We start from the raw sequence: 1,054,925 nt of genomic DNA, 5'->3' as shown, positions 1-1,054,925 counted from the left end.
TCTACTGGCAGCACGGACTGGTGGGTTAGCCATTCCTTCTTCAACAGCCTTAGTGCCATTTCTTGCTTAAGTAACATAGTAATATTTTTACTTAGAAATTTTTCATTTCCTCTTTTTCTTTCTTTTTTTTTTTTGGGTGGGGGTGGGCAGTACTTCAGAGTAAAAGTGGCTGAGAGTGTAAGGAGTGCAAGGAAAGAAAGGATTTTAAAATAAATGCTTTTTCTTTCAGGTGTCTCATTCTGCATCATACTTGAAATCATACAGTCGTCTGTAAATAAAAGACATTTTATTTTTAGGGGTGAAGGTATACCGAAGGGCAGGTTATTTTACATACTCTAATGGTTAGAGTAGAATAATGAAAATAGGGAGTCTGGCTGTGTCTCTGGCAAACACTTGCCATTTACTTTAACGAAATAAACTTAAATTGAGGTGAGATAACTCACTTCTCTGAGATCCTTCCTTGGAAGGGGCCGCGGTGCCAGGAGCAGTGGTGGCACATCCTGCTTCACAGGGACCTGCTGCCTGCCTTACACCACGGACCCGTGCCAAGGGGTGGGTGATTGACTTGTTCATCATACCCTGTCTGCTTTGTTAATCCACTTGGGTGATGGCTTTTTCTGGACCTCAGTGTTGTAAGAGACTGAGCCCATCATCTCATTTCACATCAAATGGCTGATGTGGTGCCCCATTAATAATGTTTCCTTGTGATTCTCACATTCTTGGTGCCTTTTCCCTGAAATGTTCAGCTACACTTGTTTAAGGAAATGTTTCTTTCTAGCTAAGTCTCCCTCTTTTGGTAAGCTGGTAAAAACATTTTCTGTGTTAAAAGAAAAAGCTGTAAGACAGTGTGAACATTTCAGGTGTCACCCATTAACTCTGTCACATAGTGATAAACACTATGGGAATGAATACTGAAAGCAAGAACAAATATTAGCTGTGTTAGGGAGAGCCCCAGCTGCCACCTGCCTTTGTTTACATAATGGTGCTATGAGTAACTGAGCTGAAAGAAGGTCAAAAAAAAAGAAGATGAAGGTCTATTTGAGGTGGTTGTAACTGGAGTGTGAAGAAATTGGTTCTTCACCAGGACTGTTGGAATAGCATTAAGAGTTAGGGGTGTTGAAGTACTGGAATGACAGTGAATGTGGAGACCTGCATGGAAACAGGCACAGATGATTGCAGGAATGAGAGAAGGGCAGATACGATATACAATGTATATGACGTATGATGTGAGCAGGGCAGAAGAGATACTACAGGATGACACAATTGCCCTGGTCCAGCCACCATTGCTTCTTTTCCCTCTTCCTACATCATCTTTGTAGGGAGGGCACCCACCCTGCCTGAAGAGAGCAAAAGCAGCTGGATCAGGCTGCCAAGGTGCAGAGAAGCCGAGGTCCATCAAAAGCCATGCAGAAAACACTGCTCAAGGTACAGTTTGCCTTAAGCCCAGCCAGGCCCTTCTAAGGAACCTGCAGCTACATATTTAATATACCAGACAGTTTCAAATAATCAATTTATATCAAGTGTTGAATATAAAGAGTAAGTCATAAAGGAAAAGCAAAACTGATAAGAAACTATTTAAAATATTTGCCAAGGCCCTTAAGTTGCTTGGGTCATGGTAATACAAACATCAGGTTTATATATTCTAATGTAGATATGTACAAACATATGCTGTTTCAGGTACATTAATTTAGTTATTGGCTGCAGGACACTACAGAGAACTTGTATTATATCCACATTGGAGGCAAAATAAAGAATTCACACAACTAACACATTCAAATATACCTTTATTTTAATTATGTTTTCAATTTTGAAATTCCACTTGGTAGACACCTATGTTGGTTGAAAAGTAAATTAAAACTGTTCTGGGGTGGTGATATACCACAAATTCATGCTTTCACAACGATGAATGAAGACACTTCAGAGAGGAGTGAAAAGTCCATTACACAGAAGTGGTAAGGACATGAATTAGGCTAAGTGTGCTGATCCAATAGAGCTAATTTTAAAATTTGTCCAAGACTGATGGATAATGTCAAATGACATTATGGCAAGCACTGGTTATGCTGTAATTCTATGGAAATCATGCACTTCATCCTTAAACATGGCGTTTCTCTTTAAGCACTGCCAGTCCTTCCTTAAAAGCCACTGAGGCTACTCAAGGGTGTGACTTAAATCATATGTGTGCATATTACAGTTTAGGAACTCAAGTTTGTAAACTAAGTTGTGTCCTGCTTGACTAACCTAATCTCCTTCTATGACAAGGTGACCTGCTTAGTGGATGAGGAAAAGGCTGTGGATGTTGTGTACCTAGACTTTGACACTGTTTCCCATGGCATTCTTCTTCCAGAGAAACTGGCTGCTCATGGCTTGGATGGGTGTACTCTTAACTGGGAAAAAAACTGTGTGGATGGCTGGGCCCAAGGAGTTGTGGTGAACAGAGCCAAATCCAGTTGGTCATTCCCCAAGTATTCCCCGGGGCTCAGTATTGGGTCCAGTTCTGTTTAATCTCTTTATCAATGATCTGGATGAGGGGATTGAGTGCACTCTCAGTAAGTTTGTGGATGATACCACACTGAGTTGGGAGTGTTGACCTGCTGGTGAGTAGGAAGGCTCTATAGAAGGATCTGAACTGGCTGGATTGATGGGCTGAGGTCAGTTGTATCAGGTTTATCAAGGCCAAATGTTGGGTCCTGCACTTGGGTCATAACAACCCCAAACAACACTACAGGCTTGGGGAAGAGTGTCTGGAAAGATTCCTTGTGGAAAAGGACCTGGGGGTGTTGATTGACAGCCAGGTGAACATGAGCCAGCAGTGTGCCCAGGTGACCAAAAAGGCCAACAGCATCTTGGTTTGTATCAGGAATAGTGTGGCCAGCAGAACTAGGGAATGTCCCCTTGTACTCAGCACTGGTGAGGCCACACTTTGAATCCTGTGTTCAGTTTTGGGCCTCTCACTGCAAGAAAGACATTGAGGTGCTGGAGCACACTGAGAGAAGGGCAATGAAGCTGGTTGAGTCTTATGAGGAGTGGCTGAGGGAACTGGGGCTGTTCAGCCTGGACAAAAGGAGGCTGAGGGGAGACCTTATCGATGTCTGCAACTACCTGAAAGGAGGTTGTAGCATGAAGGGGGTTGGTCTCTTCTCCCAAGTAGCAAGTGACAGGACAAGAGGAAATGGCCTCAGGTTGTGGCAGGAGAGGTTTAGATTGGATATTAGGAAAAAACGTCTTGACTGAAAAGATTGTCAGGCCTTGGAATAGGCTGCCCAGGGAAGTGGTTGAATCACCATCCCTGGAGGTGTTTAAAAGATGTGTAGATGAGGTGCTTAGGGACATGGTTTAGAGGTGAACTTGGCAGTGTTTGGTTAATGGTTGGACCTTGGACCTGATGATCTTGAAGAAGTTTTCCAACCAAAATGATTCTATGATTCTACAAAAAACGCTTGTTCTTCCCCAAAAATAATTATATTGCTTTCATACTATATATTTGTTATTTTGGCAGGAGTCAAGCAGTTGTTCAGGTAGTTGAAAGAGAGGTCTATTAGGTTACAAAAGCACATGGTACAGCCTACAGCTTGTGAAAGGTGGTGTTGGATTGGGATTGTCTTCCCATAGCCTTGACCTTGGTAACACTTATGAGGTGTGGTTCCCACTAGACAGGAGCATTATTTTTGTGTTAAGTTAGTTCTTGATGGCAATTAGCAAAGGCAGCCAAAAGAAACAATGCTGAGGTCAGTGCAGTGCTTTCAGTGATGCTGGGCATTGCATGTGAATCACAGAATGATTGGGGTTGGAAGGGACCTCTGGGGATCATCTACCCACCTGCTAAAGCAGGTTCACCCAGAGAGGTTTGCACAGGCAACAGGGCAGAGAACAAACTTGTTCAGAAGTTAGCATACACTAGCACTGTTCCATATTTATAGACAATTCTTCTGTCACAGACTTCTTCTGTGGCTTCTTTGTCGATTTGACTGTCAAATATGAAAATAAGTCTAAAATCTCTAAGTGTATTTCCTTGTTTTTTGCTTAACTCCAGTTGCCTGTGAAGGTTTGGTCTGCGCTGCTTTTACCTCACTCCTGGCAGAAGGATAAAGGCAGTTCTGGCCATGGCCGTTTGCTGTTGTGTGAGAGTCGCTGCTCGGTGCCCTGCCACCGACAACAGGCTGCAGTTTTTGGGTGGCCATGTCTGCAAGCCCGCCGAATTAATGTATACTGTGATTAAGTTATAAAAGGTGTACCCATCATTAACCAATTGACATCATCAATGCTTTCTGACCACCTGCAAAATGAGGGGACATTTTTCAAGTTATAGATCCTTCTGCATGACAAGAGGGAGACAGAAGATTAAGTAATACATTGTGTAGAGTGCTTAGTTTATATTTAACTGATCATTAATAGGTGTATTGTAAGTAAGAAATAAAACAATTATAACTAACATCATCAATTATTTCTTAGCATCGATGTATGTCAACATTTTCAAAAATTGTAACGCATATATTGTAATTATGTGAATATAAGCAACACAAGAGCATCTAGTCTTTGGAGCACTGATAAAATAAAGAATGTTGCTTAACAGTATCTGCTGTTAAGTTTATTTCTCGGCTTCAGTGGTGGGCTTGCCTTAGGGCAGAAAAACTAATATCTGTAATTAAAAAAAAAGAAGGCGCCCTGTTTTGCGCACCCCGCCCCGAAAGTTTTTCACCCCCCGCCACGTGTACTCTCGGGGCCGCTTCCCGGGGCGCTGAGGCGAGGGCCAGGCCCCCCGCGGGCACAGGCGCTTGCAGGCCGGGGACGAACAGGAGGTGCCACCGCCCTCCCAGCCGCCGTCCCCTCGGCTCCCCCCTTCCCCAGCCGCAGCGGCCCCGCAGCGGAGCCCCGCCTGCCCGCCGTGGTGCGCAGCGCGGCGCCGGGCGGGGCCTGCCCGTGACCCGGGCGCAGACGCCGGCCGGCGCAGCCCAGAAGCCTGGGCGGCCGTGGCGGCCGCGGGAGCGGCGCTGCCTCCCGCGCTGCAGCAGAGGGAGGAGGCGGAGGCTGGCGGCGTCGCCGCCGCCATGGGAGCAGAGCAGAGTGGCGAGGCCGAGAGCCGCCCTGGCGAGCCCAGCGCCTCAGGTCGGTGCTCGCCGGCCTGGGAGGTGGGACGGGAGGGGACCGCGCGTTGGCGGGCGACAGGGCGACGGGAGCGGGGCTCCCGGGCGCCTCTGGCGAGGCGGGGGTGGCAGCGGGAGCGGGGTCCCGTGGCGGCGCCCCGCTGCAGGGGCTGGCGCAGCGGGAGCGGGGGAGGCGGTTGCTGCGGAGAAGGGAAGGGTTCTTCTTGGCGAGGCAGCAGCTGGCGGCGCCCAGCCCTTCCCCAGCGCGCCGGGCCCGCTCGGGGGGCGATGGGGGCACCAGCCGGGCAAGGGGAGGCAGGGCCGGCGAGGTGTGTGCACCCCGGAGCCCAGGCGAGGGCCCATCTCCTGCTGTCGGGATGAGGGAGCAGGGTGCAGAGCTCGGGGGAGGATGGTGAGGGGGTGTCAGTGGTGCAGGTGTTTCAAAATCAGCCGCTACGTCATTGTGAAAAAGCTTTGCTTGAACGTAATACGTTCTCAAGGGAAAGGGTGAGTGGGGAGCATACAGTCCTTTGGTGATCTTGATAATGTGTTTATACTGTAGAAAATGTACATGGCGCATTCACCTAGGGTTGAATTCTGGTGAAATTAGTCCACTTTCCCTCACCTATCTTTCCAGCATCTCCATCACCAGCCAAGCAACGAGCCAAAATGGATGACATTGTGGTGGTAGCCCCAGGAACACAGTCCTCCCGCAATGTCAGCAATGATCCAGATGTCATAAAACTGCAGGAAATTCCAACTTTTCAGCCCCTTTTGAAAGGTAAATAATTGTTCTTCCTTTGTTTTTAAAGGCCCTTTTTTTTTTTTCTACCTGATGAAGTGTGTGCTTTTTGTATCCCAAGGTTCCTACTAAAGTTCGTATTTCTGTCCGTATTTTTCACTACCCTGCTTGTTTCAAACCTTTCTTTTGTTCTTTTGTAATTATTCCTATCCTTCTGCACAGTGGGTGAACTGGTTTAGATGTATGCTAGTGATGTTCTCTGCAGTGGAAACATTTACTGTGGAGACAGCACTGCTCCAAGCATGCCAGCTTGTTGCGTTCCACTGGTTGATGCGAGATGCTGTTGTTACGTTCTAATATATAATGGGTGTCAGTCTCTAGTTTTGCTCTGAGCTCCACAAAACATCTGTGTGTTACTATCTTGAAGTCATAGCTACCTGTGTATGGATTCATTTGCTTGAAATCGAGATTTCTTGTTGGTGTTTCCAACCTGGAGGAGATTTTGTTCATGTTTTTAGGGGTAGGGTGTGTGGACTGAGGCTTGCATGGGTCCTCAAGCCATGTGTTGACAACATCGCTTTATATCAGTGGGCCTCTTAAATTCCAACTGTGTCTCTCTCCCTTTCTTTCTTTGTTTCTTTTCCTCCCATTTGTTTTTCTTCCCTTGTGCTCATTCTTTGTTCCTTCTATTCTGTTCAAAGGGAAGTGAAGATTTAAATCAGAGTTGTCAAGCCAACAGTTTACCAAAACCTGTTTGTGTGTTTTGTGGCCTGGCTTCTAGCTACTTCTTACTACACTGTGCAGAGTCTGTAGTATCTGAAAGTCCCTTAGGAAGGAAGATGTCTGGAGCAGCCTGCTCCTGGGCTCTTCTGCCTGGAACAGTGTGGGTCAGCAAACCTGTGTGACTGTGCAGTATAGTGCACAGTGAGCTAATGTTGTTTGTTTGTTGTTGTTGTTGTTGTTTTTTAATTCAAGGCATACTGTACTTGCATGCATTGACTGCAGCACTTACTTATGCCTTGTAGGCCTCCTGTGACAGAAAGGAAGGAGCTGGGATATTTAGCCTTCCCTACTGCTGGAAAAAATGATGTGGTCTTGTACAGCTGTGGGTTTAGGCACTACTGGTCTGAGCATCACTGACCGATGCATGGCTGCTGGGAAGATACGGCAGCTACTTTGCCCTGCAGTCGTCACTAGAGGTGATGTAATGTCACTTTTTGGACAGAAACTCTTTACTACTTTTTTGTGTGTGTGACCCGGAACATGACTAGAACTTGTGGACGCTACAATGTCCCAGTGGGCCAAATATTTGGCATTCTTTTGAGTACTCTTAGATGGAGGTCTGGGTGTATGCAGTGTTGACTGCTGTTTCCAGCAGAAGGGGCAGAAAGATAGATGTGCCACTAAATTGGAGAAAAGCAAACATGGATATTTTTGGGGTGGTACCAAGGAGAGTGTGTGTGTTAGTTACACAATCAAAAAAACCCACAAACTTTGCAGAATGTGATGTAGAAATCTCTATTTGGTGTATTACTGACACTTTCACTGCCATTTTAGAATGGACTGTAAGATTTCTGATGTTGGTGCAGCATTTGTGTCATCAGCAGGCTGGGTCATTACCTGTGGCCAGAACGTGCTTTGCCTGAGTCCTGCCTTGTGTGACAGACAGAGTGAGGATCTCTCCAGGGGCAGTAAATGTAAATATTGGAACCTAAATCCACAAAAGAAATCAGGAAGTTTTAATCCAAGAGACCAAATTTAGCAGATGCGTTAATGGAGGCAGTTGCGTATTTATAAGAGCATGGTGACGAAGAGTTTCAGTTCCACCCAGCCTTGGACCATGGTGAACAAACATGTTTTTCACAAGAGCTGTGGAAGTCCTGACAAGCAGAGCTGGTGATCGCTTGCAGAGGCAATGTTCCTGTGTGGGTGGTTGAGGAGCTTGAGGTGGGAAGTGAGAGAAGAGAGCAGCAACCATGTGGCTGAGATAGAAAGGCTGGAAGGTGCTGCCTTAGATGGCTAGTCCAGGTCCTTTAAGTCTTAAACATGCATATGTTAAGTTGTTTGATGGGAAGTTGTCTTGGTTACTGAGTTGCTTTTTCTGGTCTTACTTACTGAAGCTGCGTATGTGTGACAGAAACCTTCCCTTCTGTTGCTGTCACTTGGCCTGCTAAGACTTTCCTTGAGAGCCTCTTGAGATGTGGTGACATCTGGTGACTGCTTGGGAGTATTGCATGCTTAATTAAGTTCACTTCTGTGAACAGCTTGAGCAACAGGACGGTGATACTTGTGTTCATTACAGAAAGCAGTGTGGTTTGTTGAGTGAGCTGACTCTGAGAGACCCCAGATCTGCCACAGGCCCACTCAAGAGCTGTTGTTTTGGACTGGTCTCTTGTCTCATTTCTATATTCTTTACGTACAACATCATGTTCGTGGGAGGAATGAAGAAGGATACTAAAGATTTTTTAGGAGTTAATCCTAAAAACTTGTGTCTTGTGATCTACCAGCTTGGAAAACTGAAGATATGAACTCATAGCCCTTGTAAGCTTCATCATTCTCTCCAGTTTTTCCTTGGCTAACCAAAGCCAAGGGGCTTATTTTGCTTTTAAGTTTCAGAAGAAGCCTAATAGTTAAATTGATGGACAGGGTAAGCAAATGATCATGAAGAGACTGCATGTTATTGAGAGACAAGGCACTTAAGAGCCAAAGCACTCATCTCTCCTAGCCATACTGAGTTGAGCTTGCCATCAATGAAGCTGGACATCTTTGGTGTTGTATACCTTTGGACAGAAGAAAATGCCGGTGTTGTCTCCATTACATCTTTGATACTAGGCTTTCCTTCTACAGCAAAAAATGCACCTTGGAGTTACAGCCGTGATTGCATGGGGTCCTTCTGGGTAATGCTTGCCTTCTTCAAAGTGTGGTTGTTGTTACTGAGCGTGCATAGTAAGCAGTGTTTGAGAGGTCAGCATTTAAGCATCTGCTGATTCCATTGTTTGAACCTGTCAGATGTAGCCATTTAGTGGCATAGATGCTACTGCCCTGAAGTAGTTGTGTAGCACCTACTGTCATGAATCAAGGATGTGAGTGCCTTTTTTTTGATGCCAGAAAATATCTTATTTGGCACCATATTAATGTGGACAGAAAAGGGAGAGTGTCCTCGATACAGTGGGGTTAGGAAGGCATTCCAGCAGGCACCTGTTATTGCCACTTGTAAACATCAAATCACAACCCCACCAAAACTGAGAGGAAAGGAAAACTACTCTTAGGGAGTACCTCTAGGAGTGAAGTGCCTGATTGTTGTTCTTCAGAAACTGCTATATATGTGGGGTACAAAGAGGTCGTGTATACATACTTTTTTTTTCCCTGAATGCAAAAACACTTTCCAGTAAAAATGCTAGCATAGAGCTTCACTGTTGGATGAAACAAGAGTTGATTTTTTTTAAATTTTAAAAATTTTTAATTTTTTTTTTTTTAAGTAAGGGGGAAGTGTATAATCTGGACTCCTGGGAGAAACAGGGGAAGTCTCCAACCTTTTCCCTGGTTGCAAGCATTCCCTGTAGAGACCTTTTTTGTGCACAATACAGAACAAAATGTGATGTACTGTTTCTTTCCTTTATGTGGCTTTCTGAGGCTATTTGCATGAAAATGAAGCTTCTGTCGGTTCAGTGCCCCTGGTTCTTGCAGTCTGTTCATAGCATGAAGTCATTGCCAGCTGTGTATAAAATCAAAATCATGTCCTCTGAGTAGTCCAAAATGGTGATACTTTTGTAGCTTATGAACAAAGCAGCCTATCTTACAAAGATGTTTGGAATAACCCTAAAATGCAGGGTTTTATTGTGGTTGTGACTATGGAAGGTGGTTAAGGTACTACAGTGTGGGATTTCTCTCAGAAAGGCTCTTGCTGGATATGTAAAGTATTATCTTTGACCAGGGATTTGGCTTTTATGACCAGGGGATCCTTTTTGAGGACTAAGAAGTGCTGTAGGACTGCTATCTCCTACTGAGATAGGATCCACTTGGCAAAGTGTGGTTAGAGCATTTTTACCAACAGGTAGGCCACCCTGAAAATAAGAGTGTTAAATTAGTAATCGTTATGACCACATTTAAGTGAGGAAGCAGTGAACAGGGTTGAAAAGCAAAGGGTGAATATTCTGTGGTGGTCTTTTTTTTATTTTTATTTTTTTTTTTTCTGTGCAGTTTTTCTTGGTAATTAAAGATGGGTAGGGTATGGAATTAAACATTATTACAAAGCTTCCCAAAGCCTTTTGAAAAGGATGTTTAGGTTTTAAGTTTGTGTTGTGGAAACAGAATGCTCATTGCGTTGTTCCAGAGGGCATCAGCATCTCTCTCAAGCCTCAAGAAAGATGGAGGTCTGTCTTTCTTGTCGTAGTGAAGTGTTATGGTAAACAAAAAAGCTGGGTATGATACATATAAAGGACCTGTTGGTACATGTTAATAATATAGGAGAAACTGTTTGAGAACTAGTCATCCAGCTACAAATACAATTCCTATTCTGTGCCAAGGTCAGCAAGACCTAAGGCAAACAAGATGTTAGGAGCTTGGTAGTACGAACAAAAACTGTGATTTGTGTTTCTGTTAAAAGTCAAATTAAAATGGGTTGAGACTAGCACTCTTACTTTCCTTGACTGATTAGTTCTGAGAAAGGGAGCAGGACCATGTCTTGGCTTATAAACTTGCCATACGCTTTGAGGAGGGGTACCTCTGTGTTGACCTTGAAATCGCTGTTAACTGGTTAAAGTGAAATGCATATGAAGGTCTAATCTCCTTATGCCAAGAGGACATTGGAAATCAGATGCATCTGACTGGTAAGGTGTAGGACCTAGTGTGCTCTACTGGAATGTCGCCAATGAATCTTTCTAGGACAAGGATAAGCATATGTTGGGAAAGCACTTACAGCACGTCTGTGTGTGGTTTGTTGTGTGTTTTATTTTTGTATTTTATTTTTTCTTAATTTATTTGTTGTTGTTGTTCGTGGGTTTTTTTTTTTTTGAGTCCGTGAAGGACTTCAGAAATCTAAACCCGGGTAGGTTGGTGTTTTTTTTTTTTTTTAATTTTTCTCCCTCTCTCCCTCATATTTGTGTACTTTTATTCAACATTATTGTATTGCCTGTAAGTTAAGACTTACTTGAAAGAGTTGGTTGACTCTGTGACTGAAGGGCTGGTGAAATTTCTCTTCCTGCCTTCCCAGTTTGGTGTGTTATGTGAATATCTTCTCTGATTCATCTCCCTCTGTTTAACCTGATGTTTTATATCAATGACAATTACATGAAAAGAGATGTTCCTGTTAGAAACATGTGACTAGATGTATCTAAGTGTGTGTAAGTAGATATTTGGTGTGATTACTCCCCAAGACAGCTCATGTAGGGACATTGTGACAGTGTTATTCAGTGGACTGAAGTCTGAAAGGTGAGTCTACCCTGTGTAGGCTGGACAGGGTTGGAGAAAGAGTGTGACCTAATGAAAGCCCTGCCTGTTTGGTTCTCTCCTTTTTCACTGGCCACTGTGATACCTCCTGCTCTTTTCACTTTTGCTGTATTCTTCCAGCCATTAATAACATGAAGTATCTGTGTTTACTAGATAGGAGCTGCTATGTTGGATGCTTGAATGTGTAGAAACAAGAAGATTGTGCCTAGGATGTGTGTTGTGGTTTAACATGAGCTAGCAATACAACCATGATCACTGCTAACTCTCCCTGTCTCCGCCCCCCCAATAGGCGAGAGAATCAAAAGGGATGGGAGAAACTTGGAGATAAACAGTTTAATAAAATAACAAAACACTAATACACTACTAGTAAATATATATATATATATCTAAAAGATACTCAAGGCAATTCCTCACGAACGTGCTGAGCAGCCAGTCCCAGGAAACAGCACCTGGTCCCAAAGAGAGAAGAAAGAGGGAAAAAAGGCAGAAAGGCTCAGAGGCCTCTGCAGATCGGCAAAAGGCCGAACTATAACTCCTGATCCAAACTCCCCCAGCTGTGGCCCAGAGCAAGCAAGAGCAAGAAAGAGAGAGAAGAATGGAAGAGCCAGAAAACCAGAAGGCCCTGACTCCTTAAATAATTAGCATGAGGCTAATTGGGCTAATGGGATGGAATACTCTTAGTGCTCAGTCTGGATGTCAGTCAAGCTCTGCCCCATCCATGCTCCCCTTCGAGCACTCAGAACGTCCTTGGCTCTCAGACCAGAGCAATTAAAAACATTAACTCTGTGCTGGGGTGTTATCTGTTGTTCTTAAACTAAGTCCAAATAATGAGCATACTAGCTATGGAAAAGAAATGTTCCTGAATATATGAAGAAAATTAACCCATTTTCAGTCAAACCAGCACAATGTGTCTGTCATGCAGGGACTGCAGCATTTGCTGATGAGGGAAGGGATGGGATGCTGGAGTGGTGACTGAGTTCCTGGGGGGAACTCTGACACATGGACAGAAAATTTTAGTGTCTTTACTTACTATGGCAATGAGCAATATAGACGTGTGCAGATAAGCGATGCACAGGAAAAGGCCATGGGTGCTGAAACAAAAGAGCTGGCACTTAATGAGAAATGTTTGCCATGTTGGAGGAAAAGGTGACTGGTAATTACATATTTGAAACAGCATTTTAATGAGGAATCTCTGCTTATGAATATAACAGTTTTCTCTATTGTCATCTTCAGTGGTCACTTCAGTTATAAAGAAGGCTTACTTCCCTGTCTTCTAGTGTTGAAAATCTAAAATTAATGCTAAGGAAATGAGCTAGGTGTGCCAAAGGTCACTTTGCCATTACCTCTGGGGTAGGTCTGCCATTAGGAATCTATGAAACTGTCAATAGAAAGCAAGAAGGAAAGAAGTCTAAAATGCTTGTGAGATATTCCCTGCATCCTCACGACTCCTACCTCTGTCCTCAAAAAAACCCACAAACTCTACGTGTTTTGGCCCAAAGGCCCTATTCTGTGGCCCTGTAGCTTGACACATTTTCTTACAGGTGCATTCCAGCAAAGACCAGTGAGCTTTACAGGTCCCAGTGGGCGAGTGGCTGACTGATGGAAAGCATCGGCCAAGCACACTGTGCTGTTTAAACTGCATTCATCCCCAGTACTGACTTGTAGTTGTGTGTGGTGGCAGGACATTTCTTTTAAATATATATATTTTTTTTGGCTCCCGCACTGTGAATGAAAGGCCAAAGCTGCACCAACATGGTCATTTGCCAACAGTTTTTTTTTCTAAATTGTACCTAACAATATATGTCTTAATTTTGAATATCATTTGCTTTAAAATATATTTTTATATGTTTATGTATGTGTGCATATACTATACATATATGCTAGATCTATTATGTATATACTCTACCTACAAATGATGTGTATATATAGTGTGTATTTTCTGTACATACAAACTGTACATGTAAAGTGTACTTCTTGTGATTCTGCTTGGCTCCCTGTTAATGTTATTTTGCTTGACTGGTGGCCATCTCTGGAATGCTTGTGTCTTGCTATTAGAACAGCAGCAGTGTTGCAATGGATTGCTTTTGAAAAATGACTCTGATCTGAGGCTTCATAGGAGTTAAGTTTATCCAAGTCCAGAAGATTATTTGGTTTTAAGACAGTAAATTTATTGAGAAACATTATGATTAACCAACAGGAACAGTGTGAATTCTTACACCCTAAGTCCTAGTTCTTGATTTTTTTTTTCCTATGGGTGCTGATTCAGTTAAATACCATGGTCAAGGTAAGAGATGAGTGGATACTTCCGTATGTACCGCCTGCCTGCAGTTAACTGCACTTTCTGTAATGTCACATCATTCAAAAGCTTTGCTCTTTATTTCCCTGCTAGCAGAATAAATATTCCACTGTTAGCAGAATAAAAAGCAGATTCCGGAAAGTTGTATATGTAGATAACACCCTCTTTTTCTAATTAAGAGTTTGACTTACTAAAATTATATAAAGAAAAAAGGTTATTAAGACAGAAGTGAAGAAGCAAGTCTGCTCAAGCCCCAAACCTTGTAATCAAAGCAGCGTGGTGGGAGCTTAGCTTAACCGTGTTCTCTCTGTATAACTGTGTAAGATGAGATCAACAGCCAAGCAATAAAGCACAGGTCAACAGGCTCATTGTTATAAAACCTTGAAGTTTAGAATCACATTTGATCTGCCTCTAGTTCTTTTTTAGGGCAGCTTAATGAAAAGGGAAATAGGAGTGGTTCATTTGGCTTGAACAGTGAATGCTGACATACTGAATTTTGTAATATTCCTTCTATTTTCTTTGTGGGGCTGGTCATGGTATGCTCGGCTTAGTAGTCAGCACCCTTGCACATGTAAACCATAAGATGCACAATTGCAGATTATGTATTGAATGCAGATACACAGATGATCTGCTGGAGATACCACTTTTCTAGTTGCTATAGTAACACAATTACTAGTAGTAATGTTTAGCAGGAAGTGGAATTGTTGTGCGTTGTAGTGATACATAAGCACCACTCTGCCTGTGTGCTGTACAGCTGAACTTGGAAGCCAATGTCAACCTGAGGCCATGGTCAGAGAAGGGACAACATCAGTCAAGGAGAAGAAGGAGCAGATGCACACGCTGTGAAGCAATGGTTTGTTTCAGTAACGTATGTTCAAGGTGAAATTATGACTTTGCTGAGGACGAGGGCAAAGCTGTCAGTTTCAGCAGAGCAAAGGTTTAATTTTTTTGTCTGTCCCAGAATAGTATGCGTTTCTATATAGTTTAAGTTGATATGGTACAGCGCTGAAGTTGATGTTTGAACTTTAACAGTAACAAACATGTTCTGGAGACAGTGAAGGAAGTTTCATGACGAGATGGATAGACTTGACAGCCCCTCCACCCTCACACCCTTAAGCTAGATCTGCAAAGGACTTGTTCAGCAGATGGGGACATCTCGGGGGGTTTTGGGCTCACTTGACTGTTTATACAGTCTGTGTTAAGGAACCCTAAGGCAGAAGGCATTTGTAGTTTAGGAAAAGGGATTGGAGACCAGGATCCCCACTACCTTGTTCACTCTAGCTCCCCACTATCCCTTTTATTTATGCACCTTCCTCTCGGCTGTTCCTTGGCCATGCATGCTGAGCTAAGGGGCTCTGGACAGCCTTTGACATAAAGAGCTGCTGCTGAGACGCTACTCAGCCTCCATAAAGCTGTTGGTCATCCTTGACATATTCTGTAGCAGGATTTTAGTGCTTGGGGAGATTTTTTTTTTTATGGTGGAAACTCTAACTTCCAGCAATCTTAAGACATGTGAGAAGTTCTGAAGATTGTCCTGCAGTGGTGAGTGCCTTTTGTGGGGTGATGTCTTAGATGCTTGTGGAGTTTTTGTCTGAGGTTTCTCCTTGTGTGTGCTTGAGTGGTTAAGTTCCCTGGGTACTTTTACCTGTGTTGCTCATGTCTATGTCTGTCATGTTCCAAAATGTTTACTAACTGTGACTCTAGCCTATAATTTCAAAGACACGTGTTATGCCCTGGTTGGCCTTGATGTGTTCATTACATGTAAAATGTCATGCAGTGTGATATCTCCTGCCTGATTGACTCTTGTATTAGAGTATTTGGGCTGGTTTGAGGTGCTGTATCTGGTGTTTTCTCACTTTGGTGAAGAGTTGAAGGGCAGAAGTAAGTGCACATGATGTTATGAGAGGTATTTTTTTTACCATGTGAAGAGCACACAGTATAAATACTGGTCTGCAGTTTGAATTCACTTGTGTGTGTTTTTTTCCTTTCAGTAGCTGGTGCACGTAGAAATGATACTCTTGAAGTGATAGGTGAGTGTTCTAATGCAGTGAAAATTGGGACTTTATGTTCACAGGCTGTCGTCCTCTAATTGCTACAGTTGGGATATCCCTTAGAAGTCACTTGTGTAACTTGCAGAGACAGAAATATCATAGTGCAGACTGCAGTTCAGTGCTGCAGTAGAAGACCCGAGAAGCTGAGTCAATAGAACTGGGTCCTTTCCACCGCATTATATCAGCCTGACAATGATGTGTCGTGGCCAAGGGAAAGGTGTCACAGCGGGAGGAGTGCTGCCTTGGCATCTGCCCTCTGACCGGTGGCCGGGAGTCAAGGGGACAGTGTCACAGGCTGCTAGTAAGTAACTCTACTCCTTACTCCTGGGGCATGAAACAAACAGCTTTCTCTTGTACAGCGGTCCTTTGACTCAGTGCTGCAATGTCCTTTCTCTGTTTCCTGATTTGCTGCTCCTTACTCTTGCAGTCCTTTGTTAATATAACTATTGAGATTTGTGGCGACTGCAGTCTAGGTAACTACCACAGGGTGTCACTGGAATACAAAAGGAGTAATAGATGTGGCTGAAAAGAGCTGGAAACCTTGCTGAAACAGTGCATTGGAAACTTTATTTTCAAGCTCTTTTCGTGAACATTTGTGTTTTAGTCGCATTCACTGTACCAAGTGACCAAGGTCTTGGTGGCCTTACTGGCAAGCTGGGCTTGGTACCAGCTGGACCTGTGAGCTGAGCCATACAGTGCTTAAGCAAGAGGTGACTGCAGGCTGAAACAGTATTGGTTTGTGAGGAGGAGATGGTGCAGAGATCTCCTCAAAGTCTTTCAGAAGTCTTTAGGATCTTGACAAACAAAAATCTCCTGCGCCACTTATTTTCAGTTGGTGATACTGGGGGTTTTCTAAGTGCGTGTGTGGTCATAAAGTGAAAGTATAAATCAGCACTAATTCAGATGGAAGCTCTTGAGCTTGGGCTCCTGTCCACAGCTCTAGATCCTCACCTCAGTTCACCATCTGTAACAAGGAGTTTAATCGTATTTTCTTGACAACACTGTTTTGGTCATAGATGTGTTGAACACTGAGGTGTTCTCATCCTAAGACACTGATGCATGGTAAGTTTTTTCCTCAGTGGCCCACTGTGCTGGGAAAAATGCTCATCCAACACAGGGAATGGAACTGGGGAATTGATGTGTCTAGAAAGTGATTGCAACACCCTCTCCTTCCCCACCCAAATGTTCAGCTCAATCAGATCTTCTTTCTAGTTCATCACCAGCCCTATAAACCAGTGTTGCTGCCTGAGTGCACAACATGGTATGAACTGAGACCCTTTAGCTAATGGGCAAGGGGAGAGAGGTGAAATGAGAAAGGGGAAAAGGGAAAGAAATTATGCATCTATTAAGTGATAACCTAAAATTCTGGATATTACCCCACCTTCCTAGTGTGTGAGATACAGCTAATCTCACACAAATGAACACATTTGTTTGGGGAGAATCTTTGTGTTGATCAGCTTAAAATCCAATGCTTAGCCAGTCCTCACGTTATTCCTTAGGAAAGGGAGTGTGGAAGGTGAATGGCTTGAACCTTCATCTCTGCCTTCCAAATGTCACGAAGATATCTTGTCTCCAGTCTATCATGTCAGTAAAAACTCTTTGAATTTGCAAGGGATTTATGTGATTCTCTTTTCATTAATGTGTTAATGGGAGGTTGGTACCAAAACATCTGGATGTGTGTAGCAAAACAGCTGGAGAGTAATGTCCTTCACCATATGCTGTCCAAACCTTTTGGTGCTTGGGAAGGTGTTAGTGCTCACCAGGAACTTGAAGCTATAACCTATAGCTGTTGGGTTTTTTTTTTTTTTTTTTTTTTTAAATTTTTTTTAATTAACATGCTAGTATAGGCAACCTCTATGTTTGCCTAAACTTGCTTTCAGTGAGACACCATGCAAAATTGCTTGTGTGTGTTCTCCTCCCCATGATTTCACTGCTCAAAGTGAGATTGCTGGCAAGATACGCTTCATCATCCCTTGGATGTTGGTATAAAATTACTGGAGTCTTGAGTTTCATCATTTGAAATTCATTGTTTCTGCAAACTCTTTCTAAAATCACATGCCAGCTATGAGGGGTTGGAAGCCATGTTTCAAATTAAACCAGAGGTGCTGAGAAGCACACTTCTCCTGAAGGATCTCTTACTTCTTCAGATATCACCTGGCTCAGACAAATGATCATCTCTTCTCACTAGGTTTTTACTGTGGTATGTCTTTTTTTGTGGCGGATTTCTTTTTCTCTGTGTGTGGGCGATCCTTCAAGGACAGGATGCTCCTGTGACTGGCCCTGCCCCATGTGTCTTGGTCCATTGCGCCTTTTCTGTGTCCCTTGTGTGACTGGAAGCTGACCTGGAGGCCGTTGTGTTGCAGATGCCACTTGCAGTTTTGCCAGCGTGTGAATGGGATGTTTCCAGAGAGCTCCCTGGAAAGTGGGATCTAATGGATCAGGGCATTAAAAGTCATAGTGATCAAGAGACTTGAAAAAAACATTATAACTTCCATCTGTCTGTGTTTTGGTGAGTTAACGCTTTGCTTGTAGTTCTTGGTGAGACTAACATGATGGTGTGATGTGCAGGAGATGGATGAGCAGTGTGTATAATCCTGGTGATATGTTTCACAGGTTTTAAATAAAATTGCTTGTGTTTTAAAATGCTCTTTTCAATATGATACAAATAAAGGCACTGCTGGCACTCTTGTTGCTGGCTGATCTCTTTGCAAGGAACGGATCAGGGCTTTTTATCCAGTCTTATCCTTCATAATAGAAGTCTTGGGGGATTTCTGTCAACTAAACAAGGCCTGAACCTAAAGAGAAGGCTTTGATTTTCATTTTAATCTTTAGGTCTCTTGATTTCATCTGAGTAATCAGAATTTTTTTCTGTTATAGGAAGTGGAAGAGATTCTAGAGATGGAACTTCCTAAGTAATGCATGCTGCTTTACCTCCTCTGAGATTAAATTTCATTTTCTGTCATATGGAAGTGGCAAAAAGCAAATGATTAGAATGGAAGTACATGTTTGCATTTATAGATTTGTGGTAACAAGATGACTTAGAGTAGAATACCTACCTTGTTGCTTTTTATTGCCTCCAATTGAGGGGTCTCATAACCAGTTTTAGTATTAACTGAAATTTGGAGGCAATTTAGATGGTGTCTGAGCAGCTTTCATTGCAATAGTTTGAAAACCTCCACTGTTTCACATTTCCTTAGTTATCCTTCTGATTTACTAGATTCTGTGGTAGAGAAGGTAGTAAGGGAGCGTGCATTAGTCATTGAGATTAGAGGCTTCATTTATTTTCTTGAACATTTGCATAGATTTTTTTTTTGTTGTTGTTAACTGAAATAATTCCAGAGCTCTAAAGTGTTCTTGGATGTATAGGTGTGTGGTGGCAGAAGCAAAATTGCTGTTTTATCAGAGATGAATCTAAACTTTGCAGAGCTTTGTTGTCTTTGGAGCCAGGAGCCCAGTGGAGCTTTAAAATGGAACTCACTGCATCTCTGCTTTTTGCCAGCACAGGGTGGTCCAGAGACTTGAGGTGCCAGTGTGGATTCACTTTGGCCAGCCTAACACGTGAGGTCCTGGAGGACCATGCTTTGGAGAGGACAGGGATTTGGCTGTGACTTCAAATTCTGTGGGCTGTTTGGCCTCTTGCCTCAACCTGAAACCACGGAAGTTACAAGAAGTGCAAACCCATGGGGCTTTTATCCATGTTGCCTTTGACATATTACCAGTAAAACACAAGGCCCAGTAACAAATGCAGTTTCTTAGGAGTGAGGATCACTGCAGGCAGTTGGCGTTTGCTTGCTTCATTTGCTAATAAAGACAACAGGGGATAAAAATCAGTCTTTAGTTTATGTATTACACTGGTCTCAAGTTGCAATCATTTCAAGGGTCCAAATGACTGGTTTGATGGACTTTATTCTTTATATTTCCGTACTGTGAGTCTACACTATGATCCTGGCTTGGACAAGTTGTGTGCATGTATTATGTGATACTTACAGCTTCTTATCGAATGACCAACAAAAAGAGAAGAATGAAATGTCATATTAATTTATTTCAATCTTCCATAATAGATGTGCTGTCTACCTGCTGTCCGGTGTTAGGAGATAAATGTGATTCTTCTGTCTGTCCTTGCTTAGTTATCAAGTGTTCTGTCTTTAATATTGGGATATTGGGAGCATCTGCTGGTATTTTTGTGAAGAACAAACAAAGCTATTGATAGTTATTAGTGAAGCTTTGTGCAAAAATGTGTTTCTTCTGCTATAAAAGAGATTGCTGTTCCCTGTGACCTTGTAAACTGTTGCTGTGGTACTGCTTCAAACAACAGGGGGTTTAGGTGTCTTGCTGTTAAAAATTATCTGCTGCTGTGGGGTATTTGTGTTGAATACACCATCTACGTGAAAGACCCTGCTACTACAAAACTCTAATTAAGATCTTAAGTTAGATTTGTGCTCCAATGTGCTCTTGTTGTGGTGGTTGTGTATTGGTTTCATTTTGTTTGGGGTTTTTTGTGTGTTTTTGTTTGTTTGTTTTATCTGTTGCTTTTTTTTAAGTTTGGAAGAAATAAGGCTTACATAGTCCTGTTCTGCATTTAACAATTTCAAAGATATGCAGAGGTGCATTGCTGACGGGAAGGGGAAGGCATCGACTGTCACTGCATGTTGAAATGGACATGTGAAGTAATTCAAAGTCTGTTTGCTAACAGCTTAGAAACTTCTGGAGGCTGATGAGGAACTTGATGCAAACCAGAGTCTTGTATTCACTAGGTTGTAATTGTTCCAACTGTAGTAAATATGGAATCTGATCAGTACTGAAATGGAAGTCATGGCACAGTAATGAAGACTAGCGCGTTAATAAATCAATGTATCAGATGTCAAAGGTAGTGCAGGAAACAAAAATTAACAGACTTGAAGTGGTGAAAATGGGCAAATTCTGATGTAAAATGCAGAGGCAGACGAGCTGTCAGTTGTTAGGAATGGATTTGGACTAATTTTTTAAAATGCCGGAAGTCTGTTTTACATGATTCTTGTGTTTTAAACATACCGATTATGTCTGACTCTTGCAGCGGTGGAGAGAGACTTGGGTTTATTGGACCCGGAAGACAGAGGTTTTCCAGGACGTTGGCCTTGAGTTTCTCCAAATTAACTCTTATGTATATTGCCCTCATATTTTTTTTTTTTTTAAAGGCACAGGTTTTCTTGTCTTAAGAAATTTGGACCAAAATTGTAAAAATGTTTTTAAAAGACTGAACAAACAACATAAAAACCAAACAAAAACCAACCACAGAGCCCTGCTGGTTAAAGCTATTTGCCTGAAGTATGTTTCTCCAAAGGGCCTGTTAAAATCATCTCCAGTACATCAACTGATGATTGGGCTGTGGTGGTGCTTTAAACTTCCCATTCTTCAAATGCCAAATGCCTTTATTGGTATCTGAATCTAATTATTTTTCTTGTCAATGTTTGCAGCTGTATTTGGATGAAGAATGTGGAGAATCAACCTAGCCCTTCATCCCAAGCAATGAGACAAATATGGGAAGAGTAGATTTCTTTTTCACATCATAGCTCTTACCTGTGCAAAGAAAACTGTGGCATTGTGTCTACCTTGATGCCTTGATCTTGCGGAGGAAAGCATCTACAAAGGTGTGGGTTAATGTTTTGGTTGCATGAACTATTTAAAATCTAAATTAAAATAGTTTTTCTGTGCAGTGGATTGACAGGAGTGAGTTAGAGGCCTTGTACTGTGGCATTAGGACTGACATGCAAAAGGTTGATCTCTCAATAAATAAGGTACGGAAGGCTGGCTGAGTTGGCTAAAAAGGGGGGCTGTGCTTATGTGTGCCGTCATGGTCAATGTGCAACAGGAAAAGATAAGGGTAGTGCATACAGGACAAAAGAAAAGGGAGAAATTGTTAAATATTGACAGATCAGGTACACTTTTTGGAAAAAGGGGAGAAGGTGAGGATGTTTGTTTTCTGACCTCCAATTAATTAATATTTGACCCGTGGTCATGGGTGACTCATTGCTACTATCTCTTCCTTGTAAATGCAATTTTAAGATGAAAGAAAAATAGGGTGATTAGCATAACTAAGGTACTATCTGGGTCATAAAAAAGGGAAGGTGTTTCTGGCAGGCTAGGGGCCTGAACTGGCTCGTTCTGGGATCGGGCAGACACTGGGGCTGGTGTGGGGAGAAACCCCATGAGCGGTGGAATAAGGTCACATCGGGGTCAGCTGAGATCAGCTTTGCCACTTATGGAGCCGCAGCGGTTGAGTAAGGCTGGAGCACACAGGCTTACGTCTGCGGTTGGTACGTCATTCACCATAAATCCATCATGGAGATTTCCATCTGGAAACATCTGGCACCGTGCTGGTTCAGACTAGCTGTCCCGACTAGGTACTTCACAGCTAAGGAGACGCTTATCTCGGCTGTTTTAAGGCAAGCACGTTACCAAATTAGGGTCTGGACTTGATGCAGAGAAGAAAACACACACAGAATCTGAGGCGCAGAGGTTTTCCAAGAAGTGTCCCGGCTGGATTCGCCTCTGCGCTTTTGTGGTCTGTCCCCTGGGAAGTGTGGAGCACACTGGAGGGCAGCCTGGCAGTGCCAGGGGTGGTAGCCCGGGGGCAGGAGCAGAGTTCTGGCTGTCTCAGCTGGACCTGCGGACTTGCACCTCTGTGGCTTTCTGTGCAAATATTTGGTATTCCGCCCTCTGATTCCCTCTTTGATTTAGTGATTTTTTTTTTTTTTTTCCCCAAAAGCAGGGGTGAACAAAACAGGCTGAGCTAATGATTTGAGGCTTTCTTTCTAAAAGCAGCAGAGTTGATGTTGGGAAAGCAGTCCTTGCAGGGAACTAAGGTTGAAAAAGATTTAAAAGTGCTGAGACTGTTCACAAATCTTTTGTTTAGAAACAGTTTTGATGCCAAGTATTTTGATGCTTCTGATTTTTCCCTTCCCTTCTTAAATGAAGGGACTTAGCAGGAAACCAAAATCTGTACTACTTCTAATTTTTTACCTTACTGAATTTTTTCAGAAGGCAGATCACACACTATACTGTGCTAAACTGTCTCTTTATTACCCAGATGGCTGCACTTATTTTTCTTGCTTATCAAAATAAGGTACAGTGAAATAGAGATAAGAGCATATTATTGTATTGTTCAAGCCATGATTATCAGAAAATATAATTAAATAAATCTTACTCTGCAATTGAAAACCACAGAAATCTCTCTCTCCTTTATAATTTCCCCAGCTTCTAGTCTGTACTACCATGCCTTAAATGAAACTTGCAGTGTTTGAGTTCCTGTCTCTTTGATTGAAGTCTATGTGCATGTAAGAAAAAAAAGAAGGAATGAGACCTTCTCAAGTGCTTTTCTCTTTCTGTGGCCCACCACACCAGTTACTTCCCCTTTGGCTCCATTTTGTGAAGGAAATATTTCACAAATGCACCCTTGCATGAAATAGAAGGGATTTTAGTTGATGGCATTTGGTTTAAAAAAAAAAGAAAAAAAGAAGATATATTTTCCAGTATACGCATTCTCAGAGGCAAGGGCGTTCCTCAGACATGAGGTGTTTGAGGGAGGCCAGACTAATAGATAATGTGCTAGATTAAGTGTATCCTGGTAAAAGCTTAGTCATTGGTGTTGGGTTTTTGTTGGTTGGTTGGTGTTTTTTGTTTTTTGTAAGACTACTTATTGGGTTGTTTCTTGGAATTAAAAGCAAGTTGTGTATTTTATTATTATTACTCCTTTTATATTAGGTATAGGTGGAGCCAATGTCTCAGTAGGATTGGGGTGGGGAGGGAGAATTGACTTCAGCTTGGCATTTACCAGTGCCCAGAAAGGTATTATTCAGCCTCTATACTCAGTTTAATATATCAGATTACAACCAAATACTTCCTTGGTACTTGTGGATAGTTTATTATAGTAAAAATGAGAATGACTTCACTTTTCTTTCAAATATATGTCCAAGTCTTTGGACCTCAGGATAGTAGTCTTTATATGAGCACATGTATCATTTAGATAACTTTTTTCCAGAACTTTTAGTGAAATAGGTGAGTTTCTTCCAAGCGTTTGTCAAATTGGCATTTTCTGTGAGCAAATCCAGCATGTATATTCATCAAGGTGCTTTGATTGCTTTCACTCAGCCATAATATTTACCTTTAATGCCCCTCTCTCCAAACCTGCTTCACTCTTCTCCTTAGTAGGGCAGTTTCTGAGGGGCTTTTGGGACAGAATCAGCTCTCCATGTGCACCGGGACCGTTTGCTGTGAGGCTGCCCAGCAGCAGACAGATTGCTGTGTGCTGAGCCGCAGGTGGCTGTGTGCCTTGTGCCACTCTGGTGGAGCAAACACATGGTAAAAAAAAAAGTAGGATGCAATGGAAAAAGGGGCTGGATCCTCTTTTTTGAGCACAAAGGAAGGAATCTGTGCCAGCGTCCTAGCTGTAATATGCCTTAACATACCGGTGTCGGCTGCTCTGTTAAGTACGCTTCCGCTCTCTGTGTGTAATGGTAAAATAAGGTAATGTTTCCATTCACCAACTCACCGCACCATTTACTCGACTGGCAGTTTAAAACAGTGTCAGTGCAATTTAAGGGAGGGGCAAGAGTTCTGCTGTTGAGAACTTAAGCACTATTTCATTAGATGTTGGTATTTTGCTCAGAGCTATTGCTATCCCACTTTACATTCTCAGCTGTGGGACATTTTCTCCTGAAATGAAGCCAGGATGTGCTCACTTGCACAGAACTGTGTGCAAATGCCTTTGTCCCCTTGAGTCTCCGTTATCAAAGTTTGGAATCCGCTGTACCTCACTTATATCTAGTTTTGTTCTTTTAACACACTAGACTTGTTCCAGCCAAGATGTTGGTCATGAAGCACAGGGATAAGATCTTAAGCTTGAAAGAAAATTTCTTAATTCTTCTTCAGGAAATGTAATAAATGACCTTAAAATAGTGCCTTATCTCATGTGTATACTAAACTTCAGCTCTTGTTTGTCTCTCCTTTTATTACAAAAGGAATAAACATTCTTTGAATCCGTAAGGATCAGAGAGCTGAAAGACTCCTACATTCACATGTGGTTTTTTTCCTTTGTTTCAATAACCTAAGGCTGTCTGTTCCTTACCACCTTTGTGTTTTTTCTTCACAGTGACATTTTAGATCTTGCCTACCTGAAGAGCCTTATCCTTAAACTAATACTTTGCATTAAATGCGTGGTGGTGGAAGAGCAGCTGCTCCCTGTGGAGCTCCCTGTAGTTCCAGGGACACTCAGAGCTGGCAATGCTGCTGCTGGGGGAGCCAGGTCCTCATCTCCAGGGCTGCAGTAAAGCAAGTGGCAATGCCAATGTGGTGCTGTTTTTTGTGTTGGTGGGGTTTTTTTTTTTTTTTGTTTGTTTGTTTTATTTTTGGTTTTGCCCTATTCTTCTTTAGCTATATGCCTCATGATGCTTACGAAGCAAAAAACAGACTCACTTAACAGCAGGCCCCAATGTTCAAAATGGCCTCAAGTCACACCGCAGCAGCTTTTGATTCAAAGTCGAGATTGGAAGATCTCCTCAGTATTCTTGTCCTTGCAAGTGTGGACTTGGAAGGATACTGTTGTGAGTGTCCTCACTAGAAATACTTCAGAGTAGGATGATTCAATCAGAGACTGTGAGGTTTTAAAGGCATTTGTTGCTTGAATGTGGGTGGGGGTTAATGAACCGTAGAATTAACAGTTTTGTTCAAGAGGATGCCTGTATTCCCATTCTCATGTGAAGTGGTAGTGTAAAGATATTGAGGTGATCTCTTCTGTCCAGGAAGGCATCCTGTCAAAACTAAAAAGGGAGGAAGAATGATTAGATTGATTCTTTGCTCTCAAAATGTAGAAAGCAATTAATTGCAGCTGCACCAGAGAGCTCTGCTCTTCTGAGGAGAGGAGTTTGGTGTGACATTAAATATACTTGCCCTCAGGCATGGTCTTGGTGTGTAGTTAATCATGCACTCTAAAGGTGATGGTTTTTAAACCTGTGTGGAGGGGTGTGTGTTTAACTCCTTCTGTGCCCCCTGGTTTGGGATAATAACCATAGTTTTCTGTTATAAAATTGCTCTGTATTAAGAAACATGTTCCTCATGTGAAATAATTTATAGGCCTGTCATGGTTGAGACGGACAAACGACATAGACCAAGTTTTTCCAGGATGAAAGTAGTACATGCCATTTATTGCCACAAGTGCATTTGTATACAATTCTACCAATTCATGTGTCTCCTCACTATTGGTTACAAGTTACAGCAGTAACATCTCATTGGCTATTTTTGTTATCATCAATGTTACTTTTACTCCCTTCTCTCTCACGGGTACATCCTTAACATCTCCGGATACTCCTTTACTCCCATCTTTCTCAAGGGCAGGCCTTAATATCTTCAAGGCTCATTTCTGTTCCCATGCCCTCTGTCAGGGAATCCATGGACCCACTGTAGTCCCACATAGACCTTCAACATATCTCTGGTTAATGTAGTTACTTTGGGATGCTGGCATCTTAGGGGGGGATGTGTGTGTGTATACACATATGTATATGTGTGTGTGTGCATGTTTCTAGTGCTTGTGATAGGTTAGATAATACACCGCAGGGTGCAGAGAAACTGATGATGTTCTGTGTACTAGAACAGATGGACCAAGACTCCATAGCTGGTCTAGTTCTGGCTATTTAGGTGTCAGTAGAAGTGAACCTTGTTGCTAGCTAGACCTTCCTGTAGGAAGAGATTTAAAAATGACTTTCCTGTACTTCAAAAGTAAAAGCTAATATTTTCAAGAGAAATCACTGATGTTGGGACCCTTTGGTTTTCGGATATTCAGTTTTAATAGTGTCTTTAAACAGTCCCCTTGCTGCTCCCTCCTGCTCCCTCCTGCTCCCTCCTGCTCCCTCCTGCTCCCCTCCAGTTCTGACCTGCTGGACCAGCAGTGAGAGAGAAGAGTTTGTTCCTGGGATGGGGGGTTGGATTGATTCATAGATCCATGAACCTACTGTGTCTAACAAAGTATCAATGAGGATGTGACAGGTAAAAATAACTAGGTGACTGTACACTGAAACACATAAAGGTAACTGCTGTGATCTGCTTTGCTGCCTCTGCTTCTGGGGATAATAAAGTCCAAAAAAGGCTGTTTTAAGAACATCTTACACTACTGTAGCCTTTTATTCCGTGACTGTCAATGTTAAAAATGTGGTCACAAAGTTGAGTTTTCACTGTCCTCTTCTTCAGATGTAATTAAACAGTCATTGCATAGTTGTTTTCTGATGTCTTTGAAAGGAAGCTGTTTCTGCAAAGTGGATACAATCTGTTATCTGAGCAGCAGTCTAGTGTGTGGCTGAACTGCTGATCAACTCCTGTGCAGAAATGATGCCTGGAATACAGTTCATGAATGTTCTAGATTCATCATTTCTTAATAGAGGGCTTGGACTGATGCATTAGTTTTCCTTTTTGGCTACATCTAGCAAGCTAACACCTCATGGAGGATTTGGAAAAGTAAAATAAGGAAGAAAGCTTTTTTTTTTTTTTTCTTGAATGAACATTTGATTCCTATCAAAATGACATTTGTTGTCTTGAAATTGTATAACCCTCTTGTATTAAAGTGAGGCAATCACTGAAGAACTGCACATTTAAAGGATATTTGTTCTGAAAGCTTTCAGAAGACAAAATTTCTCTGCCCTGTGTGAGCAAAGTGCTTGGCTTGGGCTCTACCTGTAAGATTAGTACCATGGGGATTGTTATTCACTTCTTATGTGCAGATTGTACCTAGGGTTCGTGTAGTTAATTTGCCTGTGCTGATGGATGGGAGAACATTAAAACAATGCTATACACAACTGGAAAACTCTGAATGCAGAGACTGATGGAGGGAGGTTGATGTCCTCTCCAAGGCATAGTGAGACAGTCTGGCTCCTCAGGATCAAGTTATGCAATGTAGTTTGAGCTGATGTAATAGAATAGCTCCCTCCTGTCCAAAGGAGGAGAATACACCCCCTCACATTCCTCCTCCACATACGTTCACCCTCCATTCATCCTCACAAAGTCTGACACTGATCTGACCAAGGTGAAGCTGATTCATGTTGTTAACCTGGCAGAAAAGTCTTCGTATGCCACATTAATTTTCCATCGTTAATAAGCTGGTTTACTGCTGGTACAAGAGAAGAGTTATATGCAGGGCCACCCCTTTATGATAATGATGAACCCTTAGGAGTGATGTGATACACCTTCACACCAAGGTTTTGCTCCTGTGGCACTTGAGTGTTGTTGCTTGATGACCTGGTTCCTTCCCACCTTCCCTTTGTGCTGGCTTCAGCACTTGTTTGGATGATGTGCAGAAACACATCAGCATCTAAGCTGCCATGGTTTTCAGGTGTGAAAAAAGAGCTTTGCATGTTTTACTCTTGGTGAGACTCAGGTTTGCCAGGACTTGAGCTCCCTGCTGGCACTGGCCTGGTAGGTGCATACTGGCATCACATGGCACACATGTGGCACACTGTCTGCACCTGAATCCTGCTCAGAACTCAAAGCTACATCTGTCCCTTTAGATGAAGTCATGCCTTCTACATCTGATTGCAGCATTTGCTGGGTAAAATAAGTCTAATAGAATGTACTTCTGCCATTTATATTGTCAGTTGCAATATATATTGACCACTTCAGTAAAAATGTTGGATTATTTTTTTCCAGCAAACTACAGTAACAAACTTGGATCCAACAGTAAGTCTCTAGTGAATTAAAATCCGATTTTTTTTTTTTTTTTTGGCCATGACTGCAATTGTTCTGGATAAAAAAGACTCTTCCTAATTCTTATTTGTTTTTGAAGTCATTGAATGGCCTGTTCATTCTTGGCCATTTTCTTGTATTCCTCCTCCTCTAAAATGGTTGCGCAATGTGACATTAAAATCAATAATTCCTCATTGATGATTGCTCTCAGGCTATGACATCAGGATTTTCTGGAAATATAAATTCATAGTGCTGATAGCAGACTACATGATTTCATTCTGGAAACACGCCAGTACAGTTGGGCTCCCTGATGTGCAGGATGCAAGGGAGGAGATAATACAGCAATAGTGTGCGTATGTGCCTTATACATTTGGTCTGTGTTTTCGATTTTGTTTTCTAGGGACTGCTGTGTTACAAGAGCACATCTTTAATTCTGATAAAATAAGAGCATCTCCTTGCTGTTGATTGTTCGAATATTTTGTTGTTCTGATTCAGCTTTTCTGTTTTCTGCCTTTGCATTATTCATTTTTGCCTGGCAAAATGAATTAATTGCTTTTTAAAAATATTGCTGCAGGGATGAGTCTGCCATAGGCATTCTACTGCTTGCCTTTCCACAATTCCTGATGGTCTAATATGTGGGTTTTGGAGGCCTGGTGCAGACCTGTGTTGAGGCAGCGCTCTGCTCTGAAGCAGATGCGTTCAGAAGGATTATCAGGAACGTTCTTCCTTTGCACGTGGGTGGAGTGGGCTCAGTGTTCAAGTGAGAAAGGCTATGGCAGGCGGCTCCAGAAGTTAGGGATCGCAATTAGATGCTGGAACAGTCAGCCACAGGATGCTGACGGGGCCAAGAATTTAACAAGGTTCGAAAAGGAGTTGGATCTTTGCTTAGGGGTTAGGAATAGAGGGAGTTGTCAGAAAAAATGATTACCAAACGTTTTGGAGGGAGTATCAAACCTTATGGTTTTGCGTCTGTGCTGGTTTCTAGATATGAGGCCAGCTTACCCAGCTTCTGCTGCTTCTGGGGCTCTTAATATTGCAGAGGATATGCAGGACTAGTCAGACCTCTCGTTAGTTGTCCACTTCAGCAGTTCTGTATTCAGAAAACTATGCCCAAGGCTTCTGGAGACTGGGAACGTTGCATCTGTAGGTTTGGCTTGCAATGCGGTGTCCTCTTGGTTTCAAACATTTTGAAGACAGACTGCTCGTGTTCAGGAAAGATACTTGTATCCTCAGCAATAATACCATATCTGTGTGAGCTCCCAAAGTGCCTTGGTGAGGACTAATGTATTTTGGGTGATGACTTTTAGACAGCACAAGGCAGTGTCAGGGAGACTCAAACCAAATCAGTAAGGCAGAGACATTCTCAGCTAATAAAGCTATTAAGTGCATGCTTGAGCTGTATGCCTCCTTGGACCAAACTCTTTTGCGAGATACTGTATTGGGCCTCGTAGCTGTGCCTGCTAATTCAATGTTGACTAGTACCTTTTGATGAAGCTTTTTATTTTTGCCTCATGTATACGTTGTACACACCTCAAGCACTGAAGTGGTCTTTGGGGAGTGCCATAAGCACAGTGAGTTTCATCTCCCGACGTTCCAGCTGGCTCGCTAAATACAGTTTGAACTTAAAGCTGGTTGAAGGCAGTCTTGTTTTCTCTGCTCCCTTGTGCTATCCCTGCCTCTCATGCAGCCAGACAGGGAGCTGAGCCAACTGAAAACTTAACCCTACCCTCTCCAAAAATAACACTAGTTCTCCTCAATCTCAGCTCCCTGCACGAGCTTTCCACCTAGCTGTAAGAGTGCCAGTGACAGCATAAAGGAGATATCAATATAACATGGCTAGTTGTATATGTGGGTGTAGGACAGAAGGTTTGACTTAAATTGGTTTACTCTGTATGCTGAGATACTGTGTTTCTACCTGCAATCCTAAAAACAGATGCAAAGCAGAAGCAAGTGGGTACTTTACCCCCCCTTTTTATCGAAAAAATAAACCTTCAGTCTTTGAGCTTAGGCTTCTATGAACTCTTTTTATCCAGAAAGAGGCTGTTTATTTATTTTGCTGCCAGTTTTAAGATAAAACTAAACTGGTAAAAATGTTGTCTGAATTTTGAAGTAATCTTATGGGTTAATTCCAGTGCTTTTGGATAAAATGAAAATGAGATAATTTTCTTCCTCTTTCTATGTTTCCTGGAAAAACCGGTTGCAAACAAGGGTAGTGATATTGTCAAGGAATGCTCATTAGTGTTCTCCTTCTCTAGCAGTGACGTAATTTCTTGGTGCCTAAGTGGTAGGGTCTTACACTATGCCTCTACCAGTTTTAAAAATTTTCATTAGGAAATGACAATAGGATGCAAAGAAACTTCCAGGATTGGAGTGCGTACAGCTCTGTGGATGAATGAATCTTTGAAGCATATGGTCTGATGACTGAGAAGTTGCCATTTGTCTGTAGGGAAAGTAATCTTTTTTTTTTTTTTTAAATTGTTTGGATGACATGAATGAAAGGCAATGTCACCTTCAATAAAGCATGTTTAATGCCAGGAATCTTAAGAGTTTACATTGTGATTTTTGTGCTGCAGCCATAGTTGAGAAGTTCCAGGCCAGGCTGGACTGGGCTCTGAGCAAACTGATCTAGTTGAAGATGTCCCTGCTCATTGCAGGGTGGTTGGTCTAGATGACCTTTGAAGGTCCCTTCCAACCCATACTGTTCTATGATTCCACAAGTACTTAGTATCTCCAGAGCAAGTGTTTTCTGCCCTGTGGTTTTCTGTGTTTTGAACCTGTCCAGGTATCTGGTAGTAGTCTGGTGAAAGTTAGTGTCTGGGATGCCAACTGCTTGCACTCTCCCTCTCTCTAATGGGACCTGAAGGATGAACCCTGCTACAAACCTAGCTCCTCAACCTGTATTTCACTTGGTTAAACCAGGGCAGATTGGTTAAAGCATGCAGAGAAATGACTGGCAGCTATTGCAAAATGTACAAAGACTTTCTTCTTTTCAAACTGTACAAAGACAAAACTGGTGGAGCCTGCAAAACATGTTTTATGTTATTGGCCTGGTGGAGAAGCAAGTATATTCTTAAAAGACTGAAGGTGGGGAAGTTGGAGGTAGATAGCTATGAAGTTTAGTGTGCTCTAGGAGGGTAGAGGTTGGGATAAATGAGGCAAAAAGAGTGGCTTTCTGACTTAGAGATTGGAATGCTTTTGGTAAAGAGGACCAGAAAGGAGCTTCAGGCCCTTTGCTTGGAGAAGGGGAAGGTAAAGCTGCTCCTGTCAGAAAGACAGGATGATTGTTGAAGCCAGTGGGTGCAGGTGGCAGAAGTTGTGTGAATAGGGGCTTAGTGCCTTGTTCCAGTGTGACCTCAGGGACGTGTTTCTGTGTGCCACAGTTCTGGATGGTAGTCATGCGTGATTTTTAGGAACTTAGGTGGAGATCACAGGAATTATAAGTTGAAACACCTGTGTTTATTTTGGTTATCTCTAAGTAAGGAGTAAGACTGAAGTGTTCTGGATGAATGACAGCTGTCACTGAAGAGTTGTGTGCAAACCAAAAATATTACCACTTAGGAATTGTGATTTTTATACAAAAAATCAAAAGACAAATGAAGAACTATGAAAAGAACATACGTTTCCAGGCTCTCTGTAGCCAGGATATCTAGAAATTCAGAGGATAATCCTACAACTTTGCTAATGCTGTGAGAAAAGATACTACATGTTGTGAAACTTGCAGTGCAGTTATGGGAGTAGCACTGAGTCTAAACATGTGGGGTGGGTGTGTGCGTACATTCACACATACAACAGTAATTACAATAGCCTAAAATTCGTATCCTGACCACAATAATGTTGCTTCATTTTTCAGTAACTAAGAAAGGAATTTGGCCCAGTGAGTGAATTTCAGATGCTCTCAGTTGGCCCGAGTGATCCACAAGCATTCCTTCGTGTTATAAGAAACATGTGCATTTTATGTTTGCAGACAGTGATTGCTGTACACCAGAATGCAAACAGAGTACTCCTTGCTGCTGCTTCTCCTCTAACTCAGACTAGGCGAGATGCTGGAGAGCAGCTCCATGGAGAAGGATCTGGAGGTTCTGGTCGATGGCAAGTTGAATATGAGCCAACAGTGCCCTGGCAGCCAAGAGGGCCAACTGTGTCCTGGGTGCATCAAGCACAGCATTGCCAGCTGGGCGAGGGAGGTGATTGTCCTGCTCTGCTCTGCACTGGTGCGGCCTCACCTGGAGCACTGTGTGCAGTTCTGGGCACCACAGGATAAAAAGGCTGTTAAGCTCCTGGAGAGTGTCCAGAGGAGGCCACAAAGTTGGTGAAGGGTTTAGAGGGGAAACCGTATGAGGAGCGGCTGAAGTCACTGGGCTCGTTCAGCCTGGAGAAGAGGAAACGGAGGGGAGACCTCATGTGGGCTACAGCTTCCTCACAAGGGGAGGAGGAGGAGGGACAGGCGCTGATTTCTTACCTCTGGTTGCCAATGACAGAACCCAAGCGAATGGCAGGAAGATGTGCCAGGTGAGGTTTAGGTTGGACATTAGGAAAAGGTTCTTCCCCCAGAGGGTGGTGGAGCACTGGAAGAGGCTCCCCAGGGAGGTGTCACGGCCCCAAGCCTGACAGTGTTCAAGAAGAGACTGGACAATGCCCTCAGACACATGGTGTCAACTGTGGGCTTGTCCTGTGCAGGGACAGGAGTTGAACTCACTGATCCTTGTGGGTTCCTTCCAACTCAGGACATTCTATGACTCTATGATTCTAGACTTACCAAGTTTATATTAACCAAGTGGGATAAAAGAGGCATAATGCAAGCACCAGGTCAGAGCTGGAAGTAAGCCAAAGTCCTGTTCTACTAGTAATTCTTTGTAGCTCTCAGTCAAAATGATATGGTATGAGCCTACTGCAAAAGGGTAACATGCAAAGTAGTTTTATAATGTAGTCCTAGGGATTACATAAGCACTGTTTGCAGACATCAGTGCCCTCCCTTAGGAATTCTAATTTTTGTCTTTGCCCAGAATCTTTGAGGGTGGCAGGTAACTCTGGTGACAGCCTAGTCTAATTCTCCTGCTCAAAAAGCAGGGTCAGCTGGAGCAGATTGCTTAGGACTGTGTCTGGTTGTGTTTTGAGTATCTCCAAGGATGGAGACTCCACAGCCTCTCCAGGTAACCAGTTCTAGTGTTTGATCTTCACCTTCACAGTGAAGAGAAAAAAAAAAGCTCAGGTTTATGTTGAATTTTCAATATTTCAATTTGTTTCCATTACCTCTTGTTGCTTTTGCTGCATACCCCTGAGAGAGGAGCCTGGCCCCATCTTCTTTACTCCCCTTCAACTAAACTGTCCCAGCCCTCTCAAACTTTCCTTGTATGACAGATCTGTAGGCCCTTCATCATCTCTGTGGTCCTTCATTGAACTTCTGCTCATGTATCCATGTCTCTCTCACAGGACATAATACTGCAGAGGTGACTCCCTGGTGCTGAGCGGAAGGGAAGGATCTGCTGGCAACTCTTCCCTGTGCAGCCTGGGATCTGTTGGCTGTCTTTGCTGCAGAGGCATGCTGCACCTCACTTTCAGCTTGCCTTCTAGGATCCTCAAAGCTGCTTTCCAGCCTGTCACCTCCAGCGTGTACTGGTGCTTGACTTGATTCCTCCCCAGGTGTGGAACTCTGCTTTTCTTGTTGTTGAACTTCATGAGGTTCCCATCAGCACAATTCTCCAACCTCTTGATGTCCCTCTGAATGGCAGCAGAACCCTCTGGCATTATCAGCTGTTCCTCCCGGTTTTGTACGCTCTGAAAATTTGCTGAGGGTGCACTCTATCCCATCGTCTAGGCTATTAATGGGCATGTTACACAATATTGGCCCTAGTATTGCTCTCTGCAGTAACACCACCAGTAACTGGCCTCCAGCTGGACTTTATGCCACTTACCACAACCCCTTGAGCCCAGCAGCTCGACCTGTTTTCAGTCTACCTCACTTTCTGCTCTTCCAGCCTATTTAGAGTTTATATGAGGTTAAAAAACCCTATCAGTAAATAAGGATCCATCAAACTATTACTAGTTCAAAAATCCAGATAAATACTCCTGGAAACTGGAGATTAAAAATAAATAGTAACAGAAAAGCAGATAGAGAAGGCTGCAGAAGAACAGGGAGAGGAAAGGAGGTGTGTAGGTACAGTTCTGGGTGGAAGGTGAGTTCTGCTAATTAGCTGTGGCTTAGATTTTCCTTTGTCTATAAGAGCCTTTGGAAGTGTGCTCTGATTTTTTGATTTTTTTTTCTTATTTTTATTTTATTTTTTTAAAAGAAAAATAAGATGATAAGAAGGTAAAGCTCACAGTCTGGACTGGAGATCTCAAAAAACTGCAAAAAAAACCTGAGCCTTCCCATGGCTCAGTTCCACAAGGACAACTGGCTGAAAGCTATGTGCTGGATTCAAACCCTTCTTGTCCATGTAGGAGAACAACTTTCCTTTGGTTATTACTGATTTATACAAACTTTTCTCTCTTGAGTATGGGAAATGATCCAGTACTTAATTATTAGGCATTGTGAACCTCAAGGTTATGCACGTTATGTACACGTTTATCTCAGCTTGTTCTGTTTAAGTTGATACTAATTGGTTTTGTTGAAAGCAAAGCTCCTGATAAGATGCCTTGTTATCAGTGTTCCTCCTAAGTTAATTAAACCCCTGAGACAGCACTGCTATATGTTGGTTTTTTTTTTCTTCCTGCCATGAAAAAGTGTTTATTTTCTTCATAGGCATATGAATTCCTGTATTGCAACTGTCACCTCTCTTCTTGCAGAGGGGTTTATCTTGCTGAGAGGGCAGCTCTTGGCAAATTCTGCAGTTGACGTATCTGTTGAGACAAAACAGCCAGGGACTCCCAGAGAGGTGTTGGTAGGGCAAATGCCACTATAATTAGATCATTAATTATAGTCAAGGTCACTTGGGAATTTGTGTCCCTATTAGTATTTCTGTGACCAAACATCCCGTTTCTAGATACTAGAAATACTCCTGCAAATATACATTACAATACCCTAAAAAATAACCCTAAAATGAGCACAGATGTGAATATCAGCTGGGTTTCCTATGGAGCTATGTCCCTATGCATCAGCCAACAATTATTTCACTTTTAGGACAGTAAAGCAGCTGCTGATGTGGTGGTATCAAATGGATACGTTTCTATACCTTTGAAAAAACTCTCACCCTTCTTTTCCACCCAAGCTCTGACCACTGAGTTAAGATATGCTTCAGTGCAAGTGCTTGTAATGTATTTGGTGCTAAAAATGTGCTTTGTGTATTCTGGAAAATCACTTTTTTTTAAAAAAAGTTAATTGTATTTTAAGGCTGGCATGTGTTGTTTCTGTTTGTGTAGCTTTTTTTATGTGTGCTTCCCTGGAATGATATTGCAAGCTCATTTATAGATTTGTAGTGTTGTTCCTATGTGAAATGTTGGTGCATCTGGCTGGCTGTTCAGTCATGAAAAGTGACAGGACAACCATGAGGGCAATCTGTTGTTGTAGTGATGGAACATCTTATTAGGCCTTCAAGGCAAGAGGAGAATTTCCATTCATTTAGCTGGCCATTTTATTGAGACCACTTCTCTCTGTCCAATAAGTAGCACATAGATTAATCTACTGGACCCTTCTTGGCAAAATGTGTATTTGCAGGCTTAGGTGGTGACTTTATTTTTTAACTGCTACTAATATTTTACAGTTTCAAAAGAACTATTATGTAAGGAGGAAGTAAGACCATGATCTTTCCAAACATCTTTGGAAAATATAAGCAACCTTCTAATTGGAAACTGATTTAAAATATCTCTCATTTGTTGTTTAAAGTGTATTTGAGAGCCTGTATGTTCCTTCCTTGTGGTTTGTTTGAGAACATATTTCTTGCCTGACCATGACTATGGTTGTTACTTGTGCTCTGCCTACTTGTTTAGGGCACTGACATGATCATGAACTTCAATGAGACCAGTTCAGGCTTTTAGAAAATGAGGCTATGAGTGGAGGAACTATCTTGTTTGTTAACATTTTCTGGTTGTAATAGAAAACAGTAATAAAGGAAGCATAAAAAATAGTGGCAAACTACACAAGGGCAGAGTTTGCTGTCGTGTAAGAGGATGCTGCAGGTAGACCTGTGGCAACAGGTGTTGCTAATGCTTGTGAATTCACAGGAGAGGCTGCATCCAAGTGATATTAGCTGCACTGCTGAGAATTGGAGAGGTTGAAAAGATAAAGGACAAGTTGACTGACCTGTCTGAACACGGGATTCCTATGCTTTGTTTTAAGCCAGGTCATCACCCTTCCTTTCCTTTCTTTTTTCTAGAAGACTCATCTAAGCAGGGAGTATTTTTTGTGTTGGTTTACCTCAGTACTTCTAACACTCTAGTACAGTATGTGTTAATGGTAACATTTCAAAGTAATTGTTTTTCTTCACTTGCTTTCTGAAGGTAATTGACCTTCATTCTGTCACATATAAGGCTGCAACCTCTTCATGAACACCAGAGGAGTTTCCAGGACCAGTTTCTTACAATAGAAAAGTGGATGTCTCTAGGTTGATGCTACCAGAACATCTTCCAATTACAGCAGACTATCCCTCTGGAAAACTGTACAAATTGATTTTGCTTCCTCTGTGATGACCCAAGGCAGGATGCAGTTGTAGATCCAATGTACGTGTTGTCCTGTAAGTTGAAGTTTCTGTAGCATGCTTCCTCTTCAGTGGAGTTATAGACGGGAACCATCCCAAGCTAAAAGGTGTCTGTTTTCGTTCTTGCTCACTACTAGTCATTTCAGGGCTCTTGACTTTTACTCCACCTTTTTGGTTTTGTCAAAATTTTCTGTCCTCCTTGCTTTAATAGATTGTCCATGGACCCCTGGTTGCTGGCACAAACAGCAATATATTTCACTCAGTACTAGTTGCCTGAAGGCACAGCTTGATGTACTTCAGATAAATGTCAGCTTGGGTAAGATGCTATAGGGGTGTGTGTGAAGAAAAGCATCATCTGCTTCCATTTGCTCCAGAAAGCTGGTGGCTTGTGAGGAGAGGATGGAAAAAGGAGGGAGGGGAGAAGAGAAAAACATCTGAGGTGTTTTGTCAGGTATGGGTGAGCCCAAAAGCATGAGACAGCATAGATGCCGGATTTGGGGAAATATTGCTGAGTCTTGGTGGAAAATGCTGCTGTGCAAGGAGAGGAAGATACCTCAGCCAGTTAATCAGCTTTGCCTCTTCACTAACCCTTAAGCATACTATGCGAGAATATAAGAAAATCTTCACCAAAAAAAAAGAGACAATAAAGGTCAAAAAACTGGTCTGGACTCCTGAATGGCTTTTTGCACATGCTTTATTCCTTTGCCTTCTTTTTTTTTCTTCTCCACAGTATCAGCTTTTTATTGTTCATAGCGAGACAAACAGACTCTTGTTCCAGCGGGAAGAGGGCGGCGGGAAGGCCTGGGTAAGCGGGGAGGAATGTTCTGTTCGCTGCCTCTCTTTGGCTCCAGGTTAAAGACCTGGGGGAGGATTTTAATGTATAAGGAGCAGCGAAGTGTCAGCAAACAAGCGACAACGAAAACAAAATGCAGCCAGTAACCTTGGGGCTCTGATACTGAGCAAATGTTTATCAGAGGAAGATTCTGGTGGACATCACCGGATAAGAATGAGTTGATGTCACTCTTGGCAAGGGCAGGAGCTCGTTTTTTTCCACACAAACAGCACAACACAGCAAGGGCAAAGGAGAGGGAAGGGTGGGAAGGAGGGGAGAGGAAAGAGGAAGAGGAGGAGAGCTCTGTTTGCTATAAACTGGGCTAATAAAATATATATAAAAGCGTGGCTTGTTTTGTTGGAAGGAAGTCTCAGTGCTGGGACATAAATAGACAAAGGTTAAGGATGCTTCAGGGCTCCTCCTACACTGCGGCTCTGAAGAGCTGCGCACAGATTCCTGACGGCTGTTGCGTAATTTGCTTTGACTTGCTCCCAGTCAAGAGCGTACGATGGGCTCATTCCTGTGGCCCTTATTCAACAAAACCTCATTTGGCTTTAATGGGAATTTTTGCTTGAATAAAGAAGTTCAGCTTTTGTGACCTCTGGTAGCTTCAGCGCCTGGTCAATGACGAGCTATCTGTACTGGAACACTTAATGCTGGTCATCCCCTGTATGAATGCTCTTGTAGACCGTAGAAGTGACATGGCTTTTTATTTGTTTTTAAAAACTTATGACTTGGTCTAATAACTTTTTTATTTCCTTAACAAAAATAGGGGTTGTGTGGTGTTTGCTCTGTGTTTATGTATTATTGTTCAGAGCAAACTGTTTCTAAAGTGGCAGAAGTTAAGCTAGAAAAGAGCTCTCCCAGGCTGGAAAAGTGTCAGTAATGAGCCTTAGAGCTGTATAGATGTGAGATACTTTCTGTGTCTTGTATCCCCCTCTTTCCTCATCTCCACCATGTATACAAGTTGCTACAAGCAGCCTACAGCTACCCAAATATCTGTAAGGTATTTGTGTAGTTAGTAAACAGCCTTTCAGGATATTGAGCACTTGGGACATTATTTTTCAGAATGTAAAAGGATTTAAAAAACTGTATTGTTGGGGGCACAAACTTTGCAAATAAATTAACAACGTAACTTATATTCAACTGGTTCTCATCGCCAGGCTTTTAAAGCTGCTGAAGTAGTATAAAGAAGCAAAGCTTTACATTTGACTCTCTCATTACACGATTCCCTCAGGTATATATGACTCTCCGGAAGCTTTTCAATTTGATGACTTCCTGCTAGACCACGCTATCTCATTCAAAAAATTCGGCTGGCACAGCGCTGATTGAATAGGTTTACGTGCTCTCTGTTGAATGACCTTGCTAGACATGTGCATGCTTCAGCCCTCTTTTGCAATGACTCAGCTCTGGATACGAGGAAAGAACAGCAGATCAGACTTCAGGGCAGGCTGGAGAAGGAAAAGCTGTTGCGTTTGTGCTGGAGCTGTTTAGAAGTGCAGGCAATGTAGCTGGGAAGGAGGAGCGGTCAGGATTGTTGTGTGGTCCATGCCTTTACTAAAAGCCATCAGAATCAAATAAACCATTTAACTGCTGCTCAAGTGCCATCCTTCTCTCACTCAAATGAGTCAGAAGAAGAGGGGGGGGGGGAAAAATCACATATTCCTTCACTAGAGAGTTGAATGAAAACATTTAAGGTACTAATGCATTTCTAATAGAGTCTTAAGAACTCAAGACTCTGGACTTTCAAGTTCTAAATTGTTTTGTACTTTAAAATTAAGGCAGTTAGAGAAGTTAGATACTGATGGATGTTACTGTCACTCATGTGTCTTCTGTAGAGTTAGTTTTCCTGTTCTCTTTCTCCCCCAGCCCAAGAAGAGATGTGTATGTGTCTCTGCTGCCATGGTTTGTTTTCTTGCAGTTTTTAGGCTTTTTTGTTAGAGTGGAGATGTGGAGTTAACATGTTGCTATGTATTTTTATTAGTGAAGACAAGAAATGTTCCATGATTTGAGAACAAAAAATGTTCTTCTGTCATCACCTCTGTGGTTACAGATTCTCGAATGATCAAAATTCTTCCCTACACCTTCTGTAAAAATTGTGATTGATCCCCTTCTGCATCCATTTTCTGAAATCTACTTCTGAGCCTGTTTTTGTATGATTTGAAAAAGTAGTGCTAAAGTCATTATAGTAGTAGATATACTTTTCTGTAGACCCTATACCAACAGGGCACATGGAACAGCTACTTTCTGTTAACAGCTGAGAAAGTATAGATTGCATCCTGTAAATGAACCTGACTTCAAAACTGTCTTCCAGTTGGTGGATGAGTGGTAGACATAATAGTTAGAGGGCACTTAGACTTGCATTTATGGTTTGTAGGATTTTGGTATTTTGTTGGGTTCAGTATCATAATGAGCCTGACGGGGGGGTTTCTGAAAGCTAAACTGAGGCTACATCTTGCTGTGCTTTCGATCTGTGTACCCAGGCTCTGAATATTACTGAAAACTGGGAGGATTTTGGTGTAATAGCCTCGCCGCTCCGAGGTGCGAGTTGGCTGCTGCTGAAAGCTCATCACCTCCCATTGTGGTGGGCTTGGTGGCCGCACAGCCACCGGATGCTTTGGCTGGGTGGGATGGTGCCAGGGACAAGCAGCTCTGCTGATGGGGGGGAAGAATTTTGTTCTGGATCAGCCAATATATCCCAGAGCCGTATGAGTGCTAAGCCTGGGAAGAGCGGTGCTGGGCTCCAAGTGGGACTCAGCCCTTTGGGAAGGGGGGTGGGCACCCCTGACCCTACAAATGCCAGTGCAGGGGGTGAGTGAGCCTGTGGCTGTTTCAATGGCTATGGGAGGGCAGCCCAGCTCTGGTGGGTAGTGCAGCAGCGACTGATCACTTGTAAGCATCGGAGCCTGGTCCTTTCTTCACAGCCGTCTCAAAAGCAAAGAGTCTTGTGTGCTGTCTCATGAGAATGCTGGAAGTCTACAATTTGCATTATATAACTATTATAAGAGCTTAAAAGATGCCAAATGTAGTGGAAAATAATAGTTTCTCACCTCCATGGTTTAAAAATAGCAGCAAATGCAGATAATGGCCCACCAAATACTTTATTTTCAATTGTTTTCATCTATAATATTGAACACTTAATTTGGAAGCATTCTGCCTTCCCCCGCCCCCCCCTTTCTATTTTTATAATAAAGAAAAGTATTTGCCTGGCAACAAGGCTGTCTTTGGCTTTGCAGCTCATCCCTTCCTGGTATTTTATCTCTTATCTGGAGTCAGAACCTTCTGCACAGAATATGAAAATGAATTGCTGTCAGTGTTGCAAACAAAGCTGTTGTTTCAGATGGTGAGTGAAGAGAATTTGAGCTTTATTGGGCATGAGTATATACATATATCTATATATCTAAATACAGAATAATGTGGTTTTCTTGAGGTGCCTTTCTGCCCAGCAGTGTGTTGCAGAGGAGTGTCCAGCTGTTGGTATTCTGAAGATGTACGCATCCATAACGTGATAGATTTTTCTTTCTCTCTTAGTGTAGTCAGAGAATGCTGAGAGTCCTGTGCCTGGGGCAGGGGGTGGAATCTTATAATTTTGCGTGCCAGCTTCTGCCCCAGACTTAGGAAGAATTTCTGTCCATCTCCATTTCATGCCCAGAGTGGGCGATTGGATCTAACAGCTGAGAGGTAGAAGGAGATAGCTACAGCTGTGTGTTTTATGCTACTTCTGAGGGTTGTTGGCCCCCATGTTGCACCAGTTTGACTTGCTGGGCTGGTGGGGAACTAATAGTGACAAGTGGGTAGTTTCAGGTCAGTTGATGAGCTGAATCCATCTGTGGAGGAGCTCAGTGGGAAGCAGAACTGGTACAAGGATGAGGCCTGGCTGGTGTGGCAAGGAGGGGTGTCAGAGCATCAAGATTCATCCCATTTTCAGTGGCAGAGTGCCCCAAGATCAGCTCAGGATGTAGTTCTGTGAGGATACCCTTTTCAAGAGGGACAGGGGGCTTTTCCTGACTGCTGGGAGGCTTTATAGATCTTGTAACAGACCTTAAAAGTACCTTGAGGGAGACATGATTTAGGATGAGCAAAACTCCACCTATCTCATATTTAGAAACGTTATGGTGAGGAAGTTTTACTGTAAGATGACTGATGCTTTCCATGACAGACGTAGGAAATGGCTTCGTGCTGTGCGTGAGCACACCATCGGCAGACTGTGTATTAAAAAAAGAAAAAAAAAAAAAGAAAACCAAACAAATAAAAACCAACTAAGGGGGGGATGTTTTTACAGCTGCGCTGTTATAGGGGGGTTAAGCAGAGGGAGAAAGGAATTGTTATATTCTGGGTGTCTCTAACTGCAGAGGGAGTGACGCACGTGCTTGGCGGAGCTGGAATGTGGAAGCTGTCGGGACTGGCTCTGAGATGTGTCTCCATGGGCTGATGATCACACTGGGACTCGAGTCATTGTCTTCCAGTCTGGGGAGCTGGGGCTCAGGGAGCTTCCAGGCTCAATAACCCTCTGCTGTTACTTGTAGTTGATAAAGACAGTGCTCCTAGATTACCCTTACCTACGGACTTCCTATAAGGACAGGATCACACAAGCGTTGTCATTAGGTATTCAACACTTGCTAAAGTAGCAGCTTATTTTAATAGTGAGGTGATACTATTTTACTAGTGAGTTCATTTACTGAAGTGCAAAGGGAATGTAAACTGTCTATTACAAAGGCGGTGCAATTTCTTCACCCCCTCCTGGCCCGGGGATTTAAAACACTTCATGTTAGGGATTCCTTATTGTGCTTTGTCTTTCTTCAAGGCACTTTGCCACTTGACAGTATTTGACAGGAGATGATAAACATGGAGGTAATACAGAGCACAGCAGGCCACTTATTTCTGTGTAACTGCTGAATGTTTTAGGTGCCCTAATAAGCCCCACAAAGCTGAGTGATTTAGTCTTTTAAACACTGTCAAAAGTAAATAGTGTGTGCATTGTGTCCTCCTTCTTTCCCCAACTCAACCTTTAAGTAATTTATATTAATATAAATTTATAAATAATATGCCAAAATTATATATATTATACTAATTTATATTGGTATAACATAAATTTATAAATATATAAATAATATACTAAACTTAGTATCCTAAGTTTAGTCATTGTAATTTCATGCCAGCTCCGTGTTTCCATCTGGCCATGGAAAATACCCTTATGCTGCTGTGCAATGCTGGGTACACTAATAGTTGCTTAGATACTAATACTGCTTGGGAGAATGATATCCATTGTATCCCTTGAGTTACTTCTAATATCCGTTCTAATGGATGTGGGAAAAGGATCAGCAGACTGAGAAGGAAAACTAGAACATCATTGGAGTTTGGCTAACTTGAATTGGGAAGGTAGGAGCAAACCCCAAATATTTAAATGCAGGTGGGAGAGCTAGGACAGGAATGAAAAGGTTGGTTCAGACTTTGGCAGCAGGCGTTCACAGAAGAAATGCCAGATGGTAGGATCAGCTAAAGAGAAAATGGCTCTTCCTGAATGATTTCGTGCTGTTTGGGCAGTGGAGTGGCCAGAGAAAGGAGTTTAGTTGTCTGAGGGCAGCCAGGTTCCCAAAGGAGTGCTTCCTTACCACGTACTGGAGAAATGTGGCAGGTAGACCTCTCTCTCGTTCACTCAGTTGAATATGCTAATAGATAACCACTTATTCTAATAAACAAAGTAGTCCAGTTAAACTTGTTGTAAGGAAAATGGCAATTACTTAGCTTTCTGAAGTATATGGTATACGAGCTATGTACGTATGAGTTGTATAATTCAAAAAAGTTTCATCATCCTCACTTGGACCTTGCTACTCCTGAGTAGAGTAGCCATTCCAAGTTGTCTTGGTAAAGCCTTCAGAGAAGAAATAAGTATAATCCAAATTAAAATTTGGATGTGAAATGGCAGGCCACTTTGCTAGTGAGATGGCTGAGTGTCAAGTTGGGTCGTGTGTGTAAAAAGAAGATAAAGTGGAAGATGTCAGGAAGATAAAGTAGAAGATGTCAACTCTGTTGCATCTACAAATGACTCTTGTGCTTCACTGTATTTTCCTGAATCCGATAGTAGAGAGAAATTACTGTTCCTAGTACCTGTGGCCAGAAAGTGCCGATAGTATATTTTGGATAGTGGGTGTTTAATGTCTGTTTTAGTGCCCTTGGAAAAATGGACAAATAGCTGTGATGTTATTTTTACTATGGCAATGTGTCTTCACTCAAGCCCTTAAGGTTTAGGGCAGCAGTTGTAATTGAGGATATAGTATTTGTCAGAACAGAAGTGAATGGTTTTAAGTCTAACACTTGACTGTATTTTGGTCTGATACAGAAATTCCATGTGAGGAAAGAGGAAGAAAATATCACAGGTTTCTACTTCTTTGTGATGATGCAAAAATGATATGAAATACATGAAAAGTGCTGCTACATACCAAATAAAAACCATGATGGTTATACCAGAATCAGAATTGTGCTTTGTTTGCGATTTAAAGCATCGATCAAAAGTTTCATCAGTGGATCCCATTATTTATTTAAAAGGAACTCTTTCAGTGAAGCTATCTTTAAAGTTTTCTCTACCACTTTTAAAATGGTTTTCTCCATCTCTGGAAAAGAAAGCTGGAGTCTCGGACTTGCTGACTCTCTAAGTAAATGGCCGGTTCATCAATTTTGCTCTTTGTCATGCTGTGGCAAGAAATTGCAAAGAGAAAACTCTCACATAGATGTCTGAACTGAGGAGAAGTGCCCATAAGTTTGGAGAAAACCAGCAGTCAGCAATATCAGTTAATCTAATAAAAGATGTTACTTGTGAAGAAGCTTAACTCATTTACAGGCATGTTGTAGATGTAATCTGATTCTATGAGCCTCACGTGGCTGCCCGTTTTGCCTTAAATTGTCTTTTCTTGGTAGCATAGTCTCAGGCACAGGGCATGTGCATAAGTTACCATGGAGAAAGCCAGGTTGTGAACTCAGGCTGCAGGAATCGCCTGTGTGTGTGTGCTTTTGCCTCTTTGTAAGAGCAGCACGGTGTCCTCTGCTCTCACTGAACTTCCTTGGGCTCAGTGTGCATACACAGGCTGGTTAGTGTGGAAGAGGAAACATGCCTCAGCTTCATGTGGGTGCCCTTGTGCTCAGAGGTGATTATAGATGTCACCTTTCCTCTAAACCACTGAAGAAACACCAATGTGTTTGTTTGTTTGTGGGTTTGGTTTTTATTTGTGTGTGTGTGTCTTCTTTGTTGTGTGGTTTCTTTTTTCTTTTTCCTAGTTTGAGCTATGTTATGTGGATGAATATCCACGCACGTTTGCTTAAGGTAAAACAAAAATTTCCATGATGCTAATTGTTATTATTAGTAGCAGAATCAATTACATGAGTTTTAACTTGTAGATTTTATTGTTGTCGTTTAGTTTTATTTAAAAGAAATTGAGTTTCTTTGCTCCTGCTGTCCCTTTTCCATCTACAGCCTAGAAAACTTTGCATCTGCTGTCAAATTTCAACCCAACTTTGCAGTGGGAGAGAGATACAAAAGGTAGTCAAGGTCTTCTTATTTCAAGGAATATGGGTCAACAGGTAAAGTTGAGGTTGAGACTCTTTTAATGCTTCGCATACATAAAAATTGAAGTGACATCTTGCTGTTGCTAAAACAGAGAAGTCGCCTTCTGTCCTTTCCCTCCCGCCCTCCTGCCTCTGCTGGGACTAGCTCTAGTTTTTGATCTCCTGGTGCTCTGATTAATTTGCTACCCTAGAGGCAAAAGAAAACCACTGGATTAGCTCTCTGTGGTTTTAGCGAAGTGAATTGCTTTCTGTGCAAGAGCTGGGGTGAGGCATGTGATGGGGAAGACAGGAGCCAGGCCTTCTCTTCTGTGGAACTTGTATGCGGGGGTCAGAGGGAAGAAGCTGTTGGTTTGGTTCTGGTTGTCTTAAGAACCTTTACTAGATACCTGAGAGTCTGAGTGGGAGAGATGGCGTCAGTGCTCAATGCTGACGGTGCCATAGGGAAGCAGGTTCTGCTGCCACCTGCCCTGCTGCTGGTGTTTGGTGGTGACAGAAGGGGAGGGAAGTTCTGGTGGTGAAGTCATTAGGCCGAGGGTCAGGAATTTCCATGTGATCGCAGATAAATAATTTAATCCCTCGGTGCCTCAATTCCTCATCTTGTGAGGAATCATCTTTGTCTTCTGGCCTTTGAGTTTTCAGAGTATCTAGGATAATGGAATCAGTTGTAGCCGGTGGATATCATATGCTTATGTAATTAGATGATGGTTGGTTTTGGGTCTCTCTTGATGTGTTTAAAAAAAAAAAGGGGGGGGTAAATACAGCTTATTTCATGTCATGAAATCATAATATCTCACTTCCGCGTGTTCCCCGCATGTTCTTCCAGTCTTTTGACTATTTTATGCTTTGGAATCTGTTGCAGGAAGTTGGCTGTACAATATTGCAACTGTGTAGTCAAAACCACTTCTTTTCCATATAACTTCTGTGCTCTAGAAATGAAAAATCAGTGGGGAGGTGAACTGGGTAGGATCTTGGCTGGTTTTAGGAGCGTGTTCAGAGAAGGGCAATGAAGCTGGTGAGGGGCCTGGAGCACAAGTCTGATGAGGAGCGGCTGAGGGAACTGGGGCTGTTCAACCTGGAGAAAAGGAGGCTGAGGGGAGACCTTGTTGCTGTCTACAACTACCTGAAAGGAGCTTGTAGCATGGAGGGTGTTGGTCTCTTCTCTCAAGTAGCAAGTGATAGGACAAGAGGAAATGGCCTCAAGTTGCACCAGGGGAGGTTCAGATTGGGTATTAGGAAAAAATTATTCACAGAAAGGGTTGTCAGGCACTGGAACAGGCTGCCCAGGGAAGTGGTGGAGTCACCATCCCTGGAGGTGTTTAAAAGATACGTAGATGTGGCACTTAGGGACACAGTTTAGTGGCAGATTTAGCAGTGCTATTAATAGGTTAACAGGTGGACTCAAAGGTCTTTTCCAACCTAAGTGATTCTATGGTTGTATGACAAAGTACAGCTGTGTGCTTTTCTTCAGAGTATACTGCATACCTTTTTCCCTACCTGAAGCTTCAAAAGAAGGGAATCGGTAGACATGCTTCCAGTTTTATGGCAACTGTTAGTGACTTTCTGAAGGTGTAGCACTGGGCACTTTCCTACTCTCAGAGAGGCAGATCTATATAACTGCAGACTGAAATCTCAGTACGTGCACATGGTGCACTATTTTCTCCTTTTGGAACATTCAGGTTTCTGACCAGCCAAATGAGAAAGCAGTTCTGATTTCTGTCTGCTTTACTTCTTTTCAAATGGAAATTTTAATTTATTATATTTTTATGTCACTGAGACATTTGTGTTTTGCAGCAGTCTTCAAAGTCCTGGTCATGATCAGGCTCCTATGTGCTCACTGTTGTATGGATCATACAAAGTGTGAGGCAAAAGTTTTCAGAGTCAGAGAAGCTGCGAGCTTCAGTGGTGCAAAAAGTTGTGTGAACATTATTGATTATATATATCCATCCCTATGCAAGAGGAGAAAGCTTTAGTGAGGTATAGATATCCTTGCAGGATCTGGTCCTGAGCAAAAATGAGGCTCAATAGGAAAGCAAAAGTATCATAAACAAATACTCTTTTAGTGTAATTAACAATAGTAATAATAAAGGACAAAACCCCCTCTGAATCCCATTTTCTTCTAATATAAGTTACGTGAGCTTATTAGGTAGAAATATGTAAGACTGTGGACTTTTTGCCTTAGAATTGTAGCAAATGGCATTTTTATAGAAGCCTAAATGTCTTGAATCTTCCTAATGTTTGGCTTATTTTTAAGACAAGTGGTGGAGGAACAAAAGGGGAGGTGATTTCTATATCTTGGTCAGTATTGTCTTACAGGCAATACCTTACACTGTGTTAGGAGGCCGAGGCACAGTTTTCATATTGAGAGTATATTTGAGCACTGCAGTTACAAAAGTTGCCTGTTAAGTGATGTGACAGTGTGTGACAAAATGAGTCTTCAGCCCCTCTGTCACCCATGCAGAAGTAAATGATCACATGCTACTGACTTCGAAGTAGAGGGAAAATTTACTGTTACAGCCAACATTCCTTGCCACAATACAAATATGTTCTTTGCTCACATAATAGCTATTCAGTTTGCCTACAGTCATTGTGTTCCCCCATTAAAGTTCAAAGGAATTGAAAATACACAGTCAACAAAGCCAACTTTTGTCTTGAAGTAAATAAGTATTTTATTGCAAGGTGTTTTATCAGTAGAGATTTTTAGAAAATAAACTGGTGTGTGAAAAAGGTCATGTGGTCATCCACATTTGAGCTTAAAGATTTCTGGGTGAGTAGCAGCGATTTTTTGGTTTGGCTTGGTTTTTGTTTTGTTTTCCTTCAGTTCTGTTTTCTTCAGTTACTTCTACTAATTCTATGGTGTATGCACTCTTCTTAAGGACAGCCTAGATTTCCAAATTTAATTGTATAAATTTTGTTGTTTCTTAACTGAGGTGTTATTTAAAAAACACACATGCACCACACATTAACAAAAAAAACCACCACACACACAACTCCACACCAATAAACCCCAATACCAAACAACCCCCCCAAAAAGCTGTTTTGATTCTTCAGGCTTTGCTGAAAATGCAATCTTTTCCTAGTCTTCAAGAGTGAGAGAGGAAGTACACGAAATTAAAAGCATTTAGCCCATAGGGGCCCTGTAAATCTGATTACCTTATCTATTTGGAAGTATTTTAATGCCTTTTATTCTGCTGCACCTGTTTACAATTGCACATGTGCAATTGTTTCTTTTCTGTAGGTCATATTAAAGTCCTCCTGCATGGAGAATATATGGAAATGAGGTCCCTGCCTCAGCTAATAGCAAATTTTAGCCTCCAAACTCGTGCAAACAGTAATGGTCAGGAAGGAAGACTCAGTCTTTAGGGATGTAATTTCATCTGTTTCTTGTGTGGATCTTTCTTTGGTATTTAGGATGCATGAAGATACTGGCAAAACTCCCTGTGCACATAGCAAGAAGAAAGGTGACTGTAGTAGTTAACCTGTGGGCACTGAGGCCAGACTCTGTTTAAGAAGCTGGGCAGGCTGGGGAGCTTCTACACAAGAGCTTTAGAAATGCTTGATAGGGCAAGTTGTGGGGTTGATTGTTTTATAATACTCTTGAAACACAGAAAAATTCCTGGAGACTTGAAAAACACTAGTGCTTTTTAAGCTAAAACTAATGCTGTCTTAATGGGGGTAAATGAAATGACTCAGTGCTATTATATTAACAGTAACCATACTCTCCTCAAATTCAATGAGGAATAGAAGAGCTGAAAAAGTTTTACTGGCTTGGATTAAATTTATGGAGTTTCACAAAAAAATGAGGATAGTAAGAGAGGTGGGGAACAGCTGAAATAAGGTAAGTTGCAGGCAGCACAGGTGATTTTAAATGTGGAAGAGGGAAAAACAGTGTAGCTAAAGCAGTGTGAAGACAGCTGTAGGCAAAAAAAAGAAAAAGACATCCACATAACACAAAAAAAAGGCAAAAAGAAAATTGTGTGAGGAGAAGAAAACCCTCAGAAACTCTAGCAGGTTAAATAGGAAATAGTCAGGGAGACCAGAGGAGAAATTCATTGAAAACAGCTTTCTACTAGCATATACTTAATACAAGCTTCTCAGATTCTCCAGAAGCTTGTTGAGGAGTCTGTGGGATTGTCTTCAGAGAAGAATTTCAGAAAAGCAAAATCAGCCAGTTGAATCAGCATTTGGTACAAATGAAGTACATCATTCTTTATGAGGATGAATGAGAAGTGCTCGCAGAAGAGGTTTTAGAAAATACGGTAATTTACACAGCAATAAACCTCCAGAAACAGGGAACCTCCAGAACTGGGAACACCTCTGTAAAGTTGACAAACTGTTTCTAATTGCAGTGCATAATCTATTGCTTCATTTAGCGTTGCTCTCGGGAGAAGGGGTGCTGACACGTGCAGTACACAGCAATGCAGGCTCTATAAAAGGATGTTGCTGCTTAGTGAGTCCAGCAAAGGGGTAGCAATTACAGAAGCAACTGGATTGTTAGAGGTGTAACCATTATACATTGCAGAAGAATTGACTTGGCTTTTAAAGAAGGCAGTCAGGCCTCAGGTTAGAGGTGTGTGTTTGAAGGTGTGATAGAGGTACTAAAAGAAATTAAGTCTTCTGTGGGAGAGCAGACCGATCAGTGGGATTCTTGAGCTTGGAAAGACCGTAGGAGAAAGTACATGTCACTATAGATTTCTGTTGTCACAGCACAGCAACTACAGAGTAGCAAGTGTGAAGCAAATGGAAAGAATTTTCTTCACGCTGTGCATGTATAAGCATCTTATTGCCAGAGGACAGTGTGGAAATAAATGTATACCTTTCAAAAGGGATTAGTGAAATTGAAGTATCTTAGCTTCACAGAGCATTTTGCGCTGTGCTCTTCACAGAGCACAGAGTATTTTGCGCCTGAAATTTTTATTAATATCTTTTGGAGTCAGGAAAGTTGTGGAAGAGGAAGGAAGAACTGGTAAAGATGTTGTTTTCTAAATGTTCACTGTTGTAAAATGTTGGAAGCAGTATTCTGGGCAAGATAGACTTCTGGTCTGATTAAAGAAGGAGTTACTTTTAAAGTCCTCTCTTACATTCCACTGAAAGATTGGTTAGCTGATGACAGCAACCCATTCTGGCATTAAAATTAGTAACAAGACCACCGCATCATGTGCTTTACTGTCTGTAACAATAAATTAACAACTCTGGACCTTTTGGTTTTATTTTTGTAATGACTGCTGTTAGTGGTTAAAAAGGGTTTTGAGAAATGGAAGTACAGAAATCAAAAAGAAATATTAATACTTTTTAGGTTGGAAAGTGCTCAAGTTGTTAGGATTGTCCACTAAAGTAGCAGAACATAACTATGGTGAGTTACTGTGTTCTGTATGTATGCAGAATCAGCATAGCATGTAAAGCATTTTTTTCAAGTCCCTAACTTCTAACCATAAAAATGCTTTTTTAAACTAACAGCTTTCTCCTGCTCAGTAGGATGTGATTTGTTGGAAGTGTATGTTGACCTGGAACCAACAAGGAGATGACTAAGTAGGAGGAAAATGGTTTTAACATGCCTCTGCTTTGCCAAGGAATATGGAAACAATAACAGATTTGTTAAGTCTGTGGGTCAGCCAGCCTTGTAGGGATATATGATATTTCTCTATGCACAACATACTTGGTGCATTGAGTTGTTTTTTTTCTAAAGCACCATTTAGGAGCTGAAATGTGAATCTTTCTTTGTCCCAGTTGCTGTTTATCACCTTAATGGGCATGTTGTTTACTAATCTGATGTATCCAGAATAGGTGGGAGATCTTGACTTGTTTTCACTGTAGCAAGCACATAATGTGGTCTGTCTTCTCATTTGTCTTGCGGTGTAATTTGATAGCCAAGACTGTGCATGTCTGGCCGTTGCCAAAGCATTTTTGGTCCATGCACTGAAGCTCTGCAGTAGTCCTTCTCCTGTTTCTCAGTTTCCCCAAGCCACGCCATCCTCCATGACGCCTTTCCTTGTCTCACTGGGGTATGTTGCATCGCTCATGTGCCAAGCAGTCTCTTCTCGAGGTTTCAAACAGTGAGAAGATGATTCCTGGTGTGCTTCCCTCTTTGGAAGAGAACCAACAGATTGAAAAATGAGTATTTGATTTAATAAGGAATTAAAACTGTAGGTGGTGTTTTCTTCCCATTTAAAAGCAGAACTGTGCTCTTAGCGGGTGGGGACTAATAATCGCACAGACAGAATCACAGGAACACGCTTTCCTCAGTGAAGAAGAGGTGGTAGCTCAGCAGTTAGTTGCTGTGAGATGTGCTGGTGACCAGCTTCAAGTGCTGGTTGTTTTGAGACTGATCCTGAACCCCTCAGTGACCTCTGTCTCTCCCCCTTTTTGGCACTTATAAGAGTGACCTAATAAATATTTTGTTGCAATAGGTATGATCTCATATCCTCTTACAGGCTGCATGTAGACAGGTCACTGAGGGATGGCCCTGTTCAGGGGAGAGTTCAAAGTGTGGGACAAGGCTCTAAGAAGGAAGCAGTGATTTTTCACTAGGAGAGTTGTTTAATAACACCTGGAGGTTCGCAGTGCTGGCCATCTCTCTTCTCTAAAAATGAAATACTGAACTGCTAGAGGCTTTTAGATATTTCCTCAGCTTTCTGTTAGTATAGGCACAAAGGGCACCATCAACATGCTTTTTAAACCCTTACCCTTTTCTGTGTCTCAGTTTTGGTTTAGGGTTTTTCCTGTGTGTCTCAAGTTTTTCATGGGTGTAGGGAAGTATGCTGCTGTCTCTTAAGTGCAGAGCTCGTGGAGGAGGAATTGCATTAAACTTGTTTGGGCTCACTGTCTGCTGCCGGGGAGCAGAGGAAGGAAAGAGATATGGGTTATGTGGCACGGGGGGACAGGGTGTGTGTGGCCTCTCCAGCCCTACATCTCTCTGTGCCCCGAGCTTCCATGGCAAAACCTCACTGGGATCTCAGTGGTTGCAGTCTCTCTTCCATGATGTTTTGAGGTGACTGTTGCCATCTGCTCTTTTGGAAGAAAGCTACTGACTTGCTAGAAAATAAAATGCAGTCAATTAATAAAGTCATAGAGTCATAGAATAGTTTGTGTCAGAAGGGACCTTTAAAGATTATCTAGTCTAACCCCCCTGCCATGGGCAGGGACATCTTTTACTAGATCAGGTTGCCCAAAGCCCGATCCAACCTGACCATGAACACTTAAAGTGATGGGGCATCCACAGCTTCTCTGGGCATCCTGTTCCAGTGCCTCACCACCTTCATCGTAAAAACGTTTCTTCCTTATGTTGAATCTAAATCTACTCTCTTCCAGTTTAAAAACATTGCCCCTTATCCAGTTACAACAGGCCCTGCTAAAAAGTCTGTCCTCATCTTTCTTGTTGGCCCCTTTTAAGTACTGAAGGGCCACAATAAGGTCTCCCTGGAGCCTTCTCTTCTCCAGGCTGAACAACCCCAACTCTCTCAGCCTGTCCTCACAGCAGAGCTGCTCCGGCTCTCTGATCATCTTGGTGGCCTCCTCTGGCCCCTCTCCAACAGGTCCATGTCTTTCTTGTCTGAGGGCTCCAGTGCTGGATGCAGGACTCCAGGTGGGGTCTCAAGAGAGCAGAGTAGAAGGCAATATTTATGTTAAGAAAATGTTAATATTTATAGCACGGGTAGTAAGTAGTTACTGTGAACAACAAAATGTGGTGGATCAACTTTTTGACAATGGGTGTTTCTGCCAGGTGGAAGGCTGCATGGCCTTTTTGATGCTTTTGTTTACTGTTTCCTTTCTTATAAGTTGAAACTCTGAGCTAAATTGTTCTCTGGCATTGTAAGCATGATCCCAGGGGTCTTTGGAGAAGCTAATTCCTTTGGCTTCTTGCTTCTGCATCACTCAAAATAATACCATAGTCTATCTTTAAGTGGCATTTGCTGTTTGGTTTTTATCACTACTCCAAACATTTGTACTGGATTGTCTTTTCAGCTCTATTGCCTTATGGAGGGACTCCAGCTGAACAGTTAATGGCCTGCTTTCACTTGAGTTTGTGTTTTTCTGGATGGTGAATTAGAGGCTCCTTACAGTTTATTAATTTTGCTTTTAGCATTATGTAACCTGTACAAGGTTGTCAGTACATAAGTTTGAGCAGCATGTTCCCTTATAGCTCATTTTACAGTCCTTGGCCTGCTCTGCTTCAGAATTCTGATAGGCAACGTGAGTTGGCCAAAATACACACTTCATGGTAATTAGATCTCTTACAAAGCATCTATTTTTTTTTTCTTGCTCTTGAAGTTGGTGAGAGATTTGTAATAAAAGAAAATTAGTTGGTTGATAGCATCATGTATTTGATCAGTGCAGAAACAGGATAACCGCCTCAGGTATATGGTGAACTATTCATTCCTGTGTGAACATTCAACATATTAAAAGTTGACAACATTATTTGAACATTTATCCTGACAAGATAATTTTATAGATCAGAATTAACAAACCAAGGAAGTACTAGAACATGTAATGTACACATTTTTTAAAAGTCTTGTTTCCATCTTCTGTTGAAGTTTTGCACTTCAGCTGAAAGTAGGCTTGAAAGATGTGCAATTGATATTGCTGGACCTAAGATTTTGTTTGAGATTATTCTTTCTAAAAGATAAAAGGTAATTTGACTATTGCTAATACAGGGGTTTGAGACTAAATGGTGAAGTGTCTGTTTCCTCTCCTGACCTCTTGACTCAGGCAGCGCAATTGTAGTGGGCAGCAAGTCAGTGAAACAAAATTATCTTTTTTTGTTTCCTCTTAAGATGAGGAAAGAAAAGGTTTTGTGCGAAGGGTAATTGAGACCATCCTGAGAGAATAAAATGTTGAGTGTTGATGAAAAGTAAACCTATTTCATCATAACTGATGAAATTGCTGTTCTAGTTTTGTTTTTATTTCTGTCTGCAAATGTTTTCAAAGAGGTTTAACTTTCTCAAATTCATAAGATGCTTCTGGCTTATGTCTTGGTTTCTATCTTGTTCTTGTGTTTTGGCAAGAACTTGGTGTCACCAGTTGTAGCTTCCGATAGGCACGGGGGCCATCCAAATAGTTTCCATTTCCCACTGAGGTACATTCTTAGAAGAACTTTTCCAATCCAAATAACTGGCATTTATGACTTTTTAATTGCTTAGTGTGATACTTGCTTACATTTGCTGTTTTAATGTCTTTTCCTGTCTGTAAACTGAGAGTCCCGAAGGGCACATGCGTGCAGTCACTGAATTCGGTTTACATAGTTTGATGGATGTTTTGGGAAAAGCAGATTGTGTGTATGTGCTGTTTGTCACAGATGGTGTCTCAACAAGAAAAATGTTCTGCTAATGCTGAAGGAAAATGAAATGAAAGTAAATGAAATAGCAAAAAAAGGATGGCCTTAGAGTTCAGCATTATTTTTTCCAGCAGCTTTGGGGAAAGCGGTCGGTATGGCACATGTATGCTTGAGCTCAGCAAAGGTTCTCAAGTTGCGCTCTGTAGGCAACAAACAGTGGGCAGGAGAAACTTCTCTGGACAATTTTGGTTGTCTGGATATTACCAGTGTCCCATTTTTAAGTCTGATACCTCTTTTTTGGTGGGCTTTTTATGAAACCTGGTCATGTGAGTAGGTAAGTATCTTGATTCCATATAGGAAAAAAAAAAAAGTATATTGCTAGTTTTTGAGATTTTAAAGGAAAATCTTAGACAATGAAAGGGTTCTGAAGCTTTAAAAATGCAAGGTGGGCAAACCATGGACATTTAACCACTAATAATTTACCTTAGGTGGGTCATTTTTTATTCAAGTTTGTTTGGGGGGAGCAGGGAATTTTTTGACAGCATAATTCTAGCTAAAATAGCTTGATTCCAAAGCCCAAATGGGAAGGCAGATCCCAACTCCTTCCCCTTCTGGAATCCAGAAATGAGGAGGGGGTTCATTTTTCACAGTTTAGGATTGTGGAGAAGAAACAGAACTCACTTTATACAGCATATTGCTGAAAACCAAGGTGATGTGCATTATGGATCTGCGTTTAGAGTCTGTGTTTAAATTCTGTCAAGGAGGGCTAAGCTATTTGGTAAACTGTTCTTTGCACCACACTGGCCCCAAGCCTGTCAGTGTTCAAGAAGTGATTGAACAAGGCCCTCAGACACATGGTGTGAACTGTGGAGTTGTCATATGCAGGGACAGGAGTTGGACTCGATCATCTTTGTGGGTCTCTTCCAACTCAGGACATTCTGTGATTCTGTGATAAATCCTAACCATCCATAAATCTTCAATCCCTACCTTTCCAACTTTCAGCCTTCACTGGACTATTACATTGCTAAAGGCCTTGAATTAATTTTTAATTACCCCTTATAAAGCTTTTCTTCTGAGTTTGTTCTGCTGCCTCTTGTCTTGCAGCTTGAACTAGTTATGCGAACAGTCAGATTAACTCTGGTCCTTCCCTTGCCTTGTAGGACTCCTCAGTGGGCAGACCTCTCCAACCAACACCAAACTGGAAAAGCTGGACCCCCAGCAGGTGCTGCAGCTGTGTCTCCGGTACCAAGACCATCTTCAGCAGTGCGCAGAAGCAGTTGCCTTCGATCAGAACGCGCTTGTGAAGCGGATCAAGGAGGTACTGCCCGCAGCATACCCGCTTCTGGTGGGGAAGGGCTGGGTGCATCAGCGTGGCCACCCTGCGCTATGGACGCAGGTGCCTGCTGTCAATGGCCATGGGTGACTTGCGGGAGTCCACTTCAGAGTGACCCCTGTAAGACCAACTGTGCGAGTCTGCACTTCAAGCAAAGCTTCCTGGCTCCCATTGTGGTTATGGTTCGGTGGTGTGTTTATTGGTTATGCTCTGTGATTCCTGGCAGTAGATGGTGGGTGTTCCTCTGGTATGGCAAGTACTGTAAATAACTATTGAAGAATTAAAAGATGACTGGAATTTTTAAAGGTAACGTTATTTAGATCTGTATGCCGAACATTTTATTATGCATCATGATTAAGCTCTAATTTAAGGAAAGAAATAGTTATCATAACATCTTCTCTGGTTGGACAAGGTAGTATTTATTTTTTCAGCAAATTTGTAGAGCCTGGACCGTTTTCAGAGCCCATGACATGCTCTCTCTTCTCTGATCCGTATGGCTGATGGAACAGTCTTCCTGTGCTGCTGTTTTTACCAGTAAACCATAATTTGAAAATCACTGATCTGCTTAAATATTCAATGATACTGTTGGGGAGGACATGAATTCCTGGGCTAAGTATCCTGCAATTGGATTGTCTTTCTCATGTGTGTAACTAGTTATGTTGGAAGCAGTAGGATGGCTGACAATTTTGTTTTTTTTTTTTTTTTTTTAAGTCAAGACAGATTGGCACAAGAGGAGATGCTGTTTGAGAGTGTTTTCTCGCATATTCTCAGATGTATAGGAGAACCGGTGCATGCTGCATATGTCAAAAGTCTGTGAGACCAAGTACCTTCCAATGTCAAAAGAAAAATTTTTGAGCAGGTGGTTAATTTGTATTAATGCAATATAAACGGTGACCTTGATTTGTTGTTGCTATATTGGCTTAGAGTTAAGAAAACCCCGCATGACAAACTGGATAATAAATTTGATTCATGGACTGTTTTGAGAAGCTGCTGTCAGCATGAAGTTGTAAGTCCAAAATAACGTGGGAGCCATTAAAAAGACCTTTTTACTTTGGTGTATCAAGATCTGAGGCCAGCTATTACACAAGATGTAAAGATATTTGCAGATGTTGGTGACTCAGATCATACAATCTCAGAAATGGGATTTAATTGCCAATCTAATGACAGTGTACTTGCATTAATCCAAGCAGATTGTAATTCTTTTGGCTGTTAAAGTGTGAGAGGGAATATCGACATGATTTAAAGTCATGGTAGACATCACCAGTGCAATCTGCATTAGTTGGAATTGCCTTCTATAGGGCAAGTGGCAGAGTCCATTTCAAATCAGCTATGGTGATGTTTTCTTCCAGTTCATAACACATTTTGTTTTTCATACAATGATGATAGTGATACTGTCAGTAGCTTCTTTACCACAGACTCCTCTCTGACAAAGTGAAGGAGAAATGGGTGACTCTGTAACTTGGGCAGCTGACAAGTCTGTTGGGTGGTTGGTTTTTTTGTTTGTTTTGTTGTTCTTTTTTTCTTGGTCACAGCACTTAAGTAACTTCAGATGCTTTCAGTCCTTGTGCCAGATCTGGTGGGTTTTTACTGTTCATTTGCCTATTAATTTTTAAATGTTTTTCTTGCATTGGCTGTTCTGCGTGTGTGTTCTGGAGGAGCCGGGTGGGACCCACTCAGCTTAAATCATTCTTTCCAAATTGCTTGGACTCTCCTTGGTGCACTAAATCGAACCGCTGTTGACAGTTGTTGACAACGAGGGGTGCAGCTGAACTAGAGCAGGGTATGTCTCTCGTTACAAGTGTAGACAAAGGAAACCGCATTTGGCTGCGCCCATTTGTCAATAGTGATTTGCTTTTGCTGTGTAGACAAAGCTTTGACCCTTGGTAAGGAGTAAAAACGAAAGAGAAAATGAAGTGTATTGTGAAAAGCGTAACGTGTGCTTGACATGGACAGTAAATTATTTTATCCCTATTTTAGTAGTCAGTATTTCACTTTTCCTCTCACACTGTAAGCAGTGAAGTGTTTTTCTTCTGATAACATGACTTACCAAGTGATTGATGCTTTTAACTACAAAATGTTGGTGAGCTTCAGTCTCTAGTTCCTCCCATTTGTCTGAGGAGTGTTAACTCTTCAGACTGTCACTGACCGTACTTTGTTGTAACAGTTGTACTGTATCATGTGCTACAGTCATACTGCCTGCAGCCAAGATTTTTCTTAGTCTTTCCTTGACAAAATGTCCCAGGGCAAATATCTTTTGCTTATTGTCTGTGTGGCCAGAAAAAAGTTTCATTGCTTCTGGCAAAACTCAAGAGTACCATTGCAAATTTATTGGTCCTCGATAACATATAATCAACTGTGGTGGTTTGTAAATCAGCACACGAGCTGAATTTAAATGGCTCTTAATTGGAAAGAGAATAAGCTAAGGAAAACAAGAACACTGCATGACAGTAGTTACTGCAGATCTAAGTAGACTCATCTGCACATTCCCTTACTTTGGGGACAAAAACTGTCTAGCTTTGCTCTCCATCCCATTCCCCGATTTAGCCAGAATTCCTTTGCAGTGTGTTGGCTGGATCTGTATCAGGTCCTAAATGTAGAACTTGTGCAGCTTCCAGGTTGCTGTGACTGTTCTCTCTCAAGAAGAAATACATTTACCCAAGTGTTTCCTTGAGGGGGAAAGAACTGAAGATGTGATTGGAGGTAGTTGACTTAACTGCCTGTCCAGCAGTTACACTTAATCGTACCCAAACTGTTGGTTTTGGAAGGGATTGATTTTTATGACAATAGGCTTTGTCTTTACTGCCAAAAAAAAAAAAAAAGGATGTGCTTGCATCTTTTTAGGGAAAAATAACCACTATGCATTAAATATTATGTTTCATATCAATTTTTGGCAGCTGACTCACCATCTGTTGCAATACTGCTTTAATGCCAGGACTGCTGAAATATTTAGGATTCTTTTAAATTTTTTCTCCTTATCAGTTTGAGAAACAACAGAACAGCAGTTTGGGATTTAGGTATGTGTTAATTCAGGGTTATGGCATCTCACAAAATTTGACAGATTTAAAGAAAAATGCCTGTGTGCAGCATTTTCTGGGTAATTTGTCTATGCTTTGGTATTTTGTAGGATGAAAATTTTTAGCTTATTGGATGAATCACCACAGGGGCATTCTGTTCAGATGGGGCTGGGAATGGGATCTAGTCTGTCTACTGATGGTATGTTGGACCCATGTGAGCTTGTTATATGTGTACAGTAGGAAAAACATGCATTTTTAAAACCCAGTAGATACTATGTTGTAAAATTCTAGGGTATAGAAGGCAATTATAGCTAGTTAACAGGTTAAACTGATCTTACCTGCACCTTGGAGCTTTTGCCACAGAGTGTTTAATGGTGGGGACGGAGTTGATGATGCACCTGAAGGAGAATGTGATAACTTCAGGCTAAAAAGTGTGGGGTGAACCATGACTTGCTAAGCAGGGATAAAACAACCTCCATCTGCCTATTATTAGGTGTTGTATGTAATTTAAAAAAAGAAAAATCTTTAGTGTCTATTAGTGGGGACAAAAGAGCTCAACTGAAGTGTTTTTCTTCTGTTTCTATGGTGAGTTCAGGGTCCGGGCTGTAGACGGGAGGTCTGAACTTGCTGCATCCCGCACACATCTCTCCCTGACAGTGCTGTAGATCTGCGTTATGACTAGTTTGATGTTTTGAGCAACTCCAGCTGCTGTTGGGTTTGTGAGAGCTGCGTGTGCTCTCTTCGCCAGGAGCGTCTGCCTCAGTTTTGTGATCTGTAAAATGGAGGGTTTCTTGCCAAGATTAGTTTGAAGGCAAACGCTGACCAGCACTAAATATTAGGTATGACTTGGCGGAAAGAAGGAAATGAAGCAGGAAGAGGGCTACTTACATGAAGGCTTTATCAGTGGAGGATATCTGTTTTGGGTGGCCGGGAGAGAATTTGTAGAGTTGTCTGATAGGGGATGGTGAATAACAGGGAATGGGAAACTAGTAGAATAGACAAAGGCAGGGGAACAGAGCTAAATTTATAGTAAGGGCCCATAACTTTGTGTGCCTCCAAAAGTGTCTAGTTTCAGTGCCTTAAAAAAAAAATGTTATTTTTCATGCACAAGGTGCTAAGGTTCTCAGAAATCACATCTTTCAAATATCTAATGCTGAGTATCCAAAAATTGCTAGTCACACTTGGAAGATTTCGGCCTGGCTTCTTTCTGTGAAAGCAAAAGTGAAGCTGAAAGCCATCTCAGCTCCATTCAAAGAAGCTTTGAATGGAAAGACCTTCAGCACTTCTTATTAGACTTCCAATATTGGTAAAGGGGATGTGCTACTTGAAGTATCCTATGTACCCTTAAAGGCAAATGTAGTTCCTAGCTAAACTGTGCTTAAAATGTATTTGAAAGCAGATTATTGACTGGGCTCTTGTACTTTTCCTTGAGAAAACAATATTGAGGCAGTGTTATCTGTAGCTTTTCTTGCTATGGGAATCCCAGAGTGACAATAATTTTGGAAACAGAACACTTCTTACAATACAAAATGAAATTTAAAATATCTCAGTCTAAGCTGCACACACCTATGGGGGAAAAAAAAAAACAAAACAAAACACAACAGCACATCTTCTAATATAACAAACATTACTTTTATAGTCTTTAACTGTTCTTAACAGTTAAACAACTTTTGTCCAGGCAGGCGTTAATATCAGGAATTGGTTTGCCACACGGCAAATTACAATGGACGGCTTGTTTCATACCTGTAAATTCCTCCATGGCAATAGCTCATTAGTTTGAACAAATATTGCAGAATGTGTATGAATTTTTTTTTACCAGCTTGCTGCAAAAGGTAGTTGTAACGGGCTTCTCAAGTATAAAGTTAAGACATCCATAAATACATCCTTTCATATTTATCAAGTATTAGTAAATAACTTTTGAAGCCACACACACCCCACATCATGTCTCCCAATATAATTCAGCCGTTTAAAATTATGAATAGGAGTTAAATAATTATTTTCCATAAGCAACATGTCTAGTACATTTGACAGACTAACAAGAAAAGCGTTTTTATACACAAGCATTATATACAAGCACATTGTAGCTTATGCTATGCATTTAAGACTCATAAATTGTGATTCAACCATTCATGTCACCACATGTATGAAGTAAAACATGCCCAGCAATTTGGGGATTTTTGACCTTTATCGCAACTACATTGTTTCTGTAACACTGAGTGTTTGTTTTATCGAAGAGACATGTCACCTGGTGGCAAAGAGTGCTGGGAAATGTGACCTGCAGAAGTCATCAGCTTGGTTTTGTTCTACTCTGAGGGAGGGATGGGTTTGCTATGGGCAGGGCCCATGGCTTTGAACCTCCCTCATTAGAGGTGCGAGGGCTGGCAGTGGTAGGGACAGCTGGTGAGGGTCCAACATTCCCTGGTGGAAGCTGAAGGACAAAGGTACCTTGAAGGGGCTGATAAAGGGAAGAGCTAAGTGCAGGAGGCTGTTTCATCACCATGAATGAATGAATGAATGAATGCTGGGCTAGAAACCTTGGAAGGACGTTGGCTGGCTTGGGGACCAGGCTGATGCAGTGCAGGATCCCTTTAGCCAAGGCTGCTGGTAGGCTCAAGGTGCTTATCTGCTGCAAGCACACGTGGTTCCTACGGGCTGATGCACCACAGTCACGCTTATTAGCTCTGTCCCTCCCTGAGCACAAAGATTTGGAGTATCTGGGATGCATCTCGTGCTCCAGTCAGAGTTGACCAGTGTCCCCTCAGAGAATAGGCTCAAATGAAGGGAAAGTTTTGTGGACGTGTTTTTCACTTGGTCTTTGGTTTTGTTTTAGTACCCTACTGAGTGAGATGTTTGTTGCCATTCCTGTTAGTTATGGTTTCCCTCTAGGTGGTATCAGAGCTGAGTTTCGAAAACTGTTTGTTTTCAGCAGACATGCCCTGAGAGTGATGCACCTTCTGACTACACTGAATTAGGTTAGCAAAATATTAATGGCCTTACCAAGTCCAAAGTGCTTCTTCAACGTCAAGGCCTTTGCTTCAAGGTCCATGTACTCATATAGAACAGATCACCAAGTTACTTTCATCCCCTTAAAGGAAAGGGCTCAGAGGATCAAAAGTAAGCCTGTTAAATGAAACCTGGCAAAAATGAAAATGGACATGTGTTTAGTTTTGACATCACGTGCAAAGACTTTCTAGATGAGGCCATGTTAACTTGCAAGCAAAATCAAGCCTTTTGGTTCACAGACTTAAATTAACAATGTCCCAAATCTAGGGAAAGGGACCTGAGAGTTCCTTGGGATGTAATATATCTGAAATGGCGAAGAACCTGGTTGAAATGCCACTTGTATTTTCAGAGGATTTAATGCCACACTGCCATGCTTTTTAGAAAAGCTAGGGAACATAGTGTGTTTTCACTTGGTGTCATAAAATGACCAGTCCCTCCCTCTTAGAATACCTGTGAAATCAGTTCCAGCATGCTCACTTCTCTTGTGCTTTCGTTTCTTATGGCCTTTTGAGAAAAGACCTACAGTGGAATCCTTTCCACCATCAAATTTCCAAGAAAGAGTAGAAAATTAAACAAGCATCTAGTAGTCACACACAGAATCACAGATGTTAAGGACTGGAAGGGACCTTGGGAGATCATCTAGTCCAGTCCCCCTGCCGGAGCAGGAACACCTGGATGAGGTTACACAGGAAGGTGTCCAGGTGGGTTTTGAATGTCTCCAGAGTAGGAGACTCCACAACCCCCTTGGGCAGCCTGTTCCAGTGCTCTGGCACCCTCAGCATGAAGAAGTTTCTTCTCATATTTAAGTGGAACCTCTTGTGTTCCAGATTGTATCCATTTCCCCTTGTCTTATCATTGGTTGTCACCGAGAAGAGCCTGGCTCCATCCTCGTGACACTCACCCTTTACATATTTATAAACGTTAATGAGGTCACCCAGTCAGAAAGGTGTATGTTGTTATAGAATTTAGGTGCTTAACAGACTGGCACTGAAGATGGAAAGTCTAGTATGCTAAGCCTTACATTAATGTTTTAATCAGGATTAGTGCATGGAGTTTATGATTATCAGGTACCAGAAATAATAGAATTCAGTTTCTCCTCACAGCCTGTTTAAAGTAGGAAACTGGGTGTCTTATTTTAGCTTTGTTTCCCCAGGTGGAAAAAAAACCCAAAGAACAAACAAAACACCCACCCCACCACAAAACATTGTAGGTCTTCAAATAGGAATAAGAACTATTGAAGACCGTTCTAGAGTTAGAAGACTCGATATTGAATCTGGGCATGAAACAGATACGAGATATGAAGAAAGCAAGTGTCAGCCTTGAGTGCATCCCACAGGATATTCCCATGAGAAATGGGAACGTACTGACTGTATTGCACAAGGCTGTGAGATGATCTCATCTGATACACCGTGCACAGCTCTCGCTGTGTTCAAGGAAGGTGAGTTCATGGTACGACAGAAGGGCTATAAGGATGCCTGGGGAGTGGAGAATTTCGGAGGGAAGGGGAAATGGGAAAAGCTTTACTTGTTTGGCTTAGTCCAATGAAGACCGAAAATGGTATGATTTTTCTTTCTAAATATAGCGAGTCTGGGGTTAGCGTAGATTGAAATGATCCTCTCCCTCTCTGCTGGATTGTGTTGATACAGGAAAAGTCACGTTACAGACTTTTGTTCTTAACGATTACCTTCTGTTTCAATGCTGAATTGAAATTTTCAAGGCATCAACTCTACCTCTTAAGTGAGAATTGGGGAGAGAGAGGTTGGCGGGGTTGGGGGGTGTCAGGAATGTTAGCTAAAGCTGTTCAGCAGTTTGAAGTTCATCTTAGATAGGTTAGCAAGTGTTATTTGCAAATATTTGGAGTTGCACTGATGACTTAAAGATGCTAGGTTGTAGGCTGGGGGAGAAGGGTTGACCTTGTGTTAGCAGCCCTATAATTAGCATTTCGATAACAATCAGATGTGGTCTGCAGAGATGACTTCATGCTGAAAGTATTGCAAAGCCTCAGTGCGAGTAATCTGCCCATCTTGCTTTTTATCAAGGGTAGAGTTTCCTTAATGTTTCTGTGCCATTGGGGCATGAATGTTTCTACATGAGAACATTATTAGCCATTATTTCAACACTGCTCTAGAGGTATGAAACATATCATTTACTAGTAATTAATTTGTGTGGGCGTTGTTCCTGACTGGATGTGTCATCTACCTCTGGAAGCTTGGATAAAGTGCTGAATTATGGTATAATAGAATATCCTATAATCAAGTGTATGACCTGCCAAACTGGGGTGTAGTGGACAAAAAATAAGTTTTTTTTGGTTTTTTTTTTTTTTTAACCAGAAGAAAAAGTGGTGTATTTGAAGAGCGATCGCTAGGACTTGCAAATTATCTAAAAGAAAAAATCCCAAATCAGATGAATTTAAGCTGAAAAAGGTGCTCAGCTAGTGGCTGTAAAACAAACCAACATAACAACAGTAGATGAGAAGGAATTTATAAGAATTTTTAAGGTCAGAAAGGATTCTTGGGTCATAGCCTTTCCTTTTGCTTAATCCAGTCCATAGAATTTAATTCTTGCTTATGCCTGACCTAAGCTACGTGGGAACTGAAAATGCACTACTTACTTTTCTATTAGAAGTTTTCCTGCCAGGTCATAGTGTAAATTTTCAGATGCCTTCTTGCTTTGGGTCTGTTTGTTCTAGAGATCCATTTGTAGACATAAATGGGGAGAGAGAAATACTCATCCTTTTTTAAATCTCGAGGCCACTGTGGATCAACACAGTAAAAATGAATGTTTGAGGTGGATTAGGTACTGCTGCTCACTCATCAAACTTTCATGTGAATCACTGATTGGTGGTGGTGGTGGTATGTATGTACTCCTGTTATCAAATTTTGAATGACAGTCTGTAGCCTCAGAAGAGCTTCCTATGGAAATGATTTACAGTGCTCAATATTTCCTTGAGGCTTCCCTGAAGCCAAAGACTTACTATCAGGTATTGTGACCTCCAGAAAAGTGGTGGGACATTTGAGCTTCACCTCTGTGAAAGTGTGGTGGAGTCCGTCTCGAAAGCAGCTCTTCTGGGAATGAAGGAGTCTGTCCTCCTCTTCGTATCGTCACTGGGATGTATGTGGCTCATCTCATGTTCTGTTTGGAGCAGCTGATGTGGAGCTTCAAAAAGATCTTTCTGAAATTTTTCAGACTATTAGTGGCCGACGTTGTTAGAACTGACATACCATTGAGTTTCCCTGGCGAGAAGTTGTTGATTTGGATGTTCATATGAGAACTGTGGCTGTTGGGGAAAGAGCAAAAGCTTCATCTGGGCTGGCAGATGTCTAGAGATCCCCCGTTCCTGACTGCTGGGCTTGTGCCCCTGCACATCTCACGCTTCAGCCTTCTTGTGCGTGTACAGGCCATCTGCCCAGCACATGGGAGGTAGGTCTGAGGCAACCAGATGTGTTGGACTGGCTGTGTGAGCGCGGCAGGGTGCTTGAACCCATCTTTGTTTGCAGTTCCCCAGATGAAAAAAAAAAGAGAGGGAGTCCTAGGTAATCCTTTTACCACTTCACAAAACAGAGGAAACAGTTAAAACTCAGCTCCTTTGCATTCCCTGGGAACAAATATCAAAGCTTTTTCTTCTCGAGTAGTGTTCTCTTCTAGGAAACATTTTCTTGTACTGTGTCTAACTCTGACTAAATATGGCAAAGGTAGCACCCCCTTTGAAAAGTTTTGAAAGACCTTCTGAAGGATATCTGGAAAAGACCTACAGCTAACAGGTCCCAAGTGTGAAGCTGAGAATACCATCACTAGATTGGATGGCTTGCAAAAGTAATGATGCTGACTATTTTGGATAGCAACTCTTCACTCTGAAATGAGAACAGTGGTGTTTTCTGAGAAACATCTCATTAATGATAGTGGTCATCTCTTTTCAAAGAGATTGGGTATTTTTGATGGGAAAACGCACTTGCTTAAAACTAGTCGTTCTGACACGTTGAAAGTACAGGGCTGAAATTTATGATAAAATAAAACCCTAAAGGTAAATAACATTTAGAAGTGCTGCTGTCTTATCATACGCAAGCTTTGTTTGAATATAGGAATGTTCTATGGCAGCAGTGTAAAATCAGGAAATGAAGGAACCGCAGGCCGTGTTTTGTAGCAGAATTATTAGATAATCTGAAATAAGGCTCTGTATTATAATTGTGCAAGTTATCATTTAAGCAACAGATCACTCTGTAACAGATAAAGATGTTTCTTTCTCCAGGAACAGCTAATTAAAGACAGGCTAGGAGTTTATTATAAATTCCTGTGGAGCTGTACTCCACACGAGAGAGGTTCTGTGAGAGTGTTGCACACACAGGTTCATTAATCTTCTGTATTGTCTGGGTGGGGTTTTGTTATTTATTCTACTTAAACTTTGTCATTTAGGAGAAGTATGGAAGCATTTCTAATGCTTTGAATGCAACATAACATTTTTATATCGGTGATAAATTTTAGAGATGACTTTTTAGGTGGATGACGATTGTTCTGCAAAAGCAGCAATTTGAAAGCTCTAAAAGAGTGTTCTTAGCAGTTAAAGTCAACAAGCTAGAAATTACTCTAACCTTTTCTTGGTGACAATTTAGGAAACTTACCGTCAAAATCAGATAATTTTTTTTTCAAGAATCTTGTGCGTTTAAAAGTCTGACGTGAGCACAGCAAACACTGGGCTGGGATCCAGGAAGATGTGCGATGGGGGAGATGGCGCTTCCCTTCGTGTGGTGGGCTCTGCCGCTCCTGTGACCGCCAGGCTGATGGGTCATTCAAGCAAGCTGATGGGACAGGAGACCAAACCACTGAAGAAGAGAGAGAACCTAGGAAGACTCAACTGGTGGTTTTTTTTTTTTCCCTCCTGATGATTTAGTTATCACAGAATCACAGTATGTTTGGGATTGGAAGGGACCTCGAAAGATCATCTAGTCCAATGCCCCTGCCGGAGCAGGAACACCTAGATGAGGTTGCACAGGAATGTGTCCAGGCGGGTTTTGAATGTCTCCAGAGAAGGAGACTCCACAACCTCCCTGGGCAGCCTGTTCAGTGCTCTGTTGCAGAGCTGAGCCTGTGATCGCGCAGCATATCTGAAGGAGGTGGCCTGAGGTTGCCTTGGATTTTGTGTAATGTGAAGCTGTTGCCCTGAGTTTCACTTGCTTATGTTATGGTTTGGCTGTTTTGAAAAAGAAAGATAAGTAGCTGCGGTGTTGAGGGAAGCGTAAGTAAAGAAAGTCCAGCAGAACAGGACTGCGACACGAGATGTATCCAAGCTGTAGAGCTGGCTGGAGCATCTACAGCCACAGGTGCCAGATGGCTGCTGGTTGTTGGGCTTTGCTGTCCATCTTCTTCCACCTCTGTGAAATAGGGCCCTGCTTTTTCAAGCACTTAGAAGTCTACTGGTTCATCAGTGCTGGGCGAGATGTAGGTATTGTTTTAATCGTAGCTTTAGGATTCTTTTTTTTAGCAACGGTTAGTGATAGCGGTCATAACTTAAGTTTGGCGGGCTGCCAGTTGGCAGAGAGATGCTGGTGGCTCTTGAGCAGGACAGGCTCGAGTCAGCTGCGAGGGATATGTGGGCTGCGGAAGTCAGACCACGGGGTAGCAGCAAACATATCCTGTCCAATAACACAATATACAGGAAAAGGTTTATGTAAAGGTGGAAAAGCTAATTTCAAGACTGAACCTTCTTATTCTTTTGAATTCAGAATTCTTCTGCGCAACCCAAGGCCTCCCAAAATAGTTAAATCTTAGATGTTATAGGTGCAGCAGCCTGCCTGATGCCATCAAGGGACCAGGTATGGATTTAGCTGTAAATCTTTTGAAATAATGGCCATGATGAACCTACTAATGATTGCTAAGACTCAATGTTAGAGCCAATTAAAATGGTTACTCTTTGTTCTGTAACTTGACTGCAATCTGTGCAACATTTACAGACTAACCCTTGGCAATTGTTTTACAGCAATGGCAATGACAAATTACAGAGGGAGCAAAAAGAGCATTGTGGCGTGGGATTCGGTCTTGGATGTGATAAGCAAAACTTAAACACAAATTCTAGTGGTTTACCTGGCAGTGATGAAGAGGGAGGGTACTCCTGAGAGCTGTGCTCATGAGCGATGCTGAAGAGAAGGATGTGGGATCCTTGGCTGGGCATCTCTGTTTTCTACCCTGGTAAAGATGCTCCCCAGTAAGTTTATCACTTACCAGCGTGTGGGATGAGTGGGAGAAGCAGAGGATGTTCCCATCATCAGGAAGCCATCACGATCTATGGTGCTAACTTTGCGTGACATTATCAAAGAGAAGAGGGGAAGAGGAAAAAAAAAAAAAAAAGCCATTCATTGAGCACATTTGTTTTCAAGCAGTACAGAAAGAGGAGCTGTCTTAAGTGCATTGATTGAAAAGTATTTTCACACCAGCACATCGTGACTAATGTTCCATGCAGTCATGTTCCCGCCTGTCACTTTCAGATGTGGTTTTTGTGCAGCTGCAGGAAGGAGTTTGTGTAACCCCAGCCAGGCACCTGACAACATGAAGGGAAAGGCCACTTGTGCTCAGGGTGCTGTTGTAGCAAGTGAACTTTCTGGGATAAGAGTTGCACCTTAATTGCTGTGGGTTTTTTTGAGTGGCAGCTGTAGGGGATGGGAGCTGACAGCACATTGTTTGGGCAGAGGGACACAAGACAAATGGATGTCTAGCTGAGCTCTTGAAGGCTGTTGCTGAGTGGGGAGGAAACAAAGCATTATCTCGCCTTATTGGCATTTTAAAGAGGGAGTGGAGAAGCTGGGAATGACAGAGCATCCTTTTATGAGATGTATTTGTTTTGTTAAGAACGTCAGCAGTGCCTCTCTAGAAACTGGATTCCAAGTTTAATGAACTTCTGATTGCCTTTGCATGTTCTGCAGCTAAGGAAAATATGTCTAGCTGCAATTTCCATCTTCAGTCATTGAACTAACAAGACATGACTTCTGTTTCTGAGATCTCAGGACACTTACATGCCCATAACAGAGGTGCTATAAAACCACGCCAGGTAAGAGGTACATACAGGGCACTGGTTTGTTTTCAGCGTGGTCTCTTCAAAAGAATTGGGCAGTGTCCAGTGCTGATCTCAGGCCTTTTTTTGCAGGCTAAATTAATGTCTTTATTCTGCTTGGCAGTGTGGGCCAAGAAGAATTCTAAAATGAATGCAAGAATTTGTGGTGTGCAAGATGTCTGAAAGTACCCTCAATTGTTTTTGTTTCATCAGTGTGGTGTTACAAATGGGCCTGTGTAGCGCAGAGGAGACGCAGGAGGGGCTGTGCTGGAGCCCTTTTAAGCAGGGAAGTATCCATCTTGCCTTGTTGTTGGAAGTAATTATGAATCTGTTTTCATCTGAAGAGAGAAAAGCCCAGTAGATGTCATTTCATGTTTAAAATGTGAAGCTGAGGCATAAATTAGTGTCCTGCTGCTGCTGATCCATGGAGGAGTCACAAGCTTTGAAATAGAAACAGACCCACATTCTGAGTGTCACTGGCTGTACAAAAAAAAAATATGTCATGCTGGAAGATGAGTTTTAGGCTTGTCTGTTTTTATGATACTATACTAAAAGTAAAACTGCAAAAACTCTTCCATCCTGTTTGATGTAGGAAGGGGGGAAGTAATCCTCTCTTCTACTCTGGACATGTCCAGCCTCAGGTTTGCTGCTTTATTGGGAGCAACTATTTTTGGAAAGAAATAAAATGTGCATTGGGAGCTCTCACCCCTTCACTGATAACATGTCTTTTTTTAACTCAAGACCAGGCTGGGCAGAAGAACCCCTCATGTTGATGAGAATTGGGACTGGGTCCTCGTGTGCTGGGTTCTGCCCTCTGTTGTTCTCTTGCTTCTTAACAGGCTTCAGGTCCAGTCTTTTGACTCTCTAAACTCTTCTATACCTGTAGGCTGGGGATGATGCCAGCTGACTCAGTGGTCATGTTTGAAGGAGAAGTTGGTGATTGTGAAGCCATCGAGGGCCTGGTGACAGCACAGCTCCACATCTGTCATGGCTTATGGATACAGGGTGGTGACCTGCCCATGGGGGAGTTGCCCGCAACTGCGGTGGCCTGGCATAGTAGGGAGCTTGAAGCAAGCAGAGCAGAAACAATGGCTCAGATAAACACTTGCAGATGGTTGTAGGGCAGTGGAAGAGCTGCTGGCTCTAAGGAGTCTCAATGTGTTTCCCAAATTGCTTCTCAGAGGTGGGCAAGAAGGCCAAGACCTGAGTGTCTTTCAGAAGACCTTGTGTATGGGAGGTGGGGGTTGATGGGAGCTGCTCAGAGAAGGCAAATTCACTCATCTGACACATGAGGGTGTCTTGAAAATCATGGACTGCCTTGGCTATAGGCAAGGAGCAGGCTCTGCTTAAGCTCCCCTTCTCCAGATGGTTTTTATTGCTAGTGTATGGAATTAAATAGATGGGAATTAAACCGATTCTTACACAGATTCCCAAAGGACAGTTTTAGTCTCTGTGGTGGGTAAATAAAGGCTGACCCTCTGAGTCCTGTGAGTGAATTCCCCGCCTGAGCGCCAGAGGAACGGGACTGCGTGCCAGGAGAGGTAAAAGCACAAGGTCTGGCACTGGAGGAGCTCACTTGGAGGGGGAGGAGGCAGGAAGGATGTAAGTGTGTATTTAGGCCAGCTTCAAGGAAAGCTGCAAAGAGGTATTGGCATTTATAGAGAGGAGTTAACACAAAGGTTTGTGGTTTGGTTTGGTGTGGGGTTGTGTAGGCTTTTTTTTGTTTTGCTATGTTTGTTTGCTTATTTTCTCTAGTTAAAAAGACCTGGTTCAGTCTGCATTTAAAAAAAAGAAATAACAATTGGCCTTTCCTTGCAGTTACTCAACTTGGGTCGTCCTCGTCATGCTGCTGGCTGTGCAGCTGCCATGACCTCCCGCAGCAGACAAACGTGGATGCTAGGTATAGGGAAACCATAGGAAATGCTCACTTCCACCCTTTCTCTTTTTGTCAGGCGGCTTTTTTTTACAGCCATTGCGAATGTGTCCAAAAGCAGCAAAGAGCCTCGAAGGCCACTCCAGGTTTTCTTCTTCCTATTGCAAGTCAGCTTCAGCTTTTCCCCATGTTCCCCTCCAGTAAGTGGACGTTACTGGTATTTACACAAGAAACCTAAAAGTCAACAGATGGAAATTATTGGAATGAAGAGAAAAGAGGGCCTTTGTGTGTTTTTCGGTTTGTTTCAGAGCTTGGTAGAGGTGAGGTTTGCCTCTTGCACGTTGGTGTGAGGCCACATGGAGAACCTGCCTGTGGAGGGGAACTTCAGCCTTAGGGGAGGTTTCTGCCCGGGTTCCAGCACCACTCAGTTTAATGAGGTGTGCTGGCTTTTGGCAGGTTTCCTACTGGCTGCCACTCCGCTGTCTCTCGTTAGGTAGGATGTTTTTAGGCACTGGATTTTAATTTACTTCCATCCCATGCAGACCTGATGGTGGTCTGTGTTTTACACACTCCGATTTACAGAGCTAAGGCCAAGCTACTAAATTATTAAGCGGGGGTTTTAATAGAAACCCCTGTGTAGGCTTAAATTGTTTCCACTCTATTTGGAGTTTCCTGCTCTGCTGGTTTTTATTTTGTCCTGTGCATGAAAGTGTGGAGGGAGGAATTCACAGGAAAGCACAGAGGCAAAGAGGAAGAATTCAGCATGAGAGCACTAGAAAGTACAGATGAAATAGAAGGTTAATTGGTACTTTGTCCAGCTCTGATGGAGGTGATAGGGGAAATAAAAGCTTCCTAATCCCCATGACAGTTTAGCGGAAACTTGTGTGCTTGTTTTCAGTGATGTTTGTAACTTGTGTTTCTCAATAAAATGTCTTCTTGCCCAACTATTTTTGTCTTGACCCCTTCCCCAGGGCCTAAAAGGGACGTTTGTCAGCAAACACAGCTCCCCCAGCATCAGACACTGCTGCTGCCAGTGGGACGGCAGCGCTTGGTCTGGTGGGACTTCCCTTCTCGGTAGAGGATGCTCCTTGCAGCTTTGCACCATTTCCACCCAGTCCTCCCCTTGCCGTAGACTCTCCCCTACAGCCCAGCACCACTGCATGCTGGGTCAGGGTTATACTAGCCAATTAAGTACTGTCTAAGTCAGATATGGTAGGCATGGCTTGTTTTTTAGCAGCACACTGATCGATTTCTGTTGTTGCTGATGACAGGTACAATCACTGTCCTCCACCGAATGGTTTGACTCTGTCACACAGTTAAAACAAAGGATGGTGTTTGAACTGAGGACTCCTGGTAGACTAGGAGTCCTCAGCAGTGATGCCCTGAAGCTGATTCATGTGAGCAGTGACCTCCTTCCTCTGGGGGTACGTAGGTGGGACAGGTTTGTGAAAAGAGATGGCACTGGGCTAAAATTGATCAGTGTGTGTCTGTTCCTGTTCTTCACTTGGCAGCCGCTCTGGGCACACACTGAGCCCCAGGTGAGGGGATGGCTTTTGCTGAGGACAGACTGTGGTTGCAGGATGTGTGCCCACTGCTTGGATATACCAGTTTGAAGAGCTAGTGCACTGGAGTGACTGGGGGTGATGAGCACAGCTACAGTGATCCAAAGCAAGTGAGTTTCAGGTGTGCGCTTGAGGGCTTAGAGCAGATGTGTTACCAAGCTGTCTGAATGTATGGGATGTTGTAAAACGTGTAAAACACCTTAAGCCATCCAGCTCACTGTCTACATTACTAGCAGCTATCGGTATCAATACAGCCTGGAGGATGAAGGGATTGAGACCAGCCCTGCCAAGAAGGACTTGAGGGTTCTGGTGGATGAAAGATTGGACATGACCAGGCAATGTGCGCTTGCAGCCCAGAAGGCCAACTGTATCTTGGGCTGGATCAAAAGCAGCATGGCCAGCAGGTCAAGGGAGGTGATTCTGCCCCTCTGCTCTGGTGAGACCTCACCTGGAGTCCTGCATCCAGCTCTGGAGCCCTCAGTACAGGAAAGACATGGACCTGTTGGAGAGGGGCCAGAGGAGGCCACCAAGACGATCAGAGGGCTGGAACAGCTCTGCTGTGAGGACAGGCTGGGAGAGCTGGGGTTGTTCAGCCTGGAGAAGAGAAGGCTCCAGGAGACCTTTTTGCAGCCTTTCAGGACTTAAAAGGGGCCTATAAGAAAGATGGGGACAGATGTTTTAGGAGGGCCTGTTATGACAGATGGTTTTAAACTAAAGGAAGGGAGATTAAGGCCAGGAATGAGGAAGAAAGTTTTTACTATGAGGGTGGTGAAACGCTGGCCCAGGTTGCCCAGAGAGGTGGTAGATGCCCCATCCCTGGAGACATTCCAGGCCAGGCTGGACAGGGCTCTGAGCAACCTGATTGAGTTGAAGATGTCCCTGCTCATTGCAGTATGGTTGGATTAGATGAACTTTGAAGGTTCCTTCCAACCCAAAGGATTCTATGAATCCCGCTCGGAGATTTGGCTTCAAATCTCAAATCTGAAGCTTCAGTCTTCAAATTCAGCCTTCAGATCTGGCTGAAGAGAAAGTTGGGCTGTGAATTATAAAAGCCATCTTCGTCACTCAGTGGCAGGAATAGCACTGCAGTTCCTGTCATTGTCATCAGGCTCGAGCCATGTTTGGGTACTTACCGTGTTTCATTGAATGGCCGATTTACTTAATGTCTCTCCTGGGGTCACTCATAACACATTTATTTTTAGGGTTCGGGGAAATTAGGGACACTAGCAATCCATTGTGATTCTCTTTCAAGGCAGGAGTTTTCCAGACAATGATGATAAAAGCAGCTGTGGCTTAGTCACAGGGTAACCTGGCTAAGCCAATGAAATTAACACTGGCAAGTATGGTAGAGCTTAACACTTGGAAGTGAATGATTGCCACTGAACATATACTACAGGTGTAGGTGGAAGCCATGATTTCCCTGGGTTTGGATAATTTGAAGGATATGCGTATGGCTTATTGGGAAGTCCCTGACAGCGCCCTTTGGCTTTCAACCCTGTAAATAAAGAATTTTCTGATCAAATACTCAGTGTTTGGGTATAGAACTGAGGTGTTCATTTGTTCTCCCTGGTACACAGCTACAAATCATCCTGTCTCATGACAATCTGGTCATATACCTTCAGAGGAGCTCCTTCGTACCTGGCTGGTAGCTCCAGTGGGGCGTCTAACGTGCTTCTCAGTTGCTCTTAGGAAAGGCCGTGTGCTGAAAGGCCCGCAGCAACAGTTGGCCTAACACGCCTTGCTCTGCTTGTTGTTTTTAAACAGATGGACCTCTCTGTGGAAACTCTTTATAGCTTCATGCAGGAGCGCCAGAAGAAGTATGCCAAGTATGCGGAGCAGATCCAGAAGGTCAACGAGATGTCTGCCATCCTCCGCCGTATACAGATGGGCATCGACCAGACGATCCCGCTGATGGACCGGCTGAACAGCATGCTGCCGGAGAGCGAGAGGCTGGAGCCCTTCAGCATGAAACCCGACCGGGAGCTGAGGTCTTAGCCGATCCGCTGGGCTCCCCCTCCTCACCTTCCACACTCCAGCCTTCAGCACAGAAGCGCTTCCAGCGGGCTGGACTGGCAGATGTTGGAAGCGGACAGACGGCAGCGCGGCCTGACTGCCTGCCAGGGCATCGGAGGAAGAGCAGCGTCAGCTGCCAGAACTGCGCAGCCAGGAATCCAGGAGCTCCCTGGTCCTGTCGTCTGGAGAAGATGATTTACTGGTCTTTCATCTCCTTCCTCTTGCCCTCCTGTCTCCTTTACCAACACCACAGCCTGTGCTGAGACATTTATTTCATTGCTGTGACTAGATTGAGGTTTACAGAGGAGGAGTTTTCTTTCAGCTGTTGTTTTTTTTTTTTTTACTAGGAAAATTCAAAGGGATGCAGGGTGTGACAAACCCTCTAACATACTTTTTGTGCCACTGGGGTTTAGAACTATTAGATGGCTGGCAGGTATTTCTGATATCCCCTGGCCTTGGAAATATATGTGTTTTATAGGTGAAAGTGCGGGAGCCAGGAACTGGCTTATTAAAATCTACCTATTATCATAATTAACATGGTTTGCATGGCAGGGTTTTGGCATGTCCTCCTCAAGGATCCTGTTTTTATGGGCTCGCTAATTTATGAGGCTGTAAAGGAATAACTGTTCCAGCTATGTCTGTCTGTTAATGTTAAGCAAGTCTTAGCATTCCTCTCCCCCTTGCCCTGGCCATGTCCCCATGCCCCAACTGGTGACATTTCGTGTTCCTCACCTTACACAGTGATTCTGACAAGCACTGGCACTGACCTGCTCACTTTGCATCCCAAAGTTGGACACAAGGTGTCCTTTATTTTATTTATTTTTTTTTGTTAATTGGGGCACTCCAGTTATCGTGGTGCTGTCTTTTCTACTAGAGGTATGCAGTGGCTTCTTTACCTTCAAGTGTATGGAGTTGGAGGGCGGAGACACAAGAAGTCCTTTGGGTCTTTGCAGCGGCTCAGCTGCCGTCACGCTGAACGTGGTGTTTAATGACTGAAACCACATGGCCCTTTGGGACCGCGCTTGGTGAACTGCTCCAACATGTGTCTGTACTGCCCGGGCACTGGGCTGGCCCACAGGAGACTGGTTGACAAGTTGGCTGGTCTGCTGGCTGCAGGCAAGTTGCAGCACCTCTCCAAGCTTTGGTTTGTCCCTGTATAAAATGATACGGGGGCGCAATATTTTACACACTGCTGTAAAAATATTTATGGATCTAGAAATAGGGTTTAACAGCCCGTGTCTCCATTGCGTGGCAGCTCTTGTCCGCAGCAGAAGGGGTGTGAAACTAAAAGTTAGGAGTCAGGGGTAGGGTTGGGTGTGTTACATTAGTTCCAGGATGCTGTTGCTGGCGAGGAGGCCGAAGTGATCCCATGAACCCCAAAGGTTGTTGTACATCAGGAGTGCAATTCTAGCGCTGACAACAGCTGTCTTTGAGAGAGTCCGTGTGACAACCCATCTTCCAGCACAGCACAAGGCTGGGTGACCTACCAAAGGCGCCTTGCTTCAGTACCTCGTAGTACTTTAGAGTACTTAATCAGCAAAAGATGTTCTCTAAGCATTTGGGAGTAGGTGCCTGGTAGGTTTTTGATGGTATTAATTGCTGCCTGGTGGCAGGAAGCAACAGGCTGCCCGTTTGTTGTGTTCCCAAAGGCCATGCAGCCTAGAGTGAATTTTTGTGATGCAGACTGCAGCCAACTTAGATGTGTATCTGAACCATAGTGGTGTTTGGAGCCCAGGGCCCACTGTGCACTGTCTGAAAGCAAAGTTCTGTAGAAGTGAAGCCCCGTGGAATAATGGCCTGGGAAGAGCATCTGACTGTTTGAGAGACAACAAGGAATTCAGCAGGAGATTTTCTAGTAAAGGCAGTAGAGTGGGCCTTGTTGTCTGCCACCCCGGAGTTGTGACATAGTTGTAGATACATAGGCACATGCTGTATGTTGCACAGGATGTAACATTAAGCTTCCATCCTTGCTTATACATCCTGTAGTATTTTACACTTAGTTTGTAAAAAGCTTACATGAGACTTACAAGCCCATGGAAACCTGCTTGTCATGGCCATGCCCATGAGGGTCTTCACTGTCCATGACTGAATATGTCTCTGTCTCCCACCATCAGACTCACCAGAATATTCAGCATCTTTAAATAGTGGCTGCAGGCGTTTTTGTCCTCCTTGTCCAGATGATGCTGTCTGGAAGTTGAGAATGTGCGACATTCAGCCGTCTGCCAGGCGGGATCATGGATATCCCACACCCTGGCGTGCTGGAAGCCTATACCAGTGGGAAGATCCCGATATTAGATCTTGAGGCGGGGGCTAGGCTGCAGATGCTCTCTCCTGTAAAGCTTCTAGACATTTGGCCTCATGCTATTAAGTATCAGATCAAAGCATTGCCCCTTGCGGTGCTAATGAGGGCAAGTGAATAGTATTCCTATCCAAGAGCTGCAGGAGCAAGGGCTGCAAGTCAGTTCCTTCCTTATTTGTGGTAAACCACCTAGACTTTGAGCTGATAATGGGAGAAAATGCTTGTTCCTGTGAACACTGGCATTTAAGCTTATGGATGTGCTGGTGGGCCTCCCAGCTAGAGCTTTCTGAGCAGCAAGGGTAAGTTGTGAAAAACGTTAAACGCTTAACTAGAAAGAAACCAGAGCTGAAATGTGAAGGCTGACCTCTTCCAAAGCATGCAGGTCATCTCCTTCGTTCCACAGGGGATAAAGTCTTGTATGGGTACTGTAAGATACCGTGCACCCTCTAACTGTTCTCAAACAATGGTTTACAGTTTTATTTAAAAGATTGTTACTGGCTTCATTAACTGTTTGGACCTCTCATTGAGGGCAAGACATGTCCTGGCACATCTTCTTGAGCCTGCTGTATGTTGCTTGGCTGCACTTCATTTGCTTTGCTCTGTGTGCTGCTTTTAGCTTCATCTCGGATGCAGGTGATGCTCAAGGTGAGACTGTTGCTTTACTCCCTTTCATGCTGTTTAGCAGATTAGCGATGTAACTGGAATTACCTTTCTGCTTACGAATTTCCTTTTCCAAGCCAAATGCTGTTGGAGAAGACCTCAGGTATCTCTCAAGAACGTACCAGCCGTTACATCTACCACAAAGTTACTGGTATGAACAGAGAAAATCTGGTGTGCTCCACTGAAAAGAAACATTTCTGCCCTTTTCTGCTTTCTGAGCTGATACAAAGCTGGTGTGTGCTCTGGGGTGCGGGCTAAGCTGCTTGATACGAAATCTCCTGAAAAGCTGGAGAACCAGGTGAGTGTCTGGGTTTGTGGTTCCCTGCTGGCCTGACCTGCTGTTGCAACCCACCCTTCGTGCTGCCGCTGGTGCTTGTCGCATACTGTGCTGGGTCCATGTGCTACACAGGCAGAAGAGGTTTGCTTTGTTGTTTCTGTAATTTAATGCATTGACAAAGTGGTGAAGTGCCAACCTATCTTCAAGGCAATTTCTGTGAAGGGGACAGAACTGAGTCTTTTGGTTTTAAAATATATATGTATTTTGAATTAAATATATTTAAATATATTTAAATATTTAAAGTGTATTTTCCCCTCCTCTAAGCTTTTACACAGAAAGAGTAGATATATGCATTTTCACAGGCTCAATCATAGCACGAGCAGCCCCTTTCTATCAGACTCAGTGTCAGTGGTTTCCTGAGGTACTATTGTTAACGTCCCAGAGTGTGTTTTGATGACCAGCCTTGTGGTTTCATGGGTTATTATCCTGTTGCAGACTTGCTCTGCTTTCAGCTGCCTACGTGCTACGTGTCCTACAGCTCCAGCATTAAAACGTTTGGTATCGCTCTTTTCCAAGTGTGGTGTTTCTCTGACTGCCTTGCTCATCCTTCGTTTGCAGCGCACCGCACCGCTTCTTGCTGTGGTGTCTGTGGACAGTATGCACACTTTAGCGTGGAAAGCCCTATCTTAGCTTTACTGCTTGCTACAGAGCTGCAGTCAACCCACTTTTGTGCTGTGGAAGTGGCCGGTTTCAGCTGCCCCGGGGCTGCAAGGAATGAAAACAAATGTTGGGTTTTTGGGATGCTGTCCCAATTGCAGTTGGCACTGATGTCCATTTTAAATAAATGATGTGCACAGTGATGCTCGTGACTCGCCGGCAGCAGGGTGAGACTGTAGTTCAGCTGGCTGCCTGTGTTTTCTGTGCTGGTAGCCTCTTGGAGGTAAAGAAGAGGATCTGGGACTGATGGGCTCTGATACTTATGTAAGATGGCAACTTCTCTGTGCAAAGCACCGGTGGTGCGAGCCACTCTCTGCCTGTTTTATTAGGGCAGTTGCACCTTGTGTGCACCCAACAGCTTTCCTAAGATTCAGTGGGAAGACTAAACATGAGTAGAAAAGTACTTTTCATTTCTTTTCTTTTTTTTTTTTTCCCCTCACATTTATCTCCCTGTCAAAAAGAGACAGATGCTTTACATCAATTCTTTGCCAGATGGCAGAAGGAACCAGAGGTGGGCATCCCTGGGCAGCTTGGCTTTTGGGGTGGCCCCTTCCCTGCCGGAGGCTCATCTCCTCTGCTGATTCTTCACACATCACTGAATGGGCCAGTTTGCACTTTTAGCCAAACTTCAGCCTCTTTACAGCTGGTCTGGGCTACTTCTCTGGGAGCTGTTGGCTTGTTTTCAGCTGCCACATTTAGGTTTTAACTTCTTTATAATGTGAGCCTGCACGGGACAGCCCGATGTTCAGCAAGGACGCAGAGATAATAGCTCACCAAGTGGTCCCCAAAGCCACGGCAGGTCTGAGGTGGTGAGGGCTGTGCTCAGCACACCCACAGCATTAACAGAGCTCATCCTCCTAAGGTGGGGGAGAAGAGGAGCATTCAAGGGCAATTCTTAATGTCAGCTGTGCAAAATAACCCTTTTGTCTTTTTAAAAGCTTTGTATTTTAACAGACTTCATGGGGAAGTTGTGGAGGTAACGAAATACGATGGCCTAGTGTTAAGACTGTAACTCAACTGCAGAAATACATGAGGATTGCTCTAGATTTTGGCAATAACTTGCTGGGGGTGTTACCACTGTAGTTCAAATGGAGCATTTGATTCTGTTCTTTTAATTCTGATGCAGGCCGAGCTACCAAGAGGTAGCTGTAGTTTTCAGTATTTTTCAGTAGTTTTCAGCAATAATGGAGGCTCAATGGAATGTCACAAGTGTTGTTAAAGGTTGAGCAACCAGCTTCCTGCAAGTGGATAGCAAAACTTTGTTTTTTAAAAAAGCAACGTAAGAGCTATAAGAGCAGTTTGCTACTTGCTGAGGGAAGCCCGGCTTTGAGAACAGTCCGTGATGGAGCTCTTCCCTGCAGGAAACCGGTTATTCTAACGAACTTAGAAAAATGGTTTAGAGGAGAAGAAGTGAACATACCTGCAGCAGCACGCTGTTCTCCTGGCACTGGGAAAGCAAAGCAGCGATGGGCTGTCACCTGCTGCACAGGAGGTGCTGCAAGAGAGAGAGGCAGGTGTGTGGGCTTTGCGCCGTTTTGTTGTCTTTAAAGTGATCTGATGCCCCAGCCTCATCGCTGCCTGCGATCTGTACGAAACACTTTGGTTTTGCAAATCAGTGGTGATCGGTGAGGGTCCCCGTATGCAGCAGCTGAAATTCACACCCTTCCAGCAGGGCTGTTGCCCAAATGTGTGGTTTGCAGCATTCTACATGCTAGGAAAGCCATCCCTTCCCAGAGGGTGGAGTGTTGCAGGCTACAAATAGCTCCCTTTTCTATTTCTAGCGGCTCTCATTAAAATTCTTGTCGTGTAGAATAGCCGAAGGCTTTGCTGCAGAAGCACTTCAGTTTGCCTCAGAGCAAACATTTGGGCCCAAGGGCCAAGTTGTTCTCCTGTAGGCCTGGTTCAAAGGGAAAGGCCAGTTGCCAGGCTACACTGATATATTATGAACACTGTTCTTCTACTGGAATTCCCAGTCGTGGTTTTCTATGTATAATAGTGGTATTGTATTATAATGCTATAATGTCTAAAAGTACTAGAATAACTCTACTTTTATCTCAGAAACTTGAAGTTACAGGCTAGCTAGAGGTGCTCAGTGAGGGTATGGCTATCTAATTAAAATGTCTAGGTAGGCTGAGTTTGGCTAAATGTCACCAATTTCAGATATAAACAGGGGTACTTACAGCCTTATTGGGACTCCTGTGTTGTCCCTGGGAGAAGTGCCAGGCCACTTTTCTGGACTTTTGAAACCACTTGCTCATGGAAATCAACTTAAAACTTGGGCTGTGAGTCAGCAGCTAGCTGATGAACATATAGTTAGTAAAAACAGCGGCTCATGTAATGACCACATTTCTACTCTCTTTCTTACTCACCCCCTCCACCTACTGCCTCCTCAAAAGCTGGGCTACTTGCTCCATGCTGCGGGGAGGTTTGCCCTGTTTTCAGTCCGCTTCACTTTAGGAATTTAACTGGGATGGTTTAATCAAGAGCCTAGTGACCTCCGGGACCCCTTCCCAGTAATGCTAGTCAATGAAATGAAAATTAAATGTTGATGACACGTGTGACATGTTTCAGTTGCCTCTTGGGTTTTAACTAGAGGTGGAGTTAGGCTGTCTCTTCACAGAGCTGTCTACTGGCAGGGGCAAGAGTAGAGGGATGGAGGAACAAGAGCAGAGTACGTCCTGCAAAGCAGGCAAAATGAGGAGTGCTGAAAGCTAAAGTGCATGCTTCAAAAACCAGAACTCGAGGGAACAAACAGAGCAAGTCTGAGGAAAACTAGAGCAGGTAAATCTTAAAAGATTGTCAAGTGAACCTGTTTTGCAGGATAACAAGCCAATGCCATTTAGGTCTACTATTGTGCATGGTTCTTGTTTTACTGTGCAATGGAAGCAAACCTTCTGTGTAAGAGCTGTTACGTCTTGTTTGTAGAAAGCAAGCACAGAAGCTCAGGCAGGTTGTTACTCGGGCTCTGGCTGATGACACAGTCTCTTCTAAAACAGCCAAAGATTCTACATTTCCCTTTCTGGAATTATGCTTTGAAGTTATCTTAAAAAAAAAATGCTTCTGTTGCTGCATCTGAGTTTGAAGACACCATTACTATGCTTGCCATCTAAGGATATAACTGTAGCAGCCATATTCTGCTGCATGATTTAATTTTAATATATGCTACATATGTATAAGCTGTTCTCTGAAGGATCAGTGAGGGGCATACCCCACGCTCAGCAATCCGAAGTCCCTCTGACTGCCTCAGGACTGGCAGAATCAGACAAAACAAGTATTTAAACAAGTAATAGAATTCTTCTTCAAATAAGAAGTATGGGAGGCAAGAAAAAAACATGGGGTTCATCCCAGGTAATCAGTTTGAAATACTTGCTTCAGAAAGACTAGCACAGCCAGCTTGGGAATATTTTACTCACAGCAGCGTTAGCCACTGTCAGTTGTTAATGCGGGCAAGTGCCACTGCTGCTGTTCGAGGGAGCAGAAGAGCTGGGGTGAACAGGTGAGAGGCAGAAAACTCTTTCTGGTGCTGTAAAGTCAATGCTGCTTGTGGCAATCTGTGTCACTCATTAAGAGGCATCTGCAAGGGACACACAGGATAAGGACAAGCTCCCTGCTAGTCCTGGGTGCTGGCAGATAACGCACACTCCGTAGCCAGAGGCACACAGGCTCCTCCCTCAGCTGTTCTATATAAACAGGTACCATTTCTGATTTTATTTCATCATAACATACAGGTAATGCTCATGACACAACACGATGAGAAACTTGCATCTCTCTGAACCATTTAAAACAACTTGCCATACACCAAAGGACATTATATTCATATTGAACATGTACACATTTCCCCTCTTGCATCCTCCACTTTGCTTTCCAAACTTCTACAGACCATTTCCAGCATTGTTCACGTATGGGACACAGGACACCACCCTGCACAGGAATTGGGGTTAAGGCTTCCTCCTACAGGAACCTATCCCCTAAAAATACTGAGCCTACAGCTTTGATTCATTCAGTGGTGATAGTGTATTGCAAATCACAAGGAGTCAGAAGACCAGATTTCAGTTCCTCAGAAGGTGATTAACCAAACACAACCTAATATATGTATTTGTAAGTATACAAAGAAGGGAGAATATGCACATGTGAAGGAGCACAAAGGGCAGGAACATTCTGTTTCTGCCTCTAGGCACTGATTTGTGTTAACCCCCATTAACTGATTTAAATCAAAGACATGTGCTTTTACTGAAATCTGGCTGAGGAGCACTGTTAAATCGTTTACATACGTATATACACACACAAGAGTGTGTATATATGCCGAAAATAGTTGTAATGTAATCACTTTCACTTGATATGTAAACAGAGACAAGTGGCAGTGTGTTGAATGAATAGCCAAGACCTGACATGCTTTCCAGTGTGGTGTCGACCTGTCCCCTGCCCAGGCTGCCCCTTCTTCCAGCATCTCACACACACAGCACAAACACGGCCTCTGGGTTCAGTTACTCCTGGTGCTGCCTCTCTCTGTGTCTTTTGCACTTTTTTTAGGATCAAGTCAATCAACGCTGTAGCTTTCAGTGCTATTTTCGACAGTCCACTGTAGGAAATTAAAAGTCACAGCCTAGCCACGGAACAAAACAATGACAAAATCTTCTCTGCTTTTCAGTACAGTAAAACCTGAGATTTGAGTCACAAACTAGCTAAACTTACAGTAAAAACAAAACGCAAGCTGCTGACTTGCATTAGGGCTTCAGTTTGCTGCTGACAAATTTTTTTTTTTTTTTTTTTTTAAAGCTGCTTGTTACATGCGATTTACAATTTTCAGCTGCCTGCACTGAAACGGGATGAAACTGCTTAGTCCTCCCCGATGTGCGTGTTCCGAGGGGCGCTGGGGAAGACGGGATAACACATGCGCATCTCCCATGGGCGCAGGAAGGCTGGAGCTTTACGCTGTGCTCCCTGCTGGCTGCAAACCTCTCACAGTGACATGCACGAACGAAACCCTTGGAGCAGCGGCAGCCGAGGTACCGTGGGAGGGGAAGCAGCTGGTTTGTGGTCACGACCCCCCCAAGAAGGGCTGTGCCTGAGCTCCCTGTCACTGCAGCGGGGCAGCGACACCTCCTCGAGTTGGTGTGTTCCTGAGAGGGGTGAGGACTCGGTACCGGCCAGCAGCAACACAGGTGGATGTGTCTGCAGCCAGGTCACCCATCAGCAGGCTGGGAAACAACGGGACAGGCTGGCACAGAGGACAACGGCCAGATGAGGGTCCTTTTGAACCATGAGTGTGGGAGGTGAGCAGGCTTTCCATTAAAGTTGTCTCTTCTCAAACTCCCTGTCTTTCACACGCACACGGAGATGGGAGGCTAGAGGTTCCCCCTTCTGTTCTCCTTGGACAGCCAGTGCAGACTTCAGCCAGCAAACCTAACGAGAAGCTTCTACCTCCAGGTCCCCACAGTCTGAGTTGGGGATATTGGGATGGAAAAAAACCCAGCCACCTGAATTGCCCCTGTGCCACAGGTTCCTTAATGGTACTGCTCAGTTCAGGACAAAACCTCACTTTTAGCTTTAAAAAAAACAAACAAAAAGAAGCCTTCAAGAGCTATATATTGAATTGTCAGTTGGCAAGAAGGGGATGTTGCGGTATTGTAGCAGCCACTTCTCTTGCACGTTACCTTAACTATTAAACGCTTTGTTATCGCTTAGAAGCCAAAGTAGCTACCCCTCTCCCAGAAGCCAGCTTCATATAAAAAAATACAAATACTGCTTATTATTTTACGTTTCAAAAGACCGGGGGAAAACAGTCATAAGTACAGTTCATTCGTCTCTTCTACATATTGCTGCTGAGCCAACTGAAACACTTGTGCGTAGACAGCTTTAAAAAAAAAAAATAATAATAAATCAAATGTGGCTAGTTGTTACTTGTTCACATTGCTTATGAACTGACTACCAGCACCTGGCAGCCATAAAGCCCTAGTTTATTTTTTATATTTTTGAGGTACTGCGTTTTTTTTCTCTGAAGCAGCTCTCTAGCGTATCACCTAAAGCCTACCCATTAGAACAATAGTTACACCAGTATTTACATGTGTCTGAACCGTGTCTTCAGACCAGTCTTGCTGTAACCAGTCCCTACGGCCTTTGGAATCGCTCCGGGTCTCCTTTCTCAGGGGAAAAAGGTCTCCCTCCCGAGGTTGGCTCAGTGTCAGGGCTAAGGTGCACTGGTGAAGGTGTGGGGCAGGAGAAGGGGAGAACAAAACTAGCTCTGATGGGCAGGAGCGTCTGTCAGTGGAACTAGAGAAAGGGTTTGATAGCGAGAGAGCTCCTCCTTTTCAAAAACCACTGAAAGGATGTGCAATCCGTTGCATATCATTGCTTCCTCTGTCAGGGAAAGTCCTTTGCAATGTTCTGCCCTTCTCCAGCAAAGGGGAAGAGAAAAACCCAGTGAGACATGGTCTCCTCAGGCAAACACTCACTCGTCGTTTCTTCGCCATATTCATCCAGTCGCTGCGTTCACACTGAAGCCTTGTGTTTCTTCCCTCCCTCCCCCACCACCACCTTTTTTGCACAAAGTTTGTTCTTTTCAGATTTACAGGGACCTCCTCCAACGCCGGGGGAGCGGCCTGGAGGGGGGAAGCAACTCCCACACAGTCACACAAACCTGCTGCCCCACTCAAGACACCTCAATGATTTCCATGCTGCCCGAAAAGCTCGACTGGCTGCCTACTTTCCCCAGTTCTTCTCTGGACCTGTTGTCCGACATGATGCTCTCCCCAAACTCCATCTGGCAGCTCCTGCGCTTGAACTGCTTTTCGAAGGAGCTCTCCTCGTGCCAGCTGCGCCTGGAGTCGCCCCGGTCGCCCTGCTTGTGCCTCCTGCGCACGGCGCAGGCCGGGTCGCAGCCCGTGGGCAGCTGGCTGCAGCTGTAGGCCGAGTAGGCCGCGCCGCTCCCGTAGACGGCGGAGGCCGAGTAGAAACGCGAGGACTCGGCTGCGAAGTACCAGCTGTTGGTGAGCGACGTGGCCGAGGTCTGAGGGGCCAAGATGTCCGAGTGCCAGCCTTTGAGGCCCAGCCCGGCCGCAGACTTCGCCAAGTGCTGCTGGCTGGTGGAGAGACCAAACAAGAAGTTTGTTCGGTAGTTGTCTTCCATGCTCCCGCTCCGGTGGAGGGGGTACAGGAGCGACCGCTGCGTGGTGGCACCGCCACTGGCTCTCCCCAGGTGCTGCCGTTTGCTCTGGCTCTCCAGCTGCCAGGTGTTCTGGGGTTTCTTGGGAGGGTTTGCCTCCTCTTGGTCAGGGCTGGTTTCTGGGGTCTGCTCCGAGACCTCCTGGACAGGGGAGAACTGACACAACTTGCTGCCGCCCTCTAAAGCAGTCGCGTGTTTGTAGTACTCCAGGGTGTCTTCAGAGGAGGCAAAGCCCTGAACCGAGGCAGTCACGCAGGTGCTGCTGGCCGAGTAGGAGACGGATTTGATATCCAAAGAAAAGGAGCGCTTCAGCCGGTTGCTGTCCTCCACCTTGTCGAGGGAGACGTGCAGCCCGTTGATGCCCTGTACCAGCGGGCCATCTTCCAGGGGGGACAAGTGCCCGCGCGGTGCGCTGCCGCAGTCCGTCGGCTTCTGCTCCACCGTCTCGGAGGTAGCGGTAATGCAGAGCTGGCCCGTGGAGAGGCTGCTCTGCCCTCCTTCTGGCACCAGCACGTGCTCGCTGCTTTTTTCCAAATGCAGAAGTTTCAGCTTGCTGATATGTCCAGGCTGCCCGCTCTGGTTCTTGATCTTTTTCTCAAAGTCCAAAAGCTGGCCCAGGAAGTTGAAGTTGGGAGAAATGGTTGGCCTTTTTTCTTTCACAAATCTGGAAAGAGGGGACAAACAAAACAAGATAAGGACCTGCTGCTCGGACCCGAGATAAACCTGTAGCGTCTGTTGTGAATGCTAACCACCTCATCTTGACTTGTCAGGGGGCCTGGACTGAGGTTCGGCCAAGCACAGGACACGTGGATGGAAAAAATCCCCACAGCTTTTAAGCAACATAATGCTGGATGCTCCCAGTTCTCTCTGAAGCTTACTTAAAGGTAGCTAAAAAAGGGAAAAGCAAGCCTTTTCTTTACCTCTTCTTGATGTCCCCAACAAGGTTTGAGGGAATCATTTGCCTATTTGACTTCACCAGTGGGATCTCTGCTACCTTGGTTTCTAACCAGAGTTGAGAGCTTCTCAGGTTCTGCAAGACCATCATCAGTGCTCCAGCCCAGAGAGCTTGGCCTCCCCTGCGCTGCAGGAAGCACCTTCCCCACCAGTCCCAGTGGCAAAACCCCACATTGCTTTTACCTCTCTCCTGCTGCTATTAGTGCAGTAAGCACGACCTACCCTGTTCATCTTTGTCAGGCAAGACAAAGAGTTCTGATACCTGCTGACCCTCTACAGCAAAGGCCAGCGACTTCTACCGTACGCCGGTACTGACCGCTGATCTGACCATCAAAAAGAAAACCAGAAAAGGGCAAATGCAGTGTTAAAAACGAAAATGCGCTCTCCAGCTCTGTAGGGGTTCAGCAGTTGTGACCAAATCACTGCAAGAGTTAACCCGTTTTTGAGCGCAGCAGGAAGCGGCCTGAGTCACAGACACGTGCCAACCCAAGCACGCACTTGCATACTTGGCTGAATATGGACAAGGTGCAACGCATACTTAAAATGTTTTCCCGGGACTCTAAATGTATGAAAGATTGAAGTATTATAACTCATGTCGTATACTTCCAAAGCTAAATCCAAAAGCAATACATTCTCCTACCTGCCTGATTGCTAATATAGCTAAATAAATAAGTACTCTTTGCTCTTTAGAGGCTGTAAAATAGAAATCTGCCCACATCCTTCCTCCTCTTTTTTTTTTTTGTTTTTAAAGCATTCCTGGAACTATGAAGGTACCAGATGACAAGGGAATTAACAAGGGAAGAAACCTTGAAGAGCTAAATCTAGTACAAACACACATATAATGTATCACTGGGAAAACTAAATATTATTAAAAGAAAAAAAAAATCTCTGGGGATGGGTACAGAAGGTGACTGTGCAGCCATTAAAAACAGCAGGAAAAAAATTCAAATGTGTACTTGTGCATATATATATATACATGAGCACAAATGCAAGCAAGCACATGAAAAATACCAAACAAAACTTGCTTTTTTTTTAAGCTGCCAACCCCTAAACAATAGTAGGACTATTGGAGCTGATGCGATGACCTGGAAGATCAAATTGCGCAAAGTGATAGTGGAAACTTCCACCATGAAGCGCCAACGCTGGCAAATGGGGCAAACTAGTAAGTTACCTCAGATGAGATTCTTTAGGTCTCCTAGCATGGAATTTGGGGGCTTTTATCCCAGTGTAAGCAATTCACTCACAAGAATTCACAGAGTCTTCATTCATTCTTTTCCCACCAAAGCTAGTTGTTATTTGATTTGTTATTTAAAGCAAAATCCTTCTGGTCAACACTGCGATTTCTGACCTGTGTTCTGGTAGCTTCTCCCTTCCACTTTCTCCTCGTCTCTCCCCAACATATTGGGCAGCCCTAAATTTAAAACTGGCTTTCTAAAAATTGAAAAGGGTTCAAGAAAGTCTGCTGGTTACCCCCAACAAGTTTTAAGGCTTTGGAAGCTTCTTCATTTCAAAATGCACATTCTTTTTTCCAATTGCAAAACCGAGTAACATTTAATTTTGATGTTTGTTCCCCTCCTATCATCCATTATACAGAAGAAAATATTAAACACATTTATTTCCTCAGATCTTTCACTTCAAGTAAGTGTCACCCTTTTATTTTTGTAATCGTGTCAAACATTTTAGCTAAGGGCTTTCATTAACTCACAGTATTTTTATTTCAAGCTTTGCTGACCAGATCCCAAACCTATGGGTAAAACGAGTTGCAGACTGCTCTCACTAAGCCATTTCAAAGGAAACATAGCAAAATATAAGCTACATTTCACAGTAGTTGTTCAGTATTAACAGTGCAAAGAAAAAGAGGCTGGGGATGATTAATCCTTCACACTCACCTGACACTTCTGGTTAAGAAACAAACCAGAACTAAATGCAGAGATTTCATGGAAGAATTTAGAAGCAGCACTTCAAAAGTTCCCTGATGCACATGCATTTTGGATGTGGTTGTACTCTACAGCTTCACCTCCAGACCGCTCCACCCTGAGACCAGACAGGGTTTTTAACTGAATCAAGCTCATACCTTGTGCAGCATCTGTCTGCATCCACTAATTCATCCATATTACCAAAACATGTGAGTTTTCACCTATACGTCCTAACCAAACCTGTTTCACCGTAGATGTTGAAATTACTGCACAGCACTGGACTGCCAGTAAGCTCCAGTAAGAAACGGTGGAAAACAGCTAAAGGCAATGGGAGATGCTTGTAGTTCAGGCACCTCCTACACGCACTTTTTTCACTGGACACATAATTACGTTCATCAGCTGAAGAGAAAACACCCCACCGAAATCACGTTCCACAAGGGAATACTGAATGTTCATCTTTCTGTCCTCGCTGGTGTTTCAGGGGTAGTCGTAGCAAACGCAGATGTGGTTTGGAAGGGCTCATCTCCCGCTGCTTCAGCCCAATTGTTCCAATTGCTCGTGCACCACGCGGGTTACAGCCGCGCGTCAGCTGTGCCGGCTGACATGTGCTGCCCATCAAAAACAAAACCATCGTTTTCTGTACAGCGCAGCAAAACAGGTTGTTAAATGAAATACAGACGTCACGGTAAACTGCAACCAAGCCACCTGGAATCCAGTGAAGGGTTCACAATCCAAGTACAGAAACACGGGATTGGAAAGGTTAAAAAAGAGGTGGGGGGGTGTCCCACAAAAATTCCCTGATGCCACAAAGAGCCAACACTTAAAAATATCTTCTGGTTGAGTTTAACAGCGACAAAGCAGCTTTCTCAATTCCTAGACATTTCACCTGCAGGCAGTTTTTTGAGAGCGTTACCAAACACCAAACTGAAGTCAGTAGCTCCAGCCCAACGTGTGTCAGAAGCGTGATTATAAATATCCTCAGTCCCCTTTCTTTAACCTTATCCATTCCATCCTCTCTCTGACTTCGAAGATACTGCTATATGCGTGCTATAGCTGTGTGTGTATATGTACATATGTACACACACACATTCGATAAGCAGTTTCAATTCCATGTGTTTGCCTACTCGAAGCAAAGACCAACATCAGCATTTTGCAGGTGGGGAATTAATATTAGGTGTGTGATGTCTACACAACACCATTAATTTGTTTACAGAGGAAGCCAACATTTAAAGCAGGAGTGTGCAGAGCCCAGTGAACTACCAGATAAAGTAACACATCCGCTTCTACCCTTGGTCATGTAGCCTTGTGTCCTTCACCTGAAAAACAAGCCAACAGGCACCAGAATAAATACGAAGGGAAATTTTCTCCTTACCTGTAAGCTTCATCTAAGGACATATCCATTCTCTTCATGATATATGCGATAGCGATTGTGGCAGAGCGAGATATTCCAGCTAAACAGTGCACTAACACGCAGCCATTGGACGCTTTTGCTTTTTCTGCATAGCAAAGAAATGGGCAAATGTCACACTCAGCAGCGTTACACCATGATGAAAACGTTGAACAGAAAGCGATTGTTATTTAAAATTGTTCAAAACTTCCAAATCAATTCCTAACTGCAAATCTCATGGAAGCTTTAAACAAAAATAACTTATTTTCTCTAGCGCTGTATAGCACTGAGTATAGAGACAGCATGTGCCTACACACAGGAAACATGCTGCAGTTACAGCATACCGCATTTTAATGTGCACATAAACAACCCTCGTTAGAAGTCTGGGAAAGGTGATTGTTACTAATTTTATATGCAAGTAAATAGCAAGCATTCATGCTAGGACAATCTGGCTGGTTAAAATTTGGCTAGCTCGCTTCTCAAAGCTGAAGACAGGATCTGTACGTCCAATTTTCTAATTCGCACTCTGCAGGCATATATCAAGCATCTACTAGGTTGCCAGAAAGCAGAGTTGTGCTCTTAAAAAGTCTCTTTGTTCCTTAAGTGCTGGAACACGCAGTGGCAGAATCTCCCTGTGTTATTTTGCTTCTGTGCTTCTAAAGTGATGGTGATCATCTGCATAGCTCCTTAGGGTATTTTCATACCACCCAGAAAGCATTCGGGTCGTCTCCAGCCAAAACAGCAAGGCAGACACACAAATCCAGAAACTGGTCTAGAAAGAGAATGTAGATTTTCTTCTCACCTATAAAATCAACTGATCTGTCCAACCAAGGCAAAATTTTCTCACAAAAGCTGTCGTTCACAGGCACTCTCAGGAAATGGGATTCCGGAATAAAATCAGGCTTTGGACAAGTATTGCTGGCGTTGAGTACGTAGCCAATATCATTCTGCTGCATCAGCTCCTAGGAAAGAGAGAAAGATTAAGCCTAGAGCAGTCAAATGGTACCTTTGGCACATTACAAAAGAAACTATGAACCCAAAGCACATTATAAAGCTAAAAGCCAAACTGGAATTCATTTGGAATTGCTCTAGCTGTATTAGGGGGGGCTATTTAATTTTTTTAAGAAAGACACTTCCTCAGCTTTTAATTCCCCAAACAACTTTTAATGAGACATCCAGCATACCCAAGTAACACATGGTCTGCAAAGCCCGTACAAAGTTAACAAAGAACAGAAAGAACGGTACAATACCTTCTGCTACTATGAAGCGTGACCTCCAAGAGAATAAACTTTTGGCTACTTTGGTTTAAATTCCCACCGTGCGGGCTGACAACATAACCAAGGACTTCCCACATGCAGCTTGCTGACCCAAATACGTATTTTCTGGATCACATATTTAAGACTGAGGTTCCCCCTCACAGATACTGGTAGAGAAATATGAAATGAAACCAATGCCTCCTGCAGTCACCTCTTAAAGTGTCTGGGACTTCCTTGTTTATCTAAGGCCATGTGCAGAACTCACAACCTTGAGAGAAAGAGCTGGTTAAGAGCTGAAGACCTTGAATTCGACCATTTTCACACAGCACTGACTGCAGCTTTATAGGAGCTCCACTTTGTGGGTTACAATTTAGTTGCTCATCTTTCAGTTTTCATCCTTCAGTCCTTTTGCATCTCAGAGATTATCACAGCAACAAGTAAAGAGATTCAAAGCATAAGAGCCAACCGAGCTTTTAAAAATAAGTCAGTTTTCATGATTGCAAATAAAAACAGAGACCTCTTTTCTGCGCCTTGCCATAATCTCTGCATTTAGAGTTGTGCGAAGTACTATCTGATGCAGTAGGTGCATTAGTGTCAAAACATGTGAAACAAGTATTAGAAAACTGGAGATGGCTCTACAAAAACCACCCAGTCTCCTGCAAGTAAACATCTTGACACAGAAAAACAATTAAGCAGGTTTGGAGTAATACCGTCAAGCAACTTTTCTGGTTCAGATATGATTTGGCAGTAAGTGACACGCAATACTATGCTTGGACAGTAGTTACACTGAATGCAAACACTGGGGAGCTTTTGGCCAGACTTCTGTGGAAACTGAAGTCTGAAACTAAACTGAAACATTTAAAAAGCCAAAAAAAATCTGATTTTAATCCCTTTGCTTTTATAGCAATTATATAAAAAAAAAAAAAGAAAAATTATGTCAATCCATGGGAGCAGTAGCAAGAATGAATTCTTACACTGCAGATTTCAACTGGAGGTCTACTAGTATGCAAATACAGCCATGAAGCCAAATGATATTTTTTCTGCAAGCGTAAAGATGTTTGGGTGGAAAGAACCAGAGATGTGGCTGTTTAGCTGAAGAGCCAGAACTCTCTCTAGTTCATATCACAGCAGTTTAAATAATGTCTGACATGCAGCGGACAGGTACACGTGTATGTTATAGCGCGTGTGCAGAAGGGATGAACACTCACACGCACATATACGCGTCAATTATATGTTGATTGAGAACAAAGGATAGCAGGGGAGATGGGAATTCACCAGTGTCATTTACAAAGGGACATGGACACAACTGCTACTGGCCGCATTTTAAATGGGGAATTTACACGGATTTCTGCCAGCGAGCTGAATTTTGTGTCTGGAGCAAAACGAGCAGCTCCTCCAAACTCTCATGTGAAGTCACTCACATCAGCACATTCAGAGGTTTGGACACCTTAATCTGATGAACATAGATTATGTCGTAAACACACCTATGCAAGGGGAACAGAAGATGACCAGTTACTTGTAAAGCAGATCACCAGAAATACAATGTGCAAGAATGATGAAAAAACAAAACCAACAAAAAGAAAACCTTAGCAAAACCAGAAAAAAGTCTGGATGTGTCAAAATCAGTTCTCAGCCTTAGTGCTTCTTACCCTGCTAGTTTCCTAGGTTATGCTCCCAGCTAAAACTCAGTTAAAAACTCAGTTAAAACTCAGCTTCTCATCAAGGACAAAGAATATGTCATTGATTCCCCCTCTCCCTTCACATCCCCCAAATTCAGCCAGCGAGCTCCCTCTCCCTTCAGCCCCACATGCCTTCCACAGCCGACCCCATTGCATCTCCCTTTGCTACATACAGCTCTCACGCACCCACAGACCTAAAAGTTCAAAAGCAGGAGCACTGTAAGAAGTAGGGGAATATTTTGGATTATCCAGATTGGGAATGGGGTTCCTGGCACAGGGGAGTAGCTACTGCTAGACCTGTGGTATCTTAGGTGTGCAAGGGAGACCCTCACTCTCCTGGGCTACACAGCTTTCCCCTTCCAGGGTCCCAAGCTCTTCGACATCACCTTCTGTAGAATAACTATCTGCTTTAGATCACTACGTTGAAATACTGTCCCCAAACCAGCTCACCTACTGTTGTCGCTGCTCACAGGTGAGTGGGGAACAACTGGAATAGCAGGTACAGAAGTACGTGCAGGGTCATGAACATTGTCACGTATACAGGAGGGAGCTAGTGAGGGTATCACCAACAAATGGACTGCAATGAGACATTGTCGTTCAGAATAAAGCTAAGGGGAGGCTGATGAATTTTTAAAAAGAATACAAAATCTTATTATTTCTCTTAAAGCATAAGTGCTGGTGGGCCGCACAGCCCAACCATCACGACTCCACAGTTATGCAAGGTTTTTGATGTGGAATTGATTATTCAGATGGGAAGGAGAAGGCTGCAGACGCCAAGTCTGAAATCTCCCAGCCAGAAAAACACACAAAAATGTGTTAGTGCTTGCCTTTGAGACCAAGGCTAAAGAAAGAAGTTATGCTTCCTTCTGTTCTAAAGTATCAATCATTCCCTGTGCAACACGCTCCAATATAATAACCATAACAGTGCCTGCATTGTAAGGCACCCAAGAGGAAGAAGTGAATTACGATCAGAGGAAGATCCAGAAATCCTAATGCTAACAACTCTGTGAAAAGAAGGTAAATGCTCTTTTGTCAGCTTATTTACATTTTTTGACTTGTTTAATCTGAAAATTAATGGCACCCTAAAATGTTATTTTGTTCCAGGAAATAAAATCCAGGTCTGGAAGAAAAGAAAGAGAATAGTTACATAAGTCGCAAAGCAGAAAGTTTTACAGTTTAAATGCTGATACAAAACATGAGATGTAAGGAGGAGGCTCATTCAGGTCCATAACCACAACACAGATTTGATTTATTTTCCAGAGAGGACGCTGTCACTATGAGAGTTTAGGTTAGAATTAGTTTGTCTTTCTTTCACAAACGGCAACAAAGATCTGTAAAAGCAAGTACCCTCTTGCAATGACACCAATATATCACATTGAGACAACCACCAATAAATGTATCACACTGAGACCCAAAAAGTGAAACGAACTTCTCCATATTTCAACCCAGCAAAAAAAAAATATTATGAACATTTTCAGAATTAAGCATTTAGAAAGAAACCTGTAAAGCAAAAGTACAAAGAATCTCCTAAGACTTTACTGAAGTAATCATTAATATTGCTAAAGGACACAAGCCAAGCGTTTGTGTTTGCATCTCTTTCATAACCAAAGTGTTATCAGCAGAGGTATTCATGGCAAGTAGTGTTAGTATTCTTAAAAGGTCATGAATACAGATTGTCCAGTATCAAGGCAAGTATTTCTCTTCCCATGCACTCAGAGATGAGCTTAGAAAGATCCTGAAAAGATTCATAAAACATGCTGAAAATTCACATCTTTAAATTGTTGGGTTGAACTGTAGTGTAAATTAAGAGTTCTTTTTTTGCAGATATTTTTGAGACATTTATATTTTAGAGAAATCAGTATGGTCATTGGGAGGAATAACAGGAAGTCACAGCATTTGAAGGCAAAATTTAGGTCAGCATGTACAACTGCATCTTGTACTTTTGAGTATCTTACTAGAATTTTTTGGAAAAATATTTTTTAAAACCTGAACTTGAATAAAAAGCCACAAACTATTCTAATCTTGATAGAGGGTTTATTTCTTGTTGCCAGTAACCAAGAACGCAGCACGGCCATTAAGCCAGAGCACACAAACCACTTACCAGCTCCTGGGCCGTCCTAACAGAGGCAGAACTTCGCTATTTTGCTAGTTATCCCTGTTTCTTGTTTCTCACCCTCCCCTTTTGAACGTTCTTCACTTCCCAGCTTTTTTAGCACATATTGACATTTCTGGGCACTAAATGTGTGGTAAGAGTCATTCTCCTCGCTCTTCCTAATAAAGGTACTGATATTAAAGATGAAGCCACCTCAGAGTTTCCACAGGCAAGAGCTGAAACTGAAGAGGCAAGATAAGCTACCAAGACACTAAGGTCTACTTCAGTGCAGCAAGAAAGTGACATGCTCGGAATAAAGCCTTGCCTGCTGTTTCTTCCAAGTGAGAGGCCAAAGGCACAAGCGACGAGCAGATCTGAAATTGGAAGATGTGGTTTTGTCCTTAAACAGGTAAAAAACCCAAGATGTGCTTCAGTAATCTATGGAAGAACTTCTAAAAGATTGACCGTCATGGAGGACACCAGGCAATAAGAACTCACCAAACCTTCTGTCAATTGTATTCTGTGGCTTTTGTGGTTCCCCATAAAAAATGGGAAACACAGTGATCCCTGATTGTAACTCCCCAGAATATGAGGAAGTACAAATCTGACCAGCTCCTGGGGGTCTTACATTAATTCTAAAGTATCTGCAGCTGCAGGACTTCCTGGTGTCCAACCAACAAACGCCAAAACAATGTCAAACTGGAGATTAACAGGCAAGAGACACACCACCAGGTCTAAACTCTTGCTGTAGACAGCTCTGCCATGCTCGGGGCTCACCAGCTGTAGTTATGGTTTTAGCCTCCTCTGGCCCTAAAGTTCAACTCTTGACCACTGCTCCCACCCAAACTCCTTTCCTCATGAGGCACACGCAGAACCCTACACCTATTCATAGGCACCAATTTACTGCAAGGAGAGGGAACAGCCTCTTTTGTCCCTCGAAGATTATTCACTACTTAAGAGCCGCAGTGCTGGAGTTCCAGTCACGTCCCAAATGAAGCAGCACATCCCTGGCCCTGGAGGAGAATGAGGAGAACAAGTTGCCTCCTCACTCCCACTGTGACCGATGGTAGCACTTGCCACTCACACAGTGAAACAAACAGCATAAAAGCATCATTCCAATACTCTATTATTTAAATCAAGGATTTTTTTTTGTTTGTTTAAATTACTTAGTTCCTGCTGCCTTTTGTCTGGGGACCACAAATTGCTTTCGTGGTAGGAGAAGTAATAAGCCACTTTGACATCCATCGTAAGCAAATCAAGTCTGAATTGCTGACTTGCTACTTGGTAGTAAAGACACAGAAGCTTTTAAAGGACAAAGTAAATACAATGGCTGCTGACTATCCTCCATACAAAAGATTTTTCTGCATGCTCTGTTAAAGCATGATTACCTTATACATGTTTGCTTGTGTGTCAAAGATCCCCTTAAAACAATTGTGAAAAATAAAAAAAGAGCCTATTAACAGCCAGACTAGGATGGAGTGAAAGTAGAAGAAACCAGTGAAAAATATTATAATGGTCAAAGTATATTAATTTGATCCAATTACAAGACAATTACAGGCTAATTCCCACCTTAAGCTTTATACATGAAATAAAAGCAAACACATAAGCCTTGCACACAATTAAGGCACTATGCCAGGGTGAGGCACCCCCACCCTCTGCCCTATCCATGTATTTAATGCCAGCATATGAAGGCTGTTGGAGATTCAACCAATGAACAGGACTGTAAGATAACATGGACAGCAAGAGGGCACATGCAGCAGAAGTAATAAAAATTCCCTTGTGAAGGGACCCAAGATGTAAATGGTAAGCAACAGGAGTTGGTCTCCTCATGGAGGCAAGAATCTGTGGATACACAGAGGAATACAGACCTGTAGCAGTTTGAGACAAGCTCTTTTAGACATCTGATAGTCCAGCACCCTGCAAGGGCTGTATTTGATGACTTTGCTAACTATTTTACGTATACCAAAATGTCCGGGGCTATTCTGTAGGAACAAAAATTATTAAGTGCACATGTATTTAGAAACAATAAACGTTTCTTAGTGCAGTGCTACCACAAAAGCTCATTTTAAATGACCCTACTGATTGTCCAGGTCTGAACACTTTATTAGGTGTACAAAGATTCATAGTCCCACATTATAAAATTAGTGGTATTTAAGTGCTATTTTTTCCAGCACTTTAAGGAAATACTAAAAACCAGACAATCTACCTTTGTCCTGCTGTAACCATTAATGTATTAACATCCAAGCCCTGCCAAAACAAAGCAGTCAGAGCTGTACACAGGAAACTACCTCACCTGCTCTAATGGCAGATTTGATAGTTTGCTGTTGGTTGATAGGCTACTGAGAAAGGTACCACATCAGCTGCTCTGAGATGAAGGAAAGAGGAGACCCAGTTTCATATTACATGACATGTGGTTTAATTATATGGTCTGTAAATCCCTACTTCTCACACAGCTTTCCATGGCTTATGCACAAGACAGCTATTATCTATATCTACTTTAGAAGTTTTATAGCTGTAATGATGCAGTATGATAAAATCACGGACAAGGACACGTGGAAATCATAAACTCGTTCAAGTAAACAACACGGCACCCAGAACGCTCACCTTGTTGAGGACATCCCGCTGACACCCAAGATAGAGATGAGGCAGGATTCTGGTTGGGCCGATGTTGGAGACAGGTAGGCAGGGTTGAGAAATGCAGGTAGGGACGAGAGTGGATTTTCCTTCACAGAGACCAGGGAAAGAGCTGGAGAACTCAGCAAATCCACCTGCAAGAGGAATAGTATCAATTTAATTTATGTGCATTGTTGTAGGCACCGGTGCCCGCAGCAGCTCTCAGAAAGCTGCACTTGTTGCAGGAGATGAGGAGATGGGGAGGTGTTGAGGGGCAGCAGGAAAGACCCAACAGAGGAAATGTACATGAGCCTCGGACACTACAGAACCATCCATCAGCAGGCAAGGCCTGGGTTCGTATTACTGCTCCACCTGGAACATTTATTTCTCTCTCTCTCTCTCAATTCCTCAGAAGTTTTTGATGCTTCTTCCCGTTCTTGAATGATGCGTGGAAATGAGACTTCAAAAAAAAACCCAGCCACAATACCCACCACACTGAAAGCACACACACCTTTTCCTCTCCACCCAAGCAAGGTGTTTCTAAACCTCCTTCTCCTCTATTAGGTTTATAATCAGACTTCATTAAGAAAAAGTTGTGTTTACTTAATTTGGCAAAAACACCAATATGTGGCTATTAACATTTGCTTTAAAAATCCTACATTATTGTTTTCTACACTGCTCCATAATTAATATATTTCATCCAACACACTGGAAGTGGTTTCATCTTTCAAAATCACACCAAGCCAAGGCTTCTCCATCTCGAGTGGCGGAGGGAGGACTACAGGAGAAGACTTTGCCCAGCCATGGACTCTCCTCACAAATCACCACAAGTCTCTACTCCCTTTACTGCTGGCTGGTTCTCCACCTGTACCAGTTATTAGGCTCTATCCATATTATGGCTCAAAAACATTTTTATTACCATTTCCCCCCAACTGCATTAAACCACTCACAAAAAAACAGAGTGGAATGACCGATAACATATGTAAATCCACCTAAAATGCCAGTGGCCATCAAAAACACTAATAGGCTATTTCACCATCAGTGTGGCAGAGATGCCACAGTCAGCCTCACCTCTGTCCCTGGGAAAGTAATGGAACAGCTTATCCTTAGTGCCATCTCAAGGCATATCAAGGATAAGAGGGTTATTAGGGGCAGTCAGCATGGCTTTACCAAGGGTAAGTCATGCTTGACCAACCTCATAGCCTTTTATGAGAATGTAACAAGGTGGATGGATGATGGCAGAGTGATGGATGTGGTCTACCTTGACTTCAGTAAAGCCTTTGACACAGTCTCCCACAGCATCCTCACAGCTAAGTTGAGAAGGTGTGGTCTAGACAATAGAGTAGTGAGGTGGGTTGCAAACTGGCTTAAAGAGAGAAGCCAGAGAGTGGTAGTCAATGGTGCGGAGTCTAGTTGGAGGCCAGTATCTAGTGGAGTGCCTCAGGGGTCAGTGCTGGGGCCAATATTATTCAATATATTCATTAACTATTTGGACGAGGGAATTGAGTGTACTATCAGCAAGTTTGCTGATGACACTAAGCTGGGAGGAGCGGCTGACACGCCAGAAGGCTGTGCTGCCATCCAGCGGGACCTGGACAGGCTGGAGAGTTGGGCGGGGAATAACCTAATGAAATTTAACAAGGGAAAGTGTAGAGCCTTGCATCTGGGCAGGAACAACCCCAGGTTCCAGTATAGGTTGGGAAATTACATATTAGAGAGCAGTGTAGGGGAAAGGGACCTGGGGGTCCTGGTGGACAACAGGATGACCATGAGCCAGCACTGTGCCCTTGTGGCCAGGAAGGCCAATGGCATCCTGGGGTGTATTACAAGGGTCAGTAGATCGAGAGAGGTTCTCCTTCCCCTCTACTCCGCCCTGGTGAGACCCCATCTATAATATTGTGTCCAGTTCCGGGCCCCTCAGGTCAAGAAGGACAGGGAACTGCTGGAGAGGGTCCAGCGTAGGGCAACGAAGATGACTAAGGGAGTGGAGCACCTCCCTTATGAAGAAAGGCTGAGGGAACTGGGTCTCTTTAGTTTGGAGAAGAGGAGACTGAGGGGTGACCTTATTAATGTTTATAAATATATAAAGGGTGAGTGCCATGAGGATGGAGCCAGGCTCTTCTCGGTGGCAAACAATGATAGGACAAGGGGTAATGGGATCAAGCTGGAACACAAGAGGTTCCACTTAAATTTGAGAAGAAACTTCTTCTCAGTGAGGGTGCCAGAGCACTGGAACAGGCTGCCCAGGGAGGTTGTGGAGTCTCCTTCTCTGGAGACATTCCAAACCTGCCTGGACATGTCCCTGTGCGACCTCACCTAGGCGTTCCTGCTCCAGCAGGGGGATTGGACTAGATGATCTTTTGAGGTCCCTTCCAATCCCAAACATACTGTGATAATGTGATGCTACGGAACATGAAGGGAATAAAAAGAGAGGTTGAGACTGCTCTGGACATAAACACAAACAAATGAAGCTCAAGCTCCATTTCTTGCTCAGCTACTTCCCAGCTTCTCTTCCATCGCAAGGGCTGCGTTATCAACCTGTGCTACCAACTGTGGTCCAGCTGGCCTGATCCACAGTTAGAAAACAAAACTGAAGAAACCTTCAGTGATGAACTTACACTTCAACTACACATGGTCTCACAAACACTAGCTAGCTTTTTTCCAAGCCTAGCTAAACCCCAAGCTCAGCTCCTTCTCATACTTTATCTTTGCAAACTAGTCTGAAGAAGAACTGCAGGCAGCTGCTTAAATCAGTAAGTTATAGGCTTTTCTTGACTGTTTTGACCATTTAACAGCCAACCAGCAAGGGTGAGAGGCACAAACCATAGTGAAAGTCCCCAGCTTTCCTCACATTAAAGCACAGAGACAAGTGGAATTTTAAGTGAAGGAAGAATAATTATAACCTGTTTAGAACAAGGCACCTTTTTATCATCAAGAAGGGAAGTATTAATGTGCTGCATCTGCCAAATGTTATCTTCACTATCATTACAGTTTGAAGATGTAAATTAGAATTATTCAGGAATAAGATAATGTATTGTTTTGTTAAGGCTTGCATTACCATTGCCTGAATTATACCTATTATTTTGATTTTAAAATCTGTATCTTTAGAAAATATAGAAAAAACCCGAGGTGATAGTCATGTCATGTAACAGCCCATTTTATCTGATAAAAAAAGCCAGCAAGCAGTTTTCAGAACAAAAGTTCTATGAACAGTGATTGCTGCTCAGTCTCATGACTTAAAAAACAAACAAAAACTTGTTTATTTTGTTAGATGAGTGATTTTAGACAACTATGACAATGCTCATTGTAAGAATATGAGGGTGAGGTTGGACTGTACAGGATGGGCAGGAGGGGATGCTAAACTAAGGCTTGGCCCTGAGATTTTCTATTCTTACTATCTGAGTTTCTTCCTTGCTGCTTTATACCCACCCTGTTCAGGAGCACAGATGCTGTTCGTTCAACCTATCAATCAAATAACAGAAGGAGTTTGCAAAACAATTCTATTGCACACTTGCTAAATTTCTTCTGTATGGCATAATGTTTTCCCTTCTGCTACAGGAAGCAACCCTTGAATTTATAGACATTATAAGCCTCTCAGCTTAAATTTAATATAAGTTATGGTGCAGCTCCTTGAGAGGCTTGGGGAAGGAGGGGACATCAAGTATCAGTCTTTGGTTTCATTTGCCTGTTCTTTATTTCTTGGGAAGCTTATTGGCTGCTTTCTGGAGCCCCTCTCTGACACAGCTGGAAACAGAAGTGACCCTTCCTTCTTACAAAGAAGGAAAACAAGCACAGAAATGGTTTTACATTTGTGCTTTCTATGTAAACAACTACATGGACAAAGTAAAAAAGAATTTTCCCAATTATGTATGGATTGGTCTCACTTCTGTACAAACACTGCAACAAGAAATTAAGCAAGAAGCTAATACGCAAAACACTTGAGATTCTGTGAGATAGAATCCATGCTCTGTCATTTTAAGGAGCAATTTTGAATTTTAGTGTTATTTTAGGGCTCTGTCAAGGCAAGCTTGAAGTGATTCAGGATTATATGCTTCACCACTTCCTCTGGGACATTCATCCCTTCAAAATCATGTTTCTTCTTCCTCCTCACGCTTTCCTAGTAAGATGTTGCTTCAGTATCTTTACAACATGAATTACAACCACAAAACTCTCAAATCAGGTAAGTCTGACATTATATTACCTATCTTTACACACGCTCCCAAGTGAACCCTCCTTTCCTTTGAATGCATTTTAACCTGGTTTTAGTATCGGTAGTGAACCGACTTGAAAAAAGCATGGAATTGGTGACTTGTTTCAAATATCAATCTGTCTTTCCTGCCATCTTCCATAACCATTTCAGAAAGATAGTAGCTTTTCACCAAATCCGGCTTTCATTCATGGCACTCACAACAGGAAAAACACGTTCTAGATCAGTGCACGTGGAAAAATCGCTTCCAAAAAACCCCCACAACCAAAAAAACCCTCATACCAACTAAACACACTCTTGAATGCATCATGCTAAACTAATGACTTCTTCTAGTGGTTCCTTTCAATCCCTAACATTCTGTGATTCTGTGTGTGAAACATAGTATCACGGGTCTGGAACAACAGCATCCATGTGTACGGTCACTGAGCTGTCGTGTCATTATGAGCCTAAATTATTGTAAGGAACTGCACCCCTCCCTATCTGCTTGCATTGACTTATAGAATATATCTATTTTTAAAAAATATATAGATAGGTATATTTAAAAAAAACCCACAAAACCAGCACCTAAAGACGTGTAGAAAAAAGGTATTTATTTCATGTGTCTCTGTTTTCTAACACAGATTGTGGCCCCCACGAGTCCCCAAAGCTGAAGTCCACGCACAGTCTACACGAGGAGGCTCTTATGAGAAAAGTGTTTTAAGGACTCAGACTATCTGTACACTTCTGCTGTAAATGAAGCAGACCGTCCTCAACAAAAAAAAAAAACCCTTTAAATATTTATAAAGTGAATTTAGTGTACAGGTGGGAATACAGCATAGAAAACTGAGCCTTAAGAGAAAAATGGGACTGGTTTAGTTTCAGATTCTGTAGTTTGAGGATGGCCTTTGCATCAAGGGAAATGCCACCTTTAAATCTCCCTGCCTCCCTACCTTAGTTGGAACAGAGCTATTGGAAGCACCGTGCAGTTTGTTTTAATACAAGAAAATACACTTTTCTTCTGGAGCTAGTTTCTAAATAACACCTTTTCTCCCATCATTACTCCAGTCTCCACAAATAATAAATCAATCAGAAGAGGATGTTGAAACTGTGGGGGAAAAGAAGTAAAATCTACAGGTCATGGGTTAATAAAGTTTCACGGAAATTGTTGATAAATGTACTGGACCTTGGAAATAGATGACTGACAAATAACTCCAAAATATTCTCTCCTAAATAGCTTCTGAACCACACAGGCTTTCTGTATTCCTGATGACGAAGCTGAGCTGAAACAGCTCTCTTGACACTCAACAGGATGAAACCACTTCTTGTCTATTTGCATGTTATGGAGAGGAAGAAGGAAATGGAGTTAACTTCTATGTATTATACATACAACATTTTGCTTGTGTTTAAAAAGATCCCCCCCCCTTCCCCTCCACGAGGCTTTTGAAGTTTTTCACTCCACTTTTTCTGATACCGCTGGATTAAATGGAAGACTCTTCTATCACCACTCACGCAATAGTTCCTCTACCTCTGAAAACCTTGATGGTCGAGCAGGATAAGCAACACAAAGCGTCTCCTTCTTCAGTTTTAAATAGGCAGCTGCTTCTGTCATGAGTGCACATCTGTAAGTCATTGTATCCTTTGGCTGGTAGCAAGTAGCTACCAGTACTCTAAGTCTGTCTTACTCATATAATAGGGCCTACCCAAGTTTGAAGGGAAAAAAAAAATCTTTGGGGATGATGACTTCCATCAGCATGGGAGCAAATTAAAGCAATATGAGACATAAATTATTTCAGACTATCATCTAATATATTTTCCACCATGAAAGCAAAAGATATGAAAGTAACACTAGTAAACTGTGATGTTCAGCCGGTTGTCCTTCAAGTTTCTGAGATTAAAAAAAAATCTATTAGTTAAATTCTGCTCTAATTTTAGATGATCCATCAGAAGACTGCAAAGTTCTTTAACTGCCCCAAGGTAAATCAGCTCTTGCTTAGGTAGTGTGTTAAAATGAGCAGCCTAGTGAAACAACTGCTGTTTTAACCAAGGGACAAGCATCCCCCAGCTGCAGCACGTTACAGCAGTACTGTACTGGCTTCCAGCGCTGACTTGTTCTGCGCCCTTCTTGTGGCTACGACTCACACAAGAGCTTCTATGAAAACACGTTAAGGTGCCAAAAGCTGTCACTGGTTTTGCAGCCCGAGCCCTTGTGTGCACGGCAGACAACCCGACAGCTCCGAGGCCTCCACAGCACAGCCGGCCTTTCTCGCTTACAGTCCTCCACAACCATTAGCAGAAATTTGGCAAGACCCAGTAACCTACTCAGTTGCCCCATTGCCATGGTTCTGCAAAGCAGTGGCGATGGACTTGCCTTTGATTAAGACACCACTTCCTAACTATGGCTATGGTGGTAAAGGCATGATCGTTAAAGGAATCTTGGTATCAGAACTTTTGGCTCTCTCCTCAGCCAACAAAACAGGGCCAAACCCAGAAGGGATGAAAAAGTTTTAGCAAGCTTCCACAGTAAGAGTTACTCTTCCTTACAGATTAATTGCATAAATCCTTGTATAACTAAAACTCCCAACTACCTTCAACAGCTGCAGGAAGAGGAGAGGCAAGAAGATGTGATCAGGCAGCAACAAGTGATACCCAGAGAAATACTGACTGGGGAAGAGGTACCTTTCATTAATGGAATGGAATTCATCCAGATCCTTATGACTACTTAGCTTAACTACCACCAGAGACAAACCCTAAATTACTACAGAGGAATAACTAGTGAGAACCAGAAGCATTTACATCAGCTCATCTCTATTTAACATGGAAAAAGACTGGGAGCACTGCACCGTGCTGCCATTTGCAGGGACAGTAGCTCTGTAAAGCAACCACAGAGGTTTGCAAACAAAAGGCCAGTTAAGCCCTAAGCTCTTGATTTGAACACTTAACACAGAGCTGTGAAGTGCACGTAACATTTTACGGGTTTTGCCCAGTGCTCAAGAAAACCATTCCAGTTAAATGACACCATAACAGGACATAAAACTGGACAGTGCGGGAAATGGTAGATGTATCCTATGTGCATTCCATGTTACGGTGGTTTCTCTTCATCCTTCCTTCCGATCTATTTCCTTCAAATGGCTCTAATCACTCAGAGATGCAACCAACCAAAATTAGAAAAGACTATTTCACAGGAAACATACTAATTCTGAAGTAAAAACTAAAAGTTTTATAGAAGGCCAAGTGCTTGTGAGACTGATTTGGCATGAGAAAGGGCAAAAAGCTTAAGCTGAAACACCAATCTACTAAAAATTCAGTTTTCAAAATGCAAGCGTTCTTCATTCACATCAACACATCCCTTCTGCACACCAACACAGGTTACTCAGCTTTGGCTTCAAGATACCATGGCTGGTCCAGTGACATTTCATCTTTTATTGAGCAGATCAACATCTGCATCTACCCTGCACAACTCCACCAGCCCAGCACCCCCTTCGCTCTCCTGCCCTCCACCTCCCCCAAATACTTTTCTGCAGGGTGCTGGAAAGAGAGGAGAATGACATTTTCCTCACCTACCAACTTTCAAGGTTCACCTTGAGCATCTCACCAATGCTTACATGACATACGACAGCAACCGGGCTGTTGGCTGGTTGGAATTAGTAAATGTTATGTTGGTCAAACAGGCCTGCTTTGGTGACATCTCCCCCATCCACACATTTAATAAGCCTTTCCTTTGCGTGCATGTTGAATATAGCACAGATGCTCCCTCATACACTCATCCTATGTCTCAACTTGTACATGCACTCAATTCTATGTCTCTAACACGCAGAAAAATCAATCATGAGGCAATACTAATATCTCTTCAAAGCTGCTTTTAAAATTAGTGTTGAAACAGCCAATTGTGTTATTCTTTACCATCCTCAAGTGTTTGCAGAGATCTGCTCCAGCAGTTTTATCCTTAATCATCTAGAGAGAGCTGCTGTTGCTAATTAGGCAAGTGCCTACTGACGATGCGCAGGAAGGAACACAGACTGACTGCCCTTCAGAGAGGAGGCGGATTAAGCTCGGATGTGAAATTAAAGTGCAACAGCTGATGTGCCCACAACTCTGCAGTGAAGGGGAAACATGAAAACAAGGGACCTTCCTGTTAGGTACAACTTGCTTTTTCTATATAACTTCCCAAGCATGGAGACAACTCCTACAAAGACAAGAGCTCCGTGTACATACAAATTCTTCCAGTATAAAACTTCACCAACAAGCTTACAGCGCATTTGTTCTGGGAGGATTTCTTACTACTTCTTTGTGAAAGTAATCAGGAAACGTAACTTGGAATGAAGGAAAAGATGAGAAAATAGGTGTTCCCATCACTTCATGTTTCCTAGAAGCTTGTCAGCTAAAGCTTGGCAGAGAACACCAGGAATTGCTTTTCATGCACAAAGCCTGGCAGCAAAGCCAAGACGGATGGGAGAAGAGGCTGAGCTAGAGAGGAGGTTGGTGAGCAAGATGAAGGTACCATGCTGCTCCCCCAAATAATGAGTCCGATCCTAAGGACCAGAAGAGCAGCTTTCCATTTTCACACTGAGCCAACATGCTTTGCAAAAGTTTTTTAACCAAGTAATTCGGGGGGCTGTAGAAACTGAAGACTCCCACCTGCCGCTGGTGCCCACCTCGTGGTGGATCCTCAGGCAGCTCTTGCAGCCTGAGCTCCACAGGGCCCTTCTTGCATCGCTGGGGCCCATACTGCACCTCTGTGTGGTCACACCAGCAAATCCACAACCCGCTCAGCCCAACCTGAAACTGCTTTTCAGTGGGAGACATTAATTTGAGGTTCTGCACTGTACCTGTGCTCATTTCCATAGGGCTTACAAGAACTTTTATTTTTTTTTTTTTCATTTAATTACTTCTTTTGTTGAACCTTATCGAAGCTGACCAACAAGCTTGCAGGTGACAGCAGAAAGACAGACAACGTGGCAGCTCCTATGAGCTTGGCTTCCCTAAAACTTCAGGCTACGAAAAGCCATGAAGCATTTTATACGACACCCCGCAGACCCAGCTGGCCCTGCAGCTCTGCGTGCTTCACACAGGATGCACAGAACCATCCCGTCTTGTGCTCCCAATGGAGAAATAAGAGACAGTGAATGTGTCTGGTTTTCACAAGCCGTGGAGTCTCCTGGAAAAGCCCAAGGGTAATGCACTGTGGTAAGAGAGCAAACTTTGGCGCTTCTCTCAAGTGCCACTCAAACCAGATGCTTCTCCTTCCACCCTGCTCCCCGACCCCCAGTTTTGGATTCTGACCACTCAGAAAACACCAAAGAGAGAAATTAGCTTTCTTCAATGAATTACTGGAAACGGACCAGGAGCAACTTCCCTCCTTTTCCCACAATACCTAATTGTAGGCCAGATCGTCAGCGTTAACTCAGCGTCGAACCAAATTATTTTAAAGCAGGGAGTGGAAAAGGTCTGAGACCCAAGTGATAAGTCAAAAAAACAACGACAACTTGCATGTACTAGGAAAGGATTGCAAGAAGGAGACGTTGAAACTTGTGGATTTAGCCAAAGATTCCACCACCTTTGTTAAATCCAGAATTTGCATCTTCATTAACGGCACAAATTATTTCTAAGTTTTATATAACCATATGCTAATACATTTTATATTTGTATCCCTTTATAAAGGAAAAGAAGAATAAAAAATGAGCAAAATTTGCAACTGCCTTTACAACATAATATTTAGACTTTATAATTTTAAGTAAGCCTTACCAAACTTCTGTACTCAAAGGTATGCAGTGGGGTACATTCATGTTTAGCTTTTTTTTCTCTCTTCTCCTAATAACAATGTTGAATTTGTTACTGTAAATACTGATTAGCACCAGGCACATACTGTAATATTACTGAAAACTATGCTAAAAAAAAAAATAAAATTTAAACAGTACTAGAGCAAAGTCAAAATATACAAAACACTAACTTCACCATTTACTTTGCTTCCAGTTGGAACAGAGGCTCTTAATGCTGTGACTTAACAGCACTTTCACAGTCACATTCCCATCGAACATTAAAATGTTTATCTAAAAGCTGCAGTATAGATTTTTCCCTTGCCACAAAGAAGGAAAGTTGTAAACTTTCTGACTCGAAAGTTTTATGAATCTACCGTGTTTCCACTCTGTTTGAACGAGCTGCAGACTTCCATGGGCCGTGACAATTCCCGCGTTCCGGCTCGGCTCCGCGGGGACGCTTGCCATTTTCCATCACACCAGCCCCATGCAGAGCGCTGACACCCCCTTCCCCATCCCCTCTCATCAGCCACGGGGGGGCCTTCCACCGGATCTGAGGTCTCACAGTTTGGGAAAGCTGAGGGTGTTTTTATTACGGCGGCGTTCAGAAAGTGGTCCCGTTAGGGCCAGGTGTTTTACAAGCACAGTAGCAAGGGAAGTTCCTTGCCCCGGAGGGTTTCTGCCTTTGGTAAGACAAGGTTAATAGGCAGGTTAAGCAAACAAGGCTCTTTGGGGGCAAGAATGGGGTCAGATCCCCCCTCCCACCCAAGTGGCATATGGAAAAGTCAGACTAACGACAAGTAAAGAAAGCATATTGGACACTCATGCTTGCCCTTTCCACCCTTAAAGAAAGAAAGAAAAAAAAAAGATACTCTGGTTGTAACTTCAGTCAATTAAATTTCATGAGGATCCAGAGGTATCCAAAACAAAAGCAAACTTAACAAGTTATTCTTGGGTTTGAGAAACGTTATGAGAGCTCCACGCTAGTCAAACTTTGCTCTCTCAAAAGACAGCAAGTGGATACACATATGAAAGTAATAAACCCTACTCCAATTCTTCAAGTGCTTAAAACAATCATGACACTAAACGAAAACACTCAGAACTGCATTTTAAGTAGAAAAGGGTGGCAGGATATTCACAGGGACCAGCTGCGTCTAAAGGTACTGGTCTCGTTAAAAGTTGATGGAGAGAGAGACTCCAAAGAGTCCTCTCTTGCTCTCCTCTCCTCCCCACCAACACTGGCCATATTCCATGGGCTATGGGACCACTTAGGGAATGCTGCCCTCCCTCTGCAAGACACTCACCTCTTCCATTAGAGCCTTGCTTCCAATGGCATCAACCACAGCAACAGAAAAGCTGGCACCACTGTGCAACCATCCTTCCTTCTCTAAACACTGGCAAGACATTTAACAGCTCATTCTTGCTCTAATTATTTGAACTCACAGGTAACTCAATTATTTTAATCTATGACCTCCGTTTGAAGGTGTGCTCTTCTCCTTGAGGCACTCTGCAAAGACTGACTTACAAGGAATGCCCAGAACTTCAGTCGGCCACAACCAGAAGTTGCTAATATCCAAATTCATATGTTAAAAGATGTCATGGTGTTAGACAGGAATTTATCAGATGGCACAACCCACAGCTACCTCATATTACAGAATCATAGAATACTTCGGGTTGGAAGGAACCTTCAAAGTTCATCTAGTCCAGCTCCCCTGCAATGAGCAGGGACATCTTCAACCAGATCAGGTTGCTCAGAGCCCTGTCCAGCCTGGCCTGGAATGTCTCCAGGGATGGGGCATCTACCACCTCTCTGGGCAACCTGGCCCAGCGTTTCATCACCCTCAGTGTAAAATATTTCTTTGTCCTGTCTAGCCTGAATCTCCCCTCCTTTAGCTTAAAAACATCACTCCTTGTGCTGTCACAACAGGCCCTGCTAAAACATCTGTCCCCATCTTTCTTATAGGCCCCTTTTAAGTACTGAAAGGCCGCAATAAGGTCTCCCTGGAGCCTTCTCTTCTCCAGGCTGAACAACCCCAACTCTCTCAGCCTGTCCTCACAGCAGAGCTGTTCCAGCCCTCTGATCATCTTGGTGGCCTCCTCTGGCCCCTCTCCAACAGGTCGATGTCTTTTTTTCAGTCCATACTGGGTACCCTTCCACTTGGCATATGGGACGGCAGAAGAGGGGAAGAAAGCTCCATCTCGCAGCCCTAGTTGCTTCAAGAGACAGAAATGACCAGTTCTACCTGTAAGAGAATAGTCTTGAGATCTCCCCCTCCTCTACCACAAGGCACAGTTTTTCTGGTGACAAAGTGAGGAGAGCGCACTGGGTTTGTTTTGTTCTTTTTTCTTCATCCAGCTTAGGCAAGTAGAGACAACACAATGGTAAATGTACAGGCATTTTTGTACTAGGATTCCTTTAAGTGGACTTCCAATTTCAAATATTTTAAGGAAAATGCCAGCATAAACAAGAGTGTAGGAGAGTTCCTGCCTTGTTTCCTTCTCCTTGCATCCTCCATGCAAGTCTTCTTTTTCATACACATACTTGGTTAGGTGAGGGACAGGTAGGGGTAACAATGATTTGGCAAGTTTCCGCAAAAACATACTTTTTGCAACAGTCTCTGGGTAATCACTCACTCTTGTTTCCAGGACCTTTGTCCCATCTCACTGAACTCATTCTGTTTGCGGTTTCTGCTCACTCATCTTATGACTTCATTCGCTGTCCACTGCATGTATTCCCTGCATTCGTCACTTAATTGATAATTAATCATTTGTCTTTCTGGTTACCATGGTAGCTTTCTGCTCTGTAGAAGCTTATCAGACAGCTCCCGTGAAAGCAAAATCTGCTAAATCACATTACTGCTGACATTTTTCGCAAGCAGAAGGGTAGCAGAGATTAGTAGGCAATTCACCACTTGGGCCTCGATTACCCATCAGCATCACTTTTTTATGTAGTGACTGTACCCACAGTCCAACCCCAGTTTTGGGAGGGCCACATTCAGCTCCTCGGTGCTGTGCTCATTGGTGCTGCAAGTCAGACGCGGACTTCACACTGGGCACCAAGAAAATCTGTAATTCTGTAATAGTTATTCCCTGAATGATACAGATAACAGTGCAGAAAGTACAGAAGAACTTTATGGACCCCTTTTCAAGAGAGCTCTCATCTGACTTGAGCATGAAACCAGTCGTTCTTTCCCAGTAGTCTTGACTTCATCCACTGAAGAATGGCAGCATCTCTAACCATGAAGCAATGGAAAAGTGTACAACTTCCTAGACAGAACCCTGGTTACATCTACAGATCAGGTGGATGCTACTTAATGAGAGGCACAGTTCCAAAGGAATAGTGATATAGAGATCTACACCTCAGCATGGAGGCACTGGGGACTAAAACTCTACAGCCAATTCTAGAAGCTCACAAAAGGTTTCCTGTATATTTAACTCCTCTTTAGCCTGTACACTTCCTGCCCTAGTACTTTATGTAAGTTTTTCATATTGGTTGTTCTCAGTGGCACTAAATACCGAGGTCAGTCAAGTCTAAGTGGCAATTCAGCGGCTGACAGAAAAATACATCCTTCATGGTTTGCTGGTGAAATAGACTCTGGTCTTGCAGCACTAAGAAATCCTTCATGAGTTCAGTGAAACTGTTTCTATAGTCCTGCATTACTGTACTGTGAAGTTAAGCTAGTCCTTCTTGCACATTTAGCATTGCTCCACATCTGCCTGAGTACAAGAACTCTCCTTTTTGGTTTCAGTTCAGAGACGGTGCAGCATTTCTGTGTTAGGCCATTACAACTTCTAATGTCAGGTTGAAAATACAGAAAGGTAGGCGTTTCTGTTTTGGTTTTTTTTTTTCAGAAATCCTTCTGTTTAGCCTGAGCCTTCTGTACGAAATAAAATAAAGTGAAACCCACAAAATAAAAAGCTGTGCTTCATCTTCATCACAGGCAACATTCGAAAGGCAACCATCATGAAGACATCTGTGCTCGCATGAGTAAGAGTAACCCAGATTAAGAGTAGGGCAGGGCATACAGAACATTAATCATTTTCATTGGTATAGTAGAATAGAATTTAAGCAAGATTCTTGGCATTTACAGCCTTAATAATGCTAATTCATCAAGCAAGAATTGGTAGTCTCTCTCAACTGTTTCTGCAGGGCAAGCAGAAACATCATAAAAATACTGTAACTAGGAAAAGGACTCCATAAAAGTAAATCCAGTTCTCAAAATATGGGAAGAGAAGGAATCAAGTCACATCCCTGTGTCTAAATCTTGTTTAACTCAGCAGAGTAGGGGCAATGATGGGAGTGGGGTTAAGCCATCAGTACTCGCATTTCAGTATTTTGTGCACTGTTAAAAATTAAGAACCAAAACAAATATTTAAATTCCTGAGAATGTTCCCCACCAGATTATACATATTTTATGAGGTAGGATCAAGAGCTTAAATTAATTGGCAAGGATTTCTTTGAGGTCTTTACATTAGTTACTTCAATGAAAAACAACCTCCAGGGTAGAGCATACCTTTATGCACAACTTAAATTAAAAAAACCCTTACTGAGTTTTCAGTAATGGGGGGAGGCAGGAAGAACAGATGCAGGAATTTCAGATATTTGTTAATTGCTCCTTATTCTATCCCAACAAAAAATATTTTCCTACCCCAAAATGTTTATTTGAGATCACTATTTTAAATAAACCAGATTGAGTGGCACAGGGAAAACTCAAGTCCAAAGGTTTTTCTTTTTACACAGTGCACTGACCCCTTCTCTCATTATGGGCCATAAACATTTATGAGAGTTCGTCATCAGCTTGCTGAGACAACACATTTTATCTGGTTTCCTAGAGCCACATATCGATAACCACCAAGGAACTTTCTGTAAGACCGAATCTAGTACCTTCTCCCTCACCCCACAAGGTTTCTTGTGTGCGTGTGTTTGTTAGGTAGCTAGCTTTTTAATAGATGGACGAAAACAACAGGACTGTGAAAGGTATTTTTGCATGTAAGGATTAAAGGCAGAGCAAACTCTTTATAAGAGAAGGAACTGCTAGAGAGCTGAAGGAATAGGGCTGACATTAATTACGTTACTACGGATTGATCTTAGTTGAGTGTATTTCCTGAAATAAGCGCTTACCTGTAAACACTTTGCTTACATTTCCCTTTTGCTCTTATACTCCTCTACTGCTAGTTTTAAAGCCATCAGTTGTTTCTGCATTCGTAAATAACCCCATCACTAGCTATATAACCAAAAATAAGATTAAATTCTCAAACTTTGTGAAAAGAAATATATTTGACATACTAAAATATAAATCCTTCTTTCTGTGAGGAGGGTTTTAACACATTAGATTCCCTTTATCTCCGTTTAACACGCAAACTAATCCTTACCAGCTGCACGTGGCTAAATTCACCTCAGCTACCTAAAGTGCACTAATAACTTGCATGTGGTTTATGTTGCATTTTTCATCTTGAACAGACAACTACCACGAGCTAGAAATAATTTATATATAAACAAACCAAAGCAAAACCATTTCTCACAGTATCATTAAGATACAAGCAACTGATATTTGTCCAGACTACTCACTGGGGAGCTATGGAGCATTCCCTTCCTGGTACTGCCCATTCCTATAGGAGCCATTGGCAAGTCAGAGGATGGAGACACTCTGACCACCTCCTCCATGAGGTACAGCAGCAGAAAAAGAAGAATCAAAGCCCTGTCTCACACAACTGATCTACAGAGGGAGAGCAGAAGGAAGGGCAGATTTGCCATACTCTCCTCTGCTTGGCCTTATTAAGGATTCCCCCCCCCCAAACCCTCCCTGCCATGAGGTCTAATTCATAGTTATTAGACAGCTGTGTCTCCTTCCACCATGGAAATTAAGTTGTGAATAGTCTGTATTGCTGTACGGAGCTGTAATACGCTTCTGGTTATCAAAAAATCTCAGGACCGATGAGCAGAGTTTGGTATTCAAACAATAAAAAGATTTCTTAAGAGACATGAACTGCTTCTAGACTGGCCTATTTTTCAAACAACAGTTTTAAATTTAAGGCAGTAATAACCACATATTTCAGTGCTCTTACATTAAGTATTTACTGTGCCTGGACACCACACATTCACTTGGTGGCTCATATGGAAGAAGAATTACTTAATCTAACCCACAGGTGTAATTCTTACCAAGAGGGCAAAGAAAACAGAAGCACCAACCACAGCCAAAGCACAACCCTACTTCAGTTTTCTGTAAGTACAGTTCACATGAGCAGCAAATGCACCTGTTCGAATGCAGAAATTATTCATTTCCTCCACTTTCAAAATAGTTTGGGAAAAGTTATCTCAGTAACACTACCACCTCCCTATCGCTTTGATCTGAAGTCACTACAAACCTCAGTGAAACCTCCTTGCTAAGAGGAAGCATCTCTCCCGAGTTTTTTTCCTCATCATTATTCAGTCTCTGACTGTAGTTCCAACATTTCTCGGAGACTAAGTGTACACACTTCACGATCATTGATCGAGTCACTGCAATGGATTTCCTACGTGTCTTCCTTTTCCCCTCTTCTTTCAGCCCTGGATCTGCTTCGTGCCCCTCCTTACTCCTTCTTGTAAACACTGGGTCTACTGTTCCATGGCAAAAATAACACAAGCGCACATTAACACTAACAAATCCTGTATTATAAGGACTTGAATTTCTGTGGATGTTTTGACCTAGGATTAGGAAAAAAAAAAAGGGTGGGGGGCAGGCAGGAAAGGTGGGGGTGAGGAAGAAGACATAAATAGAATACTACCACTTAGGGAGCTAAGGAGTGTGTAATAAAGTCACACAAAATAATCTCCATTAACTCTGGAAAATAATTTCTATTATTCTATTGTAGTAATTACCAATTCAGCAAGGAAGAGAATTTCCTCCTAGCACATACAATACTTTAAGAGACCAGGGAAGCACAATCCTTTTACTATTTTTACCCTAAGGTAGCAGACACATGCATCTAAATGCCCTGCACTGATCAACTGCCATTTACATCGCACTAATCGTGTAATATATCCCCTGCAAGATGCAAATTTTAAGCAGTATATGTATAATGAGTGTCACTATATGCATGAATAACCACAGAAAACGCTGAGCTATAACTAAAGTTTATACCAGCACTGTTGCAAAATTGTGTATACATCCACTGTAACAATAGCATTTCCTTTCTTCTCCTTACTCAAGTGTGTTGGTTTTTTTCTTGGCACATCATACCTGAAAGCAGATACACAGAGCTGAAGTTCTTCTCCAGTTTGCCCAGGAGCACAGTAAGAAAGCAGTCGGATGAGAGAGAGGTCACATCTTTAGAGCTTTGGTCATACACCACCACTTCCTGCTTGCAGTCAATTTCAATCTGAAACACAAGTAATTCAGAATAAGATAGGAAGGAAGAAGATGATTAAAAGCACCACATTATCACCTGCATCAGGGCTCCCACATGCAACAGCCCACAGGGCTATGCAACAGTTCAGACATATAGATTTCTTATGCAGCCGTACACAAAACGTTTTTTATTTTACACTTAAATATGTCTAACCAGATTTAATTCATATGAGAGTTCATAAACTGATCATTTGCTCCAAGTTGAAGCATATTCTGTACATTTCTGCCATTAGGTAATTTTATGCTGCTCATAGAATGCAGCGTAATACCTTCAGCTAGGTTGGCTGGTTTGTTTGAAAACTAAGCTTTTTAAAAGAAAGTCTTACCTTAGCTTCTGCATCCGGATTTTTTTTTGGGTATAAACAATAGAAACCTTAAATCTAGCCATCTATACAAATTGATGTATAAATTATGCTTAGATAGTAATAATAATAATAGTAATAAAAGGCTTCAGTTTTTAACATGTCAAAACAAGAATGTAATGGATTACTTTTGTAACCAAAACATTTGAAAGAAGTACCAATGGATTAAAAAACAAACTGGAACACACATAGATACAACTTAAGTTTAAGCAGCTTAGCTATTTTGTTTAAGTACCAACACTATTAAATAAAAAATATATCAAATTACTAACATGAAAAATATTTTAAACAGCAAGTAGGAGCCAGGATTGACAGAGCTCCAGTTTCTTCACAAATTGTATGACCACTTGCTAAGCAATCCCTGCTGCCACAGACCCCAAAGAATCCTTCAAAGTTTAGATGGAGAATGTTTCCTGCCTTAATTACAGACATTTAAGGGACTGTGCTTTGCAAGACATACAAGAACCCTGAGAGCATTCTTTCCAAGTAATTTCTAAATCCCTCCCCATTACTCTGTCACTCAGGGCTACAAAGAATCGCAAAGATAAACTCAGTAGTAACCCATCGCCTCTTAGATCAGGTAAGAGCTCAGCAAAACTCAGTCCCCTAGTTTTGGGGTTTTTTTAATGAAATACCTAAAGAAAAATTATTACAAGTTGCTTTCCAGGCACTCCTTTAAACAAGTACGAGGAATAAAAGGGGAAAATGACCCTTACCTTGTGTTTTGCTGAATGCTGAATGAGCTCTGTAATCAAAACTTTGTCCTGCTGCAGCCTCCGCTTCATAAGCTTGGAGCAGTTGATGTTGATGGCGTCCAAGACGTGGGACGTATTGTATTCCACAAAGGGGCGGCTATCAATCAGCAGCAATTTTTCCGTACCACTCTCCAGCAAAGCCACCAACTTCTCGGCAACAATGAGTTGAGTCCTGATCATCTCATCGGCCATGACAACAATAAGGCCTCTTTTACCACCTCCCTCTCCAATTTGCTGCGATGATGTAATGGCTGTGTACTCAAAGGCTTAGCCACGCCATTGTACTAGAAGTGTATGAGGTCATGCTGGTAGTGACTGGCAAAGGAAAAGTTAAACCCATTTTCAGAAAGAGCTCTTCAAGCGAAATGTCCCCTCCTGCTTCCAGTGGATGTGCCGTTACAAAGGGTCCCCTTCCACAAAGCAGCCCCTCACATCTGATTCATCGGGAGATGACTATGGAGTAGCCATTTCACAATTCAAACAAAAGATGCTTTCTGGCTGCCGCCGCATTACATCATTCTTTACCTTTGCTCCCACCCATCAGCTTTACAGTGGACTAAGAGCCTGTAAAAAGGGGGGAAAAAAAAAAACAAACAACACACAAACATGAATCAGATGAGGTCTTGAAAGCCTGTAGAACAAAATATTCAACTTTGAGGCCAACTGCACAGTGGACTCTCCCATACAATAAATACACTCCCGAGAAGTTCCCCCCTCTGCTGTGTATGACGAACACCTAGAGAGAGTATTTGAAACTACAGTCTCTGAATCTATTCCAAGGATCCTGCCTGGACAATTATCTTGTATTTCAGGCAACGTACCCTGTCTTAATTGCAGACTTTTGTTGCCACTAGCTCTGCCTCTTCACAAGACTTTGTTAGAATATAATTAAGAGATACTGCCCTAAATCAGGGTATTCCTTTCAATAGCAAAAGTAATTAGATGTGTTTCAGCACACCACCACTTAGTAAGAAGTTGTAAAATTAGTTAAGGTACATTTTTAAAGTTTAATGCCTTGGAAAGTATTTCACAAACCAGCACTGCAAGTCAGGGAACTGAAACTGTACAAAAGAAAGGGCAAAACTTACATCCACCTCTCTCCTTTAAGAACATGGCTGAGGAGGAACCAGAAGAACAAGATGCTACATCAGGACACAAGCATTTTATTTGAATTAATCACCAGACACGCAACACAGGCTTTGTGAACACGCTATCGAAAGGTGAAGCAGTGTGTGCTGCCTCTGGTCCTTCTGGAGCAGGTGGGACAGCAGCGTGAGGCGTGTTACACTTTTCCACACATGCTAAATCATACCTGAAGAAAACTATACTTCTGTGAAATTAGATCCTGACAGCATCTGAACCACATCAGCCTAAATGGCAGCAGCAGCAGAGCAGTAAATAAACCATCCGAAATGTTTCACCATCTATTTGCATTACTGCCTCACAGCTGTCGGGTTTTTTTTTAAGATTCTCCCATAACACACGCAGATGGAACAAGTCCCTGTAGGACCAACTCTAAGAAAGGAGCCACCACAGGACTTTGCCCATAAGCTATTTAGCTGCACTTTAGTGTATATAGTGCTGCAGCTACAGATGCAACCGAAAACATGAGTCAACTTGCTTTGCTCCTGCGGTTCAATACTTGGTCTCTTAGTGCAATCATGGACTAGATGATCTCCAGCGGTCCCTTCCAACCCTAACCATTCTGTGATTCTGTGATATTTACAGTGACAGCCGTCTGTGTAAGGCTGCAAACAGCAGCTCCAGAGGGGACACAATCCACACATTTCAGCTGCCTTGGTGACGGACTCCAGCAAGAGGAGACAGCTGAGGATGGTGACTTCTTCAAACGGGGTGGCAAGCTCACAGGCTAGAGCCTGTACATGAAAGGACAAGCCTGACAGAGATCCTCAGCTCGTTCAGACTGTTCAGAAATGAGCAACCTAGGCTCAAATCGGTGCAGGGTAAAAGCCGGCTCAGCAAGAAACCACGTTTCCCCAGTTCGCGCGTCTCACATCATTGCATTCCTTTTTCCTGTTCGGGAAAGCGATTTTAGGTCAGCAAAACTACGCAACACCTTTTGCGCAAGGCAACACGCGCCTTCGAGTGAGTCCTACGTCAGGCCTGGCCCACGGCACCCAGCCTGGGACCCAAGCAGCCTTTCCACCTCTGCCTTCCGCTGGCTGGGAAAAAGCAATGTGAAGAAAATAAAAAGCCAAGTAACTGATAATCCTGAGGCAGTGGAACATTTGTAAACAGAATTAAGTTATGAGGATACGTTTTCCTGGATTCTTAATGCACAGAATCACAGAATCATTTTGGTTGGAAAAAACCCTCTAAGATCATCAAGTCCAACTCCTAACCCAACACTGGCACTAACTCATGCCCCTAAGAACCTCATCTCTGTGTCTGCTAAACCCTCCAGGGATGGTAACTCCACCACTGCCCTGGGCAGCCTGTTCCAAGGCCTGACAACCCTTCCCAGGAAGAAATTGTTCCCAACATCCAACCTGAACCTCTCCTGGTGCAACCTGATGATGCAGTGTCCTTTTTAGATGGATACCATGTCCCACCACAGACGCTCCTCACTTCCAACAGCCAAGTTACATATGGGGATGAAGATTTTATATACTAAAAAAAAGGCATCCTCAGTTTAACAGGTTCAGCTGCAAAACTTACATTTTACTGATGGTTTTGACTTTCTGCTTTAGTTTGAGATATTTGTTATCTTAATTGCAGGAGAAGTCATGAATCCAAACTGCTTTACAGATAGTTTATTAAAAGTCCTGTTACAGCAACAGGTCAGTTGTGTTTAGTAATGAGAAATCCTAGGTCAGCCGATGTTTTACTTGTTAGACTTATTACACAAATTTACATTTACAAAATCCTAAATAAATTCTGAAAAAAAGTACAAACTTCACTTTAAAAACCCCAAAACTGAAATAAGGTCGTTTAATGAAATTTTCACGTAGTAATACAAGAAAAACAGCAGTTTTCACATAAACGGCCATTAGGCTGACAAAATGTGATTTTCTGTTTGCCCTGACCCTACTGCTGGAGAGCCAGAGCTTTTAAGCTTGTCCAGATAAATGGAAGCACATAGCAGCAAAATGCATGCTGCTCTGAACTACAAAAAATATTGGAAAAATCACTATACCAAGCCTTAATTAAACCTATTAAAAAACCAAAACAAAACAACTGAACACTCTGTTTTTGCAGCCTGGTTGGCTGGTGTGCTCCTCCTCCAAGAGCAGTCATCATATACTGGCCTTGGGCTCTCTGTAGAGAGGCTGGAAGGTATTAAAAGATCGTGTCCTTATGCAAAGTGGGGGGGAAGCGCAACTTGATAGTTGTGTCCTTTTTTTTTTTTTTTTCCAGAGAGAAGAAAGTATTCTGCATTTTTTTTTAATTTCTCTTAACATGTCCTGTCATGAATTTTGATTCTCTTTTACTTGTATCCAAGGCTGCCAGATACCAAACGGACTGAACTCAATGAAAACTTTTCCACTGGCTCTAGTGGGAATTGGCTCCAGCTCTTTTGCGAGCTAGACAGTTTGTTCGTGGACTAGACAGTTTGTTTTGATGGGTAAATTGCTGACTTAAAGTCCAAGTAATAATAGGAAAATAAAGCAGCTGAGAAACTACAGAACTCTAAACCAGAGGCTATTAAAAATACATAAGCTTTAATTTACAACTTTCAATTTGGGTATATTTCTTCTATAAGCTTATCGCTTGCTCCTCAGCCTTCACTCTCATATGATAGAACTTTGTTTCAGAAGACCCTTAAAAAGAACTCAAAACAGTCATATATGATGACTGTATAAAAAGCATGTGAAGAACATAAGCCAAGTGGGCTACCAGTCAAGAATCTTTTCGAATAACACTATTACCTTAATGTATAGCTATGCATTAAGTTTCTGAAAGCATTCTACCCGTGGTTTGAAAGTAATAAACTTAACAGTAATGTCACCTCAAGTTACTGTGATTGAAATCCTATTTTGACAGGAACAGCTCCATCAGGCAGAGAAAGAAGAATGTTTTTAAATCAATTACAGGTTTTTGTTTTGATTTAATTATCTTTACTTCCGGTACTCTGGGACTCTTCCTTGGGACCTCCTGCTTTAGGTGAACACTAGAGCTCTCCTGCCCTTCTTGGTGACTGTTGTTATCATTCAGCTACTTTGAGGTGTTGAAATATCTGTTTCATTTCTAATCATATTTTGTAAAATGCTAAAATTCAGTTTCTTGACTCTTGTCTTTCTGCTGTGCTACTTTGATTTAGATCACAATGGCATGTATTTACACCACAGTGTCTCATAAAATGATGCAATACAACGCTTTGCCCTAAATAGGCTATTATGTTGCTGATCTTCAAGGTAGGAAACCATCTTAGTCACAGGATGTTCTGCACTGAAATCAGGATTACAGAAAAGTGATCTGTAATTGAGCTATGAGAATACTGCATGAAGTCACTTGCATACACACTGGTAATACTACATGGCTTCTTCCTCCTTGTAGATGAACCAAAACTGCTTTTTACCTCTTCTTTTACAGAAGAAAATTAAAATTCAACATCACTGTAAATCTCAAAAGATCTGTTCCACACTTGCCCATTATCTTTATGGTTTCTCCATACTGTTTAAAGAACCAAACCAAAAAAAACACCACTGTCTGCCATACAAACAACAGTGGATCTCTAATATGTTCGTGTAATGCTGCCACAGAACTACAGGACCCTGCTTCGCCTCAGGGATTCCTGTCCCCATCCCAAATGGCCCAGATGGAGCAAAGCAGGCAACCACAGAACTGGAAACCTGGCACTTAAGTTGTGGGTTTGATCCTTCAGTCAAAATAACTTACATTTTGTATGCACTCCTGATTTCTACTTCTACCAATTCAACTCCAAGCAATTCCCTTACATCACAGCAGGATGTTTGTTTGGGTTATCTCGGGCTTTGGCTCATAAGAGAGCAACTATTTTTAAAGCAGTAGATGTAGTAAGAACATATTTTAAAAACTCTCAGAATCATGCTCTAATTCTGCCTTGGTTTAAGAACTAGCAAAGAGCTTCTAGAAGCCTTGCTACAATCTCTTGAGAGACTTCTGCCTCACATAAGAAGATAACCTTGAACCTTGGTGTCATAAACGCTCAGCAGTTTTGTTCCTGACGTCACCGATGGCTGCTTTGTCAGGTGCCTACGTGTGTCACCACTTCACAGCAAAACGCCAACAAAACAACTTTACAGCATCTGAACATTAGAAGGTCCTGAAGGGCAGCTTCTGCATACTCAGCCCGAGACACCCGAAAGAGTTGATTTTTTAAAAACTGTGTAATTTTCCAGTTTCTAGAGGCAAACGCATGCACATATGAGAAAAACACTATCCTCCCCTACAGTCAAATTCCCTTTCAGGTTTCTCAGGATGCACACCAGCACAAAAAAGAAACCCAAAAGCTGAATCACAGCACAGAGGGAGGAGATCCTGCACTGCAGCACGCATGCCGCTGCTGGCACAGCAGCTGTTTTCAAAGGAGCATTTGGCTTCCGTGTTGCTGAGCTAAGAGCTGCCAGTAGTTCAATATCTGGTGCCAACACCATCAGCACCAGTCCCCACCACTGCAGCCACACGTGATACTCAACAAACAAGCCCATACAGACTCCTGCATCAGAGAGGAACTCCTGATCTAGGGATCACTGGGTGAATTCCCACACCCCTGAGATCTTTTTTCTTGCCCAACATCTACAGCAGCCACAACATTCCCTCATCAGCCTTAGCAAGGTGGAAATAAAAGTTATTCTGGGCAGATGCTTGTAACCTAAGCCACTAGAGATTGAGTGAAAATCAAATACAGAGACGGCTGATCCTTGCTCAAACTGCTACTCACGAGCGGTGAGAAACACAAATGTCTACGGAGCACAAGGAAAATAAGATTTCTAGTGAAAGTGAAGAATGGCTATAGTTCTTGTGAACCCAGCCAGCAAGCCAGTAAATTCCAGAGATCGACAACTGTGTAATAAAGTGTAAAGTCTGGGGAAAGAAAAATGTAACTGAGGTTACAAGAAGCCCACATTTTGCCTGCCATTGTGCAGACCACACAGGAGTGAGATTACAAACGCTTGTGATTTAACAGAAGAGCTCTGTTAGCAAGGGCTCGTGTTCCTCTGCTGAGGGGAAGGAGAATGTCTTTTGGCTTTTCAGATGACTCAGGCAAGTGTCATCATGTCATCAGCACTTTTTCATTTCCTCACGTTGCTTGAGGGGTGGAAGAACACAGACTTTCCCCCACCCTCCCAAGCACACGACTTAGGTGCAAGAGTGGACAGCAGCAAGGAAGTTGCTCAAACAGAAACACACTTTTTTTTTTTTTTAAGTGTCACTTATGTACCTTGTTTATAAAAGAGAAGCACTTTTAAGAATTTCACACTGCTTTCCTCTGCTTATCTGTATGACCAGAGTAGCTGCTCCCTCCTCTCCCACTTTCTGTACTTTAGATCTACATATGAGGTCAAAATGGAATAGTGTTTATTTTCTCTTCCCTGTAGGAACAGCAGCCACATGCATTTTCGATTACACACTGTACATTCATGAGGAAGGCAAGTATAATCCATTGGGAAAAATAGATGGAGACTTTTCTGTTCTGTACTCTATTGCCCTTTACTCTGTTTGACTAAGTACTCAGTTTTGACTACTAGTCCTAAAGAAAAGTCACCCCACGTCACTGTGCTCACCAATCTGAAAACTGAGACAGAGTCAGAAAATAAATCAACTTCCCATGGATAAGCTGCATAAAACACCTCCAGTTTAGATTTTTGAACTTGCTCTATTTCTGTACCTACTTCTCAGTGACATTTTTACCACCAGAACTCTAAGATAGCTGGGCTAAGCAAGATGAATGGACCTTCTGTTTAGCTAACAGTAAGATACTGCTTTTCATACAAATAGTGGTACTTGAAATAATATACTGTGTTCTACTACCAAAACAAAACCAATAAACACACCATCAAAACACATTATGCTGACCTACTCTGCATAGCCCTCAAATACATGCAATGTCCTTCCAACTTCCATCCATGTACCATTACCAACTTCAATCAGTAAACCAGATTATCATCACTTCCATTTACCAAGAAGCCAATCTCTTTGATATTCACTGTGGAACAATAAAGGTTTATTATATATTATAACAAGGAAACCTGACAGATAGAATGTGAGCTCATGGGAAGCATTAGAACACGCTGTTGATGTTACACCACCCTATTCAACAGCTCAGAGACTTTGTTTGGAGACTCCCTTCTCCACCCATACAAGCAAGAAGCTCATTCCATTTCAAAATACTTTTTCATTGTAGGTTCACAGCATATAGTTCTGTGACACCCAGAATGAAAGCTTACTTAATCCACTCCAAACAAATACCATAACAAATAACATTTTTAATTTCCTATTGGCTGGGACACTAGACAACCAGGAGAATTGTCAATGGATTTCCAAAAGATCATTCTCCCTGTATGTCTTCCAAGTCAAAGCAATTGAAAATTCTGGAGTACTTTTATATGAATTAACTATGGTTTCAAGACAAAAGCAATTACTCACCTACATTTAAGTAAAACTTCAAATGAGCTCAACAGGATGACAGAGGGTGGTCCGCATACAAAGGCCAGTAGAGGGAAATACCTAAACATAGGAAAATAAATAAATAAATCTCTATTACAAGTCGAAAAAGAAAAAATCCCAGAAAATGGATTTCACACTGTCACTGCAGTCATTTGCTGTAAAAGTCCCCCAAACAGATGAAAACCTAGGTGAAATTTATAAATGCTAGCACTCATGTACACAGAAAGAATCTGAAATAGAAAGTTATGCTATACTGATTTTAAAAAATAAAATAATTAAAAAAAACCCATACAGCAAATCTCTTCACTATCTTTTAAGAGAAAAAAAGTTGGAGATACTTTAAAAAAAAAAAAAAACCACACCAAAAAACCCCAAAACACGAAAAACCCACCATAACAAAAACAACCACCAAAACCAACCTTCCAAACAATTTGACACATTTCCCTGCTAGAAAACTGATCTGTAACTAGCATTCACGGGTGATGCATTTGCATGAATTCAAGCAAATTCACACACTCTTGTTCACTATCTATGAATATAAGAGATGGCCCTAAGTCAGTCTGATTACAGCTATATTTTGCGTGGATGAAGATCCACAAAACAGAACATCTCAGGTAATTAATCCCACCTCCCCACGCAGCAAAAAAGCCAACACTAGAAACTGGTAACACCGGCATCACCAATCATTATATATGGTCCTACCTGTACAACTGTACAAAGCACCTGCTGTTCCTACACGAACAAATTAAATTATAAGCTTTACATGAGGAAGTAAAAATAAACACATTAGTGTCAATTCCAAGCTGTTTCCTGGGCAGCTAAAAACAAGATTCAAATCATCACTATCAAGAGATGACAGCTTTGCTTAATCACTGTAACATAAACCATGATAATAAATTATTGCCAAGCGCTGCCTTGTTATGAAATCCAGGAGTGGCTCCAAACCACGTAGTAAATGACACGACAACCATGTATTCACCTCAGCAGAGGGCTGAGCACATTACGACAGCCGGTGAACAGAGTCAAAACCCACATCTTCTCGCCAGGAAAGCAGCTCCAAGAGTCACCTCTCTCCTCTTCAGGCAACCGCTCCAAAAGCCTTGCAAACGCCAACAGCAGAATGTGGGACTAGAGCCCTTCAGACAGATCATTAAAGAGTTTGCTGCCCAGAACACGCTCTGCTCGCTGGGACAGACACCTTGACCGGGACTCACATGTTTGTCCCTGTGAGGTCCCAGGCTGGAGATACTCTTGCTTTTCCATCATTAGCACGTTGGTGTATGAACGCATGAGCAGCAGGGCAGAGAGGCGGACCAGAGGATCTGTTGGAGGTTGTGCCAGGTCCATGTCTCTCCCTGCCTGTCCCTGCTGGTCGATACCCTTTCCAGCCCCAGGAAGAAGGTTCTGCAGATCCCCTTTGTTCCTTCCCCTATTCCAGTGGCAGGAGGTAACGGAGAACGAAGAGAAAGCTCATCATACTCATCCTGTTTCTTGCTATCCCCTTTCCTAATCTCATCCCTGAAAATTAAAACTTAATTGGTGCTTAACGCAGATTAGGCTCTGACTGGATATAAGACCCTGTGATCAGAGACCACCTTGTGACAGTTCAAGGAAACAAAGAGCTGGGACAAAATCATCGCCCTTTTTGTTCCTTAGTGCTTCACGAGCAGTTTCTGAAGTCTCTATGAAAACTGCCTGGTAGCCTTCACATTCACTACTATCTGCCATTCATGCCTCTCCAAAGTCATTACAAATAAACCAGCTACCACCTCACAAAACTATATCATACTTTTCACACTGTAATGAACAGAAGTAAATCAGGAGTTTAAAGCGGTCCCCAAGAGCCCTCATTTCACCATTACACACAATTAATTTTCCCGAAGAGCAGATGAGAAACAAAGCATATACTTGGTTTCAACAGCATTTACTGGAAGGAGGTGTCACATTTTTAGAACAGGATCCACTCATGATTGAAGACCGTGCTGCTGCAAGTTCAGCCATAAGCATCAAGTACATTTGGAAATTCCCTGGCAATGCTGTTAAAGGAACAGACATTTCCTGTAATTTTCAGAAACATTTTATATCTTCCCCCCCCTCCTTTTTAGCCTTGGTGGTAAGAAGGGGGAGGGAGAGGATACCATATTACCATTAAATGAAATATGAATGAGCCACCCAAGTTTAAAGTGGAAACTTCAGCTATTTGTGCTTAGGAGAAACTTTTAAAAAATGTCTTTCACCATTAAGAGGCCAGAATTTTTCTGCTGACTTTAGGAAAAGAAATATACATCCTTTCAATTAGGGTGACTTACAAAAGGATTTAAACTTGCCTTTTTACTTACTTCTGGCAAACAAGAAGTCCTCCAGGCCTTATTTAAATACCTTCTTCTATTTTCCAGAATTAGAATTGGAAGCCTTTTTTCCTCCTTTCTTGCTCAGGGCCTTCCCCAAACTGCAGCTACATGAACCCAACTAGTTGGGTCACGAGGAATGTTCCTCCCACAGCTATGGAGCTGCGCTGCACCAAGAAAACTATTTATCTATATATCCTTATAAAACACATCATAAGTGTTATTTGGGTCCTGTACACCAAAGGCTGCAGACTCATCGTTTAATTGTGACGACTGGCAAAGTTCAGGCCTGTCAGTTTCTACCAGCAACTGCATTTTAGCTTTAGATTCAGAGACACAAAATACAAAAAGGGGAAATCTTAAGGGGCTGAACTACTTTATAAATACTCAAGCTGTTGGAATTCCAGCATCTCCTTACTCTTTGTAGAAAAAGACTGCTTTACAGCAGCCCCTTTCATCACACCAAGGCTTCCATCTACTACACAACCCGCACATCCCAAATCGACTGACCGTGTTTCTGCAGCTCTGCAGATCAATGTGAACGGTGACTTTTGGATTTTACACGGTCATCTTAAACAGATTAAACAGATTAAAAGGAGGAGAAGTGCTGTGAAGAGTAGTGCTAAATAAACATAAAGCACAGCAGCTTCTATGCTGCTTCTTTAAAAACCTCCCCATGAAAGAAGATGAGACCTCGGTCTTCAGATAATCGTTATCCTTTAAGGCCTTTTGCCTAGTGAGAGATATTAAGGTGGAGATGTTCAAATAATATGGGGCTGCAAATAAGGAGCCAAAAACTATATTATTCAAAAAAAATGAAAAAAAAAAACCCACCAAAACCAAAACAAACCAGCAACTCTGATCTGCTTTGTGGTCTCTGCATGATGAAAACAAAAGGTGGATCTGAAGCTTTCGTACAAGAACCAGGATGGATTAAAGGCAGAGGATAATGATGGTAATTTTATTAGGGAAATAAATAGGAATAGCTTCTAGGCAAGGCAGGGGTGAATTTCTTGCAACAGACTTTTTAATAACTCTTCTCTTGATTAAATCGAATGACTAAAGATCACAGTGAGCCAATCTTCTTCAAGAACATGGACATGTAAGTTGCTTCCACGGTACACTGCGGGTTAAAGCGTTCTGGTCTTTCACCCATCTGAGGAAATGACACCACTTCTCCCGGAAGGCAACGTGCTCATTCAACCCCTTCACATCAGGGCATGAGAAAGTTTGGAAGGAATTTGGTTTTGTTTTTGTTTTTTAACTGTCAACATTAATACTTTGTTTCTTCCTCCTTGTGTCTGAAAATACGGTGCTGCACTGCGGCGCATACATGTCCTGTCAGCTGTACAGAGAAACACCTAGAAGTTTAAAAAAAATACCCAATACCTGTTAATTAAATATGTTGTCAAACTCATTTAAAAAACCCTCTGCATGCTCAAAATAAAATTAATACTGTAAGCAGTGTATGCTACATAGTGATAAAAGCACACAGAAGCATCTCCAGAAGGGATGCTGGGTCCAATGAAACATCGACATTACGCATGTGTAAATTGAGTCCTACTGGGTAAAGCAGTTAAGTTTATTTGGGTTTGTCCTTAAATGAGATTTATATGGCAAGGAAAAAGAGGTGGAAAACAGTGAGTTCACAAACATGGTACAGCCCCACTATCTCAAGGTGGGGTTAGAGAAGGAAATATGTATGTGGTGTACAGCAAGGGCTCCCAATTAACACACTGGAATAATTCAAGTTTTTAAGTGCTCCCAGAAATTAAACAGTTGCCATAATCCTGTTAAAAGTGTCTCATTCTGGGTTGTGCAGAGTAGGAGGGGGTTCAGGCTATGACGTGGAGTGACTGCTGAATTGCAGATGAGGCCCAAAAAATAAATTGACAATCTCCTAGATACAGATGATTGGGATCCATCTCTTACCATGGTGTGAGACTCCTGACAGCTCACACACTGGGACAAGAACATGTCTGCACACCTAATCTGTACCTACAAAAGTAATTCCGATGGCCTGCTTATTACAATTGCTTTCAAAGTTTCATTTAAAGTGTTCCTTGGAATTCAAATCACATTATACAAGACCTGCAGTGGTGCCAAAGCCACGTTTCTAGCACAGTAACTACGCAGCTGAAAAGAGAAACCATATATATCTTTACAGCAGAAGGGGAGAGCAGAGGGTGACTTATGTTCCCCAGCTGTGTGTCTTACATCACTATAAACATTACCATTTAAGCAGAGGAAGAAGAGTGATATAACCAGAAAATATATTAAGTGCCCCTAAAAACAACTGACAAAATGTGACCGCCATTACATCTAGTTCACAAGAATTAAAAGGGAACAGTTTAGGGTTTTTTAAATATTTATTTTGAAGAACAAAAGCATGCAATATCAAACCAAGGGAGTAAATTCTCTGTTGTCTCATATGTGCCTTAGTCAAAAACCAGGGTCAACAAGAAAGGTTTTGTACCAGCCTCACTGGGCTTCTAACAGGATTTTGAATAGCAAATTTATTCCTTCAAAGTTCCATTTGTATTATCCTGTTTGGTGTGTTTACACATATGCACAGCTCTGTAAAAATCTATAAACACGATTTTGTGTTTCTCCAGAATTTTCAGAGGTGCTCTGTTTTATACAATCCTTTAAAGAGCAACCAGAAAGGCACTGACTGTTGTCAAAGTAATCCTAAACTAGGAGAGTTCAATAAACTTCTGAAGTAATACAGCAAGAAAATGGATCAACTTCAGTGCACACGGAATCAACTAATAAATACTTGGAAAGAAAATATATCATCTGCAAACTGCAAGATCCATGTATCTCTTAGGTATTCAGCAATGGAAGAAGCACCATTTATTTGTCAGCGATCATGGACACATCAATAAATAAAACTGATTAGTTTTGTAACTTATTGGTGATACATAAATTCCTGTTGATACCGCTAGCAAGCATTCTGATCATTTTCAGACAGAATTCCAGTCTGCACGTGAGCAGCCCACAGGAACGGGTTAGATTTGGGTACGTAATCCTGAGGTTTTTACCTCCAGGAAAACCGATCCTGAAGGATAAAGGTGTACGATGGGTGGTCCTTAATCACTTCCTTCGTGTGAAGATTGAGGTCAGAATGGAAAGAGACAAGGAAGGAAGTCTGCAGCACCCCTCAAACACACACACGCACCTTCCTGAACAACTCCTTCGACATTTCAGAGGGTTAAACCTGTGCTTTAAATTGAGTATCAGAGGTTGGGATAGAAATAAACAGCTTGCACAAGCAACACGCTGTGCTATTAAGTTTTCAGCAGTGACTTAAAAATTAGGTCAGTCTAATTTGTGGCTGATACTTTGTTCTTTCACTACTATGAACTCACAATGATGTCAGCCTCATGTTCAAACATGCCACATTTAGCAGCGTACAGGCTTCCTGAGAGACTCTCTCAGCCTTCCTTTGTGCAAAAGGCTTCTGCCAGATTCTTAGCTCATACTTCACTGACTCAGGCATGCCACCCCAGTTTCAAGGGAGTTACACTGGCTTCCCGTCAAATACTGCAGAGTTCCGAGTTGTTTTTCTTAAAAAAACCAAACAAAGCACAAACCTCTTACTGACTAAAAGTTTAAGAACGTGTGGTCATATTCAGGTTAACATTTCAGGCCTCACCTTCATTAGACAACATCCAGAAGAGAACTGACCACTGAAAGGTGTGGGAAACAGGTGTTTTTAACTAATTCAGCCCACCTTTCAATACTTCAAGGGGGTTTATAAGAAAGATGGAGAGAGACTTTTTTACCAGGCCCTATAGGGACGGGACAAGGGACAATGGTTTTAAATTGATTTTTTTTTTTTACTGGGAAGGTGGTGAGACACTGGAACATGTTGCCCAGAGAAGCTGTGGATGCCCCATCCTTGGCAGTGTTCAAGGCCAGGCTGGATGGGGCTTTGAGCAACCTGGTCTAGTAGTAGAAAGTGACCCTGCCCATGGCAGGGGGGTTGGAAGTAAATTATCTTTAAAGGCCCCTTCCAACACAAACCATTCTATGATATTTCTCCATGCTTACTAGATCTAAAGAAATCCTAGATGTCCCTGTATTCTAGCCAAATACAACTAACTCCTGAGGATGCAAAGCATCCCACTGAATTGGGATTTCACATAGAAATGCCTCTTATGCAGCCACCCCCAAAAAAGCGAAGCACACTCACATACATAAGCACACTCACATACATAAGTTTTGATGTTCAAGGAAGTTATCTTTCCATTATTATTTCTGACACAAACCTTGCCTAGCTACAAAACTTCAGATGGGCCTTGGACCCAGCAGTAACTTTCTGCATTCATCTTTAACCAGGCTCAAACAAAGCAGCTGTTTGAACCACCACTACTGCTTGTTTGGCTTGAACAGCAAAATTAAACCAAAAAAGATAAAAGAGAGATTTTAAAAGCAGTTTTACCACTTCCCACCTGACAGTGGGAGACCCACTCTGAGGTGCCACCCTATCTCTCCACCACTGTTTTTCCCCTTATCCTCGCAGATGGGCACCATCAGACTTTTGTGTGCCTGCCTCTTAACTTAAGGGCACAAAATATCTCAAGTGGGAGTAAAGAAAAGCCATATAAAAAGACAATGGTCGGTAAAAAAAACAGGTCGCTGTTTGAAAATTGCTTGTTACTAATTGAGCCTAATTCTTACCATTTAACTCATGTTTATACTCATTACTAAATATCTAAACGTAACATTTTGTGCATCTTAACTGTAGTCAACCTATGTGTTTCCTGCTGCAGCAGCCATCATAGAAACTCTCCCTCGCAAACACTCAGCTGGAGCAGAAGCAAAATAAAAGGAAATAAAAGGTGACCATGCTAAAGCATTAATCTTTGGGCTACACTACAAGAGATAAAATACTAGCCCAGACCCTCCCGCTCTCTTGTTCATGATGCTGTGCTTCCTAAGTGGTACAGATATTTTTATTTGGGCTTTGTTTGTTTGTTTGTTTTAAACTATCATGTCAGGATGTTCAAACTGATATTACATATTCACAGAACAAAGCTATTGCATGAATCCTTAATATGGTTAGAAAAGCATCCTAGTCTGTCTCAGGAAAAGACGCATTATCTCACAGTCATTTCCAGCACCACATTAAATCCCAGCCACTCTCTGAAAAAAAACATCCAGACTAGGTTCACAAGAATTGCATATCCAACAGATCCCCACCATTACTGCTGTATCTGCAACTGTCCAAGGATACAGGAAAGGCAAGTCTTGCAGGGAGAGGTGACATCTTCTATGAGACCGGTTAATACGGAGCGATAAGGGGAGGGAGGGCATGAACTCCAGAATACACGAGGCCCTTCCTCAGACACACAGACGTGAAACAGAACCAAACTGTGACAAAGAAACAAAAGCCAAGGCTTCCAAAACATCTCTACATCCAGCCTGTCCTTCTTCCCAAACAGGAAAAGAAGTAGTCCAGAGCACATCCCAAAGTATGTCATAAATTACCCAATGAATCATATTCCTCATAGAAATTGTCTGGCTGAAGCCGCACCACTGAAAATACACAAGACAAGACAGAAAGAAACCTAAAAAAAAATCCTCAAAGAAAGAATTCTTCCCTCTACCCGAGTCCTTGGAGTTAATACCAAAACAAGAAAATCCTGGAGTCACCACAGAGTTACCAGATTTGTGGTACTTTTTTCCCATCAGCAAACTTTTCTCTGGCGTATCAAGTTGTTTATTATTATTATTAACTCAAACTTGACCTAGATTTAGCTTTACATTCACTGCTTTTGTTTCAAGCATCAAGTAGGGTTTGTGTTCCTGAAGTCCTGCTTGTCTTCCCCTAAAGTCAGTTTAAATGGGAAAAACAAAACAAAACAAAAAAACACTCCTTACAAACTTTTCTTATAGCTTGTCTGAAAAAAAGTTTAGTTTTTTATTCTGAAGAAAAAACAAACACAAAACAGAAACCACACACACAAAAAAAACCATACAAAAAATTAGTTACCTTAATACTATTTTTCAGGCTACTGAAAAACTTCAGCCATTTCCAGCTACAAATAAAAATGTATCACACTATTCAAAATGATAGAACTAGATTTCATTCTACAAAGCTATAAGAAGTAGCTTGGGTAGAAAATTCTTCCTTACTTGAAAACCAATTTTCTTTTCCTTCAGTTCCAAGGTTACTTAAAGGTATCAGCGACAAAGATAACAGGTGAGATTAGACACACTTGCCTTTACAAAGCCATGACAGTGATAGATACAGTCAATGTGTTTGTTATCTGCATTTTTTTGTCTGCTTGGCTGTTAATTCTATTTGGACTGCAAGGAAGTTAATTCTATTTGGACTGCCACTTAGAGTGGTGTATGCCATTTAGCTTCTCCACCGGATCTCTGAGTAGCATGAAAAGACAGATCCCGGTGGCTTGGACCCCAGAACACAAGGAGTCATGGCAAAAAGACACCTGAGAGAAGCCACTTTCTACCAACAAATGCCACGAGTGTTTTGGATCAGACTTCAGCGAGAAATCTTTTCCAGAAAAGACATCATCCCTGACTGCAACTGCCCCCTCTGATAGGATTATAGCACAGGTCAAAATGTGCAGGAAAAGAGTTTACCGCAGACACAGAGGTCACCAGGAAGGAGGGGATGGAGCAGCACTCAGCACTTCTCCCGCCCCGCCAGGCTTTCTCCCCTGCAGCCACACCAGTGGGCTCAACCTGGAGCAGTCAATGTCTAGAACACACTTCTGAAAACAAGTAATTCGTAACGTGGGAGCTGGGCAAAGCCGAGCACAAATACAAATGATTTTTTGGAACATCCAGATCTTAATGTGGCTTAGACCGCTTTAGGAAGGCACAGCAAAAAACCCTGTGATTTTGATCTAGAGCAGGGGTGTCGAACTAATTTTCACCAGGGGCCACAACGGCCTCGCGGTTGCCTTCAAAGGGCCAAATGCGAAATTGTATAAACTATAACTATAGTTCATATAACTACTCCTACATTTACACAGTCCTAAAATTACATTCGGCTCTTTGAAGGCGATCACGAGGCTGATGTGGCCCCTGGTGAAAAGGAGTTTGACACCCCTGATCTAGAAGAAAATGCATCTAGTCTACCTGTAGCTACAATACCTATCCAAGACTAAAACATTCTTCCTAATCTTGTTCAAGCCATCAGGTTAAAGCATTGCTTTGCCAAGTTTCAGCTTTCTGGCACTCTGTTTAAAGTATAAACACGTAAGATCTTCTTGAAAACTAGCTTTAGGTTTGGCAGGGAGACCACCTGGCATCAAAGGTATACCTTTTAGTATGCCTATGGCCATATGCCTGAATTTTAGTCAAAAAGTCAGAAGCTGCAGGGATTTTTTTTTAATATGTTTGGCAGAGAAATTCTCCTGATATTCAACAGGCATTGTGCACGTTTCAGTGGAGGGACAGACAGTGTGCTGAGGAGATGCTTAAATCTAAGACTGACGAGCCAGCTGTGAACGAAACCACCAACTTGGTGCTCACATTGGCCTTGACAGAAAAGAGGGTTTATTTGTGCGATCTTACCCCCTAGCACAGCTACAAAGCTTTCTAAACCTAGGCTAAATACTTTCTCTATGGCACCGTACCACACAGGGCAGATGGACTAGGCTGAGCCAGAATGATTTGTTCTGAAATTGCTACTGTGTGCCATTACAGTATCAAACACCAGAGAAAGCAGATGATCCATTATACTTGCATTATTCTGCTCAGAAACACATACAGGAATGGAAAATAATCTTATCACCCGCACACAGAGGCTGCTGCAGACAGCAGGGGTGGTCTGCATACAGAGTTGAGTGAGAAGTACACAGGAATAACTGAAGCAGAGAAAAAATACACTAGCGCCCCAAAAAGATGAACTTGGCCACCAGATATTAATCCACAAAACCTACAGCTGTCCCCAGGAACTGATACACATTTGGCTTTAAAAAGACAAAGTGAAGGTTGCTTGGATGGCAAAGGGTGTCTTGTCCGGAGAACTCCTCCACTGGTGCAAAGGGATGGTGCCTCCTGACTGGGTATAAAGATCCAAAGCCCCATTCAAAGGCTCGATTCGAAATGCACCATTGCCCACCATGCTAGACTGCCATAGTTTTTTTGTGTGTATAAGGTAAAAATCAAGTTAACAACTCCTTCCAGCACAATCCAAGTATGAGAAAGCCCCAGCGTGATGATTGCTCACACAGTCTCAGCACAGCGTCCTTGTTCTTATACAGCACGATAGGGTCATTCCTTACAGAAGCACCTTCCCTGGGGCGGTACTCAATCGAGGCGTAATTATTTAACCACAATCCCATCTGCTTTGCGTTCCCGTTAAAGAAAATCTGATGCAAAAAAGGTAAGAGCTTGGCTACGAATCCTCGGCCCAAATACCCTGTTACCGGTGCTGCGCTGCTTGCCAGCCCATCGCTGTTTGCACTCAGGAAGTTTGCAGCAAGACAGTCCGTGCCAAACCCAAATAACTTTGTCATTAAAAGAAAAACTTGAAGCCTAGCAGTAGGAAGTGTGCGCCATGCTTCACTGATCTTGTCAAATTATACAGCAGAGACAATTACATCTAAAGTATTCTTAGGAAGCTTAGTAACAACTTTGAAGCCATGGTTTCTCTGCTTCAGGTAGACTGGAACAAGGGAAACAGCAGGGGACAAAATTTCTCTTGCTGTACTTGAGCCCCCCACAAATGCGAAAAGGACTCCAAAGGGAAACTACCCCACTGCAGATAGAAATGTAAGTGGTACAGATCTACTCAGGAACTTGAGTTTCTCGTTCTGCCTACACCTTTACTACCAGCACCTGACCTCATAAACACAGAAAAGCACTATCCTGTTCTGCATTAGCTACTTAAAGGCCTTTGAGTTGTTTCTTCCAAAAGGAGTGAACAAGACAAAGCCCACCAAGAATATCTGAAAAACACTCATGCTGTCACCCCTCAACAAAGATAGAGATGTGCAATAAAATGGCCCGCTCCTTCAATGAATACTGTACCTACTACTGTATATAAAACTCCAATGGCTTAGAGCTGTGGCTCCCAGACAGGATGCTGAATAGTCTAAGTAAGTATCTTTTAGTACACTTCTATTTTTACACAACCATAGTCATATCCAAAATTATTCTGGTGAACAACTGACATCAAGGAAATGATTTACTGACTTAGAATTCACTTTTCAGGGATAAACAATCACAAAATACCAGACTAACTAAGAATCTAAATATGAGTATCTTCTTTTAGTATTTTTAAGGCACGATCAAATCCTCCTGTGGCCTGTCACAGACGGTCTATCCATCCAGCAAGGCTAAAGGCAATTCCCATGGTACTCCACCCACTCTTTTCAGGCATTTAAATGCATCCAGGTTTATCCACAAGAAAGCTTTCCTAAAGAGCAAGTTCCATGTCTGAACCCAGCAATTACCAGTAGTTTCAGACACAGTCAAACTTGCAAAATCCATCTCAAGGCTACAGATGCCCCAAGCAGGAATGATGTGTTGCATCCACCATGGCAGAAGCATTCAGAACTTTACAAGAGAGCAGCCAATGTGCAAAGAGCCTGGAGGTAACACTGCCATCAGGTTTTCTGATTGTCTCACAACAGTTAAGAAAACCTTAAAGTTGAATAATTTTGAAGGAGAAGAGCAATTCTGGGCCACCTTTTATACTTCACACGTTTCAACTAAACCATAAAGAACAAGAGATTAAGCCTCCTAGAAGGTCTGGTAATTGTGTTGCCGTATTTATATTATTATCATGACCAACTGTTTTTCCATTTTAATTTTTGAATCCAGAGAAGAGTTACTTAATCCATTATAAAACTATAAACATAGCTAAACTGTTTGAGGTTGACAGCCACACTAAGAGATAAATGAATTTGTGGTATCCTATACAAACAGTTTGGTGAAAACCCAGCATCACGTATTATAACAGCACCTGATGGTGCCTTTAAAAAGTACAGCCAGATCTGAAAATTCAATCAGAAAACTTGCCAATAAGTTGTAGCTTTGAGTTTCCTAAACAAACAAACAAACAACAACACGCTGAAAGCAAATCTCAGTTTAACACACACATGTGCACTACCCCACGAAGTTCACAGAGAGCACAGTAACAACAGTGGTCCAAGGGATGTGCCCTGCTGTGGCAGAACCAAGTTTAAATGAACTGTGTTTTGGGGACTGTAAGGTATGATCACATGTAAACCCATCACTTTGACACCTCATCTTGTCTTAGATTGCTGTTTCAAAATCTAGATCTGTTAAAACCTCTACAGCAAACCTGATCATACATTAAGGAAACAAGAACCACTTCTTGTAACAGAATTTCTAGAGAAAAGGTAGAAAGACGGGAGTTAACAACGGAAGTTACAGAAGAAAGGTGGTTTTGTTTGTTTAAGACTTACTTTGAAGATGTCATCTTGAGCATGCCAACTGTTGGCAGTCATCAACAAAAACAAATTATTGCTGCTAACAGAAGTACAGGGAACTTAAGAAGTTACTACACTTTCTTTTGGATTTTAACTACCACACATTGCAATAAAAACAGTGACAGAGAAAAGACATGATTAACTGACGGCTGGGGTGGTTGCCACTTGAATACCAATGCAAGACAGGCTGGCTGGGGGGAACAATTCCCATTCTGCAAGTGTAGTGACTGGGAGTACTGAGGCACCCGCTCTGTGCTCCCAGAGCTCCCTGCCTGAAGGGAAAGACCCCCTCTGCCTGGGAAAGGCAGCCCAAATTTGTCCCTCCTGGCAGCCTGGTGCACCTGCTACCTGCATCGTAGCCTGAGTGGGACAGTACCAGAAGTATATGATCTGAAAAGTTCTGGACATAGACACATGGTGGGAAGCAGCAGAATCTTACCTCATCCTAAGTGTGGCCAGAGTGGAAGAACACTGACTAAAGTCAACAATCTCACAGAATCACAGAATGACTGGCATTGGGAGGGACCTCTGGAGATCATCTAGTCCAACTCACCTGCTAAAGCAGGTTCACCCAGAGCAGGTTGCACAGGAATGTGTCCAGGTGGGTTTTGAATGTCTCCAGAGAAGGAGACTCCACAACCTCTCTGCGCAGCCTCTTCCAGTGCTCTGGCACCCTCAGAGTAAAGAAGTTTCTCTTCATATTCAGATGGAACCTCCTGTGCCCGTTGCACTGAAGAGTCTGGTCCCATCCTCTTGACACCCAACCCTGAGTTAATTATAAGCATAAACAAGGTCCCCTCTCAGCCTTCTCTTCTCCAGGCTGAACAGACCCAGCTCTCTCAGTCTCTCCTCATAAGAAAGATGCCCAAGGGCCCTACTCACAATGCTGTAAATGGTGATCCTGAAGTGAGACCCTCTGAGCTCTCCTGGACGGCAGCAGGCTGGGACCAGTATCTCCCCCTGACTGGGATTCCTCCCAGGGCCCATCTCGCACAGATTCAATGATCGCCTACTGACGATTTTGGGAAGAACCAAAAGCCTAATTGTGCACAGTTTGGTGATCATCAACACACAAAAGGAATTTATAAAACTTATGAAAGGGAAATTTTAATCATAGGCTAACCTTTTTGTGTGTGTGTGGCTTGATTTTTAGAACTGTTTTGTCTATTTGTCTGTTTGTGTTTCAATCTAGCCTCTTTTGTGTGTGTGGTTTTAGTTAAGAAAACCCTGTTATACGTTTAGTGTGAACCTTGTCATTTACAAATCTTTAACTAAATTGCTATTTTGATTGATTCTAACAAATTTCATTTAATCACTCTTAAATTGGCTGGTGATTTTTGTTGGTAATTATACAAGCTAACCATGTAATCTACCACAAAGTATAACAAATTCTAAATTGCTGCTAAATCAAAGCCATGTAAAAAATTCTATTTGCAACAAAGGCCAATCTAGAAAAACACATCACTAGCTAATGGCTTCACCTACAAATCAATTCATTGCACGTTTAAATACTTTCAACTATCCTCCTGAAGGAACTCAAATCTGCTACAGCTGAGAGGCTCCTCTTTTTGCATTCCCTTTTCCCATCAACTTGCTTCATCTCACGATGGATTTGTCCCTAGACTTCTACATCAGAGCTAAAGTTGTATCCTGCCCATTTTTCTGCTTGGCATGAAGACAATTCAAAGAACACAGACGGATGAAAAACACTCACCTCAGCACATGATCTCTTTTTGCGAGTAGCACAGTAGCGTTTCCTTTGGCCCTGACTATGCTGCTCACACCTACACAAAACACTGCAGCAAATGTAGTTTTCCAGACCTGTTCCTTTTTGACCAGATACATCTTTATTTTCTTAAGCCATATGAGACAACATGAGACCCCCATCTATCTCACACTCCTTCCAAACACTGCCTCAAAACCACTACTTCACCACAACGTCTACAAGGGCTTTGGCATCAGTACTAAGCCTATTGTATCAACCAGAATTGCCCAGGTGAACACCACTCCTCCCAGCCTCTGGGACCACCAAACACAGCAGAGTCCATGGTCTGTGAGTGGCCGCCTGGGTTCTGTAATAAATATCTGGATTACTGCATGGAAGGGATACTCTAAAAAAAAGTGTATGTAAAGTAAAAATAAGCTGTGACTTCAGTTTTAGATGCCAAAGCAAACAAGATTAGTACTCCATAAAGAAAATAACCGAGTTATTTACCACTTTGGAGTTCTACCAAGTATTTCATACAACCAAGCTAAATCTGAGTATTTTAGTATATTTTCATTACAACTTGTTTTTGAGTAATTGGGTCTCTAGACAACACTGTTTTTTGCAGAAAATAAGATACAACCTCCAGTACCTTTTCTTTACTTCTGGAGCAACTGTTCTTAATCATTCCATTTCACAACAGTGATCTCAACAAAAACAATGAAGAAATTAGTATTTTGATAACAAGTTCTCTGTGCTTAGCATTTCATAATGATTTTATGGGTGCAGAGATGCCATGTCATTCTGGACAGAGTGTATTTCAAAATGGAAACCTATCAGGAAGGAATTTAGAGAATCATGCTCCCCAAATGAAAGGAAGACAGGTGACTCAGAAGCACAGAGCACACTATACTGTCGGTCCAGCCTTCCTTACTTCTTTTGTTGGTAAAATGGCACTGGCATTACATGTGAAGTCAACTGAAGCACTCTGGATATGAGGAACCACAAGTTTCCATGAAGACTGATGAGGAAGAGTCTTTTCCTAGGGGAAAATAAAAACAAACCCCCAAAAGAGTCTGTCAGGAGGAGGGGAAGAACAACGGGAAGGAGGAAGAAATCACTATGAATCTGGCACCTTTTTAATTCAGGAAAATATCAGAGCTCTTGCAATTCCCACAAAGTATAAACCAGGAATCACACAGTTACTGTGGAAAAGGGGGAAGAGTCAAGCCAATTCTGTTTAGAGAAGGAAGTGGAATACCGTGCCAAACGCAAGAGGAATTTAATTTGAAGAAGGAGAATCTACATTTCAATTTAGCCTTTGAACCACTGCAGGACCTTCCAAGGCACATTTTGGTTCTGTGTTTGCTCTTTACCTGGAAATAAGAAACTAAGCTTTCCTCCTGCACCTCACTAGAGTGATCTTAGCACTGTGTCAGAAAACCAGTTTACTATTTGCATTAGCTCACCACTAAATGAGAATGGCCATAACACAACTGAGTTCACCACACTCATGGAAGCAATCCTACCAAAACTAGTACCATGCCGCTGCATTTCAGAAACGGAGCCAGTTCAAGAGATCCTCAATTCAAGGAGAGAGAGGAAATTAAAAGCAGCATGTTTAGCTCCCAGTTGAGTCTGAAAGTTGTGGAAGGTATACACACCACTTCACAAGGAAAAGGAACAGGAAGCCAGGGAAGAAAAGAGTCATTATGTTTGAATGTTAATATTTTCGTGAGGTTACACAGGCCAAATGAGCATATCCCAGAAAAATGTGAATCCAAGCCTGGGTAAAGAAACAGAAAGCATAATAAATGACAGCAGATTAAAAAAAAAAAAAAGGGCGCTTTAGGAGAGCAAAGACTATAAGATCAGAAAAACATATCAATAAAAATCATAAGAGCTAGTGCACAAAAACGTAAGGGTGCAATTAATTTTGATACTAGCAACTAGATAATAATAGCTGAGAAAGTAAAAACATTTCTTTGCAAGACCTACTCCCTCTCAGGATGCTGGCAAAAGATAAGTTCGAGATAGACTAAGATGACCTACTGTCAGGACTGACACATCAAAAAAAAGATGAAAAAAAAATCATTAACTAATAGTAAGCCAGCACGTCCTCAAGATTTATGAGGGAATTCAAGAATGTAATGACTGAGCAGTTAACAGAAATACGTGATGTTTGTTGAAGTCAGCTATTCCAGCATAGCTATAAAGTGTTTGTAAAATATGCTATAAATGACAGAAAAAAACCAAACCAAACCAACCAAACAAACAAACAAAAAAAACAACAAATCAAAGCAAAACAAAAAAAACAGTAAATTTAAGTACTAGAAAAACTAGTTTAAAAGTACCCATATAGAATCTCTGGCAGAATTGATGACAGGTGAAAAGGAGCAAAAGAGAAGAAACGGGGGAGGCCACAGAACCACTTTTTCTTTATCTGACCCAAACCCACTGTTAAATTTGCCCATGTGTCTTTAAGCATGTCAACTCAATTGTTTAAAGCAACTTCACACAGACTTACTGGAAAGTCAATTTTGTAGTCTATAATAAAAAGTTCCAAAGAATCTAAATTTTAAGATAAATATAATATTTACAACCATTCCCCACCACTGAGGGGACAGAAAAAAACCCAGAAGAGTAGTAAAGGAATAGAAAAAGAAATAAAAAACGACGAATTGGTGTCTCTGTTGATAGAAACAATATTGGGAAAAGTTACTGGAAATCAACCACTTTTTAGGTGAACACTTTAGCTTTGCACCTGGCTGAACGGCAGTGCTGTGTAGGCTAATTCAGTTGACTCATTCGTACAAACCCACATGCAAATTTGATGCAAGTCAGCAAAACTCGGTTTGCATGGTCTGGGGGGGAAAATAAAAAAGGTGTCTTCCCTCAACGACAAAAGCCCTCAGTTGCCAAAATGCCACCAAGAACAACACTAGTACTGACATGCTGTAGGGACAGCAGTTTCATCAGCAGGTTGCTCCAGATTCTGATCTGTCCTATACATGATCTTCTTGGAACAACATCTGTTCCAGCGTGGAAGCCATAGCATTACAGCAATGCAAGCAGCCAAACAGCGCCAGGAGCTCCAGCTGAACCAGCAGAACCTTGTTAGTCTAGGCAGGATCCCAAGAAGATACTACCTGAAAGAAGGCTGTAGCATGGAGGGTGTTGGGCTCTTCTCCCAAGTAGCAAGTGACAGGATGAGAGGAAATGGCCTCAAGTTGCACCAGAGAAGGCTCAGATCAGATATTACGAAAAAATTCTTCACGGAAAGGGTTGTCAGGCACTGGAACAGGCTGCCCAGGGAAGTGGTGGAGTCACCATCCCTGGAGGTGTTTAAAAGGCACTTGGACGAGGTTCTTAGGGACATGGTTCAGTTCTAGTGCTACTGAGTGCGCAAAATTCAACTGTGTCTTTCAGACAGCTCTAACCACTACAACTGCATACTAAGTGTTTCATGAAGACCATGGATCCAGATCTTCTCAATTCATTATACCTAGGCATGGCCTAAGAATCTTAATCTGCAAGACAGTTTTGCTTTGCTGGCTAATTAATTGCTTTTCTTATCGTATAAAACATTGAGAAATCACTTTGAATGAAAGCTTTATAAGATATAAGCTGCGCTAGAGTGTGCATGTGTATATATATGTGTGTGCGCGTGCACATGTGTATATAGATACATAGCTTGTATGTGGGTGTACATATATAAAACCACATACACACATATATATATACACACACACACATAGAAATGTCCTGACACTGTTTTAAAGGAAAAGTACCCTCACAGAACCCAAGTTCTAAACTTGTCAGGTAGCAGACAAGCAAGAGTTTCCAATAGAGGACAGAGCTCTCAGAGCTTTGGGCAGCCAACCCAACCCAATCCAACCCAACCACGACTTGAATTGATGGTTCCAGCCTCAGTTTCCAGCGGGCAAATCCATGTAGCGAACATGGTTCTTGCTGCCTCTGCAGACCACAAGCTTGGAAAGGAATTCCTCCAAGTTTCAACAATGCCCTTCAGACAGCCATGGGCTGCAATAGCCTTACCCACACACCACAGGACACAGGTAACTCCAACGCATGACTTGGCTTGTGGGCCAAGCACACAGGAAACCCCCAAATAAGGGCACAAGACAGGTCTGTGGAAGAAGAGAAAATTCTTTTGCTGGAGCACACCTGACTGGTAAACCCCTGAGCCCATTCCTGCTCCCTCAACAGGCAGACACGTGAACAGGAGGCAAAGCCCATCACATCTTTGGTTCCTCCAGGACTCCTGCTTCAGAGCCCCACACGCACCCAGCTGAAAGGAGACACTCCACGGCAGCTTAAAATAAGCTAAATCAGGACTACCAGGCAGCAAACACCAACTAACTGTACAAGCAAGTAGAATAAACAAACACATAAATACGCCACATTCAAATAATTTTCATCCACTTCTGGTTCCCAGCTCTGGATCACTGTGGGATCCTGAGAGCCATTAACAGAGCGAGTTTGCAGTGACGGTGGCTGGGAAGACAAGAAAAGAATCACGGTAACTGAGCATTTGGTGTTACCTGCCATAGAAACATAGGCTACAACCCACTAACCTGAGAGAGCTCCACCGCTTTCAGCGAGTCCACGCTACTGTTCTCCCATTTCACTTTTACTGCTACTGAACTTATTTCTTTTGGCCAACAAGTTGGGTAGAACGCAGAAGAAAGGAGGGGCTGGTCTACAGGGTTGTGCTTACAAAGCACTCACACCAACGGCAGCACAAAACGTAACCCAAAAATGTCAGAAGACAAACAGCAGGAGCCTGTGGAGGCTGGTACATTTGTACCCACGACTCTGTTAGAGGACATCAGCCTCTGGAGCTGCACACATTCTAGAAGCAAACACAAAATTCGCCAACTTTTTTTTGAAGATAAAACCTTGTGTTCCACCTAAAACAGCTACACACAAAGCCAGTTCAAAAAAAATCCAACATATTAATAAATTACTAATAGCATAAAGAAAAGTACTAACTCACACCAGAAGTGTTCAGACAGATCGTTTTCCCCACTCCTTCCCACCCTTCTCAGTTGCATTGGAAAGCATGTCTTTATGTGGATCCAGGAGCACGCAATGTGAAGCCTACAGTCTCTGAACCTTACAGATGTCCAACATGAAGATACAGTCTATAGTACAAGGTTTTGAAGTCAACTCATTCTTAAATATTTACAAATGCCTAGTGTTAAAGACCAAACACACAAAACCAGGCAGTAGTATTCTCCCAACAGCCAGCATTTCTAGTTTTTAATATGTATGCTTAGTTACCTGAATTATAAACCAAAATACAGACTCAGAAAGACAAAGTATGCACAAAGCATTAGTGTCAGCAATCTTCAGAAGATATTTTCTAGATGCATAAGTAGTATTGACTACTATGAACCCACTGGAAGCCACATCTTTCCCCGCACTTCCTATAACTTGTCATTAGACTTCACTTAGACAGCCTGTCAAATGGCTTTTCCTCACACACACAAAAAATAACTCTTTTGTTATCTGCTATTGTAATACAAGCTTAGTATTACTAGCCAATACGGAGAGATCCTATCCGGTCGTCACATTAGAACTACATTTTCTGTGATTTAAAAGGCTCGTTTTCATGTGCAACTAATGCAGAATCTTTTTATTACTTTAAAAAAATATGCCTCATCTCTGTTGACTCTTTCTCCTTTTTTACCCTTTATTAGCCCATATTGTATATTTTTCTAATGTCTGATCAATACCATTATTTTCCATTATTCCCTATTTCATATTTCTCTCTAATTCTGTTTCTTATGCACATCTCTCTTTTCAAGTATTTTCGCAATGACAAAAGCTGACCCTAATACCACACAGCTTTTGAAATTGGACATACTGTTTGAAACTTCAGATCCAGAAAGTGAGAAGCTGGAATATTTTTCCATTGTAATGCAATTTCACTGCATTTTGAGTAAAAGCAGAAGGCTCACAGCTCTGTCCACATACATCAGAAGATAGCACTGTAACCATTTAAAAGTAAATCAGAACTGATTCTGCAGAATTCAATAAAGGCTATTTTACTGCTGATGGAGAAGATGAAAGATGTTACATGTTGGTGGTTGAATTACTTTACCTTCATCATGTCTCAAAGTAGCTGATCTACTTGACACCAGTCCAATTTCACTTCACTTCTAAAAAAAAGGGTAATACTCTTTTCTACTAAGAGGTAGCCTTCTCCAGCTGTGTTTTTATATATAACAATCAACATTTGAACACAAGAGACCTTTCAAGAAGGAAGCTCCACTTGTAGATTCCCACTTTGCCAACACAAATGAAAAAAACAGGAAAATAAGTGATAAATAGCTAAGTAAGAATAGTACTTGACTGTACTGAAAAGCAGTATCAGCAGTTGGGCCAAATATTAAGCACTCAGTAGAAATGCCTCACTTTGGTGGATATAACAAGACTTTTGTATGCGTACTTCATAATTTAGTCAAGCAAAGATATGCAAAAATGTGGATATCCACTCCAGTATCAGGCAGGTTCCAGGTCACAAAAAGCAGTATATTAAGGGATATTTTCTTTCTTTCCTCCTAGAACCTCTAACAGTTATCATATGCTTAAAGTTATGGAGTGTTCTTTGTTTTGTTTTTGTGGTTTGTTGTTTTTGTTTTGTTGTTTTTTTTTAACCAAAACTGAACTGGAGACCATGCGTGTCAATACTGAGGTATAACTACTTACTGTACACATGAAAAAAATTTAAATGCTCCACATCCCTCCCAATTTAATCCATAACATAATTCTTGGCTTTGAAATATTTGAAGATTCAAATCACCAACACCGTCTTGAATATTTTTTTAATTTATCAAACCATGAAAGCCATTTTTTCTGCCTCTGCAAGGAAGAAGGGAAGAAGGGGGAAAAAAAAAAAAAAAAAGGAGAAAAATACCACTGTCGAAGGACTTGGCAGCTTACAAAAATTCCCAAAGCAAACACCGCGTCTCTCTAAGCCAGCATTTGCTAATAGTGTCACTGTATGAGGCTCTTTTAGTGTGCTTGACACTGAGCAGCACGTAAGAACAGATAGTCCCAAAGCTTCCTGAAAGGACAAGACCTGAACCTTTAACCTGAAATCAGCCCCCCCTTCCCCATCCACCCACCTCCCCTATTGCATTACCTCCTTATTGTTGACTGAAACTGTAGACAAAAGTCAGCGACTAAAAACCAACATTCTGCCTGTCTTAATGCAAAATCTTGAAAATCCTCGCCACAGCTCAGTTAAAAAGATCAGACAATTATTGGTTGAACCCTCTCAAAAACTTATAAGTAGAAGATTTTGTTTTAAGCAGCAGCTGTATATTCACATAGCTATGCAGACATTTCATAGCCACTTTGCCATACTGGCTTATGTCTGGGCATCTGAATAAAAATAGCTAATGTGCTGGCTTGTTACACCATTAAATAAAGTGCACAAAGCTATTGCCAGTACTGTTTTTGCCCATGAAAGGCAATGGTCATTAATAGCTTGTATTTGCAGAAGGCTATCAGAGGAACAGCGTGCCCGAGCTTCCTCTGCAGTTTTCTATAGGTTTAACCATACGTGAGGCAGCAGGGAAGAGACACCCTGGGTTTCCCCGTTCCAAAACAGGTCATACCTGTAGGAGAGCTGGCAACATGCAAGCCTCAGTCAGAGAAAAAGATTCAAGTCCTGTAAATTCAAGGGGGCAAAAAGATGTGGGTCTCTTCAGATAAAGAGTATCTTGGGGAAACGTGCAATGATAGTTACTATTAGTTAGTATTTCAACACTTTATTTTGCTGTCCCGACTTGTATCTCGGAGATTTGCGCTTGTGTTACTCTTCTTTTTCATTCATTTTACGCTTGATGGAGTTACCTTTCTTTCAGCGATATTTTGAGAGGAAACAGGCAACATAATGGGCTACGCATACAATCATGTCTGGGCTAGACAAACAGATTTTTCAGGCATCTTCAAATATATCCACCTGGAAACCACAGCAGCCAGGGTAAGTGAGCCACACTGAGAAAACAAGCTTTGTCAGAGAGATGGTATCCAAACATGGATCACCTAACAAGCAGAATGGAGGACTGAGAAGCTGACAGCATGCTCCTAACATGTAACCATGAGAAGTTAGGGATTTTCAGCAGCTGGACAGGAGAGCTCACTCCACTGACCGGGAAAAAAGATGAAAAGTTACATGCAAGAAAAAACAAAACAAAAAGGGGAAATCATGAGAAACAAACAAGGAAGCAGAGGAAAGTACAAATATAAGCAACTTTATTAGTTTGTCTAAATATGCCCTAAGTAAGTGTCCTACTAGGTAGAAATTTATGGGGTTCACCAGGTCTCATAAGCACAGTGCCCACTTGCCTTCAGCTGCCATGTCTTCCTGAGATACGGGACTATGAACCTACAGACCAGCCACTGTCCATCACCTCTCTTTGGTAAGACCTCAGCGCACTGGCTGTGTAAAGCTTGAGAACTCTTAGGACATTGAAATTATGCAGGAGTAGCCTGGGATAAAGGGTAAGAAGGTACCAACTGGGTCCCACTGCCATGAGGAGAAACTTGGCCATCAACGCAGAGCTCCAAGCAGGCCATGGGAAGAAGAGATTTTCACAGCCTGTCCTCAATTTGGAGCACACCTGCCTTGCGCTCAGGGACTTGGGACAGGCAGAGGAGGCCTTACGGAATTGGTGACATTGTTTGTCTCCTGCTAATCTGAATTCAGCCTAATGTGTCGCTTCAGTCTTACTTGGACCTAACACCATGCCAACCCAAAGCACTAAGATTAGTGCTGTGCATTTTTTTGCTGGAATATTCTCCATGCTTGCTCAAAAAACTGGCACAGCTCTATGAAGCTTTGTTGCAACCAAAATGAGGTTAGTTCTGTTTGCTCCCCAAGTTTTGCTAGTAAGAGGCCTCTACCTAAATTATCTTAATTTAGAAAGACACTTCTAGGTATGATGGGGTTAGTGGAGAGACACATAACACAAAGTTCCTCCCCCCACCTCCCACTCTCTTCCCACTGAGTTTTCTGGAGTTTGTGTAGACCCCCATGAAACTGTTAGGGACAGCAGAGCTGGAAAGCAAGAGAAAACACTGAGTTCCAAACATAATTTTTAAAGAAAGAAGGTGTGAAATCCCAACACCTAAGCAGGTTTCCGCCTGTAACAAAATACTTATGGGAACTGTATAAATGATAGGTGCTATACTTATTCCAGAGACAGCATTAATACAATGACTGGAAAGTAATCTCATGCTCATTCTTAAGGCAAATATGTTCTTGGTGCTCGGGACCCACCTTTGAAATTAAGGCTTGTTTCAGTAGCAGGACAGCATATTGAGTGAAGCCTTCTGAAAGTAGCTCGGACTCTTTGCACGTATTAGGAAGATGGTGTTTAGAAGACGGATGGCCTCCATGCTTAAGGAACTGTATAAACTTAGTGAAATACACACTATCAAGAAAGTCACACCCCATAAGCAGCATATTGTAGGTAGAAACCCAAATCCTGACATGGGATTTGAGTCTTTAAAGTCTGAGGTGAATGACTCTTACACCTAGCAATCAAGAAGCAAAACCAACATTCAGGCTATTAGAAGCGTGGTGTTTATATCCTTAACTTTATGAATTATTCAGCCTTTAAACATGCTTTACTGGGGCTTCACTAGGAGCAAGACACAGTACCGAATCAATTTCATCCAGAATGGTGTGGGGGGTGGGAGAGTTGCTTTCCTATTTTGAGAGCAACATCTATGCTACACATGCAGAGCCAAAGCCTTCTAATCCAACAGGCTGAATACATACTAGTTATTCAAACTCAAGAACGTGTGCATAAAAGGAATTTCATACAATTAGTCTCTGTTGTCCTCCTTGTTTTATGCTCTCTGTAAAGTTCTCATTCCAATGTTGCTACATTACACACTCAGACTGATCTTTTTGCCTCCCACAATGCCTTCAGTAATATAAAAAAACATTAGGCAAGCAGGCAAGGATGTCCAAAAAGAGAGTATTTGTACAAGCCATTGATCTATCATTTAGTCAACAAACAGGGTCAATTCATAGATTATTATAGTAAAGCAAAACCAAGGGAAGCAAAATGAAAACACATAATGCTGGTTCAGTCTCAGTATTAGAAACCATGTGTCATAGTTTTCTGCCAAACTAATGTAATGGAACACAGTTATGATTTTATGAAGAAAAAATTTCGTACTATTTTAGCAGACTGTCAGTCTGGATAGCATGCAAAAAGATCAAATGGAAGGAAAAATAAAATACAATCTCAACTAATGAAAGCCCCTGCACACTTCCACTTGTGTGTCTTTATTTGCTAAACAACTGACAGAAGTTTATAACTTAACCTTGAAACCAAACCAGAGCATAAATTTACCGGAGGAGGTCTGTGCAAGGAACTGATCCTAGTGTCTGAGAAACGAGATGAAAACTTGTACTACACAGAGCAAAATTGGTTCCAAGGACACACTAAAGAGAAGCCATGTAAGTTACTGGCAACACATGGCTCACATTGTGACCAAGAAAGAGCAGAGATAACTGACTTCCTCTCAAAGAAGGACCTTGTTTCAGCAGTTCTTTTCATATATTCACGCGGTACAAACGTTACAGCGCCGGACGGTGCAAGCGCAGAAAAGCAGCAGCACGAGAGCTCGGGAAGGTCTGTGGCAGAAGAGATCACTCTACATCCCCACAGCAAACCTCTCGCCACTGAGGCAACACTCTCTCCCCTCTTTCCTAGCCTGCCCAGTTATTAATTTGGGGTTTTTCTTCGGCTGCAGGAGCATTTTGTAGGGACACAAGGTGGAAAGCTGCCAGCCTTCCCAGAGCCAACTCTGAGTAGGTCAGTCTTGGCTCGGCAGCAGACCACATAGCGCAGCAAAAGGAAACACAAGGCCTTGAACTCGGGCCCATCTTCCCCTCTTGTCCTCCATACGCACACCCTACATGCAGATTTTCTTTGATCGCTGAGGATTAGTAACTCACTGGTGGCCAGTATCATCTCCACTGGAGACCGTGAGAGCTGCCAGCAGGCCCTATCGATAAGCAAACTAAGAAATTAAGATGCCAAACTTTACAGTCAACACGTATTTTTGGCTTCCTTCAGGCGTTATGGGAAGTTACGGAATAACTATAACATAGATTGCTTATTTGGAGCTGCTGAGATCGGGTCTGGCGAAGTAGAGAAGTGGTGATGTGGACTTCCCTCTTCCCACAGATGTCTTCAGCCAGCAGCATCTCAGCCTCTAGCCTTGCTCCACAGCCAGTTTCATCTCAATTAGCTTTGGCATCACAGTGGTGATACTATTATACTCGTGATAAAGAAAACCCTGAAGATGGGGTCCCCCAGGTAACAACTAGGAAATAGCCCGAAGTTACAGTGTTCACCTTCACACAAATGAGTCCTGGTCTTCAGTTAATCGCTGGCTTTAGTTCGGGCAGATACAGTGATACACATCACCAGGCCAACCATCACCTACAGCATTAGAGTCGTGCAGAAAGTAGAGGCCACATACACAATCAGCAGGCCTGAAGAATGCCACATTACCCTTGGTTTATGAAGGGAGACACCAAATAAATCAGACAAATATTATCGACATTAACATGATATGTAGTTACTGATATTTAAAATATTCTGCAGATACCCTCCATGTCACTACACTCAATCTGGATGCAATCCCTAAGGAACTGTAAGGAAAGCAAATGTACCATTCAGTGCATCAGGGACACAGCTACTTCCCTATGACCCAGAAAAACAGCTTCTTAACAATTCTTCTTAAATAATCATGGAAGCACCATTACACAGCTATGGACAAAATGCTACAAGACTGCAAGAAACGTTCAGTCATTTGATCAGCGTAACAACAAATCTGCAGAGACAGAGGATTCTCATGCCAAACCCAGGTTTTTTCCTAGGGGTGAAACAAGCAAAGAAGGAAGGGATGTGCCAATCTTTCCACACATCATCCTTTGACAGTAACTACTCTATGCCATCGAGCTATTAAAAAATGTCAGATCTTGAAGAATATCCATGATGTTTTTCTGATTGTTCCTACAGGAAAGGAAAAAAAGGAGAGAAAAAATAAAGGGGAAAAAAAAAAAGTCCCAGAAAATTCAATAGACGTAACTATAAGACGAAAGCTATCACCTGGCCTCCTTTTTTCTTGATGGAAAGAATGCTTCAACTGTGCTTACTGTATTTCTTGAAAAAATCCTATTTTGAAAACAGTGAATATTCCTGAATAGATCTAAGGATTAAAGAGTTGAATTTCAAACAGACAGGTGACTGAGCAAGGTAGTCCTCACCCTGCACACAGCTCTTAGTGCACAACGCATTACAGCTGAGCTCACCTGAAGACCAATGCAAGTAACAAAAATCATAGAGTCATTTTGGCTGGAAGAGACCCTCAGGATCATCAAGTCCAACCATAACCTAACTCTAGCACTAAATCATGTCCCTAAGAACCTAGTCTAAACGCCTTTTAAACACCTCCAGGGATGGTGGCTCAACCACTTCCCTGGGCAGCCTGTTCCAATGCCTGACAACCCTTTCCATAAAGAATTTTTTCCTAATATCCAATCTAAACCTCCCCTGGTGCAACTTGAGTCCCTTTCCTCTTGTCCTGTCACTTGCTACTTGGGAGAAGAGACCAACACCCTCCATGCTACAGCCTCCTTTCAGGCAGTCATAGACAGCGATAAGGTCTCCCCTCAGCCTCCTTTTCATCAGGCTGAACAGCCCCAGTTCAGCGGCTAATCTGCCTGTTTGGCATTTCTAACAGAGGTCTAGAAGAGAGCCTGAATTTGCCCTCTGAGGGCTTCTTAAGGCCTGCATGAACCATTTACTCATCTTAAAAGCAGAAAAGTGGCTGACCCATGCACATGGCAGACCGAACCACAACTCCTCGCAGGGCCTGAGGGCTGGCGCAGACCCCAGAGGAGCTGGGCGCGGGCTTGGGAGACAGAACTCGGAGTGAAATCCATTTAACACATTCCTGCAAAGCTTCTGCCGATACCGTTCCTATGGACGGTTGAAGCTATTCTATCTAAAAGCAAACATCCTTGCCAGGCTAGCTGCCTTCGCTGAAAGAATAGCATGCATTTTACAGAAACAAAGATAAATGGAGCTCACTTTCACCTACAGAAGTTTTTCTGGTATGATTTTGTTCCATTATATCTGCTTAAGTAGCTAACAAAACCAGACCTGCTGGAGCAGGAATGTATTTACGTATCTTTATACTGCGTGTTGTGTTACTAAATGCTTGGTTGGGCTTTCTGGTCCTTTGCACGTGTATTAAACCATGCAGCGTTTTGCAGCTACCACCTCTAGTTAGCACAGGCATTGGCACCTTCTTTGCTGCTTTTATTTATTTGTTCGTTTAAAAAGAAACTTTGAAATTGTGCATTAAGATATACTGAAGCACTCTTGTATTAAACAAGCATCGTGACCAGAATTTGTTACACCTCAGCCACTTTTTACAGATTCTTCTCTAAAAATATTAATAAAAATATTAATACTCAGTAAACACAGGATTTGCTTTTGAATATCACTATTCTTCATATCTTTTTGTAATTAAAAATTAAAGCTAAAAATACATGTACACCCCCCCCATTGCATACTTGCTCCACATTCAAATAGAAACCCCCAGACAACCAACATAAACAACTGTGATGAATGCTTCAATCTCCAATGAGCAGTGGGATGAACACCATATAAAGAAAATAAGACTATTTTTCCACCTCCCCTCAAAACACAAGAGTCTAAAACAACTCCTGTTTGGTCACTTGTGACTGTAAACTCTGTATCTACCAAACCACACGCTGCCAGGAATAGCACAAATCGTAAAGAAAAGATTACAAAATCATTTGGGGGCTTTGGTTGGGGTTTTTTCGTTTAGGAACCCCAACACACACCCTTACAAGGAGAAACAGTTCACTCTACTTTTAGCTTTCAAAACGAGCACAGATCTATTTATTCTGCTGGGTATACACCAAATGTTTGAACAACAACAACAAAAAAAGTTAGTCATAGGTCAGACAATACAGCTCGCTATGACTACACCCTGCACTTGAAGAAAATGGAAAGATCGATTTTTTATTTCAACTAGCTGAAAAGAAAGTAAATTATTCTGGCTTTTCTTAACAAGAAAAAAAAAAAAAAAAAGGCTTCCCATCTGACATCTAAGCAAATGTTTTTTGGCCGCTGGAAAACCCTTCCATTGGTCAAGCTTTGCAACAGGCACATCCCATACACCTTGTTCGGCACACACGGACGTGCGCTCAGCTCCTCATCCCCGCCGCTTCTACAGGGGGGAAAAAAATAAAGTCAGGAGAGGGCATCTGTCGGGCCTTGTACCAGGGCCAGCCGCGGAGTTCGGAGTTTACGCCAGTGCAATGCCAGGTTAACAATTTGCAATTTGCTTCACTCCTGGACTCCACGGCAGCCCTCCATTTTGTCAGCTGCCTCAATTTAAAGGTTTTTCCGAGTTTGAAGGCAGAACTTCAAAAAAACCTCTTCAGAAGCCCTGCGGGGCTTTAAAGCATCCTCGACCATTTTAAGCAGTGGAAAGCCTGTTCGGAGCCAGCACTGTTTACTAAGTTTAGAAACGCCGGCGCGCACGCCAGAGTTTATCAAGAGCCTCCCCAAACATCCCCTGCAGACGGTTTCGGGGCGCGCTGGAGAAGCCAAGCGGCTCCTTGCTTATCCTTCCCCCGCAACAGCAGCCGCCCGGCTTTACCCCCCGCTCCCCGCCGCCTTTCCGAGGAGAGGCAGGTGGATAACGGGAGGTGAGAACGGAAGGGACGAGGAGGAGGCAGCAGCCGCCGCGGGCAGCAGGCTGCCGGCCGCCCCGCAGCAGCTAGGGGGAGCGCGGAGCGGCCCGCTGGTGCCGGTACCGTAACCCCCCCTCCCTCTTTCTATCTCTCTCACCCCCTTTCCTTACCACCTGCGGAGGCGGCCGGAGCCTGCCCGGGCCGGGGCAGCGACCTGTCCGCTGCGGGCGCGCTCCTCCGGAGGTGAGGGGGCGGCGGGGAAGGGCATGCGGGAGGGAGGGAGGAAGGGCTCCCGCCGCCCGCCTCTCCCTCACCTCCCTCCTCCTCCTCCCCGCCCAGCCCTGCCCGGCCCAGCCCGGCCCCCCCGGCGTCCCTCGCCCCCCTCCCGGGCTGCCTTCCCCGGGAGAGGGGTATGTGCGCTCCTCCCGGCACTTACTGTTTCGCCCCCTCTCCCCGTCTGTGTATCTGTCTGTCTGTCCCCTCGGCGGGGATAAAAAGTTGTTGCCACCAACCTCGCCGCTGCCGCCTGAAACAACTTTGTCTCCTTCCAGCTGCTGGGGAAGCTCCTCTTTTTCCTTATTTCTTTATAATAATAATAATAATAAAAAATAACACCAATTAAAAAAATCACAGGAAAACTCTATTCGGCTCGTTTTTAAGAGGGGGAAGCGTGAAGGCGGGAGGGGAGAGGGGAAAAAAAAGGAAACATTTTAAGCTTTTTTTTTCCCCTCTCTCCTTCCCCCCCCCCCAAGATGGCTTAGGAAAATTAAAAGGGGACAGTCATGGGGGGAGGTGGGACACACTGAAAACCTCAGGAGGAAGGAGAAAGTTTTGGGGTTGGGGGTATTTTTTTTAATATGTTTTGTTGAGGTTTTTTAAAGCCTTCGGTTCCCAGAAGGACTGAAAGGATTACAAACAAACGGGCAGAGCAAGGCAGGCACAAGGAGGGGAGCGAGCGGCAGAAAAAGAGTTTCGCTGGTCAGTAAACTTCAAGCTGCTGGGATGAGGTCATTGGTGTAAAAATAAAGCGATGGCGTCATTTGAAACCAATCCCAGTGAATGAACTCAGCCGGGGGGTGAAGGTGGGGGAGAGGGAGAAGGAGAAAGAGGAGGAGCGGGGAGAGCAGATCCCTGCGGGGACACGGAGGCAGCCGCCGCGGAGCCCCGGCAGCGGGAGGCAGTGGCGAGGAGTGGGGGCTCACGCCGCACCATGCTGTCACCTAGTGGGGGGGGACACGCGTCCGCTGCCCCCGGCCTCCCGCTGGAGCCGGCGGGCCGGCCCCTAGGAGGAGCCGGTGCCTCGGAGCGATTCAACCGAGCCGCCGCCGCCGCGGCCCTTCCCCGCCCCTCGCCCGGCCGCGGGTGCAGGCTCCGCCCGCCCTGCCCTCGGTCCCCGATCCTCGCCTTTAACGTCTCTTCTCCTCAGGGGCAGCCCTGCCTCAGTGTCTCTTGCCATCTACACTCGTCCCCACGAGCCCGTCGCCGTGGGTGTCAGCGAGTATGTGGCGCAGCGCGACGCCATGGCGGGTCCTGTCCCTCAGCGGCCTCCCCTCACCTCTCAGCCCGCGGTCAAGCTGCTGTGTGCTCTGTGCCACCTGCTAAAGTGCCTTCAGTGCTACAGCAAGGGCTCCGGGTGGCTCAATAAATACTGCTCTTAATAAACAGTAACACTGCGGGGTGTGATGCAGAATCACACAGAATGTAAAGGGATTGGAAGGGAAGATCGTCTAGTCCAATCCCCCTGCTGGAGCAGGAACACCTGGATGAGGTCACACAGGAATGTGTCCAGGTGGGTTTTGAATGTCTCCAGAGAAGGAGACCCCACAACCTCCCTGGGCAGCCTGTTCCAGTGCTCTGGCACCCTCACTGAGAAGAAGTTTCTTCTCAAATTTAAATGGAACCTCCTGTGTTCCAGTTTATACTCATTGCCCCTTGTCTTATCATTGGTTGTCACCGAGAAGAGCCTGGCTCCATCCTCGTGACACTCACCCTTTACATATTTATAAACATTAATGAGGTCACCCCTCAGTCTCCTCCAAGCTAAAGAGACCCAGCTCCCTCAGCCTTTCCTCATACGGGAGATGCTCCACTCCCTTCATCATCTTTGTGGCTCTAAACCATTAAAGCATTAAGGCGTCAAGTCCCCTGTTAGTGTGGCTTGATGCGTGTGGAATGCCCGGTTGACTATGTGGCAGGTTGAGGGCCTTCACCCTTTAAATAATCTTGTTAAATTAAAAAAAAAAATAAAAATAAATAAATCCCCACATCTAAAACAAATAATTTGAACAAAGTGAAAGTTAAGTCTAAACAGATACACAGAAATATCTAATACATATCTGTTCTGGCTAGTAACAACGTTAACTAGCAGGGTACATGCTTCAGGGGTTTGATGGGTCCTGTCTTACACGTCCCTGTTCCACATACACCAGAATATTGTGGGGCCTTCATTCTCCCTCAGAGGCATCACCCTCAGAGGCATTGTCACTATGGAGGGCTTGCCAGCACTGCTGGGGACACAGAACATCTTCTGTGGCAGAATTCAAACCCTGGTCAGTCTCCTCCACTGGCTTTCAAATCCCTGTGCCATGAACCCTTGGAAGACAGCATGAGAAAGAGGATTACACTCTTGGTGGCTGCCTCTTCAAGCGAAGCACCTTGGGAAAGGCACAAGGCTATCACCCGCACTAAAACAGTTTGTGTATTTGGTGTTTTGGGAAACAGGCAGCTCCAAACAAATTAGATGATGGGGGGCTCCATCCTGGGAAAACTGACCAAGAAGTACCTTGACAAAGGGGTCGGTGTTAAGGAGTTAGGAGCTGTCTGTCATGAGGAAGCCTTGTTGGCACTCAGACTGAGCAGTCATATTCTCTGCAAGGGAGTGCAGAGCGTGTAAGGGAGAGAGAAGTCCCAAGAGAAGCCCAGCGTCCATAAGACAGTGACAAAAGGAAGATCAAAAGCAGTGGAAAAACTGTGGTAAAACAATTTATGTCAGCACATTCACTATTTTGCACACGTCTGTCTTGTGGTAGCTGAAGAGCAGTTTTACCTTTTTGTCTCAATTAACCAGTAGAGATACCTTTTGCAACCCTCCCGAAGCACCCACATTATTTAAAGTCTGCGCAGTTAACTGCTGGTTAACGGAGTTAGAACTGACCCATTTTGATGAAGGGGATCAGAGAGCGTGCCAGAGAAACTCGAGGCGACAGCCAGTGCCCCAGCTCATTCAGATCAGAGAAGGGCAGGAACAAATAGTTCCAGCACGGTTATCCTCACAAAGAGAAGTGGGGACCAGCGGAGAGGACGCGTGGTGAGGAGGAAAGACATTTCAGTTCTCTCTTGCCTTTTGTTGTCTCAACTCAGTAACACCTTATGTAACTGTTCTTTTGGGTTTCTTTTTGTTTGGTTGGTTTGGTTTTTTTTAATTGGGAGACTGAAAATGTTTCATCACTGTAAAACTGGAAGAATAAAAAGAACTTGCGATGTTTTTGGAATGTTTTTATTTTTAGCTGTGAAAAAAGGATATACACAGAAAAGTCTAGGACAGCAAATTAAAGCTTTTTCAATATAGAGTCAGGATTTTTTTTTCCTAATGCAATAAAAAGTGAGACTAAACCACAATGATATCGCAATTATTGCCTGCGGGTTGGAGTTATTACCAAGAATAACTTTTTATTTGCAGCTGAGCTTGAGCTGAGACCCTGACCTGGGAGAGCATTTCAGCGTGAAACTGTACAAGTTCGTTGCTGACCTGAAGATGCAAACAGAAGGAGTCTGAAGGGCTCAAACACGGCAGCATTTGACCTCGCTTCATTGAGACAAGTGGCCGCATCCTTTAGCTCCCGTTTGCAGTGGGCAAAGCATGCATGTGTTGGCAGCTGACATGCCTCAGCTGGCAGGTGGTCACTCGTGAGGGAGCAGTAATTCGTTTGTGTGTCAGAGTCTAACTCCAGCTTAACCTTTTTTTTTTTTTTCTTTCCTTGAAAGCCTTTTGTTCCTCCCTACTACTTGTGCAGCAGGCTCCTGGAAATGATCTGAACTGCAGGCGCAAACCAGGGAGAGAGTCAGGCCTTAGTCTGCTAAACACCCAAACCATGTCAGAGGGGGACTGCCTGGCTTTGCTGGTGTCCCTGGCTGCTATGACCTTCCCTCCTCAGGTTTTCAAAGGTCCATCAGTTCTACAAAATGTATTTTGCTATGTTTCTGGCAGTGGACTTTTTTGGCCCCTTTTCAGCAAAGCGGCACTGAAAGAGTTAACGTTAATGTCCCTTTCTTGCGCCTCCTTACCAGGCTCATCAGATAAGAAGACCTGAAGTGTCTATGTGGGGTAAAACAAGGGCAAAAGACATTATGGTGGCTATCCAGCAGACTATGCAACAGCACTCGAACTTTGACACTCCCCCACGTCCTACCAGTTCGTGTCCTGTTCTGGCAGGAGCTACTGTGATTGTGTCACCCCTCACTGCTCCTGTTGCTGGGGGGCTGGGGAAGGGGAATAGGTGGGCACTGTCAAGAGCTGGAGGTTACGCACCTTTTTTACAAAGGTTTCTCTTTATTTATTCATAAAACCTATCATAGCTTTTTGTTCCTTTTCTGGCTAATGGATTTTGTGGCACTTTACTTGGTTAATCAGTTAGCAGTGATTAAACAGGGGAAAGATGAATGACAGCCTGAGTAACGTCATCATGTTTTCTGTGCAGTGGAAAGGAGTGGCTTGCCAGAGGAACCTCTTGCGAAATAAGTGAGAATTGAACTTAAAGCACAGATTTTACCATGCTTTAAAATCCCCTTGTGGGTGCTCACTTCCTTCACAGGCTGAAGTGGGGTTGCTGAAGAGGTTACCAGCCCCAGGCAGCTCCCAGTCACTGTCTTCTGCCAAAAGTTACCACCTCTCACCTACCTGCAAGCTGCTCACACAATCCCTCCACCCAAACTTGTTTTGGCCAAAGTCAGCCGGGGTAGCTTAAGCAGTTTGAACAGTAGATGTTAGCTGAACTGGTTTGTTTGGGCTGAAATGGATTAGGGGAAACCCAAGTCAGCAGATGGGAAGTGGGGTGGTGGTCTTTCCACGGACAGCTTCAGGGCACAGGCTAGTTTGGCCTAATCTGCTTTCAGAGCAGATTGCTGTACCAGACATGACTGCTACCGACAGCTCTTCAGGATGCTTAAAAATAGAAGGGTTGCTGAGGTACCCACGCCAAAGCATTCATAGCATTTTTAGATACTACTAGCTTTGTTGGCATAGAGAGCAGGGTACGGCAGTCAGAGCAGCACAGGTTTGTGGGAGAGCAGTAATGGAATTTGGAAACCAGTAGGAATAGAAGATCTAGGACTGAGGTTGGGGAAAGAACAGAAGACAGATAAAAGTTTGCTGATGCAGACTAGTGGGAGAACACAGAGCTCAATCAAGAGAGGAAGAATTTTAGTAAGATGAGAAATACAGGCATCAGAGACATAGGGTGCAGAGTAGCAATGCTCAGGGTAAATAGTGAGTTGAGAACAACCAGCATCTCCCCGTTCTTCCTTTCCATGTGTGCATCAGACCTAGGGAAGCCACACACCGCTGGAAAATGCTTAAATAAGATTAGATTCACTATTCTGTCGCTGCAGGTATTTTTCATACCTCTGTTTCCCCATAGCTTCTCCAGGACTGCCAGACAAGCTGGGGTTGGTATGCAGGTGGAGAGATCTAGGTTCAATGCAGTTATGTGTTCTTGAACTGGGACAAATGCAAGACAAGATGGAGCAATATTTCTGTTCTCTGTAGGACAACAGTGGATGATTTGGAGCAGTGGAAGAGAAAGAGAGAACTACGGGAACCAGAGCAGCAGAAAGTACAGAGACGGAGAGCATCAGCTGTCTGCTTCCCTGTATCTCCTTGCTTCATAAATCCTATATCCATTATTCAGTAGAAATCTACATTATCCCTATCTCTATAGTTTCTGAGTACCCTTTATTTTTGTAAGTCTTTTGTGGGACAGACAAGTATCATGACAACCATGTTTTATGGATATAAGAATGAGTTACTGAGATAAAGTAACTCATTCAAGGTAGTAGAGCAAGCCAGTTGCAGAGCAGAGAACTGAACCAAGTTCTCTTAAATTCCAGATCTAACCACTAATTATCCTTCCTCCCCTCTCCTCTTCCATCTCTCAAAAGAAACAGTAACTTTTTTTACTTACCTGAGCAGACACTTTTAGTAGAATTAAGCACTTGCACAAAAGTTTTTTGGTTTAGTTTGCAATTCCACACACACACAGGCTATAAGTGAGGCAGGCAACAAGAAACAGTGAGAAAAGACAAAGGAAAAATTAATAATAATTTCTGATTCTATGGAGGGGCTTTATAAATCTTAGGGGCTTTTGATCAATCCTAATCATCTTAAACAGAAAAAAACCACAACCAACCAACCAACACCAACAGAAACAGCAACATCAAGAAACAAACAAATGAACAAAAAGAAAAACAAACAACACCCTCCCCCCCCCCCCAACAAACAGCTATTTTGGTGGATAAGCCACTTCTGTGTGAAACAGCAAGATTAAGTTTTGAGAAGGCATTTGAAATTGGAGATTATAATAAATATTATTTACAGAAAAGGAGCATAATAACATGTTGTCATCAGGAAACAGAATAATGAAATACTGTTCTCAAGAAATAGCAAGTTCAGGCAAATCTACAGCATCTGAGAAACTTAACTAGTAACATTTCTTGCTTTTCTGTGTATCTAAAGAGAAAATATTTAAATAAAAACAACAAGAAAGTGATACATTTTAAAAACATCACAAACACATTCCAGAAATTAAGAGAATTGTCACAATAAACGCCTCTCCTTACCTTCTTTCTTTTAGCTCTTACTCACTGGTAGTCACTTGTCTGCAGGCTGGAGTACTGGTATTGAAATGAACTTGTAATGGGCTGTAAGCACAGATGGTGTAAATCATCATTGCTCAACTAACCCTTAAGTTGCTATGCCAATTTATACTATCTGGAGAGTAGCTTTGTATGTTCATGTTTTGTTTGTGGCCAATGATGAATCAGAACTGAAATGTATTTATGTTTATTATGAGGGCAACATAAAATGTATGAGGTCTTTGACTATTCATATCCTTCTTTTTAACTACTTCAATACTTTAAATGAGGTGAGAGTAATTACCCACCTTAAATACATTTCAGATTTTTTTTTCTTATAATGAAGTATTTTCTTAACAGTACCACGGACACAATGAAAAAGGACAGCATCCATAAAATGTTTTAAAGTTGAGATACGTGAAATGTAATATGGGTCAATATAAGTACAAAGTTATTGTTTAGATAGCATGCTAAATTAAGCTCAGAATCAGGAAACTCATTTAAAAGTCTGAACGTAGAAAGTGAATTAATAACCTGTGGTATTAGAGGCCAGTTTATTTATATTTTTAATTAGAATTTTATTATTGATTTAAAAAATATATTTTTGAGACGTGCATGGAAGAGGAAATTTTCTCACAGTTTTAAAGTCTTCACCATTTCTCCTAATACATTTTGTTGTTTCTGCCTACCTTGAGCAGCTTCTGACACCTATGGATATCCTAAGCCTTATGGATTTGATAGGCTGGTGTTTCTTTCTGTTTCTAAGGTGCAGTTCAGGTGTTGCAGTGATATTGAAGTGAAACTATATTGTTATTCAAATGGATTGTGAAAGAGATGGATTTCTCTTCCATGGGATCATTAAAATGTGCTTAATAGATAAGAAGAGCCTCATATCAAAAAAGGAAAAGGCAGACAAACCCATGATGGAAATAAAAAACCCCTGAGTTCTAAAAGGGAAAAGAAAAACTAGTTAATTACTGTTTGATGTTGCTGTGGGAAAGAAAGGCACAATGACCTGCATTTATAAGCTCTCATTCATATAAACCTTTAAGTGGATAACACCCAGAACATGAATATTTTGGCCTCACAGTAAAAACTTCTACAGGAAAAAAAAGAAAAAAGTGTGAAGAGTGTCTTGTTTTGTTGAATGCACTCATCTGAAAATTGTCAGTCTGGTACTAGCCCAATTGTCAACAACAGAGAGCAGAGTTTGTCAAGAAGGACAGGTGAAAATATCAGGTTACACAGAAAAGAAGCATGTGAAAATTTCAGAGCGTGCCATTTTATTATTTTTTTTTTAGGATGCAAGGTTAGAATATGCCTATTTTAGTAGCCATCTGAGTTCAAAACTCTAAGGTGGAGGTGAGGTGAAGGACTGCTTGTTTATTTTTGACTTGCCTTCTTGACTGCCCTTCCAGTGCTCAGGAACAAGCTGGCTGCTGTGTATGAGGTATGGGTACAACTCTTTTAGCTCTGTAGGAGGGTCAAAAATCCTGCAAGAACATTTCTGCTTCACAGCAGTTTGCCACTTGTTCTCCTTGTAGCTGGGAGAAGAATCATTAACATACTAAAAATGTTTAAACCCTTGGTTTATGTTCAGCCTGCAAAAAGTAGGGGAGAATATCAGTGAGGGTAAAGCACAGGGCTGCTAATCAAATATTTTATTTTGCATGTGGAGGTCTGCCTCAGACTTCTCATGACTTACGTGAAGTTGCACCCACTTACCTCAGGTATAAATTTGGCTTGTTGACTCTCCAGTCATTAAAAATTTGTTTCAAGGCACTGATTAAATGATGATGAGTTCCAGATAAATTTATACTGAAGAATGTGCATTTTCATGACCATTTAAAGTCTAAATGGGATATTATGAAATCAAATGTGGCAGCAGACTTTTTAAGAGGGGGAGTTTCAAGTAGAGGACATGACTTTCCAAGACATTATTTCTTGGCAACTGTGTGAGCTCAGAACTTCCTAGACAGGAACTTAGGAGGACACATTCTTTTGTGAGCCAGTGGAGACATTTATGGGAAAATGGTAGATGCAATTTGAGTTCCAGAATATAAAAGGAAAAAGAAGTCTCTGTTAGAAGGGCCTGTCTAATTACTAAGTTGCAGAAATTGTATGTTTATTCATCTGTTATATTGTATGGGGACGTAAAATGATGTCAGCTACAGTTTAAGAAAAGTGGTTATTATAACTGATGATTCATTTTAAATACCTTCTTACCGTATGGCACCAGTGGGAGATCAGGATGCAGTTGCTCAAATGCTGTAAGCTGGATGCACTGAGCACAGAGCTCGGTCCCCTGTTTGGTTTACAGCATGGGACTGAGAAAAGGCTTCAACCACTGCAGAGAAGAACCAATCAAAGTTCAGCTAAGGGTGAACCAATGTGGTCCGGAGGCGGCCCCTGCTCACAGGGGTGTACGGAGCTTGAGAAGATGCAGGCAGGTGACTTGGCTGAGCCCATCCAAGAGGTTGCCAATGGGAAAAGGAGATGCTCTGGCTCACAGTTTCCTGCCCTTTGCTTCTAACTGTGGTCTCCTGACACTTGACTTGCTGTGGATCTGGCATGGTTATAATGTGACATGGGTCGACCCAGCTTGCTCATCAGCAGAAGTAGAGTGAGTTACTCTTTCTGACAGTCATTAGGTTGTTGGTATTAGAAAAGAGCTGTTTACAATGAGGGTGGTGAAACACTGGAACAGGTGCCTAGGGAGGCTGTGGCTTCTCTGTCCTTGGAGATGCTCAGTGCTGGGAATGGATGAGGCCCCAGACAACCTGATCTAACTTTGGAGTTGGATTTAATGTTGAAGTTGGCTCTGCTGTGTACAGGGAATTAGACCAGAGGTCCCTTCCAGCCTAAATTGTTGAATGGTATAGAGGGGGCAGTCGTGATTCCTGTATCTTATATCCTTCTTTTACACTGAGAAATCCCAGTGCATCAGTATCCTTGGCGGAAAATTTATCTGTCAAACATTCAGGTCTTTATTATGAAATCTTGGTGTATAAATTTCTGTGTATAAATTTATATGAGCAACACTATTTCAAGATGAAGTCTGTTTGGATGGTATCAGTCAGTACTTTAAAAATATAGATATTGTCATGTTGATCTCTTTATTTGTAAACCAAAAATTACTGAAGTAATATGTACGCAGTTAAAGTTTACAAACATGCTTAAATTTATGTTGAATAGAGACTCCACAATAACGCATAATGTATTTTAACTGGTCCAGATTAATCTCGGTGGATGTTAAAAACATACTCAGATGTGTTGATTCTATTTTTATTTTCATAGAGTCATAGAATCATAGAATGGTTTGGGGTGGAAAGGACCTTAAAGGTCATCAAGTTCCAATCCTCCTGCCATGGGCAGGGACACCTTCCATTAGACCAGGTTTCTCAAAGCCCCGTCCAACTCGACCTACTTTGTTGTTCCGTGACTCGCCTGTGATGCAGCCTGGCTTCTGGATTTTATTCGACCAATACAAGTTGTGGTTGTGCTTAGCAACTGGACTTTTTTATGGCAGCAAATTACATTTACATCCATTTAGGGGCCCTTTCACATTGATAGGGGTGTGGAAAACAGCCCTGGAATGAGTCAAAGCTGTATATATGTTGTTGAAGGAATGAAGGTATGAAATCATTCAACAACAACAAAGTCCCTAGTAACAAATGCATATGCAAATATATCTTTAAATAATCCCAGAGCCTTATTCTCAATTATATACCTCCCTCTCCAAAGCTATCCATAAGATGACAGTCTAGCTGCACTGGGCATATTTACTTCCAGTTAAATGTTCCTCAGTGTTTCTAGACTGGTGGAAAAGGTCTGTATTGTACCATTCTCTTGCTTCTTCTCTGTTGTGCAGCCAGATTATGAACCTTGTAAGCCAAAACGATACAAAGCCAAAGCAACAAAGCCATCTAAAATGTTTATGAATTATTCTCACACCAAGGTTCTTTATTATTTTGTGAAATTATCTCAATTTTATACAGACTGTCAGCGCTATGGATTCAGGGGCACCTGTCTTTTCTGCATTTGAGGACAAAACAGTACAACCCTATCCTGATCAGTAAGGCACCTATCTTGTTTTCAGTGTTTTACACAGGTATGCTCAAGTGGTTTGAGACTCTAGTCTTTCAAACACACTTTTAAAGAGCTAAGTGCTTCCTATGGCACTTCGATGTATTTGGGTGGGAACAGACGCCACATCGTGTTCAGAAGGGAGTGCAAGGACAGATAAAACCACACTGCAAATTGCCTGGCACCAGGGGATTTGGACCTGAGATGTGCTGAACAGATCATACATATGTTGCTCTACAGTGCCCACCAAATAAATGTGTTGCAGACAAATTTGTCTCAGGGTGCTTCTCTGCACAGATTGTGTCTACATGGTGAGAATCAACACTACTTTGGCAGCGACTGCAACCTGTCTGGAACTACATGTCCTTTGCAGAGATTTTTTTCTATACCAGAGGTTAAATGAGTTGCTCCAAGTACATAACACAGCAGTACTTTTCTAGGATTCCTGGATGCCCTGTGATACATCCATTAAAAGTAATAGTCTGCTGCCAAAACTGATGCGAGAAAATGAGGAATTGAGATAGATGAGACCTCCAGTGTAACTCACAAATTACGGTTTCATTCTTCGAGTTGGTGTTCAGGAAACCAGTCACCAGCTTCAGTGGTGAATCACCCATTCTCTCTCGAAACTAGGAATTTAAAAAATCCTTTGTTTTGTTTGGACTTCATTTTCACAATCCCAGCTGTCTCCAAGATAGGCTGGGTCTGATTGCTAGTTTAGAGCAGCTAGAGATCTCATTCTTCAAGAGTGTATCTGCGCTGCCTCATAGCTGCTACACTCAGTTGAAAATTATGTCCAAGTAGGAGTCAAATGCTGACAGCAGAAAGTAGACAATTGCAGCCTGGCAGTATTCTAAATTTGTGAATCTCTCTTGTGCCTGGCCAAAGTGTATGTGGGAGCGGAGTGAAATTGGAAGAGATTCTGCCCCTAAACCTCCACATGGAGCAGAGCTGATAAGAATCCGTCTTGCTTTTTCAGTATGTCTATCTGCAAATAGCTACAGCGTAGTACAAACAGACATAATAATCCAGTTTATTTTGGACGATTGATTAATGGGAACATTAGTCATATACTCAGTGCATGACATTTCCTATTACTTGTTCATATCATTTGAAAGTTAAAGGATATAAATACTTAGGAATTTGCCACCAGTTGGGTTGCCACCTGTCTGCTGAACACATTAAAGGGGGAAAAGCGTGAGTTGTATTCCATTTAAGAATGCTGTAGCTATCTGAGGGACTCTGAAAAACATTTCTGACACTGTCAGGGGAAAATTTTCCATAGCAGTCTCAACACAGATTCAGCAATAGGGCAGAGGAAGTTAAGAAAGACAGAGGTGGAGGGAAGAGAATGAAGCAAGTTTACGGTGCTCTGGGGTTGAGGCTTCTTTTAATAAGACAAGTCACTAGACAGCTAAAGACAATATATACGCAATTGAAGAGAACATTTAGCAAACAGCTGTCAAACTGTAGATTCATCACTTCCTTTGTTAATGTTTATACCTGACATTGTAGCAGTTGGTTATTAAATAGCCCATTTGCATGAAGAACTGGAGGTGATTAAAAACAAACAAACAAAAAACAACAAACAAATCGATAACAAACACACACGCCAATCCCCCATCTGCATTTATTTTTGTAAAATACCTGTCAAACTGATGGCAAAGCTATTCTGTAGCATGACATCACTTGGTCCTGTGAAATGACCACCGACGGGTATATTCACAGCATCTATAATTAGCTACTTACCTCCAAGTTTCAGTGATTTCGGGCAGCAGTAAATGCTTTAAATCAGCCTCTGGAGATGCCTTTGAAACCAAGCAGACTAACACCTAACATGGGCATGAACACTACATACCTATGTAAGGCTTTCTCCTGCAGCTTAACCTGGGCCTTAAAATAATGGAAAACTCATCAATGTCCTGTTTGGAAACAGATAGCTGTGGATCTCAAGAGATCCTGGGGAGGATAAAAGCTCCTCTTGCTATAGGTTTACTGCCCTTGAATTACCTCACAGCATCGTTTAGCTCTTTTCTAGAGATATTCCCCAGTAGACAGGAACCCCTAATGGTGCCTTGTGGAGTGTTATAGAGGGGAGCCATTCAGGAATTAATAAAACTCTAATGTACGCTCCTCCTGAGCCTGACAACAAAACTGTCAGGGAACGTGCAGGAAAGGGCCGCAGTGCCACAGGGACCTTCTACTGCATGCAGAACCACACAGCACCATCTGACCATGATGGTATCTCCTTCTCTGGAGACATTCTAAACCCACCTGGACACATTCCTGTGTGATCTGCTCTGGGTGAACCTGTTTTAGCAGGTGGGTTGGACTAGATGATCTCCAGAGGTCCCTTCCAACCCCAACCAGTCTGTGATTCTGTGAATGGTTCGTAACATAAGACAGAGGAGGCATAAATGGAGTACACTGTCAGTCCCCAATTCTGGGGGGACACTATAGTTCCCAGTCCCAAATTCTCAAGGGAAATCCAGAAGTAGAAGTTAAAATAAAGACCACCTGCTTAAAATACAAGTAGCTTGATTTCAGTGGGTACCAGTGTTTCACAGAGCCCATTTCCTTCTTCCCTTGTATCAGTCTTGTCTGAAATTTGATTAACAGTATTATAACATATAAAAGAAAAAAGTCCACAGTGTGCTTTTTGATTTAAAATACACTCCATTTAGACAAGGAGAACTCCCTCCCAGATGTTGTACTTTAACACTTTTTGCAAACTAGGAATTATTTTCAAATTTTTATTTTATAATTGCAGTCAAACGGTCAGCACAAATCAATTATGTTTTCAAGTCAGAGATAGTCTGGAGCTTACAATTATTGTATATATATTTATGTGAGAATGAGAAAATTAGTAGATATTTATGTGCATTTGTAGCCAATTTTCTTGATTGTTACGTTTTTCATATGATAATTTGAGAACTAGCAGCCTGAATTGCAAATTTAAATGCCGTATGTAGCAGTGAACTTGAGACTGTGGTGAAGAGAGTCAGAGTAGCAAAAGGCTAAAAGTGCACTAAATCCTCAAAAAAAAATAGCTGTATTGTGCCACACCTCTGGGGGCATGCCCACGTCTACGCCAGGCTGGTGTCACATTTGGGCAAATCCTGGTCCCTCATCACAAAGTGGAGCAGTTTGATGTGACACGGCTTCTGCCACGAGCGTGCATTGAGGTTCTCTTTGCATGGAAACTCGTCAGGAGAGCAAGGAGCTGGCTCTTACCTGGGTGTCACCCAGATACTGGGTGTAATCAGGGTCTATGCCTGACTGAGGAGCTTAACAGAGCTTCTGGATCCCTCATTTTAGTTGTTACCTAAATTACTCCAAAAGCTCAAGGAGCTGTTCCAATTTGCTGTGAGTTGCCAAGAGGGAAGCATGGGAGTATTGACATTCATTTTTGGGGTGCCAATGGAACTTCCCAAGTAAGGTGACAGTGCATCAAGTCATGTGAAATTAGAGAGAGGTGTTCAAGAGTACCTGCAGGTTTTTAGTGGGTCACAAAATTTAGCACAGGATGTATCCCCGTGCAACCTCACTGAAGTGTAATGCAAAATTCAATCAGCCTGTTCTTCGTAAATACATACTTAGAAATAAGTTGCTCTAAAACAAGCCTACTCTGGTGAATCAAACCATGGTAGCTCCAGCTGTGTTAAAAAAGTGTTACCTGGTATTGTTCTGCTCCTTTCATCAGACCCACGCTTGCTGAGCGTGATTGCGTCCATCTGTAACTCTGCCAGGTGCCATCATGGCCATGTTTGTCAGCAAAGGTCAGTCAGCTCAGCCAACTCAAGCAAAGGCTCATTCAGAGAGGTGCAGAAGATTGTTGGCCAAGGGGAAGGGCAGGAATAGGCAGGGGAACAGAAAACTTGGTGGTTGTTTCAGGAAATATTGGTGGAGTGGGAGCTCTGGGACATCAGGAAGATTTTGAGAGGGTGTCTGCTTTGTTCTAGATCTTTCTGAAACAGTACGTTTTTATTTCCCCTGTATGGATGGACAAGGTAGGCAGCCTGCCCGCTCCAAGTAACCTGCTGCTTATTTTGCCTGTTACCTTGAAACAGCCCTGCAAACGGGTTTGTGTTATCCAGGAGCGTGTTCTTCATTTACATCCAGTTAATAGAACACTTTCCGTGGTGCAGCCTTTGCTCCTGTAAGTAACTTCTATTCACATAAGCAGTCTCACTAAAAACAAATCCCGTTTAAGGCAAATACAAGGCTCTTCAGCAGTTACAACAACAGTAGGAAATCCACTATGCTTAAACACGGTTGCAAACCAGAAGTTAGCTGATACAATGCTGACTTAGATGGAGCAACAGGTGCAGACCAGGGCAAAGCACTATATTAGATGACCTGACCCTTCACATGAAACACAAGGGCATCTCATCAGGTAGTCAAGGTCATCATGGAAGTCCTCTGACCCAGTTACAATGCAGATCCAGCTTGCCGTACAAGTCCTTTATTATGTGCTCAAGCTGTGCAGAAACCTTGTTTGTGCCCTTGAAAAGACAACAGTATCAGACATAGATTAGTAAATCTTTTGAGTGCAAGCACAGCCCATGCCATAGAATCTGGGCCTGGACAAAACTGCTTCAAATTATTTTAAGTGTTGTGGAAAGCAACCAGAAATACTCTTAGCAGAATGGCCAGCTATAGGCAGCGAATTTGGGCTGTCTCTAATAGGTATGCATATGCAGGCATAGTTGTTTGCGTAGGCCAAAGAGGAGAAGCACATTGCAAAATATCTTAAGAACAAAAAATGACACTGAGCTGAAGTGGATTTTTAAACCAACAATATGCTTTTTTACTAAACCAGTTGTGCATAGCGATCAATGTACACAATTAAAAGAAAAAGACTAATCCTGCTGTAAGTTCACCTCAAGTATTTCATGAATTTCACATGATCCACCCACTTTTTTTCTGTACCTCTGCAATTACCATATCAGCAGCAATAATTCTCTGTTGTTCAAGTGCCAGATACAACATGGCTCTCACATTCCTGAACGTGGCATATTGTTCTGCTCTGTTTGTTTGTTGTTTCGGAACAAGATTAAATTTTATTCACTTGCACACCACGTTGAGCTTTAACTCACTCTTCGTCATCTTCTTTATCAGTGATTTGTTTGTCTTGCTCTTTGGTTCTCTGCTTTTTATATTTAGTTTAAATTCTGTGTGAAATCTGTGTTATTCAAATGTGGTTTTGAACCATTCCTAGTTTTCCACTCTTATCTTATTTGGAAATATCAATCATATGCATGAAGTATAGGAGCATCTGACTTTTTTTCTCTTTTCTATTAGCTAGCTAGAAAATATGAAGTACCTCCTTTCCAACTGCAGCATAAGCATTTTCATACAATATTTTAATTCACAAATAGTCTATCCATTCAGCAACATAAAAGCTTCGTGAGCACTCCTTAAAGATTTTGCTTACATGGGAAAGTTAGTTTGGCCAGATAAAGCTGTCATTTTCCCGTGTATGTGTGTGCACAGGACAAGAGCTGATTATTCCAAATTAATTAATTTTGAGACCATTTTACTTGAGAAGTTAATTTGCAATAGTTAAACAGGAAGAACTCCCCTTGTATATGTGACTTCAAGCATCTGTGACTACAGAAGGCGCTCAACTTGTCACAAAGAGAACATTTAGCAAACATGAGAGCTAACTCCTTATCAACATTGATAATACAGAGTATAGCAAGTAGTCACAGATCAGGCTCCCAGTGTGCTGTGTTTTGTTCAGACACGAATTAGATTTTAAAAACCAGCTTTCAAAGAGCTTGTATTTTAAAGAGAATTTTCTTCTAATCATGCCAACAAGGTGATTAATCACTGTACTTGTTAGCATGTCCTGTTCATGTATTTAACAGGTCTTTCAGAGCTTTAGCATATATAGGGTTTTTCCTAATGTAAAAACTGTAAAAAAATCTGCTAAACTTTTATCATAGTTATATAAGTGACGGTAAGATATATAATATTATGTAAATTAATATTTTTGTCACTCCAGTGACAAATAATTTAACTGATGGATATAAATGACAAGTTGACGGTGTTCTCCATCTCAGTATCAACAGAGTCTAAAAACTGAAAGACAGAGAATTTCTTCATATATTTCCAGAAATGTTTATTGGGTATCAGATTAAAGGATATAGGAAAATGCCATTTCTTTATTGGTTCTACAAAAAAGGGATTGAAAGGCGCACTCTTTTTGTACAATCTTTCTCCACATCGCAAATGATTTAGCATCTCTATTAAAGCAACTGGCATCTTGGTACAGCTGGAAAACAAACAAGAAAATATCATAACTGCATCCTTGTTTTCCCATCCCTATATTAACAGATCTCAAAGGCTCTGAATCTGCAAAGATGCCACGAATGCATGGTGGAGCAATTTCAGCAAAATGCTGCATCTTAATGCCAACAGGCTACAAAATTTATTCTTATTCCAGGCAGACTTTCAGAGGAACAGATTTCCATTTTCCCAAATTAAAACATTTACAGTTCTAGATAGGGAGAATAAACACCTCTTCGGGATGTGTTGACATCACTACAAATATGAGCACATGGTGTAAAAACACCCCATCAGCTATATCTCTATTTAAGTCACACTGACATAAGCAATCATTTTTAAAATATTGCCTGATCACTGAACTCAGTTTATTTATATATCTCAAAGACTCTCTGGATCTCAGAAGCACAACCCTTCTTTTAATCTATATAATTCATTTTAGCAGGGAATTGCCAATAGTTACTGTGTAAGACAATTTGTGCCATTGGATTTAATACAAGGTAGTGTTTCCTTGGTGTGAGTCACTATGGATTAGCAATAACACCATGAGGACATCTTGGAGAATCGCATAGGAATGAGCATTTGCTAGGAAAAACAGTAAGCTGCAGTTAGTGCGGAGGAGTTTGTCTAGTATACAGACCATCTGCCCCTCCTTAAACCAAGGAAGTTTCACTTAAAAATTGGGATTCACTTGTGAGTCTTTGGGGGTCAAAATGGTGACCTGTTAGACAACATGAAGAAAAAGAAAAGCCTTGCTGGGTCAGACCATGGGTCCATTTAGTTCAGTGTTCTGTCTCTGGGAGTGGTGGGAGAAGACACTTCTTAGAGAGCATATGTGAACTTGGCCTTTTTCTGTGCTCTGCTCCTCTTTTATATCTCCAGTATCCAAAGCTGTTAGATGTTAGATTAGGGATGGTGGAGAATGCATCTCTTTAGTACCTCTTTATGAAACATAAATCTGTTTAATTCTTTTGTGAACATTCTGAACTCTGTTCCTTACAGTATCCTGTGGCAGTAAGCTCTAAGATTTCATTATTTGCTCTGTAAAGCACTTTCTTCTAGCTGCTGAAATAAGTTTAAAGCATCATAAGCTTGTGGGCTATATATGTGCATATATGTAATCTTCAATTCCATTCACAACTGTTCTTTCTGACTGACTGCCATTCAATTTGTATGTTCATATTCATCTAGGAGGACAGCCCAGCCATAGTGGAAAAACAGACTGAAATTAATATTTTGAGTTTTTCCGTGCTTAAATATGGAGGCTCTTAAGCATTTAAGCAGGGGACTTGTGCTTACCTTGGTCAGAAGCTGAGCGCTCTGCTTCTTAAGTGATATAAAGCAGAATGGGTAATGTGGGGTAATCTAGTGGAAGGAAAATATGCAGCTGTAACTTTAATTTGCTGGTTAAAAGGATCCTGGCCTTTGTGAATCAGCATCAGGGCTCTGTCTAATCTCCTTCCTCCACTCATGTTGCAACAGAGGGTTGCTTAAGTGAGCTATGTTGGCTCTTTGCCACTCAATATTTCCCTTCACCAGGGAAACCCCCAACTGGCTTTTAAAGCCATCTTTATGGCCCCAGGATAGTGCCAAAGGTGGTATGAGGCACCTCACCACCTTCTTCAAGAATTTGATGGCACAGGTGGGGGAGGGGATCACAGGAGACAACACAGGCAAGCTCCTAGCAAGCTATTCCTTACACTTTATTAGCTGATGACTCTTGCTTCACATACTGATCATCCCTGCTTTTTTTCTTATTATATTATTTCAGGTGCAGAGTTGCAAGAACTGATTCATTGGTTTTGGACAGGTGAATAGGAAGCTGTGTGCAAGCTGCCTTGTCTTCAACAACTAAAAAGCATATAAGCTTATAGAACAACAACAAAAAAAAGCTTCTAAAAGTGCTTTCTCTCTGCCATCTAGAAACCATATCCCTCCAAGAGGAAGGTCTGTGATTCAGGGGGAAAACCCCATGACAAATCCTTCAGCCCTAACAATTGCATGTGAGAGATTAAGTCATGGGAAACTCTTGTGAATAGAGTTGCATGAATAAAAAGAAACATGCAGCAACATGAAACACGCCTGGCTTCAGGTTTCGCTGCAAACTTGAAACATGGACCACGTTTATAGAGCTGTATGCGGGGGCACGCGTGTCTTTTGAGTAAAGAGGGACTGAATATCAAGGGACCCGCTGCGGGTGGGGTGGCACAGCTTGGCTTTGCATCAGAAGCGCTCAGCATTAACCTGGTCTGGTGTGTGTCAAGATGAACAGGAGAGGAAACCTGGTGTTCTCAAAGGACTGCAGGGACTGCCGCTTTAGGCTTGGGGTGGTGTGGGATCTCACCACGCTGCATCTGTGTGAGCAGGAAGACTCAGTTGTCACCACCGGAACAGGCTGCCCAGAGGCTGTGGAGTCTCTTTCTCTGGAGACATTCAAAACCCGCCTGGACACATTCCTGTGTGGTCTGCCCTGGGTGAACCTGCTTTAGCAGGTGGGTTGGACTAGGTGAGCTCCAGAGGTCCCTTCCAACCCCAACCATTCTGTGATTCAGGAACTCAAAGGGCAAAGCAAGGCAAATAATAGCAGAAAACTTACATATTTATATATATATATATTTGTTTGGTTTTGGTTTTTTTGAATGCTCAAGCCATTACACAGCTGCTCAGCTGGAGCCTTGCCTGCCCTGTGACCATCCCCAGAGGCTGCTGCGGGGCAGGACTGCGGCCGGACCCGCCGGCGAGCTCGGACCCGGAGGAGGCAGCGGCGGCCACAGCAGCGGCGAGAACGACTGGGGTTTAAATTAGGGCTCAGAGCTCGACAGGGCCTGTGCGAAAGCCAGAAGCGACAGCCGCCCCCTCTGAGAACTGGGGACGGGTACGGACAGCCCTGGAGCCGCGGAAGCCGCGTGTCTCTACCGGGGAACATCCCACCCGCGGGCAGGCCCTAGGACCCTGCTGGGAAATGTAGTTCTCCCGCCCAGCGGCGCAGGAACCAATGGCCGCGCCGCTCCCCCGGCTCGCCCGCGCAGGGTCTGCTGGGAGTTGTAGTTTGTTCTCTCCCGCCGCCTCGGCAGCTTCCAATGGCGGCGGGGCCGGGCAAGACTACTCTTCCCAGCTCGCACCGCTCCGCCGCCACTTCCCCGCTCCCCCCTGCCGGGGCGGGCAGCTGTAAACAAACAGGGCGGCGGGCGATGGCGGCGGCTTTGGGCCGCGCTGGGGGTCTGTGAGTGTCGGTACCCGCCGGGGCGGGGGCAGGCGGCTCCGGTGCGCTCCCCGCGCAGGGGCTGCGGCTGTGCGGGGTCGGGGCTGGCGGCACACATGGATGACAGCAAGGTAAGGGGCTGCGGGGCCTGCCCGGGGGCTGGAGCCGGTTTGGAGCCGAGGGCAGGCGGTGCGGGGAGCCCGGGTAGCGCTGCAGCGCCTGAGCCCGGGGGGGTTCAAGCTCTGAAAGGTGTGCAAGTGTGTTGGATATTAGGAAAAAAAATCTTCACGGAAAGGGTTGTCAGGCACTGGAACAGGCTGCCCAGGGAAGTGGTGGAGTCACCATCTCTGCAGGTGTTTAAAAGGCACTTAGACGAGGTTCTTAGGGACGTAGGGAATATCGTGTCCAGTTCTGAGCCCCTCAGTTCAAGAAGGACAGGGAACTGCTGGAGAGAGTCCAGCGCAGAGCAACGAAGATGATTAAGGGAGTGGAGCATCTCCCGTATGAGGAAAGGTTGGGAGAGCTGGATTTCTTTAGCCTGGAGGAGACTGAGAGGTGACCTCATTAATGTTTATAAATATGTAAAGCGTGAGTGTCATGAGGATGGAACCAGGCTCTCCTTGGTGACAACCAATGGTAGGACAAGGGTAATGGGTACAAACTGGAACACAAGAGGTTCCACTTAAGTATTAGAAGAAACTTCTTCTCGGTGAGGGTGCCAGAGCACTGGAACAGGCTGCCCAGGGAGGTTGTGGAGTCTCCTTCTCTGGAGACATTCAAAACCTGCCTGGACACATTCCTGTGTGACCTTCTCCAGGTGTTCCTGCTCCGACAGGGAGATTGGACTAGATGATCTTTTGAGGTCCCTTCCAGTTCCTAACATTCTGTGATTTTGTGTGACATGGTTTAGTGCTAGAATTAGGTTATGGTTCGACTCGATGATCCTGAGGGTCTCTTCCAGACGAAATGATTCTATGATTCCATGTAAACCCCCACAAAGCCTGTTAACAGGCAGGGAGCTGTGAGTGAGGTGAGTGCTCCTGCTAAAGGCTTTTGAAGTAAACTTCTCTGCAATCTTTGTCTCTGGAAGGCCTCTGGTTACTGCTGGCGGGACGGAGGAGTTGTCCCCTTCCTTCTCCTTGCCGGCTGGAGCAGTGGAGCACGGCACTTGGATGGTGCTTCTGGCTTCTCCTTAAAGCTCCAGGTGTGGGCCAAAGGCTGGATGCAGACCAGTGATCTGGTCTGGTGTGGTGGATTGTACTCCTATAGCACCCTAAATTCCTTGGATCAGGAGGGTCAAACTCATTTTCACCAGGACCACATCAGCCGCACGGTTGCCTTCAAAGGGCAATCCTAAAATTACATTTGTGCAGTCCTGTTTTAAAAGGTCTGTATAAACTAAATCGAATAGATTTAAGTCTTCCATTTTTGAATGCTAGATTTGGTTTTAATTAACAAAAGAAAATATTTGTAATAACCTACTAGATGTGAAACTGGTTTTGAGAGCAACAGAAAAGTAAAAGGCTTTCAGAATAGAATCAGAAATGGTGTGTGGCTTCTTTCCATTCCATGGCAACTCAGTAGCACTAGTTTCACCAGTTTCCGTAACACTAGTGGAAACTCAATAGTTTGCACTCAATAGCTGCAATAATATATTAACTAAAACGGGATAAAGCACTCAGGCACTCTTATGCAGCCTTTAGCTTTTTCAATACTTCTCTCTGACCCTCCTCATCCTCCAAACTGTTACACATGAACACATCTTCTAATCAGAAATACCATAGAAATTACAGTATACTTCTCCTCCACGCTTTACTTGAGCAACTTGAAATATTCCTGTTAGCACAAGCAGAAGAGGGAAATGCTGGCATCACAGGTAAAATCATAAATACCTCAGAGAAAAGTTATTTTTAAAACTATGCTGTGCTCTCTTCTGCAAGTCCCATTTGTTCTGTGCACAGAGAAATCCCAAAAGGTGTTTTCTCTAACCATAGCTTTATTGCAATGATAATCCTGTAATGCAGGGGTATCAAACTCATTCAAACACTGCTCTCTTGCAGAGTAACGTGTGTCACAGGAGCCTGGGGATGAGCTCAGTGCTGCTGCTGAGTGGAAACAAAGTGCCAGGCTGGGTAAAACAAGGAGATGGGCTGCATTCGGTCCATGGGCCGGGTGTTTGATACCTGTGCCTTGGATAAATAGCAGCTACAGGCGAATGGTCAGGTACTAGGGTAGGAGCTTGGGTTTTAGCCTTGCAATGGGTGCTGGAGCTTTGATTCTTCCTGCATCTTCTCATGAGAACAGCTCAGTGACATCCCTGAAGGTACAGCTCTTTCGTTTAAGCAGAGCAAAACATCAGAAGAAGCACAAGAAACACCTCTCCCACCTCCTTGCACCAGTGTGTCCTTAAAGTAGGGCCTGCACGGCCAGCATGAGGGCTGAGAAAAGAACCGCTGTGTCCACTCAGTGCAGTGTTTCATGACTGAAATGCCTGGTTGAGTTTGGGTATTTGAGCTCACTGGAGTGGTGATTATGGTAGTGTCCTGGGTTTTGTGCCAGAGATAGTTTAAGACCCACACTTGAGGTAGGCTGTGAGGCAGTTGTCTTCTGACTTGTAATAAGTTCTGAGCTTGGCTTCAGTATTAAAACTGGTCATTTGGTGGTTGTGTGCCTGTGGTACCTTATCCACTCTCAAGCCATCTGGTTTTCTTCCTGCATGAATTTTACTAAAATAAAATCATGCTGCCTGTGGTCATCAGCTTTAATTCAAAGGGGAAGAAAAATACTTGATGTCATTTCTTAGGGAATAAATCTAAGAAACTGAGAAGTGATCAGTAATTTGGCAGTATAAAGGATCACAGAATGGATTGTAATTATATGAAAGGTTCGTGAGGATTTGTCAATTTAACATACAGACTATTTGGTTTTATTGAGGCTTTGTCTAAAATCTGCAATGGAGGGTGGGGAGTATCTGCATCGCTGAAGTCAACCAAATGCTCACAACTCTGAGAACTGCTTGAAAGTTTATGTAATTGGGGCAGTAGATTAGAAGATCTAGAAGATTTAATTCTGGAGGCATATATAGTTTGTATTAGCTGATTTTTATTTCTTTTAGTGTTAAGAACACTTCTTTTCTCATGTAACATAATGAACTTATTTGTAACAGATAGTTTCGAGATTTTTAGTTTTAAAAATAATCTTTGAACTCTTGTTGTGTCTTGTGGAATCCTGATAATCTGCACTTTTTTTTTCTGAAACACTTGTGGATGCATTTACTAAATAAACCAAATCATTTTACCCACTCAGTAAGACATAAGACAGGTCTTTGCACTTTTTTTTTCCTTAGGAAAACTGATGTTGAGTGGAACATTTACTCTTCCTATCTCCAGTCTCAAGTACGGTTTCCTAGTATGATGTTTTTATTTCATACTTACCGCTGAGACACGTGTGAGGACAGCGGCATTGAAAAGGGTCCTGCCCAGAACTACGGGATGTGGCTGTACCCAAGGACAACTTTGAAGGTCTTTGTTACCTCAGCAGGTTTTTCATTACGTAATAATCTTGGGCGACATTGAATCCTCATATCTTCTACTGAAAATAGCTGATATTAGTCAGTGAGTGCCTGCTTCTCTGAAAGGCCTCACTGTGGCTGTTTTGAAGGGCTGCGGTTCCTTTCAGAGCAAGTTGATGAGGCTGCAAGTTGCCCTGAGGATTCAGTGGCTCCATGCAGGAGATCCAGTTTCCCTTGGGAGGTCTCTTCCCGTTGCGTGTTGCTGAGTCAGGGTGAGGCAAACATTATTTATACCTCATTTTATAGCGTGGTCTTGCAACTTGAGCCAGTGTGTCCTTGAAATCTTCCAAAAATTCCACTGAGTCATGGTTTCCTCCTTATTGAGAGGTTTGGCCTGTGTGATCGGAGAGTCTTACCTGTGAATTGATTGAGTGTGACTGTGAAAGGAATTTCCTTGTAAAAACCCAGATAACTAAATTATTTTAGTAGTGATGTAACCATTCTATAGCTGCATACATCCAGGCTCAGCATTTTCATCTACGTGATGTAAAGAATATAGAATTGGGCTTGTGGCCTGTCATGTTTTCTCTAATTTGTGCACTATAGTTTAGCCTTACCTGGTTTAAGATAGCAATCAAACAATGGTTCCTCTTAATGTATTTCCCAAAACATGAAGGAAATAGTAAGAAATAAAGGTAGAGGTAGAATATCTGAACGTCAGATCTAGAAAACTTTCATGTTCCAGTTTTAAAGGATGTGCTAAAATTATACACACAAAAAACCCCCAACCAAACCCAAAATACAACCTTTTCTTCTTTCTCTTAAAGAGCTGCTCTGAAACTGGGGCTTGTTCGGATGCTGGTCTCACTTCTCCCTGCTGTGGTTTGAGCTGTGGTTGTGTAAGGGAAAGAGTTTAGTGATGTAGCTGTTCCTTGGCAAATAATCTCTGTTAAAATAACACTTACGTACCTCTGAAGTATTTAGACAGAGGAAAAAGGAGAAATTCTTTCACTGTGATTTCAGACTCTATAGGTGAAATTACTTGGTTACAGAACTACATATAACCGATTATGTATTTATTATATACATTGGGGAGAAGGGTTTTATACTAGGGTAAGAAGTATTTTTCACATTTGTGTTAGTTGCTAACTTGTTGCTAACTGTCAAAATACAGTTCTATGTAGCTAACTGCAATCTTTTGTATTAATTATAGAAGTTTTTATAGGGTTCACTGTCAATACTTATGTAATTAACTTCTCAGTTTATAGGCAGACATGAGAAATTAAAGAAATCTTAACATTATTTCACTTTTTTGTTATTCCAGTGAAATTAAAAGCAAGCAAACAAAACCCAAGCCAACAACGACAAAAAAGGTTGGGGTTGCCCTCTTTTATTGCAAATATTCTTTTCTTGTAAGGAAAAGATAGCTTTAGTTTCGAAAAAGTTAGATGAAATATGTTTTTCTTCAAAAATATGCTTAGCTGAGTCAAAACGTGAACAAGTGGTGTATTTTGAAGAAATGATTAATTTTTAGGATTAATTTCTGTTGACAAATCTGTTTAAGACTTACCAAGTGTTTGCTTACTAAATAGCACCTTACACTTTTGGATCATTAGTGGACGCATTTTGTCTGCCAGTTAAAGTTAACTAAATAATCTGTGTTAAGCATCTAAAATATCATGCAGCGGAGGAATAACCAGCGTACTTTCTAGCTGGGTTTTATACCCTTACTGTGAATGGTATTCTGTGACTTAGCAGATAAGTTAATCACAAATCTCATAAAGTTAATTTGATTACTGATTTTTAGAAAATGTTTGCAAGCATAAATAGGTTCCTCTCCCCTCTACTATAATGAATGTGGTGCTTAAGTTTGTTTTTATTTCTTGGTAATCATTTTTATAGTTTTATATAAATTCTGTAGATGATCATCAGCTCTGTGCTGAATTAGATCCTTCAGCCATGTGCCTTCAACCTCTGACACAAACAAGAGTCCACTTAAGATGATTTCCCGAGCTGGATCTCAGGTACCAGTTCATGGAGCACTTAAGAGCTATTTGTTTAACTGTGAGTGAGCTGAGAGCTGCAGGAAGATACTGAACTGGTCAATGTGATCAGCCCTGCTGATCAGCAGTGCTGAACAGTGCTTCACATAGCATTTTAATCTGCCAAATTGTCCAAAACCTGCAGATGTCATGGTGAGGCTAGCTTTATCACAGTTTTCTGTCTGAGAGGCTCAGTTCCTTGGGGCTGTGAATGCCAGTGGCAGTATTAGGTATGTGTGTCCTTCCAAAGGAGGAGACCCCTTCATGATGCAATCTGGCAGTGCTTCTGTAGAGGTCTGCTGAATCCCTTTTGAGCGGGGAGAGGTAGATATAAAAACAATCCAGAAGTCTGAGGGCTTTTTCTATATCTGGGAAAGTAATGGAAACTGTTTTGAATTCCATCTGAAATAATTTTGTACCTGAACACAGATGCCATGCGTGAATGATATTATGATGTAAGTACTGTGTTAAAAAGGGAGGAAGTTATATTTTTCTGTTTTCTGAAGTCTGAGTGAACTGAAATAGGCCCTTGGTCAGATTTCTCACAAATGTGTGTCATTAATACTTCTATGACAAATTTTATGATTAATGTTGTTCTGGGTCTTGATTGCACATGACACCGTGAAAAAAACCAAATGCCTACTGCTGAATCCTAATAGATCCCATCCCTTTATAAACTCCAGAGGAATACAAAGGTCATAAAAAAAAAAAAAGTTCTCTTTCTTGTTTTCTCTTGGTCTGCTGCCACATTCAACATCAACTAGCACTTTTGCTTTGTCTTCTTTCTGTCACATCAGCATAGCAACTGAGTAGGCAAACAGGAGCAGAAGCCAGGGGAGATACAGTAATGTGGGATGCTGGCAAAGGGTTTATCAGGCCTTTTTTTCCCCAGCTGGGTTGCTTGAGGTTACAGGAGGAGCTTCTAAATATTGGTGCGGAAAACCTGTTAAGGATGCAGGATTTGATTAAATCACCTATCAAACTAACTGTGCAGAGTGTTGCCTAATTTTATGGTGAACTCCCTTTCAGGAATGACAAAGACAGTGTGAGGCTTTGGGGGTGTTGTGAAGACAGATTATTAGGGTCTTGCTGCTTAAAGTCAGACTTAAAAGGGACGGAAGCTTTTCATTATTTCCGTAGTCCCGGTGGTTAGAGCATTGGCAAGCAATGGCCCAAGAGGTACAGGCCTTTTTCCTCCCATAAGAGAGTTTGTGTGCAGGGCTGCTGTGCTGGTAAAAGATCTTGGGGGAGAGAGATCAATTAGTACACCTGCCTAGAGAAAGCTCTCTAGGGTGACTAAAGGGAAAGCAGTTACTTGACTATAGGGGATCCAGAATGCCATTTCAGTGTGCAAAGCAGTCTGCACTAATTTCCTTGCAGATTACAAAGTGCCTTTAACTGTTCGATGTCCACATCTCTAGATCTGTCCATAAAAACGTGCTTTTAAACTCGGAGCTTGTACAAACTCACTTGATATCTTATTGATGTAAAGATCCATGCTCCCTCACCCTTTGTACGTCTTCTGTGTTGATGATCCTGAGGGTCTCTTCCAACCCAAAATTATTCTATGGTTCTGTGGTATGATCCCTACCTTAAAAAAGGCACCAGCTACACATAAACATATGCAAGATGCTTTAAAATAAGAGGTCCTTGAAAAAACATTATTTTGTGAGGTTGTGGTGTTGGGTGGATTTAGCTGGTGTGAAGCTGTGCTGCTTGCGGGTGTTTTTCATTGCCGGTGCCTGCCCGAGGTGCTGCCTTTGGAAAACTTGGGTGCTATTTGCAAGGAGCTTTAACGTGCCTGTTGTGAGAAACAGCCTGGTAGTAACTATTCAGCTGCCTGACGTTCTGGTGCAAGGGCACGGCTGTGATGTGCTCCTGTGCAGGTCTAGGACTCGAGTTATTATTTTGTTCGGTATGTGGTGTGCTGGGGCTCTGACCCGGAGCACTAGCCCACTCTTCTAGAGGGTCAGAACTCTTGAGTGGTAAAGGGTTTTTTTAAAGAGAGCTGGAGTGTATGTCTCTACAAGAGCTTATCTAGCTCTTGAATTCAAAGATTTACTTTGAACTACCTTGCAATGGCACAGAAAAGCCTCAAAGTCTTTGAGAACCGAAGTACTTTGGATGTAGTGGATAATGGAATATCTAGAAATCTTTCAAGTGCAAGTAGCAGTAGATGATAGCAAATTGTGAGTGCCTATAGCCCGTCCTGGGAAGACCATGTGTGTTTCTAACTCCTACTGAGCCAGGAGTATAAATCACACCACGCAGAAACAGGAGTGTGGTCTGTGAGAGGAGGAAGCCATGCTTGTCACCCCTGAAAGGGGACAGTCGCTTTCCTTTCTTTGGAGATTCTTTCCCCCTTGGCTGTGGCTGGTTAGTTTTATGCTGCTTCAGTGAAGATAGTATCTGAACAAGAAGATCTTAAGGAGAACACCTTGGTGGAATTAATAAATTATTCAAGCTGTATCCAGCAGTTCAAATGTAAAAGAGATTGATTTTTTTTTTTTCTTTGCTTTTCTAAATGTGTCATGTTTGTTTCATTATCACTAGATGTTCATTAAGTACTTTCTGTTCCTCCATTTGCTTATGGTAGGCAGCTACTCGTGAATAAATTAGGAGAGGCAGTACAGAGAGGGTAGGATTGTGTTGGCATGTGATTGTTGACTCACTTTCCAAAGAAAGAATAGACTCAATTGTATAATCTAAATTTTTTTTTTTTAAAAATTCTAGCCCATCAGTTCACTATGTTATTGTTTTCATTGAAGCCTACTAAGTTTGTGGAACAAGTGACTTCTTTGAATGTCAAAGCCAACTTATTTTGTAGCATCACGCAGTAAAAAGTGCCTTTTTAGCGACGAACTCTGGTATTTTGAACACCGCCTATTAGACAAAATGTACCATACACAGTATGGTGACACCCTGAGCCAGCAGTGAAATTCTTTTATGTAGGTGTGTGTGTTAGGTGTGTTTCTCCACACCCCCTCCATTCAAACAGTGTGGTCAGAATGCAAATAAAGAGAAATCCTCACTTCAGAGGGTGTGTGGCTGATGTAATGCTTACAGGGTGATACTACCCGATGGGCAGTGTACGAAGTTTCATACCGTATTTAAGACTTTTCATGTGCCATGCTCTTGTGTTAAGAGTAAAATATTTGGGTGGGGAAGCACAGAATAAACATTAAGGAAACTATTCTATTTATTCATAACAAGAGAAGCTTTCAGACCTGTAAAAAAGGAGCCATAAAGAAGTGGGGGAAATGATTGAGAAACAAATCTGTGCTCCATAGGACAAGAAAACTGGGGGGTTACATTTCTGCAAGGAAGATCTAAATTAGGCATTGGGAGAGTTGAATGCTGGGATTGGTTGTATGAGAAGGCACGAGGAGACAATTTTCCAGGCTGTGTAATAATGTTTTGAAGGTAAATATGGCCAGCGTGGTTAAGTACAACTGGAAGAGAGGCAGCACAGGTAGGACTCAGTGTAACTGACTTCTCTGTTTAGTAAAAATCCTCAGAAGATTCCTTTGAAAGAAATTGGGACTGAGGAAGCTCAGACGGCTAGTGAATAATTCTGACAAGTTTCATCTTTAGAGTAGGTTGAAATTGTGGTCGTCGATTGTAGTAAAATGAAGTTTTGGATTATACTTATATAAACGAATATTTTTTTCCTTCCAAATTAAAGTGTTAATCTCCAGAACGTAATATTTCTAGAGCTGACAAGTATCTGGGCAGGGTTTGTTGGTAATATTAAAGCAGTTTCACTACAAGTTGACTGTCATGTCTGTCTCCTCAATGTCCCAGATATCTTCCCAGATGTCTGAAGTAGTGTGTGTGGTTTGGGGCTCCCCAGTACAAGAGAGAAATGGAGGCTCTGGAGAGAGTCCAGCAAAAGGCTACTAAGATGAGGAAGGGACTGGAGCATCTCTCCTATAAAGAAAGGCTGAGAAGGCTGGGACCATCTAGCCTGGAGAAGAGAAGGCTCAGGGGACCCCATCAGTGTGTTCAAATACCTGAAGGGGAGGGTATAAAGCAGATGGACACATGGTCACTTCAGTGGTGCCCAGTGCCCAGAGCAGAGGCAGTGGGTAAAAACTAGAAGACAGGAGGGTCTGTTTGAACATCAGGAAACACTCTTGTCCTGTGAGGGTGGCTGAGCGCTGCCAAAGGTTGCCCAGAAAGGTTGTGGAGTCTACATCCTTGGAGGTATTCAAAAGCCATCTGGACATGGTCCTGGGCATCAAGCTGTAGGTGGTCCTGCTTGCAAAGGGGGGTTGGACCAGATGACCCTCCAGAGGTCCCTGCCAATCTCAGCCAGTCTGTGGAGCTCTTGCAAATCAGATTAGTAGCATTTACAACAGGACTGCTTAAGCACTGACTTCACTATGAAGTCATATCTCTCCCTTTTGGTTTTGATGGCGTCACTGAAGGCTTCAGACATCAGCCCACTTATTTCGTCTGTTGCTCCAGAATCAGTGAAAGTATATGCAAAATTTCCTACTTGAAACTTGTAGTAGGCACAGTGACATGGTCACAGCATTACCTTTGCACAACAGGATCTTTACTGTACCCTTCCTTTCCAGGTGGTTGGAGGCAAGGTGAAGAAACCAGGCAAGCGAGGGCGTAAACCAGCCAAAATAGACTTGAAGGCAAAACTTGAAAGAAGTCGTCAGAGTGCAAGAGAGTGCAGAGCCAGGAAGAAGCTGAGGTACCAGTACCTGGAAGAGCTGGTTTCAAGCAGAGAGCGAGCCATCTGTGCTCTCAGAGAAGAGCTTGAAATGGTAAGAAGCTATCATTTAAGCTAACCCTCAGTTTTATTTGGGACCTGTCCTTGTGGACATTTCTTCTTGAAATCACTGTGACAGAGAGTGGGATTTGGCTGGTCAGAAGGTATCAAAACATCAGTAACAGATGCATTCAGCTGTTTGCCTACTCTGTGTGTTGAATATGAACCTCATGTCATAAGTCATCTGCTGGTTTTGAACGGGAAGCAAACAAAGTGCCATTGCGTATGAGTCTGTCTTTGAAATGTTGGTTTTGGAAAACCTCTGACAGAGGTAGAAAGAGGCAGAGGGTGGAAAGAGATGTGCAACATATATCCACAGTGTGTCATTTCTTCCTGCAGACCTTTGTCTCTGTTGGGGTGGTTGATTCTTGCAGCATACTCTCTGTATAGATGGTTTCACAGCTGTCTGGTTTCCCAGCATGGATGAGTATTTTGGCCAAACAAGCTTCGTTAACCAAAGAGAGTGTTTCATCTGGACATATAGACACTCAGCTTCTCAGTGATATTGAGATACCTTTAAGATTTCATTGGAGATGAGCATGTTTCCTTGACCTTGTGTTAGGTTTTTTGGAACAGGCAGGGCTCGTCACCACAAATGAATAGGGTTAGGATTGGGTGGAAAGTCAGCCAACTGACCACAGGTTTTTCAGCATGCTTCAGGGCTTGGCAAGAAGAATTTAAGATGAGGGAACTAGGAATAAGGCACATGTGCTGTAACCGTGCCTTGCACAATCAGAAAGGACCTCTTAATAGTTGATCAGCCCCAGAGTCATGGGAAATATTTGGTTTTAATAGGCCATGAACTGGAACGGTATTCTGGCATGCCAGCAGCGAGAAAATGCACAAAGTGTTCCATGTTGTTTAATAATTACAGTATTGTGTCTAGTACTGCCACTGAGTAGCAGTTTATTGACTGAAGCAGGATTTACTGAGGCCAGGTATGCAACCATGGACACGTGCTTAGCTCATTAGTGCTCTGCAGTTTTGTAAGAGGCTTCAGCCCAGTAAATTCAAACCTTAAATGAATATACTGGAAGGTAGAGATTACAGCTTTGTTTTGTCTGCTAATGTGATCCTGGCAGTTTGCTAATGCCTAATGTGTTTGCATATTTCAGTACAAGCAGTGGTGCATGGCGATGGACCAAGGGAAAATCCCCTCTGAAATAAAAGCCCTGCTAACTGGGGAGGAGCAAGGCAAAGCACAGCAGAACTCAGCCAAACTTGCCAAGGCTGGGAAGACAGAAGCAAACAGCAGCAATCCCTGTGAGTATCCAGCCTATGATTAATTCCTATTTTGTTACATCTTTTGTGGTGTAGGAGGATGGCTGTGGTGTGGGAAGAAACATAAGGATGTGCTTTTGGGCACAAATAGTTGATTGAAGCAAAGGGCTTAGTGGGTGGTACAAAGACTCTGTGTAATGTTTACATGGTCAACACAGAAATTACACTAGCTAGGAAGCTGGGCAGTTATTTTAAAAGAAGACTCAATCTTTGTGTTTCACCAAGGCCTGTTGAGACCTGTGAAGACCTGAGACCTTCATTTTTTACAGCATTTTCTGTTTTCCTAATGCAAGGTAAATGGAGCACATAAAACATAATTGAATTTCAAAAACTCCCATCAAGAGAACATGATTCTAGCTGCAAGTGCTCAAGTATTAGAAATGCTGAAATTGGGATTTCCTATAGAGTCTTCTTTCTGCCTCATTTGTGCTTGTGCCAGGAATTAAATAAAGTTCTTCTGGGGATTTGAAGGTGAAAAGATCACATGATATAGAGTCATATTCTTGATACATACATGCAAAAGAACACAGGGTGTAGCATGGGCAATTCTATATCTCACATCTTCTAATTTTGAAATATTTCATGCTACAGGTTAAATTACACTTTACTGTAAGTTTAAAAAAAATAAATAAATTCCTAACTTTTTATTTTTAAGAAACAACGTCAAAACCACATTTTTAACTGTAACAATCTTCCCCCATGGTGCATCGTTCACAGGAGGCCAATGCAGAACCTTCCGCACTGCAGCAGCGATAGCTTGGTAGCTGGCAGAAGAACGCTGTTGTCAGAGAAGTGGATGCATCCCCAGGTGCAGGGGGAAGGATCCCAGTCCGCTGTCTTCTCTTTGCTCCTCCTCACATGAAACTCTTTGATTGTGGTGTTCCTAAGCCTGTGTGGAGTGGGCTTTTGGGGTAACAGGTGTTTGTGTAAGCAGAGCCTTGTTCTTCCTTTCTCTAAACCACCCTCCCCAAATACAGCTATGGCAGCTTTTGGGCATTCCCAATAAGAGATGGGGGCAGGTTTCGTTATTAGACTGCCTTTGCGGTCAGTAGTTGCATTGTGGGAGTTTGAGAGGTTCTGTAAAACAAAAGCTAGAGGAGAATCTCGTAACAGCTTTGCTAAAACAGAATAGAGTACTGTAGGTCGAGGAGAAGGAACTGGATCAAAAGCTTTAAGTAAGGAGGTTTATATTAATGTAATTTCTAACCCGAAAGATGTTGCTTTCAGCATCCTTTTATAATGTAGCACATCTTTTACGTTACTGGGATTCGTAAGGAGAGGTACTAGATCTATTCCCTGCTTCTGCCCATAACTACTTTCGCAAGATGTATTTCCCATCGCCCATGCTCCTGGTAAGACAGTCAAAGGGTATCCTTCCGCCTTGCTTCCAGCGTGGAACAACTGCAGGTTCCTCCAACCCGTTGTGCCCTGCTGTCTTTATCTACCTACACTTTGGGCCCTGGTATCTTTCTAGCCTGCAACTTAACATGAATTCTGCTGTGCTATCCCGGCTTTCCAGGCAAGGATAATGCCAAGAACTGGTAGCAAGAACAGGTTGCATCAGTTTGGTTTTATGATGAGAGGTGATGGCAGAAGTCTTGTGGGCTGACTTACTCATCCCAGATATTGACAGATAACCTGCCACTTTCCTTAGACCGCTCTTTCTCCTGTATGAGCAGTTTTTGCATTTATATGATGCAATGAGGAGAGTGGAGCTCTTGGGATTTTCAGTGGGGGTTTTGCTTGCTTATTCTCTGTTTTGTTTGTGACAATGTCTTTCTCTGTATTTTATGAAATGCATGGAATATTTTTTAATCATGTTTTCTTCTTTGTTACATAGAATAAATATTATAATGAATGACTTTGCGAGACTGAATGTTGCCTTTTTATTGAACTAATTGGGTCTGTTTAGCGTTATTGCAATTCAGGATTAGTCGAAAGCACTGAAAATTATAAAGGGCTGTATTTCAGTGTACAGCACAGGTCTTTTCAGAATTCCATTCTGAGCACTCATATATTAATCCTTAAGGCACGGTTTTAAGTTTATTCTCTAGGCTGTCCACACATGTCCTTAGTTAGCAATTGCTAGAAATGTTGTATATTAGGAAAGGTTAAGTAACACTGAAGCAGAGATGGGGATGATAGGAAGGTTCCACTGCACACCCTGTATTTTAAGCTCTGAACTGCAGTTTGTCCTGAAAGTTGGCAACAAAGCCAACCCATAAGTTTGGGGATTTTTGCTTATGTTGAATGCTTGTCTGTCCTTTTTCTGGATTCTCTGGAGGAAAAAAAAAAACCCTAGATCAGATGCCCAGAACTGTACTCTGTGAACCTTGCAGTTGGATTTTGTAACATCATCATGCCATAAGTTTAATATATTATTTTTGGTCAGAATTAGACTTAAACAGTCTAGTTTAAAATGTAAACTATGTATTGTAATTAAACATGTATTTCAAAGGTTATGTGTATATTTAAGTGTCTTTTATGAATCAGTGCTGTAGAAAACATGTAGAGGAGTTACAGTATGCATGACCAGAACAGCTCCACTCCACACTAGGTTATGCGACAAATGCAGCTCTGATTGCACCACAGATACACCATTTGATCTCTTCCCTCTGCTCTTTCTTTTTCCCTTTCTGTGATACCAAACAAGAAACTTCTCAGGAATTAAGTTTTCTTTTATAAGGGAAATGAGGAGCTGGAATTTCTCGTTGTGATGGGTAAGAGTTTTCATCTGTTCCTCATCCCAGTGCCTCCTGCCCCCTGGCTTAGCCAGCAGTTGGCATCACAGGGTTGTGTTTGGCAAACCAGTTCTGAGGCACAAATAGTGGCATCCATGTTTTAACAGGTATTTTGTGCTTCATGCGAATGGGGCAGGAGGCATGTTGCAGCCTCCATCATCTTAAACTGTTTCTGTGTTTGTCCTGCAATCCAAAACTTAAGTGTGACACAGAGTTAAGAGATTCTAACTGGACTCTTCCAACATTCTCTAGATGCTGTAGTTCATAATGAAAAACAGGATTCCTGGTAACAATCATTAAATGGATAAAGTTCTTTGGCTTCCATCATGTTGCAGACTATGCTATGTTATAAATGTTCTGGGCTTAAAGGACTCCCAGAGATACATCTATTTTGGAGTTTGAAGTGTAGTAGTTCCTCTTGAAAACCAACAGAAATGTTTGTAATTCATGCTCATTTGATACTCTGCTGTTAACAGTCTTCATCCACATTGAGGAGGCTCCCAGAAGTGATGCAACCAGCTAGGGGTCTCATCTAGTACCTTAAATAATGGAGGATGGTTTATCCTCTCTTTGTGTAAGCTGGGCACAGCCTTCCACACGTTTCTCCTGCAGCGAGTGTGTGCAGCTGGTTCTCACAAGCACTGAAGAAAGAAAATAAGCCTGGAAATACTTCATTTTCCCACTTGCCATGGATATCTAATGGTCAGCTAGAACCACTTGCCCAGGTAAAAGTGGGTATCGTTTGGAAACTAGGCAGAGTCTTCAAAAAATGCTGTCTATAGCATCTGGTGTTTGTAACAGTGCTAGGACTCTGCTACAATAAGGTGTAGTAAGGTAGAACTCAGTTGATCATAGACTCATTTTGGTTGGAAGAGACCCTTGAGATCCCCAAGTCCAACCATAATGATGCTGATGGAGTAAGCACTGTACAGTTGTACTAATGCTTTTGGAGAATTTAATGCAAGAATTTACCAGATAGTGAAAAACTTGACAAGATGTAATAAATCTTATCTTTTTAATCCCAAATCTGTGCCCGGGGCATAGAATCCTGAAAAATAAAGTGGATATATTTGACAGGCTTCTCACTTAACTGAGGACATCTTGTGATTATATGTGTTAAAAACAACCAACCAAAAAAACTTAAATCATGGTCAGCTTCTGTAATCTGATAATAACAAGTGTTTGCCCAAGAACCTGCATTCTATTAAGTGCTTTTCAAAAGACTGTTCTATCAGAGGTGTTTGGTTGTGGTTCTTTTTAATGTATTAGATACATTTCAAAAAGCTTTTCTCAACAGTTGAAACCAGGACTCGCTTTGGGAGAGTCCCTGTGACTGACTTGTTTTTGCTTTTATCCACTTCTGTATTTTAAGGATGAAGATTAATCTACATCAGTAATTAATCTAGTTCATCCTGGCATCCCATGAAGAAATGGAGAAGATTTGGCACCACAGGTCTGTTTACTACTTTCCAAGAAATTATCTATAATTAGCTGTAAAATGACTGTTAATAAAAGGACCAAGTGTGGGCCAAATGTTTGAGACTAGCCTAAAAATGTAGATAAATCAAGAGGAAAAACTGAAATAAGGACCCTACTCCTTCTTGTTGTACTTAGAGTTACAGAGGATTGGGTGATGTAGAAATCCCTGCAGTAGGTGAGAAGTTGAGTGTCCTGCTGTTAGTGCCACTTAGCATTGATTTCTCTGTAAGTTATGACAATAACTGAATTTCTTGTATGAGCCTGTTGTGGATTTGTATGAGTAAACAGGTGCCTCTAATCTGCGGTAAAATTTGAGGTGTCTCATACTGTATAGCGCATCAGTGGACTAAAATTCAACTGATGCTGTATTTATTGAATGTATAAATTTGTATATGTAGATATAGAAGTAGAATTTGTAGTGTCAGTTATAGCCATCACCTTAAGCAATTTCTGCAAAGGCTGTTCCTTCACATTATTTATACTATTATTTGTATTTTCTTTCTCTTATGCACTTTAAATTGTAACTAGAAAATGCTGTCATTGATCAGCTAATGCTTTTCAACAACACTTCATTAAAAAAAAAATTAAAAAACCTAAAAAACTGACTTTCAGTTTTTTATTTTCCTCTGTAAAAAGCTCTTGGGAGGTGGAAATTTTGCTTCCATAGCTCGTGCAAGATTAGCCCTGCTTTTTGTGTGTCTGCCTGAAACTCACTAGTGGTATATCAGTGCTACTAACACTAGCTGCTGCTTCAAGCAATTATTGCATTTGATCTCAGTCTATTAGGGTGGGTAATGGTGACATTCTTAACTATGCTGCAGCTGTGACAGGTATTCTGATGATGAAATGAATTTTTGAGCGGAAGACTACAAGTGGATAAAACGTGGTTTGATGAGATGGGGTGTTCAATGTGAATAGAAATAGCTTGCTATGAAAGGTGATTTTTTTTTTTCCCATGCCTTCTTTTTCATTGCAACTTTCAAAACATTTTGATCGAGTTAGATGGTGACAGCAACGCTGCATATTCCTATGGCAGAGCATACCAGCAGTGTCCTCCAGCTTCACTATCTCCTTATGTGGCATCCTCTGGTGTAAGAACAATTCTTTCCTACTCCCTATGAAACATATAATAGATCCTGCTGTGTTGCTAGGTCAGTGTTTTCTGTTTCGAATTTCGGGGCATTTTCTTTCCTCTCCCCTAATCAGTACTTTGAAATCTCCCGCTTTTCGGTCTGCATTCCTTTTTACCTACAGAAAAAAAGTGTCTTCTGTGATTCTCGTTTCTTTCCTAAGTGGTCCGGCAGCTGTTTTCAAAATCCAGCAAGTGTTCCTTTTCCAGAGGACTGCATAAAAACATGAGTTATCCAGTAGCTTCTCTCTGCCTCCGCACACAGGCTGTACCACACCCAGCAGCTCGCACTGAACACCCCTTCTACATTTTAAGCTCTGGGTAACATCAGTGCAAATACCCCTTCTGCATCGCAAGCTCTTAATAGCTTTGTAGCTCAGGACCCACTTCTTGTTTCTCCACACAGCCTAGCAGGAGCAGTGCTGATATCAGCTCACCCCACAGCTGTTTTTAGCTTTGTCCTGGTTTTGTTAAAAACAAGTTTCTCTTTCAGTGAATTTTGCCTGTCAGCTAAAGCCTTCATATTAACTGCATTTTCCTGGAGAACCAGACACATGTTTTGGTAAACCTAGCAATGGAATGCAAACTTACTGATAAGCATGGATGGACATCTCGCGAGAGGGACAACGAGAAACCGGTGACCAAGAAACTGACCAACTGTGTATAACATTCCATTCACGTGAATACTTCGTATGAAAGTGGGAGATCACGAGTATCTCGTCCCTTTTGCCTTTGCTTTTTCCCTTCTGCTTATGGCCGACATTAGGAGAGGACCTTGCTAGTCATCCCTGTGAACTGAGGCCTAGTGACAGACTGAATCCAGCTCCGGTTGGCTGCAGAGTCTAATCCAGGACTTTGGTTGCTGGCTCTGCAGTTGCTGAGACTTTCAAGATTGGTTTTGTATATTTTGTATTATTTTCTCTATTCTTATTAGTAGCATTAGTAAAACATTGTTAATTTTTCCAACTCTCTGTTCTTCTTTCCCTCCCGTTCACCTGTCCTGAGTGGGAAGGGGGGAGAGGGAGGGGCAAAAAGGGGGAAGTGGGGGGGGAGAGGGGGTCAACAATACATCTGCCAGGGTTTTATTGTCACACCGCAATCTTAACCCTTGACAAACTTGTTCAGGCGTTGTGTTTAGCTGTATGATCAGGAGGAAGGCAAGACAAGGCTGTTAGCAAACGTCAATGGCAACATTGCCTTGTTGTAGATGTTTGGCATGTGTTGAAGCAGTTTTGTTACTCACCAAGTTGCAAGCCTTCTTTCACTCCAAACGTTGAGATTTGGATTATTCTGTTACTGATGTTTCTGTAAAATTCCAGGTTGCCCGGCATTTTCACCAGTGACAGTATTTTCAAATAAAAGGGTAAGTTCAGCTTGGATTTACGTACCTGAACTTACCCTTTTATTTGAAAATACTGTCACTGGTGAAAATGCCGGGCAACCTGGAATTTATCTTCTCGCTGAAGATAAGGGGGTAATTCATTTGTGAGAGAAAATTTTGATCGCAAAGCCTTTACCTCATGAACATAAACCAGAAGAGGTTTCATCAAAGTAAACAGAATAACAGTTTTCCATTTAAACCTAGAATCCTGTCTGGGATTTCAGGCAGACTGAGGGGAAGGAGGCATCACCAAGATTTCTGATCAGCTAATTACTCTTGTGATGAGTATTTGTGTAAACCTTCACAAGGTGATATCTCGGTTACAGCGCAGGGATCTATCAATGAGAACAGAGAGCATTACCATTCTCTCTTCACCAAACTGCATTTCTCATGACTTTATTCTTAGGGTTTCTCACCTTCTGAAATAAATGAGCAATTAGCTTTTTAATTACTAGTATACCAATGGAACCAAAGTGGACTGCTGTGAGTGTTTGAGAAACAACCAATTAACTACTTCAGCTTTCTGGATTTACGTGATCTTGTGTCTTTTTGCAGTCGCCACTTAATATTGACAGCATTTCAATCCAGTACCACTAAAGGGGTGGCATTATTAATGGAGTTGATATTGTCTACACATGCTGGCAGATAAAAAAGGCTGACTGACAGCTGGAGAACAAGGTTAAAGGTTGTCTGTTTTAATCCCCTGAACTTCTCTCTCATGGAATGAGCACAGTTGCAGTTGTGTGGATGTATTAACAAAAAACCAAAACGTAGGCAGAATGATGAATGGCCTCTTGTGATTGCTTGCATTCACCCTGCATTTTTTCTGAATCATGCTCTTTGGATGAAATAAGTCCTATAAACAAAACAAACGTTCCTGTTATTAACACAGCTTTCCCTTGAAGAGGAAACTCCAAATGCTTTGTTACCTTGATAAGAATTTCTTGCGACAGTTGACATGATCAACAAGCGGGAAGCGGACTTTGAAGACACAACTAGGAACCTGGCCACCAAAAGCACCGTTTGGCTGTCAGAAGCTGGCCAGTAGTAGTGTTAGGATACGTGGGTGGCAGCTCCTGTGTGGGGGCGATGAGCGGTGGTGTGGAGGGGTGGTGGGAAGGCAGCATGTCTGTCATCTCACCCACAACTGGAGCTCCCTGGTGGGACCTACAGAGGTGCTATTATAGGTTCGAGAGCAATTTCTGAAGAGCCAACTTGTGCTGCCCTCCCTTGAAATATTTTGAATCAGCTGTTTATTTGTCTATCTGACCGACTGCTTTCTGGCTTGTATTGAAGTGGTGGCTGCCTTCTGCTGGTGTGCTAAGATTCTGCAAGGTTTAGCTCTGAAAACTCAATGCTTTCTGCCATAGACTTGGGCCAAGGGCCACATCCCCAACATCCCTCTTAAGTGGAAAAGATTACAACCTTAGGGCTCCATTCTAAGGACGATGCTCTGGATTAATAAGCAGGACCAATTCAACAGCATGGCAAGAGCTGTTTCGGAGTCTGCAGAAAGCCTGACAGCAGATTGGCTCCCAGCAGTGCTGTGAGTTAATGAGAAATTTGGGGCGACTCCTGCTGCATTTACAGGTAACTGGCAATTAATCTGAAATCTTGCTAACTCTGGATATCACTTAATGGTTTTCCTTCCAGTATTTGGATCAATACAGAGAGAAACTCTGCAGGGTAGGTATAGCAGTGGAGATGGTAAATCTCCAGGGATGAAGAGAAGTGTTGTGGTGCCTTTGGAATTAAGATGGGTAATTACATCCATCCATCTGTGGCCTCTGCTGTCTAATTCTACATAGCCTCAAAAACATCAAAGTCCTTGATGAGTCCCTCCTCCACAAACCATGGAAACAGAAGTGTCTCTTGCTCTTACTTGTATGTGCAGTGAAAAAGCTAATGTCTGACCAGGCATGAGATGAGGACAAATTAAATTATTTAGTGATGTAATATATTTCCCCCCACCTCCTTTTCCCTTGCAAACATACAACCAAATGAAGAGCAGGTCTAAAATGGTTGCGATGCTGAACACAAAGGAATTACTACTGTCTATGCCACTTCTTAATTTTATCCAGAGATCGGTTTCATGAGAAAACTGAAAGGAGACTTTGTGTGTGTTAGCAGTAATGTAGAATAAATCTGTGTTTTAGTTCAGACTGCTCAGCAGAAGGTGAGATTTATATAACAATCTTCCAGTAGGTGTGTTATGTTTTACTAGAAGCCAGTTCAAATAAAGCTTATGTAATTTATAATGGCCTATTCCACAACACTTGCTAGGTTGAAAAGAGCCAGCTAATAAAGACATATTAACTTACAGAATCACTTAGGGGGCTAATAAACCTTCCTTTGAGTGAATGGGTCTGGCTTCAATAAACTTCAAATCTGCTTTTTGTTCTTTTAAACAGGAAGGATCTGATATTGAGAAGGGCTGAGCAGTGAGAATTTCAACTAAAATCTATGGCGTGCATTCAACACCTTGGAAAACCAACTCCTAAATCAATGTCAATTAATTCTGAAGTCAAACTGGTTGAGTTGAGACTGGAAAAACTCAGGGGATTCTTAACTGGGCGTATGGAAAGTCTTAAGTCCAATTATGGGTGATAGCCACCTCGCTAACACCTCTGTGAAGATAGCTGGCAAATAAGTTCAAGTGGTATGTGTCTGCTTCTCACTACCTCCCACCTAGAACTTTTTGAAATATGTTTAACCAAAAATCTGACTTTCTGCTGAAGTAAAAAGGGGGGGGGGGGGCACACATAATTTGACAGTTTGTAATAATAATTCCTAAGCGCAAGCCATTTAATACCAAAAGTAAACAACAGTGATGGAATTTCCACTAACTTGTGTCCATTTAATGGAAAAAAAATGTTTTATGGTTGGCAGTGTGTCATGTTCTTACACAGAAAGACTGAGGGGTGGATGGGCTAGAAATCCTTTCTTCCAGAGCTGCTCCTTTGCAAATGGGGTTGAGATGGGTTCATGAACGGGGAGTTTCTGTTTCCTCAGTGCCAAACCTGCCCTAATAACTTCTGCCAGCTTCGGCCCACATCTGCATGCTGTTTTTCTCCTTGCTTATACAGATGCTGACGGGCACACACGCGTACCCATGGTCAGTATCCCAGGCACCTCACCAGCCTTCTTGGGGCCCAGGGGTGTCTGTCTCCAGAGCTGTATCAAACTCCAGGGGCAGTCGCTGGCTATTCCGGCATTAAGTTGTGTTTCTTCAAGGTGCCTTGATCTGAGTAGCGTTGCTTGGTTTAGTCCTAAAATTCCCTCACCCCTCATTTGTGTTATTGTTGTGTTAGACAGATCACTAAAACGATCTGTTGGCAATAAGGAGTTGTGAGGGAGTGCGGAGAGATTTGTTTACATTGATCAGGAAAATCCTGCAGCATTTTCCATTTCTTGCATAGATAATCCATGGTCTTCTTCCTGAGTCTCTGGGACCTCTGGGGTCTTGGCAGACCAAGCGGTACCTGGTGATTGATGCTATCAAACCCACCCATCGCCCGTCCTAGAATGATGGAAGGAGTAGAAAAGATTTCTCCTTGCTCTGGTGCCAGGTCAGTACTTGTCTGTCTCCATCCATTTCATGACGGCTTTCTGAAGCCAACCCTGAGCATGGAGTAGCTTCCATTTCAACTGTCAAGCTGTAGAAGATGTTCCATCTTTGGCCCTGCTGTAGCATGATGTTCTCTTCTGCTCTTAAAGTGGCAGCACCAAATTACAGTGGCTTAGTGTTGTCTGAAGGGTTGGAGCTGCTGGGATGGCTTGGGCAGCCTTTCCTCGGGTACCACTCCCAGAAGCACGGTGTTCACCAAGGCATGAACGTGGTCTTCAGCCACGGCCGATGAGGAAAAGGATAGACAGTACTGACATGACTTGGGAAAAAGAGAAATGAAAGAGGTAGAAGTGAGTATGTACATGCATACCTGACATACAGGCACACCACTGCTCCTTTCGCTCTGTGGTGAAGTCTGGCTTTTCAGACTGAGGGATCTGTCAGCTAGCCAGCAATTGAAGTGATGAGTTTAGTTTGATTGCTGTGGACAATTTTTTCAACCATACCGAAAGCTGCATCCTACGGAAGTAGAAATCGGGAAGGTTTATCAGTGTAACTGCATAAAGGGACAGCTGCAGGGGCAAATTCCTCTGACTTGAAACACAGCTTACATTAGCAAGAATGTATTTTTACCAGTGCAGTTTTGGCTAGAATAAGCCATACCAGCAGTTACACTTACTCTGATACAACTGTGCCTGTGCTTTTACTGAGAAGAAAACGTGGTCTAAGAAAGCCAAGCTCTAGACTTTGGTCACAGTCTCAGGGACAGTTAGGGCTGTGATTTCAGGGCAGAACCGCCAATTGTTTCAGCCCAGGGACGTTGTGTCCCTAGCTGTGTGTCATGGCAGTCCTGAACTTTTCCTGGCCAGCTTGTGTAATTTTACAGCTTCTGTGAGGTGGGGAAATGCGGTTGAGTTCACAAGAGGGAAAGTTGCACAGAAGTCTGTGGTTTCTCACCCGCTGGTATGTTCTTTGGGTTTTGTATGTGAAATGTCGTCTGGCAGACTGTGGGTCTCCAACATGGTGTTAGTGCCTTAGGAGTGGACTACTTCCTCCCTTCCTTTTCAGCAATGGAGCAAGCCTCAAGGCATCAGCCCCAGCATGTAGTGCCTGCAGCAGTGTTTTCCTTTGGGATCTGTAGTAGTCAGAGACCTTCTCCTCATCTGCAGACTGGAAGCTGGCTATGCACAGGCAACATCCACTGGAACATCTTTAGGGTCCAGCTGTACAAGAACTCACTACCTGTAGCCTCTCTGAATGCACCTGGACAGGACAGTGACTATTAGGGCCTCTGCTGTCCATGATACCCAGATAATGAGGCTGCCTCCTGCACTCCCATTCATGTAGACTTGAAGGAACAAGTGTCCTGAGTCCCTCTAGACTCAGACCTAGTGTGAGGTGGGTAACCATGACCCTACGATTCTCTGCAACCTCAGGTCTCATTCTGTTCAGTCCCGCTTCTTTAGTAAAACTACTAACCAAAAGAACAACTGTTGCGTTTCATCTCACAACCCAGTGTTAAAAATAGCATTGCAAAGTTGACCTGGCCTGCTTCCCCTAGGTCTTATTTTTTTGTGTCAGAGGTAATTGTCAAAAAAACCCTAAGCATATTGGTCACGTTTCAGGCTGAAACAACCTGCTTGGAACATGAACCACACAGAAAATATTGGTTTTGTCTTGTTTTCAAGACCCTCTCTCCCCTCAGTTTATGGGAATTTTTGCTAATGGCCTTGATGAGAAATAGCAGATCCTCATTTAACGGGGATTTCTGAATTTGTGAAATACAGCATGGACGTGTTCCTGCAGTCAGTGAAGGTTCTTACAACCATACTTTGTGTGGTAGAGGATGAGGAAGGAAGTTTTCTGTCATAAATGCAGGAATATTTCTCAACAAAGGAGTTTCCCCACCCACATTGCAGGCGTGAGAGTCTCTTCAGAGGATGTCAGCTTGGAACTCCACCGCACGTGTGCTTCTGCACCCTGCTGACAGGAAAGGGACATAATCACGTATGTTTAATACTCCCTGTAGTGCTTGTTACCCTTGTTTTGTTAACTTTTGTCACAGCAGCACTTCCAGGCCCCAGGCACAAACAGGAATTCAGCTGTGCCACTTTTGGTGTGAAAGCAGAAGAAAAAGATAATCCCTGAGGAGGCAGTGGCTGAGGATGTCTTCAAACTTACAGGGGGCAGCTTGAGATTTTGAAATAGGAGTATGTGGATGGATAGCTGAGACATGCACACTGTCTTCTGTCCACTGAGCTGGCTATTGCCTCGTTTAACCCCTGGGATCAAACACTTTTGGGATGACTTGAATGTGAGATGCCTGCTGGTAGTCTGGACTTGAGGATGCTTGGCCATGCCCTGGCTGCTACATTGGGATGCTCTAAGGAGAACCTGATCTGGAGCTGGTTCTGTGCAAGAAATGACTGAGTCAGATGAGACTCTTCAGCACAGAAAATAAATAGCTGAGAGAATACATGACAGAGGTTTACAAACCCAAGACTGGCACAGAAAGAGTGGTTGGGGACCAACTATTCACCATCTACTGACACGGTCAGGTCTAGCTGAAAAATAAATAGAGAACAGGAAGAAAGTGCTTGAAATCCTCAACTGAAAAGATGTCAAACCCTTGATTCTCGGGCAAAACTCTCCTGAAATTCACTTGGATGAAGCCTGAGCAAGCAGGATAGGACTGCTTGTCCCATCTCTGGGATTTGTGACTGGGCCCATTCTGGACCTGTTCAGGATTTACTGAATGGCACCGCTTTTTGGCATCTGCTCTGTGAAAGGTGTTAGTTCTCAGCAGCGTCTGCTGGAGGCTGGAAGGAGATGTCAGGAGGCCTCTCCATAGCTTTCCTGCTTCCTACACTCTGTCCTCAAGCACCCACTGATGGCTACAGTCAGCGATAAGATACTGGGATGGACAGACCTGTGGTCTGAACTCTGCAGGACTCTCATGTCGACATTGATAAGAAGACGAAACGGAAATCTTCCTGTGCAAAGGGTGCAGCACCTGCGGTGGACCCTCCACAGCTCCAGCTCACATGAACACATTAATCCAGCAGAGTGAGGGGAATTCACCAGCCAGACGGTAGTAAATAAATTGTTATCTGTGTTAGCTGGGGGCGTGCTGCTGTGCTTCTGGGCAATACTATGGGAATTGGGAAAATAAATCAATATTCCACACACAGACTCAGTCCAGTACATATAGATGAGTTTGATAAATGCAAAGGAAAAAAAAAAAAGGCTGTCTGTTTCAGGAAGTATAGATGGCTTTTGGTGGATATATGCATTTATACACTGTGGCCAAAATACAGGCAATTTAAAAAGTGGTGTATTTCCCTTCCCTTTTTCCCTACATACAAAGAGTATAAGAGCTTTTCTGTTTTGTAAAACAGTTATGCTCCTGATTTAGGTAGAGTAGTTTCACAAAGCAGAATGTAACTGAAAGGAAACAGACCTGAGATATCAAAATCAAGGCATTTAATAAAATAAAACATCTCTTTTTCTTCCCTAAAAGTTGAGTTAAAAAGACATAAACATACAATGGTTCAAAACCGAGAGAAAGCTCTTTGTTCTGGGGGTACATAATAATTTTTCAAAGCAATGAAGCCAACTAGACGAATGTATTTGGAGGGTTGGACTGAATAGGCCAGGCAAGCTTTTTTTCCTTGGCTTCTCTATTAAAAGCATCATAGATGGAGTCTTTGGTGACAGTTTTCACTGGAGCTGGGATATCTGCAATCCCAATGTGATTTTTTTTGGCTATCCTGGAACTGGTGGTGATGGTGTACGCGTTGCTTCTGTAGCATTTCATGGCGGACATGCAACAAGTTTCTTTCATCCCTCTTCTGAAGTTTGCATTGTAGACGGAGTAGAGGGTTGGCTTAGAGGCTGAAGAACTGAAGGAGATCCAGGTGATGGCCAGGAAAACGAAGGAGCTCTTTCTGTAGTCTGTTTCCTGCGGGTGCCACAGCTGTACCACATAAAAAGGGAGCCAGGACAGGAGAAATACCGAGTTTAACATTAAGAACATCTTGATGGTTTTCACCTTTGTTCTTGGGACAATATTCATTGTCCTCCTGACAGTCATGCCACCGGTACCTATTCTCCAAATGTACTTGATAACCTTCTGGTAGAAGAGGATAATGAGGATGGATGGGATGAGAAATACCACCAAGAGGTGGATGATACTGTAGATGGCTCCTTCCCAAGAGTCCGGAAGAAAAAAGTTGCAGTGGTCATTGCTGTTGGAGCTGTAGAAAAAAAAAGCCGGTGATGCAAAGAGGGCATGAAATAGCCAAGAGGCCAGGATCATTTTCTTGGCTTTCTCCCTGGACACTTTGAAGCTGAGGGGATAGACAATAGTGTAGAATCGATCCACACATATAGAGAGAAGCACGTATATCTGGACTCCAGGGCTGAGGTACTGTATGTACCTGACCAGCTTGCACATCACATTCCCCAGTGTCCACCTGCCATAGGTAAACTGGAGCAGCACGAAGGGTGCGCTTGCAATACTGAGGAGAAGGTCTGCACAAGCCATGGAGACAACAAAATAGTTAGTGGTGGATTGTGTCCTCCTGCTCCTGTGGATCACTAAGCACACAAGGGAGTTTCCAAAGACAGAAACGAGCCACAACGCTCCCAAAACTATGCTGGCTGCTGCTAGTTCACCCGGCTTCAGTTTGTACTGCAGGGCAGTGTGGTTCCTGCTTGAGCTGGGTCCTATGGGTGACTCCATCATCTCATGGCCAGCAGGAGGGTTGGAGGCATTGGAGTAGCTCTTGTTCTGCAGCAGGAGCAATAAGGTAGGGAGAACAAAAGGACCGCTGCTGTTATCCATGCTGTGGGCAAACATGGCCACCTCTCTTACTCAGGCTGCATACAAACAGGAGAGAAAAGGGTGTATTTAACAGGTACGTGTGAAAAACCTGCCTTAACCAATGCAAGAGATGTTAAGTAGTATATCTTGATTTCAGAGAAACAGTCAGAAATATACGATTAAACTGTCTAGTACCACAGAGGCCATTAAATTTCATGCAAATTTTAATTAATGGTGTGGATACTTTGGATCGAACTGTAGCTGCTCCTTTGTGGCAGGTACAGTACACACAATGGGATGTGATAAATACAACCTTCTGTTTTAAGGAGGACTGAGACATGAATCCATATATTGCTAGACACACTTTCCAATCTTGAATTTAGCCAGATTATTAGGTTCATCCTAGTCTATCACAGGGATAAAATTGAAAAATTCTTAATATACGTGGCTATGCACATACAAACACCTTGCCAGGAGATGATGCTCCAAAGAGTGTCCTTTCAATCATGGTGTTTACATGCAAGGGCTCTTACTCATTACAAATAGAAAATCTGTTTCTGTGAGTATATTGTGTGAGTGCTTAACTCCAGAGTCTGGATATTATGCAAGACAAATCAGGATTCAATTAATGACCAGAAGATCAAAAAGTTCATCCCAGAAGTCAAATGGACAAGTTCAAAAAGCCATCACCATTCTCCTCAGCTTTCCACGTGATCCAAATTCCCAGATTTACTTTCTGAGTTTTTTGTCAGTGTTTTGCTGATCCTTTTATTTTTCTCTGCCTACTCTAAGACTGTATCTATCACCAATTACTTTCTCCTTCTCTGCCTACTCAGAGAAGAGCCTGAAAGCGCAAAGCCACTGGATGGATGTGGAATTTTGCTCCTTTTGCATGTCACCTTCAATAATGGAATGCAATAAATAACCAGATGTGGAAGAGGAAAAGATGTATTCATTGCCTGATGCGGTTAGAGAAGATTTTTTTTCCCTCTAGATTTTAGACCCTGTGTTCGTTAGCTTTGCTTAATATAACATTGTGTGTTTCACATAAACAGGCTCGATGTACAATCAGCTGTGCAGCATAGGCATAAATTTAGCATGCTTGGAAACACAGCGTGTCTTTGGCAGCAGTGCGGTGCAGCTGCAGGGACGCAACCAGCCCATGTAGCCCCAGCCAGGCTGCACCTCTCCTCCCCACCTCACACCCTGCCCGACTGCTGACCCTGCATCATCAGAAAATGGGTCAACGCGTGAGTCACCGACGCTAGTCTCAAAGCAACTGGCTTTATTTAGCAGCTTTCACATGCAGGTGGTTTCTCGAAGCTGGAAACACGACTCAGGCTTAAGTTGCACTTGTAGCTGAAGCAGTTTGAGGTTGGTGACAACTGGGTTTGTTTCACTGAGGCTTGTTAAACAAGGAGTTATGCACGGCACTGTCCTGGTGTTCCTGCTCTGGCAGGGGCACAGGACTAAATGATCCTCCCAGTCCCTAACATTCTGTGATCCTGTGTGACATTATCAGCAAGACCCAGAACTGGGTGTTGTGGTTGAGTTGCCAGCCACCTGCAAGGGGCAGAGTCAGCAGGTGATACATTGCCCCTTGTACTGTCTTCTGCTGGAGGGTGCCTTCTGCGGGTGCTGCCCAGCCTGGCCTTCGCTTTCCCCTCATCCTTAGTTGCCTTCCCTCATCGCTTTCTTGGTACCTTTGCCTGGCAGATGATTCCTGGTTTCTGAAACAACTCCCCTTCGCCTTTCCCCACCCTCTGTCAGGTGGATCTTCTCTCCTGGAGATATTCTGCCACCATCAGCTGTCTGTAGGGTCTCTGCCAGAGCGGCAGGATGCACTGACAGTACAACCCGCTAAATGACACGTTAGAATTCTCTGTAATAGAATAATACATGTGGAGCCTATTAAGCAGACAGAAAAGGTAATGTCCTGGGCTAATTTTCTTCCGTAATTTTCTTTCTTGCCATATAGATGTGCCATTTAAAAACAGCCAGCTGCAAAAATTAAGCTTCATAGAGGAATAACAAGATGAAACTTCTTGACCAGTATGGGAGACTAGTGGAAGTCAGGTAGAAGAATGAAACAACCTTCCTAAGCTGTTATAATATGCAGACTTGCTAACACTGTTCTCAAATTTCTGCCAGTGAGCCAACCTGCTGTTGTGTCTGTCCAGAACTGAGACATGCAGGTCAATAAACCCCAAAACAGTTACAGGCTTGCAACAGTACTTTTTTTCTGTCACATTTTGCCCAACCACTGTTTGCTGGATAACTCAGGTTATCTGCAAAGATTATTTTGAGAAGACAGGAATTCGGCAGCCCCATCAGGGACGAGTCTGTAACAGCCTCAGAGGTATGTGTGGAGAAGTAACTGGTGGATGCCCACAGAGGAAGGAGATTGGCAAGAGATGTATCCAGCGGTCTTGTTTTGGGGCTTTGCTGATGGAGGAAGCAACACCTGGACAGGAGAAACCTTCCCATGTGCCACCATTCACTGGAGACTGTATGCCTGTGTTGAGTGCTGGAGTATTTGGTGGTGTGTCTCCAGTGGTGGTGGTTTCCTCAGTGTGAGTAAAACAGAGGCGGCACCTAACACAGGTGCAAGTAATACTATATTTTGTCATTCTTTCTTCCTTAAAAAAAAAAATCCATAGTCATTCATCCCATTGCCCACAAGGTCCAGGTGGAAATATAAGTGAAATAATAAGGACTTTTACTACCCTAAGCATAGGACTGCTGTGGTTGAACAGCAATGACTTATTTTATTTTCTTAAAAAGTAAATGCTGTCTGATTAACCAATGTGCTCTGAGATTTCTGCATTCCCAGTCATAGATAGTTTTTTCTTCTAATGGGCCAGAAGCTGATTTTCTTTTACATTAAAGGATCTCTATTCAACTCTAATTCATGCCTTGACTTAGCAATAAGAACCTTAGTATCTATGGCCCAGCATATCTTTTACTTCTCTGGGCAACTATGTTTTTTATAATGGAGGCTTAAACTTCTGCATTATGACTAATGCCCCTAATTGCAACATGAGTGTGAAAAGCTCAATATACACACCACTCTGCATGGGCCTAGGATGCAAATAACCGGAGATTCTGTATCTTGCTACATCATGTATCTCCAATTCCCACATCCTTGTTTGCTGCATTGTTTACTGAAATATGGTTTAAGTGGTAGTGAACTGTTCAACTTGCTATTATCAGATCCATGAGAAAATAGTGATGAGCTCTTCAGTCTCCCTCTGCCTTGCAGGTCAATAAATAGAAACACAAAAAGTAAAAATTACAAATAGCAAATATGTTTATTTTTTTAAAAATGGTTTTGTCTGGTTTTCCCTGTAAATCTATGTAAGACTGAGCTGAGTAAAAGGCTACTTTCTAGTAATTGTGAGTCTGCATGGAGATGGAGCCATACCAAAATTTTCACTTTTTCTTTTGAACATTTTAGAGCAGAAATAATTTTAAAACTGGTATAAGGACTTCCTGTATTTCTGTTTAAAACCCTAGATTTTGTGCATTTTCTTGGGCAGAAAAGGGGCGTGTGAAATGACCCATAAACATCAAAGAGGGATTTCCTGGTGCCACCGTTCCTATTTTGTTCCTGTTTTGTAATTTGCAGTTTGAAGGCCCAGACACTCCGTTTTCAGGGTTATCCCTTTGGATTGATAGCAAAGGAAACATATTCTTTCTAACTCTCCAAAGCAGATTTTTTGTTAGAGATTAAGTCTTTGAGCCAGAAGAACTTCCTCAAATCACTGCCTCATCTACTTTGCTGTTGCATAAAACCCATATGACATAGTTACTATGTGTTTGCGTGCTTACTGTCCTGTCTAGAAATGTAGTGTCCATTGCAATTTGGAAGAGTAAAACCTGGTAAGAGTCTCAAAGGAATGCAATAAATGGCTTTTTAAGTGTTTAATCAAAAGAATAAACATTTTGTTTCCTATTTTCCAGGATTAAAAAGGTAGCTAAAGAAACAGATCATTACACTTTACTTAACCTAGCACTAGCAGAGGGGCTTTTTTATTCAACATATTTACCTTTCTGCTTCATAACTGCAAAGCACCACGCAAGCTTTGGCCAAGCAAATTATTTCCAAAGCCTGAAGCTGGTCATTTACTCCATACACTCCCTCTCTGAAGAATATCTCAGGATTTGCTGCCAGACTGGAAGAGGAATAGTTCATCTGAGTTTGATCAACATTAAAAGTGGGATTAAATTGAATCAAAATGTGGGAGGGGTGTAAGATGGGTGTAAGATGCTAGAAGGTGACATTTTCCCTGCTTAAATTCAAATTAACTACCCCGTGCACACATTGTCTCAATTCAATAATCCTTTTATAGAAGAACACAGAATCTTTTAATCTCTATCTGTTTCTTGCTATGCAGAGATGACTGTGTGCTTATTGAGGCCATTTAGTACTTGTAGTGGAGCAATGCAGATACACATGCTTTTGTAAGCACACAGATTCCCTGCTTGTTCTTTTCTCTGGTCTAGTGCTCATAAAAATGCTCAGCTATTAGCCCTTTTCCTCTTATGAAGGATTTTCTATTCTCCAGGCAGCTCTTCTGAGCAAAGCCTGAAAATCTCTTGAGGTGAAGAGTGTTCTTCCTCACTCTCTGCATTCCAGTGCATGGGGATAGAAAACATCTGCCCCTCTTTTATCAGGAGAATAAAATGCTTTGAATGCAATAAAACTTTTGAGATCAATATCTATGCCTCATAGGCTGCTGCCTGCTCTCTGGCTCTACCCAGCTGGTGGAGATTCTTCTTCTGCAGCATGGGCAGCTAAAGACGACATGACCAGAAGAGTGGATAGGCTGTGTCATGGATGAAGCTTTCAGTGCCAGTGTGGTCACAGCTCAACTTATGGCAAAAGCTTCTGAACTGAATTGATAATGTAAGTTGATATATATCATCGCATCTTAAATCGGCATCTGAGATCCTAGCCTGTATTGCAGCGTGAGGTCATGGGAGTGGGAAATATGGATGGAATCAAATATAGGAATGAAACGTTCTTAATTTCTAGCACATCTAAAATATGTATGTTATACTTAGCTAATGCAGGAGCATGAATCTAAACAAGATTTTTCTACTGCATGCTTGAGAAAAGTAAGGGCATCTAGACAGCCTCTTTGCCATCAACCTTCATTGACTCTTCATGTTCTTTCCTGAGTATTTTAACAAGGTCTTAAAGCTGAGAAGAAGGATATAACACTGCAACACTGGCTGAAATTTGGGTCAATTTATATTTCCTGTGCTGGCTGCCTGGGAATAATCCTTTTTCAGCTTTATCCTTTTGACTGAGCTTAATAAGTGGTCAGGAATGCAGTAACTAACTAGACCAAGAACAGGGTCCACCTATTGGATCTGAGTCTACCAGCTCACACGTGGAGGAACTACTCTGAAGGCAGTCCTGTAGCACTAGGTTTGGGGCCTGGCCCAGGGCAAATCCATGGGGCATGATTTTGATGAACATGCAGGGTTCAAAACCATAGATAAGTCAAAAGCTATGGCATACTTTCTGAGTCTCCTTAAGAGATAGTGCCATCTCTTGAAGCAAATTGTGGTGTTGAAGGGTCTGGGAGCAACACATTTTTCCTGCACCTGAAATCAATGGTTGTTTCTCATGTATTTACCATTAATTAAGACTGACATGCAGGCGCTCACTGTAAGTCTGTTAACCTGAGGTTTGTTGCTAAGACCTTGTAATTTATTTGTGTGCCTAACCCCTATAAGTGCATTTATTCTCTGTTGGTGATGGGAAGGAGCCCTTACGGTAACTGCAGATTCCACTTATACCCAACAACATGCTCTGTGTCCAGGGACAAACAGTGGTAAAATATGAACCACATTTGTGCTCGCCACTACCTAGACAGTCCCCCTCACCTCATCAGCATCTGCAGAGTGAGGGAAGAGGTGTAACTCTCTACAGCCAGAGCTATGCTGAAGCACATGTGGAGTTTGCAGCCCTCAGGTCTGTAGAGAGAATGACCTTTCTGAACAGACAGGCAGGGTCACCTACAGTGGGAAATTAATTCTCCAGTGTCTGTGGGGTAGGGTCATACGTAAGGCCCAGGGAGGCCACAGCCTTCCTTCCATAGACCCAGACTGTGCTGAATGAATTGTTGGGTTTGCCATGACCTTTTGACAGGCTGATTCTTCCATCTGTCTCGTCTACTCTTGCCCAGGGCCTGGTCTGGCCCCGGAGACACAAACATCATGGTGCTCTGCCTACTACCTCATGAGCATAACAAGTTCAACACACTGTTTATGAACAGATACACAGTGATTATGAGTCTCCTGTTATAGATGCAACTCTTCTTCTCCAAAGGAAAGACCCACAGAGTTTTGAGTGTCTCAGAGATTTATTCTATCCTCCTACCACTGTGACAAGTAGGCAAAACTCTAGATTAGTACTGATCTAAGAATGATGACAGAACCCAGAGCTTTCCTCAGAGTGACTGTGGGGACATGAAATAGTGGGAGCAGGGAGAAGAGGCACTGATCTCATTTCCTACTCTGAGTCAAAATAGGTTCTACCTGCTGGAGGTGTCCAAGAAGAGTGTGGAGAAGCGTGAAATGTACCTTTGCAGGCTGCCTGCGTTCCTTAATGGTGATTGAGTCTGTACTTGGACATGGCAAGTCTGGACCCTTTCCTGAGTCAGAGGTAAAAAACCAGATGCTCTCTCCCACACACTTACATTAATTTTTGGCAACACCAGGCCCTGCCCACAACACAGCACACTCTTCTGCTTGACGTGATGCACGCAGTGGTTACCAGGGCTGGTTTGTCATTGTGGGTGTTGACAGATAGTCTGTGGTAAATCTCACACTTGGCTGATTTCTCTGCCCATCTCTTGGAAACTCTCACTCTCTCTCCACTGAGTGTCCTCTCCCCGGCAGGGAAAACATGCCAGCAGCTTCAGTGAGGGCTCCAGCAGCTTTGCTCACCCTCTCATTATCAGTGAACACTAGTCCTCCTCCTAGGAGAACCTTAGGGCTTGTGTTTTTTTTTTTTTTTTTTTTTTTTTTTTGTTTTTTTTTTTTTTTTTTTGTTGTTGCTTCTATATGAAAAGGTGATATAGAAAGGAATTCTTGATATTAAATCTTGTAAAAGCTGCTTTCTCAGCACACAAGAAGTTAATATGGTAACAGGATTTGTGCACTGGCACAAACATCTGTGCTGTGATATAAGAGTTCCTGTCAAACAGCTCTTGACCCTTTTCAGCAGTGTGGATCTAGTGCTCACATGACACAGGTCACCTGTGCCAGAGAGTGACAGAGAGTGGGGCAGCACTAGTGCTTGATAATCACAGCAGGGATAGAGTTGTCAGAGATTAGAAGACAGGAATAAGAGAAGGACACCTGAACGAGTAGTAGGAGAACATTCCCATGTGCCTCTGCCAGATGATATGTCCATTAGTGACAACATTTCATAGTCTCGCTATACTGATTTCATTGGAGAAGCCAGGAAGGCTGAAGACCATGCCAAGTCCATAGTTAGGCTGGAAATACCTGATGCAGAGATGGTTGTTGGAAGGGATGTCTCAGCTGAGCTATGTTCAGGGAGGACAAAAGCAGGCTAGAAGAAGCCACTGAGGCAAGATGCTGGTCTACTGATAACCCCTGAACTGGAGATGTCTTCTTGGGCAGGGTGCCAGCTGCAAGAGCTCTGTTGGCTGTCTGTCAGAGAGAAAGTCGAGGGAATGATGGAAGCTGCTGGAATGGAGAAATCCCAAACACAAAGCGTTGCATCATGTTTCGGTGCTGGAAGAACTGTGTTTGTGGTGAGGAGGGGGAGAAGAATCTACCTGAGGGTATTAGGGGATTATTCTACAATGTCTGACTGAAATTGCTTTCTAAACTGTTAAACACCTGAGGGAGGATGGCTGGTGGGGCTGCCAAAGATAATGCAGATGGAGATAATATGGTGTGACCCAGATGGGGGAATCGCACTGCACAGTTTTGTAAACAGTCTTCACAGGAGAACTGCAAGGGGCTAAGAGTCTGCAAGCTCTTACTTTAAGCTAAGGAGCAGAGCTTTCCAAACGTGTCGAAGGTATGGAAATTCCTCCCCTTACTGACTCATCTGAGACCAGGATGTTTAAAATAAACGCACAGATCAAGCTTCCAAAAATCCATATTTAGACACCCAAATAAAGATTAGTTTATAAGGATGCCTCTGGGTTGGCATCCAATTTTTCTGCAAATCAAATGAGTTGTTTAAATGATTAATAGTGCCTTTAACAATCAGTCTTCAAGAACCACATTTGAAAATCTTTGCCAGAAAGAACTGGCTACGGACCCTGCCTCATACACACAAATGGCCTTTTGAAAGCAGAATGCAGTGTTACTTCTCCATTACTCTGTGGAGCCAACGTACTGTTTGACATGCTGGATGCCAGCTGGACAAATGAAAAATACTGCTATGCATTCTTAGAGAGTATGTGCCTGAATTAGCAAAAGCAGAATAGCTGTCTTGCCTCTGCTGGCTACAGATAAGCAAAGATTACTATGCTTGTGGTGTTTCCCTAAGTAGCTGCATCCAGGCATCAACGCAGAAAAAGGGAGACAATGCTTTCAGAAAGGATGATTTCGAATTAATGACTGAAAAATACAAAAGCAGATGTTTTAGTGCAATAACATGAGGAAGAAAGAAGCTGTTTGAATTTACCTATAGTGAAAAAAAAACCCAAAAAACAAACCAAAACAGATGGGCAAATGGGTCTGCTCCATCTCAGTAAATGTAATTTTCTGCTTTCATCAAACTGATCATGTCGGGTGATTGTATTAAGACATATAAGTAGCATAATTGAAAAATAATTAATATGGATATTCAGAATGTAGATTTGTGCAGAAAATATAGATTCTTATTCTGTAGTAATGCTATACACCTCTCTGCTTTCAGCAAGTTCATCTTAAAATTCAAGCCCCACAGAGCATTTGCTCCTGAGGAATGAGCCCTCCTTGCTAAACCCCAAGGATTTTAAAAACACGTAAAGAAATACACAGAAGACAAATTACTGGAAAAGATCACCTTGCTTGTCTCTGCAAAGAGAATTATCCCTTTAGCCATAGCACGGTTCAGCACAGCACTTAGCCATCCACATACCTGCTCCAAAGCTTAATCCCAGAGGTGCTGGTTTCATCCTTTCTCTGTTTGTAATCCCAAGTGAAGGCACCCCTGGGAAGGTGTCAGTCATACTGGAATCCACGGAGTATATTCACATCTGTAGCTGCCTCTGCCCCGATATTTGCAAATCTGGTTGAAGAGGAGTGATCATTCTACCCCCCTTCTTTGACAGAGGGAAAAAAAAATGACGTTTCGCAGGGCTGGCTGCTGCCATCAGTTTCTTTCTGTGTCATGTGGGATGCAGATCATGTGGCTGTCCCCTCCCCAGGACCCCGCCGGCTCGGGCCTTCCTTTCTCCCGCATTCTTTCACCTCCCCGCACTCTGCGGGATGTCCCTTCCCCGCCCCGTCGGGGCTGGGCGGTGCGGGGCCCCTCAGCACCACGGACAGCGGCGCAGCCCCCGCCCGCCCCTAGAGCCCCGACGGGACGGGCACCGGGCTGCCCCCCCAAAACCGCGGCGGGGCTCCCCCCGGCCCGGCCCTTCGCAAGGCCCCGGGGGCAGGGGAGGGCAGCCCCCAGGGACAGGGCTGCCCCTCGGTTTGCCGCGGGATTTGGCTGCCGGCGCTGACGCCCCGGTTGCTATGGCGAGACGCGGCTGCTAGAGCGGATGCTTTTCTTCCACCATGGTCACCATGGGTCCCTGCCGACTGAAAGAGACGGAGGGAATGAATAAGGAGAAGGAGGTGGAGAGAATATTTAATTAGCTTCCTCTGGGAATCTGTGTTGTTTTTTTTTTTTTAATTCCCATGAAAATACTGAAGCTCATTAAGAAAAAAAAAAAGATAAATCAGACTGTCTGTCCCCCTCATTTAGCATTGGGCACCTTTATTATTATTATTATTATTGTTGTTGTTGTTGTTGTTGTTGTTGTTGTTAAATGGGGAATGGCACTGACACCATTTCCTCATGCTCTCTGTCACACGCACTTTATCAAACAGGGCAAAGTAATAACAGCCCTCCCCAAATTTCAGCAAGAGGTCTCTCACAAACGTTTGTCCCGCAGAAGTACAATGGCTCCCTAAATTATATTATGGTGTTAGCATAAGGATGGAATGTATCAATTTAGTCCTGACAAACTTTCTACTTGTGAGCTAACCAAGGAAATTGTTTGGTGCATGGATTTCTGCTATCTCAGGATTTCTCATTAGGTACAAGGGCAAGGTGAAACAACAAAGGCTGAGTCAAAGGCTGGATATTTTCCTTTGTTTTCCTCAACTTTTCAGGGGAGAAACCCAAGTATATATTTATATTTTTTTGATTAAATGTCTTTAGGGTGGTGGAAGCAAAGTGCAGTTGCTTATTGAAAGTTACTTTCAAGGAAGAACACTGAAATAAACAGGGTTTCTTTTAGAGTAATTACTGCAGTATGGTTTAATTTCCTATATGTTACATTTTTAAGCTGCACTGCATGCAGTGGAGCAGGTAGCCCAAGAAACAAGTAAGAAATATGGAATAGCTTCTATACAAAGAATGGTTCAAATAGACTAGGACTGTTTTACTTGGTTAGAAATGGGTAAGGTGTGGGCAGATTTGGTAGAGTGAATGACACAGTGTGAATAGGGACTGTCTGTCCATCTTCCAATAGAATAACTTGGAAGGGGGCATCAGATGAAGGAACCTGGCTCAGAATACGTAGAAGGGTTTGTTTCCTTGAAGTGTGGGTGTAGGTCTATGGAGCTTCTTGCCAAAGGATACAGTGGGTGCTGAATTTCATGTGAATTTGAAGGAAGATTGAAAAAAAATGTTTGGAATAGTGCTTAATAGATCTAAACTGTCCTAAACCAATAAGCCACATTGCTTTCAGAAAATCCTCTGAATTCAGGACATTTGGAGGTGGGGAGAAGTCTTGGTGAAGGTATTGTACTGGGATTCAGGAAAAGATACGCTTTTTAACCAAGGCGATAATTTTATAAAGTTTAAGGCGGGAATGCGGTTTTCCAAATATATCTACAATATATCCCTGCCCAGTTAGAGAGTGGCAATAGTAATGGCAGCTTGACCATGCACCTGCTTAATTTCCAGATGTTTCACTCTGTGTTTCAAACTTTGCTGCTTTTCCCAGCAAATTTCTTGTTTTTACTGTTTTCCTCCTTGTAACTATCAGTGTCAGAGGAAGATAAACTTTCACCTTCTTTATTAGTTTCACTGACAGTGAAAGACGGTGAAGGAAGGTTACCTGACACCTGTGTTGATGGAGAATTGCACAGGGACATGGAAACTCCTGGACTGACTCACACAATTGTTCTAGTTTAAGGATGCAGCTTTGGCAGTGCTAAATGCACAATGTTTTGGAAGAAGGCCTAAAAACCTGACAGTTGTTTTGGGAATTCACTTTCTTGCCACACAGACATAAGGATCAAGGCTTGAAATATGTAGTGATATTAGTTTCTCATGAGCTTAGCTCCCATTATCTACCCTGCTGCTGAATTAATCAAGCCTTTATAAAATCCAGGTACGTCATTTTGATATTGATAAACTGGAAGTGGGGTGAGGATGTACACCTCATTCAGCATATCCAGAGAACCTGAAACATCAGTTGTTCTTATTAGGAGATTTGCTTCTCTGACAGGACTCATGCATTTTCTCAAGTTTGTCCTGAATGGCCTGTATGTTATACCAAATCCAACGTAAATTGTTGCTGGAGCCACAGCTGCTGTTGATTATTTTGGAAGTGTTTTCGCAGGGCAAAGTAATTTTCACTCAGTATTGATCTGTTTTGAATTGTGCATTTATGTGACCAAATCTGGAAGTAAATCTCACATTTGTTTTTGGAGACCTGTCACATTCACTACTATTGAAGAATCTTTTATTCCTGTCCCTAGATCCAGTGACAAACCTTGACAGAGATGTTAGGTCCCCCAAATGACACCTGACTGGGCACAGAAAGGCACTCTGTGCACTTGGTGCTAGAAAGTTTTGTCGGGGGCGGGGGAGGAGAGGGGCAGTGCAGAAAAACAGGGAGATGTGACGTAACAGGTGCAAATCAAAACATGTGGCACGTTCTGCCTTCTGTGTATTAGGACCGTTATGCCTGAGGTGGCTTACATGGTGTGTATGGAACCTGTGTTTGTAGGGTCAGTCAGTGGGAAAGCAGTTGTGCTTTATGCATGGGCCCAAGCTCTGATCCATCTCCAGCCTTTACCTTTACCTTTACCTTTACCTTTACCTTTACCTTTACCTTTACCTTTACCTTTACCTTTACCTTACCTTTACCTTTACCTTTACCTTTACCTTTAGTTCAGCAGATCCAAGCTCTGAAGCCCTGCGCAGAAGGGTCACTAGTCCTAGTGGGCTGAAGGCAGCACTGGGGTTGCATAAGAAATTGTCAGTCTTAAATTCCTGCCTTGGCTGATGCCACAGATGTGAAGTTTGGCATATGTTATTTAAGCTCTCTGGGCCAGATTCTGCTCAGGAACACTGGAGGAAATTCATGGTGACTCCACTGAAGCCACGTGGCAAAGCCCAACCTTTTAACACTTAAACACATCTTCACTGGCTGTGCTAGGGCTGAACTGACCTCAGGGATTTGAGAACCCAGTCCAGTGCATGAACAACTCCGTGTTCTCTAGGAATGCTGCATTTCAGCCTGGTTTTGCCTGAGGGATGAACAGGTGACTTGGGATCCCTCAGGGCTTTTAGGTCTGGTGTGAATTGTGCCCCTAAAGGGTTGCCCATCAAAGGTTGGGCTTTGTTTGTTTGTTTGTTTTGTCTGTTGTTTTCACCTATTTAGATCCCAACAGTGACTCAGAGAGTAGTGAGAAATGTCCTACAGCTGAGCTAAAGTTGTAGCTTTGCTTAGCTGTGCTCAGGCCCCCATAAGGCCCCTGAGCACAGACCTGTGAAGAAGAAGTAAAATTCCGGGATAACAAGGTCTGGGGACATCTTATCTCTGCATGGTGCAGGAAATAGTAAGTTGCCTGGAGGAAACATGACTCATTCTCGTTTGTGTTCAGAAAAGTGTGGGAATGCCTAGGTTTCTGTTTAATCAAAGCTGAAGAACTAGTTCTCTTTGTCTCCTACCCAAGCATTGCATGCGAAGCAGCATTCACTGGGCCCTGAAGTTAATATACTGCATTATGCATCCTAATAGCTGACATTTCATGTGACCTACACGCACAGAGTGCAGCTGGAATGAGTCAGATTTCTGTGTCTGTGGTTGCCACACCTCCTGCATTCATAAATTAATGTGAGTATTTGAAACAGGGGGAGGACTGATGCTGAAGCAGCAGCAAGAGCTGTACCTGCTCTAAAGAGGAATTCATTTCCCTGGTGACACTGATCCTGTGCCACTTACTCAGAGATAGTTTCCAATCACTTTATGATATCAAAGTCAGATCAGAAAGATCAGGACAGAAAGGATTTCTGGTAACGCCAGCCAGGAATCCTTAAACAAGGAGCAGTGCTGTAAAAGATGCTATGGCAAGCACAGGAAGCATGTGTGAGGGGAAAACAGAGTCAACAATTTATTATTTTAAGTTGATACACAGTCCTGAACTCCTGAATTTGAACTTTTTTTTTTTTTTTAATTTTCCCCTCAAGACTGAATAGGAGATCTTTTTTTGGACTCTTTGGGTACCTACCTTCTACTTAACAAAGTAAAAAAAAGGGATTTTATTTTCCTGCTGCAGAGCAATATTTTTTTTTTTCAGACTTGTGAAAAAGAGGTGACAGAAATGGTCCTTTGTGGATCAAGTGAGTCAGAGAAACACAGCTTAGTTTGGAGGACTTGTATAGACCAGAACTGGTGACATGAACTTACCTTAAACCAAACCAAAGCAAACCAACCCCCCCTGAACTCTGAATTTATGAATTGCTTTGATCTGCCTACCTTCAGGTAAGAAGACTGGATCACTGCAGGCTTCCATAGTTCTCCTTAGAAGAACTATTTCCATTATAAGTTTAACATGCTTATCAATAAGCAAGATTGGTTTCCCATGTTGCTTCATAGCAGGGTCACTCTGCTGGGCTGCAGAAATGTGAACTGGCTATACATCAACAGTGTAAAATATAATATTCTTCCTGAGAGCAAGCCTAATTTTTACAGGGATATGAGGAATGAGGAGGAGATGATCTGTAGCTGCTGTGTTACATGTCCTGTTTGAGCATCACAGTATCACAGTATCACAGTATGTTTGGGATTGGAAGGGACCTCAAAAGATCATCTAGTCCAATCCCCCTGCTGGAGCAAGAACGCCTAGGTGAGGTCGTACAGGAACATGTCCAGGCGGGTTTTGAATGTCTCCAGAGAAGGAGACTCTACAACCTCCCTGGGCAGCCTGTTCCACTGCTCTGTCACCCTCACTGAGAAGAAGTTTCTTCTCAAATTTAAGTGGAACCTCTTGTGTTCCAGCTTGATCTCATTATCCCTTGTCCTATCATTGTTTGCCACCGAGAAGAACCTGGCTCTGTCCTCGTGGCACTCACCCTTTATATATTTATAAGCATTAATAAGGTCACCCCTCAGTCTCCTCCAAACTAAAGAGACCCAGCTCCCTCAGCCTTTCTTCATAAGGGAGGTGCTCCACTCCCTTAATTATCTTTGTTGCCCTATGCTGGACCCTCTCCACCAGTTCCCCCAGGTCCCTTTCCCCTACTCTGCTCTCTAATATGTAATTTCCCAACCTATACTGGAACCTGGGGTTGTTCCTGCCCAGATGCAGGACTCTACACTTGCCCTTGTTAAATTTCATTAGGTTATTCCCCGCCCAACTCTCCAGCCTGTCCAGGTCCCGCTGGATGGCAGCACAGCCTTCTGGCGTGTCAGCCACTCCTCCCAGCTTAGTGTCATCAGCAAACTTGCTGACAGTACACTCTATTCCCTCGTCTAAATCGTTAATGAATATATTGAATAATACTGGCCCCAGTACTGACCCCTGAGGCACTCCACTAGATACTGGCCTCCAACTAGACTCCGCACCATTGACTACCACTCTCTGGCTTCTCTCCCTAAGCCAGTTTGCAACCCACCTCACTACTCTATTGTCTAGACCACACCTCCTTAACTTAGCTGTGAGGATGCTGTGGGAGACTGTGTCAAAGGCTTTACTGAAGTCAAGGTAGACCACATCCATCACTCTGCCATCATCCAGCATCCCCTTTGTTAGATCAGAGTCATGTCCAACTCCGAAATATGTGCTACAGACTGGCACAGCAGCACAGGGGTTCAGTGCCATGGGCAGGTGCCCAAGGTGGGCAAGTATTTAAAGAAATAATCTCACTACAGAGCTGTCTCTTACAACACACAGACCCAATGTAGCCACAAAAGTAATGAGCTAGCCACGTCCTGCTAAACAGTAGCCCTTAGTCCTCAACACCTTTCACCCAGATGAGACTTTTACACAAAATTTTACTCAGTGAGCCAAAAATGAAATAGGCGTTCAGGAGATGAAGCCTTATGGGCAGGTAATGAAGGTAACTAGTCACTTTAGTACCAAAGTGTCTCCTGAAAATGGCATGGTAGCTTTGCTTCCAACATAGGGCTTGCTATGTTGAAGAGAGAAATGCTTAAATGTATTTCCAAAATCTCATGAGCTCTATTTTATGCTTGGGGAAACAGAAGCAAAAGGAAGTGAAATGTTAGTTGTTGGTAGAGGTCAACATATAAAGCACCCTCCTCACTTGGCCTTGACAAACAGAGAAACAGGATATTTTACTTTTTTAAACAATCACAACATGGATATCTTGAGTTTTCTGGGAAGAAAGCCTGAACTGGAAAGATTCCTCATATAAACACTCCCATAAGCATTTTTACTTGTTCAGATTTAATGCATTGGCTATTTTCAGATTTTTTTTTGTAAATTCCTTGCCTTGTTATAGTCAGCGGCTTAATTCTGCTTCGGTGAAGGAGGGCCAGGGACTTCCCAACATAGTTTGAATCCACATGGGGTCCCAGTGACCTTCTCATCTTACATAGCTCTTTCTCACGCATCCTTTCTAGACATGTAGACATTTGCCTGTGCTATGATGGAGTTAATTCAGCAAATCTGGTGTAGGGCTTAGGAGTTCTATATGCTCTCATTATCCCTGTTCACACCCCTCTGGTCAAGCCTGGCTGACAATGATGGCTGGAAAATCAGGTCCATCTGTTCTCTCCAAAAGATGCAATCAAATGGCTTTAGCGAGCGAAATACACCCAAGCAGTGCTATAGGCATACTTGCTTTCAGCCTGACAGCAGTCTCATTAAAATCAATAAAGAGACTCCCACTGACTTCAGTAGGGAAATAACTTCCTACTCTGGAATTGTAGGCTTGAGTTACAGAGAGCAAACAAGGTCAGGCTTTATCTTGAAGTTGCTTATATAAATAGCTTATTCCAGGGTTACTAACTGATGACTCAATTCTTACAGACCCCCAAAAGGTCAAAGGGTTACTTACAGCAACTGATAAAATACCCTTGACTGATGTTCTCCCAGCACCCATGATAAATGCCGCTGATAGGCGTATCACACTTATCCATCACTCTTTTATGAACTACCTATAAATGCCGTACCATTATAAATCTTGACTAGCAAAACAAGTAACTTCTGTATCAGAAAGGCGTGCACAAATTTTGGAAACTGAAGTCATATTTGACATCTGCAGAACACTTGCTTGGTGGATTGAATGTTACTTCACTTGTGAACGATATTTCTGGGAGAATATAAGATAGGAAACGTTGTGGCTGGAGCATAATGTGTTGTTAGAAAGCCAACTTCTTTTCTGGCTTAGCTTTACCATTGTTACAAAAAATGGGGAACAGATTTCAAACAAAAATTTAGCAAATGACAGACAAGCCCCAAGAACAGCTGACAGGTTTTTCTGTGCATTGGCTGTTGTTTCCCCTCACCTCTGAATTTGCTCTTAAAAATGAGTGTGAGTTTATTATGTATGTCTATTATAAAAATAGCCATCATCTGTCACTCGCTAGGGACACTAGATTTTCTCACTTGAAGAGTTATGGTAATTTACTTTCCCCACAGTTTAATAATCTCTGAGGTTATTGGTGAAGCACTCCAGCCCTTAGCTTGACTCCTGTCTCGCAGGGAAGAGCTTTAATGGAATCACCCCTTTGAAGCATCGATAGTGGCACTGCTGGACTCAGGCCCTCTGTCTCCCTGGGTGAAGCAGTGGCTGTACACTAAATCCCAGTGTCAAGGGGAGAATGGGGACCCTGCTGGTGCAGGAAGCTGGTGGGGACCATGGGGACACCATCTCTGACTCTGCCATGAGCTGGGGGCAGGAAGGCTTTGGGAGGTCATAATACCCAGGATGACCTCTTCTGAGGAGGGTTTGGTGGGGAGGCATTTGTGTCTGGAAGTAAATTCGTCTCTAGAACATCAGCTCAGCACCCAGTTCATTAATCCTTCCTAGGACAGGTTTAGGTTTTATTCCTTGAACTACTTTCTGAAAGCTGCTGGGAGAGTTCGCAGAAGCGTGCAGCTCTTAGGAACAGCTCTAGCAGCGCCCTGGCAGCTCTCAGCTTGCCTTAGGGAAGGATGGAGAAGGATGCACATTAGCGAGACTTCCACCTTTCCCCTATCTGTCCAACAGATCATGGTAGACAACATTCTCATACACACAAAACTGCACAAGAGAGAAAAGTACTCCAAAGAGGCACAGAAAAGAATCGTCATAGGTGGTTATTGTTATTTACTATATACAATCAGTGTGTTTTGGGGACAGTGATGTTCAAAGGGACCTGTTCCTTGTCCCAGCTTGCTAGCTGAGAAGGCTGCACCATGGTGAATTTGACGGGAGAGGTTTATAAACCAGAAAAGAGATGCTGCCTCCGTGCACCAGAAATCTGCCAAGGCTGCACTTACATTTTCTATGTGACACTCCTTTGTAATTTTTCATGCCTTCACCAGGACGTTTTACATGGTTACTCTTTAAAAATGCCCCTTCCCCGAAGAACGAACTTGTCTGAGGTCCAGTGCGCGGCGCTTTGGAAAGAAAATCAATGCTGCCCTCCTGCGGCCTCGGGATCCCCACGCCAGGAGGAAGCTGCAGATGCCCATCAGCCTCTCTGCCTGGTTTTTCTGCTCTGGAGGGAGAAGGGAGATCCACCAGGCTGTGGGATTTCCACAGTGGGGTTATTCACACCTCCTCCCATTCTGACAACTCAATTAGATGCCTGAGTTTGAAGCCTCACCTAGTAAATCAAAGAATGATAACAAATTAACTGAGCTGTCGGTCATTGCCCTTTGGAGGAGTTTGCCTTCTTTTGAACAGGTGGTGGACTCAGGACTATCAGTGCAGAGGCAGAGGCCTGAATATCTATTGGTACCAGCACATCTTCTGGACAATGACAGTGCTGACCAGAATCAGGCTTCCCGGAACCCCATTTTTCATCCACAGTGCCCATGTAAGATTTCTCAGTGACCAGATCCAGAAGGTGCTGGCTCTTCAAGAGGTCTTGCTGTCTCATTTGTCTTCCTTGTTTCACACAAATACACCCATTCCTTGTACTAAAAATCTCCAGGGCACTGCTGATGACCTGCATCTGCTTGGGCACCAAGGTCCAGAAATGCCTGCACTGCTATAAGGAGACTGAAATTAGGGAGGATTTTTAGTGGAGGAATGTTGAGACTGCAGCAGTTGTAGATTAAACAAATGTGGTATTCTGGATGACAGCTGGCAAGCTGGGGAGGTGGTGATGCATTAAACAGGGCTAAATTCTGTACTAAGTTTAAGTCTGGAGTGACGGCCCTGAAATAAGTAAAGTAACTTTGGACCAACTCCGTTGTACTGGAGAGCAGAAGTTGGCCTTGCAATTATGTGAAAATGTGCAGCAGATGAAGAGTTTCAGGAAAAGTTCAACCAAGACAGAGTGAAATCCAATGGCTCCAATCAATCCTTTCTCCTCTTTTCTATTAGCATTTCTGGGGCTGGCTTCTTTCACCACGTTTTTCTATTTTTAGAGGGGTTTATGGATTTTCTTTTATAAAAGAGGCCCAGACTCTGCTCTCATTTACACTGTGGTATGCCTGCCTGTTTCAAAGTAGTTCAGCTCTACTCGATTCTTCATAAGCAAGACAAAATAATCACAATTAGGCTTATGGTAGCTGAGTGGCAGGCAACCAAAGAGTCACACCTGTTTTAACAGACAACCTGAACACTGTGAACAGAAAGACACTGGGCCAGCTTCTGTCCTCATACACAAAACTTGCTAACATCAATGCACTGTGAGAACGCACATGTGATGGTAAAATTTGGCATCCTTGCCTCTTCCCCTCCCTCAGCTGTGTAGTCGGGATGCAGAGCCAAGAGTCATGAGGAATCGCTACAGCAGGCAAGACTGTTCTTGCAGGAGCAGGTTTTCTATTTTTTGACTGGATTTTAATGCTTATCAGATGCGAAGTTCACAGGAGGAATAATGAAGCCCAAGTGAGGTATTACTTACGCTGAGAAATGGCTGGGCATGTATGTATGTTGGTGCTAAGGGACCATATTTGTAGCAGATAAAAATGCATTATATTACTATTATTACTATGTATTATATATATTATATTTAGGGTTATAGTTAGGGCTGGTTTAGGCTTGCCATCCTCAAAATAAAAATGGCACATTAGCCATGTGGCCACTGTGCATGCTCTTTGTATACAGGCTTTAAGAGCAGTTGATAAACCTGTAACTCCTCCAGCTTGCTGCTGCAGCCTTGTGCTGGGGTCGTGAGAAGAATGACTTTTCTCACCTCAGCAAGCCAGGTCTCATGCTACCTCTTCCTCCAGGTATTCTGGTGAAATTCAGCATGTGTTTCATGGTGACGATGTGATTCCAAACCAGCATCATTCAGAAAAACATCTGCTGATACCAATGTCCCCAGCCTCAGTTTGCAAAAGAAGCGAGGTTTTGCAGAAATCGATGGTGCTGCGCTGGTTTGTGCTTGCTGGTGCTCTGTAGCAATGAAGTTGTGGGAATTTTAAAATTTTCAGGAAAGGAAAATTGAGATGGATGCCTCCCCTGTTGATGTTAATACTGTCTGACCTTTTTTCCTGTACTTTCTCCTGTGTGTCATTTCTCATGTGAGCCCTTCAGAAAAGAGGAGAGGAAGGAAGTATCTTTAATGGGCTCTTTTGTGAAACGAGGTAGATTGGTTTTTGTCCTGTAGAAGACTATGGATTTAACACTGCAAACTTTACTCTTTTAAAGAGCTTAGCCCTTCCCTAAACTGTGAGTTTGGCCTATAAAGGATTAAAACATAGATCTCCATTTATCTTTTTTAAATTCCGCCCCCCTCCAGCATGGTCTAAGTACATGGTCAGGCTTTTACTGCAACCCTGAGAGTGCTAAAAGCTCTCTTCTTATATTTTAAAACTAAAGCTGCCACAGCATATCAATAGCAGGGCAATAAGAAAAAAAAACAGGTATTGTGAGACCCAAGTTAATGCTGCAGGAGTTGCCAAAGCTGCCCTCTCACCTCTGGGGCACTGGCTTGCTAGTAAAAACTCACCTGGCTGTGAGTAAAAACTCACACAGCTGTCACTTGGGACGAAAGGTGTTAACTTGTGTGAGAGTTGCTTCTGGGTTGTAGTGCTTATAACTGAGTGTTCTGCTTGTTTAAGGTTAAATCCTACTTTTCCGCCTAACACTGGATGTTATATTTTTCTGTAAGGTAACATGCCTGAAATTAATGTAGATGCATGTTGTCTGTTAGGTACAGGTCTCTGTAGACAGGAGTGATACCCTTATTGAAGGGTTAAACTGAAATAGTTTTGTCTCTGATGCTTCTGACATGATAAAGATTGCTCCCAAGACACCAAACAGTTGGGCTACCAGAATGTTGTGGATTGAGGACAGAAGGGCTCCTAGATGCTAATGTAAAGACGTGGTCTTTGTAACACCAGATGCTACTTCAACAATCTGTGTGTCATCTGTTACGTATGAAGTATAACAGCACTTTTTCTGTCCTGTGGGGATGCTGAATTAGGCCCATGTGCACAATGGCAGACAGTGTCTTGTGGACAATGTCTTTGGCCTTCAGTGCCTTGGAGCAGGCCATGGCTCTCGCAGGATAAATAACTGATGGTGGAACAGTGGTGTGAAGGTGACAGGACTGTAACAGAAGTGCCTACAGGGGCTGGAGGAGGAGGACAGCAGGTGTGGAGGCTCTGCTGTTAAAGAAGAGCTAGGTCCTGGGGGTACATCAGCATATCAGCCTTTCATGACTGTTCTAATTTGGACCTGTGAGGCTGAACATGTGAGGTGCTCCTCAGTTCAGAGGTGGGAAGTGCCTCATTGCCATTGTTGGGCTCTCCTTGATCCCTTGGCAGCCAGAAGTAATCTCTTTCCTCTCTTTCCTCTCTTTCCTCTCTTTCCTCTCTTTCCTCTCTTTCCTCTCTTTCCTCTCTTTCCTCTCTTTCCTCTCTTTCCTCTTTTTCCTCTCTTTCCCCTCTTTCCTCTCCTTCCTCTCCTTCCTTCTCTCCCTCCTTTCTTCCTTTCGTTCTTCACACAGATGGCTGAGGATGGAAGAGACCTCTGGAAGTCATCTGGTCCACCCCCCTGCTCAAGCTGTGCCACCTTGAGTAGGCTGCCTAGGACCGTGTCCAGTCGTACTTTCCGTATCTCCAGAGGATGGAGACTCCAGAGCCTCCCGGGGCAGCCTGGTCTTGCCTCTTCCCGTCCTTTGCCAGCCCCTGTGCACTCCTGGCTTCAGACAGTAGGTGTCAGCGAGCTCCAGCCAATGCTCCGGGGCCACCAGCTTGCCTGCCGGTCATCCTGCGCTGAGAAAACCCCAGTGAAATGCAGAGGAAACAAGTGGCAAACGAATGAGTGGAGGCTGGAGTGCAAGGACAGTGATGTGACAGAGAGAAGGGGAATTTCTCCTTGGTGAGTCAGAGTAAGCCTCATTGACATTGGCTGTGCACCATGGAATGCTGCAGGAGGAAATTTTGTGACCTGTTAAAACATGCTGAGCTCTGAACTTTTTTAGCATTCTAGACAAGTCCCCCAGGTATTTTAGGCAAATTCACCCCATCCTGATTTTGCTGATCCAGTGTTGTCTTGGGCAGATGATTTCATCTCAAGGGTCTTGGTTTGCCCATCTGTAAAATGAAGCCGATAATGATCACTCATTGGTGTCCCAGGGCTATGGCACTAGTTATTTGTTTTACAACTGACTCAAACAATTAAAATACAGTAAGAATGGAGATATTATGTCCTGGGATGGGGATGTTTGTCCAGTGCCTGTGTTGTTATGCTCCTTGGACTGGCCTGCAAAAATGACAACTATGCCTGCTCATAAAGACAGCTGATAAGTATAGTTAGGGAACAAGGCTGCTTTTTATAAACGAGCTGTGAAACCCATGGCAACTATCTTTCAAGATCTATACTAAGTAATTGAATGGGTACATGTAGAATCAAATTGCCTTGCATAGCTGCTCTGTGCTGGAGGTGGCTGCATGCAGCCGGGCAATTACATGATTCAGCTGTGTAAAACCCAGTTTCTGATCTAGTGAGTTAATGAAATGTCAGTGGTAGCAACAGATCGAGTTAGATGGGATTTTGTATCTGGCCCCATCAGTGCTTTTCATGGTACCTGTAAGGAATCACTGAGGGCTGTGGCTGCTGGGAGATAACCTCTGGCGTCTGGGCTAAAAGGAGCAATGATCGGTTCTCAGGTCCTGCTCGCCAGGCATGAGACAACTTTTTATATAGTGTTTGAGGTGTGGTGGTGTGTTGAGACACAACATCCAAGCCCCAGAGAAGGTAACTGAATATGACTCTACTGAATACAACTCTACTTTTTACCAGCATGCAGGAAGCCAAGTTCTGGCCTTCCTGGGAGCAGAAGGTCTAAACACTCCTTTAGTCTTTCAAATTAGGCATCACAGAAATATAAGTCTCTTACAGACGCCACAGTAGGTGGTCTAACTATAGCCCTTAATCCCTCTGTGCCCCAGCTACTTTTTTTTTTTTTTGTGAAAGATACAGATAGGGATATTTGGTGACCGTGTTGGTAGTATAAACATCTCAGGGACTGTGATATTTTCTGATGCCTTGTTACTGTGGTGGCAAAACATATAGGCAGAACATTACTATTTACAATTGCATTTCCAGAGCTGGCTTTTTAAACAAGGGAGTGTATGTTTTGGAAACAGAATGAGGGAGGGCTAGAGACAGAGAGGACACACTCAGTCTGGCTGTGAGGCAGGGAACAGGTGAAGAGGCTGCTCCCAATCTACCTCTCTGGCTATGGAGCCATGATGATGAATTTTTGGATGAAACCTGTCTGGCTTACAGACAAACTACTGCTACAACATCAAGCTTTGAAAGCATGGAGCTGAGGAACAGAGGTACCAGGAAAGCTGTCAAAAAGACCCCAGGAATCTTTCATCTGCTCAGATAGCCTTCATAAGAAAAAAAGTCACTGCACCTTCTAGGGTTGTATCTTGGCATTTCAGATCAAGAGAGATGAGTATGCCAGCAGGAGCATTGCTGCCATCCATGGCAGGGGTTTCAGAAACTTTGGGGTCCTTCGGCAGTTCTCTTACAGGCAATACCGCTTTGGAGCTTTACTGTACTGTACTGTACCATACAGAAGGCATGTGATTAATCCACTTAACTTGTGGGGACCAAATGCTAGACTTAAGGAGAGAAAGGATCTAATATAGGTCTTAATGCCTCAAGTGGATTTCCTAGTAACCCTAGGCATGAGATTTTTCTTACAGAGATTAGTTAGTTTACTTGGTAGAAATGGAAATCAGAAGACCTGGGCATGGCTAAATGGGGAAACAGAGAAGGGATATTGTAGCTGCAAGTGCTTTCATGGGGTGTGGGAAAACAAGAATGTATTTTGGGAGGTGGAAGGCAGACATATTTTTATTAGTGAGGAAAAAGGACTGTGCTTTCAAAGGCTACGATATGAAAGGGATAGAAATGGAGAATGTGTAGAAATATAAACCTCTGATACCAGGAGAGTACATTTATGAGGAAGATGCTTAGCCAAGTGGGGAGTGATATACAGTTGAGAAAAAAGATCTCTGCATATACAACAGGTTATTATTACTTTTTATTTGACATTTTCCTGAGGTAACATGGAAAAAATCAAGAAGGCAGCCCAAAATAAAATTGTCACTTCATACCATGCTTCAGCTTCCAGCTGGGGCAACACTTCTTTTGTTCTGTATCTGGTAAAGAAGCCTCCAAAATCTGTTTTGAAAATGAGTTGTCCTTTTATCTTGGAAATAGCATCTCTGCAGTTAACTGGAGAAGGAGTGTTTGAGTAGCTGCTGGCAGTTCCTCAGCCCAGACCTTGAGGCTGACTCAGCTCACACCCTTTAGTGAAACTGCACCAATGATCTTCAAAAAGAGTTTGAAGATGTGCAAGTGTTCATGGTACTGTATATACAAACACACATACACATTCATCTGAGGAAATATTTCCACTGGAGCCAGTGCTGGTCTGTTCTGTAGCTCCATCTCCTTCTTCCCCAATGGTGGAGCAGGGTGAGAGGTTCTTATCTGGCTCCTCCACCATGTGCCTAGAGGGTGAGATGAAGGTGCAGGAGGTGTGAAGGTTTTGGGAACCACCTCGGTACACTGGATCCAGCAGACATCAGTTGTGTGGCAGGCTCAGCAGAGGGAGCCTTGGGTTCAGTCCTGGAGCTGATGAAGGGAGCGGACTTAACACAGCTCAGAAAGAAAAGGTTGTTTTCCTTTTTCTTCCTCCTCAGCTTGCTACTTGGACCGGGAATGGTGAGGCAACAACACATGGTTCCCCTATGCGTGTAGTTTATGCTGCCCATGCAGTTTATCAAGCACTTATATCCTGCCCCTGTGATGTTGTGCTCCAAACCTCAGCACTCCCACCACATCCCTGGGGCAGCTGTCATTCTTCTGTCAAGAGGAAGCGATGGAGGAGGAGAGGTTCATATGGACTTGGTCTGTGTTGTCCAGACCTGTTTGCTATTCAGTGTAGTTATAGTACTTTGAAACTATCCAAAAATCCTGCTGCCTGCCATTGGCTTTGCCACCAAAGAGCTGGTGTGTACTGGCTGAAGAAGAAGGTATTTCTCTTACATGGCAGCTACCGAATCGTCTCCCTATGTTAACTATGAACCTATTGCTGCTAATTTTACAGGTAATTTTACTACATTATCAGCTTGCTTGACACACAAATATAATATTTGGAGTGTATTGTGAATTTTTCTATGCCTGGCTGTTTCACTGTTAATTTTTTGACTGAAAACTCAGGCTTTTGGCTAAATGAGTATTTTTAGAAAATGCCTGCTTTCCTCATAAAATATTTTTGGTTGAAATCTAGCATTTCTTAACTTTTTTTCTGAAAGGTTTTCATTTTTTCTAACAATCATTGTGTGAAAACATTTGCTCTTCAAGTTTGTAGATTATTTTTCAGCAACAATTAGGATTTTATTTTGGAAACTTCCTGTTTTCCAAAAGTTTTGTGTCTGAAGAGACCATGTGCCCAGCCCTGGTTCAACAAAAGCTGTTCATATGCCAGGCCAAGAGGCAGAGGAGAAGATGGATAGTGGTGGTGCCTTTGTGGTTGCTCATTGTTCAGGAGAGTAACTGTTAAGCAAAGATGGCTTTAAAGCAAAAAGTGCAAAGAAGCTTTTTTTTTGTGACATATGCTATGAAAAACCTTTCCTGCTTCTTCATCCCAGAACTTCAAGGTCTGATATATTTTCAGGTACAGTTTGAGGTGGGTTTTTTTTTCATTTATGTGTCTGTGACTTAACTGAGATGAAACAGTTATGAAAAAGCTGTGTCAACAGTGGGCAGGAGGTGAAGGCCCAGCCTGAGGCATCAGACATGACGTTCCTGTGAGCTGCCTTTCTGTTTTCCTCTCTTCTTACCTCTTTTTCCCTTTGCAGTGAATGAGGAGCCTGTCCTCTACAGGGTCCCAAATTGAGTTTTGATGCTGTAACCTTGCAACTTGAGCTAAAACTGTTTTGCCTGTTCCAACAGGTAAGAGCAAACCAAACAAGCCCAATTAGAAAATGTATTGGCCTGCCTATGATTTTAAACACAATTTAGCATGTAATTTGATTCTCTATAAAACACACCAGTTGGTAAAAGAACAGCCCTAACAGGGACTTGAGATGAATCTCAGCAAATTAACATGTTTTTAACACAACCCACTCTGTCATTTCTAAAGACCTGTTGGAGAACAAGCAATTGTGCTTTCTAATGGTGCTGCCTGGTCTGCTGGAGCTCATGGGGCACTTTCCAGTCTCTGTCACCATCTCCTCTTGCAAAAACACAGAATAATAAACCCTAGGAACAGCTTGGGAGCCTTTGTCTCATGTGCATATATGACCTAATTGAATAGGGAGGAATTTCCATGCTTAAGTAACAACTTCCATGAAAGTGTGGCTGCTTTGATGGACAGATCTCCTTGCAGAGGTTCCATCCTTGACCAGAGCAAGATACAGGCATGACCATCTCAGGCAACTGCTGTCCTGGGAGGACAGTAAGTACTCCATAATACAAGTGGGAGAAAAGAGGGACCTTGAAGCCTCTTGGTTCCTTCTAAGGAATCTGATTTTCCCTGCAGGTTTACCAGATCTCCTCACTTGACCATGGCAGCTCTCTGAACTTGAACTGTACAAACTTATGGGCTATTGCCTGCATGGATACTCTTACCTGGGCTGGCAGATGGCTCATGCCCCAGAGAGAGATGACTTCATGGTGTGGAGTCCTGGAGGTAAACTATCACGGATTTCACCCGCATGACACGTAAGGTTGGCACAGTGAGTCTGGCTGTATGAGAAAAAGAACAGATACAGAGGAGTTGTTCCGATAAACAGGAGTGAAGGGCATTTTTCCAAAGTGCCTCTTTGATGCCACGCTCCTTTGGCAGAGGAGCCAGCTGAAGCAGAGCACATCCCCAACAGCTCTTCACTCACCTGTGCTTCTACTCTTCTACCAACACAGCTGACATGCAGCGCAGGGAAGTCTTTGAGTTTCACCCATGGGAGTCTGAAAAATAAATTAAAGTTCTGTATGACTGACTTGGACAAATGTGCACCCTTGACTCCTGATGACTTACATATCCCCTCATGTGCTTGCACTGACGGGCAGACCCCCCAAAGCGCTTTTGGCGTGCTGGTTGGCAGCACAGAGGCATCTGATTAAGAACTTGGAGCAGATGCATTGTAGTTTATTTCTTGTCGCAAACAACCACAGGCTTGTGTAGCATTTAATTAAAGCACACTAGCTAATGCTTCAAGCAAAGAAGGCTCCTACAGGCAATGCCTGTGACACACAGTGCTCAGCATCTCTGAGTGGGCCAGGTTTTAACCAGAGCTGACACAGAAGCTATGTAGTCCTATTGCTTTGATGTGAAGAAAACATCAAATGATGTGAGTTTGAGTCCAGGGCTATGGTAGTATGGTCATCCAGTTCTCAAACTGACCCATAAATGACAGTCATGTAGATTGGAAACCCCTGAGGTGAAGGAGATCAAACCAATCTCTGGTTCACTGGGAAAGTGTGGAGGTGTGACCAACTTCTCTAGGAGAAAGACAGGAACATTTCAAGTTGGATAGAAGCCCAAATTACTTTTCTTACCCAAGAGGACTACCAAGGGTGAGGAGGATGCACTTGAACCAGAAGAATAAACACCCTCAGCTGCCTGCATCAAGAACAGCCCCACTGGACACCCCCAGGCTTGGCAAGGCTCTTTTTCAGCTCCTCACTTTGGGACAGAGGGCCTAATGCTTTTTCTTGAAGCATGTTCATGGTGTACATTCCAGATAGCTGTAGCCTGAGCATGATGTGGAGTATTTAATGACATCAGCAAGAGAAGGGAGAATGGTAGGTAGGTAGATGCCACCTCTGAGGAGCGGTGGTGAGAAGCTGTGAGCCATTGAGGAGGTCTGGCCAAGAGCCTGGTGGCTTTGGTAAGTGTAGCCATTGGTAGGGAGTTTAACATACACCATGCAACCAGCCTTCCATCAACAGAAAATACTATTTTTTTGCAGCTTCCAAACAACACTGTCTGCAAGCTGTGTTTGCTGTCATAACATGAAAACCAGATAGTTATTGGATGAAAAAGAATGCGTGATTCTGTGATTCTGTGGGTTTGCAGGAATTTGGTGCATTTAAAAAAAAAAAATAAATAACAGGTGTTCCTGGTCACCCTGCAAAATCACGCTGAAAATATTTGCGTGCCACTGAAATGAAGTAACTTCAAACCAAACCCTGTGAAGAAAATCCCACCCTTTGCTTTTATTCTGTAGAAATGAATGGGCAAGAAAAGCTTCAACTATGGGTTTTCATAATAATAAAGCAGGAGCTTTCACCACCATCCTGGCTTTGGACCACATGTGATACAGGCTCATGGAGACAGGGGCCTGTTATTAGAGCTGCATGAATAATCTACAGCAAGTAACTGAATGGAAGTGTTTGGCCTTTTTTCTGTTTGCAAACTATCTGTGAGCCTGCCTGTATGTTCTTGAATGTGTTTGTTGTTTGAAATAATACTGCCCATAATTTCTGTGAATAATCATTTATTTGTAGCTTGCCTACGAGCATTTATATAGTCAAAATGTCATTTCTGTTCCATGGTTACATGAGTACAACCCTGAGATTTCCACCAAGAGTACCCACAGTCAGCAGTGGTAAATTCACTTCCTGTAAAAACCTACTGAAATATTTTTGGGAAATGTATGTTCGTTTGCAACATTTGTGGGGGGGAAAAAGAAAGTATGCGTGTGTGAAATGCAGTTAAGTAACAGTTCTTTGTAAAGCATTAAAAAGTATTTCCTATGATTCTTTTTATGGCTAAATGAGTGATTTAAGTTTATATGGTTTGCAGTCTGGAACCACTCAATCAGAAGTAAGTTTGCTTACAAGATTTCTACCTGAGCTGGACAGTGTGCCCTGGCACTACAGATCCAAAAGGGTACCTGCATGCCATACTCCAGATCTGAACCACCTCTGGGCTCCAGAATTTGTGTACTACAATATTCACATCTCCAATTGCCAAAGGACTGTTTAAAGGTGAAAACAAGGGCACATCATTTGGTTTCGGGGTGATGGTGCCCTCAGCAGACCCTTATGTCTCATTTATTCCCCCAGCACAGTTTTGAGCACCAGCGCCACCGGTTAGCTCAGCTCAGCACAAATGAGTGCAGCTCACTGCCACTGCTTGCCAAGCTTTCAAGAGAAATGTCCCCTTTCCAGGAGGAACCCAGTGTACCAGGGATACTCACCATGTACTCACAAGGCCAAGGCAAAGACAAAGCAGATGTCTCACCCATGTGCCCCACAAGCCACCACAGCTTGTGAGGTATGCACCTGGATCAGCTGGGTAGCCAAGCAGTGATAGGGCTTTGTAACCTACTCCCTCTCAAAAAAATTGGTACATACTCAGTGCCTAGAGCACTCCAGGCTCTGGCCTGTTGCAGCCACTTGGCCAGTAGCATCCAAGCCAGGTCTTCGACAGCCAACAAGCCTGCTAGCTGCTCTTTGAGGAGCTCCTGTGGCACCAGTGTCAAACTGCTGCCCACCCAATCCCAAACATACTGTGATACTGTGATCTGCCCAGGCAGGACTGAGGGAGCTTACAGGGAAGGGGTTGGGCTAGGGACAGCTCTTGTGTTTGTTTTCATGCATAGCCCTTTGGCTACCTGGCGTAGTTGCATGGTTTTGTGATAAAGACATCTTGAAGAATTAATTGCATCAGCATATTAAGGAAGAAATAGGCAATATTTCTATACAAAGGCTAAGCACCTCCATCTCACTTTGATGTTTATTTTCAATGGAAGAAGTAATATTTTGCAAATGAAACAATGTATGAATCCATCTTCGGTCTCTGAAAATTGTCTTCCTCAATTTCTTTAATACAATCTTGTTATTTACTCATTGCATTCTGAAAGAAATGCACTACAGATTTTTTTTTTCCCCTGCAAATATTTCCCAGCTCCTGAAGCTTCTGTTTCCAAATAGATCTTCTCTGTATGAGGGTAGGCATTTTCAAAATACTAGATCTCTCTTGGCACACTAAAGACAGTGTGGGCTGCCAGCTTTCTGTATCCGTGTCATGAAAACACTAGGCAGATGAATTCTCAGAACTGAAGCTGTCCTCTGTCTTTCATGCCAGACATCCCTAGAACCACAGATTTTGTAGCATTTTAAAGTGATAATTTCGAATACCTTATATATTTCTCAAATGCTGCAATGTTAAACCAGTTTCACTTAAAGTTTTAATTGCCATTCTAGGAAGTTAATGAACAGCAGGAGATCAGTAAATGACAGTTAAATCTGAAGTAGTGTGGACAAAGGTGTGCACTTGGATTCGGGAGGTGAAACAAGCTGTGACCTTGTACAACTCATTTTACCCTGTTTCCCTTCCCAGCCTTTGTATTTACCACTTAAACCGTAAACTTGTTTGGTTTCCTACAACCAGTAAAGAAAATAAAATTAAGCCTATTGTAATGAGAAGGGAGAGAAAAAATAATCCTGTTCTTTCTTTCACCATTCCTGCTCTATCCCCAACATTTTTCTGGGCCCTTTCCTCCTCTGTCTTTGTCCAGCATTCCCTTCTGTCCTACCCCTCACTGGGAATCCTTTGCTGCCCTTCTCTTCTTCCCATTCCTTTATCTTGTTTTCCCTTCCCCAGGAAGGTTTTAGTGGATGGGATTCATCTGAGGGAGAGAATATCTACCCATGGAGCTTGTGACGTACAGACTGAAATGAGAACTGCACTGAAGATGAAGCTTTTTTTTTTTGTGGAAAATGAAAACAAAAATAACTTTTTCTCATATTATGGACATTTTTCAGAGGGAATTGTCATTTGTAGCATGAACTAAAGCCAGTTTTTTTGCACTTTGACTATTGAAATGTTTTGACCAAAATTTGCCAACCTCTAATTTATTTTTTCAGTTCTCCAATTAAGGGGGAAAAAAAAGGGATTATTTAAAAGAATGTTTCCCACACAGCTCTCTCCTCTCCCTGCTCTTTTTGGGTCAAAGAACCCATTTTCCACTTGCACTAATTCAATACAATCTTTTTGTTTCAGAAGCCACAATGTAATAATGTTGAAAAAGGAGTCTAGAACCGGCTGATTTAATGCTTCACTCATGGCCGTTTGCACCCTTTTCATTTCTCTTTAGCTAAAGTATCCCAGACACTCCACAACTCTCCTTTAACGCTGTGCTGTATCACTGAGCTGTAGCCAGCTGGGGTACATCATGTGGTCACCTCACTCCTCAGCCAGCAAAGAGCTGATGATGGAGGTTCCTGTGTTCAGCTACTGTGTGATCTGGGATGGCAGAGGAAAAAAATCTTTAATAGCAATTGTTCCCAGTCAGTTAGTCTGAATGACCACCTGTCATTTTGACGTCTATATGATATGTGTGTGTGTGCAGGATAACGGAGGGTTGGGATGTACCTTGATGAGTTAGGAAGAGTGCTTGAATGGAGCTGGAGAGACGTTACAGAGCTCTACCCAGTTCTTAAGACATTAAGTCACATTCATTTCCAGCGAGGGCAATTATGCCAGAATCATTTTATTAACAAATGAAATGCAAAGGATAAGATGGCTGGTTGGCTTTAGTGCCCTACGGCACCATGTTCTAAGACCTCATTTATGACGATGCCATGATTAGGTCACCAGTAAGGTTAAATTCCACTACTTGGGCATGACGGAAACGTGGCCCAAGACATGTGCAGGGTCTGGCAGCACCCGTGGAAAGGAGTTAATCATGGAGCTGGCAAAGTGAATATCATCTGCCTGCTTCCTTTTCATAAAGGGCAGTTGGTCACAATGGAGCAACTCAGGCAAGGCTAGGAGAGTTAGCTATAGAATAACGTTTGACTCTAATCCCTGCTAAGACTGCATTTCTTTCACAGAGGGTATGCAAGACCCAAGGAGATTTTACACGTGTTCTGAAAATGTTCTCCATCCTTGAAATCTTAGGATTTCATGGTGTGATCTGGAAATATAATAAAAAGAGGGTCTGGGTGGCTTTGCACTCCCATGTCTGGAACAGCATTTAAACCCTGCCTGATTACAGTGCACTGTTACTGACTCTTATAACATCATAAAATTTCTTCATATAAATCTAAAGATCACAAACCTGTGTCTTACATTGTCACTGATTAGTTAGAGACACAGTCCTGGAACAGAGTTTGAACAGATGGATGGGATGGTCAGGACCAAGATGTTCAATAGTCCTCATGGGTCTGTCTCCAGACTTTCTCTTCACAGCCTGTCCTAGCATGTGTGTTCAAGTGGGCATTTAGGAAGTACCTAGCATGGGAAGAATCCAGCTTAATTGCTCATGTTGCAATCTTCCTACTGGATGTATTTACAACTGGACAAGCAGCTTTGTTATCCTTCTGGTCAAGATGAATATTCACATTAGTGTCTGACAAGTAAGAGTGAGGGAATTCAGGAGAAAAGACACCTTCATCCAACACCAAAAGGCAAGGATTGGTCTAGATAAGTGTGTTCAGTTGCTCACTGTTTGTCATGACTGAAGAGCCAAGAAAAAGGAGGAGTACATTTTAACTTGTTCCCTCCCTCCTGAGGGCAGATGTAGGGTTAAATCTGTATAGTTGGACATGGTCAGAAACTGGAGGGCCAAGAAGGTGATGATGATATAAAACATGTTTACACACCGAAGGAATAGGTGTGATTTCAACATGTGCCAGCCTGAGCAAAGAGAGCAGGGAAGGGATGAGCATCAGGCTTTGGCGTGTGGTTAGGATGGGAGGCGTTAGCAGCAGAGCGGTCCTTCAAAGTATTATGCTGTGTGCAGTTGCCTGAACTAAAGGCTGCAGGACTCACCTTCACCCTAGGGTTAACCACAAACTACTTAGGTTAGTCTATACAGACAGGCTTTTATATGTCTGCAGTCATGCCTCCTTTAATATTACTTTTAATCTGCAGATACAGGAAATCAAGTGCTGGAATGCTCTTCCTGAAGACCAACTGGATCTTCTGAAGACTGGATCTTGTGTGTTGGCACTTCACAATACTAGAAACACCATTTGGCTTGGTAGGACTGGCCTAAAACCAGCAGTGCCTCGGATCAGGATGAAGGTTCACTGACCAAATAGTGTGGAGGAAATCTTGGCTGGGCCTTAATTTATTGTCCTGCATTGCTAGTAAAGTGAAATGCATAAATCAAAGGATTAATAAATCTGTTATATCTTTTTTTCCTATTTGCAAACTGTCCAAGTAATTTTCTCAACTGCATTTGTTATTCAGAATTTTTCACTGACTAATTTCTGAAGATAATTCTTGTGTTTTTATCTTGTCTGGGAAGTTATGCTGTATTTGACATTGGAACTGTTTTCATTAGAGACATAAATCTTTCTTTTGTTGTTTCAGAATCACATTTCCCATGCTACCATTTTCAATTACAGATAGGAAACTTGCTTTCTTTGACTGCTCTTCAACATCCATTTATCACTGGCTGTTTCAGCTGCTGTTGAAATGCTAGTAAACTGTAGCACCCTTATGTTTGGGACTAAACACCATACACAGAAACATGAATGTACTTGCACAGAAATTAAAAGAGTGAATGAGCATCTGTGAAGTTTCCTTTTTTTTTAATAGAGTTGCTATAATTTGTGCATGTAGCCCATATTTTTCTCGAGCACCAAAATGATGTACAACAGAAAGGTGAGGCTGTTCATGGGCTCTGTATGTTGATAGCACATGTTGAAGCACGTAGCATTACCATCACCCTTGCTATTTGCTCACCAGACACTACTGCACCAATCCCTAATCAAAACACCCTGTATAGGCACAGAGCAGACATGAGCGACTTCTTCACTAACTAGAAAAGGCAGAAAGAAATAATTCAATATCGTAGTGATCCTTCAAACAGGGCATATGTAATATAGTCATTTGAGCAATGCTGGCCCAGATTCAGAAGGAGTGGTGAAGAACGAGGCTGGCTGAACATCTGGTCCCCAGCTTGATGGCAGATGCTCCTTAAGGGCATCCCAGGAGACTAAGTCCCTGCAGATGGAGAGAAGGGAAAGCGGGTACCCAGCTTTCTAGGCCAGTGCTCCAACAAACTGGGATGCAAAGAAAAAGGAAGGGGGCAGGAAGGTGCACATGCAACACTACTTCATTCTGTGCTTTCAAATAAATTGTTGGCCACCACGTTTTTTTTGAGGGAGGAAAATCCTGAAAATATGCTCTGAGAACAGTTACTAGGTCAAGAGCCTCAGGAATAAGAGAAGTATCTTGTTCCTTGATCGTAACTCAGCTTAGACACTAAGCTGCTCAGACGTCTTTGGGCATGCAGAAATGGAGATTACTTGTCTCCGGCATCAGGCTCCAGCTGAGAAAATGTTTCTCCAGGACATAGTTTTTGGAATTGGGTACCCAAATTCCCCTGAGGTCTCACTGGCTACAGCCTCTTTGACCTCATCTGATGTAAGTGTAAGGCTTTGGGGCGTGCTGCTCCAATGTGAGCAGAGCATTTTCTATCATGAAAGGAGGAGCTGGGACAGAAAAACTGTTTGCAGGAAAACATTTTAGTGGAGGAATTTTACCATTGTTACTGGGATAGTATATTTTAGTGGGGTAATAAAGGGGAAATTGTCTGACAACCTTGTAGTCCAGCGCATTCACCTTGGATTAAGCAAAGCGTGGTAGTTGGTGGAATAAGAATATCCAAACTCAAAAGCAAGCCAATACACGTATGCAAAAACATTTGGCAATTGTTTAGTGGAACAACGACAGCCTTAATAGCACAGCATTAGGCAGAGGGCCAGGAGGCAAAAATATTTGTAAATAGGGTTTGCTAACTTTTTCCACTGGCAAACAGAGCAAAAGAGGGAGGGGGGAAACTAGTACTCTGAAGAGACAGGCCTGGTAGCACAGGTCCCTCTAGGTTTATGAACAGAATCCCTCTGTAATCCATGTCCCAAATGAAAATAAGAAGTTTGTGTGCATGTGTGTGAGTGTATAGCAGTGGGATATAAAGAAGATGTGGTAAGGAGGCATTCCTCCAGTTCAGAAACAGGAGCTGAAGGATAACCAGAAATATAGAAGGAACCTTCCTCCTCCCCAGAAGGATGTCATGGCCTAACTGTGAAACCAACACTGGCAGACAGTGCTGAATATTTCTGCCTCTGAACCTGTCCTTTTGGAGGCTCTCTCATGGTGTTGATATTTGTGAGCTGCTGGAGTGTCTGTGTCTGCAACCCGGCTCTCCTCCCTCCCCTTCATGGCTTCCTCCTGCTGCGGGTCTATGAAGGAGTTACCATCTTGGAGGTGCACTCTGAAGCACACTGAGATAAGGCGATTTGGGAGAAATACTGGTTCTGTAGCAGAAGCAGTCAGCACCTGGGCCTGGATTTACTGTCTCCCTTTCACATGTTACTTGGACTTGTCTCTTCTGAAACCCCTTTTCATTTAGAAAGAAGATTTCCTGAGCAGGTCCCACTTATTCTGTGGTTGCTGCTGCTGCGCATACCTACATGGTGAACCTGACCTATGTGCTGCTGACAGAGAAACACATAGAAGTTACTAGGGATGTCACTTCTGTAGAAACCAATGTATTAACCAGTCTTTGATTACAAAATAGCAGAGCTCTTCCAGTTTGCTTTTGGTCACAATTAGAAGCGCTTTTTATGACACTGTCAAAGCATTGGCTGAAATTTTGGAAGAGGAGTCATTTGTCTCCTTACTGACATTTGCGCATCAGATGATAAGATGTGCTTTTGAGCCCACCTTTTGTTCCTCATCACAGTAAGAGTAAGTTTGACTGAGAAACAGATTTACTGCAGAAAAGAGCAGGCCATTAGGATTGTTTTGAACTTGTGTAATGGATGAATTTAATTAATTCCTCAAATTTAACATCATACTGTTAATGTTCTTCTTGACGCTGAAGTACAATAACTCACCTCTCTGATCTGCACACATTTCAGTATACAAGTAGGTGATACTTATCTCTTGATTTAAACTGAAGCCTCTTGAGGTTCCCTTCTAAGGCAGAGCTTGTCTATTTCAGTTTTGCTTCAGTTTAGCTAAAACTCAAGTTTTGAATAATTTGTATCTAAATAGTGAAAGGAGTCTTGCAACACACACCATTCTATGAACTCAAAAGTGATTAATGATAAAGCTCCTGTAAGCATTCATCTGACAAAAAGAAACAAAAAGGCATCTTAACATCAACAAGAATGAAATAATAGGTATTTTACACAAATAATGCAAGTATTTCAGGAGTACCCTCTAAATCAGGGTCTGCCATTCTTCCTCCCTCTAAAATAATCTGAGCATGTATAAATGAAAAAAAAAGAAGTGTTCAAGGGAGAGCTTGCACACACTAGCAGTGCTTTCAGAGGGGACTGTGAGCAGAGTAAACGCAAAATGTGTTGAGCTAAAATTATCACATGATGGGTAACAACATCCTGCTGGTATATTTAGTTTTTCTACAGAACATTTTGCACCATGAAGTTCTTACATGAGAGATAAGAAAATCAGTGACTGTCTAGAACAGCTTTGGGTGTCCACCCTATTTAAAAACAAGCAACGTGCTGCATCCTTGCTGATGTACAGAAGTGAGGAGTGGGTTCTTAGAACAATCAATCAGTTTGGTGAAGATCCAAGCACAGATTTTCACATCTCATTTTTAAGTTCTCTGCTGCATGGCTGAAGACTTCATGTTTTGTGTTTCTGATTGCAGTAGGCTGAGCCAAATTCCCTCTCTAGTTCATCGATGCCGCACTGCAGCTAACTACGTACAGGAGCACGCAACACCTTTCCACCCTCCTGATGTTGGAAGTGATCTAGGAGCTGTGCAGGAGCCATGCAAGATAGTTGAAATGTGCTTGGCCTCCACCAGACCTCTCCCATTACTCCTCTGGGACATATTAGCCCAGGGCCAGTGAGGTGGTGATGTTGAATCAGTAGCAAGCCACTCAGTTTGGTCTGGGGGCTCCACAGCCCATGTTTGCCTGCAGACTTGGGCTGCAGGACCCTAAAACTTGGTCCTGTAAGTTCAAGAGTTGTACTTTTTTATTAATGAATTTAATAAATATTAAAAGAGCAAAAGGTCATGGGCTGACCCTCATGTAAAAGTTTTGCTCTTTGTAGAAGGTACAGAAGGTTGCTTACAGGGAGATCAAGAAGCAAGCCCCTCAGCTTACTGCTTTTGTGGCTTGTGACCGAATCCCACTAAAAACAACTTGTGATTTATTTCAGCTGCATAATAATAATATTACAAAGTAATAAAAATAAAGGCATATTTAATGATGTCCTTCCATTAAATGGTATGCCCTGGCTGTCTACCAATGGCTCTACAGACCTACTGGCGCCTGTGTCAAGACTGATTCTTTCAGCATGGGGAGAGACATTAAATACCATGATAGAGTCCTGTGTATCACCAGGTTATGCTGCACAATTCATTTCCATTAGGCAAGTCATTTTTTCCTTTCCTTGGCCATTGCGACTTTGCTATGCTAATAAGTATGCTTGTGTAGTGGGACCCAATTTAAACAAAGACTTGACATCGTAACTTTGCTGGACACATCTAGAATGGGACATTTGGGTCTCATCACAGCCAAAGGTCTCTCCTTTGACCCTCTCATCCTCACAAGATAGCAGTGCTCTGAAGCATAACTCTCTTCAATTCACCAGTATGCATTTGTTATTTTCATTATTAGCTGAAAAAAATCAGGCAATTCCTGTTCAGAAGAGGAAAGGAAAAATGGTTTTCAGTAGTACAGGGAACTGTAGAGAAAATGAGGAGGAGGGGAGTGACAGTGGTGGGATAGAAATCAGTTATGGACATCCTCCTTCTCAAAGGATTCAGAAGCCTTTTACAAACTGGGTACAGATCACTGCTCCAAAAAATAAAATGCTACTATCTCTCAGGCAGAAGTACAGTGGCTGTGCTCACTCTCCTGATGTACAACGCAACACGTATAGTGGATACTAACCCAAACAGCAGTTCAGCAGGGGAGGGCTGAGCAGGCAGGATTACAGTCCACCAACGGTTCAGAGTTTCAAAAGCCTATTTCTGTGAGAAGTGCAAGGGCATGTGCTTGTTGGGATGTCCATTTTCTGTCTTTGCTGAGCTATTTGGGATAGGCTGTAAGTTGTTCTCAGGCAAAGTGAAGTGAGACGCTATAGTAAGTAAAAGGTTTGGTTCATCTCTAACTCAGAGGTGGTTTCCCACATGCAGAGTTACCACCACCACTTTCTGTAGCACTTGTGTTTTCTTTGACAGTTTCCCATCTAAGGATCCAGCAATGTTGACCTTGGTTAATTATTCCCAGAGGGAGAGGATAAGCACAGCGTCCTCCCACAGGGAGCTGTGCTGCCAGATGAAGCTCAACCTGCTCCAGAGGTGGAGGGAAAGGAGCCTGGGGGCATGGAGAGCAACTCTGCTCACTTTGTGCTCTATCTGAATGACTTCCCCATTCATCATCTTGGCTTTCTTTGGTTTCCCCTGTTCTTGGATCAGACCTCAAGCTATGACGTTGTGCTTGCTTATGCTTTTAAGTTGAAGAGCCAAGTGAGTTTGGCACCCATCTCTCTTCCACTTACGAATCAGTGGCCAATGCTGAATGTATTTTTTTTTTTATTCTCTTCTTATAAGATATTGTTTGTTTAGTCATAGGAATAAAACATAACTGATGTCAGCAAGGTTTCTGCCAAGCATTTTTGATGCATTCTAGAGGGTGCCCCTTCTCATGCCATGATTGGATCCAGTCATCAGCAGTGGAGCCCCTTCCTGAGAAGGGGAAAAAAAAATCATTCTAAGTGCTACTGTCTTCTGGTTCTTCTGGTCCCCAGTAATGGTCCTGAGTGACATATTTTGTGATTTAGCTAGGCCAGGAAGCAAAGCCTCATGGTAGGCAGCCTGGGCTGCCTCTCCTAACAAACCCGAGTGTTTACTGAATCCGTGTGCTTAACTGAGACCTCATGCTCAATTTCCCATGACAGATGACTATTAAATTCATCTGACATATTAGCACAATGAGCATTTAATAACATATTACATAATTATTACATATTCAATATAATACAATATAATTTGACGTGTTATATTATACAGAATTAACATGTTGTTTAAGAACAGCTTCCTTTGCAGTCATTCCCCAATCACAGTGACCTTGCTAAAAGGTTAGAGTGGTAATAATAAAAGTACGCTGAATCAAAATGCTTAAAAGTTTATGTTTTCTTTATAACTCATACATAAGTAGGAACAAGAAGGAGAAAGAAAGAGGAGAAGGAGAAGGAGAAGAAAGAAGGAGGAGAAGGAGAAGGAGAAGGAGAAGGAGAAGGAGAAGGAGAAGGAGAAGGAGAAGGAGAAGGAGAAGAAGGAGAAGGAGAAGGAGGAGGAGAAGGAGAAGGAGGAGAACGAGAAGGAGAAGGGGAAGGGGAAGGGGAAGGGGAAGGAGAAGGAGAAGGAGAAGGAGAAGGAGAAGGAGAAGGAGAAGGAGAAGGAGAAGGAGAAGGAGAAGGAGAAGGAGAAGGAGAAGGAGAAGGAGAAGGAGGAGAGTCCAGCATTTTTCCCTTCCCACTTTGCATTATACTGAAATTGCATGTCTAGCCAGTTCTGTGATAAAATACAAACAAACGAGAGCTGGGGGTGTGTGACTCAAGGAGATTGGCTGGCTGGGTGCAGGGCCCAACCTTTAATCTGCCTTGATTTCTCCTCCAGGATCTCTTTCAAAAGCTCTTTTTCTACACTCTAATGTTCTGCCAATCATAATTTATATTTCTGAATGTCTGACAGAACCATTTCCTGTCCCCGGTGGAAAAAGGAAGGAAAAAAAAAAGTATCTAAAGTCAAAATGAAATTTTTCTTTTAAAGCCTACTACGGGAAAACAAAAGCTGTTTCCATTATGGACACAGTTCAGGCATCTCTTTAAAAGCAAACGTAGAGGGGAGGTGTTAACAAGCCATGTGCAGGGGGTTACATTTTCTTTTTCATTCAAGTGTCAGCTTTGCTAGCTTGCAATCAGAGGCAAATCAGTGATCCATGGCTGAGCACATCAGAGAGGTATGATGTAATGGGCCCTGCGCTCAATCCATCCTTCACGAGGGCCGCGAAGCCCCATCCCATCAAGTTAATAATTGACGTGAAAGAGTCTCCCAGGCACTGAGGTGGGAGGGGGCTGGGGAGGGCAGTGTGTGACCCCCCCCCTTTCAGCTGAAGCGGTGGAAATTTTTCTCTCTTAGCCACCAAAATCTTGAGGAGGTGCTTGGTACTGCTGGGAAAAGGGCTCTTGGATGGGAAGTGGATGCCAGCTCTCTGTTTGGAGGTGCTGGTGTATGTGTAGCAGCTCCCCACCGCCACTCGGCTAATCTCTATTACATATCTACAGACAAAACAGCTACTTGGCATTGTGTTGCGGATGTCTGCAACTTTTGCCAGGACGTTGAACAGAGGCCAGGAACTTGGGTGGAGACAGGAGCCAGAAGGTCATCTGGGGTTGCTGCTCTTTGTTAGAGCTAAATAACGTTGTGAATGTATTCAGCCCCTTTCCACGCACTGATTTTATTTTTTCATCAATGCTTTCAATAGTCTTTTTTTTTCTTTTTCCACTGGGCTGGATTCATGTACAAATACGCAAGGCAGAGCAGTCTGCTCATTTGCACTTAGCAAACCTGAAGTTTTGAGGTGTTTTTTAGAGAAAAATACACCAACATACTCACTGCAAAGGTTTGCTCTGTGGGAATAAGAACTTGGATGCTTTGTCACTTCCTCTCTTTCAGACATGGATCAGACGCTCACCTTCATGAAACTGTCAGACGATCTCAATATTGTTCCCTAAGAGAAGTTAAAAAAAAGAAAAGCTGGAAGGAGAGTGAAGGAAATTGTGGCATCTGGAACTGCAAAGTTACTGCTGGACCATACAGCCCTGCTGAGTACTGGTCATACTGCTGGAACACCCTGGTGGGGGCTGAAAAGTGGCATGAGCAAGATTTGCATTTTATATAACTGATGTTATTAAATGAGTGCTGTGGCTGCATAGATGTATCTGCTTATTCCGACCTATAAGATGCCAAAGTTTACTGAATCATTAGTGTGGATCTCCTTCATAAAACAGGCTGCAGATGAAAATAGGTTAATACCTCAGCAATGCAAATTATGGTTTCTTCCCATGTCAAATTACAGCAAAATAGTTACAGACTTTCAAAGAAACAGTAAACAATTTGTTATCAGAAAAATCATATTCCTCTTTTTGACACCACGGGAAGTGCATGGCTGGGTGAACATGTGGAATTCAGGGTTTCATGTCAGGTGGTTCTCTTCACTGATGAGAATGATGTTCCTGTGGCTTTGGAAAAGTGGCTTCTTCCTTTTTTTAATCAGGTATTACTTTGCCCATCAACATGTCCTGTCTATTGAAATCTACCCATCCCCTGCCTAGGGTACAACAGCCATGGGAGATGTGTTGTTGAGGTGGACACCACCAGGACTTTTAATGCTGGGGGGCAACCCTCTTCTGCTCCAGGTAGGACAATTTACATGTGAACATCCTCATTCTGTTGTTCCGATGGCCCGTTTTTTAGCCAGCCCTTTCCCTGACAATGTGCAGTAAGATAGGGGAAATCACAGTATGGCCCTAAAACATCACAGCTATTCTCTGTGGTCACCTCTGCTGCGCATGGCCTGAAGTGTTTGGGATGGGCTGCAAAAAAACCGCTGCTGGCCAACAGGAAATCCCACATCACCTCAGGTGTTTGCCAAATTGTGTTCTGTAATGGATGCCCTCTTGGTCCTTGGCAGTCCCGGGGGAGTTTGTGACACTGCCTTTGCAAGGCTCTTCTCTCAGGAAGAGCTTTGTGTTCCTTCCTTGGTATATAAAAGGCAATGTGAGTGCTTTGTGTTACCCAGCTGTTACTTCAGTTCATTCCTGGAATAGGATTGCTTTGCATCAGACAAAAATGTCCTGGTGTACAAAATGCAAATACATATGTGTCTCTAATATGTATTTATAGATATATGGATACATGTACATAATAACTTATAACATGTATAAATATTTTAGTAATTATAAAGTAACACGTGTTTTTATTTTCTTTTCCCTGGAGTCTTCCTGGATGAAAGGTGTCATAACATAAAAGATTTTATTTATGTCCAGAGACATTATCTAATTCTAAGAGAGACTCTTAGAGAGTCTGAGAGACTCTTAGAATAAGATTTCATGGTAATCACAAATAACAAAGGTAGAAAGATTGTGGAAAGGTAAAAAGGCTGATCTTGATCTGCAGCAGGCAAGCTAAAAATTCTCTGCAATCTCAGTCCTACATCCCAATTTCTTTATGCTGCTTTGCTGTTTAGTGGGGCTTTTTTTTTTTTCTTTTTTAAAGGACAAGACAAATTGTCTAGCCACAAGAATTTAAACAATGCTTGTAATCTGAGTGAAGAAATCTGCTTGTACTGCTTGGGTGCCTCTAATGTCTACTATTGCAATATCTCAGAAAAAAAAGCATTTGTAGAAGGGGGAGCTGTAGCTTAATGCAGCTGCACTGTAAAGCTTATTTATCTCAACTGCACTTGATTTACAGTTCTCAACACCCCCCTTGCCATTTTTTTGGCTGAGAAACCTTCAGAAGTGGTGCCTGCCATGGAGACAGGGGGACGTACACCGCTCCCCCCAGTGCTGCCCTGGTCTGAGCGGCACTGTCCCCATCATCCCGCAGCCAGACAAGCCAGTTGATAATTGATGTAGGTTTTAAAATAACCTGGGTTTTCAGAAAAGGGAAATTCCGTGGCAGCTTTTTACTCTGAAACTATGGGGAAATACACTGGACTGCACAATTTTTTCTTGAACAAAATAAACTTTTACTCCCCAAGGGATAATGACATCTTGATGCTCTGCTTATAGCAGGCTCAAGTGCCTGGCATAAGCCTCTCCAGCTCTACCCGTCCTCTCTTAGCCCAACACACTCTGTTTCACAGGGTCCCAATGTTGCTAACGAGATTTTGTGTGCACACATCTATGTGGCGGACACAGCAGTGTATGTCCTAAAGGACAGAGGTGCTGATGGTGTCCCTCATTTCCCTTGAGGAGAGGCAGCATCAGGTGCTGCTGCTGACAAGAGCATCCCCGTGCTGCTCAGGACAAAGCCCAGTGCCCTGACAGACCAGTGGGAGCAAAGGGGAGTTGCCAGTGTTTTCCATTAATTCCTGGAGTTTCCCGCTTTCCTTGACATGTCAGAACATGCATTTTGTTGTTCTTGGTTGTATGAAGAATTTGGTATGTGACTTGTAAGGTCAGAAAGGTTGGCCATTCCTGGGCACACACATTTTCCTAATACATGTTTGGGAGGGTCTATGCACTATGTCAGTGAAAACAGCTCCACACACAGATACATTAATACATTAGCGTATTGGAAAGAAGTGAAACAGATGGTCTCTATTACCCTGTGTCACCAAACACAGGATGCAGATGATCCAAAACAATTAGAATGGGAGTTTTCCTATCACAGAGTTTTACAGAGATGTCATTCATCACATATTTAGTGGCATGGCTCCAGCTCCAAGGGCATATCTGAGACTGAGATTCAAAAATATTCATAATAAAGTTTTTCTGCTCACTATAATGTTATGATTTTAAAGTGTAAAATGGCTTGACTCTTTAAAACCAGAAGCAAGTTCTCTGCATCACCCTGACCCTGTGAGTTGCCCTTTTCCAATGGGATCACAACAGTGTTTCTCCACTTTCTTCATGCCAAGGACCACCTCAATTGTTAGGAAAATGAGTCAGCAGACCAATTAAATCACTGCTGGCACAACAGTTTCATTTACAGCAGCAGAACACCAGGCTGATCTTTGCACATCAGTGTGTTTTCTCCATTTTGCCTCCCCGCTGCTATGCTGTGAGAGTGTGCACGGGTTTTATTTTTGAAAATAATTTTGATTGCTACGTGGATCCCCTCTTGAAGTTTCAGGGACCACTAGAGGTCCCCAGCCAGTGATGCAAAACAGTTGCCAGGGGCACTCCTTTCCAGTCGCCAGTTTACTTTGGCCCGTCAGCGTTGCAGTGGGACAAACTACCGCCTTTGGCCTCTCGCCGATGTAACTGCGCGGGAAGAAACGTCACGTTCGTACCAAGCTGGGGAAAATATTTATTTAGCAGGTGCGTACGTGTTGGTTTTACCCCCCCGACCGCTGAAGCTGCTCAGCACTTTGGAATGCACCTTGCCTTTACGGAGGGGATTAACAGGCAGAGTGAAGGTTATTATCCTATAAACACAGCTGATCACATGAACCTGCCACTTCTCGGCACCTCCTTATAAGAGAAAGGGATGGGTTTGGAAAATACCATCTGAAAGAGGGACCCAGAGAATCAGACCTTTCAATCCATATTTAGTTCCTGAGCTGATTTTTCTTTTTTCTTTTTCTTTTTCTTTTTCTTTTTTTTTTTTTTTCCCAGCAGTGGTGCCTCTAAGTAATTCCTCCAGTTCAGTAGAAGTCATTGTAATAAAAAATCTGTGTGCATGTATGACATGGATTATAAATCACTCCATCTCCTATTGAAGCACAGCCACTTCTGGGTAAAAACATGGCAGATGTTTAACTTGTCATGTCACAGCAGCTCTCCGTAGTAGATTTCAGTGAAACAGGAAGAATGCCATGAAACTGCAAGAAGGATTTAGTTAGGCAAGATGTAATTACCAAAGTTGGACTATGTCCAGGACACTGGGGCAAACCCTCCTGCCTTTGCAAATTTGATTTTAACAGCTTTAATTTTAAACACCTGATAGTCGTATTTCTTGCCAAGGAAACAGATTGCTGAAAGTAAGAGGGGCAGTGTTTCCTAAGCAGAAAAAATCTCAGAAAATGAAAAAAAGGAAAAAAAAGTTTCCTTCTATATGGTTTGTGACAACTCAGTGGGAAACCATGACATATCCACTGCAAAAACACATTTGCTGGGCTGTAGGTCAGCTCAACTTATATTAACCCACAGACTGAGCCAGTGTTTTGTGCATGGAAGTGATGAATTGTAGAAAGTGGAACAGCACAGGGGGATCAGTGTAGGGACACCAGGTCAGAGCAGTGCAGAAACAAAACAAAAAGAACCTGCCTAAAAAGAAGCAAATTCAACTTCTTTTGCTATTGAAACATATTTATGCACCAGCAGTTTAATGATGACATTGCAAATATCCACATCTGACAACCAAATGGTTCAGCACATCAGCTTGTTTAGGTGGAATTCAACTGCATCTATGGCACTGCAACAAAAGAAGCAAAGCAAAACGAATACTTGAAAGAAAACACTTCGTGTAACATAGACCCTCTGAATCTCAGGACCAATGTTGTTGACCTTGGCTACCCCTGGGATTTGCCATGTGAACCGAACAAATAATTTCTCACAGCAGTTCAGAAGCTTTGGAATAAGCAAGTCCCGATGCTGCTTTAGTGCAGGGGGATGGAGCAGGTGACTTCCCAGGTTCCCTTCCAGCCAAACATCTCTGTGACGCTAGGGCCCATCCCCAAAGCCTATTAACAAGGATCCAAAAGATAATGGTAAAATAATAAAGCATCTACTGCAGAAAGCTGATAGCTTCTCCAATGAAACCGATGCTACCCTACAGAAGGGTACTTCAGAATAGTTTGCAGAGGACTTGGCTTTAAGAAGAAGAAAGCTGTACTTGCATCACCCTGAAAATAACTGGAAGCATGTGGAGAATCTCTTTTCCTGGCTTTTTAATGCAAATGTAACAACCATCTCCAGTTGCTGCTGAAAGGAATTTAATGAAATAATCCATACTTGAGAGATTATTTCCATGTTTGTACAAAAAATAAAGCAAGTGTTCTAGGACTTTCTCTGTCTCATTTTCAGCTCGGGTTGTGTTGCACATGGGACACATTTATCTCAGGTGGAAAAAACCTGAACTACTGATTTCCCTAATGTATGGGCTGGTCACACCATGCGTGGTATCAGCGGAAGCTGGGCTGTGGCTGTTGAGTAATATATGGCCCTGAGTCACGCATGCAGCTTATTTTCAAAGAAGGGAAAGGAGGAGGGCTCAGGTAGATGTATTTGCAGCCATTTATCAGCACGCTGAGGCTACAGCATGCTGTGGCCTCCTGATGCAGTCTCCCTTCCGCTGTGTGATCCTTACGCTGCCGCACAGGAGCTTAAAGCAGTGCTGCCACCCTGTCTTTAATCTGCAAAGTCTGAACGCATCCCTTCGCTTCTCATTATGACAAAGTGCCGCTTTGGGGTTTGATGGGCAGCCGTAGGCCCCTGCAGCCCATCAGACTCAGAGAAGCCCTGAACAGCTTTGTTACAGGATTAAATTTGATATGTTCAACACACTGTATATGCCCAGGGAATGAAGCAGACCAGAGCTTCAGTGTACTGCTTTTTCAATCAGGTCTGCTGCCTCATTTAAGTAATGGGAATATTTTAGACCCACCTACCATTAAAAAAAATATTATCATTACAGCTTTGCTACATGCTCATATATCCCCTTGTGCGTACTGTGTTAAACAAGAAAGTGCAATTCACAAGTTGAACAAAACAGTGAAATATTCCATGTTTCACTGTTTCCTCATCAGCATGGTAACGAAACACAGATATACTTTATCTACCCTGCTGATAAGGAAGCTCAGATACTAATCAGAGGTTTGCTGTTATTTTTGGCTGTCACACACACAAAAATATAGCAGAAATAATTTTTCTTTTAAAACCCATCTATGTAGAAAGGAGGCAATGGCTTTACACAGTTAGCTGTTTGTGCATTTATTCTGTAGAGTAAAAGGACTAGTGCAAACCATCTCAGCCTCGCTTCTCTGGTGTAAACAAAGGGGGTTCCACCACAGATCACTGGAGCTGTAGTATGGTGTACACCAGGGAAGGATTAGGCCATCTGGTGCAAGTATAGGAATTTCCCGTAGCAAACATTGGTATGAAAACAGTATTTCCCTCTCCTCTGCCTTCTTCTGTGTTACCATGTTATCTTCATCTCCAATATTCTGTCATTTCAAAACACATTAACAAATGTATAATCAGCAAACAGAAAGAAATCACCTTGTCTAATTAGCAGGAAACTATTTTCTACACTCACGTTGAGCTCCCAGTCACAATCACAGCTAATTAAGATGCTGTGAAACCAGACAGGCTGAATGTTCAACCACAGTCTCCACCTTTCAGTCTGAATATATTGACATTCCATTCTAAGGCAAATATCTGCACCGGTGTCCGAAACCTGGGTTATTGATAATTTAAACAACTGTTTTACAAATTCCTATGACATTTTTGTGTCCTGATTAGAAAGCATTTGAGACAGACACTTCCTTTTAAAAGTACACTTAAGCACTGAGCTGTTTTGGAATTAATATTAAAAAAACTCCAACCCTGATCCCTTCTTGTTTATTTGGGACAGCAGTACATTGACATTCATTATTTCTCTTAATAAAGAGAAGCATCCCTTTTTCCCCTTGAAAGAAAAAGACTCAGCTACTGCATTATAACCTTCTGCAAGACAGACTTTAGGACTTTTATGCACAGCTTGTGCCATCCTGGTCAGAAAGTAATTCTGCAAGTAACCTTGCTACAAACCAAAAAGATGCACAGTGTCAGTGGTCTGCTTTAAAAATCACAAACACATGGACAGGCAAGTTGTGCAATTTTTCTTAATTAGAGAACATCACCACACTTTAAAAAAGAAAAATAGGTTAGACTGTTCTAATCACAAGCAAAGTTTAAAAATAAATCCAAACATACAAAAATCCAAGTCCCACACCTTTATGCTACATCTCAGAAGGCTGAAAACCTTGTAATAGACTGGCCTGGCCCACAAACACACTGAAGGCTTGGCGAGCGGTAGTTGTCAGGTTGGCCCTCATCCTGCTTCATTTGGGTAAAACTCCCTTTGACATCAGCTGGAACAAGGTTTGTTCCTAACTAAATCAAAAATTCAAGAGAGAAGAATCACATCTCGTGACTCTTTCGTGCAGATGGAAACAGGCTCCGACCCCATAATTTGCTGAGCATCTTTATCTCAGCATACAGAAACAGAGTAAAACCACTGCCTTGTGCCATTTGGGGGAAAATCAACTATTATTCTGTCTAAAAACTCGTAGCTTTTAATGTGAATAAAGAAACACACTAAACCCTCCTGAAGTTGCATGTAATGCAGGGTGTGTGACTCACTAACAGCACTTCTTGTGCATACACCCAACACACTAGTACTCAGTTTTCCCCAAAATAAGACCTACCCAGATAATAAGCCCTTGCATGATTTTTCAGGATTTTTGAGGATGCTCAAAATATAAGCCCTACTCAAAAAGTAAGCCCTAGTTACAGTTCATTTAAAAAGTCAATTTAAATAGTGTTCAGGCAGCTACACATGTAAAAAAGTAATAAGTTTTAGAGCAAAAATTAGTGTAAGACCCTGTCTTATTTTCAGGAAAACAGGGTACGTTAATTTTTACTGCCCAAGAGAAACCTTAGTTTGTTTAGATTTGAGACAAAGAGCAGCAGTCCATCATCTCATTTGTTCTAAAAACCTGACATTTACAGAGCTCTTTCCAAATGAGTTCATTAAACACTGCATGAATCTTAAGGCCATATGCAGCAATATAATTTAGAGCATGTACTTTATAGGTTTCTTTTTCTGGTTTACCCTCTGATTATTATGTGCTGTAAAATTTCAATTATCTCAACTAGTCAGAGAAATAAAAAAGGGAAGTAAAAAGTAGGTAATGGAAAAGTGTATGTTAACATATGCCATAGAGAAGAGGTTTGCACGACACCAAGATTGTTGCATGTGTAACATTTCGGTGGTATTGATGCCCTTTCTCTTCCTATAGAAAGATTAATAGTAAAGAATAAAAAGCACAAAATGGCAACTAAACCGTCTTTTCCATTCTTACTATGTTCTGTAGAATGCACAGTAAGTTTTACCTTTTCTTTCACCTTGCAAACTCATAGACCTGGACTTAACAGCATAACTCAAATTAAAGGCTCAATTTGGCCCAGCTGGGAAGAGCAATTACTTGAAAGATACAAGAATATTACTGCAAATTTCTCCCCATGAGATGATGAAACTTAGTAAGTTGTCCATCGCTAAAACAAACTAACAAAAAAGTGTGTAAAGACGTGACAATATGAAAGGCCATAACTGTACAGTGACTTGTCCAAGCACATTATTATGTATATATAGTTAACTGTTTCCTTTCTCATGTGCAGTGATTTTTAATATCCGTTGAACTGCTAGACTTAGCTAACTTCTGTAGTGTTCAAACTTGCTTACCAGTGGTTTTCAAGGCCACTAAATTCTTCCTAAAGTGATTCCAGTTGATTTGGCTGAACCTCATCCCAATGGAAGTATTTTCTGTTTTCAGTGCTGCTGTCAGGAATACATCTCAGTGGGATACTCCTAAGTGTCCGCAGCCTGCACACACAGTTTTTGGAGGCTGGGGAAGCTTGGCAGATGTTTCCAACCTCTCTGATGCAGAGCAATACCCTGCCCGCTTTCAAGAAGTTGACTTCTTTGCAGCAGCTTGCATATTTGTTTTGATTAGCTTCTTTGTCGAGTAGTAATCTGGAGAACAACACAGAACAGAATTAGGGCTACGACACTGATAACGGCTGCTTTTCAAGAAATCTCCCAAATCCTGTTTTTGTGTTGAAGACATCATTTAGATCTCTACAGCTCGTGAATGAACAAAACTAATACCTTTAACACATTCCACATAAAGCTATGTGATACCGAGCAAAACAAAGGAAATGTGCTGGCTTTTATCCAGGTGAGATCAAAAGACTTTGGACCCTCTTACGCAAGCTCAGCAATGCGACATTTCACTCCAACTTTTAGATCCATGGCTGCAGTGCTATCCAGACAGAAATAGGGGCTTTTTTTTCCTCCTTAAAAATAGCAAAAAATACTCTGCAAAATAACATCAGAAGAACTATATATATGGATGACACTATTTCTGCTTATTAGATCAAACTGCAAATTCAAGGAAAACTGCATAAAACCTTGCACTATCATTGAATAATAACTGATGATTTATGCAGAGCTTTCTATAAAGTCAAATTGCCAACACCTGTTGAGTCCTGGCAGCATAAAGTCTTGTATTAATTTCAACACAGAACATTATTGGCGGGATGACTGGAGTTCTGCAGGCTTTCACGGTCAACTTAAGGATACGTCTGTGTGGCACAGTGCAATGGAGCGCAGCAGTACCTGAGCTTGCCCTAAGTTAAACTTCTAGAGCAGGACATGATGCCAAGCAGAGTATATTCTCCCAGGCAAAAGCATGCACTGGAATTCAGTGGAAAAGCAAATCCCACCATTACTATAACCTGCTGTAGTCTCTCAGTGGAGCAGTGGAGAAAAAGGAATAGCAGAAAGGAAAAGAAGCTTACACTAGCAAATGTAATCCCTACTACTTGTTTCTTCCATTTGAAAGACTTCCATATAGCTATCCTCCATTTTATTTTGGGAAAAGAAATGCACTACGCTTAGTAGATGAAACTCAGAAAAGACTTATATAGTTGGTATTCCCATTTCTGCCTGTGAAGAATTTTAGCAAGAGCCCAACTGCTCAGATGCCAACATAATGGAGCCTGTTTTCAAAACTGATAGAGGTGCTTAAGAGCCATGGGGATGCAGATTCCCCCAGATGGTCTACCCTTCACCTAAGATGTTAAACAGAGTCCATGGAAATTGGCTGGGTTTTCTAAGAGACCCTAAAGAGCACTTGCATTGGTGTAAGTAAGGTACCAAGAAGGATGTTGCCTGCAGCCTGTCAGTAGGAAAGTCTGGCCGCAGGGACCTAGGAGAGAAAGATTTAAATATACCTACTTAAATACCTGCTTTCCTTTCATCCCTATTTTCTCCCCAGCCATCTGGCACAAAGTATTCACCTCAGAAGTAAGACCAGCATGTGAAATCATAAGGTTGATACCAGCTTTCTCTCTTCGACCTTTTGCAAAGGAGACAATGATGTATGAATGTTTGCCAGGAGAGCCAAGGTCTAAGTGTATCAGACTGAGGTGAGCCAAAAAGTTTGGAAGAGAAGAGAAGAAAAGAAGAGCTGGCATGGTTTGCCAACCTTGGTTAGAGTAAAAAAACACAAAAACAAACAAACAAAAAAAACCCAACAAAAAAACAACAAAAAAGGGAAAAGTGAAAAAAGCTTATAGCCTGTATCTGAGCAGCTTTTGAATTTGAGGCTGTACCAGAAAACAGAGCAGAACCATACTGCAATGAAAAAAAGAGAATGGAAATGGAGTAAGTCTACGTAAAAGGGTTGGAAGAGAGAAGGGAAAATCCACTTTTGTCCTGGTTAGCTCTCTGTATGTCTGAAGAGGCAAATGCAGCAGGAAAACCTCTGCTCCTTCCACTCTGGAGGCACCAATGCCCACAAAAACCCCATGGCTGGTTTTTAATATATCAATATTTATTTAATGGGCCACAGCTCTCTTTCAAAGTCTAAATTAAATGCACATTGTTGGATCTTAATGTAAAGCATTGCAGTGGTCTTGTTGACCAAAGCAGAATGCAGATAACCAGGTTCAAATCCAACCTCAGATCCTAATCCTAAATTAACCTTTCATTACAGGATGGCAGATGAGTGAAGGGGTGGAACCATGGGGTCAGACCGTATCAGCAGGTATTGCTTTCCCTGGCTCAGTTTTGCCTGAATTACTTCTGTTGTGCCCAGAGAGACAAGGCTCCTGAGGCTAGAGAAAAACTTCCAATGCATCCTTCAGCTGGCAAGAAGATGGATATGTGTGTGTCTGTGAGACAAGGGTTGAGAGGGACTTTTCTCCAAGCCTCACCAAAAGAGAAGACTGCGAACGATTTTCCTGGCCCATCTTGCTCACTCACATTCCTTGGGTAGAAGGGTACTGTTGTTAGACTAAAGTGCTTTCTCTTATGAAAACACATGTGGGAAAGTGTTAAACTGTGCAGCGTGGTATTTTGGTTTCCACATCCCCTGATGAAATGTTTCTTGCCTGGGGAAAACAAAACGGAAGAAAAATATCCCCTGGAAATATCTGCATAATTTACTCCCACACACCTAGTAAGATTTACAATTGAACAGCAGTTCCCTGAAACCATCACAACATTGTACTCTGAATTATGCTTCTGTACTCCTACCTGTAAATTATACTGTTAATTAGTTAATGGCTGTAAAGTGCTTTGGAGAAGAAAAGAGCACTCATTAAATAACATTGTTCTGTACTCCAGTGTGCGATGTTCCACTGTTCATTAATTTCAAACCTCTTCCTGAACCTCTCGCTAGCAATTAAGTTTCATACTCTCAAATAGCAAATTAGTCTATTGTCTGACTTAACTGAGATCAACATCACTGTTCAGAAAGTGTTTCCTGAAACCTTAGCTGCAATTATCTTCTAGGAATTTTTAAGCTGGTGTCTCACATCAAATTCTCAAAAGCAAATCCTTGGTCTACATCTTGAAAACCTCAGTTTTGGATAAACCAAAACTCCAATACAGACAAGGGAAAACTAATATATGGGATTAGATTATTCAAACAAACTCAAACCCTGTTGAGAAGAGAAAATGAGAGGCCAGCTGTTCTGAAGAGTTTCGCATGCAGGATGCTGAGGATCTTCACAAACCTGAAGATCTATTATGGGTGCTGAAACTCACTACCTTGTGTATCTGGCAGTAAGTTCTGGTGGGAGGCATTTGAAAATCCGGCCCCTTCTGCCACCTGGCCAAGTTTAAAATCAAGTTGCCCTTAAAATTCCTGGCTGCCTTCACTGAGTATAATATCCAAGTTAGCAGGAGACCTGGCTGCTTTCTCTGGTTTCTGGTCCTCCTCCTAGGGCTTAGCTGGCTGAATGGTGTTCCTTATTGCACTTGGGAAAAGGTGCTCATGGCCAAACCTGTAAGTAAGCAAAAATCCAAAAACTCCCATCTGATGGGCAACCCTGTTTTCCTGTTGCGTTCCTGCTTGAGAAATCACCTCACTACTTTTCTCAGACTGCCTTTTTAAATGTCTGACCCTCCTAACCATCCCAACTATACTCCCACAAGAGGATATTATTTTATTGCTCTGTGACAAGTCCTAAACAGACACCCAGGGCCAGGAGAAGGGTCGTGGCACAGCATCTTTGAAAAACACAGGCCCTGTGCCCATCGATTCAGAGTGTGCCTTCCTCCTTTTGCAGATGCTTCTTAGAAGGTTTGCACTTTCTTAAAGCAAGACTGGTTTATGGGCCTATCAGAGAATTTCTAAGCAGCTGCTAGGAACAGCTTTGATCATCTGAGCAACACCATGGTCTCACACACTTGTCAAAGATGTCTGCCCCCTCCCCCTTCCCTTCCCTTCCCTTCCCTTCCCTTCCCTTCCCTTCCCTTCCCTTCCCTTCCCTTCCCTTCCCTTCCCTTCCCTTCCCTTCCCTTCCCTTCCCTTCCCTTCCCTTCCCTTCCCTTCCCTTCCCTTCCCTTCCCTTCCCTTCCCTTCCCTTCCCTTCCCTAATCCTCTTGCCCCATTTTCTTAGAAGTTTTGGGGTTCTCAGTCAGTGCCACCTGAGCTAAATGGTAACTTTGGTCCTCCCTGGCCAGGGGCCAGTTCAAGTGTTGCAGTGGTCTCGGAGCAACTCTCACCATGCAGCTGTGGTAGAAAGCAGGCACCTTGTGGCCCTTGAGCTTTTCCCACTGGAGAAGTCCCTCTGCTTTCATGTCCTGAAGGAAATCGAAGTTCCACTTCTGCTGGGCCCCCTCCATGCTGTTGTACAGCATGTGCTGGAAGTCCTGCTGCAGCTGCTGGTGGTCTACAGGGCCAAAGAGATTCCTGCAGGTGTGGGTTATCTTCCCCGGCCTCTGCTCCATCTTTTCTCTCTGGTGCCGCTCTCTGATGTATACAGCAGTGACAGAAAGATCGTCAGCCACCCTTTGCACACGTGTTTTAGTGGGCACTGCCTACTCTTTAATGGGAGCATGGCAATAAACCCAGATACTTTTGATACATCTACAGTACCTTGGCTTATTTTGAAATAAATTTATCCCAATCTGCAGTCCAGCGTGAGAATTTCCATCTACAGGATATGTCTATAGAAGGATGGGGAATGGTGAAAAACCCTCACCTCTTTTGTGCACCCTTATTTCAGTGTACACAGAGTGAGGGCTTGCCCTTAGGGGACAGAGAAGCAAGAGGAAGTGGACAACATCACTGGAGGCAGTAGTGTAGCAAAAGACAGAAAGCATAGAAGTGGTACTTGAGGAAAAAGGCCATGTGTATCACCTTAAACAAGGAAAGGGCCTGAGAATGAGAATTTCCAAGACAACAAAGGGTGATGGCAATCAGCAAAGTACAGAAGACATGTTTAATTTTACAGTGAAGGTGGTATCTCTTCCCTGTCTACTCTTACCGTTTGTTTGCAGTGTCAGCCAAGTTGGAAACTAAAGGTGATCAGAGCAATCACCTGTTTCTTGTCTGACATTTTCATTCCCTTTTCTTGAAGCAATTGCTTACAAAATGGTCCCAGTCACAGACAAAACCACTGTCTCGTCTACAATGGCAAATCCCAATTAAGCATCAGTAGGTGGATTTCCCATCTGGTAGGCTGGCATGGGGATAGAAAAGTCAGAGTTTGCACTCTCCTCTGGCAGGTAAGGTGGGGACACAGCAAGATGGAGAAATCTGGCATTTTGCAGATTTCATAAGCTGGAAGAGTATAAATACACAAAATACATTCACCCACTAATCCTCGCACTGGGTCTTTAATTTCTGAGGAAGCCTGAAAATAGATCTTAAAGGTCATTCAATTCTTTCTCTCCCTGGATCAAAAAAATTCAGCTGTTCTCACAAACTGTGATGCATAGCAGTGGACAAGCTAAAAAGAAACCTCAGAGAAAAATACTGGATTTGTTGTGCTACCGAATTCTGAAGAGCATAAAGAATTTGGGGACAGAGCTGAGAAAGGTTGATTTGCCAACAGACCTTGCAGACAGTCAGAGCAGCAGAGCTCCTGAAGAACCTCAAGCTTTGGGCTTGGTCTTCAGCATCCCAAAGGGTGCTTCAGCTGCAGCAGACACAAACTCAGATGTGACCAGTATAATTACCCTCCCATATTCTCTTTGCAGTGCTGTATATAACCCATGTGAACTCTGAACATCCCCTTGCAATTGCACCTCAAGTGCCTACTCTGAAAATGTCACTCGGGGACTCCAGTATCAAGAGCTTCTCAGCAACGGGGTGGTGTTGGCGCTTAGTTGGTTCTGCACATAGTCTGCCACAGAACACTCAAATACTGAGGGATGTGGCTACCTACTCCTAAGTGGAAGCTGAGTGTCAGCTCTGCAGCTGACAAATACACCGGAGCACTGGAGGTCCAAAGAGGTGGACCAGCTCCTGCATCCATTGATAAACCTTATTCCTTGCTCTCAGCAGCTCTTAACTAGCATCCAGCAAAGGCATGGCCCACAACCACAGTTAATTAAACCAGAGACTACCAGTCTGGGTTGCCCTTCTGGTGTGTGGATTGATTTCCAAATGTTAAATGTGGTTGTCTGGAGGTTGATGTATCCCATGGAGCTCCAGGATAGAAAAGAGAGTAGCCCTGTTTGCTCTGGGACACCCTCTGGGGCTGACCACTAGGTCTGATGGGACTACAGTGCATCCCAGGCCCTGGCCAGGACCCTCCGGTGGTACCACGCCATGCCATGTGGTTACACCTGCTTGTTTGCAATGAGCCTTCAGCATTCAGCTGCCAACACCAACAAAGCTGGCAGTTGCCTACCAGATGCTCCTTGCTCCCCACAAGGCCTAGGAAAGGTAGGAAAGCACTTTTCCTGAGGAAAAGCAGCCACGAGCACAACAACAAGGATAATCCTCTAGGTGGCATCCAGAATCCCCAAAATTCACTCAATGTTTTTCCTTGGATTGTGCGCAGCCTTGCCCTGAGTAGTTGGGATACTCTGTCACAACAGCTAATAACAATCACACCTCCGCCGCTTCTTCATCTGGCACTGAGCCCCGAACAGCTTAAAATGAGTTCATTCAAAGGCAATCGGATCTCAGGAAAAGGCAAAAGGTGTTAGGAAAGGACACAGCTCTTTGCAGGAATATTCCTCTTTCTTAGAAACTCTCCTCATGCGTTTTAGGAACTGATTGTTTGATACCAGTGAACCAGGGTTAGGAAGAAAGAAGGTGTTTATCAAACTATTATGTCCTTTCCTAATAGGATATTTTAATATCACAAAGAATTCAACTAGAAAAGGCTCTGCCTTGCTCTGTTAATGATTATGGCTATTCCAGCACAGCACTGCCTTGTCTTTAAGACTGTCTGGTTCCAGGTGTTTCAAAGGAGAATAAAAAGCCAGAAGAGAGGATAATTATAGAATAACCTTTCCCTATGGAAAGTTTCCTCCTAACACTTTTAATTATGTCATGAATCACAAATGCTTCTAACTCTTCTAAACTTACGTCATGTGTATATACTGCCTGTTGCCGTTTCCATTATTTATTGTCACATCAAGACTGAAATCCTGGCCTTACCAAAGCCAGTGCAAGTTTACTGCAGCAGAACCAGGATGCGGCCCCTCATTTTCTTCAGGACTCTTTCCAGGTCTTGGCTCCAAAGCTGCACCGTCACTATTCCCACAGCTTAGTCTGAGTTGCGTGGGTGTATTAAAACACCCATAAAACAAGACCAAGATGTTTCTGAAACGCAAAACCATTACTGGCAGTGTCCTTTCTTTCTTAACCCATGATTTCTGCACCACTTAGGAGCAAGCTGTGAGCCCCATTCTGTTAAGCTCATACCAATCCATACATGCATTCTTACTGAGGCAAGATACGGCACAAATGCTGAAGGCTGGAGCTCTGCACTAGCAGTGGCTGCTTCTGTTTTCTCTCCAGTTCTGTGCTAGCATGAATGAGTTGAAAAGACACACAAACTTCCTGGGCGGTTCAGTGCTTGCTCCTTGCATCAAACTTTTAGGGCATTAGAGGAATTTTATCTCCCATTTCTGAATTCCCAATGTATGCATAAGTGAAAAAAAAAAAAAAAAAGACAATAAGCAAGGGAAGTAATGCTGTGGATATTTCAATTCCATTATTTCAGTGAAGGTCTGTTTCCTAAATAATATTGATACTGCAAGTCACTAGCTATAAATCTTATTTTTAGACACACTGTTCACTTGTAGGCAGGTGCTTGAGTACCTTTAACTCTTTTTTATTTTTTTTTTTCCTAAAACTACAACTGGAAAAAAGGACTCCCCTTTCCTTCAGGGTGCAGAGGAAGCCACAGCCCTTGTTCCTTCTTTTAAACCCTTGCACCTCTTCTTTGCCTCCCCTGGTGCCCTGGCAGCACAGCCGAGTGCCACCATCTCCCCCCTGGCACACATCCCCTTTGTCTGTGGCTGAAAGGGATGCGGGAGTGTGTGCAAAAATCGGATTTATTTCTCATAACTTTAAAAAACACGCATCGAGTGCCCGTGCGGCGTCCATCGCGGCGTTACCCCCGGCGGCGATCGGACCCGGGCGAGCTGGCTCCGCACATGGCAGAATAGGGCCGGCAGTGGCGGGAGTCGTCCCCAGCAGTGTGGTTCCCCTTCGGGGCCGGTGCTGCCGAGGCCCCCGCCGTACCGGTGTTGGCACGGCCAAGAGGCTGCGGGGATGGGCGACGGGGGGGGCCGGCGCTCTGTCCCTGGAAGCTGCGCCCCGCCTCTTGCTCACACCCACGGCGGGCGTGAGCGTCCAGCGGGGGGTGCGCACCCAGCACCGAGCGGCACCGGCAACCTCGCCCCCGGGGCTGTTCTGCTCCTCACAACCCCGCTCCCTCCCGGACCCGGGGGCTGGCGGCGCCGAGGCTCCCGGCCGGAGCTCACTTAGATGCGGGGCGTCCGAGTGCCACCTCCCTGCCAGCGGCGGGGACCGAAGGGAGGCGACCGGGGCGGGGAGCGGCCCCGCATCTGCCTCACGTGCCGGCGGGGCGTGGCGGGGCGTGGGGGGGCGTGGCGGGGGAAACGCACGTGGCGCCGCAACGTGATGCCGCCACCGCCCCGCGGTCCCTGACGGTGGGAACGGCTCTGCCCGCGGCTGGGGAGGGGGTTAGTCCCGGGTCCGAGTGCTTTCCAGGCTCTCGCCTTGTGGGGTGGGCGCAGGAAGGGGAGCTTGGGACCCGGAGCCTTTCCCTGGGAGACCGGCGTTGGCGTCCCGGGGCTGGCAGGGAGGTGTTTCCCATGCGGAGCAGCAACCGTGCCAGCGAAGAGAAGGGAAATCCACCAGGTGTGGTCCTCGGTGCTGGGGGAACGCTGGGCTCACGCCTGGTGGAGGAGGGACAGTTGGTGGAGGGTCTGTGGGGGGACAACGGTCCAAAGGACAACCCCCAGTGAGGTGCCTGTGGAGAGGCTGCAGCAAGGGTCGATTGGCAGGGCTTGGTGTTGAGCAACTTGACGGCATCATCCCCTCTGTTGCAGATGGAAAGCTGCTGAGAGTATTTTCCTGGATTCTGGTGGCTGTGGTGTGGCTTGACAGCTGGGCTGGAGCTATTGGGTGTCTGGGTAGGCTGGGGTGCTGCAAGGGTACCTGAGCCCCTCCAAGTGTGGGTTTCTAACTGAAACCTTGTGCACTTGTAGGTGTTGATGACTCTTGCAGTGTATGCATGGGGAGGGCTCATGTTCTCCTTCGGGGAGGTGTTGTGGTTTAACCCGAGCTAGCAATACAACCACGATAGCCGCTCGCTCACCCCTTCCCTCACCGTCCCAACAGGGGAGAGAATCAAAAGGGAAGGGAGAAACTTGGATTGAGATAAACACAGTTTAATAAAATAACAAAATGCTAATACCCTGCTAGTAAATATATATATAAAAGAGAAATAAAAGTTAGTCAAGGCAAGTCCTCACAAGCTCTGTCCACAGCTGAGCAGCCAGTCCCAGCAAGTGACACCTGGTCGCAAAGCTGATCACAGAGAGAGAAAAGAGAGGAAAAAGGCAGAAAAGCCCAGAGGCATCTTCAAAATGGCAAAAAGCCAAAGTAAATGTCCCACTCACACCCCCACCTGGCTGCGCCCCAGAGAGAGCAAGAGGTAATGGAAGAGCAAAACCAGAAGATCTCAACTCTCAGCTCTCCTTAAAAAATTAGCATGATGCTAATGGGATGGAATACTCTTATTGAACAGTCTGGGTGTCAGTCAAGCTCTGCCCCATCTCTGCCCCCACTTCCTCGATGCCTCACACCTGTGGGCAGAGCGCTCAGAGTGTCCTTGGCTCTCAGACCAGAGCAATTAAAAACATTAACTCAGTGCTGGGGTGTTATCTCTTGTTCTCAAACTAAGTCCAAATAAAGAGCATGTTAGCTATGAAAAGGAAAGGCTTCTAACTGCACAAAGAAAATTAACCCATTTTCAGTCAAACCAGCACAGGAGGTTATGAAGTAGGTAGTTCTATGATAAATAGATCCTTGACAGACGTGGCCAGATTTGGTCACGTACATTTATATGTCATTGTAATCAACACTATTTTCTTGAGCTTTAGGAATCCTTGGCATTTCTACAGAAGTAAAGTGTTTTCATATTTTAATTTCCCAGTTGCTTTCAGAAGACTTATGAGGCAGGCTGAATAATCCCCTTGTGGGAAGGCAGGTCTGTGTTATTTACTCCATTTTTCACATTACAATATAAAGGCAGAAACACGCAGGGATTTTGTTAGCATTGGGGGAGCTCCATCTTTGGAGTTTCCATTTCTGAATTTGAAAGGCCTGCTTGTTTTTATTCCTCTGGGTTTCTATACTGATGTTCAAGAGCAGGAAGAGAGGAAAGAACTGCAGAAAGGCTACGATTTTCTTTAGTTCATTTACAAACAGGCAGAAAAATATCACTAATAATCAGAACAATGAAGATTTGGGCTGAGAAAGAGATAAAAATGTTAATTCTATGAGAACATGACTGTTGTTAAATATGGGCAACAGGGCATTTCTCACCATCTTCCTCCATCCCTGATGTATAAGATTTCCACTGTACTTTCATACTTCACCCCTGAGCATTACTTCTGCAGAGGCAATGCCAAAATTTTGCTTTGTATTTCCCCATTCAAGACCATCTATAAACTCTAGTGGGGAAACTGAACACAGCATTTTGCATTTCTTTATGGATTGTGACTGTCCCCAGGGCAGGACAGCTGTTGCAGCCAAACCTGCTATTAAATCTTGTTAAGTGTTTTTTGTTTGCCTTCACTTTTTAAGAAAATCTTGTTTTTAGGCATGTTTTCTGGAGAGTGTTCCTTTGTCAAATCACGAGGTATGAAACCATATGTGTCACTGGCAACATTTGGGTTTTTTCATAGTTTAGGTAATTTCCTAGGGAAACAGCAATGACGTTTATGTTAGGGATGGGTTTGTTCACAGAAAACTGAACTGTTTGGAAGCAGAATTCTGATTTTTCTTACTGGATTTTTTTTTTTTCAGGAAGCTCAAATTAATAATACAGTTTCTGGCATAGCTGCATGTAATCATGTGCCTTATCTTAGGCACATGGATATATTTATGCCAAATGCTGTGAATTGTCTTTTTAGCCATTTCAAATAATGATCTGAGGTTTCAAAAGATAACAAAGGCAATTCATGTTTAAGCATCACCTCATCCTCAGTGTTCTGCTTTTGGTTTGCAACGTGCTTTTTCCAGCAGATTACTCTCTGAAGGATTATTTTCTGAGTCAGGTTTGCCATCCATTCTGAATTTCTGAGATGACTCATCCTTTGATGTCTCTTGCTCTCAACTTAGTACACAGCTACTGCCTTACAGTTCACTAATAGCAGCAGAAGACAATACAATGACACAAGGGCTTGCAGCAGAAAGAAGGCCATATGTATGTGTCTCTCTTCCAGTCATGTACTAGCTGCATCATCCATATCCTTTGATCCATTGGGATCAGCACTTTGGGATGCAACGCTGCCTTTATAGTTCTCGATGGGAAAAATAGGTTCAGAAAAGCAGGAGCACCAACATAGTAGATAGTTATAATTTTTTTTCTCCGTTGTAGTTGTTCAGAGTTTTCCAGCTTCCTATTTTGGTGTGTACCAATAAGAAATATTTTTTTTTAATTAAAATTATGTTCATAAATATGTTCATATTCCTGGACATTGTGGGACAGCTCAAACCAAAAAACAAACTAAAATGAAGGATGATGGTGGAGTTTGTGGGAAAGGATTGTTAACTTAAGACAAGTGTGATAAATGTAAAGAGTGTCAGCTACATTATTATTATATCAGCTCTGGTCTCTGGGCAAAGCTAAGGGCTTGTATTTTCTATAACTTGTAGCCTTTATGAAGTGCCAGTGAACCAAAAGACAAATTGCTGCATGACATCAGTGATCTCTAATAGTGTGTGCCTTGAAAAATGTTACTGGGTAAGTTCCTATTTTCAATTAACTCTATAAGTGAAAAGATAAATAGAGGCAGAAGAACCACTGCTCCCTTATCTATTCACCTGTTCACTGGAGATTAATTTTCAAATAGGCTTAGGAGTATTGACTATAACACAAAATCCAGACATAAACACAGGAAAAATTAAGGGATAGGCAATCTCTCACACTCCATTTATCCTCTTACACTGCATTTATAATTCAGTCACAGAAACTAGACCCGGTAACATTTTGCTGACATAAGACTCCAGACTTCTTCTCCCCCTCCACCCCCAAAACCAGGTTTTCCATTAGTTTTTATATCTGCAATGCTCCTTACCCAAACAAAGCTACTTTTACTTTCTGAAGAGTGAGGAGGATATTCTGTGTAATCTAGTTAACAGGTTGAAAATGCAGATAAGTGTATTTCTTAGTGCGTATATCCTGTCTTAGAGATGGAGCTGATACATGGCCTTTCGCCTGTTAACATTTCCCCGAGCAGAGAAAGCAATAATAAATGTTAAAAAATAAAGCATTTGTATAAAACAAAGAGGAAGGTTAATGCTATAAATATCAAAAATACTTATGCAAATGTAACATAGATGCTAGTGCAGGGAAAGCTGATACTGTGTGGGGGAAAGGAAAACCAGTTGACTGTATGAAAGGGGGTAAATGGAAAAAGATAGCTAGGAGCCTCTGCTTTGGGAGAAAGGTACGGAAAGTCCTCTCTGCAGGGAGGAAAAATAGGATGGTTGTGATGGGTGTTTTTTGTAAAAAGAAGTGGTGGTGTAAGGTGTCTTCAGCTTGAGAGGTCATGACTGCTTATGAGATGATCAGGACCCCCAAACTGCCGTTTGTGATGTGCAGAGCTATGTAGGTGGGACACCCCTGTGCTCTAGCTGGATTCAGTAGTACATGGTGGAGGATGAGGAGGGCTGGGAGAGGAGGAGAAACAGGGAAAGGATGGGTTTCCTATGGAGAAGTGTGGCATCAGCTGGCTGCCTGCTCTGTCAGCTTAGCACCCCCACCTTGCCAGTGTAGCATAGGCAGCTCAAGGGACCAGTGATGTCCACATCCATGCTGGTGGAGAGGAACTGGAGAAGGAATGGGCTGGTCTGTCTGGAAGAATTTAGGGGCAATGCACTGCCACCCAGAGCTGCTGACCTTCCTGGGCAGGTTAGCTAGGCACTGGCGGGACATGGCAAAGCAGAACCTACATGGAAGATGTCAACCTAAATTGACATCTCCTTCCCTCTCCCCCACGTTTCTCCAGTGCTACTGCACTTGATACTCTCTGGTGCCCTCCTATACAGGAGGTCTTGCAGATTGAGAGAGCCATAGGGGAGACTCCATATACCGAGGGAAAAGGCAGGCAGAAAGCACTGCCCATCACGGACCTGCCCTGCTCTCCCCAGTGCTCTCTGGCAGCACAGCTGAGAATTGGGCAAACGATGGCAAAGGTGCAGGAGAATTTGCTGTTCACTTCTGGCCTTGGACACAGGGCTTCCCTCTGACTCTGAGTGTTTGAAGGGGATGCCTGAAGCTGCTCTGTGCCACTCCTGAATCAAGTGTTGGCACTCAGTCTTTGGGCAGCAAAATTGAGTCATGCCTGCCTTTTTTGGTTGTTTTTTTCTCAAGTGACAAGCAGCAAGACTACAAAACCAAGCTCTATCAATTAATAACATACTTCTGGAGAGGAGTTCTTGAGTTATATCTTGTAATTCCATCTGCCTTCATTCACTCCCTTGCAGAGATGTCAAAGATGTAAGCAGGAGATGGAAACACAGCTTTTCTTTGTTCCCTTTTTGGGCAGCAGGTGGTATGGCTGATCTAAATCTAGACATTACCTCTTAGCTATACCACCTAAAGGAGTATGCAACATCTTAGCTGTTGTCAGACCAATGAACATGTGCATCAGGGAATCAGGAATATATGTGGTACCCAAGGAGGCTTGGGCACTGGCATGACCTGTTGCTCCTCAAACCTGGTGGATGCTGAGATATGTGCTTAAAAGTGATTAGGGGAGACCTGCCAGACAAATGACCTGACTGCTTAGGCCTTGTTTCCTCAGGAGACTAGGATAAAATGGGAATCGGGGAATGATGTCAGCTGTAGTTTGCGTTTTTGTTCCTTTCTTAAAAGTGCTCTTATTTTTACCTGTATTTTCAATGTTGTAACCCAGAATTTAACTCATTTTTAGGGTGAGTTCTGGAGAGTCCTCTAGACCCAGCAGTTATAGAGAAATAGAATTTATAGAAATTGATTTTGTAAAGAAAGCTTTTGTAGTGTCTGCAAATCTAATTATTATGGAGATCTGAAGAGTCTTTCTAAGCTGCGAAGGTCACTTTGGGGCCAATAGCATCAAGTAGTAGAAGAGAAATATTGTTAGGCAGGCTTTGTCTCATGCGTGTTCTGCAACGAGAGGCAGTGCACAGTTTCTATCCGTTTCCAGGCCAACATTCAAATTTTCCCAGAGAAGCTGTGGATGCGTCATCCCTGGAAGTGTTCAAGGCCAGGCTGGATGGGGCTTTGAGCAACCTGATCTAGTGAAAGATGTCCCTGCCCATGGCAGGCGGGTTGGACTAGATGATCTTCAAAGGTCTGTTCTGGTGCCAACTGTTCTGTGATTCTAAATTTGACAGGGTTTTTTTTTTCCCCTTTTCTTCTATTCTCCCAAAGCTGGTAGGAGCCTCAAGGATGTGGGAAGACCAAAGGGTGTAAATCATTTTCTCTCAGATGGACACCAGTGCAGCCAATGCTCCCTAAGTGTCAGAAGAGATGATCTGTTTCTTAAGGATTTGAGTCCTTTGCCAACTCTCTTGCCCAGGGAGCCGAGAGACACACATGGTCTGCAGCAAAGCTAAAGCTCTGCAGGCCTGGCCTGACCACCTGGATGCTGCCAGATTAGAGTACATGGCTGAGCTCTGTTTGCTTTCTGCACTGGCACTTTAATTTGGGTGCCTTTCCTTTATTCAGCTGCCAGTTTTCACAAAACTTATGAAAACATCATTGTTTCTTTTTTTTTTTTTTTTTTTTAAATTTATTTCTCCCCTTCTGCCGAAGGCATCAAGAGATTCCAAAGCTGCGATGGGAGGTTTGACAGCAGAGTGCACAGTGAATGAGGATAAATCTCTTTTGCTTTGCAGAACAGGCAAAAATGTCAGCTAATTAAGAATGTGACAAATTCAGCATGTTATGGCTATTATCTTCTCCCCAGGGCTTCTTTTCATCCATATATATGTACATATGGGCATGAAGCCATTAAAAATAGGATGTAAGTTAGAGCATGTCAGTGTCTCTAATATTTATTTGGGAGGCGTGTGAGATCTGAGGAGTACAAGGTGGCTGAGGTCTCCCTGCTGGGCACACAAGTGGCCATGGTTATCCTAGGTCTTCTACTGCTTACTCTCACAAACTGGGGTATGAACTTCTGGTCTATCACTTGATCCTGGTCACCTCCAGTCCACAAGTGTTAGCTTGCTGCCTGGCTTGGCTTTAGTGTGGGCCAGATCATGTGCTCTGAGGTGGTGCCTGCTGTGGTTTGGAGGACCACATGGCAAGGGCCGTGTCTGATCAGCACTGTGGATGGGAGCGCGTGGGGTTTGGTGCCCTCCATGCCTTATCTCAGTGGACTTTGCACCCTCAAACACCTGCACATGCTCTCATGACACAGTCCAGGGTGTGCAGCAGTTGCCACTTTGAAATGAAAAATAAATAAACCGGATCTTAAGAGTAACTTACAGGGCTCAGTGGGTACCTGGGGTCAAATACTACACTGCGGGGTCATAGGTATCATGTGCCGCTTAACCTCGCAATCAGGAAATGGTCCCCAGACCTGGTTCACTTAGGTTGTAGATGTTGCCGATGTCTCTCCACCTCTGTTTTGTTAGCAATAGAGGTGGGCTGCACATACTCCAAAATTCATTCAGAGCAAAATTAAGCTATTCAGCTATGAGCATGGATTCGCAAGACCAAAGCATGCTTGAGCAAACAGTTACTTGTAATAGCACAAAAAAAGCCTATCTAAATGTTAATTAGAAAATTTTTTGGCAACCTCAACAGCTAAATATTTTTTCAGTTAAATAATAATTAAGATGCTTCATAGGGCAATTTAGGCCAGCACTAATTCTTTGAATGAGTTTTTAAATCCTCGATGATAACGGTGCTTGGTGCACATGCTGCCAGTGCCCTTTGGGGAGAAATTGATTCATCATGAGGAAGGTGTGATGGGCTGCAAGTTGCCTCTGGAAAGGCATTTACACAGGTAGGACTCCATGGGAGGCCTACGTGAGAGAGCCTTGTGTGTGCTTAAAGTCAGACATGAATTGTGCATCCATGTTAGCATGGTGGTGGGCCCTACCTTGCAGCTGGACTTGTGCAGGGTGGCCTGGCACCAAAAGTCTTTCATGCTCTCTGAAAACTACAGGGGACAACTTAGGTTTTTAAGTACAATGCTGCTTCCTGAGAAATAGATGGGCTTGACATGAAGTGGTGAACATGCCTCCTCCATCCTCTCCTCTGACCTAAAACTCTGGGGAATGTCCTCATTGTAGCAATTATTCTGTAATTACATTTTTCTACTTACTAGACATAGTGCCAAAAAGGCAAGGATCGGTGTTTGTTGCACCATAAAAAACATTAGTTAAAAATACAAAGTCTTCCCCAACATGGGATCTGGGCTTGAAGTTGTTGGTCGGCATTTGTAGCTCTGTTCACACCTCTGTCATTATGTCTGTAGTTAATAACTGGTCACATTTTAGCAGAGTAGACGTGGTATCTCTCGTGCCTTGAGTTTCTGCTAAAACTTCTGGATTGAAATGTGCAATATCAACATAGGAGACAGCCTAAACCCGAGAAAGGCCGTAGTTCAGAAAATGCACTGCACTCTGTCATTCACCATGACTTCGATTAGGCCTTTGAGCAATTTGGGAATGCAAGTGAATTCCCCAACGTTGGCATGGATGAGATGGATCAGCATAAAAGGGGCTGAATGGGGAGAACTACATGGTGAAGAGCTGACCTGCTGTTTCATACAAGCTAGGAACTGTGAGAGCCAGGAGACATCCAACATGATGGACCAGCCTTTCCAATGCAGTGGTCTGTGTGGTGCCTCCAGCTGTAACCTCCCTACCATCAAAGCAGCCGCACGTCTGTCAAGTCTTTTAAGAAAGACTTGATTCTCAGAGATGTGTTGGAGCTCCCGCTGGGGCCAGTACCAATGTCACTGGGAGAGCCTCTGTTCAATTTTAACCCTCTTCCAGCGATTTTGCTCACATCTGGGACCGGGTGTGGGGTGGCTGCTTTCGGTCACCAAGCTGCTTCTGTGGCTATGCTGGCTGGAGGGAGATCACAAGGGCTTGAAGCCTGGGTCAATGCAGTGCCTGCTGGCCAGCAGGTGAAAGAGCAGAGCTTTCCTCCTTGCGTAACACTCTGCGATTAGGTGCTCGGAGGGTGTTTTATGCCTTCCTCTGGGACATCTGGCATTGGTCACTGTCTGAGACGGGACGCTGGGCCTGATGAAGCATCGGTCTGCCCTGGTGTTGCAATACAGACATTGCTGCCTCCCTGGTGGGCTCAGAGTCCTATGATATCCTTCCAGCTGGTAATGTGCCCAGGACAGAGTTTTAGCACCATCCACCACTCCAGCTGCTCGCAGCCTTGGTGTAGCATTACCAAAAATAAAAGCTGTTTGAATGAAACAAGTGTTTGGAAATGAGCTGTCTCTCTGCTGCTCTCCTTCTCTCTCCCCCAGAGGCTGGCACAGCATGCACGTGCAGAAGGAGGAGGGGAGCTTGGCGAAGGCTGACCAGGGCACGAGCCCTCCCTTTTTTTCACTCCTCCTCCTCCTTGGGGAAACACAAATAAGCGCTGATGCCGCGCAGAACGTGCTCACTGATAAAAAAACCACCATAATGGCTTCAACTGCAAAAAGAGTTCTCAGGATCAGTTTCCCATCCTTTAACCCATTGGCTGACAGATTGAAAGAGAAGACAAGAGTCAGGAGCCAAGCACAACATTAATCAGATTAGGAGCTTTCTTGGGACGTCTTAATTTTTACTTCGGTTTCCCTGTTTCAGTTACTTACCTCATTTCTCCTGAACACCAGGAGCAATAGCCCAGACAATGGCCTGTAACATCCTTCACAGGGTAGATTTTCTAGTCTCCAGCCCAAATGTTTAGTCCTAGTTCTGGTTACTCTCAGCCAAAGTGGTTAGCCAGTTGACTGGACATCACTTCATACAGCTTATACTTTCATCAGGGCGTGAAGTTAGCCTGTACCGTCATGGGAGATGGCATATTTTTTTATCCGGTTTTCACATTATGCACTCTGAAACAGCTCAGCTGGGACAAGTTAAGTCCTGGGGGCATGTGCATTGCTGCAGAAGTGTCAAGGAAGATTAAAAACAGGCACAGAAGCTTGACTCTTAGTCTAACCCCCAGAAAATGCTATGAGGAGAGCATTTTGTCTCAGCGCTAGGTAGAAGGAGGTTAGAAACTGTGAGCAAAGACACTGTCAGCTGCCTTTTCATTCATACAGTATGCCTGGAGGTTACAGGCTGGTATACATGTTCTGTGGTAAAGCAGAGAAACGTAAGCCAATTTTTTTCCATAACAGAAAAAAAAAGGCACAATGTTCAGCTAACTACTCGAGCTAGAAAAGGTGATGGCAGCAGTGGTGGTATCAGTTCGTGAGCACAGGTATGCGATGGAAATACCATACTGATGCTTCCTTCAGTGCTGTCCCTGAGCTCCCTGTCCCGCTTGAGCAGAAGGGATGGATGGAAAATGACATCAGCATCATTTGATTAAAAGATGATGGATGGGAGGAAGGAGTAAGGGAAGGTTAGACTAGTCTGCTAGCATTTCAAGTGTATTACAACAGAGGTGAAGGGGAGTGTTCCACGTGGCACATCATGAATAACGAGGAGCCAAAGACTAGGATATAGGATATACAAAAGGAAAGTTTAGTCTCACTTTCAGGAAAGATGTTCTGTCAGCTGTTATATTGTTGACTAGTTTTCCAGGGGAAATAACCAGGACAGGAATTTTTAAAACCAAACAGGGCAAAGAAAATTCACAAATAAAACCAGTCCCAAACTGGCCCCTGCATGAACAGCCAAGGTCTCTTCCCTTCTCTTCTGCCCTCTGTGGTACTTGCTCTCCAGCTCATGCCTCCATGTTAAACTGGGTTTATATGAACAGCCACAGTGTCCCAGATGACTGTTAACATGGCATGTCCTCTCCCACTTGTCTCGCTTTCCTCCTCCTCTGTACTCTCTGTTATCCTTCCTACTCTTGCTCTCTTGTCCTCTCCCAGCTCACTACCTGCCACCAGGGACCGAGCTGCATCTCCTGCTTCTGGTTCCATCTTTTCCTTCAAATATTTGTGAGTTTCTTGCTGTAGAGGACTGCGGTGTGCCATGTTCCCACAGTAGTGGTCACTATCCAGGAGACATGTTTTTTCATCTCTACAGCTCCATGCACCTGGCTAAGAGCAGGAAAGACTGTTATTCACATTTTGCTTATATGAGGAAGCTGAGAGTCAGCCAAGATCAGAGGTTTACTTGAAGTGGTATGTTAAGTCCAGGAATGGGCTGACTCAGTTCTCTGGTATCCCATCCCAAATCCTTTCCACTGGCCGGCAGTTCCTGCACTCCTGTCTGACCTATCCATCAGGAAAGTCTGTAATGTGAGAGCACTCCCAGCATGTTAGGCAGCACAGAGGAAAAAACATGATACATAAGGAGATTAGACTTAGGTGTGATACTGGAAACTTCCTACTTCCCTCTGGATTAAGCATTTAAACCATTGTTGGCATTTCTTTCAACAAATAAACAAGGCAGATGTAGCGTTATTTACCAAGTAAGGAAGTCTCCATAAAACATTCCCCAGATTTGAAGTAATCATGTTTTTCAGCTGAATATTAACAAAAAAAAAAAAAAAAAAAAAAAAAAAAAGAATTGGCATGCAGCATCTTCTCTTAAGTCTAGGCAAGAGGCACACATTTATTTCCAGTAGCGGCACACAGCGTACTGACTGTAACTAGGTGAGAATGCTAAACAGACTCGGTTTCCCTGCTGGCATCTGAAAATGGGGATAAATTCCTCCGTGGACAAAAGACAGATGGTGTAGGCATTGCTAAAATCCTGACTTCCTGGAGTCAGAAAGCTAGGCAAATTCAGAGGTTCAGAGTGTGAAAGATTGTCAGTTAATGATGTTGTCATGCTTTGCCAGTGGCACTGAGATCTGGCAGAAAGCTTAGCCCTACAGGCAGGCAGAGTATTTTTGTGACAGTCTTAATTTATCCTTTGCTGGATGAAGGATGCACTGTTTCTCATGCAGAGGAAGGGAAGTCACGCCATTGTTGTTATAGAGGCAGAGGACACAGAAAAAAAGACAGAAGTGAGTGGGGTTTTTGACAGCTGTTGTCTCCTGATGCACTTAACTAATCTGTGAGGGGAGAGTCTGAATGCAAGATTGTTGTAGGTTTGATATTTTTAGTGTTGCAGGATACACTGCATCTGTGGTGTGAATACGGCATCTCTGCCACTGTACCTCACAGTGAAGCTGCTCCAGTACTGACTGGTTGGGTCAGAAGGGCCAAACACACCACCTCTAAGCCCACATTTTATGATGGGCTTAGACGTCTCCTTATTCATCCCACAGCTGCTGCTCCATTTCTGTACAGAGTGCGCCCCAGGGTTTCTTCCTTGGCGTGTGGTGGCAATTCCTACCAAGAAATGGATGCTGAGGAACAGGCGAAGGGACACCAACAGCTTCTTATATGGGATCCGGTTTTTGTGCATCAGTGCTGCTCTGTCATAACATGGATCAAGCAGCACAAAAGGACCATGGTGGTGAATATGAGCAGGTGGAAAATGAAGCTGAGTCAGTAGAAGGCTGACTGGTGGCCAGGCTGGGGGAGAAGGCAGACTGGAGGAGGAAACCAGCGAAAGCAGGAGCACAGAGGGAGAGTGGGAGCAGAGATAGGAGATCTGATTGTCTTGCTGGGAAACAGAGAGATGAGAGGCACACTCAGCTAACTGGGAAAAAAAGGCCTGGAACATGAAACCAGAAATAAAGAAGATATAAAAAAGGGCAGTGCAGGAAGGGACTCGTCTGTAATGATTTGTAAGAAATACCTGCCCAAGGAACACAGCCCACTTAAACCTGGAAGGGAACCAGAGTTTCCAATTCTCCCCTGCTGACAAGTCTCTGTGAAACCCAACAGTGTCCCTGGCAGCCAAGATGGACAACTGTGTCCTGGGTGCATCAAGCACAGCATTGCCAGCCGGGCGAGGGAGGTGATTGTCCTGCTCTGCTCTGCACTGATGCGGCCTCACCTGGAGCACTGTGTGTGGCTCTGGGTGCCACAGGATAAAAAGGATATAAAGCTACTGGAGAGTGTCCAGAATAGAGCTATGAAGTTTGGTGAAGGTTCTGGAGAGGAAGCAATATGATGATCAGCTAAAGTCACTTGGTTATTTCAGCCTGGAGAAGAGGACACTGAAAGGAGACCTCATGGTGGCTACAGCTTACTCACAAGGGGAGGAGGAGGGGCAGGCACTGTTCTCTTCTCTTTAGTGACTAATGGCAGAACCTGAGGGAATGGCAGAAAGATGTGCCAGGGGAGGTTTAGGCTGGACATTAGGAAAAGATTCTTCACTCAGAGGCTGGTGAAGCACTGGCACAGGTTCCCCAGGGAGGCAGCCACAGCCCCAAGCCTAACAGTAATCCAGAAACAATTGGACAACACCCTCAGACACATGGTGTGAATTTTATGGTTGTCCTATGCAGGGACAGGAGTTGGACTTGATGTTCCTTGTGGGTTCCTTCTGACTCAGGACATTTTATGATTCTATGAAATCCAAGGGCAGGTTGTCCTGTCTGGCCATAGTACAGGGACATCTTTTCAACTATGTGGTCCTTAGCTTAGGTGACAGAGGTGTCCTGGGCATCAGTCTTGCTGATGAGCCAGTATGGTTTTGCCCAACCCTGCCTTACTTGCCCCTTTAAACTGTCATTCACCTCTTAACTTTGTCAGCTATGGTGTTTACTTATCTAGTGCTTAATGTTGCTTCTAACAATGTGCATTGTCCTTGTGCAATGACACTGTGCATTGGCTTACGTAGCTGGTTCTCATGTTTCTCCACAGCTCAGTGTGCATCTCAGATAGTTCAACACTGCAGGTTCTCTCCTGTTGCACAAGCCCATATAGCATCTGCTGTCACCCCACCCATGTAACATGCATATATGAAACCCATAGCCATGAAGTTCTGGGACCAGTGATAAGCAGTGCATCCTGTGAAGGGATGTGCCAGACAGTGGCTGCAGCACTGCACCACAACTGAGGTGTTTGTTGCTGCCTGCAGGTGTGTTCCTGTCTTTGCAGTGGATATTGTCTACCTTGACTACAGGGAGGCTTTTGACACTGCCTCCACAAGATCCTCATAGAGAAGCTGTTGAAGTGTGGGCTGGATGAGCAGACAGTGAGGTGGATTGAAAAATGGCTGAATGGGCAGGCCCAGAGGGTGGTGATCAGTCACAAGAAGTCTAGTTGGAGGCCAGTAACTAGAGGAGTACCCCAAGGGTCAATACTAGGCCCAGTACTATTCAACAGAGCTAATGATCAAGATCACAGGGCACAGTGTACCCTCAGCAAGTTTGCAGAAGACACAAAACTGGGAGAAGTGGCTGGTACGTCAGATGGTCAAGCTGACATCCAGAGGGACCTTTACAGGCTGGAGAGATGGGCTGACAGGAACCTTGTGTAGTTCAACAAGGGCAAATGCAAAGTCCTGAATCTGGGGAGGAAGAACCCCATGCACCAGTATGTACTGGGGGCTGCACAGTTGGAAAGCAGCTTTGCAGAAAAGGATCTGGTTGTCCTGGTGGACAACAAGTTGAACATGAGCCAACAGCATGCCTTGACAGCTCAGAAGGCCAATGGTGTCCTGGTCTGAATTGGGAGGAGTGTTGCCAGCAGGTTGAAGGAAGTGATCCTTTCCCTTCATTCAGCCCTGGTGAGGTCACGCCTGGAGTGCTGTGTTAGCTCTGGCCTCCCCAGAATGAGACATGGACATGCTGGAGAGAGTCCAGCAAAGGGCCACTAAAATGATGAAGGGACTGGAGCATCTCTCCAATAAGGAAAGGCTGAAAGAGCTGGGACTGTTTAACCTGGAGAAGAGAAGGCTCAGGGCCATCTTACCAATGCATATAAACACTTGAAGGGAAGGCACAAAGGGAAGCCTGGCTCCATCCAGGGCCAGAGGCAATGGGCACAGCCTCCAGCACAGGAGGGTCTGTCTGAACATAAGGAATCACTGTTTTACTGTAAGGGTGACTTCGCATTGGCACAGGTTGCCCAGAGGGGTTGTGGTGTCTGCCTTCTTGGAAATACTCAAAAGCCATCTGGACATGTTCCTGGGCAACTGGCTCTAAGTGGCCTTGCTTGAGCAGGGTGGCTGGCTGACTAAGATGGGCTTCCCAAAGGGCTTCTAAGTGCACGTTTTTTACTGTCTTAAGTGTGACATAAATATTCCTTTGATCCTCCCATAAATTGTCTCGTGATTTCTACCTCAGTTGATCTGAAATGAGCCTTTCTCTCATTTCTCTTTAGTTCAGTTTTCTGCGAGTCCTGATGTGTTACTTTACAGTTTACCAGAGTACTTAAAATGTATATGTGGCTCCCAAAATTTGTATGGATTACAGGATGGGGAAGGAGGTGGAAGAAGAAAATACATTTTTTTCACCACTTCTGCTTCTAATGCTGGAGGGTACTTTCCAGTCAGAACAAGACAATGTCAGGTTTACTTATCTCCGGGATCTTAAAGACATTGTGCTTCACTAGCCTGCAGGCAAGAGACCTCACCCACTTGGTGCTCTGCTGAAAGGAAACTTGAGCCTGCTGGCACCCTTGGGAGCCTGATGACTGTTGCTCCACTCAAGAGCTTTTACGGCATCAAAACATTGGCTCATTTGCCACCTGCTTCCTCACAACCTATAAAGGAGGATTGTGGGTTACTGCTATACATCAGTTTTGTGCAATGTGACTGCTGCATCACATGTCACACTTGTTTTCTTAGTTCTTTCCCTCGGTGTCCTTAAAGCTTTTCATTAGTCATCTGGGGGGTGGGGGGAGTGGAAACCTCAACCCTCTCTATTCACATTCTCATGGTGAATTTTCCAGCCTGGACTTTTTTAAGATGCAAGCTTTGGATCCACACTTGAATTTTTTGCAATCATGAACAACCAGGTCAGGAAACCATGATTTGTAAAAAAAAAATGGGTCATTTGGGCTTCCAGGTTTGTGGCTTACTTCATTTTACTGGCAGACTGCATAGCACTCTGTCTTGGCTCTGCTGTGTGAGCCATGGCTGCTCAGCACTTCTGGAAATTTGGGTCACTTACTGTTAGGGGATCAAGAAACAGATTTAGATTCCTGATTTTTTTTTTTTTTTTTTTTTTTTTTTTTTTTTTAATCGTAGCAGCTGACACCAAACAGTCCCTGCTATCTGTAGCAAAATCATAAGAACAGGGTAGAAACCTGGAGGTCCCCTTGTGATTCTTTCAAAAATCCAGAGTGTCTAAACAGAATTCTTATCTCTCTCATGGGGATCCTTAAGTGTTCTTTTGCATGAAACTGTGGAAGATTAATCACCATGCTATTCTACATTTGCTCTTATGATCCCCTAATGCTATCTTAGGAGTCAGGGCTTGACATGGCATTATTAGCCAAAGACCACCAGTTTTCCTCCCAGGACATCAGTGGCCATTTTGCTGGACAAGTAGATGTGGAAGAACAGAGACACCTAGCCCTGGGGTAGGTCCTAAACTCTGCCTGGATCCTTTTTCAGCTCTCCAGTGGGCTGATTCTAGACCTTTACAGGTGGCTGGTCATTAGAAAATTTAAGTGTGGTGCATAAATAGAGGTTGGGCTGGGTGAATCAGGCCAACTGAGTATGGGTGTCCAACTCGCTCAGGCTCCCTTTGGTAGTCTCAGCCATGGAGCCTGAAGCAGCTGGAGAACCTTAACCATATGAAGTTCTGTTAGCACCTGCCTGTGATATTGGGCTATTCTGGTTATAGCTATTGTTAGTGCCATGGCTGTCCCACAAGGTGATCAGCTCATATCTGAGTCCTAGCAGTTGGCTGGCACGGCCCTTGGAGGTGGCTTGGTTTCCCACATGGACTTTCAGAGAGGTGCTGGGGAATCAACAACACAGCTTGTGGGGGCAGAGGTCTGGGATCAAGCAAAGAAAGCAAATTCACAGCCTCTTTAGCTGGCTCTCACTTGGGTGTCACAACACAGAGGTTCAGCTCTGTAGCTGGAACTAAGGGAGATTTTGTTGTTTTTGTTGCTGTTGTGATCCTACTTTTTGATCAGAGGTACTCTGTTCTCTGTTTCCCTGTCATTCCTTATGTGTTACTCTTCAGCCTCTCTTACAACATACCGGTCTGCTTGGGATCTCTCCTGTCTTGGTCTTGTCTTCACAAACACCATAGTCAAAGCTTCTGAGGTTTCAAAATAAATAGCAAAAGGAGGGAGTTAATCTCTGAGTGGCAAAATTTGCCACTGGGTTTTGGTTATCTTGCAACACATCAGTCGTGCTGCTGGTTAGCACCACCACAGGTTTCCAGGTTTCCCCACACATTGCCACGTTTCTCTCTTCTCTGCATCTCCCCTAATTTTCTCATATTTTGTGCCCTTCCCTGGGCTCCCTTCAGTCACCAAGGTCTGAGCAGGTGGTGGCACCCCATCACGGCAGCAGGATGGAAGCTGGGCAGGAGTGAGTCAGGGGAGAGGAGAATGCTGAGATCTGGTGTTGCTTGCTGAGCCAGTCCAAGGGGTTGCAGTGGATTAGTGGAGCCAAGTCCACTCTGCTTTCGTGCCTGTGCTCACCTTGCATGAGCCTGCCTGTGTTTGGGGTGTGGAAGCCATATAGCTGTGTTCACACAGCACTGTGCCTCTGAGATGGCTTGCTTGACCTGGTGTTAACTCATGAAATCTTTGCAGACCACTATTGGGGTGTCTGTGTCATTTTTTTTTTTCATTGCTCCCTCCCTGGATGTTTGCAGCTCACATAGTCTTGCTATAACCACGGTTTTCCTTGTTTCAGGTTTTTATTTAGGGAAGTATTTTATAAAGTGTCTCAAACCTTGCCTTTATCCCCTCTTTGGGTGACACATGCTATTTATGGGGGTAGTGGGGTAGTGGCCCCACTGTGAAGGTGTTTCCCTCTAGCCTCACCATGTCAGCTCCACCATACCCTCTCATTGCCTATATGATGGAGTGAGGAGTGTGTCGCAGGGATGGAGGTGCTCATTGAGTCTTAAAATGAGGCATATCATAAGGGGAAAGAGGGAGACAAAACCAGCAGTACTTACCTCCTCGCCCTGCTAAGCCATGGCACCACAAAATGCTCACCAGGAAATTCCCCATTAAATGCTGGCAGTCATTTAGGGATTTATGTAGTTGGTGCAGGAAATGACTGGCAGAGGAGCCTGTCTGAGCAGGAGACCTTGGCTGGTTGGTGCAATGTAAGGGCAGAACACAAAGAGGAGTCCCAGGCTTCACCAATTCCTCCTTAGAAATAAACCCAGGAGGAAAAAACAGCCATCCTCATGGCACAGCTTTTTTGCTGTAGGAAAATTCCTTTCTCCTCCTTTGAGGTGACTGCCTAGCAATCACAGTATGTTTAGGCACATTCATTCAGTATTTCTAAACCTAGTCTCCCATGTCAGGCTCTGAAATCCATCCCTCAACACCGGGGCAAAAAATTATCTCTTTTCTACCTACAGTCTGAGATCAGATGGGGCAGGGGTGGAAGCAGAGGTAATTCAACACCCCAGTTCAATAAGTTGTTTTTGTTTGTTTGTTTGTTTGTTTGTTTGTTTGTTTTGCTTTGCTTTGCTTTGCTTTGTTTTTTTTTAAGGTATTTTAAAGCTATTTTTAGAAATTCAGATTTCTACATCCATGCGTCTATGGCTTTGCCCAGTCCTGGCTCCAATGTGAACTGCTGCTTGGCTGTGCCTGAGGTGCCCGAAGTCCCGCACACACTGAGAGTATCTCCACACCACCCAGGGTAAAGCTCATTCCACTAGTGGTAACTGCCCAAGGACAAGCTCCTTTGCTTGGCTGTGGAAAACCTCCCCCTTCCCTGGCCCTGGTGAGCTTGTCTCAGTTAACCATTTGCTCACCAACAACACTGAAACACTGCTGGATCCCCTCATCTCCTGTCCTCCTACCCAGGGCAATATGTGGTGCTGGGTTACTATGTGTGCACATTAGAAATTGGGATATGAATATGCATACGAACAGAAATTACCTGTATCTCTAGAGGCCTGTATGAACCCTCATTGTAAGCACAAAATTAGTCACGATAAAAAGCAGTTAACCTCTGAGAAATGAATGGGGTCTTCCAAACATCACATTGCTTTGGCTGTAAGCCTGCAATAAATTTGCTGCTAGTTTATGACTTGTTCCTAAAGGAACATGCAATTTATCTGTAGCCCATATGGCTTTCCTAGAAAGAAAGACATCTTCTACAGTATACCAGTAATGCAGCAGCATCTGGCTTTTCTCTGCCCTCTGTGTAGCAAAAAACACTAAAGCATCCCTCTTCCTCCCCCAGCTCCCAACAGGTGAGCACAAGGAACAGGTACAAAAGCCTCTGGGCTTGTTATTTGTCAAGGCCTTCCCTCTGCCCCTTTAGGTTTTAAGGGAGTGGGAAGGAGGAGGGACACTGCTGTTTTTGCTGAGATGGGTCCCTGAGGACAGGCACCTGCCATGTACCCCATGACATTCAGCTTCGAGAGGCCTGGTGGCCTTACCGCCCGACTACACCATCACATCTAGAAAAGCCCCAACCTTGCAAAGCATTCCTACAAATATGTTGACTGGTGTTTGTGAGCAGTCCCCCTGACTTTGAGGAGACTGTTGAGTGTTTAAACACAGGCAAGCTGCTGCTGCACCGGACAGCTTTGAGGCCCGAGCAGAAAGCCGTGTCCTGCAGGATGTGATGTGGTGGTGAATCCCACTGGAACCAGGGGCGTTTGAGGGAGATTAGCACTCTGGAGGACGACGTCTCTTTTCCTGTGGAAAGTCTAGAGCAGGGGTGTCAAACTCATTTTCACTGGTGGCTACATCAGCCTCACGGTTGCCTTCAAAGGGCCTAATGTAATTTTAGGGCTGCATAAATGTAGGAGTAGTTACATGTATACAGCCCTAAAATTACATTTAGCCCTTTGAAAGCAACCACGAGGCTGATGTGGCCCTTGGTGAAAATGAGTTTGACACTCCTGGTCTAGAAGTTGCTTCCCCACTGCTGGGTTCACTTAAGAAACCCTCTTCAGATCCACTTCCCTGAAGCCCGTAGGCTCACACTGCAGTGACCATCCAGCCTGGCTGGGGCAACACAATGGGGACTTATGGCCAAGATCTACGAAGCAATGGGAAGCCCTTACATATTCTACCTCTAAGTGCCAATTACTATGCCATCCATTAGGGATAAATTATGATAAGCTAAAGGCTTTACATGACTTAGTGGCAAAGTATTTATGAATTTTGAAGTCTGAAAAGAAAATGAACTTTTTATTAACAGCCATCTTCAGGCTAGAATTGTATTTATTATCATATTAAATGATACTACTGTGTACTGCTGTAGCACAGTACACAGTACTGCTTAGAAATAGCTTTAAAGAAAACAAGAGACTGAGTTATAGAGCACAAGGTACAGATGTTTAGACAGCAGAAATCATCTTTCCTACCTGAAAATCCATTGAGTTGAACACTTTTACATCTGGTGATCTTCTGACCATCTAAATTCACTAGCACTAAGTTAAATAATAACTATACGTCAGAATACTTAAGCAGATATTCAACTATACTTTAATTATTGTTAGTAATCTGTGGCAGAAATTGGCCTAAAACCAGACCCCATTGCCTGAAATTGGTATGGCAGCTGTGGTTGCCAACGAGGTTTTTGAGAGTTAGACACATAGCTGTAATTCAGTGGGGTCTGTGCCCCCAGCTCCCTGGCTTTGAAGGGTTTAAATATGTATTATGGAGTGAAGGTATAACAGCATTTGAATTCTAGGGAATATACTTTAGTGGCCAGCACCAAGTAAAATAATAGCAATGGTGAGTAATTTCATAGATCTGCAAATATAAGTGCATATTGTTCACTAGAGACATGTTATATATGGATGTAATATTTTATTGCTCTGAAGATTTTTTAAAAAGGAAAGCTATATTGGTGTAACTCTTTTCCACTGAAATCCAGAGACTGTTTTCGTGGATGTGGAAGACAGCAGCTTTCAGCCAGTGCCAACTGCTGCTGAAAATCCCACTAAAGGAGAAATGTTTGTGCGCACCCACGTCCAGCCATCCATCATCGTATGTGGTACCAAAGGCTTCGGTCCACGTGAGACCATTGCAACGGAAGCAAGAGTGTACAATATTCTGCTCTGGAATTACCTGATGGTTGACAGAAGTTAATGGGAATTTTGTCATCCCATCTGCATGGCCACGATTGAGTCCATGACTTTAAAATGCACTGAGGAGGTTTGAAGTTGCAGGTATTGACTTTTTTTTTTATGTGACACGGCAGGATTTCCTCACACTCAGTGGAAAAAGAGAGGAGATGCACGGCTGCTTTCCTCTTCATTCCTGATTTTGAGAAAATCTAATTTCTTCTGGAAATTAGAGCATCTCATTTGGTATATCAGATTGTTTCATAGTGCCTGGTAACTTACCTCTGCTAAGGGTTGACCTATGCTTATCATTTCATGATTTAGTTCTATCTGAGCTCTATTATTCAGTAGTCTGAGTTTGTATTATAAGCTCTGCTGCATAAACAACAAGCATTGCAGGGAGGGCCAGAAGGTCTAAAGTTGTTGCAGTGCTTGTTGGTGAGCCTGTGGAGGAAGCCATTGTGGGTTATATCTTCTCAGATCTAAAGAAAAGGGACCAAATTTGGCAGCCGTGTTAGTGATGCTGGAGGGAGCAATGTGCAGGTGCCAGGTAAACTGTGCTGGCACAGAGGATGATGTTTTGGGCATAGCTCCTCTGCTGCAACAACAGTGACAAGGCTGAATTTTGTATGTCCTGTGGAAAAAAAAAAAAAAACCCAAACAATTGATAAACGGAGGAAAAGCAGGGAGGAAGAATCTGTTAGCTCCTGGATGATGAGTTCGCATGACAGAGGTGGTGTTGGGTTACTCAGCTGCAATGGAGAGGGGAGGTAGATAGCTGAGTAAAGATAGGAGGGTTTTGGAGGAAAGAAAACATGTTTAGTCTTAACTGTATTAAATCTGATTGGTCAAGAAGTATACGAAGGGCATGTGATGTCACAGGGCTGGCACTGAGAGTTGGAGATAGAATAGGGAGAACTGTGCATCTGCGGCCCATCGGCACCAGGAGGGCAGTTAAAGAGAGGTGACCCCAAGGGATGGTGTGGGGCCAAGGGCAGGGCTGAGATTCTCCAGTTGTCCTCCTCCAGCCCCCACTCTGTCTGTCCTCCTGCCCAGGAGGATCACTCCTGGTGCCCCCTCCACAGCATTCAGCTGGGTCTCCACCACCTCAGCCTGATGCCCTCCCCACTGCTGATGGGGCTGGAGGTGTTGGCCCAGAAGGGCAAACAAGTGCTTTTTCAGCAGGTCTGCCACTGTATGAGTGTTCAGAACATGGAAGCAGCCAGGTCTCTAATTCCTGGGGGGTGTCTAGAGCAGCCTGATTTGTTCAGAATCTCTCCCAATCTGAAACTGAATTAGCAGGAGATCTGCATTTTGTTTTGGTTCTTAAGTAGAAACAGCTGGGGTAAAGGGATGGGGGGGCGGTGGGTGGGAATAAAAAGAAGCTGCTTAATCAGCCATATTTTCAGGCAACTGCTTGGAGATCTCCCCACAGGGCTGGGTTCCTCCTTCCCATATGCATTTACTAGCATGTCCTCCTGGAGTTTTTATTTTTCAGTTTGGAAATGTAGGTCAGTGATAGAGCGTAAGTCACAGCATGCTGGAATATGTAGGTCAGACAAACAGTACCAAGAAAAGAGAAAAAAAAAAAAAAAGATATTTTACAACTGCTTCCAGCAGGAAAAGGCCACACCGGCAATTGGGTTTTTGAATGGGATATCCTCTCCCGATCCAAGTGCCCCGGCTGGGACGCCCAGTAGTTTGCGGCCAAGAATAACAGGAGGATCAGAGAAGGAGAAAGGGAGGGTGGGGGGGGTGTCTGACCAGCTCATATGACCTTCCATCAGAGACTTATAAAAAGGGCTGGTACGAGCTCATTTTTCATGAGTTTTAATCCCTCCTGCTTATGATGCTGAGCCAAGGGTTTATTCTGGAGAATCTGAGTCACAAGGCTTGCAGCTGGAGAGAGAGGATTGATAGCGGTGGCGCAGCAGGCACAACCATGTTGGGTGAACTGGGAGGAGAGCAGGAAAACCACTGTTTTTCAACACCGCCATAGCTGTCTTTGAAGGAATGGGAGAAAAGTGGGAGGAACACACAAAAAATACTAGAAAGAGGAAGATGGCAGCTGTCCTTATGTCACTGTTTCTGCGGCAGTTCTTGGAAGCCCCTGGCGCACAGGATTTTTATAAACAGGGTTGAGCATGTGTGCATGCATGTAGGGGAAGTCCACTTTGTGATTTCACAGTAGGCTTAGTTGGAGGCATGTTTGGGAGCAAGATGTCTAATGAAGTTTGGTGTTCTGGTTTGTGTTTGCCTGTCTTTGGTTTTATTTGGAAACTGAGGGAAATAAGAGGGCTTTAAAAAAAAAAAGTTTCCACCTTATTGCCTTTTAAAAAGTATTTATGAAGGTGTAGTAAAGAAAGAGATTTGTGGGAGAAAAAGATTTGCCAACCACCGAGGCAGACGAGCTTCTCTCCTCATCTCTAGACCACGCAGTATTTTATAGAGAGCGGGTGTGTAAAGGGTTAAGATTGCGGGGTGACAATAAAACCCTGGCAGATATATTGTTAACCCCCTCTCCCCCCCACACTTCCCCTTTTTTGCCCCTCCCTCTCCCCCCTTCCCACTAAGGACAGGCGATCGGGAGGGAAAGAAGAACAGAGAGAAGAGAGTTGGAAAAATTAAAGATGTTTTACTAATGCTACTAATAAGAATAGAGAAAATAGTACAAAATATACAAAACCAATCTTGAAAGTCTCAGCAACTGCAGAGCCGGCACCCAAAGTCCAGCCAACCGGAGCTGGATTCAGTCTCTCACTAGGCCTCAGTTCACAGGGACGACTCGCAAGGTCCTCTCCTAAGGTCGGCCATAAGGAAAAGAGGGAAAGAGGGACGAGATCCTTGTGATCTCCCACTTTTATATGAAGTATTCACGTGAATGGAATGTTATACACAGTTGGTCAGTTTCTTGGTCACTTGTTTCTCGTCGTCCCTCTCGCGAGATGTCCATCCATGCTTATCAATAAGTTTGCATTCCATTGCTATGTTTACCAAAACATGTGTCTGGTTCTCTAGGAAAATGCAGTTAATATGAAGGCTTTAGCTGACAGGCAAAATTCACTGAAAGAGAAACTTGTTTTTAACAAAACCAGGACAGGGTGTTTTGCTGGAGCTTGACTGGAGTCCTGTCCCTTGTGCTGCCAAGTCTGTTATCTGAGCAGGAGAAGGGAGGAGCAGGAGAGATGCTTTTGCTCTGGCTCAGCCTCAGTGCATTCCCTCACGGTATGGGCTGGGCTCCCTTTAAGCAGGAGAGCATTAAAGCTGTTTGGTATAAAACACAGGGCTCTCTCCCAATTCCAGTTGGGTTTTCATGTCTGCCAGTCAGTACTTCATCAGCATGTTTTGTAGAAGATGCTGATGAGGGACAAGAGATGCCTATATCCTGTTACATCCCTCTACCTGCTCTTTCTACCTGAAAATCTGGAGCCTTATTTTCTATTATCCTTTTCCCAGGATAGGTGGCAAGCAAAAGCTATTGGTATATTTGAATTTTGTTAACTGTAATGGGAATTGTCTGCATATCTTCACTATGTGAATGGGAAGAACATCTCCTGGGTATTAATCAGAATGTGTCTCTCCACAATCCTCACTGCAAACTGATGCGTACAGCTGGTTCCTTTCTACTTCATTTTTAATTAAGGGATCTGATGAGGGGTATCTCATGCTGTGCTGGGAAAGGGTAGTTACACACTGGCACAGACCTTTTTAGAGCCCTCTCTCTGGTGAGAATTGCTTACAGAAAATGTGTCCCTGACAGGTACAGCAATTGGCTTCCCCGGTAGCGTTTGCATTACCGTCACCTGAGACTGAGAGAGCTGTGTCTGTTCAGCCTGGAGAAGAGAAGGCTGAGAGAGGATCTCATAAATGTTTATAAATATCTCAAGGGTGGGTGTCCAGAGGATGGGACCAGACTCCTTTCAGTGGTGCCCAACAATAGGATGAGGGGCAACAGCCACAGACTGAAGCACAGGAGGTTCCATCTGAATATGAGGAGAAACTTCTTTACTCTGAGGGTGCCAGAACACTGGAACAGGCTGCCCAGAGAGGTTGTGGAGTCTCCTTCTCTGGAGACATTCAAGACCCACCTGGGCACATTCCTGTGCAACCTGCTCCGGGTGAACCTGCTTTAGCAGGTGGATTGGACTAGATGAGCTCCAGAGGTCCCTTCCAACCCCAACCATTCTGTGATTATACCCCCTTTAGACAGAAACAGGAAACCACTGTCTGCAGCTCTGTTCAGACGTTCTCGAGTCACTTCATTCTTCTCTACCACTTGAAGGAATTTGAATTCATATGGAGGAGGGAATTTAATTGTCTATACCATTGTAGCTGGTTAAACAAGGTAAACCCCAGGCTGCAGCCTGCCTTCATTTCAGGGCAGGACCTGCGAATGCCTGTCAGTACTTCTTGCATCCTGCTGTCCAGGAGGATAGATGCCTGGGCTGGAAGGGTGCTGCTGCCTCCTCCAGCCAGTCCAGGCTATCTGGACACTTGAAGGACGAGCACTACAAAACAGCAAGTGTCTGTGCTGCAGTGTAGACACAATCAAAGCGGCCGGACTGCACACGAGAGTCTTTTGGCTCTTCCCATGAGTCTGGCCCCTGCTGCTCAGCTCCTTGCTGCCCCACGCCAGCAGAGCTGACCTCCCCGAAGTACCCTCAGTCTTGCCATTCAGCTGTGGTGCTGTTCTTTATCCTAGATCTTGCTCTGCATCCAGACCTTACTATCATCTCTGAGCTTCCCCTGTAACACTCCCAGGTCTGCCCTGTAGCCACCCTGCTTCCCCTTTCCTGGGCTTTACGTTTTCTTTTTCCCTGGTCATCCCAGTCTTGGCTGCTTTGCACAGCTCGGTCCAGATCCCCAGGATGAGTCCTGTGCTGCTCTCTCTCCCACACTGTCCCAGTCTTGAACCCCCCCTGAGCTCTGTGTGGCCCTGCAGCCCTCTTGCACTCCCCGTTTTGAGCACCCCCCCTGCCTCTGTCAACCCCTCTCAGTGCCCACCTGCATGACATCTCCGTTGCTGTTCCCATCGGGGCTGCCCCCATGACTTGCTCAGCATGATTCATGTCCTGTGTGCTTTTCCTGCCTCTTGATTAGATTGACACAGTCACTATAGTTTGCCTCCCTGGCAGGGTTTTGTGGGATGAGGAACCATGTAGCATTCAGATGAAGAGATTTTTCCCTGTAGGGAAACAGCCAGTGTGCTCCAGCTAGAGCTGCTGGAGCTGTTACTTGGGCTTTCCCGCTCTTTGGTTGACCTGTAGTTCCCAGCACTTGGAAGCATAAAGTAGTATTTTTGCCAATCTTGGAACTTTTAAAAGGTTCAGTTGTATCCCACTCAGGATCCTGAACCAGCAGTCTGGTTCCTCTGCTCCTGGTTCTCCTTGAACCAGAAGCAAAGTCAGCTGTGGAGCTTCTTGACAGATGTTTTGGACTAGCTGTCCCAAGAATCAAGTCCTGCAGAGCCTTTACTCCTAGTCGCATCCTTACATAGCTAAATCCCTTTAAAATGTGCACCCAAATCACTTCTGAATGTAGGACACAGGCACCTAAATCTCTGAGAGATTGTTTGGAAATGTTTACTTGTGATCTTTGTTAGGAGTCTGTGGCTAAATGTATCTGTCCTAAGATATGCAGAGCTGATTCACCTCTCAAGTCTGTTTTGCAAGTCAGGGGGGAAAAGTGACCTGGAGGTGATAGACTGATACTGGTGTAAAGTTGAGCTAAAATGGAGTGAACATCCGAGCCTGCATCAATTTGCTTTGAGCACCTGGCTTTGCCTTAAAAAGCATGACAAGAATAAATATAATGGAGGAAAGAAATGCAGATTCTTAAGCTCTGAAGAAGCTAAAGGCAATAGGGGACATGCTCCTCCCCCAGCAACAGTATTATCTGAATATCCTAAAAATGCATTAAAATTGAAGCCACAGTAACCAAGTAGTTCGATGATATGCCTGTGCGTTTGCATATTCATCTGCAAATAATCCCCGCATCTTTCAATGCTGAGTGTGAAATGATGGTGTTGGATTGAGCCTGGACTGTTGTGATATTCCAGCCATTTTATTGGCAGATCATCCTGAAAGGCCTGATTTTGAACTCTTAATTTTACCCAAGTGTCTTATGAATTTCAGTGGAACCAATCATGTGCTTATAAATTAACCACAAATGTATGTAAGTGTTGGCAAGCTTGAAGCCTAGTCATTTACCATAAGGAATGAAACTGGTCAGGGGAATCACATTCAAACCAGAACAAGGAACAGCTATTTTATATCTGTCATACAAAGGTGGAAGAGTCCTACAACGCAAAGCTGTGGGCAATCAAGTTGACTTGATTTTCCTGTGTTTCACTAAATTAGACTTCTCAGGTGTCTTCTAGAGCAGTGAGGAAATACCATGAGATCACGTGGCAGGGGATGTCTGGTGCCTCCAGCTGTATGATATAAGCCGTGATGTGTCAGCTGGGAATCTTACCTTCTGGCTTGGCCCTTTCCAGCATTATCTATAGTACCATCTATACATAGTGCATTGCTGATCTGCAGTCCATACACGGTATAATGGTATGGAAAGCCCCTGTTGTGCTACGCTGCCTAAATGCACGAGCCATGCCCCTGGCTGTTGGGGAACGTGTGCCAGCATGTGAATGTCATGTCTGGGACCCTGTGCGCCAAACCTAACCTCATATCCTTCAAGTGTAGTAAATTCTGATTTATACTACTGTAAAAGTGTGACGAATTGGTTTGCTCCCCTAAGAGCTGAAAATTTTAAGAAAACACGGTAATTGCAGTTAGGCTGGAAACACCATGATACAAACTTTCCTATAGCATTCTAGCATTTATAAAGCAAGTTTCCAGTTTATCAGCAATGGCTCTAACCTCTCTGGGTTTATAACCAGCTTCGTTTAGCAGAGTTTAGATCAGAGGTCTGCTGTTTTACACCAAGTGCTGAAGTAAACGTAAAAGTGGTAACTTTTTTCCAAAGGTCAAAGAAATTCAGGTTTGGTTGGAGTCCTGAGCAAAGCTTTCGTTTGGTTTGACATAAACCAGGTTCACTGAAATGGTCTAAGCAGCAAGACTTTTGTGGTCGCGCTCCTTTAGGCTGGAATGTGTTTGGAACTGCTCATGCCGACAGATAATCAGGCAGCCCTGGGGGGCTGGCAGCTTTGGCAGGGGACCGAAGAGCAGCTGTGGACAGGCTGTCATACCCTCTTTAACAAGCCTGGCTGCAGCTACAAGAGAATGTGTGTACACAGCCTAAGGGCTGCAGTTATTTAAGTATCCAAATATGTAGATGGTAGCATCACTATACATCTAGTTGGCCTCTTCGGGTGAATAAATAATGTCAGAAAAGTGATTTGAAATTACTCCTGACATCCACAGGTAAGATGCAAGTCATGCTTATTTCTGCAGACACACAGTTGTGCTCTGTGGGAGGTGTTTGTGAGAGGGCAGACAATGTCAAGTGAGGAGAAACTTCTCCAGTGCTTTGCAACATGGTAGTTTGTAGCATTCACTGCAGAGTTATAGAGGAGCAAAAGCTCAGCCAGAATGATGCTACAGCCATGAGCTGCTCTCACCAGGCCAAGATATAGTCAAGAGGGAGTCCACTTCTCTCAGTTTTTTGCCTCTTAGTACAGAGAAAAATAAAAATAATAGTTATTCCTCAAAGCCACAGCCCACAGCCTCTCCCTCTGCCCAGCTGGGCCTACTCTTTCTCTTAAACCTCTGCCGAAACTGCTTGTCAGACCTTACATCTCAGCTCTTTCCTAACTGATTCACACACTAATTGTTCCATGGTAGGAATGTCCTGATCCTTTTCGCAGTTTTTTCGGGGCTGCCCATGCCCTTCCCTGGTTAGCTTCTCCAGAAGCCCTGTCACCATGAGTTGACTCTGTCCTGGGGGGCAAAGGTTAATGAAAGTGGCTTCATGGCTCTGTGTGAAGACCTTTGCAGAGCTTGGAGGGGTGCACATCTGCTGCTTATGCTGATGTGAGTCCCAGGTCTGCATAATCAGCAATGCCATGCCAGGGGAAAGATATAAAATCATCCTCCTATAACACCTTGCACTCCTTCTCATCTTCCCTCCAGACTGTGCAGCAGTTTGTTGCACAGCTAAAGTGAGCAGGTAACGTGAAGTATGTGACAGCAGCTGCCTCCTGGTATCTGTGAATGCTTGGATGTCAGAAACCAGCAGCCACTGGCCAGTGGTACCATCCTTCTTTACATTTCTCTGCATTGAGCTCAGTTGGATTCTTCTGTTTTGGTCAGTGCTCGAGTATTTCCCCATCAGGAGCTCCCATGGGTCTCACCAGCAGCTGAAAAAGAGATTGAGATCTGTCAGCACAGGATGCAAAAGAAAGAATTACACCCTAAACAGTACTAACAGTGTTATAAGAAAAAATACTTTAGGCTTCTCATCCTGCAGTGGGATCAAGATGGACTTCATAAAGAGTATGTCTCTACAAACACTCCTATTTTGACAACAGCAAGACACAAGAACTCAAATTCACTAGTCATCAGCTCTCAGGCAAGGTATTTCTTTCTTTCCTTCTATTTTCCCAACTCTGGAAGGAGTGAGCTTGCCAAAGAAGACACAAACCCAGCTGCCTGCAGTTGGAACAGCGCTGCAACATAGGTGAGAATGGCCTGAAGCAATTTGCATTACTTCAGTTTGCATTTCTATCCAGGGAGGTGGGGTAAAGTCTCCTTTCATGTTACTGTGATGAGATCAGCGGGTATGCAAGGTGTTCATTAACAGCCATCTTAAACAATTTCAACATTTTTCCTTTATAAGGCAACAATATTGAAACCTCCTGTGTCTAATATTTCTCATTAGTATGAGAATTAGCTAAAAATGGGCTTCTATTTTTTTCTCTGCTGGCAGGTGGAATAACAGGTTGAAAGTGCAGCTGACAGGATGATGCTTAAATGCCATGCAACCCAAATTTTCCTTGGAAGTGGGTTCAGACTGTTACATGTGAGATTTTTCAGTACTGTCCTATGGGAAACAGGCTAAAGCCATTGCAGGGAGAATGAGACAGTAAGGTGGTGAAAGGATGTGCCCAGCAAAGATGCTAGTGCCCAGGGAAGCTGAGAGCAGGCTGAGGAACCCAGCTGGGAAATAAATGAGTCTTTGGACTAGACCTCAGCCATCCTCCATTGGCCTAAAGGAGACTGGAGGAAGATCTGGCCCTTCCATGTTATGTGTAAATTCAGTAATTGGCACCTTGTTTGGGAGCTGAAGGGATTTCTTGGTACCGGTGAAGGGAGTGATTACATGGTTATTTCATATTTTCAAAACAATTACCCATCCTGTTTGCGCTCGCAATTTGTAATATATATCACATTGTTTACAGCTTATCACTCAAAAGAGAGCAAATCCTTGAGGGATGGAAGTAGAGGATGAAGGAAAGAAAAGAACAATATAACTAACTAACTAACTAACTAACTAACTAACTAACTAACTAACTAACTAACTAACTAACTAACTAACTATCTTCTTATTCCCAGTATCTAGAAGGCTAATCCTGAGTTACTTGGGGTACAGATACCATGAAAAGAGGGAGTGTTTTGCTTCAGCAAAGAAAACGGAGTTCGGATCTTTGATTTTGTGTAAATAAATATATGGGGGAACTTCCAGAATCAGCAGTAGCAGGCATTGTGGAGCTGAGCAATTTTCTCTGTTGGGAAGACAATATCTAAATGGTCTAATTATGGCTACAGTTCAGCATACAAGGGAAATCCCCACCATCAGTCTTTAGTAGTTACTGCTGCAGAGTTTCAGGATCTGAACCGTGACCTGCTTTTTAATTTATGTTTACTACAAGCCTGTCAAACTACAAACTTTTCTGTTGGTGAAAAAAGTCCTCCTTTGCTGACCCACCCCTTCTCTGTCTCGTATTGAGAAAAGTCTGCATTAAGAGCAGACTGAAGCTGGCCATTTCCATCAGCACACCTGTGGCCTCAGAAAGCTGAGGATCACAGAAATACTGATTATTTTGTTCATCCACTTGACATACCAGAAATCTTGAGAGCTTCCTAGGGCACACATACCTCTAGACCATGTGTATGGCAGCCCATTTGATGCCTCCATTGAGCTTTCCTTGCCTTTTTCAACTCCTCTTTCATGGATGGGTCACTTCAGTGGTAATACCTGAGAGTTTCCAAAGCAGGGTGAGCCACCTTACAAAGGTGCCCAACTGCATTTTTCCTCCTTATACAAAAGAGTGAGTAGAAGCTGGGATGTGGAGCATGAGGGCAGACAAGACACTATGTTAACCTTGGAAGAGGCTGTGGCTGGATGCGTAACTCCTCTGAAACCATGATCTAGGATATGCAGCCCAGCACAGCTTCCCCATGTCCTGCATCTGGCCTGCAGCAGGGATGTGGCCTTCACAATGCAATATGTGTATATGGAACATGGTACATATGGTAAATAAGCAAAGCAGATTCTGCTGCTGTCCTGTATTCACATGGGATGGGTTCCTAGTTAACCAGGTTCTTAGCAATAAGTCTGATGCAACCTAGGACATGCATTTAAAAAGCCATGTTAGTCTTGTGAAGAAGTCTTGTTACAAAAGAAATAACCATTTGGCTGGTCTAGCTAAGAAAACAAATCTCACTTTTTTGTCACATGTATAAACCTTTACAGAGAGTTTTAAATGAGGTGAATTGATTCCTTTCCCCAGCTGAAAACTTTGCATGGAGACGACTACAAAACTGGGAATGGAAATCTGTACTAGAACCCCAGATGATTTAGGAGGTTGTTCATGAATACAATTCATTTTCTTTAATCTTAGATTGTTACTTAAATTCATCCACTCTACAGCCATCTTCTCCTGGATGCAAGCATCTTTATTTGCCCTGCAAATACAGTTATTGCCTGTCCAGTTTTCCCCAGAAATGCCCTCTTTCCAAGCTGAAATGCTTACCCAGTTGAAATCTGAGGATTTGGACTAAGATCTCCAGATGCCTCTGAGCTTGGTTGGAGAAGTTGTTTGCTGCACATATGCTTGCCATTTTTGCGGTGCATATTCAGTAAGTTCACTGTGTCAGAGATCTTCTGGGTATGCTGCTCACAGTATGTGCACACATATCTCAGCACAAACGTCCAAAAGCTCCCTAAGTGCTTCCCTTAATCTGAGCTGCTTAATGGCTAACTCCTGCCTGAGGTCTAGTAGATCCAAAAATGAAACAGAGTGCCATAGATATCTCCCAAAATACAGCACACCTTCTTTTCAAACCTATTACCAATAGGAGCCACCTCTGACAGTTTGGTGATTAGCACACTGGACACCAAATTGGTTCAGATTTGTCCTAAGTCCAGAAATACATTAAGTTTCAGGAGGACATCTCTTGTTGGAGCTATGCCACTGTGCACCAGAGGATGTCAGATTCCTGCAGACAGAAAAAGATCAAGTAGAGACAGTTTCTGTAGCCTAATCCTTAGGGTAGTTGCTGAGAAGGGAAGACTCTTGATCTGGTCTCTGTTCCTACATATTTCTCTGTGCTAGCCCTTATGTTCTTTCCGATACGTTTGATGGATAAAAAACAGTGATAATCTTGGGGCTCTGACAAAAAGTGTAGGATTCGCCAGTCACTACCCCGGTGCACTATTTCAGTTCTCAGTTCTCGGATGGTTAAATGAATGTTTTATGTTGACACAGCTGTTTTGGAGAGGAGAAGATGCGTGTCCAGAAAAACCTACAGAGGCTGGTGGTTAGAGCATTTCTGAAGGTGCGATAGTTATAACCCTGCCATGAAGACAACCTAGGCATCACATCTGGGAAGTGCTTCTACCACTCACATTAGGGTCTGCTATCCTCCCATTAGAAAAGGCAGTGGTGGCAAATGCAGCTCTGAGTGGAGATCCTGAGCTGGCATAAGGGTGTCACGTCCCTGCTGAGCAGACGCAGCAGATCAGCCACACAGCCCAGGCTCTGGAGCTTGGCTGGACTTCAGGGAGGTGCCTGGGGTTGCTCAGCCAGCTGTCAGGGCCTGGGATCTCTGCATCCTGGCCACAGCCACAAACGTAGATCTCTGAGGAGCTCAGCTGGTAGATAGCAGGGAAAGGGAAAGCTGGGATTCAGCGGTTTAAGATCCCAGTGCCTAAATTCTGTAAGTGTTTTGGCCTAACCTGTCTTTCCTGGTATAAAGATTCTACCATAGGTTTCATCTATAGCATAGGCCATATAGAATATTTCCTGTACCAATTACTGTATGTCTTTCCAAAGTACTTGTCCTTCTAATTATTAGTTCTAGGTGATCATGCCATTTGTATTCATCAAATGCACTGTCTAAGCATGTATGTGCATATGCATGTACAAGGATGCATACACCTATGCATCTACATATATTTGCATGTACATTAGTGCAAACACATGGGTGTATATATATTTGCATATACATTAGTGCAAACACACATGCATATATGCATATACAGGAATAACTGAGAATTACTAATTGAGGTTTGATCTTTTATGGCTCATCAGTGGCTGATTAGTGCAGACTGAATGCTGGGGATCTCCTTGACTGGAGACTCAGCTTTCTGACAACAGAAATTCCCTACATGCTGCCAAACACAATTTCCCTAGAAAGTCTCCTGCATTTTTTCACCCCAGCAATCAATAACATGTGGCCTGCTCCCATGGAGCATGTAACTATATTAGGGTTTTGTACTTCAGTTGAATTTATATCTCCATTGGATTTAAAGTTTGCAGGACCACGTGTAATATCCAAACAAACACAAAAGCTAATGGTATAGGCCACACCTGGCCAGATTCAATATTGAATGCCTGTGTGAATAATGGCATTATTGTGTCAGGCAGAGTTTACAATGGAAATTCAGAGCAGCTACAGGTGGTTTGAAATCAAACAAAAGAAAAGTCCGATTACTCAGTGAGCTTTCTAAAACATGTTTGCAAATCAGTATCAGCTGATGATCAGTTCTTTTAGGTAAGTAGCCATCTGTTACCCATCATGTGCTTTCAGTAAATAAGAGTCCTCTGTGGGTAGCCTGTGTGCCTTGGGATTCTTCCTGGATGTCTGATCTACTCTTGAAGTAAGGCTTGTAGATAGACTGCAGTCTTGCCCTTGCTTTCAGGTTTCCTGGAGAAGACCCCACAACAGGTGCTGTTTGAGGAGTAAGGGGACTCCCTGACAAGAGTTGCATTGGTATGAAAAAGAAATTACTTGGCTTGGTGGATGCAGGACTCCCTTTCCTTATTTTGCTGGTATACAGGTATGTACACTCCTGTACAGCAAAAATGAAGTGTGGTTTATCAGGCATGTATACAACAGAGCTAAGTATCAGAACTAGAGCTCCCTCTTCAAACCATGACCTGGTTGTGACCTGTTGCAACATCATGCAGGTATGATGTCTCAGGGGTGTCAACCAAGTCTGCACTGCTGTGTCACTGCTGAGCTGTGCCAGCAGCTCGGGGTGTGGCGGTGGAGGACCTTTAGCTAGAGGTAGCAGTGTGTGGCAGTACCCTGACTCAAAGAGAAAGTGACAGCCATGTGAGCAGCTGCTGATAGTGCTGCAGTGTCCCTGATAAGGAACAGGGCTGTGCTCTGCAAGGTGCACATCAGGGCAGTGTGCTGTCCAGCTCTGCTGCACCTTCTCCTCTAGCTCTTCTGCACCTTTTCCTCCAGCTCTGCTGCTTCCTTGCAGCAGCTCTACAGGTCTTCTCTGTGCCTATGCCAGGGGGTAAGCCTGGAGGCAGGTCATGCTTCTCTTGCTATCCCTCTGCCTGGCAACATTCTTCTCTCCCTCTCTCCACATAATGAGGTGCAGAAGTGGGGTGGAGCTGTGGGCCCAAAGTGCTAGATCTGGACTAGGGGATGTTGTGGGGCTGGCAAAGTACTGATTTGTCCGAGAGAAGATTCAGGAGTCCCACTTGTGCATCAAGGTGCAGCTTCCACCATGAAATTAAGTCACCCAAGGACAGATCCTGGCCTTACAGAGGGCAGACTAAGTGGGGAGTAGAGGCTTAACTGAGGGAGGGGGGGAAGACTCACCACCCCTTTTGGAGCCCCTGCAGATCCCATTGATGTTTCTTCCAGAAATCCTAACACTATTCCTGTCCTTGAGGGTCACAGTGCTGTCTAAGTTTTCCTGTCCTGAAGGATTTGAACGCTATGGAGCATTTTCCACTGCTCAGCTTTACCAGGTAACATGATACTTATTCCATGTTGAAAGATGTTACTGATTTCACTGGCTAGATAATTCAGGATTGAGCAGAATGCCTCTGCGGTAGCTGACAATATACTCAGGATTGCTTAACTATATCTCATTTTCAGCTTATGCATTACAGCCAACCTTTTTACAGGCTTGCTATGCAGTGTCTCAGGAACACAAGAGGAAGGTGAAACCTCTGACCTGTCTGCAGGTGGGTAGCCCCAACACCTGCAGCCCCTGAAACTGGCCTGCAATGAGCTGCTCTTGGGTGGCCAGCAAGGAGCTGTGCACTGCTGTGCTGCCAACATGCAGAAGCATGGCTTAGGGGATCATGAGCAAAGGGTCTTAAGGCAGCTAGTGTGTTGGACCTGCCTAGTACTGATGGATTAGGAAATAATGGTTGATTTTCTGGTGTGACATTGCAGCTGTAGAAAAATGTTTCCCCCTCGCCCCGGGTTGCCTGTGGCTGGTAGCTGCTCTAGGCAGAAACAAGATTTCGTCTGTTGCCAAAGACGTTTGTAATGGCACTTGCCTTATACTTCCTATCTTGTGATCCTGTCAGTCCACTGGGGACCCTTTAAGAGTAGCAAATAATAAATGCAAATCCAGAAAAACCCTTCAGCAAGGCACAAGTTCTCAGAGAAGACATATCTGTTCAACAAGACTGGCTTAATGCTGGTGCCTCAGCCTGAACACAGCACTGTACTTTGCCCCTGCTACCACCTACTCGGTACGGAACAGCAGTCTAAAACCTAAATGAGATGCAGGGAGATAACACAGAGAGCATACAGTCCTGTACCAACTGGTTGATATAGTCGTTATCTTCACTGGGAATTTCCTCTGGTAGAGTCAGTGAGGTCCTGTTGCTTGGATGGTTATACAAGTGAAGCCTCTACACTTGTCTGCATTTGAAGCTTGCCCTTAATGTGGGTGCAGTGGACACAGGGGAGACAAAACTCTTGTGCAGGCTAGAGGAAGGAAGGTAAAGCTGCAAGAGCATTAGATCTGGAGAGTCACTGGGTGACCTTGGACACAGCACTTAGACATCTGAGTTTCTGTTCCCTATGAGCTAATTGGGTAAACAGGGCTGTACTGCCTCACAGGAGTGTTGTCAGGATAAATATGTCAGAGACATGGGGGTGGCACAGCATGCCGCAGAAAGGCCTGAAGTCCAGTTGCCGCACAACCCCCGAGTGCATCACAGTGCTTAGATCTCCTACAGCATCTTTCTTGTGTGAATTCCAAATGACCTACCAGACATCGCTTACTTTAACCTTCAAAATATTTCTGTTAGTTATTAGGCCCCTTGTGTAGTGAAGATAATAGTGGTGCAGTGATTTTCCAAATAAAGCAGTGGTGGATTCAGTTTTCCTGACTCTTGGTGCCGTTCTTTAAACACAGGAATTGCCTTTCTTAAGCTTCTTTGGTGTTTTGCCTGTTTAGTATGAAGGACCATGGGCCAAGCCCGTAGAATCCTATTGACCCATATTGGAGAAAGAAAATTTGGGGACCCGCAAGCCTTGAAAAGCTGTTAGAGGGAACATGGTCCTGAGAAAGTCCATGCACTGCCACAGAAACACAGAATCTGAGGGCTGATGAGGATTGAAGACATCTCTGGAGATCATCTGGTCCAGTTTTCCTGCTCAGAGCAGGTTGTTCAGGGCCACATCTAGCTGGATTTTGGATATCTCGAAAGGATAAAGAATTTTGACTTTCTTAAGTCTAAAGTGTCATACTTGGGCTACTTTTGCAGTGAATCCCTATCTTACTTTAATTTCAGCACAAGAAGATAGTGGGCAAAATAGTTTTGATATCTGACAGCTGTTAGAAGACTATCAAGTGATTGTTGTTTGGCTTAACCTGGTCTGCAGTGGATAACTGACTGGGTAGGTGGACAATCCATGGATTGGGAAAAGATAGGCAGGGAAAAGAAATTATAACTTTATTGTAGAGAGGATGGCAGTGGGATGGCAAGGTGAGCCGCATTGCATTCTCCCTGGATACCCACCTGGGAAAGGCAGAGCAGATCCTAATGATGGTCCTTACTGGTAGCTCTCTCCAGGGTTGCAGTTATACAAAATGTCACAAGGAGAAGAAAAACAAATGCTTTTTATATCTCCTCACACATCTGTACTTCCTCCTTCTAGACTAGTACTGCAAACAAGATTATCAGAAGCATCATGTTGGCAGTATTTTTAGTAAACAGCAAGACTCATGTGAACCTGTTCCTCCTTCCCCTTGTCCTCTATGTATACAACAGATTGGAGAGTTTTCTGAGCAGACCTTTTTGAGGTTCCTCTATTTCTGCTTTTCAGACAAAACAGCTTGGCTATAAGACTGCAGGCCTAGAGCTGACTGAAGAGACAACTGCTCTTTAGGTCAAGGGAATAATTTCCCCTTTGTGTGCTAAGTGCTTCACCAGGTTAGGATTCCTGGAGTTCCAGAGATTGCCTTGCTATTGGGTCATGAATGGCTCAAAACACAATAGCTAGCAAAGGAAGATGAGGAAATTCACAGGGGAATACAGGAAAAAAAAATAGAAAGTGTGTTTATTAATAAGGAATGTTCCCAAAGGTTTCCAAATTATCCAAAAATAGGCACACACATTCCTAAAGACAGCGCAAATGTGGGTGGCAAGATCCTCCTGCTACTGTTGGGGGAGAAATAGGGATGAAGGTGGAAAATGGAAAATGTATTTTCATTCAGTTGTCTGGCTTGGCTTAAGCAAGGAAACAACTATTGAGTTTTATCCCACATCATCTCAAGAGCATTGCTGCTGACATCCATGTTCAAAGTCTAGCTTGCAATTTGCTATCAGCTGAGGTCTTCCCCTCAGCCCCATGGATGGGAAATGCTGACTGGGCTGGTTCCTGCCTGGTGCTTCAGAAGTACAGACTGTGTTGGTCCCTGTAACCTCTCTTTTCTTCTCTGTTTCCTAAAATTACTTCTTTATTTTCTTTTTTTTTTTTTTATTTTCTTTCTTTCTTTTTCAGGTTTGGGTTGCCACTGAACCACCACCTCTGGTTTTACAATAACATCTGCACACCCAGTCATAAGGTTCCTGATGCAGAGGGTCACTGCTTGCTTCTGTCCCACTTTCATGGTGGGAAACATCTTGGTGGTCTCCATTTTCCTCCTTACCTTTTCCTTCCCATTCCCCCACAGTTCAGAGTGACATCTAGTGACTGGGACAACTCGTGCAGGGCTTTGCTCCTCTCCTGTGCCACAGGCACATGCTTTATATAAAGAAGTGCCAGGTTTTGACCCTGAAATGTGGCACCTCGACAAGGCAAGGCCTTGGGCTGGAGGAATTTATCAAGACAAGTTGAAGGAGAACCTTAGCTTGGAGCTCGTTCTTATCTACTGTCCTACGTCCAACTCCCTTTGAAGTTGATGGAAAGCTTTCCCTGATTATAATGCAAGTCAGGCAAGTACTTAAATAAAATATAATTTCTTCTCCCTTTTTTCATAATTTTCAATGTATGTCTTCCTGCATTTCACCAGAGAGGTTTTCTGGCATGGAATCTCTGTGTTTTATTTTGTGGAGGTGGTAGGTGTTCATAAATACTGAACTTAGTCCAGGCTAAGTTCATTATTGCTGTTTGCTGTACTTTTTGTGTTTCATGTTCCCTTGTTTAATTGTTTTGAATAAAGCAAAACAAAACCAAAAATTAATTACTGAGTATTTCCCCACATTTCACAAACTTCCTTTTTGAGTCATTGTTTGTGTGCCCTCCCTGGGAACTTGGTTCTGATCTCTTCTGTTTTCTTGCTGATGTGGTCTGACATGTTTTGAAAGCAGAAGGATAATTTAACCAAGCTATGTTTCTAGCCCAGCCTTGCATTTAGTATCATAATTAACTTTAAAACATGCGATTGGTGATTCTCTTGGGTAAATTGTGAAATTAATGTTCAATTACCTCTGTCTCTGAATTCCAGAAAATAGCATGCATTTTTCAGGAAGAGGCTATTTTGCATTCTTTTGAGATATTCTTCATGCATGCTAATTAATTTTAAAACAAATAAAGAAAAAAAACCCTTTTTGTATGGGCAGGGGGGCAGGGAGAGTTGTTTAGAGACTGATGTTCTTTATGACTTTAATCTCCAGAATCCTCAAAAGTGCTGTGCACTATGGCTGCCTGCCTCATTTGTTCTTCTAACAGCCATCCTCACATCATGGGGTCTTGCAAAGAAGTCTTCAAAGAACAGTTACGAGTTTATAGAATCACAGAATCATTTCAGTTGGAAAAGACCTTTAAGATTGTTGAGTCTACCTGTAAACCTGGTGTTGCCAAGTCCACCAGTAAACCATATCCTTAAGTGCCACATTTTTTAAATGCCTCTAGGGATGGAGACACAACCACTTCCCTGGGCAGCCTGTTCCAGTGCTTGATAACTCTTTTGGTGAAGAAATTTTTCCAAATATCCAATCTAAATGTCCCCAGGTACAACCTGAAGCTGTTTCCATCTCATCATATGGCTTGTCACTTGGAAGAACAGACCAACACCCACTTCGCTACAACCTCCTTTCAGGTAGTTGTCAAGAGCAATAAGGTCTCTCCTCAGCCTCCTCTTCTCCAGATTAAACAATCTCAGATCCTGCGCCTGGTCCTCACAGGACTTGTTCACGTTAGGAAGCTATCTCTTTTCATTCCATAAATACTCCCTCTTGGCCCAAGAGAGAATTGAAGACAGTGGAAAGATCTCGCTTTTCCTTCCCATTCAGGGAAGGGTAAAAAGTAATAAACACAGGTATACTTGAAAATTATAGGTCAAACCTTGCTGAGTGAGATAGATGCAATGCTGAGAAGGGCAAATAGTTGGAAGACAGGAGGTATCCCTCTGGAGAGGACATCTCTTTGGAAAGATGTCCCTGTGGAAAGCTGGTAAAGACAGCAACCATGAATTCCTGTCTGCAAGTGTGACCTGATCAGTCCTACCAGCACAGTGCTGTGGGAGGACAGATATACCAGAGATGTCTTTTTTTCCAACAGTGTTGGGCCATATTTCTCCTCACAATACACTCCTCTCGGTGTCTCATTTTTTTCTGTTTCTTTCCTGGGTCTGTTTTAATCATTGCAGCAGCAATTATCTTCCATGTTTTTCTCACTTGCAGTATGTGTCATGTGTTGGACACTACTCTGCTTCATGCTGTCCTCTGGGCAGGGTCTTCAATGGCCACCCTGAGTGACCAGTGGAGGGCTTCACTAATTCCCAATGGCTTCTGACCCAGCAGTTCACAGTCAGTTACTGATGTATGTGGTCACGTTGCTGGTTCATAGGGTGTTTTTTGGTTTCTTAGATTAGTTTTCTGTCATTTTAATACATTTAGCACTCTGTTGCATGAATGCCTTCAAAGGGTGTTGTCAGCATGGGGCTAGCAATCAACCACAAGACTCATGACTTCTGGCTTTTAATAAAACTTGCTGAGCCTAAATTATTGCAAGTCACATTCTACCCTCTTTTTTCTTATGTATTTCTCATCCCCTATGAAATTTCTCATAGTAAAGCACATTTGAACTTGTATAATGAAGACAATCTAAGCACCTCTATTAATAGCTGAATTTTATCACCTTATTGTTCATCTCCCTCCTTCAGACTGACAATAAATACATGGCGAAGCATAAATACTAGTAATACAATTAGACAAAAATTACATTAGCTTATTTTGCTCCTAATTTTTTTTGTATGTATGATAGGTTGGTAGAGAGAGGACTTCAGATGATACAGCCTGTGACACACAGGCATAAAGTGATTTATATTCCTATCCTAAATTCCTTGCCATTAACCTACAAGGCTTTAAGAAACAAGAGTGGTATTTGGTCCCAATGAAGTCAATGTGAGTTTGCTCTTTGCAGCTGCATTTTTTTTCTTATCCTGCAGTTTAGCAATAAACTGATTTTCCAAGCTTACATTTTTTCCCCCAAATCACTTTAACGACTTCTTGAGTAGGGGTGGAGGTGCTTTAATTTAATACAGATTTGTGCTCTGTTTGGCTTTTATCAGGTTCACTTTGAAATGGTACAGATGAAATATCTTACAATATCTGGGTTTTCTTTCATTAATCATGTTTTACATTCACATAAATATGGATCTTGTACCAAGTAGTTCATGTTTATGTGCACTGTAAAATTAACTGAGTAGTCACTCTACACATAAATAAAGTGTGTGCCTATGACACAAACTAAAAACAAATCCCAAATACTTCAGGTCCTATCTTATTATCTCTTTTTGGCATGCCTAACCATCAAAGTCTCTTTAAACATGTTAGATTTGCCGTATGCCTGATTATAGCTCTGGTTTCTCCATAGAAGCCTTGCTGTCTCAGTGGGTTGAAGGGGGCGGATTTTGCTTCAGGTCTCCTTGGCTCCTCAGCCCCTCTGGACCAGATCTGGGGAGGTAAATCTGTGTCATGCCCTACCTGGGCATGATCCTACCCCTTGATCCTCAGAGCTGTGCTTTGCACCAGGTGACCAGAGGTGTCCCTCAGCCCTGATGCTTAGGAGCAAGGGAAGGGAAACCACCTCCATCTTTCAACTGGAGTCACTGGTCCTGGGGCTGTTGAGTGCAGAGTAGAGCAGTAGCTGAGTGGTGTTAAACAGGGACTCTAGGAGCCCACCTGGAAGCTGGGGGGGTCTCTTGTGTGGTCAGTCTGATTTTAATGGATTCTCCATTTGACGAAAGGACACAAGAAGGTGTGTAAATGGCGAGAGAAATTATTAGTGTGCAATAAGAATCATTTAAGTAAATTGGCAACCTAAATAGGCAGAGTAATGGGACAAATATTGAAATATTAGGTTTGTAACCACTGCCATTTGTTTCTTACAGCATGTGTCAGGAAGGAGGGAGGAGCCCATGAGCTGTCAATTGCCTTTACAATGAAGAGTACAGGCTGTGGTCAAAAATGGTTCGTTTTGGCTTGGCTATGGGAAGCAGAGGTGTGAGTAGAGGGTCAGGTAAGTGGGTCTCTGAGCCTGAGGTTCTGCCTGTACTTGACAATTACCCCCACTGTTGCATCCCCAGGACCAGGCATATGGCCTCCTTGCCTCTAGCTCCATACCCAGATGAAAGCCAACCCTTCAGGTTGCAGCTCCAGCACATGCCCTGTGGCCAAAGTAAAAGAGAGCTGTGTCCTCTGGGCTGAGGACAGGGTAGGTAAAAGCTGGAGAGCAGCAAGGAGCCTCTGAGACTGAGTATGTAGCATGGATACTTTATTAGTGTCACTGTGGATAAACACAGCGATACATATGGGAAAAAGCAATCTTACCTCACATAGAAAACAATGGGCTAAGCACGTGCCACTGCCATGGAAGGACAGAGTCATGGGCTGCAATACAGGAAACCTCAGGGCTCAGCTGAGGTCAAAGAACTTGTCTTGTTTTAGGGAACAAGTCAGAAATCTTGGCTCTGCCCCTGTACAAATCTGTGGTGTGCCCACATCCATGAGCAGTTCTGCTCCTCCAACCTCAGGAAAGACATGAAGAACAGGAAGATGTTCAGAGAAGGATAATAAAGGTGATGCAAGGCATGGGATGGCTTGCCTAAAAGCAAAAATTAATTAAGTCAGCTTTTCTATGCTTCCTTGATTCTTCAGCCTGGGACTGGATTGATTGAGGACATCTATGATAGAAACCTACAAACTCAAGTATATCTTGGAAGGGGTGATTGTTCACTGTCTTTTCCAGGACAAAGTTCAATAACCAGGGGTGAGCAGTGAAGAACTGGGACTCCTCGCCAGCAGATGTGGGTGTTAAAAGTTTACATAGGCTCAAGTGGTGATTGAACAAGTTTGCAGAAGGGAAATCCATCCTGGGTTATTAAACACAAAAACACCAGGAAATTCCTGAGTCTCAAACCATTAGAGTTTGGGAGAATACTCTTGGGAAATAGTGTTATACACTTCCTCTGTTCATACACTATTCACAAGGCATTTGCTTTTAGCCAGGGTCAGAGACAGGAAATTAGACTAGATGGACCTTTTGACTGACTGGTACACTCTTGGCCTCCCTACAGTCATCATCAGCATGCCAGTGTATAAACATTTGCTAGGAATAGGAATATTCATCACAGAAATCTCCACCAGCCTTTAAAAAACAGAGTGCCCTGTGAAATTGGTGTAGATGGTTGCTGCAGTCTTCACCAACCCGTGTCAGAAGGATAAAGTGCATGCAAGTGTTTAACCTAAGTGGAATTATCACAGAAGGGGAACAGCAAAGTTGGCAGTAGGGTATTGAAACAAATGGAGAATTATTACTTTGCCTATCTGGGTGTTTGGTTAAGTGGCTCCTTTTGGTATACAGAGAGGCTTGGTGGTATGATCCCAGTATCCAAACTTGCATGTTCCTAGTGGAATTCCCTCAGATAAACACCCTGATTTATCTGAGATACTGTATTCAAACCAAACCAAACCAACAACGTAAAGAGAATAAAATATGTCATGGAAGGTGATTCCTCAGGTCCAAGTGAATCATATTCCCTTAGAAAAATTTTCTGCTGTTTAGACTTACAGTTTGAATTAGTTTAGACCCAAATGAGTTCAGACTCATCCTTTCCAAGTGAGAGCTTTTCATCTGCCCTGGCAAGTCCCGTTGGAAAGCAGGGGAATCTAGAGGCCTTGTAGCAGCAGCCTTGTTCCTTCAATGAAACTTTCTGGCCACTCCTTAGCTAGATACCCTGGCTCCTAAAAGTGGAGATGGAAAAAATCTAATATGCAAATTAAGTCCTCTTGATGTGGGATGTCCAAGAAGATGGTGACATCAGTTCCACACTGCCACCAACAATGGTCCCAGTTTCTGCCCACTGCCACCATTTGTCTTTTAAGCTTTATGAAGGCAGTGTGAAGCACACGCACCCTTCAAGCATAGTATTTTGGTCTAGTTGTCAGTGGAAAGCTGAGCATATGCGCCATTGTTTTTTGTGATACAGAATTGAAAGCTTTTCTTATCTGGCCTCAGGTATGGATCATAGCCCATTATACAACCTCATCACAAATCAGGAGCAGAAATTTACTTTCCTTCCTTTACAGGAAATCTAACCTACGGGAAAATGCTGAATACTTATAAATGGAGAAAGCCTGTGAGCTCAGTCCAACACCCTTAACCCTTGGCAAAACTTTTACTTCGTAATGGGACTTGGAAGAGAAATTACTGTAATAGGAGTTACGAAGGTAAATTAAAATAGGGATGATAATTTGGAGTGGGTGTAAATGGGTGCGCCTCTTTTGAAATGGATGAAACTGCCCTCCCTTTCACCAAGTCTGGATTTGCTCCCTTCTCCCTCCCCATGGAAGAGCAGGTGCCCTGCTCAGCATAGAGCCTGGGTGTGTGTCCTCAGCTGTCAGTCCTGCCCTTACCCTTTCTTTTTACCAAAACAAAAACAAGCCCAGGGGAATTTAAACCTGCTGTTTCTGTTCTGTTAATAAATACCAACTGCAAACCTGTTTTTCTTGCTCTCTTGGTGGGAAGGGAAAGACAGTATATGGACAGGGAACCAAAGATGAGGGGCTGCATCAAACTGATATTTGTGCTTGGCCAAGTGGAGAAGGGCTGTTGGAGGGGTTAAACTGGCCTGCTTTTGAAAGCAGTGGAGGAAAGGAGCATGACAACAAAAATATATTAAAAATAAAACCAAAACATCAAAAACTGGCTGCAAAGAAGGATTTGGGTAAAAGCATTTTATGTGAAGAGTCGTGCACACATATGGGATAAATTACTGAGAAAGGGCATGGAAACAAAACATCTTAAATGTATATTTAAAAGCAAAAGAGCAAGGGGGAGAAGAAGAGACATGGGATGTTGCTAAAGAAACATGATGAGAGAGACGGTGTAGGAGCCAGCAGGAAAAGGTGGTAGCAAAATAGCTGCCAGCGAAAGGGTCAGTGAGGCTAATGGCATTCTGCTCCTTTTATTTATCAAAGACCTCTGTAGGTCCTCTCCTGCTGGATTTGACATGGGTGCACAGCTTGGTGTGCACGGTGTAGGTACCTGAGGACACAGTTAAGGGCAAGTGTGGGGGAAATGAGATTGGAAAAAGGGAAAAGAGAAGCAAAATGCTTGGCCCCTCATCCAGGGAATCCCTGTGGACTGTAGGGCAGGAGGAAGAACTAAGAGGAAGGGAACAAGTACTTTTTACAAAATATTCCCCTTGGTTGCCACCCAAGAACTCCTATGGGAACCTAAGGTACTTTTGGCATGTGTGGTGCTAAAACAAACTTTGTCTACACCACAAAAATTAGAGCTACACCAGTTATTGCAGGCATTGGCAGGAGTAGCTGTACTTGGGACGGTTCTGGTTTGTATCTGTTCTGCTCCCCATGTTCCTCCACGTTTCCAGTGAGGTCTTCAGCGTGACTGCAGAAACAGTTCTGAACTTAGTTTGTCCTTGTCTACACTTGCAGCTAATTCACATTCAGCCCTGGTTCAGCCACTTCTGTTGCTGACACCTGTTGTCAGCAGTCGGTAATTTCTTCTTTTAGGACAAGCCTACATTGCCCTGGAGCTTAGAAAGGGCCTTAAATTAGACTTAATTCTATTCAGATGTAGTTAGCAGTATTTAATTAGCACAGTCCTGAAGCAAAAGTCAGTCTATTCCTTGGATCACTGGAGTGCATTCTGGATACTTTCCACATTGCTGCAAGAGTCTGACCTTTATTTTTTTTATCTTTAGCCCAAGAAATGTGCTGAGGCTTTTCAAGCACTTTCAGAGTAGGGGCCACATCTTAATAGACAGATTCCTTTGCAGATGGCTTCCTGCTCGTTTGCAATTGCAAAACTTCACTGAGGCAATTACCATGATTGCAGACATGGGAATGTGACATTAGGAAAGCATTTAATGTATTCTCAGCATCTGTTACACTACTGCTGCAAATGGAAACCATGGGGAGATGCCAGCACTAAGGGTAGGACTCAACTTGCTTAACTTTGACGGACTAGAAGTTTGCATCCAGTCTGAACCAGACAGATAGGTGCTCTCTGCAGACAGTGAACAGACACATGCATATCCAGAGGGTGATTCACCTATCCTGATCTGGTGTCCAAGGGAAGAGGGATGACTTGTCCTCTGCCGGTGCTCTGTTTTCTGGGGAAGTGAGTAGTTTAGACTAGCAATCCCATATTAGGCAGCTAAAATTAGGCATCTTGAATCCTGCCCTCTGTGACCATTGTGATTTTCACAGACCACTGGAAACTGCTCCAGAAATGATGAGCCAATGCTAATTTCACCTCCATGGACCGTTAGCTGACAAACTATGAGATCTTCCGCTTGCCAGAAGAGTTCAGCTTATTCCCAGAAAGTGATGCAGGACCTGGCAAGAAGATAGAGGAATAAGAAGAAAGAGGGGTGTAATAACATTTATACCAGTTTAAAAAATACCTAAATTCCAGGTCCTGAACACGAACTCTGAGAGACAATGAGGAAGCCCGTGCTGGTTGACCCAGGAGAGCGCGTTGGGTGGGGTGCAGGTGAAATCTGAAATGAGGGTGCTGTATAAACTCCATGCTGTGTGAGAGGATACAGCCATGATTTGAAAGGATTGGCTCCTCTTCATTTCTGGAAAGGAAGAGTCTGAGTACCTTCATGGTTGTGAGTCTTGAGAGGAAATAAGCATCTGTGTCCCCCGCAGCCAAGAACTGGCTGCCGAAATGGCACAGTGTCACCTGACATAGCTGGTCATCCTCAACAGGCTGGCTACCGCAATGTAGCAAGGTTTCACCTCCTTCATCTCCTCCTCTAGCAGGTTTTGTGGCTTGAGTAGAGCCTGGCGCTTGCTGCAGTTTCATAGTTGCCAGGAGAGCTTGCAGCAACCATGGGTGGTGACTATAGAAGGCCTAGAGAGCATCGGGTCTCAGGCCAGCACTTTTCATCTCAGACTTTCCTATTACTTGCCTTGTTGGATTCTCACTCAGAGTGCTGGCTTTGCAGGCCTCCTCCTTGACAAGTCCAACCACATTTTGGAGGGCAGTGGGATCCAGCAACCTTGCAGCTAGTGGAACCAGCTCATTTGCTTGTCTTGCATGGAAATACCAGCCTGACTGCTGTTGTGATGTGGCGTGTGGGGCAGGGACACACTGAGGCCAGCTGGGCTGCAAAGCACTGGCTGGGTACTGGGCAATCCCCTCTGCAGCTGGGCACCTAGGGCCATGTGTGGATGCTACAGTGGCCAAAAGACCCAGTGACTTCCCCAGTTCCACCATCTATTAGCCTGTGGATCCTGCCAATGCTGTTGTTGGTGGGGCTGCACTGTGAGCCAGACCTAGGAGCTACACTGAGTATTAAAAACCCCCTCTCTATCCCTCCTTTATTGCTAATTTAACCTGGGGCATTTCAGGGACCTAGCTCAAACCATGGGTTGCTGAACAGCAGCATCCATTCCACTGAGGGGGGAAGGTGAAATCAGGGTGAAAATGTGTAGCTGGAAATGGTGATGGTGGCTAAAATATTGAAGCAGAAGACTGGGGGTTTTTGTGCCTTTTATTTTTTTTAATAGCTTAAGCCGAGTTTTTAATAAGTTATCATGAAGCTTGAGCTAGTGTGATTTGTTTCAAATCAGATATTAGATGAAAACCACCTGCTTCTTTTAATTTAAAATATCTTTCATACTCGAAGTACCTTAAGGATTTTTGAACCTTTGAGTACCTGTGTGGTAGTACTGCCACAAAATCACCCTGCTCACCTTCCCTCTTCTCCAAACCCTTGTTCCCCTTCGCTATCACAAGCATTAGTGCAGCTGTATGCTGAGACAGGTTGGGAAAATAGTCCTGGGGCTACTCCTGAGTTTAGTATCTTCTTTCCTTCCTTAAGAAAGATGACTTCTTGGGCTCTGTTTCCCATCTCCTCAGTTGTGAAAGTGCAACTGTTTACAGCAGAGCTTCAAAAACATCTGGATTATTCCTCCCACACAATCTTTTGGTTTTCTTTTCATACTTTTCAGTTTCATTTTAAAGACCTTGCTCAAAGTTGAGGTGGGAATGAGTGGTCAAGGATGGCAAAGGCCAGAAACCTCTTCGATCACCTTTGTGACATTGTAGTGAATTTGTTAAAGGGGTTGTGGAGCAAATGGTAATGTTTAACCATGCCATGCTGGTGTGGGGGCCAGGAGCTCAGCTGTGGGTAGCTGGGATTTTGGGACTGGAGGCCATCCCTTTGCAGCCCCCGTGAAGCTGAGGAGCGGTGCATGGCCATCTTCAGACTGCACCATGCCATCCACTTCTCCTCCAGGCTTTTGGGAAGCTCTGTCAGGCTGTGGGTCACGCTGGCTTGTGACAACTCGCTTAGGCAATATAGACTGTATCTGCTTGTTGCTGCTGGATTGTGGAAATCTGCAAATAATTCCAAAGTCTGCTGGTTTAATTGGATTGTGGTGTATTTGCACAGATGGGCGAAGTCTTCTGGGCCAATATTTTCCAGAGTGACTTTGCAGCCTCTCAGCTTTAAGGTGTCCAATATGGGACACCTTAAAAGTGATGAGTTTCCATGGATTTTTTCAAGAGAAGCACCCTTAAACTGAAGTATTCAAACTATCAGTCACCCAGAAACCCCTTGCTCAGCGATCTTGAGATGGGCAATCTTTCACAGTAGCTTGATGTAAGCCAAACTAGGTTCATAAAAATAATACAAGACATCTTAACACATCATCTGTTTAGCAGAAAAATTCAGAATGAACATGTGTAGGCATTTGTATAGAAAGTATAATGAATGAACGAATATTTGTGTGTTAAGAGAAGGAGGAAAAGAAAGACATATTATTTCCTGTGAGAGTCAGCTGTTGCTGTTGTTATTTTTTTTAATAAGGTATGAAATGTTTCTGAGCAACAGTGTCCCTGTGTGCTCTGGCCCTTTTCCAGGCCTAGAGCTAAGTACTTACTGGGGCAAAGAAAGCAGAGTACTTGACTTTCTGAAGTATAGGCTATTATTGCTTGTTAGAAGCTGAAAAGGAAAATAATCAAATTGCTTATTAATTAAATACAAACTCTATAAAATTGTTCAGAAATAACCAGCCTCTGGGGCCCAAGCTACAGATGCCCAATATTTGAATGTGCAAAAGAAAAACAGCTTATTAGCATTATCATCAGCTTTTTCCACCAATAATTTGTAGGGAAACAAGAAAGCTGTAGTGAATATTGCTGTTCTCACTGAAAGATTCCATTACGTCACTCTTGCAAATAGAAGCAATTTGTAAGAAGAAATAAATGGCTACTGTAAAATGTTGTTCGGAATGTCCACAGAAAGGGTAGCAGCAACCTAAAATCAGTTCAATTCAATCAAAACAGTTTTCACAGGCAGAAAAATGATGTAACTACATGATCTAGCTGAAATCATTCGGGAAAATGTGACCTTGGAAGTCTGCATGATTGCAGTGAAGTTGAGGTACGCTAGTGCCAAAGTCACTCTTGGAAATAGGACTTCAGCAGCTAGTTGGTTTTCTAAAGTCTTCTTAAATCCTCCTCCAGATGATACGTTCAGAGCTGAAGTCAACCCTTCACTGGACCAAACTGGACCTCAGTTCTCAGTGTGAGCACTTGGTACTACTTTGCTGTGTCAATTAGTTTTTTTGTCTTTAAGCTCACAGTCCTGAAGCCGTGCTACTGCTTGAGAGTTTTGAACCCTTCCCAGTTCCTGCTACCTGTGGATAAGGAAGAAGTCTCAAAAAGCAGAAGACATTAAAAAGAACCCCAGCACATACTCTTTTGAAAGCTTCATCATTTGTAAAACTCCAGAGTGACCTCACACCCTTAGAGCCATATACTCATTAGAGCCCAAACTCCACCTCCCAACCAGGCACCCTGAGAAGGCTTATTGCCAACCATCTTCTAGAGCGTTAGAGACAGGTTTTCAAAGGGATTTAGACACCTGAATGCCTTTGAGGAGTTGGCCCTGAGTTCTCAGCAGGCTTAATTTGGCCTGGTGGGTGGCTGACTAGGCCTCTTTCGATTGCTGAGTGCTGAGAGTTGGGGTTTTTGTTTCTAACTCTGGGGCTGAGCAAACCAACCACAGCAGAGTGAGGCAACCCAAAGGAAGAGTCTAACAAGGTCTAACAGTTTGCTCTAAAGATTTGCAAGGAACATGTGAGAAAGGGCTCCCCACTGGACAGAGACGCTCTGGCTGTTCTCAGGTTCTTCAGGCTCTCCTGAAATTATGGGGTGCTGTGGGCTCAAAAAGTGTTCAGATACCTACAAGGCCAGAGGAGAACTTGAATTACTTTCTTGTAGTTTGGGTTGTTTTGGAAGGCAAAGGAGTTACGAGAGGTTGCATGTGGCTTGTGAGTGCTGGAGACTGCCAGGAACAGAAGAACTTATTTTAAGACCTTGTTAAAGAGATCTGAAGAGCAGTTCTTGAGTCAGACCACAGCTTTTGCTGCTTCTGTGATTTCCCACCTTCCTGTTGCAGACTTGGGGTGGGAGGCAACAGCAGAAAAGTAGAGTTGCCTGGGCCTTTCATGGTATCAGCTATGTTTTATCGTTGTTGTTCAAGTAAGCCATTAAATATAAACTACAGTATTTGCAATGTTTTGAGTGGGAGGTGTTCTCAAAGAGCCTTTCAAACTAGAGATAACAAGGTGACAAATCCTTCAAAGTGATGCTTTCAGGTACTTGTCTTTGAATAGATGTCCCAGTTTAGCTGCTGGCAGCCAGAACAAAGGGAGTTACTAGGCAGCTTGTTAGAATCAAAAACCACAGCAGATTAGGCCTCTGCTCCCAGAAATGTTTAACTCCTTATGAGGGAAACCCAGAATACATGCTGGGCTCTCTTTTTCCATCTTTCTCTCAAGCAACTGTAATCATGGCCCCAGTGCATTTTGCAATAGTGAAGTTTGCCTTTGGCTTGCCAGCTTACTCTGCTATTTTAGACATGGCTGGTTTAGATAAGCCATGAATGGGGTTAGGAGGACTGATGGCAGCACATTGGTAGCTGGGCTCAGCAGGCTCTTGCCCTGGCAGGACTATCACTGGTGGGAGTGCATGGTGGTGGAGCACTTCTGGCAAGGAGGAATGGGTTTTAAGTTTGGCTACTGGCAACTGGGCTGCAGATTCTTAGAGGGCTGTGAAAAGGGAGGGATCCTGATGCACAGGTTGTTTATGAGAAGGCCAGCCTAGAGACAGTTCTTGTGTTTGTGGTTTAGTTGGTTGTTTGGTTGTTATTTTTTTCCTTAAGTGGTATCCCCCAAAAGACCACGTTTGGTTCTAGTGTGGCATCACTGGGATGACAAGGTTTCTTTTGTCTTGACATGCCTGTCACCTACCTCAGAAAGATTTTCTTGTTGCCAGATGCTTCCAGAATCCACTTTCAATTTTTCTCTGTAATAACATTGCATTACCATAGGTTAATGCCCTGGCTTTTGCATCCTGGAGCTGTACAATTCCCTTGTTGGGTTCATTAACACGAACAAGATGTCGTAAGCTTGAAATGTAATGGGTACTGTTATATTTGTAATTACCCTGGCACCTAAAGACCTTGACTGAGATTGAAATCCCACTGTACCCATTACTGTACAAACAGAGTGTGTCCAACAGCTTAAAGTCTAAACAGGTAGGAAAGGCATGACAGGAGAAATGTAGGTGCCATGAGTTGCAGCAATGTGCATAACATGACCCAGGGAACGCAGAACCAGAACTCAGCTCTCAAGCCCTGATGGTAATCAGTTACTTAATGCCATCATTTTGCTATGTGAGATGGGTCATCTCCCTTAAAGGGTTTAGAAAGTAGCCAGACCAGTTCCTTTGTTTATATAAGGAAGATGTTTGTAGACCTCTTGATCCTAAGGCAATTAATATAGCCCATTGTGGGGGGGAGAGGACGGGGAAAGAAAACAGAAAAAAAAAAGCTAGGCTAAATTTTTACGTAAATGGCACCCAGAATGCCTGAAATTGTTACAGATGGAGATGTTTTTGTGTTGGGTTATTTTTTTGGTGAGCGGCCTCTTTGTGGCCAGTTGTAAGCATCACATTTACATAGTTCTGTGTTTCTGAAAAGGCATATTGCATAAAGCTGGGATCCTACCAAATGAAAACAAAACACAACACTAACAAAAACCAACAAGCTCTTCCAACAATGTTCAGTAACCGAGTTAGAGGTTAGTGCTGCCTTCTGGGGAAAAAAAAAATTAAAAAAAAAAAAAATCAGGCACCATATGATTTCATGCACTAAAAACTTTAAACATTTCAGAGGAACATAACATATGACATAGGGTGTTTTTATTTAATGAATGGCTTTAAGAAACGGGGCCAGTGTCCCTTCTCACAGATGAACGTCCTGTGCCAAGAGCGTTGCTGTACAATGTGTCATCACTTGGGAACCTAAAGAATTGTACTTGAGAAAACATTGCTACAAAATATCATCCCCTTCCCAGAAAGGTTCACTTCAGGCTTTGTAGAAAAACAGAACAACTCATTTCCACTGCATATAATTCATCTGTTGAGAAACTTTCTTAAAGGGGTAGGTCATGAAGCAAGTGGCTGGAAAACTGTTTAATCTCGTAGTAACAATAATAGTTCATCATTATTATTACTACTTAGCTCTTGCATCACACTTTCTACACTCAATGGACTTTGCAAACACGAACCAGTTAATGCTCACCATACACTGGGGAGGGGGCAAAGTGTTGCTGGAGGCTTTATGAGGTCTGTGCAGAGATGCACTCCTGGGGCTGGAGCTCCCTGAAGTATTTCACCTGAGCAGGGCTGGTCTGTAGCTTGAGGTACAGCTGCCGCCAAGGCAAGGACCTTTCATTTTATTGTACATGTCAAACGCACAGCGAAGTGGAGGGCTTTGTCCAATGTATTTGTACCTGAAAAATATTTTATATGGTTTTCATTGCATTTGGGGAAATTTTAAAAGAAAAAAAAAAAGAAAAAGAAGAAAAAAGGAGAAGGGGAAAGAGAAGAGGAAGGGGAAAGGGGAAGAGGAAAGGGAGAGGGAGGGGAAGGGAAGGGGAGGGGGAAGAAAAGGGGAAAGAAAAGGGGAAAGGGGAAGGGGAAGAGAAGAGGAAAGGAAAGGCAAGGCAAGGAAAGGGGGGAAAGGGAAAGGGAAGGGGAGGAAAGGAAAGGAGAGGAAAGGAGAGGAAAGGAGAGGAAAGGAGAGGAAAGGAAAGGAAAGGAAAGGAAAGGAAAGGAAAGGAAAGGAAAGGAAAGGAAAGGAAAGGAAAGGAAAGGAAAGGAAAGGAAAGGAAAGGAAAGGAAAGGAAAGGAAAGGAAAGGATATGTGATGTATTGAATTGCAAGCCTTACACAGATGGAGTTATGCTGGCTTGAAAATGCTTTTCTCATGCAGTGTGTTTTGTTTGGGGAAATTAAGCCGGTTTACAGCAAGTAAGATTTAAGCCTCATCTCCACAACAGTGGTGTTTGCGGGGATAGCTCAACATGAGTCTGTGTGTGTGCATGTGTGTTTATTTTTAGGGACTGCACATGAACATCCCCTTCCTTGTCCCTAGTGTGAAAGTGGAAGAGTTGATTACCCAGAAGGGTGCATCGCTGCTGGCTGTAGGACACTCCCAGCTTCACCTGCTTCAAGAGCAGTTTAAGCTCTTTCTCATTTTTCACTTCAGGCAAAATGAAAAAAAAACCAAAACAAAACAAAAGAGTGGTCGGAGCCACACCAGGACATTCTTCACTGGGATAAATCAGGATGGTTTAGAAGGACTGCTCTTTTAGCAAGTCAAGGGAAGGGTGGTGACAAGCAGGAAACTCCAGAGAGAGAAGAATGAGTGCTAATAATTTAACCTATATCTTCCACAGATACTACTGTTTGTATAACCTGCTCTATGGCACAGTGAGATGGTCCAACCCCTTGCACTATTTTTAAAATAAATGCCATTAAGGACACCCCTAAGCTGTACCCCCAGTCAACACCCTCTCAAGGGCTCAAAATCCCCTGAACTGGTCCTGGCACCCTGATCCCATTCAAGGTTTCTGCAGGTGCATGACCGGGCCCATACCCCTGGGCACAACTGTTCTCCACCTGCAGCAGGGGAAGCAGAAAGCAGAACCCAAAAAAGTGGAGGGCAGAAAGGTTGAGTGCAGAGGGGCAGCCCGGGGCCATGGGGGGATGCTGTCAGGACAGAGGCCGGGCACTGGCGCTGGCCTGATCTCTGTCCTTAGGCTCCCTCTAGAGTTTATATCAAATGAGCAAAAGGTCTTAAACTCGGCTTGGCTGTAGCCTCTCCCCGCGGCATGGGCAGCACACCTGCTTCCTGCCCACACTGAGTCCTCCTGCCTGAAGCAAGGGGGTTGCAGGCAGGGTGGGCAGCGGGGGCGCTGCCTACATGTCCCTACATGATGTCCCTACATGTCCCCATGATGTCCCCACATGTCCCTACAACCAGGAATGCGGGGGGGGATTGGCATCTCCTAGCCCGCCCTCGGCACTGCTCCAGTGCTGGGCACTGCTGGATGATATCCCAGGGCTTTTGTAAACTAAAATGGCTCAAGCCTCTCTCCTTCCTCATGACTTCTGCTGCTGAATCTCCTCGGGCCTTAATCCTGCCCAGAAAGGATGGGGTTCTGTTAAGCACATTGTGAATATCACCAGTGCATTCAAGTGAATTTTCAGGGTCTGCACCTGAAATCTCATGGTGGCCTCACCCCATATATCTTGAGAAAACCAGCAGCACTTTACCTGAAAAACGGGAGGTGTGGGGAAACAGCATCAGTTCAGTAACAGATGAGGCAGGCGAAAAGCAAACTTCCTTCAGCTTCCAGCTTTCAAATGGGTCATACTGTGCCCCCGCCTCCTTTATCCTCAGCTCTGGAAGCTGCATCATGTGGAGCAGCTAAGGTATTATTTCCAATTTCATTGTTATTTGCAAGGGAATATTGAAAATCCCAAACATCCCAGCCTCTTTATGTGTACAGTTCAGATGAGCTTTGCTTGTTCACTTGACAACCTTATAAAGTGCTGGGGAAGGAAGGTGGGCAAAATGAGGACGGGAAGCTTGCCTAGGTGGTTCTGAAGGAAAGAAAAACGGCGAGCAACTCTGCCAGTGGAAAAGCCCAAACACGAAAGAGGAGCAGGGTGCGGGAAGAAAGGGGACAGGGTGTTCAGAAGCTGTTAGAGGAGCCAGGACATTCTTCGCGCAGACCTCCCTATAAACACTCCTCCTCTCCTTCCTGGTTCACTCCTCCAGGTTTTGATTGGGGTTTTGTTGTTTGTTGTTGCGTTGTTTTCCTTTCTTTCTCTAATCCTCTCTTCCGATCTTTGTCTGGCTGCATCTTCAGCTTAAATGGCAACAGCGAGAGGAAAATCTGGCTAGTTGCGGGCACGGACTTTGGGCTCGCTCTCAGAGCTCGCCTCCCCCCATCATGCCCACCGCCTTCCCCGCACAGCCTCGCTGCTGTATCCCTCTTTGGCAAGACGATGGCGCTCTGCTCTTTCCAGATCCTTACTCCAGAGCTCTCGAGTACCTTTTTTTTTTTCTTTTTTTTTTTTTTTTTACGCTTCGCTGCTACTACGGGCCTCTCTCACGATTTGCTGCGGCCATCGGGGGTGCCTGACTGTAAACAAAACACTTTAGATCATGGCAAGGTCGCTGCAGACACAGCCTTTTTCTCCTTTGCAGCCGCAGTGATTTAAGGTGGATTGCCGAGACAAGCAACGCAGGCGAGGAGGGGAGGAAGCTGAAAGGGCCGTGGGGTCCGAGTCAGACCCCCGAGCTCAGGCTCGGTCCCTGCGGCCGCGGATGCTCCAGGGATGCGGATGCTCTCCCACCCCAGCCTTAATTCTTCGTTTCAATATACTTGTACAGCATCTAGGGGGTTAGTCTCAGGCCCTTGTGCTAGGGGAGGTATAAACAGAACAACAACAACAAAAAAGAAGGTTTTTGTCCTACAGTAACTTGCTCCGAGGGAGCAGAGACTGGGAATTCCTTGTCTGAGGAGTCACTTGCGGGACATTGAGTAGGTTACCAGCAGGCAGGCTCCATCAGTAGGGTGAGCCCTCGACATCTTCAGGGAGCCCCAGGACTTATTTTGTACATGGCTTTCTTAGTGTACGATGGCTCTCTTGTGTAGATCAATAAAACAAGCCAAGTGTCCCACACCTGACAGGGAAAGTGAAGAGACTTTTGAAATGGCACTTCCTTGCTAGTGGCTGTGGAAGTCAGAGACAGGAAAGCCTGGAGAAATGAAAATGAAATCCTGCAAATGAAAGCAGATGAATAGTCCCCACTTTGCCAGCTGATGCAGTTTTATTATGGACTTGCAACTTCAAAAAAATTTCTCAGCTACTGCAGACATGAGAATGTCAGCTTTAATTTTCTGTAAGTGAATTGCTAGAGCTTGCAGTTGCTGAGAAGAGTTGGAAAACAAATTCTGAGTGCTGTAAAACCCAGCAAACAAATAAAAATAACATGTATAATATTTTATTTCAACCTTGTGGTTTTTAAACCAATCTCATTAGTATTCTTCTTTTTTGTCTGTGAACATTATTTTTCGAACTCAGATCTGGCAATACAGCAATTACTTGGGCAAGTGGTGTGAGCAGAGACCAGAGGCTGCTACCTCAGGGCTGACAAAGGCAAGCAAACTGCTGTGGCCTGGGCTTGAGCACTGTGTAACAGTTTTGTTCCCTCTCAGTAAGTGCAGAGTTTAGCATAGCAGTTCACAAGAACAACTGCAGTGAAGGTTTCAGTGGTCCATCAAAACTATAAATCCTGAACCAGAATGAGTCTGTGTGTGTAAGTACATAACAGGGGAAAAGATCAATGTCTTCAAGGCAAAACCAGTTGACTCTTCTCTCAGCTAGCTAAACCTAGCTGTGTTGACTCCTGCCTTGCTGAGATAGGTTGTCACTGGTGTGCACCGCCCCAGATGCAAAATTTGGAAAGGGCTGCTCTGCTTGCAGAGGAAACCTGGCCAGATGGATTGGTGTGAAGAGCCTCCAGCCCTCCAAAGATCCAGGCCCTGGATCTGGGCCCCTGGAAAAGTCAAAGCTTTCAGCACCTGAGAGCACTTACAGTGTCCTACAATGCACTGAGGTGGCTGTCGTGTCTAGCAAGGGCGGGAGACAAGGTTGTATGGGGGGGAACATCATGTTGCTCTGATCTCCACAGTACCCGCTGCAGCTATCCAAGGAAGTAGCTTAGAAAATCCCTGGCTGTGACTCCTGGCTCATCTAATCTTCCAAGCACACAAACAGGACAAAACAGAAATGCTTTTTTTTCTTTCCCCAGCTTGCTGACATCTGAAATCCCTGCAGAGACTTTTTTAGAGCTGTTTCTTCACCTAGTCCATTCTCTAATTAGAAGGTAGCAAGAGGTGATCCTGCTCTCCCTCCATCACCTCCTCTTCTCCCCCCTCGAAGCCACCAGCCGGGCTCTGCAGCCGGTACGGTCAGGGTGCCGTGGGGTCGGGGTGCTGTTTTTCCCCGCATATCCCCGGGGGGGCAGCCCCCTCCCACTAGCCCCGAGCCTGCCCCCAAGTCCGGACCTCGAGGGGCTGTGTCACAGAAGCCCAGCCCGGGAAAAATCAGAGCGGTGAGAGCCTCCTGTCACAGGAATGAATCAAAATGTATCCAGCCGCCACCATTACTCAGACCGTCCGGGCAAGGAACGGGACGAGGTGGGTTTTTTAGGGGGGTGGCGAGCATTAATATCGCCTAACCCGGGCTTTGCGGAGGGAGGCAGCGAGCGAGGAGCGCGGTGCTTTCCCGCCCCTCTCGCCTCCATCGCCCCCGGTTCTCATCCCCCGCCTCCCCCGCAGTGCAGCACAGCACAGCACGGCTCGGCTCGGCTCGCCTCGCCTCGGCTCGCCTCGGCTCCGCTCAGCTCGTAGGAGCGGCAGCCCAGCCCAGCCCGGGCCGGGCCGGGCCACCTTTAGAGCCGGCGGCGGCGGCGAGGTAGGGCCGGGCCGACGGGGCGGTGCCCGCCGCCGTAACCAATGGCTCGGCCGGGCTGTTTAAATAGACTCGTCCTGTCAATCATTTTCTTCTTCGTCAGCCTCCCTTCAATCGCCATATTGGGCAACCGAGAAAAGGGCTCGTCTCCGCTTGTTTTTTTCCGTCTCGCTTTTACTACGCGGCGGCGGGGACACCACCACCGACGGGGGCATCACCATCACTGGCGGGGCAGCGCGGAGCCGGGGCCGCGGAGGGGCAGCGCCGCTCCCCGCCGCGCACCGCTCCTCCACCCGCCCGGGGCTCCCCGGCAGCGGCGGCGGCGGCTCTCGGGGCTCATCCCCGGGCCGGCGCTTATGCAAGGGCGGCTCCTCGCCCATTCTCCGCGGGCCGAGGGTGAGCGGGGCCGAGGCGGGGCCGGAGAACGGGGCAGCGCGGAGAGGAGGCGCGGAGCGAAGCCGCCGAACGCCGAGGAATAAAAGGCGGAGAGGAGGAGGCGGCGGCTGGCGGGGGGAGAGCAGCGAGCAAAACTAACCGCCGCCAGAAGAAAGAGGGTGGGGGGAGATGTCAAACGTCCGTATTTCTAATGGGAGCCCTACCCTGGAGCGCATGGAAGCCAGGCAGTCGGAGTACCCGAAGCCTTCAGCTTGCAGGAACCTCTTCGGGCCGGTGAATCACGAAGAGTTAAACAGGGACTTGAAGAAGCACCGCCAGGAGATGGAGGAGGCATGCCAGAGGAAGTGGAATTTCGATTTCCAGAATCACAAGCCGCTGGAAGGCAGGTACGAGTGGCAAGCCGTGGAGAAGGGGAGCTCGCCTGACTTCTACTTCAGACCCCCCAGGCTACTGAAAGCTGTCTGCAAGTCCGCCAGTCGCCAGAGCTTGGATGTAAACGGGAATTGCCAAAACGTGGTTTTTGTCGGCTCTCAGGGAATCTCAGAGGACACTCACTGTGTAGATCAAAAGACTGATGTTTCTGAAAATCAGACGGACTTTGCAGAGCAGTGCACTGGGCAGAGGAAAAGACCTGCCACCGATGGTAACGTACCCTTGCGAAAAGTGGCAGCGCATTTCTCTGCCTGCCCGGCTGGTGTCCGCGCCGGGGCTCTCGGCTCCTTCGCCCGTGCCACGCGTGGCCTGACCGCGGTGGGCTGTGTCTCGCTGGGCACCGGCTTGGTGTATCTCTTCCCCCTCCTCCCTACCTCCTTTCGCCTAAAAAAAAACCCCATGTGTTGTTTGCAGCCGCAGGGGGGGGGGTCCCGCGTTAAATAGGAGCCGGTGGATGATTTGCAAAGAGAAGCCCTTAGACGCGGATCATCCACCCCGTCCTCTTGTCGCCCCTCTGCGGGGACCCGGCCTCCTACCCACGGGGGAGGAGGTTCCTAACGCTCACGCGAAGCAAAATACGGACAGGGATTTTTAGCCAAAACCAGGAAACTTGCATCTCTTATCTAGAGAGAAGCCCATCTCCCTTCCCCCTGCTCGCTTTCACGTAGCCGATAGCTGACATGGATGGAGGTCCAGGAATATTCCCTCCCGGCCCCATCTACTCCCCCCAGATGCCAAACAAACGAAGGAAAATATTTTAATATCACTTCCCTCTCCCCCACCCTTGTTTTTAATTTTCCCCTCCTAGATTCCTCTCCTCAAAATAAAAGAGCCAACACAACAGAAGAAGAGGTTTCAGAAGACTCCCCCAGTGCCAGTTCAGTGGAGCAAACACCCAAGAAATCAAGCCCAAGAAGACATCAAACGTAAACCGTTTAGGTAGGTTCCCTTTAGGGTCTGGCATTAGGATGCAAATAAGGGAGAGAAAGGGTTGACCCGAGTGCTTCTGTAAGGGTAGATGCGCTTCTGCGGGGTCTTTTTGTCCGAAGAACGGTGGCTTTCCCCAAGCGTTCGGATGTGGGGGTGTGGTGGAGGGTGGGGGTGGGACGCCCAGGGTTTGAAAAACAAAAAAAAAACAAGGGCGAAGAGCCGCGCCGGGTTCCGCGGCCTCGCCTGGGTAGGGGCTGCGGTGTTGAGCCCCGGCCGCGGTGGGACCGACCCTGCCTTCCCTCCCCCCTTGGGGACCCGAGGCAGGGAGGGCCTCTTCCCAAGGACCGTGCGGGTGGAGAGACGGAGTTGCGAAAGCGGCTGGTGTATGGTGTTAGATGACGAGATTTCGGGGGGCTTCCCGTGTGTCTAGTCCCCCCCATCCTGGTTGATTTTTTTTTTTTCACCTACAATGTCAGCGCTGCCGTCGCACGCCGCGGTGACCTCCCACCCCGGCAGAAACAAGTTGGGTCTATGGGGAATCCAGGCATTTTCTTTAAAATCCGAGCTAAGCAAGGTGGTGGCTTTTTTTGGTGTGTGTGGTTTTTTGTGTGTGTGGTGTTGTGCCTTTTTTTTTTTCCCACCAGTTGTTTTGGTTTGTTTGTAGACGCTGGCAAAGGGAGTAGCGGGTTGATGGGAGTTGGGTTGTACGCCTTTTTTTTTTTTTTCCCTTTCTTGTTGTTGTTTTGTTTTAAGGTGAGGGCTGGGCGGAGGGAGTTGGTAAATTGCGCCGGCGGTTTTCAGAGCCGAGGTTAGGAGGGAGGTTTTTACAAACACGATTTGCGATTGTGCAGAAAGAGATTAAGCTGTAAAGCAGAAGTTGAAACAAATTAGTCCCGCTGGGGTGAGCCGTAGAGGAGCACGTCAGCATGCGTGGCTATGCAAATGCCGCTACTACCGCCCGCTTGTTTGGGAAGGGGGCGGACGGGGGACACAGAGCGGGCCCAGCCCCGGGCTGCAGAGGAGGGAAGGGATCCCGCAGCCCGCATTTTCCCCGTTGTGGCCCAAAACGGGCCGAGGGCCGGCGGGCAGGGGTGCCAGCAGCGCGGCCCCGGGCCTGCGGGCAGCGCAGGGGCCCCGCCCGGGCTGGGCCTGCCCGCCCCGGGGATGCGGTGTCGGCTTGAACCGGTTGCGGCGCGGATCGCGTTTCTTTCCGACGTTTTCTAATCGCCTTCTCCCTCCGCGTATTCTCTTTCTCCCCCCCCCAGCCCTCCCCGTTGCAGAGCGGAGGATGCGCGCGTCCTCGTTCATCGGGTGCGGCGTGGGGCGATGAAGCGAGGAAGATGTAGTGGAAACGAAAATACATATCGCCGATCTCCGTGGGATGGAGATCCTGTACAAGCACTGAAAAAAAAAAAAAAGACAAAAAAACAACAGCAACAAAACAATAACAACAACAACAAAAAAGAGCAAACAATAACACTAAAATTTTAGGCACTCTTAAAAGACCTGCCTCTAAAAGCATTGGATGTAGCATTGTGCAATTAGGTGTTTCCTTATTTGCTTCATTGTACTACCTGTGTATATAGTTTTTACCTTATGTAGCACATAAACCTTGTTGGGAGGGGGGAGGGAGTGGAAGAGGGTGACCGATTGGAACTTGCTTTCACAATCTAGCAAGCAAAGAAATGTATGAAGAGAAGCAATGTAGGTTTTTTATTCCTTAAAGATGTATTGTCCCTTTAAGTGGGTCTGCTGTGTTTTTGTCCCTTCCCTCCCCCCCCCATTTTTTTTTTTTAATGTACCATCGTGGTAAGCCTGTTCAGAGCAGATTATTACAGGCTGCTTGTGAAATTTCTTCCTAGTGAAGTAAGCTGAAGAGGTGGGAGCTGTGATGATCCCGTTATGTAGTAGCAAAGGTTCACACCCCCCGACCTCAAATCCATATGGCAAATTTGAATGCCTGTAAAAGTAATGTAAAATCATGCTGTTGCTACATTGATTTTTTTTTTTTTTTAAATCTGGAGGGCTTTTGCTCTGAATCTCAAATATTGTTTTCTGATCTGACCCACTTCCCAAAGTGAGTGTGTGTGAGAGAAAAGGGATACTACATCTTTAAACAGTATTTCTACATTGCCTGTGTACCTGTATGTAAAAATAAAAAAAAAAATGTTTGAAGTGTACCTGTGTACATAACTCTGTAAAGACACTGAGAAATTATACTAACTTATTTATGTTAAAAGATTTTTTTTTAATCTAGAAGACAATATTTTTCCCCATAAAGCCAAAGTGGCATGTTTTTGTGCATTTGTAAATGCTCTATTTGGTAGACTTCTTAGTGGTTTTATTTTTTTTTATTTTTTTTTCCTTTTTCTGACAATTAATATGGCTGTGCTTAAAGGATTGCAGACTGAGCCAATTTAATATTTTTTTTTTTTGTAATATGCGGGAAAAAAAATCCAGATTGATACTGTTTCACATCAAGCAATCAATAAACTGCCATATGTAAGAAATATGTTCATTACTGTGTGTTTCCACCTCCCTCAGCCCAGCACAGGAGGAAATAAGGCTCCTTCAAGAAATACAGCACGTTTCCTTTGGGTATGTCTTCCTGTGTCTCCAGCGCAGGTGAAAGTAAGGAATGCAGCTCACTCTCTTCACCCGTAGTGTCATGCCATCATTTCTTCTCTGTGATAACAGGGAATGGTGTGCACTCTTAATGCAAGAGTGGAATTTCCTCTGTCACCTTTTTTTTTTTCCTCTGAGAAAAATATGTAGCTCGAGGTATTTCTCGCACTTCTGTTGTTTGGCTCATAAGGCTTAAAACCCGAGCCCAAATTAGCACCTTCCTGGGCCGGACCGCTGCGTGTTCTACAACAGGGAGCCACCAAACTCTCCGGGTTTGCTACGCCCACTTTCCCCCGAGGGAGCTCTCGGGGACGGTGCCGTTAACTTTCGTCTTCATCCGACAGCTTTACATGGAACCCTGGTGGATCTTCTCCCACGACGGCGTTTATTGCTAACAAAGATGGCGCCTCGCACACCCCTACACCAGCAGATGCTGGTGCAGGCACGGGCGCGGCAGCGGCCTTCCCACCCCTGCCCCTGCCCGCCACCGGGCTCCCGGGAGGGACCGCAGCACCTCCGCGTTACCCCCCGCCCCGTGGAGCAACGCGGTGGAAGCAGCCGGGTGGGGATGTGTGGGGAGCCGGTCACGGCCAGAGAGAGGGGACGGCACCGGGAAGGGGGGTGGTGGTGTTTCCCCGTGGTGCGGGGAGCCGGGGCGGGGGTACACACACACACACTGCTCATCCCCGCTGCCTCTCCATCTCCGCGCCCGGCCGGCAAGGTGCGGGCGTCCTCCCTGACCCCAGCCGCTCCCCGCTGCCCTCCGTCCCCCACCCAGCCGGGGGGATGGGGAAGAGAGGCGTTTGCATCCCGAGGGCTTGCGAGAAATAAATAAATTAATGAAATAAATGAATAAAACAGGGGCGAAGCGGGGCACAATCCTGTGCAGGTCGCACCCAGCGCTCTCCCGGGTCCTCCCCCCCGCCCCGGTGCAACGCGATCCTGTTGTTTATCCCGGCCGCGCCTGGGTTGGCCCTCGCTCTGAAACCTTCCCGAAAACATGGGTTTGTGCTGGCCTTGCGCAGGGGAGGGATAGGGAAAGCGGAGAGAAACCCCCCCGCCCTGCCTCCATCTCGCCCCCCCGATTAGGGCAGACGGCACCCCGAGCTTGTCCCGGGGCCGAGAGGGAACGGGCACAGCCAGTGTTTGCAATGGACTTTTCTTCCTCCGGCTGCAAAGGATCGCTGAGCACTCTGCTCTCCGCCCTCCCCCAGTACGCTCCGGTATCCCGCCCTCCCCCCCCCCCACTTTGACTCCAGGCCGCCCCATGGCGGGGGGGAGGTGGGGGCTGCGGGCGGTGTGTGCAATTCAGGCCGGTAAACGTGGAAAACCCTCGCGATTTTTTTTTTTTTTTAATGAACAAAGTGATCATGATGGAAAACAAACAAACAGCGGCGCCTCCCCGAACCGGCCTATCCCCGCGGCCGGCGCAAGCGAAACCTCCCCTTGTGCAGCCGCCGCCGGGAGGGGGGGGGACGTGGGAAGGGAGCGGTGGGGGCGGTTGGAGCAAAGCCAATGCCGGCGCTAGAGCCCCCAGACTGGGGCAGGGGATCCGGGCGGCAGGCAGGATCCAGCCTGCTGGGTCATTTGGGGTTTGGATTTGCCCTCTGAGCGCTATCCCCTCCCCGCGAGAGGGGCTGAAAAATCGACCACGTTCTTTTTTTTTTTTTTTTTTTTGTTTTGTCGCAGCCGATGGAGCTTTTCACCTCGCTTTGCAGCCGCGGGCCGCCCCAGCCGCTTTCACCTGGGGCCGCACCCGCCGCGATCGCACCACCCCGGGGGAGCGGCGCCGGCCGCCCGTCCTCCCCCCGCCGGGTGATCCCCGGGGGGACGCGCGGAGCCGGCAGCAGAGCCAAGGGGGAAAACACGCCCCCGCCGCCCCTCCGCGGGGGGTGCACGCCCAAACCCGCCCCGCGCCCCCTTCCCCGGGGCGGTGGGTGGATGCGTGCGCGCGTTATCCTCCCCCCGGGGCTTGTTGTTGCGGCAGGGGCTGGCGTCGGCGGAGCCCAGCGAGCCTCCGCGGGAGGAAGCGGCCCGCAGCGCCGCGACCGTGGCGGGGGGGTGGGGGGGATTTAAGGTGGCGCGGGGTAGGGCCGAGCCTCCAGCCTGCGCGGCGGGATGAATTTTTTAAATTTTACTCCCCCTCCCCCCTTCCCCCGCTTCCTCCTCCTCTTCGCAGCGTTTCCTCCTCGGGCGGCTGGAGGCAACCTTGTCCCGCTGCTTCCCTCCGCCTGGCGCCGCCCCCCGCGCCCGGCGGGGACGGGGAAGAATTGGGGGGGGGGTGGGGAAGGGAGGTGGTAGCGGGAAGGGGGCGGGCGGGGCAGCCGCACTTTGTGCGCGGCGGACGGTTAATGCAGGCTGGGCCCCGCCCCGACTGATGCAATAGGCGCGGCCGCCCCGCGGGAGCGCGCAAGAGGCCTCCCTCCCGCCCGCCCGCCCGCCCGCCCTCCCGCCGCCGGTCACACGTACACGCAGATGTGCGCACGCCTGCAAGCGCGCTCCCGCCCCTCCTCCCTTCCCCCCACCCGCGGCAGCTGACGCCGTTGCTCATCACGCGTGAGGGCAGACCGCGCTCCCCCGCCGCGCGGGCGTGCGCAGGCGCGCCCCCGCCCTGGCATGCGCGCCGCGCCGCACGCAGGCGCTTATAGCCGGGCGGGCGTGCCTGCAGCGCAACCGCACGCACGGCGGTAGAGGAGCCCGCGGGGATGTGTCTCCTGACCTCACCCCACAACGATCCCAAGGGCTGACCAGCGCAGCGGCGCGGGGACGGCGGCTAAAGGCGCCTTCGGCCCCGGTGTCCCCGTGCGCTGAGAGCAGCGTTGGGGGGACAGATTGTGGCCGTCCCTGAGGGTCCCTGACGAACGAGGGTGGGTTATGGGGCTGGGGATGCGCCCTGGGCTGTGGGCCTGGCTCACTCGTGTCAGTGCGGGCACTGGGGGAGATGCAGGAAGCGTTTGCTCCCCCTTACATAAAGCTGCATGTTCCCGTGCCAGAGAAGGATGTGACCCATCTGGAATAGTGTCCAGTTCTGGCCCCCTCAGTTCAAGAAGGACAGGGAACTGCTGGAGACAGTCCAGCGCAGGGCAGCGAAGATGATGGAGTGGAGCATCTCCTGTATGAGGAAAGTGTGAGGGAGCTGGGTCTCTTCAGCTTGGAGGAGACTGAGGGGTGACCTCATTAATGGTTATAGATATGTAAAGGGTGAGTGTCATGATGGAGCCAGGCTCTTCTTGGTGACAACCAATGATAAGACAAGGGGCAATGCATATAAACTGGAACACAGGAGGTTCCATTTAAATATGAGAAGAAACTTCTCAGTGAGGGTGCCAGAGCACTGGAACAGGCTGCACGCGGAGGTTGTGGAGTCTCCTCTGGAGACATTCAAAACCCGCCTGGACACCTTCCTGGGTAACCTCATATGGCTGTTCCTGCTCTGGCAGGGGGATTGGACTAGATGATCTTTTGAGGTTCTTTCCAATCCCTGACATGCTGTGATTCTGTGACCCATTCCTTAACCAGGAATATTTTGGACGCGGATCTGACCATTTTTCACTACTAGACGTTTGGCTGCAAAGGTACTAACAATGCATCCTTAAAGTCAATATTAACACCCACCGCTTTACAGATGTGGAGCTAGCCTTCCTCTTCCTCAAGTGGGGAAATTAACTGGAAAATGGAGTTTTCTGACATCTGTACACATCTGTACGTCTGGGTAGCTTTGGCTGAAAAAACCTGAAGGAACACTGAATTTCATTTGCAAAAGAAAATATTCCACTTTTCCACTTCAGAAATGTCAGTGTGTTTTGTTTTGACATCTTATGGTGTTTATTTTCAACTTTCTGTTCTAAAATGACTTTTTTTTTTGTATTTAAAAAGTAATTTACTGTTTTCTTGTTTGTTACTTTTTTTTTTCTTAATGTTCACCAAAAGAAAATGCTAACAGTATAATGGCCTTAACAAAATGTCTGGTCTGCAGTAAAATAATTAGATTACATTGTACAAATTGTTTTGCTCTGTCCCCAGATGAGATCTTTTCTGCTTAGATTTTGCTGGAAAAACCTTGAAAACTTTCTGTTCTTTTTTAATATATATATTTTTTTCACCACCTCTAATGTTTCGTTTACTTACTGAGCTGAAAAAAGGCATTTTTCACACTGGGTGGGTAGTATCTGCACTTGTGGTTTGCTGTGTTTCACCCAGGCTTGGCCACCTCTTCCATCCAGAGAGCCTGTCTGCCTTTCCTCTCCCTGCCTGCTTTCTGCCTGGCCCACATCAGTCACTGCAAGACTCAAAATTAGGCAAAGAATAGAAGGAAATGTGGTGTTTTTTTTTTCTCTGTTATTTTATTTTGTTTAATTATTATTTTTAATTTTTCATTAAAAAACAAAGTTCACTTTACTTAAGAGGCAAGCAAATGTCTCTTCTCCTGTGATATAAATAATGGTAATATTAAAAAAAATATGACAGTATATAATAATATAAAAAATGCAACTGCCTAAAACCAAACCAGCATCAGACTGTCCACTATTCAACCACTTCTGCCTGAAAATGAAACAAAACTGACAGCAGCTACAAAAATCCCCCTTAAGAAGGTTGTTAGTGCTGCAAAACAAGCAGTAGTAAATGACAGGTGAAGGAGTTCTGCTTGCTGCAGAGCTTTGCTCCTACTCTTATCATCATCTTCTCCTGGCCCCTTGGGTGCCCACATGTGGTGAGGTGCCCTGGGACTCCCAGCAGATGAAAGCAAGAGGAAAAAGTCTCAGTCTAGCAATGTGGATGAAAAATATTGCTGAGGTGAAAACTGAAGTTGGGAGCTGACCTGCTCCTGGGTCTCCCGTTGCAGGGTGGTCTGTGATAGACAGGGACCTTTGTCACTTGTTGCAGGTTCAGCTTCCAGCCCCAGGCTGGCGCTGCAGTGAGGGAGCAGCATCCCGGCCTCGGAGGATTTGGACCGTGCAGCTCCCTGTGTAGGAGAAGCAGAATGGAAGCAACAGGTTCAAAGGAATGGATGGGTGGAGAGGACCGGTGCGAAATGCAGAGGTGTTGTCCTTGCGGTTGGCATGCTTCCTAATCCGCAGTCAAGATGTGATCCAACTGAACTTGTCTTCTTTCTCATGGAGGAGACACATGCTCATGTATGCGTGTCTCCAGTTGAGATACGCTCAAATGTATACAGCTGGTTTGCTTTTTTTTGCTGCCCCCCCCATGCCCACCCCAGGGCTGTAGCTATGTGTCAGTGGAGTTGCTGTTGCCCCATGCAGTGCCACTGGGGAGGGGACAGCACTGCTTCCTGTTTGTTCCTTGGTGCTCCTGCCCTCTGCTGTCACTGAGGAGTGGGGTAACCCCTCTGGACTCCCCCCATTTCCCAACTGGGTCCTGGCTGTGTGCACCCACCCATCTAAATAAACCTTGCTGATCCACAGGTTCTCTGCAAGCAAGGGCACAAGCAGTCGCGGTGCTGTAGGAGCCCGTGGGGGTCACTCCCCACTGAGTTTTCCAGGTGTTGGAGAACAGAGCATTGCAGCTGCCACTTGCACATTACATGGTGGGCCGCCACAGCTGGTGACACCCGTACTGGTGTAATTGTGGTGGGAGATGCTGGTTCACGGCCCAGCTGAGCTGGGGGGGGGTGCTGGTGGCAGGCTGTGCTGGCAGGGGGGTGCCCTGCTGCATCTCAGCAGCTTGGCACCTGCCAGCTGGCTCTGGCTGGAAGTGCAGAGCAACACACCTTGTGGTTTAGCGTTCTCTATCCGCAAGACAGGCTGTGCCAGTTCAGGCTTTTATACCTGGCCGTCCTACTGCGCCTGCAGCTGTTTGGAGGAGCCAGCAGGCAGGAACATTAGTTTCATTCCAATTTTATCCTTGGCATCACATCTGAGACTTCAAGCAAGGATTCCAGTCGTGGGCTGACGCCCCATTTTGTTTGCTCCAGACGCTACTCCAACAAAGACCAAGCAGTCTTTTACATTGAGGCCAAAAAAGCAACCGTTGCCTGATAAAGCCTTTCTGCCATGACTGGTTCTACCCAGAGTGAAAACAGGGACCTACAAGTGCAGAAAGGGCTCCCTATGACCCTGCCACCTGGGCAAGCTTGAAGGACTCTGCAAGCAGATGGCTGTGCCCCATTAAGAACAGTTGCATCTGTGGTCCTCACTTTCCTTGGGGAGAGAAATGGGAGGTCTGGGACTGACCATACCGTAAATTTTTCCTGCCAGTTGCAAAGTCTAAGGTCAACACCGTAAGCGTGGTAACCTGGTAGACCACAATTGTTTTTTTTTTTCCTGGAGTGAAGTGCTAGATTGTTCCCATCCAAGCTGCCAGCTTCCTGCCATATTTATTTTGTTCTAGTTGGGGACTGGGGATCAGAAGGGAAGGCACGTGTGTGCTCAGACAAATATAGATAGATGTTTGTTTATTTTTATTAGTGAATTAGCGGAAGAGAGACCTCTACTGGCTCAGCTTGAAGAGCCGCAGCTGAGGTCTGCAGCCGGTGGGATTTCTTGCTTGCCTTCACCTACTCTGGAAATTTCCTCCTGGGTCACAGGCATTTGCCAAGGGAAGCTAAGCAGCAACCTTTCACATTTTCCCTTCCTTTTGTAAAAATCCAGCAGTTAGGGAGTCACTGAGTTGCAACTGCTTGCAAATGAATTTGTGACAGCACTCAATGTAGTAAGTAAAGTAACTTGTTTCCTTGAGGAGGGGATGAACCTTGGGCACTGAACCATGGCAGAGAATTAGAGGCTTAATGGTAGTGGAGGACAAGGCAGCAGGGTGTTTTCATCCACTCTATTGATTTCAGTTGCCTTTTATTCTCTTTCTGTTCTTCCTCCCAGCTGGTTGTGTAGTGCTTCAATGAGGATGGCTTCAGAAACCAACTCTCTTGGGTTGGTGCTGTTTAGCATCTTACCTCTGCTGTCAGGCAGTTGGAAAGATGTTGACTCCTACCTGGGCCATACCTGGGGTCAATAATCAGTGGATGCTTACCTTCTTGGCTTGGTGAAAAGTTTATATATATATATATATATATATATATATATGTGTGTGTGTACTTTTTTTTTCCTAGCAAATCTATATATCATGTGAGCGCAAGTAATGCAAAGGAGGGCTTGGTTTTTGCAAACAGGTGGAGCTAAGTGAGCCATGGTTGTTTGTGGAGTGTAAGGCCTTTAAGTCCTGAGCTGCCAGTCTGGCTGAAAGCAGTGGAGGCAGTAGTTTCACAGCTGAGTCTGTACTGCTCAAATACTGGTTTAGGCATCCCCTTCCTTCCTCATCCAGCCCACTCATTCCTGCCCCTGGCATTACTGGTGAAGTTACATGAGGAACTACATCAGGGAATGGATCTGGCAGAGATTTCCCACCTTCCCTTCTTTGTTGGCGTGTGGTTTTTTTGTTTGTTTTGTTTTTTGTTTTTCCCCAGCTGGATCCATTTCTGATCTAGTTCATCACGCAGCCGCACTAACAATCTGACTGGCATAGTGAGTGGGAATGAGCAAGCTGGCAGCGCTTCCATGAAATCGCAGCCTGTGAGTTGGTGATGTCTTCCTTGTGCTTGGCAGTAAAGCAAAAACAAAAGCCTTGTGTGGGAAAACTGCTGTCCATCCTACAGTGATGAGGCTTTCTAGAAGGTGCTGGGCAATCTCTGGTGCTGCAGGCCAGGGCTCTGCCATCCAGCTTTCATCTCACGTCTCTGGCCTCTGAAATCTGCTCCACAAATGACCTGAGAGCTGCTTAGCTAGGGAAATAGAAGTCAGTGCCAGTGGCCTGAAGTTTCTGGATTGTCTGCCAGGGAATCTCCATCACAGAGGTATTATAGAGAGATCTGCTTAGTCACATTTCTTCATTATTTGTAGGCGCACTACAGGGCGCACTAGATGTAAAGACAGAGAAAAGTGAAGCAGTGGTTGTGGAGCTGCAGACCCTGCATTCTTCATTGCCATCCCTGTGAAATCCTAACCTGCAGTGAGAAGCTCCTGTCATTGCCCCTTTCCCATGCCCAGGTCCCTTGCCTTGCATGCATACCCCACAGATTGCTGTCAGTCTGTCACCAGCCGTTGCCCTGGTCTGTGGTCTGCACGTGGCGTAAGATCATTGTAAAGGGGAGAGGGTACTGCAGCCAGGCAGCCTTTTAGAGGCCCCTGGGCTGAAGGTACAAGCTCTAGCTGTTACCTGGTGGACAGTCCTTCCCTCTGCATGTCTTGGACAGCTCGGTGTAGTAGGTGCTCTCACTGCACCTTTCCCAACAGATCTCTGTAGCAAGAAGTACTTGCTTTCTTTCAAAAGACACTGGAAGAAGAAGTTGCTCTGCAGCCATCTTTTATGCCCTTTCCTTCCACCCTTCCTGTTTGTTCCCCTTTTACCAGTCACTGAGTGGTGAGAACACCCACTATTTTGCAGACATCAGTTACCTCTTCTGCCTGGGGGAACCAAAGTTTCTTTTCTCTCTGGAGAGCGTTCTGGGTTGTGGACTCTTGGCTTGCCTGTGTCCTGCTGTCTTTGTGAGCAGCTCCATCCTCCAAAAAAGAGTGAAAGATTCACTGTGTGTTGTCCAGATGTCTTCTGGGCAGGAGGTGGAACATGGGGCTCCTTGTTCTGAGATGAGTGTCCCAGATGCTAAGTACAGAAGCCCATTCTCTTTTTTCTTTTTTTTTTTTTTTTTTCTTTCCTTTCATCCTTCCTCTCTCTTTCCAGATCTTTGAGGTCCCAGTGGAAAGAAAAACTTGACAGACCTGATGAGTTCCGGTCCTAGGAGCTGGAAGGCTCCAAGCCCAGCTAACCTCACAGTAGCAAGTTAAGACCCCTGCTAAGCTCATTTAAAATCTAACCTAAAAGCATGGCCCTGCTTTCTAGAGCTTGCTGCACATCACTCCCTCCTGATGCCATTTACTGCCCTGTCTAATCTGCATTTGTACTACCTCATTTATTTGAGATAGCTCTTAGTGCCACCACATCATGTTCTACCTGTCACTGTCACTTTAAAGTGTAGCTCTGGTCTGAAAACCATGATACTGATGGTAGTTTACTTAACTAATCTGTTCAGCACAAATAAGAAAGATGATCTCTGTATTATCTTCTTGGGCAGCAAAGGAGCAGTTTGCATGTTCCTCATTCATACCCAGTGGTTAACAAGGCTGTCGCAGAGGGCTTTGCTGGCTGACCAGATTGTATAGACGGTTTAATGGGATTTAAGGAATCACTGCTACTTCTGACAGAAACCTGCCCTGTGTTTCTGATCTGGATGGCTTGGAATAGGAGAGTTGCATCAAGCTCATGGCTTTTGTCATTACGTTCCAGGTGCTTTGTGGCTTGAACATCTCCTGTCTATAACAAGTCTGAATTCCACTCTGATGATCGTATTCAGCCCCCCTGCTTTTCAGACAGAATCATAGAATCACAGAATGGTTGGGGTTGGAAGGGACCTTCAAAGTTCATCTAATACAACCTCCCTGCCATGAGCACGGACATCTTCAGCTAGATCAGGTTACTCAGAGGCCCCCATCCAAGGTGACCTTCAATATTTCCAGGGGTGGGATATCTGTAACCTCTTTGGGAAACCTGTGCCGGTGTTTCACCTCCCTCATCGTAAAAATTTTAATATCCAGGGGAACTTGTAAGCTTGTCTGTCCAGGAGAAAGAGGGTTTTGCAAGGGCTGGTCCAAGACCAAGTGGCAGAAATTCCTCCAAGGAGAATCACAGACTTACTGCCTTCTGCTCTCCATTTAGGGTATGCTTCCTGGTGCTGGTTTCTCCAGCAAACATACAGAAGCACCTTAAAAGTAAAATGCCAAAGTGAAACAGGCTGCTGAACTCACAGACCTTCCTTGGGCAAGAGGATGCGAGCAAGCAAGCAAACCACATGTGGCAGATGTTAGGCATGTTGCTGAATGCAATTCTGGAAGCTGCTTAGATGCTGTGATCAGGTGGCTGGTATTACAAACTTATCTGGGCTAGAAAAGAGAAACATTTTTCCAGAAAATATATCTGGTAGAGAAAGCACTGAGGGGTAATAAACATGCATCAGAGAACTACTGTTTGGGGAAATGCTTTTTGAGGTGAAGCTGTGTTGTTGTGGTGCTTTATAAGTAAGTGCCCCATCATTTCAAAGTTAGGAAGGACAAGATGCCTTTGTGGCAGCTCTGCTGAGTTGGGAAACAGGCATGTGACAGACAGAACTGCTCTTCTTCTGAGTATAAACTGGGTGTCACTACCACAACCACCTGCTTTTAACTGAACAGATACTTCTGAGTGTCTGAGTGGTCCTGCGTGGGCTTCACGAGAAGCCCCGAATGAGTGTTGTTGCTTTGAGTAAGAGTGCTTTGTGCTTGCCTTTCAGTTTGTATCTTCATCTACTGAACAGTTCGGTGCACTGAATTCCTGTTTCTGTAGGCTCTGTGCCTTTTTTAAAGGGGGAGGAAAAAAAAAAAAGGTGAACCAACATTTTGTAACGATGGAGAAATTATGGAGGATAAAACTGGTACACAAATTAGTATTTTGTCTAATGAGATGAAAAACTGTGATGTTTTGGGAATCCCTTGGCTGCTAGGCCTTCCATGGTACAATCTCAGTGCTGAGGGTACTGTCATGCTCTTTGGGAAAACTCTGTAAACCAGAAATGGTCTCTGTTCCCCTTGGCACATTGAGAACCTCAAACCAAGTCCATGAACCTCTGTGGCGATGAGGTTTTTCATTAGGGCATTTATTTGCGCAACATGGGTCCTAAGTAACCATACAGGAATGCTGCTGCTGGTTTAGATACACTGTAAGAAAGGGTAAGAGAGTACAGGGAGAGAGATCGTGGGACCATATGAATTTGAAGTCTTTGATTAAACACTTTTTTACATATGAAATGTAAATGTATTTTTTCTGTTTGTTTTACATTGTTTTTGAAGCCTGATAAATGTTAATTTTTCTCAAGTATGCCAAACACTTTTAAATTCATGTAAGAGAGGACATGGGATGGTGGAGTTTTTCTAGGCTACCAGAGTGTCTCTCTGTCAGGGGATAGATACTTTATTGTCGCATATGACCTTTCAGTAATACATGATGGTAACCTAGGGTGGCAATCTCAAAAGACCAAAAGAAAGTGAGGACACCTGAATTATTCTGAAGAATCTGAACATAATTTTCTGCTTTCTTTCACCAGCCACAAAGAATTACAGCATTTTCTTGGGTCAGATGATGGGGAAAAAAGCAGTTTTCTCTTTTTCATTAGTACCCCACCAGAGTCTGGATGCCTGTAGTTTTACAGGGATGCTCAGAATTGACAGGTGGCCTTTGCTATTAATAGTTTCTGAGGGATCTCAGTGGAAGTAGATAGCATGATATTTTTAATCTATGCCAAAATGGATTAGAAATGACAAATGGGCTTTTCCAGAGAAAGCGCAAAGGTTGTCCTTCTTTAAGAAGATTTACGAACAACCTGCCTCCCCAACCCTTCCTCAAATTTGGGTTGCTTATCTCTGTAATCTGTGCCAGGGCCCCTCTGAAGACTTGCAGAAGCTCTGGCCAAGGCTGGGGAGGCCACTGATTCTCCACTTCACTGCAATTTGTTGCCTCTTTGAAGAGCAGCTGTTGCCTTTGAAGTGAACTTTTCTGGGCAAATGAGTATCAACGGATAGGATGAGATTTTGGCTGCCGACGGGCAGCAGCAAATTCCCTTCACAGAGGGGGTTCTGCCGGCAGAAGGCTTGCAAGATCGAGGATCAGCTGCTCCACTAGCCACTTCTCACTGAAAATACGCAAGTGGGGTTGAAGGAAAGGCATAATAGAGCTGCTCTGTGTTAACCTCCTCCTGGCTTTGGAAAGTCCTTGGGATGGTTTGACCTTGCTGCACCAACAGCTTGATCTTTTTGCTAACCCCCTGAGCTGATCTGGGCTCAGGAAAGGCGGAGTTTCAAGTCCAGACTAATCTGCCTTCAGCACAGGACAGGGTGGCATGTTGTGTAGGTTTTGTCTGTGTTAGAGTGAGCTTATTAGGTAGGGTTGAGTAATTCCAGAGAAGTACTGAGTCCTGCAAGTGCTCAGATGTCTTTGTATTACCTTTCTGCCACCTTTTGTTCCTAGTCTTTTTTTCTTTTTTTCTCATCCATTAAGTCTTTTTATTCTCTGCAATATGTCTTTATTTTCTCTACACTTTTCATTCAACCTGCAACTGACTTGAATCCAAAACCACCACAGCCATTCAGTGCTATTCCCTGTCATGCCTGAGGGTCTAGCATGTGTCTCCCCTGCACCCGAGGGACTGTCTGTGGCTGGGAGGGATGTGACACCACCACTGGAAGTAAATCTGCTAGACATTGGAAGCCAGAGCCTGACTTGTCACCTTAGGTGCCTAAATCTCAACTGTCTGTCCTTAAAACTCTGGGTGATCCATCGCCTATATCTGAAGGTACCTTGAGTTCATCAGTTCCTCCTCCTGCCTTGGTGCTGAGGCATCAAGGTCTTCCCAGAAGTACTGAGCTTGGCTGACTTGCTCCTGTGAGATCCTCCCCCTGTGTCACTCCTGGGGGGTGCTGCACCAGGTAGACGTGCCATCTGCACCCAGCCATTAGAGATTTGTTGGGTGCTATCACAACTGGCCTTCTCCTCAAATTGAGCAGGCAGGGCTGGCTGCCTGCCAGGGGATGTCTTTCTACAGGACTAAAAGCTGAGGCAGGCAGGGTGACAGGCATACCTTTCTCGTCAGGATTTCTCTTTTGCCCAGGTCAGGCAGCTTCATCCTACCCTGGGTCTGGGCTTTACATCTGCCACCTGTCGATGTGTAATTCCCTTTATCGTAGAATCATAGAATCATTTCAGTTGGAAGAGACCCTCAGGATCATCGAATCCAACCATAACCTAAGTCTAGCACTAAATGAATTATCATTGAATTACTAAATGAGTTACCATGAAAGGCTAGGTACCTGGTTCAGACATTGTGAATGCTAGTAAGAAGCCATAGAATGAGAATTTGGACACTCAGGCAGGGAAAGCATCACTCCATTTCTTAGTTCAGAAGGATCATAAATTACTGAAAACATGGCTTTATAATGTAAACTTCCAGGCACATTTGGTTATGGATGTATATGGCTGTATATCATACACTTTGTTGTGTACAACCCTTTGGAAGGTGAAACCTGGAACCTGCCTGGTGGCTCTATTGATTTTTGGGTTTGCTTTGTGTAGGTCGATTGCTAAAAGAGACTTGTTCTTGGATGTCAGGCAGTTCACACTTATGTGTTTTTATGCAGCATTTCACAAGCATTGGACTACTAGAGAAACAAAACAGTCTTCATCACCACTCAAATCTGTCTTGACTAAGCACACCATTGCAGAATAATGTATATGCGTATTGTTTTCAGACAGCTGTAATCCCTCTGCAGACTTTAGGGTAATTTAATCTCTTGACATGACTATGCAACTCCTGTTATTTTTAGGCATATACATTAAGAGAAGAAAAGGTCCATTTAATCTCAAGACATATTAGCAAGTTTTCCTGCTTTCACAAATCTGAACCAGGTACCACGGGGAATAAACTGAAAGTCTTTAACATACGATTGCTATTTGATGGCCAGAATGAAGCAGTTTCATACCCACTCTTACTGGCAAAGCCAGTTGTTAATCTCAAAGATCATATCAGCAAAGATTAAAAGTTCATTACAAATTGTGCAAAATCATACTCAGAATCTTTGCTGATACCAGCCAGCTGTCTGTAATCTATATGTGCAGTGGACTGCTGAGCATGTGGGTGAACTGGTGGGCATGAGAGAAGGGCCTGAAGTCCTCTCATATCAATGATGAAAGTGATGTGTTAGTGCACTCCTCAATGATGCTTGAGGATGCTGAACTCAGCTGGCTCCCGTCCCTGGTGTTGGGCCCAGAGGACTGTTACTGTCTGCTCTCCTGCTCTCTTCCTCCTCTTCATCTTTCTTCTCCTCCTCCCACCCTCCTGAGCCACAGGTGACAAAGGAGCCTGTCTGGCTACAGGATGAAATTGGTGGCTGTGAAGGTGGCCCAGATGCTAGAACTCAGGCTTAGACTCCTCTTTGGCATAGCAGGGAGCTCCTGTATTACTCACTATGGTCCCTGTGCAAAGTTGTTTCCCTCCCTACCTCTGAATGGGAGATGGGATTACTAAAATCAAAGCAGTTTCCTGAAGGAGGTGAGGATTTAATTTCCTTCTGAATAATACTAGCAGCGTTATCCAAGAGGCATTGGGAGATGTGATGTAAACCAAGACGGATCTTGTTCAGGCCTCCACAGACTCTTCCAGGCTTAGCTTGGGTGGGAACGTGAAGCTATGTGTGACAGGTTTTGCTCATTACTGTCCTTTTTGAGAATGAATGGAGGAAGGCAAAGGTGAGTGGCAAAGTGAGAAAAAGCCTTAAACTGCTGCATTTCATGGGTTGGACTGTTGCAGCTAACAGGAGGTTGTCCATTGATCGTTGAAAAGCCTCAGTAGCTGTGTTTGCTTTGGATACCAAAGTCACTGGGTCATGACAGGGACTGTGAATCATGCTCCTCCTAGAAATGGAAAATGTGGATTAATCAGCAAGGTGAGGTGCAGGGTGAGGCAGGCTGCCCCTTGGGAAAATAGGAAGGTAGCACAAGGTGGGGAGCATGGAGGCTTTCCCTTCCAAAGACTGTAGGAAAGTGTTTCTGAAGTGCATTCTGCTCTCCAGGCATCCATCCTTCGTTCTGGGGAGACCTTTGCCAGAGCCTCAAAAAAGTGGCATGTTGGAATTCACGACTTCTTGTGTGCTTGTGTTGCTGTGGGTATAGGGCTCTACCTTTGTGCCTCTTCCCTAGGTTTTGCCTGCATGCCACAGTGTCTTAAATGCATTTTTAAGATTTGGGATCTTGGGTAGCAAAAAGCATTGAAGTCGCATTTTCTGCGGTCTCAGTGGGGGTTTAGAGCAGGCTGGTCATGACGATGTTACCCACTGCTGCCTTTTATTTTGGTAGAATGAAGCCAGGTGGTGGTTTTATAGAGGAGGTGGTTCAGTTTATAGAGGAGTGATGCCTTTGCCATCGAGAAATGTTGCAGCTGCCTTGCTTTGGCTCTCATGGAGAAGCTCCTGGTAGAAGAAAAGAACAATGCCAACAAGCACTGTAGGGCGAGCACACAGGTCAGTGTGGACCTACACTACCTGGGTACTTTTACTGATTTTGGCCCTGAATGCGCAGAGCACACAAATGACCTTTGTGTCTCCGTTTTCCTCAGACCACTCCAGATTTAACCCTTCATTTTCTTTCTGCTGGAAGCAGATATGAGCGTGGATAAAGACTGTCCCTGGTCATACCTAACAGGGGAGAAGGACTTCTGCCTTAGGTGGTGGTAAGCCATTAACTCCTTCCTTTACATCAGGGACAAGAAATTCTTTCCTTACTGAGGGACAAATAAGTCTTTTGAGCACCTTTGGCCTGCCGCACATTAACACATGCCTTAGTGTTACTCAGTAAATGGTGGAATAATAATAATGCGGTTACAGGCCATCTGAAATGGAGTTGTGGGCTGTACCTGTCCCCATGGGCTGCAGGCTCCTGCCTCCCGTGAAAGAGCATGGGGCTAGTAAAGAAGCTGTGTGTGGTAAGAGAATAGGTGTATTTAAGGAAATGGGGTTTAAATGAGAATTTAATTACTTGTTTTTGGCCTCATATCTGAGCAAGAATAACATGAAAACCTGAAATTAAGCACTTGTTGCATTCCAATACAGAGAAGAATGCCTCCAGTATTTGAAAATAATTCGAAGATAAATAGAATTAATCCTTAACATGTAAAAGAGGCAGCTAATGTTTTGACAGACAAGCCTCCTCCTCAGAGCCAAGAACATGCATTACCTAAAGGAGGAAAATCCTCATTTGTACTGAAGGTTGCCAGGAGTGATAATTAAAGAACAAAATTAGTCGAGGTGAGGATGGAATGAAGAGTAAAAAGATCGTTGCTTCTTAGATAACCATGCAGGCATTGCAGAAAGAGCACACACAGTTTCAATGACTATTTTTTTTTCTTGATCTGTCCCTATGTCCATCAAAACATTCACTGCAGGTTCACTTACATTAAAAATAAAACCAGAAATGTCCCACTGAGCAAGTTGTTCTGGCATAGGTGGAAATAAGGCTGCTTGCCCTCTGTCTTGTAGAGTCTCTGATGTCTAATTAGGGACAAGGATTTTTTTGTTTTGTTTTTGGTTTTGTTCTTGTTTTTGTTCTTGTTTCTTTTTTTTGCTATCTTAGCAAGTCCATCACTGGAGGCATCATTAAAGTTTCTTTTCTCTCCTTTGCCACCCTCTTGCATGAAGTGCGAGGGTTTGTACTAACGTGGATACAACTGCTCCTCTGTCACATTTGATGGAAATTTCCTAAGCAGTTGAAAAGCTCCTGGGAGAGCGAAGGGGAAGGGCAGATAACTGGAGACGTACAGACTCACCCACAGGCTGTGCGTTTGCATAAGGCTCATTTCTGCAGGAAACTAGCCTGAAATTTTGCAGAGGATTGGACCCGTTTGTGGGAGATGTGTTTTTCTGATATTATTAGTGCAGCATGCTGGCAGCGGTTACCTAGATGTTCCCAAAAGGCAAGGGAGAGTAGATAACAGCAGTGCCGTGGCCAGAGAAACAGTTAAATGGAAAGGAAAAACTGAGGTATTTTTCTGTCGGAGAAAAATAGCGTCTTGCTTGGATATATTATATAAACCACACAGCCTTTTCCACCTTATGTGCCCTTCATAGCGGCAAATGTGTCAATCTTTTCTTCCAGAAAGGAATCCAGATGCTCACTTAGGTTAATTCGAGGGAAGATGAAATGGCCAAATTTTCTCTGCCTGGAACATCTGCACAAATGCCACTGAGGGATTTTGGCTTGTTGTTTTAGATAGAAAATTGCACAAGTACTCCTGTTTTTTCCTTTTTCAAGGTTGGACCAAAAATACATTCAGCGGCCATAAGCTGTGGCATATTAATAGAAAAATTTTCTCTATAAAATGTCCACTATTCCTAAAGGCAGATTTATACTAAATAATACACCATTTCAAAGTCTAAGATCACCACCAAACATGTCAGCCCATCAGGATATCATAACAAATAAATTACATAATCAATAGCACGTTTTCTTCCTTTCTTTACTAATTAATGGATTTTTAAAGTAGAGAGCTTGGCTTACCTTGTTCCAGTCATGTTGGACAGGGAAACCCATCAGAAGGAGGACTGAGCAAAAAAACAGTTTTCAGATAATCTGTTGAAAGCTGGTATTTAAGATGTTCACATCAGTTCTTCCTTGCACAGCATTCAGCAAGTGCACAGGAGCATCGGCTGTACTTCCAGTTCTGCTTCATGCCTTCTGACTATTTTATTAATTCTTTAGAAAAATGAATGTATGTACCATCAGAAGATATTCCAGCTTTATTTTTTTTTCTTCGTCTCAGATTTGAAAAATGTTTCTGTGCCAATGTACTTCTCCTCATAAAACTGTCTCATTATCCTTTACCTCCTCCATTCTTCTTGCAGATTCTGATCAGAGCATTCTTCTAATTTTGAATGGGATTAGCGCCAGAGGATGAGATAGTGAGTGATTTATATCAGTTGATGGGATATTTCCTGCTCATACCACAATGTTTTTGTGTAAATTAAGTATTTCTTTGTCAAGGTAATAGGAGTTGCGCGTGGCGTAGTAATTTACACTAACTATTCTTCCTATTTATTTACTAACGTAAATAGAACTGTGAAACTCAGCGGTCACTCGTATGGATAGTCCCATTGAATTAGTAGGCATACTTACTTGAATAGACGCTTATCAGCACAGCTTGCCTTAGTTTCTCTTTGCTTGCAATAAATATCCAGAGAAGCATAAACAATATTTCATGATATTAATGTCTGATCACATCATATGAAAAAAACATAGGAAAGTGAGTCAAGCAGAAGCTCATTTTCATTCTGGGTTTCTTTACTGTTGCAGGCTTGGCTTTGCCACCTTCACTTTCTACTTAGGATTTCTTTGATATACAGTTAATGTTCTTAAATTAGAAAAAGGTAAAGAGAAACGAAACTCCTCAAAGCAAACCTTTTATTGGTTTGTATTGTGTGAAGGGCCTTCCCAAGTCCCAGGCTGGTTCATCAGCAAGTTTCCCAGCACATATTTCCTAAGGCAGCCAGGGAGGCATCAGGGGCAGATTTCTCCAGGGTAGCTTCTCCCTGGAGCCATCCCTTGAGGGAAACATGCTTCCTGTTAGGTTTTGCTGTCAGCAGTGGTGAGACTCAAGGGACCACTTCTTGTTCCACAGGGACATATAACTCTTTTTGACTTAAGGGATAGTTGCGTTCCTTTTGTGTTCTTGTAATAGTTGACCACCATTAAGATACACTCTACTTTGCTTGACAAAAGCAGAGGCTAAGCATGTGAGTAAGCAGAAGGCTAGTATTAGGTAGGGCTTGGTGGGCCTGCTTCTCCAGCAACGGTTGGTTGGCAGCAACCCATCTTTTGTAAGCTAGAAGGTTTTGGGGAGCTCAGAGCTTGGGAAGACAGTCTCCTCACGGTTTGTCCATCATTTCCCCCCATCCCCTGATTCCACTGAGACTTCTTCCTTCTTTCTGTCGTGGTCCAGGCTGATGGATGAAGCACACAGGATGGAGTTTTCAAACCCTGAAAAGTCTCCTCTGAGCCTGCACAAACTGAGCTTTCTGGGAAGCTTGTAATGTGGCTGATCTGGACACAGGGGCAGCAGGAGGCCCAGTTCTGACTGCTCAGATACCATATTCCTTCTCCAGTGTGCAGAGCCATTACAGGATCACCCAAATAGCTATTTTCATATGTATAGTCTGTAACAGGGACAAAATATGTTTTTCTCCTAGCCCTGTGCTGGGAAATGACTGAACCATTTTGCTGAAGCTTTCCCAAAAAACACTTAGCCTGGGGCAGACAGCATGCATGGAAAAAATCCAGCCCAAACAGCTGAGATTTGGCAAAGTTGAACGCAAACTGAAACACATTCTTCTCATGGAAAAGTGTTGGGTGACCTCTGCTAGGCAGAGTTCCCTGCTCCACCTAGCTGAGACACACAGGCAAAGTATGCAGCTTACCGTCTGCCCTCGTCAGCTTGGGTGTATGTACAGCGAACAGCAAATTTTATATATAAAAATATACACCCTTGTCCATATACATCCTGCATAGCTCTCCACTACGCAGGATTCCTGGCCACAGATCAGTTGCATCACTCCCCTGATGTCATCCTGGCATATACCACCTCCAGCATTCTTCTCTACCCAGGCGGACAGTATAGTCCAAGACTGTTTTTTCTCGTGCCTTTTTTTCTTCCCCTGGTTGGTTGCTGCCACTGCAGAAAATCAAAGGCAGCCTCACACATTTGTCTCTGTTTTTCATTTTGTTTTGCTACAGAAGTTAAAAAGAAAAGCTTTAGAAAGACTTTCTTCAGCCCAAGTGAGGAAGCAGCTGTTTACCATGCAAAAAGCCCAGAAGTTTGTGCTTCCTGAGCTAGGAAATAGCTGCCATTGCCACCACTATGGTTTCTTTAGACATTTCTTGTGGCCTGGGAGATGACTTGCTCCAACGCTGTGGCACACGAGGCTGGAGGACAACACCGGGGTGGGGATGGGAGAGTAGGAAAAGTCATGTGGCTGTGACTCACTGGAAGTTATTTTTCAAAACCTTTAGTGAGACCGTATGTCTAATAGTCTGCGGCAAGCCCTGTAAGAAATTTAATCTGTGTTATAGTTTCCTTGAAAGAAGGGTGGAAGGACCAGACACTGTGGGAATGTTGGTCAATGAAGCCTGTGAGACTGCTGGTTATGTCACGAGGATGGGATGTTTTGCTGTTTGTGCAGAAGTCAGGAGAGCGAAACCACTGCAATCCACTATCAGTGCTAGCACAGGGAGGGAGTTGGCAGCTTTTAAAAACTGTCCATGCCCTTTTTCCATGTGAATGGAGCCGTACTCAGCCAAGGTGCCACAGGTGACCATTGCACTCTGTGTGCACAGGCAAAAGGTTCCAGTGGGAGGTTTGTCAGGACCCCCTGCTGTCAGGGGCAAGTTGTTCTGGGAAATGGGCCTTACAAACATTTCCTTCTCTTTGCACAAGCAGAAACACAACAACACAGGAAGGGTTGCTCTCATTTCCCAATTTGTGCCTGCTTGCTTCCCCATCTGGGCATTGGTGCCGATGGCTGCCCGTGCCTCTCTGCTGGCTCTCACTGGGCTGTAGCATGGTTGCATGGGGCATGGTTGAGTGGACACTGGCACAGAGGGTATGTAAAAAGGTTGACTGTAGCAGTATCTGGATCTCTTGATGTTAGCCCAAGATAGTCAGAGACAGGCACATCAGTAGTGACAGACAGATCAGAACTTTCTGGTGCCTCAGGCATTCATTTGCTGTGATTTTGCAACAAACATTGCTTCGCTTCATGTGCTCATCCTTATGACAGCGCTTTGAGGTCTTTATTTATAATGCAAGAGAACCACAAAACATAACCATTTACCCCAGGTGGTTGGGAGCCAGTTGCCTGCAATACTGCCTGGTCTGGTGACGAGGATTGTCCTCTTCCCGCTCCATGGTCAGAACATGCTCTGCAGCATGGCGTCCCCATAGCTGCCCAGGTTGGACCCATGAACCATGCCTGGGACAATGTGGCCTCTTTCCTTGTCCTGGTCCAGTGCCGCTGCTGAAGTGTGACCATAGAAGACTGGGCAGGGAGGCTGGGCCAGGAGGCACATATCCACACTTGGCATGTATGGCTTAATGTCATTCATCTCCAAGTGTGTGTGAGGCTGTGAAACCTGTGTCAAGAACTTTGCAGGCATTGAAGGTCTCTCCATACATCATGTTCTCTGTGCAACTTCCATTATGTGATGTTTCATGGCCCTGTATGGCAATGGGGACAGCAGGCACCTGCCACAGTGATGCTCAGAAGGTCAAATACCTGTTGCCTACAGGTTATTTTTGAGGCTGTGGAAGATGTGTGTTGCTGGACAAAGATTTGAGGGCCAGTCTCACCTGCCCTAGGCTGGTGTTTTACCTATGGCTTATTCTTCCTTCTTTTTTACAAAGAAGGAACCACTGCATGCAGGAGGGTATGACAGAAAGTGGGATAAAAGCACACACCTCAGAGACACGATTTGGTGTAGTTTGCTTTAGTAGCTCCACCACTGCCACACCTGGAAGCAGGAAAGCAAAGAGAACTAGCTGTTGTTTTATCTCACTTTTCTTTTGCTCTGCCTGTGGGACCTGGCCTTCCTCAGAAGATTCTCTGTGCATGCCAGGCTCAGTGCATTTCACCCAGTGACCCACCTGGTGGGGAAAACACTTGCTGTTTTTCAGGGAAAATGAGGTAAGGGTGCTAGACAGTGGCTACACAAGTGTCATTGAAGGCCTTGGGATTGCTGTCCCCAGTGCGCTAGGGGTAGCACACAGCCGTGAAGACCACCTGTGCAGTCATGTAAATCAGCCGTATAACCAAAATGAGCCATCCTGGCTCAAAGCTCAAAGTCTACCCTCGGAAGCAGCCACTCTGTAGCACACCCTTTTAACATCCTTCCAGCCATTGCTTGCAGAAACTCCCGAGACATGCAGTGTGAGGGCTGCAGACACCTGTGAGCAGCACAGACGGCATGAACATTTCAGCTTCCACTTCATTTCCCTCTTAGCAAGGAAATCTTTCTCTTGAAACAGAAGTTTCACAATGAATGTGCATTTGCTGAGAGAAGGTGCGCAGGAGAATTTTATTTCGTATACTGCTGAAAACACAGCCAGCTGAGTGTATTTCTGAGTAATTTCTTTCCTTCTTTGTCAGGGTCAAGGAGGTGAAATGTTACATATGTAAAAGAAACATAATGTAGTTCCTTTTCTTTTCCCCCCAGAAGGTCCTGGTGACAAGTCCTTGAAGGATGCAGAAGTAACTGCATGCCAGGGGAACCCAGGAGACCAGGTCTGGGAAACGTAACCCAAAAACCTTTTCTGGAGAAAGGGGAGGCTGCAGGAAGAAAAGGCTTTTTACATAGGAAGTAACAAATTAGCAGGACCAGAAGATTGTCTGGAGGGAGAAAGAAAGCGGAGGGGGGGGTGGCTAGTGCATTTACAAGCTGCTCTACACAAGGTGCCGAACTTCCCAGGAAGCTGTTTGGGCTTAGTCAGTGATCCCATTGCAGCCGTGCCTCCAGCTCGGGGAAAGCCGGGGTGCACAAGGCAATTCAAGCTCTCTCTCACTGGCTGGGGCTGGCCAATTTACATTGCTGGCTAGTTGGGAAGAGAAGTAGTTTCCTCTTGAGTTTCCCTTCCCCTGGTGCTTACAACAAGGGTGGGAGTAGGACGCTAGAGTCTTTCCTTTCTTCTTGGGGCTGGGATTCTGGACTGATGGGTTCGGTCTGAGCCTCTACGGCCCTGGATGGAGAAGTAGCTGGGACAAATGAGGAAGTGGTGGGTTGAGCAAAAACCTTGTGCTACAGAAATCTTTTTTCCAGAAAACAGGGGAAGGGGGCAGGGTGGGGGAGGCAGGACACCTCCACCCCTTTGCAGCAGCAATATGTTTTCATTGTTATGCAAATATCTTCATGTAATTTGGGTCAGGTTCAGGTTCACCTAGTTCTTGTGGCTAGAACTGAAACCAGGATGTCTTCACTTTTGCTCACAGCTCTCAATGCTCTCCTCTCTTGCTGCGACCCAGGGCTTGTTTTCATAGAATCATAGAATCATTTTCATTGGAAGACACCCTTAAGAACATTGAGTCCAACCATAACCTAACTCTAGCACTAAACCATGTCACTAAGAACCTCATCTATACATCTCTTAAACACCTGCACTTATGGTGACTCAACCACTTCCAAGGGCAGCCTGTTCCAGTGCTTCACAACCCTTCCCATGACGAAATTTTTCCTAATATCCAATCTGAGCCTTCTCTGGTGCAACTTGAGGCCATTTCCTCTCCTCCTGTCACTTGCTACTTGGGAGAAGAGACCAACACCCACCATGCTACAACCTCCTTTCAGGTAGTTGTAGACAGCGACAAGGTCTCCCCTCAGCCTCCTTCTCTCCAGGCTGAACAGCCCCAGTTCCCTCAGCCGCTCCTCATCAGACTTGTGCTCTGGGCCCCTCACCAGCTTTGTTGTCCTTCTCTGAACTCTCTCCAGCACCTCAATGTCTTTTGTAGTGAGAGGCCCAAAACTGAACACAGGATTCAAGGTGCATCCTCACCAGCACTGAGTAGAGTGTGACAATTGCTTCTCTAGTCCTGCTGGCCACACTATTTCTGATACACACTAGGATGCTGTTGGCCTTTTTGGCTACCTGGGCAAATTGCTGGCTTGTGTTCACCTGGCTGTTAATCAACACCCCCAGATCCTTTTCTGCCAGACAGGTTTCCAGCCACTCTTCTCCAAGCCTGTAGTGTTGCCTGGGGTTGTTACCCAAGTGCAGGACCCAGCACTTGACCTTGTACCTCACACAATTGGCCTCAGTCCATTGATCCAGCCAGTCCAGATCCTTCACTAGAGCCTTGTAACTGGGCTTCTTCCATGTGATGGAGCACATCATCCGCCTTAGTGAGCTAGGAGGTCATCATTCTCCTTTCCCCATTTCTGGTGGCATTTTTTGCTCCAAACAGCTTTCTTGTTTTGTTTTGTTTTCTCCACAAGGGATATGCCTAAGAGCATATGAGTATGCTATGATGCTATGAGGTTTTTAAAAACTGGTTTCCTTCAGAGTCGTTCACACTAAAGTTAGGCTGACACTGTCTGCAACATCTGCAAACACAGAAACAAGCCTCACAGAACACCAGATTGTAATCACCAAGACACTGCCCTGTACACCAGTCTGGATGGCTTTGAAATTAGCAGCTTTACTTCTGGGAAACACGATGTACAGATTTGAACAGGAAATTTACTGCCTTCTTGCACAAAACTTGACTTCTCCTCAACCCCTGCTTGCAGCGAGCCTGTAAATGTTTAAGTCACCTCACTGTTATCCTGTGTGGGGTCTTTGTTCCTCGCCTCTCCCGCTTATGTTGACCTAGCCCCACTTCTCTCGCTGCACAGCCGGCATTAAACTCCAGGGGCACAGGGCAAAGGCAGGGCTTGGTCGCTGTACCCCTGCCCCCCTCAGAAGGCTGACTTCTGCTTCTGTCTAATGTGGATTAGTGGGGCTCCCCTCCTAAGGGAGGGGATGCCTCCCAAGGGGCAGTCACCTTAGTTGCTCTCTCCTAAATCTAATTCTGTTCCGCTTTGTCCAGATTATAATGCTCCTTGGAATTCATTTTAAATGCAGAGCAGGGTCAGGGGAGGCTTCAGGGACAGCTCAGATGCTGTTAGGGCTAGGGCTGTGCTAAAGGCACTTCAGGCCCATTTTGTAGAATTGGCTGTTAAAATCATAGCATTTTCCTGAGCTGGGTGTTAAAAAAAAATCACTTTCAGCAAGCTCTGCTCCCTACAGCTGCTGCTGTCTCTCCTGGTACCCAAGCTCCCAGGCTGGGCTCTGTCCATGACTCCTCCTCCCATCCATGCCAGCTCAGACCTAAAACTCTCTGTCCCCATCACTGGAGGGCCCAGCCCTTGCTCATTCTCCATCCTGCCCCTATCACTCATGCTTCCTGGCCCTGACCCAGCTGGCAGCTCAGTCTGCCTGGATTCAGTGCTCATTGAGCCTTTTTGGTACATTGAGTGTAAAGGGAGTATGGTGGAAGGGACGCAAATCTTGAGCTCTTTCATTTCAACATCACCTCTTACTTTGAAGGATCTGATTACACTTTTCGGACTGTCTCACTCCTGTAACACAAGTTGGTTCCCTTGCACTTAAATGCAGCTGCTTCTCATGCAAAGTACGGCAGCTGCTTTATGCTGCACAGGAGAACACTTTGGCAAAGGAGATCTAATGAATGTGCTTGGCTAAATCTGCAGAAGGAATTTAGGTAGAGGGAATGTAATTATTGGAGTTTGGCCAGGACACTGGGAGAAAACACCTGTACTCTTGTGACATGTGCTGTGAGATAATAGTTTGCAGCAAAGGAAAACCTACACAGTAAAGCAGTCAGAGTTAGGTAGGTCACTATTCTGGATGTGCAGTGTAATGAGCAATGTTCTGCCCTCTCCATCTTTAGGGAATGGGTTTTTAGGGTTTTAATTCTTTGTACATGATGATTACACAAGCCAATCATTTCCCTTAACAGGTACTCATAAAAAGAGGTAGTGGTCTACTCTAATTTTGTAGGGTCCATGGGGAAGCTGTTGGTAAGTTCTCCTGAAATAACTCTGGTTTCCTGGGCTTTGGTTTCTCATATAATTAGAGAAAAAAGCAAAACTGGAATCTTGGATCTGTGCAGCCTGAAAGGACAGGAATAGAGGAATAAGGGTTTCTTCATTAGGACTGGTTCTCTTCCACCCTCCCCAGCTGAGAGCCTAGGAGGTAAGGGGCTGAGTTTGGGGGTTGAGGTGGCAGTGCTCAAGATCCTGAGATTCTAGTGGATGTGGTGTGAGACAAGCTGGTCCCCTGGCCAACCTGAGGCTGAAGTCATGACAACAGCTTCTTTGGTTTCTCTGTTTTTTTGTCTCATTCCTAGTCCTTAAACAGTCCCAAACCCAAACCCTTGTTGTCCACCTTTGGCCATTCACAGTCATTTTAATGTCCCTTAGAGATTAAGATTATAAGCTCATCAGTGAGGAAAAAAAAAAAGATAAATTCATGTTGTGTTTTCACAGTGGCCAACCTGAGATGTGCTGAGATCTCTAACCTAGTTCATATGGATGTGACTCATGTCACAGTACAAATGGTAAATGAATGCAGTTGATATTGATCCTAAATTTGACATAATTTTGATCAGCTTCATGATTTGCTTTGCCTGATATAATTTTTTCTTGGGGCTGGATTCAAGGTGAACAACAGCATTAAGTGATCTCTCAATAAGTAAAAAAAAAGGGAAGAAAAACTTGTCCAGGCTCACTGCCATCACTAAGAAAGCAATTAGCTTTTGGACTGGATCACAGAATTGCTGTGAGAATGAGTAACTGACTTTTTGTTATGGAGGAAGAAGTGCTGTGTTACTCAGAGGGCATGAGGATGCTACAGAAAGCGGCACTAGTTCCTGGAAACAGCACTACTGTTTGTTGGTTTTTTTTCCCCCAACAAATTCAGGAAAATGCAGGGGAGTTTCCAAAGAGGAGAATTGTGGCTGTAAAGAATGGTGGCTGTTCCAAACAGATCAATCAATCTCCAAACAGAGTCATCCTCAAGAGAAATTGTGCTATTTTCTCCGAGCAATCAGTGACATAAATATTAAGCCCAACAAGAAGGATAAGAGGAAGTTCTTGTGATGTAATGTTTACAAACAGGAAAACCCCATGGGCTGTCTTCTTTAAAGAAGTCTAATTCTGCTGGGAGGAGGTCAAAGGCATTCCTTAAACCAGAGGATGAGCCACCAGGTTTGGTCCATTTTTTTTTTCTTTCTTTCATCTCTTGAGACCTTCAAGGGCCAGGTGAGTGGAGGCCATCAGGAAACCCCTCAGCCAGGAAGCTGGGGTGCAGGATCCCTGCTGCATGTGGAGACATGGCCCCATTGCTCTGTGCTGTCAGCTCACAACTGGTTGATTTTATCTTTGTTTCCTCTTTGGGGAATTGTGTCTGATACCTGAAATATTCCAGACAGGCAAGAAAGCAAGTGTGGTTCTTCTATGGTTGCCTAGAAAATGGTGTGTAATAGCATCTTGGACCTTCAACATTTCTTGGAAGCTGCTTTCAGTTTCCAGGACTGCTAGTTCTTGGTGATTTGCTACATATCTCTGAGGCACACATCTCCTGTGCTGTGTGTAAATCTGCAGCAATACATCCTAGATTCCTGTAAGCTCATATCCCCCATTCAATTAATAGAAACCCCGAGTTCCTTTTTTAGCTTCCTCTGCTGACCACAACTCACGTCACGACTAAAGTCCCGCTTGCCATGCTGCCTGCCAGCGTCTGTGCATATGGTCTGCAGAACATGAACGCAGCAAACCACTTCACAGCATTGCTGTTTTCTTTTGCCTCTTTTTTTTTTTTTTTTTTCTTTCTCTCAGTGGAAACTATTAAAGACTGAAAGCCTTTGCTAATAAAGTTCACACAGCTGCTGTTGCTGCAGATGAAATTCTAACACCCCTATATGGATTTCCAGGCAAGGATGCCCCTTGCAAATGGTGCCGAAGAGGGCAACTCATTTCCAGAGCATGGAAAGCCATCGCAAAGACATGTCACTGTCATGTCACCAAACCTGTCAAGGAACTAACCTGTAAGATTGTTCTCTGCAATCAGTGCAGGCTTGCAATATCCTTCCTCACTCCTGTGCAGCCACTGAAGCTGCCCTTCCCCCAAGCACAGCTGTGGTTTGGAGAAGTCAGATTCAGATGTCAATTCTGTCCTGAAGGTGAGGATGATACAGTTCACTGGAGGCTCTCATTTGGCCTGTCAACAGCTGGCCATTTGTCCTCTAAGCTTCCAGTTGCCTGACAATGTGATATTGTTATGAGAGTGCTGACACTACAGTGTGGTTCTGCTACAGGGCAAAGGCAAGGGGGAAGGCAGCCTCCACTCTTGCTTTATCCCTCTGCCTAAACAGAGTAGAAAATGTTGTTTTAAAAGCTTGCAAGTTGGAGAGTGGATCCATCCAGAATGGGTGTCTGGGAGGAGTGGCTGGCCATGCTACAGAAATAACATTTTCTGTTGGATTCAGCTATGCCAGGCTGGATAGTCTTTTTAGGATGGCCAGTACCTCCTTGTGGGCAGGAGTGTTTAAAGGGCAGGAGAAAGGTCAATTTCCATGGAAGTCTCGATTTCTGGGTTTCCTTACCTTTTTCAGTACAAGCCAGTATTTATCTGTAGGTTTCCAGAGGACAAGTCGCTTCTGAAGTAGTACCTTTTGGTGCAAATATAGCCTGAATAGCAGCAGTAGAAACTTCATGTTATTCTGTCAGAATACTCAAGCCATCAACACACAGACATATGTGCAAGATTTCCAAGCCACAGGACTTTCAGTTCTTGTATATGGTAATTTGTGCCAATTGCAGTATGAATTGCTTTAGGTGGCTGTTTGTACTTGAAGAGTTAGGGCAGGAATATCTCTGTGGGAATGAGAGAAGCTGCTGCCCTATTTCAGGGCCACCAGAGCTTTTGCAGAGCTGTCCTGAACTTCACCATGGCTGGTGGTCTCCTTGTTGCCCCAGGAGTGAGACATGACCTGGCTGAGCCACGAGGCAGGTCTGGATTTATTATAGTTGTCCTGCACTTCTTGTGGCTCAAGGCTTGCTTTATCCTGGTGCCCAAAGCCTTGTTTCACCTGCCAGGGATGGAGCAAGAATGAGCAAAGGCCATTTGTAATAACAACCTGATTTGGGCAGATCAAAATAAATACATTGCTTTGGTCTAGCATTTACGTGGGCCTGGTAAGAGGTGTGAAAGTGTGAGGTGGTGGTGTCTTTCCTGATATTTTGCCTGCTTCTAGTGTTCTGGGACTAAGAGCCTTCCCACTCACCCTTCAGAGACAGCACCTGCCAAAGAGGCTCTAAGCATTCTCTGCTGAGCTATTCAAAGCCCTTCAGAGTTGCCTCCTGGTTTATTCTACTCTAATTTAATGCAGGTGCTTTACATGTCTCATTTTGCCACAGGTGTGTATTTGCAAGAATAATTACTCATTTGGAGCGTATTTGTAATTTTCTCACAGTGCTCCTTTTCAGAAGAGTGCAACGCTCTGATGCAGCTGGTGGAGCATGTTGTGGCACCACTGAGGGGAAGGAATAGTCTTCAAGAAAGGTCCTGACTATTTGTGCTGCTAACAAAGAAATAACTCTAGGAAAAAAAAAAAAAAAAGAGGTAAACTCATCCTTCTCCTCAGTAGTGTTTCCTAATAATTTCAAAATCTGATTCCTGGGCATCTTGCTCTGGTTGTTAGAAACCACACGTTCAGTAAGATGCTCCTACAAGGCTTAAGTCTGTCCCTGAAACCCAGAAATGGGATGTGCCAGCTGGGGTTTGAGAGCTTGATCCTGCAGCACCTGTTCACACAAAGATTTTAGTCTTGCACTGTACCAGGTGCAGTGCGAACTCCCATCCGATTCAAGAGTGATTTGAACAGGGCCTTGTTCAGTGCTTGGCCTTTCACTGGATTTATGGGTGAAGGGGTAAAGGGAAAAGAGGACTAAGTGAGAAGTGGTCATCGACTTTGGTGGGAGTAGGCTTTTCTGCTTGGCTAAAGGCTGCTTGTTCCCCTAATGATCGCCTCCCTACTTGTGAAGTCCATCAGCTCGAGCTGGTCCTGACAGACCCTGTCACCATCTTCCATCCTTAGCACAAAACCTCATGTATGACTTTGGAGCAGCTGTTAGTTATTTATGTATTTATTTATGAGCATGTTGGCCTGGTTCAGTAAAATTCATTATTAAAAGTTATAGCTGGCCCTGAGGTTGCTTGTTCAAAGTTGCTGCCTGCAAGCTCTGCTCCCTGTCACAGCTGCTTTTTCACCGGAGAGATGGACCACACTTTCTTGTCTTGGTGAATAGTCCCTCTGCTCTCCAAGCCTGTTCCAGCCTGGATGCAGAAATCTTTCTTCCAGCCCCAGCTCCAACTTTCTCAACCTATTGCAGATTCCTAGCCTAGCCTGCTCATACTCGTGCCCCTGACAACCCAGGACTTTTTGATTCCCAGGGGCCATTTTCATTTTTCTCAAGAACAGAGGGCTGCCTAGGTCAGAACATCCGAGCTGAATGGAGAGACCTGCCACCTCTTTAGGTCTCGCTCTCCTATTGAAGAAGAGGGCAGAGGTTTATTGCATCTTCTTTTCAGCCTTTTAGACACAAGCTTCAGGCTGCTGACAAAGTGCTATTTGGCTTACTGCTAATCTGGCAGAGAACGAGCCCTGTATCTCTTGTTTGCAGCTGCACTCCTAATTAGTGACAAAAATACATAATAAAATACAGCTTGTACTCAGATGAGTTCTAGCTGAAGCTGAACTGAGATATAGTAAGATAAAAAAACCTCAAGACTGAGCCATGCTGAAGGTAAATCCCACAGAATACAGAAAATTACCTCCACCCTGGGAAAATCAGAAATTTTGAGGAGTTGTCCATTCAGAAAGCTGTAAAGATAGCACCTCAGAGCCAAGACTAGACAAATACTCATAATGTGCACATACTGAAGCCTCTGGATATTGAGCAGGCTGGAGCTTGAATCTTTCCCACTGTGGTAACTCCTGCCTAAAATATACAGTTGGGATGGCAAAGTCAGAGGATGTTTTATTTTTAAAATATTACTTTAAGAGGAGATGTACACTTCCCGTGTTTAAAAATAAATGCATGTGATATACCACCCTTGGTTTTACTGTTCTTCTATCTATTTTGCTGGGTGTTTGCTAGGAGGACATAGAGAATGCAGAAGGATCCAAATGCTCATGCGTGTTAACCTCACACTTCTGTTTTGCTTGGGGACCCACAGTAGGTTTGTGCTGGTAACATCCCAGACATGTCCTACGGCTAGATACGTGCAATACTCGCAGCTCAGGCCTATGAGTATTCTTACCTGTTTCTACTAAATCAGCTTTCTCCCGTCTTGCTTGCTGTGACTTGGCTTTCAGGACATGTCAGACCTTGTTTTTGCCAATGTAAAAAGCCCTCCTGAGTTTTATCCCATAGCCTTACTGGGAGGGTGCTCATGGAGGCTGCCAGAAATCCAGTACTGAGTCCTCTTTCTCCCTCAGGGGACTTTGTCCTGTCTCTGACAGGTGAACATGGTGATGCCTGGGCTTTTGGTCACTAAAGTCTGGATATTCTCAGCCCAGAAATCAAAGCACTTGTGTATCAGCCTTAGTTAGTCTTCAGACTGGGAACTGGATGCCAGTTGTTTCATTCCTAGATGAGTGCCCAACATACTAGATTGCTGTTGGCACTAGATTTCTTCTCCTCTCCCTTTCTTCTCTCTTTCTCCATCCCTGTGAGCAGTGTGGAAGCAATGAAGTCCATAACTCAGTGCTGTGAATCCCATCAGTCAGCAAACTTGCTGCTAAGCTTTGCAGTTTGCTGGAGTGTGCTGGCCTGCCTCGTGAATCTGGCCCGCCTCGCTGAGTCCAGCTCACCAGCTTAAGAACAAAGACCTTATTTCTTCTTGAGGCCCTGCAGAATGTTGTCTAGGAGTCTGTGGGATGTGGTGATGTGTTGTGGTCTCTTTTTTTCTTAATTAAAAAAAATTATTATTCTTTTTTATTCAATAATTTTCCAAAGCACAAGGAAAACAACCTTCTTGGTTTTTTTCTTAGTTCTCTGGTGTGTGGGAGTGAGTCATGCTGATAGGGGAGCTCAAGGCCGGTGCTGTGTCTTATACTTACACTCAACATGAGTGCTGCCTGGAGATGTTCCTTGTCGCTGTGAACGAGACATATCCCCTACTTGCAGGTGAGCTAGAAAAAAATTATCATGAATATTCAGAAAAAAATATTTTAAAGTCTTCTGCTGACTGGATTTCTCCTGTAGTTGTTGAATGCAAGGACTCCCTCTTCATTAAAAGTGACTATATTTCCTAAGCCGTGCCTCCAGGCACCACCCATATAGATAATCATGCAGAGATCTGGGATGGTTTAATATCTCCAGGTGGGAGAATCTTTTGCTTGGAAGGTCGTGGGGCCAGGGCAGTCCTGCCAGGCAGCAATCAGAGGTCATTTCCACCTGACAGCACCAGGGCTGGACTGACACACAGAGGCAGAGCACCTTTTGGGATGTTCTTTCTGGTGCAGAAGACAACAGTGGGGTCAGACCAGTATCAGAGCATATGCTTGTGTCTGCCATGGTCTGATCCATCTTTCTCTGGCAGAGGAATAAACATCAGCCTCCAGGGATTCTAGCACACCAACTTCCCTGTTTTAAGTTTAGAGGAAAAAAAGAAAATGACTCTCTCTGAGAAGCTGGATGAAGCTGGCTGTTTCAGGACCAGCAGAAGTACTGCTCCCCCCCTACCCCCTTTTGAGTTTTAGCAGTTGCTATGATTATGGTAGAGAGTGCACCCCTAATCTGGAGAGGTGCTGTGCAGGTATGAAAACTGTCAGAAACAAAGCAAAGATGCATGTAATTTGCTTTCCTCCAGATGAGGCCTAAGGGAGCCGGTGTGCTGTGAGGATGAGGAGGTCTATGAGGAGGAAAAAACCACAAATAATTGCAAAGGAAAAATACATGAAGGAATTAGAAAGTGAACAGCAGATTAAATGACCAGAAAGTTAAAAAAACAGAGAACTTGGAAGCAATTGGAGTATTTTTCCCACTTCTTTAAAACAGCTGTGTAGATATCCCTCCTTTCCTTCTCCACAGCAATGTGGCCTCCTCCGTGAGGACTTCAGTGGCAGGCATCACAGTTGAGATGAAAAGACAGCCATCAGTGAGAAAGCCTAGAAATATCCTCTGCAAACTACAAGATTTAAAAGGCGACAGAGAAAAGAAGGTCTCCAGTCAGGACAATCAGGCATGGCTGGGCTGGGCCACCAGGAGAGGACATCCACCGCTCCTGCAGCAGGTCCAGGTCTGCCTTCTAAAAGATGGATGAAACTGTTGCAGACCTAATGTACCCATCTCACAGACTGACTGCTTGTCCTAACAGGGTTACTCCTTGCAAGGCAGGGTTTTCCTCACGGGTGCAGAGAAGCAGCAGCAGCAGCTGGACAAAGGTGTTTCTGCCTTTTGTTTGCCTTGGTCTGAGGTCGGCACTGAAGACCTCATCCTGTGAACTGGTGGTAACGCGGTGTTGTTTAGAAATGAGAGGCTCTCAGAAAGAGGCATTAAAAAATGAACCAACCAATCAAACCAACCAACCAACCACAAAACACACATACCCACCAAAAAAAAAAAAAAGAAGACAAAAAAACTCCCCAACAAAATGGACAAAACTAAAAACCCTGGTGGGAAATGTCACAGGAAGATGCAGAGGCTTCCCCTGTGGAAACCTGCTTTATCCTATTCAGCTTATGAGGCAGATGAGCTTATTTCCTCTGCTGTAGCCCATTGACTGACTGCAGAAAATGCCCTGTCCTGTGGCGCAATGTGTCTGTCCTCCTCACAGCCCTCCCTGAGCCCTTGCTGACCTCCTGCTGGCCCCTTGCTCATGCATAGCAGAGAGTCTTCTTCACAATTTTGGCTACTCTCCTTTCTGCTGTTTAACTAGGAACACCTCTCCTGATTGCAGCTGCCATCGCCTCCCCTCTGTCTTTGCAGGAGAGTCCACAGCCATAGCTGGGAGAATTTGAAAAACAGTGGCCCTTTCTTCCCCTTCTCTGCCCTGGGATTTGTGGGGTGGTAGTGATGTCCCATTGCTCTGTGTGCTCAGCATGGCCCAGGGTGCCCAAATACATGAGAGGCACTGAGCTAAGACATCACCTGTCCAGAGCAGGGGTTCTGCAGTGCTGGCACAAGCTCCAGCTACGGAAACCTTGCTGCAATGCTGTTTTGCCATCCCCTTCTCGTCAGCTAATGTCCTGAGGCTTTGAAATCTGAATCCAAACCATTGGTTATTGAGTACTTTTCCTGCTAAAGCTGCTACTCCCTCCTCTTCCCCCAGTCTTTTATTTCTTCTTCCTGGCATAGGCTTAGGTGGGCACGCATAGTGCCACATATTCAATGACTTACAAGTTTTAATTTCCTGTGGGAAACAAGTCATATGGCCTGCAGGTAGGTGCTTTGTTATTTTTCCTCCCCTGCCTCCCCCATTAGATCTTTCCTTAGCTTTGGAGCTTTTCTTTGACCCTAACTGCCCCTTTTGTGATCCGAAGTCCCTTTGGATCTCATTTGCTCCAGTATGTAGCTTGCCTGGCTGCATTGGTGTTAGTGGTCATTCACATCTGGATAAATGAGAGGAAAACCAAGAGTCCATTTGTTGTGTTTTCCTTGATAAGTGTAAAACAGCCTGTCCATGTTGATATTTGCAATTGGGGAACATTCAGAACCAGTGCATCTATGCATACAGTAATGCGTTTAATTGTCCACCTGGTATGGGAGACCAGGTTGAGGGAAAGAAGTGAATTGGTCTGGCCAGTGAGAACTTCTAAATTGGTGTTTTCTGCTGAAGAACAAAATAGTCAATGGTTTGTGCCACCTGTGGCACAGATAACAGAGACAGGGAAGCACACATGGTGGTGGTGCTGCTGCTGTCCATCAGCAGGGCAGGATGGACATGAACACAAGAGGGGTGACAACACTCTGGAACTGCAGTCCCCCAGCTTTCTCCAAGCCTGGAGGCTCGAGGATCAGCGGGAGGGGAAGCTAGCTGTAAAAATAGCTCTTTGGTATTTTGAAGTCTCTCATTTCACCCCTGTGTTTGCAGTCTTTTAATTGATTTGGACAGTTGATTTCCCCAAGAGGATGAGCCTTGACCTTGTGGGGGAGTCATGGCCAGCAAGCTGCAACGTGTCACTGAGCTGCCTTTACCACAGGGGCAATGGATGGATACGTGGGTGTGTGCGTGTATGTGTGAGCGCTGCCTGTTTGTGTATCTCAGTGATTAAAAGAGAGGCTCATACATATACACACATACATACAGCTATAAATACATATACATAGCTTGAACTTTGAAATACGTCTCTTCCCCACCCTAATTTTTCGGTCTGGGATCCCAAGTGATGTTCCTTTTATTTTACTTCACTTCAACCCACAGATGCCCTTGACCTCAGGATGCAGTGTAGGACTTCATAAAATCACCCTTCCCCAGGACTCTTGTGGTCCACAGGGCCTTTAAAAACCACTCATAAAGAGAATTTGTAACCATGGCCACCTCCAACATGCATCCTGCTGCCAGTAGTGTCCTTTCCAGCTGTCAGAGAGCCAAGCATGTGGGTGCTCAGGGGTCTTGATGTGTCCATCATAGCCCTGACACTGACCCTCCCAGCTATACTGATTGACTCCCCCACCTCACCATATTGCTTGGCATAGCAGTGAGAAATTATGGCAGATCTGTGCCACAACCTGCACTGCTGAGGAGTGGCAGAAAAGGAAAATGCAGCCCAGCAAGCAGCTCTGGCAACCTGCAGGGAAGGGAGAGTCCAGTGGTGCAGCCACTGAGGAGGTAAGAAAGGCAACATGTGTTGAGCCTGGACTGATGTTAACTCTGTTTTCTTTTATGCAGTCCCCATCCTGACATCCCATGTATTTAGCTGTTTGTTTTTTTTTTTTTTTTTTTAAGAAAAGTTTGGAAACATCTGGTTTAGCTTGAGTAAAAGGCTTAAACACTGCATTTAAGTACAGTTTTCTGACCATTCACAGAACTTGGTGCTTTGCATTCAGAAGAAATTTGGAGATTTTGCTGAAAACTGAAGCTTTTATTTTTCTTTCCAGTTCTTCCTTGCTCATTTATTAGCTGCCTCCATCTCGGGTACCTGCACAGCCCCACGTCGCACTGTGCAGATTACCTCTGTGCTCAGCAGCCCCATAAAAAGCCTGATTTTCAAATGAGCTGAGCGTCTGAGCAGGTTCCACTGGCTTCACCTTATTATGACAGCACTTCTGCTCCAACCTACCCGTCAGACCCACCGACATCAAAGGCGTCAGGAAGGTTCACACCAGATAAAAGCCTGGCCCACCCCTCTTGGGATACACCCATTCCCTGCCCACGGAATGCCGCGTTCCCACCTGGCTGGCTGTGGGGTAGGAGGTAGGGTGGGACCATGGCTCAGCATGGCATTCCCTCTCTGCCGGAGGCACCCAGAGACTCAAAGGCTGGCTTTGCCCCTGGGGCCATTTGTCTACAAAGGGAATTTCACTTGCCGCCTTCTCCTTTGCAGGCAGCAGCTGTTGATGCTGCCGTGTGGAGGCACAGGTACACTTGGTACTGGTACGCTTGGCTGCCGTGGCTCCTGCCGATGCCCTTGACATGAGAGGGGCTATCTGGGAAATAAATGCCATGTACTGTAGACAGGCATAGCAGGATCTTTTTCTGCATCCATACAAGTGCACTTTTGCAGGTGGCCTTTTGGGCAGTAGCCCTTTGCCTACATATTTGTGGGAATCGAGCATGAAGTGTCTGAAGTCCTCTTTGTTCAGGCCCATTTTTTCACCTGTGGGTTGGAAAATTCCTGCAGCCCCAGTCTCTGTCTGCCTTGCATCCTCCCCATCTCCCAGAGCAAGGCAACTTGCTCTGCTGCCGACTGGGTTGCAGTTGTTTTTGGGGAAAACTGAGAGCTTTGCCCTCCAGATCTCCTTTCCTGGGAACAGGGCTTGCCTGGATGCAGCCTCCTCATTTTATTTAAGTGAATTGCTTTTAAAAGCCTGGACTGGTTTCCTGTGAAACGAAATCTCAAAAAAAATCCCCCCAAAAGCAACTGCACCTTTTCCAAAAAGTCCTTGCCGTCAGCAAAATGCAGCTCAGAGTAGTGGGGCAGCATCTCTGTGTAGTAGAACAGACTGCTGGAAAGGTACGAGTTTGCACAGCTTAGCTTATATAAATTGAACAGCAAGTGCCAGCAAACTGCAGCCATACAAGACAGCCCGAAAGGTTTGAAGTGTTGCAGAACAAAGCTACTTTTATGATTTATACACTTGCCAGACAACCATCAAATTCTTTGCTGAAACTGGAGCTTCCCTGGTAGCACCACGAGGGCTGGCCAGCCTGTGAGGAATTCTTGGCATCGGAGCAGCTGTCCCAAAGTGGTACAAAGGGCTTTGCCAGTGTGAGATGGAGCTATCAATAGGATGTCTATCAGAGCAGGCAACAAATGGGCCACTGGTCTTGGCTTCCTCCACCTCACCAGCCTCAGTGCCTGTGATAGACAGTGGTAACAAGCCCCTAGACAACTGTCATAACATTTCTGCACAAGGTGTGGTAGCCACTGAGCAGCTCCTGTGCTTCATAATTGAGCTCTTGATCATCTGCTGCACAGAGCCTGGTGGCTGGGGCAAAGGGAGAAGCTGATGGGGTGAGATGCCCATGTGCAGGCAGGCTTTGGGCTGCCCATGGGGCACGGTGTGCTCAGGAGTTGGCCCAATGGGACAGGACACTGGTGGCCATGGTTGGTCCTTCCTGGCATGGCAGAGCCAGCTGGCGTCTGAGCGGATGGTAGCAGGAGGGCACCCCTATGATCTGCCCTCCTAGGAGCTGTAATCCAAGGACGTGATCTGAAAGTCAGGCTGATAAAGAGTTTTGCTCATGTTGAGAGTCATGCCAGGCTCTCAGCTTCATTGTACTTCTGTTCTCCTGCATGCCCACCTTTCTGAGATACCATTTCCTCCTGTGTAAAATGGAGGTGATAGTATTTAATTACTTTATAGCCAGATGGAACATCCTTATAAAGGCAACAGGAAAGGTGGAGGACTCCTGAAGTTTTGCCTGTTGAGTGAACTTTGGCCACCATACCCACCTGGGTGTATGGCTTAATAGTAGGGGCTTGTGCATCTGCTCTTCCCTGAAGGTGGGTAAGAAACACTAGTTAGAGCATTCTGCCCAAGGTCTCTGTGCTGGTGCTAAGCTTGTATGCATTGAGGCATTATTTATTTAGAGAACAGATCTTATTGCTGCTGTTTTGCCAGAAAACATCCTCTGGTTTTCGCTGGCCTCTGAGCCTGCAGCGTTAGAGATTATTTTCCACATTTGTTTGCACATTGCTCTCATTAATGCTTCCAGCAGAAGTCTGTGGGCACTAAAGTGAGAAGACAGGGCACGAAATCAATGGTGGGCAGGCAGAAGGATGTGGCATGTGAAAGCCCTGCAGGAATGTGTTTGAATATCATCATAGAAAAGGTTTTGGAGGTTTTGCAAAGGTTGTAATGGTACACAGCCACAGGGGGGTCTATCCCATTAGCTACTGTGGGTTGGCTGTTCAGATGAAGGTATTTCACCTAAAGTAAGGAGTCTTTGTCTGCTTGAAAAGTTTTACATGATGGGAGTCCAACTTGAGGAGTATCCAGGAGCCTCCTGTACCCAACTGTCACTGGAGAGCACCAGAAAAGTGCACAATGATAAATAAATAAACAGCTCATTTTACTTCGGGCATGGGCTTTGGTAAGCCTGACCAATTCCTTCCTTCAGCTTTTCCTTACAAAGTGTATGTCATCTGGAATTTCTCTATCTGATGGAATGCCTTATTTCGCAGGAGTGCAATGGTGATGATGCTCTGTAGCAGACAAAGGAGAGAGAAAAACCTGTGTCAGAGCAGAAACATGTCAGGTTATTTTGGTATGCGGTAAAGTGGGGGACTGACCCCATTGAAATAACGAAGTTTGGCTCAGACTCCTAGTTCTTCGGTTTTTTAGGGTGAGGCAAAGAGGGAGGCCAGTAAACACACAGTGAAATAACTTGTTCTTCCCATTGGGAACACTTGGGTTTGCCCTACTCACCCTGTTTATTCACAGGCAGCTGCCTTCTCTTCTTGGCTTTCTCTCTTTCCCCAGCTAATGCGGACTGGCCATCTCTTCCATTTAAACAGAATCCAGTAGTAATTTGGTGCCAGGGAAAATACCAAAATGTTGCTCTGAAAGCCACAAAGGGTTCAATTATTTCCTGGAGATGATACGAAGCCTATTGAATTGCAAAAGATGGTTATCGGCTCTTACTTGTGGAGGAAAAGGGCTGGGAGTGAGTGGAATAGAAATCATTGTGCAGGCAGCTTTTGCTTATGAAAGTCACCCAGCTCAGTTCACAAAATTAGGTTAAGCACAGAGTGCAGGAAGAGAAAAAGGGGACTGAAAATCTTGGCACTTGCTTATCCTTATCTCTTCTCCTGCTCGGCGCTGGGGCTGGGCTCCAGGGGCTGATGGCTGTGTAAAACAGGGAGCGTGCTCAGCTCCGGGGAGTGGGAGAGGCAGGGATGTCTCCTGTAGTCCTCCTCTCTGCTGCTCCTCCTGGAAACCTGCAGCCTCTCAGTAGGGCAAAATGTGTTGACTGCAGGGATGAGAGGGAGGTAATTAGCTGTCGAGGTGTTTTATTAGGTGGAGGAGAAATGGCTGTTCTGGGAGAGCAAGAGAAGAGGGCACCAAGGAGTCATTTTTATGCCACTTCTTTTAACCCACTTGCTTATTTTCTATAAAAGCTATCATTTTTTGATGATGGGAAACAAGAGATGTGTCTGGGAGATCATCAGGGAACAAGTTTACATAGCATGGGTTATACTGTTGTGCCTGGTAGTAAACAGGAGGCATGTGGAAGCATGTGTGCATAATGCCTGTTGTACCGGACTGTCTTTGTGTGGGATTTCAAAATAGTTCAGAGACTTAATTGTGGTAAAAAAAAAAAAAAAGAAAAAAAAAGAAAAAAAAAGTAATCTTTGGTGCATGGTACGGAGGAGCTGGGAGAAAGTGCAGTCTGCTGTTTGAGACAGCATCCTTAGCAAAGCCTGGAGAAGGAAAGTTGCATTTATTTCACCAGTTAAAGCACCTGCATTTTGGCTACTCAGTCACAAAGCAGCTTTTTTTCCTAGAAACTCAGGTTTTATATATGGCATTTGTACAGTCAGCCAAAAATAGCACTTGTTAGGTAGCACGGTAACAGAGTCTGGTACAAAGAGATCGTAGGTTCTACAAAGAAGCCCAGATAACAAACAGCTGATTCCAGAAGCATTGCCTGAGATATAGCCCCTAATCCTATTACAGCAGGCAGTGGCCTCTCCAGGTCTCAGTTTGGTGCTGTTTTGTATTTTAAACAAGCAGGATTTTCAGCTTGCTGCATGGGAAGACACCTTTTTTTTTTAAGAAAGGAAGGGGAAAACTGACTTATGTGGTACGTGCATGTAGGTACTTCTGCTTTGTAGCAGCTGTTGTGGTGACAGCAGGGTTAAGGAGAAAGAGGAAGGTTCCTTTGCATGCCAATAGGTGGGGATTGGAGCTCATTTTTCAAATTAAGAGTAACTAAGGAGAGAAAGCAATACCCTGATAAAGAGTTCAATATGGTGGGAGAGTCCAAGAACAAGAGATGCTGTCTTGGCTCAGCCTCAAGGAGTTGTTTTCCCAGAGCATTGTGTGCAGGGATGGAAAACAAAGCACGGCTCCTCTTCCATCATGGCTCCAAGGTCCTGAGAACAGCCAGGAGCAGTCAGTGTCCCAGCCGAGAGGGGATAAAGCACTGATGCTGGAAGGGCCGGCTGCCCACACCCTCTGTCACTTTTAGCATGGCTCAGTCCTACAGAGAAGCCCTTAGCTTTACTACTCAGAATTCAGGGGCATCGGGTAATCGTGGTGATGTCAGCCCAGGAGGGAGCTTTTTACCCCAAACCAATGTGTGTGTATCCCAGTCTGGCCCTTGGTGAATATCGTAAGATGGTGTTTTTCTTGCCATACTCCCAGCACAGTGTGTGCAGAGAAGCAATAGAATGCTTAAGCAGACTCCCTACCGAGCTTGGACACCAGAATGTAAATCCATTGAGGTGTCCATGGTCACATAGAATCAAACCAGGTCCTGTCTCTAAGGTGCTAGGCTGAGACCTTCCTGCCAGTCCAGAGTGGTCTGGTAAAATGTCTTCATGTGTTATTTTGACCAGTCACTGGAGACGGGTCTCCAGGGGCATCTCCAGGCTCTGGAGGTGGATTTAGGCTGAATTATAGTCCCGCTGAAACCAGGAGACTCTTCTGGCCATGTGGATGCCCATGCTTCTCTGTCCTGAAAGCTTATAACATAAAATCTTGGGTTGTAGACATTTGTGTAAATCCAGTTTTTTGAGTTGGTCCATCACTCTCTTTAGATTAGCTAAAGCTAGCTCCAAGCACAGACTTTCCTCGCTAGTCAGATCCAGTCCCGTGGATGTTTATGTGAGAGCCCCCTGAGTGTCTGGAGCTGTACTGTGGATTGTTAGTGGCAGTTTCAGGCTTGGGATGTAACTTCAAGCATTTTGTTGTTCACCAGAGAAAGCAGGGCATTTGTTGGTTATGGAGATGTCCATTCCTCACTTATCTTCCTACCTCAAGGCTTAATACAGCAAATGATGAAAATGTATCAGTTGGTCTTCCCGCTGCCTATCTCCCCACCCTTAACTTCCTCTGGCTATTTGTTTTGAGGTATTTGCTCAGGATTTGTTTTCCCTCTGAATTTACAAGTTTGCCTTGCACAAGAACAAAAAAAAAAAACAACCCAACAAAACCAAACCAAACCTGCTATTTTGTTCTCACTGGTATTTGGCAGGGAAACAAAAAGAACACAAAGAAGAAAAGGATAATCATTGTTTTTTTCCTGATGATTTAACACACAAGTGTTCTTTTCAGTGCTACTGTTGCTGCTGTGTTAAAGCATCTTATTTTCTTAGGCATGCCAAGAGCTACTTTGGAGAGAAAAAAACAGGGTGTCTCTTAACTGTGCTTTCCTGGGGCTGGTAGTGGGCTCTAAGCTGAGACCTGCCCCTCTGCCTGGTGCTTGCTAGCAAGGCTCCCTCACATGTTGTTTTGATCCAGGTGATGGAATTGGACAGAGCAGCTTTTGTGCAGGGATTTAAAATCTCTTTGCTGTTCTACTTCAGTGAGAGTTGAAACAGGTGTGCTAGAGCCACTGTACTCATTGCATTTTTGTCTTTTTGTGTGTGTGTGTGTGATTCATGTTCCCATGCATTATTATATTTTATTTTATGACACTCTTTATTTCAGGTTGGGGGTAACTTTCCTTTCCTCAGGACACACAAAATGGTTGGTGAAAGATCCCCAGTGGTTTCTTCTAAATGACTGGGGAGGGACTGGTTTGACAGCAGGGCTGGTAGTTGCTTCGGGAGTTTAACTATCTGCGCAGTGTGAGCCTCTAATTGGAATGCATACTTTCTGGTTTCGGCTGTGAGACCGGCCTCTCTCATGATAATTTTGTTTTCTTCTTCCAGCACCCACTGAGAACAGGTGACGCACACTGAAGGAGAAAGCAATCCAGCAAGGCCAGGGAGATGGAATCTCCTAAGGGACTCTTCTGAGGGCTAGAAGAAAGAAGCCTGTGGGTACAGGCGATTTTCTCTCCTTTCCTTCTGTAATGCTCTCAGTCATTCCCTGCCCCCTCCTCCTCACACAAGAGAAAACGAAGAGTCCCTTGTCTTCCTCTTACTGCACTGTGGGTGGAAGAGGAAAAGTCTTGCTCACAAACTGAAAGAAGCAGCAGGAAGAGGAAAATAAAACAGCTGAGTCACTGCTGAAAAAAAAAAAAAACAACAACAAAAACCCAAACTTCAGGAAAGGGGAGGACTGTAAGGGGCTGGCCGTGAAACTTCAAGAGAAACCATGATTGAGGTGGTGGACCTTTACAAAGGCAGTCCCTCTACATCTGTGGAGAAAGGGCTACAATGGCTCCTGCAGAGGACACGGAGGGAAGCAGGCAGCCCTTGCCCAGGGACAGTGACAGCATTCAGCGGGTTCCAGCTGCTGAGAAATATGTGGAAATTACATGCTGTAAAGTCAGCTAAAAAAACTAGGAGGGAAAATGGCTGAGTCAGAAAAAGTGGACTATTAAATTAAAATGCATTATTAATTGGAAAACTGCTGAACACAGCTGGAGATTCTATGGGCATGGGTAAACAAAAATATAAGGAGAGAACCAATTAAAGCACTAATTAGTCCTCTTAGGAAGTTGTCCAGGTCCTTTAATGATAACCCTTAAATGTAACCTATGGAAGAGACAACTTATCTGTATTGCTGTTGCTGCCTTGAGCATTAGTCCTTTCTGTGTGTGTGTGCGTCTTGCTTTTTTGTGCCTATACACAAATCACCAACTTAAGAAACAGCACATTTACCAGTAGCAAGTGCAGGTTAATGAAAAATTAGAGACTTGGTCTTCCAAATACCCTGTGAGTAGTTCACCAAATAATTATATACTGGGATAGAAATTATGCAAGCCCATTTTCTGAAAGAAATGGCTACCAATTCTTCCCTCTCATTCCCACAGCACCAGAAATAAAGCAGCAGTGCTGGAGCTGAAACTGTCTGCAAGAGCTAAGCATTAAGTATTAATAACCAAGTAATTATCTAGAATGAAAAACACGAGGCAGTGTTTCCAGAAGATTATGCTTTGCAGAGATGGAAAGAGGTTTCATGCAGTCCACTGCCCTGCTTGTACATAATACACTTTCTAGGCTGAAGAATTCAGCAATTACTGAAGTGAACATTCACTTGATCTTGGCCTCTGCAGCTCTGCCTTCACCAATAAAAGCAACTGTGGAATGAGTAGGGCGAGAAAAAGCGTTCATGTACTTGCAAACAGGAACGCTGGCCTCCTTGATTTCCATGTGGAGCTGTTTCCTGTTCAAGTGCATTTAGAATAAACATTTGCGTGTTTGTGTCTTAGACTGTAAGCACCTCCTGAAAATAACAGTTTTTCAAGTATAGTAAATCTGAATGAGTATGTGCAAAGGGTCATTTCTGCTCAGAGACAATAAAACATCTACAACAAAGAGAAACATTATCAGGACACCAGAAGTCCTTTTGTATGTTGGTGAAAGACTATCACGTTGGCCTTCTGTGTTTTTCCAAGTCTCAGATTCCTAAGTTTTCTCCGATACACTAAATTTTATACTCCAGAAACAAATAGTTTTAAGTTCCCATCCAAATTTCTGGGCAGATTTTCATTAGTGCATGAACTAAACTGCATGTGGACCTTTGCGTACACCCATTTAGTTTGCAAACTCCAGGGCAGGCAAGAAGCACCTTGCTTTAAATAGCTATACTGGCTGGAGTACTACTGCGAGGAAATGAAAGAAATGTTTTTTTCATCCAATGACCGAGGCTTATTTCCTTCTTTTCATGACTGTACGGCTGGACTTCTAGGTCCATCTGATGTGTGAGCCCCAGCTAAACTGCACCACATGTGCTAAGCTGGCCACTCAAAACACGAAGTCTAGACATGTGCTTCGAAGTAGTTTCATCATGATGCGTGGAGTCTTGAATTTTGTATATGGCTCTGTGGGGTTTCCCAGTGTGAGAATTTTAGACTCGCAGCTCTTTTGAGAGCTTTTTTGAATATATATTTGCATTAATTCATTTGATAAATCCTCAAGACAAAAATGTTGCAAGTTTTGAAGCAGACGTACAAAGATGCATTTTTTCACTACAAGCTGGGCAAAAATATTGAATTCTTAGACTTGCCTCATATCTGAATTTTTACCTCCTCCTTTATGTGTCACTTGGGATGACCATTACTGGGTAGAGCAGTCCTGATGGGGTTGTAATAATGGCCTGGCCTGGGAACAACAGATACTCTTTTTGCTTTGCTCTGCATCCATGTGCAAGGGTGCTAGACTCCCTGTTCTAAACTTCCAGTCGAAACCAGGTGGGATAAGTCATCTCTCAAGAAGCATCTGTCTGTCACTGGTGACTGAGTCCTTAATTTAGAGCAGATGCCCAACTTTTAAATAGATAGCTCAAATTAGGTGAGGCAAATCCTACCCACAAGGAAAGTTTCTGATCAGTTGAAGCTTGTGCAGGAAATACGTGTTAAGTTTTCCATCACTGAAATTTTTAAAAAGTTGGAAAAATCAAATACCAAAAAAATATATAAATTGTAATACCCTAAAACAACCTTGCAAAACACTGGCTCACTGAACAAAACATCATCTTACAGCTCTTGTGTGGTGGAGATTCCTCTATTTGCTTTCCTTTCAAGATGCAGCTGCAATAACAAGGCATATGTGATTTTAATGTGACACCATAATCTGTCAACCCTGAGAACTAGGGAACAGGCCCATATAAGATAACTAGCTCAACCTCACAATGATAAACATGTCAGGATACAAAAATCAGTTCTTCCCTTACAAATGAGAGAAAGATGTCGTGTAATTGGAGATGTCATGCTATGCTGCGATGAGCAACATTCCCACAATTAATCATACCAAATACATTATGTAGTAGTTGTTGCTTGAAGACAAAGGAGGAATAAATACTCGTGTAAACATGCCAAATACGAACTTTCCACAGATGCTGATTGCTGTTCCATATTTAGCATGAAGCACGTCAGTATGTGGAAGGTATGCTCTGCATCCAAGCAGAAGCAGAATGATAGCTCAGAAAAAGGCTTATGACTCTGTGGAGGCTGCAGGTAACATGGCTGGTGTCTTTTTAAGGTCCTTAGGAAACTGGACATTAGGAGCTCTCTTATTGACAGCAAAGGAAAATTTCCCATTTTCTTGAATTAGGGCTGCACTGGGGCCCTGGTGAACAAGAGATGTTTGGCTGACAATACAGTGGCTTAGAAACTGAAGACGAGTTCAAAAGTTCCTAACAACACTTCCAAACATGAACTTTGTGAATACAATGCAAAAGTGACCATGCATATTTGCTGGAATAAAAAACCAAATTAGCTTCAAGCTGGGTTTGTGATTCCTCCCTGACTTGTATGTTTACTTTTCATTAATATTGATTCCTTCTGACCTTCAAGTGCCTCTTCTTCATTGTACATGCTCCATAGTGAATAGCTTACTAGCAATAATATTAATAGCAACAGAAAATGTTAACAATAGAGACTACTTGCATGGAGAAATGTCACCTTGTGAATACTTTTTTTTTTTTTTTTAATCAGAAAACCTCGTTTGAGGACCAAAAATGATATACTATGTGACCTTGTATATAGTGAAGATGTCTGGTATTGCATGAATTTTGATATCATAACAAATGGCTGACAGGCAGTGCAGAGACATATGATCTAACCTGAAAACAGCTCAGACATGAGATCGATATATAAGATTAGGAAGCCATAACCCCTAGGTGACCCATATGGAAACAAAAGCAAGGCTAAATTCAGCAAGTCAAACACTTGCTTAGGTCTAGCCGAGATGAAGAGGTTTTGCATTGATTTAGTTTTTGTCTTTAATTTTTTATGGCTTCTCTTTGATTTCCTTGTCAGCAGTGAAGTTCCTGTCTCCAAGAGTGATTTGGGAGCATGGTTGCAGAGTGCTTCTGAAGACACTCTTCTCCCTTGGCATGTGCTGGGGTTTCTGTAGCTGTGCTGGTTCCTTCCAGTTGTCCTTGGTTTACTTCAGGTGTCTCACTGTGTCCTCATGGGAGAGACAGGTAGGCCATGGCAAAGGTGGCTTCATCCTCTGTTTCTGAAGGGATGCATCACCTTTGGAGCTGATGCTCTCCCCTAGGTGCAACCAGAACCTAGAGATGCAGCTTCCTGCTCTAGACGCACTGCATACCTAGAGTTACGTGTAATATATACAGGCCTTGATGTTCCCTTGCTAACTGATTTCTGCTCCACAGGCTAGCCTGATCAGTAAGTGAAATTCTCCTAGAGGGCAAAAATGCCTTTTATTCCATGTTTTCCATGGGGAGCTCTTGTAGAATAAGCAGTTTGGAACAGCTTACTCTGAAATAGTTGTGCCAGGAGTCCTTCTGCCCTTCTTCCTAGGGTGAAATTTGTTTTTGTTTTAGTACTATGGAAAAAGTCCTCTTTACATAAGAATCAGCTAAACAGAAATCGTTTACAGTCCCCTCATAAAGCTGTAATAAAATTTGCATGAGAGAAGAATTTGTCCTTGTTTATTTGGTGCCCTTTATACCCCCTATTGCCTAAAGCTAGCACATCTGACAGCAATGATGGGCTGTGGATATGGGAATAACAGCGCTGTGAAATCTTACCCAAAATGACAGTACTTGTGGTCTGTTTTTTAATTACGAATGCCATGGTGTGGCATCCACAGCATTGAAACTGACTCCGGGAATTTTCAAAAATTGAGGTTTAAGTTTAGACTCATGTTGAACGTGTAAATCCATATTAGGTGTGTTTTTTTGGAAAGTGTCAGGCCAGGAGACACAGTGTGATGGATGCTCCACTTCCTCGGGCTCCTCAGAAGGATCCTCGCCCTCGGCTGCAATAACAGCTACTGTGAGCTCCAAGCATTTAAAAATCATATCGCTAAAGATGTGGATGGAGGGCTGAGATTTTCCAGAGCCTTTAAGAAGTGTTCTACTAGGCACTCTAGATTCCTGTGTTATTAAGATGCTTTTGAAGCTTTTACCCAGGAGAGACTAACTTTTAGGCACCCACTTTTGAGAATCTTAGCCAGAGGGAAAGCAAACCACTGACAAAAGTTAGACAGAGTCTCTGTTTTGGAAATCTTCCCACAGTTATTTGCACATCTGTGTATTATCTTGTGTTGGTCACTGGTTTTTGTAGGTGTATGTGTGGTTTATTTGGGCTTTTTTTACAGTGCACCTACCACAAACCTCAATTCAAACACAACCCAAACAATCAGGCAGTTGCTAGCATGTTGGGACCCTATCCAGGGTGCATGTTTAGTAGAGGATGAGCACATACACTTTAAGCAACAGTATGTTGATGCACAGATGCACAGCAGGCTGTCAAAAGTTACCTGGCACAATTCTCACCCTATGGCGAGTTCACAGCTGTTCTTTCAATACTGAAGGTGACATGGTGAGTGCTCAGTAACAGAGACACCAAAGCCAGAGAAGAAATCTGCTATTGCAGAAAAACTTGACTTTGACCTTTCCCCATAACTAAACCTTTTTTTTTTTTTTTTCATTACATTCTTTCAAGAATTGTGAGGCCCCAGAGACTTGAGGGAAAATTCATACAGCTCAGGTTGTTTTACCAGTCTGTGCAGCCGTTCAGTCAGTAATAAACACTCTAGCAGGGCAATGATTATTGGAATGGTAGGGGGCATTCTAGCCAGCAAGCCACATGAAAATGATAGACAGTTGCTGAAATCAAGAGAACTACAAAGCAAAGGAACAAAAGCATAAGTAAGTGAATCATTAGGCTGGGCTCAGAGACGTGACATACCAAGTGCTGTGCCTCCTATAAATTTGGTGAGTTGATGATTTACCATAGCGGGGCTTTTCAGTAAAGAAAATGAAAACTTCAGGAGGGCTCTTCAGTTCCAAGAAACAGCACCAAGAGAAACATACCCTTTGTGTCACAACAGCTGACTTGGTATTAAAAGCATTGATACCAGTGAATGAGGCTGGAAGAGGCTTCAGACTCTCTCATTCCTATTAGGGTTTAAAAGCACTAGTGCCAGATCCTACAGTTCTTGCTCAAGCAAAGCTCCCATTGATGCGTTCTTAATCTGGAAAAAGTCAACATGGTTATTTATGGAGCTGTAGTGCCTAGGGGATATAATAAAAACTGTGCTAGACATTGTACCTATATTTAGTAGCAGCCAGTTCATGTCTCATAGAACTTGTGGTCTGCATAGACAAGACTGATAAAGCAGATATGGGGCAGGAATTGCTGTTATTCTTGTTTTACAGATGGGGAGTGAGGGTTAGAGATTGCAGAGGGATTTTCAAAGCCACATAGTGATGCTGGGTATTTATTTCCCGTGCATTTTAAAGGGAACTGGACATACAGATGGCTTGGTCGTGTTGAAAGGCTCAGCCAAACACAGGCATCCCAATTTTGGTGGGATGACGGGAAGTCTGTGACGGATGTGTAATTAGTTTAGATCTAGACATTCCAGGCCAGTCTGCTATGCCAAGAACATCCATTTTTGGAAAGAGTTTGCCTCAAGTTAGGGCTGCCGAATACCAACCTATGGACAATGGCTGCCATAAATGTATGGATATAAAAACAAATAGGTAGAAAAAAGAGTGAGAGGGAAACATGTGGTTGCCTCTTCTTGCCTTTTGCGGAAGCCACTTGAAACCCACCAAGACTTGACTGCATCACAACTGGATGTCTAAGCCCAGTCTGGTTGACTGTAGAGGATGCTTTTAAGTGAAATTTGGCAGCTGTGCTTGGAGCATCTATGTCCGTAGAAACCTAACTTGTCACAAGAATTTCCAGTGACACTCACCATGTTTTGGGAAGGCACCAACAAGGCAGAGAAAAGAGTCTGGAGTATCGGAAAGGGTTCAGATGAAAAACTCACCAAGTGAAGTGAAGCCTAGGAAATCTGCCTTACATTGAGGCTCATCAGAAGCTCCATATGTTTTACTCAAGGGAAGACTGCAATGTGATTTAGTAGAAATGGGCAGTGACTTTTGAAAAGAAGCAAAGTGATTTTTTCTTAATTTACCTGACCCCTCTCTGGAAGAGCCTGTGACTGAAAAGTGGACAAACTTGGGCACAAAATCTTACTTACTTTGAGAAAGATTAGTTTCACCACTAGAACAGCAGATTCTCCATCACTCAAAGATTTGACAGCAAACCCAAGCTTTTTCTCGAAGCTCTGGCCTTAGCCAGGCTGAAGTGTTCAGTTCAATCCAGGAGTTACTTTGCAAAGAGCAAAGGACAATGCTGTGTAGGAGTGACGCAAGATGATTACTACACTTTTTAAACTCACAAGCTGGGAAAGTCAAATAGAAAAAGAATTTTATCAGATACTGCCTTAAAAATTCCTGTAGTAATTTCTTTTAAGCTTGCATATTTCTCGTCCTCATACAAAAGCCTTCTTGGATTTGAGTTCCTGCAGCATCCTGCAAATGTATTAGCCAGCCATTTCAGGCTAATTAAATCAGTCAACGTAATGGATACAACGCATACCTGAATATAATCAAATTAAGAATGCAGGCTCTCTCCTAAATTTGGATGAGATCTGGAGAGGCCCCAAACAAGGGGGTGCAATGCAAGGGTGCAAACTCATTTTCACAGGATGGGGGAACACATCAGCCTCGTGGTTGCCTTCAAAGAGCTGAATGTAATTTTAGGACTGTATAAATGTACCCCTGGTTTAACATATTAGATGTTACTGTGGGGCTCGGTTTCCAAAGGCACTGTGTGTCACCATCCCTTTTGTGCTATCTGTGTCTCAGCACAGATCAGCATCCCCTGTGCCGTGCTTTTTGGGAAAGGTTGTCTCATTCCTGGTCCTGAGCCCTCAAAAAAATGGTCCCATGATTGCAGGTGCTTTTTTCCTAATGAGTATTATGACTTAAGTCTGCTGGTATTGAGCTTACTCTTACCGAATTATCAAATTTGAAGTGCTCGGTCTTTAAAGACTCATTTATTTCTAGTTCTAGCTTGAACGGAAGTTTGTTTATATGTGAATATTATATTTTTAAAAATCAGGCAAAAATAACAGCATAATAATAATAAAAGTGTGAGTTAGCAAAAAGAGAGGAATCAGATGCATGAGCAAAAACAATGCATTATAGTGTCTTGTGAATACAGAGCCACTGAATTTCCACTTTATTCTGCATTTCGCTGCTCCAAAAATGCCCACTGTCTTTAGTGGTGTCCTAAAAAGTGTCCTTTTTATTCATCCTTGTCACTATACAAAACAAAAATACTGTAACTTGTCTTTTTAGTGCCTTTCCCCCACCACTCTCCTAATGGGTCATCTGGAAGATAGAGGAAGGGCAAAAGTTTACCGCAGGGGAAGAGGGGAGAAAAAAACCCCAGCATCCCGCAACAGACCCACCCAGCACCCCATGAATATCGAGAGACAAGCAGGGATGCCACGAGCCATCAGCTGCTGGGTTCCCCTCCACTTGCCTCATCCCCACCTGTTCCCAGGCCCCTCTGCAAGCGTGCAATGGGATTCCAGCGAGTGGTGTCCTGGGCGGGGGGGGGGGAGTCGGGGGTGTGGGGCAGAGCATGGCTGGCCAGGCTGACACATCCAGGATGAAATGTCCAGGTGCAGGGAGTAGGAACAAAAAAAAAACAACCCAAAAAACAAAAACAAGAAAAAAAGAGAAAAGGCTCTTATGCATACACACACAAATCAATAAAAAGTGTAATGCATCTTTCTTTAATTAAATCCCACCCTTGAATTCGCTGGGCAGCCCCGTCCGGCGGCGACCTCTGCCCCCCTCTGTTTTGTTGACTGGCACAGCTGTTAGTAAATCACCTGCTGGTGCGGCTCTCCCGGGCTTTAAAGGTCATCTGTCAGCGGCTGCTGGGGAGAGATAAAGAAGAAAAACAGAACCAAAAGTCTGAAAAAAAAAAAAAAGAAAAAGCACTTTATGAAAGCAAAGCCGTTTGAGTGCTCTGAGTCCAACCTTTCCACTGTTTACCTTGCTGACACCTGGGAGTGGGGGGATGCTTTTTTATTCAGCCAATTCCCCCTGTTCTTTTGTAAGTATTTTTCCAAGTTTCCAGCTACTATTATAATCCTTTTGTTTTAAGCTTTCCTCTCCCGCAGGGGAATCCATAGCCCTGCTTCAGCAGCACTGCTGAGTCCCCTGTGGTGGGAGCGATGCTGCTTGTGTGGAGGGGAGCAGGGATCCTCTGCCCCCAGCACCCAGCGCCATGCCACGATGTGGCTGGGTGTGCAGGACAGTGTTGGTGGGAAGGATGCAGAGCACATTTCCCCTCTCCCTGGGCTTTGGCCAGCTGCACTCAGGGCCATCTCACTGCCTGGAGGATGCCCTTGTGTCCCCCGTTTTGCTTGGGAGCTGCTTCTAAACTGAGGGACTCCCCTCACTGGTGCCCACCTGAGCTACACTGCAGCTGCATTGAAGCCATGTCTGTGCCATGCACCCCATTCACCTGGAGTCTGACCCTATGCCTTGACTTCCCACCTTGACCTCCCTCCTTCTTCACCACTGTGGACTTTGCAGGTGATTGGGACTCTTGGTTGAACCTGCTCTGCTGGTCTTACTTGAGTCCTGTGGGACTGGGTCCTCGTTGGTGAGACCATGGTCTCTGCTGGCCATGTTATCATCCTGGGCATCTGCCCTCCTCACACAGAGCAACCAGCCCTCATACCCCCTCACTCTCTGCTCCAGGTTACTTTAGGAGAAGCCAGAAGGAGCTTGTGCAACCTCAGCCTGCAGTTGCATTCCCGGTGATCTGTGGCTCCAGGGCCACAGTGCTTCTCCAAACCAGTCATGTAGATAAGGACTGCCTATTGAAGGCCAAGCACATGACTTCATCCAAATTCGAGAGTGGATTGGGTGGAGGGGGAAGTGCACAGAGCAGCTCAATCTCTGTCCCAGGACATGAAAAAGCATGATTGCTTGCCATAAACCACTCCTTCAGCTATTTATGCTTGAAGAGGTAACCTGGTTTTATGCTTATTCAACAGTTCCACTGTCACCTTGACTTCCAATTTAATGCAGAACATTTTCAGTGAACACGATATTATTTTAATGAAATAGGTACAAGGGTAAGTCCCAGATAATTTTGGACCTTTTTTCCATCAGATAATTTCTGACATATTTTCAATAATGCACTGGATGAGGCATGTTGCAGTAATAATTTGAAACTCTATGCCCCTCTCTTTCAAGTCGAAAGAGTTTCATTCATGGGCAGGTTGTGGTTGCAGAGATATAGTGATTTCATTTGGGTCCATCTTTTTGAAATACCCTGTATATGGGTTTTGCAGGCTGCTGTGAAATTTTGACTCTAATGCAGAGCTTTAGTAAGGTCTGTGAAACTAGGTCTTCCTTTCACCTATCACTTATTCAGACACATGTTGAAGAGAGATCAAGCCAAAATAATCTGTGGTTTAAATCCATTGACTCCATTAGATCCATGCCTGCATTGAATTCAGTCTGCTTTTACCACAGACCTTGTCAAGCACATAAACTCTCAACAGTCTGTGTCTCTGCAGCAATGTCTGTTCTTCTCCCTAATAATCTTCCTTGTAAACCCTGTGGAGAGGAATGACTGTAGGCTCTCAGCTGCAGCCTTTTGGACTGGAGCTTGGTTTATTCTGATGTTTATTGTATTGCTTTCCTAATGCATGGGTCTGTACGACTGGCTTAACAAAAATGTTTCATGGGGAATAACATGGTAACGAAGAGGAAAGGAAGCATCAGAACAGCAAAAGGGACACACGTCGCTCTGAGGATGTAGACTTTGCTGGTCTGTTACTGCACTCTGCTAATCTCTGACCAAAGCAGTAGCCTCTTGGGAGTTGGCCAGCTGGGTTGGTGGAATCCAAGAGTAATGATGCTCACGATGTAGCCAAACTGAAGAATTTGGCACAGTATTGATGTGTCACAGAGCTGTCCTTAGCTCTTCTTGGCTTCCTGACCAGCTATCAGATGAAGGGAATCTTGTACTTACTGCACCAACCATTAGAAGCAGAAAGTAGAAACAATCAGTAGCTGGCAGAATAATTTGTTTAGCTTGGAAGAAACGAGCTGTTTAGTGTTTCAGAAGGGGAAAATTCTCAGCAAATAAAACCAAAATAATGAGGACACTGCATCAGGCAATTGCTGTTCTGCTGCAGGAATAGCACATGGGTGCTTCCCCTTCCCCCACACCTTGATGGTATAGACCCAGACCCTCCACAACAAACACTAAGCTACTTGAAGGACCCTTCTGACTAGGTGTGGGATAGGTCTACCTCTGCATTAGAAATGGTAAGAGTTTCTCTCCATAAGGAAGGCTAGGTTGATTTGGATTGAAACTCAGAAGCTACTTGCAAAGTCTCCCAAGTCACCAAACTTCAGGAGTGGAGTGGCTTCATGTGACACTGTAGGACGATGACAAAAGGCAAACTGTAGGCAGAGGGGAACCGACACACTGTCTTTGCCTGCTATCGCATCACCAGTGGTGTCAGAGATGACTGAACTACAAGCTGGGCTAGCCTTGAGCAAATCATTGCTCACTTGACAAAGCAGAGGCCAGATGTGACAAGTGCCTTGCTGCTCACTGACTCTGAACATCCTGGCAGCAAGTGGTATTCTGCACTGGTGTGGTGTCCTCTGGAGCACTGTGTGCAGTTCTGGGTGCCACAGTTTAAAAAGGTTATAAAGCTACAGGAGAGTGTCCAGAGGAGGCCACAAAGTTGGTGAAGGGTTTAGAAGGGAAGCCATAAGGGGAGTGGCTAAAGTCACTTGGTTTGGTCAGCCTGAAGGAGACTGAGGATAGACATCGTTGTCTACAGCTTCCTCACAAGGGGAGGAGGAGAGGCAGGTGCTGATCTCTTCTCTCTGGTGACCAATGATGGGACCTGAGGGAACGTCAGGAAGATGTGCCAGGGGAGGTTTAGGTTGGACATTAAGAAAAGGTTCTTCACTCAGAGGGTGTTGGAGCACTGGAACAGGCTCCCCAGGGAGGTGTCATGGCCCCAAGCCTGACAGTGTTCAAGAGGCGATTGTACAACACCCTCAGACACATGGTGTGAATTTTGGGGTTGTCCTCTGCAGGGACAGGAGTTGGACTTGATGATCCTTGTCAGCCCCTTCCAACTCAGGACATTCTATCATTCTATGATTCTAATCTTGGACATCAAGTGCTGTGCTCATCCTGCTGTAAGCATTTCTATCTCTTAAGGCATGCTTCATAGAGCATTTATTTTGTCTCTTGGCAAAGAAAACGGCCTCTTAGACCTCTTTTTAGTGAGGGTTGTCTATAACTTGTGAGTCACTCAGAGGTTGCTTCATTTGAAACACTGGGGACTTTGCTTCTCTGTAGCTTGGTCCTTTGGTAAAGCAATTACATTAATCACAGAGTTCAAAAATCCCCCTCTCTTTACTGCTTGTGTTGAGTCGGTCCCTTCCACGCAGCTCCACCCACCCTAGGGGGAGACCAAATAATATCATGAAGATAAGTTAAAATTCTTCTCACAAACCTGCATGCACCAAATCCAAACCCTGAGATGAATGAGTGCTCAGCCAGGAATCTGAGCAGAGACATTGTACTTTTATACAGTCATTTGGAAGCCACTGTGAACCATAATAAGGGCTAAACACCACATAATAAGTATTTTGGCAAAACAGCTCGTTGTTCGAAGACACTCTTTGCTGTTTTACTCTTTCATGTCTGACAGAGACTGTTTACTGCATGATGGAGGGAGAGCAGGAGAGAGCACATACACATCACCAGCACCAATAACATTAATATAATCTGGAGCTCGGGGTTTTCTGGACATTATAAAAGCATGTGGTGTGCAGTGGGAAAAAGCATAGTGACTGTTAACAGGAGATTCAAAAAGTTAGTTAGACTTTTTTGTCTCTTTCAGTGTTTAATATTTCAAACTACCTTTGACTGCCCCATGACTAAGAAAAGAGGTTGGTTTTCAGGCAGGCTGAGAGGAACTCAAACCTCTTCCTACCAAGGAGGCAGAACAGTACCATCTTGTTTAGTTTTGCTGCCTGGGTTCTGCTTGAGCTAGAAATGGTGCCTGAGAGATATCTCTGCTTGGGCTCTTCACCATGCTTTTCCTGGCCCATTACAGAGATTTTAGCATGTACTCTTTCAGAATATTAATAATGCAATTTTGATGATTGAGATTCTTCACCCTATGGCATTTTAGTCCCTAAAACTTGCTTTTCTCTTTAGACATGTTGTTCAGACTGTTTGGAAGAGTGCTGAATGAGTCCTGCCATTTAGGTCTCCACCATATACAGCATATCCTAAATATGTTTGTTAGTTCAGACTCTTCAGGTGTTAGGTTTCAAACATCAGTGAGAAGAGAAAACCAGTTGAGATACTGAGAAAAGAGGCACCAAAAGAATCCTACTCATTCTCCATAGCTAGTGAGCTGGGAGCTTACTCACGGCCTTATGGAGGTGAAAGGGACTTCCAGCACAGGTTCCTCTGGTGACACCAGGGCAAGGCAGGTGGATGGAAAACCTCCAGGGCCACTAAATGGACCCACTTCTAAAAGGGACAGCTGTCTCTGAAGAGTCTTTTATCGCTTTTTACTCTCCAGAGATGGAGACACTGTTCCAAATGAGGCAGCGGGTTTCAGATCTGTGACCCATATTGGCTGTTTTGGGGGCACAGTTACCTTTGCTCAGGAATAAAAGCCCACAGCTGATGAAAGCTGAACTTTTTGTACCTTACTCACTGCTGCAACCTTACCATACGCGGGACTGTAATCTCACACATAACTTCAGAAATATCGTCATTAAAGATCTGTGTATACGTTTTCAGATAAGATTGGTTCATAATAATATTACTGACTGTGTAATTATGGAAATGAGAAAATAATTCCCTCAGGCTTTGTTGTAATGACTTCTGAGCATCTTGCATCATCATGGGCAGACAACAGGCTTCAAGATACCATGCACTATTAAAAGGAATGTGGAAAATCTTGTTTTTGTTGGTGTTGATGTCTCTAGTAAGGGAGAACACCTTGTATCTTCACAGTGAAATTGGATCAGGTAGAAAATCATGTGATCTTTTTGAAAATAAATAGCTAATCTTTACTTGATCTCCTGTACATCTTTTGATGCATTGGTAAACTACATTCCTGACAGCCACCCCTGCTGATACTGTGGCCTTGAGAGACCTTGGCTGCCTGGTCTATGCCTGTGTTCTGAATCAGAAGACAACTTGGGACCATTGCAGACCTGGCTGCACAGTGTAGGTAACTTCATTGGACCATGTTAATTCATGGTATTGTTGCTATCTTACTGATACGAGAAGAGTTGCTGTAGGAATGAGCTTGCTAAATGTACTCTTTGGTCAGCAGTTGGGTGTGTGATGTGTGTGCTGGACTCCCATCATGGAGAAATTAATAGGATGAATATCAGTACAGTAACGTTAGTAGAAATTGAGATAAAAAAACAGAAATAGATTTTCCTGGGAATACTTTCTGTAATTTTGCCTTGTGTTAGAGTCACTGCTGAGAGGGAACACTCAATATCACATCCATTTTTACAAAAGGTAATAAGGAGCACCCTAGGAACTGCTGACCGTTCAACCCCAACTTGGTGCCCAGTGAGATCATGGAACAGATCCTCCTGGAAGTTATGCTGAAGCATATGAAAGACGAGGAGATCAGCGACAGCCAACATGCCTTCACCATGGGTGACTTGTGCCTGACTAATCTAGTGGTCTTCTACAATGAACTGACTGCATCTGTTGGGGAAGAGCAAGTGATGACATCTAACTCGACTTCTGTAAGGCCGTTTATAAACTCCCCCATAACATTCTTACCACTAAATTGGAGAGATATGGATGGAATATTAGATCGATAAGGAAATGGCTGGATGGTTGCATCCAAAGAGTTTCAGCTCAATGTCAAAATGGAAACCAGTGACAAGTGATGTCCCTCAAGGGCCTGTACTGGGATCAATACTATTTAACATCTTCATTAACAACATAGATAGTGGGATTGAATGCACCCTTAGCAAGTTTGTGGATGACACCAGGTGAGTGAAGGGATGCCATCCAAAGCGACCTGAACAGGCTTGAGGAGTAGGCCCATGTGAACCTCCTGAAGTTCAACAAGGCCAAGAGCAAGATCATACACATGGGTTGGGGAAATCCCCAACATCAGTACAGACTGGGTAGTGAATTGATTGAGAGCAGCCCTGTGGAGAAGAACTTGGGCATACTGGTAGATGTAACATTGGACATGAGCCAGCAATGTGCACTTGCATCCCAGAAAGCCAACCATACCCTGGGCTGCATCAAAAGAAATATGGCCAGCAGGTTGAGGGTGGTGATTCTCTCCTTCTACTTCACCCTTGTGAGATCCTGCCAGGAGTACTGCATCCAGCCCTGGGGCCACCAGTACAAGAAAGACATGGACTAGAGCACATCCAGAGGAGGCCACAAAAATGGTCAGAGGGCTGGAGCACCTCTCCCATGAAGAAAGTCTGAGAGAGCTTGGGTTGTTCAGCCTGGAGAAGAGAAGGCTCTGGGGGGACCTTATTTTGGCCTTTCAATATATAAAGGAGGCTTATGAGAAAGATGGGAACAGACTTTTTACCAGGGCCTGTAATGACAGGACAAGGGACAATGGTTTTAAATGGAAACACGGTAGATTTAGATTGTATATAAGGAAGCTGTGGATGTAACATCATTGGAAGTGTGCAGCGTCAGGCTGGATAGGGTTTTGAGCAACCTGAACTAGTGAAAGATTTCTGTGCCTATGGCAGGGATGTTGGACTAGATGATCTTTAAAGGTCACTTCCAACCCAAACTATTCTATGGTTCTATGATACTCACAATTTTCAGAAAGACAATGCACAGGGAGAATTCATGTAAATCCATCTTTGCTCTCTTCCTTTTAATGAACCCTAGAGAAGTTAGAGTTTTGGACAAGACCTCTACTAATAATCTCCTAATCAGGATTTCACATAACTACTTAAAGAAAGGCACACGTAGAAGACAAGCTTTCCTGTGCAGCTATGCTGCATATTTACTCCCTGGAGGACTCCAGACTGTAAGAATAAGGTCAGGCAAGGCAGGCAGTTGGATCAAGGAAGTAAACTGTGGAACCATATAATCTTTATGAAAAAAATCAGTTTATTTGCAATTACATGCAGGATCTATAACAGGTTTCCCTCAGACAGTCTCTTCCAGAAGAAACTTCTTGTGGTGTGTCATCCAACAAATTCATACTGCAGTTAGTAAAGTTAGAAAAACATGCCATGGTGAACCTGATGGTCTTCTGATACTGTTCCTTGGTGGACTATATCCTCTCATGACTTCATAGGACTTGTGGTTGCAAGAGGCCTCCTCAGGGTGTTGGAGTTTCCTGAAGCTTGCCCCTGTGCTTCTTCCTTGCTCTTTCTGTTTCATTGCTGCTACATGCACAGTGACCTTGATCTGATGTTGTTTCTGCCTGCTTAGCGACAAAAACTCACTGAGTAAAAGTTAGTTCTTGCCTTGGGAAATCATAGCTTGCTGATGAATGCTTGCTTATAGCACATCTTGGTAGAGGGGCACTCAAAATACTCATGACATACAAATGTATTAATATGCAGTCTGTTCACTCTAAAAAAACATCTCTGCTTAGAAGAAAGGTCAGGTGGCGTTACCAGATAGTCACATCAGTGCTACTCATGGATACTTTTATCACTCAGATTTTGCTAGATGGCAACTCCTGTCTTAGCTGTGGGTGTGGAGATTTGCTTAGGTAAGGCTAAGATATGTTGCTTTTATTTTTTTTACCATTAATCTCATCATATGGGTGTCTCCCACCAGTCATCTTCCTTCCTCACTGCCATTTGTTCAGGCCACACCCTTATCTCTCCATCGTGGCACTAGTGATGGTCACAGTCACATGAGAGATTGTGCTGTCTAAACACATTATGCCACACACTGCAGTGTTAGCTGTGGCCCGCTGTAAAGTGCATGGATGGCCAGCACTGCTGGATTTTCAAACCCTTAAAGGCTCAAGCTCTGGCCTCACTGAAGGCTTGGTGGGGAAATTTTGGATTGTGTTTAAAAAAAGAAGGCACATACGCACACACATTGGCACACTTTTTTTTTTGTTCTGAGGGGACCCCTGTGTGCCTTTTTATCCTTTCCTCCCACCCACTCATCCCTTCTGACACTCTCTGTAGCTGAGACCACTTGTGTTTTATTTAGCTGAATTTTCCGGGCAAGATTGTTTAGTATGTTTTCAAGACACTTCAGGGTAGTAGGTGTTACTGTAGTACATGTATATTGAGGCTCATTAGTAAGTAAAATACTGCTGCATTCCTTGGTCCACATCCTGTGATCACACATACCCCTCACACAAATATCTGCAGTGTACCAGAAGGAAATTTCACACTATGTTGGCCACAAAAGTCCCCGAGCCCTTCTGCTGAAAGCTGCACTTCTCACCTTCTGAACCTCTGTGGCAAAGGCATCTCCAGGGAGAGTTTTTTACCTGTGGCTGATGAAATGGTACCTACGTTTGGTGTCCAGTTGCCCATGTAACTCTGAGTGGCCACTGAGGTTATATGAAGGACCATTGCAGAGCTCATGACCGTGATTGAAAGCCAGGAGCAACTCAATGCTCTGACAATGATTATTTACCATTTTCCCATGTTACACGCTGTATTTGGTCATGTTCAGTAACTCTGTAGTAATCAGACAAGATGGAACGGCGGCTTGTCAGCTGATTTAATTAAAACCACATTGCCTTTTTTTTTTTTTATTGCCTCTCACACATCATTAATATTCTAAGACGCGCCTGCAATCTGAAGATTGGAATCAGTCTCATTGTGCTCTTTCCAAGCTTGAATTCCCAGACACACAAACCTGGGAAAGAGTTTTAAAGGGACAGGTAATAGTTAGAAGCTAATTTGATTACATTGAAATGGACCAGTCGTTGGTCCAAATAAATGCTTATTAAGGGACCAGTCTTTCAGGTTGCTTTTAAATACAGTGCAGGCTTTGCTTCCATGGATATGAGTGGGAATAGAATATATTTAGGATTTCCCAGGAATCAGATCTTTGCTCTGCAGATTTCTGCTCATTCAAATGGTTGGTTATGCAAATATATTTAAAAGACTTGAGAAAATAGCACTGCACCCCTTTTAGCTTGGTTTATTATTTACATATTTAGCAACAGTGTTGTATCGTCCCTTTTCTGGAGTGACAGGTAAGATGTGTTTCACAGTGATAGTATATCAGCCAGCATATGCCCTTGACTTACAACTAGACTACAAGAAAAAAGAAAATCCAGCATTTAAGATTATATACAGCAGTTTATTTAAACAGCAATTAACTTTCATCAACAGTATGTGCATTTCTGTTTTCTTTAAGAAACGCTGCCATTCTTAATCACAGCTGCAGCCCTCCTGCAGCATCCTGTTACTCAGTGACTTGAACCAAGCTTCACAGATATTTCACAGTCAATTACCATACAGGTTTCTTATGTTAAAATTAAGGCAACTGGTGTCAACAACCACTGCTGAATGAAGGTAAAAGCTTGAGAACATTTTGCATAACAGTCATCAGCGTAGCTGATAGCTATTACAGTGTTCTTGTGCAGTAAGCCTACGCAGATCCTATCTCTCCTGCCTGTCTGTTCCAACATGCATCTCATCTCATTTGCAACCCTTTGCTTTAATTAGCTGAAGTCTTTGCTTCAGTCTTTCATATGTCAACCAGCCTGTGTACACTTCCATATTTTTAATCAGTAGCCTGTTTTCTTTACTTTGTCATTCGCACTAGCATATAAATCTGCCCTTCTTATGATCCTCACTGCTTGGTAGAAGTCAAAACATGCTGTTCAATTTTCCTGTTCACTGATTTCCATTTGTTTCATGTTCAAATGCTGGCTCTTTTCCCCCTTTTGGGCATGCTGTGAGCATTAAACTTAGTGATTAGATGCCAAAAAACTAGTCCTTTTCCCCTTCTGCGCCCACGAACGGGTCATCCTAACCCTTGCTGGGATGCTTGCTGCAACAGCGTGCCCTGTGTGTGTGCAGTCAGCCTAAATGGGGCTCGCTGCGTGGGACCAGCGCAGGCTGACAGAGGTTAGCTAATGATGACTAATAAAACAGGTGCAAAACTTATGTGCTCTCCTAGGGTCGTGACTGGCTTCTTGCTGCTTCTTCTCTCTCTCTTTTTTTTTTTTTTAAATTTAATCTACTACAGCAGAATATTTCATTTCACTCACAATGCAGCCAAATCCTGAGACACCAAGACTTAAAAATAACCGGACATAAAAGAATGAGAGGGTGACACGTGTCTGTCCTCTGGCTTTCAAATTTTCCAGTTTACTGAGGGGGATCCGAGGTTGTCTGTAGCTGCGTGACAGGTGGGGTGGCTGGCTCTGACATCTGTGCCTGTGGCTGATCCCCAAACTGAGCCTGGAGCATGTTCAGGATGTCATCTAGCTTCTGGTCCATCTGCATGACCTGTTAAGGAATCAGAAAACAGACAAGCTGTCAAGTGGTTGCACATGCTTCTGGTGGGAGGCATTAGGGAGCATGGGCATTTCAGAACCGTCAACTCCTCTGAGTTTTGTCTAGCCTCTAGAAAGACCGAATGACACTATGAAGTACAGGGAGTGCTGTAAAGCCATGTGAAGCAGCAGTAGCAGGACAGGACATTGATGACATTGGTGGTCCGAGAACTTGACTGCTTGAGTCAGATATTTTGTCTCTCAGCCTTTTCCCAGGGTTGCTAGCTTCTCTTGGTGATGATACATCCTGCAAATATCTGCCCTGAAACTCTCTTTTGCTCTTTGGTTTATCGTGAATGTTTTTTCCCACTACCTCTCCCAATGCTTCACCACCCTTAGTTGTAGGACATCATGCTTTCCATTACTGTCTTGAGAAATGAAACAGCTCCCCTCCCTTCAGACTGTAAATAGATGCCTCTGTGATACATGTTACAGTCAGAGATCCTACCAGATAGGGTGTTTATTCCCATGCATTGTTAGGAGGATAGCCTACTAAAAACCACATAATAATACCAATGAGTTCATTAAAAAAAAACAACAAGCGTTCCATAGGAAGCTCGACATGCTAATCCCTCCTCTCATTTATTTGTTTTCCAGCTGAAATTTCTCAGGCATAGTCTCAAGGCAAAGGAGTCTTTTCTAGTTATTATTAATATTACTTTTAAGCAGGGAAAGGCAAATCAGGATTTTTAAAGGGATGCTGCTTTTGTACGTTCTGCTTCTTTTTGGAAATTCTGGTCTTTTCTAGGAGCACCAAGCAGGCATTAACCCATCGCAGTGGTAGGGCTTGCCTTCACTGTAAATGGCATCCCGCTTAGCTTAGCATCAGCCAGTGGGACAGGCTGGGGACTGTTGGCTACTCTTGTCTGCTCTAAAAGCAAAACTGTGGCCAGCATCGTGTAAGCAACTGGGGTCGCTTCTGATGATTCTTGAATACAGTGCAGCTTTGTGTAATAGATGAGCCCAAGACAAATGAGCATTTTGAAGAGCATTGGATGGTTCACTTTACAGTTATCTGCTGTGAAACTCTGAGCTTTCTGAAAACTGTGATCTGTCCCAGTGGGTCTAATAAACTTTGATAGCAAACCTTTTAAAGCGATATCAGATCTAAACTGAGCTTTCATTAAAAAGGGAGACAGAGAGAAGGAGAGAGGGAAAGATTCCAACCTTTTTCTGTGCAAAGATAACTTTGGAAGTAGTAATTGGCAGCACAAACTGAAAGTTTTGCAGTCTGAGATTGCTTTAAAAGCCAAGGCAAAGAAAATCACCTTATCTGCCTTCCCCTCCTCTGCCTTTTCTCAATCCAAGTGTCGTCTCCCTGCAGGGCCCCTCAAACCTCAAGGTACCAGGAGCTTATTCAAGTTATATCATTTTGGCAACCACTATTCTCTCCTATATACAACCTGCTGGGGGAAGGAGGAGTGGAGTATCTCTCCTACCTCATGGAGGAAGAGATGTGTTTATCTCTCTTTCATTTCTACTGTCATGACTACTATCTTCTAGTAGAAAAGGCCCTCTCCCTGCCTCTGCTTTGGTGTGGGTTACCTGGAGCTGTATTTTCAAGCAGCAAGGACGGAGTATTTAGGGCATGGATTGGATAGCATAGCCCTTCAAAATTATTTCGGCAGGGCAAGGTGTGCAGGCGCGGGAGGATGGGGCTGCTCACTGCGGTACCCCTGGGTGCAGGGTGGCTGGTGCTAAGCCCAACTTGGGAAGATTCACAGTCAAACAGCAGCTCAAGTAGATATTGATGCTCTTTGTTTGAGGGGAAGGGACCCCAGCAGAAGTTGTGTCTGGCAGAGGTGCAGCTGCCTCCTGATCAGCCTGACCCCATGCTGTCAGTAGCATCTCTGCTTTGTCCTGTATTTAATGATCTTCTAGGAGGGACTGGTCCATACTGCCACAGCAGCTCTCTGGTGGGGTCACCAACAGAAGCACTGACAGTGCGCTCATCTTGGGCACAACAGCTACATGTTTTGCTCAACATTAAATTGGTTAGAAGTCTGGAAGTCACTAGTGGTTTAAGGGTTAAGCAGCATGGAATTAATTTAAAAACCACAGCCTTTATTTTTTCCTCCATTCTTGAAAAGCCTGTTTGGCTGATGCTGGTAATGACTCAACAGAATCTTTCTTAAGCAGAAATGTTGTGCAGAGCAGAAACTAAAGCAGAACTAATACATTACAGTAGAGTAAAAAGAGGTGTAGGCAGGGAAATGAGATCAGGCAGATGAAAGATCTTTTGGGGCTTTCTTTTGTGAGGCTTTGTTGATTGTGATCTGCACACTTGATCTTAGATAAGCTATGCCTGCATATTCCATATCATTTAAACTTTTTGTATTTCTCTGTATTTTGCCAAATTAAGGAAAGAATGTGATGTGGAATAATTTTATGCACTTTTCTTTCCAGGAGAGGAGGAGGGTGGAGAATGTAAATATTCAATTGTAGGCAGGGAAAAAGAGAAGTTCATACATAAGGGAGTAGGTTGTACTACACTTCTGTCACGTCTTCCACACAAGGATCTGCAAATATTTCCTGAACATTAACAAATGAAGCTACTCAATTCTCTCATGTCAACTGTATACACGGGAGGGCTTTAGTAGTAATTTTTGAGACGAGAAACAGGACCCTGCAAAATTAAGGGAGCTGTTAAGAAGATGTGGTCAGTTGCAGATCTCTTCTAATCCTTAGCTTTGTATTTTATACACAGGATGAAGCCACCACTTTATGGCTTCTGGTGCTCTAGAATACACCTTACTTTGAATATGCATCTAGTCTGGTAAAGCTTTAGTCAGAAAGCCAAATTCTTAAGTACCTTGTTGAAAAGGGGTCAAATTCGGACGGTGGTTGACTGTGATGAAAGAGTGACAAAAGGAGAGCTGTGGACACTTCAAGGCTTGACTGAAGTCAGTAGGATAACTTGCAGGGCAAGAAGACTTTTCACACAGATGAAGGTTTTTTCACAAGAAAGTCCTAGTTTTAGATTTCTCCAAAACAATCTAGCACTTTAGGTTTCTCCAAAACCAATTTCTTTAAGCTCAAATGGAATGAGTTGCTGGCTTTGAGTAACACACCCAGGCAATCGTGGAGGCAAAGAGTTAAGTTGTGCAACATGTTTTTTGGCTGAGTAAAGTGAGAAGCCATCCGGGGCTGGCCTCAGACTTTCCAGAGAGATGTGATATGCCCCTCGCAGGCTTGGTGGAGACAGGTGAGTTTGGCAGCTGTCCACGGGCAAATGGCAACAAAACTTCTGTTCTCCCACATCACAAAAGCGCTCCGGAGATGATCTATAAAATTGTTAAAATGCTTTTATATTCTTTCAACTGCCCTGTAGAAAGGAGACTTGCAAAAGCAGTTTAAAATATTACACTGTTGTTATTGGGGCTGTGAGGTGAACTGAAGGAGTGTTGAAATGTGTATTCATTTTAACATTCCCCTGTGAAAAGGGGCTGGACTCCTTGGTGACATGCAGGACTGGTAGACAATGAAAATGTCTTCCAACCAGCTCCAGTGAGTCACAGCAAGCCCTGAAGGGGAACTGGGTCAGTCAACCTGTGGGACCCAAGGTGTCCCTACCATTCACCTGGAGCACCAGGTTGGCTTTCAATACCTATGTGCTATTTGTGGTTCCTTTTGAGCCCCTGTTTGTGAAAGCTGGTGTCTCAACCCTTTATCTAAATACCCCATTTCTGCAGATATGCCTTGTGGAGAAGGGGACCCTAGGAATGGCAGCAGCGTGGAGAAGGGGGCCTGCATCTTGCTGTGGATTTACCAAACTCTGGACAGATTCCTAACTCCCTTGAGAGCTTTTTTTCTGACATGTTTTGCACATGCACACCATAAACAAAATGCATGTGTGGAAGACTCAGTTGGAGTAGCCATGTGGTCACCCCCAGATCCTCTCACTTTAAGCCAGAAAAAATCCCTTCCCCCAGGTTGTGCCTATCTTTTTAATATGATTTCTGGAGGCTGGGAAAGCCAGTATCAATTATGTGTACAATACACTGACTTGAACTGTTTCCAGAGGAGTAGCAGAAGGGGAAGATGGCCTGCTGTAGGACTGAAGTAAATTCATAAACCCACAAACATGCTCATATGTTGCTAAGTAGATGGAGCTTTATATCAAAAGCTAAACTCATAAATCAATTAAAGTTGCTGTTGCCTCAGCTCTCTCCCTGCCTGTAGCAGTCCTACATGAAGTGATCAAAATGGCAGAGCTGTATGCATGTTGCATGTCTGCAACATCTCTAGGCTGCTGGTACTGGGAATGCAGCATGAAATGGAGGAGGGAGAGAAGCCAGCCCAGTTTGTGCTACCAATCAAAATGTCATGGAGGAACAGCAAGTTCTGCTTTTGGTTAAGCTGGATGGACTTTGGCTTCCTGTTTGCCTCACTCAAGTGGGGAAAACAGTGAAGCTGTGTCCACAGGACAGCCCAAGGTATCGTGGCAAGGGTGGAGGACTGGAAGAGCCACTGCATTGTTGAGCCCCATCCCCTGCTATAGCAGCCACTGTACAATGGATACTTTGGTTCTGGCAACCCCATGAAACATCCAGGTTTCCTATCCCCAACACGCAGCCCTCATCCTACAACAAACTACAAACCTAAGCATGGACAACCAAGAGCCACCAAAGCACAGTGAGCCACAGGACAAGGGCAAGCAAAGGCATTCCCATTCTTGGGACACAGGAGCTGTAGCAAAGGCTGGAAGTAGAGGAAATTGTGAGGTCTTAGGAGGACATGTCTAGGTGGTAGGAAGCCTGTGAGCCCAGAGGTGGGCCACTGCTAGTGGGCTGAGCTGGGGGCCATGGTGGGAAACACTTGATTTGAGGGCTCTGACACCAACTGCTTAGGAAAGAGTTGTCCAATGGGTCACGTTTATTTTGTGTGGAGAGAACACTGTATAAGAATCTTTGCCATGAAATATTCTGTCTGCAGGTATTTATTCCTGAATATTCCCAGCTTGTTAGCTGTGGTAGGTCACCTAAAGTCTAGTTCATAGGAGAAAATAGTATTAATTTAGTAAATCAGATATTATTTAGTTGAACTAGTGCAATCCATTTTATGGATTATTCAATTTCTGACTTGTGCAATGTATTGATTTAGCTTAAGCCCATTATTCAGAAATTCATGCCATTTTCTCATGTTGACCAAGTCTGTCACAAGATTTTTCTTCTCATACCAGATGGTGGACTGATTTGATTAGATCCTGTAAAGTCTATGTTTAGCTTTATAAGCACATCTGGTCTTGTAGCTTCTCCCTGCATACAGTTACACCCAATTATTCAAACATACTAATTGCCTATCGTACAGTTTGAAGTCTGAGTTGTTTATTTCAGGAATCACTTTATTTTTAGCATGTCCCTCAGTGGATTTATTGCTGTCCAGCAACTGCTGATTTGAGGGAGGGAAATCTTTTCTTTACAGCACTGCATACGAAACTGCCTCCCTCTCACCTTGCTTGTCCCCTGTTGGAGAAATTTCACTGAGGTGAAATGCTGAAACTGCTGAAGCACTCTTTTTTTTTTTTTTAAATCATGGCCAGACAATGTGGATGATGATGTAGTCTGTTGGGATCTGTCTGTGTGGATTCAAATGGTCATGCCAGCCATAGAGACCATGACTAGCTTGAGGAGATTTCTCTTGTGAAAGATGCGGCTGTAGGGTAGCCTCTGTGGGTCTGGTCCAACAAAGGGCTTATGAATGTGTTAGCTTGAAGCATGTGAAGTCTTGCTGAGTTCACCAAATATTTAAGTGCTTTGCTGGACTGGAGCCAGAAAGGTTAACGGTTTGCAAGACTATACCTTTAGGATAAACTTTCAGAGTCTCCTAAAGTAGTCATACACACATATGCACAGAAATATATCTACACCACCATTTTTTGAGTCTCTGAGGAATGTTAATTGACATCTACCGTGGCATCCTTCATAAAATGACTTTGGCATTAGTATTAGCAGAGAACAGGCAGCTCGTCTCCCCTCTTAAAACCACAACACCAAAAACAACAACAAGAGGGTTTTGATGAATGGGTTTCCATCAACTGACTGTTTTTGGAATTAGCTGTAATAGATTGGGATTTGGCCTCCATCCCAAAACGATGCTGTATCCCAAAGCAAGGTTGCCAGGTGGCACATATGCAAGGAAACATCTCACTCTGGTATGTCAATGTCTTGTAGCCAATTGGTGAGTGCTGCCCTAACACTGAGCCATGGAGCTCCTAACTTTGTTGCGCTAAGGGTGCAGATAGCACAAAAAGACCAGCTTCAGTCAGTAGAAGCTTTTGCCACTGACGTCAGAGATCAGGTAAACAGGTGCATAAGTAGAAGCTACACAAAGCACGCTCCCATGACAGCTTGTTGTTCCGGCAGACCCAACTCTCCATGAACACCAAAAAATATATAAACCAGCAGACTGTCTTGTTTGACTTATTCTGTGTACCCCTTAGCAGATATCAGTTGTTTATTTTCATTCCATGAAACTTATCTAGATAAGTCCACAATTTTCCAGGCCTCCCTTCCTTTATCCTAAACATCCCCACCCACTCTTAGGTCAGGTGTTATAACCTTTGATGGCCTAGAATACAGTAATCTTTATTTTAAGTGTAGCTTCATTTGTTTTGGTTTCCATCTACCTTTCCTGTTTAAATGAAAACACAAAGGTCTATCCCTCTGCATTTTGTTCCAGGGGTATTTCCTGTCGGTACCCTTTTGGTGAGCATTATATTTTTACATTTCCTATGCCACAGTTGCACTGATGAACCTCTTCCGTAAGACCTGTATCTGTGGTTGCTGCTTCTGGTGTCAGATGCCATTTGCTTGACTGCTAAGCAACTCTTAAGAGTTCAGCCCTGTGTTTCTAAAGGAGGCCTGGTCAGCACATAGATTATGTTAGCAGTGTTACTGCTTCAGTGAAGGTGTGATTTTTTTTTTTTTTAATGAATCCTGGCTTCCTAAGCAAATGAGGTTTAGCTGATGATGTATCTGTGTATATGTTGCCACAGCAGCTTTGAAGTAAGCTGGCCAGCTTCAGACATATTTGCCAGAGAGACAGAGTCCTTACAGATAAAAAGTTTGGACACTTTCCTGAAAGTCCAGCCCTTGAGCAGAAGACAGACATCCAAATTAACGCTTCATTGAAGGAAGGGCAGAAGAGGAAGGTGAACTGTATTATTAGACCCTGGAGAATCCACACAGGATGCCCTGACCACAGGAAAAGCTTTATTCAGCTCTTGCCCCTTATTAGCTTTGGATAATCAGCCACAAAATACAGAGCCACAGGAAACCAGGCAGCATAATTTCTACTGCTCCCAATAGTGCTCGTTTCTAGCTGAAGAAATCCAAGTGGTGCCACTTGTACTGGACACAAGGGTAACTTCCCACCACCGCTGTTACGCAGCAGCACTTGGCTGCTGTGTGGGCTGTAACTTCTGCAGGAGTTTCTCTCATTTCAGCTCTATGTACACGCACCTGTCTGGCTGTTTGCAGCCTGTGCTTTGAAACTTCTTTTTTCCAACCCCCCCTGATTTTCCTCTAGTAGGTAAAACAGACCTTGCAGAACTCTCTTTCTCCTGATTTACATGCATAAATGGTTATTGTTGTTGTTGCAGGACGTTTCATTCTTCACCCTCCTCCAGATCCTGCTCAGATCCTGCCTGTAATCTTGCCATCTCTCTTTGCGACATCGCTCTCCAGCCACACCCTGGATGACGCACTGCCATTTCTCAGCTCATTACATTGTGTGGCTACAAGTCCTGCTGCAAAACCAGCGTGGAAAGAAACAACACACAAAAATAACAAAGCTAGTCCAGCCTCAAAGGTGGATATGCAGCTACTGTGAGTCACACCTTAATTTCACAATAAAGCAGCTTTGGAACTTATGCTCCAAGATGCTGATTAATTTAATTTTTGAATCTCTAAACAATACCGAACAGAGACAAAAAAGAAAAAGAAAATGCACCTCTGAGTATTTAAAGGGTGCCAAAGGAGTACAGAGAAAGAAGTGACCTTAGCCTTTCACTAGATCGATGTGATAAGCTCAGTATTTTAGATGGGTGTGATGAACCTAAACCTTTGAAGAGATGGTATCAAGTCTTCCACTCTCTGATTGTTTTGACTTTACTTTTCTTTTTTTTTTGAGTTCTATTAAATCTCCTTCATGAGAACAAAATCTAACCTCACCAGGTTTGACCAGTTCCTGTAATGAGGACACTTTGGGCTATGCTGCAGCTGCCTTATTTTTTCTCAGCTTATTTGCAATGATTACTTACTGATACTGAAAACAGTGAGTGAATTCCCTTAATCCAGGTCTACTGACCTGACATCTAGTTCAGATGACATCTAGTTAAGCTAACCTCTAGTTAGCACAAGTGATGGACTGTGTATGACAAGGTAACATTTATATGTCTTATGACAAGTATTTATACACAACTGCCCTCCATTGACACTCACACACACAAAGCTTTACTTCAAATTATCAGTTCATCTTTTCTTATAGATTGGCAAGAAAGGCAAAGAGAGAGGGAGTGTTATTATTGAGACAAGCACAGGCATTATGGTGATGGCGTTCTAGATAGCGAGACATGTAGGTACTAGAAAAGTTCCAGGCAGTTCTTGTAGGACTAGACCAGGACTTCATAAAACCAAGCTCCAGCCTACTACTCAGTGCAGCCTTCCTGCGTTGAGGGCAAGTCACTTTCTGGATAAGCCTTATCAATATTTGTTAACCACATGGATCAAATAATCTGCCATTTCTTATCTTTCAGACACGAAAGCACAGGAAATCGGGTAGGTTTGAGTCTTGGTACAAACCCGAAGACATTAGAAATTAGAAATTAGAAGAGTAATCTAAAATGTGGACTGAAATGCTGACTGTAGGAAGGAACAAAGTTCTAATGAAAAAAACGATCAGTTGGAATAGGGCAGGAGGAGAGAAGATGATGGTGCTCCTTTGTCTTGCTTACGGATGGCTCTTTGCAGATTGAAATGGACACAACAGAGCAAGGCTGGAAGTGTGGCATGGTGGTTATACCAGGAAAAAGCATTACTTGGGAAGCAAAAGGATGATTGCCTAGGCATAAGAGGGTGTCACTGGGAGGCCACCATCTGGGTTTCTGTTTTCAGCTCTGTAAAAGAATCAACATACCATTTTAGCCAAACCCTGTAGCAAAATTAAGGGCTGGTCTGTGCAAAGATTTGTGCTGATGTCAGGAAATCAAGCCTACAACACACCTTTCATTGTCTCAGGGCAACATATGCCTGGGCGCTCATTTTGATGTGCCCTATGTCAGTGAAAGCGATGAAATAAGCTTGATAGGAGCTAACTCATGAGAGCCTTGGAAAATGACAACTGTACCTTTGTCCTATGCAATGTTGAAAAGGGTGAATGAAAACTTCTGCCCTTATTTCTTCTCTAGTCTGCACAGGACAAGTTTCTCTGGTCACCTTTACATAACGAGTTCACTGAAACTCTCACACCCTTTGAAGGGTGCCGCAAGCCTGGCTCAATGCACGCAACACAGTCTGAGGAAGAAGATACAATGGCATAACGTTGTGTTATGTATTTAAATAATGAGGATTACAAAACACTATTGTTTGCTCATTAAAACACAGAAACCCAAAGCAAGTAAAATGTTATCAGAGAGTGCTGATTGAGGGCGTAGCAGTTCTTGATTCTTACTGATTCAAACATACTTTGCTGAACCCTTTGGTTTTAGCCTGTCTGGCTTATCTGTCATTCGATGGATTTTACTAGCTTGCTTGTGTATACCAGACCTGATTAACAGCACTGCCTCACACGTATTTTTAATGAGCTCTTGAAAAGTCACAGTGAGTGGGTGGACTCTGGACTGCCTGGTCCAGTTTTGCAGCTGCAGTGACCTGATGTTGAGGGTGTCTGTCTGTCCAGTCATACTGAGAGGCAGCATTTGCTCCCAGATCAGCAAAAGCCAGAGGCATAAACTATGGAGGAAAAACAACTACACAGCAAGAAACGGTTCGTGACTTGAGCTGAGATTGCTCAGCACCTGGAAGGGTCTGAGCAATGCATGGAGTGTAACAGCATAAATCAGTGCCTAAACGGGCTATAGCTATGGTAACTGTGGATGCAGAACATCAGAAGAGATTGCAGGGAGAATGAATTTCACTTGACTTGTCTTTTTTCTCCTTCCCAAGCTAGAAAATTATTTGCATAATAAGTTCTGTAGCTAAAGAGATGTCCATAGGCATTTAAAGCACTGACTGAGAATAAGAGGCTGAGCAAAGCGGATTTTCCAAATCTAGAATCTCAATAGCGGACATTTTCCATTACTTTGGTGCTTGAAAAATAGCAGAGAATTTTGAAAAATCAGCATGGCTACATCCCCAGGGGAGACTCAAAGAATTAATTAAAGAAAGGGAGGTGTCTTATTTGAACTCTGCTGAGTTAGATGGATTACCCATGAAAGCTGGCATTGACAGGACAGCTCTATGAAGAAGCCTGTGGCAGAAGTACCGGTGTCTTATACAAACAATAAGAGACAGGGCAGGAGATGCAAAGCCATAATTGCCAGATAGATTTCTTCCTCATGAGGCATGCTAAGTCAGCAGAAACCTGCTTCAGTTTTCTATTGCAAGGCACTGTACTGTTAGTTAAGGAAAAAAAAATCGATTATACCCACTATTGCTCTTACAGCTCTTTGGCCTTATACTGCAGGGAGTACTGCTGGGGAGAGGAATATTATAGATCTTGCTCAGAGAAACAATCATTTTTCTCTTGCATGTCTCTTGTTTTTCATATATCATTGGAGAGAAAAAGCACAGCAATAAAAAGGGACATGTATTAACATGAACATTGAGGTGTAAGTATGTGAGAATGGCCTGGTGAGATTTCACTGTCCCAGCATTTAGTAAAATAATTTAAATGGGTGCTGCAGTGTAATTAAGATTTTGGGTTACCAGCTTTTTTTGACATTCTAAAGGTAGAACTAGGAAGCCATGGAGGTTTTTATGCAATTTTCTGCCGTGGGGGGAAACAAATCTTTTTCAGGTCAATAAGCTAAAATTCATTAATAAAATAGGTACTTGTTGAGACTACTGAGAATCTCACAGACATAATTTCATGGCTTCACATCTACTTGTTCTTTTATTACTGTTACTCATTATAAACCATGACTCTAATCTACTAACTCAATATATCTATATATATCTATGTTGTATTTAAAAATGCCTGGGTTATTTTTTGTTCTGTAGTGTTTCTCGTCCTTTCAGAGCAAGCTTGTTTAACTCCATATTGAATTAGTTAGTTATCAGTGAGAAGGAAAATAAGATACTTATCTTTTTGTTAGTTAATACCATAGAAAGCTTTCACTTTCATGTTTTAATGCATATGAAAAATCCCAGCTGTGACTGCTTGCTTGTCTTTCTGCACCAGTGTACTGTAAACCAAAAATCACCACCACCATGAATCCATGACATTGAAGCTCTGGTTTTGGCTGCCTGACCACCGTGCTTGGCTTCCTTCACTGCATGCCCAGCTCTGAAACCAAGATGAAGGAGCGTGCTTAAGACCCACTGCTGCTGCTGAAGGCACGGCCCTGCCCACCCCAGCTGCAACCTCCTGACCTCCTTGTGCTATACGAGTCCACAGTCCAACTTGGCTGGACTCAGGAGCAAGCCCAGGAGAGCTGTGCAGCACAGCAGAGACTACCTGTGTAGGAGAGCTGCCCCCAGCCTGAATCCCAGGGCCAGGGATGCTTCCTCCTCCATGCTTAAATGACTCTTTTACTGCCTGCAGGTTACACAGGAGCAGTGGTAAAAAGCAAAACCTCTAAGTGAACCAAGGTCATATGCTGTGCTCCAGCTGAGGCACTGTGCACTCCATCTAAAAAAGCTGGGGTTCTTTGACCTTCTTTCTCTTACCTCTGGCACAGTCAGCTGAAATATCCTTAGTAAGACACATGACTACTTTTATCTAGGAATTTGAGCTAAGTTTTTAATTACTGTTAACAAGGAAGTGAATTTTCTATCCTGCAAAAAATATATATAAAAAATAAATAAATTGTCTAGACCCCCAGACCATACCAAACCTGGCTAAAAGCAAATAATTTCTTTCCCATGAAATCTAAACTTTTCTCTTTATTATTTGCAAATAATTTTCAGAAGACAAGATCACTGTGAAATACATGCCCCCACAAGTTTTCATTTTAAAAACACTGAAATACCTCCATTCAAATCTTCACTTGTTTTTGCTTGTTGTTTCTAGAAACTTCATCAAAACCAATATGATTTTCTGTAGCACAGCAGATCCTGCAAATTTTGCCTGGGAAGATGTATTTTGATGTAAAAGCCCGTGCCAGCTCTAGTTCAAACCCTTGTGTCTTAGCATATGCCACAAGCGCATGTTGTCTTGCACAGCCGGACAGTGTGGGAGTCCCAGGATCCAACCTCCCTTTGCAGCCTGTGGAGGAGTCAGGGTGACCTGCAAGCCAGAAGGTCTCAACTCCCCTGAGATGCTGGATGCTATGGCAGGGTCACCAGGCCATAGCTGGCATGGTGCCGAGCCCTATAATGTGCAGGTTCTTTTTGGTACTCCCCTCCTCTCCTGGCGATGGTGGGAGATGTCTGCACCTCCTCTCTCCTGGCCAGGGCAGCCGACGTGCTTTGCGCAAGCTCCCTGCTGCTCCCTTTGTCACAGGCAGGGAGTAAAAGTAGCTTGATTCAAAATACTTTGGTATTATACAATGCATTTATTGGCAGCCAGCTATTTAAAAAGCTCTCCTGTACGCTGCTTGCCCCAAGTGGAGCCCTGTGTACATCCCCTGGGTGCGGGGCTTCCCCCTGTCTGGGACGATCTTAACTCTTCCCTGCCTCTCTGATTTCAGCTCTAGGCTGGGCACCTCTGTGCCACTATGTTGCCTGACTTCCATGTGGCCAACACCTCACACACTAAGGCTGTTTGGCTGCTTAAGCATCATCACTATTTTTGGGGCTGGTACCCTTCACCTCTATCCACAGCCCTTACAAGAGAGGTGGAAGGGGAGCAGGAGCCACACATGCAAGGGAGTAGCAGTGAAGGCCTGCACATCTGTGCTGCCAGCCAAAAACTGCCGTGCCTCCCCCCAGCCCCCTGCTCATAGTTTCCATCCCAGTGGCCTCCCCTCCGGGACTTGGGTGAGCACGCTGAATGATTACTCAGCTGAAGATGGCCACAGTGCTAGGCCTGGGGCAAAGCAAACGCCTTGGATTTCAGACATGGTTCTGTTCACTTGCAGCAGTCAGGCACCTACGGCGAATGCAGCAACCTGAAAAATTATTTTAGAGCCACCCTGGCACTCATAAGTGTATCTGCATGGGCAGCCGGGGAAGATTAAATCCTCCTGTTAGCCACAGAGCAGCGTGGTGTGGCAATTAGTATGTTAAGCAGAGCTGAGAGAGACTTTTGTAATGAAACCAAAAACTTGGCTGGCCCCCAAAATCTGCAAAGGTTCAAGAACCTTTCAGTAAACCTGGACTGAGCCTTGGCAGATTAATAATTTCAAGGAGGAACTGTTAAAAACACCCTGGTCTGTGCACGATTTTGAGCCCAGACCCAGCCACACTTGGCACTTTGGGAGTTTTCCTTTAGGTTTTTTGCATACAAATCCAAAACACAATGTAGACTCAGCAGGGAGGAACCGATGCAAACCAAAACTGCTGAGTTTTGCACAGCTCTAATTATAATCTCCTCACAGTCCTGGTTTTATTTATTATTGTTTGTACTGTGGTAGCAGCGCGGGGCTCCAACCGGCTTCGGGGCTGCGCTGTGGTGGGTGTTGCAAAGGCAGAAGAAGGAGGCAGGATCCCCAGCCTGAAGAGTTTTTAATCTAAATAAACAAAAAAGATAAAGAATGAGGGAAAGACATGAAACATGTAAGCAATGTGATTAGGGGGTGTTGGCAAAACCCCCCACTTTTCTTAGCGTTTCTCTCAACCACATGTAAAATCATGTCTATTTACCCCGTAAACTCTTTGGGGTCAGGTCCAAAATGCAGAGGGAGATGGGATGCAAGAAATGGGTAGAGAAACAGAGGTGCTGGAGAGCAGCAGCAGGATCAGGAGCCCTGAGGATCGTTCTGCTGGATTTCGGCAGTGAGGGTGGGAGCAGGAGGCAGGCAATGGGGAGAGTGGCAGGGGGGGACAAAGGAGACAAATGGCACTTCCCAGCGTGATTCAGGTCAGAAAACTCATCACATGCACCACGATGACCTGGGACAAGTCGCTGGACTGCTCTGTGTTGTAGTTTCCTATAGGGTTGAGCAGAGCTAGAAATATTTCCCTATATGGCATAATTCTTCCTTGATGTAAACTGCTTTGAGATGCTCAGGTGAAAGGTGCTAGAGGAATGCAAAGATTTATTTTTCATAAACCTCCTCACATGTTCTTTTCACTGCCAAGTCAAGGTCTGAAGCCAAGAATTTTAGAGATGCCTATATCTCTCTCACTATATATATATGTAGATAGATAGATAGATACACACACAAATATAAAAATACATTTATGAAAGAGGCCAAGGTTTATTTTTTGGAAACAAAGCCTTATGTTAGATTTCCTAAATCTATATATAGGAACTTAAATGAATGGTCAGATTTAAGATCAAGACACTTCTTTAAAACTGGGTTCAGGAGTCTAGCTTTAAGTTCTTACTTAAAAATGTTTAGCCACAAGCTAGCTGGAAATTTCATATCTTAAAATAAGTTAGTACTGGCTGTGTGGTGGCATGTTTTTTTTGTTTGTTTTGTTTTGTTTTGGTTTTTTCTTCTTCTAGGATTTAGGTGAAGGTTTGGGTCAGTTATATTATCCCAATTATTCACCATTCTGCAACTATTATTTAAAACAAACAGCTCTCTGAAGCTATTTCTCACAATGGGGAAGATTTATATCTTGAAACTGAAGCCCGTTTTCTCACTGCGTCTATTTTCTACACTGCGTAAACATCCAAGTTTGTTATTGCAGCAATCACCAGCGCGAGCTCTCAGAGCTCATTGCCAGGCTTGTGATATTTATTATTTGTTAAGCCCCAGCTCCTGCAGTGAAGTGATTAGATGAGAACCTCAGCTCGCAGTTAAAAAAAAGAAGTAACTTTGCACTGGACGACAGGGCTGGTGAAAGAAACAGGAAAACATGAGTGGAATATATGTAGACAAGGGTACAAACATCAGAAAGGCGAGCAAAAAATAAAACTTCACATGTATTATTAATTTTAAAGCCTAAAGACTCTTAAGCCAACCTCCCCCTTATAATTTGGAAGTGGGGGGGGATGGGCTGAGTCATGACTTCTGACTGCCAAGACATGGCCATGGTAGGGGTTACTCATCGCCTTAGAGCTGCCCGGAGGTTTCTCACCGAGGGGCTGCTCACCCCTCTGCTGAGCTGCACGTGTTTGTTATTGCCGGCTCTTGGGCCTCTGCCACTTTTATTTTTTTCTTTTTCCTTTTAAAACAACTTTACTGAGGCATTCGTTTATGAAAATATCCTGTGCAAGGAATTACACGGAGTTGGCAAATAGAGACAATAGGTCAGTTCCTGGCCCTTCTGAATCTGACAGGATCCCTTTAGCTTTCAACAAAAGAAGAAAAACAGAACTATTAAAAAGTCTCTGCTGCCAAATAGTCAGTAAGTCTATAACAACGTAAAGCAAATGTAAACTTTATATGATGAAATGCATTTTTTTAAAAGCCCTCTTTTCTCAGCAGTTAGATGGGCTTTATATACAATGGGAAGATTCATTTCTGAAGGGAACTCCAGTGTATGAAACAACCCCCTATGTATCACAGTCTAAAATACCCATTTTACATGAACCAGCAACTGAGGCATCACCTTTACCTTGGGAGAAGCTCATTCAGCCTCCTAATTTATGAAGGCTGCACTTCTCATTGCTCCGCTCTCCACCTTGATCTGCCCACAAATCCTCTGGGGAGAGGAGGAAAATACGTCTGCAGGGAAGGAACCTGGCTATTACCAGTGTAACTAAAGGACATTAATAATGGAAAACCAGTGTGAAGAGCACAACCAGAACACAAGCAGGAGAAAAATGAGAATGTTTGTGTGTGGAAAAATAGGTATACGAGATTGTGGTTTAAGACATGCGAAGGTCTGGTGTGTATTGTTCACCAAGCTATGGATGGGAGCTGGGGACACAAACGGGGGTCTGTAGCCAGCTCTGGCCAGACCCTGTGCCCACCCTTGCCCGTAGGCGTGGGAGTGAGCACGGAGAGCCGCCCCCTCTGCTTTCTCACTGCTACAGCCCAGAGGAAAGGTCTTGTTGGCACTCAGGGTAATGCTGTGGTGTTTTCCACCCAGTTTCTTCTCCGTGTGGTTGGGTCTGGGCTGGGCATACTGGTATTAGTTCTGAATGAAGCGCCTGCTACAGAGGGTTGGGTGCTTGGGAGGATGGAAAGATGACACCAAAGCTTTACACAAAACCTCATGACAGTAGTCACAGGGGAATTGCACTGCGCACATTTTTCTCCACAAAGAAAGCAGAGGAAAGAACATCTCACTCTTGACTTTCCTGCTCCCCTTGAATAGGTCTCTGCTGCAAAAAGTGCATGTGCCAGATGCCTACAATAGGCCTGCAAACCAGCATAATATTCAGCTTGTTGCTGCTGGCAGTTGTTCCTTTCTTGCCTCTGGATGCTACCTGTAGTATGTGGCAATAACCTCCATACACAAAAGGCGGGGTGGATCCCAGAAGAGGCAATGGGGAGGAGCATGGTCGTTTCAGCTGGCTGAATGTACAGTCTGCATCCATCTTGCACTTCATATAGTTTACATGTACTCATTTACATGAGTACAATTCATACTTCTCTTTAGGGTGCAGTTAAACCTGATTTCTAGGTCAAGGTGTGGCTTCAGGAATCAGAAGAGTTAGAGACCCGCAACAGATACAGACAGTTACAGCTTGTAGGAGAGATAAACCAGCTCTTGCATGAGTGAATAAATGTTGGAATACCACTGTGTACCAGTGACCCTTGCATGATGAATGTTTGTGGATCTCTGCTGGGGCTAGGGTTAGGCATGCAATAATGAACTGGTATTGTCCTTTCTGTTTCATACATACTTTGTGAGCTGGTGGAAGACAAATGTTGGACACACTAAAGCCGTCAGCTGCTCCAGTACCCTTCAGAAATGTCCTTCTTTCTATTCCTGCTGTTAATTCAGCAACATGCCCTGCCAATAAACCACAGCAATAGCTGCCTCACAGATCATCATGACTGCACAAGAGGAGGCAGTTTGCCAGCACCAGACAACTTAGCCACCAACCACAGACACTCTGAGACAGCCAAATCCTCATGGGCAATGGCAGCCCCTCCTGAACTGATGTCTTGTCCCACTGGGGTGTCCTGGAGCTGAAGGGTTAAGGCATGCTTTTCAGACTTCTGGAGCCACAGCTGATCAACCCAAGGGTGCAGGCTGATCCAGTCCTACTGTTTTGTGCATGCTGTTCTGGTCCAGAACAAGACAGCACTGGGTAGTCCATAGCTGGTAAAACCTATGTCAAGTGTCTTTGCTTTGCAATGTTTCAGCCTGTGTGATCTGTGAGGTAAGGTCCACTGTTGTCTTCTCAAGGTTACAAGACAGGGCCGAAGCGGCCTTCAGTCAAATCGTCACATACCCAGTGTTCATGTCGAGAGAGATGTGTGAAGGTAAACAGCTTGAACAACTGGGTGCTCACTGGAAGGAAGGACACATCAAACCAGAGGTTTCTGTTTTATTACTCTTTTGCAGACAGATCCAGGGAAAAAGGCAAGTATCCCACAATAACTTGGAAAATACCTCAGTACAATTCTTAAGGCTGTGGGATGTGCCCTCACAGAAAAGCCCATCACCTAATGCAGCTCTGTTGCTGGCACAGTGTGCAATCAAACTTAAGCACTACTTAAGACTTTGGAGGCTTAAATGAAGAATGCCATGTCCAGACAAACTCTGCCATAAAGACAAAGTGACTTAGGCAGACTTGTAGATCAAAATGGAAAGGCCCTCACTGTACTGATGACTTGCACCATTTTATTTTGTCCTTCACTTTTTATAAGAACTGTTGTGTGAGCAAACAAAGCTTCAGTTTTCTTGTCCAAGCTCCTGACGCCAAGGGTCTGCCACTTACATGCAAAACAAAGCTATGCGTAAGTCATAGGGTCAGTTTGTTTACCTTGCCTGTGGCAAGAGTTGGGTTCATCAGGTTAATTTTCACTAGTTGCTTAAAAGGTCTCGAAATTTTTTCTGGTGTCATATGGCTTTTGCCTTTTTTTTTTTTTCAAAGCAGGGGGTAACCATGGACTTTTCAAAACATAACGAAGTAAACAACATTTTTCTGCATCAAGCTCATCCTGCAAATTAATTCATTTGCATTTCTAGTCCTTTCAAGTGAAGTCATACAGATGTGAGCAGTCATTTAAGGATTTTAAGGGTTATGGTTCACATCGTCGAAAATCGACTCCAGGACTACTGGTTTACAGAAAAGGGAAAAATGAAGGTGGTCATCCTGGTGTGTTGGGAAAAATGGGTGATTTTTAATTAAAAAAAAACAACCAACCAACCAACCAAAACCCAAAAAAGAAAACAGCTGCTGTTATTTATTTAAATTCAAAGCCCCTGGACACATCCAGACTGATCTGCTGTGAATTGCTTCTTTGTTGCTAGTTCTAGCAAAGTTGATTTCAGATTGCTGATTCATCTAATGGGTTTGGATTACTCTTGTTATCCTTTCAGATAACGGGCCATTGAGCCTGCAAACAAGTTTGCTGCCATCAGCTGATTTACTTCAGATTTCTAAAATTAAGTAGTTCTAGTTTTTGGGGTTTGTGTGTATAGCAAAAGTGAGAACTTCATGAAAATGAAAGCAGCAAAATACTCTTCTGGTCAACAACCAACACATCTTTAATGTTGCTAATGAAAACTAGTCCTGTATGCAGGAACGAGTTAATCCTGAGATAACTCAATAGTTTGACTTCAACCATGGCTGCTGATTCTGCTGCCTGGCTTTAGGTGAAATTATTACAGAAAAAAAAACCCAAAACCAGTGGCAATAGCAACAAAGTACAGTGTTTGCTGGCAGGCTTTGCAAGCCCCTTCAATGCAGGAAGCAATAGATTATAAACAAGTTTTATTTTAATCCCTGCAGGACATATGTGAGAGTCCAAGAGCAAGACCTATTTTTCTCAACATCTTCCAGAGAATAAAGGTCTTGAGATCCCAATACAATATCAAAGAGATCAGCCAGTAAAGAAAAACTATCTGTTCCTGGCAACACATCAAAACATTTCCCACAAGTTTATAGTTGTCCAACTGATTATCAAAGAAAAAAGTTTTGATTGGGTTTGGGACTTTTTAGTGTCAAGAGGTGCTATTGATTCTGGGACGCCTAGTATTTTCAAGTATGCCCACCAAAGGACTGCTGAGGGAACATAAATGGTCCTCACTATGTGAAATGTGTTATCTCTGGGCTATTCTATGTGTAAACTGGTCTTTCTGTGAGCAAAATGATTAGTGGTATGCCCAATGCAGGCAGCCATTATGCACACAGAAGCTTCTATTTGTACATCCCAGCATGCACACACAAAATGAGCATAAATATATTTCCTGTGAAAAAAAACTAATGTCTAATTCTCAAAAGTATGAGTCCATTAATTTCTACTGTGCTCACCATGAACACATCAGAATAGTTTATTTTCACTCTTTTTTAGGTAGCGAAATATCTTGCTCTGAAGCAATGAAAGATTTAGTGGCTGAGATAATTTGTGGCTTAGCTGTGAAGGTATCCAGGAGCCAGTCTTATAATCTCTCATTTGTAATAATGTAAAGTAGAGAAGCTGAAGTCACAGAACAAGGTCTTCTTGTGACATAAGCAAATGCAGAAAAAATACCAACCCTGCTTTATATATCTTTATGACTGAAGCATCTACAATGTTAACTATGTCACTGGATGAATCTAAATTTCTATCTACCGTAGTAAACACACACAGAGTAGAAATGCATGATTTACCAAAAATGCAGCACTTTCACTGATTCAGCTTTTGGCAAGTTATGAGGAAAATAATGGCAAAACGATGTTTATGCCCATGTCAGTGAAGTTAACCCAAACTTATGGCAGCAGCAGCTCTGCGAAGTGCCAGGTTCTGTGGCACTGTATCTCATGGCTGGGTACATGGGTCTCCCCTCTCTCTCTTTTCTTCCCTCTGTTCTCATCTCCTGCCCCACTTGCTCTGCTGTCTCCAGGCCAATGACAAAGTGACACAGGGACAGCTGCAGGGGAGCAGCTCTTCTTCCCATGCTGGGTCACCCAGCAGCCAGGGACAAATGCAAACACCTCACGGGTTTGCTCGTAGCCATTGTGTGTGCTGGGCTGGGAGCTGGGGTTTCAAACTGAGTGGGGATTCAAAGAAAATGAGCCAAAAGCAGGAAGGAGTCTTGTGGCTCTAAATTAAACCTTCATTTGGAAGGTCAGCTGTGAATGCTTCAGATCTCCTAGACAGTCATGAGGTCAAGCTGTGGCTGAGAAACCATCAGCATGGCCAGGGCTGTGCAGAAGGGCTGGGGAGGGATTTCTGCTGAAGAGTGCTCCTGCCTGTGAGAAACACAGTGTCTCTGGAAGGACAAGTGCAGGTATTTTGACAAATCTTCCTTGTCAGCTTAAGCTTTAACTCAGATGATGCTGTAAAGCCTCTTCCCTCTTCATGCACAGCCTTGCATCCAAGCTGAGGTGATTTGTGGCCCATATTTGCCCTTCACACAGGCTAGTAGTGTGTCTACTTCCCTGAGATGACCAAAGTGGTCATCCCCAGACAGAAAAGCTGTAGTTTCTTCCCACTGCCTCTCCCTCTTCCCCCACAACTTCCCTCTGACCATTGCAGAAGTCATCAGGGGAGCACCTCAGTTCTCAGCAGCACAAAACAGATGATGTTTTGGCAACACACAGCTTTTCATGAAACACCATGCAGAGGTCGATGCTTGCACATGACTTTGCAGAGTTGCTGGACTAACCATAGCACCTGGGATAACTCTGCAGCAACTGTGGGGTGCCTATTGCCCTCCTGTCTTTTCCCCACAGACCTTAGTCCTGGTCCCTCCTGAGCTGGAAGCACTGAGCTAGATGGCTGTTTGGACTCGAGCACTGCTGTAGCTGGGCATGAGCAAGCCCCAGCACAGCTGCACGGGGCAAGCCCGCAGGAAGGCTGATCCCAGCACAGCTGGCCTGGCCACCCAGAAGGATCTGTCCCCGCCACTGCTTTGTGCATGAAGAGCTTCTGAGCCACCACCCAGCACAACCCACCCTAAACACATCCCAGACAAAATACTGGTGGTCCCAATATTCAAAACCTGTCACTTAAAGGTCATGCTCCTACAGAAACGATGTCCTTAGCGAGGCTGGAGCACATCTCGCTTCAGAAGACAGGAGATTTCAGGAAAGCTCTGACAGTGGGCTACACTTACTTGAAGCATTGCCAAAAATGTGATGAGTTATTACATTTGCAAAGCTCCTATGTCGTAGCTTCCCTGTTGCCCTCTTAAATGCAAATGCTTCTGTTCTCTGTCACAAAGAGTGCTGCCATTTTGCTGCAGTGGTAGGAAGCCCAGGCTGTTGAGATAGGAGTCGGAGTTTGGCAGGAGATCTGTGTGAGCAGGGAGTGAAAAAAAAACCCCAAGGTGGAAACGTGCCAGCAGGAAAATTACAGTGTACTGAGAAAGTGGCGGTGCAAAATTTATGAAAGCAAGGGGGCAAAGCCCTTTTCAAATGTCCGCCCTTACAAGAGTAAGGTAAAGGTGGATGATTTGCTGGGAATTTAGCTTGTTTGGTGTGAAAGCCACTTCACGACGGTCACTGCTGTTAAGCGTAGCAGACGGTTTTGTTAATGGCACGAAGCGAGTCCCAGCTTCCAGAGCAGAGCATGCAGTTTTGCAGATTACTGTGAATGCTGACCCTCAAAACTGATTTTAACTGTATTTCATCCTCAGTGAGTCAACCTGCATTCCTCGCGACTGAATTCCTGGGAAATCAACACCATGGAGAAATTCAGCCAGTGATTTTCACAAGACACTGGCAAATAGTGTCTTTTCAAGGGACTAGATGAAATTTTATTTTTCTGCACGCCTATTTCTTCACGTATGCTAGCCATTTTAAATAGTAAATTACCCAGCTCTGGATACACAATACTAAAATAATAGAAGGGTTAATTTTTTTTTTCTGTAAATGGTTTTGACTGAATCATACTGCTTACTGATTTGCTTTTAGTGATGTAAAAGGTACTCAGAATTTTCTACTTTCCTTCTAAAAACAAAGTGCAGTTAACGCCCTTAATTTCCAGACTTTGATTTTTTAAAGCCTTTTACTAAAAGTGTGTTTATTTAAACCAAAATATTTTCTGAGGAAATAAAATGTCAGTTTCAAGTTTCTGTTAAAAAGGAAGAAAAGTAATAGAAAATCAATGAAAGAGATCCCTCCCTGCTCTGCTGTCCCATTCATAATTGCAATTTTTTAATCAGCTCATCAACAATGGCAAATAAAGGCCTGAATCCCAAGCATCCGTGACTTAAACCAGCAACATGGCATGACAAAGTGTGCAATTACACTAGATTTACACACTTTTCAAAGAGGCAAAAACTCTTGGCCATGCGCCATGTCTTACAAGGTGGGAGAGGGGTCTGGGGACACCTCGGGGTGACTGCTGGGGGGACTGCTCAACCTCCCACCCACCTCAATGGGTGCAGGCTCAAGTTACTCACCCTGCTCGTGCCTTTAACACTTACAGCACCTATATATATATATATATATTTTTCCCATTTGCCGGGTTTAACAAAGCAACTGGCTACAGTTTTCACAGTTTCCTTCATGATTTAAAATGACGTTTTTATTTGTCCAACAAATTTTGAATGTGGCTTAATCATCCCCCCTGCCACCAATCTGCGTCCTCCATAAAACAAATAATATTTAGGAGTCAATTCATACTCCACCAGGCAAATATAATCAAAGTCACTGCAGGCTCTGATGCCAAAGGGGGAAGAAAACCACCAAAACAAAGGGAAAAAACCCCAAACAAGCCACCCCCCTGCCCGCCAGCCCATTCCTGGGACAGAACAGAGTGTTTTGTACTCCAGTCAGCTGTTTTGGCTGCAGTGTTGGTGGTGGATTTGTGTGCAGGTACAGTGACCTGCTGCTTCTGCTGCTGCTGCTGCTAAACAATTGGGGGAGCCCCTGTGATTTTGAGGATGACACTCCCCTGGGAACAGTGGATGGATGCATCTCCCCGGCTCAGCAGGATGGCTCCTCTTTGCCCCCCACCTGCCATGGCGTTGCACATCGGTGCATGCCAGTGTATATGTGTGCATTACTAGGGAAGTATTAAAAAAAGAAAAAAAAAAAAAGAAACATTTTCAGGGACTGCACAGAAAAGGGTGCAAGAGTTGCTAGAGCAGTGTGCATACGCTTGAGAGGAATCCCTTTCAGTTCCTCTTTTCTTCAGCTTTATTTAAAAAGGGTTTGAAGGCTGGTTTAATTACGAAAACCAGCTCTCTAGACACCAAACAAAACGGCAGCCTAGCCTAAGTTGGCACCAGGACAGATGCATATTTTGCTCACTTCTCCATGCCAATCGGCTGTAGCTCATCCAGTATGTCAATCCAAGTTGGCTGTCTGAAATCCAAGTTTAGTGGCCTGAAAATATCCTGGTCCGGCTTTGTTTCATGTGGTAAACAGCTTGTTCAGTCTCTTTCTTCAACGTTCAAAACAAAAATCAAAAAACCCGTTACTACATGTTATGGTAATAGCCTCTCTTTGCATTTCATCTCACTGCAGGATTTCCTTTTTTTTTTTCTTTTTCTCTCCTCTGTATAGTCTGACCGTGAAACACTGGCAAAACACATTGCTTTTTTAGAGATAGATGATAGGTTTGATTCTGTTGGGCACTGAGCTCTGGTGAATGGGTTCAGAGTTAAGACTGAAAGGACCCGAGTCCTTCAACAAAGCTGTTGTGGGGCGGTGTTTGAAGCTTGCAGCTCTGCCAGCTCCTCTGAGCTGCCTGGCCATCTCCTCACTTTAGCTCAAACCCCCTGCAGCCACCCGCAGGATCAGGGAGGGCTCAGGGATGGCAGTGGTGGCTTTGCAAAGCCTGGTCTGCTCAGGGGCTTCTAGAGCCTGGTGGCGTCTTGGGGTTCAGTGCCTCTCCCTCCTCTTATAGAGGTTTTGCAGGACAATGTGCATAAGGCAAGAATAGCAAGCAGTATCAGGGAGGGTTTATCGTGATTTGTCATTGATGCAAATTCCTTCACCTCCCTTCCCCCCTACTCTGCCATTTTAGTACAAATAAAGGGGCCCAGGCTCCCTAGTCAGCCAGCAGGATTGGGACTGCCAAAAGAAAACAAATCCAATGTGGGGAGTCTGCCCACAAAGCACGGCTTAGTCAGTATTGCGGAGATGACAAAAAAACAAACAGCCTCCTGAATACCAGCGATGGAATATGGTTTCCTTGATAATTAAATTCAAGCAAGGACTCATCTCTCCTGATTTCCTACTGGCTATTTCCTCCCAAAGGAAATTGAACATCTCTGAAAACCTGAAATCGGGTCTCTGCTCACCAGCTTTCTAAGCAAAAGCAATGGCTTTCCACAGGCTACAGCTAAAACCCGTGAGATGGTTAACAAGTCAGTCATCTAGTTTCTACCTTTCCCCACAGCTTTTCAATTGACCCAGTGTTTAGTGGTATATTTAAGAGTCAAGTGGAGAAGAGAAAAAGACAGGTAGAATGTGAAGGGATGAAATAAATATATAGCTTGTGAAAATGGAGGTTAAAAATGTCTGGGAATCTGGAGAAATCCCTAGGAAATAAGAAATATCCCCAGCTGTTTCCTTTCTTCTCCCACCTTCCTAGTGAGAAGTTGTATGGTGTTCAAACAACCCAACAGCATGCCGCCTTTTAATTATCATTCTTCTGTGCTTCATATGGGCACTTCACATAGTGGAAGTGCTGGGCAAATATTAACTTTGACTCATCTGAACCTTCGGTTTAAAACAAAGAAACCTGGGAGGTGTGGGGAAGCAAACACTGGGAGAAGAGATCAGTTACAGCTATTTACCCCACCGGTGGGCCTGACTGCAGAAAAATATATCATCATCTGTGGAGGTGAATTTGACTGTGCTAACAACACTGTAAAGTCACATGTGCTATACTGCCCTGTATTGCCCCGAGCAATTCCCTGCTTTACATTTGCACTTAAAGACCATAAGAACAGAAACAGAATAACTGCAAGCAGCCTCTGTCTGTCTTGGTCTGCAGTATCTGTGCATTTCTAAATGCGTTTTTCCTTTTCCAAACTGCAGGGCAGGGAAATGATGTGGGTATTGCATCTACTTCAGAGCAGTGTCTCTATTAAACTTGGCAGGTTTGGTCAAAAATGAATCACTAGCAACAGGCGAGAAGCTGTGCCTTGCCATGTGCTGGCTGGGATGGAGAGGCACGGAGGCAGCATCACTAGGGAAAACACCATCCTGTTCCCTGAAAATGGAGCATTTCTGAGACCTGGGTTGTCTGTCCTGCTGCGATGGGTGGAGGGGGTTGTGGGGAGCAAGAGGGGAGGGCACTCCAAGCAGGTCTGGGAGGCACCATGCACGCACAGCCCAGGGGACCTGCCAACCCCACCATGCAACAGAGCCCAGGGCAGGGCGGGCAGGGTTAATCCTGACCACAGCACACACTTCCTCTTTCCCCTCCTCTAGCAAGAAAAAGAAAGCTGATTTCCTGCAAGGGGATGACTTTGCGGTGCTCTGAGCAACTCTCCCAGTGGCTAGGGGATTTTCTAGGTATCTGGGCTGGGAGACTTCGAAAGCATGTGTTTTTCCACCAAAAAGCACTCTCAGTAATTCGTGGGTTTGCTTGCAGTTTAAATTGCTCCAATGAGGAACTTGCAGATTAATCTGGCTTCTGTATTATGTAGTTAGGATAACAGCACTGAAGGTTAGGGTCCTAAAGCGCATCTGTCTGTCTATTTGCATGCAGTGATCTGGAAATGCACATCACCAGAAGTATACATGGGTGAACTGAGAAAATGTCTGGTTGCTGGATAAGTCCAGTGGAGCTTTTATCTCTTGTGACAGATGATTCATGATAAGCTGCATGCTGAAAATCATAGGTGCTTTATTCCTTCACTGCTTTCTAGTAAAAAGAGCACCACCATCTGATAGCTGAGGAGGAAAGAAGAGGAGGAAGAGGAAAGGAGGAGCAGAAGAGCAAAGAAAGGAGAATGAGTGTTATTTGCCACCGAAATCTTAGCAGGGGAACTTGGTGTTACTTCACTGGAACTGTAAATTCTCTGCTCCCACCTTCAGGGAGGGGATGGCAAAGACTGAAAAAGCAGAGCTCAGCCTTGGGTATGCAGGGTGTTGCTGTGTCAGTGCCTGGCAGCCCTGCTGTCCCGGTAAGGTGTAGGCAGCCTGGGTTTGGAGGGCCAGTCCTTGTCAGCAGGAGGGTGGTAGTGGGAACATGTCTCCTGGAGAACCGTGGGACCTCAGAGATATGGACCCATCTCTGACACAGAAAGCGTTTGATACTAATCGGAAACAAAGGCAAAGGTAACTTGCTGCCCTAGGTGCAGAAAACCAGCTTTATTTAACAAGAGATGCAGGCATCCAGAGGATAGAGAGGCTTGCAGGCTTGCCAAACTGAGGCTTTTTCTTTCTCAGCAATACCTGGCAATTTTTGTTTGTCCGGATGCTGTCCATCCACAAAAGCTGCCCCCCTTCTCTGCTCTCAAGTTTCCCCCTAGGATTCGAATCTTAACACCTCTAAATGTAGCTTGGCTTCCTTCCTAGAAGGAGCAAGGCTATGGGAAAGGGGTTGCACCGTGGCTACGCCCTGGTTCAGGACAGAGAGCAAACCTGCAAATCTTTTCAAGCCCAAATGCCAGTGTGATGGGCATTTATCATTATACAGGAGGGGGATTGTTTGAAGATGGTGGGCAAGCTCAGCCAACACCCATTGCAGGGGAGACAATGAAAACTCTGTATTGGGAGTGAATAAACAATTTACAGTCACTGAAACCTCAGTAGTCAGCTTGCAACCCAAAGGCTGACACATTTTTATTAAGCTCTCTGAAACTGTAGAGAATTTTAGTCTTAATTTTTGCTCAATTTTCAGGAGCTTAACAAAAAAGAAACCTCCTTGTTTTGGAGCACTTGAGCTGTAGAGCTTTTAGACTTTTCTCTGCAATCATATGGATGAGGAAGGTCCTTCTTATTTTGAAAGAAAGCTGAGATTCTTGCACAACCACTTCCGTGCAGGAGGTTGTGCCCTACCTCCCACCCTCAATCCCAACCCTAGTCCACCAAGTTCCTTGAGACTTGCAATTAAGTCTGTTGGCAATACAATTGTGATGGTTGGCTACCTAGTGTCACCAAGGAGCTTCCACTCCCATAGCTGAAGGATTTGGGCTCCCTCTCTATTTCATATCTGCAATGATGTAGAAGGCATTGTGTTCCTTCTTTGTATAATAATGTTTTATTTGCATAGTAATGGAAATGTCTTCTCTGGCCCAAGTTTTGAGCTGTTAAAGAACTGGCAGATCCCATGCTAGAGGTGGCTGCACTTCAGTGGTGGGAAAAGTGATTTTCATAGTGTTCTGGCATGGTTCTTGTAAACTGAACATTTGTCTTTGAGGTCCATGGGAGTTTTTGCCTTCTCTAGACCTGCAATGCAGGGCGGTCAGTTTGTAAAACACCAAAAGAATGACTGAGAGGAATAATATAAGGAGGTTTGTTTGTCAGAGATTTTTTTTTTTGTCCTTATGTTTGGTTTCCCTTGAGATAATCAGAGTTGACTTTTGCATCTCACACTTGAATCTTTTTTAAAACTATCTGCACTCAACAGGACACATCTTACTTTTACAGTTACACCACTGATGTGCATTTTTTATACATTTGCATGTGCAAATGGTTATTTTGTGATTATTTTCTTACATAATTGATAATGACTTTGAGTGCTAATTGCACCGCATTCAATTTAAAACCAGATCCTTTCCAAGGCCAAAGCTAACATTCAGCATGCAAACTTCATAAACCAACTTCAGCAGCCCTCTGCATGTGCGGACACTTAATTTCTGCTTGCCACACTGTGACCCGTGTAGCTCTCTGTGTGGCTACACAGGAAAGTGGTAGAGGAAACTGATGCAAGTGAAAGAGAATTCATAAAACAAAAATGGTTATTTTTCAGCAGGATCAGTTGCCTGACATGGTTCATTGCACAGTCCCATGAACAGCTGCGCTGGCACAATGCAGAAGCTGGTGCAAGGGTGGCATGAAATGGCCAAGGCTTCCTCTGCTGCTGTCAAGGAAAATGCAGCCTGAATTGCTTCTTGGATATTCCCATGATTTATGTCTGATGGCCTGTTTGCAAGGTCTTTTCCAAGGAAAGATCTCATCATCAAGGACTTGACAGAATATCAAAAGGAAGCATTAACACACCTGGATGTGTCTGTGGGCTGCATCTCAGGCAGTCCTCAGGATGGTGCCCTGCTCTGGGCCTCAACAGGCTCTGGTGGAACAACAGAAATCATATAATCATAGACTCATGGAATAGTTTGGGTTGGAAGGGACCTTCAAAGGTCATCTAGTCCAACCCCCCTGAAATGAGCAGGGACACCTTCAACTAGATCAGGTTGCTCAGAACCCCGTCCAGCCTGGCCTTGAATATTTCCAGGGATGGGGCATCCACCACCTCTCTGGGCAACCTGTTCCAGTATTTTACCACTCTCATTGTAAAAAATTTCGTCCATTTAAGAGATGAAGACCCCGTGGCAGCCAGTTTCCTCTGGCTCCTGCTTGTACAAGTTAGTCCATCAATGCCACTAAGGACAGGTTGTCCCATAGTGGTGGCACAGTAATTTCGCAGTTTCTGTATGAGATCTACTGCACAACCTTGCAAGATCTCATGCGAAAACCACTGAATTTCTTCCAGCTTATGCACTTTGCCTTGTCCTTCTTCTTATACAATTCCAGTGAGAAGCTAAGTTTTTGCTGGTATAATAATATTAAAAAAATAAAACAAAACAAAAAACAACCAACAACAACCAAAACAACCCAAAGGAAATTAAACCACAAACAACTATATTCAAAAAACAAAGGGTCTGGCTGGTGCCCAGGAAAACAAGGAAATTTAAAGATAAAGCAAGCTGTCCTTATTTCACCCTGTTGCGCCTGAGGATGGCTGGGATTTCCAAAGAAGGCAAGCCACGGCATGTCCTGCTCTGCCAGGGAGCGGCCAGCAAAGGGCTGAGCCCTCCCCACAGATGAGCTGGACTTTCTCCCCCACTCCTTAATGGGAAAGTCATGCGGCAACGTTGAAACCCAGACAGTGAAATCCAAAAGCCTTCCTAGCCATGTGTGCGGCTGGGATGGATTAGGACTAAATGAATGCTGGACTCGCTGACAGGACGTGGAAGAGGGGAAGACTCGGATGGGATGCACTTCCCTTGAACTCGATGGGTGCCCAGCTCCCTGGTCGAGGAGAGGGAGTGTTGACCAGCCAGCCTATGCCAGTGCATGCTGGTCATGGTCAGGGAAGGGTGGAATGCATGTCTGAAAGCAAATGTCTTAAAATCATGAGGCTCTGGGTGTAGCCAAGGCTTCAGCTTTGATACCTCGTCAAGTCAGAAAGAGAAAAATGGAAAGCAGCAACGCCAGAGCTGTCTGGAAGTTTCCCATCCTGTGGTACCACCATGACTCACACTGGTGGATGGCTTGCCCTGGCCTCCCAAACTCAAGTGAGGGCAGGACAACCTACCCAAGTCAACAGAGTCACCTCTGCTCATGTTCAGCCTGAACTGGCTTGCGGTAGTCAAAGGGCATGGAGGGCAGTGGTGGAAGAATTAGCGAGGAACAAAATCCCAAACAAAGGAACCCACTTTGTATGATCATTTGTTAGGCAAATACTTGCCTTGATTAATTTGTTTGCTGGTTTCATTATGATAACACTTGGCAGCACGGTCTGTGGATGCAATCCATGTTAATGGCCTCTTTCAACCTTGTAACATCTTGGAGGAGCAAGTTGGCCCTTTTTAATTTTTATTCTTTTGTGATACCAGTTTTTCTACTACCACAGGCCTCCAGAGAAGCTAACTTTTATAATTTATATTCATAAGTCATTGTTAATTTAGCAAAATCTATTTCATTTATTCTTGAATACTTTGAATATCAAAGGATTTCCTCTATCTTCCTTCTGAGCCTACATGACCCTGGTGAATGTCTGTGCTGTCATTCACAATGATATTAAAAGGCATAGGCAGTGACCTTGAATGTGAAGATGTGCCAAACCATTGGGAAACAATATATCATAACCCCATCTGTGACATCTGCATCTCTGAGAACACTTCTTGCAGGTGCATGTCCTAGTACAGAGTAAAATGCACACATCTGATTTATATGCTCACTTTGCTTGCTGAAATACCATTAAACAAAGGAGCTGCATGCTTTTTTCCTTTTCCCACTGTCACATAAATTTAGGCTCTACTAGTTCCCCTGTGCTCACTTGGACCCCATCAATATAGCAAGTAATAAAGCCACTGAATAACAAACCCTTTCAAACCTGCTATTTCTTAAAGACAGAAATTGTTTCCAAGTGATCAGAACATTTTGCTGACTTTTCTTTTTGATACAGTATGCCCTTTTCTACTCCAGGAATCAGAGATTGATTCAGGTCTGAGAGCCGACTTCATTTATAACCACAATTCTTAAAAGACAATTGGGTGCAAAGGCTACCATCTCCTTGCAGCCCCATTGGCAGAGCCAGATGCCCTGAAATCCCAAGCTTTTTGGCAGTTTGCAGTGGAGCTGGGAACCTAGAGGCCAGCTCTGAGAAAGCATTCATTGCTTTGAAAAACCAAGCTCCCCCTTAGGTTGCCAGCCAAGAACTACTGGGGAACCTTGACTCCCAAGTGGGGTGGGAACATGGGGAGCTGAATTAGGCCTCCCACATACCAGCTGACAGCCTTAATTTCAGACCTGTTGATTATTCTGGGGTCTGGCTTTCTTTTTTTTGACATGCAACATTTCAAAAGGTCTCAGTTTCAACTCAACATGAATGAGGGAAATTTGTGGAAGCTTGAAAGAACTTGGCAGGATGGAAAAGCTCTTTCTCACCCATCTAAACTCTTCTGTTTTTCTCCTGGATGAGAGTAGTGGTTTTCAAGCTTATCTTAATTTTTCCCAGTGGAAGTGGAGACTCCTGCACAGTGAAGTCATGAGAATAGATTGCTTTTCTCCGTTGTCTTTTGTTGAACCTTCAGAAGTTGTAAACAGACCTCCCTGTGCTGGATACTGTTGAACAAGAGGGACCCATGCTAATATCCAGTATGGGGACCCTGACGTTCAGTTCCTCCCAGAGGGACTCTTTTATTGTGCTCTTCAAACGTCTAGATAGAGTTATTGCCAGATATTTAAAAGTACACCTTTTCTTCTCTTGGCCGTAGCAAATAAGCGTACCTACCACTACCAGGAGAATCTCTAGCACCATTTTAAAGCCTCATTATTTGAGATGCTGATGTCCTGACTCCTACTGGTTCTTACCAGCTGCTAAATAAGAATACCTTTTACACTGATTCCAAATCATACAAATCACCAGAAGAGTGTAGTGCTGCCCAAGCCATTTGGCAATTGGGCCCTGCTACATGTTTTTCAGTGGCCAGGTCACAATGCAGGAAACTATTAGAGAGTTAGTTTGAACTGTATACACGCACAGTTAATGCTGCTAAAAAGTGCTTCCTCTAGAAAGTGCTTGTGTCCAGTGCTACTGTTTGCCAGGTAGTTTGCAGTGTGAACTTTCTTGAAGGAAGCCTCCTTTCAAGCCCAGTCTATGTATGGAAGCTGGCATGGAGTCCTCATTTCAGATGACTCAGCAGGGAATGCGCGCCACTGTGTATATCACATCCATACAAAGAAACTTCAGCTACTTGCTGGCTAACCAGCCTGCCAGCAAACATCTCAACTGTATTTCCCCAAAAAAGAAGAACTAGCAGGATGGCATCTTTGCATCTGTTTGACCCTGACATTAATATAACTGTCAGAGAGGAAAAACTCCAGTGTGTAAACTTGCTGCTTTGAGCCAGGGCTCCAACTCACTTCATTCATGGCTCTGACTCACCATCACCCAGTGCCTGACTGCCCCTACAACTGGCACCACCTGCTGCAAAGCCCTCCTGCCTGGGTTTTCTTTGCTAATGACTCCTAGACATTTAAGAGCCTGCTCAGTTGCTGACGGGGAAGTGGCCAAGGGGACAATGGGCTCCTTGTGGTTGTTCAACAGCATCACTTGACTTTACCATTGACTAGCATTTGGCATAACATGTCGGGCTGGATGCAAATGGTGCGAGCAGTTGGCTGTGCCTCTCCAGAAATGTGGCAAGAAGAGTTACAGGTTTATGTTGATCTATAGCAGAGTTTAGCTTTCTCTTTGCCACAAAATCCACCCTTCAGACAGTAACGTGAATTTCTGTAGGTTCTGTCACAGCCAGTACTGGTCAACGGGGTATGGCTGCTGCTTTTCTTTATTCCTATGTTGCCTTATTGTGCTTTCAAAACTCCACCTTTTGCTTTTAAATAATAATATGTTGTTTGTAATGACTGCAACTGCTATGTTCCCTACAAGTCCATTTCTAAACATAAGGACATTCTGATTTACTAGCATACCTATTTGTGTGAGTCTAGAGATAGCTTAAGCTTGTGGGGCTATTTTTCAGTTTTCTTTATTCCTTGAGAGCATATCCTGTAGCAAATGCTCAAAACCTAAAAACCTGATGACATTAAAATGCCCGGATTCATTTACTTCTCTAGATGTCATGTGGTGGAAAGACGAGACAGATTTTCTTGCCTCTGGGCTAGTCCTCTTTCTGATCTGAAGATGTCGGCATTGCTAAAGTGTCTTGGCTTGGCATTTGTTTTATCTCTTGTTTGCAAAGATACTCTTCTGAATAGTACCTTCTTTGTTGTGGTACCAAATGTCTGGATATTAAAAGGGAAAAATACTAGTGGAAGAGACATTTATCTTTTCTGGACAACAACAAACAGAACTGAATCTTGTTCTGCAGACTTCAGCTGTCTGGTAGACTAGCTGTCCCATGCTGCAGAAGACCCACCGTCACAACATTCCCACGCATTCACACACTGGCATATCAAGCAACATCATTCACTTCAATGCTGATTCTCCAGATTACTCTAAAGTACCCAACACAAGTTAATGAAAATAGTGTCAATATTTGTCACCCTTGATTCAGCTATTCAGTTTCTTCTGCTGATACATACAAGTTCTCGTACTTGCCTGTACAGTAGGTTTTTTTAAGAGTATCACTAAGTTACAATTGATGACTAATACCAATCAGGGAGGCAAGAGGAGGAAGAAAAGGCTTATTCTGTGACATAGCAGATTTAATTGCATGGAAACAATGCATGACTTTTGAGTGCTCATATCCTTAATGCTACATTAACATGTTAATGTTCTTTTTTTGATAAATAGAGTTAAAAACAAAAGCTTCCTTAAAATGCCTACCATCTCTCTGCTATCTTGTAACTCAAGCCACAAGAAGTCAGGAAAGGGAAACTGAGTTATGCAGCTTAATAGGGATATGTTGCACACCTTTAATAAAAAATTGGTTAGGTTAAAAAGAGTTAAGCACTTATATTTTTTTCCTTTCCCTTTCCCTCTTCCTCTGCTTTTCCTTATTTATTTAACAACCTGGAACTCTTCTGAAATGAGGGGGAAACCTCTTTTCTTCTGAAGGACTTCACTAGAGCCACCCCTATAATTAGAAATGGCTGCACAGGAGCCCCTGACTGTACAAGCACCCAGTGGTTAAGGCACCCACTGAGAAGGGGTCACTTTTCTCCTTTGCCTGAGGGATGGAAAATCTAGTGGTGACTGATCTCACAGCTGGAAAAGAAATTGTACCCTCACTGACTCCAGCTAAATGCATCTTTCATTGCTGGTAGTCACGTGGAGTAGACTGAGCAAAAAGGCCGGGAATGACCTTACCCTTTCGGTATAGTCCAGCGAGTGTGACACTTGGAGGGGAAAAATATTATATATGCCTGACCCCCCACAGGACCTGAAGTCAGATCGCCTGTACCCAAAGGAATATAGTCATTGTTAAAGCAGGAGTCATGCCACCACTGTCACCCTCTGGGCTATGAAGGAAAGCCACACTAACCACAGCATTTCATACAGAGCATCATTCAATTGGCTTGCTCAGAGATCTCTGAATGAATCGAGTCGTTTGTGTGAAATACGTAGAAAAATGCCACATCTGTGGTCATGAGAGAGCTTAACTATGAGGCAGGCACTGAGCAGCACAGTCCTGTCAAGACAGAGGCCCTGCTGGGCACACCCCGGAGCACAGATGTAAGTACATTTGTACAGTTCTGTGTAGAAAGCTGTGGGTGCTATGTCTAAGTTTTGAGTCGGAGGTGCTGAAGTCTTACTCTGGGTGCCTAAAGTCTTTATAGTTCTAGATATACCTACAAAAAGCCTGTTTAAATCCACAGAAATACCTTTGTTAGCGACAAGGTCAGGCTGCTAGTGCTACACTGAACAGGGCTAGTATGGCCAGAGTGCTCTGTATCAAGGAAGGACTTAGACAAATGCGGGAGTCCCAAACACATTGTCTACACCACCATTGGCAATGGTAGCAGCAGCCTTCTTTGATTTCTAGGATGTCCATTCACCATCCTACTTTCCATACCCTAGTTTCCAGATAGCCCATGTAACCTTCCTTCTGCACAACCCCCTATAAACTAGAACACTAAATGCACACCCTTATCTCCCCAGCAGTGAGCATTTCATTGCTCTCTCCATGTTCTCATGAAAACACTCAACCATATTCTCACTTACCTAAAGCACATGGCATCTCCCAAACCTCTGCTCTGGCCCTGCCTCTCAGACAAAGGTTCTCTTGGGAAGAACATCACAGGCATTGGCAGTAGCAAACCAGATGGGTTCTCAGATGCCAGAGAACCCGTTATATTTGTGTGTTCCTTTAAAACTTACTATCCAGCAGACTTGGAAGCCTTTGCTACCAATTCCCCAGCCCAGCCCTAAGAGGTGGTTTGTGTACTTACTAGTGGGATGGCAATCATGGGATGACTCCCAGTGTTAATGATGGAATCAGTCCCAGGATCAAATGCTACCAGCTGTCCAACAGTGCCCAACAACACTCTCCCAGGGGTGCAAGGCAGCTAATGAAGAGCACTGTGTTCAACCAAAACTGAAGAGCTGATGTAGACACCCTGATATATGCAACCACTAATACTGGATGAATTCAGTGTAATGCCTTGTAGGAATCTGTTTGTCACTTCCAAATGCTCATGCTTGTAGCTAGTTACTGAGCTTGGGGGGAGGCTCAGATTTAGGTAGTTAACATCCTAGCCCTGTTAACATTCCACTTGCTTTCATTCTGGTGAAGCATCACATTGCAAAGCAGACAACAATGAAAAGCATGTCCATTTTCAAATTGTTTAAATATATTAATTATACAAGCCAGGATGGATTTTAATTAATCATTTTTTAACTTGTGTGTGCGAGGAGGGATTAGCTGACAGAACTGCACAATGTCACTGCCAAAAGTCCTGGCTCTTTTAATAACTGTGTATGAAATTAGAGGAAAAAAAAATCTTTAGCTTAGTGACCAGACCAAAATGTATTTTTACCGCTGCCAAGGTTCTCGTTGAAGATATAAACCAGAATCTAAAGGGATCCCGTGTATGTGTGTGTTGCATTAAGATGTCCTACTTAGAACAACACTAACATATGTTTTGTTGGAGGCTAAATGGTGGAAGGAGAGGGTGAGGGCTTGGCAGCAGTTGCACCCTGGCCAGCGCTGTGTTAATACATCCGAACAAAATCATTTAGGGAGACAAGTTCCATGTCACAAGTTGCTGTTTTATTTAGTGCATGTGTAATGGCTATGAAGAGGCTAGATTACTTCCTGTGTTCCTGAGGTGGTGGTGTCTGAGGCTGGGGCTGACCTGTGGGGAGATGCTTCTCCTGTGAGGCAGCACAAGGACACACTCTGGTGTCTTAGCATCTGCCTCCCAGTTTCCACCTCACCCCAGTTACTGCAGGTCAGATGAAGGCACAGGTGATGTCTGCTGCACTGATCCTCTCTCTAGGCTGTAAAGTCTTTTAAGGAGTCCTTCTTACCCCCACAATGTCCCATGAGTGGTCTTGTGGTTGGTCAAAACACGAGCCAGAAGCTCAGACACAGGATAAAATTCAGTCTCACCACTCAGCTAATGGGCCAGTGCAAGCTCAGTTTTCAGAACTATGGGAAAACAGTACAAAATTGAAACTCAGCATGGAGAGAGCTTTGCTCATGCTTTTGCTAGCTGAAAGCCACATATTTCATGTAGTGCCCAAACATATGCTTTGGAAGTGACTTTGGGCTGGTGATAGCTGCCAGATTGCTAGCACTGGGATCCGAAGCATCCCAGTAAAGACTCAGTAAAACGCCCTGCAGCTGAGGGTGGTGATCTGAAACTATGATGAAACAGGAGTTTGTCCATGACCATGACACAGCACCCTAAATAATGCCATGTCCTCTGAGGCCAGTGTGCTTGTGGGAACTGGCCTTGATGAACAGATGGCAGACACAGTGACACAGTAAATGTCCCATGGTCTAGCCTGGTTATACCTGAGGAGCTGTTCTTTGAGTAATGTTCCTCCCAATGTCCACTAACAATTACATTTTTGTGAAGACTGGTGTTGATTGTAGTCCTCCTTGTGAAACAAAGGGTGACCATCACAGACCACAGTGATACTGTTCAAAATTATTGAAGCCACTAATGCATACACCTTGTGTATGCATTACCTTGTGTCTGCTGAAACCAATGCAGACATTAATAGTGGAAATACTTTAAAGTGTTAAAGCTGTTTGTCTTTTAGTAGTTGGACTTGATGCATAAATCTGTCACTCACAGGTCTCTCATTAAGTGGGAATGATTTTCAGGCAGTAACATTTTGTCCAAATCCAAACACAATTGAAAGGTCTGACTTTCTTTGCTCAGTCTAAACACCTCCACCTATAGAATGAATTTTCTTTTATTGAAGCATTTTCTTTCCAAGTGGCCATATTTCCTTTTTATTCTGCCATACAAGCTCCATGAATGATCAAAGTCTCAAATGGAATCCCAGCTGAAAGTGGCTACTAGAAACTGGAGATAATAAAGCAAATATTGTGAGAGCCCTAATATGAGCAGCTCTCATTAAAAAATGAGCAATCAAGAAATATCTTTGCAATACCTCTTTTAACTTCATTTAGAACATCTAGATCTGAAGATCTAATGTCATAGTTCTCAAAAAATACCATAATACTGTTTCCACTTAATGTAGAGATTTTAATAAAATTTTGCAAATAAACAAATGGCATCATGACATAAGATTTAATTCAAATTGAACAAGATGGAGATACCAAAGCAATACAAAGTATGCGATGAAAGAACAGTCACGTTGTAAATCACAGTTTATAAATCACAATTTATAAGTCATAAATTATAAATCACAGTTGTCCTTCAAAATCTCCCACCTATACTTTTGAATTTCTTTTCTGATGCTGATGGCCTAATCTATGCTTGAATTATCTCTTGGCACTTATAATAAATTCTTAAGATGAATGCAAAAAGAAATATTCATTCTGTTAATTCTGTTAGAAAATGTTATGCAGCATTTGAAATATACCCTTTCAGTTGAATGGAAATTTACACTTCTTTACAGTCTATTTCTCCTACTTTTAAAGAAAAAAGTTCAAAGAAATAAGAAATGGCTCTGGGAGGGCAAGTAATATTGTAACATATTTTCCTGGAGAAAGAAATAATTTAGAATTTTTTCTGCAAACTGAATCTGAAGAACATTTGAAAAATGGTCAGGAGTCATGTGTCTGAAATCTTCAAGGAATATTAAGACTAACAGGCTAAATGTCTGCCTCTGAGATGCTCTAGAGGATGCAGATTGGCTAAGTGATGTCCAGCCTTCGAAAACCTGGATATACTCCAACTTGGTGCTTGGAGAAAAGGGCCTTAATGAGTCTTTGCTATCTGTGCCTATTGTTCAACTGAACATCTTGAGCTGAGTAAAAGATGGATGTAATTTGTGAGGATCTAAACCTAAGACAGCAGCTCTTTCCCTTATAAGCACTGGTTCAAAGGCTTCCTGTGAAGCCTTGAAGATCAAGGAAAAGGGAAAGATCAAGGGGAAGGGAATGAACTATCTCAGTCTGACCTGCCCTTTGGCCAAGCTGTCTGGGAAGGTGGCATGTGGGGGGTTTTAAGCCATTCTGCTATCAGATGCAGTGAAGGAGCATGAAGTCCACGGACCCACGAGATTGGGTGGTATTGCTTCTGCCTCTGTCAACCTCATCAGCTGTATCATCACAGGGACAAGAGGATTTGGGAGGCCACATGCTGCTCCTGTTGGGGAATTGTACTCTTTCCTACCCACTAAACTAAGGGAAAGGTGCTTGAAGATTTACCTCTTTTTCACCATCTTGGCTGGAAGGGAATGCTCAGCTATGAAAAAAAAATATAGGGCAGGACTCAGGACGAAGAAATAACTTGGAGGGACTCAATTTAAGACAGGTTTATGGAAATCCTCAGCTCTATCAATTTGCAAAATGTGAAAGCAAACAGAAAAAAAAAAAAAGGTTGACAAATGTAGTCCTGCCCCCCTTGACTCTCTGCAGTCTGTAAAGGGTCTTTTTAATCCTGACAGCAGAGCCTCACCACTGTGGGAAGTCCCAGCTGTGTTGCTGCTGCCTGGGGAACAACGGGAGAGAAGATGTAAAGCTACTGAATATCACAGGGAAGTTTTATTGAAATCTCTGAAAGATTATCAGCTGGAACACACTACACAGATTCAGCAAATACCTAAAATTCTCATCAGGTTGGATTTGATTATGAGAGAGACACCTTGAGAAGTGACAGACTTAACAAGTTTATGAAGTCCCAAGAGACTTTTAGAAAGTATTATTAAGCCTGGGTGAAGACAAACATAGAAGCAAAAAAGGCAGCTCTGCTCGTGTCTCAGGATAGCCTTGCCTCCAAGAGTACACTGTTCCTGACTACCTTAAACATCTTTAGAGTGTGCTGTTCCTTGTTTCTATTTTGCTTCACAATTGCCCCCAAAGTCAAAAGTACTTCAGATGAAACAGAAAAACTGATTAGCAAGTTCTACCAAGTGTGCAACATGCAGCCCCCTGAATTTGGACCAACCCAAGAAAAGTAACAGAAATTTTTACCATGTATGTAAACTGTTATTGTCACAACTTCAAAGCTACTCAGCCAGTTTTCTGCATACTTAATCTGCTTTTTACATTTCACTAATATACTCAAAACATATTGCCAGTATGTCCAGCCATTACAATAAACACACAGCATTTCTGTTGGCATCTAAGGCACAATTACACGTTTGCTTGTTTGCCTTTTGAAGCATAAGTAAGCTACACCAGTTTTCCTTATACTCAAAAATCAACAGAATGAACACTTTTGATCCAATAAAATTTGCTTGAGAGAGTTATGAGCAACTAAAATGCTGTGTAGATAGATGATGGGATGGAAATTGATACATTGCTGTGCTTTGCTGGTACACAGCTGTAATAGAACACATTTAGTCAGCTTTGATAGAAGATGCAAGTCTGTTACTCCAGTGGAGTCTATGGGAATAATAAAAAGCTGGCCTTCTAAACACACCTCCAGTCTAAAATCTTTCATGGAATCATGGAAAACAATGGAAATGAAGGTGCATGTCCAAAAATCCTATCTTGCCCTGTGAAAGCATTTTGAGAAAGCTCACTATATATGGGCAGCACTTACAGGAAGTCTGTGATAAAAGAAATGAAGTCTGGCTTTATGGTAGCCCCAGATATGCCAGGCCTCCTGAAAAGAAAATGAGAGAGAAGGCAAGTTCTGTTTTTTTTTTTAGAGAGGAAACAACAGTGAATTATCCGGTATAGTGCTGTGCTGCTTCTTGTACCCAAACCAGTTCACTTAAAGCCAGTATGGGTCTCTCTGCCTTCTTCTGCAACTGATAGTCCCTTTGGGTGTTCCTTAAATGAACAAGAAAAATTAGCCTGGATGTTCTCAATCCAGATTTCCCTTCCACGAAGTGAAAGTTAAGGGCCCTTCAGGTCACATAGGTTGTATTTACTTTGCTATTTTATTTTATTAAAGGAGAGCTAGCATGGAGCAGGGGCTTTTGAGGTAGGTGCTGTGCAAGCCAAGGAGAAAGCAGGGGTGCGTGCTGCAGGGTGATGGAGCAGTGCACAGCCCTGCAGGTCTGGTGATCGACGGTCTTTTGTTCTGTTGCTGAAAGCCAGCTAGGTCTTGTTAGCATTTGGCCTTAGGAAGAAAGGGTTAATTGCCCTCGTTTTTGCCAGCTGGGGAGGCACTGAGCCAACAGAAAATTGGGAGGGGAAGCAGGACAACCAGCTCTTCAGAGTGGGAGAGGAAAGATGTTGCCAGGCCTTGCTGTTTGTGTTTGTATTTCTGTTTTAAGTTCTGCTTTGAAATGAAACACATTATTACACCTCTGCAAACTATGGAGTTTTACAAGCACACCCTGTGATACAGCCTATGATTTCACAGAAACAAAGTCTACAGGCACATGGAGGAATACAAAGGCAAAAGAAGACAGGTTGTGGTCTCAGCAGCTACTTGTGCTGGCAGAGGCAAGTATCTGTATTAAAAAAAAACAACAAAACCCAAACAACAAAACCCTAGTAAAACATCCATTTGCTATACTTTCCAAACTGCAGCTTGATTCATTCAAGGTTCTTTTCATGCTCAGCTCCTTTGTTTCAGTCCTACTACTGCTTGTTTTTCAAACTGACTATTTGCTGCAGGAATTTTGTTTTAATTTAGCAGGCAGCTGGAGCTTATTAAACACGATTTTCTGCAGTAGTATTTTATATCAATACTTGATAATGGCACACCTGTAAACACCCTCTATAACGAGCACCTTTAGGCGCCCATAGAATCCGCTTGCTGCTGTTGACGTGGCGGGGATGCTGGGTAACAACATCGCGGCAGCTTGAGCCCAAACTTTCTTCAATGAATTTTTCCCCTGCCTCCTAATCTCTCCTGACATAATGTTGAAAGTTATTACTTAGCTGCATAAAGAAAACCATCTGTCAATTATTTACCTTCTTACATGTGGGACCAGGTACCTAGGAGCTGTTACTGCAAGCCAAGGCAAATGCCCAGCTTCCAAGAAAGCAGAAATCCAATTGCAGCCATCTGATTCAAGCGTCTGTCTAGGCTAAGTCAATAAAAATCTGTTCTCCATCAGAGAACAACTGAGATTCCTCCAAATACCATTTTGAACATCCAAGTCATGGCTGAGTAGCCCTTAAACTTGTTTTGAGAGCTCTTGGAAAATGAGATTTTTAGCAGCTGTAAGCAAGTATTTAAGTGCACATCTTGCTGAATAGAGGTATCGAAATTCTTCATGCTCATCTGTGAAGTGTATCCTCTTCATGTTGTGTAACACAAATACTAACATCTGAGCTCCAGTCAGCATCCAGAGTGCCCCTGTCAAAGTTACAAAATTTACTGTTTTGCCGGTTTTCCTGGCACAGAGAGGGGACTTCTCAGAAGCACTCAGTGTCAGCTGAAGGCTGCTATTGTAGTCACTCTGAGTTTATCACTAATTTCAGTGGATATAGACTTTGAATAGAAGGCTTTGGGTATGTGTACCCTGAATAAAAATGCCCTTTTTTTTTCTCTCTTCCATCCTGCAAATAACAGGAAATTGTACCAAAGTTTTTGTGAGACTGCTAAGAAGGACCATCTGGGAAAAAAGTCACTCTCAAAGAAATCAGTGCTTTCCTCTCTCATGACCTGTAGGCAGATTTTTGCCAATGTTACTTCATACTAGATATTTTCTGCTGTGGTTGGTAGGCTCACTTGAGGTCTGTGGATTTCTTATTGGGCTCCTTGGAGCTTAAAAGAGAAAACCAAGACTTCTTAGTTTAGACTTGTGTGCTTGAATTTGCTGTAGCATAGTCTTCAGTGGATACTGGCCCCTGGGTTCACAGAGTTGGAGTAACACCGAAAGCCAGTGTTTTAGACTGGCCTTCATGACAATAAAATATATATCTTTTGATAAACAGAGATTTTGCCTTTTAATAATCTGGCTCACATTGTCGACTTTTTCCTTATTTTGTTGTGATTTCTTTATTTCCTCTGGTAATTTCTGAGAAGAGGCTGGCAGTCCTGAAACAGAGTTGTCTAGATGGCTCTTTGCTGACACCCTGGATCCAAGCTGGGTAAATCTGGTCAGTTTGGTGGGGGTGCCTCATCTGAGACTCACTAAAAGAAAAAAAGCCTAATTCCCATGGAATTTGTTACAAATTAGCAGCAATATTGCCAGATGTGGGGAGGGTTAAAGCACTTGCTAGTAGATAATTCCAGGCATATGTTACTCACTTCCCTGCAGAAGGACTGAAAGCTTGAGGAACGTATTTTCCCTGTCCCTCCTCCCCTCTCTCCACCACCCCCAAACTGAATGGATTAGTAGAACTGCTTCCTTGAATTACTTGCAAATCATAGCAGTTATAACTTGAACTTCCAGAGATAACGTGCTAAATATTTTGTAGAAAATAAACTTGGATTATATTTACTCTAAACAGTCAGCATTCATGTAGCAGTGTGTCAGCTACTGGAATAACCGTGTGCTAGTCTTAACTTTGCAGATGATCTTTTATTTGCAAATGCTCCATCTTTTCAAGAATAAGAAGAAGGGGAAAAGAAAACACAGTGTTGGTTACAGTGAGATCAGTTAGGTCAGTGCTAGGCATTTTTGGAAATCCCAGACAATGGAAGCCAAAATGCTTATTGTGCTGGCTGGATAGAAAAAATGTGGAACCTATAGAAGCCAGAGGCAAAATGGCCAGCTTAAGGCAGTATTATCAGCAGCTGCTTTTCAGTCATAAATAGAAAGTGCTTTTTAAGGAGGTCTGTTGGGAATACTCCTACAACTAAGTGAACCCCTAACAGCATGCTGATGATAACTAAGTAAATGGAGATGGAGGAGGAGAGTTCAATGGCTCCCAAAGGAGTTGCCATATTTCTTTCCAGGATTTCTTGGACAGAAGTATATGTCTGAGCTGTCTGTGATGCCTTCGTAATAAGTATGGTTCTTGTGAGACCTAGAGGGTGTTCCCTGCTTTAATGTTTTGGTGTGTGCAATGGGTTCAACACACTCTACACACCTGAGGCTCAGTGGCCTGTACTTATAACACAGGGCTAAGCCTGGGCACCTGATCATCTGTACTGTTAAATTGCTGTCATGGTGCTGGCTCTGTCTGGGCCAGCTGTTGCCCTCCCCAAAAATATGTGCATATGGAAACACTCCTCTGTTTTGGAAGGTAGAATTGGATGGGTGGGATCTGTGCTGAGCCCCTTGGCACAAGTGCAGAAGAGCAGGCCTTGTCATGTGGTGGGTTTTATTTTTTTTTTATAAATAATATGACCACTGCACACAAGGTGCAAAGCTGAACTAGGATGCCTTTTGCTGCTCTACAGGGGTCCTGTCTGAGATGTGCAGTGGATGTTGACCTAGACAATCTTCAGATTTTCCTGGGACAGAAACAGAAAATTGGAAAAATTTGCATAAAGGATATTTCAGGATTTGTAACTTCCTTTCAGCAGCTTTCTATTACAGTTTTGCCAGTGTTGCTCTTGCATACATGATGCTGCACAGCCAATGCAGCAATGAAGAAATCACTGCTTTTCTACGACTTCAGCATAAACTTTGCTTACAGCTCACAGTCCAAGGATGCTCAGACCTAACCATAGGTGCTAGTAGAGATCTAGATCCTCCTCTTTTTGGCTCTTAAACTACCTCTCCCATTGAGCATGGGCTTTGCCTAAATCCATTTTGTTGTCAGTTTATAATTTTTTTTCAGAATATTTAATTTTTACCTGCAGTGGGAGCAGATTGACAGCACAGAGGACTACTGTGAGGGTCACACATGCTGCAAATGCTATTGGAGGCAAGTCAGGCCTTTCAAAGACATTTTTAAAATATCATCTCCACAGCTTGTGTGGCCATTTGTTAAAAACAAATGGCATTTGGCGAGTCTGGAAACCAGGAGCAGCCATTAGGTGGATCTAAAATATGTGTCATCTGTTTAGTGTTGTATCCCCTTACGCACTCTCTCTTCTCAGAAGGCCAGTCCCTTGAGAGTTGTGAGATCAGAGGGAAACAGGAGACCCATCTGCAACCTGCTGATTAGCCAGTCATCAACAGATTATCTTGTACAAAGGGATCACAGTAATGGGCTAAGGCCAGCTAAGTGCATATATGGTAGTGAAAGCACCAGTGCCACAAAGATGGGAAAGACCAGATGATGTGACTTCTGGTGTGGACACCTTTAAACGGACAGAAAAAGAAGGGTGGGATTGTTGGGTGAGTCACTGCAAAATACTTGGCACTGATATCAAATCAATGGGTTCAGCCTGGTCTTGAGGTTTCCTTTCTTTCTGGGCACAGATCTCTACAAGCCGGAGGAGCCGGTGGGTGTATGGTATTTGCAACCGCTTTATTTTCTCTGGGCTAAAAATACTCTGCAAACTTTGGTTTTATTTTCCATTCCTGACAGCTGAGCCCTGGTCTGGAGGGAATGAATGTGTTATCCCACTGTGAAAACATCTAAACAGGTGGAAAGGACAAGGGAGGGTAGGAAGGGAGGGTGGAGAGTCTGGTTTTAGACAGAAATCCTGTTTCCTTTCTAAAAACAGAGTGAAGGTCTTTTAAACCAAAACTTGTATTCCCATTCTCATCTATTTGCTTATGTGAAAGACCCTTGTGTTGGGAGATATCAGGAAGAAAATAGTTATGGAGACAGTGTCAGAGGAAAGAGAAAACTGGGCACTGTGCTGCTGTTTCAGTCAGACTCAAGCACTCTGCCAATAAACTTCATTTTTCACCTGTAACTTCTGTTCTGCCAGCTGGAGCCTCCCACACAGCTTTGGTAAAGTGCTTTATTTTCTCTTCTTCTGAGAAAGCTCTTTGTGAAAACTATCATAGTTCTGAGACAGTTCTGTGGAGGCATCTCAGTGACAACTGGTTGTGCTGTTCCTGTAGCCACCCCTGTGCCTCAGCACAGAAAAGGGTATCAAATAGCCTAAATTGTGCTAAATATCATGTTTTCCATTTTTCAGTATGGAAACATTTTCCATTGAGGAGCATGATCCTGCCTGGTAAGACTTTCTTCATCCAAATCCTGTCTGGATTGCAACTAAGTCTGCAAAGGCAAGGGCTAATGCACTAATCCATTCTGGTACTGTATGTCTTTATAGAAACTTTTTTAAAAAATAAGAATAAGGGTCCAGAGACTTGTATGATGCAGAATGTAATCAATAAAGTTATTCAAAGTTCTACACAAAAGCACTCACACAGATCGTTAGGAAAAAAAACTTTAATCCACTGAGGTTTAGAAATGAGGAATTTCTTAAGTAGCACCTGAGATTTTTTTTTTCTCTCTGAGTCTGAAGGGCTTTGTGGACTGTAAATCCTGCCAAAACACTTTTTCAAATAAATATTGGGGAGGAAAAAGAAGAAAAAAAAGATGAGCAAAGGAAAGCCAAGCTTTAATCTGATAAACAGCCCCAAGATTTCAGCCCTTTCAGGGGTGACTGACTATTGCCCCAAATTCTCCCTTAGGCAATGGAAGTTAGTAAATAATCATGAATAGTGGGGGGGAAAAATGGTACTGGTGAGAAGAACAAAGCCAAGCTGGTTTCACCTTTCCTACTCCCGAGCCTTTGAGTACGCTTTAAAATCCGTTAGGCATGCCTCTTACCATTCGTACTTTTTCTGCTTATCATCTATACAAGGGCTGCTACACTGAAGGGCAGGTCAGGGCTGTGTGAGTCCTGGATTTGCCTTGCCTGTCCAACAGCAGTTTTCTACCAGTGAAGACTCTTACAGATGCCTGAGTCTTTCTCTGGACAACCATCAGTTGGAGTTCACCAAAAGCAGCCCTGTGGACCTGCCATCAGATTAGGAACACAGACGAGTGATGTGTTGGTTTACCAGCCCAGCTCCAAGATTGTGCCCGTGCAGCCCTGCAGACATAGCCATGGGTTAGACATGAGCCCCACAAGTCCTCACTGCTGCTTTCCAGTGCTGTGCACTGAGCATGGCCTAGAAGAGCATCCTGGAGGTGGGTACAAGGCTGAGTAGTGCAGTACCTAGTACTGGCATGTGGCACTCTGGCAGAACGCTCTTAGCCAAGGAATTCAGCCACAGAAAGGCCTTTCCTATGTGACAATTCACCTGACACCAGATGTGAGTTGTCCTGGTGAACTGTGATTCCTCCCACATCTTCTGATGAATGTGTGAGATTGAAAAGGAAGCAAAGGGATTGTGGGGTTCTTGCAAAAGATAGTGTTGGGACCATATGTTGCTCTTGTGGCAGCTTTTGCCACTGCTATAATTCGTGTGTCCTCTTTGGACAAAAGCAGAGAGAGGATTGGTGTGGACTGACATGTGAACTACATGATAAATGAATGAAAAGACACATCTGGTCTATATGCCACATTTGTATAACCCAGGCTGTTTCACATATCACCCATATATACATCAGACATTTATTTGCAGTAATCTTGGTACCAGACTGCACGCTCATTTAAGTTGTCTGTATTACGCGTGTACAGTAGTTCTGGTGACAGAATAAGAAAGGACCTGTGATGTGTGGTCCTCCCCCTCCACCAGAAGAAGATCTGTGTCCTTAACAGTTGTAGATCAGTGTTTTTTAAACTGCTTGGTGGGGCTGGGTGCATAATCTATAGCTATCTTAGATAGCCATATTAACACAGGGCTGTCAGACTCATTGGTTTTATGTAAGGTTCATTTCAGAACTGCTGCATGCCCATTAGTCCAGCATGACTGAGAATGGTTGATTTAAGTTTGCTTGGGGTGCCATATCAGCTTGAGGGTAAGGGAGAATGTGTGTGAGAGGTCCTCAGAGATTGCTTCTGCTTCATGCAAGCCATTGGAGCAAAAGCAAGTTGGTGAGAGCTCCTGCCTTCAGCAGGTAAATGGAGATGGTTATTGTTCATTCAGATGCCACAACAGAGCAGTTTCACTAATGGCCATTAAAATGGATTCAGAATAAGATCAAAAAAAGTACAGGCAGAACTACTGTTTGGTTATATCACCACCAACAGAGGTATTTTGACTTAATCCTAAAAACAAATACACTCAAATACTGAAAATACTCTGATGTGCGGGCTGAGGTTCTAGAGAGCACCTGTGAATTAGAAGTCAAGGGAATGCTGTATGGTCGAAGTCTGGTAGAATTATTAGTCTGCGGACAAACCAGAAGGAAGTGGCTGAGGGAACAGAATGGAGAAAGACAGCTGGAGAAATAAAACATGACAAGGGAAAAAATGGTTTTGCTGCCTGATTGCTGGTTTCAAGGTTAAAGAGAAATGATGAAATCAAACCACCCATTAATTCTAACTATTCAATCTAACTTAGTTTGCTAATTCTGCAAAACCACTGGTTCACTTTTATCTAAAATTGAAAAAGTGTAATTCAAAGCCAGTTCAAAGAGAATAATGAGATAATCTGGAAGACCATTACCCCCAAACCAGTTACAATTATACGTTATCTCTGTGGACTCAAGCTTTTATTAGCTTGCATTTGCCCTCCAGGGCATCAGACAAAGGCCATCTATTTGTTAGGCTTTGGGGTAGAGGTAAAATCAAGCTGTTTTGTACAGGGTTGAGGGCAAGACTCCCTTATCGTTCCCTGGGATTTCCTAGAGAGACGTAAGCATGTGTGACTTACGCAGTGACTTTACCCTGTGCATGTACCGCACCAGTGACTTGCAATGCATGGCGAGATTTCTCTGGGTTGTGTAGATGTCACTGTATGGGCTGTAGCAGTAGCTCTGACTTGGCTTATATAAAGGCACTGGCAAATGGCCAACATTGTGTTTTTTTTTCAGTTGAGAAAGATTTCTGGGCAGAAAAACTGGAATCACACATAGCTGGAATCAGAGAGGCCACTGTAGCTCCTCTTGGTTAAATACCACTTGCTCTCAAGTGCTGGTGGCTGCCTGATAATCTTGTTTGAGTTGCATCAGAGTACTTTACAGCTTGCATAGAGGTGGTGTAAGTACCTTAAATTCAAATAAGTTCATAATGCATTGGACAGTTGAAAGCTGCTAATTCTTACTTTGCCCATCATAAGCCCAGTCTCTCATCTGCAGCTGTGATTTATTAACAGGGTGCTGTTTTGCAGTCTTAGATTACTACTAAGTCTTTCAGTACAAAATTAAGTCTTTACGTAGCTCAGCTGAAATTAATGGATTGATTGATACTGATGATTTGATGTTATTCTGTTGAAGTGTTTTTGCAAGGACAGAAAAATATGCCATGGTATGTTTGTTTATGTGCTGTGGAGCATAAATGAAAGAGTTGATGGAACTGTTTTATGAAAAAAAGGATAATAATATCCTGGCTGTCAGTACTCTTTGTATTTTTATTGTCTCTGATTCTTTATAGCCTTTACTGGCTTCAATGGACTTTGGATCAGACAGTTACCAATTCATCTTCTAATCTTTATGCAAGTGACAATGGCAAGTTCACTATGTGTGTGAATTCCCTGATCTTCTGGGAAAATTTTAAGTTTACATTGTAATCCAAAGACCTAACGGTAACTTTCGAGGCTACTTCTGCCACCCCTATAAAATGATTCTTTATCAGACATCTGATGTGTTTCCTTGCCAAACTGCTAATGTGAGGAAAAGTAGGTTGTTTGAGATGCTGTGTGTGAAGTTAGGTAGCCATTGGCAAATGATGACTTTTAATAATATACACCATTGCAAGAAAAAAAAAAACAAACATGTAAAATGCTGTCCAGCAAAGGATGATGGCTGAAGACTAAAGAAAAGGACACTCAAAGATGGAAAAACTGTTACTTCAATATCTGGTGCTAACATATCACATGTGAAAAAGAAGTTCAAAGTACCTCTTATTTAAGTTGTTTAGGACAAGTAGTGCTGCAGGGGTGGAGCACAGGAGGAGATCTAAATCTCTCTGCAGGCTCCCCAGTACCTGAAGATAATAAATACTCTGTGAGGAGCTCCTTGCAAAAAAAGCTTTAGGGAAAATGGAGAAGCAACCACTCCAGTCTGATTTCAGATGCAGACAAAGCTTAAGGTCTGTGGTAATTAAAGACAACTCCTCTGGCAGAGTTTTGCAGGTGACATGGAATGTTGTCACCATCCTGTCACCATGCCGAGCTGAAATCTTACATGCTCTGGATGGTGTGATCACATGAATGTTTCTTCCACTCAATCACTGCTCCTCTGAAAGTATCAAGCCATGGTCTCCAGGGTGAGTGTGGAATTTTGCTCATTATTATTGCAGATTATTATATTTCCCATGACAGTCACTGGAAACCTGATTGAGAAGACACAGATCCCCATGGAGCAACAGCCAGGATCTGGATCCCAAAATATCTCTCAAAAGGCTTCATGATGGTAAGTGCTGGGTCATCCTAATGCACTCCAAAGCCAAAACCGATATTTTTCCCTGCTAAAAAACACTAAAAATCTCTGAGGACGAAAACAGATACCAAGGAGGAAAGCCTGATCTTTGTCAGAGATGCAGACACTGACTGTATTGTAGTTTCAGCATGGGCATGTGCCTGACATAAAATCAAGGAGGCAAATAAAATCAGAGCATTTAATGTGATCATGCAAAACTGGGATTTAACCCTTTTTCAGCCTAAACAGTCACAGCCTGGAGTGAATAGTGACCATGTATTTTGTAAAGGAGGAGTTGGTTTTGGTTTTGGTTTTGGTTTAAAAAGAGCATTCAGATCAGCCGAGTTTGAGCCAATACTCAAAACTGAGTTGCCAAATTTATCATTGACCAGATTTGTATGGGGCCAAAGGAGGTTGGTACAGAGAGATTAGAAGCAGATTACCAACATGCTTTTAGCTTTATCTGTTTCTAGAAGCAAAAAATTAGCCTCAGACACAACCTCAGCTTTAAATAAGTTTTAAAATATAAATTATTGGCATGAAAAGACTGATAAAAGTTATAGGGGCTGTTATTTTTGCTAGAAGAACGTAATTCCCAGAGGAATTAATTTCAATCAATGTGGTTTCTGTAACACTGCTACATTTTTGCCAGGAAAAGACAATTTCTATAAACTCATTTAGTTCCTTATTTCAAATCCTTGGTGTAACCTGCCTGAAGAGAAAGAGGAAAAAAAGAGACAGTTCTGATGTCAGAAACTGACTCATTTATCTTCTGGAGTTTTGTTACGAAACTAAGAAAATTGCTGATAATGGCTGGTTTTTTTTTTTTTTTTTTTTGGAGATAAAGTGGGTTGATTCATCCTGGTTTCTGAATTGCATGTGACCCAAAAACCCTGACTGAATCACAGCCAATGGGCTCCCAGTGCTATGAAATGTGTCCTGCACAACTGGGGCTTATTTTGCCCATGGAGAGATTGTCACCCAGGGAAATAAGCATAATGTGATTGAGAAATGGCTTTCGTTTTTACTAGTGCCATGTGTGGGCCTAAATGTGGGTCTCTGCTAACTTTGGAAACGATGGGAACGCCCATGGTTTGTCAGCAGTATCCAGGTTTCCTTATGATCTTTCTTGACAGGCTGAATATCTGATGTCACCTCTTTCAGCTTGAACAGCCTTGCACAAAGCATTGTAGGATTCTTCACAACCATGGGGAAAAAGTGGTCTGATCTTAAACTGGTATGTTTACATGTTTTTTCAAAGCAATGAAGATTCAAATAGTTTCCTTACACCCATATATTGCTTTGACAGCCTCGATTATAGACCTTTCTGGAGAGCAGGAAGAAGTCCTTTGTTGTATTTGAAAACTTACAAGCAGTTATTGGGAAAAAAAATAGGTTTAAAAAAAAGTATGGTCTCATATCTCAACATAGACAAAGTGATAAAGGCAAATGAGAAAGGAAATAAAATTTTGTACACTGGATTAGACATTAGAGATGATTTATTTAAGACAAAACTTCATGCTGCTGGTACTCTTACACTGAAGAATGAGAAAGTTATCAAACTTGAAAACTGCTGACTGTGTCCAGCCTCCTCCTTTTCTGGGAAAACATCTTGCCCATACTATGCCCCTAGCACTGTTAGGTTTTCTTCTGCCTCTCCATTTGGGGTGTCCTCAGCTGGTGAAATCTACATTGCAGCTGAACACAAGTCCTTAGGAGGCCAGACCAGAAGTTAAGCCTCCAGCAGATCTGTGCCAGGAGATCATCTTTGACCTGCCCTTTTGTCAGGGAGAGCTGAGATCACCCGAAATGACAGATGCTGTGGCAGGGGTAGGACTGGTAGATGTGGATGGAAACACCTCTGCCACAGGAGATCCACAACGAGGGCTTTTCATGTCCCACCTGACAGTGTAACTCCCTGTCCCCCTCTGTCAGCTAGGTCACACTTGGTGACTTACGAACCACCTACTGCTTCTTTCCTATGGATTTAATCTCTTCAGCTCACTGAGGTTTTAAATCCAGAAGTTATAGGCTCACTTGTTACCAAGAAATCCAGAACAGCACTAAAAATACCTAAAAAGGGCATTTTTCTCAATAAAATGCATCTTTAAACCCCAGTTTTCTCCAAGCCTTTTGATAAAAAAGCAGTTGCATTTTTTTCACAGGGGAGTCTCAATTTCTCTAGTCAGTGCCATCATGACTCTGTTTCAGGGAAGATGACAGTGATATGCTTGTGAGGCGAGGTAGGAGTGATGCAGCAGCCCGACCAGTGGCTCCCAGCGGATCGTGGCTACTAACCTGGTGGGGCGGCTGCTTCTGCAGGTGCACAACACCTGCTCGGATGGCGAGAGTTGAACCTGGCCATCTCACAGCATCCTAAAGAGAGAGGGCAACCAGTGTGAGCTGCACAGACCCTCAGTGTGGCTTCCCCAAGAAGTGAAAATAAAACTGCATTTCTTAGTTATGGGAAAAGTATTTATAAATCTGTGCCTAAGTCAGGGGGGGCGGGGGGTGAAAAATGACACAAACAGGGCCTGATGTATACCAAATATATGAGCTGTTCTAAAAGCGCAATGTGTCATAGGCTCATTATTCATCAATGCTTCATCACACTGAGTTTATGGTGGCATTAAAACTGGAGAAAAAAAGATGTCATTTACATGAAACGCTGGAGACACTCCCTCCACCCTTTGATTCCTTCAGTAAGCTGGAAGGAGGTTTGTGTGTGCATGAGAAAGTGTGCTATACAATGCCAGCCTTTATTCTCTCCTTGAATTACTCATACTGTGCAGTATGTAGCAAAAAAAAAAAAAAAAAGAGAAAAAAAGTAAAAAAAAGTTTTGGGCTTATTTTGCTCTTAAGAAATAACAGTGAAACACTGAACCAAAGCTACAATGCATTGTTCGCTTCTGGAGTTTATTTTTCTAGTGTTTTTTGGATGCTAGTATCACTTTCTGTGCTTCACATTGAAGTTGTTACTTTTCTACATACGCAGGACAAGCCAAATTCCTTCCCCAGCCCCCTAAGTCCTGACCTTGACAAAGGAATGACTGTTGTCCCACTGCATGAGGGTCTGCAGGCTGTTTAGCAACTGCAGTGGAAAGCACTGGCTGGCCAAAGGGAGCTGGCGCTGGGGAAGGGGCTGGAAGTCTGGGAGGGACTAGGGCAAGGTGGAGAGCTTTGCATAAAAACCCCTAAATCTCATTGTGATGCAATTACCTAGCAGAGGACTTGCGAGTTCAATAGCTGACCTCCTTCCCCAGGCATGCTTTTTTAACTAAGTTTTCATCCCTGACAAAAAATAAAGAGTGTATTTTAAAATCCCAGCCATGACACAAAGCAAGGAGCAATAGGGGAGGTTGAGTTCAGCGGCCTTCGGAGAGGGCTGTCGCACGGCTGCCTCACAGCCAGGGGACCATGCTCAAACAGGGGCACCAGACCCACTGGGAGGACAGGGAAGACAAAACTGGGGGTGTGTGCCTGTGCGTTGGCATCTCATGCCAATGTCCACCCTAAGGAATTTGGATGGGTGTGTTTTGACTGAGTCGTCAGACCATTAGCTAAGGTTTTAAGATCATTTGATCACTCATTTTAGAGGCTGTTCAGTTTTCCAAAGTTCCTTTCCTAATATAGGCAAAACACCAACTTCTATGTTTTTTGTTTGTTTGTTTTTCACTTTTGTGAAGAGGGGAGAGTCAACTTTTACTACCTATGGCATTATCCATCTAAGGTTTCTTTAAGCTCATGCTCGGGTCCGACATAACACAATAGACTGGACTGGCTCCAGAGGAGTTTGTTTAGTCCCATATATATTTATTACCTTGTAAACAGGATGCACCTTTAAGTTATAATTTAAATACGATAAATGGGCCAAACCCTAGAGTTTTATTATCCCAGGACACAGTTATTACCAATTTAACAGGAAACACCTGCAAGTTATTGTTATAATTAGAGATGGCTGAAAAATGGGGAAATAATTTTGTGGAAAAAAAAATAGAATTCTTGACGTTATTTTCATTCTGAAAGCTTCATATGTATCCATTTGGGCAGAATTTTATGCACCTTTTTATTGAAATCATGTTTTAATGTTCTCATTTGCAGAGAACTCTTAGACTTTTCCACCCAGAGCTAGCTTTTAGATAGAGTACTAAAAGGAAATGTAAAGCCTTGTAAATTTTAAGTCTCACTGAAACAGTGATCAGAGGTTTTGTTGAATGAAAAATGTAACAATGTGGGAAATTTGTTGGTCAACGATTTTTGTTCTCATAAAAGAAGACTATTTTTAATTGAAACGAAAATGTCAAGCTTTTCTGATTATTATTTTACTGCAAAGTGTATTTAAGTTCTTCTTTCTGCCCAAACCTTTTCAGCCCATGTTTTCTGGTGGTGGCAGTGAAGCTGCCAGAAGGATTCCTGCCTCCTGCCCCCCAGCACTGCCTCTCTGGTTGGGAGTCACTATCCCCTTTGCCAGGGAAGCTGCGCTGCTTTTGTGAGCTGCTCTGATGTGCTGCGGCCAAAGTAAACTGCACTAGGAAAGGTCTACTGCTTAAATATCATAGACACGGGTGCTCAGCCTTCCTTGATGTAGCCCAGCTAACCTCCTGAGTATTTGTAGTGGGCCTGACTTCAGCCTTCAGTCGTCACTCCAAGCCTCATTCACCCTCCCTGGTTTGGAAGCTGCTCCATGTCCTGCCAGTCAGTCTCATCTCTTGTCTTGAACACTGTCCATAGTGGGAAGTCTCATAGGAGACAAGGACAAAGAGACAGATTGTACCTTTTTTTTTGCAAGGGGGCAGCAACAAAAGCCCGGTGGAATGACTTGGGAGTCAGAACTCAGGCAGTGAGGAAAGCTGTCTCGGCAATTGGAGGTGTGAACTTCACTGTGGAAGACTTTGGGATGGTCACAGTGCACTGGTGGAAGGTCAAGAAGTGGTTATCATTACTGTAGATGCTATCTGAGGGGGCTTTCCCTGTAACTCAGGGCTGATGTCATTTTTGAAAGAAAGTGTTTCAATTCAGAAAGTTCTAGAAAATCATTTGAAAGTTTTACATGGTTTTGAAGCTGTTATTGTTCTACTTGATCCACCACTATTGAGAGCTGAAGCAGACTATTTTATTTTGAAATCAGGAAGGGCATGGAGATTTGTAATTCTGCTCTCCAGATTAAAATGTCTACTGCACGTGCTGTGTGATAGGAGGTCACAGTATGCATCACCTCAATGTCCATTTTAAGTGTTGCTGCTACATTGATGTGCCATTGTCAGAAGATTGTTAGATGTATAACCACAAATATGCATGCATTTTGATGACACCATTAGTAAAAACATTACAGGGATTAAACAAAATATTTCATTAAAATTGTTTCCCAATTTTTTGAAATAAGTTTGTGTTAGATTAAGGGAGCATTACTAAATTAATTAACATTGAAAATGCATAAGAAAGAATGGACCATCAATCACCATAGATTACTGTAGAGGAAAAGAGTTTACTTCTGACTTTTTAACCATAAGGTTTTTAATGCTGCAACATTTTCAATTAAATAATACTTTTTTCAGTAGGAAAATGGGACATAGTTGGTGCACAGTTTCATGAAAATCTTTTGAAATAATATGTCTTTAAGGGATAATTTTGGAAGTCAGTGAGTCTCAGTAGACTTCCATAGGTCTGGGTCACTTAAGTATGGGGCTGGGGCTACGAGGTTTGTAGAAGGCTTTACAAATGTTAACTAACACATACTGTCTATTCAGCCTTCCTAGACTAGATTAGGAAGTGTGTATTTTATAAATGCATTTTTAATGTAAAATGTATTACACTAATTTAAAGCAGGGTGCTCTTTGGACAAAAACACTTCTCCTTTTTGCAACACTAATAGAAAGACAAAGACCAGAAAGCAAAGTTGGCTTGAAACTGTGGGAAACAAAAATGAAATTGAGTTATCTACATCCTTTACTTCTTGCCACATTTAGCTTGTCATTTCCCTTTAAATTCAGATTTCCCTTCTAAATGTGCAAAGGTGAAATGTCTTATTACTCCCTCTTGTTATATTACAATTATTGGCTTTTTAATTTTGCTACAACTAAATGGTGAATAAGAGAACTGACTCGAACACATGCTGTTTCTCTTTTCTCTGGTACCATCAGACTTTCCCATTGTGCATGCATAAGTAGGAGAGGACATGACTGAGTAATCAAAATGAGTCACTTTCTATCTTTAGTGAAATAACCCTCTGTTCAGCATTCCCCTTTGCCAAGTAGCAGGCAGCAATTGCAAGTAGGTAATTGCACTGCTAACACATGCCAAGGCTCAGATAAGAACCAATCTGGGTACACGCAGCGTATTAACAAATTCTCCAAGCACTGACTCTGCAGAATAAGATTCAGCATTTTCATCCAAGATAATATGCTCTAATTAACCAGTGCACGGTACTTTACACTAAATACAGGGCTTGAATAGAACTTTGGGAATGGGATAATGGAGGCTTATTAGGTTAATAAAGAATCATGTGTTCCAAGGCTGACTTAAAAACACGATTAGACTTCCTTTAAAATAGGCCAAAGTATTTCAGATTTAATCAGTCCCCTGGAAGTTATTGAAATTATGAATAGGTTTGGCAATTGATAAGTGACATCATTTATGCTGTTCTGAAAATCAAAATACTTTAAAGAAACACTAGGAGCTTTGGTGGCTAAAAGCCACCTTAAAATAGTCTCAGAGACTGGATGCTTTTTGTCCAGCATTTGAACAGAAAGCATCCTATTACAAAAGTGAGAACCAGTGTCTGATGCTACGTAAGGTTTCTATAACAGAAAGGAAGCTAAATGTTACACCATCTATCTTAATTAAGATTACTTATTGTTATTCTCTAGGAAGATTTCTTCTCTAGGTCTTTGACTTAAATTTAGAAGCCGTCCAAAATTGCTTTGTTGAGAAGCCTTGCTTGGACTTGCAGTGTACGTACGGGATGAGGTGCACTGGTTCACGCTAGTTAAGTGTAGACATTCAATCAGAGAATGCTTTGCCCAAAGCAGGGGACTTCAGCTACTTGGATGTGTTAATGACATCTTACAAAATTCTTTCATACCATGGTATGAAGGAATGGTTTCCCATCAAACCTTCAGCTGGAAATATTACATATTGTACTTGGTTCATATAATTCCCTGGGTTAGTTTTAGATCATCTGGTCTACAACCCTGAGTATCACAAGTGGTCCATTATCTGTGAATTGCTGCTACAGTGGTCTCCGTACCGACCTATCCTTAAGCCCACGTAGCATCTACTTGACATCACTGGGGCACATTTACGTGGCTGCAGATGTTAGGATGTCGATGTCCTGGCACGGGGACCTAATTTCAAAGCTTTGTGGTAGATTTGTAGGATTTCCTGAATGGACACAAACTCTTTAAGGGCTCAGTCCCATAAAATGTTGGGAATTTACTTTCATCAGTGTTCTCTCAGCAACTTGAAACAGTTGCTATACTGATTTGGCAGTTGACAAGATTGTCTGAATCCCTCCTTGAGTGTTTTATTGTGACTCGATGACACAGTAGCATGCACAACATTAATTGCCCTTCAATTTATATTTTTTGAGGGACATATGCTTCTTACACATACACTCCAAAGTGTATTTGCTATGCCAGCAGTCTGTGCCATTATTCCTGCTTTTTATCAATTCAAATTTTTCTTAGCTGATTATGTTGTAACTGATGAGCCAAGCACCTCAGGGCCTGATCATTAGGCAAAAATCTCACCTGAAATCAAAGGGAGTTACTGCCTAGAGGGTAGGACTGTCTGTCATGAATATTGAAAAAACATCATCAAAATGCATCATGCCATCACGTGTGTGTAATCAGAAAAGCCAAATGTGCTCTAGCCTTTTTAGTGGAAATAATATTTGGTGGAAGGGTGGGAACATATCTAAGGAAAGCGTCTGCAAGTAAAATTTGGTTCATGTAACTAGTTTGGTACATTTGCAAGGCATTATTTCTAGGACTGGAGCTGGCAGAATTTAATCTTTCCTTTTCAGATCTCCTCAGATTAATTTGAATTTTCTCACATTTTTAAAAATCAAATATTCATCTAGCTTTTCCAGTTTTTCTCCACTTATCACACATCTTCCTCCATCGTAGCAGAAATTGTGCTCTACTCAACCCATAACTAATACTCAAAAGACTGTGACTCTTAATACCTACAAACAAAATATCTTAAACCAGTCCAGCCTGACAAGGTACAAACTATTCTCCTAAACCCCACAGTTATTCAGTATCACAGTATTTCACTGCTAGCTTCTCTAAAATTATTAGAGAGACTAAGTACATAGGACAAATCCAGACTTGTACACATGCTTTGCACTGAACCCTAATATCACTACCTATTATAAAATTCAAATATTTATATAGTCAGATAAGTTCCAGAACCCCCAGCTAAGAGATATGCAGAAAATACATGCAGAACTGACAGATGTAGCACATGAATATCAGGTGAATATTATCTGTGGATGTCGTTTTATCCCATTATGTGACATAGGTCTGAAAAAAGTTGTCCTTGACCAGGACAGGCTGTTAGGAAAAATATTTCCTGAATTATGTGCAATTTTTAAAAATTATGTTAATAGTTTGCAAGCCAATAAGTGTTATGTTCAATCATGCAGTGCAATCCAGCTCTGTGTTGGCTGTACAGAGCAATTAAGATAAAAAAGCCCATAGTTGTCTTTTGTTTACTTCAAATCACATTAGAATACAATGAGATAAGCAAGCAAATCTTGCTTTCATGTTTTGGAAATCTGTTTCCTGCTTCAATTTGTATGTGCGCTAGGAAACAGTAACGTAGGTATGTTTAGAAGGTCATCCATCAGCCACTTTGTTCATATAACAAACAGTTGTGTGACACTAGGTGTTTCAAAAAGTTGAATCCAATTTCAAAGCATTCTGGATTTCAAATTGGGTCCATCTTTTTGAAACATGCTGTATTTGCCTAGAATTTGGGTGACTCCACCTGGCTTTTGCTGTTTTTTAAAGCACCAAAGAAAAAGGAGAAATATCACTGAAAGAAGGCCTTGCTTCCATTTTTAGACAAAAAATTAAGTTTCTGCAGCCAAGCCATGCACATTAATAATGAAGACAGAAAAAATTATCTTGTTTCATTAATATACTCAGTCTTGTTAAGAACTTAGGCTTCTTTACACATCTCTGTGGGTTGCCTCATTAGGTCCCTGTGTTTTGCAGAAGACACACATGAGGAATAAAGCCCTTCATGTTCAGGCCAGTGGAGTGAGGCCAGCCCTGCTCAGCCAGGTTTGGAGGGGCAGGTGGCTACATCTCGGGCCTGACCTCCATAAGCTGATGCCAGCCCTGATCCACTACTGCTACTACTGGTAGTTATGTTAAAGGCACCCAAAAGGCCCTGGAAGTCTGTTATGGCCTCAGATGGTCAACGTGGCACTCATTTGCCACAGAAAGGTGAAAGGAAGAATTTCTCTTATTCAATGAGTTAAACACAATTTTGGCCCAAATCCTCTCACGGTAGGGTACATGCAACTAAGTACACATTTCTCCAGTGGGACATTGGTCCCTTTACCTTCAGAAAGATCAATGTCATGGTCAAGATAGGAGAAACCAGTTGAGTTGATGAAGTTGTGGGTACTTCAGTGATACTGTGCTTGTTCACTGTGCTTGTTCACCAGCACACGGCAGTGTGACTTGCTTGGGTAACACATCTCTTGCTCCTTTGGTTGGTGTTCCTACAGCCTGCAAGCTCTGCAGGACAAGTTATCCCCTCACCCCAGTGCCAGAAGTGGGACTACTGAAGGGAGCAGAGCTGTAATAAGCAGGAATGGCCCTAGCCAGGAAAGAAGGAAGACCCTCAAATGAACAGCGGTAGATGGGGAGAGGAGGGAGAGTGAAGCAGTTTGGGGCATCAGATCTGGTGGTGAGGCTAATGACACAAGTCGCTTCATGCAGGGACTTGGTGTGCACAGGGCAGCTGCACCTGCCCAGGGCTGCTGCGGGAAAAGCTGGCATCAGTGTTTGGGGACACTACCAGTTCACTGCCCTGTGTGCACCAAGATGCTCACAGCTCCTGCCCTGGGCCTCTCCTGCTCAGCTATTTGGGTTCTCCTGATGTCAGAGACCAGGGGCTGGGAGACCTCCCTGCACAGATGACACTCATGACATGGTCTGACCGCCCTTCTGAAAGACAGTGACAGGCCTGGGTATGAACTCTGGCAGTTTCAGCTCAGAGAGTCCAATCTGATTAAGTATAAGGAGAAATGCACTCAAACTCTATCAAGACTTTTCAAGAGGCAAGATTTTACCCTTTTCCTGTCTGTAATTCTTCATCCTGACTCTTTTCAGCTGCAGCCAAGTCAAACATCCCTAAGATCTGAGATGGCTGCATTCAGCAAAGCCACACGCAGCAATTTCTTAAAGATGCAACAAGCCTTTTGCCCCCTCTCTGTTGTGTGGCTACCCTTGGGGCCCCCTTTGTTTTTGAAAAGGTTCAGTTCTGCACATCTGGAGCTGTGCGGTGCCCTGCAGGGAAAGGAATATGTTTACGGCAAGTGTAAGAATAAATATTTACCAGAATTCATCTTTAGCAACAGAGCAGGAAAACTATTTAAAACCAACAACAACAATAAAGAAAGCAGTCAAGAAATAATGGAGTAGTTAATCCCATTGGCTGGACTGATCTATTTTTACACTAGGAATAACAAACAGAATTGCAATGAATTGTACTTATTATTTTCAAAACAGTAGCACTGAGGGCCCCTGTTCAACAATCAGTCTGTCACTGATATTGCTTGGTTTCATATCAAAAACAGAAGCATCATTTTTATGGCATATAATGTCAATGTTCACAATACAACCAAGTGCTGAGGCTTCACTCCCACTGAAGTGAATTTAAAGGCTCTCACTGACTTACGTGGGAGTTGGATCAGGCCCCATAGCAGCTGCTTATGTTCAAATACAACATATTGCTGCTGCAAGCAGGGGCAAGCCTTAGGTTGGTATGATGATTACTATATTTTAAATTTTGTATGGGGAACAGATATATATTCCTGTTTGTTTTTCAGAACTGCTTTTATCTTTAAGTGTTATGATAACTTTTTACTAGCCTTGAAGCTGACACTCAACAGGTAAAGGAAAGAGTGAATGCCACTAGTGCCTCTGCCTGGGAATAGACCAGGCATTAACAGCTGTCTGTGTTTGGGTTGTACCAGGCTCACGAAGAATAAAAGAGTAATTCCTCTTTAGTGAGAACCATTTTTCTGAAATTCTTCTGGGGAGAACAAGGGCTCAAGGAAGTAGACACTGCCCAAGAAGGAGGAGAAGTAGTCAGGTGCTTGAGTCAGCATGTAAACCTCAGGAGGACCTGCAGAGACAGACATCTTATGGAGGATGGAAGGGGAAAAGGGTATATGCCTTTCTGGGAAGATCATGCTAGAGCTGCAAGAATCTTATTGCAAGACTCAAAGGGAGACAACACAAGCCATGTAAATCTGAGGTGACCTGAAATCTTGAGAGGACACTGATGCAAGACAGAAGGAACAGCCAGCAATGAGGAGAGAGCAGCAGTGTGGTTAGCAAGTGCGTCTTAATTTACCCAGATCTGTGCAGCCTATATGTTGCTTATAAGAAAAACATAATGCATCACAGGCCTTTTGCCAGTTGTAAATATGATCCTTTTAAAGATGGAGAATATGCCACAAGAAAAGGAAGAGGAAGTGGACTGTAGTACAGAAGATCAATGGCCACCTAGTATGTCTTCTGTTTCCAGCAGTGGACAACAGCAGATGTTTATGGAAGAGTATAAAACTGAGGATGCATAACATTATTCATTTCCTTGTTTGGCCTCCCATTTTGGGTAATCAGCTCTTCAGGGACTTCCTGAGATGTATGTTCAATATGGACAGTCATGTCCTACTGATAGAGCTTTCCGGTGTGAATTTGTCCAGTGTCTCTTTGAACCTCTTCAAATATCCCTCTCCTCACTGTCCCATGGCAATAAGCTCCACAAAGTTACTATATGATGCCCACAGAGCTTTTTTTCCTCGCAACCTGCTAATGTAATTTTTTGTGCCCTATCATTTGTGTTGTAAAACTTAATGATTAATGGTTAACTGCAGTCTCTCTCTTCCTGTTTTTAAATTTAGAGACTTCTCCCATATCTAGCCTTGGTCATGTCTTTTCTGGAGGGAGGGCTGCTACTCTATGCTGCTTGTGTGGTGGAAACACACACACATTTGCTCATCCTTGGTCTCCTTTTCTGGGCCTTCTCTAGTTCTCCAGTTTCCCAAAATGGCTGTAGATCAGACCTGCATATTGTAGTCATGCTTTCAGAATGTATTTTTTAGCTATTGGTGACTCTGGGGGTGCTGGCAGTGATCTGATGGCTACGATAGCAGAACCTGGAGGCTTAGTTTACAGTTGCCTGACTAGAACACCTAGAAATTTGAAGGAAGCCTTGGCAGTTTCTCAGGTTGGAAATATTTTTTTAGGGAAAAAAATTTGCTTGTAGACCCTGGACCTCCTTGATCAAGGTCCAGAATAATATAAATGGGACCACTGTCCAAACAAGCCTAAAACACAAGGATTTGTCTCCCTGGAGATCCTGTGTAGAGCAGAGTGAGAACGAAAGCTGTGTCCTTCTCAAATCTGTATGTGTGATCCTGGAATACACATAATGTTTCAGACAGTGTTAAAGGCCTCTACTCCTGTTCTTCATTCTTCTGCACCTAAGGGTAGCTGCTAAAAGAAGGTTTAAGGCATGTTCTAAATCTCTTGTGACTTTTCCTTTCTTTTTACTAACTTTTTCCATTTCATCTGGAGTGTTGAGGTCTATGTAATTTTGCTCAAAACACCAGTAAGAAAATAAATTTATCATCTTAATCACCTTATTTATGGTAAATTCTTTCCTTTCTCTGTAAACTCAAATTATGTTCCCACAGATGAACAGGTGCAATTAAGGCCCTTTTGACCCAAAGGTATTCCTGGTTTCCTCAAGAAAGTAAGTGTTCATGTCAGCTGGAGATAAAAATTACATAAGACAAATCATGGCATATATATTTGAAAATCACAAATTCAATCTTTGGGTGATTGTGGAAAGATCTGTAAGACATAAATCCTTAAAAAAAATGAGGAGGTAATAATTTTCAAATTAGATATGTCAAAACAAACCACTGGTTTCTGAACATGATGTTTTCACTGTAGCTATTAGTTTATGTAAAGAAGGCAGACAATTCAAATAATGGGAAGACAGCTCCTTCCCCACCCTCTGCAGCACTGCAGCCCTGTTTTCATTCAACTCTCTAAATTCTAATCTAAACCATTGACCGGATACAGTGTGGAAAAAATATCTTGAAATAAACAGGTTTCTATATTTATACACATTCTGCCGTGCTTACAATAAAACCGATCAAGAAGATGTGTGTTTCTGGAAATCAAATCATTCTTCACGGAAATAAAGATTAAAACAAAAAAAAAGTGAATCCAGTGTTAGATCAGCAGTTGAAGGGCAGAAGAGGGATGTCATCTGAATTTTTCTGAAAGGTTTGATAAGCCATGGAAGAGTAGGAGTAAAGCACAGAAGCCTGGTGATATCCATCCACTGGTGGCCGAAGAACATAGGATACACAGTGAGCAAGGAAAGGCTGACATAGTCTACTGAGGCTGGTGTACTTTTTTTACACATTGACATATTAATCTGTCCTACCATCCTTCCCCTCCTACCTCCTAATGTTAGCCAGGTCTCAAGGAGTTCACCTGTCCTCAGGGGCTATGATGGCACATACTTCTTTCTCTGTTTTGACCAGTTTTAATTACATATTTTAACTGAGCATACGGCTGCTCTGATGAAGGACACAGTGATACTGCAAGTTAGTGAATAGCAGACCTGGTATTTGTGGCATTTATTTCCATGTAAGTCAGCTACCTGAGTCACATCCACATGGGTAGACCAGTTCTCAGGTGCTTTCTGTTTTGAAACCATTTCTTTTAGTTTTCCACAAAAATAAAACGGAGAAGATCACCGGAAACAAAACTTTGTCCATTGTTACCCCAAGTTTTGTCAGCATTGTACAATTTTTACTTGCTGTTTGTCATTTCGGACCAATAGAAAATACTGAGCAGAAGTATCTGAAACACAAAGTCCTGCAATATGAAAATCATCCAAGGCAAATCTTACTGGCATGGTATTTATAATATCCAGATTAAGCCAGTAGACATACTGACTAGGTATAATAAAAGCACTATCATTTTAAGACTATTGCTGATATCTTGACAATGTGGTAAATGAGATCCCATCTCATTTTGTGCAGCAATGTAATCTTATTGACTTCAGCAACAGTTGCATGAAAAATATTGCAGGGCAGAAACTGAGCCAATGTTAATGGAAAAGAATAATATCACCCAAATCTAAGGTTATGCAACTGTGTGGCAATGCAGAAACACAAAACAGTAGGACACTAAGTCCATGCAAGTGATTTATAAGGGGACTTTTTTCCATAACAAAATGGTGTACCATTAACTGAATGGCTTCTTGCTATTTTGTTAAGTCCTAACTGTGGCCTGTTGTGTCTTCATGATAGCCAGAAGTGACTCTACTCAAGTCAACAGAATAACCTCCGTATATAAGTGCTTCCTTACAGTGAAGCAAGGGCAGTGTATTTATTTCTGAATGGGAGCAATGATGCTATGACAATGTACCTTTTACTTATTGCTAGAACGGTCCTTTTACACTTGTTATAATTTTTTCGCATGCCCAATAAGGGATATATGTTTTGTGACTTAATTTTCCAGATTCTGCTGTACTTCTTCTTACCTAGAAAGCAAACTAATGTGTTTTCAGCATTGAAAACAGAGACTAGTTTTTCCATCTGGGACTGCAGAAAGCAAAGCAGAGGAAAAAAGATATTGTATGTCTGAATATGGGAAATATAAGAGGCAATGCATACACACAGAAGCAAGTAAAGCAATATTCTATATACAGCCGTATTTAACATTTAACACTGAGGATTTGTTAAAAGAGAGAATGCAAAAGATGCCAGCTCAAACCCAAACTCCTTTAGAGGTCAGCTGTTTCAGGACCAAGCTTCTGAGACGTCCCAAACAAAAAATGGAAAACATCCCCAAGCAGAGAGAATGTAGTGAAAACCAGTCTTGGACACATGTTAAATAACAGCAGTGGATTGAGGTAATACAGCATTGGGGAGAAATTACAAAAGTCATTACTCCTAGAGCTTTATTTCCATGGGGTCCCAAACTTTTAAACTTACTTTAACTAAAGCTTAAATCACTCTCAGATGATTTCTCTTAAGGAAAAGCACAAGTTAAAAGAGAACGGGAAAACATACACAAGCTGAATGTCACAGTTTGGTAAATAACAACAAATAATGTTCCTAAAGGAATGGCTGCGGATTTCGAGGAGACATGGACTCATGCAGGATGTGAGTAACTCCTATAGACTTCCCACTATCTTTAAGTGGGCTCCTGGTGACGTTATTGGTATCCTGTGGTGAGAGAATAGGACCACTATTTTTAGATTTGTGTATGCTGGCTGTTTTTTGGAGTTACAACACTAGCATATTTTTAGGAGTTCCTTATATTAAGTCGAAGAGCCTTTACGTGGTGGTGTGTCACACGCAGCATGTGAACTTCCTGGAGCTCCTCTGTTCCTTTGATCCTACCATCCACAATAGCAGCAGAGCCGACTCACCAACCATGACTGTTTCTTCCTTAATAGGAGCTCCCCAGGTAGGCGGAAATGTGTCAAACAGGGGACGGTGACAGCCACGTAGACCCTGAGTCCGGCACTGACTTGACCTCCACTGCAGATGGGAAGAATCTGAGCAACATCAGAGATACTGCAGATATTCCATGTATTTGCCTTCTGGCATTCTCTAGTAATATTATTTCACCATATTGTAAGCATACTTTGCATACTTTGCAACTACAGTAATGTCACACTATTACACTAATAAATTTCTGGCCAGGTACAGATACCTGTGCTTATTGTGTAGAAGATGGGGTTTACTAGATAGACTACAAGGCCTGATGCACATTTAGAACTCATAATTGAATGTATCTTGACTAATAAGACGATACAGAGAGGTCATTTCCAGATGTCTTTCTATGGTGTGTCTTTCTAGGAAAGACTGAAGGTCAGTTTTCCTTTGTAAAGTTTCTTTGACTTTTCCTGTGATGACTGTTATTCAAAATAACAAAAAAATGATCTTCTATTAAATCTGTATTTTTCTTACTGCCTTCCTTTTCAGCAGTGAACACTTAATTTATGTTGTCAGTAACACGTGCTAGCTGTTAGAAAATCCAAATAAAATGCCTCTTGATGGACATAGCCTTTCCCCACCCCTCACTTCTATACACAACCCTTCATGACAGCTATTTCAGATACATGGTACTGACTTTCTCCATAATGCCAGTACCTTATGTGAGTTTGCTAGAAAAATAACACAGTATTACTTTTAATTCTGAAAACATAGGAGTAACTAAATTCTTATGTAAAATATTTTGAGAAGAGTTATATGAGTTTAACTTCATGCATTTTAACAGAATTTGCAAAATACTTATCCTCGAGCTAAGGAAACACACAATACATTCTGACATATTTTGGCCACAATTTTCTGTGCTGGCTCTTTAGACCAAATCCCTCAATACAGTCTATCTCAAAGACTTTCACTAGTTTATGAAGCAGCATGGCTATTGTCTGAGAGGTATTTTCTCTTTTTCCTTGTGCAGCAATCATGTATTTTTACTTTTTTATTTTTTCTTTTCAGTTGTGTGTGTGTACATTGCACTGCAAATTCATATTAGTGAAAGAAGAGCTGAAGAAGAGCACCTCTATATTTGGAGCAGAAACTGGCGACATCTGAAATAAGGTAATACACTGAACTATAGCGTGCAGAGAGGAGGGCAGTAAGTTACCCTTGTTCAAAGTATGTTTAAGATAACATTTTGGTTGGCTTGCAACAGCCGTGCTGTGGAAGCTCACAGGCTAAGAAAGGCTGGGCCTCATTAATACTTGGATGGGAGATCTCCAGACAGCACTAAGATTTATTTCAGGAAGTCGCATTAGTGATTTTGTAGCTGGCACTTTGAATTGGTGCTGTCTCGGTGTTTAGTATTTTGGTAGGGATAGAATATTGCAAGAGGGAGACATCTGTGTTTTCAGCTACTTTGCACACTCTTTACTTGAACATAAAAGAGAAAAATCAGATCCAGAAGATAAGAGCGAGTGTTTTAGCAGTAAAAATGCGCTGTTGCTAGTCATATGTATAGAGTTTTAACTGCAGTGTTCTTGGCCAGGCCTCTGCTTGGGTTCTTTCTGCATGTGAGCGTGGTTTCATGTGGGACTTGAGTTGATTTAAAACTGTCTTGCTGCTGTGACAGGAGTGGATCTGCTCTCCTCCACCACTCCCAGGCACATACTCCCTACTCTGACCTGCTCCGGCTGAAAGGCAACCCTACAAAACACAGAGGTAACGCAGAAATGACCAGACAGGTCAATAAGGTGATGCAGCGATGTGATTTAATGATGGCAGCACAAGGGCTGTGGTGGAGACCCATGGCTGGGAGCAAGGCAGGGCTGTTCTATGGGCCACACTCAAACAGTCTCAGGTGATTGCTAAAGCAGAATCCTACAATCCCTTGGTGATTAAATTTTGGGAAGACATTCTGCTGGTTCTGTCCCAGGCTTTTCTGTGCAGGATTATTGCCACCAGCTGTCACATCCCCTCAAAGGGTGGCTGCTGAGAGAATGAGTGACAAGGTTCCATTTATCTTCCATGCAAAGGGTGCAGGCCTTCTACAGAATAAAAGACCTAAAGTTTTCAACTGCCTTTGCTTCCAGAGAATCCAAATCCATGGAGAGTAAAGAGCTCCTTCTTGTAGCCTCTCTAAGCACTCTGCAGAGAGTATGAGAGGCACTGGTTCAATGTGAGCATTGGGGTTGCCACCTCATTTTTTCAAAACATGTTTGGCTTCCCAAATGCCATGTGATGCACTGGAACTGTCAGTTGAGAGGCTTTTTCTTCCTTTGGGCTCATTTCTAGGGGACAGTCTGAAGTGCCCTGACCATTAATACTTGTCATCAGGGTATGTATCTATGCATACATGTGTGTGCAAACATGTGCACACACGAATTCTTCTGGCATAAAAGGAAGGACAAGTTGTTTATTACAGAAACAATTCTACCACTGTATGAATTTTAAAACACAGTGGTTTATTCAGAAGATTTTATTTTTACTTCTGCTCTGCTTTGTTAGACGTCAACTTCAATGAAAGGGAGGAAGGAAAACCAGAGCTGTGCACCAGCCATTGACGGGAATGGAAATATATCTGTGTTTCTTCCAAATGTAATCTCCAGACCAGCCTTTGCTCATGCTGCTCTTTCAAGTAGCGATATGTTGGAGAGGATTTCACAGCTCCAACTGCTTTTTCTATGCACAGGAGAGATTCCTGGTCTCAGCTGTGTAAATGTTTTAACTGAGATTCATGCTCGCCTATTCAGGTCATTGCTTTCTCTTCCGGCCCACACAGGCCAAAATGCATCTATAAAAGCATAAAGCATCCAAAATCAACACAGTATTTTTCACTTGAACACACCCATGGCACGTGGCTCACTCGAACTACAGGGTACAATGCCAAGCAGTAGATTTGTACATTTGCCTGATATGAACTTCACATGATTTATAAAAAAAAGATGCAATAGCCCTGTTGCGTGCCTTTGCAAATCTGACTTGGCAGAAATTCTTTCCAAAGAAGGAACCGAAGGAAACCAAATTCTCCCTTCTGTCTTAAGAAAGGACTAATCTAATGTAGGAAGTGTTTTCAAAATATGTCATTTATATTCAGAATTACAATGTATTTCTTTCTGAATTCAAGTAACCCTCTTGCTCCCTTACTAGAAGAATAAAATAATTTTTCTTCTGCTGTTTTGACTTCATTGTATAAGGGTTTTAGGGACACCTTGATACTCACCAGCAGTTAAATGATTAAAACACCTTTAGTTATAGAAAGACCTAGGTAGCTCTAGAGACAGGTTTAATCAATGCACTAATTTGCAGGGATTGTATTCTCACCCACATATTCTCCAACTCTTTGTAATGTCAAATGAAGGTAATGACACCTAAGTCACACCCTCCTGTGGTGCCAAGGCTCTCCTTTTTTGACACTTCCCTAGAGGTTTCTTTCTAAAATTCAGCATAACCACAAAACCAGGAACTCAAGTACTATTTTTACTTAATTTAATGTGGAGGTCATGAGGTTTTTTGTGATCTAAACTTGAGGACCTTCTGAACTCAGTGTCGAGGTATTTTGGTGTTCGATGCGTCCACTGCAGGGTGAAAGAGGCCCTGTTCTCAGGTCTCAGGAATCAGTTTTGGTATTTCAGTAGCTAACTCACTGCTACAAATACTTATCCTTGTTGCTTGAGACTGCAAGTCTAATTGATGGTTCAGCACCTGAAGAAGGGCTCCCAAATAAATGTTTGTGAGGCCTGTTTGCAGCTGGTTTGGCTCATAGGCTTCCCACAGTGTTGGGCTGACAGACACTTGCCTGCTGGCATACACAAGGAAGGCAGAAGGCTTTGCTGCTGTCTGAGGGTCCTTGGGAAATAAAGATAGACAGGTCTGGCCTTGATTTGAGTTCATTTACCATTTTAAGTCTAAAACAACATGTACGCAATAAAAATAACATAGTTCTGCAGCTGATCTTGCAAAACAGGAGGAAAAGGGCTTCCATCTTTCCCTAATCTTGGGAAAAAAAAATTAAGGGTCTAGAGCTGAGAGATTGATGTAGCTGCCTCAAACCACCTTTGTTTGTGTATCATTGTCATTGTCACCATTATCACAAACTTCCTCTTTGCCAGCTGCAGTCTCTGGAGGGAGGTGCTGCCTATAAGCCTTGCCACACAAGGACCGTGAAAATATCTTGTCTACAGCAAAAGAATGCTCCAACTGCTAAGCTATTTGATAAGCTTCAGATTTTCTTTTTCCAGCTTTGTAAACATATATCCATGTTCCATCTTTGTACTTCTTTCCAAGATAATTTATCTCCACAGGTTTGGGTCAAAGTCCCCATAGTTCTGGCACAACAAAGCCACCATTTTGGGTAAATCAATTTTGGCAGAGAAAAAAAAAAATCAAGTATTTATCTTCTTTTGTTCAGGGCAAAGTTGCTCTGGCCTCTAGACAGCCCAAACTCCAAATGTATCTGTGTACATCACTGTAAATAAACAAACTTTCCGCAGGAGGTGGAATAAAATTAATTTGTGCTGAAAAATGCTTAATCGATCTCCTCCTCAAGGACATGGTTGCTCACTATGTACCTTACCATCTGTATTCATTAAAAGCCTATATGTCTGTTTCAGGTGTCACTAAAGGCAAGTGATTCACAAAATGGGCCAACTCAAAATGCAGCTCACAGAAGATACAAATGAAAATGATACAGAAGTGATTTTTTTCCCACAAGTTTCTTTTCTCCCTATGAAATGTTTAAAGTAGTTATGGTGATATTTTAGGACAACTGTCATATTGCCTCAACCCCTTAAATTACATTTGCCTCAATGTCTTCAGTTCACTATGTATCTGTAACAAGATATATTAATATGGCCTCAGTGCTGGGGTGGTTTCCAGGTCATATACAGGTGCAGATTACCAGAATGAATGAAAAACACATTACGTTTCAAGTCAAGGTTGGAATATATAAAGGGAACCTTGCACTTTTTAACCTCGGGTAGGTACTAGTTGCCACCTCTGCTCCAGAAAGATGTGGAACCAGGACGATATGGAGTAGCTACAGGACAGGTTAAGCTATACTATACAGTCAAATCTCTTTCACTATTTTAGCCATCTTAAGGGAAAGCAATAAAACCACCCAATGATGCATAAAGCAGAGCCCAGCTTGAATGAACAGGATTACTTTCATAGACCAGTTTACCTCTGTGAAGACTTGAATAGGCATGCTGCCTGTGCATCTGCCACTAGTTACGGAAGAGTGAGAAGAAGTGAAAAAAAGCAAGTGGTGGAAGCAATTGTTTGTTGATATTCTTGCCTGGCATTAGGACTGGTTGGGGGCTGGCCTAGAAATAGGCCACCTGCTTTCTTAGTGTGTGACCTGGGGTGAAAGAAACAACTCCAGGTATTGCAACTAGACCCCAGGATACTGTTTCATCTGATCAGCCAATATTTTTCTGAACTGGTTTGCTCGGCACTCTGTGCCTGCTAAGCTTTCTTGCCTTTCGACCTTAGCTGGGTTTACTCCATTTTCCTCACAAGGTGCCTTACCTGAAGGGGTCATCTATTCCTGTTTCCTGCAGACACCTCACTTCGCTTACCTAAATACCTAACAAGGTATTTAAATTTCTACATGCATGTTTTTAATTAAAAATTATTGTAGTTTTTGGAGTGGGGAAGAAGTGTATTTTTTTCCAAGTTTTCAGCTGCATCCTATTAATTTCTAGTCAGTATGTGTAACGCTGTCTTAAAACCAGTGGCATAGCAAGTCGTGGTGTTAGTGTTTTCCTTATGGTGGCAACCAATGATCCATAAACACTGTGCTAGCTGCCGCAGAAACACTCACTTGTTCTAAATGTTTCATAGAGCCAAGATTAGTGAAATGTAAAAGGAAACACGAACACCCTTATTATTATTTGGAATAAAAAAGAAGAATCGTTTAGAGCTTTTACCAAGTTCAGACAGGAGGCCAATGTCATAGCTCCAGCTCCCTTAATGGCAGAATCACGTTGTAGTTGCCAAAACTATCCCTCTCTTAGTAAATATTTAAATGTGGTATCTTCTCCTCCAGCACAGGCCACTACAGATGATTGCAGTCTGAATGATATCATTAAATCAATTTTCTTGTTAGATGTGCTAGAAAAGGACGCATATTATGGCCAACATCTTATAATTTTATAAGTATATTTTGCTAGCTTTGATTTGATAACTGTTATAGAAGTATACAGTGAAGTGGTAATCTCAGGACACATGATTTGGTCTCAGCAGTAATATAAGATTTTTCAAGCCTGTATCCTGCTTTTTCTGACTCCCTGAACTGTGTCAGCACAACTCTTACTGAGACCTTGCTGTGAAGGAGGTCAGGGAATTTGGTAGATCCTCTCCAAACCATTTTTAAAGAAATTTTAATTTAAAAATAAGGCAATTTATTCTTCTAGAAGAAGCAAGGAGAGGTGTGATAGTGGAAAACGTGAAGCTGCATTGTTGCTGAACACTTTGAAACCTCAGATGCAGAAAGAAAATAAGAGGAAATTTCATTTAATCTCTGTGTCATATGTCCTGACCAACAGTATACCCACAAAAGATAAGTGAGTATGCATCTTGGAAATAAGTCACATTTAATGGAACACACAGGCTGAAATCCCACCATGCCACTCCCCTTAATCTTAAATTAAGATGTGAATATTTCCATGCAACAAAACATCTATGAAGCTCCATGCTTTACTTATGATCCTAGGGGGAAATGTACTATTGCCATGCTCATTTGGAGAAAGTGATGCCAAGTGGGTAGACAAGACTGCAGAATATACCTGAAGCTAGGAGAGATTACACCTTCTATGGGATATACAATATAAAAATTTAAAATAAAAAGAAAGACAAGTAAGTGCTAAGTCTAAAGCAGCCTAGAGGTACTATATCAGTCATATAGTGCGTGTGAGTAAAATATTGTTAATGAAGGAGGGTCAAAATATGCTTAAAGAGGATGAAAGAAGAAAAGAAGTCTGGTATAGAAGCTAACACAACCCACTCAACAAGCATTCCCATTGCAAGCCTGCAGCAAATCCTAGAGCTGCTGATAGAAAACCTTATGAGAGTTTCCAGAGATGTTAGTGCAGGAAATAAATCTGAGAAAGAAATCCAACAGCACATTGTCTGTTACATATAAGAATATTCTAGGTCCATCTATACATACATCCTGTATCTACCAGCACCCATGAAGAGACAATGAAAAGGAGTTTGCTTTCCCTATTTTATTTTCCCAGCAAACTGTGACCAAAGGTTGTAACCATGCTGTTAGAGCACTCAATACAGCTTGCTTTTGTTAATTCATCTGCATTACCACTTTGAACCTGTTTATGCATATCTAAAGTATCTTGCAGTGGTAAGTTCAACATATCAGTCACAAACACAGCATATGGTTGGACTTGGTGATCCTGGGGATATCTTCCAACCAAAATGATTGCATGATTCTATTTTCTTTGATTCAGTTGATAACTGCTGTTTTCATTTGCTGTGCCTTATTTCTTGTACAATTGGAAGGAGGGAATGGTCATTGCTCCTTCTTCTTCCATATGTTATGTTTGATCTGATGGGCCTTATCCAATGCCTCCAGGCTGAAGAGTCCTATTCTGCTGAACCTAATATTGTACAGAAACTGCCCATGCTTTTGACCATTCCTGCTCTCCAGCTGTACTTTTTCTCTAGTTATAGCATAGTCACCTGGGATCCACAGTGTGGGGTCTTTTTCACTGCTGGCCTCACGGTAGAGAAGTATTCCAAGCCATCCTTCATGACTGCTAGCTGCTCATGCAGGGACTTCCCAGTGTAGAAATCCTTAGAGTTCATTCTCCTCTTATTAAGTATTGTTTTGCATTTACTGACACTGATCTCAGTCTGCTATTATATTAACCTGACAGCTGAAGTTCTTCACCGTCATTATAGTTTTGTGTACCATCAATAATTTTGTAGCAATTAAAGACTACCATCCATAATCCTAAATTAATGGTGGTTGCTACCACTGTTCAAAAAAGAATGACTCTCATTAACACTTTGATCTTACATGTTTATCATATTAATGGTATATTCTATCAACCTATCCTTTATGTGATGCAGTGAGGTAACAGATAAGCAGAAAAACAGACATACTGACAGAAGAAAATGTCTGTACTATCAGAATGAAAGGATTTGCCTGTTGCAGCTCAAGTCTGCATGAAATGAAATTAAAAAAAAATGTGAAAGAGCCAGTGGCGCCAGCCAGTTACATCAGAAAGTATTAGTGGACTCCAGGGATCTCTTTCTCCACCTGCCATGGATGTTCAGAGGAGCCTGATGTCCCTACAGCCCCCAGGGCATTGCTTTGGTCCATGCATACAAAACTGCTGTCCCAAACTGAAGTTCCTGAGGATTTATCACCACCAACATAATAGTCCTCTTTAATTTGTAAGCCTAGTTGCTGGATTCTTCATGTGTATTATGCATTGTGTCAGAAGATGAAACCTTTAACAATGCAACTGTGGCAATCCTTCAGTGATTCCATTCAGATTATATGTAAGAGAAGCTGTGCATAGTGTTTGCCTCTGATTCTTTTATGTAGTTAAAATACACAAGATTTATTCTCAGCTGTTGAACCAGCCCCCTTTTCTTATCTTCCTGACAACTACTTGCAACATCTGTCAATCCTGATTTAGGAGTGCACCAAGACACAAAAAGCGCTAGGACAATTACTCTGAGATACATACTCTGTTGTCAGGATGCTCTTGTCTTGGCTTTGAAAAAGTATGTTCAATGGGAATAAGATAAAACCATGTGACTTTTTTATGGTTTAGAAAGTATATGTTGGCAAAGGCTTGTCTCTAATGAACTCTGTTTCTTCTTTAAATAACATCAGGGGAAACCCTCATCATAACTCTTTTATACTATTGCAAGACAATAAGCTACTCTACCCAAGTAACACATGGTGTCTTTCTTATTTCAACCTTCAGTATATCTCTTTGATAGACTTCAAAAAGTCCTCATCATCACAGAGGGACAACACTGGCAGATACAGAGCTCAGAAAAGTAAAATGACATTTTCTTAATTGTTTCAATGGAAACAGATCTTGTCAAAAGAAGGAAAAGGATAAAATGATGGAATTTCAGCTGGTGGCGATATATGGTCCCTCTGCTACTACAGAGATCCTAATGAGCCTAATGTATCTACTGACAACTGCAGAAAGATCTATTTCCTTCAGGTTTTGTTTTGGTGAGTTTTTTTGTTTGTTTTGGTTTGGTTTTTAAATACTTTTATATTTAGGGACAATTCTGTTTTAATACCTACTTAGTGTTAAAGAAACAAAGGAAGGACAACTCGCTTCACTTCCAAACTGAAAGAAAATTCAATGCACAAGTTTTGTTTTAACTTTTGAAAGCAGCTCATGAAATACTGTCAGAAAATAGCAATTAAAGGACAAAAACAAGGAAGTAATTACTGATAGGCATCATAAGAGCCCTAGTCTTGCACACATTTATGTGGCAAGGTCTGGTACTGCCTACTGAAATAACTGCAGTAATAATGCTGCTGACAGAGATGACATAGCTGAAGCAGATTTTAATATTTTTACTCTTTGCAAGACCTGGGTGTTAATGTGCATGTTTTCACAGGTAATGGCATTTTTACACCTATTCACAGCTTGATTAAAATCCCACTGAAGTTGATAGAAAGGGTCCATATGCTGTAGAAGTCAAATAAAGACTGTAAGTAAACCTCACCACCTTCAAGTGTTTGATGCAGCACTGGGTATCTGCTCTTTGGGTTGTCCTATTTAGAGAAATGCGTGTTTGATGGTGCTCAGGTAGGGCTATCTAGAGCCTCTAATCCAGCATAAATATTTCCACACTGGGTGTAAATAACTAATGCTGGATGCATGAGGCAGTGTAGAGAGGCCATCTGCCTGCGAACAGGCTGGTGCTGAGGAGGGATTGTGGGGTGAGGAGAGAGAGGGGGAGGCCAAACCACCCATCACTACTGAGACGCTGCGGGGCCCTTACTTTGAAAGGGAAGAGGCTGCCCATTGCAGCTGCATCCAACATTGACCCAAGTTTGCATTTGGAAAAGTAACTTGGATATCTCTCCTAATATGAAGCAATCCGCAATACACATTTGCCTTTACATTGCTCTTTAAAGACCAGGACTTTCCCTTTTTCAGACTGACACGTATGTACAGCTCTAGACAATGTTCTTCTCTTACAGACAAAACCCACATAAGGAAAAACCACTGCAACTCACAACATCATGCTGAAAGCTTATGCTGAACAGAAGAAGCAAAACTGCTAATAATTATGGTTGCTCAGTAGGTATAAAATAATTCCTCCTCCTCTCTTTCCCACCAACACCCTGAAGAATTAAAAAGAAGAACAAACACCACAGTGTAGTTTAGATGAAAATATTACTAGTTGAATTAAATCTCTCCAATACCAAATAACTTCACTTGCCCATTTCATTAATTGACTGTAAGGGAGATTCGCTCAGTACTTGGCCAGGGCAGATTTCTGCTCAGACTTGTAATCTGGGTGGCTATGAAAACCCTGTGTATACTTATATGTAAATACACATGAATAAACATATAATCATATTAGGAAATCAGTGACTAAAAGTTTCAGGCCTTTGTGACTGACCAGCATAACGGGTAATCCGAGATACCAGAAGTGTTCCCAGTATTACCTGAAATGCTAAAAAGCTGATTTTATCCTAGCCACAACCACATTACATCTACAAGATATATAATATTTATGAAAAGGCGTCTATTACTGCTTCAATCTGCCTGGCATGAGAGTGCAGTACTGCTGGGAGCAGCAAAATAATCTGTCAGAGACCATGTGAAGTTGATCCTGACTAGGGTAACAGTTCTCTCTTCTCTGGAGAACAAGTTTAGGTCTGTGATGACAAATAGGGGACATGGGGATCATCTGACCCATTCAGGTAGGTCTGAACTTCCCTTTCCAGTGTCCCCGGGATCCAAGCTCTATGGCACTGCAAAGCATTCTGATGGGATGCCATGTGTGGCAGACTGGTTCAGGAAGCTGCTGTGTATCTAACACTAGAAAGGAAGTGTTGCTTCTGCTTATGGAGAAGAATTCAGAGAAAATATTTATTTTTCAGTGACTAGAATACTCTGAAATATGCTGTCGATGTGTCCATAATAGCTATGTAACAAACCTTCTAATAACCTTAAAGGTCCCATAATAAGTTTTGCATTTATAATGTGAGATATGTGTCTATTTTGTGAAATGACTTACGATTTAAATAAATTTAAAATATAGTCCCAACCATGGAAGTAAGTGACAGTATGGTGCTGTAGAAATACACATGTAGAAAAATAATGCCAAATTTTGAGAAATTAATGAAACGGTAATTTTACTAAATAACTGGCGGAAACAATCATTTTGCAAAATGACTGGAAATTTTAGTCATTTTGCAAATGACTCATTTTACAATGTGAACAGAGCATACTTATGTGTTTGCAAGTGAAATTAATGCCTGAGAAAATGAGGGACTAGCAAGCAATCGCTGCTTCCTGAATTCAACCCCTAGCAGTCCGAACCTCTTAGATCCAGCTCTAGTAATCCATCTGTCTTCTGACCTGAGCTGTCCCTGCTAGGTTAACTGTAGGCTTGCTGGTAAGACAGTTTTCTGTTGGATGTTCACTAAACAGCACTCTGTACCTCTGTTTCACTTCTGCTCCAAGTAAATATAAGAACAGATGTCTCAGGACTGAGTGAGTGATATGGCTCCTTGGCTGCTTCTGCTAATCTGACCCAAATGTATTTGCAGTTTAAAAAATTAGCAGAACACCCAAATGCCAAAAATTCTACAACTAAATATGCAAACAATTACCAAGCTTGTGTGTAAGTGTGGGTGTGAGAGCTTGTGGGTGTGCATGTGCATGCCCACAGCAAATCCACACCCACACAGACTGACATTAATCACTCTCTTTGGGACATTTATTCCTGGCTCATAAGGATGCATTCAGAGAACAAATATTTGGTTTTGGAGTGTACTAAACAACATTAATTAAAAAAAAAAAAAAAAGAGTTTTTTGAGGGAGGAGATCCCAGACAACCACACAATGGTTTTTCTCTTCTATGGTGTTAAATAGGCTGACTGGTAGAAACTACTGGAGATGACTGCCAGGTTGTAAACTGTGCGAGACAGAGACCATCTCTTCTTACACATGCACACAACATGCAGAATCCAGCCTACCATCAATGGTGAAGTGTTGGTTAAGGCCTTTTCCAGGAGCAGGGATCTTTAGTCTCCAGGCCTTTCCACTTGCCCTCTCCTCAGTCATGACACTAGTTTAGATCTCTTATGGTTTGAGGACAATATGAAAAAAAATACAGAACATATGGTGATCATTTGAAAACATTTATACTAGCAGTTTTGACTCTTGCTAGCAGGCTAGTGAAAATGAATATATATATACATCTGAAAATGAATATACACATTGCCATCCACTGTGTAATTCTTCTCTAGCAGCCCAAAGAAGCTACAAGCTACTTAGAGAAGGAAAAAAACAAAAGCTCAGCTATGTTCAGAGATACCCTGCATCTTCCTTTTGATGCAGGGTATTAAATTCTGCATTCCCTCAACTCCTCACTACTGCCCCATTGGAGCATATCTCTTTCTTAATCTGCAGCAAGATGGAAAGCACTCATCAGAGCAGCATAGCTGCATATTGGAATGGGCCAAGATTTATGGTAATAGGAGCAAAGAGATGTAGCCAGAGGCGATAATCTCTTTGGCTTAGAACAGTTATAGCTTGAAGGAGATATTTGTGCCATCTTAGTTGCTTTTTTTTTTTTTAAATTATTATTACATAAATTCAAACACCAGGAAAATTCAACTATTACCTATATAGGAAAAATGAATAATTGAAGAGAGTTGTTTAAGCAAGGCTGGAAGAGAAGATGCTTTCAGATTTCTGAACCTTATGTAATTTATGATCCATGATGCTATGGCTGCATTTCTCAAACAAAATGACTGGTCATTGTCTCTTCACATGGTGGGCCAGGTACCCAGAAGAAAAAGGACTCTTGTTATTTTACTACTGTCAGATAGTTTCACCTCCTACTTTCATGTGAGAAATCCTCAAGGGACCAACTGAAAAAGTGGCCCTGAATCTCCTCCGACCGACATCATCTTCATATAGTTGGACTCAATGATGTTGAGGGTCTCTTTCAATCAAAACGATTCTATGATTCCACATTGTGGAGTTCCTCATCTGACTGCACTATCAAGGAGAAAAGAATCAGGCTTTATGTTTGAACTGATATAATTTTTCTTTCAACAAAAGATATTCTCGAGTCCAAAAATATAATCTCTCTCCTCTTGTTTAGTCCTCTTCTCCCTAGACTGCACTTACATTGCATTGAAAAAAGTCCTTTTGTTTGCAAGGCCAAGCCACCAGGTTCTCAGATCTTACTAGTAAAAAAAAAAAATAAAACTCATTATCCAAACACAGGTATGATTTAATGAGTATTCCAAAGAAAATCTATACTTAAATTGTGTGAGACACTCTGAACTAGAACATTCAAGTGCCTTCTAAATACTTATTTTTAGGGAGAGGTCAATCCAGAGTCAGAGGAGATTGCCTTCATGAAAATGCAGTAGATAATACACCTCAAGCATGAGTTAAACCAAACTTGATCAATGATGAAATCCACTTCTATTTTTTTCACTATGAATAATATTTCAAATTTTATATATCACATCCATACACATGTAATGTCCACACACACACAAACACACACCTATGGATTGCAGGATAGCAGTAGACAGCACATACATGTCTACATGAACTTCTGTGTGTATGTGTAATAGCTGCCAAATAAAGAGAACTTTTGTCTGCTGATGTAAATACATTGACCTGGATATGAAATAATGATGATACAGCTAAAGCAGTAAAGGAGCAATTTATTCAGAGTAAATTTACTCAACAGCTAGAAAAATGAATATACAACACTGACCAAACTGAAAACAGTCTCAAACTTTGTTGCTTCCCAACCGCCATGACAATATTTGGAAACAGCTGTGAAACATACACAAGGACTGGCATAATTTCTTGGGATTGCTGCTTACTTTTTCCAAAAAAGGGACCTTCAGACCTGTGCATCTGGAGGACACCATATGCAATGAAATAAAGGAAACTAGTCAGAAAGGCTTCTTTGTCTCCAACTCTAACAAGACTTCTTTGGGGACGTAAAAATTCAGTAATACTGAACAGCTGCTATGGTAACCCAAATACAATACCCAGAATCCTTTTTCTAGCCTGCTATTTTATTAATTATAAAAATGTTTTAATGCTCCTTCACTTGGGTATTAAAAATATTATTAAATGGAAGAAAAACCATTCAAAAGGCTTTGGGCTTTAATGTGTTTCACAGAACACCTAGTCGGGGCAGAATGAAGGTGAAAAAGTCTTGCCAAGGGCTCAATGAATGGATAAAGTGTTAGAGGTGATGTGCGTTTTCAGAACACATTAGACAGAATAACTTCAAAATTTGGACAGGACACCTCCCCGTTTTCAATCTGCAGGGCACGCATTAAAGCATATGGGGACACTGCACTGGAAAGACTGTATTCTTAAAGTCTCAGGTAAGATGTTCAAGGGATGAAATGAATGGGAAAGGGCAGATGCTCAGTTTGGCCTCCTTGAGGTCATACATTAAACCTGAAAGTTTCTGTTTAGTACACATACTTCTTTTCTTTAAATGCTATTGCAGTAAATGAGTACATATTCTGTCTTGTGCACTTCTCAGAGTTCTTATGCATCTTGTTTAAAATCAAGGACACGAGTCCAAAACCAGGAGTCCTTTCTCTGATACCGACAATATTAGCTAAAAGCTGATGTAGCTACACCCATTTTAACCCTGATGCAGGAGGGGAATCAGAAAGTATAGAAAGGAACATACTCAAATCCATATTTTGTATTTGAAAATTTGGAAGACTAGTAAGGAAGGAGCAAAGCCAAATCTAGATGTGAGTTTGGCAAGTGGTACAAATCCCAGCTCAAACCACTTGGGAGCTCTGGATACTCAAGTTCTGCTTCCAAATCTGCTGCTGGGTCTTGAGCACATCTTGAATCTGGGGTGGATAAATAAATCACAACACCAAGAGAATAACTTTTAAACTTCCCTTATATACAGTAAGATTGTTTTATATTCAGTCACATTTGCCACCTGCCTTGCAGACAGGATTTACAACTGTCTGTTTCTTGGAAACTCCTTTGGCTCGCCATTGCACTTGCTGTTTTCTTTCTAGCCAGCAGGGAATGCTGGTGTATGGAAGTAACTCTCCTTCTCCCCATCATATGCAGAAATGCCTCTTCCTCAGTTTGGACAGTGTAGAAAACACTCCCTGCACAATCTGGAATTTATTTGCTTCTGGAGCAGCGGTGTTCAGACAAAATGCCAAGCTGGTTTTCAAGTGCAGAGTATTCTCACCTTAGCCTACCCTGCTTTGCTTGGGTTTCTAGCAGTCTTAAAGTAGGATGTCCCATTTTAGAGCACTTGCTACTAATGCTTCAGCCAAGAAGGATCTTCATGGTGCAGTTGTAGAAAACCTAGTTTGTCTGCAGGCTGGAAGACATACTGGACTTTAGGTTGTCAGCCTCTATTCTTAAACATGTAAATGGTCCAAAGATCTCTCAGAGCTTGACATGATATGACAAAGCAAAAGTATTCATGTTCCATGACTATTTTCCCTTGTCAGACCCCATGAGGATAACATACAGATGTACTTTAAGACCTTCAGTATTATCAAGAGAGAAAGCCCTTGTGGCAGGCATCTTTATTTTTTCAATAAATGTAGGATTTTTCTAGGTTTTAATTTATAGCAGTGAAAGTTAGTATCTTTTCCATTCTGTAGACGATGAGACTCAAAGCTGGAAGTTGATAGTACCATAAACCCCCCCTAAAACTTTGTTTCCAAAACTTGAATGCATTCTTTATACTTTTTGAATCAAAGGATATTTGGGAACAGTTTCTCCAAAGTAACTGAGCTCCAAGATAAATTTTCATGGGGACATTCTCCACTTTTCACTCAAAAATAGCAATCCCAAGAAAAAAAGTTGCTCCACAACTACTGCGCCCCTCAAGGGTACCAAATGGATATGTCTGCCTAAGGAGAGAGGAAAGATGGATTATACAGTGTTTGGGCTGCAGTTGCAAACCTGCTGGGAGGGAAAGGAGGTGGTGCAGCTGTGGCAGAGAAATGCACAACTGTTATCTGACTTGACTTCCCTATCATAAATCTGCTGATCTCGAGGGGCATCCTCATTTGTTGATGATCATTCTGCCTCAGCTATTGACACTCCAGATGCCCAAGGAGAAGTGAAATAAATGACTGGTCAGGTTCTCAAATCCTGTGTGTCACATGCAACATGAGACAGGTCATGTGGCTGCTACACAGCACCATGCAACAGGGGAGGCAACAGGTTATGTGCTATCAAGAAGGACATTGTCTCCTGGGACTCCTGAATGTGGGGTCCCACCAGGTGTAAGTCACTTCTGCTGTAATGCCACAGGGCTGTTATCCCTATATAATATATATTTATATGTATACACACCTATACAAACCATATACTAGTTCTAGCTAGTGACTGAATTGCCACAGAGGCCAGCCATCAGCTTGGTACACTGATCGGGATGGAGAGCTATTGTACAGAGCTGCACATGGACAGAATTACACCTATCTACCTGTCCAATGTGGGACATAAGAAAAATGTCAATTACATGAGAGTTTTTGCTCATATCTGACAGGTTAAGTTCAGATAGATGAAGAAGGTATTGCCCCTACCTTCCCTTCTCTTTGAGTCTGTCACTGCCTGTGGTAGGAATGGCTGATCCACACCTCCACTGCTGTTGTTAAAGCAGCTGAAGATCCTCTGAGTTTAACCCAACAGCATTTGTGAATCGAAAAGCTATGCATGAACCTAACCAGATCTGAGCATCTGATGCTGTGCCCTGACCCTTTAATTGCAGAGTAGGAAAGTAGTTGCTTTAAGGGAGCCATTTCAGATGATTCTCAGTGACTTCAGAGATGGCATCAAACTGGGAGGAATGGCTGATAAGCCAGAAGGTTGTGCTGCCATCAGAGGGACCTTGACAGGCTCAAGTAATGGGCTGGCAGGAACCTTGTGCAGTTGAACAAGGGGAAATGCAAAGTCCTTGCATCTGGGGAGGAAGAACCCCATGCACCAGTATGTGCTGGGGGCTGCTCAGCTGGAAAGCAGCTTTACAGAAAAAGATCCAAGAGGGCTGGTGGGCAACAAGTTGAACATGATACAACAACAAGCCTTGACAGCCAAGAATGTTAATGGTGTCCTGGGCTGAATTGGGAGAAATATTGCCAGCAGGTTGAAGGAGGTGATCCTTTCCCTTTATTCAGCCCTGGTGAAGTTACCCTGGAAGTACTATATCCAGCTCTGGGCTCCGCAGTACAAAAAAGACACAAACATGCCTGAGACAGTCCAATAAAGGGGCACTCAAATGGTCAAGGGATTGAAGCATCTCCCCTATGAGGAAAGGCTGAGAGAGCTGACACTGTTTAGCCTAGAGAAAGGAAGGCTCAGGGGGATCTTATCAATGTATATAAATGCCTGAAGGAAAGATGTAAAGAGGAAGGAGCCACACTCTTTTCAAAGGTGCCCAATGATGGAATCAGAGGCAATGGGCACAACCTGAACATCAGGAAACACTTTTTGACTAGGGGGGTGACTGAGCACTAGCCCAGAGAGATGGTGGATTCTCCAGTCTTGGAAATATTCAAAAGCCATCTGGACACGGTCCTGGTCGACCATCTCAAGTTGGCCCTGCTTGAGCAGAGATATGGATCAGATGATCTCCAGAAGGCTCCGCCAACCTCAGCCATTCTGTGATTCTCTGATCCTCTATATAGTGCTGCATGATGTATTTTGCAAACTGCACTCTGGGTATTCTTTTACAGAAGCTTTGACCCTTACAACTCAGTATGCTCCAAATACACCACAGCTGAATGAAATGTCATGAAAAATGGTCTCCAGTGCTATTCACAAGCTGACAACATGTAGGAACATTTCAGGCTGCTATTGGGTGGCAGGTGGCAGTTGCTGCTGCAGAGGAGGACCTCTCTCTCTCTCCATAGACAAGTGAAGCAGACCCATGCTGGACACCCTGCCTTCTCCACCACTGATGACCAGATATCAGGCCAAGTATAAAGGTCAGCTGCTGATGATAAAATATGAAGGCAAAGTTCAAGGTTGAGGCAATCCACAATATCAGTATAGACTGTGTGACGAATTGATTGAGAGCAGCCCTGTAGAGAAGGACTTGAAAATACTGGTGTATGTAAAACTGGATATGAGGTGGCAATGTGTGCTTGCAGCCCTGAAATCCTGCATTGCATCAAAAGGAACGTGCGCAGCAGGTTGAGGGAGGTGGTTCTCCCCCTCTACTCCACTCTAGTGAGACTCCATCTGGAGTCCTGCATTCAGCTGTGGGGTCCCCAGTGCAAGACAGACATGGACTTGTTATATCATTTCCAGAGGAGGCCACAATAATGATCAGGGGACTGGTACACCTCTCCCGTGAGGAAAGGCTGAGAGAGTTTGGGTTGTTCAGCCTGAGAAAGAGAAGTCTCTGGGGAGACCCTATTGTGGCCTTTCAATATATAAAGAGGGCTTAAAGAAAGCCGGAGAAAGACTTTTTACCAGGTCTGTAGTGGCAGGACAATGGACAATGGTTTTAAACTGAAGTAGGATAAGTTTTGATTGGACATGAGGAAAAGGCTTTTTTTTTTATGATGAGGGCAGTGAGACACTGGAACAGGTTGCCCAGAGAGATTAGGGATGCCCCATCCTTGGAAGAATTCAAAGCCAGGTTGGGTGGGTCTTTGAGCAACCTGGTCTAGTGAAAGTTGTCCCTGCCCATGGCACAGGGGGTGGACTAGGTGATCTTTAAAGGTCTCTTCCGACCCAAACCATTCTGTGATTTTATTATTCTATCATCACCATGATATCAAAAAACTTTACTTCATGCCTGAATAGCTGTGATGATAACTCAGCCAGTTTCACTGTTAGCTAAGTACCTTGGTGTTGCTTTCAGGCTTGGCTCTGCTTTTTCCTGAAACTCCTCATATCATTGGGGAAGGAAGCCAAACAGCTTAGGAAGATCAGTTTATGACAAGGCAGAGCTATTTATCAGCTTTGTAATGCAGGGCACCAGGATACACACCAGCCTGATGTTTCATTCCCTGCGCTGTGCTGTTTCCCTTCTGACTCTCCATCCTGTCGCAGACAGTCCTCCCTGGGCCTTCTGGAGCACCTTCCCTGCCAAAGCCGTGGGGGACTGACTTTTCTACAGCTACTTTCCTCTCTTTTTGCAAAATGCCCACTAAAAGGGCAGATCTGTTAAGTGCTAGATATGAAGACTTCACAGGAGCTAAAGCTGGACTTGCTTCTGCAACAGAGAAGCTCCTGAATGAAAAGCAAAAACTATGTGTGTTGTTTCCCCCTGCCCCCTTTATTTATTTATTTCTTTGAATAGGCCAAATTTGCAAAGACAAGCAATGACCCAGAAAGAATACAATGATTGTTACTGCATAGTGCTGTTTTTAAACACTAGGCTTCTATCCTGATGAAGGCAGCTAGGCAGAGATAAGGCTAAAGAGCAGTTCCTGTGGAACTGCAACCTAAATTTTTATAATAGGATACTGTGGAAAGCAGTGTTATTTTTAGAGACCTAGTTTATCTGAGAAATTTCAGCTTGCAGCTGAAATACTACTTTCATAATCCATACACATGGATTTTTATGAATGGTTCTTAAGGGATACTTTTTTGCTTCCAAGCCAGTGTTTGGTGACATTTAAAACTATAGTAGCAGCATTATGAGAAATAACCTGGTCCAAGAACCCTTGAAAGCCGTGAGCACACGTAGCAGATGTGTAGCATTTGCACGTAGCAATAGCTCTTCAATTCACCAGCGTGTGGGGGCTTTGCACAAAATCTAATGGACAAAGCTGCACGAAGACATAATGACCCCTTTAGTTAGGCTGCTTGGGCTGTTCCTCTGCTATTTCATGTCCTCACTGAGCAGACAGCAGTCATTTTCTATGCTTGTGGTAAGATCTGCTCTCAAAGATCACTGGTCTCTGTAGTACAGCTAAAACTTTTTAGCAGCTTTGCACTCTGCCCTCAGAAGCATCTACTGCCCTCAGTGTCTGTCTCTCAGTGGGAAACACCTGAAAGGTCAGTTATTTTATGCCAGGTAATCAGCCTACAGAATGATCTGCATGCATCCATCAGGACCATGGCCGAGTGCCCCGTGTGTAGCTTCCAACAGAGAGACTCTCCCTATATCTTTTTTTTTCTCTTCCCTTCTTCTTTCTTTGTTTACTTTCCAGGAATTGTCTGAAGTGTTTCCAGCCTGACTTCACCCAGCTTTGGTTCTGATCTGCCTTTCTTTCCTTTCTTTTTTCTTTTTTTTCCATGGGTAGCCTCACTTGAACCTCCCGGCAGCTTAACGGCTGAGTCTGCTGACTTGCAGCATCCCCAGGGAGCTGATTCAGTCAGCTTCCCTCTGTGGGTCCCTTCAAAGAGCTCCAGCTCAAAGCTGCAGCAAACTGGCAGCTTGCTTTGCTTTTAAACACATAACTGAACAGACTGGATGTCGGCACAGGAGAGCCGGTAGGGTGGTGAGTGAAGGACTGGAATTTTGAGGGAAGCGGTGCATGGGAGGGGAGGAGGGTCTTGAAAAATATCCCTGTAAAATCCATAGATATATCACAGACAGCAACCTGAGCTGGGGAGTACAATCTGCAAGGTATTGAGATTTTATGGATTTTATAATGACATAGAGGAACTTAAACATTTTCTCTTGGGATTACTTGAAATGTGTTGTTTTGCTTTGAGATGCTTAGCCCTTTAAAGCCCTCCTTCCCTCTTTTTTAACATAATATGGGTGGATTTTTTTAAAGGCCATCTTGGAGTAAAAGAAAGTTTCATCGCAGGATTGATGAAACACAATATTTCAGCTTTCCATAAGCAACACATTTCCATTTGTAAATATGTTGAATTAGTTTTTCTTAATATTTTCGAAACCCTTCATTACTTTTGCTGGGACAAATTCCTAAATTTAAGTGGATTCATGGACAGTTTTAATTTCTCCACAACTCTGCTTGGATTTACAATCTGTCAAACACAAGCTATATGGTGCCAACAGACCTTGTGTAAAAAAGCAGTCCTATGGCTAAGCCATCACCCTGGGACACAGGGGACCTGGGTACAGCTTCTGACTCTGCCAACTGACTTCATATTGGATTTTTCCCAAGGCCAAAATCTTACAGGTATTTTGGCAGTTTGTTTTTTTTTTTTAAAGTGCCAAAATAGGATAGGCATCTAATACACACACTGACATCATTTCCTGATAACTACAGCTAGTGAAAACCTTGGGATGATGTGGTATGATATAGCTTCCCTTGTGCTTCTCTGTTCTGTTGTGTTACATCATATTCAGGGTGCAAAACTGCACAAACATGTCACCGAGGGGAGCTGCTGGACTCTGGATCTGGTACCCAGATCAATAAGAGGCAATTCTAATTGATCCCTGATCAGCTCATTACGATTCGTTTCTAATTGGCAACTGCCATGTTTCTGCATGTTTCTACATGGCAACCCAGTGCACTAGTTAAGATGATAGCACAGAAAAAACATTGAGCTGCAGAAAGCATTACATAATTCAGAAATGTTTTGGGGAAATTAATCCAAACCAGAGCTAATAAAAGGCCAAAACACCGGAGCGAGGTTTCTGTAGGTCTCCCTGGGTTGGGACCTGCGTGGGGGAGCACTGACAATCTTCATTCCAGCCAAATTGTCCTTGTTCTCCCTGAGATACTGTATTCCTGGCTCACCCTGTAGGACAAATAATTAACCCATAGGAACAATTACTTATATCCAGATCTGTGACTGTTTTTTATACTCTAAAAGTCAAAGATCAGGGCTGCTTTGAGGGAAGAAGCTTTCTTTGTCACAGTACAGATGGGGAAGATGAGGAAAGTGCCGGGAGAGACATTTGTCCAGGATTGCGTGCAGCAGCAGTATATGGAAGAGATTGTCACAAGATACTAAAAACAATTTTCTCTCTTTTCTGACATTGTAGTTTGGGTCTTAGTGATATACCATGCCTTTATAACAAGCTTTAGGCTCCTCAGAGCTGGAACTTCCCTGTTGGCATGTTCCTGTTGTAATCAGAGATAGGGCCACAGGTACAGACACATCAAAGCTGCCCTAAAGCTGCCCCCTCACCCCTGCAAGTGGAGTGGCATTGGCACAGAGGCCAGGGAGCCCTAACTGCTTAGATAGGAGGCACAAGGTAATGAATTTAGCTTAAAATTAGCTCAGATGCTGCAGTCACATCTCTAGATTACACCTTAGACGTAACTGCACACACTGTACCGATTCCCTGTGTTGTTTAAAGCACTATATGCATACATATTAATATATACATGCACCACTTTATATACAGATTATATGAATTTATTGTCCAAAGTGATAGTCTGACTTTTGCATTGGTATTGAGCTTCCTTTGCAGTTCCTGGGAATTACAAATTAAAGGATGTGAAGAGATGATTAATACGGCTGAGCTCTGAACTGCTGGACTTCTGATGACAAAATGCATACTCTTTTCATGCAAAACTCCCATGTTGAACCAAGTACACTTGCTTATGAATTACCTTCATTGTTTGGAACTCTAAATAACATTTTGTTCAATGATAAAAACCAAAATGCTAAAAGTTCCCATATTTGTAAATGAAATCACATCTTTCTTAAAGAAACAACCTGAATGTAAGTCTTCCACAGCTCAGGAAGATGCTGTAAAAACTGCTGAAAAACTAGTTTTCCCTCCCCTGGCATGAGGCTCATTTTGAGGCAGTGAGTAACCCAGAGATGCCCGAGCCATCTCTGCTGGGGCAGATCTTGTTCTCTAGAGCAGAAATCCTTCCCTGGACTTGGCAAAATCTTCCCCATTGAAGTTGCTGCCAGTGTTAATTTCAATAAAAGAGCACGTTTGCAGTAAATCAGTGTTTTGTCAAGCAAAGCATCTTATGTGGAGATATTCTCCAGCTGCTCCTGCCCTGTCACTGCCCAGCCTGAGAGTGCTCAGGCTCTGCGGAGGCAGAGGTGTGTGGGATGCAACCACAGCGTGAGGGCTACGGTAGGGACACACATAGCTGCATCCTTCTCCAGCACAGAATGAGGGATTTTTCAGCAGAGAAGCTTATAGATGTGCAATTCCCTCCATAATACCCACGTCCTCACTGACTTTTTTCTTCTCTTCACCATGCTTTACAAGCAGTGAGGTCATGGCACTGCCCATATAAAACACTGAGTTCCCAGAGTAATGGAAAAAAACCTTAAGATATTAATTAATACGTGGAGTTTCCTTTAAAGCATTTAAGAAAGGGTCCTTGGAGGATGCAACCTGTGTATACACAGGAGTGCTAGGGTGCTTGAGAAGAGTCAGTTAATAAAATAAATGCCTTTGTGAACAGTCTGCAAAATTGTCATTCATAAGAAAGTCTCCTGGGTCAGACACTTGTATAGGCACTTGTTATCTTTGCTGACACTGCATTTCTTTGACCAGTTCTGTAAATAAGGATATGAATTTAGTTTTCAGGCAGTTAACTTTTCACAAGCAGGCAGTTCTCACTGAAAATGCTCACAAACTCTCCTCCATAAAATGAACATAACAAATGAAACACCTCTACTCCAACAAAGTGGACCACACTGCCTTACAAAATCCATTTTTTTCTATCAAAAGAGAATTGAGAGAAAAGGGTAAGTAGAAATAAAGGACTCAGAATGCTAATGAATCATCTGCATGTGAACAACAAAAATAAGTAAGTACTGCTCATTTTGGAAATGGGAGGTGCAAGCCTGAGGGTTGTTTGTGCATTAACTTGTCATAGTGGCTTTACAAGTGTGTGCCTGCCTGTTTATTCATGGATGCAGCAAGAATGGTGTGTTTTCCATAGCAGAGTCTGTACTGCAAGTAAGATATATAACTCACAGATAAGTAGTATTGCATGGCGACACTCATAAAAAAACCAAAACTGTGGGAACTTCGGTGTTTTATAAAACATATTTTGATGGGGAAAGACATGTATAACAACAAAGCCATCCTACTGGTAACAGTATTTAACATTTCTCCTAATTCCATTAACAATTTATTTCTTACAGGAAGAAAGGTTGGCAGAGTGCATTTGGTTTTAATTAGAGGGGTGAAGTAATAGGTGACTAGGGTTTGCAAATCAGTCAAGTTGTTTTGAGAATCTAGGTTACAGATTTTTTTCCTTATGATCTGTTCTCTTTAAAAAAAAAAAAAAAAAAAAAGAGAAAATCTGTTTAAGATACGTTCCCTTGCTTAAGTGAGGTTTCTAGTAAGTACTAAGGGTGAAAGTGTAAATTCAGATGTACTGGAAACGATATTTTTTAAATTGCTTTTCCCTGTCTCAAGTTGATGTTCAGATTTCATGAGCTTTTCCCAATGCATGTCTTCAGTGCCTTTTACCACAACATGCTCTTTTCAAACACAGGCCTGTGAAACTGACAGGGAAGACAGGCAGTCAGCTCCTCCATGATTTTCCATAGTGTGGTTTTTCACACTGCGTGAGCTGAGAACTGGGTTTCAGGAGGAAAGAAAAGTGTTTGTTTTGCTGTTTGGGACCATTTGCCTGAGGAAAAAAAAAAAAAAAAGGCCAGAAGAAATTTGGATTCATTGCACTGGTCACAAAGAAGGCCATAAAGTGATTTTTACTAGAGTTCAACTCTTGGTCAATGAGATTCATGTTTGCATATATATCACTGGGCCGTGGGGGTCTTGCAGCAGGTGTTCGGTGGGGAAAGGCTCAGCGCTGCAACGGCACCTGTGCCCATAAAGTCATCACCTACCACCCGAGACGGGCTCAGAAGCGCCCCTCTTGTTCCGGCACCGCTGCACGGTCAGGGGTTGGGCTCCTCCAAGGGGCGAGCCGGTTGGGAAGGATTAATGACAGAATTATTCTCTTTTCCCTTCTTGGGGCAACAACAGCCAGCGATACGCCTCTCTCCTCGCCCACACCAGCCCCTCTCAGAGACAATAGACAGATTTGGCTGCAGCTGGCTTGTGAGCCGACAGAAACCTGAACACCTGTGGACCGGGTGTGCGCAGCTGCAGCGTGCCAGGGTTGAAGTACCGATTGTGTGAGCCACGCGTGTGAGGCATGTTCAAAGATGGAGCCTTCGGAGGTGGGTGAAAGAGAAGTTCCACCAGAACCCAGTTACCTACTTTTACTCAAGGGCCCCCAAAAGTCTTCCATATGGATGGAGCCGCTTAGAGTACTAATCAGACCGTATGCCTGGAGAATTGACTGCCTTCTGAGGATGCACTTGACCATAGTTTACAGTGTTGTTGCATTCAGTTTTTGTGTTACCTCCATGATTCTTATTCATAAGAATAATTAATTCGTGTAATGGCCTATTCTATTCCTGAGTAGATACAGAAAATACCTAATGAATCATTGAACTGCTTCTTTTGAATTAATTTCCATACTGTACTCAATATGTAAAATAACATCTACCTATTATTAGCCACAGCAAGTGAGTGTAATGCAGAATCTTATGGGCAGATATTTCACGGAGATGCTTTTGTCATGAATGATATAGATCTGTTCAGACCATTCTTCCTACCCAAGGTTACACAAGCTTTAGCAAATTAGAGAACTGGTCTTTTCCAAGTCTGAAATACTAAATTCTTATAACTTGTTATAATGGGTAAGGGTTGACTACTTTACCAAAATTTATTTGAAGCTGCTCTGAGAAAACTCTACCATCCAGAAATGACCCTTGGAGATTTCAGCTCAGGAAGATGAGCTCTTGAATTAAGAAATGAGGATAGCAGCAACTGCATGGTGAAAATTTAATTCCAGCATATTTGTATCCCTAAAAATGACTTATTCACTAGACGTGTGGTCCAGCCTGGCTGGCTAAGCACTTTGGCCTCAGAGCTTCTTTTAATTGCCCCTTCAGAATCTCCTTCACCCGTGTTACTAGGTGTACCAAGATGCACATAGGTCTCATTACTTCTAGAGATGTGCTCAGTGTTCCCAGTTCTTGCAAAGAGTTCTTAGGAAAGGGGACAGTTAAAACAGGTCATTACCTCCAGAACAGTTTATTCAGTCAGACTTTTTCTTAGGAATGCTTAGAAATATCCAGGGAATAGGCTGAAGACCTGCCAGCATTCCCGTGGACCTGCGATATCTTGCTGGCTGTGTGGAAAGTCAGGGGCCCTTGAGCCCCAGGAAAATGCCAGAGGCAAGGTACGGGATAGATTAACTGTCACATGAATGTTGACTGGACAGTGTGAGACTGTCTGTTTTTATACTATTACTTCAGACTCTTAAATAAGTTGCATGGACTAGCTGACTGCTCCAAGGCAGAAGCATGAGCACAGCTATACTTTTTTTTCCTGGTGGGAAACCAACTGTGGATTTATCCTTTTATATATATTTATATATATATGTGTATATATATATATATATATATATATATTTCCCCCCCCCCACCCAGGAGAAAATATCTGTAAAGCTGTTGTTCGTGGTGAAAGTTTGCTGTATTCAAAACAAAAGAAATTTAGAACTTGAACATTACAAGGTGCTTTGGAGTGTGTGTGTTTATTATGTTCTCCACATGGCAGTGTGGCATTTATGGCTTCTGGGAAGCTGGCACTTCTGAAAACCAGATACCCTTGTTTGTCCCACAAACTAGTCAACAGTATAAGGAAAATCACTGTTCAGCCAATGTACCCCTACACTGATATGAATAAAACCTCTAAAATGGAGATCCTACACCATTTTATGGGACCTATTAAAAGGCTGTTGAGTTTTTTATGCTTAATGGGAAATGGACGGAGGCCACCAAACTCATTTCACAAAGGCTGCTACAAATCCTCCAGTCAGTAAAAACTTTCAGTCATCTATGGCTGGATTTGAACTGGCAACCCATATGTAAAAGCTGCTGTATCCCTTCATCACTCAGTCCCTCTCTCCTCAGTTTTTACGGTCAGCAGGTGTGTGTGTAGGAGAGACCATGGTCTCTCATTTCATTTGTTTCTCCTGACTTATTGTATAATGTCAGTTAGGCAGGCTTCATAAAGTTTGAGGCCAGGAGGGACAACCAGATCATCTACTCTGACCTCCTGTGTAGCACAGCCCATTAATTTTCACCCGGACACCAGTGTATTAAGCTCAAAGAGGAAAGTGAGACTATAGCAACTTAAGTACACAGCAAATTAAATTATGTGCCACAGATGGAAAAAAGGAGAGATGAAAAGTCACTGCTGCTCAAGATCTCTGCAGTCTCCAAGAAGAGAGTTCAGAGAAGTTCAACTGATACCAGCAGACAAACCCAACTGTGTCATGTAGAAAGAGGGGAGAGTCCCCAGATCTAAAACAATGAAGCAAGAAAATTAAGAGCAAGAGCAAAGCAGCAGCCAGAAACTTCAGCCAACCTGAAGTTATCTTAAAGTCCAGATATGGTGATGAGTGGAGCCCTGGATCTGGCAAGAAAGAGCAGCAGCAGGAATATAGGAAATAGGACTCTACCATTGCAAGATGGCTCTTTGCTTCTTCCTTCAAGCTTCTGAGGAAGGACAAAGGAAAAAACCAAAAAAAAAAAAAAGGAGAAAGGTGGCCTTGCATGTCTAAAGCAAGAATTAATTGCTTTTTATAAAGCTACCCAGAGACACTGGGCATGTGACGTTGAGAAATGATGACTGTAATGTCATTTCAAGATGAGAAACTAAAGCTTGCGGAAACCCAGTCCTCAGAACAAGCCATGACATTTGGGCAGCCCTCCTGAGCCCTGGCTTTCCTGACTAGGAAACAACTGACTGACAAGGATCACGCGTGGGATTAACTTACTGTCAGGGTGGCAGGAAAATAATAGTTTCGTTTTTTGGTTTTATTCCAAAAAGGGCAAAGACATCACTGGAGAAAAGCCAGTGCAAGCTCCGTAGTTTTTAACAAACTAAGAATGAGACAAGACACAAGCATTGCAAGCCATTACAAAGATTAAAGCAGTATTTGGTGGACTTAGTACCATGTTTCTTTCAAGTGAGTAACAGTTTTAGGGAGAAAACATACAAACAAAGTCTTCCCTGAAATTATTAGGTGAAATATTAGGGTATATTGGGGTATATGGGGTGTATTGGGTAAGTATAATCAAAAGACTGAAGACTATAATGTTGGGCGGCTGGTTCATACAGGTGTCTGGACAGAGTCACATGCTAGGGAGGCAAGTCACACTGATCAAGATGCCCACTAGCTCTGAATGGTTTTTCCCTTTTGGCCATTTTTTGGTATATCATGGATACAAGGAACAGAACTATCTCCTTATTGTCTATCTAACATATTTCTCTTTGGCCACATTAACTCCAGGGAAAATATACTCTTGTGGATACCATAATCAGCTAACTCTAGTATACTGAAAAGAAGCCCTTATTATATATTAAAAAAAAAAAAAAATAAAGAAAAGAAACAAGAAACCAGAAAATACTGGCATACACTGAAGATTTTACAAGATTCTGGATATAAGTATAAAACCAAGTTTTCTTGTGTAATGATGTCACCTGCACAAACAATGTGATGCATACAGCCACTTTTGCACCAAACTCTCTCTTGATATTTTTCTATACACCACAGAGATTTTGGGCTCTGTCCACAAGCAATGAGAGTGAGAGAAAAATTAAGAGAGCTGTGGGGAGAGACTGGAAGGGAAAACAAGATAATGCTGAAGGTTGTTTTAAGAAGCTAAGAGAGAGAAGGATGCAAAGTGCTGGAAAAAGTGTCCAGAAGGAAAAAGTGTAGAAGTGGAAAGGAAAGAGGAAATTGAGCAAAATATGTCCAAGTCAGACCAACAAGCCAGGTTTTCAGCTGGGGTAAGCCAGTCAAGCTCCACTAACGTGAGTGGAGCTGAAATGATTTCTAGCAATTGAGGATCTATCCCATTTCATTACATTAAAGAAATAAAGAATAGAGAAGCCAGAACTCATGAATTAAGTGTGATTTGGCTGGCTCCCAGAAAAATTCAGCAAGAACCCTGCTAAGGTCCATTATTCTGTAAATGCTATCCAGTTAGACTCAGTGTATTTTAGACAGCTTGGTGTTCATACACTCAGAGTGGATCCTGAGGATGCCCAAGAAGATCCAAATGTGAAGCTTGAGGTTCTAGTTGCATCAAAGTACAACAGGGAGTATATGAAGTCAGACTGAGATTTGCCTGCTGCATCTACACGTTCAACACAGGTCACCCAGTTTCTCCTAAGTCTTCATGTTTGAATTGCACAGTTATCGAGTTTATCACAGCAGGGAGAGAAGGCAGCAACACATGCAGTAAATCACAGCCTCTTGTTAACAATTGCCATGCCAGATCATTAGAAAGTTTGGGACAGCTGCTAGCTCAGCTTTGGAGTACAGGTCTATCTAATTTGACACAGAACGAATCATAAATAAACCGAAACAAACTCCCATAATTAAGTCTCATGTAAGGCTGACCTTCTTGAAAAGCTGGAATAGTCAAGGCTAAAGCCAGCCATGTCTTTTAGGGTGGTGGGGAGGACACCAAGGTCCCCTCCCACAAGCAATCTTTCCTTGCTACACTGTGGCAGTCCTCCATCCATCTGGAAGTGCTCTGAAGTTTGGAGGAAGCTTGAGAGGACTGATGTGCAGCGCTCCTCTCAGCCTTGGGAGCTGTGCCAGGGACCAAGTTCAAGACCTGAACAATTCCCTTCTTGGCTAGTTGTTTGGATAGAAAAATTAATCTACAGCCGGCTTGTGGAGGAGGGACCAAATTCCAAAGAGCACTGAAGTATCTGGAAGCTTGGCTGAAAAATTAGTAGTGCTGCCACAGCCGCTGAGATTTCTGCTTGTTGCAAACTGTGGCAAAAGTTGATGGCCACATACACATGTAGCCCAAACTGATCTGCACACTGTAAGCCATCACTGCAAGCAACAAGGGGAGTGGAGTGTGTGGTGCAGCTTTTCACCATGACTACAGTTAAGGTTATGTCTCCTTGTCAATCTAAGTGGTGGGTATTTAAAATGAAGAAAACACTGAGATGCTAGAAGCTGTAGTGCATTATATCTGACTGCTGTAACAGGTTGACATGGTTCTTCATATTGAATATAATGGTTGCAAGCAGAACTTTTCCTGAAGGCTAAGTTCAAATTCTCCAGGTCCTGGAGGAGGGTCAGTATTTCATCCAGGCAAGCCGGAGTGTCTGGTACTACAATGTACCACATCTACATTTCAGTGTCTTGCTGACCCCTCCATGTCAGTATGTTTAGACAGCTGAAGTATTACTGAAGTGCTACACTAAGGAAACAGTCTGCACCCGTTTGGAGTGAGAGGAACCATCAAGCACCGGTTTTAATACTTCCGAAGTAGACTGTGACACCCAGCCTTCCACACTGAGACTGTGGCCACTGTCATGTGAAGCACTGGAAGCAATGGAAAGTGATGATGTGTAAGACATTTTCCTACATAAGGGGAGGTGTCAGGGGTTTCCTGGGGGAAAACAAGAGCTGTTTTAACAGCCTTTAGAAAGGCGAAACACAGATCACAGGCCTATTTATACTATGCCCAGTGAATATTTCTGAACTTTCAAAAACTTTATTTCACGTTTTTAGCTAGATTCTCTGTTACATCAGAGAAGATGCACCTCTTGTCAATAAAATACAGCACAATAAATATTGCAAATTTCATCCAACTTCCCATGTTTTGGGATAAAAGAAGAGGGTTTGAATCTGCCCAAGTTAAAAAAATCCAACACGTTCTTGTCTCTGAGTGCATGGCTACCAAAGTCAGATCCTGACCACCTGCCTCGTTCGTTGCTTTCAAAAGGTGGAGGACTGTGCACCCAGCCATTGCTTGCAAAGGGTGTGCCAAGCCCGTTCAAAGGAAGTGGCTCGTGAAATAAAACTTTACAGCTAAAAAGCTAAAAATAAAACTCCAGTTCTTCTCAAGTGTCTGGCTTAAATTCTCTCTGTTATTCTTTGTATCCTGATGATTCTTCCTGTTATTTGTACAGCTGAGCCAATGTTACCAGGCAATTCACAAAGTTACTGGGAAAGCTCAAGCAGGACATGAGGTATTATAAACTGCAATTTTGATTCCCATTTACACTACAGCTTAATTTACACCTAATTTTAAAGCCTCTTTACATTCAAAGAGGTGTGAAGAGGCATTTTTTTTTTTTAACAGCATCAGAGGTTTTCTAAAGTCTCATTATACTATTATTATTAATTTAATTATGATCTTTCCTAATCAAGTTATGGGGTTTTCCAAGAAGAACTCAGTTCTTGGTAAAATTCCACAGAAATCAAGGGAATAATAAAAATAATTATTTTGGCCACTCCTATTATTTCATTAATTTTTCTAATACATGAAAGAAAACCTAAAGAGTTTAGGTTACTCAAAATGGGTTATTTTTGAAGTGTATATGCAAGAATATTACTGACTTTTGCAGTCTTGCAAAAAAAAAGTTCTCAATGACAGTGGTTCACTTAGTAATTCTATATTTAATCATATTTCTCTCAGGTAGAGATCAGATTATTAAAAGACTTTTCAGTATAAAGGAAAGATATTTCTCCTTCAGACACTAGTTTTTTTTAAGGGCAGTCTTTTAGTTAGACATGTAATTGCAAAGTTAATCCAAACACCATCTCATTATTCATGACCCTCCCACACCTGGTTTCAGTTGACCAGAGGATCAGTTATTCACTTGTCTTTCCTAACAACTGGACAAAACACAGAAAAATTATATTTAATATAGAAATATATATATATATATATTCTGGCAAACAAAACAATGTCATGCTGTGCAAGGCATTTTTCTACTTGAACGCTGCACTTCCATTATATTTAAAAACTTTATTACAGATTTTAAAAGGGAGATATTTGAAACTGAGTAATGTTTCTTTTCTGTCTAATTTTCATAAGTGTCTTTTTAGTTCTAGGCTTTCTTCTCTGTTCTTTGTCTTCCCCTCCCCCTACCTTTTCTTGGCTGTTGCAAATACACATTCCCTTAACATGAGAATCTCTCTTAATGAAACCTCATGGAGATTTTTCAAACTATTATTTTCATGAGGATAGATCAGATCCAAGAAGCATGCCTGTACATGTAGGGATTTTTGTTTCAAGACATAGTACGAGAGATGCTGTATATTTCAAGGCAGTCATAGGCTGAATTGAGCTCACCCCATATAATCCACTAACATTTTAGTTGCAAGCGATGATGTCATTTAAAATGGGCTTTTGATACCGTGAGCAAGGCTGATTCAGAGCATGCTGAAATCAGTAGGAGTCTCTCTACTGACTGCAGTGAACTTACGATCAAGTCCTTTCATACCATCTGTAGAATACAATTTCAAGGCATTCCTTTCATTTAAAAAACTCACAAACCCTCTGGTGCACAGCAAGGCTTTTAAAAAGCCTGCATAAATCCAATGGGCATGTCAGCCTACCTGCACACTGTGTGTTCCAAAGCTCTGCAAATTGCCTTCAGAGGTTTTTTTGTCTAAGAAATATCATAATAGCCATTGTACCATTTTGACAGCTGAGTGCAGAGACCCCTTGAGTCAATGAAGTATTGCTGATGTGCCAGAGGCTGAAAAGGTTTCGCTTCACTTTGACTTTTTATTTCTACCAAATTGCTATTCATATTTCAGCAAAATTAAATATCCTTCTGTTTAGGTGCCAGCAACTGATGGGAGCAGTAAAAGAAGTTAATTGAAAGTTATTGGCTGCAATACTCAAGCAAGATTTAAAAAAAAAAAAAAAAGAAAGAAAGAAGTCATGTTTTCCAAAAAGTCCTGTTTCTGTGACATGGAGTTACTTAGGACTATAAAATATAAAAACCTTGTGTTCTATTCATGGGGTTTTCTACTGCATTGACTCTTTTTTTGCACTTAAACTACTCTTCTGACTCTATAGCAGTCTGTCAAAATCACAGTTTATGTCAGGTGGCTCCCAATACCGTACAGCTCACTGTTCCTACTTTTCTCTCACATGAACTAGTGGAGGGCCAGGTTTTGTCTACCCTTCCCCGCTGTGAGAAAGCTCTCCCCTCCTAAGTATTCTTGTTTGCAGGACAGCTGATGGATCCCTTTGAAAGAAAAGGACACCGGGTCAGGCCCAGAGCTGTGCACAACCACTGCCTAAGCAGCAGGCAGACAAGGAGGGAGATATGGGGCAGCCTGGGGAGACGGCTGCAGCTGGGCATAGGTACATGTGCCTCCCTCCAGCGCTGATGCTTCATTCTGCCTCCTTGCAACCAGCATGTAGGATGGAGGTGCTGGAGAAAAGCCACAGTGCTGTGAAGCACATTGGAAACAGGAGGGAGAAACCAAGAGGTGAGAAGGAAGAGCAAAGCCCCTCTAGCCCCCTCCCAGTAAACTGAGAGCTATAGGTGCTATAAGTAGCAGTGTGTAGGTGAGCTGCTGCACCATTGCGGAGCACCTCTGAAGCTGATGGTGCACAGTCAAGTTCAGGATCCAAACCCCGAATGTGCAGCCCACTAAACTAAATGTTTAACTCAGGAGAGTACTATGTCCCCCAGCAAAACTTTGCAAGATCAGGTCCAAAGAAAGCAATTTTACCAGAAACCTTTTTGAACTACATGTGAGGAACTGAAGCAGGGAAGACTTCATGATGGGAGGGAGAAGCAGATGGGACCTAAATCTGTGTCCAAAGCTATGATGTTCTGCAGTATCTAGCAAGGGAGCCACAGGTGACTCTCCCAGGCCTCTTGCTACCTTTGCTCGCTGCTGGTGTGCCCCATGGCTAAGGAAGATGCTCACACTGATGGAGCTGCCTCTTGTCTCTGTTCTGTGCTTTTGCCGCTTTGACGCTACAGGGTACTGTAACAAAAATAATTTCTAAATCAAACTTACAATTTAGCATGGATACTACTTTCTTTCTTTGTTGTACTTCACTAATCACGAACTCAGCTGGACTTGCTCCCTCCTTTTTCTCCACCTGTGAAAGACTCTGCTTTGGGTTTTCCCTCTAAGGTCCACCTTCCAGAGCTAGACTGGTCCATATAGGTCCCACTACTCCTGGCCTGTCTTTGACACAAATCAGCAGCAAAGTTCTGAGGAGAGCTCCAGAAATGCTGCAGAAGGTGGCTGTGCTCTGGGTTTTCTGTTCTTTTCACTTCTTAGTTCTGTCTACAGAAATTATGATTAGCCACATACATACACTAATCCCTCCTTTGAATAGTGCTAAATTCTCACTTCAACAGCTTCCTGCAGCAATAAAACCCACAGTCTAATCATACACCCTGTGAGAAAGTGTTTCCTTTTATCAGTTTTGAATATCCTGCTTTTTGGTTTCATTGTCTCCTTTTTCTAATATTTTTAGACAGAATCCCATCCTAAGCAAATACCTTAAAAGCCCCAAATTGGCTCTACACTTACAGTATATACACAGACCAAAGAAAGATTTGTCTCTTTCTTCTCTGGGGCTTTCCTGGCACTTTAATTAGTAAGTTCAAAATTGAATTTTGTGTCATTCTAGCAGTGTCTGCTGGGTGACTTGTGCTTATACAAACTGGACTATGTAAGGGGATTTTGTTTTGTTTTGGTTTTAGTCCAGTACTTAGCTAACTGAACAGAGCAGAAACAGGTACCTGAGATGGGATGGACTGATCTCACTTCTAACCACTTATCTGTAGTATTCTGGTTTATACAAATACTGCAAAGATTTGAGAGCCTTATTTGGCCTCCATACAGTAAAGACTCCTATTTAGATTGCTGGTGAAAAAAACAAATGAATTTGCAAGTTTGGGATCAGAAACAGCCAGAGAAACAAGCTTTTCACACAATGAAAGATTTGATGCTCTCAAGCCTCAAATCAGCATATGCAGCTCCAGCTGCACTAGACCTGCATTCTCATGGCCAAGTGGCTGCTCAGCTGGGTTTTTTCTTACCGGCAGCTCTTCCCGATGTGAGAGAATCTTGAAGCACAGCTTTAGCCCTGCTTTGGGTCTTGCATGGCCACATTTGGCTCCAGCTGGCTGTTGCTGGAGCTGAAAGGCAGCAGCCCCTGGTTGCTTATCCCTTCTGTCTGTCCCACCTTTGGCTAAGTTAGAAAACCATGGATGGATGGCAGGGACAATGGACCTCTCTGCTGGCTCTCTGTGCCACCCTGAGGGGGACAGTCAAGCTGTGTTTCTGGTTGAATTGAGCTCTCTGAGCTAGGTAAAGTGGCAATAAAAACTACTCACTGAACAGATGCACAGTTTCAGAAATGTCACCTTCCTTCTCACTTCTCCCTTCATATGTAGAACTGATAAAGTCAAACCAGAGGTTAGTAAACATCGTGACAGGCCCACCACTCAAAATGTATGGAGCTTGTGCAATGGCCACACAGCACAATTAAGTTTCTTGTGAATGACATGTAGTGTTGCTCATGAAAAATATTATGAATAGTCTGTATTCACTGTCATAAAAATAAACATACTGTGACTAGTCAAGCCAGTTGTGCTATTGTTATGTACTTTGCTGTTATAATCCAAGACATCTCTGTCACCAGAACTGAGGCTTGCTGCTGAAATGCTTTATAATCTGCTGTTGCAGAAATACCAATTTCTGGTTGACAAATATTCAGTCTGGTAGTTCATCTTTCTTTGGACTGGGCTGCTGTTAAGAAGTTGTTGGGGTTTTTTGGTTTGTTTTTTAAGGAAGAATGAAAGCCTGGAAAATGTACTTCCTGGTATCACTACAAATTATTAGGCAAAGCTGGTTCTGAATTCTGGGCAATGTGATCTCTAAAATCTTCTGAAGGCCACTGTAACTCCTGTGTTTAATACAAGGTTTTGGTTGAAACATAATAGACCTGCAGTTAAAACCAAAACACCTGCAGTTTCAAGTAAGAATCATTGATCTTAGGTCTCCAAGGAAGGACAGAGCAAAGAGGTTTGACACTAAAGTTTTCTCAGGTCTCCAAATGAGCTTGTTACAATTTTAGTTTGTTTATAATCTATTAAAACTCTATATTAAAGTATTAAAAGCATATCTCAATGAGACACCAATGGAAGTTAGCAAACTTGCTACATAATTCTATTTTTAAATTATCATAAATATTTATCTAGCTCTATTTCTCTAGCTCTCAAGAGCTCAAGACTATTTGATATCCTGCGGGGATATACATTGAAATATGTCCAATATTACACTAAGAGTTAAGATGGATAAGCTTGTTACTGTAAGGTAAATTCAGGTGGGAACTTGCAGCAGCACAGAAATGGTTGTGCACATGTGGCAGCTTCTCTAGCTGTCCATACTTAATTCCAAATTAATGAAGATCAGTCTAATTAAGTGAGGGACTTTTCCAAACACAATCCTTTATATAGAATTGGCAGCCATGACGGATTTATAAAACGATCGATACAGCTCGCTTACAACAAACAAAAAGATTATATGTTAATTCAACATAACTCCTTTCAAATAAGTTTGTTTTTAATAACAAGCTGTGCTTGTTCACTGCTACCTACTTCCCTTTTTGATCCCAGCAAAGACAGGCTCAGGTTTGGAAGGACTACTCTTGGGATTATGAGTGACAAATATCCCCTTTTTTCAAGATGAGTTTCTTAAGAAACTATACAGGAGAGAGGGATAGGAAAGAGGAATTGACCATCTGTGACAATGGAAAAGCTTTATATTATAAATCAAGGAGCAATGGATATCGTCTCCATGCCTGGTTCTAGTCCACAGAGCACACATGATAAAGGATATTGCAGCAGCTAAAAGAACCAGGAAGAACAGATGGACAGAGCATAAGAATGAAAACAGCATCCAGGCAGATGATAGTTATAGATGTGGTCAATGGGAATAGAAATGAAATTTTGTACATAAAGGACAGGACATATCTTGAAATGAAGAAACCAGAATATCTGGTGTAGGATGTCGAACATCAAATTGCAGGAATAACCCAAGCCTGGTCTAACTATGGTTGGAATAGAGGTTACAATGGAAATACAGTTGGTGGAAGTACTTTCTGTTCCACAAAAACACATGTAATGATAGAAGCCACGGGTAATCCTGTACATTAACAGAAAGGTAACAGGGATAAACAGAAATAAAACTGTGAATATCTAGCCACCATCACTTGAAATGGGAAAAAAAAAGTGGGCTACAGGCTCAAGTCACATTTTGGTATGAATAAAGAATACAAATATGCAACGCAAGTAGAGACAGAAACATTTCTGAGTATAGTACTATGTTGACATACTGTAATTTTTCAGAAATATGTTGGAGAACAAATTCTACCAATAATGCCAGAGATCAGAGGTTCCTGGCAGGGGTACATAACAGGTACTGTTTCGCTGCTACTCTTGTGGAACCAGAACAAGAAGATGTTATCTTAGGTTCAGTTTTGGTGAGTACTTGAGAAAACACTAACCAAAATATTCAGAGAAGTAACCTTAGATTGAATGTTCATGATTCAATCCAACTTAAGCACAGAAGAAGAAAAACCAAAATAAAACTATAAATACTGAAGGAAAAACTTGGGTGAACTCAGGGAAACAGTTAGTGACACAGACTGATCTGATTATTTCTAGGATTTCAACGTGGAGGAAACCTAGGCTATCTTTAAATTAAGGTACACAAAGTTATCTGGAATTTGTGTCAGACTGGTGTTTGGAGAAGGATTTCACAGCTAACCCTATCTCAAAACAGGATAGCAGAAAGAATAAGAGATCTTCCTAATATGGAAAATAGGATCCATCTTCAGGAAAGATCTGTCAAAGAAAAACTGCATCTTACAACTGGAGAATTGTGGGGCTATTGTGAAAACTGCCCAGTCTACTGCTTTTGGAAAACTCAACTGCCTTAAAACAAATGGCAAAGGGCTGCTGTCCCATATAAATAGAAAAGGGAAAATAAGTAGAAAAGTTCTGTGCTTAAAAATAAAGTAGCTATACAATAAAACAGAACAAAACCTCTGCCAGATTTTTCAGTAAGCACAACGGCATCGGCTGCAGTGCCAAAGGCAGGAGGGGAAATGGAGCACACATTTGAACAGCATGAAGAACATGGAAGTATTTTCTAAATTTGCATGCTTGCTGTGTTTCTGCCTTTCGGTGTGGTGTACTGGATACAGGAATGGGTTAAAGTCCTGTCTTGGGCTGAGAGACAAGAAGTCTGGAGATATTTGAGTCTCCTTGTTTTGCCTGGAGTGGGACAGACCTTCAGGACTGAATAGCACAATACCCGATAGAGACAATGGCAGCACCATCCACAAGGTTGGAGTCTCCTGGAGACAGATGGAAAAGCTTGTTTTGTGGGGTTTTTCAAGGCCCATGAACAGTTGTTCTCTGAGGGACAAAGACTTTGCTAAGATGGTTTCTCACCTGAGAACTCTGCATCTTTACCAGATGACCAATGCACATAAATCTATGGCAGAAAAATTATCTGGCCTAACTGCAATGTTGCAAAGTCATTCTGACTGCTGATCTGTCCTGAGGGGCCTACGTAATTTTGGGTTTCTCTTTGCTGGGGCATGGAAATAGCATGCTGTGACAATCACAGCAGAAGTCGTCAGCCAGGTCTGTAAGTACTGGAAGCTGCAGCCAACTTCAAGAGTTATGTGAAGAGGTTGAATCAGAGCTAGGGTCAAGAGAAAGATGTGTCTTTGTCACAAATACACAATAGGGATTACTACATCGGAGATGGAAGCAAAAACATTCCTGTGCTCTAGTGAAAGGATGAGCTTTTGGGATGATCTCATCAACTGTTTTCATGAATGGTCTTGGCACAATGATAGGAATGCACAGGAACGCATACATCAAACTTTTTGATGAGAATTTGGGATATTGCCAGTACAGCAAAGGATCAAACTGTCATACATGAAGAAGTGAACTAACTATTAGAATAAAAGTAGTAGGTCATGCACTTAGGAACTAATGACAATACTTTCTGGAAAAAGCTGGGAACTCTCTAGTTGGAAATAGGAAAGCTTGAAAATGCTGGTCAATATAGCATGACCGGGAGCTTCAGTATGAGGCAGCTATGAAAAGGATTGCTCTAATTCCATGATAACTATTTCCACTCAAAGCAGGAAAGTATTCATATTGCTGTAGAGGGCAGGGGCAATCTTTTATAGAAAACCTTGTACTGTTCTTTTCATGCATGTTTAAAAGAGAGGAATTCAAAGTGGGACAAACACACAGACTCATTAATGATGCAGTTTCTACATCATGGTGAGCTGAGCTGAGTCCCACTTGGTCTCACACTCTTTCTTGTGTTCACGCAAATGTGTGGCGAACCACAAGAAGACAGGAAAAAAAAAAACCAAAACTTTTGAGTCACAGATCGCTCTTAAAAGATTTGAGGATGTAGTTCTCATAGAACAGGTAATACTTAAAGTCATGTTATTTAATTTCCTTTTTAATAATTTAAATATACAAACAGATTTTTAGGGATATTTAGCTCCCGTTATTTTAGTAAGAACTTCAAGTGTTCAAAATACTAAAAAGGCATTTTTCCAAACCTGATCAGAAGGTAAAACCATGGGCAAACTGTCAAAGAGCTGAACTTCCATCAAGAGCTTGAAAACAGTTGGGTTTTCAGAAGTACCTGTTCAGAAGTACCCAGTTCTTCTCTTCAGATGGAGGTGGAACACTGGAAAGAGCTGCGTAATGCCCAGGTCCACGTAGGAATGTGAGCATTGCAAGTCCTTTGATGAGCAGTATGGGTGGGAGATGGGTGCTCATGTCCCCTACAGAATATGCAGATGTGTTGCAGCTCAGTGTACTGATGAGAATACCAATTCTACTTCTCTGACCATGGTCCCTTCCTCCAGGCACTCCCACCCTGTATGGAGGTCACAAGGGCTGTGGTGCTAGGATGCCATTCAGAATTGCCCAAACTGCCAAGTTAGGGACAATTATAGAAGGATTCATACTCCATATCTGCCTCCTCACAAAGACCACATCGAAAACTGAGCACGAGTCATTGCTACCTTTGCAAACACAAATGAGGTTTGAGGGTTTCCTTCTTTTTTTGAGATGGGATGGTGGTTGAAGAGTTGGGCAAGAACTTGGCAGATCTGCAATTGGTACCTCTTCAGTCTGCTGCATGTGAGAAGGCTTGTCCACTGCCTCACACCATGCAAGAGCAAGGCAGCATGAAATGAAATAATAAGTTTGCAGAACAGAAAGAACACTCCAGGTAGCACACAGAGTGTGAGACTCACTGCCACAAGCCACACTTGATGCCACAGGTTAGCAGAGGTTCAAAAGGTGTTTGGACAAATACATGAAGGAAAGGTCCAGCAAGAGCTCTGCATTTTATACAAAGATAGCAAGTCTTTCTTGGGAAGTTCCCTGAGGCAGTTTGCTGGAGGCTGGGAAGATACTGTGGGGAATAGCACTACACATTTGCGATGCACTGACAACTCTTTTCCAGGCATCTGCTACTGGGCCCTGATGAGGACAGGGTGGTGGCCTGTCAGACCTTTGGTCTAACCTAGAACCACTCTCATGTTCCTTGGGAGCATAACTAAGCTAACATCACAAACAAAAAAGTAAAAACTATCTCTCTTTCCTAGTCATTCTGAGATAAACTCCTTTTACTTTCCAGTAAAAATTAGGCTATATGAACTTCAGACAGCCAATACCATCAACACATTAATAGGAAACTTGTAACAGTTTGTATGAGTAAAACAGTCACTTATAATGGCTACTAACTTCTTCAAGGAGATAAATACCTGCAAAAATTTGGACAGATTTCCCCCCCTGCAAAAGTATGTTCCTACAGGTGAACTCCTCATTTCATATTTAAGCATCTGTCTTTTATTCAGAGGTAGGAAGAACTCAACTGTTTCTATTTTCTCTATTTCTTCCACCTAATAACTGGTTAGTTGCAACCTGCATTAATAAAGTCTGGTCTGCATTAGTGAAGTCTATATGATTTTTTAAGGATATCCCATAGTTAAAGGCATGACTTATGTTCCTCAAAATTGGAGAACATAGAGATTTAAAATTCTGGACAATACCGGAGATGGATGATGAGCAAGGAGAAAAAAAAAAAACAACAACAACAAAAGATGGTCTTATATTGCAGAAAATAATCCAGGTGGTCTTTTACCCCTCAAAGCTGATAATGACTCAGCTGTTTCCTTCTCAAGTTATAGAATAAAGCTATTGCTTTAACACTGATTAGTTGCGTACAACTTGCTCTCTTTAGCCAAATTGCGTATGTGAATATATTCATGGAAAATAAACCACTCCCACAAATGAAATATATGTTTATAGGGTTGATGTTATCTTACGCTTCATAAATAGCGTACCATGCAAACAAGCACTGACAAGATAAAACAAGTGTCCATAAAAATCTTTGGTCTGGGAAAACTCTGCTTCTGGATTTGAAAGCTCCCTATTGTCACAGCACTGGACACAGACTTTCTGAAGCAGTGCGTGCCACACTTTCAGGACCACCATTAAGCACCCATATTAATGACTGAATTTTTCAAGACAGTGAAACTCTAGTGTAAGCATTTGAGTAAATGCTGAGCTCCTTGCAAATGCTGACAACACAAGCAGGAGATGCTGGCTGTAGGGTAATTTTTGAAAGTCTAGCTGTGGTTTAAGATACAAGCAGGGATCGTACAGAAATGCAGTCCAATTTATGGGTTTTAAACAATTGGAATGGTAGTTCTGTGTATAAACATTAATATGTGAACATCCATAACGTCTTTCTCTTCAGAGACATTTGGTTAGCACAATGATGGGGGTGTAAAGAATAAAGAAAACCAGTCTGGCTTGTTTGTAGATGTTCTGTTGGATTTTTTTTCCTCCCTTGTTTGTGTTTTTCCTACTTCCAGACTGTAACTTTTAAACATTAGACAGCTCTGAAATATGTATGTTGAGTCACAGTAAGGTTACCCCACATTCGCTGACCCATGCAATTTCTTTACCTTAAGCCATTTATTGTAGCACTCGATGGAGGCTTCTACAGAGCAGCTGCGATCCAAGCTGGCAGAAGTTTCAGGTGCTGCACTACATTGTGATACCATAGTCTAAGTGCCTCCCTGCTGATGTAGCTGAAAGAAGGGTTTTCTCTCACACAGAGAGAACTTTGTTTCGGAGCCTTCTCATAGTGACTCCTGTAGATATTAAGCATGGTAGTGTAAGCCTACGGCATGCCTGGGACTCAGCAAGAGGACTACTGTATAAACAATGGTAACAGTAATGCTATATGTTAGATATAGCACCTGGTACGGCAACAGGCCTATTCCCATTTTGTACTTGTAGACCAAGCAGGCTGCTGTAATCTGAGAAGAAACATCTGGTTCACAAGCTTTCGCTTGTTCTTTTCTAAACTGAAAAAAAAACCCCACAACCCTAAGTCCCTCCAAAATCCCACCCCTTCAAATGCCCACGGAAATGTCCAATAATTATCTGCCTTTTCAAAATTAGCAAAGTATCACTTGGTTGTGATTAAGCTCATTTCAAACCTGTTCCTCAGGAAATGCCGCTATTAAATTCCAAGCAATTCTTCAGGCGAACCCACTTAACATACAATAATAGAAAAATACATTTGTTCCAGGTGCTTTCTTGGCAGAGCTTGACATTTGAGTCTGTTTATTCTTTCCACTGTCTCCCAAACCCCCTTCAGATTTTGTTATTTTATAATCCTACATGTTGCCCTGTCTCTTTCTCATGCAAGAGATGGCTGGGGAAAGAAGGAGCTTTAATGAAAGGAACATGGATCAGAGCCACAAAATGAATCCAAATATGGCTTTTGTTTTCTTATTTTGCAGCTGACCCACATGCATTGTAAAACAGACTCTTCCATAACCACTACCCCATTAAAAAGATATTTAGAGCATCAAATATTCTACATGCTTTAAATGGAATTTATCCTTTTGTTTGCATGCTTGTTTATTAACTATCATTATGCAAGGTATTGTATAAAGCACAAAGGAGAACATGCTATTTTCTTCAAAGGTCTTGTAGTCTAAGCAGGCAGTCAAAGAGCAGAGACAAATACTTCAGCTCATAAAATGCTGACAATTATGGACACAGCTTCTAAAGAACTTCTGTGTATTTGATTAAAAAAAATATCTGTATTGTGTTTGGTAATTTTCAAGGGGTAGGCATGGGATGATTGGCAGGTGCTGAAAATTAGATGCATATAGGAAGTCTTGAGCAGTACCACTAAAAACAAATGTGTCCCAAACACCTGATCACTTTTAAAAGCTTGATACTCTTTTTTTTTTTCATTTCTTTGTATATATTTTGAGCTTCATTTTCCATTTCAATAATACGTGTTCATGGTACTTTTATTATGTGGGCTTATATCTGTGGAGCTCTCAAAAGAAATAAGCTTTATCAAGACAAAATTTTTATTACAAATTAGCTTCCTTTCAACTCAAAAGTCAATGCTAAAAAGATTTACAGGTTTTTTCTGGTGTGCTGCTTTTTTTTTTTTTTTACCTCTGAATCTGAAGAGGACTTTGGCAATGGCCAAAGAACCTAATAAAAAGGGACTCACTACAGAACACAAGAGCATGCGAGGGAGGACAAAAATATGATCTTATCCATCATGAGACTAGTATTTTATATTTGGGTAACAGTATAGATCACAAAGCCTGAGCCACTGGGCTTGCTTCTTATCTGCTATATATTTTATTCTGTCTCTTACCTCATTTACCACTGAATCACTTCAGTGCAACCCTTCTTTCCAAGTTACAGTTGTATCAGATTAGGACATCTGCTTCATATTCATGGTAGGTTTTTATTAATAATACACTTTCCTGAATCGAATTCAAGTCAACAAGGTAATTGTATCTGGAAAGACAATACAGTGTATCTTCCTTCTGTTTTTCATTTAATTTATACTGTGGACAAAATCTTATGTGTAATAAACCCTTTCCTTCCATAGTTTTGCATGACTCATGCAAGCAGAGCTCTGCCCTACAAAAGTAGCAACGACACAAATCACTTTTCATGCTTTCAGCCCTCAGAGTGCTGTACAAACATGTCACATCTATTCCTTTACAATGGAGATGCAACTCTCCTGTCCTGCGTGACAACTTTAAAACCACTGAACTTGAAACAGCGTAAGGGATCATTTTAGAACATAGACCATTTTTAATGACATTTTTTCTTTGTTCTAAAAATCTTGTAAACTCCAAAACCAAATGGACATTTATGGAGAGGTCTATTTAGAGGAGAACACAGAATTCCCTCTTATCTGTAAAAGAGCTTCCTGGTTTTCCAGAGGCTGTGACAGGCCTTCAGAGTAAACACATGCTCCTCATGATGAAGATCCCTGGCATTTCTAGTGTTGGAAATACAGGAAGAGATGATACCCAAAAAAACCCAAAGAAACAAATCTTGTTAGAGATACCTTTCAGACCTTCATTCTGCACAATACAATGATTAAGGGGGCAAACAACCACTGGAAAAAAAAAAAAAAAGATTTTGCAGTATAAGGAGAAACTGTTCCATACTGTGAAAAAACCTGTATGGTCATTATACTTGAAAAGTGATGTGCTGTTTCACAAACAGTTTTCTCCCTAATCCTTTACTAGGAAACATGTTTTCAGGGCTAGAACTACACAGAAATGTATGATGTGCACTAATAGATTGTCTGTCTCCAGGCAAGCCAGATATTATTCTCCACAGCAGAAAAAGCACAGAATTTTAAATCTGGATTCCTAAAGTCATAGTTGTTTCCTTGTTGAAATAGTTTAGTTTTATGATGAGCTGGCCAGGCAGTATTTCCTACTGATTTTTTAAAAGCTCAGGACTCCTTCATTTAGCAACCTTGATTTAAAATTAGAAAGCTAACTTTAGATACCAGGATTGGAAAATGTTGGTGGCCTGTAAATATAATTACATGTCAGACAGTGTAATTGAAGTTCCAAGGAAATCACTGCTATGTTATATGTACATCTATCTATCTACCTATCTATCTTGCTGTGCTTACACTCCTTACCACCACAAAATTAGCACTGGGACCATGAAATACATCTGCCTTCACTTAAATCTGGTCCATTCTTTCTGAATGATGTTTCCTACCTAAGTGTACTACTTGCCTATCTACTTGCTTTGAAATTGGAAAATAAACGATATGTGATGCTATTTTGCCCATCCTCGGTTACCTCACTGAGAAGCTCCCCACCGGCTTGGCACCACCTTTTCAAGACAGGAAACACAAAATTGTGACCACATAGGGTAAAGGTGGTGCCCCAACAAAGCCACAAGGACTCTAAATTTAAGCCTGCCATGAAAGCTTTGAAAATGATGACACACAAAGGAGGAGAAACTACAGCGAATGAAACACCTTAATTTTGAAAAACCACAATGATCCACCCAGCACTTTCAGAGCTTTGAGCTCCAAGACATGAATTAACCACAGGCAGAGTTTTTAACCTATCAAACACAGGCACTCATTCTTTGTAACTTTGCAGCTGCTTGAATTGGGATGGATGTGCCTTACAAACATAAAGCAGACTCAACGTGCTTATGTCTGTTTAAAAAAAACCACCCCACACTCACAGTGCAGTAGGCTGGGCACCTGCTTCAACATATGCCTGGGATTGCCAAAGGGGAACTGGTGACCCTTCATTCTGGAATGCAAAATTCAGGATACCATACTGGCACCTGAATTAGAAAGCCCAGAGCACCCATGTTCTGCAAAACAGTGCTCTGCACTACTTCACCTTGAGCTTGGGTCCCCTCAGAAAAGGCATCTGAAAGAAGCACTATGAAAATCTTGGCCTGGAGTATGGGATTTCAAAACTCTTGTGGGTTGGTCACGTTCCACAGAAAGGTGCTGACATTGTATTTAACCATGACTGTAATTAAATCCATTTATGGCATCATTCGTTATTCATTTGTTTTCATTAGTCAATTATTGTTATTAATTAAGTGTTCTTTGGACTTCACTTTCATTTGAATAACACTCTTTAAAGGACATGCAAATGGTATGATGCTCCTTCTCAAACATGATGCTATCCAGAACCAGCAGTGAGTGGAAAACTGTTATGTACATTAAGCTAAGCTCTTCCCTGAATTAGAGAAATGCTGACTAGTGTTTCCTCTGAAGGTATTTTCCTGAGGAAACTTTGTGTGCTGGTGAATGTGAATATCAATTCAAACTGAAAAGAAAATCCTACTCTCTGGAATGTACTTCTCCTCAACTCGGTCTCAGTCTAATCACTTTTCTTTTGCATGTGCTCAAAAAACAGGGTGAAATTATTGAAATGCAGGGACAGAGGAAATTCAAATGGAAATAAAACATGTGGCATGGCCAAGACACAGTTTACAGCCACCTGCATGTTACTGCACTTGCTCTTATAGCCAGGATTTGCCAAGGAGCCTGAGGCCTGTCTTTGCTGAAAAATACAAGTCCACTGCCCAGAGCCATATGAAGTATTTAAAAATCTAAGCCTGGACTCATTCCAAAATTTGTTACAAACATCAGCTCTGTATCCCTAGAAACTCTCAATCTCCAATTTGAGGCGATTTTGGTAGCATTTGAGGAGAGCAGCCTCTAACCAGGACCCAAAGGCTTCCCAAGCCCCATTGATGGGGAGCAGGCTGTCCCAGGGAGGTGCGCTGCCCTGAGACTGGGACCCACAGCCCTGTTCTCATCTTCGTGCTTGCTGCACCTTCTCCCTTCGGCACACTTCACTTCCCACTTGATGTAGCCTTTCTCTCCCAGTCCTCTGCTGCTCAGGCAGGCCCCGGCAGGTTTCTAGGTCCCTGCAAGGCAGAACCCCAAACCAATAAGTGAGCAACGCACCTCTGGGTGATGCAGGTGGTGAGGATGACTATGGCACTGGGTGTACCCCAGGATGACAGCAAAGGGAGGCAAAGCTGGCCAGCAATGGCAAGTGACTACACCCACTGTATCAGGCCATGGGGATGAGAAGATGCTGAGGTGCAGGTGAAAGGTGTGGCTTTGGGCACACATGGCCGTGAAGCAGGAGCCAAGCCTGCGAATGTCAGCTGTCTGGCCTTGCTTGCTGTTGAACTTCACTGCCTGGGCAAGAGAGAAACTTCTCTACATACTGAGAAGCACCTTAAAACTGGATTCTAGTATTTATAAAGGCTTTTTTCTTTTCAGTAGAAGCTGCCAGTTTCATTCCTCCTGATATGACCAACTTTGTAATACTATATGCTTTACAGAGACATTGGATCTAAAAGCAAACTGAGAAACCTAACCTTATGGAGATTAAGACTCTAGAAGGTATCACAGAAAAAAGTTTGAGGATCTGATTATGTCCTGGTTTTGTTAAAAACAAGTTTCTCTTTTAGTGATTTTGCCTGTCAGCTAAAGCCTTCATATTAGCTGCATTTTCCTGGAGAACCAGATACATGTTTTGGTAAACCTAGCAATGGAATGCAAACTTATTGATAAGCACGGATGGACATCTCGCGAGAGGGGCCACGAGAAACAAGTGACCAAGAAACTGACCAACTGTGTATAACATTCCATTCACGTGAATACTTCATATAAAAGTGGGAGATCATGAGGATCTCGTCCCTTTTGCCTTTTCCCTTCTGCTTATGGCTGACATTAGGAGAGGACCTTGCTAGTCGTCCCTGCAAACTGAGGCCTAGTGAGAGACTGAATCCAGCTCCGGTCAGCTGCAGAGTCTAATCCAGGACTTTGGTTGCTGGCTCTGCAGTTGCTGAGACTTTCAAGATTGGTTTTGTATATTTTGTATTATTTTCTCTATTCTTATTAGTAGCATTAGTAAAACATTGTTAATTTTCCCAACTCTCTTCTCTCTGTCCTTCTTTCCCTCCCGATCGCCTGTCCTGAGTGGGAAGGGGGGAGAGGGAGGGGCAAAAAGGGGGAAGTAGAGGGGAGAGGAGGTTAACAACACATCTGCCAGGGTTTTATTGTCACCCCGCAATCTAAACCCTCGACAGATTCCCACTCTCTTTATCTGCTCTAAAACTTTTTCCTCAAGAGTTGTCACCTTTTTACTGAAATAAACAAGGGAGGATCTAGTTAAAAAGTTTTAGACATTTTTCTGTGTGTACTTGTATACCTGCATGTGCAAACAAATATTTTAAAACAAATGACATACAGAAGTGACATTTATTACTGGCAAGTGATGTTAATCCATCTGCCACTCTGACAACAGAAGTAGGACCTCTGATCTGTTACAATCTAAGACATCACCAACTTACACAAATTACTTCAAAATGCACAGTAAAATAATATTTTTCATATGAATGAGATGTGGGGGATATCATTCAGTAGTCAAGAATGCCGAAGGAGTCTTGTAGTTGTAATTAGCCCACTACATTTATGGGATTTGTCAAACTGTAGATGAGAAACCGAGCCCAAGTCTGCTGGAGCCAGAGATACACTTTTGAAAAGATAGACAGGAGCATGGACATGGCTCCATTACAGGGATCTTGTTACCCAAAACACAGTTTCTACTTGAGATAATAAAGAGAGAAGATGCTTATTCTGCCTACTTTTCAAATCTGGGACACTATTGCTTCTTTAAAGCCTTTCGATTCCCCAGAAGAGGCTCATGACAGGAACAGGTTTCTACTTGGCAGGGAATGCCACAGAGAGGCAAGCCATCAGAAGACTTCCAAGGCAGAGTAGCTTGTTGCTGCTCCCCGCTCTGTCTCGAAGCTTGACTTCACAGGAGGAAGCAAGAAGGAGCTACAGGAGAGCAGATTGCCTGGCCTTAAAAGGAGATTTCCATTATGGAAATGTTGTGCATAGCCTGACTTTGCTGGTTGCTAAATGAAAGAGAATATACAAATAACCAGGCACATTCACACAGATGTTCTTAAGGGAATCTTTACACACCCCTCTTCTTTCTTCTAAAAACGTATTTCCACTCTTCACCTTTCAATTACAGAGAAGTCCTCATTTCTATGACCTCAATGAAGAATTACAGTCTGAGACCAAAATGCGGAGTTCTCTCTGGTGAGGGGCGTAGCTGAATCTTATACATCATCTTGGAGATGAACTGTTTTTCCTCTGTGCAGTTTCTAAAGGCAGGGTGTACTATTAAGAGGCTTGTCTGCAGACATAAGGGCAATAATCTGACTGGAGCCAGTCGGTCCGTGACCTTAAGTGCACCATTTAAAAACCACACCTCAAGCCTTGCCTTCATTCTTACTCCACCCTCTGCAGAACAAATCACACCACTCCAGTTTCATAACTCTGGGAAGCTATTTACCCACTTTAGCTATGATGCTGTCAGCAGCTTTCAAGAGAACCAAGTTAGGCATTGTGGGATAGAAAAAAAAAAAAGAAAGAAAATTTTTCTTTCCTGACTTTTCTTTTAGTATTAGTTCGAGTGTCCCTCCTTGCTTTTCATGTTTCCCTTTCCTAGCTTGACAGCGTGTCTGAATGAGTTTGCACAGAGTTTATCAAGAACAGCATTATGACCAACATATTTTCATGGGTCACAGAACAACTTATATCAATCCAGCTAATTAGCTCTTTTCTGTGGTACTTTTTTTTACATGAAATATTTATTTAGTTTTCTTATCTACTGGAATTTGTGATGTGCAGACAAAGACATACCACAAAGTGATGCGTTATGAAAACCACAAGCCACTGATCTTTATTTGTTCACAAAAACATTCAAAATTAATTTCTCCAAAGGGATAAAAAGAGGCAAAGAGAGCAAACTGAAAGAAGATGAAGATAATGCAGACTGAAAGAGACAGAGCAAAGATTTGCCCAACATCTGGATCTGGCACCTCACCCTACAGACAATCATCTGAATTCTTCTATTTTCAGCCTCTTTGTTACTTTACCGGCATTTTAGTCTGACTTCTGTCCATCTTCTGGCAGCTCTGGGAAGCCACAACCTGCCAGATGACACGTGTTCTCTTGCCAGGTAAATCTCTATCAGCCTTTGTAGGGCTATGCAAGGTCTGGAGTGGGGCTGTGCTCTGTTACAGCCCCTCCAGGTTGTTGGCAGTGGGCTGCGAATGACAGTCGAACCAATAAGCCAGTGGCAGGATCATGGAGCTGGAAGGTCACCCAGCTCATCCCTTGCCCAAGGAAAGTCAGCTGCATCCTTGTTCTTCTGGGTATCTGTTCATCAAGCCTATTCTTAAATATCTCTACAACCCTTCAGGTAATTTAGTTCAGGTCTTCATCTTCTCTGTCATTACAAAGTGAAGAGTGTTTTAGCTGCATATTACCTGCTCCAGTTTATCTTATCTAGCATGCAAATGGAAACAGAGCATCCTTTTCCTCCTTTTAGCTGTTTTTTATGTACTTATGACACTGTGCTCCTCATCAGTCTTTCCTTTTTCAGACTAAATTACCAGAGATGAGTCATATTTTTGTAGACCATTTATCTAAAGCCTTTGATCATACCCTCTGTTCTCCTCTGCTTTTTCCAGTACCCCAAACTACAGTACCCAGGACAACACTCAAACCCTGATCTAAAGACTGATGATAGCCAAAAGAAATAGAGTGGATGAATTATTTCACATATTAGTCAATCTCTGCTCCTGGTTACATATCCCAAGCTGGAATGTGCCCGAGTTGAAAACCATTATATTGCTGGCATTATGTTTAGCTCGGATCCAGTATACCACTTGCAAGGTTTTCTCTGCAGAATTGCTGTCTTGTTAATTAATTTCAATTCCCCATGCTTGAAGCTGATTACTGCAAAGTGTAGTTCCTGGCACTTGTGGAAATGAATCCTACATTTTCAGTTCATTTCTGAATGATCAATTTAAATTCTAATCCCGTCCTTCAGCACACTTGCAGTCCCTCCCAAATTATCATCTGCAAATTCAATAAATGCGTTCTCTTCTTTTGTCACCAAGATCACTATTGTAAATATTGCACAGTATGAGATCTCTTTGGAGCTCCACAAATAATTTTCCACTGAATATAGTTTCTCACCTAGATTTCTAGCCATCCTTTCGTGGACATCTCCAGGCCACATTTCCTTTGCTGTGTTGATGAGAACAACCTATGGAACAGAGTCAAAAGACTTGCTTATCAACTACTTGCTCTCCGGGCAGCCAGTGTCGCAGCTGGTGCCCAGCCCGAAGAGTTAAACACAGGGGACTGAAAACCGCTGTTGCTGCTATCGCTCCCTTTGGGTGCTGCCCTTTAAGGAGCTCAGCCAAACCAGAAAAGCAGAGCCTTTGTGTTTCTGCACACTGCAAAACAAGTCCCAGAAAGAACATATGAAATCAAAGCAGTTTCTACCATTATGTTGGTTTTGGATTGCAAGGAAGAGGCCCAAATTCAGCCCTCAGTGTGCATTTCCCACTGTCCTTGGAGTGGGGGGAAGTATGCAAGTATCTCTGGGCTGAATTTGGACACATTTCTTAGGCACATGCTTTCTTTCTCTCGATCCCTGTGATGCAGAGAACTGATATGATCCTGAAAAATTCATTATCCAACACCTGGGGCCACTGAGCTCCAGTTGTTGTGGAATGAGGATGTTTCTTGTGGTTGGCTCATGTATTCCTCCAGCTATCACACTTGTGATTTTAAATTTTGTTGCATAAATTTAAAAAATACTATTCTAAAACAACTGTCTGCATTTGAAATACTGTGAACATTCTACTAGTCCAAAATTTTCTTCAAAATATTTTTTTTTTTACCTTTCACTGCAGATAAAATTTCTACTAATTTTGAAAAAGATTTTGCCAGAAGGTCTGGTGTCATATCCAGATCTTGCAAATAAGACTTTATTATTTTGTTCTGCCCCTGGCTCGCCATTTATCTCAGTGGAAATCCCACCTGCTTCTTCCAGGTGCTGCCAACACAGATTCATAGGAGCTCTATTAACTTTTAAAGTGCCAGTTAACGTCATTCTATAAAGCCGTTTGTTTTCATCTTACTGCCATCAGTCAAAGAGAAAAGCAGCGTTCCTCTTTTCAACAGCTCATTACATCTTATTAAAATACATGGCTGCAGAATAGGCAAATTAACTCCACAAATCTGCTGTGACAGTGTCCAGCCTGCCAGCCTATTTTTTTTTCTTTTTCTTTTTTTTCCCTTTTCTTTTAGTAGCAAGCTACCAGACTGGTAAGAATGGATACAAAAGTGCCGCCCTCTTTCTCTCTCTCCTCCCCGCCCCCCCCCCCACCGCCCCGCAAGCTTCATTTAATTTGAGACTTAACTAATTAATGCAAAAGAGATTTGGTTCTTCACTCCCTACATCAGGGTGACATTTTCCTTTACAACAGCTTAAATAAAGGAAAATTAAAGCCCCAGACTTGTCTATCTTTAGGCAATGTATTTCTGTTAAATCTAGCTAATATATGCTAAAAGTTTTTCAGTAATTTCACTTCCTTTCTCTTTTCTTATGTATAGATAGGTATTGCATATGTGTTGGCCAGCAGAACATTCACAAAAGAGCAGCTTGCATGTCTCTAGTTTGCAAAGAACAATTAAGAACCACTGATTTCCAAAGCAGCAGTTCTGATAAGAGTAGCTGATTAAGTGAAATACAGATGGAATAAAAGACTGCCATCTGCCTTCCTGTTTTAATTTTTGTGGTAAATTCTGAGCTTGTATCTCTCATTTATGCATATACACACATATGAATCATAGCTGCAGGGTGAATGGGGAGTACATGAGCATTATTAATGTGATAAAACAAAACAAAACATGAAAAGAAAAATAATTCCTTGTGTTATTTTTGAAGGGACCTTTATCTTTTGTTTGAACTTCAAACAGAGCTAATGCCAAGTAACTCAACCTTAATTTACCGTGAAAGGCACTGATATCCAGTCCCTTACAGAAACGATCCACAATCAGCATTCCCTGCGGGATCCTTGAAATAGTCAGGAGAGATTTTTTGTCGCTGTTTCCTCCTTGTGAATATGCTTTACAATCAAATATTCCTCCCGTGTCCTCTACCTCCACCGCCTTTCATCATTATCTCTGAAGAGGGAATCAAGATGAAAAACATAATTGCTCTAAAGTCATTACTTTATAACTGTTGTTATCTTCTGTGACTCCCTTGACCAAAAGATCACTCATTGCTGGATTGCTCAGACCATTCGTAACTTCTAAAATATTATTACTACCTAGCACTCGCTCAGTTAAAGTTCAGGGTTATCAGGACAGGAGAGAAAAAAACAAGGAGGAACCTGGGTTTAGTCCCAGCATGAGAACCAGTGTTGGTGCAAAAGCTGCCAGATCATGACTCTTGGTGATGCTGTTGTCCAAATCTCACTTATTCTTGCACCATATCCAGCTCCTCTGCCATCTCCAGTCTGGACTAGGGCCTTCCGCTGGGAACAGCTGTGATGTAGGGAAGCAGGGAATCAGCTCTGCACCACGCACAAGCTGCTATCCGTAACTGAATCATCTGCCCGGTCTACCTTTATTCCTATCACTGCCTGTGCTTCGTTTTGCATAACTGCATAGTTACCTGCTAGCTGTAAACAAGAGGAAGCCTTGTTGTGAAATTCATCATCTGCATGTGAAGAAACACAGTGGTACAGAAAGGAATATTATGGAGAATATTCTGTATAATATTCCAAAATTATGAAGACCAGATTTTTTTCTTTATGCCTCAAAGTTTAGAACACTGAGATGTTTCGTCCAGAGCCTAACATTGAGATTGAATTGTGTTTAAAAAAAGAAAGAAAAATGTGAATATTTCTGCAATCTTAGATCTAAGAAGAAATTTGACACAAAACTAAGGAATCTTTGTCAGTTACACCAATTCCCCGATTAAAAAGAGAAAAAGACCACAACTGAGAGCAAACCTTTGCAACCTCCTTATGACAGGGCACCCAGCAAAGTGGTAACTGAGGATGAGTAAGAAATCTGGAGCAGGATGAAATACCTTTTGGGTAATGCCTGAGTTTGGTTGAAGGCAATGAACATCTCTCCCACTACAAGAGTGCAACAGTCCAATATTGCTTTTCATCTTTCAACTCCCTAATGTAACTAAGATTATAGACCAAACTGCACAATCTTTCCTTAGATGGCAAATTAAGCAGCTCATGTTTCAAGTTATTCTCTTTGCTGTGTCCAATACACAAAGGTTTTTCCTGGTAGCTGCTGTGGGTGGGTGCAATGTAGTAAGCAAGATGAGAAAAAGAGGCTCGGGCTTGCCGTGCTGTTTAAACTCCAAGTTTAATTGTATCTGGTTGCCGAGATGCATGTAGCTTTTGAAGACTGTAAATAGAGACTGGCTGCTCAAACAGTAGCTGCAGAAGCCTGCTGACAATTTCATCTGGTGACAGGAGCTAGTTTCAAAGAAGATTAGTCACTGCTATTGAGAATATTCATTGAGAACTCACTCTTTCCGCCTGCAGATTACAAAGGTTTACTGGTAGCCCTGCTAACCTAAACAGACTGGGGTTGTTTCAACCATCCAGTTGCAGCAGTTTCCTAACGTCTTCTGGACCCAATTTACCACCAGCTTCTTTTAGCTGCAATAAGTTGCGGAAAGGAATACGACTCTTATAAGACTGATTTTAGCCCAAAAAACTATGCTAAGGAAGAGCTACATCATATATTAACTGGGATTTCCATTCAGTTCTAATTAGGCTGCATAAAAATGTCTCCAAACATATTTAACTTGTATGCAGTGGCATAATGTTCAAGCCTCGCAATTTTAATTTATGGGTTTGGGTGGGTGCCTGATACTTCTAATGTTTAATGAATCTGTCCTCACTTGGCAATTTGCCATTGGTGAACATAGAGTTTGTGCATGCCCCTAGGTATTTATATCTGTAAAATTGATAGTGTGTGAAATGTCTTATATTTGACAAAACATGGCTGTTTTATTTTCTTCTGAAATGACATAATTACTCCTGCAGGATATGTGGTCAGTTGAATATTTGCAATTTATCATATTAAAGAGTTCTATATATTATTTCTGACAACCAATGTTGTATTTTTGTGAAAGATTCAGAGTCTGTTTAGTTAGTGGCTGTGTTCTGTTTAAGTCTCACACTGAAAGCTCTCTGGGACAGGGGCTATCTTTGTGTTGTAACACAATTGAAACAATAACTTTAAAAAACTCTGTAAAAATGGGATTTTCCATTAATTGTACAGATGGCGATTTGCTAAAAATACACAGAGAAATTAAAACAAAGTGGCACAAAAGCTACTAAGAATAAACACAACAAAAAAACCCTCTTAGTCTAGGGAAAAAAAATAAATGAACAAGAGACAACAAAAAGCTTATAGATGTTAATTTAAAAAAAGGAAAATACTTTTTTATTTAAGCAGGTCTTTTAAAATATCTTTATTCTTTCCTTTCAAATACAACCAATGTAATATTTAAGTAAAATTTCTACTCCCTTGCCAATAACTACTTGAAAACTACAGTGCTAAAAAAAGACAGGAAGACAAAATTGGGAAGGCATGCATAAATGAAAATAAAACCAACTTAAGGTCCCCTGGATACAGTCTGAGGGTTCAACGCTGGTACAACAATAAGTCTTTTGAAACCCTCCCAGTTCATCTACAGTTAAGAAAAATGATGGTGATGTCAACCCCTCTGTACTGCTCTGGCTTTTGTGAGGTGCGTCATCATAAAAATTCAAAGCACCTACACTTTTAGTGTCTGCCCAGGTTCATCCAGCTGTACAAGCAGACTTGCTCCTGTCCCTTTTCACAGAGTTGCACTTGACACATCCAGCAAATTCAAGAGTTGCTGTCTGTGCATAAACCAGTCCCCCTTGTAATCTTCTGAGAATGGAAATATTTAAAGGAGACACCTTTCAGAAATGGCATCGTGCAGGCTCTTCTTTTCATGACAGTTGCCAACCCCTACACGGGGCTAGTCTGGGCTTGTCTGTGAATAATTAGCAGGTGAAAGGCTCAGTTTGTTCTGATGCTAATGTACAGCAACAGTGGGTTACATTACAGCAAATACCAGTTCATAGTGTCCACAATGTGTGCTATTTTTGCTATGCTAAATCTCCTGTGTCAAACAGGGCCAAAGATAGTAGATAATGTCCCTCACTTGTCATTTTTAGAGTGTTAGGGAAGGTGTCATGAATCAAAAGTTTTGAGCTGCATTTTTGTAACAACTCTGTTTGCCTTCCTCTCTAATGCACTACTTCCTGAGTGTGATATTTTTAACAACTTCTTTCTCCTACATCTTCCTTATTCTCCATAGCTCCCATTCTCCAATGACCCTCCATCTTTCTGGCTGAAGGGTGCCCAAATTTGCTCAGAGACCACAGTTCTTTTTGGAGGTCAGGTTGAAGGAGCACTTGCTGCCTGATGTGATACTCCAGCTACGTGAGCTGAGCAAACTAAGCTCACTGGCCACACAGTATAGGCATAGAATTTCTGTACAGAGATGAGGCAGCATTAATCAATTTAGATCACTGCTGATACCACATTTTCCTGTGGAGCAGTTTTTTTAATGGAAGAAGTTTGGTTTGCTAAGATAGAGACAGTTTGTGGGTATATGGTGGCTCCAGATAAACTTTTGAAAAATCCAGGTAGGTTTTTTGACCAACTTATTTACCTGTTGGCTTGACACCCTGTCAAGAGTGCCCATCTACTGTTGCTCTCCTCCTGGTCAAATCTGCCTCACCATTTGCTACCTCCCTTCTTGGAGGCTGTTCTTAAATTTCCATTCAAGAAACATTAGTATTTTTACTTTTATTATGAACTGCAGAAATTTTTCCTCCCCAAAAAGTTATTTTCTTTCCCCTGACATGAAACTGTCTGCACCACTCTACTTTTGACCTTGTTTGAAAGTTTCTTTGCATCAACTTTAATGTGCTTGTGGTCCCATATCATGGTTTATCCTTGAAGCTTTCCAGCTTCAATTTTATTTCATTTTAGCACTGAAAATGGGCTCTAGAAGTTCTATAACATTTTCAGCCTCTGAGACAGTGTGAGCAGAGCTCAGAGATACTGACAGCACACACAGAAGGAGTGTTTCTGGTGTTTCTAGGCTGTTTCTGTTCACTTAATAAATAATTTAAAACTTCAAGGCTTTTTGTCAGATCAAAATTTCACCTAAGCTAAACAATTGCATGCATATAAGAGAAAGAATGTATATAAACAGACATGCCTGGCATCAGAGCTTGAAAGAATCTTTCAATATGTTCACAAAAGCACATGCAGACTGAAAAACATGCACACATGCAGACATACGTGCATCTGCACACACACACTTCTTCAGGCTGCAACTGGCTGCACATTTGTTTGAGGTTTTATGGGTCTCAGAAAATTTTACAAAATCAAACGAGAGTACAGCAAAGTGATTCACATTTTTCAGATACTATTTTGCTAAAGTGGTGTATTCACTTTCTGAACAAACACTCTTTCCATCCCAAGGGCCTGTTATGAGGGAAGGATGGGAGGAGAGGGGGGAAAAAAAGTAGAGAAAAGGCAGTGATGAGTCCAGTACTATTAACTTAATTTGAAACTGAGTGATAATGAAATTGTGATGTTTATACATATTTCTGTGCAAATAAGATCAAAAAAGAGACAGTAAAAACACTGGAATAAGGATTATTTGTTACATTCTATTGTAAAGAGTGGCTGCACATTTGTGTCTCTCATGAACTCCTCTGACATAAAATAACTAGTGTTCCTGGAATATTTCAGTTTACTAAAGACATTTCACTGCTGAGCACAGCTTTTTTTTTTTCTCCTCTTTTTTATTTTCCCATCCCCCTCTCTCTTTTTGAGTCTGACATTAGGATAAAACCTCAGTGATTAGCTTCGTTGCCGGCAACAAGCCTGATTCTTTAATGTAGCTGCTCTGCTCCTTAGCTTTGTTTTCATTATTATTTGCATTGTGCAGCAGATGACTATGAGATAGTCAAAAGATCAAAGGTTTCCTTTGATGGTTTATATCATGGATCCCTGCTGTATTAAAAAGGATCTCGGGTCAGGACATTCTTGTTCACACGCAGATCTGAACAAGGGGCTGCACAGGGTGATCAAACTGGATGAAGGCTGAAAACATCCATCAAAGAACTGACCACATTGGCCCAAACAGAAGAGGAGGTTCTACCTCCATAACCATGACATTAACTATTGACAGATGTCTCCCCGTGGCTGCTGCTTTGATGTGTCAGGACTAAGGAGAACCAGAGAACACGTAAAGGTTAGGCTTTCCATAGTACTCTAGAACTGTTTTATTAAGGAAAAAAATAATAATTCGTAATGTGCAATTTCTAAAATCAAAGGGCTTTTGTTCTTTACAGGAGAGCACAGGTAGGCCTATTTTACCAAGTCACATAATGTTCAGGTCACAGTGCATTTAAACTTTCAGACATTTAGTAAACAATATTAAACTAGTCATCGCAGCATCTATGTGAAATACTATCATGTACAGAAGGGAGATGGAGATGTTGAGACCAGAAGTAAGGACTGGCCTACAGTGGGCTGGTCCAGCTTGTCCACTTCCATATTTAAAACTCCTGGCTGGAGGCTAAAATGATTTTGCATGTTTCCTTGTGTTTGTGAGAGAGAGTGATGACACTTTTATACCATTTAGGATATATCAGGTGAGAATTGCTTCTGCAGCAGGCCTGTCAAAACCTCTGCACTAAGCACGACACTTGTTCAATGAGTGCTGGCACTCCTCTTTTGTGAGGTGTCCCATCAGTGTGCAGAACAGAGTGACCGCCGCTCTCCTCTGTGACTCATACGCCAGATATAGCAGCCTGGCCTGATTTAGAAACTACTGCCCAGATGCATTTTGGTCACAATTTGATGGAGCAGGGAAGAGACTGTAACCTGAACTCTGTCAAAAGGGTGAGGCCAAGCAAATTCTGTGCAGAAGGGAGCCTACCCCAGTGCTGATTGTGATAATTTCCCTACCCTATAGACCAGAACATCATTTCCTCCAGCACATGATTTGCATGCTGCTGGGTTTCCCATCACACCAAAGAAGGTGCCACTTCCTCCTGCACTGAAAAGACGCTTAGTTGTAAGGACTGCCCAAACAACCTACACTAGTTTCTTGAGTAATATAACAAAAGCAACAAGGAATCTCCACTTTTTGTGCCAGGCAATATTTGTTTACATTGGGACTTTTGCCAGGGTAAGTACTCTCAAAAATAATCTCATGCCTCTAAAGAACACAAATCTATCACTAAAAGCTTTATGTATGGACTTGCCCTAAATTTTAGAGACCATCTCCAGCTGCCATTACTTGCAACAGCAGCATGGCTGATAAACACCTCAAGTGGCAGGATTCAGCTCTAGAAACATCAAGTGAAAAGAGGTTTCTAACCTGAAGAAAGTGCTGCGGCCACCTCCCTCATGCTCGTAAGACTTCTCTTTCACAGCAGCGAGCTTACAGCACTTCCATAGCTCTCATGGCATTCCCAAAGAGCAGTTCATTTTGCGTAGCCTATCGTCTTATGATGCTACAGAGGAAGCCCTGTTGACAAATTTCACTTGGATATTTAGACTTCAAAAGTTAAGCAAAATGAATCCCATGATAACACACAATAGCTTTCCACTGTGCAGCTGATGTCAGAGCAGGGATTTTAGAAGGAATATTGGCTTGTGGTTTTGTATTCCTTAAACAGTTCTCACTGAGATCATCCCAAATTGGTCTCCTTATTAGAAATCCACTGGGCTGTTTTCATGTCTCAAGTAGCATGCATCTGACAGTATCTTTGAGATGGCTTGTTCAATTGTGTTACATTCTGTGCCTTTACAAAATCTACAACAACCCCTCCCAACTGTCGATATAGTCAGCAGATGCAAAACTAGAAGAATCTGAAAATTAAAGAGGAAGTTTAAATGGAAAGCCCATTGCTGACCAGCTTTGTAGGAATAGGTATAATAGGGTCTATGTTCTTAAAAATGTGAAAATCCAGTCTTCTCCAACAATCATCACAGCCAGCTTCTGTTGGACAATGAGGGATACCAAGCAGCAGAAACCTCATAATTTGAGTGTGTTTATGAAGTAATGGAAAAATTTAAGTCTTAATCTATAGACTGCTTAAGGAAGCCTTTGCACTAATATCAATATTACCTAGATTAGCCTGATAGTTACTTGACTTAAATTCCAAAAACCTGACAAGCTTACAGCCCAGATTTTAGCTGTCCTCCTCCTCTCTACTGAGATATTACCTGCCATTGTAACACATTTTTTTCTCTCTTCTCAGAACATCAGATATCCGGTTCCAGTAACAGAGTGTTATTTCTCTGGCAGTTCCAGTCTTTGGCTGGTGGAAAAGTAGAGGAGATTCTGTTTTGTTACCTGTGGACTTTTGCATACAATGTCTTGCTTTCCAATATGATCACTTTTTTAAATGCCAGTTAGGAATCATGTTTTGAAACACTTATTCACAAGAGTGAATGTCAATGTAAATGCTTTAGTGGTGACAGCATGGATTCTCATAAATTAGAAAAAAACCCCACAATTTAGTCTTGAAGACACGTTGTTTTTGAAGGACTGTTTGTTGTAGGTCTCCTATTCAAGTTCTCATCTAAAATGGAAGCCTTTGCTTGATGGCTGCATCTAACAGAAATTTTTAGATTAATATTCTGTATTTGCTGATGATGTATTGTGAAAAGTAATAAGGCTAGTATGCAGTATTCTGGCAGAAGGTATGCTTGTGAGCTGTTTTTTTTTGTTGAATGTAGGCGCCAGAGTTACACTGCTGCTTGCAGAGAGAATGCCTGGCAAAAATGTGAGGGCAAAAGCACATTTGTGTATGCACAGGCTATATCCCAGCCTGTCAACGACTTGAAATAACATGCAAATAGGTGCCAGTACATCTATCATTCTGTTTATTGTCTTTACTCACTTTCAGTTTGGCTTCTCATACAATTCTGGCTCTAAGCAGTTGATGATAAACACCATTGGACTACTGGATTTTGTTTCCCACCAACATCACATCTTTATCTTTTGGAAAGGTTGATGAAATACAAACAGTATAAGAAAAACTTTACTGGCAAGGGCCTCTGTGTCTTGCTACACCAGAGCAATGTACTGTGGTTGCTTTGTAACTGTTGCATAAAGTTTGTTTGAGTGACAGTCTGACAAATGGTCTTTTTAGCACTGAAACTTAAACAAGGAGTGGATTGAGTAAAATCACAACCTGGACTGACTCAAAATGACATATCAGGACCATTTTTCAGTGGTCAGTTTCCTGATGGCTGAATTAACTGCAGTTTTATCTTGCTCTGTATTAGCTGGTTTACCTCACTTTCACCAAATTGCTTTCTTATCATCATAAACACTACTGAATTACTGTAAACTGCCAAAGTGGCAGAACTCCGCTATCCAGCCCATGGGTGCAATCACTGGATTTTCCTCTCTCAGTTGTCCATTGTATTTGAAATCACCTCAAGAGAGAGAAGCCAACAAAATTACATTTTCTCTTGAATTTCACAACCTCTTACATATAGTAACAACTCTGTTTTCAAATGCCTGGTTATGAATTTGATGAACAAACATATGCCAGACAAACACAGGGCAGAAAAATAGCTTTGCTCAATCTTCTGGCAAGTTTAGGTGGCTTAAAAAAATAAACACATTTCTGTGCAGGCCTCTCCATTTGTTTTGTAGTTGCCAAGATGACATCCAGAGGAGACTGAAGGAAAGGCATTGATACTCCCATGGATGGGTCGAAAGGCCTTGCAATTGCTCTCTTCTGAGGGTAAGAAATCTCACTGATGAGACGCATGAGAGGGCAGAATATATGATTCTGCAAGTTAGGGATGAATTGTATGTCTTAATCCTGTCCTATTTGAAAGGAAGTACAAGGCACCCAGCCAAGGTGCACTGAAAGTTTTCACTGGTCAGTAACATGTGAGAGGAAAATCCCTTAAAGAACATAATGATGAGCCCAAAGGCAATCACACAGCTTCTAAGAAATACAAGAAAATGTCTCATTTTTAAAAGACCTGAAATTGTTAGCCTTTCCTCCTTAACACCTTCACCAGAGAAAACAGGGTCCTTCTGCTCAGGAGAAAAAAAAAAACAAACAGTATCTAAAATTTCTCTTGCCTTTTCAGTAACTAAGATTCACCATTGCACTGACGTTGTGACCAGTACACATGCTTTGGCTTTCTGATAATCACAGACCTATAAGAACTTAACCCCTTTGCCACTGTTGTTACTGGAACACAGAGGAAGATAAAGATGAGTCAAGACCCCCTGAGAAGTATGATGTGATCTGATTCCACTCTATGTTCCTGAATCCATCAGAATCTTTCTCCTGAAAAACATTTTCCCAAATTGTCCCTTTCAAAGGGAAAACAAGAGGCATGAAAAGTAACCAGAAGACAAAACTCTTTGTGCTGATTGGAAGCTGTCAGATTTTAGGAAATAGCAGTTTGTGTCCCCAGCTTCAATTCATTTCACTTGGCTTTAGCTGGGACACTGCTTCTGTCCCCTTCCCTTGTTGCAGAAGCTCAGAGGTAAGAGAAAAACACATGTGTCCACAGGAGAAGATCAGTTTTGCTTCAGTCAGTAACACATTGGGACCTGGCAGGAATAAGTAAGCAGGTGTGTGTAGATATGATTCACAAGCAGCTTACAAGAAGCTATCATTAAATGTGTAATAATAGCACAGTACTGGCAAAATGAGACAACCAGAACAGTCAAGGATACAAGATTTATAGACTAGTGCTTTATGTACAGTCCTTGAACTATGCTTTCTAGGCTGGCTCTCCAACAATCCCATGTCTGTACTGGCAGTTCTGTCATATGGTGCCCACATTTTCCTGGGATCTGGAAATACAAAGTAACTATAAAAGCTCCAGTAGCGAGTGGGACAGGATGTTCTACACCCACCATTTGATATTTATCAGTGTTCAATGTGACCAGAGAGGAAGTGGTTATTGAGAAATAGGGCTGCCTGGGCTGCTGATCTCCACCTGAACTATGGCAGTCTTTTTCAACAGGTTTGTGAGTCATCAGCAAACAAAAGAATTCGAAAGAGATCTTGTTCTTCTGAGGGATTTGTCCCCAGAGGTAGCAGAGAGTGGGACTGTGGACGCTACACAGTCTCCCACCCTCGTAACACTTCACAATGGTTCTTCCTGTGCATTTTTTAGCACTGCCTGTTTTTGAGCAACAGAAACTAAAATCCAGCTGGTGTGGATCAATAGAGTGTTAGTAAAGCTGTGACCTCAGTAGACATTAATATATGTTCTTAGTAAAAGTTCCAGGTGTGTCTCTTTATACTAGAAAAAGTTGAAACTGTTCTTAAAAATGTGTCAAGAAACCTTTCTACAAGCACTCAATTTACCTGCTCTGGTTCAAGTAGGAAAGACTTAATATCGCTTGTGTAGACTGTTCGCTTTCTAAATATGAGGCTTTCTGAGCTGCCCCTTATCAGCTTCTGAAATAGGAGAGCAAAAATTAGCATCTTCTCTTTATACTGATTTTAGGATGCTGGTACCTTATTGAGCTTCCTTGTTGTCAAGAGTGGGAGCCCCAAATGCCACCCCACTGAAGGGCCTGGCTGCCTGGGCACAAGGTGGGTATGGTACAGCCTTGCAGCCTTGGATCAGCCCATGGGAGAAAGCTCCTGGTCCTTTCACTCACCAGCTGCCTTTACATCCAGAGTCCTTGCCTGAGCTGTGCTGTGGCTTCACCACAGTGATGTGGCTGTGCCCGCTCCTGCTGCTTCCTGACATCTGACTGCTTCTCCTGCTTTCTCTTTTTAGTTTCAAGAGCGTGGCTCATTAAACTACAGTCATGCTAGAATCAGACTTCAACCGCTTTGCAGAGTAATCAAATCACACGCTTCGTGAACGGACATTTCTGTCTGCATTGCCATCTTCATTCAGTGACTTTACCTACATCTCCTGGTCTCTTGTGTAGACTGCTTGTTCCAAACCTTCCTTGTCACAACTTTTCCACCTTTTTGACTTACATACTTAGGCAACTGTCTCCTCACCTGCCACTCTGAGACATTTATAGAATTACAGAATGGTTTTCGTTGGAAAAGAGCTTTAAGATCATGGAGTCGGACCATTAACTTAGTACTGGCCAGTCCACCTCTAAATCGTGTCCCTAAGAACCTCATCTATATATCTGTTAAACACCTCCAGGGATGGCGACACAACCACTTCCCTGGGCAGCCTGTTCCAATGCCTGACAACCTTCTTCATGAAGAAGCTCCTCCTAATATCCAATCTAAACCTCCCTTGGTGCAACTTCAAGCCATTTGTTTCAACCTCCTTGTTGTTCCCTGGATTGCTACCCACCGTGCATAACTGACAAGCCAAGAAAATCATCATACGTATTTACTTCCATGGAAGACTCAGAAGCCTGTGCATCGCTCTATTGAGGCCTGCCTTAGAACCTAGAAATCAGTGAGAGTGACCACAATATTGTTTTCTGAGATGACTTAGATGAAAAACTAATGTTCACATTTTGAGAGTGAAAAACAAAAAGAAAAAAAGCATGACCCAGCTACCCAAAAGGCAACTCTGGCAGAACACTGGGGACAGTATCTTCAGAAAACTTCTGTGACATACTCAATGGATATCAACTATGTGCCACCTGAATTCACTCCCATATTTAACACAATAGAAATTAAACTGGATGCAGAACAAGGAAAAGTGCTTGAGTCTTACTATAGGTCATTGCTGAATTTATGATGGGCTATGTATCTCGTACATAGCAAGACAGAAAAGTCATAATTGATAAGTTAAATGGGAAGGGTAGAAATAGTAGTACTGTACCATTTTTAGACCTCAGCAATGTGAAAGGTAATTTTTAATTCTTCTCATTTTCTTTTACCTTCTGGAAAGCTGTGTGCCAGAATGGATTAGATAGGGATGAACATTAAAACCAATGAGTAATCTATACCAGTTAATCTGCCTGACTGGGAGAGCCTGTGGCTGAAGCCAGGCATCTGAGTCTGTGCTAGGCAGCTGGGATTTATGTCAGCTGTCTGGTCTAGAGTTGCATCAGGACCACAAAAATTTGCCTGATTTGAAGTGTGTGGACTGAAGGCTCGCCACAGCAACACAGATGGGGCTGCAAGAGTTGTGGAGAGAGGTTCCAGGCAGACCCAAAACAAAGATAGCACGTGAAAAACTCTGTGGGTTTTTACAGAAAATTACATAGCTGGAAGGATCTTAAGGGTTTAAATGATTTCTAGATTACTGCAATTGCTGAATAAGTATTTTATAACTCAAGAAACACCAAGAAAGACAACCTAGTAACATCCAGTGCTGGGACACCCATCTCAGGTTTTGGGTAAAACTGTCCTCCAAATAAGGAGCCATCATGATACATATTCATTTGAACACACATATCTCCCTCCAACAGCCATATACTCTAGAATTTCTTTGAATAAAGCCAGGGTTGTAAGGTTAATTCCCTTGAAAAGCTTTTGTTCAAGACAAAGGAGAAGATCCTGCAGGATCAAAAAAGGAAAGCCATGTTTTGGCCAGAAGTTGCAAGTATCAGAAAAATATGCTTTTCCAGTTATGCATGTGTGTCAGCCTCCAGTTTAACTACATCTTTGGCAGCCCTGCTTAACCTACCCCTTGGATGTGATAGCTGGGCTTGCTGTACAAGGACATAGTGATCGTTCATCTGTTTGACATTAAAAATGCCTATATGCACTATCAGTCAAATCATTGTCCCATTCAACTGTTTCTTCATGGTTTTGGCAATTTTTGCATATTTCATTTGCCAAAGTGTATTATATCTGACTAGTTTTCAATGCTGCAAATACTGAGGGCAAACCCTCTTTTAATGTAGAAGTAACAGGCTGCAGCTGATGAGATGTGACACATAACACCAGCAACATGGCCCAGCTTAGATCTTGAAATGCACCCTGTGGTCTGCTGAACAGAATGTGAATTTGTTGTACGCCTGAAAAAAACTGAATAGATTCTATAGGATCTATCAGACACAGTGAAAGAGTCACTGAAAGACAACATCTACTTTGCACAAGCTGGTTGTTGTTGAAGCTTCTCCTTTAAGGTATCCACAATCTATGTCCCCAGCACAATGTCATGGGATCCTGCACCGATAGTGTTTGCTGGTTTCTGCATTATTTCAAGAATATTTTTTGGTGTATATCTTAAAATAGTTTTCTCCAAACCTAGAAAATATTACAAGTGAAAAGCTTCTGTTTTGCATATGTAAATACATAGACTTCTGTGGTTTCAGAGCATACGTTTTTGAAGACAGTTCTTACAACTGTCCTCAGAATGGCAGCTAATTATTTTCCCTCATCTCACAAGTACCATGGTCCCAGATTTAGCTACAGTTTCAGGATGAGACAGGGAATAAACTGCAGAAGTACAAAAATGATACAGCAAGATTATTAATTCCATTTATCCATCTAGAACATCCTGAGAGGCCAACAAAAGGTTTTGGAAGTCCATTAATTTAAAGTCAGCAGCACTTTTTCAGTGCAAATATATGTATAAATACAAGAAAAAAATAGAACGTTGAGCAAATCACTTGTTGTAACTACCTTAAGATGTGATGAGATTTTGTGCTGGTGCAACATTTCATTTGATTGTGAGAATCCCATGAGAAACAAAAAAAGATACATGTAAGCTTAGACAAAGCTGTATAGCTTGCTGTATTTTGAGCATATATCATTATATCAATAATGGAAAAACTGTGCAACTCTTCATCCTTACTGTAGACCATAAGCCAAAATCAAACCAAAATGAACTCAAGGGACCCAAGAGGTTCTAGGCAAAGTATTTTAAAACACTGCAGACATTTTCAGAATTGTAGAGGTTTGTGGGCATCTACCTGGTGAATTTCTCATTCAATAAACTATGCCTATAAATAATCCAGTTTAAAATCTGAAATGGCAGTCTAATGCCATATGACCAACCTAATTTAAAAGTCCATTTGTAATAACTTTGTAATTAATCAAATAGGCTTTTTAAATTAAGAAATTGATTTAAATGCGATTACTGATTTATAGGCATTCTAACTTTGAGCCAACTTGTTTTTATTTTGTTTGCCTGAATTTAAACCAGAGGTCAATTAATTCTGGTGAAATTAAAGTCATTGTAATTTTGAGTGACAGAATTTTATGGGATCATACAGTTTAGCTTCAATGCATTTTAATCCACTTTCATATTCTTGTTAATTTCCATTATTTTTCCTCAGGCTGCATGTTGGTAAATCCTAAATATAATTCTAAAGGTATTTATGCAGGATCTATGATTTATCTCAGTTTTCCCTAGCAGGGTAGTGGTATGTTACAGTATCAGAACACTTACTCTCCTGTTGGAGAAAGGCAGTGGAGGGAGAAAGGGAGAGGAGGGTTTTGGCATAGGAAATATGTTTTCAGTGTCCTGCCTTTTATTTGCAACGTATTTTTTTCCTCCTTGCAGCTGAAGCCCTTAACAAAAGGGAAAGAATGAAATGAGACAAAAAAGCATCTGCTCTGCATGGAATTGGGCCAGTTCAGTCAAGTTTAAAGACTCTGAATCATTTCAGGGGTATGAGACTGGCAATTTACTAATGACTACAACTTATTAAAAAGGCATGAAAAGCTCCCTAATTACATATTTGGATGCTAAGTAGCCATTCTCAGCTTCAGAGACAGCATGACTTTCTCTCCCAGTCTTGTCCCAGACCACACATAAAAGAAAACAGGCATCATAAAAGGTCAGGCATTTTAGATGCCAGGAACTAAAATATTGTAAAAGAGTTAACTAAACTCTTATTTGAGGCTTTAGGCTACTGTCTGGTTTAACTCTTACCTAAGGCTAAAATATTTTGGTCATCTTACAGAATATCCAGTTATAAATATGTAGTAAATCTCCCTGAACTTACCATGTATCCTGAATCTTTCAAAAGCAACACAGTATATGAATCCCAGCCACCTTTTCTACCCTACCAGGCTAAGATCACGGGATCATTAGTTTTAAACACTGAAAAATTCAAACAAATCCTAAAAAGCTTACAAACACAAAATCAGACATTCAAAAGTTTGGAAGTGCCAGAGTGAATGTTGACCACAGCCTTAATTCAGCTTCCTTGTGGGTATTAATTATGAGAGAGGCTTTAATTACATGATCATATACTCTTTTCCACAGGAACTCTGCCTCATTTAGTGCAAAAGTTCAATGGGGCTCAGTGCAGGGAAATCTATTTACCATTCCTATTATACAAATTACTCACTGCCTTTATTTATTGCATATCATCCAAAGCCAGCACTAAATAGAAAATAATTCATTTCTTCATGAGTGTTGTTTTTTTTAATTTTTTTTTCTTAAATAATGTATTGACCTAATGTTTGAGTGCTCCACAAAGATTCTTGAAGACACCCTTGAAAGATGAAACTAGAGTTATTGCAGGTCCCTCCATCCATGAGGTAAAGCAAATATTTTCCGGAAGTGAAGGATTAATTGTGCATGCACTGTACAGCTGAATTGTGCAAAACTGCACATTGCACACAGTCCAGTATAAGCTGTATGTGTTGGGTTTGTAGTGTGTAAGCAAACCACCTATTAATACCTGCCTAGCACACAGATACAAACCAGCCCTTTTCAGACATATCCAATCCTAGGCAGAAATACAGTGCACTCATTTTCTCTGTTTTACAAAAAAGGAAATGATGTACAGATAGTAATACTTGTCAGAAAAGGAGAGTTTACTCAGCGCATTGCTACTGCTTACAAAATTTAAAATAAAAAAAATTCCCCACCAAGCAAGCACACAGATAAAATCAACAGCTGTCCCTGCAGCAAGCATTTAAATACAACAGATGTGTAAAACCCAAGCAAAATTAAGATGATGCTGTATATTTCTATCAATGGCTCTACAGCTATGTGAGTACTTACTAGACACTTATTTTTTTTGCCAAAGCAACAGTCAGATAGCAGTAACTCCTTATGTAAACTACTAATCCCGTGTGTAAAATTCACATAAATCTGGTTCTTCTCTTTGGATGGACATGTGCAGACAGGTAGCACACTTTCAAGGAAGAGAGACAGGCAAGTTTTTTGTAGCCATTCAGTCACATGAGTAGCACCCAAAGCACAAACAGTGTTTCACCACAGCGGAAAACAGAGCATGTGGGACCCACCTCCTGTAACCTCAGCCGTCTGGAAAATAGATGTCTAGCTGAAGCTATCTTTACAGATTCCCTTCATGATCAGTGGGCATGGGAGTTTCCCAGAAATGCTTCATCATACTTGTTCTAGGTTAAATTCAGGCCGTACTACAACCAGCCAAAATACGTCAAATACAGACTGTACAAGCTGGCTACAGTCAATTAAGTTCGGATCTGAAAAGTGTTTGTTGGCTTTTTAAAAACTACAGAATAGTAAGTGCCTAAACTGCATATAATCCAGAAGAGCTCAGCTCTCCTTCCAAGCCAATTCCATTGACAAAGAAAATGGTGCCACCACCAAGGCTATTTGCTGCAACATCCTTTACCTTTAAAGTGTCACATCAGATGGAGAACCAGGCACACTTAAATCCTGAGATGATGTTCCACAAGCAATTTGAAGCATGGTGACTGCACTACTACCTTATTTCATTTACAGGTACCTGATATGTGGTGCATTTACAGCAAAAAAAAAGGATGTTCTGAGCAGCTGAATGTTTTCTTGCCACAGGAGTGGTCACATTATGTAAGAATTAAAAAAAAAAAAAAATCTAATACAACTTTGAGAAAGGTTTACTCTACACAGGAATAAAATCTCTCAATGCCATAGCCCCTTCCCCAATACACATCTCTCTAAGGATTCCTACAGCCTCTTCCACAGAGACAACCTGGGAGCTGGAAAAGGAAGAGTAGGGGGGTAATTGGCAGGCAGTACTCCTAACATTTTCAGAAAAGCTGTCACTGCAGTCCAGGAATTTTGCAGAGTCTGCAGACATTTTCAGTTTTCCCAGAAAATCTAGACCTTGTCAGTCATAGAAGTCATATGACACAGAGGTGGAGCAATGAGATGGGGCTGAGCTCTCACTGAGTAGAGAGGAGTCGAATAAAGAATCCAGTCATTCATGTATGGCCAGGCACAAACTGAAGACTACACTCATTGTTCTGGAGAATGCTTCAGTAAACTTGAACCAAAGCCATATACTATTAAACCAACAGGGGCATAAACACCAAGTTCTGTTTCAGCTGATAGAAGAACAATGAAGAAATAATAGTACAACTCACAAGTGTTGTAGGGAAAAAGGGTAAAGATTATAAAGGTATTTTTATTCTTGGCTGACACTTCTATCAACCCACGCCAAAAATCACAAGAAAAAGAATAGTTGCTTTCCTTTATCCACATAAAAGGATGCTGTGCTGAACAGTACTTAAGAAAAATGATCAGATTGTGATTATATAACCCTAGCATGAACTTGGTGACCAGTACAGTCATGTCAAATTAGGATGCATTATTCAAGCAGCAGGGAAGGATGAAAGTGTTTACCATCAGATATAAAAACCCCTGCACTTCCCTTTCTTCTAACCTGCTCTTCTTTTTCCTTAACTGGCTATGTTGGTGGGCTGGCTCACTTACACTACCAGCTTCAAAAACAGAGAAATTATCAGTAACAGATGGAGGTGGTAACTGGAAAGATATCCAGTCATTATTTTGCCAGAAGCTTCTATCTTCTCCTTCTGTCAGGAATCTGGTTCATTTCTTGCTCCTCTCATCCACAGTTTTCTGACCATTCATTCCTCTTTTCCTTCATGTCAAGGTTCCCATTCTGATTTTTTTGCCAGGGGCTTCTTCACCTGACCCCATTCTCACTTTCCTTATCATCTTTTTAAACTTCTTTTCACTAAAATGCATAGCATTTTGCTCATCAATGCCTAGATCACACCTTATCACTTTCTATTTTTTATAACCAGATTTTAAAAAATGAAAAGGCAATTAAGTGTGTGACATAAATTCCATTGAACTGCATGGATGAAGCACAAGCTGAGACTAAAGCAGTCATAAGCAATGTAAGTTCTTAGATGCAGTTTAATTATGTCTAATTAGTATAATGCAAAGTAACTGTTATATTATTCAGGTATATTTTGTGCATAGCCATTCTTACTACCTGAAAATTACGAAGCATATCACAACAACTATCAAGTTTAATTTTTTGACCACTTTACAGTTTGGAAAAACAACAAAATTTGAGCTCACAAGCCCCACAAAACCAGAGTGCAAAGCCTAGCTTTGGTATTATTGAATGGACCACTTGTTTACATCCCATATGAATTTATATTATGCAGTTTTTACCCTCCATCTGAAGACAACAGTTAAGAGTTTGGAAAATTCAGTTAAATATCTTCAGCAATATTTAAATCCTCTATCAAGAGAGTTTAGATTGTCTTTTCCTTCAATCAATCAGTCATTAACAACAAAATATAGAAGACAGAGTTATCTGCCTTGATACTATGGAATTACATGTGGACATGTGCACAGGCACATATAGATTCAAACACATACACAGAGGAATATTTTCACCCACCTTTTTGTAGTAGGAACCTGTCAGCAGCAATGAGCTTTTCAGGCTTTGGGTAAACATGTTACTCAGATTATGTGATTGCTTGATTGTAGAAGTGAGACAAAAGACTTTCAGTTGCACGGATTAGCTCCCTCTTGCATGTCTTTACAAGATTCACTGGTTTACCATTAGTATATGCTAAAAATCAAAAACAAAATTGCATCCCTTTCAAGGACAAGTAATGTGGTGAACCAGGGACATCATCATGTTACCAGAGAGGTGAAGCACTACTTCTGTTAAGGATATTGCAATACAATTGTAGCTTCTCATTTACTTTTCTTAATAATACATCCAGAAATATGAACCATCAAAACAAAAGACTATTTCTGGGATGAAATAGCATTCACTCTTCCTCTCCACTGCACTGATTCATGCACTCATTCCAACTGTCTGGCTTCTCCCTATGCACTCTCAAGGGTTGGACTAGATGACTTCCAGAGGTCCCTTCCAAACCCAACAATCCTGTGAAAGAAATTGTTTTCTTTAGGGAATTATTTCGAGAACTCAGCTTAGATTCCTGCTCAAAATGGCTCTGAGAAAAGGCATCCCTCCCTCTCCTTGTTCTCAGGCAGGAGTGTTGGTTCCTAACTCATACACATGGTCTGTTGGCACAGCACACTTTTTTCAAGGGGAATTGGGATGCATGAGGCCATGCTGTAAAGAACATGGAGCATGTGTTCATCTTGCATCATTTTGAAAGCCAGGGGATGCTTACAGGCAAACCCATCCTCTCTTAACTCTGAATGTGGATTTGTTTCTTTGAGAGGAAATCTACGTACCCCTGAGTTTTTCAGAATCCTTAATATTGCACACCAACATCTAACATTTCAGCATATCCTTCTCTTTCTAACAACAATAGTAGAAACTAGCAACTGCTCCTGAACTCAGAAACAGTCCATTATCTGTTTTGAACACACTTCTCTTTCAGGCATGTTTTTGTGTTGTTTCTTATTTATTCTACAGAAGCTTTTTGTGCAGTCAGAAGCACGTAGTGAACTTGTGCACTTGGCTGCTTCGGAGAGAAATCACACCCTACCTGTGAGAGAAGGCAGAGCAGTGGATATTCAATGAGTGTGCCTGAGCATTTCTAGCTGGAAAGGTAGCCCCTAATTGGCCAGGCATAAAGAAAATCTTACCCACAATCTCACCCTTCTCACTCCCACTTTTTTTTTTTTTTTGTACTTGCAATGTTTTTTTTGGCACCCCCTGACATTCCACCAGACTGACAGCTGAGCAGCACCTCACTAATGTATTACCTGATTACATTAAGTATTTTCACATGTGGAATTTTGCACATCCAGTATTCTACCAGGGACGGTAACAAATACGGTATTAATTAACAACACAATGATTAAAGACTTACGATTCCGACATCTGTAATAAATGTTCCGAAGATAGTGTCCTTCCATCAGGGATTTGTAAGTCAGGGTGCTTGCAAAATGAGCTCTGCTCTTTCTCAGCTCATTGCCATTCGCTGAGTACTAACGAGGTTAACAAGGCAGAGCTGAAGCATTTGAATCAACCCTTACTTTTTCAGAGGACTTAATGAATCATGAGCAGACCATTCATATCATGTGTTTTGCAGCAATAAAGGGAAGTTGATTAAGCAGTTTACTTACCCCACAGTGTATGAAAGTCATGGTATATCAGAGGGAACCCAATCAGTTACTTGAGAAATGTTTTTATTTCCTTCTCAATGTTCAATTTGATTATCTCATTATGTTTCACCACACTTTGTCTAACTTAGCAATTTACTTCTAGATCATTTCATTCTTCCTTTTTTGCTCACCACTAAAACACAGTGACAGGTCAGATGAAAATTCCTTCTCCAATAGACCTTCAGTTCAAAGATGAAGTTGATTAAAATGTCATATATGTAACAAAAATGTTGACGTTCAGTCAAAATTTGACAAATTAGTTACGGCTTGTCTAATCCACATTCAACTATAAAACATGATTTACAAAATGTGCTCATCTAACAAAGAGTATTGGATTTCTTACTCAATTCCTTCTATTTGACACTCTTATAATATGCAAACATATATGGATTTCATTTTTTTATTTCCTTCCTAACAGAATATTTCAACCTGTTAATGTACACACAAATCCTGGTAATCCTGAAAGCTGTTTGGTCTTTATTTTTCTTTCAAATGATATTTTCTCTATTTTTTTCCCATTTCTCTTTAAGCTACCCACATCTTTGTGCATGGATTTACAAGAGAATTCAAAAAATGAAAATGGCACACTGTCTCAATGAAAATAGGGGAAACAGGCAGAAGACCAAGATTGTAAAACTGTTTTTAAAATCAAAGTTATTAACCTCCTAGTCATTATTTAAGTTCTCTGGAGAAATTGTTAAAATGGACCCCCCATCATGATATTAAAGGTAAATCTGGCAATGGCTAGGGACACTTACAGAAAGGTATTTCAGAATTTTTTTTTCTAGTGCTTCTATGAGGTGAAGACTGTATGAATCCTGAAACTGTAGACTCATAGAAAAACAAGTGCCTTTGTAGGAAAAACTAAAGCTAAAATCTGCTAGGGCCATTTTCGGATTTGTGTCCTGTGTACAATGGAGATGTGAAACTCAATCTGTGACATTAATGGGATCAAATGGTGATGCTTAATCCTATGGAAGAGGCAGAGACCATTTGAACACCCTCTTGAACCTTCACGGCTCTTGCTAAGGTCTTGACCTTTATCTTGTTACAATAAAGTTTGCTAACCAAAGGCATCTTATTTCTCTCTCTATGTATCGCATTAAACTAGATCCATATTAGTTTCCCTGTCAGGTGATATCAGATTGAAGAATGTATGACAAGCAAAACGTACCTCCTTTTTTTTTTTTCCCAGGAATTTTGGTCTTTTTAGTGCTACTAATTTTCAAGGGAAAAAAATACCAGTCAGGCACACATCACTCTTTTTTTCAAGATAAACCATGCCCTAAACCAGGGTTTTTTCTTTCAGAACAGGCACTCCCTTCCTTATGCTGGGACCAACTATATCGCAAAAACATCTTTTAATTTGTACAAAATGAAAAAAGACACAGTAATTGAAGTGGTCACTTAGAGAAACCTGTTTATGGCACTAATACACTTGGATTAACCTAGGAAAGCTAGCTATGAAAATGGGTGTAGCAGAGAATGCCTCTCACTGTAGCTATTTCTGCCAATAGTGCCCCTTACATGTATGCACCAAACCAAAGACAATGGAAGGTGTTAAGTGGTAAGAATTGAGCTTTGATTAAACAATAGTTTTGCTAAGGAAGCTGACTGAAGTTTAAGATAACTCCTTCTCCAAATGTCTCTTCAGCAAGCAGATCTTTAGGAAATGGAAAATTCCTAGACACAAACTAACCAGACAGGAAGCTATGGGTGAGGGAAGAAAGAGGGCAAGAGGCGCAGGGGGTTTCTGTAAGGAAGGCAGAGAGGCTTGGGTTACATGAGGTACCTGCCAAAGTTAAGCTTAGCCAGAACATATCCGTAGTTCAGAAGTCAAGAGAGCGCTGTAGAATAAAGATCATGGGCAATATTTATCAAAATAATGCTGGTGAGCGGTCAGAAAAATCAAGTAAGCACTCTCTATGGTTTGTTATTTTTATGCCACAGAGAGAGAACAATAACACTTCAGAGCCCTGGGCACAGCTGGACTGCTCATTGTCAGCTATGGACAGTCAGGTGTCTCTGAGGAGGGATATGAGCCAGAGCAGCCACACACCTGCTCTTCTGGAACAAGATGCATTTAAGCTCCTGGGGACACTTGGCATCCAAATCAGTCTGGGGATCTGAGAGAAACTCTCCTTGGCTGCAAGTGCCCATTTCCAGGAAATGATAACACAGAGGACACTGCCAAGGAAATATGTCTGGAAGGCCAAAAACCAGTATTAATAACCTAATGTACTTCAGGTGAACTAATGGCATGGGTCTGTTCCTGGTAGGACTGGGGCCAAAAAGCCACCATTTTAAATTGCAAGCAGCGAGGACAAGGCAATTGAGGAGCTATGAGCACTGATACACCAAGAGATGTGTTTGGGAGAAGAAGTTCTCATTTCTTTGATTTTGAGGCCAATAGACCTGAGGATTTCTTGCCTATCACAGGGGCAAGAAATGGCTTCATTGGTAGCAGACAACGTGTTGTCTATTTGAGAGACACCAGCCACTGCCAAGTTCAAGCTGAGTTCCTACTTGCACCAATAAAGTCTAATTTGAGAATGAAAAACATAACCTGGCATGCTTGGCAGGTCAGTAACTCTCAGCTTAGAGTATGGAGGCTTGAGACTCAATGCTGTAGTGAGCAGCCAAGAAAAGCAGCTATGTCAGCTCTGCATCAACATCGTCACACTCTTTGGAAAAACCAAATCAACTGTCACTGCCTCCCTCTCCCCTGAGCCACATGTTCCAAATGATTTCATTCCTATGTCTCTTCTCCCCTTTGATGGCAATGTTAACATGTTTTTCAGTGCTTCTGGTCCATTTGGTTCTTCTATTGTACACTCTCCGGTGTTCTCCTTTTCTACCACCATCCACTCCTCCCTTTTCTCAGTTGCTGATTACCTTTGATGTATTCTGCTCTTTCTGCTCTTCCTGACTCAACTTGTCTCTGCTACTGCCAGCTCTGCAGATCTTTTTCTCAGAGAACATCCAAAATACACACAGCCCTCTTTTAAATGTTATGCTCTCTTTTCACTTGGGTATTTTTCCCACATCTAGTTCTCTTCTTCCTTTTTTTTTCTTTTTTTTCCCCCTGGGTTGTTATGTCTAATCAATGCAAAATGACAGTCATGTTAAAAAATATCTTATCTTAGAATCTGAGCCATTTCAGGATGAAAAAAATGAAATAAGGAAGAAAACAGCTTGAGGTCCCAGGAGTCATAGCAGGCCAAGAGCTTAAACAGAAGCCTCATTTTTGTGCTCTGTGTTCTTTGTTCCTCCCTGAACTCCATGGGGCAAAGTCCCTGATGTGGATGAAACTTAGCATCTCATGATTGGCAGGTCAGAGCATCCTCTCCAAGAGTGCACCACACCCACAGAAGTGGGCAGCTGTCAAGTCACCTCTGAGAAGCAGCCTGACTAACATTTTAGATTTAGGCCAGTGTTTTCCAGCTGCGGGTTGTGACCCTACATGGTCTGGGGTCATGACAGGGTTCACGTGGGGTCACAAAGTGTCAGAAAAAGCTAAAGAAATATTTAAGCTCAAGGATTTCTGTTCTGTTTTCTCCCAGTTGGTTGGGGGAAGGGCAGGAGTGGAGCTGCACACAAACAGATGATCCAAGGAGGCTGATTGTTTCAGAAATCCTGACTTGAAATACTGGGAATTCCACACTTGAGAGAAATAAAATGGTTCTGTGCCTCCTGTGCAGGGGGAATGCTTTGACTATGCACTTTTTTTTTTTTCCCTTTTTTAATGCATTAGTTTGAAACTAGCCAGAAGTCTGGAAATGTTTCAGTAACCTTAGAAGACAGACTAGCAAATAAATACAAGAGACATCAGCGTGAGCATCCTAGTAATAGTACCTGGCTTTCATCAGAAGATTTTGAAAGGGTTCTCAACAGTGAAAGCATTTATACTTCCAGTAGAGTAAAAGGAGGTTTTCATTATCCACATTTTACAGAGAAGAACCTGGCTACGTGACTTGCTCAATGTCATGAAAAAATTCTGTGGCAGAGTTGAAAGCTGAGTCCAAACCCAAATCCTTAATTAAGTTAATGCCCTCACCACAGGACTATTCTGTGCTCAGAATCCTGAAAAAACACATTTTCAATCATATGGATATCACCAGCACCTATGTAATTAGAATTGTGCAATTACAGAAGCATTGCAACAGACCTTAGGGTCATGGAAGGTGTGAGCAGGATTGATCCAATGACTGAGATTTTTTGATGTTACACAAATAATATAGATATAGCCATAGATAGTGGTTTGCCAATATGATTTTATCCCTAAAGGGAATACCTGTAAAATCTTGCCCACACTTGAGTATAAAGATCAAGTTCAGTGGCTGCTCTTTGTCCTTCAGGAGTAGGATAGCAGTCAAACAATATCATTACAGACATTATGGTTCCTCCTAACAGCAATGGTAGCGAAACTACCAAAGGTCTCCCTTATGTGGGCCACCCTGCAGCCACCCTTGCTGGTTAATATAGTTTTTGCTAATCTGAGATAGAGATGTGGGAATAGATGTGGTGTGGGACAACAGGCCATACTGAGAGAGATGTCTTAGAGCAGTAAAGCCAAGTGGGGTTTGTGAGCAGCTCCAGCACGGCCTTCCTCATGTGCACAACCCAGGTCAAGATGTGCAGCACGGACCTTGTCTAGAAGAACACAAAACCTCTTGAACAGCATTTCTGAACTTGAGTAAACTGCAATGGTAGCAAGACCTATCCATAAGGGATCAGCTCAATAGGACCACAACTCCTGGGAGCAGGGACTAAGCAGCACCAGAATGAGCCTACATTGGTTACATTTTCCAAGTCGAGACACTTTCAGTTAGATGGTTATTTGGCGCTTGTTCATCAACCCAACTGCTGGCACAATTCTGTTTTCTTGTGTAGATAAGAGCTTGGCCTCGCCCATTACAGACTGATTTGTTAGCTGGGAAAACATCATTTATTGCTTTCACATCATTGCTTTAGCTATCCTTGGATAAACTGGCTACGCAATTTAATAGTTGATAGTTTTCTGCTTTCAGTATTTTCTTGATATCTGAATTCCATATACTTTTCTACTTACTTTAAATATTTCCTTATTTACTTGAAAATATTTTAAAAAGTGAAAATTATAGCAATTTTCTTTGTGCCATTTCCTAGTGATGAAATGGATCTTGCAAGTATCTTTGTATGTAAGAATAAGCCTGCTACAAAATAACAGATTCTCCCACTGTTTTCTCCCTTGAGTTTGGGAAGCTTATCTGTTTACAATCATCACCTCTGTTTCTGCAGGGGAAGGCTGGGAAGCCTGGGACTTTCAAAAAAATATTTATGCATGTGCTGAGTGGGGTGGAGTAGAATGGTTACACACTGGGAACATTTTGATTCCAGAGCTCTTAGAAAACTGTTAATAGGATGATGAAAGCTTGATCTCATAGATATGTTACACTCTACTGGGCTATTTTGCAAGGTTCCTTTGTGTGTGGCAATTATTAAGTCACATCAAAATACCTGTAAAATTTTCACCTGCTAGGAGGAAAATCACTTTTCTTTGCCTAGACAAATACAGCAATAAAGATGTTTAAAAATACCTGGCTGAGAGACTCTTGACTCCCTTAGTATATAAGACCTCTTAGTCTGGTAGACATGATACAGGTTGTATCAAAGACCTGTGCCTTTCTGGAAAAGAGGCTAGAGGCCAGAGGCCAGATGAGGTGTCCTTGGGCACCATAAATGATACTACAAACCTTTATTTCTGTGTTAACCAGATTCCACATGTTTTTTCTCTCTTTACAACAGTATGAATAATATTATGGCTCTTTATTTCATAGTTGTAGGTACTCGTGTGTGTACATTTATAAACAACATTGGGGCATTGCACAGCAGCAGCAACTTGAAGAAAAATTATGGCAAGTAATACAGACTCGCCTGGCAATAGAGAAACTCACTGGACTTCTTAACTGTTCATTTTCCAAGATCTGGATTTTTTTAAATATGAAAGTTTGTTTAGAATGTGTAATATCAAGAGCTAGCTGTTTGAAAAAGACAATGTTGAATTGTAGCTAATTGTTTGTTCTGGAAGGTACTAGTAATATATATATGCATAACCATATAATTTGATGTATTAATATATATATTACATATATTTAAATGTGGCAGCTCATCAGCAGAATCAGCTGAGTTGCACTCTTCTTCTAGAAGGGGAGTATGGGTAAGCACAAGCTCAAAGTTTCTGTTAAATATCATACCTAGGTAGTTAAGGAAGGCATAAGTATACTACAGAAATATATAGATGGTAGAGACTAAAAGAAGTAACACTTTCAGTTCACACCACTCTTCTGTGACTATGTATGAAATCTCCATTGTGACTCAGCTGCACACCACTGGGCTTCAGAGATCTGCAGTCAGAGTAAAGGGAGATTCCAGAGGTGCAGATCATTATCTTCTGAGATACAGAAGCAACTGGAAGACCACTCCTAATGCTGCATGATTTACAACACGGTAACAACCATGTAGTTACAGCGAGCCGTGAACTGGAAAAATACATAAGAGTTCAGGATTTCTAGATGGAGCAGTGAGTGGGATTACTGCAGGTTTTCTTCAGATTTCTAAGCAAAATCATGTTAGGAGAGAGATCTGGGCTCAGCACTTCTTATTATATTTTAGTTTTTCCTTCATTTAGAAGGAAAGGGCAGCTCAGCTATCTATGCAGGAGTCTAAACAGGATCTAAAAAGATGGATGATCAATTTTCCAGATGGGCTAGTGGTTTTGTATGGTCTCTACCTACCTGATACACTCACAGGTACTGGGCCAAGAAGCAGGATCCTGATGAAATCCCAGCCCCAGTGAAATCGAGGTAGAAGTTTTATAAGGTGGAGATATCAAAGGCAATCTCAAATTTTGTGAACAATGAAAGGGTCCCCAAACCCAAATATCTTGTGAAATCTGACTTCATGCAGCTGTAAATGGAAGAAATAAAGAGTAGATGTACCCACATGACAGAAGATGCGTGTTTTTTTAAAAGGTCAGGCAGCCTCACTGCAGCAAAAAGCAGAGTGAATACAATTATAAACACAGAAAAAAGGCCTCTCAAACTGTTTTAGCCAAAGCCACATGTTTTAATGCATGACAATGGGTGTTAATGAGTAATTATCTGGATCTAGGCAATAAATAAATAACAATAGCTTTAATTATAAATCTGCAATAGAACTCATGGAAGGAAGAGAAAAATGATGTCTGGAGCTAATTAATGCTCAAAAATTAACAAACAAGAGAAAGATAAACAGAATGAGATCATCTTCAAGTACTATGAGGAGCTCAACTGCAGTGTATTCCCTAGGCAGCTTTGAAAACAGTGACAAATCTAAATGAGTTTTCCTGAGAATCACAAGTCTTTTGAAGGGTATATGAAATACACATTGCATAAACATTCCTGATACCTAATTCCAAAGAGCTCAGTGCCAGGTGTAGTGATTTAAAATCACTCAGTTTCCTCGCATCAGAAGAATTCTCATAAACATAGGCATGCCCAATATGTTGACTGTGTGATTTCATATAAAACCATGATTACTGTTGTACTCCCAGTCTGTAAACAAGAGTTATATAAATGGCACAATTTCATGCAGTGTTTTATCTGAAGCAGCTGGCAGCTGTGCACTTACCCACACCAGCTCATCTATCAACAACTCTAAGCCCTTTCAAATGTAGGACTTGCATTACAGCAAATACAACTATTTTAAACCTAAAATTATCTCTGTCTTCTCAGCTCTGTCCTTGGATTGGTCTGGGCAAGCACTGGTCCTATGTCTTGTACTATAAAGCATACTAGTAGTGATAGCACAGCTATCAAAAGACATTGACCAACTCAGGTAGTACTTGTCAACAGTGTGTCTTTCTGTCTCAGCAAGGAATGTGGCTCCGGTGAGAGACATTTGATTGACACCTCGCTTCTATTCATCCACAGAACAGGGAGTGAAGAGATATAGGTAGCATTTGTCCGCAGTCTAACCTGTACCATCTCTGGAAATGACAACATCCAGTGTTCACCAAAGCCTCAGGAAGGTCTGGCCCTGATTTCAGTGACTCTGGTTTGGTCTGCAATCACTTGGTTGTTGAACCCCGCTGCTGGAAATGGCAACAAGAATACCAGTTGTGAAGGTAGTTTTCATTCTGTCCTGCAGACATGGGCCCAACAGGTACTCGAGTGAGGCTGTGCCTACTTAATAATGCATTTCAGATAGGTTCCTCTAGACCACTGCTTTTCCACAGCTAAAAGGCATTGATGCTTTAATGTTTGTCTGTTCGTTTTCAAACACTCCTAACATGCATGATCCTTTCTTCCCCCACCCCATTTGTTTTTCTTCTTATTATATGACTTGTGGTTACAGTTAATTTCTTAGCAGAGACAAGCCCAAATATTGTAGATCTCTGCAACGTTAAAACTGGCTCCATTGTGAATGCCTGAAGTTACTAATAAAAATTTCATAGCTAAGTAATAAAATGTTTAATTTGAGTTACCTAAAACTAAGCTCAAAACACAGAGAAGGGAGATTTTTCTCTCTCCTCCATAAAACTATTCCACAGCCATACTATCAAGGCAGATAAACGAAACATATTTTACTCCCTATATCTTTACTTCAGTAGGTCTTTTTTTCTCTTAATGAGAAAAGACAAGTGAGTCTACAATACCAGCCAAATCCAGCCATAAGGCAGCACAAGAAACTCTGATTCATAGTGCTGTATCAACAAAAAATTATCTGTTTAAATTTTTTTAATTGGAGCTTGCAGCAGGGCAAGAAATTACTTTTCTGTTCAAAACTAATGATAAAAATGAAAAAAAAAAAAAGAAAAAAAACAAATCCAATTTCCAACGCTTGATCTCCCAACTGTCAAATCTGTGGATGACAAAACCAGTAAAAGGTTTTTCCACAGAATTTTGACAAACATCAACAACAGTTAATATAATAAAACACAGAGGAGCTGGTTGGTCATTAAAAATATTTCATAAGCTGTTCTTCAGACCTTGTTTGTGTCTTATTTCCATGTCTGTTGGAAACTTAAAAAGGAATGAGGAAGAAAGTGATGTTAAGTTTCAGTTAATTAAAGCAAAAAACCCTTAGTGACAGCTGAGGCCATGTGGTAATTATACAGGTACTGCATGGTCTGTCTTGTTTTTTCCAAGACAGAACCGATGCATAAGAGAGGAAACTGGGGCAACGCTGGGGAAAGCCTAGAAGTAGCAGACATACAGAACTTAAGAGCTTCCCTGAATTTATCTCTTTTTTCTTGTTTGGCTAAACCCATAGCTGGTGTAAATCACCTCCTCACGAGAAGAGCAAGTATCATGGTGTACTTCAGCCTCATGGCAGAGTCAGACTCCTACAGCACTACAGAAATCAAATTTGTAACAAGCTGGTTTCACAACTCATTCTGCCACAAATTTCCAGTACTAAGTCAACTAATCTTTCTGCAAGTAGTTTTTTCCCCTTGAAATATGCAAAGAATATTATATAAATTATTGCATATTAGCTCCTAGAAGTTAAACCAGGAAAAGCATATCTGTAAAACTGCTGACACTGCCTAATTCTAGGCAAGAGAAGCAGATGAGACTTACATAAATCATCAGGATCACTGACTAGAAATGGGCCTTGGCGGTGGCTTTCTTCCTCAGGCAGAACTGCCATTTTCACAGAAGAGTCTTGGCTTGACTACTTTTCTTTGGGGCTTCACATTGCTGGGTGATTGCATTCCTAGTCCTGGCTCTCGTCCATCATAGAAATAGTTGATCACGTATAATTTGCAAAAGTACATCGTGGTTTAGTCTTCCTGTCTACTAGGGACAGCGTTTGGCAAGCGAAAAGATCTGGAGGTGAGGATCCCTGGATTGTGTGAATATGCACACATGTGCCGAAAGGAGAAGGGGCTTCAGAAAATGTCAGCTCTTGGGAGTAACTTCTGGAAAGATTTCCAGGACTTGGAATCTGTCATGATTAAAACCAGTTGTTCTCTTTCTTATCTTCTGTCAAACTTGAGAAGTGTAATGACAGCTCTTAAAGATCGCACTCTCCGAGGATTGGGAATGCTCAGGGTGGCACGTGAGCCAAAGAGAGTGAGGGAGATAAAAAAAAATGAAAGGTGAAAGTTCCCTTCTGCATATCACAGAAATGTGGGCATACTTCACTTTTCCCCCCAACTAATGATATAAAAATGTATCATCCTCGAATGTATTTGGCTTTTAAGTGAAAATCTAAAAGGTGTCTACTGACTTTAATATCATGAAAATTGCACTGTGCTCCAAAACGAACTTTTTTGGCTCATACTGTGATATGTCAGCTCAGAAAATAAGACCATTCTGTTGTGATAGCCTTTGACTGTCATATGTGTTTATGCATCACACACACTCTCACACACACACACACACAAACACAAATCTGTTTAGCGACGGTCTCCAAAACAGGGTCTTTGGAAAGGTTACCACTCCACCATATGTAGGACTTTGATTTATAGTTATATTTTTCACAGCATGACACACATTGTTGGTGAACTGAGGCTGTGATAAAATCGTAGAGGTGTAAAGTTTCACTGGCTGGATGGTAAAGAGCGGAGTCAGAGAGAGTGTAATGCGAGTCGAGAGCTGCTCTCCAAATGAATGAACTTGTATTGTGGATCTGGTTACAGCCGGCACACTGCCCTAATCCATCAACAGCAAGTTCACTTACAAACCAGCCTTTGTTTTTAATCCATGAGCCTTTTGGGATTCACTATAATCAAATGACCAATCAGAGGAACACATCAGAGGAAAAAAAAAAATTGCTACAGTGAAGTTTACTCTCAGCCACAAACTCTCCCTCAAAACCCCCCAGGTAAGACAGATAACAGTATAATGCACAGCATTAAGCTTACAGGCACTAAAAACTCAATGAGCTGAAAGTTAAGGCATGGCGAACCAGATCTTGTTACTTTCTGGGGGTGCTTCTCCAAGGCTGGAAAAGGCTTTGGTTTCAAACCATGTGTGCTCGCGGCACGGACTTGGATTAGGGATGGAAGACAGCCATGGGGATTGTGATGACTATAGCTCTCTTGGAGTTTTCTCTTGTTTTGAATGAATGGAAAGAACATGATGGATTTTGCAATTTAAACGTGTCAAGCTGAAATAACATATGTTCCTTGGCAAGGGTGTGATATTAAGCCTCAGGGTGTGTCTATGTATACATAAACAAATACTTCTATTTGAAAATGTGTATGTGTGTGTTTTATTCTTTTTCAGTTTAGCGTAAAGTATAAACAAAGGGTAACCTTTAGGATACTTGTCCTCGCAGAAGGCTAGGCCAAACATCTACCACTGCCCAACAGCCCACCTTAGGATGGCAGATTGATTTGTAAAGATGGAACTGGGGACAGACCACAGTTCCCACGTTAGGATGATAATATTATGTTTTCTACTCTCACACCGTAACTCTGAGCTACCTGGGCCACCCTATCTAGCTACTGTTCCATAAAGTCCTTCAAGATGGACCCAGAAGATGAGGACGTGCAGCCTAGATTACTCAATGGCATATGGCTGAGCTCCTCAATGTGTGCGCGTGCGCGCGTGTGTGTGTGTGTGGTGGGGGGGAACAAGGGTGGCAGGGGGAAGGGGGCAAGACGTAGATACCATGCCATTAAAGGAGTGACAGATGGTGATGAAAGTGCCATAAAACTGTAAGAACTGACAGCTCATGGCTGCAACTGAAGCAGCTGCTGAGGTATCATGTTGTAAACAGCCCCCCATTGGGGCACCCCCCTTTCAGTGTCTATCACAGAAACTGTCATCTCTCACAAACACTGCCCTGTCCTGCCACAAACCCACCTCACCCGCATCTCCCTCCAGCAGGGAATGCCACAGAGTGAAAGGCGGGTGAAGGAGAGGGACTGTGAGAGGCTTAATGGCGAGACTGGAAGAAACACTTTTGCACACCAGGCAATCTGAGATGAGGATGAAAATGGAGAGACAGACACAAAGTCCCCCATGCCAGAGCATGAACAGAATGTTGGTGACACCAAGCAGCAGTCACCACACATTTCTTGGTACTTCTCCTCAGCCTGGTCTCCCAGCTGTGCAGCCTGACTCCACGTGCAGGAAAGTCTCATATGCAAGAGCGTGGCCAACTCCTTCCTAGTCATCACTGGGAAGCTGAGCAGCACATCCCTCGGCCTTCAGGTCTGCTGTCTGCTTCCTTTACAGATTCCCATCAGACCTCATGCAACCTGTCTTTACATTTCATTCCCATCATGCTAAAGAGAGAAACATACAGTGTTTCCTCTGCATTGAAACTCTGGATGGCCAGAAAGCTCTCTGCTTTTAGGAAGCTCTTCATTTGACCCACAGGAAACTGATATACCACAGCCTCTTCTCAGGAAAATCAATATTGGAGAGCAATGTCCCTATGAGCTCATTGCAAACTTTTTTTTTTCTTAACATGTATACACACACTCAGGCAGGGTGGCTGTGACAGCACATATTCCTGCTAAAATTCCTGAGTCCCACGCCACTCACCTAATTAGCTTCGGCAGAAATGGTGAGCTTTGATGCACAGAGGGACACAGAAAGGGGGTGGATCAGTTACTCCTCTCCTTGTGTTTGATCTTTCAATACTCTTGGTATGGCTGCCCTCAGGGTGGGGGGCAGTGAAGTCCTCTAAGAGGGATTTGGGTCACTCCTTTCAGAGCAACCTCAGAGCCCATCCAGCACCAGGTGACTCCTGCTCCTGACAGACCCCATGGCACAGCCCCATCCTGCTCACCCATGGCAGGGGGCACCTCTGCAGTTCCTGAGAGGACACCATCCCACCAGCTTTAAGGGAGTAACAGGCCAAGTTGTGTCTGGTTTTCTACGATAAAACGCAATCTCTGTGTTTCCCAGCATCTGGCAGAGAAAGGGAAGCATTCAGAAGATCTGGGGTGTCTGTATAGATATGGTCTATATATATATATATATATATATATGTTTTGTTGTTGGTTTTTTTTTTTTTTTTTTCCTGGTATTATCAGACTCTTTAACACTAGAGAAATGCTTAGCCTTTGGGTTTTATGTACCTCATCAGAGTGTCTATATGCTCAGTGCAAGACAGTTGGCCAGGGCTGCTGGTCTGGGAAACCTGCCCTCTTCCCTGACATATAGACCCTGGCAGTCTTACTGTGCTCCTCCCTTCTCCACAGGATTTACCTGGGAATGCTGCCATGCAGAAATGCAGTAATCGGTTAACGTAGTACTGCTTGATGGACCAAATGTAGATCCATGGGAGTATTGTAGGGCTATTTCATATGACTGTGAGTCTCCCACATGCGCATATGTTGGAGGTGTTAAGGACTATGAGAGCACCCTAACCTTTATTAATCCTGCATGACTTGAAGTAATCAGGTGTCTAATTTGCCTTGTTTTCAGTGAGAAGGCAGGAGAGTCTGAACTGCCTGCAGCAGGTGCCCCTTGCTAACACAGCTTGAACTCTGTTGAGGATAGATACAGAGAGTGCCAGCTTTCCTCTGCACACTGGGAAAGAAACTGGGAGCTTCTTCACTGTGGAAATACTGTGCAATGAGCAGCATGGTCTGCTGGAAAAATTTAGCTGAACCACTTGTCATATGAAAAGTTCTGCTCTCACCTAAATACAAACCTAAAAAAATGTTAAATTCAAAGAAAATAGTAAGATATTACTTTTTTTTTTTTTTTCAGGAAGTAATTTTTTACCAGCTGGGTTTTGATTTTTCTTTTTTTTTTTAATCCTTTCATAACATAGTAGGAATAATGTAGTAATAACATGCCACTAAAATAGTTCAGCAAGTTTAGTTTAAGGCGTCTTTTCTGAAGTAAGCCTTAGTATGTAATTCTGAGGAAAATACCTTGTCTCATTTTCTTGACCCATGTAATGTAACAAATAGGGTTGAGATGTAGATCAAAGTACACCTTTGGGGAACTGGTGAGATGATGTCCACTGATACATTTTAACAAACAATTTTATTTTGCCTCCTTCTTACCTGTGGTAGAACTCTTTAAAAGTCCTCTCACCCTAGTGTGCCCTTCCTTTCCTTACATTTACCTCATTTGGACTCTCTACAGGTTAGCAGTTTATTCCAGCTTCCCCTTGGAGGGAACTCTACACAGCAAGACCAAAACTAATTTTCATTCATACTAGAAGCAGTTCAGCTGCAGCAAAGTCCTGTCTAAGGCACCATCTTTTTTAGAAGCACCAGCAAGCTCACACAAATCTCCATGTGACAGTTCATTAGAAAGCATCCAGCATTTGGGCTTGCTCATTTAAAGTTACTCGAGTTGTACACCAGTCTGTCAAGAGACATACCCATGCTTTCTTCACCACTGCGTCTCTTGCAATCTGCTTGAATGTGCCTCCCTTCTATTTCTATGTGGATGTGTTCCTCAATGTAAAGAATTTAAGCCTCCTGACTACATACTTAGTATTCACCACTAGCTTCTGTGGCCACCTTCTAAGTCATCTATGGAGCCACAGATCACAAGCTGAAAACCACTGTTCTGTGGTACTTAGATACTTATGTCAATACTTAGTTATGAAAATGGTACTTATCTGGGAAAATACAGATAATCAGGCTGCAATTTTACAAATATTCAAAATTTTCAACATTTTTTGCTCCTGAACCATGGTGTCAGCACAAGAATCTGTTTTCCTCAAAATAAAAATCAGAGAAAGCTTTTATGAGTGACGAGGAATGTTTCCAACATGAACTCTGCACACTTCAACACCAGAAGACTTTGTAGAAAGAAGAGTAGTTCCTCTCCTCATTACCCTCATCCAGTCTCCTCTAAGTGTGTTCATTTTTAAATCTCATGCTTTTGGAATCGGTTAGGCTTCACAATACTGGAACAGCAAAGGAGAAAGGAAAAACAGTTTCAGTGTCACCATCACCATCAGGATATTGCAAATGGTCTGTCATCTACTAGGAAATGAGACTGAAGCTACATGGTGGCAAATGAAAAGACACAGCCCTGGTGATAGTGAAGGCAGACATCAGTTCTTCAAGTGCTTCCTGTCATGAATCCAGGCATCTGGCAGAAAACCACTGCAGATTGATTTAGTATTTTAAAGGATACACGAATATGTTACTAGATGGTTGGACTTACAAATGGATTTCTAAATTCCCTTTAGAGATTTGGATTTTTTTTCTGAATTAATTTATCATTTTATTGAATTTTTTGGTTATATGATCTTGTACTGTATGCCCATGCATCATCTGAATATGGGTAAGTTAGATAAAGAAAATACACAAATATTTGACTTATGGTTAAGTAACGTCACTGAGCCTAACATAAAGCAGGTAATTACATGAACCTCTGTTTCCTTGTACTTAGGAACAGGGCCTCATTTTGACAAAGAACTAATATTTTGCTAAGGTAAGAAAGCTGAAATCAGATAGTGTTATTTTATTAACTTATTATTGATAAATATGGACTGCTAGAACATTTGACCAGTGAAACAGCCTAGCAACCTTTTACTCATACAGGCTCTGTGTATAAGCTTAGGCCCTTAAATGGCTGAACTATTCTTAGCCTTATGTGGTAAATACCCCAGGAATGTTCATGGGCAGATTATTAAGGACAGAAGATGGCCCTAACAGTGTTTGGCAAAGGGAGTTGGGATTTACGGAAAATTTGCTTTGAAGCTGTTGACTCCTAACTACTGCCTTCTGATGCTGCCCCAACATACAAAATTAGCATTAAGCTTGCATTCCAGATGAATGACAGGGAATGAAAAGCAAAAGGCATTTCAGTTAAAGTCTATGAAAAGAGGTTCCAGCCCAGGATCTGGCCAGGTTAAAAACTAGGCTGGGTCTTTTTAGTTGGGAATTCCCTGACTCTGAGAAACTCTCTAGCCACTTCCTAAGCAATATCCTTCCTCTTTAGTTGCTTTATAGGAAATGTAAACTTGGTCCAAGCAATATTTGTGGCTGGCACAATTACCACTGGATGCCACAAAGATGTTTTAAAACTGCAGACATATTATCTAGACATCTGACTTTGAAGATTCTTCTTTTAAATATGTTCAGTAAACACAGGAATCCTCTACAGAATTTGCCCTACGGTTGTGGGGAAAAAAAAAGGCTTCTACAGTTATCCTAAAAACCTAATCTTATATTACTTTACAGTGTGAAGTGAAGCCACATGTAAATAATAACTACAACTATATATTAATTTATATCGCCTAAAAACTATGTGAAGTGACTAAATTGCAGTTGCCTATGAATGCATTTTGGGAATGGATGGCAGGTATTTATACACTGTTGGGGAGCTTTGTGACTACCAGACTGCATATTTCTAACAGAATATTATTTGTTTCACAGTAAGAATGAACCTTTCCTTAGCTTGCTTTTAAATCATTATAATTACCACTGCGCTAAGTTAAACAGTGCCTTTCGCAAGCTAGGGATGAAGAATTAGTCAGTCTCTGTATTAGGGAGATACTTGACCTATCATTTTGCAGCCTTTGAGGGTTGGAACTGAGCAGCTATTAAACTAGCACCACATAAATACGTGATACTTTGAGGGTGGAATACTCGGACTGCCCCCACCCTCCCCCAAACACCACCTCATCCATTTAAAGAGAGAGGGAAGGTAGGCTGCACTTTTGTCTTGTGATTAGCGTATGAGAACCAGAAACTACCACTGCTTGGAGGGGTAAAAAGTGGTCTTCCATAACCACAATCGATAGGCTTTGTCGCTTTGTATCTCTTTAGCCCCAGAGCACCATGCAAGGGTACTGGTTTAGGAGTGACACAGAGGGAATAGTGCCACCTACTGAAGTAATTATTTTTAGCACTCTAATTTTTTGACCTAGGCTCTTTTCAGCTAAGGTCTAAAGATACAGCACCATCGATATGGTATTCATCATATTAAATAGCTCCTCTTTATCCCTGATTTTTTCAGGAACCAAAAATAGGGTTGCAAAAAATCTCCAAAACAACTCCTAGGACCACCACTTCCCCCAGAACGAGCAACAGGCTACCATCAAACTGTATTATTATAATCCTATAATTTGAGAAATTAAGCCTTGATATGAGGATGTCTTTAAGCCTAGAGAGACCCTGGAGCTAGATCAGAATTTTAGACCTGTTCGGATTCTATTTACACAATGGAAGAAATATAAAATTATTTTAGTGGGATTTTTTTCCAGACTAACTTATTTAGTGCTGGACCAACAGCCTTGAACTACAAATTTGAAATTATTTGCTATAGGGACTAGAGACAGATTTAGAAAACCTGACTTAAAAAGCTGAGGTTACTTTCTAATCTTTGTCTCTCTCTTTTTTTTTTTTTTTAGGATAAACTCAACTCTTTCTAAAGCATGATGATAAAACATTCCCCCATCCCCCACATCAGTGACTGTGTATAATACAGGCTGAAGAACAACACTTTTCTCTTTTCAGCAGGTGGAACAAATACACCAATGTCCTGTCTTCAGATATCGATTAGTGTTGCTATGCGCTGCCAAACATCTATGTAGAGTAACTTCACTGGCAGCTACTTATCAGCAATGAGTGAAGTGCTCCCTACAGTTTCCCTTAACTACACAAACTTAAACAGTAAATGCCTGCAAAGCACAGTGTGAGGCTTGTTAAGAACACTATAGGAACACAGTGACATGACAGTCATGCCATGCGCTGTAAATTTACCAGTAGAATTATTAATTTGCAACCAAAGTCATAAATAACAACCATAAAATGTTGCAATTCAAAAGCGGTCTCAAGCGTCTTCCACAGAAGATCTAACCACCTCTGGATACAGTTTTTGCTGACCCACCAGTAATTTTATTGCTGCAAAGGCAATGCAGTGTGTCATACCATGATAGATTTGGGCTTTTCTGACATCCAGCTGCTTACTGTTATTGTTGGCTGTTGCTTGAAGTGCTGGAGATAATACAGGTGTTCTGTGCTGTTAAAGCTGACTGTGCTGAAGAGAAATCTGGGATAAGGACAGGGTGAACATATGTCTGCTTTGATAAGAATAAGCAGTCAGATGGTATGGAGAAAAATGTCAAATAGATTTCATTTTGGTCCGCTTCAAAATTAATGGAGGACTATATTATCAGGCTTCTTCTTGTTAAACAGAGAGGATGATCTATAAATAGAGATCTCTGCTAGCTGGCTGTTTGTTTTCTAACATATTTTTGCTGATCAGCTGAATGAGTCTAACCTACTCAGTCTGATCACACATGCCAAAACTATTAGTACGTATGTAGTCATGTGTTTTGCAAGTTTAAAGCTAGTACCCATGTCTGGGTCAGAACTAAGAGTCATCTTCAAGCTACAGATGAGCAAACTCAGGTGTTGGCCAACTGACCATTGCTTCATCTTTAGATGAAGCAATTTCTCCAAGGCTACATGATAAGTCTGGGAAAGAGCCTTAGTCAGGACACAGGTGCTCCTCAATCTGGGACAATGTTTGAATAAGCAGTTAGAGCAGACAGGATAGTTCCTGCTAAACACAAGCTCAGGTGAGTGGTATCTTTCTCCGGTATCAAGGAAGCAATTCAACACTAATCCTATGCCTCTGTTTTTATAAAAATACTCGACAAATATAATGAGTAAATAAACAGCTGCCTCTGAGTTATTTACAGTGTTGTTAACCAGTATTTAGGCTTCAAAATTGATCACTAGAGTCAACAAAAGGTTGAACAAACATATCCTTGGTTAAGTATTTGTATTCGAGATTAAGTACACATATATGACCGTGAACGCATGTGTTCAGCCAAACTATTCAGGCAAATTTTGAAGAGACATCAGACTGTGCATTAAAAAGCATTTTAGTTAAAAAGCAAACAAGCTATTAATGTAACTAGCTCATACTTGTCCTCATCTCCTTGAATCTAATCTAAACATTTATTTGGGACTCTTGTCAATACTTTATACTGAGCTTTGACCTGATCACTTTTTAATGAGTTGCTGTTTGATTCCCCATTTTAAAATCTTTCCCCTCTACTGATGGCATCTTGTCTAAAGCCTTCATACCCTTTGAAAGGAGTAGTTCAACAGCAAAGGTTCCCTCCCCGCAGCCCTATACCCCTGGGAAAACAAGGGAACAGCCAGTACACATCCTTGCGGGAGCTCCACTTGACCTCAGGAGAGTAGCATCAGGAAAAAGCTCAGTGAGGTCCTTTTCTATTTGAGGCTCGATTTTTCATACTGCAAATAAATTTAACACTAGAAGTGCTTCAGGGCCTGAATTTGTTCCTCTGCAGCAGTGCAGAGTGCAAGTGAACGTGTATTCAGATGGGTGGATACTACAACTTTTCAGCAGGGACTTGAAAAAACAGCAGAGCCAAAAATAACCCAGTGGTAAACCTAAATAAAGGCAAACAGTTTGGCTTTTGCATTTGTGTTTACTTTTTTTAAATAGCTTTTTCAAAACCTTCAGGAAGACATAGCAATGTGAGATCTGGTCTTTTCATAGTACATCCACCACCCAGGAACTGAAATACCAGGAGAAGATCAATTGTTTCAGTATTTGGGCTTTACAAATCACTCCCCTTAGACATTTGAGAAAGACTCTGAAAATAAATCAGTCTCAATGTGAGAGAATTTGTGCACCCCTTGGCTTATGAAGCTTTTATCATGGAATCATAGATGAGTTTGGGTTGGAAGGGACCTTCAAAGGTCATCTAGTCCAACCCCCATCAATGAGCAGGGACATCTTCAACTAGGTTACCCCTTCTCCTGTTGTAAGAGACCCTTTTAAAATGTCTGTCCCCATCTTTCTTATAGGCCCCTTTTAAGTACTGAAAGGCCACAATAAGGTCTCCCTAGAGCCTTCTCTTCTCTCTTTTTCACCCCCAACTCTCTCAGCCTGTCCTCATAGGAGAGGTGTCCCATGCCTCTGATTGTTTTTGTGGCCTCCTCTGGACCCTCTCCAACAGGTCCATGCCTCTCCTGTACTGAAGGCTCCAGAGCTGGATGCAGAACTGCAGGTGGGATCTCACCAGAGTGGAGTGGAGTGGAGAGGCAGAATCAACCTCCCTTAGTCTGCTGGCCATGCTCCTTTTGATGCAGCCCAGGCTCATGTCCACATAAAGCACCATCTTGTTTGGGAAACAGGGGGCCTTGGAGCGATGTTGCATTAGAAAATGTTTTATTCCTTTCTGTCTGCCCTCAGAGAGATACATGACTCAGGGTCCAGTGGGGGTTAACAGGGCAGATGCTCCACAAGGCTAACCCAGATTCCCAAACTCCATTGACTTTGTGGTAAAGGCAGACATAATATGAAGAGGAAATGCCCACCTGCCTTCTGCCTGGCAGTGAGTGAACAGCCCTTGCAGACTCCTCCTTCGTAATCTCCTGATACAACTTGCAGTCCACTCTAGACTGTTAGCAACCAATATTTACTTCCTTCTGGTAGATTTTTTACATAGCCTACTTGGAAAGCTTTTGCCCTCCTGGTTTGATTAGTGTTGCTCTGAAGTTACCACCAAAATGTACCTCCTACTACTTAGGGTGGCTTTGGACTACAGCAGGAGCTGCTCATGGGCAGGGAGTGAGTTTTCTGTGCTGCAAGACAGCAGCCTGAGTAGAGGGCAGGGGCTCAGTCCTACTACCTACCCTGTGGGTATCACTAACACTGTTAGTGGCACTGGTACTATTAATAACACGGTACCCATGCTGTCTGTCTCACCACTGAGGTCAGGCTCTGCACACTTCCCATGCAGCCTTCACAGAGAGCAGAGTGGGTGGGGAAGCTCACAGTGACCAAGCCAGTCCTATTTCCAAACAACAACAACAAAAAAGCAACACCTCATTTTCTGTTGCTGCTAGTCCGGTACCTTTTGTCAGCACTTCACTTTCACGGGATGAAAAAAGTGATTAAAACCAAAATTATTTTTCTGCTCTGTGTAAGAGATTTCAGGTGCAGGGGTTTGTGTCCCAAATAACAAGCTACTTGACTAGAGGCCGATTTTTAACAATGCGACGTTCTTATATTTAAAAAAACCCAAGCTGCATGAACCCCGTTTCACTCAGGGTCTATTTTAACAAGGTTTTAAAGCTATTTCACCTGAGTGCCTGCTGATTAGCATGCTGAGTTTTTTAAACCAATCCATTGAATTCACTTCCTTTCTGTGTCCCCTGTGCCCATTCACCTATAGAAATATATAGACAAACAAGGCCACAGGTGCAGAAAATTGGGCCTTTCCTGCTGTTTATTACAATGTTGACCTCGGGGATTTGGTTGGGGGGGGGGCGGGCCGGGGAAAGAAGGAAAGAAAAGAAATACATGCTTTGCAATAGGATTCTGCTAAAATCCTACCTTCCTTTTCTTGCAAAGTTAAAAAAACCCACGCCTCATAGCTGCCAACAAACACAGACATTGAATTATTAGGAGGTAGTTTGGGGGAAGGGCTGTTTCTTTTGCATTTATGAAGGGATTTTGGATTAATTGCTGCTGCCAGAAAGCCTGCTCTTTCCTCAGACACCCTCCCTCTCTGCAGTTTGCCTTCTGGTTATTCTCGGGCACAAGAATTTGCTCTGCCCTGTGGTCACCCAGTCTGCTGCCTGGTTTCAGTCACACGAGCGCAGGAAGAAACAGCCACCTGCTTGTATATCAGTGAGGTGCCTTCTGCTGAAAAGGCAAGACTGGAGAGGTTTCCTCTCAAAAACTCGTGGCCCCCATCCAAAACTGAACTGCCCCACGCTAGTGACTGTATTGCTCGAGGGCAGATCTGGTTCCCCTGCAGGATCTGAGATGCCCAAATGAAGCAGTTTTAACCATGGGAAGAGTTCAAACCTTTTTTGATGTAAACTGGAACAACTACTGAGCAGGACAGATGTTAGAAATCACATTGCTGACTGGATAGTGATGGTGAGCGAGTTAATGCCACCCGGTACTTACGTGGGGTCACACTTTGCTCTAAACTCAGGCCAGGCAGCACAAAGAAGCCACAGCCAGAGATGGACGTGCTGCTTTTGTGTAAGGGTTCAGCTTCCTTCAGTGCCTGTGAAGGTGTTTTGAGACTATTTCTATGGCCTAGAAATTCTGCTCAATCTCAGTGGATTACATGAATTCATCTAGTAAGGGATAGACCCTGACTCAAAGAACTTACAGCCGATTTAAAAATCAGAGACCATGGATAGGAGAAAGGATGTATTCCTGAACTTAATAATGTGGATTCAATGTGCAGACAGAATAAGCAGCTTGTGAGAGGTGGATCAAAAGTCCTTCTCATCTGGAAACTGAATTAATTTTTACTCCGTACCAGTTCAGTGCCTTATACTGATGACTGCTTTTCCTTAAAGCAAAGTGTTTCTCCTCAGGCTCATATAGATTTAGACTGAGATTGTCAAGGTGCTTAGGCCCTTTGCAAATGAATGTGCATCTGGTCAGACCAACCTGGAGGCAAAGGCTAAAGCTTTGGTTAGTGAAGATAAGCACTCTGCGTTTCGCTTTACATAGAAGGTATGAAGCTGACCCATAGCAAGTAAGCTGCTTCTCCAGCATGTGGTCTGAATTTCATCTATCCTTGTTTCATAGGCACTTTAGAACACGCATGATGGTTCACAACAGGGGGACACTTTTTGTGTGCCTATTTAGGAATATCAACGTGGGCTCATTTTTTCTTTTTGTTGGAAAGCTGACACCAAAAAAAAAAAAACCACCTCTCTGAGAAACCTGGCCTAACCCAAAGCAGTTTGAAGCACATTACAAAATCTGACCAAGAAGGTCCAGATAGCAGCTTGTGTAAGCCTTGTGTAAATCTGGTCTTTGGTGGGCAGTGATTACAATCTCATGACTATGATAAGCTCCGCTCCTGAATCACAAATACAACATTCTCATTGGTTGCTACAGGATATTACACTTTATCAGTAATAATTGAGAAAGCCTCAGAGCATGGCCCTGCATTTTTATGAGTTCTTTCCTCTCTCAGCACTATATTTCTGGGGCATGATTAGTCACAAGGCCTTTGGCCTGATGCCTTGCTGTCTTCCTGTGGCCTGCAGTGCAGCCGTTCCCCAGAAACGCTTACCTATGCCTTTGCCTTTAATAACTGCGACCAAAATCTCTACATAACAAACTCAGTTAACAGAACCAAGGACAGCTGGCACAACAGAAGATGGTTTTCAAGCAGTTTGAACACCCTTGGGGTAATGCAGAGGCAACCATCTTAATACTATGGTGGGTGCACAAGAAAACTAATCTACCCTCATTCAAGGCGCAAAGACTCATATTATACTGCCTGTGGAGACTTATGTCCATATTCTTTATCAAGTGCAGACCCACATCTGTGTTTGAGTCCAGCTTCACCAAAGGACTTGAGCTGGTGGTAAAGCGCAGCCATAGGGTGAGTTCGATGGTGTGCTGAAGACAGAAAGGGAATGAGATACTAGGGCCACCCAGGGGCCCTGCTAGGACGTGTCACAAGGATGGGTAAGGTCTGTGGGCATTTTGAATTCAGGTTATCCTTATTTGGTGGGGAATACTTGCCATCACATCACAGGTATCCATTTCCAAGGTGCTGTGCAGCCACAAACAAATGTCTGCAAGGTATTTTCACTTCCTTTTGTTTCCTTTTTCAGATATATGTCTTAGAATACAGGTCCTGAAGTTTTAAGACTATGCCACAGGTGGTGTCAATTACTGCTTTATACCTTCCCTGGCTTGGACATACTCACTTATTTAGAGAGGTGTTAAAAGGCCAGTAGAATACATATGAGTTGAAGGAGTTCCTCTCCATTCCCTTGTGTTCACTGTAATGAGTTAACAAAAAAGCATGGTTTGCTTTGTCTGAGTTTTGAATTTAGATCATATTAGTTAACAAACTTCAGGTCATGAAAATTAAGCAAGACTTTTCTGTAAGTCTTTTCTGTAATGTAGACAGAACTTAATGTTAACTCCCAGTATGAAATTCTGCTTAGCCCTTTTTAATGTAAAACCAACTTTCTGCACTTGTCTTTTTCATTTGTTCAATTTTCAAAATTGGAATCATTACTGTAACTGAAAAAGCATGTTAAAAAAGCAGTTCTTACAAATAAACACCCTGGAACTTTCATTCTAGAACTCATCACTTCATAAAAACATACATCATAAAACCGGCCATGCTGGGCCAAACACATGCTCCATGTAACCCAGTATCCTGTCTGTTACCATGTTACCCTGATAAATAGCGGAAAGTGTAGAAGACAAAAATGGTCTTTTCCCCTGCTGTACCCTCCCACCTTCTAGTAATCAGTTTTTTACGGACCCAAAATGTTGTGTTGTAATAACAAACAAACACAGTGCTACCAATGAATCAAAATTGCTATTTGCTTGTCACATTGTCACTGATTTTGTCATGGTATCTGCTTTTTGAAATTTTGTTTAATTTAATATTTTTATGCCTGTTCCGGAGAATTAATATTCCCTTCAAGTTACAGTACCCAGGAAGAAGAAAGACAGTTACAGGTGGAAAAGAATCCATAACTAAAGACATGACCCAGTCTGTCAAGGTGAGGGGAACTGTGAATTTGCTCGCATCCTGCCCTGTAGAAACTATCTGGACATTAGGCTTTTTTTTACACTGAGCGTCTCTCAGGGTTGTTTCACATTCTTAACTTATTCTTCTTCCTTCTTCCTCCTTGTTATTAATTGTATTTTTTATTCCCACTGTCTCTTTTCTCAGCTACTTCTTTGAGAATGGAAACACAAACCCAATTAAGACTTCAAACCTCTAGATACTCATTCATTTAGAAAACATGGAGGGATTCCCCTTGCCCCAAGTCCTTTTTAAACCCTTCTGTAAACAAACATGTCTATGTAGACAGTTTGTTTCTCTATCAATCTGTGAAAAGTTAATACAATTTTGTGCCATTTTTGTTATGGAAACAGCCCTGTAAAAATACCATATGATCCACTGAGGCCTGCCCTTATAACCCCAATAAATACAAATCACCCTAGAATTTATCATTGTAACTTCAAATATGTAGCTAATGATGTTGTAATCTCAAAAATCCTTCACAAAAAGAAAACAAACCAGCTCCTTTTAAACCCCTGGCTTGTTGCTCTTGACTTCAGCTATTTGTTCAATATTTCAACAACACTAAATAAATGTGCCAGAAATACTTAGCATTTCTGAGTCACCTCCTTGCTATTCTAGATCCCAGACTCTTTGAATTAGTGACTATCTTAAAAAGATTGATGAGATTCCTTCTCTTCCTTTCTTTCATTTCAGTATTGTCTTCAGCATATCTCTTGAGAGTCTCCTGTTATCAATGCTGCCTAATTCTGGCTAATCTTGTTTGATAATGCATTTCTCATCTGCCTATCACAGGCTGTTTTGGCCGTTCTGTTTTGTACCTTTTCTAACCCTGAAACATTAGTATTATTAATGGTACACAACACTGTATATATGCTTGATGTCCGGCTAGATTTTTCTGTTATTTATATTTTGTATATATACACCTATCAACAAAGCTTAAATGGCATATGTTGCAGAAGAACATTATCTTCCATCACCTCCTCTGTAATATATAGCAATTAATTTGCTCTTCATTGATTATTTATACATATGTATTTCAGACAACTAGAATCTTCCCTAATTCCTTGTGATTTATAATAAAACAGAATAATAAGCCTTGAGCAAAAAATCTGTTATCTGAACACACAAAAAAAGAACTACTCTCTGTATTATGGATATAGTGAGAAATGTGAGCAGACATGGTACAATTTTATTATTTATTTACAGTATTTCATCAGTGAGTACCTAGAACTATCTTCATGTCAGGAGACATAGTAGAAAGCAGTCTGATTTCCAATATCACACTAAACTCTGTTTCTTTCTGAACTAACTGCCTAACTGCTCTTTCAAAGATGTTCAACTGTTTAGTTTTAAAAGTGAGCAGCAGTTTTGGTGCCTCCCTTTCTGAGATATCTGTATGACATCTGCTTTTTAGATTTTTTTTTTTTTTTCCTGTCAAGGAGTTACAACATAGAACTGTCAAAATAATAAGTAGCAAAAATCAAATAGTTGCTTTTGCATAATTCCAGTCTTCACAGACCCTCTGTCTCCATGAAGCACGGGTGAGTGGAAAAGAAAACTAATACTGTACATGGTATTTTCAAGGACATGGTCTTGATCATTGAAATATCCTTTTTTCTGGTTTTAACGCTGCTCTTGGAGCAGATTAGTAACCGTGGAAGTGAAACACCGGTAGCACAACAGCAAGCTACACCTTGTTCTATCCAAGGATTGACTGACTCTTGCCTCTTTCTTAGGCTTCTGTTTTCCCTTCCATCTCTTCAGCTGCTGAATTTGTGTCAGCTAGACAACATAAATGTAACAACATTTGTACAGAAACTGCTTATGCTTCTCTTTCCGTGATTTCCAGGGAGTGTTGCACTAGCACCATTAATGACAGAAAAACAACTTTGAAATGCATTCGAGAATCTGTTCTGTGAGTGCTTCTACTCTCATCCGACTGAAAAATAGAAACAGAGCCAGATGATTCAGCAAAAAAAATGCTCATTTAAAAAAGGACTATTTGGGATCAACTCACATGGTAAACAGTTCCAAAAGCTAACTATAGGATAAGTGAGAAGACTGGATATTTACATAAAGAAATCACTGTTTCCTCAGATAAACTACATGAGTAAAAAGAAAGTCCAGAGAAGTTCATTGCAATGCTCCAGGCTGCAGGATTTGCTCTCTGGAGGCTTTTGGGTGAATTCCCAGGTAGCCTAAATGCTGCATGTTTGTACCCCCATCAGGTTACTTGTGCAAAAAACACACCCACACTGATATTCTGCGCAAGAAAAGACTGTGCCAAAGATTGCGTAAGTGCTGAGGGAAGGACTGGTGAGAGTTGCTTAATACTGCTTTTGTCTTTGTTCTTGGAGCTGTCCTGAGTAGAGCTCTTAAGGCATGATGGAGCCCAGACTCCTAACCTTAATGTGTTAAATACATTGTCCACTTTGGATTGTTCACTTAGCTCCAGTAAATGCCTTGTATTTTTTCCTGTCTGAGTACAATTAAAATTGCAGGATATTTGCCAGACAGGCTAAGACTCTTTCAGTACTCTAAGCATGGCTCTGCAGTATTGTGAAGAAAGATCGATCAAACTCACTCTCAGTTTCCCCTATAAACAATGTAGTTTAACTGTCTTAACAGGTCTGTTTGGAGGCAGCTTAATACGCAGACATATGTAGTGAGCTATACTGACATCTGTGTCTGACTGCACTTTCATTCACATAGAAATAATAGAAGAAAACTGGGGTAGAGTGAAAGATTTTATCAGTGAGCTAAATATGGCATATGATAACAAATAAAACTAGCCTATAAAAAGAAGAAATGACTACTCAAGAACAGGAGAAAAACCCGTTCCTCATACCCTTTTGTATACTTTCACATACAAGTCTTGATGATTTTTACAGGTGCCATACCACCAGTATGTAGAGGAATACATGAAAGCAACAAACACGCAGCCTTCTTGCAAACTAACTGCAGATGTCTCTAATTAGCAAGATCTGACATACAGCTGATTATATTCCAGGCAGTTTCTTGAGTAGTGATTTAAAACAAAACAAAACCCAACAAAACTCTGCATTCACTTCATTTATGGATCCAAGAATAGTTACCTAGTGTAAAGTTGTCCCAGGCACAGAAAATAAATAGATAAATATATGAAGAAGGAAAGAAAAAACAATTTCTGCAGTGGACAGAATAACAACCTGCTTCTTACTGCTACCATTTCTCAAAGTATTTAAGAAGTTATTTTCTCAAGAAGTTCATACTCAAATTTCCATACATTTATATTTGTGACCTTGTACAAAAGTAAAAGACCTTAACTATACTATATACCTCTATTCGAATACAGTCAATGGTAAGAAAGAGAAGCAAAACAAAAACAATTCATATTTTACCAATAGCATCTCTGAGACAAAGTGGATAATACTTTTGAAAATACATTACAGGCTGTAACTTGCTTTATTTTTTCTCACCATATACCTATCTCCTGGTTTTCAGGACACAGCAACTTCTAAATTTACTGTTACGCGTTTTCTGAGAAGTCTATCTAGAAAAAATATGAAATTAGCAATTCAGGGAAAAAAAGTTGTCTGGATGATTTAGTTGCATCAACAGGTACAAAGCATTAATTCAGTATATTTTTATAGATTCCCATGCTGGTGAGCAAGTCCCAGAATGTTTTTGTATCTGTATGAATTTACACTTTCAACAGATTCTTTTTAGTTCTCCCATATTCTTCTCTGAGTTTGTTTTCTGAAAACTACCTCAGCAAAACAGTCAAGAATTTAAGAGCAGCGGTTTTTTTCCCCCTTGCATTTTTTTTGAAACTGTAATTTTAGCACTTATATTTATGAATTTGTGTAAGCTAGAACTACACCTGTACACAAGCAAGAAACTAAGTAGTAAAATTTAGTCTGGCTGAGAAAGTAAAATTCACCGACACAGCTCAGACAGAAAATCCTTCAGACTGAATGCACAAATGTTAAGTTATCTGCCAAATAGCACATACATCTTAAGAAACCACATTTAAGAACTATTCTGTGTTCTGGAAACATGAGGAGTTTTTATGTTTTTAAAAATATATATCTTCATGTTTGTCACTTATTTGTTAAAAGAAAATCCCCCACAATACAGCTGCAAGACATTTCTGCAAAGGGAAGTTTAGTGCCCTTTCCCCAGCATCCTCCTCCTCTATACACTCCTAGTCTCTGATTTCCTATAAGCTGCTCTCTTCTCTCTTGAAGGCTACTCTGCTTCTGTCTCTGATATTTATTACAGAAGGGTAATATTCTCTGATATTTATTACAGAAGGGTACCTTTGATGGCTTTCTTAGCAGATTATTTGTGTGACTTACTGATTTGCTGACCAAAACACAGTACTATTATATGACAGCAGAGGATACTTATCTATGACTAAAAGAAGAATTCATTTCTATGGAAGTTACCACAATACACAGTGTTGGTGGGAACGAAAAATTCTGACCCTGCAGAGCCTTCACATGTCAAGTGCTCCCCAAAGCCTGTGAGAGCCATGCGTGCCAACAGCTCACAGGGCCGGGTGGGCTTGTGGCTGCCACCGGCTTGGGGTTGCTGCAAGTCGAAGTCCATCCTGAAGTACTTAGCAGGGACGGTGTCAAGCAGCTCTATTTCGAGGTCCTATTGTGGAAACATCTCAAACATTCATATGTTTGTGACCGTGTTTACAGGCTGCTGGAAAAATATCTGCCGGACATATCAGAGTGCTGCTGAAGAAAAGAGCTTCCTGTGCACTTGTCACGTCTCTCGCCACTCCTGCTGGCTCCTGGGCACTGCCTGGCCATTGCTCATGTGCTGTGCTTCTGCCTAGGGTGGCACCAGCCCTGCACCCATCGGGATAGGTATTGTACAGATAAAGAAAAAAAAAAAAAAGGGCTGTTTCTTAACCTCTAGAGTTAATTGTCTAGTATTTTTATCCTCCTGTCGAGTCTCCTCTTTAATCTTTATACTGCCACAGTAAAGTCAAAGCTAAATTTATGATATTGCAGGTGGCAATAGGGGAGCAGACAGAAAACTGTCCAATGGGAGTAAGGAAAAGGTGAATATGGAGAGAGGGGGAGAAGAGCTCCACACTAGGGCTTGCCTCTCATTCCCAATCCTGAACCTTATAAACAACACTCTCTTTCTTGGCTTGTCAAAAAAAAAATAAATTGCAAACCAGGACTAAGCTTCAGGTAAAATACCTTCAGTTCCTTGCCAGCTCCAAGGAGAATGTTATTCGGAGGTAAGATAAGGAAGCGATAATCTGTGGTTGTATACATACAGTGAACCACTGAATGAGTATTTAACAAAGAAAAAGCCCACATGTGAGTAACATTCCCTCTGCATAATGATTCCATATACTGTAACTATTTGTTTGCCTTTTTTTTTTTTTTAACAACTCCCTTTTCTACTCCTTGTGCTGTGCAGTAAATGCCACCACTAATGAGATAATATCAGTGTGTTTGAGAGCAGACTGACCCTGCTGTTTTCAAGCAGTTTCAACTTCTCGACAGTCAGGAGCCTGCCTAATGTTTTGTGGCTGCCTCTGGTCATTGACATGGTACAAACTGCCTTATCTCCCTGTGGGAGGGAGGTCATTGCCAAACCCACGGCTACTTGACTGGGGAAGAAGGCAGGCTACAGTGATTCAAACATATCCTGGGCCAAGCAGAGGACTTATAACAAATAGCCTAAAATAGCTCCAGTCTGAATGTGTTTCAATTTTTCTCTGTATGTCAAGAGATGACATGCATTGTCACAGTGCTATGCATGATTCAAGAGGCTTGCTGAAGTATTTTACAGTAAAAACCCCATTGTTTAGTATTTCTGCAACTTGGGCACTTTCTCAAATATCCTCCTTTACTTTTGGAAAGCCCTTTCAATGACCCTTTTTGTGTCAATGTAGAACTCTGCTCACAGATCCATTGTTCTGTTTTTATTTCCAATATTACACTTCCTTTCAGAATGCTAGAAGGACGATGTTGTGCATTTTGCCACCAACTCTTGCCGAGTTCCCTGAGAACTCCCTCACTGAGCCCAGGATTAGCAGGAAAGTGGAGAAAGAGTAATGGGAGTTCAAGGAGTGTCAGCTCTCTCCCCTCTCATCATTAGGACTGCTGGTGTAGAGTATTTATTTATATCCACCAAACTGGAATAATGTCTGTGCAGCTCACCATCTGGGATGTCACATGAATGAGCCCAGGAGAATTTGTGGTTTATGGATGCAGGGAACACTGAGCCTACAGACCATGTAAACGAGAGCTGGCCTGTGTTTCCCAGGGAGTCCAGTTCATCCAGAGCTCCCCCAACTCTGGCCACACTTGGCAAGGTCCATCTGTCTGTGACTTCCCAGCCCCATGACTCACCGTGTGTGAGCAGCATGACTCAAATGCCAAATTTCTTTCCAGGATCTCCTATTAACATGACGTTCTGGAACACATGGATACACACTGCACATTTCCTCGTCCAGCTGCTTCTGGTGCCTCTCAGCTCCTTAGTTCTTTATGGGAATGGAGGGTCTCTCTGTGGGACTCCTCAGAGAGCATGGGGACCTTCAGGATGAGTAAGGATGGCACAAAAAGATCCTACTTTTTTTTTCATTTTGCCTTGCTGCATAATTGTGGCTCTGACATACTACTGCTATACAATGAAGCCATATGCTAGGGTAAATACTAAATTGCTTCTGACCTCTGTATAAGGGAGATATTGACATTACAGACAAAAAAAAAAAAACAGATCAAAGCTTGCTGCAACAGTCAACTTTGATATATGGTATCAGACCACGGACACTACTGTATTACTTAGGGCCAAAGGCTGATGCTGAAGGAGCATCCTGCTTCTATTTAACTTACCTGGTGGTATACATTACTAGCCAGGGATATACACTGGTCATATGTACAAGAATTTTTGATCTCTTAGTCTATTTGGAAAGCTTGAACTGCAAAATTGTACCTTAACTGATTTTTTTCCCTCCCTCATTACATTTCAATTTGTTTTCCCAGGAGCTGGATACCAGTGAAGTTCACAGCCTCAGCAACTGGAAACCAGTTGTGAATGAACACATTCATTATGAAAGGAACAAAACAAAACAAAACAAAACAAAACAAAACAAAACAAAACAAAACAAAAAAACCAAAAGCAACTGTTACACCAAATTACATGTAGTTTGTAGTACAGGGTTGTCATCACTGCAAATTTCACCTGTGCCATGCCTGCTACAGTTAAAGGGAGGGATGCTCATTTTATAGATGTGACACTGGGGTATGGAGAAATTAACAGATCTGCTCGTGGTATCCTTCTCTCTTTCTGGATCTCTCTGTAGTCATAATTCACCTGCTTTTATCAAAAAGAGATTAGTTTTCTCTTGTGATGCTAGTTCAAGGCCACTATTATGCATCATTCAAAGGAAGAGAAATAAGCCAGCAACAGACCACAGGATAGGGTGCGGATCAGGGCACTGATGTCCAGGACTAGGAGAGCGCAGGTCCAAATCACTGCTTCTGAGCTGTCCCCCTGTTCGCTGTGGTCCAGTGACTTGGGGTTGCTAGAAAATGGGGATCAAAGTCATCCTGTACCCCACCATCTCACATGAGGGTGCTTACAGCTAAAATAAAAGAGTGCAGGTACATGCTCACACCACAGCCCTGGCTATCTCTAGTGGTGTTTCCTGGCACACCCATCACCGAGACTGAGGCTGCTTGTAGTGGGGCAGGACACCTGCAAGGTGGGACTCTGAGAGGAAGCTCCCTGCTTCCTGCTGGGGAGGAACAGCAAAACTGTTTTGAGTCAGTTGCAGGCGGGGAGTTGCCTTTCTTCTTCGTTCAAGGCACCAGCAGCTGCTGCTCTGCTGCTCGCAGCCCTCAAGGGCTTGCTGGGGGAACCCTACTATCATCTATAGCCCACCATGGCAGAGAGGCACTTGCTGCTTTCCAGGGAGGGAGAATTCCATCTTCTTTGTCATATTTTTACCTTGCTCTTTGCCAAGCACATCTTATTGCTTTGGTGAGCAGTGTTTTGGTCCTCCCTTTCCACCTGGTGTTGCTCTTCTTGAATCTCATAATTTAGGACCAGACTCAAAATTTATGCATACCTACAACAGTGGAGAAACTCAAGCCCTGAAAAAAAGACTAAATATTGGGCCAGGAGTCCTCTGTGCTGAAATTCACAGAATGTCCCTGATTCTAAGGCAGAAAACCAGTCATTAAACTGTCATGAGCAAAAAAGCAGTGTTGTCAATTCACATTTATCAGGGACTCAGCTGAAACTTGCATCTCAGAGCAAACAGAAGACGTGAGGCACAGTGTCCTCAAGACGGTTGTACTCTGGGTAATGTAAAAATGTTTTCACTAGTATGTCCTGTGTAGAGAGTTTGCTGAAGGGACACTGATTTTTAAAAAGCCAACAATTTGTTTTAAAAGGTGTATTTTTTCCTCCATCTTTGTACCAAAAAAAGATTGTTTCCTTACACAAAAGTAAGTAGAAAATATCACAAAGAGTGATAAGACACAGTGACCTTTTCAGAATGACTGACAAAGAGTAGCCTCTACAACTTTTCGAAGGTACAGTAGTACCAGCTGATGAGATGATTGTAACCCACAAGAAAATAACAGCTTGGTCAGAGATTTATCCTCCTATATAAAGAATTCAAGTAAATCCCTTTCATAAATGACTTCAAAATCACATTTATGTTAACAAAATGACATGTTTATGTCAAATTTCAAGTCAGAGTTCATTACAAATAAACAGAAGAAATTTTAAAAATTCATAAGTAGAATCAAAGCGAGACTAACATGATTGCACAGTCCTAAATAACTGTACTTCATGATACATTTTTCTTTGAAAGAGAAAGAAAGAGAGAAAAAGAGGGTGCAAACTATGCATTTAATGTGTGCTTAAGCAACTGTAACAGCATAGTAAGAGCTTGTATTTTTTCTGGCAGAGCCCTCTGTCATAATCCCATTGCATACTTTCAAATTCCTCAGTTTCTGTCAACAGATTCATTCAGGGCTCTGTTACTTAAAAGGTAAATGCAAAATTCACAGAGCTTGCAACGTCCACTCTGAGTGACATATCTATAATGAAGGATCACTAAATAACCCCTTTCCAAGTGAAAGTAAAATTAGAAATAACTGATACCAAAAAAGGAATACTGTCCCTGTATTTAGCTCCAGCATGCCAAGACGATGCCAAATATACTTCAAGACACATTTCCATTAAAAAAAAAAAAAAAAAAAAAGGACAAAAAAAAAAGTGTTTACCTTGCCTGACTTTGCATTGGTAAACATTCCTGCATCCAGTGTAAGAAGCTATATTTAGAAATGTATCCTTACCAGGAAACTAAGTGGGCTTCAGTGAAACTAAAACAGTCCTGGGCCTAACTTTGTCACCAGCAAGATGAATTAAGTCAACAGGAGCTCCACCCACCTCACTGAGCTCAAAGCCAGACCCAGAAACTGCACCCCCTCTCACCCCCACCATGGAGTAAAGCCTCCCTTCCAGGCTGCACGGATAGAGGAGGACTTCTAAAGCCATAAGAAGCCATACCAACAATTTAAAAAGGAACAGCATTATTGAAAAAATGTTATACAAGCAGTGGTAAACCTCAGTGGTCTGGGTTTCAGACAACAGAAAATCCCTTTGACAAGTAGCAAACATACTAAAAATAGCACTTGGTTCTTTTAAAAGTCAGCTTAAAATAATTCTCCAAGCTTTTTGTATCCTGTTTGGCAGTTTCATATGAAGGTGCCCAGCAACCTTTTACCAGCCATAAAAATCACTAAGAGTTATTCCATAGCCTGTTGTGGAGCCTAATGCAAAGAGAGAGGACAACTATCAAGTGAGGACCACATCTCAAGAGGAAAATTCCAGCCTGCGAGAACTGCCTACATCACATAGTGAGATTTCATGCACCAAATGTATCTGGGAAGAGAAAAATACTAACTTTAATGTCCTGAGCACCTAAGACAGGAAGGATAACGATTAATTAGATTGCAATATACTTTAATTAATCTCATTAATGATTTGTCCACAACAGGCTGTGACTGTATTGTGAATCATTTCCATGTGGTTAGAGATTGCCATCCCCCAGGCACCCTTCCCCTCCAGGTCTCAACTATCACTTGGAAGACATCATCCTCTACTACTAAGAGAGAGAAAGTGTATCTCTTTCTACACCAGGCATCAGGAATGAGACTGATCTCTTCTCATGTCCTTTACACTTGAACTAGACATCTAGACTCCTTTAGAAATCAATGGGGAGAAATGACTTCCAGAGAAAGACTCATCTGACCTGTGTCAGACATGTGTTTTAGGATGAATTATACCTTGGAACTTTATTTATTTGTTTGTTTGTTTGTTTGCTTTTCCCTGACAGTACTACAGGAAGCTGGGAGGGGCTACTTCAGACTTAAATTTATGTTGGATGAATTCTGTTCAATGTTGGCTAACTCCATGCCTTGCTCCAACAGAGAATGCCCTCTGCAAAATCACTATATTTAATCACCTATATTTATTGGGTGCTCAGAGCATGTATGAAATCAACATTTGTCATGTATTAATCATGGAAGCCTAGCTCAGTCACTGCATTGGCTTTTCTGGGCGTGGAACTGAAACACACCTCACCTTGCTGCTTCAGTTTTGGTGGTAAGGGGAAAACTGTTCCTCTCCTGAGGCAACTGATCACACACTTGCAAAAGCCCCTGAAACTGAGCTTCTGGGCAGGTGTAGCAGAGAACTCAGTTTCTACACCTCCCTTCTGGTGTCAGTGGCCCAAAAGAACATTACTTGTATTAAAGTATTCCTTTCTCTGTGTCTTGCTACCCTCTGCTTCCAGTCCCCGATGGTGATCCCCTGGAGGAATGAATGGCCTTTTTTCCTCATCAGGCTGGATAAATTCCAGCCATCTTTGGGACTAAAAGAACTACTATCTAAGCACAGGTTAACATGTGCTTTTGAAAAATTTTGCTACTTTGGAACATATATTAGCACATTTAATAAAAATTCTATATGTTTCAAAGGTTTGGCATAAGTTGTTCTCTTTTTCCTTTCACTTTGAAGTTGTTTTTTTTTTGTTTGCCTTTTTTTTTTTTTTCCCTCTTTAATAAATTCTGTAATTTTGACAAGAGTTTCCTTTTCATTTTGACTTAACTGGCATTCCACCACAACAAGGGACTCTGTGATCCTAATCTTGTAATTTAGTTACTGAGTATCTCCAAAGTATACTTGTATTTCATTGCTGTATCTCCAATACAGCTAGAGCTATACTTAGTTACCCATATCTAAAATCTGATGTGTTCTTTAGTTTTCAGTTCATTAAGGTTCACTTTAGCTTTCTACTGAAACAAAACTAATGTTTCCATGATCATAAAATTAGTAGCTGCCCAGAGAAAAAGCCTTTGAACATTTGGCACAGTAGTTTATTTTTTAATATTCTCCTTGTGTGTAAATTTAAAAGAAAACATACTGTTCATAGGAGCCTTCAGCTAAGAAAGTAAACAAACTTCTTTTAAAAATAGCTCCTCAGGCAACTATTATGCAGATTACGAAACAATGATGGGAACTTACTAACATTATACTTAATGTGCGATGTGCAGTCGTACATTTTGAATAAACAGCAGAATTACCATAAAAGCCAAGATCAGAGCCTTTATGGGATGCCTAGTGTCATGTTCTGTCACTCAGACTTTCATTGAATGCTGAAAATACATTGGAAATAACACTAGTTTCAACTACTACATGCTGTGGCTGTAAAATACAAAACCTCAGGCAGCCATTTTATATGAATTTTAACCCCAAAACAGAAAATTTGAAGAAAACTCTTTCAAAACAAACCATTGTCCTTCCTAGCCAAAACTGCTCAGTTCCATGTGACATTTGCCTGCCTGAACTTCATTCAAATATCCTTCACATTTTGTATGAACAGACACAGACTTTTTAAATCCAAGACACTAAATGTAGCATGGAAATATAAGAACTAAATGGGAATTAAACAGGAAAATAATTCCAATAGATTTTAGATTTCTGAAAGAAAAACTTAGAATGAGTACTGGGCATGCTTAGTTGGAGGCTCCCCAGTATTTTACTAATTAGTACTTTATTGATTAACAAAATTTCACAATATATCTGTTGGAAACAGGCTTTTTAAATGCATTTTTATTAACTTGAAAAGAAGATATTGCACAGAGTGCTGGGTCTTTAGGTCAGACTTCACATCTTTCTACCTGTGCATCATAACCAATAACAATCAAATTCAAGTTTCCTCTCCCTAGACCAAAGTCCAGGGGTCTCCCACCTTCTCCCTGAGTACTCTGAGCCCTGAAGTTATCTGAAAAACATGAGCATTGCCTCCCCCAGTTGAGCCTTGAGAGAAAATGGCCCTGGCCGTTGTTTCATATTGAGCTCAGAGTTGATGCTGTGTGGGAGGTATTCTCCAAGGACTCTGCTGGCACAGACCACAGGGGCTAAAGGATGGGGAAGCCTCTTCCTCCATGAATTCCAAGTGATTTTAGGCACTGGATAGATGCCTAGGTGTTCAGCCTGGCCAAGGCAGCACTGCTGTCAACCATACACAGCAACAGAAGTTTGGGCATGTGAGTACATTTCATAATCAAATCTATGTACCTTCGATGGTAAAAGATTTTGCCTTACATTTGCAGAATTCATGGTCTGGATGAGATGAACTAATCTTAAACCCTAGACCATTGTTACAGTTTTTCAGATGGGGATGTTGAATGACTTGTCTATAGAAGAAAAGGTGAGGAACAGAAGTAGTAGAGGAGATCACTGTCTTCTGCTGCCAGTTTTCTGAACTAGTGGTGTGTAACTTTTTTCATGTATTCTCCTTCATAAGGAAATAAGGAAGGGCCCATGCTGAGATATCTGGATGTGTATCTTTTGCTAGAGCAACATACTAGCCCTAACTTTCCTCCTCATCTAGCAGTTACTGATGCACAAACATGTAATCACGGGAAATGCTATAATTAACCATAAATCTCAGTTTCAAATCAAAAGGCCACTGAGCTTTCATTTCAGACTGAAAGCCTGGAACAAGAGCACAACTATTAGAAAATCTACCTTTGAATCAATTTCTGTCAGTGTGCTGGCCTTGCTTTTTTGGTCTAACCCACAATTTGTACCTGTATGGTTAGCCAAAAACTGTACATTATTTACCAACATCAGGATTAAAACTCAAGGATCTGGCATCGCTCCATCTTGGAACTAAAGAGCTGATACTGTACACTTACTTTAAGAAAAATCACAACTACGCCTGAGAACACTGTTCCTTGTGTAACTCCACATATAAGAAGTTGAGAGGAAACAGAGTTTTCTTAAAGCTTTTAAATTTTTCCTATCCATGAAATTGGTTTGGGTTTGTGAGAAATTGAGCATTTCACACCTCTGTTCACACTGAGTTAAGATTACTTTAAGGTCCTCCTTCACCATAGTAGATGACCAATTCAATATTTTGAAGAAAAGATAACAATAACTGTAGTTTTCTTGCTTCATGTTATAACACAAGCAGATGGCAGGAGAAATGCTGATTGTAGCAGAACTCTGGTTTACTACAATTAAAGCGGGAAAGCCCTAAAATTTAGGCTGAAATCAGGCTGATTTTTAAGTGCCTAAAAAAACCCAAGATTTATTTAGGTTACACTACAATTTGCTGGCATCGTGGACAAGATTGAACTAATCTGAGCAGGGTGCTCCCCAAATCCAGTCTTCAGTCCAAATCAATTCCCCTCTTGCCCTGTTTTCAAAAGGGCAGGTTTGGTTTGTGTGGGGATTATTCTGAATGTTCCTGTGGTTCACATCATGGCTCTATTTTTCCTTACCTGACCTCATTGATTCTATCTGTTGGAAAAGTAATGATAAAACTACAATGGGAGGCACTTAGTGTGTGAACACTCTCAGTCTAAATCAGATTTTGATGTGTATAAACACATCTTTGGGGTAAGATTTCCAGCCAGTCTTTTGTGACAGATCCTGCACGGTTCAAGCATAGACACCATGGCCTTGGAAGGTGAGTCCCAAAAAGCTCAATGAAAGACTTAAGTGATGTACCTCAGGCAGATAGCAACCACCAACTCCTGTTCAGCAAGCTGGGGAGATGTAATACATTTGCAAGAGGAAAGTAAAGCACATATGCGAATGCTCACTGGAGGGCTGCTGATCTGGGGGAATTGAGAGAAGGCAGAGCACAGAGTGACGCAAAAATACGGAAGAGGGTAGCCCTGGGGGGGAGGCAGCCTTGGGATTGGAAAACAGGAGTGCAAAAAGAGGTGGAGGGAGAGAAACTGGAGGAAGATGAAATAGCTGGCAAAGTCAGCAAGTGCAGGGAGCCTGCCAGTGGTGTATTCTTCCCTTTTAAGTGTGCTAAGACCTAAGACAGGTAAGAAAGAAAAGGGTAATTCTCTGAACTTCCACAAACGCTGAGATGAGATGTGCATTGCTTCTGCACCAGGCAGAGAGCTGACTGCAATGAAAGGGAAGGGATAGCTAAACCAGTTTTTTTAAAACTATCAAAATGCTCCTCTGACCTTGTTTAGAATATAGGAAAATTACTGTCAAAAAAACAAAGCAAAACAAAAACAAATGTAGATTCGAGCTTGCCTGCTGATAGCATATGCAGTTCGGGAACATCAAGCTCAGTAAAACCCACTGCAGGGAACTCATCTGGTGAGCATGCTGGTAATTCCCAGGGACTGTGATTTCCAGGGGGTCACAGTTCAGGTTCTGTTGGTATATGCCAGGACTCCTCATTTTCTGTTTTCTCAGAGGTTTGAGTTTTGCTGAGCAAGGCATTTTGGAAAGGCATGAGAAACCACTGGGCAGTTTTAACTCTGCATTAACAAAGATTTTTTCAGTCATTGAATTAGCTTACAGGGGATTTGCTTGAGCTGTGTCAGAGTGTGTGTTGGAGAGGAATTGCAATGGGTAAACTATGTGTTTCTGGGGGAATCTCTCAGACTGAAGCACTCTGAAGAATACTAGAGATTGAACTGTGTGCTAAAGATAATGTACAGAAGAGCTCAGGGTGCGTGAGTGCATCTGCAGGTTTCTGTACCTGTCCTTCTGTACCTTGCATTCCTTTTTCTGAAGGAGGAGAAACCTATGGGTAGAGAGGATCTCAGCACCATCTGAACTGCAGTTTTATACATAGAAATCTTAGATATTCACTGTGAACTCAGGATGCTGCATATTTTCTGAGCAGGATATTTACAGATATTATATCCCTCAGATCCCCATAAGCCGCATATGAGTAAGTCATCTGAGTCTTTAGAGAAGTGTGAAGAATCCCTGGCTAAACATATCTGCAAGCTGGTTAATGATTTTGTTAAAATGACTTAAAATGAGTTGTCCTTTTGATTAGGGTGTTGTCCTCTGATACAAAAAGCCCAAGCCAGCAATAACTTTTTAAAACAGATGATTTTTTTTTGGTGTGTGTATGATTTCAGACAGTTCTCTGGGTTAGAAAAAACACAAAGGGCTGTTTTGATTTTGCTGGTCTGGTTCTACTTTAGGGAGTCCCTTTAGCTGCTGAGCTACATACTAACTTGACTGGAGCTCCTTCACTCTTCACCACATTTTTGCATTCATCGTTCTGCTGTTCAGAGACAGTTTTCAGTTACAGAGTGCAAAGTCAGAGTACCTTGTGTTTGGCAGATTTATTCTGAACTTAAGAGAAGTTTTAGTCTCATGGCACTTAAAGGGTTCATGCTTGTCTTATGGGGCATTTTTTTCAGAGGAAAACGGGGTCTTACATCTGGGTCAGATAAAAAATATGTCTTACAGAGAAGTGATGCCATTGTCAGTGGACAGTTACAAGGGATGACCTGGATATAGTAGAACTTTCTTCCTAAATCCATCATGCAGTGGTTAGGCTGAGGCTCTGAGACATGAAGAAGCATGAGGCATATGTCTGGTTTTGAGAAAGTGCTAAATAATGTGTTCTAGCTACCCATAAAGTATCTAATCCTGCAAAACTCTTCCACTTGATAATCCCTGTGGCACTGGCTTCCTCAGATGCAGGTATGTTTATCTGGGGAAATAGAGACTATTCTTAAGATGCCTTTAGCTTTTTTTCTTATTTCATTTAATTTCATTTCATAACTCCTTCAGTTATAAAAGCATACAAATAATTATCTAAATGGGGTATTATTTGTTTGATTTTAATAAAATTTAATCATTTTTTCATTTAATCATTTTAATAATTTAATTATGCTTTCAGGCACAAGAGTATGCTTCTAAAAAAAACCCCAAAATTAAATCTTCCTGCTGTGTCTTATCCAAACTAGAGATCCAAGTTACAGAAATGAACTCTTCAGCTATAGAGGCATAGGAACTGAAAAAGTACTCATGTAAAACCATGTCACAAAATTTATCACAACTGGGCATATACGAATAAAAAGAAAGCAACATTTACAGCAATATACACACTGAATAAATCAGGAAATTAACTAGAAATGGAACATGACTTACTACAGAAAGCATATACTCTGCCTATATATATATTTTTAGCTACACACATAGAATATATATTTAGCAAAATTGTGTCTTACCAGGAGAAGGTGGTGACAGTTATCTTGAGATGACTATTAAAAACTCAGAGAGAGTGAGAGAAAGAAAGCACTGTTCCTACAAAGTACTGAGCATAAGATTTCTAAACGGCTTTTGCCATGCTGTCCCTGAGGTTAAAATCCTGGGAGTATAGGTATTTATAGAGTGTTGGTTTACTATCATGAAAAAAGTTACTCTTCTCTGGGTGAAATGGAATATTTTTCTCTCACAGGAGCCACATATACAGACAATTAGCACAGAAAAAAAAAGAGTTTGGGAACTTTACCTCCACCCAGTTCTCATCAAATCTTAACATGCAATTTTTGTTTTTTTCCTGCAGACTGTTAAGGAGAGACAAATGTACTTTCTTTGCAGCTCCTGCCCATGATCCTGTACTGCCTCAGTCCTATTTCTTTTCCTCAGCAGACAAAACTCCTAATACTTTTCAGCACTTGTACAGCTCCACTGGCTGCAGCAGTAATGGCATCTGAAACCCAAGAGGGTGAAGAGTTGTGTCACACAACACTGGACACCACACATGCTACCAGATTTCCACTGCATTGGAAACATGCAGCCATATTTTTCCTAGGACTTGTTTCTGCCAGAAAATGACATCATGCTAGGATACATGAAGAAATAGGGCATCAAACATGGTTTGGATCTCAGTTACAGACAAGATGGTGAGGATGCATCCCATTTGATATCAGCTATGTGAACGCTGGGTATCTAATTCAAACCAGTTGTCTGGGCTTTTTCCACAGTTAGTAGAAAGAGAGGCACATCAAGGGGAGAGCCACCTTACCTGCTTCTTGAGAGGCTGAACACCATTTCCAAGGAAACACTTCTACTCAATCAGCTGGTTTAACCGAGACTTCTGATAGTTTGTACTGAAACCTTTAACAGCTGCTCACAGGAGCTCAGCTCCATCAGTTGTGGGCAGGACCCTTCAGAGACCAGCCAGGGTCCTTGGCTCTGATCTCACCCTGCTGAAAGCCAGGCTCCAGCCCCATCTGGACTCACAAAAACGTAAACTGCTCTATATTGGTTATCTCCCTGAAACACACTTAAATCTCTGTAAATATTATTCAGCAGTTTTAAATATCTGCATTTTTCAGACTGATAACATCTATCATACAGATAAAATATCACACCTACTTATGCCAAAATCTACCTTTTTTCAGTTACACCACTGAAATCTAAAGAGTTAGCTCTATGCATGCAAAAAGGCTAAACAGTCATTTTGCAAATGTACCTGATCACCCTACAGCCTTTGCAAACAAAAAAGTTATTCTCCAGAGGCTGTTATATTCACTAATCAGTTAGATTTCAAGCTGCTTCTTTCAGCAAAGGTCAGTAATTGTCAAAATGTTTGCACAAAACAGCATATTTTTCCCCAAGCTATGGAGTTTGACTTTGAAAAGGGCAACAATTTTTCTCCTATGTATATGGGACATTTCTGAAAACATGGGGTTAAACAGATTTGATACTATGATCAAGGCTGAAACTGGCAATTTTCAGCTTTACTAAGCACAATGCAGCTTGCCACTAGCAAAGAGTTTTATGACTGAAATTAGAATATCAGAAAATGTGCCTTTATGTAGCCCATAAATAGTCCAAACTAATATACTACTTTGATATTAAACACACATGAAGCCTTATGCTGCTTGCTGCATGCCCTGAAGACCACAGAGATGATAAAAATCAACAGCCGGAAGGCATCCTGACTTCCTGCAAGGCTTTCCCTCCTGCATAAGCATGATCAGGAAAAGGACTAAGGTGATGTTTTAAGAAAACCCCTAGAAAACATGGAAGATATGCTTGGAAGGTTATTCTGCTGTTTGTAGTAGTTGTTTCCCCCTCCTTGGAGAATGAAGAACACAGTTGCGAAGTGTTGGCTGAACGGTGGTACCTCCAGAGGCTGAGATCATTTCAGAATGAGGAAGAAAGATTTTAATTTTCAGAGAAAAATCTTAGTGGGATGGCCCAGAATCAGCACAGAGGCTTCTCAGGTTGGACACTCTGTTACCTGAGATCTGTCCTTGGATCTTAGGCATGCAGACTACCCCATATCTTTGCACAGTAAAACCATCCTAAAGCTTTACCACTGAAGCTATTTCAACATTGATGCTTTGGAGATATTTCCCCCTCTCCTATATGCCATCCCAGATATGGAAGATGATGAAAATATAGCCATCTATCTAGTAAGTTTGCAACCAATGTGAATACAAATTCTCCTGAAGTGATTCAGACAGATTATATTGAAACAACCCTACTGACTACTGGACCTGAAGACCATATTTTTCTTAGCCATCTGTATAAATCTGGTTGAAAATGAATTAATTTCCCTCTTCTGTTGTTTTTAATTCAGACTCCTAGACTGACAGACCAGTGAAACATCCTATTTTGCCTTTTGATGTCGTCCTCATTGCTCACTGAGGATCAAGATCAATGTTCTAGAGGGGCTATGGGCAGACACCACAGCCTAAATGAACCAGGAACCTCAGAACAAAAGCCACAGGGAAGAAAATGAATGAAATTGCCACTCAGATAATCAATCAATATTTTCCAAGAGAAAAAGAAACAAATGAATGAACAAACAAACAAAAAATCCCTCGTACACGGAAAACTAAAAAGACAAGCTCATGGTATACTGAGATAAAAAACATGAATGGAGGGGAAGTCCCATCTTTTAGCATCATAACAAAGAAGTCCAAGAGAGAAGAGCTATGCCATCCTTGCAGTGTCTTCAAATGATAAAATCATGTGCAAGTCAAATTCTGCAGGAGAGTACACCTGTTTTGTCATAAACCTGGAAGTAAGCGCAGAGAATTTCCTGCTTTGCTCTTGGAAACCCTGTCATTTCTCATCTAAAGAGCACATGGGAGGCTTGTTTCCCTTCTCTCTAGTCTTATGTGGGATTTAGTTGAGGTATGTACAAAATTTTCCAGGCTCTTTACACCAGAAGTCTTTGACCAAGTTCCAGCTAACTCCCTTCATTTAAAATGCTTCCCCTCCTGTATCTGTTTGGAGTTTGCTGAGGTTTTTCCCTGACTGTTCCTGGAGAATCTAGAGAGTGCCTGGTCATGCCTTGTGATCTGGCACAGACTGGTGTGGAGTCATCTGGCAGAAGAGTTATCCATCACCTTTAGACTTGTAGAGACTGTCATTTTTAAATGGGATTTTTTTCCAAAATCACTGGAGACTTTCATTGGAATATTTTTTCCCCCATGCTGGATGATTGAAACAGAAATATGATGTTCCCACACATGCTCAAATAAAATCATCTGCCTTATACCTCCTCCTGAGCCTTCATGAAATGACACATCTTATGGGAAGCACATGAAATAATATTTTGGCATTTATTCTTGACCTGAATTCAGTTGTTGTATGAAAAGAGCTGAGAGTCAACAGCTTTGCTGAACTGTCAAAAAAACCCACAAACCAATCAACCAACCAACCAACCAACCAACCAACCAACCAACCAAGCAACCAAAAACCCCTACTGCAAAAACACAACCAAGAAACCATTGTCTCTAATGCCCAATATGCAGGCACGGGCCTCCTTCAGTCATTGTTAGTGAGTTGCATTTTTTTCTGAAAGACATGTACAGCACCTCCATTCTTTAGCATTTGTCACAAAATTTTAACATGGTTACAAGGATGCTAGAAAATCCTTTCCTTCTCATCTCTGTCTCCATATCACTGGTAAAGAAATCCAACTGACCAGTACCCTTTTTAACTGAAAGGCAAGACAAAGAATAATGATAAATCTAAACCAACCTAAAACATCAAAAACCAACCAAACAAATGCCACTGCCACATCCATAGTTCTTACCCCAGAAGGGGTAAGTGGCAAAAGAGGATTTAAATACCGCCATTCATATTAGAAGAAACTTGCTCAAACACTATTTCAGCTGTATGTAGCTAATGGAAGAGAAAAAAAGAGGGAATGATATACTAAATGAACTGTTAAATAATGCACATTAAACAAACACTGTAACCAGCTTCACACAGAGACTGGCAGTCTGAAAAGAGGGCACATTTAAGCAAGCCAAAATGCAGGAAAAAAAAAAATCAAAAGATCTGCTGCATATTTTTTCCAGTTTATTTTTCCCTTTTTTCCTCTCTTCACTAACAGTTTTTAAGAGGCCAAAGATATTCAAAGTGAAATGTCACCATTCTTACAAACTTAAATAAACTATTTATTAGAGGTAGACTAAGTACTCTGGAGAAATTTATTTGCCCTGGCAATAACATTTACAAATGACCTATGAAATATTATGACATTGTACTAGTAGCGCTGCAGTTTGCCTGTGAGGATTTAGTTCCAATCAGCAAGTGCACTGAGAAGAGGGAAATATTTCTGTGTAATGCCAGTGAAGTGTGCAGGCAACACCTGGGAGAAGATGAAAAGGCCGTAAGTACAGTCTTTCCTTTGACACTGGCGATGAAGAAACAGAAGCAATAAATAAATACATCATGCAGCTCAAAAAGAAATGAAGTCATTTTTATGGTCCACATCAACTGAGTCTCTGCTGCTTGTAGCAGAGAGGTCTGCAGTGCACTGAAAAAGGGACCCAAGTTCCTCAGCCACAGGATGGTAAGGCTGCAAGAGTTACCAGAGGGGGAACACAGGTACCTGTTGAACAGAGGGTGTCACTGGCTACTCTACCTTTTTTTTTGACCAATGTACCAAGGCAGGAACATCAACAGAAACCCAGCAATTATTCATTAATGGTTTGGGGGTGGAGGGTGGGGAAGGTTTAGAAGTAAAATACATGTGTGCAGACAAATGTGTAAAATTCAGATTATTTAGTGCTAATAAACACTACACTTGAAAACTTCTACTAAATGACACAGAAGGCAAAATCTATTTTGCTGTAAGCCTTTGTTTGTTTGCTTTCTGTTTTAAAAGATGGCTCATGTTGTTGATGAGATATAAGAAAGAGTAATAAAAAATATCAGAAAACAGCTTATATCTTCATCTTTATTCTTACTCAAGAAGAAGCTAAAAGTTGTAGCTGTGGCACAAACACAAATATCTCCTTGGGATTTAGACACAGAAACTACCATTTGTAACATCAACAGATGTCATGCAGAACATATATTTCCAAACATCAACTCACTGAAATGATAAAAATAAAGTCATTCCTTTTATGCTTCATTTGATTTACATATAATTTATTAGCTAACTTCCTATGTTGCACTATTCTGCATTATACTATCTCCCCATAAAACCTGCATTACTTTGTATAAATTCTATTCTACAGTACTAGCCTAGCAATTATTGTGAATGCTTATGTGTTCATTCCAAGCTTTCACTGTAGGTAAACCATGCAGGATGAGATTCTTAGTTTTCAGATGAATACCAACGTTCAAAGATACATTCAGTAAAATTCTACTCAGAATTCTTTACAAGAGCACGATGGTTGAATACAGAGAAAAGAAACAAAAGAAAATAACTTGAATGGCACTTGTATGACACATAAAAACTTTCTTTTTAAAATACCAAATTTGGTATGTATACACTCCACAATAATATATATCTAAAAGATTATATGTAAAGAAAGCTGGACAAGAAAGTACCTGTAAAGTGGATGCTTGATTCTATTCTTTCCCTCTTTTAACATGTTTGTCTTATTCTAGCTCCACTGTGATAATGCTGCAGAGGCATAAGACTGACACAGTGATACAAAAAGCCCACAAACCCCAGACCCTTTGATACTTCTAGTATAGGCTGTTAGACTAGTGCAGTAGACTTCAGTGCAGTAGAATTAAAACAAGATGTTTTTAAGTTTCCTTGATGCTTCATTTTTGACCTGGATTTTTTTTTTTTTTTTTTTGAACTGACCTATCATTTTTTTTCTGTGCACAAAATTTCAACGTACAAAAACTAGAAAACACTGCTGAGATGTGGTTAGGTGCAGGTCCCAACAGTGTGCAGAACATGGGGTGTATCATGATTTTCATCTTGACAAGTACATCAAGCCTTAGCTCCTCTAGGGAGTGGCCCTGGGTAGGAACCTCTACAAACTTGGCCCAGGTTTCCTGTTTATAACCGAATAAGGTGTCTTTTGCCTAGTTTGCAAAACAAGCACAGAACTACCCCTTGCTCATTTTTAACATGCACTTCCCAGTCACACTTGTCACACTGCACAGCTATCTGCTCTTGTGTGGTTATTTGTCAGTTCTATGTGACCATAAGGAAGTGGGTACAGATGAATTTTTTTCTCCCCAGAAAAAATGACCAGTGAAAACGCAGAAAACAAAGTAGGAGACCACAGTGGCTAAGGTAGCAAACCAGACATTCAGAATCATGGGACTGCCATGAGGAGGGCCACAAAAATTATCGGAGGGATGGCATACCTATCCTGTGAGGACAGGCTGAGAGAGTTGGGGTTGTTCAGCCTGGAGAAGAGAAGGCTCCAGGAAGACTTTATTGTGGCCTTTCAGTACTTAAAAGGGGCCTATAAGAAAGATGGGGACAGACGTTTTAGTAGGGCCTGTTATGATAAGACAAGGGGTAATGGTTTTAAACTAAAGGAAGGGAGATTCAGGCTAGACAGGAGGAACACATTTTTTACAACAAGGTTAGTAAAATACTGGCACAGGTTGCCCAGAGAGGTGGTAGATGCCCCATCTCTGGAGACATTCAAGGCCAGACTGGACAGGGCTCCGAGCAACCTGATCTTGCTGAAGATGTTCCTGCTCATGGCAGGGTGTTGGACTTTGAAAGTCTCTTCCAACCCAAACTGTTCTATGATTCTATGCCTACAAAATTTCACTTGCATTCTTCTTATTTGGCTCCTTGCCTTTAAGCACTTGTGCTAAACCCCTGCGAGCAGTTAGGATTTTCTCTGCATAAGGTCTAGACACTGTCATGTAACCACAAATCAAACCACAGAATAACCCTCTGAGCTGGGCTTGGAGGAAAGCACCAGCTGAGGAAGAGATGTGCGATGAATCGCTAAACTATTCAGCGCCATGTACCTGCAGCCCCAGAGTGGAAGGCTTTGCAGCAATGCTGCCATCTGCCCACACCCAGTACTCGTGAAGATTGCCCATGGGAAGACACCAGCCACATGCTTTTGAACACCAGCATCATCCATATTTCAGAGGTGCAGCTGCTGAGTTCCAGCTACCTGAAGATGCCTCCTGGCAGGTGAGACCTGTGTGCCAAGCCGTGTGCTGGGGATGAAACAGGGAGCAAATATGATATGGGGGGAGAGAGGGAGGGAAAGGGGAAAGTGCTGCCCAGTATGACCCCAAGCAGCAGCATACCTGCACCTGCAGTGCAGGACTATGGTCTTTTTCCTGCTGCTTGATGTCCAGTGCAGATACCAGTGGTCAGTGATTTACAGATCAGACTGGTGGGTCAAATCTGGCACCTGAAACTCAGCAGAAGGCTCAACAGTCACATAAACAACGAGACTCAGGCCAGGCTAGAGGGGAACATGAGGTGAGGTTTCCAGAGTCCACCTGAAGGTGTGTGAGACTTAAGAGGTCTCTCCCTAGCCCAGAGCAAGGGACAGTCAGTAAAGGAGCAAATGTCTAAAGTACAGGCTAAATAAAAGGCTAAATAAATTTCAACGGATCAATGGTAATCCCCTCTCAACTTTACGTGATAAAATTGTGTCCCTTGATTTCCTTATTTTCTTCTTTACTCTCCCCTCCTCACCCCATTAATCTTAACTTGCTGCATAGCACCTTTCACATCTTTGTACTGGGGCTGTGTGCAGCTAGGAGGTGCATGTGTGCTGTTACAATGAAGAAGTGAAAAAGAATCATAAATGTAGGCTGATCTATTAAAAGGTGCAATACAAGATATATTTTGTTCATTCCTGAATCCAACTTGGTCCACTCTGCCTGCTTATTCTAGTTAAATGCACATGTCAACATATAAAAAGTTATTTCAGACTGCAGCATTTCATTACCCGTGCCAAGCCAAATGAACACAGGAATAGCAACAGTACACACGCCAAGGAAAATGAACTTTTTTTTCCTCCTACTGTGACATTTTTGGAGGCAGCCAATTATACATTAAAAAATCATGAATGAGCAGTGTAATTTTGGAGCCATAACTTAAAGTGAAGTATTCCTTTAAATATTAAATTAATATAATCATGACATTTTAACAGTTTTTCATAGTTCTGCATTCTTCTATGAGGACTCATTCAAAGTAAACCTATGTGCTATATAAAAAGACCACAATAATCTTTTCCCACTAGTAAAATTGCTACTCTTATGAGTGTTACATATATAGGAGTTTTTACATACATAAACAGAATGTGGTCACTTGTGGGATCTGTAGATTACATTGGGGACATATTAAGGGAGTAATGCATACACACCAAATTTGTTGGCATGTTTTACGGTGTCTAGATTTTTCTATCCTGTGCTATTTTGTACATTTCCTGCCCTGACATAAATGACCTCATTAACAAGAAATTCTAATAAGTATTCATAGGGGTTTTTTTATTTCAAAATCCAAACTTTACTGGCTACGGTTTACTTCTATTTTGTGACCTCCCTGTGTATGTATGGCCTTGAAGGAAAAGGAGAGAGAAGGGGAAAAAATACAAAATGAAACAAAATTTGCTCACACAAGGGAGTTTTCTGCTGAATGACGTAACCAGCCTGAGCTACTGTCAGCCTGCCCAACCATCTAGAAAAATTAAGTAAATGCAGAAAAGATATTTTGGGGCTTGAAAATTACCTTCTAAATACAAGCAGTTTATTTTTGCCAAAGAAGTAAACCACACAGCAGCATATGGACTACTCTATTCCCTACATATCAAGGTAGTGTTAGCTTTATAGCAGTTCCTGTCACCATTCAGTATCTTACTCCCCAAGCAGAAATGTTTCACCACAGGATCAGGAGTCTATTTGCAATCCCAATTCAAGGTAAAACTTCACTGGGACTCTAGGATCTGACCCACTTGCAGTGATTCCTACAGTAACAGTTACCCTGTAGCTGGGGCTGGAAATAAATGTTGTTCTCAACATTGGAAACACTGTGTTTTTGTTTTGTTTTTTACTCTGGATAGTGAGTTCGGAACATGGTACAGAAGGAGAGCTGAGAGTACATGGTAAAAGCTCTAGTCAAATCCATTAACAGTATTCAGTATTTATGGTGCACTGGAAGTGCTTTCTAGACTTCAAAAAATGGAGGTTGAAATGCATAAAATGTAAAAGATAGCCAGAAAAAAAAAGATGCAGATGCAAAAATACAAAACATAAATCAGAGCTATATATATGTATACACAGCCATACAACTGCACACCCAGTCAACATATATACAAGAACTACACCAAAAACCAAAAAAATTGACTAAGGTAGAGTTGTGCAAGGCTGTGGGACCAGGCTCAAATGAAATCTGGCCTGAAGCACGATTTGGAGGTCAAGCTCCCAAAATCTCTAAGACAATCTAGTTTGTTTGCAGTTACTAAATCCAGCAAGATTTACTCCATGTTTCACCTCCATCCTGCTCTGTAAAACTACCATTTTCCCAACCTCATGTTCCTGACCAGACCTCATCCTGCAGGCATCTCCCCAGCCTCACAGCTGCCTTCTCCCACACTGCACACACGCTGCTACCCTGGGGCAGTTGCCCACTGTACTAATTTAATGATGAGGGTGAATGGACAGGTCAGAGCTAAGGGGGGCCCAGAAATGCATATCCTCAGGGTATTAGCGTGGTCTTGTCTACCTAGCCACTCATTTCTGATGATGGATATCCCATTTATATGGTAATCATACTTATAAATTTGGCTTTACAGTAAGCATACCCTTTGGATATAGTCCTTCTGACCTTCAAAAAATGGGTTTGAAGTGGCTTGACTAGACTAATTTCAGGTATGTGTGGTGCTGCTTGGTGCTTCAGTTTCTGGGTACTCATCAAGGATCACTTTCCTTCTGTGGTACTACAGATTTTTGAAACAAGAGCAGAGAAGACAACTATTTCTTCTGTTTGACTGCAAATACTGAGGCAAACTGAACACTGCACAAAGTTGTTAATGCTCTTTGCATGGCACCCACTCAGTCTTGTGACAGCTTACAGGTTTAGCCTTTCACAGGCAAGACGACTTGCTGCTTGTGGCTTCAGAAACTCTCCAGATAACACACAGCAACAAGTTGTGCAAAGCACATAAATGTTGTGGCCACTAAGCACCTTGAAAGTCAGTAACAAAACTAACACTAATAGGCAGCTCATGGGAAGGCAGAGGAGGAAATTTAAAAACGGTTGATGTGTTTTGAGTTGCTGCAAAAGAACACGGGCTTCTGCTGCCTCCTAGGGTATGTCCTCATGGCAGTGCCTGTTGCTTGGCAGATACCTGAGCTCACGTTAAACTTCCCAAGTGCGGTGCAGTTGGCAATGTGCTTATGGTGGTAGAGAGGCCAGGGTGCTCTACTTCTGAGCATTTACTTGGCCTTTCAGCTGGCTTTTCTGCCTCCCCTGGGCAGTGTGTAGCAATATATATGTGTCTGCTAGAGCTATTTACAATCGGTACAACCAGGCTGTCTTAAAAAGCCTGTCATTTTAAATACACACTATATATTTTATGTTCATCCTGTTCCTCTTTAGCATTTTGAGGCTTGAGGATGCCTTCATTTCATGCATATCTCCACTGCAAGGGCTAGAAATGAACAATTTTAAGAATTCTCACATAATTGCATGTCTCCAAATACTGAAGCCTTCAAAAACACACAGAGTAGTAGGAGACTTGTGATATGATCACAGAGGTGATGGCCTGCACTTTCTGCTCCTGAAGAGGCAGGGAAGCTGTGTGAGCCAGATCCTGGCTCCAGGTAGATATCTGATCAGGAATTTAACCTGACCTAGCAGCAGAGAGCATGGCTCTGTACCAGTCTACATTTTAAATTACACTGTTTGACCACTTTCCATACTTGTTAAACTTGCTTTACACATCATTGCTGTACGTTTCACCTCTTCAAAAACCAGTCCTTTTCATGTCAGTCATAGCTTCCTATTTTTGTTAGTATTTTGCAGAAGAGAAAATATACAGAATTTTCAGTTCTTCTAGTTGTCAGGTTTTGCGAACACAGGCCCAAGACACTGCCGTGTTCCATATGTGAACTTTAACTGTGGGCTGCAGGTCTCATAAACAAACACGGACCTGCCAGTTCTGTACTTGGTGATGCCCTTAAACATGAGCAAAGCCTGCCAGCACCTTTTTAGTGATTGTTTCTTCATCTACGTGCTACACGATATACTAGGGAAGCATGCTAGACCCACAGTAGAGATGGTGGGGTGCTGGAGTGCCTAAACAATCTCCTGAGGTCACACAGAATGGCTGGGGTTGGAAGGGATGTCTGGATATCATCTAGTCCAATCCAGCTGCTAAAGCAGGTTCACCCAGAGCAGATCACACAGGAATGTGTCCAGGTGGGTTTTGAATGTCTCCAGAGAAGGAGACTCCACAACCTTTCTGGGCAGCCTGTTTCCAGTATTCTGTCACCCTCAAAATAAAGAAGTTCCCCCTCATGTTTAGATGGAACCTCCTATGCTTCAGTCTCTGCCCTCCAAGCTGTATAATCATGTGATCCCAAGATATTTTATGGCACCATAACCATAGAGCTGAGAACACTGTCTGTGATCTCATGTGACAGCAGAAAGTCTACTGAACCAGCAGAGATAGGCATTATAAGGTCAAAGAAAGATTAAAGGAGAAATGTTTAGGATCACTCAGTCCAGAGAAGGGCACGGGACTCTTAAGAAAGAAGTATTTGAGACTAAAAGGAATACTTCTAGATGCTGAGTGACACAGTTTTGGACAAGGTATTTATATGTCTCTCTGTAGGATAGTATCTGAGTACCTTACAGTAAGTGAAGCAGCAAAGTATCATTTTATAGTGGGGGGAGACTAAGTCCTGTTTGCATTTGCACGGAGGTTCTCTGGCAGAGCACCCCATGTTTCTGAAGCTGGGGCTCCATGCCTGAGCCAACAGACTGGGCTTCCTTTCTTTCAGTCTGCTCACAGTCATAACCATTGCACACAAAACCACTTTAGCCTGCAGAAAAACACTTGCTGACAATGAAAAAGCAAAATTCTTCAAGTACAAGACCATGAATAAATCCCCTAGATAATCTACTGAGTGATTTAGTATTATTCAATTGTATTCTGACATTGCATAAAAATGCACTCAAGGACCAAACTTGTAATAAAGTGAGCACTGTATGTGCATGATCGGAAGAGATCTGATGTACTCTACACCACCTCACCTCCTCAAACACAGAACCCAGTCCCCTTTTCCTGGTCTCGAAGGACTGCAGTGTGTAACAGACACATTAACTAACATGTGTTTTACTGAAACACCCCAGAACACAGCACTGAAATCAAAGCCAAACTTCTAAACAAGAAAAATATGAATATAATTTAGCAAAATTACTTACTAGTAGGAAAAGTAATTACTTTGTAGAAGTCAATAAGTGTTACTGATCTGCTCACTATTTTCCTGCTACATAAAATGTAAAGCTATGTCTTGCAAGTAACTATCTGGTGGCAAATATAGGGAGAAAAGAGTTTTTCAGTTTCTTCATATCTCTCTCCCTTACTTTGTAAGACTTTATGAAGTCCTTTACATGAATTTACTGTTGACTGAAAATTTTCTTCCCTAGGTACAGCTAACATGTCAGGACAGGTTGCCACAGCACTCCAGTTTACCTTTTTGTTTGTTTGGTTGGTTTGTTTTGTTTTTGCTTTGTTTGGTTTTGTTTTTTGTTTTACAGAGCTGTGTCATCCTGTAGCTTGCCTTGTACAGCACTATTCTTCCTACTGTTTATTATGTATAATCCATTGCAAACACACAGAGGCTAGTTATAGCAATTTAGACTCAATTTATTCTTCTAGTCTATCCCTTAGCATCCCATCCTGGCCATCAGCAGCAACAGAATTGCTCCAGGATTAAACAGATGCTTGCTCTGACTCAGCATCACAGTTCTTGCACGAGACACAAATCCAGCTGCTAGTCCAGTAACCATCTGAATAATAAAAATCTGGGATTTTCCAGTGTACTTCCCCCGATCAAGAGGAATTAGAGGTCAATACTACCCAGCATTCAAATAATATTAAAACTGCCCTTTAAATTACTGATCTGAAAAATGCAGTAGGTGAAAACAACACAGTAATTCTAAAATAAGGAACTGTAAAGGAAAATTACTCTTTTTCCTACAGGAAAATTTCTCTATGTTCTCTGCGAATTCTTCGTGATGCTGAAATGTCTTCCATTCAGAAATGGAAAGAAATAATAAATTGTAAACAAATGAATTAGAAACAAATCAGTTCAACTCAAATGCTCAGAAAAATCAGGGCATTTCATCCCAATTCTGATTTTTAGAAAGTCACTCTGAAGTAGAGAATTATAAATACTTTTTTTCAGTATATGATTCAAAATACAGTTCCATATAACATGATGCCTCTTCAAAAATGTTCCATTTAGAAACAAATTGTCATTTTCAGATGGAGAAACATTCCAAAGGAAAACTGTTGACTTGTCTGTAGGAAAGAAAACACTTGCAACATACAGCCATAGCCCAGCTAAGAGCAACAAAAAAATCTGTTCTTGAAAATAGCTTTCTAAATTCAATTGTTTAACATCAACAACAGTTTGAGGCAATAGAAACTGTTCAAATGAAATTTACTTTCATCTGAAAATAACATTTTTTTAAAAGCTGTTAATAACAAAACACATATTTAATGATTTTTTTTTCTTTTTAATATTTGAACAGGGTAAAAAAATTATTGAAATGCTTCATTTTTCACATTTCTAAATTAAGGCATTTTGTTTTGGGTACGAGGATGACCAATTATTTAGAACTTTATGTTAATTTAGAATAACTTACTAAAGTTTCAAAAGGTAGAAGCAAAATACTTATAGCTGATCTGATTTCTGTTATTCTTTGGAAGTTCAGGTCAAAGCTTTTTGTGGGAAGATTTAACATCATAAAAAATTGTTAAGATCTCCAAAATTCTCCTGAGGTAAAAATATATTTTTTTCACCCAACAATAGTAAATAAAATGCTTCATCAGCAAAAGAACTAACAGAGCTTTGTTTCCTCTGCATTTGTGCCTGGAATTTCTGGCACCTGGGAATAGCAGTGCTCACACTGCAGGCTTTTCTTCCGGGAGCAGAGGGATTAACTGTGTCTGTCCTCTACCCAACCACTTATTTTCTCTAAAACTTATAGGAAATCCACACCTCTGAGCTCACGACCCCTTTCTCAATTTTTTTCTCATGAGTTGTGATGCTCAGAAGGCTCTAGTGGAGAACAGGAAGAAATGGACAGGCTCCCTCAACCACAGCCTTTGTGGTCAATGTCGATATTTCCAGGACCTTTTCTGTGCAGGTTAAACAGCTGGGGCACATCGATATGGGTTAGATTTCCAACATCGTAACAGCCTGTGAAACATTCCCTTTCCCAAAGGCTCAGTTATTTAACAGCACCCCTAAATCACTTTATTTTTTCTGTCCTCCTTGGTAGTCACAGTTAATCTGTGTGCTCACCTCAAGGAGCATTAGTGTAGAGTAGTACAGCATTTCTCCTGTTTTCTTATTAAATGTAAGGTAGCTGTAAATCGATTTCAGGCTGCTACACAGCATATGGCTGTGAGCTCCTGCCTTCCCCCACACCAGCATGCTCCAAGGTGTCATGGCCAGCATTTGTTGGGCAGTTTTGGTTCCACCAGGACAGTTCCAGCCAAGAGAACAGAAAAGTAACTAGATTGCACCAATTGCCTAATCACAGCAATCCTTGAGATGGTTATAAATGAGATCAAACTATTTGAGCTGGATGCTAATCAACAGTCAGTGCAATCACTTGGGAGCAGACACTGCCATCTGCACGCTCATTTATTTGGCTTTGGAATTATTTAACATTTGATTTATGATGGTGAATTGCATCCTGGCAAGTGTTCATGATGTGAAACTCTTTGCTCCCTCACTCATTAAAAATCAGGGCCTGATCCATGTGAAAGCCTCCTGCTGAGTTCATGATGTTTTGGATCAGGCCTCTGGGTCTCAAGACTGGCAGATAATATTCCATTTCTGTCCAATTTTCTTGCTCAAATTTAGAAGGAGCTCAAGTGTTTTCCATCAACATTTTTATGTTTACTTTTGGGAGAATCTTCACAGTGGGTCAGGTTACTGTGATATAGAAAGGATGACCCACACTGACATATAAATTTTCCAGAAAATCTCAGCCTGAGGCAGATATATGCCTTGGAAAATTTCAGCCCAGATGGCTAAAGTTTGGCAAAGATGTAAGCAACTGAAAATAGAGTTTTATGATGGAAAGTGCTGTACAACCTTAATATCAGGAGGGTGCTACCAAGCACCATATATGACAAGAACCACACGGAAGAATTCAGGCAGGATTATTTCAGATATGCTTCAGAATATATGATCTATATATTTTTTCCTTTTGCTTGAAAGACACATCAGAGTTAGCTTTTATATTTGCCAAATCCTTCAGACATTACCACCACAACCAGACAGCTCAAAACAAGCCTTTTCCTCTCAATCATATTAAGCAAGGTTTATCTGAGAATAAAACCATTCCAGATAATCAGAAGAAGTCCAGGGTGCAACAGTTCCTGTCTGCATTGAGAAGTCAGCTAGCAAATAGAAAAGCTCTGCAGCTCAGATCTAAGCTGTTAAATCAGCATTACTTAGTTTTCAGATTGAAAATGTGTCTTGATGTTTCAGTACAAGAAAGTATGCACAACTTCAGTTCCATGGTACCTTAAATCTCCAGCATACCACAAAGATTCACTCAGACGAAATAGATGAAAAACCTTATTTCACTCAGATTAATTTTGAACTCTTTGGGTTTCCATTTCTAGTTTTACCTTATCTTTGTTAATTCACTCCTATTGAGCAGAACATGACATGATATATTAGATTTGAATGGCAAGGTTTTGGTAGTAAGGGAGCTACAAGGGTGGCTTCTGTGAGAGGCTGCTAGAAGCTTCTCCTTGGTCTGATAGAGACAATGCCAGATGGCTCCAAGATGGAACCCTCACTGGCCAAGGCCAAGCACATCTGCGATGGTGGTAGCATCACCAGGATAACACAGTTAAGAAGGGGGAAAAAAATGCGCACTTGCAGCCAGAGGAAGGAGTGAAAACATGTGAGAGACACAATTCTGCAGACACCCAGGTCAGTAAAGAAGTGGGAGGAGGTGCTCCAGGCACCAGAGCAGAGATTCCCCTGCAGCCCATGGTGCAGACCATGGTGGGGCTGGCTGTCCCCCTGCAGCCCATAGAGGTCCATGCTGGAGCAGAGCTCCACCTGCAGCCCATGGAGGTCCACACCAGAGTAGGTGGATGCCCAAAGGAGGCTGTGACCTCGTGGGAAGCCCATGATGGAGCAGGCTCCTGGCAGGACCTGTGGCCCCATAGAGAGAGGAACCCAGGCTGCATCAGGTTTGCTGGCAGGACTTGTGACCCTGTGGCAAGGACCCACACTGGAGCAGTCTGCTCCAGGAGGGTTACACTCTATGGAAGGGACCCACACTGGAGCACTTAATGAAGAACTGCAGCCTGTGAGAGGGACTCATGTTGGAGAAGTTTATGGAGGACTGTCTGCCATGGGAGGGACCCAACACTGGAGCAGGGAAGTGTGTGAGGAGGAAGGAGCAGCAGAGACAACATGCAATGAACTGATGTAATCCTCTATTCCTCATTCCCCTGCACTGCTTAGGGGGAGGAGGTAGGGAATTTGGTAGTAAAGTTATGCTTGGGAAGAAGGGAGGGATGAGGTGGAGGTGTTTTAAGATTTAGCTTTTGTTTTCTTACTATACTACACTCATTCAATGGGTGTTAAAACAATTTTCCCAAACTTGAGTCTGTTTTGCTCGTGACTGTAACTGGTGAGTGATCTCCCCCTGTCCTTATCCTGACTCATGAATCTTTTGCTGCATTTTCTCTGCCCTGTCCTTCTGAGTAGGGGAGTGACAGAGCTGCTTTGCTGGGCACCTGGCAACCAGCCAGGGCCAACCCACAATGCATGAGCTGGAATTGTGTTTAAAGCCATGTAAGAAATTTGCATTTTACACCTGCATAAATCCTGACTAACTTCACTGGCATAAATGAAAGCAGAATTTGGCTTGAAGCATTTTTTTTTTTTTTTTTTAATTAGGCAATAGCAGAATCAATGGATTTGTGCTGGACTGCTATGGAGTAAATGAGACCAGACTTTGACTGTGATTTCTAGCATTCCATTCCAAATACACATTCACAGTGTCTTTCCATGTGAACCTCTTGTCCATCTCCTTGAACTGAATGTGGCATGCTCCAAGAACATGTACAACAAGCAATACACCTTCTTCACAAGACATACTAGTAACTGTAAGTCACATAAGCTATGTTAATTATTGACTCACACACATTTGTCCTGAGAAGATACACTCAAAAAATCAGCAGTGTTCAAGCATATTAGCAAACCATAAACGGCCAGGATGCCATGTATTTTCTATTTACAACAAAGAACGGCAGTATGTCTCAACTGCTTTCAAGAACTATCAGCCTGTTCTAGTAGCTAGGAAAATCCACATAACACCTATTTGCAAAAAGCGTTTTGAAAAGCTTTATATTACGGAATGGCTCAGTCTTTAAGGAACTGGGGTAAACAACCCCCACACACCTTTGTGCCAAAATATGTTTTTGTTAACCAATGCATTTGCTGGGTTTATTTCAGACATATCATTGAAACCTCAAAAATCTAGCACACTCATTTTGCAACTGACTCATTGTGCACGAATTTTTAGCTTTTCCCCTTATTTTATTTTAATGCAGTTCAGTGTTGCTCATCACCACCCCCATCCCCCCAAATTAGAGGTTTATAATGGAAATTCTGAGAAGGCATTCACTATGGTGGTACTTGCAGGCACTGTCATGATAAATAATTTACTATTTGATGACTCCTGATGTAATCACAGCAGGGGTCAGATTCACAAACATCCATTTCTCCATTGTTATCTAGAAGGAATAAGATGATAGGGAAATATCACTTTTCTCTGAACCCATCTTTTTAGCTCCTAGCTGTAAAATGAGTGTTTAAATCAGTAAAGAAAGAGTTTACCACCACAATCCAACCTCTACATTTGTTTGTGTTGGATGACACTTTTGTTCTGGCTCATGTTACTCAGATGGATAGAGCTCAGAAGGGTTCTGCTTTACTGCCCTGTTTTCCCTTAGTGTTTCTGCATTTTTTAAATGCTACCAAATGGTTGCTTTTGGCTTCTAGCATTATCACATGTTGTCTATAAGTATGGAAATAGTTACGGTAATATGCACGTAAATCATAACTGTAAATACCACATAAAGAAGACTGCCATATAATTATAAAAATACCTAATAGATTTATTTTTCAAAGACAACACAGCTGTCCCTTCTAACCTTTCATTCGTAGATTCTTTTCTCTCCTGTTTTTATTTATAGGTTGTCGTGCAGTTTGACACAGCACACCACAATTTTTGTTTCTAATTTTGAAAAGAAAAGAAGACAAAAAATAATCATTTCATCATAACGAAGCATTAGTTTACAATTTTGAACAGAAACTAATGCCAGCTCTAGAACATCATCTTGGAACTGATCTCCCTTTAAATGCATTTCAAAAGAATCTGTCAATGGCTACATACCACAATTTAAAATTAAACCCTGCCATCAAACTAGAGAAAGGGTCGGCCAAACGGCACACATCATGTGTCGGGAAAGAAGCCGCATTCTTTCTCTAAATATCTCAGTGTTTTAATGAAAAGAACCACAATACATTATTACACTCACCACAACAAAATAAGCTTTTTGTGCCCTATTCAGGGAAAAACAGGTTGAAAAATGTTATGCATAAACTTACATTATGCATCACACAGTGTTAATGAAAGGAGTAAATCCTTGCACAACACTAATGTTGCCAAAAGAGTTTTATATGTTGTCTGGAAATTGCCACCATGCACTTTATCCCTTTCCAGTCAGCTTTACAATGCTTAGAAGCAAAGTGATACAAGTGTATTTCCACTTGCTGTATGCTGGACTCACACAGTACTTCATTCTACACAAACTTGTTCTTACTTACTTCTTCCTTGTTACCTTAAGCATACATACGGAGTGCAGATGGTCATGAAAGAGAGGCTGCAGACAACACTGCTCATGCCATGTGAATGGAAGGCTGTTATCTTTGAATCTTCAAAACATTTTTGCCTCAAAGCTTTCATTTATCACTAAGCAACCACTTCAGAGATCCGTGCCTATGTCTTCTACACAGCAAATCCCACATTTTAACTCAAATAGTAGTGAACCTCTAAAGGGAATAAAGTTCAACTTAGCCATCAGAATTACACACTCCTCTCTCCCTCTCCCTCTCAAAATTTATAAAAAGAATAATTATGCTTTATGTAGAACAATGTGCAGCTCTGAATGCATGAATTACATTCTGAGTTCCTTTAGAAGAAACAACTAAACCAAATGAACTGGAAAATGCTGTTGGGAAAGATCAGTCTGGGCTAGAGGTATACTAATAGCTTATTGATTCAGATTTGTAAGTAGGTGAAATGTTCAAATACACACTGCATTTATACCAATCTACACCAACTGGTCTTTGTCCAAAAATGTGTCATTTTATCAGATGTGTCACTCAGCTGGGAGGCTGCCATGACTATACTGGGTGACTGAATGTTAAAATAATTTCTCCAGGGAGAAGAGACTGATCCCAAAGGTTTTCTAGTTCCAAGGGGGAGATCATTTTTCACCACCAGCTGGAGCCTGATGTCAGACATGCCCTTGCTTCAGTTATTCTCCTCAGAGGTTGAAACCCAGCTTGTCCTTCCTGACACCAATATTGTTTCACATTCGGGCAAATGGCAGCTACTACACAGTGAACTATTAAAGCAGGAGAGCCCATGAGACATGGGAAAATAGTTTAGGGGAAGCGGTTTGACAGCAGGATGTGGTTGTTTCTATTGTCCTATTAAAATAGAGATATCTGGGAAGCTTAACTTTGTTTTCACTATGTAAACACATATCTTTTAACCTAGCATGACAAAAAGATGCAAATAAAAAAACCAACAATAACAAAAACCAAAAAGAAAAAAATAAAAACCAACAAACCCAAAGAAACCAATACAACACCAAAACCCCAAACAAGCCAACACAATAAATATTTTCCCTTTTCATGCACTGTGTCTACTTTCTTGGCAGGAATATGAGAATGAAGCCCTGTACACCTAAAAGAAGGCTAATTGGTACTGAAACAACAAATGCCTGGGGTTCCATCAGACTTTCATGTTTTATTTTACATTTGTACTTTGGTCTGAGAACAAAAAGGAAGCTACAATGGCTGAATGTCTTTTATAAAGCCATCTTATGACAGTATCTTGACATATTTTTGTTCCCTTCTATTCATTTTCTCCAGAACAATGATAGAAATCACCAGTTCCTATACAACATGCGGTCAGCTAAAGCACTACAGTTTAATTCTTCAAACAAAATAGCAGCTTGGACTTGCCCACACTAATGGTTTGAGCTTGTGACAACTATATTTATATCATGCTTATATGATTTTTATTATACCATGCTTAAATGTTGTTCCAAGAACACTGTTGTGAATCCCTGCTACAGACTGGTTACCACACGCTCACGTTAGACATTTAATATTTAACATGAGAAGACAAAACCACGTTGCTTTATCATCTCCAAGTATTTACATTGAGGTAGTATTGATAAAAATTATAACTTTTTTGAAACAGCTAGAGTTTGGTTTTGTAACTGGTTTAAGCTGTAAATACTGAGCATAAACGGATATCCGCTGCAGAGACCTCTGACTGCAGCATTTACTGCGTACATTGGCATCTCTTGTAATGTTCCTCTCCTTACACCATGACACCTCTGCAGTACTTAAAAGCATGGAGAAGCTAGTTGAGGCTTTGAAATAAAAAGTTGTCAAATCCACAGCATACTGTGTTAAAGCTGCACCAATGCCAGACATTAATAACTTTCTGATCTCTCTTCTTCATAAATATGGAGCAAGCAGGAGACCATGAAGAACTGCTTCTGGAAGTATTTACAACACTAGTAGTATTTCTCACACAAAGTTACCTAACTGTTATTGCAGATACTTTCATTGCTACATTTTCATACCTGTATTGTGGATTTCTCTATATATGCATATTCAGAAATCTGAATGAACTAGTGGTGTGAGTTTACAGATTATACAGTGGCTAGAGAGCAATATGTCTCTTTTGAAGTGAATTAAGCTATTCTGAATGAAAGCCATTTTCACTTTGAATGGGACTGTCTGAGCAAGGGACCAATCCACTTTAAAAGTTGAGATAATTTGTCTTTATCTGTGAAGCAGATTCTCTGACAGTGTCACAAAAAGCTAAATGCCAAAGAAAACCTGTCCTTTGACATCACAGCATCACGTATTTCCAATTTTATTCTAGCAATGATCATTAGATATTAAGCAAGTGAGGGTGGAATTGTATTTGTTTAATTTCAATTTCTGCTTTTTGGCAAGATGCACAATTCCTCTTAAGATTAATGAAAGATTTCCTTTCTGGCTCACTTCCCCATAAAAAGAAAATGAAAAGAAAATTTGCATGACAAATTTGAGTAAGACAAGTATAAAAATAGGCACTGGATGTGTTAAATTCAAATGGATTTTTGTCTCAGCTGTTACATCATGCCACATACCAAAGCTACTGCACTGCCACTGTCCGCAGAAAGCACACTGTTCTAGGGACACCAGTCTTCAGGGGTAGGTAAGAGACCTAATCAGAAAACCACTAGAGAAATAGATTATTAGTTTTAAGCAAACTTGTACTTTTGTTATCACTTGAGTGGGAAAAGCTCTTGAGGATGTTTGGAATAAGTCTAAAACAATAGAACCTCACTGAGATTTGGCCTTCAGTCACACTTCTAAGTAACTCTACCTAATAATAAAGATGAACATAATATTGGAAGAAGACAGGGAGGGAGGGGCAAAGTCGATGTAAAGACAACTGCACAGGGGAAAAACGCAGTAAACATTAAAGAACCTCAAGGTTATTAACAGAGATATCAACTGTTGCTATTTACAAAGGCTCCTGATACTAGCTGTTCTGTTTAACTCAACAATTCTGGTATGACAGACACCTTGTCAGTTCACAGGACATATTTACAAGATGTGTGATTTGGCTTCAATATGGATGTAGTCCCTTTTAAAATCAAGAACCAAGTCTGTATGGCAGCTAAACAGTTAATGCTGAACAACATGCACATGATACTTCATCAACTCCCTTACAAAAATTAGGATATTACTCTTTATTACAGTGCCCTGTAATTCTAAAGTAAATCATGCCAAGATACTATCTTACATGTCTGTAGATCAGATATCATTATTCGGAAAAAAAAAAAAAAAAGCTTTCATGCACTTACCTTATCCTCTAGCCGGATCAGTCTGGCTCCGACAGTATAGTATCCTTTGTCTACCCCTTTTTCTAAATAAAAGAAGAATAAAGATGGGACATTCACTACACTGAAAATAAACTCAAACTAAGAATTGTATCCATGGTATTTAAAGCAAAAAAAAAGAAGCTAGTAAAATGCTAGGGTACTATAAATAACATGAACATAATAAGAAGGAATTTCTTTATAGTGTTCAGAAGTCAGGGAGTAGTTGGAGAGAAGGAAGTTAGTTTGTCTAACTGACAAGATTAAGTCAGTCTAAAGGGCAACCTTGGTGGAGGTAGTCTGTGGACATGAAGGACTACAAATACTGTCCAGAGTAACTTGATTCCTTACTAAATTATCTCAATTAACTGCATGTAGTTAGATGGAATAGGCATGCTCCTTAGGCAAAACCCCATTTTGAATATCCTTCAAATGCACAATGTACACTTTCTATACATAGAGAAAACAGATTTCAGCTGAGGTTGTAGATGTAAGAGGCAGCACTGTCCAGAAGCGGCATAGACTTAAGTCTTATCTCCTCTCTGCAAATGAGAAAGGAGAAATGTTTCATCAGAGAACATGGAGGAGTAAATACCATACAGAGAGAAAATTCAAAGTTTGCTCAAGGACACCTTGTGGGGACAGAAAATAAATGACACAGCTTGACTCATACATGTGTGCTGTTCATTCATTAGTTCACAACCACAGAAATCTCTTAAAATATAAGTGTTGGAGGCTCAAGTTTATCTCTGTATTCATCTCTGCCTAAAATGAAATAATTGACTTTTTAGTCTACTTTCTAGTTAGTAAATTCGTAGACACTTATCGTCTTTCAAAGTATTTACCAGAAAAAACTTGCCTTTGGGGATTTCTATATTGGGGTGTGATTTGAACATCAGTGGGTAGGTAGGGTTTTTGTTTAGGTCTAAAATCAAAAAGCCCCCCAAACCTGAAAAAATATCCCAATAAGGTTTTTTGTTTGTTTTTTAAAAAGAATAATTTCCTCACCAGCTCTAATTACATCCTTCATATGACCACCTAGATATTGCCAAACAGCCAAACCAAGTTAATAATGTTTCCTATTTTAGTTATTCTCAGATGTGGTGTGGAACAGAATAAAATAGGAAGCAGATAAGCAGTAAGAAGCTATTTCATGGCATGTGGCACTCCTATCAGATGAGGTGAAAAGAACTACATAGATGCATGTAGCTGTGTCATGTCCATCCCCTTTTTGGCATGCAGGCTGCATACGTCACAAAAGGCTGCAGTCCTTCCCATTTCTTATTAGCCTCCATTTAAATCTGCATTCAGGTCTAATTTACAAGTGTTTATCTCTAATAAGAATCATATTTAAAAGTAAATGGGGTGCGCATACAGTGTGCAGAGCATTGTGGCAAGAAGAGTGGGCAGAAGTTCAAATAACATTGCTCTAGGACACTTGATTTCTATCTCATATTTATGCTTTCTCTCTCGAGTCTTTTCATGATATATGATTTTAGACTTCATACATCAAATTATTTGCTTTTACATCATTGAAAAAATTGCATGGCTAACTATAAATCTGAAATGTCTTAGTTTTTACATTCTTTTTGCATTCGAATTTTGTCTGTTCTTTGTGTTGGTCTGCAATAAAACAGATACACCAGCTAAGAAAGCCAGTAACTGCGTATATGTGTATGTGAGAGGCACAGGCAGAAGGAAGCATGCCTGATCATCATGAAAGAATGCACAATTTTTTAAAACCAGATGAAAATACATATAGACAAATTTTAGCTCAAAAAAACAAACCCCAAACCCAAACAACCAAACAAACCAAAACAAACAATCAAACCAAACACACAAAAAAACCCATTCCAAACCAACCCAACCCAACCAAAACCTTGAAACAAGGTTATATCACACTGTTGGTATCTAGCACACTGTTGGTATGTTACAAACCCATCATTTTATATATTTAGACTTGAATCAGATAAAACACTAGTATACAAGCAATATGCATTATACTTCAGGAGACTGAATATTTCTTGGGTCATCTAGTCAATTTCTCATCTTTATTAATAAATAATTTCTTCCCTGAAGGTCTTTGCCTTGCTGAGTATAGGTACTATACTACTTTCAAAATAACATGATCCTGGACTTATTTCCCATCATTTTCACAAAATATGACCCATCTCTTTCCAGTGAACAACAAGAGATGGCTCTTGTAAGAAAAAATTAAAGCTTTTAGGTATTCCCCACACCAGCTGAGAAAACATGAAAGGCCATCCCCAACTCTTTCCCCAAGTGGATGCACATGATATAAATGACATATTACTCATTATTCAAGTTTGTTTTCTTTTACAAAAAAACAGTAATTACCATCTCAAACAAGTAAGATGAAAAGAACCAACCAAATGAGGGACAGTACTATAATCTTAATTTTTTACCCAATTAGTGTGCTCTGTCTCATCGTACTATACCAAGCTTTTAAGAATTTGGATAGAAAAAATACTTATGGGGAACATTATGACAGTGAATGAATTGCAGACAGATGGTCTGAAAATTGTAAAAGCTGGAAATGATCTACTCTGCTTTACAGAGTAAGAGTCCTTCCTTGATTTTAACTTATATGGAATATAGAAAGAAGTATGCTAACTCAAAAATTTTAAAATTTATCTGAAAACCATTATTTATTTTTTTTAAAGCAGAAAATGAGGAATTTGAGCATACTAACACCTAGGATACAGCAGATCGCTAAAGATATCTCAAAACATCAGTGAGTTATAACAAGTTTAGTACTGGGACTGTAGAAAACAGGATAGTGCAAGAGACACCACTACCTTCTTTTCTCTACCACAATGCAACTACAACATTTGGGACCTGTATTTGTTCCAGTTCTATAAAAGATCTATGTAGGGAAAACTGTGATGAGCTTATGGCAAGGTATTGATTCTTAGGTTTATAAACCAGGTGTGCTTCTGAAAATGCAGGTCAGGATTGCCCTTTTAAACCAAGAAGCCATGAAATAGCAAATAACATAGTTGCCTTAGGCATTGTGACTTTTGACTTGAGTCTCTTTTCTTGTCAGTCAGAGCCAATTGACAGCTAGAATACATTAAAAAGAGGTATGACATAGTCCTAGATCAGTTGCTAGTGATTTCTCTTAGACAGCCTAAAGAAAATAGAAATAGTAAACTACCAAAATCTCTTACTTTAGAAGGCTACAATGCAACACAGAAATCTCTGTGATAAAGCTAACTGTTTCATGATGAAGGTTCAAGAGTATACACTGAAAGTAGAAATCTCTAGCTTTTACAAGTTGCAAAAATCTGGCTGCTAGCAGTAACTTGCCAGGTTAAAGATGTGCAATCACCTTTCAAGAAAGAAAACAACCACAAAAAAAAGGTCCATCTGCCTACCTGCTTCATTTATGCAACCTCTGAGATGACACAACTTGCTCAAGTGGCTCATGAGGAACAACATAACCAAGTTGTTAGAGAGAAGCCATATACACTGAATCTGGTATGAACTACATCACACTCCTGTCCTTCCTCTAGAAGGTGCTGATGGCAGGACTTAGACACACTTTCATTATACTATGTATAAAAAAGTTAATATACCAAATTCAAAACAAAATGCAAGTTTCTTTATTAGCTTTTTATTAAGGATGGAATTCATAACTGTTCAGAGAACCTGGATGAACAGCAAATGATCTGCAGTGATATTTCTGCTAGCTCTTTGCATTGAGATAGATCAACCCAGTAATGAAATGAACTTTCAGAGACAAGATTGTGAACATGTGACAGCTATGGAAAATGTCCTAAGTGTTTTATTTTTGACCAAGTTGCCATGGATTTTGTCTCCAGAAGGGAATAAATCAGTTCCCACAGAGATAGGGGTATCTCTCATTTCAAATATTAATCCACTTTAAAGATAAAAATTAAACTAAGCATATTCATTATGCTTTAAAAGATATTGTGACCCAATTTCCTTCTTGACAGTTGGGAAGGAAATAGCATCAGAAAGCTTAGGTGGCATTTAATGGGAAAAAGGGCAAACAATGGAACTGTCAAAATTTTACAAGAAAGCCTTTTTCTGCAGGGATTCCCACCTGTGTTATGCAGACCCAAGAGGTTCAGATGAACTGCAGATTAACATCAGTCTTTTGCGTACTTTTCTGAATCCAAACACTGGACCTTTTGTTTTACCTTGGCATTATTCTTCACCTTTGCCCCTGAAAAGCTATAGTAAAGTCTCAAAAATTGCATTCAAAAGCAATTAACTCCATCATGTGTACTAAAGGTCAAGTATTACACTCATCTTATTTATATCATTACATTAGCATCTGCCTTGTTAATTCAATAAATTTTATTAACTGTTGCCTCTATAGCAACAGTTCCAATTGTTAAGGGGTTTGTTTATTATTACAGGAATCTTCGTTAGATCTTTCAAAATTGTATTACCTGGAACACTGAGATGGGCTTCTAATGAGGCTAGGACACAGCCTGCTGAGTATACTCACGGGATTCAAGTCTTTGGAAAATGTATTCATTATATTAATGTTTTCAAGCCCACTCCTGAAACTAGGAGTTTCGAAGAAAGCTATTAAGTGCGTTGATCAAAACAAGTGAAAAGGGAGGATTCCTCACTATGTATGTGCATGTGAAAATTAAATCACAAAGATTCTTGTCACAACGTATCACAGATGTTAAAAGTTTACAGGGGAAACTAGGCAAACTTGTTGAGGACAAACCAGTTAGCACTTTGAAATATACGGAAATGATGTCAGGAAGTCTCTGATCTGCAAATGGCTGAAAGCTTACCGGAAGGTTAGAGGCTTATGCATGCCCTTTTTTTTATACATCTCCCAAAGTGCCTTGCTTTTGGCTCTGTCGGAGTCAGAACTGGTCTGACCCAGCATAGCTTTTATTCTGTTCTTGTATCGTTATCTTGTTTTAACACAGCTTTTAGTGTTTTTTATCTTTGAGAAACTAACTTGAAAAATAACAATAATTGCTTCCAATGAATTCAGATTCTGGATCTTGTGTGACGTCATTCACTTTTGTAAGGTAATAATACTATAGACACAGTGCAATTACTTCTTATAATATTATCAGAGTTGACAAGAGGGTTTCAGTAACAGCCTGATCTAAAACTCACTGAGGTCACTGGAATGACTCCCATTCATTTCAACAGGCTTGGAATAAGACCTTAAGATTCTTTGAATGGGAGTATAATAAAACAGGAAAAAAAAAAAAAAAGGAGCTGGAAAGGAAAATTCTTCTCATGTTTTTGTTCTTGGCAGTTTACTTTTCTTTGCATTGTCATTTCACTTTTGCTTGCCATCAATACAAGAATAACACATTCTGGAGGAAAGATCCCTATTGTTTACAAATGAGATTTTTAGCAGTGCCTTTGAACTGTAAAAATATCATATTGAAAATACATTTTCAATATAGAATAAGCCATCCATTCTGAGGAAAGCTCAGGAAGAACGCTTTTTCAAGAGGAGAAGGGCAATGCAAGAGTTTGTTTCCCCCCCAAACAGAGCGATACTACAACCATTCATCACTGTTCATCACTTGATTATTGGTGGGTTAGGTAATACGAGGACTAATAATCTAAGCCTAGTTTTAGTTCTGCAGACTGTTTATCTGGAACCACTTATTTTTGGATTTGTGGGAGGTTTAGATAAAATAACTACTGTATCAAGTAACTTTTGGTTTTGGTCTTGCAGACTCATAACTGAGCTTAAAAGGTTTTCCATCTCAAACAACCCTTTTCCCAGTCAGTATTTACTCAGTCAATTTGAGGGCAGATCCATATTTTTTTGCAAGAGGTATGACTTTGTAGATTTGGCATGCTGTGGAGGTAGACATCATTCTTAGCAGGGCCACCATGCTTTTGTATCTAAGAGAGCTGTCTCAAAGCAGCTATTCAGCAGTAATTTTGCAAGAAAGGACTAACAAGGGAAACGAGTTGCATGGACACAGATGCCATAATCTTCTCCAGAACATAGATTATGGATTTGCCAAATATCTCTGAAGTCCTATGATGCTCTCCCCAGTAAGACATCCATCATGAATTCTGAATATGAGGCTACGCCGACTTATCTTACCTCTGTAAGCCAGTGTTTTTTTTCCACATATTAAGTCAAAGCAATAATTTTTGATAAAAAAATGATAATGAGTGATAAAAGACATGTCAGATTTTGACTTGAACTTTTTTTCCCCCCCCCCCCCTTAATCATCTGGGGTTGCATTAGCAGCCACTGCAGGTGGTACAGCAAGTCACATGCAAAGACATGTGTACTTCCCTGTATGTCTTGAAAATCTCCTTCTTCACCCTAGGATCAGATTAATTTTTCATGGATATATCACAGCATTTTCTTACATTCAGTTGGCATTTGCTTACAATTAAACAGCATACCAGGCCTCTCTTTCCCATAAAAAATACTAGACTGTTCACCACTACCAACATGTAAGAGATTTTTCTAAATTATTTGTCCTGTGCCTGATCTTGCTTTTTTAATGATTGTATTTCCTACCACTTCTATCACTCAGGCTTTCAAGGCTACCCCAGTTCTTCCCGAATGACACCTCTGATCTTCCTTCGAGCTTTCTAAACCTAAAATCCACAGGCTGTTCAGAAAGGAAGAAAGCTTTTTAAATGGAACCAACAGGTATTCAAATGCCAGCACAAAGGATTTAGAAAGAATATTTTTGTGGAAAATTTTCCAGCAATGTGTTTCCAAGTCATCATGAACCGATATACATTTTTAACACTTATTCTTAATTTCCATTTATTCCACTACCACATGAATGAAAGGTATTTATTGTTCCATAGTCATTCCAGGGCTTATGAACAGAATTATATATTCACACATTATTGGCTGGATTATAAATCCTTATTATTATAGCCATGGGTATTTTCACGAAGTTATGGAGCTAATCATTTTATATAAAATGCAGTCACTATACCTGGGAGGAAAAGGCCTGGCTTTCCCAAAGAATGGTCCAATCTGAAAAGCAAAAAGAGCGTTACCAACAGCTCAGTTACCAAGTAACTTAAAATTTCTTGCTCAGAAAAGCAGAGAATTTGCAGTAGCTTTAAACATAAAACAAAGCAAGTAAAAACATGAGACTACTATGACTTTCTGCACATACCATCAGCAGTTAGTTCTTCAGAGTTTTTTCCAAAATCAAACCATATTATTATTATTTTCATGAGTATTAATGTTTTATTTCTTATACTTTCATGTTGTAACTAAAATATAGTTCTCCTGTGTCATATGTAATCTAATAACAAAGACTATACAAACAGAATGGCTTCTTAATAACATTTGCAACTATTCCTTGAATCTCATGCAGGCGGATTTAATAACTATATATGTTGACACAGTAGATTCCGTTCAATAGGATTTTTTTTTTTTTCGTTTAAGGGCCAGAGGAGTTCATTCCGGTGTCCCAGTCCACAGTGTTAATTTGTAAAGAGAAGAGGACTTTGTGCTGAAACAGAAGAGAATAATTTTGTGACAAAATATTTCAGCTGTGATCCCAAAACTTGGAGGAAGCATGTGCAAGGAGGAATTTGGGAAGGGAAAAGTTCCAGATAGAGAGGGAAGCACAAGTGAAACAGATTTCTCTCAGACGCAGAGAACCATAGAGCCTGGATAGAAAGGTAAATCATTATTTGAAAAGTTTTCCTTTACTAAAAAGAGAGCAGAAAAGGTCACTTCATACTATAAACTTCACAGCATGCACCTTAATAATTTCTTTTAATTTATATAATTTGGAGGAGGAGGGGAGGAGGATTGTGAACTTGGTCATAAAAAGGGTTAAAAATGGCTCCAAGTTAAATCCTCTAGATATTGTGCTCCCTGTTGTGCTTGCAATTTTGGACAATTACTGTTCATTAAGAACACATCTCCCCTAAAGCCAGCTGGCACCAGAGAAATCAAATATTTCATGAGGTAGACAGGGCCTACCTTCTTTGAAGTTCTTTTATCCGAACCATCATATTGAGGTGTCCTTGTGAGTACTGTTCAATCACATCGCGTACATCATACGGTTTCCGAGCTTGCTGTGAAATAAGTCATACGTGAGATTGAAAGGTAAGCATAGTTTAAACTTCAGTTTATTTCAGACACGCCATCATTCTACTTTTTATCTTCCAGAGACTATTTGCTTTCCATTTTGAAATGGCTGTTGCAATGAATAAAACATAAGTAGGCATTGTAGGAGTGCATATTTATTGTGGAGACGGAGCCAAATGATTCTCATCACTGTCAGTTAAGAGTCATGTCTTCATGTTACTTCATACTGAGCAAAATATTAGACCTTCACAGTGTATTTAAAAAACACAAAACCAAGATATATAGTTTATCTAAGGCTACCATGTGTGATATTTCTTGGCTCATTCCAAAACCATATGTTAATCATAATGTCAGAGGACTGAAACACGGAGACTAGCCCAATTCATAACACTTGGACCCGGAATCAAACGCCTCTAAAGACTAAAGATGTCTGGTGACAGAAATATTATTGCTTAAGCAACTGGGAGGACAGATGCTTTGCATAAGTCTGATGACTGTTGCACGTAGATTTTGTTTGCACTTTTTTGTCTTTAATGTTACCCACTAAGTCAGAAAAAAAAATACGCAATTCAAGTAAACAAAAATGTTCAGATAAAAAACCTGCCATATGCCCATTCTGATGAGAATCCAGATGCTTCCCAAGCTGTGATTTCTTGTTGTAACTACCAAGGCAGAATTCTGAAACAAGTCTAGAGAATTTGCATAAAACTATGCGATTATACACAGCACAGCATTGTAAAATTTTATCAAGTAAAAGTAACTTGTGCATGTGGCAGAATAAGCATAAATGCTGTCCTTTCAAAAATACCAGCCTTTTTAGAGCCATACCAACCCCTATGGGAAATGTGGGGCAAGATGTCTACTTTTTGGCTCCAACTCAAGAAAAGAAGAAAAAAAGAAAGGTAAACTGCAAATCTAGTAATTGGAAATTACTGACAACAGCTCATTAGTCATCTTGTTGTCTGTTTCCACTGTCACAGCTTCAGCCAGAGCCATTAACATGCTCCACTGCACACATGCATTGGACACCTACAGTATGTGCTGGAGTCATGCTTGGAAGGCAGCCACAGGATCCTAGAAATTTCAAATTAAAGCATGGAACTGGAATGGAAAAAAAAATCCTGCAAAATGAATGGAGAAGCAAAAGCTCTTTGTGATAAAATGTTTTCCTTGTGCTCAGCCATCATCACTTACCTGCATTATTACTTTCAGAAGAGTTCATCATTTTGGTAGCGTGCATCAACTTTTATGTGCATTTGTGAGAAGAAATACTTTGCGGGGGAGGGAGGTTTCAGCTTTCAGTTTATTGCCTTTTTTTTTTTTTCCTTCCCCAGCTTCACTTTTTGCAGACGCTGACACATCACTATTTCTGGCCAGAAAAGCAGCCTATTGTCTTCACCCAGAGAAGCAGTGCCAGTATCACTCTTTAGATCGACTAGTGGAGATGCTTTGAGAGCATTTTGGCTAGATCCTCTGTCCTTTTCTTTGGACACTCTATTTAAACATGATGCATGGCGCAGAGCCAAGATGTGCTGGGGATTTTTCCCACCTCCCTCCCCTCAATCCCATGGGCTACTATGTGCATAATTAATTCTACTCATTCCAAATTAAATTTCCTTTCTCCCTCAAAAGAAGTCCTCTATCTGTTATCCCTTTTAACAAATCATCAGCTTTGAATTCTATAGTTGCAAAGTACCGTACACTGCAGTCTGCCTGAGTCCTCTCTAAGGCATAATCAAAATATCCTTCCAACTTTCACCATTTTTCTCTCTTCTTTTCCCATAACGTTTTAGATCCGAGCATCTTATGTGCTGCCAAACTTTGGCACAATCTCTTGTCATGTTTTTATTAAGAAATGCTAGTACAATACAACTTAAGAAGGGAAGTAATGGGCTTCCAGGGAGGTTTAGTAAATGCACAACTTGAAGAACTTCTTTAACTTTCATTCTGTTCATAATCCCAAATCCTGGCCATTAGGGCTCAGCAGTCTACATCCAGCAAGCTTAGAACTCCTAATGCAAAACTCTAAATAATATTACCCAGTTTCGAACTTCCAAAATCTAATTAGCATGGGGAGTCCTATAAGCTCTATTTCACAGCCTCAAGGAAGAAAAAAATGCAAGAAAACTCCTTCTTTTTCCCTGTCACTAACACAAACTCAGAGTCCTCTCCATAGACTGAACAAGTTCAGTTTTTAGGGTTTGGTATGGCTGCTGTTGGCTGACAGCTCCAGAATATTAGGTCTCCGGTGGTTTGAAATCTCCTAATTTAATCCTAACTCATTTATATACCGATTTTATTTTCCAGGAATTATGTCTTTAATTTTTTTCCCCCATCGTATTTATCTCTCTGGTGTATTTACAATGCAATTCTGCTCTCCTCATGTGTGCTGAGTTAAACAAAATGACTTATCCTCGTTTTCATAAGGTAAGGCCAGCTGTAGATAAATTTCTGCCATGAGCTTGGGAAATGTATGTGCTATTCTGTCTCCTCTAATTCAGAGCCTTTGGACTGCTGTGAGCTTATCTCAGCCTTCTAACCCTTGCAATTAAGTGCTCAGCTGTAATCAAACTTGCTTGAAATTTAGGTTCTTATTTTATCTTTTTAAAACCTCTTCAAAAGAATTACGAAAGTTGATTAACTTGCAGTGGACCATCTTGGACAAAACAGCATGAACTTTCAGATGGAAATGAAAGGAGCTCTGAAAATCAATTCAGGAGTTAATTATTCATTTCCATCACTTCACCAGCACATGAGTGATGAGAATGATGATATCAGAGTCACATTCCAAACAAGTTTTATCATAATAGGCCTTACTAAACCGGCAAAATAAGCACATCTACTTGGAGCACTTTGCAACCTGATGGAGAAATTTAACTTAAGATTTCATAAAGACAGCAAATTTATAGAGGGCAGATGCCTCATGATGTTGCAAAATAAAGTCTCTCTATGATGTCCCATTCTGGGAAACAAATTTGGAAATGTGGGCTGTAAAGGTGAAAGCAGCTTTACACAGCATCGTGCTCATCATTAAGGTCTATTGATCTGTCGGCCATTTATACCACACAATTAGTTGAACATTCTTGAACCAGTCATTAAATGATCAGTATAGACAGTAACAGTATTTTAGTAGACACTTCAACAGAGTCTTTTCTTTGCTTCTTCTAGCAGGTGGGTAAGTAGTTCATATATTAGTCAGTACAGTAAAACAAACAGAACCCCAACAAAACAAATGCAGTGAAAATGAGAAGTGAAAAGTAACTATGCTGACTCCACAAATTCAGAACTTTTTCATATCATACAATACCCATAGATAGTTGATAGTTTTGCCCTTGCTATGAAAAAATCCACATAAGCTAAGTATGAGGCCAAGACCCTAAACACTACATTTGACTTATTACAATCTCATGCACAAAACCAAGTTAACTCTCAGAGCACTTTCAGTGTCATATATTTAAGCCTACAATTTGTACTTATGTTTAATGGTGCTGCTTACCTGAAATTTTCTTCTGGCTACAAAATACTGCATCCTCCTGATGACTTTTACAGCTGTTCGATGCGCTTCAGTTAAACTGCCAAGAAACACAAATACAGACATGCACCAGTGGGGGAAAAAGAGGTAAGAAAAATAACTTAATGGAAGATGTTGACTCTAAGCACCAAAGACTAAAAATATGTTATATGTCTGCAATGCAAAATTGTGCCATAACACACTGCGTGTACATGTGCATTTTATTCTATTGCTGTACCGTCTTGTATATTGTGGTTCTAAGTATAAAAACTGGTAAGTTAGACAACGAAAGCAGGTGTACAAAGATTACATGTGTGGAGGGGATTAGACAGGATTACTGTCAATGCACACAATTGGCATCAGTTTGAAGAATGTGGAATGTTTTTTAGAACCATGACTGTATTCCTTATTTTGTTTTTATTGACTGTTTGCCCATAAGCTCTATTGCACAAAATTAAGCCCTTTAAAAAGTACTTTAAATTCTCTAGGAAGGAAAGGAACATTGAAGTATCCCATCTAAAAAAAAAATAAAACTAACAAAACACACCCTCTTGGCACACAAGACTTTGTGTACATGTGGCTGTATTGGTATTCAAACACAGAACTTGACAATACTATAACTTTGCAATATCACTTTGCTCAGAGGACACTGTATTTGCACAACATTAGTTGTGCCATTCAGCTTGCAATTAATTACCACACCCTCTTATTTACCATGAATTTTGAATAGGGCAGAAAGGAAACAGGAATATGGTAATTATAAGAACAAGTATTTTATTTAAGGACTGACTCCTTCCCCATGGACTTCTTCATTTATTAAAAATGAGTGAAACAGAGAAAACAAAATTTTCCTTCTAAGGAAGCAGCATTGTTAGGAAGTCTATGTTCCATACAGACATCATCTTGAATATGTGATGATAACCCTAGGAGAGTTTGCCAGTAAGTTTCCCAAGTCCCCTGAAAACACAAACTCTGCTTCTTCCCAGTGTATCTGACCAGGGAAAATGCCACCTACTTGGATGCTATATTACAGAGATAAAGTCTTTAAAAAGTGGAAAGATTACAGTGCATTATTTCAAAGTGAAATAAATAAAAGCTAAACAAACAGGGACTGTATTTAAGAACTAGCATAATTTTTCATTTTTATAATTTCTCTTTGATAAAATTAGTGCTTCTGATTGGGTGAGATACTACAGGAAGAGGGCTTTAAAAATAAGCTTTAAGCACCTTTTTCTTCTTCTTCCCAGTTTAATATAAAAAACATGCAAAAATATGCATGAAACTCAGGTTATACTGCATAAATCCTCACACTTCAAATATCTATGTATATTCATGCACATGTATACACACTCATACATGCAAACACACAGAAGACAACACAGGGTGAGCAGATTCAACAACTTCTATACCATCAGCACCATTGCTAAGTACGAATCTTTGCATTTGTGTAAGCCCATCAAAGGGATTTCAGAAGTGTCACCGATGGCCTACTAGTAGTTTAGCCTACAGGATCTTTATTATAGTGAAAGAATAGCTCGCAGATTGACAATCAGGGCCCCAGCTGAGCTCCTGCAGCCAGTGACTAGAATAGCAACAGCATTTTGCTTGCGAATGGCACATATTTGATAGCGAAATCTTTGTCTGTCAGCTTGTACAAGTTATATATATATATATATATATAACATATATATATATATACACATATATATTTGCAACCAGAACATAAGTACAATTTAAGGTTTAGGGTTTATACTGTTTTCTTTGTGTACTAGTTAAGACAAAAGCTTGAAATTACCCCCTCACTCTAAATGATGTGAAACTCCATATACATATGCTTAAGATTTTTGGGTGTTTTTAGGGTAATCCATAAGAAATAGTTCATGTATTGTCTAAACAGCCTCAAATAGACATGCTTGAAGAAGTCAGAGATGGAAATAAAACAAGGCAGTATTTTCCTCATAATTGCCCTCCTTCAGAAGAAATCAGGGCTACAGAATTTTCTCTAATGTATTACCAAGTTTAAGTGTCCAAAACCGTGAGGCTGACTCTTTGAACCTGATGCAAAACTGAACAAGCATCATTTTTAGAGAGAAAAGCTATTTATTTGTGAAATAAAGCAAGGAAAATCACCTGACTGTGATTCAAAAGCACTTGATAGTGGCCTGTTCCAACCGGCAAAATTTACCCCAATCTCATTGGGAGCAAGTTTTGAAAAATAAGTTACTGTTCAGATTTGATGATCACTAGTATTAAACTGAGAGACAGAGCTACATGAAATCTGGCTTTAATAAAAAAATACAGCGTGAAAAGGTGCAAATCCATAGACTGAGATATATAGATGTGTTATCTTAATTTCCCCCTATAAATCCATAAGAAGCACAGCAGCTCTAGATGACAGAGAGCAGCTGCAGATGAGTTGAAGTTCCTGCTCTGTATCATAAGCAGGGCTGTCCTCCCAGCGGGGGGTTGTGGCAGTGTGGCTGCTCGTGATCCTAAACATTTTTGGAGACGTTACTGGATTTTCATAGTTACCTAGCACTGATGTCCAGAATGGATAATTACACCTATTACTGGCTGGGTTACATTTATCCCTGTATTTAACCCAATGCATTTATTCTGCTAATCCTTATATTTTAACCCCAAAATTTGGATTGGGCAAAGCCATTTCAGCCTGGAGGGTGTCTGTGTGTTACGTGCCAGGAGCATATGATTGGAGAGAACAAAAGGACAGAGGTGCTTTAGGTCCTGCTTTAGTAATCCCCAGCAGAAACACAACACTGCTTGCAGTGAACTTCTGAGACATTTTGAGACATGCAGCTCATGAAACAACAACCTAGGGGGTTGTGGTGGACACCATACTTGCACAATCTTTCCGTGTGGTATATTCTACTGACAGAAGACAGAAATGGATACATCTTCACAGGTATTATGGTGTCTAACTCCCATGGAGGTGAAGATTTAACTACTTTCATAGCTCTAGCCCCCAGATGAATTCAGCAGGACCTGAGCACTTACTCTAAGGAGGAATATGGGTGAATCAGTGACTACACCTCTGCCCCTATGAAAGCAGGCAAGCTCTCCTGCCTCTGTGCAGCAGAGGGCAGTGGCACACACACACACAGTAAGAGATGCTCTCCAGTATATTAAAAATTATTTAAATTGTTTCAAAGCTTTACCCATAAAACCAATCATATACTCTAGACCTGGTAAGGATGGGGTCCATGCTGAGGTGGCATGTTATTATTGGATGTTTTTGTCTATGTTTTGCTCAAAAGAATATGAATAGAGGTTTATTGACAAACAATGGAGTACTTTCCCATCTTTTAACCTAAACAATATGTAAGAAGGTTTTGTTAAAACCTTTCCTGGAAGGACTATAAAGGAGAATAAAATGACGAGAACAAGATTAAGTGATCATGGTTCTGGAAAGTTATGAGCACAGTAAGAAAATAATAATGGAAGTTTGTAACATCTGTAACTACAATGGATACCATGAAATGTCTGCTGAAATAACATGTACTTGGATCCATTAAATGATACTGACATCATCTATAACTATGTCCTCAAGTGGGACCCAAGCCTTGGACATGCAACAGCATGTGTTCCTTACCTCTCTGTTACCTGATTGCTCAGAACGATGCTCAGTTTTAAAGGCAGTCAAACCTATCCTCAACTACAATGAGTCTTTCCTAGTTTGGCTGATGCACTCCTGGGCTGTCACATCCCTGTGGTAGGGCAGGGAAAAAGAAGGGCAGGTGGAGGGCCTGGAACATGCATGTTAACAAGCAGCCCCCAGCCTGATGTGATGCTGAGTAACTCCCCAGCAACTGTTTGAGTGGATGAGGAGGAAAGGGGCCCCTTGTTGCTGGCTGACTTGACCTTCTCCTCTGCAGGTTTTGAGTCTATGTAGCTGCAGAGCCCAGTGGGACGATGGTGTGCTGAGGAGGTGTTGCAGCCCCAGGTTTGCTCCTGTGCTTGTGGCTCAGAGAGCACTGTGAAAAGTCACTACTTTGAGCTTAAAACACTTCGATGCATTAAAGACTTTATTTATTTATTTATTTATTTATTTATTTATTTATTTATTTATTTATTTATTTTCAACTGCACGAAGGCAATAGCTTAAGCCAAAGAAGCCAGACATTTTCAGTTGAAAATAACTGAACCAGAGGAGGAAACAATGATGATCAAATCCAAATCAACTCTGTAGGGATTTTTAAAAAATTTATTTTATATAGTACTCTGTTTGTTAAAAGCTTGTGTTGGCCAGTTCAGACATACTTCTTTTCTTCTTTTGTATGGAGTTCAACAACTTTTAGCTTAATGTGCTTTGGAACAGCCAGGGAATATTTTAAGTGAAAAACAGATATAGAAATGGACCCTAAACCCAGGCAAAGTTACAACAGTTCCAGAGCATGCTGAGACACAGCTCATGTCTCCACACAAGCCTGTTATCAGTGTGATGCACCTTTCAGTCCAGAAGCATCTTTTAATCTTTAGAGTTGACTTCAGTGTAGAGATAAGGAGAAGGACTTTATTCAGGCTGCACTGCAAGATGGCAGCAGATAGGGGAACATGCATTCCAGGCTGCTTTTCCTGCCATTTATTCAGGTGTCATGAATTAGAAGAGTTATTCAGTGTAATGTAACTACTTTGATCATGAACTGTGGAAAATAAAGGCCACTTCAGCAAGGTCAATTATAGCTCTCTGTCCCAGTTTGCAAAACTGGTTTGAGGATACATGCTTACAATACCTGGATTACTGCTGAGCTTCATTTATTTGTTATCTTTTGATTCCTTAGCAGCAAAATGCATATAAAGTCACACTAACTATATTTTAATACTGGTAATTGGATAATGTAACTCCTGCCCAGAGTAAAATACATCATCATCTATTCCAGGGTTGTTAATCTTGTCAGCACAGTGACTAAGTCAGTGATGGCATCTGAAGTGTAAAGAAGTCATTTCAGAAGCTCAGCCCTCCATCTGCCTTCATGTTTTCCCATCACATTTGATTAAGAGTATTCACTTTCTGGCTATGTTTCTTGGAAAGAACTTTGATTCTCAGTCATAACTTTAATTTTTCTCATGCACACATCTCAAATGGGCTGGTATTTTGTTAGGTAAAATATAAAGCAAGCCTTATTTGCACTGAAAGCATTACCAGAATCAGTTGTAAAACATAGATGTTGGTGTTACAAGGTACTTTTTGTCTCCAGATGTATGTAGCATAGGCCACTCATTTTCAGAAGTGAGATTTTTCATTAAACTGCAGAATCCCACTGTTAGTGAAGGGCAACATTTAGCACAGAAGAATATCACCTATATTCAAGTGTAGCTAAACTGTGTAATTATCCCATCATATGGACAGCATGCAACAATAAATTATTGGAGGACAAGAAGGGTGGGAAAACAGCAACAATAAAGGACGTAAAACTAGAGAGTTTATTACAGAAAGGTGCAGCAGTTAGTCCATATATACTCACACACAGTATGTGGACCTTCTGTTGATGGAGACAAATGGTGGAGAGAGATGGTTCTCATCACAAGAACCATAAAGAAAAGAGGCTTATATAATGTGTTTTAAATGGTAAGGGAATTTACAATGTCCAAATGAAAAATCTTCCTACCAATAAATGAAAAGAAAATCAGTGCCGCCTTCAGCTAAGTGAAGCCAGACGAAACGCTTTGAGCCTTTTAAACTGCTCAAGTTAAGAGAAGGTTTCAGCTTGAACCTGACATGCAAACACCTGGAAATGTCAGGCAATGGTTCTGACTCCAGAGCTCATCCCAAGCCAGGAGCAGCACAGAAGTACGACATAAATGTAACAGACGAGGTTTCCAGGCTTGTAACATTTCATCACAGCCTTGTGAAGATCAGATACTTTTGGAGAATTTCCATCACTTACATGATGGAAATTTTATAATATGTTATTTGCACTGAAACATGAGAGAATATTTCAAAAGACATTGGCACAACTTTATTTTTGCCATTATTCATAATCAGAATCCCACCTTAAACCTACCACATCTCCATTCTAACCACATCCTTATCTGAACTTCTTTTCAAGGTCACATTTGGCTCAAAACCATAGATAAATTAGGATTTTCTTCTCTCAAAGCAGAGTAGCCTGGAGGCCTATTTGGCTTCACCAAGCTCTACTGACAGCCTCAATTTATGAAGGAATGCTGCAGATTCTGCAAATTCCTCATCAGCAGGTACAGTCCCAGGCAAAGTAGAAATGAGTACAGAAGTGACATATTCATGAGGGGCTATAATTCTGGCACTTGTTTATTTTGCTGAAGATTGTGGCATTGGTCACTCCATCCATCCATCCATCCATCCATCCATCCATCCATCCCTCCCTCCCTCCCTCCCTCCCTCCCTCCCTCCTTCCCCATACACACCGATGCCTCTCTGAATTCATTCCAGAATGCAATTAATTGTCTCTGCTTCTACTTGCCACTCTAACCTGGCCTTCCCTGAAGTGCATGAGAAAGCAAGCAGATTTCCTACAGCAGTGCTCCTAGGGATTATGGCAGGGAAGACAGTGCAGGGACAGAAGAACAGCTCTGAGAAGAAACACTGTTAGAAGAGGGAGAACTAAGACATCATTTATAGGGAGCAACTGGCCAGACAATATATTGACATAAACACTGCTGAGAGAAGATGCAAGGCAGGGTGTTTTCTTTATGTTGTCTATGAACAAAATTAAAAAAAAAAGTAGAAAGCTCCTGAAAATAATCAGAAGTACGTGCAACCTGCTCACTGAATGTGAATTAATGAGGAAGAAAACACCTTGAACTTTGAGTTGTTTTCCTCAACTCTAGACAGTTGGATTCTTCAGTTACAAGTTTATTCTGTAATATTACAAAGTGGGTTTATTGAGAAAGTGAGAGAAAAGCTCTGTGTTAGTCCCTTGCTAATTAAAATGCATAATTAAAATGAGTAATTAAGCTTACTACAGAACGCTCTTGTGTCTGGAAGCCCAACTGCCCTCGAACAACAATTTATCAGCTGAACTGTCTCTGAGAGTTAAGTAACCATTGGATATTTTGGTTACATCTTTCCTCTATGTTTTGTTGGCAGCAAAATAAAAGTTCTGGGGCTATTTTCTGCCATTTTATTTCTTCCATTCTTCCTGCAGTGTCAGAACAAACAAGATGATGTTATAGGGATGTCTTTTCAGTATGGAAATAAAAATACAGAAAGATTTCTTTTTTATTTATTTATTTTTATTTTCCCTCTGAACAAACTGCTGCTAGAAATGGCCACAATAACTTCTTGTACTCACTGTACCATGACTACTTCTGGTCCCAGAATAGGTGAAATGCTCTCTTCTTTACACCGGTACTCATTTACTTAGAAAACAATATCTAGCCACAACTACCTTCTTGGGAGGTGAACAAATGCCATCAGACAATGACATGTTTTAATCCCACATATTACAGCAGCTGCTGATCCTGGCAGATAAAGGTATTTTTTCACTTCTCTAAGGCTTGGTCTTCATCAATTCGCCTTTTAAAAAAGGCCAACAGAACTGAATGCTGAGCTAGTAAAAGGCACCAGACAATCAGCCATCACCAAGTCCAAACAACCTCCCAGCAGAGAAGATGCCTTTCTGGAACACGAATAGCATTCACAGCCATGCAGGGGGAACTAGAACGCTACAGCCTTATTCTATGAGCTCTGGTTTGCTCTCTTTAAAAAATGCCACAGCTCAAATTAATGAACTTTAAGACTTCATTTTCCTCTTCACTGTATTCAGCATTTATGGGAACAACGTGGTGTTGTTAATATACACCAATGACTGAGCACTGTATTTATGCCTCAATGATTTTCTGTCATGAGAATATAATGCCTGGCAAAGACTGATTCTCTGAAATACCAGTTTGTTTGGGGTCATTAATCTTAATTTCTATCTTGCCTGAATAAGAACTGGGTAACAGTCAAGACAAGGGATAGTTCTGAGAATTAAAACTTCAATGGCCTTTGGGCTAACCAAGGCTTTACATTTATTTTAAATATAAGTCATTAATTAATCTGCACCAAGTACTAGGGAGAGACCCAGTGGAATAGAGTAAAATGCTTCTCATGGTTTTATAAAACAAAAACCAGTAGCTTTTGGCAGGATCTTTCCTTAGTAGCTCTTGTGATTTAGTAGTTACAGCAGGGGCTATGGAAACACAACTTCTGGGTTCTTGAATTGATTGATTTAGCTGTCCTTTGTCTCTCTGGGTGATCTTGTGCATTTCCTTTTACCTGGCTATGCTCTAGTTTATATGTTTATGAAGTAAGTGACCTAAGTCATGGAGGTGCCATGAGGCTTACTTCACTGAGGATTTTAAGGCAATTGGTTGTCCCAAATGAAGACTTATTTTATTTATAGAATGACTCAGCAGGAAGGAAAAAAAAAAAAAAAAAAGTGACAATATGTATTTCCCTTAATGATGATAAGGAAAAAGGAGGACTGATCTGCAGGCTTGGGGTAACTGCCATGCCACTGCGTCCTAAGCAGAGGCTGGTTTCCAAGGCATTCTCCCTTCTCCACTTTCATAACCTCTGCTCCTCCTCTCCTGAGCATCTGAGCAATCTATTTGGGAATTAGCTACTTGTTCACCAGATGCCCAGCAATGCAACACATGCACAGCATCTGAAGCCAGACAGGACCATTACATCATGAAGGTGACCTGCTCAACAGTGCAGAGGATTGCACTGCACACAGCTGCCCTTGTCCTGAGCCAAAAACCTTGTGTAGGACTAAAGTAACTTTCCAGAAAGGTATCTGGCCTTGATATAAAGACCTCTATATACTATTTAAAAGTGCATTATTTTTTTATTTAGATTTGTCAGTATTCAGCTTCTAGGCTCCTCCCTCCAACTAGACTTGCACCAATTTTAGCCTTTTCCAGCCCTGTCTTTGTACCAGGGACCTTCAGGGGTGTCAGATGCACTGCCTCTGGCCTGGCAGGGAGACCAGGCTCTGGTGTAGGCAAGAAAACGTGCTGCTTTCTTTGAAATTTCAAGGAGAGACTGAAATCCCAAACCATTTTTATCTTTTTTTTTTTTTTTTTTCCTGTGATTTAAGCCATGCTGTCAAGTAACTACAGAGATGCATAATGGAAATGCTTAGACTGGCAGGAATGGAGAATGAATGGGAAGGTCTGCATGTGGAACTGTTGGAAAGGGTAAAACAAACAGCACAAAAAGCCCTATGAGGATGGCAGGTGCTTGTGGGAACACAAAGAATGGCGTACAATCAGGAACTGCCTACAATGAAAAAAGGACTCCAGCCACTAAGAGGTCATGGTGGGAAAACACAGAAAAGGGCTGGAGTCTTAAGACACCCTGAAAAGGACAGAGAGGACAGAGAATATATCCTAATGATATATAGAGGTGGGAGAGCATGGAAAGGTAAAAGATCCTGATCACTGTCAGTTCCCAAAAGCAAGAAAGTTTCACTGGCACCTGGTCGCCATACTGAGGAGATCCCAGCAGACTGATGATGAAGACTGAAGAGAGCATCACTTGAACCTCTGTGCTGTCACAAAAAAATCTTGAGCTCCCCACCTGGATACGTGCAGCTGGGATGCAGGAATGGTGGGCAGACTGCTTGGATACACACATGTTTCTGTGTACATGATTACGACAGTGTGAACCACTGAAACCAGGCGTTTTAAAATAAAATCACCTTACCCTCCCCTAATGTCTTGTATTGAGCTTTGGTACACTATAACCACTTTATACCAGCAGAAAAGATCTGCAAAAGCTAGCTCTAAATGTGACTTACTATCTAATCAACTTCAGGTTTTGTCAGAAACACATATATTCTCACAATGGCCTTGCAAACTCCCATCACAAAGCCACAACCTGCTTTTGAGCTCCAGCACCAGTTCTTACAAACCTGTGTACCAAGAGAGAATATCTCTTTACCATTAGAGGAACTGGCATTTCAAAACCAGACAAAAATAATGACCTCTTTTTTTTTTTTTAATTTTATTGTCCATAGACTATTTTGAAGACAACAGTGATAGTACTCACAGAACCTCACAGGAACTCCATGTGGCCTCAGAAACCTATTGTTTTTCTACCCTGTATTTAATGTAAGAACATACACAAAAATCTTACATGCATCACTTGTCTAATACTGAAAAACATGCAGTGCTTATCAATGGTTTACTACAGAAATATCTTACTAAGTGTTGCAAGCATCACTTTTGCAAAACTATCACTGAAAGCAGTTTTGCTGAGCTTCTTATTTCAAGATATTTCACTTGCTCATTGAGAACTTACTTTCTGTTCAAAGATTCTATGTTTTTTCTTTACCTTTAGGAAAAGATGCTATCTCTTGGCATTTTTTTCTGGCAGATGTTTAGCTCAGCCAGTAGATGAACAGAAGGAAAGTGTTTATATACTAATTGGACGTGACTCGCTATGAAAGAACAGGAAAAATACTTTTTGCAAAATAAGTGAGGAAATCTCTGTCTTCATGCTCTGGGGAATTCTGATTTTCCTGTCTTTGTTCCCATTCTAACTCACAGGAAAAATATTTTAAAAGTCATTATGTAACAAAAGATTCTAAAAGTATTTGAGCCTGAAATGATAATATGTTTCATTTTGTCCTGTTTTAATACACATTTGTTTCCAGAAAGGAAACATTTTATTCTCTTATGAAATGAATGCATTATCTTTGGTTTGCGCCCTTTCTCGTCCCAGTAACTGAGACTCTACCCTGAAGGCATATACTCTACACTGCATCATCTGGTGCAGAATGAAGACCACGTGCCTTAGAGAAGACATAAGCTGGTTTACAGGATACTATTAAAGAATGACACATCCAAGGTGTGGATCCTATGAAACAGCAGACCATGCTGGGCAGATATTGTTTGAACATTGATACGGACTTAGACAATTTTCCACCAACCACAGTGTTTTGAACTGTGGCTGCATCAAGCGATCTTTTTTTAACTCCTTCTGTTACAAAATCAAATTCACGAAACTCCTCCCACTCAAAGTTCTCTCATGGAAAAACTTCATTTTAAATAACTCTTTTCCACTTCAAAGATCATCAGATCTATGTTCACTGAAGTTGCAAATGGAGGTCTAATAGAAGCAAATATATCTATTTAGTATTGAGAACATATAAGCGGATCTAATTAACAGGATAACAACTATTAGTATCAGTGCTTCAAAGTCTCAACCTTTAGGCTTTGATTTTGTGTGTGTTTTGTTTTATGTGTTTTTTTTTGTTGTTGTTGTTTTTTTTTGTTGTTGTTTTGTTTTTTTTTTGTTTGTTTGTTTTCTGTTTGATTTTGTTTTGTTTTCTTTAATTGGGCCTTGAGAATGCCAGTACAGCAATCAAAAGTGTTTCTAAATAATGATGCACTCATTTAGGTGGCTAACCACCTGAATTCCTGTAATTAGAACACATAATACAAGCAATTAATTATGTCAGCAATGATGAGGGCTGTTTTTAAGATCTAGATACAGAAGTAAGTTCAAAGAAAGAAATAATAATCCAAAGGGATCTTTATTTCATTTGACACATTTCCACTGTTCTCTGACAATAATCTGACAAGTCTTCTTGGAAGTTCTGTATAAGAATGAAACAAAAACTGGGAACCATGCTATCGAGACTCCCACTGAAGCAGAATTTATTTTTTTATCCCAGGAACGGACATATAGATGTTGCCTCGAATTAGCTTTATCTTGTCCATTAGGAACTGGCTTTATTCTGGATCTGAAGGAACTTACTGTGAAGATGAGGCAGCAGCTCAAGTATTCATATACTCAAGACCTAAATTTCAGTGCTCAAAAATGTGAAATAGGTCATGAACATCTGTCCATTTGAAGCTGAAATAAGGACATGTTTCTTCTCTTACTTCTAAAACTTCATAAATATGTAAACTTCAAACCCATTCCAAAGGAGCTCTGACTCAATTCATCTTTTTACTTGGAAATTATGCAAAAAGAAATTATGCAAAATCTGAGGTTTGGCACGGCTTTGAAGAAAAACCACTTAAAACACTGCAATTTAAAGTGAATTTACTTTTACAATTTCAGTATGCCTAAACCTGAAACTCAAAGCAAACCTCAGGGCAGAAGTATAAAACCAGAACAGATAGAAGTCAACAAACATTTACACAGAACTCCATGAAACACAGACACTTGACTTCACATGACATGAAGCAGGGGCTGACAAACAAGGAATCAGACAGGAACATTTTAACACAGTGGTAGTTCATCTCTGCTGTTATGAGCCTTCTCAACCATGAACCCTTAGATCTCAAATTTTAAGCCTCCCTCCCCATCTTAAAATTAATATTATCATCACTTCAATCTTTGTGTTTCTCATGCACACAGGATATAATACATTTTTCAAGCCTCACGCTGTGAGAACTATAGAGGAAATAAAACCATTTTATACTACTCAAAAATATCTTTAAATTTGTCCTCAGTAGAACACTGACATGTGGCTAACAACCTGGTGAACCAGTTGGATCTGAGTGATAGCTGATAATTTCCCTGAACTGTAGAGTGTTGCAAGAAATAATCAACATAACCTGATACTACCACTTATCTGAAGCAAAATACCTTTTTTTCCAAGGGAACAGGTTGGGGCAAATAGTTCGTAAATATCAGGTTGGGGTTTTTTTCTTATTTTTCTTATGTGGCTATTTTTGGTCAAAGAGATGGACAGTTTCCAGCACAGAATGTTTAAAGCAGCTCTTTCTCTGTCACAAACAGAGAGAATTTGTTTCCCCGGCACATCGAGGGCAACATTCAGTTTGATCCACAGTACAACACAGTCCACTCCATTCCTGTCTGCCAAAACTGCCCATGTACACATCAACATAATACACTCCTCAGGCCCCTCAACTTGTTCAGACCATGCAGAGAGCTAAGGACAAAAAAAAAAAGGACTAATTTTTAGTATTTTCCAAGATGAATGGAAAGTAAGAAAATAGTTCTTCAAAACTGGCATATATACATATTTGTACATTATGATATGCTTATGCTGCATCTGTTATTAGCTCTTATACATTCTCACTCTATAAACTGTTCATGACAGAACGAACAATATTCTGCTCATGACATTAAATTGCATGTTTTCTATGCATCATTAATTTTATAGAGCACCTTGGGTGAGCACACAATTATTTGCAAATTCAGAATGTAAGGAACTGGGATATAGCAGGGAAAATATTCACAGAACTGTGAAGATGATTTTTATCTGACAAACTGGCACATAAAAGAGCCATCTACCCAGGATTTTGTTTAAAGCCATTTTTTTAAGATCTCTTATTTTTAACACCTTCTTCTTTCTACTACTTTTTCCTCACTTATGGGGAAGAAAGCCTTGGCACCTGAGGCTCTGCCCTTCTCCTCTCAGCTGGGCTTGCGCCGCTGTGCATCGAATGACTAAATGTTCACTGAGCCAAAGAACTGTAAGAGACTCTCCAGCCTTGTGGCTAAAGCACTCACTGGATGATGCAAGAAGAGGTTAAGTCCCTGTCCCTGTGGGTGTTTCCTTTCACGGTGGAAGAGTGTGAATGTGACACCTAGTCTTGGCCTTCAAACCCAGCATATTCTGTGATCTGATGGTGCGGTGTGCTTCTGGGGAAAAAGAGGCTCAGATCCCTTAAAACTGAGGAAATAATTGAACCTAAGCATCTCACAATGTGGATCCATTGTGATATTAAATGACAGAAGGACCTGTTCTAGGAGCTTCATAACCCTAGTCCTCTGCTAATTTTGCATGTCTGCAAGAGAAAAAGGTTTCTTTTTGAGTTAAATACATAATTTAATCCAACAGGAAACACAGTTTTAGTTTTGTGAAAAAATGTTCATTTTCCTTCAAACAGAAGAGATTTTTTTTTTTTTCCAAATATTTGGATCAGAAGCTGCAACGGAAAAAAGAAAATCAATTTTCAGCTGAGCTCTGGTGGGCATAAGAGGTCAACAAGTATCACAAAAACCAGTTCTTACTAAGTAAATGCAAATTAACCAATAGAGTAATCTAAACTACATGATCAATTATCTGTGACAGTCTTTACATTATGACTGCAGCATCCTGTTGAAGACTGGCTGACCAGAGTGCAACTCCAGTCCATGTTATGTACAGACCTAAAGTGGTCTAAAAGAAATTGAAATACATTCAAACACTGAGCTTATGAGCTTCCTTCTGGATTAGAGACTCTGTAGGAATTATTTTCTGCCTGACATGAAGGAAGTTTTCAGAGATGGAAGTTTTTAGAAAGCTGTATTGAAGATATTGTTTCTGTCCAAAGCAACTCCCATCAGCTTGTGTTTCTATGTGAGGCATCCTGGAGACACAGCTACTGCAGAGGCTGTTGAAAACTCTTTTTGCCCTACTGAGCTACTGAAAATGCCCAGGAATTTAAAAAAATGCTATGCATATTGTTTTTCAAAGATCTCAGGTCATGTTGTGGAACTGTAGTTTTCCGTTCCTGGAAGCCATACAACTAAACCCTGAAAATGTTTACACACCTACACACCTCTCCTTTACTTTCAGAAATAGCTTTTTAATGGAAGTGTCTAGAGAAGAAGGAACTAGCTAACTTTCCAAATGTCTGATGAGAAATACTTGCATAGGCAAAGATCTGATCAGAATTAATGAAGGGTTTGATTCTGCAAACCCACATCTAAGTAATTCTCTACGTGGGTTGCAGACAGGTATGAAGCTATGTTTCAAATTAAGGTTTGCAAAATGATACCCTAATTATGCAATTAAAAGCAGTGTTGAGGGAATGTTATTCAGTTATTTATTCTCACTATTTTTGCACATGTGCAAAATGGGACAAATATTGTCAACAATGTATGTTGTCAGCAACACATAGTGCTCCGTCATGCCTCAGCTGCTGAACACAGATGGAGCTGATCCTGTACCTGAGTAAGGACTACAGAATCTCTCAGGCAGTAATAGACAGCTGACACCATCCTACAGGATTCTTACTGCTCCACCTTATCAGCTATAACTTGCTGATCTATGTTGCATATATTCATTTTATTCACAAGAAAACCGAACATCTTGGAGACACACACGTGTATAAATAAGCACAGTTAATACACTTCCATGAATTAAGCTGAACTGTTTGGTAAATTTCAGAAAATAGTCAAATACACATTAAAGTACGTGTATAGCTCTAGGTTGTGAGCATATTTATTTCCATATTTAAATGGAAAAATACAAACCTGATTTATAAGCTCAAAAAAATCTCCACAGTGATTTAGCTATAGTTTTAACAGCATGAAAATGACTAATTTAAGGTCAAGAGTAATTTAGTTTTGACTGACTTGGCAATCCTTTGTTCTCTGGGTCATGTAAGTGTTGAGTAAATTATAAACCTGTAATTCTATCTTGAGGTCAAGGGACTTAAGAATTTATTTGATATATTGGTCTCCTGGAAAGTTCTTCCAAGGCCAGTACCCCCTAAACTGTGTTTATGAGTTGACTGCATTAATAACTAATAGAGTCATAAAATATTAGCAGAGGTGAAATTAACCCTTTCAAAGAAGAGTATGCTCAAATGTAGGATTTTTAAATGAGGGATGGAAAAATCAAATATATCTGCAAGAATCCAAGTTTCTACAGAGTGTTGAAAAACTAACATGAATGTAAAAAGGTGTAGATAACTGACTTCAGGAACAAAAGTCAGACTGATTCATGAATATTATTTGGAATAATCATAGGTTTGCAAACCAAAACCTATGACCTTGATATCTTATATGGGGGGGAAAATGAAAGAAAAGAAAAGAAAAGAAAAGAAAAGAAAAGAAAAGAAAAGAAAAGAAAAGAAAAGAAAAGAAAAGAAAAGAAAAGAAAAGAAAAGAAAAGAAAAGAAAAGAAAAGAAAAGAAAAGAAAAGAAAAGAAAAGAAAAGAAAAGAAAAGAAAAGAAAAGAAAGAAGCTACTCTGACACACTATGTAAGAAGCATAAATACATTTTAAAAAATCAGCAGCTGCTTATTTAATGTAGGCTTTGCTCTGTTCCCTAACATTTACCATTGAAAAACTGAGATGGTAAGTAAACTGAGATGTTTTCCATAGAAGATTTAAGTGTGCATTACAGCAGCACTTACTAATTTTGAACCTTTTAATGTTTCCAAATGGAAGTCACCACACTACTAAAAAAATACAGTGCAAAGCCCAGACATACTGCTTGGACTATTCTTTCGTCACCAGGCAAGCATTAAAGTTAATGGTCCTCAAAGTGTTTAGGGTTATTTCTGTTGCCCAACGTCCCAGTCTTTAACTCATTAGTAAAAGGTATATTCAGATTAGCCTGTTCAGTTCTGATTTAAAAGAAACTCAACAGTAATCTCAATCTGAAATCTTTAAATCATTAGGAATAACCTAGTGTTCCCCTTGAGTGACCCTGTGAAAAATTAGAAGTAGTTTCCCCCCAGCATTCCAGGCTGTAGGTTTCATGTGAATATGAATATCTCCTGGTAACAATGGAGTACTGGAAGATGTTTGTTCTGGACACTCCTTGGCTATTTCCTTTCACTGCTTTCAAATTCCTAGCAAGAGCACTAACTTTGCTGTATGCTTTTACATTTACAGTAATCCCTGTATAAAAATCCAGCTGTTGGTTAGATTAATGATCAATAAACACACACCAAGGTTAAAGAAATACCAGCATCAGAATTAAAACTGCAACAGCTCTTACCACAATGGATGACAGCGTATGACCTGGTCACACAGTAGGAACCGATTTGCAAGAAAAGAATCACAGCTGCTTGGTAAATAACGCAACACAGGACCATACCCAAAGACCATCGAATGTCACAGCATACATTAAAATAGCCTTTCTTTTGCAACTTCAAGAGACCTTCGAACAGATTTTTAATGGATATTAAAAATACAAGCCAAAATTCAGAAGGGTGTTTCGCAATCAGCTTAGGTCAAGCTTTGACCATGCCTCCTGAGAGGAGGCAGTCTTACTCCCTGTGTGGTCAGCAGATCACACCACCTGCTTGCACCCGGGACCTCACAGCTGCACACTGAGTCAGATCAGGACATCAGTTTGTCATAAAACTAACCCTGAAGGGGAAGAAAAGAGAGCATTTTCTGAGCAAAACCACCTTTGCAGGGCAGGTGACAGCAGCAGATGGTGGGGGGACAGAGAGGGGAAGGAGGAAGATGTGTTTTGCAGTAGCTCAGATGTCAACTGGTTCAAGTTGTCAAGACATCTAGCCACTGTCCGAGCACTCAAGGTCCACCTGCCAAGTCTGGTGACAAGATTTTGTGTCCAAATGTGCATTTCCAGACTGGGTAATTAAATGAGAAGAATGCTAGCACATAGCAAAACCCTCCTAACTGAATGAATAGCACTAATTAGAATCACTTTATGAAAGCCATTCACCATTTCAGGGCCTTGAGGATACAAAGAGGTCTTAGTGGCCCTGATTGGCCTCATTTGGAACTTCCCTCAGCTGTGTGTAGACTCAGGAGACCCATTTCAGCCCAGACCCTGCCAGAGCTGTGCTGTAGTTGCACTTGTCTCTGGTTCTGTCTCTTGGATGGACCTCGGATCCACATTGTAGCCTCATCCCTGATCTATCTCTGACTCCATTTCCTTTGGGTTCTGGACCTGGCTCTTTCCTTGCCTATGGCTGTCAATGGACTCATCATTAGCCCCTGGTTCTGCCCACTGTTTGGACCCTGAGGGTCTACACCCTGTTGGTGAGGGCACTGATCATGTCGGAGTCACCCATGGATCCCAGCTCACCCTCCCAGCCAGACCTTGCTTTTCTGTGACACACCATGCTGGTACAACCTAACTGGGTAGTAAGACAGAAAGAGGGCAATTTTTTATGCTTGTCTTCATCAACACATTGTTCTTATTCTTTTTGCTTATAGTCATGGTTCTGCTCATTCTCAGTCATCTACTAGTTATGCACTAGAGTTATGCTAATAATGTCTACCATAACTTCTTTATTTCATTTAAGAATAGCAATTGCCTCTCCCCTCCTCACGCTCATTAGGCCAATTCACTGCACTGAGCTGGCAGAAACAGTCCATAAGATTTGTCAGACTGCTTTTGGGCTGATGTGGCTCTCTGAACAACATCACACCATGATGGGTAGAGGAGGGAGGAAAGGGATGTGCTGGAGCATGACCTGCCCCCATCAGTAGCGGTGAGCTGTTCTGTTGGCTCAGCCTCAGACTGACTTATTACTTCTACTCAGTTGCTCTGCATGCTACAGCAAGCACTTGACAGCTTGTGAAAAAACAGGTGAACCTTGGCAGATTTGAGAACCAAGTGTTGTCTTGTAACTGCATCTGGCAGGGAAGGAGGGCAAATTAGCAGGGAAAACAGCCTGCACTGATTTGAGAATGAGAGCAAATGAACTGGCTGCATGTAAGCTCACTTATTTAAGCACTATTTATGTTATACATAAATGCAATACAGGCTTCATCTCCTTGTGCTGAACTCTGGGCAGCTGGAAAGTTTCTAGCTGAGGATCAGAGAGACTTAAACTCAGGTTTAGGTTTTAACAACATCATCAGGAGATGGGCTAAGACTTGAATCAGGGACTCAGAGCTGGGTTTAACTTGCATTGCAAACTTCTCCTTAAATACACAATGAGCAGGAGCCTATGACTGTTCACTATGAAAAGCAACAGGTTTGAATGGATTACATGTGGGGCAGAAGATTTAGTGAGTGAAGGTAAGAGCTATCCCCTGAAACACACAGAGTGCTTACGGATGCAGTCACTGTGACATTATCTAGCCTCCTGCATCAAAAGTATCTCCTCAGTCCTATATCTGGTTTTCTTGGTTTATCACTACTCCAAAATAAAATTTCTGTTTGCTACCAATTCTTAGCTGCATTTTAAATCAAAGCTGTTTTCTTGGAGCTCCTGAAAGAAACTTCTCTCTTCTCCCATTTTAGATACCATGCACTGTATGGAAAGTATATGCTGTATTGTATATTTTCTATAAAAACATTACATTTTTAACTTCCCTAGGACCATGTATATAAATATTTGTACATGAAATTATATGATAGGCTTTGAAATTTATGCCATAAATTTCTGTTCATGTTCTAAAAATATTTGTTCAGGCAAATGAAATTTCAGTAAAATATTTTACTACAGATCAGTCAAAGGTTCTCACAAGTTTATCTTCCTAAAACACAATATTTCAAGCTATAAAAAAAAAGTTCCATATCAGATATCTAAAAGGCAAATTTAACCAGCTTGATTTGTTTAATACCAAGTAGTTTAACATCTTTTTAAACACCATGGTTTAAAAGCAAAATAAAGTTGAGAGGTAAGCATTTTCTTTTCTTACATATATGATTTAATTTTGTTTTCCAGAAACTTACATTGTTGGAGCTAAATTGCCTAGGTAGTATATAGGGAGTTATGTGCATATTTCCTATTGCCATTAACAGTAATGAGAGCAAGGTGTGTTGCCCAGTACACAAAGCTTCAAGTATACAAATTGTCAATAAATCTGACTCTTTACAAAACAGAAAATTAATGCCATATTCAGGGTGATGTGTGGTCCAAGATATATTTTCAAACATACTGCTTCAAGTGTCCCAAAACCTTAATCACAAGCTCGGCAGCCATCTGGTGACGCCCAATCACTTACCACCCACTGTGGAAGCCTCCTGGATAGCTGAGTAAGAGCCCTGTTCTGCACCAGCTTTTCTGCTCACACAGAAGTCCCTTTAATGGCAGTATTTTTTGCCTCAGGAAGGTCCTAAACAGCCTCCAAATCTTATGCACAATCTCAGCAGTTTTTCTAGGCTGAGAATGTGTGTGTCTTCATGAAAAGCTGTTTTTCCCCTTCATCCTTCCCTAGATCCCCACCAAAAGACCTATGGTCAGGTGAGCTTAAATCTCTACCAGCTCACAGTTTCACCACGTGCTCTGTCTACCTGCAGATACCTCTTTAGCAAACCTCACATCTAACTCACAACATTTTGTTCCTCTTGGCTGGATCCCAACTCCTCGAGAGCAGGTTCCTCACCATACACCTGCACCTCCTGCTGTCTGGCCTTGGCCACCTCCAAATGCCAGTTGCTACAGCTGGTTCCACAGACTTCTCTGCAGGTCTGCTCTGCAGAGGTCCCTCACACCTGGTTGCTAATCTCTCTTCAAAGGTGTCAATAGTGCAAACACTAAATAGCCACCCAGCAACGAGTGGATCTTTAACATAATGAGTGTCAGGAGAACAGCACAGAGAAATTCATGGTCTGTGGGCATAGACTCAAATTTAAGAAGTTAAACCATCAATTCACTCCTCCCCATGAATCTTTTAGTTGTCCTCCAATACTTTTTGCTCTCACAGCATTAGCATGTTGTCCAGCAGATGGAAATGGTTTTTCTTCCTCTCGTTCACGTCAGCAGTGAAGAACAACTCAATGCATATTGAGTTCATGTCAATTTTACATCATCGTTTTGTTTTTCTGGTGGGGAGCATATTTTTATTGTTTTTCAGTTTTAACACTATTTTCTTGTAGTTCATATGTCACCTCTAAACATAGTAATCTAACAGTCATCTCAGTAGTTCCTTAAAACAAAGGAATCAAGAACACCAGCAATCACACTTATATTGCCTTATATTTTGAGACAGATCTCTAAATAACAGATCTCTACATAAAGTTCCCTGTTTTCCAACACAACAGAGTCTGGTGAGCCAGTAATAAGAAAAGTCTATGATCTATTCAGCAATAAATGTTCATCCACTTCTGATTTGGGCTATATGAAGGCTACCTATTTCTTTCACACACACACAAAATAGATGTTAGGAGATTTTGCTTGTTCATTCATCTGTTTTGTTGTATTTATGCCCCTGAGAAATACAGAGTGCAGACATGTCTCTCTCAGGAGACTATGGAGGCATAAAGAGCGGGAGATGTAGAGTTAGAAAGAAAGGGATAGAGCCATCCGACAAAAGTAAACTAGACCAGATCTGAAGTAGAGAGGATAGACTGTGACGAGGAACCTGCAATGGGAAAGATGCAAAAAATATTTGGAGAAAATCCAGCGACAGAAGCTGGGGAAGGGGAGTGAAAACAGCTGGTAGAAACATTTGTTATATGCGTCTGAACATCTTCTGGTGTTGTCCGAGGTAGCAGTTTTACAACTGAAGTCTGAAACCAAGGATAATAAGCCACTGTGTCATTACTGTTAGGGTTTTGTTGTTTGTTTTTGTTTGTTTTTTGAACAACAGCAAACACATTCTAGAAATAAAAAAAATATGAAAGTTGTAAAAAATTATATTAGTGTGGTAACATCAGACAAAAATGATTAGGAAATGCTGTATGTTAGGTACCTTTGCAAGCTTAATTTAGGTCTCTGTGCATGTGCATTATAGTAGGATTACTTGAGTTTTCAGAATGAGAGAAAATACATTCAGATATTACCTACCTCTCTATATTCAGCAAAGAATGAAGAAAGTTCATACATTACTGTGTATTTATCAATACAGTATTCTTTACCTGATTTAGCTTGCCTTCTGCAATAAATTTCAGGTGACTGCAATTTTTGTGGGTTTTTTTATGTAAAGCAAATACAGTGCAGTAAAATAGCATCACATAGGGAAGCTTTAGTTATTTTATTCATTTAAAATCTGGGGCACTGCACAGTCATTAAAATAATCCTAAACTTCCAACTTTCTCAGACATTAAGGGTCAGGTCCTCAGTAGCAAATCAGGACAGGAGACAGACACAAAAGCTAAAAATGTCATGAAAAATGCAACAAAACAGCCAAGTTTAGAGTTGCTGTGGAAACCCTACTGCTGAAACTTCTGACTTTTGTGCATTTGACTTCTTGATCATAAGGTTTCACTAAAGGAGTGTTTGCATTGAATATATTTTCTTTTACTTCTTTTTGGAGATGGATTTGCATGAAAATGATATCTTTGTTTCCTGGGATTCCATCTGCTCCTGCTGCTTGTTGCTCACCTGAAGCCATAATCCTCTGTGTGAGGCTGCACAAATGGCTATTGTGGATACGATTAAGGGCTTCAGGGGGGAACGGTTACCAGAGTAAGATGAACTCTTCAGATAAAAAAGGTTTCCTTTTCATGCAAACTTTCTTGATAACAAAGAATGAGAGAGAGGGAAAAAAAAAAAAGAGAATAGAATACATGGCAGTGATGGAAGTGTCTCTAAAGAAAATGTTCTTCAGAAGTTTTTCATCAGAAAAGTTCTTGCTTACATTAGCAGCTACCACACCAGCAACATCTCATATGTAAGCGAATGGGGAAGACTGTGACTGATAGACAGCACTCCCTTCTACCTCTGTGTCAGGTTTATATATCTGCTGCATAGGTATGGCATCTCTTATGCAACATATTTTCAAATCCCTAAAGACAAGGTGAGGAACATTGGTAAGGTTACCAGAACACAGAAATGTGAGCAGTGTCAGTGCTTTCTCTAAATTACTAGAGAAAAAAAGTTGTGGATCTACCCAGGAAGTTAAGCTGAAGGACTTACTTGAATTTGCAGCTCTCCCTCAGGCCATCTTTATAGACAATAAAGTCAAAGTGAAAACATGGATTAAGCTGCTTGCAGATGCTGTGTTGAAAGAACAGGTAACATAAAACTCCCTCAGAATCAGATGTTGTTCTGCCAAAGCTGTAAAATAGTCTGAGAATGAAGTGGCTTAGTCACCACTAAAACCAGAATCGTACACTCATCCAGGTTGGAAGTACACTTCAATCCCTTTTTAGTACAAGGCTAATGTCAAAGTTAGGTCAAGTTGCTCGAGTTTTCAAAATCTTTGGTAAAGAATATCCCGTTACCAGATAATAATAATAATAATACCAGAGGCCCAGCAGGCAGGCAAGCTGTATTCCAACATCATATAAACGAGCTGAAAATTATGACAATGACATGCAAAATTATCGACAGTCTCTACAATGTCAGAGCAACACACTACATGATCCCAGTAAAAACAAACAAAATTCCCCTTAATTCCTGACTAGAATTCTTTTAGAAAACCAACAAAACAGTGAATGAAATTGTGCTTGTGATCAACATAATCTTACTGGAGATGCTAAGGAATATAGAAGATGGCTCAAAATCAGGTAAGTGACTTCCATTAGTACTGCAAGTGAGGTACATTCAGGTTGATCACAGTTCAGGACATCCTAAAATAAATAGATCTTCTACCTGACCAAAACAGTGCTGCTGTCCACATCTGTATGCAGCGAGTTTATGGCAAAGACAGAGGCAGGAAGAGCTCACTCAGCAGCACTATCTGGAAATTGTGCAACAGGCACCAGCAGTGGCAAAACGTTATTATCTATAAGAAACAGTAATTTACAAAAGAAAGGCTTTGCTTTTGATGAAGCTGGATTTTTGTGACAAAAGGAATGTCACTTTTACAGTTTGTTAACATGAATATACAATAGCAGGGATCAGCTTTGTGGCAAGCAAATCACCATCACACTACGCACAAATCCAAGTAAGGGTAACATTACAACTGTAAATGTTTAAGAATATTTCTATTACCATATGAGAGGCGTAGGTAAGAGACTGTGGAAGGGCAGCAGAAAGACCAGCTTCTTTCCCCAAAACTACTAATGAACTGCTGTGTGACCTCAGGCAAAATCACTTCAGTGCTCCATGCTTGTGCTTCCTTTCCTACTGGGTGTATTTAGACTAGAAGCGCTTTAGGGGATACAGACTGTCTCTCCCTTTCTATTTGTACATTGTCTAGCACAGCGAGCCCCTGATCTTGCCTGAGATCTATAGATGCTATTGCATTACAAAAAAATAACAATAGTAACAATGAAGATGTAACCAAATTAGACAAAAATGAGAGGGACTGGTTTTGCTCATGAGAAGCTTTACTGGATCTTTTTTAAAAGAGTGTATTAAAACACTCAATTTTAATGCACAGTAAATACAGCAGGCAAAACCGACAGTGAAAATGTGTGTAGGTGAACAATTATATGAACAAGGCTTATAATCAACTCTGGGTCTGTTAAAGAGATCTATAGTTAGTCTGTTATAGCTAATTTTTGTCATATGTGATATAGCAGATTTTTTTATTATTATTTTCAAAATGGGAAGATGTTTAACAGACTTGAGAGGCAGAAAACAGTTATCAGTGGTTGTATCTGTTAGTGAAATTTCATCCAGTTATCCCTCATAATGACACCAATAACTTGGTTTTTATTAACTGCTATCTTCAGGAAGATCCTCTTTATTTTTCAAGCTCTAATGAAATATGCATAATGACTTTTTGCCATTATCCTAGATTTCTTTTCAAAAGAGATGTCTTTTCTCCCAATTTCAATCCTGTACGAACTACTAATCTGCTGAAGTCCATAAGAATTTTATTGTTGACTCCAGTAGAATTTTTACCTCCTTCCCAGGGACACTTCTAAGAAGAAGGAAGAATCTACTGATGCCTGGAGAACCATCCATTTATTTTTTTATGTCAAGGAAAAAAAGCAGTCTCAGAAGGAGGTAGCAAAGAGAGTAAGCAAACAGATTAAGTGGCCTTGCTGTAAATATTTATATTTTCTTCCTAAAATACATTTTAGGATTATATGATTTAGTATGCAAACTAATATCACTTGAAATGAAAGGTGAAGAATGATACTTTGGTATTTCTCTATGGGGAACGTTTTTGGAGACACCTTATACTTGGGACAGTCTACTCCATTTCAAAGGCAAGTATTTGCTCTTGAGAAGTAACCTCTGCTAATGGATGCAAACCTAGCAAGACAGAAAAATCACTTTGATCTCTCTTTCAAAACGTTTTTGGAATTTATCCATTGCCAGGAAATGAGCTTCTTTTTCTGGAAAGCACTGAAGCCTTATATTGATTATACCACTTGACCAACAAAGTGAAATCTTAACATTTTAGACTTACAATATTATTTGTAATTATTTGATACAGGCCCCAAAATGTCTTCACCATGTAAATATTCTAAAGATTTCTAGGTCCCTTCCTGTTCTATTTTAATTTTGAGAGTTATTGTTAGCAGTATTTCAGTACTTAACATTAGTCACTCTTATCTCAATGTAAGTTTTACAAGCAAGAAACTATGCAGAAATTGCACAATTAACAGGGTGGGTTTTTTTAATACTGTACATCATGTCAAAAGTGGGTTTGGTTTCGTTTGGTTTTTTTTTGTTTGGTTTATTTTTTGTGCTTTGTTTGTTTGTTGGTTTGGTTTTTTGTTTGGTTGGTTGGTTGGGTTTTTGTTTGTTGTTTTTGGTTGGGTTTTTTTATGTACAATGGAGTGCATGTGAGTAGATACTTGAAGTGCTGGATATCTGTAGCTTTTAATACTACTAGATGATTTACTCATGGACAAAGTTCTGCATAATTTCTGATAAAAATAACTAGAATACAGATGAATTCAAATCTGATATACTTTGGACTTCAAATACAGCTTGATGAGGAAGGTTATACTCCTTGCTATATGGAATTCTAAAATCTCAGGGCAACAAACTCAAAAATACCACACTATTTGGAATTTGTTTGCTTTGTATTTTTTCATTAAAGCAATTATTTTTCTTGTACTGCTGTTTTGTTTGTATTTACACAAGCCAGAACCGAAGAGATATATTCAGGGAGCTTTTTATCTTTGTAAAGTCTCTTGGTATAAATATTTTTCCCACAGATTTAATTCAGTACACGGAATTTTTAAGCACTTAATGAAAGAACAAAAGCAATAAGGAACAGTGCAAATTTCAAAGGCAACTGACAGCACATTAAATACCCTACACTAAACCAATTGCTTTGTATCCATTGAAGAGCCAGAGAAAATCAGACTGTATTAAAAAAATTACAGCCCACAAGGCAGAGACTAGAACATGAACTCTTGAGTCTGGTCTCCTACTTTTGTATAGTTTACAAAGGTCAAACTGAGTCCAAAAGGCAAGTGCACAAAACAAAGTATTGTACTAGCAGTTTAAAAGGCGAGAATTCAGTCATGTTTTATCTTTGTTTTGCTTTCTAGTATTAAAGCTATTATTATTAGCTTGTTACAAATGTATAACAACAAATACTCATCCAAGAGAAATATTAATAATAATAAATACAGGATTACAGAATAATTTGATTAATCCAATAAATAAACAAAATATAACTATCCAGTACACCATATATAATGACTTAAAAAGAAACTAGAGTAATTAAATTATGTATTTTAAACATTACCGGATATATGACCAAGTCATACAATATACATCAAGATGAAGATCTGACTTTCCCTGATCTTGATTCAGATTTTGACAATAGCATTATGCAAACACAACATTTGACTTCAGAATTTTACTGAAAAGAGTAGATACTGAGTTCTGACCCATTTTGAAATATCACACAGACTGAGCTTTTGGTTCCTGATGGATAATTTTTATGATATTTAAAATACGTTTTATTATTTGATCTAGACAGATAAAGTTAAGTTTATTCAACCTGGACTGAATGTAACTAGTAGATCTTCTCAAAGATGTAATATCACCCAAGTACTGGTCAGAAGATTGACTTGTGGAAGCAAACCAGCCCATGGTTTAATTTTTAATTATTACAGTTACACCTTTGACATAAACACCATATTTACCATGTTTGCTGAACAGGCAAGTAAATTCTAAAAAACACTCACACAAATAATTGGGCACTATCAGACAAGAATATTTAAGGAATTTTTGTTTGGGGAAGAAAAGATAGCAAAGTGAGCTCTCAATGTTAGAAGTGGAAAAAAAAAACAACTGAATAAAAAATAAAGCAATATTATATTTCTTACTACTTTGGAAGAAAAGAGGAAGCAGAAAAAAAAATAAGGTGCAATATTTGCATTTTTAAAGAGAATTGAGACAACATTTCTCAAAGAATAGCTTAACACCTCCTTCAAAATAACCAAAATCAGGAAAAGAAAGAAAGAAACCTCGCAACTTCTGCTAGCTAATGTTGCAAAACAGGCACTGTTACCAAAACCTCCTCCATCTCTAACTGGTGGGAAGTGGGACTGCTCCTGGATTTGCCATTGCCCACTGTGCACATCACTGTTTCCCGACGTGTGCAAGGGGAAACCCGCTTGTTCTAATCAAAGGCAGGAGCACGAGCGCTGAGTGCACAGAGTCTCGGAGCACCAACATGTGCTGACTTCAACTGCAGAATGCCTTTCAACGACACTGTAGAGACACTTGACTTCCTATTGGGGAAGTGCAGCTTTCTTTCTAAACAATGGGCCAACTGGTTTTCATAACGGAGATAAACGCTCCCTGCTGTGAACTGTAATAGAAAAACATGTCAAACAACCAACAATAAAAAGAAGCACAGCCAAAAGACTGGCTTTTCCTGTTTTTATGTGCAGCACAGAGGAAACGAAGCACGTGAACTGCACTTGCTCCTTACAAGTCAAAATATCACTTCTTTTAAATGAGAAGAGGAAAAATGCAACACATTTCTGAGTTTTTTTCTCTCTGAAGTACAGACATGAAAACTGAACCCATTAGCACTTATTTGCCAGAGGTTATTATGAAACTTCTGAATGTGAGAGTCGGATGCTTTATTAGAAAAGAGGAATGATTATTCAGTCGGGATTTTTTCACCCCTTTAAAAGCTGTTATAGTTGAGAGTGATAAGAGCATCCAGCTGCAATTGTGATGATCTCATGATACTGTCTAGATTTACATTCTCTGCTTTCGCTGACAAAATAACATTTGCTTTAAAATCCCCACTTCTTCCATCCCATCATCTGTTCTCTTTTGCCTGCCCTGTCTGTTTATCTCCTTCATTGTCTCACTTTTTCCTGATTACCTTCTACATCCCAATAGTTTTATTTTGGCATTTCTCATTAATTAGATCTATGAAATTTCACTGTAAATTTTCAGTGAAAATCACTGATGCAAACTCTGACCTTGTCCATTTGGCATATTTGCAGTGTACCTTTTGTTTTCTTGCTGTCCTCATCTGTTTAAGCTGGAAGAAGCCAACAATGAGGACTTTTCAGTGAGCATGGATGATTCTACAAAATATTACTTAAAAACAGACCTTCTCACTTTGGGTTAGATTGTGTAGAATGCAGTAAGATGATTGTGGTCATAGTCATTTGTTCTCTTTGACCTCAGATGCATACAAAGTGATGACTCAAAACAGTCCTAGTTTATGGTACACCTCTCATAATAGTTGGTGACCAGGTATCTAAAGTGACATCTGTAGACTAAATAGCTGCCTATAGTGCTGAGAATCATTTTGATAGGAATGAGCTTTTGACAGTCCTGCTTTGACAAGAGTGAACACAGCTGATTGTTAATGCCTGTGTTCTTTCCTCAAGCAGAGGTATCTTTTGTTGTCTTTTTCTGTTTTTCTTGTTTGTTATCTGCACCAGACTTCTAGAAAGAAATATTGATGCATGTACCAGGCACAATGAGCTTCATAAGCAGCAGACCTGCAGTACTCAACTTGTAAGCATTACAAGGAACACCAGCGCCCATACAGGAAAGCTAATACCTCCAGGTCTCAAAAGACTTCATTGAACATGCCTAGATTAAATACACATGTGTATTTGGATGCACCTGACTCACTGCATGTATATTAATAGAATTAATATTTGCTTGGGAACTGAGTAACTTCTAAGCCACAGGTGCTGGGAAGCTGAGCAAGTATGACTGGGTTATCAACATCACTAGCTGGTGGCTAGGCTGGATGGACTACTGATCCACTATGTTCTTATAGCTTCAGCAGTCCTGTTGGTGTGAATCACGCTGGTGAGAATGGTGATAGAAGGGCTAAATCCTCTTAGGTCCATCTAATGTTTAGCATTTTAGCCACTTTGTATGATACTTTTTGTTAGCTGTGATTCTACACAATGAGCCTATTGCTGTTTGATTTGAAAGCAAGCATTTCAAAAGGGCAAAAGTAACAGTGACTTTGGAGAATCATAGAATGATTTGGGTTGGAAGCGCCCTTAAAGGTCATTGAGTTCCAACCCCCTTTCCATGGGCGGGGACACCTTCCACTAGACCAGGTTGCTCAAAGCCCTATCCAGCCTGGCCTTGAACTCTTCCAGGGATGGGGCGTCCACAGCTTCTCTGGGTAACCCGTTCCAGTGTCTCACCACCCTTACAGTAAATAATTTCTTCCTTTTATCTAATCTAAATCTACCCTGTCTCAGTTTAAAGACATTAACCCTGGTCCTACCACTAAATGTTCTTGTAAAAAGTCCCTCTCCAGCTTTTTTGTAGGCCTCCTTTAGGTACTGAAATGTTGCTATAAGGTCTCCCCAGAGCCGTCTCTTCTCCAGGCTGAACACGCCCAACTCTCTCAGCCTTTCCTCACAGGAGAGGTGCTCCAGCCCTCTGATCATCTTTGTGGCCCTCCTTTAGACTTGCTCCAACAAGCCCCTGTCCTTCTTATGCTGGTGGTGCCAGAGCTGGATGCAGTACTCCAGGCAGAGTCTCATGAGAGAAGAAGAACCTGCTGGTCATGCTTCTTTTGATGCAATTAATGCTCATTAAATGTTGCTGTTTGTGTACTACATTTTAAGTTCAATGCTGCCTTGCTCCACATACAAAGCCAGCACTTCACACCTGGAAGCTATTGTTATCTTAATCACAAACTCTGAATCTCCTGGAGTGTAAGAGGATTCCTCATTCACTTGCATGGTGGATGCCTGTGGTTTGGGAACAGAAGGTGTTGGACTCTATGTTTATAAATGTGACATTCCAGAGAAGTGCAAATTCTGAGATTAGAAACAATAGATTAGACAATATAAGATGTTTGTTACTGTAATAAGAATTATTAGACTGTGGCTGGGTTGTGAGTGAAATGGGAGAGATCAGGGAAAAAGCATGGGAGAAGAGTCAGAATGATAGGTCTTGAATGTGTGGTTATCAGGAAGGCTGCTTCCACCCTGCTCTGATTTCTGTTAGTAAGACCACAGCTTGGAACTCATCTGAAGACTCTGTAATATAAATGCATTAAGGTACATTAGCTACTATGGCTATAAAGAAACTCAGAGTCATGACATTATCAGATATGCAGGACAAAGAACAGGTTCTCAGAGAGAACCTCAGCCAGAGAAAGCAAACAATTAATTACAAGAATAGCCTGCTCACATGTTGATCTTCCCAGACCTGAGCATGATACCAAAAATTCAAAAGGCATAAATTAGTTTTGAAGATACTTGTAATCAAGGGAGATGCTGAAACTCACTTTCATTTTATATAGACTGAATTATCCTACAAAGGACAGACATATACTGTTTGAGCTGGGTGTGGACAAAAAAAAAAAAAAGAAAAGAAATTATATATATACTTGGAAGCATAATGATAATCAGGATGTCTGTGGCATTGGAGAAGATCCAGGAAAAGGAGTAGATGCTGGAGGATCTCTTGAGCCAATATACTTGTGCTGGGGTAGAAAGAAGGAGAAAAAGAGGAAAGCATAAAGCACAATCTATAGATGGCTTAAATTATCTCCCTCCTCAAGTAACAACTGTCAAATATTTCATATGGAATCTTAGAATTAATGTGATATGTAGGAAAAAAAAGAAGCATCATTAGATTAAATGTTGAAAACTGAGCAAAAGAGCAAAAAAAGAGCAAAATGGAAACTTGAGATTTCTTTACATATTTTTTTACATATTTCAAACTTTTGACAGTCAAATTTAAGCACCTGCTTAGGACTTTATTATTAATAATTCTTAAAACTGAAGGTAGTATAGATGTTTGCTAATTCAGGTTGCCCAGAAGTCCCTTTTTGATAGAACTTGCCCAGAATGTACTTGTCAGAGTTGCAATTAAGCACAATATTGTTGTGGCTGGCACAGATGGGTATCTTCCACAGTACAGGACCAATGCCACATACACCATTGCTAGACAAAAGAAACAAGAGACATTTAACATGTTGTTAGGTTTAACCCTAGGTTAATGCTCTGAAGAGCTGGGCCAGTTAGGACAAGCTCTGACTACTGAAATATAGCACTGAGGCTTAATATTTTACCAATATGAATCACTTGGATACCTCTCAGTGGTGATTAAATTCTGATTCACACTTGCAGAGATTTTTTCTTTCCCATCCCATGTTAGAACTACTTCACTGAACTTTTGTACAGTGTAAAAAGGTATCTACAAAGGAAACAGGGGAAGAGATGGCTCCTAGAGACAAATAAGTCACGTGGAGTCATTTTTTCAGGCCCTGACCTGCTCACTCCCACTTTCATGCAGATAAGTAGCATTATTGCTTTCAATGGCACTTCTTGTAAACCTAAACGGATGGGTAGAGGTCTACGCCTCATAACTATAAATTCCCTACTCATCTGCATAAAAGCCTTCTGAGCTAAAATAAATATATATTTTTTTTTTACTATGAATGTCTTAATTGTGGAAGAACTCTGGTGACTAATACTGTATGAGAAGTATCATTCCAATGTGTATAACTAGTTCTGTTACAAAACCTGCTTGTTAGATGTTTACAAAAGCCATGTACAATATGTGGCCTTATTTTATTGCGTATCTACTCTTTTTTGATTATTACTTCTTTAAAATCTCATTCTGTCAGAGTTGTGATTCTAAACCAATTTGACAACTGTGCAGTTACAATGTCTGTATTTTGCTTCTTTTCACAGTGGAACCACAGAAAAATGTTTATAATTGACTGTGCAGTGACACACGGTTGCCATCTCTCTGTTTTAGTTTGCATGAGTTATTTATACTCTATAGTATTTCCTGTTATGTGTATGTTTGCATTATACTGTTTTCATCTCATATGTACTAAAAAAATGCAGAATCTGTGGACATCTGTGCTGCAGGGACTACCTTTAGCCCAGGGATATAGTCTGTAGTTCAGCAAAGCACTTAAGAATAAGAATAACCTCTTTGTACTCAGCAAAGCAATTTAAGTATACAGTTGAACATTATGCTGAAAATGGATGTAATGATTATTACTTGGTTCTAAAACTGTGTTTAATAGTATTTCTTGCCTAAACAATCAGGTAATTAAAGGATGACCCCATAGCTTTAGCTATAGTTTAAGCTCTTGGTGAAAAATTACAAAGAAAACAGGATCATTTTCTCAACTCTCTTTTCTTCTGGATGGTAAGCACAATAAACTGTGCTGTTATAGCAGACGCAAACAATTCGAAAGAAAATGTGTTTATAACCCGGTACACTATTTTGCATGTTTAAACGCAGAAAGACACTAAATGTTTCAGCTGTGCTTGTAAATTGACATTTTTACAGCATCTGTAGTGAACCTGTTGATTATAAATGCATAATTAAGTTATTTAAGACAGTCTTTCATTAACAATGCATACTCAAAAATTGAGTCCTTGTATTTAATTGCACATCCTAGTAAAAATGTGAACGCATTAGAACTATGCTGATGTTCCCCTTTCAGTATTGTTAAAATATATTTCCATCACAGATTGCTCTTCTTTTTTTTTCTCTGGCACTCTTCTGAACACAGGTCTGTCTTTAAAAGAAAAGTGAGCAGTCAAATGACTTTCCATTTTCTCTGTTACTTCTGTCACATGGTTGGTTTTGTCATACTACATGTCAACCCAGACACTCTTCTGGGTCTTCTGGGTGTGGGAGAAGTTTCCAATACCACAGTTCACCAACATTTGCACTCTGTGAGAGATTCTGTACTGGTTATTGGCATCCAACACCTCCTTCTGTAAACAGCCTTAAGCCACGCTTGTTTAAGAGACATCGGTCAAGATGTGCCTAAGCATTCTTATCCCAAGTACAGGATCGTGCATGGGCAAAAGAGAAAGAGCCCCACGTAAAGACAGGGCTCAAATACCAATACCCTCCAGGATAAACCCATACAGCTCATGCCTCTTCAGAGTAGACCAAGCAATGAGCAAAAGGGATATGACACTTATATTGTTGTGAGTTATCACCAGAGGGACCCTGAGAAGCAAAGGGATCTGGATGGATGTAAGTGAAGAGGATGGGAGCATGATGGAAGAGGGAGGAGGTACCCAGCCTGCAAAGAAGCCAATGAAAAGTTGGTAAGGATTATGCAAAAAAAAAAATTCTTTTTGTAAAGAGAAATAAGCAAGGATGGGAAAGGCAAGAAAATCCAGAAGACGTGTTACGTACGTGTTTTTCTCTTGAAGAGGAAGGAATTTGCACTGAAGTGTGCAGGAATGTGGAAGCAAGATGGGGTGACTGCAGGCATTCTGATGAGCAAGGAGCAAAGAGAATTACAAAGAATGTACCACCATATCAGACAACTGCAATGAGTGTACTTCGAAAACAAGTTGCCTACTTTTGACTTATGGCTACGTCTAAAAAGAAGCCTACTTCTGGAGCCCCTCACTTTTCTAGATGGAAAAGATCTTTTGCAGTGCATCAAGGAATATCTACCACATTTATTCAGCTGTCTCCTCAATGATATGTTTTGGTAGGACCTTGTATGTTATTATATTGAATATTGCTACAGGATCTGGAGTCCTCAGTCAGAAAATGGGGCCAGTGACACCTTTCAGCCAGTGGACTGTAGAAATTTGTTGTCTCTAGCAATGCATTTGCATGCCCACACTGACATTTGCAGTGCAAATGTTTATGTTGATGGCAGACAGTAGAAGGGGAAGGGAAGGAAACAATTCCACTCCATGCAGAGTGCAAATCAGAAAATTTATGGAGTAAAATCTCAGATACATCCCTGAAACAGGACAGGAAATCAGATTAATCTAATCTTCTGTGTGTGATTTTTTTTTTTTTAATACTTTTTTTTTTTAAAAATGTAAATTTGGGGAATTTATTCTATATGCTAAGGATATCAATTTAGTATTTTGAGATAAAATACTGCATTTAGATGTGCAGAAGGTATTTTACATCACCTATTCTAATGATGTTCTAATCTCAGATGTATCCTTTCACCGCTCTAATGATGCTTTTACTACTTTATGCTACTATTCTTACAGCAGATTGTTCACAAAATATTCAATGTGCCTATTGCTCATGAAAATTGGATTTCAGTGTTTTAAGTATGACAGGATGCATCCTCATGCTCTTAACCCCTTAATGGAAAAGTAAATACCAAATGCATAGTAAAATACCTAGTTTTTGATAGATTTATATACCAACTGTGAAGCTGATGTTCTTTTTCCTTTCTATTCCTTATTATTCACATGGAATTAAATTTTCCTGGAGGTAAATGTTTGGTAGTGAACAAAGATGGAATCAATACAATCCAGTAGACTTTACAATAAAATTTGAATATTCACCAAACTGTTTTTCTCAGAGGAAAGGAGGAAAAGGAGGAAAGAGAAGAGGAGGGTAATGAATTAACCAGCTCTAGACCTAACCATAGAATTTTAAAATCTATCTCTTTCTAATTACATTCTTCCCTTAAGTAACTTTCTCATTTTATTTTTATAAGCAGCTCAGACAGATATCACAAACTCCTGATATTGCTGGAAAAATGTCTTCCTACAATTAGTGGTAAACTTTGTGCTCTCTTTAACATATATTATTGGAAAGTACAATGACCGCATTTAAGTACACATGAGTAACCTCATAAATAGTGCAAGCACATTATTGTAAGAGTTAGCAGATCACAGTCTGATACGCAAGACCTCAGTCTGTTCATTAGCTGTTGCTTTGAGCCCTGAGGGAATCTACAGAGCGACGACTTCTCCTGTGTCTGCAGACTTCATGGAGTCTCTTTAGCCTGTGAGTTTGGTAAACTCAAACCTCCCAAGATCCTTTGAAAACTCAGTTTTGCCTTTTTTCTTTTTTTTTTTTTTTTCCTTTTAATGATTATTTAACAACAGAAAATCTGATCACTGCTGTAGCTTGTGATACCACCGCTCTCCCACACACAGAATGCCATTTTAAGACTGGAGAGAAGCAAGCTTCAGAAATAATTATTTCTTGTATTTAGGGGTAAATAGAGAGAACCCATTAAAGAGTAGGAGCATTTCAGCTTAAGCATGGCAGGTTCTTCTGCACGACTTTCTCCCTGGCATCCCTGCCAATGCCAATGATCTGCTTCACCTCCTGTTATTGCAGCTCTGGGCACCTCTGCCAAACCACCTCCATCCTGACCTGTGCTATCTCAGTCCTGGGGCTCCCAAAGGGTTCTGCCAAGACCTCCTTTCCAACCTGCACTGTGTTCCCTGCAGTTCCTCTCCTCGATCCACTGTGCAGCTTTGTGCAATGGCTTCTCTAGTGCCCGGCAGAACCTCCTGTGATCTATGCAGCCCTGGGCCCCTCTGTAGCTCTGTAAAGGAGCTTCCATCCTGACCTGCAGCAACCCTTGCGGTTAGGATCCAGGGGTCTCTTCTGAGTAGAGCCTGTCAATCATTCCAGACCACTGCCTAGGGGGACTTGGGGGGGGGGGGGCAGGGGGTGGATTTGTATTCCTTTTCTTTTTCTTTTTTTTTTTTTTTTTTTTGGTAGGGAGGAGAGAGAGAGGGAGAGGGAAAGGGCTGTTTTTAAAGCTTAATAGAATCAATAAAGAATTTAAAGAATACAGTTTCAACACATTATGAAAACAAAGGCTTTGCTCTGGTTCACTGTAGCAAAAGCATGTGAAATGACACTTTTTTGACTTGTGGGAACACAACGTGGACTGAAATAGAAGGAATGAGCGCATAGGAAAGGATTAGTCAGAATCAATCAAAGATCCTGACAGACAAAAGAAAAACGTAAATTTCTTTGAGTGTAACTGGAGGTGCAGCTCAGCTCTGATTCTTTGTAGCATTTTCTACCAATTTCCCGTATTCAGCATTTTTGCTCTCCCCTATCTTTTCGTATCTTTGCCCGCGTAGGCTGTGACCCAGTAAAAGCTGATCTGTGCTGAGTCTCACTGTGTTCGAGGGCATTGGTTCACATATCTAACATTACTCGTGGCTGAAGAGACCAGCAAATTTTGAGGATTCAGACAGTGAAGTGTTAGAGACAGCAATTTGCAAGTTTGGCCTGTAGAACTTAATATAAAAATATGCATCAAGAGTTATGCTGTCTTCAATCATGTTCATGTACAAGATGTCAAACTTTAAACACATAGATCAACTTTTAGTAATGAGATAACTCTTGTTACTCCATAGTTTAGGATGCAGAGGTGCCTTCTTTCCATCTTTTGTAAAGACTTGCCTTACAATCTTAAAATCCCAGCTCTCAATCTGGATTTCCCCCCTCTAATCAGTATCAGCATGTACATACTTATTTTGTGTTTACTTCTTACAGCTGAAGCATCTTCTTGTTTCTGAAACAATGTAGTTTTTGCACACTCTCCCTCTTGCTACCCCACTCCCTTCCAATAGGCTCAATGCTTTTGGCTTCTTCACATCACCAGGAAAACTTGCTTGCTGATAGCTGTTCCTTTTTTTTTTTTTTTTTTTTAATTTTATTTTTTTAAGTTTTTAACTGTGTACATTTAGGAAGAGAGATTAAAGTTGTAACTTGTTTTGAGTTATTTCAGAATTCATTAAATGTTTGTACTATGATACATTTGCTGACTGATCTATTTGATGACTTGCTGGAAGCATCGTCTCAGTTTAGATAACAGCTACAAATCATTAGAGACAAAAATGTTTGTTCAGAACTTTCAAGGATTTCTAGGGTAACTCTAGAGTCTACAGCAAGATGCATCGGGCAGAAAGTCATTTTAGGCATGGAAGAATACTGCTGGGATGAGCAAAAAAAGGAAAATGTTTCATGTCTCTGTAAAATTACTTATTTTAAAATGAGGTTTACCTATATGTCTGTATAGGAACCTGTTCAAAATTTAAGTAAAATGTTCATGTTATTATTGATATAACTAATTAATACAAATCTCAAAGAAATAATCTTATTTAGTTTAAATTTGGCCAAAAGAAATAAATTCAACCTGTTTTCAGGCACAATTTAAGTTCAGCCATAAAGACATGCCATCTGAAATATTTGATTTGACATTGTAATAGGTAATCTTCCCAGTACTCAGTACAGTAATTCTCTCTTTGGCTTTCACTAGCTTTCTAGCTTTCACTTTGAGTTCACAGGTCATCCACATTGAAACTCAGGGTCCTGCATAAATCATCAGTGAAAAAAATGGCCTCTGAAAGTCACCACTGAACACTGTTCCACCCTCAAACCCTGCTCTGCAGTGGTTGCTTGGGGAAAGCAGGTGTTCATTTTCCCTATCTGCTCCACACCTCAAATTGTCTTTCCTAGTGTGATCAGACCCATGATGATCCAGTGGCACCTGAGAAGCCTCCAGTCTGTCCCAAGGAAGACTCAGAAGAGAGAAGTTCATAGGACAGCCAGTCTCGACAGGCAACTATATAAAGATGTAGGCTCAGCTGTATTCACAAGGGGGAACTTAATAACTCCATAGTGCTGCAACAGTTTTGAACTCTGGCCATTGTTGGGGAAGGACAACACCATAAAAAAATAAACATAAGACTGTTTTCTAGATGAAACGTTTTGAGACTTTCTGACTAGCTTGATTGATTCTAACCTCCAAGTTTCATTTCTGACTACCATATATGACAAACATTTTGTTTTTTCTTGAGAAAAATATATCCCTGAGCAGCTTGTATTGGGTTTTATAAGGAAAAGAGAACTGACACAGAAAGATTATTTTAAAAATGTATTGTAGGTAACAGAAAATATACTCATTAAAAAAAAAAATTGAATTCTTTATTGCATAAAGCCCTAAAAAAATTAAATACATAGACATGACACAAATGAATTCCACTTAAAAGACCTAGTTAAATTAAATATACTTACCACAGCTTAAATAGTATTTAGAGATGTCATGATGCAAGACAGATGGCAAGAAAACAAAACAGATCTCAGACTAGATATGAGACAGTTATGGCATATATTCTGAAACACAATCCTTTGAATTCCCAGATTTAGATTTTCATTTTACAACTAGAGGCCCAACCAGGACAGGGTAATAAGGATCTAAGCTGCAACAGGGGAACCCAGAAGGAACTCTAGCAAGGCAGCTAACATCCCTCCAGGAGAAATGGATGATTTCTAGCCCCAGTGACCTGGCTGCTGAAATCTTGTATCCTGTCTGTCACCACAACATGCCCAGTGACTCTGGGTACATTTAATCAACTTTCTGAGACTGTTTCAGGGAACTGGACCCCAGGTTGTATCAAATCCTCACAGTGTGAGGCAAAGAAGTATGGTTTCTCATGTTCCCTGCTCCTTCCTCCTGTATAGTCAGGTACTGCCTGATCTACAGTTTGCCGACCAAAAAAATTGAACAAAACTTAACCCTGCTGTTACTCAGCTGTGTTTTGTTTTATTTCTAAACTGTCTCTGAGCACTATAACGGTCTTCTCCTGATGGTATCATGAGCTTGATGCTGACTGTTAATTTGCACAACACCTTCTGAAATGGCTCTACCTCATTCTGCTGCAAGAATAGTAACATATCCACAGATCATAGAAGGGACTCAAGAGAGGTGCTGCCCATTGGGAGCTGCCATTTCTGCAGGCTGCACTACCACATTAGTAATCACATAAGTAACTTAACCTGCTTTATGCATATGTGATGCATTTCAAAAGTCACAGAAATTTGGTGAGCGTAGTGTTTTGATGGTGAAAAATGTGAGCATTTCATGAGACTAATTTTTCACAACATAAGTAGAAAACAACAGATATGCTACTATTATAGGTGCACCTGAAGAAGAAATGTGACTTGACAGTTCACATTACAACATTAACTTAACAAGGTCCTAAATCTGTTTTGCATTACCTTCCAAAAGTGCACAGTGAGAATGTAGGTACAGAAGTGTGCAGGCCGGTTTTTAAACAAGCTAATTCAGCCTTTACTTTCCTCACCAGGGTTTGTAGTGGCCGTAACATAAACCTTATTGAGCACAACCAACATGGGAGGAGAGGATGGGGGAAGGGAGGTGGAAAATCAGTCGTGCTAGGGATTGTGTGACTAAAATAAGGTATTGAATTTCTGGTTTTCACAATGAAACACTCCAGAACAAATGAGGTGCTGAAGCAGGTTTTATAATACATTGAGTAATAGGATTTTGTACTGTTTAGCAGGATTAGGCATGTTAAAGAAAGACCTATTTATTTCAGTCTGACAATGGATGAGGAAAGTGTATAGTGCTCTTCGATGTTATTTTAAGCAATTTACAGGATTACTTAGTAGTGGAGGTCCTGTGCTCCCCCTATCTGTAATGTGTCACAGTAACAGTGATATTTGTATAATTGCAGTTTTCTCTATATAGGTTTAGAATCACAGCAGTTGAGAGATCAAAGGTGTGAAGGGTAGTGGAGGGGAGGGAGGAGGGAGGGATGTCAGGGGAGAAAAAGTAGAAACTAATTAAAACACTCCCTTATTAGGACCATGACCTTGGTGACCTCAGACCTCCAAGTCTTTGGAACAGCATGCTCCGTGCCTTAATGGTTTGTTTCGGGAGTTTTATGCTGAAGTGCTGACTGTGCTTTCTCCAATGATGTCTGCCATTGAGGTGGCAAGGGACTGAAACCTCTCTTGCAATGTGGTTGGGGGGAGGAAGAAGTTGTTTTTCTTTAACACTTAGGATGGGATTTCCTGTTACAGACATTATTTTGTTCCTTCCTGCTCCTCTCTTTTGAAAAAAAAAAAGCAAAAAAAAGCTGCACAGCTTTCTTACTTTTTAATTTCTTAATATTCTATGGTTTTCATGCTGTTATTTACTTCTGTTGGCAAATGTGGAAACAAAACTATAATCACACCTGACTTAAGTTTTCAGAGCAAAAGGCATGTGCAGAGAAAATGGGATTTTTCCAATCAGAGTGCTCATTCTAAAGCACATGCATGAAATGGCAGCTCGTGTCAGGAAAGTGCTCAGGTCAGGAAAGAGAAGCTGAGTATCCAGATGATTCCTTGGGAATCTGAAATGCAGCTTAATTAAACCAGTATTACTGCCTTTTTCATAACAAAGTGGCTAATCAAGGCCATTTTCTTTCTGAATTTAAAACATTTAAGGCAGTTTAAAAAATAGCATCCTTTCTCTCCAGAAACTCAGATGGCCAAACTATACTGCCAATTAGTTTAAAGAATTCCTCTGGAAATCTGCAGAGGCTGCATAGCTCTAGGTAATTTTAACCCAGAAAATAAGCCACAGCAGCATGATCACTTTGCTCTCAAAACTCTAGAGCTCTGCTGTGAGCAACAAAAGGACCATTTTCCTTCTGGCAACCTCATTATTATTGAAGAAACTGGAAAACTAGGTGCTAAAAGGAGATGACTTTCTGTTGAACACTGAATTAAAAACATAATATGCAGAAAATAAAAATCTGCTTTTTATTCTTCCTAATAAACCAACCATGAGACTATTTACAGCAGGGGAAAATAGCTAATTGAAAATAACAACAATATTTTAAATCTTTATGCCACAAGTTCATCTATTGAATTTAGGTGTTCTCATCATTTAACTATTGGTGTACATTCTGCTTGCAGAACAGAGTCCCAACTGCAATGGATGACCACCTTATTTCCCTTTCTACCTAAAGGAACAGGAAAACATTAAAAACCCTCCAAAGAACACATAAAATTTTATGCATGTACCTATTTTAAGCGGCACCTGCAGAAAGTGATCACATTCTCATAGTCTCCATAGAAAGAATGGAATTATCTTCCAGTTAGGAACTCATTAAACTTGTGGCAGCTAAAACAAAAAATCTGCAAGCTTATTTATTCTCACAATTGAAAGCAGATATTAAATATTTGACAATGCTAATCATCATGTGGCAGAATTAATTAAAAAACAATCCCTTGAAAATTAGTCATTAGCACAGTTAGAGATGAAACAGAGGTGACTCAATATTCTAACAAAATGGTTATTAGCACCAGATTAATATTTGGATTTGACTAGATTCTTGCTAGCCTCCAAAACAATAGGTTACCCAGCAACAAATAATAAAAATAAGGTCATAAAAAATACATTCATGCTATCTGACAACAAACACTAATTCAAAGAACTGAACAAATTATTTTGGACCGTAGAACTGATGGTCAGAATAACTTTTTCTGCTCACAAAATCTTTCACTGAGACATGAAACCCTTTTTCAAACACTAATTATGCTTTGGAGAATTCCTGGAAAGTTTATATGCCAAATTCTAAAAGCAGTCTATATGCTAGCCATGTCAGAGAGAAGTATATAAAATATTGCAGATAAAAAGCGAATTCGGGCACTCATTCTGGATGTGCTTTCTTACAGCCGTGAGATTAGATGTCTGAAGTAATTAATGAAAATTTACTCTTGTGACTTCATGGAGAATCTCATGATAATTTGTAACTTTCTTCTCAGAACCTCAGGCCACAGGCAGCAAGGAATTATGTAAGAATTAATGCTTTCTTTAAGGGAAATGTCCAGTTCCCAGGGCTCTAGAAAAACCTGTGGGCACCGTGTCCAAGATTCATATCTTGGAATGAAAAGTGGCAGACTTTAGAATCAATCATAATAATGTAATGTTTTGTGATTTTTGAGGTTTCTGGCTTGTAGTTTCAGAATGTCTTAGAATGGCAATATTGGCTGAACTTCTGGCTGCGCTTCCCGTTAGATAAAATAAGAGTCTATAAGTAAATTTTGAGAGGCGGAAGAGCTGAAATTATTATTATCTACTGGTTCTGTGCATCAACTTCAAATTATATTTAGAATCCAAACCAAAAAACAGCCCCACCATGTCATATTTCATTAAAGGGTATAGTTAAAATGTCAATTTAGAAGTCATATTATGAAATTGGATTTTTACACTTCAGATTTTTAATCTGTTTCCACCTGTAAAAAACTATTATTACTGTTCGATGTACTGAGAAACGTCCACATGTCATACTGTTTTATATTGATCCATTTTGACCAGTGAGTAAAAGCGGTTAATGAGCAGACAACCAAATCCATCAAAATTATGTTTAAAAAGAACCCTAAACAATTTTTCACTTTAGCCCCATTTGTGCTGTCAGTGGTGTGTGCTCAAAAGCAGATTGAGAGGTCGCACCTGAAACGTGTTTTAAACCAGTTGATAGGAACAGCAATTATCAATGGCACAGACAACATAATGTCAGAACAATATGAAATGTGCTTTAAGGAGTAAGGGGATTTCCAAACTTTATATAGAGCACTTCATCAGAAACGAGCCGATATATATATATATGCTGGGTAAATACACTGGAAAACTATTCAGTCAAAGTCTTTCCATTCATTGTCTTTTATATGAACATACTCGGAACTATGTTTTAATGCACTGATTCTTTAACTTGCATTATATTACAATACCTTGGATAGCTATTTTATTTAAAATGAAACTTTGCTCCTCCTACTGATACACACACCATCAGCAATCCAAAGCCTTGCAAACCAACCTTTGTAGGATCAGAAGACAGACACGGTTAGAAGTTTTTAAACTAATTAGTTTACAACTAATTTTTCTGCTTTCTACTTTTGGGCTTCTCAAGTTGATGTCAAAGTTTTCAGGATTTTTTTTTCCCTACAGTTATATTACCTGAAATATATTTGAAAATACAACAAAAACTGAAGCTATAATCTAACCTGTTTATCACCAGTATTCCCAGTTTCTATCCATGTATTCTCTTAGTAGAATATAAAATATTATCTGAGTCCTAATAAAATTACAAAACAATCACACACCACAGTGCAATACAGCCTAACCTGTGGAGCCTTTTAAATCAGTAATTTTCAGTCTGTGATATGCAAATACTTCACTGTCCCTGAACTACTTTTGAAGAATCTGTACAGGAAAGAAACCCTATTATCAGTGCAGTTAAATTCACCAGGCAGAGCTCCACCTCTCCACTGAAACTACCAACCAAACAAAACCCATACTCTCTAGTGTCTGCAAAACTATTGGGAATGAAATTTACCGTGCCAGCTTCGGTTTCAATCTGAAATGAAAACTAATGCATGGTTTTGCATGGCTTTGCACTCTTCACCTTCATCTGGAGAATGTACATTTTATCTATTAAGACAAATATATTTGAAACAAATTATTTGGAGATCTTATAAGCAGATTTCCTCTTTGAGAAGACAGTATCTTTAGTTGCCCTAAGCCAAAACTCAGTCACAGAAGCAGATTTCATTATCTCACTCACACACAGCACATATGTAAAGTTTGCAGGATTTGGCCAAGCCTCCGTAAGAAAGATGCTGCTACTCCTAATGAGTGCGTAAGATTTTTGAGTATGTCTTGGAGTAAGCAAACAATAAATTATTGTTGAAATTCAGTATCAAATACTTTTTAAATGATAAAACAATAATGAAATACAGTGCAAACAACTGAAGAATGACTGCAAATGTTTCAATTAGTTCTGCTTAGATAAAGTAGCATTCATACTCTTCTGAGCCACCAATCCCCAAAGAATAGTTCTGATAGATACAAGTTGTAGTACTTTTTCAAAATATTTGCTAAAAAACCCTAGTGTTTCAGTTCTGCAAACTCAAAACACCTGCCTATATAGTCAAAGCAAATTCATTACAAGCTAAAATCTCCTACAAGGCAACATGAGATTAAAATGCTGACTCAGAAAACTGCCTTTAGTTTTAGGAAATAAACCAGGACAGGCTTCTGAAACACAGAACAAAAGCAGAGTATACTTTAAACATGGGTATTAGGAAGATATTTGTTACTACATAGCTGCTATCTTCTTTCAAGAGATGTAAAATATTAACTTCCCACTGCTGTTACAACAAATTTAAACCCTGACAATGATCGAAAGGTTGTGTAAATTCTTCATCCCACTACTGAGGAAAAGGAATGAAAATAATGGTGCAGCCATGGTAAAAGAGCACAATCCTACACGTGCAATTTGCCATGACACCATGGTAATGCGTGTCCTGCATGCTCTACAGCAGACCTGAGAGTTCTGCGACAGACCTGGTGTTCTTTTATCTTGTTCAAATACTGCAATGTCAACAAAATCTCAACAGGAAAAGGCTCAGTTCTGTGACGCCTCAAACACCTTAATTCTATCAGAGTCTGCTTTGGCATGAGTTTGATAGGCCATTAACGTCATAACAGTGGGCAGCTCTAGGATTGCAATAACATACCAATGAGTCAATCCCTTTGCTGTGAAACAGAGTAAATATTTACTTTCTTGTGTCATTTACCAGACTTAAACTCTGTTTTTTCATTATGTCTAGCACAATGACACCTTGTTGTCTTGTAACCCAAATGACAAACAGCCTAATGTGATCCCTATTGAAGGGCATGTATTCATTATATTATTTTTTCACTGGTTACGCAGGACAGTTTTTTTAAAAGTGAATATGTGAGTACCTGTGTGCAGCTGAAACAGCAATTCTTCTAAAACCCAGTGACACATGTTTGTTCTTTCCTTCCCTTGGAAACCTGAAGTAGGATATTTTTTCTAATGACAGATGAACCACAGCTTCCAGACATCAAGTTTCGTTAAGATGTCAGCTTAGGTACCAAACATCATTAGTCATTTTTTAAATTGTTAGTCCTTTTCACTGTGGCACTGGATGTAGATGAGTACACCCAGGAAGAAATCTGATTCCCCGTTTAAATTAAATACAGTGTGTGTATGCAGTAATGACATTGAATAGCAGGGTGACCTTCTTAAGTGTAACAAATGCTTATCCATTTTGTAAAATATAACGCTTTGACCTTTCCCCTCAAGAATCATGGTTGCTTATAAGCCAACCAAGAGACATTTTTATCATCTAGTGTATAAAGAAAAAGATTTTAAGAAAACTGTTACAGTTTTGATAGGGTTGTATATTATAGCCTCTAGAGGAGAGAGAATGCCATGTATGCTGAAAAACACAGAGTTAACTACTTCACAGAGTTTATAGAGGTAACACTACAAACTGGACTGCATGACGTTACTTGCCAAAACAGAAATAAGATTTTGTGATGAGACACATGCATCATAAGAATTGGAATCTTTCCAAATGAAATAATCAACATACCCGATTCAAGTGTCGCAATTACCATTACTGCTTTCTCTTTTTCATGTTTAAAATAATTGAAATTTTATGGTGGGTTTTTTTTTGTGGAAATAAGGCAGTTCTATCTCAAGTACTACTTCAACAAAAAATACTGTACTGTTGCAGATGTAAGCTACTGTTTAAAATAATTCAATTTAGAAATTCATACCAAGGCATTAAAAATAGGAAATAGAAATGGTATGGTTATAAAATACCACTTTCATTTTATTGTTTCTAATTTATTCCTAATTATGATTTTTTTCTTTTTTTTCAAAGTGGAAAAATACACTAGTGTAATTCTAGCCTTTATTTCTGTTGGGGATAAATATCAAGACTGATTCATTCTTACTACTTTTCAAAATGCAGCTAATCTGGCTAAGGATCTAATATTCTTACTGAAATATTTATATGCATATAAGCCTTCACATAAGCATAATTGTACCACTGTAAAGGTTCCTTGTACTGTTAAAGTGGTAATTCCCTTATACATGTATGAATGTGCGCATCTCTAAATCTAGATGAGGATTGCTTATACTAAAGTACTATATCAGCCAAGTTAAACTACTCGACTGTATGAATTAGGACCATTGTTTCCTCCAGTTTCATGGTATCAAACTAAATAGTCACGAGAGTGGGAGAATGAATTCCTACGTAACTTCTCAGTGACTGTTCTGAGCACTACCCCTCCACCTCTCCAGATTATTTTTACATGTGTGGTACTGCACTGAATACATCTTCCTGATACTGGGCTGCTTTTCATTTGAGATTTTAAGCACTAGTGTTATTGTACTAAATTCAATTTATAGAGCTATGGACATAAGTATTGCCAGGGCTAACGTCCCAAGCTAACAAACAACATGTGACAGAATTTAGTCACACTGCATGGTGCAGATCTGGCAGCCAATGTGATATGAGGACCTGCACAGAAGGGAAAACTGAATTTAGTATTTTGCAACTACAGGAAAGATCAGCTGAGGAAATAGCTTTTAGAGCTATATTTAAAATAAATTACAATTAGTATGTTGCAGTCTTTTAATGTTGTTCACACACAGTAGTAGTGAAGTACTATTAAAACATAGCAAAATGTTTGGGATATTTTTTGTAAAGATTTTCTGTTGTTTTAAAAAAGTTATTATAAATGTGCAGACCGAAGCTTTTGCCAGCTCTGCTTTCTGTGTGTCCATGGTTCAAAATACAGCTGGAACTCATGCTGTGCCTCTGAAGTGAGGAACAGCAAAAGCTCTTTGGGGGGTATTATTTTAGAAACTTGCAGGAGTCATAAACTCCCCATGCAGCGCTAAGTGGTGTTCCTCAGCAGCATCTACCAGTCCCCTGTTGGTGTGAAGACATGGATAGATGCAACAGTGAAGAAAGGGAATGTATTACAATTCTGCCCTCCAAAACTGACTACAGAATCTTTCTGGCTTTGTTCCTTACCCTAAAGGATGTATTCTCCCAACGTGCCAAAGAGCAAACTCAAAACCACGTACCCTCAGGCTATCAGCTCTGCACCTGAGCACCACCTTCTTTTGACTTAATCAAAACCAGAAACCTTTTGGCAGCCTGCTTCACCCTCTAAATAGCACGGTCTCTTTGTCTCTGTAATCTGTTTCACAGTCTGGAGGGGAGGTGCTGACAGTCTGAACAAGTTACGGGTTGCCCTGTCTGCTGGATGCAGCAGGGAGCTGGTTCCATGCACTTAGCTGTGCTATTCCGGAGATACGACCACACTTAAAGTTACTCGGAATGAATGCAGGAAGATATTTCTCTGTCACCTAAAGCCATTTAAAGCTTCATGGATACAAATCTGCTTGCAGTCGCTTGGTTCTAAACCATTCCTTCACTGTTGCTTGTGTCTTCAAAACAAAGCCAGATGATCCATCCTCCAAACCTGTCTTGTTACTTGTGAGCACATTTTTCTTATAAGGTAAATTACAGAACAAAGGGAAACACTCTGCTTCAGCCCTCCCTCCCCCCTTTAATTATCAGTGGCTGGAGACACAATTAATTTCAGAATTACGACTGTCTGCTTTCATAAAAACATATCCTTCCTTGTCTGGCTACACTTTCTTTTTTCTTTAAGCAATGTTAGCAATTATCTTCTGGGTCGCCTCGCAGTTGTCAATAGGCTGTCTGTGTGCAGCGTTGGTTCTGCAGTGTTTATAACAAGTTGTTTGTGGCACATTGTGGCACAGCCTGGAAGCTGACTGAGTGAGGGAGAAAAAAAAAAAAAATCAAGATACTTCAGCAGGGCTGCAGAGGCTGATATTACAGAGTAATTACAGATGTCATACAACCTGATAACATCTTTGAAACATAGGGCCTCCTAATGAGCATGATAAAACTTAAAGCAATTGTTTCAAGTCTCAAATGTGGCATAATTATAAAAGACATCACCTCTGAGCTAACTAAATCCCTGACTAAAGGGCATGGGTTTCACAAGCTTTTTTTTTTTTTTTTTTAAAAAAAAGCCTTAGAAAATGTCATCACTATGCACTCTACATGATCGCATGGGAAGGCATACAGTAGTTTTGGGAACGTATAGTGACACAGACATGGATAAAGCTGAGTGTGTCAGCAACGAAGGGATTTCCTGTTGCTAAAATGTGCTGTGTTGATAACTCTGGAGACTGGAGTTCTTCACATAAAATCTCTACTCAGACTGGAGGGAACCACACCTAAGGTAGGTGGTGATAGGATAATTTTGTCTTCATATGTTTGACTTTGGTCCTTGATCTGCCCTTGAACGTGTCCCCAATGCTGACTGTCACAGTAGCCTGGCCCCAGAATAAGATCCAAAAATGAATACTGGAACTGGAATCATAATAATTTGTTCAACTAAACTGGGGGTGTGTTGTAAATTGGTAACATGAGATAGAGCAGGATGCTATCAATGAAAAAATATTAACATACTATCACTGACCAGCCAGTCCCTTTCTATCTTGTTTTAATTTTAGAAATGCCACTACTATATCCTAATTGTGCCTCTCTGAATTACACCTTCGGTGGTGGTCTTTTACCTTTGAATCTGGACAGAGGAAGGAACATGTTCAGAAGAGAGAAAAATATGGGATGCTGGGAACTGACAATTCCTTTTCTCATAGAAAACAAGCACTTGGCTGGCCTAGGAATCCCATAAATTTCTGAGTTGCGGTTCCTCTTAGCCAGCATAGGCCTCTTACCAGACTAAAATGCCAGAATATCATTCTTCAGTTTCAGTTTGTGATACACTGATTAAGGGTAGTTCACTTGCTCATAATACAAAGTTTCTAGAAATACTGGCTTATTCATTGCTGCTCATGATTTTATGATCTAATTTTGCATCTTCTGTGTTTCTTCATATTTTAATTTCTAGAAAGCCATCTAATTAACTATTCCAGTATTTATAACTCAATTTTAAACTGATGAGTTTCTCTTTCTCTTAGATGCTTACGTGCTAGAGAACAACCCAAGGGTAAGCTAAAAACATAAACAAATATGGTAACGTAAACATATCTACTGTCCTCCTTCAGAAATATCAGTTTATTTAGCTTCCATAGAACTGGTGTTTACTTTTGGAGATACTCCATGTAGCAGGCACTCCCCCTGCAAAAATGGCATTTGAAGCCATCTGACTGTGACACCTGAAGCTTGGCTACCCAAAGTGACACCCAGCACAGGGGAATTGACAGAATAAGGCTGGAGCGTTATGGTAATACAAGCAATAAAACAAGGAAGTAATTTGCATTTCAGATTCCCACATCATCCCTTTAGTCGTGGAATGTCAGTCAGTTCTTGTGTTCTCCATGCTTTATATTACCCATGGTCTGGCTGTTGCCAATGGTGAGTGTACGTATGTGCGCTAACTGCAGTGAGAACTTCACCAGAGTTCAGTGACAGAGCAGAAAGTGAGCTGGTATGGTTGAAAACAAGTTTGGGGTTAGTACAGGGTGGACCGGGGTGAGCAGAGAGCATCTCCATCAGCAGTACCCAGTCTGGCCCTTGTGCTGTCAGTGCCATTAACTGTAAGGTGTTATACTACTCACAGTGATTATATATAGCACTATTCACAGATATGTAAAAATTGCAAATAAAGTCACTGAACTGCATATGAGGTTCAATATACTGATTCTTGACTGTACATTATGGCCAACATCTTTCAAGGTAATTTTCTTTTTATTTACCCTTTCAATTACAGTTCTATTCTAATCTGCCAAAAATAGAACCACTATCATTCAGTTTCCTTTAAAAATTACACAGCTTTCAATTCTAGATCTAGCTGAAAATAATCATATTAATCTGCAGACATTAAGGAACTTTAAAAAATTGGTAATCAATATTATCTCAATTTTGTAGGTGAAAAAAGGTTACACGACTTTTCCCAGACAGCAACAGAACAAGGTCAAATGTCAAGTAAGCTGTCTACATGTAATATAACCTCTTGACCACAGTAACACTATTTTTTTTAAAGATACAGCAATATGTATACTGTCAAGAATGTATAAAACTCAGAACAGTATTCAGTACAACAGAAAATTCACGTGTCTGAAAAAATGCATCACAAGAGGAGTCATGACTCTGGTCTATGAGATGTATTTTCTTTTTAAACTTTCCCACCACAGAATGCCTATGCAGGCAAAGATGAGCGATAGTGCCATTAGTGCCTCTACTTACAGATCTGCCTTTTGACAAGTCAGATTATGAAGTGGTTAAAAGACTGAAAACCCATTATATTTTATGTGAACTATTTTCTGAGAACCTATCCAGATGAGAAATATTTTTATTTTCCTCAAACAACACATGTTAAACAAACGGCTGAAAACAATGTATACATTTTAGGGTTTTTTTTGTTGTTGTTGTTTTTTTTTTGTTTTGTTTTTGTTTTTTTGTTTTTGTTTTGGTTTTTAATAAAGTGATGGAGTTAATTGTAAAAGCCAAAACCTGCAAGCACAAAGGACTACATGTTTTGAACTTAGAAGGCCTAGGAAATGTACATGATTAAAAAGTCATAAGCCACATGTGCTCTTGCATATAAAGCACATGCAAAAAGCTAGAAGAATTATAAAAAAAAGATTCAGTTTCATAACACTTGAACACACTTGTGCTGGAAGAAATATTGCTATAAATGTGAGATGGAAAGGGGGAAAGGGGGAAGTGGGAGGGAGAGGGGATTAACAATACATCTGCCAAGGTTTTATTGTCACCCCGCAATTAAACCCTCGAGATTATACAGAACAAATCTTTTCAGAAATTACTATAATGCATTGCTGTCAAAAGGCGTCTTTACTAGACTTATGATGCTTTATTTCATTTTTGATTATGCACTTGTAATCAATTGTAACTTTGCTTCCCAAAAACCTATCCACAAGAAGGCAGTGGTGACATATCAGAACTTCTCCTTGTACTGTGCCTACAGACAAATTAAAAATAGCTGGCATGGAGTGCAAATGGTTCTAACAATGACACAGAGAAAAAACATTCTCTCCATGTCCCTGAGTAACTGTACACATATGTCTATAAATCCCAGAGTGCTTAACATTGTAATGTAAACACTTTCCAGTTGCTTTAAATGATATATTCCTCTTACTAATAATTCCAACCTGAAATTACTGTGGAGGAAAGACATTTGGCTGCTGCTACTAAAACTATCAGTTATATCTGTAAACTATCTTCATTAGTTAAAGTAACCCAGCTCCCTATAAGGATGTGTGGTGTCTTGGTTAATAAAGTCTCACACTTTGTAGCTAAGACATTAAAGTATAAAAAACAAAAACAAAAAAACACCAAAAACCAAACAAAAACAAAAAAACACCAAAACACCAAAACAACAAAAAACAGCATGAAAGAAAAATGCAAAAAATGCATTAAACTAAGTCAACACTAACAAAACAAAACAAACAAACAAACAAAAAAAAAAAAAGAAAAGAAAATATTGTTTTGTCTAATGAAAACAGTCATGCTTAGCCTGTAGCATCTTCTATTGCATCATACCTGAAAGTAAAGTAAATGGAAGTTTATAACTGCCAAGCTGAAACAGAATAATGTCTTCCCTTAAAATCATAGCTTAGTTAGCCCAAAGGAGAAAATAAAATCTAACTACTCCTTTCACGTGAGCAAAACTATTTGTTCTGTTATTCTACTTACTGATGTAACTCACTGCCACAACAGATTCTCGGAAACAGAGCTGAAAAAATGTGATCAAGTTCAATGACTACATTTTAAGCAAAGAACACTGATTTGCCTAGCAAAGTGGGACTGTATATTCCCAGCCTACGAGAGAGGAAAGTACTTCTTCAGCACCAAGTACCATGAAGTGAGGAGCTATCTGGGCACAGGAGAAATTCTCTGTGACTGGAGGGTCGATCTACACATTATCAAAATACAGTCTCTGATATCTACAGTGCTAAGATGTATAAATGATTTAGACTTTACACATTAAGATCATCTAAAAGAATGGAAGGTAAGCCCAGCAAAAGAGCTTAAGCTCCACTGGCAATGCATAGAAGAACAGTTACTATGCTGCATCTAAAGGTCCAACCTGGAGTATCTGAGCCTTGAATACATGGAGAACAATGAGAAAAACAATGCAGTATTTTACAAAACTCAGCAACATTACACAATTATTAAGGCTAGGAATGAATTTCAGAGCCAAATACAATTGCACCAGAGGTGAAGGAAAATCTACAATGCAATCATTCAAGCAGCAGTTTGGCCAGGTCACCGGGATTAACATTTTCAGCTTCTGCAAATACATCATAGGAACTTTAAGAACCACAACTACTCAGCACTTTGTTTTCATCTCTTGGGCAAACATCGTACATCACGAGTCAACAGCAGAGTTTTGAATAAATCAAGTTTACCTATACTGTCTTCTAGAAGACCAATCAACAAGAGTTGCAATAGTTAATCCTAGATGTTATCCAAGGAGTTTCAGTTCAGTTCAATCCTTTTAATTTGCAACCTTTGGCATTCAGCCAAATAGTTGTGACTTAATAGGATCTGCAAATTAAAATGAAAATCCTGCATGCCTGTCTGTTTCAGTTCTTGTTCCACACTTCCTCTTTGGCTAAAACCATTATCACTGCTGTATCCAGCACCTGTATTTTGTCTCTGGTCTCCTTTAACTTGTCACAACCCCTACCTAACAAAGATCCAAACATACTATAGTATAACTATTTGGGAATAGTTATATATTCTTTTAAGTCTCCAAAGAACTTTGGTTCAGGACCTTAGAGGCAAAAAAAAGAGACAGTGCACAAGCTCAGTAGACATAGAGACAGAGCCCTGGAGGTACATGGAAGACATTATATACTGTACACCTGAATACAGTAAATAGCACCTAAGAGAAAGCATAGGGCCAAAATGCCCAATTTAGAATTTTTTTTTTTTGGTTTATGATATTGGATTATCTTACTCTAAATAACAATTATAGAGGATTCTGATACCTGTTCAACTGAGGGATTAGAAATAATGAAAAACTGCTGTGTTTGTATGTTATTTTTACTACATGGAAAGGAAACAATTTATGTTATGTAGCATAAGCCAGCACTTACTAAAAAATACTTACATGCACTCCAACTATGAGGACAGCTCTGAAAAACATTAGAGGTAATAATAATTCACAGATCAAGTGTGAATTTTCCCTTCACTTTTTCATTTACATTCCTTTTCTTCTTTAAGGCTTTTTCTTTCCTTCATCTTTCCCCCCCCCCCTCACATTTCTATTCAAACATGACTGCCAAATGTTTTAAACAATAAAATGTGTAGTGAATTCAGCATCTAGCAGTTCCCTGTCAGTTTGCACAATGAATATGCACTGTGTTTTCTACTGCAGTCTCAAGGCTTTGCAGACTTGAGAATCTCTCTACATTTGAAAACCAATAGAAATAAATACACGTGTATTTCAAAAATGATCCAGTTGCTCTCAGAAGACTTTATAACCAAAATACTTTCCAGCTTTATAGTCTCCAGTAAACAAAACAAAGATCAAAGTTATACACAGAGAAATGCTGAGACTGATGTTTCTAAAAATGCGCTATTGAATAGTTCTTAAGTGCATATGTAACATTCATTATTCCCTATGAATGCTGTATAAGGAAAAGTTCAGCATATGTGTTAGAAATTCTTATTTTAATATGTACACACTTCATAACACCTCTGTTGATAACAAAGCAAGTTTTTATCCTTGATTACTTTTCTGCATTACTGGAGTGCTCCCACTGTGATTTACACAAGGCATTTCACAAGACGTTTATCTACAAGAGAAAGGAATAGAAAGAAATTCAGGCAGAGTGATTAAACCTGATGTCTCCTTTCTACAGACACGTGCACAGGCTTAATCAATCTGACGCCAGCAGTCTCCACTTTCACATTGCCTGCTGGCTTTGTGCCCGACAGATTCCACCTACTGTACATCTTTGTAGGCAGAATAAAGATGTGAGATAAAGAAAGTGAAGTGAGCCAGCAGAGCAGCCTGCATAAATTGCATGCCACTAGTCTAAGCTGCGTGAGGCTCTGATCCCTGCGACTATTGCTGTCTCAGCCACCCTGCAGTGCAAATAGAGTGTTTATGAAGAGTGTATGTTTGCTCTTGAAAGCCAAAACTTGCAAAAATTTAGGCTTACTCTGTTTTTTTCCAAACTGTGAATGGTAATGCTTTCAACATTAAACAGTCTGCCTCCTTTAAGTGTTGAGTTGTCCATCTACACATACTACATTAGTCAAATAGGAAACATATTGCCGTAATGGAAGTTCTTATGAGAATTTACCAATTCATCTTAGACTCACTGACATAAGAGGATTTTTTTAAGCAACACCTATTAGGCTTGCTATATGAAAGCAATGACTGTTTCAGCCCAGAATTTTCCTAAGGGGCAAAAAACAAACAAAAATCTGTAACTAAATCTCTAACATTCCCTCTCCCCAATGAAAAATGCCAACAATGTTGCAATTTGAAGTTCAGTAAGAAAAACAGTTAGCATAATAAATTGCTCTGGGCTTTATTTGTCCTCGCTAAGGGTAATATTGGGTTCTCCCCTAAATAAAAACACCCCTTGAGGATGAAATGTTAGGACAGTAAATATTGTGTTTTAAGAGAAGAGGCTGACTGGCCAGCTGTCCAGGAAAAAAAATCCATATATATATGTCCATATATAATTTAATATTTCAAAGCCCCAATGAGGGGCAATAATTGTGCACAAGATGCAAAGAAAGGCACTGAAGAAAATGAATGAATGTTGGAAACTTTAAATACCTCAGATAATTTACTCTAGGATCAAAAAAGCAAAGAACATCTAGTTGCAGATTTATAACCTAAAATGTTTACAATAATAAGAATATTCCAAAGAATAAGAGAGGAGTAAGAAATTAAAATTCAGATGAGTATCTGAAGTTAAAATTCATTCCTTTATCATGATATGCATCACAGAGGTATGTTTCATTAACAGCAATAAATCTCACTATTATCACGGTATTACAAGTTGATTGGGAGAAAAGATACATACAGCAACAGACCACAGATCAAGCTGTTATAAGTCAGTCATACTCCCAATGACATCGGCCAAAATTGGTGAATTCTAATTCATTACAGTTCCATGATAAAAATAATTAAATACTGAATGAGAAAAGTTCTTTTCAAACAGATGTGCAATATGTTGTAAATAACTTCTGTATGGCTGGAAATTTCCCTTTTGTTTCATGGAAGTAGATGGTTATGTGGATGGTATCTGTTCTTGATGATGAAACATATAGAGTATCCTTAATTCAGGAAAAGCAGGATCAAGAAAAAGGCTCTTGAGAATTCAGGTCTCCACAAAAAATCGTGGTATAAGAGTGATCATTCACTCAGACGCAAGAGAAGAAAGACAAGAACAACGAGGAGTCTTGACCTTAGTGTTTTAATAGAGGTCATATGGAAAGAGCCAGATGGACAATCCTGTTCTAACAAAACCTAGCAAAAGGTTCGTTTGAATTATTCTGTCTGTTAAGATTTAAAACAAATTTAAAAGGACAATGTCAAAGCTGGTACTGTAGACCTGAAAAATAGACATCACATCATCCATACACCTGCATTCTGCTCTCATAAGTGGGCAGTCAAGAGGATTGTTGTAAATACAAATGTTCTTCCTGTACTCATAGCAGAGAAAGGACAGACATCTCAGAAAGAATACTACATACAGAGGTCTACGGTTGGGATGTCTGTCCACTGCCACAGTCAACTCAGTCATCCTCTGAGATTAAATTATCACATATTTTAAAGTGAATCTTTTTGGGGTTCTGGTATTTTTTCTCATACTAAGAAAAATATAGTCAAAACTATGCTATTTTAAATAAAATATTTTCATTATACATCAAGTAACTCTAATTGGTATTCCACCAGTCTAAAGAAAGCAGGAAAGCATAACATTTCACCTAAAATATCTTGAACAGTAAGTGATGTTATATGTAAATAGGAAATATAGCGAGATACATGCGTAAGACATGGCCTGCCAAGATATTTCTTAGGTCTATTTGAGTCTTTTGGATAGTTAGAATTTTTTTTTTTTTTTAAAGAACCACATATAGATGGGGAAATCATGTTTTCCCCTATTTTTTCTTAAGTCTCAGTTGACAGTTGAGTCTTAAAATAACAAGCTCCTATTTCTGCATGATCCTGCCATTGAGTAACCGTCCTGGATTTGACACTGAATTTGTTACCCATAAAATAACTGTATTAACGATATCAATACAATTCAGAATTGCCACAAGTGGATCAAATGGGAAAGCACAAGCACAAAAAGCAAGAGAACTCTGAGTTTCCACTGACGTTTTCAATAATTAGATGAACAGAAAGCTAAATCTTGAAAAACTAACAAAAACATTTCTGTTTAAAGAGTGACACTGTCACCTTGTTAAGTGTGTAAGGGGGAGATTATTTTCTTTCCAGTCAAGAACTGGGAAGTCACCATGGCTGGGGCTGCCTAGAAGTAATAACTACACCTCTCCTTCTGCTTTTTTCAAGTTTTATTTCCATGGGAACATACCCTTCACAGACCTACTGCCCTTTGCACCTGAGACACCCTTTTACCCGCTATTCTTTTTGGTGGTCAAGTCTTTATGTAACAGGCTCAAAAGACAGGGTGCGGAAGGCAGAGTCTCTTCTCTGGATCCCTCCAACCCCTTCTCTGTGGAATCACCACAGTTTCACTCAGATCTGCCTCACCCCATGGCAGACAGGATTTACGTCTGGCATGTCTGAAAGCTTTCTCGGGTATGAAAATCCTTCTTTAAAAAGAATGAAGCAGTAGAAACTACCTAAAGGCTGAGGCATGTGATTTAACTGGGGATGTATTTAGGCTAACAGGAAATGCCACTGATAAGAAGTTGAGGACTAAATGGACAATGTCTGCTAAGGGATTTCAAATTCTTTGATGGCCCTGTAAGGCAGAAGTCCTCTAACAGTCTATGCTGCAACCAGAGTTAAATATGGATTTATATATGTGGAGAAAAGGCTTGATAGTTATCTGCAATAAGCCTAAATTGGAGAGAGACAACCTGAGGTCAGAGAAGTTATTAGTCTGCCACAGAGAACTTGTACTGAATCCAGAAAAATGAGAGGAGGGAAAAACAAACCAAAACAAAAGTACCAAACACACAAAAAAGCCAATAACAAACAAACAAAAAAAACCAAACCCACGCCCCCTTCCTTCCCAAATTGAAGTAACACTGCCTTCATCATCCTCATTTCCTAGCTGAGATGCAAAAAAAATCAAGGTTTTCCTCTTTCATAGTATCTGTAAAATTTACTTCACCCTTTCCAGGCAAAATACTTTAACAACTACTCTGTTACCATGCTGTCACAAAGTCAAAAATAAAGCAGTCAGCTGAAAATGTGGGTGGTTTCTGGAACACAGGAATTTTTCAGGATATTGCTTTGTTCTGAAGATTGAGATGGTCTTCCTCATATACAGAAAAAAAAAAAAAAAAAAGGGTGCTTGGCAGTCAAAAGCAAGTATTCTCACTCCTTCAGGCAGCCAGTACTATACCTAGCTGAGCTTTTGCTGCTCTGCCAGAGGAAAGAGATTATGGTTTAAAAGAGCTCCAGTTGTGACAAAAAAGTGCTAGAAAAGCTCTGCAGGTAGAGGACTGAATGCCAGTTTTCTGTGTTGTCATAAACGTGGTATCTGAGAATGAACAAACTATCTGCCCTAGGGTTCGGTAACTTAATTTGCTATATGCATGTTAAATTGAATTAAAAATCATGCCTTTCCAAAAAGTTACTTTACTGCATGTTCAAAGATACAGTTTGATCAGCTGACTTTGATTTCACCAGAGACCTACATTAAACACATTGTGCCTGCCAAACCTTCATGAAAAAATGTATTTAAGTGCCTGTTCTAAAAGGGAAAAAAAGTTCAATCTTCCTGGCTTCAAATGTTTGATACTCTGCACATTCTGAAGTATAATTCACTTGCACACTGAGACTTTTTAAATCCAAGCAGCACTCACAGGTTTCACGCTAAAGGCTGAGAATACACAGATCCCAATCTGGAACCGCACGGCCCTTGTTGTATACAAATCCCAACCCACCGCACCACAGGAACTGAAGTGTGAGCCTCAGGCTTTACTGAAAACATCAAGAGGTTTTCTGAGATGTTGATGTGAAAGCCACATGCAACTGCCTGGTTGCTTCTTATCATAGGAGCTGCACTTCATGGAGCCCCTGCATGGATGAACATTTTTAGAATCATAGAATTATTTTGGTTGGAAGAGACCCTCAAGATCATTGAATCCAACCGTTAACCTAACACCAGCACTAAATCCATGTCCCTAAGAACCTCATCTATATGTCTTTTAAACACCTCTAGGGGTGGTGATTTAACCCCTTCCCTGGAAGTGGTTATCCATCAACTTTGAACAGAGAAGTGGTAGATAGTTATCAAGGGAGGAAGTTAGACAAAAGTATAAACACACTTTCTGAGTCATTTGACCTGATACCTTATTTGTGGGTTTGGACAACTGTTTTTAAAAGGTTGCTGAGCACAGAGCAGAGAATACCTTCAATGGTACAGATGTAGCAAAACAAATGCTATTAAATTATTTTATGACAAACAGTATTATTTCTGTTTCCAGATCTCCCTATTTTACTGCAGGTCTGGTTTCCTCTTGAAGCTCCGGTTCTTGTAACCATATTAGTGACTTCTTTAAATACTAGAAAAGGTTGGAGACCAAATAATATATGAGCCAGTAAAGTAAGTACCACTTAATTCTGCCCAGCCTCTGAGCTGTTTGGGTACAAGTCAGCTCTAATCCAGAAGCAATTTGACCAATGCGATGTTAAATAGGACTGCATAATACTGGCAGCACAGTAGGGCTCACAGGCTGGACTCAACACTATTCTTGCAATCCACTTTACTGCATGTAGAAGCTGCCTTATTTTCTACTACTATGTACAGCAATGAGTGCTAGGATCAACATTTTGATTTTTGCAACCATGCAAAATTCTGAAGTGCCAATGCTTAGATGACCTCTGAACACTCAGGTAATACTAGGACAGGATTCTTACTCTTGCCTAAGTAAAGAGAAACTTGAGGAGGCAGAACCCTGTGCCATGGGTTGTTTACGTTGAGGACAAGTACTGCCCCGCAGAGTATAACATTTTCCTTTGCAGATCCCTGCTAATTGCTCTTCAGAGTTTTCCTTTCCAAAGGGAAAAGTGGTGCTCCTCTTTTTCCCTTTTAGTGAAGGACATGATTTCAATTTGAGTTATGAGTAGAATAAAATATATCTTTAAATAAGCCGGTGAGTAGAAATAATTGAAGAGCCTGGTTTTATGGATCAAAAGTTTCTGAGCAGTGAGACTGCAAGAAAATGTGCTTCCATAAGAAACAGGTGTGCTGCATATTAGGCAAAATACTTTTGTTTCCAATACTGCCAGATATTTGAAATCAACCATTCATATTAAGGTCATTAAGCTAAATGAGGATGCTTCCTAAAGACACCATTCCTAACATGAAAGAGTATTTTTGGTAACCTATAAGCCTGAGTTTTCATATTCCTGTGGTTAGCTGTTTATATAACAAAGAGGAACTTATTTTCATTTCAGGAAATACCTACACCTCTATGAAGTCTTCATCTAAGACTGAAATGTTGATTTCATCTGTCACTAAGAAATTATACCAAGGTTTGTACAAATATATTTATAAACCTTGTAAGTCTCATAATTGATAGGATTTAAAATGAAGTCAGTTTAAGACCCTTCACATTTCTTGTGAAGTATAGGGTAAGAATGAATAACAGAAATCAAATACCTGCTTCAACCCTTGATTTGGAAAAAATGATGCAGAACTGTAGGTGCATTCTCATACATTTTGGAGATGCCGGCTGGACTACCAAGACATTTAACACATTTGCAAAGATGTCTGGATTTTTTAATGCCAGGAACCAACATCAGATTTTTACCATACTTAACACAAGTATATAAAATGTTATTTCTGATCTCTTCACTGGCTCTGTATTACAAAACTCATCTGAATAATTCTAATGCCAGTACTCACTTCTAACACTAAACAGCAGTAATTGAGAAAGCACAACTCAAAGAAGGATATTTCAATTAAAAAATCTGCACTACTTCCTGATGCAATTATAATAGAATTTCCTTCATGATTTCTCAGTCAAGTAATGACCAGGCTTAGCTTTGCTTAGCTTATGATTCCTGTTAAGCCACAGTAAATGGCACAGTACAGATGTTGGATAAGGAAAATCTCTTCCTAAGTTTTCTGGTGCCATGATTCCTTTCCTTTAATTTATCAATGGCTACATAAGAAAAGAGTAAAGAAAAGCAACAAAAAGTGTTTTACAGCTGAGTGAGAATGGAAAATCTTAACCTCTAGCATACTGTTCCTTAAAACTAATATACCAACAACAACCAGGTTTGTAATAAATGCACAACAGCACTAATAGTAAGAGATAGTGACTGCTGTTATTGTAAATGAAAAATACTTAAAAGCAGCACACACAAAAATTGAGAATGTAATAAAAATTACAGACCAATTTGCACATCTTGTTTGCCTCTTTCTACCATACACAGTTCTGTCATTAAATTCAGAAAAAGTCAGTGTAGTCAGTCAAGTCTCTGACTTCACTTAAATCTTCTAGCTAATCTTGTGATTATGGTATTTCCTTATGGCCATTCTAATTTGTGAGTGATGATATTATGATTTTGTTATGTTAAAATGTCCTTTCAAAACATGTATCTGGATAAGCTACAATTTATAAACATTTATTCAAATTTAGGAAATGTCTTTGAAACTGTAAGCAAGCAGATTATTTCTTGCAGAAATATACTTTAATTAAAAAGAGAATTATCTGTAATCCAGCTCATCGTGAGAAAGAACAGAAAACTATTGGTATAAAAACTGGCATACAGATAGAAAATGTATGATTAAGATCGCCTAGTATTTACCATTACAATATCCTAATTTCATTTTCTTGCAACTTTGCCAACTTCACAAAAATTATACAATAGTTTCTGAGAATTTCAGGAGAAAACAAGCACTTGTGTGCATGCAATGGACAAAAGTACTTAAAAAAAGATCCCCTGTCCAGTCAGTAACAGTGTCAGTCAAAAGATCTAATAGTATTCTTCAAAGCAGAAAGCTAATGCCTGACAGAAGCTTCACACTTCTCTCAGAGATGCACTTTTTGCTGTTCTCAAAAAATCTCCCAAATTTGACCCAACTATAAGTCTCTGAAAGACCTGAGTTTACAGTTTCTCAGCAGAGATTTCTTACAGTTTGACAGCTCAATGGTCTAGTGATTCCATTTTTACCAAACAGACAGTGTTTCTACAGAGCCTTTACATGACACCTATTGTCAAGGTTTAAGGCAAGGTGGCAATAAACCATGGCAGACACTCCCTGTTAACTCCTTTACCTCCTGCCACCCCCTTCCTTTAGATTGGAAAGATGATAAGAAAGATAAGGAGGAAGGAAGAGAGACTTAGACTTCAAGTTGGAGAATTTTAAAGGGTTTTACTAATGCTACTAATAAATAGAAAATATATACAAAATATACAAAACCAATCTTGAATGCTCAATGTGGAGTTGGCATCACTCCAGCAGCAGGAGCTGGGTGTGCGGAGCTGGCAGCTCCAGCAGGTGCAGGTCAGGGCCCCGGAAGTCATGGGCAGGACTTCACAAGACACCTCTACAGACACAGGACATGTTGAGACTGAGAACTGCAAGTGGAAATGGGAGTTTCTTTGTAATTGCTCCTTACAGATAATGGAAAGAGCTGCAGTACTGGGAACTAGCAATAAGAGCAAAGAATGATCTGCAGGTGCTGTTAGAAGATCCACCCTTTACTGACGGCTCATCATACACTAACTAAGGCAGAGGAACATGGGTGCAGTAACACTGGTATAATTACATGGACACATTGCAGCACAAGAAAGCAATATGGGTTAATAGATATCCCATAGCCAAATACATTAACGTGGGAATTTTATATGCTAAATATCTCCATGTTGCCCTCAAAATAAAGGTAAAAATCAGTAGAATATTTTCCTGAATATTTTTAACAATTACAAATCCATTCATTGGATTCTAGGTAATGTTCTAGGTAGTAGAACATTAAGGAAATTATAGGGCTTTTATCTTATGATGGCTACAGGAGAGCCATCCATGACTCTTGTTGCAAGAACTTCTCCTGGACAAACATGGCACCAGTTCACAGTGGCTACATAATTGTTTTCTAAAATATGTACAACCTACTCCACAGCACCTTGGTAAGTTTGAATGTCTCATATTAAGCTAATTGCTGATTTTCTTTGTTGCATAAAATATCACTCTGCTTCCAGTGCATCACAGAATATTAAGATTGGAAGGGACTCACAGAGGTCGTCTAATCCAGCCTCCTGTTCAGCAGGGCTAGCTTAGACCAGATAGCTCAGGGCTTTGTCCAAGCGAGTTCTGAGTATCTCCAAGGGTGGAGATTTCACACCCCCTGTGATCAACTGTCCCAGTGTCTGGTCACCTTTATGATGAAAAAAACCCACCAAACATCTCTCTCTATCCAACACTTCCCATTTTCCATCCTGGACCTGTTGCTTCCTGTTCTGTCAACTGTACGCCTCTTATCTACAAGCTCCCATCAAGTGGTTGCAGACAGCAACAAGGTCTGCCCTGAGCCTTCTCTTCTTAAGGCTGAACAAACCCAGTTCTCTCAGTGTCTTCTTGTATATCTTGTACTCCAGTCCCCTAAACATCTTGGTGGTACTCTGCTAGTTCAACAACTGAAGTCAGAGGGAATAGGTACAGATTAAAATGCCAAGTGAAGAAATATATTAGAATCTGACTAAGGAGAAAATAAGTAAAAGTTTCGAAGTACTAAGAACAGAGAATTTATTTCAAAGAGGAAAAGGGTCCATCGTACCTCAGTGTTCTCATATCCTAGAAAATTACTTGTATATCATCAGTATTTCTGTGACACATCTTAGGCATATCTGGATCTTAGAAAGACCTTTCAAAACGCATCATTATTCAGTGTTACACAGTAGAAGCTACAAGTTGTGATACTTAGAACAACGAGCTCACAAACAACATACACCTCCTATATTTGAGCAGGCAACTGAGGCACACAGACCATGCAGGGGAACCTTCATCCAACATGAGATCAGCAAAACAGCATTAGCTGAAAATGGAATATCCGTAAGCAACTGAGGAGGAACATCTTAATGCAGCAGAAACTTATCTTTTATGGTACACTACACTGTTTTGGATTCATAACATACAGACTAGGGATGTATATAGATTCAGCAATAGATATATAGGTACACAAGAATAATTTTAGAAACATGCAGAGTGTCTATAAAAACTCAATTATTTGCTATTGCTTGTACTCTTTCTCTCACAAATGTAACCTTTGCTAATGCAGCTTAATCACATGCAATCACACAGCTCAATCACATCAAAGCTTCCTAAACAATCAACCATTTTCTGCACCATATCTCAGAAATTAACAGTAATATGAACTATCTATTAACGGCACAGGTAGTGCACTCAGTCACAACAATAGAACATATCTATTACCACTAATAATTATCTAATTAGTTTTGAAGATAAAAATAGTATTTTAACTTTTCTATAAAGCCTCATAAACAAGCAAATTTCCCTTAAAATATTGATATTTAGCAGCTGTGTTGCTGAAATTCTTAGGAATTCCACACACTAAACTCTCAATTTAAAAACAAAACAAAAAAAAACCAAACCACACCATAACAGAAAAACTCCACTGGAGAAACCACCCCTGTTTTATTCTAAAATATGAATGCAGTTATGAGATTTACACCAGATTTTAATTTATGTAGAATGGAGACAAAGTGGTGTTTATTAGCAGTTTGGTCACTTGTTTTGAAGTTACCAGCATCTCCCCAGGACATGAATATTTACAATGGGACACTCAGAGAGACTTGGATAATTTCAAAGTTTTTCTGTACTTTGATAAAGCCTGGAGCCTTTTAGATAACTAAATTGATCATTATTACATTCCTCTCTTCCTCCTAGGTAATTGACCTTAAGATTCTATCAAAATGATCACAATTGCTTAATTAGCCTCAGATTTTAGAAAAAGAGTTTGATCAGCAGTTATGCATTTTAATAGTACCCTGAACCTTTTATGATCACCTCCAACCTGGTGTAATTTGTCAGCTGCAGCATGACAAATGTCACAATCAGCTCAGCATTATAAGACAGAGTAAATGGTATCTATACTTGATTTTAAAATTCTCCTCTAAATACGTATTTTAATGAAAATATCAGAGCCATATGTCTGTTCATTACCAATGATTCAGAATTACAGTTTTACAATGTTGAAGTCAAAAGAATGTGTATTGCTTCCTATAGAAATTCGAACAGAATTTTTTTCTCTAGCTGCACATGACACGGACACAAAATACTTTCAAGAGCTACCGTTATACAAATAGCTTTGGCAATACATTTCAATGACTTTAGGACTTTGGGCCATTAGGAGCTAGCTCATATTACTGTTAATTTCCAAGCTATAATGTTATGCATTTAAGAAGCTTAAATGCTTAATAGCTCAGTTTTTCACAATTCAATATTTTCACAGAATCACAGAATGGTTGGGGTTGGAAGGGACCTCTGGAGCTCACCTAGTCCAACCCACCTGCTAAAGCAGGTTCACCCAGAGCAGGTTGCACAGGAATGTGTCCAGGCGGGTTTTGAATGTCTCCAGAGAAGGAGACCCCACAGCCTCGGTGGGCAGCCTGTTCCAGTGCTCTGGCACCCTCAAGGTAAACAAGTTTTTCCTTATATTCAGATGGAAACTCCTGTGCTTTAGCCTGTGCCTATTGCTCCTCATCCTATCGTTTGGCATCACTGAAAGGAGTCTGGTCCCATCCTCTTGACACCACCCTTGAGATATTTATAAACATTGATGAGATCCCTCCTCAACCTTCTCTTCTCCAAGCTGAACAGACCCAGCTCTCTCAGTCTCTCATCAAAGAAAAGTGCTCTGGGCTCCTAACCATCTTCGTAGCCTGCCACTGGACTCCATCCAGTAATTCCTTGTCCTTCTTGAACTGGGGAGCCCAGAACTGGACACGGTACTCCAGATGCAGCCTCACCAAGAGCAGAGTAGAGGGGAAGAATAACCTCCATCAACCTGCTGGTCACACTCTTCTTAATGCACCCCAGGACACCATTGGCCTTCTTGGCCACAAGGACACATTGTTGACTTATGGTCAACCTGTTATCAACCAGAACTCCCAAGTCCTTCTCCTTTCCAGCAGGTCAATCCCTAACTTGTACTGGTGCCTGGGGCTATTCCTCCCCAGGTATATGACCCTATACTTGCCCTTATTGAACTTCATTAGGGTTTTTCTCTGCACAGTTTTTTCAGCCTGTCCAGGTCTCACTGAATGGCAACACAGCCTTCTGGTGTGTCAGCTCTTACTCCCTTCCTCTGTTTTGTCAAATATTGCATACAGTTTTAAAAGGCATTTAGAGATACCACACCCTTAATGAAAAATCATTTAAGCCTTTGGAACTGCAAATTCAGTTTCTCCTGAGGAGGGTCACAATTCAGTACCCTTCTTATGTTTTTTTCTCTTTATCAAATGTAGTCCAACCATGCAACTCCTAATGTGTCTAGTTTTCATAGACTGAAAACTTCCTAGGGAATGGAATGTGAAGTATTTGGGGTTTTCTTGTCCCTAGGAGTATGATAAGAATCTCCAGTTTGCCTGGTGGAAAGCAGTGAGTTTTCAAAAATAAAGTATGATGTAGACAATGTGTTATGTTTAGGGGCCTGTTCCACTGCTATATACAAGGATGCTCCTTCTGTTGATAGTATGTTATAAGTGTGCTTCCAGCATTGCAGCTGAGCAAGTCCTCTAGGTTAGGCAACATATACTCACTACACAGACAAATTGGTGGACAAGCAGCCACACTGAGCTGCAATATGCAGAATCACCCAAAGGCTGGAAGAGGGAAAACCTCTGGAGATTTCTCAGTCCAGCCTCTCATTCAAATTACATAAAGTTGCTCAGGACCTTGCTCACTTGAGATATGACCATCTCTAGGGATGGAGATCACACATCTGCTTTGGACAGCTGTCCCAGTGCTTAATCACCCTCAATGTAAAAAGCTTTTTCCTTCTGCATATTTGGAAATTCCCTTGGCTGCAAGTTGCATCTGCAGTGTCCTGGGTATTTTGTTGTGCACCTAAAAGAGCTGTTTGACTCTACACATGCAGTGATTTCTCTTAGTCTCCTGAACAACTATTGGTCAACAGTAAAAATAGCCATTTCATATCTAATGCTGTTTAAATTACTACTGAGACAGACAACACACGTGTATGCTATAAAATGTGATATTCAGTGATATTTGCACTGTAGTCATGAAACCCAGATGCTGCAACCCCTGAGATTTCTCTGATGATGTCACTGGATAGAGACACTACTTGGTCAGAAGGCTCATTCCCTTTAAATCAAGTTTCTCAAAAGCTATATTTTAATAAAACTATTCTCTGAAATTAGTGCAGTAAAAAGGTAACTTTGCCTAAATATTTGCCTAAACTTCCTTTGACACAGGAGTACATGGCGGTCATACATAGACCTCTTTCTAAACGTGTATGTGTTTGAGGGGTGTGAACAATAAGATATAGGAGTTTCCATAGTAACTTAAGACTGACATAACGATTTATTGTGAACACCAACTGTGTAGACAGATACAGCAATGTGGCTTTTGCATGCCTCAGAAAAGAAACTGCCAGTGTACAGTCTGAATAAAAAACTAAAACTTCATTTAGAGTAAGTGATGCCAGACCCACTGTCAGCTTCACTTTAGCTGATCTTCAGCACCTTCCATTAATGTTTGCTTATTTTTGGGATATATAAGTCTTCAATAAGATGTCCTTTATCTTTTTCACTTAACAGATGTATTTCTATCATTCCATCCATGTCTTGTTTTGTATACATAGTAATGAGAGGTTGTGAGTACACTATAAAACAGAACCCTCAGGTCAGAAGGCCTTGAACAAAGGCAAATATTGTAAAAGGCAACATATCCTTAACTGCTAAGTGAGGGGAACTAGAAAAACATCACATTGTCATAATCAGAATATTTTTGCTTGCAACAGCTGGGAGTTTTCAACTGAACTATTACTGGATTAGAGTGGTATAGCAATGTTTTTATCAATTTACATGGAAAGCTACTCTCTACAAGCTGTGATTAGGCTGTTGCAGTGTAGGTGTGCTGGCAAGAGGATTACTGGAAGCAGCTGGTATTTGGAAAAGACACATGCCTGTGGACAGTTGTTTGAATCAGACATTTCAGTCTCTGTTGCTAGTCTATGCCAGATTTCCTTTTTTTTTTTTTTTAATAAACAATAATTTCTGTCAATGTCAAAACAAACAAACAAACAAAACTTTAACAATCTGTGATAGTTAATTTGATTAAGCAAGAACTGGCTATGCCTAACGGTTAAAGCACAGTTTATCTTCAGGAATGCTTAGTTATCCTAGAAGCAAAAAAGAAGAGAACATTGTGTTCTTTGTGATTTTATCCAAGTAAGTTTTCTGGAGATTCAAGCTATCTGTCTGTCTCCTACAGCAGATGTAATTTTGGTAGGAATTTACATTTATATTTAGTTTTAAACACCAGATATTTCCCAGAGAATTATAAATTAGGCACCAAATCATCAGTAATAGAAATGAAGACATCATTTGTACATAGTAGTTATCCTCTTCGAAACACTGTAGCCATAGCATCTTACCCTAAGACCACACAAAGCAGGCAAGTTTGCAGTCTCCTGATCTGCAATGCACATACCTTCTTGCTCCTATATAAAGATCCAAAAGCCATTTTGCACATTTCAGTCATAACTCATAGTTTCAGGTCTATCTCTGCATTCTTAAAGCCTACCAAAAGCAATGTGGAAGATCCATTTTGATTACATCATCCCAAAAAGCCATTCATTACTGCAAGCATATTCTTCTCCAAATATGTGATTATGTGACTCTTTCTGAGATGAACGTGGCAGTTAAAATCAGTATATTCAACTTAATTGTTCTAGTCATGACTGAACATCTTTCTAATGTCAGTCAAGGTCTCCTCGTATGTCAAACCCCTAGTATTTAACTGTGGTTAAGTTACTATACTAAATTACTGTTTTGTGCCATGGCTGAAGTCTGCTTTGACATTTTGAGAAACAAAGGTCACAATTACTCTTATGTAGAAAACCACTTTATGATTCACTTAAGGACTTAAGATGGTCTAAAATTTTTGTCTTATCATAGTCAAAGATTAAATATCAAAAACATATACACCATGTGTAGGAAGAAGGCTAGCAGTTTAATTAGGTTATGTTCTGAGATTGCCATTTGGATGGATGTAAAATAAGATTTCGATGTGACCTTTTCCAAAGGAAGTCATGACACTGAACTCACTGAGAGCACATGGTGAGGTCAGAGCAGAAGGAAAATCACAGTAAAGTCCTCTTGCTTTATTCAGCAAGGCAAAATTTTGTTTACTGGAAGTGTTAGGAATTTTAACAGGACAATACTGAGAGCCCTTGTAAAAGACATGTCTGAACCATTGTCCCTTGAAGAATCTCAGCACCTAACAAATTAGAACACCAGCCAAAATACAACAATGTGGCAATCATAATTCAAGACTGAATTAGAAAAATAAACTTTAGACTACAGTCATGTCACCTTGTGTAGGTGATTAATTTAGGTATCACAACAACCAAGATTTAGACACTCAGCCCCAGCAAGATATTTCAAAGAAATGCTCAGAACAGTCTGGAGACATTTCATCACCTTTGACAGGGGTTATCTTGTCATTTGCCACAGTGGCTGAGTCTAGCAGCTCACTCTGTACTGAATCGGATATTCTTGAACTGGTTACTATGCTTTCCTACTTCACCTACTTCAAACACTCACAGATTCTCCTGAGTTCTTAAAATGACAAAGTCATTTGATTCTGGTAGGAGAGATGATGCCAGAGATTCAGCAAGTATTGAAGGCGGCCTATATTTGTACTTCTGCCAGCTAGTTCTACCAGTCTGGCTAGGAATAGCAATGAAAGCTTTGTCCCCACACCAGTTCATCCAGCATGCAGGGCAGATTGGTGTTTAGATACATGTGAAGTGGACCACAATCTACTCAACAGAACTACGGCAGCTCATTCATTGCAAAGATATGATCCAGCAGTGACCAAGTCCAGAAGCGAAAGACAACTGTTTGTTTGCCAAGTACTATCCATCAGTGTTCGAAGGGAAGGGTTTACAATGACAAGACATAAAATCACGTCCAGCAGAGATGTAGGAATAGAGTTCTTGTGGATTTGTCGTGTCTTAAGTACTTAAACACCAAGTGGACAGAAGTTTCCTCCATTGTCTCTTTCTTTGGAGCTACTCATGTAAGACCTGTGAGAGGCGACATTGGTCTAACTGGCCCATATCCAGCAGTTACTTAACAACAACCACATCGGCTGTCACTGTAGACATCAAGCTCATCTCTTTAACCATTTTACTTTTGCTGTACAAACATTTGTTAATGTCTACTCATGTTTAGAAAAAACGAGACCCTTAGCATGAAAGCCACAGACAAAAAAAAAGACAAAAAAAAAAAAATCTGCTGTCCTATTTTTTAAACCTTTAACTACAAACAAACACCAGCAAGTTTGTTTTGTTTCTATGATTATCTTGAGAAGCAATGGCTATTTTCCAGTATGTTTTCCCAAGTATCTGTATTGTAAAGATGTTTCCTTTGAATACACACACACAGAGATCAGAAGGGCTGCTCCAGCATTCCCATGGGAAAGTTTAAACTTGTGAAATAAATGTTTTCATTGGCTGTGCTAAATCGCAGCTTAATTTTTTTTTAAACCAAGTGCAATTTACAACCCACGTTATTACTGCTATTTTGTCAAAAATATGTGGATTCAAGAGAGTAAAAATGGAATTGGTCCTAAGGGTTTGTAGTTAATGGCTGAGGGACATACAGCAGCATTGTTATTTGTTCACAGATGGATAGCTAGAGTACTTACTCTAAAGGCTAGCAGTGGTTAAATGTTTAAACAAACAACTTCTAGAAGTAATTGACTGTTCAATTGCTTTTACTTCTGGATAATATCAACTCTCTTATTTCCAGTATTTCTGTCTGTCTTTGCAGATCCTGCTGGTACTGGATTTGTTCTTCTCCTTAGAAGTCCTAAGGCACTTGTATCCATTATCATCAGTCATTCTAATAATTTTTTTTTTTTTTTTTTTGCTTTGATGGCAACCTATACACATTAAAGCATTATCTCAATTTTGTACACCATCATGTAAATACCAGTGTTCCTTCATGGTTTACATAGAAAAAAAAAGAAAACAATATAATGCTTGAAAGGCAAACCCAATTTTTAGCCCTTGTTCTAAGGAAATTTAAGCGATCATACACTCTGCATAATTTTATATCTTTGTTCGTTTTCCATCTTAGTATGTCTGAGATGGACTTTTAAAACCAATTTGGCAGAGGAGCAATGATCATAATTATGTTTTGTTCTAATAAACTTAATGAAAGTAAGAGGCAAAGAAGATAAAGAACCCCCATTAGCGGTGCCCCATGAACAGGAAAGACTGCAATATAAGCTCCCTTTTTATTAGACACTGGAGAATCCAGGCACACAAGAGGCCCTGTAAATACCCCAGCTGTGGGAAAAGCTTCAATTGGAACTTCAGTTTTACTGGACATCAGGGAGTCCAACCATGAAACTCAAATCCATAGGAAACCAGGCTTCATTAGTTTCAATACTCACAGACAATATGTTAATAAATAGAGATTTATCAGAGATTTAATTCTATTTTATTCCCACTTGTGTACATGCAAATGTCAATAAATTCAATTAGCATGCACGCAGCCTGCAGGAGATACTGTCTGTTTGCAAGAACAAAGCACTGAAAATTTGGCTGTCTTCCTGATTCTTTCACCAGCCTTCAATGTGTGATCTCAGGAAAAAAAAAAATAATCAAACATTCCCATGGGTCTGGCTTCCTTTATCCATATATGTTTATATTCATGTAGCACTTTCTGATTCCCAACTAAAAGGTGCTTTATGAAAGACAGGAAGTTTGGGAGTGCTGCTAGAATGACGATGCTCATTTTCCTACCAAACTCACCTGACTCAGATGCCTTTACGACAGTATTCATGTTATTTCTACAGTAACTTCTTCAGCTAGAGGCCCTTCTCAAATACAATGTAAAACAGTAACAAGACCAAAAAAACAAACCACAAAACTACTAAAACCACTTCTCCCCACTCACATCTCCACCTCTCAGGTTTCCCCCTTGCTTGATCTCTATGCCAGAATATTTGAATCCTAAGTTCCTTTGTACCCAGCTTTGCCCACCACTGCTTTATGTCCACTAACTGCAGCTGCATTAACCTCCACTAGTTCACATCCTTCAAGCCCAGACTCCCTCTACCTCACAGCCCTTCTCAGTACCTCAAGACCCCCTGTCTGCCCAAACCATACACTTCCTGACTCCCTGTTTGACCTCTCCCTGCCTGGGAGTCCCTTGTATTTCCTTCATACCCACCCAGTTCCTTTCCTCCTCATTCTTCCTCCTCCTTCCTCAGTTAACCCTGCTGTTTGCAAAACCAGTCCAGCACACCAAAAAGACACCATTACTAGATAGAGATGGGATGCAGCTTCTTCTGGGCACCATTTCCACCTTCAACAGCCACAACATCTTTATGGGGGTGTGAAGCAGCATCACTGTGCCCACTGGCACTCTTTCTGCATCTGGGGAGACATTTTGTCCCTGACAGTCACCAGGCAGCTGACCCTGTCTTGTACACAGCCAGATAGTGGAAGCTGAGGATTTGAACATATGGACTGGTGGGGCAGCAGAGGTCACCCTCCTAGATGAAATGGTAGCTTTTGAACTGGCATATTCTGACAAAACAAGACTTTAAATGAGTTTAGATACTAGCACCTTGTTTAACTAGGATGGCTGCTTTTGCTGTTACGGCCAAAAGCACTGGTTAGAAATTTAAGGAAATGTGTAGTGGACCCAAAGCCATACAGCCTAAAACTTCTATTTCTAGCACATTTCTTTTCAGTAACAGCTGAAAGAAATGGAAGGTTCCTGCTCTCCTCATCCTGTAACTCTCTCCTATATGAAAGTAAAGAAGGATGCTCATTAAATTACTCCTCACTCATCCCCAGAATGAAGAAAAACCCATAAGCTGCAGGTGCATGTGTGAGAAGCTCCTTGACCTTTTTCCTCTTCTAGGTATGTGAAAGAATTTATTTATCAAACTATGGGCCTTCCCATTTTGGTTTCCAGACTGAGAAAGGACTTATTTCATCTTACTTACTTTCAGTAGACCATGCTATGCCCAGCTAGGAAAGTTAGCAGATGCAAATTTTTTGTCTACACTAAAAGGCAAAGGTCACAGTGAGTGTTCCAGAAGAGTATTATTATTTGAAGGATACATCATGAGACCCCTACATAACCTAGTCAGTTAAGTCATGTTTTAAATGACACAGGACTCAGGTTGCAAAAGAAACCAAATAGTATTTTCAATGTTTTGGCTTAAACCATCAATTGCTCTTCAACAACGCCTTCCATATTACAGCAGCTAAACTGACTCATACTTAGTGCCACTGTATATTTATAATAATATAGTGGAGTTTAACTTGGAAACAGGTAATACGATGGGATGGAATGATGTTTCAAGCCTTTCCTTAGTTCCACTGGAGTCACACATACCTGACCAAAAAATGCTTACAAACAAAACAAAGGATGCGAATGTTGGTGCAGTGAACTAGAAGATTAAAGGAAAATAAATAAGTTGGACAGTAGATAATCTTATTTTCAAATTGAATCTGTCATGTGGAATTGATAACTTCTTTACAAAATGTGTCCTAGATCTAAACTAAAAACTTAACTCCTTTGCCAAAGGTTTATAGATTATCTCTGGATTCTTAACAGTACTGCTATAATTAAAGTCTTCCAGGGCCTACCTTACTTCAGAGTTTAATGATCAAATGAGTAACCAAAATGAAAGCAAAGTTTAGTTCAAAAATTGAAGTCAATGCAACTGGCTAAAAGAATTTTCAGAGTCTCCTTGGTGAGGGCAATTTATCAAAATGTCCTTTTCTCATCCTTCTTTCATCACAGTTAATTATTGGGAAGAGCTCACTGTGAGGAAGAAAGTCTTTAGAGTTTGAAATGCCATATGGACTTGATTTAAGTTATTGTGCCTTGGCACCAAAATACAGATGGGTAAAACATCCCATGTCTGCCCACTGTCTTGTAAGGCTGTTACCCATACCCCTGTTTCAAATGAGGGACTGCAGACTCCACTGGCTCATGCCTTAAGACATTACGGCTCACGTTGCTTCAAATGACAAGCATTCATCATAAAAATCAAATAAGAATGGTCTTCAGAGTGAAAGAAATTATTCTGTGTCCACTCTGAGAACACACTGAATTTTAATGCTGGAATGCATGATAGTAGAAATATGCTTTTTTTTCTTTTTCTGTGAAGTACTTGCAAGATAAACATTGAAAATTGTGTCTTTTGATGCACTTCCTAACTAATGTAATACTTCACAATTTTTACATTATGAAGGCTCTTATTATTAAAGAAGGAAATTATTTTAAAACACTTCCAACTTGCAGCTTGTATGACCAACACAAGAACAAATAAACCATGTCAAAGAATAGAAGGAAAACAGAGTTCAATAAATATTGTTCTGAAACTACCAAAGAGTAATTATAAAGAACCATTAAACTAACAATATTGTGACAGTATCATTTTCAAACAGACTGACAAAAGGATAAGTTACAAGATAAACATTTGTTTTTGCAACTTCACTTTTTTCTTGTTCTTTTGTTAAAGCTGTACTCAAAATTCTTCTCTGGAGTGTCTCCAGGTAAGGCAAGAGAATTACAGCAGGAGTTATACCTAAGTTTTTGGCAAGCGATCCTTTCAAAAGTCATAATGTGACAACAGGAGTTTTACGAAGCCAAATCATTTTATGTCTGGAATGCCTTTCTCTACTATTCTTTCCAACCCCAGTGAGGAGACCTACCCAATTAAAATGAAATGCAGTTTAACGGACTATAAAAGTGTAACAACATATTAAAAGCCACATAGACTGTTTACTATAAGGGCAGAAAATTCTGTAAGAGCCAGATGAAAATAACTGAAGTTATTTTCAGAATTGTTTTCTTACAGGATCTGCCAAGGCAGCTATCCAAGAGGAATAAATTCTACCCGTCAAGAATCACTAAAGCAAAGGTTTTACCCTGCCAATCAAAGCTGTGAGACTCAACCCCTTTTAAAATGAATGTCATCTCAAAAACTCTAAAAAAACACCAGGTCTTGGATATCTTAAAACATCTCTTTGTTCTTGAGACGTGTCTCTTAAAAGCCATTTTTAAAAAATCAAACCACTAGATTTTTTTCAGAGAGCCAACATAAAGCAGGCAGAGGGGTAATTTGATCGCAGCATTTCAGCACAGTGAGGTAGGCATACACACTCTGCTCTCTCCAGCTCAGTGGTGGAGTCGAGCTGCAAACCCAACTAAGAAAGAATTACAATAAGGGAGTCTTGTGGTCACCAGCGCATATGTACTGCCTTTGAGAGGTCATCCCAGGATACACATGGGTGAAGTCTGTGCAAACTGCGTAGCTGAAAGAGGGATTTCTGCAGCCCTGACATACGGTTTTCCATGGAAAGGGTGCGGTCAAGGATAACACCACGTTTCTCAAAGTGAGCTCACTGCTTCTCAGCATAACCCTTTCAAAGAGTGGGAAGAGGCAGGAAGAGAAAAGCAGACAACTTGCTCCTACTTCACTTCTTCTGTCCTTTCAAACCCCACTTCTCTCTTGCACAGTTCTCTACCATCCCACTATCAACATAACACCAATTTATAACTTAGACCAAACAAGAATAGGCAGGAAATAGGCTTACTGGCACATCCAGTTTGTCTGCCTGTTCTACAGGCACCGCCAGTGGAAGCTTATAACGAACAGGAAGCGTTTCAGTGTTGTGACTGTGACAGAAAAAGCAAGGGTTTACCTAAAGTAACATTGGCAAAGCAACTATTAATATAGCGCATAGTCATTTAATGAGGTCATCTCTAGACCATCGTAGTGCTTTTTTGTTTGCCCCGAGACTGACGTCTGACCTCAGCAGCCACCAGAGAGGAAAACAAAAAGTCCATGACAACACAGCTAATAACATACAAAACCCAACTGTTTGTGTTGGTCTTTTATTAACAAAGGTTACACTGCAGCTGACTTCCACTACAGAAGTTATAACAACAAACCAAACATAACCTAGACACAGGCTGAATGGATGTTATGACAGAGTAATGGAACTGAATAATGACTTTAACAGTTCATCAAAATTATTCTTTCTGGCAGTGGTAATATATCTGCCCAACTCCAGGCCGACGTTATGATTTTGTATTGTTGGCTATTCGTGAATTGCCTACCATTAACACGCGAACAAAAGCCACAGTCTTTCCAATGTAATGGGTAAGAACCTTGCTCACTGATAGCTCTTCGTATAAAACTGATAATTGATGTGTTGAAATGTTCCCAAAGTCCTTCATTATATTTTACTGCACAGGGCCAACAGATAATCAGGGGAGATATATTAGCAAAACCCAAGAAGTCTGCTGGGGCAGCAAGTGCTAATGTAATTTTTTACCACAATATATAAATAACCCCCCCAAGTTCCTCTGATAAGATTGTGTGGTAAAAGGAGCATGCAAAGTTTTTTTTCACACAACTCTCCTGTTGCCTTAGAATAATTAATAAAAGGTTCCAGAGCTCTAGCTAACAAAAATCTGTATCCTACATTTGCTTTGGCAGTTAGACACCAATATTATGTTACTAAAGTAACTGAACTTTAATAGAAAATGAGTGAACTGAGGGAATCATGCTGAAAGGTGAAAGATGAGAGGAACAAGATGGTGTTAAATTTTCACAACATGATTAAAGAGTTATACTGTTTTGCCCCTCTTTTCAGGATGGTCTCCAGATTTCTGTATCAATATGAGACCATCATCTGCATGGAAATAAACCCAATGCAGAAGTGCTTACAGAATAATTTTTTCCAGCTATGTTTTTCTTCACAAAAGTTGCTGCCTTGACTTGACCACATGTAATTAATTTCTCTCTGATATGACTTAATGAGTTAATTCAGGTTACTTCCTCATCTGAATTCACAACATGTGTTCTCCCAGGTGCCATCAACTAAATACTGCAGTTTTTGTGGCTGTACCATAACTACTAAGCATGTGTATAATACAACACAAGAATAGGAATTGCCTTGGAGGAGTGCAATAGTAGGCAACAGGGTAAGTGGTGGATCATTGGCTACAAAGAAAAACCTCAGCTGACTCCCTACATCATAGCTATGCTAACTATCCTGTACCAAAATTTTAACATCCATTGTCATTGTTCAAACTTCTTTTCTGCACTAAGAAGCTTTTATATTTCAAATCTACAATCAAAATACTTCAAGGAGATTACTGCTTATATCAGGCAAAGCTCATCTATTTCTTTTATCTCATACTTTTAAGGTGATCATAAATACCAAGAAAACCAGAAAGAATTTTTCATGGACTATTTCTGAAGGCCAAAGGCAATTTTACTTGTATTTCTATCATTATTAACATTCATAAATTGAATATTTTTAAACAAAAGCACCGCATTTCAATTTCTTGAGCTGACATGAAACACTTCAGATGAATTAATATCAACATTAAATGCATTTCGCATTGCCATAGAGAGGTCCAATTCAGATCCTATTCATGTTAGACTTTCTACATCTCCCATAATAAATTCCAGTTGTATAACCCCATGATGCATTACAAAGCAGACTGGTTAAATGGGAAACTGTTACTTTACAGCAGAAATGCTCCTCTGGTCAGTTCAGATATCAGGAAGCATAGAGAGGTTGAATTTCAGGCCTCAGAGAGAAGTGTGCTGGTTGGAAAATGCAGGTAAATTGTTTTAAAATTAAATGTTTGCAATCCATTCAACTAAATTCTGATGTGCACCAAACTGACCTGAAACAATATACTACAATTTGGGTTTCCTGCTGTGTTTTGGCATTATGTCAGACTTTCACATGGAAAAAGTAACTTTGTAGACACTGGATTTTCCACCATGCAATGACTCTTCAACAGGTGGTGCCAGTAAGTGAAATGTATTCAGTATTTCAGCGTATATGATACACATCTCCATCCCTTACTCCCCTTACCTCTCCACGCTCCTCCCCACCCCACCCTCCCACCTTCCCCCCAAAAAAAGGCTTGGAGTCAGGCTGTGACTCCAAGAAAATCTGCCAGGCACCCATACAGAATCTCTTCTTCTAGAAATGCTTTCCTTTTTCTGGACATCTCACAAAGGACAACCCTATATCATAGGTCAGCCTGAAAATTAGAAATACTGTTGGCCATAAAGAAATGGGACCGATGAGCTAATCATTGTCTGTTTACTATTAATATCTGCTCGATGGGAGTTGAGAGGATCTGGCCTTGACCAGCTCAAAGTAACAACTAAACTGAGTCCAGCTCATTAATATACATAATACCCCACAATAAATGTGAATATGACAGTACACATAGGGTTACATACCTCTAGAGTATTAATTATTTTAATATGGAGCATAATGGGCCACTGGAAACTCTGCTTCCCAATCAGTAAGACAGTGTTCAAAATATGAAACAAAGGAAAATGTCACCACAAGGTTTAGTTCTTGCAACCATTGATTATATGAAATCTATGTATGCAAACATTCAGTTCCTAGAGCACTGGCTCTAAATCCTGGTGACAATTTGTAGCCATGCAATTAACTGTTTCACTGCCCACAGAGAACAATGGTTGCAGGTGGAAGGATGATGGCAATCTAGCACACAGAAGCTAAGGTAAAGAAAAAAGAAATTACACTTATCTTTGCCTGTGCCTCCAATTTCTCCACTTCCACAGAGGTTTGAAGTAACTTTTGCAGCAGAGAAAAAGGAGGTTCACCTCATTCACATTAACAAAAATCTGTCAATATTAAAAATTTAGAAATAACAAAATGAAAATAGCCTCACCTATCACATAGGCTGTTTAAAGCACCATCTCTCATGTCTCTACCAGTAAAAAACTCAAGCTTCATCTAGATGTCCCCTACATGGCAGCTGACCCTTACCAGCACAATAACTCAGAAGAAGCTGAAAGCCAAACTTTCAGTTTCATGGCAAATAGATCATAACGACAAACACCTAAGAATTAGTTATTATGCCAGCCTTAACAGAAGTGAAACAAAATTCTTTAGGTAATTTTTTTACCTCCTCTAAAGTGAGGTTCAGACTTTATCAGAAATTAACTTTAAACGTCCTTTTAAAATTATTTTTCTTCAATACCCTCAACTAGACTTCATATCCCAAGGGAGAAATGTTCTGCGCCAACTCAATTATATGAAAATATTATGGCTGAATAGCCCAGTTTCCCAGTGATATAAATTTGCAATAGCAGTAATGATTTTTTTTTAAATTTTAATAAAAAAATAATTTTTACTGTGCCAAAAAAACCCTTATGCCTGAAATTATAAAACAGATTTAGTTGTCATAGGAAGCGCTGCTCATGGTCAAGGTTTTGATTGTGGGGTGACACTAAAACCATGGCAGATGTATTATTAACCCCCTCTCCCCGGTCCTTCACCCTTCAGCCCCTCCCTCTTCCCCCTTCCCACTAAGGACAGGCAATTGGGAGGGAAAGAAGGACAGAGAGAAGAGCATTGGAGAAATTAAAAAAAAATGTTTTACTACTGCTACCAATAAAAATAGAGAAAATAATACAAAATATACAAAACCAACCTTGAAAGTCCCAGCAATGGCAGGGCCGGCACCCGAAGTCCTGGACTGGGCTCTGCAGCCAACCGGAACTGGATTCAGTCTGTCACTAGGCCTCAGTTCGCAGGGACAGCTAGCAAGGTCCTCTCCTAATGTTGGCCATAAGGAAAAGGGACGAGATCCTCGTGATCTCCCACTTTTATATGAAGTATTCATGTGAATGGGAAGGAATACTTCAGCTGCTCAGTTTCTTGGTCACCTTTTTCTTGTTCCCCCTCTCGTGAGATGTGCATCCATTCTTATCAATGACCTTGCATACCATTGCTATGTTTACCAAAAGATGTATCTGGCTTTTCAGGAAAATGCAGCTAATATGAAGGCTTTAGCTGACAGGCAAATTCACTAAAAGAGAAACTTGTTTTTAACAAAACCAGAACACTCATGTAAGCGGAAATAACGCAATATACCAGTGAAGCTTGCAAACAAGCCATTTACAGGATAATTTATGTATAAGATGCTTCACATTTAAAAGGCAGAATGAAATATCTTCTGTCTCAAGACACTACAGCACAAAGTAAACAGCTTATGCTGTTTCAAAGGCTTACAGATACTCCTTTTGGTGGAGTACACCTGACATTGTTCCACTGATGCCAGTACACTCAGAAACAAGTGGTTATGGCATATTACAACACAGATGTATGCTTCTTAAGTAACTTGCCTTAAAGCACAGCCCTGCTTAACAATTAATACTTTATAATGTGGCAGAAATAAAATGTTCTTTGTAGTTGCATCTTTTTGGGGTACAGGGTAGCTATGCTAAAAAAGACCCCACATCTAAATGACAGAGAGCAGAGTGTTGAGATGGTTCTGCCAACATTTTCCCCACCTAATGTCTGACAGGCTTTAAAATAAAAATAAGAGAAGGAAAAAAGCTTCTCTCCCATCTACTTCTTGCTCCATTCCCAGGTTTAATGAAATTGGTGACTTTGAGTGGCAGTAAACTCTAACCAGTCCCCTCTGCTTATAAGGCGCATTGGTTACTACAGTGAGCATCTGCTCCTTCCTCCTCATCACAACCTGTCTCCAAGCAGAGACTGGATTTGCTTGCCACAACTCCCCTTTGATATATTCCATGAGCTTTCAGACTTCAATATACTCGCTAACTTGAAGAAACACAACACAAAACAGTTACTCTTTACCACTAGAGAAGTAAACTACAGTTTGCACCTACCAGACAGTCTTTTTTTTCTGGAACACAAGAGAGGATTCAAATGAATCTGAACTTCCGTAGTGTGAAAGAAGAAATAAACTCCTCTCTGGCAATTCAAAACACAAGTTCCTGTTCAGCTAGAGGGCCTACAGGAGAAGGAAAACTCTTTACCATCTATTCTCTTCCTGTTATCCTTATTTTCATTTAAAGGATGAAGAACTTCAACAATAGTTGAAACATTACATTTCTGTGTCATGCAAATAAATCCATTTTTGAGGTCAAGCTGAATGCAAAGGCACCAGGACTACATTGACTGGAGTCATGAATAGATCTCTCCTTCCATTGTGCTTCCACACAGGCACCTGCTTTGTGAGACTGGGGACCACCCTGTGTGCTACCTGGGAAACACCGATAAACAGACAGCCGGGTTCTAGTCAGTACCCCAAGATGTTGAGGTTGAACGTGTTATGAGTAGAAAACTTCTCTGTTGGGTTTTTCGGGGGAGGTTTGGGTTGTCTGGATATTTTAAAAACTGTCCAGTTAACAATACTTGTTAGGAACCGGAAACTGCAGCATTGAAATAAGTGGGAATTCAATAATGAGTTTCAATGAAATTTGATTGGGACAACCATAGTTACTGGAAATTATATTTTAAAACAAACACATACATAAAAGCACCTCTGCAAAGGGAAAGCTGTGGTATCAAAGCCAAGTCTTTCAGAAATGTGTAAATATGCCTTAAGAGTACATGTTGCAGTATAACCTGAAGCAAACATCCTATTGAAAAATATTAACTAATTCTGTAATTAAAGACAGGGTTACACCCATGAAGTTGGACATAATGTGAAATTCCAACTTCTGATTTAATATATTTGAATGACTGATATCCTTTTAATGCCAGTTTTAATATATAATAACTATGCATTCTCCATGTGTATAAAGACTTTCGCAAAATGCCCAGATTTACTGAAAAAAAAAAAAATCCATGTGATAAAGAGATATCTGGAAGAATTTCAAACTAAAAAAATGTGGTCACTTCATGTAAGAGAATGGGTTTCTGCAAAATGAGGTGTATGGAAAAAGGCTCTTTTATCAAGGTAGCACTTTTATACACTTGTACATTTCTGACTACCATGGATACTGGAATACTGTGTACCAATGTCAGAGCAAATAGGAATTACAGAAACAAGAGAACATAACAGAAACAATAAATCATATCTGACTTGAATATGTGTTGTATTATGCAATGTACTCAAGAGATGTAATGTTTTTGCTTCAAATACAGCATTTCTGGGCAATATGCTGAAAAGAAATGCACAGTATGTATAAGGACATAACTACATTTTTAGAATTGATATCAGATCCCATGGCAATTGTGAGAACATGCTGAGAATTCTGAGAGAACACACTCCACTACTACAAAAAAGAATCAAGTACAGGCAATCATTTGCTCTCATTTGAGTCTCCGCAGAGCTTCCACAATGCAAAAGTTTATTTAAAACCAGACCCAAAACCACATTCAGGTAATACTTCTCAAAAAAAATAACTTGTATGAAAAAGAAAAAAAAATCATAATAAGGACAACATCAAAAATACCTAGTGAAACTGTGAAAATTAGTAGGTGGCATACTGGAAGAATGACTTAGAAGACCTAAAGTGGAATAGATAGAAATTTTTCTGCCTTTCAGAATTCTTCATTTGCTTTTACTCCCTGTCTGCAAGTGCAGTTCTCAATGACTTGGACAAGAGTCAGTCTGCAGATATGTCAGGTCCTTGCGACAGGACTGTTTTGTTTTACTGAGCATCAAAAGAAACTGCTGTTCAGTGACAGCAGCTTTATCCCTGCCATTACTTGATATAGGGAAATGGACACCCTTTCCTTATTATACAAAATGTATATACCAACAAAGGGTCTATCATGTTTTCAAAAGAACTATACTGACACGTTAGATAATGTTACATCTAGAGGCCTGTAACCTAGACTATACAACACGAGTTTGAAAACTAAAGCATGTGGCAGTGAAACAAGCAGTTTTCACTTATAAGTGCTGTGAGGCTGAAACTGAGCTTAATACCAGTGAATAATAAAGTGCCTGATTCAGCACTCCTGGTACTGAAAATATATCACCAGGTTTCATGTATGTCTCTAAGAAGTCAGGAAAATAATACATTACAAGAAGAGGAATTCAATTCAGAGGGAAGACTTAATTGCTAGGGGAAAAAAAAAAACCACACAAACAAACCCACCAAACCAACTGAAACAAACAAAACAAAACAAATCACCGAAAAATGCCACTGTTCCTCAGTGACAACAGGCTTTATTAGTGACTTAACACGACCTTCCCAAAGCCTCTGCCTCTCTTTATCAGCTTAGCCTTGAACAGGAACAGACAAGAGAGACATGTACATCATTTACTGTGCATTCAAAGGTATAAGCCCAGGTTATCACAGAAATACAGATATGAAGCTTTGAAAAGGACTCACCATTTTCTTTTGTTCTCATATTTAGCTGAAATCAAACAACATTCAATGAAAAGAAAAACTCTCCCGACATGACTTATCCTTTTCAGTGCTATTGGAAAGATCACATTTGAGGGCACCTACTTGGGCCAGGGTAATGCACATGGTAAGGCAGGAGGTTGAATTGTCCAAACTCCTTTGCAATATGTCTGACCAGCACAGGTAGGTGTGTGAGGTTCTACAAGTCTTCACTGCTGAGCTTGCCTATGACAGTGACCAAAAGGACTGCAGGAAGTCAAACTGAAGGCAACGATAGCTTCTTGTCATCTAATCACCCTCAAGAGTCCCAGCACTGTGAGCAACAGCTGCCCAAGCAAGGTTGTTTGAAAGTCTCTGGTACGGAGGAGTTTTAGCTGCTGGAGCTGGCACAAATATCATTTTGCAGTAACTATGCTGTTGAGCTACCTTGACCACCCGTTCCTTCTGAGATAGTAGCAGCTACTGCTGAGCCATGCTCTCTTGACTGAAGTAAGCAGAAAGTATTCATCTCCTTACTGTCAGGTCAGATGCAATAAACGTGCAGGCTGGAAGTTGCCAGTTGGAATTTGCATATAATATAAATGATGAAATTTGGTTTTAATTGGAACAGAGTAAATAGCTTAGGTAGGGAGGAGAAACATCTCTTTTTGAAGTGTAATACTGGTGTCATCAATGAGACTCCAGCATCTTTACACTTCAAAATACAAAATGGATTTAGAGATGGTACTGATGAAAAAAATTTCCATGCACAATTCCTGAGAACCCTCAACTTGCAGTGTCACTTTGGTTTTGCTTGTATTCGTATCGCTACTGGTTTTCACTGAATTGGTCATCAATGACACCATATGTGGATTAGTCAAGTATAAGCAGAAAAAGAGTTTACCTCTTCATTTGTGGAACCTATTTTGCATCCAAATTCATGTAATATTATTTGGATTAAGAATGACCTAAGTGAAGCAATTTGGTCCTGTAGTTTTCCAAGCTGACTATGGTTGGCTGTGGCTATAGCATGCAATGATACTAGGTTCACATAGAATATCTGGATTTAACTGATTCTTCAGAAAACAAGAAGATTGGACTTTTAAGTTCTATTACATTTATTATTGCATTTTGAGAGAAGGTTTGTTTTTCTTTGAGTTTTTCAAAAATGCTGTCCACAATTTTCCTGTTGCTTCTTTTAATTACTGACATCATTGCCACTCCCTAAATAAAAAACAACAACAGCAACAAGGAAACATGCCAAACCCAGGAGAACGTAATCACTTTCCTTTTTCCAAAACAAAGCCTTTTGTTTCAGTGCTTCCAGGCCATAAAAATTATTTTTGCAACGGTTTCTTGCTAAAATACCACAAGCACCATCATGATTCAGCTGACAAGTACCATTCAAGGGGAGAAAAAAAACAAAACAAACTTCTGTCTTTGAGGTCTGACACTGCTTAAATCAAGGTCTGTAAGGGAAAGTAGTTACCTTCATGCTTTGTCATTAATTTATGATATTGATATTAAGAATCAATTTATAGTATTATTCCCATGAAGGCATGAATAGGTGAAACAGTAATGATAGATATACCACTGGTGAAGTTCAGAATCTTTCAGTGAACAGCAACTGAAGTAAATATTAAATAATTCATTACACAGGATAACATTCAGTATGGTAAAATGGTATTGAAGAAATTTATCTCAAATGAAAACTCTTTTGCTAAACTCAGTTAATTTGCAGATGTATTGGGCACAGAAGGCGATGTCAGTATAAATTCCTGGAGCCTGAAAACAGTCAATCACTGTCTATTTAAATATCTTTAGTAATGCCATTTCAAATATGAGTCATGAAAGGAAACCAAATAAATAAACATACACATTGAATCAATAAAAGTGATTAAGGTATTTTCTGGGTTTTTTGCTGTTGTTTTATGTTTGTTTCTTAGTTAGTTTTTTTTCTATATTACTGGTGAGAACATCAGAAACCCTCTGATTCTTTTGAGACCATCATTCACAGAAGTACTCAAAAAGTAAAAAGTCATTCCCAGAGAGAGCTCCCCTGGCCATCTTTCTACAAGAATTTTGCATTTTGTTTTGTGTCTTCATATAGGACAAAAATAATGTAGATACGATGATAGAATTTTTTCCAATATGTTTTGAAAAATGTTACCCTTTAATTAAGTTTCAACTTTTTTGCTTGCACCACATTCTGGATGATGTACTAACATCATCCTTCCATCATTTTATTTAAAGACACACCAATCAGCAATGCCATGTCTTGTACTAATAATATTGGAGTTGACATGAAATAGGTGTTATACCAAAACCAGATTTAAATTGCCTAGCTAAATATACTTCCCACCACGGTATTAAATTTTCAATATTTTTTACAGTATTTGGCAACAGAGATACTGGATGGGGAAGATCCATACAAATCCTGGGCACTTCAAGTCTGAATATCAGAAATACATTTTTTAAGAGCCTGGATTGAACTATACTATTTAAAAAGCCTGTGTATTTAGAGGATTTCCTATCTGTTAGATTGACTAAAAAGAAAAAAAAAAAAAAAATCCTACAGCCTTCTTTCAATCCGTAAGTAGACGGTTTTCTTCATTCATTGCTTAAAAAATGATAAAAGCAGATTCAGGAGTCTAATGAGCTTCAAAGGGGATATAAAGACAAATAATATATGCAACTACACAACCAGACATGCAGTAGCATGAGTTAGACACAAACAATGAGCCTGAGTTTCAGAAAGGATATTGATTTTCCAGCTTTGGTCATGAGTCAGACTGCACACTGAGAATGATTTGTTCTTGGGGTTTGATTATCACTCATACTGCCTTCCTTAGTGTTTCTGCTTTGGAAGTCACACAGTTGCTGACAGAAATGGGACACTAGCCCAGAGACACCACTGTTTCAAACTTGTGTGGCAAAATATCTGTATTCTTATTTGGCTGGGAGAAGAGGAGAAAGGCCAAAGTATACATTTTTAATAGAGTTTGAATGAGCATCTATTAGAAAACCCACAGTGGGGTTGCTGGGAGGGGAAGCCAAAACCAGAATTCAAAGGGGACAGGAGGGTAAACCAATGAAAGGAACTCTTTCCCATTTCCTAAAATATGTAAAGCTGAGGGAGAGGAAATCAACATCCTAAGAGTACAAAAGTGAACATATGAATTCTTTAATCTATGACTGTTCTCTGCAGTCACTGCTGCTGTCACAGAAAAGGCACCACATGAGAAGAACATGTGGAGAAACAGCCAGTAGGCGTTGATGGTAAGCCTCAATTTCTCCTTTTAGAACAGCTTCATGGCACAACAACTCTGAGAAACACTAGTTGAAACAGTAATCTACTTTCTCAAAAAAGGTAATGTTTCACCAGGCCAGACAAAAAGTACCCATTTCTTTGCTCACCTGTCATTGTGCAGCTTTAAATAAAAAAAACTCAAAACCCTCCACACACAAAAACCCACAAAGCAGAACTACATATTGCGTACACATGTCAGGAAGAGGTGGCATGATTACCAGATGTTTAGGTTCATCTTAGTAATCAGACACCATGTAGACTTGAATAATAGGTAAAGAACCGTTTTCCCCATAATGACACACGCTTCCTTGAAAGATGACAGATCAGTTCAGCTGTGGTGAAAGTGATTCATCACTTTATAATGACAAAGTAGAAACCTCATGAGAAACACGCTGCTTGCCCTGTTCTTTATTTTTCCATGGGTGGAGAACAAAGTGGCATCAATTAATTATTAATTACAAAGATCTTTTTACATGTAGGATGGTAAATTATTGTGCTTTGCTAACAATAGTTAATTTGTTTCTGAGCAAGACTTCTGAAATATTTGAGCAATTTTCTTCATGTTATATACAAAGATTTGAGAGATTAATTGTCCAGATGTTTCCTTGGGTTTTGTTCTCTCTTTCTCACATAATAAAAATCTTTCAGCACATTTTTTTTCCCAATAAACCGACAGTCCATCTGTTATACTTTGCTGGAGACATAAAACAGCACTACATGTGTGTTACAATCATTCTAAAAAGTAAATCTTCACCATTTTCTTTACAAATAAGGTGAAAGACTCCATTTTTATTTGTTAGGTAATGTCTTGATATGTTGCCCTTTGCCCTAAGACACCAGTTCTCTTCACTAATACCTTCACCTTTGCTTCTAATGTCATGGGCTAAAATCTTCAAATCCCAAGTCAGACCATCAAGTATTTCTAGCTCTTTCACAACAGAAACTCTGCAAAAATACAGCAGAGCAAGTCTTTTAACAATTATCACCTATTTAAATCCAGAAAAACTCCTTCAGAACAATTTAGAATGTATCTATCTCAGGATGTCATGAAGTGAATAATAAGATCTGTATTTAGTACAAGAAGTTCTGTAAACTGAACAAGTAAAAACACTGGTTAAAATGTAGAAAGTGTCGAAACCTACTTCATAGATTGCTGCTACAAAATGACAGCCCTGAAGTAGAACTGATAAGGAATTTTTCAGCTGTAGCCATGTAAAATTGGTAGTTTTAAAACTTGGTTTCCGAACATACTTCTAGGAGGCAAAATTTGAAAACTGCTATTGTCTTTTATTTCAGCTGATAATATATATTAAAAACAACACAACAACAACAAACCCCACAGAAATACCTCATCTCTAGTCCTTCAAAGAAAAACAGAACATTTAATTAAATAGTAAGGAACTGGAAGAAAAAGGGCAACAGATGTATGATGTACAAGGCTCAAGGTGAGAATGAGCTGGGACTACTAAGGGACACCTCTTCAAATCAACTCTTTTAAACAGGACCTTGAGTCACAGCTGAGTATAGGCACACATACCCAGTAGGAACACATAACAAATAAGCCATCTGGGCACATTATTTTTCGTCTTTTCTGCTGTTGGAAATGCATAGTCCTGGGCTTGCTCATCAAGTGAGAAAAGACAGCCTTTCCCATACACGCAAAACATGGTATTCTCCCTAAAATAACAAACCATGCTCATCTGAGTAAAATAACCATCTGCTCTAATTAGTAAAAAATAACTGAAGATCATTTGTTTAAATGTTTATATAAACACTATTTCATGTGTGCCAAAAACATAATAAAAATACAGCTAACATTAAAAAGCACTTCAAAGAGTAGGCAATGAGTGAGTTATTTGGATTTTTATCATCTTCATTAGAAGTCTAGGAGAGTACTTATTTACCTTATACCTTACTTTTTAAAACTACATTTCATTCAGAAATGTTCATCCCAGCATCAACTGTGTCCTTTGAGAAGACGTGTGCTCTTCTCTACCAAGTTATGAAACTGGTCTTTGTTCACATTTCAAGATACACAAATGGTGATATTGTAGTCATTAAGCAGTATCCAGATTTTCTAAAGATGCCTCCCTTGCAAGATTTTTACTTCCACTATTCTACCCTAACACCAACTGGTTTCAGTCTCTATCCTCAACACAATGAAAAAATGTGCTTTCAGATATCAAGGAAGACGCAGAATTTAACTCGTGATTACAAGTTATAATCTGATTTGAACAACCATTTCTAAGAAGCCACTGTTTTATGAGAAAGGTGTTTTAGTTCAATCAAGCAGAACACTTAAATCCATAGTTGTTCTTGTCTAAGAATAAATATGGAGGCATTGTAATGGCTCCTTGGTTTTCCAACCGTTGCCTGCAAAATCTGGAGTCTGTAGACTATTTATAAGAGGCTAGGAAATATTCTAAAGGAAAGTAAATTCAGCTATGCTGTGCATATTTGTGTAACTTCTAAAGAGGTTTGCATACCCACTGGAAAACATTTAGGATCTGTAAAGCAAAACACACTGAAAAACCACTACTCATGTCATTGTTTTCTGTAAATCTGGTGGTAACCAGCTCTTGGAAAGTGACAATACTGTTTCAGAAAGGCATTTGTTTTCCTGGAAAAGCATGGGAGGAGCATAAGGAAGGAGGCAGGAGAAGAGGTAATATAGCTTGCTTCCTCTTTGCAAGCACAGAGTTCATCTTGTGCTTAGGAGTCAGAAATGAAGAAGAGGTGAGAAAATGAGAAAGTGGGATAAGTTGAGTCAAAGTCCAGAAATCAAAATTCAGATGCAACTCAGACTGATTCTCATTCTGGAGGGCCAGTCCTTTGGACTCATCATGACGTGTTTTAAATGGCACTGTCAGCACAATGCAAACTCTGCAACCTGATATCAAGATGCCAGACTGACCATGACCACTTTGTGACACTCAGCATTTTTAATCAACACAACCAGTTCTCAAGTTTTTCAAGGCTGAGTACTACTGCACATTTGATCATTAAAAAAAAAAGGCCAAAACGTTTCAGTGAGCTATGCTACTTTTTCAGAGTAACAAAGACTATGATTTATGTCCTTCTCTTATCACTGTAAGCTAGTCATTATCCCAGCCAGCTTGTACTGAAGTCAAACAATCTTCAGTCACAAAGGAAAGAACAAAGAAAGAAAAGTGCTTTTATGATAAAGGCATTCAATATTACAGATGTCACCTGTTAACATCTGTGCTGCTGCCAAAATTCCAAAGTTGGCACAGAAGTCTTCATTTATGTATACTAACACAGGTTCAAACTTTTTATGCTATTATAGAAATAACGCTATATAAATAAATGCTTACCAAAAGAAGCAGCTGAAAGCTGGATACTGCCATCTTCCCCTGGCTTTTAGTGTCTCTGAAGGGATACTGTAACATGAGCTTTCTAATAATGCTTAATAAGCATTTAGCAACATCTATTATAGATGCTGGGTATCATATGCAGACCTGGGTGGGGTCTTCTTTACAGCAACTCACCATATGGTATCCCTATGAATGTGGCACTGATAAAAATAATCTGTTGAACCTGAATGACTTATTCTGCTGCTGTAGCATTAAATTACTTTCCTTCCTTTTCCCCCATTCACTCGTACTAGGAGTAAAGTTGATTCACCTGTCTCTCTCACATTATAGCTACCATGTTCTCCAGCTGCTTGTGTCACCAAGATTTAAAATACACTCTGTTATTCTATTTGCATTTGTTTTGCAGAGTGTGAGCAGAGAAAGGAACAAAATACATGGGTTAGTGTTGAAAGAATCAAACTGAAGGACTGAATCCTACACCCTTCTCTCAGCTGCCACTGCTCTAAGGAGGCTACAAAACTTTTACCTGAGTAAGAATTGCTAGGTCAGAGTGAATGATTAGAATTCAGTCACCACTGCATTTCTCCATTTCCTTTTGTGTGTGTAGAGCATCTGATTTCACTGAAGAAGCACAACAGGGCACTGCATCTGGCCTGAGATCATTGAAAGTGAATAGAGAAACAAACAAATGATCTCTCCATATGTGATCTATGTAGAACAGGTAACCTAGCCCCCTTAAATTAGATCTTACATATAACTACATGGAAACCACCTGTTTCATGGACAGTGTCTCTAATAAAGGCTCAATTCCTATCTTCTGTCCCCCACATTCTTCTTTCCATTGTAACCATTTCTTACCTTCAGGGGCTTTCCATCAGCCAAGAGACACTACCATCATGGCTGATCTAGATCTACCTGTGTTTCTTGGGGACCACATGCCTGTGTTGACTGGACTGACAGGCTCCTGTCAAACTATTTAAGAGCCACATTTTGCTTTTAGTACAGTAGAGGCCTTAACTTCAATGCCCCTTTCCAACCAGTGGTGGATCTGCATAAAACATGCAAGACCATAGTTCTAGGTCTGTTAGTTTTGGCTGAAATTTTCCATGGGTTCAAAGTTCTGAGGAGAAAATACTAACAGACAAAACACAGTGATCTCACCTAAGGCTAAAAGTTAATTTTATTCATAGTGGCCCAGGATACTTGGGTGTGTGTATTCTTTCCTCCCTATTTTTTCTGCTAGCTTTCATATAGAAAGTTAGAGAAAATTTTTAATTTTAATATATACACAAATAAAATAAATCCCTTGACAGCAGGTTTATTAAAAGTTTTATCAAAATAACTTCTAGAAGACAGAAGAAAATCTATCAGACTACAGCCTCTTCTAAACTATGAGAAAAAGCTTAAACCATGGAGACATCAAAATGTTCAGGTATCCAGTTAGCTCAATTCCATATCTTATTAATAATACAATTAACACAGTGATATATAACAGCTGTATCATTTCTGTTCCTAGCATTTTTTTCCCCTCTACCCACTAAGTCATACCATTTTCAGTCTTAGGTCTTGAACTTTCAAACATTTAAGTAGTGTATAATTTTATCTAGCTGAGACGTTCCAATGACATCTGTGAAGCCATTCATAGGAGCAAATCTATCTCTGTGTTTGGGTGCCTGCAAGATCAGGGGCTTAGATAATGAGAATTTTATGACAGCAACTTAGTGCTATTTATTTGGATTGTTCAGCCACTAGCATACTTTTGGGCAGTGCAAGATGTTAATCTGAATATATTAAAAGATACTGGGAACCACTGTCTGGATCACCAGGAAATTTTAGTTAACCAAAGTATAAATATGTGACTTTTAGAACCAGCACACCAGTCACATGGCTTATATTTCAGAACCCTCTCTCTAGTCTCTGCCCTGTTTGCATGGCCTATCATTTCTGGACTGAGATAGTCTAATTCCTTTGTGCAATATGCAATGCCAGTTACTAAACATAACATTATCAAAAACAATTAGTATGTATTAGTGGAAGGTTATTTTGTACATGCAACCTTCTCGCGAAGAATTCGATGAGTATTTGATAAGTGCCACTAATATGTCATCATTCTTATGGATTTTAGTTGCAGAGCAAAAGATAATTTTTCGTATCTGTGCAGGTTTAATACAATGAGCTCTTGTGTACTATGCAGACTTCCATATTTTTATAGTGCATTTAAAAAAAAGAATAGTAATTAGACCCTTTTCCTTACAGACATCTTTGTAGAGGAAAACTTCTTGCTAGAATACATAAAAGTAGCAAGGAGTTATCAGATCCCATAGAAGGGCTGCCTGCTGGATCCAATTACTTGATTGGCCCTGAATTCTATGTGTCAAGATATCACATAAAGAAGTTAGCAGAAGTAATGCCATGTGTTTGACTACTGCTTTGTATCTTAAAAATGAAAAGAACAAGAAGAAACACAAACAGGAGGCAAAAGGCATGAAATTATTCCTATTGTCTGTGCAACATAACTATGCAGGTACATAGATGACAGAATGAAATACATACGACACAGAAGACAACAGTGAAGTTGACCTGAAGCTGTGATCTCTAAGTGTCTGTCCCAGTACAAAAGGACTTTGCAGTGTTTACATTCGTGATGCACCATGTAATAGAACAAAAAGAAGCAGAGATGCTGGAAACTACCTGACAAAGAATCTCTTTTGCTGAACCAGCAGAAGCAACAGTGGGAATTTTTGCCACTTAAATTCCAACGTGTTGATGCAGATGAAGCCTCACACTAGAAATGAAGAAGGGGATGCATGGGAAACAGAGAGGCCGCTGATGAGGGAAAAAAAGTGCTGAGCCACTGCTGTTTTAGCCGGAGCACTGACAGCAAAACTGTCCCTGGGAAGTTTGGCTGCTGTTTTTGCTGTCTTCATTCCGAGCAAACAGGAACTGAGTATATTGTATATTCAGGACAATAGCTATGTGATCCATGTAGGATAAACGATGCACCACAGACACTGCACTGATTCCTCTTTTCACCTCATTAAGAGGCACAATGACTGAAGCGTAGTATGAGTGCTCACAGTTTTTAATTGCCTTCCCCATCCTCTGCTGGAAGCACACCACATGGCTGCTCTATTCATGCCAGTGGTGCCGCACTTTATAGCAGGGCTCATACACAGAATAAAACTATGATGAAACCTGTTAGAGATGCTGCAGTTTGCATGCAGGACATGTATTTTCATCCCTTCAACATTCTGTGCTTTGTTAATACAATTATAGAACATACAGTGGAAAAATAAGTTTCAAGAAAGAGAGTTTCATGCACAATAGAAACTAATGAACGAGTTATTGCATTTATTGTGAGCTTTTTCCATGTTATAGCACTTATGTTCAGAGAATCTCTACATTCCTTAATGCAGTGGGCTTGTGGCATGACTAAACTTAAAGGGGACTTTCTATCTTGCTTTGACCAAGAATTTAAGTTCTTGTTTTGTTCAGCTTTAATGTAGATATTATAGATAAAAGAAAATGTGAGATAAAATGGGCTCTGCCTTGAAAATTTCACTAGAAAGCAGAAGTATGGATTAATACACACGCACAATAGTAGTATAGCTGTTCACAGCATTCATATGGATGTTACTGATGTATCGTATTAGAGAGGAAAGCCAAGAAAACATCAAAATCACTCAATACAGGTTTTATGTAGTGCACAGCATGAGCTAGTTTTCCCATTTTCTAGGTATTTCTTAGGAAAAAAGAGCTTCACATAGTTTAGCACCTCCTTCTTCTGAAAATGAATGATCTTCCTTCCAATCTCTTTTTTTTTTTTTTTTTCCCAGAGATTAAAAGCAACCATCAACTGTTTTAAATAGAGAGGAGAAAGCTTTGAGAGAAGAGAACTTAAAGCATGGAGAATTTTTTTAAAAAATTATCTGTGATGTAGTTTGCACAGCACACCCCACTACAAAAGAAGAAATCAAATATGAAAGAAACACTTGCTATAAAAGAACTTTGCCAATTTTTCTTGTAATCACATTGTTATGTGCTTTCCTTTTCTTCAAGTGTAAGCCATTTGGGGTAGAATTTTGGTAGAATGTGGCAAATAAGTCATACAGATGAAAGAAAAAGATTACTACCTGGCATACTGCACCTTAGAAATTTGTCATCAACAGATTCTCTGAGCCAGACTTTGAGGACATCCCCAGTGTCCCCTTTGCCAGCCTTAAGAAGCTTAACCAAAGTTGCAATACAGTGACACAGAGTCAGACATTTCTTACTCTTGTGGGAGTAGCAGTTGCCCTGCTATTTGGCCACAGACTTCTGCTCTCTCCAAAGAAGGTAAGATAGAACAGACAACTATTTTTCAGGAGCCAAGACTGTAGGTCTGCAAAGACTTGAGCCCCAACTGTGAGACTTGCTCAGTCCCCTAGTTACTTTTCACTGATCTTTTCTGAGAAGTCACGCTGCAAACTCTGCTGTGATCTACCAACCAGCCAACTGTGTCCTAAGGGATTATAAAAAGAGAGAGAAGCTTTGTTACTGCACTGTGGATAGAAAATATGATCCTAAGATAATAAAACAGGTACTAGGGCCTAGCAAGGAAAGTCCTGTCCATCGCCTGCCATGTGTCATTTGCTACACTTGGACTTTGAGACTTGCACGTACATCAGGTTACGGAGGTCTGAGAGTTTGAGCTCTAAGAGAGATCTTTCTTTGATTTTGTGAAGGGTGAAACTGGACATGCTCAAAGAGAAACAGGTCCACACAACTCTTTACCAAAGTCCTAGCATAGGACAGGGGAATTTGGATAAGCAGTGAGTTGAATACCAAACTGATATCAAAAGCATATTCACAATAATTCCTTGGGACAGTAATTAAGAACACTTATTTAAGACAAATGAATCCATACAATCCATCGGTCTGTGAAATTCTGTCTCACCCTAAAAGAAGTAGTACACTTCTTCTCTCCCAGTCCATTACTTCATTGCAGCCCATTGTGTTTGCTACACAAAATAACAACTTGTTTCTGTCTGATAAGAATTGATTCACACCTTTTTAATTTGTGTTCTTCACCAAAATATTGTATATAATGGCTAGAAATGAGTAGAGTATCTAAGGATTTTAGGTAAACAAACAAGCACCTAACTAAAGTTAATGAAGGGACCATCAAAAGCCAATCAAGGCCTAAACTGGACTACAAGAATCTAAAGGTGCATGAAGATGTCCAGCACAACCCTTTCAGCATTTTGAAACACCTGAAAGAAAAATAACTTTAGCATATGACTCCTACCTCCTGCCCAATATTCTCCCCCTTCTACATAGCTATAAACTAGGAGAGAAAAAGTATAATTTCGACTGGATTTGGGTAATATCACCCACAGCTTGATGCTTGTAACTGATTCCTACCTGTTGTTTTTAAAATGGAGCTTGATGACAAGCAGTCAGCTAAAGAGTATGCATGACAGCGTTTTTGGCTCAATAAGAAAACCACCTGTACAAAAGAAAAAGGAAAACTGGATCACAGCACAGATTCAACTCACCAAATCAGTCTTAGTACAGGACTGAGGGGAAGAGGAAGGATGTAGAGTCAAAAGAGGATGACCCTGCTCCTTACAGCAACCACATGCTCTTAGTTTCACATCAGTCACTTTGGATCTGCACTATCAGGTTTTTTTTAAAGCCTTTCAATTGAGATAAATACAGCTAGATATGAGATTAAAAGCAACCATCAATTGTTTTAAATAGAGAAGAGAAAGCTTTGAGAGAAGCGAATTTAAAGCATGGAGAATTTTTTAAAAAAATTATCTGTGATGTAGTTTGCACAGCACGCCCCACTACAAAAGAAGAAATCAAATATGAAAGAAACACCTGTTCTTTTAGAACTTTGCCAGTTTTTCCTGTAATCACATTGTTATATGTGCTCTAGTTTTCAGCCTCTCTTTCACTATTCTTCCATTTCATGGAGTGTATGGATTTCTTGGTTAAAAACAGACGGATAGGAATGAGTAGAGCTCAGTTTCACTTTTATCTTTACTAAATTTCAACTATCTGTTTATGCTAGTCCTTAGCTACTAGGGTATTTAAAATGCACATAACAATATGTATTTAAATTAAAAGTACACACACATTTAAATATGTATTTAAATTTATTTACATTATATAAGCAAAATATTTGACAGAAAGCAGACATATCATGTAAATAAGCAAGAGGGATTCAAATGTACAGTAATTTCTACTGGTATACAGGATACTCTATAATTTAATTATGTTTTAAATTAGGGTTGTTTAAAACAATCTGTTGCTTAATTAATATTTTCTCTGTAGACAAGCATTAACATTGTGATTTGTTGACTGCCATTTTCAGTGAGGGGAAGAAGCTGAGCCAAGAAAAAAAGCAGTGTTCCCTATTTATGTGTCCATATAAAGGAAATCCATCATAATGCAGAATCAGCATATTGAGCAAAAACACAGGTAATAAGGAAACAGACCTCAGAGAACCAACATTTAGAACCAGTGAAGGATACTGAACTAGCCATAAGATCAACTTGAAGTCTTAGCAGTAGCCAGGACCTAGAAAGCTGAGAAAGCTGCTGGCACTTGTGTCAGGTTCAGCACTGAGAGGGGACTTGGGTTTTCCCAATGGTCATGGCAACAACACTTTGAAAAGAAATTTCTCAGAAGGCATCAGAGAAGTCCACCACCAGCCACTGACTTAGGTTGTAGAAGTCCATCACTAAGAGAAATGTCTAAGAGCTTGATTCGGGATTTGATGGTTTAGAGGGACAAGACTTCTGCTTATTGATGTCGGGGCTCATCTTTGGAAGACTAGACCCACACACCTGCAGTCAGTTTGCCTTGCACTGCTTATTCTCTCCCAAAATTTTTGACTTGAAATTGCTCTGCGCTTTCCCACACCAACCTCTCCACAGTGGAAACACGGACAAGATGCAGGGCAGGGGGAAGCTTGAAAAACAGCAGAAAGCACTTATTCTTCACTGGAGTAGTCCTCACAGACCAACAGAAAAGGACTGTCAAGCTGGTGAGGGATCGTGGATTGTGTTACATAGTCATATTTCTCCATTCCGCTCAGGCGCGTTACAAATTGCTGCCTTCCACTCACCTAAGTAGGTAACCAAGAACATCTGTGAAAAATTGAGAACTAAATCCTGGAACTAAGCTTTTTTTGTCAGTAGCATGTTACAATCAACTTCTTTCTAAATAATATTCAAGAACCGAAATCAAATTAAAGATGTCATTATGATTCCACTTATATACACCATAAGCTAAAAGAAGCATATAATTAGATTCAGAAAAAAAAAATAGTTTTTAATTGGTAACATTGCATCTCCCTCAAATTAAAGTTTTAAATGTAAAATAACTTTCTAAAACAACTCCTTCTACCCAAATACTACAGTATTTGGCATGGAAAATAGATACTTTCTGTTCTGTTACACACCTTGTGAAGAATGGAAGCTGCATTTCTGCCTTGTTTTGTTTAAAGTGCCAAGTATATTCCACTTTGCTCACACCTGACACTCAAAGCAGAGCGGTTTCATACTTTTTTGTATTGTGACATGTAAAAGCATGACAGATGTCTTTGCAAACTGTTCTGTGTTCAGAAGATCTATGGATGGTGGATACATTTTTACAAGCCTCCAGAGATCCTGATGACATCACCATACATCATTATAAACCTGACACAGCTCTTATTCCTCAACAAATTTAGTTTTATTTCCGAGGGGAGAGAAAAGTACCATCTGGGTCAGACTTGGCTTAAAGTGATCAGTGAACAGACACTAAATTGGCAACCTCAGTCTTTAACAGCTCCAGCAGTGAAAACTCAGAAATAAAAATGTGTGTCCTGAAATAGTGCCAGGTCAAGCTACGTCTAAGCTGGCATGAAAATATGACAGAGAAGTTGTACAACATCTAAATGCATTTTCTTCAAGCATAAAAGCTGAAAATTACCAGTTCAACAAACATTAATATATCCATGGACCACATTGTGAAATTTCTCTGTATTAACAAGTAATGAAAAGTATCTTGGATACATAGCATGTATTAAAAAAAAAAAAAAATCTTCCTCGGGACTACAAGTGTCAAAGCAAAATTGCATTTCACAGTTTATAAGTTAAGAATGCAAACAGCAGACTGCTTCCAGTATCCTGGCACACACATTAAGTTATAGTATTACAAATTCCTAACTTGCCTCATGTCTTCAATATATTTATGTCTTCGTTGTATCAGCAGGGTAATCTTCCCTGCCTTACTAATGGCAGTGCTTAAGGAATCCTGGCACACATTTCTTTAGTAATAAGCACTTCATTTTCTCAACGACTTGACTTTAAAAAAAATCTTAGCTTTCCAAGATTTGCTTATTTTTACCAAGCATGAAAATTAACAACTCTACCTTATATAAATTCTTTTATCTGCTTGGAAAAAGTGCTGGTCCAAAGTGCTCCACCATTTACATGTCCCAGGTTTCGCTTCAGCTGTCTGTGGTTTGCATATTTGCATATTTGTGATATTATTACTGCACTTTTCTTTGTCAATGCCAGCTGTTAGCTATTTTCTTTGGTCAGCTGGGTACTCTGACCAACAAATCTCCCTTCTTCTAGTACCAGTAAGATAGCTGTCAGTTAGAGGTTTGGCATGCTTACGACTCTGCTTCACTACCCAAGATCCCAGAAAAATAAAAGATACAGAGACAGGCCCATAAATCATATGAAGAAAGAAAACATTTGTATTATACTAGGAGCCCAATAACACCACTGAACTTAAGAATCTGGCAGCCTTTATGTTATAACAGAATTTTCAGAGGCCATAAACATTCAAACTGGACTGAAACTTGGCATGAAATGATGCCATTTGACTGATTCACATTTTACCCTAAACTCTGTTTCTCATTCACAGACAGTGATGGTACACAGCACTCTCTATTCATAACAGATTTGTGAGGTTTGTGCCACTGCTACAGCAAACTCTAGTGGCTAGTTAAAAGTAGAGCTCTGGCTGGAGAAAGGAGTTTTGCACTCATGTGAGGAAAATCACAGTGATTTGCTGCAAGCTTTGCCATCCTCTTTTTCTTCTTTACAGAAAAAACAACCTCAAACCAAACAACTTCTACACAACTCCTCTTCCCTCTAGATGGACTCACAGATAACAGTGTGCAGTAAATCAGCTTCTGGGAGTTTCCAGTTAAGTTTTACAAAGTGTTTTTTTTACCACCCTCTGATTAGCTCTAAACTACTCTGTGAGGTTGATACTGAATTTCAAAATACAGGTGCTTCTCTAATGTATAGTGTAGCACATGCAAATTGATAGACCTACATATTTACAAGATGCTTGGCAGGACCCTAGTCCTACTAAAATAATTCCGTGTACTTTGAAGGCACAGAAATGCAGACTGCTTGAGATTGCAGACTCATCACAAAATACATAACCTGCCTCACTTCCAACAAGTGTGATTTTCCCGAAAGTGATCTTGGCTCCATTATTTCTAACTATGAACATTTCTGAAGCCTGATGAGGCAATGTTTTAAAGTAAAAGTGACCTCAGGGAGAGCCATTCTCCAAAGCTCTGGTACGTAGGATTTATTCCAAAATCAAAAGTAGCAGATGATTATTCTTTCCTGCCTTTTTTTGCCAACAGACCAATTTGGCGAGTGCAGTCTAAAAAACCTCTAAAACCTGAAGAGTGGGAAGATTTTTTTTTTTTTTTTTTTTTTTTTTTATAATCCAGACACTTAAAATGTTTTCCTTCTTCCCTTTCTTGCTGCTTATTCATCTCTCTAGCAGATATAGCAAAAGTTTAAAGTCAAAGATAACCTTGACCAAAGGCACTGGCTGGCTATATGGAAGTCTAAAATGAGACGTTTGTAAGTCTGTACAAGTTGATATACCAGAGCCATCAGATTCAACATATTGTCATCAAGATTGATATTCCACCCTGAGAGCTGGGATTTGGGGAAAAATACAAATTGCTGATTATGCTCCAAACAATATACTGTTATCCCCAAAAGTCTAGATTTCCAGCCTTTTTAACTGAGCAAATGGGATTCAGACCATTTCACAGTGAGTTGTAGTTCAGGATTATATTGCACATTGTTGCCATTAAATTGATGCTTAAAAATACCCGCTCTCTAATCAAGTGTACGGGGAAAAAAATCTGAAGCTAACAAAGAAAAATAGTATCCTGCTTTTCCCAGAACATCTTAGCATAGCATTTGGTGGCCTTAGGAAGTGGAAGCAGCAAGAAATTAATAACAAGATAGAAACCACTAAAAGTATCAGCTGAGATGTGAAGGTGTTGAAGAAAGTGAAGAAAATACCCAAAATGCATAGATAAATCTAGGTTATTGCTGTTTGGATTGAAAGGATGTTGTCTAGAAAGCAGAGAGAAACTTAATCATACTAAGACAAACTTGGCTTCAGTGATAACTTTAAAATCTTTCAGGATGTCAGACTAACGTACTGGGAGCAACTCAGAATTAATACAGAGCTAATCCCAACATAAAAAAGTCTGGAATGAGAGATAAGACTTGAGGAACAACCCCAATAAAATGTTTTAGAGAGAAAAATCTCCACACCGTAATGCAAATCAGAAAGTACCAAGTGAAAAATTATGCATGGCTAGATGATAAGATCATTTGATAGAAGATTGGTAGTTAGTTCTTGATGTAACTGAAGCCTTCATTTCTTATCAGTGCTAGAAAATTAATGTACCAATAGTAACAAATGTATTAACTAAGCTTGAGTAAACCTTCATTACACTGGGTAAAAATGGATTTTGTTTGGTTCAGCAACTACACATCATGCATTTGCAGCCCTTCATAGATCTACCTTGGAACTTTACTTCCAAAGACAAGGTATCAACCCACACACGCTGTGGCAGCAGAAACACTGGAGCCTGGTTCACAGAAAACATATAAAGCTGTGAGCTTTCTTGATCTGTCCATATATTTGTCATTTAAAGATATCGTAATAAAAGATTCTCTTATGAAATGTTAGACTACACTCACAAAATGTCAGAGCAGAAACACCTTAGAGAAGGATGAGATGGGAGACGGCAACAAGTGCTAATAAATGAAAGGAAGGTAGGTGTTGGGGAGGGTTTTTTTTCTCCTATTTATTAGAAGTTAGGAAACTAGACAGGAAACAGATAGTAATATATTGAATAGCTTGCCCAGAATAGTGTTATGACTTACAAATAGCCATGATATGTAAGAAAAGTAGTATGAATTTAAATACACTACTAAAACCTTTCATCTTAGAACTCAATAAGCAGATTAGTAGACGTTAATTATTTTTTTTCCAAACAAGCAAGCTTGAGGTAATTCCACAGATGAACTGAAGCAAGCAGAAAATCAGGAGAATAACAGACAAGCCATGAGACGTTGCATACAAATAAATATACAGACCTGGTTATACACTGTGTTGGCAGCCCTAAGAATTAGAGGACAGATTCCGAGGTGTCAAAGGCATATTTTTCATATTGCAGGCTACAGGCAAGTCAGCTTGTTTCAGCTTTAAACCTGGTGCATGGCACTGGGTTGCAGAAATCTGCAACTCCTTTGAGCTGAGGACTCAACAAGAGCATCCACTGTCACTGCAGCCCGAGCTCATCATCTCAGAGCTGGTGGCTGATGAAAGGATTCACCAGCCACCTATGTATAGTTATGCAGCGACATAGTGCAGGGGAGAAGGGGAGAGGTTGTGGTCCTTTTGTGTAAAGGTATGAGAAGACTGCTTACTTTTTATTTATTTATTTATTTATTTATTTTAGAAAAAATTGCTTGGTTTTTATCCTAGACAACTGTGATGGGATACTGTTATTTGGAGTAACTCGTTATCTGGAACTCTGGAGAATGATTGACTGATTGTCAGAATGGGAGATTTGAAGCAAGCTAGCCATATGTTCAGGAGACAAAAGAGATTTATCATCTGTGTTCCCAAAGGAGGCCAACCTAAGGTTATTGAGTCTGCACAGAAAGTCAAATAATCGCAGTGACATAAAAACTGGCTTAGTTGTTACAAAAGACACAGAAGACTATGCTGGTTACTGATTAAGTGAAATAAGCTATCACATATAAAACACTCAAAAAGATCTATTTCTGCAAAACAGAAAAGGATCGTAAGCTGAAATACAGACAGAAGTGTTCTGATGGCAAACCCAGAGAAGTCCCCAAAATTCTATATTGAGAGATTTGATTTCTAAGGTGTACTTCATGTCCTGGCAGCTGAAACAGTACTTCCTTGCTAAGTCATGATTTTCAGCAAGAGAAAGACAATAAAGAAATATGAAGCTGACTAAGCTAATTCCATTTTCTAAGCTGAAATGAACCAAAAATGACCCACAAAGCTTCAATAACATAAAGAATACTGGTTAACTAAAAACATCAATTTCTTTAAAAAAAAGTCTTAGCTTTTCTTTTAATCCTGTTTCTTTAAAAATAAACAAACACACCTATTATTAATATACAGTATGGAAATAAGCTTACTATATAAATGGACGTCCATGTTAAAAACTAGTGAATCTAATAATTTCTCTACCAGAATGATTGTTCTTAACTTACAGCACAGAGGGGAGAGTGGGCATGACTGAAAAAAGATCTGACACCTATCTACTGAAGCAAGTGGGGAAAAGGAAAGCTAAAAGAGCTGACAACAACATGCTCACCCACAAGAAAACAGGACCGGATAGACTACGTGTTTTGGCGTCTAAGAAAGGAAGAAATAATTATTTCTTAAAACAAAGGAAAAATAATACACACACATATATATAGGTATGGAAACTATGTAGGTAAATGTGTATTCCCACGTACTTCAAGATACTTATTTGTCTGACCTTGAGCTGTTTTAGTTTGCCCCTGCTTAGCCACAAAAGGCAGGAAATCTTCTGGCATTAATATTTTCTTTGTGGATATTTTTGTGCACATTTCAGGAAGAAACAGTACTGTACAAACAGATTCATCACAGTAGAAAACTGGCTGAAAGTTTTTCAGCTGTTCTGCAGGCAGCCAACAATTTGGCATGCAGTGTGTGTTACACTGAGTGGTGCCTGATGACACAACAAAACTAAAAGACTAGCAGTTAGCTGGAGATTTAAAACGGTACACACCTCTTGGTGAAAAACAAAGCTGCAGTTGGTTTCTACCGAAGTTTTGTTTAGCTGCACTGTGAGTTTATTTCAGTGTTACTTATAACGGTTTCCTTTTGTATCATTTTAACTCCTATGAAAACTCCAAAATCTCAACTACTGCATTCATATGAGTATTGAATACACCAGGTATCTCTCCCTAATTACCTGCTGTCTGAATGGGCAGTAGATATTTCTTCAGCACAGAATGGCTACATTCTCCTTTGATTTAGCCTGTCATATCCTTGTGCAAAGCCAGAGCACAGCAACTTGATGCACTGCAGTGGCAGCCAGTCTCTGACCCTGGAGCCACACAGGGTGTCGAGCAGTTGAACCAACTCTCTTGCTCCTGAGTTGTGCTGATTCTTGGGTAACCCACAACCCTCTTGTGTTTGGAGATGGGGCACCACTATAAGCTAAGACCAACCTCCTGGGGCACACCCACTCAGCCCAGGCCTAGAGTGGAGCAGTGACATCCTGGGGTGGCAAATGTAATTTCTCCTCCGTGAAGTGCCCTTCAACACTTACAAGATACATGGATTACATCTCATGGTCCTCAGCTATACAAAGAATACGTGCTTGTAGCCCTATGAAGATCGGCTGCCATTGGGATAAAGTAATATGTCACATAGGAGAGAAGAGGTACCAATGGGATTGCTTCTAATAAAGAAGCACTTTGCAACAGAAGAAAAGATACGGTAGAAAAACAGCAACTGACAAATGTTTAGGTGTTTCCATTACAATCGTCTGAAACAAATACACCCATCACTTCCACTGCAGAGAATGCAGCACTCACAATGAAAGAGAATAAAAAGCAGCCCTAAAAGTATATCACACACCATAGGTATTATATCTATATTCCTCCACCTTTTTTCCAGCTCCCTGGCATGTAATGCTACAGGTTTCTGGGAAGCTGATACTAGCACTTTCTGTGTCTTTGACAGAGCACCGGTCAAGAATTTATCAGGTGTCTGAGAAAGCAATGAAAAAGCGTCAAAATGCAATCAAAAACCTCAAGAGTAAAAATTGGGTGGCAGCTAAACATAAAAATGAGGAGCTGTTCAGGAATGGGTTAGAGTCCACAATGGGAGAGTGAAGAAAACACGCAGATATTTTTTTTTCCTTTAAAACAGTCAAAACCCACTAGTTCAGACTGATTCATTTCAACCATTTCTACTAGACAAACTCCCATGTGACTTCAGAACTGGACCTTTTACCTTTGTCTGTGTCATCATGATGAAATTCCTTGAACATGTTATTTGGCAGCATTTTAAAAATAAGCACCAAAGGGAAAGAATGCGCCTAAGAGTGGCCTCACCCTGACACCCAGTTATTGCTGGGAGATCTGTGTCTGCCTCTGTTGAGTTGGGCTAACACCAATGTGCTCCTGTGGGGTGGTGGGTGTCTCACCACAGGGCTCACCATAATCTAGTCTGGAAGTAAAGAATTCATTAACTATGTCCTCACTAACTGTAACTATGTTTTCAATAAAGCCATGAGCATCTACAGCTACCTTTGGCTCTGTTCCCCCAGAAAAGAATAAGAAGTAGTAATCATGCAAGGAAAAAGAACTCTCTCAAATCCTAAAGTTCCCCTTTACTCTCTTTGTGCTCAAAGCAGTAAAAACAGGGCGGTCTTAAACACAACTGGCAAGGGCAGTTCAAATGTCATGTTTAATGGACTTCATTTTTTTATTAAATTTCATAATATGCATAAATGCATTAATGCATTAATGGTTAGATGACTTAAAATTTCTCAACAGAACTTAAAGGTATCTGAGAAAGAGTAGAGAAAAAAAAAAAACAACACAATACAAAACAAAACCCTTTACATTTCAAAAATCTTCACAAAAGCCAGACACATCCCAATTAAAAATGTTTTTTCACTAGTGTCATCCCATCCTGGACCTGGTTAGGGCTTCAGAAATGCATCTAATCAATCCCTTTTCCTAAGGCAGAACACTTTATAGAAATGGCATTTCTGATATATAGACTCTCAGCCTCCTCTCAAAGACCTTCAAGATGGTCTGGTTTAGATCATCTCCTATGATGAGAAAGTTTTAAATTAGATTTCTCCTAAAACCATCTTGCTATGGTATATACCATATTTTAAATCCTGTCTGTCAAGGAAATGGAGTGTATATCACTTCCTTTCTCCTTATACAAATTTTGTCCATCTTCTAAAAACCTTAAAGTCATTGTCAAGCTTCCCTTCTCTGGGTAGAAGAATTGATTTCTCATAGGCGATATTGTCTAGCTTGCTAATCATTTTCATTGCTCTCCATTAGGGTCTTAATCTGTTCATTTTTCTCCTGAAATGTTGCCCAAAAGTGGACACTGCGATTACCTTACGTGTCTTGAAAGTTACATTCCTGTTTATACATCCCAAAATGGTATTTGCTTGCTTGCACTAGCATGACATTGCTGAGTAATGCTCTGCTTGTATACTGAAATAACATTTGTATCCTTTTCTATAAAGCGGCTCCTGTTCCCCAATCTTTACTTATAAACTTCATCATTCTTGCATTTGAGCCTAAGTGCTCTGCTGTGAACTTGTCCCTAATAATTTTCTTTTTTTTTTTTTTTTTCCTCAGTAATTTTTGCCATTTTACAAGATAATTCTATCTTAATTCAGTCTGCCTTACCCACAGCAACTGGCTCTTAGAGCATGATTTCCCAAGCAATTTAGCAGATCTACACAACTGGTCCATCCTGTGGATCACATTTTCTGAGCTTATCTGTGTCACAAGAGACAACACCCTGTGGAAGTGTGGCTACGATCAGAGAAGGTTGCATTTTTCCTTCTGTCAAAAGTAAACCACTGGGTCTTTTTCTGAAGAAGTGTGCTCCTCTCTTGATGACTTAAATAGTTTGAATCTCAGGCAGTTATTTGCCTTTACTGTTGTAAAAGCCATGCACTACTGCTCTTCTCTACACATTTGCACTGGGTGGCGGGAAAAGTGCCATTTTGACAAAGTCATCACTCACTTTGCTGGATGCTTATTGCTATTTGTCCACTGTCACTTTTGAAAAAATTGCAATTCAGCTTTGAATGGAAGTTTTTTTCCACCACTAAAACTAATTACCACTGACAGTGGTGAACAATGGTTTTGTGTTTTTGACACACATTTCTAACTGCATTGCCTCAGTTAAACTCCTGATGTCGTACACAACACTAAATGAAAGTGGCCTGAATTTCAAAGAACTGATGTAAAGACTTGGTAGGCTTACTTCAGACCTGACGAAAATGTAACAAAAGAGTAAATAACTGTTGGTAGAAAATTGGATGGGTTTTACATCACACAGCTTTTAATCAGCAGAGGCCTAGGGAATACATAAGAAAATTATGTATTTATTTTTTGGGGAGGTAAAATAAATAGGCAATTTATTATTCCACTGCTAACATGAGGATTTTAAAGAGGTTATTCTCTCTTCATATATATGGTCACACAAAGAATATATCCATATCTGCTGGAAGCTTTTTCTAAAGTATTCTCAAAAGAAACAAGAATTTTTAAGACAAATAACAAATGTTTGAGTAGTAACTGACATGGCATGAGTAGTCTGCATTCCTTTGTCCATATTCAGAGTCAAAACCTTTTGGAACTAAAAATGTATAGAAGTAAAATTCATTTTAAAAAAAAAAAAGCCAAACATGCTATTGCAGAGAAACTGTGGGAATGTATTTCTGCATTCCATACATAAATAAAATATTCACTACTCAAGAGACATAACGACTTTTCTAATTAAATAAAGAAGTATGTGTATGAAATGTAAACCCACCATTCACTAGTGCCATATTAGAGAATCACAGAATGCTAGGGACTGGAAGGGACCTTGAAAGAGCATCTAGTCCAATACCCCTGATGTAGCAGGAACACCTAGATGAGGTTACACAGGAAGGTGTCCAGGCAGGTTTTGAATGTCTCCAGAGAAGGAGACCCCACAGCCTCCCTGGGCAGCCCGTTCTAGCGCTCTGGCAACCTCAAAGTAAAGAAGTTTCTTCTCATATTTAATCGGAACCTGCTATGTTCCAGTTTGCACCCATTTCCCATTGCCTTATCATTGGTTGTCACCGAGAAGAGCCTGGCTCCATCATCCTGACCCTCACTCTTTACATATTTATAAATGTTAATGAAGTCATCCCTCAGTTTCCTCTTCTCCAAGCTAAGAAGACCCAGCTCCCTCAGCCTTTCTTCATACGGGAAATGTTCCACTCCTTTAATCATCTTCATTGCCCCGCGCTGGACTCTCTCCAGCAGTTCCCCTGTCCTTCTTGAACTGAGGGGCCCAGCACTGGACACGATATTCCAGATGCGGTCTCACCAGGGCAGAGTAGAGGGGAAGGAGGACCTCTCTCGACCTACTAAGCACCCCCCTTCTAATACACCCCAGGATGCCATTGGCCCTCTTGGCCACAAGGGCACAGTCCTGGCTCATGGTCATCTTACTGTCCACCAGGATCTCCAGGTCCCTCTCCCCTACACTGCTCTAATTGTGCTTAGAATAAAAACTATGCTGCAGCATGAAAACTAATAATAATAGTCACTTTTGGTGACAAAACCTGAGTTCTAGCAGATAGCATAATTTCTAAAGACAGACATCTGTATCTCCACATGTAGTATGAACAATCCCTAGACAGAGTGTTCCTAACTAGTATTTGACAACAAAGTTTCCGTTTTCAGACATTTTCCCATTTGCTACCTCTCCAGGGTTATTCCATTTTAATGACAGAGCTGTCACTTGCATACAACTGGCCACAAAGTCCTTTCATTTTGGTGAATGTAGAAATGAAATCATAGCATATTTTTTAACCAATATGTACAAAGACACACTTTTGTTTTGTGAGACCTGAATATATTTGCAGGGCAGCAAACTATAGCATATTACAGCCAAACTAAAGATGACACATTGCTAATGCTTGTGCAGGAGCTAGACAAAAGATAGGAGTAACATAAGAAGCCTAAGCAAGCTGAAGAAAAAGAACATTTAATTATTCCCAACATCTCCCCCTAAAATCAGTTGTATTAATCAACATTTTATACGTCATAAATGCAAGGAAAAAAACAGAGTTCAAAACTGAAGGCACTGGTCTAAAAATTAGTTTAAACTTCAAATCATGATCACAGTCAGAAAACTTCGCATGGCATAGGGCATTGCTTTAAGAAAAGTGAACTAAATTGAAATTAAAAAGAAGCTTTAACATGCATTTAAAATGCAAAAGTGAAAATAGAACCACCTAAGCTATTATTTGCAAGCTCAAATCCAGAGTTACATATTTTTCAAGTTTATCAACTTATATATGCAAATTGGTAAAAGCTTAGGTGAACTCCTAAAACTTGGTGCTATACGGAGGTGTGGAGGTCCAAAGTATCAGAAAATTTAAAAATAGATTACATAAAATAAAACTGGTTCATAAATGGGTACAAATGTTACTTTACTAAAAAGGCAGGATGTACTTTTCTAACATTTTTAGTAATTCAGCATGGTGGAGCAGCACAAAGGCAAAGGACCACAGAAAGTGGCCAAGATACTTCTGTCTAAACAGCATCTGTCTGGATGGTCTGACCTACTAGGGAATTTCTAATGTTATGTACTCATCACCAGCATCCTTTGTGGGAGAGGACCAGAAAACTGAAGGGCACATGGGAGACTTCAGGTTTCTCCTCCTTAGAGGACCAAGGTTGAATTGCCAATGACAACACGGCCTTTACCTTTTGTCTGCACTGAACATACTTGTTACAAAAATACTCATTCTTCTGTTGTTTCTTGATATCAGCCTTCAGAAACATTGGTGTCTTTACTGCAGCTGTGAATTCACAGTAGGGTAAACTAAGGTGAGCAACCCTAGTGGCTCCACCAGCCAGTCATCCAGTCCAGCTAGGTGGGAGAAAAGCTGGGCAGCTGCAGATCCTAATGGTGGAAGGATGTGTCCATATCCTCACTAAAGGATGAAAATTTTTAGTCACCTACTGGGGTAATAGATGATGGAAGAAGTCACAGCAGAAGAGGCAAAAGTTTTACTGGGGATTTGGAACAACCTTTTGAAGGGCATTCTTAACTCCATTCACCTCTTCTTCCCCTCACCATCAGGATGTAGTAAAGCTGAGGTGGAGAAGGGAAAGGACATAACATCAGGATGTGTTTTTCCCCCACTCCAGAAGCTTTTGATGACATCTGACAAATCCATGGAATTTCTGACTTCAGCCAATTGCATATACCTGAACCTTGCGTTGGCCTGTTCGAAGATAAAACCTCAAGAGACACCACTGCACACACAGTTAGAAAAGGCAGTTCTGGAAAATTCTTGTCCTTTGAGCCTTTTCTTGGTTTTTACCTCCTGAATTTTCTTTGTTCACTGACTCCTATCTACTGCTACCCACTATGACTTTTACACCTAATGATGAGCAAAGCAAAATCAGTTTTGAGGATTAAGCACAGTAAATATCCTGATCAAAAATTCCAGAGGACATATTTATACACAGATGATCTCTGATCTGCCATGCACACATTCACTCACTTTTTTACTGCCTCCAGCAGGTCATCATTTACTCCTACAGTTCAGGCAAATGTTTCTTCTTTTTTATTTGAGGTGGATATGTGGATAGGGTAAGGCTAAACAATAAAAAGTGCTTGCAGAGGAATGCAAGAAAATAGAAACTCTACAACTATTGTAAGAATGTGAGATCTTCTTTGCAATAAAATGAAAAAAGAATGGAGGCGGGGGGATGACCCGTACCATATTACTACCAGCTGGGAGAGAGTCAATCCAGAACTGTCTGTGGAAAACAGCTTCTAACAACACTGTTTCATTGAATTTAAAGTTACGTATTCAAGGTACTCTTGGCCTAGGAAATTATTGCAATAACATCAAGAAAGGTTTCCTTTGGGAAGACCCTAACTGTACCCACAAACATATTTATTATTATATTATATGACATCAGAAGCATTTACAACAAGTGACACAAATGAGTAATTGCAGAAAGTGTCAAGTGTTGCTTTTGGTATGACCACTATGAACTGAATGTAATCTAATTTCACTCCTACTGTTTTGTAATATGTTTACAGCCCTGATTAGTGCTCTCTGAGTGACCTGACATGCTTCAGCATTCATGACATTTCTAGTATAATGATTCACTTTTGAACATTTCTGAGTTAGCTTTACCATCTATTTGACTAAAAAATACATGTATCACTTGTGTACAAACCTTTTAAACAGTTAGCCCCCAAAAACCAGATTTTGAAGATTTTCAAAAAGAAAAAAAACACTCCCCTCCCAAGTCCTCATTTTTCTTTTTTCTCATGATTGATTTTAAGTATTTATTAGTATTTTTTTAGTGTGCTCTCCCGGTAGGTGGAAGTTCTGGCTTTCAACCTTTTCTGTCTGATAAAGGAACTGAAACCAGGTCCTACTTCACAAATGTTTTAATCATTAATCTCTCATATAGAAGGTGGATACTCTTTTTTTCTTTTTCAATAGGAAAATGAATAGACCATTTATTCTTCTGAAAATTCATCTTTTAGTATTTGATTGTAAAAGATTATTCCAGACTGCATCTGGTTGAAAATAAATGAGTTCTATGTTAGAATTAGGTTCAAATGGTCCTGGGATACAATTTTGCACCTTGTCTTGCTTAGTCATACTTTCATTCCATGTGACTGGATGTTACGAATCTATTCTGAGCCACTAAACTCCTGTGTTTTAGGAACGGAGATCAGGCACCCAATATACAGATCTGTGGTTGTAGAGCTGGCCATCAGCCCTAGAGCACCAGCTGTTTCCTCCAGACACCAAAGCTTGGACAATTTGCCAGAAGAGACTTCTGTGGCAGAAGTCACTGTCTTTAATGCTGCTACTTCTTTCCCCATCAGCATTTCAAAAGAGAATTTATCCACAACATGAAATTTTTCCTTTGCATTTTTTTGAAACCAAACACTCAAAGCACCAGTTTCCTCCACAAGAAAAAAGCAGCACTTTTTTCACCAACCATGCAGCAACACTGTCCTTCAGGGGAGATGTTCTATTTGCAATATTTTCTGTTCTCCAGTGTTATGTATACAACATTTATTTAGTTCACTGGAAACTGACTTTTCGCATTATGTAAGCTCATTAGAACCATATTTTTCACATCTTAAGTAAAACTAACAATAAAATAAAATAAATTAGATAAGTCTTACATTTTATTTTCCTGCATCTAAATAAATTTTAAAAAGTAAAGACTCATCTGTTGAAATACAAAAATGAATGTATATAAATTCATAGAAAATATTCAGTTCCATATATGAGGAAATCTCTGAGAGCCCTCATTTATTATTCAGTAGATGAAAGAGAAGGCAGAGGAACCTGGAAAAGGATAGGCAAAAGTATTATTACTGCACTGCTTTGTAAAATTAACTATTTCAAGCTGCTTAACCTCAGCTCAGAACACTCTATGTTGGACTGGTGCTCTTATGAAGAGGAATCTGCTGCAAATTAAAATCTTGTCTGCTGCTTTTAAAAATGAAAAACTTGAGAATACTTATAAAGTGGAGCCACCTTCTTTCCGCTCTTATTGATTTGAAAATGAGTCACATTTCAAATGTTCATTCCCATGTGTCATCCAGAGAAGACCACCCAAAGCTTTACATTTTGAGCAAACTTTCAGTTCTTCAAGCCTTCAGTAGTCCTCTGCGTTCATCCCCTCCTGACCTAGTCTATTTGGCTCTCAAACACGAGTGTTAAGCAGGACAAAGAGCCACATGCCCCAGCTTATTTAAAAACACAAAAGGAAAGGGAAAAAAGCCCCTATAATCTCAAGGTGCATTTATTCAAAAAGATCGGTAAGAAAGATGAGAGTTTCCACCAAAACCAAAACACCCCACCCCCCAAAGTCCATCATCGTAAGCCCTGCTACAAAGACAGAGGCCACAGCCTTCAGCTTTAACTAATCTCAACAGGTGGTATAACTCTGATGCAGCAATGTTTTCAATTAATACAGATCATCAGGAGACATGGGAATTAAATCTTAACACTTAAGCACTTGCAAACCTGCAGTTATGTCTTAATTCCTGCACTATTACTCTTCTAGAAATACATACATCACAACCAGGCGGTTAAGAAGACTTAGACTTCAGAAAACAACTAAAACACTACATTCCGCTATACTGTGTTTTTGTTTCTCATAAATGCCTACACTGTATTCCCAAACCTGCTCAGACCAAATAAGAGATTTATGTTTTCTGCTTTCCCACTAGGACATACACCGAACTACCAGTAAATTCATCAAAAGCTATTTCCTCTTTTTGCTGAGTTTTCTTCTTGACTCCAGTTTTCCTGTTTGCCTACATTCAGGGATAGCAGTTTAAAGTAGATTGGGTACTTCACAACTGTTGCACAAAAGAACCTCCCAAAACATAGAAGGAATTATTGGTTGGTAATTCCTGAAGTGAAAGTAAATTAATTTGTCTGTGAATACTCCTCTTTCATCTAATATATTTGTCATGTTTATACTAGCCTTTCAGTGTCACTGTGCAATTTAGGCCACAACACTGCAAATGAAGCCCTGCTCAATATTGAGAACACACATCCTTGTTATCCAGCTATCCTTTGAAAGTCATAGAGTTTAGAATGGCTCTCATCTTCTGCCATCGTTTGTTCCAAGTTAAAAGAAACATTTCAAAAATAAAATTCAAATGTAAAGCAGTCTTCCACCAAGTTCCCAGGAAGATATACTGTTCTTAGGCTAACCTTAAAACCCTGTTCAGTCCAAGATAATATATTACCCTTTCAATCTTCTCACATCAATATATACATATTTGTTTTGTATAATACATGATAGAGAACAAAGCAGCATATCCCCCACTCCCTGAATCCACCTGACACCTCTGCACTTCATTCACAGAAATCTGTTTTGAATTACATCTGCTACAAAGCATAAATAATTATGGCAACAGGCACTACACTTTTTTTCACAAGATAATTTATGAATTTAAGGGAACATGACATAAGGGTGTACACTCACTTGCAAGTAAAATTTTCCATCCTACGCTGAAAGTGGATCACTCTGAAAGCTACGCTTTCAGCATACAAGGAGACGAACATCATTGAGTGTTGCAGTGGGACCATAATAACCTACCCAAGTTTTTATTTCTTAAATAAAAATACAGGGGAAAAAATGCTGAAGGAAATCGACTCTGAATTTTGTGAGACAGTATTTAAACAGGACACCTTGTGATCCTGTCAAAAGACCTTTAAAAAACTGATTGATTCGAGAGAAAATAGGAGAGCTAGAAAAGGAACTGAATAGCAAGATAAGGATGATAACGGACAATGGAAATTGTGTATAAAAAGTAAAAACAGGGACTAAACCCAAGGTGTTTCCTTACCTGGAAAGAAAGATTATGAGAAGGCTATGATAAATGTATATAAAGTCATAGATAGGCTTGAGAAAGTAGAGCAGCAACAATTATTCAGTGTTACATACATGACAGGAGAAGTGAGTTAAATTATCAGGCAGAATTGTGGAAGTCATTGCCATAAATGTTTTGGGGGAGGCCCAAATAGAAATGGAACAAAAAGGGCAAATTTCAGAAAACAATTCCAGCAGTAACATCAAAGATTATTACCCAGATACAAACTCCGGCTTAGGCAGTGATGCCAGAAGCAGCACAGGAGGAAGAACAACTTTTCACTCTCCCTGCTGCTGCTTTGTTTTCCCAGGGCCCACTTCCTGGTCATATGTGGAGATGACATGCTGGGGCCTCTCGTCTCATCCACTGCGACCATTCCTTGGTTCTTAAATAACAAGGTTCTGAATAAGTTAGAGCTCACAACAAAAGGCTATTTTGAAACTAAAAGAAGAGGAATATCCTTTCCACATCCCGTATAATCTGTTTGCAGATCAAGTGCATACTCTTGACAGGGAGAACACCATGCTATGGGTGACGCAGGAATGCAATGGTGCAGCATGCTGGGCAGCCAAGCCTTCCCAGTGTGGTTTTCCTGAAGAAAGGACTCATTCGTATGTGCCAGTAGCATACAGAGCATTTAGCTCAAACATTGGCTGATCTTTGCTCCACATGCAGTTTTTTCATTCAAATTAAATCTCAATCAACTGACAACCTGCTAAAACATGTTCATATTTCATTAGACATATTTGGAAGGCTTGGCCCTCTCATAAGTTATTTAATCTATCTCTGTATAACACATTTAGGCAAGACTGATATGACTGTCCATAAACTATTCTTCCATAATACGTTTCATGTGTTGGTTCACACACACACCTTCACTGTTGATGGTTCCTGCTGTCAGCATAGCTAGTTTATCTGTTGCCTAACTATTTTTACTTTTTCTCAATCTAATCTAAAATATGTCTGGTACTGAGTGGGGGAAGACAGTCTATATCTACATTTGTTATAAAATTTAATTTATGATTTCCTAAGTGATCAGTCAAGAAAAATGTAGTATGACCATGAAAAATGATAATATGAAACAAATGTTTATAACATTTTGCTTAAAATATAAAGAAAATCAGGTACACTTCAATCATTGCCTATAGAAGATATCACTATTGATTTACACGGGGCTATCGGAATATGGCTTAGAACAACTATCAATGAAAATTCAATGAAAAAAAATCATAAATCTAACTATTATCAAACATCTATCTGCTAGTCCTATTGTCAACTAATTTGTGCTGTCTTCTTGAAAAGAAAATTGAATTAATGTAACAAAGCTTCTGTGTCTGTCTCCACAGGCCAAGAGCAGAATCCCAGTCTGATTTGTTAAATTGTTGAAGTCACATCATTTAGCGGGCCAGATGAAACAATCTGAGATAGTGCTTTGAAAAATTACTGTGAAGGAGTGTCTTAGATGCATAGGCTTTCAGAGAAAACACTTGTGCACTTCAAGCTTTTCTTCCCAGCTCCCTTGTGTAGGCTTGAAGAAAGTTTCCCTCATTTGCCACCCTGCTCTGGATGAAAATCTTCTCTGTCAGGGCAACAGTCCTGCATTTATGGGACTGTCTGCAGCCCTGCCTGCAGGAGAAGTGCCCTTTGACCCTATGGGACAGAGGCAGATTTGTAGGTTCTGGTCTTCACGCACTTTAAACTCATTTCTACAGCTGGTTTACTTGTAGAGCTAGTTTTACTTGATTAAAAAAAAAAAAAAAAAATTCTCTGAAGTCCAGTGCATGATTAATGGCTTTTGGTTTTAGCTTCTTGCCCCACACTCTCCTCCCCTCCCCCACACACCACATCACTTGCTGTAGCCTAATTTTGAAACATTCTAGGAGCTCCATTTTTCCTCTACAACACAACGCATTTGATAGCAAACTTCACTGGCTTCTTTTTAAATTACAGGCAAAGACACTCACCAAAATGTGTTCATAATTTTTAACACATTCTGTATTCAGCTTCCAAGTGCAAGAAGGGCAGTTTGGCTTGGCTAGTGATTCATATCCATGCAGAATGACAACGTGTGAGGAACTTTTCACACTTTTCAAAAACACTTTACAACTCAGTCCTTTGAAAAACTCGTCAGAAATGTCAATGAATCACTAAGCAATTTAGTACCAGAAATATTGTCTCAAATTTGTGGTCTCACAGACTTAATAAAAGTTCTTTTAAATGGACAGTACTATACCTTCATACAGTCATAAAATTACTGAAAATACAGAGTACTGCAAATCCACTGAACAGCATTTTCCACACTTGTTTATCCTGAATCACTTCCATTGTTGTTTTCCAAGAAGGTCACACATAACCATGACCTCAGAATTCAGTGTAAAACTGACACTTTAATATAGGCTGAATGGGATAAATTAACTATACATGAAACATAATGGACTAAAAGTACTCCAAAGAGGACAATGCTTGAATTGTTTAACAACTTATCAGCCAATGTTTTAACCTTTTATATTATAGCTACCGTAGATAATGCATTACCAACTAATACTATGTCTTTGTAGCAGACAGCATTTTCCTATTACTGTCTCTCTAACAAAAGTATTGCAACAATATTTATTTAGCAAGTAGTTTATACATGCTAAACTTAGGTTAGATAAAAGAGCTAATGAACTACTTTACTGGGAGAAACTGAAACCTGAGACCTGAAATCAAGTTTTTTAAATACTATCATAAAAATAATATTGATAGCGATAAAAATCCAAGACATTTCATTTCAAGCTGATGTTAACACATTTTCACTTTTCTTGCAGATTATTAGATGAACTTTTTTGGGCAAATTTGGTGGGGATGGGAATAGAGAATTTGTTGCTCTATTACAAACTATGGTAAGTAACCTATCAACAATAAAGTGTAAGCAGGGCTTCCATGGAAATATATCCTTACATGTAGAAGTTCAGGACTTTAACATTTCTGTTTAAAAGACATATCTATTATCACAGTGAAAGATGTAGCATTTCAAGATAGCACTTATTTAATATAAAAGTTCAAGAACATACTTGACTTCTACAGAATTGGTTGAAAATGGTAATATTGTTTTGTTTACAATTTTATACTTTGAGTGTTTTTTTATTTTTCTTTAAATAATTGTACTTATACAAAAAGGTGAAAGTACAAACACCTTGCGAAGCTAGAAAGTCAAGGTTACACAAATAGTGAACATAAAAACAAGTAGAAGAAATCAAGGAAGAGCTACACACCAAAAGAGAAGTTGCATATACGTATTTTTTCATCTCTATTCTACTAGCGTAAGTCAGTCATAAAAAAAATCTATGAACTTTCCAAATGAATCACTGAAATAATGACATTTTCCACATCTCTTCAGTAGTGTGTATAGCAATACCTCCGCTAGCTATGTGCATTATTAATGCGATAGTAAAATAATGTAAAAACAAGATAAAATTTAAATTTCTTATTCTTGTTGGTTCTAACAGTCAAATGGATAAATTTCCCTGTTAGCCAAATAACTGTAACATCAAAGTGTTACCTCACTACAAACTAGAAAGGAAATCAGTGTTTAGATTCCCTTAGTACCTTTAATTCCTGTTGTAATGGGAGAAAAATAAATCCCATTTTTACTATAGAAATGTGTATTTTGTGTCCATTTTTGATGAGCTATGGAATCTGCCTCTGTACCATTTATACATATTGGTTAGTATTACAAAGTTATTATTTAAATAAGGCAGAAAACGGATCAGCTTTTTTTTTTGTTTCGTGAGTTGTATCAGTTTTGTGGTCTGGCTTCACTGGATGGCTGCATGACTATTACAACTTCAGAAAAAGAACAGGAATTAATAGACAGGGCCAGGATAAGATCATTTCTCTCAGGAGCAGCCTAGCATATTATGCCGTGTAGCAACAGGGAGCCTAAATTAGATATCACTAATTATCTATGGGAGACAAAACTTTTTCAAAGGGGGAGCAGGAGGCAGAGAATAGATTCAGAAATAAATTCCTTGAGTCATGTAAGAAACTCGGGAAAGGAAGGGGAAAGTAACCACGAGTTTTTGGTGTACCAGTTACTGGTGTGACTGATGAGCCACTCCAACTGAGAGAATACAGGATGAGCTGGGAAGATTCAACAATGTAGAAGACAAGTTATGGCCTTTGGGACAACAGTGCTGGAAAACTTCAAAAACCTGAAGCCACATAAACAAGGCTCTAGACTGGTGACAAAAGCACTGCAGGGAAAAGCACATAAGATTAGTTACTTTTTGTCTCGATTTAGACATTTCCATTCAGTCAACAATAAAATTGATTTTGAGTGTGGAAAATACACATATTTGTGGGAGAAAGCACACAATATGTTGCTTTCCATCACCTACTTTTTGCATTAGCAATATGCAAGCCAGAAGGCTAATATCCCATGCAGAAACTTCTCAGAAAAGTTGTGCATTATCTTGAGATTCTGCATTGATCCCAAAGAAACTTCAGGCTGTAGCGCTGCCTTTTGAAAGCTGTAACACATGGAGTGCCTAACTCTAGGAAACTTGCTTAATGGGCTGCAAGCAAAATCACTGACATAATCCTGTAATGTCAAGAGTGGGAAATATTAGCACACACAGGCACCGCAGCTGTGACATGACACAACAGTAGAGTGGAAGTCCAGGATAGACAGTTTGAACCATCTCCTAAGAATATTTTACAACTCAAACCTTTTGCATGTTTGTGTGTCCACAGGTACTCCTGTACTTGAAAAATTACAACTTGTTTAAAAGCAAAACTAGCTGTGGCAGTTGATTTCACTTTAGCCAAGTAGAACTGAAAAATAATAAACTCCACTAATCTAGTAGAAGAGCAGGCAAATGACTAAGTGGAAATCTGAAAATTTCCAAGAAAACTCAAAAATTTGAAAGCAGACCTGGTTTGGCACAGAAAAACAATGACCCAGTCTCTAGGTCCCTGCCAGCCACCAGCAATCCCAACCTTAAAACCCACCTACTTTAGGTTCAGCAATACAAAGCATGAGGTACCTTGTAAACACAGCTGTTGTGCTGAATGGCTCGAAAAACATTCTTGGTCAAAACTTAATACACTTCAGTGTCCTAATGACAAAATTCACTATAGCGCAGTCATTTTGGACGTGCACGTGATTTTTGGAAAACTAATTTTGACAAAGATTGCAATTTCAAAACATGGACCCCCTCAAATTTCTGAAAATAAAGACTCTTAATAGGAACCTCAATTTAAAAATCCTATAATTAAGGCAAACAAAATATGTAAACATTTGTAACTGTCTTGGCTTAGACAGCAATTTAATTTTACTTACTCTAAATTGTAGTCATTTTATTTGCTTATAATAAAATAGTGTAAGTTCAACCCCGTTAACCCACATACAGCGCATCAAAAACAATGTAAGGAATTAACTATTACAGAACATTTCTATTTAGCCACTTATCAGTAACTTACTCATGTTATAAACTACCAATAAGCTATTTCAAACTTGACTTGCTGGTTTCTGAAATATTTGCTGTAACAACCCATCTATTGTTACTTCAGAAAATCTATTACTCTGAAGTAGACGGGGACAAGAAGGATGAAACAGATCATCTCAGAAGGAAAATTCCCAGAGTTTCCTGGTGTTTCCCAACTTCCTTCTCAAGTAGCCAGTTCAAAAACTGGAAGAGGTTTTTGCCATGTAAGAGCCTAAGTGTGCAACCTTTAATCAGAATAACATGTTAAATCACATGTACATTAGTGAAATCACATCTACATTTGTGAAAATAACTTCATCACCCAAGAAAGCTCAACTCCGGAAAACATCTTATCAGAACTCAAACAGAGTAACATATAAATGCATAAATCCCACTTCTGAAGTGGGAGATAATCAGCATAGAAACCTAAATCTAACTCTCAAAACAAGTTTTTAATAGCACTCTTTTAAAACTGAAGCAAAAACGAGTTTCTGGTTTAATGGAGAGCAGATTCTATTAAAAGATTAAAAAAAAGGAGAGAAAAAATAAAGAGGCTCTGCATAACTGCCTCTTTAGTAAAATACACTAAAGTTATTTGTGTTGGCTTTAGTTTGTTTACTTTTGCTTCAGGAATTAACTTCAACAATCTTATATGACACATTGTTGTACAACTACTATTGAAATGAATTAGAAAAATAAATCCTTTATTATAATAGTAGTATTTTATTTGCTTCTTTCTGAATTTTCTAAAGTAAATTAGTGAAAAATGTTCCACTGATATCTAAAAGATGGGGAGTCACATATGGTAACACTTCCACACTTCATCGTGGGAACTGACTTCCAAGTTAAACTGGTAAATTAAAAATCTAGCTCAGCCTTTCACATTCAGGAACTGTAGCATATTGCCTGAGTGAGGAATGAAACATCAAATCGTTACATATACTTATTAAGGAATGTTAAGTTTAGCATAAAGGAATCTGTTTTGCACTTCAATTTATTCCTAGTTTTACAGAAAATGGCCAAGATTTCCTCAATTCACTCACAAAAGAAAAGCAGTAAAAAGCTGAAAATAAGAGTGCTTCCAAAAGCAGCTTATTCAGGAGAAGTTTACTGAGAATAATGTTATGCACCACCAAGAATCTCCAAGGCCTTGATTTATTCATGCAGATTGTCCTGCTGTTATGTGAAACCCAAAGATTTATGGAATCTTACTGTAATTTCTATTGGAAGATCTTGATAACTAAACTCTATCCTGAGATGGACACTGACATTTGATGATCTTCATGCCTTCAACTGTGTAAACATGATTTGTGCCTCAAAATATAAAAAAAATGAGAAAGTTCAGAAATAATTCTCTGTGTTTCAAGGAGAATGTCAATACTGTTATTACATAACATCAGTATAATTAACTCTACATGCAGGTACTATCCAGGAAAGATCCTTGTGGGACTGGGAGGGAAGAAATGTACCAATACAATTGCACCCAATATTTGGATGAGATAATTGAGCATTATTGTAGAATCAACCACATTAATCACTGTTATGCAGAAAATTCTGTGCAATTTATATCAGAAAATACGAGTAGTGGCTTTAAGGGTTATCTTTTATGCTAAACTAAATATTGTAACAGTCTTTCCAGCCTCTAAGACTTAACCTTTGTCAAGCAAATATGCAAGCACAGAACATTTGCTATCTGAAAGAAAAATCCCACTTTCATATGAACACCGATTTCTGCAAAGACTTACCTTCTTTTTCCATATAGCTTACACACACACCAGTCTCTGAACAGAACAACCATACAAACTTCAATTTTTAGGAAATATGCTGAAACATTTCAATTGTATGTTCTAATACACATTTTAGGCTTTCATGATCACAAACATGATAGTGTGGTTACTAACTCACATTGACGGTACGTCAGAGATGCACACTTTAGGCAAACATTGCACACCAATCCATCCCTGCCACACACCACTTTGTATCTATTTTCATATGGATTAGACAACTGCACAGTTAACCCTTATCTAATTTCCTTCAAATTCACTACATTCATTCCCAAATCAGCAGTCAGCTTCCTTGGATACCATATAAAACTTCTTTTTCTTTTTTTTTTCTCAAATTGTCTTTTTTTTTTTTCCCTTGTGAAGGACAAGTGAATAATCTGACAAAGTATTACAGTATTTCTACTTTAAACCATAGTGACAACTGTAGTGATCTATTTATGGTTTAAAGACAGTTCTAACTCCTCTTGTTCATAACTGCTACACCCAGAGGGGAACAAAATCTATTATAAACATCTCTACTTCTGGCCCAGCACACATACAAAGGACAGTGTAGGCATCCAGTCCATGGGTCCTAGGATCATGCAGAATAAAAACTCTGTGGCAAGAGCATCCTTGCAGGTTCAGAATGCAGCTGAGGTCTGGGTACACCATTGATAGGAGAGGCAGCCAGGGACGGATGAGGCCTTTCCCATCCACTCCAGTTTTAGCATCCCTATGTCAGATCTCATGATGTGGGACTGTTCCCACAGTGTGGAGCTGCCTGGATGGACAAGAGACAACATAGCTCATCATCCACATTCGGTCTGATTATATCACCTCTCTGCAACCCTTCCTTGGTTTGGGAAGGGCCAGAGAAAAACCACAGAGCTGCATAGCAGCTGGAAGGCTAAGTTCTGCCAGTGCCACAGAAAATGAGGCCTAAACTCTCTTTTCATCTATCTTGAATCAGAATAATCTGCGCTTAAGACACAACAACAAATGAGGTACATCTGCTTTGATGTACTTCCAGCATTTCAGACCAATGGAAAATGATTATCCTGTCGGGAAACTCTGTTGTTTATAGGAAAATTATGAAGTTTAGATACTCAGAATCTGCCTCCAAAAGAAAAAAAGGGCCTGTAGGGTGATTTAGGAGGACATGTAAGCTTCATTTCGAAATATCTAACTACATCTACCTCTGTAAACATCTTATGTTAAATATCACATAGCAATCACATGTGATAGTAACATTCTGTATGTTTATTCACACAGTTAGAGTTTTCTTAGTTACTGAACTAGCACAAGTATGTACGACCTTCAGACAGCTATTTTTTGCTGCATATCGAAACTAGTGTAACACTAAACGGACTAGTTTCAGTGGAGATGGAATGTAGTATGAACCCCAAGACACCATTAAACTTGGAGAAAGCCAGGTGGACTAAAGCAAAACAAAATTTCCATCCATGCGACACCACTGATCATTAGACTGTCATCAACCATGTAAAAACAGAGTGACCAACACCATTCAGGATGCAAAGTATGTGGATTAGGGTAGACAGACCTTTCCCAGGCTTAATTAACCACTGCTAAAATAATATAGTATGCATCAAATAACATTTTTGAAAGAATATAACACTTTTGAAAGAATCTAACATTTTACACCAATGTTCCGTATCTGGCACAATGTCCTGTTTTGTGTTCCAAGTATCATTAATGTCCTGAGAAATGCTGAGGTAAACATTTCTGTAGGCTCTCCTTCAGCTTTACAAATGTTCAGCTAAACTCCTGGCCACGAATGGTTTAAGCTGAAAATTCAAACACTTTTAGTGATAAATAGGTTAGGAGAAGTATTCTAGCCTGCTACACTTTGGCTATATTTACATTAGTAAGTATGGCAGCAAAAAAGGTTTAGACCTTGTCCTGGTTTTGTTAAAAACAAGTTTCTCTTTCAGTGAATTTTGCCTGTCAGCTAAAGCCTTCATATTAACTGCATTTTCCTAAAGAACCAGACACATGTTTTGGTAAACCTAGCAATGGAATGCAAACTTATTGATAAGCATGGATGGACATCTCGCGAGAGGGGTGACGAGAAACAAGTGACTAAGAAACTGACCAACTGTGTATAACATTCCATTCACGTGAATACTTCATATAAAAGTGGGAGATCACGAGGATCTCGTCCCTTTTTTGCCTTTTCCCTTCTGCTTATGGCCGACCTTAGGAGAGGATCTTGCCAGTCGTCCCTGAGAACTGAGGCCTAGTGACAGACTGAATCCAGCTCCGCTTGGCTGCAGAGTCTAATCCAGGACTTTGGGTGCCGGCTCTGCAGTTGCTGAGACTTTCAAGATTGGTTTTGTATATTTTGTATTATTTTCTCTATTCTTATTAGTAGCATTAGTAAAACATCTTTAATTTTTCCAACTCACTTCTCTCTGTTCTTCTTTCCCTCCCGATCGCCTGTCCTTAGTGGGAAGGGGGGAGAGGGAGGGGCAAAAAGGGGGAAGTGGGGGGGGAGAGGAGGTTAACAATACATCTGCCAGGGTTTTATTGTCACCCCCCAATCTTAACCCTCGACAGACCTGTAAAGAGATCTTCTGCTAGGGAACTGACACGTGTACTCTATGCATGTTAAGTTTTTACCTCTGACTAGATGTAGGCTAGATTTCTCGTTTAGAGGCCTGTTCACGGCTAGGATGCATCTACTTGTTTAACTTCAAAGTAAATCCATTTGCATAGTTGGACAGTGCTGTGCAATACATACTGAAGTGCAGTAAAAGGAGGCAGGTCAAATTGCACTCCCCAAATGAACTGAAATGCTAATGCAGAATCATCTTTTCTTGCAGGCTGAGGATACCACAGAACTACACTATGCATAACACTCATTAAATCTGCAATATTATTGATTGCACTCTCTGGCATCAGCATGTTTTTCAGGCCTCCAAACAATTATGTAATTTTTTTTAGGAATTATTCTTAAGTGCCTGTTGACTGATAGCTAATTCATTAATCTGGTTACATAGATCACATCCATGTACACTAATTGGGTTATTGTCATAAGATGCATGGGGAATTGCAGCTAAGGCAGTTGCCAATAAGCTTTAAATTCACCCAGTCTGTGTGACAGGTAAGCAAAGCTGCAAAAGGGGAGTGAAATATCAGATAGGGAATATTGTTCTTCTTCCTAGACTTTCATGTCTCCCTCGAATGACAGGATAATGCACCATAGACACTCCCAAAAGCACTTATATTTTCTGACAAGGGCAGACAACTCATTGCTCCAAGTAAGTTCAGTATCAGAGGACCAAGCAAAGGATCCAGTCTACTTATCAGGCAGAAATATAGTGACTATGATACAAGTCTTTATGCAACAGGAACTAAATGATTAAATTTAAACTGTTGGGTTACAATGTACCTGTGAGCAAGCAGAAATTCTGACAGGAAGAATATAAAAGCTTAGGAAATAACTGCATGCAAAGACCACCAGGAAATTGTTCCATAATAAGGAATAGTAAACATTGAGTCAGTTTAGGTGAACTTTTTAATTGTTTGACAAATCGAGAACAAAATCTACGATTTTCATAAAATGAGTACTTCCCAGGTACAAATGCTATAGAGCAGCTAACTTATGAACATGGAGTGAGAAAAAGGCAGTATCAACCTGAAATGTCAAGATGAACATGCTAGCTTATTTTTGTTTATTTATCGTACCAATTGACAAGGACAGAGGAAAAAAAAAAAAGCCTCATCATCATAATCCTGTCTTTATTGAAACAGCCAGTCACAGCATGCCATTATCCCCAGTCTCATGATACTCATTTCCAACAAAAGGACCATGAAATTACAGAAAGAAGTCCGCAGCTCTTTCAGGGTAGGTAGAAAAGATAAACCTACAAGCCTTTCATCTGCAAATCTTCTATTTTAATCTGGTTCAAGTCATGAAAGATATGAGCTTAGTGGTTTCAATCAAATGTTCATATCAATGAGGTACCATACAGCTCAACCTCAAAGGCACAGACCAAAAACTAAAACACCAAAGTTTTTGACAGAATAACAAAAATGTGTTTATCAAGTTATTTGGGGAAACTCGCATACTGTTTTTGCACCCTACTCTGTGCTTCTGATAGTAGTTTCAGATCCAGATATACGTTACCTGCTGATTTAATGGTGAAGGTGTGCTCAGCGACGAGTCACTTTGTATCTCCATGGGCTGTAACCCACAGTTCTAATTCAGAATCTCATGTAAGAAGAATCATGAAATTCTGATTGTTATTTTAGGCATGAGTTGCTCACTGTACTCTACAAATGCCACCCTGTAACACCACGTAATCATGCAGCCTCTGTAATTTTAACCACAACTTTTTCTGGCATGGGACTTTGGCTATGTGATCACAAGTGAAGGGCACAGGGCATTTTCAAAATTTGGAATAGGTCTTCAAAAGCCACTTTTTTTTACGTCAGCATCAATTTTTCTTGCCTGCTATCACTTAGTGAAAACTGCTCATAGACCTAAGAATCTCTCTGAACAGTTTCTCAGAACTTTATGGTATAAACAGCGATACTAAGATACTACTTCTTTTTAATTCTGAAAAAAAAATCTATCAGAAGAAAATCAAGGTATATTCATCTCAATTAAAAAATTGAATCAAACAGCAAAAGAGGCTCTTCTTTTTTCCCTGTATTCTAAGTCTACACCAAAATGAATACTAATGTAATAATGCTACATCAAACACTGTGATGAATTTACACTGGTAAAGGCTTGGTTGTACGATGACAGCACTCCCCCAATGAATAAGTGCACGGTGCATTGTCCCTTCTAGAGCTCAACTTCAAAGCCCTTGAAAATCTTCTTTGAGTTTTGAACCTTCCAGATCAAAGCCTTGGAGTTCATTTATACTTTTAGAATCAGATGAAGGGAGTCAGTAAGACAGCCGTGATTTAAAGGATAAATCACTTCAAAACAATGTCTATGAACATTCTCTATGGCATTACACTTGAAACTAGGTTTAGAAAGTAATAAGACACAGGCACATATTCTGTTTCAGGAAAGCTGAAGCAAAATAACGTTATTTAATTTTATTTTTAACCTTCTCAGTAGAATTTACCTTTCTATTTTGCAAGTTTGTTTACAAAATAATTCCCCACATGGTTTTAAGCACAATGTCTTGATGGTACACACTCATGTCAATTTATATATAGGTTGGGATTTAATGTATTTTTGTTTGCTGTGTTAGAGAAAAATGAAGATTCCAATGTTTCAAAAAAATGTACACAGAAACCTAAAAGAATAAAATTCCCCTGATCAAACAAACGAAAGCCCTCTGGACCAAGCCTGTGGTTTGATGTACATACAAGCTAGATCAAAGCACTCCTTGTCCAATCCTGCTACATATGCATGGCTGAGAAGTACAAAAATAAACCCTACAGCAGCTCTTTTCACACTGAACAATGAAATCATGAGTTCAAATATATTATACATATTAATACCAATATTTATAGACTATTCTGGTGTGCTCAAACTTAGGAAAGCAATAATAAACCCAACATGCTGTCCAGACTCAAAAGCATTCATATGGGTGATGAAAATCAGTGGTCTAAGGCCTTGATTACTTCTCTTGACTGACCATAAAAAAGATTCAAGTCCATGACAACTGTGGGCCGTGGTCTTGAAATACAATACCTATTTAGTCTCTGCATAGTTCTAAGTGACTTGACATTGGGAAGTTTGTAGCAGAGCTGAGAAATGTAGCCACAGCTCCAATCGCAACCCCATCCTCTCCTATTCTCTAATGAAAACACCATGGTCATCTATAGAGCTTCTACAAAGAGAGACCATGGCTGCTTCTCTGTTCTTGCAATGTCTAAAGTTATCTTTGCACCTTCAGAACACAAATTATGTAGTGATTTGGCTAAAACTTGAGACATCATTTCTCTTTCAAGACTAGCAATATTTCTCCTTTTATAAATGCTCTGGAGAGTGCATCCCAGTGGGCACTGGACTATAAAGAACAGCAAATACCCAGTCTAAATACCGTACTGGGACTTAATTTTGTTGAAGGCATGTTATTGTAATTTTAAAAGCCTACACAGTTACAAAGCAGTGGAGAAGAATTTGACTTTTCTAGAGCCTCCTCTGGACATTTTGTGAAACCAACTGCACACAGTAGAAAACTTTCAAATGGAAACTTTTGAGATCTAAACAACTAACGTTTACAGGGGTTTCCGAGTTTGCAAAAGAGTTCGGTTTTGAGTCGTTTGCAAAAACTTGGCCAGGGTGGGGTTGGGCAAAGACTGTATGAGAGTTTGGGGGGTTTTGGAGCGAACTTTGAAGAGATAAATCTACTAAAATAAGATTAAAAAACCCAACACTTTACATAGTGGTTTTAACTAATCAAACTTGTAGACTATAAACCTACTTAATAAAGTCCAAGCATTACCTTAAATAAATACTTTTTTTTGTTTCTTCTTACTGTCAATGATGTTAAATACAGCCAGCTGGTATGCATGCCCCAATAATAAGAGTAAAATGCTCTGTGTGTGCCTCAAAAAAGTCAGTGTGTTCACCCAAGTTTTGATCAATACAGAGAAATACTGCTATATGCACAGAAGATTATAAGTTTCTGATTTTCTTCCTGTCAAACAGAAAAAAAAAAATTAAAAAGCCACAGGACAGCTGAATGGAAAAATGTTATTTTCCTTACTACTCACCCACTAAATATTGCAAACAGTTGGATGAAGATAGAATGCAAAATTTGTTTCCATGTAGAAAAGACAATGAATTACAAAGATTTCACCTTCTCATTTGACCAACAGAAATACTGGAAACAGATGATGCTGCTGTACTGGAAAGTTTTGGTGACATTTTGCCCTATGTTTTAATTGTATGAGTTAGCCTAAACAAAGAAACTACCCTTCCCTTGCAAAGCTCACCTTGAGTAGTCTCCTAGTCACAACTACAATAGTGTGTATTCCATATCAATGAACCTTTCACTGCCCTTAATTAAGGCAATAGAAATAAGTACACTGCATCAGGGAGAGATTTTAGAAATTTTGACTGAATATGTACAGATGAGAGCAGAGTTAGGCTAACCTTAAGCTTGCATGCTGAAGTCCAAGTTCTCCTAATAGCTGATGTTAAATGCTAGGACAAGATATTGCTTTATAGAGGAAAGTAAATGATATGCAAGTCTATGGTCACTGATCCCTTGAACTATCTACTCTCTAAATAAGAATAAATAGTGTGATTAGAGTCCACTTGCTTGTCAACCTTTGGATAGCTCAGCTGCTCTGAGATTATCAGGGTTTTTTTGTTTGTTTGTTTGTTTTTCTTGTTGCTTTTTGAGGTTGTCCTCTCAGATACAGAAATTCTACAAGAATGTGTGGGGTGTTTCAAAAAGGTGGACCCAATTTCAAAGCAATTTCAATTTGAAATTGGGTCCATCTTTTTGAAACACCCTGTAGACAGATTTATGAAAGAAAAGCAGTACAGAAAACACAGGTGACAAGCTCTGGTTGTGATGAAACATTTTAACTTTTAAGTAATCATTAAGACTAAAGGAAGACTGGGAATCAGTAGTGAAGATATGGGGAGTCCAAGAAGTACCATAGACTCAGGAATATCTAAAAGTTAAACAGTTTCCTATCAAAAGCAGACAGAAAACTCAAATTTCCTAATGTCTTCTACTTCCATCTCTATCATTCCTGTGAAGAGCAACAAGCCCTGCTGGATAGCACAGAAGCAAAAGCTGAATCATCTAGTCAAAACCTTGAATTTGTTCAAACTCCCTTAATTACCCAATCTGGAATTTAAATTGGCTTTGAAGAACTCTGCTTCTCAACAAGATGGAATGAGGAGAAAGGAAAGGAGAGGAAAGGACAAGAAAAGCCATCTCTACAGTTGTATGCTTGGATTTCCTTCCAGGGAAGCTACACATTCATGCCTGTGGACCACAACTAATGTCAGTTAAAATATATTCCCTCCAAATATTTTGGACTTAACCAACTGCTTTTAGTTGAATTTTTTGTTTAATTACTTAAATATTTTACTCTGAATCATCTACACATTGATAACAAAATCTGTATAAAATCTATTGGGTCACAACTCCAAGGATATAGCCACCTGAAAACAATAAATATTTATTACTATTTGATTACTAAATACTGTGGCATGGTCAGGCAAGGTCTTCCTAAAAATGCATGGGAAAAGATACACATTGACCGTTCATCAATAATTTTGAACAGGGAAATCTAAACTAACCAAATAAATTATATGTCAGACCTGGCATCAAACCACAAAAGGAGCACTCTTATATACTTGCCCCCCAAATACCTTTCCTCTTCTCAGTTGTTAAGTTATGTGCATATCTATACTTCCTGTTGCCTTTCATCCACCTTGAGGATAGGTCTGAGAGTTTAGAAATCCTTTGAGAAGAACAGTAGTATTTAAAGCAGAATGCTGTGTAACAGAAAAATGTATGCCAACGATCTGAGAAGAACGCAGAAAGCCTCTGTTTATCAAAGACCTTATATTTTACTGCAAGAATTAAGGAAAACATTGTAATTTCATTGATGTGTAAAATCAGGAGGTTTAATCAAGTGCTAAAGCAGAATTACATTTGTTGGTAGTTTATCTACTAGGAATGGTGGAGGCTGAAATAGTTCAAAATAGATGGAGTGCTCCCCTACCCTTTCCTTTCTCTTATGTCAACAAGGATGGGGAAAAAAAGCAGCACATTTGGTGTGTGGTTTTAAAGTGAAAACATCTGAAGTAAGCAAAACTCCATCTGCTTAAAGGCAACATAACTATAGCAGCTGAATTGCAAAGCACAGAATTCCCATCCTACATACTTACTTTTGTAGATACTGTACATGCTTCACTTTCCCTGTATCTGTGTTGCTTTTTTCTCTCTGGGTACATACGAAAACTAATTTAAGAACTTTATGGATTATCTATGTCCCTCTTTAAATGATATTGACTTTTGCAAATTGATTTTTTCTCTCAGTGACTTGAGGCAGGCATGGTTACAAAATAAAATTTTAATGAGCATAACATGATCTAATAAGAAGATAAGCTCCCACCCCTCCTATATTTTCTTTCTGCTGTTGAACCTCCTTCAAGTATTGGTAACTAATTAGCTCAACTAACCAGTTCAGCTGCTCAGCACAGACATCCAGAAGGCCAATGGGATAAGGTCATGTAAGTAGCTCGCTCAGAACAACTTGTTCCCACAGGGAAGGCAGAAGTCTGTAGCCAGTAATGAAGAGTCTTCTATGCCTTGACCTCAGCACTGCACGCTAGTGCTGTTGCACTAAGGACTTCAGAGAGGCCTTGGGGTCTGAAATCAATCCAACATAACCCTTGTGAGATCAAGACATCCCAAAGGTCTGTGCCAGCTATGCCCGTCTGCTACAATCTGCTGATTACTCACCACCAAAAGCACAGTGGTTTAAAAAATAAAGTTTTAGAGATCAAGGGACAAAACAACAGACCCCACAGAATCCCAGAAGGGTGAAGGTGATGAAGAACTGGTATAAAACTCTCATCTCCTAAGTATCAGATAAACGAGTTAGACATGCTGCAACTCCTTGCCTTCAAATTAGAAGGGTAGTTCTGAGAAGAATACAAACATGCAAACTCAATTCATCCTTTATCCAATAGATTCATAATTATGATTCACAGATTTCAAGAAAATCTGTGTTTGGATATACAAGCCATGTAGTAAACAAGGAATATATTTTGACATATTTGAGATCTGGAGATTTTGAGGTAGCGTTCTATGGCATTGCTCATGCATAAAATTGTGACTAGATACAGCCAAAAAAAAAAAAAAAACCCAAACCAAAAGAGACTGAAAATAAAGTTTTGAAGTATTTTCACAGCTTTTTTAAAGAGATTCATCTTTTCACACACACACACACCAAAAAAAAAAAAAAATAATTTTTTTTTAGCCTTGGAAAAGTAGACTAGCTACATGTCTGATGGTAAACCAAGAAATACAGTACCAAACATTTTGGGGCAAATTATTATTAATTCTTTGCACATCCAAAAAAAAACCCTGAACCTAGAAATGTGACATATCCTGTTATACTCCTGAGAGGTTCACTAGTAAATCTGAGATGCCTGTATATGTGGTTGCAAAGTATATAGTGGTCTTGGGTGAGTAAATTGGATAGTGATTTAAAAAGTGACTCCATGAATTGAAAGTGACTGATATGTTCCTGAAGGATTATGAATCCTGGTGAGGGCTTTTAGGTACAAAGCACTGTACATCTATCCTGTTTTGATTATGATCTTCTCTAAGTATCTGCTACATACCACAGATGGAGACAGAAGCTAGACAGGCCTTTGGATTATAACAGTATTGCCACTGTTCTGTTCACAAGGATGTTGGCCTACATTATTTCACTGTGTATGAGTACACACACCTCCCTGGGAGCATAGTCCAGTTAGATATATTTTTGTGTTCTGTTTTCCTCTTCTCGCTGCACATGTTTGTTCCCTTTACCAACATTTTACAGTACCAGACAACTCAAAGATGTTGACATCTGATATACAAGTGATCTTTCTTATTTGGATTAACATTAATGTGAGAAAATCTGCACATTAGCATTATTATACATACAATTACACTTTAAAAATATTTTCCAGCTTGCAAAGTCAATTAAGTGTAGTGTTAACTGTTTATGTGTAAGCATTAGTGCCATTTGAGACACTGAAATGTTTGCACAGGGCTTACAGACAGGAGAAAAGACAAATTAGGGACTTGGACCCTTCAGAAATAGCAGCTGAGAGCCAGGTGGGATACCTTAGTGTCTCAAATGACAACAGATACTTACATTTAGGTAACAAAATCCCACCCTGAATGAGAGAATTACAGAAGACCAACACACAAACAGTTTTCTGGTGCATCTACTTCACACACATTAAAGAAATCATAGCCAGACAGTTAAAGAATGCATTCCTAATTGCTACCAACTTCAAATAAACAGTTTACTGAAACAAATAGTGTTGCTTCAGTCTTGCCAAGGTAACACTTTGACAGGAAAACAGATGTCTTATTTTTTAATTTTTGCCAATATATTTTATATTTCATTAACTATGTCACTACAGAATTCTAAACTAGTTAGTGCATTCGGAAGCATAAATAAAACATCTGTTACTGAATTATTGACCAACTCTGATCATTACACTTATGTGTGTAGTGACTGAATTAATATCACAAAGACAACTATAAATCTTGCATGCCCTGGTTTCCAAACACTTGCCTCCTCAAGTACGTGACTTTAATGTGGTCTTTGTAATGAATATTACTTATCTTTATAGCATCAATAGTGTTCTGTTCACTTCATGGACAAGTTAAGTCATGACCCCGGTCTGATCCAGACTGTCAGTGGGAATGAGACCTAAAATATTAAATATCAGAAGGTTCAGCTCTGTGCATAAAAATCCCCTTGTAACTCTGAGATAAGCAACCGACTGCACAGTTGCTGAGATCAGCTGCTAGTGAGTCATGACCACATAGCCAGACCTTTTTATTAAAGTTTGGCAGTGTACAGACAACATGAGAAAAGAGAAAACTATAATATATATGTGTGTGTGTATATATATATAATATATATATAATATATATAATATATATAAAATATATATATATGTAATATATATAATATATGTGTGTGTGTATACATACCGTACGTCTATTGTTATTGCTTAACCCTACCTGGGAAGATAACCCTCAATATGGGCCTCTGAAAACTATGTAAACGTGTCCACTTTTTTCCTCTTTCAAGTCTATGTTTCTGCTGCATCGCTTTGCATCCTTATCACCATCTTTACTAGTTCTGGATGTCTAGCAGCCCATGTCACAGAATGTTTGAAAACTCTGGGCAAATGGCCACTGCATACAGCCTGAGTGACTCAAGCCCACAGTTGTGCCTGTGGAGCTACCCTGGACGCATCCACTGATTCCCAGAGGTGATGACGTTGGCAAGTAGGAAAACCACTCAGCCTCAGCCAGGGCCTGCACTTGCCATCATAGAATGCCTGAAGTATTATCAACGAACTACACAGGAGAAGAAGCAACTTTTTCTCTCCTTGAGGAAAAAATAGTAGCATATATCCACAAAAGACAGGATTGGATTGCAGGAGCATTCAGTTCCATTCCATTCCATTCCATTCCATTCCATTCCATTCCATTCCATATTCCAAGGAGCAGCAGGCATTCATATTGAAACTGCTTCACCTTCCCAACACATCCTAATACACAGCTTTTTATAAAATCTCTACTGTTCGTGTTGACACACCTTACTGTTTGTATATAAGTAGAAACAGAGGGAAGAAAAGAAAGTTGAGAGCTGACCTCTCAAAGCTCAGCCTGAATAGCTGCTGAAGAGTGCGTGCATACTCATCCACCAGTTGGCTGCGTGCCACATACACAGGAAGCATGCAGATAATTAAAGAAAATAAATTAATGTCTGACTGCAAAATTTTCCCATAAATTTCCCATACAATAGCATTTCTGTGATTAATCCTGATGCTAAGTACAACACTTAGTACTCTAAAACCAAACATATCTGCAAACAACACAACTCATGAAACAATGTCTTTGCTTAGAGCTGCCCCTGTGTGGATTATCTGAGCTTCAAGAAGGATTACATTTACATTGCAAGCCTTGTCCTCATTTGAGGGCAACTCCTTTGAGTTTCTCTCCACTACCTGACTGCAAGTATTCATGACACCTCTAGGAATTTAATATATTTCAGGCTTCTCCTCCTCTAGCAAATGTGACTTGGTCAGTAGGGTCAAAAGTTATAGGTGAGGACGGAGGGAGAGAGGGGAATGGGAGACTGACAAAAACAGAGACATGGAGAGAATGATCTGATAAACCTCACCTCCTTGGGAAATGTTGAAACTATGATCAGCACAGTTCAATCATGATACATACAATCTGGATTAGAATAGTGTCCTTTTCTCATTCTTTCACATATGACAACTATGGAATATTCATTTAAGCAAAATCCCTATTATAGCTTCTGGAAGAACTATGAAATAGATGTTAGTAACTAGAATATATACATATGGGCTGCAGAGCACTCACCTTTCAGATCATAGCTGTCAGCTCAACAAACACAAATGAAAATCGACTCAGCTTACTTATACCTATATGCACAGGATCAATGGAATGGTGAGTGATCTTTGCAAAGACAAAGATCAAAAAGGGAAAAAGAATAAGAAAGGCCAGTGTGCATGCACAAACTGTTTTCATCAAACCCCTATAATGTAGTCATAACAAAACAGATTTTCTTAAGATGTATGACTTGGGATTATGACCCTTCTGAAGGACCACAATCCTGTGGGGTAAAAAAGATTCAAAATAAATTAAAAAAAAAAAAAAAGGGGGAAAAAAATGCTACCAACTTAAAATATGCTATGTATGTGTATTTCTATATATGTATGCATAACATGGCAAAGTACTTTTCTCAGCCAGAAAAACAAATTTAAACAGGTTTAAGCTTTGGGACAATGCTTCTTCCACATAGCAATAGAACTGGGTAACTTGAGCCCCAATGAAAACATTTTGCAAAGCTATAAATATTAAAAAAAATGAAAACTAGTGTGATAATTCAATCCCTCTTCACTCTAGGTATTGCTCCATATACCATCTCTAATTATGCAGGCATATTCAAAGACAGATTTTCAAAAAAGCTGACAAACAATAAAAAGAAACTTGGCACAGACAACTGGAGCTGGAAAAAGTCAATGCCCACTGAACAGAACAGATTTCTTACTGCTGGATGCTGATCACATCTGAAAATCTGGCTTAAATAAATAGATGATAGAAAGAAGAAAGCAAGCCAAGATACCTTTATTTTGATTAAGCCAAGTTCTAAAGCCTAAATTTAAGAGAAGAAAGGAAAAAGGCGGTTTTGATTATTACGTGGGGATGTTGAGGTACAGCAGACAGTAGTCAGGAAATCTCAGCCCAAGTATTAATACTAGAGCTGAGTTTTGGTGTTATGTATCCAAACGCACAAACTTATCAACTTTTAAATATTTTATCAAACGAACAATTTACATTTTCAAGCATAATGCTGTCATAATTTTAGATATGGTATACCTAAGAAAAAATGGAATATTTTGTACACAATGTGCGTTCGCTTTCATACTTAAAATACTATTTAAATATTACAGCCATTTCTAGAGTTCAAGAAAACACATTACCTTACCTATTCCTTTGAGTAGCTTTCATTCTGGTAAAAACAACAAAAACCACCCTGCATCCTCCTCAAATGCAAACAAACCATAGAAACACTGTACCCTGTCTTGAATTTGTGCAACACAAGAAAAAGGGATTTACACTTGACCCAGAATATACCTTTACTTGAAGGTGTAATCACTTATTTAGCAATTTTAAAAATAAAATACAGGGCAGTTTACAGAACGTCATGAATACAAATCAAGAAAGCTCAATGCAGAACAAATTCTTTTGGTGTCTGAGCGCCCTCTGCATCCTTTGAGGTGTATATTGGTTTAAATTTCTGCTTTAAACACACTCCAAACTATATTTTTTTCTTCTTGCCAAACCCTCCCAGATAGCATTTTTCTTTTGCTCTCTCTTTTGAGGAGTAGTGGAAAGCAAGGAGTGCATCTGCTTGCTTTACCTGGGAAGGAAAGAGGTCAGAGAGTGCCCAGGGCCAGAGAATGGAAGGGTGAGTTTTTCATTTCTCCTCATCCCTTTGGTACAGAGCGATGTCTGTAAAGTGACCGGGTAGGGGTTTGTGACACTGTTATTTGGCAAGGGCTGAATTTAACCCAGCAACTCACACACTGAATGGCAAAGCCTAAAATTGGGCAGGACAGAGGTACAGGATAGAGCTTTCACCTCAAAGTACTAACAGAAGCTGTCGGTGCAGTCAAGTTGCTGGCTGTTTTTATCTCCTGAGTCCTATTTCAAACCAAATTGTGTGAGAGAACAATTACTAGCTGGTATTAGCTGGAAGATTTGGCTATTTTATTTTATTTTTTGGAAGACAATTATCTACATTGAGTAGATCTACATTACCTGCAACATACATTGCTTACAAAATATTTCAGCAGTCAGCAAACTGTTTACAGAAGAGGTTTAGGGGGGTTTTATGCTGTCTGAATAGCTCTACTCCAGGCCTGCTTTTACTGAACAGTGTTGCAGCAACTGCAGTTTCAGAAGCACTGACACACAGGTAAGGATGAAAGATCATCTGCCAGTAAGGACAGAGTAAATCCTATAGGAACAGGCTCAGTTGTTCTTAAATGGGTTTTAGCTAGCCTTAAAGGGCCACTGACAGAACTTGAGCACTTAGGGTTTCACCAAAGTTAAAGGAAAAAGAAATATGAGGGTGTTAGGATCACAGAGCAACAGAGTTTCCTACTGTCAACTGTAGAACAAAATGGACAGCTGGGATAGTTTTGATACATATCTCAGTGAATTTTACTTTACACCAATTTCTAACTATGTCATTGATTCTAGGGTGTGCAGGCTTCAATTCTAGAGATTGAGGAAAAGAAATCATTAACTCTGAGCTGCTTAGGATGATGCACAAATTCTTTCTATTCTGAGATGCATCCATAGTGTATATATATATACTGACCGATCCTCCACAACCATCACCTTTAGAATAGAGCTTCAAAATATACAGTTTGTGGTGGTTTTGTGAAAAATCATCATGACCTGAAACAAAAAAATTCTGAAGGGCATGTTCACAGCAGTTGTGATGTAGCAATTTTCTCAGGCTTAGGAAGGAATCTCTGGTAATAAAGAAAATGTGTCCACCCTAATAACTTACTTGCTATGCCATTTACTGAGTATGTAGCAGGACACTCAGGTTCATCTGCATGCCCTGATGACTATGGTGGAGGGACTTGGAACTCGGTTTGCCACAGTTATATAGAATAATATTCCTTCTTCAGAAAAAAATCACACATAGACATTTTTCCAACCCACAATCCTACTGCACCTTTTTCAGTCAAATTTCTCTCTCCCTTTCAGTCAATCTGCTTTCTGTATTTCTTATCAATCTTAAAAGGAGAAGACATCAAAGATTCAGTCTTTCTTGCAGCATATACTCTGAAGATCATAGTCCATTTATTGCAAGGAGATCCTGGCATCATTCTTAACTGAAGAGCACAATGTTGTATTTTGTTTCATTACTTGGAAAATGAGAATCCTTTGGGCAAACCTTGCCATGCTCCTTACCATATAACATTTCTGTAAAGCTAAAGGATGACTAGAGAACTGAGTGAAAAAATGTATGTGGGGAGATGTTTGTTCTTATTATTAACTTATTTGCAGCTGAATTATGAAATGTAATTGCACCAGCAGATCAGGTGCACAACAGGAATCTTATCCAGCTGTTTACACTTCCAGATCTGTTGTTTTGGAGCCTGCCTTCACCAGCAGAGTCTGGTGCTCTGCAGCTGTTCAGTTGCTAATGTATCTGGGTCATGGTTCTGCTAAGGAAAGCAGAGCAGGTTTTGGATTCAGATCAAGTTCTTGTTGCGAACTGGGGCACACACATGGAAAGGGGGCTGGCTGGAGCAACTGCAATTAAAACTCTTAAACTGAGCTACTTAAGCTAGTTAGGAACTAAAGGCATGATCCTGCTATGTCCCACTGCACAAAAGCACCTCAGTTCCTTCTGTCTTCCTTCCCTCCTATATTATATCTCTCTTTTGATGTGGTGTGCCTCATTTTGAACCTCATTATTAGCTCTTTGAAGCAAGAACCATGTTTTCCTATAAGTTCATAAAGCGCATAGTACAGCTGAACTTGCAGGGATGTTTCCAATAACAGCTCAGTCATTTAGATAATATTCTTCCAAAATGACTGAGAGCGATGGCAGCCATGTGTTGAGCAATGCTCTCTCTACCAGTAAATAAGGAACCCAGAGGCTGCATGAAGTCAACTTCCCAGAAAGCCCACAAAAATCAAATTTGGTTTCTTGGCTCCAAGGAGGCAAAGATCTGACATCTGCACTATTAATACTGAAAAAAGCCTCCTCCTGTTTTATCTTGGAGTGCCTGTGGTCCACTTATGTTGCCACATATCAAAAGGGCAATAAACAGCAAAGCTTAGTGATTTTACTGCTGCAGTATGTTATGGTGGGAGTTAACAAATAGGTAATAAGATAGGCTTCCAGTCGTAGTTTTTAGGGTACTGTTACACACAACTCAGAGCAATGGTGACCCAAGAAACATTACTAAACACATTTGCACTTTTTACTGTTGTGCTTAAATGGAGATTTATGTAGGGGTTTTACAAAGCTAAAATGGCTGTGATAATTTATGACCACAAGATATTGCTTATAGAACAATTTTGAAACTTCTAGGTACAGACTGCCAAAAACTATAAAATCTAGTTCTGAAACCTTGAAGAAAAGAGCAAGAGGCGATTCAGTTTGTGTGCTAAACCACATCTGTGTGCAACATACAGTATAGTACTTAAATACTAAATGATTCCAAGATGAACAACCTGTAAAAAAAAAAAGTTTTCCAAACTTCTGCATCTCGTGCCTTATACCACATTGCAAGAAGGACCCTGCTCCAGACCTATAAAGTTATTGTTTTAATAAATCCATGGACATTTCTCATTAGAAAACCTCTTTACTGGACACCCACACCCAGCTTCCAAAATCCCTTACTGTCAGTAAATATTATGGCAAGCCAGTAGCCTTTCCTAATTTTAAAGCAATAACTCTGTTTCTGTCATAAGCCACACTTTCTACCATACAGTAGCACATGAAAATCTCTCTCACAATGGGTACCTGACGCCTGGGAACCAAGATGCAACACTTTACTGAGCCATGAATGAATTAGACTGACAGGACTTTCTAATGACAACATTCTTAAAAGCATTAAAATGGTATGTAAAAACTGCATTGTAATTGTGATCCTCCTAAACTACATCAACAAAAGGCCAGTCAAGATTTACAGCTTCATAACAAAATAAAGTGGATGTATGTCATCTTGTCCTGCTACTTGTAGAGACAAGGAGGGAGGTCAATGGAAAAATATTTCTCATGAGTAAGTATTAAAAACAAAACAAAAAAAATTACAGTTAATCAGATAAGCTATTTATAAATTACAACATGTAATAAGGGATGGCAGACATTATGGTGAAAAAAAATCCCCTAATTTATTTTTACTCTGGTGGTCAGCAAAGCGGGGACAGTGGAAAACAGAGTGCAGCAAAGTGTGGCATTCCAACTTCATTCCTACCTTAATAGGCTTGTTGGGGGCCCCCTGTTTGCAACTGGCAAAACTCCAGAAATTACCCCACAATATATGTCTTAGCAGGCTCAGCAGGAGATCTTGCAAATAGTCTTCACCCACTCAAAGCTTTAATTTCAGCTGTCCCTGCCAGACCAAAGGGGGCTGCTGGAACAGCACCACACAATCTAGGGCCACATCAGCTAATCAACTAGTAGCTCTGTAGGGAAGATACAGTTTTGAATCTCTTCTATTTTACTGACTCGATTGCAGAAATGTATCTTATCTTTTTCCCTTAGAAGAGTGGAAAACATTTTTTTACAGGGTTGGTGATTGTGTGCAAGTATACACAGTGTTTAGCCATGTAGAGCCCTCTTCTAAAAGCTTTAGAAGCAGTAAATAACCAAAAACCTGCTCAATAAGCTGGTTGTTTTTCTTTATAAATTTACAAAAAGTAGTCTTTACAAGAATTAAGGAAAAACAAACAAACAAATAACAAAACATAAATGTAGCAATAGTTACTTTTCCATAGATTGTCAAATATTGCTAACACTTATCTTGAGAATAAAATGGTGTGACAGCACTATTTTGTGAAGGAACAAAATTCCAGGAAGAATAATCTAATTATCAGCCCCTGGATTACAGTTACAACTGTTAAAGATTTTTTAATTATATAAGGTAGATGACCTGCTATAAAATGATCATGTTTAGTCTTTTTACACAGCTTTTAACCATCATAGAATCTATCTTGACTTTCATTACTCACAATTTTCAGCCTGGCAGATTGCTTATTTGAAAAAATAGGTAGGAGATTATAAATCAAAATGAAGAATGTGACTTTTCAAAGTGGAATAGACATGAAGGATCTTATTGTCTCCCAGACTTCACAGCCTTTCAGCAAAACATCGTAACATTAAAGCACTAAAAAAAGTTATTATCAATCATAAGCTGTTAGTTCATTCCTAGAAAACAAGATTTCCTTGAGTGGAATACAAAGGAAAGAGAAAGAGAAAAGTGATGTGAGCAGTTCATACAGACTCTCAATGTCACTAACATATAAGAAAAAAAAAACTCCACAGATTATCACCATTACTTGATATTCATTATCATTTAATTCAGCTAAGTTGTTGAAGTGTCTGTGTTTTGAAAGGGAAGAAAAAAAAAGAAAACCTTCCCAGGAGGGAATAAAGCAGACTGCAGTTACACTTGAACAGCAAAAATGTTAAGTATGCTCATGAGATGATGTATGTAATTATTTGCTGGTTAGTTAACTAAATTAGAAACAAGATTTAATTCAGTGTAGAGCCAGAGCTTTTATATATTAAAGACTTATACAAATTGCAACCAATTCAACTTCAAACTTTGGGGTTTACTGAGCTTGCGCTTTGTATCTCTCAGGAAATCAAATGCAGGGAGCACATTTGTATCTATGCCCTTGTTGACCAGAAAGGAAATATTGGAGAACACTGTAGGATCCTTGTTTGACAGCTCTTTGAGGAAGCAGCTGAAATTTTAGATATCATTTTACCTCCTTTTACATCATGAACACTTTGATATAGACCAGGTTCCACTTAGTATAAGCAGTAATGAAAGTGCCGCTTCACTCCACAAAATTTATAAATCAACATCATTATTAATATGGTATTATTTTGACTGTTGAATTGGATTGGAGTAAAAATTCCTTCCTCTGTGAAGAAAACAGAAACAAGTTTGCATGTAGTAAATTTCATCCAATCAATCCAATATAGATACATTATCCTGAAGTCAAAACCTTAACCCATGTCAAACCTCAGCTCCCCAACAGTAATGTGGGCACTACATAAGACCTGTTTGCTTAACCCTAGTTCACACTTGGAACAGGTTTACTGAGCTTTGCTTACATTGATTATGTTCCTTAATGTATTTCTGAACCCCCACGAACCATCAGTGATTGGTCTGTAATCACACAAAAGGCAGCACTTTGCATAACAAAATCAACAGCACATGAAACAGCAGAGAAAATATATAATAAAGCAGAGCAACACTTTCAATACAGGCCAGGGCATCGGTAAGAGGCTGCTGCCCACAACAACAATGTAGTTCCAGTTCTCCCTTTTACATTCCAGCTGTGCCCTACAAAGTCTCAACTGGTCTCACAGAAAGGTAACCTCAGCTGACAGATAGATACTATCATTTATACTGCTGTAAGAGATGTGGACATACTCCAAGTGGAAGAGATGACAGTTTCTGGCCTGCAGATCTCATAACTTGAAGGACAAAAGAGGGAGAACAAAGGGCAGGCCTAAGTGTTACAACGTGGAATGAGCACTGCCAGGGCAATGGTTAGCACATGCTCAGTTACAACCTTTCATTAAGCACAGACAGCATCATTTCTCAGATGTTTTCCTATTTCACAGGGCAATGTAATAAGAATGAAAAGCAGTTGGCTCAGGATGCTGGTCAGATGCACTAGCGGAAATGAGAAGATCTAACTTCTCCTGTTACTAGACCACCATGGGGTCCACCCCTTTATCAGGGCAATGCTTGTCTTCTGAAGTCTGCAGGACTCATCACTGACTCCATATGTTCAAAGAGTTTGGAAAAATGTCTCTTTTATTTTCTTCAAATCTGCAGAGAAATGTACATATTTCCTTTCAATTTCATCACTATGGTCTGCGGGTTTAGGTCTACGGTCTGTGACTGCAGCTCCACGCCTGCAGGTTCAACTGGTAGGGCCGTATTCCCAGTAGGCAGACACACACATATATACAACGAATATATACATATACACATGGCCAGCCACACAGATCAACACAGACAGAAATACTCAGCACTCATGCAAACAGCACCAATTACCTCATCTTGTTCTTCTCGCTAGCTGATCAGGATGAAGATCCATTACAGGAAAACATAAGCATATGTTTACAATATGGATCTTCCCAGTAGCTGGCCTGGACATGCAAGCCCTTGAATCCCACAGCCCACTCCAGCTGCTGGTAGAGGTCGTACTTGCACACACCAGCAGATGCACAAACACACTATAGATTCCTCCAGTGACAGGTGTTAGACACTCAGTCTACTCAGTAATCAGTCCCTGGACCCCCTCATATCCAGTTGTCTCACTCACAGAGGCACATATGTATACACTCACTGGACCTGAGAAAGATGTGCCAGGGGAGGTTTAGGTTGGACATTAGGAAAATGTTCTTCATCCAGAGGGTGGTGGAGCACTGGAACAGGCTCCCTAGGGAAGTGTCACAGCCCCAAGTCTGACAGTGTTCAAGAAGAGACTGGGCAACGCCCTCAGACACATGGTGTGAACTGTGGGGTTGTCATATGCAGGGACAGGAGTTGAACTTCGTGATCCTTGTGGTATCCTTCCTCCCCGAACCACCTTGAGCTCTCCCTTTCCCTGCCTTCATTCCTTCCACTGAATATTCCATAGTAAATTTTGAATAATCTCATTATGCTTTTCCCCTGCACCCCGTAATGAGTCCTATAACCCCAGGCAGTGACCCCCTCAGTCTGTGAGGTTACCTGGAGAGATGTTCCCATTGAGTCACCTTGATGGATCATGCAGGACCATGGGGCTGATGCTCGCCTGTGACAAGTGTAGGAGGGCACAGGGTGGGAACGCCTTCCTCTGTCTGTGTCACATGGGTGCCTCTGCTTGCCACTGTGTCTGTATGTGTAGCAATATCACATAACCTAACAGGTGTAAATGTTTACCACCAATATCTGCTAAAAAGATGTAAATGTCCCTCCAAAATTGTAACAGGCAAAAGTCTTAATATTTAAGACAAAAAGTAAGCTGCAGAGGGAGGGAGGAATGTTGTGGGCAGAAAGTCTGCTTTCCTGAAATTTGACTACAACTCCAGGAACTACATAATCCCTTCTCAAGCCCTCCAAAGCAGCTTCAGCCCCCTTGTCTGCACAGACAAAGCTAACGAGCACATTTAAAGCTTGAGCCTTACCTAGTCCTCATGCTTAGAAATGTGGAATATGCAAAACTCCCCCAACAAACCCAGGTTCCAGTGCTGAGCAGGCTCAGCCTCCTAATCCCACTGCATTCAAAAGAAAATTGCTTTGTTTACATAAATTTGGCTTTCAGAGTTTTTCACCATCATTCTGGACAAATTTAAATCAGTAGAAGCTTCAGGTAAAGTTACAGATTTCAGTGCACAGAGAGCCTAACGTACAGAATCTCCTAACACACAACAGATACTCTTTAAACTGCAAACAAAGGCTAGAGGTTGTTTTGTAAAAAGAAAAATCGCTGCAATAGGTCAAGATTTTCTGGATAATGAGAGTCCCAATAGAATATCCAGCCACAGCTGCCTTGTCTGCCTGTAAGCGATGTTTGAGATATCACTAGACACTGTACAAAACCAGGAGGAATGACTGAGAGAGTAGGTTGCTGGGCTGTAGCTGAGCAGCAGAGAGACAAAGTGTAGCCAGAACACTTAAATAGAGGCAAATAATTTCCAGACTCATAAGTCATAAGGTATCACGGTGTTCTAGGCAGCTAAGGCAACTAAAAACACAAGCAGAATATATTATTTTCTTGCAAGCCAAGAGCAAATGGAAGTAATAACTGAGAGAACGGCAGGTTTTTACTATCGCTGACTTCCAAGTAAGCCAGATCTTTGTTTCCTGAAGGATCTGTGCCTTTATTTCTCAGCAAGATGCTTGTGCAAATGTGTGCTCCTTCGTTCCCTCCTCCTCTCTCCCAGCTTCCCCACGTTTCACCAGCCAAAAAATATCCAGCAACAGGATAAGGGCAAAAGGTGGGGCGGGAAGAGTTGCAATGAAAAAAACCCTCCGGACTACATTCTGTAATCAAATAACCTCCAGGTTTTGCTCTAGGCTAGCCCATTTTTTTCTCCGGCTGTCGGCTATTCCACCCTGCAGAAAAGAGCTGTTATTGTGCTCTGCACAGGTGCATAGAAAGGCTCCTAAAGAGAACTCCCAATGAACACAAGGCATAAACAAACTCAAGTGTGGTCTTCTCTTCAAGAAAATAATTCAGCCAATGTGAAACTCCCTCCTTGTAATAAATTAGCTCCTAAGAGTATTCAAAAGCTAACCTTTGACCTCCTCCTGTATTATTCTCATGACCACCAGTGGGAGAGGAGGTCAAGTTGGTCAGTTCTTCTCACCAGTCACTGATGCCTCTTTAGCAAAGGAGGGGTGGGGGAGGAGGGAAAAGAGAAAGAAAAAGAGAGGGAGGGGGGAGAAAAATCAAATTTGCTTCTCCATTGAAACATAGGCATAGTAAGTAAACCAAGGAGGCCCAAGCCTCCCCCGGCAGGCGTCCAATTTTACAACACATTTGTAAGTGTGCTGCTGTCTAAATATACTCAACACAGAGAAATTCCACACCATGGCTACAGCAAACGGGCCAGCGCTCCACAGCCAGCTGCTGCAGGATTTTTCAGTGTTCGGTCTGCAAACCAAAACCATGGAAAGCTAATGGAAAGGCCACAACTGGCAGCTTGTTTTGGCCGCCTTACATACATAAGGCTCGTCTCCTGATTGAAAGCATATGAAGAAAGTTAGGGTGCTAAAAATAGAATAATTTGTTAAGTGGCACATTCCACCTACCCGTGGCTGGCACATGCTAACTTCATTCATAGTCGCAAGACATTCCTTGCCAATCTGTTCTGACATTTTTCACTTAGTGGGTAGTAATTTTTAGAATAACAATAACGTGATAATATAGAGTATCAGATAATCTTTGTTAATCAAACCACGCGCTAATTTGCTTCCCATGACACATGCATGAGAAACCCCTCTTTTGATAGGCTGGATAGTTATAGAACTCCTGGTAAATGGAGTTCTCTGGAAAGTATTCCAGCTATCTGTAGCTGGCCAGCACTTGATTTATTTTGCCAGCATATGCACCAGTCTGGACTGTGAAAAGAACCCACTTTTATTTTTATTTGGAATACAAAAGCTGTTCTGTAGTTTCAGTACCTCCCATTGCCTGGATTCTTCTCTGTCACCTCTGCATTTTGCATTGCTGAGGGGAAAGATTGAGACTTTTGGCAGAGAAATGCATTGAATATTTGCCTTGTCAGAGCAATATTCATCTAAATGTCCAATTCATTGCCTCTCAGCAAAGATGAGCATTTTTATCTCAACATTCAATAGTATCTCAACATTCAATACATTACCTTGGTACACCATCACTGCTGTATCCTAGCTCCTATTTGTAACTCCATGACAAAGCCTTCTGAGAAAGTGCTTTGCAATTACTCTATAAAACTATAAACAAGCAAACACTTGTCCACAAAATAACACTAAACTACATCATTCCATTATCTTTAAAAGAATAGTACAGGTAACTGGAGATGAAAGCTGAACACATAAAAGGTAAGAGACAAAAAAATCAAGACATTTTCATACAGACAGAATTAATATAATTGTGGTTTTTTTCAATAGTGTTAAAGTTATAGTATAATTTCTAAGGAAAATTATATTCTGGGGACAGAAAAAACACTGCATGCCATCCTTTTTTTTTGGTTTTAAGTTGCACCAGTCTTGTAATGGGTTCACATTAAATTTAAACATTTTTTTCTACTCTTGTTTTATACTCCACGATTCTCCCTAGTTTTGTAGAATATCACTGTACAAGGCTAATTTATAATCCTTAATCTATAAGAGTTATATAAATTTCATTATTTAACTACTGAAGTGTATGATGCATCCTGTTTTTAAGAAATTTCTCTTTCTATAGAATTAAAATGACTCTCATATTTTAGTAAATCAAACAATCTAGTACAAAGGACTGCATTCATTCTAACATTAAATAGTACAGCTATTATCTAATACCTTTCAAATATTGATTTCCACCTCTTTCTCTTTGGAAATAATGCAAGAATATAAATAGATACTGTTGCCTCAGACATGTGACTCATCCCAAACGAAGACAAAAAAGGTGATAGTAACATCACACAACTAGCTACTGTAAATGACTCATATGAGTTGTGATGGCAATCAATTAATGTAAGAAATAAAACACAAGTCACAAAGCAGAGTCCAAAAGCACAGAATTTCCTACTTCACTAAGGTGGCAAGTGGTAGACCTAAGCTGACAGCTTTGTTTTCAGAATCCGAATATTTCAAAATAAATGTGCAGCTGTGATAACTGAAGTGGTAAACTTTTCCAGTGTAAGGCTACTGCTGATCTCATAGCTGCTTGAAGATATCTGTAAAACAAGTAGTGTGATCATATATCAGCTCTCAACAGATAGTTCACAATAAAACACCATTATAAGGGGCCGTGCTCGTATCACGCTGTCAAACAATACAGGTTCTAAAATTTCATGAAGTCTGACATACCTAGGTTAGTCTCTTGTTCAACAATTTTGCGGTCAGATTTCCTACAACTTTTCCCCAGGAGTGCAACTGCCTGCTTACACTAGCCATACATAACCCAGGATGAGTTCTGGTTCAAGTTGAGGGACTGAAGAATAAGAGAATGATGGAGTTTTGAGCAACATCTTGCCAGGCTGGGTGCAAGTAGGCAAGCTTTCATGCTTTCCCACTTTGCAAGTACACTTTGGTGTTTGCCTGCGCTAAAGTACATGACAACAAACATGTACAGATATTCTTCAGCAAATACACAATCAGATTTCAAAGTGTTTTTTATCATTTTAGAGTTAGACTACTCACAGTCTCAGATAAAGTTCTTCACACAGGGCTTGATCCCAAAAAGGAGGAAGAACTGGTATGAGACAAAGCAGAGGGCTCAGAATAGGCTCCAAAGTCCAACACGTTTTCCCTACACTTCAACTCCAACCAGTAGATTCCCAAGATGCTGAAAGCCTCAGGTCATTGTCTTTTACCTACTGGACAAATACTTGGTAGCATAGCATGATGACCAAATCATACCACACAAGGGAGAATCTGAAATAATACACAGACCTATCTGAACTTTAGACTAAATGCAAAATCTTCCTCGTATTCACCCCTAATGAATTTACTAAGGAGAGATACTGAGTGTCATAAAGTTCATATGGGGAACCCTCTGTCTTTGTTGTTTCATGACTATAGACATTAATCATGAGATCTGTAAGGCCATTAATAGCCTTTGAGGTCACTGTAACCCAGTGACTGCCCAAACAGGACAGCTCTTTCAGCTGGTGCTACGGCCTTCTGTGGGAACAGTCTAAGCCTAAGATCCAGGATAGAATTGAGATATTAGCCTAGTAGCTACCCATTTTCTCTCTCATTCCACCTGAAACCTGCTCATTAAATATTGCTCAATGCGTAAGAAAAAGCAATAGTAAAAACGGACATTTTCACCCATTAAAGTAGAAAACTGTTACCCATTCTCATGCATGCAAGAAGATGTAGTTATTCATTAAAAGTCCATGTCAAATAGTAAGTCAAATAGTAAGAAAGTGGAGATTAAGAGCTCTGATAAATATACAGAAGGCTCAGGGAAGGAAAAGCCAAAGTGCTGTCATATTCGTAAGATTTTTGGCAGTACAAATAGAACAAAAGTTGCCCACATTGACACAACGAACTGTCTGGATGGCAACAGGCCTGAAGCCGGGGAGTTGCCAGGCAGCCTCTCCTGTTACCCAGCATTTAATTTTTGGGTTCAGAACCTTTGTTCTGTGCAGCTCCACCACAAGCACATTGCTGTTTTCAGGGAGTTGTTGATTTTACTAAGTGCCTTAAAAAAACTAATTGAATCTAGTATGAAAAAGCAACAGATACATTCCTGTAATGTTTTGAAAGCATTAAAAAGCCATCCTGAACTCAGGCTCAAGTTATTCTTGGTTGATAGTACAGTATTTGAAAAGAAAAAAAAAAAAAAAAAGAAAGAAAAAAGAAAGGAAATAAAACAAACAACCCACAATAAAACCAAAACACACCACAACAATAAAAAGAGGTGTGCAATAGTTAAACTAGCTAACATTTAAGCAGAATGAAAATTACCCATGGGGGTTAAGAGGGCCACCAAGCTCCTCTAAGCCTCACTCAATTCCTCAAAACAATATCGCAGCAGTCCACAGGGATTTCATCCTACCCATTACCAATTTATTTCTTCCATTCTCAGAATGCCATATATTAAGATTTTGGTGGTTTGGAATACGCAAACCGTACAGGTGCAAGTCTTCAACATCCTGTACTCCCTGTGTTGCGTCACCAAAAGCCAACAGGATTAAGTCCTAAAAAACTGCTCAGATTTTGTCCAGAGATGTGAGGCACAGAAGTACAAGCACAACTTGCACAAAATTGAGGGTCATTTCTAGTTCTGCACTACAAAGATAACCAAATCATTTATTTAAAAGGACACAATTCCTCGTGAATCTTTCTATAGATTCTTCTAGTCGTAATTAAAATAAATAGCTCTAATGTTATTTGATTTACTTATATTCAAACATATGGTAAGCTCAATCCTCATGTGTTTTACAGACTTGTTAAAAAAACTTTGAATGTCTTTGCCCTGGAAGAATAAAACAAAACAGTCTAAAAGTGAAATACTTTTAAAAAATCAGTTTAGATTCAATGACAATTTCATAATTATTTGTGCTTTCTATTTAAATTAGGATTAAAATTACTTTATCTTAATCTACTTATAGAAAATAAGCTCACATGAAAAACATTCAGTCTATCAGTGGATAATCCATAGTAACTTCAGCAAGTTGTTATTTTATAAAGTATAGCTGTATACTATTAGCAAGTGTATTAAATTGAACCACTGAAAGTTTCTCTATACTGGCAAAATTACCCAGCATGTTTTAAAGTAGTACAAAGATTTTTAAAACTTTTTGTTAGAGCTGTAGTGCAGGACTCATATGGTTTTAGTGAATATGACCCACTTTTACCTCCATAATGAGACTAATTCAGTAAAAACAAGGAAGTCTACATGAAAATGTATTTTTGTAGTGATTTTTAAAGTAAAAAGAATGATATTACAAATTTTAAATGATGCAATGGAATGAATCCTCATGACTAACAAACTACTTGCCAAAGCCAGGCCAGATTTGGGGATACTTCTGGTTGCACTGGAGATGTAGGGTTTGTGGGTTTTTTCAGGTTTCTAAGAAAGCAGTCCAGATCACTTAAAGGTTAAGTTAGAGTAGCAGATGTATTTCTAAACTGTGAAATTCTTCAATATTTTTATTTTTAAATCATCCATAATTGGAATAAAATTTCCAAAAGTCCTGTGAGCCATAACTGGGAAAAAAAATAAGAATATTTCAGGTATATATTGGCTTTTATTCTTCATTTGAATTTGTTTATAATATTTTAATTTTTTTAAATCAAAAATGAAATAAAAACTGGAATTTAGTTCTTGAACTAAATCAAAACATTTAACAAAAAGATGTTCCACAGTTATTTTAAACATTAACAGGTATAACAATCTGTGAAGAAAAAGTTAATGTATTACTTTTGTAGTCTTATAACACATTTTAGAAAAGCAAGAGTAGATTTGTTTGATTTAAAGCTGCTGTAAGTCACAACCGAACCATGCCATGTTTTCATAAATACCATTATGAATGAAACTCAACCATAAGACAAAGATTCTCCTCCATTCCCTCACTGCAGATACTCAGATGAAGCATTAATCTCGTGATTAAAACCATTTTGCCTGACACTGGTCCAGCTTTGTCACATGCGCACAGGTGTACCCGTGGTCAACTAAAAGAGTTGCACATACCCACTCCTCCGTCATGTAACAAAGGGGCCCATTCCATCCTATCTGGTCTAATTCAGAAGCTCAAACCCTTCAGTTCTGGGTAAATTCAGCCCTGTTGTCACACAGATCCTTCATAATCTCAGGCAAGCTCCTTAACATCTTTGCATCTCAGACTTTGAACTACCTTTTTTTTTGCTTTTCAAAGAGATAGTGCTTCCTTTCTCCAATCGTTTAGAACTACTGAGTACATTCAGACAACCTGAACTTTGAGGAAAGGATGCACTCCTCTCTCTCAGGCACAGCACTAGAACTCACAGCAAGGAATGCAATCATTTAGCAAATGTGCAAAAAAAATAATCATTAAAGAAAAAGCAGTTTATCAAAATTGCACGTTAAATTTTTCAGAAAAAAAGAATTATTACTTATTTCTGAAAATTCCATCATACTTGGCTTTGCCAGTATGTAATAGTAACATGGAGTTTTGCCTGGGTTTATAAGCAGTTTGTCAACAGCCTCTGCAACAGGGAATCAGGGCAAATATTTTCTGTTTGAAGTATCAGTGAAGCTGTGCGCTGTCCCTGTTTATGAATGAGTTTAGAACCCAGTGAACTAGAAAGCAACTGTGCCGTAACAATCTGAACTAGAAAGAAAAAAAATATGGCCTCTTCTGGGTGACCATACCCTCTGCATAATGTTATGCAGTGTTTAACTGTAAATATCTCTGTTACAATTAAGTATAAAGGCTGGTTTATTTTCTGAAGTTAGTAGGATTTTTATACATGCTTTTTTTCCACTGTGGAGTTGTTCTTTTTAGAAGTGTTTGTAGGCAATTCATTTTAAAAGGGCTCCAGGGGGCTTTTCCCTACTGTGTTAAGCTGTTTTGATATTCTTTTACAAGCAGAGTCTTAAAGTTGTTCTCCCAGATGCATTGTCTCACTAATCAGCTTTATGAGGTTCAAGGTCGCCATTCAACATTAATTATTCATTGTACAATTCACAGCTGGTGATGATGCTAAAAATAACAAATAATACACATGTTCAAAAATACCCTCATCAAGCATCTTCATAAAACTTCAGATCATAAGAAATATGAAATCGGAAGAAAAAAATATATGATTAGTATGGTACTATGGAAAGCCTGCATTAAGATCACCTGTGTTTTTCTTGTCTTTATACAGACATTTTCCATTATCTCAATATTAACTACAGTGGAGAAAAGGCAGGTTGTAGTCACTGGTACCAAAACAGGCCAATGTCTACACTAAGGCAGCCATAACAAAATCACAAAGAACAAACTAGATGTTTAAAATGCATTGTTCAAAGATTTACGAAGTCAAAATGCTTGAGAAAAATTATCTTTGAATGAAAACTCATAGCATGGAAACAGGGTGTAAGTATCTTACATTTAGAGTAGTCCTTGTACGTGTTTTAAATCTGTGCAGTGTCAATTTTAGAAAGGTTTTCTTCTTCTCTAGGCAAGCCAAGACTTGTCACACATTGACAGTGGTAGGAATGATGTCATCAGCAAAAAATAAGCCTTTTTTAAAGGGCTATTTAGATTTTGGCAAACTGGTGTAGGCAAGCTGCTACAACAGATTCTGCCTGCTCTCTCCTCTGCTGTACTCATTCCTCAGCTTATTAAGGATTCAAGAACAGTTGAGGCTTTGAAACAGAGCAGAATCAGAGCCAAAAACTTCTATTATAAGTCTAATTATACTCAGTTCCTTCCACACACATTCTGACAAACATAGCACTTCTCCGTGTACAATATATTGCTTAACAGAACCTTTTTTTAATGATAGTACCATATTAAAGACCTTCTGTTTTCTTTTCCAATGTCTTGTCTTACAGTTAAAATACAAAATACTTGCTGTCTCCACTCAATCACACTTATGCAATTACTCAGTGTCTCCTGATAGCACTTCAACCATTATTTTTATCTGCAGCTGGAATGTTTTTCTTTCCTCTGCATGTTAATTTCTTGGTTTGTTTATACAAAATATGTTAAGCTGATTTCAAAAATATGGTTTACAAAGTGCAGGTCAGTGCCAGATGTTATTTAATACTTTCAGGCTGATGCTTTGTGTGCAGGAAAGTGGGTCCTGTGATGACTCTCTTGTCCATAACTGCTGAGCTGACATTTAACAAATGGATATGATTCAACACAAATATTGAAACTGATACCTTAATTTTGGCACAAACATATTGTTTAGGTTCTTTTCAAAAGCAAGAGACAGCTTGGATAAGTTTCTAAATGTTTGTACTCACACATGTGAGTCAATAATTATGTGCCTTTATATCATCTTATTCCATTATCAGGGATTTCTCTTCTTTAATAACGTTTTATGATAGCTTAGGAAAAAATTAAAGCAAGTTTCAGCTACACACCTTATACTGGCTGTATGTTATGCTTCTTTTTTTTTTTTTTTTTTTAACAACTGAATGCTTAAAGCACAAAAATTTGTTGCCAACAAAACAGGCAGTCTATAACCATATAAATACATTTCTGAAAGAAATTTATTTTTATTTCCAGCTCTGTTTTACACAGGAATGAAGCATATGAAAACATAATTTCTCTTGGGTGAACAGACAGTAATTGTTAAAAAAAAAAATCATTAAGAATGTGAAATGTTATGTCTTTTTATATCCTCTGTAAATCATAAAAATCCTGTGTTTTCAACTTGTTTCCTAACTTCATCAACATGGTTTAATTTACAGGCAAAACTAACTACAGTACCGCCCTCCCTCCCTCCCTCTCTGAAATATATATGCTTCCAAAATTCTATCTAGAAGACATGCAGACAGGCTGCAAAATAGAAAATTAAAAATCTCTGCTGTCCAATTTTTGGGTCTTCTTTTCCTATTTAGAGTTCTGTCATTTGTTATATGGCATCTAGTGGCATCACTAAAATCTTATGTTCTTCTTGTCAAGAAAACAGCTGCATTTTAAGCAAAGAATATGGGTGAATAATGGTTGCATCAGCACGTATTTTGAGTGCAAACAGTACTGATGATTCTGAAGTGTAGAGAATGACAATGGCTTTGTTTCAGGAGAGCACATCTTTACCTCAGGGTCTTCCACTGCTTTTCACTTAACAGGTTTAAGAAAATCTATACCTCCCTTACTCTCACAGAATCATATTAATAAATTACCCTGTGAAAAGTTCCTGACCCTTTACCACTTGGGATCAGGTTCTCTGGCATTAAGTTGGAAATGAAAAAGGAAGCATTGAGGAGTAGCCTGCTCTTGCTAAGCACATCTGCTCATGCAGCCACTCAGTAAAACCGTTTCATTTAAAAAAAAAAAAAAAAAAAAAAGGCTTGAAAACTATTCTGCATTTTTGCTGCATTTGCAATGTATACTAGACTATGCCAGGACCAATGTGCAACCTAACCTTTCTAGTCCAGTTCTTCAGTTTTCCCTTTGATTTCTGTTGACATAAAAGGCATTAAGTGTCTGACTTCAAAAACAGCCAGTGCAGATATTTGTTGTTCAACATGGTGGTCTTGCTCAAACGTCTGCTTTCTTTGTGTTTCTTTCCTTATTTAGTTCACTCACTATATAAACATTATGATCTTAGCCTCCCTGTCTCACTATTCACTCATATAAAAAGATGTACAACCTTGTACGAATTATTTTTGTAGCCAAATATGATATATTCCCAGAACATTTTCTATTTCCATAAAAACATAAAATCATAATATTTGCACAATTATTTCTATTCATGTCAGACATTATTCTGAAAACTCACAAATTAGAAAGACATTATAGTTTTGTAGCAATTATACTCTCAAGCCTAGAAGGAAATGGAAATCATATAAGAAGGTTAATTTCCTTTCCAAACTTTACACCTGAGACTGTCTCTTTAGAAATTAAACTTGGCTAATCTCTGACCAAATTCAAGTTATTGTTTTTGTTTAGTTGGTTTTGGTTTTTTTTCTTGTTATTGGTGGTGGGTTCATTTGTTTGTTTTCACATAGTGATTTTCTTCTGTATTTATCAACTTCATAGAAATTGCATTTAGGATATACGTGTCTAACATATTGCTCCCTTGAGCAAAGCAAGGAAAAAAAAACCAGAAGCAACTTGATTGCAAAGGCTGAGGTAGGAAGCAGCAGCAACCACTACTACTGCTAGCAGAGTGCTGTGGCTGTCAGCTGTCATTCTTTCACACACTAGACCAGCTGGTGTAAATTAATGCAGCACTTGCAAACTTAATAGAGACGTATTAATTGACACCAGTTGAGAACCTGGGACAGATTTTTCAACCACTGAATGCACAACAGTAAACAACTCCTCTGCAATAATTATAGATGAAAATCTCTGGCCTGGGTTCAGATAGAGTGCATCTCATGTATTATAAATAAGTTTCCTCACGGCTCCCACAAGTCAGTATAATGCACATCCACAGCACAATCACATCCATCACGCTACCTGGGTTATAGGTTAAACGTGACATTCTGGTGTTGCACTGAAATCAGGGTGTATACTTACCAGAGCTCCATCTCAGAGATCACTTCTTAAGAGACAATCTACAGGTTGTACAAAGACTTCACTCCTGTTACATGACTGTGGATCCTGGACAAATTTCTGATGCTACCGATACATGTGTAGGCAGCACACCGTGTTGGAAAGCTGACAGCACTGTATGCATTCATCAACACTGATGGTTTGAGTGGATTAATAGTACTTATCCTAAATTCCAACTGTAAATTTCTGGAGAAGCTTATGCTGAGGATGTTAATTTTTCACTATTCAACTTAAAAAAGCACTACAATATCACCAAGTACCACAGACCTTCTTGTACTTCTGGAAAAAGAACACACAGAACTTGCAAAAAGCTGAAGATGGAGCAAACTTTTTTCTGATTAATCCCACTTGTCAGTACCTTTTCTATTGCTGAGGAACCAGAAAAGGTGCCAGAATGCTTTATTGTTTGGAGAAGGCTATAGTGCAAAAAAGTACTAGGTTTGGTACCATCTTCCCCTACTGGTGCTCAGTACATCCTCTTCCCAGTTATAGCAGGTTCTAACTGGCCTTGCATTTGCAGCTGTACACCTCCTCCCTGCTCCTGACATGGAGAAGCCAGCAAAGACACGTAGGGCTACAGTGCAGCTGAACCATGTGCATCAGGGCCAGATTTTTGGCAGAGGACCGTAACACCAGAGCAGTACTCTCTGTGAAGAATTTGTTAGCACTGCTTGGTGCTGCTTATGTTTATAGGAGTATTGGCAGATTTCAAAAGGGAAAAAAGGAAATTCTTTAGACAGTGAAGATAAGCATTATACTGCACTGCAGCACCTCCAGGGAATCTGGTCCACTGTTTTTATAAATTAATTTTCAGTTTCACACAGGACTACTTAAGGGCTCTGAAGGGACATATGAAAAGAAAATAATTGCTCTTCATGAGCTGGTATGACCTGTCTGGTAAGAATGGATAAGGTAGGACCAATGGGAACCAAAATAATATGTAGATTATTTGGGACAGACTTTTTAGTAGAGCTTGTAGTGATATGACAAGAGGTAATGGTTTTAAATTAAAAAAGGGTAGATTCAGACGAGATATAAGGAAGAATTTTTTTTACATTGAGGGTGGTGAAACACTGGCCCAGGTTGCCCAGAGAGGTGGTAGATGCCCCATCCCTGGAGACATTCAAGACGAGACTGGACGGGGCTCTAAGCAACCTGATTTAGTTGAAGATGTCCCTGCTCATTGCATGGAGGTTGGACTGGGTGACCTTTGAATGTTCCTTCCAACTCAAACCATCCTATGGTCCCTATAACATTGTATGAGTCTAGTTACTTTTATTGCCAGCAGTTTTACACCCATTTACAAAGAAAACAAAAAGATACAGATCTACTTTTGAAAATTAGAAGGGGAAAAAAGCTCTCTCAAATTTTTTTTTTCCACTGCTGAACAGCTGTCTCCTCAAAGCAGGGAGAAAAGTGGGGAGAAAAATAGAAAGAATGAATACAAGGGAAACTGCAAGGTGAGTGAATATGCCCCTATACTACAGCCTCTGTGAGCTGGAAAGGCCAAAAGGATGGCATTCTCCTTCCAGTCTTTCCACTGGGTGAATTATACAGGACACATACCCTCTTTGTGTATGAGATTTCACCTGCAAAATGGAAATAGTATCAACAATCTCTTATGTAAAGTGTTTCAAGATCTGATGATGAGGAAAAAAAACAAAAACAAGCAAAACCAAAACAAAACAAAAACCACAAAAACAATCCACACCCACACAAAAAAACACACACCAAACCCAAAGAAACAACAAAAAAACCCATACAAACTTAGTTCTTCATGTGAGTTTCATGAGAACAGTGCTTGTAAACTTTGTGTCAGTGTCATCCTGAACACTCTCCCTAGTTGATTACAGTATTATTATTAATATTCTACTTGGTCAAGGTGAACTAAAATAATAACCATTTTTTTTCATTACTTCTGATTTTTTTTTTTTTTTTTTTTCACCAAAAGATCTCAAAACACTGTACAGAACAGGTAGCTGATGTTACTTCCATTACAGACCCTTCTCGGGCTGCCCTCACCTTTGAGTAAACAGAAAGCTCAGGCTAAGCAACAAATTGGTGTCAAAGTCAGAAACAGAACCTGGGAACTGAGCAGCCTTTTTTGTGCTTTAATCAGAAGAGGAAATATCAAATTGAAAATTAGCATGACTTTTCTCCTAGTACTTTTTTAGGAAAGAAGGCAGTAAAACAAGCTTGTGTTGGGACATGGGAACTTTTTACTGTTCCAAGTCAGTTTTATGGCAGCATTTGCTAGTTGCAACAGGTCTATAAAAAGGTAAAACTCATCATCATGTCCTATATTGCTTTTATTGTTTGTTAAATTTTAAATGCAATATCTGTATCCACAATAGCATAATATAATAGAGAGAGAAAAAAAAAGTAGAAAAACAAATAGAAATTTAAATGAAAAGAGTTATTATCTACTACTTACATAGAGTAGGGCACATTAAGAATAAACCCAAGGTGAAAAGACAAGTTAACTTTCCAGTGAAGACATTTCCAAAAGATGAAATGCAATGATCTGTGTAGAGTATTTGAGTGATCTATTGCATGAATCAGTATACAGATTTTATAAGTGTGTAGGTGAACCTATCAGCTCCAGAAGGTCTTACTATATCATTCACTCCAAAGGCATACATTCTGATCTATATGGCCTTTAGAAGCAAGAAAGAAAAACTGGGGTCTTGTTTTGCTTGCATACTTCTCTGCCACTGTCACTTCACTACAGTGATTAAGAAAAATACAAAAAATGTGAACTCTAGGATAAAAGTCTTCCTTCCCTTCCCTCATTTTTTTCTCTGCTAGAAGCTCTTTATCAGTTTGCACAGAATTCTATCCCATAAAATGTGTCAGTTTATTGAGTAATATTATAACTGTTCTAATTACTGCAGGAAGTGAAAAGTCACCACAACAAACATATTCAGTCTGCTAATTTTACTCAGTTTCTGAAGTGACATAATGCAGCTTCTTTTTAAAGCTTTGTTGAAAAAACAGCAATTTCCTGTGTTTATTTTGTCTTCTTATTTCAGAAAAGTATCTCTGATTTGTGGCAGCAGACGCGATCAACATGATAGAAAGATTTTTACCAACAAGGGGTTTCAGTTGGTATGATCACTGGAGAAATAAAACCCTTTGAGTATTACTGCCTTCAGACAAATATTATCATAGGCCTTTCAAATGATTGTCACTTGTGGTTTTAAAAGAAGAATCTGAACATTTAATTACTAGGACCATTATATAACAACTTGTGATCAATTTCATGCCTTAAATTTCTCCTTTAAACTCGACCAGTTTTATTCAGCTGAGAAGAATGGAAATTCATATGGTAATTGTTATCTTACAAGAACTGTGACAATCTGTAGTAGGATTTTTTTATGTTTTTGAATTACAATAGCAGTGAGAGTAGATCTTTTACATGCTCATCTTACTGAAAGAGGATTTCATGGGTGGCATGGAAGCCAAGTGGACTAAATTGTAAGTTAGATTTCACTGTGCTTTTTTACTGCTTTGACTTCAAGTCAGAATATGCATATTTATAAATGCAACAGCTAATATTTTCAAGACAGGCTCTTAGCCAGGGGGTACAGCCATCTACTGGTAAAAAGATATTTCAGGGTCAAATTCTAAATAAACTGCAACAATCAAGTTACAAGCAATGGGGGGAAAAAAGTAAGGGAATATAGATTGAAAAAAAACTGTCAAGTTGCGTGAGTTTGTTAAAAGCACAGTTTTACACCGAAATGTAAGGATTTGCCCTATAAGCATTAAATTCTGAAAAACAATTTTATTCTCAGAGGCAAGAAGAATATGAGAGAGGTGGAAGACTTTGTAGAATTCAACTCACAAAATCAAAACTGAAAGTGTCAGAATTTCATGTAATGAAAGACACTATCACACTATGTCAGAAACGAGTAAGTATCAATGTAAAAGGAAAAGACAGATAATATACACCAAAGTTTTAGTCACACGTTTATCATAGAAAAATCTCAAAATCTGTTGATATAGTCTTCTTGTGGAGTACACATTGTACTGTACTTTTCTTGATCCTCAGCTTGATCCTTCAAGCTGAAGACTCTTCAAATCACATTTAAGACATGAAGCCATGAATAAGGAAAAGACAAGACTTTAAAGCAATCAAGACTCACATATAAGAATAACTAATACATTTGAAATCATAATTACAGTCATTTACTGCATTAACTGAGCTCTAACTTTCTTTCAATCTCTCTCTAACAACTATTTATTTTATTTTTCCCTATTCTAGAGTATGTAAACCCTACCAATACTGAGAGAGGAAAAAAGATCAATAGATTACTCTTATTTAGTACAACCAGTTTTATGGTATAGGGAAGAATATACTTGCACCCTGGCTAAGACAGACCCACCATCCTGGTTACAGCTCTTTTCCCTGTCTATACTCTCACTAAACACAGAGCTTCACTGTGAAAATTCTCAAGCTTCTGAATTAGTGGCTTTTTTTTCCACGAGTCACATGAGCTTGAAAAAGAAAACCCTCACAACACAAGGATTTGAAGAGATAAAATGAATGCATAAAAGAGACTTCCTTCTGCTTTTTTGCTACCAGCAAGAAAGCAGAAATAGGGATTTTATATAGAACACTCCTGTAATATTCCGATTCCTGCTCCACATTTTATTCTCTTTTTTTTTCTTACAGAGTCACAGTTAACTTGAGTGACACCTACTTGAGGGAAAACAAGCTGTTCATTTATTACCAGGATCAAGCAACATAAATCTGCAGATGCTGCACTTACCACCCACAGACTCCTGAAACGTGCATACAGGTAAGCACTCATTAAACCAGTGCCTCATGTTTAGGAAGCACAACAGCACTGACAGTTTTACAGCACGTAACAAGGCCCACAGTCACTACATAACGTCTGTCAGGAAAACACGTTGAAATTCTAACAATGCAGTCTTTAGAGAGGAAGATTCTCCTGTGATATGAATGCTCCTTATTCTAAAGCCTTCAAATACCTATAGTTTCTACAATGGCTAAATACAGACCATAATTTACTTCATCTATTGTTTGGCTCTCTGCTTTCTGAATAGACCGGTAGCCAGTTACTGACTATTTTTGCTGAGAAGTTCACTCTACTCTTTCTGTAGAAAATGCAAGGAAGTAATGCATAGAATTATTTGTTACCATTGTGGGTCTACAGAGTTAAATGGCTTTCTCTGCACAAAAGCTCAGTCCCTCTCTGCATTGTCTTCAGAAATCTCTCCTGTTCATAAAGCATTGTAGTCTCTCCCTTAGAGAAATACTCAAAATGGCTTTCCTGTAAAACTCCTGCCCACGGAGGGCTAGGCTTTATCAAACCAGACACCAGCATCGATTCTCTACTGCTACTTTCAAGTAAGAAAAAGAGAGGAAAAGAGGAAACAAAATAGAGAGGAAAAAGGAAGAGACATTTGTCTCACAGCCACACAAAACTGCAAAATGGACAACTTCTGCAAAACCTGACATGGGAAACTTATCTGGGAACATTATGCTTCCACACAAAGGCAGCAGATTCAGCATTAACTTAAATACAGTTTTGCCGTGAAAGCTTTACAAATCTTCAGACACCAGTATATTCTGCAAAGTTACACACAAACACTTCAATCTGTTTGAGTTCACTTTAAATTCAGCATACCCTAACACAAGGAAAAACCTATCGATAGGGGAAAAAAAAGAAATATGCACACACTTGAATTTCAAAATGAAGGAACAATTTCAGTTTACACAGAGACACAGTGAACTACAGTACACAGAAACCAGTAGTGATGGTGGTTGAATGTCTGGTGAAATATGGGAGCTGGAGGGATTTGTACTTTAAAGAGAAGTTAACACTGCACATTATTGACTAATAGCTTCTGGTTCAAGACTCATGCAATATCTCTGGTTTTAATACCAACCATCTGTACTAAACTTGAAATGTATCAGAGCTGCATATCTTTAAGATACAGAAAAAAATTATTTATGTAACTACTGGTCACAAGCGCAATGTCCTTTCTGCCTTATAAGAAACACAAGTTTCTGTTACTGGAAAGATACGCAAACTGTAACATTTTGATTGTGAAAAAGGAAGCAATTTTCTGCAGTCACATTGGAAAATATAAAATCACTGAACAGATATCTTTGAAAACCTGCTGTGCCTTAATTTATATTTGCAAGGGCTAAGACAAAGAAATAATAAAGGTTCTGGTACATTTCAGACTTCTACTAGCATAAACAGAAGTTGCTTCTGCCTATTGCTCATTAGTCTAAAAGTTTTTTAACTTTCAGGGCAGAGGTGGGAGAATGAGGAATCCTACCTCTGCAAAACCTATGGACTCAAACTAAAAATAAACCCGTTGCCCCTTTTTCCCTGAAACCTTTTCCTACTTTTGTTTGTTTGTTCTGGATTTTATCAGCCTTCTTTTTATGCTGGTGAATCATGTCTCTGTCACAGCTGATTCCATTTATCTATCCTGGGAGAAAACAAAAGCTAAAAATAACTCTTTTGGGGTTTCTGCTGGGTTTTGCACGAAAAGGGACTGAATATGTTCATTCCAAACTTGTGCGTCAATGTTTTGCTTTATCTTTGCCAGGGTAGATTTAACTAGTACCACACTGGGGGAAGGGGGGGAATAACCACCTTTTCGCTGTCCATAAAATTCCAAGTTGGATAAAATTTAACAACATCTGCAGAAAATGAACAAGGAAAACTGACTCAACATCCAAGCTAGCACTAATTTATTTGCAAGTGGGAGCTTTCTTCCCAAAAGCACTATGCCATTTCTTGTAATGAAGAACAATGAAATACCAGGTTCTATCAGACTGGAGTACTTGTGCTCAAAATATTTTTTCCCTACTTTAAAAGATTCTAACTGTGTAAAAACACTCACTAAATTTAAAATATTATTGCAACCAATGATCAGTCTCATACAGTGGAAGATATTTTGTCTGGGCTAGGCTGGAAATCTTGGAGGAACATATATTTCTATGATCTCCTGTGTTTCTTTCTCCCATTTGTGTTAGACTTTCCTGACTAGCTCACTATGAACACAACCCCATGAGAAGTATTGTGATGTCTGTGGATTATTCTATGAAGTACAGTGGGCATAACTACTTCTGGGCAGTGAAAAGCTTTTAGACTAAGTCTAGTATGTGTGCAGAGGGAAAGTTCAGGTCAGTATTGCATTTCACTAATTTTATGCATATAATTCTAACCATAGAAATATGATGTTAATTGTTAGGTCACCTCCTTATGCAGAAATTGGGCTCAAGATAGATTTTTCAGAAGAACTCACTCTAGTTATAACCAAAACTCAGATTTTCAGAAATCGCACAGCACCTGGCATGATCAGGGATGAGAACTTCAAGCTGTTTTCTCTACATGCAAGTGCCCTGAAAAGTCAGGTTCTTCAAAAACCAAGCTTGATCTTTAGCCTGAGAAATATACATTCAAAATGAACTACACATGGCATGCACCATGCAAGGTTGTATTCTTCTACCACATCTTAAAATGTGGTGTGAATCACTGGACCATGACCGCAGTGCGCAGACAGATGAGTTATGGTATCAGGAGCTTAGACCCAGTGTATCTGGTGACTGACCTTTTACCCTAGTTCTGTCTGTTCCATGCTAACTGCTCATCCCAAGCACCCTTTGCATTTTTTACAGGCAGAATAAACCTCTCTAGGGCCTGCAAACTCACCTCAGGAAGATGAGGACCACTTGGGCAGGTAGCTACATTGACCTTTATGATACAACTGAAGCACTGCTGGCAGTACAGACTTCTGGTTTCAGGTTACCTCACAAGATTGAAATCACAGTTGTTGGTTAGGTTGCTGTAAAATACAAATGAATTATCTGCATGACTAAATATATATATTAAAAAATCTGGAGATTTTTAAACACATTTGAGGAATGCAGTAGAAAGATGCACCAGGGTAAAAGTAGTGCTATATTTAAAATGAGTGTCTAATTTTCAAAGTTCAACAAGATTAGTGACTGTGACATGCACAGTCACTTGCCAAAGGAAAGCAGATAAGCTTTAAGGAATCCAGCAAGAAACAGATTGCCTACCACCAAAAACAGTCCATGGGTAAGAGATACGTCTTTATGTCTTATGTCATTAAAAGGTGGTATTTAAACAAAAAAGGTAGTTTTGAAGATTATTACTTAATTTTTGATACTACTGGCAGTTCTCAGATTTATTTGGTTTTCCTTTGTTTCCACATCTTTAAAAAAATTCAGACTGAAAGTCATAGGCAATGGACCACAACAAACCAAGCCTACCAGCTTAGATCTTAGGAAAGAATATCGGGGTGGCAACATTGCACATTCCACTCTCTCTCTGTGCTGAATACGTCTAAAGGCGATGTCACAAAGTATGAAAGGATTTCTGAAAACAATATTCATCAATCAACAAAAAGTTACTTCTGCAAGTCACTTGGCAAAATTGCCCATGATATCACCACATTCCAGGCTTCTTACACTGACTGAGCTGGAAGCTTTTAAGTTCATGAACTCCAGTCTCTCATAGCCACTCCTAGTATAGTTATTCTAACTGGGGCCACAATCTCCTTTTCAAAATGTTCCAAACCTAACCTCAAAGTGAACGTGTTCTTCTCCCTGAGAAGGAATATCTTGTTCTTCCTGCCATCTCCCAATAATGCAATTGCTCTCTTCTGTATTACACATTATAATATATGAAGCAACAGCTTTTTCAGATGTTTCATTGAACATGAATATAGTGAGGAAGCAGTGGTTACGGCTTCACTGTGTTGTGGTTGTTCAGCTGCAAGCCATCTTGTATTTCAAAATCAAAATGAATAGCAGAGGAAAAGGAAGAACTAAGTGTAACCTTGTAGAGATAGCAAAATACTGATGAAATACATAATTTTATCACCAGATCCAAGTCAATGGCATTTGCAAGGCAAATTCACATAAAGTGTTTTTTTTTAACAACACAAAAAGCTTCATATGTAATTTCCCATTCTATTTGTTCAGACATGTCTATTTTGCGTTCAGAAAATATTGGCTCTTAAATCACTGAATATAACTAGGCAAAATATGATTTTACTGATTTTTTTCTTTATGAATCATTTACAAGAATAATCTACAAAGTTACTCTGGAAAATATGTAAACAGCTACTGAAAACAGGAATAATTCATTTTTACTTCCAAAAGCATAGTTAAGTTAGGAAGGCAGATACTCAGAAGTTTCATTTCAAAACTGTGAGATCTTTGAACCTACTGTGACACTATGTTCCTGTCACCTTTGAGCATGCACCTGTATTTTAGCTGGAGAACTTTTATAGAACCTCTACAGAGGATGTATAGGTACCCATTCAGAGTGTAGGATTTGGAAAAAAATGCAGCAGGTTCTACCACAGTGATAACACAGGAAACACAACTCTCTAATACTAGTATCATATTCAGTTTTTAAAACTATAAATGTGTCTGTGCACATACGTGCAAGTAGATTATAATTAGAAGCAAAAGTAACAAAGCCTGGCATTACTCAGTGACATGCCTCATTGCCAACAACTATCTGCAGAAGTGGGAAATGCATAATATAATCAGCAAACATGTATGGTTTTCCACAGTTGCCATGGCCAATGCAACATGATATCATTAAAAAAATCCAAATATTCTTTTTCATCCCTGCAGAGAGCCATAGGTGAGACCAAAGAATTTACTATTGCTGAGGCTTAGTAGGGAGGTACAGGAAGAAAATTTAACCTGACCTTTAAAAATCCCTGTTTACTGCACAAGCGACAGCTCTTTCTTCCAGTCCTGACATCACCAGCATCCTAAAAATGAATGCTTGTTATACTGCAGCCTCTATCGTAGTGGGAAGCAGCTGGCACAAAGAATTAATAGGGCCAGGTGGCAAGTCCAAGTGGGCTGTGAAGAAGTGTAGAACTGCCCAGACCTTTTAAGATCAAAAAAACTGTGGCAGAGAAAAACTCAATCTTACAGCTGTGTAGAACATAAACAGGAATTCAATAACAAAGGTAATACTTTGAGGTAGGACTGAAGTACCTTGAAATTGTCTTGGAAAACAGTTTCTCCCCCACTGCTACTAAAAAAAAAAGGATGCAGAGAAAGAGGTATATTTTAAGTCTAATAAATATGAAGATTACTCTTTGTCAGCCAGTGCATTGTTGAATGAGTCTTCTTTCTAATCCCAGCCCTCCTCCTGCACACATACTGTTCCTCAGCCTGGGTTCCTCGTTCAATCAATCCCAGCATATCCCTATATGTTCAGTCTCTCTTTTGTACAGTGTTTCCATTTTAGTCAAATGTCTGATTTAATGCTCTGAAATGGAACTTTTTTATTCTGTATTTTTCTCTTTAAAATACCCTAGTTGGTGAATTTACAAAATGGTCTTATCATTCTTGAACACAGATAAATCTGACGTAGAATACCGTATTTGAATATATTATTTTGTTGCTTCATCTCCCACACCTTCAGCAGATATAAAGTTCTCTCTCTCAAAGCATGTATAGTCCTTAAACATCTGATGAAGTGAAAAGACAACAAGATGCTTTGGTGCACATGCTCCAAATGCAACTGTTTACTTTCACATTACTATCCCTAAACAGAACTTTGTAAATCAGGAACAGGAAAATGTATCAGCCTGAATTTTACATACTTCTGTAGGTCATCTGGGTAGCATCCATTAATCAGTGTATTCTGACCTGGTTCAGCTACAGATATAGGCAAATAAAATGCTGAGCACACTACTAATATACCCATATGTGAAGTGAAACAAAATGGCTAAGAGTTTTAAAAGCTGAAGTTAAGAATAGCGCAATAAACCTTGCCAGCCCACATGGAAAAAATTGTCTTCATTATATTCTCAAAGTAAGGAATTGTCACAAAGTAGTGAAGGAGATTTCTTTTTTTATATTCTCAGCCTTTTGTACTGGGACTTTTGCAGGTATTTAACCACATAAGTGACTTGTAGTGCTGAAAAGAAGGAAAAAAAGTGGAAGCAGAGAAGCAGGAGCACAGAGGGAAGAGGCAGACAAACCTTTTTGGAGGCAGCACAGTAGCAGATCGCTTTAAACTGATTGCACAACCACAGCCATGGAACTGAGGAACAGTTGGGATTTCAGCAATGTATCAGTAGACCCGGAAAGGAGCTCATGCAAGAAAATTAAATACTTGGTGAGAAGTGGGGGGGATTTACTCACAACTTTGAAAAAGAGCCTTGATGATAGGTTCTTGGTTTAACTATTGCTTATACTTTTTCACATGCTTTCTTTTTTTCTGTAACTATGTTGAAGTTACCAACAAAATTTGCTGCCCTAAGTTGTTCAGGTGTTTTTGGAGACTTCTCAACAAGACAGTTCTTTTACCTAGAGAAACTAGTTTGCTTGAGCCACTTCTTCCATAAAACTAGACCTAGAGAAAGCTTCACATATAAATTTTTCTTCAAGAGGATCAAAAGGAAAGGCTTTTTGTTTATCCAATGTGTCCTACCTTTCATTTGTCTCCATTATAATTTAACTGTAATTGGATTCACTACTCTCGTTTATTGAGACTCAACAGAAATGTCTTAAAATCCTTTTCGTTACCAGATGTTTTTTAACAGGTCATTTTACATTCCTTCTCTATTGCCATTTTAGTTCTTTTGCATCATGTTTCTTAATTCAGTTCTAAAAAAATATGTGGATGCTACACTGGCCTGTGTTTTATTTCAGTTATCATTGTTAATTAAAAAATTCCCCAAGGAAGAGTGAGCTGCTGCTCCACAGCATAGAGCAGTTTGCCTTATCAGCCTTCCTTTGCAATGGAAAGAATTCATCTTCCCACAGATAAATGGCTATTTGTATACAACTAGTAAAAAAGTGCTTATTTGCATTTTCTCAGGAGTACTACCTGTTGATTTTTTTTTTAAAAAGTGACATTTTTTCATGTGAAAACCTCAGAGTATGTTGCAGGAATCTGGGAGCTTGCAGCAACATAATTGCAATTCTGAGGTACACACTCTGTACTTTTATGAATAGACAAAAGGAAGCAGAGATTAAACTTCCCAACCATGGAATAATCAAATTCAGTAGTATATTAAATGAAGATCAGAAAGCATGTTACTTTTTTTACAAGTGCTACAGCAACTCTTGTACTTTTAGAAGTATTTGATATGGTTGTGTGATAGGGCTTGTCCAAATGAGTGTAGTAAGCGTGGACACAAGTAGAGAAGAAACTTGAACCATTGTGATAGACTGTAAGAACTAACATTCTTCTTTTAGCGTGGGTAAACTAACTACATAGTATAGCTGAGAATCTCACTAACTAGCTTAGTTTTTTTCTTTACAGAACTTAAATGACTAAGTAAATATGTTGAATGCCTAAAGAGCATTTCTTGGCATAGGAAAAGTAGAAAAGTGCAAGAAAATCAGACTCAAATTTTCAGTCAGGTGGCCATACATTCCTTTAGTTCACAAAGTTCAGATCTCATTTTTGTTGGCAGATAAACAACAAACTTCTACTGTCATTCACTTGAATTTTTGCCAATGTATTAAAACATTTTTCCCCAAAAGAAAACACATTGCCAGCATCATTTACTACTCCCACTAAAAATACTTACAGCACAACATTACATGCATACTTTTGACAATTGTGCTTTTGGACAACATCATTCTCTGCAATAATAAAAGCCTTTTCATGCCAGAGAGATACTGCTTTAAATACGTGCTACTGACTAAGAACAGACAGACATTAACAAGAACCTTCCTTAAGATAATGTTCATTTCTTGTCTTTATAATCATCAGTAATTTTATTGTCTGGGTAAACCTACAGGCATCTAGCCTTGCAAATCCCAGCCCCCAAAATCTTCTTAATATATCAATGTTTGAAAAGTTTTCTGTTTGTAGGTCAGTCAAGAGAGTAGAAAAACTATTTTTATAACACTCTTATATTAGAGTTTTCTTCTCTTGTTCTTGTCCCAAACTAATAATTCCTTTAGCCAAAACTTAACCCTGCTTTATATGTCACACATTTTTGTAGATGATTGCCATCAAGGAACATAAAAAAGTCAGGTAATTAAAGTTAAAAAATAAAATGCTGAGGGTCCTATGAATAATACCAGACCAATTTTTACTGTCCTTTGCCTTACTCCATAGATATTATGTAAAATGGCATGTGCAAAAGATGAAAAAACATGGGATATGCAGAAAATGGAAGCTGACAGAACATTACAATGAACATGATAAGTATAACTTGGCTAAACAGTGATCAAGCACTGTATTTCTATGTCCATAGTCATTTGAAGGAAATTAAAATTAGGTCTGTTTGTTTGTTATTTAAAACTAACAGGTGGATTTTAAGACAGGGAAGATTTAAATTGACTATCAGAATATTTCTTTGACAGAAAAATATACGTTCACAGTTCTTGTACTCAGTATCACTGAGGATTACAAAATTTATATACTTTGACAATATCAAATAATACCAAAGGAGAAACCACATGACTCAAAACCTCTCTCCCATTTGGACTTTGTAATTTTATTTGTGCAAAAGGTGTTTTTCCACAGGTTGCTGTGCAGTAGCCCCAATCCCTTTGCACAGTGAGTCCTCTTTGAAGTGATTCACAACTTCATGGCAGACACAGGCAAGCCCATGACCCTCAGAGCCTGCCTACATAGACACAGCAACTGGCTAGCTAGTGGAATGTAGTCCACAGGCACTCAGCACAAGCTCAGGTGTAAACACCATGTTTTACAACCCATTTAATAACCTGGGTCCAGAGCCTGGATGAATAATTTACTCCATTGCACTCTGAGAATGAGTCAGTCTAATATTCCATGTCGAGGAGTTCCTCAGATTCCTCCCTGACTCCATGGATTTTCATTGCTGGCGTCGTCAGCACGACTGCAGATTTCACCTGCCAGAGCACAGCTGGTTGCTAGTCCAAGACAAGCCAGCTGTGTTTAAATAAAAGAACTCAAATAAGAACTAAGAATGTAAACCAAAAGACCTTGAATTTAAAGTGCTTCCTTCACTTTTCTATCCCCCAATAAACCAAGGCATTCTAAAACAGGTAGATAAGGAGGCTGTGGCAGTATTGCGAAGGATATTTCTGAAATAAAGGTAAAGTCACCCACCTAAATTGTCAGAATATTCTATGCTAATTCTTTGCTACCAAACAAGAATACAGAAACCAATGAATAAGCAGAAATCCCTTACCCAGGGAGACGTATAATTGTTGTCAAACCTTGATACATGTATTAACCTTGCTCAGACAGGGACAGAAGAAAAACCACCTCAGACAAGAAGTAGTGAAGGGAATGGTGAAGTCTTCAATAGCAAATTCTATAAAGAGCTCATGCCTCTTCTGTTTGACAAAGAGATAAGCACTTACTGAATAAGGCAAAGATAAGGTTAAAAAACCTTGGTCACAGCTCCAGTTCTTCATTAGCTCATTCATTAAAGCATCACAATTCCTCTGCTGACATCAGAGATTTTAGAAATGTTCATCATTGGTGCTCAAATGATACAAATCAAAAAGAGGACAACTTTGTGATACTATGAAGATTTTTTTTCCTCAATTTCTATCATTTTATTGTGTAATACTTATTTGAGACAAGACTGAATGGTTAAGATAAGGGCATATATTTTAGGGGTTTTTATTTCCAGTTTAGTTACAGAGATATGACATACAGACTGTGGCAAAGCCTTTAACGCACACAACAAAAATAAGATTCACCTTTATAGCACTACAAGACTCAGAAAACTTTACAATATGTATATGAAAACACCAAAATAATTCTAGAAAGTTTTACATTCATCTGTTGCAATATTTGTTTCTCATGTCAAATAAACCAACTAGTAAAATCTGCTAAGCTATGGCTAGGTGTTTATCTACTGAAGGTGAAGAAAGCTGCCCTTGCAAACAAGCACTTAAATTTTATTTTACCCTAGGCCACCCACAGTGTGTTTACTCATCACACACACAGACTTGCTGTAAAGTAAGCAGGAGGATCATTCTGACCTAATTTTCAGGTTTTAATACTATGCATGAGTGGAGTGATAAAATTAAATTTAGGCTCCAAGTAAATATGCAAGGGTTCAAGCACACAGGTTGGTTAGGAGCTTTCACAACAAGGCAAACAAACAACAAAAGAAATCTTAAAAGGTGTAACATAATATTAAAGAAAAGAGAGACCTCCATAAGACAGAGTCATAGACTGTTTCAGAGAAATCCAATAGCTACCTACATGATGATGCCTCTAAACCTATGTTTAATCAACTACATACAGGACTGACTGCTCGCTGTAGCAAATGAGTAAATTTGAAGGAACAGGGATACTCCCCACATCCTAGCTTATCAATTATATGTGCACAGCAGGGATCTACTGCAATGTTACTGAAGAGATGTGTTGATAATGAAAGATAAAGACTTTTCTCCCAGTTTTGCACATGCAAAACATTCTTCCTACGAATATTTGCAGGCCTCTGAGGATACATAAAATCAGATTCCTGATCAGCTGGAAACACCAAACTCAGATGCTTGATAATTTAAATAGATTTGAAAGCTCAATCAAGATGACTTCTCAGTAAAGCAACCAAAATCAAATATTGCTGTCCAGGGCTTTCACCAGACACATGCACACACACTACTTCCAGCACACAAAGAAGAGGAGAAGCTGGACAGATTAATGAGATGTTGAGATGGTTATGGATTACAGAGGGAGCTGAGTCAGAGCGAACTCTGAAGTGGTCAGCAAAATGTGCAAGGGAGCTCTGGGTAAGAGTGAGGGTCCCTTTACTCTTCATCCAGACTGCTGCTGTTTTCCCTGCATCTACCTCTCTTTTCAGGCATGAGCTCCCCATCTCCTGTTGTACACCTCTCTACCACAATTGACAGAACCTGCTCACACCCCCTAACACTGCACCTAACCAATCCCCCATCCTCAAGAACAGCCATGATTACTATGCCCCCAGCATTGCTGGGGGAAAGAGGGAGAAGAGGGCACAGGCTCAGCCCATCCCTGCTGTTGAGACAACATTCATGTCACAAGGCAATTCCCCCTGGCAGCAGCAGTGCTATGTAGAAGCACCAGGGATAACTAGGCTTAATACATTGTACCTTATTTTATTAAGAGTTGACCCTGGGTTTTCCTGCAAGAAGGGCCAAACAAAGGGCTTGCAGTCAAAACCCTCAAGGTACCATAGGAGCTCCTTGGCTAGCAAGTTCTCCTTGCCCAGTGCTTATTTAAACTTAACACTAACTGGCTCATTTTCTAAATTAAAATCACAGAAGAGCTTGGCTAGTGAATAGCATGAGATTAACAGAAGTCTTTCACAAATCTGATAGAAAAGATTATGCATATAAGTCAAATTGAAATAGTTCCTACATTAAAAACAAATAAAACAACTTAGTTATTTTTCAATATGAGAAAGCGTGTGAACTTCCACAAATAATGAAATTCTGAGACAATTATGTCCAAAATTCACTGCAACCACAGCCTAGAAAGAGTAAGCAAAGAACTAAATACATGCTTTGTTTCTCTGAAATGCCTGGTGAATGCTGCAAGTTCCACACATTTCAGCTTAGAAATAGTTGTTTGTTTGTTTTAAATGGCTAAGTAAGCACAGGAACATGTAGAAACCTCTAGCAAACTTGTGTTCAAGAAAACAAATACCAATTATGTTGTATTATTGGATTTGCATTACTACAGGAACAAGTCATAGAATCCATTGGAGGGGACCCTTCAGCTAATGCTGAAGTAAGAGAAATCAGCGTAAGAACAGTTTTATTAGCCCTTTGAGTTTTGTTTTCAAACATATTTTAATACTAATGAGTACCACATACATTGTAGACAGCTGACTAAATAAAAAGGCCATCAAGATTATCTATTCTTGCTAGTCCTTGGGTGTAGGCAGTCTAACTAACGTAAACCAGAAGAGATAAATATCAGTAACTTATGAAAAATGCCATTACAGCATGCTAGAAGCAAAACAGCCATGTGAAATGAGAGGAACAGGACTCAATATAGCGTGCAATGACTGTAAGCTTCAGTGCTCACATACTAAGCTTTCCGTACTGTAATGGTCTGATACATTCATTTTGACCCAGAGACCAGAGATAAATTGTCTTAGCAATACAAACAAACAGCTAAGCAATTAGGGCAAAGTTTTTGGAGAACATAGTGATAACATCTAAAAGCATTGTTGGGTGATGGGGAAAAACAGCCCTGGAGATAGGGGGTTTAATCTGAAGTAAAAGAGAGAGTATAATTGTTTCTCTACATTACAGTGCACTAAAAAAGAAGCAGACAAGCAACTGGCACTGATATTTGTCTGGCATCTATTTCAGTGTATCCAACCTGAAAAGTAACTTTCATTGTCCCATTTGGATTTAATCAAGTTTTGCCTACAAAAGGAATATTTTACTTGTGCACCTGTGAAAGTGTCAGAGCTAAAAAATCCAAGAGGAGCCATCAGGTTTTAAAGAATTTCTGTCACTATATTTTAATAAGTTACTTTAAGGAAATGTAAGTTTCCAAGCACTGAGGTTAACACAGTAGTCAAATGACCAAAACAACAGTTTTATCTATCAACTTCTATGCATATCAGCCCTATTTAGAGGGTCAAACACAGATGTACGTTAGTTGCAATGCAGAACACAGGCTGCAACAATGTCTATTATCTCCCAGGCAGACAAAGAGAGGTAACTAGTAGATAACCTAAATTACGTGCTGATTCAGCAACGAGCATTTGGTTATTGATTTGAAGCTTTGCACAAAATGTTATCTACATAAAAACAAAGTATTATATGAATTTAGAAATGAGTGAAATATCAGGCCTAGAATACATTCCTTCAAAATGAGTCAGGTTATCCAAGAAAATAGCCATAAGCAGACAGAAAATAGTCTCTCAGTACTAATTTTTGTTGTTGCGAACACTCTTGCACACAATGAGATAGTTTTATTAGATGAACATAGCTGTTCATTGCAAAATATCTAAATTTGACTTTATAGTGCAAAAAACGAAACGTGGAGGAGATAAATCCACACTGTACTTTTACTGCAGATGAATGACCAGCAGTCTCATAGTGGTCACCTAAGGAATGAAATGAGTGTTGTTTTTAAATGCATACTGAAATGAAGATGCTTACAGTGTTTTTTTACTAAAGAGCTTATTCTTCCTTGTAAGATTTTTATTTGAAATATATTTTAATAAATCAATAATGCATTTTGAAAGACATAAAACTCAAACATTTATAAGAGAGGTGTTTTTGGAGCTGTCATAAATGATCTATAGTTTTAACTCCATCCCACATAACAGAAGTAGCTTCAATAATTCAGATATGCCATCGGAACACCAATGTAGTTAAATGCATTGAAAGCAGGCAGATGGTGCTCCATTGTGTACTACACTGTAGTATACCAACATCTATAGAAGCCACCTGAATGAAATGAACGATTACTTCTATTTCAATAAAGCACTTTACTAGTAATTCTAGAATAAGATTGTAGAGAGATTAGCAAATAAATCAAGACTTCAACATCCTTTAGTAAATAACAAATTAATACTTAAAAACACACAAAAAGGTTCTAATTCTTGTATCTTGGGGTAAGTAGACAGTCTACCTGCTTTCTGGGTAGAAATAAACTGGAAACTTCCTTATTTTGTTGTTGTTGTTCAAAGTCCACTATGAAACATCATAAGCAACTTATGCCATTTTAATCTGATTGATATATTATTTTACAGGTTATTTTGAAAGTTTTAAATACTCATTCATAATAGTGTTAATTATGAAATACAAAAGCAATCACCCATAAATAGCATCCTCTAACTACACAACTGTTCCCTATGCCTGTAATAAAATTTTCTTTCCTATCCTTCTTTTCTTCCTCTAAACCGTTTGCTGCAAACTATCTATTAACAATACTGAGCTCCCTTAACTTCCAGTTTCTGCATTTTTCTCTGCTTGATACTGCCCCAGAAATAACGTCTGCAGGAGGAACATGTTAGACAGCCAACATTAATTCTTAAGAAAGTAGGCTATGGAGATGAAAAGTCACTCTTTCAACTGAAAGGATTCTGGCTTGCAAGGATGTGCTGTCAACAGAATGCTCAGAAGGACAGCAGTACAACACTCAGATATTAAGGTAAACTTTATACACCATGCCCTAGAGAGAATGTTAGGTTTTTCATCTCAGTTCTTCCCTCCGCTGCCACAACTTGAACTCATAGGAAAACAAACAGGGTTTTCACGCCTTCAAGGTTTTCTCCACTATCTCCCCATAATTGCTCACATGCTCCCCATCAGCAGAAGTGGGCTTTGGATTCATTTTGACAGGCAAGCTGCCCCACTGTCTGTCACAGGAGGAGCCCAAGGAAGTAATGGTGGAATGAAAAAGGAAAGACAACTGGTACTGGCAACTTCTAAAGTATTTTTTCTGTTGGATGCTGCCAAAATAAAAGACGTGCATGCTCTCTCTATGTAATGAGAGACCAAAATGATCTGATGGAGAAGGGCTATACTGTCATCTGCCTCAAAGAACATCCTTTAATGTTATAGCTTTCAAACGTTCTGCACAGACAAATATAAATACAGTTATCAACGCTGTCAAGTGTCGTGGAGCTCCATGGGCACAATTTATGAGGTGTAATATGAGTCTTTAATGGAAAACCTCAACAAATTATTATATAAAGCCCAAACAAAGCCTTTATAAAATTATTCCTCTCTTTATTAGTTTCTTCCTCATACAAAACATGACAATATTAAAGACTGTGAATCTGTTCTAGCTCTTTGCAATAAGAAATGAAAGAGCTGCCTTATTTTCATTCTCTGACTTGCTACTGAGATAAATAGTAATTTCTGAGTAAAACAAAGCCACAAATGTGTGTTTGATCTGAAACTAGAGACAGTATTTGTAAACTATTTCTCATACAAGACAAATATTTGCAGCCATATATCCCAGAGTCATCTCACCCCCTTCATGAAAAACTCTCTAAAATTTTGGGAAATTAGTAGGAAACTCACTAAGACAAATTACACAAAGTGTCATGTTTTTGTAGAAGCTTGTTTCCAAAATAACCTTTTATTTCAGACTTTTCCATCAGATCTGAACCATTTGTTGAATAGAGGCTTACATGATATATGCACTTAGTTATACTTTGACAGCCTTCAGTGAGCTGTTACAATAGTCTGTTATCTACAAATGAAAGTATAACCACAATACCAAGTTTAGCCTTTGGGGGTTGGTTAAGTTTCTCATTAAACTGATGTTCAAGTACATGTAGCATTTTTTCCTTAGTGTGGCAGCTTGCCAGTTTAACACTGGGAAAATTCAGATGCTTATAAATTAAGTTTATAAGAAAGTTTGTTGAAATGACAAGTCAGGTTTCAAAAACTGAAAGAGGAGTTTCTGTCTCTCATTGTGTTATAGTGCAGTGCCCTCCACTGGCCAAAAATCCTCACTTAAAAGAGCAACAAGTTCTCTGAAAAGTTACTCTTCAGAATAAAAACCAAAAAATACATTCAAAACCACCTCAGAAGCAGTGTCAAATTATTTGGAAATGTTACTACATAATGGTGCCAATTTATCCTAATCCCAGACTTGCTCTCCTATTACATGGTAACAGAAATACTTTAGGTGCTGAAATAAATCCTGAAGTAGTCTTTTTAAGGAGTTTGAAATTAGACATGACAATACAAAAATAGATGGTACTAAAAAGTGTAACTTAACACTTGGTCTTATAATGGTAAAAAGCATACAACCAGATTAGAAATTACTATTGTATGTTAAATTTTCACTGCTTTAACTTTTTCAGCTCAAGCCCCCATCTAAATTTGTCTTTGAAGCAATTAATAATACTCTTGAGTACAGTGGACAGAACTAGTTCCATCATTACTACCTATATTAGATGTATCTGAGTGGAAACATTAATAAGCATCAAGAGACAACAACACAATCAGAAAGCTGGAAACAAAATATCTCTAAATGCCCTCCCTTGAGGTTACTATAGGTTGCCCACTTACTAGCTTTTCATTTCTCCCTCTCACTTTATGTTTGTTTCAAAAATATGAAGGAAATGTAAAAGTGGTGATGGTAGGCAAACTGCAACATCTTCAGGAATATTCTGTACTCCAACCAACCTTGCTGCTGCCATTTGGCCAACCTACTCCTCTGAGGTGATGTTACCTCTCCGAATACCATTCCCTTCACTAGCTGGTTGATGGACAGTATTGCTTCACAGCTTTCTCTGATACCTATATTAGCACAGTAACAGTATGGACAATATCATGGGTTACATCAAACATCTGATCATGTTTTCAAAAATTAACAACCATATTTTAGAATAATCCATAAACGTGTGCAAAAGGACAACAGGTGATATAATGGACCCAGCTGACGAATAAGGACCCTAGCTGTCCCTATATTAGTAATAAAAAAAGTTATTAGTGAGTTTTCAGTAGATCAAATTATTCAACACAAGATTACTATCTAATTACTAGATCTAATGATATTCAGTATGATAGATTTGCTGGTGATAAGGTGAGCTGTTTCTTTGATAAGACTAAAAGCAATAAGTTATAAGAGGAAGTTATGATGAAAACACAAAGATAAATAGTGTTTGCACAGATGGACCAAACCCACAGAAAGACTGAACGTACGCCTTGTATCAAAAGTTGTGCATTGTTGGATTTTTGAGCAGAACCAAAGAAGATAGACACAAAAATATTCTTAAGTCCTTGATAAAAACTATCATTGACATCTGCATATGGAGGGACCAACTAAAAGGTTGAAACAAATCTGAAAGATGGATTTAATATTCCTTTTCTCAAGTACTGACCAACAACTTAAAAAGGAGCACATCTATTTGAGCACCTCTATTGTAAGCTTAAAGACATAGTATAAGTTCTACTTGGCATAAGTTTCTCCTACTCACTTGTGTCATAAGAAATATTAGTGTTAGTGGGCAATGGAGGAAACCAGTCATAATTCATATCTACCAATCCTACGATAAACTACTTCCACCAGGAAAAAAAGAAAACCCAGCATTGTTCCTAAACATGTTTTTAAGGAGGAACGCTAGATGCCAAGACTAATGAAGTCTTTGACTTTAATGAGGCCTTTGACTATAGATGCATTGATTACTAACAACAGTAGAACTCTCCAGTCCAGTGAACAGCAGTTCTGTGTCCCCCTCCAATCTCTGTAGATCCCAGTTTTGCTGAAGTGAAGATCAGCTTTGGTGCTCTGTTCTTCCAGGCAGCCTGGAGTGAGCATAAACACAGTAGACAAGAATAAATTCTTTGCCTCATTAAGCCTCAATCTGTTCAGAAGTTTCTGTTCCTCACTGAAGATTAATTTGTGATACTCCTTCTGTATCAGGATTCACCAGTGCTGACACAGGGCAAGGCATTCAGTCATCCTTAGTCTCAGAGCCTCGGTTTTCTCTGTTAGAAGGAAGTGCCACGTTGTAGACCTTGAGGTTTTGCAGCCATTGCCTTACCTCAGATCTACCTTTTCACCCCTCCTCAGGGTTCTTTTTTTTTTTTTTTTTTAGCAGATATTTCCACTTCCTTTGATTGTGCAATAACCACTTAGTAATGCTGGGTTATTCCAGTAATCATTTTGCAGATAAGATCTCCCCTATAGAATCTAAAAACTGTTGTTCATGCTATGAGCTTGAAATAAAAAAATTGGAGGCAGGAATTGTGGATACCTCGTTGCTTTCACCTTCAGATCTCTATGCTTCTATTACACCATTTGAAGACCTCTAACTGAAATAGCGACACATTTTCACAGCCACATTACACATAGATCAATATGTAGAAATGTAGCAGAAATAAATAAATGGTTTCTAAACTTTTGCATACAGAATCAGAGAACCATGTTAGCTAGAACTATATTAAACACATAGTTCCTTAACATGATTTGACTCCACTGTGGACAGGGCCCGAAGAAAGAAAAGCAACTGTTGGTCTCACTCTCAACCCATGAAAAGTAATTAAGACCCCACTTTCTCATGGGGAACAGGTGTAGCTGAAGAGTTATTACTACAGCTGTTCAGCTGACGGCAATTACCATTGACAATGGTCACTGCATGTGGATCTCACCTTCTAAAGGTTTCCTCCCAGGAGAGCTGATGTGATGACTGCTGAACTGCAGCTTTATGCTGCTTTCTGCTAAGAGACTGACATTTACCTTTACATGACCTTTGTGAGCTACAAAATGCGTACTCAACCACAGTTGCTTAACCATGCTGACATACGGAATTTCTAACTTTTGCTTTTCCTTACAGTGTAAAGAGCTTTAAACACCACAGCTTTAAACCACAGAACTCTGAAAAACAAAAACAGGATGTCTGCTTCTAAAGCTGGTGCTATGTATATTTTTCCTGAAACTGTGCTATCTGGAACCAGGTTGGTGTAATCTTTCAATACAGACCATTGGCCAAATTCTCTCTTTCCTGCTGGAAGTTTAACTCTGGTGTGTACAACAGAAAATATTTTCATAGCCAAGTGTTGTTGTCATCACAATCTACATAGCAATAGGACCAGCTTGAGATAAAAAAAAAATAAGTCTTAAAGTTGTGTTCAGGGTTCTCCTTTACTCTTGCAAAGCTCCAGTGCAGCCAGGAAAAACCCAAAAAGAGACAAACACCCTTTGCACAGTTCAGCATGGGAACAAAAAAGCAAATCACATATAGCAAATGCTCTACCCCCTCCCAGAAGATGCTCAGTGTTCTGAATGCAGCAGAACCTTTGCTCCTTCCTCTCCAGAATTTCTTTTCCCCCTTGGATGATCAATAGGCACCAGATCTATCGCGTGTGACAAGTGCAGTTAGCAGTAGGGTGTACAACCTAATAACCCCTGCCTCCTCCAGCTTATTGTGGTTTGCAATGTGAAATCAAGGCCAACAAATGTGACTCCTTTGTAAAGACGGGAGCATACTAAAAAAAAAGAGAAGGAGTAGCCAAAGAAACAAGTAGAGGACTCTAGGCCATCTAAAATAGAATATCTTAGCAACTTCCACATAACTCTATAACCTCACAAGTCTCCCTTCATGCTGGGGATGTTTCCTTCCCACCTGAAGGAACACTTAATTGCCACAGGCTGCAGCCTTAGAGCTGCATGTCCCTCAATCAGAGCTACAATAACTTACAAGCCTTCCCTAGTGCTATAACCACTCCCTGCAGGCAGCTCTCTCCCTTCCAAGATCATCTACCCTACACTGTGCTCAGTTCATCTTCACCAAGCTGCTCACTTGTGCCCATCTTTTTAACCACTACAGTTTCTTCCTCTGCAATCATAGATTTTGATACTGCAAGATAACGTTAGCACACGTCTACAGGACTTGTAGTTGTCTTGTTTGTCAGTCAAGCCACATACCCATCCCCAAAAGCTGTGTCACTTAGCACAGCTAAAGCACATCTCAGCTGTGATTTCTGGTTTGAACCTGCTGTTGGGAGTGGCTGTCCTCAAATGTTCAGACTAGGAAGAGGGATCAGAAATCCACTAAGGTTTGTCCCTGCTCTCATTCCGATGTGTATTTCTCCTCCTTTCTCCTTTTGTCACTTACCAAATTCACACATGCTTTGAGGGGTTTTATTTGCATTTTTGTTGCTTGTGGACACTGATCAAGAATTAGCAAGCTTAGTCAATTTACAGACTTCAGCAGCATCAGCTCTTTCCTCAAAGACCTTGTGACACAAGTGGTAAGGCTGCATCAGACAGACAAAATAGTCTTGCCAATAATGGATAGGAAACAAGACTTAAAAAACAAACAAACAGAAACCACAGCCTACCACTTGCTTAATCAGTGCCATTTGGAATAATCTCTTGCCTCTTTCATTAGTAAACCATCTGTTACAGAGGTACAAGATTTTGCCATGTATTACCCTTACAAGCAGGACCTAATTTTATACCAGATCCTCTATCCTTCTGTCAGAACATCTGCGTGTATACAGTAGGAAATAAGAAAGAAAGGGCAAGAAGCAGCACTATACATTACGTTGAATCAAGTTGGATGATGGATCCATCTTCAAATCAATTTTATGTCTTCTACCAAAAAAATCAGGTGATATAAAGAGAGTGCTAAGGTAAGCAACAAAAAGCAAAGTGATAAAAATGAACTTTCCAGCTCTAGAAGTAACATTCTCCAGATTTAGAACTTCTCTAATGTATAACTTAATTTAGATACTATTACAAATATATATATAGAAGACCTAAGGACCAAGTAAATATGCTGTAATGAGTAAGATATAACTGTTGACTTTTTCTAGGTTTCAAAGCATTGACAAAACATCATTTTGCAGTCTCTCTGTGCACTGATGGAGTCATCTGCTGACTGCTCAACAGAGAATCTGAAAAACTGAGTGAGTAATTACATCAGGCAATAAAGTAGTCTAAGCATTCATTATTAAAAACAGAACTACTCATCAGCTCATTGAAATTAACATTTATTTCATCTGTCATATTTGATTAACCTCTAACAACATCATTCTTATTCAACTTTGGACACCTCAGAACCAGTAACAACAACATAACTCCACTCAGGTCAGCAGCCACTTGAGATTTTTACCCGGAGAGATCCAGCAAGAAATTTAGACAATCACAGAATTGTGTCTTGAATATGATGCTTTTGTTCCTCATCTCAGGAGGTTACATTTTTCCACATTTTTGCTCAGATCACTAGTAACAAATATAATTCCAACTATCTAAAGTATCCAAAGCAGCTATATTTCTATAGAAAGGTATCTTGAGTTCAATTTTCAAGCTTGCTATTTGGTTTTGGTTTTATTGACACTTTACACCCTCTACCAAGACCTTCTCTAAGTTTTCAAGGATCACTAACATCAGAAATCCAATATTGGATGTATTCACCACTGAAACCTGGGCAGTGCTGCAAACCCCTGACCTTTCACTCAAGATACATTCTGAAATAGTATATCACTAGCCAGTATATCCAAACAGCCTGATAGGTTTTGTTGAGCAACCACGTTAGTTACTGTGAGACTAATGCACATGTGCAGATTGATGCAAGAGGTGTTTGTCCAAAGTAGCATGACTCTATTTTCCTGGGACAATACCTGCCTTCCCACAAAATGAAGGTGGTCTTGAAGACGGTATAACTGAAAGTAAAGGTTCCTGTCATTAGAGGACATCCCTCTATCATCTGTCTAGCAAAGAGGATTTCAGAAGAATCTACTGTTCACATTACAGTAGACCCGACATTTCACGTTTAACAATTAACATAACAGCTTACAAAGCTTAAAAAATGACCCGTTACTGGCTTTGGAATAAAGTTATATTGTGAGATTGATTTTGTAACTCATAATGCTTGTTGAAGACAAGGAAAACTTTGCCTTTTGGCAGCTTGACAAAGTTTGAATTCACAAAGTAGTGCTCCATGTGAAACTATAATTAGCATAGCATACTACCTTTAAAAGTTATGTGAACACCATGTTTTCACTTTGCAAACTGAGAAGGTTCATTGCCTGTATATACACCTTTGGCTGAATTCTAGTCTTGGAAGAATTTTTGTCTAATTCATTGACTGCACCGTGAATCTAGGATGAAGATTTGTTGCAGTGGTTATCAAATCCATGTTATTCCCAAATGAGATAAAACAACTTCCAATTAAGCAGTTCACTCCAAAGGCAGGTAGGGAGTGCGGGGAATGAAGAGGAGAGAAATAAATCTAATTGGTACATAAGTCCAGAAAACAAAAATTATTTCCCCATCACAAATTCCAAGTCACACTTGTGTAAGGAATACATTACTAAGTGCAAAGCAAAAGCCATTCTGTTTTTGAAAGCTCACACACTAAAGCAAGTATAGCACACGTGAAGACTTACCTGGTTATACTTCTGCTAAAAGACAAGGCAAATAATCACGCTAAGTATATCTGATTTCCATGTAGAAAGCATAGATATACACATCAGGTAAATACAGCGTCAGTATCTTGCTTGAGAAATGTCAGTTTAAAACCATGATCCATTAATACATCATGTTCCATGCTTGTCCAATGAAGGTCACAATTTGAATAATGAGATACCATGTTTCTCCTCAAGAATCAAGACAACTCTTAAATGAAAGCATCCTACTAAGTAGAATTACACACATACAAGATGAGATAAAAGTGAAAACTGGCGTGCTCGACTTAGAAGCATAAAACTACATGTAATGGTGTTTTGGCTTTGTTTTTACATATTACCCTTTATAGCTTTATATCTATAACTTTTAACCTTATGCTTTCTGCTCCTTTGAAGTCCATTACAAGTATTCAGAAGCTAAAATTTATACATACATTATATATAGCAGGTCTACAAATCTAATAATCATTAATTTAGCAATATTTAGTTACAAGATCATTCTGTTTACAAGCATTTAAAAGTAAACTAATATTCTGTAGAAATGTCCATATGCTGTTAAATAAGATCTCAAACTCACAATCACTTCAAGTGCAGCCAGGCGAAGAATACTTTTATCCAGTTACAAGTCTCTCTCACCATTAATCAACATTTATTTTATCAGTTAAAAAGTTGTTATTCTACTTACTGTGCCACATCAGATACAGCTGGCAGTGGTGACTCCTCTGATATAAGGTCAATGTCATCTGTGAAGCTGTTAGCCCTTGACATCTCTTGGGTATTCCCTTCCAAATGTCTTTTCACTGCACAGATAATTCAAAGAAATCATAATGCATTAAGGAGATAACACATACGAGCTCTTTCTCTTGCTTCAGATATTGTGCAGTAGATTAAGTAAATGGTTCTAATATTAGTCATGACTTTCTTTTTTTGTCAAAATCAGTGAAGTTGATGCTCAGAACATACACCATACAAAAATATGTGTTCATATACATAGTTCAAATACACAGGAACCTCTTACAAAAAAGTCTTCTTGAGGACTGTCTCCCCATAAGTAGAAAGCCACCATACCCACAATTTCAATGTGGGCATGAGAATAGACTGACAATCTGATTTCTCTTTCCTCAGTTAATACTATTTAATAATGAATAATTTAATTTCTCCACAAAACTATTTTAAAAAATTTTATTGCTATTATCATATAAACAGCCCTTTTGTTTCAAGCACTCTATTTGGTCAATATATTCATCAATGTTCAAAAATTCTCACACAGAGCAGGGGAAAAACCTCAGGTCTTTGAATGCAGTCAGCCCAGCAGGGTAACCATGGTGGATACAAGGCCGTACTGTAGCTCAGCTTATGTCCCAAGCCTACGAATGCTGCAAATTTCATTACAGGTTAGGAAGATATATGTGATGGCAAATGAATGAAGGAGTTCACTCACAGACTGAAAAAAAAAAAGAGAAGTGCAGCTAGCCCTGTAACTGATTAAAGCTGATTATGTTTTAAAAAGCTCTAGCCCCAATACTCATTTCTATCAAGTAGAGGGCTGACTTCCACTATAAATGTGAAGCACACAAGTACCTGTCTTTCCAAGTTCAGCTGTGTCAACATTCATAAGCAATTTCTGCTTTAAGATCTTTTCAGTATCCTTTCCTGTATTTATGTTGTTCAAAAGCTGGGAAGTACATCTAACTTCAATTGCTGTGGTCTAAAATTGCAACTTTTTTCATGACTGCTAGTAATCCTAACAGTTTCTAAGGAAGCTCTCTATCTATTTTAGTTCTGATCATTCTTGAAAGCTCGGCAAGTACAGTTATGAACTCTGAGTCTAACTTAGAAAATACATATGATGATGCATATAAACTGAAGGGAGAAAAAAAGAGAAATTTTTGCAATGGGGGAATCACTAAAATTAAACGTCAAACAAAACAAGTGAAAGACTAAGTAGTGTCACTTGCACATGCTATGCTGGGGAAGAAGAAAAAAAACAACTCACATGACAAATTAAAAGACTTGTCTCCTTGAAAACTGAATTGTTGAAACACCAAGTTAATTCTAAGACACCATTTGGCTGGACTATATTCAAGCTAAATGCTAAAATGGCAAGGAGTGAAAATGAAGTCTATGAAATATGATTATAAAATGGCATAACTGAATGCTGCTAAGGGACATAAATTTACAAAGCTATTTTATTTACATCTGCTCCACAACTATGTTTCTGGAGAAAACACAATCTTTCTGGCACTGGGAACCTGAATTTCTGTGTTCTTCCAATACTACTGAAACATTTCTGTTGCTCTAGATGACCTTTATTTTGAGAGACCTGCCAGTTCTTCACTTGTTCTGATAAAATATTTTTTCTGTAAGAGAAGTATGTAGCCTTATTTCTGGACAAAGTCTTGAGATACATTGGTCTGATATTCAAAGTATTGCTTTGGGAAGCACATACAGATTTAGGAACAGGCTCCTTCAGTCTCTAAAGATATACCATCACACATGATCACATCTGCAAAATTAAACTAGAGGAGTTTTGGCTTCAACTTTAGTAACACTTTTTTCCTAGAAATCTAGCAGAATTTGAGTAGGCCCAAGACAGAGCCAAATCACCGTGCCTATGTAAGGTTTAATCAAATTAAAAGGAAAACTTTGCATTGCTATCAGTTCCTAGTATGCAATTGACTTCTGAAACAGTAAGAGAGGGACCTGGTTAATTCATGAGGCTTTCAGTAAAGGATAGGTAGTTATAGTACATTATATATACAGGATATAGTACATGACAGATATTAAAATCACTGCAGTGCATTTGTCATGATAAGAAGTAGGATTATATTTTATTCCTGTCATTTTAAAGGTTTGGTCCATATTGTCTTATCAAACTTATCTCTGTCTTATCACATTGCTGATTGCAGTCTGCATCCGTGGGTTCTTCAAAACAACAAACAAACACAAAAAATCCCCTAACTGTTTGCATTTGGCTTGCTAATTCTTTTTCTGAGAAATGTTCGCTACAGCGGCAGCTCTTTGCTCCATAACATGAGAGTTATGAGAGAAGAGGGACAACAGAAGCATGTCTGTTCTGAAACCTTCACTTTCTCTTTATTCCCATTCGTGGGTGCTGTGCTGAGCACTGTAAAGCAGCTCCTCTATTACTGCAGGGTGCACCTGAAAGCCCTGCTTCTCTGACCATGGATCTTCTGTGGAGACATGTAACGATAATCCTGGGTTTAATGGCTTCTACCAGCACTTGGTTACACAAGTATGGCAAGCTTCTGTTCCTTCTTTACATAGTGTAAAAGCATGCAAATTTTCTGTTTGGTGAAGACTTCACTGTAATTATCTGGGCCAGTCTCATCCCACAAGTAGTAGGCATATGTTTCATTGCTACAAGCATTTTGAAAAATACAATGATGTGATTACGTATTTTATACAAACAGTATTTTATACAAACATTTTATTAGTTGAATTGAAGATGTGCATTTAGCTCCATAAAACTTGGGTCACATCTCAAGGGTTGCCTCCCTGCCACCCCTCTCCCCTCCCATGCTTCCTACACGGTCAGATCTGTGGACAGAACAATTTTTGCCAGTTTGGTTACACACTAGATTTATCTCAAAAACCTGCCTCTAGTCTACACAAGCATTAAGAGAAAGAAGAGATTCTCTTAGAAGTGCTGCTCTTAAATATCAAGTTAAAACAGAAATCACAACTCTGAGACTTGCAGTATTTGGGTGGTGATATTATAAGGCTCTATTCTACTCTCAGAGCTACTTGACTCAGTTCAGATCTGGTTCAGGTTTGTGTTTTGTGAACTATTAAGCCATCACAAGAGAATATTGGTTTTATCCTTGTAACCCTAAAAATAAAAGGTATTTAATACTAAATCCCTTTATGCCTTTATCATCCATTAATTCTGTGTGTTTCTGCTTTAAAATATTAATCCATTAATAATGTCTTCTGGTCCAAACATTGAAATACTAAAGGCAATGTAAATGCAAGTAACATGTCCTCTGTTCTAAATATTTTCTGTTCTTAAGGGGACTGTCAGAGTCATAAGCAGTTATCTTCTTGTTTGAAACACACTTTCTGGAAACAACTCCATTTCTGAAGTTAACTGTCACTTTCCCTGAGTGAAATTTCAAAACTCATTTAGACAGCAACGTTCAGTCATAAATATTCCCCAAATCACATGAAAAGGAACAAAAATATTTTTTGAATGTCAAGAAGCCATAAGCTTCTGAGCAATGAAGTAACTCATAATAATCATTCATTATCATGCTTTCATTCTGAAGAAATGTGGAGCATTAAAATACATTCAACACAAGGCAGTGATGCTTTCCAGAAATAAAACTCAAAGTTGTAAGGTCCAGCTACTACATATGGTAATTTTGTAACAGCTGCAGTTCAAGCCAGAACAACTCTATCTTCCCTCTCTATATTTATTTTAATGAGCTTTCCTTTTCCAAACTGACTTTAAGGGCATGAAAGCCCAATTATAGTTGTTCCAGAGTAGCAAGAAAAGGAGGCAAAGAATATCAAGGGGAAAGAGAAGTCATCCTTCCTTTCCACATGTTACTACTCAAAATATGAAGAAGCTGTAGCAATTTGGTTGCAAAATATATAATATTTTCTGAGCATGAACAGTTGGAAGCAGCAAGTTGAAAATACAGAATACTGTCTACCACAGTACGAATATCAGTGAATGTCATAGACCTAGGAATCCATGAAACAGATCAGCCCATTGAGTGAAGCAGCAAAAGGAAAGCTAAGTTTCATGTACCTCTACTTTTTTCCTTCAGTGTCAGTTTCTAAAATGGTGAGAACTTACAATAAACACATCCAAACATAACCCAGAGATATTTTTGTAATGCTGCGTAGCTTTATTTGTCCTTAGATTCCTTATTTATATTACACAAACTTCTGTCTTTAGAGTATGGGGAAAAAGTGAACTCCGAATTTACAACTAAGTAGAAAGTATGATTACACATTACCACATTCATCCTCAAACAGGCAACACTTTCCAATATCAGGACAAAATAACCAGGAAGTTTTGCACTACTCTCTTCTCAGACAAAGAAGGTGAAGAAAAAAAAAAAACAGGTCTCTTGTATTGAAAATAATTCCAACTTACTGTTTTTATTAGGAATCTTTTCATACTCAAAGAAAACACCCCACAACAACACAAATGTAAAGATAATACATGCCTTTCCCACACAGCCTACTTTACAAAAGCCTGCAGAGAATTTCAGTGGTTGCTTAGGTTATATAGAGGGATACCTGCAAGTTGCTGCTCCTAGGAATACAAACACCAAGAGAACTCGAATGAAAGGAGATATTTGGCAAATTAAACTGGGAAAACACAGGCACATAGCTAGAAATGGACAGTAAATTTGAGACAGTTTAAGATAAAACAGTTCCTGTCATATTAATATATATTTCTCAAATCATTAAATAATATATTGTGTGAAGACAATGCCAACTACCTGGTGACAGGGAGAGCTCACAGAGCAGATGGGTCAAGATGACCAGGAAAGCTGTGGAGCTCCATGTGAAAATGCAAGGCTGGAGAAGGGCCAGACAGGACAGAAAGGGTAAGAGTTCAACCAGTCCTCAATCAGCAGTAAAAGGATTAACATGTAGAGAACGCTGATGAGGATAAGGTCTCCTCTACCAGATGAAAGTAAGGGTGGGGGCTTTTCTGTTTGTCTGGAGTTTTTGCTTGTTTAGTTGGCTTTTTTAAAAACAGAACATTATAAAAAGCAGGCTTAAGAGAGCAAAAGTAAATTCCAGTCAGTTTCTTCAGTGCCACTGTTTATCAGCTTATTCACAGTGAGAACAATTGACTAGATTTTTTTAAAGGTGCTTAGAGCAAATTTTCCACTACGAGAGACATTCAGTAATGTTTCCTAAATTCCATATACACTTGAAAAAAAAAAAAATCTCCTCTGCACGCTTCATAGATGGAACATTTCATTTTTTGATGAAACTATTTCTATAGGAATTAACATTTTAAAAGACTGTATGTCCACAATGTGCACTATGGGGAACACAGCACTCAAAAAAAAGGAAAACTTCCTAATTTTTTCATTCCCACTCTGTGACACATCTAAGCCAAAAACCTCTGTTTTCTCTGTAGTCAATGGGCAAAGGGAAAAGAAGGCATTTCTGAAGAATGACTGCCAGTCCAATCTCGGACAATGGCATTATACTTATTATAATGCATGTATCTTTATTAGATGTGCAAGGTAGGTGGGATCAATCCTGCCTAAAAGTTGACACTATCAAGTTGACTGCTTACTGACTTTCAAATCAAATTTCAAACACACTCTCTCATAACACCAGACTCCACTACTCAATGTAATAAATGTCTACGGAGCAAACATATGACTTGCTTGATTTTACACATAAGGCTACACCTTGACAGAAAATCCACAGGATGACTGTGCTTCCTTTATCCACAGGGAGGAACTACCTGTGAGATAACAGCATTATTTCATGTCTTTTTTCTTCTGGCATGAGCTCGTATCACCTTACTGGCTGAAATGCGGTATTTTTAAAGCTGTATAGATAGAAACTGGTTTGCAGCCTAGACTGAAACATTTCTAAATCCTTGGTTTCCTCTGTCAAAAAAGCAAAGTTAATGGCTTATGAAAGCCAAGGCATGCATAAGCATCTGACATCTGACCACCAGCCTACCTTTAAAAGCCACTTCAATTTATTATTAATATTCATCTCAGCAGCTAAATGGTATTCAAGCTCATCTGAACAGTCAAGTTCAGAGAATATGTCAAAACGTATCATTAGCATACACTGAATAACTTCTTTATTAGTTATATTATGAGAGCTTTTCTACATTACAATTCACAGAATCACAGAATGTTAGGGATTAGAAGGGACCTCGGAAGATCATCTAGTCCAATCCCCACACCGGAGCAGGAACTAAAGTGTCAGGAGTGTACTCAATACTAGCCTAAATAAGACAGAGTTATTTTTATTTTAGTTTTCTGTAGAAATGTTTAAAAATACTGTGCATCTGAAGCTAGGATTTTATATCCTAACTAGGTACTCAAATATAAGCCATCTGCAAATATCAAATAATCAGATTGTCCCATACACAATTCTAAAAGCTACAAGTGCCCAGTACAGTTTAAGAAGCCAGGCCACTTTATGTATCTAATTTTTACACAACTAAATTTATTGTCATTAGAGACATGGCTGATATTGCAATTCTTGTACATTCTCCCTGTATTTGGTTTTGTTGCCAGAAGATCTTCAGAATCAGACCTCAATGAATTAAACGGTAGTCTGCTAGCTGAACAGAAATAAAAAAGCATCTGAAAAAAATAAATTGAGGAATAAGAATAAATTTGTATTTGCTGCAAACTTATTGCCAGCTATATGGAAAAAGTACTGGCACTATTGCTGCTTTACTTAGTTACATGTTTGGCTGCAAGTGTTTTAGATAAACGTCAACATCTGGCTTCCTGTGTATCTGATTTGAAACAATCAGTGCTCAAAGTGCACTAATGCTGACTTTATTTGTTATACATTCTTCTGTTTAGATAAGCCTGCAGGCCAAATTACATACTGACTTACACCCCATGGAACCATAATCACTCATTACATGTCTAATGGGAGAGCACGGAGATGTAAATGAATACCAACACACAATCCAAAGTCACAAAGGCATGTAGTACTAGAAGGCATGCAGTGAGAAAACAATGGAACATACTTTTGAATGCATATAAAGATACTGTTAACCTATGCAACTGCCTGAAAATCCTTGTAGGACCCAGCAAACAAGAAGGATGCAACACATTCACACCCAAAAAAACCCACACAACAAAAATTTTCTACAGCACCATTACTGTAAGTGAACTTAATAAAAAGAACATTTAGCAAAAAATCAACTTGTTTGCTTTAAATGAAGCGTATTGGCTTGGAATGTTTAGCTAAGTATTTTGTGTGAAATGAATTGTAGAGGGAGCAAGCATCCATACTGCTGAACCAGTGTAATGTTTGCATTAACTGACAAGCACGTTTGTTGATAGATTCAGAAAAGTCGTCAGGGGCCAATTGCACAAAGGGTTGCAAGTACCTCCTTATGCACAGATATAACCTGTCAGAAGACAATCAGAGATTAATGGAGCATAGCAGAGAATCATGCAGTGCTGGTGCCACTTCACTATCTGCTCAGATGAAATCATAGAGTCATTTATAACGGAAAAGACCCTCAAGCTCATTAAGCCCAACCCTTTAACTCTTGCACTAAACCATGTCCCTAAGAACTTCATCTACATGTCTTTTAAACATCTCCAGGCATAGTGACTCAACCACTTCCCTGGGCAGCGTGTTCCAGTGCTTCACAACCCTTTCTGTGAAAAAATTTTTCTTAATATCCAATCTGAACCTCCCCTGGTGCAACATGAGGCCATTTCCTGTTGTCCTGTTACTTGATACTTGGGAGAAGAGACCAACATCCTCCATGCCACAATCTCCTTTCAGGTAGCTGTAGAGAGCGACAAGGTCTCCCCTCAGCCTCCTTTTCTCCAGGCTGAACAGCCCCAGTTCCCTCAGCTGCTCACTATCAGACTTGTGCTCCAGATCCTTCAACCAGCTTTGTTACCCCTCTCTGAACTCTCTCCAGCATCTCACTGTCTTTCTTGTAGTGAGAGGCCCAAAACTGAACACAGTATTCGAGATGGAACCTCACCACACTGTTCTTGATGCACACCAGGATGGTTTTGGCCACCTGGGCACAGCGCTGGCTCATGTTCAGCTGTTGATCAACATCTCAAAAGACGGGAGATTTCTATGCATGATTTGGGTTGAAAAACAAGAAAACCCTGTAGGGTTCAGTTATAGGCCTTCTGTTTCTCTGGCTTCCTTGTCTTTGGGGTCTTTTAGTATGTTTGGCTCAGTAAGATGCAGGACAGAAGGCCATAGAGGACTGGGGCTGTTTAGCCTGGAGAAAAGGAGACTGAGGGGAGACCTTGTCACTCTCTACAGCTACCTGAAAGGAGACAATGAAAAAGGCTGCCCAGGGAAGTGGTTGACTCACCATCCCTGGAGGTGTTTAAAAGACACATAGATGAACTGCTTAGGGCATGGTTTAGTGCTAGAGTTAGGTTATGGTTGGACTCAATCTTAAGGGTCTCTTCCAACAAAAATGATTCTGTGATTCTATAAGATACACAGCGTATCTCAGGTTGCTAGCTCTCCCCAGGTTTCTATGTGGATATAGAAGTGAATATTGACAACTTTGTTTCAACATTTCTCTCTTGGGCTCTATTCCTAAAAAAAGCAACATCTTTATTCTTATGAAAGCTATTTTTCCTAAACACAAAAAATGCAGGATTCCAAACTTATTCAAATACATGCAGTTGATATGACTGGTAAGAAGTGGTAAGGTCTGGCAGAGGTTGGAAAACAGATTTTCCTGGTTCGTTGGGGAAGAGAAGCATTCAGAGAAACACACAGAGTGAATTGCACAGAAGATACAGTTGAGCTATTAAGTTGTGTCACATGGCAACAGCAGGAGGGTTGTGACAGCAGGAAAAATTCAGTAAGTGACATCAATAGAGAAAAAGAACATTCGTCCAAAGCAAAGCATCTACCTATCTATTTTACCTAAAGACTTCCCAGCCTTCAAGTTTATCCTTCTTCAAGCAAGGACAGCAGGTACCTCATCTCCTCAAATATCTCCTAGCAAAAAAATCAGTCTCAAGACATATTTCAACATTCTTATGTTACCAATTCAACATCATGGTCAGTGAGAAATCCCTATGTATCTTTCCTTCGCAGGTTTACTAGCTTAATACTATGTAGTCTTGCATTAAATATTTCAATAACTAGGCAAATCTGCAGTCACAGCTTTCTGCAGAATAGTTCTAATTCTGTCACAGTAGTTTACATTTGCTGTTAACACTTCATGGCCGAAACAGCACAGAATAAGTTGCTGACATATATTGTCAGCAGTGAGCTACTTTTCCTGCATGTTAGGCCCAAATGCTGCCACAACCAGTCCAGGAAGAATGGGAACTCGACACCTTTAGGAAAGAATCTAACAAGACAAATTATATTCAAATGATATGAAGAAAACAAAGTTTCTCAATATTCTACAGCAAAGCATTCAAACCCATTTCAACTTTGAAAAAAATCTCTTTTTCTCTTAACTGAAGCCTTATTCTGTCTATTTTGCTAATCTGACACAATTCATGTACCTACAGGCATTTTGAGCACATATTTCAGAGTTGGAGATACCGTCTACAGCTTGTGAATATGTTCAGAGATCAGTTCTCCGTGAATAAATTCAAGTCACCAATACTAAAGCATTTGACTTTTTAAGACTAGTAGTGCTTGACTGTTAGGATCAGTTATTCTGAAAAACAAAACATACAGTAAGAACGAGCAAGAAAAAATAAGACAAAAATAACTTTGAAAGTGATACTTCTCCACTGCTTGGCTTTTTATTATTTTTTGAAGGTCAAGAAGAACTTGACCTTGAAATGAAACAATTAATGGCCAGTGAAATGTACTTTGGCAGCTTGTTAGCTCTGCAGGGAGAGCTCTTAACACATACAAACTCTTAGAATTACACATAGGGAATGTATCATGTAATATAAATATATAGAGTTACTTGCCATTATAGGATTCAGAACTGCCATTATAGTAAAGATGTTTATTTTAAAAAGGAAGTACAGTTTTAGAGTGGTTAGTAAAGAAAATAAACCAGTCTGAAAATGTTTTTATTTTTCAAGACTGTTAATGGTCAAAGCATACAAATTGCAATGACAATAAAATTAGAAACATCCTCTTAATTGTTATCAATGTTTTGACTCACAAGAACACAAAACACAATTCCTGTAATTACAGTGAAATACGTCACAATTATTTAGTGGTCTAATGCAGCTCTTCGTGTCACACAATTTAATCCTTGTAGAATAATTTCATACTGACTAGCAGTTAATCCTGAATTCATACAGCACTGACTGCTAAAATGCTGTAAGCGAAAGTGAACCTTAATACTAGGGGAAATAGTTGCCATATTTGTCCTAAAACATAAAGCAAGTTGAGCAAGATCATCTGTAGCTATTGACTGCACTAAATCAAAACTATTCCTACCTGAAGCTCCAGCTGTTATTATCTTGTGTATTACAGGTAAAAAGAAATAATGTTTTAAGAGTGTTCCCTTCCTATTTCAAATACATTTGCTCTAAATATTTATTTGCTAAATGTGGAATGTGAAGATATTTTGGGTAAGGCAGTAATTTGAGTAAAAGTCTAAATTACAACTATTAAAAGAGGAATTCAAAATAGCCACTGTTATGTGAACCCAATACTACAAGAATTTTGACTGACAGGTCTTCAGATTGTCAAATATAAACTGTAACATCTTATAAGCACAACACCCCCCCCATAATAACTTATCTTCCTAAAAATGCTGCAAGCCCATTGATGGCATTTTACTTAAAATTTAATTCATGGTGTCTTCAACCCTGTACTTCAGAGCTCAGTCAGTACATGCATTCACTACTAATGCTACATTCTAACTTTCTCATATTGCTTATTCAGAATTCTCATTAAGAAATATTTAGATATTTTTTCAAGTTCCTCTTAAATTTGTTTTAATTATTAATAAATTGCTGAGCTTTTGATGATACAGATAGAACATGACTTTTATCCAATTTTTGAGACTCAAATTAATATTTAGCTTTAGAAGACCCAGCATAGTTAGCATTCTGCACTCCCAACAACAACCAAAAATTGTACATAACAAGCGAACAATGATGTTTATAACTGAGATACAGCCCTAAGTTGACACATGCCCTCAGTCAGAGGCCTAAAGCCTTTCTTTACTGATGATATAGTGAAAACATATTTGAATGCATCCTGTAGCTCTTGAGGCTTAGAGTGACCTTGATTCTCCCCTGGCAGCAGGCCATGATTTTGTTTGAAAAATGTCACAGTGACAACCACACTGACAGACATGATAAGACATACAGCACTACCATATGTCTTGCCTTTCCCCTCCACCAAAGGACCTTTGTGCAAGAGCATGAAAAAGAAAAGAAAAAAAATCTCACTCTTAAGCACCCCATGCACTTCAGTGTGACTGATCCACTCTCCCCATAAAACACATTTGCATGGAGCACAGAGCATTCTTCTTGAAGAGATGGGCAACAAAGCCCCAAAAAGCAGAGAACAGAGATTGTTGCTAGTGCTGAGATTGCCAAATACAATGCTCAGTGCATTATGAACTGGCTGTAGATTCTGCCAGCCCCAAATAGAAACCTGGATTAATGTTGAATTTGAGGGGTTGACTTGACTGGGATTATACAAATCACAACAGATACATATTTTCTTATCCCATCAGTCCCATCACAAGGCTTTGTTTCCAACCATGCTTCTTTAAGCCACATTACTGATGACTAAGACAGCAGTTAATCTTTGATATATGCAAAGTGACATGGCTCAATTCTCAGTATTATTGTCACTATTTTCATGATTTATCAGAGTATATATATATATATACACACACACAGCTAAAGATGTTGAACCCTAAAAGAGGCAGCGGGGGGAAAAAAATACTTACATGATACTGTCTTGATTTCCAAACAAGTATTTTTAACTAAAAAAAAAAAAAAAAAAAAAGTGCACTATTTTTTTTTTCTAAACATCACTACTGATTTCAGACAAATTGTGGAGAGGACTGAAACTGCAAGTGTCACTAGGACAATCTTCTTTGTCCCACTGACTGGCTAAAGAAGTTCTGTTATTTGTTGATAGGCAAACCATAGACTATCCTTGCAGAATATTTCCTTCAGTTTTCTTTGGCATGAAAGATGCTAATACCACTCAGTCTCTTAATTCAGTTGAAGAATCCAAACAGTGTTTACCAACTTCCATCTCCGTCTTGTAATGCACAGTAGGATCATATGATAACTGTAATTAAAGCGTCTCTAGAATAACTTTGTTAGAGCCCTTGGGTAATTTTTTTCAGATAATAAAAAATTCACAGATAGTTTTAAATTTGATTTTTTTAATGTAAACTAGCAAATACATTTTTAGCTCAAATAAGAGCTTACTCAAGACTGAACTTATTCTATGGGAAGAAAAAAAGTCAGCCTTACCAAAGGTTTTCATCAGAACCACTGTTTTAGAAGACATTTTAGACAGCCAAGGAATACTGTTTCCTTTTGAAAGAGTGTAAAATACTTGACAGCTGCATCACTACCTTGAAGGGTCCTCCCTGAATCACTTTAGCTCCTTTTTCCTCACAGCAGATTTCACAGACTTTGCTGTTGCCCAAGTTCTAAGAAGGACCTTTCAGGAAAGCACTGTATTACTATACCTGTGTTCCGAGCCAAGAGCCCACCTGATTTGAGCCTGTGTTCTGAGCATGGTTACTGGCTCCTTGCCATAGGGAGGCTGTGTTTCAAAGACAAGTGAAGACATTTAGTTTAAAAAAAAAAAAAAAAAAAAAAAAAATTAAAAAAAAATTGTTGCATTCAAGGACTATGTTAGAATAGAACAGGTGATCCTGCCTCTACCTTTGCCTTGGGCAAAGACCAGATAGAGGCTAATTCAACAATGTTTAAGACTTGAAATGTTCTTTCAGTGATAGTTTCAAATTATAAAGATTTTGCTTCATCCATTTAATCTGGACAAAAATGGGTGATTCACTATATATGTGTTTTGGTAACAGTAAGTGGAAGGGTAGCAGGATTCCATGGTCATTCAAATACAAAGATAGATGTGCCATCCTGGAATGGTTTGTACTTTCAAATAACCACTGAAACAGGAGAAAAAAAAAAAAAAAAAAAGCTGGATTTTCCTAATATCAGATAACAACAGATCAGGACAAAGAACTGTATTATGCACTGCCTTGTCTCCAGAGGTGAAGAACAGATGTACAAGAACAGGACAAATACACACTGCTACCTTCACAGAGAACTTCTTGTGGTCTGCACCTATGGGACTATCCAAGTCTGAGGTGGCATCCAAGAATTCCTGATGGGTTTTCTTTTTCAATAAGTTTGTTCACATGGAGTTGAGAATACATCAAAATTTGTTTACACTGATGTTAGCACAGATCTGAATGTGCACTGTGCAGTGAATGGAAAAACTCACGCAATGGCCTCAAACACTCTTAATATTGCTATAGAGAAAAATGTGTCACTGGGGCAGCACGATGTCACAAACCTAGAAAGGTAGGATATAAGTAAAAAAGAATTTTATTCCAATAAACCTTTAAAGGAAGGTATTTCAGACTCTGGAAATACTAAAGGCATATCCCAAGAGACAAATTACTTCTTTCAAGAAGATAATGTGAAAACTCTTACTACAATCATAAAGCATTAGGACTCCTTTTAGATTCTTGGCATCATAAAGGCCATTGACTGTTGTACGCAAGGCTGTTGGAGATTTTCAAACCAGTATGGAGCAAATAACACCTTGTTCCCCATCTCCCTCCCACTCCTCCCCTTTTCATCAATACTCTCATGCAGGTGCTTCTTTGTTCTCAGCACTGACTATGTTTATCCATTGGGGACCCACCCAAAACCCGTATATTGTGAGTTGGCTTTCAAGTTACATATGCTTTAGTGTTCTCTTGTCCAGATTTGAATATGATCCTTTTTTCCATCTGAGAACAGACCAAATTAGGTTGAAGTCACAAATGAAGGGAAGATCTTCCTGCTTTATTCAAAGTACTAACCATTTCTGTTTTTACAAAGGTTATTATAACAATTTTTTTTTTTTGCTAGCATGGCACACAAGGACCTCCTCAACAAGGACTGGCTTCTCTTATGCCCAGATCTACACTACTCTTATCTGGTATTACAAGGGATTCACAACTGAAACCTTAGAACTCTCCTGTTAATCTATAAAGACCTCAGAGTCTGACAGTCAGCACAACATACTCTGTTACTTGAAGTTCAACAGGTTAAATTAAAGCTGGCAGCATGGAGACAAAATTCAGCAGCTTTATTTACCCTGGAGTAGTTATTCAGTTGCAAGAGCAACTCACCTCAGTGATAAGATCACCAAAATTGAAGAGAACCTTTCTACAACAATTACTTCATTTTTTTTATGGCTAAGACATCAATACCTTTGGAGGGAGTCTCATGGAAAAATTCCACATTTCAGCATTTGAGCTGGGACACATCTGCACTACACAAGGGAGGATGTGCAAAGCTAATGCATCCTATCTCCCTGCAGTATAGTTTCCTCAGAGGGTTGGCAGAGAAGCTAACAAGATAAACATTGGAAAAATGTCTCAGTTCCATCTCATGTAGAGAAGAACTGCATGACCCAGTCACAGCAGCATCTAAATGAACAGAGGGAGTGAGAAGACCATGTATGTGTGATTGTATCCAATGTGTCAGGAACACGCTAAGGTCTCTTCAATGCAGGAGAGAGGAAATATGGAGGTGAAGGAGGTAGAAGAAGAGAGCAGAGGTCTGCTTAGTAAGTCTTATTCTGAATTAAATACTTTAAAATAGTAAACAGCTAACTTGTTCAAATTAATCTTTTTTTTTTTTTTAGAATTTGCTACTGATGCAGTTTTTGTGAACCCCAACCTAAATTGCCTTTCTCTTCATTGTAAGAGAGGTTCAAGAAGTATTTCTTCCCCAGGTTGCTTCCACTCCAGCCAGTCCACGTCTGGATTTGGCCTATACTAATGCATTTATTTATCTAGCAAAGTACATCTTTACCCCTTTGAGGAGATTTAAGTGAAAGATAACAAATAGTATAAACTGAGGATCTTTACCAAGCAAAGAAATTCCCCACAAAAGCCATCACTGTCTTATCCAAGTAGATCTCTGTCAGCTAAAGCTGATGCCATTCATGACATATGATTAAGCCTATTGTCTTATGAATGTGATTTTACCTAATTAGAAACAGTCCAACTACAGAACTTCCAGAGATACCATTTCTGCAACAAGAAAAATTCTATTTAACAATGGTATTTTATGATGCTAAAACAAGTTTGCATGTACTTTCACATATACTTCCTGCTCATCAGGCTGCCTAAATTCATGCCTGTAAACCTGAAGCTGCTGGGCCCCTACTTACACCAAAATCTTGTGCACGTACTTTCTCTCTTTTACAAGGTTATAGAAAAAGCAGCCACTCTGGGCTTTTCAAATAAACAACAAGAGAAACTTCTAGACTTCTATCTAGGGCTGCCAGCACACACTTCATGATTGCTCACTCAGTACAAATTAATCTAGTATAGATTCAGGTCAACCTGACCTGAAATGGATCTTAATTGAGTTAGTACAACCAGGCCTAGAGTATCCCATTGCTGTGGTCTGATTCACCCCATTAAAAACAGAATGAAAAATCCACTAGCAACAAACACTGGCATTATGCCGCCCCAGCTTTTTTTGAAAACTAGAATCAAGTTCTGAGAAGTCAGCATAATATAATACTTAAAGGAACACAAACAGATCCAAAGGGTCAGAAAACGGTCACACTTTACATAGCCATGAGGTAGATTCAGGACCAGGTTGTGTGCAAGCCAGAATTCCTGGAATTAGTTATCAGAATTGTATTACAGATACTCTCCTCATAATTCACCTTATTCTGAGATGAAAAAAAATTATTCTCCTTTTACAAAGGAGTTTCTAAGTCCATGCCAACTACACACGGCTCTCTTCTTGGCAAGACAACATGCTACAGACCATAGCAAGAATGAAAAAGAGGAAACCGAGGAAGGTTTTTGTTCCCCTGACAGTAGATTGTCACTGGTGGAAGGTGCTTAACACCAATTACAAAGATAATACATAATTTAAAAGGCCAGCAATGTTGCTTTATGTTTCCAAACTGGGTACTTTTCTGCTGCATTGAGTAGCACTGATCAAATCTGTATTTTTTTCATAATACAAGACAGGAGGGTGCCATGTTGTAGCCTCACCTATGTTAGCATTGAAGGAAAAGCAAGAGAACTCCCTAACAGAGAAGCAAAGTAGAGAAGGGATGCCTAAAGCAGAACATCACCCTTCCCTCCAACTCTGCCCCATGGGCCTTACCCCAAAGGAATTCCAATAGAAATTATTGACAAGTCAGCCAGGATATTCACTGTAAATTTCTATGCAGGAGAACACTAAGGAAAAAGAGCTTTTTCCCCAACTCACTGTTTCCAAAGAGTTTAATTTAAATATAAATGTTCTCCTGCAAGTGAACAGGATTTATGTTAAAGAAAGAGTAAATGTTCCAAATGTATCATCCACACCAAATATTGCTTAAATGCATCAATTATTTTTCCATATATGTCTGAGTATCGTTTTAACAATGGTTAGCATTCTATCCAGTATTACTACCCAATTCAGAGTCTTCTTCAGTTTTATTTAAAGGAAGAGTCAGCTGAAAAGCAGATATCAGTAGCTCGCTATGGAAGTCCAACATCCCAATTCTGCAAGAAAGGCTAAGTAAAACCACTCAAATCATAGGCAGAAGCTTTTCACATCCTCCAAGTTTGCTCATAATTCAACATCACATTCTATCAAAAAGAGTAACAAGGTCAAATTGTTTCATCTGTCATTGTCAAGCAATGCTAAAAAGTTCTGAATTTGGCCCAGTTTTAATCAATACAAATAAGCAGTCTTACTCACTTAGAAATATATTAACTCTGATCAATAGATTTCATACAACAGCTGCACAAAAATCAATGAACAATGCAACCTATACAGAACATTGCAAATGTTTGCTCATTAGGAAATTACTGTTGCTTCCTCTTTTCTTTCCAAAAAGATAACAATATTGCAAAAGATTGTTTAGCCAAGTATTCTAATGCTAAAGGTGCACCAGTTGTATGTACACAGCAGATTACTAGATACTCCAAACTGAAGGGGAATCAGTTCCAGATGTTTTCCACTGATTAAATTTAGCCCAAGCAAGGTTAAGTAAATGACAAGCAGCTGCTTTTCTTTTTTGCAATAGTCATAAAAAATACTCTTACAGTTGTGGCTGCCTCTAACTGGTAGACACATGGTGCAGTACCCATTTTCCTAGGTTTTCATGATTAACAGAGTCTGTGGACAGTCTTCAGAACAACTAATTCTTTTCACCTCTGGTCTGTTATATCTTATGCAGGTCAGAATTAACAGGGAAAAGCACAACAATTAAAAAAAAAAACCCAACACACAACAAAACACACACACCACTTATCTATTTGGAATGACTAGATTGTGCACATCCCTAAGACACATCCACTCTTGCTGTATATACTACTTTCTACTGGAGTAAGTAGAAGTAAAATAGGAAAATGTTCAAGCATCACTAGATCAGATCATAGCTCAGTGCAATACTGGCATCCCCAAAATGACTCCTCACTCAGTTTCAAACAGGACAGCAAAGTGTGTTGATTTCATGTTCTCAGACACAGCACTCATGAGAACGGCAGAAAGAAAATCAGCCAGCAACAGATGCAGGAGGTATAAATCCAGAATTAATCAAGTTTGAAGATTCATTACATAATAGCAAATAAGACCACTGAAAACACAGCGATTGCCTCTGTATCCCTCTTGGAAAGGTTCTTAAGTCTTTACTTGCAAAAACCAAAGATCACTGACTGGAATGTGTCAGCTTTTACCATGCACAGAGGTTGAACCAAAGCTTTATTTTTTCGACTTCTCTCCTTCTATTTATATTCAGACATACAGTGAGCCTTTTACACCTGATATGATTAAACTGACATAAAGGTATAAAAGCTTCTTGTGCATATATTTTAGGCAAGTTGACAGGCGAGATTTTCCATCACAGCACTTATTCCTGGTGATGCAGAGTACCATCTTCAAAGCACAGAAATAAAAGTAAAGATTACCATGGATTTGTAGCTGAGATAATCTGGAAAGTACACTATACATCCCTGTATTCAGAGTTCTTTTCTAAGCATCTTTGATGGGACTGCAAAACATATGTTATGTAAAGAGTCATATCAAGCAAACTAAAATCATTTAGAAAGTGGCTAACAGCTAGGTATCTAAACAGGAAGCAAAACCAAAAAAAAGAGAACACTTAATTTTTTTCTTCTCCATTTCTTAAGTAATTTTGTCACAGACACACAAGTATACACACACACACAGAGTCAAAGAACTAGAGTTTATTTTACTTCCAATTATGGAATCTTTTCAGCTTTCCCAGCTGACATACAGTGTAAAATATATGCTTTTCAAGCCCTATAAAAATCACATGTTCAAGATGAAAAGTATATTTACTGGCACTTAGTCCCCCATGTAAGTAGAACTAGTCAAAAAAAAAGCTGCTTTTTTTTTTAATTAAACCCGGTGCCCTGATCTCCTACAATAATATTTTGTCATTTCCATCAGAAATAACAATTTTTTGTGGCTAAAAAGTAGTTTTACATTCTGGATTAAATCACATCTTATTTTTCCCACAGAGCATTTGCTACATTTTCTGCAAAAAAACAGCTTCTCTTCTTGCAAAACCTGACCACTCCTGATTACCACTCTTTGTTGTTTATGCTAACAATAAATAAACAAGTAGGTCTATGTTCAATACCACATTGACTAATAGCATTCTTTACTTCTGTAATGCTGTGTCAGTCTAAAAACCCTTCATAAACTATTAAGACTCACAGTGTCTCTGTGACAGAAACAAGACTTATATTCATGACGCAACCAAAGCACAGTGAGTTAATTGTCTGCCCAAGGTCACATAGCAAATCAGTAACAGAGCTAGGAACAGGATCCAGGAACACTGACTCATGCAGCAGTCCCTCCCAAAGGGAGAGGAGCGTCTTCCATACAGCCTCAACATCAAAACACAGTTTCCATTGCAGTCAAACAGCCCACAACTACATGCTTGAATTTTGTCATGATCTTCCATTCTTGTTTTGATAGTTTCTAGCTGCTTCTGCTTCTTTTGTAGAAAAACATTTGAGGAAAAGGCTTGTCTTTTTTTAAAAAAAAAAAAAAAACAAACACACACACACAAAAAAAAAACCAGTAGACACAAACAAAAATGAAGGGCAAAAGTCTCCCCTATTCCCTTTTATAAGAGGAAGTAGCTGTTTCTCTGCTTTCAGTGAGATGGCTCTGAGGTGGCTCAAAAAGGCCTTCACTTCCATACAGTCAATAGTGAACAGCAATGGAAATCCTCAGACTACAGCACTAGACTTCCTCTGTATGTCACCACCGGCCTAAGTGCTGGTAAAGTTTCCCTCCCCCACTTCTCTTTTCTTTTACACTGGATTGCATACAGATGTACCTTGCATTCTGAAATTGAATTACTGTTGTTTGGAGTTTGGTCTTTGGCATGTTAGACCAAATAATCTGTATTGTAGGCTGTGCTGGAGCAAGACTGTTGCTACCCCACTGGAACATTTAACAAAAAAATGAGATTCTAAAGTAGCAGTGTGGAGAAAAAAATCCACATTATATAGGATATGCTTATTTGTGCATTTAAAGGTACAGTTCATAGACCGTTTCCCCAGGCAACCCCCATTTATTTGTTAGTTTCCCATTCCCTGGTTAACAATCTACATTACGATTTCTAATATTAAGTTTTGACTAGTTAGAAAGGAATTAGAAAATTATGGTCTTAACCAGAGTTCAAGCCCTCCATGAAAAGGGAAACCTTAAATTCTAAAATGCCTATTTTTTTTTTTCCTCCTCTCTCAAAGGTTGCTCTGACTTCCTCAAAATAATTTGGATCATACAACCTCCAGAAGGACAGGTGCTGCAGTGCTGTACTAGAAAAGGCTCTGCCTACAAGGGTTCGAGTTCAATGCATCCTCCAGCGCTATGCAGTGAGGGGCTTATCTTTCCCACACTGTGGCACCATGTACCATGAACAGCTGGTTAATATACCAGAGATCAGGTCAAGCAGCTGCCTTCGTACTTGATATCAAACGTGTGGGCACAGGTCACTGCAGAGAATTAGTCAGATACAGGATTAGCAGGGGAACAAGAGACAGAATCCAATTGCAGAAGCGTTGCTGCCTTTGTGGGAGGCTCACAGGTCCGCAGGCTGCCTTCCAAAGGGCTCTCAGACACTTTTTAGTTAACACCAAATGCACATTGAATAAAAATTCTACTCTATTGCAATATCTGACCAAATGGTGGGCTTATTTGATAGCATCAAGCTCAAAAATATCTCTAAATGCATTTCTCATTTAAATAATGAACTACTGGTAACTATTTCATAAACTATCATATTCCAACAAGTTTCCATCCCCCTTACAGCAGCCCAAGCTTATTTTCTAGGCCATCATTCAGATTCTGTGTTTATGCACATGTGAGACAGGAAGAGTGACTAAAATCAGTATGTAAACTGTCTTCTGTCCCTCTCTTCTATATGTAACACATTGCCACATCACAGAAAAGCACCCCACATGATCTGATGTGATTGCTCTTGACCAATTCATGCTGTTACTTATTTCCTTCCTATTGTCCGTTTTCGACAAACAGTTTGATTACTTCATAAGTCTTCTAGGAAACAGACTTTCCTGGAAATGGAAATTCCTCCTCTCCTCCCTTTCAAAGCATGCATTGTGTGCCCTTTTATTATAGACCCATGCATCTCTCCAGCCTCCCATCAATCCTGTTAGTGGCTTCTCGGGTTGTTTCCAGTCAGTCCCTTACTCATCAGTGATTTGCTTTGCAAGGCCAGATAACTAAAAGCAACCTGACTTCAATGTATCCTTCCTAATTACCTCTTCTGCTCTGATTTGATTTGCTGCTCACTGAGTCATTATCCAAATAATACCAAGTGACAAAAACTGTAGTGTCAATTGTAGCAAATTCAGTTTCACTTTCCAGTGAAAAGAAAAAAGCATTAACTATTTTGTGACATCATTACTTTCTTTTCACTTTATGTTTAATAATTGGGCCTAATTTCCACTCTGCATAGATATTCCATTAAAAAAGCTCACAATTTTACCCAGATTGTTCCTGTCTTTTCCACATTTTGGAAAAGTGACAGCCTGGTATATTCATGTGAATTCCCTAAGCAGCTTCTATGTCTCCTGAATTCTTCTGTGTTGTTCCATATTAGCACTAGGAACTGGGCCTCAGCTTTGTACTGAATTTGCAAGACCCAAGGAATGGGTCTTGGACCTGCTCTGTTCAAACTTTTCTTGATCTGACATTAAGTGATTCAGCTGTGACAGCAGTTTTTCTAATTGACCAGGTGTACCTATCTTTGTGTTCAACAACCCTAGTTTCATATCTACAGCAGTTATTCTAGTAGAATGAGATATTTACAACCAAATAATGATATTGTTTATAGAAATACAGGCTTGGTAGAATGTCGGAGGCCTTGAGAATCAGAAACACAGAATGCAGCATATAGGAGTACATGCATAAATAAGAGATGGGGCACAGCTTTGGCACTGAAGACCCCACAGCTATAAACAATTCATTAATGGTCAGTTTAAAAAATAAAAAAATAAATTAAAAAACCTAAAGAACAAAAAAACAAACAAAACACACACACACAAACACCACACCTTCCTGGAGCAGGATAAAACTGGTTTTAAGGATAACAGACAAAGAATTATCTTACATACATAAAGGTGAATATATGAGGTAAATTCAGCCAAAACCTGGAGCTGCACACCAATGAAAAAATATGTAAAAGTGCATTAGGAAACATAAGTGGGGAAGGAAGAAGAAACTATCATCATCAAAAATGTCATATTTCTCCTTGTGAAGGACACCAGATTCCAACAACTCATTCTAACACTTCCCCTTTTCCCCATACAGCACATAAAACATTAGAACCCAGAAAAGCAGTAGAAGGATAAGTGTCAGGAAAACAGGCAGAAATTTAAAAGTACTTTTTACAGTTTAAACTGTATTTTTACCTCTTTCTTTTTGTTACAATTAGATCTGGACAAACAGCAATTAGATTTGAAGATTTCAGCTATGCTAGCATTAGATTTTAGTTTTGCTTATATAACATGTGCTTCCTCTTTCTTATAAAGACAACTTTTAGCATAACACTTCTTAGTCTTAGTTCCTACCATGTGTTATCTATTAACTCTAAGTTTCCATTCTTAAGGTCCAATAACTGTTTCACTTCTTTCTTCTTCCCAAGGCTGGCTAAGTCCATAATGTTAGAGTTACTCTTCAACACACCTTTTATATTTTTAAACAAACATCTAACAGTACAACTCAAAGGTAGAACAGTCTCTCCTCTGCTTTGGGTCTCCACCTTCTGTACCAAGGTAACTGAAAACCTAGCTGAATAATAGTTTTTTTCCAATGCATTCCTTGAGACACAGATGTTGGGAAAAACCCACAAGGTCCTATATCATGAGAAGATTTTGTTGGTTGCTTAAACATAACAAAAGAAAGACTGATTTCCTGTTTTTATCATGAGCAGTTGAATTCTCCCTTGGCATCTCTATGATAAAGTCTTTGATTTTTCTTCCTTCTCTCACCAGGAAAATTGCACAGTAAGACTTATCACGATGTAAATTCTAGATCTGAGAGCAAAAATAATCAGGACCACATCAGTGCTGTGAAATAGCTTACCCCAAAACACACCAATTCATCAGGTCTATTTAATCTGTCTTTAAAAAGGCATCTTTCTTTTATTATTAGGCAACATGTTGATTCTTAAATACAGTTTGTTTGCTTCTCTAACTTTCTACACTTCGTAAGGTTTTAACAGTTATCTGCAATATTAATTTTAAGCAACAAAACATCCTGTTCTGGGTTATGACCTCTCTTGAAACTCATAATTATTATTTTTCCCCACTGCTGTGCTGACAGTGTCTTTTTTTCCAGTTGTAATAGTCAACTTGATCAAAACCTCCATTGCCACTAGTCCATGGTGGACAGGACTTCTGTTGTTCTCTTCTCTACAGCACAAAGTTGTCACTCATCATGTGCTTTTCTTATGCCAATTTCATCATAAAGTCTCCTTACCATGCAGAGAAACTTTCTTTTGCTACTGAATAGCTAAATTCAGTCTTGCATCACAACTGAATTTATTTGGAACATTTCCAACTAAATGAAGTCTCATCTAAATGTACTGTCGCTGAGGAAGCAAAAATGTTTTCTGAATAAAAAAAGTCTAAACTCTGTTTTACTGATAATACTAATCAGAAAATATCTGAGGGAGCTGCAAATACTTTCTCTCACTACGTACTCCATGGTCTCTGGGACCACCTGGTACAAAGTCCCTGCTCAAGTCTGGTGTGACTGGTGATCTAAACTCTGTTCTTAAATCAGGCAGAATAAGGAGTTGAATAAATGCAGAACAAAACCAAACAGAGACAAACAAACAAAAAACCACCACAACAACATACAAAAAACACACAGCACACACAGACGCACAAATTAAACCTCAAAAGCTGCCAGATTTAATCAGAAGTAAGAGTGAGTTTGGCAGAGGCAGCTGTCCTCTTCCTCTCAGCATCCATCTCCCTTTACACCATCCCCCACCCCCAATTTTACCATCCACTTTGGTCATGTAAGATAAACCACAGAATTCACTGAAAGTCCTTGCTCAGGACAGCCAGGGCTGAAACAGCAGAGACTTAAAACTTTCTGGTAGAGGCATACAAGTATGTTTCCATGAATCTTACTCACAGTCAAGTACCATAAGTACCTACAAGTCCTGAACTGACTAATAATTTTAGAAGCTAAATAGCCCTACGCTGAATATAGGTTCTCACTGCAAAACCACCAGCATCTGCTAAACTCACCTTCTTAAGAGCATTACATTTTTCAGAAGCATGGTATCTGAATACTTTTGTTTGCTAATTTGGAACGTATCTTTATATTTACGCTTTTCTGACTTACTGACAGTTATGCAGACCCTCCAAAGCTTTGGTGTTTGCTTTTTTCTGTTAATTTTAGCCACATGTTTTCTCTCACCTTTCACTCAGCTTGTCAGCACTAGAATCTATGAATCTACTTAATTTAAAATGTTTGCTTCTGTCTACGTACTGCAGATTGTAATCTATCTACACCACTGAGGGAAAGCAGCCCTTTTTTCCCCCATGGAAATGCAACTGGTTTCCAGAACAACCAACCCATTACTAGATAGGTGAATTGTGGAATGTCAGAATCCAAACTAATATTATAGACAGAATAAATCAACATTAACACTATTGCACACTTTACGTAAGAGGGCTTACAAAGATATTATGGAGGGTCATCAAAAAAGACAGTTGCCTCCACCCTTCTAGTGAAAATTTAGTCTTGCACAGGTTTGCTTTAAACTGGGGGGGGGGGGGGTAGGGCTGGAGGAGGTGGGGAAGAGCATGTCAGTATTCAAGACACTCCAGAAAGCAAACAGAAAATAATTGTGATTAATAGGGAATTTTGATTTTTGCCCCAGCAGAAGTTTATCACTGTGAGAGTCTTGTGACTTTGACGAATTTTACAATAATGAGTTGTGTATACAACCTACAATAACTGACAGAGATTAATACATTCCATCTGCTGATGTCCCAGGAGGATGACCTTCCAGGTCCAAAAACTTAGACATTTTTATAATTTTCCCTCCCTAATAAAAAGCATTACAAAACAGCTATTCCGTTCATTTTGACAAGCACACATTGCAGTGAATAGCTGTTATTTAAAGATGAAATTCAAGTGCGCATAAAAGATTTCAGTTACACTCAAGTGTTGTTTTTCTTCTATTTGGATCAGTCTTCATGATCTGCCACTGCCTCTTGCTGTCATAGCTAACTGTCATCTTGATACTTAAGTGCCTTCTTTAAGTTTTACAGGAACATCAAGGATGCCAAAGAGTTCATACCTGTCTTGTCATCCTGATAACAGACCCTGCTGCAGGGCAGTATGTACACAATGGGTGACAGAAGTAAAGATCAGTTTCAAGACTATAGAGAACATTTATGGCTATAATTTCAGGTGAAGATGAAGTCACTGAGGGTTTAAAATCACTACAGGAATGCATTGTACAGGACCAAGGAACTGATTTCCTTTTAGGTTATCAAGTGTTTGTTTCAAGATTCCACCATTTATAGTATATAAAGTTTTAGTTTCTACATTATGCACTATCCAGTATATGGTTTTTATTACACATACACAAGTATCTCAGAAAACTTACAGTAAGTCTCTCCTTTGTCAAGGAAATTTTAATTTAATTCTAGCCTATTTCTGCCCAGAACAAGGAATTTTCTTAGTGGAACTGTTATTCTGTCACCAGCATTTGCCAGGCATTTGTTTTAGGTCTCCCCACGGTCTCTCTCACATCTGACTGGAACAGCAGGCCAGAAGAGCTGTTTTAAAGCAATAGCTCTGCTTCTCCTAGGTCAGGCCTATAAAAGTGATTTAATTCAACCTTGAAGTCTGCCATCATCTGTAAAGTATCCAGCCCCAATAACCAACGAATAAAATATTCCACTACAGCAACACTGAAATAGACATTGGCATGGTCCTTTAAGTGCTTTATTTTTATTATTTTCTCTGCCTTTTCTACTTTCAGCTTTTAAAAAGAGGAAAAAAAATACCCCCATTTACAGGCTTGAAGCCTAGCACTTCCACTTCCCAAGAACAGAAGCCTATTAATTCTGGCAAGGGGAACTTCACTGAGAGAAATCAGCTTTAAACTTTTGAGAGGTGTCAAGAATGTTCAGTCAATTGAGCAATCCAGTTAGCCAGCTACATTCCTGGAAGCTTTGCAACAGAAGGAATAAATCAGAAAATCAAATTAAGTGTGACTTACCCCTAACACTGGCTAAGTCAAAACGTGAAAGAAAATGAAAAATAGATAAAAGTTAATTGGTAAGGGAATAATATGTGTGGCTGTATCTCAGAACAAGAATAAATTAGACCAGCTATAATAAAAGTACAACCAGAAAACATTCTCAGAAAAAGTGGAAAAAAAAATATTTCATTTTCCTCTGTTACCAAGCTGCCAGGCAGAAAAAGATAAAGGCTTTCAATCTCTTCCCTCTGATGCACAGAGCTTTGCTCAGACTATGAACGTTTAAGGAATGTAGCTTAAATGAATAAACGTACTGGCAGAGTCGTAAGTACAGACAACAGTCCTTAACATCTTAACTTTCTTTAGCACTGTTCAAAGCTATGCAACACTTTGCTTCTTCTGTCCATCGTTGAGTGATACCACAGTAGCAAAATACACTCAGCAAAATGTATTACATAGTCAGCAAGGGAAGATGCACAGCTCTAATAAACATGCTGAGAATGAACATAGTATTCTGTTTGGAGGCATGTAGTTAAAGCAGCAAATTTATTTATAAATCACACCCTTGGTCCCCTTTCCCAGAACCCTATAAAAGCACTGAAAATGCCAAACAATTAAAATACCACCATTGCTGAAAAGCATTCTGACCTCAAGGTGACAGATGTAACATTTATACAAGATTATAAAACATAAGGAAGAACATGAGGAGCGATGAAAACCTCCATCAGTGGAAGAAAGAAACTCTTTCTCCCACAACAGAAGTTCATGGCCATCAGTTGCGGGAAGTAGAGGCTTGAAGGTCTTTCTAAATCCCTGTGTGAGCCTGATGCTCCCAGCACTTACAGATGTGCCTCAATATGCCACAGCTCTCAGCTCCCTGCTATTCCACATTTGACAGACTGCCCTAGCATGGATGACATTGGTTGCATTGACAATACAATATGGCAACTCTATTAAGTCAGAGCAATCTAGTGAAACTCCTACCTTCGATTCTGTTCAATACAGAAGATGCTACATATTCCCTCTGGGGGCAAAAATATTTCAAGTATTTTTTTATTAAAGAAACCATCATGTCAAGACCACAGCCATTCTTTATGCAGGCTGCAATTGTGTGACAGCTTCAATGTCACAAAAGAGTAGCAATTTCATACAGTGTTCACGTTCAAGTATATCAAACACAGATGAAAACATAAGTCAAAGCACTACATAACATACCTTTGACTAGGGCCAGTGTCTTTGTATACCTCAGTTAACTTGGCAAGGCTTTGCATGCCTCTAGGCATGGAACATAACTCCTCCACTATGAGGAAATAATCTCCTCTTGAGCTAAAGGTTTAGCAGACACAGAACTAGGACACGTTTCCAAAATGCCATCAGACAAAAGAAATCAACGCAAAGGTGGAAAAACTAGCCACCCAAAGAAAACTCACTTTATAGTAAACAATACTATTTCATACCCACATTTCCACTACAAACTTAATTTTAAAAGAATTCTGCAAACAAAGCAGTATTTTAGCTCAGCGGTGATATTCAGCCAGTTTCTATGTTGAAATACAACAGACACTTATAGCAACACACAATATTTTAAATGAAGAAAAAAACAACCACACACTTATCAAAACCTCTTGGTTGTCATAACATAAAAATATTCAGCTGTTTCTGTCACAATTTATTTGTATAGCCTTTACGAGGGTGCTGTAAAAAAGAAAAGATATTTTTCCTGTTTTGCTTCTCTTCCTTCAGACTCTATGTGGGGTAAAGTTTAAAGGTAGGGTAGATCGGAGGAAGCTGTCCATCCATCTCTGAGATAATTAAAAAAAATAGAATTAACAATATATCGAAAAACTTAATTGAGTTAACTTTGGTAAATGAATAAAGATCTTTGCTGTTCACATCACATGAATTTAAAGATTTCCTTTAATTTGTGTCCCCTTGTTTTTGTTATATAATTGTCCTTGGTTTGAGGCATCTTGCTTCACTTAATAGTTTTAAACTATTTTTTTTTCACAGAAATTACACCTTCATTTAATTCACTTTAACATTGTCTCTTAAAAAATGCTAATGACAACATAAGCAAAAGTAAATTACCTCCTGGTTCCTCAATGTAGAAAGACACATCTTTTTTGTCTTCTTGTTCACCAATATGATCATAAGTGATCTGTGGAACAGACAAGGCATTCTCTCCAGGGTTTATTACAGGTGCAGAACCATTACCACAGCCTAATTTCCCTTTTCTTTTATATCTTCTAGCCTGTGGTAGTAGAAATGGGATGATATGAGAAGATACTATCAAAAACACAAAGATACACATGTGAACTTCACTACACAGTAAATTCGAGATCGTATTTTGTAATTTTTTTTTTTTTTTAAGAATGCAATCGAAATTCAGTTGAAGAGTTACATCCTTGGTTAATGTTTTCAAATTGGCTGATTTTGAATTAGCAACCTAAATCTAGTAAGAATTTGATTCTCCGGAGAAGATGCTTAGCATATTCTGAAAATCAGGTCTCAAGCAAAATTTCTCAAACTGGGTCCCGAACTCAAGGCACCCAAAATACTAATCACTTGAGTATGCAACAGCTTGGCTGCAACAGATTCCTAAAGCTCTAATTAAACCGAAGCATAGACTTTGAGCTATGACCTAGGCACTGTGCAGCCTTTTCAGAAAAAAAGAACGAAAATAAAAATTAAAAAAAACACACACACACACCACACAAACAAACAAAACCCCACCACAAACATTTACCAAAAAGACTAAATAAACACATCAGGAGAAGATAAATCCTTCTTCCTGCCTTTAAAGTTGCAGTTCTCCTGATTTTAGAAGCCTAAGAGGCAACCTAATAAAGACCCTAGAATTGGTACATAAGCATAAAAAAATGAAGGCTTGAATTCAATGGGTTCCAAGCAAGGCTGATCTCTGTCTACCTTTGTGATTAGAAACAACCAACGTAACAGCCACTCACATACTGATGACACGGCCTGTGCCGTCTACCTCCTGGATTCTGCCAGCACCTAGTTACAAAAATACTACTTCTCACAACATAGCATTTATTTCCAGTCTTTGTGACCACCTACCCTTTGGCTCCAGTCTCACCCGGTTCTTCTACTCACACACCTCAAAACAGAGGTAAAAGACATGCTTTAACTTGCCTGATGCTATAGTTCCTTCTGACAAAGAACTGAGATCTAGGGCTACTGCACTCAATTCTGCAAAGTACTCTGGCCTCTGAGGTGACCACTAAGCCTTTTGCAGAAACAAGAATCAGAGATGCCAAGTACTCAACACATCAACACAAACATCTCCAGGCTCAATATATTGACAAATAGCTCAATGTTACTTGGTCTAAGTAAGCCAATTCTATTTTATTATGGTCTGCATTCAGTTTTTTGGAATTCATTCTTCTGTTCAGCTCTGCAGTGACTAAACAATAGTGTGCTTGAAATAAATCAGGTCACAAAAATGGTAAAACAGGGTATTTATTGTAGACAACGGATGCACTACCATGCCCCTAAATGCAAAAATTTTTTTGCCCCTAAAGGCAAAAATTATGGACTGTCACAGCAGGAAAAGAAACTAGGAATTCTATGGAGAACAAAATGCTACAACATGCATAAAATGATCAATATATATTTAAGTCTTTAAAATAAGAGGCTAGGTAGAGAAGGAAAGAACTAATCTCCTTTGACAGGAGACAACGTTCCATTGGTAAGAAATGAAAGAAAACAGTAGGAAAATACTAAGGACACTAAAAACTTGCTATTTTTTTCTGATTCTCCCACCATGGTTTTCTTGCTGTTCAGCAACACACACTGCCCAGCCTTACTCCTTTTCTCCTGGTTCTTCTGCCTCTAGCTATGAAGAAGCTAGTCTCATGGCAAAACTGCATTCTGCTCAGCACTGAGTAGATCACACTGCTGTAACACCTAAATATATACATGCACACAGATCATGCTGATAGATCTTTTTATACGTGCTGCGGGGAAGTTGCAGTGCACTTCTCTGTTCAGCAACAGGCACCAGTGGGATTTCACTGCCTAACACCTTAGAAAACCTGGGTACCTGAGCTAGACCTGCTGCATACCAGGGCCTTTCCAGAAGGGGTACCAAAGGCTAGGCAAGCTTTCCAGTGAAACTACATGACTATGTTTAGGCAATCCTACCTCTACAGACAAACACTATTCCACTCTACTGCAGCCACAGCTCAGGAATTTGCCCAGATTTCTACACACAGCTCCAAATAAAAGTACCATGGAGAGAAATACTTGAGCAAGACAAGCGTAGGTACTGTTAGTCACATGTTGAATGTGAACATAAATTTTTAAACTAGCTTTCTCCTTTCTTCCTGTATGAACTACTACACAAAATGAATACAAAATGGGAAAGTGTCATCACTGACTTATACTACCCTTTAAGAAGGCAGAGGAGACTTCAGAAGAGATAAAAAAAATGGAGAATCAGTACCTGTCAGGCCACAACAGCAAATTTAAGTTTTCCTGTCCCTCAGGAATATTTTAAGGAAAATCAAACTAATCGTGCTGTGGCATGAGGAAAACAATCAAATGACCCATTACAAATGGCTTTCAGCTCTCCAAATTCTTTGGGCACTTCAGAAGGATTTTGTCAAGTTATCCCAATCAAATTAAAAGCAAGAACAGAAGAGAGCTTTGTCAGCTCTCGGTTACCTGTTTTCTCAGACTAGGGCTAGATGGCGCTGGTGTTTTTTTGGGATTTTGCACCGGTGATGTAACATAGATCTTCCATGTGGCTGTAGAACTGCAGGATTTCTCTGCTGCATAGCACCGCCACAGAGTCTACAATAAAACCCCAAACCAATAATCTAATTGAATAAGCAGTCACTGTTGTCCTGCAGGACAGGTAAGTCAGATTTTGCTGCAAACCAAATTGACAGCAAAATGCTAAATCAATGTAAATATGCTGCAAAGAGTTCTGATTGCAGTCACTGTGCTATATACAATACCATGCCTAATAAAATACACTCTGTATATGACTGTGGTGAGTGTCATTTACACCAGGAAACACATACTCAGCACAAAGATCATAAATACATTCTTTGCAGTGTTCTCCCTAGGAGCTTGGGTCTAACCTTACCCACAGTAAAAACAAACAAAAAAACACCACCACAGCCACAAAAAACCTGCTCCCCAAAAAATGTATCCCCATAAACATCATATAAGACTGCTGCTTCCCTTTCGCTGCTGTGTTCGACACTTTAGCAGCTGTGCACCGCGCTATTACATTCTTTATATTAGCATACAGACTGTTATGCTGGGACATTTTTCTAAACTGAGTCATATGTTTATATGTATACACATTCATCACCTCAGGATTTGACAGAGGCACAGGACCTAAGGGAATATAAAAACAAGTTAAGAATTAAAAGTTTATAACTTTTTTTTTTAATCATTTCGCCAAATAACTTGTTGCATCCAGTTAGCATCACTATACCTGTGAATATCAGGCAAATAAAGCCTCCTACGCTCACTCATTAGAGGGTGAACAGGCATTTATCTGATTCTCTCTAGTGACTGTGTTGAATCAAAAAGACAAAGTGATTAAACACAAGTTATAGATTTATCGTAAAGTCTAGTAACAGCAGTTCTCAGTACTTTGACTACTGGCCCACACTCCCCCTCCAATACGCTCTTAAGTATTTTGCTGTTAGGGGCCTTACCTGAATAAGAGATGCTGCAGCTGGGATTTGTCTGTTGAAATGCTTCTGACGTTGCTTCTGCTGTACTTTCAAGGCAAAACCGGACCCCAGAATACCCTAAATATAAGCAAAATTAGTAGTCAGACTCCAATGTAGCTTCACATATCTAAATCAAATACTTCACACATGAAACAAACACACATTTTATAAAAGACTTTGCTAGAAAAAGAAAAGTTCTGATTTTTCAGATGTCCACAGTGATAGAAATCTATTTATTCCAACTAATACATCTGAAATGGAGCACGTTGATATTGGCATCATGTAACTTCAACAAACAGCACATGTTTATTGCTGTGATCTACAAGTCACATTTTTCATGGGTGTTCACAGAGGTCGTCATGTTCCAAGGGCAGCTCTGTGCCACGGTGTGAGAAGCAAATGCCAGCATCACATGACTGATCTACAGCTGTTCTTTGCCCTTGATTTTAGTCCCTTACGACAAAAAAAATCCCACAACTAAAGCCAGAACACAGCTTGATTTTCTAGGCAAACTGAGCAAAGAAGCCAAATAAATGTTTTAGAAGTTCAACATTTCTTTTAAAACTGGTAGTTACTAAAGAAATATTTTATCTGCCTTAATTTTTTGGATGTTATCTTTATTTTCACCCCATGCACTTATTTTAAGATCCAAAAAGCCCAAAGGTGCTTTATATTAATAGAACCATATACGAAAACAGAGCCAGTTTCCTAAACCTCTGCTCCATGGCAGTGTTCCTCTTCTCACAGGACCCCAAATTGTTCTTATATAATCACAAAATAACAGAAACAAAGGACGCTTCACCTCTGGCACTGACATGCTGATTGAAAAAAAAAAAAAAAAAAAAAAAGTCTCTCTCTCTCTCTACTTCACAGAATAGCTTCAGTTCTTTGAGTAGTGAAAATTACTTTTACCTCCTTCCTAAGCCACATTTTTCCAATGTGACTGCAGTAAAGATATAGCAGTTTCATTCATGTGTGTGCACACAGACAAACATAAGCTTGAAGATGGGTGTGCACATTCTGAAGCAACACCCATCCCCACTATTTCCTATCAAAGGCACCAATTTAAAACTACCTAATTATGAGCCCAAGCCAAACAGACACTTTAAAAAGTGAATTAAGTTCTACTTACCGCTGGCAGTGCAAAGAAAGATATAGCAAATACTGAAAAACAGGAAGCTACTGTCTTCCCAATCCATGTCTGGGGAACTTTGTCTCCATAACCAATTGTTGTTACTGTTACCTAGACCAGAAACAAACACCCAATTCACTTTAATGCAGTACCTTTTCTCCCCCAAAAAACGGGGAGAGGGAAAGCAGAAGTATATCAGAAGTAACACACAGATCAATAGTATTTGGATTTGTGCATAAAGAAACTACAGGAATGCACTAAATATCACTGTAGATTTATCCCATTTTTACATTTTTCAGCAGGCAGCCACAACAGGCTACTGTTTTGGATGCAGCAGTAGGCTGGACCTGTGATGACTGTTCTCACAGTTTGTAGCTGGCTGCTTCCACCCTCCCAAACTGTAAGGATTGCCTTGTGGGCTTGAAACCATAGGCTTGCAGTTTTTCTACTTTTGCTTTTAAAATGTAGTTTCACAAGGTTAAGAAGAAAGTCTTTGAAGCTCTGACTTGCACACAACCAACACACAGACATCTACCAAACTCTGCAGTCAGGCAGCGACACTGGCTGTGGCAGGGTAAGCAAGGCACTGCTGGCAGGAAGGGAAAGGGACAGAACTAACATAGTCCCAGCTGAATCTTTATAGCAGGAGGAGAAACACACAACTATTCCAGGACACTTTCTCTCCTAAAGTATATATGCCAGTAGACCAAGAGGTGCCCCACAGATATAGTTCTCTGCCACTCAAAACTGTGTTTAAGCCACAGGATGCATCATATTACTTTACCTGTATCTGCACATTGCTTATCAGGGTGCAGTGAGGGCCAGGTACTCCCTAAAAAGGTGAGGAGCTCAGAGTCAAGAGAGATCCAGAAGGGCAGTGCCTCCCAGGCAGGACCCAGTCCCACAGCACCCAAACAAAAAAGATGTAGTAAGAATAGCCAGGTCCATCCAAGAATCCACATTATAAGGCAATATTACAGCAATGAGGTAGGTCCAACATCAAGCCAACAAATTCATCCACAGGTCAGTGTTAGGATCAAATCCAATGATCAGCAAGTGAGTCCACAGTGATGATGCAGAGCCAAGATAAAGCCAATAAGTCAGCCCTCGGGCTGAGATCAGGATCAAAGCATAACACAACCCAGCATATCTACAGTTGGACTAGAGACCAGCTCTCCTAGAGAAGAATGCTGAGCTTAAACAGAGCCCCTGGGAATGGGTGGAGGCTACAGGGATGGCTGGTCAGGATTATTAGGCCAATTAGCACCATCAGGGCCTTAATAACAGCCTCCTTAGCAAGCCATGTTTAGATCAGTATCACTGTGGGGGTGTCAGCAGCCCTTTCCAGGACACAGAGCCAGAATAGGGACAGTGAACTAGAAAGTGACATTGCATTAGTAACTCAGGGCTTGGGCAGGGACAGGCCACCCCTGAAAAGCCACAAAGATGAGGAGGGCCTGAGTGGGACAGAGGTTTTGGGCTGTTGCTGATGAGGCCTATTAGTCTGGGAGACAATTCATTAGGAGCCCAGTGGTCACTAAAGGGTTGGTGCTGTGGGGGGATCAGAGTCCAGGTGAAAGCTGGTCCATCAGAAGGGTATGTAATGTAACAAGGGCCGGCTGCTCCTCAACAAAAGGGGATCCTAAGGCAAGCCAAGGGAATCCCACAGCTGGCCAGACAGGGGCCTAACCACTCTGTGCCCAGCCCCACAGTGGGATGGACTCACAGACAGCAGCCACGGCCAACAAAGAGTCTAAATCATTAGGTAATACCAAGGTGATGAGGTAAGTCTGAGGTCGAGTGTGGAAGTCAGCCCATAGGTTGAGCTCCAGATCAACAGCCCAAGGCTGAGCTGGAGACCAAGTCTTCTCCAGTACATCTCAGGCAGGGATTAAATACCCAGAACTGAAACTCCATAGAGCCCTTGGGATGTAGACAGTGGGGGTGGCCCCAGGTGTGGTTGGTCAGGGCCACTAACAGCTTTTTAGTCCTGACACTGCCATAGAATGGTATGACAAAGATGACTTGTGCCCCTGAGATGTGGAAAGCTTCTGGTGATGCAATGAAGAATTTCTGTCATCAACACCAAGCACTGGGGACAGATTTAAAGAGAAAAAATGTACTTCTATTTGGGAGTACCAGCCCTACACCCAGTCCCACTCCTTTCACTTTGCCTTGAATGGCAGAAGAAATACAGCCAAAACAGACTTAAAAGAATATGTAAATTTACACTGACTACAAAAGAGGATGTGGAAATACTGCCTTTTATGGGAAAAGTTGCTAACAAATACTTAGATATTATGCAAAAAGGCATGGGAAGCGTACTTCGAGAGCAGCTCTACAAAGAGCTGCAAGGAAGATTTGCAGGGGAAAAATGACCAGCTACTGTCAAACTAAGTTTTTTATAAGTTAAAAAAAAAAATCAGGTTTGTGTTTATTCATCATTAATTTCTCACTTGACGAAGTCAACTCTGTAGTATCTATATCCTCTAATTAATATTATTTTGAACTGCAAATTGCTCTCAGCAGGAGCTCTGTCTTGCCAGGTGTCTGTTCAGATTTACTGTGGCTTGCCTATTAAGTTACTCAGTTGCTGTGTGCTACCAGTAGTACAAACAAATGAGTTTTCCAGCCCCCAGAATTAAACCAGACCCCGCAAACTTTGAAATGCAGTATGTGTTAGTGGGGAGTGGAGGAAGTTATAGCAGTGCTTCTTTAATAGTACTTCAGCTCCTCAGTGCACCCAGATGACCCCTTAAAGTCTGGGATTTTTCCTTCCTTTTCATCTTTTTTTTTTTTTTCTTATGAAAGGCTTCTTGTTTTTTGTGGGGTTTGGTTTAGGGTTTGGTTGGTTTTTTTTGTTGTTGTTGTTGTTTATTCAGTTCTTCAGCACTCAGAACTTAAAAACAAACTGCAGTAATATTAAGCTGCCTTAGAGTTACTACGGAAGACAGCATGAAAGCTGAAACCACAGAAAAAATGATTTTCCATCTCCACAGCAGGGATTTGGCTGGCAGATTCCTGCAGGTGCCTGAACGTATCTCAGAATGTTTCTCCCTGGCTACCTTAAGCGGGTTCCTTCTTGGTAATCTAATTAGTGCATTGAAGTATGTGGGAAGAATTATAAATAATGTAATTCTCTTGCTTTCTTAATCACAACCAGAATCTTTTTCTATTTGTATATCCTAAAGTTCTTAGTTATTTGCTCAGAGAATGTTTAATAACTAGGCTTTGGAAAACAACACTGCTTTCTTAATACACATTTGGTATGGCACATTCCAGCTGGTATGCACATGCTCCAACACAGGCTCTGGAAACATACGTACACCTCAAAAAAGGAAGAACTATAATTTAGTAGAACTCAACAGAGCTTCTCACATGCTTTAAGATAGGCAGGTATCCTTAAGTCTTAAAAGTCAGAACTGCACTCCTCAAAAAAACATGTTCAATATAAAGGGGTTCAAACTGCTACCTCTACCATGGAAATTTACTACTGGAAATTCTGAGTAACTGATCCTAAGTACCTCTATCACTTAACACTGATTTACTGGAGTGACTATTTAACTCAAATTCAATAGTACAGAATAGTCCAGTTTGCAGCAAAAACAATAGGCATTACCAACATCAAGAGATGAGCGTGGAAGGGCCAACAGAAGAGAAACCTCCTACATGCCCTTCTTTCATCAAGAAAAAATACCCAGGAAGGACAGAAAAACTGCTGTGACATGGGTTACAATTCTGGCAGACTGACAGTGCAGTTGGAAATGCTTTTGCATGTGTTCTAACATGCTATAAGTTCTGAAAGTAGCTTCATATAAAATACCACTGTCTTCACAGTTTAATCCGTATGCCTGCCAAACTTAGGTGAAACAACCTTACATTTAACTGGAGTGGGTAAACGTAGTTAGAATTTAATTCCAACTCTCATTCATTCTTTATTTTCTCTTTTATTTATATTTAAATCTTTCAGGTCATATGTATCAAGTTCAGCAAAATTGCACTTTCTACTCAAAGCAAAATGTTACCTTTAATACACCCTGTGGTTTTTGTCAGACGTATAAGACTTTCAAATACTTGCTACCAAGGTTTTCTTCTGTGATTCTGTTTTGAAAGGCAAAAGTGAAATCAAATTTCACTCCCTAGTAACTCCACATCTGTGTTTCTATGTTACTGAAAATTTGAAAAGAAAAAGAAACTGATTCACTTTGTCCTTTGTCACTGTTCCCAGCTGTGAACTGCACCTGCACCGTGACTCACTAATGCTGAGGAGGCCTAGAGTCTGGAAAGCTTAAACAATTTAAACAGTGTTCTTCCTGTGTCTCACACAGCTAGAGAAAGACAAAACTGATTTTATCTTGCTGTTGCTCAAAATGAGTCAAGTTTTAGAAAACAACAACAAAACCCATTGAACACTTCGCAAGGCATATACAAACATTTTAAAATACAGATTCTAGGTCATCTATCTCAACAAGGTAAAGTAACAAGCATTTTAAACTTATTTGTTGGTCTTCGTAACTGAACTTCTTTTAAATTCCCTAAGTCCAAAATATGAACAATATAGGCCTGTATAAACACAACCTGTTTATTCTGTCATTTTTTTTACTCTTTGCTCAAATCAAGGCTGTATGTCCTAGCATTTAAAAATATTTTGTAATCCATATCTAAACATTCAATGCTACTCATAAAGCAAGCCCTGGATAACTAGAGTTAGAAATAAAATAGAAGGAAAGGTAGAAAAAGTACACTGGCCTCACAAGGAGGTTTTATTACATACAGGAATAACCCATGCATGAATACACAGGACAGAACTGGATGCTCAAAACCATAGCTAGTTCTCAAACTGATTGCTGAAAATTGTTTCTTTGTTTTCCACTGTACCTTGCTCCCCTCAGTTTGACAAGGGGTTCTTCTCAGGTCTGAATTTGGGCATTTCTGGCCTTTTGTGGTTACAGACCTAGGAATTACTTTAGGAAACACTAAAGACATTGTGCAGAGCAAACATGAATCACCATCTTTTAATGATTACATATTAAATTTAGACACCCTTATCGATAAACTATATGCTTTCTTTCACTGGCGTCATTCTAATTCACATGGTGCTACAAACCTCTATGAAGCTTCACTGTGCTAGAAAAAGCTATGAGATATTTCTCACAGATTTAGCCAAACTAGCACAAACTTTTATGTGAGCCCCTAATGCTGCTGAACATCTCACAAGCAGTTTTTAATTAGATGAACGTCACATACTATTCAGCAAGACCATTAGTAAAACCTGAAAGAATAGTTGTGTTCCACTCTGTTTGGTCATTTGAACACTGGTGTTTGAGCTGAACTGCTCAAATAATAGCAGAATAAGAGATCTTGTGTACTGGTTTGTTATCTTAAAGTAGACATGGGGTGTCTTTCATAAAATCAATTACACCCTAATTGTTTTGCTTTTAAAATATAGCACAATCTGTGCTTCTGGGATATTTGTTCCTTTCCTCCACTAGCTAGAGGTTATCTCATGTCTATAAACATGAGGTTTTATGTTCTGAAAAAATTATCATATGTCTATTGAGGACTTAAACAAGTGGTTGTTGGAAGGGCTAGTCCATGGTTTCGTTTCTTCCTAGCACATTAGATAATCAGGCCCATCTGATCACTTAGTAGATTTTTCTTTTCTACTAGATTATTTTGGTTTATACTGTTTTGCACAGCCCAAGGTGATACACCACAAATGAAATGACAACCTAATGACAGGAATTTAATGTTTAAAAGATTTCTATACTGAGCTACTTGAAAAGTGGTAATTCACAGTACATGTAATATAATCAGTATTTCTGTATACTTCATTGCAGTAGAGGCTATGGACCATCCAAGCTAAGGATTAGAAACATATATCTAGTAGGAACTTTTTGTTTGTATTCCCAGGCTTACTTACCAGTTTATTTGGATGCAGATAAGCAATTGGTTTATGGCTCAATAACTATATCGTCATCTTTCAAGTCTATCATCTAAGAACAAATCCAGTTTCTCGTGTTTCAAATTACTCTTGAAATATATCCTTCTCCCTCTGGAGATGGCTCTGCATCTGTTCTACTCCTCTCATTTTTCTCTGTCACTAACACTAATGTGATGAATCTCCTTGGGTTTATTATAATGAGACAGCCAACTCATAAAATATATGAGGTTCTCTAGTGGGGAAAAGGGACCACAAGAGAAGAGATGGTTCATGCAACAGCTAATAAGAAGGGAAAGTATGAGTCACTGTGAGAAACATAATGAGAAGAGCCATATGAAGGGAGTGTAGAAACCATCTGGTCTCTTATTCTGTTCATAGCTATCTATTCCATTTTCAACTGATTATGGGCATGCACGCAATAATTACCACAATGTTTGCGTAATCCCAACAATGCTATTTTTCTTCATTTCACCAATGATTTACACTGATCCTGACTGATGATTGATACCCAAAGTAGCAGATGAATCTGTGAAGCTTTGACAGCTGCTGGCAACAGAAACCTGTAACCTGCGTCAAGGTCTGCATTATTACTGAGAGAGTGAGGTTTACACAAAAATATAAAAAAAAAAAAAAGAAAAAAAAAGAGTTGTTAACCTAACTTCCACAAGTAGAATATGCTTTTAAAATTATGCACCTTTTGCAGATAATTAAGAAGTTTTTTAAATAGGTGGTATAGGTTTTGGAGGGTATTTATACTCTTTTTTGAAACATGGATTTCAATGTGGACTTTTGGTATCTGTAAACATTCAATGCCCTTTGCTAAAGACTTGTTATTGTGTTTTCACAATAAAATTTAATACCAAAATTTAAACCAAAATGGTTTAATTGCACTTATTATATTCCTTCTCGTACATTTTTGAAAAAGTTATCAAGGTTCCCTACAGAAATACATTCTGCAAAGAAAGAAATGCCAGGTTTTTTAAAAGGATCACATCTTAAACAGAAAATCTTGTGCACTAAGTTTGCATATGCATTTTGTTTGTAAACTTACCACACCCCACCAAAGGGCATCAGCATAACTGGAGAAACCTGTCTTTCCATCCTCATCAACTGCATCCTTCTCAGCAAGATAAACAAAATAGGATGAAAAAATTAATCCCAAGAATCCAATGTACAATGTTGTTATGAGTTCCTATTAAAAGAAAAAGCAAACAAGTACATAAGGTTCACATCATATATATTCTATACTTATAAAACATTGCAAATATCTGGGGGTTCTTTGCATCACAGTAGAAAAAATAATATTTCAGGTACAAAATTTGCTTCCAGTAAAACAAGTAGTTCAATTACTTGTTTTATATTCCTATCAGACTATAAAATTCAAGGAGAAGCCATGATTTATACAAAATTACTTGGAGAGCTAAAAGTAGGGTGGGACATCTCCCCTGTTTTATGTCTTGTGAATAGGAATAATTCAATTTAACTGTCCATTTAAAATACCAAATATTAATAAATTTTGAAAATAGTAAAACAGCTTTAGAAATGCAATCTAGGAAGAGTACACTAAAATAACAAGCCATGATACAGTGCTTGTGAATGCATCAGTTTCTCCACAGATTTTTGGACAGGAAGGTTGTATCAGGACTGATGCAACTTAGATACAGGATTGTTACAGTCTTCAGGGAAAATGTGCTTGCTCATTTAAACAAGCCGAAATGTGTAGTGTCACAGGTGCAAAAATGTGTAAAGCTTATAGAAATGGTGCTACATTTTAATCAAATGAGATATTCACCTACCCCTCAGGAAAATCCAATACCTAGTTATGAGGGAAAACAGTTTAATTTAATGACTTAAAGTTTACAGTGCTTCAATAGTTAACACGTTATATTCGCTTACTTTCTTTGCACATATTTAGACATTTTTATTATGCAACATTGTAGTACTACATCTTTATTGGCATCTTCCTTAAATTCTTGACAGAGTTATTTTTCTCTTCTTGGATCCAAATCAATACAGGAATTAAAATATTCCCATAAGATAAATTTATAATTAAAACCTGCCCAAGAATCATTTCCTCTAAAGTATGCCAGGTTTTCACAAGTTTTCTGTAACATTCTACTTACACTTCTTAAACCGTTTATGAAGGAAGGTTCAGGTTTTATCACCAGACTTTCTTCAGATTTTTTCGTTTCATTGCCTTATAAGAGCTTTCTGGGAAAATGTAGCCCTGGTAGTTAGTAACTGCATTCAGCAGCAGGAACCATACATACTCTTCCTCCTGCTATACCACTAATTAAAATCTAGGTTTGGCAAGTTTTTAAGTGATCTTGGCACAAAACTAAGTTGGTGGTTTTTCTCTAATCATTTAATAGTGACCTACATAATGAATTTTGATAACATTCAGTTTTGCCCATAGGCAAGTCTTTTAATCTAAGCCTTAATTCTTTGTTGGCCTGTTAACTAAACAAGGCAGTTGAAAGAGGAAACGAAACTTGAGTTTTCTGTAGTTCAGATTTTTATGCTGGGGACCATTGTTTTCTCATCTTTTTCTCTAATGATAAGGATACACTGTGTACTTGTAGATATGACTTAATTGCTCTGAAAAGTTCCTTATGTTTTCATTTATAGTTGACTATTTGCTTTTCTCTAAGACATACTGCATTGAAGAGGGAGTGCAGATTTTAAAATAATCTAGAAATATGAATAGAGTGGTGTCTATGAATGCCAAATATTATGAATTTCCAATTTTGCAGAAATCAGGCCTTAAAACTTCACATTGATATGATTTTTTAATCGATCAGAGCTTAAGAATGAAGAGTGCTGCCTAATACTAACGCCTGTTTTCAGCAGCAAGTTTTGGTTACATATATGCAAAAGAAACAGCAAGATCAAAAAACCAGGTATTCACAAAGGTAAAATTGAATATTGAGAGACAATATTCAATGCTTTTTTTTTAACTTAGGTAGATTTATATTTTCAGTTGCAATAAGGACCACAAAAAATAAAATTCAACACTTAGGAAAAAAAAAAAACAAACCCAAATCCAGAACTCATCAGTGACTTCCTCTTCAAAGCAGCAGAAGACCTCACAAGGCAAGGTGAGGAATAAGTAAAACTAAATGAGAGGCTTACAAGCTGGAACTGGATTGGCTAACTCAGTATTCCAGTAAGCTGCATGATTTTTCCATGTCTTTCCAACACCACATGTGATATTGACTCATGTTTTGTTGCTTTTGGCAAGAAATGCTTGTATAAGCTCAATTGGCTGAAAATAGAAGAGCATCCTAGCCAAACTGGGCCTGAACAAGTGAATACAGCTATATATAAAATTCCAAAACACATGGAAATCATTGGTGACAACTTTAGTAAGCTCTTCTGGGCCCACAGAGGTCCAAGTGATTGTTATTTTCACAGGTCACAAAGACATGAATTTATTTTCTCACATTGTTTAAGAGTTTAAGGTCCCGTTTTTTCTGAAAGAGTACCAAACTCAACAAATAAATGAGGTCCTTGTACTCTGCCTATAAAGAAAGAGCAGCTGAGGTGTTTTTGTTTTGGTTTGGTTTGTTTTTTTTCAAACAAAAATTTCTTTAAGAGGCTGGGCAGGAATAAAGATTCCATTTTCCCTTCCGTTTGGTACCACACTAGGGTTTCAGCTACACTTGTCCAATGTCAATACAGAACTGTGTGTTTGAAATTTTTTTTATTAATGTGTTAGTGGGTGATCTGCTTTGACAAGTACTACAGATCTGTAGAGTTTTATATATCATCATAATCACTTCTTTGGATTAGCAGAACTTTAGGTGTGTTTATTCATAAATTCACTTCTCCAAGGGTATATTTTTTCCTTTTAAATCATTGAACTTATTTATGTTTGTGACATTTAAGACTTAAGTGTTATATTTTGGATATAATATTTCCAGATTCTTGACTAAAACTCTGAACACCCACAGGAAAAAATTCTCTCAAACACCTCTGTCAGTAAGGTTAGCAAATGTTGAGAAAGTGTATTTGGATACCAGCTCTGCCCCAGCTAGATATCCAGGCAATGCAACCATAATAAATGAAGACCACACAGACTTGGAGCATTAGAAGTCATCCTGTTGTACAGGATGAAAGTAGGCTTTATACTAGAGTACTTCTAGAAGATTTATTTCAGATTGGAATGTTATGTGCATCAATGCTGCACAGCCATCAGGATATAAAATTTCCTACAGTACTGGGGGAAAAAAATAATAATTAAAAAAAAAAATATATATATATTATATATATATATATATCTCCCATTCTTTGCCCCAAAACAACAGTTTTCTAAAACATCAAATGAAACAATATCTGTGTAGAAATCTGTAACTATTTGTCAATATCTTGAGAAGAAATCTACACTCATAAAGAGTAGGTTAAAAAACCACCCTCCTAAGTCAGATGTAAACATTCATAGCACAGTATTTGCCCCCCATAGTATGGTATGATATGGAAGATCTATTATGATGTTCATAAAGCTAAGTTGGCTTTTCATCAAGAGAGTTCACGAAGCCCCAAAATAAAGCCTTCAGCTAGAAATTTTTGAAAGTCTTCACTAAAACATTCAAGCTTTTCCTGCTTAATGAACTTTTATACAGAACAACTGTTTCAAAGCTTTAGCAGACATGAGTTCCTACAGACAAGTTTACCTCCATGACTACACCCTTGAAAAAGTAATTTTTCTTGCATATTATCATAACATAGTTAGTATTTTTATTCCTAGAATAGATAGAAAACTCCTTATTCAGGCAGAGAAAACAGAATGATTTCAATAATTTACTTGTTCTATTAAGGCTTTTCCACTAGCACTTGTTTTTCCACAGAATAACCAAGCTAGGTACGTATCTTCTGTGAAGACAGTTAACAGTATTTGCAAAAAGAAATGCAGCCCACGTCATGGCATTTAATGAATTATATTGAAGGATAACATCAAAAAGTACAACAGTTCATTTCCAAAAGAATACTTATGCTTATACCCTGTTAGCCTCTGACCTGAAGTAAAAAATATTGTTCCCATTTTAAAAGTAGAAAGAAATACATCATGGACTTTTAAAGTATTTTTTCTCTTGGAACACTGTTATTTTAAACCAGACTATGATTTGAAGTCCATGAAAAGAATATACTAAATTAAACAAAATGCTGGGAATCTTTAAAGATCTAGCACCTGGCGGTGTATGAAAACAACTGATCCTAATAGTCGCCAAGTGCCGCCCTGTCGATCTACGTGAAGCATGCGAAGTATCTGGAGAAACCGGATCCCCCTGTAAGAAAAAATGGGACATTAAATAAAAAACTAATGATTGAAAACAATACTGCTCTATCTATACACAGTTGACTATGCTCACTAACATACTGCCATATTAGAGAACTCTGATAGCACTGTCCCTGGCTAAACTTCCATCTTAGACTCAAGGCATCTCAGTAGATGGTATGTTTAAATCACATTTCATTATATTCAGAAATATAGAGTAGGACAACAATTAGTCAAAAGAAAAAAAAACAACAAAAAGAAAGTCTAAAATGTATGCTCTTATACCCAGAGGAGACTTGCATATTTTACCTAATTATGATGCTCAAATGCTTTCCTTCCAAGCAAAACCAGTGCTTCAGGCTTTGATAACATAAATATGAGCAAACTTTTTTTCTGCATTTGTCAAAAGCAGATTGCAAACCAAACATGGTATTACTGAAATCCTTTTTGTGTAAGTTATACAAATCATCTAATCAGAAATATAAAATAGAGTCCTATGTGATTTTAGGACAATAACTGAATCATAAACTCCCAATGTTTTCAACTAAAGAAAATAATTATCAATATGGTTCCTCAGCAGAATTTTATTCAATTAAAATATTTCATTCTAGTCACCCTTTCAACAATGAACTTTGTTTTCCTACACTCATCTTACTATCTTATCACTGAAAGAAAACAGTGAAGAGCAGGAAAGGATAAAAAAAAATCACTAAAAGTATTTTTAGCTCTTTTTATCTATCCTTAAAATTTTGTTGTCGTTCTTGTCAGTTTTCTTTTTTAATTCAGTCTTCTTATTTTAATTCCACTGTGGCTGCATTTTTCTGGGTTACACCAACAGCCAGAAAACTCAGCATGGTGCCATCCTCAGTCATTGGGAAGTCATGTTGTCTTCTGAAAGACCCAACTTTTCTTTTATTCAGAAATCAGGTTTTCTGAAATTTCACAGCTGATGGTCAAATGATCAAATGCTTGTCATTTTTTTGGAAAACACACAATAATCTTGACTATCAAATCATATCAGTGACTGAGTACATGAACATCATGTTTCGTTATTTCTTTGATATGGCATTAGAATAATAATTTTAATTAACTGGAAACATTAAAATATCCACTTAAAACCTGTTAATTAAAACATGAGTCCAAGAATAATTACAAGACTACCAAATACATGAGCACCAAGAGACTTCTGTCATGTTACAGCTCATTGGTTGCTTATGTCAGAGCACCACATGTAGCTCCCCTGTACAATTACTAGACACACCTCTTGATGCCTTGACCCAAGGCATCTTGGCTTTTCTGTTTCTGTTGTATCTGAGATGGTTATGGCTCTTTCACTGCCCAGTGCTGACTTACATGTTATAGGCAGGGAGTTTTACAAATAAAGATTTAAAAAACAAGATAGTGAACAAGAAACTCCAGATACACAGCCTCTGAACATGCACAACCCATTTCCTCTGAAAAGGGAAAATAAATTGGTTGGAAAGAAAACAATTTTTATCAATTTGGTGAACTTAAAACAGTAAGGACAGAAGGCTACAAGACTCTCCTGTGAACTCTGCCGTGCTACTAGGATTCAGTTTCACTGGTTGCTGCAGGGATCAAAATGTCAACCTGTCGTACCTGTTGGGTCTGAAGCTTGCAACTTCATTCTACAAGAAAACAACCTGACATGCATGACCCATGCTTTCTGGGATTGCTGAAATTTAAGAGAGGTCCAAACAGGACAACAACATTATACATTAGAAGCAACAAAAGCAAAGGCAAGGATGTGAAATTCATTCCTTCTTAACTAAGAAACAGCCACTCACATCACAGTCCTGAGGAAACCTGATGGGATTAAGACTTGCTTGACCCTGAGAGTTTTTCAATGGGGCAATAAAAACACTACAGAGACAAGGGTTAAGTTTTTCTGGCAGAAAGCATTCTGAGTGGTAGGACAGAAACTGTATAATTTAACACCAGGTAAGGCTGCACTGAGCCCAAAGCCACCTGGATTCACATAGAAACACAGAGTAGTTGTCTTCATTAAAGTCCTTCCTACACTTCTAGCTAAATTAAAGAAAATCTTCAGAATTTTCACAGTTGCCCTCCTCCTATATGAGCTGATGAATCACATTCATGATGCTTCTGTGAGTCTTTATCATCATGTAAAGATTAACGTTCTATGGAAATAGTTACCTTAAAATATTTTATACATGTAGTTCGCTCCAGTGTTTTTCTATACAGCTAGACAGTTTAGATAGCACTGTACCTTCTCATTTCCCAGTGATTAGACTGCACTGGAAATCAGAGACTTGTAACACAACATGCAGCACATGCTGCAAGTTAAGTTAGAAGTGGGAAGAGTGGGAAGTACACCTATTCTGCTTATCATTCCTTTCTTTTATTTACCCACTTTATTTCCCGAAACAAGCTTGCAGTACTTGATGAAAGCTGAGCAAACACTGTAGACATCAAATGTTTCTGGTTCGTGTATGGTACAAGTTACTTGTGACAAACAAATCCACCAAAGCATAATTACTCTTTAAACAAAGTAATTACTTGTACTCAAAAAGAACGGAGTTAAGTGCTGTCTGGATTACTTCTTAAATAAGCTGATGTTCTGTAATACTTCTTTTGTTTCCCAAAGAGAGCTATTTAATGTTTTATATAGGACACAATGTTCCTTTAATGTTTTTCTGCTTGGCTTCAGTATTCGCACAATTCTTAATAGGCCTTGTTTCTGCACTGTTGTTTCCCAACCGGTGACCAAGCACAATAACACACAGTCTGCCACTGTCCAGGGCTTCCATGTAATAACTTTTCCTATATTAGGAAAATTACATATAGATCTAATCAGAAATTGGAAATTAGATACACATATAACATAACTCTGCTACATTATTATGAAGAGCTACAATTACTAGACAAACGTACCTTATTGCAGAGGTAGCAAATACCTGTCCATTAGATCCTATGCTCAGAACAATAATTGAGGCTACTACAACAATTAGATCTGGTAAAAAAAAAGAAATGTTAAGTGTTAGCTCTCAACACTGAAACACACAATACAGACAGACTGAGGAAAGCACTTTAAAAAATAAGTTAGCTGAAACTGTGGCAATGTAGCTGAAACTTAGTGGGCAATAAGTTAATGTAATACTTTCACATCAAAAAAATTCACATAAAAAAACAAGGATATAGTTTCTTCCATGATGAATTTAATAATGTAAATTTTAAAGATCCTATTTAAGAGAGGAAGACTTTGCTTTGATCATTAATGAAAGGCATAAAACACAGAGAAATATCATATGCAGATACACGCACATAGACTTAGTTTAAAAATTGTATCAAAGCTGTAAAGCCAAGCTTTCAAATTTTAGGGAACTGTCAGAACAAACATTACTAAAAAGAGTCATAGTTGTTGTTTTACTTCTTGATATAGTCTTTAATTTTATGAAAAAATAATTGTTGCCAGAGTTCCACTTTTTTTTTTCCACAGCTCCACAGTTCACACAGTTCCAGCATTATACAATGCAAATGATGGATTGTGTTCACAGTGCTAGCATCCCTTATTTTCTCTTATTCTAGTTCAGTGAACAGACCTATGGCTTTGAATTATTGAACCCTGCTCTAACTTAATTCCAACAAGATATTTTTCTAATTTTCTCATGAGTGTTTCTGTGATAATCCTCTTCAGAGCACCTAAATGCTTCACTTTGAAATTCTAACCAGAAAATAAAGGATAGTATTAGAAATGGATAGCAAATGTAGATAGAATAAGGAAAAGTTTTGGTAAATTTTCCTTGCCAGTTTTAAACAAGCAGTACCTTATTCCTGAGAGCCCTTAACATTATGTAGCACTTCAATAAAAACAGTGCCTGCTGACTTCACTTGCAGCTGTGAGAGCTCAAAACCTCTGTAACCTGACTTCAAAGACTTCATTTGGACATCCAGAAAATTAGGCACACTTGTGAAAACTGATTTAAATGACTATCACAGAGTTTCCATGTGATGCCAAGGCAAGATGCAGGATTGAATCCAACTTCAGATGGAACAACAGTTGCCTTCAATGACAGTAACTTTTTTTCCTCTCCTTTAAACATTCTCTTGCCTCACTCACAACCATGTAGTTACTGCAACAAATACTGCATCGGTTTTACAATCGACAGAATCCTTCACTTCACTCTCTGACTTAGATTATTTTCCAGTATCAGTCTGATTTTTGCTGTAAAAGCAAGATTCCCTCCCCAAGGGATAGCAACCTATCAGTTTAAAGACTGTACTACATTCATTGTACATTTATGAAAATGAAAATAAATATAGGGAGGGATACGTTTAAGATATAGAAAGAGCTGCCATTTTGGGATAATCTAACTTTTGAGTACCTGACCTTCCAAAATGTTTATGCAGTTCTTTTATTATGTACATGTGTGAACATATGTGTGTGTGAACATACATGTGTAAACACTCAGAATTTAGGGAGTTTTCTTCCCATCACATTGTAATACAGATCTTTGTACTTAAGCAAAGGAGGCATCCGATGTCCTCACTTAGTTTTCAGACACATGCATCCAATGACCAGCACTGAATGAGGGAAAGACCGACACTTAGGAAAGTATTTTCAAGCAGGTAATTAGAATAACATAGATTTTTCATCTGTACTTTCCACTTTTCTGAAAACATGTTCTACATGGTAGAGATATTTCAATATTTTTTCCCAAAACCTGTTCTCCTATATCTGCTTTTTTCTGTCCCTAATTTTCATGGTGGTTTCCAGTCTTTAGGCTACTCATACTAATCCCAGTTTACTGATTCAAATAGCCCTATTTTACACTCTAGGTCTTCAGCATATCCTTCAGGCATTGGAATGGCCTGCCCAGGGAGGTGGTGGACTCGCCGTCCCTGGAGGTTTTTAAACTCAGATTGGACATGGCACTTAGTGCCATGATCTAATAAATGGACTAGAGTTGGACCAAGGGTTGGACTCGATGATCTCTGAGGTCTTTTCCAACCCAGTCGATTCTGTGATTCTGTGATTCTGCCCTTAAGCTGACACTTTTCAAGCTCACGTATTTCAAACCTCTACTTTTTTTTTCTTCAGCCTCCTGCTTGCTTATCAGTCTCTTTATACATCCTCCTTCCAGACCCTTACATCAACAACCCACCTTCTGCCATTTCACCAAGCCTGTATATCCCAGTCTGTTCCTCCTGCCCTGCCACTTCACCTTGGTATTCAAGCCTGGCATTTTTCCTTTCCATGTGCCCTGGGCAGTTTTAGGAAGAGCAATATAAAACAAAAATCAATAGATTTTTTACTTACAGCCCCAGCACTACTGCTCAAAGAAACCTGAAATTTGAATTGTGCAGGCTAGTGTTTGTCCTTAAGAAATTGCCAAATTGTTTTATTAAGGAAAAGCTTAACTATTTTGCATGAAATACCTCCACAAGACTGAAACTGAAGCAGACACTTGGCCTGGAAAATATCAGGACAAAGTGCCAGTATTTGTTTAAACAACTTTTTCAACTCCAAAAAGTAGTAGTATTTAGATTAGCATTACATTAGTATTTATGTCAGTTTTAAAAAAGAAAATATCAGGAAGACTTGGTAATTTTAAAAATTGAATTCCAGTAATTTATTAACAGTGACACGTGGATATTCTTCTCAAACATTCTACTTATTCATGTGTTTGCAAACATGACTGTACATACACATGAGGTGTAGACAGACGAAAATGACCGTGTCTTCTATATAATATGTGCACTACACATGTATATGACAAATCTGCACAAACCACATTTCCTGAAATTTAGCATGTGTAGTACACAGATTTTAAAACCTAGTCCACTGCTAGTCCAGTGTCCCCATTGCTTACTCTTAAGGTTCAAATCCTTGAGAAATTCCAAAGAGCTACCATCTAAAAATCAGCTTTCCAGTGAAACATTACTTAGTTCTGCATAAACTTTAGCACAGCACATAATGCAGCCTACCTAAGTACTGTTTCTTCTGAGCAAACTGCTGATGTGTTTCTAATGTTCTCACAAGTTCACTTTCTAGTATGCAATTCTCAATGTTTTGATTAAAAGCAATTAATCCTTTTAGAATTTAAAACAGTAAAAATATTTGCATTTCTATTTTAATTGTTAGTTGCCATAGTATTTTTCATAATGGAAATAGCCCTCAGCTTCCAGGTGTGTTCTCAGTAGTCTGAAGATAACATGATGTCCATTGGGACTTAAATTAAACAAATTATATGCACATATTTCAATCTGATTTACATAATATCCTTATTTTGCTGAACTTTTGTGTTCTACTGGCACTGCATAATTTAGGTTTATATGAGATACCTGGAACTTTAAATACCAGGTGCTGATGATTTTTCAGAACTGTATACATAACCAATTAAAGGTGCTCATAAATAAAATTCTACTGCCCTTTCCTTAAGGACAATATGAGATGGACACACATATCAGGTCTTTACACCAGTAACTTATGTCATGGTTATGTCTTTCAAACTGCATACTGTCAAGACTGGAAGAAACAAAAGTTAATTCATAAATTGGTTGTTCATGACATTTTCTGCAGCAACAATAAAAAATAAAAGAGCTTGTGAAAGGACTTTGTCTTGATTTTTCCTGTGTTTGGTACCTCCCTTTCATAAAAGCCTAATTAGGCTGGGATCTTCAGAAGGATTTATCTCCTAACTTAACTCTACTGATGTAGTAAGTAATGGAAGTGTTAAATCAATATTTAGGAAAGCTATCACTATTACAGCTGCTACCAGAGTACATGAGCATTGCACAATCTTCAAAGATCTTCATTCTGTAAATTAGGGAATGAAGAAACATGAAGAGGCAAAATGATTTTTCCAGGGATTCTTGGTATGCTGGAAATTAATTCAATCTATGCCTCCTGACAGTTTCTCTAACTATAGAATTGTCTTCTCTCACTTACACGTAATCACCTATAACATGTCTGCAAAGAGGAGAAAAATTAGGCTAACTTCAGAAAACCTGTATAAGAAATAAAAAAATTGTATTTACATGGTGGAGACATTGCATCATTTTCCATTTTAGATAAAATTTTTAAAGACTATTCAGGAAATAGTGTCACCCATCTTAACATTTTCTTTCCCCAGTTCTAGAAGTTGCATGTTAACATACTAATTTATGCAGCACAGAATGGAATAATATTAAACAAGTTTATAAAAGAAAGTAATAACTAGTTTGACTTCTAAATCTCTTTCAGGTAATAAGCAACAAAATAATTTTTATTTACAATCAGAGAAGGGAGAAAAGGAAAACGAATAGGAGAAATTTCAAAAGTTCAAAATTGCTACCTAAATTGAACTTTCTAAGAATTAATCCAAATTTTAGTGTGGACAGATACCCATAAAAGTAATCTCTCTGATATCAAAGACATTTCGATGATATTTTCTAATTTTAAAATAAAAAATTTCATACTAATGCAAAAGTAAAATTAATACCTTATTTTTAAAATTCTGTTCTAATCCTTTAATTTATTTTTCTAGTGTTCATACTTTATTCTTGTTGGTTTGAAAATGATAGGTTGAGTCAGGATGATTCAATCTTTCACCACAAAAGTATTTCACATGTTTATCTATTTGGATTAGTGTAAACACAGTCTCACTCCATTTGATATGTAAAAACAAATCTTGACTTTAAATGTATTGTATTCTTACAGTAATTTTAAATGTAAAAACCGTACTGATATCTTTGAATGCACTACCAGCTGTAATCATTCTTAGCTTTTCTTAACAAAAAAAAAAGACCATGTCTCCTCCAAGGGCTATACAAACATAAATGTTTACTGTGGTAGATGCACAATACCAGTGTACAGAACCACTATCAAGTTGAAATCACAGTTTAAGGGGACTGCCACACTTTCTCCTCCAGCTGTGTACTCTAATACACCTACCTAAAAAACATTTCTTAATTGAAAGAGGAGTCAAGAACATGATTAGGAGAAAAGAGTTACCTATAGGTTTCATGGTTATATCATGAAACTAGATCTGATCTAGAAGCAGATGAAGAATTTGTTTGTATGTAATGAAACACTTATTTCTCAATAATCCAAAACTGAGTACAGTATCTCATCCTATTATTCACTGCCCACATCCACACGTATGATATGTTATTTCCCAAGTTTTTGCACCACATTTCATAAAGTCACAGATGATTAAGTAAATATCGACTCATTCTCTCCCTCTCCCCTTTCACCTCTTGCAGTTTGCTCTAATTACAACTGAATGAGCTGATGTTCATGTCATGTAAAATTCACAGCTCTACTGGAGTCTATATAAAATCACAGACTTAAAACAGAAACACTGATTTTATGATCTACTACAATTTTGTCCGAACATCACATTTTATTAATCACTCATTCACTGTTCCACAGGTTTTGTTAGTCACCTCTCCCTCTAAACTCTCTCTTACTACAGAGGTGTTACCCACAGTAGTCACTCGAACAATCTAAACTACTTAACTTTAGTAATACCCAAGAGAATTTGTCCTGAGTTATACTTTGCACTTCCATGTTTTTTCCAATTTATGCTCACCTTTGTGTTTGCTTTCTAATTTTCTTAGAAATTCTTTGGGAGGAAGTAATTTGGTTTCAAAAGCTTGACAGTTTTCTCCAGTTACACAAGTGGATTTAGTAGAGATTTCTGCATTTTACAATTTTGCCTTTCTTAAACTGATGTCTGCCTGTGTCTCACTGCCATATTTTAAATGTTTCGTTCTAGCAATCCAAAAGAAGAAATAATTGCATAGGTTCAGAAAGTAGATAAATGTTTGAGTGACAGACATAGCTCAGAATTGCAATATGGCCTCTGCAGTAGCTGACATGTTTACTTTAAACTGGATGATAATAGCAAAGTTAAAGGAAAAATAAAAAAAAATTATATCTTACCGATAATTGATATGGGTTTTCTGGCAAAGCGTATTCTTCCCTTGAAGCCGACATACTTACTCCTGCAGCCTGCAGACCACAATCGGACCACATATTCAGCACCAAAAAACACAACCAGAACTATTTCCTATCAAAATTAAAAGGACAAAATATCAGGTTTATTTCATTAAAAGAGTGACTACAGTTTACACATCTTATTCCTATGACTAATACAAATAAGTTTGTTGAGATGAAAGATGCAATAAAAAGGACTGTGCCTAATCTGTTCACTTTTTATATGCATATGCCAGCCAGTATGTAAGAGAGATATAATCTGTTCCTGAATGTGATTTGCATGAATGGACAGTTTAAGCTCCATTTCATCAGTATATCATACAGAAAAACACAATATTCTTCTTTTGTTTATTTCCAAATCATAATTTTTTAAAAAATAAGGAGCAGAGGGAGGCTACAAGCCTATCATTCCTAAAGCTAACAAATATATGAAACATTTCTAGATGATCAAACAGAGGTTATAAATATAAAACTAGAAAGTGTAATGTCAGATTTTGTATATACAAAATCAAATCACAGAACTTTTCAAGTCAAAAGGGATCCAAAAGGGTCATCAAATTCAACTTCCTGCTCCTCACGTAAAACTAAAGCACATGACTAAAAGCGTCATCCAGACTCTCCTTGAACTCTGACAAGCTTGGTGCCATGTCAGTTTCCCTGGGGAACCTGTTCCAGTGACTGACCACCCTCTCAGTGAAGAAATCTTATCTTGATGTCCAGTCTGGAGTTCCCCTGATTCAGCTTCATTCCATTTCCTTGTGTCCTATCGCTGGTCAGCAGGGACAGGAGATCAGCATCTTCCTCTCCACTGCCCCGCGTGGGGAAGTTGTAGACTGCAGAGAGGTCACCCCTCAGCTTTTTCTTTTCCAAGATGAACAGACCAAGTCACATCAGCCACTTCTTTTAAGTCTTCCCCTCCAGGCCTTTCACCATCTTAGTCATTGTTGTAGTTCAACCCAGCAGGCACCTAAACACCACACAGCTGTTCTTAGACTCCCCGCTTCCCTCAGTGCGATAGGGGAATCGGAAAAAAAGTAAAACCCGTAGGTTGAGATAAAGACAGTTTCATAGGACAGCAAAAGAAGATATAAAAATAGTAGTAATTATAATAACAGTAGTAGAAGTAAGAATAAGAATAAATGAAACAGGTGTTACACAATGCAATTATTCACCACCTGCTGACCAATGTCCAGCCTGTCCCTGAGCAGTGATTGTGTCCCCAGCTAGCTTTCCTCAAGTTTATAAGCTGAGTATGATGTCATATGGCATGAAACATCCCTTTGGCCAGTTTGGGTAAGCTGTTCTGGCTGTGTGCCCTTCCAGCTTCTTATGGACCACTGGCCTCCTTGCTGGCAGGCCAGTATGAGAAGCAGAAAAGTCCTTGTCTTAGTACAAATATTGCTTAGCAACAACTAGAACATCAGTGTGTTATCAACATTATTGTAATCCTAAATCTAAAACACAGCACTATACCAGCTCCTAGGAAGAAAATTAACTCTATCCCAGCCAACACTAGGACATTTGCCCTCCTCTGGACATAGTCTAAAATTTTTATGTCCTTCTTATAATAAGATGCCCAGAACTGTACACAGAACTTGGAGTGGGGCCACACTAGTGCAATGTAGAGTAGGACAATCACATCGCTTGACCAGTCAGCTATGTTGTTCCTGATGCACCTCGGGACAGAGCTGACCTGCTGCCAGGGCATGCGGTTGACTCATATTCAACCTGCCATCAACCCAAACCCCAGATCTCTTTCTGTGGGACTGCTCCTCTCATCTCCCAATTTGTATGTACAACCAGGATCATGATGTCCCAGATGGAGAATCCAGCACTTGCTCTTTTTAAATTTCATATGGCTGGTGATTACCCAGCTCTCTAGTCTATCCAGATCTCACTGTAAGATTTCTCTACCCCTGAGGGAGTCCACAGCTCTTCCCAGTATAGTATCAACAGTAAACTTACTTAAGGTACATTCAATTACTACATGGGGGTTATTTATAAAAACATTAAAGAGCACTGGTCCAAAAACTGAGCCCTAGGGAATCCCACTGGTGACTGGCTGCCAGCCTGATGTAATCCCATTTACTATAACTCTTCGAGATTAACCCATCAGCTGATGGCTCACCCAACTTATTATGAACTTGTCTAGCAGTGTGCTGGATGGTTTATCCAGAAGGATACTATGACAGACAGTATGAAAAGCTTTGTAAAAATCCAAAACCACCACATTTACCAGCTTCCCTTGGTCAAGCAGATGGGTGACCTTGTCATAAAAGGAAATTAAGTTGGTTAACCATGACTTTCCCCTCGTGAACCTACACTGGCTATGACCTATGACTCTTGTCTCTCAAGTATTTTTCAATAACTCCTAGCATAACTTTCTCCATATTTTTTCCAGGCACTGAAGTGAGACTGATTAGCCTGTAATTACCAGAGTCTTCCTTTTTAGCCTTCTTGAAATGTGGAACAACATTTTCCAGGTTCCAGTCAACTGAGACCTCTCCACACTCCCAAGACCATTAAAAAGTAATAGAGGTCCCATGATGACATCAGCCAGCTCTTCCCATATGCTAGGATTAATCCCATTGGGCCCCATAGGTTTATGCTCATCTAGCTGGAGCAGTGAGTCTCGAACAAGTTCAAAGTCAGCTGGGAGTTTATCATCCCTCCAGACACGGTCTTCCAGCACAGGACTCCTGGGTTCCCAGGCCCCATCATCAGTGCTGAAGAGAGAGTTGAAGAAGGCATTAAACTTCACTTTGTCTGTGTCCCTATTTGTGAGGTGATCGACCTCACCAAGCAATGGCCCGGTGCTATCATTGATTCTCCTTTTGCTATTAAAATACTTCTAAAAGTCCTTTTTGTTGTCCTTCACTGTGCTGTCCACCTTGATCTTGAATCAAGCTTTAGCCACATGAATCTTCTCCCTACAGTGGCAAATAGCATCTCTGCAGTCCTCCTGTGCTGCCTGTCATTGTTTCCCATGTCCATATGCTTCTCTTACTTAAGTTCAAGAATAAGATCCCTGCTCAGCCAAGCCAGCCATCTGCCCCACTTGCTTCACTTCTAACACTGTGGAACTGCCCAGTTCTGCACTCTTAAGAGATGGCTCTTAAAAAATGACCAGCATACATGGACCCCAATACCTTAAAAAGCAGATTCCCAGGGAACATTACCAACGAGCTTCTTCAGCAGCCCAAAGTCACCTCTCCCGAGTCAAAGTTTCGGTGGCAGTTTTTCTCCTATCACCAACCATTTGAAACTCAACTATATTGTGGCCACTATGGCCAAGATAGCCACCAATCACCCTTCGGCCCATGAATTCCTCTCTGTTTACAAACAACAAATCTAGGAGGGCATATTTTAGTTGGCTCCCTTAGTACCTGCATCAAGAAGTTATCTTCAACATGCTTCAGAAATTTCCTGGACCTGTTTGTGTCTGTTGTATGATATTCCCTTTTGATGTCTGGGAAGTTAAAACTGCCCATAGGGACAAGGAGAGTTGATCTACAGATATCCCTTAATTCCTTGTAGAATAATTCATCAGTGCCATCATCCTGGCTGGGTAGTCAACAGTAGACTCCCACAACAACATCTGCTTTATTTGCTTTCCCCACAGGCTCTCAACCATGTCATCACCAACTGTAAGCACCATACAATCCAACCGCTCCCTTATGTACAGTGCCATCCTTGCTGCCTCGCCTGCCCTGCTTATCCCTCCTGAAGAGCCTATAACTGTCCATCACGACACGCCAGTCACAGGATTCATCCCACCAGGTTTCACTTATGCTAACAATGTCATAGCTCTGGGACTCAACCAAAGCTTCTAGCTCCTCTTGTTTATTCTTCATGCTGCATGCATTAGTATAGAGGCATTTCAAATGTGCTCCAATGTACTCAGCACATTGTAGAGCAAACTGAAGGACCTTGCAAGCACATCGTTCCTCAAATAGTGTCATGCCACTCCCAAGCTTATCTCTAGCGAGTCTGTTTTTATTCCTTTACCCCTTCAAACCTAGTTTAAAGCTCTTTCAATGAGCTCTGCTATTTCCTGCACAAGGCTCCTTTTCCCTCTTTGAAACTGGTGTACCCCATCTGTTGCCAGCAAGCCATGTAAACCAACTCACGGTCAAAACACTCAAAATTCTGCTGGTGACACCAGGCTGAGAGGTATTGACCTACTGGTTCTTCCTGTTTCTTGCCTCATTATTCCCTGCAACTGGACAGGCAGAGGAAAACACTACTTGACTACTTGTGCTCCTCATTTTTTACCAGTCATTCCAAGGCCCTGAAGTCTCTCTTGATTGCCCTCTGACTTCTTATTGTAACCTTATCACTGCATACATTAAAAATCAGTAATGGTTAATAATCCAATTGCCGTATCAGGGCAGGAAATTTTCCCATCGTGTCTTTAACCCGGGTCCGAGGGAAGCAGCAGACTTCCCTAAGAAGTGTGCCAAGGCTGTTCCCCTCAGAAGGAGGTCTCTTATGACAATGATTAATCTTTTTTTCTTTATGTAAGCAGTTTTGATGCAGGGCATAGGCCAACTTAACCTTGGTGACACCTCCAACCTAAATGAACCATTATCCTCATCAGTTGGTTCCACTTGCAGAACCTCATACCTATTATGCAAGGGCACCTGGGAAGGTGGTGTAGTCATGGAGGAGACACTCCTGCCATGCTGCACAGCAGCTTGTGACCATTACCCCATATCCCCTACATGTTCAGCCAGATGGAGAGAGGATAAAGAACCCTCCACATGATGTGTCCTATCTGCCTGAGAGGCCTTTCCTATAGAAGGTAGGGTGCAGTTCCAGTCGGCTGTCTCAGGCTCCCTGATACTCCACAGCCTACTCACCTCCTCCCAGAGCTCCATCACTAAGTGGAGAAGTTCCTCTGCCTGGGCACACCTCCCACAGGGGTGCTCACTGTTGCCATCCTGTACTGGCACAAGAGCAGAGCAGACCCTGCAGCCTGGACATCAGCATCTTCTCACCGCAGCTCTGTCTGGGCAGCTGTGTCAGTCGTGGTGGGTGCAGGGCTTAGAGAGGACAAGGCCTTCTACCAGGTGGATACTATTGCTCCCTGGTCAAGCCAGCAGAGCTCCAGCGCCCTTCGGCACAAACTGCTGTGCCACACCCTGGCCACTAGCGCTCCCCAGGGGGTTCTTATTTGGGGGGGGCAGTGAGGAAGAGGGGTTCTCAGACCTACCCAGGTCTCTCCAGCTGCTGGGGCACAAGCTGCGGACTCCTGGCAGGTTGCTCTGCTCCCTGAGGTTTCCTGGCTCAGGACCTGTCTCTGTACACCACGCCAGGGTGCTCCACTGAGGATTGTGCCAGCACCCAAACTGCTCCCCTCTGGGACTCAGGTGTGTAGGGTATATACAGCATATAAAATAAAAGAATTATCTATATTTTAATATTGCATCCCTCTATAGCACTATATTGTACAGCACATAAACAAGAACCAGTATACTTTGAGATAATTCTAAAGGAAGTGGATTAGCAAAGATCATAATACAGACAGATTTGCTGAGATTTTTTTGTTCCTTCCTTCCTTCCTTGTTTTCTTCCACCATTGCAATATGCTAGCACAACCAAAACACAGCTTTTAGGCTTTGTTCCAACCCAAACCATATCCACTAACTCCGAGTCACCAAACACCTACTATATAAATTACAGCCTTGGAAAATATTTGCATTTTAACTTAGACATGCTTGCAATCTGCACCTGGGCAATTCTAAAGCACTCAGAGAGTAAACACACTTAAATCACAGTTTTCACTGAATAACAATACCAATATGTCTTTAAAATTAACATGGTTGAAACTAACTAATGGTTGAAAAGAGTCCAAATATTTCACAGACTAAAAACAAATAAGAAAAACTCTACATTAACATACAAAACACCACATCAAATTTTATTTTTATTTTTAACAAAGTCAGGTTAACATTTCTGTATTCACTTCTACCTCCTTGTTTTGCCTGGAATGAAAACCAAGAAAATATGCAGTCTTCCTCTGTTTTCATGGCACTTTTCAGCCTGACTAAAACCAAGGATAAGCAGAAAGAAAGTTTACAGAAGAGTTTCAAAGCAGAAGCACAAGAAAATATGCAACAAATGAACTTCACAAGTTTTATTTTTTTAATTAATGTATTATCTAGAGCTTCAACATGTAATACTTCTAAGTTTGTGTTCTGTCTGAAATCTAAATGCAAGCATTTATTCAAGCTTAATAGCCAAACCACAATTCAAGGATAATCCTCAAAGAAAAACAATTCTTGCATTTCAGGGATCTCATAAATTTTCTACATTTTTAGCAGGTTCCTGGTGTCATCATTCAGCATCATTTGTTTTCAGGTCTGTTATTAAGGATCTCTTATTTCTACCAAACTAAGCAGAACACTGTCTATATGGACCAAACAGACCTACAGGAGGAATGGCACCGAAGCTTTGCAGTAGATTGTGAAGTCATGAGCACTTCTTTCTGTAATTTGGCAGAAAATTCATACCAAAGCTTGAAATAAAGGAGCATTTCTGAAGCAAAACAGTCCCACGCTCTTATCTGCAGCCTAAAATGGCTTAGCTTCACACGTGTTCACAGTCTTAGAAGAAGAGGCAGCTCTGCAGAGAGGGATCTGGAGGTTCTGGTCAACAGCAAGTTGAACATGAGCCAACAGTGTGCCCTGGCAGCCAAGAGGGCAACTGTGTTCTGGGTGCATCAAGCACAGCATTGCCAGCCGGGCGAAGGATGTGGTTGTCCCACTCTGCTCTGCACTGGTGCAGCCTCACCTGGACCTCTGTGTGCAGCTCTGGGCACCACAGGATAAAAAGGATATAAAGCTGCTGGAGAGTGTCCAGAATAGAGCTATGAAGTTTGGTGAAGGTTTTGGAGAGGAAACGGTATGACAATCAGCTAAAAAGTCACTTATTTCAGCCTGGAGAAGAGGAGACTGGGAGGAGACCTCTTGGGGTCCACAGCTTCCTCACAAGGGGAGGAGGAGGAGCAGAAGCCAATCTCTTCTCTTTAGTGAACAATGGCAGAACCCGAGGGAATGTCAGGAAGATGTGCTGAGGAGGTTTAGTTTGGACATTAGGAAAAGGTTCTTCACCCAGAGGGTGGTGGAGCACTGGGACAAGCTCCCCAGGGAGGTGTCACAGCCCCAAGCCTGACAGTGCTCAAGAAGAGACTGGACAACACCCTCAGGCACATGGTGTGAACTGAGGGGTTGTCCTGTGCAGGGACAGGAATTGGACTCAGTGGTCCTTGTGGGTCCGTTCCAGCTCAGGACATTCTGTGATTCTATTCTATGATTCTAAGAAACATAATCAGAAAGCATCGCTCATATGATTTCATTGACAATGTCTGTAACTCACCATTTGACAAGGAAGGATATCCATAGTAATTCAAATGAAAATAAACATGCCATCCAGCTGCATCAAAAGCATGCATCTGCCACTCAGTGGCATTCCATTCAATGTCAGTCCTAACAGACAATGCTGATGGCAGTGGAAGAATCATATCTACAGGAACTGCATATTAGATTCACTGGATCAGTTAAGTAAAAAAATGTGAGAAAGGAGATGAGCAGATAAGTGCTGAGGAAGCAAAAGCTTCTTAGACTTAGGTTACTCCTTGTTGAGTCTCCAAGAGTACTTTTAAAAGCTGAAATTAAAACTATATTTGGCCTAAGGGTATTTTATTCCCAAGGCAAATTCCAGAACCCATGATTTTATTTCAACCCTTCTCTGAACCTCAATGGGGAAAGAAAGGGAAAGCAAAGCTGCGGATCCTTTGAACAGAACAGTTGTCATAAACTGTCAGGACATTTGCCATGACCCATTGAAGGATCAGGAGACAGGGGTGGAAAAACGGAGAGCATCATCCTTTGTCTGGGGCACCGACCCTGCTTCAGAGGCCCAGCCAGAGGCACATTGTACTGACAAATGTACCAGCGGAGAGCGGTTTTTAGGCTGTGCTCAACTCAAATTATCTTCCAGGAAGCGGAGCACAGAGTAAGGAAACAACAGGACAGACCAGATTCTTCACACTCAGGCGTTAGTCTCTTCCTGTTTTGTTAGTTGTAAAGGATACTCCCGGCAATTCAAATTGCCACAGTTATACTAGGGAAAGCGTTTAACATGCAATAACTGCCTAACCACTGTAAAGAACTGACACATAATATAATTACAGATTTTTAACTAGGTTTGTACTGTCTAATATCTCTGCTAAAGTCAGCAGCAGCATTCCTTATTCCGCGCTTGTTCACTGGAAAAAAAACAACACAACAACAAACAACACAAAAACACAAAAACAAAAACAAAACAAAAGAAAAACAAAACCCAAAACAACAACAAAAAAAGCACATCTATAATATTCTTTGCCCAGTCAGGTGGAATCCCTTAAATACATTTAATCTTGTTTTTCTTTTCTGAAGTCCAGCCACTGCATAAGTCTTTTTTTTCCTCATAAAATAGAAAATAAAATAGCACATAATCATGTTTATGCCATTCTTAGTGTAACTCCATTTCATTAATTTTACTAAAAATATTTTTTAAAAAATAAGCTTAAAGGGAAATACGTATGCAAACATTTTCCATCCGTATCTAATTCAATCAGTCAAATAAGAAACTCTTGTGAAAAAGCTGTCAACATTTACCCAAGGATGTCAGTGATGACCAAATAGATAAATACTCACATTAATACAGAAAATCAACATTTTATACAGGAGCGTGTGTAAGTGAAACATATAGCCTGGAATTTACAATATGTTCCAGTACAGTTGTGGATAACTGCATGGGGGAAGCAGGAGAAGCAAAGGAGTTCAGCTGAAGTGATTAAAGTGCACACATGAAAAAGACAAGTATTTTCTCAGCTGCAGCTGTGTTTTAGGTGGAGAGCACACACAAGGCTCTCTTCACTTTTTTTATTGGAATATTTAGGTGCTCGGGTAAAAGGAGGAAGTGGGATGGCTAAATGAATAGTGTGTGTTCATGAAGATTCAATCAAGGAATGGCAGTTCAAAACAATGAAGCCTCAGAAGCAAGCATAAAGGTTTAATAGTCCAAATGTTTGCACACGTGTACTCATGTCCAAAATTTAATCTGATAACCCATCTTCAAGGTTTTCCAGTCCTTAGAGCTGAAAATGTCAGTTTAGTGACCTGTTTAGCTTAATAGCTACTCAAATGCTATGAAAACCTACTGATACTGAAAATACTTATTTCCTACCATCATGCTTGCCCTTATAAAGATGACAAACATCATATATGAAAATATAATATCTAATACATGGAAGAAGAGATGCCAAACACTGTTAAGTGTCCTTTAGTATCATTAGCTCATTCGGACCTACATCTCTCAGATGAAACCAATGCACTTAATGTTTAAAAGTTTGTTGTCTGAATACAAATGAATTTGTTTAACAACTATTTGAAAAATGTTTCCATGTGCATCTGCTAAATTTGCTGAATTTGCTGACTTCATACCAGGAGTATCTTTATCTTTCAGTTAATCAACACTTGCTATTTCTTGTACAGAATGAAGTTGTACCTTAATGACGGAAGCACATGGTGCTCTACTCATATTACCTGGTGATAACTATCACTCAAGTCAGTTGGGTGATTCAGAGACGAGGATTTACTTTTTAATTCTGCTTAGGAAGGCAACAATTTTTCTACGAAGAAAATTATCTACAGTCTCAGTTATTTTTGAGTAGGAGTTTTTTCTAGAATTGCTTAATTCAGAAAGATGCCACTAAGACAAACACTATCAAATAATGAATCAAGAAGTTCAAGAAGACAATGCCTGAAGTTCTTTGTTCCTCGATAGATGCACCAGTACCCTCCAGGAACCTTCCAGTTCCCCAATAACATGTCTTGAAGCCTCACCTGAAGGGACCACCTCTGGTAGGAGAGGAAGTGTTTAGCATTGCTCCTGGAGTGGAATCTATTCAATATGAGTATCCACTTCAGAACTGTAAATAAACATATCCATGTTTCTTAACCTTTTGCTTTGGGAGGGTCTCAAAATTTCGAGGGGGTGAATTGGAAAAATCCTGCATGTACCTCTCCACTGTCCTCTCACTCCCAAGTAAGAAATGTTTCTCTAGTCTCTTGGGCCACATTCAGACACCACTTTGCACAGGAAACGCTATAGAGCTGGAGTAAGAAGTGAGTAAAATTTGTCTAAGTGTATTATAAGTTGGCCCTCTGTTACTTTGTCTCAGCCATACTTACTGCACAATTTCTATTTTAGATAGTTGAAAAGCACACAGCAATCATCCAGCCAACATGTTCTGTACTGCATTAGGGCAACCCACAAGATAATATAAGCCACAAGAATAATTGTATCATAACTCACATAAAGAAGCTTGATAGTTACATTTGATTCCAGAAAGACTATGGTAACTCAGCAAGATCGCTTAGAAGACAACTTAAACTTATGGAATGTCTTGAAAGATTTGTAGATTCAGTTTTTTCCTAATATATTTAATTTATGAAACAATATTCCATATCTATTTTAATAATGTCTTATGTTGTAATAATATAATATTCCTGATGTATTTTTTCATCTTCCTACAGACAAACAACAAGCTCAGAAAGAGATAGGGGTTCTCCTTCTTGTTTTCTTTCTCACAAGTTTACAAGGAATAAAAGAATAGCGCAAAAGCTTTGGAGTCATGTGCTTAATTTTGTTCAGATGTGTTCTACACTAACATAGTCCAACTCATAGTATGAAAGAAACAGCATACTTGTCTACTGAAACAGTTCATTTAAGGGACTGGACACTTCATTCACACCTGCTATTACACAGACAATATACACTACACAAATATCACAAAATTACACTAAATATTATGGGACCTACTCTGCTTGCCATAATCTGTGAGAAATCTGTTATCATCTATAAGAAATCACATGCTGAGGCCAAAAGGAGGAGTACCTGTGAACTTCATGTTTTAGATTATCAACATATCACTTTACACAACAGACCTAGAGAAGGCCCTAAGCGCTAATGCCATGTTGCAAAGCACAGACTTAGAGTGATAGATTGGCACAAAACCAGAAAACAGATAAAAATTCCACTGTTTTTACTTTCTAACACCAGTTGCTTTGATGGGATTGAGAAAATGCCCTCAAACCTGTTAGAATACACACACTTCACTATAAATCATGGAGAAGACTAAATTGAGCTTACATACCATGCAGCCATATTTCTACTCTGCTAACATTTAAAGATGACTTGGCATTTTATGACATCATTACCACATAGCTTAAATGGGAGAAGGGACAAAAGCAGAGACAAAAATAAAGGAATGTGACAGCTCCTCCACTGTAGACAGGAAAAGTGCATCCTCTTTTAAAACCACACATTTTGAAAATGGTGTCAACTCACTACTTTCAAAAAAGAAAAGCCATCCTGAAGTCCATTTCAGAAACAGAGCAGTTAAATACACACGTCTTAGCTGGCTTAAGTAAGCCAGCTATCACTTGGTACTCTGATGTTTGGGTATTCTGAAATGCTTAGCCTATATATAAAGGATGATGTGTTCATGGCATGTGATGCAGAAGAAATCATTATATAAAGCCAAAACTGAGCAGTGACTTCAAGAAAGAAACAGAACAATATGACACATCTGCGGCCTTTAAGTCTTTCATGAGATCCTCCCTTTATCCTTGTCTCCTAAATACAGCCGCAGCGTGAGCCTCTCTCCTAGAAAGCTAAAGCAGCATTTGATGTGGGAGTTTCTAATCTTACATGTTAGCCTTTCCTCCAACAGGATTTGCAAATAGGGATGTAAATAAAAGCTACATGCTAAATGTAGTCTCAACATGATGATTTCAAGCAACTGAGCAGTGTGAGAGGGCAGTGAGGCCCTAAAATAAACACAACAAGTAAGGACCCTGAAAACAGAGTCTCTAGTACTGTACCACTATGAACTAGAGGCGTTAATGTCTTTGGAAGATATGCTGTTGCTTTTTCCAGCAAAGAAACATGTCAGAGCAAAGCAGATGCATGAAGTCTGTCTCCCAAAGGAAAAGGTACCAAAGGAGCTGAGCTCATCTAGAAAAACCACTGGAATCCAGGATCCAGCTCCCAGCTCTGTTGAAACAGGGCAGGTGATCCCAGCTGAAACACTAAGACTACGCACCTTGTGCAGAAAGCTTCTAGTACAGCACAAGCTCTTTGAAGTCTTACCCCATAAACCTGAGAAAACTACATTGGGAAAACACCCATCAGGAGACCATGACCAGAATTTAGTGACCTCTGGTGAAAGCAAAACAAGACTTAGAAGTGCTTTACCAATTTTAACAGATAATGGTTTAGTAAAAAAGTATTCCTTTTTTGCATTGAAAACAGACGACTATCAGAATCACAACACTGAAATAACCAAGCTTTTGGGTCCAATCCACCACATCAATTCCTACACAGTTTTGCCATTACTACTCAGCCTGCAAATGTTGCAGTGATTTCACATTTGGATTATGTGCTCTGAATTGGAAAGTACGTTAAGATAAACAATATTTCCTATTCCTCCTTAATTCCAGTTGCAATGTCCACAACATTAAATACATCATGGCATACAAGTAGAAATTAAATTAACAAAGTTGAATCAGTATAATTTATAGCAAAACCATTTTATTTTCTCAAAGTCAAGAACACTTCTGATATTCTTAAATTTAAAAGGTAAATAACATCAAGATAGTAAAACAGAGGAAAAATTCCATTTCATCTACAACACTGTAGTTATACAAATTGATGATTTATTGTGTTCTGCTACCAGTGTGTAAAAAAATAATGTGTATGATAAAAATAATATCTTGATCTTGTTTTTAGAACAGCAGAATTAGTGAAACTACTTCCACAAGCTAAGAAACTCTTTTTGCAAGGTCTTTTACAATAAAAATAAAAATCCATCTTTTGTAAACTACCATGGTGACCTCTCCTGGTAGAAAAATATATGACCTCTAACCATGAAAACGCTCCATTAGATTAATCCTCGAAGGAGGTATTACACCTGGCACACTTTATTTTTAATGACATATTCTTAAAGATCTAGATTCCATTTACAACTCAAAACCAGCACATAAATTACTAGATCTTTAAGAAAACATTACCATCTCCTGCTGTATAGGCAAAAGGCTATACAAGAGGTTTTGGCAACATTTAAAAAGTAATTTTTCAATAGAATCATCTTAGAGTAAGAAAAAATTATAACTGTACATATTCGGGAGTTAAAATATGGGACAAAGTGAAAGGACTGAATGTTACCTAAAAGTGACACAATGAAGAAAGCCTAAAAAATAGATGGGTGCAAGAATATGCAAAGTTTGCTGAATGCATAGCATTTTTTTCCTGTTCTGGTATAAAAATTTTAAATAAAAATAATAATTTCCATGGGAACTTTAAGTAAAAATACTCCCAGTTTGTTTGTGTGTTTGTTTGTTTGTTTGTTTTAAATTTTTAATCTCCATCACTTATGAAAACCATTGGGAAGGTAGAAGATAAACACAAATAATAAATGAGAGTTGATTCTGTCAGAGACAGAAAGTGAACAGTGTTGACTTAAGATTAAGTTTTGACTGTAGGAAATCCCATAATCACTGTTCTTGACTTGCATTTGGAAGAAGCTATTAAAAAGACAAACGAACCCTGACAAATATCTCCATGAGGGCCAAAAGTGTCTAGATTAATTAGTTAATTAATTGCCCTGGTTCTTACAGAGGACCTTAATTCAGCTAGCACCTGTTCAAACAGCAACACAGTGGGATGCAAGCAATCTGAGAGATTTCTGGAGTGTTTCAGGAGTAAATTTTAGATATTGGTATTGAATGAAAACTGGGAATGAGACTCAGCTTGATCTGCTGTTCAGATATACAAGGAAAAACTAGTTTGGGATATATTAATCAATGATAATGCCTTGGATAATGTAGTTCAAGATCCTGAAGAGAGTACAGACACTGCACTTCAGGAAGGCAAACTTCCAATTATTCAGGGAACTGCTAGGTGGGATCCTGTTGGAGACAGCTTTGAAGGGTCAACAAGTTCAGGATAGCTAGCAGGTCTCTAAAGACAGCCTCATCCAAATGCAAGTGATGAAAGCTAACAAGAGAGCAAGGCAAATTATTATTTCTTATTAAATAGCACTCATTAGGTTGCACTTAGAATACTGCACCTGTTTTTTCCACCACTACAAGAATGATTTTGATAAACTGGAGCAAGCTCCACATAGGGGCCATCAATGTGGTCAGGGCATAGGTCCATGCCCTATGAGGAAAGGTTGAGGGAACTGAACTTGTTCAGCCTGGAGAAATGAATGCATGGGGCACCTCTGAGCTGCCTCCAAATACATACAAGAGGGTTATTGAGAAGGTGGAACGAGGTTCTTTCCAGCAGTGCATGGCAGGAAGAGGAAAGAAAACAGACCATGGCAGAAGGATGAAAAATGACAAACTAAAACTGAAACAAGGGAAATTCATACTGGATATAATGAAAACTTTCTTCGCTATGAGGGATGGTCAGGCATTGGAATAGGCTGCCCTGGAAGGCTACACAGTCTCCATCCTCAGAGGTTTTCAAGACCCAATGGGATAACGCCCTGAGCAATCTGGTCTGGTCTCATTGCTGATCCTGTTTTGAGCAGGAGGTTGGACTAGAGACCTCCTGAGGTCTCTTCCAACTCAAATTATTCTATGACTGTATGAAAAGAAGAAATGAACAATGCATATGGATCCAGAGTTCTGTGAGATCCAGTATTTGCATGCAATGACAAGTGGAGATGGTACTCCCTCCAATTATACAGTCTGTAACTAAAGTGGCCACAATTATTTTGGAAAAGCCTATTTGTCTTTCCTGCTTGGAAAATTCCAACACATGCAAGAGCTTAAGAGAAGGACAGACAGTGCAAGTTTAAAAGGTAGATGGTAATGTAGTATTGCCTTCAGTAATTCAAACAGTTTATTCACAACTGTGGCCTATTCCATTGTGGTTTTTTTCCCCAGACATTGTACAAGAATTTTCTCATGCAGCATATTTTAAATACTGATGGATGGACAAGTGGAAAAGCTCCCAACAGTACAGCTCCAGGACCAAAGAAAGCATGGGAAACTAGAGATTCCTTTTCATACCACACTACATATAGCAATCTGTATTAAAAACAACCGCAAGTATATTTAAGCTTTGTAAACTGTGAAATAACATGCACATTGTTGTTCTACCTAGAAGACTTGTGATTCATTTTAAACACTATTTGAAACTCTAAGCTTCCCTCTGCAAGTATAAAAAATTTAGAATAAATTATGTTCTTCACTATATGTTCTGCTGTTGTTCATCAGCATGTTTCGTTGTGCCAATGCTACTGTCACTTCCCTCATTTGCTGGCTTGCTAAATAGTCAGATGAGAAAAAGAACCACCAGGAATTAACAGAGATCATAAAATGTCTCAAAGATGACAGATTTGCCTTAATATTCAAATGCAGGGTTAGAGAGTCATATTTTTTTCCCCCAGAATTCACTTGAATTTTCAGAGACTTGAAAACATAGGCTTTGGGGGGAGGGGGAAAGACAGGAAGTGTTCAGGGCTTTTTTCACCTCAAGTTCCAGCAACTTCTTCTTCAGCCCCCTTTTTCCTTTTAAACTATGAACACTGTTTTGGAGGGCCTTCTAGATACAGTATTCTCTCCTTTGTACATTCACATAGCTTGTCTGAATGATAGGCTTCATACTTGACAAGAAATTATCAAACACCACCCAGATGTACTAAGAACATTAAAAAATTAAATTTTTAAAACACAAGATTTTAGTGGCTTAGGACACATCTGCAGTTACATTTGTAACTAACATGCCATATCTGCCCCAGTGACACATACTATCCAAAATAGTATTTGGCACATCATCTCACCCTCTCTAAAAAAATACAAAAACATTTAAGTGCCCACAAGTATCAAATGCTCTCCTTCTTATCAGGCCTTACCAACTTTCAACATTACAATTTTGTAGCTGGTCCTTCCCAACTGTTAATCTACCTCAGTATAATGAAAAGCACTTTTCCACAAGTGAGAAAATACCACAATCATCACATACTAGTACTTATTTGCTACTGACACACTACTAGAGCTATGCAAATAATTGAAGGTTTCTTCAATCAGAAGAGAAATGAATCAGTTTCATTTTGAACTTGATCCAACAAATGCTTTGGTTCAATTTTGTTTCTCACCATACTGGCAGCCTCCTCTGTTCTCAGACACTTCCTGGAGAGCAGAATGGCATGGAAGGCAAAACATATATGCATGTGTTTTCATATTTTGGTGAGAGAAACTCTCTCTGGTTACATGACCAGTCAACTATGGCGTGAAGTAGATCAGAGCGATGACCTACTACAGAGTAAAAAGGACAATGATCTCCAGGCTTCTGTGGAGTTAGCAGTCTCCTGGGTAAAATGGGAGATGCAGTTTGAAATTCCTGAAGGTAAAGGTGGGGAGTAGTGCTCCAAGCAGGAGTCTTCCCATTTAGCTACTAGAAACACAAAACCTCACAAGTCTATGAAAAAGAACTAATTTCATTAACTCTAAAAGCAATCTTTCAAGTGTTGTAATGGAAGTGCATTCATTTCAGAGAAAACTCTAAGATTCACACTTTTAAGACTAATGCTTTCTAGGCAAGTGAATCACAGGAGCCAGCAGAAAAGATAGTCTCTGTGCTGGCCATTTCTAGGAAGGAAGCTAAGGAAACAGTAGGGAGGAAACTAAACTCAAGAGAGTAAGGGTAAGGTCATAAAACTAGGCGGCCAAGAAATTGTTCCAGCACTGCCACTGACTATGTGTGATTCATTTGTTAGATGATAGCATCATTTAAAAATAGCTGGTAATGCTATGTGGGCACTATGTGAACCACACATCTGTCTTCATCTAGTTATTTTTTGTGCAATAATAATATGTGTCTGCACATGCACATACCATCTACACAAAAACAATCAGCTCAGCATTGAATCCTTGCCAGTATTACTGTTTTGAGTGGTGGTTATACTAACCTATCATCACTCCACATCTTTCAGTGAGTATGAGAAGGCTATATATGACTGGCAGAATACTGCATTTTGTTTGACACTGAATATGGCTTAAAGGTCAAGCAGAATTTGATACAGGATTAACATTAATTAAAAACCCACAATAACTCAGAGATCCTAATGATGGCTTAGTCAATTGCATGCAAAAGCTGCATATACTAATGAGTCTAAGCCATAGGAAAGCAAGCAAGTAACTGATTTTTGTTAACACGTGGAAAACCAAAATCGTTCATATTAGGAGCCACTACTTAGCAAAAAAAAAATCACAGTAAGAATACTGAGATTATCACACATTGAGATCAGAGGATTAGAATGGCTGAAATACAGATATTGTGAGCAACTGTTTAAAAGTGATTTAGTAATTTTTTATGAAGGATACTTCATCTCAGTTCTTAACTTTCTACAGGTGAAAAGGGGCTTGGGGAGGGAACAGAGGAGGAACACTGTCTAATTTGTACTTGTATTTCTCACCTACTTCAAATTAGCACTTAAAAATATTGTATGTGTGTTGAAACAGCTTATAGATGGTTAGAATCATTTCGGTTGGAAGAGACCCTCAGGATCATCAAGTCCAACCACAACCTAACTCTTAGCACTAAACCATGTCCCTAAGAGGTCTGAGGCTTTAGCCAAGGCAGAGCCATTGGCCCCAGAGAGGCAGTACTTCCCTCAGAAGTGGGTCAAGCCTGCATATGGCATATTGAGCTTACTGTTCCCTTTAGAAAGCTCTGTTCCCTGTAGAAAGCTCTCTTCCCTTCAGAATGGAGTCTCCTGTGTTCCCTTTAGAAAGGGAGTCTCCTGCGTATCGAATATCCTGTTCCACATTGCACAAGACTGATGAACACCAACTGTTCACTGTAAGAGCTACAGGGTACAGTTCCATACTTTATGAAAAGGAAGTATATAAAAACTGTTAATCTATCAAGTACTCTCATACTGTAGAGATCTAGAAAATAATCATCCCCATTAAACTATGGCCTTCCTTTAATGAAAGCAGGTAATATATTAAGTGTCCTGGTAGCATGCTTTGCATGCAGATTTTTAACAGTTCTCTCTCTTGTTCACCTAAAACAATTTAGATTTAGTCAAACTGACTAGAGTCTTTCCCCCAAAAAAGTTCACTTACCATCCAGAAAAGGGTTCCAGTGGCAAATTCAGAATAGTGCTCTATAGTGGATAGTACACTGAATATTAAACAAATCAGCACCAAAAGAAATCTGCAAAAAAGAAAGCAGCATTTAGTGACTTGTGAAGATGAACTGCAAATCTAGATCTAGTTTTAGGTCTCTCATTCACATACCTTTTTTCATCACAGGTACTTTGTGTTTAATCAGTTCATTCTTTCTAGTCAAGTGAATATCACCATTTTACATTCAATAACTTTTGAGAAACATGGAATAAAAATGACAGGAAGGCTGAACAAAGTTAAATCAATAGGTAAAACTTGCATTATCAAGTATAGTTTCCCATAGAAGCTCATCATAGCAAATGTTTCATGTTTCAGTGATTGCTGTATAACTTATGTGCTGCAATAGAAAGGTATTATAATTGACAATGCATGCATTAAAATATAATTAGACATGTGATTGGAGTGGGGACCTGTAACTTCAATCAAAAATGTTCCATTCAGTGCATTCCATAAATTAAAAACACACATAAATATAGAAGAAACAGCTACTACCACAGTATTTCTAGCACCACAGTTTAGATCAAGAAAAAAAGTCAGAAGTCTCAAAATGTATACTCCTGACTCCAAAAATAGCTTAAAAAAGCAAAATTAAAAATCACAAGAATTGGAAAATAAAATGGACAATTGAATCCTAGTTGATTAAACACTTAAATGCTGGTAGAATGCCCATTACTTTGATGCATTCAATGTCTTGGCCATCTTTCCACCATTGATAACGTGATATTTTAAAAAACGGTGGAAAGAAATTATGTATGAAAAGCTCTGATGAGCAGAACGGAAATACAGACTTCTGATATATTTGCACTACAGCTTTCATGATCTCTTAAGGTCATGCAGAAAACAAGAGAAAAATAAGAAAACTGAAATTTCTTCCACTAACAGCCAGAAACATACTCTCTTGTGCCCCAGCTCATTCAGCTGTCATTTTCTGATTCCATGCCAAGAGGTTGTATCTAAACTCCTAAATTCCCAGACTCCCATACCAGCAAATAAAACCTTCAGAGTCCTGTGTGTAACGAGATATTTTTTCCAATGAGAAACCCTTCTGAAGAAGATAAACACTACTGACAATGCTAGTTCAAGAATTTCAAAGCAAATGACAGACTTATAGCACTGGTGGCTGTACAGTTAAAATGGTGAGATTTCAGCAAACAGACAGAAACACACTAAATACACTTAATGTGCTTTTAGTGGCTTTTACATGAAAAAAATAGGAGGAAGAACTTATCCGAAAGGGCAAAAATTCATGTTCAACCTAGCGACCAGTGACAAAATGAATTTGTTAGGAGTATATCCAGGGATGTGCCCTGGTCAATATTTTTATCAGTGTTCCAGAAGAAGAAATGAAAAGCACCTCTTCAAGTCCACCCATGACACAAACCAGGGATTCAGTCAATAAACCTGAGGGCAGAGCCACTGGTTAGAGGTGCCTAGACAGGGTTAAAGAACAAGCCTACAGGAATCTCATAAAACACGGACAAATATCAAGTCCTGCACATGGTATAGGGCAGGCCCAAACACACATTGGATGAAGGCTGCCCGTATCTTGGGCTGCATTCCCTGTAGCCCTGGTTCCCTTTTGCCAGGCTACACCTGGAGAGGTGCACACAGATGGGGCACCAGGTACAACACAGAGGTGACAGACCAGAGGGAGCTTGGCAGAGGACAAAAGCAGCATGAAGATAGCCCTGGCCCAGCATAGGTGGGTGTCACCACTGTAGTGGCAGGGGAAGCCCTATCCCTACTGCTCACTGCATTCTCACTTGCCCCAAAGTCCTGTACATCTTCCAGACACCTCATCTGTTCCCTTCACCTCTTTCTGTCCTCAGGAGTTCCCATTCTGTAAAACACCATACACTACTTGTTCACAGATAGCTCTGTGATTGGCTGATAGGACCATCTGCCTCTTCCTGTCAATGTCAGAAAAACAGCAGAGTCGAATGCTCCTGCCTATGATATACTAGGAGACCTACACTTTTTATGTCATATTCCATATGCTTTCATCCTTCTCTGTGATTGGGTGGCTGTCATTTTTTTGAAACCATCACACTTATATGATCTCAGACCACACTCTCACCGGCCACTCATTTCCTTTGGACTGGAAAGTACTCACATGAATACATATATACACAGATTTATATATATATGAATATATATATATATAATCTATAGACTATGGAATTGTGGTGAGTTGACCTTGGCTAGATGTCAGATGCCCACCCAGCCATTCTCTCATTCTCCTTGACAGAACAGCAGTAGAAAATAAGATTTAAATGCTTGTGGTTCAAGATAAAGACAGGGAGATCCCTTACCAATTATTGTCATGGGAAAACAGATCCAACTTGGGGAAAATGAACTTAAATTATTGGCAGTTGAAACAGATTTGAATATTAAGAAACCAAGAAAACTAGAACATCACCGTCTGCTTCCTTTCCCAGGCTCAACTACTTCACTCACAGCTCCTCTACCTTCCTCCCTCACACACACCGTGAGTGGCACAGGGGGATGCAAAATGAGAGGTTGTGGTCAGTCCATAGCACTTTTCCTCCTCCTCACATTGTTCCCCTTCTCCAATGTGGACTATTCCAGAGGCTGCAGTCCTTCAGGATAAATCTGCTCCAGCATGGTCTCTCCAGGGGCTGCAGGGCAACCTCTGCTCTGGTACCTGGAGCACCTTCACCCCCTCCTTCTACTCCTCTCACCTCAATGCTCACAAGGCTGTTTCTCACACTTTATTTTTCCCTCTCACCTCACAGCCTATGTTGTGTTTCTGGCTTTTCTTGAATGTGTTTTCCCAGAGGAGCCCAAATAGTGGCTGTGGGGCTCAGCTGTGGCCAGTGGTGGGTCTGCCAGAACTGGCTGGAATCACCTGTGTATATATACACAGATGTCAGGGAGCAGTGAGAGTGAGGCTCCTCCACTGAAGTCAGGCACCAAGAGTGACAACTGCACAGGCAAGGCCATCCCTTAACTCACCAGGATGCAGATTTGCAATTTGCAATACCTAAGGAGGGCTGAGGTGGTGAGAGCAATCAGCTTCATCAGCCTTTCAGTGGGCTGTCACACAAGGTGAGGTAGGGAGGCAGGTCCAGCATCCATTCAAGAAGTACAGGCAAGAACAGCAAGGGAAATTACTGCAACATAAGTCCAAAGTGTGCCCAAGAGACCAGGACTGGTCTAAGACTAGAGACAAAGCAATCTACAACATAGATTCGGGTTTAGCGCTTGTGAAGAACTGCTTGTGTATGGAAACACCCAGAATACATGTTTACATCAGATGGAGTGTAGAATGAACCAACAGTCTTTATGCAGCACATTCAAACCATGACTAGAACCAGGGAAAACTGGAGAATGCTAATATCTATGGCCACAGAGAGGCCCTTCAGCTTTCTTTTTCCTCTTGTAGGAATGCTTCAGATTTTCAGGCTGCTCAGGATCCCAAGGAACACTGAACAGAGGATAATGAACTCTGAAAACAATTCTCATTCACATGCTTGGTCCAGTCATTCACACACTGCAAGTCAACTGCATGTAAGTGCTAACACAGGCAAAGAGGGACAGTGGTTTCTCAGTTGCCACACAGACAATAGCTGACTTTGTTCAAGCCTAAAATTGGATTTAAAGATATTAAAAAGTCCTGCTTAATATCTAAAGTCTAAGGGAAAGCATTATCCATGAGAAACTGAAGCAGACAAACTTCTTGCCAGAAAGGTTAGGTTAATATACATATACCTTTATATATATATATATATATATATATATATATATATATATAATCCCCATGATGGGGGTTGTGATTGTTTCTTGAAAACAACATAGAGTCCAAATTCAGCATCTGACCGTTTTTAATATAATGGATAATCAAACATTACACAAAGTAAATCTTTTACAGACAAGAGAATATGAATGAGTCTTTAGTTCAACAAAACCAAGCACCTTATTTATCATGTTTATAGTTAATATTTCAAAATTTCTCAAGACATTTGAGCATGGACAGCACATTGAGGGAGGTGAGCCCTCTCCTCTCCTCAGCACTAGTGAGACTGTGCTGGGAGGACTGGGCCCCAGTTTGGGCTCCCCAGTGTCTACTGGCAGAGACATGAGAGAGCGAGTCTGGGGTTGTGCCATTTGGGTGTTGTCCTGAGAGGTGGCAGATGTGGGTATGCATCTCCTTAGTCTCAGAAGGACACTAAGCCCAAGGGAATGTGTGGTTTTTAAGCAGGAGCAGCGAGAGCCCATCATTAGCTCCAAGTAGAAAGACAAACATAAAAGAATTATTTCAGTAACATAGTGGCAAGGAGGTGGCTTCAGATTGTGAAACCTGTTCTTACCTAGGCACACAGTTTAGGGCTGTTGGTTCTATCCCAAGGTAGAATTAATAAATAAATAAAAAATCATAATACATTAATTTCCAAAGGGGAATTTAAAAGTTCAGTGTTCAGTGTTTTGGTTTTGGTTTGGTTTTTGTTGTTGTTTGTTTGTTTGCAGGTTTTTAGCTTTTTTCCTGAGAGCTGCTCAAAGGAGACCAAGAGACCTAAAAGAACAAGCTTTTTGAGGTTTCCAACCCCTCAAACAGCAACAATCTTCTGGATGTCTTCAGTAAACCTCTCCTAATGCCCATCTCCTAATACGGTTGTCTTGAACTCCGTTCTGAGTATGCCCTGCATTTGCCTTACCTTACCTGAAACCCGGCTTGTAAAGGCCTGACATTTAGTAGCACTGTGCAGGAGAACAAGCCAAACTTGTGCTGCCTGGAGTAAAAGACGGATGGAGCCAACAGGGAAGCATGTTTGTCATGCACACTGAAAATTAAAATCTGATTTCACTGAGTCTTTCATATACGGAAAGCTGTTTCCCCAGTTTTGATGGGGTGAACAAAGACAAATGTGCTCATCGTGGGCATATTACTGATTCCTAGTTCTTCATTAATGGCAAATACCCAGGGCTGAAATATCTTTAGAAAAAATACAGCTGAAAGTGAAAAGAGATCCAGGTAACACATCTTAGTCAGAGTTAGCAGTGCTTTTAGCACAGAACAGATCTTGGCCACAGTCTCACAATTCATTAGTTACACAGCCCATCGCCCAGTCCTGCTACTTCTTTCACTCCAACATACACAAGCTGCTGAGCATATTATTCAGCGGTTTTACTTCTAGCTCAAAACGTTTATCCTTTTGAAAATGATGGTATATTATAGGGGGTAGAGAGACCTGTGCTAGTCATAATAAAACTGATACACTGCTTTAAGTGGGTCACTACACTGACCAAAGATAAGCCAACCAGCAGAGGGGGCAAAAGTCCCACTTTCTTCCCGTAGGCATTATTGCTGGAGAGTCATACCTCAAAAAACACAACAACAACAACAACAAACACTGAGCAAAGCATTGAGAACAGGAGACTATGAAACACAAGCCACCTTTTGTCAAATGGAAAAGAGCAAGCTGATAAGGAGCTTACAGCACAAGTGTATTGTCAGCATCCAATACTAGAAGAGTCTGGGCATGAGACGATGCAAATCTTTACCCTTTCCTTAACATGCCTATTAGGCCTCAGAAAAAGTAACCAAATGTGTAAACCTTAAATAAAGAGACAAATCACGAAAAGGCTGATGCAAGGTGCAAAGATTTATGTGCATAAGGGAAAACAATTGGTGTCATTTATTTATTAAAGGTGCTACAACTGTGCAGAGGCCGCTAATACAGCCTGCAAGTTTTGTAACTTCCAGCTATTTGTTGCTTCCCTCCTGTATTTTTTTGGTGAGACCCACTCTCTTTTTCCAATTCGAAAACACACATTAAATCAATCCAAAGGTCCCCATTCACTTAATTTATGGCACTACTTGTTGTGGCCAGTGAGTGTCACTCTTTCCCAGTGAATTACAAAGACATCACTTTTCTAGCACAGGATGGGCTGGATAAAGTATCATTCCTCATATAAAATGTATTTATCTGAAATGCAGAATCGCTGCAGATCACTTTTAGTCATAAAAGATCAAGACTTGCTTTTAGCAAGAGGGAAAGGGTTAGGTTCAGAGCACCTGGAATATATTCCAGTTTCAATAATCTCCTTTCCCAAATCCAAATCCCAGTGTAAAACCCTTACAGTAATGTCAAGCAGAAAGTTCTTGTCTTTGTATACTATATTATTAACAATTTCAAGCACTGTAGTGCCACATCTAGCTTGTCACTTTTGCCAATTGTATGACACGACAGAATGATACCTACACAGCATATGACAGTTAAGGCTATGGGTGAAGACAAACTTCAGACCAGTATTCAGAGCAAGGCAAGCAAGGACAATGTCAGCTCTAAGCAGTACTAGACCATCATACTGTGTTATTCCAAGACAGCTCAAAGTAGGGATGGATGACCTTGAGACTCTCGACCTTGATTCCAAAAAAATAAGAAATCATCACAGCCTGTTTATATGAACCTGGAAGAACAGCAAGCCTTGCATAAGAACTTTAGGTAATGTCGGAGAGCCTGAGACTCAGCCTGATACATGCTATAGGAGGGGAGAGCAGGTATCAGTCTTGCACAGCTCAGCAGCAAACTGCAGTGGCAGCATTCTTCCAAGTAGCTTGTCACAGGAGAAAGCTGTGGTTTATAAAAACAATTTTCTTCTTATTGACCCCAGCTTGGCTGAAAGATGCAACCAGCAAGTGTCCTCAATTGTAAATCCTAAGCCAATCTCAGCGATTTTTCACTTTTATCTGATGGGAAGCACATATTTATTTTCCAGGTAGGCGATTTATATGGAGAGGGAACTAAAGTGTTAATTTACTTTAAAACTGCTAATAATTGCACAGATAATTGTCAGGGCCCTCTGGGCTCTGACCTCAGCATGTCCCAGTCCCCAGGGACGGCTTCTTCAGCTAACACTGGATTAAGCTATTTCTAAAATACGTTGTAGCCGACAGCAGAGAAGTATTTCCCCTCACTTGCACAGCCTAAATGAGTGACTGCAGCACATCCACTTCTTGAGCTGAATTAGGGGACATTTTATCAGGAGATCACCCAGACTGCTAATGATCATTTTGCTTCATGATTTATTAGTGAGGGCACAAATCCCATTATCTGACGCAGTTTTGCCAGTAATGAATGGCTGCTAGCATGTGACCGTTCAGAATGAGAATATTTTGGGGAATGTGAGACGGAAAAACATGTTATGAAACAGCCTGACTTAAGATTCTTAAGAAATTAAGAGTGCGGCTCAGAAGAAAGCATCTGAGGACCGTTTTGATCTCAATTCATTCATTAAAATGAGAAAAAAAGGTAAAAAGGAAAAGAAATATGCCAGTTGTAGTCTTTGTAACCTCTTTAAGATGGTTGTCTTATATAGAAGGATTTCCATTCTGAACTATTATTTTATGCTTTTTACACCATTCTAAACATGTAATATACACTTGGTCAAAGGACTGGAGTGCTACATTTTTGTCTATATGAAGGGAGAGCAATTCCACAAACTCTGGCAAATAACTGTGAGACAGAATTGTAGGGGAGAGCTAATGTGTAAAATAAAAATAGCAAAATAAAACCTCTTTTTCTGAAGTGCTTCAAGTGGTAAATTCAGGTTTTACTCATTGATAATTTCTTGTGCTTCTGTTGTCTTGTTTTGATGATGAAAAAAATTTTCTGTTCATGCTATCTTTTCTCATCTTATTTCCTTCCACAGCTTTTGCAGCTAAAGTGCTATTGTCTACAGAGACAGTGAATTCTGGACATCATTTTAGATGTGAAACAGAAGACAACAGGAACCTCTTTTGCAGGTAATATCTGAAGCTCAATTTAATTTCCATTATAACCACAAATCACCATTATTCCTAAAAACTAAGATTATAAGATAAATTATTAAATTTAATATTGACAATATTAACATGTCTTTAACGTATCTTTACTAACGCATCTTTAATTTTTTATTTGGACTAAAAATCATAAACATTTAACATTTAGAAGTTTCTTTATCTGCTTTTATTTTTGATGTTTTAGAGTTGAAACAGTGAAAATTTGAAAATACATAATTAAATTTAAACAGGTGTCCTGTTAATTTAATATTTATTCAAGGAATCAGTACACTAAGAAAGATGTAAAACAGATTCAGATTTTTATGTAGAATATCAAGATAAAATAAAGGTAAGAATCCAAAAATAGACCTATTGAAAGTGTCATCAGTTGTAAACAATTTGGATGATGAACATAAACACAGTCAATTATATCAAAATAAAGTTAAGCTTCTTACTAAAAAAGGTAAAGGCATCTTGAGAAGCAGATGGCATTAATTGCTTTCTGTATCCAAAGGTCAATTTTTGTGTTCATGAGAGCTCATATTCAAATTAAATGCTGTGTATTTTTATGTATCATAAAAAGTGGGAACTACCTGCTGATTTCCTGACATGTTAAGAAAAAAAAAAAAACACAGTATTTTTCCTGTACATTGCAATACTGCAATGACTATTTCAGAAGCTATAAAACATGCTCATTCCATTGCAGCAGAATTTGCTTCTGAGTTCAGCTCTGCTCCATAACCTCCCACTCAAAAACACAGCATTAAAAATAATAGGCTACATGTTACTATTGTACATCTGAATCTACAGAGAACCTGGAAGAATGGAAAGGATGTGTTAGGGCTCTGAGGGCACCAAGAAGCTCTGATTGCCATGAGATGCATGAAGATCAACCCAACACATTAGATCTTCCTGCTAATGCCTCGTCACCCACCTTTTACCAGCAATACAATCCTCACCTGCAGTCATGGTACAAAGGCATCCAGATTATTATGTGGAGCAGTTTTTGGTTACTCAACTACTTTGTGGAAGGATTCAATACCCCAACAATTGGCAGAGCTATGGGCCACATTAACACTCCTGGGAACTGGCGGGCAACATGCATAAAGCTAAAACAAGGGCTTTTTACAAGTCCTACTCCAAAACCGGACCTTTGCAAGGTGCAGGAACACACTTTGACAGGAAGGGGGTTGCTCTCAGGACCTTGGTTGCATCAACACGCTCTATTTGCTCTGGTCAGCCTTTTGGTGCACCCAGTGCCCTGGCAACATGTGTGATTACTTCACAAACTCATCTCAGGACATGTCTACACAAATGTTACTGGAGCTGAAATTGAGCTAGTTTGAACTGCCTTGCCTGAGAACTGCTGAAGGCAGCATATCTCCACACAGGTTAGCTGCCTAAAATGCTACGTGTGCTTTCCAGTCTGCTCTGGTACCAGTGTATGATCTAGCTAGTTTAAAGTGAGTACATGTTTGCTGCCATGTCCTGGGTCAACATGTCCTCATGAAGCTCAGAAAACCTGCAGTCCAAAAGCTGTGCAATCTTGTCATCTGTAAGATGTTAAACAAAGCAGAAGATTATCTACATTTCGTTCTTTGTATGAATAACGTGAAGAAAAAAAATGATTATTCAGCAGGCTTATACAGCATTAGTTCTTACACAGAAGATCCAGAATTCGGAACCAAATATTTTTTCTAGCGTGTATAATCTCAGTAAAAAGCTCTGTCTTTCCACTACTGTCTATCAGCTCATAGTAGTAAAAAAACCAAGACTCTCAGTTCTGCTGCTCAGGTATGCACTTAACATGATTATTTTCTATTGGCTTCCTCCAGGTTCTGTGACGCTCTCATATCATCCCATTTTGAGTCCCACAAAACAGGTTCCTCTGCGTGCAAGGGTGCCTCAATCCAAGGCCTTCCCAATACCAAGAGCTCCTTTTTGATCACAACTCCCCAAAATGCTAGAAACCTCCTCCACTAGTAATGTTTCAAATTTCAAATACAGCTGTTCTTCTTTTTTCCAGGCAGTCTCAAATAGAGGATCTAGATCCGAGATGCTCTAATAATCTTACAGTACAGTCTGTGGGCTGCTGCCACCTCCAACAAGACAGAAAAGCTTGCTGAAGCTAGTGGGAATGGTAAGTACCTGATTAGTGCTCCTCACAACCAGCATGAAAGTAGATCTTCCCATTCTTTACTTGAAGTGTTCAGACATTGAACTTGAATCAGATAAGGGATACTTTCTAATATTATCAGCCAGAGTCAGATAGACTGAAGATGGCAAAAGTAACAGGAACATTTTATGGTAGGTATTATATAAAAACATATACAAAACCCCAAATGGTACTGTTCCAGGCAGTGATCTTACAGTATATAATTTTCATTTCACTTAACACAAGTAGCCATTCGTGGGTGTATACAACCTCAGTGTGAAGAAGCTGGAACTGCTCTCCTCTCTCACTGGATAAGTGTTTCCTGGAGTGGGAGGCAGGGAGGGGCTGAAGCTGAGACCCCTGAGGTGTCTTTCAGGACCCATGGTATACATCGCAGTCCCAGAGACAGGTTTTAGACACTGCTGGAGACGTTCCTGCCACAGCAGAGGAGCTGTTTGTACTCTCAGTGCACACCACAGGCCGTTGGAAAGAAGCCATGGGGTTGAGCTGGGTAAGCAAGTGGTATCTGTGTTATGACAAAAGTGCTGGAAACAAGTAGCAGAAACAAAGGTCAAGTCCTCTCTGCTCTCCAAGTAAATCCATTCCCATAGAAACAAACAATCCTTTTGCATCTTCTTCTCTAATACAGCAGAACAGCATTATCTTCTCCTTCCAGTATCTTTAAAACAGTAGTCAGCACACACTGCCTTCATATTTTTTTTAAGGTTATTATCTCTGTCACTGAGCCATGCACCAAACTGCAGGTTAGTTTTGAGAAGTCTAAACTTAAAGATAAATTGTTTAATTAACTGCCAACTGATCTGTAGAATCCAACAAGCTACATCTCTCTTGCCTCTTAGGCAATCAGGAAACATCCTTGTGGATTGCTCCTAACAGGCTCTGGGATGCTAAACATAGCTCTAACCAATGACCTTTTCAAACATACTGGAGAAAAAAAACCTTGAGTGAGTGCCAAATTCCCTTGGACAATGTGGGACAATAGTTGAATATTTGGTACAACTTAAAAACGTTTAACAAGACTCACCACCGATTTGCCTTCAGGTCTCGCTTCAAGTTTTTGTTTGACAAACAAGCTGTTCCCCAAAATGCAATGGCAAAGCTTACAAGTTTTAACTTGTCAACAAGTGACTGCCAGGTCCTGGGTCTCCATAAATAATTGTGATTAGATTTCTGGCATACTTATAGGTAAAGTAAGTGGATGGGTGTGAGTTTAATTTGTTGGTTTGGGCTGAAAGCACTTAAAGCTCATCACGTGCCAATTTCCGTTTCCCCGCCACTGCCAGTTTGGCTTTCTCTTGTTCCCTGCTGTTCATACTCTCTCCTGCAATGGGCAAAGTTCTCTGTGCTGCAAGGGGGTGAAAACAGGTTGTGATTGGTTACTTGCTTGGGGTAGTCATTTACATCAACAGGGAACAGTCCTGCTTGTTGGTGGCTGTTCAGTTCCTAAAGGGAAGGAGCTCGTAAGGAGAAGACATAAATAATTCCGAACTAGTAGAACTGGTCTACTCATTACTATCCAGAAAAGAGCTGAGATGCTGCTTTCTGGTATTTTGTAGTCCCCTTTGAGTCTTCTGTGATTCCCAAGGATGTCAAGCCATGGTTTGATCTTTTACTTTAGCAAATACTGAGAGCTGCTAAAAATAGAGCAGTATTTCCTCTCAAAACACCTGGCTTTCTTCAATTTTTTTACTTTTGTGAGGACAGAAACTGACCCCTCATCAACTATGCACAGACTTCTCCTTACTCTCTCTTTAAAGGAAAAAAGAAAAAAAAAAAAAAAAAGTTTTACTTATCAGAGGAAAGAGGATTATCTGATAATTCCTTATTTGATTTTGGACTCTGACTTAACACAGTTCACATCAACAGAAGACAGAGGTGCCATGTTTTCCCAAGAGAGGTCTTGCTAATGTACACTAAATTTTAGTATTTCTTTATTTCTCCTGGAGTCCATAAGTCTTATGCATACAACAAGAGGATACTGCTTTTTCATTGATGTTTTTAAACCATCATCCTTAAATCTGTTTCATGTGTTACAAAATTTAAATAGGCAGTACTGGTACATTGGACAGTTGATCAACATGGGTTAAAGGTAACAAGTGAGTGCCTCTCTGTGTCCCGATCTCCCTAACCGTTACTTCATTTGGGAAAGTAGATAGTGCAACTGTAAACATGTTTCTGTTGTTATTGTAGCCAGGGACAAATTCTGTTTAGTAGATAATTGCCTATGAGTATGTTCTACTGAAGCCTGCAAACACTTGGAACTAGTAGGTTAACTACAACACTGAGAGCAAAATGATTTCAAGTACTTTATCAAGGGTGAACACTTTCAAGGTCATGCTGTAACAATCTCATTTTTCTATGGAAGACAAACCTAATGGAAGCTCTTAAAGGAGAAGCATTAATCATTCCTCCTTTTAACTTTTGCATCAAATAATGCCATTTCTATCAAAGACTATCTGCATGGGGGTTTTGTGTTTATCTGCTGCAGATAAGTGTGCTTGAAATGTTGATACATGGGATGCTTGTGGGAACACTATCTCTTGAACAACAAAAAAAGAGATGGGTGAGGAGAGGACAAACTTATAAACTGGTAGACAGAGATATACTCCTTGGCAATCAAATACAAAATAGTAGCTTTTCAGCCTTTTGGGCTTGCCAAATTTCATTGCCTCTGCAAAGCTATGTTTAGAGAAGAAAACATTTTTAGAAACATATGAGTTCTACAGTAAAAGAAAATCAGCAAAAGTTATTATAAAAAAGCTGTTGAAACTTATGCCCTGTAGTGTTCAGATGCCTTGATCATGGGCCACTGGTGTTTTTAACACAACTAGATATGTCTTTCCCCTGCTGTGTTCCTTCCTTGAAATGGAGCTACTGTGACTTACTTCACTGTGTGAAAGCCCTTAAGCTAGATACATACAAATGGCTTATATACATTTCTAGTTTAAATTATATCCAAAACCTGGTTCTTAGTATCTTAGATAATTTTTTTTATCCTATACACTGTTTGCTCCAGCAAGATGTGAAGTCAAACTGTTCTGTTCTACTAACACACTAGGACAGAAGAAATCCAATTGCTTCAGCTGGAGTTAAATTACAAGAGAAAGAGATTGGATTAATGGTAATATGTCCAACTAAATCTATGTGTAATTACACCTATTGGTCCTTTGGCTTTTTGCTTGATGATAAACTACAGAGTTGTCCAGCAGAGACAAATAGCTTGAAGACAGCATGTTGTCAGGGAGAATAAATGAGTATAGCCAACATAAAATTCTATTAGGGGCTCCAGTGGCACGGGTTGCTCTTTATTTTAAGTGGTTATTTTGTGGCAAGAAAATTAAGGAGAGCATGTCCATTTTTTTGTGCTATAGAAGTGCAAGATTTTCTAATTCCTGCGTGCATGAAGCACTTAAGTTTCTTCTAAATGGGATTATACTGTGTTATGTTGAATAGCCAAGTGCTTCTACAAAACATTCCCGCTAGTCTGAAGAAAACCTCATTCCTGGTGCTTACATGATTTTGTTATCCAAATGAATTTCCGACTAAGTCATAAGAGAAGGTTGTCCATGTGCCTTTGTAGGCAAGTTGTGGTGTCCCTCAGTTCTCTCAGAGGTCTGTTTCCAGGCTCCTGAGGTTTGATGTTTTGTGGAAAGGTCTTGACCTTATACCTATGTGATCCTACACAAATTAGACTTGGTTGGAAACTTTGGTAAAGGAACTATTTTTCTGTTGAAAACACCAATATGTTAAAATTAGAAAGTAGTCTGGGAATGTGTTGATTTCAGCAGAACTGGAGGAGATCAGAGAGGTTCGAATGGAAGCTTGCCTAGCTTTAGATGCTGCTAACAGGCATCCTGCCTGACAGGGAGCTTGGGTATATCTACTTTCTGGTTTGCCTCAGAATAAAGTATTTTCAGGGATCTGAAGCCTTCAACCAAAGGAAAAGTCCACCTAGAACATGGGTATATGGAAGGTATCTGTTTTTATTTTTTTTCCTTCAGCTCATTCTAGGTTGCATCCAGAAATGCCTGATGGCCCAGTTGCATGTAACATGAAGTTGTCCAGCTGACTCCAATACAAAGTAATTAGCCAGTATTTCTACACACCTAGAAAATTTTAAAGGTAGTTTACAAACACACACTCTACTCTGTATTTTTCTTTAGACCTTTCACCTGCATATGTATAAATTGTCACAAACCAGTTTTAATCGATAGCCAATACCAATGCTGTTCAAAACACAGCATGAGCCACACATCACAGGGAAAGAATCTCCCACTTCAAACCAGCTTTCTGAACCAGCTTCCCGAAGACATGTTATTTTTTAAAAATCCACAATTCCTACTAATAATGAGCCTTTCACATTTTCAAAGCATTTAACAGCCTCACATATTTACTGCTCTTTAGAGCTCTAAGACTTGGATTTTGCCTTTTCTCTGAGGTTAGCTGGCACTAATCCAGAACTGATAAATTACATTTGTGCATCCATTACAATTGTCAGAAGCACTGATCTTACAGAAACCTTTTCTCAGTGCCCCGCCATTCCTAGAATTTAATTGAGTGCCTGTATCTTCCTCTAACATCCATGCTGCTACGTTTGTCTTTTTTGCTCTTATCTCCATATGTTTTGTCACCAGAATGTCCGGATGTCTTCTCCTTCCCTGGTACAGGAATCAAGCTTCTGTTTTGATTCTGAGGCACTATGACTTTCTAGAAGAGACCTCATCAGTTCTTTAAACATAGACAGAAACAGTTCATCATCATTACTTCATGATCAGTGTTCACGAATCTGATCTATTTATCATCAACTTTGACTGTGAGAAAAAAGATCAGTAGGTTTCAGCATGTGATCTAAGATACAGCTTCACAGGGACAGGAAATTACTGCCACCATTTACAAAGTAACAAAATCTCTTTGTAGTACATGAATTCATGAATTCATGTAGTACATGAATTCATGTTTCTGAGTTCAAGTTTCAAAAAAAGGAAAAAAAATAAATGCATATAATGTTGCTGTGCAAATACATTTATTAACAAGCTAGTGCCAGCTTGATTATCATGAAGACATCTGAAACACTTTTGTTCTTGAATTTGATACCATGTGGATTCCACAAGTTAATGAGAGATTGTAACATTAACGTCAAGGAGTACCTTTTTATTTTGATTGTTTCTGTAAGAATAGAGCATTTTTCCACAAAAGAGTAACAAAATTCCATCAATAGCACCATATTAATGTCACATTACAGTATTTATTTTCATTACAGAAACAAATGGTTTCACTATAGAAACAACATGAACCTGTGGGAAGAGTAATACCTATTCATTGCAGAGTCCATTACAAAATTGAGCTTCTAGAATAAGATGGATTGAATTTCTTACATAAATGATGGAAAAAGTCATCAATAATTTCAAAAAATGAAAATAAAACTTATGCAGCCTGCGGCTTTGTGCTCTGTGGTTAGGTTATTCTGTGCCTAAAGTGAAGTATGCTCAGATCAAAGTTCTTCCTTAGGAACTATTGTAACACCTCTCTCCTGAAAAGACTCTTTGGTGCCAAACAATCTACTTGAGCTCAAGGGAAGTATTTTCATCTTTGGGGTTATTAACTTATCCATCTTCTACCCAAATGCTTATTTTAACAAAACATGAAGAAATTTAATATCTCTGACATGTCTCATCCTCTGTCAATATTAGCTGAAACTTGCCAACTGGCTCAAAATTATTTTGCAAGGCACTTTTAGACAGATGCGCTCAGACAGTGTGGTTGCAGAAACCTCATTTCCTTTGGAAAAGAGGCTAAAAATTTATAACTGTCTCCATGTATTTTTAGAACAGCTCAGTCTCTGGACTTTCTAGAATACTAAAGATAATTCTGTTTAATATTAGTGCACCTCCATTAGCAACTTAAGCCATTCCACCATATCCAGTTGAACATGCAACCCTAAGTAGTAGTAACATTATTCCACTTGCATGAAGTTAATAGTTCTTGGGTTTATTCCCTTTAATATCACTCGTCTTTTGGTATCCAAAGTTTATCATCATAGCCAAGACATCAGCTTAGTACCTCTCTGTATATAGAGATACAGACATATAGACATAGCATATAGACAAAAATTAGCTACTGTAATTACAAATTCGAAAACTTCTCAGCTCAATTTCTGTATAAAATGTCCAAATAAGTAATTGTTATGCTGGAAATAAACATCCTGAACCTAATAAGGATAATAAAAAACCCTAACTTACCCTTATGAATGTACATCATGTCCAGACCTAAGCTGTGACATCTAGGTCAAAACCAGAATCTTGAAAGCAGTCATATGCTTGCAACTACTTTGAACTTTAGTTGTTGTTCATGTTGGTTACGTTACAATCACATCATTGGAAAAAGCAAAATAGCTGCTTGCATTCTAGAGATAAATGTGCAAAGGAGAGAAATGGGAATTTGATGGTCCCTTTGAGATAAACAGTTATAAATAATGGGCAATAGGCTCCATTTACAGATAAAAACATAAGCAGGAGAATACTATGCTAACTTACTCACTCTATATATTAGTTTCTCTGAGAGCTTTTATACTCAAAGAATCAAAAGATATGCAGGCAAATGTCTCGCATTTTATTTTTGCCCTTTAATGTGCTTTACATCAGCAGTGCTTGTATGCTGAACAAAAATGGAATATCAGCCAGAATGGTGACTCCTTCAATTGTATTAACAGAACATGACTACAGCATTTCTTACATGAAGCTGAGGAAAGTGAAAAAAAAAAAAAAAAAAAAAAAAAGAGAGAGAGAGAGAAAGTACAATCTGAAGAGAAACAATAATGAAAGAAATATGTAATTTTTAGCTTGTCCCAATGATCTGAACTCCCTTCTTTTTGTATTGCTCATGGTGATGCAGACATTGGTACATAGAATCTTTTGTAAAGGAAAAATCCCTTAGGAGGCCAGCCCTCATTTTACAAATATGTTCTTCATCTTCTGTACCTTCCTCCCGAAGTTATAAGTTAGCAACAGTATTGATATTGTTCATACAAATTACTCGACAGTAACTCCTTAGATGAGTTCTTTGCAACAAGCTGCCAGGAGCATGCATGTGTGTATGAGTGTATGTGCCTCTCTGTGAGGAAGCTGTGGGCGTCAGTATGGATGAGGAGAGGGGTAACAAAGCAAACTCACATTTTCATATGCAACTAAGCCAACACGACAGTTCATTGGTGGTAAAATGGAGAGCTCTCCTGCATCCCATTTCAGTCTTGTCTAACTGGTTAGTACTGGTTCCAGCACCATCAGACCATTTGCTGAGACACTAAAACTCCTTAAGGCATCAAAAGCTACTCACTTTCTTGCTGGGCTAGATCTCTGCCATTACAGTGAGTTGACTCAGCTTAGAAAGGCCAGCAAGTGCCAGAAGCAGAACACATTATGTAGAAGAAACGTATGGCCAGGAGAGAAGATGGGAAGGTGAGAGAGGCAATCTTCCATTTTTGGTACCAGTAAATTATTATGCCAGCTCTTGTGAAACTATATTCTAAGGAGGACATTCTCCTTTTCTTTCCCATGTGGTCAACAGAGAGACAGACAGCATCCCTCAGGAAGGATTCAGAGCAACAGCCATTTTTCTCTTCAAGTCACCATTTGGAGGAGTTGTTTCCCCATAAATCAAAAGGGAGCCTGGAGAGCAGACTTTGTTGCTAGGCAAACTCTGCATTTGGGAAATGTTTTGCAGTCAAACCAGGTGGTCTGCAGTACTTGCCAGACAATTTGCAGTGTTACTTTGCAATTATTCTTTACAATTTTATAAGAAATTTAACAGGTGATTACGATCCACTAGGTGCACTAAGAGAACAATAGTGAACAGTATTTCAAGAGCAGAGTGTGTATTACTAACCTGACAGAAGACCATTCACTTTTCCCTGCTGGCCTAGGTTTCTGCTAGCATAATAAGTTGAATTGGCTCAGTAATCCAAGGATATCCAAGGAGAACTGGAGCTGGCAGGACCAAGCTGAACTGCTAAGGCAGATGAGGGAAGCAGAACCAGAGGTGGTTTGTTAGCAGTGAGCTGTTAGATTTGCTCACCCCATCTCGTGGGAAGTTATGAGACATAAAGATTGGTCTAACTTTTAAATGAGAACAAGATCTAACACTCATTTAGCAAGTGGCTAAACTAGCACAAAGTAACCTGGAACAGCTGTAAGTTCTCACTTAAACTTTCACAGTGTTACACGACAAGAAAATGGCAGGCCTGAGAACACAATCTGAGAGTCCCTCTCATGGGCCTCCCTCTTGCCTTAGACTTGCCTCCCTTTTCAACCAGCCTGTGGTTTCTCTACTGGCTGCCAACAAGCCTTCCAGCTGTGCTAACTCCAGCAGTGATGCTGACATCCGTTTGCTAAGAACTGGACTGAGACCAACAGCTCCTTTTGTATCTCCCCACAGTCATTACTTCTTCTTCACTATTGACTTGGATGAGATTCAAACCAGTTGCCTATGGGTTAAAGGTTCCTTCTCCCATCATGAATTCCATGCTCCTTCTTTCCCCTAGCTTCTAGCTGTCCTGTCCTACCCCTTCTTCCTCCCAGTGGCTCTCTGAGTTTTTTGACCATTTTCGGCTGTCCTGCTGTTCCAGCTGTTTGTGCCTATCCAGTCTTCTGATCTCCTAAAGCTGCGAGTCCTTTTTTTCCTTTGTCCTTCCTGCTTAAGTCTGCTTCTCTTTGTTCTTCAGGTAGCCTGCTCTTGTATTGCTTCTCCTCCATTTTCGGCATCACTGGCACCAGTCACAATTTCTATGACAATCCAGTCAAGCCTTCTCTTTCTCAGGAGCAGGTTCTCGTCTGTTACTGTTTCACCAGACTCAGTGTAGCCATTTGTTCTGCTTCCTCACTTCTTAGTCCAAGTGCTATCCACCCAGATTCCCTTTAAGCTTCTGGCTTTTAAATAAAAAGCAATTAGTTGTCCAACCAACAGCAGCTGAAAAGACCAAAATTAGAAATCTCTGGATGTTCCAGAGAAATGGAAAAGATAGGACAAGGAGGTTGAATTGCAGTGAGTAAATACAACTGAGCATACCTGAGAAGAAAAGGTACTATGGATCCACCCTGTTTGCTGAGATATACAGCCAGTTAGTCTCAATGCAAATCTGCATAATCCTGGGACCTGAGCTGTGCAGCTGTGCAGCACAGGGCTCTGCTGTGATGCTGGCACAGCCTTAGGCTGACACAAGGTGGCCTCTATCGCTCACACTCAGAACAAATTAACATATGACAGCAAGTAGTTACGCCTTCTCCTTGAACACAAGAGAGAAGGTACTCTTCTCCTATTACCAGTCACCCCTTGGGTCTGTGAGTGCACATGGGTGCACATATAGGGATCCTTTTCTTTCCATAGGCTTGAATTGCACCTTCCTACTTCTCATTCTGTGCCTCTACAAAAGTGACAGAAAAGCCAGACCATCACCACCTTTTGCCCAGGGCGAAAGTGACCTGCAAAGCCTTGGCAGTGTAGCGTTCCCCACTAAAATTACATTCTAGCACTTTGAGCACATACATTAGATTCTGGTTTTGGTTTATGATCATTGCTGCCTAGCATCTAAACAGAGGTCAATAACCTTATGAGGAAAACTGTCTGGCTTCACTCCTCCCTACTCAGTTCACACGTATGTGAACACAGTATTTTAGCCAAATGAACACAATGTTCTAGACTATAATTGAGCCATTCCAGTCGTAATTAAACACATATACATTTCAGAAATGTAAACTCATCACATGAATAAGGTTCCACTTACAAATAAATAAATTCATAGATTTGCCAAGTAACTTCATTGCCATACATAACTCATCACCAATACATATTGTACTAATCATTCAAAAGATAAAATATGACAATTACACCCTAATAGCTTGACATGTGGGTGTGATCTAAACAAATGCATAGTTGTATTTAGAAATCAAATTTAAGCCATCCACACACTTCTTTTTCTGGACTGAGGACCATATGTCAAGCAGCTGGACTTTAACATATATTGATATCCAACATATAGCTGCAAGAACAGGTTGGTCAGGATCAATGTATGCGGTTGCATGTCACAGCTTTTTCTCAAGCCCTCATCTCTTTCTAACTTGTTCTTTACCCTATTCTTGGGGATTTCAGAAGTTAAGTATTTCACAGTACCTACAGTGAAGCTGAAAATTACTTAAATGAGGAAGTTTTCAGAACTGGGAAGGAGAATTCTTAAGCAAATCCACTCACCTCTTCAAATATTTTGTTTTTAAACTACAATTTTAGCCTGGAATAACTTCACTAAAATAAGATGAATTTCAGATGTAATTGGGCAAAAATAACTCCCCTTTCTAACCTATCTTATGATGTTCCTTGAGGACTTGAAGCATCAGGCATACAATAAATGTTACACGAGATGAGATTGTTTTGGTAATTTCAGAATGCAAGAGGAAGGTCACCTCCTGGAGCACTTGCTGTTCCCTTGTCTTGCCTGTTAGGTTCTTTCTAGCAGAACTGGCTCCGGATCAGTACAGACTCCAGTCCCTCTTGGATAGAAACTTCCAACAAGTTTGTACATGAGTTATGTGGTCTTTGTGGCATATGAAGGACAAAAGGACAATGAAGGGATGCTGCACATCCAGCTCTGTTGGCTACACAAATATCAGCTACAGACTTGGAAGACTGGATTTGTTGTTAAAATAGTCATCATCATCATCAGATCAGCTCTACATAAATTACCTGAAAACCATAGATATAACAGTGGAAGCTTTTTTTAAAAATAAATTACAGCTTGTACTCTTTATAAAATTAATTCTACTTTAGATTAGCTCTGTATTACTTTAACAATGTTTAACTTTAATGATACTTAATGTTGAATAGTATGTTCTTTCCAAAACAGAAACTTGTTATATAAATGAACACACCATGTAGTTATTGGGATTGTTACTAGGACAAATGTACTTAGGTTTTAGCCAGCATTTTGTCCTATGTTTAAATATTTCACTTTCAAGCAATGTGAAATGAAAAGCTTTTAAAAGGCATCAATTTCCGTATTATTTCCTTAAAGTTAGGAACCCACCTATTGTTAAACAAAAAAAAAACCAAGGAGTTTTCTGTTTGTAATAGCAATATTTTATCGAATTTTCTAGTGTGGCATGTGTGCGTGTATATATATTTTTTTAAACTGAAATGCTCATAGCAGAATATAAGTACATATTAATGGTCAACCTTAGTCTGAGATAAAAGCAACTCAGATGACGAAACAAATGCATTTTAGCAAGATTAATAAGTTCTAACCTCAAATAGGCTTACATCATGACTATTCACTTATTTAAATCTCATAAATTGCATCTATTTAAGCCTCAGGAATTATTATATACTGTAAGCACAGTCCTTGAAAAAGACCCTAGTCTTTTACTTGGTAAAATTTCATTAATCAAAAAGTCCTTTTAAAAAAAATCCATATATGATTTTGAGGGGTGAAAGGGCACAAGTATTAATAAGACCATCTATTTTATGCCAAATAGAAGCATTATGACTCATTATAATTGCCATATATTTCTCTGGGCTGTTTCTGACTGCAGTAACTGATAATGGTTTTTACAAACTGCAGTCAGCCCATCAGTTCATCTGAGACAAACAGAATAATTTCAACATTCTGCATTTCTTCAGGACCTATGCTAATTTTATAATAAAAGCAAGGAATTTGGGCTCAGTTTGCATTCACCATAGCCACGAAAACTTCCCCTTGCCTCAGTGAGAACACAGGCAGACAATTTCTACAGCTAAAATGACAAATTATTCTGTTAAGCAGCATTTAAAATAGCAACTGAGGTCTTGCTAAACTTGACAGATAGTTCAAGGAAAAGAGAAGCAGCTGTATTAATATACTAACCACTGTTTTACAAGAGTAACTGGAAGCCTTCATTTTCTCCTCGCAAGTACTATATGCGTGGTATAATGAAAAAAGCGTTTTGCTAAAATTGTACTCATTATGTGTTCGGAACTGCAAATTAATTCAAATTAGTGATGTTATGAATGTTTGTCCACAAATGACTTCTTTTGTTATTTCAGCATGAGCAAAATAGACTTAAAATGTGACTTACCTGATCACAACCAAACCGTCCACATGTCATATAATTGTAAACTGCAGTGTCTGAAGCTAGAACAACATAAAGCAGCCAAGGCAGTAATAAAAACTGCCATGAGCATATAGGAATTAACATCACAAATATAAAATTATACAGTATACATCTTTGAAGACAAATATCAAGTGAAAAATAAAAAGAACTCCTCCCAAAATGTTAATGGATATAGAGGTTGAGCATTTGAGAGACTGGCTTTTCCTTTGCTTTCAATGGGATCACTCATGCAACAGGTTTTCAGCCTGTGAGCTCAAGTACTGTGACTTCTGGATGACTAAGTGGATGGTTTCAAATTTTTCTTACACCAAAGATTATGTGAAAATGTAGGTACTTACACAGTAAAATGATAGATGAAACACTTCCATCCACTGGGCCTCTCTAGGAAGTTGTAGACATCTCCCTGCGTACTAGTTTTAGTTAGATAGCGGCTATGGAAACACTTGGTTGTACAGGCCCTGTGGACCTCACTTTCTGTTGAGGTTGCAGCCTTCCTGCCTTCCTCAGTGCTGTGGGGAATCCCAGATCCATTATCCATTGGAGTTTCTGGATCCAGCGGCACGGAAGAGTACTGCATCTTGCTTATGTTCCCCCCAACTTCCAGCAATGCTGCAGATTTCCTATTTCCACTCAGACTGCTAAGTTGGGAAGTGGAGCCTTGAACCTGTCCACAGAGGTTATACATTGGGTGCCCAACAGTTTCTTCGCTATCACAGGACATGCTGTAACAACGCACAGTTGATAGTAACCCTGATCAATATTTAAAGTTATAAAGAAGGTATTGTATGTCCTCCCTGCCCAGGGCGTTCTCCAGCAGCTGGTAAGATGACTTTCTGCTATTATCAGGGAGCTTGTCTTTGACACAAGTGTGAGCTGTCAGCCTGTCACCTGCTGTCACTCACAGCTTCTGAAATTAAATCAGAAAAACATATTAGACAACAACGCATACTAGAGAACAACACATACTAGAGAACAGAAGTAACAAAAGGATGGGAAAGAAAAGAGGTTGAGACATCTGGGGGAAGAAAGAGAATTATAATTCCAAGTTACATTTGTTAAGAAGGAAACCTAGAACTATCTAAAGAGTGCAGCACTAGTACAGCAGCCGAGTTGTCTTGAGAGCTGATCCCATGGTATTGCTTTAAGCTGAACAGTTCTTGAAGTGTCCTGATTAGAGATGGAACTGTGAAAATTTCCTGGAATTTATAAACTTGCTGTTGCCTGAAACACACCTGACTGAGGTTTTGAACTGCAACACCTTCACCTCAAGAGATCTTATCTAGAGGGTCAGTGTTACAGAACGATTTTAAGACTTGAATAAATTATTGTAGTCCTCTCATGGAATCTGATCTTGCAGTCCATGGTATTCAGGAACAAATTTTCTCTAGTGTAAACAGGAGGATACCATTAATTCTAACTGTCACTGGGAGGTTAATATTGCTACAAGAGAAAATATCAAAGACCCCTGGCCTGATTCTTGATTTTCTTCCAGCCATTTAATGTTTGTGGCTAATTTGCTGATTTCAAGCAAGTACTTAGAGAAAACAGAACAGAAAATAAGACTCTTATAAATCAATATATATTTCATGAGGCAGATTTAACTTGCTACTAATACACACAAATACTTAGCAATATTAATCATTTTGTGAGACTGAGAGCAGCTGTCTTTCTGAAGTGTCATTTTTGTACTGCTTAATTTCTTATGCACTAAGGTGAAAAGCTGCCCTATTTTAAACTCTTAGCTAAAGTGAAAATATGAAGATATTATGAAAAGACAAAAATACTAGAAATATCACAGAAGGTGACTTTAACTTCAAAGCACTGCTGACTTTAATGTCAAAATTATGTTTCTAATGACATATTGCAATATACTCTGTTATCCACAATACGAATCCTGCACACCTGTGAGTTGCAGCTGATTGCTCCTCTGTCACAAGAGACTCACACCCACATTTTGAGTTACTTTAGCCTCATCATAATAATTTTGAGAGATAATTTCAGCCTTCACCTTCTTTAAAAAAATAAATAAAAATGAAGCTTATTTTTTGTTGTTTCTTTAACACCCTCATCTGTAGTGAATGAACTACCATTGTAGGACATTTGAACAAAGCCCATTAAGTTATTCCACAAGATATTTACAAGGACTAGTGCTCTTTTTACAGTGTGTTCATTCCTTAACACTGGTCATGGTAGGATGGACTGATACATTTCTATATTATTATTACATCAATAGAGAGATACTTCCTATCCCTCATCAGTTCTCTTGGCACTGAAAAGCTGTAGGGACTAGACATTGAAGCACAAAGCCCTTCATCCAAATCAATCTGCATGACCATAACAAATACACTACTCCTTCCATATAATTAATTTTAGGGTGCTGAGGCTACCTAGACAGGTGCTTGCAGCAAAAGGCTGACCACCCAGCAGCTGCAAACTCAGCTACCTGAAAGATATTTGCTAGCCTACTTAACCAAAGCAGGGGATCCCACACAGTCAAACATAAAGCACAGAAAAGCCTGCAACCAGCTGGCAAACAGTACCTACTTACTCTTGTTATGAGTCCTTCTACTCTATCTCGCTGCTGCTCCCTCAGCTCCACAGAGCAGCCTCCCCAGAGAAGTAAAGGCAGAGGAGCTGCTACTGCCTGACTCTGCCCCCAGCATATCAAGTCCCACCCTGAGTAACGCAGGATCCCTCCCTTTTATCTGCCTTATACGGCTGCCCTTGGAAAAGGCAGAAAAAGAGCTGTGGAACAGTTCTGACAACTTCAGGGAGGAATTACTTGTGCTTCTTCCTGTTGTCAAAACCAGCAATCGCAAGCAACAGCTTAATTTTGCTGAGGATTGTCCTCCTTTCCCTCCCAGTCCTTTTCTTATCTGCATACACTTAATTGAAATGGGTTCACAGTGGCATTTCCTTACTGCACAAGTTTTAAAAATTTCAATTAGGTGTTGCTTGTAGCTAGCTGGAGACTTTGCAGCAGCCTTTCATGTTGAGTAAGTCTAAACAGGCAGCTTCAGTTGTTTGTTTGGGCTTTTTTTCCATCAATGTTGTGGCAAAAACAAAAGCAGCACTTCATTATGTTACATTAAGTAATGGAAAATCAGAAGAGAATCCCAAACATAACCATTCCAGCCTCAAATTCCTCATTTTATTGTTGAACTTTCTAATCAGGAAGTAAAAAGTGAGTACTACTATTTCTTTCCTTTTCTGCATTTTGTAACAGAAAATAGACTACTGTGTGAAATACCAACATTTTGAATATGAGTTGTTCCACACTTTTGCACAGTTATGTGGCTGAGAATGAAACAGAGGTAATCATTTAATCTTTTGTTCTGGCAGTGGGGGAATGCTGCCATTGCACACGGTCTTCAGCTTTTATCATAATTGTTCATGGACCTGAGCGCTCTCATTCCTTGGAAAGATTATCCCAGAAAGTTTCTTAATTTCCCGGTTGTATTTTCATATAACTGAAAGAAAAAACAAAACAAAAACAAACCTTGATAAACAAACAAAATAAAACACAAACAACAACAAGAACAACAACAACGAAACACACCACATTTTCGTTTCCTTTATTTTTCTGATAAATACACTCTGATCAGTCTTACATTTTTACTTCTCTAAAAATCAGCCCCACCAGAGCATCCTCCCTGTATGCTGTGTGACTCTCTGTTTCCACTTTACACAGAATTGAATATCATATTCCAGATGGTCATGTAGGTGAACCATTGAGAAGCCATGACACCCTGTCGGAACCACAGAAGTCCTTCTCCAGGATTTTGCTCATGCTTCTTCCTTGAAATGGCTTCTTCACCTACTAATACATTCTCTGTTGTATTAACTTTCCCAGACAGTAATTTCCTAAATGAAAAAAATTGTTGTCTGTTCTCACCTCTGACATCTCCTGAATATATTTGTTCAAGCTCTAAACAACTAAACAAAGTATATAGGAAAAAAAGCATTTCCAAAAAAAAAAAAAAAAAAAAAAATTAACAATCATTATCTTGGACGTTTTAAGGTTTAATATCAGTTTACTTTGAGGGAAAAGTAGCACTGAGCTATACCATGAACATAAAAATGCACCACAATACCAGCAAGCCTGAAAACACTGCAGAAATAGAACCCATGTAATCTGACTCCTATTTCTCGATCAAGTAAAAGGTAATGATTTATGGGTTTTGTTTGACTGAACTGTGGAAGAAATTAACTCATTACTTCAGCCCCCCACACCCCTTTAAAATGTAGCATATCACATCTTTGGGTCTAACTCTCAAAAGGCAATTAGTTACCTAACTAATTTATTACATATGTGAAACGGAAATGGATTATTTTAGAAATGCCTAACAGCTGAAGTTTTCACTGGTAAAATTATACATGCACATAACACCTTGCAGCTGCATATCTACAAAAGTGTGTTTTTTATGACTGAGTTCACTTCTCACCTCACGTTTAATCCTGATGTGCTTGATGTAGCCCACATGATCAGAAAACCTCTACCACACACTGACTGCACCATATTTAGCACTAGGCAGAGCAAGTATAATAATTTATAAGCAAAAGGTCAGGATGGGAAGGCACAGGGAAAGGTCTGCTTTTCAGATGCAGATTTGAACCATTTTTGACAAGGAGACACTTCTTGGAAGACTACCCTAAAAATAGGACCAAACCCCTTTTCCATCAACAGCACCATCACTGTCTCATTTGAGGGTTGTATTTTAGAAGAAAAGCATTAATTGGTCATGCAAGAAACACACAGGAATAATATGGAACCCAAATACTAGAAAAGATTTCGTACTGTAAATGATAGATGAGACTTGCAAAACATTCCCACGCTCCTCTGTTCATTTCAAATTCCATTCTCAGAACCTATGTTTTCTGCATGCAATGCTCTCAAACATCTGCTTTGAGTTTGTGAATTCCACTTCCAGAACCAGGTGCATAGCAGTTAGACACTACTGAGTGTCATGTGCCTTTCTGGCTTAGGTACAGAATCTTGTTTTGGCGACAGTCATGCTGGGACACAAATTCACCATGTTGAATGTTTTGAACTTGTTGTGCCCAGGCTGCCTGTAAGGGGCAAAATGCCAACCCTTCCTTTCTGCTTGAGCTTCCTGGCCTGGAGAGCCAATGGCCGTACAAGGGACTGTAAACCAAAGCTCACTGTGGGCAATTAGGGATCTTGGAATGGGGTGTAGGCTTGAGCCCCAAGTTTATATAACAGTACTCCCTTCATCTTTCACTTTTGAACTGCAGATTGAAAATCGGTTAATACCTTTCTTGTAAATACATTAGGTAGTTCAGTTGTCTGCAGAACACTTTGAAATCCATGTAATGTGCACCATGAATACCATTATTCTTCTTTGCAAGGACATGATGAATATAAATTAAGATTATCATGACTTGTGTGCTATGATATTAGTTAAAAAAAACAGCAGATTGTGACACTAGACTTCCATTCAAGCTCAAAAACTTGGCAAGTAAAATATATTGTAACATTTTACTACAAGAGGGAAGAGCTGAAATGCTAAATTTTCTTTTATGCACGTTGGCACTGCTTCATTATTTTAGTATTAATATAGATAGACTACAAGACTGACTGCTTGACCCAGAGTAGTATCTAACAAATCTGTAAATTTCTTGTTTCCATGATAGGATTGCTGTAAGAAATTAAGCTGACTTCTTCAATTAAACAGTTTGTTGTTGTTGTTGTTGTTGTTGTTTTCTCGCTGTTCAAACTGAAAATAAAATGAAACATAAAGTGCAAGTTCTTCAAGACATGCCTGAAATTAGTAAGAGCTATGATGTGAAGAAAATGTCAGTCTCGTAGTATGATATATATCATAGATAGATAGATAGATAGATAGATAGATAGATAGATAGATAGATAGACAGACAGACAGATCTTATACTAGATCTTAGTTTTAAGACCTAAGCTAGATCTTATACTTAAAAACATGGTTGTTATGCTGATTCTAATTAAACAAATTCTATCCACCTCGTGGAAATATTAATTAATTCACATGATCATTATGGGGGAACTAGTAGCAACTTTCAGAGCAGTTTGTCTGTTCCTACCACATCTGTCCTTTAAATTTTTTGAAATTTCATCAACATTGTAGGCATGTGAACTGAAAGTTTCTTTTGGAAGTCTCTAATTCTAGTTTTGACTAGTTGGTTAAAAAGGTATTCAGCAACCTTTGACCATAAAGACAGAGAAAAGTAGCCAGCTTTTTAAGATAAAAAACACTGACAACAGACATACAGCAATTCCAACTAACTGTATTCCTCCTTTTGCCTATTCTGTTTCATTCATTTTTTCTATTACCCCAACCACCCACTCTATCCAGACAAACTATTCTGTTTTGTGCAATGAAAAGTGAAGAAGTGCTGGTTGCAGTGGCAAGTACAATAAAGATATTAAATGTTCCATACTAAAGCACTGGGCAACATGGTGGAAATGCAACCCAAAGGAAAAGGTGAGCTGGCTATCACTGTAAAGTATCCATTGACAAAAAGAGTGCCTTCATTTGGAGGATGAAGTTTTCAGTTTGGAAATAATAAGAGCACTGTATACACCCAAGGGTATTACCCACAGTCACAGTTCCTGTGGCTGTCCTTGGACTATAGCAATGAACAAGAGAGAGAGCACAACAGCTTGTACGTTACTTTGATTTATTCCCACCCAGAGCCCCCTCAGTGGCGCTGAAAGGATTCAGCACCATGGAGAGCGCCGAGAGGTCCCGCCCAGCGCGCCCCCGCCGCCCCTCCCCGGACCCCGCACCCGCAGTGAACGAAAGGGGAACCTTAATCCTCTTAAACCACCACGGAAACACACAAAGCATTTGAGGTGCAGAAGAGCTCCCAGATCACACGCCCCACTAGGTAGCAAGGTGCATGCATGGGGTTTTCTTCAGTTAGTTCTGGTAAAAGAAGGGAATTCCTGTTTTCGAAATGGTTCTTCAGGTTAGGGTGGTTTGGAAATGGGGCGAGCATAGAATCATAGAGTCATAGAATCATAGAATAGTTCGCATTGGAAGGGACCTTCAAAGGTCATCTAGTTCAACCTCAAGTTGCACCAGGGGAGGTTTAGATTGCACATTAGGAAAAAATTCTTCACAGAAAGGGTTGTTAGGCATTGAAACAGGCTGCCCAGAGAAGTGGTGGAGTCACCATCCCTGGAGGTGTTTAAAAGGTGTTTAGATGAGGTTCTTAGTGACATGGTTTAGTGCTAGAGTTAGGTTATGGCTGGACTTGATGATCCGGAGGTTCTCTTAAAACTGAAATGATTCTATGACTCCATTATTCTAACTCCCCTGCAATGAGCAGGGACATCTTTCACTAGATCAGGTTGCTCAGAGCCCTGTCCAGCCTGGCTTGGAATGTCTCCAGGGATGAGGCATCTACCGCCCCTCTGGGCAACCCGTGCCAGTATTTTACCATCCTCATTGTAAAAAATTTATTCCTCATGTCTATCCTGAATCTCCCCTCTTTTAGTTTAAAACCATTACCCCTTGTCCTGTCAAAACATGCCCTTCTAAAAAGTCTGTTGCTACACTTCTTATACGCCCCTTTAAAGTACTGAAAGGCTGCAATAAGGTCTCCCTGGAGCCTTCTTTTCTCCAGGCTGAACAACCCCATCCCTCTCAGCCTATCTTCACAGGTGAGGTGTTCCATCTCTCTGATCATTTTTGTGGCCTCCTCTGGACCCTCTCCAAGGTCTCTGTCCAGAAAGAACAGATGCAAACAGTCAGGCTTTTCACTCAACCAGATAAAACCCAGGAACAAAATGTCACCTCTCTACCTTTGGACAAGTATTAAAACAACTTGTCTTTTAAGGGAACATTTCCAAAGGAGACTTAAAACTTCAGAGGTCACTGGTTATAAACAGCAGATAATCCATACATTGGGAAGATATGTGAAAACCTCCTAAGGTTATATATTTTACTTCCTTATCTTGCCAAATTTATAACTGGTATATGGTTCAGGATGAGGAGAGAAAAATAACAAAAAGAATTGGCTTTACTAATTGTTAACATTTGGCTTTTGTATGATTTCTCTTGTTTGTCACCAGTTAAGTAAAACACCTGTTTCTAAATTAACACTATCCTTATTTCATGAAAGACCTTATTTATTAATTATCTTCAAGACGTTAGATACCAATTACCCTTAGACCAGCATATTATTTCTAGGCTAGATTTGATACTCTTTATACTCGTACAAAGGAACATGGTGGTGGGAATGAATTTATCTGTCTATTTCTCCTCATACAAAATACCAGAATTTTTGCAACCTTTATTTCTGAGTTTTCTCTTTTTTATGAGTTCTGCTGGGTCAACAGTGGTCCAATGTTCGTCTCTTAATAACTGCACACATTTTCATTTTTTTCTTCTTCTCTTTTCAGCAAGGATGTCATGTGTTCAGCTTACCTTTTTTTTAATTTTTATTTTGTGTGTGTGTCTGTGTGTGTGAAAATTCTCAGATAAACAAATTACTTCTGGGGCTTAACTATTGTTACATACTCTTTCAGGATTAATTTTGCTTTTCCATGAAGAATACATATTCTGTGCCTTAGTCTCTTAGTAGCTTGGTATCCCATTGCTACTTTGTTGTCTCCCACTACAAGCATGGAAGAGATAACAGCTGGAGAATCAGAGGAAAGAACAGAGAAAGGAGTATGTTTTCCTCTGTAGGAATGAATAATGAAAAGTATTCAGTTCTACAACTTTTGCACCATAGTTCAGCTAAGTTTCAAGTGCACTAATTTCTATTATTGCCATGGCAATGCCATCATGGTCTCTATGGGCTGTGGAAATGTATCTCACCCTCATTTGCACAGTGATCTGCTTGGTTAACAGTTGTACGATAAAGACAATGTTGGAGCTAGCAAAATGACATCTGATATTCAGGAGTTTGAGAGATCCATAACAGAAAGGAAATAACTCTGAGATATCATGACTTCAGGCATCATTGTTCTTGACCTCATTAGGCACAGCAATCATCATGCACTTAGATGAAAAAAAATGTGACAACGTATGCAACCTTGCTCATTATATCGTCATTTCAATAGCCTTTTGGAAAGAAGGGAGTTATTAAATTGAAATATTGAGAATAAGGAGAAGTTTAAATCATGAGTGCATTCTCTAACTTGGCATTATTTGCTGATTAAGAAAGTTTTGTTTATTGAAAGCCAGCATCCTAGGGTCCTGATCCTGTTTGCCATTTTAAGTACTATTGTAAATCAAGCAGTAATTATAGTGCATTCCATAAGAGTTATTTTTTACAATGCTGAAGCCAAATTCTGCTTATCTCACGTTGTTCCACCTGAACAATAGAGAACAGTTTGGTGTGGAGTTCAAGGTGTGCTTGCTCTTCTCTAGCTCAGCAGAATTCTTAAACTATAATCATAGTATATCTTCATAGAAACCCCTAGTAGTTTTAATAACTGGATAAATAAGAACAAAAAACACTAAGTACTTTTTTTATACTAAAAGAAACTGCTACCACATAGGGTAAAGTATCTGTTGATATACTTATGTTGCATAAAAGGACAAAATTACTGCTTGAAATATCGTAGAGTCTAGTTGATGAAAAGGTATCAGATAGCAGTCATGGAGAGCCTTCAAATAATAAGAGACAATATAAATTCTTGTACAGTGAACCTCAACTGTTACTTGATTCCTATCTTCAATTATATTAAGTGTACTAGCATTGTTTTCTTGGGTTTGTTTAAATCATTAGTGATGGACTGGAAAAGAAGGATACTGTTAACGGTACTGAGGTTGTAACAGAATACCACTAAAAAAGGGTGCTTATTACAAATGAATTTGAAAAGATTGATCAAAATATAACTGCTTCAGGAGAGACTTTTTACGTAGGAGCTGGGTGATGTAAGTGAAGAAGGAGTTTAGAAAGATGGCAATGATCCTTTTAGAATAAGTGCAGTTGTACATTTTTACATGTGTGAGTTTATAAAGTAAATGAAGACATTCCGTTAATTTTAGTTAAAGATTTCCAAAAAGCTTTTTTTCTGTAGGCTGTTTCATACAACCTTTAATTGATTATCAAACTGATATTAAAGAGAAGCAAACTGAACTTGAAATTCTTAATGTAACAGGTTCACATTACCTTCTCTTTCTGTACTAATCTAGAGCACGAGGCAGTAATTCTTCTGAAATGATACCCCTCATTCCCCAAATGGAGAATATCCTCAACAAGAAAACTACTATTTCTTACTTCCATCTTCTGTATCTTTTAAGACAACTGTTTATTACTTTCTCTGGTAGTTCTCAATTATTTACTGCTTCTTACTTACTTTTGTCTTTCTTCCCACCCTGTTCCACTCAATCAAGTGAACCCAGGCTGACTTGGCTTTTGTACAGGCAGAAGGGTGTACAGCTACCTGGTAATTACTGTGACAATGTTCTGCGCACTCAGAATGTTAACCAGTGGTGGGATTCAATCAATTCCCTCTTTCACCAATAATTTTTTGATTATTGAATGGTCAATGTGAAATTGAATCTGACTGGGAAAATTAAAGAAGGACCATAATCTTTTATTAAGAGAGATGACAGAGCCCTTGTAAATGCTGACTTTTCCACTAAGAAGATGGGAAAAGTCACAAAAATGGAAAAAGGACAATGATAGTAACAAAATCTATTATTTAACTATATACAGTGAGCACACTTATCTAACATCTCCAATATCTCTCTGCTTATCTGAGTTTCTACGTAACATGTCTGTTCTTCTTCCTACCATTTTTATGCAAAATCATGGTTGCAAATGAAGTTGGTTCAGTTGTACTGGAACTGGAAATGCTTTTCAAAATATGTGTGCATCACAAAATAAATGAAGAACATTTGTGTGCTAAAGAAGTACACAAAGAATGCATCCTGAGGTAAATTTATAAAGCCAGTTTATAGGTCTGTTGATCTCAAGTTAATGTAAGCTTCTCAGCTGTCAGGGCACCCCCTTTGTTGAGGACTGTGCAATCAACTGAGGGTCCCACCCCTCCTGCCCCCCCCAGCTGGGTGGAGATGAAGTCACCTCTGTTACAGTAGCATCAGCAGTTTACAAACAAGTGATAAGACATGGTGATGAATCAGTTGAACATGATGAGTTCAGCAAAGACACTTTGGATTTGAGGAACTTCAGTCCAGTTTTGTCCACCTTTTAGAAATCTGGGACTGTGTTTAGCCTGGCTGAATCAAAGAAATCTAAACCAACAAACCTGTGATAAGACACAATTTGATTTGTGTCTTATCTTTTGATTTGTGTCTTATCTTTTGATTTGTGTCTAGTCTTTTACAGGCAGTTGTATGAAAGAGGCTGCCTCAACAGTTAGTATTCTGAAGAAGGATGGGATTCTTGAGAGCTGTTCATTCTAGCAATTAGAACACCTCATAAATGTTTCTGTAAAAAATCCTTCTGAAGTAGACAACTGGATGTTCACTTTCTTGAGTAAAATCTAACAGGAGCAGAAGTGTATTGAACATGCACCATTCTACTGAAAGCAGATGTTTAAACAGTAATTGTAACTGGAATATTTTTGATAAAAGCATGAAAAATTTGAAGAGGATTTCAAAACAAACTAATGACTTCTGATTCTGTAACCCAACACATGCAAGTGACCCATGCTGAAGTCATGAAACAGGAACTCCCAGCTAACACATAACACCTGCAGCTGGATCTTGTTCTGTTACTGGCACTACATGCTTTCGACAACAAAAGATCTCTTCTTATGTTACCGCCATGTGGAAAATGAGATAGAATTCAGAGTGTCTTTTAAGTAAGAACATTCTAGTGAGAATATACATCAGAACTTTCTAAAGTCAGTAAGGCTGTCTAAATAATTTCTTAGTGTTTGTGAAATTCACTAAATACATTAAGCATTGAGATTTATCAAACTTTACATATTACTGCCATTCTCCATTTCATCTTCAAGTGCATAAACTGATTCACAAGGTCTCTGTCATGTGGTATAGATATGAGCATAGGTGTGTGTAAACACAGGGTGTTTCTTTCAACCTTGAAAATGACACATCACTGTGAAAGCAATAGGGTGTGCCTGACAAATATTCTGAAAACCAAGATGCAATAACATTTTTAAATAGAAAAGCAGTTATTATTTATAAGGGATATTTCTGAACATGATATTCAGTGCACTTTTATATATCCCATGTATATAGCATGAAGAATATATATTCTCTCTCTCCAGATGTGTGTCTGGGTATCTTACTACCAGTAACATTCAATTTTGTATTTCAGGATAGATTCAACCTCTTTGGGCACTCAAGTCCAAATCCTTACTTAGATGCCTACCTCACTTTGATCTCTGAACGTTTTAGTTTCAGAATTAGCTTATTGAGAATACCAAGATGTATAGAATTCAATTAGTTAATCTTAATTTGGAACGATTATCAGACACTGCTATTAAGAATTTCAGCACATTTTTTTTGTCCTTTTTTTCCACCTGCTGTTAACAATGAGATGGATGTTCCATAATTCAAAATTTGTAAAATTGACAGAAGTCTTATGGAAAGTCTTTAACTGAAAGGGATATATTGCAATTAGCATTAGGAATTAAGCAATATCCATCATTTGTAAGAGCACATTCTGACCAACAAGTATGTTAAAGTGGATTAAGTCATTGTGAGATGCTGTACTAAAAATGAAAAGGTAGACTATGGTACGGTTATGTTGCAATTTGATACAAATAGATTAAAGCCAGGAACTGTGACTGTGGCCAGGGACACAAGTGTCTTGCTACAAAAACACCTAGCTGGTCTGCACCTAACAGATTCTGAGAAGCAGTAAAGAAACTGAGAAATAAACTTAACAGCAGAGTCAATTATACTGTTAAGTGGCATTCTTTATTTTATCAGTGCTGGGGAACACTGGGGATCATCCTCCACAAGTGCTCCGAAGACTGGATGCTCTTGCATTTCTTATATTGGCATAATTATTACATATGCGTTACAATTTTTGAAAATTTTGACATACATCAATGCTAAGAAATAATTGATGGTGTTAGTTATAATTGTTTAGTTTCTTACTTACAATGCATCCATTAATTATTAGTTAAATATAAACTAAGCACTCTGCTTCTAAACAACATGTTACTTGACCTTCTGTCTCCCTCTAAAACTTGAAAAATATTCCCCCATTTTGCAGGTGGTCAGAAAGCATTTATGTCAATTGGTTAATGACGGGTATATCTTTTATAACTTAATCTCAGTATACATTAATTTGGCAGCTTCTCTTCAGTAAAAAGCTAGATTTAAGAAAAGCAGCGCTATCTACTCCAGATTTACACACAAGATAGCAGGATTGTTTTGTTTCCATATGACATGAACCCACTAGCGTTTTGCTGAAGAAATCCACGGAGCTTCCCTTACAGGGGTCCCTGTTTTGGCGATACACAGTGCACACAGGTACTGAGAAGTTTTATTTCCTTATGAGAGGAAGAAAGTGACTTAAGGAAGAGAACACCAGCACAAATCCCCATCCAACTCCTCCGGTCAGGGCCACGGGTCTGGTCCCGTCCCGTCCCGTCCCGTCCCGTCCCGTCCCGTCCCGTCCCGTCCCGTCCCGTGTGCCCCAGTCGGCTCCGCACCTCCCCTCACCGCTCGCCATCCTCCTTGAGGATGGGGAACTGCTACGATTTGCCTTTACAACTGGTTTGGCCCGAGCCGGCTTCCGTCCTGCCGGGAGGGACTTGGGCGGTGAGGCTGCGTGTGGGCAGGTTCCCAAGATGGCGCTGGTCGGCGGGGCGGTGCTGGGCGGTGCGGGCCACTGGGCCGTGCTCTCCCGCTCCTGCGGGAGGGCCGTGGCGGCGCCTCTTTTCGGGGCCGCGGCTTACTCCTCCGTGCCGGCGGTGAGCAACAGGGACGGGCAGCAGAGGGAAGGTGAGAGCGGCCCGGTCCGCGTTGCGGCCGTTCGGGGACGAGGAGCTCTGGGCTGACTGGGTCCTGAGAGCGGGTGGAGAGCTCAGGCCCGTGGCGTTCCTTCCTTCCCGGCTGCAGCCCTCTCTGGAAAGGTGTTTTGTTTTGCGAATGTTTGTTGGAGAGCTTTTGGTTAAGAAACCCTATATTTACGATGTAGGGTACAGGTTTTGGCAGCATAATTAGTGTGAATAGTCTGAAGAAAAAAGTGAGCAAATTGGTGTTTGCTAGACAGATTTTCATAGAATCATAGAATTATTTCAGTTGGAAGAGACCCTCCGGATCATTGAGTCCAACCATCACCTAACTGGCACTAAACCATGTCCCTAAGAACCTCATCTAAATGCCTTTTAAACGCCTCCAGGGATGGTGACTCCACCACTTTCCGGGGCAGCCTGGTCCAATGCTTGACAACTCTTTCCTTGAAGAAATTTACAAGCTCCTTTCAGGTAGTTGCAGACAGTGATAAGGTCTCCCCTCAGCCTCCTTTTCTCCAGGCTAAAGAGCCTCATTTCCCTCAGCTGCTCCTCATCAGACTTGTGCTCCAGGCCCCTCACCAGTTCATTGCCCCCCTCTGAATTCTCTCCAGTACAGGATTTTGGGCCTGTAGTACTTTCCTTGGTTTTTGGTATACCAAATGAGAATTTAATCTTTTGCTAAGGCATGTGCACTGATATCAAACGTTTGGTGTCATGCCAGGCCTCAGGCTGAGCTGTTGTGCGTGTTCTGAGTGCAAAAGGAAACTGTTGGGTCAGGGCTGTACCAACCTTTTCCCAAAGGCCAGGTGGACATTTGTCATCTGCAGATTCAGGGGCAGGCTGGGATTCTGAAAGGGCCTCCAAGTGATGTCTGATGTTGGGGCCCATGGCACTGCAGGAATAGAAGGTGTCCTGACCTGAAATTGTAGATGTTTGTAACAGATAATAAGATGGGTATGAATGAAGTGTGTCTGTGAAAGCACCACAAAAATGGCAGGTCAAGTGATAGAAGAATGCTGTGTATTAGATGTTGCAGAGCGCTATGTGTATTCTTCGGTTTAAATTTTTATATAGCAAGAGGAACAGAATTGGATCTATGAAATACTTTTCCTTAATAAAAGAATGTGAAATTCACAAATTTTTCTAAGTCTTATGTAGGGTAGGGTTGTAAGACCGATTAATGAGGCAAAAAGAGCCCAAACATCCGCCCCTAAATCCCATTCGGTGCTTTCTGCTAAATATATACTGTATGGTAATGTGGTAACAATTAAAAAGCAAATGGACAAACAAAAAAAGCCCCAAGCCCAAACAGAACATTTCATGAGATTCACTTTCATTTATCTGGCTGCTATAAAGACCACATTGTTTTGCTGGTGTTGAGGGGCGGGACAGTTGAAAACAATTAAATTACAGTTGGAAGTGGGAGGAAATGAAGACAAGAAGTGAAAATCTCTGTTAAGATCAAAAATGTAGTTGTATTTGGTATCTTCATGTATCGCTATGAGTCCCTCAGCACAGCTCCAGCTGAAGTCAGTTGTTTGAAAAATTGAGTCGGTGGCTCAGGCCTGCTAAAAGGGAGTAAACTCTTTCAATTTCTGTTACATCTTCTCTGAGATTGCCCAATCAACCACATCAACATGGTAAAATGGCAGAAAACAAACCCATCCATTTGGTCCCCATCCCAAGAAGAAAATGTTTGATGTGCGGACAGTTTATACAGAGGTTAAATGAGCCTGAGAGAGGCACAGAAGAGGGTGTGAAGATGTTCTGTCAGAAGGAAGGGATGGAGATATGGGATTCTCCTTTTGGTAATAATGAACTGTTAGGTTTAGCTGTCCTGTACTGCTGGTGGAGAACGATTTGTGACTAAAGAGCTGTGTAGTAAAGAGAAAAGGAAGCACAGTTAGGAAGACAACAAGTGCACTTATACCTCTTTGCTCCTGCATCAAGCTGGAATAAATGGTGCTAGCAAAATGGATTTAGGCATGTAATCACTGAAATATTGTTAATGTGTTTCTAGGATAGACCTGGATGAAATGGCTTCCAAGCCATTTTTTTTCCAAAGTTTCAAAAAATAAATGAGCAATCTGCAGTATGAGTATCTGATCTTCCCCTTCTTCCATGTAAGACTGGGAAATATTAGTATATATTGTCTTTGTAGAAGAAAAAAAAAAAAAGGCATACAGGATTATGCTGCACTTTTTTCTGCATAATGACATAGTTTGTATTGAAAAATGTTTCTTTTTCTTTCAGCTTCAACAAGGAGAAGAGGCAGGACACCACAGTTCGTAAGACAGGTAAGTACTAAAACTTTTTGCAATTAACTCAGAGGTATTTGAAAACGTTTTCTAAGCTGTATACTATAACAGTTTGTACAGGAACCCCATCTGTAGTCAAAGCCTAGCGAAACAATCTGTTGTGTCTATTCCAGAATCATCGCCTAGTTTGTTTCATCTCCTGCCTGTTTTCACTCTGTGTTCTCATAAAGGCAAAAACATTAACAGGGGTAAGCTAACAGTTAGCTTGTATTGACACCATGTACCACCGTTCTTAAAAGTAACTTAAAGTTGCATTTAATATAAAACTAGACATTTTAATGCTGTTTTCAGTATGAGTCTACAGGATTCATAGTGGTTGCTTTCTGGTGTGATTAAAAAAACTGATATTGTGAATAAGTGATTTTTTTCTTGCACAGAAGATTTGAAAACTGATATCTGAACACTTAATCACTGCAAATATTCTTATTTATTGCACACATAAATTTCAAAACTATTGTATTATGTGTTATAATTTTTAAAGGCAAATAGTAAAAGTAGACTTGGCAGGTATTTTTTTTTTACCTTCCAAGGGCAGATTTAATGATACACCAAAGCAGTCAATCCAGCTGACTGCCTATGTCCATTTGTCTTTTACCTTTCTTAATTAAAGTTTTGGGGAAAGAAACAGTGACTTCGTACTTTCTTTAAGAGTGTTTGACTGAAACCTTGGTCAGTAATTGAAGGATATAAGCTATTTCTGCAATATAGTAATGCATTGTTCCTACACTGGAATTTCTATAGCAAGTAGTTTCAGAGTTACTAATATCTGTTTCTTTTAATATGAACTTGTTCAGGCTTTCAGAATTCCAGAATTTAAAACTCATTTTCTTGACCCCACCAAATGCTTAGGCACCTTACGAAATAAAATGCAATTTAAGATTGAGAAAGGCCCTGATACCCAAGCGTTGAGAGGCTATCTTTTAAAAATTCGTTTTACAAAAGAGCACTAACTTTTGATGTAAAGGTGTCTTTAAATTTCTAGCTGTGGGAATTTATTCCTGAAATAACTTTTTGCATGTGTTGCTCGTGCTTTGTCTCACAAAACAGCACATCTGCCATCAAACTTTTATAATTTTTGATTTATTAGCATCTACCTCCCAGAACTGAGAAGATGGCTGTTGATCAGGACTGGACCAGTGTTTATCCAACAGCAGCTGTGTTTAAACCTGCATCTGTGCCTCTCCCAGTTCGAATGGGTTACCCAGTGAAGAGAGGAGTACCTCCACCAAAAGAAGGCAACTTAGAACTTATGAAGGTAAGATACGTGCCATTGTTGTGTGTAACTTCTAAAATTATTGGTCACTAAGATCAATGTTTCTGTCTACTCTGCCGGAGGCTGTCCTGAGGAGCCCTGCACCCCTGAGGCCCCAGAGGAGGTCAGGATGGTGCAAGAATTTGCCTTGGTTGATGAGAACTGGTTTAAGGAATAATTAGGCAATCTGGACATCCACAAATCCATGGGCCCAGATGGGATGCACCCATGGGTACTGAGGGAGCTGGCTGATGTCATTGCTGGACCACTCTCCATCATCTTTGCCAGATCCTGGGAGACGGGAGAGGTGCCTGAGGATTGGAGGAAAGCTAACGTCACCCCAGTCTTCAAAAAGGGCAAGAAGGAAGACCCGGGTAACTATAGACCAGTCAGCCTCACCTCCATCCCTGGGAAAGTAATGGAACGACTTCTCCTTGGTGCCATCTCAAGGCATATCAAGGATAAGAGGGTCATTAGGGGCAGTCATCATGGCTTCACCAAGGGGAAGTGGTGCTTGACCAACCTCATAGCCTTTTATGAGAATGTAACAAGGTGGATGGATGATGGCAGAGTGGTGGATGTGGTCTACCTTGACTTCAGTAAAGCATTTGACACAGTCTCCCACAGCATTCTCATAGCTAAACTGAGGAAGTGTGGTCTGGACGATCAGGTAGTGAGGTGGACTGCAAACTGGCTGAAGGAAAGAAGCCAGAGGGTCATGGTCAATGGGGCAAAGTCTGGTTGGAGGCCTGTATCTAGTGGAGTGCCTCAAGGGTCGGTGCTGGGGCCAGTACTGTTCAATACATTAATCAATGACTTGGATGAGGGACTAGAGTGTACTATCAGCAAGTTTGCTGATGACACTAAGCTGGGAGGAGTGGCTGACACGCCAGAAGGCTGTGCTGCCATCCAGCGTGACCTGGACAGGCTGGAGAGTTGGGCAGGGAAAAATTTAATGAAATATAACAAGGGCAAATGTAGAGTATTGCATCTGGGCAGGAACAACCCCAGGTTCCAGTATAAGTTGCGGAATTAGACAGCAGTGTAGGGGAAAGGGACCTGGGGATCCTGGTGGACAGCAGGATGACCATGAGCCAGGACTGTGCCCTTGTGGCCAAGAGGGCCAATGGCATCCTGGGGTGTATTAGAAGGGGGGTGGTTAGTAGGTCGAGAGAGGTTCTCCTTCCTCTTTACTCTGCCCTGGTGAGACCACACCTGGAATATTGTGTCCTGTTCTGGGCTCCTCATTTCAAGAAGGACAGGGAGAGAGTCCAGCATAGAGCAACCAAGATGATTAAGGGAGTGGAGCACCTCCCTTGTGAGGAAAGATGGAGGGAGCTGGGTCTCTTTAGTTTGGAGAAGAGGAGACTGAGGGGTGACCTTATTAATGTTTACAAATATACAAAGGGTGAGTGTCATGAGGATGGAGCCAGGCTCTTCTCGGTGACAAACAATGGTAGGACAAGGGGTAATGGGTTTAAGCTGGAACATAAGAGGTTCCTCTTAAACTTGAGAAGAAACTTCTTCTCAGTAAGGACTGGAACAGGCTGCCCAGGGAGGTTGTGGAGTCTCCTACTCTGGAGACATTCAAAACCTGCCTGGACACGTTCTTATGTAGCCTCATCTAGGTGTTCCTGCTCTGGCAGGGGGATTGGACTAGATGATCTTTTGAGGTCCCTTCCAATCCCTAGCATTCTATGATTCTATGATTAGAATATTTGTATTGGGTACTGTTTTCTGTTACTAAATAGGGTACTGTTCTATTTAATTTCTAAATTAAATGGTGATAAATACAAATGTAAGTAGCAAATGAACCAAACCAGGAGACTTTTTTAAGATCATCATACCTGTGAGTTTTGTAATGGGGCTTAACTTAAGTCTTTTGCTAAATCAGACTTGAGAAGAGTCTTCTTATCTGAAGATTTTATCATGCGTATTGTACTGCCTTAACACATGTTAAAATTATAATCAGATTTCAGTAATGTCCCATATTTACGAACAGACAAAGTGCTATTATTTTGGTAACTTTTAATATGTCTGTTTCAGATTCCAAATTTTTTGCATCTTACTCCTCCTGCAATTAAGAAACACTGTGCAGCTCTTAAAGGTAAGAGGGCTTTTTTGGCTTTGTTGTAGCTGTGTGTGATGAAGTAGAAGATGAGGCATGGTCTACCACTGAAGCGGGTTATTTGTCTGGCTTTGACTAGTATTTTATGCTTTCTTGTTGCTGCATTGGGTCATACAGGTGATAGGCAGATATGTCTTAGGAGCTTTTCAGCACACAAATAAGACTTTAATTTTACCTTTTCATTAGGCCCTGCTTGTACTGGAAAATTTGTATTTTAGTGTTTTAAAGAAGATGAATGATGAATGCAACTCAGTTCTCAAAAGATTATCTGTGTTTAAACTAGGCTTTAATCAGTAACCATTCCATTGAATGGAATGTTATTAATAAATGAAACACTCTGTGACAGGAAGGTCTGCTGGGGAGATACAAGATCTAATGAAGACCAAGAACATCTCTGCCAGCCAGCAAGCCAAGAAGGAGAACCTAGGGAGTAGGTTAGTCCAAAGAGAAGTGGAGGCATGAGCGGACAGGGAGGAAATAGAATAATAAAATCATTTAGGTTGAAAAAGACCCTTAAGGTCATCAAGTGCAACCGTTAACGTAACCCTGCCAAGTCCACCACTAAGCCATGTCCCTGAGTTCCACATCTACATGTGTTTTAAACACCTCCAGGGATGGTGACTCCACAACTTCTCTGAGCAGCCTGTTCCAATCCTGGATAACCCTTTTGGTGAAGAAATTTTTCCTAATATTCAATCTAAACTTTCCCTGGAGCAACCTGTGGCTGTTTCCTGTCATCCTATGGCTTGTCACTTTTTACTTATAAGAGGCCAGTCTTGAGTTGCATGTATACAAATGCATGCAGCACAGGAAACAGGAAGAATTAGAACTCTGAGGAGTCACAGAAATGCAGAGCAAAAGCTTGTATGTTTGAGGTACAGGCAGGGATGATGTGGAGGATGAACTGACCTGTACTCAAAAGAGTGGCTCTGATACAGAGCTTTGCAATGAGATGCCTAGCAAGCTGCTTAAGAAGTTCAGAGTCAAGATCAGGAGAGAAGCTGAAAAGGATGTCTTGGTGGGAATCTGTCACAGACTGCCTGGCTGAGAAGAGGAAGTGGATGAACGGCTGAAAAAAGCCTCATAACTGCAAGCTTTGGTTTTCATGAGGAGCTGCAGCCATCCCACCATCTACTGGAAGGGTAATAGGATGGGATGGAATCAGTCAAGATTTCTGGAATGTGTTCCAGATAATTTTTTAAAGCAGATACTGAACATACTATCTAGGGGAAGGTGCTGTGTTGCACGTGCTACTTGGAAGGATGGAGGAGCTGGTTGGGAGTATCAGGGTTGGTGACAGCCTTGGTTGCAAAAACAAAATCATGGAGTTTAAGATCTTGAGAGAAGTAAGGAAGGCAAGTAGTGTATTGAAGGTAATTTCTCAATGCAGACAATTGATGAGTTGACTAGGAGACATGCTCTGATTTATTGTTGAGAAACAAAGAACAACTGGCTAAGTATGTGAAAATTAGGGACATCCTTGGTAACAGTGATCATGGAACTGTGGTGTTTAAAATCCTGAGAGAAGTGAGCAAGGCAGACAGTGGAACTATAGTGTGGATGTGAGGAAAGTGATTTTTGGTTTATTCAGGAATCTTGTTGGCAGATCTCACAAGGGACTCTCCTAGGGAGAAAAATGGCCTAGTAGAGCTGGTGGATGTTTAAGTTCAACCTCCTTAAAAGAGCAATAATGGTCCATTCCAATGTGCAGAAAGTTGAGCATATATGGCAGGACAGCATGATTGTGCAGGGAACACCTGAGTGACCTGAGATGCAAAAAGGAATTACACAGAAAGTGGAAGCAGGTAAAGACTACCCAGGAGGAAAAGGAGGGTTTTACCTGACCATCTTCAAGAGGGCAAGAAAGAAGATGCAGGGAGCTGCAGGTCAGTCAGCCTCACCACATTCCCTGAAAGACTGTGATGCAAACCTTCCTGGAAGCCACTTCCAAGCACATGAAAAGGCACTTTATAACAACCTGAATAATGCACAACCTCAGTAGGTCTCCAGGTAGTAATGAATTGGAGGGAACAAGTGATACACTGGGAGTAGGGCTGCCATTCAGAGTGATGCGAACAGGAAGGAAAAATTCAGCTGCAAGGACCCTCATGAAGTTAAAGGCAACTACAAAGTCCTGCATCTGGGATGGAGTAACCTGTGAAACAGTACAGTTGTGGGTGGGGGGCAGACCTTTGCAGAAAGGCCATGTGGGGCCTGGTGGGTGTTTGAAAGTTGAACATAGGTCAGCAGTGTGCCCTTGTGGCAAGGAAGGCTAACTGCATACTGGGCTGTATTAACAGGGGTGTAGCCAGCACATTGAGGAAATTGTTTCCCTTCCATTTAGTATTGTGCCCAGTTCGGGGATCCCCAGTACAAGAAAGACATGGACCTGTTAGAGGAGGGCCACAAAAATGATGAGAGGACTGGAACACCTCTCCTATGAAGAAAGGCTGAGAAAGTTGGGATTATTCAGCCTGGAGAAGAGAAGGCTCTGGGGGGACCTTATTGTGGTCTTTCAATATATAAAGGCTGCTTACAAGAAAGACTGGCAGAGACTTTTTACCAAGGCCTCTAGACAAGACAAGACAAGGAACAGCTGTAAGCTGAAAGAGGGTAGATTTAAGGAAGAAATTTTTCACCATAAGAGTGATTAGGCACTAGAACTGGTTGCCCAGAGAAGCTGTGGATTGTCCATCATTGGAATTGCTTAAAGCCAGGCTGGATGGGGCTTTGAGCAACCTGATCTGGTGAAAGATGCCCCTTCCCATGGCAGGGGTGTTGAACTAGATGATCTTTAAAGATCCCCAAACCATTATTTGGGTCTGTTTGTCACATGAGACTGCATCTGGAATACCATGTCCCGTTTTGGGGAACCCAGTACAAAGAAACACATTGAAATGCTGGAGCAAGTCTGGCAGAGACCCTGACATTATTTAAGTGAGTATGGTTTCTATAAGTACTACTTTAAAAAAGATATATTGCAATAAATTGAAAACAAACAAAACACCACCACCAACAAAAAACAACAACAAAAAGCCCAACAGTTATTACTTGGAATGTTTTCTCTTTATTATACAGATTTCTGCACCGAATGGCCAAGTGCTTTGGACAGTGATGAGAAATGTGAACAGCATTTTCCTGTTGAAATTGAGACAGTAGATTATGTTTCTTCAGGAACATCTATTCGTAATCCCAAAGCAAGGGTGGTGACTTTAAGAGTAAGTATTTTTGGTAAACAGCCTGTGTCTTTTCAAAACATGTGCAAGTATGATATGTTGTAAGATATGGTGGACTGACCCTGTCTGGATGCCAGGGGCCTACCACGCTCTGCTACTTCCCTGCTGAGCGGGACAGAAAGAGAAAAAATATGATGGAAGGCTTGTGGATTGAGATAAAGACAAGGAGAGCTCTCCTACCAATTACTGTCATGGGCAAAACAGACTTGACTTGGGGAAATTAATTATTTACCAATCAAATCAAAGTAGGATATTGAAAAATAAAAACTAAATCTTGAAACTCCTTCCCTTCAGCCCTCCCTTCCTCCCAGGCTCAACTTCACTCCTGATTTCTCTACCTCCTCCTGCTAAGTAGTGCAGGGGGACAGGGAATGGGGGTTGTGGTCAGTTCATCACATTGTCTGTGTTGCTCCTTCCTCCTCACACCTTCCCCTGCTCCAGTGTGGGGTCCCTGCTACAGGAGACATTTCTCCACAAACTTGTCCAATGTGAGTCCTTCCCACAAACTGCAGTTCTTCACGAACTGCTCCAGCATGGGTCCTTTCCACGGGGTGCAGCCCTTCAGGAGCAGACTGTTCTGGCATGGGTCTCCCATAGGGTTAAAAGATGTGCCTAACTATCTCAAAATATTTTCAGGTTGCATAATAATACTAATAAAATAAAAAAGCTAATAAAAGATGTTTTCTCTTGTGCTTGAAGGTTAAACTTTCTAACCTGAATTTGGATGACCATGCAAAGAAGAAGCTCATTAAACTTGTAGGAGAGCGGTACTGTAAGGATACAGATACGCTCACAATTACAACGGACAGGTACAGTTACAAGAAGGAAAAAAATGCCTATAGCAATGTGTTAAATATTGTTAGATATTGAAGCTCTGTGTTTAGAAGTCTCAGTTGTTGTTTTAAGTAGCTGTCATGCTTCCCAACAGAACCCATGGGCTCTGTGTAGTTTTAACAATGATCTGAAGAGTGTCAAGCAAGAAGAATTGTATCAATGACCAGATGTTTCTCGGTATTTTGATATTCTAGCTATAAACAATTCACTTTAGTTATTTACAGTTATATTCAGAAGGCTGCATTGGAAAAACTTGTTTTCTGTGTTGAATTTTGAAGCCTTTAAGAGAATACATACATCTTCCTAAATTCACAATACACTTTAATTCACAGCTGCTCTCAGTGGTAGGAAAAACAGTATTGATAGTCTTTGCATGTTTTTATTAGAAATCTTTTTCCCATCTTAAATTTCCTGTCCTTTAGTATGAATACTGTTTTAATTTACATAAAATAAATACAAAATGGATAAAATTGTGCCTATCTTTTTCAACTAGACTTGGAAATCTGGTAGTTTACTGGGATCACTTGTGCTATCAACAGTTTCATTTCCCTTGCAAGACTTATATTGTGGCTAAAACATTATGATAGCTGAAAGGAGCTTACCCTGTAGAGCATCTGTGAATGTCTCATGCTGTGTTCCAGAAGAAACTCTTAATGTGCCTGTTGATATTTTCACTTCATTTTTAGTAAATTCAAAGGCCCAAGCTCTGAGCAGAATTCATTTCTTGTAATACAGGATTTTCCAGGCTGAGGCTCTTTCACTATGACAGAAGTAAGAGTTCAAAAGCTTGATTCCCTTTTAAAGTTTATTTGCTAGAATAGTCATAGTCCATATTCATTCAAATGAGTGTTTTTTGAGCATCTCAGATGTAGTCTTGCAAGATTCAATTTGTTCTACATCAAAAATGGAGGGTGAAGCAGCCTGCAGGAAGTGAGTGAGAAACACACAGGAAGTTATGGTTGATCAGCATGAGGGAGAGCTTAATGTCATCAAATTTTCAGTAGAAGTTTTTGATGACCAGTTTTAAGAAATACACTGGTTTTGCAGAAATGTGTTTTATACCAACAGATTACCTCTGGTGATCCTGTTTTGACTTACGGCTATATTGACTTAAACTTGTCTTCTTACATAATTTCTTAAATCTCCTGTTCTGAACTATATTTCATGGCGGTTTTCACCACTCATCCTCCTTCCTTCAGGTCTGGGGACGGGAAAAATAAATCAGGTTTTGAGTATGCTGGGTTCCACTGCGGCACAGAGGGCAAAGGAGTTCTTAATGTTACCCGAAGATCTGTAAATTCTTGCATTTCGCGCATTTTCTTACTGACTTGCCGATGCCCATTCTTCCATCTTCTTAATACTCAATGCCTTCATGATGTTATTCTTGATTATGTGTAGTTGAGAAATGCATGTGAATAATATACACATTTCCGTAAGATTCCCTGCATTACAAATTAGACACTTTTATGGTAAGTTTAATTAAATTTGGTTCAAAAGTATATTACAGTGGCTTGATTGATTTCAAAAATACTGTCTTTGTGTATGAATTTTCAGGTGTCCGCTAAGAAGACAGAACTATGATTATGGCATACACCTTCTCACAGTTCTGTACCATGAATCTTGGGTAAGCGATTGTGAATAACTCGCGCTTTTTAACGTGCTCTCTCGTAACTTCTAAAAAGCTCCATGGCGTGCACAGCTTAAAGTAAATTATCTTAAATTCTTTTCCTTTTCCACCTCACCTCAAATTCAAGCAAGAGAAGTTGCTTATATTTGAATGTTAATTCCCCAGTCAACTTAGAGTGCATTTCTTTAACTGCACAAATGCTATTCTGGTTGTTTGTATACATAGTTTGCTGCTTTTCAGAAGTTTTCTAGTTTATGATCTTAGTAAGAGATTCTTTCCCAATACTTTTTCTCACAACAGCAAGCCTAAAAGTGACCCTGAGCCTAGCAGAAAACACCTTAATTCTCAGGATTCCTAAATATACCTGTGGTTTGGCATGCTGGGCTGCCTATGCACAATATTCAAATATGAATTGAGTGAATCCAGAGGAGTGGTGTGCTCTGTGATTATCACCTGTTATCTATGCATTCTTAACAGTAGCTGTGTTTAAAAATGAAAACAAGTCCATTCCAAAAAAAAGCAGAGGGGTGTGTTACTGGTTTTAAAGCTATGGAAACTGAAATAAAGCACAGGATCTGCATTTTGCCTCATGCCAAACTCTTATCTGTTACTTAGAATCTATCTTTCTTTGGGTGGTTCCTGGGCTGCAGTAACCCATGGTTGTAATTTGGAAGTATTCTGCTTCTTAAATGCTCCCTCACAAATCTTGCCTCAAGCTGGAAGGAGTGAGAACCTAGACTGCTTTTCTGAGCTCCCTTTTGTTCAGAAAAAGGACATCCTCCCCAACTTCTGTTAGTTTTAGGATTTCATTGCATCAGTTAGTGTCCAGAAAATTATATACAATTGTTGTAATTCTTTAGATAAATATTTCTACCAAAGCAAGAGTAATGTAAACTTTTCTATAATCATTCAGGAAATAGTGTATTTGGAAATTTACCTAGTAGTTCATTTTTGTTAAACAATTATACACGTGAAATATCCAATGTAAAGGTATTAAAGATACTATTCCAATTTATTGATAATTTATTACAATTCTTAAGTAGTCCTCTAAATAAGATATCTTTAGACCACAGATAGTGCCTTTACATTGAGTTCCTCAGACTTGTCTCCTCTATTTTTGTGATTAATCATGTTGGTTGTAAGTATTACCATTAACAATTTCACAGGCATTTTGTACAGAAAACAAGTTAGCTGACTGAAATGAAATTGTTGAAAACCCATAGTTATGTTTTGGATAACTTAACATTTTTTAAAATGTTATTAGTCATATTGTTTGAGGCAGACAGTGAAAGCCTTCATCACCAGTATATTTCCACAGAGTGCTCTGTTTTAGAAGTTGTAGTTGATTCAGTACCAAAATTCACACTTCAATTGTTTTATAGTATTCAAATTAAATCTCCATATTTAGCATTTTTATGTATGTCAGTGTTCTTGATTTCGATCATTGCAGTGATGGTATAAAAAATGTAATAGGAGGATGAGCCATATTTCTCTTTCACTGGAAGTTACCTTGAACAATAAATTTTGTAATTGTAGAGCGCATCAAATTAAACTCAGCTTATACTAACGTCTTAAAAGATACATTTACTTTAGATTTCAAGTGCTTTGTACACATGGATATTATTCTCTCCAACAGTATTACATTGCAGTACAAATCTTAAATTAATGACAGATCGGTTTCCTGTATTAAGCAATGACAAGAGAAGTACACAACGCTCATGTTATTAATTCCAGACAAACAGCACATCTGTCCTTTGCTCCAGCATTACTTAGTGATGGAAGAGAGGGCTATACGATATTGCTATGTGAGTGTTCAGTATGTATTGAATATGCAAAAGTCTCTTGCCCTTTTATTACCTTTCAACTTCCATGTTAATATTTGATGAGTTTGTCAATCACTTGTAATTGTCTTTGATTTCCATGAAAAATTAATGGTCTCCTGAGACACTTTGGTTTTTTTGTGTAACATGTTTTGTGGTTTGGGTTTATTGTTTTTTTGTTTTTCATGATCAGCAGTAATGCCTTTTAATAACTTGCTGAAAGGTGGTTTGGATACATTTTGTAAACCGTAAACAACGTATGGTTAATTTTAGTTTGTAAAAACTTGAATATGGACAGGGAGTGGCCATCCTTGTAGACAGTAACATCAGTCCTGTTTACAGAACTAAATACAATATTTGATGACTTTCCCAGCAGAAAGTATGTCACAGTGTAGTATCACACTGTGTTTCCATGCATATGCATGATGGAATTCAATAAAAAGATGAGGGCAGTGTTACATTCTTGCCAAGTGAAAGGAAACTGGCTGCATGTAGATTTTGCCCTCAGTCCTGAAAACTTTGCCTCCTATCTCTCTAAACATGGCATAACACTATAATTCATGTTGATAACTGGGTTACTGAATTTTGTGAACTAGAAAGCATGTGAATATATAAAAGGAAAAATTGTATTCCGATATCCATCAGGAAATGTAATTTCAGGTGTAATTATGTTTTAGTTGCCAGTGATGCATAATTCTTTTATTACAGTTACGAATTAGAGCATCCAAGTAGTTTCAGAATCTGAAAGCTTTTTAAAAGCATGACAGTTCTTGGTGGTTTTGTTGGGGATATAGTGAACTCTGTGCTAGGAAGCTGCATTGTGTGGAGATGCATTTCCAACAGAAAGTTATTCTTAAAGTAATGGGTGTGAGGAGTTTAGTTCTGGCTCGTCTGTCTATTTGTATAGAGGCTCAGAAGAGAAAATGTCAACAGTGTTACAAATTTTTTGTATGCTTTTCCAGTCTCGGCTTCAATAAAAACTGAGGGCATCCACAACTCACCAATTCTATTGCTGTTGCAACTAGAGGGCTCAGGTGGAATTAGTTTGCAATAGTCCCTGTTATAATGGAGTTACGGTTTAAATATGCAACAAGTATGTGCAGACAAAATAGAAAGCAAATAGTTGGGGGGATTACCAACAATTGGTGCAGGTGTAGTTTTGACTCAAGGCTCTGAATATGTTGTTCAGAATGGATTTCTTTCTTGGATTGTGATGTGGGGAAGAGAGTTTGTTTTCATTTATATGAATAAAAGGTTATCCACATCAGATTTGTCAGACTGGTTTCTGAGAGGTACCAGAGTGAAAGTGAGGGAAGCATCTTGATAGGTTAATGCACTGACTAGCATTTTTGAGTCCTCTAACCAGCTAGCAATCAGTGGATGATGCAAGAAGACAGGCAATCCAAATTGTGAAAGGCTTTGAAGATATATGAGAGGATTGAACCAGCTGTAACAAGCTTTCAGAGAAGTTCAGGTGTTTTTTGTAGTCATGTGTAAGAGCTCTGTTTTTGAATCTGTGGGGAAGTAAGAAAAATGGAAGGAATTGAAAGAAAGGAGTGGTTGGTTGTGATTTTTGTTTGCTTGTTTTTGTTGTTTTTTGTTTTGTTTGGGTGGGGGTTTTTTGTTGTTTTTTGTTTGTTTGTTTGTTTTGTGGAAGGACTAAATGAGTGAATATAGGGTTCTTTTTTGTTGTTTTGTGACTGTTGGAGGAAGAAGCAAGGGTTTCCATACTGTGGGATGGGGAGGGACAGGGGAAAAGAATTGTCAGACTGTTGATAGATGGTCAGAATGAAGAGTTAAGATGAAGAAGCTGACAGAGGTGGCACAAGTGCAAAAAGTTACATTCATTACTTGGGAATACATAACCTCCACGAATTGGTAGTTAAAAGTAGTATTGCTTTTGAAACTGCTGGTTTTCCTGCCTTCTCATGTTCACACAGAAATGCCATCAATGAACTTAACCATGCAAAATTCTGCAAAAGCTCTGGGTGCCCAAGACCTTTCAGGATTATGCTAGAATTTACCAAAACACAGTGCAGTGTAACCAATTGGTATTTGATCTGTATTTAAACAAATAACCCCCCTTTCTTTTGAAGAAAGAAATGTAACAATTTTCTTCCATACTCTAGAATGCATTCCTGTAGCACATCATACTACCCTTGCTTTTTGGAAAGGGAATCTGTAGTGACTTCTTTTTTTTTTTTTTTTTTTTTTTCTCCAGAAAATAACAATCTTGTTTGTTTGTTTTAATAGAGGAAGTGAAGGAAGAGAGGAGGAAAAACATGAGTTCATCCTCTGGTTCTTGATCCTATCACAGATTCAAATGAGATACAATGAAGCAGTACAACTATGGCAAGCTATTCAGAATATTGGCAGCATATAGGTGGATTGGTAGTAGTTGCTTGGTAAGATGAGTTTGAACAGTGGGAGCAGTATTAATTAGCGGTCTACATATTGTGTTCTTCGTTCAACTTATTTGAATTACAGGTTGGCTAATGAGGCTGCCTAAATCTAATGCAGAGTTCCACTTAGTTGTAGTCTTTGTTACTTATGGATGCATAAGAAGCATACCTAAACATCCCAGACTGATGCATTTGGCACCTTAATTTTGGTAAATGTGGATAGGTAGCAGGCCAGTGAGTTCAATTTTCTTTAAAACATTCAGATTTTAAAACTTAAGAATATTTATTTATTTTTTTATTTTAGAATACTTGGAGATCTTTTGCTTCTTATTTAATAGTTTTCAGGTTATTAATCAAATATGTGTGTTTTATTGGCTTGTAGAATGTATTCAGTTGATATCTGAATTGCTAAGAATTGGACATTTTCTGTGATTCCTTTCAAATTATCCTGCAGGATTGTGTGTAGATTGGATTAATCAATGAAAGGGTGGAGATATATTTAGATTGTTAAACAGGAGATCAATCAGTTATATTTCTGCTGCCTTTAAATGATAGTACTACTTGAATGCTGTAACGTCTCTCTAAGCCTGAATGTATTTTTATGGTGTTAAGTGGCTTTTACAGAGTAAGAGTTTGCTGCCCTCAAGTGGTTAAAAACATCATAAACTCATTTCTTTACACTCAGCTGGGGTTAATAGTTTATCACTAAAAAGTAAAGTTCTGTTATGAGTTGAAAGTAAGAAGGAGAAACAAGTGGAGCAGAAAGTCAGTTTTCCAGTAAGGAAAAACATTTGTAATTATTAGAAAGGGGAGGAATCTGGAAAAAATAATGAGGAGGAAATAACTTACAGTTGTTTTAAATCTGTCAAGACTACGAAAAGGTGCAGCAATTTTCCTTGCTCCAATTCCACGTGATTTTCAACATACATAAATACAACATGATGGAAAGTGGAGGATATAATTCTGTTTTACACAACTGAGATCTTGAAAGGTTAGTGAAAAGTTACCTTTGCATTTTGTATTCTGCAGTGTATTTCTTAAAGTAAAAGGTCCAATCTGGCATACTAAGAATAACAAAGCAATGCTGCACACACTTTTGAACTGTCTTGCTTTTCATAGTACTGTAGTTACAGGAGTCTGATAAAAAAGATTTAAGACTTAAAAGAACAGTAAGGAAGAAGGAATATAGAAGTAGGGATAAGTGGAAAGTGGCTACTGAATATGTACAGTAATAGGCAAAGGGTCTTCTGGGTGCATCTCTTTGCATTGTGCTTGCATAGTACTTAATAGTACTTGAAGTGGAAGGACAGGGAAATTGAAGCAGAAAGGTGAGGAAGGAAAAAACCTGAAGAATGGACAGACGGAGCGACACTAGAGTCTTAACTGAAACTTTCTGTGAACTCCAAAGCTGTGCAGCTTGAAAGAACTTGAGGAAAGTATCCCACATAGCTTTTCCATTCAAGTAGAGCATTCAGCTGCAAGGCACTGGTGGGGTGGAGTGTCTGTGTATACATGCAGCTGAATGAATACTTTTATCTAACAATTGGTGATAATCATAAAATCCATTAGATAGCTCTATCACTTAAATTGCACTGCCTTTTTTTTCATTTACAGTCAACTTAAGCCATTTCAAGTGAGCACTTCAGGTTGTGCCAGGAGAACTTGGTAACAGTAGAATTTTGCTGTTTTCATACTAGGAGTTTACCTTGTAATTCAGCCTAAAATATGTGAAAGGAAAGCAGTCCACTTTTGAAATGTAAGCAAGGCCTCTGACCACTTAGGTTTCAAAACTATAATTTAGCTTCATGTTCTGAGCACTCAACATGTTATGACATGTGGGTTGTAGGGTTAAAATGGGAGGTTGAGGCAGACGCTCTTCAGTCTTGCTGAAACTCTCTGGGCAGAAGAAAATTCAAGATTTATTGAACTGAAAGCTTAGTGATTAGAGCATGTACCTGGGAGAGACAGGTTTAGAGCTCTGGGCACCGTTTAGTTTAACTGAAGAATGCTTAGTGTAAATTTCCTGACTTTGAGATCTTAGAATAATTAAGTGTGATAGAATTGTGCCCTTCCTACAATAGTCTTCTTTCTCAGTATGTCATTATGTATGGTTTAAGTAACACATATTGAGGCTGAAGTAAGGGTGGTCTCTAAATGTTGTAATAGATACTTTGTTTTGAAGTATGTATTACGTTTCATTGTGCACTCACTGGTGCTCAAAATCTAATAACTTGAAAGACTCCTCATCATTAATGTGAGTCAGAAAAGATAAAGCTAAGTGGCACAGTACATGTTATGTATAATAAGCTTTTGCTGGAGATCTAAATTCAAACATTTAAAATCAAAGGAAGGAATTTTTCTGACAGGAAACTTGAATTGCAGTGAAAGAAGTTCGAACCTTTCTGTACCTCTGGCTTGGAACCACAAAGGATGAACGTCCAAGCAAAAGGTTGAATTAAGAATTGTCTTTGTACTATTTCAGACTGTGGTAAGCTTTTAGCTATACCTTGTGTTAAAGCCCTATGTTTCTAGGTGTTGGAGAAACAAGGTTTCTTTTTCATCCATAAATGTAGGTTTTGCAACTGTTTGATCTTCAGTCTAAATGTTGGTGAGAAATGAAGTCTTATAGGGCATAGATATTAACACAATCAACAGAAAATCATCAAAGATTTGGACCCTTAATATCACTGATCTTTCTTGATGAGATTAGAATCTTATCTGATTTGCATTCAGAAAACAAACTGAGTTAGATAAATACCTTTTAAATAACCCTTTCAGAAACATGGAATTTCCAGAAAATAGATGCAGCCACTTCAGCCCTGAGAAATTAGGTACTGTCCTCATTTTTGAAAGAGGTTATCTAGATAGTGACTATTGAGGACTCAAATACAGAAACAGATATTAAACCTGTGAGTATCAGAAGTATGACAGCATCTCTTACATCCGATACTATGTTTTTCTGTTTTACATGTGTACCTTACTGGAGTGTTTAGTCCTCACAGTCTTTCCTGATTTTGCTTGACACTCTAGGAGTCTTATCTGCCCTGTGGCATTGCTGTGTCCTAGAAAATAATGTTCTGCTCATTCAGAAGAATGTATTTTAACCTATTCTGCGTCACCAAGCAGTTAATTTTTTTTTTATCCAATCTCATCAGATAGAAATATGTTTTACCTCTTTACAAATTTATGTTGATATTTCTTGTAAGTTGCTAACTTAATAGGTCAAATGAGTAATATGTCCAAAGACATAAGTATGTAATAGTTTTGACGACTCCTCTTTGGCTTGAAAGTGCCCACTACTTTGAAAAACGCTAGCATAGCTCTCATTTATGACCTGAAAACCTGGATTATTGTACCACACAGAGTATCCTTTATTTCAAGGCAGTACTAAGAAATGTGTGTATTTATTCAAGGCTATAAGGAGTTTGAAATTTTACTTGCAACTGAAAGGACTCTCCTTCCCCTCAAGAAAAAATCTCAGTAAAATACTTACTCTTTGCTAAACAGCATTCAATTTTTAACTGTTCAATCCATTTAAAAGAAAGTTGAGTAACATGAGTTATGTTAATTGCCTTGAAGATTTCAGTGTGCCGCTTAAAAGATTTATTTAAAATGTCTTCCCCCAAAAAAACCGTAGAGGACCGAAAATTGTAATCCTGCCTGTGACAGCAAAATGATGAAAGTTAAACTTTAAAAAAGAATTTAAAAAAAGATGAAACGCTTTCTTCTTTTCTGTACTTAAGGGTACAAAATGTATTGAAGCTTTTAGTTAATGCCTTTATGTAAAAAACAATTTTACTGGCCAGAATACTATTTTGGTATTTATACTGTGTCAGTACTTCAGATTAAGCACTGTGAAGGTTTATAAACCTCCCAAAAGACTGGCTTAAACTGTCATGTAAAAGATTTCTTCCGGAACAAGTCCTTATTCTGTTTGTAGGAGTAAAAAATAATTCTCTATATTTACACTAGGAGATGTAAAAAAAAAAACAAACTTTTTTGCATCTTCTTTAGTAACAGGCTTATGTCCTTTGACTTTATATGAAAAGTTTTTTCTGTGTTTGTTTGGTTTGTTTTGTTTGATTGGGTCGTGGTTTTTTGGGGGTTTTTTTTGACATTTCTCATTAAAAGTTTTGGTAAAAGAACCAGTTGAAATTATCAGCTGAGTGCATTTTCAGCCAGGCTGGTTAATAGTGAGGTTCTGTCCTAGGTGTGATAAAATGGAGCAATCATTTTTAGTGAATTCATTGAAGAAACATTCTTTATTTTTAACCTCATTCACTAAATGGGGATTCTAGAAGAATGTTAACACAATGCCACATTTGTATTCCTGTTTTCACAGTTTTATTCTCATTTCTAAAACTTACTGCAGTGTTTACTAGTATTTTACATTTGTAAGGAACAAAAAAAATCAACTACCAAAACTCTGATGAAGACCTCATTTTTGAAGTTTCTTTTTCTGTCTCCCTATTTTTCTTCATAGCATTTGAAACTGAGGCTACAATACTCATAACATTTCCACTATTCAGAGTTCATGGGTGATTGTCTTTGACTGAAAAAGGGTGCTTTTTCAAATGAAAATACAACTCCAGATTCACTTTTTCTCTTGCAATAAATCTGATTGGAGAGGTTTTTAAGTTTCACTCAATACAGTTGGTTTGCAAAAATCTGGTTTCTGTTGAGTTTCCTGTTTGTGATGTATGTCTGGACCTGTGTACACTGGGATAATTTTTCATTTTGAGGCATGGCCACCAACATTGCAGCAATGGATACTGGCTTCTTGTAGCAGGGCTGAGGAATGGATTTTGAAATCTCCCCCTACTGTCAAATCACTTCCTGCCTCCCTCTCCTCCAGAAATCAGATTTTATTTTAAAATCTGTTTTGACACACCATTCTGCTGGGAAGAATTCCAAGAAAGAAAAAGTTAACAGTTTCTTTGGCCTCCTTTAAAGACAGGGAAATCTTAATCTCTTTATCAGCGTGCATCTCTGAAATCCTGTATGTTAATGTGTGCAGAGAAGGAGGATTTTCCCGAGGAGAGAAATGTAATAACTGTAATTAGTTCTTGTTGTCTCTGCTGTAACTTAAAGTGTTTAAAAGCCTCAAAGTGGTCTTTTGTTTGAATTTCAAACATAAGTTTGGTCTAGAGAGCCGAGAGGAGCAATACCTGTATTCCATTACTCTTGAGAAACCCTATCCCTGTGAGAGAAGCTTTGCTTTAAAATTCTTTTGGAGTTTAGTAAAAAAAAAGTCTTGGATATCCATTATGCAGATAAACAAGGGATATGTAAAACAGGCTGATGTCATTAATTGAAAACTATGTAAATCTCCACATTGAATTGCAGTATTTTTCAAACATACAAGGAATACTTTACTATACCCACTTGTTCTGCTGCTGCTTTAGCAATACAGGTTACAGTATCTCCTTTTTTTTTCCACCCCTTTAGAAATTGAATGAGTTTCTTTTACTTCTGTGTTGTATTGTGTCCAGGTTTTAATGTCAGTCACATGAGCCTTTTAGCAGTGTTAATCACTATTTCTGACTAAACATTTGGACTCAGAGATTTAAAAGACAAGAGATGCCATTTACTAGGTTCAGTGTTAAAGTGTTTTTAATTCACATAGACAGACCCAAGCACACAGGGTTTTACAGGAAAAAAATAATCTTGGGTCTTACTAAGGTTATTTGACTTCAGCAAGTTTGACTAGTGGACAGAATACTGTAAAATAAACAAATGAAAAATAAACAACACAGCCCCCCACCAAAACAAAACAAAACAAACCCCAGCCGCCCTGTGATTACCGGGTTTATATGATGTAGATGCTTTATAATAATGTTTCTTTGAATTTACTCCCAGAGAAATGTTTTTCTTAGAATTGCTGTAGATTTCGTCTATAAAAACATGACCACCCCAAATAAACAAAAAATAATTCAAATTGTGATTCTTATATATTTGAAGTAATATAGGGCTACTATGTATTGTTTACATCAATAAAGTACTAAATAATTATAAATACACAAATAAGTAGTCAATCTACAATATATTAAAAAATACATAGCTACAAAGCATATATATTTACAAAAGTACAATAAAATATAAATATACAAAACCAGTAGGTAATAACATTTGAAATATCCCTATAACAGTCTGTGAATCTAGAGGAAGGCCTGCCGAATCAGAGAAATACTTAAATACAAAATTTATGAAGCACAGCTGCACAAACCAAGTATTTACAGGCAGTGGGACCACAGAACATTTCAACTGTGCTAAACTTTTGATCCTGTCTAATCTTGTAACAGCAATTAGGGAAAAATTAGCATCTTGTGCATAGAGATTCTTTTGAGGCGCAATTTGTTTTGCAGGAAGAGGAAGTGGATTAATTGGTGGTGTTTTTCCGTATGAGTCACGATTAAAACATTTCCCAAATGGTGAAGGATTGCCGTCTCTCGTCATAGGTTACTTCGTATGGGCTGTCTCACTTGGTGTCTTGCAGCCAGTGTAAACATACTGAAGTCATATGTTAGGGACATAATAGCTAGGTGGCTACTTCCAGAAGTTGAGCGTTTAGGGTTATTTAAAATTATTACTTTTACAAAGTTTTTTGTTGGTCGTTCTGTATAGTCCATAAGCTTTTCTTTCCATTTTGACTCATCTTTTATATCTGTCTGATACGTTAAGAACTTGATAAGTGGGACGAAAGAAACTCCTTCTGCACAGAACATGTTTGGCATACAGGCACCTTTTGAACTCTGAGGCTTGAGTTACAAGCCTTGGACTTTAGAGGAAGGGAAATACCTTTCATGTCGACAGTAATTTTTAAAGTGAATTTTTATGAGATAAGTTTCTTCCCATTATTGTAGCCTTGTTTCAGTCTTGAGAAGTTTTAAGATTATGTATATTTTCTTTTAGAAAACGGAGATGTGGGAGAGCGAGAAGGCTGAGGAAGACATGGAAGAGTATATCTGGGAAAATAGCCGCTCTCAGAAAAATGCCTTGGATACACTACTTCGAATAAAAGCCTCAGAGAATGTCAGTGATGTAACTAAGGAAGAGCTTCTTGCATCTGAAGTGGTTAAGGATTACAGAAACTCTGTAATTGCACTTAAAAATGAAGGTGAAACAGAAAATAACATGTCTCGATATAAGGAATCTGTGAAAAAACTATTGAATATGCAACCATTACCATGAGAGCTGACTCTGCAGGTACATCTGATTATTACAGAAATATTAAACTACTGTGTTAAAGTTTTTATATGATATGGTTATATAATTATTCAGAACCTTAACCAAAAATATGAAACTTGACGATGAGTTAATTTAAATAGTTATCAGATTTTTCTTTACCACTGGATTTTCTTGTAAACATAATTTTCCTGTCTGTGAACCTTGTTCTTTGAATAAAGTAAGTTTTGAGTCATATTTGTGACTTGAACATTCTATTCTGTGCTTTCTTAGCTTGGGAGATCCTGGCTCAGTCCTCTGCTTAATATCATTCTGACTTCTCACACAACTTGTTTTGGCTTATAACTTAGAGCAACAATGTCAAAAATGATGAAATTACTTGGGCTCCAAGTTCCATTAAATAAGAGTCTCAATGTTAAGAGCTCTAAACTTTCTAAATGCTTTTCAAATGTCACTCAGGCTTTTCTCTATTTTTGTACTCTCTATCTGTAAAATAAAAATAACGTTGCTTGAGTAATTTTGGAGAGAAGTTGAAGCACAATGAGCAGCATGAGGTTCTTGCTTGTCATGAGGGCTAATAAATACCGTGAGTAAAAATCACCTTTCTCTAAAATGATCCATAAAAACAAGGTAGAAAAAGGGATGGTAATGGGAAGGTGAACTAGCAGTTATTTACAGGATACGAAAGTGAGGAAATAAGGAAGAATGGTGAGAGTTGCTGAAAGTGAGAGCTGGTGGTGAGCAGCTTAAATAGGAATGGACTGAGTCTTGGTACCCTAAGGCCTGCTGAGTTGTGTCTTGAATGTATTCAGGCTCTTCAAGGAAAAAAAAGTTTGTAGCACTCAACTTCCATGAAGCACGGAGAAAGTAAACATATGGATGTTTATCTTATATTGGGTAATTTGTATATGAAAGGAATTCATTTGAAACACTGGAATCATAGGTGACTTTTATTGCCTTCTCAGGGTTAAGAAAAAAAACTCTTAAAAATGCCAGCTTGGAAGGACATAACTCTATTTTTGCTTCTATTGTACCTTTTTGCCTTACCAAGATTTCAGCTTAGATAGAAAGCCTTCATTTTCTGGAAGAGACAGAGGGAGTCTTTATTCATCAGATAGAAGAATTCTGCCAGCTTATTAAAGAACCTAGCATGTGGCCCTGCCAGCAAGTCTTTTGAGAGGAAACAACGTAAGAGTAAGAACATTGAATATTAAAGTGTAATTGATTGCTGCCAAGTGACTCATTGCTAGGATTTTTCGTTGTTTTTGTTTTTATGTACAGCCAAAGACTGTATATATTCCCATTTCCAAAACATTGTCAGTTTTGGAAGGATTCTTCTTAGGTAGCGATTGTTGTCATATGGCAGGAGACTGAGTTTAATGGAGCTTGTTACTCATGATGGGAATTTGCCAGAGCCTTAGCTATGATTGAAAATGCTTGTCCTGTAATCCCAATTTTGCACTGACTTGGTTATTTAGTGATCAGTCCTCTTAGAAGTGGAGTTTTAGCAGAAGCTTCATATGGGGAAAGTTTTGGCTGTTACCAGGTTGTTCCTTTATTCATGGTTAAGGGGAGTAATGTTTAAAATTGTCATTTGAAATAGTGCATCTGTATAATTCCTAATCTTTTTTGAACAGCCATGAAACCAAAATTACTGAGGAAGTAGCGGCAGTTTGAGTCAGAGAATGGTGTGGATGGTGGAGTTATGTCTGGCTTTATTCCAGAGGCGGTTTGGTTCTACTATGTACACAAGAGAAATTTGTTTCCTTAATTAGCTTTGTCAGTGCTTGCATAAGGACTGGCGTACTGGCATGCCTGTGTGACTAACTTCTGTTGTGCAGTGACATGTCTTGTACCAGACTCTTATGAGTAATGCCCTTAAATGTTTTAAGAAACCTAAAATCCCATAAGCTCTCTTTTCTCCATAAAGTCATTCTTACATATTCAGGACTTAAGAGCACGTGGTAAAATCCTCTTTGAACCAGAGGAAAATTCAGTTTTTCTTTGCTCTTCGTAGACTTTAAATGAACCTAAGGAGAACTCTGTATGAAAGTTGTAGTTAAAATAATGGTTTGACTTTACTAATAATAATGTCTGGTAGAAAGAACAGCACAGCAAGGTAAATTGACTTTTTGTTTGATTTCATTAGCATTTCTTTAGCTTCACAGCTAATTCATAGAAAACCTGAAATGCACAGGCTTCCAGAATTGCTGCTGAAGTGTTCATGCCTAGCTTATATACACTCTATAAATGTTTCAAGAAATACAGGCAGGATGAAAGGTGGATGTCTCCTGAGTGCCAGTACACTCAAATGTCTCCATCAAGAATAGACTGAACAATGTTGGGGCTAATTCACTGTGTTCCGCAACCATATCCATCACTTACCATCTAAAGTTAGTTGTCAAAGATGCCAGTTTTCTGGTAGTATAGGGCTTAATGTCCCTGTGGCTATAGAACACTTTGCCAACTGGCCTTAGAACTCTGAAAGATTGACCTCTAACTTTCATTTTCAATGTCATCTTCACTTCCTCTGCTTGCTGAGAAACACAGGAGCAAAATGAAAATCCTTTGTAATCCTCCAAGTGCTCAATCAAGCTTGTAGAATCAAAGGCAATATAAAGTACAGTTACAGTTGCGCTTTTTACTAATGGTTTATATTTTGCAGTGCAGAACTTGTGTAGAGCAGTGGACTGGATCAGAGGTAGCCTGAGTTAGTTTTAGAACTCTTTGTCATCTTGGATGTTTCTCTTCCTGTTTTTCTGCTTTTCTCTCCAAACTGTGTTTGAGGGTGGCAGTATTTCTCTGTGATTATGCAGAATACCTAGCACATTGGGATCTGAACTCCTGGGGGAGCCTTTCCAAGCTCGATGATGTATATTATAGCATGTGTTTTTATGAACTATACTACACATCTTTATTTTCCTGTATAATACTCTTGCAGACCATCTCATTGGAGACCTGCACTGAAATTTAAAAACTCTGAAGAGTTAAAGAGTAATAGATTTAGGTAAAGCAGCTCTAAAGCACAGTAGTAAGTACATCCATAGCAATGGTCACTTATTTATGTATCATGTACATTATAATGTAAATTCATGACTGAGGTGTGTATTCCTCTATATATACCTGTGTGTGTATACATTCTTCTGTTACACAGAAACGTTCGTGTTACTCTTAAATAGAAATGTAGATAAATAATACTTAAGAAGCTGGCTAGGCCTCCCAGTGCATACACTTAGAAGGAAGGAGGAGCAAAAAACCACACACAGTATCTAGAGGCATTGGCTGTCTAATTCCTTTACTAGTATTTACTGGCCAAGAGGAACATGGAGCTAGTTCATGACAGCCCTGACCTCAGGCAACCCTGTCCATCATAGATCAAAACTTGAGAAAGGCTAGTATATGTGCTTCTTTGCGGTCGCTGTTCTAACCTCCAAGTAGCAGATGTCTCATTTCAAATCCAAACACTTGCCCCCGCAAACTGGAAAAGTTAGTTCCTTACGGCAAGGAAAAATAAGCTGTCTCCGATGGAAAAAAGCTCACATGAGTTAAGTTCTTGGCCATCTGGAATAGTTGTGATGCATAGTTTTGCTGGTGCTGTTGAGGAGACTAACCTTTCTTTTATCTCCCATGTAAACATTCCAAAGAAAGGTTGAGATCTAGCACTTGGTCAAGCTGGAAAAGAACTTGCTTTGTCAGTATTCTGGCTAATTTTTGCATCCTAGAAACTACTGTAATCACTGGCATAAGATATCTTTAGTAAACAGCATGCTGAGAGTTGTGAAGTGAAATGTTCATAGTGTCACTAAATAGTTTATTGAAGTTGGTTGTCTATGTTCTATCACACTTTTGCCCTTTAAAGAAGAGCTGTCAGACACTAAGAATAATCTCTTGCTGAGATTAGACAAGGCTTGTAAAGAGACATAATTCAGTCTTTGGCAAGGCAAGTAAATGTTACAATTACTTGTAACTTCACCAAGCCCTAAGACCTGAATGTGACTGGCTGTGTGTGAAGAGTTGGTAAAGCCCTGCAAATAATCCCATGGTCTTCAGGGAACTAATTTTTACTCCTGACTGGAGTTGACACTTTTTATCCTGTTTTCATGCATAGCATAGCTATGAACACAAGTATGAGATAAAAGGATAGTTGCCTAAAAAAGGATGTGCTGTCTGGACAAACCATCTTTTGACCCATTTTTTATTTTGCCTCTTACCTAAAATGTATGTAATTGTTTTCTTGTGAATCTCCTAGTCTGTAATAAAATGTCTCAGCTACTGTGCTTTAAATAACCCTTTTACTGCCTGGGTTTTTTATATGCCAATATAGCAATAAGACTCCCCAGAACACGATCTTCTGTGTTCTCATCATTCCATCCAGACCTGGAAGCATTTGTGCATGGGACAGATATATATTTTCACTTCTGTCTCATTTTCTGGTGAATATTGAGGTCTTAGTTCCATTGTATGATTCTACAGAATGTAATAATGAGAATAAGGATCAAAGGAGCCTCAAGGTGCTATTAAGTGCACTATGCAGTCACTAATCTAGAAGTGAAGATAGCCATGGACACAAGGAATGACTGACTTGGGGAAGATCCTTAAGGTGACTTTCAGATGATGAGTACATGAGAAATATGTTTTTTCTTTACAATATCACCACATTCTCACATTCAGCTTTTGATACAATATAGAGCATCTTGGTTCCTTTCTCCCAGTTCCTTTCCTTCTGGTGTTAAAAGCCTGGAAAAACAATACATGTCAACCTCCTCTGACTCAGAAGAGCCTTTGGAGTCTCATAATTCTTAGTTGACATTTTTAGTAATAGTTAAACTATGTGCTCGATTCAGCCACATAATTAGAAAAGTGCCATTTGCTGATAAAAGTCAGCTTGTTCAAATTTAGAGTACATCATGCAGTGGGTACACCTCTAGAGTTTGTATCATTTTACATGTAAGTGTAGAACTGCCCTTAAAAACAAATCATACCTAATTCTATTTTTTCTAGCTAAAATAGAAGGAATTTCTTTTGTGTTAGTTCAACAGATTAAATAACCTTACTCCTATAAAAATTCTTATCCTGTGTCAGTCTCTCTTCTATTACATATAAATTAGTGTACAAGGTCAATCAAATACTGTAAACAAGTGTTTTTTTAAAACTTCAGTTTTCTAAGCTGCAGTGCTCATCAATGTGGGCAAAAATGTAATTTTAGAGTCGTTCTGAAACCAACCTGCTCAACTGTAATTATGTATTCATGTAGCCTTACAACCTCATCACTGTATTCTTTGAATGTTGCATGAATCTTGCTAGTTTTAAAATAATTTTCTGCCACGTAGAATGACAATCAGTTTTATTCTTTCCTTTTATAACATTTACACTTGTATGGGCAATAGAAAATTCTTACAGCAAGTGAAGAAAGTGAGAAACTCTGAGCTATTGACAAGTTCAAAAGGGGAAGAACAATTCTGATTACTGTTGAAAAACAAACTTCCTGAGTAAGGTAAGGCAAGGAAATACCTTCCTACCTTGTTGATCTAGTCACTTGATTTATATTCAGGAGGAGCACTTTTATGAGCAGAGTACAAAAAAAAGGATTTTTTATTCTAAAACTAAATTCTATAGCTTTCAAAACATATTGTCTATTCCTGTGCAACATACATTAAATGAATATTCCCATTTTAAAAAGTGAATGATGTAAAGGATAAATACGAGTAGGCAAGAACAAGCAAGTCAAGGTGGACAGCACAGATTGATGCTGTGATCGCAAGGCATGAACAAATGTTAGCCACATTTGTATTTTCCTTAGCCAGTAAGAGAATGGATTTGTCAATGCATTGCAGAGCAAGTAACTTTACAAAAGCACTTGAAGTGTGAAGGTGTTTCTATGAGGGCTTGAAAAACAGTTGAAGTGTTTGTTATCAGAAGAGTGAAGTGAGAAGTGGAGTAAGAGTAAGGCATAAAGACTGAGTGATCGGATTTTGTGGTAGGAGTTAATGGAGTTCAGTAGTTTGGGGGACTTGGGTTCTTTTAGGTGCTTTTGTTTGAAGAAGTAAAGAGTGCTGGTGAAATTGTTTTATCTCAGTATTAGGGATAAATAGGGAAAAAGGTGAATCTAGAATTTAGTTAGAGAAAAATGGTCAGTTTTTACAGAAACAATGAGATCCTAAGCAATTAAAGGATTATTAGAGTTAAATGATTTTATGATACTATAAAACCATTCAGTTTTACTGATTACACTTATACTTTTCTCAGGTTAAAGTCAGGGGAAAGGATACATACAGCTGCAGTGAAGATGCTCACTTAAGTTAGGGAAAGTGTATACTGTTTGTTAGCCTTTAATTGAGGTCAGATTATGAACCAAAATGTGCTCTAACACCTCTTAGAATGCACTGGGAGCTATAAGTGTGTATTTCTTATGTAAAGGGACAAGGCAGTTGTGTTTCATCTGTAGAGAATTAAGTTACAAGTGGAAAATTCTGAAGCCATCAGTTAAAAAATTTATCTTTGGTTCTGTAAAAGAAATAAGCTAGTATACATGCTTCATTTTTAAAAAGCTGTTTGTTCTCAAACAAGGATGTCAACATTATTTTACAAATTACCTTTGACAGTAGTATATTTTATGAATTGTCGTGACACCGTTCTCCTCCTTATGGGTTTATACTGACCTCTCTTGTTTCTGCAACGCCCTGCTGTGAAAGCAACAGTACAACAGCAAAGGAAGATGAGAGACGAGCAAAGAACAACAGGAATCAACCAGATACTCAAAGCTGCAGCTTCCCAAGCAGGTGCCTCATTATCCGAAGTATAATTCCTACCACTGTAGCCTTTGGTTTCATTTAAGTGCTGCTTACTGCTGTTCAGACGAGGAGGAGTGGGCATGTGGGATAATACCTTGGCAGACTTGGATGTCAAAGTTGAGTGTAAAGTCTTTTCGTCTGAGCTGGTGATTGACTTGGTGCTTACTGAAGTTGTGCTTGTCCACTTAGCAAAATGATCATCCAGTGGAAAGGTTTCTGGCCTGGAATAACTTGTAACTTCAGTTTTTTGGACCATCAGACTTGTGCTGGAGGTGTAAGCGGTTGCTGTTGGGCTCTGGCTAGTCGTAGAAGATGGAGTTTGGAGCAGAAGGGAACTTGATGTGGCATTATGATGCTGGCATCTTTCCCACTCGGTGGTCTTTGTGCTGTTTTGCTTTTCATTTTTGCTTGGTGTAGAGTGAATATTTGGATCTTTGGATGTCAGTTTTTCAAATATAATAAGATCTGGATCAACCCCTATTAAATAACAAACAGTGTTAGTTTATATGATAAAAGCTCATCTGCACACCCACAAAAAGAGCACATGGGAACAATGGCAGGTTGAGGAGCCCAAATAATATCCATGAACACCTTCTAGAATAGGCGTGTCACTGCCTCAGGTTATGGGACATGTTATGGGGTGCAAGGGAAGTGCATTTTGGGATTGCACAAGCATTGTATGGGATGCTTAGGGAGAGAACCAAAGGTTAGAAGTGGGAGGGATCTAGGGGAGTCCCAGCAAGCTGTGTGTCTGACAGTCTACACCAGCGACTGGAGGGGGGCTGCATTCTCAGGGGCTTATACATCCAAGTGACAGCAAAGAGGGAGACTCAGCACCTCAGCCCAGCTGCTGGGGGCATTCACATTGTACCTGTATGAATGTATACATTTTAATTATCGGATCTCCATCCTATGCAGCCAGAGAAAGCAGGATGAGGCTCTTGGTGTCTGCCTGTGTTTGTGTGTCTGCTTTATGAGTTTGTCTGTGTTACCTGTGCGGCTGATTGTGTATATATATGTATATAAATATCTACTTGTGGTGTGTATGTGTGCTCTTTGTGCACGTGCCTAATGGGAATATGCTTCCAGCCTTGCTACAGTTTGGATCTGGGGACCAGGAGCAGTGGGCAGCATCGCCTTTCAGTCTCTCAGATCTGGTATTGTATTTTCCTCAAGCATAGTATTGATTAGGTACTCAGAACATGAAGCCTGGAAACAGGGTGTATCTTCAAGGGCCTTATTCAAATACAAAATGGAGGAAAAGGGGAAAATACTCATAAAAGTGGGTACATTAATGAAAAGGAAAAAAGTCTTAGGCTTTTTTAGCACTGTATGTTACTTCAGAAGATCTTTTAGCACAGCAACTGACCTAATGTAATTTTAACATTTGCTATAGTTGCTGTGTTTTCAGCCTTTGGAAATGAAATGCTTAGTTACCTGTTGTGATGTTGTACAAAATGACATTGATTCTAGCCTTTAGGATGCAACTTTCCAATGCTGGGCAAGACATGTGCAGGCAATTCATGTTCTCATGAATAGCTCCATGGTAAAACACTGCCAGATTGCAGGAAACTGTAATACAAAAAGAGTGAAGCTGAGCTTATCGGCATAATGAACATTGCATTTTGCATGTTATTACATTATTTAACATCAGAAGATTGCTAATACTGGGCAGCTCCATAGTACTTTAAATCTATGGTTCTCTCAGTGTTGTGCAAACTCACTAAACACCTAATCAGTAAAGCAGAACTACTTATAACTATATTCTTATTTTAAGAAGAAGAAATAGAATAACCACCTGAATTCTTGGTGTGCCTCTGATACAATAAAATCATATGCTTTAGCTTGTAGTCCTCATACCAGTAGCCTGCCTTCACATCTCAGCTGCAGTGAGTGGACCATTTCTAAAAGTAAAGTTATGGAGGGAGACAACTTTGAAATGTTTCTTTTCTTGTGTAATGTACCTGTCTACTTGAAACTGGACTGCAACCATTCATTTCACCAGACTATTAAAAAAACATCCTAAACAAAAAGAAGTAAGCAACATCCTGCGCCACTGCCAGTTCCCAATCGTTTTCCTTGTTTGCCTTTGGACTGTTTCTGTGAATAGAGTAGTTTAGACAATTCTTTATGTTTGGAGGTTCGGTTCTATCTTCTCACACCAGAAATTAGGGTGAAAGTAATAATGAAAAAATGCCTGAACAACTGTCACTGAAACCCAGAAAGTATATAGATGCCTGAATCTGAGTGGTTTAAGATTTAGACTGAAAATATACGCTGCATTACTTATCATTAGAGTCACAGTATATTTGTATATAAAGCAGGAAAGACACTTCTTTCAGAGGCTTACAGGATATCAAAATGTGAAGTCAAAAGTTAATTTTATTTTATATCAGTACACTTGGACCAGGATCAATGTTAGGTTTTGGTTTAGTCATATGAAGTTTTGGAGGTCTTATTGATTTTATTTTACCTGCCTTGAATGTAACCTCCATACCTCAACTAATACAGCTACCTACAATTTAAAAAAGTATTGACAGGGCAGAGGACACTTTCAATAGCAGCAAATACTGTAAATGATTAAAAGAGCTAAGGAGAACTTTTCCGATACTGATTCTGACTCTTAAGTTTGCACTTCAGAAAATTGTAGAATACCTTCTGTCTCTATATTGGACAATTTGTGTATGAAGTGAGCTTTTAAGATTTATATTTGTTAATGTAACTCTCTAGAATATGTGAATTAATAGGCCTGAACAGTTGCCTCAGGCAAAGAATTCTAAAATAATTCTGTGACTGTTTTTTTTTAAAGATTGGAAAAGCATTTTAGTTACAGTATATTTTCACAACACTCTTATGAAAAAGCTTTATTTTACATCAATTTTTAGGAAAATACTTAGCTTTACAAATGTATTCCATTTACTTAGGTATTTATTCCGAAGATTTTCTCACATTTGTAAGTAATGAAAATAATTTGTAATACTTCTGCAATGAACAACAGAAAAAATCATGCAAAATAAAATCTTTAACCTATATACGAATCAGAAAAGGAAGAAAATACACTAAGCCTGTGCTTACTATCTTTTCTCTATTATTTGTATTTTTTTCAACTAGAAGCCTCAATACTGTATCATAGACTAACACAGTGAACACACACCTTGAAAATATTTCATTTTTTTTGATGTTTTGAGGTTTTTTTTGTTTGTGTGTTTGGTTTGTTGTTTGTTTTTTGGTGGGGTTTTTTGGTTTTGTTTTTGTTTGGTTTTGTTGTTGTTTTGTTTTAGTTTTTTATTTTTGGTTTTGTTTGTTTGTGGGGTTTTTTTGTGGTTTGGGGGTATTTTGTTTGGTTGGTTTGTTTTCTGTCATAATGAACTTGCCTGCCCTAAGAGAGAAGCATTATTTTCAAAAAACTTATACAATTAATTAAATACAAATTTGTAATAAAAATGCACTCTGTCTGCCCAAACAGTACAAATTCAGTGGCTCAACTGAAGAAAAAATCATGGCCAAAGTGCTGTTACAGAATTTATGTTGTCCTGTGGTTTTTAGCTGCTTACATATAAACATCAAGGTTGTCTGCCTAAGTAACACAAAACCAGTAATACTTATAAGTCAAACTGGGATCCTAAACTCTAATGACAGCAAGCTAAAGCTAAATGAATGATGATAATCACCAATTTTTCTTCCACAGATATAATTTCTTGTCTTATACCTACCTCTAGTTAGGCTTTATTAGTTTCCAGTTATTTGTCATAGGAAATTGAGCTGAGAGTAGTTATGAAAACACAAAGACACTTATGATTAACAAATCAATAGAAGAAAACTTGAGGGAGACAGAATTACAATCTTACAGGGATTATACAAAGCTCTAGCTTTACTATATACCAGTTGGTTTACATTTTTTTTTGAAAAGACTAAACATTTTGTAGTGTTAGAGAATATTTAGCCAGCACATGACTAGTTTGATGTATTTCCTGAGGTTACAGGCATTTGTACAGGTCATATATAAAATATACATTTGCTTCTATGGATAAAGAAATTGAAAATCCAGTGACTATTTTTAAGAAAATAATTCTGAATATAGAAATAGTTCTAGGCATCAATAAACACTTTGTATCATTTTTAACATGAGTTTAAAAGACAAAGCCGTTCAAATATTTCTGTGAAATATCTGTGTAGTATTTGCTTTTCTGTGGTATCTTTTATTCAAGGATTCTTAAACACTTTGCAAACACTAACAATGTGGTATTATTGAAGTCATTGTTTGACAAACCACAATTTTCAGATATTTGTTCACATTGATGATTTTTCTTCCAACAGAAAACTGTTCTTCACTTGCATCGCATGTAGCTGTTTGTACCCTTGCCTTCAGACCTGTGTATACAATATTCTGGATTTTGTTCAAGAATGGATGTTTTTGGCTAATAGTATCCTTTATGTTTGTTTTTCTGTCTGATGCATGAATACTATGCAAGTTTAGTACCACACTCTGTGACGAAGAGTCCTGTTCAAATCAGCATCATTAATTTTTCTCTACAGGAGTAGATGGTGATGGATACTGAAGAGTTATTGTTTTAATGTTAGCATTGCCCACAAGCATTGTAATGGAGATCTAAAATTTCAAAGCAGACCCTAAGATTTTCATCTCTTTCTACTGTGGTGTTCTAAAAAATTCAGATTATCAAGTTCCTTTCTACAGGACTGAAGATAAATGAACAGTTAACAATACGCCTCTGCTTTTCCTGCCTCAAAAAAACACATGTATCCCCTTTTTTCTTTTCTTTTTTTTTTTTTTGTCATTTCTTCTTCAAATAAAGGAATGTTTGTATACAATGTATGTTTTTCCTCGTACATCATGATGCAAATTTTAGTGTGTGCAACAACCTTGATAACAAACACTCACCATTCCTCAGAAGGCAGCAGGTTCTGCTGCACTGTTGGGGTGAGACTTCTGCATAAATCTTCAGCACTTGGGCTCCCCTCTTCTGCGATTCCTGCAGGTCAATCAGAAGACCTGGGAAGCGACGGATCCAGCAGTTCTTGTAAAAGGTCATGGGTGAGCAGAGAGAGTCTGACTCCACAGCCAAAGCCAGGACCAACAGCACTTCTGCTATGGCCACCAACAGAATCATCTCTTCAACGTGACGGGCTTTAATCAGTGCACTTTCTCCTCGACAGATGCTCTAAAGTTTGGACCATGTTTTAAGAGACAAGCTCTTGGGTGTTGAGGATACTGCCAGTTCTGCCAGGGACATGAGCCAGGGGATGTTTTTTCCAAACAATTTCCATTATGCTGTTTGGGCAGCTGCTGGAAGGAAGCAGCCATTTATGAGCTACATAACATTATAATAGTTATTACCATTCTCAAACTTAGTTATTTAGAGAGAGTTTTTGAGAGACAACAGGCACAGGTTGCTTTTAGTTGTTCAGAGACCTTTTTTATGTGGTCTCAAGTTTGTGTTTCTTGTCCTTCTAAGCCCAAACCAGGCAGACTGCCTGAATATGTGATGAATAATGGTGAGCTCAGCGTTTTGTTTCACCTCAGCTCTGAAAGTATGCGGTACAGTCACCTGAGAGCAGGCAGGTCTGCCACTTTGTTCGGGCACACTATTAACACAGAAGAAACAGCTCAGTTTAGTTGCATAACACCTTTTGAACTATCTGGTGGTTGCAAATATAGTTTCCTTCTTTGCTAACAAACTGAACTTTGTAATTCTGTCTGCCAGCCAGAGGTGGAAATTTTTTCCTCTTCCCTACTGTGTTTTGGTTGCAAGAATAACATGATTTTATTTGCAAAGATCTAGGAATAGATGGGTATGACTGGGAAAGGCTGTGACTGACATTCATCTCCAGACTAGGTAGGTAATCAACGTCCTGCCCCTAATCTTCTGTAATTTTAAGAATATTGACAAGTCTGTACGGGATCTTCTGCTTATGTTTAAGCTTGTAAGAGGCATGTGAGAGTGCAAGGAAGAAAACATAGTTGGCATATAGGGAGGCAATTCTTCAGGCACCTGGTCTGCAACCTGAAACTCCCAAGTGTTTTGTTTCTGAAAAGGACCCAGTCTGATCCCTGATTCCCACTTCTGTATGTCTTTCATACAGGAAGGCTTTAAAATATTGCAATACATGGGTTCATTTAAACTCAATGGACTATACAGTTAGGTTGAGAGTATTAGGTAGAAATATGGGCATCTGCAATAAAAATTCTGTTGAATATATATAAATATTTTAGGTGGCTTTTTTTTTCCCTCAAGAGTAGAATCGAGGAATTTCCTCAGTCCTACAGGAAATACAGATCAGTGACATGGGGGAAGGAAAGCCTCAAACTCTTTTTAATTCTTTAGTCATTGTAGCTGGTGTTTGTCTTGCAAGACGAGGCCCCAGTTTGGAAATGAACTAACATGTATACAATTTTGTTCCTTACAGAGTTCCTTAGCAGGTAATAGAGTACAGAGCAGGTTAAGTCCTGTTGATCCAATAGCAAGACCGGGGTATTTATTTATTCAGTGGAACTACTGGCTATAGTCAGGAAGCCCCTCATCATAAAAAAGACATTGAGGTACTCCCTGTTTCTGATGCTGATGAGGCCCCACCTCAAATCTTGTGTTCAGTTTTGGGACCCTCACTACAAGAAAGACCTTGAGGTGCTGGAAAGAGTTCAGAGAAGGGACATGAAGCTGTTGAGGGCCCTGGAGTACAAATCTTAGGAGGAGCAGCTGAGGGAACTGGGGCTGTTCAGCCTGGAGAAAAGGAGGCTGAGGGGAGACCTTATCGCTGTCTACAACTCCCTGAAAGGAGCTTGTAGCATGGAGGGTGTTGGTCTCTTCTCCCAAGTAGCAAGTGATAGGAAGAGAGGAAATGGCCTCAAGTTACACCAGGGGAGGTTTAGATCGGATATTAGGAAAAAATTCTTCACAGAAAGGGTTTTCAGGCATTGGAACAGGCTGCCCAGGGAAGTGGTGGAGTCACCATCCCTGGAGGTGTTTAAAAGTCATCTAGACAAGGTTCTTAGAGACATGGCTTAGTGCCAGAGTTAGGTTAGGTTATGGTTGGACTCAATGATCCGGAGAGTCTCTTCCAACTGAAATGGTTCTATGATTCTGTTCTATGATTCTTGGTACCTGTTTGGTAATTCGATGCATTTTATTTTTATTTTCATCTCCATCTGAAAATCACGACTTAAAACCTTAAATATGTTTCAATACACCTGTTAGTTTGCATTCAGTGGACTGCACAGGTATGCTTCTAGGCATAAATATACCATTGGCACCAGCACAATTGATAGTGTATTTTTTCCAAAACTTTTGTTTCAGCTTTCAAAGTATTCTGAGGAATCATTTGATATGGGACACAATCAGAATTTTGAGAGATATGCCTGTATTTTGGCATTACCCTCCAGCATTTTGTATGAATTTTGGACCTATTTTGTTCTGTAAGACTTGCATGTAAAAATGTTGTTTCCTGATTGCGTTCCTCACTCCTGCTCTTCCCAAAATTTCAATAAGAGAAATCTAGAAGATTCTGAATAACTTGGGGAATCATGCAACAAGAATAGTAAACTGATACAGAAGAAGTATTTATATTGGGTAAAGCTGAATATGTCTTTAGTCCTTTTAAATAAATTTTTACGTAAGCAAAAACTTAGATGTAATAGGTAGCTAGATGTAATAGGTAGTTTTAATGGTGTATGTATTTGTAATTACATAAAGACTACACTGTCTCACTTCCTCTGGTTTTGTGTGTTGGACGCCCTGCAAAATGTATGTGTAGATAACAAATATGTTTAGTTCTTCCTTTTCAGAAAACAAACAAACAAACAAAACCCCTACAAATTAAAAAAAGTAATAGCCTTTCATTTAGCTGGACCTGAAATGCCATACTTTTTCTTTGATTTCTGTTGGGCTCTGTCCAGACATTAAGATAAAGTGTGAGACTGGATGTGAACACACCTGAGCATCTAAGCATCTCTCAGACCATTCAGTAAGTCTTTTTTCTGGCATCATGTTTTGAATAATGTAACAAATTCTCAAATACATGTTCCTTCCGTTGAGGCAGTCCCCAAACAGAGTGAGAGTACTCACTGTATATAATATTTAATTATGCATTCACACAAATAGGCTTGGGTAACCAGTCTTGTTGTGTACAGATCCCTGTGTTTTCAATGTATTTTTAAATATATTTTTGTTTGTTTGTTTGCCACTGTTTACCAATAGACAATTGCTAGTCTTAGTACCTTCATGTTTTTATTCTGTTTTGCTGTGTACTTCAACCAAGCAGCCTTTTTTCCCTTTCGTTACTTGTCATTCTTTCTCCCTTCTCTGTTTCTGAATAAATTATAAGAGCAGAAATAGCTTCAGGAAAACATTTTATTTAATGAAATGTAAAGAGATTGGAATCAATAAGTAAATAAAAGGCTGCTTTAGGTAATTTCCTTTAAAAACTGAAAAGTTCTGTTAAATTTCAGAGTCTTCTGCCAGCTTCCCCACAATTTCACTTTGACTTTGCTATGGGAAGTGCATATATATAATTTCATGCTGAAGTTTTAAATCACAAACACTTTGTAAGAAGGAAATACCCGAGTCTTACCTGCAAACCAGTGACCGGCTGTTCCATGTGCTCTGCAAGGAGGGATCAAGAGACTTTTACTGTTAGTAGGGAGTCTGTGGTCGGTATCAGACCAGCAGTCCGTGTTATTTAGTAATACTTTTCATCAAGTTTCTCACATTTCTTCCAGGAAAAGAAAAAGGCAGTTGCTTGTTTTCTGTGAGAACATGGATGTCTTTGCAGATCTTTCAGTAAAAGAGATATAAATATACCTGCCACAAGGAAGAGAATGACCTTTTTAATGATTTTTCTTAGAAACAGAAACGGTACCTGAAATTTTCCACCTGGGCTGGCAGTGATAATGGCACAATCCAAGAGCTTCCTAGCACAAAGGATTCATCACCGGGCATTAACTCTTTTTTTGCCAAAAATAAAAGCAGGTACGTTTTCCATATAAAATGACAGGTATATGTTGATATTTGGAACTATGTTTAGCTTATATGGAATATATGGTTATAGTACTCTGAATATGTAAAAAACAGAAAGAGGATCTATAAAGTACAGGGAAGGACTGAAAATGCCAAGGCTTGGGTTCTGCAGATGAGCCTGTCTAAAACTATACTGCACATCGGTTTGGTTCATGGGTCATCTGTTGTCCACACTGTCATTGACCTGTGCCTCTCTGTTGAATGTCTCCAAGTCCCCAATGCAGCCCTAATGGAGGAGCACAGCCGCTGGCCTGGGTCAAGCTGAAGTTTCGGCATTTATGCTGTTTGAGCAGCTATGGGAGCCAGCGGTGTTGGTCACCATGTCCCAACCAAGGCTAGTGCCTATTTTGGATAGTTTCTTCCGCTTTGTCAGTGGTGGTTGAACCAGTATGATCAGAGAGGGACACATCACTCATGTAAATGTAGATAAGAGGAGACAGTTTGACCTCCTGTCTGTGTCTTCCCTTTCCCAAGGAGATGAGAGGAGAGAAGGGCGAGATGCTCCCTGAGGCCCAGATGTGGCAAAGCCACGCTCTTTGGTGCTGCCATGGTGATGCAGAAGTACACAGCAAATGATCACTGCTAGCACAGACCCGGCTTATCTCAGGTATGGGGACAGACCAGTGCTAACCATGTAAAGCAGTTCACTGCTACAGTTGAAGTGAAACATGTTCACTTAGTTCATCTGTGTTTTAATTGTCCCTGACAGAGAAGTTGAAAGATAACAGCCACCAGCTGAGAAGAAGCAGCCTGCAGTTTCCCATGTGAGGTATGAACCTGCCTATGTCCTCCTGTGAACATCAGTAAGCTTATTTCATCACACATGCAGCATAATCCCATGCAACATCAGCCCTAATAATCCCTGCTGAAGTCAGTGGAGCTCTATGCCTGTGTTGCGCTCCATGTGAATAAACTGAATTGCAGGCCGGTGTTGAAATCTTCTATCTCATTTATTCTTAGATATGTATATGTGTTTTCCCTTTATTACAGCAGTGTTAAGGTCAAAATTTTACGTAAGCTAAGTATTTTGATAATTCCAGGATATGTCACTGTAACTCCATTATAGTATAATATTTATAAAATAATGATGTAATGAATCATGAAATAATGAAATGCAAGTACTTTGAAAAAAAAATCAAAGCAAATATTTTTTTACATTACTGAAATACTGCCCTGACTTTCTCCTTTAAAATTTCCTTGAAATCAAAACATTCTTGCAAAATGTCTTAAGTCCAACAAAACAGCATTTTTGAGAGAACTGTTTTGTCAAAAACAGCTATTAGTGGTCAGATTTTGGTTTGGAGCAATATATCAATTCTTAATGAACCAGACTTTCTCCAAGGTTTGGGATGGTTGGGTCCAAGATTCTGGTTTCAGCCCCATGCCAGCGACATGGTAAAAAGAGGTGAAATATTACAGTTTCTGTTCCTGGGACTTTGTGCAAACCATTTTTTAAACGCTTGTTTCAAAGGGGCTGCCAGGCTCTGAGATTCTCTCGGAGCTTGGCTTCAAACTAATTCTGGTAAAACCTCTGCACGAAAGCTGGAATCTGTGTGTTCAAACAAAGAGCAACAGAAGTCTCAGCCAGATTAGATTTATACAACTATAAATCTACTGCCATACATATAAACTTGAGCCAAGTTTTATGACAAAAAGCACAATGTTTAGCAAACAGTAATGAATGAATGCTGATTTACGATAGACCTTGAAACTAGGCAAAGGGGATGGAGTTTCAATATTGTCATGAATTTTATACAGCTGGGTATGTACTGAAAGTCTTCTGTGTGGGTTACCATTCATCTTACCTAGTTATTATGTACTAAAATTCAGCTCTGCCTGTCTGCACCAGGATTTAAAAATATATGCTGCCTTAAAAGCACCCAGTTTATTCTCATCTAGACAGAGCAACACAAGAAAATTCTGGCTGGGGATGCACGATGCATTTATGCAGAACAAACATCCCTGACAGGAGGTTCAGCAGCACTCCAGCAGCCTGACCCCTGTTGAGGTTTTGTCAGGAACACTTATTTCACCTGAGAGAGTTTCAAGGAAATTCCTTACTGGATCATTGGTGTAAAAAATAGAACAGATTGAATACTGTTGTAACAATTTAGATGCTCACATGTCATGTTGTCTGGTGATGGAACTCTTCTCATGATGCACAGAGAATGCCCAGCAGCATACACACTATTGGAACAGCCTTTTTGCTGCCCAGAGAGAGCCCAGTAACACACATGTTAGTATTAATAACTCATTAAATTTGACTAAAGCAGGGATAAGTTAAATATTTGATAATAAATAATCAGTATTAAAAAAAAATCCACTCCAAGTATTTTTTCAGTACTGTTACAGCATACATTTATTGTAAGGAACAAATATTAAATAGTACATCAAAAGCACAAAAATTAAGCAGGAAACAATAGGTAATAAAGTCTAAACAAGTACTATCAGAAATAAGTTTTTTTTTTTTAATAGCATCGCTAATGGTGTAGGGTAAGAAACGCTTTGTTTGGATGCAAATCTGAAAAAAAAAAAAATAATTTGCCTTTATTTAGCAGCTCATCCTTCACAAATGATAGACATTTCAGTTGAAATAAAATTATGCTCCAGTCAGTTCCTCTCAGAAATGCCAAGACCCTTTAGAACACTGATATTTTTAATGCTGAAATACTGCAGGCTATTTCCTATGTTCCACAGATGCTTACTTTGTATCCTGTGACAAGGAAAATACTGAACAATGTCAGCAGTTGGGGAATCATTTCCAAAAGACTAATTCCTCTTTGAGTAATTCCACTATTACTCAATACACAGTTCCCTGGCAGTACAGTACAATTCCCTGGCGTCTCAGAGGGAGGAATGTGACACTTTATATTTTATATTAGATAGCATGTGTATTTTAAACATCCCCTGATTCTGTTCCAGTTCACATTTTAGACTAATAAGGCTGAAAGGAATTCAAATTTTACTTTGTTTTTTCCCTTTATGTGGTCCTTTCCTTAGACCAATCAGGTTGATGTTACTTTCTGGTTCTCATGTATTACCCGGGGTCAAATCAAGAGAAGGTTTGCCTAAAACAAAGACAAAACCACTGCAGCCTTCCTTCAGGCCCTGTACTGATGCTTAAGGGTTTGGTTCTCCTCTGCTGCAGATTTTTTTGTGATCTTGGGTTAGACCCACAAAGAAATTCAGGCTATCTTTCATGTATATGTAAAACAGGTTTCCTGCCAAGAAAAGCATTTGTCATTCTGATTCCCAGTCACTGGTACTCCTTTTACCCCACTTTGCTGTGTCTTGTGACCTTACTAGTCTGGAGACGCATTCCACTTACCACACAAAGCCATTGAGTGGTTCATGGAGGAAAAACAAGTAGCCATGGTTTTCTAAGTGAATCTAAATCGTCTTAAATACTTGAAGTGAATGTAAAGTGTAAGCAGGCATCAGTCTTAGAATCATAGAATAGTTTTGTTGGGAGGGATCCACAAAGGTCATCTAGTCAAACCCCCTGCAATGAGCAGGGACATCTTCAACTAGATCAGGTTGCTCAGAGCCCCGTTCAGCCTGGGCTGGAATGTCTCCAGGGATGGGGCATCTACCACCTCTCTGGGCAACCTGGGCCAGTGTTTCACCACCCTCATTGTAAAAAACTTCTTCCTTATGTCTTGCCTGAATCTCCCTTCAGTTTAAAACCATTGACCCTTGTCCTGTCGTAAGAGGCCTGCTAAAAACTCCATCCCCATCTTTCTTATAGGCCACTTTTTAGGGGCTCGCAATAAGTTCTCCCGAGACTCTTCTCCTTTCCAGGCTGAACAACCCCAACTCTCTCAGCCTGTCCTCACAGCAGAGCTGTTCTGTCCCTCTGATCATTTTTGTGGCCTCCTCTGGACCCTCTCGAACAGGTCCATGTCTTTCCTATGCTGAGGGCTCCAGAGCTGGATGCAGTGCTCCAGGTGGGGTCTCACCAGAATGCACACAGCACACAGAGCAGGCTTGCACCAGGCCTGTGCACATCTCTTGCCAGTCAGGAAGCATGAGCTGAGTTCCCTGCGAAAGAGTGCTGCTTCTCTCTAGTTATCTCTGGCTTTGCTTTTCCCGGCTGTGTAGCAATAGCCCTTCCTGACTGTGTTTCCTTGCTTTTGCTGTGCTGTAAGAGTCAGAGGGCTATAGAAATGTATGCCCAGGCAGAGAAAGGGTCAGAAGCTTAGGTTTTCCATATCATGGTTGAATGGTCTATTACAATGTAGCTGCTGTATAAAAGAGTTTCTTCCATTTCCAAGTCTTGCTAAAAGAAAATAGTGATCTCTCTTCAGCCTTGGAAATAATTCAGGCATTAACTACAAGAAAATAGTTCAGGCACCAAGCACAGGAAAAGGTGTCTAGACTGTGAATCCCAAGTAGAAATGGCCATCTCAACTCTAGAGTGAGGGCACCCTTATTGACACTCTCTGGTGCCTTCCCACTCCATTTGTAGGCATTTGTAGAATCCTTTTCCTTTAGATAAATTTGTCTCTCACGCACTGTAAAGAGAGACCTGAACTATCTAAAACAGCTTGAAGATTTTGGTCCAGAAGCCAAATTCTAAAAGCTAGATATTGAAAAGCTGACCATAATTACCCTTGTCTTCCTCTCTGGGTAAATGTCTTGTTCTTCAGGGTATGTTCTTTTATCACAGACTACTTAACAACTACCATGACACAAACTTGTTTTCTTGCTGTTTTATGCTTCAGCATGTTCCTAAAGAGTGATAGATGGTCTTCCATATTTGTCTCAAAGATCATGCAAGTCTTTCATGGCTCTTAACTACAGATTTTGACTTTGTAGCTGTAGCACTAGAGTTCCACTTTTAACTCTGAAAAATGCATTTCTTAGTCTTTTAAGATAAAACAAGATGACTGCTGGTGAAACAGCGAGACCTTTGATTCCAGTATAATATGATATTAGCATTAAACAATATAGCTGTGGACTTGGAGACAGATGAAATTATCTCTACAAATACTGAACAAAAAGGTAGTCCTTGCCTTAGCGCACTGGCAGTGAGGATGATATAAGCACACCATACAGACTGACTGATTAGCATAGTAAAAAAACCAAAGGAACTGCCCTGTCAGCATGCTCTGACTTAACAGAGTTGCCCTGTCCTAAGCCTGGATAAAGTACAGAGAGCTGACAATCAGCCTAGTAAAAACAATTGCTTAAGGAAACAGATTTAGGCTTTTTGCAAAAGTGGCCATTCAAGAGAGAATACTGCTGACCCTGTGTGCTTGTGGTGGCTCCTGATGAACACGATATAAGTCAGTGCTCTTCAAAGTTTGCTCACAGAAAGAAAATACTTATTAGTACATTACAGGACTGATCCAGCCTATTAAAAACCTCATGGACTGTGAGGAAGATGGACTTGAAATCCTTCACAGAGTGGCAGGTGCAGACACACAGGCAACAGGAAGAAATATAAGAAATATAAATAAGGAATATAAAAAATAAGGCAACAGAAGAAATATTCCATCTATCCAGGCTATAGTGTCAGCACTTTGAGGGAACAGAACTTGTCATAACTACATGGAAAAAGATCACTCACCAATTAGGAGCTAACTTACAAATACATCAAACATACGAGACTCCAAACCAGATGTCTAAAGATGGCAATCATACCAGCATGTTGGCAATCGTACTGTATTCCAACAGGGGAGCTTAACGGTCATGACAAACATGAGCTCTCTGTTTACCTCTGGAGTATGAATGATTACAATTGCCTGAAATGTCTGCCTGTGGGAATTAAAGTACAAGAAGGAAATAAGGGTTGGACTTCTAGTGAACGGGTAAGACACTTGTGTATGATGATCTTTTCAAGCCTGAACAAGGCAGAAAAAAAACCCAAAAAAACAACACACAAAAAACCCCAAACAGCCAGTGCTCAGACTCAAGCTTCAGCTGTTTATAATGAAGTCAAAAAACCAAATGATGCAGTGCTTCATCAAGAACAGGAGACAGGAAAGTGGAATTTGAAAATTAATTAAATATCGAGGGAGAATAAAAGAGGAAAACAAAACAAGCACACAGGGAAACTTCTTAGTAGGAAGGAGAAAACGAAAGGTGATAGCTACAGACTGAGCTGCTGAACTGGTTGGAATCCTAAATAGAATTATTTCAGAACATGAAATAGGCCCTTGAAAAACAATGTAATGAATATGTTTTGAAGTGAGGAGGAAAACAAAACTGCACAGCTATCTAGTCCACCTCAACAAATGCTTTTATAGAAGTCTGCAGAAAAAAACACCTGTAACTCTGAGATTGATGTTCATGTAATCTGCATGGGCTAGACTTAAGAAGCTGAAGATTAACAAAACAGTGAGAGAGGATCATTGAGTACCATTTCACAGAGGAAATGCTAAAAATGAAACAACCCTGGCCTCCTTAAGGAAAATATGTATATATAAAGAAACAGCCTAATACCACTCCCAAGAGTTTTAATAGTTGGAGGAAGTGATCCCTTCTGAGTAGTAGAAATAGGGAGTTGTCTGAAAACTAAGCAATCTGCAATGACTGGAGATGAGTCACATTACTGCTAGAGAGAAAGATTTTCTGGAGTCTACAATACATGGAGTGAAAGAAATATCTTTATAAAGATAAAAATATATTCTTAAAATCTTTTATTAGGCATCATCATTTAAGAATACACAGGATGGCAGACTTCCTCATCTATTTCATGAGTTGTTTTAAAAACAAACAAACAAACCAAACGCCCAAACCAACCAAGAACCAAAACTATGGACAGTCATTATGTTTCAAGAAGGTAACAAGGCAAACAGCAAAACAGTCACTTTGTCCATGCCCAAGATGCTCGATTATTAACTTGCTCTTTCCTTGTTCATGTCAAACAAATTCACGGCCCTGGTATGTAGATAATTTTTTATGAATAACATAGGTGTCCTACTCCGGGAACTTAGTTTAAATAGAAAAGATAGGGTAGCACAACAACTTACATAGTATCTTTATATGCCAAACCAGGAGCAGAGACACTGGGGGATTTGCGCAGGAGGAATCGGGAAGGTCATAGCAAAATTATGTATCGTTCCTAAATCCTCCTGCTACACTAGATGTGCAAGATGATTCTTCCTGTTGACTTTTGTCAGTGAATGCCACTGTGCCAAGCATCGGGCTGACTGTATCGCTCCCGCCTCCTCTTTGGCTACGCGCGAATACATGTCCACATACCCTATTTTTTTCTTTTCCTGACTGCGTGGTTCGAGAATATTCCCCCTCTGCAGAGGTGCAGAGGTACATTTATGGCAGGAGGCTAGAGCTGCCGGCTGGGGCTGCCATCCCGGACCAATTCAGGCAGCGCCAGAGGGGGCGGCGGGGGAACGGCCGCACGTTTTGCCTGTTGCTGCAGGAGCACTTCGTCTCTCTGATCGCGCCCCCGACACGCACATGAGCCGGAAAATCCGCCCCCTCCCAGGCACAGGGGCTGGGCGGGTGGGTGCCCTGCAATGTGGTTTGGAGCTGATGCACCCAGCGGGCAGCCGGGCAGCGCGGAGAGGAGCGGCCGCCGCCTGAGCGCTCAACATTGCCTTTTTAGGGCTTTTTTTGTCTTTCCTCTGTGTGTGTGTTTTCTTTTTTTTTTTTTTTTTTCCTCCTTCCCCTTCATCTCTCCTTGCAGGGGCAGAGCCGGCAAGGCTGCGGCAGCGCCTCCCTCCCTCCCAGACCGCCTCCCGCAGCAGGGCCCGGCCCGGCGCCGCTCCGCTCCGCACCGCTCCGCTCCTCCCACCGCAGCCGCGGCCGCCGGGGCGGAGGCGGAGCCTGCCCGTAGCCGGCAGCGGCCCGGCTGAAGCGCAGCCAGGGGAGGGGGTGAGCGATGTCCCTGGCGGGGCGGCGGCGGCAGGAGGAAGAGGAGGGGGAAGGGGAAGAAGGGGATGGGGCCGGCGAGGGGGAGGAGGTGGTGCAGATCCGGTTGGGGGACAAGTGCTACCCGGTGTGCAAGAGGAAGCTGATCGAGCAGAGTGACTATTTCCGAGCCCTCTACCGCTCGGGCATGCGGGAGGCAGGGCAGGGCCAGGAGCAGCTGCTGCGCGGGGGGCTGAGCGCTCTGGGGCTGGAGCTGGTGCTGGACTTCATCAACACCTCCTGCCTGGCCAGGCTGGAGCAGGAGGAGGGGGGCGATGAGGAGCCCCCTTTGCTGGAGGAGCTGGTGGAGGCCGCTTCCTACCTGCAGGTCACCCCTTTGCTCCGCCTGCTCCTCTCCCAGGTGAGGCTGGGCAACTGCTTCGAGCTGCACCGCCTGGCTCAAGTCTACGGTCTCCAGGACTTGCACGATGCCTGTCTAGACTTCATGGCCACCCATTACCACCAGGTGCTGCGGAGGCCCGATGCCCGGCCACATCTCCTCCTGCCCCATGCTCTCCAGGAGCAGTTGAAGGAGAGGCGGATGAGGGGCACCGCCACCCTCGTGGCCATTGGGGACTTCATGGGTGCCTCCACTCTGGGCTTGCCTCCTGGCTGTCACCCTCAGGTGGAAGCCCCCTGGTCTATGCTGAGGTATGATGAGGAAGCAGAGAGGTGGTTGCCCATGGCCAGCAAACTGCCCCCTGATCTGGTTAATGTCCGAGGCTACGGGTCGGCGATGCTGGACAACTACCTGTTCATCGTTGGGGGCTACAGGATCACCAGCCAGGAGATCTCGGCTGCCCATTGTTACAACCCTTGCCTAAATGAATGGAGTCAACTGGCTTCAATGAACCAGAAGAGGTAACTCCTACTCCCCGAAATACACGTGTGTCCATGTATGTTGTCAAAATAGACCCTGCTGAGTCACGTGGTGTTGGCTGGACGCAACGTTACAAGAAGTGATTCAGACCTGTCTCTGTGCTGTGAATCACCAATGTCTCTTGCATCGTGTGGCGGGAAGGACTGCAGTGCTTGGCAATGGCTTGGCAGCATGCCACTGGAGCGGCCTGGCAAACCTTGTCTTTACCAGCAACAGTCATCCCGCTGCAGCGCGATGCTGCTGCGTCTCTCCTGCTTAGGGTCCCCTCTGCATAGTGTGAGGAGCTGCTGTAGCAAGGGAAGGGTGAGGAGGACGAGGCTTTGTTGCATAAATGGTGGTGGTTAAGGCCTTGGCTGTGGGAGAACATGAGCCAGCCATCAGCAGAGGAGGACTCTGCTAGAGCTCTCCACCATGTGTGGTCGTTCACCTTGGTGTGAAATAGTGGAAAGCTTCCACTTTTCATTTAAATTGCAGTATACAAGGAGCCAGTGTCTCCAAACAGCTGTCTTGCCAGTACTAGAAATTCTCCTCAAAATAGCAAAGATTTAAAAACCAAAAAATATTCTCTTACTTTCTTCATGATATATTTTAAATCCAGTACTGTACATGCCAAGAATTACTGCTCTTAGTGAGGATGTACAGTCTTATCAGAGCTAGAGGTGGCTGAAAAATTTTAGTTGCAGCAGTTTTTCATTGGTTTCTACTTTCATCAAAATCTGAATGTTTTGCATTTCAGTGAAATATTCACAGCAAAATGTCAGGAAGACTGTGAGAAATTTCTCACTTTATAAGAATATTTGGATCTGGGAATCATTAATAATTTTGATGATTTTGCTTTTTTCCTTTATCCTTTTGAATTGTTTGTTTGACATTTATGTTTAAGTTACTATTCAGAAACACTTGTATAATTTACACTTGAAAGAATAATAGAGAGCTAGCCTTGAGGGGGACCCAAGAATAGAGGCCATGTCCCTGGCCAAGGTTTTGGCTGCTCTACCTTAATCACGCTGCAGAGTTACCAAAACAAAGCCTTTTACTTCATTGAAACAAAATGTTTCTGTTATCCAACATGAACTTCCTCATTGTTTCCGTTTTAGAAAAAGTGCTGTCTGAAAAAAGAACAAGTGAGGAGGCCAAAATTCACTGTAGAATGGAAATTCTCTTCTCCATCCAGTAAATTCAAAGAGCTTGCAGAGACCAAAACCATTGGCATGAATTCTTTGTATCTGGGTAGTAAAACTGCGGTCTCTGTTCTGGTCTCTATTTAGCTCTTGCCAGCTAAAACCCCTCAAAACAGGGATTTGACCTAAAATTAGTGCTTTACCATTTCATCCTTGTTTTTCACTTTGTGAGAATATCGCTGAAATGATTTCCTCCATACTCAGTCTTCGGAATTAACTGGATTTTTTTTTTTTTTTTCAGTATTTCTGTCTTCTTGAAACAGTGCTGCAAAAAATTTTATCTGTAAAATGAGTGTTTACTTTTAATCACTGTAAACACCTTCTCTTACAGACATATTTCTTAGAACCTGAGCCTATAAGTGGTCTTCACTGAGTTGCCTGTGAAAACTGAGATGTTTTAGCCATCCTCACTTCAGCAGTCTTGCCTACATGAGCACAACTGAGAGTGCATTGGCCTCTGTAAAAAAAGATGGTGGAGTCAGACCACACAGCATCTCCCATGGAAATTAACTTAAACATAGAAGTCCCACGTTGATCAAGTTACGAGGTTTTGGCATTGGTTTGTGTGATGTATATAGCAAGAGAGATATTATTATGTGCGATGATTCTGCAGCATGGCACATGAGAGCCTTTTAGAAAAAGCTTTTTTCAGGCCCTTTTTTTTACCTCATAACTTGACTGTTCAAACTGTAGATCAGCCATTTTTCCGCCACACTTTCCTTTTTTTCTAGGATATATAATTGTTATGTCTGAACTAAACTAACAATGTTTTCTCCTTATATTACTATTTTCAACTGCACTACCAAAACAACTGGATCTTGAAGCCCATCACAGGTGACAACAAGGTATTCCTTAGCACAGAATGTCACATTGGCGATTTATGGCAGAAAAGTAGTATGTGAATGGATATTTTTGGAATAGTCTCTGTTCTTGCGTTTCATGGTAGCAATTTCAGGTCAAAAAGAACCCAGAATTATATCTGCCCCTGGATTGCAAGGTTGTATGTTGGTCTCTGAATGATAAGCAGGGGATATTTTTTTTCATGGAAACTCTGCTGACCCCTTCACAAAACATGTTTTTGACTTGAACATTTTCGTGGAGTATCATATCTGAAGTTACTGGCTTTTTTTCTGTCTGACATATCATTTCAGCCCTTTGATGACCAGCTTGACATTTAGTGGCCAGAACACAGGATGCTGTAGGAGCCAAGAGCAGGAAGGTTTTTAGGATCAGGGAGTTTGCATTCAACAGGAACAACCCGTCTGCTGCACAGATGTGCTGCAATGAGATCTGCACTTTGCTTGGCATTGTATTTTTAGTTTGTTATGCTGTAGTAAAATAAGCAGGGCACTTGGCCAGCATGCTGCTTAGGAGTTGCAGTCATATGACTGTCTGCCAAATGAGTTTATGTCAGCTGATGTAATTACATCCCCTAGATGAATTTTTTACATACCTTGAAGGAGGGTTCTGTTTCCCATTGAAGTTGGTTTGACTTCGGGCAACATTTAAAGAGTATCTGGATCTAACCTATGAGAATAGATGCATATGTTGGCCTCAAGAGAAGGCTGAGGAGTTATGGAAATAATTGTTCTTATTTGCTGTTAATATAAGAACTTCTCTGCCATCATCAAACCTTGTAAATGCTATTATTTTTATTTTAATTATTTCCATTATTATAATATAGAATCCCAGGATGCTGGGATGCTTCATGTGCATAGATGAAATAGTCCCCACTTACTTCTAAGTAGAAAACAAAAGCTGTCAGATATGTACTGAATACTTAGCAGTCATTTTGGTTTAGGTTATAGCTGTTAACTTTCTTTCCAGATGTAGATGTCTTATTACTGTAGTTTCAAATTTGTTCATGATAAGTAACTCCTGTATATTATTCTTGTGATGCCCACATAAGCTTGAGAAAGTATTATTTCCTATTTATGCATAGACAATGAAGACAAAATAATTTTCTCAGGCTCATACAGGAAGCTTAAGACTGAAGCTGGAATTTCTCATCATCTGAGAGCTAAATCTGGTGCCTGTCACAGATATTCCCTAAAAAAAATCAGAGTTTCTAGATCTTTTAATTCTAGAGATATTGCTGTACTTGGAATAGTGTCTTCAGAGAACTACCTGCGCTTTTCTGTGGAAGAAATTCCATGTAAATGTTGCCCAAGATCACTTGTGTTCTTTGGGGACAGGAAGGCACTTCAGGGACTGTTCAAACAATGCCCTTCAATACCTTCCCATACTTTTCTTTAAATTGATGCTGTCAGTTGAAATTTGCTATTTAAGAATAATATACTCAGAGGATTTCTACTGCATGTGCCAGTTACAGCTGTATATTCCACTTTTATTTTCCTTCAGAACACTCATGGCAGGTAGATCTTCCAGGCTTGGAAGACCCTTGTAAACCACTGGCTGGGATTATACACATGCACGTGGAACATGTTTTTTGTGAGTAATCTGTGCCTGAACTGCTGCCACTCTGAGGACTCCTACAAGAATATAAGAGAGGGTGATCCTGCAGTATTATGGTGGTTTATGAGACCTTCTCTTTCCACTTTTTTTTTTTTACTCAAAATTCCTCTGTGTTTAGCGAAGATAAACTTTTGAAAAATTTTGAAGTTAGAAATATAAGTGTCACATTTATCAGAAATATGTCATGTACTTCCAAAGCTAAAGGTTGGATGCAGTGTGCTCTGCGGACTCATGTAAGGAATGTAAAAAAAGGTGGTTCATGAAAAAATGTAAAATGCTTTGGAACTGCATTTGTAACTATGCTTTCATGATTCTTCATCCCTGTTGTAAATGCTTTAACTCTAGAACAAAGATGTCATCTGATTTGTGAGAAGGAAATTTCAAGCTTAAAGTTGATCATTTGGCAGGAAGGAACCACAGGTTAGTCCAACCCTCCTGCTTTCCAGCAGGACCCAACTTACCTTGCCAATACAAGTCTAACTTGTTCTTGAAACCCTCCAGCAATGTGGATTCCAGCCTCCCTGGTAACTTATTCCCCTGTTTAGCTGCTCCTCTGATCAGGAAGCCCTCTCTAATATCTATACTAATTTTTTCTTGTACACTAAATGAATGACATCTGTTCGTGAACAAGAAGAATGCTTGTTGTTTTTATAGCCACTTTCAGAGTGGTCTCCTATAGATACATCTATGTCTCTTAATGCAATCCAGAATAATGTAGGGTTTTTTTGCAAGTTATTGAATGTCTTGTATTCAGAAAGCTATGCATACTGACCCCTAGATCTTTTTGCATTTGTTCATTGTATTTTTTTCCTTTGTGCATATAGTGCTTTGCACTTGTCTTTATTGAACGAAAAATGTATTTTGAACTATGGTAAAACCCCACAGCTTGCTCTTGCTTGTGTTCCTGGGGTTCTTTTTTAGTGGAAACAAGGGACGTCAGAAGACAGGTCATACCCAGTTTTGTCCCAACAAGAAGGGTTCCTACTAGGCCTGGCATTTGGAAAACGCTTTTGATCCCTCAAGTTTAGATAACTCACTGGTGTGAGTGGAGTCATATTGCAGTTGAATCTGACGGACTGTTCAGCTCTGTCATTTCCAAGCTGTAGTCCATGGAACACTTAGTTGTGGAGAGCTGGCTGGTTGCTCAGTGTTTGCTTTCCTTGTTTCCAGCTGCCCCAACACATTAGAAGAGTGTAAAAATACACTAAATATTTCCTAATGTTCACTCTCCATAAAAACACCTGCTGTTATTGGCATGGAGAGGTGAATGGCAGAAGTTTTTCATAACCTATTGAGCCATTGTCTAAACTTTCGTATAAAGTGTTCTGATGGATACTTACAGCTACTTTTGAGTAAAATTACCCTTGAAGTTAATGTGTTCCATAAATCTGAGACACTTCCACTGCATGCCATCCATTTTAACAAGCATTGGAAGTGGTTACATGACTGACACAACTGTACGTGGCCTCCTTCTAGAATAATTGAAGTTGAAAGTTGTGCCATACATATTTCACTGGATAGTTTTCCCTGTGTTGCAAGAACCAATTCAGTGATACAAAGGCCAACAAGCAAAAATTGGATAAATTACCTCCATTCAGATAAATAGTAAGAGGCTACAATTAGAGGGTAACTAGAGAAGCACATGTGAGTTAGAAAACCTGAATTCTTTAACGTTCTGGCACTACACACTTGTTTAGTTAATTCGTGTCCTCTGTGGCAGAACTTTTAGCATGTTTAAAAAGTGGCTAGAAGATCTTAGAATAGGGAAACACTATCTGTGTGTATGTGAACTCATTTCATAAGCCAAAAATCCTGCACCATCTCCATCACAGGCACAGTTACAGACTTTTTAACATACTTCAGATTTTAAAGGACTGCTTGGAAAATGCATTTACATTTTGTGGTTTTGTTTCCTTGTTGATTTGTAGATTTCTTTTTTTCCACCATAATCTTTAGAACAGGTACATTGGTTTGAAAATCATAATGTTTTGCAAGTAGTTATTCTCATTTCATACCCACTATTGATTGCCATGTTATTTTGGATTCTCTAAGATGGAAAATCTAATTGCTGTAGAGATGAACAGAGTGACCTAATCATAAATGTCAGCAAAAAAAGATGAATAAAAAGCAATTAATTCATTCAAAGGAGCATTTTAATTTCCAAAGCTATATCAGGATGACAAGAACAAAATGATTCCATCTGGAAACAAATTCTTTTTCCAAATATATTTAATAAAAATAAATTGCAGGGCAGTCTGCTGCTAGGCAGGGTTCATTTTGTCCAGACAAACCCCTGCAAAACTACTTACCGGTCCGTTTTGAATCTTGGATTCACGCAGAGTGAAACTCACTTTACTGCTCAGCAGGCCAATGCAAGTCTGAAGCAGCACTTCAGTTTTATGGACATAACACAGTTCCCCATTTGGCTTTATGCTGAGCTGGTGCACGCTGATGACTTTCACACATTTAGTTAATTGGGCTACTGCATGGTGAAATCTCAGTTTGGCGCAGCAGCAGAGAAGGAACAACCTTTCTAGGCAATGAGACTGTTTCTGAGGAGAGGAAGAGCTCATCTTTTATTAGACCAGCTTCCATAGCTGGAAGGAACAGCTGAGCAAGGAAGCCATCTATCTTCAAGTCCTCCAGTTTCTTCCTACAGACTTGCACCTTTAATTTCTATAGGCCATTTTTTTTCTGCCTGTATTATCTTAAAAGTGTAAGACATAAGCCTTCTTGCGCTTCAGTAATTATCAAGTTGTTCTTTGCCATGTGTGAAGTACAACAGCATAATCAAAACAAAGAAGAAATAAAGGAACAGGGCATTGCCTGTGGAGTGCAATGTATTTTGTTCGGCTATGGGTAGAACATTAACTTACAGATATATCTTGCTTCAGTGGAACGGAGGATGTATATTTGGTAGTTTAATGCAGAATAAGGTACAGGAGGTTCCCCCTTCTTTTGCAGAACGTGATTCAATGTGTACCGTTTTAAATCTCTGTTTATAAGGGTTATTAAAGATATTCTATATTACAGACTAAGATGAATACACATTCTGAGGCATTCATCAAGTCTTGTTTGAAATTTCTGCAGTTTTAACTAAAATAATACCCTGGACTCTGTGTATATATAATACGTTTTTCTCTACTAAAAGTACTTTGCTGGAAGCCGAGTAAAAATGAGACATCTACTGAACACATTAGTTAACTAAACATTTAGAGCTCAGACTGTGACATTGAAATCCAAAATAAAATACTCATCATTCTCAGCATCAATGTAATTAGCATCCAGAATGTCACTGGTTACTGTCCTTAGTAATTACAGTATAATTATGGAATTTTGGCCTTGCACATAAGAGCTCAGATGCTGTAATGTATGAAGTGATGGTACAAGTTGTAAGTGATGATCGGTGTGTTGGAGCCTTGATAGGAAGAACTTTCCTATATTTTTCTGTATGTCTATGCAACCTATTTCAATGCTGCAATCTTTTCTTTCAGGTCCAATTTTAAGCTCTTGGCTGTAAATGGAAAGCTCTATGCCATTGGTGGTCAATCCCTTTCCAATGTGGAGTGCTATAACCCAGAAAATGACTGGTGGAATTTCGTAGCATCCATGCCAAACCCTCTTGCAGAATTCTCAGCTTGTGAATGCAAAGGCAAGATCTACGTCATTGGAGGATACACTACACGAGGTAGAAAGCTTGCTTTTATTTTATTTTATTTTATTTTATTTTATTTTATTTTATTTTATTTTATTTTATTTTATTTTATTTTATTTTATTTTATTTTATTTTATTTTATTTTATATTTTATTTTATTTTATTTATTTTTTTAGCATCATTGCTTCTAAGGCCCACATAATTTTCTTCTCTTTTTCAAGAAATCTTTTGAACTGATGTAGAAAGCTGCATAATATTCATTAAAACATGTAGAAATAAATCACTGGTAGAAAATAATTGACAAATGTAACAAAAAAAATTAGCTCTGTCATAGAGGAATCAGATTTTTTTTTTTCTAGGACCTTTTCAGACCTGGGGTGCTATTATTCTGAGGGAACAGACTGATGGCTACTCCAGCAGCCAACTTAGCCCTCCTTCTTTTAGATTTTGATCACACAGTAGAAAGAGAGGTCTCAACAAATACACTTGTTTACTTTTTAAATACCTATTTGAGGCTGTGAGAAGGAGAAATATTAAGAAAATATCTGCCCGCATTAGTATTTCTCATGTACTGATAGATGTCACGGCCCTTTCACTATAGCATTTCAGTGTTTCACAGGCAAATTCAAGCTATAGTTAAGATTTTCAGTGCTGAAATCCCTTAACTGAATAATTAATCAAAAGCAGGAACCAACATTTTTTACTTACTTCTTTTCTATACCTTGTTTTCTAAGGATACTGCAGAGAGGGAAGGATTTGAAGTTGCATTGTCTCCTGACAATTACTTTATCCAATGGAAAAGCAATCTATTTAAAAAAGGCTCCCATGTTATCATTCCTTAAGCACATAGTGCCATTCTTTGGGAAAAATACAATTTTCACAGAGTTTTAAAAGTACTTTTATTTTTTTTTCCCTCTTGTCAAATTTACCAGGATTTCCTAGATTTAAATTCCTATCTCTAGGCCTTCGCCCACTTCATTTGACCACAGTGGTTTTGTTTTCCAAATGGAGAATAAAATTAAAAGAAAGATCAACTTTTACAGAGAGTACTGCAAGCAAAACTGAAGTGACATTAGAACAAGCTGTCCCTTCTAGTGTTTGAGTACATTTTAGCTCTGAATCATTATAAAGTTTATAAAAGACACACTTCCACCCCTGATGGTCCTTGTGGTAATGATAACCTTCAAAAGCTTTTTGCCCGGTTCATTCTGACCCAGAACCTGGTGGCTTCACTGCAGAAAACAGAAGATATCGCTGTGCATGTGTCTGTATGGAAGGCCATGCCGTGGTGTGCTCTGCGCTCCCAGTCCCCCAGCCGTCCCTGCTAAAGGACCTGTTGGGGTTCCTTGTGCTCCCTGATGTCCAGCACTAGGACTGAACAATGTCTGGCACACAGCACTTGCTTTGCTGAAAAGTCAGACCCAAGGACAAACATCCTTTGAGACACAACAGCAGAGACCAAAGAGAAGGGACTGAAACACGGTAGTGGGAAGACCTGTTGTGATAGACTAAAGTTAGGGTTTTGTCATTTTTATCTAGAGAAAGAAGAGGTAAAATGAAAAAGCTCTTGAATTGGCTAATAGTGCTACGAAGTTATGGGAGTAGGAGCTTTTCTTCTTCATTCCCTGAATTTTGCAAGTCCCTTTTCTAGAGCTTGTGCTGCTCTTTCTTCAGACTGCCTACTCCGGCTGTCGTGTGTAGTAAGATCCGCATATTGCTGCTGCAGATCCTATTCCCTTAAAATTCATTCACAAAGCGTGTGTAGTCAGGATTGCTGCCCTGCGTCAAGCTCCTTGTTTGATACTTATTACCCGTGGTTTCAAGTGAAGGGGGATAGTCAGTGAGTTACCTCTTGCTTCTTCCACACTTACTGACCTTCAGGCCTCTGTCTTTTCCTAGATATTTTCCTAGGTCTTACCCTAAAAGCTGTTTTTAATGGAAACAGAATAGTAAACCAGCATAAAGTTCTGAGCACAACTAGGCTAATGTTTAAATCCAAGACCGTTCAGGACAACAAACATCTGTCTGTGTTCTTATAAATCCTTATAGATCCTTTCCTGAATGAGGGTCTTGCTGTGACACTTCGGCTTAGGACAGCTTAGAAACCAGAACTGCTGCACCCACACTGGTGATTCACCTTCCAAGCTATGCAGATGTCAGAGAGTGTTAAGGCCTAAATATCTGAGAGATGCTGAAGTTCATTTGCTATTTCACTACATTCACTACATAAAATACACACAGCAGTTAATATGTAAATTTTTATTTTATGTTAGTATTTCTGTATATGCCTCAGTTTGGGTAGGTTTTGTGGGCTATTTTTTTTTAATCTCTGTAGAGCTTTCTCCTGAGACTGCACTTTCCAAAAGATGATAGGATCTGGAATTTTCCTCTGTAAATTACGATGACAATTCTTGAGTAAAGACCCTCCTTCCAGTTCATAGCTTTCCCTTCTGAACCTAGAAGTTCCATGTCAGGCACTATAATGTTCATGTGTTGTACTGTGTTTTTGTTGTTGTTTTGTTTTGGGGTGGGTGTTTTTTTTGTTTGTTTGGTTTTGTTTGCTTTGGTGTGTGTGTGTTTGTGTTTGTTTGGGTTTTGGTGGTGGTGGTGGTGTTTTTGTTTGTTTTGTTTCAGTGGATATAAAAGACCCAGTCTCTGGACTGAGCAAATGAGGGCCATATCATAACAGACTTCCATTTCATGTGCCCCCTCTCAAACCATAGCACCTTTTATCTGGGAATATTACTGTTAGAGTTAGGCATAAAAACTAAACTGGAATTTCCCCCAGCAGTGAGTCACTGTTTGTAGACGAAGACCATCTATATGTAGAACTTGATCAGCAATTTCCTAGACCATAACTATGATGTTTTCCCTTTTATTTTCCTTTCATTTAAAGTGGATTAGGTGTTCAACGGTGACTGAAAATTGAGTGCAAGCAAATGCTATAGCAGCACCTCCCTAATCATGCTGCTAGTGCACTTCATTAATGGCAATCCAGTTATATTTATGGCTGTTTATACCTGTGCCCTGACATAACTTATCTGTGTGTCACCATCTGCTGTGTTCCACTTGGGAGCTCATCTGGAGATCATAATGCAGGATAGGCTTGTAATATGGAACAGATTTTATTAAAAATCCAGGCTGAAGTCTGCAAACCTGTTGCTGCTTGTCACTTGAGTTTGGATTTAAACTCAGGTCTCCAGAGATTGAAACTGAATTTACTAGCTAACGAGTCCTGTGCATTCTGTGTTAATTTAGTGGAGCCTTGGGGACACAGCCAGGGTCTTCACTGAACTACAAATCAGGGTGGTATTGTCACAATTTCAGAGAATGAAAATGTTGCAAACACATGCATGCACTGTATTGTAACTGAAGTATAGACATGGCTTCAGCTTTTTGCTGTTTCTCTGGCTGATGCAGGAGCACAGAGTTTCTGGTTCTTAAATGATTTTGACAATTCGTGTTCATCTCTTTATATGGTACTGAGTGTGTGTCCTTAGGTCATCCACGCCACTTGAAGAAATGTAACTAGCTTTATGAATTTTCTACCATAAACATTTGATTTATGGAATGAAATGCAAAGTATGAAAGTTAAACTTGGATGATAAATCATCACTTGACAGCCATTAATGAAGCATACTGTGTTCATGGTAATTCAATTAGTCTGTGATCACTGTTGGAGAGCAGAATATTGCTCCATTTCCTTTTTCATTAAAAAATCAATTTCATATTTCCAATTTCATAAAAAAACAATTGGAGAGAAAAGTCAAAGCATAAGTTAAAAGGTAGGGCTTATTCTGCTAAAATCTGCAATGCCAGACCATCTGAATCATGTAATGTGCCACCTTAATTTTTCTCTCTGCAAAGGAACAAAATGTTCAAACCTTATTGTCCAGGGCAAAGAGTTGCAGTTCCCAGTAATCAGTATTTCTTCCCCAATTTGCTATGCTTGTGCTTTGTAATACATTGGCAATCTGTAATAATGGCTGATACAGTTTGTAGGGAGGAAAAATTCTCCTCCATGAGTACCGTCTAATACACTTATTTATTTGTAAATATCTCTTCTCTCTTTCAGATAGGAATATGAACATTTTGCAGTACTGTCCCACTTCTGATTCCTGGACCAACTTTGAAATTTGTGATGTCCATGTTCGCAAACAACAGATGCTCTCTGTTGAAGAAACTATATATCTGGTAGGGGGTTGTATTCATGAACTTGGACCAAACCAAAAATCCAACCAAAGTGAGGATGTGTTAACTGTGCAGTCTTACAATATTGCTACCAAAGAATGGCTCTACCTCAAAGAGAACACTTCAAAATCGGGTCTGAACTTGACTTGCACTCTCCACAATGATGGAGTTTATATATTGAGTAGGGATATTACTCTATCTACAAGCTTGGAGCACCGTGTTTTTCTGAAGTATAATATATTTACGGACAGTTGGGAGTCACTAAGACGCTTTCCAACCTTTGGACAAAACATGCTGATCTGTTCTATGTATTTGCCTGATCTGAGAGTAGTGTAACAGCATTGGGTTTTTCTTTTCAGCTCATTAATCATTCTTGGAAGAAATATTGTTCCCTCTAAATAATCCAGTTTTCAGAATGTAGTGTGGTTGTGTAACGTAGGCATAAAATACTGATTCTGTTCTTTAAAAAAGTTGCAAAATCCAACATCAAGACCAATGCTTCCAGAAGCAATTTTAAGATTTCATTTAAAAATTTTTATTGGTTTGGATTAAAATTTCACCAGGTATTGTTTGCAATTTAAACATTAAAATTATTGTGTTGGTAACTGATAACGGAATTCCAAAGGCAAAACCAATCAGTCTAGTTTTATTCATCTTAATAGTATAGAAGATGAGCAGGAAGTATACATGGTGAAAGTGGAAGTAATTCAATGAAGTAAACAGTAAGTATAATAAAAATCACAAAGCAATTATTTCTTTTAAAATATGGTTTTTACTCAACCTGTGTTCTGTCTAATGCACATTATTTAAAATTGTGTGTACTACCATTTTTAAATCTCATATATGGTAACAAGTGAAATTCTCAAAGGTGCTGGCAATTGGGTCACCATCAAGAAATAAGAACTTTCCCAGAATGATTTGTAGTGCTTTGTCAGGGACTGGGAGTAATTGTCTAGAGGCTTACAGTTGCTGTTTGGATACTAGATGCTCCTTTAATGGCAGTTGGCAGCATTTATTGCTACCATAGGTGGAGGTAAAAAAGGCTCTAAAATCAAGTGGAGAAATTTGCTTATCCTCAGAAAGGTTTTAAGTTTTGGTTATCTTGTATTCTGTAGTATCAAGTGTTAAAGATCAAACTATAGTTGGCAACAAGCTGCATGCTAGGAAAATGTGCGTGAGCATATGGAATGGTGATTCTGCACCAGGTGCATCCTGCTTGATAAGTCATCTAGGACATCCATCATTTGGTATGGAAGGGTTGATTTGTGTAAATGACTACCTGCCAACACCACCCAAAGCGGCTGCACGTGAACATTGTCTCTATCTTGTGTTTTTGGGAGCTCAATAGAAATTACCTCAAGTTCGCCACCCAAAATTATTAGTCTCTACAAGAACACTGTAAGATGGTCACCATGAATAGTCCTTTGTGGGGATTCAGGAACAGATACTCTGGCAGTTTCTCCCAGTTCCTGCCTATTGCATGACAGAATTATAGTCATGATTGGCCCCTTTTCTTTCTGTAGCTGACAAGTTCATAAGCATCTTCTGAAGGTACCCACACAGGTATGGAATGTGTGGTCTTGTGACAAGAAAAGGAGAAGGTCTTGGTCAACATGGGAGGGTTTCACTGCAGCTGCCTTTAGGGAAGAGATACTGAGATTAGGCATGTCCTGAACATATTGCGGGGATGCTGGGTCTGTACCAGCTGTTTTTCCACATGAGAAGACAAGAGATTTAATTCACCTGAACAGGTTCCTAACATATGGATATGTCTTTTTTTTTTTTCTGAATCTTCTTTTGAAGATAGGTGCCTATTGTATAGAGGAGGAGGAGGCAGCAATGGTTCCCTCAAGGTCCTTTTGACTCCCTACTTTTCTATGATTTTGAATGAAATCAGTGCTGACTAAAAGAGCTCTCAGACTTGGAAGTGCCTGGCCAATTACCTACTGCTCACACATTTGGTGCCTAGGTGCGTAATTTTGGTGCTTCCAATCATGCACAGCAACCCGAACAGAAAATCCAGGAAATTCATGCAGAATGAGGGCATTTGAGTTTGAACACTTTTAGGATACAGGTGGACATGAAACAAGGTATTTTGGATGTCCAAAATTTACCTTTTGGGTAGAATTTTTGTAGCCTGGTAGAGTACTTTAGCCCAAACTAGTGTCCACTGTTCAGCTGTATGCATGAATTTAATTAAGTCCATGTCTCTGTGTTAGTATTTATTCCTTTGAAAACACAATGTGTTGAGCAGCTGCTGTGTTTTGACAGAAGTATCAGACTGAACAATGGCTGTCCTGAAATGAAGAAATAAAGTGACTTTCATAAGATTCTTCTTTCAGAAGCATTTTGGAGTAAATATAAGCAGTGTGTCTGTGTCTGGTGATAAATTATCTCAGTCACATTATGTTACTCTCTTTCCTTCATTTCTTTTCAGTTGCAGATTCGGTACACTACAGCTCAGATCTCTATGGGTGGAGGAAGTCACATCTGAGTTGCATTCTCTTGCCTAGCAAATTAACAATGAAAACCCATCATGCCCGGATTTGCAGTGTGGTATACCTAATTAAGTCCTTCCAAACCCACTAATTTCTTAGCGCGGTCCTAATTCTGAAATCTATGACATAATCTTTTAGGTGTTATTACTCTTTTTCACAAGAGAACTTTCCACACTGGGTTTATCTACATGTTGGTTTCAGCTTCCAGTGAGCAAGTGACCACCTTGAAAATATGGATAACCTGCTGAAATGTAGAAGGGAAAGATGGCTGAGACTGTAAATACAGTCAGACCCTTTTGTCAATCCATGATGCAAATTCCTCATATACTGACATCTGACAGTACTACAATCACAAATCAAAACTGGTGTTGAATTTAGTGGTAACACTAGACTGTAATAATCTAAATGGACTGTATTGCTATGTGCTGAAATAAATATATTTTTCTTAAACAAAATTTATTACAGAAAAGTATGCAATGTGGGTGGTCCCCACATCTCAGGAAGAAACCTGAACACCGAGATGACTGTCTCATGCCCTTTTCATTTTTTTTCTGTCACTTTAGTATTTCACATAAGGCACTGTTGGGAAGCTTCTGTCTTTTGGGGCAAGGTTGAGAGTCACTAGCAGAATAATTTAAAAGCTGCTTCTTAGCCAATGGAACTGTTGTTCAATGATTCAGTGTGCTCTCTTTCATTGGCTGGTGGCAGGAAGACTGTCCTCAACTTAAGGACAAATAAGCTTCTTTTGAATGATAATGATGGAACAAGGGGCCTTGCAGTCTGATCAACTGGAAATTCCTGTGTTATCCTGATGTTGCTTCTAACTCACTGGGTGGTCTTGGAGAAATCACTACACCGCCTTGCATCTTCATCCCCAGATTAACATGTGAGCAGGAATTTTTGTTTTGTGGGAACACAAATTATTTGTCTGGTGTAGTAGTGTAGTGTTTCTAAGACATTTTGAGTATGTGAAAAAGTACATATGTTCTCAATGTTGTAACTGTTCATTTGGTTATTTAAACTGCATCATGACAAGTGGCAGGACAGAAAGCAGCTAATAATCTCATTGTGGTCTCTGCTAATTACCTTCATTTTGAACTGATGGCTATTTCCAGTCTGGTTTTTGTTTGTTTGTTTTTTCTCAAGTCTGTATTCAAATTCAAAATTGCTGCTTTCCTGCTGTGTCTGGGTTATCCAGTGCTTACATATCCACTATTCATCTTTGTCTCATGGACTGATTCCACTTGATACTGACCAACAAAAGCTGACTATGGTAGAAGATGATCCCAAGTTGAAAGAAAGAACAACAGCCTCCGAAGTCCTGAGGGAGGAGTAAATGGAAAACTCTGGGAACTTAGTCCCTTCTCATAAAATAGAAAAGCATTTAAGAAGGTTGCTCACATCAAGGCTAAGAGAAAGTGTAACAGTTTCTTCCTTTCCGGGAATGGTTTGTGGTTTTCAATGTGAAATAAGAATTGTGTGAGGCTTAACTTGAATCTCCCTGGCTGGTTTCCATAGATTTCCCTTTCTGCCCTGTTGGTTAACCTTTCTTGGGCTTAATATCCGTGTTTTCCATTCTTTGAGGATTTTGCCTTTCTACATCAGTGTCCAGCCTGTTTTGCTGAAATTATATGGTAGCAGTTTATTGGTCTTTTCTATTTGTTAGCCTACTTTTCACATTAATCTGTGACTGGCAGTCACCATGATGAAAATGTAAAGTAATTTGTAATTCACGTTCACCCTTTTAATTTATTCAATATTAGGCTCCTACAAGAGAAGTCTATGAAGCTACAAATGTTTTGTTTCATTTAGTCCTTGTTTTAGTGAGAAATGATGGGACAGACATTCAGTTTGTGGAAATCAATCTGTGTCGGTATTATGATAGAGAACGGAAAGCACATAGTGTAATGACATTTAGTACGTAAAACACTCAAGTCCTACACAAGCAGAGATTACTCATCCGTATCATCCCTGTAACGTAAGATACATACTGTAAATGGTTTTAAACCAGAGACGATCCTTGGGGTATCTATCAGTACAACGAACGAATTTCTAAGTTGTTACCAAGATCCCTCAGAGGGCAGAAACCATCAGCATCTGTGGTACGTTATATTGATTTTGCATTTACAATAATGACCAAAGGGTGGCTCCCCATCCACACAGTAAGTCTTAGAAACCAGGACAAATTCTGCAAGATACAGAAAGTTAAAACGTCTTCTCTACAATATTAAGACTTCCATTCTCAGAGTATTTTTTCTCTCTAATCAATTTAGAGCCTATTTTAGTGTAATCACTGTCTTTTTTCCTTCTCTTTTTTTTCTTTTTCTTTTTTTTTCTTTTTTTTTCTTTTTTTTTTTTCTTTCCCTTTTTTTTTCCCCCAAAAGGAGAGTGGAGTTTGGAAAAGGAATCTGGATTTTGTGAACTGATAGGGACCATGTAGTCATAGCTTTAAAATTGCTGTCCCAATTAAATATGCGATGTGTTGGGTTTTTTTTCCACAAGCATCGACATTACCAGTAAACATATGTTGTTATATCCTATGAATATTAGTATTTTCTAAAGTACGTTTCAGTTTCTTTATTATAATTAGAAGAGTGAAACATTTCATTTCTGAAATACAAACTCTTATAAAAGAAAAGGAACCATTGCAATTACTGTGTTTTTCTAGTGGAAGGCAGATTATACAGTGTCCAGTTTTAGAGTATCCAGTTATATGGTGTGCTACACATCTTCAACTCATATATGCTTAAGTAAGAAAGATGTTTGGCACCTAAGCAAAGATGTGTCCTGTTTGTTGGTACTTACACCATTATTTAAGTTTCAGCAGTGAATGCAAGCTCTCTGAATCCTCCTTTCTTCACTCCCTTTTTCAGTTGAAATTTATGATCATTTGATCTGTTGTTGATTTTCCACTCTGTGATATTTTCCAGATGTTTTTAAGGGTGTGCCTTGTGATAAGACACCCTTTATAAATAATTGTCAGAAATTAAAGTAGTTTTCTCTGACTCACCATCCTTTTCCTATGAAGATTTTACTCAGCTGAAGCTCTGTCCTTTTTGTGCCAACAGGCTGCTCTAATGCTGCCCCACATTTGCTCTGATCACGATATTATCCTGTATGAGCACCCCAAACTGGTAGCACTCTAGGATAAGACTAAGCTGATTATATAATGTTGTACTGCAGGTCTCAATTCCTTTCCCAGGACAAACTTTTAAGGCATTGCTTCTACTGTACAGTAACTCAACTTTGACTTATGAGCCACTGTCAGTCCGCAAATCACTGCAGAAATCAGATTTTTGATGCAAATGTCAACCTCCCCTGTGCTGGAAGCCGCCTGTCTCTTTTGGAGTTATACCCAACATCAAGTGACAAAGACCCCTACTGTTGGGAATCCCTGGAAGTATTGCACTTCAAAATTAAAATTAACTGCTATGAAGGTTTTGATCTTCCCACTCCTCCCCTTTATGAAACTTTGTCAACTTATCCAAGGATACACAGATCCATCCATGTCTTTTGTGTGCTGTTTTTTCCTCAAATAAAGTTTTCCAAGGAAAGATATCTTTTTTGCCATTCACATTCTATAAATAGAAAAACCTAAAATCCTCTTTGCAAGAATCTTCCTAATTCTAAATTCTTATATCTTCAGAATGACTTAGCCGATAAACTTTCTGGTTTACTTTTATAGGTAATGCTTTGACAAATGATTCTGTAGAATTTTGAGTACTTTCTTGTACTTAGTGAGTACACATAATATAAGCGATTTACGCAGTGTAAGGGTAGGGAAATCTTAACTGTAGCTATTGACGGATGTGACTCCAGCTTTGCAAGGTTTGATATGTAAATAGTGGCATTACTCAGTCTCTTTTGGAACTTGAACTAATATCAAGATTTACATTACTCAGTAAGCTTAAAAAACCTGTCACTGAACAGTACTTTGGGAGTAATGTTAGAAGGGTTCTGTTTTCATCTTTTGATATTGTTATTACAACTTTGCTTTTCTATTAGGTATATTATGTATGTCTGGTATCACATCGTACTGCATTTTTAGTTGGTTTTAAGGGAAATTTTGTCCTTTTACAGGTAGGGCCTTGATTTACTGTGAAGACCAGAGCTGTGTCATTTGAAAGTGTGTATTTTGCAGTTGTAAATTATCGATTGATGATAACTGAAGCCCATAAAAACATTATTTTGGGTGGTAGGATTGGAGATGAAGTCAGAAAACAGATGCTTAGGAACAGCCATTCTCTCACCTCCAGGCATAAGCAATTTTCAAATGTAGAAGCAGGCAGAAGTTTTAAATGGTTTTAAAATAACAGCTGCTTTTTCTTTCTTCCCATCTCTCCTCCTGCAACAGAAACCCTTTCAACCACAATAATTTGTGGCAAGGCATCTGTGCGTTTGGAAGAAAATGTTAGTGGTGAGGTAGGAATGCGCTGCTTGTGCAGGTGATCCCTTATCAGAACTACTGCTTGGAAGACCAAGAAACCTTCCTTCAGCTTTTCTGGATGATTCTCTGACTGACATTTATGACTCTTTAATGACATGTTATCTGCTAACGTATGTTTAATGATAGGTGCGGCAGGGAGAGGAATCACAGAAGGCCTATTGTATACCTAACAGCAAATGCACAATAGGCTTGTAGAAAGACTTCTTTTTCTTTTTTTTTGTTTTTTTTTTTTACTAGGGCCTGATCCAAAGACTTTTGATGTTAATAAAAAGAAACAGCTTTGAATTAGGCACATATTTCAGTGAATTAGATAATTCTGAAAGAATCTGAAGAGATGTTAACTGTGCAATTGCCTGATGAAAGAAGAGGCATAGACTGAAGACTTGGAGAATCTTGTTACAGTATGATCTCTGATATGCCCCATCTCTGTTTTCTGCATTGAATTTCAATGTGAAGTTGTCCATCTCTGTTAACACAAGTCTTTGAAATATACTGGCTCTAAAGTAGTCAGGAGAATTGTATTTTCCTAACAATATCTGGGGAGAAACTGAACATCTCTGCAATTATGCTGTTGAGGAGTCACTGAGAAAACATTGCTGATCCTTCATGATTCTGAACAGCAAAGCATTGTTGTGTGTCCTAGTCTACATCTTCTTGCACCAAGAAATGCATTATGGAAGATTGAAATGTTTTACTTTAGATCATGTTGCTATGAGATTTTTGCTTGTTTGTTTCCACAATTTCCCATTTAAAAAAACCTAGTATATAGGCATTTGGATCCTTCTCTCACATGCTGTAATAATGCCATATTCAACAATGCAGAGAGTATGGTCATGTGGAACAAACAGGCATCATTCCTGTTTTGCATAGTCAACATATACAAATACAAAATATTTATTTGCACAAGGATTAGAACTTTGGCTGATATTCCATGCAAGGTGAAACAGCTCCAGAAACTATTTGAGAGCAAACTACCGCAGGGCTACATCTTTATGGGAAAGATAAGGGTGTGTCCCAAGTAGTGAGCTGAAATCCTTGAGGAAGAGGATGTACTTGAACCCAAATATCTTATGTCTTGGCAAATTTCCCAGTAACTATAGTCCCTTCTCTCTTCAGATTGTATGTGTAACTAGTTTTTATCATTTGCTTAAGTAAAAAAATCGAACTTTATTTGGGATAATCAAACTGTGTTTTTTCAGAAAACTAAGTATTTACTCCAAGGTGTCTACATATAACACCCCCATATCAGGGTGTTCTAGCTTGCATTTCCTATGTATTAATTCCCTTGTTTTTTCTCTAAATATGTTTCAGCTATTGGAGTATTCAAATGAACCTTGTTATTACAGTGTCCTCTGAGTATTTGCAAAACAGCTCATGAAACATGAGTGTCTCTCTCTCCATCAACCTGGTATAAATGTACCTGTCAATGGAGAATTGGGCATGGGCTTTACTGGCACCATGGTTTCATTAGGGCAGTTGGTCCAAGTGAGCTGAACCAACTATTCAAGACTAGTTCTAAAGACTGTTTGTGATTTTGAGGAGTGATTGTTGTTGACCAGTGTGGCCACAATGCCCCTGAAACATCCCCGTTCCAAGCAGCATAGCGTAATAGTAACTCTGACATTGTTTCCTTCTGGATTTTTTTGGTTGATCCATCTACCCTCCAACACCTTCAAATCAGAGAGATCTCCTGCCAGCTGCATTGCATAAAAAGTTCCACTCTCTATGTGGTCCCTGAAGTCCAAAATAAACATACAAGAACATAAACTCTTTCACCCCTTCTGTGCCCAGCAGTCAGTGAAAGCCTCACTCCTCCAACGTTCAGTATAATCTTAAATAAAAAATACTTAGATCCCGCCTGGAATCAGGGACCCTTAAGTCATGGGCAGCCAGAAAAATAATTTTCTGTCAGGTCTTCCTCACCAAAGGGGGTTTAATTGCAAATATTATCCCTTGGCTTCAGGCCTCTCAGTCACTATTAATAGCTGGATACTCAACCTGTCAAGTTCTTCCCTGTCAGTCTAACACCTACTTCCTTTGGGTGCCATAGGGTGGGACTTATTAGGGACTCAGCAGACCATTAATCCTTTCCTGATTTCTGTAGGAGGTCTTAACAGAAGTTCAAGATTTCCTTCCTGGGCAGCAAGTTTGGGATTTGAGTTCCAACCTCTATAGCAAGCATGGAGCATGCAGGATAGTACTAAAATCTACCTGTCTTTTTATCAGAATTAAAATGCACTTGTGCTTTAAAAGTAAATGAAAACAAAGGTTGAGAAAATGTTCTGGTGCAATGAAAATGTGAATTGGGGTACAGAGTGCACCAGTAATTTTGGTCTTCACAGGTATGTACAGCAATGACAACTCAGTAGACACAGACATAGGCTTAGAAAAAAGGGGCAAAAAGGGGCATCTACGATGCCTTAAGCATTGTGGCATTAGATTTAAGGCACTTCAAAATAAACTCTGATTTTTTGTAAATTCAGGGCTTAAGTGCTTTCTGAAAGTGTTTCTAGTTAGGCATCTAGAAATTATAGTCAACCGCTCTGAGCTGTTACTGTAAATTTTACTGAGCAGCTTTATGCATCTTCCTCTTTTGAATGCTTTGCAAATTTGAAAGCACTATTTGCTCAGTGGAACAAATTGGGTACGCTTTCCTCCAGCTGTGTTATCTGGACAGAAATGGTGAGGCACTTTCCTTACTTCCAGTGTGGAAGAGCAGTTTTTCCAGTTCAAACCTCCACAGTTTTTGTGCAATGTATTCTAGATAAGAGATTGCAAAACGTCTTGTATTTGTACTGTCCATTAAGAGCTATTGAACAGCGATCAGTAAACAAGAATGGAATGACGCAGGAAAACCATTCAGTGTTGATTTAGCTAAGCATTAAGCTAAGCAACAGAGAGGGAGTACATACTCAAAGGAAGAGACAAAGAGAAGTACCTGGAAATAAAGGATATATATCTTTACCACAAAGTGATAAACAGACTTTGGGTTTGGATGCACACTGATTTTTTGCAGGTGTCTGTTTACCCATCCACCCATTTGTGTACTTCCTTTAAGCCAGAGTTTGTTTTATCAAATGCTGAGAGATGTCTTCTTTTTTCCACCCTTCCATTTTCTCTCCCACCTCCTGTGTTCTCTGTGGCAGGGAAATTCCTTGCATGTTATAGATGATTTAGAGAAGAGGGGGCAGCCTTGCACTTCTCTGTCTAAATTATTTTCTGATAGCAGTAGCTGTTAGGGGATATTTAGGACCCAAATTTCTTTACTGCACTTTTAGCATTATTCACTTCAAACTGCCATTCTATTGGAAGGAATAATCTTTTAATTTGTGACTCAAATCTGCAGAACAAATATCAGTTTTTATGTCATGTTATGACGCTATTGGAATCCCAGAACTGCCAAGAACTGTGAATATTATTTAGCCGATTGTTTGCTACAAAGACCTGACAGAATTGTAGAATATTGCAGGGTATTTTTTGATGGCCTCAGAAAAGCCACTTCCCAGGATGCCATCACAGTCTCTATGGTTTGCAAATGAGCTATATGAATAAGTAGCCGGTATGGAGTTCCCACAGCAGAACTCTCAGGCTGAATCCTGTTGATTTGCATGACAGAGTTACTTTTTTTTTTTTTTTTTAAGCAGTAAGAAGTGGCTGGATGGGGAAGGCAAAGATGCATTTCCTTTCCTATAACCCTGTGTTTCACAGTGGACTTGTTCTAGGCCATTGACAATTCATGCTGGGTCAAATGGGTTGCATAGCATCCAGGGATTTTAGGTGTGCAGAAAAGCTACTCAGCAGGCTCAGACAGGAATTAATCTGCCTCAGTGGATGCAGCCCAGTGAAGTTAGGAGTGAAAGCTGCCTTTTCTGCGTATGTCTCAACCAGCTCTTGTTGGCCATGGTGCCATGGTACCTTCTATGTCAGTCTGTGATATCTTCAGCTATTCAGCTGGTGAGAGTCTGTAGGAAGGCTGTGGTTTCATTGCATCTGATCTCTGTGTATGTGTATAAATAAATCTGTGTGCACATTCATTCAGGCCCTTCATCCAAAAATGTTTCTTACACTGTTATCTCTGCAAAGGTATTCCTCCAACTTTATGGGAAGTTTCATCTAGAGGAGATCCATTTCCACATAGACCCTCAAGCTGATTTTGAAGGCCTAATTACAAACTTAACAATTCCAGCACATAAAAATACAGAGAATCTAAAATAATCATATCACTTGAAGTACAAATTCTATAAATTCTCAAATTCTATATGGATCTACACACTAGGTAAGATGGATTTAAAGACTTCTTAACGATGCATGTGCTCTGCCTCACATAAACTTACAATTCCGAATGTGGTTTTGACACAAACTTCCATTTGTCAAATGTTATAAAAATGTCATACTTTGCATTGTTTGAGAACATTTCATGAAGTAAATTTTATACGCCTAGGATAAAACTGACACACTTATTCCACAGTTTTAGTGTACTGCTTTTGAGAAGCATACCGTGCATTCTGTAAATGTTTAACATATAATACATTTCCTTTAGTAAATATTTAAGTACCTATCTAACTTATTCCAACACAGATGTAGACTTCCCCATGGTTGGGGGAGAAGGTGTTTCTAGGTGTTACTATACTAAGTGCTATACCAAGTGCACAACCTGCTTTTGCAATAGTGGTGCATCTGTTATCTAGAATAAATACAAGGTTTTGACTCTGTTAAAAGATTATTTGTTTGAAATAAAAAGCTTAAATGAGTGGAGGCTTATTTTAATTGTACATTTGTGCAGCCTTTGATCATGATGGAAATCTCTTTTCATAGGCTTGTCAGTAACAGTAACTATTCCCCGTTTAAGGAGAGAGCCCAATTGCACTAAAACACACCAGCAGGATTGGAAGGCACAGCACAGATCTGCTGAACAGGATATGACCTGGTGTCTCAAATCCCATGTTCCCAGGGCAATAGGTTACCGCTATTTTTGACACTTGTGTTGACAATGTTGTGATTGTGTCCTGGGCTTAACTCTGTGTTAAATCCATGTCCATCTCTTACATTTAAAGGTAGGACTCTGATTTTCCTCAACTAAAGATACATGTATTGCATGAAACATGCTTATTGCTGGACTGTGCAGCCTTCAAAGGGAATTCAGAGAAGGTCATTTCTTGTTAGCTGTGGAATATGGGAGACCAACTTTGCTTTCCCCTCTAGTCAAAATATTCCAGGGACTGGAGATCACTTACAAAAATATGATGAGTTTGCCTGCGGTTTTATCGTGATGTCATTATAGGCTTTGAGATAACAGCACTTCAGTAAGACACAATAATAATAATAATACACATATGCATGGTCACACTCTTTAAGTTTTATTCTGCTTTTGCCTCCAGCACTTCTTCTGCCTGATGCAGTATAATTTCAGAGGTACTGGTGTTCCTGGTGCTCTCTGTTCCCTCACTGGCTTGCTGGTGTAGGCTAATCACCATCTTTTCAACTGTTTATGACAACAAATTGGATTTGAAATAATAAACATTGTTGGCTATTTTAGATAACAAAGGTGTTTAAGAACGGACATGAAGTCCTATCAGTTTCTCAAAGAAAGAACTTTCATATATAACCTTTTAAAGCAATTTGCCGGTGAGCAAGCACATTAAAAAATTCTCCTTGCATCTTCTGGGGCTCTCAGGCTCTTTTATGCATTAAAGTGCTTGAAAAGTTTTGCTTTATTTTTTTCAAATTTAGAAAAATATTCAAGAAAGATTAAAAAACCCACCTCTGACTAATTATTTGATGTCTAGTAACAGTGTGTGGTTAACTGAGACAGCATAGGAAAAGTATCTTCCCTTGTTTGCTTCAATTTTGAAAGAGATTATTTCTTTCCATCTCCTTCCCTGATAGTTACAGAAATTTACTCCTAACTTACCCACTGACAAAAACACTCAGATACAGTATGAAGATCACTATTAATGCCTAATGAAGATAAATGAAACAAGATTGAAGTTATTTTTTAAAGCAGAAACTTGGCCTCTTAAACGGCTCAAAGGGCTTGCCTACTCTAGAAAACTCTGGTGCTTAAACAGCTGGAGAACGTGGTTAATTCCAGGCTATTTCTTCCGTTTTCACAGTTTTCTCATGAAGATGATAATTAGAACAATAACTCCTGCCAACACTACCTTGTAATGAAGCTGTGATATTTTTTGGCAGTATTTAACTTTTGGTGCAGAAGCAAACATTGTAAGAAGACATATATTGTCTCACAGGGGGATTTGAGTTGGCTGAAGATTACACTAAATATCAATTTGGAAAGATGCCCCAAATTCCAATCTTCTCCTTACTGCTTGGGGGATATTTTTTTCCTCACTAGCATTTTTAACACATTTCAAATTATTTCAAAATCTTGATAATTTGAGATATTTATGATACTTTTATGATAACTGTACAAACAGTATGTCCTGCAATAACATATTTAAGATTTTAACCTTAAGGTATAAAGTGTTTTAGAGAGATTCTGTTAAGATATGTATTTAAGGATGGACTTTAATGGAAGCATGGCCTTCTCTTTGTTTTGCTGCTTCTGTATCATTGGGACAGTAACACATACAAAAGAAGATTGATGACTGGATGAAAATATCGAAGAACAGTGCAGACAAAATGAAAGATATCAAAAATGTCATGATGATAGTAGATTGTCAGTAGATACATAGCTCTGGGACATACAGTGGAAGCCAGCACATTGAGAAGGTATCAGCAGCTTTATTAGAGAGGCTCTTCAGGTGTTTCTGTGACTCAGCAAGGACATCATGGGACTTTTGTGCAAGAGAAGAACTAGCCAGATGTAGCAGAAAGTAATCTCCATGACTGGGATCAGAGAATAAGCTGCATAAGAAGAACTGGACGGAGTGGCTGGCAAGAGTGCTGACTGGCAGGATACACCGTTTCAGTTGTAGCAGGGATTCTCAATTATACACTGATGAACAAGCTATGCCCAAACCGCAGTCGACATCAAGACAGTGGTACTGTCATAAGTGACACTTATGGAAGCCCTGTAAGGTTTCACAATGATTCTGGCTGTCTCATATAGCAAGAGGAGTCATATATGGGAAGAGGAGTAACATGAAGAGGCAGAAGTATGAATTCCTGGGTGTCTGAAGATTTACAACAATAACTAGGTTTGTGAGAACAGAGATGAATTGTGATATATGATCATTCTACAGGGCAAGATGGGAGCAGAAAGATGTAAAAGGAGGTTCATGTATATATACATTGAGCTTACTTTTTCGGTGTTGTGGAGAGTGAAGCTATAAACATCCTTCTGCAGTAAGGATTATGTGGTTGCTTTGAAGTCACCCCTGACTGCTGCCATTCTCACGGTGTCACGAGTCAGTTCAGATTTGGAAAGTGCTGGCCTGCCAGCACAAGAAAGGGTGTGAAGCTGGGGCATGACTGGGTGCTTGAGAATGTGGTCTGCAGACGCCAGGGTTGCTGCCAAAATCATGTGTGTGCAACCACAGCCTGTGGTCTGACAGTACCAAGATTTTGGTGTCAGTCCTGGCTTAGGGCCCCTCACCACACGTGTGTTCCTGCCTCTGTACCACGGTGCAGTACCCACTCAGTTGTGCTGATAAATCACTCACATAGTCACACTATAAACTTAAAAAAAGACTACCAAGAAAAAGGGGCATGTGAAGGGACTGATGATTTGAAAGATGGCTAGCTGGTTTTGTCTTAGGTTGTAGCTCTCTGAGATAGAATGTGGCAGCAAAACCAGCTTTACTTTTTTCACCACTCTGCTTTTCCCACCTTACAACTCTTCTGTTCGCATTCTGCGGTGCCCTGTTTCCTTGTTTGTGTGACCACAGCCATTCATGAAGCCAAACCTACCAGCTGGATTTTGGGCTTTCTTAATGCTTAGTGGATGTACAAAAAACCCAGTAGTGAAATAAGAGAGTTGTCATTTACTAATGGCTCCCCACTGGAAGAAAAGATGTTGGTCTCTCCTGTCAAACCACATGACAATTGGAGATCTTTGTCTTACTGGTTTGGACTGTGTGGAGAAGGTCTACCCTGACCTGAGTCTCAGGGTCATGCCAGTCTGCTGGCAAACCTTCCCCTCCTGTTTCTCACCCCGGCACAGCAGAAGCAGGGTGGCTTACTGCTGTCATGGTACCAAGGCCTGGTCTCCAGATCCCTAATCTACAGTGGGGGCTTCATTCACAGCAGAGCAAGTGCAATAGGCAAGGATTGTGTTTAGTTTGTGTTTGTTAGTCGGCCATTGAGTACGCTGCGGACTTACCCAGTTAAAGCTTGGCTACTTAGTTGGCGAGTGTCCTGCTTTGCTTCCATTGACTTGAGTGGGGCAGCTCCTGTGGGCAGCACTGGTACAGGTCAGGGTCCTACCCCATGTGCCACCCACTGCTCGATTCAACTGCCTGGTTCACAGAGTCTTCTTTTTCTCACTCCAGCTTTCCGCCTCCAGTTTTATGCTTTCTCTGAAGGCAGTGCCGCTGTCTGCCCCACACATTTCCAGGTTTATTCCTGGTTGCAGTTGGTCTCACCAAGTAGGAAAGTATGAATTTGCAACCTTGTGGTTATTTTTATATAAGAATGTCTTAATACATGGTGGATGTTTGAGTCTAGCTTTCGATGTTTTTCAAACCGTGTCTGTATTTTGATTTTTAATTTGCCTCTGAGCAAGACTGTCTACAAACACTGGCGAAATCTGCCTATCTGGGACCTGGAAGGGGTCCCTGGAGAAAGCACTTCAAGTCATTTATTCAGCACTGGCTGCTTTTACATTTGGCTTGAAGTCTGACAACTTTCCACCAGACCTGCAGCATAGTAAAGCACATCCTCTCTATGACAGCAGGAGAGCCAAGGAACTAGCAGGTTGCAGGAGTGAATGCTATAAAACAGATGTTATTAGTGGGCTTCACCAAGGGTGGGAGGCTGAGTACAGTAGCCCTATTACAGCCTCCAAGGTGGGCCACAAGATTGCTGTCTTATGAGCAAGCTGTGCCTGCAGTATTTGGCTCAGCATCGCATCCTGAAAATTCCAGTGCTGAGAAGCACTTTTGCGCTATGAGTAAACTGTAAGCTAGATTTGAAAGGAAAGATTTTGATTAAAATCAGCATTTCAGAGCCTTCAGCTGGCAGCTGGTGTGGTGTTAAGGATGGACATCGTTGGAGACTCCTGCGGTAAAGAGGCCCCATGTCTGAGTGTTTAAAACCAGGTTCCATCCAGTTGTGATGGTGGTTTTTAACAGTCAGAGGAAAAAAAATATTAAAATATTGCTGCATATTTACACATAGGGACAGATTCTGCTCCCATTAAAACCAATGGCAGAGTTCCCGTTGATTTCCATGGGTGCCTGCCTCAAAATGTTTGAACAGTAAATATATTCTTCTGGGTGGGAAACCAGGATAGAAATCCCTCTCACAGCCTGCTCCCAGCACTGCAAATGTCAGGGCTTTTCAGTGCTAGGCTCAGAAAAGCTACTTCCAATTTTAAAATCCTTTTAAACTTCTACCACCATATGTGGCCTTACTTCACAGCTGTCAATCAGAATCAACAGCCAGTATTATATTAGCCTGTGTTTACTTCTATTCTCCCTGTATATGGAGTTATTTCAGTTTTATAAATATCAAATTTATCAGAGTAATTGAGAAATGTAATATTAGATACAAGCATTTGCTCCCTGAGTGCTTGTAATCAAATAGTAAATCTTCATGTGCTTCAGTTTCATTGACACTAGATGAGCTATCTGGTGTGGATTTTTTAGTGCTATGGTTTGTGCTCTATTTGCATTTCACAAAGTGTGTGCATGGCTGTGGTAATGTATTTTTTTGTCTCTCTCTCCACCTCTGTCTTGATTGAAAGGTTTAGAAGTTCACGGTCATTTGGGATTTTTAGGGATATAGCATATTAAATTTATAGAAAACAAGTTATATAAAAAAAAAATCTCTAGCTTCTCCCTAGAAACTTGAGACAAACCACTTTTTTAGTGTCTCTGAAAGCTCCTTAATGCAGAGCATTCCCTCATAAATTGTTGGCTTTGTTTTAAACCTGTAATGCATATATAGATTTCTGTTTCAAATAGTTTTCAGAGTTGTGTAGAGTCAACTCAAATTATACAGAGCCAAAGCTTCTGGCAAATTACTGTCAACCTGTATCAACATTTGCATCAATAACATTTGGTATTGCTTGATGGATGGTCTACATCCAAGCTTTGGAAATGGGTATGGCGTCTGTGTGTTCAATGTGCTGTTAACTGTGCTGTCTACTGAAGGCTGCTCCTCTTAAGCAGTCAGTGCTTCCTAAGGATATGATTGCATGATGGACAACCTGCATATCCCAAACTTCTTGGGCCAAGAAAACTATAGATTTCTTCTGTGTTCTGAAATATACAGTGAGAGGGCACAACGACTGTCCAGAAAGGAGGAAGAGATGATCAATGGTCTTTCATTACCAAGGTAATCAGAGGAGGGAAAAAAAAAGAAGAAGAAGAGAGAGAGAAAGAAAAAAAAAAGAGGGAGGGGGGGGAAAAAGGAAAAAGAAAGGAAGAATCAGAGAAATAAAAGGGTAGTACAAAAAGCAAGTAACCAGTTCAGTTGATGTCCCTGTGCTTCTAACACAAGTCAGGTATCAACCTGTTCTCAAGCCACACACAGCTGATAGTAAATTGCACCACCTTGGAAACGTTAACCTTGGAAATAGTTTTGAAAATGCTCCTCACACTTTTTTTTTTTGTGCTTATGGAATATTAAAAAAAAAGGTTTTGAGCCTGCGCAGGCATTCTTAAGTAGTCTGTGCCTATTATCTGTGGAATAAAATCAGTCCCACACCTATGTGAAGTCAGGAGTTCCTGACGCTCTCCTGGTTCACTGCAATGAACTTGGCTACTAGATATTATGGATGATGCAGCCACTCTGTTAAAACAACAGGATTGCTGGGAGTGTAGCTATGTTTACATGTTGTTCTTCTCTTTTGAGAGAGGACTGTCACTTATGTTGGAATACGAGAGCTTTTACAGGAACCTCCCAATAGGAAAGAGTGAAGATTAGGAGAAATCATAGCAGAGGAGCAGAGGTTTTCATTGGCCACTGTGTCTTCTAGGTCAGCTTTTACCTGTGTTGGGATAGCTGGGTTGTGTGTGAGGATGATAGCAGCCAAAGTGAAGACAGAGAAACCCCTGTTTCAGAGGAGAGAGGCTTCCTGCTACAGATGCTCATGCTCTCTTGCCCTGCTCATTTGGGCGAGAGAGTCCAGTGACATTTGGCCCCACTTGCTGTCTCGACAGAGGCGAAGGAAAACTTGTCAGGACTTTCTCTGCAGCTCGGTGCTTCTTCTACAATGAAACTGTGAAGAACGAGCTTACCAAATTTGCAATGCATAAGCAATGAGCTACTATATATGCACTTTGTGTTAGAGGTGGCCCCTTTTACAATTCAGCTCATGAGAGCAGTGTCTTCAAATGCTTTTCAATTATTTTGCAGAGTCACATTCAAATTTTCTCCCATCAGTAACTGTGCATGCTGTCAGTAAAAATAACAAGATAATCTAGAAGGAAGAAAGGCTCACATTTATTTCCTTACTTTGGCACAAATTACTCACTAGTCAGAATTTTTGAATCTCTTCACCTTTCTGAGGTAAATAAATTGAGTGCCATGTGTCTTAATATGTATGGGTCTTTCATATAAGATGTTAAAAACTGCATTGTGTAGATAATAGGTCCATTGATGAGGGACCAGACTGGGAATTGGCTGAGCTGGGTTCTCTTCTAGGTTCTCTCTTGAAGTGGCTGTGTGGGGTTAAGAAAGCTACTGAGCCTTGGAGCCCCGATTTGTGACAGCCCCTTTCCCAGTAAAGCACTTGAGGGTGTAGAGGTAAAAATCACTACATATAGAGGGTGTTAATGACTGAGTGTCGTCCTATACCACTGTACAAGAAAATAAAACAGGACTTTGATGGGCTGTTTTTTGTTTCTGCCTTTTTTTTTTTCTTCCTCCCAACCCTCATTTCCTCTGCTGTGCAGTTTCTGCTGGTGTTGAACATAGGGTGTATTTCCCTCGTGTCTCATCAGTCGATTGGTTTATAAGTGCACTGTACTAATTTCCTAGTGTCCTTATTACTGTGGGTGGTGGCAACTTGGTGTGAGATCCACTGAGGTGACAATCAGTCTAGCACTATTGCTGTTTTGTTATGGTTGATATTTTGATGGGGAAAAAAAAAAAAAAAAGAGTATAAGTTAAGCTATAAAAATAATTATTTTTTTGGGTGGTAGGGTTCTGAAAATGTGATCCAGTTTTAGGTCTGCCTTAAATGTTGTGCTTTTAACTTCTTTTTATCAAATTCTTTATTTTTAAAAGTGAAAAAGATTGTTTTAAAATGAAACTGTGAAATGTTTCAATTAGTGCCAGTGCAAAACATTTAGCTTTCCTACATTTTAATCTCTTTTAGTCAAAAGTATTTGTGAAATTCAGCACGACTTCATGAATGGTTTCAGCCTTCCCAGAACTACATAATTCTGTGAATAAACTATTTGTCAAAAAGCATAGAAATCAATCTACTCGGCTCTATTTATAAACAAAAAATTTAAGAATTCATCATTGTTTTACAAAGCTTGTTTTGCAGACCTGTCTCTTAGTGAATAAATTGGATTAATTTTCAGTCTTGTAGTGTGTCTGTTCAAAATAACAAAATCCAAAATCCGGAATGTTTCTCATAGTTTTCAATTTGTTTTCAGCTGTGGTGATTATGTGTCATGCTATTTGTGGTCTGTGTTGATGTGGACATTTTCTATGCTTCTGTATGGTCTTCATAAGTGAGAGGGCTTTAAACTTATATGGCATGGGTTCAGAGTTTGCTTCCCTATTTTCTCTTTCTCAAGCATTTGACTTTCCTGACCGTGCCCAGAAAATTGTGACAATGCTGCAAGGTCACCAGGGAACACTAAAAAAAATCTCCTGGGGAAAGGCAATTGGATTAGTGCTGTGGATTAGAATATATTTGTGCTTGACTGATTTTCCAGTATCTTCATTAACAGTGGTGTTAATAACATGGCTTTTAATAGCTTTTATAACCACAAATGCAGCATAGACTGAAGCAAATAGGTCATTAATCCCATAAAAGTACAATTTAATACAATACTTCATGACAGGAAGTGAACAGAAAAATAAAACCTTTACTGTTTTAAGCCACACTTAATATTTTTATGGCACGGTTAGCTTGACAAAATGTTCTTTGTGAGTCATCACTTCAAAGCAAGGTCCTGGGGACCAATTAAAGTTGTGTCTGCAACCCTCATGCATAACTGCATGTAAGCATGAGGTATTTCAAAATATCTTTCAAAATATATATATTTTTTTTCTTCAAGCCTTTTAATTTAATATGCCCATGTGTGGAGACACCCTTGGGAAATGAGAAATTGATTTTCATTCTTTGCATGGATCCCAGAGTAATTTGCACTGCCAAAATAGTCCATGGAATTTGCCTTACAAAAATTATATCTTTGACAGACAAACAACAGCAACAGAGATTGTCCTTGATTTCAAGCTTTATCCTGAAAGAGACCAAAATGCCCGTATTATCAATGATTAAACAGTGAGAAACATAAAAGTAATTGCCTTGCATCCAGGTTGCAATTTCTGGGCCAATAGAGCTGAATGAATTAAAAACCTGTTAGAAAAACCTGTGTTCAGTCAGGAGATTATGATCTGGTGGCAATTACAGAGACATGGTGGGACAGCTCACATGACTGGAATGTGGTCATGGATGGCTATGATGTCCTTTTCAGGAAAGACAGGCCAGCAAGGCAATGCACTGAGTACTACAATGTATTGAGTACTGTCCAGGCACGGATGAGGAACGAGTTGAGAGTCTATGGGTGAGAATCAAGGGGCAGGCTGGCAGGGGTGATACTGTTGAGATGTCTATTACAGGCCACCAGATCAGAGTGAGGAAGTTGATGAAGCTTTCTACAGACAGCTGAGAGCATCCTCACAGTCACAGGCCATGGTTGTCATGGGGGATTTTAATTTCCCTGATGTTTGCTGGAAGGACTACTCCGCCAGCCAGCCACAGTCTAGGAGGTTCCTCCAGTGCATTGACGATAACTTTCTGATGCAAATGGTGGAGAAACTGACTAGGAGAGGTGCACTGCTGGATCTCATCCTCACTAACAAGGAGGGTCTGGTTGAAGCAGTAAATGTTAAGGGCTGCCTTGGTTGCAGCGACCATGAAATGGTGGAGTTCAGGATCTCATGTGGCAGAAACAGAATAGCAAGCAGAATTGCAACCCTGGACTTAACAAGGCAAACTCTGGCCTTTTCAAACAATTGCTAGGGGAAATCCCATGGGCAAGGCTGCTTGGAGGTAAAGGGGCCCAAGATAGTTGGTTAGCATTCAGGGACTGTTTCTACCAAACTCAAGATCAGAGCATCCTGACACGTAGGAAGTCAAGGAAGGGAGCCAGGAGATCTGCATGGTTAAACAGGGAACTGCTGGGTATGCTCAACTGGAAGAGGAGAGTTTACAGATCATGGAAGGAGGGGCTGGCCACTTGGGAAGAATATAAGGCTGTAGTCAGACGATGTAGGGAGGCAACTAGGAAAGCTAAGGCCTCCTTAGAATTAAACCTTGCGAGAGGGGTCAAGGACAACAGAAAGAGCTTCTTCAAATACATGGCAGATAAAACTAACACCAGAGGCAATGTAGGCCGACTGATGAAGGACGTGGGTGCCCTGGTGACAGAAGATACAGAGAAGGTAGAGTTACTGAATGTCTTCCTTGTTTCTGTCCACACTGCCAGAGGCTGTCCTGAGGAGACCTGTAACCCCGAGGCCCCAGAGGAAGTCAGGACAATGGAGGAGTTTGCCTTGGTTGATGAGGACTGGGTTAGGGAGCAGTTAAGCAATCTGGATATCCATAAATCCTCGGGTCCAGATGGGATGCACCTGCGAGTGCTGAGGGAGCTGACTGAGGTCATTACTAGACCACTTTCCATCATGTTTGCCAAGTCTTGGGAAATGGGAGAGGTGCCTGAGGACTGGAGGAAAGCAAATGTCACTCCAGTCTTCAAAAGGAAAAGAAGGAGAACCTGGGTAACTATAGACCAGTCAGCCTTACCTCCCTCCCTGGGAAACTGGTGGAACAACTTATCCTTGGTGCCATCTCAAGGCATATCAAGGATAAGAGGGTCATTAGGAGCAGTCAACTTGGCTTCACCAAGAGGAAGTCATGCTTGACCAACCTCATAGCCTTTTATGAAGACATAACGAGGTGGATAGATGATGGCAGAGCAGTGGATGTGGTCTACCTTGACTTTAGTGAAGCATTTGACAGTCTCCCACAGCATCCTCACTGCTAAACTGAGGAAGTGTGGTCTGGATGATCAGGTAGTGAAGTGGACTGTGAAATGGCTGAAGAAAAGAAGCCAGAAAGCAGTGGTCAATGGGATGGAGTCTAGCTGGAGGCCTGTATCTAGTGGAGTGCCTCAATGGTCAGTACTGGGACCAGTATTATTTAATATATTAATCAATGACTTGGATGAGGGAATAGAGTGTGCTATCAGCAAGTTTGCTGATGACACCAAACTGTGAGGAGTGGCTGACACGCCAGAAGGCTGTGTTGCCATCCAGCGAGACCTGGACAGGCTGGAGATTTGAGTGGGGAAAAATTTAATGAAATATAACAAGTGAAAGTGTAGAGTCTTGCATCTGGGCAGGAACAACCCCAGGTTCCAGTACAAGTTGGGGAATGACCTATTAGAGAGCATCGTAGGGGAGAGGGACCTGGGGGTCCTGGTGGACAGCAGGATGACCATGAGCCAGCACTGTACCCTTGTGGCCAAGAAGGCTAATGACATCCTGGGCTGTATTAGAAGGGGGGTGGTTAGTAGGTTGAGTGAGGTTCTCCTTCCCCTCTACTCTGCTCTGGTGAGACCACACCTGGAATATTGTGTCCAGTTCTGGGCCCCTCATTTCAAGAAGGACAGGGAACTGCTGGAGAGAGTTCAGTGCAGGGCAACCGTATGAGGAAAGGCTGATGGAGCTGGGTCTCTTTAGTTTGGAGAAGCGGAGACTGAGGGGCGACCTCATTAATGTTTATAAATACATAAAGGGTGAGTGTCACAAGGATGGAGCCAGACTCTTCTTGGTGACATCCAATGGTAAGACAAGGGGTAATGGGTGCAAACGGGAACACAAGAGGTTAACAGAGGATAACAGAACACTGGAACAGGCTGTCCAAGGGGGTTATGGAGTCTCCTTCTCTGGAGACATTCAAAACCTGCCTGGACACATTCCTATGTAACCTCATCTGGGTGTTCCTGCTCCGGCAGGGGGATTGGACTAGATGATCTTTCAAGGTCCCTTCCAATCCCTGACAATCTGTGATTCTGTGATTTTGTGACTAAGGACAAATACAAGGATCAGAGAATTTTCTAATTTCATCTATGACAATAACCTGCGGTTTGACCAGGCAAAGTATTTAACCTCCCTTTGGTCGATTTCTACTTTGAATGAATTGGAAATACCTCTATGTTGTTCCAGTGTTGTTGATATTATCACATGCCTAATGTGATTATTCTCATCTGAGTGGCATAGTGAGCATATTTGCATGAATTTTACAGGTTTCTGGAGAAACAGCTTGGGTAGAAACTCTTTATAAGTAACATGATGGCTTTCTTTCTGGAACAAGTTAAATCCACTTTTTTTTTTGTTGCTTGAGGGTCATCTGAATAGAAACCTATTCATTACTCTGCAAACAGTAGGCATATAATGATAATTTGTTGGTGGAGGAGTGAGAAAGCAAATCTATTATTTTCCTGTAAATAGAGAATAAACATTAGATGAGCTGTGTTTTCTGTCAGAGAAAGTGTTTATGGAAAAATCACTTTCTGCTGTAGTTGGATTTAATGTTTTCATTGTGCCTATTCTGCAAACAAAATAGCAGCACATAGTCTGTTCTTCAACAAGCTTACAAAACAATATTGATTGTTATTATAACAAATATGGCTGACAGACAAAAATAGAGGGACACCAGGCAGAAAGTGACATAATGAATCAGAAGAGAGAACTAGATCTATATTTTCTGGGTTCTAGTCTACAGCTGTGTTTACAGGACTCTAATATGCTAAGTACTATGGTTTTTGGTTTTGTTTTGTTTGTTTGGGTTTTTTTCCTAAAAAAATTCTACACTACCAGAAAACAAAACAAACAAAACCAAACACCAAACCAAACACCAAAATATGGAATTGTTTTAAGATCCATCCATTTCTCCCTACAAGACAATAATTTCTCAGCCATTGACACCTCTTTCTTTCAGAATTTATTTGGATTTTGATTGTGCAGTTTGTGACTTGAGTTGATGAATGAGGACTGACGAATTGACTTACTGCTGTAACAGATCATAGGATTGTTATGAGTTAGTATCCTGACAAGTTTGTGCAATAGAGGTGCAAAGAAATGGTACTTGCATGAGTGGTAGAAATTTGAGATGCAGATGCATCAGAGTTCAAGTGAGAATCTTTAGATTTCTGTTTTCTGTCTAGGGAGGATTTTTACAAGAGTGTTTCTATGAACAAATGACTTATTTTCTCACTTTTCTCCTCACACTTCCTGATTATCTGTTCCTTCCATCGCTTTATCCTGTATCTCCAAATAATGCCCTAAGAAAATCTTGGGAGCTTGAAAACAGACAGATTTGGTGTTTAGCAATGGCTTATGTGCAGATTTCTGAACCCAGGGAGGTTCAACCCGTGGGAAAGTTTCAAGCCCCATTTTAGGACTAAGCTCCCAGTATTGTTAAATGGTTGAGGTTAGAAATAGTGGGAAAAGAGTGAATAGATGCAGAGCTGCAAGTAAAATCTTTACACCCTTTCTTTTCCCTCTCCCCACAACCTTGCTTCATGCACTGTTGTTATATGAGTCAGTCTGTTTCTCCCTCTGCAACCCCCCTCTAAGTGGGAAAGTGGATCTATAAAAACTAATAGAAATGAGAGGGAAAAAAAAAAAAAAAGAAACCAAACCAACTCTTGATCTTCAGACCCAGAGACTTTGACTTGGAGCCAAATATTTCAAACAGCAAGCCTTTCATAACCAGGAGAGCTAGTGCAAGATCTGTTGGGTACGCAGTGTGACCACATAACGCTCAGCACATGTCAACATAACCGATAACCAAATTGTACCTCTCAACCTCCCATACAGCATAACTTTGGCAGGCTGCCAATCTCTCAGTCCTAATTAACACGCTGTCATGCTATGACTGGAAAGTTAAAGCCACAGCTTTATTTACTGCACAATTAACAGGTAAACATGACTTAATCAAAACTTAAACATTCAGCATTTATGAGAAAATTTCAAAATCCTTTTAGGAGCCCTTTTGACCTCAAGTCTCCAAGCAGACCTCTTGTCATGTGAAATTAACTGCCTGTTCCACCAAGGGACATGGAAGCTCTCTACGACACTACAGATTTCCATCCCTGAACAAATTAAAACCAACATCAACGTAATAGACATTCTTGTATGTGGGTCTCAACCCAGTGTCAGGGTTCTTCTGAGCTAAATCTGCATCTGATGGCATTGGAGCACTGACTTCCATGAGGATGCCCAAGTATCAGGAGATCACTTTATTGTTCTTGGATTTCAGTAACCCTGTTGATGCCCACACTGACCCCTCAGCTTTGATCAAAATGTAGAAGCTCAGTTCTGGTCCTGCAGAGACCCAGGCATCTGTTTAAACCTTCCATCTTGTGAACAATCACGTTAACTTTAATACACTAACCACTCATAAATTCTGGCATCCATGTACTGTTTGTTTATCATATTGGGAGCTTTAGATGATAGCTGGCTTATTCAGTTTTAGTTTTTAAGTACTGTAAAACCCCACCAATATAAAGTGACTTCAGCAGCAGATTTCTCTTTGCTTAAGAGAACTGGTGCCTCAGTACCCAATTTATGATTTGTTTCACACCCGAATAGACATGCGTTCCTTTCAAGTAGACTAGATATGATATCACAGTGGGGACCAATTTCAATCTCTGTGGAACCACCACAGTACAAAAAGAATTGTTTTACAGCATGGTTGCCCCCCCAGCAGCACCAGCCCTATGCTGGACCATTCACATACTCAGGGCTAAGCAGCCATTCATCATCTCCAGAATGAAGTAATTTACATACCACTAGGTGTAGAGGCACCACTTTTTTATAGCAACCTACCACTGCCAGCACTACATGTACAGCCATCTTGCTCTTACTCACATAGAAATATATACCTTAAAAGGATGGAAGAAGAAAAAAGCTTTTCTTTTCTGAAAGCAGAATGACTTGTACTATCTACCGGAATTTATTGCTTTTCAATATGGCAATATTTTTCAGCATTGTGCAGAGAAACACAAGGAAATTGTCCACCATGAAAAATACTAACCCTCTTCAACCTGAGCTCCTGATCTTCTAATACCATCTTCACTACCAGCACCCTGTGTCTTCCATTACAGTAAATGCTGAGCTGGCGGTTCTACCTCTCCTGCCCCTGATTGAGGCTGCAATGCAGAGTATCTTTGGCAGGGAAGGAGGTGAAGTAAGGAAGGAAGTTGCTGATATCAACCAGAGTGGGTCAATAAAGAATTTTTAACACCCATTTAGATATATTGCTGTATTTTACAATGTGTAAATTGTGATACATAATAAAACTGACCAAGCAAGCAAGAAAATGGTTCGTATTTTGTTGCTGGAAAAATGCTATTTATTAAAAGCCTTGATGCTGTTGCTGATACCTAATGTTTTCATAGTATATTTATTTCTCCTAGGTACCAAAAATGCCACATCTTCTGCCATGCAAGACTTGCATAAGGATATGTGAGAAGAAAAATGGATGAATAGAAGCTGGTTCTCCTAGTGCAGTGTGAAGGGAGAGAGCAGAGTACAATTACTGTTGAACTGTCAGGAAGGTCCCCAGCTGTGCTGTTCAGATGGGCAGAGTTGAGCAAAGTGCTCTTGTATGTAAAGTGCATTCCCTCGCTGACCCTTCCTTATCCTTTGAGCTTCTCTCAACCCTTTCAGAGAGGTTTTTTTCTCTTTTCATTCAGACCATGGTAGAGGCTGTTATAGTGTGGGAGGAACTGCAGAATAAAGGAAGATTTGTGGATCCAGGACTGACCAATTCATTGGCAAAATTCCTATCCCTCCTACTCAGCAGTTCTGCTGCTGCCCAGGGTGTTTACCACCTGTTTGGGTCTGCACTGTGACATTGAAGGTAACCACTGTGCAGTACACTGCTTCAGATCTGCATTCAGCTGGTCATGCGAGACTGTCTTGTAGGAACGAGACTGAGTGAAGAATTAGGAGTCTGATTTTCTGTTTCCAGCCCTGCCATCAACTTGCATGCACTGAGAGGAAAACCAGTAACTCTGACTACCACGCTCCTCAGCTTTCCTATCTGTACAGTGGAGCTAGTGGTGCTTATCAAGAAAACATGAGTGACTTGGAGTGTTCATCGTGTTTGGAGAAAGCTTTAGTTTCTTGGATTCAAGGTCCCATTGGAAGTGTCAAGTAGTATTAATCCAAAGAGAATATGGTGGTTTTTTGCTTCCTCTTAATGTGTTATTCACATCTTGGCTTCAGGAATAATGTGCACATCCTCATGTATCTCTGTGCCAACACTCAATATTGTGTGTGCCAAGATACATTATGGTGTCTGTATTTACTATGTACAGCCTACATACTGCCTTTGTGAGTAAGTATGGCAGCAATGTAGTAGGGGAAGGGAGGGAGTATCTGTGTGTCTGTATATAAGATCATATATTTGTACAAAGTGTGTGTCTGTGGGCTTCAGAGACTGAGGGGAGTCTGTGGTTCAGACAGTCTGCCTGTTTTTTTCTTTTTTTTCTCTGAAGGCAGCAAAAGATGTTGATATGGACTTTTTTTTTTTCTTTTTTTACAGGAGCTTTTTGTGTTTTGAATTAGTACATTTCCCTCACATCAGATCTTGCCAAAGATCATTTACTTACTAGTACTGTGAAAGCAGGTTGCCCAAAGGCAGTACCATTCCCCGTTGTTTTCTCATCTTCCAAACTACTCAGAGACATGCTGTAATAACACTCGTAGTTAAAAAAAAAAAAACAACAGAATTTCAGCAAGAGCAGAAAAGTTGAGCAAAAATGATGGTACTTATGCTGCATGTGTGCTTAAGTATTTTGCTGAACTAGTGCCAAGGTTGTGAGTTTACACAGCAGAAATACTGCCACTGATGTGCTCTGTGTAGCTGTGACCCAGTAACTTCATTTGTGAATTGTATCCAGTGTGATATTTCTGTTCAACATTCCCACTGGTCAAATGAGGCTTTAATCACAGGGCATGTGAGAGAGAAGCTTTGTACAAACTAATCTACAATTAAGTACAGAATTTTCATTCATAAGAATGTGATTTTTTTTCCTCCCAAAAATGAAATGCCTGCAGTAAGAAAGTACGATACAAAGGAAGTGAATTCTTTCTGACTGCTGGAGGTTGCAAGTAATGACTAATTTTTTTTTTTTACCCCTCTTTTTGCTTTTTTTGTTGTTGTTGTTGTTGTTACCAACTAGCAAGATTTCTCAAAGGAGATAAGCTATTTAGGGTATGTATAGATTGTTCATCAGAGGGATTGAAATACATTCTTCACAAGCATACTCAACATTCTCAGCCATTAATAACAAAATTTTTAGTGGTGAATAAAACAAAGGATATGACACATTGCCAGTAGGGAAATTGATTTATCTTGCTTTGGTTCGTTGTCTGCATTAAGAAATGTCACACATATTCAAAGTGTTTTGCATAGCTAGTGTGTTGTGTTTTGCCATAACAAAATCCCTGCTAAACTATATTTTGGCATCTCTTTCTAATGTCAGCAAAGAAACAACTAGTTTCTATTAAGTATGTTTAGCCTATTCTCATATATACTTTATATACATATGTATAAATACACATATAGTTATGCGTGTGTGTAGATATTTTGATGAATTAGATCAAAAAACATATATTTGCTTCTCCAAAATGGGCCACACGGAAGTGTGTATACACTTACTTCATGTACAATCTTTACAAATTATTAACACATGGGAAGACTTGCTGCTTCTTAGAGTAGGGCTTCAGAGAACTTGCACTGCTGGACCTTATCTTTTCCCTTTGAAATCAGTGATTCTAAGATAAATAAAACTAGATTTGTGGACTTTTAAGACAGCCAAAGTACAGCTTCTACAAGTGGAATTAATTTTACCTTGGTCCCCAAGGCTGGTTGGCACACTCTCAGATAAGTTTAACTCAATTGGCTAAAAAAAATATGCAGTTCATGATATAGCCATAGAGACGGTATATAAAGGATGTTATGCTAATAGACACTTTAAAAACTGCTTTTCAGAGCTGTGTGAACATATCCAATGAGCATCCTTAGGCTAATGATGATGATTCTGCTCTAAGTATGTATAATTTTTCAAACTACATCTTGAAAGACAGAAATTACTTAAATTGCACCCTGAAAATGAAATATTAAAGACATAACACTAGATGTGTTAATGTCCACATTTGACTGGAAGTTTTTGTGTTTGTTTGTTGTTTTTGTTTGTTTTGGTTGGTTGGTTGGTTTTTGGTTTTTTCTTTTGTTTTTTTTTCCCCTAAACTTATTGAGATCAATGATACATACAAGCAAAATTTGGAAAGTCCTTACTGTGGCTGATTTTGAGTCCATTGAGCAGAAAATGTCTGATCAGAACATACATGGAAAAATTTTTTATGTGGCTTTTTTTGTTTTCAGTGCTAACATAAATAAACTGTTTAACTGATTTTGTACAAACTTTCCAAAAAAAATCTCAAGCATGGAAAATTTCAGCCCAAAATGGAGTTTATTTGAGAAAATTACAAGCAACAGAAAAAGAGGGTTAGAATGGAAATCTGAACTCCTCATTAGCTAGAGTTAAGCGCCAACTTAAATGCCAGGGTTTTTTTCTGTTAATATTTGGTTTAAAGTTACATACAGGTTTGGAAGAGCTTAGCTGTTTTTAACCCCTTTTTTATTGCTGTCACTGACTTAGTTTTGTTTCAAAGTGATGGCATGGGTTCAGGACTCAATAGATATCTTCACCACAGCAGAAGACATAATTTTTAACTTTTTTTTTTCAGATCATCACTTGAGACCTTTTTCTCACAGCCTTAAATTCCACCTAAATCCCTCTCTCTAGTATTTACTATTGGCTGACTCTAAATATTTAGTGGCACAAGCCAATGGGGATCATTAGGCTAAGGCGGGCCTTAGGCTGTCAGATTATGGCTTCTGGTTTCCATTACAGATCTGTGGCAGTGCAAGGAGAAGACAGGACGTCTACCTAACACAGTGAAAAGGTACACATAAAACTCAGTGAAGTACAATGCAGCCAAAACAATGGCATACTGTGTTTTTATTCCTTAGCTTGGCAGAAACCTGCACAGCTTCATCTCTGAAAATGATGGCAAGTAACGTTTTGTCCACATGTCATACTTTTCATCTGGAATTCTCAGTGCCTTCAGGAAAATTAGGAGATAGATGTTATTTGACTGTTTTTACTCCTAGTCTAACTAAATAGGGAGATTGCTGAGGTCTAATGGATAGGACCTGCATCTAACTCCTTAGCAAGCAGCTAACTCCATTCCTGGCTCCACTGCAAATTCCCTGTGTAACCTCTGGCAAACTTTCTCTTCCTCTGCTCCTTCCTTTGGAAAATTCCTCTGAATTCAGGGGGGCATTTTGTTGGGGGAATGCAGGATGAGGACTCACTTTACCAGATTTGGAGTCTCTTTTGCTTTTTGAAGGTTAGCCAATTCAGTTCTGAGACCAACAATGAATGTCTCCTTTGCAGTTCTTAAGAGAATTGTCTTTTTTTTTCCAGTGATGTAAATTTTGTTTACATTTTATGCTTTCTACTTTTAAAAACCTCCCTGGTTTGTCTTTGTTCCCAATTTTTCAGTCCAAAAGATCTTTATTAGATATACAGAAGAAGGGATCCAAGTATGTATTAAAAGCAATTATAAGAACTCCTAATTTTAAAAGTGCCTATTGCAAATATTCAGAAAACATTCAAGTGGTCAGTGATATTGCACTGAGTGTGGGTGTGCGTACTTCTTTTTAAGTTATGAAAATCATTAACTTTTCTGTAACTGTGAGGAACCTACTGACAATCCAGGCACCTGGAAGAGCAGGGCTACAACTTTGATACTGCAGCTCCGAAACAGAGGTCCCTAATGCTTAAAAGAAGACAATTAAAAGATGATTCTGTCAAGCACTGAGAGCCTTCAGAAAAATGCATGCAAACTAAATGCCAAGGTGCCTGCACACTCAGGCCATAATCAGGCAATCTGAACCCTATGAGTGCCTGTGCCTAGTTTTTCCTGTAGCTGTTTTTCAACATCTCCATCCTTAGCTTACTTCAGTCCTCTGAGCCTTACTTTAGAGGCCTGCAGAGGTGCTTGACTTTCTCCATTGAATAAACATAGGGACTTCAGTGGGTTATAGACCATCTGAAAGTGGTTCTCATGGCCTAGTCATGTTCTCACTAAATGGTATCAAAGCCCTCGCTGTCATCTCTGAAAGCTGAAGTAACTCTCATCTAAACACAGCAATAGTTATTATTAATTAAAATTCATAAACCCATAAGCTATTGTCTGTAATTTCTGACAAATTCAAATTCTTTAGACAGACAACTCCACCACTGGTTAGTTTCTAGGTTTCTGAAAATGCTCTGCACATTTCAGCCATTTATTCATTAGCATACCTCTCCTCGAGGAGATCTAATTACTCAGTAACCTTGAAAGTGTTTTAAGAAACTGCATTTTGCTGTTTCCATTTTTCAGTAACATGGACAAAAATACAATCTAATGAGCAAAACATTTATTTTGGTACAGGATTCTTCCTGCTGCTTAATGCTCTTTCCTTCTGCTTTTTTCTAGAGCACACGTTTTTTCACATTGGCAGGATGTGTGCGGACATGAGCTGAATATATATTTAATCTCAAATTCAGTAGGAAGCACTAAGTTATTGAACAACAGCGCCTGAATGAAGACAAAATTAAGTCAGCCCAGTAGGGACTTATGATAAGGTAGTTATTGACTTTCTTGAGTAGACTGGGGCCTTCTTTCAAATAAATAGAGTCCAGCATTTTCTGAAGTAGTAATTTTTCTGATATAAATACTTAGTTTGTACAGAATTTACAACTCAGATTACAGCCTTTCTTGTGAAGCAGATGCAACCTCCCTCCCCTAATTAAAATACATTTTTGATGTGTTTTTTTCCAGGTAACAGTAACTGCTCAAGCATGCTCAGTGCTTTCTCAGCATGTCATGATGTTTAAAGTAATCTGTATTGGGAAATGGAGTGGCGATTTAGTGCTGCAAGACTTGTCCTGATTATGGTAGGCCTGGAATAAAAATAAAGGTACAAACTCAGTCTAACCATTTAATGCTTAGACACTTATGTGGACAACAGCAACTCCCTTCCTGATGCTGCTACAAACTTACGTTCCTTTTTTTTTTTTCCCTGCAGGACACTCTCAGGCTAATGTTAGTTAGCAGGGAGCTGTTTGCAACCGAGAGAAAAGCTGTTTCTGTGACTGCTTTCAGAAATGCTCACAAATTCCAGCTAACACAATATCCTTCTGTGAAAAGCACTATGTAACATCTGCGTTTGAGATATTTCTATGCTCCAACCAGTAAAAGCCCAACTGAATCCAACTCTTGATCTTCATAGAATTGCCTCTCACAAAGGTTCTGCATCCACTTTGAGCTCCACCTGCACACACAGCTTCTTTGGTGCTGATTTATGCAAACTGATATGTTTACTCCTCTGTGGGTACTTCCTTCCAATCATGAAAATAGCTCAGAGTGGCAGGGAGCTTCTTTTCCTTCTCACAGTTTCTTCCTTTTCGCCCTCTAGGAGATGCTGATATTGTTTGTCATCTTAGAGTTTCATCTTCCCATCAGTTAGTTACCCGTCCTACTGCTGCTTCAGCCTCACATGGATGCAGACTCCTTGTGTCACAATGATTGAAAGGCAGAAAGGAAAGAGGTGACCTTGCAGGAGTTCAAGAATGAGGTGGGATCTGACAATGAAGCTCTGTGGATGGTTTATAATTTTGTAAGCTGGGGTTGGGCTCTCTCCTGTAGGTTAAGGAGCAGAGAATGGCTCAGTATCTCTTTCTCCCTGTCATTCCTAGTCCTCTACTCCAAAGCTGTGCTGCTTTGAGAGGCTGGGAAGTTGAGTCTACTGCTTTTGCAAATAGTGTTGTCCTGCATGAATACTCTTTGAGTTTTGGCTTGGGAGGGTGGGAAGCTGTGTTGAAAGTGCATTCATCTTCATAAGCTTCTAGCAATGCAGTTTTTGCTCATTCCTTCATTGCCCTCAGTCTTTCCTGGTCGAGTGGAAATGCCCCAAGGCACAATTACAGATAGTCACAGGGAAGGAACATAGTTAAACAGATATAATATTCACAAAAAGTAACAGGCATTTACGCTTACTTAATGATATCTTTGATTTCTTAAAGGGGACTAGGTTTTTAAAAGCTTTTAGATTATTTAAAATCTAGACATTTAAAAGTCCTGATAGGTCTCTGCCTGCTTATTCAGGTGCTTAATTACTTCTAAAAATCTGGTCATCAGACCTTTCTCTCTGTACAGATTTGGGGGCAATTTTTCCTGTGATGGAACTATTACCAGCCATTGTTTTGCTGTCACCTATAAGAGAAGGATATGTCTGCTGTGCACAACTGCCAGACAATCATTTGGAAAACATGAGTAAAGATGAAGAAAAATAATTATATATGGTTAAAACATGGCTGCAATATTGCTGTTAATGTGGGTGACCAAATGCCTGAAACCAAAATGTAAGATGCCTATTTTTCCTAGTGAGGCTCTGAAGCTGATACTCCATCAGTGTAGGAATGAAGCCAAATAATATGACAAGTGAAATGCTGTGGTTCTGGGAATATCTAGCGGGCTTATGGCTCACATGTGTATTTCATGTGAAAACATGTCATGTGCCTGTCCTGGCTGATCTTGTATACAGCTGCTGAACAAAAGTATGTGGAAGAAAGCTTGCATGCAAATTTCTCTTCTATATGTGCCAAATAGAGGTGTTTTCAGTCCAGGAGATGTCATCTTTTGGGGCTGAGCAAGGGAGCACTTACAGCAAAGGTGTTTGTGCTGAGGAATGACAAGTTTTCCCACTTAGAAAAATTATTTTTAATATGTCTTTTCATTCTAGACTTTATAGGGCAATTTGTAGTGTACATTATTACTGACTAGTAGAGAGCTGCTCTCAGAAAGCTAGAAGACAATTAAGAAAATAGTTTCCTTTTCTAAGAGAGAGAGAGGCTAAAAGTTTTGTAAGGTGTATTGTGGTTTTACTTGCATATATCATTTTGTTAGGATAGAAAGAGGTAATAACAGGATCATCACCAGAAGAAAAAGAATTCAGTAAAATAGGTGTACAGTTTCTTCAATTGTTGCAATGGGCTTTCATTACCTGAAATTTAGCATGCCAGTCATATTCTACTCTCTACCTGTAAACTTGTACTTTCCTCTGTCATCAAAATTTCTCAGAAGTGAGTCATTGAAGACTGCAAAGACATTTTCAGACACTGCAATTAATTGCTTACTTTGCTTGTAAGGAACCTCTGATCCTTGATGTGATATAGATTATATATAGAATTGCAAATGTGCTATTCAAGAAACTGAGTTTGTGTGTCTGCTCAACTTCAGACCATCAGTGTGGCCTGAACCCTTGAACTCTTACTAGTGAAAGCACGAATCCCATCAGATGGAAATAAAGACCTAGACTTGTAATGAGGTAGTTTATAGTTCAAATGTTTTTGCTAATCATGCAAAAATGGTCAAAAAAAGATAGGACTTCTGCAAAAGTCAGCAAGTACATGGAGATTGGAACTACTGCTTGTCCATGACTGGCTGATTTTAGGGAGAACAGGTGATGTTTTGAAACCTCTTTAAAAATACCTGTTCTTACAGTGGCTTCAGATGGTGACAGAAGTGTTGAGAAGCTGTTTTTATGGGAAGTTTGAGGAGGGAGGTCAGATATAATGTATAGGGAAGAACATACCAGTGGATTTGATAGTTTGGTGAACTTCCTTAAACAATAAATAATCCATCCTCCTAATTTTTAGCCGTTAACCTAGTTACAAACCAAAAGGATTCTTCCTTGATCAATTGAGCATTGAGAAGCCTTGTGTTCTTATGTTAAATTCTTCCATGACTTCTCACCTGCAAGATTTGCCTATTTTTTGAAGGTGACAGATAAATATCACTCAAGAGTGGCTCAGCAGTGCTCATCAGAGAGACAGATTAAGATGATGTCTTTCTCAGCCAACAAATGTGGCAGTCTGTTTTTACATAGAGCCAATTTTAAGAAGCCTTACTTAAGAAAACAGAAAGAAGAAGTGAAGTTTAGTCCGTGACATTTTCTTCCTTCTCCCCCTAAATTTTTACTATATAAATACTCCCTGAAATTATTGCTCGGAGGGACCTTGAATGGGTTCTCAACCTTTGATCAATTCCTTTCAGATTTTATTTCTGAGGAGTTAGCACAATTAAAGAAAAAATATATTCCTGGGGTATTCCCTAGGAAGATCTGTCTGTCTTGTTATGGGATACATTTCTCTCACTGTCACAAGATGAAATTAGGGGCTCCCCTGACAAATATAAAAGTTATGTGACAACCTATCTATTTTTAGATGATTTAAATCAGTGAAGAGGGAAAAACATTTGTTTCCAAGACTGTAATTTTCCAGATGACACCATTTTATTGCACGGTGCCATACCATGAGAAAGAGCGTTCTTGTGGCTTTTGAACTGGAAATCCTGTAGGAATGCTATTTCTGGCATTTATTTGCTGTGAAGCCAGGCACACATGGAGACCAGACAGACTGACCAGATACAGTTTGTGGTATTAAGGCATTCAGAAAGTCCCTGCCACACAGCCCTTCTCCAGTATATGAAATGTTGAGTGAAGTTGAAGAATTATCAATGAAGATCAAATCTGAAAGCCATGATCTGATCAGACAGACTTTTGTGGTATGAATTTATTTCTTCCTCTTGCAAAAACACTATTTTCATAATTCAGCTTTTCTGTCTTCATTGATGCTTATAAAATAATTCTTGGTAATGAACAAGATTTTGATATGAAGTGGGAGTGAAGGTTGAATGCACACTTTAATGAAAAACCAAACTGAGTCACTCCAGTTTAACTGTGAAGATATTTTTTTAATTTGCCTGGGTACTGCATGTAAGCATGCAAAAAAAATGTTGATTTAAGAATGAACACAAGAACAGACAGTTTAGGCCCATTCTTTGGTAACCTTCTGAAGCGGGCAGTTGTAGTGAATTCAGTGTGGCTATGCATGCAAGAGGAGTTTTTGCATGGGTAAGTGCTTACAGGAGGCAGCCCTCTGTAGCTTAAGAATTTGTATCTTCAGATATTTTGTGTATTCAGTTAAACAGACCAGGATGGATTTTTCTTTTTATTTATTTATTTTTTTTTTTTAATATGCTCTGAATTTTTTCTTGAATATGGTTGTGTCTCTCCACAGCCTCTCTCATAGGAACAGCTCTAAAATGATAGTCTGCCTGAATGGAGAAAAAACTCCGATAAATATGGTGCATTCCTCTTTAAAAAGTATATTTATTTAGTAAGTTTAGAAACCACTCTGAGGTTAGGTTACAGCTATTGGGATTAGAGGGCGTCTCGTGGGCAGTTCAGACATCAAGCTATAGGTTCATGGAGCAAAGCTGAGCTGTTTCTAGCCTGATGTCTGAATTATGAATTAGGTTCATTCTAATTCCAATGGGGTAAACCTCAGAGCAGTTTATATACTTATGGCTAAGTGCTCCTAAAATACAGGCTATTTATTTAAAACATAAATGTAAAATGTAATATCTAAAAAAGATGTCCAGCCCAGCGATGCTGGAGCACAGCAACCTCACAAAATAAAATCTGAATTCGAACTTTGGAGCCCTATGGAATGGGATAGCACGGCTGGCTTTATGCCACACGCTGATACTTCCAGCTAGGCGAGATCCCCGCTTGTCTCTGGGTGAACTGGAACAGCCGCAAGACTAAATTAATTTGCCTCAGCTCAAGGCACTTGTCTCTTCCACAGCCATACCTGTCATGCCAAGACTGGGAGAGCCTTGGGTCATGATGCCCTCCCTTGGCCATTCGGGAAAGTTTCTTAGGCCAAGAATACTCTGCAGGATCTACTTTTTAGTAGTTTGATATTTGGGGAGTAGAATGGAGCTGAAGGGTTGGACAGAAAGCACAGGAATTATTAATAGCATCAGCAACTACTTCCATCTGGAGCCACCCTGGTGTCTGAGCTCATTCAAGCAGCAGTGCCAGCTGGTGAACCTCTCACCTTAATCATACGTTTTGACCCCTGCTGCTAACAGTCAGGTAGCTGTGCCAAGCTGCAGTCTACAGCTGGCTTTTTCACAGGATGCTTCTGACTGCCTGCCTTGTGGGGAAGAGCGTTCAGTGAGGGTTTCTGCAGGAGGCTAAGCCATCCTTTCCTCTATTCCCTTTGCTCAGGCCACCAGAGAATCTTAAGGAGAGATGGAATATGATGTTATTTTCCTGAGATGGGAGTGGAACAGAAACTATCCACTATTTCAGGACAGCTGAGCCGACTCGTCACTATACAAGAAAATGCATCAGTTTACACTCTGGTTCTCTCTTTCCTCCTCTCCATCCTTCTTTAATTTCTATTCCAGGAAATGGATGGGACAAAATACCTCTCAAGAAATTACTTCTGCCTTGGCATTGAGTGAGATGTAGAGAAATCATGTGCAAACTGCCATTCTTGTGTTTGGGCAGAAGCTGAAGATCTGTTGCAGATGCAGAAGCAGCAGATGTGTAGTGGACACAAAGGGCAGATTTCTTTGGGCATTGAAGAATTGTCATAAGGCTGAAGCAGTGCATAATTGATTCATGTGGGGGTCCTGGGACCAAAGATCATTTTATACAAATGTGCAGGACTTGGCAAAACTAAATGTCACAAGAGAGCTAGTGGGAGTTAAAAACTGAACAGGGACAAAACCCGCTCTTATTGTTTTCTGTTTTCAAATAAACTAAATCTCACCATTTTGTGTGGCAGCAGAGTGCTTACTCATAGTTCTTGGATGCCTGAGGCTGACCATACAACACTGCATATTTGTGAGTGTAATAGACTATTGGAACCCTCTCCCTCAGCTGTCTAAATCCATCCACAGATTTTTGGGAGACAATACTTCATCTGTCATAACTCAATATTGGGCTGGGCTCCACTCCATACAGGAGCAAGAATTGGAGCACTTTCAATGGATTTTTGGGATATTAGCAAACTTCCCACATCACAGATAAGCATGAAGGTCACTCTAATGAAGGGTTTTGGAGAGTGAGATAAAAACAATGAAAGATTGAATAGTGGATCTCCATCCTGCTGCTGCTCTTTGATCCATGAGTCTATAATCTCTCTCTGGACATGGTCAATTGTGTCTGTATTATCAACAATCTTTCCCTGGGCTATAGCATTCAACTAGGTGGCTAGCAACAGCAAGATCATACTAAAGCCTTTCATTCAGTTGCACTCCAAGTGCAGGAGAAAGATCACATCTAGAATTGCTTGACTTCTTGCGTGCTCTCTACTGAGAGTATTTAGACAATAAGATTTGGTCAAATTAATATGTCTTTTTCTTTCACTTCATTTTGATAGGTTACTCATCTGTTGTCAGAGCTATCTGGATTAGCATCTGGGTTACTTTGGAGGAGGTAGAGCAAGTCCTTGAAAGTAGGATGGCACTACAGAACAGATACAATGGCTTGTTAAGGGCTCAGATGTTAGAACATGCTAGAACCAGCTGCATGTCTGGAATGTTACTTTCTTTGCCCATAACTGATACCTATGGCCAGAGGAAAAAATCTCCAGAAAAGTGTTATAGGAGAATATGCATCAGTCAGTTAAAGTGGAATTAGAGAGGAAACAAACAAAAACAAAACCAAAAACAAATACCAAACCAACCAACCAACCACCATCAACAACAAAACCCAGATCCTGAGATCCTGTTGAAACAGTTTAAGTGCCTATCAAGTGACAGCAGCAGTTTATTTCCCCTGAGCAAAAGTGATGGATATACTTAGACATAATCCTACCCTCAAGTGTTCTAATTCTGATGGCATTTCTTATTAAAGAAATTCATCAAAATGGAAAAGGGCACACTCTAATGTAAACAATGTCATAAAGTTGACAGCACTTCTACAAGGTAGGTTGACACCTAAATTAGCTAAGAACTCTTGAAACAAGATGGTAAAAAAAAAAAAAAAAATTAAAAGGAAAGAAAAGTTTTGCTACAAGTCAGTGTTTTTATTACTTGATGAGTGTTTTGTAGTCTGTGTTTTCACAGCCAGTTAAGATACAAAGGCTAAGAGGACTAGGTCTTGTTTGTTTTATTCTGCCTTCCTGGCTTTTGACCAGTGAATCAAGAAAGGTCCAGGCCCAAGTGGGTGTTCATACTCACTTATGTTTTCTCCTTGCCTCCATATTTTACTTGAAAATGAACTTTGTTAAACTCGTAACTCATCCTATACCCTTGAAACAAAACAGACAAATGCTATGGATTCAAGCTTCCGTGTCTCTTGGTGTTGGTATCGTAGGTATTGCTTATCTTCACAGGATAGAGAGTATGCTAATACACCTATTTATTCCATGCAGACGACCACAACCATATCTGTATGCCAATATAAGGAATGCTGATATGATCAGATTTGCTTGTCAGTTAGGCTATGTTATGTTTCAAGTCTATGGATTCAATAAAACAAGAGACTTCAAGGTCAGGCATCATTCTGGAGAGCTCAGTTTAAGTTTCTGAAGCATAATTTTCTTTCTCTAAACATATAGGAGTTCCTTTGCCTGTATTATATGGTGCAAGGAGTAGGATTTGATTCTCTGTCTTCAAAGAAGGTGGGGGAAGTCATATGGAAGAACTAGAGAAGGACATTCACACACACACACAAAAAAAACCAAACTAAACAAACAAACAAAAAAAAACCCCAAACATGAGTAGGTTGGCTGGAATTCAGTTCTTTCAGGTTCTCTCATGACTTTCAGACTTTCAGTCTCTTTCATTAAAAATCTTAGCATGACAGGTAGATCAAGAAGATACAGTTTTGAGGTAACGAATCTAAAATTGAAACCACCTCTATAAGAAATAACAGAAAACCTCTCTGATATCTCTATCAGAATGCCTAATGTTTTGAGAGTCCGGAAGACATTTCATAGAACAAGCTTCCATGGCTCATTGCTTTAGGTTGATTACTCATATTTTTGCTTTGTAGTAATGTTTTTCTATATGCATTTCATTCAACACATTGTTTCTCTGGCTACAAATGTCAGCTCATTGTTGAATAGCTAGCATTGCTTTGATTATTTTATTACTTCAGTGCCCATTTGCATAGCAGAATCCTCTACAGAACCAATACAGCCAGTTCCTTGTGTCAAAATTTTCAGAAGGTTGAGCTTTAAAAGTGCACAGCTTTCAACAGCAGAAAGATGAGTGCTTCATACTATGAAGTGTTTGAGGTTCAAGAAAGGCTCTTTACTTGTATAGTGGTGAGGCCAAGGAAAACTAAAAGATCTTTTAAAATATTTTCACACACATGTGCGAAGACATCTTGGGACAGTTAAGAGCTGTCTACTTAGGGCACTTGTGTGGGTTGGCAGAGAATGACTTAGCAGAGGTTTTAATCCAGGATTTTTTATATCCCAGCTGACAGGCCCAATCAGTAAGATATCATCTACACTGAAGTTATTTAGTCAAACTCTTGTGTGTCTCTCTCCTGCCTAACATCAATGTGATCCTCAGTTTTCCTCCTTCCTAGGCAGTCTAATCTCTGACACACCCTAAAAGGATTTCCGTGTTAATTTCTTTGCACACACACACACACACACACACACAAAAGTTATACCAGGCTTTAAAACCGAGTAATTTTAATCTGTCTCAGGCTCCCCCCAAGTCCTGACTGCACAGTGGCTGGACTTCACAGAATTCTTTATTCTGCTTTATTGAGATTTAGATACTTACAGTTTGGTTTTGATGATTGATGTCTGTAAGTCTATTGGAAGATCTGTAGGTTAGTCTTTCTTTTATCTCAGAGCAGTCCTATTCATTTAAATAAGCAAGAATTATTTCAATGAAGCAATGTTTTGCCCTGTATTCTAGGTGAGTTTCAAATTACTGAAACTAAACTCTGCAGAAAATTCTATTCAAAATTTAAAAGCAATTTTGTGATACAAGATTATTCTAAACTAACTTGTTCCCATTAAGAATTCTAGTTTTATGGAACTGATGTTTATGACATTAAAATGTATAGTAAAAAGCATACTAATGGATGTTTGTGTTTTTCTGCAGACTCCCACAAGGTGAACATTCTGACCTGAGCAAATAAGGAGCAGGAATTGTTGTACTGAAGAATTTTGACATACTGATGCTCCTTCTTAGCCAAATAGGTTCAGCTATACTGATTACTGTGAGAGCTAATTTGCCTTTGAAAGGAAAATACATTTCTGATAGTATCCTAACTTGTTTTTGATAGGGGAAATAAACTTCTGGATTTCAGGTGTTAATTAAAGTGTGGATTCTTCCAATATGTTGCTGTGCTCCCACTAAACTAAATTATAAAATTTCTCTGGGAATAAGGACATAGAATAAGGAACAGAAAATTCAACCTCACATTCCTTGTCATTTCTCATATCCATCTAAGATGGTTGTTACCTCAACCTTTACATTCTTAGTTTAAGAACATCCTTGCCATTAGGAGCTCTTGGTTATCTGGCCAGCTCTGGTTCTATTAGGATGAGAGCTGACTCGCTTGTAATTAACTGGACACTTCCATTTATCTCTTCATGCTGGATCAACATGGTAAAATGAAGTGTTTAAAGCATGTGAAAAGCAGTAAACTTTAAAGTGGCATCTAATCAACTTGTGGAATTTGTTGCTGTGGGACATGGAGGCAAACAGTTTGAGAGTCAGGGTAGGATTAAGCACTTGAGTAGGAATAATACCTGCAGTTAACTTGTGAGGTTAAAGTATTATGAGGTTTATCAGTTCTTTTGCTTCTGGGCATAAACTGCCATCACAGCTTGTGAAAGAACTCATTTTTGCTCTTGCTTATTGCTTCAAGCCATTTGTGAGATGCTTTCACAGGGCGTGGGGCACCCGAATAGGTTAGCGCTTGAGGGGAGGACAGCAAACCCGGAATGGTCAATAGCCCTACTGTGGAGCAGTGTCTGCCACACTGTTTTTGATCCTCCTGCTTCTGAGGGATTCCACAGCCTATGTGGGAGGCAAGCAGACAGCCACTGGGCTGCCTTATGTTAAATCTTGTTCACAGAAAATTGACAAGGCTGCGAAGCGATTTACTGTCCAGTCACCACATGGCCACTTTTCCATACAAAACAGAAGCCCTCCGTCATGTGTGTCTTCTGGCACATAAATGTATTAAAAAGAATTAGATCCTCTCCCACTATAGTCTGATATCACACTTATCTGCACTTTCTGTCTTTTTGGTAGAGAAAAGCTAGAAGAAGGTTGCTTGAACATTCCTGCCTTTTTAATACTTTTCCCATAATGTCTTTTCACATACAGAGATTATAAATAGGCATGTTATGGCTAGAAGTAAATGCACAGGCATTAACTACAGCAGCAGGTGTTTGGGGAATTGTTCACTTCTAGAATATTTGCGCAACACCATTTAAAGAATTAGCTGTTTCCCCTCAAGGACTGGGGTTTATAAAATGGAAAACTTCACAGCAAGATGGTTCTGACTGGAAATGGCACCAATTGGATGAGGTGTTTTTTTCTCAGACTTGAAGATTAAGATTAAAACTTTAAATGCCTGGTTGTACCAAAGTGGAACTCTGCATTTAGATAGCAAAGCTATGTTTAGGCTGCAGGAGAGCAGAGAGACAGTGCTGTTGGTAAGCATGTTACATTAAAAAGCAGGGTTAAGAGTGGCTCTTTTCAGGCAGAGATACAGTGTCTTCAGATAAGCATGCAGGAGCATCCAATGGTCTTATCTCACAGAGTTTAAAAACAAGGAGAACATTCTGTCTGCTTTGAATGATAAATGAAACCAGAGTGTCACCAAGAGGTCTAGCTGAACCCAAACAAAAGCAAGTGATACTTGTCCTCCAGTTGGCTTCAAGGAGCTAGTCAAGATGTTAGATATGTTGCTGATCTCGAAGACCAGGATAAAGGGCTGAGGAACACAACCTAAATGCTTGTTTTATTTCCAGACCTCTGCAAATTTCTGTACTTCATTTACAGGCAAAGTGTTGAAGATGCCGTGAAATATGGCATACCTCCCTGTTGATATAGGTGTCTGTGTAGATATGCTAGGTTCTTTCATGTATGCTACTGGATTATCGGGTTTAAATAACTGTACAAGCACTAACTATCTGCATGACAACTAGTATCTGGAAATTTAATATATGGGTCTACTGAGTTTACCGTCCCTTTAAAACCCTGTGTGCTGAGGTGAGTTTAGCAAAGGAACAGAGTGCTACTAGATCACTAAGGGGCTGTAATTCCCTTTCGTTACAATCTCTGTTGCCAAATCACAGTTGTCAGGGCCTTGAGTGTGCCAAAATCCCTTAGTTGCACTGACAAACCTTACCCACAGTCTCTATCCATGCCAGGCCCTGCCCCCCCCATCAGTTGACAAACTTCATTAAGCTCAGTCCTGGACCCCAGAGTGCCTGAGAGATGTTGCAGTTGTGCCTGTCTCTTGCTGTCCCGAGTTGCTGGCTAAATTTCCAGGATGGACACCAGGCTTGGGTTATAGCCCTGTTTCTCTCTCTGGTCTGAGCTACAATGTTAGTAGTCTTGTCTCTAGTTCTGTCTCTTATCTTGACTAAATGACTTGACCTCCTGGATGGATTCCAGAATGTGTATGTAGCCTTGTCTCCAGCTCCGTCATATTCAACATTCAGTATTGCACTGTAGCTCTGGGGATATTACCTGGCATTGTCAAAGTAAAAGAGGAAAGAAGAGAGAACTGCAGCTGTGGTGATGCACTGGTTAATGTAATGTAGACTAATTTACTCATTGTGAACCACCCAATGGCATCCAGCTTCATTGTGCCTATTCCCCTAGCTCAGACTTGTAGCTAAACAATGTCCTAATTCTCATTCTGAGCCAGAAGGGTAGTTTATAAACCCTCCTCAAACAACATACAACCTCCTTCCTTCCTGTGAAACCTCCTGGGACTTAGCATGTGTGGGAGTGGTGGAAAAAGGGAGGAAGAAGAGTAGGAAGGGTGAGTGGAGCAAATATCCTTTGCCAGCCATTCCCAAGGGAGAAAAAGGCTGTGATAGTAAATGATGCATTCTATGGCAGAGAGGAAATGCCTTCATCCCATGAGCTGTGGCCACTTATGAGGGCCCTGGCCAAGGTTCTGGCTACCTGAGAAGGAGAGGATAGGTCCCTGGTTGTATTCGGCCAGATGAGAAGTCTGCAAGTTGGGAGGTGTTTTCCCTGGTGGATGTAAAATACTTACAGGTGCTTCCTGCCGCCTGGCTTCAGCTCCAGCTTTATGTCAGGAGTGGGGGGAGCTGTAAGCAGATGATGTGGTTGTGTCTGGAAGTTCTCAGGTGGCAGATCACCCCTTAGAGACTGTCACAGCAAGCATAGATCAGCACAGTGAGCTGATTCCAGAGCTGTGGAAGACTGGGAACTATAACAGGCTGTATTTTTATGACCTGGAAAAAAGGACACAGGCAAGGAATTGTTGCAGGCTTTTGTTTGTGGAATTTCTTGCCATTGTCGTTATATGTTGTCTGAAACACACTTTAAGCCTTGTCTTGAAATGAAACTTTTTGATGCTCATTTGGAGGCATGCCCAAGGGATGCACTACAGAAAAGGTCTGTGTCATGATGTGTGAAGTCCAAAGAAAAAGAGGCTTATACAAGGTTTAACAAAGTTTGTAAGCAGCTCTTTAACCCCTTGGCAAGGAAGAACATTTTCTCTCAGCCATGAGTGCTTTTTTCCCTCAGTTTTCTTCTTAATTCTGTTTATAGCCTGCTATAGTTTAATTTTTCTTGGCCATCAGACAAGTAAGCAAACCTTTTCTCTGCTGATCTTAAGGTGGAGGTTGTTTATATGTATACGAGATTCATAGTTACATAGTAGTGTTATTCCCCTCAAAACACTCCCTAGCTTCCACTCCCCAAATTCATAAAGGACTTCTTTTCTGCAAGACCAAACATACTTCTAGAGTTTCTAGACAAAGCTATTTTGTGTATATATGATTCCTCTCCCATCTCAACCCTTCCCTCAACAACAGCAACAACAACAAAAGAAAAAGGAGTGGAAAAGAAAAAAGAATACAGGGCAACAGGGCAACTGGGAAATCTTAGACTAAAGGGCAGATCACATTTCAAAACATTGTAATCTAAAAATAGCAATTCTGATTTGCCCTTTCCTCTCTTTCTTGCTCCCTCCCTTTCTTCTCAATGTAATTCATTTTCTCTAAGGAAAATTCACATCCTGGGAATATATGAACCATGTAACAATTCAATGAGATTGATTTTATTTGCAAGATGCAGTTATGATTAAAAAATTGGTAACTGGTATAAGAGGAATTCTGAGACTACCGTGACTTCTGCAGCTTTATGTAATACTGTATGTACATGCACACACGTGTGGAAACAGGAGTAATAAGGCTAGAATTCATGTTCATTTCAGTTTGTCAAGAATCAGATATTTTTATGGATTTCACATTAATTACTAAATATTTTGGCTTTGTGGACTTCTGTTTTTCAAAGGACCATTACTACTGAAGTTTGTGGATCTACCCTTTTTGTATGCAGATCAGAGGATTCAGTTGTGTAAACTAGATTGGAGGGTTTGGGGGGGGGGGGTCTCTTTTGTTGTTGTTGTTGTTTGTTTTGGGTTTTTTTTGTTTTGTTTTTCTTTTCAAACTTGCATTGGTGTTTTCAAAAGCAAAGAAGAATTTTACACCTTTTTGAGTGCCACTCTGCTGCAGGCAAAGAATGTAACAGCTTGTGAGAGTGCAACTAGAGCCAATAATAATTTGACTGACATGTCTTGGCACTGAAATGCCTATTAAAACTCACTCTGTCCTTTCAAGATGGAGATTTTAATGCTGGGTACTTGTTTGAGCTGAAAATTCACACTCTTTATAGATCCAAAAAGCCTATATCCATGAAAGTTTCTCAGAAGAATCTAATGTTTCTATTGATCATAGAATAAATCCTTCAGTGTCACAAAGTTTCCAAGCCATGGAAGTTTCCAAGCCCTGTACGTACTACAAACATGTTTCCATATGTAACACACCGTACTTTTCCATGCAGGATCCCAAAGATTCCTTGGAAAACCGCAGAGGACAGTTGACTATGATAACCTGGTAACAGTTTTAGGAAAAAGTACATTTACTTTTAAAAATGTATAGGAAATATAGTAATTCTCAGCAGGGGTTAACTGTGGATCCTAGAGATAGTAGAGTTTGTCACAGGAACTAATGTCTTCAGATATTTGATGAGCATGATTCCAATGACAAATAAGCCCACTCTGCTTGGAAAAGTTTGGCAGTGTATGTACTCTTGTTCCATGGAAAGGCAACTTCTTTGATTTTGTGTAAGAGATGCCTGCTTTTAAAGCCAGTTACAAAGTAAAATCACTGGAGAGAGTTCCAGTAGGTGGGAGGTTCACTCTTGTACCTACACTTGCCAGTAACCCAAAGAGGTTTTTTAAAGAGCTGTTTATTACATGGTATGGTAGAACAAAATTTTTCAATACAACCCCCTGTCTCCTGCAGCTTGCAGTGCTAACACAGGTTTGTGGTGCCTGCTGGAATCTGCCTGGATTTTAAGGCAGAGTTTTAAATAGACTATCTATTTCTTTTTTTTTTTTTTTTTTTTTTTTTTTACACACAATGCAATAAAAAGCTTGCACTAGCATTTAGAAAATTCTGCATGTGTGAGAGACTACAACATCTGTTGGACACAGACTTCCATGTTGACTTTCTGCAGAATTAAAGACACTTTGTCACTGAAGGTGTTGTACATGTGTAGGCAAATGTCTATGCGTAATCATGGGTGTTATAGAGAGACCAATAGTCCATGTACTCTTATTGCTTTGTGTTCTGTGGCTATAGCTTTTTACCTGTAATTGAACATCATCATCATCTTAATGGTGAATCTTAAGGTTTCTACAAGTGCTTTCCAATCCAATATCAGCAAGGATGAATAAATTCATTTAATCCTGGTATCTGCACCACCACTGCACTTTTTTTCAGAATCCAGAGACATGTAGAAATTTAGACATGTAGAAATTTAGGATGAGATCTTGCCTTCCTCGATCACTCTCTGATATAAACCACTTGAAATAGAGGTGAAATGGCACTATAGTGAACAGTCAGATCCTTGCAGAAAATTGGTGCCTCACAGCTGTGCAACAGCTTTTATTCCTCTCCTTGCTGAGAAATTTGATTAATGAAGTTATTTAGGAGAGTAAACTTTTAGCATCCAGTTTCAGGAACTGAGCCAAGGTGGCTAAGTTAGCTGTGTCTCTGGACTCCGTGTATAGGTAAGGGCGACAGGATTCCCCTGAGTCTGGTGCAAGGGGGACATAACTGCCTCAAGCAGCACTGTAGGGGAACTGGGTGCCTGGAACGAGGTAGTAAAATGGCTGCTACTGGTATCAAACTCCCATGTATGTGAGAACTTCTCATCAGCCTTCTGTGGACCCTAATGAGTTTGCTTCTCTAAACAGGAGATGCTGTTGTGGTGGCTGTAACTCAGAATCATAAGTGATCAGACATGAAAGACAGTGCAGAAAAACTTCTTTGAATAGGGAACCCAGATTTTCTACAGTCCCCCAATTTGTCAAAACCCATGTTTATGGAGCAGAGAAGAGCAATTGTTCTCCCACAGCAGCCCACAGGAGCAGCAGTAGCCAAATACAAGCTACCTCACTGCTCTGCAATTTGCAATACTGTAGAATGTGTGCGTAAAGAAGAGTGAAACAGCCTTTGTGATGTCCATGAATCTGATTAATCTTTTAGTTCTAGTTGCACTCTGACAATTGCATATGTTTGTGCCACAAGCAAAAATCATTTTTCCTAGAGCAATAATAACTTTTGAAATTTGTTGCACCTAAAAAAACCTCCACTGAGGAAAATACTATCTTACTTTCCCTTTCCAACACACCATTTGACAACAATTTACAAACAAGCTTGTATACTGTACAGATTTGTTTGTATTAGAAATCTAGCTTGTTAAGCATGTAGTTTTTAAAACATTTCTTTGAATGAGCAAAAAAGTGTGTTTATATAAGGAAAAGAAGAAAATGTAATATAATGAAAGATAGGCTGAATTAGGAAGAAAGTTTTAAGATGCTACAGATAATATGAAGCTTATGATTTCTTTCAAAGAAGTCACACCAGATTGCTCCTAAAACAACCTGAGCTTCAGGCTGTGTTGTCCTTGTGGAGGTCTATGGGGTATCAGATGTTCCAGCTCAGTCACTCTGCACTGTGGTTATAACGGTCCTACTCACACTCCTTTGGCAGTTTCACAGGGTAGTTGAGAATATATCGTGATGTATGCTTTCAGGAGAGTTAATAGAAAACTATTAGCATAATGTTGTCCCACTGCATTTCCACCACATCACTACTTTTTCCCACCAGTGGTTGTTCTGTGGTTGTGTTTGGAACCATCTCTGAGATTTAATTGGTGGGAATGAGCACAAAATTTGGGCTTCAGCATGCATGAAAGTCCAGTTACCTCTCATTTAACTTTACAACAAAGTTAGTAGAAGTTGTGTGAGTCTTCAGCCAGCAGTGCCATGAGAACTTTATCTCCCCTGCTTCACGTATGAAAGGGCCAATTCATCCAGGTGTACCTGGCTGCAGTATCTAAGACCGCATCTGAACAGGTCACACTGGGCTCCATTTACAGTCAGGATCAAATCAGTGTAATTAATGATGTCTAGAGCATAATCTATCCCATCCAAAGCTAGACAATTAAAATGGGTCTCTAAAAGTGCCACTTTCTTCTCACTATATATCAAGGGAGCTTAGAGTGACTCATTTGGCTATGAAATCTACTGTGTAAAGACTGGAGCTGAGGGGACATGAGCCCTACCTAAACTTTGCTGCCATTGATAGGCACAGTGAATGTGAACTGCAAAATTCAGCTTCTATGCCTTTCCCTAATATAGAGCATATGCTACCAAAAATAGAGTTGATAACATTTATTGTGACAGCTGATGTTGATGATTTTACTTCTTCTGTTAAACAGATGACTCATCTACAATTTGTTTTTAGATTGTCTAGATTATGTGTACTTAAAGTCCTTTGGGGATTTTAATTCTACATTTCATCTGTGGCAAGGAAAATGGCAGGCATGTTGAGCATATGAAGATGCAAAAAGGAAACCTAAAGGTTTCCCAGGCTCTGTGAAACACAGACTCAGATGCCCTGAGCAGGCAACACATGTACAAATTCTGTGTGAGGGATCTGTTTTCTAAAGCAACAGCAGGAATATGCAGGTGGCATTTCTGGCACTGCTACTGAGATAGAAGCATCTACAGAGTGAGTCTGTTGGTATCACTCTGCCTTCCTGACAAGGGAGAGGAAAAAAACATTTATGCTTTCCAATAAGATCAGGTGGTAGAGAAAGACTTCCTCGATACACCTCAATTTTAGGATCAGAAATAGGTAACGAAACTCACCAAATGACAGCCAGCATGGAAACCTTTAGCTTTGCATAAACACCTGTTGGTTATTCAGACATGAACTATATCCTGGGTGTTGAGGTCTCGTCAGTATTACTTATTTCACCTTTCCTGAAATAGTGTGTGCTAGAGACTGGAGCACATCTCTCTGCTGTCTCTCCAGAGACGTACCTCTCTTTAGGAAAAAAAAAAAGAAAAAAGAAAAACACTGAACCTTCTTTCTTCCACACTAAAAGACCTTTGTCCCAAACCACACATGTAGATTTTAAACAGAAAATAATATGAAAGCACAGTGCTTCCTTTATAGCAGACCTTATGTGCCTTATGCAGCTTTCTGAGTTCCTGTGTCCATGGATTTATGATGTGCTCTACACTTTCCACATTCTCAGTGTTGTTTTCCCACATTTGAAGGAGAAATGATCAAGAGATTTGTGCTGGAGTGAAATTTATTCTGTCTTAAGCTGTGTAAAGGTTCCAAATTCACCACAGCATGGAAAATAGGAATGCTGTAAGCATCTTGGGCCCTTCCCAGGCATGCAGACACCATGCCTTCTGTAGAAATGAACATTACATTCTTGTAATGACTGTTCTTGTCAGAACAGCTTTTGCCTCTAATATATCAGGTAAATATGAACTGAGCATATGCTATAATGCCCAGGGGGCCGTTTCTGCATGGGAAAATAGCCCCCAACCCAACTAAAAGTTGCGCTCCTCTGCAGAAAGGGGAGTTTGAGTGGTCTTTCTGGTCATTTAGAGTGAATTGCAGGGGTGGACCATAATCACTCCAAGGGGACCCTTTGCTTTGGGGTAGGAAGCTGTAATGTAATGTTTTTTTAAATGCTCTAAAAGCCATTTTAGGACTATGGTAAACAAGGTCATGCTGTCCAGTTTCTGCTGTGTGTGACAGAAAACTCTGGGTGACCACCAAGGCTCAGATGCTGAAGGCACTGTCCCACTGTGCGGGCAGCCTGGTAAGGTGCCCACTTCCACAGCGATTCCTAATAACAATGCTGCCAGACGTGCCCCCATACAGCTTAGCAAGGAACCACCTTGCTACCTCCTCAGTATTCCTTAGAAAAGTTGGTCATTGCAACCGTGGTCCTGTCCCCCACTGTTGAGGAATACTCTAATTCTACTGAAATTCCTCAGTGGTTTGCCAACTGCCCTATCCATGGAACAAACAAAACAAAACAAAACAGCAAAAGTAAAGAATTAATTTCTTCTTACTCCAAGATTAACAAAACAGACACACAGAAATAAAATAAAACCACACTTAAATTACCCTTTCCTTAGATCAAATATTATCCAGTTAACCAAGTCTCAAGGCACGTAGCTGGGACCAGTCCTTACTGAAGATTCCTGGACATTACTTATATAGAAAGGAATTGTGATCTGATGAGGAACCTCTCCTTATATATCTATTTGGTTCTTGAGCAAGTAGCTCTAGTTTGAAAAGCCTTTTGTAATTCATAACTTAATTAGGATGCCATTTTTTAACAGTGTTATTAAAAGATTACTGACCTCCCGTGCCTAATTTTAGAAATATTGATGTCTCTTTGGCATGGCTTGGTAGATCTATTTTCTGATCAGAGAATAAACATAACTTGTTAATGACTGTGTTACTGCCTAACAGGCCACAGGTCTATTAATAGTAATGCAGGAAATCTTCTTGCCTGGAATTGTTGAACATACCGTAATGTTCACACATTTGTACATGACCAGTGTATACAAAAGTCTATAATTTGAAGAAATGTATAAATATATAACCATAATTCTTTCTCTTTTCTGTTTTTGCATAATATGCTTAATTAATTACTATCTCTCAAATCTGGTCAGAATGTGACAGTAATCAACCAAATATGAGGTTAGAACTGGTCTGAGGAACAAACATGCCTTACTTAGAATAATTGCTTCATTGTAGTGGAGTCTGATAATATAAAATATTCATTTTTTAAATATTGTTTCTATTCCAACACATATTAAAGGTAACAAACTGTTGAAATATTGAAGAAACTTTTATTCCAAATATGAGTTTACATCTTCAGCTAGTGATTGTGTTAAATGATAAACATTTCTTAGTGTGTCTCACTGCTCCCTGAAGTTTCCCTAAAAGAAAAAAAGAGCCTGAAAATCAGCCCATCATAGAATGTTAACCCAGGGTCTCTACAGCCTACTTATGTCTCACTTAAGCACTGGGCTTCCAAATTTTACCTTAAGGGAAGAACTCACAGTGTGGAAGGAAAAAATCACCACTCTTGTGAACCTTAGTGGCTTTGATCCTCACTAAGCAATGAACTGTACCAGGCCATGCTCGAATTGTCAGTCAACACAGGCTCTGCTCTATTGCTCTCAAACTGAGCAGTGGTATATTTATTCTTTTCTTCTGATCTCTTACTTCCAAGGCCAGCAGAAGCTGCAGAGACAGCACATTTGGCTCCCTCCGGAAGGATGTTAGTGCTTTGTTTGGTTTGAATCTCTCACCTCACTTTCTAGCCAATGAGTACTTATCATGGGCAGACTCTGAAGGGAATTTTCTCAAGGTCTTCTTGAAGGAAAGATGATGCCAGTGATCTGGCAAGAGGGTATAATCATGCCTCAGAAACCAACATAGCTCTACCACACCTAGCCACAAAAAAATTATAATATGAATAGTAAAATGAGGGTTGGAAGTAAGTAATGCAATGCTATGACCACAAGTACAGCACAGAAGAGAGCCAGAGAAGCTGGCATGGTGACAAAATGTGTTGGGATGTGAATGGAAGGAAAGGAGACCTTGGAACAACTCAGGAAGGTAAGAACAACTGGAAAAAAAAACATGCAGCATTATCAGTTGTTCTAGTACTTTGCAGTAGATGACACTGTGGAATTCCAGTGGACCAATGTGGAATATGAAATTGAAGCAGGAGTAATTGAAAAACCTTTCTTTTCCTTTTCAAGGGATATGATCAAGGACATTAGAAGTAAAAATTAACCTAATAAGCACCAAATAGAAAATAAGATAGAAAATGTGTACTTTAAAAACAAAACAAAACAAAATTTACACAAACCCAGAAAACATTTAAGGGAAGTAGCCTTGAAAGCAGAAACTAGATGGGAAACAAATTTTTTTTGTCTGTCATATAGGCAGTGAAGACACTACATGGGTCTCAGTGATTTGTATATGGAACAGAAAACTATCGTAATTCAGATAAAAAGATCAAACATAGATTCAGAAAGCAGCATTAAAAAAAAAATCCTTTATTTATTTTAATTCATGATTTTTGAATGGCAGAGCTGTGGTAGGCACAGCTGTGCAAAACTACTCCATGATGGGTTTCCAGCTGGACCACAATGTTGCAGTCTTGGGCCTGTGGGATTCTGGAGTCCAAGGAAACATCATCTGTAAGACAGTGGGGCTTTCCAAAGCCTAGTATAAAAAGTACAGTTCAGATAGCTAAGACAGAGCTGGCAACATTCCTTGTTGGTGTCAGACCCCACTTCTAGTGGACTTTGAATTTACTGAGTTGAAATAATTTCAGCTGACACCTTCCACACCACAGATCTAGCTCACTGAATATGATAATTTTGAAGTTTTATTGTATTCACAGTGACTAGTAGACACAGGGGATAAGGAAGCTGTGGGAGGTACTTTTCATAATACTCAATGCCCTACTGAGTGCCTTATTTTGGTATGTCATTGCAATAATTCTGCTGAGAAACGTTCCTTTGTATGCATGAATGCTATAACTGTGCATGCAAATAAAGGAGATGAGATTACCCTGGCATTTTCCAAAACTAAGGTTCAATGCAGAATTTATTTTCTTAAGTGTAATCAATCTGGTTTCAAAGGCCTATACAACAGGTTTCCTGCAATGCCAATAAAAATATTCTCTGCAGCTTGATTTTTTGATTGCTGTGATTTTTTTTCTTACTTGTGTTTATGGAAATAAAATGTCATTTAAAGGAAAAGAAACAACAAAATTTATTTTCTTTCTAACTGGTTTGGCATCAAAGTTGATATGTTTGCTAGTGGAGAACATTATCTCTACTGCAAGAAACTTGGCATGTCAGAGTAGACAACATGATGCTTTTACGTACATATGCAAATATGCAGGATTCCACTTCTGACAAAATGGGAGAGCTTTGTGAGGAAGATACAAGGCCTTTTTTATCAGTCTTATGATAAATAAATCAATCTTATGACAAATAAATGAATTATTGTGATAAGGCCTTTCAGAATTGGATTTTTCAAAAGTGTATGGCTGATCAAGTGTATTCCAGGTCCTGCTATTTTATTTATAGCACAGAAGGTAAGGGAGGAACAACAGGTCCTAAGGCTTTTGGCTGGACCAACTAAGCTTTCGGTGCCCCAGATGAATTAAAAAAAAGAAGAAAACTCAGCACCCCTTTACAAAATTTATCTTCTACTTGAACAAGTGCAGCTGTAAAAGGATTAATAGACTGATCATTGCTTTTTAAATAAACCATCATCTGTCTGTCTGAAATCTCCCTCCATGCTGTAATAGCTATTAACAGTATCTCTTACCGTAACACTATTTTTCCATCTTTATTTCTCATTTGTACATTTGGTATTTATAGAAGTTCTGGTATATAATTAGATATAGTGTATCCTGAGATAGTTGACCACTTTTTTATACTAGTTATGTGACCAGGCAATTGATGGAGCAATAGAAATATTTCTTTCTCCCTATTAACTTTTTCTTAAGGAATGTTCACCACAGGACCAAGGGCAACTCCTCTCGCAAGTTTACTTGTGCTTTCAGAATATTTATTTAGTATCATTGTTTAGTACTGAATTCTCTGATTAATCTTCAGTGACAGTAACTTCAAGAAAAAATTACACAGCTTCAAAAAGTGTGTGGGCAAATTCATGGCAGAAAAATCTACTGAGACTATTAAATACAAAACCAGAAAGTCCCTCAACTGCAAATTGCTGGAAGTTGGAAAAGTGTTCCAAGGAAGTATCACTGTATCTTTTGCTTATAATTTTCCTGGGCATCTGCTTTTGGCCAGTATTGGAGACAAGGTACTGAGCCAGACAGATCTTTGGTCTGACTCAGTAGTGTTACAATTTTACGGAAGTATGAGAGAGACGTGACAAATGCAGGGATGCAGGTGAAGAAGTGCTTTTTTTCTTGTTGCAACTAATATTTTTTTCTCCTTTTCTTTCTTTTCTTTTTTCTTTCTTTCATTCCCCCCTCCTATTTTTTTTTCCAAGTAATTAATATGCTATGTTTTACCATGAGAAGCCATTTAACTTCAGTCATTGTTTTGCCAGAGCTGGCCTTTACAAGTTCAACCTAACTGCAAGTGTTGTGGGGAAAGAGAAATCTCTTTGTCCCTGGAGGAATTAAAGCTCTTGGTGAGAATTCACTGGTCTGATCCTTTGTGTAACCACAGTGTTGTTGCTGAGCTCCTGCTCTCTATTAACGTCCCGTGCAGTCTAGGATTTAACTTGGCAGAACTCAAGGTTTTTAGAGAAATTGGTTCAGCTCTTTAACCATCACGTTTACCAGCCCACATGCAAAATCCCTAAATATCAAAAGTCACGGATACTTTGAAAGCACATGAAAATCCATGACTTACATGACAGCTGTGACAAAAATGCAGTCTTTCTTACTCCCCTTTTCTTTATGGTCTTTCAGCCAGTTTCCAGTCTGACAGTATAGGAGTTCAAGTCAATTTTCAAATAAATCAGTAAAGTTCAATAGCAGTACTTCAAAATTGTGGCTAAAACTCATACACAATTTTCCCTGTGTTTGCTTCATCTGTAGCTCTTTTAAAGTACAGAACAACAACAAAAAGATGTTTGCCTGAAAATACTTTTTTTTTTTATATTTGTTGTATTTATTTGTTTTTAAGAGTTCTTTTTACACATCTGATACTCAAGTATTTATATATATTTTAACACTCTTACTTTTAAATACATTAATATGAATGTCAACCACTGCTAAAACAGAGAAGTCTTCAATCAATGCTGTGATGGTGGATTAAAAGATAATTGCAAGGGCTGTCATCATTTGTAACAAGCTTGAGAATATGTCAGTTCATGAACAAATTCAACTATTGTAGGTTTTGAGATTTCACCCAGTTATTGAATGGTCACTGTAATTTGGCATAAATCTGTGCAGCCAAAAAGGGTATCTCATCTCTGCCTTTTTCCCCTCCATCACACCCTTGGCTACTGCTTATTTCTGTCTCCGCTGGCACTAGCACTATTCTTCAGTCTCATCTTCTTGCCACATGGCTGCATAAACTCTAGTAGTGGAACAAGGATGAGCGTGGGCAGGACTGTTCCTTTGGCACAGCACAAACCAGTGTCAAATTAAAGTGGGCACGTAACCATGACCCTATTCCTTGGTTCTTCCGTCAAGTACTGTGTGCTGAATGGTTTGTCTGGGTTGTTGGCATTTCAGCTAAGGAAGGTTATACAGGGGGGAACTATATGAATGGGAACTAACCCCACAGTACCTGCCCTAAGCCAAGATTAAGCTGAAGTCTCCAGTTGCCCCTGCAGACAGCAGGTAGCTGTGGAGTACAGGCAGCAAAAACACACTGTGCTTCTGTTCTAATGCCATCACCAAAACAAGCAATTTGCTGATATCTGCAGTCAATTAAGCACGTAAATGGCTGCCAAGGAGCATTATTTGGACAATAATCTGAGCCCGACAAGGACAGTTGCAGCTGTTATCTCAAAAGGGGATGAGGGCAGAATGTGAAGGCCTCCTAGTACATGCTGCACTGGGAGGTTATAGCTGTAGGCTGTCATCTTCTCTCTTCTATTCTCGACTTCTGCTGAGTGTTAATAAATGCTCACCAGGGAAAAGAATGGAGTGGCAACCTTTCAGCAGATTTATCAGCCATGGAAAAGCAAGGACTGTGAGGAAGAGGAGGCTTGTGCAGACACTAATGCTATTTCAAGACCCGTCAGGAGCAGAGCAGGACCTCTGCCGCTGTCAGCTCCTCGAACCGAACAGAAGTGCAGTCTCTTGCAAAGGAAGGATGAAACTTGGTTCCTGGTGGTAACTCCAGATCTTTCCACCTGTGTTATGTCCAGCTTGGTCTAACAGCTTTTGTTTTGAACTCCTCATCTGGAAACAGCTACATGACTAGACCTTGCCCAGAAAATATGGTTAGATGTACTGGGCACTCAAATGCAATCCAAAGCATTGCAGAAGCCTCCCTAAGCTCATACAAAAGCATACATTAAAACAGTTACAAGATAGGTGGTCAAATGAAAGCCCACAAATTCCTGTGAAATAGATCTGCTGGGGTAGAGAATGAAATTACTCTATTGAGCTCACAATAATAGCAATAGTCATGATCATTCCCTACCTCTAAACATGGGCCAGTTAATAATATCTCACAAGTAAGGCCATAAAAGGCAGCTATGACCATGGAGGCATGAACATCATCTACAACAAGCTTTCAGCAAGGCAAGTGACAGAATCCATCTGGATGAATGGATTGATTAAAATGTGATGGTCTAGTAAGTACAAAACCTGCTTTCCCTTTAAAGGGAAAGACTTGATATCAAAAGACAATTAGCCAGAAATTGACCAGGGACCGTACTTCTTACTCCTGACTCACCTACTAGCCTCTAAATGCTGAGTGTGTTTTTCTAAGTATTTGTAGTTTTGTTCTAATTCAGGATGAAATTGTATTTCCTGAGTGTTAATTGATGTTGTTCTTGCTTCCTCTCCATTTAAATAGCACTATTGATTTCCTACTTTTTTCCATTATCTCTCCTAATTACTTCAAAGTATAGATATTAGCAGTTCTATTCACTAGTTAACTTGCTTCTACAACTAAGAATGGCTGCTGGCTTCAAGGAACAGGTGATGGGTATTTGTTCTTGACATTTCTATATTTACACTTGCTTTCTGCCATGGTTTCCAATTTTACTGTTTACTTGTCGTATTTTTATTAAAGATGGGTTTGAAATGTAATTTTGGACATTTCACCTCCAACAGTGATGCTTCTTAACTCCTGTTTTTTAAACTTATTTACTTGCTTCTTTGGATTGCTGTAGTTTTCTTCCTCTTGTGACTTTTTATCCCCTCTGATTTTGTGTCTTGGTGAAATGTTCTTATCTGCGAGAGAAGTGAAGGCAGAACACAATTTTCCTGTTTCCTTTACAATGTATTTTAGAATCACATCTTTGAGCAATCCTGAAGACCCATTGGCTAGTTTTAGGTTTTGACTTCTTTTTTAGAGAAATTGTAACCTGTTGGGCCTTAAATATAATGACTCCAAGATTCTCCAGCTGCCTTGGATTTTACTATTTCCTCTTGGTATATTTCTTCCACTACTCCACCTTTTCTTTGCCTCCAACTCTTCTGCTCTTCTTCTGAGGAACTGAATTAAAACTTTCACTAGCAGGAATTATGGTGTGCAGCTGTGCACACCATTTGCTGATTCCAGATTCTTTCCCTCTGTTTATGCTTTCCACACAGATTGTTGCTGCCACTGGAAAAACAAATTAAATAAAACTGGCACCCGGCTTGCTGGTGAGACTACCAGCAAACAAGCTGAGGAATGTTAGAGCTGTGTGATAGCCTTAAGAAAATAAAATTAAATAAGAAGTCCAGCTGCAATGAACTGTTTAGCACAAATGCCTAGAAAGTATTATGAAGGTGAAGTGTCCCAAAGGGGAGTGACTGCGGGTTGATTTTAATTGAGCCTAATAATCTTTGGTGTCTTTCTCCAGGTTAGGGAGCTAACAGGTTGACTTGGAGGCCCTGGAAAGGATAACTTGCTCTTTCTAAAAGGCCAGGATTTCTAGTAAAACATTTATTCCATTCTCCTATTTTCAGTAAACCATTTTGCCTGCTTATTAGTTATTGAGTATGGAGACTAAGGGGAAACATTCCCTTCTTGTTGTTAAGGGTTTGCTGAGATATTTCAACTCTGAAACCTAACTGGCAAAAACCTGGGTATCATCCAAAGTGTGTCGCCAGCTGCATGTGAATATGCATCCCTGAAATGCTAGCATTTGGCAGCCATCAAGATCTGCAAATATGAAAGTATTCGTTCTTGGATCTACCTATATGTTTATAACTTGCCTCCCCCAACTGTGTGTGAGAGTCCAAAACCAAAGAATCCCCAAATACCCTTTATATGCTCTCTGGCTCTCACTCCCACACACATTCGTACGTGCATGTGCATGTATGCATAGTTATTAGGCAAAAATACATGCAGACATACACAAAAAACAAGGCAGAAAGGAAAGCTCTCTTGAAGGGATGTCATTTGCAAGATGTAGCATTTGCAGCTTCACTTTCATTATTTTATTTGATAGAAGAAGTTTCACTTTCCTTCTGTTTTTATATGGTATTCTGTGCTGAATATGAAGTTACCAGAATTGTGTGAAGGGCAACAGGGTGGATTAAGGGCACGGCAGAAACTGGTCTGAGAGACTGTGGAGCAGAAAGGAAGATAAAGGCTAAAGAGAAGGCCTCTAAAGGCAAAAAAAAAAATGCAACTTTGTATAGCTTTTTGGATTCTTATTCCAAATGAACTTGCAAACCTCTTCTACTGTGGGTCCAGCCAAGTGATTTCAGCCATTGCAAGTGATGATTGCTGTGCATACCTCTGTCATAGAGGCAGCAGGCATTGCTGGAGAAACATGGGATTTAACAGCTGGCAGGGGGGAGGGTGGAAAAAGCAGAAAATGACCCCCTACATTTGAAAGGCGTGATGTTGCCTTGTCCCTCTCACACCCACTGTGCTTCCTTCCCTCCCTCCTACACACGCATTAATAAAACGAGTAAGGATTTCGAGCTATGCAGTTCTTGGAAATAGGTTGGAGAGCCCACAGCGCTGTAACCAATGTGTGATTCTCCTTTTAGGAATGAGTCCCATGCGCTGTGTACAGGGCTGGGGCACAAAAGCCTCGCTGCCAGCCGGGGCAGAGGCGAAGCATCCACAGCTTTTGGTTAAATTTCCCCTGGTGCTGGGAAAAACAGCATTTCTGAAAGCAAAATGGTGTTATATTTGTAAGATATAACGTAACTTTGTTTTTTACAAAAGCTCCTATTCAGCGCAGTGCAGAGCCGGGAGGCTCTGAGCAGGGCAGGACACTTCACAGTCAGATTGAAGATGGTAAACACATACAGGAGATAAAAGTTTGAGATTCTTTGGAGGCAAACCTGGTCAGCATTCAAGCTTTTGATGTGGACATGAGCCTCATCTCCTGCCTCGCTTCTGCAGCCAGTGCCTCCAAGTTCCAGTAAAGTCAGACTGGAGTTGCAGTCTCTTCTCTCACCCTTTCAGCCCCCGCCGCCACCACCACCACCTCAAACGGGTGGCTGGTGCATTGGAGGTCCTGCTTTCATCTGATTCATTCTCCTTTTCTGTCACAGTGACCTCCAGTGGTTCTCTTCATTTATGTCCTGTATGCTGTGTCCTGAAGAAATCAGGCTAATTTTTTCATCTTTATTTTTTTTCTTTTCTTTTAAACATCCACAAAGCAAAACTTCTTGAAGGGAAGAAGATCAAATGCATCAGTTCTTTAATCAGGTTATTATTGTTGCCTCTGTAGGCACTGGATTCCTCCTTGCTGAACGTACAGGAAAGGCATGCATCTGTGAGACTGGTGAAATAATTAGCTGGTGAAACAGGACCATTATTTGTGACTATTAAATGAATGAATAAAACTGTTCTGAGATCTGCCAAAATGTTCACATATAAAAAAATCAGACTGTGTAAGGGGAGGGAGGGGGTAAGAGGCTTGGAAAAACTGATTTGCTCAAGTTTGAAGCAGGTCAGGGAAGACTGGGGGAGGGGAAGGCACTAACTTCATCTCTGAGGTGGTCTCACTTTCAAAAACATTGTGAGCCCTCTTTCTGGAAGTGGTTCTCTTTATACATTCAGACTTGGCTGGCAGCGGTCACCTTGCTTGGCCTTCCCTTATTTAAAGAAACAGCTGCATATGTCAGTGTTTTTGTTGCTATTACTTTGTACCTTGTGCCAGAAGCTCTGAAGCTATAAGCCTGCTCACCTTATACGTACAGCATACAAGTCTGTACTCTTAAAGAGGACAGATGGGACAGTCCTGGAGGACAGGAATGAAAAGGAAGGACTGAAACACCTCTGTATGCAAATAAATGAAAGATTGGTATAGACTGGAAGAGGAATTGTGTTGAAAATGAGTCAAATATTTTCAAACTCCGAGGGGCCCTTGGGAGTATTTTTACACAGGCAATACTACCAACAAATGCAATGGAACATTTGCCTGATTAATGTCAGTTGAATATAGCCCTGGAGCATCCTGCCCCCCGCCTGCCCAAGCCCAACAAAACTAAACAGAAATCTGGGAGTTAAAGAAAAGCACTACGAATGATTTTGTAGTCTGTCAAAAACAGTACCAGGAAAAATTTATACATAAATTTTGTTGCTTGGAAGTGCCTGAAGTGTTCAGCCTAGTTCTGAGATACCCATGCATCTCATCTTCTGTGGGATCTTTCTCATTCTTGCTAGCCTTGTCTAGTGGCAGAAGGGAAAATATTGGTGAAATCCAGGATGACTCCCAGGAATCCAGTGTGAGATCGGCCTCTGGATTATGTGGTAGCTACTGATTTTTTATTTTTTATTTTTTCTTCCAGATGGATTAAGAGCCTGCCCTCAGACAAGCTGAGTCCTCCTGTGGACATGAGGCAGATGATGAGGGAGTGAGCACAGCCTGCAGCACAACATCTGATGCGTGTGCACTGGTCCCAGGGGTATCTTCTGCTAACATCAACAAAAGATCTGCAGGGTGTTTATAGTGCACCCAGGCAAGCATTCCTTTTACAATACCTAACAGACATTGTATATACCACTGTAGATTGTTTCATATAATCCTACCTAGGCTCTGACAAACAAGACCACATTGCAGACTGCTCTGTCCCAGCTTTGGGCAACTTGCCATTGTGATCTCTTTCCTCTTAATGTGTTAAAATCACCTAGAATGAGCCACACATTTTCCTGATGTCTTTTTTTCAGAGAATTTTAATTAGATCTTTGTAGTTGTTTTTCATTATGCATGCATACATTCTTACTACAGTGTTGTTTAAATAATATTAATAACATGCACAGCAAATTGTTAATGTGTGTTCTAAATTTCCTCATGATTTTGGACAGTAAGACTAACTCTTGTTATGTCTGTCTCTGTTGGTCTCTGGCTGCTGGCTTTTTAAATAAGTGTAACTGTTAATGGCCTCAGTGAATTAATCCGTGTCTGATAAAAACGTCCCTTAAATGGATTCAATTTAAATGATGATCTGTTGTTAGAGCTGCTCTTAACTCCAAATACTTACCCCATGTCATCTTATCATTATCTGAACAACTTGAATACAGTCATAGTGATCGTGATGTATTTAAAGTTTTCATTCTCCTGCCAATGGTGAGCCTCTGAAACTGCAAAGCTGAGAGCTCTGGATCTGCTTAGCCCTATGGATTCTTGATGTGAGAGTAAGTACAATGTAAAAAGAAAAAAAACAGTGGATGCCAGCTGCATTTCACTGACAAAATTTTCTGTATCTTATTTCATGGATTTTGTGTTTCAAATATAAACAAATCTACTCTGACCTGTAAGAACCTTCCTGTAGCCATTGTGCAACAGCTAGACTACTTGAGAAGAGGCCTTATAAAGAACAGCCTCTCTGTATCTTTCACACTTGAAAAAACCCAAAGTTTTGTCAAGTTTTTATACTGATGCCAGTTCCTCACAGTGTATCATCTGGAACTGACTGTCACCCAAGCAATTGACAATAGGGCTGTCCTGTGCTGCCCAGTTGTATTGAGAGATGAGCCTTCAAATCTTCTGAGATGCTGCTGGTGGCTTTGCCCCTGTTTTTCCCCAGAGTACATCAGCTTTGCAGATTGTGTGTTGTCATGCTTTTGCTGTGTGTGACTGATAGATTCTATGTCCCACAAACATGTAGGACCTCTCTGTGATCAGTTCTTGCAATACCAAGGACTTGTGAATGTGAACAACACCTCTGTGGTCAAGGAGACCATGCAATCCTTGCATATTTATTGATTGCAAATAATCACATGGGGCTGATATTGGTGTGTTAGGCTCAAATGCTTGAGACAGTAAAGGAAGCCCATCAACCCTATGTACATTTAAGCCAAATTCTCAGTCTCAGTGTAGTTAGTGAGTTACAAAGAGACTTGTCCTTCATCTCATGTGATTTCATATTTGTGAGTGGAATGTCATCACTACAGAATGAGGAGACTCATTATTACCCCAAAAGCATGATAAGCCCATTTGTCTTACAAAATTTTATTAAGCCTATGTGTTTTCCTAGTAAATCTCTCTTGGTTGTTATTGGAACAGGAACTGGAGCCATGCAAAATGTAGAAAGGATAATAATCTATAGACATTTCTTGCCTACTGGCATTGAAAACTGTAGACATCTTAAGTGGGTATAGCAAAGCACTAAATTTTCCCTGTTTTGTCTCAAAATTTCAAAAGCAGACTGGCCTAAAAGCCTGACTGAGGAACTGTTTACTAATACCCCCAGTTCCCATGTTGATGGGTCGCCACTCCCTTGAGCTCCAGCCTGGATGAAAGGACCCTTAAGGCAGTTCGCATTTCACACTGAGGATTAATCTGGTTGCAGGACTGAACCACTGACAAAGTGATATACAGCCAATTTTGCTTTTTATTGGAAAACAACTGGTTTTATTTGGACCAGAGTTTAGCTGCACTCAGTGCACTCTTACATGCTCATGTGTTTCCATGTTCTTTCAGCTACTAGAGGGTGAAAGAGGGCAAGAATAAATTTCTGAACACAGGTACAGTGACTAATGGTGTGAAAAGTTGAAATGTATCAGAGTAGGTCTTTTTCAGTCCTTTAGTGTAGCAACAAAATGGAAAATTTGGATACATGCTGGAAAACTCAGGTTACAAAATGGGATATTTTTTCCTTTTGTCTTGCACTAGTTTTCTGTTTGAGTGATCCAGCTCTTATAAAACGCTGTTCTAATGGCACTAATCCACACAAATCCCTCCTGCCTCTAACATACTTGTACATGCACAATCATGGTAAGAAAAACTGTTCTAGTATCTTGCTGCTAATGAAAGATTTTCTTCAGTGCATATGTGGTACTTACATTGCAGTTCCACTGGGAGAAAAATCTCTTCAAATTCTCTGAAGTTTTCCTTAAGGGAAGCTTGTGTACAATCCATAAAGTGGTCTTAAATGTGCTCTCTGAAGTCCAAACCTGTATTCTAAGGCAGCAGTGCACCCAGTAAGGTGCAGAGGATGCTCACCTGCACTGTCAGAGAACAGGATCCAGCTGTTGGAAACAGACAGTCCATGGCATATACATTACAAACCACACTGTTGGATGACTAACTCATTTGGAAGGAGGGGCATGGAGAGGGTTAGATCATAGATATTTTCCACAATAAATTAGTTAACATTTAACTATAGGAAAAAATTATTTTAGTTGTGAGAAGAGTCCAGGAAACTGATTTATAAGAGTGGACTCTAGGGGGTATGTATTCAAAGAATTGTGTGGGAAGTTGTGTGCATAACTTCCACTGAAGTCAATGTCTAGAGGGGTATTATGGTAGATGGGTGATGAGAAACTGTCTTTAAGAGCAGTCACCTGGATGAATACTGAAACCTATGGCTTACTATCTGATGACTCTATTCATAGCCTGAGTGAAAGACGTGGGACAACCAACCATGCAAAGAGAAAAAACCCAAACAAACCCAACCAACAAAATAAGGGGCAAGGGGAGGGCACAATCTCTACAAAAGTGTTTTGCCTTTCTGCACCAAAGTTTCAGTATTGCTCAGAATATTTTAGAAGAGCGGGCAGTTCTGAAGCCATTTGGAATAATAACTAGGATAAAGAGGTAAAACAGTTTATTTTAAGAGTCCAAGTGCTCTTGCTAAAATTGTGGATCAATGCATGTGCCTTTTTCCCTGCTTTGCTCTTGAAGCCCTTAGGAGAAACTAGTGGTGGTCTTAGTAGAGAAAAAATGGATACTTTCTAATGAATTTTATGCTCACGTGACCTGATTCTTCATGCTGATGGTTTCCATTTCATAATGGGAGGTGTAGTGGTGTGGTCCTCAAAAGGTAGTTTGTGCTTCCTCTGCTTGTATCTATTCTGTAATTAAATAAAGAACTTCAGAATCCAGATAAACTATTCCAGCATCTTTTCTCTACAGTAAATTATGACCAAAACCAAAGTGTTTTAAACACTCAAAGAGTGTAACTAAATACAGCCAGCATTCTCCTACTTTCTGAATTATTGCAAGAGGGCCAAATTCTCTGTGGTGGCTCAGGAGATCAAGGGCACTTACTCATAAGTGAACATACATGCTTACTACACTGTAGGTGCATTGTATTGGGAATAGTGCTGTCCACATGTTGAGATGGTGAATGCCTAAAACTAAGCCAAATATCCCGTGCTTGAAATCCCTTCCGTGAGAGCACAGACTTTTTTCAAAGTATAGCCATAAACTACATTGGCTTTGTGTGTGTGTGTCTTGAAAGCCAAATGTATGTCTGTTTTTACAAAGGACCACAAAACAAACTCTGTGAGTGGAACTCCATAGTTGGTGAGCGGCCACTGTCAAATGCACAGAACCTAAAAATGTTTGTTATTGAGGTCCAGTGTAGGGTAGCTGCTGTGAAGAACTGTCATCATTTGATGTCTCTTAAAAGATTTTATGTTCTCTAGTAAACATGTTGACTACTTTAAAACCAGAGCAGCAGTGGGGTGCCAAGTGTAGGTTCCCCTTGGAGCTTTTGGGCAGTAACAACATTTGTGAGTGTCTTAGCTGGATCTGAGAGGTGGGACAACTGTTCAGTGCACTTCCAAGATAATCCACCATCTCCTAATATGACACTCTGGCTTCGTTTATTTGTAATTCTGACTAATTTTTGACTTCTCAAGTTGAAAATTGTAACCAGTCTTTTAGAAAATTTCAGCCCAAAGAGTCATACCATTTTTTAATGCAAAACAAGGAAAATACATTTGTATTATACATGTTAAGAATACTCCAGAATTTCTTTTGAGAAGCCCTAGCACCTTTGTGGCTCAGGGCAAAAATGGAAGCTTGGAAGCACATCCTCTGCATTAGGAATGCTCTCTTATCACCTTAAAGAATACCTGGCCATGTTGTAACTCTGAAAAATCATGCTCATTGAATGAAGATTCCCTTATCAGCAATGCCCAACTGCTGTGCATGACTGCACTTTGAGTATCCCTTACTGGACAACCTAAAGTACCTCACCACCCTCTGGCTCCTGTGTTCCACCATAAGTGCTGACCCTGACATCTGAGCAGGCTTATGCTGGAAGTCTATAAGGACAAAGGCAGACTATCCCTACAATGTCTGCTTAGCCAGGAGACTGGGAAAAGACACTTCGACAGGGTGGTGTAAAGCAACAGTGAGGAAGAAGTCTCCCCTCTCTGCTCTAGTTGGGTTTGCTGCCAGCAGGTAAGTAGAGGACAGGAGAAAGCAGGTGTGGCTGCTGAGGAGAGAGCATAACCAGCCAAGAGAAAAGCTGGGATGAAGAACTTGGAGAAACACAGGATCAGTGACTGTGAGCCAGGATGTGAAGGAAAGACTTGCTGAGCCAGGAAGCTAGTGAAGGAAGCTGACATGAGTGATGTCTGGGATTGGGTGGCCAAAGAGGAGGGAAGACTGAGTGTTGCTGAGGAAGGTGGGGACCAGGAAAAACAGAGTGTGCTGGTTTAGGCTGGGATAGAGTTAATTTTCTTCCTAGTAGCTGGTATAGTTCTGTGTTTTGGATTTAGTATGAGAAGAATGTTGATAATAAACCGATGTATTGGTGGTTGCCAAGCAAGGTTTATTCCAAGTCAAGGACTTTTCAGCAGGAAGACTGCAGGGGCACAAGAAGCTGGGAGGGGACACAATCAGGACAGATCACCAAAACTGTCTAAAGGGATATTCGATATCATATGATATCATGGTCAGTATATATTTTGGGGGAAGAAGGAAAGGGGACACATTTGGAGCTATGGCATTTTTCTTCCCAAGGAAATGTTACATGTGATGGAGTCTTGCATTCCTGGAGAAGGCTGAACACTGACCTGGGTAGAAAATCACAAAAACACTGAATCACAGAATGATTGAGGTTGGAAGGGACCTCTGGAGATCATCTAGTCCAATCCACCCAGAGCAGATCACACAGGAATGTGTCCAAGTGGGTTTTGAATGTCTCCAGAGAAGGAGACTCCACAACCTCTCTGGCAGCCTGTTCCAGTGCTCTGGCATCCTCAAAGTAAAGAAGGTTCTCCTCATATTCAGATGGAACCTCCTATGCTTCAGTTTGTGCCCATTGCCCCTCATCCTGTTTTGGGGCACCACTGAAAAGAGTCTGGTTCCATCCTCTTGACACCCACTCTTGAGATATTTATAAGTGTAAATAAGGTCCCCTATCAGCCTGCTCTTCTCCAAGCTGAACAGACACAGTTCTTTCAGTCTTTTCTTATATAATAAGAAAGATGCTCCAGCCTCCAAATCATCTTTGTAGCACTCTGCTGGACTCTATCCAGTAATTCCTCATCCTTCTTAAACTGGGGAGCCCAGAACTGGACACAGTAATCCTAATGCAGCCTCGCTGGGGCAGAGTAGAGTGGGAGGATAACCTTCCTCAACCTGCTGGTCACACTCTTTCTAATGCACCCAAGGATATGACTGGCTATCTTGGCAACAAGGGCACATTGCTGGTTCATGGTCAACCTGTTGTCCACCAGGACTCCCAGGTCCTTCTCTGCAGAGCTGCTTTCCAGCAGGTCAGCCCCCAACCTCTACTGGTGCTTAGGGTTATTCCTCCCCAGGTGCAGGACCCTACACTTGCCCTTGTTGAACTTCATCAGGTTCTTCTTTGCCCAGTCCTCCAGCCTGTCAAGATCACACTGAATGTCAGCACAGCCTTCTGGTGTATCAACCCTTCCCCTCAGTTTTGTGTCATCAGCAAACTTGCTGAGGGTACACTCAGTCTCTTCATCCAGATCATTGATGAACAGGTTAAACAAGACTGGACCCAGTACTGACCCCTGAGGAACATCTCTAACTACAGACCTCCAACTAGGCTCTGCACCACTGATCACAACCCTGGTTGTTTCTGGTGGGAGCAGAAAGAGTGAGCCAAGCCGAGCACAGGGTAGCTGACATCAAATGAAAAAAACAAAAGCTGGATTTTGGTTTCAGCAGAGAAAAAGGAATGAGGCATGGATGGGGAAGCAGAGGTGGGAGGAGAGAGAGGGAAAATAGGTGAAAGAAGTAAGACCTGTAACATGTAACCATGTAATCCTAGCTCTTACTGTAATGTGGGAGCAAAGAAGCCAAATGAATATAATGTGAGTAACCTGCCTCGCTCCAAGAGTGCCTCCTTACCCATAATGCTCTCCATTTTAGGCATGTTTAGGTGAGCACATATTCCATCTAGAACATCAAGTGGTCAGACACACATGAATGTAAAAGTGCAGCCTTCCAAGAGTTCATACAATGCAAAGGTTGAAGCTCCAGCACCATTCAAAAAAAATTGATGTCATGCATATCAGAAAATATGAAGATAAGTCTAGATTACTGCAGGATCTTTGAGACAAGTTGGATCATGGGAGTTGAACTGTATGGGAAACTGAAATCTCTGGAAGATTTTAGCCCCCCCACATTTAGGAAAGAAAAGCTGCTGTAGTTTGTCTCAGAAACAAGGGTCTTCCAGATTTATTTTCCCACAAAGCTAAGAACTCAAAAAAAACTTGTATTCAGCTTTACAGAGTTAAATCCAACAGTCTGCAGCAGTGGCTTTCAAATCATAATCTGTGAACCACAGTATGCACAGACAGCTTTTATAAGGCCTGTGTAAAGGTCTTTAAGAAAAATGGGACTTCTGCTTAAATTCACCAGAATCACAAATTTTACATATAGAAACTAAAAAAAAATTGCAAGTCCTTAATGAAAAGTGTAAAGATATTGGGGAAGACCAGAGGTACTTCAGATCCTCTTACAAAGTGGCCAGTTCTACAGAGTCAAGGTTTGGCATTTGGGTGTATGGTTTTGTTTTATGCTATTTGGGCCACCTGTCTGCCAAGGATCAGCCTTTCTGATGAAGATAAATTGCCTCTGCCCACTGTAGCTTTAGTTTTTAGTTCCAGCTGGGAAATGCTGGTAATACTGAGATACAAAATCACCTTCTGAATACATTGCAGTTAACTTCAGTTGTATAAATCCAAGCATTAGCTGGATACTATAAATAGGCAGGATGTGCAAGGAGGCCAAGTTGAAAATGAGCATGAACCATGTCTTCTTTCTTTAATGCAGTGCTACGTTTCATCATGTATAATATATTTCATCTGAAAAGGAAACAATATGCATGCACTTTGTGGCTGTACTAATTAACTGGACATAATGAAGCAATGGATTTCACACTTTGGAGATGTGGATTGGGAGGGATGGGTAAGTTTTTCTCAAGTTTTCTTGCTTTTAGTGCTTTCTTGGAGGTAGTTTTCCACAAGATTGGGTAGAGAGCAGAAATACATCTGTTTTATATTAAATGATGGCTGTACTTGGGCAATGGAAAAAGATGGCACTTTAAAAAGTGGAAAGAAGGATAAAAAAGAAAAACTTGGCAACTCCAGAATGGAGCAACAATTACAAGAACTATCTTAAAATTCCCAGGATTCATAATTTATTTTTTCCATGCTTGCATTTTTTCTGATGTTGCTGATGTTAAAACAGTGAGACAGAGGAAATTCAGTAGGATTTTACGAAGTACAGATATCTCCGTGAAACATTCTCTTTTATTCAGGCTGCTCCCACAGCAGCTGCTGTGATTAACATGGGGGTGGTAGCAAAAGGGATAGGAAGTAGGACTCATATGTTCATTTAAAAAAAAAATTATACAAGATAACTTTTTCTGTTGTGTTCTTCAGCCAGTGACAATGAAGTAATGGTGATGGTCTCCTCCTTAACTACAGTTATCTATGGGTATAAGGCAGAACTAAAATTAATGCAGATGTTTTTCAGAAACAGAGCCATGTGAGGCATCTTTGTGGTGGGAGAGAAGAAAAATTATTCAAGCAATGTAACAGTACCTAGTGATGTGTCACCTACTGTAGTTTACCTTTTTTTTCTTCCCTTTATACATTCACCTGTGAAACACTCCTTTTTTTTTTTCTTCTCACACTAACATAAGGTGGTCCCAAAGTACAAAGAGCTGAGAATCTTCTCATGTGGTAGACATTTTTATCTTCAAATAAAGCTGGAAGTCGAGGACACTGAGCATCTGTCTGGTTTTGAACAAGACTGTGGGGTGTGACATGCGAATACCTTCCAAGAGTGTGGTAAGTGATGCATCCCATGGGGCTGCTTTTCACATCCTCTCATTTGGAGGGTGTAATGCTTCATTCTGTCTTTGCAGGGCTGGGGACTGGAAAGACTGGGAATTGTGCTTTCCTTGCAGTGGGGTCTGAGCTATATGACAGCACCTCCAGGTTGTTCAGCAACTTAGCTGACTTGAAAGAGAGCATTGGAATAAAACATATTCTGAGTGATTTTTAACTAAAAGCTAATGTGAAAATGTGGGAGTTTAAACCAATGTAAACATATTAAATTGGAAACGATTTTCAAACGCAGTAAAGAAAAAAATTGTGTTTGTGCTCTTGAAATTCCTAAAGGACACATTTTTCCTTCCGAGTCATGATTTAATTAGATTATATTTTATTAGACATTCTTTACAAATTTTAAAATACTGCTATTATACATGCACAAAGGAAAATCAGTTTGAACAATTGTATGTAGGCATTCATTGAAGTCAACCACGAAACGGGAACATCTTATGTCACTTATCAATGTACTCGATATGTATATCTAAAGTGCATTATGTTACAAAAAATATAGAAAGTCAGCAGCACCAAGATACGTTCACAAAATAAATACACCAGTCAACAAAATAAATTATGTTAAATGTGATAATAATAATTGTCTTAGCCTTAGGGGGAAAAAAAAAAAAAAGAAACAAAGAAAATTCACAATAACCAAATGTGCAGTTTCAGAGAGCAATGGGGGAAAAAGTTTTATTCTGAGCATTTACAATATTTACAGGTAATAAATATTTTAATACTTCCCATATGTTCACTATTACAGAATACTGCAATATGTCTTCCAAAAATTTCTTGCTGAAAATGTCAGCGCCTCCTGGAAAGAAAAAAGGACAGAAAAGAATTAAAAAATTAATTTTCACTTCAAGTACATGGACATAAAAGTAATAGCAAGAGTGCCACAAACTATAACATGTTCCTCTTGCTGGTAAACATTCGCAATAATAAGGCCTGTTTAACAATGCTACAGTTTAGACATCTTTGCAAGACTTCTACTGTTATTTTCTTCAATGCAACGTAGCTAGCAGTATGAAGACGTGCAGTTTGTCATGACATTGAAGCCATCTATTCCAATATATTGTACACTCAAAGGAACAGAAAAGGTCTTTAGTTTTGTTTAGAGGTTTATGCAAGAAGATTACTGAGTGCTACAGGTAGAAAAATTGTATCAATCTATAATAAACATGCCAAGTGCCGAAAAAAGAAAAAAATATGGTTGGAGAAATGAAAAGTTTGTTTTGAAGATAAGAAAAAAGAAGTCCTTATTGAACACTGTAGCAATCATGTCCCTGCTGTGTTTACCTCTTGGACGTGATGCTAAACTTCTGACTAATGTGGTCCCACAGGGCTTATTAGGTCTGTCTTTCCCACTGACAGACCACCTGCTGGGGAAGGGTCTGTTCATCTTGAGGTATATATTTCTGTGGTGTCATGTACGTGAGTGTATGCAGTACTTATGCTGTAAAGGCTGCTCAGATCCTGAGCAAACTCTTGACAGTGTATCTCTTAAAGTACCTGAATGAATGAAAATACTATAATCCTGAAGCTTTCACTCTGTGAGACAAAGAACTTGGTCCTGAAAGAAAACGAGCATCTCCTGTTAAGCTCTGACTCCCATTTCGTTCAGTCCAAGTTGAAACAGTCAGCTGTGTACAGTCCTAAGATTTTGGAATTTTCTAAGGGATGCTGGAAACCTGGTGTGAGTTATCTACTCCTCCCTTCCTTGTGAAGGCATGAGAACAAAAGCAGAGCCTGCTTCTTCCCTGTCAGTGCGTTACTTACACTACAATATTACTTTCAATTACTTCTTAGCAGTGCTGCAGGAAATGCTGAAGGGTTGGGCTTTTTTTCCCCTCTGTCCCTGTGAACAACACATTTCCGTAATGTATGTTGGTTCCTTAGGAAACAGCTACAGGGTGGAATGCGAAGCTATAGGATGGAGCTGGATTTGCTCTATTGCTGAGCTGATCACCCAAGCTGCGGGTAGCTTTCCACATGGCAGACATGTGTGGGTGTGAGACGCACAAGAAAGCAAATCCTTTGGAGCTTAAGAGGGATTTTTTTATGTGCACATTGAAAATGAGACTACATCTAACATTAGGGAGTTTACTCATTTGAAAGATTTCTTAGAAAATTAGGTAATAACAGCTTAATTGAATTGGAACAGGAATATAGCTGGAATGTCCATGAGAAATAATTTTTAAGTGCCTGGAATGGAAATGCCAGCGTGGAATTCCTTAATAATTAACTAGCAATATTAGGGTGTATTCAGGCTATATTGCAATATGTATAGTAATGGCACACAATTCATAAAGCGTGACTGTATATGTTGCTGCAATACACAGGCCTATTTTTAAGAGGGTGACATCTTCGATTTGGCTTGGATTTTAGGCTTTGTTTTGGAGTCTGAGCTAAGCCACATCTTGACAATGGGCTCTGTACTAATGACTACTTGCAAGTTGCTTTCTGTGATTTGGTCCCAGATTTTGCAAGGTTGGCTTCTTTTGCGAGATACTTCCTGTAGTAAGTGAGAAGATCTAGAGAGCACATTATTTTTGGTCTTCTTTCTGACACAACCCCAAAATTTTGGGATCAAGACTGGGTGGGGGAATTAGCATGAGGGTTGTAATTCAGTGTGTTGAGCAGAAAAGAAGCACAAAGATGCAGTGAAAAACATGCCTAAAGCTTATCTTTGCACTTCTTCGACATTTACCCTGCTGCATTATGCAGATCTACTTCTTCACTGTAAAGTAACGGTGCTTCTCCTAAGCTGCAGCCAGCCTCAGGGGAGCTACGAAAGCAGCTTCTAATGGTGTAACATATGGAAATCCTGTCTGCACACACCCTCCTTGCCCCCCACCAGCAGATAAAGTAGAAGTTTCTGATCCTGCTCAGTGCAGCTGAGGAATCGATGTCACTCAGATGTTGTCACCCTTCATCTAAAATGTGCTCTCCCATCTTGTGCCAACAATGGCATAAACAACTACATTGAACCTTATTCCTCCTATCTTAAGTAGATGTCAGGGAAGGAAACTTGCTTTCCTTTAAAGTTTAGAAATTATGTATTTTGCCAGCCTAGTGGGATAACTACAAGCTTCTATACTAGCAGTTACTTAAGAGCTGAACCAGCATATTATGCTCTGTACATGTGAAGGAGGAATTTCATTTTCCTGTTTTAAAGATTCTCTTTGTTTAATCATCTTCAATTAAGTATCTAAAATATAGCTCCACTTTAGGAATCTGTTTCTTGCCCTGAAGAAATACTGCATCTTGGTGAAATCAGTAGGTCAAAGCTGGATTGCCTTCAGCAGTCTAGACTCCACAGCAAAGCTGACTGCCTTCAGCCATCTAACCATACATGAAACAGAAAGGCTGAACTAGGAAAATCAACAGGCTTGTACCTCTAACTCTTTTACATATCCCATTGGATATACAACCAAAGACAGAGTAGTAAGAAAAAGAAATAAAAGTTGAAAAAGTTGAAATGCCCTGGAATTTTTTTTCCCTACAGTCAAGATTTAGATGTGCTGAAGACAGGTGTTATTTATTGGCCACCACAATCCCTTAACATCTGTTGAAATGTCAGGTGTCTCCTTCCTGGGAGTCCCAGAGTGTGCTTTTCTTAAGGCGCTGAGACAAACCAGACACTTTTACTTCACCAACTACTGCTACAGCCATGCTAACTGATTCATAGCCAGGGACACTGACTGCTGAGACCCAAATGCCAGTAACTCCTGTAGATGTTGGTAGAAGTTGAGGCCATGGAGCATGTTGCAAACCGTGGCCTATGAAGTTTAACCCAAGACTGGATTGTGGTAAATCCCACAGCTGGTGTCTCTTTCTAAGGGATTTACTGTGAGCAAGTGGCACTCCTCTTATGTCTCTCTTCTGCCAAAGTGAAGGGGAGGAGGAGAGAAAAGGGTGGGCCTTTTGCTGTTGAGAAGACAAACATTTAAGGAGAGTTGAGGACTGGATTCCTTGGCTCTGTATGCAAGTGTGCAGACTTCCACTCAAACTATGATGACTGCAAGCAGATGAGTTGCTTGGGGCACCTAAGCTGAAGTCTTCAGCTCACTGCTGCCCTGAAAACCTGTCATTGTCATACATGAGGGAAGCACGTCTCTCTCCAAAAGCAATGCTCAACATTTTTCAACAGCAACGTAATTGTTTCATGAGCTGGCAAAAAGATGGAGCTGTATTCAAATATCCTAATGGCAGGGAAAATTTTATGGTGAAAGGCTGGTCTGCGTTGTTTGCAGATATTACTAAGAGCTAAATTTTCCATATCCTCCCCTAAGGTTAAACAGTAAAATGAAAAACTGTAAAGTAAGAGTAGGAAACTTGCCAAGAAGGGGAGGCTTTGAGAGGGAGGAAAGAAAGCTTCACCATTTTATAGATGCAGAGCCTTAAATAAAATTCAAAGTTTTCAATCTGCTGAGGCCCAAGTGTGGGACCAGTATCTGTTGTGAGAGACATTATGGTTAAAAGAGGAAAGAAAATTTTAATGGCTATGATGTGCTTTCTTTTTGCAGAAATTACTTACTACTCACTCAGCTTCAGGAAGCTCATTTTGGCAATAATTGGTTTACTTGAGTTGTTTGTCATAGGAAAAGAAGACTTTATCACCAGTGTAAAGTGGAAAGGGAACTTACCTCCAGAAAGCACCTTGAGATTGTGCTCTGCTTGAAAAGCCACTGTACAGTTATGAGCACAAAGATGTGCTATTGCTCCAAGTTTGAGTGAGGCCTTGACCTCTCACACTGAAGGATAACAATTTCAATAAATGTGTGATATACCCTCTAAAATTATATATCAGAATTACCTTAAATTGTGATTATGTGTAGTAACGGAGTTGTCCAAGAGTGGGCTCACGGTCACACTGCTTCCATACATTTCAGAATTTAGCCAAACTGAGCGAGCTCTCCTCTTTTTCTTCTCCTGTTCCTTACGTTTTCCAGGCTTTGCTTTCTTTTTCTTCCCTGATGCCTTCAGGGGTTGCTCCTTGTAGGTCTGTGATTTGTTTGTCTCCTGAGTTAGGTATCTGCCCTCATCTTCGCTACCAAATCGGACAGGGTAGTTCTTCGTGTTGGTAGCAGGCTTAGGGTTAGGTGAAACCTCTGAAGTTGCACGAATTTCTGCAGTGTTGACACCTTCAATTAAATTTTGAAGGAATATTCTTCTTCGTAAGTCTTGGATTGACTTGCCTTTGTCATGCAATAGCTGGTGCTCTGATACAGCTCGTTTGCTAAAGAAAGAGAGGAGGGGAAAAAAAATAAAATAGAATTTGGTTATTGCCCAGTACTTGGCGGAGCTCCTCCCTTCTCTGGCAGTGGTGGCCACAGTGACTGTGTACCAGCTCTCAGGACTGGAAACATCTAGTTAAATCAGACTGTGGGAGCAACCCTTGCTTCTCAGAGTAGCTGCTCTCTCCAGAGAAGGGAAAGACCTAAGTGGGTAATGATTCTCAGCTGACCGATCACACACCACTGGACCTGGAGTTGGATTAGTCAGTGCTCTGTTCTAGGAAAGCATGACAACTCTTAATATATCACACTTCAGGCAGTAAAAGCAGGAAGGCAGCCATCAGAGACAGAAAAACTAATGGGTCAGATAATGGAGCATTGCAGCCAAGAAAGAGAGGAATAACAAGTACTTGCACTGAAGCCGGAAGCAGTGTTTATACAGCATCATTCTAATAATTTTCTTCTGCTCAGTCATGTACTTCAAAAACATAACTAAATACATAAAAGTGCATTTCATTTCTAAATTTAAATAAGTTAAATGGAAGGAGTGTAATGGAAAATGTTCAAATTTGGGTGCCTAAAATGTGGGCACTTCAGTCCATGATAAGCTATCCAGGGAGGCAGCAGCCCGAGCATCAGCAGAGATGAGCCTCAGCCACTCCTGCTGATTTTACTGCTTGGCCACTTGTGTCTAGTTATGGTTTGAAATGCCTTTCTAGTATTCCTTTAAGTGCGAACTTTTTGGGCCGAAATTATTCTCTGCTGTGCTCTCTGAGTTTTATGCTAGCTCTCTTCACTGGATCTTCTTCAAGAGCCTCCCGGTTTGAGTCAATCTCTGGTATTTTTCCAGAGTTTGTGACCTTCTGTTTCACTAGCGTCTGCTTTGTTTTCGAGGAACTAGGAGATGGTTAGCTACCTGTCTTTTAGAGACATTGCACTGGCAAAGAAGGTATGAAACATCTGAGGAAAGATAAAAATGGCACCTGGATAATAAATATCTGTGAGAAAATACATGCTTTGTCCTTGGTGAGGGATAGACGCACAGCTGCACTGTGAAGCACAGAAAGAACACAAGCTGGGATTTTAGCTGTGTTCCCATGAATGCTATAATACAGTTTATCCTTCCAATTGCCCTACTTCAGTGTGCTGAGATTGGCCATGTATCCTCTCATCTTGCATCAGGGTACTGCATGTGACTGGATTCTTACTGGCCAAAGAAAATGAATTCACTGCCTTGCCGGCCATACAATCATTGGGTCAGTTAACTGGATAAGAAGCTGTTTCTGCATGTGGGTGAAATGGGAGAAGACACATAACTGTGAGTGAATATTCCTTCCTTCTGTCCCAACCCTAATTGTCCCATCACGTTACCAGGTTTCAAAATGTGGTGGACACAGATATTATGCTAAATGATGAGGAGTGTTCTGCAATTTATCTTCAGCCAAACTATTTAGATTTGTGATTTGTTTAACACTAGAGCTATTTCGAATTGGCAACTTCAACTAGCATTGGTTTAAGAGCATCCCATTCACTTTTTGTCTTTGTAGATCTGCACTTTCTGAGTATTGGGTTCAAGTGATATGTTCGAGTGATATTACGTCTCTGTTACTCAGTATAAAATTCAAACAGCAGCTTTCACCCATTCCACAATGAGACTGAAAGATGACTGTTGTTTTCACATGAAGGGATAGAGTAGGGATACTTGCTCAAAATCAGGCCTAGATATACCCAGGTTGGTGAACACACATTTGACCAAACTTTGTCTATATTTTAAGCATCCTAAAATCAGTTTTGGATTACCTCAGGCTTTAGGGAATTGTTTTATATCCTTCAGCTCAATGTCCCTAAGAAAAATGTGATGTGAATAATACCGAGTGGAACCCATATTGTTTCCTTCTCTTCAGTGCAGCTGTGACCATTAACGCAAGCTCAGAATCTCCCCCAGGAGAATTTTTTTGACCAGTGCACTCCCTGAAGCTCTCCAATAGCATCTCTAACAACTTTTTTGTTGAAGTCAGTCTGATTTGCAAGTATGCCAATAAAACTAGCACCTTGGCCTCCTCTGAGTGGCGTCCTTCTGTGCTGCTTGTCAAGCTGTCCATTGTGGCTCATGTTACATCCTAGCTTCAGTAATCTATTTTGCCAGGATATTTGCATGGGAAATGCAGTTCTCCTTTCACTCCTCTGGTTTATAAAAAGCATACAAAATCTTGGTGCTTTACTGAGTCTAAAACAGTATGTCTCATATGATGAGCAAAGCTTTCCTACTGCCTCTTGTAAACTACCAAGGATAATTCCTTTTAACACAGACAACCTAAAGCTGCCTTAATCCTGTAATGTGTACTTGGTCAATTTACCCACTGTGACAAAATCTTGAATCTCTAAAACCTGTTATTAAAGTACACTTGATTGAAAAGCTATTCCATTTTACAGAGCTGAAACCTAAAGATTTGGTTCCAGTACACACAAGGGCAGTCAAACAGCATTACAAGATCTACATCTTGAGTGAGTACGCATTTCCAAAATAATGCAGGGATTGACATATGAGGGGTTAGTGAGCCAAAGAGGGTGGGTTTCTGTTTAAATGTCTGTATGATATTTAGCATCAAGTCTGGCCCCAAATAACATTCTGCTATTCCAGATGATTGTATAACATTACGTAGTGTTATATTTCACATGACTTTTATTATTCAGCCAGACTTAAGGATTACCTTTTGCCTACCAATTTCCTTTGCATACTCTAGATCAGAAATCTTCTCAAAACAAAGAAGATGTGGTAGATACGTAACTCTTTGACCTTCTCCCTCAGTTATGCAAACAACTTCTGTGTTTGTAAATCAGGGAAAAATACTTGCCCAAGAAGGCTGATGTAAGAAGTGCTTCATAATGGAGATATCAACAATATCTCACCCACACAGACAGAGGAGGAAGGCAATGGCAACTGGAATGATTGCATTCACATATTTGGTACGGTATTTAAAAAAACATTAAGCTGTTAAGGTTAAAATGACCCACTAGAGGTCCCTTCCATCCTTCTACAAAATGTGCCTGTCATTCAAGGAAAAAGAGTCTGACCCCAAACCAAGTGCACTAAGTGCTAAGCTTACATGTGGTGGGCACTTTCGAGAGAAGGATGTTGATGGCTTGTATTTGACCGGAGCCTTCAAACTAATTACTGTATCCAAATGCACTATGTACGTACAAGATAAGGACTCATTGTGGGAAAAATCTAGAAACCTATAACGTGTGACTATTCTGCCTTAATGTACTTCTAGATAAGCTGTGCTATTCAGACACATTCCTTCTTCATTTTTTTTTTTTTTTTTTTTTGCTGGCTATCTGGTGTCTCTGACACATTCAAGTGACAACTTTCTGTCTCAGAGTTGCTGTTATTTAACTGTTATTGTCCTTGACTATTCCTGTTGGATCTGATCAGCAAAATAACTGCAAAGGATTTGGTCAGCTCTCTGTCTGGATTTTGCAAGACTGAGTGCCCTTGTCCCTGGCTCCAAAGGGAGTGAAAACTGCTCAACCTATCTCAGGGTTAGGAAAAATATTTTCAGATGATCTAGGGACATGATGCTGCAGTGTCTGGGCATGCTGATAAAAATATCTAATTTCACTTTGAGGCATTACTGGGTTTCTCAGAAGTTCTTCAGCAGCTTAAGTGTTTCTATGACAAATAATATGTCTGGCAATCTTTTCTTGGGACAGTTTGCTATTGCTTTCCATGGGAGATTTGCCTCAGTAAAGCTGTAGAACCAGGCCTATGTAATTTTTATTATTTTTGCATGGTTATAATAATGTGCTTCAGTATTTTCATCCATTACTGGTTTAAGCCTTTCACTGAAAAAAAATGTCTCTAGGCTTAAGTGAGTTATTAACCATTAACTCTAGGAATAGTCTGTGGTGATATTAAAACAGGACACATGTTTCAGTGTGGTGTCTGTGTTTGTACTGTACCCACAAACAAAACTACGTGAATGCCACTAACTGACAGCTAACTGGTTTCTTGTGTGTTTTACATGCCATAGCAAAGAGGGAGCTGAGAAATGCATTTTGACTATTTAGTTTCCACTTCCTCTGCCCCATCAGAACAGAATGGGGATGTTGGGAAGACCTCTAATCCTGACCTTTAAAAACAAGTGTTACCACAAAGCTAACTTCAAAAACAGAGAGAGTAATTCTTAGCAAATCTAACTTTAAAAAAAAAAAAAAAAAAAATTGGCTTACATCCAGTTCAGAGTTTCCTAGCCAAGAGAATAACAGCATTTAACTGTACTTCAAATATTTTTATTTCTAAAAAAGTTTGATTCTGCTCTATACAAAAAGAAGAAAATGATCTCAAATGAAAGAAATAGCTCAACAATTGTCCACAGGAGTACAAAAGAGCTAAGCTTTAATAGGCTGGGAAGAATACACTGTAGCATATAAGCAATAACATGTTCTACACAAATTGCTGTAGGAGATTTGTAATAGCTGTCTGAGTCGTGCCAAAGTTTAGGTGTGTCTGAAGTCAGTTCACCTGGGGGATTTTTTTGTGTTGCTTAAATGGCAGAGGAAGTGCTATTTGAATATCTTGTCCTTATACATGTAATAAAACAGTTACAAGGAAACCTATCTGAAGTTAAGTTTGCTGTGTCATGTTTGCCTGTAAATTGTGATGGGTTTTTCCAACTCTCTTTCTCCAATCTGACTTCCTTTTGAACTTATTAACAATACAGCCCTCCACAGTATGACTGAAGTGTTTCTTCCTTAGAAAATCTGATGCAAGTCCAGTGAAAGCCAGAGAATTAGATGTGTGAGGCAGCTGGTCCTACATCAGCCCAGTGGCTACTCTTCTGCACTTTGCGTAGGGGTAGTAGCATAAACCGTGTTGATTACTTTGGAAGAAACAAAAAGGTCATTTCCTGAACAGGCTCTCTTAAGTTACATTATCATTTATCAAAAAGTATGCTTCTGTCTCCAAGTCAGATACTGGACTCCCTTTGGATTTTTTTTCTTAAGTGGCAGAAATCCAAATGCATTGTTCAGTACTTCAGTTTCATGGTGGCCCTCACGACTGCATGTTCCCCCTACCCTTATCAATATTGGCTCCATGCCAGTGCCAGAGAAGTTTATGACACTTAGTGTAACACACAGCGGTTTGATAAAACGGGATTCTCCCTACTAGGACCCCCTCCCGACTGCAGAAAGGTGCATGGACAGTGGCACATGCTGGGCAAGCACACAGCTGCATTGCTGCTCCCCTCGGAAGAAGAGACCCTCAGCTTTAACATCTCTTTCCCAAAAGTTGTATAAGGTCAGACAGCTGAAAAGCGCCCTTTCCCGGCCCCAAGAGCACTTTGCGTATCACTTAGGCATCACCGGTGAGCACCTGGGGCAGGTAATGCGGAGCCGCACCGGGAGCGCTCCTGGAGGCTACAACCCTCCACTCCCACTGCCCGGGCCGGCAGCGCCGGTGCCGACGGCGGGAGTTCCCGCCACCGCCACCGGCGCTGCCGGCCCTGAGGGGGACCCTCCCTCCCCACCCGCACCGTCACCGAAGCGAGAAAAACAAAACAAAACAAAACAACAAAACAAAACTCACAGTCTGCGGCTGATCCCCTCTACTGATCTCCCGTAAGAAGGCACGGAATAACTCAGCAGAAACACTGCGAAACTCCACTGCTGGAAGAGTTTAGTGAACATTGTATCCTCCGGGTCTTAAAACCTGCAAGGAAAAGGAGATCAGTCCCCAGGGACACATGCGCCAGTGCCGTCCTCAAGCAGTCCCCGCTTTCGGCTCTACCAACTCCCAGGCTGTGAAGGAAAAACAAACTTTCTGAACTCTTCGTCAGCGGCTCAGTTCTTCCAAACTTCGCTCCGTCTCTCTCCCTTCCTTGCTCTCTGCCTCTCTCCCTCCCTTTCTCCCTCCTTCCCTCCCTCCCTCTCTCTCTGCCTCTCGCTGCCCCGAGGCAAGGGCTCTCTCAATACTCGTTTAAAAAACCATCTAGCTCATACTTGAGTCGGGTTAGAGAGCGCGTCCGTTCGTCTCCCTGAGGCGTGTTCAATTCTAATCCGCTAAACCGCTGTCTCAGGGCTTTACGTTACAGGAGAAGCCCTCTTTGCAGATAAGCAAAGATTCCCAAAAGTCATCTCAGCTACTCTCTTCTCTGTAAACACACGCGCGGACACACACACACGCACACATACAGCGATTCAGGCCGGGGGGTGGCGGGGGGGGAGTGCAGATGGAAATGCATCTATACATCTGTCTTTAAGTATACCTCTGGAAAAAAAAAAGTCAGGTTCACGTCCTCTGCTTCCGGAAAGCTGTTTCCACAACAGTGTTGAGGACAGGGGACTCAAGCAGAGAGCGATGCCTTGGTGGAGAGCTCGAGAGGTTTAAGAGGAGCGGTAGCCCGGGGAGGCTCAGGGGCTGGGGAGCATGCTTGGCTCCGCAGGTTGGATAGGGCTGGAGCCTGCGATGTTCACACGCTCCGAAACAGCCTCTGGGAGACCTGCGGGAGGACGGAGGGTTTTGCAAAGAGATGGCGCCCTAGGAACATGTGCGGAGAGCTCAAGAGCCCGGGCAGGATACCCACAGCCAAAGACTAGAAGTCAGCGCTTCCCGGGACCGGAATCAAAAAACAGCGATGAAAGGGAAACACCCGACAGCACATGCACTCAGCAGACCCTAAGGACGCCGGCCAAGCTCTTCACATCTTCTGCAGCCGAGCTTCTCTCTCTCTCTCCCTCTACCTCTCCCTTTCTGTGTTTACCTCTAGGTCAGCGCCTCCCCTGCCGCAGCACAGTGGAAAGGGCGATCCCCCAACCAGTGGGAGCACTTACTAGATCAAGCCCAAAAGCCCAGCCTGGGACCGTTGCCGCCTTTTCTTTCGCACACCTACCGTTGTTCGTCGCAGTTCCTCTATTAGCTGGAGGGCTGATTCCTAATGATATTAATTGTACGCTAGTAAAGGGGAGGGGGGGCTAAGTGGGAGGGACTCGCCGTCTATGAACACGGGCGCTCCTGGCCAAAAAAGTAAATTAGTGGAAAGTTTTCTCCTCCTCTCCCCTCTCCCCTTTCGCCTTCCACTTCTCCGTCCGTCAGTCTGGCCTGGGCGTTGCAAATATCTGTGGCAGGTTGCGCTGCCGTGCGAGGCGGGTTGCGGCGCGGGGTTGAGGAAGAGGCGACGGAGGCGGCCGGAGCGGCGGGAGCGCGGCCACCCCCCCGGTACCCCGCCAGAGACCGGCCGCCACCCCCGCGCCCCACCGGCAGCTCCGCAGCCCCCGACGAAGGGATCAACTTTTTCCATCACGGGAAAATACTTATGTAAAAACCAAAGGTAACACAATCCGCCCCTTTATGCAGCTTCATTGCGCAAGAAACTGCCCCCGGCTATTACGAAGTAAGATACAGTGAGAAAACCGGGGGGGTTTGGTGTACCCCTTGCCCCCACCTTCTGGCGGCTCTTCGAAAGGGAAATACTTGGCAAGCCAACCTCCTGTTTGACCGCAGAGGATGGGATCCCCGCACGCTGTGGCCCTGCCCAAGCGGCCAGCAACACCTGGGGACGTCGGCATCCCGGGAGCCCTCATCCCTCCGCGGGGCTCCGCTCCACGCCCCGCCAAAACCTGCCCGGAGCCACCTGACCGCGGGTACCGGCCGCTGTCCCCAGGTACGGAGAGGTCGGTGATTTCTGCCACTGACAACCTGATTTACAGCAAATGTTTTCTCAACATCCTCAGAAGTCACAACAAAACTCTGAGGTGTGCCCGCTGGTTGCTCCTTCTCATCATCTCCCCGTATTAAGGAACGCTTTCTGGAGAAAACTGAGGTGCAGAGCAAACTATTTTTCTACCTGCAGGTTATATTTAGTTCAACGCCACTTGCTGCCACAGTTTAAAAGCCCAGGTCCTCAACCAAATTTCATAATATATAGGGAAATAAAGCCGAAAATATAAGAGCTGAAATAGAAATCATGCTGAAAACATTAAACCGTTTATGCTGTAAATAAATTCCCTGAACACCTGGTAGGCTATAAATTAAAATGTATAGCTAATATGCTTCTTTGATTTATACTGCCCTTTCGCCTAATAAAAAATAATTGTAAGGTCTCCTGAAAACAGCTCCCACACACTCATAGGTCTATTGCTCATGTTAAAGGCAAAACGTCCATTAAATATTTTTAGAATTACCTTTCCCCCAGAAATAAATAATAATAAAAACAAAACAAAAGCCAACCAACCAAACAAAAAACCCACACCAAGAAACCCAAACACCACCCTAACCCTTACAGACTCAGGAAAAATAAATAGCCTTTATAAACTTGGAGAAGTGAAATTTCTTCACAATTTGTTACTTCACCTTTTCCTTGAGTTACAGCCCTCTGTGCCTCTCAGAGATCACCCTGGCCAACAGTGGTTGATCTTCTCAGCAATTGCTTCCAAAACTATGTTCTATACTTAAGAAAAAAAAAAAAAAAGAAATAAAAAAGTAATACTATTCAAAATAAATCCAGCTCTACAGAGTTTTTACTCTGCTTGCAACAGAGTAGTGCTAAATAAAGGGTGCTAAAAGCAGGTGCTTTTCTGCCTTGCTGCTCTTTTTTATTATGAAGAACAGAAGCTTCTCCTAATATATATAGTGAGGGAGACCCTTCTTTATTGCTTTTATTGAAAAGACCAAACTTGTGACATCACAAACCACCTTCCTATGGCTGAGTTTGCCTCATCTCTGCCTCAGTGGGCTTGGGGGGAGGGGGGGGGGGGGGGAAAGAAGAAGAGAAAAAAAACAACTATGGCTTTGCTAATATGGCAGGAACTGAGCAGTGCCAAACCGGTTTAGGAGACTTACTATCACATCATGATACCATGCCCTTTCCCCCTCCCATTTCCGCCCCCCCCCCATCCCCACCAAAGACTGTCATCTGCTGCAACAACAGGCGCAGGCTTCGTTCTCCTGCCACCTACACAAATACTTAACCCGTGAGCAAACTCCTTCTGGTACCTAGCCTCACCGCAACCTGAGTCCTCCTCCGTGGCAGGATGGGGCGAAATATCCCCTCTGCCAGGGTTTAACCCCCCGCTTTCCTCGCCGGATGGAACCCAGCCGGCTCCGCGGAGCGGGGGATGCGCACCCAAGGAAGCGGCTCCCGGGAGGGACCCGCCGCCACCTGTAGCATCTCACTCCGCCGGTCCCGGCCGCGCCTCCTTACCAGCTCCGGGTGTCCTCTGGCCTCAGAGGGGTGAGAGGATGAGGCTGGACGAGAGGAAGGAGCGGCGGAGCCATGCTTTGGCACAGGTGTGGGGACGGGAATCGCGCCGGACGGCGCGATTCCCGTCCCCACACCTGTGCCAAAGCATCTCTCCGCGCATGGGCCACCCCCGGGCAAGGCTGATCCCGTGTCTAGGAGCTGGGAAAAGGCACAGTTTTGTTCGGGTTTCACCTGCCGGGGCCTCGGTTACCGCAGGGCTCCCAGCCAAAGCGAGGCGCTTGCGGCGGCTGCTTGTTTTCCCAGCCGGGGCGCACGAAGGGACCGGTCGTTTTGTCGGACCTGGAAAAGGCTTCAGTCACAGGGAGGTGAGGCAAAACCCTGTGTTCGCCTTTCTGGTCAAGTCCTCCCTGTCGTGACAAGGCAAACCTTATCATTTTAGATGTTATGCCTCTCTTTTCTACCCCTTCCCTGCCTCAAAGACAATGAGATTTTGGAGAGATGCCACGCTTGGCTTCTGCCTTCTTTTTCCATACATATAAACAGGCATAAATCAGCTTTCCTACGAGGAAGCTGACCTGGGAGCTTGGCTAGGAAGATAAGTCCCTGTTCCAGGTTTGGCACGTAATTCCCGAGCGGTGAATAGAGCCAGGGGCTGCAGATGGGTGGGCGACCAGGCTCCCCAAAAGTTGCTCAGAAGTGAAATCTTCCTCTGAAACAAAAGCAGACAAGTGGGACAGATTTAGCTAATTGAGGAGGAGGTGCCATTGCAACCTCAGAAAGACAGAAGGAAATAATTACTAACCCCCCGCCCGGTGCACAGAGACAGGCTCAATCCTCAGCTCTGCAAACTTCCCATCCTTCACCTTTGTGAAGTTCCGCCTCTCCCTCCTCCCTCTTGTTTTATTCACAATAAAGCAATTTCGTCATTTCCCCTCCCGGATTTCTATAACCTCAGTTGCACTCGTCTAGGGCTTCGGTTCAGACGGGGAGTTTAACCTCCTCAGTCTTCCCAGGATGGAAAAAATGGTGTTCAGCAAAAAAACACAGGCGTGCTGACTGCTTGAGAGTCTGGCGAGAAAGGGAAGGGAGCGGCAGAACAGCGATTGCTGGACTCGTCCTATGAGGACCAGAAATCGCCTGAGACTTGCACAACCCCTGTGATCTAGCAAGGTTCAAAGCCAGAGGACGCAACTCTCTGCAGGCGAGGTGCGAAGTCCCTGAGTTTTTTTCAAAGCTCCCAGGGTGGTCTTGAGGGGCTGTTGTGCAGCTGGGTAGGAAACACGATTGCTTACAGTTTGAGGCAGACTTCCTAGCACATACTCATTCTTGCCAGCAACCTACCCCTGTTGCACTCTGTCCCCAGCTCCCATCCAGGTTGCCTTCCTCTCCTTCCTGCCGCTGTCAGGAATAAGAAAATCCTTAGCCACGTCTGACCTGGTGTAATCTTCTAACCGGGTAAAAACATTCCTTAGAGAGAAAGAGAAAACCATTTTTTCCCTCCACATCAGCAAGACCCAGACGTTTCGTGGCACTCCATCTGCACACAATAATCTACTTTATTAAACAATGATAGGGTAGCTGAACAGAGCTGCCTCTCCCACCCGAGAGGCGGCCGGAGCTCCACAAGTTCAGCTATTAACACAATGCGTGGTTTATTTAGACAATATGCATTTAATTTAATGCACTTGAGACAGGGGGGAAAAAAAAAAAAAAAGATTTTGCCAAATCTTCTGTCTGGTTCCTAGAATCCAGTAGACACCGAAAGGAATAATTTTCAAATTCAAGGGCAAAGAGTCAGTTATTAATTCATAAAGCCTGTCCCTGCTATCTGTAGCCCGGCGGGGCGGCCGGCTGGCACCCAGCGGCGCGGCGCGGCGGGGCGGGCGGGGGAGCGCGACCAGGCTCCAGCGGGCGGCGGCGGGGCCGCGGAGCCCCAGTGAGCTGTCCATGGTGGTGCAAGGCCCGGCTTCCCTCTCTGCCCGCCGGCGGCAACCTGCCCCCGGGTGCCCCCCGCCGCCCGGCCCGGCCCCGACCCCGGCCCGGCCTGGTCCCGTCTGCGGCCCCGGCTCCGGCTTCGACCCCGGCGGGGCGCTGCCGCTCCTGCCCCGGGTAGGTGAGGAGCGGGGCCGCTGGCTTACACGTCCTGTGTTACTGCCCTCACTCGAGGGGTGGTGGGTCGAAAGATCTAGTCGATCCGTGCCGTTTCTACTGATAAAGCCTCCGGCTGAATCCTAATCTGCAGGTGAGTAACGTGAAAGAAACAGACAGCTATTTTAGATCCTGGTTGAAGGGCAACTTGCAATCACACCAGCTCCAAATGTTCATGGCACTTGAAATGCTTTTAATGATGCATATATTTTCACTTAGCCTTCTGAAACTTTAAGCTGTTAAGTTGCCCCTCTCTAGGTCTAGTCTTGACTTCAGCTGTTAATATCTCTTAACATAGGTTGGTCTGCTTTATTTATTTCATTTCTATGACTGAATATCTATTAAATTCCAACAGAAACAAACGTGTCTGGTCCATTTAACTTAAAACTGTTACCAAGCTGGGCTGGCTGGAGAACAAGAATTCCATTTATAGGAGGGGGGTGGGCAGAAGAAACTTTGCAATTCATTTTTGCACTATGTTGGAACAAAATCCAACCCTTTAGACAATTTTCTGAGAGGAGACAGACTCACCTCCTGCCCTGGAGTAGATTAGTGGTTAGTATAGTCATCTGGGATATGGGAGTCCAGAGTTCAAGTTCTTCCCTTCTCTGATTCAGAACCCTGATCCCTGGACTGTTGGCTTCTCTCAGTTCCATCCCAGACCTTAAAACCTTTCCGATGACATTTGTGATGAACTGATATTTTCCAATGGGTGAAAAATGAATGTTTAGTTAAAGAAAAACTCCCATCTAACAGTTATGCCAAGCAGCACAGGATTTTTGGTTACACAGGGAGAAGTCCAGACTGCCATCATACAACAATGGAAGGGAACTGCAAGCTGTAAAAAGAAGCGGTGTGCTAGGAAAAAGAAGGAGTCTCTTTCTGTGGTGGGACATAGGGTTAGTATGGTTAAGACCTACTTTCTTCAGCATTAAGTTTGCAGATTATTTTGAAAAAGGAGGACTTTTACCTTCCTCATGGGCACATGGGACTAGTATGGTTAAGATATGCTTTCTTTATATATAGTTTTGTTTATTTTTTTCTATTTCTTTAGCAAATGCAACACAAGGGAAAGTTGCACCGAAGATCATACCTAGCCTCATTTGACCTCCCAGCTCAAAGACAGGCTTGCTTTCCACACCTGGGCTGATGGAAATAACTTGTTGGTGTGAAACCTGAAGTCATGCCAATGATCTGGACAGCAAGGTACTGTAACATGCTTTACCATAAGCATAACCTTCATTTGTTAGCATTTTTAAAATTTGTATCTTTGTTTTATGCATTTTATTTTTTATCCATCTAATAGTTTTTTACAATCATCTTTCATACCACATGAATTATTAATTTTCATATCCCTAATTCCCAGTGGAACAAACCACATCTTCAAACTTTTCCCATAAGTCGTGGGATCTGGTCCAGCTCTCACTGAAGCCAAACTGATTCTCTTTATTCACTTTATTTGGATGCTGATCAGCATCTTATATTGCCACCCCTTCTCCAAATTTTGAATGTTCTTTGATCTCATGGTGTGGTTACTTTTTCAAACATGATGCCCCACAGGGTGTGAAGCCTAAACTGTAATTGGCCAAGTGGAATGACCACTGGACTTGCTTTAAACAGATCATGCATACTGAAATGTAACCCATAGAGTTGCCCATGACACACTGCATAATCAGTTTGGACTGTAGAAGATGTGAGCAAGCACATTTTTAGATGAGCTTCAATTAACCCTTGCAGGCTAGAGCTCTAAATTTGCTAGTTTATTCAAATATGGAATTCAATTAACCTGAAGGAATAAATAAGGGTCAGCTATAAAAGTTATATATTAGCTGTTATTTGTTTATTCCAAGATGATTAAACTGCTTCTTATAACATTCTAACACTTAGTTTTACACTGAGATGAAGTTAATCGCTCCTTCATCTCCAGATTTCCTCTCTCTTAAAAACAGAAGCAATACTCTCTGTGTTTGGACTGAGCTATCACATATGCCCTCCAAATTCGTCTAAAAGCTGATTTTTTTTCCTTAGGAATATTGATTATTTTATTTCTACCAAATATTTGAAGCAGCTTCAGTGGCTACAGGAGATGGAAGTGTATAGGTAGCAAAAAAACAGGAAAGCAATACTTGGCTTCAGCAAGCCAAGGTGTCAAGGTCTAATTTTCTGCTAAAAATCAAAAAGTAGTTAGAGTTTTGTCTCTAAGCAGGACTGGACATTGACAGTCAGAGTTCCTGGATTCTGCTGCCCTTATTGAAATCACTCCATCTTCCAAGCCCTTGAAATGACTTGTGTCTTATACTGGTTCTGGAGCTGGCAAATGAGGGAAATGACACATGAGAGAGTTTTATGAGAACATATGACTTGTATGACTCAGAGGTGGCCTCTGCAGTCATAATGCATGTAAAAACATAGCAAGCCTTCCTTAGTGCAGGCTGAGGACAGCTCTAGGAAGGATCTGTGGGTTGCTATGCTGGCAGGACTGACATCCAAGATTGTAATACACAGCCCTGACAAAAGGAGGCTGTAGACAACATTTCAACCTGTAGATCAGAATAGCAGAAAGGGGTTGACTTCTATTTTATTGGAAATATTTCAGTTTTTCAATTGTTTTGAGGAATATCAGTTCAGAAACAAAATCTTTAAGTGATTTTCCCATCTTTGTCCTGTTGGAGTATTGCACTTCCTGCCAGGCTAACTGTGCACTCTTGAATAATCCTTGCCCCTGCAGTATAACAAGCACGCCTAAAGTAATCAAAAGATGCCTACCTGATGTTGCTTTTTGGAAAGGGCCAGCAGATTAGCATGGAAAGGTGACAAGCTTCTCACTTCCAGCCCTGAGGGACATATCAGTTTGAAATTATTCATACCCAGAGGCGGAAAAGTCTCCTGAGCTTTCCACAAAGAGTTAAGTCAGTCAGGGCATGTTGCTCTTCCAGTCCTTTTCAGACCCTGTCAGACCCTAGTAATTGCAGAAATTCCTCACATGTGCCCAGACCTGACAGAGCTCTTCCTCGCTTTATTATTTTCCATCTTTGAAAGCACAGCGCTGAAACTCCTACAATAACCTTTCGCCAGGACCAGCAGAACAGAAAAATCCACATTAAAATTGAGAAATTCCATTTGTATGGAGAGAAAGAGCTTGCAGGACTCAGAGGAGAATGCCAGATCTGATTAAATCTGTATGTTTTTTGTATTAACAATCCATGGAGTCACAGGCATGAATAGGGAAAAATTGTGCAACAGGTGGTGAGGCTTATCAGATGGTTGCTTATCACTAATTACCCCTGAGATGCCTTTATCCTCTTTTCACCAAATATCACTATTTTTGCAATATCAGGCCAAAAAGTAATCAGTGATAACAACAGCCTGTCCTGTCACAAAGACAGGGTTTGTTAGGCGTATAATTTCTATGGTTGCAGTCCCTGTAAGATCGTGGCAGACTGTCCCTCAACAACCTCTTTGAGGACACACTCACAAACTCCTTCCGTGAAACCAACCACCGTGCTGCCAGCATCAAGGGTTGGGTTGGTACGGGGGAGGAAGGGAAACAAACTTTATTTCAGTGATTACAGATATCAGAAATATCAGCAACTCATGCTGCGGAGGCCATCTGCACGCTGTGCAATCCGTCCTCCCAACAGATTCAGAGCAGGTGTTTTTTAATCAAGGTCTCCAGGTGCTTGTTTATGAAATACTTTGTTTCAAGGGACACATGGGCAGTCTGAGGAGGAGAGTGATATCTGTGCAGTCCTCTGGAATCCTGTACTCATTACTAAGTAGTGATGATGTGCTTGTCAACACTTATAGGAAAGCCAATTTGTACTAAATTATTTAAACCCTAGTCAAACAATGATGATCTTATTGAAGCTGCAGGTGCTCAACTTCAGGCCCAGGCTTGTGAAAGATGTTTACTTGTTATGTCTCAAAATGCATTTACAGAAAAAAAAAAAAAAAAAAAAAAGTAAAAAAGTGAATATAAGAGTGCACAAAACAGTGTCTTTGTTAACATTTAGGGCCTTTTTCCATAAGCATACAAAAGCTGAACTAAGACGATCTTGTTAAGTTTTGCCAAGCACTGGGGCCTCCGCGATCCCATGTATGTTCTACAGAGCTTTTGCACAATAGATAGTATCTACAGGCTGCTAATTAGCATAAGGACTCTTCTGTGTCTGGTGATAGACTGTCCTGTGGTGCAAAAATAGCTACTGCTTAACAATCCAATTTGAGCACAAGTTACAACAGGGAAACAAAACCAGCAAGTAGGGAGAGGACAAATGGGATAACTATAAACCCAGATCCATTCCAGTAAGCTTTGTATCAGTTCATCCCACTGTCCATAAAGCATTAACTGCTAGACATTGAGGCAGAAGTAAAGCTTCAGGTGGAATGTAAAGGTGTGTAAGGAAGTGGTTCAACGGCATAAGGGACGCAAGGAAACAAAGCACGAAGGGGGGAGAGGTAGATGTGGATGAACAGACAGGGCAAGCTGGTAGAGCTAGTAGACTGAAGATGACAATGCAGGAAGAACTGAGCAGCCAGGTAAGGAGCAGTTCAGTTGTGAAAGGATTTAAAGGGAAGAATAAAAGGTAGAGGGTTTTTTTTGTCATTTTAGAAGGGGGTAGGTAGCAGAGAGTCATGAATGGTATAAATCGTAGCACTGAAATAACCAGCAAAGAGGTTGAATTGGGCAATGATTTGAGCAGACCACATAGTGAACAGCTTGCAATAGTTGAGCATTAAGATGCAGGGAGTGAAGCACCTAGGTGAAACCTTTTATATTTAGGATACATTCTGGAGATGTTCAAAGAGAAAAATATTTAAGTATAAGACAAGTGTTGGAAGCATCAAAATGCCTCAAAAAATCCATTACCATGGAGCTTAGGGACTGAGTGTTTGATAAGAATTTGTCAACAAGGAGAAATAATTTAAAAAGTGTGAGATTGGAGAAGAGCTCAGCTGAGATCTTAACCACGTCTAGCTTAAGCTCAAGCTTTTACAAGTGGGAGATGGAAGAAGTGATAGAATTGGATGGAGGTAATTTCATGTGTCATCGTCCTAAACATAGTTTGAAAGTGAGTAAAGGTTCTGTGTTTAGGGAAACCTCATACTGTGGGTCTTGGTTCATAGTTCAGCTTTTAACTGTTATGGTAATGCAAACACAAAATAATCATATATGAAGGGTTCAATGACAGCACAGTGTAAAGCCCAAAGAAAGGGAAGGGGGGAAAGAGAAAAGATCATCTTGATTAGTTTCTAAATGTCCAAATAAAGAAATGTATTGAAACATAATGCCCAGTGCAACATTGAATTTAAAAAGGGTGCTGCTGAGCAGAAGAACTGAACAGTTTATGAGGATGTGGAGAGAGGAGGAGATTTGGAACTTAGCCAAGTAAAAGATGTTGGAAACTTATCTGAGAGCTGCATTAGTCAAAAGGAGAGGCTAAAAGTCAAACTAGAGACAGCTGTGAATAGTTTTAGTGAGAAGGATTCTGGGTTTTCTTTTTGGCGTGCAAAACCATGCCTCCTCATTTGAGGGGAGAAAGAAAATGGGAATGTTGTCAAGCATGGGTTATTCAAAACCACAAAGAACTACAGCATATTTAAAACAATACTGTGTTTTTTTCTGTCTTTTTCATCCCATTAGTGTAGGACAGGAAAATTTTGCCAAGTGCGAAGTTCACAGGTATGTAATTTTACTTGTATACTGTAATTCTTATAATAAACATCAACCAACTTCAGTTAGGTTACAACAAAGCATATCCTAGTCTTCCTGTTTCTGAACTTTTACTTTAGTATGAAAAGTGTGTCTTTTCTCTCTCTCCTTTGTGGATGTCTCACTTTTGTAATAAACTTGCCCCCTACAGTTGGTTTGTACCCTGATCCCCAAGTGTTTCTATCCTGGCTTATTTATTTTTGTGAACAGTTTGATTATACTTCTCTGCTATGATAGCTATTTTAGAAACATCTTAAGTTTTACATTACCTCCTTAGTAATTAATATGGAAGACACCGAGTCTTTCAAGTTGCCCTAACTAATCAAACCAAGCCAGCCAGTTCATTGACCTGAAACCATTCTCTCAAATCCCACTTAAAGCTGATGGCCTAATCCATCCTCTGTACTGGAACATTCCCTAAGAATATTGGCCAGGGGATATATCTGAAGTTTTTCTGCATTTCTGTCATTATTTCCAGGGTCTTGCTGGAAATACTTTATAATTTATAGTAATCACACCTTTAAGTCCAAAAATTCCATGTACAGATCTCCATAAAAATGTTTCTGTGTGAAGAAATACTGGGATTTTTTCCAGTCTCTTTTGCATAAATTTCATTATAAGTTTTATTATGTTGTGACAAAGCATGTGCATACAGTACTCAGCCATGAACATAATGACAGACTTTGTAACAAAACGTACTAATTTTGATTTTTTTATATTACCTTGTTTATTTTGCCTTATTTGTCATGCTACTATATATATATATATTTTTTTTTTTTTTTATGCCATCACAGAACAGATGGACTCCATCTTTCAGTGACATGGGAAAGGCAATGAATGACTGTTTACTGAAATAAACAGTAACAGTGGAGTTTGCCTTATTGGAATACAGGATTACATCATATATTTTGTGTAAAAGAGTAACAAAATCAATCTGAATGTTGGTCCTTGCTTTACTTCACAAGTTGTCTGCTTCCCTAAGTGTAGTACAGCATTAAGCACAGACAATGTTATTTTAGCTCTGTGATTAGAAACAGTTTTCCACAAGACTACTTTTGGTTTTAACAGTTTAAATATGTTTTTATTTATCATATATAAAAGCTCATTTCTGTAATGGAGGCTGTTTTAAAAGATGAAGCTATGCTTACTAAAATAAAGATAAATAATTTATTATTTATAGTATTGTCAACAGGTTGATTATTTAATCAAAACAAGCCATTTAATAGTTATAGGAAATATAGCAAGGGTGACACATACAGTAAATGCTTAGCTAAAAAGAAAGAGGTCTATTGAGATGGATTCCTTGTTAATCAGAAGCATGGCAAATTTTCAGACTCAGGAAGTTCACTTAGGTTGCAACAAGGCAACAGCACATAGATATATTGTTCATATAACTTTTTTTTCTACAAGCAATAACAGTATCTTCTGTCATAGTATAAGAGAATAAGAGGATGAGAGAAAATGACTTTACAAATCCCTGCAAACAGAAATCTATTTATGATTAGAATTTATGAATTTAGAATTTAAGAATATTTTTTCTAAGACTTCTATGTGACTACCCGTTTGCAAAGTAATGTGAAGTGTTTGGAGATGTATCGTTTGAGCTGCTGACATAATTAATGATTTCATTAAGAGCATGAAAGGAGGCTCTTGTATTTCTCTGGCATTAGCAAGCCAAGTTCATGTCCGAACTCTAATAACCAAAGTCGCTTTTGCTGATCTAGACTGTTGGTCCTCTTGTTGCAAAACAAAAATTTGAAAGCCAAATATTATACTGGGCTGTGATACTTCCCAACATGTCAGGAGTGTGACATGTTTTAAATATGAGCAGCTACTATGGATTATATGCTGGCAGAAAAGTTACCAACATTGCACATAACAATGCAAATGGGAAGAATGTAAACATAATAATGTGCCTTCAGAAGTTCAAAGGAAAGGAAACTAATTTAGAAATTACAACTTATCCCACCCGATTTTCAGAAAAGATCCTTGCTTAGGTAGTCTGTACTCCAGAAGTAATGTTGATTCTTGAAAATTTATGGCAATCCTAAGAAAACTGCGGTAGGATTTGTTAGGAATAAATTCTGGATTTGGGACTGTGCCCTTTTAGTTATGCCCTGACTGATTTTTCATCTCATGAGAGTTGACCTAACATCCTGAAGAAGCTGAAATGAGTTTTGTTTCTTCATTTTGATACCTTATGAATAATAAAGATAGAGCTACTACAAAATCCATACTTTGAAGTAGTCCAGAGAAGTGGAACAGAAAGTGTGCTGAAAGCCAGATTTGTGCACTAGACCTATGAGAAAACAAAGCACATAGGAAGTACAAATAGCCAAACTGACTTCACAGGGACTACCCAAGTGCTTAAATTAAGGAAAGGCTGCTGAGCTTTTCTGGTTCAGAACCAAGCACAACAGGGGCTAAAATACTAAGAAGGCTGGAACCCATGTCAGGATTGAGAAGCACTGCAGGTCTACATGGAAAACTTCTAGTGCATGCCTGGCCTTAGATGGTATTAGCCTATTCAATGAATATTAAGGTCCCACAATGCTCTGCAACAATCTATACCATGTATTTGCTAACTTTATAAAGAAGCCAATTTGTTGATGATGTTAAAGTTATGAAAACAAAGATACAATGCAGCCTAAGCACATGCCTAGCATTAAGCCTGCAAGTAGTCCTTTAGACCAGCATTCACATGTTAAAACATGCAGACATATCAAAAGTAAGGAGAATGTGAAACTATGAGGGTTAACGGGAGAAATTACCCCATTTAGTAGTTGGGAAGTCTTTTACTGATTCTTGTAATGTGTGTGGTAGCTTCATCTCTTCATCAACTTGAGGATATCAGATTGCCATGAAAATGAAAGGAAGATGTTATAGTTCTCTGTTTATATGCATTATTTCATGAGACCTACACTTACACAGGCTTTGTTATCTGAAGGTTTCAGAGGTCAGAATCAAGGTGCAGCTCACCCCTTGGATTTTCTGTGGCACGAACAGCAACAGATGCATGGGCTAATATGAAGTGAATAATCTCCAGTTAAATTCTCTCATCTGTCAGTAATCACTGATTTAGAAGGTGCCAGGAGGATGCATTCGTACCATAATTTTGAATAGCCAGCAATAAATTTATTTCTGAGTTCTACTAAAAACCTTTTCTGACCGCAGTTACAGTTCTGGCCTCCACAACATCCTGTGGCAGACTTCCACAGTTTAATTTTTATGTTGTGCAAAAAAAAAATACTTCCTTTTGTTTGTTTTTAATACAGAGGAAAATGAATTCTCCCTAATTTTTATGTCATGAGAAACTTTGAATAGCCATTTTCTGCTCATCTTCTCTTTGCCATTCATAATTTTGTAGACTCTATTTTATTTCTCCTCTGTCATCTCTTTTTCCAGCAGCCAAGTTGTACTCCATTTAATTTCTCTTTCTGTGTAAGTCGTTCCTTAATTGAAGTTGTTTTTCTCAGAACAGTTATGCTCTGTATCTTTTCCACATCTACTGTACCATTATCAACAAAGGACAATCAGAACTATGAAATTATTCTAAAGTGTGCAAACACACCATATACAAATACGCAAACTCAGGTTTATTTTCCCTCACATATCTATAGTATTTCATTTCCACAATAATAGCCAGTTAGTTACATATGCAGCTTTAATGTTTCTTGTCCTGAAAGTTTTCTGTGTTCTCTTGTACTGGAGTATTTTTAAAGAAAGTATCAAGTATTTTTTCCCCTCTAAGCTACCTAAAAGGATGACCAATATGGATTTTTTTTATTTATTTGTCTCTTAGATTCAAAAAGAAAAGGAAAAAAAAAAAAAGAGAGAAAGTACAAAATAAGTCTGCAAATCCTCCACGTAATTTTCAAAGCTCTTGAAGAACCATCATCAGGTATTACCTGTAGAAAAGAACTTAGGTTCCAAAATCAATATTTTGTTACCTTTTTTTTGGAAGTTCTGTTCCTAAAAGTCTGTCTCTAAGCTTTTCTTGGCTGTTGGGTTGCCTGTGTATATGTGTGCTAGTGTGTGTGTGAGAGCTTATTCACTTTGTGCTTGGGTTAAGGCATGAGGTCATTCTTTTTTGAGAATGGGTTTTGTGGTCTGGCTAAAGAAAAAAAGCCATGTTCAGCATTTTAAGCTGTCTTTTGCTGGGGAAAAACTCAACTTTCTCGAGGAACCCACTTGTCTCACAGAGAGATCTGGGCATGGAATGAAGTGCAATGCTTCAGGTTGCTCAGTCCTAATCCTCTGAATTTATTGGACCAATATATAAAAAAAGAAAATGTGATTATTTGTGTATAAAGATACACTTGTCTAGACAGGTTATGCTTTATGTGTAATAGAAAAAATATGTTTAATATGTATTTTACATGTATATAGTATACATATCTGTGCATGTGCCTATATTTGATATATACATTACATACGTATGTATATGTAGACCTATCTCTTTGCAAACAGCAGTAAGTCTGACATAAATTCACATAGTGCTCAACAGAGTTGTGGTTTGGTGCTGAGCGCTTTACAGTCCTGTATTACATTCATTCTCTCTCCTGTCCTTTTTTAGTTATTTTTTTCTTAATTTAGGGTATTCTTTTATTCCTAGCTTCTGGCTCATTAGGGTGGATATCAGTTGCACCATTTAGTTGACTTGTCTCATGAAATTTGTAGCATTATTTGGTAGAATTATTCATGTCAGTAAGAGGTGCAGTAACATTTGCATGTATCACATGCAAAAGTTACATATTTGGTTGTGAGTTTCAGCTATGTGAGTGCAAGACTTTACTTTGAACATATGGGAAGCATGGGAGTTGAGAGTGCAGATACACAAAAAATGAGATTTGCTCAGACTAAAACTAAGCTAAAGAAGAAACCACCTTCTGGTAGAAAGTGGGCACAGAGTGTTTCATCCCAAAGTGAATTCGTTTGGGAAAGTTTTAAGCAACTGAAAATCCAAGATTAAAAATGTGTCTAGAAGGGGAGAACTCAGGACTGGTCTGGTTAAGGAGAAAAGGTTGGCAAGGGGTTATGAAACCTCATGTCTGGGACTGCATCTTGTGGTAGGGAAACGTTTACCACACCAACCAATGTGTGTTGGAGGGAACTGAGAGTAATTTTCCCTTCCCTTCTTTCTCTCAGTAAATCAATTTTAAATTAACTTTAGCTTTTACTATCCAAAATGCTAAACTGTACTTCTGTAAACTGCATGTCTGCACCTAGAAAGCATCAGTTGTGAGGTTTTCCTGGTTTCTCCCAATATACCACACACTTAGCGCCATATAGTACTGGTGAGCAAGAAGATTAACAGGTGTGACTACAATGTATGATTAAATCATAAAATCTTAAAACAAAACTAACTTTTAATGGGAAGATTTTTAGCATCATCTGACTACGTGCCTTTTCACATTTACTCTGACTTCAGAGTTGCACTGCAATTGCAATAGGCTCCTTTTTCAGTTGACACATCTGAAGAGGAACACCTCATATAACCGCATGATGAGTCAGTGCTAACGTTTAATGGGAAAATAGTGGTTGTCACCCTTTAGGTATTAAAACAATAGCTGATGTATTAATCATTCTACATTTAATGCAGAGATGAACAAGCCTTTTCCCTAAGTTTAAATATATTTGTTTTAGCATTATTTCCATGTCATAATTGATTTAATTCTCCCATTATGCTCTGACTGCTAAATGGAAAAATTTAATTCAAAATTATAAAAATGACTGTTTTATTATGTTGTGAAACTGTGATTACTGTATATTTTAACAAACTGTTTATTTTGCTTTTGCATTTGCTGGGCTTAGGGTTTCTTTTTTTGTTGTTGTACACAATTCCATAAGAATTACATTATATATTCTATTCTTGAACAATAATTTATCCTATAGAAACAGCTACACTTTACAATAATGTTTCCTCTTTCCAGAACACCCTTCTACCACAAGTTTTCAAAATACCATGCAGACTTAAAGTAACTTGGAAATCTCAATGAGAGTTTCATTTAAAGCCTAACGAATGCCCAGGGAATGACTTCTATTAGCTCTGGTGGTTCTACCTCAGATACTATAAGTCTACTCATTGTTAAAATGGGATGGAGTACAAAAGTATTTCAACACTGTACAGCAGTACTCAGTGGTGTTTCAAGAAAATACACACACCCATCAAGACTGCAGGGCAATTAAAACATAATACCTCAAGAGAAGTTTGTATAGGACACGAACTTTATTTTCTCTTAGTCTACTTAGAAATTCTGTGGAATTTTATGTAGTAGAAGAGTTTTCTTCTACCTTTTCAATTCTGTCTGCAGCCTTTGTTTGGCATATACTGACTACTGACTAAAAGAGTAGTTCAAGAAGGTTATATTAACATGGCCTCTTGGGAGAAAAAAGTTTGGAGCATTGCCTTGAAATAACTAATATGTAAGCATTGCTGGGAAATGAATAAACAGTAATCCCAGAGGTAATCCTAACAGTCTCAGCTGGAATGGGAATTGTTAGTTTCCACACTCTTGTTTGCAGAATTCTCCCCTTTTGTTAACTAGACCAAGGAAACCCAAAAGGTCTTGCAAGATTTGTTTGAATCTGTGCTTATGCGGCATGCTGAGTTTGAGATTTTTATAAAAACGGGTTTTCCCCTCCCTTGCCAAAGCAGGCAATGCTTCGTGTTCAACCCCTGCTGAACAACTGCAAAAATCTCACTGCAGGCTATCATCATATCTAGAAATCTTAGCTAAGCCAGATGTAGCACTCAATTACTGTAACTTCTGTTATAACAACTCCATAACTGATTCCGCAACGGGAAACACACAGCTGAAGTCCTGGAGCTCCTGAATTTTGAAGACAGTAGCAGACAAGTATTGTGTGCCAGAGTATTGGGCCTGGGAGCGCTCTAAGCACAACCACAGTGTGTGTTCGGATGTTGGGAAGACGAAGGCTAGAAACTTGCATGCAGGCTGGAAGGCGGATGTGGGTCCCCAGGGCTGTGCTAGGATGCTCAGCTACATGGCTAATTGAGCTAAAAGCAGCAGTTCTGCCTAGTTCAGAGCAGACCAGATTTCATACTTGCTTCGCATTTTGTTAGGCGTAGGCGTTGGGCCTAGTTCATGATGCCTTGAGGGTTTGACACTGCCTCCACCTTCCATCAGTGACGTGATTGATCCTCAGTTCAATGCTTTCTAGTAACCTTGTGCTCCTGTTTCTCCCCATCACGCTGTTGCTGCTCTGGGGTCTATCTTTAAGCACAAAAATGTAAAACAATGAAGGGAACTATGACCACATACATGACCTAAGGAGTGAGGCTGAATTTACTTAACATTATGGTTTTTTTTGTGTTTTGTTTTTTTGTTTTGTTTTGTTTTGTTTTGTTTTTTTGTTTTTGTTTTTGTTTTTTTCCGGTCAGTGTTTGGTATATTAGGTCCAAGTTCATTTGGTGTATTGTATTCAAATTGCTACCTCCTCAGCATGACTAACTTGTTTTCCAGATTGATACAGGGTTTCTATGAGAAAATATGTATGTTTTCCTGTTGTTAAGGTGTGCAATACATAGGCTTACATAAGGCAATTGTAAATTTGTCATTTCTCTACCTCTGGAAGCTTTCAGATGGCAACTAAAATAACAACCTTTTATCACTCTGTATGTAATGTCACATTAGTTGTGGGCTTTTAATTAATAAACACAACAAAAAAGGTCTACTTTAACAGTAATTTATCATTCTCCATTGATAACATTTGACCTCCAGGCATAACAACATAAACAACTTCAAACTGAACATCATCAAACAGAAACAGGTTACTCAGTTAATTAAAAAAAGGTCATTTCCTGTGTGAAGTGGACATTTGAGGGAGATGTACAGTGAGTTCTCTTTCTTTGACTTAATTTTCCTTTGAAGTGATGTCTTCATCATATCTTTGCCCCTATGCCTCCCTCTTCCTTTCATTTCAATCTCTTTGCCAACCACTCCAACACTCTGGATCTCTCATCCCAGTGACTTGTTCTTCCTTCCTTGTTTCCTGATGTAGCTGCCACCATACCATGTCCCCACACTGACCTTTGCAGTCCTCCGTGGACCAGCAGAGACATTTTGCCTGTACCAGCCTAAGACATAGCCATTCATGGAAATGTGGGTGCAGCATGGAGGCAGACTCATCAAATCTCTGGGAGTTTTAGCTAGTTGCCAAAATAACTTTGGGCTCTGGAAAATACAGTAAAAAAAAAAATGGTGATTTTCAACACCTTTATTACTTGTCCAAATCTGAATTTATTAACAGTACCAGCAAAAAGCATGACACTGGCCCTAAGGCAATCTCTGCTTCTGCCAAATTTCAAAGACAAACAATAGAAGTGTTAACATTATTCAAAACCTGATTGCAATAATCTTATAATGGAAAGCATTAGGCAACTTGCATACAAGGGCTGGTGCCAGCTGCCACTACAGTAACAGCCTCCTCTGTCTCACCATGCCCAGGCACCACAGGATCAGATTCAGGGCAAAGTGTCAATCGCAGTCTGATTTTTATTTCCCTTGCAGCTTTTCTCATGCTCTCACTTTGATTAACAAATGGTTCTAATCTCGGGGAGGAAGGTGGGGAGACAGGCATATGGGAAACAATTCCAGGTTAGCCCCTCAGTAGAACAGGCACTAGTGGGGCATGTGGAATAGGATACCCTTGCAGAGAAAACAGCTTCGAAGACTATGTAGGCTGTTTGGTATTTCTCTTTGTCAATGTTTTGTCTTCTTTGGCCTTGTTAGGACAGAATGACTATTATGTTTCATTGAAATGTCATGAATTTGTCTTGCTTTTACTGCATAACTGGATTATCTTCTCAATTATTTCAAAACCTGCCTGTTGTCTCATTGTACTTCCTAGCAGGTATAAGACTGGGATGCCTATCTGGGACAAAAGGGGTTCAGAAAAGAGATTAGGAAAAGCAATTACACTATACTTGGGCATCTCCACAATGAACAAAAAAAGTTTCATAGTACGTATAGTGAATGACCAGACTCTCTTCACTATTTCGTTTGAGGACAAGTTTCAATGAAGAGTTGAATTTGGCTGACTGTCTTTCAGTTTCTATCTATTAATCTCATCTAATTTAATGACAGGAAATGAGTAATGAAATTCAGCAGTGACAGGCTGCTTATTTAGGCCAAGTGATTTGCATCTGAACAGAAAGGGGCCCAATCCACTACTCAACCAATAGATTGTTCTGCTGATTGCTAATACACAGTCAAACAGATAAAATACAAAAGCTTTTATGACAACTTTAAAGAATTCCTGGGAGGCAAGACTAGACGGTGTTAGCTCTTTAGAGTCTACCATAGTGGGTTCTGATATCCATGTCCACTGCCACCAGTGGCAATGGGATCCTGCATAAAAGTTGGCCAGAAAGAATTTGCAGCAAGATGGTCAGGGTTAAGTTAGCAATATTTACTACTTCTCATAAATTCCAAGTAAAACATGCACACCTGCTGGGATAATGTCTAAAATGGTGATTTTAAGTTTGTTTCCATACTCCTTCATCTGCTGTATGTCATTTCCGAGCTACAATAAGGGGGTAGGAGGAACAGAAGAAGCCAGAATAAGTGTGATATTTTTTTAAATTTAAACGTGATGGTATTGCCTGGAGGTATTTTTAGCTACAACCAGAGGTTTCAGAATAGAAGTTTAATTGATGTGATGTCATAAAATAAATAAAATAAATTTATGAATTGATGGTGTCTCGGTCTGGCTCTCAGTGGGTGGCAGGTATCTACATTACGAAGACCATCAAGACTGGCACCTCTCTTGGCAGTGTCAGCTAGGAACATAAGCATTAATTTGGCATGGGGATTACACTGTTCTTCAAGGTGGTCTCTCCAGGTGATGGCTTCAGCACCATGTTGTATTCTTGAGGGGAAGCCTAGGGGGTGGCACAGGAGGCAAAAAGGACTATCAGTGACTAAGCAGACCCTCTGTGTGTATCACTGAAAATTCTCTTCTTCAGTGGTGTCAGTCTGACATCTGTCACCACGACTAAGTGAGCTATTAAAATTTCAAGGAAGATACTTGTTTATTAGCTTTTAATATTAGGGCATTTTCAAGTGCTAAAGGGCCCCTTGTTAAGAAAGTGATGGTGAGATCAGAAGGGTTTGCTTTGCCATGTTAAACACAGTGCCCACACTGGAGGACTATGCTGTCTGCTATTAATCTGGAATGAGTTAGTACTGGAGGGATGGAGGCCATCAGGGAGGGTAGTAAAGCAAAATATCTAAAGGGGCTTGGGTCCACAGAGAAGGAGTGATACCAGGGAAATGAGCTGGTCTGAGAAGAAGGTGAACTGTCTAAGAACAGAGCTGACAAGCAAGTTGCTTAAGTCACAGTTAAGCCTTGAAGTGGACAGGGCTTCATCTAGAAGGACTGTTGCCAGAACATAATCTGGAAATGTAAACCATGCAGATGTCTAAAGACACAGTTATACAGGTAATAGGGTTTATCTCAATTTTTGCAAGATGAAACTGCCTCTCTGTGGGTGGAGTCAGATGTGAAGGCTGAAGTGCTGTAACCAAACCCAACTAAATATTTGCCTCTGTGGTATCACATTATTACTCCAAATTAGGGTCTGCAATTCCAGCTGCTGTGAATGTAATAGCAGGCTACTGGTGCTCTGCTTCCCTATGAAGTATCTGCCAATACCCTCAATCCAGATGTACAGTTGTCTGCCTTGTGTTTTTTTTGTTTGTGTCTTTTTTCTTCCCCCTTTTTTATTTTTTCCTCTTTCTTTTGTCTTTTTTTCTTCTTTCTTTTTAATTCTACACCTTCAAGGGGAGGAGAATTTTCCAGGAGTACTCTTCAGTCTGCTGGGCTTTAGATTATGGAAATGCTGTGATAACAGCTGGTGAGTAAGGAGAGGGAAACCATTTCCAACTAACAGTTGGTGTCTTAATGAGGATATATTTGAAAATGTCTATCTACTCATACTATTTTCTCTATACTGGAAAACACCCTGACTTTCAGGCAACACGTAGCACAAGAATCTTAAGCAGCTCTATTACATTTGGGTTCTTTGCCCAGACAAGCATGATTGTAGGGGAAAATTTGTCTGCCCATGTTCATTCATGGATGTCTGTGACTATATACATCGTTATTTTTAAATGCAAACTGTGTCCTAAGAGAAACCTTGATCTAAAGAGGTGGTGGAAACATAGGATTTGTATGGCCTGAAGAAACACAATTGTCATAATCATGCCAGGTCAGCACTATTATTTTATGCGTTCTCAATCCAATAAGGAATTACAGGATTTCAGTCAATGTTGCCATGACCATTTCATCACAGAAGTGCATGCTCGTTGCTAGCTTCATTTATTTTTGGTATGATCACTGTTCCCCAGACTTTGAACAAAATAAAATGAGTAAGAACAGGAGATAGTAAATCCTATGTCTTAGGTCTTATTTATACAGTTCCCACTTCCCTGCTTCCTTCCCATCCTCCCATTTCTTTATATGGCTAATTTGTGAAGAATCTTCTTGAAATGTCAATTACAACTTCTTTTAACATTCACACAATTTAAATAATATCTATCAAACTTCATTACAGAAAAGAAAAACAGTATGTCATAGTCTTGTTAAACCATGTAATTGCTAAAGTCTTCATCGTTATTTCAGATCAATGGATACATGCTGAGTCTTGATTTCTGTTAAGGAATTTATTTGCTTTCAGAAGAGATTAATATTTTTTTCTTTTCTTCAAAGAGGTGGAAATGGGGCACCTCTAGCCATGGTCCACCCAGTGAAAGTTGGGCAAAATTATTTTATTTATTCCTTTTTGCCACACCTCTTCTGAATTCTGCTTTTGTCTTCTCAAGTCTTAATCTTCGCATCAACTATTTGCTCTTGAAACTGTGCTTTGTTGCCACACTCAACAATTAATCAATACATATTTCCTTTATTGTTTGGCATTTGCTAAAGTTATAAATGTATGTGCATTTGCACTTGTATATGAAGATATGAAGAAAACCATTTTACAAACAATATATTTAAAATGCAGTGAGTTGAACTGCTAGCATTGAGAAAGGAATTAATATCTGTGCTGAATGTCAGAATGAAGCTCATGCAACACCTGAGTCTCAAAAACAGACTTAAGATAGAATGTAAGTGGGGTTTAGAAATATACATATATAACAAAAATAGAGATATTTCCAGACATATTAGTTGTACTGGGCTAATCAGAATTCATTCTAATTTTGCTGGCAGGTTATATTCTAAGCTAACACTTTATAGAAAGATGTGATGAAATAAATGATTTGTTCTATTGTACCGTGGAAGGCTAAATGAGAGCTCTTCCCCATGACTGTCCTTCACTGCTAAAACCATACGTGATACTTAACTGACTGAGAAAAAAATGAAGGCGCCTACATGCTATTTATATTCTAGGCAAAACCTCTGCTATCAAAATGGCATCTTGTTTTTGCAGCAGGAAGAATCCCTTTTCCCTGGTGACAATTAAGGTCTTTATGCTTCATTTTAACTCCCAGACAGTACAACCTGCAATCCGTATGTCTACTGATTTTAAGAGGATAAGATACTGGTGAACTAGAGAAAAGAGTACTCAGGATCTACAAACAGATACACATAAACAACCATTAAAACAGGTGAGACCTGAACTGTACAGATTTACATCTCGTCTTGACTGGAGCTCTAGTCATGCGTTCACTTCCCCAGTCTTTCTCCCTCCTCTTTTCCCTCCTTTCCCTTTTTTTTCCCCTCTCACTTTCCTTCCTTTATCCTCTTTCTTGCTTCCCCCCTCTTCCTTTCTCCTGTTCTTTTTTTGCCCCTTTTCTCACTTTTTCTCACCCTTTATCCCCAGCTTAATTCCCTTTTTCCACTTTCTCCTCTTTTTATCATTAATTATGTCTCTTTTTTTTTAAATTCCATTTTTTATTTCTCTTTTTTTTTTTTTTTTTTAATATATATTTCAGCATGACTTCAGAGTAGTTCAGGACTCTTAAACTCTTAAGTCCTCAGGGAGTTGTGCCAAGTTCCCCTAAACCTAATAAAGTTTTACTGTATTTACTGCAGAATGCAAAATGTCAGAATTCAAAGGAAATGGACAGTGAATAGTTCCCTCATGGTGATGGCACCCACTGTAATTTATACAAGTATATTAGAAAACTTGACAAAATGAAGGATTTAATTCCCTGTCCCAGGGGAACGGTGAAGTGGTTGTGTTTCGCTAAGTTCAGAGCATGATTACATCAAAATTTTGGATGCTGATAAAGTGTTTCGCTCAGTTTTCTTGTTTCCTATAAAACATCTGCCACTGCTCAGCTTCAGCCTTTTTAGTGAGCATGCTGCAGTACTGAGAGACATTAAACAAAACTACCAGCAGGTATCTTCTGTGAACATGTGTTGCTGATTTTGAGTATAGAATCTAAAGGACAGAAATATACATAAGCGAAGATTTTCACTGCTGTCCATCCGTAACACTGAAAAAGTATCTAATTACTTGTGATGCAACTTATGACAATGAGATGTCCAAAATATCACATCCTGGAACAGACCATCCTGAATGCCATCATGTGACATCTATAGGACAATCAGGTGATCAGGCCCAGTCAGCATGGGTTTATGAAAGACATGTCCTGCTTGACCAACCTCATCTCCTTCTATGACAAGGTGACCCACTTAGTGGATGAGGGAAAAGCTGTGGATGTTGTCTACCAAGAGTTAGTAAAACCTTAGATGTTGTTTCCTAGAGCATTCTCCTGGAGAAACTGGCTGCTCATGGTTTGGATGGGTGTACTCTTCACAGGGTAAATAACTGCCTGGATGGCTGGTCCCAAAGAGTTGTGGTGAATAGAGGGCACATTAAGTAAAGGTATCATTACTGTTCAAACTGGATTTAAATATTTAGTAGAACTTAAATGGATTGTGTTGGCTCCTTGCACAGGCATGCATTTCACCCACTTTGTTGGATCATTTTTGCTGAACTGGAATATAATTTGAATGACATCTACCAGATTTCTATTTTGGCTCTATGACATAAAAAATTATCATTACTGTGTTACATATATACAGTCATGTTTGGCTTTCAGATACATAAGGATTAATTCAAAATAGTTTTTAGAAGTATGAGTATTGCTTTATGAAACTGAGAAGAGATTTTGCTCCTGTCAAGTGTTGCAATGGCAGTATGCTGTGGTCATGGCAGAGACATGAGTATGGTCACTTTAAACTCCAGAAGCTGGGATCAAAATAAGTCTTATTTTGCAATGAGGAATTTGAGGCAGTGATACTTCCATGTGAAGGCTCTAGTCATGTTTCCATTGCAGTTTCACTAGCTGAGGTGTACCATCTACTATAATAGACACTTTCCCAGGGATTAAATGTGTTTACATTAGTCGTTACTTTGTAAACACTATGAACTCTTTTCATTTAATTAAATTAACATTTAGTCTCTTTAGCGAAACATCAAGTGAATTTTCTCTTTATATTAATTCTTTACCTTAGGCAATTTGGATAACATTGTCAGGTTGTTAGAAAATACTAACTTCACGTAAGATTGTGCTAGCTTTGCGAAATGTATTCTTTCATATCTTTTCAAGTCTTGTGTTTGTTTGGTAAAGAATGAAAAAATCATATAATCCTGTAGGCTAGAATGTGTCTAATTGCCATCTCTCATATTTCAAGGGAGCTCAATCAAATAAGTTATTTCCTTATGCATTGAATACATTGCTTAACCTTTTAATTCCTTAAAATGAAAGAAGTATCCTAATTGTACAGTGTGGTATAAATAAACACAGTAGAAAACTTATTTTTTGGGTTTTGTCCCCCCCCACACACCTTTTTTTTTTTCCCATGATGAGCACATATTTATAAAGTAATAATAAGTACTCAGACTTCATTAATCTGGCACATGGTGAACTCAAAAGAATGGGAAAAAAAAGGTCTTAATGGATACTCTTATGAGGCAGAATACAGAACTGTTCTGATTCATTGCACATTTTTTATCCGTTTTGTATTTTGTTTTCCATTTCCTACCATATAAAAGTAGACTAACAATAGGGGTTTGCTGTCACTGTTCACTTAATCTCAGTCAGAGCAGACAAAGTTGTAAAATGACATTTGTGTACACTTCACACCACACTTCCTTATGCATACCTCTGTGCAGTATCAAGGAAGAAACAAACTGTAGGAACTGAAACTTAGAACACCTGTTTTTTTTTTTCTCCTGTGGTAAATGGTTTAGCAAGCTAAGTAACTGAGTAACTACATGTACAGGTATTTCCTAGGATATCATAACTGGGAGAACACAAGTAAAGCTGTGGCCAGACATTAGAGGACCCTTTAAAATAAAGGCCTGAAAGCTGTTTTTATCCTCCATCTTTCTCAGTGCTCAGGTGACGGTAATGCAATACAGATTGAAGGTTTTGAAGTAATCCAGTTCCCCTTAAAATTTTCCACGGTGAAACTAGGCTTCAAAAATCTCTTGCGAGTTTTTAAACATTGTGGTGTCTATTTCCTAAGACGTGTCTGAAGTCATTGCTATTCTGAATGAGCACAGAATAGTGGTATGGGAAATTTCATAACTGACACAAATTCACTTTGGTATGTGTAATAAATGGGATTTCTAGATAATACATTTCCTGTACTATTAGGTAAGTCCTGCTCGGAATTGGATGAATACAATCCCAAGGATTTGGTGTCCTTCTCAAGTTTCTTGCTCTTCTTCCTCCTCTGACATTGCCACTGCCTCTTGTCAGCCTATGCCTCAAAAAAGAAAAAACCTTCCACTTCTCTTGGCAGCTAATGGTTTGGATGGGCATACTCTTCACAGGGTAAAGAACTGGCTGGATAGCTGGTCCCAAAAAGTTGTGGTGAATGGAGTCAAATCTAGTTGACTGGTGGTCATATGAGGTATTCTCTAGGACTCAGTGTTGGGACCAATTTTGTTTAATATCTTTATCAATGATCTGGACAAGGGGATTGAGTGCACCCTCAGTAAGTTTGCAGATGATGCCAAGTTGGGTGGGAGTGCTGATATGCTGGAGGATGGGAAGGGTCTACTGAGGGATCTGGACTGGCTGGATCAATGGCCCAAGGTCAGTTGTTTAAGGTTTAACAAGGCCAAGTGCGAAGCCCTGCCCTTGGGTCACAACAACCCCATGCAATGCTGCAGGCTTGGGGAAGAGTGGCTGGAAAGCTGCCTGGCAGAAAAGGATGTGGGGGTGCTGATCGACAGCCAGCTGAATATGAGCCGGCAGTGTGCCCAGGTGGTCAAGAAGGCCAACAGCATCCTGGCTTGTACCTAGAATAGTGTGGCCAGGGAAGTGATTGACCCCTGTACTGGACACTAGTGAGGCCCCAACTCGAATCCTGTGTTTAGTTTTGAGCCTCTCACTACAAGAAAGACATTGAGGTGCTGGAGAGAGTTTAGAGAATGGCAACAAAGCTGGTGAGGGGCCTGGAGTCTGATAGGGAGCAGCTGAGGGAACTGGGACTGTTTAGCCTGGAGAAAAGGAGGCTGAGGGGGGACCTTATTGCTGTCTACAACTACCTGAAAGGAGGTTGTAATGAGGAGGGTATTGGTCTTTTCTCCCAAGCAGCAAGTGATAGGATGAGAGGAAATGGCTTCAAGTTGCACCAGGGGAGGTTTAGATTGGATATTAGGAAAAGCTTCTTCAGAGAAAGGGTTGTCAGGCACTGGAACAGGCTGTCTGGGGAAGCGGTTGAGTCACCATCCCTGGAAGTGTTTAAAAGTCATACAGGTGAGGTTCTTAAAGAAGAGGTGTTTCCGTGTGGAAACTTGTGTTCAAGTTTGAGGTGAAAGAACAAATTCTGGAGCTTGGTCTGTTGGTTAATGAAGACACTCTTCAATTCTGATCTGTAGCCACATTCTTAAAGAGAAGCAAGTACTTTGCTCCAGATTTCTTTCCACTCAGGGCCAGATTCTGCTTCCATCCTCCAAGTAACTATACAAACTAAAGACAAAGTGTCTCTCCAAGGAAAGATTTGAGGAGAAACACATGCAGAGCTAGTGGAGAATTATCTGACACCATGTTTTTTGTTGTTTATGGAAAATGCTGACCTGCTGAAGTTAATATTTCCACAAAACTTTATCAGATGTGAGGAAATATGAGTTAGGAAAAAAAATTCTCAGAAAGTGAAAGAGGAAAAGAAAAATGGATTGGAAGGATGAGGCTCTTTGGACCACATAGCTCCTACCAGAGGCAGATGATCCAGGCTTAAGAACTTGATCTGAAGCAGGCAAAACAGGGATTAGCTCATGGATTTTGCAGGTTCTGTGTGAAAATCGTCATCACCAATCAAAGGAGTTTGTTTTCAATACATATTGAACAAGTTCTCAGCTCTATCCTATTGAAATCTGCCACAAGAAAGGAAGCAAAGGGGAGATGAAGCAAGGGAAGGAAGAGGGAAGATTGATATGCAGGACAAGTTAGATGTTCGCTGCTCACTTTCTATTCAGGTCTCTCTCAGTAGCAGTTTAAGCTTGGAGACATAATATGTGTGACAAGTCTCTAATCTAGTAAACTTTCTTGAATTCCAGTTCTCCCACCTTCCAAATCAGTGAATGAAACTACACCTCAAATACAATATATGTCAGGATAGGCAAAAGTAAGTCAGTATATTTCTGTTGTGCGTTTGCACCTGAAAGGTTTGTGGAGACTCCTTTCAGTAACTGTTTGCTAAACTTGATCTACTATAATTAGCTCTTTCTCTCATTCACACTAACTGTGCTTTGTACTGAAAAGATCAAACCATAACACTTTGAAAGACAAAACAGCTGATTTTCATCACTGGTATTCACCAAAGAGGTCCTCACAGTTAGCTTTTTTTTTTCTATTTTCACCTTTCTCTGAAAGTAATCTCAAAAAAAAAAAAAACCAAACCAAAAACCAACAAAAAAACCACAAACAAACAAACAAAATCTAGGCTAACAGTTTTTCCAATCTCTGAAAATGTTTACTGGACAGAAAGACTTCAGTAACTTCAGTAGTGCTCCTCAAATGGAGAAAGTGAAGACATCAGGGTACAGAGAATATTTACTAAACTCCTGCTCTTTGTTTGGTTGGTTGTTTTTGTTTTGTTGTTGTTGTTGTTTTGTTTTTTGTTTGGTTTTATATATTTTTTATGTTATTTTTTTAATCTTCATTTTGTCACCAAAGCTTACAAGCAATTCAGGATATTCTCCTTATGCTGAAAGTCTGATTTTACTCTCATCTCTCTGCTTTCCCTTCACATCCTTTATGACTCATGTAAAAAGGTGGGCGGAAAGAAGAGACTAACCAATTGCCTGAGATGAGTTATAGTCCATTAATTTATTACAGGATTGTAAAATATGCTCACTTGCATATTGAAAACTGTGGGCATTAACTAGTTACAAATTGAAATTATAGTACATAAATCCTTGGATATACTCTATGCTTCCAAAAGTTGGAGATGCACTCTTCTAAAAAAATCTTTTGATGTTTAAAGGACCCCATTCTTTAGTATAATTTAATAACTGATACTAATACAGTGCAGCTGGAAATCCTTGGTTCTGCTGTAGAAATTCCTAAAATTACAATGGAATAAAAGAGAAATAGAAAGTAAATATGTAAAATGTCACTGAGGAAAAGATCAGATCAGCACTAAGTTGGAATGCAATTGTTAGTTATTTTAATATCTGTCCGAATAAGAAGTGCCCATGCAAAAATTGCACAGACCATACTAAACTGTGGTCGTTCAAATGACAGTCATGAAGATGGCATACCAGGGAAATTTGAAACATTTTCTACCTAGTCTGGGAAGATGCAGATTAAAATGTACATACATTAAAATGCATATACATTTAGTTGTAGTGTTTCCAGAATAACCAGTTCCCAGAGAGATGCTACTTGAGTTTGCACATGTTGAAACTTTTTGAATTATATTTTCAAAATACTCAAAGTTTCATGTTGCAGCATTTGAGAAAATATCACCCATAGCACATCAGTTTCCTGTAAATCAACTGTATGTGTGAGTATCTATGTAAAGTATTTGCATATATGTTATGACCAAGTACACGCATAAATCTAAGGTCAGATCAGGGAGAATAAGCAATAGTAAGTGTGTAGATAATCTCAGTAATTACAAAAAAATTGTAAATATGTGCACAAATTATAAAAAATTATTTTTAAAAAGCTTTCAATTATACATTTTTTACTCTCTTTTGAGCAAATAATACCCTAGTTATTGTAAATATATGTGAAACACCAGCGAAATAAATAACACAGGTCTTTCAAGCTAGGCTATTTCTGGTAATTTTTAGAGGAATTTTATTTCCATTGGCTTTAGTCTTCAATTAGTTTTATTTTGGGCCCTTACATAGCTAGAAGCAACAGTTGTGTGTTTCACTGGGATGCTGGGAAATTCCTTCTTCCAAAAGATAAAAAGTTCCCTTATCTAACCCTGGAGGGCTTTAATTTATCAAACTTTAAGATAATTAAATGTTTATATGTATATATATTTGTATATGTAGGTACAAAAGCCTGCGACAAAATCTTGCCCAAGCTAAATCTCCTGCAAGAACATCAGAATTTTTTGTGGTTTCCATCTCCTACATTAAGGAAGATGGATTAGTGTGTTGTGAGCAAATTATGTGGCTGAAATTAAATTAACATATCTACTGCAACACCTTTCGAAATAGAGGAGAAAATTCTTCAGAATACTTACTGAATAATGAAATGAAGTTGTCATTTGAAAGGATCATAGAAGAGCTTTAAATAATAGGTTACAGATTGAAAATAAAACAATTACAATCTAATTGCAAAAAAAAGGCAAAAGTCCTACCAGTGTGTTACATCTCCTGCTCTCTTTGGCAGGCAGAGAAAGTCAACATGACAGGAGCAAAAATGATTTGAGCTTTAGAAAAAATATCATGTAAATAAAAATTGAATGAAGTGTAGATGAACAGTCTACACAAAAAAAATAGGCAGCTCATCTATACGTATAAAAAGACTGCGGCAAAGGCAAAGGAAATAATATATTTTTTTATGTCTCTTGATAGCTAGGACTATAAGTAATAGGCCAAACTGGAGGGAGGATGGTTTAATCTGGATACTGGGGAATATCATTCTAATATTATGAAGAGGTTGTTTATAGAGGTCACAGTCTATGAGGAAAGGTTGGATACACCTCAGCCAAGGATAAATTGATTGGTCTTGTGTTGGGCATCAGGCAGACTATATAATCCTGCAAATCTTCTTCCAGGATTATTTTTGCACAATTTTGTTAATGTTTTGATGTGCAATCCCCTGTCAATTTTTCTATAAAGTGTTCTATAGTGAGTTGGTCCCAGGTAGTGAAAGGGGTCTAAGGGAAGGGAGTCACTCATTTGTGTCCTATTTTTAATATGTCAGAGCTATTTCATCTCCTTTACAGAAGATTCAGTGTACTTGAAGACAGTATAGAATGGGTTTTATAGATGTGCTTATTCAGAGCACAAAAACAGGAGGGGAAGTCAGCTGTGATGCTTTATCAATAGTAAAACTTTGGCTAAAGTATAACCAGATAGATTTTAGCTATAATACAATATTCCTGTTCATCTAACTGTATGTAAGTTCTTCCATTGGCTTCACTGATGCTCCACTGAGCTTCAGATGCGCCAAGCTTTGTGATATGACTGTCTGTAAATATGTCTCCATGCCTGCATGGTTTTGTTTACACTCTGTAATTTGATAGCAACATGCTCTTTTCTCTTGCCTATGGGACATGAATATTGTCCCTACAGTTCAAGACATTATCATACTTGCTTTTTAACCCCAACGAGACTCATGATTATGAGTTTCCTTGAACTGGAATGACTTGAAAACATAAAGGAGAAATATTACCTTTTCATTTTAGTTAATGGAAGACATCCAAAAGTGATCCTTTGGGAGACAGCATTGAAATGGCTTTTGGCTAATAAGTTTCTAGGATTGAAAAATAAGTGTGTATGGCTTCAACTCTTGTGCTATGAGAGCAAGGAGAGATAATAAAACTTCTTTCTTTCCCAATTTTTTAATGTGAGACTATCCTTCTTGTATCATGTCTTAACAGAGTCCCACATTATTTTCAGATCAGAAGTTACAGGAATAG

General features: G+C 40.8%; 10 protein-coding genes across 22 annotated transcripts; 5 read left to right on the top strand and 5 right to left on the bottom strand.

The window, feature by feature from the left end:
- The first annotated feature begins 4,912 nt into the window (after positions 1–4,912).
- On the top strand, positions 4,913–78,578 carry BORCS5 (BLOC-1 related complex subunit 5). Its single transcript, XM_082068683.1, has 4 exons — positions 4,913–5,103; positions 5,719–5,862; positions 55,771–55,928; positions 74,199–78,578. The coding sequence occupies exons 1-4, from the start codon at positions 5,046–5,048 to the stop codon at positions 74,427–74,429; spliced, it is 591 nt and encodes a 196-aa protein (XP_081924809.1). The 5' UTR covers positions 4,913–5,045; the 3' UTR covers positions 74,430–78,578.
- A 6,471-nt stretch (positions 78,579–85,049) lies between these two features.
- On the bottom strand, positions 85,050–153,761 carry DUSP16 (dual specificity phosphatase 16; the record flags this gene model as incomplete). Of its 3 annotated transcripts, none has more annotated exons than XM_082068655.1 (8): positions 152,980–153,761; positions 123,494–123,574; positions 115,865–116,467; positions 114,619–114,757; positions 97,451–97,614; positions 90,622–90,781; positions 89,805–89,928; positions 85,050–86,226 (listed from the first exon to the last, which is right to left on the bottom strand). In XM_082068655.1, the coding sequence occupies exons 3-8, from the start codon at positions 116,093–116,095 to the stop codon at positions 85,050–85,052; spliced, it is 1,995 nt and encodes a 664-aa protein (XP_081924781.1). In that variant the 5' UTR covers positions 116,096–116,467; positions 123,494–123,574; positions 152,980–153,761. The 3 variants fall into 3 exon arrangements, with proteins under 3 accessions (XP_081924781.1, XP_081924783.1, XP_081924782.1); XM_082068657.1 differs by having other exon boundaries at positions 123,498–123,574; XM_082068656.1 differs by having other exon boundaries at positions 153,246–153,761.
- Positions 153,762–173,200: 19,439 nt separating this feature from the next.
- Positions 173,201–186,718, top strand: CREBL2 (cAMP responsive element binding protein like 2). 2 transcript variants are annotated; one of them, XM_082053080.1, is made up of 4 exons: positions 173,201–173,368; positions 183,374–183,571; positions 184,692–184,839; positions 185,575–186,718. In XM_082053080.1, coding segments are annotated over exons 1-4 (363 nt in total). In that variant the 5' UTR covers positions 173,201–173,353; the 3' UTR covers positions 185,577–186,718. The 2 variants fall into 2 exon arrangements, with proteins under 2 accessions (XP_081909206.1, XP_081909205.1); XM_082053079.1 differs by lacking the exon at positions 173,201–173,368 and adding an exon at positions 176,584–176,758.
- A 12,053-nt stretch (positions 186,719–198,771) lies between these two features.
- GPR19 (G protein-coupled receptor 19) lies at positions 198,772–200,016 on the bottom strand (the record flags this gene model as incomplete). The annotated part of the gene is made up of 1 exon (XM_082060654.1): positions 198,772–200,016. The coding sequence occupies one exon, from the start codon at positions 200,014–200,016 to the stop codon at positions 198,772–198,774; it is 1,245 nt and encodes a 414-aa protein (XP_081916780.1).
- Positions 200,017–315,917: 115,901 nt separating this feature from the next.
- CDKN1B (cyclin dependent kinase inhibitor 1B) lies at positions 315,918–320,094 on the top strand. Its single transcript, XM_082043349.1, has 3 exons — positions 315,918–316,859; positions 317,457–317,587; positions 318,844–320,094. The coding sequence occupies exons 1-2, from the start codon at positions 316,385–316,387 to the stop codon at positions 317,576–317,578; spliced, it is 597 nt and encodes a 198-aa protein (XP_081899475.1). The 5' UTR covers positions 315,918–316,384; the 3' UTR covers positions 317,579–317,587; positions 318,844–320,094.
- Positions 320,095–380,454: 60,360 nt separating this feature from the next.
- Positions 380,455–869,338, bottom strand: LOC309439343 (potassium voltage-gated channel subfamily KQT member 1-like; the record flags this gene model as incomplete). Its single annotated transcript, XM_082051807.1, has 16 exons — positions 380,455–381,490; positions 583,405–583,466; positions 590,379–590,419; positions 591,386–591,480; positions 594,990–595,065; positions 775,265–775,379; positions 803,326–803,488; positions 805,924–806,052; positions 806,934–807,029; positions 808,084–808,194; positions 815,079–815,219; positions 819,216–819,312; positions 822,219–822,297; positions 828,214–828,340; positions 846,465–846,555; positions 868,956–869,338. 16 exons carry the CDS (start codon positions 869,336–869,338, stop codon positions 381,350–381,352), a joined length of 1,947 nt encoding a protein of 648 aa, XP_081907933.1. The 3' UTR covers positions 380,455–381,349.
- A 13,002-nt stretch (positions 869,339–882,340) lies between these two features.
- MRPS35 (mitochondrial ribosomal protein S35) lies at positions 882,341–905,577 on the top strand. The gene is made up of 8 exons (XM_082057721.1): positions 882,341–882,524; positions 884,792–884,835; positions 885,944–886,111; positions 888,155–888,215; positions 891,315–891,454; positions 892,172–892,281; positions 893,861–893,930; positions 905,068–905,577. Exons 1-8 carry the CDS (start codon positions 882,371–882,373, stop codon positions 905,344–905,346), a joined length of 1,026 nt encoding a protein of 341 aa, XP_081913847.1. The 5' UTR covers positions 882,341–882,370; the 3' UTR covers positions 905,347–905,577.
- A 6,345-nt stretch (positions 905,578–911,922) lies between these two features.
- Positions 911,923–917,284, bottom strand: MANSC4 (MANSC domain containing 4; the record flags this gene model as incomplete). The annotated part of the gene is made up of 3 exons (XM_082057706.1): positions 917,032–917,284; positions 913,569–913,703; positions 911,923–912,608 (listed from the first exon to the last, which is right to left on the bottom strand). Exons 1-3 carry the CDS (start codon positions 917,258–917,260, stop codon positions 911,923–911,925), a joined length of 1,050 nt encoding a protein of 349 aa, XP_081913832.1. The 5' UTR covers positions 917,261–917,284.
- Positions 917,285–929,012: 11,728 nt separating this feature from the next.
- Positions 929,013–944,581, top strand: KLHL42 (kelch like family member 42; the record flags this gene model as incomplete). The annotated part of the gene is made up of 3 exons (XM_082072103.1): positions 929,013–929,902; positions 937,072–937,265; positions 941,308–944,581. The coding sequence occupies 3 exons, from the start codon at positions 929,013–929,015 to the stop codon at positions 941,757–941,759; spliced, it is 1,536 nt and encodes a 511-aa protein (XP_081928229.1). The 3' UTR covers positions 941,760–944,581.
- A 67,264-nt stretch (positions 944,582–1,011,845) lies between these two features.
- Positions 1,011,846–1,026,555, bottom strand: PTHLH (parathyroid hormone like hormone; the record flags this gene model as incomplete). 10 transcript variants are annotated; one of them, XM_082044090.1, is made up of 5 exons in its annotated part: positions 1,026,538–1,026,555; positions 1,025,113–1,025,204; positions 1,022,350–1,022,472; positions 1,016,339–1,016,761; positions 1,011,846–1,012,333 (listed from the first exon to the last, which is right to left on the bottom strand). In XM_082044090.1, exons 3-5 carry the CDS (start codon positions 1,022,448–1,022,450, stop codon positions 1,012,324–1,012,326), a joined length of 534 nt encoding a protein of 177 aa, XP_081900216.1. In that variant the 5' UTR covers positions 1,022,451–1,022,472; positions 1,025,113–1,025,204; positions 1,026,538–1,026,555. The 10 variants fall into 10 exon arrangements, with proteins under 10 accessions (XP_081900216.1, XP_081900214.1, XP_081900215.1 ...); XM_082044088.1 differs by lacking the exon at positions 1,026,538–1,026,555 and adding an exon at positions 1,025,963–1,025,999 and having other exon boundaries at positions 1,025,113–1,025,209; XM_082044089.1 differs by lacking the exon at positions 1,026,538–1,026,555 and adding an exon at positions 1,025,885–1,025,941 and having other exon boundaries at positions 1,025,113–1,025,209.
- Positions 1,026,556–1,054,925: the final 28,370 nt, after the last annotated feature.

This window comes from Streptopelia decaocto (assembly GCF_964273445.1).
Source record: "Streptopelia decaocto genome assembly, chromosome: 1".
NCBI classification, from domain to species: Eukaryota; Metazoa; Chordata; class Aves; order Columbiformes; family Columbidae; genus Streptopelia; species Streptopelia decaocto.
The sequence above is the reverse complement of the archived record's forward strand: the minus strand, read 5'-3'. Positions and strand labels throughout refer to the sequence as shown.

Bases quoted from the DNA above. Each gene is read 5' to 3' on its own strand.
- BORCS5 (XM_082068683.1), top strand. From the start codon at position 5,046: ATGGGAGCAGAGCAGAGTGGCGAGGCCGAGAGCCGCCCTGGCGAGCCC. The intron at 5,863-55,770 runs GTAAATAATTGT...CTTGCCTTGTAG, and splicing joins TTTTCAGCCCCTTTTGAAAG to GACTCCTCAGTGGGCAGACC. The intron at 55,929-74,198 runs GTACTGCCCGCA...GTTTTTAAACAG, and splicing joins TTGTGAAGCGGATCAAGGAG to ATGGACCTCTCTGTGGAAAC.
- CREBL2 (XM_082053079.1), top strand. From the start codon at position 176,729: ATGTGGCTGTACCCAAGGACAACTTTGAAG. The intron at 176,759-183,373 runs GTCTTTGTTACC...CTTCCTTTCCAG, and splicing joins ACCCAAGGACAACTTTGAAG to GTGGTTGGAGGCAAGGTGAA. The intron at 183,572-184,691 runs GTAAGAAGCTAT...TGCATATTTCAG, and splicing joins TCAGAGAAGAGCTTGAAATG to TACAAGCAGTGGTGCATGGC.
- CDKN1B (XM_082043349.1), top strand. From the start codon at position 316,385: ATGTCAAACGTCCGTATTTCTAATGGGAGCCCTACCCTGGAGCGCATG. The intron at 316,860-317,456 runs GTAACGTACCCT...TTCCCCTCCTAG, and splicing joins GAAAAGACCTGCCACCGATG to ATTCCTCTCCTCAAAATAAA.
- MRPS35 (XM_082057721.1), top strand. From the start codon at position 882,371: ATGGCGCTGGTCGGCGGGGCGGTGCTGGGCGGTGCGGGCCACTGGGCC. The intron at 884,836-885,943 runs GTAAGTACTAAA...TTGATTTATTAG, and splicing joins CACCACAGTTCGTAAGACAG to CATCTACCTCCCAGAACTGA. The intron at 893,931-905,067 runs GTAAGCGATTGT...ATTTTCTTTTAG, and splicing joins TTCTGTACCATGAATCTTGG to AAAACGGAGATGTGGGAGAG.